The 1,140,024-nt window shown below is 46.4% G+C and overlaps 21 protein-coding genes across 43 annotated transcripts; 13 read left to right on the plus strand and 8 right to left on the minus strand.

The window, feature by feature from the left end:
• The first annotated feature begins 2,899 nt into the window (after nucleotides 1-2,899).
• CARD11 (caspase recruitment domain family member 11) lies at nucleotides 2,900-47,584 on the plus strand. The gene is made up of 24 exons (XM_059484289.1): nucleotides 2,900-3,100; nucleotides 23,530-23,742; nucleotides 24,330-24,467; nucleotides 25,100-25,425; nucleotides 26,099-26,278; nucleotides 27,856-28,008; nucleotides 28,102-28,227; nucleotides 28,716-28,913; nucleotides 29,735-29,914; nucleotides 30,948-31,002; nucleotides 32,221-32,330; nucleotides 33,490-33,593; nucleotides 36,470-36,522; nucleotides 37,070-37,202; nucleotides 37,665-37,866; nucleotides 38,297-38,423; nucleotides 39,504-39,744; nucleotides 40,150-40,246; nucleotides 41,279-41,374; nucleotides 42,316-42,448; nucleotides 42,977-43,156; nucleotides 44,309-44,433; nucleotides 45,268-45,383; nucleotides 45,943-47,584. Exons 1-24 carry the CDS (start codon nucleotides 3,088-3,090, stop codon nucleotides 46,145-46,147), a joined length of 3,504 nt encoding a protein of 1,167 aa, XP_059340272.1. The 5' UTR covers nucleotides 2,900-3,087; the 3' UTR covers nucleotides 46,148-47,584.
• An 18,718-nt stretch (nucleotides 47,585-66,302) lies between these two features.
• Nucleotides 66,303-106,464, plus strand: GNA12 (G protein subunit alpha 12). The gene is made up of 4 exons (XM_059484833.1): nucleotides 66,303-66,701; nucleotides 77,972-78,187; nucleotides 98,297-98,347; nucleotides 99,339-106,464. The coding sequence occupies exons 1-4, from the start codon at nucleotides 66,381-66,383 to the stop codon at nucleotides 99,906-99,908; spliced, it is 1,158 nt and encodes a 385-aa protein (XP_059340816.1). The 5' UTR covers nucleotides 66,303-66,380; the 3' UTR covers nucleotides 99,909-106,464.
• A 4,848-nt stretch (nucleotides 106,465-111,312) lies between these two features.
• Nucleotides 111,313-119,550, minus strand: AMZ1 (archaelysin family metallopeptidase 1). Of its 2 annotated transcripts, none has more exons than XM_059484615.1 (6): nucleotides 119,247-119,550; nucleotides 118,470-118,637; nucleotides 117,474-117,602; nucleotides 116,988-117,151; nucleotides 115,439-115,546; nucleotides 111,313-111,962 (listed from the first exon to the last, which is right to left on the minus strand). In XM_059484615.1, the coding sequence occupies exons 1-6, from the start codon at nucleotides 119,548-119,550 to the stop codon at nucleotides 111,393-111,395; spliced, it is 1,443 nt and encodes a 480-aa protein (XP_059340598.1). In that variant the 3' UTR covers nucleotides 111,313-111,392. The 2 variants fall into 2 exon arrangements, with proteins under 2 accessions (XP_059340598.1, XP_059340597.1); XM_059484614.1 differs by having other exon boundaries at nucleotides 115,439-115,615.
• Nucleotides 119,551-140,126: 20,576 nt separating this feature from the next.
• Nucleotides 140,127-148,435, minus strand: BRAT1 (BRCA1 associated ATM activator 1). The gene is made up of 13 exons (XM_059484464.1): nucleotides 148,258-148,435; nucleotides 147,594-147,748; nucleotides 146,677-146,824; nucleotides 145,478-145,862; nucleotides 145,268-145,387; nucleotides 144,695-144,786; nucleotides 144,328-144,446; nucleotides 143,642-143,828; nucleotides 143,443-143,516; nucleotides 142,760-142,862; nucleotides 142,381-142,479; nucleotides 141,225-141,403; nucleotides 140,127-141,030 (listed from the first exon to the last, which is right to left on the minus strand). Exons 1-13 carry the CDS (start codon nucleotides 148,433-148,435, stop codon nucleotides 140,305-140,307), a joined length of 2,565 nt encoding a protein of 854 aa, XP_059340447.1. The 3' UTR covers nucleotides 140,127-140,304.
• Nucleotides 148,436-148,848: 413 nt separating this feature from the next.
• IQCE (IQ motif containing E) lies at nucleotides 148,849-175,081 on the plus strand. Of its 3 annotated transcripts, none has more exons than XM_059484436.1 (23): nucleotides 148,849-149,009; nucleotides 150,678-150,725; nucleotides 151,334-151,376; nucleotides 152,298-152,438; nucleotides 152,732-152,863; nucleotides 153,808-153,878; nucleotides 154,396-154,509; nucleotides 155,071-155,121; nucleotides 155,593-155,663; nucleotides 155,887-155,959; nucleotides 156,365-156,414; nucleotides 158,933-159,090; nucleotides 159,547-159,602; nucleotides 159,905-160,107; nucleotides 160,892-160,996; nucleotides 161,723-161,825; nucleotides 163,613-163,708; nucleotides 163,925-163,948; nucleotides 164,831-164,935; nucleotides 165,970-166,100; nucleotides 166,793-166,908; nucleotides 171,074-171,187; nucleotides 174,688-175,081. In XM_059484436.1, the coding sequence occupies exons 1-22, from the start codon at nucleotides 148,968-148,970 to the stop codon at nucleotides 171,184-171,186; spliced, it is 2,046 nt and encodes a 681-aa protein (XP_059340419.1). In that variant the 5' UTR covers nucleotides 148,849-148,967; the 3' UTR covers nucleotide 171,187; nucleotides 174,688-175,081. The 3 variants fall into 3 exon arrangements, with proteins under 3 accessions (XP_059340419.1, XP_059340420.1, XP_059340418.1); XM_059484437.1 differs by having other exon boundaries at nucleotides 171,074-171,159; XM_059484435.1 differs by lacking the exon at nucleotides 174,688-175,081 and having other exon boundaries at nucleotides 171,074-174,290.
• A 4,677-nt stretch (nucleotides 175,082-179,758) lies between these two features.
• On the plus strand, nucleotides 179,759-255,096 carry TTYH3 (tweety family member 3). Its single transcript, XM_059484022.1, has 14 exons — nucleotides 179,759-179,943; nucleotides 218,009-218,178; nucleotides 226,062-226,173; nucleotides 226,766-226,986; nucleotides 227,780-227,875; nucleotides 230,364-230,436; nucleotides 230,762-230,837; nucleotides 236,575-236,630; nucleotides 237,904-237,996; nucleotides 238,114-238,206; nucleotides 238,921-239,057; nucleotides 240,923-241,099; nucleotides 242,004-242,079; nucleotides 249,504-255,096. Exons 1-14 carry the CDS (start codon nucleotides 179,821-179,823, stop codon nucleotides 249,573-249,575), a joined length of 1,575 nt encoding a protein of 524 aa, XP_059340005.1. The 5' UTR covers nucleotides 179,759-179,820; the 3' UTR covers nucleotides 249,576-255,096.
• Nucleotides 255,097-261,071: 5,975 nt separating this feature from the next.
• On the minus strand, nucleotides 261,072-272,098 carry LFNG (LFNG O-fucosylpeptide 3-beta-N-acetylglucosaminyltransferase). Its single transcript, XM_059484688.1, has 8 exons — nucleotides 271,689-272,098; nucleotides 264,902-264,950; nucleotides 263,980-264,079; nucleotides 263,697-263,850; nucleotides 263,521-263,606; nucleotides 263,072-263,237; nucleotides 262,771-262,856; nucleotides 261,072-262,685 (listed from the first exon to the last, which is right to left on the minus strand). The coding sequence occupies exons 1-8, from the start codon at nucleotides 272,082-272,084 to the stop codon at nucleotides 262,619-262,621; spliced, it is 1,104 nt and encodes a 367-aa protein (XP_059340671.1). The 5' UTR covers nucleotides 272,085-272,098; the 3' UTR covers nucleotides 261,072-262,618.
• Nucleotides 272,099-345,300: 73,202 nt separating this feature from the next.
• Nucleotides 345,301-346,629, plus strand: LOC132080742 (galanin receptor type 1-like). The gene has a single exon (XM_059484011.1). The coding sequence runs from the start codon at nucleotides 345,301-345,303 to the stop codon at nucleotides 346,627-346,629; it is 1,329 nt and encodes a 442-aa protein (XP_059339994.1).
• A 28,095-nt stretch (nucleotides 346,630-374,724) lies between these two features.
• Nucleotides 374,725-383,547, minus strand: CHST12 (carbohydrate sulfotransferase 12). 2 transcript variants are annotated; one of them, XM_059484363.1, is made up of 2 exons: nucleotides 383,463-383,547; nucleotides 374,725-377,073 (listed from the first exon to the last, which is right to left on the minus strand). In XM_059484363.1, exon 2 carries the CDS (start codon nucleotides 376,977-376,979, stop codon nucleotides 375,729-375,731), a length of 1,251 nt encoding a protein of 416 aa, XP_059340346.1. In that variant the 5' UTR covers nucleotides 376,980-377,073; nucleotides 383,463-383,547; the 3' UTR covers nucleotides 374,725-375,728. The 2 variants fall into 2 exon arrangements, with proteins under 2 accessions (XP_059340346.1, XP_059340347.1); XM_059484364.1 differs by lacking the exon at nucleotides 383,463-383,547 and adding an exon at nucleotides 383,127-383,319.
• A 16,463-nt stretch (nucleotides 383,548-400,010) lies between these two features.
• Nucleotides 400,011-415,598, minus strand: EIF3B (eukaryotic translation initiation factor 3 subunit B). The gene is made up of 19 exons (XM_059484611.1): nucleotides 414,997-415,598; nucleotides 411,462-411,654; nucleotides 410,354-410,473; nucleotides 410,205-410,262; nucleotides 409,425-409,553; nucleotides 408,250-408,407; nucleotides 407,517-407,648; nucleotides 407,354-407,420; nucleotides 407,207-407,253; nucleotides 406,249-406,459; nucleotides 405,622-405,694; nucleotides 405,041-405,163; nucleotides 404,787-404,865; nucleotides 403,818-403,956; nucleotides 403,497-403,622; nucleotides 402,947-403,024; nucleotides 402,145-402,253; nucleotides 401,670-401,787; nucleotides 400,011-400,583 (listed from the first exon to the last, which is right to left on the minus strand). Exons 1-18 carry the CDS (start codon nucleotides 415,451-415,453, stop codon nucleotides 401,684-401,686), a joined length of 2,403 nt encoding a protein of 800 aa, XP_059340594.1. The 5' UTR covers nucleotides 415,454-415,598; the 3' UTR covers nucleotides 400,011-400,583; nucleotides 401,670-401,683.
• Nucleotides 415,599-420,632: 5,034 nt separating this feature from the next.
• Nucleotides 420,633-439,200, plus strand: SNX8 (sorting nexin 8). Of its 3 annotated transcripts, XM_059484298.1 has the most exons (12): nucleotides 421,339-421,502; nucleotides 421,638-421,711; nucleotides 428,207-428,397; nucleotides 428,830-428,947; nucleotides 429,220-429,341; nucleotides 429,699-429,779; nucleotides 430,712-430,872; nucleotides 431,259-431,391; nucleotides 432,492-432,560; nucleotides 433,295-433,444; nucleotides 433,799-433,948; nucleotides 434,667-439,200. In XM_059484298.1, exons 2-12 carry the CDS (start codon nucleotides 421,678-421,680, stop codon nucleotides 434,778-434,780), a joined length of 1,323 nt encoding a protein of 440 aa, XP_059340281.1. In that variant the 5' UTR covers nucleotides 421,339-421,502; nucleotides 421,638-421,677; the 3' UTR covers nucleotides 434,781-439,200. The 3 variants fall into 3 exon arrangements, with proteins under 3 accessions (XP_059340280.1, XP_059340281.1, XP_059340282.1); XM_059484297.1 differs by lacking the exons at nucleotides 421,339-421,502; nucleotides 421,638-421,711 and adding an exon at nucleotides 420,633-420,698; XM_059484299.1 differs by lacking the exons at nucleotides 421,339-421,502; nucleotides 421,638-421,711 and adding an exon at nucleotides 423,131-423,146.
• A 453-nt stretch (nucleotides 439,201-439,653) lies between these two features.
• NUDT1 (nudix hydrolase 1) lies at nucleotides 439,654-444,057 on the minus strand. The gene is made up of 4 exons (XM_059484300.1): nucleotides 443,993-444,057; nucleotides 443,244-443,404; nucleotides 440,262-440,407; nucleotides 439,654-440,064 (listed from the first exon to the last, which is right to left on the minus strand). Exons 2-4 carry the CDS (start codon nucleotides 443,393-443,395, stop codon nucleotides 439,892-439,894), a joined length of 471 nt encoding a protein of 156 aa, XP_059340283.1. The 5' UTR covers nucleotides 443,396-443,404; nucleotides 443,993-444,057; the 3' UTR covers nucleotides 439,654-439,891.
• Nucleotides 444,058-444,120: 63 nt separating this feature from the next.
• On the plus strand, nucleotides 444,121-446,427 carry MRM2 (mitochondrial rRNA methyltransferase 2). Its single transcript, XM_059484514.1, has 3 exons — nucleotides 444,121-444,168; nucleotides 444,810-445,060; nucleotides 445,768-446,427. Exons 1-3 carry the CDS (start codon nucleotides 444,131-444,133, stop codon nucleotides 446,190-446,192), a joined length of 714 nt encoding a protein of 237 aa, XP_059340497.1. The 5' UTR covers nucleotides 444,121-444,130; the 3' UTR covers nucleotides 446,193-446,427.
• A 611-nt stretch (nucleotides 446,428-447,038) lies between these two features.
• On the plus strand, nucleotides 447,039-794,722 carry MAD1L1 (mitotic arrest deficient 1 like 1). Of its 6 annotated transcripts, none has more exons than XM_059484718.1 (18): nucleotides 447,039-447,178; nucleotides 448,204-448,357; nucleotides 449,605-449,745; nucleotides 451,462-451,641; nucleotides 452,796-452,920; nucleotides 453,612-453,693; nucleotides 454,819-454,949; nucleotides 456,098-456,212; nucleotides 456,750-456,811; nucleotides 482,567-482,653; nucleotides 548,336-548,480; nucleotides 588,822-588,962; nucleotides 614,528-614,584; nucleotides 631,746-631,834; nucleotides 640,812-640,902; nucleotides 672,465-672,672; nucleotides 704,514-704,704; nucleotides 793,645-794,722. In XM_059484718.1, exons 2-18 carry the CDS (start codon nucleotides 448,208-448,210, stop codon nucleotides 793,801-793,803), a joined length of 2,154 nt encoding a protein of 717 aa, XP_059340701.1. In that variant the 5' UTR covers nucleotides 447,039-447,178; nucleotides 448,204-448,207; the 3' UTR covers nucleotides 793,804-794,722. The 6 variants fall into 6 exon arrangements, with proteins under 6 accessions (XP_059340701.1, XP_059340703.1, XP_059340702.1 ...); XM_059484719.1 differs by lacking the exon at nucleotides 447,039-447,178 and adding an exon at nucleotides 447,436-447,450; XM_059484720.1 differs by lacking the exon at nucleotides 588,822-588,962.
• A 16,152-nt stretch (nucleotides 794,723-810,874) lies between these two features.
• On the minus strand, nucleotides 810,875-912,770 carry ELFN1 (extracellular leucine rich repeat and fibronectin type III domain containing 1). Of its 2 annotated transcripts, XM_059484339.1 has the most exons (4): nucleotides 909,618-909,674; nucleotides 891,665-891,777; nucleotides 856,199-856,332; nucleotides 810,875-814,558 (listed from the first exon to the last, which is right to left on the minus strand). In XM_059484339.1, exon 4 carries the CDS (start codon nucleotides 814,117-814,119, stop codon nucleotides 811,729-811,731), a length of 2,391 nt encoding a protein of 796 aa, XP_059340322.1. In that variant the 5' UTR covers nucleotides 814,120-814,558; nucleotides 856,199-856,332; nucleotides 891,665-891,777; nucleotides 909,618-909,674; the 3' UTR covers nucleotides 810,875-811,728. The 2 variants fall into 2 exon arrangements, with proteins under 2 accessions (XP_059340322.1, XP_059340323.1); XM_059484340.1 differs by lacking the exons at nucleotides 891,665-891,777; nucleotides 909,618-909,674 and adding an exon at nucleotides 912,611-912,770.
• Nucleotides 912,771-949,992: 37,222 nt separating this feature from the next.
• Nucleotides 949,993-953,169, plus strand: PSMG3 (proteasome assembly chaperone 3). 6 transcript variants are annotated; one of them, XM_059484320.1, is made up of 3 exons: nucleotides 949,993-950,042; nucleotides 950,411-950,628; nucleotides 952,623-953,169. In XM_059484320.1, exons 2-3 carry the CDS (start codon nucleotides 950,413-950,415, stop codon nucleotides 952,773-952,775), a joined length of 369 nt encoding a protein of 122 aa, XP_059340303.1. In that variant the 5' UTR covers nucleotides 949,993-950,042; nucleotides 950,411-950,412; the 3' UTR covers nucleotides 952,776-953,169. The 6 variants fall into 6 exon arrangements, with proteins under 6 accessions (XP_059340303.1, XP_059340305.1, XP_059340306.1 ...); XM_059484322.1 differs by having other exon boundaries at nucleotides 950,005-950,048; XM_059484323.1 differs by lacking the exon at nucleotides 949,993-950,042 and adding an exon at nucleotides 950,055-950,272.
• A 1,975-nt stretch (nucleotides 953,170-955,144) lies between these two features.
• On the plus strand, nucleotides 955,145-963,784 carry TMEM184A (transmembrane protein 184A). The gene is made up of 9 exons (XM_059484376.1): nucleotides 955,145-955,231; nucleotides 958,111-958,335; nucleotides 958,971-959,136; nucleotides 959,935-960,025; nucleotides 960,113-960,188; nucleotides 960,735-960,826; nucleotides 961,247-961,416; nucleotides 961,516-961,713; nucleotides 962,138-963,784. The coding sequence occupies exons 2-9, from the start codon at nucleotides 958,111-958,113 to the stop codon at nucleotides 962,386-962,388; spliced, it is 1,269 nt and encodes a 422-aa protein (XP_059340359.1). The 5' UTR covers nucleotides 955,145-955,231; the 3' UTR covers nucleotides 962,389-963,784.
• Nucleotides 963,785-966,185: 2,401 nt separating this feature from the next.
• MAFK (MAF bZIP transcription factor K) lies at nucleotides 966,186-981,005 on the minus strand. 4 transcript variants are annotated; one of them, XR_009419627.1, is made up of 4 exons: nucleotides 980,813-981,005; nucleotides 972,773-972,852; nucleotides 970,737-971,612; nucleotides 966,186-966,739 (listed from the first exon to the last, which is right to left on the minus strand). XR_009419627.1 is itself a non-coding variant. In XM_059484442.1 (3 exons), exons 2-3 carry the CDS (start codon nucleotides 972,806-972,808, stop codon nucleotides 971,178-971,180), a joined length of 471 nt encoding a protein of 156 aa, XP_059340425.1. In that variant the 5' UTR covers nucleotides 972,809-972,852; nucleotides 980,813-981,005; the 3' UTR covers nucleotides 970,554-971,177. The 4 variants fall into 4 exon arrangements, 3 of the variants coding, with proteins under 3 accessions (XP_059340425.1, XP_059340427.1, XP_059340426.1); XM_059484442.1 differs by lacking the exon at nucleotides 966,186-966,739 and having other exon boundaries at nucleotides 970,554-971,612; XM_059484444.1 differs by lacking the exons at nucleotides 966,186-966,739; nucleotides 980,813-981,005 and adding an exon at nucleotides 979,730-979,826 and having other exon boundaries at nucleotides 970,554-971,612.
• A 3,116-nt stretch (nucleotides 981,006-984,121) lies between these two features.
• Nucleotides 984,122-995,581, plus strand: LOC132080955 (lysosomal alpha-glucosidase-like). 2 transcript variants are annotated; one of them, XM_059484381.1, is made up of 20 exons: nucleotides 984,122-984,149; nucleotides 985,279-985,810; nucleotides 986,016-986,161; nucleotides 987,088-987,253; nucleotides 987,721-987,817; nucleotides 988,803-988,922; nucleotides 989,185-989,303; nucleotides 989,888-990,019; nucleotides 990,778-990,888; nucleotides 991,653-991,766; nucleotides 991,925-992,009; nucleotides 992,335-992,452; nucleotides 992,800-992,933; nucleotides 993,018-993,169; nucleotides 993,913-994,061; nucleotides 994,140-994,281; nucleotides 994,461-994,559; nucleotides 994,675-994,839; nucleotides 994,920-995,066; nucleotides 995,273-995,581. In XM_059484381.1, exons 2-20 carry the CDS (start codon nucleotides 985,289-985,291, stop codon nucleotides 995,333-995,335), a joined length of 2,781 nt encoding a protein of 926 aa, XP_059340364.1. In that variant the 5' UTR covers nucleotides 984,122-984,149; nucleotides 985,279-985,288; the 3' UTR covers nucleotides 995,336-995,581. The 2 variants fall into 2 exon arrangements, with proteins under 2 accessions (XP_059340364.1, XP_059340363.1); XM_059484380.1 differs by having other exon boundaries at nucleotides 984,140-984,153; nucleotides 985,131-985,810.
• Nucleotides 995,582-996,327: 746 nt separating this feature from the next.
• INTS1 (integrator complex subunit 1) lies at nucleotides 996,328-1,024,086 on the plus strand. Of its 2 annotated transcripts, none has more exons than XM_059484180.1 (47): nucleotides 996,328-996,474; nucleotides 996,587-996,877; nucleotides 997,451-997,647; nucleotides 997,863-998,000; nucleotides 998,594-998,753; nucleotides 999,120-999,225; nucleotides 999,488-999,674; nucleotides 999,804-999,949; nucleotides 1,000,252-1,000,393; nucleotides 1,000,733-1,000,909; nucleotides 1,001,156-1,001,264; nucleotides 1,001,865-1,001,985; nucleotides 1,002,633-1,002,710; nucleotides 1,003,204-1,003,361; nucleotides 1,004,528-1,004,624; nucleotides 1,005,003-1,005,094; nucleotides 1,005,419-1,005,479; nucleotides 1,005,862-1,006,059; nucleotides 1,006,341-1,006,470; nucleotides 1,006,683-1,006,862; nucleotides 1,006,954-1,007,103; nucleotides 1,007,605-1,007,784; nucleotides 1,007,972-1,008,076; nucleotides 1,008,783-1,008,950; nucleotides 1,009,256-1,009,367; nucleotides 1,009,691-1,009,852; nucleotides 1,010,582-1,010,728; nucleotides 1,011,123-1,011,221; nucleotides 1,011,590-1,011,714; nucleotides 1,012,405-1,012,689; nucleotides 1,013,275-1,013,434; nucleotides 1,014,046-1,014,186; nucleotides 1,014,567-1,014,741; nucleotides 1,014,825-1,014,948; nucleotides 1,015,479-1,015,597; nucleotides 1,016,574-1,016,661; nucleotides 1,017,265-1,017,491; nucleotides 1,018,482-1,018,605; nucleotides 1,019,085-1,019,218; nucleotides 1,019,587-1,019,779; nucleotides 1,020,040-1,020,167; nucleotides 1,020,626-1,020,738; nucleotides 1,021,299-1,021,412; nucleotides 1,022,257-1,022,327; nucleotides 1,022,827-1,022,918; nucleotides 1,023,033-1,023,142; nucleotides 1,023,529-1,024,086. In XM_059484180.1, the coding sequence occupies exons 1-47, from the start codon at nucleotides 996,417-996,419 to the stop codon at nucleotides 1,023,642-1,023,644; spliced, it is 6,588 nt and encodes a 2,195-aa protein (XP_059340163.1). In that variant the 5' UTR covers nucleotides 996,328-996,416; the 3' UTR covers nucleotides 1,023,645-1,024,086. The 2 variants fall into 2 exon arrangements, with proteins under 2 accessions (XP_059340163.1, XP_059340164.1); XM_059484181.1 differs by having other exon boundaries at nucleotides 1,009,694-1,009,852.
• An 8,939-nt stretch (nucleotides 1,024,087-1,033,025) lies between these two features.
• Nucleotides 1,033,026-1,057,577, plus strand: MICALL2 (MICAL like 2). Its single transcript, XM_059484666.1, has 17 exons — nucleotides 1,033,026-1,033,274; nucleotides 1,039,676-1,039,724; nucleotides 1,043,532-1,043,673; nucleotides 1,046,150-1,046,310; nucleotides 1,046,929-1,047,050; nucleotides 1,047,412-1,048,083; nucleotides 1,048,292-1,048,461; nucleotides 1,049,318-1,049,393; nucleotides 1,049,513-1,049,628; nucleotides 1,050,148-1,050,297; nucleotides 1,052,954-1,053,009; nucleotides 1,053,512-1,053,635; nucleotides 1,054,226-1,054,316; nucleotides 1,054,674-1,054,747; nucleotides 1,054,997-1,055,111; nucleotides 1,055,981-1,056,027; nucleotides 1,056,119-1,057,577. The coding sequence occupies exons 1-17, from the start codon at nucleotides 1,033,132-1,033,134 to the stop codon at nucleotides 1,056,202-1,056,204; spliced, it is 2,394 nt and encodes a 797-aa protein (XP_059340649.1). The 5' UTR covers nucleotides 1,033,026-1,033,131; the 3' UTR covers nucleotides 1,056,205-1,057,577.
• The last annotated feature ends 82,447 nt before the right edge of the window (nucleotides 1,057,578-1,140,024 follow it).

The following is a 1,140,024-nucleotide window of genomic DNA, read 5'->3' on the forward strand; positions in this document are numbered from 1 at the left end:
TTTTTTATAGCTTGAGAGAATTTTTTTACACCTGAAAACTGGGATTAAGATTGTAAATTCTTTTAAAAGAGAGTTGATACTCAGTTACATGTGGCTTTGTGATTGATGACTGTATCCTGCTCAGCTAATCTCAGTTTGCCAGTAAACCCTTTATGACTATGAGAATTTTGGGTTCTTTGATTTCTCTGATAGATTCCTTAAAGCTGCTCAGGTTTTGCTGGATAATTGCTTCATCTCTGTGGTGTCACTTTAATGCAGGGAAATGTGGCATCTTCTTTAAAACAGTTACTGTAGTTTTTGATCTGTTTGTAATCTACAGCATTAAACAAAGCAAAAGCAGGAACAGGAACAAATGATACCTAACCCCTTGCTTGTAGGGCAGTTTCAGAGTGTGCTGCCTGATACCTTGTTTGCTGAAGAAATCAAGGAGAGAAGGAGAAAGCTGTAATGAGACTTTGTGAGTTTTGATTTGAATTTTTCACATGTTTTTCCTTTCAGGTTAGGAACTATGTATGGAATATCTGTGATTTTAAAATTGAAGTGAAGCCACAAAGCCTCCTGCCAGCAGAGTTAGTTTCTCTGGTTGTGCTTAAAATGGTTCCTCTGTTGCATGCACAAATCAGCTTCCTCTGTGAAAGCAGCAGAAAGCTCAACTCAAAAGTGACTTGTATTGGTTTTGATGGAAGAATTGTAAGCCATCATTCTTGTAGCTCTATTTCACAGTTTTAACCCAAAGTTTCACAGACTTTCCCCCAGTCAGAAACTGCAGAACCTCATCTGTGCAGTTGTTACATGGTGAGATTTTTGAGTGCTCAAAGCAGGAGGTTTTCCTGCACCTTGTCACATGCAGCTCCAAGTTTGTTCAGCAGTGAATTTTGGTAAAGTTGCACAAGAATATAAGTAACACATCACAATGTAGTCCTCACTGGAAAAATAATTGGTAGAGGGGGTAGCAAAAGTTCTGCTATTGCTCAACAGAAGACAGAAATTCCTGCCTTCCTTTATCTTTGAGCTCTTGATATAGAAAACTAGAATTGCTTCCAGATCCCTTTCTGAATGATCCTATGGATAAACTTAGACCCTCACCAATCCAGGTGCAGTTACAAACATGTGAAGTTAGAGAAAAAATAAGGGACAATTGGAGCAGAGCACCCTCACAATTTTTTCGGGCTTCAGATTTTCAGTTTGGTAAGAACACTTTATGTGTTATTGTAGCAAGACTTTGAGCCATGTGTTTTCTCTATTTTCTTTACATTTCTTCTTTTCACTGTATCACCTCACTTCCTCTATTCTGCTCTTTGATGCCACTCTATCCTTTGACAGTTTTTCCACTGTTCTTTTGTACTTACTTTCCATTTGTTATGTTTTTCTTTATTCTCTACCAAATACTTTTTCCTTTCTTATTTTCTCCCTCCACTACTGTCACCATGCTTTCCCCCCACACAAATTCCTAAATTATCTATTGTAGGTTGCTTATGCTTATTTTTCTAGTATTTCTGATTTTATTTCTGTTGTTTTGTCTCAGGAAATAAACAGATATTCATGCCCATACATACATAGTTGTTTTTTTTCTAGTCACCCTGAAAGAAAAACTGAACCTTGCAAAAATCATGAGGTAGCAGAAGGTAATCCAGACAGCAAAACCTGTGGGTGACTCTGCTGAAACCCCTGTTATTGTTCCTGTAATTTGATGTGTTTGCACTTATACCTGGACTGGTGACCTTTGCAGTCACTCTTGCACACTGACATCTTTATTACTCATCCTTTCTTTAAGGGTTCTCTCTGTCCCTAACACACCCAGGACCTGACTCCAGTGAGGCTTCACCTCTGCACATCTGCCCAGTGTAAAGGTGAAACCTTGGGCGTGAGGAGCAGAGCTGTACCTGTGCCTTGTACAAGAGCCAGCACACCGCACAAGGGGTTCAGGCTCAGGATCCCTCAGCAGTGAGGCAGAGCACTGAAGGATGTTTCTAGAAGTGCTGGTGACTCCTGGTCCTGCAGGACCCAGAGAACAGCAAGGGCAGGGACTGGGTGACTTTGCTCTGGTGGGTTTGGCTGCAGGGGGGCTCTTGATTGCAGCAAGAATTCCTCTGTGAGACCCACCAGGGGCTGGGTTTGCATGTTGGCCTTAAGCCTGGAATCCAGCATTGAAGCAATACAAGATACTGCAGCTTCTTTGTGTCAGCAAACACTCCCTTTGGAAAACATGTTCTTTAAAGCATCCTTCAACTGTAAAATCATCTATGCATAAAGTAAACCTTGTTGACTACCTTTTCAGCAAAAGGAGCTATTAATAAAATAGATGCTTAATGAAAAACCTTTGAAATCTGGGAAAACCCAGAACTCCTTCTACCTGGAACTGTTGTTCTTGAAACTCTGTTTTCTTCAGTTCCTTCATTCTTTTTTCTCTCCCACCTGCTTTCTACCAGCAAGTGCCCTGAGACACCAGGGCTGCTGCCCTGTGCTGGGAGGAGCACAGCACCAGCCAGACTGGCATTAAGCACATCTCCTTGTGCCCCAGGAAAACATGCCCTGGCAGTGTGTGCAGCTGGAAGTGAGGCAGTGCAGACAGGCTGCTTCTTGTGCCTGAGCTGGGTGTCAGTGCTGCCACCTCTGCCCACTGCTCCTCCTGGGGAAGGGGCAGCAGTACCTCCTGATTTGCTTGCCTGGTGTCACAGGGCTCTGCTGTCACCTGCCTGCAGAGTCATTTGCAAACAGCCCCTATTGCTGCGGAGCAGAATGTGTTTTTTTCAACCCGAAGCAGATTTATAGTCTGGTTTCCTGTCAGATCTTTGCATTTTCCTTCTCCGCCCCTCCCAGTCTCTGACACACTTTTTCTTACTTTCTGTGTGGCTTTTTGCTCGTTCTGCCCCCAGTGCCCCAACCTCCTTCATTCCTGATTCTCCTGAAACTGCTGTACTTTGGGGGCTAGGGAGTGTTTTACCCCTTGTGTTTTCTTTACTTTTCAACAGCTGCAGTGCACAAATAACCTCTCCAGGACTCCTGGAGAGATGCTGACAATTGCATGGAGGCGAGAGACGTAGACAGTGCAGCCTGCAGCAGCTGCAGCCAGACAGCCGGTCACTCATGAGCACCCAAGGTAAGGAGAGCAGCTGCCAGAGCAGCTCACCTCCCTGCTGCCTTCCACAGCTCTGATCACTGAAAGTTCCACTTTCACCTTCTTTGCATTGATATTCAAAAGGTTCTTTGAAAATGGTTCCATTTGTGCTTTCCCTGCCCTCCTCAGCTCTGGTACTCGGCGTGCGCCGATCCTTGGAGCCCAGGGTTGAGGGAGGCACAGAGGCTGTAGCTGGAGGTGCAAATATGCACGGGGAAAGAGAGTTGATATGGAGGTCTGGAGAGGGGAGATGAAGGACTGATCATCAGCACTGCTCTCCAGAGTATTTCTGGTTCTACCCATAGTTTGTTGTGCTCTAGCCCTTTCTTTAAATCTCTTCACTGAGATTTATGCTTTCTGTTAACTAGAAAAATCTTTCTTATTCAGTTTTCTTCCTCTTTTTATTTGTTCTTCTCACTTCCTTTTTTTCTATTCTCAACCATCTCTATTTCTTCTTATCTTTTTCACCATCTTTTTATGCCTTTTTATGCAATCAAGAGTATTTTCTGTGTGACAAATATTTCCCTTCTTCACTCCTTTCCTTTGCCTCTACCTTCTTTTGTGCCTGTGCAATAGACTGTACATCCTCCCTCAAGTTCCTAATCTCTCCCTCCCCTCTGTCAGTTCCTTCTTGCTCTTGTGTTCCCCTTTCCTGGTGTTCCTCCAGCTTCACACATGCACTCCCACTTCCTGCTCCATCCACTCTCTCTTGTGTTTGCTGCCATGGCAAGATCCTTTTGTGAGAGCTGCTGCCTCTCCACTGGGCTGTCCTTGCACACACACATCTTTTAGTCCTCTCATTCCCTTCCATGGACATGTGCAGGATTTACATATTTAAAGTTTTGGGAATGCATCCCAAAATAGGAGACTTTTACACTTGCATAGCTTCCTTCCAATGCTCACACTCATATTTAGTCATTCATAACAAATAACCACTGCCATCCTGTCTCTCTGTTTCTTTCTGTCTCACAAACAGTATTTTCTAATACCTGTAACCCCTTTGTCTTGCTCTCCACTCTCAAATAGAGCCTGCCCTGACTCTGGGTATTCTATCCCTTCTCTTTCTGCCATCCCACTCCTTCCTACCTCCTTACCACAACTCTCCACCAGGTTTCTCTATCTGTTTTTATCTTTATATTGCATTCAAACTGGGAGGAACTGCTGATGCAGCTGGCCTTGCACTGCTGCTTTAGGATCCCTGCTGCCAGCCTGAAGGGAAACCAGAGGAAGTATTGCAGTCTCTCAGCTCCTCTTTCCCCTGCAGAATATGTAACCTGAGCAGAGAAAGAGCTTAGTGATGGGACTGGAGGTAGATGAAAAAATGGGAGAGCACAATGCAAAATGCCTTTGGAGAACTGTAAAAAATAGTTCTAGTTGTTCATTAATCTTTTTACTAAACTTAATAAACTTCTGGAACTCCTGCCCCACAGCAGAATTTCTGATCTCACACTGATGTAGTTTTTGTCCTTTTGATTCCTATGGGACTCCAAGTCCCAAATGTAGTGGTTCTCATCTCCAATGCTGTAGTGGCAGTAACTTTGCTCCTAGGATCTGGAAACAGCTCATGTCTTTTCTACCAGACATATTGGTGAGTCACCAAGATCAGACATGGCTAAAAACTGCATCCAAGGACAATATCTGGTATTATTCCTTGCTTAAATTTGTATGCTTTGAATCAGATGTGACAAATAAGTGCATTTCTTTGATGAAGCTTTTTAGCCTCACCTTCTTGAGCAGGACTATTGAGACTGAAGATTTATTTCTGTGGATGTTCTGGTGTGGTCTTTTGGGAACAGAATAAGGTTCACTTATTAAACTCAGCTGAATTAATAAGAGAATTATTATGTGAGAGAATTCTCTTAGCAATCTGTCTGGCTTTCTGAAATTGTCCATCTCCTTATGAGTGAAAGGAGCTTAAATTTTTATGTTTGTAATTATAAGATATCCTTTCTGATTCAGAGCTAGAAACTGTGGCCTTTGAGCTGTGAGCATTCTCTTCTGAATACAGAAACAGTTACATTAAAATATCTTTGCCTTTTGGATCTTGCAAAAGCCTAGAACAATAAAATAAGAGATGCTCATTTTATACATTCAGGTCTAATATGACTCTTTCTTACTCTGTTGCAACTCATCTTGTGATGGGAACAGCATTTGTATTCCTTTGAGTCATTCTACAAAACTTTTGGATTTTGTGCCTTGTTTCATCGGTATTTTTTGCCCCTCTTACTGGTTCTTTTTGTAAAGGCTCCCATAAATAAATTGGCTGAGACAATTTCTCTTCTCTCTCTCTCTTCCTCCCTTCTTTTCTTTTGCTTCATATAGTTCGCTTGTGTTGAGTTAAAAATGGACATTTTACAGGTGTGTTGTGACATTTGTAAGGGGACCTGGAGACAGAAATTTTATTTTTGTGTTTGTCTGTGTCCAGTTTCTTGAATCATGTGTCTAGCAGAGGAGAAATTTCAGCAGGAAAGAGCTTGGAAACTTTCTATCCTCCTCAGGAAATTGCTGTACCAAGAGAGCTAACCCCAGAACAGAAATTCAGAATCATGTGTTTGACTCACCGTTCTTATGCAAATAGTTCCTTTCAATTAGATTTAACTCTTAATTAAGAGTTAAATCAACTTGAGTAATAAATTTTCTTAATAAACTTTCAATGTGGGGGAGAAGGAAGAGCCATCTGCCTCCCTGTATCTTTTACAGTTAAAGTCAATTTGGACCTTCTCTAGAAGGGTGAATCCCAAATAACTGGATATGCTGGAGATACCAGAATGCCATACACCAAATGACCTTGGTTTCTGTACAGTTGCTTGGTAAAAGTTTTTATCTGATAGATATATGGGATGATTGCTCACAGAGGATGAAATTTATAGAGATCCTTAGCTACCCACTTGTTAGCAGATGGCTTAACTCTCTCTTTGATATTGAAATGCATCTTTCATGAAATACAAATCTTTCACTTAGATATGGTCATTAAGTTGTGTAAGTGATGGTGGAGTTTGACCTATGGCAGCTTTCTTTGGCAGTATCCTCCACAGCAATCTAAACTTTAGAAGAAATATGGAAGTATGCCTTGTGATTTTCAAACTGAAGGGTAAAACCATAAACCCCACCAAGTTTGGTCAAGTCTCACCCCTTATATGAGAGAAAAATTCTTTGTCTTTTGTCTCAGCAGTTTTGCCACTGCTGTCTGTAGGATTTGCACTCACAGACACTGTAATCCAGTATCTGCAGTGAATCTGCAATTCCTTTTTCAGAACAAATGATGGGGTTTTACAGGTCTACATGTAATAATATTCTCCATCTCTACCCTTTCCCCAAATTTTTTCTTAAGTGCTGCCTTCATCCTCTAGTCTGGGTCACTTATTTAATGGCAATGAGTATTTTCAGGAAGGTAATCTTTCTGCTTGTGATTTGTTCAAGGACTCTGGAATTATAATGGTTGCTGTCAAATGTATATAATTGGTGTCTGTGGCACACATCCAATGAGTGATAAAAGCTTCGTTGTCTCTGCTGCTTCAGTCTGTATTCTCTCCCTATATCACCCTCTCACTGCTGCTCCTCCCAGGCAAGAGGAGAATGCAGTGCCAGGCTGTTTAAAGTGCAGTTAGACAGAAGAGCAGCTCTGCCAGATTCTCTGTCACAGTGTCCCAGCTCTGGACAGTGGATTCCCTTGGCTGAGGTTTGCACACTGAGTTAAGCACAGCCTCCTCTGAACTTGGATTTAAAACACCTCCCTTCATAACCTTCTGCCAAATATTTGGGCTCTAGGAAGGGCAATTGTTTGGGAGTGACATGAACTCCCAAGATTAGTGATCTACATGTAACATTTTACCAGTGAGTAAGTGTTGTAGTTGAGATGGAGACAATACAGAATGACACACTCCATTTTCAGAAGGCTTCAAACTCTTTATTATAGTGTGCATGCTTTTTATACATTCTTACAAAACTCATAAATTTACACTTTACTCCTTGGTCACGAGAGACAAAGTGCTTATTGGAACAGGCAGTTGCAGGTTTCTCTATTTATCCTTCTTTCTTTCTTGGTTTCTATGTCAACAACCTTGGTAGAAAATTCTTTCAGTGGTAAACATGGATCCTCTTATCAAACTTCTCTCTGGCTCACAGAAGTTGCTGTAAAACCTCTTCCACAAGTAAGAACTTTTGCGTAAGAACTTTTGCTTTCATATACAAAAAGCAAACACACGTTACTAATAGCACCCAAAACTGGCAACATGTTGTTCACTGTCTGCTCCCAGTGCTGAACATGTGGTGAGGAGAATATTCCTGTTATGTTAGTCCTGCAAAACCTATTTTATCTTCAGGGCTGCATGGGGCATTACTTTCTAATGCTGTCTACTTCAGTGAATCTGTTTAGCAGCTCAAAAAAAGGAAAGAAATTTGCCAAATCCCACTGGAAATCTGTCAGAAATGTCAAATGAAATGCTGTAACATTCTGGTTTTGTCAAAAGGATAAATGTATATACAGCTGTGTGTGTGATGTTATTTGTAGTAATTGTTGCCTCAGTGAATTTCTCTGTGTGAAGTAATTTGGTGTTGCATTAAGGGATGTGTTTGTTCTGGTCCCTGAGGCCAGCTTGGCCTTACACACAGGTACTTGGTAAAGTCAGCCCTGATTTTTGGAGTTCAGGGGAGGAATCAGCTTCAGTGCAGCCAAGGAAAGGATTCCCACTGGCCGTCTGAGCACTGGGTTTTGCTGGAAAGTTTTCCTCAGGTTGTAATTGAGATGCTCAATTCTAGCATAAGGTTTCTGTTTAAAGTGAGATAAGGATATTTCTTCCATCTGCGTGCAGAAGAAGCTGTATGATAGCAGTACATACATGGTTGTCATTAGCAGCTGAAGAATTGTTTCCACTTAAATTTTATAGCTCTAAACTTATAGAAGCATCTCCAATCTGGCTGTGCCCATACTTGAAATCAGTCTGAGTATACTTAATGGGTTGTTACATACATTTAATATATTTGAGCACAAAAATAAGTTCCTCCAAGATTTGAAACACTAATAAAGGCAGCTATCAAATATTTCCCTCTGGTGATTCTGAATCCTGATGAAACTGGGAAAACACCCAAAGGCTGTTTCAAGTCTTTTTACACCAAGTACATTTCCAAACTACAGTGGAAATAATGATTGAAACTTTGATCATGAACTGTAAAATTATCACATTTGTAAGATCATTTGAAGGTTTTTGGCTTTTAACAACTCAATCCAAATACCAATGACCTGCAGTACTCACTGACCAAACTGGTCCATTGCATGGAGTCTGTATTTAAAAGAACTTTTCCTCCCTGGTGGCAGTTTCATGTTTTTTACAATAACAAGTCACAGTGTCTATCCAGCATCTGCTTCCTGCATCTCATTGCTTGGCTTTTTCTGAATTGCAGAATTATTTAGGTTGGAAAAGACCTTTAAGGTCACTGAGTCCAACTGTTAACCCACCACTGCCAAGTGCAGCACTAAATCATGTCTCTGAGCACCATGTGAAGGTAGTTTACGTTCCATATGGTTTTTGGAGTTTATAATGAGGTAGTTAGTGAGATCATCAAACTCTTTTCACTAATGATTTGCAATGACTGAAAATAGAAAATTCCATCAATTTTTCCCACATTCTTTACTATTGCTGAGCTGATATTTTTCCTGAGGGAAAAATAAAACAAGCTTAAGGTAAGATTCTTCCCTGCTCCCATACTGCTACTCCTCCTTCACAGCTCCTGCCAAAGGAAGTCAGGATAAGTCCCAAAATTTAATTCTTTAAGAATCTTTAATTCTTTAAGAATCTTTTGTGCTTCATTCTTACAGTACCATACTCCTGTATTTCCAGTTACATATTTTTCAGAAAGACCCAAGACTGGCAAATTTTATTTTAGAAGGTTTAATTTCCTTCTGTCTTTTATTCTCTCTTTTTTAGCAATTTATGCCCTAAAAGATACCAGAGTAGCATGAAACAAAAAATGTTTAAACTTTTATGTCAGGATTGAAAACAATGTGTTTTTCTCTTGCTTCAGTTGTTCAAAAAAAGTGAAGGAATTTTACATTTCCCGAAAGGCTGGAAAGGCTGAATCTGTTGGGTTTTTTAATCCGCAAGTCTGTGGCCTGAAGGAAAAGTGATACTTGAATATTTTCATATGGAGTGTTACACTGCAGAATGGTGTTTTTGTGACTCATCCATATCCATACTGAGAGCAGCATCCAGGCAGTTTTGCTGGATTAAACACTATTGACAGCAGCACCTTCACTGAATCACTGCCCAGCAAGGCTGCACACCTGGGAGAGCAGGGCTGCCTCCAGATTGGCCTTAGAAGCTATGTGAGAATACAATATCAGGAAGAATATTCCACCTGCAAGGAACAACTGGAAAATGCTTGGTCTGAGGCAGAAGTGATCAGAATTTGAATGCCCCTTTAAAGGCTGTGGATTCAGTGACAAGCTGCTGATACCTTGTAGTGTGTGCTGCAATGCAGAAAAATGTAAACTCATTACAACTGCATCATTGCAACATGATAATAGGGCAGAAATCCAAAGCTACTTGAGCAGGATAGTATTAGAAATCTTGAATGCATTTAGAAATTTTGGCTGTTAAATAGCCAATGCCATCAGCGCTTCAAGTGGAGTCTGCACAAAGGGACTGAACAGTAGAAATGATTATTTGAACATTCAAATATGGTGAGGAAAGAGCATGATAAAAGGCAGAGGGTGGTTTGTTACTGCTCCTTTGGTCCTCACAGAACATCCCAAGTCCTCCCTCCCCTCAGCCTGACCTGTTATTTTGACTCCCCTCACTTGTCTTGTTCAATATCTCCTTTCCTTCTCCTCTCTGATTCTGATTCCCAGCCCATGCATGGGAGTCTCATCAAGTGAGAGAAGGCATCTGGCAAATTCCTCTCTGTCCAGCAGATATTAGAGCTGAAAGCATCACTCACCTCCAGTTTGTGACAGAGGGAGGTGAAGCAATGCACAAGGCACAGCAAATGAAAACAAACCTGCCTGGAAACAGACAGGCCATTGTGCTTTAGCATGCTCTAAACAAAGTCAGATTTTCATTTGGGATATTCTTCCAGTTCTTTTCTCTTGTGGAGAATGCTGCACACACAGCTGTTTGTAGCAATCCAGGTTGTCCAGGTTGCTGTGCTGGTGGGAGCTGAGAGCATCAGCTTCTGTGGGCTGGGCAATGCCACATCCTGGCATCCTGCAATATGTTGTCTGTGTCTAGAAGTGGTTCCTGCCCACCTCTCATCTCTCCTCATGTGGAGGCAGTGAACTCTCTAACCTCAGACCAGAAATTTGCTCTACCTTGAATTTGGCCTTACACAAGCCCAAGAGAAACTGAACAGCTTTTGCTGCCCAAACCAGCAATCCTTATTTCCTCCAGAGGAAAACTACTGAGTGGTTGAATGTGGATTCTGAGCCACCAGCTGGAGCATTCTGTCCTGAAAAGGAACAGCAATATTTTTGGCTAAGTGCTAAAAGTTTGCATATAAGAATCCAAAAGGAGCATATGGCCATTGCTTTAAGCTTGCCTTGTTCTTTAAAAATATGCTTTACCAGAATTATCCCTTTCAGACCCTCCAACTGTGGAGTGAGAAAGTTTCATTCCCTCTTTTTTCTTTGCTAGAATAAGTGTCATCATAAATACTAGAAAGAAACAGAATTATTTCAGGAATTTGAACTGGGATAAGTCTCATTTACAGAGACATCCATCACCACTCAAAGGACTGTGCATCCATTGTTTGAAGAAGGCTGTTGGTCCTTGCTCAGTTCACCTCAACTCACCACTCAGCTCAGAACCAGCAGTGGTGATAAAATGGGCAGTGTTGCCCCAGTCAGTGTTGGTATTAACAAGTCAGGGTGTGGCTCTTGGCTCTTGCAAGTGACTGATAATGTAACAGTGATATGAAACTGTCCTGATGTATAAAAGTAACCAGGACCACCTCTGATCAACTCCTTTTTACCCCAGAGAATGTTGTCATTGAGAGCACCCAGGGGACTTGCCCACTCACAGAGTTACTGCTGAAGCTCTTCTAGCAATCCAGGAATTATTAATGATTAGTCGCTCTCAGGAAAGGTCCTGTAAACACTTCCTCCCACACTGATTGCTGTGAACAATTTCAGTGTGAGTGTGGGGAGAAAGCACACACAGCTTTGTGGTTACTGCAGTTCCCCAGCCCTTGCAGAGCTGTCCCACAGCATTTGCTCACATGGTCCCCTGTCCTGTGTGTTCTGTGTTCTGTGCTTCCTCACTGGGGCACCGAGGGGGGCACCAGGAGAGCTCCTGTCCCTGCCTCCAGCCCAGGTGGCTGTGCTGCTGTGCAGGGACAGGCACTTGTGGAACTCCTCCTGCCCACCTGGGAGAGTGAAGCCAGAGCAAGAGCTCCTGAGCTCTCCAGAGATCACAGAGAAGGTGGCAGAGGACGCTCCCAGTTGACAGAATTCCACCCAATAATGCTGACCTCAGTGCTGATGTCAGCCTGGGACACAGCTTCTAAAATTGCTAGTAATGAAAAGGCTGGACACATTCCTACTTGAAGAGCTTTTTAAATTCTCCATATGCTTCATTTAAAAACATTCCTTTAATCTTTCTGATGTTTGCAGTACCCTGGAGAATAATGAGAGTTCTTTTCTCATTTGATGAGTCTATTGCTTTTACAGGATTTGAAACACTTGCTGACCTGAGTAGCTTATGACAAAACAGGATTTTGAATTCAGATCCAACTTGCTCTGCCTTGCTTCCTTTTCTAATCCAGAGTGACCCTTATCTGCTGTTATTTGGTATTTCACATGATGGAGTCATTGCTGCCACAGAGAGGAGGGACGGGCCTTGCTGTCAGAGCCAGAAACCTGTAAAAACAGCCCATCATTCTTAAAAAATCTGAAACAGGAGTGGAGAAAAGCAGGAGTTAAACTGGCTCCCACATAACTGTTGCTTTGTCTTATGCTTGATGTTCCACTCCTGTGCCTAATTCCTCGGTCTTCTCTTCCATGGTGACTTCGTTAGCAATGAGATGCTAATTAAATTTCATATTTACGATTAGAAAATAAAATCATTGGACCCTTTTTAAATAGATTTTTATGAGTTTTGGCTCAGTTAGCTGAGTCAGCAGCATGGATTCTGCAAGGCTGAACTCACCGGCTTTGAAAAAAAAGATAAATAGAGCAACTAATGATGAAAGGAGAGTCTAATCTAAAACCTCATACAGTTTCTACACTGTATTAGCTTTTGAGCATAAAAAAAATAAATTTGTTTTGGTTCCTTGTAGAAAGTCATGTAAAAAGAACCATTCTTTTATTATGTTTCAGAGGGTTCAAAGCTTAAAATTTCATTTAATTCTTAGAATCTCAGTTGTGGCTGGAGACAATATGCTGAGAAGAGATTGATGCATCTGCAGTGTTTGTCATTACCTGTTAGCTAGCAAAATATTTATTTCACAGCTTAGAATTAACACAGGTAAGCTCTGGCACACAGCATCTGCCCTCTTCCCCATGGAATGAGCACTGCTGCAGAGTTTATACAACACTAGAGAACCAGAACTGCTTAAATACTGCTGCCAGCCAGATTTATAGGTGCTATAGGGAGCAGTTCCCTATTCATGTAAAAATTAGCACCTCACTAAGCTTTAAAGGCCCATTTTTCCAATACCTAGAATTTGAAGAATGTTCCAGTTGTGAGAAGATTTTTGAAAGCATTCAACTTTAATTTAAGTATGTACGGTAGGCCTGATTTTAAAAAGTGCTTAACGCTCAGCAGCCCTGTGATTCATAACACCACCTTATCCCACACTCCAAGGTAAGGCTGGCAAAAATCTGGCCATTTATTTTGATGCCTAAATACCACCTGTGCTCTTAGAAAATCTGACCCTAATTATGAGCTGAGCCCTAGAGCAGGGATGAGAAATAGGGGAAATCAATCCTCACACGTGGGAGCCGTTTGCTTGTGCTCATCTTGTGTGTAACCTCACCTCAGCCACAAATGCAACACTGCATTTAAAACAAAGCCTTTTCTGCACGTTCTGCAAATGATTTTGCTGTCAGCCTGTGCTAAGGAATTGTTGTGCTTCAAGGCATAAGTTGGAAGAATAAAACAAACTTCCCCTGATTTTGAGTTGGTTACCACCCTTTGTACTGTTAAACGTCCAAAAATCTTGGTTTGGGTGCAAATAATCCTGCAAGTCTTGCTTTTGAGGTAGGTTTTGTAGATGTTGTTTTAACAGCAGCTGCCCATCCTTAAAGGCTGGGATGCTCACAGATGGAATGTAATTCTGGCATCACTTTACAGTTGTTATTTTCACAAATATTTATTTCCACAGTCAGCAGAGAATTCACTACAATTCTCATACTTCTTTTTACTTTGACTCATGGTCAAGAACCACACTAGGTGAAAACAAATAGTCAGCTTTATTGCTGTTTTAGGACTTTGTTTCTTTGGTCTTTAAAAAAAAATATACAGATTAACCATGAACTGAACCAGCCAGAGTTTCCTGATGAGACCAGAGTTTAGTCTCTTCCCATGGTTATTTAATTCTTTGGGGATAAATTTTCTACATGAAAGCTTTACAGTATTTTATTCCCTATCATCAGAGCAATGGGCTTAGTTATGGAGAGAGCAACAGAAGATGCTTAATTCCTCCTTGCAGTGCTTTGAACATAGAAAATATAGAATTGCCAAGTATTTGGCATTATCTCTTCCCCAAGACAGCAAGACAAGGTCATGGAGACATTACCACTACAGAAATAATGGACAGACAGTGTACAAACAGACCATTTTTCCTTTAGATTGCTACAGAAGTGACTCACAGGAGCCCTTCTGCAAGAGGGAGAGTGAATTGTCTCTCTGTTCTGCAGAGATTGCTTTCCTGCTCTTAATTGCAGGTCTTTGGTGGCAGGGGATGGCTAAGGAAACCCAGCTGGGATCTCTGCAGGAAAAAAGGACCTGTTTGAGGTCCTCCTCAACCCCTTGCTGTTCCATCCAGAGCCCCCAGCTCCCCGTGGCTGTGAGAACACTTCCTCTAAGACTTCCCTCAGCAGTGGTGTCAGATTTGAAAGTTACCCACAAGCTCTGTTCAGAAGAAAAGGGAAGTAAGGCAGCCCCCAGCAGCTCTGTGCCTGCTATATATAGGCTGTGAGTCTGAGAGGGAGGGTGGTGGGTGGAGGTTTCCGGAGCTGCATGTCACAGTCCCACAACACGGGGGAAAAAAGAGAGGGCACAGAGCAAGACGAGGTGACCAGAAAGCACAAGCAGGAAAGATCTATTCATAAAACAAGCACAACCAATTTCCATGTACAAGGAGTAAAATATCAAGCTCCTTCTGACTCCTGGAGAGGGTTTACCCTTCCTAGACCAGGCTGCTGTGATTTTTTGTAGGTTTTTTCTCATCAAATGGCATCCAGTTGTCCTCTCTGTGTGTTGTGTGCTGCTGGCTGAGATGTTCCTGCAGCTCTGAGCAAGGTGCAAGGATTTGGCCAATGAGCAGAGCACCCAGGACTGTGGCAGACTGAGGCTAGGAGTGGAGCTCACCTCTTCCAGTGAGGGGTTGGTTGTGTAAGGTATGTATGACATTGTTCCAGCTGCAGTGGAGCTACAGGAGAGCAGCCTGCTCTTTAAAATCAGGGTCTATATTAAAGTAATGGTTACAAAGAGGTCACAAAAAGTAATAAGGTGTTGATTCCTGTTCTATCTACATAACCTATGCATTTACCTAAAATGAGCAAAATGTATGTGTGAACCTTGGGAGTCATCACCTTTAGGAGACTGGCCAGTGTTTGATCCAACAGGATAAATTTTTGGAAATTTAAAGCTAAATACAGATAGGTAAGTTTTCACAGAGCTAGATGGGAGCTATTATACCTTTGCAGAGTATTTAAGATATTTAATTAAATAATATTCTCATGACAATCAGTGCATGCTGCTCTTGTGAAACAGTAAACAGTTTGCATGGGGGTTGTTTTTCATGTGTTTAGAGCAGTTTGTCAAGGTTGATCTTAAAAGGAGGATTATCAGAGTTTGCTTCTTATTTATTCTTTCTTTATATTTTGTGTGTTTTTACTAGCTGTGGGATTCTGTAACTGCTGGAGCTGTGTCAGGGGAGGTTTAGGTTGGATATCAGGAAAAAGTTTTTTGCCCAGGTGTTGGTCAGGCACTGAGCAGACTCCCCAGGGAATGGTCATGGCCCCAAGCCTGCCAGAGCTCCAGGAGCTTTGGACATTGTTCCCAGGGGTGCACAGAGTGGGATTATTGGGGTGTCTGTGCAGGGCCAGGAACTGGACTGGCTGACCCTTGTGAGTCCCTTCCAACTCAGAAGATTCCATGATTCTGTGATTCTCCATATAGGTTTATGCCTTATTTTCCTACCACGTTATATAGCCTGCTATATGAAATAGTATTTTCAAACTTTCCTGGGCCATGGTGAATTACAGTGAGATTATCTGACAGTATTCAAGAATGGAGTGTGACCTTTTCTGTTTTAAGAATGTCCTACACATTTACTGTCACTTGTTTCCGAATTTGGAGAAGGTTCAAGTGAGTGCAGTCCTCTCCTTGAATGGATTCTGTGTTATCCTTTAGCTGCCTGGAGATGAGAGTATCACCTACAGAGGGTCATTATCTGACTAGATGGAAAGTGTTCTTCTCTCTGTTATTTTTTTAAACTTCTGTAATGTAAGAGTTTGTAGAAAGTGACAATTTTTTTCAAGAAACAGACTGAGTAGGAGTTTTGTTTGGCAGAGCTACAACTCTTTTTCCCTTCCTGATGTGACTTGTATTAATAGAAGAGAAATGTTAACAGCACTGATAAGAATCATGCTGTCTGTGCCAGGGTTGTTCGAGTTTCATATGTACCAGTTAATGAACCTTTGTCCTTAGCAGGTTTCTGTGTAGCTCAGCCTGTGCAGGGTCCTCACAAACACTGGCTCTCTGCACCAAGGAATGTGCTGGCTTTTGTAATTCAAACACACATTTACTGGGACCTAACCTACTGTCATCAAACCATTTGCATCTTTGAGCAACTTGAATTTTTAATCCAAGGCTCCTCCTAAACACACAGGACTTGCCCCCAGCTGTGCCTTCCACCTCCTCCTGTGCTGGCAAGAATCTCATAATTAATTGTAAAAACAAAGTGAGTCAGTCTAAGGGAAAAATTAACCTGGGACCTAGTAATGACTTCTGAGGCTTTGTTGGACCAGCATTCTCATGAGCCTCGGCAGCTTCTTTCTTAGATCTTGGCTTTTAGCACACATTAGTTGAAAGGAAATGCTTGTGTCAGTAGCTGCTGCTCCAGAACAGAAGGACAGCTATATAAACATATTTGTACCACGTTAGCACAGCGATTTCTGCTGCCCTCCTCATCACCATGCGGAACAGGACAGAGCATGTGCAGATTAAAGCATTTATTAAATGTCAGGCACTCAGCTCTCCACTGCTACTTTGCAAATCCTTTAAAATAGATGCACTGAAGTCTTGTGGTAAATTATTTCTTTTAATTACTCTGCCATTATCTTGATTTGCATGCTCAGAAGTAACACTGATTCGTTATGTTTCAGGATCTGTGGCAGGTCCTTCCCTATTTATTCCCACATTCCTTGCCTTTGCCTTTAGTAAGGCCTTTCCTATTCTTATTTCTGTCTCACTTTTGTTCCTCACTTTCATTCTGTTGAGTTCCTCTTTCTCTAACTTTCTTTTTGCTTTCCTGTTCCGTATTAAACATTTCCTTTTCCCCTAACCTCACCGTTTTTCACCCTCAATTCTCATCTTTCTCTCCCCTCTTCACTTTTTCCCCCTGCATCTCTCATTGTTCATATCATTTCTCATTTACTTTCACACATATTAGCATTCAATAATGGCAGTATGACAGTTTCTGAAACCTGGGTATCAAATTCTCAAGCAATATGTGAAAACAGAATAATACCCATCTAATCACCAGTGTAGATATTCGCATCAGGTGGACAAATCTATCTCCATGGACCTCAGAGGGAACCCAAGTGATCTGGGGTGGCTGGAAACCAGTCTCTGGAGAGCATTCCAAGGTGGAAGTATAAAATGGTGGAATGAAGAGTTTTGAATAGAGCATTTCCCACTAAAGAAGAACTGGATTCTAAATTCATACCTAATTCAAAATGGTGAGATGAATCCACCCCCAAAATTTGCTCCTCTCTCAGTAGTGTTTAAACAGTGTGTTATTGCCAGAGCTGGAAGCAGGTTAATTGTTTGTAGGAAATAGTGACACACAGAGATCTGACAGTTGTCAAAACATGGTTTCAGCTATTTGCAGAGGAGGATTTTTCCATTGTCTTTGTTTATGATCAATAATGTGTGTGCTACAACCAAAGCTGATTGGATGCTGCCTGTTGCATGTTGGAGGCAGCACAACCTGCTCTCAGTTGGCCATTGAGCACAATGAGTCATTTCCTTCCTGTGAGATCAGATGATGGGAGCTCTCAGGGGCTCTGAAGCTGCCAGACTTGAGGAAGAGGTAGAGCAGATTCGGCCAGCAGGTGGGGTGCGAGATGGGAAAGCTCCAATCTCAGCCTTTTCTGAAACAGAAATCATTACAGGATCCTAAGGAGCATTGCTGCACTGACTGGGCTCTTTGCAACAATATTGCATTGGGCAAAACAATGTTCTTAATGTGTAAATAGTGTTTTCCTCCAGAAAGCAATAGCAATTGTATAGAATTTCATTTGCAATTTCAGAGCACACAAAAGCTCACTGCATTAAGTGTGGAATTCAATTCAGTCGTTGTTCAGCTCTTGGGCAATGTTATCCTGCAGCACTGAAGATTTGTCTGTCTGTTGCACACAGTGTTTTCAGGTTTAGGTGGTTCTAAGCAAACTGTTGGGTGTCCTGACTGACAACACCAATAATTGATCTGTGCTTTATGTATGAGTTACCCCTCTTTTTTCTGAGATGGGAATTTATATGGATCTGTTCTTAGGAAAGTAAATAAAGACAGAAAGTGATAATTAAAGAGAGTTCCAAGAGTATTAATTCTTCTGACCCCCTTCTGTTAGGACAGGAATAGTGATTAGACATAAATCTCTGATTTATTCAACTGCTTGGTTTGTTTGGGTTTCTTGTTTTTCAGAAGGGACAAGTACTGAATCACAGTACAGAAGTACTGAAGTACAGAAGGGGGGGGAGTAACATGATAGAATTCTTAATTTCTTTTTGTCTTACTTGGGTTTTGAGCTTATAGTTACAAAAATGAAGAGAATTTTCTTTCTCTCTTCTGAAGCCAGATGAAGATGCTTCCAGAGCTTTCTGAACCAGTTAGGGAGTTTGGTTTGCTTTTCTTCCTTCTCCCTCTCTTCTGTTCAGAAAATGGGAGTACTACTCATGTTAGCTACGGAAGATCTAGCTTTGCCTCCCTGCAGCCTGCTGGTGTTTGGGGTTTCTTTTGTAGGCTGTGTGGAATGGGAAGATTGACTCAATTGAATTGAATAAGACATTTTTTGTGCAAAAATAATCCTATTTTGTGTTTAAAGCTTCTTGCTCTTCTATTACTTTGGTATCTCTTATTCTATTTTTTTTCTTTTATATTTTGTTGAAATAAGTAAAATTGTTGAATCTCTTGTATAAAGAAGGGGTTCTGAGATACACAGAATGGTTCTTTTCATGTGATTCACTATGACCCAAACCAGAAATACAGCCAGCAGAGCTGCTGGCTTCAGAAAGTGTTCTGAGGTCTGCAGAGTCTGAAGTAATAAATCTGCACTAATAATAAATATTTTTCTCAGGGCTTTCCATCTCAGTGGTTCCTTGTGCTTTGCAGTCACTAATTAACAAGTTACAAACATACCCATGGCCAGCCTTGTTTTCAGGTGGGGACACTGAGGGAGAAAGGAAGGATATAAAGTGCAAATTCTTAAATGCAGAGGAAGACATTGCCTTGTTTTCTCTGGGAGTCTGGATTTAGACATCTATATTGAAAAATATTGCAGGGATAGGTAAGCAAATTTAGTCATCTTTATCAATGTTTAAACCTGTTAAAAGTGGTTTTCAGTACCACAGAACATCCAGAGAGCAGCCAACATAATTGGAAACTGCTGGTATTCAGCATTTCAGAAAGCCTGGAGGGCACACAGAGCTCTCCTGTCCTTAAGCAAAGGAATATAATTTCCTTATCACACTTTAAACTGTGACTTTCCTCTAAAAGTAAAAATAGCTCTAAATCCCTTTGTGGTTTTGTGGTTCTCTGATATTGCAAATCTGCACATATCCACACAAGCAGCTTTTGAGAAAATCACCCAGTTGTTACACTTTGTCATGTGAGGTGCTGTACACACTGCAGGGAGAAAAGACATTGCCCCACAGACTCTGGAGATGTGCAGGGAAAGAGAATGTGCAACAACACCCTCAAAATGCTGAGAATAATTACATATACCATTTTAGAGTGTTGTTTTAATCTTTATTTTTGGTTTAAAGTATGATGATTTATATGTAATTATTTCATAGTGAGCATTTAACATAAAATTCTGTTCTTATTAACTTATAATATGCAAAACATTTTGTGTACTGTGGTTTCTTTTTAAATACTGCCAGTCTGCAAACATCTGTGACAAATACAGAAATCCAAAACATAACAATAGATTACCTTTTCCAAAATAAACTTTTTTCTGCTTCTCAGTATGAAGAGAAAACCCTTTTTTCATATTTCACAAAGGGAATATCAGGAAATCAGAAACCTGAGCTGGAAGCTGCATTTGCTCCATGGCAGTTCCTGAGTATTGACAGGCTGGCAGGAATTGAGAGCACGGGGATGCAAATAATTAAACAGCTGAAGGGTTAATTTCTGCACCATCATCAAACAAAGCACAAAAACCAAAAATGAAGCTTTAGATGTGACCTGATGATGAGCACTTTATAGAACCCCTGGGTATGAAGCCTGCAGGCTTTATTCCCTTGATCAGTGGAGAGTGTCACTGACATATGAGAATGTGGAGTCTGAGTGAGAACAGAGAGCAGCTTTAACTGCAAGGTGATTTGTTCAGCTGAAAAATACACCACAGAAAAACCAGCAAACATCCAGAACGATGTTAACAACCAGCAGAAGGATAGTCCCTGAGAGAGAAAAGGAGACAGGGGAGCAGAGTGTTCCTTTTAATGTAAAAAAGGATTCTCTCTTTTATTTGTCTATATCTACAGAGACCTTTGAAAAATATGGAACTAGCTGAGATTATGACTGGATTAAGCTTTCTTGCAGTTAAAAGCTATTTTGTATACTAACTACTGAAAGGAGCAGCAGGAGAGCAATTTTTTAACTGCTGTGGTGATTTCTGATTTCTTTTTTGCTTAATGTCTATTGAAGTCAGTCCAAGTCTGTGAATTCACACCTGTGATTTGTAATGGATGGCACAGTATTTCTATGACATATCACAACTCCTGCATGTGTTAGTTTACAGCTCAAGAGGTGCTGGAATCACAAATTAGATAATGGTAATAAAGATCAGATTAAATAAGTGATTACACATTTGAAAACATTTTAAATCTGTCATTTTTAATTTTATAAATGAAAACAACTTTTCTGCAATATCATCATAGGGAGGAAGGGCAGAAGCAGGGAACAAGGACTATAAAATGCCTGGAAAATGCATGTACTGCTAAAAAACTTCTAAAATTAAAGCCTGTAATACAAGACCTTTATTAGTGTCCCACTGAGCTTCAGTTGTTACATCTGGGTTTTTGACCAGCACACCAAAATTTCAACCAATGGCAAGCATTTTGTTTCCTATTCAACACTATATTAAATACTAAATCAAATAATTATTTGCTCAGTAGGAGGGGTTCTGCACTAATATCAGCTGATCATTGCTATTTTCTCTGGAACAGCTCCATGGGGGTTGTGCTCTCAGAGCAGCCTGGCCAAAGCCTCAAACAAAGGCAAGGAAGGAGCAGACAGGAGGAGTGAGCCCTGGGACACATCCCTGGTGGGCAGCACAGGCTGCTAGGACAGAGCTTAGCTGGGATTCTGCAGGGCTTTTCCAAGGTGGAATTCCAAAGAAGGAAGCAAAAGACAGAGTCTGACATTCCTACATGAAGGGCCACTCCACTACATGTAATTTCTCCCACGTTATTATAATAGACTGTGTTTAGCAGGAGCTTGCTACCAGAAACCTTTTAAAATTCTTAGCCACACATCCAATATACTTATTACTTTCCCATTAAACATTATGTCCCCAAAATAACAGTATGGATGTATTATGCCCATACACAAGGGACTATTTGATAAAGATTTTTTTTAATGTCAGGTAAAAAAAAAAAGAGTGTTCATGTTGAGAATTACGCTGATGAGTGAACTCTCCTTTGAATCATTTAGTGGAGAAATCCCTTACTAATGTCCTGAGGGAACTGCTGACAGTGTGCAATAATTTCTGGTTCAGCGCTGCAGATTACAAGATATCTTGCATTTTATGAAATTCAGGCAAGTGCTTCTTTTGCACTCTGAGATCCATCCCTGAGTTCCCTGGTACGCTCCCAGAAATTAAAGGGCCTGTGACTTTCCTTTTTTCAGCTGCAGTGGATGCTGTGGCTGTGAGCTGACTGAGGCTCTGTGTGACCTTCTGCTTCACTGCCTTCTACTCCCCAAAGTCCAGCTTCTCCAATTATGTAGCGTTTGTTAAATTCACCTTTGAAGTGAAATAGTTACTTCCAGAATAATGGTGGAGACAAAGGTTCATGAGAATGTGTGAGGACTTCAGATGAAGCTCTTTCACCTTTAGCATTCCTCCCACTACAACCTGCTTTGTAAAGATTTTTCTCTGTTGTTTTACCTTTATTGTGCTCGTTGCTTCAGTGTCATTTTTACCACACATAAATACTGGCATTCAGTGAGAATTTCACCCAACCAGTGTGCAGTTCATAAGATCAGGGAGATTTTTCCCCTAGCTACAGCCTTGCCTCATGATTCTGCATCCCATTGAACTGCCCTGGTGTTCTTGGCCCTCTGGGGATTGCTGTCTCCCCCAGAATGTGTAATCCCCATGCAAGCATCAAAGCAAATGTGGAATAAGTGGCTCCTAGGATGTGAAACTGCAAAGGAAATTCTGCTGGAGTACAGGAGAAAAACAAAGCCCCTGCCAATACTCCCTTAAGTTGTTCATATGGTGAAAAACCATCCAAATTTTTCTCACTGAGATATTGAAACCCTGACTAGGATTTTTGACAAATTGGGAAAGCTTTTAAAAGCATCAAGCAGAGAGCATGCATTGTTTTTGTAGGAATATTCTGTACTTCATTATGTGAGAACACTGACAAACACATTATTTAGCAGATTAGCACTTTTGGCTTTAGTTTTCAAAATGAGGAATTAATACCCCTTGGCTATGCAGTTCATGAGCTGTTTTTGCTCAGGGATGCTCAGTGTAACACAGGCTGCTCCCCAGTTCCTAAAGCTGGAAGCTGAGAAAAACAGCATGCTGCTTTTGAGGTCTTTAGTTACTGATTATCAGCAAAGCCTCATAAAGCAGAGCTCTTGTCTCATATGATCCAAGAACTGCATATTCTTCCACCAGGGTCTCTGAACTTGAAATAAAAGTTTATGTTCCACATGCCACCTGGATCACAAGGTCCTATGAAAGCTAGAATGCAAAAATAGTACTAGTTGAAAGGTTAATATCACAAAATAAAGAAGGAAAGAATTTTTTTACAAAGTCTCTTTCGTTTTAACTTCAGTACAAGTTTTCTTGCCTCTCTGTAGCCTGCCATGTAACCTTCTCTAATGAGCTGGGTACAAATTAGGAGCTGGCAGGAAATTGCTTCACAAGCACTCAGAAACCATGTGATGATATTTGCATGAGTCAAGAACATTTTCAGACTGCAGTGACACAGTGCTGTTACCTGCCCCCTCCTGCAGGGAAAGGCAAGGTCTGAGCTCCCAGGTACCTGCACTCACAGCCCTCAGTGCCTCCACAGCTGCAGACACAGACCTGCCTTAACTATTCTTGTGTGCAGCCACTTACAGGTGCTGGCTCATCACATCTGTGCAGGTTCACATCAGTACAGCTTTGCAGGAGCAAAGGAGGTGAGGATGAAAGCCTTCGTTGCCTGCAGCCAGTATTTGTCTTTGCTCTGAGCCCTGCAGGTTCATCTCCTTCTTGCCCTTTGCTATTGCCTCTCTGGAGCAGAGGTGTCCTCTGACTTGTAAAGAGCTTGGTGGGGTTGGCTGAGTGCAGATTCATCACTGGAGAGCAAGGAGCAGTAGTTCACAGACTCAAGATAGCACTTCTGGGAACTGTCATTTCCCAGATGAGCTGTGGACAGGCTGCACTTCAAACAGCCTCAATCTTGGGAAATTCAGCATTAGTCAGAAGTGATTCTGAGCTTATCCCTTATGACACGGCAACACAAAAAAGTACTGGGATTGCAGCTGTCCTTCTTGGAGTTCATTTGTCTCTTGTGTCCCTTGTTCAGGAGCAGAACCAGAGATGGATGACTGCCTGGAAACCCTGAAAGATGAGGAGGAGGCTTTGTGGGAGAACGTGGAGTGCAACCGGCACATGCTGAGCCGCTACATCAACCCAGCCAAACTGACCCCCTACTTACGGCAGTGCAAAGTCATCGACGAGCAGGATGAGGATGAGGTGCTCAACTCACTCATGCTGCCCTCCAAAATTAACAGAGCAGGTAATTATCTGGTCAGTGGCTCCATCTGCATCTCTGTCTGAATAGCTTTGCTCTACTAAGTCTGGAGAGAGCCTGAATCAAGTTACAGATAGGAACTCTTTTATTTTATTTACAGGAGGTTTAAAGTACTGGGGGATTCTGCTGCTATTTTGATAACAAAGACTCCTTCCAGAACTGTGCAGACTGGAGCTTGTGTGGTTCAAATTCCCATCAAAGCCTTGGCAAATATTTCAGTTAACACAAGTAGCAGTCAGTGCCATTCCAGGAGCAGCTTTTCAGCTGTCTTGCAGTACTCTGTGATTTGTCACTGGAAGATCTGCCATACCTGCCTGGTAAAGGCTGCACTGAATAACTTGTCCTTTAAAATTTCTGTTTCAGAGACCAGTTTGCCCACAGTCCCTCAGAATAACCATCAGCACAAACACACAGAATTGCTGGCATTACTTCATGAGTTCAGCTGAACTCAGTTAATCAGCTGGATTTTTCACAGCTCGTTGCTGAGATGAACCTTAGGAACACCAGGGATGTGATATTTGCTCGTGCTGCTCATGGGGCTGATGTGTCACCTCTCTGCTGTCTGTACCCAGGCCGGCTGCTGGACATCCTCCACACCAAGGGCCAGAGGGGCTACGTGGTGTTCCTAGAGAGCCTGGAGTTTTACTACCCTGAACTCTACAAACTGGTGACAGGGAAAGAGCCTACACGGAGATTTTCCACTATTGTTGGTGAGTAGAATCAATCACAAAGGATTTTGTTGAAGTAAGGACTCTGTGGAAGACTGGCTTGGTTTTTTCAGGCAAGAAGTGGAAATAAAAGCTAATCTTGGTGTAGAATGCTTTTCAGTCTCCTTCAAAGCAAAATGTGGTAGGTAATGTATAAAGCAAAGGGACATCCCAGCTGTCTGAGTGAAGCTGAAGGGCTTCAAATGGAATGATGGGCATTACCAGAATTCTCAAGAGAAGCTATATTGGAACAGTGGACTAAATTACACTGATAACTTACACATGTGCAGCACATTTGAAACATCCAGATTAATTGTACTTGCACAGATTCATTGTACAAATGTTTTGCTATTTCCACAGGCTCAGTAAGACAAATATAAAGGCTTCATCTTCTATCCAGACAAGCTGTATGTGTGCATATTGTGATACTGATACCAGTGTGCTGTGTAATATTTGTACTGTTCCCAGTTAGACATACAGATGTGTGTAAATTTGTGTAAATTCTGTACCTCTGTACATATTCTGGACCTTTTGTTTCTCACATCATTCTGATGATCCTACTTATTACCTTATTAATAAAGTAACTTAAATAAGGTACTTTACCAGACATTGATAAGCTGTTCAAACATTTTCAGTGGAGGAAGGACATGAAGGCCTTACCCATTTCCTAATGAATGAGATCATCAAGCTCCAGCAGCAGGTGAAGACAAAAGATGTGCAGCGCTGTGAGCTCCTGGCCAAGTCCCGCCAGCTGGAGGATGAGAGAAAGCAGCTAAAGCTGAACAAGATAGAGCTGCTGACCTTCCAGGAGAGATACAACAAGATGAAGGAGGAGAGGAATAACTACAATGATGAGCTGGTCAAGGTGAAAGATGAGAACTACAACCTGGCCATGAGATATGCCCAGCTGAGTGACGAGAAGAGCATGGCTGTGATAAGGAGCCGGGACCTGCAGCTGGAGGTGAGACAAATGCTCTGGGCAGCAATGGAGGGCGCCAGTGGCATCTGGGAAAATGAGATCTTCTCTGACAGCAGAAAGATATGAAGCTCTCATTTGCTTTGCTTATCTAGATGGTTGAAGGCATCACTATACAGAAATGCCAACTGCAGTGAGGTGTATTAATGGCAGATAATGAATTAACAGAACAGAATTCAAATAAAAATAAAATGTAAAACATAACTGCTTGCTAAAACCTTAATTTTAGCTTTTTTAGGCTCAGTAATATCTTGGCACAGTTATCCAGCAGCACTGCAGCTGTGGGGGATTTATTCAGAAAGATAATCCTGAATTTTCTCCTGTTTTTCCTGATCCAAATAGTCCATGTGCAAAAAGCACAATGTGTGGTCAGCCTTTTACGTGTTCATTCTGTTTCATATCTCTTTACTTATTGGAGGATTGAGAATATGCAACTTTTTTTTAGTCCAGGTATTCTAAAATTTCACAACCAGCCCATATGAGTTGTAGCTGGCAAGTAGCAGGTTTGTACTTGAGACTTCACCAGTTCAGTTGTGGATTTTCAGCACCCAATTATCAACCTCTCATTAGCATTCACAGTTTAAGCTATTTTCCCCTGTATGTTTTTTGAGAGCACTAAATGTCCTCTCCTCTTTCTCCTTTTCTCTGTTCCCTCTAGATTGACCAGCTGAAGCATCGCTTGAACAAAGTGGAAGAGGAGTGCAAGCTGGAGAGGAACCAGTCCTTGAAGCTGAAAAATGATATTGAAAACCGACCCAAAAAGGAACAGGTTCTGGAGCTGGAGAGGGAAAATGAGATGATGAAGACTAAAATCCAGGAGTTACAGTCCATCATTCAGGTACAAAAACAGATTGCTGCCTTTAAAATCCAAACTCACACATTCTCCAGTTACAGTGCAGGAGGTGTTGGCTGAAACGTCTGCCTGCAAAGCTGCAACCAGCAGAAGTGTAAAGTTTGGACAGACAGACAGAAGGCTGCTTGTACAGCTTCCAGCTGCCTGGAGTGCTCCCTGTGCAGACACATGCATGAGGAGGAGTTCTACAAAAATAGTCCTCTAAAAAAATCAAGTGTACATGAGAAATTGGCTCTTCCAAGAGTGCAGTGTTTAATTGCTGAACATTGTACCAGCCTGTCACTACAAATCTGTGTTAAACAGCCAGCACAGAAATTTCTGACAGTGGCTCTGGGTACCCTGTGTCAGGCTGTTGTCATATCTTTGACAAAAGGTTTTAATGAAGCAGAGGATGATAAAGGTTCCTGTACTTGAGGGTCACTAAGCACCAGGGTGTCCTGCAGAATCCTGCTGTAACCTGCACAGGGAGCTTCACCAACCTTTGTTTGGGCAGGTAGGGAAAACAATTGATGTGCAACACATTTAGGACTCCTCTGTGAACAACTTAGCCAAATATTGGGATATATGTGAGATTACTTAGCACTTTGTTAGAAAAGGCTTGTGGCATTTTAAATTATCAGCAGAAGGCCTTTCAGAAATGGCTGTAGCCTCTAGCAGTGCCTAACAATTCTTAGTTCTGACACAAATCCAATGCAAAAGTTGAAAAAGAGTGTAGAATAGAAGATCCTGAGAGTTCTGGTTCATGTAGGTCTCTTATATTAATTGAAATGGTCTTACAGCACTTAAAGAAACAGCGAAATAGCTAAAAATAGGATTTAAATTCTCTTAAGTGAAAGTATAAATAAACTTGAAGCAGTTTGGTTTAGAAATGCTTAGGTATGCTTAGAAATACTGGGTAACCTAAATGTCCCTGAAATCTCCAACTCAGTGTAGATATTTCAAAAATAAATATGCATAATCCTTGCTAGCATTTTATGCTTTTTTCATCTTCCATTTATGGTTAATTTTGGATGGCAATTATGTGTTGGAACCTGCTTTGGTAATCTTGTTCATTTTAAATCTACAAGAAATTTTATTCCTGGATGGTGTAAAAAATGAAGCAGTGGTACAAGGTACTCCAGGCATGTTTAATATTCTCTGAGCACAGCCTTGCAAAGCCTGTGCCTGCCTTAAAAATTCTCCTGAATATTTTCTTAGGCCCTGCTCTTTGGAAAAGGGTGATTTTTGTGCTCAGTGAGAACTGATTAATAGAAAAGGGTTTTGAATGCAGGGCTTGGAGTGAAGAATTGTGGCTGCATCCAAACTGGATCAAATTATAGCCAGTACAATAGACCAGTAAAACAGTTCCTTCATCAGACTATTCTGACAGCAAGACAGATTTTATTCATCTTTTCTGACACTGCTTTAAAATATGAACAAATGTCCATCTTTTCTCCTTCTTTCCCATTGCAGTACCTTCTTCATTTGCTATTCCTCTTGCTTGTTACTGTCTCTGATACTTCTCTCCCTGCAAAACTACTTTCTGTTTCCCTGGCCTGGCTCTAAAAAATGTCTTTCCTCAGGCTGACAAGAGGGGTTTGCCAGATTCAGACAAAGCCATTTTGGATATCCTGGAACACGACCGTAAGGAGGCACTGGAGGATCGCCATGAGCTGGTCAACAAGATCTTCAATCTCCAAGAGGAGATTCGTCATGTGGAGGACTTGAGAGACAAGGTGAGGAATGGAAGAGTAGAGAGATGGAATATCTCAGGCTGGTGCCCAAAATGCCTCTGAGAGCAGTGGTGGCTAACAGTTTGTCATTTCCAGTATCTTGAGGAGAAAGAAGATTTGGAGTTAAAGTGCTCAACACTAGGAAAAGACTGTGAGATGTACAAGCACCGCATGAACACTGTGATGATACAGCTGGAAGAGGTGGAAAAGGAGCGGGACCAGGTATCTCACAGTTAAAGTAGGGGAATATCAATAGCAAAAGCCTCTATCTGCTCTGTGTCACTTTGGGGAATTGTAGGTAATGGGGCCCAAAATACCATTATAAAATAAGTAGTTAAAAGAATTACTTGTTGGGATTTACATTATGGTAATTAAACACAGGGTAATATTGGGTTGTTTCAACAGTGTAGCATCTGGCAGACAGGACCAGGATCTTAAAAACAGCTCCTGTAAGGCTTTACATCATTGTCAAGTCACCCCATTTGCACTCTGGGACATTTTCCCACCAACCCAGAGGGAGCTGTAAATGAACCACCCTCATCATCATAATTTTTAATGGTGCTACTGTGGCACATGCTGGTCCTGATTGCTGTGTTAATGGGTGACTGGGTACCACTTCTGAAGTCCCCGTTGCCAGCACCTCCCAAACAAAAGCAGCAGGAGCAGGATGTGCTGCCCAGGTGCCAAGGAGGTTTCGTGCCCTGCTGCAGGCATTCCGCTCGCGTGACGAGGCTCAGACCCAGTACTCCCACTGCCTGATTGAGAAGGACAAGTACAGGAAGCAGATCCGGGAGCTGGAGGAGAGGAACGACGAGCTGCGGATCGAGGTGGTGCGCAAGGAAGCGTGCATCGTCAACCTGGAGTGCAAACTGCGGCGCCTCTCCAAGGACAGCAACTTCCTCGACCAGGTACAGCTGGGCAAGAGAGGCAGCGACTCTTTTGTTCACAGAATTCACAGAATGACCAGGTTGGGAGAGATCTTAAAGATCATTGAGTCCAACCCAGCCCTAACACCTCAGCTAAACCCTGGCACCCAGTGCCACATCCAGTATTTTCTTAAACACACCTAGGGATGGTGACTCCACCACCTCCCCAGGCAGACCATTCCAGAACTTTATCATCCCTTGTGTAAAAAACTTTTTCCTAATATCCAATCCTTGGTGCAGCTTGAAACTCTGTCCTCTGGTTCTGTCAGTTGCTGCCTGGTGAAAGAGACCCCACCTGACTATAACCACCCTTCAGGAAGTTGTAGAGAGTGATAAGGAAGAGACTTGTTAAGACTTGGTTTTACAAACATTTTGATCTGGAAGGGAGAGGGGACTTTTCTAATTCTTTCCATTAATTAAGTTAAAAAAGTAATCTACTAAATGTCAGTGTTGTGAATTCTTTACTGTAGTGTTTTTCAAGTTTTCTGTTATGTACATGGCTTCCCAAAGGCTGCCGTTCCACAGCTTGACTTTAAATGGAAGGGGGAAAATGCAGAAAAATAATTATTTTCTACACTGGGCTAGAAGCTACAAATATTTTTAGGAATGTAAGTGAATAGAATTCAGTCTGTGAACAGAAATCCCCACAAATCTCAGCCCAAATTATTGATAGGTCTGCAGCCTATGTGAGCTTCTGAAGCACTGGAGTTGCAATAGCTTTAATTAGATTTCTCTAAAGGAATGTTATGAGTTTGTTGTACCAAACTGGTCTCAGAAACAAAGTGTTCCCTTGTGATCTTTAGAGTTTGCCACGGAATCTCCCCATCACCGTTATCTCCCAGGCCTTTGAGAGCTCTGGCCCAAAAGCCAATGGTCAGGAAGCCGATGACTCCTCCACTTCTGAGGACTCTCCAGAAGACAACAAATTCTTCTTGCCTGATCAAGTTCGTCTCAAGAGAAGAGTGAACCTAAAAGGGATCCAGGTGGGTCTGAATCCGAGGCTGGAATAACACAGAGCAGGGACTTGGGAATTATCAGACATAACACATGTTGTAGCTGTGCCTCTGAAACTTCTGTAAAGATAAGAATAGATCTGTGTATGATAGTGAGCTGTGTCTGATAGTTTTTGCCCTGTGGTGATTTGCATCTTGAGGAGCAGATCTAATCTTGCTTCATAGACTCTTTTCTGTCCCTTCTCCCCATTTTCTCTTTTCTTCTTGCTTCTGCTGTTCATTCACATTCTTGGAGCGTTGTCAATAAATTGATTCTTTGCCTCCTTAACATTAGTGGGAAAAAAAAATGACATAATGCCTGAGGTCCAACACACACTGAAGGTGAAAAACAAAGTGTTGGTGGAAAAGCTCTTAGCAGCTGGAAGGAAAGATAGAAAGAAATGGACATAATCTAGAGCAAAATTAACTATCTAATTTAGAATTAAATTATGGCAATTTCCTCACCCCTAACAGGAAGGGGGCAGCATGAGTTAGGTTCATGCTTTCCCCGACTAGCTGCATTCACCTGGCTATTATCTGATGCTGGATTCATGATCTGTAAAAAAACCCCACAAAAATCTAACATTTGGGCTTTTGAGGTTCTCTTCCCTTTCATCTGCACTTGAATTCTCCCTGCCCTTCATAACCTTTCTGAGCTCTGACTGTCGTTATTACTTGTGGCAATAGAGCTGTATTTTTCACATTGCACACTCCAAAAGGATGCCTGTTGTATTAACAGCTGCCTGAAACCAGTCCCAAGGCACCCACTTCACCTTTTGTCTCTTTTTTTCTTCAGCAGAATCTGGAAATTGCAATGCATTTGGGCCAGGCATTCAAAAGTAGCCAGGTTGCTCACTGCTTTTGTATTTAGAAATCTAAATATCTTCTAAATTTTGGGTCCTGTTATTTAAAGGAGGGCAAGTATATTACAATATAACAGTGAAAAAAGGTGCTGAAAATATCTGGTTTACAGTGTGTGGTAAATATTCTGCATTTGTGCTGATTTTTGTCCTCTTTCTTTTAGATAAGTCCAAGAGCTAAATCTCCTGTCAGCATGAACAAAACATCAGAGTTTCAAGGTCAGAAAGAGCACCCATGTCCTTATTCATTTTCCATTGCTTTGTCTCTTTCACTTAATCTCTTTAAGTTGTTTAAACAAATATGCCAACCAGGGAAATTCTTAACTAAGCCCAAGTCAGTAAAAAAAACAAAAACAGTTTCTCTCACAGTTACACATGTAATGATTAAAAGTGGTCAAGAGTTCTACTTCATTCTCCTCTCTGTCCAAAGGTACCTCCCCAGGCACATGATGTGTATCCCATAGCTTACCTAAATTTTCTGTTTACTCAGTTTTCTTTACTCAGTTTAGTTTACAAAAGTTGTAAAGCATTTGTGAAACATCTGTACTAAAAATCATTATACCATTCTCCTTTTGCTGTTGGAAAAATCATTCAAGCTGAAAAGGCCCTAATCTAGTGATTGTCTAATGAGTTCCTTTGTCCTTCAGCAAAAAGGAATTAATTTTACTTCTAGAGCATTGCAAAGGCTGGGAGAGAGGGATTGACCCATGCCCCAGCCAGCTGCCAAGTTACCAAATTTGTTGCCGTACACTCATGTTTGAGCTACTCCTAATTCCTCTTGTTTGTGTAACACTACTCCTGAAACACCAAACCCCATCAGAGGCAGCAATTCCTTCAGTAATTGTGTGAGGCCCTGTTGGATAAAATATCCTGGGGAACACAGCTCCTGCTCCAAGGAATTCCATGTCAAACAGCAGCTTTGCTGTCAGGCAGTGTGCAGCATCAGACGTGCTGAGGAAGGGAAGCAGCCCACATTCACTCTGTGTTACCTGGGACTGCTGAGGCATCTCAGGCTTCTTGGTCCTTGTTGTAAATTCTTTGTTGTAACAAAGTGTAATTCGATAAGCCAACCTTGCAAATTGCCAGATTCAGGTGGTGTAATTAAAACATAAATTCATGAAACAATCATTCTTTAATTTGTCAAATAGCATTCATAGATCTATTAAAAACACCCAGGACAGAGCTGAGAGACAAAGTGGGCAGGAGTGTGTGCAGAGGGTGGGAATTTCTATGCTTTGGTGGGAACTGTTGGGCAATGGGAGCCAGAGCTGCAGGGCAGGGGTGTGTCCAGGGCACCTGTCCAGTACAAGACCAGCTGAAATGGAAAGGAACATAAGTGCAGTGGCACATCTGTGAAAGGCTCTGCATTGCAAGTGCTCTGACATGCTTCTCTCTGTGTGTTTTCTCTGTGTGCTTCCCTTGTCCCCCTGAGTGCAGCAGCCAGAGCACAGGATGAGGATGGGGCCGAGGGCAGCACCGGCCGCACGGACACGAGCTCTTCTGTGTCCATCAGCAACTCCATCAGCAGCTGTGAAGTCACCAAGATTGTAAGAATGCCCCTTGCCTCACTACAGCCATCTCTCCTAATGTGGTTCAGAGCTTGCACAACTCAGTATTAGCCCTTCCCCAGCATCCCAGCTGTGATCCCATTCAAGGCCCTTGTCAGAAGCTCCCTTAATCCTGTTACCAGCATTTTGTTAGAACTATGTTATTAGCCTTTCCCAAAATCACAGAATTGGTTTATGTTTATTTAAAGATATTTCAGAGGTATTTATGACCTCTTGCTGTCTCCTTATGCCATTTAACATTTACTGTTAGAAGAAAGAGATTTGCTTTAAAAGCTGCTTTGTAACTTATCTGAGAAAATTTTGAGGGTTTTTGAGTTCTATAATACTTTTCCTGTCTATAAGTAACAGCGAGTGAGGAAAGGGGTGCAGATCACAGTTGGAAATTTCTGCATACCATAGTCAAACCATTTCTTCCCTGCTTGCTGTATCCCCATAATCTTCCAAGGTAGATATTCCATTATACATATGTGAGCACTGACACAGCAGGACAGGCAGATAGAGAGAGTGCTCTTGCAGAGTGTTAATAACAAAGAACAAAACATCTTTCTAGAACACCGTGAAAAATGCTGCCCCCAGGAAATTAAAATTATGCTCAAGAATAGCCAGGAAAGAACTTGCTGCCACTCATAATAAGCTTAGCTAGGTTAGGAATATTTTTTGGAATATCTGTTGGATGTTTAGATAACTTATACTGTTTTCCCTCTAGTGCAATTCAGGGTTTCCCATGCACTGGAAGATTAATTATTTAATATATAGAGATGTGTCTTTTTCTTCCTCATTCCAACTACATATATATTTATATAAGTACACATACTGCTTTTCATCCCCCTCCTCCTATGTCAGCTGTGCCACACACAGAAGTAAAGTTACAATGGCTCAGTAAATCAGGCAGTTGTGTGGTCACAGGAGAAGGTGCAGTGCCAGCACACAAGCTGTGCATTGTGCTAAAAACTGGGATAAATGAGTGCTCTTGGATTCTTCACAGCTAGAATCAGCTTCTCTTCTTTTTTCTGTGTGTGCTTCTCAGAGCAGGGTACAGCCAGTGCAGAGCACCCTTGCTAACGCTGCTGTGAGTCAGAAGTGAGAGCACCTTTCAGCCAGATAACCTTCCTGACACCTTTTGGTTTCTCATTGACAGCAAACCCTGCGGAACCGCAACGACAGCATCATGTCCACCACCCCCGAGCCGCCCGGCAACGACTCCATCGTGCGGCGCTGCAAGGAGGACACCCCTCACTGCAGGTGGGGACACCTGCCCTGAGCCTGCTGCCACAGGGACAGGGGACAAGGGGCTCTAGAGCTCCTCTAGAGGCTGGAGAGCCTCTACAGAATTCACAAAATTCACAGAGTCACTGGGTTGGAAGAGACCTTAAAGATCATCAAACCCAACCCATGCCCTAACCATGTCACTGAGTGCCACATGCAATCTTTTCTTAAACACACCCAGGGATGTGTTTAAAACCACCTCCCCGGGCAGGTGATTCCAGAATTTTATCACCCTGTCTGTAAAAATACTTTTTCCTAATATCCAACCTATATTTCCCGTGGCACAGCTTGTTCTCTGGTTCTGTCTCTAAGGCATAGGATTAACCTAAGCTTCTCAAGGCTCAGCCCTTCATCCCACACTTTGTCCAAAGCACTCAGGAATGTCTGAAGTTCAGCTGGGATGAATGACACAGTGAAGGCACTGCAGCATTGACTGTAATGGACAGAAACACAAACAGGACTAGAAAGCCTCAGCACTATTGGAGAGAGTTCTCTCCCTACCTTTGCATACTGATCCAGCTTCAGTTTTTGCCCCTCAGCTCCCTGCTGCCCTCATGTCCCTGTTCTTTCCCATTCTCTCAAACCCCTCCTTCCCTCTGGAAGCTGCAGAAGTAGAGCAGAGCTGCTTGCAGGTCTGTGAGGAGTGAGGGGAGAAGTGGAGGAGGGAGCTGGTTTTTGTGAGTCTCAGGCTTTGTGTCTCAGCAGAGAAGGGAGGGAAGAGAGGCTTTGCCCTTGGCTTCACCTTCTGCTGCAGCTTCCACTTCTGCCAGGTCAGGGCCCCTGGAGTTCCCCTGGCAGTGAAATCACATCAGCTGGTGAGTGGGAAGTTGGTGGCAGGAAGGAAAGAGACCTCTCCAGCCTCACAGTTCCCTAAAGGGCACTGACCCCTCTTCTAAAAGGGTTTTTGCAATGTGATACTCAGACATGCTGTGCTGGTGTGGTGTCAATAGCATCAGTGTCTGCATCAGAAATACCAGGAGACACAAATACATTCCCTAAAGGTAGCGAGCAAAAGGAGAAAAGAACAGACCAGACCAGTTTAGAAGAAAGCAATATATGTGGAGGGTTAAAATCTTTATTAGATCTGGTTTTAATATCTAATCTTTATTAAAACTTTATTCAGATTTTTATGTTTCTCAAAACAATCTGATCTTGGGCAGGCTGCCACTTCTGCCTCTCTCTCTGGACAGCTTTGTAAGACAGCTTTCCACTGAGGGCATCCTCAGCTGGTTCTCCCACATAATTTTCTAGGCTGCTGAGGATTTAAGCAGTGTTTATTTTAGTTTCCCTTAGCTTCTCCTTCAATGTCCTTCAAGTCCCTTTTTAAAGTGTGTTGTAACAATTCAAGATAGAGAAAAGGGGATTTTTATTAATGATTTGAATGTTTTGTGCTTCAGGTGCTTGAGAAGCCTTTGGCATGCCTGAACTTTTCAATATTTGCAGTGTATTACAGAACACAGTGGAGATTACATGGAGATTATTCAGCTTGTGGATTTATTTCACTGTAACTCTGGCTGTATTCTGTTCTGTGTGTTAAGGCATTGCAAGACTGAGTGGTACTGAAATGTGAATTTTTCCCTCATATTAGATATTCTTCATGTGGAAAGAACAGGTACCCTAGAACAAGGTCTGAATGGGGACTTGCTTTGTTGAGCTGGTAATCACTAAATTCAAGTATCTCAAGAGCCTGCCCAAAAGTTCAGTGTAGTTTATAACTTTATAATTAGCATGATAAATTTTTGGAACTTATTTGTGAACATAATCCAGAATAATTGCTGTTTGCAAGCCAAGTTGCAGGTTTCACAGTTCATCTCTTCTTAATTTGTGTGGGAAAAAAAGGTGAGATCATCATTTAATGTAGGAAAAGGTACATTATTTCCCTGCTTATGCATGGAGTAAAAATAGCTGATCCTCTGCAGCCTGGCTGCAAAAATTCACCCTTCAGCTGAAGCCAAATATGAGAAATATCAGCTTCACAGGAGACCTACAAATCATTTTCAATGGGAAAAACAACAAGCTGTTATTTAAACAGCTTTGCAACCAAACGACATGCTTTAATGAAGTCCGTCTAGTGAAGCTGACAGATCACTCACTTGGCTGGACAGCCCCAATACCCCTGTAAGAGCAAAATTTTAGTGACCTTGGAGTGGCTTTAAGGCCAGCCAACCCAGTCACCTCTGCAGGAAAGGCAGTGTCACTGCCTGGGAGCTGGGCTGGGACCAAAGCTGTGGAGAACTTTGCCATTCTGTACTGCAGGTACCTGAGTAGCTATGAGAGCTACCCTGAAACTGCTATAAAATGCTTCAAGCACTTTAAATCAAGCAGATAAATTATTCCTCTTCTGCTGCACCTCAGTAACTTCCCTTGCATTCACTCTGTCCATCAGTGAAATTCTGGCTTTTTGCTCAGTTGTGGAAAATCCCCATGGTGCAGTGCATGCACAGCAGGCATGGTGCAGTCCTTTATCTCTGTGCTGAGCCAAGTGTGGTGTGAGTCACACACCAGACCAGCCAGCAGCTTCCTGTTGTCCCCAGCAAAATCTTCATTCTCTCACTGCTGGTGGCAGTTCTTCCTTCTGAACTTTCTTGCTGTTTCACATGTTTCCCATGCTGGCTGACACATCTTGTCTCCTGCCCTTTTCTGTATCTTCCCTGGACCCTCAAGGATGTTATTTGCTTATTTTTTTGCAGCTGCACCATTGCCTGGTGCAACATCTCCAACATCTTCCCTTTTCACAAAAGTTCCTCCTTCAGAACTTAATGAAATGTACTGAAGGTGGAAATCTGCTGAAAGCTTGAAAGTGTTCAGCTTTCTCTGTCTTCCATTATCTCATGCTTTGTTTTTAATTCCAGCCTGGTTGAAGAGGACAATGACAGCTTTGGATGTGATGCTTTGGAGATGGATGGTAAGCAAGAGGATATAATGTGTAATTGAAATATGAGCTAATATGTGATCAGCTCCCCAGCTAGAGAGATTGTCAGATAACCAGCCCTGCTCTAAGTAATGGGACACACAGCCAGTGAGTAATTCAAGGAAACAAAAGGTCAGCCAGTGGTGAGAAGGGGAAAGCAGTCATTCCTGAAGATCTAAGAGGGAAAAGCCTTAGTTTTGTTGCCACAAGGGTGGTCAAACACTGGAACAGGGTTGTCCAGAGAGTTTTAGTCAAACTCATCATCCTTGGAGCTATCAGAACCCAGCTGGACAAAGTCCTGAGCAATCTTCTTGAGCTGACCCTGCATTGACCTTTGACTAGAAGCCTCCAGAGGTCCCTTCCCACTTTCTGTTCTGTGAGAGGGCCATTCCTTGTGCCATGTCCTGTGGATATGAATCACATCTCTGTGTGAAGAATTTCCTACTTCAGCTTTGGCTGGGATCAATTAAAATTAATTTTCCCCTTTTCCATCTTTGTCACTTTATATAGGACTCATCATCATTCTTGTTACTCTTTCCAGATGACAGTCATGACAGGCATTCACATGGAGCTCCTTCAGTGCACTCTTCCTCTTCTTCTCATCAGTCAGAAGGCCTGGATGCCTATGAGCTCGAGCATGTCAACTCCATATTTAGAAAGTTCTCTCTGGAAAGGTATTTGAGATGCCATTTTACTTACCTTAGAGACTGAGAGGAAAGGGTGCTGTGGTAGAAACTCCCTATTTATTTATTAGTTGCTGAAGTTATAACAGCAGGAGTGATTATGGTGGCAGCAGTATAACGCTATCTTGGAGCCCTTTCATGTTCTGTAAACCCATGAAGGTCAGCCTGAAAATTCAAAAACTTCAAGGCAGACAAAATGTTCTAAAGGCTTCCATTTCTCCTTGTGATCTTGCTATCTTGCTGCAAAGCTTGCTGAGTGGAGAACTGTTATACTCTGAGTTTTCAGAGATGCTTTTCTCCCGAACTTTTGTAGTAACAAGGAGGTTTTCTTTTAGAATCTTTAGATCCTAGTGATTGATAATGCTAGAAGTTTATTTGTGTATCTCTCATTTCTCATGCATTCATTTAACTCAGAGTGAGATAACCAGTTGTCCCTTCCTCTCCTGGACACAGACCCTTCCGTCCCTCTGTCACGTCCGTGGGCCGCATCAGGAGCTCGTGTCACACGGTGCAGCGCGTGACGCTCAACGGGGACAGCCTCAACTCAGAGATCACCCTGCTGGGGGGCAATGACAAAGGCAGCTTCGTCAGCTCTGTCAAGACAGGCTCCCTGGCAGAGAAAGCTGGCCTTCGGGAGGGACACCAGATCCTCCTGGTGAGCATGGCATTGTTACCAAACCCCTGGGTGTCTGCTCACCCACCTATGCTGTCCCTGGCATCCCATGAGCACAAGTTCAACAATGCTTCTGCCAAGTTTCTCTTTACTTAGTTTTCCCTCCACTGCCAATGTTCCCAAGCCATTTCCCTGTTCAAATGCCTCCAAGGGGAGAAAAAATGTCCCCCACAATTTATATTCCTGCACTTCTTACTCCCAGAGAAGCCTGGGATTGTGCAAATGCTGCAGCTCTGTTGACTGCTAGCATTCCCTATTTGAAAAAGAATTATATAATTAGAACATAATCTGCATTCTGATAACAAAGTGTCTGATTGTTTAATAAGAAAAAGATCATGGCACTTTAAAAAAATGGTTTAATTGACTCAGAGATTGAACTTGCACTGAAGAGCAATATTTCTTTCATATCTAGTTGGAGGGCTGCATTAAAGGGGAAAATCAAAGTGTTCCTTTGGATACTTGCACAAAGGAAGAAGTTCACTGGACAATTCAGAGGTGCAGTGGTCCAGTAACACTCCAGTATAAATCAAATCATGAAGGTAAGAACAAAAGTATTTCTTATCTCAAGTAGTTCCAGGGCTTTTATAGCAACTTGTCTGGAAGAGAGTGACAGGAGCAGCATATCCTTTGTATTGGGATAAATCTGGACCATGCCACTGGTGTTAATTACAGCTCCTCTGTGGAACTGCTTCAGCTTTTAGCCTGCTGTCTGAGAAAAAACAACAACATGTGCTTGTCAACAGGAGTCTGAAAAATTTACATGGTGGCCAATAGCAACATGACTCATGAAACACACTCGAGCTTATTTTTATGTACAGTTTTCTGCAATATGATGCAGTGAGCTGAGTGATCTTTATCCAGCTGGTCGATTTAGCATTTACCTGATGGAGTTGCCCTGTTTATTACCTTTGTGGCTTTGTCTTATCTTTAACAGCTGGAGTTCATGTGTGGTGAATAGAATTTGATTTTAGTGTTCAGGTTCTATAATGATAATTTCAGGTTATGGATCAAAAATTACATTCCAAAATTCATTCTTTACTGGTGTGTATAAGTGGGCATTCATGGTTTTTTGTGCTGGTTAGAGAGCTTCAGCTGCATAGATCATGCAGGAAGTGATGCCTTTGATTTTCTTTGATGTTTTCAATTGTAGGAAAGACTATTGCAATTTTTTGAGCATCACTTAACTGCAGATAAAGCATGTTATAGATTCTGGGAGTTCCAATTAGAGCTAATAATAAGGAGAATAGCTTGTCATTAAAATTGGTGGCAGAACTCACACGGTACTTAGAGGGCAGAGCTATATCTGTGTCTGCGTCTTTGCTGAGAAGTTCTTTGTTCCACAGGTCATGTGGGGAGTACTGAGAATGGAGTTACCTAAAAGTGGCATTATAATGCGAATATTCCCACAGAGGTGACAGCAGCAGCATGGGCTGTCCCTGAGCCACTGCCCTCAGTGTCTCTGAGGTGTAGGCCCATGATCTTGCTGGAACTCCTGCAAGCAGCACTCTGGAAGTACAAACCTCTCTCAGAGGAACCTCAGGAGTTTGTGCTGTGGCTTCTCCCAGAGGGAAGGCAGCAGCAGTGGGAGCTCCTGCCTCACCCCTTCCCTCCTGCTGCAGGGTACCGCAAGCTGCTGTCGGAGCTGGAGGAGGGGCTCATCACCTCGGGGGACTCGTTCCACATCCGCCTCAACCTGAACATCTCCAGCCAGCTGGACTGCTGCTCCCTGTCCGTGAAATGTGATGAGATTGTCCACATTCTGGACACCATGTACCAGGGCAGGTGTGAGTGGCTGTGTGCCAGGGTGGATCCCTTCACTGACAGGGACCTGGAGATGGGGACCATTCCCAGCTACAGCAGGTGAGAGTGATACTGAGTGACCATTACTGAGAGCAGGGATCTAGAAACAGGGAACTTAATTACTGCTGTAAGGAAAGAGGTGTCTATGTCTTAAATTTTGATATAAAATCTGATGTAAAACTATAGTATGAGCTCTAAAACTTAAGAACAGAGATTCCAGATGTTACCTGAAAAAATGAAGTGAGTCCCTCAAAAAGTATCATATGCAAATATTCCATGGATATTCTTTAGTTCTTAACTGAACTGCAGTCCTTCCTATTGTTTTGTTCCTGCCTTTACTGCATGGTTCAGTCAGTCCTTACTGCTATTTCTATTTCATCTTTTCTGTAGGCACAATGCAATCCAGCTTTCTTGTGAGTGGTTTCAAAAATATCTTGATCTGTGTGATTTCATCCTTTCTTTCAGAGCCCAGCAACTCCTTTTGGTGAAGCTGCAGCGGTTGATGCACAGAGGAAGCAAAGATGAGACAGAAAACTCCTACAACACCCTACGGGCCCTGCGGGTAAGTGTCTGCCAACAAAGTCCTTTTAACACCTCATACTCCCCTGCTATTGGTTTTTCATTTTTCATTTTTCATCACCATTTTACAGAAAATCCTGTTTACAGTCTCTGTAGGTTTTGATTGTGTCAGACAATGGGCACCTTCTGTTTGCTTTAAATAATATTGTCCCTGGGACTGAACCCAGCTCTGGCTCACTATTCACCCTTCAGCTAGGAGGGACTACACTTAAAAAGTCCAAACTCTGTTCTGTGTGTTAGTCACTCTTCTCATGCTTCACTACCTGTAAACATTGAATGCATCTGCATGTACACATGAGGAAGAAGCTGTGTCCTTGCAGTTAATAAACAGAATTATTTCTCTCCTATTGTGAATAAACCTCTAAACTGTAGAGTCTGTTGTCCCACTTTAGAAAGACCTGTCTCTTCCAGCCTGTAATGCTGTGGAGAGAATTGGGATTATCAGGCCTTCACACACAGCAGCCCTTCAAACTTTCCCTTTTCCATCACTAAAAGCATTTTTAGACCCCAAAATTCCATTTTTACATAATTAAAACTGGTGTGTTAGTTACCATAAGTTATTTTTAGAGTCTGGGAGACATTCATGCTTCTAAGTTTTACAGACACAGGTAGACAGTGCTTGTGCTTGATTTCAGTCAAGGTTGAGTGGCACACATTCCTTCTGTGCTCACAGCCCCACTGATCAAAGGGACAGAGGTCACTGGCAGAGGTGCTTGTGAAAGCAAAAGCTGTGCATGCTCTTTCTTGGTGCAGAAATTATCTCTTTCTTAGGTGTGGAGAGCAGTCTGTGAACAAAGGAATGTGAAGAGCAGTGAAAAAGCAATGTTTGTCAGCACAGGCTGTGCTATGCCCACTGTTTGTTTAGAACATTGTATTTGGGATAGGTATAAATCACTATCCCTTTTATTGGAAATAGAAAATATCTGGTTTGGCTTCTTTTCTTTCTCAAATGTTATGATTAAAAAATACAAAAAAGAGCAGCGGTGAGAAGATCTCCTGTATTATTTTTTACCAGAATACATTGCAGCCAGAGGAGCCTGCCCTGCAGAGCGACCCCAAAACCAGCCCTCGCCTATCCAGAGCAAGCTTTCTTTTGGGCCAGATTTTACAGGTAATAAAGTTCAAATCCTCAGTGCAATCTCTGAAATAGTGGATCTGAACAGTAGATATTCTCAGGCTGTCCTAATTCACCCAGAAATCCCAGCTCAGGTCTAGAGGTTGTATTGGAATTTATTCCTATCAAAAAGAGATTTAATGCATGAAGGAGAAGGATGGGTTGTGTTTTCTGTTGTGATGTGGGGTGTTTGTTTTCAAGAGCATGGCTTCCATTACAGATGTGCCTTAAGGAATCCCACACATCTGCCATCAGAGGCTGAAATGTGCTTTGTTTGTACCATAAGGACAAATCCAATGGGCTAGATCAAATCTCCAAGTGTCTGAGATAGGACTCCATCAGAAAATGGTCCTTTAATTGTGGGCCAGTAACTCTGAGCATGACAGAGACTGTGTGGGTGAAAGATAAAGCTTTGAGAAGGAAGGTGATAGGGAAAGGTTAGCAAATACACAGGAGGAGGAGTTAATGTTTGGATAGAGGAATAGGCGGGTGGATGAGGAGGGAAAGCATGAAGCCTATTTCTCATGTAAAATGACTGTAAAAAGATGCCATTTGGGAGTTTTTAAGTCTCTCTGGTAGAGCAAAGAAGAGGCAGTTTGGGTATAGCCTGTGATACATTTGTGCATATACTCTGGGTATGATGTACACATCAGTGCTTGTACTGATGATAGCAGGGAGCTCTGTGAAGGGAAAACATGCCTCTTAAGAGCAGAGAACAAAACAACAAATCCCAGAGGGGATTAACACAGGCTCTGAAACAGATCTATGATATTTAAAGAGTCTTAGAATTCAGTCCACAGATCCATGGAGTCCTGTCTTTGACAGACACAAGTGATTCAGATCTTGTAGGTAATGAGCGTTGGCTGATGAATACATGGGAGGGTAAATAATGCAAAAAATGAGGTTCAAATCTCTCTTTTTTTTGTTCGCCTTTTTAGTTTGTCAGTAGGTCTGAGAACAAATACAAACGAATGAACAGCAACGAGCGGGTCCGCATCGTCACAGGCTGGCCCTCAGGCCTGGCACTGAGCTCATCCGAAGGGAAGAAGCAGCTGCCTGATAAACTGGAAGGTAAAAATCTAAAATAGCCTTTACACACGTAGCACTGACACAAAGGCCTACATATACATCTACAGAACAGCATGGCTGTGAAATGAATCACAGGTCTTGCATTTGTGGTCCCTCTGCAAAAGTTCAACAGCAACTGTGACCAAAACTGATTTTGCTAAAAGAGCTTGGGGCAGCTTTGGGACACTAAAATGTCTTGGTTGGCTGGCACTTCTTCCTAGGTGCTTTCTTGCCTTTTGCTCCAAAGCATTTAACTTGGAGTAAGTCAAGCTAACAAGCAGAGAGTCTCCAAGCAGATTTTGTGTGGAACAGGTTAAGAAATAATCTCTTGAAAGCAAAAGGCAGTTGAATTATTTAGTATTAGATTGGACATCATAGTGCTGTGAGTACAGTAAAGATAACTCCAGTAAAAGGGAAGGAGGACCAGTATGACTAACCATGTCAACTCTAGTTCATATGTGTCTCCTTTTTTTTTCCTCCAAATATTGATGGTGAGGAACCCAGAGGATAAATGTCTTGTTCTTTGCTCAGATTTGGATTCAGAGAGTGAACTGGACAAGAAGCTCAGTCTGATCCCTTACAGCTTGGTGAGACCCATCCACTGCGAGCGCAGGCGCCCCGTGCTCTTCACCCCCACCATGCTGGCCAAGCCCTTGGTGCAGAAGCTTCTCAACTCTGGAGGTGCCCTGGAATTCAACATATGCAAGCCAGGTAATGGGATAAGAGAGGGCCATGACTGTCAGCTCTCAGTGTTGGAAATATGGACATATATATGCGTGCACACATAGGGGAATGCACATGTGAGAGTTGCTTGAGGTACTTTGAGTCACATCAGAGTGATGTGTAGCTGTAAATCCTGCTTTTTGAGACTATTTGGGATATTTGAATGTTTTTGAGACAGCCAGTACACATGGTTATGAGATTCTGTGTCTATAAATATTATCCATGTGTATGCTGTGTGGTTGCTAGGCTGCCCCTCAGAGACTGAAATGCTGTGAGTGCTCTTTCTGTTTGCATACTGTTTGCATACTGCATATCTAGGCAATGTGAAATTTTGATTAATTTGTTTCTAGTATTTGCTATTATGAGGAATATCTTCCCTAGAGCAACTTTAGGTTTCTGTCTCATCCAAGCTGTGAAGATTGTGCATTTGATCTACTGGAAAGACTGATTTTCTTCCATGCTAAGTATTTACTATTAAAGCAGTACGCAGTGCCGTGATGGCTGCAGGGCAGGATTGTATACAACCCAGCATTAAAGAGCTGACGTTTCATTTTTACACTAATATTGAATACTCACAGCATAGTATGCAGCCTTACAGTCATCCAGACAGAGAAACTGAGAAGTTAAGTATTATAATAAATATCCCCTGTCTTGCAACATAAAACAAAAGCTTTGATGTAGAGCTGCAATTCACAAGGGGGCCAGTATCACACATTGCAACCTAAGCCAAATTTTTTGGAAACTTTAAACACAAATGTTGGAACACTAAATCCTTGTTTTAGGATCCTGTGCTGAAGAGACCACCTTTTTTTAGCACTTCTCAGCATCCTCCATCCCTGAACTGCTACTATATAACATTAGGTGCTGGAATTGTATTTACTGTTTTAATTTAATGCCTTCATAGTGTTGTAGTAATTGCCCAAGGAGTCATTGGTGCAGGATATAGCTGAGATGCTCAGCTGTGATCAGATTAGGCTTTAATTGAATTCAATGGAAGAAATGAGGCAGCTGTTAAGACAATTCATTGCTCATCCTCCTTCCCTGAACGTCCTTACATCCCATGTGAAGTACTACTGGATACTTTTCTACCTGTTCTGCTGCTGTAAATTTGATTCTGTCCCCATCCACATCTCTTCCTAGATATTGTAACAAAGGAAGAGTTCTCAAGGAAGCAAAGGACAGAGACTGTCATCTTCAGCAGAGAAAAGAATCTGAACACATATGAATGTATTGTACCTGCCAACATCGAGGCTGTTGCTGCCAAGGTGCTCACAGTGCTCTGTGTCCCTTCTCTGGGCTCTTTGGGAACCCCTCTGCAATGCCCTGCATATCAAACTGACCAATTTACAGTTGCACATTCTCTCTCCTGCCCTCTTTCAGTCTCATATTTTTATTTATTCCCCCAAATGGCTTTTATTTGTGCTCTTACTTTTCCTTTTCTTTCCCATCCTCAGCCATATCTTTTTATGTTCTCCCTCATTCCCTGTGATGACCCACATAGATGCAGCTAAATATCCTTTCATTTTCTGTGCTCCATCCTTTATTCATTTCCTTTTCATATCATAAGTATATATGAATACACGAGAGAGTAAGAGATACAAGGACCTAGACAAAGGAAAGAGAAGCCTGAAACCCAGACACAAGGGTGTACAGAACAAAGATAACAATGCCCAAGACAGAGATCTGATGTCAAGTAGAGTAGATTTGATGCACAGCATGGAAAATAAAGGAGAATTAAAGTGATGGTTTTTTGTCTCACAAGTAGTTGCAGTAGATGTTCTTTTTGAACAAAAAGCAAGTCTGTGTGTTTGGGTCTATATGTAAAACTGGTGTTTTATCATACTTTTCATCTTTAGAGCATTCCATTTCCATTTTAAACCTTTTTAGAAAGCTGTTAAGCTCAGCTGTTATTTGACTGACTAGTTTTAAGCCAGTAGGAGGAGCTGGACTTAAAATGTATATTTGATTAAAAGGTTTTAAATCAGTACAATGGTAAATAGAGAGCCTTCCAAATCACCCCATAAGGGATAGATATCATTATCTTGAGATTCCACAGCAGTGAATTTTCCTTTGTGACACTGTTATGACTTTGTTTTTAGAACAAGCATTGTCTCCTGGAAGCTGGAATAAGCTGCACGAAGGATTTAATCAAAGCCAAGATATATCCTATTGTTCTCTTTATAAGAGTCTCAGAGAAAAACATCAAGAGGTTCAGGTAACATGTCAGACCTTTTGCATATTTGGTGTTCCATCTTATTCAGTGAATAATTCTTGAGTCCAATAACGTTCTCACTGAGAGAAATAAAGACCCTCATCCTCTCCATCTGGTACTTCTATGTGCACTATTTCCTCCCATGACTCCTCCCTGAAATCTTACAACTAGAGAAAGCAGGAATTCCCCAAATCTGGCACTCTTTCACTGTCACTAGTGGCAATGAGCATTGTGGGAGGATGAGACCAAAGAAAATGTGGTTTTCTCCATGCTCAGCATTCCCACAGCATTTCTTAAGGTAATGCAAGCTGGAAGAGGAGAGCTCATAAACACTTGCACTCTCCCTCCATTCAATCCCCTGAAATTGTTTCCCCATAGCAAATATTTCTCCTTGGGGGCAGCATGGAGGTAAAGGGATGGTAGACCTGCAGTAGCTGCATTCTTCACTGTTTTTATTGCTTGTAAGTAGTTAGGAGAAAATAAATTCTTGATGGTACAGCTGGGACTACAGGATTAGCTTAAAATCCAAGACATTTATTTCTGGTCTGCTCATTTGATACAGGAAACTGCTGCCAAAGCCAGAGACTGAGGATGAGTTTTTACGGATGTGCCGCCTGAAGGAGAAGGAACTGGAGGCACTGCCCTGCCTTTATGCCTCTGTGGAGGCAGAGGCTTGGAGCAGCATTGAGGATCTCATCCGGACAATAAAGGACAGGATCGGGGAGGAGCAGCGGAAAACCATCTGGGTGGATGAGGATCAGCTATGAAAGCCCTCAGGAGCACGGAGCTCTTTGGTGAGGAAAGGACACATCCAGGTGGAGCAGGGCTCCTCACAATCCTCTGGTTGGGTGCCCAGAGCTCACTCCTGTTTCACCCTTGCTGCTGGGGCACTCCCTGCTGGCAGGATGCATGTCTGGAACGGGACTGGAGCTGTGTTGAAGAGCCAAAGTCTCAGATGCTGGGATCCAGGCTGTGGGGCCACCACCACAATTTCTGATCCACTGCCATTTCTTAAGGGACAGCACCTGTTTAACACATGAGGACAAAGATCTTGAGCAGGAGCTTGGGGTAATTTATTATGTTCAACATATGGATCTCTTTGGTCTCATTCAAAATTTCTGATGAGAACAAATAAGTGGAATCTGAAAGGGATAAGGCATGGGGATTGTGGAGCAGGATGTGGAACTGAGATGTGCCCCACACCTCCCTGAGATGAGATTCTGAACACACCCAGCTGAGGAAGCTGAAGGCTGGTTGGGAGCAGCAGCAACACAACTGCTGATGGCCAGAGCAGCTCTGTAGCCCTGGTTCTCCACAGCCATTTTCAGCCTTTTTAATTAAAAAAGAAGAAAATAACTATTCCTCCTGGCATTAACTAAAATGAAAATTTTCTCTTTCTTTTGAAACCCCAGTTTTATTTAACAGTTTTGCAGGTTTCCTTTGTAGTCCTGGCGCTTACAGGAAAACAGACTTCACTGTCCCAGTGGCACATCAGATCTTTCCACATCTGCCAACATTTCATTTAGTTTATCCCTGCCTCTGCATTGTATTCATTTGTACATCCCTCAGTTTTTAACATTTTTTTACTCACGGAAAATACCATGGTGCTTTCTTCAGACAACAGGTTTCTGTGTTTCTTCACTGAAATATTTCTCTACAACATCATTGCCTGCCAATATGCCCACTCTCAACAGGAGGGACTATTCTTAGAAGAAGAAAAGGAGGATATCATAAGCCAGTAATTGCTGTGAACCACTCAGTCCTTGACCTGTGTGCCATGAGCAGCAGCGAGGAGCCCGGCGGGCACCGCGCTGAGCTGTGGCCAAGTGGGATAATGCTTCCACAAGTGTGTGTAGGGCTGAGCAGACCATGTCCCATTTTCAAAAGCACTTAAGTCCTCAAAGAGTTTAAGTTCCGCTGCTCATGAGTGTGACTTATACTCCTAAATCTTTTCAGTCTTTGAAATCTTTCCTCTCAGCATTAGACGCTGTACTGAGATTGCCAAATTGATCCAATAAAACTGACCCAATAATAATGACTCGCGCAATTGCTGATCTGAAATGCAATAAAAATTGACCTACAGATGAAGAGTGGTCCATCCCATTGTCCTTAGATCCTTCATTCCTTGCCATATCACTCCCTTTTAAGATGCATTTAATAACAAATTTCCTTTCCTTCTGCATTCATCCTCAGTCCCCCGTCTTGGTGCTGTGGGCTGATGTGCAGTAGCAGGCAATAAAAAAACAATCGGAATCTAAACAGAACATCTGGCCTGGTTGCCTTCACTAGATTAGCTGCTCCCTTGTCTTTGCAAAAAACTTCTGCTGTGGGTGTCTCTCAGGTAGACTGGGTCAGCTCATGTTGGCTTTTGGGATTGTGCTTTTCTTTTATGTTCTTCTCTTTTATGCACATCATTTTTTAACTAATGGACTCTTCGAGAAGTAATTTATGTCACTTTACATCTAATTGCTGCTGCTGTGTTTCTCAAGTTATTAATGTTTGAAAGAATGTTCATAGCTAGCACTTCTCAGAGAATAGCTTTTTACCTGCCCAGTGCCATCTGCTTGGACTGTGCAAGCAGGGGGATACTTCCAAGTGCCATCTCTTTACAAAAAGGACAGGCTGCACACACAATTTGCAACTCCCTCCAGGGCAAAGAACAACAACCAGTTGGAGTATATATAGAACAAATTGGATGATTCTTCAGAGATCCTCTGTAGCTCAATCAGAAATAAGAAAGCATCAGTTGGAAGAACTAAGCCTTCCAGGAGCATTTTGCATTCATTCCTAAAGTCCTGGTAATGCAGCCTCGTGTAACAGCTGCCTGTGGTTTGTTCCTGCCCCTCTTGTGAAAGCTTTTGAGTCCGCAGCTGAGCAATGGGAGGAACTGCAGGAACATTTCTCAGCTGCTTCAGCAAAAAGTTCAGCCAGGTCAGCGTCAGATGCCTCCAGGAGCCAGCAGCTGACTGCTCTGACTGCTCCGTGGCCAGCACATGGAGGATGTCCGTGTGCCACCGGCTGTGCCACGGGGACCGCTGCCATCTGCTGGAATGGCTGCAGCAGATGGCAGGTGGGGCAGAGGGGATGGACTGTCTCAGAATGCCGTGGTTGTTTCTGCAGTGATCTCCTCTCCCCACAGCTTTATGTCTCTTTGCATGGACAAAGCTGCAGATGTGATTTGTCCCACTCCACTTTCGGCACAGCAAAGGCATATGCCAGACTCTGGAGGAGGTTCCTTTGCAGTGGGCAGAGATTCACCTCCAAAGAGCTGTTTCTCTGACTTACTGGAGATGGCTATCTAAGGGTGAGATGAATTGCCCTCTGAACTGTCTGGGGTTTTCATAGACTACAGCAAGAAATGAGAGAATTAGCCTGGCCTTTAGCATTTAGCTCTTTGATCTGTAATTTTGGGCAGCTAAACCACCTTGTGGGAAAAGTGGAGGTAGAGATTGAGACAAAGAACAGGAGATCTGATTATTTCTGTGAAACAAGAGAGGAATGGATACATGGAGCAAATCTTTCTTCTCAAATCCAAGTGCATCTGTAAATTCCCAGCTCTGCAGACCCATTGTGGTTGTCTGCTCATGTGATGCAAAACAACCAGAGCCTGTCCAGTGCAGTTCATGGCACAGCTGAGTGCTGTACCCTGCACAAGCCTCATCTCTCTGTGACTTGGTGGAGGAGGACTGAAGATTCTGTTCCCTCTTGACTTCTGGGTGTGAACTCCAAGAGCAGATCTGGAGCTGGAGTGGAGCTGCAAAGCAGCCAGGGAGCAAAAGGGGCCACAGTCATTTACACTGACTGGGAGGTGCCTCTGCTCTGGAGCCAAGAGCTGTCCCTCTTAACTGAAGGAAATTAACCCCTGCACCTTTTGAAACACATTCAGATCTTGAAAAGAGGCCATGATTTTCCCTGAATGTCAGAGTGCTTGAATCAGTGTGGATTCCAAGCTCTGAACCAGCAGATTTGAAGTGCAGACTTGGAATTTGGGCTGTAGATCATTGTGGTATTTTCCATTCTGCTAAATCTCTCTGGTGAGGTATCACCTTAGGCCACATCCCTCCTCACATGCACATCCCAGTTACACAAACCTGGGTTCAGCACATGCACAAAAGCCCAGCAGGCACAACCACCTTCAGGAGGGGTTGTGTGGTTGAAAAACTGGGAGCAACCATTAAGAAAACAAAATGGGAATTGGAAATGTTGTAAATGTTCCCTGTAAACAGTGTCACAATGGGATCTCAAGCAGATTCTCCACCTGATCTCATCCAATGGTTAGAATGGGACAAGTTTAATGTTGAGTTATTCTCTGGTTGTTTCTGTATTTTAGACAGCACTTGATATTTGGGGTCAATAACTGGACTTGCAGGTACCACCAAAATTCAGATACTTTCTCTAAATCAGTCTAAAGAGTGAAATTCAAGCTGCAGACCTGATTTGGAGCTGGAGGCTGTGCTTGGACACCAGAGCTCAGGCCCAGCCACCATGTGTGAATCCCAGGTAAGGACCCCTACCTAAGGTAAGCAACATTCACAGCACAACACATTTTAAAATCACTCATGGGTTTTAATTGAAGTCTAGGAACATTTCTCAGCAGTCTGTATTTTAAGTTAGAAAGGAGGTAACAGAAAGCCTGGCAATTGCCCTATGTTTGGTCTGCTGCTTTTACTGTAAGAGGCAGAAAACATAGAATAATAACTGCCTTTCAAAATGGATTATTTGAAAACTACTTCTTGCCTTTAAGAGCTCACAAGAGCTTGTTGGAAAATTTTTCAAATGCAAATTATTCTTCTGAAAATGTCATTGAAAAATTGCCCACTAGAAAATGCAATTGGAAATTTTTTCAATGGAATATTGTTCTGTTACAAAATATGTTTTCATCTAAATCAAATGCCTATGGAAATTCTTTCATTCTAACATTTCATTTTTAAAAAATGTGAAGTATTTCAATAATACTGAAGCAGTCATTTTCAATATTTCACATACTTTTAATCTTTTATCTGAAAACATTTTTGGGATTAATTTTTATATTTTTAGGAGAAACCTTTTAAAAAATCTACATTTAAACATTTGATTTGATTGAAACACTTGTTGTATTTGATGTTTACATACTACAAAATAATGGAAGTAATGGCTTACAGCTCTCACATGTGATAAAATACCTGTGATCACAAGAGAAAAATCCAACTGAGTCTGGCTTTGCATTTTGTTTAACTCTGCTGCTAAAATGATGTATTGTATAAGTCAGTATCATGCAGTTCAGCACATTGGGGAATTATTGCAGGTAAAAATTTCATGCAAACTTTATTACACAGAATTGGATATTCCTTTGAATCAGAATTCTGGCTGGAGGCAAAGCTGCCAATCGGTCCGGCTGCAGCACAGACAGCTCTGGCAGCACAATTTGCAGGGGGGTAGGAACACACACAAAGCTGACTTGTGCCTACAAACTTAAAGTGGAGATAGATGCCAAAGCTGGAAAAATGCCTGTAAACCTGTTAGAGGTTTCTGTATTCTTTGTGCCAAGCTATTTTCATGGCCCAGGGTTTGAGAGCTCAGCACAAGGCTGTGGTCGGGCACTGCTGAGCCCTGGAGCTGCTCGCAGCTTCTCCAGCTCTGCCTGGGCTGGGCTGCCTCAGCAGCACTTGTTAAACTCTTCCCTGGAGACTGCAAAAGCAAGACACAGGAGTTTAGGGCTTCTGGGAGAGCAACATTCTAGGATTTTGCAGTTATTTGTATTGTGTATTCCAAGTCATTCAGTCTTAATCAGCTTAGACCGTGACAATGTGTTCCCCTTTGGTGCCGTTTCCATCTCCTTTGCTCTTGTTCAGCTCTGAGAATTGAACAGTACCTCACAAAGAGACACACAATATCAAACAGGAGATTGTGATTCACTGCTTGTAAGTGACTTTGTCTTCCCTCTTTCTCCTGCTTGCTCAGTTTCCAGAGTCCCTTGCTCTGCACCGTGTCCCTGTGCAGCCGAGGTCCCTCACCAGGGCACCACCACATCAGGGATGGCTGTCAATTGAAGCAGCAATTCCAGGAGAACCTTCTGCTTTTCCAGACTCATTTGTAGAAGAAAAAGGAGACTCTCCCATGGATCAAGGCCATGTGCCTTTGGTTTTGGAGACCAAACCCAGGGTGAATTTTGGTTCAGGCACAGTGAATAGGAGTTCTTGAGTGCTGGCAGCTTGGGTGGCAGTACAGTCATTGTCTGGGACACCCTCCTGGTACAGCAGGAGTGACAGTGACCCTGCTGTGCCAGTCCTGCCCACACAGCACCTGCAGCTACTGGGGTCACCATTCTGCCCAGCTCTTTCCTGGGAAGAAAACTTGATCCAGCCAAGGCAGTGCTGAAAGATGGTGACATGAGATTTCACCCATGTACTTCAGGCACTGCAGAATTCTGCCATGCTCCCAGAAATCACACTTGCTATCTCTGTAAAGCTCTGTTTAACCCTCAGAGACAACCCCAGACCCAAATTCTGAGTAATCTGTGCCATTCTTACAGACTTTTCATTGATTCCTTGCAGAAGCAAACTGGCATCCCTGCAGATTTCGCCTCTAGAACTGATGCTTCTTTAAGAAGTTGCTGTCCCTGTCTCTGTACAATGCAGGAGGTGGCAGAGAGCTGAGGGCACCTGTCCACACTGGCCAGTGGCACAGCCTGGCTCCTCCTGGGCTGCACTGCCCTGTCCCAAGGCTCTGCAGGGGGGGTGATGCCAGCTGGCAGCTGGATCAAGGGTTTGAGTGGGACTTGCCTTCAGTGGTGAGATTTCTAGTCTGATTGGAGAACCCTACCAGTAAGCCAAGTTAGAACAACAGGAAGCTCATCCACCCTCCCTCCCCCACCTCCTTTTTTCTGTTCCTCTGCTGCAGAAACTGTCTGATGTTCAGATCAGAGGCTCTCCAGGGTTAAATGCACCATTAGTCACTGGGAAAAAGGGAAAAAAAGACACTTTTAAAAGCAGATGGTAGATGATAGAGAACCTGCTTGAGAGTAACTATCTACAACAGCGTGTCTGCTTCATCAGATATTAGCATCAAAAGCTGTCTGATAATTTAGCAACAAACAGCAATATTGATTTTCTTCCAAAGTGCAGATGCAGAAAGACAAAGATGGAGAGGTGGCTTTTTCAGAGGATCCCCATTATGCCTGGCAAAGACAAGGCAGGAAAGGACCTGCAGCCCCCAGTGCCATCAGCAGGCAGGAGCAGCCTGCAGGTGAAAGCTTCTGGAGGGAACCAGGGACAGATCCACTGCAGCCCTGTCAGGAGCCTGTGCAGAATGGAGGGGCACCTCCCAGGGGTGAGGAACTGGGGCTCCCACCAGGGAAAATGGGAAATAGAGCAAAGTAGTGGAGCTGGGATGGAATGTGGAAGAGACATGGGAAGTAGCTTGCTCCCCTTGTTCTCAGAGGATATGTGAATTATTGCTGCAAAGTAATCTGAGCAGTAATAGTTACCAGTCCTTCTGTCTCTCCCTTGGATACAGCAGCCAACCTGACTTTCCAGGGTGCTGCCAAAATAGCCATTTTAACACCTTAGCATCTGGAAAAATTCCACTTTACTACTAAAATTTCTCCTTTATCCCTCGTCCCATTAATTTCTTTTTCACACATTGGTAGAAAAGCCTCCTTGTGGTCAGCAGTTGGCTCTTGGAACTATTTCTTGATGACAAGAATTGGGTTTATCCAGTTCTTTGGACAACAGCTCCTACTTCACTCCAACCAGTGGTCTCACATCAATTATGTACACTGCTCCTCATCTCTGTGTCTGAAATGTCAGTGAATCTGATAATTTTTGCTCACAGAGGTGGGGAACCAACAAGGATCTCTGGCACAGCCTGCAGTGATTGCATCTACCAAGGCATTAGCAAAACAGCAAGGAGACAGAAACGGGCACTGACACTTGCTGAAGTTCAGCCCCCTGCTCCAACAGCAGCAGCCAGAGAATTCCTAACAGAGAGCTTAGGCAGGCACCAGGGCACATCAGGACACTGCTCAGGAAGGGCTGCACAAGGCACTCTCCAACCATGGGAACATTTAGAAAGAGCAGGAAAGAATTAAACACAGTAAGAAATAAAGAATAACTCATAATTAAACTGATTTATTCCTGGCAGAAATGGACACAATTCCATTAACTTTCAGTTCCATCTAAATACACACCAGAAAGAAACTAAGCTGGATATCGACTCTGACCTAGTTGGAGTTCTTTATACTAACATTTCTGTATTGTTGAAATACTGTTTTAAGAGCCAATTTTGGGCTGTTGCCTCCATCTTTGCACCCTAGAGAAAGCCAGTGGGGTAAACTTCTATTAATGAATGTGAAAAATTGATGCCTGGTTTTAAGTGCACATTTATAAATATAACATCAATTCCAGTGGCTTACAGCAGCTCCTCTCCCAAAGAGCTCTGCCCTGTGGTGTCTCTGACCCAGCCTCCTGGAGCAGCCCAGCACCTTCCAAACCCGCTGGGAATATTCAGCTTTGTCACTGTAGCCTGTCTGCAGCATTTGCTTCCCCATATCCTGGTGCCGAGGTGATTTGCTCATTATCAGATTGCTGTTTATTAATCACAGCAGTAACAATGGGACAGAGGAGCTGGAATACAGCACAGCCAGTGCTTCATTTGTTCCAATTGATTTTCCTATCACATTTTATTACTACTATTTACTTTGTATGCCTCAGGAAGATTGAACTGCACTGTGCAGTAGGGGTAGGGATTTGAATTTCTCTTCTCTTTAGCTCTATTTCTGTGGTGATAGTCAGAACAGTGGGTTCTTCCAGCAACTAAGCCATGACCTTCTCTGCTATAAAACAGCATATGGAAATGCTGTGATAATGAGACTCCACCAGTGTGTGAAGTCCTGCAGGTGGAGTCCTAGGGAAATCCATGAGAGTCATGGATACTGAACACAAATTATCTCTCCAAGATGACACCTCACAAATGCTCAGCACTGGCCAGAAGCTGTGCTGGAGCTGAAGCAGCTGGAAGGTGCAGAACAGGCACCTGTGCTTAGGCTGGGATGAGCAGCTTGTACCAGAGGGAGCTTTTGTCCTGCAGTAAAATTAATGGAGCTGATGGTCATGATGGGTTTTTCCCATGCTCCTTCCTCTTTTCTCTGTCTTAGGTCACTGTTCACAAGCTGGATCTTGCAGAGTCCAGCCAGCACATCCAAGCCATGAGGGCTGAGCAGATGATTCCTGTCAGGAGGTGTGTGGTGCTTTATGGAAGCTGACGTGTGGGTCAGCAGGGACACCCAGGGTGGCACACGCTGTAAGATCACATTAATCCTCCCCTTGCCACTAACAGGGCTCACTGAGAACCAAAGGCAACTTTAAAACTGACTGAGAAACTATAAAAATATGTGGCAAACCTCCTATTTTCAGCACAGCAGGGATTTCACTCTAGAGATTTATAAGTGTTTGAACTATATTTACTCTGAAATTGCCCCATTCAATGAGTACCACAGGAAACTCATGGTTGGCTGCAGCTGTGGGTGTCAGATGCAGTTGCGTGGGGAGGTGATGAGAATATATGTTTAACAAAGGCTTTGTTTTCTACACTAATTTTAGAATTAGCCTAGTTGAGGAGTGAGGAGGCAGCTCTCAGGTGGTAGCACATGTCATTAATAAAGTTCAAAACACAAACCACAGACAGTCAGCTGAGCTAAAAGCTTCCGTGGGCTCTTCACTGTTACTGGCAACGTGAGAGTCCTTCAGACAGGAATTTCTTTCTTATCACGAGTTTTATCTTGCTGCGAATCTGTTTTGTAACTTAGGTAGAGTGGGTGAGTGTGTGCATGTGCAAACACATGCCTGTGTCACCACCCAGCAGAATGAGTCTGTGCAGACATGTGCAACATCATCTTTGTGGGAACGTGCCACATGACATTGGGGAGAATTGCTCCTTTTGTTTTTTTCTTTATTTTTTCCCTTTCAGAACTGCTTCTTTTGTTCCACCAGCAGAAGCTTTGGGGTTTTAGAGCTGAGCTGTATGTCCTGGCCCCTCTCTGAAGTACATCCATGCACTCAGTGACTTAGACCTTCCTTGATGGCTCCCTGTCCTCCTGCTGTCAATGACCTTAAGCTGCACCAAATAATTATTTTCTCTCTGGTTTTGTTTTCAGCAGCAGGGGGGGTAATTGAATGATTGTAAAATAGTCCAGTGGGCCAATAGGGGTTAAGTGAAAATGAAAATAATGCCATTGATGGGAACATTTTTTGGTCACATTTAAGGTCACAGTGAGATAAAGGGTTAGGAAACATCAGCCTGAGAATTTAACATTACCAATGGCTTCTGCCAGCACATCCTGAGAGTGAGGGGAGGGGGTGAGGACAGAGGGAGGGGAATGTACAGACACTGGTGGTGGATTTAACCAGGACTGACTTCAGACACCTGCAGCAGACTCACTTGAGCAGTATTGATCAGAGTGGAAACATTAAACTCTTAATCTGGCACTGTTTCATTCGTGCTGCATTATTATTGTTATTAGAACCTGTGATTTACCGTGTCCAGCCTGGATCAAATTCAGCAGCTGTATTTCTCTAGATTATTTTGCACTCTTCCTTACTGAAGTGCAGTCTGGCAGCAGAAGTTTTACAGCTCTTTAAAGGAATAAGGTCTCCCTCCAGTGGTGGCAGGAAACAGCTTTGACTCCCTAAATCAATGAGGGCATGTGAGGCTGGGAAAATGAGTGTGCACCACAATACATTTCAATGGGAAAGAATTTTTTGAAGGATTTTTGAAGACCCTTCACTATTTGCCACCTCTTCTTATAACATTGCTCCCAGTAGAACCCCCATTGTCTTTGAAAATCCTCTCTTGTCTGGAAAATCTCCCTTTAATACTACTCCTTTTAACAAAATAGTTTACTATGTGAAAATAGCACTGAATTCCCACTCAATTTGCCTCTTTTACTGTTGTAGTAGTTAATAATTCCTATTGCTGACTGTCAAGTTGCACATGAAATACTGGGTTGGATCCCATCACCCCATGGCATGAGGTAATACAGTGCTTTAGACATTTTGCAGAAAAAAATCCCTTTGGATTAAGCTGTTTTCAGTTCAGAAGAGACATGTCCGAGCCCTGGTCACCTTGTAACAGAAAGCCATATGACACAAGTGCACTGGGGTGAAGAGATATTGATTTACCTTCTGGAAAATGAATGTAAAGTCAAAAGTCTGAGCATTTTTCAGCACCTCTCCATACTCTGCCTGATTGGTGTGACCCTGGCTGCAAGCCCCATGGCTCAGACCTTCCACTGCACATCCCACACCTTCCTTATCATCCTCCAATTGCAGATTCATATTCTGAGTTGCAAAACTTGTGTGATCTGTGTTGTAAGGCACAAATGCTCCCTTATTCATCCATTTTGTGTTCCTCACTCAAGTTCTCTGTTTTTCCTCTCTCTCTCCTCACATTTCCATATCTGAAGCAAACTTCATAAACCACTTTTCTTAACCTCCCTAGGCCTTACTGTAGCACCAGCAGGAAAGGTGCAATATTAAAAAAGGTATTAAAAAAGCAGAGTGATACCTCCAGAGTGATGGGAAGTACTGAGAAATTCTATTGAAACCAGTATTTAATGTTAATTATGTTTTCGCTTCCAGTGGTGAATAACTACTCAGTGCTGCAATTGGAAGACTTGCTCAGAAAGGGTTCCATGGGATTATTTGATTGGAATATGTCAGTGGTGCTTGTGGTTACCATTCTCCTGATTTCATGCCAACAGAATGGGCAGTGATGGCTTGAGAATCAGCTAAACAGTTCCCCTTCTTCTGAACATGGTAAATGATTTAGAGAAAACCCATCTGAGCATTTTCTTTCTGAACTCTTTCATCATCAGAACTGTTATATAGAATAGATTTATTCAGTCTTTGCTGTATCCTTAAATATGAATTTATTTTTGAAGATAAAATTTTATCTTGTCTTTTCCAGGAGAATGCATTGTCCATCCATATATTTTGGGTTTCTGTTTGTACTTTTGCCCTGTCACCCCCTAATATTCAGTGTATGTTTTTTCCTTCTTCTAGCCAAGGGTATAAATTGAAATTCAATTTCATTAAAGTTGTAAGTAATCACTCCCTGGCTCTCATTAGTAATGATTCGGTGCAGGGGGATCCCGGCTGCTCCCACAACTGTAATTCAATTGGACTCATCAGCTCTTGTTCACAAATCGCTTGAGCTGCACTTTCTTCCCAAATTTATGGCATCAGCACTGTCCAGAGGTTGAATTACAGCTGCAGGTTTGATCAGGGACTGCATTATTCTGCATCTAATCCCTGCATTCTGACAGCAGTGGGGGGAGCACTGTTGTTTTACAGGAACTCTGCATTGTTCCTCTGCTTTATGTCAGGGGCTGAATTGCCTTTGGAATCAGGGAACTGTCAGCCCAAAGCTACAAGCAAACAACCAGCTCCAGATGACATGGTGTATAAATAACAAACATGGAGACACTCAAAAGCCAGCACTCCTTCTTCTGCACTCTCCTAAATTACCAGGATGGTGATTGACCACAGCCTGTGCTCCTGCATCAGCGGATGCAATCTGAATATATTGATGCTTTCTGAATATATCGTTGGAATGTGACTCCCAGCTTTTACCCAAAATGAGGAATGTTGATATTCACTGGTGGCACAAAGTCACTTGCACATTGATTAAATATTTCAGCCAGAAGCCATGTTCATGCATTCATTCCCATCCAAGCCTTTCCTCTTGAGCAGTGACCTGCAGCCCATGGCATTCCTGGCATGAAGGGCCCTGTGCCATTTTCCACACAGGTGAGTGGCACCCCTCAGCTGACAGCCAGGACTTGGCCTCCTGCAAGGCAGCATCCCCCCAAACCCCTGCTAGCCAGGTTTAATCCCAGAGGGATACAGAAGCCTTTACCCCTCCCTTTCTGTCCTTCAGCTGACAGAAAGGGACTGCAGCCTTAGTTTGGAGCTGATCCTCGTTAGGAGCACAGGAAATGCCCCAGGCACATCTAACCTTGGATCAGGCCAGGGGGAATGGTGCACTGCCTTTGGAAGCTTCTCCTGCTTTAGCATATCCATGTGCTCCAGCAGCCCAGAGCAGAGCCCCAGCCAGTGGGTATCAGCATCCACCACTCATTTAATTGACCTTTGCTGTTAAATCATTAATGGAAATCACTGAACATGAGGCAATAAGGTGGTTTCACCACTGTTCTGCTGCTTGTGGCTTCTGCTAATTTTCTGGTGTAGCTTTGCTTGCTCTAATAGCAGAATCTGTCATCTTCTAGTTTTGCACAAATCCTGGGAGGCAAATTAGAAGAGATGAGGAGCAAAATTCTGTTGACTTTAACGAGGTTGTGGTTTTTAGAAACTACATTAAGGAGAAAACGAAGGTTCTTTTATTTCTTTATGCAACCTTGCCTTTTTTATACACTTTGTGGTTGGACAGATTCTAACATGAGACAGGCTATGGGAAATGTCTGCTTTCATATAACATCTCAGAGCAGCAGCATTTGGCTGCTGGACTGCAGCTTTCAGAGAGCTGTCGGCATCACCTGTTGTGTCAGTCCCCTGGGGCTGCAGATCCCCTGGCAGGATTCTCCCTCAGCCTCCCAGGTGGGTTCCAACATGTTTTCAGTGTATTTCAGTTCCTTCTTTTGAGCATTTTTTTATTCCTTTTCAAACTGAAATATATTTTTTTCCATTCCTAATTAACTCCCTGCCACCCTCCTTGTGGTAAAACCTGATTTATTTCTCCTTCTCTGCACTGAGAGGACAGGATACTTAATCTCCTCTGGGTGGACGCTGAAACACTGTCTGAATAAAATGCTGATCACTCATCTGGTTAGCTCCTGCCAGCTCTTCTCTGCATTTCTGCCACCTGGGTTTTGCATCATTTGCCATCGTTTCTTTAAGTGACAGAGCCTATTCCTTCTCCCTTTTTGGGAGAGCAATAATTCCTAAATTAGCTGGTTGTCACATTTAGGTGTGGTGTGAGTGTTTATCTTTCATATTAATTGTAAGATCATGAATATTCACAAGCTAAAAAGGATTGTTTAAATAAACATTTAGAAAGGGTATTAAACCAAAGTCTACAATTTACAGCATTTGCTGTTCTTTTGGGACAATTTTTGTGGATAGAGAGCAGCTTTTTATACCAATGTCCACTTGGTAGCTGCAGAGAAATAAAGGCGGCTTGGGATCCTTCATTCAGGGAGCAGTGAATAAATATGTCGTAGAAACAAACAAATATTAACATTTTGAAAGGCTTTGTGTTTGACACACATCTGCAAAGTAAAACATGAATTTCAGATAGATGTGCACGCACACATCCATGTTTGCAGGGGCAAACTCTTTCAGATGGCAAACACTCACTGTAAGTGCCAACATTTTTTGCACATCTTGGGAATATTTGTATAAAAACAGAAAGAGCAAAGATTGCCCATGTGCAACGTGAGCAGGGAATGCTGTGTGCTCAGTGAAAGGATCCAGCTGAGGGAGGTGAAGAATCAAAGCTTCCCTTCTCCCTGCTGAAGCTGAGAGGCCCATCCAGGGCCATGTCTAATGCCACCTTTCAGATGCACCATCCATCCCTTCTGCCTCACCTCAAACCAGCCCAGGCTGAGGAACATCCCCATGGATGCAGCCCAGGGCTGGGAGCCTGGCCAGCCACCCTGCCAGTGATCTCAGGCAAATACTGGGAACTCTGCTCCATTTATTCATCCTGAAGTGGAGGTGTTAAGAAATATGAGGCTGGTAAGTGGGTGACAGGCATCTGCAAGTGTCACCTCAGCAATTCAGGTTCACAGAGAGCTTTGGAGTAGGATTGCAAAAATTGCATCATTTGTAACCTTTTCAGCACCAGCTTTTTTAAACACAAACTGTAACCAACAGCTTTCCTTCGGACATGAAGAGAATAACTAAAGAGAACATCTGTTTTCCCTTTAGATGTGGAACTGCAATAGCAAGCCATGCATAAATTTTATTAAGTCTTGCTAATTTCTGACGAGTTTGGGGAGATACATGCTACCAGTGCAGATATTTGGCTCTGCATCACCAGATGAAAAGTCATTTTAAAAACAATGCAGAAAAAATGGACATAGCTTGGCAGCAAATATGTGAGGTTCTGCTCCCAGGGCTTTGGCTTTGTTTGTGCAATTTATAGATTTGTGCCCTTTTTTCCCCCTCTTAATGTCACTCATCTTGTTTTCTAATGACTTTTTATGACATAGATGACTAAACAAAATGCACCTACACTGACAAAGCTACTTGTTGCTGGAGCCTTTTGTACTCAAAATCAGAGTCCAAATGCTTTCAGGACTTAGGTCTGCTTTTAACTTGTTTCTGCAATGCCAAGTTTTTCTGGACCCCAAGAGCACTCGAGCCAGCACGAGCCTGTTCTGTCCCTTTTGCTGCAGGAATGTGTCCCCAGATTTTGAACTCAGAACTTCAGAAAGCCCCACTCAGGTCCCACAGCCCCAGGTTCTGTGCCCTCTGAGGAAGCATCTTGGAGCAGAACCTCAACTTCTGATCTTTCTTCACTCTCAGAACCAAGGTTTATCATCCTGAGGGGTAATCACAGTAACGTTACAGAAAGCCAGAAGGGTTTGGGTTGGAAGGGACCTAAAACACCATTTGGTTCCAACTCCCTGCCATGGCAGGAACACCTTTCCCTATCCCAGGTTGCTCCAAGCCCTGCCCAGCCTGGCCTGGAACACTTCCAGGGATGGGGCAGCCACAGCTTCTCTGGGAAACTGTGCCAGGGCCTCACAGGAAAGGATTTTTTCCAAATATCCAATCTTCACTAAGAACTTCAGGATGCTTGGCAGAACATGCCTGGAATTACACAGATCATGCCTCGTTGCATGAAATAAGTAGGAAAGTCACATGCTGGGTTCAAAATATGCTTGTCTTCTCTCAATAATTAATTGTTTGTGGATTAATATGAGGTTTTGTGTTTTGAAAGTAAACTAATCCACTCACTGGCTGGTGTTTAATGAAGGAGAACAGGCTGCTGTCAAGCAGTCTGAAAATAGTGAAAATTAACTCCATGAAGTGTCACGACTCACATATTTTATGTATATGAGTAATGTGTCTTCTGTGGGACAGAAGATGAAAATACCACATGGAAAAGAAAAATAGTGGCTACCAATTTAATAAGAGAAGCAGGAGTAATTGCTTTGACATAATTTGGAGTTTTGACTGCTTGATGGCAGCTGGGCTGGGCCACTGCAAGAGAATCCACTGCAAGAGAACTCACAAACACTATGAACCAAAGGTTCTGCAGCCTCTGTATTCAGAGCTATCAAGGGGGAAAGAAAACACAATTAAAAATCAGAATACACAGAAATCATAGAGTTCCTCCCCAGGTTGGAAGGGATCTCAAGGATCATTCAGTCAAGCTTTTCTTGGCAAAAAGATTAGTCTGGACAAGATGTCCCAGTACTCTTTTAAGGTTCACCCAGCTGAACCATAAAAGTGTCCAATACTGTGGAATCCACCACTTCTCTGAGGAGATTATTCCAATGACAGATTGTTCTCACAGTGAAAAATTTTCCTCTCATGTCCAGTCAGAATCTCCCCATGAATAACTTGTACCCACTCCCCCTGTCCTTTCCATGTGACTCCTGGTAAAGAGGGAGACTCCATCTTCTTTGTAGCCACCCTTTAAATACTGGGATAGATAAGGTCTCCCTTCAACCTTTTCTCTAGGCTGAACAAACTGCATTCTCTCAGCCCTTCCAGTGGCATTAAAAGGGACAAGGCAAATACTGAGATACAAATTCCCTAATAAGTGGATTTTTTCTTGAGAGATGCCAAACTACTTCAGTTTTCTTTGGCTGCACAAGTGTTAAGACTGCAAGCACTTTAAAAAATTGGGATCTCTCAGAAAGAGAATAGAATAGGGATCATAAAGTCTTGCAGATAACAACCAGCCAAAGGTTCAATACCTACAGCAAAAAACTAATACTTTAGTACCAGAAGGTTCCTCTATACTTAATGATGTTGCTAGAAAATGGTTGATCTGTTTGAACTGCTCTTGCTCATTCCTGTGCAGGAGAATGTTATTCCCTTTGCCTCTCTGCACTTTTTCATTCTGCCATGGGGAGTGTGCAGAGAGAAGGCCATTGAAAAAGCCATATAAAACCTGGAGAATGCAATAAGCAGAACATGGCACTTTTAACACGACAAAACTACCAGCTTAGGTAAGGCTTGAAGTGCACATAAACTCCAGCACCTCCTCAGGCAAAAGAGAGTCACAGTCTCAACAGAGAAGCAGCAAAAGGAGTTTAGATCATAAATGCTCTTCAGAACTACAGGCTTTGCTGCCTGAATGCACAATGAGCAATTCAAGGGCCCAGATATCTTCAAATCACCCAGGCTAAGGCAGGAGTGCACCTGCCCTGTGGGAGCAACAGTTCAATACTCTGACTCAGTTTGCCCACCAGCACGGGGTGGGTGATTTATCACTTTGGGTGATTCCACCACTGCACACCTTTCCTTGCCATCCTGTTCAGATCTTCACTTTTGTGCCTAAACTCTGCAGTTTTGATTGCATTTACAGTAGCTCTGGCATTGCTGCAAGGTGCTGCTACTGCAGCAGGAGCAGATCCTCCTTGTGGATTATTTGGTTCTGTTTCACAGAGCAAAATGCTCTTCTGGTGTCTGGTGGCACTCAGGGGACAGCAGCCATGTCCCAGGTGTGGCAAACAGTCAGTTTTTAATGCAGGGTCCATCAGCTGCACCCTCAGCTCCTTCCCCCTGGGCTCCTGCAGTCACTCCCATCTGCAGTCAGGTCTTCATGCACAAGCAGCCACTGCCTCCTCCAGCTGCCACACACTTTACCAGCTTTCATCTGCAGATGTTCTGCAGATAAACCCCAAAGTTTATTCCCCAGCCTTTCCCCCAAGAGCCCCCATGTTTCTGCTCATAATTCAGTTGCTTCATAGACAAAGGGGGGAATGGAAATAATGCTTCCCTCATTGAATCTCCCTTTCTTTCTATCCTCCAGGTCTCTGTTCTCTTCCATCTTTTAGTCTTTTCCCTCTCTCCGTGGGAGATTAAAGAAGGAACAGAAGCAGCTGCAGAATCAGCAGAAAGAGAACAGGAGTGATAAGAAGAAACAGAGATGGGAAAGAGGAAAACAGAGTAGAAATATATATTTTTAAAAAAGTAAAAAAAGGAAAACTGAGAAGGTAAAAAATAGAAAAATGAAGTAATTGATGTTGCTTTATTTTATTCTGTATCAATACAAATTGTTTAAATTTCAGCCTAAGCATAAAGGGAGACAAACTGGAAGCATGGAGCTGGACAGGTAATAAGGAAAATGGGAAAGGGAATTCTCTGAGGCTGAGAACAAACCTGACTCTCACCAGGGACACTCTCACCTCCTGCTTAGGCTCATGCCAAAGCCTCTGCAGGGCTGTCAATGGGGATTGTCACATGGCTGAGAGCCCTGGGCTGCTGCAGGAGCAAACAGAATTCAGCTTTGTGCTGCTCCAGGGATTCCATGGGGAACCGCCGGGCTGCGGGGAATGGAGGCAGGGCTGGACCTTCTCCTTTTGACAATTCGATGGGAGCTGTTGAAATCTGCTTTCATGGATGAATGCATGGAGAACTAAGGACGTCTGGCAACTGATTTATTTGATTAGTTTATTGTGTACTGCAATTTCCCTCTCCCAGATGAAGCAGGTCTGTCATTGGAGTGAGATTCACAGTTACTGAACTCTCTGCCAAAACCCCTCAGCACCTCAAATCTGAAGAGAACCTCAAGTAGGGCACAGACAAAGCCAGAGGGGCAGGAGAAACCGAGCTCATCAGAAAACGCCAATCTGGGCCCTGCACAGCTCCTGATTTCCAGGCAGTTTAACATCTGTGGATGCCAGCGGGAGCCCTGAGTGCTCAGCTGTTGCGAAAATCAGAGATCGGGGGTTCGGGTTGGCTTGTTTGTCTCCATCCCACCGCTGTGGCTGGGCTCTGGCGGGGCAATCATGACATCCAGTGGGAAACTCCTGAACTACAGCAGCTTTTTATGGGGAATGAGCCGCTCCTGAGGCTCAAACTGCAAAAGAAGGGTAAAATCAATGGAAGGGGAGCTGTTCAAGAAGCTTCTGTAGGGAACGGCTCAGGACTAAGAGGTTTGTGCTGGTCTCCTGAAATCTGCAGTGTCTAAATGTAGTTTGAAATGTCACTTCTTGCCTGGGAGAAAAACACTCGGACTTGGGGGAAGAGTTGACATCTGAGTGGGATTAATCCTCACCTCCATTAAATGTTTTCTGTAATTTTTTTACTTTAAATCTGTGACTCTCTGACCTTTTAAGATGTCTCAATGCCTATAAGGAGGCTGGAGAGGAACTTTTGACGGGGTGGTGACAGGACAAGGGGGAATGGCCTTAAGCTGAAGAGAGATTAATTTAATTTGGATATTAGGAAGAAATTGTTCCCTGTGACAGTGGGGAGGCCCTGGCACAGGTTTCCCAGAGAAGCTGTGGCTACTCCAGCCCTGGAAGTGTCCAAGGTCAGATTAGACAAGGCTTGGAGCAATCTGGGATAGTGGAAGGTGTCCCTGCCATGGCAGGGGGTGGAACAAGATGAGCTTTAAGGTCCTTTCCAACACAAACCAGCCTGGGACTCAGCATCCTTAATATTGATGAAATCCCAGTCATTCTAGTAGTTTCCCTCATCTCTCTATTCTTGTGTCCCGTGTTTGGAATAGGCCTGGGGAGGATAAACAACTTAAACTGAATAGATGTTTATGCCATAAATACTTGTAAGCACAGACAGAAGTGATGCAGAAAGGACAAATAATCTCATAGAACTGAGGACATGTGCCTGTCTTTTATGATTTCATTCTGCAGCCAGAAGGTCTGGGATCCCAGCCACTGCTCGCTGATCCCACACCAGCTGCTTCCCAAAATGGTTTTTTCCCTCCAGTACCTAATCACGAGACCGAGGGGGATTTTCTTTCAAAGGTGTACTTTGATACTTTAATCCCCACCTCGGCAGCAGTGGGGCCTGGATCGGTGCAGTGTTTGTGAGGAGTTACCCCGATGGCAGCAGGGAATGGAGCACCCAGGGCAGGCCCAGGGCAGCAGGCTCAGCCTGGGCCAGATCCACCGGGATCAGCTCCTGGGGGCAGCCGGGGCTGGGGGGACAAATCCCTGTGCATTTAATCTGGCTGAGCAAGGATCTGCGGATACTGCAGTGCTATGGAGGTGTGTTCCCTGATGACGTCAGCGATGACACTTTTTTACGTCACTGCATGTTGTCTGGTGAGATCAAACCCCGCTGGGTTCTGACCCACACGTTACAAACAGCGCCTCGGTACCGCCGGCTCGGGACTCCAAGGGCCCGCCCAGGCCCCGCAGCAGCGGCTCCGCCTGACGTCATCCCGTACGCGGCGTGACGTCACTCCATGTCCCGTGTTGTTGGCGTGACGTCACGCCACGGGCGGTGCGCCCACCACCCAGGCCTCGCCCTCGGCAGCGAGGCCACGCCCTCTCGCTGCTGATTGGTGCTCGCGTTCCTGTCCCCGCCTCCTCCCGGCACTGCCCGCCCTGAGTCGCGTCGCCCGTTTGGTCCCGCCCCGCATGCCGGTTCATCCAATTGGAGGACGGATGCGTTGAGCGACAGCGCTACCGCCCAATGAAGGCGGCGCGGGCTCCTCCCCGCGCGGGCGGCAGCGCTCAGGGCAAGGGGCCGGGGCCGCGTGTCCCCCGCCCGCCGCGGCACCGCCGCGACCCCGCGCCGAGGGCTCCGGGCGCCTCCCGCCGCCCCCGGCCCCGCGCAGCCCCCTCGGAGCGGCCGCGCCCCCTCCCCGGGCAGGGCCTGCGGGCCGCGCCCCGCCGTCCGCACCCCTCCCCCGGCCGAGCCGGAGCGAGGAATGGGCGGTCCCGGCCCGTAGCCCCCGGCTGCGGCTGCTCCTCCTCCCGGTCGCAGCGTCTCGGCGGCCTCCGCCCGATGCTGGCGGAGCTCGGGGTCTCGGCGGCGGCGTTGTGAGCGCTCCGGCCGGGCCGCCGCCGCCATGTCCGGCGTGGTGCGCACCCTGAGCCGCTGCCTGCTGCCGGCCGAGGCCGCGGGCCGCGCCGGGGAGCAGCCGCGGAGGGACGGCAAGGAGCGGAGCCGCGATGCCGAGCGGGAGGCGCGGCGGCGCAGCCGGGAGATCGACGCGATGCTGGCCCGGGAGCGGCGCGCCGTGCGCCGCCTCGTCAAGATCCTGCTGCTGGGCGCCGGCGAGAGCGGCAAGTCCACCTTCCTCAAGCAGATGCGGATCATCCACGGCCGCGAGTTCGACCAGAAGGCGCTGCTGGAGTTCCGGGCCACCATCTACGAGAACATCCTCAAGGTGAGGGGCGGCCGAGGGGAGGGGGCTGGAGGCCGTCACATCCCGCAGCGCCGTCGGGAAGGGATGTGAGGGCTCGGCCGGGCGGCGGCTGCGCCCCCCGCCTGCCCCGCCGCGGCTCCCGGTGCTCCGTGAGGGGCTCGGGGCAGGTGTTTGGGAGGGCGGGCACCTCTGGGCTGCGGGGGCCCGGGCAATGCGGGTTCCGGCGTTTCCCGGCTGAAAGCTTCCGTGAAAAAGGCTCCAAGGAAATTTCCCTGCAAAGGGGATTGAGAAAAGCTTTGTGGAAACGCAGAGGAAAGAGGATATAGGTGTGGCCTGCCTTCTGGAAAAAACATTATGAGAGCATCCTCGAAGTCGGAATTGGAGAAACTTCAAGGTTTGAAGAAATGAGGAGGGATTTCTGTGCTTTTGCGAAGTATCTATCCCTACTCTGTGCACCTGGAGGTGGGACAAGAAAGGACTCCTGGTACAGATGTTATGGCTGCCAGTAGTTGTTACTTACTTGGCGCATCTTTAGAAATGCGGAGCGTAGGCCCGCAAAGTTGGGCACTGTGGGGTGTTCCCAAACCTGGAGCTGAAATGGAAGTAACTCTGGTTTGGTGCCTTTGCAGGAAAGTTTTCTTTCAGTGTGTGTGCAGGTTTTATACTGCTGGCAGTGTTTTTCTCTATTGACTGGAGACTGTAAAAGCTGCGGGTAGATCCTTTGGTGTACAGACCAATATTTCCCTAAGTAAGGAAAACCAACCTTGACAAATACTGCTCCTTTCAGGGATACAAGACTTGATGCCCTGTGCAGGTAGAAGTAATCACATTTTAGAAGATACATAAAAAGCTCACTCAGGAGTGTTTCTCTCTTCATCTTCATAATCTTTCCCTTAAAGAAATGCTGCTTTCCTGCCTATATTTTTCTGTAGGACCGTCACCATTCTTTTGTGGGCATGGATTTGTGAGGCTTTGTGAGATTTCATAGAAAGTTAAAGGAAAGGGAACTGTGCAAGTTAAAGATAACGAGTTACTTTTGAGTTTCCAGATTCGTGTTTAAATAGAAGCTTTATGTGCACTTAATAAGTGCACGCATACAATGACTCTTGTTTTTAAGAATGCTGCTATTCCATAAAGGGCTTTCACTTCTGTTAATGAACAGGAAAATTGTTGTCTAATTTTCTTTTCCTCTTTTTTGTCCATTTTCAGGCTGGAGCCCATTAACTGCAAGAAAGTTGAAATTCAGAAGCTTCTCTCTGATTGTAGTTGTGTGAGCAAAGAGAGTGTTATGATTTTTTAAATCTGTATTTCTAGAAATAAGGAGTCTTATTCTAGGTCTTAATGCTTATTGTGGTCCTGTCAGTGATTTATTTTTTGCTGCTGCTAATTTCAAGTGGTAGGAGAAGCTTTTAGGGAAGCAGTTTGTGAAAATGGAAAAATCTGAGACTCGTTCCTCTTGAAGTTGTCTAAGCAGTAGCAGTTATGGTAAAATGATGTAATATTTTATGTATGCAGAAGGTGTAGAGCTTTCAGCAGTAGAACTTGGTGTGCTTTGGAAAGAAAAGTGTCTCCTCCTTGTAGTAGGGGAGGCAGAATCACACACTTGAAACACTCCTGGGTAGATTTGCAGAACTCAGAGTAGAATCCTGGTCCTCCAGATAGCAGTCAGGTGTTCTGATAGTTAACAGCGCTTCTTGGACTATGTCAGTTGAACCTTTTAAACTCTTCTAATCCTGAAAATAAAATTTGGAAGTAGCTTTAAAGTGGGTTAATGTGGTTCAGCAGATTGATTGCCCTTTTGGCCTTGCAGGTGGTGATTTGGGAGTGTTAAGGTTAGGTTGGAGTTCTCCTTTGGGTCCTTCTTGCTTCTCCAGATAACACAGGTGGCTCTTGTATACAATAATACAATTTATACTCCCCCATATGTTTTTGGGGAATGGCTTGGGAATAGTCACTCTGAAGGAGGAAGAGCAAACATGAGCTAGAAGAGTTTTCTGGTGGGAAGGCAGTAGATGTTTTGTTTGCATTTTTGCTCATCTGAGAGAAACCTGATAACACCTTGATATTTTGCCATAATCATCAGGAAGAAATCAGGACAGAATAATGGCTTTCAAAACAGAGATTGTCTGTCAGTGCTTTTATTTTGGGGTAATTGTGTAGTACTCTGTTGCATTAAACGTGGATAAACATCCAGTGTTTAAAGTAAGCTTATTTAGCTTCTTTGACAGTGTAAATTGTCAAGTGCACGCAATTGCTGCTCTTTCTGTACCAGTGTTTAGACTACAGGTCCTTTTCACTTTTTTCAGGAAGTTCAATGATCACTGGCAAAGACTTAATGAAGCCAAGATCCCCATGTGTTTAACTGGCAATAAAAGGTCTCAGATGAAATTTTAGTACTATATGTGGACAATGTGAAGTGGAAATGATCCTATCAAATAGCATTTAAATCTGTGTGACATTGTCAATACAGCTGCAGCAACCTTAGCCCTTTTTCCACACAGTGCTCAGCATGGTCAGACAATGGTCCCCCTAAGCTTCTGCAACACTGAGATCTGAGTTAGAAATGCAGTGTAAATCTCTGGGATTAAATGGTCAATTTTCATTTCCCAGCCATGACTAAACTCCTCTTAAGGAGGAGCATTCCTGCTCTTGTAACAGGGCTGGATATTTCTGAAATGCTTGTTGCAGTGGTGTTTAGGCAACTGTACAGCTTATGGAGAATGAAGAAACTGCTTCAGAGAACACAATGTGAAACCTCTCTGCAAATAACAGTGCTAAGTATGAATTGACATTAGTGTCAGCTTCCACTTTATTTTCAGTTTTCACCTTCTTGCCTTTCTGATATCTTCTTAATGCAGAGTTCTTTGCTTACCCTGTTCTCTCTGTTCTCTCTGGTTCTCATCTCCCATTTTGGGGAAACCCTAGTCAGAAACAAAATGCTGAAGCAAAATAAACCTATGATACAGAATTTACTTTTCCATTTACTACAGGTGATGGTTCAGGCCTTGCTAGCTTTTTCTGGCATTTGTGGGATGGTATTCAAATACAGGAGTTTTGCTTTGGTTGAAGGTAAATAGTCATCGGTTAACTCAGGTTTTGCTTGTTAATCGAGGCTAAGTTTCAAAGTAACTTTTTGGAACTTTTTGATGATTGAAGTGAAAAGCAGTAGTGTTAATGTTCTGGTATGAGTACACAGGCTTCAGGACTTCAGCACACCCACCTGGAAAAGGAAAGTGCACAGGACAGGGCTGTCTGCCTGCCCAGGCCTGAATTTTAAGGTGACTCCTGGCTATGTTGGAAAACTGTCATGTACCTTAAGTTTCAAATCTAAGCAATGTTTGGTGGCATTACAGACTATTTTGATGCTTTTTGACTGTAGCTACAGGAATTTTCTGGTGCCTTCCATCCAAAACAGATGGGTTGGTGTTGCTACTTTATTTGCTTCCTTTGATAAAAGTTAAAGAGCTCAGACACTCAACGGGTCACAACTCTGATGTTCCTTGTCTAAATGTTTTTTTTGTTTCAAGTATGTGAATATCATGCTGCTTAAAAAAACCCGGTTTAGTTGCATAAGAAAATAATTACAGCAATCTACAAGCACCAGAGTGGTACTTGCACCAGCTTGTTTAGGAGATTTTGATCTGAAGAGAGAAAAAGTTCAGCTTTTAGAAGCCTGAAGTATAATCTGTTGAGCTCTTTTGGTAATGTTAGTTTTCCTGTTGAGAATGGAAATAGCAGCTCAAGGTTTCAGTAGATCCAGGAGTGTTTTCTTCTTGTTTGTGGCCTGAAGTGTAGTGATTGACTAAGGAATTAAAAGCCTGGAATTGCAGAGGGAAGGACTACACAGGAAATTACATGTGATCATTTGAGAGCTCTGAGTGGGGAAAAAACAAGGGAAGATTCTGAACATGTAAAATCTTTGAGGAACAATCCTTTGGGACTTTTGAGTGCAGCTGCAATACACGAGGGGATACCTGACAGCATTTCTCTTTGACAGCTCCATGACAGGAGTATGAGTGGCAGCTAAGTGAAATAAGTGGCTTGTGCTGAAGGCAGCTTTAAGAACTTCAGACTTCTGCAATTAATACTAAACCTGGGCTGTTGCTGGGACTCAGTGTACCTTGAATGTACCTAAATTGTGTTTATGGTGGCTCAAGTAAGGTTGTACCTCCTGTCACCAACAAACAAACCAAGAAAACTCTTTTGCAACTTTCAAGTTGCAGCCAGGTACAGATAGAAACTCTGGCACGTGGAAACAGATTATTCCTCAGTTTGTTTGGGAGCTGCACTTGCAAGTGCCCAAGTTACTCATTTATAATGTAAGCCTGTTTATTACAGTGGCCTACAAACTCAGGGGAAATACAGCAGGTTACTCTTTAAATTGCCTTGACTCCAGCTTCCCTGGGTTTGCATGCAAATGGGTTTGGAAGCCCATTAGGAGGTGATGATGGTCACACTCCAGCTGCTGCTGCAGAGCTGGGATCCAGCTGTTGGAGGAGTTGGTCTCAGGACTGTGTCAGTCTCCTTTCTGCTGGAACAGCTTCCTTTCATAGGAATGACAAGGAGAGCATAGGAGCTGTGGTAAAGTAGAATCTTTAAATTCAATATAGAAGTGCTAAAGTTCTGTACTAGAACAGTTTTAATTCTGATTATCTTTATTCTGAGCTTATTTTATTAAGAAAAATAATATTCACTAGTTTATATAGAAAAGACAAAAAACCCCGATGAATCTTGCTGATCTTGTTGTTCCAGGTTCATTTTATCAATGAATTTCTTACTAACTTCCAGTTGGTGTATTTCCTATGTCTTAAATATAAATTCCATCAACTCTGGTGCTCCCTTTGCATTTGGGGTGTCTCTTGGTTGGGTTGGGAGACAGCAATCTCTCTTTGTCATGGCAGATACTGGAAGAGGAGTAATGGTCAGTAGTAAATGATAAATATTCATAGCAGTTCCAAAATGGAGCTCACAATGCTCTGGTGATGTAGTCATTAGTATTGCAGAACATGACTTATCCCTGGAGACTGCAGGCACATACTTTGATGTCTTGCAGACAAAAGTTTAGTCACTGAAGTGACTAAATTTGGGAGCTTACTCCCAACTTATTCACTTGCTTAGTTTTATAATTAACTTGGAAACGGTATTAGCAACAAAAAATTAGCAAATTGTCCTGTATAAATGTTTACAGGAAAACTTTGGAGCAAGCTCTAGTTTATTTTGTCTGGAAAAATAAGTTCAATGCAAATTGCAACAAGGAAAGAGCTGCAAGGATTTGGAGGCTGCAGAGTTTCCAAATGAGTTTCCAGCCTTTGCCTGGGATTTTTCAGCCCAGTGAAGGTCAGGAGCTGGTCCAGCCTGGCACTGAATGTGCTGGGTACTGAACCCATGAGGGCAGCATGGCAGGGATACCCCTGGGATGTCTCCTGTACTGAAAGCATGAACTAACTGTGAGCTGATATTGGTGGGATGCTCTCAGGGCAAGGAGAAAGCTGCTGATACAAGTCTGAAAGCATTAACTGAGAACTTTTTGTGAGGTCCTGAACGTCATCTCTGAGGTCATCATCTCTCCCCTGTGCTGTTACAAGTAAAGTTTGCAGTGGGTATTTTCCTTCTGCTGCATTTATCGTCATTTCGCTGGGCTCACTCAAACACAAGGACTCTTTTCAGAGTTTCCAGACAAGCAGACATCACTGCTGCTCCCAATCCAGAGACTCAGTGGCTAATCCAAATGTTTTTTAATATTTGTGTTCCTGTGGACTAGGTAAATGACACTTCCCCTTTGTTACATTTTTCATTTGTATGCTGGCCTGGAAGGTCGGTCACCTCGGCTGTTTACCCTGCTCTCACCTGGGTGCTACTGGAATATGTGAGTGGTGAAGGACTGCAGAACTGGGGAGCCTTCTTGTTGTCTAACTGGGCCAACTGGTGCTGCTCCCACCCCTACCCTTGTGTGTGTCTCACCTCACAGCAAACTAATACAGCCAGTGGAAATCACTTTTTTGTGTGAGTAGCCAGGTTCTTGGTGATGTTTGCTCACTGGATTGTGGGCTCAGGCAAATGACAAACCTATCAAACAGAAAAGGGTGGAACTCCACTGCCAGGAAAGATGCTCCTTTTGATGGTACCTCATTTTTTGGCTGTTCTGTAATGTGAAACCTTATCCTGAATGACATTGGGTTCTCTACTCCTGCTTGGCATAATGCTTCAAGGACAGAGATCAAAGAAAAACTCTGTTAATGCTTTTATGATAGTGTGCTGTAAAAATCTGATTGTCTTGCTGACACTCTGTTTGTAGTAGGTCACTTCTCTGCAGTGCTCAGACAGCAATTTACAAACAGTGCATATGATTATATTTGCTAACACTGACAACTTTATTTTTAAAAACTGTGCAGCTGGACCTGTGTTCCTCATCACCTTGTATTGTTCCTCTGGCTCCACAGAATATCTGTGGGCTGAGGTGGGAGCAATCCTGTTGGCAGCAGCTCTGATATAGATTGGTCTCTGTGAGATGAGATCCCCAGACTTCTGCCAGTTCCTTGTCAACAGCAGAGAGGAAAAACACTCGTAGGAAACAGGCTGGGCTCTGCCTGTGCCTGCAGTGTTCCTGCTGGTTTGCAGCCCTAGGAGAAGACAGCAGTGCCTGCTGGCTGTGACCTGGAGCCCCCAGGGAGGGCTCAGCACCTCTCTCAGGACAGTAAAGTCCATAACTGATATGTAGATGATGGAGATCTTGGGCATTGCTGTGAGGTTGAGCAGTGTATTAATGGTAAATATGTAAAAAGTAGCTGCTGTAGTATCTCATGTGTAACAGTTACTCTGTTGTCTGTGCTCTCTGAGTTTACTCAGTAGTAATTCTCTAAAATTATTTGAGAAGATGCACTGTAGGAAACTCTTCTATTTGTAACAAACTCTCTACTTGCAGGTTCTCTCTAGACCCTGAATCAGGATTTTGATCACTGGACTGCATGGAAGAATCTGGCCTTGCCTATGAGCAAGTGCTCCCCAACCTGTTGTGCCAATTTTATGTTTGGTGCTTTACTGAGGGGTGTTCACTTGGCCTCTGAGTTGGTCCATCTGGTGAAAGGTGTGAGGTTTTAGGGATAATGAATCCTTCAAGTACTGGAGCATATGAATAATTTAAAAAGTGAGTGTTGTGTTTTATGTAGCAGTGTAACTACAGATGTAAGATGTGCTTAAATCATGCTGCTCTTTAAATACTGCAAACATCTCTGGCTTCAAATTAGCTCATGATAACCTTTCTAATAATTCCCACAAATTCATTTAAATATTATTGAAAAATACAAGAAAACCTGGATTTTTTTTCAAAGCTAGAATGCTCTCAAAAATAAAGGAGAAAAACTTCATTTGAGCCAGTTCTAGTAATGAGCATTTGTGTAAATGCTCATAAAACCTTCCTGCTGGTGAGCAGCAAACGTGCTCCAGACAGCTGTGCTGTGTCAGGCTGAGGAGCTCAGCCTTTGTGTGTGACCTGGAAAAACAGCCCACAACCAAAATGGGGTACGAGCTCCAGGCAATGTGATCCTTTGGTTGCTCTCCCAGTTATTGGCAGCCTTTGGTTTAGGAAACTCCCTGAGCCAGGATTTGCATCTGGAATGTAATGGAATAGTCCTCTCTGGACTTTGCTTCCATCTATTCTTCTTCATGGCTCTTGGAGTCCATTTGTGCTTCTGGCCAACATCCTGTGCAAGTGCATTTGGCTGGCTGGGGGTGTCAGGTTTGGAGTTTGAGCTGTGTGATAACTCATATTTGTCTAGCAAGGGGAAGGAGAAAAATAGTCTTTGTCTATTCCCTTTCTGCAAGTGGTTTGTGATTTTTTTAGATTTCTTGTGTGTTATGCCTTAGCTGTCTTTTCAAATCTATGGATTGCTATAGTTAGCACTTCCTTCTGTATAAGATGTGCTGCTTCATGAGCTAGATCTCATCACACTCTTGTTACACCATTTTTTCTTCTACCCTGATTCCATTCAGGTCTTGTGCATGCCAGGGATTTATGCAGTGACTTGAATATATTAAAAATTATTAAGAAAGGAATGGAACAGAGAATTTCCTATTTTTTTCCTCCCTAGCTGGTGCTTCCATTATGCTGCTGGTTTTCTATCTTCTAATGCCTGACACTCTCCTTAGCTGTGACTTTTAATTCTTTCCATCTGTGCTTATTCTGGGTGCTGCTTTAACTGCAGCACGAAAGCCTTAAATCACTTGAAGTGTTCAGAAGTTTGTTTCCCATCTAAACTTGTTGCTTCATTTTTTTCTGTAGCCCAAATTTGAAAACAGAATGGTAGTTGATGGTGTTCAGCCCTGTGAATGAAAGAGTGAATTGACATTTTCTATAGTCACAGAAAATCAGAAAAACTGTCAGGAAAGGGGTAGGAAAAGTCTTTCTTGTATTTCCAGTAAGTGGAAACCTTTCCATGGTGACTTGCTGTGCAGATTAATGAGGCAGGGATTATCAGATGCTCAGTGAGCTTGCAAAATACAGTGTTACCAGTAAGTCTGAGATGTGAGAAGAGGAATACACAGGATCTAAATTTAGTGATTGCTCTGTTTCTTCTCATCTTTATGACATCTGTTTGTAACATTTATGGAACTGTTTTGTGGAGATGGAGAAATGTTAAGTTTAGATTCACTTTACTGGGGATTTTGCTGAGTCACACATTTAACTGCTAAGAGTTGGGTGGAAAAAACATTGATTGTTTTGCTCATTATGTGAAGCTTTCATTCCTGATGTGTTTTAGAGACACATGTTGAAGCAGATGTGTTCTAAAAATTTGGAGAGATGCTGTGGGTGTGCATAGGACAGCATTCCTGCTAGTTTCTATCCTGTATTTTTATTTCCTTCATGCAGTGTGTGTCTGTTTGTCAGTGCTGATGTCCCACTACTGAATCACTTTGTCCCAGATCAGGCTCTGCATGTGACTTGGTGGCAACATCTGGAACAGTCAGAGCAATGCTGATGCCACGTGCTGCCCATGGGTGGCCTTACAGTGCTTAATCCACTCCCACAGGCTCTGTGGGACCCAACTTTAGTTCCTTTTTTTCCTCAGGGAGGGTCAAACCTGCATTTCCAATGAGCAGCAGATAAGTGACTATTCCAGGACTGGAGCAGTCTGCACACTCTTGATTGAAACTGTTCTGTGGTTTTCTCTACACAAATAATGAAACTTTCTCTAACAACAAACAGCCTCTTGAGAACCTCTGTGTCTCCAGGAGGAGCAGGGGAAGTCAGAGCAGCAGTGTGGGGAAATGCACTTGGACTGAGGTCCCAGAGCTCTCTGATCCAGGCAGGAGTTGTGCAGGCCTGCTGGCACCCCTTTGAGATGCTGTGCAGTTGCTGTGAGCTGGAGAAGGGTTAAACCAGCCCCAGGAAGGTCAGAGCTGTGTGGGCTGGGAGCTCTGTGCAGGGGACAGGGCAGGGAGGGGACAGGGTGACCCACAGGGGGTGGGTGTAGCCCTTGGGGACGTGGTGATCACTGTCCCACGCTGTGCTGATTAACCATTTCATACACAACAGTTCTCACTGAGCACTGGCATCAGACAGCCAGGAATAACCCTGTCCTGCTGCTCTCAGTCACCACAATCCTCTGGAAGAATCTCCCAAGTCCTTAACTGGGCATGGTGGGGAGCTGACCCTGCCTTGCAGTTGCAGCCAAGTTGGGAGTGTGTGCAAGGGATGGTCTGCAAAAGTGTGTGAAGCTGTGAGATGTCCTGGAGGCATCTGCAATTCAGAGACAGAGCCTTATAAGTGAGTTTTTCATGCTTCTGTTTGCTATGCCCTCCAAATAACCATTGAAAGACTTTTGTTAATAAAGGGATCAACTCTGCAACTGGGAATGAGAGTTGGCTTTTAGTCTGTATGACAGTTACTAAATAGTTATGTCTGGAATTTAAAGCATCAGTTGGTAAATATGTTTGATTTTAGTCTTTTCATGGTATTGTGGAGATTCAGTCTCTACTTTATGAGAAGAAGTAACAATCAGTAGAGAATAATAAATATTTACATTTTTGGGAAGCTGCTCTTCAGGAGCACTGCTGGCTAGTGACAACCACGACACTTCACTTTTCCTTTCCTGTGACACTCCACTAAGTTGCTTCTCACTTCCCTCTCTAATCTTGGTTGCTGTTGGGAAGTTACTCTTGTTTTTGTTGTTGTTGTTGTGTGGTGCTGCTAAAGGACTGAAGAGCAGAAAAGTTCAAGTGTTAATAAAACATAGCATGCAGTCTTGATAGCTTAAAGTATGCAAAAAAAAGAGATCGGTGCAGTAATGTGGAGGCTCTTGTGAGTAGCTGTGGAAACAGAACTTCACTTTTGGAGATTTTTAAATTTTTTTTTTCATATCTCTAGAACCAAAGATCAAGAAAATAATCCAGTATAACCCAGAGATTTTACTTGTGAATTCAGTGGTCCTTGAGATGCTGAGTCACCATTAGCAGATCTGTCCATTACTGAAATGAGGCTCACTATTGAGAAATAAATATTGGCCATTGGAAGCTGTTTACTGCAGGTGAAGTTAGAGTCAAGACTGAAGTATCAAATTTCTTTAACCTCATGTGTTTGGCTTATTGCCATGAATATGAAATTAGGTTTCCATAAAAACTGAAAAATGTGAAAAGAACCAGCTCAGTAATCTTGAATTGAATTTGAGAACTAGATTGCTTTGCTTGTAGATTTCTTTTCCAGTATTAGAGTAACAAAGCCTTCCTGTCACACACTTGCAAATGTGTGGCAAGTTCAAAAACTAAGCTGAGTCTCAGGGAAAACTGGATCTGCTTTCCTGAGCCTGGTACTTGGAATCTATGCAATGTCTTCAGTCCTGTGATGCTCTTCTGATCTCCCTAATGCTGGGATGTCCTTTTTGGTGTAAGAAACTCAAATGCAAGGGAAAAGATGGAAGAATATGGTTTCAGGCATGGTGTTACTTTTAAAACTACAGCTACAATGATCACACACCAGTTCCCAGACACTTTTCTTAATTCCCAGACACTTTTCATGCTCTCACTGATGTTTACTTTCATTATCTGTTGGTAGCACTGCTTGTTGCCATTAGCTGTTGCCACTAATACTTTTTCCACCTGGGGAAATATTTTGTGGCTAAATTGCTTACAGAAGCAGGCTCTATCTTACTTCTGTTGGAGATGTTGCAATAAACAATGGTTTTGCTTCTCTCTTTTTGAGTTCAGTCTCACCAGAACAGTGTCAAAAAAATAATCTTCAAGTACCTTCAAGTCCTTAATCTTTATTCACCGAGTCTTTTCTCTGAATGATTTTTTAGGGCTGCAGGGTTCTGGTTGATGCACGGGACAAGCTGGGGATCCCCTGGCAGTACACAGAGAATGAGAAGCATGGGATGTTCCTGATGGCCTTTGAGAACAAAGCTGGGATGCCCATCGAGCCTGCCACCTTCCAGCTCTACGTGCCTGCCCTGGCTGCTCTCTGGAGGGATTCAGGAATCAAGGAAGCCTTCAGCCGCCGCAGCGAGTACCAGCTGGTGAGTACACCCAGCTCCTGCCTGGGAGGAGACAAGTGCTGCACCATAAATCTCTCTTCAGCTCAAACACAGCTTGCTACGTGCAAGATGGAGCCACCCTGTTAGCTGTTTGTAGGAGTGCTGTAAATCTGAGCACTTCAGCAGCAGAAACAAGTGGTAATTGGAGCCAAACTTGAAAAACTACATGGCAGTAAGAGGGAGTGGAAAAGTGCACATGACTGGATAAACTGGAAGAGCAAGAGGAACCAAAAAAGGCAGGAATTGGTTGAACTAAAAATATTTTAGCAGCTCAGTAGGTCTGTTCATAGTAGGTCACTGATGAAGGCACACTTAATTTGTAACTTTCCAGTCCTGCCAGCTTGCACTATATTGATACTGGCAAACTTTTCCTGCATGCAGCTCTTTTGAAGTGAATGCTGCACCCATTCAGGCTGCTGCTCCCTGACTGTTTCTTTTCATCCTGATGTTTGCAAGTGAAACTTGGATAAGCAACTGAAAGATGACAGTGAGCATAAAAATGTGCTCTCTTCCCTGCTTTCTTGTTGTTAGCTCTTCATGCTCTTGTGCCAGAATAGCTGCACTTCTGGTATGGGATATGCTTCTGACAGCTGTTCATAATCCACTCCTTTTCCTTCATATGTACAAAATGGAGAGGATTTTTTTTTTTCCTACTCTTTTTCTTCCCTGTTCTGTGGAGCAAGGTACTGATTCAGACAGCCTGGTACCACAATTGTTATAATTGTTTAGTTAGAGGGATTAAAGGACAGAAACAGGGCTTTGTATGGTCTCCTTTAGACTCTTTTACAAGGAAGTCAATACAGCTGAAGGAGAACTAGAGAAATTGGATAGTGAAATTCTGATTGTTCCCTCATGCTACTTCTCTGTGTGGTTCTCTGGTGTCTGGTGCTGTAGTTAAACTCGTGCTGCAGCCCTTAGCTACTCATCTGTCTCCACTAATAAGATGCCTGTTTGAGTCTTGGTGTTGCATATCTTTGAAATCTGTCTCTGAAGTATCATGAGACTGCCAAATAGGTAAAGAATAAATGAAATGAAGTAAAGCTGTCACAGGATGATGGGATAAACCTCACTTCCTTAGGCTAAAAATGAAACAATTTCCATGTTACAGCACTGGGGGTGGGGGGAAGGATGTGCAGGGGGAGAGAGGATGGATTAATTGTTCTATTATTCCTAGCATCTGTAGACACAGGCTTTGCTGTTCTAAGCACTGTAGAATAAAAAGATGGTTCGTGCCACAGGGAACTTGAATTTGCCATGAAACAACTGCTAAGAGAATCCAGTGTAGTAAGCAATAGTTGCATCAGCAGCCTGCTAAGATTGTTTGTTTTTTTCCCTGGGAAATTCTATGGTCAGGCATGTATTTTGTTTGTAGAGGGAGATTCAGATGGGGATCATGTGGGAGGTTCATTCCTGTGCTGGTTAGCAATAAAATAGTATCAAACTGGGGGGAAAAAAGTCCTATTTGTTGAATAAATTGTGTTCCAAAAGTAGCAGGCCTACCTCTGCATTCCCTGGCTTAGAGGATTAAACAGGAAATACCAAAAAAAAATAAAAAAGCCCCACAGAAACAAAGCAGAGAGGCATGCAAGGGATCATTTGAGAGGCTGTCATCTCCAACATCGTGCTGCAGTTCCAAGCTGCATCCTTTTGGATGCCCCTGGTGTCACCTAGGTGGTGTCACTGGGGCACCTGGAACTGCTGCAGGCACCAGGGATGATACCCTGTCAGTACTGCAGCCACCTGTGTCACACAAACTCTGTAACTCCATCCCAGTCCTGCACCTGTGGCACTGACAACATGAAAATCTGGGTGCTGTTATTTTATTGTGCAGGCTGCATCACCAGGGGATCAGAGTGCCTCACTTGTAACTAAAAAAAAGCACTTGGCTGCATAAAAGGTTTTAAAATGCTGCTTCTGGATTAAACAAATTAGTAACACCTCAATACTTTGAACAAGTTTCCATATCTTACTTCTAAGTTCAGCAGAAGTATAATTCCCTCAATATATGGGAATAAGCAGCTGTACAATTCCTTTAAAAATTTAAAACTACATAATGTTTTAAAGAAAAAGGTGGTTTTAGGTGATGCCTAATTTGTAATTGCATATGATATGTATAAACCCATACCTTCATTTAGTTTAAACCCTTGCTGAATATAGACTTGTGTAAATAAATAGAAGCCAGATATAGTGGACTCTGAGAAAATAAATCTTTTCTGAACTGATTTTAACTCAGGCTAAAGAAAACCTCTGCATCAGCACTCTCTTTCTTCCCTAGTATAAGCGAGCTATTAAATGGAATATGCTTGGTTTAAACTGAATTTATTATCTTTAAAATAGTTCTTAAATCATCACCAAAATTTTGCAGCTTTACATTACTGTGATCCTGCTGAATGTGCCTTGACACTGTTTGAAAAAACAACCCCACTCAGCACTGGCATTTTCTTCACCCTCCTCTTGCAGTCAACTGAACCAGCTTTTTTTATAAATCATTGTTGTTATTTTGGCTTCAAAGCTGTAGGATTATTGGTGTGCTGTGAATGCTCTGTTTCTCCAGGAAGCTGTGGGACTGTTAAAAAGCAAAATACAGCGGTTGGTTGGTTGGCTAGAGCTGAAAATTGCAGTGTGCAGGTGCCTTCCTATGGTCTGCAGTGCCCAGCTCGGTGACTGACTCAGCAGTAACAAACTTGTTGAAAGAAAACAGCTCTGACCATAACCCTGTGCAATCTAAAAGCTGCTTCTCTGGCACCACAAAAGCTGCCTCTGGGCATTTGAGTGTTTTCTGCTTCATACTCAGTGCCTACAAGTGCTCGTTGTAAATCCCTGTCTGGGTCTTTGAGCCTTTCAGAAGTGAGTGGGTGGATTCTACAATAGCAGGCTGCTTTTTTTTTTTTTTTTGCTTTTGTCTTCCCAGCCTTTCTTAAAGCAGACGAACCAATTTTGCTTTCTTTTTCCAAACATCAGCCTCTCTCTCTTCCCCTACCCCAGCCAGTCCCTACCAACCCAAGTTCCTCTGTTCCTTGTATGGGAGCCAAGTGGTTTGGGGACAAAAGCTCCATTGTGTGTTTGCTTCCATTGTCACGTCTGTCCTCGTTTTTTAACTACTGGAATAGGAATTCCTTTGTAATCAGAATGGGATTCTTCTCCCTTCTCCCCTGCCCTCATTATCCCCCCACCCATTTTCTGTCTGTGTTAGAAAGGAATATTTTGGTCATGGGGATGTTTGTTCCTTGGAGAGTGCCTGTGATAGTTTGGGCAAGGGGCTGCAAATCCCCCAGTCCCTGCAGGAGGAGACAAATCCCACAGGGAATGTTCCTGAGAGCAGGCAGTGGGGTTTCCTGCAGGATTCAGCCTAATGGCAGCTGCTTGGGTGTATTTGGGAGTTTGGGTGATGTATCTGCAGGCTCTTTTTCACCCACTAGTGACATTTCCTTTTATGCTATAAACCATGGTGGCCAAGGCCAAGACAGGAATTGCTTTGGTCATGTGGTTTCTGTTTTGGTGTGTGGTTTGGGGTTTTTTTGGTTTTTTCCATCCTCTCAGGTCTTTACTGTGAGAATGTGAGAAGCCATTCACTTCTCTTTAATGTGCCCAGAACAAAAAGTATGACACAAGGTTAGATACTCTTTTGGCTTCTTACAGCTTGACATGCTTGATGTCATTGTGGATATAGATGGGACAAATGGGACAAAAATTATATTTTTGTCACGAGCAGAACAGATGGATAGTGATGAGCAAATCTGCCAAGGCCATCATGTGTCTTTAGCAGTTCTTAGAGCAAAATTGACGTTGTTGTTATAAAAAATATGTTCATGATCCATCACCAGAATATCAATAAAGATTGTTATTGATGTATTAATGTTATTATTGATGTTCCCTGCAGTGTTAAAAGACTTTCTGGTGTTTTAATAGCTCTTTTTAAAAGAAAAAATAAATGTCAGCATTAATGGGAAGTTGTGGTTCCTGAGAGGGAAGTGAGGCTCTTGCAAATATAGACAAAAACCTTAGTGCTGTGTCCATGGCTATTTTTAGCTGTGTGCACAGGGAATTGTATGGAACACTTCCATTAATACTTCAAATACTGAGAGCCTCTGAAGCTTTGCTTGTGGGAAGACTCTGGAAAATGTTTTAAAAACCCTTTCTTTTCATTCACCATTCTCTGGGTGAGAGTGAGGGGGAATTGGGGGATATTTGCAATAGCACATTGGTCACCCCTCTGAGAATTAACTGTGGGGTTTGCTGTTTTTCTTTTGAGCAGCCCCTGGAATTGGATAAATTCTGCCTGCCAGGACAGGAGCAGAGGGAGCAGCCTGCTCCTTGGGGTGGGAGAGCTTTGTGCTGCCTTCTCCCCATGCAAGGAGCTGATGGCTTCAGAGCCTCACAGGCAGTCAGCTGTGTGCTCTGGCCAGCGTGCAGGGGAGGCACCAGTCATTCACACTGATTCTCAGTTCAGGGTAGACAAACTGTGGCTTCAATGTCTTTATTTTTGTACAGAAATGCTCAGTGCAGCAGTGATGTAATCAGGAGCTGGGCTGTACATCAGCCCCTGAGGCACTGGGAGATTTTGTAGCAGCATTTGGCTGAAGCCAAGTGAATTGAGAGATGGGGCAGCAGAAAATTGACTTCATGTGAGAAGTAGGTGACTTTGAAATGACACATTCAATGAAATCTACAGCAGTGGGCTGTATTTTGTCAGAATTCTTCAGTGCACTTTAACAGAGATTTCCTGAATCCTGAAGCACAGTTTCCAACTGGTGATTTCTCTTTCAGATGCAATGGCAGAGTAGAGGCAGCCCCAGAAGCAGGTTTGGAGGCAATTTGCTCTCTCAGCACATAGGGCAGACCCTGAAATGCAGGGATGTTTGTGCCTGGCATTGCTGTAAATCACTTTGCACTTGAGGAAATTCCGAGTGTCAAATCAAGCCCAGCTTATACAATTGGCTGTAACACAAAAATGAGCTCTTCCCTTTGCAAACTACTGTTTGAATATGAGCTTACACAAGAGACTCTGAATGTTGCCCATTCTGCAAGGATGATTTTTTTTCCCCAGAGCTGTGAAATTCTCATATTTCATCAGTGAAATCCATTGAGGCTTGACCAGTGCTGGTGAGATGTACAAAGGCAATAACCACACTGTTCAAAGTGCCAGCCTGGGAAATCTTGTTACAATTTAATGCATGTAATTGGGACTAGGCAGCAACTCTGCCAAATTACTTTTGAGCCCTGCATGGGTATTTCCTAGCTTGCAGAACTCCTGTGAAACTAAATTATTTCTGGGAAGTTACGTGGTTTTTTTGTTTTCTTTTCTAGATCTGGATGGGACATACCACTCTAACCCACAAATTTTTTTACAAAACAAGGGATTGACAGTAAAGCTACAAAGCAGAAACTCATGTTTGCTGTTGCTGAGCCTTAATTTTTTGTATTTGCACACTGTTAGTGCTAGTGAAAGTCAAGTGCATCTGTATCTAACAATATTATATTCTTTCTTTCTTTTTGAAGCTGATTATGAAGCTGTGGATGGTGAATTGGCTTGTCTGAATCATAGTATGTGCAAGGAATGATAATGCTGTATTTTTTATATATAACACAATAATAGTTGATTATAATCTGGTTTTATGTTAGAGTTCTGTAAAAGTGGCCTTATCTGAAACAAGATGTCATATTAACCCAAAAGATCACTGCAGACTTTACCGAAAGATCACTGACTTGCTCTGGACTCAAATAGAAGGTAGAGTTATGAAGATATTTCTTATTTAAATATCTGAGCAAGATTTTGGGCCAGTGTCACAACAATTAAATGCCAGAGATCCAGATTTAAGTTCTAGTTCTGCTTCAAATCCCAAGACCTCCAAAGTTTCTGGTCAGGTTCTGGAGTCTGACTCATCTTTGTACAGCAGGGAAGTTAATTGCTTGTTTAAGTGTAATGCTGCAAAGCCTGGTGGCTGCTCTGCAGCAGGAAGGATTAGCAGCTGGAGTCCCTGGCTTCCATTCCTGTCTCTGTGACCAAATTTAAATTTTTTTTCAGACCAAGATCTCAAGTAAGAACTCTCAAACAGAAGTGGTATTTTGTTAAAGGAGGTGAAAGTTAACAGGCTATAGTTTAGGGTTTTTTTAAAAATTGAGAGATAGCAAAGCAAAAAATGCAGAAGGAAAGCTTCATGCAAAATTCTGTGAGTACTGGCTAAGGCTGTAGAGTTTGCCAGTTTGCATCTGCAGAAGTTCAGTCCTCAGTCTTGAATTTGCAATATTCTAAAAATGAATGTTTAAATGAGATATGTTAATGGGCTTGCTGCCAGCAGAGAGCTCCTGGAGCAGTGCAGGCTTTGGCTGTGCCAGTTTGTCTTGACAGTCAGGGAGGGATTCAGGCAGAGCTGGAGATGTTGGCTGTCACCCACAGCAAGGAATGCTCCACTTGGTGCTCTCAGCTTTGCTTGAAGTGCCATTGAACAAGAGGTGAGAAGAACTTGCATTTAAAGTAGGCTGGATTCACAACCATTTAGGGAATCACTGCAAATCATTTTGAATTCTTGAAAATCTGCTCTTGCAAAGTCTTTCCTCAGTGACAAGAGCTGCTCTCTGAGGCAAAAGCAACATAAGAAAGCTGTGATGGGTAAAACAGTTATTAGCCATTCTTAAATACTTTCTGCTATTGGAGAGAAATAAGAACTAGAAAGATGATGAATTATGACTTTTTAAAAACCGTGCAAGTGGAAAGGTCTTGGAGAACAGCAGTTTGTGACTGTACCTACCTGAAACCTCAACCAAGCACTGAGTGCTAAATGAAAGAAGAAGAAAATAGAAGATTCTTGCCATAAATTTCTCCTGACCTTAGGTTATGACAAAGTGCAACAGCTGGGTGAAATGTGGCCTGCATGGAATTGGGAGGATAAGTTGGAAAGTAATGAGCAGATCATACATAATAAATAAGTGGATAACAAGAAATTGATATGCCTACCATATGGGAGCTGAGATGGATCTGAATAAAAAGAGCTGTGCTACTGGCTGTCCTGCTCTTCTGTGTAGTGAATTCCCAGCACTCAACAAATTTTTAATTTTTACATTATTTAAAGATCAAAAACTTTGGGCAAAATCACCTCCAAAGTCTGTAAGATGTGCAGTTAATGCACTTCATTAATGCTCTGCTCTCTGTGGGTACCAAAAGGCTGAAATTCAGACTGAGTGTGAACCTACCTTTAATTTACAGATTCTTGAAGGCAGATTAAAATGGTACTATGTAAGGCTTCCTGTAGCAGCTTTTTCTGCTGCTGGCTCTCGGAAGCCAATACATACTGACTGTTTTTGGTGATTAAGATAAGTAAGAGAAATAATTTCATATTTACAGCTGCCATGGTGAAAATTCATTGCAAACATTTGCCTCTTGCCTAATGATTGCCATCTTTTTGGTTGAAAGATTTCTTTTTTCTTATATATATTTTACAAAGTACAGACTTTTTTTTTTGTCTATACGTCTTAGTAATTGAGCCCCTTAGAGAACTGTCTGGGTGTCCCAAAAGGTTTTTTACTCATCCTTACCTTTCTGTGTGCATATGGAAGTGGTTATTGTTTGCTGCCTCACCTTCAACAACAGCACTGAAACCCTAAATCTAATATTAACACTGAATCTAATGTTCTTAAGCTGGAAAAGCCCTTTTGGCTCTCAGCTCTGGAGAATAAATGCCACCTTGGTTCTGGAAAGAAGCTTTGATTTTATTATGCATAAAATAATTAGAAAAAATACTCTGTATGTTTGTCTTTGCAGAATTGTTGTTCTAAGCCCTAATTAGTGCTACTCTAAATCTTGCAGGACTGTATTGAATATGAGGATTTGTTCACAGCAAGTACAGCTGTAATTAATCTTTGCATTCCCATCAAGAAATGCTGGCACATGCTGTGAGAAACAAGGAAGGAAACTTTCAGTTCAGGCTGTCTGAGCCAGTACCCAAGTGCAGCTACAAACCACTGGAGTAATCTCTTTATCCCTTTCTAGTGTGCAGGAAAGGTCTGGGCAGAGACAAATCCAGCCCAGTGAGCTTTGATTATGCTGTTTAATTTCATACTCAGAAAGTTACTAATGCACCTCAATCATTCAGGAGACTTTAAAATTGGCAACTATTACCAGCTTAGAGATTCCCAGTGATGAAAATGTATTCCAGAAATCTGAGAGGTTGGGCATATTTAAAAGTGCACCCTTTGAATGACACAGAGAATCTAATGAAGAATTCCTTCTGAAATTTGATGGAAGCTGGAGGGAACTCATATTCAGTAATGAGCATCTGCATAGGTTAAAGTTATGGTAGCACAAGGAAAACTTTTATTTGAGTTGCTACAAAAATACTTCATTATGCAGAGACATATATGTTAATGTTTTTATGCCCAAAAAGAAAGAATCCTGTTTCTAGTGGAAAGGCTCCACTTGTCAGACTGGTTTCATCCATTCAGTCTCAAAGATACAATTGAAAAGGAGACATTTATATTTTTGTTCCCATGATATGTAAGTTCCAAGTTCTTGGTGTATGAAAGCTACATGCACTGCCTGAAGATCAGCAAGGACTGGCTTAGCTGTGTGAAGGAAAAGAGAGATCTCCTGCTACTTTGTGTGCTGCATTAGCAGTTTTCTGACCCTGTGGTTGGTTTCAGGAAATAGAGGGGCAAAACAGGCACTGCCCAAGAAGAGGTGCCTGGTTTTGTTAAGCCTGTCTCCCTGACATGGCTCTCTCTGCTCAGAGCAGCAGTGCTGACAGTGCACTTCAGAAAGTTCCAGTTTTACAAGTCAGCCTTTTGTACCTCATTTATATATTCTTTGTAGTGATTTAGCTTGCTTTTGGTACCCATTCAGCTTTTTATTGGTACCAAACCTTGCACTTTTCACCTAGAACTGGGACAGCGAGCAAGGCTGTTTTCAGTGCCTTTAAAAATGTTCTAAAAGGTTCCCTTGAGAAAAAACAGTAAGAGGTTCAGGCTTGGATTTTTCAAAGGGGCCACTGAATTTAATAGGATAATGGGTAATGAATGCTTTCAGGCTTTCCTGAATATCCTAGTTTATTGTAAGCTATGTAGGATCAAGAACAAGTAACATGAGCAGATGAACAAATAAGCAAATCATTAAAAACTAGGTCTGTTTTTATGAGAGAGTCTTATTGGCAAATCTTCTGTATTTTTATACTTAGCAGATATTTGAATTTGTTCTTTACTTATCACAATGACAGTGAATTATGTTTAATGAGCCCATGTTCTTGAAAAGGTGGGACCTGACAGAAAGCTGAGGAGGAAAATGCAGGTGGGATGGTGAGGCAGCATGCTCAGGTCCCATGTTGTACCCTTGCCACCTACCCAAACCCTGACCTTTCTGCAATGACTTCTCAAACAGATTGTAATGTCTTTAACCTGCTCTTCTTCTGTTTTTCCCCCTGCTCCTGCTGTCTCCCAGACAAGCCTGGTTTGCTTTAAAACATGGAGAGTTTCACTGAAAGCACACCACTCTTGACGCCAGCTTACCTTGGGCTGTAGCTCTGGGCAGTGATGCCAGTGAGCAATGGGAAATGGTAATTTGAGGGGTTCTGCTTTGCACTGAGCTCTTGGTTATCTGGGTGGGATTTTTGGAAGCTGCTCTTGGAGAAGAGACAGATGCAGCCTGGGGGTGACACACTGGGGAAGGAACAAGCCATGGGCATCACAAGTGGGCACAAATTGCCTTAACCTGGTGCTTGCCAAGGTGTGATGACAGAGTCTTTATCTCACTGATCCTTCTCCCAAGCAATGGTTCCTTTCCTGAGGAACTAAGATTACTGTACCTCAAAGAGTTGTTTTGTCAGTGTTTGTGTTCTGGGTTACTGGAGGATCTGAAGTGGTCACAGACTGTTCAAATCCAGGCTCTGTTTCACAGCTCTTGAGTGTGGAGGAGAAAGAGGAGGTGAGCAGAGGAAGGGAAGAAACAATGTTTAACTCTTGACTTCTGGGTTTGTGTGCAGTGGTAGCTGTGCAGCAGGGGAGGGTTTCATAGATGACTTAAGATGCATCTGAATGTGCTGCTGTTCCAGGAAATATCTCAGTGCTCCAAAGTGCTACAAACCAAGCAGCTGATAAGCAAACACTGGTGGAGGGAGCAGAGCTGTTGAGTGCCTTCCCAAAGGAGAAGGGTGAGGTTAGCTCAGTGTTTCACTTCTCCTTTCTCAGCTGCACTGCTGGAAAAGCTTCTGTCACAAAGGCAGCCTGGTCCTCACCTTCTCTAGTTTGCAGCTACCCCTAAAGCAGCTCTGAGGAGCAAACCTGTTTCTCTCAATTATTGACTCAGGATTTGGGGGAGGGCAGGAAAAATTCTTGGAAACATCATGCAAGATTTTCTGTTTGAGAAAGTGGAAAACATGTTGCTCTGAGAAGTAATTTATTGACACCTTTCAAATGTCTCCTCTGTATACAACACAGATTCCTGCAGTCAGACTGAGGCAGACTTGTGCTTCACTTGGCTTTGCTCCTGAACAAACTGTTGCTGTTTGTCCTTAGAAGGTCTGCTCTCCACCCCACCCCCAAAGCTCTTAATTTGACTTGCTTTCCTTGATACTCCCTTAATTCCACTTTGGAAAACTCAGTAGAATCTCAAACTGAAAAAGCACTGCTTTATTGATGGAATTCTTTCCCATTTAATTCCACCTCTGGATTTAAGGCTTTGATCCATGTGGTTTCAGTCTGGTCAGAGTACAGCAGTGAATCAGTCATGGTGTTGGACGTGGGCAGGAGACAAAAGAACACCTACTGTATTCTCCTTTTCTGTCCTTTCTTGCAGCCCAGCACATGCATTCCTGCTTGCAGGGAGTTCAGCTGCCCATCCACGTGGCTGGACTGCTGCCCTCTCTCCAGTTCAGTAGGATGTGACCAAGGCTTTAATTAGGATTTTTTTAATAGGCTAGTCTGCTCAACAGCTTGGAAAAGTTTGTTAAACTCACTTCGTTTTCCACTTCATTTTCTTCTATGTGTTGCTGAGGCCTTAAGGATAGAAGCTGCCACCTATTTCTAATCACAGATTTCATCTTTAGATTTGTTTTCAGATCTGAAAGAGAACAAATTCTGAAGTTGAAAATAGTCCAGGTTGCATGAAATCTTCATACTGAAGTATCAATAGGGTGGAGGTTTAAGTGCAGATTTGAAGAATTCCTCCTCTCATGCCAAAACAGATGTCACAAAGGGAGAGACTATTTAGAATAGCTGATATGTTTTGATGTGAATAGATAAAAAACCTTGCAAGGTAATGCAGGATGAGAATCCCCATTGATTGGAAAAGCACTGGGGGGCAGACAGGGTAACAACAGGCAGAAACTGCACCTCAGGGCTGGTCAATTCTGAGTCTCTTAGAATTCACAAATACCAAACTTTTATTGAAAAAGGACGTTTTTGTTTCTGGGGCAAATGATTTTTGAGAGTCAGCTGTGAAGCTGCCTTAGGGAGTCCCTCAGACCTGCAAGCCTTGTGCTGTCTGTGGCTGAGCCTGCCAAGCACTGAGGTAATGGGCATGGGGCACAACGTCAGAGTAATGTAAGCAAGGTGGAACTTAATTGCTGTCTGCACTCTATTCTCTACACACTTGATTTTCTAGAAATCAAACTGTTAAATAGCACACCTGAGTGCAGCTGAGACTTAGGTTGCATTTTAGCTGAGTTTTGCCTAAAACCTTTCTTTCAGATTCTGAGCAGCTTTCTGAGTTTTGCAAGGCCATCATTTTATTCTGCCCATCTAAAAACATCTCAGTTGTATACATACAGAAAATGAGAATCTTACTTAGAACAAAATTTTAAAGAAATATGAAGGATGAATGACACTTTGCAATCCTTATAGTCACCATTTAACAACAGACAAATATCAGTATGACAAGTCTGAGCTGATATTCCCCAGAAAGTGGAGCATTAGGGCACTGCAGCAAATCTTTGCTGTGTAAGTGGAGCAGGAAGCATCGTTCTGCAAGATACTCAAGGTTATGCCTCTTGTAAGTGCATCCAAGTTGCTGAGCTTTCCAGCTGGCCACCTGCCATGGAAAAGTCCAAGCTTAACATTCTCTCATGGCTGGTGTTAGCTGCTTTTTCAGCCCACAAGATCTAAGATATTTATTTCCCATCCCTTGATCTGATAAGATTTGAAAGGGAAACTCACTGGTAAACTTGTGATTTAGTCTTGATCAGATAGTCAGTACTGCTGACTAGATTAATTCAGGAGGTACTTTTTTTTTTTTGTCACTGTCTGTTCTAGTTCTGCAGATGTCTCCTGTAAACAAAGCAAGTTTCTGGTTTGCATTCTGACCTGATGGGAGTAAGGAATAACTGGACTATGCATCATTCCAGGGGATGCAGAAACATCCAGCTGCTTCTAAATTCTGCCATAGTGGTTGAAGATGCCCATTTTTCCATGGCAGCTGCCCACAGAGAATAAATGGGATAATTTACTGGTGATAGGCCAGAATCTTGGCTCCATTCCTCCTTGTGCAGTCAGGACTTTGTTCTAGCAGTGCAGGGGTGCTGGCTCAGTGCTGTTGGGGTGCTGATGTGGCTGTGCCTGGGATGAGGAGCTGAGCCTGGCGTGTGCTCACTCAGCTCCACGAGAACCTCCGGAGAGGAGATGAAAGAGCCCTGGCAGCACTTGCAGACAATGAATTCCCTTGGACAGTTGGCAGGGAAACAGGAAGGAATCCTTCCATGGGATGCTTAGGAGTAGGTCTGGCAGCCACCCGTGCCAGCCCTGAGCCGGGCTCGCTGCTGATCTTGGATGCAGTTGTTGGACTATTTTAGTTGTTTAAACATAGCTGTGATTCTTCCACATGAATTTGGTCTATATCCCCTTGCATCCACTCCTCAACTCTTGCTAGCTGCTGGTCAGTGAAGGGTAGGACATGCTGAATCCCTGTTAATCCTTAACCCCGATTACGGATTTTTCTAGATTTATTTTTTTGAAAGCTAATATTTAACATATTTATGTTACACTTTTTGTGTTGTTTGTGGCCAGTACTGTTTTCTCTGCTGTTTGCACCTGTTTTTTTTCCAGCCACTGCAAATCTGTGAAGCAGAAACAGCAGTGATTAAGACAGTAAGTATGAGTAAAATCAAAATTACAGGGTTTTTTTGTTAATGTTTCTTGAAGCTTTTAGTGTAGGATGGAGCCTGCCTTAGTCTATTAACAGAAAATTCCTTTCTTCCTGGAGGCACTGCTGCTGGTGTGCATATTTGAGACAAATGAACAGAATTGTTAACCTAGTCCAAAAGTAATTTATCTCATCTACATCCTGTTGATGTAGAAATACTTAGAATTTCAGGAAAAAATGTAACTCTAGTTTTCCCTTGCAGCACTTGGGAGAAAGAATTGCTGTATTAGATTGCTGGAAAAAGCTAACACATGTTAAGAGTTGCCCTCAGCAAAGAACCCTGCTCCTGTGTGAGTGTTTCTTTGCTGCAAGGCTGGAATTGCAGTCACAGGATTCCACAAATCTTAGTACTGATGTGGAAGCTCTGATTAACCTATGGTTTTTCTGGAGAATTAAATAAATATTTATCACCTATTATTTTCCATATGCTTAAAAGCACAGCTAGGCCATGTGTCATGGAGGATGAGTTGATATAAACCCACCCTGTCATGTACAAACACATTTTTCCATTGCCTGTTTGGACTGAGATGACAAATAATGAATTTTTTAAATATTTTCAGATCTTAACATCTGATACCTGCAGTATGTGAACAGGCAGGAGAAAGGAGAGGTAATTTTTAGAAGTTTGGAACCATATGGTATTTTTTTGTAGTTGGCATGTTTGTAGGGTCCAGATAGCAGCAAGTTGGATAAGCACTGGAGTTGCTGGATGGGAGCCAGGAGCTCAGTCTGTTGTTAAGGAGGAAGTTAAATAACACTGGAGAGATTTGATAGCTGGAATTCTGTACAGCTTAAATAAGAAGTGGTTGGTCTCTGTACTGGAGCTGGTGATTTAATGAAACATTAATGTTTGTCTTGTGTCAATAAATTTCGATGTCCAGACAGGATGTAGAATATCTGTAGAGCAGAATTGCAGTGTCCAATGGGCACCAGCATTACAGGGCAATTTAGTTTACTTCAGCATCCTCTGGGGGAATTCTTAACAAGCACAGACTTGCTCACCTCCTTGGAAAATAATACTGAATTCATCAGCTGTCAGAGAGGAGAGAACACATTTCTGGCTGCAGTAAATCCATGCCCTGTTAGCAGTGGGGCTGAATAGAAGTGCAGATTTAGCAGGAATCTCTTGAAGGAGCCTGCAGCCTTGGGGAAGGGGAGTTGTTTATTTGTAGCTGTCCCTCAGGAGGGTTTCAGCCCTTGGGCAGAAGCAGGGTGCAGAGCCTGAGCCCTTCACTTCCCAAGGATTTGTGAGTTGTGGTGGCAGGGTGTCATCCTGCTGCTTGTGTCCAGTTTGATGGTGAGGTTTTGGTTCTAATTTAAGTTCCCAAAACCTTGGCTAATCTAACTCCTGAACATTTTAAAGTACTGGGCTCCTGGTTATTTTATAACCTGGCTTCTCCCTTGGGCCTCTTGCTTTTCTAAAACATCTGAAGTGGTGACATTCAGACCCCTTACAGTCAAGAGGTGATGGACATCCCAGGAAACCTGGAAAAGGGGAGATCTCAGTGTTTGCAAACAAAGATTTTGCTTTTTGTCTCTGTGTCTCAAGCAGCCCTCATGGAATAGTTCCTTAGATAAAGGCCAGCTTTGGATGAAATTGTGTCATTGCTTTCAGTCCATCCCATTTATGTATCCAAGATCTCAGAGCTGGGAGATTCCCAAACATCTTCCTAGGGTCTCCTGGATTCCCTCTGTGTTTCTCAGCCCTGCTGCTGAATGTTTTCAGCTCCTGAGCAGAGGGTGGATGCCCAACACTGCTGTTTTTATCTGGATATTTTATCTGGATGTGGTGTCCTCTCACCTTGCAGACTCTGCTGCAGTTTGTGGCTGTTATTTGCAGTATCTGTTTCTCTGTAGTGTGGGAATTCTGTTAGATCTGTATTTTGTGTTCTGTTTGATCTGTGTTAGATGCTTCCTTGAAGTACAACATTTCCTTCCTCTGTGGTTTAATCCATCATCTGAAACAAGCTAAGACTGACAGGTCTACCTTAAGTTGTGCACTCTAAATTTAGCAGCCAGAGACAGAATGATCAGGAAGGGCTAAATTAATATTATGTCAAAAAGGCCTTGGGACAAGGAAAGGAAAAAAGCCAATTTGGAACAGAGGGTCCCCTTTCAAGTCTTGTAGTTCAGAGCAGAATATAGAGGAACTGCTTTTCAGCAGGAAAAGTTTGAAATGAGCCAGTATTTTGGGGAACTGGACAATGGGATGTGTCACTGTCCTTTATGGTCTGACCAAGGCTCACTCTAAATAACTGGGGGTTACAGTGGCAGGTTGATAAATTCTGGCCTTGCAGAACATGTCTGATTTTCTGGGGGTATTTTAAAGATTGCTGTGCATTATTTTCATGCAGCAAATACTGCTTGGGATCCCAGACCAAACTGAGGCTATCAATGGCAAAGGAAGTGATGCCAGATTAGTTATAATATTTCTGTGTGCAGATTTCCAATGTGCTCTGAATGTAGCCTGAAGGGACAGGGATGTTGAGTTCAATCATTATTTTCATGGTGACTTATTTGGAGCTCATGTTAAGATGGCATTCACATTGCCCAAAGTATGTAGATTAAAAATTCTTTTTTTTTCATGGCTTTCGCCCCTTGAGAATGCTGTGGTCAAAATAATCTAGAATATAAAAAGAGTTTTAGAGGACTATTTCAGGAAGCAGGAGTATATGTTTACATTTCAACTTTCCTCCCTTTCTCTTCCACCAGTCACTTTTTAAACAAATTGCACTATTTTCTCTGGCTTCACCAAACTTTATACAGTAGATAGGCCAGTTTCAAAGAATAACAATTTTTTTTTTTAAATAATCCAATAGCAATACTGCACTGTGGGCTCATTTGAGGCCTTCTGTTTGTGTTTCTTGATTCCCCCAGTTCCCAGATGTGCAGTGACTCATCCCCCTGAACAATGGGAACAGCATCTCCAGCTCCTTCTCTTGGTCCCAGTGGCAGAACTGTTACTCAGAGGGAGGGGAGCTCCGAGTGACACAGTGAGTCACCCCAGCTTTGTGGTCACTCCTGTGTGGGGAGCAAGGAGTGGAGCACCAGTGGTCACTGCTGTACTCTGGGGCTCTAGAAAAGGATCATCTGAGCTACATGAAATTCATAACTCAGAGGTCAATGCTCCCTCCCCCGCAGCTGTCCCGTAAAACACGGGCTGTGGGTGCAGGAGACACCACTGCAACATCTTGATTTATTATCAAGGAGGATGAAAATCCATAGAAATAGCCAACTGCCTTGTAACTTTGCAGTGTGAAATGTGCTAATCAAGCACTAGTTAAAAATAAAATAAAATAAATAAGAAATGTCAGTGTGTAAATGCTTCACTGACAGACTTTGCTCAGACTGTGACAGGACAGGGCTTCCTATCTCAGTATTGTGCTGGTTGAAATGAATGTCTTTCATATTTTAAAAGCCTTATTTATGAATAATGTTAAAATATTTTTAAAGGAAATAGTGTACTATTAGGACAATGCAAGACACGAGTCTTTTTAAATCTGAAAGGCAGGAGCTCAACAACTTCCTATGAGCACCATTGATCTGAAGAAGTTTCTGGAGCTGCCACAGTTTTTCTTGCAACATCAGCCTGTAAAAGATCTGATCTGGATCTTTTTTGTTTGTTTTCTAAGAGAACACACCACGATGTGATTATATTCAGGGAGTTAGACTTTGTATAAATACACATAGAGGGTATAAATATACATATATTATAAATAACTTCAGCTTTCATTTCTACTTTGCAAGCATAGCTTGAAATAGATTGTGACGTTAAAATAAGCTTTCTTTTTCCCCAACAGAACCATTAAAATACTGAAATTGAAGTCATCAATCTGCATAAAGTTATTTTTAGTATCTGATGAATCAATTGCAAATATTTGCTGACACTTTTACAGGAAGTCATGGTCATGGACCTGAAATAACTGGCTGAGATCTGGAGGAGGAGAGCACTTGAACTGCTAATCCAGCTTTGAATGGAGCTGAATTGCTGGGTGGATATTGGGGAAACACTAAATATTTGCACTGAAAAAGCCAAACCCGCTTCTTTATGGCCAGTGTCATGAAGAGAAAAAATAATTCAACACAAAAGAGACAGCTGATATTTATTTTGATAATTACTTGCTTTGAATGGAAAATCTACTTTCATTTAGAAACTGTGTGTGTATTTTTATATACATACATTTATATACATAAGCTTTTGTTTGTGTGTGTGTATAATGCCCAAAGCATGAGACAGCTTTGCATAAATAATAATTTATTAGTGAATTCAAAAGTCCATTGAAGTGCAGCTTGATATAAAACTCTGTGAATTTGACTTCTAGATGTAATTAATATTACTGTCTGAATGACTAGGAAAAATGAATATAGAAAGGAATGTTCAGTTAGTATAATTGTTCTAATTAGAAACATTAATAGCAAACAGTTGTGAAACCTGGAGTTTCCATATTTTCCTCATTTAATACATTACATGTTACTCATCACATCAGTTAATGCCCCGTGCCTGTGTGTGCTGCTGCCTGGAGGAGCTGAATGTGCTTCCCAGAACATCCCAGTTTGCTGGAAATCTGACTAAGATGTAGGACAAGGTTATTCCAGAAGCCCTTGGAGCAGGAACTGAGTTCACACTTCCCTAGAACTTGATGAAGAATCATTAATCAGGGAATCATTAAAGCAGGAGGTTTTGAGTGTGCACACTGGGTTTGGGCTTATTACTCTGGCACGTTTTTGGTAGGTGTTTTTCCTCCCTTCATGTTTGTGTGCTTTAATGTTTTGAGGGTTTTTAAACTTCAAACCCTCTGGAGCTCGTTGAGGCTTTGTTGTTTTGGCTGGAAACAGATATTTTGACTTAGGTCCTGGATGCCTTTGGATTCTGTGCTAGAAGAGAATATTCAGATTCCTTCAGATCTGTTAGATCATGCATATGGTGCTCACACCTGTTCCAGCCACCTGACTTACCCAGCTCTCCCAGTGCTCTGCCATTGCTGATGAAAATTTCCCTGAATAAATTACATGGCTTAATTGCAATGTTAATAAGAGCTGGGTAAGAATCTAGAGAAGTCTGTTTTCCTTACATCAGACATGAACGTGTATTTTTCCATTAATCAGTTGATTTTCTTAGCTCCCTATCAACATACAGAATGTCAGTGTGATGGATGGTGGGGTGGGAATTAGGGGAGGCAGAAGCTGTAAATCAGGAGATCCTGCCTGTGTCCCTGCATTTCACAGGCACGTGGCTGCTCCTGCTCCAGCCTGGGAGGGGGGACAGACAGACAGGGACAGACAGGAAGGGAGTCTTGCAGCAGCTGGGTAGAAAACTGGAAGAATGTCCATCAGAAATGGCCCCTTTGCAGTATTTTTGCACATCTGAAGGAGCTGTGTGGGATGGAGCACAACAGATAGAGAAGGGGTTTTTTGTGGCTTCAGTGATCTTTTCTTTCTGGGTTCTCCCATCTCCTGAATATGACTAATGCTGTACAGGAAGCCCTTTTCTCTTATTCATGCAGTCTGTGATATCTCTTCTGATCCACAGAGTGCCAAAAAATGCAGGAAATTACTTTCACCTTATGAAAATTCATGATTGTAAGGAAGCTCTTAGAGCAATTGTTCTTTGGAAACTTCCCCTCTCCCCCACCCCACCCCCCAAAAAAAGAAGTGTTTTTTTTTTTTCTGCCAGCAATCCATTGTAAATCTTTTGTTGATACGTGGTAGTCTTTTGCAAATCCGTGTGTTCTCTCTCCTTTATGAAAAGAACACTTCCAGTTTTGAATGTTAGAAAACAATAAGCTGCAGCTCCTTTTGTGTGTGCCTTCTGCTGGGAGTGTGTACTTGTCCAACACTGAGTCCTCTGATCTCCAGTCTGGTTCCTCACAATGAACTGTTGTGTTCATCTGTTCAGAGTTGTACTGGGGGCAGGATTTCTGTTCTGTCTCAGGGCTATGGTGTAGAGGAGGATGTGGGGTTTAAGAGTTTATATTGCAGCTGGAGTACTTTGAGGAAGTTCCATTCTGAATTAGTGACTTGGTGAGGGCACCTACTGTCATTTGGTCGTGACTGACAGCCCTGCTCTGGGATAAGGAATGGATTTCCCTGCCTAAAATCACTAAAAGGCAGCAGGATTTTCCACTTTATCATTCACATGACATGGCTACAACTCCAAGGCATATCCTGAACAATAAAGAAGACTTACTGAATTACTTCTTCATGAAAGGAAGCATTTGCTGGAGGGTTTCACTCCAGAGTAGTCTGCATCTGTATGGAAACAATATTGTTATTTCTTTAAAAGTCTGTGCAGGGCTTCTTGTCCCCACTTAATGCAGAGGGGCCCTTAGTTTGATAAAACACCAAATCCTCTTACACAAGAGTAAATTTTCACACAAGAATGACTTCTCCCTGAACACATTTCTATTTTCTTCTTGATAAAATTGCTAAAAGACTTTTCACAAGATGAGCAAGTCAGTTATTAAAAGTCTTGAGCCCAGAAGGGGAGCTGTCTGTATAAGAGCAAGTCCTTGAAAATGCTCCTTTTTTACTTTGTTTGTGACAAGCAAGTCTAGCTTAAATCATCATAAATTGTGGGAGACTTACATCTTCCACTTTTCTAGGATATGCTTTTGTTCACTGTTATGAATTTTAAACAAACTAGACTGGTTTCTTATAAGTGTTTCATTTTTTACTCCCACTCAGTGTCAGTTAACTGCACTTATCTTACAAGGGGAAAAAAGCCAAATTCTTTAAGTCAAAGAACTGACTTTATAACACTACTCTTTTATTGTAGAGATTTACTGGATAGATCTGAGCATTTGTGCAAATCTCTTCTCAACTTAGAGTAATACCACCATTAGATCACCAATATATTTTTCTAACTGGAAAAATCAGTTAGACCTCAGTTCATGCTGGGCAGAAGGCCTTGGTTCTGTTGGATTTGCTGTCCTAGACACAAGCTCACTTCCCATATCTTTGCTTTTCCACAGGGGGAATCAGTGAAATACTTCCTGGATAACCTGGATCGGATCGGTCAGCTGGTAAGAAACTTCTCCTTCTGAAGCACAGAGCTCCAGGAGCCAAGGAGAGCCTGAGTGTGCTGTGATTAATGGGGTTTGCTTGGGGGTTTTGGTTTGTTTATGAAATAATTACGCATTAAATTCAGTGTTCTTTCTGTAGGAACAGTAAATTGCAGCTTTCTGAAACTGAAGCTTAGCATTTGTTTAATCTTTTTTGACAGACAACAAATGGAAGTTGTATTTGTGCACATGTTTTATCAGCCCTTCTGTGCAGTCTCTGGATCTCATTTGCTTTTCCTGATGTTCTGAGGGCTGCTGCTGCGTAAGGTAGCAGAATGAAACCTTAATAAAATAAAAACCATTCCTGGCACTTGTAGGATTCAAAATCTGTAATGAAAACAAACATCTGTCTGGACACTTGGAGGAGAAAGAAGAGAGATGATTTTCCTAAACAGTAGCAATGATAAGGCTCTGAAGAACAAATTTCTCTACAGCAGTAGATTGGGCCAGAGCCTGTGGTGGAATCTGTTGCTGTACTTGCTGGTCATAGTGTGAACCTGGAAGAAGAATTTCCAGTAAAGGTTTCAAGATGGTCCTTGTAAGAGTAATGAACTGTGGAAAAGCTACATTAAAAAAAAAAAAAAAAACTTTTAGTGATAAGTTGATCTGCTTTATTGAATGCTACCTAAGTGGCAGTAACACTGTAGCTAAGAATTTCATGATGAAAAAATACATTTCAATCTTAAACCAAGAGGCTTGATGGATGGAAGTGTGAAGTAGTGAATTAGTCCTTTATTTTTGTTCTCATATGTCTCGGGATCCTCTGTAGCTGTTTACCAGTCTTGAGCTAAATGGTCAAGAGGCCAGTGTTTTAAAGCTGAGTATTCATTCTTTATCTGATAATATTTAAATTTAAAAGCAGCTCTTGGTGATTTTACCCATTCATTCAGTATCAGGCATTAGCCAGAATTTTTGAAGGACTTTTTTGACACTTCTCTCCTTTCTTTTGCAGAACTATTTCCCCAGCAAACAAGATATTTTGCTGGCCAGAAAAGCCACCAAGGGGATAGTAGAGCATGATTTCATCATTAAAAAAATTCCTTTCAAGATGGTGGATGTAGGGGGACAGAGATCTCAGCGTCAAAAATGGTTCCAGTGCTTTGATGGAATAACTTCCATTTTGTTCATGGTCTCCTCCAGCGAATACGACCAGGTCCTCATGGAAGACAGGCGCACAAACAGACTCGTGGAGTCCATGAATATCTTTGAGACAATAGTCAACAACAAGCTTTTCTTTAACGTTTCCATTATCCTATTCCTCAACAAGATGGACCTTCTGGTGGAGAAGGTCAAGACTGTCAGCATTAAGAAGTATTTCTCGGACTTCAAGGGCGACCCTCACCGCCTGGAGGACGTGCAGCGTTACCTGGTGCAGTGCTTCGACAGGAAGCGGCGGAACCGCAGCAAGCCCCTGTTCCACCACTTCACCACGGCCATCGACACGGAGAACATCCGCTTCGTGTTCCACGCCGTCAAGGACACCATCCTGCAGGAGAACCTCAAGGACATCATGCTGCAGTGAAGGAGAGCAGCCCCTGCTCTGTTGGAATTTCGCTGGAGGGTTCCATCGGAGTTTTTGATCCTTTCTTTGTGGGCCGTGCGTGCGGCGCGGGGCCCGTGCGAATTCCTTGGCTCAGGAATGCTGTACACTAGCCAGTCCAAACAGAGGAGCTCTAGGCCGGAGGAGTCGTGTTGATGTTAGCTACTGAATCATTTGGACTAAAACACTACTGAAACCTGGCCCTGGTAGGTTCTGTACCGAGTTTGGAACGCTGAATGACACAACCACCGTCTGCCTTCTTGGAGAACAGAAATCTCTGACAAACCATGGATGGAAGACACGTTTCCAATGAATGCTCTTAATTTTTCAGACACTAATTGTACAAACTACCTTTTTTTTTGTAGTTTGGAGGTGCTGAATCGATCAAACTAATCTAACCATGATGAGATTGGCAGCTGTATTGGAGAATGTTAATGGAGGTTCCATTCTTAACCCTTAGGAGTATAACCAGGTCTTGTGTGTGTGTTCAGCTTTGCCAGGGGTCTGGAATCCACCTCCCAAGGTGGATGCACAGCTCTTGTCTGAAGGTTTTGCATGAGTCTCCTGTGGGAGAAGCCTAGAACTGTGTAAGGAAACTCATGTTGGAGTAAATGGGATGGGGACTTGAGGCCTCGCTGATTCGGAGAAGGGTTTATTTTGCACTATGCTTGGAGGGTGTTACATCATGGAAAACTGATTTCCTTGGTGCAGCAGCCTGTGCTGTAGCACCCAGCCATGTATCTGCACAGTGGCTGCTCAAGGGAGATGTGCTCCATGGCCAGCTAGCACTGCCCTCACACCCACAGTGGGGGCAGCATTTGTGAACGTTCAGTATCTCATGTGACAGGGCTTCATCTGAACTCAAAAGTTTAGAAGCTGATTAAACTCTTTAAGCAAAGGTTTTGGTAGCACAGCAGCTGCTTGATTAGTTCCAACAGCTGAGCTTGTAGGAAGAATGAACACCCTGGAGATCCCAGCTTTCCAGCTGCACTGATGGATTTGGACAGCAAGACTTTGCTGTAAAATTAGCCTTTAATCTGTGTCTTAATGGGATCTTCAGCCTGTAGTGATGCACATGGAACTCAGAGCACAGCTGGGTTTGGAGTCACCCCTTTGGGCAGTGGTTTGGGTGTAAAATGGCAAGAGGCTGTGAACAATTTGGGTGTGAACTCCAAATTTCCTTGTGCTCTCAATCTCTGCCAGGTGCCTTTTCTGTGTACGGACATTGAATCTTTTCTACTGCAGTGGGGTACATGGACAAACGAAGATATTGTAGGGCTATCCTTTAGGTAACTCAAACATAGTTTACTGTGCAATTTTTGTCATAGTTTTTATCCAAGGATAAAACCTGAAGGGCTGTTTGTACCCATAAAAAGTCAGCATAAAAAGTCCCTGGAGTTCTTTTCCCCTTTGAGCCTGTAGTGGCATGTCAAAACAAGCAAAGTTTTACTTCAGCTGGTAATCCCATGGGAAATGTGGTCAAAGAAAAGTCCTGTTCCGTTGTCCTTTCATGTTAATTTGGATAAAATCTGGAATCTTTCTTCCCCTCTGAAGCTTGCAGATGTTCATATCAGTATTTTTGTGTAGTTTCCTGATGTAGCAGCCTCCTGGCTTTCCTTGTGCAGGCTCCAGAGTGGAAAAGCTGTGGCTGTTTCAGTGCCTGAATCGACGTAAGAAGCAACTGAGAAGTTGCAGATGGGAAAACCTAACTTAAATTTCAGCAAACTTAAACAGGAATTAGCTTCCTTGTAACAAGTCTTATTTTGCCAGGACCAACTCTGTCTTTTAAATATTTATTAATTTTTAGCCTTGAAGGGGAAGAATGTTACGTGACTAATATTCAGATGGGGGAAAAAATCTTCAGATTATTACATTTGAAAAGGAAAATGTTTCACCACAGCGTGATGCAAAACAAGTTTACTCATCACATAAGGTTGGTTTCTCTGAGCCCATTTGTTTGGTTGAAGACTAAGGCTGCTTTCAAAGCTTTCAGATGTTTTCTGAGTTCTTGGTAGTGGTTTTCACTTCACACAAGACACTGGGAAAGAGGAGGCAGTTGTGGGCTCACCTGACTTCTAGGTTGACTTGACTTGACTTTAGTTCTTAGTTTGCTGTGAGCTTTATTCTTTCACTGAGTTTTCCAGATGAGTTAATATTATGCTTGTTTTCTCAAATTAGTTAAACATTCCCTTTCAACTGTATTTTTTCTCAAGAATTACCTCAGTTTGGTGTCTGAAGCTACTGTAGTTTTACCTGGGAGGCATAGCATGGAATTTCTGTTCTGTTTTTCCCTTGGCACTCATCCATGGTTTTGTATCTTTAGTCACCTTATGGATTTACCCTTCAACAGAGCTAATGATGCAACTTATATTTTAAATAACTTAAAATCTGCACCTGGAAAAGAAACAGCATGAGAGATCTCACTCTGAGCTCTCAAGCTGCTTTTTTTTGTGTGTGTATGATATGGCAGTTTTGCACACTAAGTCAGTTTTAGGGAACCAATTTGCCCACCTTGGGCCCATTATTGCCTTTCTTGTTTTAATTGATGAAATGGGCCTGAGTGTGGGGCTGCAGGTAAAAATCCATGTTTTGTCTCTGTGGGCTCAGAGTTCTGTCAGGTTTGGATAATGATGGATCACACCAGGAACAAGGTCAGGCAACTCTCCTTGCAAAATTCAAGCACTTCCCAAGTTTGCAGAGGAGCTGGCCTGTGGGTAAAAAGGACTTGGGGGTCTTTTTGAACTGTCAGCTTTCTCTGCAAAATACTCATTTTGCCACAGCTGAGGGGGCTTGGGGGTTTTTCCAAGGAAAGTTGTAGCATAGTAAAGCCAGAAAATCATGTTGTGGTAAATCAGTGAATTACTAAAGCAGAGCTTGGGTAGATGAGGGTGTTCACACTTCTAGGGACAGGCCTGCTCGCTTGCTTAGTCCTTTCACCAGAAACAAATAGAAAACTTTATTTTAAGTGACATCGTGGAGAACTTTGCAGGTAAACACAGCTGGAGAGAACATCTTTTTTTGTTAGTTTTATAGGCTTATTGTTCATTTGGCTGGTCAGGAAATGGGTCACAGGCAGGATGATGATCAGATGGAGACCTTGAACAAGAACTTTTTTTTTTTAAAGAAAAAAGCAGCTTTTTACTGTCCCTCCTGACACTTGGGGTCAGTGACAGAATGTTGCAGAGGGGTTGTCTCTCCTGAGGACAAAGAGAGGAAACTCTTGCAGCCTGTGCTTGGGGCAGAGACTTACATAAACCTGGAGTTTAAACAGAAAAACGAAATGGGAGTCATTTTTCCAACACTACTTTGTGTTTGTTGTCCTCAAAACAAGTGTTGAGCTAACAGAGTGTGTCAGCACTCCTGCAGTGCTGGCAGGCTCTGAGCACTCCTTAGATGCATTGCAAGGTGACTTGGTGGAGCTAAAAAGGATGGGTGGTTTTCTGTAAGTGACATATTCAATAGGCACTTGTCACTTTGAAGGAAGGAAATAGTTGTTAATGCTGAAAATGACCTAATGGTGGTTCTGGAATTGAAATTACTGGCCACTCAGTTTTACAGCTCAAAGATGCTTTCAGTTTCATGCAGAGAATGGATCTTGTTTAATATGGCAGCCTAGATTATTTGACTTATTAACTTGATAATATATTTAATTGTTTTAATTGCTGCTGTGTAGAACCTAGAACTAGGCATGTTACAAGAAAGAAGCTCCTGGAGATGACCATTCCCAGGCCTTTGAGGCAGGTAAAGCTGAGCTGCAGCCTGGCAGGCAGAGTAGAGAAAGTAATGGCAAATAAACCATAGGGAAGTGGAGTAGGAAGAGCTCATTTGTACATGGCACTGGAGACAAAAATAGAATTCCCCTAGGACAGCTGAAGTGGCATTTGGTGTGGAAAGTGGTGCATTTGGATGTGTCCCATCCTGTCCATGTGTTGCCCCCCATCCCCGTGGCCTCATTCCCTCTGGGAATTCCCATCCTGGTTACTGTGATCTGCAGAGAAATGTAGAATTAAAGCAGTTCAAGAACAGATGTGGTACCACTGAAGAACCCAGCAGCTCTCTTTAGTGACAGACAGCTGCCTTCCACAGAACAGCATTTTAGAACACAGGTCCTCTGCTGCCTTTATTTGGCTGTCTTTGTATTAACTATGTTTTAACTTATATTAACTTATGTTTTGGAGTCTTTTCTATGTGTGTACTTTATTTCTGGGGGAAAAATCCTTTTGTGCATGGACCTAGAGGATTTCTCTAAAAGGCCCCTCTGATTTTCAAGCAGTGAGTTTGGACACCTGACTTAGCTTGGCTTCTGTCATCAGATTTTCAGGAGTACCTGCTGCATTGATGGGTGATTTGATGTGTGCCAGCTTGAGAGACAAACATGATATGCAACAACACCTCCACACAGTGCAGTTTGTCATGTAAACCAAACACTGAGCTCATGATGAGAGCTGTAAGTTGGGCACTACCCTCTTCTCTGTGTTCTCTCTCTAGTATAAAACCACGGGGTGTAGTCAGGGGTTTAACTTAGCACTGCCAACTCTTTACCTCATACTCTGTAATTCTGTAACACAAAGTGCTGGGTGGGGTGTTTCAGTAGCAACTATAAAACATCTGTGCCTGCTTTTGTAAATGAGCTTTTAACAGTTTTTTTAGGGAGCATCCATTATGGATCAGGAAGACTGGCGTGGTCTGGGCCAGGCTTGGCCTGAGTTCATGCTGACTCCACACAGCTCTAGGTGAGGGCTGCCTGGCCTAGTGAGGAGTAATTGGTAATGCAGGACCTAGTGCTTTTTGATAATGCCTGTTTTGTAATTAGCTGGGGTGATCTCTGCTTTGTGCTGTGACGTGGGCACTTCTTTGTTTAACACTAATCTTTTTTTGCATAGATGGAAATGAGTGAAGCCAGGAGATTTGGAGCTGGAACTGCCTCTCTGCTAACCAGGTGATGCTGCCTCTTTGCTCACCTTGGTGCTTGGGCAGTCCAGCTCCATCCTTGACGTTTTTATCTTGACAATGGCATTTGGAAAGCGGTGTTAAAGTTTGTCTGTGTGTTGATATGCTCGTGTTTTACTGGGTGGGGAGTGTGGAGGTTCTAGATTGTCAGTGCTGGTGGTTCTGTGCCTGGCTTGAGGAGCTGTCCCAGCCCAGCTCTTGGCCTGGGACTGAAGGTTGGATCTTCTGTCTGGTGTGAGAATAGAGGGGGGAAAAGAGCAGCACTAACTTCCAAGGTGGGCATTCTGGTAAAATAAAAAAGCCAAAGTATGTTGGAGGGGAGCAGGAGAGGGGAGCTAGTGTCTAAACAGAGGCCAAAAGCTGATGGTGCTTGAAGGCTGTATTGAAGTGAATGCCATCTGCACTGACCCAAAAGCTCTGAGTGACTCCAGAGAGCCCTTGGCTGTGAATTAAGAGCAGCAGGCTGGCAAGGCTGGCCCTGCCATTGTAAATCTCTCTCTTCATCTGTTCATCACTGGGTGCTAAAACTCAATTTTGATAAAATGCAATATGCAGATCTCTGGCCAGACAGTGCATCTTACTCCTTCCTGACAGCTGCTTAAACTTTCTTCAAGATACCAGAGCACAAGAAGGTAAGAGGCTGTTTCCATTCTTTGAACAACAACTACAACTGATGGAGAGCAACATTTCATTAATAAGTAGGACCCGAGAGAGCATATTTTGAGGGAGGTGGCAGGTCACTTCTCTGCTCTCACTTGCCACTGATCTCTTGTGCAGGTGGTTGGGCACAGAGGCTGAGGGGAGGTGGAAGGGAGCAGGGGCTGGGGGAGGAAGGATCTGCTGGGAGCTCACGAGGCTTGGGAAGGTGCTTGGTGGACTTAGGTTTGGAGAGGTGTGTTCAGAGTCCTGTCTGCATTGGAGCCTTTAACCCTCTGTGGGATAGGGGGAGTTCCTCCAGTTGTGTTGTCTGGAATGTGGAATTGGGCTTGAATTGATGATACAGATTAAAAGGTGTTTCTGGAGACTCCACTGAACAACAGTGCTGGTGTTTCTCGCTCTAGTGAGGAGTTGCCTTGTTTGTGGAATCAAAATGTACAAAACAAACTGACAAAACACCAGGTTATCTGTGGCACAACCACATAGCTTAGGAAGCCAAGTGATGTTATCTTTTATTCTGCAATGTACTTGCTCTCTGGTGCCTATGCATTAACACACATACTATGCAATATCAGTCTTTTTTTAAACCAGTTCACTACATTGGGCAAGAAAGGCCTGAGTTTAGCCTTAATTTTCTTAACAATTCACAGGAAAGTACTTTAAAAACAGTGACAAACTAAAAGAAGGTGGAAAATGCATTAAGTAAAAGCACAGTCCCAGACTGCTCACATAAGTGTCTTTCTAGCACCAAAACAGCATCCGTGATAGAAGCAGCTACTTGCTGTCATAGTTTCAACTTATGAAAACTGTGTACTAGATAAAATTATATTGTGATGTGTAAAAAGTGTATTTTATAGCTTTGGTGACTTAGTTTACTGTTTTGTATATATGAATTTTATAAATCTATTAAAACTTGACTTGTTATACTGTTCCTATGGGTTTTATCTTTCAACAGAGTTTGAGGTGACTTTTTTATTTATTACATTTTTTTTCTGTGAGAGAATTACCTTTTGAGCAAACAGCAGCATGGGCTGGATGGAAGTGCAACTGCTATTCCTGGTTGGAATTATTCTTCCTGAGTGTGTCCAGGAGCTCAGGCTGGTGGCTCATTAACCTGGGTGAAACTTGGAGCTCCTTCATCTGGGGCATTCTGGGCTGGGGCATTGGCACTGCTGGGAGGTGGGAGGGGAGGAACAGCTGGACTTTGCTGATGTGTTGTGGGCTCAGCAAGGGAAGAGAATTGGGCCTGTAGAGATGGGAGCACCTGTTGGAGATCCTCAGTGCTGTGTAGGGTGTGATAATAAATAGCCATGGGGCTGTGGCCCCTGTCTGGGAGCACAGCAGAACCTTGGGAGGGTCACCAGTGTCCCTGTCACACAGCACTGCCCTCCTGTGCTGCCAGACTCTTGGGAATGCCATTAACCTTACCTCACATTCCCTCACTTCCAGAGGTCACATCTGGCAGATTTTTGTGGCCAGTTTGATTGTTTCTTGTGTAACCTGTTAGTGCCAAGTCATTTCCACTGCCAGTGCACAGCTTGAAACATTTCATGGAGCATTTTTGGTCCTTTTTATCAACAATTGCAGCACTTCAGCTGCATCAGGAGTGGCTGCCTCTGTTCCTGGAGCTGGGGGCACTTTCAGGTGAGGTTTATTGCCAGTGTTCAACATCTGTGCTGAGCAGCAATTGCAAATTCAGTTTGCTGTAGCAAAGGGTGCCCAGGTGTGGTCACTGTAACCTGAAAAGCTCTCAGCAGCAGCAGCACCTCCAGGGGATCTCTTTGGAGCTCTGTGGAGCAGAGTGGCCCTTTTGGAGCCCAGATGTTGCTGTGGGATGCCCTTTCCTGGCTCAGCTGTGCAGATGTTGCTCCATAAGAGCAGAGCTGCAGCAGTTGGTTCTGCAGGTGGGTTTGCTCAGTGCCAGTGAGTGCTTGTGCTCCAGGGAGAGCCCAAACTCCATAAATTGTCTTGGAATTACCTTCCCAGGAGCAGTACAACTCCCTGCTCACAACCGGAGTATCTCTTCTGCAATTTCAGAAGATAAAAGGGAAAACATGTCTGTTTCCCCAGGGAGAGGCTGCTCTAAAATGCAAAGTATAGCTTGTGTTTTTGCTCAACTGTACAAGGTGTAAGGTTTGGGATGGTTATAGTAATATTAAAGTATTCCTTAGAACTCTTTGAGGAGAGAAATTAAATAAATCCTTGTGGTCTCTAGCTCCAGCCTGGTATCTCATTATCCTTACAGACTGGGAGGAAGTTTACTCAGTTACTAATCCCAAATTTCTTGCCACTCTTCCCAGGACTGACTGGATCTTGGGAAGCTGTGTGGTGTTAAGGCAGGAAGGGTTAATTAGGACAAGTGCTCAGGGATTTTTACCAAAACTAGCTTTCCCTTAAAGCCTCAGTTTTGCACAGCAGAAGCAGATTTCAGTGAGAAGTTCCATTTTTAGGGGAGAGGTGGTCACAGCCACTGTTAAATCACAAAGTGATCATGCTGATGAAATGTCTGTGGGAGGTGCCGCTTTTTCCTCTCCCCCTCTTGCAAGCTGTTGGAGGCAATTGCACCCCGAACTACTAAAGGGCATGGAGTTTTTAATTGTGCTGGGTTTTTTTCCCTCTGGACAGTGGCTTTGTCTCCCCTCTCCCTTCAGCTCCAGCAAGGCCTTGTTTAGTGGAATGTTCTGCCTGTTTATTCTTGGGAGAAGATATTTGTCTTTATGGGCTCGTAAAGCTATTAAAAGCCTGGTTTTTACTATGTTCAGCATTAGACTTCAGAAATTGCTTCAAAACAAGTGTCCTTGAGCTTGGGGCAGAGGGGGTGAGGCTGGGCTGCCTTGGTGGGGCAGGGAGCTGCAGGTGGCCACAGGATGGTGTGGTGTGGGAGCTGCTCTGAGCCGCAGGAGCCCAACATGGATCTGTGCTGGGCATTAGGGGTTGTTACATGGGAACCAGCAGCAGCTGCAGGAGGAGGTGCTGGTTCTGCTGGGGCATCTCCTGAAGGTGGCTCAGGTGCAGGATTCATGGTCTGCCTCTCACCACGAGCCAGAGGAGCACCAGCAGTGCCTTCCAGAGCCCTGGGCCATGCCCATGGAGCCTGGGGCAGGCTGCTGGCACTGTGGCCTCTGGGACCTGCTGGCCCTGCCCATCTGAGTGCCCCTTTCCTTCCCCTGCCTCTCTTCTGCCAAAGGCTCTCCAGGCTGTGGCTGAGCTGCTGCACAGGGAGCACGCAGGTCTGCCTGCCTCACACAGGAACTGCTCCTGGACCTTCTGTAACCAGCCCCAGTCCTGGCTGCTGCACTGCAAGTGATTTCTGCATGTTGGATTTATATATAGAGCACCCTGCTCCTTCTTGCTGATGGTTGATCCACTGCTTGACCTTTTAGAGTGACTCCTAATTATCTCATCTGGATTTCTGTTTCACAGCTTACTCAGCTGCTCATTAGCTGCAAGATATGTCCCCACACCTTTCCAAGTAGAAGGATTTCCTCAGGAACCTGCTGCTTAACATGCAGGAAATCTCATTTAGGGGCTTACCTTCAATTTGGCCTACTGCTTATTCCTGTGCCAGCTGTTTTCTGCCCCCCTGCAGCTCTGGTACATGCAGAGAGGAGTAGGAGCTGTGCCTTTGTGCTTTAGTTCTGATTATAACCTTCATTTTCAGTGTAACCTGGGCCAGTGATTTGTTCCTCCGTGACCCAGCTGCCTCCAGGCCTTTCACTGCTGTGGGCTGGGGCAAAATGCTGCTCACAGACCCTGCAGGAAACCTTTGCTGCTGTGAAGAGGAGTAATGGCTTCACATGACCAAACCCTGCAGTGGAATATTGCAGAGACTTTCTCCTCCAGCTGCTGAAGAACTTCCAGGTGTTTTCAGCCACTTTCTGCCCCTTTCCTGTGGCCACTGCTGAGCTGCCCAGGTAAAGCTCTGAGTTTCCATCTCATTTATGTCTTACCTGCAGCACTTGTGGACAAGCTGAGCAGGTAAGTGCTGGTGCTGGCAGTGATGGTGTCAAAAATACCCATTTACAGTCACAAGAGCTCTCAGCAGGAATTCCTGCTCTCACAGCAGCACTCACATGTGCCAGGTGTCACAAGGAGTCCCCATCTGTGACTTCTGCCAGCCCTTCTGTGCCACCCCACTCCTCTGCTGTCTCTGGAATTTTATGATGGGAAGCTGCCTCTGCTCCCTTGGGCAGGGTTGTCATCCTGAGCCTCTTTCTGGGAAGTTTCTAAAGTTCAGCCCAATAACTCAGCACAGAATCAAGGAGGAGCAAACAAGGCTGAACAGAGAGTAATCTCTTGCTTAAAATAGCAACTGTGTTCAGGCAACAACTGAGCGAGTTCGGGGGCAGAGCTGGGATTTGTAATTCAAGCAGGGTTTGTTTGGAAGGTTTCTGCTGCTGGAAAGAATGCCTTGGATGAGAAGCCTTGGATGAGGAGCCGTCACCTTTGTGGCTGCCAGGAGAGGGCGGCAGCCGCGGCTCTGCTGGAAAATGTTTCCAGGAATTGCCGTCATCAGCCCCGGAGCCAAACTCCCTTTCTCTCCCGGCGTGAATCATGCGGATGTGAAACGCTTGTGTTTCCGGAAGCCAGCTGAATTTACTGCAAGACCATCTTTGCTACTCACCTGCGTGTGTAAATCTCCGGAGTTCCTGCAGTGTCTTCCAGCTGTCCTCTTGTTTCCTGCTGCAGAACCGCCCTGATGGGGTGGGGATCTCAAAGTGCTCCGGGAAGCCGAAGCTGCTCCTGCCTCCTCGGAGGGAAACATCTCCCCTTTGTCCCAGCTGCTGGTGTCTGATGCTACCTGCTGGTATTTTTAGCCAGGAGAGATTTGGAGCTCAGCCACGTTGCCATGAGCTGTGGGAGCGTTATCAGTGCTCGGGGCTGAGGGAGCAGGGATGGAGAGGGGTCAGCCTTCCCCATCGGCCTCTCCAGCTCTGGCTATAAAAGGAGGAGCAGAGAGGAGCAGCGTGCCCTGGCCATGGGAAGGGAGGCTTTGCTCTCAGGGTGCCAGCACAGCACCCAGTCCTGCTCAGTGGGAAGAGGGAAGCGCCAGGGTGGTCACTTCCCAAGGCAGAAAGAGGAGCACAGGTGTGGTTCCCCTTTTTACATTAATAATTAATGAGTCTGTAAATGTTTCCTAAGGTTTCCTCTCCTGTGCCAATCCACAGAGGATGTGGGCAGTTCCAGCTCATGCTCCAAGCCTGGCTTTGTTTGAACTGAGGCATCTCAGGAGATCTTTTGAGGGTCTGCCAAGAGACAATTGCCAGGCTAACGCTGCTCTTTGGGGCAGAGCTGCCAGGGATCTTTCTGCTTTGCTCTGTGCCCATCTCCTCCATTTCCCCCGGCTCATAATGAGAGTCCATCAGCCTGGATTGTGCTCCTGTGCTCAGCACAACCTCCTGCTGGTGGGACAGCAAGCAGAGCACTCTGAGTGTTTGAGGGGGAAATCTCATCTGTGCCTGGAACTGACTGCTAAGCAGAGAAGAGCTCTCTGTGTGGGGGAGCTGCCCTGGATTAATCTGTTTGTATCTGTTTGTTCAGATGGCCCAAGCTCCTGTGTGAGCATGTTCAGCCTTTAGTGGGGACCTGGCTGAGCTCTTCCTGGCCAACTTCAGACCAAGAAAACAAAAGCACCTACATGGGACTTGAGGTGGGTGTGGACTGGTGGTGTCATTTAGACCAACACAGGAAAAACCCTTGGAGAAGAGCTAATCACATCAAAACTGTGTTAGCAATCTCAGAAATCAAAACACCTTTTATTCCTGGGGGGAGTTGCTGTTTCTCTGAGACAGCAACAGCCTGGGGTGAGGAAGGCTGGAAGCAGTGAGGTGAGCAAAGCTGGCCCAAGGCAGCCCCAGCCTAGTTGTCCTCCCAGCGCCAGCGGTGAGGGGACGATTCCCCTTTGGAAAGTTTTCTGGAACTCAGCTTCCTCCTCAAGGAGGAAAATTTGTCTCCAAGAACTTTGCGTAGCCCAGTGCTGTCCCTAGCAAAGGGCAGGTCCTTCCTGATAGCAGGCAGCTGGCCTGTGAACATTTCCCACTTAGCCAGGGCATCCACACTCCTGTCCACTTGAGCCAGCTCCTCCTCAGAGACGTTCCTCTCCAGGGCAGCGATGCACATCTCCAGCCACAGCTCGTAATCCTTGATGGTGTCCGTGGCCTTGGTGTGCCCGGGGGGCCGGGGCTGGCCCTGCCCCTCCTGCAGGGAGCTGGGCTGCTCGTCCTGCTCCAGCTCTGGCCCCAGGGACAGGCCCTGGCTGCAGGTGTCGGGGGTCAGCGGCTCGGACAGGGAGGTCACGGCCTCGGAGTCGTTCTCGCAGCACATCCCGGAGTCGGAGCTGAACGGGAGCATGTCCTCGGAGGCTGAGAGCTCTGCTGACTCCTGCCTTGGCCACGTGGACAGCACGGTCTGTGTCCAGGCATACAGCTTCTGTGTGAGAGGAGAAAGGTTTCATTGTGGAGGATGAGAGATGCTCTTACACCTTCGCTGTGTTTGCCAGGTAAACCTGTTTATCTTGGGTGGCTCAGCTGCTGCTGCCACGATCCTCTCTGCCAGACAATGGGGTCAGACAACTCCTGGTGACCCTACAAGGCAGGAGCTTTCTCTTGTCCCATTTACTTGGACTGTGGCAGAGCTGCCTCCAGTCAGATGTGGACTTTATCTGCCCTGTTATTGAAGGTGGTGAGGAGAAAACTGCAGCAGATCACTCCCTGCTCTGTGAATGTGGTCTCTAGGAAAGGCAAACCAATGCCTCTCCAGAGGAAAGTGTGTCATTATAGAAACTCCTCAGATAGTGGTGAAGAATTGGGTTTCATCAGGTTGTTACTGCCTGTGGTAATGTGTGTTTTATTCCCAAGAATAGCTCTTCCCCTCCTGAGCTGAGATGAACAAGTGGGAAGGCTGATTCTAGGAAAGAAATAATGAAAGGAAAATGTCTGAGACAATTTCCTTTTTAAATATTAAATGCCACAATGAGGCTTATAACAGGCTGCTCCTGGCACATTTGTTCCTTATGCTTTAAGGAATGAACCACAGTACTCCAGTCATCCCTGGCTAATAGGTGGTCTTATCTGCCTTGCTGCCAGTGTTGAGCTTTTTTATGTGTGTTTTTCAGTTTCTCACACTCCTGTGGCCTATTTCTTCTCCTTTACTCTCTGTAGCTCCCAGTGATCCATCTGCAGAGCCCCCAGTGGCTCAGCAGTGTCAGGATTAGCCTGGGCTGTCCCCACGGTGTGCCAGGCACGGAGCTGGATCCGTCCCTGCTCAGCTCAGGGGGAGCTGCAGTGTTTGAGGAGCAGGCAGGAGATTTCCCAGCCCTGTGCAGCTCCCTTCCCTCACAGCCCCCCATTGCTTCCCCCTCCTCTCCTCCTCTATTGCTGTCTCTTCAGGCAAGTGACAGAAAGGATAAATAGCTCAAATTGAGTGGGTGGGAGAAATCAGCCCTGCTTCTCATTTCAGTCTGAGCATGGAGCCTCGGGGAAGAATTCTGTACAGGAATAAAATGGACTCTTTCAGCTTAGCTAATCCACCCTGCCCCCTCCCTCTGGGGCAAGAAAAGTTGTAAAGGGACAACTTTTCTCCTGCCTGGTCCCACCTCCAGTGGGCCTTCCTTCCCTCCCTCTGGGCTTATCCAACAAAGGCAGTGCCAGAAGCTGCAGAGGGAGCTGGGCTAGTGAAGGGGACAGCAAAGCTACTGGAAAGCTGCAAGCAGCCCACGATTTTGTAATGGCTCTACATTCCCAAGAATAGTGAATCTGGGAAGGAATCCCAATTGCTACTTAGCCCAATTCCCAGGAATAAAAAAGGCTGTGGAGATGTGGATTTTCCAACAGTACATTTGGGCTGTCCAAGGCAAAAAAAAAAGGGGATAATCTACTCAGGATTACTGCCTGAATTCCCAGAATCTCTTCAATCTATCTCATTCTTTGGGTGGCTTTTTTCATTTGAACTTTGGGTGGGTTTGAAGGGCTGCAGCCTCTTATGTTCTCCTGTTTGACCAGGAAGGGATGAGCTCTGTGTGGGTTTTGTTTACCTGCAGGCAAGAGCAGCTGAAGTGGATGTCCACCCCGAGGATGTCACTGAGACCTGCTGTCTGTGTGTGTGTGGCCACTGCAAACTCATCCAGCCACCATGTGAGGACAGCCTGGGATGCTGCACAAGCAGCAGGTGGAAATGTGGAAATGTTGATTGTGGTGGGGAAACACCAGGATAATTAACCGGCTTTCAGTTTTCAAGATGACTCATGCTGGAATAATCAGCTGGGATAAAAAATGGAGTGTGGTTCTGAGTACAACTCAGATAAATAAGTTGAGGAGATCTTTCTGCTGCATAAGGACTGGTTTCCTGCCCCAAACTGTGTCTCAGTTGCAGATCTGAGCAGTGTTACCTGCTGCTGCTGAGGCACAGCTTGGTTCTGGCATTTCCTGTGGTTTTTAGGAGTGTCTGAAGCTGTTTTGTGCCAGGTGGGGATCTGTGATTGTTTCCAAGAGGAAATGTGACTTCAGAGTTGCGCTTAACGTGCTTGGCAAGTTAACTTTGCTCTCTGTTATTGTCTCCAAATGCTTTCTGCCCTCTTCTGTCCTGTTCCTTAACTATTTAATTGATCTCTGGCATTTATGTCTCCTCTCAACACTATGGCAAAGCCTCTTACAGAGATTATCACAGCTGTCCTACACCAGTTTATGCTGTATCTAGTTGAGCTTTGCCTTCCCAAGGAAGCAGATGTGACATTTGGCAAGTGCATCATTCCTTAAGGTTTGTGTTCAGAGGATGCTGAGCCAATTACAGTATTTGCTGCAGGTGTAAGGGCAAAAATGTTTCTAGAAAAGATGAATGCAGGTGGCCTTTCTCTTCATGAAAGCACTGGCTGGATGCTGACAGGCTGGGTGTTTAAATAAAGCAGAATTTATTTGCTTTATTTAAGCAGAATCTTCTGGTGGTCTGGGCAATTTAGACACTTCTCAGACAGAAGTAGGGACCAAAGAGCCACAGAGTCAGAGAAGGGTCTGGCAGCACCACAGATAAGTAGGAAAACCACAAAAAAATGTGTGTTTCCCCACAGTCTTTGCCATGCTTCTGTGTATCTGATTCCATGCTGAATGAAACCAGAGGCATCTCCTTCCTCATTCTGCTCATATCTTGTTACAAATACAACCCACAGACTTTAAAATAGGCAGTGAGGAAAATCCTGCCTCTGAGCATGATGTGTGTCAGACAGGAATCACAGCCAGGGAGAAGATGGGTGCTGAGTGAGAATGGGGATATTATTTCTATTCCACCAACCATTTGGCTACTGAATCCTGCTTTTTGGACAGCAGAGGTAGAAAACCCTTTCAAGAGCTAAGGGTGTGTTAGCATTGTTCCTGGTCCGTCTAAACGTGGTGTTAGCAGTGATGTGGGTGAGAAAAGATGAGTTTGGGACCCTCCACATACTGGAGGGTCCCATAATTTGGGATCCTTTCTCATAAATTTAAACAGAGGAATTGCAGCAAAGTGCACACATGATGTTCCCTCCCTGTTCCCAGCAGCCCCAGAGAGGCAAAACTCCAGGGTGGCACAGGAAAGGGCGCAGCTGTGGGAATCCCTGCACTCACTTGCTGCTCCTGCTTGCAATCTCCCTGCCCTTCCCACCTCGTTTTTGGGAGTAGGAAAGTGTGGTTGGGCTGTGGCAGTGTCCCTTGGGAAGAGCCAAAATCCCTGGAACCGTGCAGAGTGCTTTGTTGGTCAGAGCCTGTGTAGAACACCCCCATGTCCAGGTGTGAGGTGCCTCAGCACTACGTACTGAGATCTCCTGAGATCTCCTGCCTTCAGCAGGCTGCCGCAGCACCCTCAGTGCTGGGGTTTGGGCTGAGCCAGCCTGGCCCTGCCCTGTCCCTGCTCCAGGAGGCTCCGGGCTTGGGGCTCACCCGGTAGCGCTCGATGAGTTTGAAGCCCACGACGTGCTGCAGCTTCCTCAGGCAGATGGGGCAGGGCTCCAGCGGCCGCAGCAGCGCCTCCTCCAGGCTCAGGGCTCCCTGCATGATGCACTGCAGCCAGCGACACGTCCCCAGCCCCATCAGGTGGCAGATCTCATGGCAGGTCACCTGGCAGGGAAGCACAGCAGTGCATGGTCATACCTGTTTCTGCTGCCTCCTCCTCTTCCTCCTCTGCTGTTCCACCTTCCCTGCTCCCCTGCAGTCTGACCAAGCTCCTGCTCAGCAATGGCACCTCCCCAGCCCAGGCTTGTCCAAGGTGACAGGAGAACCTGCTGCCTCTTCCCAGCTCCATGTTTGTGTTGTGGAGAAGGAGGGGTGGGTGTGGGTGAGGCAGATGTGGGGGGTCCTGTAGGCAGAATGTTTGGTGCTGCTGCTGCTCTTCCTCAAGGACAATGTGGTGGTTTTTGTTGTTTTAGGGGTTTTTTAAAGAGGAAAACCAGTCCCACTGAGGCCTGAAAAGAGCAGCACAGGCTGTGTGAGAAATGTGCAAGAAGCTGTTGGCAATAACAGATCTGAGTCCTTCCAGAACAGACTCCATTAACATTTGTGCCAAAGCAGAAAACTGAGCTGGAGTCAGCTGGCCAAGCATGACTGCCTTGGGAATTGGCAACTGTGGAAAGGCTGAGGATGGAGGACTCCTCTCCTCCTCCAATTGCCACCTAATATCATTTAAAATTATTACAGGAAGAGGTCTCAAACTAGAAAATCCTGAGCAAATACCAGGGGAGCAAAGGGAAGTGGCTTTGCAGGTGCTGGTGTGACTGCTCTGTGTGGGCCAGCTCTGGGAGGAGCACTGGAGGCAGAGCTGGAATATGGCAGATGTTGGGATGAGGGAGGACAGCACTCATGAAGAGATGTGTTGGAGTTGGTGGGGTTTTAAGGGTTCTGCATTTAAATGGATGACTTGGCTGAGATATTATTCTCTGTTCTTCTCCTCCATCCATGTAACAGGGATGGCACAGGGACCCCTCCCCTGCAGCCATCCCTTAGTTACACACAGCTCCACCAGATATTCTGATTATCCTCCAAATGCTGTATCAGCCCTGCTATGCTTGACAAGAAAAATACTCAGGATTACCCAAGCATGAGCCTGGGAGCTGGGCAGGGCTGTTTCAGTCCTGCTCCATGACACAGTCTGGTTTAGTGGAAGGTGTCCCTGCCCATGTCAGGGGTTTGGGACAAGATGGTCTTTAAGGTCCCTTCCAACCCAAACCATTCTGTGATTCTGAGGCAAATCCTGTAGCCTCCCCATAACTGATGTTGTCACTTGCTCCAGTGGTGAGGGGAGTAGGAGCTGTCCATGCAGTGCACTAGAATGGAAGATCTTTATGTCTGAATTCAGTGTGGGCTTAGCTGTGACTGCCTGTGCTTCTGGGAGCAGTCTCATGGCTTTTTCACTGGGCTGAGGTGTTTTATGCCCTGGCCTGCAATATTTAACCCTACCCAGGAAAAAACGGGGTGCAGAGGTTGCTGCTCCTACCTTACAGCACTGCACCATCTCCTGGGCACTGAACTGCAGGCTCCTCTCTCTGCCCTCCTTGCTGACTTCACACAGCTCTTCCTTCTGCGTGGGTGGGTTCAGGCTGCTACAACCAGCCTGGGGGAAATCCCCAGAAAACCTGGCAAAGCTGCAGACTCCTACTTCTGTGAAGAGAGAGGAGTAAAGTCAGGCATCTGCTCTTTTACAGCTGTCTCTCACCTTAGGCAGCATGAAAATACAGCTGTGGGAGCACAGTCCAGCTGGGCACACAGGGTGTGATGAGACCCACTCCCCAAAAGGTTGGTATCACCTCAGTTACCTCTGCTTGGACCAGGAGCTCTGATCCCCCTAATTTCACCCTGGGAAAGCCTAATTCCTCTTACAAGGGAACAGCATGTTAAGATTTGTCTATTCCAGTCTCACAGGGAAGGGACAGTGCTGCCTTATTCTCACACTGTGCTGGATCACCATGGGACACCAGCCCACCTTGTCCTGGCAGGAATTTGCTGAATGTGAAGCTCCAGGTCTCACATGGGTAAAGGTCCAGCAGGGTAAGTCCAAGGACACACAGGGCATCCATGGGCTTGTTGTTCTTCAGGAAATTCAGGATCCCATCTGGACAAAAACAAGAGAGATGTTCATTTAAATGAGGAATCCCTGGAAGGCACAGAGCCAGAATTTCTGCTGCTGATGGAGAGGAGGATGCAATCCAAGCCTACAAGCAGGCAGAGCTGCTGGATTCATCATCTCAGGTGGAGAACCATGGCTGTGTAGCCCATCTCTCAAATCAGAGAGGACTTGAATTTGGAAGTGGTGCTGGGCACAGAGTCAAAACAAAGCAGAGATGCTGATGAATTCAGTACCAACCCATGGAAATGAGCACCTGGGAGCAGAATTTCCCTACAGGCAGTTCAGGACTGAGCTGGAACAGCCCCAGGGCTGCAGTGCTGGGTCTGTGCTGAGCATGTGCTGCCCATGGTACTTGCAAACACCTCATTCCAGGTGGATGTTTGTGCAGTGTGAGTTTGGCAGCTGGCAAATCCAGTCCCCTGGGGAACTTGTGACACTTGAACCCAAATTTCCTATCATGAAAGGCCTATGAGTTCTCCCCCTGCACCACCCAGGCCAATAATTTACTTTGGCTCTGGACAGGGGATGGGAGAACTCAGACTGCACCAAATCAACAGAGCCTTCCCGCAGAGCTGATCCGATCCAGAGCTGGACCTAAACATAATAGCACTGAAAAACACAAACAGCAGAGGAAAATATGATGAAAGTCACTTTTTTTTTTTTTTATTCCTGTTTCCAGCCTCAAAGCTCTGGCCTTTCCACGGGAACAGGATTTCTGCCTTTTCACTCCCTTCCTCATCCCCTCCCAGCACAGGCAATGAAGGCAGTGTCAGGCATTTCCTAGGGCAGAGCTCGTGCCCGTGTGCCAGGCTGGTGTCTCTGTGGGCTCCCTGCTGCCTGGTCCTGGCTCACCTGCGTGGAGCTGCACCCTGTCCGAGTCCCGGCTGTGGCGGAAGCAGCAGTGGATGGAGGAGACTGGGATGGAGGGAAGGCACTTCACACGCAGGCCCAGGAAGAAAGACTCCACACAGCTCTGCAGGGAATCCAGCAGCGAGAGCCCAGCGGGGCCTTCGATTAAATCTGAGGGGAGAAGCTCTCTGTCAGTGCCTCACAGCCAAGGTGAGCTTTAGGCTCTGATGGGGTTTTGTGGCACTGGCCACAGCACCTGGGCAGGCTGGTTCATTCTGGAGCTCATTGCTTACTCTGGGATGTGGTGGACACCTCTGGATGGTTATGGATATAGAGGAGGAGAGGGAGCTCTTTCTGAGAGGTTGCACAAGGCATTAGTATGCTCTCATTAGCAGAGCAGATATGCTGGAAGGTTTTCTCCTGTTTAAGATGTGCAGAATGATTAACGTGGGAACGGGTGGCTGTGTTTAATGAACCATCAGAGCCAGACCTCCAGAAATGCTGGTTTTTTCAGCATTGTTTCATACTTTGATGTACATATATGCATAAATTCATAGCGAGCCTCACCCAGGGGCACACATACCATTTATATGGCAGGTCTACCACCACAACTTGTGACTCTGGACTGGGGGCGTGTCAGAGCCCTGCCTGCTACACTTGTCTTTGCTCTGGCCATTGCATTTGCAGGTGACTCCTTAGAGGAGGGTGTTAGCAGCACTCAACACCACCCACCGCCCTCCTGTGTCTCTCCAGGCAGCCCAGTGAAGATCCCCCCATTACCTATAGGCTGCAGGTAAATGTGCTTTCGACAGAAGTTCTGCTTCCTCCTCAGCATGGCGTGGTAGAAGGTCTCGAAGTCCTCGGGGGCATCGGGGTGGCTGAGCAGCCAGTCGAAGGCCGTGCGGATGAGCAGCGTGCAGAACAGCGTGCGCTGGGGGTTGTAGGCCTCGGACAGGAACAGCTTCTCGGCCCTGGAGAAGGCCTTGGCGTAGAGCTCCTGCAGCGCGGGGTCCGTGGAGATGAGCGCGTCCTTCAGAGCGCGGGGCCCGAAGCTGAACTCCTGCGCGTGTTTGCACTGCAGCATCGCGGGTTTGCACGGCGGCGGCACGGCCTGAGGGAGGGGACATGGCCGTCAGCACCTGCCTTGCCAGGGATGGGAAAACTCATCATGCCTGGGGGACACAGCCATCAGTGCCCGGCCTTGTCAGGGACAGGGAAGCGCCTCACATTTGGGGGACACAGCCATCAGCACCAGGCCTCGCCACAGATGGGACACGACCATCAGCGCCTGGCCTCAGCAGGGATAGGAAAACTCTTCACGCTTGGGGGACACGGCCATCAGCGCACGGCCTCGCCAGGGACAGGGAAGCGCCTCAGACTTGGGGGACATGGCCTCAGCGCCCAGCCTCACTAGGGATGGGAAAACTCCTCATGCCTGGGGGACATGGCCGTCAGCACCCCGCCTTGCCAGAGACAGGAAAGCTCCTCACGCTTGGCCCTTGCAGCAATGAGCACCAATACCCCGGCTGCAGGGTGTGGTGGGATTCTATAAACACTGCACACTGTGCTCCAGGCCCTGTGCTCCATGTGGGAGAGGCTGTTATGGGTTCTCCACATCCCAATGGGTGTCACTGGTTCAGGGACCCTGTGCCAGGACATGGTGCTCAAAAATGCACAGCCCCAAAAAGGTGCTGGGTGTCTGCAGTAAACCAGATGGCTTGACTGGTTTGGGGGTTTTTTGGTGCTCTGTCCTGAAGCCCCAATAAGGTGGGAAATACCTCTGAATGTTGTGCAACTGGTTGCACTGGACCTTGTAGGCTGTGGTGCTCCTGTTTGCTTGGGATAAACCACACTCCTTGGAACAGGTCCATGTCAGGAACAAAGAGGCTGATGTTGGTCTTTATCTGTTGATCAGAAGCCTAAACTTCTGCTTTATCTGACACCAGTGAAAGCAGCTGTTCTCTGGTGACAATTTCCTCTAACACCTTTTAATCCTAGCTATTATCCCAGGGCTCCCAGTGCTGTTGTCAGGCTGCAGGATTTGGAAACATTTGCCCAGCCAAGGTGGGACTTGCTGTGCGAGGCTGGTGGTGCCTCTCTAGCAGGACACGCTCGGGCCCATTGCCATCATGTCCTTTCATGAACAGCTTCATGTCACACTGTGTTAGCATCAGCAACGCTGGGGATGATGTCAAGTGGTAAATAAAGAGCAAAACAAAGCCTGCAGCACAAAGAAACTAATTTGGAGCTTCCTGGAAATATCCTCTCCAGGGTCCTGTCTAAGGCCAGTATTCTCCAAAGCTGCAGAATTCCTATTCCTACTTCTATTCCTAATTCCTATTCCTAGCACCTATTTCCCACTGCAGTTTATGCACTTGGGGAGGTGCCAGTGAACACCTTGGGGAGAAGGAATCAGAAGAGAAAACAAAGCACAGCCCCTGTGACTAATCCATGTCTGAGTTTTTCCTTTTTGTAAGGAGACCATGCCAAGCAGAACTGGAGCATTTTGGAGCAGTGCTTTGGGCTTTTTGCCTACCACAGGTAAGTGCTCCACCTGTTCACAGCAGAATGGGAAATTTGGGGGATACATGCATAAAAGCTCAGGGTTTCCAGGAATAAGTGTTGCCTTCTTCTAGGCAAGTTCATAATAACTCAAAAGGAGCCAGAAAAGATTTCTGGGTGGATACCAAATGCATCAGCTGCTGACCATCACTGCTCTAGCAGTAGCATTCAATCACAGGGAAAAAATAGAGAGATTAAATATTTTGAGGAGGAACTGTTTAAGTCTATAATTTAAGTAGGTCTTTAGCCTAGTTCTGCTAGGTAAGTGACATTCAGTGGCCCCTGAGGACAGCAATATGATTAAGAAAATTCAATATTTTACAAAAGTAGTACCAACATGAGCCAAAGCCTCTCCTCAGTTATGCAGAGGTGGTTTGCACTGTGAGAGAAAAGTGGCAGCCCATTAAAATTAACAGTGCATTCCTTCTCATCTAACCCTTGGGAAGAGCTGTGTGTGTATTGGTAGTCCTTAAAAGGGCTCATTTTAGTGTGATCTTTTCTGTCTCTAAGGGTGTGTAGCTTGGAGAGGGAGTGGAAAAGCAGTTTTCTTTCATTTTTGCAAGCTTTGTATTTCACTTGCATTAAAGGCTGACAGCAGGTGGCATGGGGGGACCTGAAGTGCTACAAGGTTCCTAATCCAATGAAAGTTTAGAAAAAAAATCTGTGATACTTTCTGAGCTCTTCTTACTGCCCAATATTGTCCAATTTGTTCCAGCAGGTTTTTACAGGGAGCAGCAAGAGTTTGTGTGAGGTTTCCCTGCACTTGGTGACCCAAATCTCTACACTTCTGACTTCCTTCCAAATTTGGGAGCACAAAGTGAGAGTCTGACCCCAGCAGGTCATCAGAAGTTTTACCTTGGAGGAGGGTGAAGATTGGCATTTTCCTAATGGACAAGATTTCACTTGTTCTGCACAACTTTAAATCCAAGCATCATTTCCTGGTGATTGCAGAACTTTCACTGGGAGCTCTTAGCAATTTTCAGCTCCCTGAGGATGTGATGCTGCTGCCTGCTTAATGCAAGTCAAGGAAGAGACTTTGCACTTGGTCCAGGTTGAGACTGATCATGTTAAAGGATTTAAATTTCAAAGTTTCTGGAAGCATGAGCTGCTTTCATTAATGTTTTGGGCAACAACTGGAGTGTTGGTCTGGGGAGGGGGAGCTGGTCAGAGAATGAATGAATTTTTCTCAGCTAAATGGGAAGCAGCAAAGAGTGGATGTATGTGACAGCAAATACAATGAGTGCACAGTCTTGCAGTCAGTGTTCCCCTCAGGGTCCCTCGTGGAGTATAGTTTGAGCCCAAAGCTATGGGATATACATTGTTCCCCTAGACTTCCTAAAAGGGGACATTCACCCAGCTCCAGACATTCCCAGCTGTGTCCATGGGTGTTTTGTGATGCTCCTCATGCCCAAGGGTGCCCATGACGACGCTTCAGTGGTTCAAAAGCTCAGGCACAGGGAGGCATTTGCAGGAATTCAGTCTGGAATTGCATGTGCCTCCTTCTCCTGGAGAGTCTGGCCGTGCTTCCAACAGAACAGCACAACCCATTACACTCCCCAAATCCAAGACAATTACTTCTCTTTAGTAAGCTTTTCTAAAATTCTTCATTGGAGAAAATTAATGCTTCAGAAAAATTTTATGGACCAACTTTAGTGGTTGAAAAAAGAAGCTCTTTTACCACGTTAGCCATAGTAGATGTTATTTGTCTTAGTCTAATATATGGATATGGTGTTTAATTTAACTGGAGCAGAGCTACAGGGCTTTATAATTTTTAGTTCTTGTGCTGAGGGTGCCTGCTGTAACTCCCTGAGGCTCAGGAGGGAATGGCACTTGGGCTTGGATGGTTTCTTTCCCAACTCAGTTTTTAAGATGACAAGGTGGGGATGAAGAAGTGGAAGCACCAATGCATCCTCCTGCCCTTCAGGTATTTCAGAAGATGTTCTGCCTTTAAAGAAGCTGATTTGGCCCCTTGTTAAATGACAAGCGGTGGGACCTGACCAGCAAGTCCTGGGGAGGGAAAGTAACTCCTTTTGTTTAAAGGCCAGTAATTTGTAGTTGTACTTAGGAAAATGCTTTAAGCAAAATAATAATCTAGAGATCTGCTGCAAGTGGAGACACTCCCCACATCTACTCCTGTGCTGGTTTTTACTTTACTATGAGGAAAACATTCTGTTCTCAGTACACATTTTGTTGCTCCATCTCACAGCCATTTGCTAACATTGTAATTTTTCCTAAATCAGGAGTATCTGTGTTGGACCACATGAGATCCATGAAGGTTGGACCTGATGATCTTGGAGGTCTCTCCAACCTCAGTGATTCTGTGAGATGAAGGAAAACCAATGTCCCTGTGTACAGGATGGAACATGTGGAGGATCCAAGGCAGGGAAGGAGCCTTGCTGGGAATCTCATCCAGCCCCTGGAGATTTTCCTCTTTTTCTCTGTTATTTGCATATTTCATAGCATCCATCATCACCTCCACACAGTGCAGAGGAGACACAGAGAACCCAAAGGTTTTGGCACTTGGCTCCTTATCTTTTCCTGGCACCACCTTTCCCAAGGATTATATTGTAGGGTCCCAGTTGTGGCCTTTCTGCTTGTGGTGCTCCACAAGGCAGAAGATCCAACACACTCCCTGAGGCTTTCAGCACCACTCTGAGGTTTCAGACCAGATTGGGCACATTACACAAATCTCTTTACTATGGAATCTTCATGGTGAGTGTTTTCACAAGAAACACCCCAAAATCCTGGCTCAGCACGTGACACCTGAGCAGTCTGTACACTCCCTTTCCCACAGTAACCTGTTAATGTGCTTCATGTGCAATTCAGGTTACTCATAAATAATTCTCTCTGCAAATCAGACACATATAAATTATTCTCTGTAATTGAAAATTACCTATGAATTATTCTGTTTGTAATTCATAGATATGTCATTTATCCTCTAATATACTGACATTGCTTTCTTGGGTAGATATGCCTGGGGATGACAGTAACAGGATGATTTTCAAAGGCCAGGGCAATATCATACAGTGTGAGCTCATTTGGGATATTCTGACAAGACAGGGATGGTCTTGTGTGAAGAAATTCCATGTACAGGTCCAGAAAGGGCACTCAGTGCATTATGAATTTATTTGGTATCATATAGAATTTGACCCTAACATTTGCAAAGATTGTATAATTTTTAAGGTCTTTCTAAAGTTATTTATTTTATAAGCTAACTTGTAATTTTTAGTTCTGACTCTCCCATAGGCACTGCAGATGCACAGAAGGAGATTCCCTCTGTTCCCTTCCCCTCTCAGCTCTTGTGAAGTATTTGGAGGCAAACTGACTTTACCTGGCTCTTTGTGTGTCAGAGGGACATTAGCAGGGTCTCTTAACACTGATTAATTACCTTTGGTAGGTGTTGTACTGTAAACAAGCAGTGATAGTGCAGAAAATTCATTGCCAGTCAACAAAAATGGAAAGCCCAGAGCAAACATAACGAGTGATAACTAATTATCAACACATGCTCCAGTTACTTAATAGCTCTTTCCTGAGATTTGCACTTGGTGTCTGCTACTGCTGCTCCAGTATCAGCCTCTCCTTTTCAGTGCTTCCCAGCATTGCACCCACGACAGCCTAAAAGCAATTTTCTCAATTTATTTCTTTACATGTATAGAAAGAGATTTTTTTTTTTGACTGAGAGGCTCTGCTCCAAATAAAATTCTCATTGGTCCAACTCCTTCCTCAAGGAGCTCAACACAGAGCCAGGCTTTGCCTGCTGAGTAGGCTCAGCTCCTGGGGTCACACCAAATCTCTTTGGCCAGGCTCAGACCTGGTTTTGAGATACTCAGCAGTTTTCAGAACCAATCCCCTCTGCTCACAGAGAAAATCCACTCTGGACCTGCTCAGCCCTCTGCTTTCACCGCCGTGGCAATCTCTGTCCAGTGGCATTAAGTGGCCACAGAGCACTGAGTCAGATCTGTGAGTGTTCCAGCCCAGAAACTCAGATAAAGCATTCTGGCCTCACGTAGTGCCAGATCCCAATAATATTTGTGTGTAATGTCTCTAGAATATGTCTGTGGCTCAGAAACAGATGGTCTTGGGAAGAGTCATTCCTGGTGCTGTGGAAAGCTTCAGGGATTCACACGTGCATTTACCAGGAGGAGAAGCTGCCTGTCCTATTGGAGCTGTGATTGATGTGTTTCTGCTGCAAGACTCAGCCCTGGAAGTTTGTCCTCCCAGGAATCTGCCTCATTAATTAACTTGGACTGCTGGACAACTTAGATGGACAGCTCCACAATATGCAAAAAAGGTTTGCAAGGTGAAAGACAAGATTTGTAAAGGTCATTAAATACCTAAGATGGAGGCAGATGCTTCCTTTTGTCCTTATTTAAATATTCTTATTTAAGTGTTCTTAAGTATTTAAGAACACATACACGTCCACTTTGCCTTTGATTTTGTTTTATGTTAAAGCCTGCTCTCTCAGTCTGCTGTGCTTCATTTTAATACGTCCTGAGGACATACATTATCCCTCGGTTCAGCCTTCTCTTCTACAGGTTTTATTTATTCTATGCTCGTACAAAGCACTACCCTATTTTTCAGTGCCTGCCATTTGAGGCTTTCTAAGTGTCACACAAACATTCATGAACTTCTCTGTGCTAGCCTGCAGAAAGTAAGCTGGCAGTACGTGCCTTTCCCCCTCCTCCCCCTCATCACCCATTTATTCACCATTTTCAGAGTTTTCTCTGTTCATTTTAGTCTGGTTCAAGTGCCTGTGCTGCTTCTCCCATGCACACGTGATGAAGGGCTGGCTGTGTTCTCCTTCCCTGCCTCTGACATGAAATAATCCTCCACAATCCATGTCTGCGTGCTGTGCACTCTCTGACCAGACATCCAAAACCACGGAGCAGCATCTATCAGAGCTGTACAACAAACGCAGCACTGCAGCGATAGCCGAGCTCTAATCACTCAGCTCCAGGCACTTTGCTCTTCATCATACTTGTCTAGACAGACTAAATGGTCTCTGCGAGACAGCCCCGGTGTCAGCCAGGGAAGCGGCTGCGTTTTCCATACGGATGAACTCCCAAACAGGTACGGCCAAGGGTGGGTATTCCCCGGAGCACGGGCGGAGTGAAAGCGCCTCATCCCGCGGTGAAAAGGTAAAAAGGCTCGGGGCTGCGGTGCATCCTCCTCCCAGCACAGCCAGAGCTTTTCAAGCGGTGCCGCCAGGTCGGGGATGTTTGTGGGCATTTCACAGCCCAGGGGAAGGAGGGGGCTCCGAGGTGTTACTACAGCCAGCAAGGCTGGGGGGACACGGACAGAGCCCAAAGCCACGGTAGGGGCCGGCTGTAGCTGATCAGCAGCCAGCGCTGATCAGGGTTACTGCGTGCGAGGCATGTTCTGGAAGGGCTGCAGGAGCAGGAGCTGCTCCTGGGACACCTGAACACCCCCGGCCCCGCTGAGGTGGAAAAGGGGCTGTGGATGCTGGTTCCCTGTGCGGGAATCACACGGGTGGGTGTGCAGGGAAGGAACGAGTCCCCCAGCACTCTGGGACGATGCACCAAGCACGAACACCGAGCTCAGCCCGGCACCGCAAACCCCTGGAGGGTGCACCGAGAGTGCCCGGCAGGACCCCTGGAGTCCTGGGGATGATGCCCGCAGCGCAGTCCCTGATCCCCGGCGGGAGATGCCCCGAGCGCGGTCACCAGCCCCGGGAGGGGGATGCCCTAAAGCGTGACCCGCCGCCACCGGGGGAGGATGCCCCGAGCACGGCCACCATGGCCCGCGGAGCGATGCTGCCGCCGGGAAGCGCTGCCCGTCCCCCGGGAGATGCCCCGAGCGTGGCCGCCCTCACCCGCGGAGCGGTGCCCGTCACCCCGGGGCGGTGCCCATCACCCACCTGGGGTCCCGCCGCACTCCGGGGCCGCCCGGACCCCCCTTCCCGCCTGACCGTGCCCTCCCGCGATGAGGCGACCCCGCGACACCCCTGATGTGCCCGGGAGGACAGGACAGGACAGCACTCACCGCCCGCCGGGCCGGGACTGCGGAGGCCGGAGGAGCGGCAGGGCTGGGGCACCCGGCTCGGGGCTGGCGAGGCGGAGCGGAGCCCGGCAGCGGCGGCGGCGGCAGGAGGAGCAGCAGCAGGAGGAGGAGGAGGAGGAAGAAAAGGGGGAGCAAAGGGGGGCTCGGCCCCGCCGCCTGGAGCCCGCGGGATTCGCCGAGCGGCCGCGCAGAGCCGCCTCCTGCCGCGCCAGGGGCAACCGCCGGGGGGCGCCCGAGGGGAGCGGCCGGGCCAGGGGACACCGCGACAGGGACGGGACACGGGGACAGGGACAGGACACGGGGTGGGAGAGGGATACGGGGATAGAGACGGGACAGGGGGACAGGGACAGGACACGGGGACAGGGATAGGACAGGGAGATAGGGACAGGGACGGGGGTGCGAGAGGGATACGGGAATAGGGACAGGACAGGGGGCGGGAGAGATGCGGGGATAGGGACGGGACAGGGACAGGATACCGGGTGCGGGAAGGACACGGGGTGCGGGAGGTGACACGGGGTGCGGGGTCAGGACACGGGGTGCGGGGCCCGGTGGCGGTGGCTGTGGCGGCGGGTCCCGCTCGGCTGCCGGAGCCCGGAGCGGGCAGGGAGCGCGGGCAGCCCCGGTTTGGGGAAGCGCACTCCCCAGAGAGCCCGGGCTGAGCCGCGCGGCGCTGCCGGGGGGTGGGAACCCTTTAATCTGTGCTCCAACGAGAGCCGGGCTGTCTGGGGACTGGTTGTGCCGGTGGCTGGTGCCATCCCCGCCCTGGAGCCGTGTTTGCATTCGCCTTGATGCCTCGCTCGCAGCATCGCTCCCACACTACCCGGATGCATTTGTGTGTCCCACGATGTCCTTTAATTCGGGAATATTATCTGTTCTTGGAAAGGTTAATTACATTAAAGGAGTGGATCTCTGTTCCCATTTCTTCATGGCTTCATTTATTCTGCCTTCCATGTTTTGATCCTCTTCAGCGCTTTGATCCCTCACTTCTGCCATCCCTGGATGGGAGGAAGAAGGAATACCCTGGCTGGGACCCAAGCGTGTCCCTAAGTGACATAAACTCAAATTAAGAAAAAAAATATATTTTACAGCCTCAGGGGCTGTAGCAGTGCTGGCAGCCCAAATGCCATCTGCACACCCAGCACAACCATGGGGCTTGCAAGGGCCACCAGAATGTCCTGGACCCGTCGTGGCCGAGGACTGCATGCCATGCTGCAGGATTAGCAAGCAGCAGGATGAGACCATCCCTGCTGCAGCCTGCGTGCCTGGGACCTGCATTGCTCTGAAGGCACTGGCAGCATCACTGGTGAAAAATTGCCCTAATTTGCTGCTCTCATAATCAGGCCAAGGCGAAGCAGCAGCTTCTCCTGGCAGCAGACACTGCTCGTGAATCTTCCTTGTGGGAAACCTTCCTGAGATTCAGTGTGTGGGAAGGGCAGGGGGGAATTCTGAGGCCTTGCAACAGCATCTTCTTCCACTTCAGCTGCTACCCAAGGCACAGGAGATGCCCTCTGAGCTGTTTTAATTGGTTGCTGCTTGTAATGAGACTTTATTTGTATTAATTACTTAAATTATGTATTTATGAGTTGCTCTGAGTACACCATCAACATGTTTAGAGCCATAACAAGCCTCAAAGAGTCAGCTCCTACATGAGGAAGCTGTGAACTGGAAAACCAGATGCACTGATACTGTGCTCCCAAAATGCACAATTATTTTTTTGTTGAACCTCTTGTAAACTTAAAAATTAGTAGTTGGCTTAGCTGCCAGCCCACTGACTGATCAGCACAGGTAAACAGGGCTGGTGTTGTGGTTAAAGGTTCTCATAATGATGCATTTATCCTGGACAGGCACAGGGGGAGGTGGGCTGTCCTTGTGAGGGAGAGGGAGGCAGGGACGGTGATGAGGAAACAGCCACACCTCACTCTCTGACTTTCTAGGAGACAAGTGGTTTCATCAAGAGAGGATCTGTAGAAAAGGAAGGGAAAAGGAAGCAGGAGGTCATCAAAACTCAGATGAGAAGACAACCAGGAGGAGCAAAGAGCAGTGAATCAGAGGGATGGGGATTTGGAGCTGTGCGGGGAGAGGAAGGGCTCCAGGACAGCTGCACTCACTCAGCATTGGCTCAGCTGTCGCTAGAGCTGGTCACAGCTCAAACGTGGTGCTCACCACAAGTGGCCTTTATCTGCAGTGATCAGCAGCAGTCACCATTCTGCTCTGAAATCAGCTGTTTGTGCAAAGCTGTGTTTCCTGGAGCAGCCACGACCACGGGAGGATGTAAAATACAGGGGTGCATGCCTTGGGCAGGTGAGTGCAGGAAACTTCATGGGGCAGCACATCCTCAGGGAGAAGCAGAATGAAAAAAATCCCAGAAGTGCTGCCTGAGACTGGAATTTAGGCAACTGTAGCTATTTAGCCAAAGAAAGTTGTGTAGATACACAAATAGCTCCATGGGCAGAAAAGGCAGGTACCCACGAGCTGTGTAAGCCAGAGAGAGGAGACAGCCCAAACCCACAGCTGCAGGCTGAAGGCAGACTAATTGAAATGAGAAAATAGGCATTAATTTTTTAAAGAATGAAGTTGATTAGCTGCTGGAACAAATTACTGAGGAAAGTGAAAATCTTCCCATGTGATAGTGTTCTCTATTCCAGATAAGATGCCTCTCCCCAAGTGGGCTTCAGCCAAGCACATGTTTCTGTGCTCAGCAGAGCAAGGATGGGATGAAATGAGGTGGTCTCTGCTCTGAGGAGGTGAAGAGGTGACTTTGTGGCCCCACCTTGATTTCAGGAAATGAAGGCTGTGCTCTTGTGATGGGTTTCTGAATCCCTCCTGGATGGCGCTCCTAATTTCAGTTTGTGCTGCTACCACAAAGCATAAATGCACACAAGCAAACTTTCTGAAAGTTTGGACCTCAGCAGCAGCCCAGAGAGAGCAGAGTGGGTTCAGCTTGTGGTTCAGCTTTATCTCTTTGCTGGTCAGTCACAAAACCCAGACCTACACTTGGGCAGCACCGTAGAACTACCAGCAGCTACTTTGATGTTGGTCCTAAAGCAGTTGCAGCCACATCTGTCACACTTTTGTACACAAGGAGGAGGATTAGGGAATGCCCCCACAAAAAAAAAAAGTAAGAATCTAATTTCACATTGCTGCTTCTATGGAAATGAGTAAAGTACAAAATTTGCTGGGAGGAGCAGGCTCAAAATCAAAGGGTGAGATCTCCTACATGTTAATGGTGATGGAAAGGAGGAGAAACGGGACTGACTGGTTTGCACAGGAGATTGAGAGTTCCCAGCCTGGGAGGACGTGGCACAGACCTGTCTGGGGTCAGGATCACTCCCTTTGCAAGTCCTGGTGGTTGAGGGTCTGATGCAGGAGATGAGGAGTTACTAAAGCAGGGTTTCACCTTGAGCTGCAGAGTCTGAGGGACCTCATCTGACAAGACTGCAGGAGGTTTTTGCTTCCTCACTGACATCAGTTGATTTGGCTCCCTGCCACACATCAGAGGGTGTGGAAGGGGGATGAAGTGCTCCTTGTCTCCCCCACTGATACCATGAAAATGCAGTGCATTGTGCTGGTGCTGTGGGAAGGCCCCTCCTTTGCCCAGCTGCTGCCCTGCATTGGGCAGTGCCATCCCATGTGCCAGGACATGCCCATGATGCTGCCTCGTGCCCATCCATCACCCTTCCCCAAAAAGCCCTGCAGACGAACCTCCTGTGGGAGTGGGTGAGCAGCACTGAGTGTGGCACTCCAGGATCTCCATGATCCCCCTGAGAAACCCGAGGGACCAGCAGCAGTGAGGGAGGAGGTGGCAGGAGAGAAGCACTTTCTGGTAGGGGATGGGCTGGGGGCATCACTGTCCCTAAGGCAGGGCCACACCAGCAGAATTGTCCCTCTCTGCTGTGTCCTGGCACAGCCCAGGCTCTGCTGGCAGCTCGGGGAGGAGTTTTAATGAAAACAAATGTTTGGCTGGTGTTACTGTAGGGCCACAAGGAGCACGCAGAGAGAGCCCAGCCCCTCTTTGATTAGTGAGAGCAATCTGCTGCCGCAGCTGATGCTGGAGGAGAAGATAAGAGAGAGAGAGAGAAAACAGCTCTGGAGTGAAGATGAAAACACTGGGCAGAAGATCTGTGGGTGGATGAAAGGGAGCCATTTATTTGCAAATAAGTTGCTAGATCAGGCTCCATGTGCATCTGGGCAGCTTCTAATACTATGGTCTTATTCAGAGCTGAGAGTTTTGACTGGAGCTGGAGACTCTTGAGACACCAGCCCACACATGTGGCTGGTCCAAGTCTGTCTTGTGCCAATCTGAGGAAAATTTAAGGGTCTCCTTTACTTTTTACCATTGATTTTGTGTCTCTGCAGGAAGTCAGTGTGGCTGCTCATGATTCATTCCCATGAGGAAGCATGATTTCAGGTTCCCAGATGGCTGCAGAGGCAGAAGAGGGGGCAGATATGTATTTTTACAGCCAGGAGAATGCAACTTCAGTGTACAAATTTGGCTTGGCTTAGAAGATGTGGGGAATATACAAAATGATTATTTATTTATCTATTTTCATGATTATCTTCCTCTTGGCTCCTGATTAGGCTTTAGGAACACTGAGGAAGGGGGAGGCTGCTGCCTGAGCAATCCATCCCAGGATTTAAACTCAGCCTGGTATCTGGTGTGTGCTCCCTGGGACTCAGCAGAGTGCACTGATTGAGTCCAGCAGAAATAGATTTTGCTTCCTGGTTCCAGAGGAGGTGTTAAGTAGGACATAGATAAATTTGGGAATATTAGTAAGGGAGGAAGGGCAGCTATTTCTTTTGAAATAAATCTTTGATAATAGATGTTTGGGCAGAGAGCTGGGAAGAGCTGCCCTTTGTAGAGAGCTGGAGAATGAGACTTTTGCAGATAGGAAACTTTTTTATTCCAATAAATTATTGGGCAGAAATGGATGCTTGGGAGCATTTCAAGTTTCTATAGATGCAGCCCTGTCTGGCACTGAGTCCTGCAGCGTTTCAGCTCAGGGAGTGCCTGGCTGATGTCAACAGTTCAGGGCTGGGTCGTGTCCTGCAGGGGCATCTCAGTCTGCAGGAATTTGGGGACAGCTGTGTCACAGTGCATGTGAGAGGGTTTTGGTGGCACCCCAGCTTTAAGGTTTATCAGTGTTTTCCCTGAGATGCAGAGACATCAAGCTGCACATGGTCAGTGATGTGAAACAGGCTCTCCCCACAGAAGGAGGGGGGTCTGTGCCTCAGAGGCAGAGCCCTGCAACGCTCTGCCTGCGTAATTAAAACACTGCAGTGAGATGAGACACGAGATGGAGAGCAGAGATAGTTGGAGGCACTGAGAAACAGAAGTGTTTTCAAGTATTTTGCTGCAGAGTGACTGGAGAATTTGCCTGGTTTTCCCTTTGTGCTGTCCTGAGCCAGGTGACTCGTGCTGGGCACCCAGGGGGACACATCACTGACACAGAAACAGGAGTGGGCACTGAACCGAGTTCAGGCATGAGGCACAGGGGAAGCACAGGGGCTGCAGAGCCTCAGAGCTCATCTCTGTGCCTCACTGGGCTGATGCATGGCTGTGATTTTTGGCTGGGGAGCTGACCACAGCCCAGTTTGCCCTGGGCTGGGTGAGGATCCTCTTGTGCCCGGTGACGCTACAAAGGTGGCTGAAGGCCAGGTGCTGTCACTGGAAACCAGCTGTGAATTAATGCTCAGGGTGTGATTAACGTGCTTTCTAAATGCATTCATGTCCTGTCGCACTGGCTGCAGCTCTTGTGTCACATTTGGTGTTCTCAGAACATTTATTAGCCTTACAGATCCCTTGATTATTGCTTTCTCTTTTATAATTAAGCCATGAAACCCAGCATGGTGCAGCTTATGCAGTATTAATTTATGGCTGGTGTATTCTGCCTGTGCCCTAGGATAAGGCTAAATGCTGGCAGCTGGATTGCTCTCTACACAGTCACTATTCTGAAAAATTTTTAATATGATTATAAAAATCACATTCTGCTTGCATATGTGCAGCTTGGGGCTGTGCACTGCCACGAGCAGTGAGGTGTGGTCTGACTTCCTCCAGAGCAGAATTTGTGCCCCTGGCAGGGCTGGGAGAAGGGGCTTCCTCCTGCCCCAGGTGATGCTCTCCAGGTGGATGCTATTAGCTCTGCTCCAGTGCAAATGCAGCCCCACTGCTCTCCACTCCCTGCCCACCCTTCCTAGGACATGCCTGTGAAAATGTGAGCCTTGTAAATGAGTTCTGTTTCACTCCTTTTTGTCCTCCTCTTCTTCGTGTGACCGTCAAGTAGAATTCAGGATTTCCTGCAAGGCTGCAGCTCCACGGCCCCTTTCTGTCAGCAGCAGCTGCCATGGATGTCTGAATAGTTTTCTTCCTGGCTGGTTGCTCCTGCCCCCAGAACAACAGTTTAACAGTTTGTGTGGCCATGTGGTGAGCTGAAAAGGGAACAAAAATAGCATTAAACACGTCTGGTTTATTTAATTTTTTTTATTTCCCCTCTCCTGGGAACTAGTTGTAGGAGTGACTGTGCTGGAGGAATTGGAGCTCAGAGCTACTGGGAGGGAAATCACTGGAATGACACAGACCCAGTGCCCCAGCCAGTGCTGGCCCCGAGGCAGCAGTTTGAATGCAGAATTCATGAGGTCTTTGCTGGGCCACTCACTGCTTCCTCTGGGTAAATCCAAGCAGCTTTGCAGCCACCTCCTCTGAGGCATGAGCTGCAGCACAGGGTGGGCAGTGATGGGTTCCAGCAGCTCTGCCCATGTGGCTCTGGTGTCCTATCAAATATCAGATATGGGGACATCTGCTCTCTAGGTGCTGGCACTTTATGTCAATGTCCCTCATGTGCTCTTCATGGGCCAAAGACTCCACTGTGGAATGGCAGCTCCACTCCACTGTGTTAGTGACACACATACCCACGCTGCTCAGGTTATTGATTATTGTTCAAGCCATTTCTGGAGACACCTGACTGCTGATTATCTCAAAGGTTCTGTTTCAGAACCCGGTGCCAAGCCCTGCGTGCAGGATGCAAAGCTGTAGTGCAGAAACTCTTTGAGCTCAGACGTTTCCATGGAGATGAATCTTTGATCTCGCTGAAATAAATAAAGGGCGGGGAAGATGCTCCCAAACTAGGAAGGAAGGCAAGGCTGATCCCTACAGGGCAGAAGTTCTCAAGAGGAATTAGGGTGACAGGAGGCTTCTCTTTTCATCCCTCCCAATGCCATGTCTGTGGCAGCAGGGAGGTTGAGCTGTGTGCCCGCCAGCACACATGGGGAACGTGCCCTTCATGCAGCCAGGCAGACACTCTGCACCTTGGAGCTGCCTGATTTTAAGCTGCTGGAGAGGCAGACCTTTGTCTGCGCTGCAATATTCACCCTGTGCTGCAGGACTGGGAGAACAGACCCAGGGTTTAACACCAGTGCAAGGCACGCTCCTTTTCTTGACTGTGGTGAAGCAATGAGAATAGCCAGGAAAAGTGCTCTGTGTATGGATAAAATATGGGGGGGGGGGGGGGGAGAAATCACATTTTATTCTGGTGTAATGTGCAAAATAGAAGTGTTTCCTATGCTGACATGGAGATGGTGACCAAGGGCAGCAGTCAAGTTGGCTTTATCCACTTGGCTGAGCTTTGACCGTGCTGGCTGAAGAGCTCGTGTGTTCTTGGAGCTGCGGGCAGATCTGTTACTGCTGGCACTGGGAATTGAGGCTTCTGTGGATGGAGCAGCAGAGAACTCATCAGGGAAGGGTATAATCAGCAGAGCAGTCTCAGAGCTGCTGCTCAGGGTAGGAGCACACGGTGGCAGGGCACATGGTGTCAGTGTCAGTGCCCTGGCCAGGCTGGGTGCCCCTGCTGCTGCTGCATTCCTGCTGTGCTGGGCACCGTGTGTGCCCTGCCCTGCTCACTCCAGATCTGCTCACAGGACACTGCCAGATCCCTCCCTTTGTCTCAGGCGCCAGCACGGCCCCAAACAGGTTTTATTGCAGCGTGTTGGGGTGAGCAAACTGCTGTGTGCAGCTGGTTTTCCTCCTTTTTTTCCCTAAATCATCTTCCTCGGATGCATTGAGCTGCCAGTTGTGCTAATTGGGGTCTCTCTACTCCAAGGGTTATCACCCAGCTCTTAAGCACCTCACTCCCACCCCTGCTTTCCCTTTCCCTTTGTGCCTTGCTGGACCTCAGGCTCCTGAACGACTCAACCATCATTTCATGTAATTTTAAATTTACAGTTTAGATACTTTATTTACGAGGATAAATGTTGTTTACAGCTCTGAAATCTAGTCATCTTTTCCAAACATTGCAGAAAGCTTCAGTGTTGAACAAAGCCCACAGGTTCCCTTCAGAAGCTGACAAGTGGGGGGTTTGTTGATTTTGTTGTTGTTTCATGTGGCCCTCACTGAAAATATTGTCACTGCTCTCTGTTTTCAGAAATGGGCCATTCCACTGAAAAAAACATGTTTGTCTTATGCACTACCTCACTGGGAAGAAAATATGTTGAAAGAGCATGCAATATTAAAGGTATTTTGAATCAAATTCACTTCCACTGGTTTCAGTGGAAGGTTTAGCCTTGTTTTCACAGGGCTCTTTGTCAGAACCTAAAGCACAAAATACTCTGTTGGGTCAAAGTTAAGGTTACTGGACAGTTATGAAAACAGCATTTTTATCCTCAATTACATGGACAGGGCAGGATTGCTGTGCAGCCACAGCTGTTTGTCTCAGGGCTGTGATGGATGCTGTCACTTAGCAACCACTGCCATTTGTGTTTTAACTGCAGCTTTTTTGTTGTTGGCACGTAATGAGAGTTGTAATCAGGAGATCAGTCCCATGGAGGGTGTTTGTTATCAAGAGTGATGCGTTTTAGGACTCACCTGTGCCCCAGCCTATAAGGGCTAAATCAGATTTCATGTGTGATGGCTAATGCAGCTTTATAAGGGTTTGTTTGGGAGCTGCCTTGGCTGGGCCAAGTCGTGTTTCAAGATGTGCAGGCTGCATTCACCATCTGCCAGCCCTGGCTCTGCAGCTCCTGCGTGCTGGTCACAGCCCAGCCTGGTCTGGGGCCAAAGCTCAAATCTGAGTGCAGAAAGGAGGGACCAGCCTGGGCAAGCCTGGCTGTCCGTGAGCACAGAGAGCTCAGGAATATGGGCTCAATGGAGACTGGAAATGTAAGGAGGGAAAGATAATGAGGTGGGAAAACTGAAGTTCTCTGGAGTGTAATTCTCACCTATCCTGCACTGACAATGAGGAAAAAGCATCAGACCTATGACAGTTCAAGCTCTAACACGCTACAGGAACTGGTTAAGGTCTTGGTTTAACACCTGATCTGGTCTGATCTAACTAAGAAATGTCTCTCAAAGAGGTGGGTGCACCCTCTGTCCCAGACATTGGGTTCCTGCCTGGCATGGAGGTTAACAGCCAGGCAAGTGGGGAGTAACTTGGTTTGTATGGGCTTGTTTTGGAGGCAGAGGTGTGAAGGGAGCCCTGTTATATGTTCATTATAATGTAAATAAACACCTTCAGCTGGTGTGCTCTGGGCAGAGAGTGAGCATTGGTACCACAGATAGAAATACTGCTCTCTTTAATTTAATTTTGCTTTAATTGAAGTTGTGTATCTGTACCTGTAGCTCTGCAGGGACCCTTGGTGAGGGCTGCTCATCCCCCTTCCCTTGGAGGGATTCAGGAGAGCCCCAGGATGTGTTTCCTCACAGCTGCACATCCTCAGCTCTGCTCTGCCTTGTCCAGAACACAGAGCTCCCCCAAACCCCATTTCTGCGTGTGCTGCTCCGAGGTTAAAGGCAGGAGCTGCTCTGCCCCTGGAGCAGCAGGGCTGACACAGCCCAAGCTCTGGCCCTGCTCAAGGGCTGCTTTATTTCTCAGCAGAAGACAAAACCCACAGCTCTGAGGGGAAATGACACAGACCACAGAGCTGCTGCTGCTGCTGGTATCTATTTCCATTGTAAATTGCTGAGATCTTCTGCAGTGAAGCTTTTTGAGGAGTTCCTCTCTAATGCACGCTGGTTTTTGGAAGCCTTGATGAAAACGTATTGAAAGGTAGAGCAGATTTTATCAGAGGATAGAAGGAATTGCATAGATGTGCACAAATGGATCTGTAATCACAGATCACGTATATCTAAGCTGAAGCAACAGCCCTAGACATTTATGGCCCATTTTTGACTAAGTTGTGCAATTAGTGTAATTAGGCAAAGAATATTCTTTGTATTGTAAATGTCTAGTGTATTAAACCAGAAAATTAACAGCCATTTCTTTGGCAGCTTTCAATAAGCCATTGCTAGTGCAGGGCTGAGCCAAAGATGCTTATTCTCTGTGGTGTCTGAGTCTGAGCAGTTAAAGGATAAATCCTCTCTTCAGAGCTTTGTTGAAACGTGTTGAAAGCAACTCTAGGAATTTCCTACCTGTGTACAGATCAGAGAACACAACTTGGCATTGCCCCTGTGCAGATAAAGAGCTGAAATGAGTTTTGAAATTTTCTTCTTTCACAGCACCAGCCACCAGAGACACAATCTTTTAAAACTGTGATATTTTTTGTCAATGCCACCTGCATTTCTCCTGCCAGCTATTTTGTTTTAAAACAAAGGACAGTCCTGAGCCCTCTGTCCTCTTGCACTGAGGCTCATGTGTGGCCACAGCCTCTGGCACAATCAGCTCTGTGCGTGTTGGGAAAACTCCCAGTGGTGCCTGAACCAAACACAGCTACAGCTCTGATGGGATGAATGCTGGAGTTTCCAGAGAAATCCATCCCAAAATGTCTATTAGAACAGGCCAGGCAGCCCCTGCTCTGCTGTGCTGTGTGACAGAGTGAGCTGGTGGTGGTTTCTGGCAGCCAGAGTTGCTCAGGGCTGTTCTCCTTGGGAGCCAACCTTCCCCCAGGTGCAGCATGACCACAGCTCCTTGGCAGGACTTGGCACAGAGTGTAATTCTTAACCCAGCAGGAAGCTCTGGGGCTGGGATAAGGATCTTGTGGAGGTGCAAAAACACCCTGGGTAGGTAAGAAATGGGTTTAAAATAAGCTGTGGGTGTAAGCAAGTGGGGTAGGGCTTGTATGAGTCCTCAAGTGTGTGAAGATGGGCATCCTAGAGAGGAATCCCAGCACGAGGGATGATCAGGAGCTGCTGGTGTGTGTTCATTAACTTTGTAGCTCAAAAATCCCACCCCAATATTTTCTGTAGAAAGAATTGTGGAGTTTTTAGCTTGTTTTCATCTCCTTTAATCTCTCTAGCCCTGGCATTTGTTCCACACTCTGCCCAGATGTCCCTGACCCTTCCTGTTCCTCCCAGCTCTCAGGGGCAGCATGGCAGTGCCAGCACCTCAGTGTCAGGGGCACTCCACTGTCACTGGAAAACAAAAGGTAAAGCAGCGAGAAAACACAGAGAAAACGCAGAAAAAACAAAAGGTAAAGCAGGGAACTCAGACAGACAGAAATACAGAGCCAGGACTGTCACAGAGCTGCTGGAGGTGGAGTCCTGTTTTTAATGAAAGAGGAATCAAGTCCTAAATGCCCCTTCTAAAGGTAAGGAGCCCCCCCCAGCTGGTTGTACATTTGGATTTTAGTGTCCAAGTGTATAAACACAATTTTGGACTGCAATTAGGCAAATGCTACAAACATCATGTCACCCTCACCCCAGCTTATTAAAAAGAAAAAGGAGTTCCATGAAAAATTAATAGGTCTGGGAGTTGAGAGACCTTGGTAATAAGCAGTGAGTTTTCCTTCTGTAACAACTCACTTTTCCAGTTTGCTGCTATCTGAGTAACTCCTTGGAGTCTCCTGAACTGCAGAGTCCTGAAATGACAAGAATTGCTGAGCAGGAGGGAGGGCTCACCCAGCAAGCTGCTGCCTCCTCTCCTGGAGCACAGCTGACCTACTGTCAACACAGAGTGCTGCTTTTGGAACTGCAGTGCCTTCACTAGACAGGGCTGCTGCAACTCCACAAACACTCCACACCTCTAAAAGCACATCCCTGCTCTCTCATCAACCCCTTCCACTTCTGAGATGAATGCAGTGACAGGAAAAGTCCTGAATTTGAGTATCTTCTGTCTTTTGCCAGGTGTAGACCCTGGTCAGGTGGGATTGTGTGTCAGAAGCAGAGCTATTCTCTCCTAAAAACAGCTGCTGGTACAAAACCCAGGGGCTCTGTCACACATAAAGCTGTGCACAGGGCAAGAGGCAAGTGTGCTGCTACCTTCCAAAGGCACAGGGCAAACCTTCAGCCTCAGCAGCAAGAGATCCAAACCGCACCTCAGTCCATTGTCCTCCTGCAGGGAGATTTGTGCAGTCCTTTCACTGCTTCAGATGCTGCAGCCCCAAAATCAGTGTCATGTTCTGCCTCTCCACAGCTGCAGGAGGATAAAGGATGCTCAGTAACACCTGCTGGAAAAGAACCCACCATGGTTTGATCTGCTGCTAAAGGTACTGTTTGCTTTGGAGTTTTTCTAGGTTGCAGAGGGTTCTTAGCACATGGCAAGATACTGGGGCAAGCTGCCAACTGCAGTCTTCCCCAAGCTTTTAAAAAACTGGCATTTTTTTCTCAGAAAATGATGTTGCCATTCACACTATGTCTGCTGGTTTCTAGTTGTTACCAAAGCTAATCACAGATCAAATTTATCTTGAAAAATCTTTAGGTGTAAGTTTCTCGCAAAAGTTGGAAACTGAGTACTTTAGGAATGAAAAATAGGAGCATTTGAAAAAAGAATCAGCAAAATGGACTTGCTTCTGGCTTCAATTAAAACCAGTCAGCTTGTTGGTGTCACTGCTGAGATCAAACAAGTCTGTGATCTACAGGAGAAAATTTGTAATGCCAAGGATGATCAGCTTCTGACTCTTTAAATGCCACTTTCTGCTCTAGACCTCAAAATGCACAAGGGAAGCTGAGAGCTCTGTTTATAGAATAAATACTGAAAGGTCAAAACAAGTGTCCCTTAAACCAGTCTCCATCAGTTGTAGCTACTCTGGCTCTAAAAAGAGCCTGCAACAGTTTGTTTTCAGTCACTCTTTTGGTTTTTTTAAATGCTTCCTTATGTAGGCATGGTCTGGTGCTTTCTTAAAAGACAATAACTTAAAAAAAAAGAACAAATGCCATTCTTAATGTTTTTACTTTGAAAAAGAAACAACAGTTTATTGGAAATGACACTTAACAAAAAAATATTCATCAGTATTAAAGCAAAGATTTTCTATCCCATTTAACAGATAACAAAACCATCCTTCTCCTCCAGAAGAAAACTACTTGAGCACTGCTCCCTCAGAGCAAAGGCTGTGTTCAATAACAGTCAACTTCATTATCCTCTATGGTCCCCACAGCAGCAAGGATGTCCTGTAGGAGGGACTGAGGGCTTTCCTCCACATGGTCACTACTTTTATTTAGCTCATCATGCAGCTCCAGCAAGTCTATTGCACCCAAAGCTAACATCATGCTCTCTGGATCTTGGAAATCCACCCCAACATCACCATCCACGGGGAAGTTCTGAGCCAGAGAACCCTGTCTTAGTGTCCTCTGTAGCCAGGCAATGCCACGTCCTGCAGGTGAATCTTCAATCTCCTGTGGATTCTCCAAAGTACTCATGGGGTAGAAATGGCCTCTCAGGCCAACCAGCACATCACAGGCTCTCTGCCCCACGGGTTTGTCACAGTCACACAAAGAGCCAAACAAAAACCCAAACAGCTTTGCTCGACAGAACACCTGCAGCAGCTCCTTCTGAGGGGTGGAACTGGGGACTGCAGAGGTGACAGGAGCATAGGGACACTGGGAGAGCTGGCAAATGGTCTGGCTACAAAAAACTTCAACCAGCTCCAAACCACCGAGTCTGACTTCCCAGTCTAAGTCATGCTCCACAGTCTGGATGACTCTCGAGACAAAGTGCTCTGTATCTTCCAGCTGACCTGTGCAGCCTTCTCTCAGCCACTTGGTGAAGATGGTGATCACAGCCCTCCTAGGAAAGCCCTCTGAGTCTGTTGACAAGATTTCCTGAAGCTTTGCTACGATGCTCTGGATGCAAAAAGACAAAAGAGAAAGCACAGTGAGGGGAGGAGCACACAAAGAAACAAAAACAGCAGAGGTGAAAAATCTTCACATTACTGGCTGTGCAACCTGCCTGCATCAGCAGATAACTTGGGAAGAAAATTATAAGCAGTACAGCAGTAAACTGATGGGAATTGCTCATGCAGAAAAGGTTATCCTACCTCTCTGTTACACTGACTGCCTGTGACAGGTGAGGCTGGAGCAAAGCAAGCAATGGGGGCCAGGTGTCCCACGGCAGTCACGGCGCTCGCTCGCACGTAGCTCTCTGGGTCCTCCAGCAGGTTTTCTGTCAGCCTCAGCACCTCAGAGGACAGGAGACACTGCCTGAACTCCTTCTGGTCTGTAAACAAGACAGCAATCCAAAGAAGTGGGATTTTATTCCCTCTGAGCACGAAGCTGTTTCCAATGCAAACGGCCCTTTGCCTTGCACAAGGATGGCTGCTCCCTGCAGGGACAGCTGCCAGGGACAGGAGCTGCTGCAGGACCAGGCAGATGTTCTGTGTAAGGCTCCCCCTCTCCCAGCAGCTTTTAGTCAAGCCCTGACAGACATTGGAACTTGGAAAATTGCACTTAGAGTTGTTTTAACAGCAAGAAAAAACTTTCTGCAGGCAAGCGGGGACATGGTTCCAGCCTCATCAAATTTATGCCTTTGCTTAAAGGAAGACAAAAAAGTCTCCCTTTCCTGTTGTCAGGCATATGGCAGAGAAAACAAAGTAACTGCAGCACTGAGAGGGGCTGCAGGGTAAAGTGCTAATGCAGCTGAGCATGTTGGATACTTCCTTTGTGACCTGGGGACAACAGCAGTTGATAACATTCCCCTCGCTTCCAACATTGCAGAGCTGCTGTAGGAAAATCAGCTTTGCCTCAGTGCTACCCGCTGCAAGGCCTGGCTATCAGTAAAGCAGAAAATCAGTAATTAATCCCAAGCATATAAAGCAGGTCTAGGCTTTTAGCCTCCTAAAGGCCAGCCCCTAGCCTGTTAAAAGAAACCAGACTCCAGTGCAGAGCAAACTGAAAACCAGAAAGTATTATCTGCCATTAAGCACTGTCACCTGCCTTGACAGACAAGTCTCAACACCTCAGTTTAACTCAAAACTGCCATTAAGGCAGGTACAGCAACCTGAGCTCAAGAGAAAAAAGCAGGGTAAGTATATTAATATTTTTGTCAGATTTTGATCATGATCTAAGAGTAGAACTCTTGACTTCTTTCTTTTCTCAGCCCTCCAGTTACAGGTCAGAAGATGCTTCACCAGCCTGACTTTCACACCATTGTAGGAAATACTCCTCAAATCTGAACTGGTAAAGCTTTGCACCTACCTCTCAAGCACTTAACCATGGAAGTGAGGAACTCCAGGGAAGAATCTCTGACTTCCCAGCAAGGACTGCACAAACGTTTCTGCAGCACCACCAGCACATCTGTAAAAGGCAAGTGGCAAATCTGAATGAATGTGAAAGGTAACAAACCTTACTGAAACACTCACTGTACATGCTCTACATCATTTCATCTCATACAATCCCTTTTGCTGCTGCTGGGTGCTTCTTCCAGAGCTCTGCAAAGCTGAACTTCGCAGCTAAACTTAAATTCAACATAATTGTGAACAAGTGAGTCCAGTGCTTTGAGCAGGAAAGGTAGGCAGGAGCAGATTTCATGTGTGCCACTAGCTGCTGTTTGTCCCAGCTGGAACAGCTTCATTACCTTCCAAAATCTTCTCAGTTTGTGGCCCCTGGCTGTTGGAGGAGGACAGCTCCTGCAGGTGCACCAACCACTTGGATGTAGCTTGAAAGGTTTTCTTTAGAACCTGAAGCAATGTAAAGCAGATTGACTTTACTACAGGAGGATGCAGTGCTGTCTTTATGCCTTTAAAGGTAAAATTAATTTTAGCCTCAAACTTACAGAGAAATTATCAGAATAAAAAGTGCATATGCCTCCTTACTAAGAAGCCAGCCACAAAAAAAAATGGTGCTTAAATACAATTTCTAACAAACACCTAGAAAATCCCTGTGTTCAGCTTAGTGTTATGAAGTTCTATACCTCCAGCTTTGGGTTTGCAGTTGCCACCAGAGTCATTAAAACTAAACCAAGAAAAAAACAAATCCCCTTGATCAAAAGCATTCAATACTTCATGACCATGTCAAGCTGAGTATGTCAGTGCTACTCTTAGACATGATGGCTCCTGTCTTCTCAAGAACCCTCAATGAACTGGTCATTTACTTGCTCATTACAATTTTAGATATTTTCTGCAAGCCACCCAGGACAAGTGTCCTACATATTCTAATACAAAGTGTGCTAAGAAACACCTGCAGTCAGACCCTTTATGGGAATTACACCCCACTGGGGCACACTGATAGACCTGGATCTCTCCCTAGTTCTGTACTCACAGTAGGGCTGGTGTTTGGACTCTGCAGATATGCCAGGAGGACATCAAACAGATTTCCTATGAGAGTGTCACACTCTGAAACAGAGAAAACAAACCCAAAGGGCCAATACTGAGAGATGGAGCAGCCAAATCCCTGCTGAAATACACAAAGACACAGAATTGTAAAATTGTTTCGGATAAGGAAGCAAAGATGAACTCACCTTTTTTCTCTGAGAGTGCTGCAAGGACATCAAGGGCTGACTTTTGCACTCTGAAGCAGTTGATCAGATTCCGGCTGATTGTGCTTCCCAGAGGAGAAGCTGGGCTCAGGAAGCCATTGCAGAATTGTAATATTGTCATGAGAGAGTGCAGCAAGGACACACAGGGCAAATCCACTCTTAAATGTTTCTAATGGGTGAGAAAGAAAAGAGAAGAAAAGAGTTTCCAGCAACAGTCTCAATATAGAGCAGTTTTAGGTCAGAAGGCAGCAAAAATTGAACTTCTAGTGGGTTCTTAAGATACCACAATGTCAATAACTACAAATAAATGATCTTCCTCTCTTCCAAGAACTGCTGCAGAGATGGAAAGAGATTCTTCTGACTGCTTGGGAAAGCAGCTCAATTTGTGTTTCCCAGGATGGATAATTGCAATACAAGTAAGGCATGGTAACAAAGCTCACCAAGACAAATTTAAAACTTAAGTTCAGTCCCTCTTTAAGAGTCTCAGTATCTTTGTTCTCTTGTTTAGAGCCTACTGTGCTAAATTTCCTTAAAATATGGAAACCCTCACTGCCAACTCCTCTCCACATTCTGTTATGCTCTACTGAAAAAGTTTGCAACCATCTTAACACTGAATTTCAAGGACCACTTTGACTCCTAGGTTCTTTTTTTCCCTTTCTGAATGTTACCAGAGACAGCAGCTTCTCCAGGTGGGTGAGGGTCTGACACAGGAGACCAGCACAGGATGTCTTGGAGGACAGAAGACTTTCAACAGTGGCAGGATCACTGACAGATTCATCCAGCAAACCTAGAGGACAAAAAAAGGGAAGAGCTCAGGTTGTCAATGAATAGAAAAGTCTGTGATTTTTAAAGCTAACTAAGATATTCAGCTGATGTAGTGTAAACATGTATTCAAATGCAACTGGCAGTAGGATTAACACAAACACTGCTACTGTCCTTGACTTCTCCTACTCTTTTTCCTCCAGTTTTGGCTGCACCAGACATTTAAAATACTGGCAAGCAGAATGGCCTCTAATTTTTCTGTCACAACTGTACCTGCACATTCCAGAGGCTGGGAGGCTGCTCTCAAAATACAGTCCATTGGCTGAAGCAGAACAGTCAGTGCCTGAATCCTGACATCTTGTGGGCTTCAAGGAGGAAACAGCAGTTACCAACACAAGTAAACTTCAATCCCTTCCCAAATACTTGTCCCCAAATGCTGAGCAGGATAACGACTTTCAAGCAGGCTTTTAAACAAGCCAGCAATGACAGAGCAACAAAAGCAGTATCACAGTCTGAGCCTGCTTCCAATGCTAAATGAAAGCAGAGGAGAAAGGGCTCTGGAATTTAGAAGCAGCTTTATCAAGCTATAGAGAAGCTTGATAAAGCTATTGCTTTATCAATGCAAATAGAGAGTGGGATCCTGTGTAAGGAGGCTGGGAGAGAGGCATATCTTGTCAACAAAAGTGTCCTTCTAGTTTAGAACAAAAGTGTTATTTAGCCTGTAAATTAGTATCTGTATGTGCTGTACTCATCTGATGGTTTTCTGCTGCTTTTTCACTACCTAAAGGGGAATTATGTTGCAGAAACACCTGCACAGTGCAGAAATTTCATTGCCTTAAGTCCTACCATTTGCAGAGCTTCAGAAGTCCCACTGCCAGAAGACCTGCTTGTACTGGGGTTAAGTGTTCCAGAGCAGAAGTTACTAATGCCCAAAAGCTGCCTTCAGTGCCACAAAATGCAGGGGATCTGAGAAGAGAGAAGTGTAAGTGCAACCCATCCCAGGGTGGCAAACAGATCTGTCTCAGCACGGGCTCCAAGGTGCCATGAGATCTTTACCGTGCCACGTTCAGCAGAAGATTGGCCAGCAGGGGCTGGGCTTGAACAGCCTCCTCCAGCAGAAAGGATTCTATTTGCTTTGCTATGTCCAACCAAAGGACCTCAGTCCATGCAGCATAGCAACTGCCAAAACAGCTGCCAAACAAACTGCTCAGCAGCTTCAGGGACTGCTCAATGTGAGGGGCAGAGCTGGACTGAAGGGACTCTTTGATGTGCTCTACAATCATCTGGGCACAGCCTGGCCAGTCACAGTCCTTGGCACTGAGAGCTTTGGATGTTTCAGACTCCACGGAGAAGGTGAGCAAGTGCACCAGGAGCTGGCTGGCAGCTGAAGCCACAAACAGGCTGGGATCCCCTTGCAGAGTGAAGATCACATCCATGCCTCCTGTGGGAAAACAAAACAAGTCACTGGAGCAGCAAACAACCAGTTATGACTCTAATTCAGGTACCACACAGCTTTAAATGGTGGTGATGGGGTTTTCTCATACTTTATTTTGTAGTCTCTACTCAAAGTCAATCAGTCCTTAAGAACAAGCAAACAGAAGAAAATGAAATTGTTTCAGATCCTGAGGGGTTTAATAACTCAGGATCAGACTTCAATATAGCATCAGTAACATTAGGAGAGTTGACAGCACACTCAAGGTGTATTTATGGACAGAGCCTGTATCACCTCTGGACATAACCAGTAGGAAAAACATGAACAGCAGTATCAGCACCACTTTTCCACCACAGGGACAGCAGCATGTGCTGCACTTTAATACCAATCCAGTCTTTTAGACCCCTCTGTACATGGTATCTAAAGTTGGTGCTAACAGCATAATTTACATACCTCCACAACAACAGGATTACAAGTGAAATGAGCCTCTGCTTAGTTTTTCTGCACTCAAGTCATGCTGAAATGTACCCTTTAGTAGGAGTTACAAATAAGAATACAGATAGGTCTTAATTTTATAAGGGCAATTTTATAAGATTCTTTCCCCTTTAAAAAGAGCACCACCTTCAGTGTTTGGAGGAAAAAGCCAAATGCATAACTAACTTAACAAAAGTTAACTTACTGCTTAGCTAACTTAGCCAACACCTTTCAACGACTCAGTTTTTTGGACAAATGGCTCACTTTAACCTTAAATAAACCAAGACACCCATCCTGCCCAGCACGGGGCACAGCAGGGAGGGGAGCTGGCAGCCCCAGCAGCACTCACCCGTGGAGCAGAGGCAGTGCAGGGCAGGCAGGTGGTGCAGCATGCTGTGCACACCCTTCAGCCAGGCGCTGCGCACCGACGCGTCCTCCCACGCCGCGCCGCCCCGCGGCCCCTCCGGGCCAAAGAGCCTCCCCAGCAGCTTCTCCTGCTGAGGCAGGGCAGAAAACAGAGTGAACAGGGAGAAAAGGGGCTGCTCTGTGCCAGTCAAGAGTATCAGCGCTGTGGTGAAACCTGCTCTTGCTACAAGTATCATAAGCGTTCAGAATTTCACGCTTAAAGGTAACATATGGACAAACCAGGGTGTTCAAAACCAAAACTGCTTTGTTTGCAGGTGCTAAGGGAAAACTTAGGTACATCAGTTCCATCAGAGTGCTTTATACACCTGTACACATCTCTTCCCTGAATGAAGCTTTTTCGGTTTTGTACTAAAATGTATCCTGGTGCAGAAAGCACTGCTTTAAAAAGCTCCCTTGTTTTTGTAGGGAATCAAAAACTTCCTGTCAACCTACCAGGAAGGGAAAATGACATCTGTTAGTGCAGTTTGAATCTTCAGGATCTGTCCTGGGATACAGTGACTGCTGTGAAGTGTTCACAGAATGACTAGGTTGGCAGAGATCTTCATAGAGTCCAACCCAGAGTTGGGTTACCCCATACACTCTTTTCAACTGCAATGGGAAGCACTACCTATCAGCATTCACAGTCCTGCTGTGGTGAGACAGAAATGAGAAACAGCTGTACACGAGAATTGAACAGGAATGGTGATGGTAGGTCTTTGCTGTTGAATCACTTCTGCTGAGTTGTTCCATGTAAGTCATAAATTTACTAAGCAGAACGTGCACGTTTTTAGGGACTGTGCCTAGAGAAGGAGCAGACAGACACACAGCAGCAGGTACCCAGGTCACTGGTACCCAGCTCACCTGCAGGTGCTGGAAGCGGCTTTCGGACGAGGCGAGGATCCCGGCCAGCTGCAGGGTGAAGGACAGGATGCCAGGGCTGGGATCGGGCAGGGCCAGCACGGAGCTGAGGAGCTCTGTCAGACACGGGTTGTCCTGCACCAGCTCCACAGTGGGGTCTGCCCAGGACAGCAGAAAACATCAGCTCACTGCCAGGACTGAGCTCTGCAGAGCTTCCAGAGTCCCACTGCCAGGACTGTCCTGTCTCACTAAAGCGGTTCCCTGAGCTGAGCGGTTCAAAAGCAAAACTGCTTTGTTTGCAGGTGCTAAGGGACAACTTGTGTGTATCAGTTCCATCAGAGTGCTTTATACACCTGTACACATCTCTTCCCTGAATGAAGCCTTCTGGGTTTTTCTATTAGAATACAATATTTGTATTAAGCCCTGCCAGCTGCTAGGACTGATGAGTTTGGGTGCACCCATGGCATTTTCGGTGTCACAGCACCTCAGACAGCAGCGCAGGCATTCCAACCCCACCTGGACCCCTGTTCCCGTGCCACCTGCTCCAGGTGACCCTGCCTTGGCACGGGGCTGCACTGCATGACCTTCGGAGCTCTCTTCCAACCCGAACTACTCTGCGATCCCGTGACGGATCTCCGCTCCCCTCGGACCGGCCCCCGGCGCTCACCGAACCACGTCAGGCTGCGGAACCAGTCCAGCAGTTTCTCCAGGCAGGTGTCGTCGAGGCCGGGCTGCCGCGGGTCGGCTAGGGCGGCGCAGACCCCGGGCAGCAGCACGGCGCACTCTCGGGTCATGGCGAAGCGGCGGCGGGCCCGGGCCACGAAGCGGGACTGGGGGTCGCACATGGCCGGGACCGAACCGAACCGAGCCGGGCCAGCACGGCCGCACCGCGAGTGTCGCAAAGGGGGCGTGGCCAGCGGAGCGGGGGCGTGGCCAGTGGCCGGTCAGAGGGCGTGACCCGGGCGCGCTCCAGGGTCAGGCGGTGGCTGCGGGACGGTACCGGCGGTGCGCGGGATGGAGTTGCGCCCTGCCTCGAGTTATCCCGGCGCTCTCGGGCAAAAACTCCTGGCCCGCAAGTGGAGCGGAGCCCCCACAGAGGCCGCTCCGCCGCCCGTCGCGGTTTCGCTCCCTGCGGGGCCGCTTGGTGTCACCCGCGCTCCGCGGCCGGGCCGAGCCCTCCCCCGGCCCTGCCTGCAGGCGCGCCCCAGCTCTGCGCATGCGTCTCCACCCCGGGCCGCTGAGGGTTGCCATGGTTACCGCGACCCGGAAGTGCCGCCGGGGGGCGATGGCTGCCCCCAGCCCCGAGCCGGCAGCCACGGCCCGAAGGGGGCCCCGCGGCCCCGCCGCCCCGTGAGGCCTTCCCTCTGCTCTCCCAGCATGGCCCGGGGCGCCGGCGAGGCGGCCGCGGAGGGGGAGCTGGTAAGGAGTGAGCGGCGGGGAGGAGGAGAAGGCCCCGGGTCTGTCTAGGCCTGCTTCGGCCCGGGCTCGGCTCAGGGAACGCTCCCGCGAGGCCGGGGCAGAACCCTGGAGCACCCCCGGGCTCGCCGGGCTGGCTCGGAGGGGAGTGGGATGGATTCTGCCTTCCCCAGCCCGCGGGAATCTGGGCTCTGCCTGTGTGTCCCCGAGTGCAGCACGGCGCAGGGGTGACAAAGTCTCAAGCTGTGCTACGGAAGGTTTAGGCTGGACGTTAGGGAGAGTTCCTTCACAGAAAGAGTGATGAGATATCGGAATGGGCTGCCCGGGGAGGTGATGGGTTTGCCGGTCCTGGAGGTGTTTAAAGGAACGCTGGTCTGGCTGGCGAGGTGGTGTTGGGTCATAGGGTGGACTCGATGATCTTGGAGGGCTTTTCCAACGTAGATAATTCTGTGATTCTGTGCTGGTGTTTGTCTCCCACCCCCTCAGCAGCCAGCTGGGGGTTCTGAGCCCCTCTGGGAGCCCCCAGGCTCTGTTGCTGCCTGCTGCAGGAGCAAAGGGGCTCTGAAAGTTACCAAGCAACAGTGCTGGGGCTGTTACTGCATGTTTGTATCCTGGCCAAGTTTTGTTGTTACCATTTATCAAAGCTGGGCACTCTCCACATTGTCTGATTCCGAACATGATAGCTGCAGTGAGGGAGAGATATTTCAGAATGAGACACCTTAAAATAACAAAATTAATCAGTGTGCTGCAAGGAGCATTGCCTCAGGAAATGAAAAACTGTATGGGCTGGTGTGTGAGGACACATCCCTCACTGCTCTCAGCCAGCATGGCAGGCTCCTTACTGCTCTGTTGTCAATCCTTGCTCCTCTTCTGCCAGCCAGGGTTTCCAAAAATACTTCATCCCCTCCCCTGCCTCCTACAAGCACAGATCAGCATCTGTCCAAAGGTTGGTGCTGAGTGCCTCAGAGGCAGCAACAAATGGAAAAGGTCTTTCTGTGAGGGCAGCATCCAGATAATTTGGAAGCTAAGTGGAAATTTTCCTTCAGCTATGGATATGCTTGCATTTGAGAGGGAGGGAAATTTGTCATCTTCCTTGCATTTGAGGTCTCTTCCCTTGGCCTGAGCACTTCTCCATTTCAATACAGGAGCTGAACAATCCCATAGCACAGCAGGGGTAGCACAGGTGAGGGAGGAAGGGAAGAGCTGGGTGAGTTGCAGCTTAAATGGTGGAGAAATTCATGCAGAGCCATGAAGGTTCAGCTGGGGCAGTGCTGTGCACTGCAGTGCCAGGTCTCTGTGACTCAGGTGCCCTCAAAGTGTCCCTGCTGGTGGCACAGGGGTTGAACCTGGGTGATCTTTAAGGTCCCTTCCAACCCAAAGAATTCTGTGATGGTTCATTGCTGAAGTGACTTTCACAATATCCCAAAACTATTTGTATGGAGCAAATGATGCTGGCTTTTGCAGCAAGAGCCCCACCATCTTTCAGTGACTTTAGTGTTTTTGAAAAACGGCTTATTTTTGTCTTAAACAATTGACATTTTAGCAGTGCAATGGCAGAGAAACAGAGCCTTTGGTCACTTGTATTGCTCTCCAGCTTTGTTAACTGTACAAGTTTTCTGGGTGTGTATTACAAGCAGTTGTTCAGTAGCAAATGTCCTGTCTGTGTTGCAGGGAGATGACAGCCTGTCTGTGGTAACCTGCCAGTCAGAAACAACCCTGGTGAGTTTGGATTGATGCCCCAAAACCCCTCTGGAGCTCCTGCTCATCTGTGTGCTGCCTCCTGCTCACCAAGCACCCCTCAGAGAGGAGACTGAACAGTGGCACTGCAATGAGCTTGAGTCACAAATCTCTCATTTCAGATGTAATTCTGCCTTCCAGATCCTCAGCACTGGGGCTGCAAATGATGTTTGGCTTTATTTTGCTGCTCTATCAAGTTGTGGGCTTAAGTAATCCTTTTAGAGAGTTTTAATGGAATTGAATAACTCCTTTAGCTAAAGGGTTCTACAGATCAGCCTCTACTTGGATCATTTTGAATTTTCTGCTACTCATATTTAATATTGATGGGAGAGGTCTCATGTTCTGAGCAAGAATTGACAGTTAATCTGTATAATCAGACTTCAGTTGGCACCACCTTAATTCTGACCACCATTGCTGTGCCCAAATCTGCATCTGCTTAATGCTACTATTTTTCTTTTCTATAGAAAAGGTTTTGTCTTATTAGAACAAAATATCTTCCTACAAATGGGAGATTGAATTTGAGATTATATTATGATATCTTAAGAGTGGAGTATTTGCAATACAGAAAAAAAAATCCATTTCTCTTTCAGAAGTTAAAGAAGAAGATTTTTCACAAACCTCCAAAGTCACCAAGTAAGTGTTCCAAAACTTCTTATTCTGCAATTGCAAAGCTGGATATGTTTGTGGGATACAGGAACTGGGAGCTTTATCTGAAATAAGATCTTGCTATTCTCTTCACAATTATTCACTGCTGTGTGCACCTATTTGAGATCTGTGCTGTAACCTGTGAAGTCCAGCTTGTATAGACTAAAATATTGACATTTATGGGTTAGTTGTAATTCTTGATTCTCCAGCATAATTTACTTTTTTCTCATGTCATGCCTTCTGATGGCAACCATTCTGAATTTGTTTTTCTCCTTGTCTTTTTTGGAGAAATGCTGATACTTGTTGTGCAGATAGACTCTGGAATTACTGGAGCTCTCTACCATCCAGTCATAGGTCTCTGGGTGTGGATTTAGTGGTTCTCTGTTTCATTTGTTGTGATGGGCTGTTTTGGTGTTTTTCACTGTACAATGTTGTTATTATTATTAGAACTGCAGTTCTAGTATTGGGTTTGTCTTTTTTTTTTCTGGGGTTTATGTTTTTTTGCTATACTTTTTCATTTACCTTGCTTCATTGGCTTCTAGTGAATATTACCCTAAAGTGTTGTTAATAACAACATTTAGATATTCAGGTATCTTAAGGATGCCTATCCAAACTGTACACATAAATATTTCCACATGTGTTGAGTCACACTACTGTCACTCTGCTTTTTCTAAGCCTCTTCATTTTTTAGAATTGTATTTTTTTATTTATAGTGGATTTTTTTGGGTTTTGTGGCTTTTTTTATATGACTGTTCCATTGCTCTGTATAAGCCATTATGGAATATGCTGTTAAATTCTATTTTTACAAGTAATAGGATTGACTCTGGAAACTTTGAAGAACAAGACAACAAGAATTTTAGTAACCTTGAGCTTTTGAAGGCAGCACTGAGATATTTTCTTTTGCTGCAGAGTCTCCCTACAGCTCCAGCACACAACTGTATCCTAGAAAAGCTGCAGCTTGGAGATCTCTGCAGGGAACAGGCAGTGCTTGTTTTGAGAATGCAACTGTTGCAAACCCAAGGCAGATGTGGCTGGGAATTCTGAAACAAGGTATTAGTATAGAAATGTTATTTGCGTTTATGGATAAAATTCATTGTTGTGGACAGCTTAACATATAAACTATTAAAAAACAGACATGTTTTTGATTAAAGGTTACATAGGAGTTAATTTCACTGTTATTTATTTGGGTGCTTGGAATTATCTGATCTTGAGCATTGGCATTTACAGAGGGAATAATTAACAGCATCTGGAGCTTTCCATGTTGCATTTGTTCAGAATAATTCCACAAATTTAATTCACAATTATCCCTGATTTTTGCATTTTTGTTCCATTTCTCTTGGCAGGAATGAGCCATGCTCTGAAATCAGATGCTGACACGGGGCATGTGAGAGCAAATGCTTCCAGTAGCACTCCAGAGTATTTGAAGGAAGCTCTAGGAATGAAAAAGCCAAAACATGCTCGTTCTTCCAGTAATGGTAAGCCCTATAATGGTGTGGTAGATAAAAGTGAATTTTTTTCTCCCTCTAAAAACACACATTGCTCAAGAAAAGCAAGAGCCATTTTAGTTTACTCAAATCCATGTGTGAAAATATGATCCATGAGATACTTTTTGAGATTCCTAAATTGGTTAAGGCAGGGATTTCCAGTTTTTTTGAGCAATGAATCACTATTAGCTTTCAAAACTTTTGCAAATTGCCATGCATTTGCAGCTGAAAACGTTGCAAATATAATATGGTTCAATGGGACAGCTGTAGACAATTTATTGTGACTTCAAAACATAGTTTAGGAACCATTGATAGAAACCATCTGCTTGCCTGAAATTCTGTGTAATTGACTCCTTTTACTTCTTCTCTAGAAAGTGTTTTATCATGTGGTTGTGACATTAAAATCAAATGAGTTTTATGAGAAGAGCAAACTTTCAAAGTTTATTCTGCTTTTCTTAAAGGAGAACTGTAAAATCCCACTTCCATTTAAAATGACACCTATACATTTACTGGTGATACACAGTTTCTGGCAGCTTTACAGGATGATATATTTGTGCATGTTAAGCATAAATAGAAAAATGCATTCTAGACATCTTTTAGAAACCTTTTGTAATAATGGATTTATTGGGATGAGAAGACTGCAGTCATCTGTGAAGTTTGTATCTTTCTTGAGATGGATATTTTAATATAGCAGCAGAGAAGTAATTAGGAAAAAATTGGCTGCAAAATCTGGCAGAAGTTTCATACAGTAACACTTCCATTTCACCTCTGTTTCTACAATTAATTTCCTTGTTGATTTTTCTTCTTCGAGGAAAGGAGAAAAACCTAGTTTCCACTTTGGTGCTGTTCTAGATATTTCTCTTTATCTGCAAGGTTTCTGGTTGGTTAAAAATACCTCTTTTGGATCTGCTTATTTTACATACCCCTGTCTGTAGGCTACATTCCTGGAACTCCTGACTACAAAGAGAAGGAAGACATGTATGATGAAATTTTAGAACTGAAAAAGGTACAGTTTCTCTGATACTACAGAAAAACTCATGATTACTCCATCCTGTACCTGTCCTGGCCTTAATGATCCAGAACCCTTTTGTTTCTACAACTTGGGATATGCACCACATTTTTTTGCGTTTGTAATGTAGGGTTAAACTAAATCTTGTGTCTGTCTAAGACAAATTCACTGTGGTGATAGGGTTAGAGTGGGTTTTCTGTAGAGGTTGGTGAACTGTATGAAGGGTGAGGACTGGGCTTGTTGAACTCTCGGGTTACCTATGGACAAATACTTGGCTGTGGTTGATTGTTTGTGTAAGGTTGCCTTTCTGTAAGACCTTTTCCTTTTATCTCCTCCCTAAGCTGTCCTGGTGTCTGCCCTGGTCCAATGTGATGGTTTTGTGTTTTGACTGCTTTGTCCTCTTCTTCCATGTCATCTTTACCATCATAATTGGATTGGTTTTGACATCAAAATGTGATTCCATGTGAAAGCTGCATTTTCCTATTTCTGAAATGATTCTTCTCCCCTCTTTTAGACAATACAAGCTCAGAAGAATGAGGGAGACAGAATGAAGACCAAGCTCCGTCGCCTGGAAGAGGAGAACAATAGAAAGGACAAACAGATTGAGCAACTGCTGGATCCTTCCAGGGTGGGGATTTCTTGTGGGGATAAAAGTGGGGCGAAAGAGTGGGAGTTTGTAGTGTGCTGCCTCCTAGCAGTGATGAGCTGGAATATGGGAGGTGATGTAAAGGGATTTCTGGTCTGTGCATCTCAGATCAGCAGTTCCAAGGAAAATGATGCAATTTACTACAGATAAGTTAATTTAGCACAAATACCTTTAATTTCTAAAGGTAAAATAAAAGTGCTGTCTCATTAGGAGCCAGCCCACTTTCTGAATATTTTGCCTGAGAGTAGAAGGGAGTTAACCTCTTGCAGTCCTGAGACCTGACCAGGAGGCAGAGGAACAGCCTTGTCAGGCCCTGACAAGAAGCATTTGTGGGTATGGTCAGACTTGAATCTTCCTGAATTTCTTGTGACTGTCACTGTGTGCAGACCTACATCTTGGGAGAAATGTGCTAATAGAAACTGTGGGCATGTGGAGTTCATAATCTCAGTTGGACTGTGGAGTTGAGCAGGTTGGAAAATTCTGGGGAAAGAGCCAGCAGTAGAATAAAGTAGCAGAGTTGGTCACTTGCTTTTTCTCTTGCAGGGCTCTGAGCTGGCACGACCTTGGTCAGAAAAGAAGACTGATAATGGATGGGTAAGAGTGTCTTCATCACTTCCTGCTTTCATTTGTCCTTTTTCCTCTAGCTAAAAAATAAAATTAGGTCAGAAAGAATAATCAGTTAGGGAATCACATAACCTGTATCTCTGTTAGCAGGTAAGGAGTCAGTAACAAAGATCTAGAATTAACATGATTTTGGGGAGCTTTCTTTGTCATTGTCTTGGGTGTGTTTAGGCAGTATTTGATGTTGGCAAGGTAGTGGGCAATGTTGTTTTTATTTTATGGCTGTATATCCATATTTTTAAACTCATTATGAAATCATGCATCTGATTTCATCAGCGTTCTCTTTTTCACAGGGTAGCAGATGTGTATGATTTACTAAGGACTGAAATATATAGAAATAAGTATATCTGACTGGGTACAATGTATAAAGACAGGGCAGACAGGAATAGACCTGTGAAGAGACAGATTATTCAAAGACTCACGAGCTCTTTGTTCTTTCTGTAGGTGGTTACTGGATTAAAGCAGAAGATTGTCAAGCTTGAAGAGCAGTGCAAGGAGAAAGAAAACACTATTAGGTATGACTTTGAGGGGGCAGGGGGTAGAGGCTTGTATTGGATGAGCTAATAGAGAAAATTGGAAATCCATGTTATTTTTCATTTGTGTTCTATTCCTTAAGACATTTTAATAAACTCCCAAGAACATATTGGCAATTATAAACCAAAAAAATTATGAACCACCAGCTTGCAGTGTCTTTGCTGATCTGACTAGGTTCTTTTTTTTGTATTATTCTATTTTCAGTGAGTCCCAGGCAGACATGAAGACCAGTAGTTTGGAAGAAGTGAGGTTAGCCATGGAAACCTACTATGAAGAGGTATGGCAGGTCCTTCAGGGTGCACGCAGGACAGAAAGCTGGGCAGTTGTTGAGTCAAAGTGCAAATGCAATGTTTAAGATAGGTTTCTTGTACCTTAACAGCACCTGTCATTGGCATCAGGTTTTCATAGTTATTCTCACAGCTCCAGCTGTATGTACTGGAAAAATGTTTTATTCAATAAGTTGAGTGTGTTAATGAAAAAGGGCAAATAAAGAATCCAGTGTACATCCATAAGTTTAATGTTGAGATGGAAGCAAATTTAGCAGTAGCCTGATCTTCAGTGATGGCATCATTAGCTCTGCCACTACCCAGAGAGTCTTGTTCTGATTTTCACCTAATGAACAGATGTGTTGCTGTGGAAGCTGACATTGCTGATGCTCCTTAATGGAATCTGTTTTTCCCAGGTTCATCGCCTGCAGCTCCTCCTGGCCAAGTCTGAGACTATGAGGAAAAAGTATGTTTAATTCTTCTGATAAAAATGTTTGTGTGTTTGACACATCACTGGAGTCCTACTTTAACTGATGGAAAACTACTACATGGGAACATTTTTTGTCATTTAGATTGCTGGATTTGCTTTTTTAGTGCTGCTTTAGTTGGCTTCACAGCCTTGAAATATGTCTTAGTCACATTTTTTTGCTTGTAGATAGATCATTTTATGGATCTGGAAAAATACCAGAGCTATTTAAAAAGTACAGGGTAGCACTGAAAATTTATCTCTGTTACATCTTCCCTCATAATCACACCCATTCTGGCATTGCTGGTAATTGAAACAAACTCCTGGATGTTTGGCATTTCACACTTGAGTCAGTTCTGCATCTTGCTCTAGAGTGTGTGCTGCAAAGAAAATGTTCTTGGAGTAAGCATTATTTTCCTTTGGTACAGAGACACAGATTAGTAAAATGTGTCAGAGAGCTTTATACTAGTGTGCAGGTGTGGGCATGAGGGTGAACAGTTTATAGAGGCAATAAAAGTCAAAGCACAAAGGCAGAAGACAAAAGTCCACTAAGAGAACAAATAAAAAGCATCACTGCAAGTGAGTGTTATTTGAGCTGAAAAAAGAGTAAGAATGTCTTTTAGGACAGTAAAATTTGTTACCACACCACTTCAAAATATACTTGACCTCTTAGTGTGAGGTGCAGACAACTGTCTTAACACTGAGTGTAATTATTTAGATTGATAGAAACATGTGAGAATTCTTTTGGTTCATTATTTGTACTGCTTGTGTTCCATAATTCACTGTCACTTGTGGATTGAAAACTGCAATTTGTTTTGTCACTTTTTTAAAAAAAATATTCTTTTGGCTCAGGCCTGCAGTGACCAGCCTCTCAAGGCTCTAAGCCATCATACCTCATTTATTTACAGGTGAAAATGAGTCACAGGTCTTTTCCTTGTCCTCATTTATTCATAGCTTCAAAAAGTGGTGGTCAGGGCAGTCTCTCTCCATTACAGGACTGCCAGTCTCTGCTGGAGAGGCTGAGCACTGAAATAATAAATCATGTTGAAGGTCAGGACTCTGGCATGTTGAAAGAGTTGTTTGAGAGTATTTCTTTCATGATGCTTGTCTCCATTAGTTCTGGCTGATGTGAATGGCATTTGGCTTCTCTTTTTCAGTGTTAATGCTGAAGTCTGGTTATTTGTATGTGAAGCTGTAGTATCCAGTTGTAGCTAGAAACTGACTTTCTCAGCTCTCAAAATGGACTGAAATATGTTTTCTTTATTTAGGTTTAGATGAGCCTAAAATAATGTCACTGAGTGGTCTGGTTATGGTTTCTATCATTCCTGTCACTACCCCATTTTGATGGTGTGATGTGTTTTGGTTTTTACTCTTTGTTTTCTCTCCTGTCTGAGACAGCTGTGTGAATAGTCATCCATGGACAGCCTTATTTTGGTATTTATTTATTTCCATTTAATTTCTAAAAAGGAGATCAGCTAAAAATTCAACCTTTTTTGATATGCTAACTCTAGGCTGTCTCCCCTTTTACCTTGTAATTATTCCAGTGGATGGGATGTAAGATTCCTTCACAAACTGTACTGTGGTTGTCACTGACAGGGGCATCTGTGCAAAACCAAGTCCATCAGTTACTTCAGGCCTTTATTTCCAGGAGAAAGTTTTTGGGAATTTTCTCATAGCCATAAAGCAAATATATTTCATCTCACTAAAAGTATGTTTTGTGAATAAACATTACAACTTTGCACATCTAGAAACTCAGATTTCTTCCCCCCTTTATTAGAAAAAAAAAATTAAAATCCCTGTAGTATATTTAAAGTTGTTTTAACACACTTTCCCATTTCTGATGCTTTTCATTTCCATATTAGCTGTGTTCTTCAAATCTGTTTCAGATCTCTCTGGGGTTTATAGACACAAGGATAATTTCTTTTACAGTAGAGCACCATTTCCAGTTATCTGAAAATACACTTGGGTGTTGGATTTGTTTGAGAGTTATTCCATCTGTGTCTATCCCTCCCTCTCAATGTTTGTTGGTGAACAAAAGCCATTCAGAGCCTGCAGGTTGGCCCTCTGTGCTGGACAGTTTTTTGGAGGAGTCTCACAGTTTACTGAATATTTTTTAAATCAGAGGTTCACAGAGTGCTGGTAAAACATTGTAAGGTTGGTTAACAAAACAAACAGAAAATAAGATGAATAACATTCATAGAATTGCCTTTGTTTGTGCATAAAGGAATAGAGTGGGGGAGGAAGTAAAAGTAAGAAATGAATTTTCAATGTTTCAAATTTTTTAATGCAAATTAAAACAATTGTGGAAGTGTTGAGCAGGATGATCTTTGCGTGCTTTTTCAAAGAAGAATAGATAACTCTTCAAGTAAAGAAAACATTGAGAAATGTTTTTATGGGGAAACTGAGGCTGTCAGCTCAGCCATCTGACTGGAATAGTGAAGCTGCTCCACTCTTTTTAATGCAGCTGCTCTGTTCTCTGCTTTTAAGTTAACTTTCTGGTTTTGATCCCTTTTCCAAGTGCAGAGGGCAGAGACACCCAGAAACGGCTGAAGGCCCTGAATGCTGCAGTGCTGAGGCTCTCCAGGAACATCAGGGAAATGCAGGCTGAGAACCGCAGGCTGAAGGAGGACCTGAATCACGTGCTGAGCACTTCCCCTCCTCTCAGCAGAACAAAAAGTGTGTGCTGGAAAATCTCTGAGGGATGAGGAAAGGGGTTTGGGTACAGCTGAAAGAGGTGGGGCAGCAGGACCCTACAAAGGGAGAAATAAGGGAGTTACTACAAGGTGAACATTCAGGAGCGGCAAAATTGGAATGAGAACCTTCCTTGAGGAGTCTCTGATTTCTCCAGTCAGATCTGTGTCTCCTCTGTTATTGTCCCTGAGAATTTAAATTGGAATTGATGGAGGAAACCTTTTTAATAGATGAAAACTGGTGAACATGAGTGGCTTATATTGATTTCTGAGCTAATTGGTTTAGAAGTCAAATATTTTAGGCCCATTCTCATTTTTTCATTGGTAGATATTTAAACTTGGCATTCAGACATCTTTTGATATGGCCAGAAGTTTCAAAAAGCAAGAACAATGTTGCCCCATGGATGTGGTGACATGTTTAAAGTTTTGTTATTGTATTTAGATTATAGTGAGTGGGGCAGACAGAGGCTGGTGAAGAAGATTTTGGATCTAGAAAAAGTAAGTGATCATAGTTAAGTGGCTTTTTTACCTGTCTGGGAGCAGAAAATGCAGAACTACTGCCTTGTCCTTCAGTGTGTGTCAGCCTTGTGCATTCTGCCTCACACACATAACCTGCTTGCTGCCTGTAGCATGAGCCCTCCCTCCCTGTTTTCTTCTCTCACACTTGTTAGATGTAGATGCACATTTTAGAATTAACCTCCATTTGATCTTTTCTCACAGCCTAAATAAAGTAATTTCACGCTAAATTTAATTTTCTTTTTTTGTGTGTGTGTTTTCCATGTGAATTTACCCTGCTTTAGAAAGTGTGTGCCATGGAGAGCAGCAGGGTGTCCTTAGGTGACAGTGAGGCATCACCAGTGCTTCCTGAGTCATCCTCTCATTCTGTGGACCTGGACCATCCAGCATCCCAACATTTAGGTGAGGAATGCTGTCGCCTCCAGAGGCAGGTGAAGAAACTGCAGGATGACAGGCAGGCACTGCAGAATCTCCTGCTCAGTAAAGAGTAAGTGTGACTTGTCTGGGGTGTTCTTCTGTAGGTGTGAAGTGTTTCATCATTTCTGTTCCTGTTATGAAATGATGTAATAAGGAATTCACATTTTCAACTAGAATATTGATTTTCAGAATCCCTTCTGTTTTTATTTAAAGAATTGCTTCTAGTTCTACTTGCTTCATAATATTACATTGAAGAAGAAAAGCCAGAGGATGGAAAATGAGAATTTCTGATTGTTTCTAGCACATTTTTCAAGGCTTATTTTTCTGGCAGCCACACTGAAAACCCTTGTAAGGGTTATATGTTTATGCTGCACTTCTTGTTTGTATTGTGCTGTAAAAATTTGTGGGTTTTTTTTTTTTTTTTCAACATGTTTTGTCCTGGTCTCCCACTTTCTCCATTTAAACCTGCCTTCTGCCCTGGGATGCTCTGTGGCTTCTGTTCTCCTCATAAGTGATGATTTGCAGTTTGTATTGCCTGGGCTGTTTGGTGTGTCAGGGCCTTGGGGCAGGTTACTCTGAGCACTGTGAGCAGGGACATGGCCACAGGGAGGTGTGTTGGGGACACTCCTGTGTCACCTCTGAACAAAGATGCACAGTGAGAGCACGTGGGGAGGCCTTTGCTCCTCAGCAATGGGTGCTTGCACTTAGTTTTGTTTAAAAGGAAAAATTAAACATTCAGTTACTTTACAAATTTGAGGAAACCAAATTGATTTAAAAGTTTAAAGAAAAAAATAACTACTTGGTGGGAGTATGAATGTGTCAGGTATCACTGAGATTTCCTTCTACCTCTGTAGATTAGATATCAAGCAGCTACTGCAGGCTAAGGCTGAAGTGGAGCTGGAGCTGCAGAAGTGGCAGAGTAAGATGGAAGAAAAGAGTACAGAAGAGCAGACTTTAAGGTAAAGCATTTTGTATTAATAGATCCTTTTGGAACCCAAAATAAATCTCCTAAAGTGTAATTCTCTTTTGAAGTGGCTCAAATTCTGTAGGAGTTCATCTGAGCTGCAAGAAGCTGGGGATTCTTTTAAGCAGAAATGTTTGGAGGGATGGAGTAAGTTACTGGGGGAAGACTTCTATAGAGTGCTCTTAGAGGAAGTGGAAATCTAAGTAGTATAGTAAAAATAAGATTTAAATTATAATAAAAATTCATAAGATAGATGGAAAAAAACTTTTATGTTGGGCTCAGACATTTTTTCTGCATGAAAATGTTGTACTCTCTTTACCTTGACTTTACCTTGTGTTTCTAGACCAGTGTCATTCCAGTTACTCCTTGTATGCTGTGAGTGAGAACCCTGTGCAAGGGAGGCACAAAAAAGTGATTTCAATATTGTTTTGTGAGAAAGGACCTTGCCTGACAAATACAAAACTGTAGCAGATCTAAATACATTATTAATAGTATCAAGGCTACCACAGTAACCTTAATTTTAACATAAGGCTGTGCTATCACAGATTGAGAATTGATGTTATGTGTCTGTTACTATGAGAACAGGTATCATCCTGAGCAGTTTCCCTCCTTGGCCTTAAAAAACAAACCCAAAGTGTTATGAAATAGGTTCAGTATTTTCAAAGCAGGGTCAACAGAAAATTTCTATAAGTTATAAATGTCTTTGCTTTTCCAACTATAGTGAGGAAATCCAGAACCTGACACAGAAAGTAGGAAAACTGGAGTTAAAACTGGAGGAGGAGAAAAGACAAATTGGAGAAGATACAGTGGAAAAGCTTAATAAGGTACAGCCACATTTTTGGTTGTGTTTTTCTTTTTTCTTTATATCTGATATAGATTTCAAATGGAGCTGGTAGTCTAAAGAGCTGCTGCTTGTGTTTTTTCAGAGGTGCATTAAATCTTGTCTTGGAGATAATGATGGTTAACTGTCAGTATTTGTTGGAAATAAGTTATTTCAATAATTAACACTGCAGTTTGGGGAGTTTTTTGAAGCTGTTCTGTTAGTGATCCTCTGCATTGTTGTTGTTTTTTTCTTGCTCAGTGTAATATTGCAAAATCTTAAACTTTTAGTGTTTGGGGTTTTTCCCAGAACTTAAAAAAATAAAAATATTATGGTTACTTTTATCTTCTTACAGCATCTGAGGCCATTTCCTAATTTCAGTCTGATTTTGTAGAGAGAGGGTGATTTTGTGTGGCTCTTGAATCAGTTTGGGGTTTTGTAAAATATGTCTGAGCTTGATATCTCTGCAATCTTCTGTCTCTCTTCCCAGTGAGGTAATTGGCCAGCAGAGATGGATGAGCACTGACAGAGCTGCTTTCAGAGGCACTGTGGCCACGTTAATCTCATTTCACTAAATATTACTTGGAAATTATTACTGGGGTTTTTGATTTGCACTTAAAAATAAATAGACCCTGAAATACACATAGTAAAAAATACTAATAAAAATGTCCAGTGGCTTCAGAGGGTTCTGGTTTCTGATATACTGTGCCATTCTGTAGATTCTTTTCTGTGTGTTACAGGCTCATGGATGCTAGAGGATGTTTTGAATACCAAACAACTGGAGTCTTTAAAAACAGCCAACAAACAGCTCCTTTTTCCCTCTGCAGACTATATATATTCTTGGCCAGTAACCATCCATTTATTGAAATGTTCCCATTATTTGTAATTATCACTAAGTTCCTACCAATTTCTCATTTTAATAGTAGGTTGTCATTTTTAATATGACATGATCCATTTGCTAAACTTAAGCCTGGAGCTCGGCGGTTTTAGGTTATAAATAAATTCTTTTCACAGAATCAAGAGGTTTTTTCAGAGTCTATAAAATCTCTTGTTCCTCTAGTTAAAATTTTACACCAACAAATTAAATTAGCCTCTTCAACTTGCAGTTAACTTTTGTTTGGCATGTGAGATATGACAAGTAGGGTGGGATAATTTGGGATCAGAAGGATCAAGTGGTGAGAGGTGGAATATGCAACCACACCTCAGGAGAAATTATTGGAACAAGATCTTGTTTTATTCTTGGTTTCTTCCTTTTTCCTCTAATTAATTTCATTAAGATAGAAGAGTAGATTTATGCCAACTTACACAAGCTTGGTGTCATGCAATGGCCAAATCTCAGTAAGCTTAAAGAGATGGTTATGGGGCCACAGTTGCCAGGATGAGGCACAAGAGACCTCCCTGGTTAATTAATATTTGTCTTTCCTGGAGAAGAACTGCAGAGTCAGATAACCTGATTTTTGTTCTCAGTCTGTTGCTAACACACAAATCATTTCTGGGCAACAAAGCAGCGAGTTAGCAATGCACAGAAAAATAGGAGTGTGTGCAAATGGAAACTTCTCCATTGCCATGCCCTGCTGAGGGCTGAGAGGGGACAGGGATGTGTTTCACTCTCAGAGTCATCTCCAGGATGAGTTTGAACACAAGCAGGGTTCAGAATTAAGAGTTTCCTCTTGAACTTCCCTGTGCCCTGCAGGCAGGATGAGCTCTGGTGCTGATTTTCCTGAGTCATTTGTAATCTGTTCCCTCACAGCTCTGGCTTTACTGTGCTAACTTAGAGATTCTCCTTTGCAGGCTCCTCCAGTCCGCACAGTGACAGGCAAAGAAAGTCACAGGAAAGAACAAGCAGCCAGAATTATCCAGAGATACTGGAAGATGTACAAATCCAAGGTGAGATTCTCCTATCAGGGAACAGCTATGCCCCCTCTGAATCTTATCTTGTTTTAGCATCTCTCCACACATCTTGAAACATTATGTTGTTTGAGTTTGGCAGAGGTTTGGACAAGTGTTTTCTGTGTCTTTTAATTATTGAGAAAATTTGGCAAATCTTTATTAGCTAAAACCTGTATATATTTATGGCATTAACATGGGCATTTTTCATTTCAGAAAGAAGAAGTTGCTCTGCATGAGGTGAGTGTGTTTATGACACCCAAAAACCAGTACAACAGATTTGATTTGTATCAAAGGGGAAGCAGCCAAGACAATATTTGTTCTTCAGCCTGGCTATAATCTTCTGACATCCTGATTTTGTTTCATGTATTTTGTCAGTGGTCTCAAATTTTTGGTCTCTAATTTTCCATAGTTGGCACCTTTTGCAAGGTGAAAGCTTCTGAAAATTCTGAACCAAATCTGATACCAACAGACAATAAAGTTTTTCTAAATGTGATAACTCTAATCCTGATTTAACTTTCATTATGATGAATCTTCAGAAAGATTTGAAATAGGATTTGAAGCTTTTGCTAAGGAAAAATATCTGTGAGAATTGTGAAGATAATGAAAAGTTTGTCACACAAAGTCACTTCTTGATGAATGTTTTGTAGAAACGTTTTAATTAAACTGTTTTTTTTCAAATAGCACAGTGTAGCATCTTACCTTTGTTTCTTCCAGAACATTAAAAATCCCACTTTCATAAATTAGAATTCATTCTAACCATGTGACAAAACATGCTGTTCTAAAGGCTTTTTGTTGATTATAACCCAATAAAATCTCTGAGGGGAGTGGAAGGCCTTGCCTTCAGTGCAATCACCACGAGGTCTGCCAGCCTTGGTTTGGTTTCTGATTGCAGCAGAGCATCTCAGAGCCCTCTGTGTACCCAGAATCTGACATGGAATGGGAGCACGGTGCTGTGGTGGTGAAATTCAGGCTGGTGCTGGCAGCTCCAACTTCTCTGCATTTGATAGGATCAGTCCTGAGCACTTCCCAGGTGGAATTTAAAGCCCAGAGCTGCCCCTGGGGGTGCAGTGTGTGGGGTTATCTCTCAGAGGAGCTAATGGGCACTTCTCTCCATGGCAGGCAGTTGTTCTGCTCCAAGCAGCCTTCAGGGGACATTTATCTCGGCAGAAAGTGCTGCTGGATGCTGGGGATGCTGGGGTGCCTGATGCAGAGTCTCACACCGAGGTAATTGTGGGGACACATGGGGATCCCAGCATCACTCTATGTTTATCTTGCCCTGTAAAGGACTTCACTTCCAGGCTTAATTTGTTGAATCACCTGGTGATTGTTTTAATGGTCTGGTTGGCAGCACCACTGTGATTCTAGAAAGACACTGAGCTCAATCCCTGGCTTCCCTTCTTGCTTTCTGTAGTTCACACTTTTTCTTAAGAAGTAAAGCTGTAACTTCTCAGCCTTGTCGCCTGTAACACTGTAACTCTTTTTTTTTCCCTGGTTCTTCCATCAGGTAGAACCCCCTTTAACTCTTCAATTTGGACTCTGTTGAAAGCTTTACCTGCTCTCAAGGGTTCACTACTCAATCAATGGAGTCATAGATAAACTTTTTTCACCAAAGTTCAGCAATAAGAATCTGGAAAACATCTTGTATTGGATTGAAAAGTAAAGGAGTTCTGGTGAGGCATGCTTAGCCCAAGACTTGGTGTCCTCTCTCATGTCCAGTTTGCTCCAGATTATTCAGTTTTGAATATGAAAAAAATTCCTTACCAATTAAACATTCAGCTTCTGTAAATCATTTTCCAGGTTATACAAATATCCTTTGGACCTTTAGCAGGCTATAGTTAATTTGTAATTCTCCATCCAGGTTGTCCATCTGATTGTACTTTCCATGCTCTTTGATTCTGGTAAACTGGCCCAGTGTAGGAGACTGAATACTTGGCTTGATACAAGCAGAAAATAAATCCATTATGAAGGTTGTCTTACCTCCTTAATCTTCAAAAGGTTTCCTTCCTGGAAAATAAATGAACTTTCCTTGCAGGTGTCTGCTCTTTCATTAATTGAATGCTGATGCTTCAAAGCTTACATGATGATCAGATTTGCATTTCCTGCTGATTTAGTCTTACAGAACCTTAAAAACTGCAGACCAAAAGATGGAGATGTTTGTTCTACTGCCAGTTTCACTATCAAGAAGATTGTGAAAGGTTCTGTAGAGCTTCTGTGCAATCTGTAAAAGGTCAGTTTTCTTTAATCTGATTGCTTTGCAGAACTCCTGCCTGTCTTCCATGTCAGACTCCTCAAGCTTTTCTTCTGATTGCAAGGAGAGAGATGAGATTGTGACATTCATCCAGTCCATTTTCAGGGCTCATTTGGCACATACAGAATCCCTTCAGGAGAGGTAAGCCAGGAGTAGATATTTCTGCAACATGCAATAGCAAAATCATTTTCATTACAGGAAAGGAGTATTTTTTAATAGATTTTTAGTGTGAGTTCCTTGGCAGAGAGGGAGAACAAGGCCACTGTTATAAGAAAAGACAAGGGAGAGCTAATTCCTGAGAAGATTCAAAAGATGTGCAACTAAAGGGAGCTTTGTGGCAGCAGGAGTGTTCCCATGCCCTGCTGCATGTTCTCTTCCATAGCAGTGAGTGAAAGTAAAGTGAAATAATTCCTCTGTAGAACAGAAAGTTTACTGTTGTTATCACACAGATTGCTGATCCATTTGCTTAATGTGTGAATCTGAAGCCCTGGCATGTGCAGGTGAAGGGTTATGTGGAGGAAGAGGAGGGAGAAGATAGAATGCCATCAAGTCACTTAGCTCAGGCAGGGTGCTGGGATTTGATTACTACTTAGGTTTATGGTGACTCTGCCTTGAAAAATACTTCTTTCTCTCCAGGGTTTACTGCTCTGAAAGTTTTTAATGTCAGCTGCCATGGTTACAAGGAGAGTTACATGGCTGTCACCTCTATTCAGTGTCTGGGTTCACTTCTGCAGGTGATAGAGCAACAACATAAGAAACTTTTCAGCACAGCCTGTGCAGAGAGACTGCAAACACTGTTCTGTGCCTCATGCTCTGAGTGTGTCTCTTTGCAGGCCCTCAGTGCCCAGTGCCCCCAGTGAGAAAGCAGATCCTGCAGCTCCCAGCTCAGAGGAGAGACCAGACTCAGCAGCACTCGAGGAATCTTCAGTCCCCACATCTCCTCTTCCTGGTAATCTCCCTCCCCTGTGTTCAAAAGTCTGGGTGTTTTGAGTGGGTGCCTGCACAGTTTTATAGAGAACATCTGCATGTGCACACACATGTGCAGCCTTGTGCTCCCTGGGGGTGGCTTCATTTGGTGGCATGTTGCTTCTACTGGCACGTGCAGTTCCCTGCATAAAAAACAAAAACCTCTGACAGTGTCAGCACCACCTTCTGCACAGAGCTTTGTCTGTTTGTCCCAGCTGTGGCTTGGAAGGTCTCTGATGTAAGTGGTAATTATTGAGGGAACATTGTGTTCCCCTGCATTGCCTCTCTGCTTCCTTTTCAGCCCTGTAGCTGCAGTATGGTACTTCCCATCACATTTTGGGCCCTCAGCCATAGACAAGCTGAGTGCATTTCCACCACCCTGACTTAGTTTCTGCAGAAGACAGACAGACATCTGCTAAAAAGAGCCATCCTAGGCAGCCATGTGCATTTGGTCATGGTGTTTTCAGCACTCTTCAGTTGCTGCAGTAAGGGGAAAAATGAAGTCCTGGATAACCTTGCCAGCATGTACTACTGTAATACAAACTGAGAAAATCTGTCTCTTTTATGGCTCTTGTGCCTTTTGGTTTTCTTCTTGGATTCCTTCTTGCTGTTTGTGAGAAGAAGATGGAGTTTAAGCCAAAGAGCTTTTAGGAGGATGTTAGGAGTACTGAGTAAGAAAGACAAAGCAATGCTGCAGATCAGACAGCCTCAGACATGCAGCTTCAAGGGAGTTAAATTGAAAAGGGCTGGTTCTGTCCAGAGTGGGACATTTGAGGCTTTTATGGACCAGCTGGGGAGAAAAGGAGCAACTTTGAGTGTGACCTGAGAAACACTGGCTCAGTTTTTTTGTCAATGAAAAGCTCTCAGTCCCTGCAGGCTTGCTCAGAGACAGAGAATTCTGTAAGCAGTGAGCCTGTTTCTCTCAGATAGGAGGTGGGGAATAAGCCAGATTTGCAGGGCTTGTGAAAAAAGAGGTAACACTTCAGTGGAAGAAAATGTGTTTAAGAAAGTTTACTGTGTTCCATATTCAGAGGCACATTCTGCTTTGTGAAGGAAGTACTACTTGCTTCTGAAGATGTTTGAGTTTTGAGTGACTTTAATTATGTCTGGTGATAGTATCCAGGAAAAAAAATAGTGCTGCAGCACCTTGATTTGCCTGAGCTCTAGTGCAGTGTTCATTATTGGCATGCTCACTCTAAAGCCAGGGTAAATCAGTTGTGAAATTCTGCTCAAAGAGAGAGAATCCCTTAAGTGTTTAGTCCTTCTAGGACCCACAGAGGAGTGTAAGATGAGCAAGCCCAGTGAGCACAGTCATATGAGTGAATACCAGCAGGGCACAGTCATTGTCTAGCTATGAAGTCTCCTAAACTAAGTTTTATTGCAGATTATGATGACAAGCTGATGAGTGAAGAAGTTCTGGGATAATTTATACTGGAAGAGAGACAGAGGAAACCATACTCTGAAACTCTCTTGCAGTCCTTTCCTGTGAATATCAAAAAGGAGTGATTGGGAGCAGAGCAGGTTTTGTTTGCTGCTGATTTTATCAATGTGGGAGATGTTTTCAAGCTCTGGGATGAGGACAGAATGTATCCAGGTGGTTTGTGGGGAGGCACACTGGGGATGTGCTTCTGTAACTGCACAGCTGCCCAAAAGTCTGCCTGGCACTGAGCTCTCTGAAGTGTTAGATCCTGGTGCATAGAAGTGTTTAACCAAAATCTCCCAAAAAATGAATTAGGAAAAGCCTCCTAAAGGAAGGAAAGCATGCTGGTGTAAATGCAACCCCTCAAGGATCTTTTTGGTTTTTTGCCATGTGGATTTATATAGCTTAAGTTAAAGTTAACTAAAAGTCCACCCCTGCCATTCTGAGCTCATGACTGATAGAAAAATCCACTGGCAAAACTGGGGTTTGATGGTAAATTGGGATTTCAGTGGTCATCCTGCAGCCTGGGAAGGATGTGAGACAAGGAGCTTGTTGGGCAGCTGAGTGATTTAAAAGCAATCAAATTCTTACAGCTTTAAATCATGCAGCTAAAGAAAGAACAAGTTGTTTCTTCATTTGTCCCAAGTCCAGACTTGCATTTCATGACCTCTAGGTCTTAAAATGATCTTAAGCTTTCAGTCAATATCTGTATTGCAGTAAATCATTTCAATTCACTACCCCTTTGGCATTATTTGAAGAACAATGGGGAGGATGAAAATGTGTTTTAAAACACTTTCTACATGTACTAGAATGAATGTGTATAATCCTGGTGTAGCATTGCAGACTTATAATTCATTGTTTGCATCAGGTTAGATATCTCTGTATTTTCTAGGAATAGAGAACATTTTTTTTTTTAAGTATTATTCAGTGCTGCTTTGCTTGTCTTCAGGACCTGGAGGTTTTATAAAGCCATTCTTGATGTTTCCCATGAAATGAAAGAGAAATTAACGATTCAGCCTGTGAAACTTGGTGTTGTGTTTTGTTTTGTTCTGTCAGGGGAGTGACAGAAAGGAAGAATATGTTCTGTACATGCACAGCAATCTTGATTAAGGGCAATGTTTCTCTTTGCATACTGCTGTCCACTCTGGCTGCAACTGTTAACTTCATTTCAGGCTTTTTTGGAATCCTAATGAATTTACATGCAACCCTTAACTCATATCAGTTCTTAGCCTTCACAAGCAACAAGATAAAGTTGAAATCAAACTGAAAATGAGGACAAGAAAATCTCATATGTCAGTAGCAGGATATAATAAAGGGTGATTTGGAGAAAATTAAGCTATTTCATGTATAATATGTTTATTCTTGGAGTTGCTTCTTCTGGTTATCATGCCTGGTTTTGGCAGTTCCCTTTGTTCCTCCATATCACCAGTGCTACTATCTCATAAATCTCCCTAAAAAACTCTGACATTATTTGTTGTCTGATGCAGAGAAGATTTTCACTTACCTAGAAAATCTTGTGTTTCCTTGTTTTTTAGGCTGAGGTCAATGTAATATAATGGCCTCCCTTCATCCCTCTTGCCATTCACAGGCTCTGTCACTCTTTTCCTTTTCCTGGGCCAGTTGTGGTCCCTTTTCTTTATTCCATGTTCCACTTTCTGTGTTTGCCTGCTCTTCCATACCAAGATATTTTTTTTCCTGTGTCAGGAATCTCTTATTTCACTACAAGCCCTGTGGCAGGTCTCTTGTCCCTGGGTAATATTCTCTGTGTGCCCTCCAGTTCAGGTCAAAACCTCAGACTGTGGCTTCTTGCCAGTTTCCTCCTTCTACCACAGGTTGTCTTGATTTGTTTTCTTCTCTGGGAGAGTCTTTTCAGAGAATTTATGTTTGAAACTGAAAAAGAAGTGGAGCTGAGGGAAGAATATTGTGCTAGAAGGTATTAATAGCTGAGGGGAGGATATTGTGCTGGAAGGTATTAATAGCAGTCATCATTTAGCTCCTGCATCTCTTGCACAGGGGTTATAAGCTGCTGGTTCTGCTCTTCCTGTATCAGGGACTTTGTTCATATTCATTTCATGCCTCTGATTCTCCAGTGTTTACTGGAATCATCAGGAATATCTGTTCACAACCTGAACACTTCTTTAAACATTGGAATGGTTGAGATGCATAGAAACACATACAGGAAAAGAGCAAAGGAACAAAATTTTTTTAAAAGGGGAAAACCCAATGGTGTGGTCACTGTTTTTATTGTCATTACAGTAGAACAGCATGTGAACAATATTTTGGGTGTTCTGCATGTGTAAGGGTTAAAGACAGTGACTTTTTTTTCCATCTATTTCCCTTTATTCTGTCTATTTTTGAGTCAAGTTCTCATTGTGATCTCTCTATGTAGTTTAAGCTTGGGTCAATTTTTCCTTTTCTTGCCATTTAATGAATATTTGGTTTTGACCTGCAATGGCTTCAGTATCAAATGGCTTTATTTGGTGTGTGTAACCCCTTGCAAAGATTTCAGTGCAATAAGAGAGCTCGTGCATGGTCAGTGTGTCAGCTCAACCCTTGCGGTGCACTGTGGCTCGTTAAAGAGGAACACAAAAAGATCACAGCCATCCATAACTGGATGACTCCAGGTAAACTTGGGAACTTGCTGGCTCAGAGAATGGCACATTTGCCCCCAGGGTTTGTTTTGGTCGGTGCTGTGTGTTGATGAGCTTGTTTGCTGGAATCCTTTCAGGCAGGTCCTGCTCTCCCCCGTGTGTGGCCCTGGACGAGGCTCACTCCGATGACTCCGATGATGTCGTTGTCCCTCCCTTCCTGCAGGTGAAGAAAAGCCACACCCACCTCTAAGGTTTGCTAACAGCTCTGGTGGTCTGGAATTGTTTGGTTCACCAACAAAACTATTTGTGCCAAGATCAAGCATATCAAAGATGGAAAAAGGGGGAATATCAGCCCCTTTGTAATGACAGTTCGCATGATTTCAGCCACAAATTAGTAATTCTTTGACATGTTTTCTCTTTATGGCTAAAAGCCACTGACTGACTGTTAACCTTACCCTCCTGGTACACAGAGAGTTTGGATTTATAAACTCAACTAAAACACTTCATTGTTTTTAATGAGGATTATAAATTCAGTTGCCACATTTAACTGAAAGCAATAAAGCCTTAAGATACTTAATGCCAAACAAAGTTTTGTTTCAGGTCAATAAAATAATTTGTTCAATCAGAAAGTGGTACATGACATAACTCCAGTTTTTAGCCCGTGTATGAAAGGGGTACAACTGGTATTTGTTATCTGTGCTTTACTATTTAAAATTTTTACTGTATCATATTTTACTATCTTTCTTTTTATTTTTATATTGAACATTTACAATCTGTGCAAACCTGTTAAAGGCTTTTAGAAAGCCATTTCTTTGCCATATGACTATTCAAGTATTCAAGGCCCACTGTATCAGCTGGGTTTTCTTATTTATTGACCTTTTCCTGTGTATGTATGATGACATGTGTGGTACTACTTTGTGTTGAAATGTCTGATGGCATAATTAGCTTTTGGGATTTGTCAGGGCAGGTGTGTATTAGCAGCAGTGTGCTGTGAAGGGATATCCTTGTGAGTGTTTTTTCTGTTTAAAAAGTCACAAATTATGTGTGGGGTCAGCTCTTAATGTGTAAAAATATTTGACATAGGAGATAGAACTGTCTGGAATGCTCACCTGACTCCATTGCTCATATCTAATTGGGGCAGTTTGGTTTGGGAGCAGAAGTGGTAGCTTGGATTATAACAGAAATCAGTACTGCATCCAGAAAAAGCACTCACAGTGTAATTATCCATGGAAAGACCAAAGAAAACAGCCTGATGGGCTGTTGAGGATTTCATCAGAGAGGGTCTTTCCAGATCTCTGCAGACTGTACTTTTGGACTGGATAGTTCCTACTGTTGCACCAACATCCTTCAAAGACATTGAAATGTGTGTGGGTTTTTTTTAAAGTGAGCTAGATAAATCATGATACTTATTGGAAGGGGAAATTAATTTTACAAGCACGTGGTGAAGGTTTGCTGGAAACACTAATGGTTTCTTTGTCATCAAAGAGTAATAAAGTCTCCTGTAAACAGAAAGCACACTCTTAAATATAAGATTTTTATCAGCTTTTCTAAATTAAAAATCAGTCACCACTGTTTCTCAGAATACCAATAAGTCAGGGCTGTCTCAGTTCTGTGATTTCAATGAAGACTATCTGAGGCTTATCATAGTTTGTGCCAGTACTTAAAGCCAAAGAGGAAACTGGATGGCTGCAGCACAATGCAGCTGATTTCATTTAATCCCCTCGGTGGAAATGCTGCCTGTGCTATTTCCAAAGGCAGTTTTGGGAGCTCTCCATACCCAAAGCAGTCTGAAGAATGTCATTTGCACTCCCACTGGGTAAATTTTTCCTACTGGTGCTTTGGTCACATGACTGTCATCTGCAGGAAGGATAAAAAAATATACATAAAAGAAAAGGGATAGAATCCTGCTAGAAGCTGGGATATGTTTCTTTTTCTGGAAGTCACATTAAGAAGAAGGGTCATTTTGCTAAATGGAAGCAGTGCTGTACTGAGTTGTTGTGTATAATATTTCAGGTCTGTGACTGTGACTCTGTCATGGATCTCTCCAGAGAGTAACCAGAGATGAGGCCTGACACAGTAAAGGGAGAGTGTGTGATGTGTCAGGACCAAGGCTGATACCAAATACCTGCCTGGCTGTCATCCTATAGGGGGGTTCTCGGGCAGCAAATGCAATAAAGAAAACATTCTTTTACTTTACTGTGCTGTAATGAGCAGTATGACAGTATTAGGAAGTTGATACAGAGCAGAAGGGTTTGTGTTTGAGCACGTGGCCAGCAGCAGCACTGCCCATAGACAAGTTCTGGGGTTAATGGGGGATGGAGCTTGGAATGACCCAGACACAGGCAGAAAGCAGGGTGAAAAGGAACAAGTGTTCTCTGGGCTGAATCAAAATGTGTCTAAAACTTTCTAAATTTGAGGGTGCTGTCTAAATTTGAGGGTGCTGTCTCCCAGCTATAAAAGATCTGGTACTAACATTGAGATGGCCTTCAAACCCATACCTTCCTTTGGAAGGTGATTATGTGTTCACTCCACATCAGGAGCTTGTGGTCCAGGAGGAAGGGAATCCTGCACAGTGTCAGCCTTAGGTTTTGTTCTGTTGTACCCTGGGATGCAATGCGTTGGAGGGAGTAGTGATTGACACTAGGTTTGGTTCTGTGGTTATCTATCTGAATGCCAGCACCCATAAACTGGGAGGAATTGTGGCACAAAGAAGGAAGAAAAAGTTATTTTTTGAACAAATGGCATTTTTCCTCAATAGGGAGCTGAGGACAGTAAAAATGAGTGAGGCTCAAATGTGCCAAGATAGGCCCAGTACAAACACACTGTTTCTGCAAAACACCTCTGTGGAAAGCCCTGGAAACCTTGTGGGGGTGTCAAGGCCTTGAATGAAAATTAAACTCCCCTGTATCCAGTGTAATCTAAAAGCACATTTTCCATTCTGTCAATATAGAATAATGTTTCTGCCTTAAATCCATCTGCAGTTTGCAGCAGTGTTAGTTAGAGATTGTATGTGAGTGCAGAGATCTGACTTTAATGGGATGTTATCTCTCTTGATCTCTTTTTGCCCTTAAGTGCCTTTGCCTGTAAATCTTTACTGAGGCATCAAGACCTGAAAACTGTATTGTTTCCTGCATAACTCTAAAAATAATCCCTGCACAGGCAACTTCTAATGTAGTCAAAATGGAAAAGGATTAATCTTGGCATATGAGAGCACCATTAATTTTTATGATCTTTTTAATATTTAGAACTGTGCAAGTATTTTATATAATTTATTTTGGGATCTTTGAAAAGCTAAAACAATTGCAATGAATTTTCTTTGAACTGTTATATTTTGAAATAAAGTTTATAACTGAATGTTGATGTGTTTCTTCTGCTACTGCTGTATTTTCATTGCCCCTCTGGCCTCTGCTGCACTCTCCTGTTTTCTCTTTGCACCTGAGCTGACCTTTTATCCCTGATTTCCTGAGTGGACAGTAACAAGATGACTGAAACATGTACGGTGTGAAATTTCTTTTCTTTTAGTGCAGGTTCAAGGTTTTTCCATCAGGAATGAGCAGTGTTCCTGACCAAAACCTGGTGGAACTGAAAGAGCTGATGGGTTTTTGCTTTAAAAAACTTGATCTGGCAGCAGCTGAGGGGGAGCAGGAGACTACAGAGTTCAACATTTACTGACAGTGTATCCTCTCACCTGAGTTATTGTTGCTGTGTGTGAAGCTCTGGAAGGAGCTGGGACATGTGCATTCTTTTCCAGGTCCACTGAAAAAGCCTTTAAGGACTCCCTAAAGAAGCCTTCTGCTGGTTTATGGCAGTGGAAGACCCTGTTGTGAAAACCTGGGAATCCTGCAGTCATCCTCCTGCCAAGCAGAGTCCTTGGTGTAGGACTACAGCAGCTATGAGAGTACAAGATGAGACAGTCTTTGTTGGATGATTTTATTAATTAAATTTCACAATTTTTATTCTTTCCTCTCAGCTCTACTGGCATATTCTCTGGATTTCTTATGAGAAATTTCAGTTTTAAATCTTAAACATCAGAGGTAATCCACGAGGCATGAATGGAAAAATTTGGTATTATTTCTTGGAGCAGACTGGTCTTGAATTCAGTTGAAAGCAATTAAACATTCACACTTAGTTATATTAAGCCATAATTTGTCTGCAGCTGAAGTTGGAATGCCCTTGACTCTTGCAAGCTTTGCAGCATCTCTCTGTGGTAGGTTTGTCAGCTAATGAATCGCTTTCCTCATACAAACTTTTTAAGGGGAGGAAAAAAGTTTCATTCAATGGGCAAAGAGCAAAATTTCCATGTTATACTCCAAGTTTGTAGGGAAGGATTTCCAGGCATGGTTGGTGGTCACATGTTGCATGAGTTCCTCTGTTTTCTGGAGTGCTGCTGTGCTGGTGGAGGCAGCCCTGACATCCCTTCCCAGTGCCTGGCCTGGTTTTGGTGTGTGTTTGGCACTTTGGTTACATGTGGTGCTCAAGGAAGAGCCCTGAGCAGTGAGGGTTGCTGTGTTCTCAGGGATTCACTCTGCTCTGATTCACTGATGAAGTTGCACCCTGCTCCCCTTGCCCCTCCCTGCCTGGCCCCCCCAATTTCCCTTTTCAAACCTGAGCATCTGGACTCCCCCTGCTCTCCAGGACAGTGTTTGTGGTGTTCCCCTCACAGAGCTGTGTCTGAACCAGTGTTCCAGCCCAAGGTGTGGCTCAAGCTGTCCCAGCTCCGCTCTCTTGGAGAGGGTTTTGCCTCACAAACATTACACTGGGTACCACATGAGCTCCTCTAGGGCTTCTATTGCTGGCAGTGTGAACGGAGGTGTCATAAAATCTTGCTGCTCAAAATGATGTGGGAAGAAGCAGGGGGGACAGGAGGGACATCCTGTCCATTGCCATCATCCAACACCTGGATGCCATTCCTGTCCCCTCCTCAGCCCATCAGCTCTGCAGAGCAGAGCCTGAGCTCAGCAATGTAACAGCTTGGAAGTCTCTGCTGGGCTCTGACTTTTGGGATGGAATACTGTAAAATCTGTCACTTGGTTACAGTGCTGCTGTAAAAAAAGCCTGGAATGGCCTCTAGGTATATGCATGGAAAATGAGAAGAGCTTTTAATAAATGGGATTGACCATGAGTGCCTGTAGTACAAGTTACAACGTTCTGAACAAACATTGCTTTGCATTGCCATTATTGAGCAATAATCCTTATTTGGAACTTATACAAATTGTGGCAGAACCTTCTATTTATCTAACCTGGAAATTTTTCCTGAACAGGCTCTCTATAATCTACTCAGAGAACTGGCAGTTTTCTTCCCTCTCTTGGTAGATATTTAATAGCCACGTACTGCATTTCCATGCTAGTAAACCTTCATTATTATACAAAATGTACCAGAATGTTATGAAGAAATACCTTAAATAATTAAATAGAAACGAAGAGTGACAAAACAAACGAACAAAGTGCAATTTGAGCTGTGTTATTCTTTCCTTTTTATGTTCACTTATTTGCTAATTTGCTGAATTTACTGGACTGCAATGGGTCTTGCTGTGATTAGAGAGAGTTTGCCAAGTTCCTTTGTAATTGTTTCTTTGCAATTAACTAAATAATAGAATGTTCTCTGTGTGGCTCTCTGGGGAAAAGAGCGGGCAGGTGCTTTTGCAATAGGATTTCCACATCTTCCACCCATTTCCCTAGAACTCAGTTTAAAAAGACCAGTAAAACATGAGAAAGAGAGAGAATATTGCCTCAGGACTGGAAATGAAAGAATTAACCTATTATTATTTCTTTGAGTTGGCTGAAAGCTTTTTTTTGCTGGCCGTGGTAGTGGCTATTCTTTGTGTAAACCTGAAAGTCCCTGGCAGGACGTCAGAGGAAAGGCTTGAAAACCCAAATATATGTTCCTGCCTGCAGATGCCTCCACTCAGGGGAAGTCCTTCAAGCTGGGAGGAGAAGTCAGCTGGGAAGATCCCTGGCTTTGCTGGGAGAGCAAGGCTGGAGACAGAGCTGTCATGGAGGGGGCAGCGATGGCTGGGGGCCCTGGCTTTGTTATTTCCTTTGACTTTGAGCAGAAAATTAGAGAGGAAGCCCTGGGAGGAGAGGCAGGGTAGTTTTAATGGAGGCAGAGCTGAGCTCAGCGGGAAGGAGGCACGGCTGGCTGCAAGGGCAGAGTTTATGGAGCAGCAGAGCCAGAGGTGTGGCCCGGCAGTGGCAGCTGAGTGCCAGGCACGGTTCTCTCCCTGACCTCCCCATGACCATCTGTAATTTAGTCCCTGTCTCAAGAGGGTAACTCATCCATCTGCTGGCACTTGGAGTGCAAACGTGCCTTTTTTTTTTTTTTTTTTAATCTGTATTGTTAGCTAAAACCTTTTGTGGCACACATTAGGTTTGACAGAAAGGGGAAGACTCCTTGCTCCACATTATATTAAAAGCTGAATTATTTAATTTCATAGTGAATCAGAAAAGCCAGGGCTAGGAGATTGCTGGTTTAAAAGGTGCTCTCATTGCCAGTGCCACTTCGGCAGCAGGGATGTCTGCAATCAGAAGCTTGTGAAGAGTGAAAAATGCTGCATTTCTTGGAAGGCTTCTGTAGAAGCCTGGTGGTCTCAAGAGGATGGAGGACAGCCCTGGCTGCCTTATTTTGGAGGTTTAAACTAGTCTTTTTATCTTTGCTGTTTTTAATGAGGAACACTTCTCATCTGCCTATTTTGTCCATTGGTTCTTTAGCAAAGCCACTGTCAGAGCAAGTTAGCAAACACTAATACTGCTCTTTGGGTCACTTTTCAGCAGGATTACCAGTGAACAAGCTGACATTTGCAGTTTGCTTTGCTTGACTGTAGAACTGCTTTTCATGCAAGGGTGATTTACTGTTAGATTTTATTCCTGGGATGTCATGACAGTGTCTCGTTTGTTCATTTGGCTTTGGCAAAAGAGAGTGTACTTATTTGTGTGGGAAGGAAAAAAAGGGCTGATGTAATCTAAACATGAGAGCCTTGATAACTGTCTGGTCATGTACTCAAGAGTTACCTGGATAGGATTGAATGAGAGATGCTAGACATCCAAGAATTGTAGATATTTCTTTGTGATGTGGCACAACAGGCTGGAATGCCATGGAAAGTCTGGCTAGTGCTGGATCCTGTGGTTTGTCTCTTATTCCTCGTTTGCTGAATCCATCCTGCTCTTCATTTTCCCATATCATTATAAATAATTGTGGGGGAGAAATGAAAACTGTTGATGCCTCTGTTTCTCTGTAATCCCCAGTCCTCATTCTGCTCTAATTTAATCCAGTTGTCTCAGCAGCAGGAGGCTGAGGGGAGGCATGCACACAGCCCTGCTCCCTTTCCCACTCACCCCCAGCCCCACAGAGTGCCTCAAACACCCACCCCCATGGAACAGCATCCAGCTTTTCCTGTCATTGATTCCAAAACTTTCTGTGCAGTTTGATTTACATCAGCCCTGTCAAACAGGATCTCAGTGTGGTGTCCTGGCTGCAGCTTCTCTCCCCTGTCCATCACATGCTGACAGAGGTGCTGGGACCTGCAGCCTGGTGGGGTTTTGAGTCCATCCAGAGGCCCGTGGCTGTGGTTACATCTGCAGGACAGATTCCAGCCTTGAGTGTTTTAGTGCCAAATTGCATAAACTCTGTGTCAGAAGGGGCTTAGGCAGAGATCTCTTGCTCCCAGCGAGGTCTCTCTGCTCCTTGCCTTTGGGTTGTTAGAACTGGAGGTGAAATATGTTGGACCACTGGCCCTTGAAAGAATTCCTTCTTCCATCCATCCTTGCTGGCACTGTGGAAAAAATTAAAATAATAAGGAAAAAAAAAATGGCTGATGTTCAGCTGTCTTTCTGCAGAAAAATAAACCCTTTTCTTGGAGAAAGCTGAAGGGAGTTGAGGTCTTCTATCTTGTACCCTTGTATATCTTGTACTTGTGCACACAGCACGTGGCTCTAAACCCTCTGACATGTGTCTTAATGCTATTTGTGAGTGATAAGATTTCTTTTTAGCTGTGTTGATAATACTCATATGAAAATCCCATCCTAGTCAAAAGCTATTGAAGTTGTCAGAACATCAGCAGAATGTTCTTTGTGTTTATTTGCTTTAAGGGGTTAACACGTGGCCCTGTGCCCAGCACCCCATAGTCACAGAGACATTGTGTTGGGAAAAACCTTCAAGATCACCAAGTCCAACCATCAACCCACCACCATGACCATGTTTGCTACTAAACCATGTCCTCAAGTGCCATATCTGCACATTTTTTGAGGTATTCTGAGAGATTCCAAGACTTAGTTCAAATTATTATTTTATTATTTTTCCCCGTCGTGCTGTCACACAGTTAGAGGTGTCTCCTAAATGTTCACCTGTGCTCCTGTCGCTGTCATTGCCATGCGTGTGCCCAGCCAAGGGAGTGCTGGATGACATTCTGCTTCCAACAACTGTGAATTCGGGAGGGACAAACTTGCTGCCTCTGGATCTTGGACGGGCATTGAGATGTACTGGAGAGGCGCTAACAATAAATGACTTTATGCCCACCTTTACCACTTGCTCCGGCACAAACTGCTTTTACTCCGCTGGCTTTTAGGCTGAACCCAATCCGCTCCTCACGCAGGGCCGTGTGAGGTTCACGGCACCGGGAAGCAAACGCAGCGCCGGGGGCTCGGGGCTCCCGGGGGAACGGCGGGGGCCGGGCCGGGGCGGGGCGGCGGCGGCGGCGCCAATGGGAGCGGGCGGGCGGCGCCGGGCGCGGGCGGCGGAGCCTCTGGGCGAACAAAGAGGGAGCGGGAGCGGGCGGAGGGACGGCAGCGGGCGGGGGGGGACGCTCGGCCATGCGGGGCCGGCGGCCGCGGTGCGGGTGAGGCGGGCGGCGCTCCATGGCCGGCGGCTCGGGGTGAGGCAGGCGCGGGCATGGCGGGCGTGAGCTACTCGCCGCCCTGGTGGGTGAGCCTGCTGCACCGCCTGCCGCACCTCAGCCTGCGCTGGGAGCTCACCGCCGCCGACTTCCGACCGCACGACGCCGAGTACCAGCAGGTGGGTCTGCCCGGGGCCGCGCGGGGTGCGGGGTGCGCGCCCCCGGCCGTGAGGGGCGGCGGGAGCGGGGCCTCGGCCCGCCCGGAGGCGGAGGCGGAGGAGGAGGAGGAGGACGAGAAGGGGGCGTGCGGCCCCCGCTGGGGCTGCCCGGGTGGGTGGCCGAGGGTGCCGTGTCCCCGCTGCTCCCGGAGCAGGTGCCCCCGCAGGGCCGGGCCAGGCGGGGCTGGGGCGGGAGGTCACCACGCCGAGCTGCCCCCAGCCTGCCCGGAGCGCGGGTTCTTCTTGGCAGAAGCTGAAATTACAGATTGATAGAATCACTGAGGTTGGAAAAGCACTCCAGAATCAGTGAGCTCAACCTTCGACCCGATGCCACCGTGTGCCCGCTGACCCGCATCGCTAAGCGACCCCTGGAGCGGGGCAGGAGCCAGGGCTGGCCCGGCCGGCTCCCAGCGCTGCCCGGGGAAAGGCACCGTCCCGGCCTGGAGCCCCGGGGCTGCCCGCAGCCACCATGGGCTGTGCCAGTCCTGTGCAGGCTCTGCTGACCATCCATCCCCTTTGGTTGTGCCAGTCCTGTGCGGGCTCTGCTGACCATCCATCCATCCATCCATCCATCCATCCATCCCCTCTGATTGTGCCAGTCCCGCACAGACCATCCATCCCCTCTGATTGTGCCAGTCCTGTGCAGGCTCCTCTGACCATCCATCCCCTCTGTGCCAGTCCTGTGCAGCCTGCACTGACCATCCCCTTTGATGCTGCCAGCCCCGCAGCGAGGCCAGCAGTGCCTTTCCAAACCGTCTGCCTGCCTGCTGGAAAACAGATGACTTAATGCACGAGAGTGGCGTTAGCATCAAGTGCACAGGAGGATGCTCGCAGAATACTTGTGTTCAGCTCTTTTTTTTTTTTTTTAAATGCCGCTTAGCCTGTATCCTGTGCTTGGTTGGCTGGGCATGTAATTAAAATGATTGTGGAGTGAATCTGTGTGCTCCAACATCTGTGTTCTCTGCTGTCATCTTGGAACAGAGCTGCAGTGACTCTGCTGCCTCGTTTTGCCACGGTCTCTGGTTTTGAAAACACCATTTTGCTTTTCTGAACATACTTGCAGTGTCCTATATACACAGCCTGCTATCATGCACACAGGCATCAAGGCTAAAGCATCTAAGCAGTTCTTGTTTATTCTAGGAGTAGAAGGTATTAGAAATACTTTAGGAAGCAGTATGTTTTGGCTTTTTGTTCTAAACAGATGAACAGATCTGAGGACTGAAGCTAGAGATCTGTGAGAGATGTATTTAAAGAGCTGTGGGTAGATACAAAGAAATATCTTTATACCAGCAAATCAAAGGGACTTTTGAGCTAACTTTGTATTTTGAGGCTTCAATTTGTTAATTTGTTTTAGTTCCCTTGGCTTAGCAGAGTTCAAGATGGCCACATGCAGATGTAACACTGCACAGCAGCTGAACTGTATTTCCATGACCTCAGAGGGTAGCTGCCTTCAAAACAAGGGATATGCAATCCTGGAGATCAGAAGTTAAGAGTTCATTGAAAGATCTTGGGAGTGTGTTATCATGAAATAAGCACTTGGTGACCTTTTGAATAGACAGCAGATGTACCAGTTTTCACTTAAATTGCTTAAAAGCATTCCTAGCAATAATCTGGGGTTGTGTTTGTTTGTCAGATAATTTTTCTACAGTAATCATATTCCCACTTAAAGCCTTCTGCTGCTCTCCTCCTGTGTAGCTGTCTCCCCTCCCTTGATGGCATTAAGGACTTCTTGCACAGCAGTCGATGGCCTTTTAAGCCTTAACATCAGCTCTCAAGAAAACATTTTATCAAATCCGAACTCCAATGTCTGCATTACTGAGGCGTCTGTCACCAAGAGAATGGTTTGAGCAGCAGCAGCTTTGCTGGTTGTGGTGTTGGTGAGGGGTAGCAGCAGGCTCCAGCAGCACTGCAGCCTGTGCTGTCAGAGCTGTGGTTATATAACCACGCTGCTGCTGTGGCTCTGCAAGTTGGCTCTGGAGTTCGTAGGCACATAGATTAATTCTAATGCAGTGAACCAGGGAAACTTAATCCAGCACTGGGAACTGTAATGATAAATGCTCTCTTGTGCTTTTAAATGCTTCTGAAGGCCTTTTGGTTTGAATTTTAGATTTTTTTTTTATGGATTTGCAACTCTTGCTCTGCGTGCAGCCTGTGCTGGCATTGTCTTTCCTTATCTTAGGAACCTTTTGTATTTAACATGTGAGATCATATACATCCTCAAAATTAGGAAGTCCATTTTTTAATTTTATTTTTGCCTTATTTATCTTTACTTTGTAGGTCTCACTGGTGCAAATTGTGTATGTTTTTGTTTTCTATTCCATTAGTGATTGATACTCTGATTCTTAAGTATGAACTATTAAACTGCACACTGCATTTGATTTCCCCAGGGGCTGAGGAGAGGTCAGTGGGGGGGATGCTAGAGCAAGTTTATGGGCACAGGTAAGGGCAGGGTGTCCCTACCTGTGAGGAAGAATTGCCTTTGCTAAACTGCATGGCTCCTGTTCATCTGGGAGCTGGACTGTTGTCATAAATAGCCACACAGCTGGGCTCAGTGTCCAGTCCCATTCTGACGTGTTTTGAGGAAGGAAGCAATGTACCCTTTCTGATTCTTCACTGCTTCTCTAGAAAAGATTTCCCAACCCGTGACCACAGGAAAGCAGCACTTTCCTTATAAAAAAACTCTTTTCTTCAGTCACCTTTTAGTAAATACCCACCTGTTTGTTGTACTCCTGTTTTGTGATGGGCTTTGAAATTGTGCATCAGCTGAACATCCCACTGCAGCCAGAAGTGGAATGCAGTTTGCATGTTGTCCTGTCACTTGTTGCAGTGCCACGTGCTGCTGCAGGTGAGGAGGCTGCTGCCTGGAGAGGCTTTGCACCTCTGCCTAGCAGGATTAGGGTAATGCCAAGCTGCTCTTCCCCTGCAGCAGCAGCCCAGCCATTGTGCCCTGAAACCTCTCAGAGGGAGGGCAGATAAGCACATGCTGCCACTCTTTGAAGTCTAGGCCTTTGTTAAGTCTGCTGGGACCCTGGGTGATGGGGGATGTCCAGCAGGATGTGGATGCAGTGGCTGCTTCTGCTGTTCTGTCCCAAGGGGTCCCTTGGCCAGGGCAGCAGGGACGCCTGCTGTGTGCTGGGCTGTCTCAAGGCTGCAGCCATTGTGTACCAACCTTCTGGGGCTTCCTCCTTTTGTCTGAGAGCATGAGACGTGCTCATGGCAGTGCTGCTGCCAAGGGCTGAGATCAGTGCAGCTGCAGGTTTTGGCTGCATACCTTCTTCACCTGAGCCAGCCTCTAAAACACTCTCTCTCTCTCTCTGGTATTACTTTACTCTTTATCTTCTCCCACAGCATATCTTGTTGCATTAGGTTAGACCAGTGTGTGTGAGTGTGGAGGAGCAGAACAGATCCTTCCCCTCTGGACTAGGTTGTTTAAAAATGTATGTGTATCCCGATGTCCTTCAGATGCTCTGCTTCTGCCACTACAAGCAGTGCAACCAGTTGTTTTCTTTTTCTGGAGGAATTGAGGTGAATCTCCATGTAGACTGAGCTGGGGTTGTGGTCCTTCTTGTGCAGGGGTTTGGCATGCTGGTGAGTCCTGTCAGAGCTGCCTTCGTGTGCCACTTGCAGGACTTGCTCCATAGTCCTCCCTACAGAGGATCTTATCAGACCAGTTCTTTTCCTAATCCTCCCATGAATCATTGGGGTTGAAAATATCTTGATATGAACAGCTTTGTTCTGGCTGTATTCTCATCTGAGTCATACTGCAGTGCTCTGCAAAGCCTTTTCATTGTGTAGTGAGTCACAAATTCTAGAGTGAAGGGAATGTAAAAATGGAGCAGAGCTCCTGTTCCTTCTGACAGCATCATGCTAACACCAGTTCAGGTCTCCCTGCCTTTTGCTGCTGACCAAATCATGATGATCTTGCCAGTGCTGTCTACTTCTTTTCCAGTTCAGTTGGTTGGCCCAGTGAGATGGTCCTGAGACTGCTGCTGTCACTGGTTTAATTTATTTAGCAATGTAAGTGACTGACTTAGCTGTGTGGCATTGAATTCACTTTCTTTCTCAGGGTAGAGTTGGTTAAGAGCCTTGAAGTAGCATGGAGGTCACATGCTGGAAAGAAATAGAAAAGCTGAATAGCTTTGTAATGCAGCACAACAACAGGTAATGGGATATCTGCTCCAGTCAGGGTGTCTGTGCACTGACAGAAAAGGAGACTATGGCACTTTATCTCTGGAGTCTGGCTGTGGGCTCAGAAGTGCCCTGTGAACATTGAAGGAGAAAAGAGGCTGTAAAAGCCAAACCACGGAGCCCTTTGGAGTTTCTGCTTTTTCTTCATTGCTGGAAACTGACGATGTTGACACAAACCTGTGTAAATGCAAAGGTTATGTGTGAGTCAGGCCAGAATGAAGAAAAATTCTCCAGCATCTTTGAAACTCATCCCTTGCAGGGCTTCGTGCCTCCTCAGTACAGTCAGAGCTGCAGATGCATGGTTAGTAGGTGTAATGGCAGCTGTTTGTGCTTTGGAAGATGACTGATGATTGATTCACACCCATTAAGATGCAGAGTCGTGCTGAAGGAAGCAGTGACAAGAGCAGGGACATGCTCTAGTCCTTGGCTTTGAGATGCTCTCTTCAGTGTTGTCACCCAGGAGTTTCCTATCATGCCTCTGTCAGTGCTCTCGTGCTGTAATGTTCTTTTTCTCCCTCTGTACGTGTGCTGAGAAGGGATCCAGCAGGGAAAGGTGCTGTGTAAGCCCAACACAGACTCTAATCCAAGGCATGTGTGTTTGAACCCATAGCCAAAGGTTCAGCAAGGAATTAATTCTGTCAGGTACTTTCTGGCTCTGTGAGGCTGTTTCCCCACACACAACAGCTAACGTCGTCTTTGGAAGTGTTTCTTGGCTGGAGAAATATGATGGAGCCCAAACTGCCAGAAAACTTGGATTATAGAGATTGTTTTAGAACTTCCTCTACTGTACTGGCATCTTATTTCAATTTTGAAACCAAGAGTCTTTCTGTAAATTGGAAACATGTGTATTAGTCAAGTTGGATGACGTGTTTTTGTCTAGTTGGCTCAAAGTCAGAGGGTAATGTGCCTTTTTTAAAGGGGTTGGACTGAAGGTTTCTTTCTTTCAAGAACAGTTGGACCCCTTCCAAGGTCTGATCAGCTATCCTGCTGTAGCACCAGTTTGCTCATATTTCAGAGAGGTTAAGTGACCCCTGTTAGTAGAATCCGATGTTTTATGATGAAATTGAAGTTGTTTTTATTTTTTTAAGAGCTGCTGGTAAATTCCCTCTTCCCTTTACTCATCAGTGTCAGCTCCATGAGTAACCATGCAGTAATGCCTCCCATCAGCAAACTAGTGCTGTGCTCTGACTCTTCTCTCTTTGATCTGGAGGAGCCTTTACTGATGAGCAGCGCCACAATGAATAACCAAAAAGGTAGAACCAAGGCTATTTTTGGCTGATTTTTACCAAAGGTAGACATAAAATGTGTTCTGTTGACCATTCATCCAGTCATGCAGCAGCATATGGTGTGCAGAGAGGAAAAAATTCCACCTTTGCCAGCTTTCTGTATGCAGCCTTGCTTTGTTTTGCTGACCCATGCTGTGCTGCCACGTTTTCAGATGCTCTCCTGAGAACTGGCAGGTTCTGGAAACACTGGCTGTAATTACCCTGCTCTAGTCAAAAAAAAACCAACTGTTTTAAAGGTGTGGTTTTAGCAGAGTACACAGGGGTAAAAGGTGTCTTGGAGAAAATGTGAAACACCTTGTGGAAGTGAGTGTGAGGAGATGCAGGTGAGTGTGCAAAGATGTAAACCCTGCTCGCTTACTTCTCTGGTGGGATCCCAAAACTATTCATCCTGCACAGAGAAGATGCTGGTGCCAGCCTGGTGAGCTTCCCAGCCTGAAGACACATTTATGGAGCATGTGGTGCCCTGAAGGCACCATGCTGGTCTCAGCTGGGAGGGCAGAACCAGAGCTGAAAACGTGTCTGGTTGTGGTGGCCAGCCACTGGCACCCTGGTGCTTCTGCACCTACACAACATTTGTCTTGCTGAGAATGCTCCATTTTTATCCCCATGAGTGTAACACCATCTGACTCCTGGTCTGCAAAACCTGATCTCTGGCAGTCTGGAGAAAGGGGTAAGCAAATTCACTTCAGTCTTAGCGTGCTTGCCTCTTTTTGTGCTTTTCCTCTTCGTGCCTTCTTGAGCAGAGGAACATCTGTGGTCTCCAGGTTAACAAAGTGCCTTTGTTTAAATGTTGATCCAATGAAGCAAGCAGTGCTTAAAGCAGATGTTGATGTGGATTTTTAGTGTTCTTTACATTTTGTTATTAGGGAAAGTGAGAAATTCTCAGCCAGAAGAACATATCCCATTAGGCATGGCTCTGGAGATTAAGGGCACTGAAGTCAGGTGCTTTCTATGACTTAATCCCAAGGCTCTGAATGTGGATTAAGGGGCTGTACCACAAGCCTTCTTGACCTCTTACTTGTACTTTGGGATTATATTTATTTTGGAACCTGTAAACAGAAACCTGTCCGTTGAGTACAAGAGAGAGGAAAGTAATGGGCCTGTGTCTCATCAGGTTTTTTGCCCTGTGTCTGCAGAGCAGACAGTCAGAGGAACAAGCACTCTCCAACCCCTTGGAATTTCTGTCTTTTTTTTTCTGTTCTTTCTATTTCATTTGGTTTGGTTTTTTCCTTCCCTTTTTCTTCCAGGACAAGGCTAATTTTGCACCATTTCTCCTGTTCCCCTGCCCCCAGCAGCACCCACTGATGGAAGGGTGAAGTCCAGAGCTGGTGGTGTTTGTGTTGTGTGGCTGTGCTGTGGCAGAGCTTGCATGGTCACCCTGGTGTGACACTCCTGTGCCTGTGAGGATGGCTGTGAAGGCCCAGTGGTGATGGCCAAAGCTTCTCCTGGAGTCATTCTTTCAAGGCTTTGATGTCAGGTGAATTTGCTTGGGTGGCTGCAAGCAAGCAGTGAGTAAGGTGGTGCTCACTCTCAATTTTCTTAGGGTGGAGGGGAGTCAGCACCTTGTTTGCATTAACCTCTTGGTGACTGTCAGTTCTCTTCTTGTTCCTGTTTTAATTTTCAGTAGTAACTTCTCCACCAGTTATGGTGAGATTTCCCATTCCCCTTGAGTGAGTAGGAGAACTTGGCTTGTGTTCAGCTGAATGTGATTCCCATAGCTGGGGGAAGGGATGTGATGTCTGGGAATTTATTTGCTCTAAGATTCAGATGAGACCTGAGAAACTTGGGAATATATCAGGATTACCTACTGCACTGAACCTCAATTCTCACTTTTAAGACATTAATAAGACTCATAATACTCAGGAGGTGGTAATAATAATAATAATAATAATAGTAGTAGTAGTAGCAGTAGTAGTAGTAATTTTGCTCCTCTCTTGTCAAGACTGCTGCACTTTCTGGGTATGTCATCCTACCAGTCCTTTGTTTTAGCTGATGACAATGATTAACAAGACAGATGAGCTAAAATCAAGGAGGATCAAGTTCATGCAAGGCTTCTAGTCCTGGGGATGCATTCATATGACAGTCTGAAAAAACAAAAAAGTCTTCACTGTTAGAAATCCTCTCCTCTCCTCCATTTCAAGGGGTGACTGATGTGTTGCAGCAGTGAAAAACTGGGAATTGGTTACATTTATTCACAAACCAGAAATTATTTTTGCTGTATGGCAAAGAGGTCTATAGGTGAATAGTGGCTGTGGGGCAAAGCCATGCTGATGCTATTTTTTTTTTTTGTATTAAATAAACTAGGAAAGAACAAAACACAGAGTACTTTCATGTTGCAAAAGCTTTCATTTCAAACTTCTTTTTTTTTTTTTAGATTTCTGCGTAATGAGCCACTTATAGTGTTTGAGTCTGATCTTGTAATTGTGAGCTTTAGGGTTTGGTAAGCTGCAAATGTGCACGTTTTTGCAAAGTAGTCATTTGTGTGCTAAGGCTGCAAGGCTATTCTCTTGCAAGAAAAAAGAAAAGTAGGTTAGCGTGCAATCCATGGCCACAGCAGTTGGTGTAACTCAGTCAGATGCTTGTGCCTTTCCCTTCTCCAAGCACTGGGGAACATAAGGGTAACATTTGCAATAATGTGTGCTTTCACATGCTTATCAGGTTGCTTGCTTCAGCAGATGTAGTGAGTGCCAGCTCTCTTTTTAGTTATTATTTTAACAAATGAGCGGTTTTTGGTCAATGGTGAGAGCAGCATTGAAACCATCCAGGGAAAGAGCTGACACTCCCCTTCACCTTCACTTCAACTGGAGCTGCACCCTCGGATTTTGATTTCCTCGGTCACCACTAAATGCTTTTTCTGGCTGATATGGCTCAGAATGGTGCCACACGTGCATATGCATGAAAGCCTTTTGTAGTGTGAAATTAGGGATAAAAGATATTGCTAATCAGCCCTAACAATGCAGGACTTATTCCTGGACGAGGGGAACAGGGAATGTGGGGAATGGATGTTTCACAAATGTGTAACACATTCAGACACGTTGTTATGCCAGTGTTGGTGTCTGTGCACGGACGCCCCTTTCAGGCTGTAAAATGCTGCTGTTCATGCAGGGAATTTCAACAAGCCTTCTATTCAAGGCCGAAATTCAAAATAACGCCAAAATCCAAATGGAGGCACTTCAGTTGCATAATAGTGTCTGTTACAAGGAGGCCTTGGTGCAGGAGATGATGTAATGCTCCTTGAGATAAGGCCCAGGCTGGGGATGGGGAGAAAGGGAAGATGGTGTCAGTGACAGAGCCATTAAAAGTATTGCTAATGGTATCAAAGCTTTCCATAGGGTGTTAATTAGCACGCCTGAATAATTCCAAAGTTGATTGTGTTACAAGTGTACATGTGGAAAAAAACTGCTCGGTGCTACCTGTTTTCTCTGATCATAATCGCTTTTTCCCTGGGGTGAGCTTTCCTGGAGTTCAACAGTGTGCTCGAGCTCCTGTAGATGATAAACTGGTAATTTTGACACTTGCTCTAGGAGCTAAGAATGCCTCAGTCTGCCAAAGAGATGCTTGCTGAAATTGTGATGCTTCTCACAGGGCTGTGCCTGGAGCTGTTGCTGTTCCGAGGCCTCTGGCAGCTTGTTACTTTATTTCCTCCTTAAGTTTGTGGTTCATCTATATTAATATTCTTTAGTTTAGGAATAGTTTATGTTGCATCCTCACTGCAAGAGTCCCCAGTCCGTTTTTGGGCTGGCATGGTCAGAGGGGGCACACAGATGGGGCCCGCCCCATCCCCTTTCTCCCTGCCCTTACAGTACTCACTCCAGGAAATGCTGAGAAAGTCGGGAGTAATGGAATTCATGAAATTCAAGCTGTGCTTCAATGAAAACGTGTTTTCAATTTCTGCCTCCTCGGGAGCCTGGGACTGAGCTGTGACTGTGGGGGCTGGGGCCGGATGAATGGAAGTGCCGGAGTCAGCGCTCTGCCGAGCCTGTCCCGCATCTCCCTCGGCATTCAAAGGCTGCCGAGAGCTTTGTGGCAGCTTCAGGAAGCGTTTCTGTATTCAGCTGGCCAAAAAAGCCCGGGCGTTTTCCTGCTGGGTTTGATCTGGCAGTCGGGGTCTGAATGACAGTGACATGTTGGAGAGGAGCGTGATGGGGGAAGCATCAGCTGCGGGTGGCTCGTCCCCCCTCTCTGCTCTTGATCCTGCTCACGGTGTCCTTTGAGTGTCCTGCAGCCGATTAAGGGTGAGAATTATAATGGTGACTCAAAAGCCTTTGGTAAAACTCATTAATTCATTCCTCCTTTAATTAGACACCCAGCCATGGGCTTATAATTATCAGAGCGCAGGAAGGTTTGCAGCTGTAATAAGCTGTGCTGCATCAATTGCAGAAATCGTGGGTTTTTGGCAAATGCAGATATGGTGAACTCTTCTCGCTGGTTTTTGGTGAGGAACATGCAAAGACATAGAAATGAAAGAACCAGCTGAGGGTGTGCTGTGACTGACCTCTGGCTGAATCTTGCCTTGTGGTGTTGAACTGAGAGGAAAGGGTGGAGTTGTCCTGCTTTTAATTTTTTTTTTTTCCTTGGGAGGTGTAATAATGTAACTGTCAAAGAGAGAAAAGATGGAGGAGAATCAAATGAAAATATTATCTTAATATGAAATGTTGTATAAAACCTTTAGCACCCAGGAGAATTACACTTTTGGAATAAGTGTTACAAGAACAGCTGCAGGCATTGCACACAGCACCCATTTTGCTTTTTGGAAGTTAGGGAATAGCTGGGTGTTCTACACTGAAAAGTACCAGGTACTTTTTTTCAGTCTTCTGGGGCAACAAAATCAATAGTGAACTTCTGTTATGTTGTAATGTCTTCTTGTTTCTGAAATGGGAAGCAAGGTAATTTTCAGAACTAATTTGTGCAGCTCACCCCCAGCAACAGCTGATTGGGGTCTTCTGAGAGAAGCTTGTGCTGCTTCTGGTACCTTTGAAATGCTCATGGGTTCTTTTGCAGAAGAACAACTAGAATGGAGGCTGAAAGGATTTCAGGGAAGAACTTATTTCTACTCTGTTGCATCTCTGCTTGTAGTTCTGGTCCTTGTGAATGCCATGGTAGACCCTGATAAATGATCTCCTTTTAGCATTGGACTGACAGGCTGTCAGGTGCAGGCAATCCAAAAAGGCACAGACCTAGGAAAAGGCAAGGGATGGAGATAGCTGGCAGCCACTGGGCTTAAACAGAGATGATTGAAGAGATAGGCTTCATTTTTCAATATTTTTTTCCTTAGACTTTTTAACTTGAGTAAGGTTAGAATGAACATTTTGGACTTGAAGAAATGGGAGCTGTTGCACAAGAGTAGATTAGAGGTACTGCTAGGCAATGGCAAGTATGAATGTTCATGTTCCCTTAAGAGGGAAACTGTTTCAATTGGAGTAGGTGGCAGGAGAAAATGGATCAGCTGTGGTTTGGGTCTTTTTCTGTCTGGATTTAGTGGAAAGCACAAATAGTACCTCCAGTGAGGATGGAATGATTTGTTTGACACTTCTGTAGCTAAACAGAAGTCTTTACTTCTGACGAGGGTGCTATTTTAAAACCACTGTACAACACTTCTTGTGTGCCTTTTTGTATTACAGTATGTGGCTGCTGTCTTCTGTTTGTCCCTCCCATCCCCTCCCCACACAGTTTGAGTTATTGGTGGTTTATGAGACTAAGTAGTGCCTGGAACTTGGCTGGAACTGGGCTTCATCCCTGGCCTCTGAGGTCAAATATGCTGGCCTTTCCTTATTTCTGTATATATTTAAAACTCCTGCAGGTTAGACAACAAACATTGGATCAACCTGAGTGGACAAATTAACTGGAGCAGCAAATTTACAAGGTTAAAAATTGCCTTTCAATCTCATAAGTACAACTTGGTAAATGTCCTGCTGAGGTTCCTGGCTGCTCTTGGAGCCCATGTTCTGGGGCAGGTTTTGTTCTCTAACATTGAACCTCTTGATCACTGCAGAGGTTGGGGGTTTTTTTGAGCTTTTTGAGCAAACTAAAAAATCTCTTTGAGCACAAGCTCTCCAGCATTTTAAATGCTCCAATATGAAATGGCAAAGTGCAGATGATGAATATGAAATAGGTCAGGTGCTGTTGACAGAATTCTCCGCGTGGACAAGTGGTGCTCTGGGAGCTGCTTCCAAGGTCTTGGAGGAGCTGTGTAAATGATCATGGATGCTGGGAGCGTTCTGCTGAGGTGTAAATAACAAGGTTGGACAGTTTAGGCTGCCTCTGTTGTTTTTATTAGTGCAGCTTGGCTTTCGCCTCGGGTGATGTGGAGGTTATGGGAGAAGGAGGAAGGGACAAGCTGTGAATTTGTCTCCTCTCCCAGCAGAGCATGATGAGAAGGTTTGGGGATCTGGTTACCCTAATCCCCCCTTGGAATGTTGATTCTTCTTGTCTCTTTACTTGTATCTTATGTCTGAAATTCCTACTGAGGCAACTGCTTGCTGGGTCAAGTGTGTCTCACTGCACTGCCCTTTCAACCTTTTTTGTGTGCATTTTGTTGCATCTATTACAAATTAGTTGCCTGCTATAGTGTTTCATCGCTGTTAATTTTTATTCTCAAGAAAATGTTGCTCTGAGATGTGGCTGCTTTTCTTGTTCCTGTCCTAAATACATTTACTGGCTATTTGCTAGATGTGACATCTTCTGCCTGTGGTTGACCCACCTCTTAATGTCCTCTGCAGATCCAAGTTCGTTTTTGTGGATAGATCTGAATCACTTTCTGCTGACTTGTTGGACCACAGCAGTGACAAATACCGCTGGTGAAATGCAGTTCTGCAGGTGTAACCTATGGGCTGGACTCTCATCACTTAATTACTAGCTTCGGTTTGCATGTGCTGGCTCCAGCAAGGGTGGTCTTGGTTGTGTGATGCAATAAATTAAACACAAGGTTCCTAAGAAAGATCCAGTTTCCAGGATAGGCTGTGAATGCTCTTCAAGGTTCTAGTTCAAGCCAGGTGTGTCTGTTTTTTCTCTACCAAAGTGAAATTTGCTGCTCTGTCAGATGTAGTGAATGTTGAGCTTCCTTTCCAATATCTGTGCCTTCAGCTGGGATTCACCAGCAGTTTAGTTCTTTACTTCCTCCTCACAAACACATCATCAGCATTTCTTTGATACTAAAGCCAGTCCTACAAGGCTGTCATCCTTGAGGATGTGATCAACTAGGCTTCTGTCCCAGAGTTGTGTTCAACTAGCCTTTGACATGCTGCTGCCTTCCAACAAGTCACAGGTCACATCTCCTGGGAAAACAGAGCTCCTGAGTGTTTTCTGTGTGGCTGCACTCAGACCTTGGGCAGTGTGTGGTCATGGCCTTGTGCTGTGAATATGGCTCACTGCTGTGAACAGGGCTGAGAGCTTCTGGAAACAGCTGTTGTCCTCAGCTTTATTCTCAGTGAGGAATATTTTTTTCCTGTTAAGAGCAGGGCACATGAAATGGAACCACAGCTCTGCTCTAGTGCTGCAGTAAGGAAATAGTACATGGTGGGAAGTTTGATGTTAACTGCAAGCGATGTATTCTTTTTGTAGTCAAAGCATTAGCTATGCTGGGATAAGAATATTTTTCTTGATACACCTGTGGCTTGGCCTGTGTGGCTCTTTGTGTTCCAGGACAGCATTTCTGCTGATGTAGATGATGAGCTGATGGCTGGAGGAAGAGTTCGTGTGTGTGTGCACATTCCATCAGTTGGGGAGTGGTGCTGGCCACTGCATGTGGCCATCAATGCTGCACTTGGGCTGCTGGTTCTGGCACAATCCTGGCTGTGAGGATCTAAAGCTCCTCCAGTGCTGCTGAGTCCTCAGTAGGCAGGAAAGCATCTCTGTGATTCCCATCTGCTCACAAGGAGCAGGGTCTTCAGGCTGTTTATGTTGCACTCCTTGCTATCATGCATTTACCATCCAGGCAGCAGCCAATTAACCCCCCAAGCTTGTGCCCCTGGTAAAAAGGCTTCCAGAGGGGGTTGCACATTCCAGGCACGTCCTGGCTCAAGCTGAGTTAGTCATGCATCTCCCCAAGCATGTCAGAGCTCAGATCTGTCTCTCCTGCTGCTGCTCTCACATCCATGCTCTGTAAAAGACAGTCATCAACAAAAGGGCACTTGGAGTTGTGGAGTCTGCTTACATGATGTTGTCACTTCTTTCACCCTGATCTTCAGAGACAGTGTTGGGAGTGCAGAAGTATTTTCAGGAGCCTGGGAAAGTGGCTGGGACTGCAGGGCACTGTCTCAAACAAAATAGTGGCAGCCAGTGATAGGAAAGTGAAAAATATCTCATTCTTAGGAGAAAACCACATGAAAACTTGATGCCATGGTATGCCTCATGTCGGGAGTTTAGTTCAAGCATGGCTTAAAGAAAAAGGCCATGAAGCCATGCAATTGAGAGAAAAGTAAAAGGTAGTTGCAAAGCAGTCCCAAAAGCAGTTCCCAGTCTGACTTCTATAAACAATTAGACTCTCTCAGGCATCACTGTATAAACAATAAGGTTCTCAGGCAGTCTTCCCATAACAAGTGTAACACCCTCTCTGGGAAAAGATGGCACCCTGGGAACAGATGTGGAAGTTTTGGGAACCTTTCATATCACAGTGGGAACACTGGTTTTGTTTTGTGTAAACAATTGTCGGTATTGTAAAACAAAAGGAGTGGTTAGAGTTTTCTCTGTTAGCCTATCGTAAATCTGGATTTTGGAATATGCATGAAGTTAATTAACACTGTTATTTAAAGTGACTGATCAATCAATAAATTGGAGTTCGATGCATTATAGGATGGTCGTTCTCCCCTCACTTCAACAGCCTCATGATCATATTCTGTGTCTGGAAGCTACTGCTAAAGCTGCTAGTCTCTACATGTGGGATTGCACTCTCATGTCTTCAAATGTATGCAAAAACCTGTTCATGTGCCTTCCCTTACACGCTTTCCACCTGAGGGCATAATCCAGTGACATTACAATCGCTCCCATAGCAACCAGCCTGTCATAAACAGGATTATGGCACCTAGACGGGATGGAGCACAAAGAATTCAGGGAAGAACTGCCCCCTCATTACCATGGAGCAAAGCAGGGTAAATGGTGACCTGTGTGTGTCACCAGGGAACAGGGGAGGAGGAAGGGCACAGGTTCACGTGTGTGCTGTGTCCTTAAACTGGTGTGACAAAGCCTTGGGAAGGTGAATCTGTGTCGTTAGCAGGGCAAGGTAAAGCCTGCAGAGAGCCTGTTACTGATCTCTGGGTGCACCAGGCTGCATTGGCTCAGCTAATGAGATTAAACCCCTGAAGGCACCGGGGATGCATTCTAGCCATCCCTTGCCTTCCTTTTTTCCACTTCCCAGCCATGGACACTCTTATCCTCCAGTCTGTACAGGGTAAGGTTTGTCTGCTATAAAGTACTGCATTTTTTTCCTGTCTGCAGAGTTAAATTAAAATACTTTCTCAATACACATTCAAGCTTGCACTCTCTTTTAGAATAAACTTGAGCTGTTTTATTGTCACAGATGATGGGAAGAAGCTGCAAAATCAAAAGCTCCTGTCTTTAGCTCCTTCTGCAGAGAAGACAAACAGTGTCACGTAATGTTCTTCTGCAGACCCATAAAGAAAAGAGAACTACTTCACTTGCACACAGTTACTGCCAGTGGTATTGTAGTTGGTTTTATGCTGCATAGATTTAAGTGAGAATAGTTACTGAGCGCTTTGTAGGAGTGTTTGAGCAGCTGCTCTGCTCTACTTTGTTCTGCAGTTTATGCACCACTTGCTTTTGCTCAATAAAAGGCAGCGTGAAAACACGGAGTTATTGCAGATATTTGGTCTGTGGCTTCAGGGTATCTTATCATGGGGCTGCTCAAAACTTCTTTCTAGTGAATTGCTCTCTGTCTTTGCAGCCTTTGGGTGATGTAACCAATGGCTCCATTGCTTCAGTCAGTCAAAAGCACTGCTTGGCTCTGTCCCAGGAGTTTTAACACCTGCTAAAAGGGTGAAGAATTCTGGCCAACTGCTGCCAGCCCCTAAGTGCTGTGAAAAGTCTCTTGTCAAAGATCCAGCTTTCTGTCCAGGTTGGGAATCAAGATAATGCTCCCCATGAATTGAGTGGGCTTGGTCAGAGCAGCTCCAGCTCTCTGTTGTTGCTGAGCTGCTTTTTGTAGTGATGGTGTTTTTAGAGAGCTGAGTTTGTGGAAAGGGAATGCAAAGTTGCTGAAGAGGACATGACTCTTTTATTTTTATTGTGTTTTTACTGCTGGTGCTGCAATCAGTGAGGTCTGACAGCCCCACCTGATTAGAGAATGAGCTTCAGTAAGAGATGCTGTGAGTCCTACACTGGGGCAAGAGGGGGTTTTTGTTCCTGATTAGGATTCTCACCCAAAATATATTCACAAATGAGATTTTAAATACCTGTCTATAAAGAATAGGAAGAAAAAATTCCTGTAGGGAAGTATCTCAAGCCTGAGGTATTTCAAGTGCAAGTTGAATGTATGGTGTGCCCTAGCTTAAAAATCTGTATAAAACTACTCATGCAAGGTGATACACCTGGTTCCCTTTTGTGGCAACCTTCATGGGAGAGTTCATGCATAGCCTGAGGTTTTTCTGCTTTACACGCTGGTGAATCCCACTTTGGGATAATGTTCCAAACAGGCAAATTGCAGATCTACACATGTACCAAGGTATTTGGTGCTTCAGAAAAACTCTTTTTGCAAGTGCAAAGTTAGCCATGAGGGTAACTGTAGGTATTAGTGCTGAAAGTTGCTATAAAGCCAAGGAATGTAGTTCAGTGGTCAAGATAAGGTGGCTGAAAGTCCATCCAGCTGCAGCAGTGAACTGAAAGATACTGAAATAAAAGTAAACACAGCAGGCAAATAGCAAATAAGTAACTAAGCACCAGTTCCTGGCGTAGATTTGATGAAAATGTGTTCCAGGAACCACAGCAGCAAGAAAGGGTGATATCATGTATTTCTGCAATTGTTATTCTGGAACCTCTCACTGAGAATGCTGATCTGGCACTAACAGCTGTTTATAAGTAGCCAAATTCAATTTTTAAGTTTGTGTGAGTACTCCCTGCGGGACTGATAAATGCTGTTTGTGTTGTTGTTAGTGGAAGTGTCCAACCTCGGTGACAAAAGTCATTATAAGGCACCACAAGGTGAGTGTTAAATGATAGACCAAAAATCAGAGCAACCACAGGGATGGCTCATAGCAGGAATGACCCATTGCTCAGATATCAATGGTTGTATGGGAGGCTGGATTAAACAGTCCTTCCCAGGAATTTTCAGGCCAGGACTCTCTCCTGACTCCCTGTTGCTCCAAAGAGCTGCAGCAGATGAGTGCAGATCAGTGAGCAGTGAGTGGAGGAGGCATCAGGCTGTTGTCCATTGGATTTCTCCTTCTTTTGCTGGATCCCTCCTCATAATTCCAGTTGGAATGTTGTGGGCCGTGTTTCTAACCTGAGATGTGAGGCTTGAAACAGCAGACTGAGGAGTCTGTGCTCCTGGGCTTCCATTCTGAAAGGCACTGTAACCCCAAATCCGCCAGTCAGTAGTTGTGAACATGTTAGGGAAAGGAAAAGGACCTGGTTTGTGGGATAGAAGTGCAAGTTTCTCCCAAGGCCAAGTGAGGACCTGGTGAGCAGGAGCACTGGAGCCTGTTCTTCATCAGGTGAATCCTTCCCTGGGGTTTTCTGGTGAGTCCTGCCCTGGTGGCTGTGCTGGGTCAGGGCTGTGACCACAGCAGCTGTTTTGGCTGAAGAAGCTTTTCCCTTGAGGTTTGTTGGGTGTTGTGCAACATCTTGGGCTTGGCCTGTCAAGCTTTCTGCTCCTGCACTTCTGTCTTGTGGTTCTTCATGGATAGAAAGCATTGGTTATTAATCCAAAGGTGGCAGAAATACACAGAAATACACAATAAATGCACTAATCTCAGCATACCTAAGTAGGGACAAGAGAAAAAGGAGTTGGTGGGAAGAATAGCTCAGGATTACACTGTGAGGGGGGAGCTATCAGCCAGTTTGGGATGTGAAAGAAAATCGACTTCCTCCTACTTCTGTATAGTTTTGGCCTCAGTGAGCAGTGTTGTGGGCTCTCTGAAGGAAGGCTGCAGTGTGTTTAAGGTTTCAAGCTGAAAGGCCAAGACTGCTGAGGCTGTCTGTTGGTGGGAGGATGTGATGCTTTCAGGATGCTGAACTGCAGTTGTGAGATGAATTGTCTTTCAGTGGGTGGAGAAGGGGTGGAAATCTCCATTATCAACAGCAAGTGTCCCAAGTGGCTTAAATTTCCCAGTGAAAAGTTGCAAAGGGTAAGTTTATCACAAGTAGAGAAATCAAATTGCAGTCAGTGCTTTCTATAGAAGCACAACTTTTGCTTTTAGCTTGTGAGGCTCACTTTTTTCCTGGATAAAAGTTAGTGTTTAGTGCAGCTCACAGCATGATGTGAGTTGTGCATGGAGTGGTCCTCACAGAGCAGCTGGAGGCATTTCAGGATGAAGGCTTTCCTTGGTGGTCAGGGTGACAGGAGCAGGGAGCTGCTGGCTCTGCTGACTCTGGTTAGCAACCCCAAGTAAGGAAATCTGCTCAGAAGACAGAAGTCAGCCAGAAACCTTTTATTTGGTTCCTGATTTCTGCTTCTTGATTCGGCACTCCAAGATATTCCAAAAGGGAAATTCAACACTAAGTCTGCCATGTCCCACACTTTTCCACCCAACTCTTGGTGCTGCAGCACCAGGAGGGCCCAGGGACTTTGTGTCCCCCAATAACACATGGCTCAGTGCAGAGGGCTGCACACTTTCTGACCAGCTGTGGGTCTGTGAAGCAGCTAAAGCTCCACAGGGGATGTGGACCTGGCATTTCTGCCTCTCAAACTGATCGAAGCGCTGTTCTGCTGAGAGGTAGAAGCTTTGCAGTAATTTCTTCCCCAGATGTAGCTGCTGTGCAAACAAATGCTGGAGGACTATTTTCTCACAATGGTCCTCTATCAAGGGTGCTTCAGCCTTCACCAGTTACTGGATTAGCATAACAAGGGTGGTTTGAAGCAATGCTGATAAGAGCAGAGTGTTTCCTGCTAGAATTATGATCAAGCAACTTATAATTCTGCTGTCTTGCACTTTTTTCAATCCTGGACTTAAAAGGAAAGCTTTGTCTGCCTGAAGTGTCACCACTTCCTCTCCTGCATCTCTGAAGTGCAGAAGGGTTTGGTGCTGTCCAAGTCTGCAGTGCACAGCCTGGGGCTGGTGCTAGAAGAGGTCGCACTTCTGGGAACTGTGGAGCATTGCAAAAATATTTCCTCCCTCGTGCTGTGTTTGGAAAGATTGTTTTTTCTAATAACCCAGATAAACTGCGTGTTCTCAAGTCCTGTGTGGTTTGAGTGTTTTGTTGTTGCTGGTGGTTTTTTATTTAGATTCTTTTTGCAACGTGCAGGTGCTTAGATATACTCAAAGGGCCCAGGAGAAAACTTTAGTGTTGTCACTTTCCTTACAAGTTAGACGAGAGTTCTGAAGTTGTTTTTAAAACCCCCCAAACAATCAAACCCAAACATCTTTATGTTGTAGAAATCCATGCAAACAAATTGACTTTAGGTTTGTGTGTGTGTACACTGAAACCCCAGGAAATCCCACGGTTGTGTGGAGCCCAAACTTTGCTGCAAGGTTTGTACTTGTGATCTGAATCTCTGGAAAATGAGTCTGTTTCTCTAAAGAGTTGAAAATCTCTTTTTTAAACATTATAGGGAGGGAGATTCTGACCATTTTGTGTAACTGTGTGCTCAAAGTCTCCTTTACTTTTTAATGACATTAAAGACTTTTTTTTGTCGATTTCCCATGGAATGGCACTGCTGTATCAGTGCTGCAGTGCCAGGACCTGTGTGTGTGGGTGAAACTGCATCCAGCACCCATTTAGAATAAATACATTTATATAGTTTGTTGAACAAGATAAAGAAATGGATAGCACTGTAATTTAACATACACAGCACAATTTAAAATTAGATTTGGGCTGTGAACATGGATGTTTGTCTATGATAGGCACCTACAGGCAGGACCTCAGCAGAGAAATAGTGCAAAATTGTGGTTTCAACACTGAGTCTTTATTTGTGTAAATGGCACCTAAATCTGAGGTCCTGCATGGGCAATTCTAGCACTGATGTGACTCTCCCATGCCTATTAAAGTTTCCAGCTTTAGCTCTTTTAATCACACCTGTGTGAAGTGGAAATTTGTGATTCCTGAGGTCGTGGCCCAGGAGGCTGGCTGGAACATTTTGCACTCTGGGGCTGCTGAGTGATAAAATCAGGGCACTGCCCAGGCTGGGAACAGGTTTTCACAGCAGCTCAGAGGTAGCTCTGGTTGCAGTTATAGAGTAACCAGGCCTGGAATGCACAGGAGCAGCCCTGCCAGCCTGGACCAGGCTGTTTGAGCAGCTGCCCAGTGAGCCAGACTGAACATCTGATCCCGGCATGAAACACTGGATATTTGTGGCTGATTATTGTTATAACCCTGGCCTGGCATAAACCTGGCATGGAAACAAAGTCCCTGGGCCCTCCTGGTGCTGCAGCACCAAGAGTTGGGTGGAAAAGTGTGGGACATGGCAGGCTTTGTGTTGAATCTCCCTTTTGGAATATCTTGGAGTGCCCAATCAAGAAGCAGGAATCAGGAACCAAATAAAAAGTTTCTGGCTGACTTCTGTCTTCATGGCTTTCCTAAACCATAGCTTCTTTTAAACCATCATGGAAAAAACCACACTTCTGGTTTTGGCTAATAGATGAGCTGTTTCCTGCCCTTTATGGCTTCTTTCTGGTTTGGAGTTGGAAACTATGCGGAGAGCACATAGAACAACCCACTGGACTGCTGGGGAAAGGGTCTGTAATAGCATTTTATTTCTGGTTCATTTGTGACCTGCAGAATTGTAACTGAGCAGGGAATATTCCTCTTAAAGTGCTAAGATCAACCAGTCCTTTTCAGAGCTGATTCTTCCTTTGTTTCCCTCTGCCCTTAAGACCACACTCTCCATCACTTTAACAGTCTGGAGCAGCTCCTGTTGCCACAGGAGAAGGTGATCAATTTTCCCCTTCCAGCAGTGGATTATGTGTGATGTGATGCTCTCCTTGGTGCTGTGTGTGCCTCTCCTCCTCCCCAGTGTGCAGGAGAGGCTGTTCTGTGTGGCAGGGTCTGAGTTGGGGTGTAATGTGCCACTCCACAGCTGGACAGGCAGTGGCACAGGTGACACTTCACACCTGGGGCTCAGCTGGTGTCTGTAATGTAGCTCCAGTCCCCACCTTCCCTGCAAACTCCCCTCCTGCATTTTGAAGCCCTCTCCAGAGTTGTCCCTCTTTAGAAGAGTGATGAGAAGTGAGCTCCAGGGCTGTGCAGCTCAGTTCAGGCCCATCCATTTGTCAGGGAAATGCTTTTCCAGGGCTGCATTCCCACAGGAAGTGTCAGGCCTGATAAATAGGCTCGAGCTTCCTCACTTCTTCATTTTCCCTAGAGCTTAGTTTCTAGGAAGTGATAGTGTTATGTAAAATACAGGAGATGGTCACCAGGGACCAACCTGGATTGGAGACAGGACAGAAATATTTTAATTTTGAGTCTGGCTGGATAAACAGTTAAATGAACAAACACTTTTATTTTATAGAGACTTTACTTTAAAAAAAAAAAAGAAAGGAAGGGAAGCAAGATTGATACATTGAAGTGTCTGGGAGGGAACATCCTTTCAGATGTTTGGTGTGTTGGAGATAAAGGCAGCCTCCCTTTAATCAGTGGCCTTTTTTCCTAGTGCTTTATAAAGCAGTGCAGCCAGTGAGTCTGGGTTTCTGAATTTCTGATTTCTGGGCACTGGCTGAAATAGCTCTTCCTGCAGGGATCAAAATGGGAAATGACCTGAGCTACACAAGAGGAAGAAGGGGAGTGGCTTGCTGGCTGGAAACTTGGTAGTTCTGTTTATCTGTTCAGTAGCTGAGCAATAATTACTTTTCAAGTGTTCAGAGTTTGGCTGGTGGGACCATGCATTGTCTGTTATCCTTGGAAGCGTGATGATGGGAAAAAGGGGTGTTGTCCTCTTAAGATTTTAGTTATAATAAAGTTTGTGGCTGATATTGTTATGAAAGCATTTTTTTCATCAACACCACTTTCATAGGGAGAGTTGCCTTGAATCTGATCAGATGTTAGTCTGAATAAGGATTCTTATTGCTTGGTGAACAGAATGTGGGATATGGCTGCACATGCTTTAAACTGGTCACACTGCTTTGCAATGTCACACTGTCATGTAAGGCATTTAAGTGTTATCCAGTGATTCCCAGGCTCCACAGATGGAATTTAAAGTTAACTTTAGAACCAAGAACCACTTGATTTTTTTTTTTCTTACAATATCAGCATGCATGCAGAAGAGTTAAGAGTTTTATTTTCAAGATCGTAAGTTATGCTCATGCTTCATGAATCTTTTAGTCTGGATTGAATCATTATAAAAAGGCTTCTTCTCTCATTTAATTTTTGTGGGAGTAAATTTTTCCTAGTGCCTGTTTGCTGGGGAGTAGCCAAAGGATCTAAATCTTGGCTATGGCTTGAATTTTGTTTTTTCAGTTGAGGGGAAAAGGAAAAGGGTGTCTCCAGAGGGCAGACCAAAGTGACCAGCATGCCTTGACTGTGAATGATGAGGGCTTCCTTAATGCTTTGCCCTGGCAGTCTGGGTGCTTTTATGTCTGCTTTGGAGTGTCAGTGTCTCCAGACTAGCAGTAGTTCTCAAGGATGGTGATGTTCTCCAGAGGGACAAACTTCAGTTGAAGAACAATTATAATAATGAAGTTTTGTGAATAGCTGTTCTTTCCTGTACCTGAGACAGCCACTTTTGTGCCTGGAGAAATCACTGAGGATTTGAGCAAAAAAGACTGCAGACTAAACCTAGCTTGTCTAGAGATCAAATGCTCCACTAGAGTGAGTATTAAAAATAGTTTGGGGAGCTAAAATGATCTTTGGTGCCTACAGTAATGAACTACATGAAATAATCCTGCTCAAGTCCTGGGACATCAGAGGCTTACTTTGAGCTGACCTCCTGTTAAAGGACTTGAAACAGCAGCCCTTGCAATTCAGCTTGTCCAACTTGATTAGATTTTATCTGGAGCTTGATTGAATTTGTGAACAAGATTATGAAAAGCAACATGACTGTCAATGAGGTGAACAGTCTTTGAGGGGAAATTCTCTGCTATCCCAGAGGGTAGTGCTTTTAAGTTCAGTTATGAATATTAGAATTCCTTGATTAAGTTAGTTGCCGGTTTTAATAAGGCTGCTGTGCATCAATTTAGCACAAAGCTTGTGTGGTGTTTGCTTCCTGAAAGGGAAGGGTCTTCTTCCCATTTCAGCTGCTACCAGACTGGTCTTGGAGACCCTGGGATGTTATTATTTTAGGGAGAAGCTTTGATCATCAAGCAGAGCAGCAGAAATAGCCTTGCTTGTTAGTGTGGAGCTGTGTCTGCTGTGCTTCACTGCTCCAGCAGGTCAGCTGGGAGATGATGACCTCTGGGTAGTTCACCTAAACAACACAACTTGGTATTTCTGTAGTGGATATCAAAGTCAGTCTCCCTTGAGGACATAGGGATTTACAGCTTTTTTTTTGTAAAAGGAGAAGAAAATAGAAGGAAACCTGGCTATCTTCCCTCTGTGGGTGGGGTAGATGACAGGTTTTGGAAGCTGCAGTTTTACCTGCTGCTTCATTTTCCTGGCTGCTCTAGTAAGAGTGGCCTTGTGTCCAGCTCAGAGCCCACAGCTGGGATGTGGGGAGTGATTGCATGGGCCCAGGGAGAGCCACACTGCCCATCACAGCCTCAATTGTCACAGCTTCTCATGGTGGCTTTCTTGTTTTTCTTCTGTTGCTAAATGTTCAGCTGTGATGTTGAAGAAGAAAAAAAAAGTCTGACACCTTCATATGTAGCAGCAGCTGTTAATGAGGAAAGTAGTGCTTTGTCAAAACTGGAGAGGTCTCACTTATTAAAACTTTGCTTTTTACCACTTTTGTTTTTTTTTTTTTTTTCTTGTTGAAGTAAAAGTAAGTTGAGTCAGAAATAACAGTAATTTGTAAGCTTGAGAACAGTGCCCATATAAATGATTACAGACCTTTTTGGCTACTGCCAAAGTAATAAAGAAATCTAATATTTAGCTGTCTGCTTGTCAAATGCCTTTACAAGTAGTTTTGCTCAAAGCAACCAACAGCGGATGTGACAGATTTTCAAATGAATTTGTACCTTTAGTCCCTAAAAACTTTTAAGTTGTTTTAGTACTTAGTAGGGTGGCAGGATCTACTCCTCTCTGACAGGAAAGTCTATGAAGGTGCTGCATTTCTTGGAGCTTTTTCCTGTTTGAGACAACCATAGCAGCAATGGGTGTGTGTGTGTTTGCATGCAGGAAACCTGTGGGTTTTGCCTTTAAGATATTAAATTTGCTCTTTGTTCTATCCCCAGCATGGATTGCTTCAGGGGCTCCTGTTTCAGTGCAGAGTTGGGTGTTCAGGAGCCAAATTTATCTATTTGACTTCATGCTGGTGCTTCTCATCTGCCTCAGTGCTGTTTGATCAGCTGAGGGCAGGCAGTGACACAGAACTCAGTTGTTCCTGCAGTGGTTTATAAATAGTGGAAGCAGGTAGGTGTTCCTGGCTGCACAAACAATTGCTGTGGTGCAGTTGTGTAATGGCAAACAGGGAGAGGTGCTGCTGCTTTCCCTCCCTGAGTGGGGCAGGCTCAGAGTGAGCCCTGGGGATTTCAGTGCCTGAGCACCTGATCAATAAACAGTGACTGCTCAGGGGATGAGCTGCTCCTGCACTCACTGGAAAATAGGGCACAGGAGTTCATTCTTTCCTTGGCTCTAAGTGCTCCTGGAAGATAATGCCTTGGGGTCTGGGTGGAGAGAATTCAAGATATTTCTGTGCTAGAGCCTGCAAATCATTGCATTTGAGTTCTGTGTCTTGGATTAATTTTTGTTTGGATCTGTTGGGGATTTGGTTTAGGTTGTTGTGCAAGAGGGAAGGTGTAACCAGCTCTCCTGCTGAGACCTGTGCTGCTCAGGCACCAGAACGAGCTTTGCTCCTCCTCATCCCATTCCTGAGCTGCTCTGTGCCTGTGCTGGGGTGAGCCCAACAGCTGGATCAGCTGCTTTCCCACATGATGCCACTTTCTGTGCTCTCTCCTGCTTGCTCTTTGAGAATTCTGACCCTCTGTTATAAACTTTGGTGTGGTCTGCAACCCTGGGATTGGAGCACTTTTGTAGGGAAGCAAGAGCTGGGCAGCTTTCTCTGTAGAGACCACTTCCTCCCTCACTTTCCTGAATTAGTGGAGTGAAACACCTCCAGAAGCAGCACTTGTGCTGTGTGGTGCTGCCTTTGAGGAGTATTAATCCCTTTTGGGTGTCAGCACTTCTCAGAGCTGTGTCAGGCACAAGCACAGCTGCACATCTTACCCCTTCCCCTCCACCCCTCCTTATTCCTGCAGTTCTGCCTTGCTTGTCAAGGAAAACCTGAGCTGAGGACCAAGATAAAACATGTGATTACCCTACATTCTTGGATACAGGCAAGAATCCTTACTTTGGCCTCCCAGAAATCTCCACATTTTGGGAGAATATAGATTAAGAGAAAAATGATTATTGGAATGCTCTAGATGGTTTATTTTGGATATGTGGAAAAAGAACGTACCCAAACCTCCCGTCTCAGTGGAAAGGGAAGCCAGGATTTTTTCTTTAACATGACCTGATGGAGATCAATTAGGGATGCCAGCTCATGAGCACCTAAAGCGAAATAAAAGAGATTTGATTAGAGGATTCCAAAAAGTGGCTGCTGATTTATTTAACTGAGCTCCTGCCTCCTTTGGCTGCCTGACCCCAGGCTGGGACAGGGATCAATGCTGGGATGAGCTGGGCAGGCTCTGGGGGTCACAGGAGGGGTTGAGCTGGGAGCTCTCTCCCATGTGAGCTGGCAGCCTCCAGCTCCAGCTCGTTGCTGTGCAGCTCTGGGAGGCAGCAGCCAATGGGATGCAGGAGCATCCCTGCAGCTGGGATCCCAAATACCTCCCCAGGTGCCTTGTTTTCAGTCTGAAACATGTAACTTCCCTATTGCTGCTTTTTGCCTTGCCCTGCCTTTCCTCTCCTCTGCCCTCCGCTGTCTCACTGTGTTGTTGTGAGCAATAACATGAATGCTGTTGAGTCTCTGACTCTGATGGTGCTTGCTGTGCTTCTCACACCCAGTGTGGGGCAAATCTGTCACCTCTTGGTGCCTGGTGACCCTGTCAGGTGGGGTGGGACGTGCAGCTGGAGGCAAACCCAAGCTCTGAAGGGTTCTGCTTTGGCCAGGTCTGTAAACAAACTGAAAGTAGCCCTAAAGTGGGGCCATCAGCCATTTCACAGGCATGGACTCTCTTCCAGTTGTGTGCCTGCATAAATTCTGTGTAACTGCCTCATTCCTTGGGGCCTGGTGCAGGAGAGGTGCTGGTGAGCTGGAGCATGTGTAGGGAAAGATGAGATGAGGCTGACCTGGGAAGGGAGGCTGCGACATTTGGGACCCCTCAGCCTGGAGAGGAGAAGAGAAATGACAGATCTGTGAGCAGCATTTGCATAACTGAAGAAGAAGATGGTTCCAGGCTCTTCTCAGAGTTGCCCAGCAAAAGGACAAGTGACAACAACCTCCACCTGAAATGGGAAATGGAACATGGGTGCTGCCACTTATGAGCATTTTTTTATAGTGCTGGAGCAGGGTGAGGGAAGCTTTGGGAACTCGAGCTTAGAGACACTCAAAACTTGCCCAGGGAAAACTCTGAGCAGCCCCATCCATTAAATTAGCCCTGCTTTAAGCAGCAGGTTGCACTGCAGTGACCTCCAGAGGTCTTTTCCAGCCTATTGTTTTCTATTGTTGTATGGAATGTGTGGAATTGGGGTTTGTCTCTGAAATCTCAGCAGTGCGTTGTCACAGCAGCAGCGATGTGTTGACACAGTGGAGTGAGTGCTCTAAAGCTGGAGCTTTAAATGTGGACATTTAACATTTATGGGAATTAACCTTTCAGGACTCTGTGGTGCCTATTTTTGAGTTAGTGGGAAAGGAGAAGAAATAACCATGAATGCTGCTTTCCCCTTCTCTGTGGGGTGCTGAGTTAAGGCTCAATGGTGCTTTGTTTTGCCAGGTACCCCCTCCTGCCCTGTTAGTGTGATCTCTATTTTAAAAGTATGCTTCACATTCATGTATTGTCCATACAGTGCTTTCAGAAGAGTCAAGGCTGACATTAAAGACACAGTCATTATTATTTTCTCTTTAATAAGTGGTGTGCAAGTGGGTTACAATCTCGCTGTAATGAAAAGCTAATCACCAGCCTTCTCCACCCTCTGGGATCCCAGGAGGTTACTGGAACAGCACACTGCCCCAGTTTCTCTTCCCCATGTGTGTGATGATTGCATTTTACAGTTTTGTCTGGTGTTTTAAGCATGGCTCTTGATAAGCCAGTTTGATAGCTGGCTGCTATGTCTAGGAGCAGCATTTGACAGATGACTTCAGAGGGGGAAAACAACTTAAGTAGCTTAATAGGATTTAGCTCTGTCTACACTGTTCTGCCAGAGCACGTTATAAACCACTTTAGTGGGATTCCTTCTTTAAATATAGCCATGACATAAGTGCAGGCAGAACCTCTAAGAGAACTCTGGGAACTTTCCTGAAAAATCAATCTCTGTGGTTCAGAAGAATTGCTGAATGAATGACTATCAGTGCAGGAACTCGAGGAATCCCACCAGCACTGATCCCATGAGCAGGATAAAAGGATCTGTGAAGGCAGGCTGTGTGTGTGTATTAAATTACCTATAAAATGCATTGATTTCTAGTGAATATGATGTGTATGTCATGGGAAAGCAAAGCAACTAATGAAAAATCCTGTTAGGACACAGTGGGGCAAACACCTCCTCCTTTTAACTGATGTAACCTCTATTACAGCCAAATAACCCTGTATCCTATATATCCCAAAACTTGGGTGTGTAAAGGAAGTAAAAGTGGGGTGTGTTTGTCTTTAAATAGTTGATGTAAACCAAATGCTTTAAATCTGTTTAGGCCAGTGGTCCATGACAGCTTTCAGCTTTGCAGGCAAACCCTAAGAGAGTTAAACAGCTTTGAAACAGTTGAAAGGAGACAGATTCCCCTCTTCCCCCAGCCCCGTGGGGAAATGAGGAGACTGCAAGAGGAGCTGCTGAGGCAGAGCCACAGGGTGAGATGGATGCCTCTGTGGATGCGTGTTGGGGCATCAGATTTGCCTTTAATTGCAAGGGGTTTAATCTATGAGAGCATCTGCTGTTAGCTGTGCCCCTGTTCACATTCAGGAGGTGAATTTAAAAAGTGTGTGCTCCCCTTTTATCAGAAGGATGCTGGGGAGCAGAAGCAGAGGGTGAGGCAGTGACTACTCACCAGAATGCTGCTCTTGAGGAGGAACTTCACTCTGGTTGTGAGAGGAGCATCTGCAGCTCTGCTCTGCTGCTGGGAAGAGCTGCAAAGAAAACTCCATATTGAGATTGCATTTCCCTTCAGGGCAGCAGCCTGAGCAGGCCCTAATCCCTTCTCACATTTGGCCAGGAGCCTGCAGGAGGCTTTTCTGAGCTCCCCAGCCTCCCTTGCCCAGGCTGAGGAGAAGTGGTTAATGACACTCCCAGTGCTGTCAGTGATGCAGAAACACGGGCTCCAGCTGTGACTGTGGTGGGTCTTGGCTAGCTTGGATGGGTTTTTTAATCTGCTTCCTCTGTTAGTCCCTCTATGGTATTTTTTTTTTTTTCATGGGTTTGAAGGTTCTCAATAGTGAGTATTGGTAGTCTTTGTCCCTGAGGGTGTTTTTTTTGAGAGCTTTTTTTCTCCTTTAAAGAAAGAAAAGGAAATGAAAGGCAACTCAACCCCAAAATAAAACTAAAGAAGAGTTGAAATTTAAATGTTTCCTGCACTTTTTCGTGGGAAGGAAGGTGCAGTTTTAAGTTGAAGGAAGAGATTTCCTCCCTTTCTTTCCCCTGTTTTTAAAAAAAAATATTTCTTTTTTTAAACTCTGACTATAGTACTCTTGAAAGAGGCAGTTTGGAGTGAATTTATGGTGAGAAGTGTGGCACCTGTTTGTCTGTGGCAGTTAAAAGGCACGTTTGCGTTCTTTGTGCAAGGAGGTCAGTGGGCACACAGTCAATAGATGGGTCAGAGGTCTCTGTTCTCCCTTCCCCAGCTCCCTATGGGATATTGCCCCTTCCCAGCTCTTCACAGCCTCTCCACATGACCTGCATACTGCATTGAAGCTGACTTCACATACAAATTATTTTAAGGAAGATGTCATGTGGGCTGCTGGCTGTAGCACAGTGGGCCATGGCTTTCTGAGGATGTAGGGCAGTGTGCCTTTGATTCTGTCCTTTGTCCCTCCCAGAGGTCACTCCTTGGGGCAGCCACACCAGGCTGGTTGCTGATGCAATCAGGAGAGCTGTTTCTCTCACCCTGTATAGGCTTACAGTGCATTATGAGCTGCACTCAGTTTTTGTTGTGTAAACAGCCTTTTGACCTGCTTCACTTGTGTAGACAAATGCCAGTGAAGCTGGACAGGGTAAATATTATGGAAACTTGGTGCTCTGTTGTTTTCCTGGTGGTTATTTTCATGTTGTTCCAAAACTTCTCACTCCTTATGCTGAGGATTGACTTCAGGTTGCAAACTGAGTGCAAACTGGATGTGGATCTCCCTGTCAGAGACACCTGAGTACACTAAAATGACCCATTGCCATCACTGACACATAAATGCAGAAGCCCAATTATTGCTGCTTACCTTCCTGTCCCTTCAGTGCTAATAAAAGCAGTTTATGAAGCCATTTGCAGTGGATTTGTAATCTTGGCTAGAAAGTACCTCTTTCCCTTCTTATTAATTTTAATTTTTTTTAAACTCTGGTGCCTTCAAATGTCAAAGTGTGTGCTAGAGCTTCTCACTTAGACATTTTCCTAATAGCTGCAGTTTAGAAAAAGACCTCTTCATTGTGCTAATGATATGGAACAAGTTGTATACATTAAAAAAAAAAGGCAACATTAAGTTGTCTTTCAAGTCTAACATTAGAAACAATGTGATGTTAAGAGTTTCCATTCCAATTTGGATTCTCTCTCTGTTATTCTGTGTAACTTCTGTGGCTCAGTGCAGCAAATGTTCTGCTCGAGTTTATAGCATGCAGCTGGAGATGCTCTGCGCCAAAACTCTCAAGACATAAATGGGATTAAAATAGTGCCTGAAGAGAAAGCACCATGTCCAAAATAATGCAAAATAATGGCAGAAAGGAGCTGAACCACATTATCTACAGTGGTCATGCTCATGGAAACACTGCCATTCCTGCTGAGGGCATGGGCTAACCCTGTTGATGGGTTGGACAAAGTTTCCACCACTGGGACAAGGATTTGTTTTCTGTTCCACTTTGGGGTGGCTCTGCTCATTTCCATGCTCTTTCCTCTCCCTCCCCAGTGCCTTGTTTATCCTCTCCCAGACAGAAATGGCAAAATACTGGTGACAGCTTGCAGTGACCTCCCCGCCAGGACATCAGAGCCGAGGATTGGGCTCAGTGTCTTCAAACTCCATAGTGGCTGATCAGTTCAGATTTGGTTGTCTGGTTTAAGAAGAGATGATTAAGAAGATCAAGAAGTTGCTGTGAGCCTAAATACTGGATTTAATCTGAACTGGTGCCATGTCTCCTGGAAAGGACAGGGTTTGGGCTCTGCCGAAGAATGGGAGACTTTTAGCTGATGCCTGTAATTACCTTTAGTGGAAGGCCCAATCTTTGTGGAGAATTCTTAAAATTCACGGGGGCAGGAGGAACACTTGGGTTTGAAACCCAAATCTAATAAGGAACAGCAATAGCTGAAGAACAGCTAACGTGGAGTAAAGCACAAACTCTGTACAGCTGGGGCCTTGGAAGAAAACCCTTGAGGCTGCTGTCTGTGCCAAAGCATGAATGGCCATCATAGATTAAAAAAAAAGCAGTGTCCCAGCACTTGGCTTGATAGAGTGTAAGGACAGGCACTTAGGAGAGATCATGTTTTTCCCCTCTAAATGAAGTGTATTGTCTCTAAGAGTGCACATTGTAGGAGGGGGAAGGGAAAAAAGGATGGAAATTGGATTAAATCACTGGGCTTCAGGCCTAAGCATTTCCTGCTCTTTTTTTTTTCTTTTTCCTTTTTTTTTTTTTTTTTATTTTTAAAGGCACCAGTGCTGCCTCACTCACGTGCTGGGCTCTGCAACTGTGCCCAGCTCCCTGCCTGCAGGCATTGCCACGTTTTTCCTTCAGGGAGTTCCAGGCCTGCAGGAGCAAAGCTGAGCTCCTGCTGGAGGGCTGTGGAGTTCTCTTGGTGTGGGAATTCATACAGCATTGAGCCCCAGCCAGGTTATACAGGCACTGCTTGCTTAGCCCTGAGCTGTAGGAGCATTAAATTCATACTTCCTTTATGCCTTCTTTCCATTATCCAGTTTGCTGGAAAATTGCCTTGTGAGGAGCCTGTGGTTTAAGGCATTAATGGGTGATGCAGTTTTCTAAGCAAGGAAGTCAAGTGGCTTCTAAAAGACCTGGAGGAGAGGAGCTGCTGTTGGGTGGGAATGTGTGAGCTAATCTGCTGTGGGAAAGGAATGTCTGGTGGGCTTGTGTGGCTCTGCCATGGGTGAGCTGAGTGGTGCAGGATTCCTGCCAAATTCCTCCAGCTACCCTTCTGGTGCCCTTCACCTCAATATCCCAAAAATTATCTGATCTTTGCCTTTTAACAAAACTACTAATGGCTGTAACTTTGTCTAGCTGGGAATACTAAGAAGAAATAACCTTCTGAAGCTGAAGACCTGTTCCTATGAGGATTCTTACACATTTTGCTGGGCTGGGATTTGGGGCAAAGACCTGCAGGAGCACTGATGCATCCATGGTGGTGTGATTTTTTTAGAGTCCTGCAAGGGAATTTGCAGAATCCCCAGAAAGGAAATCCGCCTTTTCAGCGAGAATGCTCATTTGACAAGCTGCCAGTTCTGAGCTAAGCCTCATTTAATAAAGATTTAGTCTGTGGGGACCTGTCAGTGGAAACTGAGTTTGGTGAGAGTGTCTCAGTCTTTTCATTGCTGTAGTGCACAGAGGCTTTCAGCCAGTACTGTGGAGAAACCAGGGATAAGAACATGGGAGAAACCAGGGATAAGAACATCCAGTTTAGGGGACCCTCTTACCTCTGGGAACATTTCCTTGCTGCGTAAGATGGAGATGTTGCTGAGTTGGTGACAACTCAGGGAATAAATGCATTGCTGTTTGACTTCAACCCAATAGGACCTCAGTGTTTGCTGCTGATTAGCACAGCTTAGATCTGCATTCATGGGCAGGGAAAAATATCCAACACAATTGTTGAGCAAATCTTTTCTAGTCTGTGCTTTCCATCTCTCTTTGGTGTGTGATGTGAGTTGCTCTGATGAATTCCAGCACCTGCCCATGTGTAACCTGTGGCAGCTGAGGTGTGCAGACATACCTGAGCTGTGTATTTATTATTCAGCCTCAGCTCTCAAAACCCTCGCAGTGATTCTGTTGAGTTGGTTGCTGCAATGAATCAAGGGTCAGCAAGCTGTGTATTTTTGGCCTCTACACTGCTAGCCTCTATGAATTGGACCAAATATAAAGGCAGAGTTTGAAAGTCTTTAATTATGAAATAAGGGGTCACAATGTTAGTATGGAGGAAATGATGATGAATCTTTAATCAACCTAGCCTTGTTCTTAGTTGTTGCTTACACTTGAGAAATTAATCTGAATTAACTGGAGGAGTAAATTCAAAACAGATTAGTCAAACCACTTTAAATGCACTAAAGTGAACTAAACTACACTGAATTAAGGCCATTCTAGCTAAACTACATTAAATCCCTGTGTGAACACTCATTTGTACTTAAAGTGGCTTTAGTTCACAGCTCTAATACCAATTAACTATATAATGCCCATGCCTATGTAGAGAGCTCTGCAGTGTTGGGGAAACTGCCCTGCTCATTTAACCAGCTTGGTAAGTGGAATTGAGTGACGGAGTTGTGCTAACACAGGTTTCAGCTGCAGATCTGTTTTTATTCCAATGTGTCTGCTGTATTGTCTTAAGGTGTTTTTAAAAAAAAAAAAACAGAAAAAAAGCATGACACAATCCTTGGCATTTCCTGCTTTCCAGAAAGGAAAGCCAATAGCCAAAAAAAGCTAAAGGCAAAGTATTGGCCTATATTGCTTGCTCCAGTGTGGACTTGCCCTAAATATATCCATGATCTGCACTCCCTTAGCAGCGTGCTTTCTGTGGGAGATGTCTGTAGAAGGGATGAGGCAGTGGAACCTGTTCTCTGCTTCCATGGAGCTCTTCCCTGTTGCACAGGGACCCCTCATGGAAGAGAATTCATCTCGGCTCCGTGGGAAAAGCCCCTTCAGAGCACATTTCCTGCCCAGCTCTGCTCCTGCAGTGCTGAGAGTAGTAATTGGCCTGGGAAGGGCTGTCCCTGGGAGGAGAGAGGGATGCTTTAGTGCTGACATCAGCATTGCTTCCCCATCCTCCCCCCCTTCCACTGGCCAGTCTGTGGCTGGCTGTGTTCCCCACCCCTCTGGAGGGGCTGTGCCATGAGTGACATCCCCAGACACTCAAGTACCTCAACAAACACCTCGTACAGCACTTTAAGTACTGAAAATCAAATCTCTGAACACACAGCATGTTCAGAACAAGTTGATGGAGGAGGTCAGGGTGTTCCTCGTGTTGCCAGCATTCAAAAAAAATTTAAAAAAAACCAGTTAGCTTGGTAGAACATAACTGCTTATCATCTGTGAGTACATAAGCTTTTTAGAGAGATGTCCTGGAGTCTGGAAGGAGAAATAAAAAGCAGTGTAGGAAGTAGTGTGGGCATGACACTATCCCACAGCAGTTTCTTTTCTTGCTAAGATGACTTCCGTCCTTCATGGAATAAATAGAGATGAGTGCTCCTTTGGCAGCAGCCCAGGTTGCTTCATTTGTACTTCTGGGTGAACGTTTTCCTCTTCCCACACTCCTTTAACCTCCTCTCTCTGTTTTATTATCACTGTCTCAAGTCACTGCATGGAAATACAGAAAGATTACTAGCTGCAGATTCAATGGAAACTTTCTTTTGGCAAAAGCTGACTTTAAGGTAAACCATTCTCAATCTGGCAGTGATTAGGACAGCTGTGTTCTTGAGGTGCTCAAAAGCTGTAGCTCTTTTTTTTCTGTGGGCTGAAATGATGAAGTTTTAAGATAAAATACCTTTAAAATCCTTGATGGAAAATTAAAAATGAATCTGCAATCTGCTTCTCAGGAACCACTTGAAGGCTTCAGCTTTGCTCTCAAGTTTCTTTAAGAGTTTTGGTAGACTTTCCAACTGGCAATAAAATAGCAATCATCTATTCCATGTGAGGAGCTTCTCACTATTCTCTGCTGCTGTTACTGCAGTTAAGGTTTAAAGAGTATGGTAATTGGAAGTTGGATGAATTGAGATTGGTAAGACTTGTACCTGATAAACACCTGGGCTGTTTTGAGCCCTTGAGTATTCAGAATTAATTTCTTAAATCTATTCTGCTGCCAGGACATTTTGTGCCAAATAATCTCCATGGCAGAGGCAACATGGTCATGTGAAGAAGAGTCACTAAACCCTTCTCTGTAAAGTTAGGTGATGAGCAAATAACATTTAATGCCGTGGTAAACCTTGACATTTAACATGAATGCAACCCAGAGTTTACCTCCTGCACTGTGGTGCTTTGTGGCTTTATTTAGGTTTTCCCCCTTTAAAAGGAAGTAAATATATCTTGTGCATCCCTTTTCTTGTGTTCTTATGTAGATCTCCTTTCTTTGTGACTTCATCTGCTGGATGGGATGAAATATACCTCCCTAAAGTGCAGTTTCAGCAGCTAAAATTAGCCTTGCAGGACCACAGTCCATAGATAGATTTGGATAACTAACAGTGTGGATCACCCTTTGGAATTTGCAAAAATCCTGGCTGTTTCATATGGGAGATTTTGATCCAGCAGACAAGGCTGTATCTTGGTTTATTTGATCCCCAGTAACATGGAGAGCAGGGACGGATCAAACTGAAGCTTGATCTGCATGTGAGTTCTTAGGAATGATACCAACACCACACCCCATGGAAGAGCTGATCAGCCCCTGGGTAGCTTTGGGGAGGATTTTTTTGCTGAGCTTTGTGTTTCCCCTTTCTCTCCATGAGGCTCTAGATGCTTTCTGCCCCTTTTTTGGCTTCCTGCTCCCATGCAGGTGGTAAACACCACAAATCCTGGCAGCCACACTGGAGCTGGGAAGGCTGCTAACATTGCAGCGCCATCCCTGCCCAACACTGAGGTTTTCAGGTTCTGTGGTGCCTCTCCAAGCCAGGAATGCTCCTGTGGTCACTTCCCTGTGTGCAGCTTTTATTTTGAAAGTGCTTCCTGACACTGTAGCTTCGTCTCCTGCCAGTCTGGGGGTACCACTTGGATTTACTCTCATTTTCAGGGACTGCTCTGTCTCCACTTCTGCCATTAGTGTCAGTGCAGTAGTAAAATGCTGTTCCTCCAAGTTGTCTCCATTTTCCTGTAAGGGCAGTTCATGCATCATTTGCTATAAAGGTTCTGATAGCTCAGCAAATGTTCGAAGACAAATTGATGCTCTTTTGTGGCAAAAGGCCCAGTGCATAATTTTCCATTTACTTGGGATAATGTGGCCTTGGATAACCGAGTCCCAGATTTACTGGTGCAGGATAGAGTGTCTAAGGGTTTATCCAGCCTCAACCCCCCTTTTTTAAATACTGTCATTTAATCCTGACAAGCAGGCAGAGGAATATCTTTGGTTGTGACCAGGCTTTCACTGCCTGCCAGTTCCTGGGTCCTAAACTGACTCATCAGTCAGAAAGATTAATAACTGCTCTGCTGGATGATTTCACTTGTCATGGCACATATCCCTTAATGGAAAACAAATATTCTCTGGAAAATTGAATGCAGATTGTGGTATAGTGGCCAGCCAAGTCCTTTTGGCCAGATGCAAATTTAAAGCATGTATTAAGTGTCCCTTCAAAGCAAGGACTTCAGGTTGCTTGCTAGTTGGCAGTCTAATATCCATTTTTCCTTTTTTTAAGAATTTTTTAAAAATATTTCCTTTTATTTCCTTTCAATGGGGGCGGTTCCCTTACATCTGGAGCTGCAGTGTGGATTTTTTGCTGATAGAAGTGTTGCTGGGAGGATGTTTTCAGCTGAGCTTGTCTTCCCAGCACTAATGCCTTTTAGCATGTGCAGGAGGGTTGAGGGTGTGAAGAAAGAAATGCAGGCGAGCGGGGCAGGAAAGCTTTGCCTTACAGCAGCCCGACATGTTTAAAAAATAAAGAATACCCCTGAGGAGCTTTGGTATGCCAAGTGTGTTAGTTAAATTAGCATGGAGTGCTCGTTTGTGGCAAGGCTGCAGAAGTGGGGGAATGCAGGGCTCGGAGTGCAGCTCCCCTCTCAGAGGCCCCTTTCTGCTCAGCAGCTCCAGCAGAGCTCCCACCATCTGGAGAAAGCATGGGAAAGGGGGATTGGGCTTGTTCCCTTCCTCCCACCCCCACTCCTGGCTGGGAGAGGTCCCAGAGCTCACTTTGCACAGCAGGGCTGAGCTCCTGCTCCTGGGTTTGGGAAAGCAGCACCTGGGAGCTCCCCCCAGCCCAGGGAGCTTGGTGGGCTTGGGGAGGGCTTGTAAGGATGGGTTTGTAAAGCTGGGAAAGCAAAGAGGGTTTGTGAAGGATGGGAGAGGATTTGTAAGGATGGGTTTGTAAAAGATGGGAGAGGGTTTGTAAAGCTGAGAAAGCCAAGAGCAAGGGGCTATGTGAAGTATCTGTGGTGCAGCACTTGGGTTTAGTTGGTGTGCACCTCATTTTATGTGCCTGATGTTTCTTGGACCCTGTGTGCCTTGTTTGCCAGGATAATCACCCAGCATGGAGTACCTATGGAGCAGAGCAGGGGAAAAAGGGGAAAGAAAAGCCTACAAAGAGCAAGTTCCTACCAGACCCCGTTAGAAACAGTCACACCAGTTGTGAAAGTTCTTTGCTTTAATCTCAGCATTCTTTGTTGTATTCCTTTTGATCAGAAGGAAGTTATTGTTTCAATCAGGAGGAAGCATATCAATGTTATTTAAAGAATTTCTGCATGGGGAGGAAAAGAGATACTGGTTTTCAAACCCAAGCCTTTGTTCAAGGTTAGCTGATACAGATCTATGTCTGAATTCCCAATATTGGGGCAGCAGTAAGTGACTTGGGCTCTTTCCAGATATTTAAATAATTTCTAGTAAGTTGGCATTTGTCACCAGTAACAAGGATTTATCAAAAAAACCTTATGGGTAAAATTGCATTCTTCTGCTTGATTCATGCAGGTGGGAAAATGTGGCTAGATATGGTGTTGCAATGGATTTATTATTTTAAACTTTATTTTATTTAACAGAATTGGTTTGCATTTTTGGATTTTAGGCAGGATTTTTCAAATAAAAATAAATTGGGTGGGAGTTAAGCACTTACAACTTCCCTTTCCTCCCAGGAACATGACTAGAAATAGGTATTATTCACACTAACTCAACTTGTGACTGCTGCAAGTGTGTCTGTAGCATCCAAGTTTGTTGTACCTATATATGTGGATAGTATATGGAGGGGTTTAGTATTTATTCTAGGTCTACCTTGAACAGAAGCATTGCATGGAGATTTACTTTTTTAAAAAAATTAATCTCATGCATGTATAATAAATTCCACCCCCTTTCAAACCCACTCATGCACTTGGATTTCTAATGAATAAGCCTGCATATTTATTCATGAAGATTAAAAAACTGTACAGATAGATGCAGCTGGTTGCACTATTTTTTTTTATTATTATTTTTGTTCTGTAAATCTGCTGACCTGTGATCAGTAGTAAAGAGAAAACCCTCTGATTAACTTAGGCTGTTTGCAGATTGAGACAGAAAAAATGGCTCAGCTATTTACTACTGAGGTACAGAACATGGTTTTGTTGAGTGGGATGGACAGAGGGGAGCAAGTGGGACAAAAAAATCACCTCTTTATAATTTAACAATGTGCCAAGCACACAAAAGGATTTGTTGGCAAGGTATGCCTTGGTAGGTATGTGTCTCCACATTTCTCTCAGAGAGAAAAGCAAGGCACAATCCTTCCCAAGAATATTTCTGGGATTCACATTCTCTGAACCTCAGAGAAAGGAAAAACAATTCTTGTAATTTGCTGTGTGTGTGTTTGTGCAAAAGTAGAATGCAATATGGAGATTATTTACTGAAAGTGATGGTGTTTTGTTTCCTTGGCCTACGAGGCCTAAATGTGTGTGTGTGTGTGTGTGAGGACTGTGGGCTGTGAGTCATGAGATGAGTGCAGTTCAGTGCTTGGCAGATTCAGTTCAGATGTAATGTAACATAATACAGAATAATACAGTATAATAAAGTAATTAATTAACCTTCTAATAAGCTGGAGTCCCCCTCATCCTTTCTCCCTGCCACGGGGATCCCTACAAACACTGCAGGGATGTCCCTGGCTGGCCTGCCCTGCCATGGCCCAGTGTGACCCCCATGTCTGTCCCTGCAGGCCCTGCTGCTGTTGGGTGGCATTGCTCTGTCCTGCCTGGCTCTGGACCTGCTCTTCCTCCTCTTCTACTCCTTCTGGCTGTGCTGCCGCCACCGCAAGAGCGAGGAGCACCTCAATGCTGACTGCTGCTGCACGGCCTGGTGCGTCATCATCGCCACCCTCGTCTGCAGGTACGGCCATCCCCGTCCCCTGTGTCCTGAACACGGCCTCACGCTCCAAATAATGCCTCAGGGTTTAGCTTTGATGTTTTTCAGGTTCTGTGCTGCTGTAATGTGGGGTCTGGGGTTTGTATTAAGGGGATGGTGAGCTCTCTGCACAGAGCAGGGAGACAGAACAATTCCTTCTCTAGCTGGGGACCAAGGACAGCTGATCCAAATCTCAGGCCCGAGAGCACAAACAACGTGGACTAAAGAGAGAAAAACAAGAAAGATAGGACTTGATAACCTAAAGCTATAATTGGACAATTAATTCTAATATGCAAATGGAGCAGGTCTTATAAAAGTGAGAGACCCCATGAGCAGTTATGGAGGGGCTTCACAGCTGGCCTGCAAGCAAAGTTAAGTTAATAGAAGAAATAACAATTGATGATTTTTGAGTGTATCCATAGCAAGGAAGAAGACAAGGCCATCAGCATGGAAACAGATTAGAAAAGATAGCTTTGCACCAATGAATAGAATAAGTTATTGTGATGTAGTTAATGACTTAAGATCACGCTTTGTTAAGAGTATATAAGCTGGAGAACACGCAGAATAAAAATCTTTTTTTCTTAGACCCTAATCACGTATGTATGTGTCACATCTGACCTAACAATGATAACTTGTCGTTGATTTTGTGACCATTTTGGTTCATCCTGGGTGTAGCCCTGGCTGGGCTCTTATACTGCCCAAAGTGGATCCATTGAGGATATCCTTTTAATAAATCCCTAGTTTATTCTTTAACTCCATCAAGCCTGTGTTCTAGTGAAAAAGTTCTGTTAGTTATTGTTGTTGTGTCAAAATGTTGTTAACCTACCTCTATGTTCTAATCATATATAGCCAGAAATTTGAGGCTTGCCTGGGAAAACCTCAGTTCTCTTCTTTTTCTAGTAAATTGCTCAAGCAAGACATTTTAGCTTCTATCTAATTGGCTATCCTTAAGTTTGAGGTAAAGTCCCTTAGGTCCTATGAAGTGTCTTTTTGCCTAATCAAAAAGAGAAACTTCTGGGCTTTTTTTCCTTTTTAAGGAGACAAAGGATAGTTTTGTCACTCTGTAAACAAGAAGCACATTCCTGCATTCTAGGTCAGCATTCACAAGGCATCAAAATGCTCTGCCTGTACTTGGTGAATTTTGGCAATAATCCCTCTTTCTTTCATTTGATGTATGTATGTTTTTAAATGTCTGTAATATATTTCCTTCCTTTCTGCTGCTTGCAGAGCTGCCTGGTGGTTTGAGCAATGTGAAAAGGAATAGTTAATGTCCTGCTCTTTGATACTTTTCAAGTGATAAATCAAGGACCCTCTGTCCTTGGGAGCTTATCACTTAAACAGGATGGATATAGCTGAAATATTTATCAGCTCTAAATGCAGATTTTCTCAGAACTTGGTGTCCAGAAAGAATCACTATGTCTGGGAGAGTAGATTAGGAAGAAAGAGTCACAGCTGATTCTTTTGAGTTTGGAAGGATTGGTGTTTATGTGGAGGGAATGTTCAGGTTTTGTAGCCTGTATAGGACACTGCTGCATTTTGTTATCTGAATTTATGTTCCATCTCCAGGGGCTGCTGGTAGTGGTGCCAGGGTCAGCAGTGTTTGGTGTTATGACTGAGCAATAGGAGCTTTTGGAGGTGAGGTGGAAAGAAAGATTGCTGAAAACCAAGGGAAAAAAAATCAGTATTTAGTGGAGAATGGGTGCAGGAGAATTTAAAAGGAGTTAATTCCCTAGAAAGTGGATGATGGGGCATCTGAAAGCAAGGATGTGTTTGCAGATATGGAAGGAAGGAGGCAGATACGGAAGGAAGGAGACTGATCTTGTTTTGGCTTGGGCAGAATGAGTCCTCTGGATGTGTGCCCTGTATCAAACACTTTCCAATTTGCTTTTCTCTCCAATTCCAAGCATCATCTACTCTTGCCCAAGGCTCCAGGTGGTCTCAGCTGCCCCTCTGTGGGTCTGGCAGGTCTGGGAGCAGTCCCCTGGTCAGAGAGGAGGCAGCAATGAGATGATTGCATTTGGCAGTGCCTTGTGGCTCTGTTTTGGCACTGGGCTGCTGATGGGTGCTGGGTGTGCTGTGTATCCCTGTGCAGGTGAGGGGTTCCCTGAAGGCCAGGCTCAGCTGCTCAGGAGCAGACTGTGGATTTGTGTGTTTGCTCTCTCAAGGCACTCACTTCAGAGAGCAGCAAACCTTGCAGTGTTGGAATAGTCAGAGCAGAGCAGACATTCTGTGGTGAGTTCAGCAGCTGGGAGTGGATTTGCCTGCAGAAGCAGGGGCTGAGGGCTGAGGAGGAGACCTTGTGTACCAGCCAGGATTGCTGCAAGGAGCTCTTCCATGCTCTGCTGCTTGCCAGTAGGTGCCTGGGGTGGAAAGGCAAACCACAGAACAGCTTGTAAAGAAGAAATCTCAGCCTTATTCACCTTTATTTTTGTGATCGGCTGCATCCATTCCAATCCACTGAGAGAGCTGTGGTCCTAACCCTTTCTTACAGAAGCTCTGCTGATGCTATTTATAGTTGTGCTGCTGCTACAGGCCCTTGTTAGCCATTGTTATGCAGCAAATGTGACCCAGGCAGCTGCTGCCCTGTGGTAGCTGTGTTTGTTTTTGGTTGTGGAAAGGGTGAGAAGGAGGTATTCTGCACTTCTCCAGAGCATGTGTGAGATAATTTAACATTGGAAGGGCAGCATATAAAGTCTGCTAAACTTGATGTGACTCTGTCAAATCCACAAGCTGGAAAGCTGCTTAGGCTTCCCCAAAATCTGAGCCACTTGTTCCCATCCTTGGTGTACAATTTGTTTCTGCAAGTATTAAATGCAGAACCATATAAAACTAAGGTTCATAACACAAGGTTCTATCTGAACATACAGTGATATTGGATGATCATTTTTCTTGACTTTTTAAATTAGCTGCTTAATTTCCTCTCTGAAATCAGCTTGCTTGAGCAGGAGCAGGTTGGTACCACCATGGCAAGGGAGGTGCTGCTGCTCTCCTGCAGGGCTGAGGTTGGTTTTCTGCCTCTCTGCAGCAGCTGGATGCCACAGTGCCCCCAGAGCGGTGTCTGTTGATGCTCTGAGCTCAGTCTGTGCTGGGAATGCACATACAGCTCCCAACAATCCCACTCCAGCTGCTGGAATCCACCTGGGACTTCCTGCCAGCACTGATTAAAGATTAGCCCACTGGATAGATCCTGTCCTATCCCTGCTGTGTCATACACACCAGAAGAGCCAGAGCAGCTGTTATGATGGGGTGTGAGGCTGTTCTGACCCTCTGAGGCTGTTCTGACCCTCTGCCTGCCCTGGGAGGCAGTTCTGTGCCTCTGGTTGGGTGCTGAGGCAGTGAGAGGTTCCAACCAGCAGCAGGTTTGCTCTCTCTGAGCACTTGGAAGGGGACTCTTGTCCTCCTAGCTGAGAGCTGTTAACTCTGGTGAGTCCAGCTGTGCCTGGAACATGTTTCTCTGGGTTCCCTCAGTGCCAGGGGGCTGTTTGAGCTGTGAGTGCTGCTGTGTGCTTGGCTGTTTCCTAATCACTCACAGCAGGGAGAATGCTGAGCCAGCATTCTGAGGCAGAGCTGGTGAACAGGAGCTTCCAACAAAATGTCTCTATTGAGTCTTCCCATTTGCTCTAGCCACAAAGCTGCAGGAATGCTTAGCCTGGATTTTTCCATTAATGCTTCAGTTCTAGTCTTCACCAATTTTGATTGGTTTCTGTGTATGGGGAGTTGTCCTATAAACCATCTCACCCACTGCATAGGTGACCCTGATTATCCCAGAAGGGACCTCAGCTCCAAAGGTGGGGAGGAAGCTTTGTGGAGAGGGCATCAGGAAGAAATGGGTGCAAATAAATGGTAAAAACTTGTTTTATCAAGTGCCAGTAATAGCACTTTCCCCTGGTGTGAAAGTGCAAGGTGGTAATTAGGCAGACAAATTAACATTCCTCCTGAGAACCTGCAGTCTAAAAAGGGCTCTTCTTATGAAGTTCCTGTAATTAAAGATGACTTGGTGTAGTTAGATTATTCATTTCTAAGGATGTGATGTGAATGGCTAGTGCTCATCTTTGCAGACTGCTGTCTGGGTACCCAAGGGTCACAGTGTGTGTGTGGGTATCACAGCAGGAGCATCTCATCATGGAAAGCCCAGAGATCCTCTCTGTGTCACATTAATGCTCTGATGTTCAACATGTATAAATGCAGAAAACATTTTTTTGTTTTTTGCAGGTCACATTGTAAGCAAATTCAGAATTACACTTCCTTTATTTTTTCTGGTTCTTCAGCTAGGTGTCCAAAGTGCAGGTGATTCTTGCACACAAACAATGGGACAGCTGCTCTCCAGACTTGAATTTCTGGAGTCTTGCTGAAAAGTGATACTGCAGTGTGTGTATAGCCTGCAGGAGTTCAGATCCCACTGTGGTATCTGTAGGAAAAGACAGAAATCTTGGTGTGCACCTCTTCCATCTCACTTGTACAGCTCTTGGAAGAGCTTGTGGAGTTCTGTGTCCCCAGTGGGTGTTTGTGCACTGGTGGTGATGGCTTTAAGCTCAAAGTGCAATTTTCTTGACTTAAATAAGTGGGTTTCTTAAAACTTACTAAAACTATTGAGTAGCCAAGTGGCTTTTAAAGTGCAGTGTTGAATAGCAGGAGCAACTTTTTATATGGGCTGTAAGACTATGATAGATTAATTTTTAAAGATTTTATTCAAAAATATGGGTGAGAAGGAAAGCAGAGGAGAGCTGGGGGTAGTGAAAGTGACGGGAGACTGACCAAGGTAGGTTTGGGAGGAGGAATTGTGGATGGGACAGTTTGGATTTGGGAGGAGGAATTGAGGATTGGACAATAGGGATTTGGGAGGAGAGAGGGGTGTGTGCACTCAAAGGGGAGTGCAACAGAAGCAAGACTGGCAGAAATAGGCATGACTTTCCTATGGAAGCACTGAAAATGTGTTGGAGTCTCTCCTAGAGGGTGCCAGGGTAGAGAAGAGCTGTGTCATTCAGGAATGCTGTCCTTGCATCCAGGCTGTGTGACAGAAATGCCTCCATTGGGTGATGATTTTGTCCTCCTGTGCTGGGAGATGGATCTGCTCTGCCTTAGGCCACTGTGCCTCCCAGGGTTCGTGCAAGAAGCCTTGTGATTTATCATGACCTCAAGGACTTATGCTGCTGGGTTAAGATGAGTTGATCTATTTTTATTTTAAAAGAATGCTCTTAAATAGAAGGAGCCCCTCTGTTTCCCTTTAATCATATAAAAGGTAGTTAAAAACTAGTGTAAATCCTTAAATCTGCTTTAAACAATAGCAACTCATATCAGTGTGTGTGGGCAGGGATTTGGAACAACTATTGGATTTAGATGAAGCCAAATGCAAACAAAGCTCAGCAGCAGCAGTTCCCCCCTGGCTGCCCTTCAGCTCTGCCCCCAGCCCAGATTTGTGGGATGGGTTCCTTCCCTCTCTACCCTGATAGGAAGGGGAAAAGCCATAAAACTGCTCCTGGGGGAAGGACTGGCTGTGTAAGTGGTCCTTGCCAGCTCAGGGTGGGAATGCAGAGCTGGCTTTTGCAGGGCAGGGATGGAATAATTAACACTTCATGTGTAATTTGCAGTGAATGTGTGAGTCTCATGTCTAGAGGAGTTTATTATTGGATTGAATGGCTTTTATCCCAACTGTTGTGCTGTGGGGTTTGCTTTCATGAGCAGTGGCTGTGCCTGGAGGGGCAGGGCAGTGGGAGCTGTGGTTTTTACTGGGCAGGATGGGAAACCTATGGAAAAGTCACTTGTTTGTATTGCCAGCACTTCATCCTGGTACCTGTGAGCGACCTGGCTGCTCTCTGCAGCATCCCCAAGGATTCTGCTGCTATTTCAGAGTGCTGTTTCTGAGTCTTTCCCACCAAAACTGTGCTGCTGTGCTGGGAATACTGAGAGCCAAGCAGCAGATTTTGGGCACTTACCAAGTCTTTGCTGAAAGAATAGGCTTCTAGTAGCTGTAAACAGGCTGAATAGAAATTGCTCGCTAATTAAAGGGGTCAGATCTGCCTATTCAATGTCCAGAATGTTCTGGAGCTTATTTGGTGCCTATGGTAGAAACAACTGCAAAGGTTTTCTGCAGCTCAGGAGGCTGAAAAGGTCTGTGTGAATTTCTTTGCTCTGATAAGACAAGGAGAAATCCAAGCCATGGTTTTGTAATTTTTGTGATGGGGTGCTGAGTTGCCTTATCCTGGGCATAGCTCTGCATTTGTAATCTCTGTGCTTCAGGGGGAGGGGGGAGCGTGTCTTTTTTATCCCTTCCACCCCCGTGCACCCCAGGCATGTGTTATCAAGCTCTGATAATAGCTGCAACCAGAGGAATGCAGAGGGCTTTTCTCTCTTGAGTTATCAGCATAATTTGCATTAGGAAAATGTTGGAGGAGTGGTGTTCCTGAAGAAAGAGGCCCATTTCTTTTATTAATGCTGAATATTTAGTCACAGAGTTACATAGAAGAGTCTTGTTGCCTCTCTTTCTGTTTATGAAGGCTGTCCCTTGTCCTTAGAAGACTCCTTGGTTTTTATGGGCCAAGCTCTTTATAATTTATGGAGATTCAATTGCTGGAAAAAGCATGAGGCTGACACAGATTTTCCTGGTGGATCTGCTTCCAGATCATGAACTTTGCTTCTATTTCTTGTCACATACGAGGAGAAATGTGACCAGGTGAACTGCATTGCTCTGCTCACTCTTTTGAAGCAGAACCCAGGAATGGATGTGTCTTCCTGCAGGAGAGGAGCAAGAGCAGGAGCAGTACACAAAGGTGTTGTGGAGGAACTAAATGTTTCATCCAGAATGAGTTTAGATTTACGACAGGATCATCACCTCCTCCTTCCTCTGCACTGCCACAAACACAACCTTGGTGTCTTGAGAACCTTCCTACAAAAGGTCCTGGGTGCTCTCAAGCTAAATATAACATGGGAACAGAAAAACTGTGTCTTGGTAAGGTTTGTTTGCCCTGAGTGATCCCTTCACAAGTTTAGTTGTGTGATCCCTTCACAAGTTCTTTCCTCCTCTATTATTAGGAAATATGAGCTTGGGCAGAGGAACTGTGAGTTCCTGCCGTGATCTCTTCATAGGAGAGGTATTGCTGACTTGCATGAGATAATCCTCTGGTTGCAACTCATTTACAGGATCTTCCTCCTTTAAGTGAGGCTTAAGCTAATATGGTTTACTTCATAATTGGGGCAGACTGATATGTGTGGACAATTATAGAAAATCAGCTGATAGGTGGTAATTTGCTAAGCAGCTGGAGTTGAATTGTGTCTGCAAGCTTGAAATTTGCTTGCTTTAAAAATAAATAAGCCTTTTGTCCCAGTAAGTTATTATGCCTCCCTTCCCAGTACTCTAAATCAGTGTGACACAAATGTTTCTAATGGGAAGATAAATCAAGATAATGTTCATAGATATTTCACAGGGTAGAGAAGAGGGCATGGAAAATGTATGTGGAGGAACCACCACCATGGGCAAGCAGTCAAAGCAAGCTCTTTGTGTCCTGCTTTAAAAAAGTGTAACAAAATTTCATGTCCAGAGAAGGCATCTAGCACAGCAATGGCAGCTCTCACAGGAGCCACTGGCTGGATTTCTGGTTCTGAGCTCCCAAACAGCAATCTAACAGATTTTAATTATTTTACCATAAATGAAATATGCTTGTTATGTTCTGCTCTTGGCCCTGTGGGTGCTGCATGGAGAGCTGCTGGCTGTGAATATTCACAGGTGCAAACTGAGCAACAGCACGACCGCAGCTCCCTGCGGGAGGGAGCGCCTTCCTTTGGTGGGAGGTGACTCTGCAGCCATCAGCCCTGTGTTACCCACTTGCCTTTCAGCTTTACTTCTGCCCTTTGGTGCTTTTCTTCCTCTGCAGTGCTGGAATTGCTGTGGGATTCTACGGGAATGGGGAGACCAGCGACGGCATCCACCGGCTGACGTACTCGCTGCGCCACGCCAACCGCACCGTGGCCGGCGTGCAGGACAGGGTGAGTGAGCACCCCAAAAACGGGCCTGGGGCAAGGACCAGCCTCACTCAGCACCTCTCCTCCTGAATCTGGCTGTGCCTGAGTCTCTTCCTGTTTTCTCTCATTATCTGGGCTCGGAGTTTGTGCTAAAATTTCCATTGGTGGCGGGGTGATTTCTTCCGCTCGTCTAAAAATAACCAAGCGAATGCGGCTTGTGGAGTGAAGTCTTCTCTTTGCTAGGCTGAAAACCAGCTTGTGATCAGCTCTCTCCTCCACACCCAGGAGAGGGGGCAGGCCAAAGCAGACAAATCTTAGTAAAATGTAGCATTTGAGTACCACTGGTTGTTCCTGTGCTGTCTCTAATCTCATGGTATCATACTGCAGCCCTGATGTAGAATGTGTGCATGTGGTAAGGCTCAGCTGAGGTACCATCACTGCAAACAATCTTCCTTAGAGATGCTTTTAAGTTGCTTTTGAGGGGTAAGCAGTCTGAGCCTCTTAAGACAGAGGGCTGGTAATCTGGAAGCTGTCCATGTCTTGCTAGGAAGAATGAATTCCCTTTTATTTCCTTGGCTTCCTGTACTGTAATTTTTGTTTTTTAAATTTGTTGTAGGTACTGGACACTGCAGTGGCCCTGAACCAAACAGTGGAACCAAACTTGCTCGTCCTGGAGGAGATGTTCAAGAAGCAGACAGACTACCTGCAAATTGTCCAGAAACTGCAAAGTCTCTTGGATAATCTGGTCAGGCAAACAACTGAGATCCCCTTCTGGAAGAATGACGAGCTGTCTCTGGAGGAGCTGGCAATTCAGATTGACCTCTATGACTGGTACAGGTGTGTAGCATGCTGCACTGTAGTGGTTGTAACATCTGCTTTGGCCTGTTTTGCAAAAATTATGTGCATGTTCTGGGTGGCTGAGCCAAAGGCTCTGTTTATTGCTGCAGGTGCTCTTGGCCCACAGAGCTGATTTGTTTATTATAGCCGGACTGCATTCAGTTTAAATCAAAATGCACAGCTTTTTTTCCTTAAGTGTCTTTATTACCAACTGATGAGAAGTTCATTCTCAACATACAAAATCTGTAGTTTGTGTTCTAGCACTGGGGAAAAAAACAGCCCCAGGTATAGGTTCTTCTCTGTCCTAATAAATGCATAAGGAATGCATTAAATAGAGTAGGAAATGGCACTAGTTCTGTAAGTTAATTCCACAGCCTAACATTCCTTTTTATTAAACATATTAAATAAGATATTGCATCAGTTGTATCCCACAAAAGAAAATCTCTATCCAAACATGTGGAATAAATAACTGAAACATTTCCTGACAAATATCTAGGAAGTTCAAGAAGCTGCAATGCCTTTTCTTCCTCTGATGATGACCAGTGCATTTAACATCACAGTACAAAACACTGTCAGTGACATTTCTCAACAACTGTTTGTGCTGTGTTGTGTAAATGCTTTTACCTCTCTCAACTTCCAATCCCACAAATACCCAGAGCTCTCTGAAGATTAATCTTTGGAGGAGGTGGTTTTGGGGAAGAGAAGGACTGTGTTTTCCCCAGAAGTCACAACAGCTTCTTGATCTGTGTATTTTGCAGTTTTCCTTTGCAGACTGTGTTTTTGTTTGCTGCAGGTGGCTGGGATACCTGGGCCTGCTCCTGTTCAATGTCCTGATATGTTTGCTGGTGCTCTTTGGGCTCATTAGAAACTCCAGGGCCATTCTTATGGGGTAAGTCTTGATCTGGGGACAGGGCACAAGGAAAGTCAGCTGAAAGCAAGTGCCTGCTAGTGGGAACCTCTACCTGTTGTCAGCTGATATCAAGGACTTCTGAAACTGAGCATCTTACATTTGCTCTGAGTAGAGAGACATTGTAGAGTGTAGCTGTGTGGAAATAGGGCTTCACACAGGAGATGTTCACAGGAAGGTTCCTGAGCCATACAATCACAGGTGAGGAGCCCATCCAGGCTGTCTGCTTTCCACTGGGTGGCCTTGAAAGCCTCCATTTGCTGGGAGATAATAATGTGAACGTCCTTCCTTAAAATGACAGGCTTTGAAAATCCCCCCTTAATTCTCTGCAGTTGGGAAGGCATTTGTTAATTGATGATAAGCATTGCATGTGCCTACACAACCTGCAGCAGTGCCTTCTGTGTCTCTATCTGCTCTTGTTACCTGGGGCTGTCACACCTGAGGAAACATTAAACTGAGAACAAGCCATGGTTTGCACAGTGATGAGAAGGAGTCTTGTTGCCATGGCACTGCAATGTTAATGCATGTCTGTTGCTCAAAAGCACTGAAAATGCCCCATTACAGGAAAAATCTCTTCCTCTCCTTTTCTTGTAGCTTGGCACATTTGGCAAAGAGCCTGGTATCATAAACACAGTGACAGTTTGATTACTGACATGGCCAAGGGTTTCTCCTGGTTCGTGGTGGTGCCATTAATAATTGGAACATGGATCCAGATTTATTCTTCACCAGATGATTTCATACCTGGCAGGTTATACAGACAAAAGTCCAAGTGGATGCACAGATGGCAGACCCAGGGCTTAAATTAGAATCTCATTCCCTGTTAGCCAGAAGTTCATATTAAGGCATTCCCTAAAGGGAGCACATGGCATAAAGAAACAAGTGTATCACAGCCAGGCAAGATGGTGAAATGCCAGTTTTAGATCCTTTAGCCAAGCAATCAGTTGCTGACCCAGTCATCTTCATTTAAAGTAAAACAACAAATGTGTCTTATTGATTAACATGCTCAGCTGGAGGCACCAAGCTGTGTTGTCCTTATGTCATAAACCCACAGAACCTTGCTGATCCATGACTGATAATTTTTGCATCCATTTGGAAAAGGCATAGCAAAGTCTTTAGTGTCTCATTTCAGAGTGCAGCGCAGATGTCAGTCTGGTGAAACTCCCTTACTTCTGCAAGATGAGGCATAGATCCATTCACAGAACAGGGATTATTTGGAATTAAAATAAGTTAGTAAAGTGAGGGATGGTTTGTTTATTTATTTTTTTTTAATGGAGACCCATAGATTTACTTTTTTAAAGCTCTAGTATTCAGTGAGACAAATGTAGCAGAAAAAAGATGTCCCTTCCTCCCAGAGATGGTTGTACTAGGTTTGAATAAAGAATGTCTTGGTTATGAACAGGTTTTTGTATTGTTCAGGGTGTGGGTGGGAAGGGATCTACTTATGTTTCAAAGCTTGAGGGAAAAAGCATCCCTAAGAGAGCAGGCCAGTGTCTCTTTACTTTGAAGATAGAGAGAGATAAAATGAAACTGCTTATTAGTCTGCAGCCCTGTACCTGAGGGAGTTGAGGAGCATTATAGCCTAAATATCTCTACCATTCATGCTGACAGCAAGGGTGAAGAGCTAATGTGCTGGTTGGGAAGTGCAAATGCCTTTTCCATGAGTGTGTGCTCCTGAATGTCACTGAGAGCACTGCTCTGCTATCCCTGTGCCTTGTGGCTGCTTGGCAGCAGACACATCGCTGGATTTCTGTCACTAATGAGGTCCAGCTGTCAGAACAGAGCTTCAAATCTGCAGAGATGGACTCACATGGCAGTGGGGGGCACCTGAACTGCAGCTCCAAGCTGTTTGCCTGCAGGTGACTTTCTCTCCTGGAGCTGTGTGGGATGCTTGGTGCTGTTCAGGTGCACCAGCCTGGAGCCAAGGTCTCCTAACAGGGGCTGTGTTCCCTCCCTCCATCTGTAGCCATGTGGTACTTACACCAAACAACCTCATTTATTGCAGGCACAGGAGAGATTTCTCCAGTTTTGCATCAGTATGGTTTTGTGGGGTTTTCTCTATTTAGCAAATATTTCTTTGGCTATCCTTGGACCTGGAAAGTGAAGTCTAGAATGGGAACAGTGAAATGATGGGACTGTAGTGAACCTCCTGCCAATCTGCCTCCCCTACAGCCCCCTCTGAGGCTTTGTGCCTTTGGTTTCCCTGCTAGAAGCAGAACAATACTTTCCTTCCCTACTTCTCCCTTCCCCTGCAGCTCTAGGGCAGGTAATGCAGTAACCAACAGCTGGATATGAACAGCTCTGGGTGCTGCTGTCCATGACATCTAAAATAGGATTGTTTATGTGAGCATACAGTCAGTGGGTGATCATTTCTTGGGTTTGGTAATTTCTTTGGACTCCAAATAATACATCTTGTGAAAAGAACTGCTTGAAATCAGAGCTGCTACATCTGCCATCTGTCTGTCTCCCACAGGGTGTGCTTGCTTGGGGTGTTTGCCCTGATTGTCAGCTGGGGATCCCTGGGCCTGGAGCTGGCTGTTGCTGTGGTGAGTGGCTGACATCCAAATCCCAGTCACCCTTTGCTGCAGGTTTAGCAGACACCAGATTAATGTTGTGCAGTGCCTGTTTTACAGCATCTCCTGATCTAAGTAACTGTCCTAGCCATTTCCATCTGGGAGAAGTGCAGAGCTGCTCCTTCTCCATGGTGTGAGAGTCCAGCACTGCTGTGGTTGTGTAAAGCAGTGCTGCTGGGGATGAGAGACCTCAGCACCTGAAAACCCCCTAGAACAGAAAATTCCCTGATGTTAACCTGGCCCAACTGCTCTTTGATGCTGATGTGTTTGATATTCCTTTTGTCTTCCATCTCTCCAGGGTTCCAGTGACTTCTGTATCAACCCTGATGCTTATGTCTCCAAAGTGGTTGAAGAGAATGCAGTGCTCAGTACTGGTGAGTGCTGGGATGGCTCTGGCATGGGGTTCTGCAGCTCCAGCTGTCACACAGGAGCATGGCAGTGACTGAGAATTTTAGGCTGTGTTTGAAACAGAGCAGCTGGCATACAGTGGGAAACTAAATTTGTGGAGCTCATTTATGGAAAAAACAGCATTCTGGTCAGAAGTGTGCATGTATGCATCAGAACCACCTTCAGAACCTTTCTCCTGCCTTCACCTTTAGGTGGAAATCACTGATAAAATGGAATAACAGAAGTCCCCAGATTAGTGGATTATTTTGCTTTAAATGCAGCACTCTTCAGGCTTGTTCTTCTCTCTAAGTCACAGAACTGTGGCAGTAGCAGTGTGCGGTTTGAGTTATCATTTTTAAAAATGATAACTCAAAAAAACTTGCTCTCAGGTCTGTATTCCTGAATCTAGCCATTCCTATTTTTATATCTGTTATCAACAGTTTATATATAATTTTTTTCTCTTAATGGCGCCTGTGAATAGTAGCCTCTTTGAAGGGTAAGTGAATGGAAACAGCCACAAAGAAGTCTGAATTTCCCTTTCCATTATAAATGCAGTATTTTGACTTCTATGTGTATCCTGTTCCACTTGAAGCATGTGCCTGCACCTCAGAGGCTTCCAGCTGAAGCACTGATGTATTTGGGGCTTGTTGCTCCGAATTTAGACTGAAGTGGTTGCTGAGGTGAGAGGTGCCTCCAATTTGAACCTCAGTGGGGCAAAGATGGCATTCAGAACCATGGCTTAACAAAAAGGTGATTGGGTGCCTGCCAGCAGAGATACACTGAGTGCTGAAAAGAAAAAATATTTTTAGGACTGAGTTGGCTGCTTAGTTTACAAAGTTAACTTTTTTTCCCCTGTCTTCTCTTCTCCAGTAGTTCCTTTATGTAGTTCTGTGTATGATAAAACACAAATAGGAAAAGACACTGATTTGTGAAAGGAGTGACTTGTTTTTTTCTGGTTCTTATTTGGTGGAACCAGAGAACTTTTGCTGTGTGTGGAGAGGGTCTGTGCTCAGCCAAATGCTGTCTCTTAATGTGCAGCTGGTAGGAAATTAGGTATGGAGCTATGGCTGAGGATTCAGGCATTGGAAACAGTAAAAAACATAAATGTCTGGAGGCAGAATGTAGTATAAAAGGATATGTACAGGTTGATCTTACAACCCTACAACTTATTTTTGGAGTGTCTTATTTATTGATTTTGTGGGAAGGGTAGAGCCAGGCAGCTCTCTTGGCAGCAAAGAAATGTAGTGAGGGAAGAGAATGAGTGTTTAGCATGAGATGAAAATCCTCTTTGGCTGTGAAGGTGACAAGGATGTGGCTTCAGGTGCCAGGCTGCTTTCCTGGCTCTTCAAGAGGCAAGTGGGTCAGTGAGGCCAAGGGGAAATGTGTGATGCTCCTGCCACCTGTGAGCTGTGATAATTTGGTAACCCAGATTAGCTCTGGGGTTTGGTAACAATCAGATTGACCCTGGGGAACCACAGAAAGGCCCCTTTGTGCTGCTTCTCCATTTCAGCTGTGCTTGTGTGCTGGGCTCCTGTGGGTTTCCATTGATCAGGATCAATGCTCATTGGGAGGCTCACAGGCAGTGCAGGGCTGGCATTCCATCCCTGCTCCTGCATTCCCCAGCAGGGACAGTTGGCTGCCCCAGGGAACACAGGCTCTGCTCCTGCAGCAGCACCATGGAACAGTTGTTAGAGCTCCTTAAATAACAGTGAATGGCTCTGAGGGAAATGGGGAGGAGCAGGAAGGCAGGTGCTGCCACAGGCCTGGGTTGGAAGGGTGGCCCCTCCATGGGGGCTGAATCTGCCAGTGATGCCTCAGGTTTCAGCTTTTCTATTTTTCAGATTCTGGGCTGCTTTAGTGTGTGGGTCTGGGCTTCATATGAGGGATGGTGAGCTCTCTGCACAGAGCAGGGAGACAAAACAATTCCTGCTCTAGCTGGGGACCAAGGACAAATGATCCAAATCTCAAGCCCAAGAGCATAAACAATGTGGACTGAAGTTTGGTTGTGCTGGGTCAATTTTTCTCTTTAATCACTACTTTTAGTTGCTGTTGTTACATACAATGTATTCTAAGGCTCTCCATGCTCTGAAATTCAGACTGGGACTGAGTCATCAATATTTGCTGGTGGTGGTTGTAATTTTCACAGAAAAATAACTCAGTTGAATACTGAGCAACTAGTATGTTAATATTCTTGTTTATGTATTAATTACTGTTTTTCAAATCTAAGTGGAATTAATGGAGCTGAGAATAATCTGATTAAGTGCATTATTACTGTCATGTTTTTAGCTAGAGAAGAGATGTTCTTGTTTTGCAGATAAAATGTATTGCATTAAAAAATGATGGGGGGAGAAAAGGGAGGCAAAAAACTTTAATGCAGGGTTTTGAGAGAAGCAAATACTTAAATAATTTTGCAGAAGAGGCTGATGTATGTGCCTAACTCACCTTATATTCATTAACTGAGATAAAACCAATGGAACTGAACAGTGCCCATATAATCAACTCCTGCTGCTAGTAAAAAGACTTGGTGCAGCCAAGATGTTCATTTTCAAAGCAGGAGGCCATCTTCTAGTCCCATTCTTTTTCACTGATATTATGTTATTATCAGATGACTTGTTGCATAAAATTAAGTAAAAAGGCCCAATCTGTCTAAACAACAGGAAGAGCTTTCTGCAGATTCTCTTCCCAGAAATCTGCTTGGTGAACAGACACTCCCTTCATCTGAGGGAGCTGTGAACCTCAGGGTGGAGCCTTTTAGCTGTGCTCCAGGTGGGATGCTGAGGCTGAGCTGCTCAGATGAGAGCAGGAAGGGTCCTTGCTGTGCCCACCCTCCCAACTGGCCTCTACTGGTGCAATCTCACAAGTGCAGAGCTGAATCAAAGGACTGACACCATCAGCACCTCTGTTTCTCTAGAAGAGATCAGGACAAAGCCTCAGATGGGGCAGTGGGCGGCTCTGCACAGCCATTACCTGAGCCCAGAGAATTGGGATCTTTCACTGCAGGACAGAGTTTGCCCAAAGCAGGGCTCTAGAGAGTCCTGCTGAGCTGATGTTGGCATTGAGAAGCTCTTTTCCTGCCTGCTGTTGTTGGACTCCTGATGAGCAGAAAGCTTTGAATGGAGGGTAAATGGGAGAGTTGCAAGCTCTTTGCTTTTACCCATATGAGAATAGGATGCATCAGAGAAATTCAATATTGTTCAGACACCTCCCTTTACTGTCAGACTGGTGCCTTGGGGAAACAAAACTCCTGGTGGAGAACCTTACCTGGGCAAGGAGCTCCAGCCAAAAGAGCTGCCTTGCTTTGACACCACAGGTGCTGTCTCTGGTGATTGAACCCTCAGAGACAGCCTCATCTGGGTGTGTGGCTAAAATGAGCCCTGCTAAGAGAATGTTCCATTAGAGATGAAGAGGAGCTTGGGAAAGCTGTTCTAGGTGTGAGGGTTTTTTTTTGAGCTAGGATCTTTTTTTCTCATTGCTCTCTCCAGATCTAACTGCTTTTTGGCAGGTGCATAATGCCATTTTTGCATTTTGGCTGGGCTTTGAAGTGAGTAGTAGGTCTCCATGGTTGCAGAAGCAGTAAGTTGTTCTAGCAGCTGAAGCTGTCTTTAGTAGGAAGCTCTTCTTTCCTTTCTAGGAAAAACAGATTCTGCAAATAAAAAGCATTTTAGGTAGTTTCCCTTCCTTGCCTTCTGCTCCCACAATGCCTGTGCACCAGGGGTGAGTCAGGAGGATTGCTGCTAGCTACAGCAGGCATGGGCAGCTGCAGATGTGACCCTGCCTAACCCTTCTGCTATGAGCTAGATTGCCTAAAGGCCAGCTTCAAAACTCAGATCAACCTTTAGGAATTTTCCTTGAGAGGAAAATGCACCAGAAAGATAATTATAGAAAGAAACTGCCTGGAGCTGTTAGCAAAGTGCAAAGGATGGATTAGTGTAGCTGCTTTCTGGTCAGAAATAGGAGATTTGGTGATGTACAGGATAGCCTCCCCCAGGTTTAAAACAGGTGCAGGTGCTTCTTGCTTCTTCCTCTTTTCCTGGTGGCATTGGGGCAGGGGACATGGTCTTCTTAATTTCCAGGCTTTGCAGTACAGGATCATTTGAAATCATCCTCTCTGCCTGTTGTAGCCATAGATTTAAAGCAGCACAGCCTGGGTTCAGTGCAGGGCAAAGCTGCTCCTGCTGGCTGAGCCATTTTGGGAAGCACGTTTTATGTAGAGTGTCACACTTGTCAGCAGCAAAGCCAGTGCTACCACAGTGAATCCTGGCTGATCTGCCTTCCAGGGTGAAGCAAGGCAAGCATTTATTTCACTGTACTGCTTTTTGCTTCACTTGTAACCAGCAATCTTTATCCTGAGTTTACAAGCTGCAAACTATGATATCAGGAGCTCTCATCTCTAATCTGCCCACCAGGGACAATCCAGAAGGCCCTCAAGAAACATTTCTAGAGCTCTGCATTAGCAGTATGTCATGCAATTTATTGCACTTAAAAAGGCAATGTAAACTTGATACCACTGTGGGAGCTTAGGATAAACTTTTTAGTGGTTTGTTGGTTTAAAATAAAGAGGTGACAAGATCACAACTCCTCTGGGTCACCATGTGTGATGCTGTGGGTGGCTGTTGCTGTTCTCTCAGTGCAGGTGTGTTTTAATCCTTTTTCACACAGCCACTGTGTGTGATTTATGAGCCAGGCAGGAACAGCCCTTTCTTTCCTTGGACAGTCACTTGTGTGGCGTGCCCAAAGAGAGGCACAAAGCAGCTCTTGCTGCCCTCCTGTCTGCCCACAATTTGCTAATTGCTGTTTAGAGGCTTGGCTGGGGAGGTGTGAGCTGTCCAAAGAAAGAGTCAGTGGGAGGGGGATGGAGCAGCTGGCAGAGCTGCCCCAGAGCAGGCTGATGAATTATAAATAACAGCTGTCAGCTTGCATTGCCAGCACACAGGGGCTGACAGGCTGTGCTGGAGCACTCCTCTCCAGCAGGCTGCCTTGCCCAAAGGTGCATGAAATATTGATGGCAAGCATGGCAGAGGCAGGATGCAGGCAGGTCTGCTTCCTTCACAGCCCTGCTTGTTTCTGGTTGTGCCTTTTACTGATTTCTGAGTTGGGAATCATCAGAATAGCTGTGCAGCCTGGAATATGCATTACTGAAAGGCACAGACAGAAGAATAAAAAGAACAGAGGAAAGGATGCTGGTGGAGGGGGGGATGCAGAGGGTTTGTGTGTTTTAGGGCTTTTGTAGTCTTTACCATGCCAACATCACCCTTGACTTTGCTGAGCTGGCATGCTCATATTCATCTGAAGAGGAACTGTAAATGTTTGAGGAATAATCTAAAGGTTTTTTGATGATCAAGTCTTTCAGAGCTTCCTTTCTTGATAACATTATTGAGGATGGCAGGGGGAAGCCTGGCATTTGCAATTTGTGTGTGCTGGCAGGTGATGTAATGTTGTAGAGGGCTCATGAGGGCACCAGGCTGGTTTGAATGAAGAGGAACACAGCTGTGTCTTCAAGGCTGGAAACAAATGATGTTGTTAGCAGAGCACAGTAACAATCTTATCTGGAGTTTATGAGTATGTCTCAATGTACTGTAGTTGAACTTGCCCTAGACTGATGTCTTGTCTTGGGTTTATGTGATGGATAGTGCCAACTGCTGAACAAAACTTTCTCTGTGTTCCATCTCACTTTGAGTGGAGCTGGGGTGATGTTTCTGGCCTTTCTCCTCTTGTGTCTTCCAGAGACTCTCCGCTATTACATGACCTGTAGTGCTGGCTACCCCAACCCCTTCCAGCAGGTGAGTGTGAGCACCCCAACTCCTTCCAGCCCTGCCTCTCCTCACCCTGCAGGGTGCAGGGGAAGTGCTCAGGTGCAGCATGCAGCCAGGTACAGGGTGTTTGCTTTAGGGAGTGCTCTGGCTGCTGGTAAAGCTTTGGCAGCTGCTTCCCAGCTGTGCAGGAGGTGGCACTGTGATTTAGGGAGGAGTTTTTTCCAACTTCATCATCACCACCTGCACAGCTTCAGATCAGGACACCCCTTAGAAGGGCCTGTGTGTAATGTGGTGAGAGCCATGGCTTTTTTGGTGGTACCTCTGTTTGCCAGGCACTTGTCTAAAGAGCAGCACCACAATTAATGCCAGGTTGGGAAACTGTCATTCCTGCTTTGAATCTCTTCTTTAAGGTTCTTTTGGGTTAAACAGTGCCAACACTCCACTCCCAAAATGCAGTTGCTTCTGTGGGTGAACGAGTGTTTTCCACAGATGCCTCTTACAAACCTTTGAACATCCAAGGGATTTATCCTAAAGTATAAATGTGAGTCATTATTCTTTTGTGTGGGGGCAGAAGAAGAGCACCTGGGCCCATTCCAAACTTTGTGCATCAGAGGCCAGAACAAGCCCACACCACCCACCATTTGGCAGACACCAGCTGCTTCCCCGTTTATATTTAGGATTTTTAAGAAATCTTGTCTTCCTCTATTTTAAAGGGTGGGGTAAGAACACTTGGGGCTGTGGTTTGATGCACCTCTGCCATCTGTTGCATTTCTGGTTGCTCTGTGTACTCCCTGACATGCTATTGCATGTGAAATTCTCATGGTGCTTTAAAGGGATGTGAAGGCTGCACCCTAAAACAAACAATTTCCACTGTTAACGTTATGTGTTTTTCATCCATCTGATTTAGTGAAAAAATCCAGCTGTGTTCTGTGGTGAGAAATTGAGTGCTTTGTGTCTTTTCTTTCTCATTCCCTTCTGTCCTAGAGCCAGCCCCAGCTGTGTGTACATTTTTTGTATATGTATTTTGTTCTTTGTTTGTGGGTTTGTGTTTTTTGGATTTTTTTTTTCCTTTTGGCTCTTCCCTTCTCCTCTTCTCTCTGTCTGTACTTCTTCCAGTTTGCTAAAGGTCAAACTTAACCCTGTTGCAGCTGCACTCATGTCAGCTGGGACATCTTTAACCAGTACCATTCATACAGATGATGCTTCAGTATTTGGGAAATAGGATTTCAGTCTTTTCCCAGGAGATCTATTGGTCCATGTGCCTGAGCTGCTGAAACATTGCATGTTTTGTGTTGAATAGAAGCTGTCAGGAAGTCACAAGGCTCTGGTGGAAATGCAGGACGATGTGTTGGAGCTGATGAGGTCAGCAAGCAAAGAGCACCCCACCTCCAAGGTAACTCCTCAGGTTTGCTCTCCCTGGCCTTTGGGGCTTCCCTCAGCTTTGTACAGAGCCCAGGATCAGCTCCTGCTGAGCATTCCCTTGCACTAATCACTGGTGTGTTGATTACAGGAGTATCTTACTCGGATCCAGGAGGTTTTGAACTCCACAGAGATCAACTTGCAGCAGCTGACAGCTTTGGTAGACTGTAGGAGTCTGCATTTGGTGAGTTTGGGTAGCTGGGCTTGAGCTAAGGAAGAGCAAAGGGAGTGTAGAGCCTGTGTTAGTTTGGAGTTCCAAAACTCTGGTAGAAGTTTACAACTTTTCACTTATTGATAATAGCAGAAAGGGGAATGAGAATTTGGATCAAGCTAGCTTTGAGTTTAAAGTTCAACACAGGAAGGTAAATAACATGCCTTCACGCATCTACAAGCTGCAGCCATAGAGGCTTTCAGGTTTTTTGAGTATAACAAATAACTTTTTGCCTTTGCCATGGAGTGCAGTGCCTCAGAGCAGTGTAGCACAGCCTTGCTGTTGTCCTCACTGCCCCTCTAAAGGCAGAGACACAGTTCATGGTTCTGTTCTTGGGCATGGGACACTGTGAGGGAGTTGAAAGGCTTAATGAAAAATATTATATCTTCAGTTGGGTGGATAAGTTTGCCTTGGCTGTTTATTTTTCCTCCTCTTAAAGTCTTACTGTGGGCGGTTGAAAATATTTCTATGTCTAAATCCAAGCTGGTCTTTGTGAGGGGAAGCAAGGGTTGGATCATTTATGAAAAACACTTGAGTCCCTGAAATTAAAATAGAAATATGCTCTAGAAAAGGGAGTGTGATGTCTCTAAGTTGTTTCAGAGAGTGTAATCTGGAGAAGGGCTTTTGAGTAAGAGCTCAATGGTAACTCTGCAGTGATCCAGAAACTCTGCTCCTTTGCCTCTGCAGGATTACATCCAGGCTCTGACAGGATTCTGCTATGATGGAGTGGAAGGCCTCATCTACCTGGTTCTCTTCTCCTTTGTCACAGCCCTCATGTTCAGCTCCATTGTCTGCAGCGTCCCACACACTTGGCAGCAGAAGAGGTACAGAGAGGGTTGAGATCCTGTAGCACTGTGGAGCTCTTTCCCAGTGAAGCCTGGCTGCTGGATTTGGGCCCATGAGCATATGGAGCTCATTCCCACATGATCCCAGGGGTGAGAGGGATGAGGCTTTATAAGCAGAGGTCTAACAGAAAAAGAAAGGTTGTGTTTTGCTCTGGCTGTGGTTGATACTAACATCTGAACCTTATTGCACTGGAATACTCTGTGTGCAGAGCATTCAGTACACTGCAGGACTGTGAGTCAAGTCAGATGAATGATTATAGCTGTAACATAGAGGTAATGCTTGAACTATTGCTCTCTATATAAAATTCTTACTCTCTTACATTGTCTTGAGGCATTTGTTCTACTGTGGGGAAGAGAATTGGAATAAGAAGCAGTTTACACTTGCCTTTGTAGCTTTGCTCATGCTGAGGTGACTGACTTGCATAGATGACAGAAACCAGGAACTGTTTCTTTGTCAACAACATGGGCAGGTGAGGCATTGCAAATTGGAGCTGGTATTAATGATGATAACCAGATTAATCAGTAAGTCTTTAGCAAACCTTTGCTTTACTGGCTGGCTGCTGCACCACAGGCAGCTGTTAAAATGCCATTGAGTTTTCTACTCTTGCAGAACAGCAAGAGGCTGCAGCAAACTCTCTTCTGTGGTCCTGATTTTTGTGGAAAAACAGAAGGCCCTGAACAACAGCAGGGAGCCAGAGCTGGCCCAGCCACAGAAGTGGCTTTAGGAGATGTCAGAACAGCCCCTGAGACTATGGCTGTGTCCTCACCTTTTTCACAGCTGCAGAGCCCTTACCACAAAGAGCAGGCTGTTGGAAGGAGAAAGGTTTGGTGGCATCTCCTGTGCTGCCTCCCCTGTGGGCCCCTGCCCTGCCAGCCCCAGCAGGCTCAGGCTGCTGCTGTGAGCTGAGGGGCTCCCTCTGCATTCCATGGAGCACCGTTGGTGCCCCAGGCTCCCTCTGGGAAGTGGAGGATGTCGTGGTTTATTGCCTGTGAGGGACTGTGCAGGCTGCAATCCCTCGATCTTCAGTGCCACCGTGTGGTGCAGAAGCTGCAGGTGATGTTTGGAGGTTCTGGTGATGGCCATGCTGTGGAGAACCTTTCACTAGCTTTAAGAACAGATTAAATATATTTCAGACCATGGTGCTCCACCCCCTAATTAGGGAGTTGAAATAGCAGTGTGTATTATGTAGGAAGGGCAAGAGAATGGGAAGGCAGAGGGAACCAGCTGGCAAACAGTTCTGCTCTCCATTGATTTAGATCCTGGCATTTTTGAGAAGATAAAGCCTTTAGACACAAATTTTGCAACTTAGTCTCTGTAAAGACTTCTGTGGTTTTGCTAGAAGCTGAAGCAGACCCTTTGCCACCAGAATGGGACTTGAGAGAAGTCTACAGAGGTTTATCCTTTAGAGCTCTTTGGACCTGTCTACAGGAAATGGAAGGACACAGATTGCAGTTTTGAAGGATGTTTCTGTGGGGTGCATGGCACTACATCCCCACTGCCTCTCCTCTTTGTTGTCTGTGGGGTTTTTTAGCACTGTACATTATGGGATGTGTACCCATCCTCTGGTTGTACAGCTGGGCAGCTGCAGAGCCATGCTGAGGAGCCTGCAGGGAGGCTGGAGGGGATCACGCAGTGTGCACCTCCAGATGGGATCAGTGGGAGGGCTGAGTCACTGTGCTGTGGGCTGTGCTTCACGCTGCCACCCTGAGCCATCCCAAACGGGCACCAGCGTGGAGGATGTGGAAGATGACTGGGAGGCTCCTAGGATTGCCATGGTTTCCTGCAAACCCCACACGTGGGGTCACTGTAGGGTTCTAGGAGGAACTTTTTCTCCTTCTTGCAGAGGCTCAGATGATGATGGGGAAGAAGAATCAACTGCTCAAGGGAGCAGGCAGACACACGATAATCTGTACAGAGTGCACATGCCCAGCCTGTACAGCTGTGGCAGTAGTTATGGCAGTGAGACCAGCATCCCTGCAGCAGCACACACAGTCAGCAATGCTCCCGTCACGGAGTACATGTGAGTATGCCAGGGAAGCCTCTCCACAGGGCTCCCTCCTCATCCCTGTTGGCTCCAGTGCTGCACTTCTGACCTAGAGGTAAAAAGCAGTGAAGGATTTTGTTTTCTGATTGGCATCTTTGAAGGATTTTGTTTTCTGATTGGCATCTAATGGGAGAAGGGAATAGTGCTGCACTAGGAGGAGTTTGGTTAGACAGCATGCTCCAAAATGTGAACAGCTTTGTGCTCCAGGACTCAGGAAAATGTCTAAAGAAAAGAAGTGGGAAGGTGTTGTCTGGGCTTCTTATTACACAGTGATTCTGATCACCAGAAGACTTAATTCTTCATACAGAGCACTCTTGCCAGAAGCCTCCTAAAATACTGAGAGCCAAGAAAAAACCTGTGGTCTCTCTCTTTCTGTAGTATTTGCAGGCACCTCTGACATGCGTTGTAGTTTGGAGCTACCTAGTCCAGGTGGGATCTTCAGAGCTTTCTCCAGAAGTGCCTAACCCTGATTACATTTGGACTACCATCAGGGCCCATCTTTTTTTGGGCTGCCACATCATTTTGTTTATCCCCTTAGACGTTGTCCTCATTTTATCTCCATTTCTGCCACTTGGCAGTTCTGGTGCTGCAGGGAGGCAGATTTTCACAAGGCCCTATTTTTAAATCACTTGATGTGATTCATTGTGGGCCCTTCTGAGTAAGAATGTAAAAATAGTGCTCAATCTGAGGAAAATTATGATAGCTTTATGCCCTTATCTGAAAAAGGGGATCCATCTGGCCTGTAAGAAAAGTTTTGAAGGAGACTGACCTGACACAGTAGTTCTGGGGGTGAGGATGCTCTGCCCTGTGTCCCCACCAGAGACCCTCCCCAGAGAAGCATGGCAAGTGCCCCGTTACCATGTGTGTCTTCCTTTCCTAGGAGCCAGAATGCAAATTTCCAGAACCCCCGTTGCGAGAATACCCCGCTCATTGGCCGGGAGTCCCCACCTCCCTCAGTAAGTCTCTCTTTACTGCTCTTCTCTGCTTCAGCAGCTTTGGGGAATACACATTTGCCACTCCTGTGTACTCCCAAGGCAGCTGATTGTGCAGCCAAATACAGGATCTGGCCCATAAATGGCAGCAGCTTGAATAGACAAGCTGTGTCTCACCTGCCATGGAGAATAAAACCCTGCTATGCTGCTTTGGGCATTGCACAAGAAAAGACTAAATAAAACTCAGTCAATTAATGCTGGTAATCCTATGGGCCCAGTCCTGCCACCACTGAAGTGCATGAGTATCTTGATGGGTGACTTCAGCAGGATGATTCACTTGCATGCAGTGTACTTGCTATCTGTGCCATTGGTTCCTCAAGTTTAAAAAGAAACTTGTTCAAATTGTAAATTCAGAGTTATTGCTGAACCTCTCTCCTTAATCTGCCCTAAAGAGATGGTAGGATGAAACCTGTATTATTTTTTTGTTGAGATTTTTTTTTTAAATCTTTCTTTCACAACTGTTTTACTTTCTTTGAAATCTATTTTTGTATTTAATTTCCTATGGAGGAAAAAAAGAAACTTTCATGGAAGGTTTTGGTATTTGGAGTGGCCTGATAGCCATTTCTATATGCTGGATAAAACATGGGCTTGTCTTCATGGCTGGGTAAGAGCTAAATGAATCTTGCCCTCCTTCACTGGATCCTGTAAACCTGATTTACAGCAGAACCTGGAGAACATGCCATCCCAGTGCTCACTAACTTGGTGGTGTGATTACAGAGGATGAGTAGTAAAATGCCTAATGACCAACCAGTCTTCAGGTGTAGGTAAAGAAAACACACTCTGTGGTGCCTGGTTCAAACTGATGGGAAGGGGAGGAAGAGGAGGTTGGTGGATGAAGGAGTAGGAATTGTGGTGGAAATGAGGGCATCCCATTCATGGTTTCACTTCGAGAGGACCAGTTCGTCTTGCTGTAGAGGAAGTGGAAGTGTGCAGAGTTGATCCTTGTCTCTGTCCTTGGCCAGACCTCTTCCACCCTTCCCAAAGAGGTTTCCTGCCCCGTGCTCCGATCGCGAGCTCTGGTCGCGTTATCCGCTCTCAGCACAGTCCCTGACGTGCTGCACTGCCAGAAGGGCACTGTCCCTCTGCTCCTGCCAGGGCACATGTTCCTTCCATGTCCTGCTTCCCCTTGCCCTACAGCTCTTCTGCTTCAGAGAAAGCAAATCCCCTTCCACGGGGCTGGAGTGAGGCAAGGCATTCCCTGGTTCTTCAGTAGCTGTTTGTGTCAATGCCCTGAGTGGGAATCTGAGTCTTGGGGTTTGGGAGTAGATAAAGGGTTTTTTTTCTTCAGAATAACTTGAGTTGGCAGCCATCAGTGTGGGCAGTGGGGAAGTGCAGGAGCTGGGGAGGATGAGAGAGCAGCACTGCACCTGTAGAAACTCCTTGTTTCTCCCCAAATGAGAGGAGGAACCAGGCTATGGGCTGAATGTGTTTCCTGGAGGGATGTAGTAGACAGGCAGTGGAGAGAAGAAAAATGCTTTCTATTCTCATACTGACAGGCAACAGGGAAAGGCTTTTCTGGGATTTTTGTATTTGCAGCTCTCCATAGCAGGTGGCTGAGACTGTACTGAGGCAGAAGGAATGGTAACTTTTCATAGCAAATTGTGGGAGGAGAGAGATAAAAAGGGAATACCAATGCACAGATCCCTGCCTCTTTTTGGGAGGGAGGAGAGGGAGATAACCATCCAAGTAGGTTATGTCCAGTGGGCAGACAGAGCTGACCTATTCCATTTAGCTTTCTGTGAACAGATGGTGACAACTAAGATGTGATGATCCTGCTGCATTGTTTGTCCGTTACTTTTCCTGGCTTTTTGTTCGTTTGTTTGTGTTTTTCCTTCTCTCATTCCTTCTGATTTCTCCTTCTTGCCACAGGGATATCCCCTTAGGGTGCTAGAGCCCACCTTGTCGCTGGCACACACCAGGGTTTCACTTGCTTGCACTGTGTTTTTCATGCACGTTGAGGCTGCACTCTCTTTTTCTCTCTCTTTCTTGCGTCATCACAGTTGTATTTGGCTGCCATGGACAGTAGCAGCCATATGAGCTGGCAGCTTAAGCCCTCGGACAGTGCTCGGACATACTGGTAACAGCGCCCGCAGATGGAACAGGTACTGCACCCAAGGTCCCCCTGCTCAACCCCCTCTCCACTCCCAACCGCTCCCCTCATCCCTGCACTCTTTATCCCAGGCCAGTGCCTTTTATTTCTTCACATTCCTTCCCTCTGCACCTCCCACCCCATCCCCTCCTGCCAAGGGTGAAAGTGAAAATCCGATTTTGGCTCTGGTGCAGACTCAAGGAGCAGTATCGACCTTCTGGAGGCTTCTGGTGCGCCTTGTGAGGGTTGCAGGTGCCCATGCCTCACAAAAGCCACCTCACAGCAGCTTCAGCTTGGATTCCACACCTCAGAACAGCTTGAACACCAAGTGCTGAGTGCTGCTCAAATGTAGGAATAACCTTGCACTTCAAAAGCAGCACAGAAGTTCTCCCATCACAAGAAGGCATTCTCTAGGAGTAAAGAGAACCAATCTAGCAGAACTTCAGTCAGGAATGGTTGTCTTAATTCAGCTTTTGGCTCTCCTTGAGCCCTGCTGCTGTTCTGCTTGTCCTTAGTAGCCATAACACCCAAAACCATCAATACCAACCTGCCACAAGCTTGTAGCTCATTTGTAGGGTTTTTAATTTTCAACTGTCCTGAAGAGTTACTTAATTGCCTGTCAGATCTGTGGGCAGCTTTTCCTTTTATCCTTACATTTAAGGTCAAAAAGGAGCAATTTTTTAGAAAAAACCTTTCTTAAGGGTCCAGATAATAATCACTAAGATCTGTTTCATTCTGTTTCAAAACCTTTACTGTTTTGTTTGTTCTGTGTGTGTCCAAATCATGCCATCCATGTCCCACAGACTCTGTGAGCAGGGCCCTCCTAGTGCCATTTCACTGTCTGCATTCCCCATGGGCTGCAGTTGCTGGTGCTCTCCAAGACAGCCAATGTTTGCTCCCTCATGACAAGGAAAGAGGAGGTACTCTGCATTTTGGGGGGGTTATTAGCTTGCTTAAATACAGGGTATGATTAGGACTACCAGACAACTCAGATGGTCTGAAGGACAGTGCTCCTTCAAGGGAACTACACATTGCCTGGAAGGTGCTGGTTCCAGTGGGAACAGGGAGCCCTTTGCTTTTGGCTGTCATATCTTGCATTCTCTTCCCAGAAATACATATCCATAAAGCTGCTGCTGTTCCTTCTTCTCTGCTTCTTCTTCTTCTCTTCTTCTTGGCACTTCTCTCAGCCTTGCAATGGATTCCTTTCTGTTCTCTTGGTGCTTGGTCTGCATCCCTGCTGCTCCTTGCTCTCTGCCTGCCTGCCTGGGGAGGGGCTGGATGGGGTGTCCTGATGCCTCTGCCATGGTGCATGAATGCAAACAACCTTGTCTGAAGCATGGTGCCAGTACCCTTGAAAGGCTCACAGCTTTCTCCAGTCTTAAGTCTTGCTAAGACTGCTCCTGGGACTCAGCTTGTGGTGGGGTTTTCTGCTTTGCTGTTCCTGTAGGTGGTATTGTAGCAATGTTAGATGGATCTGTTCCATGAAATAAAATATTGGTGAGGGTGGGGAAATTCTAGGGCCTTCATTCTAGACTTGAAATCCCTGGGCTGGAGCATGACCTGATCCCAGTCTGCACTGTCTCCTGTTTATCTATGGTCCCACCCGAGCTTCATGTGGCTGGCTGAAGGGCTATGGAAAAGGCACTGCATTCTTTCCAGGGCTTTAAAAACAAACAAAACCAATAGAAGCTCTGTTCTTTTGACTTGAAAGACTTAAGTCCCTTTGAATTCAGAACCCACTGGCTAGAATTAGCTGTTTCCCTGCATCTTGTACCTCCCATACATAATAACACCAAACCCTCTCTGTGTTTACTGTGCTCTGGCTGTTTGAGATCAACCTTTCTGAACTTGAATCCAGAAGCTTTGGTCTTTATTGCATTACCTGAACAGCTCTGGCAGGAAATCAAAGTCAGGGTAGCTCAAGAGAAATTCACGTGGGTTTTTAACCACAAATAGTAAATGGTTTGTACTCAGTCATGGTTTCATATGGTTTCATATGGTAAGTGATCTTTCAGCATAGCTTAGTTAGCTGTGAAGTACTCATGGATTTCACAGGAGTCAGTAGAATTCATGGCCTCTAAAACTAACTGATTATTCCTTAAAATTAGGGGTTTTTTGCAGCCAATAATTCCTTTGTGCCCAGGCTATGTGTGTTAAGTGCCTAAATAACATGTGCTGGCAAACCACACCTATGAAAATTTATATCCTCAACAAGGCTGAATGTGAAGCAGAGACTTTTATTTTCTTTGGAGAAATACAAAAATAACCCTGTGTGCAATCAGCTGTGTTTGTTGGAGCTGGCTGGTAAGTGACTGAGAGCAGGAATGGGAACAAGAACTCTTTCAGGTGCCCTTCCTGGGGAAGCTGACAGTGAGGTGGAGGTATGGGGTGCAACTTGTCCTCTGTGCTGTTTTGGAAAGGGTAAATGAGGGTGTGTAGGCACATGGGTACTTCCAGTGAGCGTGCTGGAAGAATGACTGAATTGTGCATGTTCTTTAACCTTCTATGAAAGCTCCTCTTTAAAGGAAACTAAATGCAACTGTGAACCTGACAGCTGTGGAGTCCAAGCCCTCCTTGGTCTGAATTGTGCTCAAGTGCTTAGAATCACTTTTTAAAGGAGTTAAAGACATAGTGATTTGCTTTCTGTCTTTAGAATCACTTTTTAAAGGAGTTAAAGACATAGTGATTTTTTAAAAAACAACTAAAGACTTAATTACTTTAACCCTGGATAATATAGTTTGGTTTCATATCCAAAAGTGCCAAGTGTCTGCTGATACATCTTCATCTGCTGGCCTGTCCAGCTGTTGGGACCTGTGTGTTCCACAGCATCTTTCCTCTGCTTCCCAGCAGAGGATGCAGAGAAGGACTTGAGGAAGGACTCAGCATGTGGAGAGGGCAGTGGTGCCTGGAGGGTGATGCTGAGGCTGACCCAGGGCACTCTGACAGAGCTGTGCTGTGAGAAGTGCACAGGGGAGTGCTGCTCTCTGCTGCCAGCTCTGTCACACCTCCCATGGTCATTAAAAATACAGTTAACACTTAGAGTAACTGAACAGGGAAGAGGTACAAAGGTGCAAAAATCCTCAGTTAAGGAGAGAACATCAGCCCTAACTCTGACTACTCTGAGTCTTGTTTTGTTCCTTGTGGTGGATTTGCAGGTAGGTTTGAATGTAAAATACTCTGTGCTTGACTCTCCAGATCTTGTGTTCCTGGTTACTTTGTGTTAGTGACACTTAAACAACTGTGGGGTCTTTTCTTTTTGGAGGAAGGAGGGAATTCTTTTCAACTTCTCCCACCATGATAGGTGTACTTTGTAAATCTTTGAAATGCAATTCATCAAGTGGTCCTCTTGATTTTAATGCTTTCAAGAAAGTTTATATTGCATGTTGTGTGCTGAACCCAACTACTAGTCCAGAAAGATGCACAATAACCTTCCATTATCTGAGATTTTTTTTTTCTAAATACTTCTTACACAACTTTAGCACCTGGAAAAGTTCTCTGTTCATACTCATCTCCTATCACATGTCACTACAGAGAATGCAAATGGAAAATGAGCACTCAAATGGATTTTTCCTTCTAAGGCCCTCTTCTTATCATGAGGCTAGGCTGGTAATTTCAGCATTCCACCACCTGAAATGTGCCCTACTTACTCTGTGAGAAAGTTCTTTGACTTCTAAACCTCTCTGAGCCTGTTGGGTTATTCTCCTATGTATTAATAACACCCTAAACTTTATTTCTGAAACAGTAATCACATTTAATAAACTGTATAGATTATTGCCCTCAAAGTAGCTCAGCTTGCTATTTTCTATCTTTTGCCCTCTCACTGACAAAAAATACATCTTAGAAAGAACAGATGTACCCTTTGTCTTCTAAATATAGATGCCATTTCTGGGCCAGAGTTTTATATTAAGATCCGTGTTCTGAAAAAAAGTTTTCCAATTATGGAAGACACAAAAAGCTGAGTGTGCAAGTAAGCCACAGGTGTCTTCATCTTGTGCTGCTGGGATCAGCTGTGCCAGAGGAGCAGTTTCTCTCTTCTATTGTGCAGAGGTTCAAGCCAGGTCAGTCTTTGAAGGAAAACTGATAAAATACTGTTAATTCTCTGAAAACCCCTGTGGACAGCTGAGCTTTTGAGAGCCTAAAGATGCCTCATAATGTTCTTTCCCAGTGGGCAAGATAAATCACACCTCCTGGTGTGGAACTGCCTTTCAGTTGTCTCTGCCAGCTTAACTGGCTATTTTATGTGGTTTGGTTTAAGAGGTGATAAAAAGTCAGAATGCTGAAGAGCACTCTTGGGAAGTGAGCTGTGGATATTATAGAATTATTCAGGCTCCAGAGGGTATAAAAAGAGGAATGAAATGTCTGTCCTCATTGCTTGGTTGTTAATATTGTGGTAGCAGAACCCAGAAGGTATCAAACACATTGGCATAAAGAGGCAAAGTTCTGTTCTTGCTGCTGGATTTTATTCACGTGTTTTCCAGCTCATTAGTCAGAGCTGAATGACACATGTTACCTCAGAAGCTTCTGGGAGCTGTTTTGGGTTACCTTGCTTAGAATAAAAAGGAGAATGAGAACAGCACCACCACCTCCAAATCAAACCAACCTTCATCTTTGTGACTTGCTCTTCTCACCCCCACGCTGGAGCCTCATCTGCTGCTGCACAGTGCACAGTTTGGATCCCAAGCCACAGTGGGCTGTCACCCACCTGATAACTTGCTGATATCATCCTGTTTGATGGCAGCCTGTTCCCAGCCTGATAGGGTCTGTTCTTTCTTGGGCATAAATCATTTATTCCTCACTTTTCTTTCAAGCTGCCCATCCGTGGCACATGCAGTCTTCTGACGCCCTCATTGCTGTAAAATGCAATGTGAAGATGCAGTGAGCACCCATTTTCTTTTCAACCTCCTTTTCTGGCATGGTTGAAAGCAGTAACATCACTAAGAGAGGACGAAAGTGTGGGGTGGGTTTTTACATCTGCATCATTCCCATCTCCCTCTCTTCTCTCAAGCAACATATGTCATGTTTTGACTTAGTGACTGTTGGATTTCGTTCTCTAGAGAGCTTGGATAAATCACCAGCACCCCTGCAGCAGAATGTTACTCAGAGTGAACTGTGCAGTGACTTGTGAAACTTTCCTCTTAAAGACTGAGTCAGCAGCTCCTTGAGATGCTTGCTGTAAACACACACCATGTTATGCTGAGAAGTGGTAGAAATCTGTGGTTCCATCGTGACATTAGTCATTCTGACTTAACTTTCTGTTTGTTTGTTTTGTTTTGTTTTGTCTTGTCTTTTCTTTCTCCAGTACACCTCCAGCATGAGAGCCAAATACCTCGCCACCAACCAACCTCGTCCAGATGCTGGCAGTGTGCATTAAAATGAAAAAGCAAAAGCAAAAAGCAAAAAAAAACAGCAACAAAAACAAAAAACAAAACCCACACGTGCAGTCAGACCCAACAATGTGCCAACTGCTGTGCCCCTGTGCTGTCCTTGTAGAACAATCCTGCTGTTCTGCCCAAAATCTAGTGCAGCTCCTTCTGTTTCTCCAGCCCAGACAGCCCTTCCAGCCTGGTACCTGGCCACTGAGTGGAAGCTCCTTTTGAATTTAAGCCTTCACCCTGTAGTACAAGAGAGCAAATGTGTGCTGGCCAGCAGCTGACAGCACCTGGGCAGGAACCTGGGCCCCAGCCCATGGGCAGCTCACCAGAGCAGCCTGGCAGGAACAGGGGGTGAAAATCTTCTGCCCCCTCCTTCCCCCTTCTGTTCCAAGAGGGACTTGGTGAAAGATGGTGGTAGATCTTCTTCACCTCTGCAGTGGGACCAGCAGCCTGCCAGACACTGAAGAAGCAGCTCTGGGTGCCTGTGGCTGGTGTGCAACGAGGGAATGCTGGGGATGCACAGCACAGGACCTGGTGGGAATCCTCTGGTGAGGGAGGAGGGAGCTCCTGCCTCAGGGTGTCACTGCATATCCACTGGAATTTGCTCCAGAAGAGCAAACCATTTCACTACCCTGGTTAACTTTTTTTTTTTTGAGTCCATTAAGAAAATGCCTTTTTTTCCCCATCTATATCTATATGTGGATTCTTGAGGAGGAGCAGAGGGGCCCAGCACAGTCATCTCCCTGTCCACTGCTCTGGAGCTGACTCTGCTCCACCAGGGAAGCCCAGGTATTTGCAGATGGCATTCTGGGTGCTGCCTTTCCCAGGCTGACACAGATCAAACAGGAGCCAGCCACTCACTTGGTGCCAAATTTTTCCAGGGAAAGACTTTTAAGACTTCATGGGAGGTATTTTTGCACTAAAGAGTTTTGGCTCTCCGATGCTAGATCTTATGGGACAGTCAGCTTGCAAAAGCAAGAGAAACTGGAAGCACCAATGGATTTATAGCAAATGGAAGCTCTCCACGTGGGAATGACCTGTGAACTCTGCTGGACTTTCTTTTTTTCCTTTTTTATAAACCATAATCTACAGCACAGGGTTGCTGAAATGGCATTGAAGGAGGTTTTTGGAGCCTCATTCCTAACAAACTCACCAGATTGTCAGTGTATCTTCTGTGTTTAGAGTCCAAAACCCTCGACAACATTGTGACTGTCAGAACAGATTTATATTTGATTCTATTTTGTTTAGTTTTCCAAGGCACATTGCTAACCACTATCTGACCATACTAATGCACATGTAAGGCATTTTCTAGACATGAGGCAGAACAAGGCTTGCAAAGGGGCAGCTGGGTGCCTGCAGAGGGCAACATCCTTCACTGGTGCTGTACGTCCCACTGCAGAGCAGTGCTCCAAAGGGCACTGGCAGCTTCCTGCTGGAAGAGGAGACTGCCTCTTGGGAGGTGCTGTCAACTACTGCCCTTTCACTTGGGTAATTATAATGTTCCTTTTTGTCTTTTTACCTCTTAGTAGGGGCATCTTAGCAGAGCTGCTGAGCGTTTTATTAAATCACTGGCAGAGGAAATTGAGTGGGAAGCATCTCTCAAACTGGAGTGGAGCTGTTGGCAGAGGCAGTTCATTGTCACCTCAGTGATGTTCTGACTGATGTTTGTTTACCCCACCTTTGCAGCTTGGGGCACAGAATTACCAACCTGCCTTTACTCAAGTCAGTTGCCTTCTTGCAGTGAGGTGGGAACTGCTCCTGGCAGGCAGCTAAACAGGCTGGAGGGATCTGCTGGGAAATGCCACCAGCTCTGTGGCACAGCAAGCTTGGAGACTCCTCTTAAGATAGAAACCACTACTAAACTGCAAGGCCAGCTGTTACCATTGGAAGGAGTGAGAGACAGGGAGGAGGCATCACCACACAGACAGGAGGAGAAGGGTTTGGAATAAACTTCACACTTCACCATAAATCTCTGGAAGCAGGATGTTCTTGCTCAGGACTGAGTATGCCCTTTCAGACACATTGGATGGGCTTCACACTGAAACATTACCTCTGTTTTATCAAATAACAAGGGCAGGGAAGCCTGGTCACAGGTGGTATGGAGGGACACTGGCTCACGAGCCCCAGGGTTTCCATCCTGTCTTGGAGCCTACCAGGAGCTGTGGGTGTGCAGGGTGTGGTGAGGTGATCTTGCAGGGCCCCAAGCACCCAACTGTTCTCTGGGGGAACCCCAACCTTTCCCTCACTCTGAAGAAATAACCAAGAGCCATATAATCCTTACTAAGACTGAGTTGTTCTGCCATCATCCCTCCATGCAAGGATGTGCTCCGATTGCCACTCACATTATCAATTTTAGGGGAGCTGCCCTGAAATCTGTGGCCCAGTCCTACTGGTGGAAGGCAAATGTTTTGGAGGCTGGAGGGTGTGGGGAACCCTGTGGAAAAAAAGAGCTTCTGTGTACCAACTTCTGTGTGCACAGAATGCACCCTGAACCTGCGTGTGACTGCGCTTTGGGCTGGGTCTGAGTTGTCACCGTGGCATTGCCTGTGCCACACAGGAACAGGAGTGAGCCTTTGTTTGCAGCATCCAACAGAGCAGCCACCTTGACCTGCTTCCTTCCAAGGTCTGGCACAGCCACTTCCAACACCCAGAACAACTTCTGACAGTGTTTGGGGCTCGCAGCAAGGCACAGCTGTGGAGATACGTGCTCTGTGACTTCAACATATAACTGGAAAGAATGTTACGGAGATAACATTTTGCTCTCTGGGGGCCAGCACAACGTGACTGCGGTGTGAGCAGTGTACCTGTGTCCAGCCAGCACTTCCTTTACTTGACATGGATATTGCACTTTTGTAAAGCATCCTGGAACTCTGCTGCCCCGCTGCATGCTGTGCAGAGCGCTGGATAGGAAACACAGACAAATTAGTTTCTTTTGGTTTATTATTATTATTATTACTTTTTTGGGTTTATTTCCTTTTTTTTTGTTTTACTGGAACCTTGAGCAACAGTGTGGCATTTCTGCAGGCTGGTCTGAATGGATCTGCTGAAGAACAGATGGCCTTTGCCTATTCTTATGGCTGCGACATAATCAGTCTCATCCATATGGTCACATTCAGTCTGAGGAGGGGACTTTGAAAAGCCAAGATCTCCCAGACTCTGTGCCTCCCTCTAGGGTGAACAGCAGGTGCTATCTGGCAAAGACTCATCTGTTCTGGATGGCATTCATGGTTGAGGGAGTCCAAACTCTTCAAGCTGCAGGTGGTAAAGCTGTAGAGACTTCTCTCTCTTCCATCGTGTCTCTCTGTTTTTAATGTGACAAAACACCGAGGCCATATCACTTGGTGTGTCCTAGCTGACCTTGTTGGACATTTCTCGTGTTGCTGGTTGCTAGAAAAAGGGTCCAGAAGTTGGAGGAGCTGAGATTGGCCTCTGGACACCTCGCTGACTGCAGAGTGGATGGCAGCTTGTCCGGTTGAAGGTGACTGCGTCGGTGAAGACACTTCATGTTACCTTTTCAGAAGCACAAATGTGGTCATTGGCTTGTCTGGTTGGCTTGGTTTATTTCCACTGCATCATCATGTGTGAATGACACTTTCTTTTTGGAACTGAGAACTCTTCCAAGCACACAAACATCTCCACAATGTGAAATGTAAATAGCATGTTGGACTCTTGTGTCCAGTGTTCAAGACTGCATTGTAATTGTAAAGGAAATCAAATCAAGACTTGGCTGTGAATTTCTTGTGCTGTCTTGGGAATTATAACTGTAGTGTTTGTATCCTGTATGTATTATTAAACTGAGTTCATTTTGTGTGCTGATAAAAGGGTTCAAGCTAAGATTTTTAGCGTGCATCCATGTACCCAAATGTGAAGGCTGGAGTGCTCCCTTCCCCTCCTGTCCTTTTTAATTTTCTTCATTTGATAGGTGTTGATTTTCCGTGTACAGTCATCTCAGCCAAGATGCAAGGGATGTTCATTGGAGTGCTTTGAGGGGGACACAGTGCATGGGGTTTTAAGTGATCCTAAGTCAGGATTTCCACAGCAGTTCCCTGAAACCACATGAAAAGTTTGGCCTTTCTGAGAGTTCAAGCGTTTCTCAGGGAGCTGCTCAGCCATTGCTCACGAGAGGTGTGGGTGCTGCAGAGGGTGGGAGGCAGGAGTGGGTGGGTGCCCCCAGAGCAAGGTCCAGGTACCTGTGGGAGCAAGCCCAGGCTTCACTCCTGGTGCCCCCTTCTCTCTCTCCCTCCCAGCAGCCACTGAAATACCATTCTGAGCCCTTTGAAGAAGAGAGAGGTGTCTTGGCTGGTTGGTCCCTGCCACCCCCCAGTTCCAGAGGAGATGGGGTTGGTGGGTTTCCCCTGAGCTCAGGAGAGGAGCTGCCTTTGGAGTTGTCTCCCCCAGCCCAGCAAATACCAGTGAACACCTCTGGGTGGGAGGGGAAAAGCCCAAAGCCCTCCAGGGAGGTGCTGAGGAGCAGATCTCAAGCCTTGAGACAGAGACAAGGCTTGGTCTGCACCTCCTTTCACCACAGCCAGAAATTGTGTGTGTGCTGTGGATGGCTTCCCTAGGCAGCCCAGCAGAATGTGGGATGTTTTACAGCAGTTCCTAGCTGGCTGACAGGTGGTTTGTTCTGTCTCAGGGGGTGTGGGATCTCTGCCAAGCTGTGATGGTGAGTGTGCTGCCCAGCTGGGACGTGAGGGATCGGTCACTGCTGGCCTGGAGCTCCCAGGTGCTCACCCAGCCCCTGTGGCTGCATGAACCAAGTGGAACATAAATTGATGTACAACCAGAAAGTTCAAAATGCTCCTTTCCTAAAGAGGATAACTGTAGCATGAAGCTCTTAGGTGCTCTGCATATTTGATACCACATTGCTCCTCACTATGCAATTCCCAACTCCTTCCTTCCTGTTCCTCCTCTAATCTCACACCAAGACTTCTGCAGTGGCCTCTTCCCAGGAGGCTGCTGGAGTCCCAGAAAAGCCTCATTTCTTCCATTGTCCTCTGCCCTGGGTGCAGCTGCCCAGCTGTCACGTCGTGTGCCTCAGGTCCCTTGGTAATGGGAGGCCCCATGAGTTTTATTCACATCATTCAGAGGGAAGTTTATTTTCTTGGACACTGTGCACAGAAACCTAATGGTGAACATGTACCTGGCCTTTTTGTAACTTCTCTGTTTCGTTTTTTTTTTTTTTTTTTTCTTCTTAACCATAATGGTTGTATATCATACCACTTTATATACATATATAATATATAAATATATATAATTTTTTTTAAACTTCGGACCTGCTAGTTTCTTTCAAGTGTTCCTGCACTTACCCAAAATGTTTTTAAATTGTGAAGATTAAAGAGGATTGAGCCCATTTTTGTATCTTTACTTTTAATTCTGTAGTTCTCTTGATTGTAACGTAGCTATTTTTTACTGTAACTTTTTGGTTTGCAAATACTAAACAAAAAAACCTAAATGTAATATCTGTGGTTTCTATTCAGCTTGGGTTTCATGTTTTAAAAATAAACAATTTAAAACCACTGTTCCTGGTCACTGATCTGTGTTTTGTCCCAGAGGGGGTGTGAGGATGGGCTGGTGGCTGCAGTGGGGATGTGCCTGGGACAGGAGGTGCTGGAGCAGCCATGGGACACAACAGTGTGGGAGATGTTCTCCTGTGCCTAGTGAGTTTGAACCTCTTGAGCCCCCTCTGCTGCTTTGGTTATTCCCCACTGGAGCAGCAATAAACATGAGTGGTTCATTTCCACCAGCACAAGTACAAGAAATGTGGAAAAATATCCTGGGCTGGAGCCCACCAGCTCAGCCCTGTCAAAGGCTTTTCTTTGGGGGAAGATGAAACTCAGCATGGGCTCACCTTGCTCACTGCTGCCCCAGGGTATCATGGGTTACTCTTTAGTTCTGTTTGTGCATTCTCTGATCACAGGCCCAGCACCACATCACTATCACACAGTGAAATGAAACCTTTACCTTCCTCTAATTTTCCTGATCTGTTTTCTGCCTGATCCTGCCAGCCAAAGGAGGCTCCTGCCCCCATCCTGTGCTATTCTTGCCCTGACCTCAGCCCCTCCCTTCCTAGGTGTGGGGATAAGCAATAATTCAACTCTGTCTTTGGAAATGCTGTGTATTTTTTTAAATGCTGAGTATGGCTGAAACCCACACCAGCCCATGAGTCCAGTCCAGAACACAGAGTGACTTTCCCCTCATGGCTGTGAATCCCAACAGACACCAGTTTTCCTCCTTTCACTAATAATTGACAGATGTGTCTCCCCTCTTTTTTTTTTTATTCCCATCTAAAGGAAGAACCCACGTTTTCCACCTTCATCCCTGACCTGAGCTGATTAAATCTGCTCTCTAAAGCTCTAAAAGGGCTTGGAGCAGTCAAGGGAATCTCATGGCATGCAGGAAAATAAGAGTCAGAGTCATCAGTGTAAATATTTTACCAGGTTTATGGACTCACCAGGGATGGGAACATGCAAAGGCCACCACCTTACCTTCCTGGTGACCTCTCCCAGGAGCTGCAGCCTCCCTCACCCTCTGCCCTGCTCCCAGTCCCAGCAGGAGCCACTCAGGAGAAAACAGAGGGAAAGGTGAGGTATGTGTTTGAATAAACCTCACCCTCAGATCAGCCCTCAGTAGTGGTCCCTTAGATCTCATCCTGGGAGATAAGGCAGGGAGGGGTGCCCTGGGGAGGTGCTTTAAACCTGTTTGTGCTGTGCTGAGCTGCGCTAACACCAGCAGTGCTTCTGGTGCCTCTGTCTGATGGAAAACCACCAGGCAGAGCTGGTGGCAGTGGGACACAGTTACTGACTGCATGTCCCCATCTGCTGTCACCTCCTGGGGTGGGAAATGGCCCAAACTGCAGGTTCTGTTTGGTGCTGAACTTTGCAGGCAGCACCTGTTGCTGGTGCTGCAGCCTGCTCTGCCCAGATCCATCCATGGGGTGCATTTAAGAGTGGATTTGTGATTTTTTTGGAAAGTCCAGAGGGGTTTTGCACTCTCCATGAGTCCAGGAAGGCAGCAGACAGAAGAAATTGCAGCTCATCTTCTCTAACCCTTCCCAAAACACCCTCACTCCTGAGGTATAGATATTCTCAGTTCAAAGAAAGAACAGCAACAACTTCTCACAAGCTAAGCCTAAGGATCTTAGAAGAAAAAAATCAAACACTTATTATCTCTCTTTCTATAACCATTTTTATAGATATAATTTGCTAAAAGCACTATTAATAGCACACCAAGTGCTATTCATAGCACACACAATTGTTATCTCTCTTTCTATAATCATTGTTTATAGAAATAATTTGCTAAAAGTGCTATTCATAGCACACCAATAGTGTTAGAAGTTTTCACCTTAAGACCAATCAAGTCTTAGGTCCACTACTGTAACTATAAGAACTGTGGATTTCTTAATGCTACACTTAATAATAAAGAGTCTTTGAAGTCTTGTGCATCATGGAGTCAGATGCCAATCACTCTCCAATCAAAACACCCCCTGGTACCACACCGGGGAGTGGCCCCATCTCCCCACCCACTCCGTGGTGCTTTCAGGAGGTCGTGTCCTCTCCTTGCACTGTGAGGGAGGCCAGGACAGAGCTGAGTGTCCACTGGAAAGGAAACCCCGAGCAGGGAGATCCTGATCAGTCTGACCACGTGGGGATGCTGGAGCCCTGTGCTTGGCACTTTGTGAGCAGAGGCAGAGGATGCTCCATGCAGGGCTCCTCCTCTGTGTCTGCAGCCCAGCCTGGTTTGTCCAGCACTCCAGCATCTCCCAGTTCGTTTGGGAGTGCCCAGGCAGGGACAGAGGGTGGGCTCATTGTGACCATGGTGATGAAGCAGCAGGTCACACTGCTGTGTGCTGGACAGGGGATGGATGGTGGCAGGAGCAGAGGATTTTCCTTCTGCTGCTGGGACCATTTGCCTTGGCTCTGCCTGGAGCAGGGGGTGTTTCTCACCATGACCTCAGCCAAAAATCCCTGCTCAGGGATTTTTTAATCCTTCCCAGCCCGTGGAGGGAAGTGGGAGGAAGCACAGCTCCCTGCTCACTGCGAGGTGTCGCAGATGCTGCTGCTTCCTCTTCCCACCAGCAAACCTCACAGAACCTGGAGCTTGCACCCTGTAAATCACAGCCAGCCACTCCTGAGCTGTTCCAAACTCATCAGCTCTGGGCTGGGCATGGACTGCTCATCAGGGAGCCAGAACAGCCCCCACAGCCCAAGGGCTTCCTAACCCAACCACCCTAAGTAAGGGGGGGCTCAGCAGGCTGGTGAGGGCACGGCTGGAGCATCACCCAGAGCTGGCACTGCTGCTGCTGCAGGCCCCTGTGCTCAGTGTGGACCAGCACAAACCCAGCACTGCTTCCCTGGTGAAAGCACCATGGTTTGGTGGGGGCTGAGGGGGGACACATCCACTGAGGAGGAGGAGGAGGAAGGAGGGGTTGGTTGGGAGCGGGGCTGTTCGGTGATGCCGCGGCTTCGCAGATCTCATCTGGCAGCGCCGTGGGAAGTGTTTCCAGATGCTTTTGAGATGCTCAATTTATCTCCTCCTCCACTCTTGGCTTGCCAAATGGCTCCAGCAGCAGAACTGGCCCCACTGGGCAGATGAGGCAGACCAGAAACAGCAGTTGCTGGGAGCTCTGGGGCAAGGGGGATTGGTTTTGATAGATTCAAGGCTGGTCTTAAAAGTCAGGAAGGGAAAAATAAACTTTGCGGCGCTTTTGGGTTATTTATTTTAACCACCTGCATGTTATGCAGGGGTAGGAAAAAGTAGAAGGGTGAAAAAAATAAAGGGGCAGTGGTTGAGAGCTGCTCTGCACATCCCAGTGCTGAGTCTTGGCCATCCCACAGCCATCACTCTCTGCTGCAGGGCTGTGCAGCCCCTCACTCCAAGGCAGACAGTGCTGGAGGTGGATTAAATCACCTCCAGCTGCACAGAGGTGGTGGGATGCAGATCATACCCCCACAGGGGTCCCAGCACTCTCCCACCCAGCACTGGGACAGGCAGCTCCCAAAGCTGCAGCTGCATGCATCGCTCAGGCCCCGCCATTCGGATGCTTTTATGTTCATTTCCCACAAATATTCCACTTTTCTGGGCCAAAGCAGCTGGAAGTGGCTCTTGGAGCCAATTCACACAAGTTTTGTTGTCTCCCAACACTGCCCTCCCACCCCAGGCCTCAAGCACTTCTCGCTGCTGTCAGTACCAGGATGGGTGTTTGTCCATCGTGGGTGTTTGTCCCAGCACATGGTGCTGTTCACCCTCACATGGTCCCTGGTGAAAGTCCCCACAGCCAGGCTGGGAACACAGTGACTCACACGAAGGCTGGGACTGCAAGTGACCCAAATGCAAATTAAACCATTAAAAAAAAAAGGAAAGGAGGTTGGAAACAGCAAAAAGGGACTGAATCAGTGTGTTACTCTCTGCCCTCGATGTTGCAACCACCCAGAGATGGGGAAAGCCTTTAGCCAGGCACAGTGCTGTCAACAGCAGCAGTGCCTCCATGGTGGCAGTGTCCCCAGCAGGCCTGGCTTGTCCCCACCCCATCAGCACACGCAGAGTCTCCAAAAGGTACAGCTGCCTTATCAGCTGCCTCGAGCAGGCGAGAGTAAACAGGACGTCCCACACCAGCGCCGGGGTGCAGATGAAAGCAGCCTGGCCTGCAGAGTCTGCCAAGTATGCGAGAGCAGCAGGCTTTGCTTTTGTTTTCCTTTTGTTTATTAATGCCTGTATTTATTTACTTTTCAGCCCACGACTCAGGGAAGGAGGAGGGAGAGGCTGGGAGCCTGGTGGGAGACAAACTGAAGGGCTGGTGAGCTGCCTTCCCCCACTTCTGAAGGCTCAGTGGGGTATATTTCATTTTATTATTTTATTTTATTTTATTTGTAACTTTATTTTTTTATTTGCATTTATTTTAATTTTTAAGCCCCTATCTGGGAGTTGCACCATGCCCAGCATCCCCCCAGCCTTTACCCCTGCCAGGGGCTCCTGTTCCTCACAGCAGCATCCCAACCCCAAGCCACAGCCCCTGGCTGCCCAGTGCCTCAATGGGCACTTAACCCACATCTGCCCATCCTGTCTGGGGTGCAGGGGAGGGTCAGGCTCGGTGAGGTGACAGCACCGCTGCTGGGAAGTGCCCACGCTGCCAAACCGCAGCCTGTGAGCAATAGGAAAACTCGTGGGGGGCAGATGGGGCTCGGTGTCACGGCTTCCTGTGCCTGACACAGGTCCCTTTGCTGACCCTGCGCCAGGGCAGGCCTGAGGGCCACCAGATCCTGCACCCAGCACACCAACCCTGGCTCAGGCAGTGGGGAAAGGCAGCACTGCTGTACATCCATCCACCCTCCCCTTCCTCCAGGGCCCTTTTTGGGGTGCCCAGGTCAATGGTGGTTCTCTGATGTGCCACACTCTCAGCCAGAGCCCCACCTCACCAGGGGCTGCAGAGCTTGAGGCACTTTTGATTTTTGTGGCTGTCTGGAGGGTGAGCAGGCTGGGAGGAGGGGTGGCTGCTTCAGCACACACCGATTTCCTGCCAGGCTGTATTTTTAGCAGGGCCAGCCCTTGATAACCCGGAGATTTAAAGGAAACTGTGAAGTAAGTGTGCCTTGAAAAGAAGAGAAAAGGAGGGGAGGAGAGAAGAGAAAGAGAAGAAAAGGAGAAGAGAGAAGGAGGGGAGGGGAGAAGAGAAAGAAGAAAAGGAGAAGAGAAAAGGAGGGGAGGGGAGAAGAGAAAGAAGAAAAGGAGAAGAGAAAAGGAGGGGAGGGGAGAAGAGAAAGAAGAAAAGGAGAAGAGAAAAGGAGGGGAGGGGAGGAGAGAAGGAGAAGGAGAAGGAGAAGGAGAAGGAGAAGGAGAAGGAGAAGGAGAAGGAGAAGGAGAAGGAGAAGGAGAAGGAGAAGGAGAAGGAGAAGGAGAAGGAGAAGGAGAAGAAGGAGAAAAGAGTGTGCTGGCTGTGCAGGAAGGCAGGGAGGAGGGGGTGGCACAGGTGGAAATTGGTACCAGTGGCACCACCAGGACTGGTTTGGGGAGTGGGGCAGATCTCGGGCTGTCTCCACAGCCATGAAAGCTGGGACTTGTTTCTGGCAGGTGGATGCTCAGTGTCGGCTGAAACTGTGGTGGAGAGGCTGAGGGGAGGGCCGGGCAGGGGGAAGGGGCTCCTCCAAGCTTCCCACGCACACGCCTGCCCGCCGGCTGTTAACAACACCCTGCTAACAACCGGCTCTCACCTCATCCCCACCGCCTCCCTCCCGCCCCCGAGCCTGGGAAAAACCGGCCCCGAGGTGCCAAAGCCTGTGCGAGCCTTTTGGGAAGGGGAAGGAGGAGAGGAGCCTCACACCCCGGGATGCAAATGGCCAGCAGGATCGCGGTACCCGTGGGAAAAACGGGGATGGAGGAGCAGCCCCTCCTCAGAGCATCCCTGAGAGCTCGGCCAGAGGTGATAACATCTGCGGCGGATCAAGGGCTGCTCGGGGCAGCACATCCATAAAGAGACGCCGGAGCCGGGAGCAGGTGACTGTGGTCAGCAAAAAAAGCCACTTTATTGGTGACCGCTCCCACGGGAACCCCGTGGCAGCGATCGGGTTCAGGTCCCTGAGAACACACTGTCCATGCCGGTTCCCCTCCCCACAGCTATTGCCTTAAACACATCCTAGGTACAGAAAGCACAGAGTGACATTCCAGATACTGGAACATATAAATTAAGGTAAGTGATAGTTACAAGACATCGCAAAAAAAATTTTTTTTTCTTCCTTAAACAGATTATCAAAGGTCGGGGATTTTTCTTTTTCTGATCCACAGAAAATGTATAAAAAGCATTTAAAATCTACATATTTCTCAATGTGTTTTTTTTTTTTCTTAAAAAAAAAGGCACAGTAAAAAAAATACTGGCTCAATAACATATTTACAACACACCCATTATGGGCTATTTTCACTCAGCTTCAAGGTGGAAATGTTCAGCTCTGGTTCAGCCCAGGGGCAGAGAGGGCTGATGTTGGCAGGCAGGGCAGCTCTTGGGTGATGCAGGGTCCCTCTCCCTCCCTGGATAAATCCCTCTCCAAGAGGGAGAGCACAATGGGAGGGTTGGAGATGCTGCCTGCCTGTGGCAGGTGCCTCCTGGACAGCACCCACAGCCAGGGCAAGGCTGGAGGATGCTCTGGCCCCACAGGGGACACCCACAGAGCCTGGGCAGACCTCGAGGTGTTCCTTGCAGAGCTGCAGGGCTGCTCGAGCAGCACTGGAGGGAGACCCTGGACAAACACAGCGCCCACCCCACTGTGGCAGCTCTGGAAAATCCCTCCTCCCATGCCCAATTTATAGAAAGTCTTTACACCGGTCTCTAAATATTTCACCCACCAATGCTGCCAGCAACACTTCACCCGTGTGGGGGGGAGCTCTGGGAAATGGAGTTAACACCAACACCATCTCCCAGCCACCCCACTGTCTCCCTCCAGTGAGGCTGTGGAGCACCCAGCAGCTTTGCAGGACCCTGGAGGAGCCACTGCCATGGCCAGAGGCTTCCCCTGCCCACCTCTGCCTGTAGAACTCACAGGGACCCCTCATCCAAACTGGGAGCCAGAGCTTCGCTGCTGAGATTTTGGGACTGGGAGAGAGGATGGGCTGGGTCAGGGGTTACAGGAGCGGGTTGGGGGGGAAGATGCAAAAAAGGGGAGAACACACCAAAAAAAACTTAACATTTGAAAGGAAAAATAAGAAACAACAACCATCAAGGAGAAGCAAGGCCGGGGTGGGGCAGGGCCCCGCGCTGCGGCCGCTGCCCACGCATGGCGTGGGGCGTGCCAGCCGCGGTGCCCGTGGGTAAGTGCTCATTCCCGTCCCTCTGCGCCCTCCCGGCCGAGCAGGCAGCGAGGCAGGCAGGGCAGGGCTCAAGGGGCCGCACAGCAGCCTTCAGTACACACACACTGTGCAATACCACAGCAACGACGTCCGTCCGTCCGTCTGTCCGCCCGGCGGCGAGGCCGGAGCGACACACCCGCACGCAGGTCCCGCGCGCCCGTCGGATACCGGGGAAACGCGGGACGAGGCTGGAGGGCACGTGCGCCTCCTAGTAAACCATGTTGGTGGGGCACCACGGCGTGTCGGGGTACAGCAGGCAGTGCACGGAGCGGAACCTGAGGGGGAGAGGAGCAAAGCTGAGCATGGGATGGTGGCACCCCACAACATCCAGGTTTGGAGGGACAGGGAGCCCCAGCTCACCTGGATGGGTCCTCCTCGACAGAGAAGGCTCCCTTCATGTGGATGGAGTTGCGCTTGTTTTCGAACATGCCGTAGCTCAGTGTCACCTGGGGGGCAAGCACAGAGGGGTGAAGTGGCCGACATGGCCGTAAGGATCAAGCAGAGGAAAGGGGAGCTGCAAAATTCACCCCATTTCCCAAAGCCTCCAGTGACACTTTGCATCACCCCACAGGCATGGAGCTTTTCCCCTCTGCTGTTTTGGTCACATATGAATCAATATCTTAGCCACAATGCCCAATTTTTAGGTGACAACTTGGGGTACCTGTTTGTGGATCTCCGACTTGGGCACCTGGTGGAGGTTCTCCAGGTGGGAGTGGAAGAGGTTGCTCCTGATGAGCTTCACGCCCAGCACAGACTCGATGATGTAGCCGATGGTGCAGTCGTCAGGCAGGCGGATCTTCTCTGCAGTGCTCATGAAGTGACCCCCACTGCGGGGAGACAGAGAGGGGCTGCAGAGGAGCAAAGCCCGGGGGATGTGGGCACCCTGCAGGATTCTGGGCTTGGCCAGTGGGTGCCCAGCTCTGATTAAAAGTCACTTTGGGGAACTGAAGCCCTTCCCAGCTTGTTTCCAAGCTCCCTGCAGACACCCCCAGAAGGCAAAGAGAGAAAGGTTGTGGGACGTGGTCCAACACCCATCCCCAAAAATGTCACCTCTCTGTGCCCTGGGGACCATGAGGAGTCCCCATGGGAGAGCAACACCAATTCTCTTACCTGGCCCAAGGGCTCATCTTCAGTGCCAGCCCCCGGCTGATACAGAACCCTGCTCCACCCGTGGCAAACCAGAAATGCACAGGATGCTGCGAGAGAGGGGAACAAACGCAGTGAGACAACAGCTCCTTCTGCACACAGCCCAAATTAAACCACCCCCAAACTCTCCCCAGGCTCACCATCTTGTTCTCACTGATCCTCTCCGTGGCCTGGATGGGCCGGTCCAGGCTGGGCTTCCCGATGTAGATGTCCTGTGTGTGGGGGTAGCTGGAGAGCAGCTTCACCAGCATCCGCACGTTCACGTAGTTGTCATCGTCCACGTGGCAGAACCACCTGCAGTGACAGCAGTGTCACACCCACCCGGGCCAGCTGCCCAGACCCCAACCCCAAATACACAAATGGTCTCTGTTTGCACCATCCTGCCCCCCTTTATCCCTGTCCTCCCCCAGAGCAGCCGCTTACTTTCTGCCGGACTCGATGAACTTGTCGTACTCCACGGCCATCTTGCAGGACAGCGCCTGGCGGCTGTGGGCAGCTGAGCAGTTGGTGTTGATGACATTTCCTGCAGGGGAAAAAGAGGGGTCAAAGCCCATTGGTGCATCCCACACCTCCCCACACACTCAAACGGTGACACTTCACCACTCATGTCCCAGGTGTGCCAGGGGGATGGAAACTCATGGGTGATGCTCAGTGACCCACATGCTATGGTGCTTTGGGCAAATGATGAATTTTTGGGGGAATGTCTTTTTTGTCCACGTGAGAGAAGGGAAGGGATGATTAAGGAATGTGGGTGCTGCAGATGCACTCTAGAGCAGCCCTATCCACGTTTTAAGCATGATGCCACTCCACATCACCTTGCCCAGGGTGCACCAGCCACCTTGGGGGTGAGGGGATGTCTGTGAGCTCTGAGTTTCCCCAAGACATGGTGGCAAAAACCCTGCCCTATTTTGCTTGCCCAGCTCAAAGGTAATCACTTCCCAGCCTGAAAAGGAGTCATTTGCAGGGGGAGAATAGAACACAATGACCCTAGCCCAGAAAATGCTCCCACGAAACCCTGTTGGTGTTGCCATCAACCCCAGCTCAAACCAGGGATAAAGTGGTGCAAAAAGTGGGATTAAAAGTGGGGTTACTGTGATCCCCACCATGTAGGGGATGGGCTGGGCTGGCTGGGAAGTAAAGCTACCCCCAGATGGGGCTCCCAGGCCGAGGGTGTTTAGGCATCATCAGTGAAACAAATTGTGTCATTCTCAACTAATGTTCCTGTGGTAAGGATTTTTTCAGAGTTCCCAGGGCAAACCCCACACCAACCATGCTCCACAGGTGGGAGCTTTTCAGGAGACCTGGCCAGGTCACACACACAAAGGGACAAGAGCCACAGACTCACGTGCTTGCTTCTTCAGCTCCTCATCCTCCCCGTCAGTGAAGATGAAGGTCTGAAAGAAAAGACGAGGCACCTCTGAAGACCGAGGGGCTGAGACCATGTGGCCCTGGGCAGCACCTGGGAACAGCTCCTCCAGGAAGCTGGTGGTGACTTCCTCCCCCTTGCCAAAACCCCGAGTGGCACTGGAGAGCCAAGCAGCCACACAACAGCCCCAGCTGCAGACCAGGCTGGGTGCTGAGCTCCCCTTGGGAGCAAACCCCGCACGGAGCATCCCCATCCTGTTGCCTTTAGCACGGAGCAGCTGGCAGGGAGGTGTTGGGGGCCACAGGGGCTGTCCCCAGCACCAGGGGAGACAGGGGCACGCAGGGGAGCAGGTGCAGAGCCTGATCTGAGCAGGGATTTCAGAGCTGAGCCGGCGCGCGTGGCGCCGCAGCAGCCGCCCAGGCAGGTGTGTTTGTCCCTGGCGCCGGCTCCAACCGCGTCCCCACCTGTGTCAACAGCACATGCCTGTCCTTGGCCACTTGCACAATGCCCCCACAGCTCCTCTCTGCTCCCTGTGTCCTACCCAAGGGGGCTGAGATGGTGCCAATGAGCACCGAGGAGGGGATGGTTCCTCACTGCCCATCCCAGCACAATCCCTCGGTGCCAGGCAGCGCCCGACCTCCTCCCCGGGCCCCTGAGCTGCCTGCCCGGCTGCACTCCTCTATTTACACAGCTAATTCCTGGCATATGTCACCCAGGAAGGAGGACTGGAGGGGCTGCTCTGGGCCTGGGATTTGGGGAAGGACGAGAAGCAGGAGGAGAGAGCAGGGGGTGGGAAAGGCATCGCCATCAATCAGCGGGCAGCAAACAAAGCTGGAGGAGAGAAACCACAACCAGCTGCCAAGCGCTATTAAAAACCAGACGTGCTCAAAAGGGCAAAGGAGGAAAGACAAAAGGGCTGGGGGGGAAGGCAGGAGGCAGCAGAGGGGGACGATGGAGCGCTGGGGATGATGAATTACAAGTGAGCTGGAAATTGGGTGCCACCCCGCAGCCGGCCCCGGGAGCGCGCTGGGGTTTTGTGGCTTGTTTGAGGAGCTGGGTACAATAGTGGGGTTGACTTTACTCAGCGAGCAGAGTTAAGCGGGCAGCAGTCATTAGCATACAGCTGCACTGGTTAACCCAGCCCTGTTTGCTCAGGTCCCCAGCCGGGGCTGGTGGGGACAGCCCGGAGCCTCAATGGGAGGGGACGGGGCTACAAGTGACCTCTGGGGCTTGAAAAGGAGAAAAGAAAAAGCAAGGGGAAAAAAAATGATGGAGGAGGTGGGAAGGCAACTTCTCACAAATGCACAGCCTGCCGTGCAGCCTGGCTTGTGGAGAGGGACAGAGGTCAGGAAGGCTCTGAGCAAAGGGGATGGGGAAGGGCTGGTGAGGAGGGGACAGCTGGGGGACAGGGAGCCATCAGCTGCAGGGCCAAGGATGCCCGTGGTGCTGTGTGTCCATGGACACAGCACTGCTGGGGTGGCACAAGGTCAGTGCTGTGTGTAGAGGAGGAGCTGTCACCCCCATCCAGCTCGGGGTACAGCTGCTGGTCCCCATTTCCCCCAGGTGCTCAGGGACTGGTCAGGCAACTGACTGAGGTACAAATTGAACCAGAGCAGCAGGACAGCATCCAAGGATGCCTGAGACAAGCCCATCACACAGGGGGTTGGCACTCCAGCCCAGGTTTCAGCCTTGCTGGGAGGGGGGACAGGGAACACACAGCCTGTGCACAGGCGAGACAGAAAATGTTTGCTTGATTAGCTCAGAAGCGCCATCCAGCAACTGCCTTCAGCTGCTCCAAAAATAACCCCACAACTAATCCTGCACTCAGCCTCTATAAATAGAGCACAGAGACAATTGTTTATTACTCGCCTGCACCGAAACGTTTCATCCTAGCCAGGCATCTCCCCTGGGCCCCTCCCCACACACAGCCCTGGGATATTCCTGGTGTGGGAGGTCCAGGTGGCACCTCAGGGACTGGGACGGGGCATACAGCTGCCAGTCAACCCTTGTGGGCACGTACAGGGGCCTCACAGGTCTCCCACATCCCTCCCTACCCCACCATGGCATTAAGTTAAAACTAAAACAATTAAAGGCTTCATTTTTTAAAATTAATTTTGTTATTAATTTGTGTTTCTTGGAGGGAAGATGCACCCTGACTGCTTGGCCTTTCACCTGGGGCTGCAGGGGAGAGGAGCAGAGGTGACAGCCAAGCCTGGGAGGGGATAGGCCCGGAAAGGATGAGAACAAGCAAAAAACATGAATCCACCTTTGGCGTCTCCCATGTAGGATGCCAGACATGAGGGCAGAGCCCAGTTTATAGCGGTGCAAGTGGGCACTGCAGCCAGAATCCCCGAGCTGTCACCTGTAAACCATCACCCCCAGAGCACTCCCAGCCCTCACAGCCACCTCCCTCCCACCTGGCACCTGTGCCAGCCACAGCACCGAGGGGTGAAAGGACCTCTTGGACCCTCCCCCCCCAAGTAACTTTTCCTGCAGGGCGCAAGAGAGGAAGGGCCCTCTGCTCCCCCCCACCAGCCCCTTCAGGAAACCTCATTGTTCTCAGAACTGCAGCTTCAAGAAACACAGGATGCCAAGTCCCTCCCGAACAATAGCTGCCAGCGCTGCTCGCGGCCCCGCACAATGCGCGACCCCGCGGCCGGGACTGAGCGGCACCCGGGATGGATCCCGGCGGCCAGAGCGGGGTCAGCCCCTCCCCGGTGCCCGCCAGGAGCCAGGCAGCCGCCGCCAGCCCCCACTGCCCCTTCCGAGCCCTTGCGGAGGGAGCTTTTCTTTCTTTTCTTTCCTCCCCTTCGCTTCTCCTTTCAGGGTGACTCATTTCCCCTGCGCTGCTGGAGCCCGGGGGGTGCTCATGGCTGGGGCTGCACAAGGTGTCCCCTCCAGCCAGGGCCATCCCAGGGTCATCGTGGGCTCTCTGTGCTGCCTGGCCCAGTGGCTCTGTCACTTCCCAGGGTGACACACTCTCAGCATACCCCCATGCCTGTCACCACCCCACCAAAAGGGGAACCGGGCCATGCAGGCACCCCGTGACCCTGCAGCGCACAAACCCTGACCCTGTGCCACATCTCACTTCCCCATGCTGGGAGGGGATGGAGCACCCCAGCACCCTTCTCACAGCCACCCCACTTGGGTGCAGAGGAAAGGAGGCAACAAGATGCGCTGGTTGAGGGGGGGCTCAGTTTCCAGCAGGTTCTGGAGCAGGTCAGGATGCTGCCTGCCAGCTTTGTGTCCCCCACAGCAAATGTTCCTCTTTTCCCTCCACCCTCAGGGTTAAGTTGGGAAAATGCCCACCCCTCCTCACCAAGTTGGGAGCAGTGTGATGGCCATGTCCCTGCAATGACAGCGTGCCACAGAGGCAGCAGCCCCAATCCATGGGGTGGCTTTGCCCGGACCGGGGGCGGGTCTGTGCTGGCACCGGATCGCAGGGCTGGGACCTGCAGAGGCGGTGAAGGGGCTTGCAGGGCCGCGGGCCCTTCCTCCCTCCCCCCGCTCCCTTCAGCAAGAGGAAGAATCCTCCACTGTAATTTTAAATGCTATAATTTTTAATAACCTCCTCACAAACAATGAGCTCATTGTGTGGCGAGGGTCCCCCGCCCGGTGCTCCACGCGCCGCTCGCCGGCCCCGGGGCTTTTATGGGCAAGGACAGCGGCATCCTTCCTTCGGGACGGGCAATGGAGGGGCGCCCACCCTTAAACCCACACAGGCTGCCCCGGGGGACAGCAGGGAGGGACCCTCACACCCCACCCGAGTTCATCGGTGCTCAGCAGGGCCTGGCACCCAGCCCAGGGCCGGGGGGAGGCAGCTGCGCTATGGGGCTGGTTTGGGATGAGCAGCCCCCGGTCCCAGCCCAGCTCCGGTGGGAGTGCGAGTGAGACTGGCGTGCCAGCACACTCCGGCGTGTGGGTGGGGACCCTGGCCAAGGTGCTAGAGGAATTTGGGAGCCGCCATCAGAGGAGCGTGCTCTTTGGAAGGCGAGCCCGTTGGCTTTGCCCCGAGAGCAGGAATTTTTCAAAGGCTGCAATTACCGACGGGAGGCAGCCAGCGGATCCCACGCTGCCGGGACGGCGGCCCGGGCTGAGCCCTGGCGGGCTGCGAGGCGTGTGCCGAGCTGCCTGGATGCCTCCGGGTGCCCCAGGGACACCCAGCGCCTCCAGGGCACCCCCAGGGGCAGCAGAGGTGTCTTTGGCGGCTCTGCCGCTGCAGATCACCCGACTCGGCAAGAAAGCAGTGGATTTGGAGTTGCTCCTGTCCAGGATTTCTGCTTTATGGTCATTTTCCTCCCCTCTCTCTTTCCTTTCAAGTGCAAAGTTTCTACAGCATCCTGAGGATACTGAGACAGCTGGAAACTCTCCCCAAAGCAAAGAGGGGAGAGCCCATAACTCTCCTCCAAAAGCAGCTTGTCCTGCCTGGATTGTGCAACCCAAAGAGGGGATTTAGAAGGGAATAGGGATGTGCTCTCCCTGTGCAGAGAGGCAGGAAGGAGAAGGGGGTGCCCTTTGCAGTGTCTTGGAGGTGACAGAGGGCAGGAAACAGGGACTATTGTGGGCAGAACAAAGAACGGCCAAGGAAGGACACAATGGCTGTTCCCCCTATCTGCCAGGAGCTACCTGCTGGATTTAACCCCTTCTCAGCATGTCTGCATCCCTCCTGCCTGGCCAATGAACAGCCGGAGGGAGCCTGGGGGTTGAGTGAGAGGAGAAAGAGAAGCAGCATCAGGCAAAGGAGATTCTCAGCCCCTGGGCAGGAACTTCCCCGCGTTGGTGAGGCAGCTCACATGCCTGAGCACCGTTAGTGAAACCCAGAGTAAGGGAGGATGAGCAGAGACAGGCCTGACTCAGACCAAGAGAGACGTTTGAGCAAAGGCAGTGCCACCAGATCACCATCCTGGGATGGAAACCAGGGGGCCAGGCAGGGAAGAGATACAGGAACTGCAGAGAAGCAGGAAAGAAGAGCCTCATAGCACCAATCCCACACTCTGCAGGCAAAAATCCCCAACCCGATGCCAGGTTTGGGGAAGCCCAGGATGCCTCAAAGCCTCCCAGGGACAGCGTGGGAAGGGCAGAGCCGGTCACCCCCAGCAGGGCGGGCTCATCCCCTGTGCTCACATCCCTGCTCTGCCCCGCAGGAGTTTGTGCTGCCTCCAGCTCTCTCGGCAGCTCCTTGTGCTCAAGTGCCGTACAAGAGGCGTCACTCAGCGGCTTGGCTTGTCAGGCAGGCACCTCGCCGGGCTGCGGCCCCCCTGGCTTCATGGCCCTCATCTCTAGGCAACCTGACCTGGACACGGCCGGCTCCGGCTCCCTCGTTCCCATGGAAAGTGCCACACAAGAGGCTGCGAAGCCTTTTCTCTGCGCCAGGAGAAAAGGGGCTTTGTTAGCTTGCCCAGGGGGACAGCGTGAGAGCCGAGCCTCAGGGCTCTGGGAATCCAAACGGACAAACGAAGCACAAAAAAAAAAAAAAAAAAAAACAAACAAAAAAAAAAAAACCTAGAAGAAAGCCGGAGCTCACAAGAGGGAGAAGAAAAAAAAGAGCAGCCATTCCCAGGATCATCTGTAGGTGCTCAAAGAGCATTTCACTCCACCACCACTCACCACCCCCTCGCAGTGACAGCAGAGCATAAAAGAGGTTTCCATTAAATAACTGGACCAAGGAGAAGTGGCAGATCCACTGCCAAGCCCAGGAAACATGAGGGAAAAAAAAAAAAAAAAAAAAAAAAACCACCCCACAATTCACAAGGGAAAAAAATGCAGCAAGATAATTCTTGGGGTACAGTGAAGGAGCCAAGACCCCACAGGGTCCAGCAGCCCTGGGTGAGGGGGGCATGGGTAGGTCAATGCTTCCCCCACGGCCTCCACCCTCAGCCACTCCAGATTTCCAAGGAAAACAGTTTGCAAGCAAGAAACTGAGTTCCAGGCCAGGAGGAAACACGTGAAGACAGTAGGAAGAAAAGGTTAGGACCAGACATAACTTACTTTTGGGAAGCTGTCTAAGGGTAGAAAAAGTGTCTTAAGAGCAAATGGCAAAGCACATTTCCTATGGAAACAGCTTTTTTTTTTTTCCCCCCCTTTTGAATTTTGCTTCAGTACTTGAAGGACAGAGCAAGGGACTGGCAGGACTCTGGGCAGGACATCAGTAAGGTCAGGAACCAGACTCGCTGGAGCTGCCCCGGTGTGGGTGAGCCCACAGAGCTCCCAGCAACTCCAGTCCTGCCCAGTCCCTCGCCAGGAGACCGAGAGCTTCAGCACATCCCAGCAGCACATCTCCCAGCCCTGGGCTCATAAACTGGGTGTTCTTTGAGCAGCACAACTGCAGGGGCCTGACCCGGCCTGTGGCACCCACGGGCTGGGCTGCACCCCCACACCGTGCCTCAGTTTACCAGCCAAAAGCAGCTCTGCAATGGGGGTACTCAGGGGAAAGGACCCCGGAGCAGAGTTTGGGGAGGGTTCTGAGTGCAAGGAGCCAAGGTCGGGCTCTCTCCATCACTCACCCTGCAACGCTGCATTTCACCCCCCCAAAAACACAGTTGGCTGCAGAACAGCCCAGCCAGCCCCGGAACACCGCCCTGCTCAGCCATATGGGGCACAAGGGAAGGGCAGGTGGTGTTTGCTGGGTCACGGCACCACCCGGATCGCCTAGAACGAGGGGCCAGGACCGCGGCAGAGAAGCGTGGGCTGCAGCCCGCCCCGAGCCGCTCCACCCCGGCCAGCGGAGGGGACCAGCCCCGTCCCCATCCCTGTCCCCATCCCTTACCATGTCGCGGTTGCGGGAGATCCAGGTGTCGAGCAGCAGCTCCAGCCGCGCCTTGTGAAACTTCTTGGTGGTCTTGACGGCGATGAAGACATCGCGGGGGGAGATGTCCTCGGCCGGCGGCCGCGGGGGGCTCGGCGGGGCCGGGGGCAGCTCCCGCCGCGCTCGGCTCAGCCGCCCGAAGTAATCGGCGAAGCTGCGCAGCCCGGGCGGCCCCTGCGCCGCCGGAGGAGCCACGGCCGCCGCCGCCCCCAGGCTCTGCAGCGCCCGCTGCGCCCCGCCGGCCTCCCCCCGGGCCAGCCCCGGCCTGCCCGGCGGCTCCACCATGAGCACCAGCAGGCAGGTGAACATGGAGCCCACGAGGGACAGGAGCAGCTTCCTCCCGCAGCTCTTCAGCATCCTTCCTGCGTGCCCTCCGCTCCTCGCCGCTCCGCGCCGCCGCCACCGCCGGCCCCCGCCGCGCCGCCGCCTTTAAACCGCGCCCGCCCCGCCCGGGGAGGGACGGAGCCGGGGCCGCCCCACGCGGGGCGTGGGCACCGCCCGGCCCTGCCCTGCCCTGCCCTGCCCGCGCACGGCCCGAGCTCCTCCGAGCCCCGCGGCCGCCCCGCCAGCCCCTGCACCCGTCCCGGCTGCTCCGGGCCCGTCCTGCCCGCTCCGGCCTCTGCCCTGCGCATCTCCGCGGCCGGGAGCGCACGGCAGGGTGCGGACAGGGAGCCGGCGCCTCCTTCTCCTCCTCCCTTTCCCCTGATACCCAGGGATGGGGACACTCTGGTCCCCTGTAGCCCCCAGCGCCCTGGCAGCATCATTCACTGTCCTGGCAGCATCATTCACTGCCCTGGCAGCATCGTTCGCTGCCCTGGGAGCATCGTTCGCTGCCCTGCCGGCAGCAGAGGGTTGCGTTCCTTCCTTCCCCGTCCCGGGCTGCCCAAAGCCCTGCACCGAGATGTTCTCACAGCCCTGTCCAAGAGGTTTCCAGAAAGCTGAGCAGCCTGACCATACTCCAGGCATTATCCCATCAGTCTCCCGTGAGGCAAAGCATAATTGAAAACAAATACACCAAACCTCTCCCCAAAAAACCACAGCACTCCTCTCACTTCCAACAAGTTCCTTTCCAGTGGGCAAATCTGGGGACAGGGAGCCAGGAGCGTCTGCTCTCATCCCTTCTTCAGGGAGATCTGGACAGGCTCCCAGACTTGACCAACCTCATCCCAGGCACAGCACCGTGCTTTGAAGCCTCAAAGTGCTGGGATATCTGAAAATAAATGTTGTATAGGTACCAAGCAGCCCCCTCCCCTCACCTCCAGTGATCACTAATCATGATAATGATCACTTGTTAAATGAGACACCATTTTTCCAGCCAGACAGTGGGAGAAGTGGTGCCTGAAAGAGAAAACTGGGTTGAAATCGGGTCTTGGATGTGCCACCAACTCGATATTTTCCTGGCGCCGAATCCCGGGGCCTCTTTTCCCCCTTCCCCTCTGTCTCTGCAAGCAGGGAGCTCTTGGGGTTTTCTTTCCCAGGGAGTGTGCTGCTACAGGGAGGTGGATTTGGGTTTGGGCCTGGGCTGCAATGTAATGCCATAATCAGGGGCTGCTGCATTTTTGGGCAGGGACCTTGTCCAACTTGCATTTTTCCTGCTGTCACGTGTTCCATTCATCTCTGGCACTGGATAAACAATACCATAATACCAGGCAGGATGAAGCAGGGAAACTGCTTCCTCAGGCAAGCCCCAGCATTTGCCTCCTCTTGATTTTAGGCCATGCATTCTCTTGGTCAGCACTTGAACCATTATCCCAGGCTAGAAACACTCGGGGAGACTTTGGGGCTTCGTTTTTCAGGGCATTGGCCACATCTGGAGACAGACCTGGGTTGCCAAAGAAGCCTTCCATAATAAAATTTTTTTAAAAGGCAGTTAGACCATACAAACACAGGAACCAAATCCCACACTCCCCATTTCCCGCTATTGCTGCCCAGCCTTCCAGTCTCAATTTGCTCTTTTTTTTTCTTTTTTTGGGCGCCCTTTGTCTCCAAACCCTATGGCACAACAACCGCGGCTCGAGAGGCAGCTGAAAAGCCCGAGCAGCAAAACCCTGAATGAAGAAAGAGCCCCTTTCTCCAGGAGCCAAAAGGGGAGGAAAGGCACTTTTCCCCCGACCAGCTGCTCTGCCACTCCCGCAGCCCCGGCGCTGGCTGGGGACACGCGCTGTGGCCAGATGTTGGGGACACAACTGCGAGTGACAATGCGGGCTCTGTGTGCGCTGGGCTCTGTGTGCGCCGGGCCCCGGGAATGCAGGGGCTGGAGGAGCCGCTGTGCTGCCCCTCGGGGATGCAGGGGCTGGAGGAGCTGCTGTGATGCCACCGCTGCCGCCACCAGCGCTGTCCCAGCCTTCCATCCCTACCTCACCCCATCCCGGCTCCGCCACTCGGCTCAGCCCCGCTGCCCCCGCAGCGAGGGGAAGTTGTTCTTCCAGCAGCACCGTCCTGCCAGAACAAGATTCCTCCGGGACCGTCCAGATGCTGGCGGCATCCCCACAGATTTCCCCTCCAGGCGCCTCGCTTGGTGCTGACACCAAGGCATTAAATCCACTCCTGATTTAATGCCTCCCTCACCTGCCACGAGGCACCGATTCCCCCGGGGAAACCCTGCTTGCTCTGCAGTGGGCACAGGATGGCACCTGAGGGGCAGGGAGCCAAAAGTGGGCATGGGGAGGATGTCCGAGGAAGGTTTGGTGCCTGGTTCATTGGTATTCAGACAATTCTTTGGGTACAAAAAGCTTAAGCCCAACAGGGGTGACTCCAGGACCAGACAAATTTGGGTGGCTCCTAAATACAAGGGGCAGGGGAGATGGGTTCTGTCATGGCTGTTCTGCAGAAGAGATGCCCAGGCTGGACCAGGAGGGGCATCTCACTCCCTTCCCCAAAAAGGATTGTGGACACAGTCCATAACTCCTCACACTGAGATGTGAGGTGAGGCTGCAGGGTGCTGGTGCTCTCCCCACATTCCTGACTCCACAGGGATGGTTCCAAGACAGAACATTCTGCTCAAATCCCCCAAATCTCAAGGATATGATCGCTCCCACTTCAGATCAATTTCACTGAAACTCCAGACTAGTTTTCCACTGCAGATAGCTGGGTTCAGCCCCGCACCAAACCCAGAGCCGGGGCTGCACGTGGGGCATCTCCCTTTCAGCCATACCACGGTATTAGGTCGGTTTAAATTGGTTTAAACTCTCCGCATCGCCCCTGCTCGCAGCCTGACCCCGGCGCTCAATAGGTGGTCCCTAAGAGGCTCCCAGGTTCTCAGGGCTGCTAAAAATGGTTAATAAATCCCCAGGAATAAAGTGTTCAGGTCATCCGAGAGAAATGTCGCGCTCGGGCTGCAAAGCCGCATTGTCTGCCCGCAGCGATTTACGCGCTCCGCCGGACAGGGGTTAAAAGCTCTGTCAGGCGCCGACTTCGCTGCTGTCGCATTGTCGGGGGTGTTTAACGGGGTTCGGCCCCGACGTGCGGCCGGGCGGCCACTGCTCCCACTGAGCAGCTCAGGTTTGGGAGGGAGATGTCGGAGGAGGGCGGCCCAAGAGCTGGATGCTGCCCTTGGTCTGCCTCTCACCCCCCGCTTTTTTCTTTCTGGGATTTTCTGCGCGCACAAAAGAGATTTTTTGCATCAATTACTGGTAGGAAAGCGGCAGAGCCCCGCGGCAGAACTCCGCGCTCCCGTTCCGGGCTTGGTTAACTTCCCATTGTCTGATAGGCTCCGCTATTCAGGGCTCAGCTTTTTTCATCTATCGCGGCTTTTTTAAAACACCTTCGAAACAAAAAACCTTCCTGCCCTTGTAGCAGAGGGTCTGGCAGTGCCTTTGGGGTGGAGCACGCCAGCATCTCCCTGCCCAGCACGCAAATCTCCTACAAGGAGTGCCTGTGCTGCATCTCCTGATGCTGAACTGTCCCCACGCCATCAATCCCCGATGTGCTCCAACGCTGGCACCACCGGCTCCTGCTGCCAGCCCCCTCCACCCTCCGCGGCCTCAGACCCTCCATCGCTTTTCCCCTCCACCTCTGGGGTCTGCTGGTCCCCTCGGCGGGGCGGGAGGACACGATTCCATCCGTGCGGGGCACTGTGAGATCCCGCGGGGCCGGGGGCCATACAAATGCAAAGCGTCATTATTTTCCCGGGGCTGAAGCAGAGGCCTGAGAAAGGTTGAGTGAGGGAGGCAGCGAGCAGGGAACAGCGGGGGATTTAGCTGCTGAAAAGGAGCCAGGGAGAAAAGCGGGCGAGGAGTTTCATTGTGCGCTGGGCAGAGGGGGTCACGAGCAAGTTAAACTGGTTAATGTATTGGAGCAGCTTCCTCCGAGCTGCTGGGAGCAAGCAAAGCCCTCAACAAAAGGCCGAGGGAGCATTCTTGCGGGGAAAGTGGGCTCTCTTTAAAAGGATTTGATTTCTTTTCTGTCAGTTGAATGGAATTTGGTGGTGACTCCTCCAGGTCTAAGAATTTGGGGCTTTGGCGGTGGTGGTAGCGGGAAGGGACGGTCCCTGTCTCCCCCCTCTCCCCAGCTCCTGCATTTTTCTCCATCTCCAGGCTCGCTGCCTCCAGATTACAGCTCCCGGTGCTGCGGGGGGAGAGGAGGAGCTGGGGTAACACAAGCGGCCCCATGGATGCTCTGATCCTGAAAGAAAGCGAGGGGCACGGGGCCGTCCCTGCCAAGCCTGGTTTCTCATGCTCTCTATTCAGCCCAGGGGAGGGGAGGAAGGTGTGGGGAGAGGGGAGGCTGGTGGGGCATCCACTGCTGATTTAATGCCTCTCCCTGTGCTTCACCACCGAGGCTGATCTCAAGGGACTTTTGGCAGTGTAAGGTGTGCAAGAGCAGCTTTGCACTCCTTCCTTTGGGGCATGGAATTTTGATGTCAAAACCATGGAATGAAGGTAAAAACATGAGGGAAAGGGAACTTGAACTAGGAGAATCAGCTGGATGTAACCCTTCTTTCCCACAGCCTGTGCATCTCTCTCCTCCCAATAGCAACTCCTGGGGCAGCTGAGGACTATGTTCACAGACCTGGCTTTGTCACCCCAAAATCCCTGGGCTGGTGGGCTGGAGCACTCCCTCTCCATGGGTCCAGCTCTGGGCCATGGAGGGATCACACTGCTGCCAGCCAGGGATGCTGGGCTGGGTGCAGCAGCCTCTGCTTGCAGGTGCCTCACTGGGTGCTGACCCCAAGAGCAAACCAGGGAGATTTAGAGCTGCCCTAATCTCCCAGCATGAGATTTGCTGCTGCACACTGCTCAGAATAACTGGCAGCGTGGATTTGGGGTGAAAAAAACCAATAATTAAATAAGCAGTGACTGTGATTGGTAACACTGCACTGCATGAGATTATCATGGAGCCAGAGCCTTCAGCAGTGCTCAGGCCTCAGTTTCCCAAGAGGTGACATTGGCAAAGACACCATGGTCCCTGTCCCCTGGGCTGGTGTCTGTTTGTGTCCATCTGTACAGGCAGAGCAGGAGCACAACAAGCTGAGATCACAGTTTGCTGTAGATGATGGCCAGCCTGTCCCAAGCTCCTTCCAGAGGTGTGGTCAGCAGAGCTTGCAGCTCCTGGCCTTTAATTTTTGGCCTCTCATGCTTTCTGGCCCCAAATTTTCTCATGTTCCTGTTGTGAGCTGTCCCTCTCTGCTTTGCCTTTCTGAAAAGGAGCCAGACACTGATGTCAGGGGAAGTGTTTGATGATTACCCCAAGGAGAAGGCAGGAATCAAATCTCATGCTGGGCTGGACTGGATGGACAAAGGCCCAGTGAGCCCCATGTGCAGCTTCCAGCAACAGAAGAACTGTCACATATAGTTTGTTTAGTTTTTTGGGTGTTTTTTTTTTTTTTTTTTTTTTTTTTTTTTTTTTTTGTGTATGTATAAGGAACAGCAACCAAAGGCAGGCTGCTCCCAGAGCCCATCCCAGCCAAACGCTGCACTGTGCTCCCTTCCAGACCAGCATCTGCTTTAATAACTCCTTAAATATCATGGTTTTGCCCATGTCTGATGCAGTGGCTGGCCACATTCCATGATGGGACACTGACCACTCTTTTCCTGGCCACAGCTACCTACAGCTCCAGGTTTCCCAAACCTCCTGGGGAGAAGCAGCCAGGCAGAAGGATCAGGGATGCATTTTAACTCCCTGCTCAGACCTGAGCATCTCAGGGCCTGTGGTAGGTCCCACAGCCTCCTGTGCACACCCTCTGCACCCAACCCAGATCAGATATGTGTGCCACTCTGGCCCTGAAACATTCCTGCAAAAGCTGCTTCAAAATGTTGGCTGCTCACAGGGATTTTGGCTTCTCTCTGGGCCCCCACAGCTTCTTGGCTTCTTCCTTACCCTTGGGGTGCCCCAATTTACTTGCTGAGAGGTTTTTCAAAGGTAGATGAGCGAGTCAATATTCACCCACCACTTCCCCCAGCTTGCCTTGGTGTTCCCAAAATCCCACCCCTTCCAATTCCCCCACTGCACCCCTGGGAAATTTGTTTGCTCCCTTCCCACTGCCGCTGCAAAAGGGATTAAAAGCAACAGTTCATTTTTCATGTGATGCAAGTTGAAATAGGAATTTCAGTGCTCTGGCTCCGCTGGTTTCCGGGAGGCAAAGCCGAGAGGGGATGGCATTAGCGCTGTGCAAGGCAGGGAGGAGGAGGAGGAGGGAGGTGGGAGCAGAAAGGGGGAGAGGCGCAGGGGGGACGTGCGGGGGTGAAGATGGGATTAAAACATCCCATTAGAATTTCTGTTTTTGGAAAGCTCACAAAAATGTTGACATGTAGCATGACTAACATAGTGCAAATGTCAGCCCGGCTCTGCGAACGGGGGCCCTGCTCCCCTCCCAACACGCTGGCCCCCTTTTAAGGCAAAAATATACAATGAGCCGGCACAATGGCCGAATTCCAGAGAGCCGCGCTAATTGTTCCTCGCTCACGTAGGGCTAATTGCTTTGCTGAAACCATTCGTGCCTGGCCTGGATCCCACGTGTTTTTACCATTTAATTAGGACAGAAAAGCTGGGGCCAGGAAATGGGGTGAGATAAAGACTGGCAGAGATGGAGGATAGGTCGGGTGCCCTAACCTGGAGAGGAGACAATGCTGTGTGTGCTTGGAGAGAGGAGAGGGAACAGTCCCTGCTCTGCACCAGCCTCCAGTGGGATGAGAGCTGGGCAGGCACTGGGGATGGGAGTGGGAGGCTGTGACAGCTCTTGAGGCTGGTGAGGCCAGCTGTGAGACAGAGAAATGGTGCCAGGCACAAAAGTTTGCAAGAAACACCTTCATCCAGCTGCTCAGGGACTGCTCCAAGGCTCTGGCACACACAGCACATGTGCAGCCCTTTACCTGGTGCTATAATTAGAAAGTCTGTCCACTTGCAGACCATGTGCAAAGCATGAGCACGACTCAGAGAGGGAAACAATAGATGGCCAGGAAATGCCTTTTGATGGCTGCTTATTGTCTTCCACCTTCTGGGGGAACTGGAAGTTTAACTATAGTCTTCCTCTTTCAGGTATTCCTGTAAATCTTCCTTCTCCAAGGATGCTCCTGGACAGCATGGCCTGGCGCTGGGCTCCATTGTGCTCAGGAATTGTGCTCAGGAATGTGCATGTGTTTTTCCCCTTGAATAGCTCCTCTGAGACTGCAGCGACCCAGAAACACTGCAGGGCCCCAGCAGCTTCCCTCTGGGGGAGAAGGGTTTGTTTAGGGTGCCACTGTCTCCCCAAGGCACAGCACAGCAGCTCTGCTGCTGCTCAGCACTGTGCTGTAAACAGGGTGGGTGCACAAAGCTCAGTACAATACTGCATTCCCATTCTCCCAACAACTTACAGAGCTCTGCTTGCTCTACAGCATCCTCTGGGGAGCCTTCATCCAGGCCATGAGGTTTCCTAGGCAGGGAAAGTCATTTAATGTGTATGATCTGATTCTGAAATACAGCACCTGCTAGGCTGGACCCTGATGGAGCTGATCTGTAACTTCTGGAGGTGTCTCATCTCCCTGGGAATGCAAACATCTGGGGGTTTCAACCAGCAAGAAGCCACCAGCCTTCCTTGCTCCCCTGTACCACCCCTCATCCCCTCCAGGAGCTCTTAGGGTCACTGCAATGCAATTTGCACTTGGCAAGTTTAATTGCTCTGTGGCCTCCATCACAGAGCAGCTCTTGCCTTTATAAGCAGTATTATGAGCAGTACCCTGGTGGGTCTGGCCACTCAGAACAATCATTTCAGATCAGTGTGAACAGATTGTCACACAGTTCAAAGCACAAATCTCAAAGTGAACCTGACTCTAGCCTCCACTGGAGCCCCAGGAACTCTGCTGCTGCTGGGCTGTCACTGCTGGCCAGAGGAGCTGAGACATCTGTGGCTGGAGTAATTTTCTTCCAGCTGCCACAGAGGTGAGGGATGTGCTTGGCCTCTGCCTCACTCCCAACCCAAGGCTCTTGTCTTTCAGGTCTCTTGAGAATAATTTTTGACCAACTGCAGATGAAGGAGGAATTAGTCACACAGAGCTCAGCCACGAGGATATAAGGTAACCACTGAAAACAGAAAACACAAACTTCAAAAATTCTCCAGGAAAAAATATTGTAATTCTCTGTATAAAAAGGGTGAGCTTCTCTTTGTGTTTCCATGAAAGCCTGAAGAGCACACCCATATCCCGAGGACAAGGATGTTAACAAACAGTGGAATTTACAGCAGCAATTTAATCAGGAGGAAGGCTGCAGGTGAAAAAGACTGATACTCGAACAAGAGAGGGAAATTCTTCATAGATGCAGATGCAATGGTTGTAAATCAATATTTGCTCTTGCAATATTGGCACACACAGCAACGGTTTTCCAACAGGAATAGGTTTCAGCCCAGCTGCTCCAGGATCACATTGTTCAGAAGCATTCAGATCCAGTTCTTAAACTTCATTAAAAATGTGGTTTTTAAAAGCCTTTGGGGAGCTTAGAGTCTTTTATGACAAGTCCTTCTAGCCATTGAAATGCACCAGTGCCGTGGGGTGGCCTCATGGTAGCTAACCAAGAACAGATGATCCCTTTGGGAAGGGAATATTTAAAACCCTAAAACACAGACAAGACAGAACAAATACATGTGGCAACAAGAGAATTGGGAACATTTCTCCTCAGATCAGCCAGTCACAGAGAAACCCCCAGATGATAATTCAGCCTGGGACTAGCCCCCACCCCATGCACCTTTCCAGCTCCATCCTTGTGCTGGAATATCACACTGAGATACCCAGTGCTGGTCACTCCTGAGGTTTTCAGCAGTTCCTTGGAGGTTATTGTCACGTGTGTATGAGCAGGGGGCCTGGGGAGCCCAGGTGACACTAGGACATGCTGGCCATTGTCCCTCCCCCAGTCCCTTGTGCCTGTCCCATACACAGAGCCCAGTGAGGAGGTCTCCAATCAAGGGAGCTGGAAAGATGTTCACAGCACCCAAAGAGGCCAAGAGCCTTTCTTCAGGGCTGGTTTTACTTACATAAAAAAAGGAAAAGGAGTAAAAATATGGGAAATTAATTTTCCTATCTGGAAGGGAAGAAAATAACCAATTTTAGCCCCGGGAGCAGCTGCCCCAGTTTGTGAGGTACAGCCTGTGCCACTTGTTACCCTGCTGTAACAAGAGGAGGCAAGTAGCAGGCAAGAGATCTGCAGGCTGGGAAACCAAGATGAGGAGGAGAACTGAGCAGTACTTCTGCATACCACTGGGAAAAAGCTTAGGTCAGTGATCATCATCAAAATCTGGGAGCAAAAAATGAGGAAACTCCTTATTCCTGTTCCCCATGGCTCATAAAGTTGTACATCAGGAAGGGTGGAGGCAACAAGTTTTGTACTCTTGGAAGGAACTACACGTCCTCGACTGCTCCTCTTGTTGTTGCAGAACAGCTCTGTCCCTTGTCCCAAAGCCCCCCTTCATGCCCCATCCCCTGACCATGAAGGACCACATCTAAGGAAGTGGTCAAGGGGATTTCTTTGGGTTTATTATTTTTTAAATGCAATCTCCACCTAGGAATAGCATCCTAGGTGTGGGTTGCCTGCTCAGGTGGATGAAGGACATCATGAAGCTGTTATCCTGTTTTTTACACTCAGAATGACATGGCTGTTATCCTGAAACGAGCTGGCTGTTGGCTGCTCCTCTGGAACAGGGCTCAGGGAGTGTGCCAAGCCCATGGAGGGGACACAGCCACCTGCCCCATAGGAAGTGGGCCAGCAGCCAGGCGAGGTTTGCACACACCAGGACAGGCACCCAGCAGCAGCAACGTCCTCCACCACTGACCTGGGCTGGAGTCAAGCTGGCAGCTGAGAGGGAAGAGGAAACCATATTCTATCGTTATCTCTCACCTTGCTTCCCTTTCGTAACAACCCCATCCCTCTGCAAAACAGAAAAACACACCAGGGCTGTACAGGGGCTCCGGGAGCCGGAGCTCTGAGCCAGGGCCAGCCAGGGCTGGAGCTGCCCTCGGTGAGGGCTGTGCACAGACAAGCTGTCATTTCCCCAAACTGGGTCAAATGCAAAAGAGAAGAGCTCAGGGAACAGCAAGACTTTGTTTCCAGCTCGATCCCAGCCTCTGCAGGGTGGGATGATGCTGCAGAGAGGGTTTTCTTCAGGAGGCAGGACCATGCTCCTGCTGGTGCTCTGACCCCACGGTGCCACCTCACTGCTTTTACCAGGAGTTTGTATAAAAGCTCAGGGATAGAAAGAGAAATAAAAGATAGAGAAAAGAGATAGAAAGGAAAGAAAAGAAATGGAAAAGAAAATAAAAAATAGAAAGAGAAAGAAGAAAATCCTGAATCAGAAATGTGTGGGCAAAGAAAGCTGAGCTCCCAAGATTGTTGCCATCATCCTCTCCCCTTGCACTGTGTGACCATCTCTTTTCAGTTTAAGCTCCTGATATCCCAGTCCCTGGTCTGACACAGTGCCTGTCTGTCAGCTCTGCCCACCCTGACCCCTTCGTGTGGCTCCTACAGCGGCTCTCAGGAGCAACAGAGGCCATCTCTCTGTTTTTCACATGAGCTGGTCTCACATTTGTTTTTCTTTCAAACATGAGGCTTTGCAGATATTAAAATATAATCCAGGAAGAGTTTGCTTTGTGAGGGAAGAGTGTGGGATCACGCAGGGGAGAGGGGTCATTGGGGGAGTGCAGGGAGGTGGGGGTGGCAAAGCAATTTTCATTTCCCCTCTGTGTCCCATTGGGATCCAAGTCTTTACTTCCCTGCAAACAATAGTGGCCAGTATGGGACAAGTTAGAGATTTTGGGAGTCTCCAGGCCTCTCAAGATGGGAATTTCTGTTTGCAGCAGAAATTTTATACATTGCTTATTAGAGGAGAGAAGAAAAGCTCTTGGCAGGTGGTAAAACCTGGAGAAGATGGTAAAACCTTGGAGGTGGTAAAACCTGGGGCCATGAAGAAATGAGTAGAAAGGAGAGAAGAAAACATCCCTCCTAGTCCTGAGTTGTTGTTTTGCATTTAAAAAAACAAACAAATCCAGTTTGTGCTGTAGGTAAACAGAAGAACTGGGCAGGCAGGACAGGAAAGCGGGGCCTTGTCAGAGCCCTGCGCCATGCAGGGGATAAACAAGAATCCTAGAAATATGGAAAGAGGCTTGAGGTGATTGCTCAATACGTGAGGAAATATGGAGCAAAAGCCAACTATCAGGGAGAGGAAGCTGGAAAAGGCAGGCTGATAGGAGCCATGAGGTCAGCACAGTAAAAAATAGAGTGGGAAGGGCTCCCAGAGGCAGCAAGCCCACGGAACACACAAGGCCCTGCTGACCCTCCTGCCTTGGGTACACAGGTGTCAAGGGATTACTCGCCTGATATTGGGTTAAAACTGCTCAGTGCTGGTCAGTTCAACCAATCAAAGGCTCCTTAGCTACAAATCACCTCACGGCATCTGCAGCTGAGCTTTATTCCCAAGGGACCCCTTCCACATTGATGCTGTTCCATTGGCAAAGCCTCACCGAGCTGCCCGAGCTGCCACCCAAAAATCACCAGGAACAGGCTGCTGCATCCACTCAGCCCGGCCATTTTTCCTGAATGCACACAAAGCTGGGCCTGTCTGGCTGTCAGACCGAGCATGAGACACCCAGGCTGCCCTCCCAGGCGGGGTTTGGTGTGCAGGCCGAACGCGTGGTGAGCTCATCGCGCCCGGAGCGCGAGGCCCGGCGCTGGGAGCGCTGCCAGCTGACCCTGGGCCCTGTGAGCACTGGCAGCACGGTCTGTTTGGGTTCCTCACATGCCAGGGGTCTTGGGGCTTGTTTTGAGTTCAGCTCAGCTCGGCGGTTTTGATGGATTCTGCCTTGCTGCTCCAGTCACAAGCAGTTGGATGTTCACAACAGTCTTGCTCTAAGACAAACAGCATCCATAAATCTCTGGCTGAAGCCAAGAAAATCCTGACTTTCATTGCTCTGTGTTGTCCCCTCAGCCCTTTGAACGCCCAGTGCCCTTGCATGGAAGCCTTAATCGAAGTCCTATCAAAAGGAGCAGAATAAATCTTGTTATCTTGTGAGGTAAGGTCACACTCTCTGTGTGGCCATCTGGGGCTGCCCCTTGGGTTGTCTTCTCCTTGCAGGAAGTCTTCCATCAACTCTTGCAAGGCATGAACCCCTGTGTCCCCCCAAAATGTGGTTTCAGCAGTTGTCCCTGCTGTGTTCAGTGGGTCACTGCTCAAACGAGAGGACTTCTCCTTATGATCCCTCCTACCAATCCACTGCTCCAAGGAGACACACTGGGATGTTCCCAGCCTTGCTCCCAGGACCTCACAAGGGATCTCCCATTAGGATCCTACACACTACTAAGTCACTTCTTCAATTTCATTGAAATATGTCTGGTTTTTTCAGTTACCTACAGAATGAAGGATCTTGGAGCATTACAGTCCCTTGTGCTTGGACAGATTTGTTTCTGTGGCTCATCTGTCTCTGCTCCTGCTGCTCTGCCTCCTCCCATGTTCCCAGTGATTTGTTAAAAGTTTGCACCAAAGCCTGATAAAAACTGCCCCTAACATCAACGAGTTTGGGTCAGAGCTTGAATTCCTAGAAAAACATCTTTTCCTGCCCCGTTTCCCTGGCTGGACCTGCTGCTGGGGTCAGTGTCCCTTGGCTGCTGGGGTCAGGGACAGCCATGCTGACATAAACAGGCTTTTTTAGCTGATTTTCCCTTCCAGCCTCAGGCAGGGAAGAGAAAGGGGATGTCCTGTGGCTGCTCCAAGAGGACACACAGTGAATAGTGACTGCATCCATGACAGTGTTTGTTTGCCTTTCCAGCAAGTCTTTGATAAAGCACAGCTCCTGCCTGTGCTGCCCAAGCTCCAGGGACCATGGGAATGCTGGGATGACCATCTCCCCATCTGGGACAGGACACAGGACAGCCAGTGACCAGGCTGCTGGCCCAGCAGCACACTCAGCTGGACACACATTCCCTCCAGGGGACAAAGAGACTCACTGAGAGAGGAAGAATCCATGCGTGGCCTACAGGAAAGAGGGGGCTGAAGAGGACTTGACTTCATCAGCAGCAGGAAGGGAAGATAAGGATGGAAAATCAGATTGTTTCCAGCTCATGTCTGGGCAGTCTGTGGGGAAGAGGCTACGAGATCGATGTGTAGTGTGAAGGGTCTGGAAGCTGGGCAGACTTGTGAGATCCTGAAGGAGACCCTAGGGAGCTCCTTTGTCCCCAAGAAGGTGGTGTCTCCTGCCATGGTGGCAGCTGTATGAGGAGGGTCTGAGTGTGGCAGAGTGAAGCCAACTCCACCATCACTCACTGCCCTCCAATCTCTGCTGTATCTCACCATGGCTGCCCTTCTCTGAGCCCAGGAAGGCTTACATGGGATTATCCAAGAACCTCACTGCATGTGGAATACTGTGCAGGGTAGCTGAAGGGATAGGCGTGGATGGCTCTATGTCTCCCCTTCACCTCAGCTCCCTCCAGCCCTGTCTGCTCAACAAGAAGCCACGGGGCAGAGGCATCTGCTCATCCTCCCTGAGAACAGGGACCCTTTTCTGCTGTCACCCTATAGCCATGACCCAGTTTCACCGAGGCACTGCTCAACCCCTGGCTTTTTCCTTTTTGTCTCTGCTCTCACCATTCCCCTCCCTCCCCTTCACCACTGGCATCTGATATTTACTCTCAGACCGGGAGGGACAGAGGAGGCTTTTCCTTGCATTGCCCCCACATTGTTCCCTGCTGGTATTTGGGAACAAGTGTGACATTCAGGGGAGCCAGAGCACACAAAGCCTGCCTGCAGGTAATCACACCGCAGGCGGGCATATCGGGTGTCCCTGGACACAGGGCATCCAGGAGCTTTTCACTGCATCTTTTTAGGAAGAGCTTTCTCAGCCCTGGTATCTCTCAGATTAGGTTTTGTCCCCAGAGGAGCCTGTTGTGCCTCCATTGTGGAGCAGCTGTGGGAACCCGCACAGCACCGGAGCGGGGACAATGCCCGAGGGCGCTCCTGACCTGCTCCAGAGGGACCCTGAGCTCTGATCAGGAGGCTGGGCCGACAGCTGCTGCCCGGGGCTTTCTCCTCCTAGCTCGGATGTCCACAAAAGAGCAGGGATGGATGGATGACTGGATGGAAGGCCTGTGCCCTTGGCAAGCATCCCTGAGCCCATGGAGAGGGGGGCACGCACATACACAGGACAGGTGCACCAGGTACAAAGCTGGGTTGGTGCCATAAATGTACAAGGAGAAGGCAACATAAGGGTGACAACACTTGCTGTGTGCTGGAGGAGTAGCAACAACTTCAAAAACTCAGTGACCTGTGGGAAAATGTAGAGGAAAGCCCAGGATTGTCTCCATTCCCTCCCATGTACCTTCTGGCATTGCCAGGAAGAGCTGGTTCTGGGTACAAAGCACCTACAGCCCCAAAAGATGGGAGATCTCATCTCTGACTGTCTTCTTCACTTAGAGACTTTCAAGGATGCTAAATTCTTCCTAAAGACACAGGAAGGAATATTGGTCCTCAGCCTCCTCTGCAGCACAAGCTCAGACTGCTGGGTGTCCCATCTGAGAATATCCAGCCCTATCCAACACAGACAGAGCCTGGCTGCTGCATGACCCTGTCTGTCCTGGGATGGGACATCTAGAGCTCTGACAAGCCCAAGGAGAGTGCAGTGTCTTTTCTCTTCAAAGAAATCAGCACTCTCCCCTCCCCAAGCCATTAAAACGCCTGATTTAGCACAGATACTGACTGCTTTTAGTCCATGCAGAGCCACTTCTGGCTCCTCATGCTGAGGATTTGCATAACCCCAGTGAAGCCTGACTGATATAAACCAGTCCCTGACTGATCCCTTATCTCCAGCCTTCTCGTGCTGACTGATTGGTTCCTCCCTCTTTCTCAGCCGAGCCTCTGCTCTGGATTCACACAGACTTTTCAACACTTTTAAAATCCTGGCCCAATAAAGCATTAAAGCACTTGAACATGAATGTGACTGTTTACTTGCTTAAACCTAAACATGGGACATAGTTGGGTCAAGACCTTTCTCTTCCTGCCCAATCCTGCTCCTCCAGTGTCCTGGCTGCTCTCCTCAGCCTGCTCTGTGGTTTCTCTGCAATGTCACGGAGAATTCGCAGTTTCCCATTTGTGACACGCTGGTTTTGCCTAAGGTGACAAATGACCTTCTCCCACAGTGATAAACCAATTTACTCATCCCAGGCTGCATCTGCTGGTTCATCTTGGTCTGCCCACAGAGCAGAGGCTTTCGGTTCTGCTCAGCATCTGCCCCACAGCTGTTTGCCATCGGCTTTCCCGTTGCCTTTCGCATGCGGCCGCTCGCTTCCTACTGCACTTCAGCTCATTGTGTTTCCTTTTACTATTCTCTGTTCCTAAACCAAGCTGGCTCCTGGCTACCTCTTCTGGGAAGAGCAATCCCCTGCCAGGCCATGAGGCAGCCTCCAAGAGGCTGAGCACATTGAGTTGGGTGGGAAGTCACGAGCATTGCTGACCTGCTGCCATGTCCCTGTATGGGGAGGGACACCCTTGGATGGGTGTAAATGCCCATGAAGCAGCTGGGGAGGTGGCACTGTTGTCCCCAGTGCTCTGTGGGGACAGCTGCCCGCAGCTGCTGAGGCTGGGCCGCGTGCAGGAGCGTGCAGCCATCGGACACAGCCCTGCAGAGGTGTCTGGGAGCAGGTCCAGGCTCATGCACGTCGGGCTGGCTGCCCAGCATCCTCCACACGAGGAAAAGATGCCTTAGCAGGGAGACAAACACACCATGGGCAGGTCTTTGGATAAAGAAACTCCCCTCCAGCACATCTGGAAAGTTACTCCCATCCTTTAGTAAACAGGCTTGCAGAGGAAGGTCTGTGCTAGTGCTGTCCTCCCTTTGGGACATAGTGGAGCCATGGTAGGAAAACCCAGCAGGATGGGAGGATATAAACTCCCCTGGAATAACTTACAGCTGTCCTGGAAGCTCAGAGACCCAGAGGGCTGAGGAGAGTGTGGGCAAAGTCAGAGATGTAATCAGTTCTGTTTATCCTTGGCAAAGGGCCAGTGGAAGATCCAGTTTCCACAGGAGAGCAGGGATGATGGAGGTCCAGCTGGTGTCCCTGTTGAGTTCAGCTTTTCTTCCACCTCCATTCACCCAGAGGAGCAGCAGCACAGGTGGGTCTCCGGGCCAGGCTCAGGAGAAAGCCTGGAGGAGCCAGAACAGCTGATACTCCTCCTCCTCCTGAACAGAGAGGGTCCCAAAACCCCCAGTGATATCTTTATAACCATTGCATAACATCCAGCATCACTGACCATGGGTTATGGTTTTCAGAGGCTGCTGAGAAGACAAAAGAAGAAGTGCCACAGTATGAAGTCATCTCAGGATGGGGAAAGATCCAAGAGAAGGATTGCAGGTCCTCAGACCTGGAACAGAAATTTGGAAGGGGTTGTCTCAGAAATCCTATTCCAGCACAAAGGGAAGTGATGAGAAAGTGCTGTAGTCCTTGGACAGCAAAAGAGGGGAGGGTTTGCTTAAATATCTGGTAACAATAATCATGTCACAGCTGTGAGAACACGGCCCAGAGCTGTTTTGTTAGAGATTGTAAGCCCAGATATGGATAAATCAGGAACTCAACTCTCTCTTCAGAGGGGGATAAGCAAGGAGGTTGTTCTCCAGTGTGGATGGATGTGGAGGCCTGAGTTCCCTGCAGACACCACAGAGAGATGTCACAAATGAAAGGAAGCAAACTAGAGGCATGATTCACACTTGGTACACAGAACATAATGCTGAGGTCCTGCTCCATCACCTTGCTCCAGCCTTGTCCAGCAGCCTCAGGCATGGACTGGAGGGAGATTCCTCTTAGGAAACCAGGAGCCTGCTAAGTTCAGCTCTGATTTCATCCTTGAACCACCATGCCATAAATCTTTCCTGCAGCATCCTTGGCAAGGGTGTTCTCCAGCAAACACCTTGCTTAGCAGCACAGACAATGAATGCAGCAGCTGGTTTGGTTTGGGGGCTCTAATTCTGCTGTGGGCAGGGCATCCCCAAACTCCTGCCTCAGGGCATGCTCAAGCTTTGGGAGACCAGCACCATGGCCCTGAGGGGGTGACAGAAGATGTGACTTTTCTCCCCAAGAAGATGTGACTTTTCCTCTCCCAGCGGGAGCTGCCAGCCTCTCTCAGCTGAGCCTCCTTGGGCAGTGTGACAGGGCAGGCCGAGCTGGACATGTGGCTCTGAACATGCCAAACCTCCTTCCAGCCAGACAACGTGTCCAGGCAGGCTGACTAAAGCCAGGCTCTCCTCCCCACACTGCTGGCCATGCCCTCCACACAGTGAGAGCCAGGAGGTCCCTGGGCCACTCTGGATAGAAGTGAGCTGGAGCTGGGCACAGCTAAAGATAAGAGGTGTGTGTTCAGGGCTCAGCACTGAGCTCTGGAGGCTTTTTACACTAGGAAAAAACACCTCTAAGAGCCTGTTCAGACTGAGAGGTTCAGAACTCTCCCAGGCACCTCTTTCCTGCATCTCTCCCTCCCCCCATCCCGCTCAGCTTCATCTCCTGTGAAATGCCCAAGTGACAAAAGGCTCTTTGGGGCTCGGCGTCAGCCCGCGCCCATCGCCCGCACGGATGGAGGACAGCACCATCTGCTCCGGGGCAAATGAACCCCAGGGCCAGATGCTCCGCTCTGCTGAGGAGGCTGTATAAGCCTTGGACCCGGTTCATGGGAACCGCTTCCCTCTCCCCCGCCTCCTCCTCCCACCCGCATTAACCTCTTTACTGCCGCTGATGCCTTTATGGTGACATCTGAGGGAGGAGCGGGAGGTGGGTGACAAGGCACGGGGGTGGCGGGGCAGGATGCTGCGGAGGTGTCCTGGGAGCCTGCCTGACACGCTGGTGTGAAGTTTGCCGTCCTTCCTCCCTGCCTTGGGAAGCCGGGCGGGGAGAGCCGCTCCCGGCGGGGGTCCGCAGGCAGCACGGCCGCGGCTGCGGGGATGGGAGGAGGAGGAGGAGGAGGTGGCAGGATTGGCACTCGCTTTGGAAGTGTCCCCGCTGGGGTTTGCTCTCCGCTGCAGCCGATTCCCACGAGCCATCCCAGCCCCATCCCCCAAAGCCTGTCTCGAGGTTTCCATCCTGATAAATCCTGATGGTTCCCGTACCTGGGGTATTGGCAGCCCATGTTTGCTCCAGGAGCTTCAGCTCGGGTGGAGGGGACAAGAGGGACGTGTCAGCCCACGGGTCTGAAGCTGTGGCCCTGTTGCAGCCCATCTCCCTGCCATGGGAGGGGGTCCCACAGAGATCTGGGTGCCTGGCCCAGGCCTGGGTCTGCCCTCCTGCCACAGCTGAAGCCCTGCCTGCACAGTGTGGCCCTCAATTCTATCCATATGATATATATTTTCCCTAAGCACCGTGGTTTTAGGGGAGGGAGGGAGCCAGAAGTCCTGCCCGGTGGTCCCTGCCATGCTGCTAATTGGAAAGAAACCACATAACCTCTGTATTGCCCATATTGCCTCCAGAAACAGACAGGAGACATCAGTCCCACCTGGCAGGGTGTTCCCAGGCAGGACTCCGGTTTTGGGCAGAGCTGGCAAGATCAGGGCTGTGAGGATCACAGTATCACAGTGTCACAGATCACGGTATCATAGATCACAGCATCACAGTATTACAGTATCACAGTGTCACAGTATCACAGTGTCACAGATCACCTGCACACTGCTTTAGCAGGTGAACTGCTGCTCCAGACAGGATCCAGCCCTCCTGCCTGGAGAAGGAGGATTTCAGGATATTAACAGGCACAGGGTGATGCCACTTCCATTGAGGTGAAGCATCTCCCTCTCCCCTGCCTCCCCCACACGTTTTCTGTCCCTCTAAATTAATTTCCAGCCACCCAGGCCAACAAGGGTTAACACTGGTGGGAGAAATCACAGGTGGGATGCGCGCTCGCAAGGCACAGCGGCCCGCTGGAAAAGCCCTTGGCTATTGAACCCTGAAAAATCTCCTCCTTTGGAGCGGAGCCCTCCTCGCCCTGGTTCCCACAGGGCTCCTCCGCACCTCCGGCAGGGTCACACGCCGCTGCTGGAGCTCGGTGGGAATCCGATTAACAACCGGCCCTGGGATGGGGCCGCGATGGGCGAGGGAAGGGTCCCGAGCTTTCCCACACTCCGTCCCCCCCTGGCCGGCGACGGCGGAGGAAATCGTCCATATCTAAATGCGTCCTGATAGCTGCGCTAATCTCGGCCTGAAAGCGCAGCTCGGGGTGGGCTCACCGGCAGCGTTGGCCCAGCACATGGCCCGCATTCAGCTCAACAAAGGGACGAATTCTTCCCCGTGCGGTGGGAAAGCGGGGCCGGGGCTGCGGGAAGGGGCCGGACCGTTGGCATGGAGCAGCTGGCTCCCCTCGGGGACGCGGGGGGACTTCTGACCCCGGGCAGGATTTGCTCTTCTCCCCGTGTGTTTCCTCGGCAGGCAGGGAGAATGAGTGTGAGAATGATGCTGTGCCCGCAGCCCTGAAATTTTGGTGGAGAACAGGAGAAACTGGGTTATTTTAAGCAGCAGAGGGGTGTTTCGGGGTATCACTCCATCTCTGGTTGGCAAGGGTAGGGTTTCTTCTCTTGTTGTCTGTGCCAAAGGAGTACCAAGTGGAAAAAAGTCGGCAAGATACCAAAAAATGTTGTTTCAGCCCAGCCTGAAACATCCCTCCAACCAAATCCACAATGTTTCCTTCCCTTTGCACCTTTTTAACCTTTCTTCTCCTTTTGGCTTGCAGCGCTGTTCAAATAGGAAAACCTGTTCTGAAATAAAGAAGATTTAAAAAAGCACACTTTGTTCTGAAAAAAAACCACGTTGAAACAAGATGTTTCGACATCTCCCAAATGATCTCTCTCCCTTGTTTTGGCTGAAGCCCTGCATTTGCATTTGTCCTGGATTTGCACATTGTTGGTTCCCCACAAAAGGGCACATTTTTTAGTGAACTCAGTCCTGCTCACCAGAGGCAGCTCAGCTCCTGAGCCAAGCTTCTGCAAGCAGAAATTTTCAAAACTGTGTAATTGGTTGGTCTGGATAAAGGTGAAGATCCTCTTCCCCAAAGAACCTTAAAATAGGCCTTTTCACCCCACAAAGTTCCCCTTTTCTGTTCCCCTTTTTCCTTCACTGCCCCTTCTTCTTTTTCCTCCATACTTAGTCCAACCCCTCACCTAAACCTCTTGTTTCCTCAAGCTCCCTTTTTTGGGTAATTTAATGAATAAATATTGCCAGGCTTGGATGCAAATTCTTGGAGCCTCACATAGTCCAGAAAACCAAAAAAGCTCATCACTGAGATGAGTAATCTACCCTGGGGGATCCTCTTGGCCACTGGATACTCTCCAGCTCTAGATATGGGAAAAATTTCCCCCTGGGCAAAGAGGTGCCCCAGCCCTGCCCCTATTCCTGGGGGTACCTTGGGGCCAGCAGGGAGGGAGGGATCTCTCTCAGGGATGCAGAGCTGTGAGCAGCCCTTTCCTAACCAGCCTTCAGCTCACATTAGCAGTGAAATCCCCACCCTTGCTGGGAGCCCTGATGTGTAGATCCCATCCCTTCCCCACCCATCACCACTGTGACAAATTTCCTCCTCTTTGCCAGGGAATTTGTGGGTGCTGCTGGGGGAGAAAACCCCCATGCTGGAAGCTGGGAAAGCAGCAGCCTTCCTGATCCTTCCTGATTTCCACTGGGAAGGACAGGGAGCAAGGGGAGGCAGCCCTTCCACGCCTGGCAGATCCTTCACAACCCTCTTTCTGGGCCCTGTCGAAATCTGCCTGTTTTAACTTGTCTGTGTGTCTCACTGGGGAGATGGACTGGAAAACGCAAGGCGGATCCAAGCAGCTTTCTCCATGGGGAAAACTTCCAGCACATAATAGTCTGGGGCTTGTTTGATGCCTGGTGTAAGATGCAGCTGAATAAAACCACGTAGAAGGAACTTGAATAGCAAAGGGCATCTTGAGAAACAAGCAGCCTTTTCTTCCCTCTCCCTCTGCAGAAGCTGCCCCGGAGCTGCTGTGTGTGTGGGGAGAGGGGCTGGTTCCCATTTAATCTCAGGATGAAGGCTGCCACTATAAATAAAAGCAAATATATAATTCCTCCTATTGCTGCCCGGTTGCTGTGGAGACTGCAGTTTAATTAAGCAGAGTGCTGATGCCCTGCATGCCACAGAGCTGCCCAGGAAAATATTACGGATGGCTCCACACATGTCAGCCCCGCGCTTCACTCACTTCCAGAACTTGCCAAAAGTGCCTGGTGGGCACGTGGTACAACTTGGCAGCATCATTCAAGCTGTGCTCATGCTTCCTACAAAATGGAATGGGAAGGCAGCAGCTACCAAAACTGGATTCTTTGTGATGATGTGCAGGTTGGATGGAAAAACCCATACACACAGGGAATTTCCAGAGAAGAAAGGGGAGAGATCAATACCATTCAGTCTTCCCAGGCGTTCACTTGGAAAACCCACGGAGAGAGAGCTGGTGTGATCCCAGTTACCTCTGTTCTGTGGATTGTGGCTTGGCAGGAGGCAGTGGAGTGGCTGCAGGAGGCGGCTGCACGTCTCGCCCGTGCGAGGTTGCATCCCTGGACAGCCTCCAGCTGAGCCCCCCAGGAAACCTTTGCAGGGAGCTGGGCTTGGAAGAGGTTTTACCAGAGTATTTCCATCCCACTCATCTCTGCTTGAGGGTAAAGCTGCTGTTCTCTGCAGCCCATCCCCACCAGGGGGACTGGGGCCAAAGCTGCCCGTACAGTGGGAGGTTTGCAGACCCCTCGTTGCACCCGGAGCTTCTCCAGCTCCCCATCTCCAGGGGAGCAGCAGCCCCAGGAGCTGCACAAGCCCTGGGGAGAGACCTGCGTCAGGGAGCTGGCTTAGGCACAGGAAATCCAGCTGTCAAGAAGGCTCCAGCGTGCTCGCCCATCCCTGCCCCCGGGCGCCTTTTTCTGGTGCGAGTTCTCGTTGTTTCAGACAGCGCTGATCCTGCCGGCCAGCCCTTACCTGCCAGCAGCTGTCAGACACCGCAGCCAGGAGCAGCCCCAAGGCACGAACCGCCCGCCACCGAGCCCCACCTACATCCATCCATCCCTCCATCCATCCATCCCTCCACCTCCGTGATGCAATTCCTGGTGTGCAGCTGCTCCTCTGGCTGCCAGCAGCCCCCGGCGGGGAGCGGGTCTGTGGAGCAGCAGCAGCGTTGGCACATCCCCAGCTGCTTGCTCAGCCCCAGTCTGGAAAGTGAATCTCAACAAAAAGTCAGCAAGAACCTTTCCTGATGGAGAAGTGCAGGGGTGAAGCCTTGGCTTGGTCAGTCAAGAGGAGGAGTGGTGACCAATATGAAATCCACATGCCCTCATGGCTGCTGTAGCCATGTGAGCTGTGGAGAGAGGAAAATTCATCTCAATTCTGTCCAGTTTCTGTCAAGAGCCAAGTTTGGGCAGCCACCCCACCTGCTGTCACAGGGACCCTGGTGAATGTACACCATGGTGGGAAGCCAAGCTGTGCACTTGGCTCGTGGGGTGACACCACAGGGCTTGGAGGGAGCGTGATCCATTGTGCCACCACGCTGTGCTGTGTGGGACAGCAGATGCCAGTTCATAAATAAAAGCAGGGCAGTGGGGTCTTTATGGGGTCAGGTTTATCCAGCCAGGTCCTGGTGCAGGACAGCTGTGGCATTATCCCAGCATTAGAAGCCACATGGGCTACACTGACAGTACCACAGGCTTTCCCCTGGATCCCTGGGGCAGCATTAGTGCAGGAACAAGCACAGGAGCCCAAAACTCCACCACAGATGTGGGAGACAAGCCCAGGTATCAAAGAACAAAGCTGTGGGATTGTAGAGAATGATGAGTTGTTTGGCAGCCCCAAAATTTCAGACTGTCTTGATCTAATCCAGAGGAACTCACTTCCCTGGTTCATCAGGAGAGTTTATTTTTTCTACTGGAAAATTTAGACCCTCATTCCCATTCCTGAGCTCCCCAGGGCACTGGAGGAGTCCTTCACTGTTTTTACAGTTTGCACTGCTTCCCCTCGCCCTCTGTTTTCCTTTTCCTCTTCTCCATGACACGAAGCTTAACTAAACTCTGGGGAGGGGAGAGGAGAGGGGGGAACAGATGCTGACTCTGGCTCAGCAGTTCTGTGACATCCCCCGAGATACAGGCACAGATCTCAATGTCCTGCACTCACATGGAGAGCTGGGGGGTTGCCTTTTGGGCCAGCCAGAGCTGGATGAGTAATTCACACCATTCCTTCACCTTTTCCATGGGACTTTCCATTCCTCTCATCTGGGCTGGGATCTGACCACATGTGGCAGCCAGGATGTCTTGGAAGGATGTGCTTCTCTGGGATGATTGTACTTTGCTTTCTCAGCATGGGAGGTTGATATCAGTAGAGTTTCTGCCTTTCCTGCTCTCTCAGGTAAGATATTAGTAAAGCAGGTGATTTTTATTGCTGAAGAAGCCCCTGGGATTCTCCCAGTGAGCTGCAGCCTGGCAGCCATGGCCTGTTCCCATGTTGGCACCTTGCAGGGACGCTGACACCACTTTGGCCCGTATGGTGGGAATGGAGCTGAGGATCTCCAAACCACAGGACAGCTTTGAAAAGCTGGTTAGCAGGGGGCTGTCATCGGGACTCTGATCCCTGTGGGACATACAGCACGCAGAGCAGCGGGCATCCCTTCAGGCTGGGTTTGGCTGCTGTTTTGGAGCAGGTATTGCACTGCCAAAACACAGTCAGTGCCTCTCTGTGGCCTGTCAGTTTGGGGACAAGGGTGACAGCTCTCTTGGGAACTGCCTGGATTGAGCACCATAAATTACAGCCAGTGGGAAGAACAAAGGGCCCTCACTGGATGGGGTGTGGGGCAAGAGGCATCGCTCGGGGTCGCCTGAATTTATGGCTCCCTCTGGCTCCTTTAGCAATGGATGTTTTCCACATAAGACTCAAACCAACAGCCTTAGAGGGGGAGATAAAAGCTTGGGAGAAAAGAAAGGATCATCTTTTTTCTTCTCTTTCATTTTTTTTTTTTTAAATCAGCAGAGGGAGAGGAGGCACTATGGCAACATCAGCCTCCTGGGGCGGCATGCTCATTGCTGGAGAGCCCGTGCTAAACCACCCCTCTGGGACTGAACAGCCCTCTGCAAACCCCACTGCGAGGCCATCCCTGTGTCTGATGCATCACAGCCCCATCACCAGCAGCACCAAAATCCATCCCCAAGCGTGGATCAGCCGCTGCCTCCTCGGTGTGGAGCCGGAGGCAGCGGGGAGGGATGTGAGGAGGAGGAGGAGGGATGTGATCCTGTTAACAAACCTCGGCTAAACAGGCTGCTCGGGGCTGTGCGGGCAGAGCCTCATTGATATTGAAATCAGGTGCAATCCATCACCGGGAGAACAGGCTCCTTCCACGGGGAGCTGAAAAGAGCCACTCTCAAAGGGAGGGGGAAAAACTTGTCCAGGGGAAGGGCGAACCAAAGCGTGGCAGGTGTGGTATGGAGGGGATGCTGTCCGTGCCAGACAGTGATTCATGGCCGGGCCTGCCGTGCCATTGCCAGGGCACAGGGTGCAGGGGACGGAGCTCCCTGAGTGGCAGGAGCACAGTGGGCTTGGGGAGGGGTTTTGTTGGGGTCTACTCCCCACAACTCTGGCATTGCAGAGTGACAATAGCTCTGGTTTGTAGCCCAGGGTGAGAAAGTCCCTGATGGGGCAGTTTGTGGGTGTTTGGAAATCAGGCAATTTGAGAAATCACTTATTTGGAGATGGCAGCAGGTGCAGCTACGGGATGTGGCTCCCGGGCCACTCTGACCCCTTTCACCTGAGCTCAGTGAGTGAAAATGCGACTTTGCACTTTCACCCGCGGCCTTTGTGGGTCCTCCTGGGAGCCCATGGGACAGCACAGAGCTGCCAAGGCAGGATGAGCTGCATGAGCCTTTCACACCTCATCTCAATCAGCATCCCTGCGGCTCTGGGGCTGCCCGTGAGCGCAGGGCAACACCGAGACTCCCCCGGGTATTGCCCAGCCAGGGATCACTGCAAAGGCCCTTGAGCATGGGCTGATCTCACATCTGTAGATCCAGCTCAACATTAAAAAAAACCAAACAAAACAAAACGAAAAAAAACCCAAACAAAAACACCAAACAGAAGTGAAACTGAGTTTGGTTTCCTGTGTCTCAAGCCAAGTTTCCACCAAGACTGAGGGCTTTGGTACAGTCTGAGGTGATGGGGATGTGTCTTGGGGAGAGGGATCTTAGAGCTGAGTGAATGAGAGGGAATTGGGGTTGGGGACCAGCCTTGTGAACTCCCCAAAACTGCCTCCCCTACCGCTGACAGCCCCAGGACGTGAAGCACGGTCACTGTCACCCCAAGAGTCTTGTCTTTCAGTGCTGAGGGTCAGCCCTGAGCCATCCCATCACTGTTCAAAGTGAGCGGTGCCAAATCTGTGCCAAACCAGCATCTCAGAGCTCAGCATCTCAGAGCTCCTGCTCCCCGCACCTGGATGCAATCACGGCTCCGGTCAGAGACTGGGAAAACGCCTCCGATCCGCTTCACCAGCAGCTGCTGTTTATTTAGCGGGAATCCTTCCTAGCGAGGGGAGATGGAGCGGGGACCGAGCGCTTCCCCGGGCCCGGGGCTGTCACCGCGGTGCGGGGTGCGGGGATGCCCCAGCGGGGCGGGGATGCTCTTGCAGAGCTGTGAAAGGACCGCGGCAGGTTTGGCCTTTCCCAGCGCTGCCGGGGGGCCCGGGGGAAGCCCCCATCGCACATCGCACATCGCACATGTGTGTGCGGGGGAGCCGGGCAGCGCGGGGCTCCTGCGGGGGCGGCGGAAGCTGCAGATCCGTGCGGTGCCGCGGAGGCGGGGGGCGTTCTCAAAAACGGCATTCTGCTCTGATTTTCTTTCTCTTCTTCTTCTTTTTTTTTTTACCCTAAAAAAAAGAAAATCGTACAAGCTCTGCAGTTAATTAAGCAAAAGACAGAAAGGCTGAGAAGGGCCGGGGTGCAGCTATGAAAGCAATGCTGTTCCAAGGGGAGAACGGGTTTGCTTCTTGACAGCTTCCCTCTCCCAGTGCCATGCTTAGCACTGGCCGTGGGATGAGCCCTGGGGCTGGCAGGGTTGCTCTGTGTCCCCCTGTCATCCCCAGGCTCCCTCTGACAATCATCCCTGAAGATGTGAGAGGGGCTGGGCTCTGTTTCAGCGCTGCCATCGGGTTTGTCACTGCAGCACAGTGACTTACAGCCTCTGTCCCCTCCTTGGCAGCAGACTTGGGCATGTTCTGTCCCTGCTTTGAGCTGTACTTTTGTCTCTGCTTTTGTCTGCTGTATGGAAACCAAGCAGTTCTTTGGCAGAGCAGCTCTGCTCACCATTAGTGAGATTTGCAATGCTCCTGCTTTTAACAGTGAATGAAAGGGCACAGGAGACAGGAGCCTACCAGGGGAATCTCCTCTTCTAGCCCTGGGATTAGGGCATTTATCCCAAAATTTGGGCTCTGCCACACCAGAGCAAGCAGGCATCCCTCAGGGGAAGGAGAAATACCCAAGGCTGTGTTTTTGCCACTGTGCTCCACTGAATGAAGGGAAGGAGAGCAAAGGGTAAAATTAAAATTGCACCCTGAGCCTGGAGATAAGTTTCCCCTGATTGTTGTCGTTGGCCACACTGCTCCTTTTCTCCTTTTCATAACCTACTTGCTGAATGTGATTCCCCAACCTCCACCTGATAATTACAGATCACAGTGAGCTTTTATGATGCTGAAATTTCCCTGTGACCACAAGCAATTCCTCATTGCCAATCTCACTTGTCACTCTGCCTTTTGCCAGCAGCACTTTGCACCTGCCTGAGGAAGGTCCCTCATCCCCCAGCACGGGGCTGAAAGGCCAGGATGTGTCCCCACGCACCAATGTGGCACTGACAGATGCCCATGTTGCCCTAAATGGCTGAACGCTGGTGTGAAAGGGACAAAACCACTTGCTGAGCCCTTCTATGATATCTTGGGCTGGCTGAGGAGCAGAGCTGTTATCCTGGATGTGTTATTGCTGCTTTATCCCTTCCCATATTGCTGGATCCGGATTCCACTGGGCTCTGCCTTGACCTATAGAGACCCCACCAGAATAAGGTGGTGAGTGTTGGTGTCTGGGGAAAGCACCAGCCCTGGGGATCAGCAGTGACATCCAGAAGAGCAGGAGCAAGGCCAGGATGAAGCTGCCACCAGAGCAGGGCCAGCCCTTGGGGCCACATTGGACAAACAAAGACAGAGCCTGGGGCAGGGGAGGCTCCAGCGGTGACCGGTGGCGCTGTGACAAGTGACAAAAGTGACAAGTGACAAGTGACCTGGCCCCGCCACTGCCATCTGCTGCTTCTGCACCCTGCGGGACCCCAGGGCTCCCCGAGGGGATGGGAATGGTGGGACAGGGATGAGGAAGAGGAGGAAGAGGGAAGGCTGCTCTGGCAACTTTGGGAATGGGGCTGGAGAGAGGCCATATGCTGGAGGAGACATATTCTGGCAGAATAATAATGAAAATAAACCTCATCAGACTTATTTTTAGCCCTGCTGATGATGCTGGGACTATTTAGGGCTGGCTGACACTGTGGTCTGGGGCTCTGTGACAAGCCTCAGTTATCTCGTGTTTTGTTCTTGGATCATAAAATTTGGTGGGAAAGAGAGAATATTTTCTGTGTGTTGGTCAAGGACCCCATGCCTAGCATGCCTGGGCCCTTTGGTGTAGCAACTAATAAACACAAATAGTAATTGACAAAAAATTTACTACTTCTGATGCAAGCTGCTCAAACAGGGAGAAGGAAATCTGCAGGGTGGCTTTGCTCAGCCTAACAGTGGGATGGATGCAGAATCAAGCTGGTAACTCAACAGACTAGAGGGCAGAAGTTTCAAGTCTTTTTCAAATTCACATCAAAAATGTCAATGAAAAAAAAGAAAACCTTTGTGGAGATGATATAAAGCTCAAAGAAGTAAAAGAGGCAGTAGGCTCTTGCTTTGGGTGCACCAACAAGGGAGATGGGGCAGCTGGGTTTGAGTGGCAATGGGCACTCCTTAAATCACACATGCTCCTGTGAGTGGGTGGGGGGCTCTGGGATGAGTCCCAGATTTGCTGTGTGGGGTCAGGAGTCAACCTGACACCCAGCAAATCAGCAGCTCTTCCACTTCAACCCTCACAGAGAAACAGCTTCTAGGGAAACTTACACAAACTGCTTTTTTGATGTCTTTAAACGCTCCCTGCAAGACGGTTTGAGGGTAAACATAGGCAGATCCATAAATTAACTGTAATAGCTGAAGCCCCATTGTGTAGGCAATGGCTCGCAGCAAACAGCAGCTACTCCTGCCCAACAATGTGAGGAAAGTCACCCTGCACATTTTTTATCCTTTGACACAAAGTGCAGCTGCAGAAATACCTCAAAGGGGATTTTACCAAAAGACAATCGTGTCCTTGCAGCTCTGCACATTTGAGAATGAACCCGTGGAGATAACGGGCCCAGGCTCACAGTGATAAACATGTCAAGATAATTAAAATTATGTCTTTCATCTAATAGAAAGGGCAAGATGCTAATCTGATGTAAGATGCTGGAGCTCTGTATGGTCAGTGGAGTCACTCCTGCTCACCCCACTGGAGACTGAGCCCATGGAATTGGCAGCAATGAAATGAGATCCAGCAACCAGGCTCTGCAAATGCAGCATGGTCAGAGAGGTCACAGTTTGGTTGTGTGTGCCAAATTCTCATCTTTCCCAATCCAAAATAAATCTGGGATTTCTGTATGTGTGTGCAGATGTCACTTAGGAGCTAAGCTGAAGGTAGACAAGCTGCCTGTGCAACCCAGGAGCCAGCTTTGAGGGAAAAAAGGTCTGGATGCTAAGCAAAGGAATGGAGTGAATTTTCAAAGTGGGAATTAGCCCAAATTTGGATGGGAGGTTGTTGCAGAGATCAGGGACAGCAGGGTCACACACGCTTGGGAAGGGCTGGGGGCCAATTTCACCAGGATGAGAAACAACAAAATCCACAGGACAGGCTGCACCAGGTTCTTGGGGGGCTTTCAAGCAGGGAGAAGTGCTGGAAAAACAGCAGCCTGAAGGAGAAAGCCTGGAGGAGGCTCTGGCAGCAGGAGGGGAGAGCAGGCAGGCAGGATTGCCCTGCAGAGGAGCAGCAGCAGCGTGCACAGGGCCGGTGTCGGGGCTTGTCTGCACAGAGCAGCACAGCAAAGCTGCTATTGTGGAATAAAATATGCTGGAATGTGGACACGCCTATTCCAGAATAAAGCTGCTTTTTCCTAATTTAACTTAATCCACTATTTGTTTTTATTATTTTTATCATCATCAGATGCAGCTAATTTGGAAAAGCTGTTCCAATTAATTTCCCTGCATAAGCAAGCAGCTACACGCTGCAAAGCCTTTGTCTGCTCAGTGGCAGCCTGACCAGCAGCTTCTATTCATTCCAAAACCAGATGCTTTCTTCTCCCCTCTGACCACTTTTTCTACTTTGTCTCATCAGACCATGAAGGGAACAGGAGTGGGAATTTCTCCCAGGAGCGTGGAGCCTGGTAGCCCTGTCTATGGGAGGTAGAGCAGGGAAAAAATGTTATTTAAAGTGAGGGAATACAGAACCTCAGGACAACAAGAGTCCAGGGCAATGGTCAAGGAGGCCATGATGACTTTAAGAATACCATGAGGGACCTGGCATGAGGTAGTGTCTGCCACCATTCTCTTTAAGCTATTTAAGCCATGGGTAGTGCACAGAGACATCAGCAGGGGCTGGAGCACAATGGGTTGTCCATGTTGGAGAGATCCAAAACTTGAGTCAGGCCCAGAATTGCAGCTGTTGGTGGCACCAAGTCTGTGCTCAGCTTCCAGCAGTGCTGGACAGTGGGAGCACCCCATGTCTGGGGGGGCTGTGCTGCTCCCAGAGATCCAGAGCTGGCTCTTGCTGAGCCCAGATGTTGTAGAGGAAGCTGCTGAAGAATGATCCATCCTTTCCTTTGGCTCGGAGATCAAAGCAGCTCACGGGAGCTCGGGGCTATGAGTAACTCATTAACCAGCACTCAGCCACTGCCTTACTGGTTTTGAAGAGTTCCTTCACCAGCCCCCTTCAGCTTTCAGCCAGAGCAAGATAACCTAGGGGAAGTCTGCACATAGGGAAAAACCAAGACACAAACCCCTGACCCAAACTGATTTTTCTCCCTCTGATTCTACAGTCTGTCTCTTTTCCTACGTTTTCTTCTTCCACCCTTTTACCTGGAGACTCCATCCTCTCTTCAATCCATCCCACTTGGTCTTGTCCTCTGGTACTTCAGATATTTGGCTCATCCTCCTGCTGACTGGCAAATGTTGGGAGGCCACAGCTACAGATTCATCTCCAAAAGCAACCTGAAAACAGTCCAGTCCATCATCCCCTGTGCCCTGGGCAGTGAACCCCACGCCAGCAGGAAGAGTCGAGCATATCCATTGCTTGTGTGGCAGGGAACTTGCAGGAGAGGCACTGGGGAGAAGGATGGAAGCTAAAACCCCAGATGTTGGGTGCACATAAACCCCACATGTTGGGTTTTCTACCAGATGTTGGGTACACATAAAGAGATGGCAGCGGCTGGAAAGGACAGCCAACTTTTCTCCTTTCCACACAATTCCTACATTGTTTGTAGAATCTCTTTCCTTCCCAAATCTTGACATTGAGAGACAAAATCAATGCCTAAAAATGTTGCTGCAGGACTGTTATGAGCTATTGCAGCACAAATTCAGGTTCTCATCTGGCTCGGTGCCTCTCTGTTCCTCTCCCTCTTTGTACCTTCTAGCAGTCTGTGTTTAGGAGAGGCTCAAGGGTGAATTCCCCATGCCCAGCCTCTCATGAGTAAAAAACTGAAGTCTTCTGCCCCACCAATGTTTTTGGCCCCTCTTGCCCAGTGCTTGCTGAGCTGTACCTCCCTGCCAGCCAAGCCTGGTGCATTGTAGGGGCAGGCTCACACAAAAACAACAGCTTTAGTACACGGGATGTGCTGCCAGCCCCCTCCCTCCTCCCGTGAGGGTTTGTATGGTCCTGATTTCCGCACAGAGACTCTGATCTGCAAGTTTTATTCATGACCATAAAACAGAGATTAGCTCTTATCTCTGGCACGCAGCAATATCAGGCACCAGCCCTCGCTCCAGAGCATTGGCAGCCGAGGAGCAGAGCAGCACACGAACAGGAACTTCTTGGAAAAGGAGGAGGAGGAGGTGAACAACATGGGGAAAACCAGTGGTGGGAGGTGAACACGAAGGGTGGGATGATGCCAACCTGCCCTGGGAGCCCTGAGAGGCAGGGGAGGAAGCTGTGATTAGACAGCAGCATCTGCAATCAGGAGCAGGAAGGAGGCACCAGCCCTTCCGTGTCCCCCTGGCACCCTGCCCAGCCAGCAGCACCCCAGCTCTGAGCACACAGGGAGCTGGTCCTTGATGCAGAACCACTGGAAATGTTCCCCTTGGTTTTCCAGCGGTCACTGATTGCCAAGGATCCTACAGAAATCCCCAAGGCTGGTGGTTTGGAGCATGGCTGGCCCAGCAGGGAAGGGTTCCCTGCATCTATCCTTGGCTTTTCCTGGCAGTGGGGTAGGGTTGTACCTGGATGGAGGAGCTGTGTAGACAGGCAAAGACCCAGGGCTGGTTTGGAGCCTCACTCACAGCAAGACAAACACGGTTCTGCTTACACAGGGGTTTGGATTGATTCAGCACTGGAGTGTGTGGGATCAGGCTTTGGTCATCAGATGGCTGCAGGAGAAAAAGAACAAGAGATGGAGAGAGAGAGACGATAGGTGAGGAATTAAAAAAGAAGGACAAAGAAAGCAAACCAAAAGAGAAAGAAAAGAAAGGAAGGAAGGGAAAAGGAGAGAAGAGAGAAGAGAAAAGAGAAGAGAAGAGAAGAGAAGAGAAGAGAAGAGAAGAGAAGAGAAGAGAAGAGAAGAGAAGAGAAGAGAAGAGAAGAGAAGAGAAAAGAAAAGAAAAGAAAAGAAAAGAAAAGAAAAGAAAAGAAAAGAAAAGAAAAGAAAAGAAAAGAAAAGAAAAGAAAAGAAAAGAAAAGAAAAGAAAAGAAAAGAAAAGAAAAGAAAAGAAAAGAAAAGAAAAGAAATCTCCTTTTGAAAGCCCTAAACCTGCCTCTTTATCTCCCTAATCTGTATTTTCCCCCCAGAGCCTCTTTCTGTACAGGATGAAAGCAGATTTCTCCTCTTTATTTTCGTTTTCTGTGTCCTTTAGGAAGGCATTTGCTCGAGACTAATTGAATTTTCTGCCCGTGAAGAGAAGGACACGACACAGAGTGAGTTAAAGTCCGACACCAGGACAGGGCGCAGGAGCCGTGTTAACTGGTGTGGGGAACAGCCCCTCACTTAACAAAAGTGTTTAATTCTGTCCCCTCTTGTTAAGAAGGGGCGGAAGGAGGGGATATTTATTCTGTTCTTTTCTCAAGGTTTTTCCTTTCGGGTCACAAAGTGCCCCCCACGCTCCTGGCCCCCCTCCTCTCGCTGCTTTTGTGGCAGCAGCAGCTGGTGGGTTGCAAAGGGGACAGGCTTTGTCTTTTGACACACTCGAACATTTCTGCACAGAGCTGGGGAAACCTTTCCCTTCCCACCTCTCGCTTTTACGGGCAAGAAGGAGGGAGCGAGGGGCAAGTGGTGGAGGAGTTATGACCGAGGGGATAAAGTGGCACAAAGGGCTGTGGAGCCACGCTGGATGAGGGCTCGGGGCTGGACTGTGAGGGGCTGTGGTGAGCAGATGGTGATGGGCCATGGGAGGGGGTGTGGGATGGCCCTGAATGCCAGGGAGGCTTGTGCCGAGCAACCTGTTGAAGAGGGAAGGGAAAAAAGCAAAGCGAGAGGCGGCAACTGCACAAAGGAGAGTGCAGGGGCTGCCTCTTCCCAAATCCAACAAAGGAACCTCTTCTGTCCCTTTGTCGGCCTCCCAGTCTTGGGCCCCAGTTAATCTTGTGGCCTGACACGTGGACGATTCGCTTGGTTTGTGCTACAAGTCCATAAACCAGCTCCTTTTTCTGCCAACAGCACCCTGGATTCCTCCACAAAGCTTGTGCAACCCTGCAGCCCCTCCACGAGGGATGTGCAGACCCCTTGGTCTCTCCATACCTTCTCCAGGGATGATGTGACCTGCAGCTGGTCCTCAGGAATGGGTGAGATGCAGCCCTGTTTGACTGCAGGGCTTGAGGAATGTCCTGGTCCAACCCTGTGGCCGTGGCCTGGGACTGGAATGAGATCAGGCTCCTGGTAGGTATGAGCAGGAAATTGGGGCTGGACCCCTGATCTGACTCCACAGCACTCAGTGTGACCTGCCTGTGTCCACCCTGCACTGTAGGGGTTTGCAGGCTGGGAGTAGTCCCAGCACCTTCTCTGTCCTGGGCAAAATTGACAGTAGGAATATTAAAATGAATGTAAAGAAGGAAAATGAAACCCATCTCCCATGAGCTCACTGCTTGATTTGGAGACTGCATCCCTCCACTGCTCTCCCCATGACCAAGAAGCTCATATAAGACCCCCAGACCTGTTTCTGGGACAGCAACATATTTCTTTTCTGCAGCAAAACCCAAGCCCTCACAGCCTAATTGCTGTTAGTGGGTGCTCACCTGTTGGGTGCTCCCCAATAGCCTGAACAGGGAGATGCACACGTGGACACTGGAGCCTCCAAAATTGCAGCCAGTGCCCTGATTAAAGCCTGTGCAGCTCTCCCTTCTACTGGTGCAAGCTGGCAGCTTCAGTGTGTGGACACTGGGGTGAAACCAACATGAGGTGAGCGACAGCAGAGGTGTGAATTTCAACCTTTGTGCAGCACCATAGAGACACACAGAGCTTTGGGAAGTGCCTGTTTCCACAGGACCTTTCAGGAGAGCCCTTATGAATGGAAAATAAACAGATACATTCATTATCCAAATTGTCTTATTTTTGTGGTGCCTCTTGAGTAAACCCACTTCTGAGGCTGTCCTAATTGCTTTGCAATAGAGCAGAGATAAATATTTATCAAACAGCTGCATCAGGAAACCACAGTTCAGAGCCAGTATCGGGTGATGTGTCTCAGGAAGGATGAGTCTGAGTGGTTTTAGCTTTGCTGACCTGCCAGGCTTCCTTCCTTACACAACACAGAACATCACCCAAGCCCAGACCCCCTTAGCATCACTTGGAACTGGTCACACAGAGCCTTTACAGGACTCTTCTCTATTCTGGAGTGCCCCATTCCATTGACCTGGTGTTTTCTGACACCTTTTCTTCCTCTGACTTCATGGCCTCTCTTGCTTTCTATTAAAAACCCCAGAAACGTGGCCCATATCCCTCTGGGACACCCAGTGCTAAAAGAGGCCCACATGCAAATATTTAGCTGCACTAATATTAGCGCAGAAACATCCGAGCAGATGGCAGAGTTTCTAGGTCTTGCTGTGCAAAACTGGCTCTTCAAAATAAAACAGGCTGTGACAGAGCTCTGTGACCACTTGCCAGCTCCTGAAATCCCAGACCACTGCACTGAGGCAGCTGGATACACAGGACAAGGGCATTTTAGCATCTTGCACATGTGGGATATCCTCTCAGACACTGGTGTCTCAACTAAAAAAGAGAGGAAATGATGACGAAAAGCAAATTTTGAAGTTCAGAGTGTTAGAGGAGAAGGTTGGCCTGGAGAAAGGATGTGCAGGTCTCCTCTTGCTCCAGACATTCCTGATCCCTCAGTAGAGGGGTGGCATTTTGCATTGACCACAATCAACGTGTGCTGTCCACCACTGGAGAGGGCAAAAACCCCTCTGTAATTGTTGATTGCACTGAGCAGCCTCAAGAGCAAACAAGAGCAGAATTTCCTCTTCTGCACAACTTGTGCCCACCCTTTAAAAAACTTGTCCTCCCAGAAATGCTCTCTCAAGCTGGAAATGCCCAAAGAGATGATCACAATGCCGAGCACGAGCCAGCTGAGTGCCGCTCTGAGCCTCAGAGGGATGACGTTCCCAGTTAATTGGGAGCGGGTGTTTCTCGACTCGTGCAAAGGGCATGCTATTTTTGTAATGGTCTGGTTCCAGATCACAGCCTCCCCGTGTTAGGCTCTGCACATACATTTAATGAAAGCCAGGTCCTGCCTAGGAGCCCATACAATGGGCTCAGAGTTGGGAAGAGCGCTCTGAAGCCTCTCACCCAGGGGCTTTGCGAGGTTGCCCGCCAGGGTCTGTTTTTTCCATCCTCACTCATGTCAGAGAAGTTAAATATTTACTGGAGCTATTAAATATTTATGCTAAGTTGGTCCTCCCGTGGGGAGGCATCCTATGGCTGACTCCAGGGGGTCTGCAGCCAATTCACTCACGTGTCTGTGCTAAGCTCAGCCCTGCTCCAGAGTGCAAACACACGGGGACTTCATGGGGCTGCCATGTACTCTAGGGAAGGGAAATACATGGTTTTAGCTACAATAATTCTATTGGTGGCTCTTTGGGTGTCTTCCTTAAAGATAAGCCCCTCATGAAAGTGTGGGTTGCTCTTTGCTCTCCTTCCACCCCATGGTTTGCAATGCCACCTCACTCCTGTTTTGTGGGAAGCTGAGTGAGAACATCCAGACCTATCTCCAGCTCTGTTCATTCTTCCAGCTGGTCTCCAGCACCTCCAGAGAGCAGGAGGACTCGAGGCAGAGGGTTCCTATTCAACAGCATCCAAGGAGACCCATGGTCAACACAATAAGAGCATGAAATGTGGCAGTGCCAAAGCAAAAACCAAATGGGAAAAGCTCTGTCCCATCCCAGGAGCCAGCACCAATCCTGGGACAAGCTCCTCACTCCCATCTACCAGAGTGGGTTAATGCGGCCGCAACTCCCTGCTGGAACAGGGCCAGAGGAAAAAGGCTCCACCATTTCCCAGTCAGGCTGGAAAACAGGCCAGCTGTTTTCTCCAGCAGCAGAAGGTTGTTTATTCTGGGCCAGATTCAAGAGCGCATTGTCCCCCCAGCCCCGCTCTCCAGCCCGCGGTGGGGCTGAAGGGCACAACCTGCCCGGGGGGAGCTGGGCACTCTCCCACCTGGTGTGACCCTCCCCGGGCGCCACTCTGCCCTTTCTGTCCCCATCCCTTTCCTTTCCAAGCAGGGCTGGGGACGCCCTTTCCTGCCTGGCACCCAGCTGGCCCGACAGCAGACACGGCACTGCCAAGCACCACCACACTGCTTCCCCTCCCTCCACAGTCCCGGCCAAAGCCCCACCACGTTCTCATCCTCTCTGCTGCACTATCAACCTGAAAAATGCACCTGGGGAAGTGAGAAAGAGTAAAGAAAGGAAAAAGAAAGGGAGAAAGAAGCCAGCCTTTGGCTCGGGCGTGCCAAAGGGAGCACGAGCGCGCGCGGGCTTGGCTCTTTTCCTCGCCAGCTCTTTTCCCAGCAGAGCCATAAGGGATGGGGAGAGTACAATTGTGAGTGGAGCAGGTCCCAGCGGCTCCACCGGCCCTGGGCTGGGATAGCCAAGGGACACTGAGTGCTCCACAGGGACATATTTCCAAAATAAAGTCATTCTGGTGCTCCTCCAGCCCCGCCAGCCACACAACAGCTCGCCACAAAGCATCGCTGCCGCCCCCACGGCCAAAGTAAAGCTGTGAGGAGCCCTGACCCTGCAGAGGCCAGGCTGAGAGCTCCCCAGGCAGCCCCTTCCTCCAGCCACAGCGGTTCTCAGTGTGAAGAGCAGCACGTGGGCTTGGCCGGATGCACACACGGCCCCCACAGCCTTCCCAGCACGGCCTTCTGCCCTGCCTCCTCTTCCTCCTGTCCTCCCCATCTCCCATTTCTCCCATGAGCATTGCTGCTTTCTTTGCCATCCACACTCTGGTGAGGGGACACAGATGGAGTCAGTGCACCAGCCTGGTTTGCCTGCTGCGGACTGAGCTTGGCTTGTCCTGAACACAGGTGGATGTTTGGAGCCCAAAATAGGGATGACATTGTGGAAGGGCAGCTGAGAGGAGCAACTTGAGTTCCTCAGCTCACAGAGCTGCACTGTGCACCCAGCCTGCTGCAGAAGGGGTGCTGTGGCTTTGCTTGCTGCAGGACGCTTTTGAGAACACAAGCCACAGGTGTGAGATTCCAGTTGTTCTGGGAGAGTGGCCCACAGGAAAACAGCTGAAAATTAAGGCTGGCAGAGGTTTGAAGTCATCCCAGGAGATGGAGTTGTGAAGCCCAGATGCAGAGCCTTCAGGGTCCCATTTGTTCACCTCAACCTGCCCAATGCTCCCCCTGCCCTACGATCAGGTGCCAAACTCCTTCTCCATTTCTCAGCAGCCCCACAACTAATGCCCTCCATGTGCACAAAGAGCAAGCCCTGTCCATCTGCTCTCTCATGGGACCCCACTCATTAAACACTAATCTAGAGATTCTGGAAGTGGATCACACCCTGAGAACACCATGCACCCCGCACAATGGTTCATGTGGTGGTTCCTTACAGAAGGTGACAGCCCCAGCCCTGAACTCTTCACAGAACAACCTCTAAAATCCCCACAAGGTTTGCCCACCTCAGTCTCCAGCACAGCCTATAAATGTCACAGCATGCACACTTGGGTCACCCTGACCGCTGTCCCCAGCCCTTCCACTTAGTCACCTCTTCCTTACTGTGATAAATTAAAAATCAAATGGGTATTACCACACTGATGGTCATTCTCATAATCCTCTCATCAGCATTAAATCAGCACCCTTGACAATGCACTGCAGGCACCAGCAGGGCTGAGATAAGCAGCAACAGCAAAAGGAAATCAGTTCTCCAAGGGAATGGCCAGCTCTGGGTGTCCATGGCCAGGCACTCAGGGCTGTCCCACCACAGAGCCCATCACCTCCCCAGCACCTCCACACCAGCTCAGCACCCACAAAGGATCTCAACAAGCTGGGGACCAACAACTGGGGTCATCTGGGTGGGCCTGGGAGCCTGTGCCCATCCGTGGTGCACAGGGGATGTAGGAGAGAGCCACAATGACATTAGAGGGGGTTGGGACTAAGCAAAGCTCCTGATGTCCCTGATCTAAACACTATTCCACGATGGGGACACAGGGATGTCTGTGGGGCACCCTCTGCCTGAAAACCTCATCTGAAATAGCTGAGGATGCCTCATCATCATGGTCCATCCCCAGATGATGTGAGCAGAGATTGCCTTGGATCCACCAGCAAATGTCTCAGTGACATTTTGATCTTCCTTGCTGGAAGAGGCTGTGAGGAAGGGGTCACCCACCTCACTTTTTCCGCATCTTCCTGGAAAATGGGCAGGAAAGGAAAAGTTGCATTGGTTAGAGAGCATTCCACCAGGGCTCAGGGTCTGGATGGAGCAGTGCTTGGAGCAGACACTGCCAGGAGAGCTGGGGCCCTCCCTGCTCCCTGGAGAGAGGGGCTCAGAGAGGTGGGGCACACCCCCTTGGGAGGGGTTCCTGTTTGCAGGGAAGGAGGAAAGGACACGGACGTGGCAGTCAGGGATGTACCATTGGCCCTGCTAATAGAAACCCTCTGTGTAAACAGGGAGAGGATCCAACAGAGATCAGAGATGGTTTTTCTTTCAAGAAAATTAAACATTTAAAACATTTGAGAACACACGCCCTCACCCCCCGGACAGTAATTAACTTCTTCCTGTGCAGAGCACAGAGCACTTTCCAAAAACAGAGCTAGATGGATTATTTTTCAAAGGAAATGTTGTTGAAAGGATCTTCTGTTATGTCCCAAAGTGGGAAAACAGGCACAGTGGCTGAGGAAGGGCTTGCTCCATGCATGTGCCACACCGTGGCTGCCTGAGGAGGTGGTGCCACTCCAGATGATGCTGGTCTGGGGGACACGTGGTGGTTGAGCAGTAGCCATCATGTTTGATGGAAAAAAAACATTTGTTTGGTCATTATGGGACCCTAAAAATCAATAAAAATAAAGCAGTCACCAACAGCAGAAAAAGAATCCCAAACTCAACCTGTGAGGGATGCATTTCCTTTCCCCAACATGACAGGGCACAGGAATCTTGCAGTGTGAGAGGGGAGATAAAATCAGATGCAGATGCAAATATATGCAGTGTTGGAGGGGATTTACATCCCAGGTCCCCAAATGAGCCCATATCTTCCTGTGAACTTGGGAAGTTCAGCCCTGGTTCTCAGAGCAGTAGCATGAACAGAGGCAGCTGGTGTGTGTGCTAAACAAGCACAGTGTGAGTTACATCCCAGCAGTAAAAGGACTCCACGCTAGCCAAGGTGTTTGGTGGGAACAGAAAAACTCCCCAGGCTGATCCCACCACTCTCCCTGAGCCTGCAGAGAGCAGCACAGGGAAGCAGGGCCGGATAGAAATGGCTGAGAGCTGGTTTTGTGACACAGTTGTGCCTTGTAGCAAAGTCTGAAGTTTGGATGTTTGTTTTCAGTGCAGCGCTGGGAGGGAAATAAAACCCAACATTTTTTGCGACACAGACTTGTGGGGAAACAGCCTTTCTCTGGTTGAAAAGGTCAGGTTTGCTTTCCATATCTCCCTCACATCAAAAATGTCCTGCAATCCCTGGAGCTCGCAAGGAAAATTTCCTCTTGCAAAGTTAAGTGAGGGCAGGCCTGCGGGGAGAGCTCATTTCTTTTTCTACTCCAGACTGAGCCAGTGGGGAGGAATGAGTCTGGGTTTGAGCACCCAGATGCCCTTTGAGGTCTGGGGTAAAGTCACCACAGAGCTGGGCTGCTCAACAGGACCCGCCTGGCAGCTCAGGGCATCCCACCCAGGGATGTGACTCAGGGCCCTGCCCTGGAGCAGGGGACAGCAGGAGCTGTCATCACCCAGGGCTGCCCTTGTGCCTCTCCCCGGGGACAACATCCACAGGAATCTCATTTGCCAATGCGCCTCATTTGGGATGGGAAATTCTGTGCTTGGGGTGAGAAGTCTTCTGGCTCTGCTCCTGTAATTTTTCTTCATCCCTTTTATAATCCTAAAATCATCCCGAAGTTTCCTAATTCCCTTCGGGCATCATCTCTCCACTCTGACTTCATCCTGCAGTCTTTCTTTGGCTGAGATTTAGCTTTTAGCATCTTCCCTCCAGCAAGGATCCCTCTGCGTCAGCGTTGCGAGGAGTTTTGGCACCGCTGGCCAGAATCTCCCTCCTAATGAGACATCCAGGGCTCAGCCTGGGAGGATGGCTAATGCAGACAAAGAAAATATAATTCAAAGCGACAAGACAAAGGGATCTGTTGGATGGGGACCAGTGCATCTGGAGAAGCATCTTTGTTTCAGAGGGAGAAGAGAGCAAAAGCAAGAAAAAGAAAGGAAGAAGGCGTCGGGAGCGGGATTGTTCCTGGCCTGCAGGTGTGTGAGTGTAGGGAAGGCAGGAGAGCCCTGGGCATTAAAAGCTTTCATTGCAGGCTGCCCACCTTTGGCTGTTCACTGCACACTCCCTCGTGGGGTGTTGTGTTCCCGTGCCCACAGGCAGCGTGCTGTGCTCTGCCCTTTTCTCTTTTCCCCATGCTCTGCCCTTTTCTCTTTCCCCACCATCTGCCGTGGCAAATTCCCCCGAGCATCTCCCGCCCTGGCGTTGAGTTTCAGCACTGTGTAGAAAACAAGAGGGAGAGAAACCCAAACCCCACCTGTAACAGCCTGAGGAGGGACAGGTCCCATCTGTGCCTGATGCCCATCTCAGTGTCCTCTGGCCTCTGCTTTGGGGGCACTGGGTGATGCTGGGGCTGCCGGGCAGGGGGAGGATGGGGAATGCAGGGCTGTGCACACACAGTGGGATCCTCTTTCCTTGTATGGCTGGGGCTGCTGATGGCACAGTCCCCCCCTAACCCCATTGTTTCAAGTTACAAAGCTGCCCAATCCCACTGAGCCACCTCAGATTCGAGGCAAGAGCCGGCAGCTGCTTTGAAATCCAGGCTGGAGCAGACAGTGCTTCCAACAACAGCTGGGCTCCCTCCTCGTGGGGCACAGCACCCCAGCCCTGGGCACCAGGGAGGGCACTGAGAGCCAGCGCACCTCTCTGACCCTTGCCATGGAGGAAGGGAAAAGGACATTCAGACCTGGAGCAAGGCTCCCACAGCCCCCAGAGCAACCAGCACCCTCCTGTGCCTTGTGTGGCCATTTTCCATTTATTTTCCATTTATTTTCCATTTCTTTCTTTTATTTTTCTTTTCTTTCCATTTCCTTCTGGAGAAGCCCCTGGCTCCTGCTAAGTGATACACAAGGATGCATTTTGTATCCCCAAGCAATCTGGTCCATTTTGCATGGCACATACCTGTGGCTGTGTCAGACCTCTCCTGCAGAGTGTCCAACTCATTGACTCCTGAGAAAACAATCATGGGAAAAGGTCTGCAATCTATGCCAAGTTTATTGTCCTAAATTTGGTTTCAACCCTTCTGTGCCCATCAGTGCCTGCAGCACACTCTCCTGGCTCTTGGGCCACTCAGCCCTGAATTTGAGACATTCTGTGGTGATGGGAGCTGGGAGGGTGGAATGGGGGCACTGGGCTGGCTGTCCCACAGGCTGATCCAATTCTTCATGCACAGTTAACTCCTGCTTGGATGGTCGGGAAGGAGAACACAAGGCCATGGCTGGGACAAACTTGGTCATGCTCAGCCACATTCCTGCCTTCAAAAGGGTCCAGAGAGCCTGGGCCTCTGTGCACAAGGGCCCTGGGAGATCACATTACTCGGGGCTTTTGTAGCCTTAACAGCTGTGACAGGGGCAGCAAAAACTATTAGAGTGCAGGGCTGTGTGTGTGAGAGGGCCAGGGCCCGGCCTCCCCAGCTCATGGGGCATTAATCCCCCAAACAGATTAATGATGCTCAGTGCTTTGAAGAGCAGAAAAGGAGATGGGAGACTAATTGGGGAGATCAGCAGGACCTAAGTTGGCACATGCTGTCCCCAAAGCCCCAGACAGAGGTTGGAAAATCAGCTTGTCCCCTGGGGAGCTGCATGGGGAGCTCAGCCTGCCCCAGGAACCACAGGACAGAACAATGAAATCTCCTTTGGGGTGTCCCACTGACCAGGAAGGGGTGGCAGGGACCAGTCCCTGCTTCTCAGGGATTGCTGAGCTCCCACTGCACCCTCAGCTGTGCCAGGAGCTGGGTTCAGCCCTGAGCTCTGGCACACCTGAGCCATGAGCAGCCTGGACAGATGGGGGCTGTTCTTGGAGCAGAGCAGCGATGCCAGCCTGAGCCCGTGCTCTCCTGTCCCTCCCAGCCACCAGCACACTCCCCACAGCCCTGAGGGAAGGAAAGAGGCCTTGTGGGGGCTGCTGGGCAAAGAGGAGAGCATTTGTCACCACAAACCAGTGAATCCATGTGGGAATGCATTGGCTTCCCTATGGGATGTACCTGCCCACACAGGTGGGGCTGCAGGAACACCCCCAAAAGCTGTTATCCATCCTTCTGGCTGCTCCAGCCTCTTCACTGGGGTGCTGCCTTGCTCTCCATCAGCATCACAGCAAGCTGTCACCTTCCTGCAGCTCCTGGCAGGGACTGAGCTGATGGTTTCCTTGGGCTGAGATTAAGGAGGGTGTGAGGAGCGTGGCAGCAGGGTGCTCTGAGGGCTGCTATGGGTCCTTCCTTCACCAATTAGAAACATGCAGCCACCAATAAGTTACCTGCTCTCCCCTTGGCACCTGCATGAGACAGAAGCTTTCCCTCAGCCCAGCTTTGATCAACCAGCACCCTGCAGACACTTGGTGGGAAAAGGGTCTCTCCCCCTGTCCATGGATCCAGCATTTTTATTTGCATTCATCATCCTGGCCGTGATTAATGCTGCAAGGACTGCTGGTATTTCCTCCATGCTTCCCCTTTGCAAAGGGCTGGCACCAGGAGAGCAGGCTGAAAGGCCTGCTGAGCTAAAAAGCATGTCTCTGCATCATGTACTCTGGGGCCAGGCTCCCAAGCTGGGACAGCAGCAGACATTGGTCTCTGGGTCACAGATGTCCATGAAACATCCTTCTCCCGAGCTGCCCCAGCCCCCCAGCCTGCCTGCCCTTCAGCATCCAGACCTTCCCAGGCCATTCCCTCTTCCCATGGAGGCAGGAAAGCTCCCAGGACCAATTTACCCCGTGTGGGCAGCAGGGAAAGCATTTAAGGCTTGGAGGTGTATCAGGGCCACTGCAAGCAGCAAAGAAAAATAAACAGGCACAGGATCTCACAGCAAACCAGCAGCCCTGGGAAGAGAAGCCACAAGCCCCCAGTGCTGGGTGGGTTTGTTGGGCTCTGAGCATCATTTTCTCTGACCTAACACAGGTAGAGCTGCAGCCTCCATGCTGGATACAGAAACCCATCCAAAACCTGCATCTCTGCCGTCACAATTCCTAAGTCATCTTTCTCCAAGCTTGTGGGGGCTGACAGGCTTTGCCACTGCCTCAGCCAAGAAATGCCTCCCAGACAGTTTGGGTCAGGGCTGCCTTTCCTGATCTGCTCTCACCTGATTGCTTCCCACTTCTCACCAAGAGGCTCAAACCATCTGCAGAGATGCTCTGGATGTGAAGAGGCATTTACAACCCAACTGAGTTCTGCAAAACTCTTCTCTTTGCACCAAAATCCTGGTGGGAACCTCACCCCTTCATCCCACAGTGCCTCAGTTCCCCATCCATGTCACAGACATCTTTTTCACTAAAAATCCTTTCTTTAGGATTTTCTCTTCTGGGAAGCTGAGGCTTCAGAAAAAGAATGTGAACAATGGTTGTCTGCTGCTGTGGAATGCAACAGGTAGATTTTTGATTGGGCTATCTTGAATGTTTATAATTAATAGTTAATCAAGGACTGAGCTATCTCAGACAGAGTCTGAGAGAGCTAGCTTTGTTATAATTTTTTTCTTTTCTATTCTTAGCGTAGCTAGCTTCTGAGGAAACTTTTTCCTTTCTTTTTCTTTTTAGTATAGTTATAATGTAATATATATATAATAAAATAATAAATCAAGCCTTCTGATCATAGAGTCAACATTCTCATCTCTCCTTTCACCTGAAAACCCCTGTGACCACTGTCACACATCCCTGCTTTGGGAATGTTTTTCCCAGGGGAACGGGAAGAACCTTTGTGGATTTCCCCTCCTCCCCTGATGCTCTGGTATTTCATTTTTACCTGGCTCCCCTCTGTGTCCCCTGTTTGGATAGAACTGTGTCCATCTCCTCCCGCTGAGCTGATGAAAGACCCCCCTGCACATCCCCTGATACTCCATTACAGAGAGCCCCTATTCTGCAGAGCCAGGAATCCGAGCGGCTGCTGATGCTTTCAGGCTCATCTAACGACTTCCAGAGCCTTAATTTAATTTAATTACCATCCCCTTCTTATCTTAGTCATCCTGCCCGTGTTTATAAACAAAACACTGACTCCCTGCCCCACGGCTGCAACCTGAGCGCGGCACCTCCCATCTGCACAACCCATCGCATTCCTCTCCCGGCGCATCTGCCAGATGTCCGCAAGGAAGCCCGTGCAAGCCGCGACTGGAAAGTCGGCTGGGGGAAGATGCTGCTGCATTAAGCACTCGGCTTTCATCTCGCCCGGAGCGCCTGCTTTGCTTCGTGCCCTCGGTGAGGAATTTGGGTTGAGGTTCCGCAGCCCTGCGCTCCTGCTGCGGGTGGTGCTTCCCTCTGCTGCCGGCTCAGCCCCGGCCCTGCGCTGGGGATTTGTGTGTTCCAAGCCTGGCTGGGTGGCTTTTGGGGAAAAAAGGGGTGATGTGAACGGCCAGGGTGGTGTTTGTGAACTGCTGTGCTGTAAATGTTCAGCAGAGGACACAGAATGCCAGGGATCCTGGGAGTGCCCTGCTGTGCCATGGCCAGAACTGTCACAAGGGTTACACAGCTCCAAAATGAGCCCCAAAGTGGAGGAACAGTCACTCCCTGCTCAAACCCACTGCTCCTGGGAATGTTGGGGGTCCCTGCCCAGTCTGAGCATCTTTTCCTGCACCATGAGTGTGAAATGAGTGATGGTGCAGCCAACTCCATCCCTGCCCCATGAAGATCAAGGCCCTGTTTTTGAGGTTCTCCCTGTTTCCTCTAAAGGATGTCAATCCTCAAAATATGTCTCTTCCCCTCCAGGGAGTTCTGACAATCTCACACATGGCTGGAGAGAGAGCTGGAAGCCTTCCAGCAGAGCTGTTGTTTGGTGTCTCTCATGACGTTGATTTTCGGTCCTTCTAGAGCCCAGAATTCCTTTGATTTTCAGTTCTTCAAGAGCCCAGGTTCTTTCCAGTCTGGACAAACATTGCTGAGATAACCTGACTGTTATAAAGGTGAGTGAGCTCCTGCTCACCAAAGAGACTCTTGTAAACACCAGAACAAGGGACTTGGCTCGGATCAGGTGTAAAAACAAACGTTGGCGTTGACTTCAAAAGGCTGGGAGTTTAAAAAGCAGTTATGATGCAACCTCCTTTGTATGCAGGCAGGGATGGCAGCCCCTGCAGGAGGGCGGGATGGGCCCAGGGGGGCATTTGCAGGAAATGCTGCAAGCCCAGTGTGATTCAGAGGGGGCAGGTCCAGGGGAAAGGGCAGCCCACTCCCTGTGTTTGCCTTCTGCTATTAATGGAGCTTCTGAAGGGATGCCACAGGAGCGGAGCTATGGGGGAGGAAAGTAAATATCTTGCTCTGTTTTCTCTCTTCGCTGCAATACTCGAGTTGCCCCCTGAAATGCCCCTGCAGCATCCCCTGGCTGGCTGCAGGCTGGCAGAAGTGCAGAGCATTTACTCTGCTGAGATGTGGTGGGGCTGGGGTGAGCCACCAGCTTAAAGCCCTGTGCTGGGAAGAGGTCTCAACCAAAATGTAAAAATCAGCCCTTTCCCCATCACTTGGCCTCCTGACAGATTTACATCCACAGGGCAGGCTCTGTGTCTGGCCACAGTTTGTATCTGTTGGCCCAGAACACCGAAATAATTGGTGCTTTCTTGCAGAGACAGCAGCAGTAACTTGGGCTGCTTTGTTTGTGTGACCTGATGCTCCCACAGCACATCCCAGCTCCCAAAAGTCCCTAATTCATTTCCACGGTGGTGGGTCCAGGGCAGTCACACATCCCTGGGACCAAGGGATGCCAACAGCACAGCTATAGCCAGTGGCTGACAATATCTGTCCTGAAGATGTCTGTTTATGCCCTGAAATTCAGCCTGCAGCTAGTGTGGCTGCTGGTATCTGCCATCTCAGAGGTAAAAGACATTCTGGAAAGGTTCTGGTGTGTTTGGTTGGGTAAGGGCAAGCTGAAGTTTATTAGAAGGTAATTTTTCTGCTAGACTGATGGATCAATCAGGAGGACCAGGATGCCTGGCAGTGCTGTGGGGGTTTCTGTGCTGGAGGTCAGGTCACAGCATGGATTTAGGGGAAGATTGGTTCAAATCATTGCAAACAAATCCCTTCCCAAGAACTGCAGCCTCCACATCACCCTGTGTCCTTGGATGGACATGAGCAGGGTCAGGCTGAAGCACCAGCTCATGGAAGGGAACTGAATGGGTCCCCTGCAGCACCCAGGGAGCAACACTGATGGGAGCTGACACATGGGACCACAAAGAGCTTGAGGAGACCACACACAACCATCTCCATGTCCGACATCACATTCCCTGTGTGTCCCTTAGGGTAAAATAGATCAGAAAACCCTCTAACCCTGTGGCCACAGCATTGCTGAGCGCAGGAGCAGGGACAGAGCACTCCTGCAGAGCTGCTCACTGGCAGGAAGGACACAGGGTTTTCCTATTACAGCTCAGTCATGGGACTAATAAAGGCTCTTTAATCATTGTTGGTCGCTTGTACACACACGCACACAAAGGACACTCAGAGCTGGAGTGCAGCAGCAGCCAGCACCTGGCAAAGTCATTACTGGCCAGCCTAATTTATTTCTAATCTGATGCTAAGGAAGAGAAAAAGTTAAATGCAAGCTGCTGCCAAGAGAAGAACTTGGCCCATGTTGGAGGGAAGGTTGTGATGGAGGTGTGAGCAGTGGAGAGGGAAACTGAGGCAGAAGAGGGTGCAATACATAGATATGGATATAGATATAGATATAGATATATAGATATAGATATAGATATAGATATAGATATAGATATAGATATAGATATAGATATAGATATAGATATAGATATAGATATAGATATTGCACCTATACCTGGTGGGATGGCCTGGTGGGGTGCAGTGAGGAGCCCTCACTGTTCTGGGGTTCTGAGGGGGTCCTCAGGTGTGTGGGTAGGGTACAGCATACACCACAGCCCTGTGGCTGCTTCCCTTTTCCAGGGGATGGAAATGAATATTTCAATGAAACCTAATTTCCAGGTACAAACTACAACTGCCCTGGAGCTCTCTGACAAGGACCTTCCCAGGTATGCCTGAGCTGGACTCAAAACTGCCTGGGTTTTACTTAAAACCTGTATCCAGACTACTGAGTTTAGGAGAAATTGGAGCTGCCTGGACCCCATCTCCTCAGGCTCCCCATCTCTTCATTTCAGACATCCCCCAATAAGTCTGGCTGCAATAAAACCTTATCAACCCATAAAACTCACCCTCCCAAGCACATGTTCTGGTGGCAGGATACCAGATAAGGGGTTCAAATACAGGAAACCACAGAGGGAGCTCAGCAGCAAAGGCACTTGAGGGAGGTCCTGCACAAACAATGTCCTGTCTGTGCCCTGGGCAAGGCACAGAGCCCATCCCTGTGGCAGCAGCCCATGGGTGCTGTGGGGTGGGATGGAGGTGGGGTAGCTGCCCCATGGGTCACCAGTCCTTTCAAAATGAGCTTTGGATCCCACCAGGATTCCATCCAGGCATGCCAGGGCAAATGCAGCCAGTGCTGACAGCAGCTGCTGAGCCTGGGCTGAGCAGTGAGGTTACCTGAGGGGATCACATCTGCCACAGTCCAGTGAAAACTTTTCCCTTCCCTTTTTTTTTTTTTTAATTTTTGTTTTGTTTTGTTTCTTCTGGAATAACATATAAAGTTCAGCAAACATTATTCACACATTTGTGAAGTCAAGGTTAGTATCCTCATGTCTGACAGCAGCTTCCTTGTGTCCTTTCTCTGAGCTCGGAAAGATCAACCCATCTGAAAGGAAAATACCTCAGTGACATGTTTACTTTTTTCACAGCTTGTTTTCTTGCCTGGATTGGAAAGCCTGAGGCCATCAGTGTTTAAATCTGGGTTTAAAACCCAGAGCCTGTTGTGGGCTGGCAGGTGGAGGCACAGCCTCAGCATGCAAGAATCCCTCACCCTGAACTCCCAAATATTCTCTGCAGCAGTGAAAGATTTTGTGGCAGTCAGTGCAGGGGGATGGGGTGTTCACTCTCCATTTGAGTTTTTCAGATGACCTTAATGTTCATTCCAGCCCAAAGTTATACCCTTTTGTATTCATTCATTTGATTTTATCCAGTTTTTCCTGTTGGCCCAGGAAACCCTCTCCCCTCTCAATCCTGATATTTAGGGATATCATCATCCATCAGCCAAAACTTTTCAATGTATAGTGCTAAAATAAATAACAAAAAATAATACAAATTAAACCGAGCTTCTCCACCCTGTCTGCATAAGCAACATTTCCAGGCCCTGAATCACTTCTGAGGCACTTTTCCTGGACACTCCCAGTGTGCCACCCTCCTCTTGGCAAGGGGACACCAGAGCTGGGACATGGCCCTCCCTGCTCTCACCCCATTGTCACAGCCACAGGAAATGCACCCTCCATCCTCACCCCCCCACGGCTGATGGGACACAGGCAGAGCTTCTGCAGTGAAAGCACAAATCTGAGGAGCCTGAATTACCCCTGAGGCACCACAGAAACGTTTTTAGAGGGTGTCCCACTAAAATGAGTCTAAAAGTCGTGGTTCTGCCATGGCTTTCACATATTTTTGTTTCCAAGAAAGAGGTTGTCCCATCCTATAAATCACACCTTCCCTTTTCCTAGAATCTCCTCGTGGTTGTACTAAAAAAGGCAATTCTGGCTTGTACCAAGCTGAGTGATCAGGTTTCTTTTTAGCAGCTGTCTAAAAGTGCTACCAGAGGGGTTTTATTTTTCCCTTAACAGGTAAAACCGTGGAGTCTCAAGCACCAATCACTTTGCAACCCCTCTGTGAACCCCACACATTTCCCCAGGACAGCTGCACCTCCCATCCCCGTTTGTCCTCCCATCGGGTGAGCTCTGATGGCTTTGCTTTGTTAGAATTTATCAATTTATCTGAGCAGCAGACTCCAGCTCTATTTGTACCACGGGCTGATGCCAAGTCAAACCACACAGTCAAGGCTGTGCCATTGACAAGATCCTCTTTATCAGTCCAATGGAGAAATGGAGATGTTAGCAGAGGTCTATTTTCATCATTTTCTGGGCTTGGCACCAGTTACACCCCTCTTTTAATTAACTACATGTTGCTTTGTATTCAAAGCCATCTCAGTATTCCAGCAGTGAGGGATGCCAAGCTGGCAGCCTCCAAATAACCCAAGGGGCCTCGTTGCCCTTTGCAAAATGCTGGCTTCTTTCTAGAGCTCCTCCCACAGCCTGAATTTAGGAGCAGGGTTTGGAACACCAGGGTTTGGGACTCCAGGGTTTGGGACTCCAGGGTTTGGGACACCAGGGCTTGGGACTCCAGTGTTTGAAACACCAGGGTTTAGAGACTCCAGGGTTTGGGACACCAGGGTTTGGGACACCAGGGTTTGGGACACCAGGACACCCAGGCTGCCCTGCAGAGCCCCATCCCTGTGCTGAGGTGGGCACTGCTGGCTCCTCCTGGGCAGCAGGACCCTGAGGCACGTGGTGGTGTGGGGAGGGTCTCAGTTTCCAGCTGTTTTCCTTTGTGAGTGGGGTGAGGATTTGAACTCAGCCCATCCCAGCGTGGCTCCCAAGCATTAATCTAACAGGGTGCCTCTGTTTCCATGACCCTGTTTCCACCCTCAGCATTATGCTCCACTCCAGCTCCATGAGCTGTTCCAGATGTTTTGGAAAACCCCTTGCAGTTGGGTAAAAGCTCCAGAAAACAAGATAATTTCTCCCATCAGAGAGATCTGAAGGAGGAGGAGGAGTAGCAGCAGAGGATGTGAGGAGCAGAGTCACGGCTGGATAACATCTCCCCAGGCTACAATCCACATCAAGCACAAACCAGGATTGATGAAGTGCTGAGGCAGGTCAGAGCTACCACAGATGTCTCTTGGAGATGAAGGCCAAACCCCTGCAGTCCTTGTCCTTTACCATCAGTGGGAGTTTTGCCCCTGGCTGCAGCAAATGGCATTTCCCTCTGAGCCTGAGGGGTTGGAGACACCACCAGCCATGGCAGGAGCAGGGAAAGATGGATACAGCACATTCTGGAGCTGCAGCTCTGTCCTCAGCTCCTCAGCGTGCCTTGGCTTCTCCTGAGCTGCTACTGAGATGCAGATGGGATTCAACCCCAACTCCCAGAGCTGCTCTGTGAGCAAGCAAACTGCAGCCAAAGTGTGGGTGGGTCTGGGTGGAGCCTTCTGTGGATTAAACCCCTTGCTGGACCCCTCCATCCCCCACACTGTGCTCTTCCTGCCAGTTTGTGTCCCTTCCTCTTGCTGAATCCTTGCACTAACAAATGTTTCATTCACAAAGCGTCCCTTCAGCTCCCGTGCTGAAATTCTCACGCTCTACTTACTCCTATCCATAACTATATAGAATCAAATTACGTATAAAGCCAGCACCAGAAATAGAGAGGGACTGAATCAACAGCCTGGATTCAGCCTCCACCCAAGCCAGGAGTTGGCTGCAAGCTGGACCTGCCTCCAGACTTTGTGGCTGGAGCCCATCTGCAAGTCTAAAAGCCAAAATGAAAATAGAGAAGAAACCAAGCAACACGGCATCTCCTGGTCTTGACCACAGGCTCCCTAGGGGGCAGGGCCTGTTTGTTTGTCTCTAGAACAATTTCACTGTCTGTGAATGAGTCTTGCAGCAGGAAGGGGCAGAGAGAAGCAGAGTTCTCAAGGGGAAGGTGGGTTTGTGGCTCCTGCAGCCTCAGAGGAGCCAGCAGCAGGATGGGCAGCAGCAGACATGGCTGTAGGGAGGGCCATGATTCCCCCTTGTGATGGTGGTGACAGGGGTTTTCTGGTGAGGGAAGAGACGAGAATGTTGACTCCATGTTCAGAAGGCTTGGTTTATTATTTTATTATATATATTACATTAAAACTATACTAAAAAGAATAGAAGAAAAAGTTTCATCTCAGAAGGCTAGCTAAGCTAAGAGTAGAAAGGAATCAATAATAAAGCTTTGTGTCTCAGACAGAGAGTCCAAGCTAACTGGGCTGGGATTGGACATTAATTATAAACATCCAAGAGGGGCCAGTCACAGATGCACCTGTTGCATTCCACAGCAGCAGATAATCCATGTTTACATTTTGTTCCTGAAGCCTCTCAGCTTCTCAGGAAGAAAAATCCTAAGAAAGGATTTTTAATGAAAAGATGTCTGCGACACCCCCTCTTCATTCCTCAGCACTTCTTTGAGCCCCAAAATCTCCAAAAAAATGTGGTGCCATTGGCTACCACCTCCTTGGCTCCTGCCTGGTGCGACAGCAGGGCAGCTGCTCCTGGGCAGTGGCTGGGGAGAGGATGGAGGGGAGCCAGGCAAAGAAGGGAGGCAAAGGCAGCTCCTGGCCCCTGTGCAGGGCAGGGGTCAGGGGGCTCATGGGGCCTCTGGTCCTTTCCAGTCCCACCCTCACCCTGGGACCCGAGAGCTGCCACTCAGCCTCTGCTGTGTCTCTCACTCTGAGCTATCCCTGTCACACCAGGAAACAAAAATGCGTTTGGTTCCCCAAACGGGAGAAGGTTTTTTTGTCACCGTCGTCATTTTTCTAGTTTCGCTCTTTGTTAGCAGCTCTTCCTCTTCCTCCCTGCTCTCCAAAATAGCAAAAAGCTGCATCCTCCTCCCCCAGCTGCCTCTTGGAGGTTGCTGCAACAGCCAGCACTTCTGCTCAGCCACCAGCAGCAAAGGTCAGAGCCCTTTGGAGGGGACCAGTGCTCCCAGCCCAAGGGTTTGGGGTTTGCTGACTGGGTGGCCTGAGGCACGTATGTGTGGGGTCCTGCTGGTACCTTTGGATGTGTGCCACAGCCTGCCAGGCTGAAAATGTCCTCCCTGTGTCATTCCACCTTTTCCCAGAGCCTGGGATGGGGAGTGGACCCTACATCCCTTCTGCTGCTGTCACTGTCCCTCTCTTGCAGGGCAGTGATGAGCTGGTGCCTCACTGCCACAGGACCAAGAGAAGGAAGCAGTGGTGGTGCAAGGAGTGGTCAAATACTCAGAGGAGGAGGGAGGACATGCTCAGGCTCCCAGAGCTGCAAGCCTTTCAGTCCCTAAAGCCTTTTCATGACCAAACCCAGAGTTCCTCCCCAACAAATGCCTCCAAGCCCCCTCTAAGCTCCCTGGTGTCTCCTTGGGGTGGGGTTCACACTTCTACCACAGCTCCAGAAACCCATCATGATGCCATCTATTGTGTCCCAGCACTGACCACCACTGATCTGCCTGGAGGGAAAACTGCTCATCGTGGTTGGAGGCAGCACTATCTGTGCCACCCTGACGGATGGTGGCCCTTGGACACAGCTCCTGCTGGGAAGGGGCTGAGCTGGCTCTGGCCTTGGCACAGCTTCCTCCTGGGTAAGTATTATTTGCACTTCTCTGTGCCTGGGAAAGGTCACTCAGGGCTGGGCAACTGGCTGGAGGAGGCTGAGATGTTTGTGATGCTGATGGTTTCATTGTTTTCTCCTTTTTAGAGTTTCTCTGCCCCCTTTAGTGCCAGTCACCATCTGACCCCAAACTGGACCTTGTCCAGGATGCAGCCTGTGGGACAAATGTTTTCAGGTGTGATGAGGACATCAAACAAGGGCATGGAAAAGTTTTTATGATGTCAGAACCTAGCACTCCTTATGATAATAAGTTTCAGTAGAAAATGGTGAAAAAGCAGAGCTACACAAATTCCAAGACCCGAACAATCCTCTCGAAACCTGCCAATAGCCAGAAGGGCTCCAGCACATGGGAGACACCTGTGGCTGCTCCCTGAACCCCAGAGCATCCCTAAAACCTCACAGGCTGCTTCCCTCCCTCCCTCCCTCCCTCCCTCCCTCTTTCCACTGCTCCAGGCTCTCCTCTCCCTGCACGCTCTCCAGACCCACCTGCGGGCTCAGACTGGGCTCCAGCCCACGCGCTGCTCCCGGGCACGAGTGAGGCTTTGGGGTGCGCAGAGTGCCCTTCCTGGGCCGTGCTCAGGCCTGCTGCCATGTGGGCTCCCTGGCCAGGGGGCTGGCACGGGGCTTGCAGCAGGAGATGGCTGTGCTGCTGCTTGTGCTCGCAGCTGAGAGCAGGAGCAGAGCACACGGCCAGGCTGCAGCCCCTCCAGTGGTGTGCATCGTCCTCCCCCTCTGCTTTGGGGCAGTAAATCATTCAGCATGGAATAAGAGCTGCTCAGACTCTGAGGAAGAATGGCTTCCAGAGACAAACCTCACCTGGGAAGCACTTCTGAGCTGGAAAGAGTTAGCAATGGGGAATGAAGGGGGATTTGACAGTGCTGATGCTGCTCCTCAGGAACCAGGGACTCAACGTAAAAGTGAGCAGGGAGAGTTCATACATAACCTCCCTCCCCTGAGGATCTGTCATTGCTGTAGCTCTGAGCCACCGTGGAGGGACAGGCAGCACACCCACACACTGACTGAGGAGCACGACGGGGCCCAGTGCCAGCTCTCCTCCTCCTCCATCAATCACCAGGAACAGGCAGACAGATGTCTCCTGAGGAGTTTGGAAGGTATCATCAAGGAGCAGGATAAATCAGGTCCCTGCATATACAACAGGGCAATTATTTATGGATCATCAAATATTGGCTCTGAAAACCCCAGGCATCAAACAGCAGCCTGTGCCAGGGGCTGTGTTCACCTTCTGCCTGCACCTCACAGAGCTGGAGCACTGGGATCAGCACCAGCCACGACCCAAACCCAGCTCTCCTTTCCAGCAGGAGTCACTGGTGAGGGCAAAGGGACCTATTCTGACATGGTTTTACCACTTTCTCCCCGGGGAATTGAGCAGGTCAGGTTCACCAAGCCTGGCAGGACAACACCCAGCAGGTATGGGTACGGACCCACAGGGATCCGCTGCCTGCAGGGATGCTGTGTTGTAGCACATGTGGCCGCCCCAAGCCAAAGAAGGAGGGGTAGGTACAACCTGATCTCAGCCACTCTCTGCCTCAGGGCTTTGACCTCTGGAAGAGCCTGGTTGAGTTTCTGGCTGGACCTGGCCACCCCTGCCAGGAGCAGCAGCAGTGGCAGCAGCCGTGCCTGGCGGGATGCCCTTATAAGAGCAAACTCGAGCTCCCAGTCATAAACGAAACCCTTCTCTTTCATTTACTCATCTGACCTGGCAGTGCTGGGACTGATAATGCTGGTTTCCTTTTAAGCAGAGGCCAGTCATAAATAAAATAAACCAGGCATGCTTTGTGTTTGCACTCCTTGCCTTTCATCCCCGCTCCTCAAAGCCGAGGAAGGGAAGTCCTGAGCGGGGAGCAGGAGCTGGGCTGGGGACAGCAACAACTCCAGCCTTGGCCTCAGCTGCACTTGTGTGGGTTCATGGCCCTGTGCAGGGGTGGAATCACCTTCCCCTTTCCACCCAAAGAGCAATGAGAGGCAGAGACTTCACTTTTCAATGTGTCTCATTCACAGCACTGTCTGCAACAGAACCAGGCTCCTTTTCTTACCATCCACAAGAATAAAAGCGGAATTCCATAGCCAGCAGCTATCAGACAGCTGCTGAGGGAGAGAACATGCTCTTCCCTTCCCCAGCACCAGTGCCTGACTGGGAGGGTGATGGGACATGCTAACAGGAGGCCAAAGAATGGAAAGTCTGACAAGCACTCGTTCCCAGAAGCTGCCAGCACTGAGGCCGCCCTCGTTAGCAGGGCTGACCCCAAATGAGGGGCAGGGGGCTCAGCTGGAGCCCAGCAGCGTGTGCCAGGGTGTCAGCTTCCCCTGTTTCTCTTGCCACCTCTCAGGGTGTGATGTTTTCCTTCGGTGCTCTCTGATGATCTGCCTTGGGCTGAGCAGCTGCAAGGGGCTCCTGCCAGAGAGCCTGGGGTCTCCTTACAGCAGGGATGAGAGCTGCAGGCTGCAGCACTGACCCCTGGCAGAGCAGCAGCAGGTGCTGCACCAGACCCTTCCAGAGTTAGAGGAGAGTTAGAGCTAGAACCATGTGTGAATTTTGTTATAATTCACCTCAGGGAATTGCCTGCACTCTCCAGCCCTCTCCTGGCCAGTTCCATAATGCACAGCAGTGTGAGATCACAGAAACAGAGAGATACCACAGCCTGTGGCACCAAGGTTTCACTCACAAAGGTTTTATAGGTATTTTCTCTCCCATTCACAGCATTCACAGCATCAGGCCCTGGCACAGCACTAGACAGTAGTGCTGGAAAGAGATCCCAGGTTATTGCAGAGCATAGATCTGGGGGAAAGGGAATGGGGGAGAGCCAGCAAAGCAACATCCCAAACCCTTCCTGGGGTCACACATTCCTAAAGCACCATGGCCAGAGCACAGGCTGACCCCTGTTTGCACAGGAGAGTTTTAGGAATTCCCTTAAGAAATTAAATGGCTGCAGAGGAGGTGTAAAAACTGCCAGGCAGCAGAGGAGCAAGGCTGGAGAAGCCTTGCACAGAGGTGTGCTCTGGGGAAATCACAGCCCCTGCTTTGGTCTGGTGGGAAATGGCTCTGGGAGGATTTGGGGTGACCCAGACTCACCCTTTGAGAAGGAGCTGAGCCTGCCTGAACACAACCTGCTCTGCAGTGCCCAAGCCTTACCCCCATCCACTGATATCACTAACATCATTATTATAAACTGGACACACTTATTTAGCTTGCAGACCCCTCCCTTCCTACACACAGGACAGCAGTTCTTCTTGGTTCTGCCCACCACCACTGAGTATCCCAAAAGCAGCCCTTTGTACCTGCAGTCCCTTGCAGGCAGCAGAAATGAGCAGGGAGTGATGGTTTGGGGGCTGAAAACACAATATTGGGTTCAGGCCATAAGAAGGGGAAAAGTGCAGCTCGGCAGATTGGAGACACCAATGTCCATCATCCTTCAGCCGCCCAAGGAGGAACAGTGGGATGTCCTGTCCCTGTCCCTGTCCTTCCAGCACCGCCTGGGCACCTCTGCTGCAGCTCAGGGCTCCCTTGCACGTCCCAATGCTGCCATCTGTAGCACAGAGCTCTGCTCCTGCTCCCAGCACAGCAGAGCCTGCAGACAACAGGGCAGAGCTCAGCTTCACTAGACTTGGCTTTGTGAGAGTCCAAAAGGGCAAATCCTGGCCTGGGACTTGGCTTTTTCAGTCCCAAGAGAGGCTGTTGGCTTTTATGTCTGTTGAATTGCATTTTTAGTTGTCTGACAAGGGCGGAGCCTGGAATAGTAATCATTCTGCTTATCTGCTGGAAATAAAACAAACATTAAATAATACCATATCAGAGATGTGACCAATACACTAAGGGGGTTTTAGTCTACAAAAGCCATGGATTCCTGTAGGACCAGCCAAGGACCATCCCATCCTCCCATGCATGCAGAGATGGGGACAGTGCTTCATAGTTTTAAGACATTTACACTGTGGGAAGGGGGGCATGCACAACCATCCCTCCCTTCCCTAGCTTATGAAAACACCTCATCACTGGAATTCATTTCAACGTTGCTCATGTCTTGGTGCATTTCCATGTCAGGAAATATTGGACAAAGGCTCGCTCACCCTGCTCCCAAATCCCTGCATTGTCCCCAGCAGGGAAGGGAAATGCAGACCCGGGGCGTGCTGAGCTCAGCACAGCAGCATCCCGGGGCACCACGAGGGGGAAACATGGCTGGGACAAAGCTGGCATCAGCTCATTTCAGGCCAGGCTGTGACTCATAAAGAAAGAATAAAGGAAACAGGGAGAAAAAGCAATCTCTGATGGTCAGGGTGTAGCTGAACCCTGTCTGAGGCACCATTCCTCCTCTGCCACCTCCCTTCTCTCTGGACCTTGAGGTGGGTGTGATTGCTGGTATCTCCCTCAGCTTTGGGAGTCCCCATCCTTCCCTCATGCCTCACACACATCAGACCCTCTCGGGTTCCTGTTGTTAATTGCTGCCCCGAGATGTGCAGGATGTCTCTGCTTCAGCCCGCGCAACTGCAGAACGAGTCTGGACTCGTCACTTTTCGGTCTTGAGGTTGTTTATTAATTCTTATCTATAAAATTGTCTTTCTGCCCCTGCTCAGCAGGGCAGCCACAGGCACTCTGTGTTGTCCTTTTATACTACAAACTATGTATAACATATTTACACTTAATTCCCAATGCCTATCACCTATGTTAGGCAGTGCACTTCTACTCTAGACCAATCCCAAAGTGCCAACATCACTGCAGAAAATGGAGAACAAGAAGAAGAAGAAGAAAGGCTAGACATGCCTAGATTCCTCCATCTTGTCCCATACCAAAAATCCTAAAATCTACATTTTCACGCTGTGATCATTTTGTTATTACACCATTCAAACCTGTGTGACTTTCATGTCCTCATACAAAGCTGGCAACTTGCTCCAGGGGTCAAAATCAAACCCGCAGGTGTTGTGGGCAGCATGCCAAGGTCTCCAAGCCCCCCGACGGGGCACTTGGCAACTCTGGACACCCGGAGGGATGCACTGAGTTCTGACAAGACCCCTCTGGACCACAGGGCTCCATCCTGGCCCATCACACAGCTCCTGATCCAGCCCAGCACCAGCAGGGCCGGATTAACCCGCACGCCTGACCGGGCTGCCCTGCTGGGCTCAGCGGGATTCCTGCTCCCCATCCCGGCCGTGCCCCGGCTCTGACAGCACAGCTCAGCCCCCTGGGGATGCCAATCCCTGCACACGTGGGATCCTGGCCGGCAGCATCCATAAAAACCCCTCTGTGCGTGCCCAGGCTGGGCTGCGGGGCTGGAGAGCAATGGCACTGCGGGTGAGCATGGGGACAGGGCGGGGTGACAGAGATGAGTGAGTCTGACTCCATGCTCTTAGAAGGCTAATTCATTATTTTATGTAATATTATATTATATTATTCTACACATAGCATATATATTATATTACATTATATATTCTATTCTATTGCATTATATTATATTATATTATATTATATTATATTATATTATATTATATTATATTATATTATATTATATTATATTATATTATATTATATTATATTATATTATATTATATTATATTATATTATATTATATTATATTATATTATATTATATTATATTATATTATATTATATTATATTATTATTGCATTATATTATATTGCATTATATTGCATTATTTTATTAGAATGCTATACTAAAACTATACTAAAAGATAAAGGATACAGACAGGAGGCTTAACAAGAATGATAATGAAAAACTTGTTACTCTCCAGAGCCTTGACACAGCTGGATGTGGTTGGTCATTAAGTTAAAACAATTCTCATGAAACCAATCAAACAATGACCAGCTGGTAAACAATTCATTAAGTTAAAACAATTCCCATGAAACCAATCAATGACCAGGTGGTAAACAATCTCCAGACCACGTTCCAAAGCAGCAAAACACAGGAGAAGCAATCAGATAATTATTGTTTTCATTTCTCTCTGAGGCTTCTCAGCTTCCCAGGAAGGAAATGCTGGTGAAGGAATTTTTCTAGAAAATGTGACAGTGACAAGCATGGGTGTGACAGTGGGTAAAGGAAAGTGGAAGAGAAGGTCCAGACAGGTAGAAATCCTGAATAACACAGGGGTTATTGCTCCTCTATGTCAGTCTGGTCCAGGCTACTGCAAAAATGAGTTTTGTGATGCTCAGTAACCAGAAATTGGACAGATTTTCCCCCAGCAGCAGAGGGAACAGCTCTTTGCTGTGTGTGCTGTGTCTCCTGCAGGGGTTGGTGTAATGATTACAAACTAAAAGTCAGGGCAAGATGAACCTGGGTGCTGCCAGGTGCTCTTTGAATCCAGAACTCATCAGCTCCAGCAGCTTCTGTGCCTCACAGGGGTGAAATCTGGTCAGAGCCTTTCAGTGCCCACATGTGGGGTCCCAAAGCTGCCCTCCTAAAATAGCCAGACATGAAGGTATGAGGTTGGTCATTGCTAACTGCTGCCTAAATGTCTCAGCTCCTGCCCAAAAACATGTATATCCCAAAAAAGCATGGGAAATAGAACTTGTGACAGAGAGAGAAACAGGGGAGTTGAAGTCCTGAGCTATAGGAAGGAGAAACAGGCACACAACTGGCAGCGGAGATGTCAAAGCTGGGGAACTTTTCCTAATGTGAGCAATAAGTTTGTGAGAGGCGATGCTCAGAAATGCAAGATCATTAGAGTGCTTAAAAAAAATTTAATGGGGTGAAATGGCAAGAACTTCTTATTAAAATGAGTTATTTAATAAAACTATGAATTATTCAAAAAGGAGCATTTTCCAGCTCATTTTATGCAAATTTAACCTTGGAGATGGGGAGAGCACGTGGAACAGGGGCTCAGGCAGGAATTTTGGGAAGAATCAGCCGTGTAACACTGGATGAGCTCAGGCTGGATGTCACTTCACACCTGTTCCTCTGCTTCAAAGCATCACTAAGTTTTCTGCTTCAGATTTTATATTGCTCAGGCACAGAGAGAAGCAGAACATCTTTGTGTCCTGACAACAATGAAGGCATTCAAGTTCTTCTTTTATTTTTTGCTTTCTGATCCCGCTCAGCTCTTTACAAAAGACCTCGGGGACAGCAAATCCCACCTCATCAACTGGGTGTCATAGAGACTTGATTTCTTATCAGTTTAGAGTCTCTGAGATTATTTAGGAGTGGGAAAAAGACTGGGATAGAGAATGTGCTTGTGTGGGGAGGGGAGAGACAGAAGATAATGAAAATGAGAGAAAGGAGTGTCAGGGCTGAGTGGGGCAGTGCATCTCTGCCACTTTTGCTGTGTTCTCCTCCTTGTCTGCAGTTTGAGGCCCTGCACCCTGAGGGGATCTGTCCTGGATGGAGCATCGTGGTCAAGGGTGAGACCTGCTCCAGTTCAGGCATGTAAGGAATGCTGTGCTCCCGGCTCTCCTGGCTCACAAGGGCCAGAAGCATCGTTCCCCAGCTCTCCATCCCTTTACTCTCTCTGTCACAGGTTTGAGATTAATTTGCTCTGTGATCCCGGGGACCAAATCGCTCTCCACTTTAACCCTCGCCTCTCCAGCTCCAGAATTGTCTGCAACTCCTTCCTCAACAGCCACTGGGGGCAGGAAGAGGTTAACAGCACCTTCCCCTTCAAGGCAAAGGAGCCCTTTCAGGTAACTGTCACCTCAGGTGTAACAGGAATAACCCAGCCAATACTGGCGTGCTCCCATTGCCTTTCCTGCCAACACCATACCCAGCAACATCCCCTCTTTGGCTTTGTCTGCTGTTAGTAATCCCGTTAAAACCTGGTGATTTATACCCAACTCTGGCACAGCCATGCAGAGCTCCAGCAATAATCCCTGGATGCTGCATTTGTTTTCAATTTGGGCTTTGCATTGCCACCAGATTTTGTTATCATGAAAGGAAAATCTCAGTTATTCCCTCTTTTTGCCCAGAGTGGGGTGAGCAGTGTGTGTGTGTCAGCTCTGGCAGGATTTGAGGTGGCTGGGCAGATGCAGCAGCTCCCTGATGTGATGGAAGCAAGGTCCACTAAGGCCACATGAACATCACACAGTATCTCTTTCAGGTTGAAATCTACTCTGACCAGGACTATTTCCATGTTTTCATCAATGAAAACAAAGTCCTGCAGTACAAGCATCGGCAGAAGAATCTCTCATCCATCACCAAGCTGCAGATTCTGGATGATATTGACATTTCTTCAGTGGAAATCACCAAACGAGCTCTTTACTAGAGACCAGAGTTGGGGCTCTCTCACAGACCATTTCCCCTTGAGCTTCTGATTCAGCCAAGGATCATTTCCTCCCCATTTCCAGGGAGGTGACCATGTGTCCTCAGAGTGGAAGGGATGGTCATTCCCATCACCCAGCCACATTGCTGACCACAGCCCAGCCATCAAAGACCTTCTACAGCTCAGAGTGCTCAACAGGCTCTGTAGGTCTGATCATCTTTGCTGCACTTCAAAATCTGTCTTGAGCAGTCTGGGCACCTGACTGTTACCTTAGAAATTGTGTTTGCCCAAGAGTAGTGTGTGCATGAGCACCAGTCCTCAGCTGGGCACGTGGGGAATGTGGATGTTAGGGGTGGGAAGGGATGTTTCTTTCCAGGAGCTGGGGAAGAATGATGCCAGATTTGCCAATAAAATCAACCAGGGTAATCCCTGCTGAGACATCCCTCCCTGGGGAGATCAATCTCATCATTCCTTCCCTGCCAGTCCAGGCACCTGGCATGAGCAAGGGCTGGAGGACACTGTTGAGGTCTGTGTGATTTTGGCTCTGAGAAAATACTGCTTTTTTTTGAGGGCTAATGCAAGGTGAAGGTCCCTGGCATGCAGAACAGTGTGATCAGATTCAGCTTGCCAGGTGTTGCCAGGAATTCCCTTCACCAGCTTGGAGATGTTTTGCTCATCATCCCTGCCAACTCCAGGCTCCTCAGACAGACCCCAGGGTGATGCTGTGTGTCAGAGAAGGGCAAGAGCTTGAAGAGGCACATAAAGGCACGTGGCTCCTCCACCATGTATCAGGAATGCAGCTGGACTCCAAACAAAAGGAACTGAGTAAATCTAGAAATTTTGATAAGCTTGGAATGAACAGCCTGGGTATATGGATGGGTAGCCTCTGGCTTTTCTCTGCTTTATTGTTTTCCTTTCTCCCCCTTTTTAGTTGTCTTTCAAAACAACCCACTTATCGCTTGCACCCTCTTCTCTTCTCCAGCCTCTTCCTTGTAGCACAACATATCTGTGACTCCTTGACCAGGACACAACAGAGTAAAAGTTGTTATTTTTACTTTGTTTTAATTACACGCATCATAAACAGCACAATGTCACTGTGTTAAATCTGAACAGAACTTATTCCAAAAATGCAATTACAGCTGCCCTCTAATCACTCCTTTGTTCCTCACATATAAGACAGAACACATTCCTGATGGAAAAGGCAAAGATGGCTCTGCCTTGCCAGTCCTTTCCACTTAGGAGAAATCACTTAATAAGTCAGCCCTGATCCATCCTTGCCTTTGCATGAGATCTCTGAAGGTTGCAGCTTTGCTCCAGCCTTTTCTCAGTGCTCAAATTGGCCATTCCCAGCACTTCATTCTATTTACAGTTTCAAGGACTTGTGAGGAAGATGTGGGTGTAGAAAACCACAACACATGATGCCATAAACCTCACATTCATGAACCTGTTAAGAAGTTTGCAGTGTTTTTCCAGACTGTCAAGAGCACTAATGGGAAACCATCCTGTTCTTGCAGCAAAGGGCTCATTGGGAACACAAAATGGTGCCAAATGGTGCCTTTTCCCCTCCAAAAAGAACAGAAAACACGTTTTGGAAATGGCAGGGGTCTGAATGGCAAGTCAGGAAAGTTGGAGATGGTGAGAGTTCCTCTGGGCTGGAATAAATCCATCACTATGGGACAAGAGAGTCAACCCAAATTCTGGGTGTTATGATATAACCCAAGGCTTCAGCACACTTTGCTGCCATGGCCATGCCTTCAGCAAAACAGGCACAAAGGCAGACAAAACCAGGCCTGCAGGGATCTCTGTGTCATCCATCTGATAGCGCTGAGCAGCATTTGAAAGAAATTGTCCTCTCTGTTTGTGCTTTTTTTGGGTGCTGATAAAGTCAGATCATTTTTCATGGATGAAAAGTGACAAAATGATTTATAAGGCTAATACTTTGTACTTACATGTCCACCAGCTGCATCCACAGCCCCTGCTGCAGAAACACCCCACAATTTCATTGTTCCCCAGAAAAGACAAAGAAGGCAAAAACATTTCAAGTACAAATAAATGAAGAGATGCCACAAAAATCAGGCAGAGGCAGAGATTATGCCCTGACTCCTGGACACATCATCCCCAGCTCCTGCCAGCAGCTGATCTCACTCCATTGCCATCTGCACCAGGAGAGCCCAATCTCTCCTGACACATCCTCAGCTCTGCTGCTGCCTCCAGGGCTTTATCTGCTGCCTCCTCCAGCCAAAACACAGCAAAGGGTGAAGGGGGCAGAAGAGCAAGAGAGGTCTGGGAATCTACAGAGCCCTGCTGGAAGCAAAACTTCAGGGCTGGCTGTTTATAGCTGTTTTGCAGAGTTTTATGGGGAATGAGATGCCCTCCGAGTCTGTGACCCTCATCTGTCCCGTGAGGAAAAACTCCAGAAAAAAATTAAGCCGTGCAATTACAATGGTGAATTAAACTCTCTGGAGCAGGCCTGGCACACCAGGCTTGCAGGGAGGCATCATGTGCTGGCACTGAGGGGATCAAAGGGGACAAATTAATCTTTTTCCACATTTCTATCAGCTTTCCTGTTCATGACTGGGGGGAGAGCTGATAAAGACAATAAATAAAGACAAGCTCCTGCCCAGGGTGTTTTGAAGGGGAAGGGGCTGCAGCACCTGTTGCATTCCACAGCAGGAGATAATTATTGTTTACATTTCATTTCTGAGGCTTCTCAGGAGAAAAGAGCCTAATGAAAGGATTTTTCATAAAACATGTCTGTGACAAAGCTCTGCACCTTTGCTGTGGCCAAGTTCTGCAGAGGATCCAGCTGGAATGTTCCAGAGAGAACATTGCTGTGGGATGGGGCAGGGACTGTCCTAGTCAGGATCTGCAGACAAAGCAGCAATTGCTGCTTGTGTGGCTCACACAGACCAGGAAGGGACACCTGGAAAAGAGAGATGCGTCATAGGAGGCAGAACATACAGAAGTGATGGCCTCCCATGTGGGCTCTTCCTTTCCCACCAGTTCTCCTCATTTGGAGTGGATCTGCAGAGCTCAGAAATGCTCTGGTTCACCCCCAGATCAACAAGGGGAAAGTCAGGTTCATAATTCTTTGTGCTTTAGCTGTGCCAGAGCTCCAAGGGCCGAGGGCCCCTCTGGCAGTTTCACAGATTTCCTGTGGAGCATCTGCTGATGCGTGAGCAGAGCTGCTCCTGGGTGTCCCTGGCAGCCCTGGCAATCCCCACACACCCAGCAATTCCCTGGCAGCCCTGGCAATCCCCACACACCCAGCAATTCCCTCACAGGCTGGTGTTCCTGACAGCCCTGGCAACCCCCACACACCCAACAATTCCCTGGCAGCCCTGGCAACCCCCACACACCCAACAATTCCCCCACAGGCCTGGCAACCCCCACACACCCAACAATTCCCTCACAGGATGGTGTCCCTGGCAATCCCCACACACCCAGCAACTCCCTGACAGGCCTGGCAATCCCCACACACCCAACAATTCCCCCACAGGATGGTGTCCCTGGCAATCCCCACACACCCAACAATTCCCCCACAGGATGGTGTCCCTGGCAATCCCCACACACCCAGCAATTCCCTCACAGGATGGTGTCCCTGGCAATCCCCACACACCCAGCAATTCCCCCACAGGATGGTGTCCCTGGCAACCCCCACACACCCAGCAACTCCCTGACAGGCCTGGCAATCCCCACACACCAAACAATTCCCCCACAGGCCTGGCAATCCCCACACACCCAGCAATTCCCCCACAGGCCTCTGAGCTCCCTCATCATCCTCAGTCTCACCAGCGCAGCAGCAGCCTGGGGACATCGGGCTGGCTGACACCAGCCCTGCCAGCCTCGGCAAGTGACAATTAATATCAGCCTGGGTCCTGCCTGGGGGCAGGAATGGGGAAGGAAAGGGCAAGGACTTGTTGCCAATGCAGCGACAAAAACTTTCAGGAAAGTTCTAGAAAAGAAGAAAGTCACACAGGCTACATCTGCCCCATACTCACTTTGCAACTTGGTACCTTTTGTTTCAACATCTGTTTTCTTTCTTTTCCATCCCTGCAGAAACCCCCCAAACCTACCAAATTTGATACTGGGTGTTTAGCTACTTCCTCGGTGCTAGAAGGCAGCTCTGGTGAAGAAAGGCAGGAGGAGGGCAGTTATTAACCATTTAATTAAAAATTCCTTTTCTCCCCCTATTTCAATGCCCCCCTGAACATCTCCTGATGGAAACAGCAGCAGAGATCTCCCGACTCACACTCAGCAGCTGTGCTGTGGCACAGCTCAGTGACCCTGGCCCCTTGTCTGTGGCATCTCTAATTTCCCCCATCCCCCAAGGGCTGTTTTCCTAGCACAGAAATACCTGCTACAAGTGCAGACCTTATCAGCAGTGACTTTCTGCACTGCATCTCTGAGTCCCTATATAAGAGGCTGTTTATTCAACCCTTGTGGGCTGTCCAAACTCCTTAAATGCTCAGCAGTCACGGGTGTTTGCTGGCAGGACTGAGGAACATGGAGAGAAAAGATTCAGCCTTTTGCTGGAGAGTGTGAGGAAAATAAAACAAGAGGAAAGGAGCAGTAGCTCTGAGTTCTGGTGGGGAAAGGGAATTTCTGAGGCTACAGGCAGCCCCAGAATGCAGCTAGAAGAGTCTCTGCAGGAAAGCAAAGGGGTGTTTCTTGCACTGCAATTAAAAAGAGATTTATTAACCATTTTAACTCAGCATCCCCATCCAGAGCCAGCTCAGACAGAAAAGCTCACCTCCCAGCCCTGATTTTGTATGCATGGTGGCAGGTACCAGCTCCAGACATGAAAGTCTGGAGAGGGATTATTTTCTGAAAGAAAGGCTCTGATCTAGAAGTTGAAGCATTGGAAGCTGATGGTATCACTTTATTTGGCAGCTGAGTTATTGTGCATCAATACTGCCTGAGGAAAGCATGACAGAAATTAGCCTGATGCCCAGATTTGCTGGTCCTGCAGTCCCACAGTCTGTTCAAGACCCTCTTGCCAAGGCCAGATGCAATTTATCATGTTATTTCTTCAAGCTACATGGACATCAGTAGCCAAATCTCTGGTTTTAGCAGAGCACAAGGCAACAGCCTGTGGAGATCTGGGTGTTTTCTCTGCACCACCCCACTATTGCAATATTTTGGGGTATTAAAAAGCACTTATAAAGATCCAAATATAAAAAGATCCAATATAAAAATTATAAAAAGGGAATCAAGGCACTGGCAGAAAATGAGAGCAGAAAGGAAGGAGGGAACCAGGAGGTTTTGTCTCCAGCCTGGGGCTCTCACCCTGCACTCTGGGCTGACCCTGGAGCCCATGTGTACCTTGGGCTGGGACTTTCTTCATCTATCAGGTGTTTCCCCAGGCCTTAGTGAGCCAGCAGGCCCCATGCTGAATCCCTCCACGTGTCACAGCCCCTTGTCTCAGTGGGACCCAGGCTGCTGAGCAGCTCACCAGCCCGAGGAGTTTCCATCCACCTGCACACAGACACCATCATTCTGCTCTCCGTACTAACCAGCATTTTTCCAGCTTGTTTCATGCCAGAAATGATGAAAGAACCACCACCAAACCCTTCATTTTCCTCCCCTTCCTTGATACATCCCTTTTCCAAAGGCTTAACAGCTGCTGTTTGATCTGTGGCATGAAAACCTTTCTGGTTTCAGAAATGGGGAGTGAAGCTGAGATGCGGCTCTTTCACCTTGTCACCTCCTCTGCCTCTGCGGCGAGCTGCAGCCATTGTCAGCTCTCATTTCCTGCAGCTCCTCTGAGCTGTGAGCACACTCTGCAAGCAGGGGGACAGGCACAGTCAGTGGTGATGAGAGGACAGTGATTGTACTTCCAGTAAATTGCCCGAGCCTTTCCACATGAGTCACTGCAGCCAGAGAGGTGAGGCATTAGGGAGGAAAAGAAGTTTGCAACTGATCCTGGCAAGAGTTTAACAGCGCCTCGAAGCCTCTGCCTGCCTGGTTTGCTTTGGTTGTGGGGATTCCTTCTGAAAGGCTGCTGCAAATAAATAACTGCTCACAGATTATCTTATACTGTCAAAACGTTGGAGAACATTCAGAACTAGAATCGCATCTCTCCCTGCTTCCCAGCTAATCCTCTCTTGAATCCAGAGAGCACAAATCCTAAGAATGTCCTCACTGCAAGTATAAAATATAGGAAAGCTGATTTTTAACATATAATGCTTGACTGATCACTAAGCCCCTGTTGCAAACATGCTCAAGTTCTAATTCTTATTGCAAACTTATCCCTGAGGTATCTGCTTTGTGACAGCCAGACCAAGTAACACCTAGGCTGAGAGTAAGTTATTTCACTCAGAAAGACAAACTCCCTCTATTGTATTCTCTAAAATCTTTATCTCCTCTCTGATACTAGCAGATCTGGGCCCTGAGAATATGTTTTTTTCTGCAGAGCCTTTCCTTCCTGCCTCCCCGCATTTCCCCTCTGCAAGCCTCTGCAGCTGGGAAAAGGCGAAACAGTGGCAAATTTAAAGCCTTTGTCAGACTTCCCCCAGATGGCAATCAGCTGATGAAACCCAGGAAGATTTGTCATCTGAAAAGCCCTTTATTAGCCTGTTACATCTGGGTATAGCGCACCAAGGAAGATGTATTGATATTCAAATGTGGAGCAGTGCAGGTAGAAGGAGGGAGGGAGGATTTAACAGCCCCTGCTCTCAATGCTGTCTCACCTGGCAGTGCCACTCCAGTGAAAAACTGCTTGGAGTCATAGCAGGGTGAAATGGAGCCCTACAAACCTGCTCTGACCACCAGATTCCCTCAATCACCAAATCTGCTTGTTTGGGCTTTGGTTTCAGTCTGGTTCTGAATATTTCTCCCCAGGGTTTGTGGTGCCTGTACTGAGCAGGAGGGTGAGAACGTGGGCATGGAGGAAATCCCACTATTGCCTCAGAGGATCCTAGGTCCCAGCTCCAGGGAAATAAGGGCTGCATGAATGCAGGCAGTGTTAGAGGGCTGCTTTGTGTGTCAGCTGCCTCCTCTGCCAAGTCCTGGCACTCTTAACTTCTCAAAGGCTTGACCTGATGCTCATAATCACTTCAAAATCTTCTCTGTAAACTTGTGCAGTGATTTAAGGATCCACAAGGCTGATTTCTCCTTAAAACACTCACTTTGTTACACATTGCACATCCATTCAGGATCCTCCATTTAATCAGAGAGGGTCAAGTTCACTTGGTGTGGCCCTGGGTTTAAACAAAGCTCTGCAGGAGCATGTTTAGTCCTGCATTTCCAGCCTGCTACTAGCTTGAACTTCTGCAGAAACCACAAGCAAAGACATCTGAAAGACAGAATTTTCAATCACTCCAGTGCCAAAGTGGTGTTTCATTGTTCTTGAGCTGGTGAACGTTGTATTAGACAAATTATTCCGTGCAAAATTATCTTTTTCTTTCAGCCACTACATTTCCGGAGCACTCAATCTAAAAGGCATCAAATAAAAAGGACAGAAGATATGGAATTTGGCACATATCTGTTTATGAAAATAGACCAGTGAATATTCTCAGACATAAAAATGCACACATTCTCCATTTAAAATCCTCCAAAAGACACTGGGGATAGTTTAAATGTTTCATTCTTTGATTTGAGGGGAAGACTAGTGGGAGAACAAAGCTTTTCTCTCTCATGGAAGTAATTACAAACAACAAACATCAATTCCCAGATGTTTTTTATTTACTTCGCTATTTTATTTTCAAAGAATCTGAAGTGCACTTGGCATCTCTTTTGTATTGCCTTTGATTGTGAGCAGCGCTGGCCTCTTATCTCCTCCTGGATTGACAGCAGCATCAAAGCACTGACATCTGCGAATGTCACACAGGAACTGTGATGAGGACCCGGACCCTGGGACCACAAATAGCTCGTTTTGGCCCCAAAACGGCCGTGCCGGAGCAGCGCTGGCACGGGGACAGAGCTGTCACCAGCAGAGGGAGCGACAAAGCCAGCTCAGAAATCCCCGTGCCGATGGCACCGAGGATTTGGGGAGTTTTGGTGCTGGGTTAGAGATTTATATGAAAATGTCCCGGAGAAGGGCAGATTTTTTTTTTTTAATCCAATATGAGTTAACGGTGATGCTGTTACTCTCTCCTGATGGCAAGAGAGACAGGTTTCTGTATTTTCTGTATTAGTCAGCATTAGAAATGCTCACACAGAACTTCCCAGCAGGGTCCTGGGAGGGCTGGGGGAGTCTCCTTTAGCCCCGGGTCCTCCTGTGTCCATCGGTCCAAAGTGTGGCAGGCAGAAGGGACAAGTGGCAGTGGAGGTGGGTTTTATCCAGTGCTTTCAGTGTTAACAGCACCTCCCAGCACAATCAGGTGGGAAACAATTTCACCAAGGGCCAGTGCTCACCCCGAACACCCTGCAATGCGCTCCCAGCTCACCTGACACAAGCAGCACCATTGACAATCTGTCCCAGCAGCACCAACCCAGCCCTGCTGCACTGAGACAAGCCCAAATTCTGTTTCACCCCTGTGAAGGGGGCAAAGCCCATCCCACCTACCTGCTGGGCAAGCACAGGAGGGAAAGGCAGCTATATCCTCACAAGAGGCCTTCACCTCAAACTGTGCCAGCTGAGACACATCAGGCATGTCAAGATGGGCACTGGGACAAAGCCAAGAGAGCCAAGCGCCCTTTGGTCAGGTGCCATCACACAGAGTTCAGGGATGCAGATATACTGGGGACCACACAGTGTATCCCCCAAATCCTGGCAGGGAGCCTGACTAGCAAGGGGAACAGTTAGAGTATGGAGAGCACAAGTAGATGCACAACCAGAGGGTTTGCTCTAGCTTCACACTCTCAAGGTCCAGCCCAAGCTGGAAAATCCTCAGGGTTTCCTGAACTTGCACCCATGACTGAGACAGCAGAGCATCACTGCAGCTCTGTGTGATGCCCAGCTCCTGCTGCAGTGGGAGCAGGGAGGTTGTGCTGAGGCTGCAAAGCTAAATTTACCCTGGCCTGGGACTCTGCTGCGCAGTGGGCAGGGCAGGGCTGGGCACTTGTAGCTGGCATGGGCAATGTGAGGTTTTTTGAGATTCTGGCAAAGCCCCAAAGTGGCTGACTCACTCCTCTCAGGTCAGTTGTTCACAGCTGTAACTCCAGTGAGACCATTGGGTTATTTCTGATGGGCTTTGCTGTATGATCACAGCACATTGCCCTTGCTGCTGAAGGTTGACTCCTGTCTCTGGTGGACTTTATTTGGCCTCCACTTCAAAGCTGCTCTGTAAGAGGCAAACCAAAGTGGAAAGCATACAGCATTTCTTTTAGCTAGAGATTCCCCATCTTGAGTTATCTGGTGACTTTGAACTTGTTAGAATCAATGAACTCGTGATAATCAATGCCCTGTGCTCTCTGTCAGCTGCACACAGTGGATGAATTTGTCATTTGCTGCTGGAGATGACTTGGCATTTTTGAGTTGTGTCAATGGATGCAAAAGCAGATTCATTCTAATTATATCAAACCATTGATTAACTTAGTAATTTAGTCTTGAAGTCCTAAAGGTCCCTCTGCAGTAAATCATGCGAGTTACAAATAAAGTGCATCAAGGAGAAAAAAAGAAGTTAAATGCATTTATTAGCTTGAACATTTGGAAGGCAACTACCTGGACAAAACAAGCCCTGTCACATTTCTGCACTCTCTTCTCTTTTATTCTCTTAATACCTTACTAAAAATGTTGACTTAAACACCTCCATCCTGTGTTTTCCATGTGTAAATGGCAGGTGTGCTGTAGGGAGGCTGTCAGAGGCTGGCAAGGGCTCGGGTGCATGGAGATTTCCAATTGCCAGCTCCAAGGCTGCTCTCTGTAGTTGCCTCATTGCAACAGATCTATTTGCTTATGGAGCAGCTGTGAAGCTGCAGCAGATTTTAGGTATCCATGGGAGAATCCATGCATTTCACTGTGTGGAATAATGTGGAATAATGTGTACCTGGTGCTCTGGGCAACACTCTGCAATTAGTTTGTGGAAGCTGTTTGTCTCTGAAGACCTATAAATATACAGACAGAACTGTAGGAGAATGAGCAGTTACACACTTGGAGCAAATGCATTCTCAGGCAGGCGAGGTTTGCAGGCTGATCACATCTGCCTGCCACCCCCCTCAGCGGAGCTCCACCACTGATCTTCCTTTCATTTCACGTAAAGCTGACCAAAAATATTTACTTTATTCTTTCACATGCATAGAATAAAAAGGATGGGGAATTTCCCAGTGAAATCAAGGGCATTCACCGTTCAGTGACGAGCAGCCTCCACTGGGCTGGATTTGTTACTTTGCTCTCCCTCAAAGAAGGCAAAGAAAGAGAATAAAAACTAAACATTTCAGGCAGAGCTATGAATCCCTCTCATCAAACATTGTCCTCAGTGATACACTGGCACCCTCTGAGCACCTCCAGTCAAAAGTCCAATTTTACAAACCAACCTTGCTCCCCAACTTTTCAAGACACTTTTCCCCATAAACGTTCCTTTTCCCCATTCCTTCAATTCCACAGAAAACACCAGAAGTTTGGTTTGTGCGGATGACTTCCCATCACACCTGTGGTGCTGTTAACCCTTGGCATGCCGGAATCCGCCAGAAACTCAGTATGATGGGGGATGTTTGAGTAGAAGTGAAGCAGGATCCTCCCCGCTCTGCTACAGCTGAACCCAGCGAGAGGAAGAGGAGGAGGCGACCCTCAGGAGCAATCCCCGACTGTCCCAGCCCCGCCCGGACCCTGCCCGCTCCGTGCCCGGCCCTGCCGGAGCTGTCCCTTCAGCACCACGGGCGGGACGGGCGGCTGGCACGGTTCGGCTCGGATTAACTATCCCGGGATGGTCCGGGCAGAGCTCGGCTCGGCTCCTTCCAGCTTGGCTGTCCCGGGCCGGCTCGGCCAGGGCTGCTTTGCAGAGAGAAAGTGGGGTGCGTGTGTACGTGAATGTGTGTGTAGGTGTGTGTGTGCGCGCGTGTGTGTGTAGGTGTGTGTGTGTGTGTGGTGTGTGTTCTTGGGGTGCGGAGGGGCTGCGGGGTTAAACCTGCGTGTGCGGGGAGGGGTGCACGGGAAGGCTCTGGGGGTGCAAAGCGTGCGGGGCCACGCAGAGGTGCGGGAGTGGTGCGGGGATGGGGGTGAGGAGGGAGCGGGGCGGTGGATGGTCAGGGTGCCTGAAGGAAGGTGCGTGCAAAGGGAGTGTGCAAAGGGAGTGTGCAACGGGAGTGTGCAAAGGGAGTGTGCAAAGGGAGTGTGCGGGTCTACAGGCGTGCTGACGGATGTGTGTAGGGTCTGTCGGGGTCCGCGTGTGTGCGTGCGGGCGCGGGGATCGCAGGACAGAACTCTGTGTGCGCGGCTTTGTGCGTGTGCGGGGCGTGCAGGGCTGTGTGCGGGGCTGGATACAGTGTGTGTGCGGAGTGCGGGGTGTGCAGGGCTGAGTGCGGGGCTCTGTGCAGTGTGTGCACGGTGTGCGGGGTTGTGTGCGGGGCTCTGTGCGGGGTGTTCAGGGCTGTGTGCTGCGTGTGCGGGGCTGTGTGCGGTGTGTGCAGTGTGTACGGGGTTGTGTGCGGGGCTGTGTGCAGTGTGTGCGGTGTGTACGGGGTTGTGTGCGGGGCTGTGTGCAGTGTGTGCGGTGTGTACGGGGTTGCGTGTGGGGTGTGCAGCGTGTGCGGGGCTGTGTGCAGTGTGTGCGGTGTGTACGGGGTTGTGTGGGGGGTGTGCAGCGTGTGCGGGGCTGTGTGCAGTGTGTGCGGTGTGTACGGGGTTGTGTGTGGGGTGTGCAGCGTGTGCGCGCCGCGCGGTGAGCGCCGGGCTGGCGGTGCGGTGGGTGCGTGGGTGCGAGCACGCGCGTGTGGCAGCGGGTCGGGCGCTGCCGCCGCACTCACGCACGGACACACGGACACGGGGACACACGGACACACGCACACAGCCACGGCAGAGCTGCCGGCGGGAGGAGCCCGCCCAGAGCTGCCCGCCCTCCGCCCGGTGAGTGCCGCCGCGCCGCGGGACCGCGGGAGAGACGGGGAACCGGGTGGAACCGGGATGGAACGGAAGGGACCGGGAGGGACCGGGGGGGACCGGGACTTGTGGGCAGCTCGGGGCAGGGGTCCGGCAGCGCGGCCGCGGGACACGCAACTTTCCGGAGAAGGAGGGAGTGAGGGACAGCGGGAGCGGGGGAGTGGCTGCGGACCGAGGCCGGGGCTGCTCTCCGGGCTGCGGGGGGCCCGGGGCTCCTTCCCCGTCTCTCCGCGGCCGGGCAGGGGCTCCCGTCGGTCCCGCCGCTGCTGCCGGAGCGGTGCCGGTGCCGGTGCCGCGCTGCCCAGCCGCTTCCCAACTAAGTTGCGGATAAGAAGCTCCCCTTGAAGGGCGATCGCTGCTCCGAGCCCCCCGCTGATCCCCTTCTCCACACCCTCTTTTGCAGGCAGGGCTGATCCCGGCTCGCCATGTCTGGAGCACTGGAAGCAGCGCACAAGGCTCTGCCCCGTTAGCCCAGGTCACCCGGGGGGGACTCAGCCATGGATTCGTCCCCCCCAGAACCCGAGGCTCCCCCAGACCCTCTGCAGCTCTGGCAGGAGGAGAACCGGACCCAAGGCGGGCTCTGGAACGGCAGCCAGGAGCTGGGCTGGGAAGAGCTGGAGAAGATGCTCTTCCTCTTTGCAAAGGAGCCCGTCACAATCAGCCTCACAGTGATGTACTTGCTGTCCTTTGTGGTGGGCTTCGTGGGCAACATCATGTCCATCAGGGTGCTGACCCGCAAGCGCCGGAGCCGCGTGTCCAGCCTGAGCGCCACCCGCAGCCTCCTCATCAACCTGGCAGTGTGCGACCTCATGGTGGTGTGCATCTGCATGCCCATCACCGTGGGCAACCTCATCTACAAAGCCTGGGTGTACGGGGACTTCCTGTGCCGGGCAGTGCCCTTCATCCAGGCTGTTTCTGTGTCCGCCAGCGTCCTCAGCCTGACGGTCATCAGTGTGAACCGGTACTACAGCGTGCACAACCCGCTCAACGCCCGCTCCTTCTTCACACAGAGGAGGATCCTCAGCACCATCCTGGTGGTGTGGTTGCTGTCCTCAGGGATATGCATGCCCCTCATCTTCATGAACAAGCGGGATGAGATCGGGGTGGTGGAGGGCTTGCCCCTGGTGTTTTCCATCTGCAGGGAGATCTGGCCTCAGGAGAGGCTCAAGCAAGCCTACAACTTTCTGCTCTTCTGCGCCCTGTACTGCCTGCCCGTGCTGTTCAACATGGTGATCTGCTTCCTCACGGTGCGGCGGCTGTGGAGCCGCAGCAGCCAGCTGAAGGAGAGCTCTGCCCTGAACCGCTCCCTGCCCGCCTCCAGGCTGAAGATCCGCAGGAAGGTGGCACAGATGGTGGTGGCCCTGGTGCTGCTCTTCGCCATCTCTTGGCTGCCCGTCTACCTGATGGACATCTGGATCGATTTCAACATCCCCAAGTCTTTGCAGGATGTGACTCCTTCTCCTTGGATCCTGCAGCTCAGGCCTTTTGCCCAGTGGCTCGGCCTCACCAATTCCAGCCTCAACCCGATATGCTATTGCTTTGTTGGGAACCTCTACAGATCAGCCAAGGAAATGAAGAGCAAATACCACCAAAGGATGATCTCTCTCTTTAACTTCTCCCTGTCTGAAGGGACAACTCATTCCTCAGTCCCAGAGCTGCTCTCTTACCGGAGTTCAGTGGAGCCTGCAAGGAATGGACCCTCCAGCACGCCCTCCATGGACAGGAGATGTCAGGGGAGTCATGGCCATAAGAACAAGTGTGGACACTTGAACTCCTGCCAGCATCCACCTCTGAATACTGTCTCCAGTGAGAGCACTTCCTTGTAATTCTGCTCAGGAAGTGCCACTCATGCCCTCATCTGCATTTAAGGACTCTGGAGATCTTTCTGAACCCGGTATTTTAATGATGGAAAGGAGCTTTCTCCTAATAACTCTTGATACCATTTCAAAAATGCCGTGACAGGGAAAGAAACAGGTAATGAGATAAAAAGATTATGTATTTTAACTCAGATGAAATTTTAAGACAAATTATTTTTTACTGGGGACAACTGGATGTGCAGCCCGTTGCCCAGTCAACAGTCACATAATTAGGCAGATCAAGTTCCCAACGAGTGAGCTCTCCCTGCAGCTCCATCCCTGGATGCAGAGATGCTGTTTGGATACAGCAACGATTTGACTGCTTGCTGCTGCTCACACTTGCTGATGAAGAGCAGTGATAAGAGGCACTCTGTGCTCCAAATCCATCAGTTGTAGTTGCAAGCAGTGAAGAAAAGCTGGAAACAGCGTCATAAAAAGTAATAGTAAATGGAGAATTTCACACACTTTACCACTTGAGACTTCATTGTCTGCTCATATTGTTTCACTCCTCCACGCAAATAAATTCTCCTTATGTGAAGAGACCATGCCAGAAGTACTAAAGCAACCATCACCATTCCACATTTGGGGATTCAGAAGGGATAATGTGGCCTCAGAGGTAATTTAGGAAATGAAACAGGAAAATATTTTTTTGGGCACCAGCTCTCTTTCTTACAGCGGTGCTCCTGTGTGTGGAGTGGAAAGAACTGGGCATCTATTAGCATGATTTGCACTTGAAAAACCAGCCTTGTTCAGCTGTGTCTGTACCAAACAAAGTCAATGGCATGTGAAAACAAAAATAGAAAGTGGTTTATAGGTAATAAAATCAGAAACAAGCAATGCAATGCTGTTTGTCTGGGAAGGAGTGAATCAAAGTGCTTGCTTTTCCTGAGCATCACAAGTAGGTTAAAACCTGTTTCATCCATCTCCTCCTTTAAAGGAGACTTTGATAAATAAATGGCATACTTTTATTCTGTTAGCATTGAAAGGCTCCAGTACAGCTTGAGCATTCTGTTGTTCTGAGCACAAAGGAGACCTTTCTCCCCAAGGTCTAAGAGAAAACACATCAGATCAGGCAACAGGTAGGAGGCAAAAAAATGTGCAACAAAGATCCAAAAGGCTGGAAAGACACCAGAGATGAACCCCTTCCCTGCCCAGTGCCAGGGGAGAGAGCCCATGCCCAGCTGCTTGTGCCCCAGCTCCTGGCACAGCAGCTTTGTCCCCTTAGCAAAGCCCAGACTGAACACAGCAGCATCCCCGCAAGAGGATTTTGAATTTAAAGGAGCTCAGGCTTCTGATGACTGGGGGCTTTATTATTATTATTATTATTACTGAACAAGGGAAGGATGCTTAAGGAAATCCAAGTTTTATACAATATCCTGCTGCCTTCCAGGGTGCCTTTTGTAGGCAAACAAATAAAGATAAGAAAATAGCCTTTCAAAGTAACCCTTGTAATGATCACTCAATAGTGTTTAATGTTGACAATGATCTGCCTGGGAAGTGAAAGATTCCTCCTTACCAGGCAGTGCCATCCACAATTTGTGTTCTCTTTACATGAATGAACAAGACATTACAACTACCCAGATTTATGGCTTTTATGTGTGCTGGAGATGAGAACATCTGCATTTTTGGAGGTGATATAGGACCATACCTACTGCCTGATCTTTTAGTAGCTGTGGAGAAAAGCCTGCAGAGATTTTATTTTCTCTTTCAAGGCATATTTTTAGGGCTGGCAAAATGTGGCAGACTGAGGAGCATCAAAAGCTGATTCCTTGTCTGTAAAAGGATGTTCTCCATCCCCAGCCCAAATGTAACTCAATATTGTAACCCCTACATTGCCCTGACCTGTATATTTAATCCTGCCCTGGATAAACTACAATGAAGGGACCACAGAGCTCCATTCCCTGTGGTTTTCTGGCTCTGAAAATGGACAGGATCAAATGATGCAGTCAAAGATGCAAGATATTCATATTTTAAAATATCCCAGAGGAGAATTCTTTTCTCTGAATTTGTGTGCTAATGCCTGAGTCCTACCTGGAAGCCTCTGTACCCTCCATGGAGGACAAATACCAGGAACTGTGTTCTCATTAGTGTACCTGGGCCTTCCCCTCCTGACACAGGTGCCCGTGCCTTCCTCCAGCCCCACAGCACTCCCAACCACTGAAATTCACAGAGGCAAAAGTCACTTCCACTAGGCAAGGCTATCTCCTCTCCACACTTCTAAATGTATTTTCCAGTTTTGTTCAGTGTCCCTGTTTTCCTATAATAAAGCAAAATTGCTCACTTAACTGCTCTTTGCCTCCTTGCTTGCTTCTTCTCTATCCCCCCACACTCCAAGCACTTCTCCACTGTCTCTACAGTGAAACCTCCCCCTGCTTTTCCCTGTTATCTCTCTCTGCCTGTGAATTCCCCTCACTCTAATGACCCATTCATGTCTCCACTCCCCTGATGAAAAATCCCTTTGTGCCCTGCTGATGTGAATGGCTCCTTTTGTGCTGCAGACACCTGTTTGCTGTGCTGAACGCTGATTTATTTCGCAGGGCTTTACCCAGTGGCTGCCAGGTAGTGATGGATTTTGGTCCCTCTCACCCAAGGGTAAATGAGAAGCAGTGACGTCAATGTGGAAGCCACACAGCATCCTGTGAGCTGCCCAGGCTCTGGCAGGGATTTTATTAACCTGAACAGGTCTGTGGAGCTCAGCAGGGCCTGGCTGACTCATCCTGGATCCCAGAGAGGTGAAACCTCAGCGTTTGGGAAAGTGGTTTCTTCTCTCTCCTCTCTGATAAAAGATCTTTTATATTTAAGGCTGACAAGGCATCTGAGTGCCCTCCAGGCCACATAAAATCCTTGTTTCACTTGGCAGGAGCTTTGATAGGCATTCAGGGGACTCCTGGTCCTCTGAGGAGCAGACACAGCTCTGGCTGGTGAGCACAGAGGGTTCCTCACAGGAGCTCCAGCCAGACATCCCATACTCGTTGTGTGGTTGAGGAAATGTGTTTCTCTCTGAATGCGCCCAGGCAGACTGGAAATGTGAATTTTAGGCGTCTCAAGGACAATGTTTTCCCACAGCAATGCTGCTAATGCATCTCAGTCCCACTCTTCCCCCATGGGTCTTCCTTCTCTGCTTTGCTGTTCAAATCAATACAGGCATTTTACCACCTCACAGAAACAGGATGTTTAGAACAGCCTTCCTTAGAACCACTGACTCATTTAGGTTGGAAAAGACCTCTAAGACCCAGCCATTGACCCAGCACTGCCAAGCCTCATCAAAACATATTTCCAAGTGCCACATCTTTAAAATCCCTACAGGAATGGGGACTCCAGCACTGCCCCAGTCCCTGGATCCATTTGCTGTGCTAAGGACTTACAGGCAGCTGCTGCTCAGTAACCCTCTCATATTCCAGGATCTGTTCTCTTCCTGTCAGCACTGCCTCAAAGATGTGACAGGTTTATTTTCTGGGAACCACCAGGGAGATGGAAAAGAGACAATTTTTTGTAGCAGGTATCAGTGAGGTAGGTACAATCATGACTGCTCCCTAGCCTTCACATGGAGATTGATGAATCACTGCTCCTTATACCAAATTACTCAGGGGAAGCCAGTGGAAGAATTATCCAGGGTGTGTGAGGGCAAGCAGCTCCTACCCTCACACCATGGACTTGCTGGGCTCACAGATAGACAAAGTGGTGAGGGCTGAAAGCAATAAAATGTCCAAGAGAAGAGCAGAAAAGGCCATCAGCAGCTCTTTAAAACAATGATGAAACTTCTGACCTAGAGTACATTGGGTGTATAGCTGTGATTTCCACTCTTGCTCCTTCCCAGGATGTGCTGCCAGCCATCCCTGGGAGCTGAGCATTTCTTGCTCTATTCTTGTTTTTACATCCCTATGGAAAACCCTTCCACATTAAAGAGCAAGGCAAGAGCAGAGGATGATTTCAGACCTGGGAAAATGTGATCAGTAGCAAGGCAGAGTCACCTGGAGGTAGGGCACATTAATGCTGACACAGCATGAGAAATGCTCACTCAGGCACTGCAGAGTGAGAGCTGAGGAGCCCCAGGGGATGGTGCATGGTGCCCACCACAGAACCAACTGATCCATCCCTCTTCTAAATCCATCAGCCCTTTCAAGGGATCAGCACTTTCCCTGCAACATCCCAGAAAGAGGAATGCCCTCCAAAGGGAAAGTCCTGCCTGCTGGAATTTTGGTAATTTATGCGTTATTCTTACAGATGCTGACATGCAAAACGGATGGAAGCTGGCTGGAAAGTTATCCACAACATCAGCATAATTCCTCCTGCACTCTCTTCAGCACAGCACATCCCACACATAACAGCACCTGAGTTCTTGTGATGTGAAATATCTAAACACTGAAATATCTAAAAGAGCAGAGACTGCAGGACTTGCCCGAGTTTCCAGTGTCTTGTGATGCCCTTGTCAGGAATCAGAGAATTATCACTGTGAATCTTCTAGGAAAAAGCAGAGCACCTCAGTTTACATTTTTGATTATACTTGTCATGAAAATAAATCCCTGTCAGCTGCTATAAAGAGCAGCTATGAGCAGGTACAACCAGAGAGATTGGTGGAGCCCTGTGGGAAACTCAGCCTCCAGTAAGGTACTGGCAGGTACAGGGATCATGTTAGACTTTCCCAAAATTTCTGGGGATGAATGATTACTGGTTAGGTCAGCCCAGGGGTACAGGAACTGCAGGAGTTGCTTTCTCTGCCTGCCAAACATCTCAGAACTGACACAACACAGCTGCAGAGTCAGTGCAGCCTCGTGTGGCTGCCACCCCCAGGCTGCTCTGCCAGGCCCTGAAGGAGCCTCCTGGCTGCCCTGATCCAGGGATTTCTCCCTCCTTCACTTGAAACAGCCAGGAAATAATTTAAAATATTTCAGAAAAAAAAAAAAAAAAAAAAAAAAAAAAAAAAAAAAAAAGAAAAAAAAAAAAAAAAAGAAGATGGATGCAGCACTTGCAGAGAACTTTTTTCCAAGTGAGGGATCTACAGCAGAGTGCTCCTGTTTGGTGTCTCTTGCTGATTGCAAGACACCCCCAGGAGAAATCGATGCCTGGAGGGCCGTGGTGAGGAGCTGGCTCAGGACTGCCAGGGCAGGGGGCACTGATTGCCTGGTGATTATCCCCACCCCATGGGGAGAAGGGGAAATCTCATGGAGCTGCAACGTGACCTTTGATTTTAAACATTTTCTACGTTCAACCTTTTCCTTCTTAACTCATTGCACTCTAAGACAGCTGGTTTATGTTGCACACTGGGGGGTGGGTGAATTATCCAAGGATAATTTATTTTTGAAAATACACATGAAGTGTCACAGACATAATTTTGTGAAAATCCTTTTCTTGGGATTTTTTCTTCCTGAGAAGCTGAGAGGCCTCAGGAACAAAATGTAAACAATGGTTATCTGCTGCTGTGGAATGCAACAGGTGCCTCTGTGATTGGTCTCATGTGCTTGTTTGTAATTAATGGCCAACCACAGCAGAGCTGACTTGGACAGAGAGTCTGAGGCAGCTGCCTTTGTTATCTTTCTTTTTTATTCTATTCTTAGCTTAGCTAGCCTCCTGAGATTAAACTTTTTCTTCTATTCTTTTTAGTATAGTTTTAATGTTATATACATATCATAAAATAATAAATCAAGCTTTCTGTAATGTGGAGTCAGATCTACATCTCTTCCCTCATCCTAAAACCCCTGTGATCACCATCACATTGAAGTCTTTCTGCACCTGAAAGATCCGGGAATTAACAACTTGTCCCCACGTGCCCTACCCTTGTCTCTGGGAGGTTTTATGGCACTGAGGAGCACAAAATGCAGTGTGCACTGTAGGATAAAATCACCAAACTCCAATCATTCCTTTACCTGGCAGGCATTTCCCATGCACAGCCTGTGACCGTGTTCACAGGGTTCTTGGATGAGGGAAGAGATGAGGATCTGACTCCATGTTTCAGAAGGCTTGATTTATTATTTTATGATATATATTACATTAAAACTATACTAAAGGAATAGAAGAAGAGGTTTCATCAGAAGGCTGGCTAAGAATAGAATAGGAAGGAATAATAACAAAGGTTTGTGGCTTGGCTCTCTGTCCGAGCCAGCTGACTGTGATTGGCCATTAATTACAAACATCCAACATGGGCCAATCCCAGATGCACCTGTTGCATTCCACAGCAGCAGATAACCATTGTTTACATTTTGTTCCTGAGGCCTCTCAGCTTCTCAGGAGGAAAACTCCTAAGGAAAGGATTTTTCATACAAGATGTCGGTGACACATGGCCCTCTGCCAGGTGCTCTGGGGCCCATCTGCAGAGCCGTGAGCAGTGGCCTCCCCCTGTCCCTGCCAGAGGTTCTGAGGCTGGCCAAACACCTCCAAACAAAAGCAGCAGCATCCCTGGGTGTCCAGGCTGCTGCCTCAGGTGCTGCAGAGTCTCTGCCTTTCTTAATTTTCCACTTGAGGTGTTTTCAGTCAACCCCCACTTTCCTGTCCTCAGACGTTCAGCACAAGAAAGGAGCTGCTGAATTAAAGGGCTTTATGAATGAGTCTTCAGGCAGATGGATCCCATTAGCCAGGGCTCACAAGTCCTGAGCTGCTATTTCTTCGTGTGAGGAAGGAAAATGTGGCAAAACATTCAGGAAATAAGCTAAAAGATAAAAAGGGGAAGGAGAGAAAGTCCAGACAGTGAAATAAAACCATCTTAAGGCAATTACTGGGGGAGAAATAGATCTGCCGAGGATATTAAAGCTCTCATCCACCTGCTAATCTCTTCTGATAAAGGTCTCACTGGCTAAACTAATAACACTATTAAATCTGCTGTAATCAGTACCAGAGGCAGCCCAAGGATCTCAGAAAGTCACATGCCTGCAGGAAGACCTTTTCCAGCACGGCTGGGCACAGCCAGCAGCAGGTGAGTGCTGCCTGCACCTGTGGGACTCAGCCACCTCCCTGGTTGCCTCCCTCAGCTCAGAACTGAGCCTGCAACTCCCAAGGCTGCATCCAGCCCTTCTGCTTTGTCTGGTTGTTCTTCTGGGCTCTGGCAGCACGGGAGCAAACAATAAATGCCTGCGCTGCCTCTTGGTGCACGTTGGTATTTGGAGTGGGCTGACTCATAAAGCTTCACAGAGGTGGGATGTTCTTCTGCAGGAGTTAACAGCCCAGCACAGCCCCTGGCAGAAATGCATCAAGGAAATGATACAAAATGGCAAAACTATCCCAAATCCCCCTCCTAAATCCCCACAGCAGGGGCAAGGCTGCAGTCTGCTCCTCTGTGAGAGGGAAACAGATTGTGGGGGCACAATGAGCCCTGCAAGGTCCCTGTGGTGACCTGGGACATCAGGGAGGAAGTGCAGAGGTGCATCCAAGCAGCAGCACCAGTGATCAAGAGTTTGTGCAAGAGCATTTTTGATGTCCCCTCTCCAGCAGGGCTCTGATGCCCAGTGGGGCAGTGGAGATGCTGCCCCTCTGCAGCAGGAGAGAGTTCCAGGCTCCTTGCTGACCAAAAAATGCAAATCCTGCTTCTCCTTCATTGCCTCCCCACCTCTGTTGGCCTCAGCAGAGTTTCTTCTGCAGGAGATTAGAGGGAAGCCCACAGTGAATGAAATGCTGGCACATCAGCTGCTGTAATTCCACAGCCTTAATGGATCTGCTCCTAATTTACAAGTGAGAGCTGGACCTGGCACCACAGGCTGAATAAAAAAGGTGTTATTTTTATACAGTCAAATTTATATCTGAAATAAATACCACATTAGATCTTTCCAAGAGGTCTGAGCTGCAATGGATTCTTTTCTCTCCCTGCAGAAAGGTGAAATTCTTGCTAGTGGTTTCATTACCCTCAGGTCTCAAGGCTGGGCACTTTTTGGCCATCTGCTTGTTCCACACAGGCTGTCAGAGGCCAAAATGGGCAACTGTGTCCCCCAGTAATTTGATGTGAAAGATTATAAGCCCCTTCCTTGAGGCTGGTTTTTGCAGGGAATGACACAGTCCTGATGATGTGCAGCTTCTTACAGCAAAAAATTCAGATCAAGAAGAACAAATAGTTTTCAATCTGTATGGGTTTTTCTTGTGGACTTCAGAAATAAGGAATGCATAAATATGAATATAATTCCAATTACAGTGTAAGCATATCAAGCTTAGAACACCGTGGTCCCTCCAAAAGCTGGTGAATATCTGTGTGATCACAGGCTGTGAATGGAAATTCATGGCTTAACCAAGACCATGTCTCACAGGACCAACTGTGTGGATTCAAATGGATCTACAGACACACATCCTGGAAGAAAAACACCTACAGCAGCCACGTTCCTGCATCTGCAAGCACAGCGTGGGAAGGCTGAGTAGGATGGGAAAGTCTTTGCTCTCAAATAACAAAATGCTCTTTTTGATCTCATCTCCTTAATTCTCTTCCTGAAGTCCAAGCATGACAGCCCAGAAGCCAGAAAGCTGCCAAATTTGTCATGGAAACAGCAAAGCTTTTCTTCAAGGCTCAGTGCCAGAGCTGGAAGCCAGAACTCCTAGGAACAGCAAACAACTCTTTCCCAGTCTTTGCTTCATCAGACAAAAAACAAAACTTGGGAAAACGGGGGCGCGGTGATGGATGTGGGGGTCTGAAAGTGCTCATGGAGCAGCTCCTCTTCCTCCAAACCGAGTGCCAGGGGATGCCAAGGGAGGCTCTGCCAGGGCACCTGGGCAGCTCCTGGCTCCAGGCTGGCTTGGCTGCAAAGCTACAACACAACTGGACAGCAAGAGCTTAAATTTCCTTATCTGCTGTCTCAAAGCTGCCTGACCAGAGGCAATCTCTGCTGCCTGCTGTTGTAGCACAGAAACAAGGGCCACAACCCATGGGCTGCTCCCATGCTGGCAATTAGAAGTGACTGGAGGAAGCTCTCAGGGCACGGCACCTTCTGTGTCCTGCTCTGTGGGAGCGGAGATGGGCAGGGCTGGTGGGACAGCTCAAAAGGCAAAGAGAAAAGCAGTGTTTCATTTGTGCTGATAAGCTTCAGCATGTTTGGTCCAGCAACCTTTGCCCATGGGAAATTATTTGATAGATTATTGTTTTGGGGTTTTGTTGGGGCTTTTTTTTTTTTTTTTTTTTTTTTTTTTTTTTTTTTTTTTTTTTCCCAAGTCCTTTTCTCAACTGTGAGAAAAGCTAGGAATTGTAATTTTTGTTCCTTGGCATGCTGTGCTGGATAAGAGAAATCTGGGAACAAAGGGGTGAGGTGATGGAGTGCCACCCTGAAAAAAAAGACACAGAGTTGAAAACAACACAGACTGTAAAGCAGCAAGAAGGTACCTAAACTATGAAACCACAGCTGAGCACTTCTGCGAGGAGGAACTGCTCAAGAACCAAACAACCAACATGGGGACTACCCAAATTTTATTTTATATGCCTCACCTCTTACTATGGGATGGCCTGGGATGGTCTGGGATGGTCTGGAGTGGTTTGAGATGGTCTGGGGTGGTCTGGAACGGTCTGGGATGGTCTGTGATGGTCTAGGATGGTCTGGGATGGTCTGGGATGGTCTGCTGTCCACACAGGTAGTAGGGAGGACAACTGGCCCTGCCAGTCCTGCTGTCCCTTCCATTACCTCTCCAATGGAAAATGGTCCCCCTGCCTCCCTTGTAGCATCACATGAGCCTCAGCTTGGCTTGACTTCCCTCCAGGGTTTGGTGCCACAACTCCACAGCCCATGGCTTCTGTCCAGGACAGAAGGGGCTGAAGCCACACAGGCTCCATTGCAGAAACTGGACTTTCCAAGGGAATGGGATCTGCATGGGTTAGAAAGCATGGCTATTTAATTGTTCCTTTTTGGCTCCTAGTTTTATTGCTAGCCATTTAAATTATACAAATGAGGTTTTATCTTGTTTCATCCCCAGAGAGTCAATGCATTAAACAAAACATTAAAATATAATCATGAGAACTCTCTCATATATATTTATAATGTCAGAATTGCTGGCATTAATGCAGAAGTGGTTTCTTCACACTTTTCTCTTCTCTGTTTCTATATCCAAAATATACAGCACACAAAAGATAAACACATTAAACTGCCCAGCCATTAACACATCTGCCATCCAGAAATAAATGCAAGGAACAAATTTACAAGGAAAAGCCAGTGAAGGAGACAAACACAATTACAGTGATGTGTCTCCACCACTGTCAGATCATTAAGGATGATGATAAGGGAAGTGTCATTCCAAAGACTCTGGCTATTTTGGAGCTGTTTCTGACATGAAAAGCACCAAGGGGAGAAAAAGAACAAGGTGGAAAACCCACAGTGATCCAGGGCAAACAGGCTGGTTTTTTACTTGTGCAGGAGCCCCCAGAAATACTGGGGGACAACTGGTACAGAAAGCAGGATTTAGCCCAGATTTTCAGTATTTATCCCCAAAATACTTCCCATTTTAGAGAGAAACAAGACACCAAGGGCAGCCCTCAAACACATTCTACAGGAGAGTGGTGTAGGAAAGGGTGAAGGTGCTCAGAGCTTCTCAGCACCAGCAGACAGAGCAGCCACCCCCTGCTCCAGCCCCTCTGTCACTCTCAAGCTCCTGAAGAAATGCTCAGCCCCATCTCAGCCAATTTGGTGTTGCTTTCCCAGACCAAATTCTGCCCTGGAAAGGGGCCAGAGTCAGGATGCCTTCCCAAGGGCTGTGAGGTGGTGGCAGAGGGTGTCACAGCCACAAGCAGCCGTGGATTCAGTGGGATCTCCATCGAAGTGTTCACCAAAGTGATGGAAATCAACTCTACTTCGCTAGGTCTCACTCCCTTCTCACATTCCCCTTGCCTGGCTGTTTTTCCAGGGAAGGAATTACTGCAGCTTTATCCCAGGCTGGGCAGAGTCCACCCTGGTGTATCCAATCAAGGAGCCAACGTCTCCCTTGTGCCACAAGCACCAAAGCACAGACACAAACCCTCTGGCACACCCTGCTCAGCTGGGGCGTCCTTGCACTCCCAGCACTGCACAGCTTCCCTCCCAAGCCCCTGGAATGTTAAGGCAGGAGCTGCTCTCCAGCACACCAGCACAATAATCTGCCTGATTAAGAATCCCTCAGGCTCCAGACCCATTTTGGGATGATGCTTCACTCCTGTTTGCAGGTGGCCAATGCCTGCTTGATTTGTGGGTACCCCTGAGCCGCTCACAAATCCAACCGAGCGCCCTCGTGGGAATCACTCCCACAGCCACACCAAACTCCAGGGAGGCTTCAAGGAGTGACCAGCCACAAAAAGCTGACCTTCTGCATCAATAACTGCTGCTGCTAAAGCTGACTCCTCAGACATTAGCAAGATTGACTGCTGCTCCCCACCAGATGCATTGATGCCAAGTGCACCTTGAGTGTGTATTAGCAGTAAGTTGCTGTTGGTACCTCTCAGTTTCTTCCATCAAAAAGCAATCACCCTCCTCTCTTTCCCCATGGCAACCAGGGTTTAGTAATCACCTCATCACCTATTCCAAATTGAGGCTGTAATACATGCTCTCAAAGACTGAAAACTCCAGTCTTCATTAAACTGCAGGTATTTGTTACTCACCCAAAGCATCTTCCAGGCTGCATGTGAATAAATGTTCCCTTCTCTGGTTTGAAGGATGGTGGGATGAGAAGGGCAGAGAAGGTAAATATTTAAACAGCCTCCAAAAGGAAAACCATGCTTTGAGACACAGGGAACCAAATGCTCCACAGGTGAATCTTCCAAGAAAAACACAAAGGATCAGGAATTAAGTATTGCATTTTACCCACAGGGGAGCCTTCTCTCATATCTCTCTTTCTGGCTTTTGCAGACAAGTTGACAGCCTGAATTATCAAAGCATTTGTGCTACACAGGAGGGATTCTCATTTGGGGGCTGGTGCAGCAGAAGACATCTAAGATGGAAACAGAGCTCACCATTTGTTCCTTTGCTGCCAGCTCTGGTTACAAGAAATGAGTTTCTGAAACCTCCAGCCTGGCCAGGGACAGAACCATCAGTGCATCTCTCACTTGCAAATGTGCTGCTAAGGGAGTAGAAAATAAAGAGCAAAGATTCTCAAGACATGACTGAAGGTGCTGAGCACTCACTCCCTCCTAACATTTCTTACCCAGAACCATTTTTTTCCTAACAATAGATTCTGTCCCAGTAAAAAATCTGAGCACTGAATTTTACTCAAAAAATTTGAAAAGCCAGAGAAATTTTATAAATTCAAAAATGAATGATCACAGCTTAGCCTTTTTTTCCCCTAAATATTTGTACATTAAATATGATGCTAATTAGATGGCATGACGAAAATGGGGGGAAAATTAAAGTATAAATGTTTCCTGTGACAATATCCCAAGCCTGGGGGAAAAACTCTTTGTAATGGCAGAAGGAAGGAATTCTGCTGGATCCTAAGACTCTGTGCAGTAATTGAAGGAAACTTAAAATGCCTCCGACAAGAAACTGCTGATGTGAATGCGTTATTTGGTGGCACCATCTACTGGGTGTGACAGAAACAGCTGAGCCACGGAGGAAGAGGAGTCAGAGGCATTTGCTGTGCTCAGAGAGGGAGCAGAACAAGGTCAGGGTGTGATGAGGGACTCTCAGGGTGTGGGATGTGCAAAAGCACCTGCAAAATCAGAAGAGCTCTGGCTCCATCTCAGTCTCCCCTACCAGGTGAGAGACTGTTTCCCACAGGATCTCTTTTCCTGTAGTCTTCAAAGAAAATAGCAAAGCAGGGTACCTGCATTGTCATTCTTGTGACAGCACACGAATCCCATGCTGGAGCTCAGCTAGGAAATTCTGCGTGCACATTTCTCCTCCCTCTTCCGAGACCTGTGAACCTGAGAGAACTTCCAAAGAGAAACGTTAAGTAACTGGTTTTGAACTCTCAATCCACAGAGAGGACAGGCTGTGGAACCAGCTCAGAAGAAAGGTTTGAATTCAAGCCTTCAATGCCTTCAAGGCACACAATGCCTCCACAAGGAATGAAGATGCTTCACAGAATCTCTGCCAGGCTCAGAGATGGTGATGATTCATCCTTGTGCTCTTTGGTGGCCCATCTTTGGCACACATGAGAGCACCCAGCCCCTCCACCATGCCAGGGCTTGGCCTCCCATGCCCTCCTGCCCCACATCCTCAAGTTCAGCTTGGATTTCCAACAAAACTCCTCCTCCCAAGCGCTGATCTCCGGGGCACTCAAGGTGTTCATCTCTGCTCTCTGTAAAGCACCTTCGCTCAACAGGAACAGAACTCACAGCATTCACATAAAGAATTCCTGTTCTTGATCTTTTCCTTCCAATTTTCATAGATTATATAAAGATTTCCCAAACACTCACACCTTGTTCCTAGAGAATTACATGCTGTGCTAGTCACTGAGCAAGATAAAGTCATGAGCAATTGCAAGAAGATGATGCCAATTTGGCATGGCCCTCTGTTAAATTGCTTAACACTAATCCAAGTTTTTCACAAGGCTGTTTTCAGATACGTGCCCAAAAACCATGATTATCTGCATTCAGCCTCCACCACCACAGATTCTGCAGATTCTTGCAGAAATAAAACACTTCTCCATGACATGGCTGGCCCAGAGATGCTTGAGATGATATAAAATTAATAGAAGTCATGTTTTTATCCTGTGTCTGCTGCTGCAGGGTGATATCTCACCAGACCTACTGAAAGCTATCAGTGCTTCCATGCCCCAGGTTTTGGTGACAGCTGGGAGTGTCACTGTGCACTGGAGACTCTCCAGCTACCTGGGAGTGGGCTCTGGAACATCTGAAATGTTGGTTCATTGGATTTTATCTCATTGCACCTCTGTAGAAAACTGCCCAGGATTCCAAGCCCTTATCTGAATCGTACCAATCTGTAAGCAAACCCTTTTAAAGAGCAATGACAAATTCAAAACCAGCTTGAAAAGAACGCAGCATTCAAATTATTGACTCTCTGGGCTCTATAAAGACCATTTAATGTAATTTCCTTTCTTGTGTAACATATCCCAGGCACAGGGAAATTGAGAATTTGGTTTTTTTTTAGGATGCAGCTTTGAAGGGTGGTTGATGGCTCAGCAGAATCAGGGCCCTGCATCCCACGCCTGCTCACATCAAGGCTTCAACACCATGTCTCAAGGACAAAAAAAGGGGATTTCCACAGGGAATTGTGATGTAACAGAACAGAAGCTGTTGATTGTCTTTATGATGACCTGGTGAAGTACTGGAATCTTCATTCCATATATAAATGGAACTTAAATTATTTATAGATGAGCTACTTCAACCACCAATTTTTGTGAGGCATGAGGGAATTCTAAATTTCACCACATTTCCCAGCTGGAGATAAAAACAATCTGGAAAAGATTTTCTGCTGACTTCATGGTGATTTGGAGCTGTAGTTTCTTCCCCATGCACTGTGTCTGTCACAGGTCAGAGATATGGATATTATTACTTACACCGACTTTCATTTAGGTGAAAAAAGCCTTATCTCTGCTCTGACCACAACTCCTCTGATACCTGAGCTCTTAAAGCAAACAGCAAAACTGGATATTGGTGACCTTTAAACTTGAATTTTTTTTAAAAAGCATGTAGTAATGGTTCTATTTTTACTCCAGCCATTGATGATGACCGTTTTGCAATGATTTATTTCTATTTTTAAGCCAATCAGAAGGATATTATTTGAGACGATTCGTGTATCTCCTACAGTGATATTTTGGTACTTTGTTCTTAAGATAAATAGATAGAGGTAAGCTAAGCTCACAGAGTTGCATTTCACAAACTAGGGGAATACAAAGAAAAAACAACTTGTGAGAACACTTGCTGAAGATTCTGTTTATCAGTTGCTGCAGAACGATGACAGAACACGGTTTAGTAATACATACTTTATAATCCCAATCAATAAAGTCATTGAAATATTGAAGGCATTTCTTTCATGTTTTTCTTTTCATTAGAAATTCATATTAGAGATTAGACACGTTCTTTCAAAAAACTTGAGAGTTGCAGTGTTTTTTAAAACGACACAAAGCCTTTTCCCTCTCCTGCCTTATCTCAGCCCCTTTGTGTGTCTCAGGGTTCTTGGAGCACAGCGCACTCAGAAGCCATTAGTCACCTATTGGCATATTTGGGAGGCTGATAGCTTTGAAAATCCAATCCTTGTGAGCTCAGAGTGCTTGGTCACATCGGGGGCACGCAACACCAGATTCCCTGGCAGCACAAACGCAAAGTGACAGCAGGATGTGGACACTGCTGCCTGTCCTTGCTGCTGAGCCAGCCTGGTGCTCAGTGCCATGACAATGCTGGCTGAGATGGCAAAACAGCCAGCCTGGTGTCTGCCCCTCCAGGAGCATCCTCCAGATGCAGGCAGGACAGGATTCTTCAGGACAGGACTTTCTCTCCTGAGTCAGCTCATGGCTACAAAGACCACCAAGGCATTGCCCAGGCTCTGCACGTTTGTGCATTTGTTTTCTTGCCTGATTTTCTTCTGGATCATCCTGCCATTCCTCTTCGCTTCCAACTCTACTGCCCTTTGTGATACCCATCCCTAAGGTCAGCAGCACTTTGCTCCTATCCTTTCTTCACTCTTTCCAGCATCACCTTTCCAGAGGTGCAACAGGAATGACAGCAGAGGAACGATTCTAGAGTTTGATGCCTATTGTCAGAAATGAGATACCAGGATGTCCTGTTGCCTCCCAATGAGTCTGACCCACCAAAGTGCCTAAATCTAGGCTCCTGCATGGCTTAATCCTCCTGAAATATTTATGGTCTCTCAAAAAGTCATTCCTGGTGCTTTTGCCTCCCCGAGGCGCAGCCGGATGAGATTTCCCAGCTGGGCACTAGATGGCAAAACATCCCGAGAAAGGGAATTTCCCACCTCGGCTCTTTCTTTCGGAAGGGGCTGCAGGGAATTTGGAGAGCGTTTCAAACGCTCTGAATATGCAGAAGTTGCAAATGCGAGCGCAGAGAGAGAGAGAGAGAGGAGGTGATTTGTATTCCTGTCCTACCTTTGGGCAGCAGTGTTTGCGTACACGCGTCTGGAGCTGTTTCCTCCTCTGCTCTCCCGCTGACAGATTGTGGCCACAGAGCTTCAAAAATGCAAACAGCAGCCCCGGTGAGGGCAGAGCCATTTTTCTGTTTGCAGAGATGTTCTGGTTCCTACAGCAGCCCCAGTGAGGGCAGAGCCATTTCTGATTGCAGAGATGTTCTGGTTCCCTGTGCAGGCACAGGTCAGAGGAAAGTGCAGCACACGGCCTGAGGATGCCTCAACCTTCAGCCCTGGCAGAGCTGCCATCCTCCTCCTCCTCCTCCTCCTTTGGAGCTTTTGGCAGCTCCAAAGCAAAGAAACGGCCATTTCATACAATCATAGACTGCTTTGGGTAGGAAAAAACCTTAAATGTCATCTAGTTCCAACACCCCTGCCATGGGGAAGGATGCCGCACCAAGATGTGCTTGCTCAGAGCCTCATCTGTCCCTGAACATTCTCATGGATGGGCATCCACAGCCTCTCTGGGCAACCTCTGCCAACCCTTTTAGCTCCCCCACACCTCTCCATGCCCTGTGTGACTTTCTCCCTTCTCCTCTCATGTTGCTCTCTGGTGGAAAAGGTGATGTTGCATTCACTGAAAGGCTGGAATCCTGTGTTCTTTACCCAGCAGGTTCTGCCCTCCACCATTCCCTGCTTTGCCCAGCTGCAGAGTCCAGAGCAGGTGGCTGAAAGGCCTGGAAAGGGACAGGTCCTCAGCTCCTTGCCCTCATGATTCCCTGCTGGCAAATGCCATCTTTTTATTCCACAGTGATCAGCCCCTGATGCGACTCAGGGACCAAGAGACTCAAAGTGATGTCACTCATTTTCATTTTGGCCTTCCCTGCCAAAAGCTCTCCTTCCCCAGCTATAAAACATCCAGCCCTGGGCTCTGCTGGCAGGTGAGATCTGGAGGAAACCTACAGATAACTGACCTCAAAAGCTGCTTTTTCCTTTTCTTGTAGCTCTCAGGACGTGAATTCTCACAGAGCCCTCTCCTAACTCTGCTCTCCCACAGCCCATCAGCAATTTAAGGTGCTGATTTTGCAGATCCCAGAGGCAATACTGGCCAAAATGGGTGGCACATCTCCAAACCCTGATGCTCTGCACTGCTGGTGACATGTATGGATGCAGACAGCCCTGCTGCCTTGCTCTGGGGAAGCTGGACTGGAAGAAAAAGCAGCTGAGATCACCATTAAGGAAGAGATATGGGGGTATTTGGGGGGATTTGGGATTTGCTCTGAGCTGTGGGCACCCCCAGCCTGCACCACACGAGTCTGGTGGAGCCCTTTAATCCCAGGGGAAGGTATCAGGAGGGGAAGCTTTGCCAACTCCACAGCCTGGCGAACAGAGGGCAAAATGTGCTGAAAGCTACGACTTCCTGAGCATGTTCTCCGTCTGGAATCTGCCGGCAAAACAACTCAAATTTCTCAAAGAGGTTCATTATTCAAAACTATTTGCTGAATAATTTGTCTGAGTAATTGCAGGTCTGAAGCTTGTCAGCAAACAATTCGTTGTGAGCATCTGGGCAGGCAGCTGGAACCATGCTCAGGTTTTGGTCTGGGGGTGGAGAACCCCACAGTTGGGTTGGGTAGGAAGGGTAAACAAACCTGTTTACAAAATCAGGATCTGGAGAGAAAAAAAGGAGAAAAAATATTGTGTAATCTTAAAATAAGCTGCTTCCACCCTGGTTTCTAGATATAACTGACCAAAATAATCTGGCAGAGAGAACTGGGCATCGAGGACCAGCCCTGGGCTGCCACATCCCTGCACGGGGTGTGTGGCTCTGTCCTGCAGCTGCCCCCATGTCCCCGAGGGAGCAGCCAGAGTGGTCCCCAGGCAGGGAAAGGAGCAGGAGATGGGGAAGGAGGAGCTGCCTCCACCCTTGCAGGGCCCTGAACACCATGGGTAGAGCTGAGGAACCTGTCACACACCCCTGTCCCTAGGAAATGTCACCCAGACGCTCTGACAATCCACACACACACTTGGAGAAGGAGCAGAGAGGGACTGGAAGTGTTGCCACCATTCAGGGCTCAGCAAGTGCACAGCAGCACTGGGCTGGGTACCAAAGCCATCACTCAGGCCGTGTTTCCTGCTGAAATCATGAAATAATAGATGTCCAATTAACTGGCAAAGCAAGATGCAAAGAGAAATATTGCTTGCAGAGTGCTGGCATAGTGCCCATGGAGTTATAATAAGAATATTTTATTTGCCCAGGCTATAGATAACCTATTTCTCTTCTCTCTCTTGCTGCCTCTGGCATTCCTGAGAGGAATATGGGTTTTCTTGGAATCACTTCTCTTTTCCAGCAATCTCTAAAGTCCTCTCACATTCCACCAGCTCAAATTTGTTTCAAATACTGCTAGACTAAACACAGCTCTAATAGCTGGTGTTAGAGACTGGAGTACCTGACACACTCAAACTGCACAGATTGCAAATTTGAGGCTGTGGTACTTTTCAAAACGTGCCTGTGTGGGAGCAGGAAGGAGAAGAGGGGATAACCTATTTCAGCCTTTAGAATACACAGAGCAGGAAAAGTTAGAGCAGAAACAGAAAAAGGGAAAAAGGAAAAAAAAAAAAAAACAACAACACCCTTGGACAAAAAATTAATTTGCGGGGAAAAAATCCTGCTTCATATTGCAGTTTCCTAAGTAAAAAATAAAACTACAGAGGTGCCAATAGGACTGGACATATGTCAGCTCACCACCAAGCTGCCCAATAAGTTATTAGAATCCACTGGATGCAGAAAATCTTGTGCACAGTGCCCTGGAGCCAATACAAGGCACGTCCTGCACATCCCTGAAAAGCACAACAGGAAAGGTTCCAGCTGCAGCACGCCAGCCTATCAACCACACATGATCCAGATTAAGGGTAACTAGCACAAACTAAAGCCTCTCAACAAGGTGTCCAGCAAAATGAGATTTTTAATGGGTCAGTCCCTCCCTGCAGGCACTGGAGCTGTTTGCTTAACTTGTCATGGAGCCACAGCCCCGGGCAGGAAAGAGCTGATTCCCTTTAATTGTTGCAGCCATTAACCTAAAGCCAGTCCTCTGTAATTCTCTGTATCTGTTTGGCCCAAGAGTGTTCCCAAACCCTTAGGAACAAGTCAGCAGTTGTAGCCTGGGTAAAACTGGAGGCATCAAGCAGATAAGTGACTCACGGAGGGTCAGAGCATGACCCATTTCAGAGCTAAGAATGGAAAATCCTTTGCCTCTCAGCCTTGTATCCCAATTGCATTCCTAATGGTCTCTGATCTTGGGGAAGGCAGTGCAAAGGAAGTTCAGCACACAGAGAGGAATTTATTTGAATTAAACAGCTATTGAAACAGCCCAGAACATGACCTGTGAATCCTGTTTCCTGCTATCTTCCCTTTTAATTCTTAATTTTTTTTTCTTCTCAGGCCTTTCATTCACAAAACTCTTTTATTCTTCCTTTCTTCTTTTGTGTTCCTAAACTTCTCATTTTGCAGTATTTCCCTTTATTTGCAGGGAGCAGACTGGAGAAAACCAAGAGGCACGTCCCTAATGGGAAGAGAGCCCTTAACACCACCTGCCAGTAAATCCCTTTGCTGCTGGTGGCTGCCCCTTTCCCATGCTGGCAGCAGCTGGGAGCACAGGGGTGGATGGCTGTGGAAACGTGCGCCGTGAGCTGGGGGTTCTGCTCCGTGAAGTGATGACAGAGTGAGAAGGAAAACACAGGATGCAACTGGAGGGTGGGAGATGTTTCCTCTGCACCGCTCTGGGAGCCCAGCACAGGCCCAGTTCTCACCAGGGCAAGCCTGCTGCAGGTGCAAAGAAGCAATCAGGGAACCAAAAACACAATGAGACAGCCTTTTCCTGCCGCTTCTTGACCTCATCCCTTCTCAAACCAAACACTGCTGTTCTTTCAGTGGGGGGGGGGGGGGGGGAAATCCCCTGTTGCTTTTGACAGAACAAGAAAAGAAGAAAAACAAATCCCAGTGCAGCTCCTGCTGTCTGTGGGTGCCTGTGTGAGCCTCAGCTCCTTGCAGCTGTGGGCAGGGAGCAGCAGCAGCACAATGGCCTCAGAAATGCCTTGCCAGGGTCAGGCAGATCAAGCCAAACACGTGTAATTTCCCCATTTTTACTTGGAAGGTACCACATGAGATCCTGGAGGCGAATATATGACATCTAATAACTCCCAGAAGGGAGAATCACGGAGTCGTTTTTTGTTGGAAAAGACCTCCAAGGTCAGTGAGTCCCAGCTTTGATCCAAGATCAGAAGATGAGAGGGAACCCAGGCTGCCTCCAAGGCCATGCCCACATGTTGGTCCTTCCCCAGCTAATTAACTCCATCCTGATGGAATTCCTCCTGCCATTGCACTCCTCCCAGTAAAACACACACCTCTAGAAGGGCCAAGAAAGGATCCTACAGAGGGACCTTGCTTGTGGCATCACAACATCCATAGTGTGGGAACAGGCCTGTCCAAAGCAAACACCAGCTAAAAAAAACCCCAACAAAAATAAAGAAAAGATCAAACTCAGTGCTGAGAGCGAGGCAGCCAATTGCTGTGTGTTCCTGCACTAAGTGGCATCCCTGCAAGGAGCAAGTTGGAATATTTTAGCAAAAATATTCCAGCAAAGAATCCATTTCTGGCAACGAAGCTGTATTGGAAATTTCCTTCCAATCGACATGGCCAAAAAAAAAACCCCAGCTAACACTTCCAGCAGCAGCCTAATGTATACTGAAAGCTTATTCCTGAATATTGGAGGAAAAAACAAAGAGAGAAAAAATAACACAAAACCCACTCCACCCCCAAAAAACTTGTCCCTCATTGTCTTTTTAGCCTAAAATTATGAGAGCTAAATTTTCACTGGTGTTTCAATTCCGAAGGCAAACTTTGCAAGCAGGCAGTTTTCTTATTGAAAATACAGATCCCAAACCTGCAGACTTTCCAAAAGCCAGGAACTGTGCCCAAGCACACTGACCTTTTGCTAAGCTCTAAAAAATGTAATAAATGCAAAGTGCAACAGCATCTGGAACCTGCCCTGACATCTTGAATTCACATTCTCACTTGCTGATGAAAGATGCTTTGCTTCTTCTTTTAAACAAGTTTGATTCTTCTTTTAAATAAGTTTGATTCTTCTTTTAAACAGGTTTGCTCCCAAAACTTTGCTGGAGCCTGGAGCCATGGCTGTGCTGAGGGCCTGGTTTGGTACATGAAGGGCTCTCAGCACACAGCAGTTTCATCCTGCTGCTCTGCCCCTACCTGGTGCTGTGGAGGAAGAGAAACACAGTTTGTCTTGGTCTTACAAAGAGCTTTTGTTTCCAGGCTGTTCCCAGAACCCTCAATTTCCTCAGGAAAACCTGTGTGTGTGATGCAAAATCAATCCAAGAATTGCTTCTGTCTGGGAGGATCCATGGAATAACACCACACATTTTACTGCCACCATAGGCTGTACTCGCTGGGAGTATCTGTGGAGTAACACCACACATTTTACTGCTACCATAGGCCGTACTCACTCTCCTGTTGCACCTGGCAGGGCTTCAAAGGAAACCTGGTGCTATTTTGAGAAGCCAGGAAATCCAGGAAGCTCAGATTTGAGGCATCTAAAGAAGAAGAGGGAAACCCAACATGGTTCCATCGTTTTGGGATTGACTCCCAGCCCCACTAACCAGGGGCTGGATCCATGCAGGGCACACTGGAGGGTGCAGCCGTGCCTGGGTTCACCCTCTGGATGCTCAGGGCAGCTGGAACAGGGACAAAGCACACAGGATCAGGGATGGACAGACAGAGGGACACCCACAGCCACCAGCAGAGCTGGATTGTCCCATACCCACAGCACCCTGGTGGCTGCACAGCACAAACCATCCCAGGACACAACAAGGTTTGCTCAGGAGAACCATCAAAAACTGGGTTAGTCAAGAGAAATGTCCTGGAATCCACAATCCGTTGTAATTGGGTAATTGTAACCATAAAAATGATCCTCTGCTGATAGAAAACTGAAAGCCATCACTTGCATGCATTTCACTCCATCAGAAATGTGTTCCTATAAACATTTCTCAGGTGTTCACCTGCCCAGAGCTGTGGATTGGTTCTGACACTTGACTTCATATATACTACATTCACACTCACAATACATAAAATACAAGGGAAGATAATCAAGGAACACAAATCAAGGTCATCCTGACCTACAGCAAGAACCTTTACTCAGAAGATCTGCATGCCCAGCCTGCTACTGGGTAGCTGTGTCATGCCAAGGTGGGTTCCCCACTGTGCACAGCAACACCCATCACTTGAGAGATGCTTATACAAACTCAGTTCACTGATTTATCATTAGCTAAAGGTCACCAAAGGCTTTGTAAAAAGCTTTATCCTCTCAGCATGATCATTCTAGGTGACAAATACTTCTGATTTACCCAAGACACAAAATATAGAGTCAGAAATCAATAAAGCACGCAAAGGTTGAGGGAAAGAAAAACTGGAGACAGACAGAAGAGCCCAATAACATGTGAAAGGTCAGTGGCACCATCTCTCCAGCACTTCCACCCCCCATGGACATGGCCCTGCTTGCAGAGAGTGGCAGCTGGCAGAGCTGCAAGCCTTCCTCCCCCAGCACAGGTGAACCCTAGGCCACCACTCCTCTTAGTTTGCTCTAAATGACTGTTTAGTCCAAGTGCACAATGCCCAGCAGAATTTCAAATAATCTGTCCCCACATCCTGTATCAGAACCCCTTGGATTGTGCCTGCTGCATTGTGATAAGCTTTCACTATCTGATATTTCAATTGCTTCTTCCCTCCTCTATTTCAGCCCCTGGAGGAGCAGACAGGACAGGTCTCCATGCAGCAGATGGCACCTGGTTTCTCAGCAGCCCCTCTCACTCATCTCAGCATTTACACACTGCACAGAACCCCCCTTCTGTTTAGAGATGCCCTCCACTCCCCCCCACCCTTTTTATCCTTCAGAAACATCCCCAGCCCAGCTCCACTCCCTGCTGGCCACTCTTTTGGCCACCGCTGCCTTTTTAACACATCTTCTTGGCTCTTCTCTGTCCCCTGCACTCCTCCCATGTTTTCCACAGAGACCTGTGTAGTGTCCAAACAAAACAAGAGTCAATCCCAATAGCATTTTGTTCCATCCATTTTGAGTTCCTACAATGACAGAGAAATAAACACTGAAACTGCAGCTTCTCTGCCACAAAATGTGCCTTTGCCAAAGCTGTGTGTGATCCATCTGCCCGGGGGATAAAACATGGAATTCATGAAGGCACTGCTTGGTGGGTCAGGAAAATTCACCCTCATTTGTTGAACACATGGTCTGGGCCAGACTGGGAGTATTTTGATGCTGGCACAGTCTGAGGATGAGAATCTGAGACAAAATTACAAACCCCCTCATCAGGTGAGAAGTGCCAGCCCTGCTAATGGCATCCCAGCTGGCTGAGCACACTGTGCTCAAGAATGCCCAGCATTTCCCCAGATGAAGAAAGACATTTTGTTCAGACTGATGGTACTCTCTGTGCCTCCTCTTCCTCTGGAAGGCAGCCAGGGGCAGAGCAGGATGGTGAGCTGGGACCTCTGCATTTCTGTGGCAGAGTTTTTCTCACAGACCCGTATGAGCCCTTGAGCTGTCCAAAGCATATGCACTCCTTGAATCAACACAGCTCTCATGCCATCAGCTTCCAGATCAACCCCATGGTAGAACATGCCTGGATTGAAGCAGTTCTGCATGGCTTTCACTGCCATGCACTCCCACCCAGATCACTGATCCTCCCCAGACCTCCTGTGGACCCAGGAGCTCCTCAGAAAACAGGTGTCTACCACTCCCATTTATGAAGGACAAACAGGAGGAACTCACCAAAGGGCTCTCACAGCTACAATTAGCATCCCTGATAATTAAATACATGCTCTTCGGCTCTGTCTCATAGTTTGAGGAGGAAAACATAATCCATTACACGAGTTTCTGGGTCACATCATTCCCTGCAATGGAAATTCCTGCTGCCCTGCATCCCACCCCAGCCTGGGGGTCACTGCCTCTCTCCAAATGCAATGGAACAGGTCCACAGCTCACAGCCCAGCTGGCAAGGACACAAATACCTAAAACGATATAAAAGGCAATAGTCCTAAAGTATAAACAATGAGAAAAGACTGATGAACAGCCACATTTGCTTGCCCTGCTTCCCCTCTGGGGCAGTCTGCTAAAATTGCTGCAGCATTCTCCATTAGCACCTATGGTGTGACTCTTGGGGATGTCCTGGGCAGGGCTAAGAGTTGGACTCGATGATCCTTGCAGGTATCTTCCAGCTCAGGAAGAGGGTGACTATGATTCTGTGCTTTTTAAAAGAGAGGAGAGGAGAGGAGAGAGGAGAGGAGAGGAGAGGAGAGGAGAGGAGAGGAGAGGAGAGGAGAGGAGAGGAGAGGAGAGGAGAGGAGAGGAGAGGAGAGGAGAGGAGAGGAGAGGAGAGGAGAGGAGAGGAGAGGAGAGGAGAGGAGAGGAGAGGAGAGGAGAGGAGAGGAGAGGAGAGGAGAGGAGAGGAGAGGAGAGGAGAGGAGAGGAGAGGAGAGGAGAGGAGAGGAGAGGAGAGGAGAGGAGAGGAGAGGAGAGGAGAGGAGAGGAGAGGAGAGGAGAGGAGAGGAGAGGAGAGGAGAGGAGAGGGAAGCCCCGCCGGCTGCCGAGCATCGCTCCCAAACCAGCACGGGGCTCTCCATCATTCCTTCTGTCCCAGCCCAGGGCTCTTCCACACCACTCCCAGCACAGCATGGCACTCTGCCACAGCCCCCAGGGCAAAGTCTGAGCTGGATACCCGATTTGATTGAATCAAGGATAGAGCAGAGCTGCACTGTGCCAGCTCCAGAGCCAGCACCACCCATCCTCCCCATCTCTTTCCCAAGCAGCCAGGTATCAATGGCTTTATTAACTTCTGCTTTATTTATCCCTCCTACCCTTGACTAGAGGGTTTATGAGCAAGACCAGCGTGGGCAAGCCCTTAAATTCAAGCAACACGAGTTTCTTTTGAGGCACCACACCCCACACCCTCGCTGGCACCGCTGTGCACCACAGCCCTGCAGCAGCACCCTGCCAAGTCACCGGCTCTGCCCCGCGGGCGCTCCGAGGTCCAGCTTACGTAAGAGGGAACAAACTGGCTTTTCTTCACCACCCTTTCAATGCTGCCATTCATCCCCTGCCCTCCATCCTTCCAGTGCCACCTTGAAGGATGCAAAACACACAGCCAAAACATCTCGCATGTTATCCCGGGGTGAATGTTGTCTGTGGGTGATGAGTCTATAGTTTTGTCTCCACAAGTGAATTAAAGGGTTAAGGCAGAAAAATACTGAGATGCAAAGGTACCCATGTGTTAAAGACACTCCCACACTGACAAAGTCATGTCACTGCTCAAAAAACAAGGCGTTCTGACCTGACAGCCCTTTCCTGGAGGACACAGGGGCTGCAAAGCCAGGTCACATGCATCCTGATCCACCAGAGAACCCAGCATCAAACAGCGAGGGACCAAATCTGTTCAATGGTTGTGTAAAGACTTTGGCTCTGATGCTGAGCAAGCACTAAAGATGGTTTCAGTTCTACCCAGCTGGAAACATCTTGGTCAAACCCCAGGTTATTTTTGCATCTGCACATCAGTTCTGCCTCGTCAGAGACTCCGTGCTGTCTTTGGCCAAGTGGTCAACCCCAGGGAAAAGCAAGCCAGGAGGGGAACAGGACACAACTTTGCAGACTGAGCATGAAATGACAAAGCCAGGTTTATTCAGACACAAATAGCCTGTTTCAAAGCATTTTCCAGCCCTCATGAAACTGATATGAGCATTGTATCCATCTACATTCCAGGATTTTTAGCCCTCTGCTGACTTCAGGCCAGCACGGATGCATTCTGCCTGCCATTATTTGTCAAATACCAAATTCCAACTCCTTTACGAAACCAGGGGGGAAGGAAGCATGGCTGGTTGAACTCTTTGTCCTTCTCCCCCCCACATACACACTTTCACATCATGAGAACAGAGCAAGAAACCCACAAAAAATGCACATTTCCAAAGCCAGAGGCTACATCCCAGTTCTGGCAACCCAATGGTCTTACCACAAAGCACAGCCTGGATCCCCTTTGACTTCTTAACAATACATTCACAGTGGTGGCAGGGTGGGGAAGAAGAGCTTCAAAAGGGAGGATCAGCAAGGAACAAGTTATTTTGAATCCAGAAGCCAACCACTGCAACATGAACACTCCCCATCGGAGTTTTACTGCTCCTCCTGGGAAGAGCTTTGAAGCGTGGCAATGGAAAATGAGGAGAGAGCCAGGAGCACCCAGCATGTTGGTTGGGGACAGTTGTGCAAGCACTAAAATGTCTAAGATGTCAGTAAAGGCTGGACTTGGTGAGATGAAAAAGGGAAAGTAGAGAACACAGGGCCCTCGGCGGCCTCATGCCATCCGTACATTTTCCTGCCTGCAGTTCCAGGGAGGCTGATGGAGCCATTGGGATGCAGGCAGCTTGCTCAGCTTCACACATCGGCTGTTTTGGACCTCAGTGTGATGCAGAGTGGTGTTAGCACATAAAGCTGGAATTCACTCACTTCATCCAGCTTTGGATGTGGAAAGAGGAATCAGTGTGTTCCAAGTCTCCCCTGTCTAGCCAGTGTCAGCAAGGGAGCCTTGGAAAAACCTTCATCTTCTATGGCTATTAAATCACAAGGCAGCCACATGGAGAGGATAAACTCTCACACCACATGGAGCAGCTGCTGGGCAGCCTTTGCAGCCGTTTTGCACCTTGTCTGCCCACTGCACAACCAGGACCTTGCTGCCAAAAATGGTCACACTGCAAACCATTCCTGCCCTGGCCTGGATGACTGCCAGCCAGTGACCTTGAGAAGATGTTCCTGGGACAGGCTGTGGCCAGGAATCACAGGACAAGTGTGGCTGGGGAGGCAGCAGCTGGTTTGCAGGGTGGCACTGGGATCCAGCAGCCAAGCACTGCTCAGAGGGGCAGGAAGAGAGAGGACCAGAGCAGGGGAAGCAGCTGGTGGGAAGCTCACACGGCATCTGTGCTTTGGCCCCAGCCCCTGCCATGCCTGCACATACTAAACATCAATTACATGGAAATTAAAAGAGGAAAAAATAAACACTTTGAAAAGACAAGAGATGAAAACATCCACGCTGTGTTTTTTGAAGAGAGGGATGAACCCACCCTGAAGAAATGTAAATGTAGCAGGAATCAAGAGACTCCCGGGATTACTCATTACAGGAGACGAGACTCCACATCTCTCTGTTTTGCAGCAATTAACTGTTAACTGGGGAAAAAATTGAATAGATCAACACTTTTCTATTATTAGTTTTAAATAATGACTCAGAAGCAGGCACTTCCTTTTTCCCCAAGCTATGAGGAGCAAAGCACCAAGACCCTGACGACGGCTTCAGGCTCATTTAAACTGCAAATATCTCTGCACAAATTACAGGAGAGTGGTGTGAGTACAAGGAGAAACAAACCCTTTGTTTTGAGTCTAACTACCAGCAATTACCTCTCATTTATAGGTTATAAAGCTTGATACAGCACATTTATTAGAAAGAGCATGGAGTGCCCAGACGTACTTGTGCAGAAATTGGGGAAGTGAGGGGAGAAAGAGAGAGGAAAAATCACGCCTGCTGATGGCCTTGGAGAGAAACTGAGTTAAAGGCCAATACAAAGAAGTCTCCCCAAAACACAGAGCTGTCTCCCAAGGCCTGACCTTGGACCTTAATCACCAATACCATCTACAGTCCAGGGAAATAATTAAGCATTTCAGCTCTGAAAGAGTTGCCTGCCTAATCTGCTAAGCAAACAGTTTTTGCAGAGCAATTGAGAGAGAGAAAGAGAAGCAGATTCAGCTGATGAGACACAAAAAGTCTCTAAAGGCATTAATTTCCTTTGGGAAGCAGCCCACATGCTCCCAGCACAGTGGGAACCATCACTCCTGCAGCAGGTCCCAGCAAGGCAGATGATCAAATCTGCATCAGCCATTTGGAATAAGCAAAAAGGCAGCAGATGAGGATGTGGTGTCACGAGCAGTAGCAGGAATGCTGAAAACAGAAAAACTTTGAGTTGACCTTGACATCTGCTTATTGGAAGAAACCTTTTGGATTTTCTTTTCCGTGGGATAAGCATTTACATCCCTGCCCATTCCCTTAAAGGGTGCACAGGGATGATGAGGACACAGCACAGATCTCAAGGGACCTGCACTGCCTGCAGCAGTGAGCGGGACACGGAGCAGCAGAGCACCAGGGCCTGGCCAGTTCACCCATCCAGGAGCACTCTGCCCATCCTGGCTGGCCACAACCCCTAGGAACATCCCCACCCTCCTGGAATGGGACAAGGCATGGGAATGCTCCACACAAGCAAGGTATAGGGGCTGAAGCTCAGCTTTGTGGACAGCAGAGCCCCACAGTGCTTGGCCAAAAGGTCAGGCAGTGCAGAGGTGCTGTGTTGGCCACCTGCATGCCCCAAAACACCCCACAGGACCTGCAGTCACTGCTCCCAATGCCATTTCCTTCCTGTGACCCTGGTGTCACACTCCACACCTGTGAGCAGTGAGTCAGATCCTTCAGAGTGTTCTTCCAGGCCTGTTTGGCAGAGTCAGGCACTGACCCATCCCACTGCCTCAAGCCCATCTCGGAGTGACCAGCAGCCACCACCACCAACATCCCATCCAAGTGCTCTGCAAACCTTGGACCTCCGAAACAGCAGCCCTGAGATAACACACAGAGGCAGGTACATAATTTCTTATGGTTTTCTTTTACTTTTTTTTTTTTTATTCCTTCCCTTCCTTTGCCATGACACACGCTTTGTTTTAAATATCTTAAATATATTAATTTTTAAAAAGTATTAATAAAAAGCTACTGAAGGACATGATTGGCAGAGTGACCAAGGGCAGCAACCCATTGCAAAGTATGGGGGCATTTTAAAAAACAGAAAACAAATGATAACCCAAAAAAATGGCATTTTTTGCATATGCAGAGCTGGCTGTAATACCCTGGACTCTGGCATTATTGTAAAAATGGAAGGGGAAGCAGTAGAAAAAATATATTCCATTGTACCAACTTGCATTGGGAAGGGAGTTAAGAGCAAAAACGAGGAGGATTGAAACATTTTTGGTATTTCAGATGTTCCCTCCCACACCCACTGCCCAATCACTCTCAGTCTTTAAGCAAGTTTTCTGGCTTGGGGTAGCCAAAGAGTACAAAATCTGCTTCATAAAGCTTGTAGAGCTGCTGCCTCCAAGCCAGTGGGATTTTGGCAAACCAGTTATCTTCCCAGCTGCTGGCAGTCCTGTTTCGGTAGCTGGGTGGGAAGCGAAGCAGCCTGTCCACTTTGAGGAGCTGCAGTAAATAAGCAGCATCCTCATCCAGCGTCTCCAGCTTCCCGATGAAATCATAGTCTATCTGGCACGGGTGGCACAGACGGTAAACCTGCCTCCAGTGCTCATTGAAGGGGGCCATCTTCTCTGTCCTGGGATCCAGTAAGTACTGGATGAAGTCAGAAAAGGAGACTTTGAGGCCCGCCCCGAAGGCCTCGCTGACGGAGGTGGGAAGGTTGGTGTGGTTGGAGTAGAGCTTCAGCATGGGGATGGCGAAACGCCGGTAGAAGTCCTCGTTCTCCAGCTCGAACTTGCTGCGGAAAGCGGAGATGAGGCGGACGAAGGGGTCTCGCACGAAGAGGAACTTGGTGTATTTCTTCAGCTTGATCTTCATCAGGTGCCGCGAGAACTTCCCGTAGCGGCGCCAGAACTTGTTGAAGGTCAGGTGGGTGCTGGTGTTGTGGACGTGCTCGCGGGGGATATCCAGAGGGTTCCTGTAGGGCACCCCCTGGTCCAGCAGGCTCTCACTCAGCACGATCATCACACGTTTCCAGTTGGTGCAGGCCACCTTGGGCACGTAGCAGTAGATGACGCCGTGGCGGTCATCCACAATCAGGTGGTTGAGCTCGTAGTTGGGAATGTCATCGAAGGAGCGCTCCTTGGTGGGGAAGGTGAAGCTGGAATTGGCACAAAACTCACGCAGTGTTCTCTGCCTCTCTACCTGCAGCTTCTCTTGGTCCAAGCTGTTCCTGTCCTTGTGGGTAGACCAGTCATAGCCCCGCACATTCTCCTCCAAGTTACTCACCACAGGCTTGTTGGAGCCCTGGACGAGGAGCTGCTCTGTCTTTCGGGCGATAGAGCTGTTCTGTTTCAGGCTCGAGCTCAGCAGCTTTGCCAAAAATTCATCTACATCTGGCAAAGTTTCCCAGTCCTCACCTGCTGCGATGGCTCCCGAGGAATGGGGTCTGGAGAAGGATGTGTGCAGGTAGAAGTGAGCTGTGCCCACGTTGTCCCAGTACACAATAATCAGGAGGATCATGAAGATGGAGACCAGCACCACAGACAGACGGAGGAGCCGCGCTTTGGTCATCCTGACACTACTGTGGTAGCTGGCTTTCACCTGGACTCACCTCTGGCTTGTGGAGTGAGGCTTGGGATCCAGCATGGTGCTGCAGAGCAGGAGCCTGGAAAGGTATGAGGAAAGAAAAGTTAATCCTTAAGAAATCCTTCTAGTTTGGAGAGAATGACCTGGCACAGTCAAAACTTGTTGTGGGTATGACCATCCCCATTTCCACATGGGGAGAGCTGTGAGAAGCACCCCGCTGGAAAGAGGCTCATCAGAACATGGCCTGTCAGTTGTCACTTCACTGGGAACAGGTGAAACCCTTTTATCAGTACACTGTCTACAGACTTCTGCTGCATCAGAAAGCAGCTCGGCAGTGCTGTGTGTACAAAGATGTCACTGGCTGCTGCTGAACTGCACACAGGCTGCCTGATGAGTACAAAATGTGGGAGCAGCAGGTGAGAGAGCAGCCTGGGGCCAAGCTGGGACTCTGCTGGGAGCATCTGGATATATGTGGGGGGACAGGCAGCAAAGGGTGGAAGGGAGTGGGACAATTTCCTAAAGGTCAGGATTTGGTTGCCTCTTTTGTGCCAGATCAGGTGACCTGACAAAACCTGGACACACTACACAGTGGAGGCTGAAGGTTAAACCAGTCTAAACCCGGACAAACTACACAGTGGAGGCTGAAGGTGGCCAGAGACACCCCCATGTGCTGCTTTGTGCCACACAAGGAGACACACACTCTGAGGTCTGAGACTGGCTGAACATTGCTCCTGCTGGCTCCACCAGCAGCAGCTCAATCTGATGCTGGGACCAAATTCCTCAATTCAGGAGCAGCAGCCTGGAGTCTGAGGATGGCATCACTTCTTGCAGCTCAGTCCTCCTGAATTCTGCATCCTGCCCTCTGCCTGAGTGTGAGCGAGTGTGCGCAAGCATGCGTGAGTGTGCCCAAGTGTGCAGGAGCGTGCCCAAGTGTGCCTGAGTGTGAGTGAGTGTGCCCAGGTGTGCGAGAGTGTGCCTGAGTGTGCGCGAGTATGCCTGAGCATGTGAGAGTGTGAGCAAGCGTGTGTGAGCGTGCCCGAGTGTGCGCAAGTGTGAGAAAGTGTGCAAGAGTGTGCGCGAGTGTGAGCAAAATTGTCCGAGCATGCCCGAGTGTGCCCAAGTGTGCAAGAGTGTGAGTGAGCGTGCCCAGGTGTGAGCAAGTGTGTCCGAATGTGCCCTTGCTCCTGCCCTGGCTGTTGGCCTCACTGCTGGGCAGGAAGGCTCTGAGCAGGGCAGTGTCCAGGACAAGGCACAGATCTGTGCCCAGCTGTGCCAGGATTGATCCCCACCCCAGCATCCCCGCACTGCACAGCCCATAGAGACTCCGTGGAAAAGAGCTGGCAGGCCAAAAGCAGGCATTATAATGTGTCGCAATTTTATCAGTTTCATAGCAGTCATGGCTTTTTATCAATATTAAGTTTCTGGAATTAAATTATTTCAAGAGAAGTTTTGTTTAAATTTAAAAAAAAAATAGTAAAATGTAATGATTTCAGGCCTAGAGCTTACTGAGGCAAGTTGGAGAGTATTAAAATACATACACAGAAAGTATGCAGAGCCAATTACCTTTCAGACCTCCTTGATTTTTATACCGTCTAGCACATAAGAAGAAAGAAGTCTCCATGCAGGAGATCCATGATTTCAGCTTTTGGTATCACTGAAAACAAATTCCTTATTGGAGTTATGAATACAGGGCTGAAGGTGCCACTGGCTCAGTGGCTAAAGCAAGTCCCTGCTGAGAGAACATCACTGACCTGAACACACCATCTTATCTACTCTGTGTGAAGGCACCCAGTAGGTGTTATCTCCATGACCTCTCTTGGTAGCTATTTCATTTTGCCAGGAACAAAGATTACACAAACAGTTCTCCTACAATCCCCTGCCAAGGGATACAGTCCCGATAAGAGCCACACATCAATAAAAATCTAAAGGAGACATTACCTTTAACTGAATGATTTTTGAGATTAAGGGTGCTCTGGTAAATCTGTGTTTGTGCCCAGACACTGTTGAGTCAGGACCTCTTTTGCTGCTTTAATGTAATTTATATTTCTGTCACACTCAACACTAACAACTCTTGATCACCAAAGACAGGTGAGAAATAAAGAGGCAGCTCAGATCATCCATTCTGAGGGGTGCAGCAGGTTTGAGTTTTTGCTTTAACCAGCCCCATCTTTTCACTGTTGTCTGCTTTCCATGACTCCCAGCCTCTTTCTTCCCACAAGATCCTCAGGGAACACCCATCTCCCCGCCCTGCTGCATGTTTTCTGGTCCAAGGCTCTGTGCAGAGGCAGGCTGGCAAACCAGCCCTGAGCTCTCCCCAAGCCAGCAAGGAGCCAGTGCCTACAGCCAGGGAAGAACAGCACAGCAAAAGTGAGGTACAAGTAGTTACTGCAATGTTCTCCACCCCTCCAAGCATAGTCCAAGCTCTGATTATAAACACAGAGCAGCACCTACAGATAAAAAACAAGAGCTGTCCTTTCCACAGACATCCTAAATATTTCCAATGACTTCAGCACAAACCCTGAGAACACCAGCTTTGAAAACAAAGCCACTTCAGGGCAAGCTGCCCTGAAAAGTTTTGTTAAAATGAAGGCTGGGTGTCTCTTCTTCCCAAAACACAGAAGTTGCTCCCCAGCCAATTCACACCACCCTTAAACAACATCAACCCCACCCTACACAGAGATGCAGAAGAACTCAAATCCAGATTCGCAGAAGTGCTGAGCTCTGTCATTCCCAGGGAAAAGGTGCTCAGTACCTCTGAAGTTCACTGCAGCCTTGCAGTGAATGACTTGGTAAAAAGTCCCTTGCATGGTTGCGCTTGTGTCTCAGGAGTGACAGGTTTTAACAACCAAAGTCCAGGTTTCAAACATTAGACAAGAATTTAGTAACAAAGAGGAACAATACTAGACACTGTTACATGTCAAAGTATTAGGTCAACTTGTCCCAGGACACAAAACACATATCTGAAGGCTTATGGTTTCTCCACCCTGGTGTATTTATTTACAATTTGGAAGTAGGGACAGACAGAAATTCAGCAGAGCTGTAGCCTAACACAGGCTTTGCACTGCCACACCAAAAAGTGCCCTCTCCTGAAGCCAGGTTTTTATTCTGCCTGTGAAGGGGATCTGGAGGAACTGCAGACATAACGTTTTACACTCTGCAGAGCAAGAAGCAGGTATTACTCAGCAGTAATTCTCCTTATTTAGCTAGTCAAGATTGAGGATGGAGCAGATCTGAGAAGAAATACTCAGAGAGATCAGCAGAGAGCTAAAGAAGGGGCAAATTACATATGTGCGTCAGCACTTCAGACCAAGCATCTGAGTCCAGCAGCAGAAGATAATAGAGGGACACTGCCAAGCCTCCTGCTTGGCACACTCCTGGGTTTGAGTTTTGCCCAAGTCTGTTCTTGCTTTTGATCCCATTTAGCTGCTCAGGGCAGGGACTGCTTCCCACTCTGGATGAATAGGGTGCCCACTGCGCACAGAATCCCAGCACGCTGCGCTTCCAGCGCCGCTCGAGCCCTCTGGGCTGCCTGGAATGCAGCGAGCCTGGAAAGCTGCATGGAGCATCCTCTCCTGCTGTGCCCAGCCCAGCAGCTCCCACAGCCCTGGGCAGCACTGCAGCCTCCCAGCAGAGCTGTCCCAGCCAGGCAGGGACACATCACCCTGCTGGCAGCAGCGACAGGAGCAGGCTGGACACTGTGTGTGGCACCCACATTCCTGGGGCAAAGGAAAAGAGGGATCTTCACCAAAGCCACCCCACAATACAGCTTCACCAAGTGCACCCCAAGGGCTCCAGCCTGCTTTCCAGGACACTGCACACAGGCCTGCCAGAGAGTTTGGCTTTTCCAAGACACACACACACACAGCAGCAAGCAGCATAAAATCAGAAAGACTCCACTTCTATTAACTCTGCCAGTGCCAGAGAGGAGCCCTGGAAAAGAGCAGTAAGACAGCTTAATGCCCCCTCAGAAGGAAAGCACTGCAGAAAACAAGAGTTGCTCTATTGATTATGAGCCATCCCCTTCCTGAGCACTTCATAAAGGATGCCAGACTGAAAGCACAAATTAGAGCTCTCTGTGCACATTAGAGGGAACGTGCCTCTGTCTTCCCCTTGCAAGAATCAAAAGGGAAAGCTTCCAGAAAGAGCCAAGAATTTACATTCAAGTTCAACCCAAAGTCACCAGCCAACAGGAACATGCACCAGGATCCAAACAAAGCTGCCTCTGTGACACGGTGCTGGCAAACTGGAGAGTGGACCAAGTGCTATAATCACCCTACAGAGTCCCCTGAGCAGCCATCCCGTGACCATCTCCAACCTGAACCTGGCCTGGGTGTGAACCAAGAGCTTTGCTCCCCATGCCAGGCCTGGGAAAGACGCCATGGTCTGAGGTCACTCGTACCATGACAGGTCAAACCCCTGCTGTGTCAAACAACCACCTCTCAAATTCATTTAACACCAGAAAAAGGGGATGTCCCCAGCATCTTATTGCAAAAGCCATTGCAGATGCAACTCCTCGGGGGTTTGGAAACTTTATTTCCACTTCACAGCCCAATTGTAACTGTTTATTCTTAAGATAGATAAGAGCTAAAGTAATTTGTGTCTCTTTATTCCTCTCCTCTTGGCTTTATGGAACAACTACATTCTCTTCCAGCCTCTCTGCAAAAGTAACTCCAGCTCACTTACAGGAGCAGAAAATAAAGCAGCTTACAGAAAGGCATGTGCCAGACACAGGGGACAATAAACCCTCTCTATGAACAGCAGTGGTTTTGAAAGAAATGTGCCTTCCAAAGGCTTGGGTGCAGATCCCCTCTCTTCTTGCTTTGGGTTTCCCCAGCAGTAGGAACTATCTCAACTCCTCCAGTGCTCACTTGATCTAACGTGAAAAGATACAGGATTTCTGGCAACTTACTTGGATTTCGCCTGCTTAGGAAGACAGAAAGAAGTGCAGTAAGAACTTTTAAAAACACATCAAACCCTCACCAAATTCAAATGGATACCTTCCTTTGGGGCACTTCACCAGGGATCACTGGACTCCTGCAGCCTTCTACACTTATATATCATGGTACACACCACTTATGCTTAGGGAATCAGCATCCTCTAGAAAAGTGGAATCTAATTTAATCTCCTAAAGGTGCAGGAGAACAAGCACCCACCAGTGAAAGCAGTCTGTACCAATAAACAAATTTCATGCACTTGGCTATCACTCAACACATTGTTTCTGCCCAGCTTCCCAAAAGTCTTGTACCCTTTGCAGAGCAAGCAAGTTTTACCTCATCAAATGACACCAATACTTACATTAGTATAAATGTACACCATAAGCAAAAAAATGGATCTGCTTTGCATGTTGTACCACAACTTAGCCCATATATGTTAGAGACCAGCAGAAGACCATCCTAATCTAGAGTTTGCCAGCACCTTGCCCACCACTGCTGCCACAAAGCCCAAATTTACAGGCTCGGCAGCATTTGTCACCTCTTTTTTAATATCACAATTTGTCACAATTTCCTGAATTTCAGGAAGAAACTCCCAAAACAAAGGACATACTGTTCATCCATTACTTTTATCACAAACTTCCAGCACACGCACCATCCCTAGCTTCACAATCGCACCTCAGGCAGCCCCGATGCTGCAGCCCGGGCCAACAACACCCGGGGACATCTGTTGTGTGTCACCCCTGAGAGCCACCACTTGCTGTAATCACCTTGCAAACACCTGGTTCCGGCAGTTTTGAGCTCTGCAGTGAAGTTCAGGCGGAAGAAGAGCGTTCAGGGCCGGATGCTCGGGGAGCAGCGCTGGAAGCCGGGCAGTGCCGGCTGCATCCCGGCATCGCTCCCGCTGCCCAGCCCGGCAGGGGCTGCAGAGCAGCCGGTACGGCTGCACCAGCCTCAGGCCCAGCACCGGGGCTGGAGGGACTCATAGAATCATTAAGGTTGGAAAAGATCTCGAGGATCGAGTCCCACGATCATCAATCTAACGCTGTCAAACCGTGACCCCAAGTGCCACATCTACATCCACCTCCAGGGACGGTGCCACCACCACCACCTCTCCGGGCAGCTCGTTGCCTGGGTCAGCTCCAGGCTGTTTCCTCTTCTCCTGGCCTTTTGATATTTGGAAGAAAAGACCGACACCCACCTGTCTACAACCTCCTCCCCGGTGGCCGTACATAAACGATGTGATCCCCCCGCTCCTCCTTTAATCCGGGCTAAACCCCCCCCAGCTCCCTGGGGAGCGTCCAGCCGGGAAGGTGCCGCGTGTGCGGAGAACGGGATCTGCCCCGCAGAGCCCCCACAGCCCAGCCCCGCGTCCCGCCGGACCGAGCCCTACCTGGCACCGGGGAGAGCGGAGGGACAGGCGGGGGCACGCCGCGCTCATAACCGGGAGCTGGTCCGGCCCCGGGGCGGCACCACCTCAGCGAGCCCCGCCCGGCCTCTCGGACAACCCCCGAGCCCTGCCCGGCCCCGCGCTCACCTCCCGCCCGGGCACCGCAGCCTTCGCCTTCTTCTTCTCCTTCTTCTCCTTCTTCTCCTTCTCCTCCTCCTCCTCCTCCCCCTCCTCCCGCCGCGCTCCCGGCGCCGCCTCTCGCGAGACGCCGCGCGCGGGGGTCCCCGCGGGGCCGCGCAGGCGCCGCTCCGCCCGCCAGGGGCGGCCCCGGCCGCGCGCCCGCCCTCGCCTGAGGGAGCGCCGGGCTGGCGGCTGTGGGGCGGCTCCTGAGCCCTCACACCCTCCCAGCGTGAGGAGAAACGGCCATAAAATAAACCACACGATTCACCTCAACATGTGGAAGGGCTGCCTGCCATGGAGGGGGGCAGAGCACTGGAATAGGGTGGCCAGAGAGGGTGCGGGTCTCCCTCTGTGGAGATATCCCACACCCACCTGCACACGTTCCTCTGTCGCTTGCTTTAGGTGACTCCTCTGTGGCAAGGAGTTTGAATAGGTGATCTTCAGAGAGCCCTCCCAACCCTGAAAATTCTGTGATTTTGTAAAAATTTAACGTAAAGCTCACTTTTAAATTAATTGCAGGTTACCACACCATGACGCTGTGTGGGTATTTAATGTCCCTGAAGCTTGGGTGGCCAGCAGTCATTATAAGGAGCAAAGTTTAAATAACTGGACACAGTAAGGCTAGAAAATGCTGCTGAGAAATCCCAGCACAGTTTAAGCTCCTTTTGCTTCTCTAGTTGTTTGTGATTGGTAAGAATGGAATAAAAAAAAAAATTAGCCCAGCACTGAAAAGTTCCGCTTTGCACAAGACACGGGCTGCAGCCTCACATCCAGCAATAATCAAACATACAAGTGATAATTTACAATCCCACCTCCAAGATTTCAAGCCCCAGCTTTTACATAAATTAAGACTTAAAATGTAGATTTTTCATACAGGGAAGTTCGCACATCCCATGGCTCTGTACTCTTCACAGCAGTCATGGAAAATTATCAAACTCTTTGTCACACAAACTTTCCCTTTGGAGATGCAGCCTCAGACTGAGGTGCTCATCTCAATTCAGCTCACTTGAAATGACACCAAACACTGCAACTTTTTCATGGTGATTCAGCCCAAAGGTATTTAGCAGAGATGTATATGATTGGAAAGCTTCATTTTCCCTCATTTTTGGTCCTGCACTGTTTGCAGGTCATGTGAGGTCTTGTAAATCAATCCTGGCTCAGGACTTGCTGGCACAGATTTGTCTTACATACAGTCTGTGCTTATTTTATCTTTATTTTTATCTTTATTTCTTTGTTTATCTCAAAAAGTCAGCTCTAGAGACAAGTGTTACTGACCTTCCACTTCCCTGTCACGGTTTTTCCTGCTGCTTTCTGTTTCGCAAGGAAAATTGGCTGCTTGCTACACCCGCTCGCACCCTTGCATTGATTGCATCCCCACTTCAGGGGTTTAAGGCATTAATAGAGACAAGTAATTAAGCTTCCTCATCCCTGGAGTGAATTATCCCTCATCTTCCCAACAGCAGAGCAAGAGGCACAGAGAAATAGGAGCGTGTACAGTGTCACCCAGTGAGAAACAGCACACAGGAGAATCCTTTGCAAGTGCTGCAGCTGTAAAATAGATTCTCCATCCATTTGAAATAAATGCCCAAACCTACCTGAGACTGTCACCTTAGAGGAGGGAAGCCACTTCTGCTTGGGGCAAGGAGTCACTATTCCATGCAATTATCAGAACCATTTTATTTGCAGCATGTTTTAAAAGACTCTTAATGGAGAAGGCTGCCAGCTGAAGATGTTTGTTCCAAAAAGGAAACCACATTCCCGCAGTTTCCCTCCAGGCCAATAATTCTTATCAGGGTCTTCACCTACCACCACTGCTGCCTCTCTGCCTGCAGTGAGATCTGAAATACTCTGTAGACAGGAGAGAGCTAAGAGCAATCCCTGGCTGCTCTCGCAGCCAAACATCTGCTCACCCAAACAGCATTCCAGACGTGCAGTACACCTCCCAGCTTCACAGCAGCACACAGGGAAAGAACAGGGAAACTGTGTCTCAGGCATTTACATTTGGTTTTAATAGTCAGGGAGCCTTTTGGATGCATGGGTGGCATCCACACTTTTGCCCTGGGAAAAAACAGTGGCTTGGGCTCCATGCTGACATCTTCTGGGAGATGGACACTGCTGGGAAAAGGAGGATTTCCTCTTCTCCTGGACTCTGTTAACACCCTGCTTGTTTTAGACTGAAGCTAACAGCTAGAGCACACAGGACAGAACAAAGATTTGAAGTAGGGATATAGAACAGGAAATCTACAGTGTATAAGCTTCTCTCCTCCCTGCTCACCTTCCCTCTGCTCTTCAGCAGCATGAGAAGCTTAAATACATTTTAAGGCACTTTTGAATCTGCATCCTCAACTTCCAGCAATCTTGAAATTGCAGTCCATTTGGGCCAAAGAGAGTCCTGTTCACGGGTGACTTCTGTTCAGCCCTGGGCTGGCTCCCCAGGCTGTGGCTTTTGCCAACCGCTGGCACCATCTGCAGGCCCTGCAAGAGAGGGAAGAGGAAGAACTCTGACAAATTTCTCACACCTTCATTTGACTCTCTTTGCCAGTCAAAATGGGGAAGAGACAGTTTGCTACAGGCTGTGGAGGGATGAGTTTGGCAAAAGCCAAGAATCTGCACATAACTGGAAGATCCCAAGCTGACACCTTCAGTGGAAGCAGTATGTTGGCAGGTGGCTAACTCAGATAAAATTCTGTACTTCACATATGGATTAGAGTGGGGTTATGAGCACCTCTGAAAATGTTATTTTCTCTTCCTAAGAGGTTATTTTTGCCTAAAGGGAGATGGAGTGTAACTCCTTCTGGAACATTGCCCATGTCATCTGTTGCAAAGAAAAAAGGCTTAAAACTTGGCTATAAAACCTCTACCCATGTGACTGCTTTCACAACTGGACCATTTGTGTTGCATTTACAGCTCTTTTAGTTCAGATTGCACCAGAGCAAGGGCTGAAGAGTGCCACAGTTCCTCCGGTGCCAGCCAATCTGATATTTCATGCACTCACTTGTTTCTGTAGCTCCTGTCCTTTGATGTGACCAGCATTGCTGTGCTGGGTGGTGCTTGCAGGAGCTTTGCCTTTTGGCAGTACCTTGAGTGGAGTCCCCTCCGTTGGAAGCAGAGAAAGATTTGTTATAAACAGTAGAAACAGAACACAGATTAAAAGTATTTTGCAATGTACAAGTTGCTAATATCTAGCCAAAATAAATTAGTGCACTGTAAATCAAAAATTAGCCATTCTTTAGTTTAAAAAAAATTAAGAAAAACTTATGAGGATCAGTAAACACTCCTTCCCAGAACTGTGAAGGATTCTGGCAACATTTCAATAGGATTGGGGTGTCCAGTTCCCCTTAACTCCTCCTGGTATTGTGTGTCTGCACAAGCAAAGCAACTCAAGCTGGCAGATGGTCAGTGCAGCCTATCATGGTGTCCTTCTGAGGCTTAGCTGGGATATGAAACAAAGACTAAACTGAAATCAACAACTTGCTGCACATGAACCCAACTGAACATTAATGCTTCCCCATAGGTTACAGTGGCATAGCTGAGGCAGTTGTCTACAAAGGATGTGCTTTCTTACCAACAAAAGCTACTTACACCATGGAAAAAATATTATCTTACTGATAGTTCTGATTGTTAGCATTTAGCCTGACTTATTTGTCACATGACAATCCATCTTCTCCAGCAGAGCTGATGCAGGATGTCCCCATCTGTGAGATGTGATGTCAGGCACAGAGAAATCTCTTTGCCCCCTACCTGAATGGTGGCTGACAAGAGCCCTGGCCTTGGTGGCAATGCATCTGTTGCTTGCAGCTTTGGATGGATGGAAGAGGGTGGCTTGGTGCAGGGGGCTCTCACAGACTTTGTACTGGGGCTTGAGGGACTCCAGGGCTTATCTTTCAAGATCTGAAAAACATCAATATGAGTCAAACCCAGTGGTGTTGTCTCTGACCTCTGACTGTTTTCCACATTGCACCAAAAATATTCCCTGCCCTTCCCACCTGACCAGCTCAGCTTGCTCTTTAGGCAGGAGGTCAGGGGCATTGTAGAAGAATAAAGATATTTAACTTATTTCCTCATGCAATTTGTACTATGTTTCTCTTACTCTATTTAAAAACCACTTGCTCCCCTGGATCTGTGCCTTTTGCTCAGCTCATCCCTTTTAGAAAAAAACCTCTAAGATAAGCTTGTGTTCCCACCCTGTGAAAGTTTGGTTCTTTTGTTCTTTAGCAATTTCCTCCAAGGTCTCTGGACTCAGTAGAACAGCAGCAAAATCTACAGGAGGCTTTTCCCCATGGAAAATCTCACATACACTGGGTTTACCTGCTCTGCATGTTCTGCCATCACAAGAGCAGGATGCTTTCCACAACAAATGTGCCTTGAATTCAGTTCCTGCCGTACTGACCTGCTGAACTGAGCTTTCTGGCAAACCAGAGAAAGTTGGGCAGAGATGGGTATCCAGAGACCACACTTCCTACAGAGTGTCATTTTAGATGATCTGTAACTGCCACTGTGAACAGAATATGCCAAGAGGTTAACAGATGAAAGCACAGATCCCTTATCGACAGGCAGAGATGGAACATGTCTAGCTGAGAGCTGTCAAGCTGTGGGGAAAGCAAGAAAGCTGGTAAACCTGGTGATAAAGAACACAGCAAGGAATACCTCCAATTCATTTTTGTCCTCTGATCCTCACTATCTTGGCTACTTTATTTGGTTTTAAAACCTGGCAACAGAGCAAATTGAAACATGTCCCGTAGCTCTCCCTGCAGAGAAGGCTCCTGCTAAAACAGAGCTGCTTTGCAAGAGCAATATACCAGGAAACTTTTTTAAGGGATTTCACTTTCCAGGGGTCCTCCCAGTTTGGTATCTCCCAGCTTTGTGGACTTACCTGGGAGGTGCTAGGTCTCCATGCCCTAGCGAACAAGTCTAATAATAAGAAAGACTTGTCTAACTCAAGGGTGATGGAGGGAATGTCAAATTTCACCCCCCAGGGAATCATTCATGCCTGTCCTGTGCTGTTCTACCAGCAGCAGGTTGATCTCTTCTCTTGCTGCTTCCTGAGGGTCCTGTGAATCCATGAATCCATGACATCCCTGTCTTCCTCCTCTGTATTTCTTCCTTTCTCCTCCTTTCATAGCATATCATCCCTGTATGCACCCTGAGCCTTCTCTGGTTTCCAGCTGCCAGGAAAAAAAAAAAAAAAGAAGAAAGGAACTTCTGAGACACAGTGACATAGCTCTAGTGATGCATAGCCCTTCATTGTGTCTGTCCAGCCTCTTCTTCCATGACAACAGCAGAATTAATTAGTCCAGGCTGCTCTGAAGCTGCACAAACCACGCAAAAGAACACAATTACCTTCCTCCCTTTGCCTCCTATGTGATTTTTCTGTGGAAAGAACGCCCCAACACAAATTACTGCCTGTTTACAGGAGCTTGTTGAATATCTTTTGATATCTTTCATGTCCTCAAGATTGTTTTAACCGTAAATGACCAGTACACAAAGGGAGTCTACAAGAAAGATGGAAAGAAATTTTTTACAAGGACATATAGTGGCAGGACAAGGGGAAATGGTTTCAAACTGACAGAGGCAGGGTTAGATCAGATGTTAGGAAGAAATTCCTTACTGGGAGGGTGGTGAGGGTTGCTCAGAGAACCTGTGAATGTCCCATCCCTGGAAGTGTTCAAGGCCAAGCTGGATGAGGCTTAGAGCAACCTGGTGCAGTGGAAGGTGTCCCTGCCCTTAGCAGGGGTATTGGAATGAGGTGGTCTTCCAACCCAAACCATTCTATGATTCTATAATATTTACAGAGGCATTAGGTGGGTGACTAGTGATAGGGAACTGATGCCTACTTATAAATTTATCCAGAAGAATAGGATGCTGCTGCATTTCCTGGCATGGAATCATGCCTAGAGGCTCTGCATCAAAATGGAAACCACTTCACAAGCACTGAGTGACTGGAGCAGGGAAGGACCGATCCAGTCTGTGCTTCACCCAGTTTTTCCCTTAAAACACAAGTTCAGAATTTGGACCAAAAGAGATGAGATGTGTCCCGTTTATACTTTAGTCTCGAGCCTAAATTTGATGCTCTGTGTGCTGGTTGCCTTATGGAACTGTAGCTCCTCCTGGTGAGTTTGGAAGTCCAAGTATTCATCATGCTGGAAGCTAAGGAGATTCTCACTGAGCAGTTGCTGGGAGGTGCCTGCAGGTGTCCAATGCAGCTCAGTGTTGGTTTTCCAGCTCCATCAGGCTGTGACACATCTCCATTTGCTCTCTGAAAGCCTCCATCTATCAGCTGTGCCCCCCAGGTGTTCATTACTTGGCTGCCGTGTGCCTCAGGCCCTTGGCGCCTCTCTGCTGCAGGAGAAGACATTTCTGATCTGATATTGGGCCAGGTAAAATTCTGTGATGTCCCCCCAAAACTACTCTGGGACCAGGCCAGATGTTACAAGACATTCCTTTATAGGATTCTGCTTCTTTCTGCAGTCTTGTCAAGTTCATAATGTGCTGAAGAAATCTGATACAGCTTTATGATTACATTATTAGCAATACCTAAGGCTCATTGCTATGCTTTTGTGAATATAAAGGGGGAACTGCATTGCAGGGAGATCTCTTCTGCCTTTGCACACACCAAAAGGAAAAAGGTATCTGTTTTCTGTGCTTGTAATCTGAAAATAACCTTGGCTGTTGGTAGCAGAGGCCTATTATATCTCATGTATAGTCTGTTAGAGAACTTGACTATTTTTATTTCATTTCTTGCCAGATTCACTGACAAAAGGAACAATCCCTGGGGCAGAACAATCAGTATTTTAAAATCTTCACCCTGCCTGAGTCTCTATTTTTTCTTTTTTAAAATTACATTCAATGGCCCATAGAGCAGAGCTCGGTGTCCTGACTCTGCCTCAGAGCCTGCGGTGACACAGGCTACAAACTCGGTCACCTCTCTGTGAGACACAGGACTCCCCACAGCAAATGCCGCCATTTGATGTCAAATCTCTTTTCAAGGGCAGCTTTGTGAAATTTAGCACATTTTAAGGCTGAGGAAGATGCTGAGAAGGGCAATACCCAGAGTCACACAGTACATCGGAAAGGCTCATGCAGAGAAACAACTTCAGCTCCCCTGCCCGCCTCCACTGCCCATCGGAATGTGCTTCCCACCTGCTCCTCTACAAGCATTCCTGTGCCACGAGAGACCCAGCAGGCACCACCACAACCCCCTCACACAGCCCCTCTCCCTCTTTCTTCCCTCCAGAAACCCCAGAGCTGTTTTAGCTCCTGGCTGTACATTGCAGAACCTCGAGGTTGGAGCTGACTGCACTTTTCTCCTTCTCCTGGTTCTCAGCCCTCTCCTTCAGCCACTAGACCTTCCCACATCCATACCTTGCACATCCTCTTCTGCCTTTCCATTATTCTGCCCCATTTTTTCACCTTCATATTTCCCTTCTCACCTGCAACTCACACAATTTGCTTTCCATTTGCATTTCTTCTGTCACTCACACCTCTATACCAACATGCACTGCCCACTCCTGAAGTTTGTTCTTTCTTCATCCACTGCATCTTCTATTTCCACTTACAAGCTTTTAGTCATAGAATCATAAAATGGTTTTGGGATGGTTATCCTCTCATTTCACACCTGCCATGGACAGGGATACCTTCCACTATCCCAGGTTGTTCCCAGCTCTGTCCAGCCTGGCCTTGAACATTTCCAGGGATGGGGCAGCCACAGCTTCTCAGGGCAACCTGTGCCAGGGCCTCAGCACCCTCAATAAATCTCTGAAATTTACCTTCTTGGGAATTGTTTGTTCTGGTACCTGTGTCTTGCTGGTTTTGCTCAATAGGCAGAGATCAAGGTCATTTGAGATTCTTGGGAGGAGGCACTGGCTGGGCTGATGTGTGCAATCACAACAGTCCTGCTGTTGTCCCCTAAGGGGTCCTGGAGAGATGCAATGTTGATGTGGATGTGACAGGGTTTTATTGTTCAGGGGCAACCACTGTGGCTGGGTACCCTGCAGTTCATTGAGATTCTGGTGGAGAATCCCAATTAGGAGTGAAGGAAGTGCTGCTAAAAGACCATTCATTAGGCCCTCTCTCCATCAACAGTAGAATCAATAAGTAATTAACTTACTACAAAAGAAGAATTTTTGCAAGAAAATTGCAATTTACACAAATGCACTGGCAGCATCCCAATTCTGTTCACAAAAGGAACCTGCCTTTCCCTCCATGTCTCCTCCTTCCCTCTATCCTCTACAAAACACATCTGTCATGAGCAGCAGTGAGAGCTCAGCACCAAGGCTTGAGGCAAGGTTCAGAAATGGGCTTGTAAAGTATCCATGAAATAACCAGCGTGGCAAAGAGCGTGTCTGCAGCCTTTCTGATTTCCTAAGGGACAGACAGCTTATGACAGCACACATTCACTCTCAGTACTCCTTCCTCCTGCCCCAGAAATTTATTGTCCAATTTCAGCCAAATCTTAGAGAAGGGATGAAACATTCAAAGGCATTAAATTAATTTAAAAACTCACTGGTCACCTGTGAGCTTAGAGATGTATGACCCACATCTACACAATTTCTTTAACCCTATAGAAGCTCCTTCCTTAATCCTCTAAGAGGCAAAGTGTAAAGGTCTTTGCTGTTCCTGTTCAAGACACAGCAGCAAAGCCCAACTGCCATGTGAGCAAATTTCCTCAAAAAATTATGCTTGGCTTCCTATTTTGTCCTTCACTCCATAATTTCCTCCAGTTACTTCAGTGTCTCAGCCCACAGTGACACTGCCTGAGGAGAGAGACAGTGTGTGCCATCCAAAAAGGGTGACAAGAGGACTGGCAGCTGGGCAGACAGGTAGGTTACTGCCCACCTAGGTGTTCAGAGCTAAAGCTGTAGTCTATCAATGCTTTCTACAGCTATATTTGTTCTCTCTAAATCAGCCTCCAGCATGGCACAGATGCCCTTATCACCTCCTCCTGGTTAATGGGAAGATTTGTCTCTTCTGAATTCTACCTCAATTAAGTGACTTTTCTAACATGGCAGCTTCACTGTTAGCATTTAAGTGAGGTCCACACTTCCCAGTGAGAATGGTATTTTAACTCTCCACCCTTGTCCTCACAGTGAGCACTTAATTGGCTCTATATTTTAGCCGTGCTTTGCACAGCTGTATTTTATTCCTCTGGAGCAGAACAGCTACAGGGACTACTTTACCTGTTGGACATTATGCAAAAATGGTTGCACTGAAGCCAGAAACTACTCCTACCAGGCTCTTGGTTGTGGACATATATTCCTTTCTCCTAATTCAGTCAAAAAAGCACAAACTTTTGGTCAGGCACAACAGCTGTCCGAATGATCTATACCTAATTACATTCCCTGTGATTTTCTCACTCTGTTTTAGAAATTTCCTGGGCTTTGGAAGGATTCACAAGCTGTTTGAATTCTGATACATCATAAGAATGAGCAGAAAAGCACAGAGGTTTATTGAATTTTCTAAAGGCAGGCAAGATGCAGGAGCCTACTGAAAGAAATATCCTTCAATATCATTATTTTATTGGACTCTGAACATGAAATGCTTTAGGTTTTTTGTGACTGCTGAAGAAAGAAGTAAATTCATTCCCTGACCTTTATTGAGAAGTGCCACTGGGCTTCCAAAATTGTCTTAGGCTGCATACAAGGATGAAGTTTGGTGTTAAAGACAGCACAGGTGCCTGAATTGCTGTGAGAAGCAAGGCTGCAGTCACATCGTGGCGATCACAAAATGCAGGCACTGATTAAATCCTCCCAGTGCACCTTTCCCCAGCCTGCAAAACACAGCTCAGGGAGGGCACCAGAGCCTGTAAAACCACAGAGCACAGGGAAGAGCTGTGTGAGCAGCAGAGCCAACAACGTGACAGTGACCTCACTCAGCAGAGACCCCGGGAGACAAAGCTCCTCACCCCTGCTCAGGGTGTGCTGCACCTGGGGAGGGTCAGAGGGGAGAGAGGCAGAATGAACCCCACACATCTCCCCCCTTCTCTGGCAAAAGGAAAACCCTGACAGCCCTCTCACCTTCAGCACTGTCACCTTTTATCTGGGTGACAAGTGGCCTCTGGGCTGTGCAGTTCTGTTCACCTGCCAAAAACGTTTATCTAAGCAGGGAAAACAATTCTAATGTTAAGCCTTAAAAAGAAAAAAAAAAAAGGAAGGCTGTTACCTGGGTTGCTGTGTGACCAAAAACCATGTCAAATACAAATGTTTTTCCTCAGGATCTGTTACCTCTGGGTCTTGGAGCCATCAGGACCCACTCTGGGATGGGATGAAGTCAGAGGGAGAACCGCTAGGTCTGGGTTTGGGTAACTGCCTGTGGGGATCCCTCACAGCACCATCCCTAGGCCAGAGGAATGCTGCACTGCAGCTTTGCCTGGAAAACACTCACACACACAGGGCTGAGGCTGACACACTGGGTTTTGCAACTGATTTGGCAATTTCTGCAGTTGGAGAACTGCAAGATCCTTGGAAGGGCCGTTGAGCAGCAGAACGGTCGCTGGTGTTGGGTAAGAGCAGAGCCTGAGGGACACAACAGACCCAGGGAGGGACAGCACCTCTTACCTCAATTTTCAGCTAAGATTCAGACACAGGAGCTGTGAAATGAAACAGTCAGGCTCCTCAGCAGCAGAATTGCCTGAAGCCTTTTGTACAGAAGGACTGAGGGAAATATCTGCATTGCTCAAGGACAGAATCTTCATTCTGTGTCTGCCTTTTAGTAAGGAAAAAAGCAAAGGTAAGAAGCAGGTTACAGAATGGTTCTCGTTCTTCTCAGTCCTTCAGGACTTATTTCAGTACATGATTATCACAGTGTGTAGTTACTGTGGAGAATGGGGTTCTTTCTCTTCCACTGAGAGGGCTCACAAGGAGATGCTCAAAGGAAGGACAGAGAACCTTGTGCCTCCTTCTCCTGAGCAGCCTTAGTGCTGTCTCAGGCAAACAGATTGTTAGATCAGCAGTTTGAGCACAGACCAGCAGAATAACCCCATTGGTAGGTACCCCAGGAGAGAAATGAGTGCCCATGGGGTTCAGCGAACTTCAGAACTTTGAGGTTTTTCTTTTGCATTTCCTGCTAAATTCCAAGTCTAACAAGTATCTCTTTGATCTGCAAGTTTTCAGTTACCAGAATTACTTTGTTGTTGTTGTTGTTTTTAATTTTTTCATTTTCAGTGGTCCAGCTTGGGCTTTAAAACCCGAGGCAACACAAGAACAAACTGCGAAGGGAACTGCTGGTTTGTCCTTGGTGGCAGCATTTGCCTGCAGAAGGCAGACTGACACGTAATCATGTGCACAGGCAAGTGTGACAGGCTGGAGCAGAGTCTGGAGAATGAGGTCAGCCTGTTTCCTTGAGAAGTTTGTCCTGTAACACTTTCAGAACCCTTTCACTGAGCTCCTGCAACAGCCAAATATTGCTCACACAATATTTGTGTGTAACCATACATCCAAGAGTGCTCTTTTGCAACCTGGGGCTAAAGCCTTGTCTAACTAGCAGTATTCTAGAAGCACAAATCTTCTGCTGTTTCATGGAGGCATTAAAATATAACAAGCCACAAGGAGAGTCAATTTTGAATCAGGATTAATAAGCAGACAGAAGCAGTTCTAAATGAGTTCAGCTGGGAGTAAAAATAGCAGGGAACATGAATCCAAATCAAAATACACCAGGAAGTTTAAGTACTTTGACTGCCCAGTCAATTAATTTGCTTCCATAATTACAGTTATTTGCATTATTAAGAGAAAAGCATTCTCATAGACAGAAGTTACTCAGACTAATGTAATGCACGTTTCCTTCCCAGATTTCCATTAGAGAAAATAGATCTTGGGGAAAATGATGCAAGTCTGAATAAGCTGTATAAAAATAAAGCTGATATCCTTGTGAGATTAATGGCTGCTTCAAAATAGAAAAGAAAAGGGACTTCACAAGTAAGGTGCTGAACAAAAATTGCATTTGTAATCCATAAAGGGGAAAGAGAGATTCATGCTCTCTTTGCTTCTGAGAGCTGCTACCATGTGATTATTGTGGAGACAAGATATATTACAGAATTAGTGTGTGCTCAGGAAGGGTTAGAGAGAGATGAGCTGAAGCACAATAAAAAATAATGGGATTTACATCGAAAATGAAGGTAAATAACAAGGGCACAATAAAAAGATGTAGCAATGTGGAAGAGGTAAGTGGGACCCTTCTGCAGTTCCTGCCTCTTGTAAAGGTGAGCAAGAGGTGGAAGATGCAGAACTGGAAAAAAAGCAGTGCCTCTGCAGAGGAAGCTTTAAAGCCTAGAGAGTTTAATGAAGTTTATAAAGTTAAAACCAGTTCATTCTCCCATGGTTTGCATGTTTATCTTGACAAATTCTTCCTGCCTCTGTCTCTAACACAGCAGAACTGACTGACTGACAGGGAAGGTGGCAGAGTGAACTCAGCTGTGTCATTGCTGCAGCCAGCAGGAACCTTCAGAGGTCTGGGACCCACAGTTGTGGAGCTGAGCACAATCACAGATTCCCCTGGTGTTCCCCAAACACTGATTAAAGTTATCCACGACAAAGAAAGGGAATTGCATTTCACTAAGTACCCATTTTGTTTAATCCTAATCCCAGGTAACAATCATTATGAGCCTGTTCAACCAGATCAGAGCAAGTTGGCCCTGATCTGTGCAGGTCCCACAGGGTTCCCCAGGAGCTGGAATTCATCTGGAATTCATCACAGGACTGCAGCAATTAAAAAGTAGCAATTAAGTGCCAGTGCCTCGTGCCACAACTCAGTCAGAAACACTGTGCTCTGTTTGAAACACAGGATTTCACTCCAAGATGTAAAACACAATGGCAGAGCCTATTTGTCAGCATTAATAACAGACAGGAGCACGTGTGTTTCAGGCTGTTTCATGTACAGGTGAAGCCCCAGAGGCAATGCTGCTGTGGGGTTAATGGGCCCCCTGAGGCTGGGATCCTGCTCTGGCCCTCACTCACTGTGGGTGAGTGGCACAGACCCAAAGCTGTGTGTGCTTGGCAGAGGGTCTGTTTGAAATTCCACCTAAGAACTGCCTTTGGGATCTCAGATAATAACAGAGATTGGAAAAACTCTATTTTCACCTTTCCATGGGGGTTTTTGCTCTCATAAAACACAGTGACAGCCCCTTTGCAGCTCCTGGCAGAAGAGCTGATGCTGCTAAAACATTTCACAGTGCACAGGAACAATGCTGTACCCAGTGAGCACTTATCAAAACAGACTTGTTCTACAGCCCCACCAGTCACAAGCAACTAGTTTCTATAGGAACCAGATTTATCTCCACAATAACAAACCATGTACCAATTAAACAAGGGTCTCACCAACAGCTCCCAGTCTCAAGCAGTGTTAATAGACAGTTTTGAGTAGTTCCAGCAACAGTAAAGGAACATTTCTTTGCTGTGAACATCTCAGAATACCAGGTGAGCTCCCTAGCTTTAGACAGCTTTTAATATTCACAAGAATAAGTTAATTGCAGTTTCATCAGCTCTCTAAACAGGGCTGAGGGACTGCTATGAGCAGCTCATTCCCACATCTCTTAAAAGCATTTAAAAATATTATCGTGTACACCATAATCCCAAATCCTCCAGGAGATGGAGGGGATCGTGCAAATCTCTTGGACAGCCCTAAACTCCAGAATGCTCCAGTTAATCACTGCACTTGGGAGCCCCAGCCACTGAGGGTAAGAAAACAAGCTCAAATGAGCAGCATGTGGAGCCAGGTCACACCAAGTACTAAGGCTTTTCCTTGCATTAGAGAGGAATGCAAGGTATTCCACATATTATTGACTTTATTTTAAGCGATTCCAGTTAGAGCAGAGGTTTCTGTGTCTGCCCCAATCCTGTTTCAGCACACTGTGAGAGCAGTGCTTCAGTTTAACTGAGAAGCATTGGGTTGAAGGTTAAAACTTGGGAGAGGATTACATTTTCAAAGCATTCCTCTGACTGGGATCAACACAGAGATGCTGAGGCCCTGCAGGAATTGTGAGGACTCTGGCAGGACTTTAATCCCAGCTGCTTTTGGCTGCTTACTGTGAATCTGTCACTCAGGTCCCAAAGAGATGGGGACAATCAGGATCACAGTGACACCTCCACCACCTGCCAGGTGACCCAGCCTCCCTCACCCTACTGCACATTTTTCTCTCTATAAGATTACTTACACACCACTTTTGCTTTAAACCATGCATGGACAGCGCAAGTCTGGATTTTTTCCCCCCATTTGGACCAGGGAGCCCAGGAACACCAGGAGTCCATGCAGTACATCATCCCATTAAAAAAACCCCACAAGATCACCTTCTGTATTCATTGACTGTAAAGGAGTCAAAGCTCATAAAAGTTACAGCAGGGCTTAATGAAAAAAAATTAAGAAGAATTTAAGAAGTTAAAACTTAGTATAGCAAGTGACCGAAATTTGTTCTGTGAAGTTGCATTAAGGGCTGCAGATGGTTAAAAGGTCATGAGAATATTTATCACAAATTCAAAATAAAGACAGGGTGAAGACTAGCCCAGGATTACATGAATTGGCCCAGTTAATCCTGCTATTTAAGAATAATCATTAAAAATACTTCATACAATACTTAAACAAAACCAAGGAGAGATACTATCTTAATGCTTAAGGTTCATTTCCTTTCCCACCCAAATTCTGGACCCTTAAGGGCACTCAGTGGAGGAACAAGTGCTGTGGGAAGCCTTTTCCCCCACCATACAAGCTTTAGACAGTACCTCCAAACCTGCTTCTGCTTTGACCATCCTCTGCAGCCCTTCCAAAGGCACAGGCTGAGCAGCAGTGGCAGAGAGCTCAAAGCTACAGATGGATTCAATCCCACAGGACCCTCCTCCCTCCTCCACCTCCCAGTGCTATTCCAAGATATGGCAAAGAGGATAATTTACCAAGTGCATTCCCATAAAGCAATTTCAGTAGCACATAATTTACAAAAGGCATGTGAAGTAAGAAAAACACAGAGAAAAGATGAAGTAATTGAAGGGAGTGATGTCAGAAATGCCAGTTAGATGAGAAAAGGTCTGAACTGCTGGTCTGTACAAGATCTCATCAGCTTCCAAAGCTGCTGCAGGAACAATTTTAAATGCAATTTTTGGGTTGTTGTTTTCCTCCACTGATGATCCACACTTCAGAGAACCATCTTAGAAGAGAACTCAATTCATTCAATTACTTAGAGAAGAGCCAGGAATAGAACACAGTAGCCTATGAAACCTTCACTGCGCAGAGACGGGAAAAAACCTTCCAGCTCCATTTGTGATTCAGAAAATGGTTGAGAAGTCAGCTCTTCCCAACAAAAGGGTCATAAAAATGATTCCTGCTATGCAAGTTCCAGCCATCATTCTTTACCATGAGGGTGGGCAGGCCCTGGCACAGGGTGCCCAGAGCAGCTGTGGCTGCCCCAGCCCTGGAAGTGCCCAAGGCCAGGCTGGAAGGGGTTTGGAACAACCTGGGTTAGGGGAAGGTGTCCCTGGATGGGCTTTAACGTCCTTTCCAACCCAAATCATTCCATGATCACCAGAGAACTTAGTTGTGCTCTAAGTTTTTCTGGAAAGTATTTCATCCCGGTCTATTTGAAATATGAGGCATGGAAATACCATGGAGTAAACTTTAATCAACTGTACCTGTTGAATTATGGATGAACAAATGCAGAAAATTGGAAATTAATACAGAGTTTTGGAAAAACACGTGCTGGTTAAAGAGTGAATTGTTGGAACTAAGTCAGTACCATTTATGGGAAAATAATTTTGAAAACTTCCTGGTGAAGAGAACATGGGAGTTAATTGGGGCATTTTTAATTGGCCATCACAGCAAATTTACCTGAGGCCAAAGTGAGTGCTGAGAACATCCCTGTCCCTTGGCCACCTGCAGCTGAGTGGGGCTGCCCTGTGCCCAGAGGGCCTCCCACTCCAGAGCTGTCCCACCCTGCTGCACAAGTGAGCCCTGGGCTTAAGGAAAGCCAGTCAGAAGTGCTCACCTTGGCAATTCCCCTGCCCAGTCCAGGAGAGGAGACAGGAACAGCCTCATTCTCCAAGGGCAAGGAACAGGCCAGTCTCTCACTGCTCTGACAACACCCAGCTCTGCTCACAAATAAAAATACAGAGAAGCTGCTGCACCAGCTCTGGGTACAGCTCTCCATCCTGAGCCTGGAGGCCTTTGGAAATGAAACAGGTGCTGTAAGAGGGAACAAAAAGCATGTGCAGAGAGCAGTGCTCTGAAGTCTGCAGGTTTCCCTAGTAGGATACACGAACCCAGTAATTCCTGAGGCTTTTATCAGTTTGCAAATGGTTTAAAAATCCAGTCATTTTCTAGTCACTCCACCACCACGAACAGGTCAAGGTGACAGATTAATGAGCTGCACCATATTGTAAAAAACCAAGCAACCACAACACAAAGCCAGAGGGGCGATGAGGAACCAAGATCTGAAAAAAATCCCAAGGAACCATTAGCCAAAACACACTCTTATTGCTGTGTGATTCTTGACTTTGATCATTCAGGGAAAGATTCCCCACAAACAACACACAGCCAGCCTGGTTTTAGTATAGGTCTGCTTTTATTTCCATATTCAGCTCTTTGAGGGAGACATCCTTTCACAATCTGAAAGGAGGAGGGTATAGCCCGCTGTAGTGCTGCTTCAGCACACTAAAACACATCATACAGAAAATGGTTCTGGTGACTTTGCCCCAACCCAAAGGAACACCTGTCCATGCCCTGGGGGCACAGAGAGAGTCCTGGAACCCAAACATTGTGTGTGAGAGACAGGGGTGCACTGGTGAATCTCACCTTGCTGGCACGAGGCAAAAACTGCCAGCTGGCAAGGACTGCACAGGAGTGGGGAAGTAAATACTGGTAGTAGTGGATTTAAAAAGAAAAAAAAAAATAATAATCAAACCCTAGAAAAAAAAATAATATAAATTTAAAAGCAGCGCCTTTCCAGTATCTCACTGCAGCAGGCAGCAAGACTTAAAGGCACTACAATGTGTCAGAATGGAGAAAATCTGGTGCATCCACCCTTTCAGAGTGCAAGAATATGGATTAAGAATTCCAAAATTGATATAGGCTTTTGGAAAACAAACAAACTTCTCTTCAGCACAAGATCTGGTGGAGCTGCAGAAAAACAAAAAAGAGAGGTGAGTTAGTTACTGTGCTTTTATACCAACAGCTCAACCTCAGAAGCTGGGCTGGTGAAAAGTACACTAGCTTGTGTTTCACCTCCTCCTAAACTCAGGTGGTTTAAATTCATACGCTAAACAGCTTCTCTCCCTCCTCCTTCCAGAAAAAGATCTCCCATGTATGGAACACTTAAGCCAGACCCAAATATAGTCAAAGCTATCAAGGTTATTGTTTTTCTACAGCTCCAAGAGGCACATGTTGCACCTGAGCTCTTTGGAGGCTGAAGAACTGCAGGGTGACTTACAGCTGCATTTCCAGTCTCCCCTTCCTCTTCCTTAAGCAAGATCCTAAACATGACAGAGCAGGAACTCTGCAAGTTTTAAATCCTGTCAGTGTCTGTGAAAGTGTTTTTTCTCCTCAATAGACTGTCAAGCTCACTAAAGGACATCTCATACAACAGAGGCTGGAAGTACCCTCCATTGCCAACATAAAACATAAGAATTCACAAGAAGAAGCTGGAAAAAACACTGAATTAAATACAAGGTTTCCCAGCAAGCTATGCAAACCAGTACACAAAAATCTGCTACCACATGATCTCTATCCAACTTTTCTAGAAAGTAATAACTGAGTTAATGCAGGTATTTAAAAAATCTTCAAAATTTTATCAGCCCACAAACAAATGCTGTAATATCTTTAATACAGTATTTAAACTCTGTCCAGTCTTGGACTAACATGCAAATCTTCCAAAAGGCAAAATTCTGATCTCATACCAACTACAATTCCTCCTACTGACAGAACTTAAAATGTTTGCTACACTGTGTTCACAGGCTGCCCCCGACTCTGTTGTGGGTTTGATCCCTCTGGCAAGACAGGATTCATACAGTTATTCTACTCACAATTTTGACTGTCTACAATTACTTTTCAAAAAAACTTATCTTTCCTAACCACAGAAAAAACATAAACCAACTCAGGGAACAGAACATTCACCAGTGCAACAGACAGACCTAACTCCCTAAAGCAAATTATCAACTCTATAGCATTAGTTGACAGAGAGTTTCTCTCAGAGTTATGTTATCTTACCACAGTTTTATTAATTACTCTGGTTCTGCAAGGGTAATAATTTCTTCATTGATAAAAAATTCCACAGTCTCCTCCTCCCAGTCATCGACATTGCTGTCCAGCTCATCTGTGTCTACCCCTGCAATGGAGAAAATATGAACTGAACACAACAAACAAGGCAGCAATGGAATGATTTGATGCTCTTGGCAGAAAGCCCTTAGAGCAGCAGTGAAACAGGAGGTAAAGAGGTATTTGGTGCTTTAAATGACAGTCAGTGGTTATGACTGTTTCCTACTCCAGTTTTACCCCAGGGTCAAATCAATGCCTTTTTCCCCCCTTAAATCCTGCCACGATTCAGGATAAAAAGTACAAAAACCTCCAGAGAACACGAGACTGGCTTTAGCAGGAAGTAGAGGGAGAAGAGAAGGGGCTGAGGGGCCCCATGCCCCTCTGGAGGAGGAGCTGCAGTGGTGCAGCCCAGCCCTGGGTGTCTCACCCCCGCGCAGCTCCAGGCGCTCGTTGCGCTGCTCCATGTACAGCTCTTGTGCCATCTTGCGGTACTTCCTGAACTCCTCCATCATCGTGCGCCGCCGCTCCACCAGCTCCTGCAGGCCACACAGGGATCTTCACCCAGCCTTCCCCTCAACCAAACCCACAGCAGGCTGTTCAGCCTCCCCCTGAACCAAACCAAACCCACACCAGGGCTCTTCAACCTCTCCCTGAACCAAACCAGATGCACCCCAGGCCCATTCAACCTCCCCCGAACCAAACCCACACCCCAGGGCTGTTCAACCTCCCCCGAACCAAACCCACACCCCAGGGCTGTTCAATCTAAACCAAACCCACACCCCAGGGCTGTTCAACCTCCCCCGAACCAAACCCACACCCCAGGGCTGTTCAACCTCCCCCTGAACGAAACCAAACCCACACCCCAGGCATGCCCAACCAAGGCAAACTTTGTTGTCATAAAGAACTTCTACTGACTTAGAAGAAAAAAAGATTCTCTTCTCTGATCAGAATGCTATTTTGGTGAGGTGTCCTTTTTTCTAATTGAAAGAGCTTTTCTTAATTTAAATACTGACTAATGCAGAACTTACCACCTTTGCTTAATGACATAACACCAGTTCCTCTCTAGACTCTTTACAGCAGCACCTCTCTGAACCACCCATTGCACTAATTCTAACCATCTGGATCAAATGAACATTTGTGATACAGGAAATGCAACTTATCTATCACCAGTACAAACTAAGGCTAGGCTACAAGAGTTTCATCTATAATATATTTCAAAAGTGTCTTGCCTTTGAAGCTTTGGACTGGCTCAGACGATCCTTCTGCTCAAATATCTTGGAGTATTTCTTCAGGTCCTTCTTAATTTGCTGTGAAACAGGAAATTTTATTTCAACTGGAGTTTCAGGCTAGCAATTACAACCATCATCTTCTCTAAGCACTTCTTGGGTAGGCCTAAGCAGGCTATGCCCTTCTGAAAAACATCTCTCTGCTAGGCAATTTCCTTTCACTATAATTTTGTACCTCCTGGCTTATAGATCATACAAGCACTCCTGTACACATACAACAGAAAGGTCTGAAGAGCAAAATTCAATTTAGTCTTCTTTATATCCTTTCATCATACCCTAACTGTAAGAACCACTGGTAATCACTTCTATTTTGAGCTTATAATACAGTTAATATCTGCAGACATTCCCAGAAGTGAGGTCCCACACAGCAATGTGTTTATTCACACATTCAGGGCAAAAGGCAGTTGTGTAACAAACCTCATGCCCAAGAAGAGGGAGCACACCAAGTATGCTTTATGCCCCAAATCCATGTCAGCACAAAGGAGTGCCCTACCTTTATCTGATCCTCGCTGAGCAGGGTGGCCGGTCGTGGTCTCCAGAGCAGCTGACAGAACCTGTCTTTGTTGTTCTTCTGAAGCAGACGGCCTTGGAAGGTCCATAACCAATATGCATTGTCCACCTGGAAGAGCAATGCAGCAGCTCAGCCAAAATAAACTTTAACTTAACAGTAGAGTGCTCAGAAATAATGTTTAAAACTGTGGTGGAAGTTAAGTAATTTGACCAGTGACAGGGTTCATTTTCTCTTCCTAATCAATAACCCTTTCCAAAACCACTGGAAAAGCAGGCAGGGGTGGGAAAAGAGGTGCATCAGTACCTTGTGGCTCCACCAAGACACAGAGGTGACAATGTATCTGCCCGTGGGGTCCCACTCCACGTCGGAGGCCGTGTAGTGCTCCGCGATGTTCATCATGGTGCAGTCAGACGTGTCAACAAAGGCTAAGGCACCATTCATGCTACACAGGCAAAACAGGACACTGCTTTACACACCAGCACAGCCTGGGCTTTGAAAAACAGGCCACAAGCTGCATCTCTACTACAACTCATTGCAAACAAAGTCTCACAGCAGCCAAGAGAGCAGCCAGGTTCCTGCCAGTCTCTGTGGCTGGAAAGGAAGGCAGTGGATAAAAACAAAATGTCACATAAGAATGACACTTCTGTTTCTATGTTCAGGGACCCATAAAAATACAAATACATGGGGTAAAGTCACTGTAAAAACAGGTTCTAGGCAAGCTACAGCCAAAGTTTAACAATCATATGCTTAGACATAGTAGTGAAGAAGAGATTAAAGATTTCTAATATGAACAGCAGTGCTTGTTTGAAAGCACGTGAAAGCAAATATTACTTGACTGATTGACAACAATAATTTTCACTTGCTCTAAAGTGAAACTTTCTTGTTAGTTCTTTCACAAAGCAGCACTGTCAGTAACAGGTATGGCCCATGAAAGGGCATAAGCAATGACAACAAATTCATCACAAGAGCCATAAGCATGTCCAAACTGGATTGGTTCAGTCAGATTTAACTTAAACAGCTGGAAGGTGTTTCTAAAGATCCACTTTTCTGTTGAAAAATGCATTCTCTATCTGGTGTGGCAAAAATAGGAAGTGAAAGCTGCAAAGGACTAAGATATATCATGAAGCTGCATCTCTGCCCTGCCTTTGCTTTTGCACAGCTCAATCAGGATTACAGCAATCAGCATTGTCAGAGACACCAAACACTTCCTGGTGAATACTGTAGTTCTTTTCCCTTTTAAAATCCATGTTCAGCAACCTGTGCAACACTCACCTTCTGAGGCCAGCCAACACCACAAACTGCCCCTGGGGACTCCAAAATATCGTGTTTGCCTGCTGTTTGTCAAAAGTTTCTGAAAAGAAATTAGACAAATTCAGAAAGAGATCTCAATCCAATGCCATCAATTACAAGAATCAACCCCACTAATTTCTCACAAAACATCACAAACAGATGTAATTTTGACTTTATTGCATCTATTACTGTGCAAAATGTTTAGTATCTGCACTTCTCACTTGTTTTTCACTTACTTATAAGTTCTATTTTCCCATTGTTTTTGACATGGTAAAAGGAAACTGAAATTCGTGGAGTTTCTCCATGCAACACAGCAAACTTGCTTCCATTTGGTTCCCAAGCAAAGGCTATGATGCTTTCTGTAACAAGAGAAGCCAAAACTCTGTTAAAAGACAATACAAACCTCTGATTTCAAGTAGTTACCAAAGAAAACCAAGATATTGAAGAGAGAGAACCCATCAGTTAATGGACTCTCTTTTAAAACACAGGTTGATAAGGCAATTGCAGGGAGTTAGGGGAAATGTTTCTAACCATAGCTCTGAGCTTTCCATCATCTACAAAATACATTGCTATTACCAGCCCTACCATTTTGATTAACACCAGACTTTCAGTTCTGTCATTTTTCAAGTCAGTCACAAGCATGAACAGCAACAGAAGTTTTGATTTCTCATTTTTACACGAGACATTCTGAAACACTGAAAACCTACTCTTTTCCAAAGGGTTAAATTATGTCAGGTGTTGACAAGAATTTCTAAGAAAGACACAAGCATCTCTGCAGAAAAGTTCAAGCTCAAAAGTAAGAAATACTTGGCATTACCTTTCATTTCCACCACATCCACTGGCACCTGCTTCTCTCTCATGCGGAATATTTCAAAGTTGGTCACTACTCCCTGTGAAGGCCAAAATGAGCTCATTACCAGCACAAAAACAGCAGAGTAAATAACTTTATCATTTGGCATAGAAGGACAATTCCTCAATTAGCCTGTTAGGACATAGGATGAGAGTGAGTCAAGGTTTTTTCCTTTAATGAGAGCAGATAAACACAATATGCCTCCTTACCAAAAACATTCCCAATTTGTTCTGATAAAGAATAACTTCAGAATTGTAGAAAGTAATTTTTTTTCAGACTGTTATAAAATTTAATTAAGACATGAACATGTGGCATATTATGCAGCTTGACCTACATGCTGTTCAACAATTGTGATCAGGAGAAGAGGTGAGGGACAGACCTCACAGAGAACAAGAGGCCACTAAAGTCAAAGCAAATTCTGGATGCAAACATTACCTACATTTTGCTTTCCACATACTCTAAATTCAAACAGAAAAAATTAAAAATAGCTTTGACACAAAATAATTGACACTGCCTTTACTTAAAAACAGCATTGTAAGAAAAGGAAGCATGAGGCAGAGCCATATATTCCCAGGAAGATCAGAAGCCATGTACCTGTGTGCCTTTGGGAGTCCTGTCCACCTTCACACACAGGTAGTCCCCATTCTTCTGCCAGTGCAGTTTGCAATCGACTACGTTGAACAAATTCCGCACACGAATTTCTTGTCTAGAAGGCAGCTGCATCAAAGTCACTCTTGCTGGGATGTCTTTGTCCTCAGGCACCCAGAAAGCAATTATGTTACCACCTGGAGACCATGAGAAGTCTCTACAGGAACAAAGTTAAAAATATGTCGTTTTAATTTTCAGTGAGATACTACAAGCAGAAATCACTTTCCTCATAGTATCTGAATGTTGCAGACAAAGATCAACTCTCAGTAATAAAAGACAGACACAGATACAGAACTGAGGGCAATTTAATAACAATACCTAAACATACCTTTAAGCAGCTGTTTAAATTTGCTGTATCACCAAAGTTGTCTCACCAGTACATCTCACCAAAAAGCAGGGGCTGCACACAGAGTAACTGCTAAAGCTCTAAGAACAAATGAGCCAAAAAAAATCCCTACTAAATTACCATGGAGACCATCTTCTTGCACCTGGGTACACTTAATTTTCTTGCTGCTTTACAGAGATTTACTTTAAAAACTCTCACAGGAGTCAATGTGTCTTGTGCAGACACAGCACACTGCTCTAAGCCAGCACAACCACCTTGTTAGGGAGATATTCCCTAATACACTGCATTCCAGTCTGGTTTTGTAGACAAGGAACAGAATTCCTCAGATGGATTAAGCAGTACCACAAAGAGGATTTCAAAGCACAGAATCTACCAAGTGTGTTCATCAACAAGTGGAGAGTTTTTCATTTCTTTTTGCTACTTTGTCTAATTTGACCACCTCAACATGTAAAGCTCTTTGCTCCAGGCAAAATAAAGATTGCTCTTGCCATAACAAATCCCCAGACTAAAAGATTCAAGCTGAAGAGTGGAGTTATGATTACAAGGGAATAAACTCACCTTATCCCATTGATTTTCAAGCTCTTTTTGTCCAACAAACCCATAGACTAAAAGATGAGAAAAGGATGAAGTTTCAAGTTAGTAACATTCTTACATTTACACACATATTTCTACTCTCATTATTATGTAAAAAAGGCAAGAACTTACAGGTGTTTCATAGATGCTGAGGGTATCTGAAGTCATTCGAGCAAAGAATTTACCATCATGACTCCATCTAAGCAAGAAAGAAAAAAATTAAATTGGAACTGCCTTTTTATTAAATGAAGTCTGGGACCACAACTCTCTACTCCAATTCTATTTCTCAACCTACTTAAAAATAGGCCAGTGAGCTGAGTTTTCACAGTGGAATCCTCTCTTCTTTTGGCCAGTCAGAATATCCCAGATGATGATAGCCTGAGGGTCATCCTGTGTGTCCATCAAAGGGCTGAAGGTCACTAAATACCTATAAAAGAAATAAACCAATTCATTATTGAAACTTCATCTAATATGTCAGTACCAGCAGGCTTTTATCCAAGTGGTATTTAAATACCAGGCACTTTCAAACAGCAGTTTCTCTAATAGGATTTTTCAGGGGAAGGAAAAGTAAGAACAGGATGATAAAGGAGGAGAAAGTTTCCCTGGCATCCCTCTGGCTGAAAAGGTTCTAGATTTATGTGCAAGTTCTTCCATATTGATATTACAAGGGAGGGGAACTCACCAAATACACTGTTACATAGTTTGACATGAGAATACCACTGGTTTCAAATCAAACATAAATCACTGAACTTATCCAACACAAATTACAAGGATGCTGGGCTTCTCCATTGAAAGGCAAATAATCTCTTTAATACAAAAAAGCATAAAACCCAACTGCTTCCAAATGTGTTACTTGAAAACTCAAATGACAATGCATCTCAGTCCTGAAATTATTTTATCCTTCTCTCCAGCACTCTTTAATGTTAAAAAAATCTTAAGAACTTAATTTCAGCACTCCAGATTTGGAGGATGCTGCTCATGCCTCATGCTTTAGACACCTTATAGCCCAAACCAACATCACACTCTACCTTTCACAGGGTGAGAAGTCAATGAGCTGCACTCCTTGGTGACTAAACCTTTGAATCTGCTTGAACTTCTCTCCACCCCACAGAGCAATGCCCCTCTGGTGGAATGTGGCCAGGTAGGTGCCTTTGGGGGACCAACGGACGTAGGTCTCTGTCCACCTCTGCATTTAAACAAAAAAGTACACACAGAAGTTTATTTTCATGCTGTGTCCCTAAAAGGGAAAGAATTCATGCATGGCTTGTAGCAGCACATTTTGTAAATCCCTTTGCCAAGTGAAGATCTCAGGATGTGTGATAACTGTGGAGTTTTATTTCATGCACACAATGTGCATGAAATAAGTACTCATTCTTCAGGTTGAAAATTGTCAATTGAGACCCTTTCAACTTAGGGATCACCAAAAAAGGTTTTTCAGGAACAGTCACATCCTTTGTGCAATAACAAACCCACCTAACACCCTAGGTTTCCTTCTTTCAGCCTTGGCAAGATCATACTGTTCTCAAAAGTAAGGGTGGGTATTTTGAATTTCTGAACAACATAGCTCTGGACCTTCAGCTAAGTTAGAGAGATCTCAGCAATACAGACCACAGCCAGAGACCATGGTGATGAGCAAATATTCTCACCATCTCAAAGCCAGCTTCCTCCTACTGAAATGTACAATGGTTATTAAGGAAAATGCTCCTGGGTCCTAACAGTTCCCAGCAAGTCCAGTGCCTGCAGCACACAGGCAGACTAACTCTCCCTTTTTTATGCCATTACCAAACCAGCTATTCCTCTTTAACACCTCTGTGGTCAGCACAAAAGCAAGGAGTCATCTGAAGCAGCAAACATAAGCACATATTCAGCTCGAATGAATAGTGCTCCTCAAACTCTGACTCTGCACTCTCAGGTCTTTCTGAATCACCTATAACAGAGAGATGAAGGAAACTATTGTGCATCATAGGCCAGTTATTAAAAAAAGAAACACCACCACAAACTCTTAAAAAGTTCACTTCACAGTTCTCTTACCAAAGCAGCTAAGGCTAATTCAAAAGGATGTGGTTTCACCACTCTTCACAAGGAAAAAAATATTTCAGCAATGGGAAAAAGCCTTTTTTTTTTTAATTAAAATCCCGCAATGTCATAAAATAAAGGAGATTGGCAGTGTATCTGCAATCTCCAGCACTTCCAGGACACTCACTGCTCTGTCCTCAATTTGAACAGGTTCCTTGATGTCATTCCAAAAAATGGATGTCCGGTCTCCTGACTCAAAGATCACACTGTACTGATCCCTGCAATCAGGGTCTTCCAACCAGTATCTGAGGTTCCCCTGAGAAAAACAGAGCAAAAGACTGTTAGTGAGTCCAAGGCCAAGTCAGCAAGTTCCACTAATTAGTATCCACCTGGCAGGGGAAAGCTGGTCTTACCAGAGGAGTGCAACTTTGGGGTCTTACCACTCCAAAAAAGCTTTTGAAGTGAAATTAAACAATTCCAATTACTGGATGCTGGAGGCTGAGAGCACACCATAAACAGGTGGACCTTCAAGGTGTTTTGATGTTAAATAGGTAATTTAAACAAGAAGTCATTTGGTAATTGGTTTTTAAAGAAAAAGCAAACTATTGTTTCTTCCACCAGCCTATTTATAAAGCAACCAGCAACAAACACCAAAGTTTGCCTCAAACAATTAAGAATATAAAAAGATGCTTTTGAAAATCTATTTTTAAATGACTTGTGCAAAATTATTATTCACTCTTAAATAATAAGAGTAAATTAAGCTTCACACTATGTGTAACTATTAAGCAGAAGCACTGAGTTCCTCCCACCACTGCATGAGAGCATGAAGGAATAGCAGTATGTGATCAGCACTGCTATTTACAACACATTAACACATGGTTTCTATTTTCATATGGACATTTCAGCAGTGAAGCAACCATTTAATATTAAGCTGAATATTCTTTCCACTTTTCCAAAAATTCCTTACCAAATCCTTAAATGGCTGTTTCTCAGGGATTTCCCACTCATCACTGATTGTCATGTACCTGAAAGAGCAATTTGGATGGTTACACTCCATGCAGGCACTCAGGATTAGAATCCCTAAATTCACAGATAACACCCAATTGCTGCACTCACTTATCAAAGTCAGTGAAGAGGTTAACTCTGAAAGTGTGCTGCTTATCCAGTTTGTATCCATCTGCATTCTTCACAGCATCCACAGCATGGGAGGGAGACATGTACTCCAGGAAGATGTACCTGCAAGGAAGGAAAACCAAAGTACAAGACATTGACTACACAACAGACTCAAAATAAAGAAGAAACAATGAATTAAGAATTCAGTACAGAGCATCTACAAGATAACTTCTTATCTTGTCCTTAACCAATTAGGGTTAACAGCAAATGAATTCCCATTCTGGCCACAGGCTCACACATTTTTTAGCTCTCCAGATCTGACCTCAGTTAATCTGATATCCTTTCTGAAATGGGCCAGACAGAACAGTGAATGCAAGCTCAACACAACCAGGACAAGTGAGAGACAGGAACATGCAGGAACATCCACAGCTCCTCCCATAAGAGTAACAGGTCATGTTTAGGAACTGGAACTTGCTGTCACAGGATCTCAAAGCATCACTCTTGTTTTTCTATTACAGAACTCAGATTCCTTCTGGCCACTTAATCCAAGCTAGCTTGCAGCCCAGTGGACTCAAAACTAATGCTATCCTGAACAGCATCTCAGAGGCATGAACACAGAATAATTTTCATGCTGACCTTACAGAAGCAACAATCCCTCCTTTCCAGAAAACTCTTTTCATGCCTTGTAAGTATGGATTCCTCCAATACTCAGAATATATGCTACAGATAGTGACAATCTATTTTGCAACAAACAGTCCAGCCATTGCTGCTAAGTTTTTAGCTCAAGAGGATCTTTAACTTCTGCCATAGCAGAAAATTAAGAAAAAAACTCCCCATGTAGCACAGAAATCTGTCTCCAAACCCAGCTAAACTGTTTCCATAATTAATCCCCACCATCCAACCTAATGAGCTATTAATCTTCTCAGTTCTTTCAGGAACTTGTTTGTCACTGAGACTGATGTGAGGACAGCACAGGCTGAGGTATAAGAAGGTGATGATAACAACTGTGAGGTCACTATAAAAACCGGCCATAAAATATTGACACCAAAAATCAAAGATAACTCCAACTGGAAAAAGGATTGAAACACACCTCTGGCTTATCATGACTTACCCTTTTGTTTTTCCATCTGCTTCTGGGTAAAATTCATTGATAATTTTACCAAACTTGGAGAATATTTTGTGGATGACATTCTTCAGTTTCTCCAGTCGGTCTGGTCCAACCTGGGGCACATTATCCACCACAATCACTGAGTCTATTCCATCTGCCTCCTGGGGCTGATCTTTCAGGATGTCACCAAGCAGCTCTGCAAAGACAGCACAGACAGAAAACTAAGGCACTGCTCACACCATGGAGGGAAGACAAGGATGAAAAGAACAGTGAGAGTAAGAAAACAGAGAGACTTCAAGAAATTTCAAGAATCACTTAAGAAACTTGGTAGTGAATGAACCTTCTATCAGAAAAAGAACTGAAAAACACTCCAACAGCACACTCTGACTAAGCTGTGGTTTTATGGCAAACTCTGATCACCCAACTCTTTAAATCTTTCTTAAAAACATGGTTTACACACTGAGGTTGTCAATGCTTCATCTATCAATTTTTTCAGGAGATGGAACTGGCTCACAAAGTCCCCAAAACTGACAATAGCACAGACAAATGCATGATTTACTACCTGACCTCTGACCAGTCCCCTTGCTCAAAATTATAACCAGGTGACTTTGATAAAAATAAATGTAACCTGTACCTCCCTCCCAAATTACACAAGTTTTAGCATAATTCAAAACTATCCACCATACTGGAAGTTCTGCCTGTCTCAGCATCACTGTAATTAAGAACTCACACTCCATCTAAACCTTTAATTAAGCACAAAAACGAAGGTCTAAGGCACTGAAAGCCATATTCAAACTTTGTGAAGACAAGCACACTTCTTTTCACACTAGATATTCTTTGAACATATTAATTCCTGAATATCTGCAGCAAGCTTTAAGATTATGTGAAGATCACTATGAAGTACAAGACTACAGAGGAAATTAGTTCACACCACCATACCTTTGAATTAGATCAAATTTGGAAAGTCAGACTATCTATAGCATCCACAGACCAGGAAAAAAATCCAAATCCAATGTAGAAAGACTTAAACCATGAGAATAAACTAAAAACGTGTTGTATATGCTGATATTTCAAAGACATCTGATTTTTTGATGGTTTTGTAATTCGAGAAATTTTTCTGCCCAGAAACATGACTGGGAAGATCTCCAGCAATGAAGAAATATGAGAAACATGCTTACTTTGAATTTCAAACTACTAAAAAGTTGCTTTCTTCAACTTTAAGCTTCAACAGGTTATTACACATGAAGCTTCCTATTGGTCTGGGGCAACATAAATCACAAATATTTAGCCCATTACCACCAAGTTTAGGTAGCATCCACAAAATGTTGTTGTTTGCAGTATTTATCACTCAAAAATAGTATCTCCATGTGCATGCAGGAACTACAAATAACAAAATAATATATATAAAAGAAAGCATGTCCCACAAGGACATTTCCATAGGAATCTATTAGCAAAAGGAGAAAACCAAAGTAAAACACAAAAGGGCCATTTTTAAGGCTCCTTTAGTCATTTTTTTCATATCCACTTCTCACAAAAGACTTTAATAAATCAGCAGCCAAATATCCTAGATTAAGGAAGTGTTTGCTGTTCCCAGTTTAGCAGTCTGTGGAACAGCTCTTTGAACTTTTACATTTGTTTCTTAAAGAGACTTTGGCAAAATTGCCTTGGAGTTGGATTCTTTTTGCTAAGTGCCTGCTTAACACACTTTGTGTACATTTAGGATTGTTATGTTCAGTTCCTTCTTGGAAACTGGGCACATTTTCCATCCCCACCTATTTTGCTGTTAGTTAATTTGGTTAACTTCTCAGCTGTCTGAAATCCAGTGAGAGTGGCTGAATTACACCCTGCATGGAGTCAAAACTGTAACAGACTGAAGCCAAATTCCCACACTGTGCCCTTAAATTCCCAATTGTGAACAAAGGAATCTTCAAAGAGCAAGAAGCAGGTTCAGCCAGCTCCTGCTGCAGCCAGAAGGGAAGCAGGGTGTGGTGGGTGCAGGGCTATCTCCAGCTGGCAGCATTTGAAGGACCACTGTCATTATCTGAAATGAAGCCTCACTGGTCCCTAAGTGCTTGTCCAACACATCACTTCTGTTTTAACTCACACCAGCTGCTCCATGCCAACACCTCCTGGGGAAAAGGAGAGGCAGCAAAAACATCTGAGATGTCCCAGTGCTGCAGCTGGTCCAGCTCACAGGTGCTCCTGAGCATCTGAGTTATCCTAGCAGTGAAAGAGCCTTGGCTTGGTCACACTGGGCTGATTTTCTCCTTGGGGAGGCACCAGAATAATGGGAAAGGAATAAGGAAGCTCAGCTAGCAATACACGCAGATATAAAGCCAGACCAGCAAGAGTGACTAAACTAAAACCCTGTAATTCAGCCACTCTCACTGGATTTCAGACAGCTGAGAAGTTAACCAAATTAACTAACACCAAAACAGGTGGGGATGGAAAATGTGCCCAGTTTCCAAGAAGGAACTGAACATAACAATCCTAAATGTACACAAAGTGTATTAAGCAGGCACTCAGCAAAAAGAATCCAACTCCAAGGCAATTTTGCCAAAGTCTCTTTAAGAAACAAATGTAAAAGTTCAAAGAGCTGTTATACAGACTGCTAAACTGGGAACAGCAAACACTTCCTTAATCTAGGATATTTGGCTGCTGATTTAATAAACTAAACAAAGGACTGGAACACAAGAATGCACCTGTATCACCTGTATTATACTGGCACTTGAGATAACTGGCAGATTTACAATCCTGTGCTTTGGAAACATCCTTCCACTTTTTATACACGTCACAGACCCTAAAATGGCACAAATACTGAACAATAATGGGGAAACAAGTACTTTTCCTATTCAAAGTACTAAGAAAATTTATCTGGAAAGAGTAATTTGAAGAACATTAAATTAGAGTTCTAAATTCTGTATTACAAGCCCATGTGTAACATTTATTGTCTGTGCAGTTACACAACAGCCTGACCATTTTGAGGCAGTCAATATCCACTACTTTTAAAAGAGCCTGGGCTGACATTTTTAACTGCCAGAAACGATTTTTCCCCTATTTTCTTGTCACAAAGCACCTACATCACATCTTCACGAGCAGCAACTCTCCTCAAACCCTATTTACCTACAGATTTCACTCTGGGTGCGTGGAAAAAACAAAAACTATGAACCATAATTTGTAACCACCACATCAGCCATTTAAAAATTCTGTTTCTACAGCTGAGTTTAACTAATGGAGACGAAAGGAAGGGAGACGAGCTGGTGCCTGCACTCAGAGGGCAGCTCACACCTGAGGTGTAACAGCGGCTTTAGAACCACTTTGACAGCAGCTTTTAGAACTCGGGAAGAAGATGATTTAAACTAAACAAAGGTTTTAGAACAGCAGCGTTGTGCGGGGCAGAGATAACTCATTAAGCAGACGATTTCCGAAGCCCAGCTCCGATGTGGATGTGCAGCTGCCCCACAGCAGGACCGAGGGCTCGGGGCACGGCGCTCCCCGGCCCAGCCCCAGCTCCCCGCAGGCTGCTCCCGTCCCGCACCTTCGTCGCTGATGTCGTCCACGAAGTCCTCGGGGTCGCTGAAGGAAATCTCATCCTCGGGCTCGGCCGGGCCGGCGGGCGCGGCCTCCCCGTTCTCCTGCGCCGCGCCGGGCTCGGCCTCGGCCGCCGCCTCGGACTTGGGCTCCGCCGCGGGCTCGGCCTCAGAGCGGGGCTCGGGCTCGGCCTTGCCGGGGCTCTGCTGCCCGGACGGCGGCTGCGGCTCGGGCGGCTGCTCGGGCTCCGCGGCGGGAGGAGGCGGCTCGGGGGGCCCCGGCGACGCCTGGGACTCGCCTCCGCCTTCCTGCTCCTCATCCTCCTTCTCGTCCTCCTCCGGCTCCTGCTGCTGCGGCGGCGGCTCCGCGGCCGGCGGGGGCGCGTCCGTGTGCTCGGGCTCCTCGGCGGGGCCCTGCGCGCCGGGCGGCGCGGCGGCCGCGGGGCTCTCCTCGGTGTCCTGCATGGGGCGGCGGCGCTGCCCGGCCCGGGTGCGGTGTGCGGGTGTCGGCGGGTGTGCGGTGCCCGGTACCGTGTGCTCGCCGCGGGCTCTCGGTCTCGGTGCCGGTGCTGGTGTCGGTCCCGTCCGGAGCGCGGCGGGGAAAGGCGGGGGAGGGGCGGGGCGGCTCCTACGGCCGGGCCATGTGCGCCAGGCCCAGCGGCCCGCGCGCGCCGGCGCCTACCAACGCGCGCAGGGCGAGAGGGGGATCGCTGTCCCCGCCGCCGCTCCCGCCCGCCGCCGCCTTCTCTCCCCGCCGCGCACCGGCGATTCCGGTGCCTTTGCTAGCCCCGGCTCGCTCCGCCAGCGGCGGCTTCGTTACCTTCTCACCCTACTGCACGCCTGCCACCCCTATTTCGTGACTGTTGTGGTTGCGTCCAAGATGGCGCCGCCTTCAATTCTACTGAGGCGGGGTCCGGCCGAACCATTTCTTGGGGGGCGCCGCTACATTTAACTGGTCTGATGCCTAGTAAAACCTCCTCCCTCTGCACATGTCGCTGCCCAGCACTGGGCAGCCGGTGACGGGACAATGCCACTGTGAAAGGACAGCGCACCGGCACGAAACTCGCCCCACTACCCCCCTACAATCTTTCACTATGACTTCGCCCGATGTCAGTCGGCGCGCGCGCGGGCGCTACCAAGTTGGTGTGGAGGGGGAGACGCGTGGTGTTTCGCCGACATAGACGCGGTTGTGCCGGGGCGCGGCGAGGGCGGCGGGTCAGCGCCCCCCCTGCGGCGGCGGGGCCGTGTGGTAGGGCCCGAGGGTAGCGCCACATCATCCGGGCGGGATGGCGGAGGCGGGAGCGGCGGCGGCTGCGGCCGGGCGGCTTCCGAGCGCTCTTTTATCCTACCGTGACTTTGTGGGTTTTAAATAACATTTTTCCTGAGGTACAAGATGACAGAGCCGTGCCGTGGTATCTCTACATGCCCTGTGAGAAGCCTTAAAGCTCCCTCCCGGTGCAGCCGGACACACAGGGCAGCGATCTGAAGGGTCATTCCTGGCATTTTAGCGTGATTTTTAAATGGTTTCTGAACTGATAAAGCTCTCCTCTCTTCATATTGGCTACCAACATGACTGGCCTGAGAGATGTAACCCTACATTATCCATTAAAGCATCGCATTCTGTCCCGGGCACCTTAGGCTGATGAAGAATACAAAGAATGCATGAAGTGTTTTCTACTTCTGCCACCATGTGGGTTTATATATACACACACATATATATTTATATGTATATATATTATATGTATATGTATATATTGTACATTTAGAGTGGATACATGCTGTGTGACTTCGGTCACCATGTGTGTTTATATATATATATATTTATATAGTATATTCAGAGTGGCTCAGAGAACTTGGAATTTACCTCGGATACCATCTTGAGGTGACAATTTCAGAGGAAAAAGTTCTCGGGAAATGTCTCATCTGTTCAAACTTAAGAGACGAACACTTGCATTTTGAGTAGGATTTCTTCTTTTATCCCAATGCTTTCAATCAATCATCAAAGCACAATGCCAGCCTTAAAAAAAAATAGAAAGGCAGAGCAGGTAGTGTACAGAACATTTTAAAATTAGACTTTGTCGTCTCTTGCAGCATCTTGGATGTTTTGAGCGGCTCTTGGGGCAGTGTTTGGGAGGCTGAGCCGGGCCAGCTGTGTAATGTCGCCGGGAGTCACACGATGGCATCCGAACTCCACTCCCCAGCTGAGTGTGTCCCTGAGTCCCTTCCCAGGGAAGGCAGCTCACAGAATCACAGAAGTTCAAGACTGGAAGAGACCTATGAGATCATCAAGTCCAGTCGATGTTCTAACTGTTCAACTAGATCATGGCAACAAGTGCACAAGCTCCCAGCAGTGGAAACCATGGCTGGCTCTTGGGGCAGCAGCTTTTTCCCCTCGTTACCCCGTGGTAGCTGAGCAGCCCCTGACTCCCCGCTCAGCCCCAGCACTGACTCTGAGGTGAGCGCACGGTGCCGTTTCCTGCCATCACAGCCATGTGCTTTTCCAAATGTGAGGGGGCAGGACATGGTCCATCCATGGTCCCAGCTGGCTCCTCAGTGTTCCATGACCCTTCCAGGGGTGTGCATGAGGTCTGTGCTGCTTTTATTTCACCGCTCCCACTGTCTGTATTGCTGGAATGTGCAATTTCTGCAGTTGTCCCCTTTTTCCTGTTTGCACTTTTCCAGTCCTTTGGTTAAGCAGTGGATCTGAACATTGGATTCTCCTTTCCCTGACTCTTTGCACTTTCCTCTACTTTTCAGCAGCTTTTGATTTATCTGCTCTTCCTTCCTTCTCCTTTTCCTTTCTCTGTTGAAATTTCCCCTCAGTCCCTGCCCTATCTCACTGCTATTCATTTTCCTTCCAGCCCTTACTCAGCAATCTGAGGGAGAGCGGAGCAGCTTTTAAAAACACAGATTTTGGCACTGCCAGCTGAAGCCTGTTCCTTTAAGTACTCCACATGCAAAACTCCCAATCAATGGGAAATTTGGGGGGAAAAAAATCTTGCAGGAAAGGCTTTTTATAACCCAGCTCTCCAACCAGCAGTGCCTCGTGAATTTTATTGCGTGCAGGTGATCTGAGAATAGTGGAGCTGACAGCTCTGTTTCCTAAACTGAATTCTAAAGGAGTAAGCAAATTCTTGTATGAAATTTCATCTCATCCTGACAGGACGTGCTCAGAATGGCACTCTGTGAGGCAGGGCCTGGGGTAGGGATTTATTTCTGCATTGCTTTTGTCACCTGGAACCTGCATCCAGCTCTGGGCTCAGCACAGCAAGGACAGGGAACTCTTGGAGGCCGCTGAGGTGATCAGAGGGATGGAAAGGAAGGAAAGGCTGAGCAAATTGGAATTGTTCAGCCTGGAAAAGAGAAGGTTTCAGGGTGACCTGACTGTGGCCTTTACAATACCTGAAGGAGCGTGCAAGAAGCATGGAGAAAAATCTTTACAAGGGGGAATGGCTTTGAATTGAAATAGAATAGGTTTTGATTAGATATGAGGAAAAACTCTACCGTGTGTGGGTGGGGATGCCCTGGCATGGATTTCCCAGAGCAGCTGTGGCTGCCCCATCCCTGGAGGTGTCCAAGGCCAGGTTGGGTGAAGCATGGAGCAACCTGGGATGGTGGAAGGTGTCCCTGCCCACATAATGGGGTTGTAACAACCTGATCTTTAAGATCCCTTCCAACCCAAACCATTCTGTGATTCTCTGACATGTCTCCTTTTTTTTTCTTCAGTGTTTATTTCTTTATGCTCAAGGTTTTCCAGAAGCTTTTGCTGCAGTAACAGCAAATACAGAAGTGTTCAATAACTTACATCAAGCAGCTGAAAGTCTTTCAATTTTTCAACTGCCCCGTTGAAAAATTATTTCCGCAATTGAATTATTTTCCACGGTATTTTTCTTCAAGACTCCGAAGCAATCTTCAGTTTAAGAATATCTTATTTATACCAAATAAATAGTTATGCTATTAGCTTAAGTACAGACCAATCAAAAATCTATAGCTGAATGAGAACATGTTGATTCCTCCATTCATTTTCTCCAAAAATGCTGTATGGGCGAAAAATCCTGCGGTGTTCAGAAGTGCTGAGCAGGCAGAACTCTGCTGGGCTGCTGTACAAACATGATTTGAAGGGCCTCTCAGCTTAAATAATGCCATGCTTTTTTAATTTTATACACAGCTTTCGTCTGCACCCACGCTCGTGGGGACTGGGCTGAAATAGCACCGAGGGAGGAGGAAAAGGAGAATCACTTGACTCATTTACATCTTGGTAGCAGCACAAAACCTTGTTATTGTGGTCACAGTTACCCCTGAAATAATTCTCACTTCGTCATTTTCTGCTGTAGTTCTTTCTGCATACATATTTATCTTCCCTTGATTAAGAAATATCAGGAATATTAATTATGGAATGCATCCAATCCTTAGGATGTCGGAAATATAAAGCATTTTTATGGATTGTAACATCTCAATCTGGAGGTCCAAAATCTATAAGGTTGTTTTTTTTTGTGTCTGATGGTGTTTTTAGGAAAATCACTGTACAAAACATGTACCTTTTTTTCACCACTGTCAACCATATCATTCCTGACTAATAAAGTACAGGAAGTGGGAAAAAAAAAATCACTAATAAAATGAGAGGTGCTCATACATGGAGTTCTTGTTTTTATGCACTTTTGGAAGGTGTATTTGCATTTCAAATATTCATATTTCTGTGCTTTTCTGAATAGCTTAGTGTTCATTTCTACCAAATTTACCAAAAATCCAGGTGCATCCAAAATATAAAAAAATACTGAGCATAGGAAACTTGATTAATGTCCTAGATGGCAGGCAGCAGAAATACCATGGGAAAAGGAACTTAGGTAAAGAAAATATACCAGAATTAACATGGAGTAATTAATCTGATGAGAGGGCACAGTGTCAAGCCGTGAGCCCCAACAATTGGGTTGGACATCGGGAGGAATTTCTTCTCAGGAAGGGTGATCAGACATTGGAATGGGCTGTCCCCATGGGTAGGTGGGGGAGTCACGGATCCTGGAGCTCTTTCAGCATAGAGAGGAGGTGGCACTCGGTGCCGTGAGCCGGGTGACAAGGTGCTGTTCGGTCATAAATCACTGATTTCAAACTCTTTTCCGACCCAATTGATTCTGAGACTGTGTGACAGGAAACCCAAAGCACAGCCTCGCCAGTTACCTACTTTTCCTAGAACTTCACAACACTCCTTTTCAGATTTCAAAAACTAAGCCAGTTATACTTCGGAATAATCCCGCATTAAACCCGTGAGCCGATCACTCTTACACGCCGTAAGATCCTTGTGAGATGCGTTACTAATCCCGAAGCGCTTCAGCGGCGCTCGCAGCGCTCCCGGCAGCGGCGGGGCCGGTTCGCTGCCCCGCCGGAGCGTGTCCGGAGCCCCGGGGCCGCAGCCCCGCTGCAATGTGACACAGCCCCGCTGCAATGTGACACAGCCCCGCTGCAATGTGACACAGCCCCGCTGCAATGTGACACAGCCCCGCAGTTCTGGAGCCGGAGCCGCAGCCGGGCCGGGCGGAGCCGCCGCACCGCGCCCCCCGCGCCCCTCGCCCCCGGCCCCGCGGGAGGCGGCTCTGCCCGCCCGCCCCGCCCGCGCTGACAGGCGGGCGCTGCGGAGGAAGGGGAGGGCGGCCGCCCCGGCCTCACATGACCGCGGCCGCGATGGACGGAGAGCCGCCCGCGGGCACGGCCGCAGGTACGGGGGGATGCGGGTGCCGGGGCCGCCCCTCGGTGCAGCCGCGCCCGCCCTGCGCTGCCCGCCCGGGAGCGGACGCGTCCCCGCGGCGGGGTCGGGGCTGCGGGGACGCAAATGAGCCGTCGGGAAGCAGAAAAGCTGCGGGGAAGCGCCGCCGCCTTCCCCTCTCCTCCCGGGGCAGCCGGACCCCGCTGGCCCCGGCCCGCCCGGTGGCTGCTCACGGCCGGGCTCAGCGCTGCCCTCCGGGGCCGTGGGGGTCCCGAGGGTGCCGAGGAGCGGGGAAGGAGCAGGTAACGCCCGGGCCGCCGGGGTTACCTGCCCGGTGCCGCCCCGGTTCTGCCGCAGGCGCTCCGCTCCCTGTGCGGGGCTGGGCGCGGTCCCGAAGTTCTCCCGCGGGCACTGACGCGGCCGAGCGCTCCCTCCGTGCCGCACCGAGTTTATTCCGTGCCCGCCCGGCGGCTCCGGGCACTTCGGACCCTCCCGCAGCGGGACAGCGGCTCGGACGGTCCCGGAGCCCCCGCTCGAGCCGGCACAGCCCGCGGAGAAAGCGCCGGCTCCCAGCGCTGGGGTTCCAGCAGCGTGCAGCTGGGGCTGGGATGGAGAAACTCATAGCCAGATACTGCCAGCGCTTGTTGCGAAATGAGAGAAGGAGGGAGCTCCTGGGAGAATTGAGGGAATAACGTGTTAGACTCCTTTAGCAGTTAAACTGAAGGAAACTTTTAGAAGTTCTCTTTGAAGTCGTTGAACTTTTGTACCTGCTCTGTCCATGCTATTTTTTGCTCGGTTTGGAAAGAAAACGAGTAGGTAAGCTTAATGCATAGAAAAAAGGTTTGGTTGATTGCATTTAGAACCCACTGTGAGTTTGCTCTTGATAGGCCTGTGATGCTCCCGATGCAGATAATGCTTATAAATAAATTATTTTGGAATATTTCTGTCCAGGACTGATGTAACATATTGAACAGCAGCCTTTGTGGAAAAAATGTCCTACTGTACCAAAGAGAGAGCTTGCTCAGGTATGTCTGTTATGGATTTACCATCTGCTTCAGGAGCCTTATAGAGATAAAACAGTTGTCTCCAAGTAGAGTATTCTTGAACTGATTAACTTCTGGTGGTGATGCTTCTGTACCTTTCTGACCTACTCAGCCTTCTTTAGAAAACCTGGTTTTCTTTGGCACAGAGTTTATGATGAACACTGACAGAGGGTACATAATGATTTTGGCTAAAGAAAAATAATGCTGTGAATGCAGCAATGTGTTTTTTATTTTTAGCATCATGATGCAGGTTCAGAGATCTTTGAAGTTTCACACCCATATGTAATTGTTTTTGGAGACCAGCAGCTTGTCAGTGAAATATACACAGTAATGAGAGTCCTGATAGGTATCACTGATGCTCCCCTTTGAGGGCACATACAAATGCTGTGGTTTGGATTTAGCAGTACTAAAAGTAGAAGTACTTTACTTTAATACAATCGAAGAGAAAAGAAAAAAGGATAATGTCCAGCTTGTAAAGTCAATTCTGCAGAGTGGCTTTTATTGACTTTTTTTTTCCTTTTGCTTTTACTTCCATGTGAGTCTGTTTTGCAATGATTGCAGGGAGGTAATGCAGGTGTTGGCTGTGTAGGGAGCGAGGTGTCTCCTTTTCTTCTGATGTAAACCTTTAACTGTGGGAGGCTGTACAGGTTACAGACAATATAATTTGCACATGATTTCCCCCACAGTCTTCAAGTTTTATGGGTTGGTGCAGGTTGAGGGAGAAAAATTTACCAGTTGCAGGCATATGGAATTGATACAACAGGAGGAGAGCTTTAATAATTGCTTTTCAAGAGGATTTGGGATAAGAATGAGCTTGTTTAACTATAAAATGTGTGAAAAGACCATTGGGATCCTGTAGGGTCTGGAGTGGCAATGCTATTTTTAATGCTTAAATATTAACATCAAGCATAATCAGGAGGGTGAGAAACATGTAAGGAAAATGAGAAGCAAAACAAAGATAATATATTTATTTTCATGGGATATTCTTGACCTGTATAAGGATGGTTGGATGTGGAAACTTGCCAGTTTTGTAGTCAGGCTAAAACGTCCTTGTGTAAGTTTCCCAGAGTAGTTGTTTGGGTTATTGCGTGCTGGGTTACATTTTTGGGTGTGAATTTTTACACTTCCAACCTCTTTTGAAAAACGATAGCTTAGCAGTCATCCACTGAGCTGCTGGGAACCAGCCCTAGCGAGCATTTGACTTTTCGTCCCTGTAATCTTAGGGCACATTCCTCGTTGGATTTTTCTCTGCTAATCCTGTTATTTCTTCAAAGTAGCTGCATCTCACTTTGTTGTGCTTGCTGCAGCTGGGGGCTGTGGCTCACGGCTGGCTTGTGAATGGAATGTGTCCCTTGGATCCCCAGACCTGGGGAGTCGGATGAATCAGTTGATGATCTGACAGGGCAAGAGGCTTAAGGTTAGTTCTTTAGTTCTGTGTGGCAAGTTGGTGTTGGGGTTTTTTTTTTTTCTGCTGGAGTATGGGATTGTTGTAGTTTGAGAAGCAGCAGGGGACTGCAGAAATTCAGGTGCTTTTTAAGTATTACTAAGTAAAGCTTAGGTAGTCTCATCTATTTTTGAGTTGAGGCATAACTTCTCTGTTTCATCTTTAGCAGCACCAAGTGCTGAGTAACTATGTTAAACTTACTTGGAAAAAACCACCAAAAACCCCTTCCCAAACAAAACCCAAACAAAAACCAAACTACCTGCAACACCAAAAAAAAAAAAAGGGGAAATAGGAAAACCTAACCAAAGGAAAAAAACCCAGAAAACCCAGAGTAACTAGTGCAGAGTACATACTTGGCATCTGTGGTAGTGGTGTTTTGGTTTTTTTAAAGGAGAAAAACAAAATGTTGGAGCCTGTTTCCAGCATCTAATTTTATGAGAGTGTGTGCTATTTTATCTTGTTTTGACATTGTGGGTAGCTTGTATTTACATGGGAATTGTTGGGAAGGAGAAAGGAGACTCTTAATTAGAGTGAAGCTAAATATGATAACTTTTCTTGTACCCAGTAAGAAATGCAGACCTGCTTTCCGTGTTGAACACACAGCTGTGCAGCACTTAGCTTTCTTAATTCTTTTGTTAATTCTTAATTCTGATTCTTTTGCTTTTCTGCTTTTGAAATAAGAATTGCGTGGTTCAAAACAACCCAAACAAGTTGTGTGCAGTTGTTTCAAAAAATACATAAAGCCTTTAATAGGAAAAAAGTTTTGTTTGCTTTTTTTTGGTGTACTTATGTTGTTTGTTTTTTTTTTTTTTTTTTTTTAGGGGATTTCAAATTATGTAATATTTTAAAAAAACGAGAACTAGGATGGGAATCTGTTTGAATTTGTAGTTGAAATCTGCGCCAGCTTTCAGGGAGGCTGATGTGGATGCTGGATTCTGGAATTATGGAGGAATGTTTTTGACATGATAAGGGGGAGAGGCATTTCCATAATTCCTGGGGCTTCTCATGAGAAGACAGAAAGGAAAGGGAAATGCTGATGAATGATATTTACATTGCTGCTTTGTAATTCCTGGCCCAGGAGTTGGTAGTGGAGTCCTCACTTTTTCCAGGGAAGAATCTGAGGTATCTGTGCACAAAACCAGTCAGTTTTCATATTTCCTGTGGGTTGGATCCCTCTGCTCTGCACAGCTGTGGCCTGTGATGATGGAGGAGAGATCTGAGCTGCTTTTCCTGAAGGTTTTGCTTCCTTACAGGCTCCTTTCTCCTTCTAGTAAAAATGCTACTAATATAATAAGTAATTCTGTGGCACCATCTACTTAAGCATGTCTGATAAATTTATCTGATTATTGCCTGGTGTAATAAGGAGTTGGTAGCATCAGCCATCTGTAAAATGAAGATAAGGCCTCCAAATTTGATTGACAGAGCTTTAACAGGGAAGGGAGATCAATGCTGTGATTTCCCACCTGTGCTTCCAGCCCTGGATGTGCCTTCTCACATGTGAAAACTCTGTGCAGCTATGCAGGAACTTGGAATTTTGCTCTGGCTTTCATAAATGTATGATTTTGGAAATTTGGGTGGAGGAAACTGCTAACTCCATGGAAGGCAGATTGCTGCCCAGTTGTATCAGTGGAGTAATGAATGTTGAGCACGAACTAAAGCATGAACTAGAGAAATTTTCTATTGCAGTTTTTCTCTGGGTAAGTTTCTCAACTCCCTTCAGTCCAAAGGCTATCTGACTTGCTGAAAAAAAAAAAAAAGTATTATGCAGTGTTTTAGTGTTTTCATAGCTGTTTTCTTTTACAACCAAACAAAAACTAGGCCATGCTTTGAATGCTTCTTCAGACTTTTAGTTCTTGTTATCTTGTTGTCTTGTTTGCATATGTATGTTTGTACGTATTATTTTTAACTTTTATATCAACTTGTTTTCAATTGTATCAGGCCACTTCCTGATACCTTGTTGACAACAGATTGAGAATCTGCTGTAGCAAAAGCCTGGCTTGTAGGAAAAAGCTGATTTTTTATTTTGTCTGCTTCCCAGTGTTCCAGGGGAACCATTCCATACCTCATTTCTGTATCCACTTGCTCCTGTCTCTATATAAACTTTACCAGATAATGATCTGCTGAAAGCAAAGGGAATGCTTTCAAAATTAGCTGTTCTGCAGCAGAGGGTGCGTGATGGGAAGTTTTAAGTGTTCTGGTACAATGCATGTAAATCCTTTTAGTGCCTGAACACAGGAGCTCATACCAATGAGTTCCCACTATTATCCACCATTCCTGGCCGGGGCTCTTGAGGCTGTTCCCAAATTGGCTCCTTAGCAAGCAGAATGAAAAATGGGCTGAAGAATAGCTCCAGTACATATTGCTCTGTAGGGCTGGTGTTAATGCCATGATAAGCATTTCCTAAAGCAGGTTCACAGCTGTTCCCAAGTCATTTTACTGTGTTCTCAGAGCTGTGTTTGTGGGTGTTTGTAGATTCACTCTGTCTTGTTGATACCAGGCATGCTGAGGTTATTAATTAAACGGTAATTATTCAAACTTGTTTGCATGGTTGTCTGGTTTGTGTGATTTCACACATTTAGACAAGGTTGAGATGTAAAGAAGCTGCAGAATATTTCAGGGAGAGCCAAGAGTGTGAACTGCTGATAAAGAGAGGACATGTCCTGTAGGTGATTTTTAGAGAATAATTTGATAAAAACTGGGGAGAAATTACCAAGAAAAGGGCAACATGGCTGAATTGACAAAGGACTGTGGATTCTTGCCTGGTGGGGCATCGCTCTGTGGATGTCTGCTGGGTAATGGGTTCAGACCTGTAAGGAACTGAAGAGTCCTCAGCATCACTTTTGTTCTGGGACTTAAAGATCAAACACTGATGGTTTTATGGTTCACCCTATACATCTTTTCTCCTCATTCCTGTCTCTTGCCTGTGGGGTTTCAGGAGTTTACCAGACAATGCTGAGCCCAGTTCAGGCACTGATTTGTGCTGTTGATGTCCAGCAGAAGGATGGGAAGCAGAGACAGTGACTCAATAGGCGGGAGGAGATGCTGTGTTAGCACAGATTGGCACTGCTTGGGGGATTATTTGGGGTGCATTTTGAGTAGCCCCCTTTGGGGGAGGCCTCTGCAACATCAGCCAGTGGCTGAGCATCACAGAAGGCTCTGGAATTCTCTGGAGGGAGGTGTGTGTGTGTGCATTGGAGGAGTAACAACATCTGCTGTCCTGTGTTGCATTTCACTGGTGTGTCTTGAGCAGTTAAACCCAAAAATCACCAGGGTGGGCACCCAGAGAGCTGCTGCTCTGGAAATCCAGGATGCCTTGTGCTCTACAGGTGTTATCACTTCATCCAGCAAATCATCGATCAACACTGAATTAGTTTATATTATTTTACTGCAGATTTCTGGCAGGTAGCTGGAAATCTTTAGGAGCTGCTCCATAGGTGGGGTTAGCAGCTGATATGTCTATTAAGGCAGAGGTGTTAAGACTTGCTTCTCTGAGTCACATTAGCAGGAATCTGAAGCCTGATGAGGCATGTGGGATAAGGTCATTTGTCCTGGATTTGGTTTGGTTTCATAAAGTCATTTTATGGGAACAAATAGCCAAGTGTCTGTTATGAAGTGATAAATCTGAAGAATTAAAGATTGCTCGTTTTCCCTGTTTATCAGGGCCTAGGGCACATGAAGGAGCAGGTAGGAAATCCTTATCAGGAGGAGGTCAGGGCTTTCAAGTCAAGGCTATGACTTCTTATCTTCCTTGAGTTAATCTGTTACCCAGTTAACAACTTTTTGAACTATGTATCGAAGCTGAAAGAAATGCTTCTTGCTTCTGTGGTGTTACTGTGTTCTCAAAATTGCAGATCTATTTAAGAACTTCTGCACCATGGCAAGGAAGGGGTAATGAATCCTACCTGGCTTTTTAGGTACCTTTCATCATGGATTTGACTTGCTTTATGAAAGAGCTTGTTCACAGTATGCCTCTTACAGAGAGGCAGCAACCCAGCTGCTCCAGGCTGGAGAACAGAACTCAGGCATGGAGTGGACAGAGCCCAGGGTTGTACCCTCATTTTTCACACTATTTCCTATGTGTGGAATGGGTAGAAAAGAAAGGAGGGCTTTGAAAAACAATGTAAGCTTAGTTTACAGTCACATAATAGATGCAGTTATGAAGTCAGGGTGAGATAACAGGCTGCAGTCAGGCACTTGATAAGAGAACACTGAGTCATCAGCTTTGCCCTTTCTTTGATGTCATTTGTCCTCTGGGGCCACATTCTTAAGAGCCATCTTCTTTCACTTCTGCATCTGAGAGTCAGTCACTGTCCAAAGCTGCCCAGTTATGGCCAAATTTGCTGTCAAAAGCTGTTTGTTTTCTAGCTACAAGCAATGGAAGACAATAGGTAAATTTGAAAGATTTTGCCACTTGCTGTGACTGAAGAATTGTTGGGTTGGGAGCCCTTATTAGGAACCTTTTCCCTCTGCTTTGGAACTTAAGTATGTTGACATAGTCAATTATTGTAATTCACACTCTCTGTAGCACACTGTCATAGAGTTAATAAAATTATGTCAAATGAAGTGTCTCCTTCCTTTGTAATGATGTGCAAAATTAATGGATTAAATTTCTGCAGCGTGGTAAAAGGACACATTTTTCTTTCCTTCCATGAGTTGTTCTAGGCAGGATCCAGAAGTGCTGAGCAAGGGTTTCGTTCATTTTGGCAGATCCTGCTGTGGTGGGAGCTGGACAGACAGGAAATGCAGGCCTCTTAGCTGATTCACAGAACGAATTTGGCCTGTGATCCTTTGCTTAGTGGAGATGTCTCTGTGACTCGATATAATTGGTGGTGCCCCTGGCTGTTGTGAGCAGGGAGGTACTCATGATGTGAACGTGTGAGAAGCAGCATAACCTCCCAGGGGAGTGGCCTGGCTGGGCTTCTGGTGGTGTTGCACCACTCTGGCAGCACCAAGCAAAGGAACAGAATATTTTAAGGCTACTTCTTTTACTATATCTTATCAGGTCTACTGTTTTTTCCCTTTTTGTCTTGTAGATTTGGCAAAGCCTCCAGTAAATGAACCAAGGGAAGCGGAACAGTTTCTAATGCAGACGCCCCAGGGAAATCCACTGCTGCTTTCCCACACCCTACAAGAGCTCTTGAGCAAGGACAGTGTGCAGGTGGAGCTTATACCTGAGAAGAAGGGCCTTTTTCTGAAACATGTGGAGTATGAGGTTTCCAGCAAGGTAATGTGAACAAACTTTGGGCTTGCTGAGAATGTATCCTCCTAAAAATGTCTGCGCAGTTTCTGCTGGCAAAGTCCTGAGTGATTTAGGTGTGCTGGGTGATGCTGGTTTTAAGCAGACCAGTTATGTGGGCTGATATTTAATGTAGTAGCACTGGGCCTTGTTGACTTGGGCCTCTGCAGATTGCACCATCTAACTGAGCTGTGAAGGATGGTCTGCAAGTTCACTTGCTTGAAAACCTGAGCTCTGTACCAGAGCAGGTGTGTGACAATGGAAACAGAACGGTTTTGTAAGAAACTGGTGTAGGTAGCTGGGCATTTCAAACTGAAATTGTATTTACAGTGCAAAAAAAAAAAAAAAAAAAAATTGTTGAGGTGCTGCTGTGTAAGCTGTGCATTGATTTATCCCCCCTGGTTAATTGGTTAATTGCAGAGATTCAAGTGCTCGGTGTACAGAAGATACAATGACTTTGTGGTGTTCCATGAGATGCTGCTGCACAAGTTCCCGTACCGCATGGTGCCTGCACTGCCCCCAAAGAGGGTGCTGGGAGGTAAACCTGCACTTTGGGCTGCAGGGGGTTTGCTTCATGCTGCAAGTGTGATAGTGTTGAAAAGAAACGTTTAAAAGATTGAAAGTCTTGGGTTCTGCTCGCCTCAGACAACTTTGAGAGTATTTGTTTGGGTGGTCAGTCTGAAAGGTCTGGTTTTGGGAGCTGACAGACTATAGGTATCCAGTCTTTAGTTTTTGCTGCAGTGCTTTCTTTTTTCTTTCTGAGCTGCCACGTGAGGGACATTAACTGAAATTTCATGTTTCTTCCCGCAGCTGATCGTGAGTTCATCGAGTCGAGGAGGAGAGCGCTGAAGCGGTTCATAAACCTGGTGGCTCGACACCCCCCCTTCTCAGAAGATGTGCTCTTGAAACTCTTCCTGTCCTTCAGTGGCTCAGTGAGTGTTTGTTAGCAATAGTCCTGAGCTTGCAAGTCTTGCTGTAACTGCCACAGCGTTCAGGATTGCTGTTAACCTGCATGGCTTTGCTCCCTGGGAGGAAGAGAATTTTCTCTCAGTAGGTGTTTCCGCAGTGGAAAGTGGAAGGTAATTTCACTCAGTGCCAGGAGTGTAGTATTTTGAAAATTATGACTGTTCTTAGGCAGAGATTATGCTTTTCCTTAAATTAAATCTAACCTGGGTAAAACTGTATCTGCTGAGTTGTGCCTTGCTGCTGCAATATATCTGAGACCTGCATGAACTGCCTGTGTTTTTTCATAGTTCCTTCATGCTCATTTGATTCTATATTTTCTCCAGGATGTACAGAATAAGCTAAGGGAATTGGTCCAGGGAGTAGGAGATGAATTTGTGACTTGCAGATTAGCTACCCAAGCCAAGGTATGTATATGAATTTCTTGCAACATGTTGTTCTGGTTTAAATGGCTTTCTTCTCCTGGTGCTTCAGTTATGGCATTTGTGCAGTGATGAACACCTTAAGTAGGAGATATTTGTTTCTAGAGTTTGAAGGACTTGTAATTTTATTGAAAAGATCAAATAAACTTTTGACTCTTGATATTTCTAGCTAAATTCTGGCTCATGAATATGATATAGATTAAACAATGAATCCTGCTCAGAACTCATTTCTCTGTAATTACTTGTACTTGCATAACAAACAAATGCACAAATTGCACAATTTAAAAGGTAATGTCTAGATTGATGTCTTTCCCTTGTGCTCATGCCCTCATTCTGTCTTGTTCTCTCCCTGTGGGAGAGCAATTTGGACTGTTATGGAAAAGCTAGTTATAAATTCTCCATATATCTGTTTATCCCAGTGATTACTGCTATGACAAGTTTTAAGTACACATCCACTGTGTTCATTGAGCAATTTCAAAGCAAGTTGTTGTTCAGGTTCCTGCAGTGCTTGCAGAAGGTTTTGCAACTGGAGCTTAATTCAGGCTTTTACCAGTGATAAACTGGTCAAAAAAAAGCTGATCTTTCAGTTTGTGCTTGACTTTACTGGGCTGGGAGTTACCAGTAGGATCAGATCAGAACTTGTGAGCTTGAAACCTCACAAATGTTCTTTTAACTACATAGAAGAATTGCATATTTTGCCAACTCTGTCTATGCTGGGTATATGAACCTCTTTCTGCCTGTGAAAATTAGGGCTGTTTGTGTGACATGTGTCTTGGACACCTAAATGGGAAACTGAACTCTGCAGAATTGTTAGAGCACAGAGGGAGAGTGTGAGCGCAGGAGGGAAGCCTGTCCCTGTCTGCAGACTGTGCTGTGCCTCTGATTTACCCACCAGTAATCCCTCTGTACTCCTTCAGGACTTCCTCCCAGCTGACATTCAGGCGCAGTTTGCTGCCAGCAGGGAGCTGATCAGAAATATTTATAACAGCTTCTATAAGCTCCGGGACCGCGCGGAGAGAATCGCTTCCCGCGCCATCGACAACGCCTCTGACCTCCTCATATTTGGGAAGGAGCTCAGGTAGGTTTGGAGCAACAGGGTTTGCTGGTTTCTGATGTTGGTTTAGAACTCAAAACTGTTGCAAATGGTCTGGTAAAAATGGGTGTTTTAATGCATGCTGTAGGACATAATCAATTTTCCTTCTATAAAAGAAGGAAATACACGCCTTTCAATAAAGCTGCATTTTATAGAGTGAGGAATGAAAACAGAAATACCTTCGCATTCAGGTACTTGTGTTACTGTCTCTCTCCCCAGTATGTACACAGTTAACTCTGCATTTGAGATAGGACAGGAGTAGCTCAGCACTGTGAGCTATTTAGGCAGATTTGAAACTGCTCTCTGCAAATAACTTTATCTGCTCAGTGGAATTTGTCTCCTAGATGTGACCATTGCTTTTCTCCTTCCAGTGCTTTGGGCTCAGACACTACTCCCCTTCCTTCCTGGGCTGCTTTGAATAACAACACATGGGGGACTCTCAAACAAGCCTTGAAGGGTCTGTCTGTTGAATTTGCACTTCTGGCAGATAAGGCTGTGCAGCAGGTGAGTCCTTTACTTTTGTCCTTTTTTTCTCCTTTTTGTAACATGAATGAAGTACACTGCTGCCCTGAATTTTATCTTGAATCATGAGTTCTGTGAGCATAAGCTCTTCAAGAGTTAAGAGGGAGATTGCAGTCCAAACTCACATCCTCAACTAACAGCCTGCTTGTTCAAGCTTGTGTGAAATACCTGGACTGTGTCTAAATGGGAAAAAATGTAACAGGTAAGGGAAAGGAAGAAAAAACCTGCTTTCTTTCTTAATTTTAAATGGTTACTGCACACATTAAACTCACTATTAGGGTGAGCTGTCCAAAAGTGCCGTGTTCCATTTTATTAATCTGCTACAGAGAACCCAGAATAACTTACTTCTGAATCAAATTTTCAGTACTTTAATTCATGTACTTAAACATTACATGAGAATCATTCAGACAGAAGCATCACATTCCAGTCTAAGTGCACAGTGTTGTAATGACTGTCAGAGTGACGTGAGAACACGACACTCTGGGAAGGAAAAGTAATAGTTTTGTCTTCAGTGCTCTTCATCTCATTGTGTTAAAACAGTCAGTGTGCTTTTGTAGATCAGTCAGGCCAGGTCTCTTTCTCTGGAGTTTATGCTCCAGAGAGCTCTATTGATACAGGAAGAAAAGAATATTCTATAAAATAAAAAAACTGGCAGTAAAATTTGTCTTGGTCTCTGTCTCATCTCTGCCTTCTGATGCATGAACTGTTATGGAGAACAAGCAGGTATTCAGAGTTTTAATGGATTAGCTATTTTGTAGGAAGGGAAGATGAAAGATTGGAGGAATCTGCAAGAGCAGGGAATTCCAGGCAGAGTGTGCTGAAAGGACTGACACGCAGGCCTGTGAAACCAACTGCTCTTGTTCTAATGATCAGTCAGTTGGAAAAGCTGTTCCTGCCTCAGTCAGGTCTTTGTTCTGCACACTGAAGACTAAACACCCCAGTGCCATTGGAGAGATTTTTGATGCAGTTGTGTAAGCTCTGATGTGCCCTGGAGAGAGCAGTGAGAGCCTGCGTGGTGTGGGGGGGTGTGAAGGGCTGTGATGCCAGGCTGACGTAAAATGTACTTTTTTCTTGTTTTCTAGGGTAAACAGGAAGAGAATGATGTGGTGGAGAAGTTGAACCTTTTCCTGGATTTACTCCAGTCCTATAAAGTGAGCTCTGCTGTTCTGCCAACAAGAAAGTTGTTTAGAGCAAGTTTGTGCTCTTTAGAGGGTGTAACGCCAACTGGATGGAAAACTGTCTGTGAGGCCAGTTCAGAGGCAAACTGGGCATCTGGCAGAGGCAGGGGAGTGGCTCTTGGCCACAAGGAGCTCTGTAGCCTTCCTGATAGCTCATCTGATGATGAGAACTTGCCAAAGAGCAAACTCTGCGAGGAATTTAAAAATATGGCTGGTTAAACTGCATGGATCAGCTAACTTCTTGGTTTTAGATTTGGCTGCTTTTGAGTCAAAGGAGTGAACTAGATTGTTGCTGATTTGCTCATGGAGACATGAGTTCAGTTATGAATGAAAGGACTTTTTCAGCTGTATGTGGCAGCCTCTCCTGACATTCCCAGGCCAGGACTGAATTTGAAGGACTTGAGCCAGCACTTTAATTAATTGCCAGCACTTAATACTGAGAAGGTCAGAAAAGAGGCCTGATAAGATCCAAAATGTTGGCAGAAGTGATGCTCCAGGTTGCCTCTTAAGCTCAATGGTCTGGGTTCAAGCAGTTTTGTTTCTTAAATTCTTAGCTACTGGCATTTTTTGACCCTCTTGAAAACAAAGGAGCAAAAATCTGCAGCGTAGAAATGACACAAAGTGTGACCACACGTGTGTGCTCCTGATTTACTTGGCTGTGTGTTTGCTGACTCCTGGCCCCACTGCTGTTTTCTTTTCCCATAAAGGACCTGTGTGAGAGGCACGAGAAGGGGGTATTGCACAAGCACCAGCGAGCCTTGCACAAGTACAGCATGATGAAGAAGCAGATGATGAGTGCCACTGTGCAGAACAAAGAGCCAGAATCGGTGGAGCAGCTGGAGTCTCGGATTGTGGAGGTAGGGCAGGCAGAGCAAAGGGTGGGACTGGGCTCTGATGTCTCATGTGACTCTGGAACTCAGTCACATTTGCAGACAGTTTTTGGATTGAGAGGGTAGCCTGTGCTTTGGGAAATCCGTGCTACCCACTGTGCCACGTGGAAAATGTGTTGGTAGCACATAATTCGCAGGAGCTGTGGGAAGCATCAGTCTGCATGATGGGAAGGGCAATTCCTGCTGTATCAAATGGGTTCAGAACTGCCTTTTTAGGGTTTTGGTATGTGTTTGAATTGCTGGTATGGGGAGGAATGCTGTTTTCTCCTGTTTCTCCTTTTCCCCATCCTCTTCCTGGTCACAGAGTTCCTCTTCTTTCAGCAAGAAAACGCCATCATAACCATGGAGCTGCGGAATTACTTCTCCCTGTACTGCCTGCATCAGGAGACACAGCTCATCCACATCTACCTGCCTCTCACATCTCACATTTTGGGGGCCTTTGTCAACTCCCAGATTCAGGGTCACAAAGAGGTGAGTTCTAGACTCTCCTTTTTCTCAAAATATGAATGAGAATTTGATTGGATTTGTTTTCACCCATTGGCTCCATCCTCTAATCACCTGTGCAGTTGGGTTCTCTCATAGCTTAGGAAGTTCCCTGAGGTTTTTCCAGTTTGGGGTGAGGATCAGGGTTGGCCTCTAACCCCTCTAAAAAGATGGTATCTTCTTGCAGCAATTTTTTTTCTTTGCTTCTCTCATCTGTATCTGGCTCTACCCTGTGAGTAGTGGAAAAAGACCCAACCATTCAGTCTCTACTCTGTAATGAGTGATGTGTGTTTGTTAGATTAATCTGGTTTTTTGCTGAGCTACACAACATATTGTATGACAAGAAAACTTTCCAGGTTTTGCTCTAAAACTTAGAAAACTCCTTTTTGTTAAACCCTTTAATATTCCCCATATACAAACTTTCTTGCTTCGGTTATATTAGAAAAGTCTTTTTCTCCTTCAGCTCCCTTCCATCCTTTCAGTGAAGGAATATGATGAAGGGAAATCTCCCTTCCATACAGGCTCAGGACAATGTTCATGGAACTGCACTGGTCTGACAGGAACATTCTGGGTGTAGTGAACTTCCTGAAAATACTTCAGCAAATTTGTTGTCTCTGTATGTCTGAGACTGCTGCTAAATTTCCATGTGGGGAGACTGTTACCTGCTGTGTGGTCATGTCTGCTCTCTCTCCTTCTCCACTCACAGATGAGTAAAGTTTGGAATGAATTGAAGCCAAAGTTGAGCTGCCTTTTTGTGGGATCCAGCAGTATGCCAACTCCACCACTGTCACCTCCAGAGGGAAACTTCTTTTCCAATTAACGTTCCAAGCATCCCACACGGAGCAAGAAGGGCAATCAACGAAGGGGTGGGACCTCTACCTCCAATGAATCCTCCAAAACAGCTATTTTTATTATTATTTTTTTTTAATATTGCTGCTTTGAGCTGCTCTCTGATTTAGACAGACTGGATGTGGGGCAGAACATAATGGATATAGAGACAATTTTGTAATTTTGCAATGCCCAGGCGCAGAGCTGATGTTCATTCTCCTGCAGACACTCCTCATGGGGTTGGGACAGGGCCTGGCACAGCGAGTGCTGCAGGGTTTGTTGTTGCTGGGGCCTCTGCATCTTGTACTAACAGTCCTCCAGTGGTGTTTATCTGCAGCTGTGCTGACACATCTCTGCACGTCTCTCAAGTGCTGAGATGAACAGGATAGCCGAAGCACTTGCTTGTAGTGGAGATAAATTGCTTTTTATGCCTTGGAGGGCCTGTGTTAGGGATGTGTGTGGATGAGGAAAGCTGAAAGCCATCCCCCATCCTGTTGTAGGTGTCTGGATTTGATTTCTTAACTGCTAGACCTTAGCACAAAATGAATGAAGTGGTTGGATTTTGTAACCCAGCTGGGCAGGGGTCAGTGCTGCTCTGTGACAGGGATTTTCCTGATGGTGCTGGATGGACTCTATTGTCAGTTTGTTTCCCTTCATGGCTGAAGGGAACTCTGGGGACTTGCTCATATTTTTCAGTTTGGGGCCAAAGACAGCTGGGTTCAGGAACTCAGAGGAGTTTGCCTGGCATAAACGAGAAAATAATTGACTAAAACATTCCTTAATTGTAAATCACTTGTACTACAGGAGTGGAACAGCTACAAGGTAGCTTGTTTATTTCTTCTGGAGGTTCTGACCTCCATCTGGTGAGTAGCTGCTCAGATCTGTTGGAGAGCTGCTGACCCAAAGGCTGGTGTTTTCTTTGGTGTAATATCAGAAGTATCCTGCTGCACCAGCAGGCTGGAACACAGTGCTGATAAAGTTCATTTGCAAAAATTCAGTATTATCAGGATGTTACTGTCTTTCTTCCTGGCTGTGGGCAGCATTGCAGTATGTTTGTTTGTGAAGGAGAGAAGGAGAGTAGATGATTAAGTGAAAGTTCTCATCTCTAAAAACACCACAGCCCTTGGTAATGGGGTTTTCAGAATGGTTTGTGGTTGTGATAAAGGGACTAAACACTCCCCACTTTGCATCTCCAGTGGCTTTGCCTTGGGAGGCAAAGGGGGAGAACATGTAAGTCATGTTACCTCAGGGGAAATGTGCACATCCTCCAGAGAAACTGATAATCAAACTGCAAACGTCTGCAGCAAAGCTCTGTGTGAACAGGACTCCCTGAACCTGACTTCTCTGGGGCCAAAATAGCTCCCAAAGGGGAATTTGTGACTTGGCTTCTTAGCATTTTCCTCGAATGGGTAAAAAAGGAAGCACATGAACAAGGATGAGTGCGTGCTGTTAATCAGAATCATTACAGTATTTTCCCACTGGGGAACTTCCCCATTACCAGGAAGTATATTTAAATCCTCCAATCACAAAAGCTTTTTTGATTTGATTTTTTTTTTTTTTTTAGAAATTTCAGTGCAACATGAAATTCTTCCTAGCCCAGATGGAAATTCTGGATTAGTTTCTTCAGCTAGGAGCAAGAAAAGTTATTTGCCCAGTTTTAGGAGACTGAATAACCATTACTCACACTCCTCAACATGGAGTAAATACACTGCTATGGGTGAATTCCTTGAGTGCTGGGCCTTAAGCAGCGTGTAGCCAACCTTGCACAGATTGCATTAAAGAGCTTTTTCCAACAATTCAAATGTTAACTCACTTTCCTCCTGCACATGGGCCTTGTCCAGTGAGATAGATGAACTGCAAATGGCTGTGACAGATTTGATTCTCTCCTGGAGATTTCCTAAGTGATGCAGAAGAAATTCTGCTCACAAACTGGAGCAAACTGTCAGGGGAGGGAAATGTTTCTACAGTCCAGGTACAGCGAAGATATAATCTCAGGCATGGTACAACAGGTTTTTTCTGCTTGACCTTGTCTTGATTAGAAAGATGGTTTGTGGTTCAAGTGTGGAAAGTGTGTTACCAGACTTTTCCATGCTCTTCACATTATCAGAAGGTGCTGGCTGGTTATGGCTGGCTTAGTCTCAGCACCCATCCTCCCTCACTGGTTTGCTTGATGTGATGAACAGTGAAATTGAGAAAATACTGTATGTTTTGGGGCAAGATCTGATAATTTATGATGGGTCTCATAAGTTACTTGTTTGACTGGGCAGTGTTCTGTAGGAGTGCTTGCAAAGGACTAACCTGAATGGAATTTCGCACTTCTCACTCTTAGAAAAACATTACAATTTTGAACTTGATTTAAAATCAAAAAACAACCCCCCAAAAAGCAAACATCAAAATGACATTAGGGCTTTAGACTAATTCCTCTTTCCTGTTTGCCTTCAAGCACAAATTGTACAGTCCTAGTGCAGAGACTGTAACAATAACAGACACACCACAGGACCTATAAAGAAACTGAAATGACCTTGTTTTGAGAAATATCCCCTTCCTCCATTGTCAGCCCTTGTGTCTTTGAGGAGAGTTTTGGGGATGGGCTTTTCTTGTTTTGGTTTTACTCTGTTCACCAGGTATTTGAGAACTGAGGCCCAGTATTCCCAAAACTGATCCAGCTGCTGGCACTTTCAGAGTTTATTTCATACTGGACTGTCAAATTTGTTTCATTCCTAAACACATGCAGACACTATTTCATACAACCCTTAGTTTGCAAACCTTTCTTCTGGGAGACTGGTCAGTGTGCAAATAGCACTGTTTGTTTACCTCAGTGTGTGAGGGATTTCCTTACTGTTTTCATTTTGTTCAGTTTATGGATCTGTCAGACTTGGAGGGCAGCATCAAGCACATCTTCCTTCCTCCAGAGGGAAGCAGCAGGGACTCAAGGATCCATCAAGCTGTCTGTCTGTCCTAGCCAATGTGGGGAAAACAGTTGTGGTTACCTCCATGTTCCTGCCTTCTGCAGTAAACACTAATCAAGCCAGACTAATTGAGGAGTGTGTGCTGCCTGTCTGAGATCTGATGCTCCTGTAAGATGCAGTGCCAAAGTGTTAATGTGCTTTTGTGAATGGAAGCTTTTCTGTGTGTGCTTGAGGTCAGGGGACTTTGATGTGCTCAAAGGAGTGATGGTAGAAAAGCCTGCAGTTCTGTCAGAGCAGTGCTGGAGCTACCAGGGTAGCAAACACCTGAGACCTTGAAAGGCTGCCTGAAAATTGTTCTCTGAAAAGGGCTCTGAGTTTTGTCACTCCTGAGGGCTTCTCCACTTCCAGCTGTGAAGTGGGAATACACAGGCTTTTTGTCAGTATCCTGTTGAAAGGCTCAAAACTATTTACAGTACCTTAAATCTTGTATCCTCCTTTCCCTCTCCTTCCATCTTCCTGGCAAGTTGCTCCTCCTCAGTTGTAACAGGTTCAACGGTGCCTTGCTACATTCCAGTGCTTTTAACTCTCCTTTAACCATGCAAGGGTGTAATTCCTGGAATTGTAACAGGCTAATTTACACTCTTCTGTTTGTGCTGTTTATTGAAACACAAAGATCACCATCTGGGGACAGAACTTACTTAAAAGAGCAGTACCATCCCAGCTCTTTGACATGAGCTAAAAATCAGGGTTGGGGAAAGCACCTTCCTGAAAGGACTCACCTGACTGCAGACAGGATAACAAGTGCAAGCTTGAGCCATGCTTGTTCTTTTCCTACCCAAACTCCTGGAGGAACAGAAAGTAATTCTGTGCGATTGTCACGTGCTGTCTCTCACCCAACAATTTACGGTTTCCATCAGGAAATAAACCAAGGTATTTAACAGGTATTGGCTGCCAGTCATGCCCTTTCCTACCATGCAGTAAGGTCCAACTCTGTAAAAGCTGCTTGTCCTTTTGTGCTTATTCTATTTGCCCCAAGCCATTCTCTCTGTTAGAGCAGCCAGGAACCCTCACTGCCAGGTCAGAAGCAAAGGTGGGTATCTCTATTTACTCTGTAAATAAGTGTGCAGCACAAAAGGAAAAGTAAGGTTTGAAGGTGTTAATTCATCCTCCTAAGTCTGAGCTGTGGCTTGCTGAGCAGATTAAGAAGGATGTTTTGCGTGGTATAAATTTTTCAAAACTGCTGGAAGGAGACAAGAAACAAGCATAGTTCAGAGGGTGTGAATTTTGCCTGCCTGGAATATCCTGTATCTTTGCTTTGCTCAAATAGCCTTATGTATGAAGCACTTTATTCAAATGCAGGAATTAAAGAACTATTACTACAGCTGGTAGACTGGAAATGTTTACAGATCCTACATGACATTCCAAGATTCTATCTGTAAGTGTTACATGTCTGTAAAAGTGTTTGAAAAAAGGAAAAAAAAACCCAACTTGTGTAAGACGTTACATATGTGATGTGTTATTTCTGGCATGATTGGATCAAACTTGTGCTGACCACCATGCTGGGTTGGGCTGACATCAGTGCTGAGCAGTCACCTGCCCTGGGACAAAGCCTGCAGCCCTAGGGGATGGCACTTTGCAACAAGAACTAGCTGGAAGTTGAATTTATTCAGTATATTTTTACCTGAAATGCTCAAATAGTTTGACTTTCACAGTAACAGTGAAAGCTGGGCTGAGACAGGACTATACATCTGCCTCTGGCTTGTGCTTTGTTAACTCCCATAACCTCACACTGCCTTCAGCTGAATGATCCTGAAGAAATCTTGGTTTGAATTTTTCAAAAGGCTTTCACAGCATCCTTATAACAGAACAACACATGCTTTTACTAAAAAAGTATTTTTAATAATAATAATAATAATAAAACAATCTACCCATAAGGGAAAAACTTAAGCCACTAAAAAGGGTTAACATTTATTTTTTAATAGCTGTGATCACATAACCACCAAAGCCAGGGACTTCACAGCATGGAAAATCTTGTTACTTTTATTTCTGCTCTAAGAAACCCCCTTACTTTGCAGTAACCTGGAAAACAAGTCTTGTGTTCTGGCGAGCTGAGCAACGCGACCCTCATAAGTCACACTCAGGATGCTGTGGCCCAATGTGGGCAGTAGCATGTGGGCTGAATGCTTCTGCTTTCTTAAACTTCCTCCACTTCTTTCAGGCTGTGCTCCAGGATGGTGTCTTGTCCTTGGAACTTAAAATAGCCACGAAACAACTTTCTCTGAAGCACCAGGGGAAACCAGTAGCTGTCATCAGGCCACATGCGATGGAAGGGCACCTCGTCCAGCTGAAACCACTGGGGCCTCATTTCTGGTGGCACAAAACAAAAGAACTCTGCGTGGGACATGCTCGTGGATTTTTGCTGCCTACGCTGAATATTGGTCAACGAGCAGCTTCCCTCTCCAGCCCAGCTGCCTTCCTTCTGGGAGGCATTTTAGTGTGAATAGTTCTCCTTTTCCTAAGGGCAAGAGCATGCACCTCCTTCTTTCCCCAGACCAGCCACCTACCCTCACTTTCTGTTGGCTCTCCATGGAAGTGATCTGCTCGGAAAATGTGAACGTCCATGAGTTCAGAGTTGCCCACAAATTCAAATGTGATCTGACCCATCTTCTGCAAGGTGTCCACAGTCAGTCCACTCTCCTCCAGGAGCTCCCTGCACAAGAAAAAGGCTTCTTATATGAAACTGAGCATTGGGAGGACAAAAATGCAGTCGTTAGCTTTACTCACACATTTAAAAGCCTTCCAGTGAACCAAAGGTGAAAGCTCTTATAGTACAACAGAGCAGGGCTCTGACCTGCACCAAGCCACGAGGCTACACCACCACAGTGGAGCCAGGCCAGGTGGGATTGTGTGTTATTCCAGGCTCCTGAGCCTGGCAGGAAAACACTCAGTCTTGGAAGGGGAAGATTCAGGAACATGGATCATTTAGTAGAATTTAGTCCTTGCAACATGCAGCTCTTCTCTGAGGTAAGGGAGAAGTGGGGATGTGAAGTCATCTGACTGTGGCTGGGTGTGGCTTCAGAACTCCAAGATACACGTCATTTAGACAGGCAAAAAGCTTTGCCAGCTTCAAGCTGAACCTTTTAGAATTGTGGAGAAGCAGGTCATGAATACCAGAAAGAACATCTATACCTGCTACACAATCAGCTACTTCTAAAGCAAACAAGCTTAGTTAAATTACACACTCCATCACACCATTTGCACACAGGAGGTTGAGAATTCTGGTTCCCATTCAAATGCAGTGTAAAACTCACAAAGCACTTGTGCAAACTCTGCCCTTCTGCTCCTTGGGAGCACATTGAGCATAACCAGGGGCCAAAAGGGAAGACTTTTAAGAGCACTTGGAGAGCTGTGCCAGCTCTTTTCCACACACCACCATGCACAGCTACTTGAAGCACATTCAATTATTTCCTCTCTTTATGCTCTGTGCTCAGAGCTTTTTTTATTTTACCTCACTCTAAAAGAAGCAGCACGGCTTGAAGTTAGTCATGGTTTTATAATGTACAAAAATAAGGAATACTCTGAAACTGTGTATCTTTAGTTATAGTTAATTATTAACATAGTTGCCTATTTGGCAGGAACAACAATTTTAAAATGTAATGGAAATGATTTTAAGGCTCCAGCTTTCTTTGGCATTGGTTTCATGGATCCCATCTTTCAAAATAATACTTGAAATTAATGTCTTGGCTAATTTTAGTTTATCTTCTGAGAAGCTATCTATGTCTAAAATAGAAGCAGTTTTCCAGCAATGACTCTAAAAGCCTCCTTTTACAGGCACTGATAATTGAACAACAAAGCACAACATTGCTACAGTTCTCCAGGCAATTTATCAATCAGCTGCTTGGCTCTGTCTGTAGCAAGTGGAAACATTACAGGTGGCAAACTATAAATAACTCATTCACTAAATGCTCCCCTTACCAGATGTGCCACTGAGGACCTGCCCATGTGCTCATGGGAATGTGCTGTACACAGCAGAAGATGGAAATCTTCTGGGAACTTTTGTTCATGTTTTGGGTTAATATTTAACTAACTACCTGTGCTGAGACTTCCCACCTGCTGCCTCTGCCAACCCAGCTGAGACAGAGCGACGTGGAACCACAACCTCAGACCTCAACTGGCAGTGCAGAGTGGAAGTGGCACAAGGGAAGTTTGATTTGGAGTGTGTGGTGCTTCCTGCAGCAGAGCTGTGCCCTGAGGCAGCACTGCACCACTCAGCAAGGTGACCACTGTGTCCAGCTGCTCCTGGCCCTGGGGACAGCCTCCTGCCCAGCTGACCTCAGCAGGAACTGGCTGTGTCATTCTGGAGGAAACTGCAGCTGAAGGGGTGGGGACAGTCCCCAGCAGCAGGTGCTGGCTGTGCTCTGGCACACTGCATTTGAATTGAGGAAAATTTTAGCACTTGACATCTTGTATGAGCAGAGGTTTTGGTGTCAAACTTGGAGCCAGCACAGGTAAACACACCAAGGAAATCAAATGCTACATTAAAGCATTAGATTTACCTCATAGCCAGTTGCAGGTAAGTCTAGCAAATGTTAAGTGACAAAACTTGTGTCCCTCCCTCCACTCAGAGATGATAAATTACATGAAAAGCCACAATGAGATGTCAGGTACGTTAGGGCTGCTGGGAGCACATCTGCACAGGGACCCTGCTGTCCCTGGGCCCAGCTCACCACAGAGCCTGGGCAGTTGTGCTGGCACAGCTGGGGAGGCTGTTGAGGGCAGAAGCTGTTGGGAACCAGCTGAGCACACCATGACTGATCTTCCTGCAGGTGCAAGGGCAGCTTTGGGCACGTTATCAGAAACTGAGGAGATGGCAAAGCACAGCTTTGTATCAGCAACATTCATGTAAAGGACAAGGTACCTAATTTTTAGAGGAATTTAGCAATTTAGCTGTGATTTGCTACTTCATTTTAATGACCAGATAGATGAAAGAACTACAAGAAATCAGTACTGAAGGGTTCAGAAATTACACTCTGCCTTTTTACTGATGAAATTCAATTGCGCAACTCAGCATTAGCACTTAAAAATGTCACACCATATGATCAAATAATAAGCAGCTAGGGTAATTATTTAAATTTAATTAGCTGTAATTCTGCTATATAGCCAAAATTAAACCCTGTACCTCTCTGAAGATTGCAAGAACCTCTATCCACCACTCAGACTCATTCTCAGTTTAGATCAGAGTCCAGGGAGGACACAGGAAGTTCTAGCTGCTCACAAACTGGATAAGTTTAAGATATGCAGGTGACAAAGGTGATGATTGTTTCTCCTGTGCAGAGAAACAATCCTGTTTCTCTGTACATGTGGATGATCCCTCATCACCTGTGGAGCAGGTGTTCAGAGCTGGGCCATGACTGCACTGGTGGGTAACACGAGGGTGTCACTGACCAGATGAGCCGCGGTAGCTCCGCCTGCAGCCCACAGCCGATGATCCAACACGTCCCCCTGTGCCCCCATACCTGTCCCCGTGGCACCGGCCCGGCCCTCACCTGCGGGCAGCCTCCTCGATGCTCTCCCCGGGCTGCACCTTCCCCCCGAAGCCGTTCCACAGCCCGGCGCCGAACCCGCGCTTCTTCATGCCCAGCAGGACGCGGGACGGCTGCACCACCAGGACGAGGGTGAAGAGTCTGGAGGTGTGCATGGCTCCTGGCTGAGGGACGAGGCGGACACGCTGTGCCGAGGGTTCCCGGTCCCTTCCGAGGGGACCCGGGGGTGCACAGAGCCCCGAACACCCAGCAGCCCTCCCCAGTGCCCGGTCCCTAAAGCCTGGTCCCCCAGCACCTCTCCCAATACCTCCCTCTCTAATGCTCCCGCCGACCCTCGCTCTCCTGCTACCTCTGCACCCCCTTCCCAAAGTTTGATCCTCCATTCCCAAATCCTTGTTTCCCCAAACCCGCCCCACCAAATCCTGACCATCTTTAACACCCTCTCCCAGCACCCCTGACTCACAGCACCCCTTCCCCAAATCTTCGATCCCCTCTGCAAATCCCTGTCCCCCCAGATTCTCCGAGCACCTTCAACATCCCTTCCCCGAATCCCTGAGCCCCCAGAAAACCCTCCCCAAATCTCCGATCCTCTCTCCTTAAATCCTTGTTCCTCCTAAACTCCCTCCCCGAATCCCGTATTACCCTCAACATCCCCTCTCCGAATCCCTGACTCCCAGCGCCCCTTCCCCAGATCGTTGAACCCGTATCCCAATCCCTGACCCCCCTGCACTCCCATCCCCGTCCCCGCGCACCTCAGCTCCGCACTCGCGGCTTTCCCGCCCGCCTCGGTGTCACCCTCAGCCGCGGCCCGTCCCCGTTCTTCCCGCGCCGCCGCCGCCCCGCCCGCGGCCGCCGTGAGGGGAGGCGGGACAGGGCGGGCCGAGGCAGCCATGGCGGGCCCGGGCGGAGCTGTTCTTGCCGGGGGCAGGTGCGTGGTGGGGCCGCTGAGGCGATCCCGGCGCCCACGAGGGGAATGGTGGGGTGCCCTAGAGCCGGTGCCTGGAGATTCCCTCGGGAATGGGTTAATGCGGGTCTGGGTTCTGCGCGGGCCGTGCCTCTTGGTTGCTCTGCCAGGCTTGCAGGAACTCGGCCATCCCTCCGTTCCTTTGAGGGGCTCACAGGGGCCACCGGCCCCACTGAGGCAGCTCAGGAGTGCTGGGGTCACTCTGCTGTGTCCTGTCCTTAAAACACCTGAGCAGAAGTGGGAGTGGGATCACTTTCCCCCCTTAGTTCAGGATAGGACATGAGGCCTCATCCAAAGTCTGACCCTGCTGTTGTGATAGGAACTGATAAGTAAAGGTGCCAGAAATCTCAAATTTGGGGGCTTCTTTTTAGAATCACAGAATGGTTTGGGTTGGAAGGAACCTCTGGAGACCATCTAGCCCAATGGAGCTGGTGGCATAGGAACATATCCAGCTGTATTGAGAATGTCTCGTGATGGACACTCCACATCCTCCCTGGCTGCCTTTAGTGACTGGAATTAATTACTATAAAGACTTTTAAAATACGGAGCGGGTGGTTATGTACTAACTGGTTGACTTGCCTCTCTTCCTGGCTTTGGCTGCGCAGATGCCTGCACACCACGGTGAAGTTTCTGAGGAAAACTGGAAATGAGCAGAGGTGGCTGGAGCGGCACTTGAAGGATCCCTTTGTCAAGGCATCGAAGCATCAGCGGTACCGGTGCCGAAGTGCCTTCAAGTTGCTGGAAATTGATGACAAGCTCTGTGTTCTTCGTCCAGGATTTTCTGTTCTTGACTGTGGAGCAGCACCTGGTGCTTGGAGCCAGGTTGCTGTAGAGAGGGTCAATGCCTTAGGTATTGGTAAGTGCAGTTTTTTGGCAGGCAAGATGGGGATGGTACTCCTCTTGAAGTATGTGAGAGGTCTGTGAAATACCACAGAATCTAAATCAAAATACTGTGAAATCAAGGAAATATTATGATGGTAACAGTATGGGGAGGGGACATGGCTACTGGCAAGTGCCAGAGTCACTGATAAAAACATGAAGGGATGAGCCTAGTAAATCTTCATGTAGAGAAATTTACTTGTTTATGAAATAAAACATACCATGTGGTGCTAGTGATCTGATTAGCTGTTGTAGGGAAGATCCTTCATCCAGTTCTGAGATTGATGTCACCTTTAGCAACTACCTTGGCTTATTTGAAATATTGTTTCCCTTCTCAAAAAATGGAAGCAACTGCTTTGCATTGTTTACATGGGTGAAGCAAGTGATATTTACAAAGTGAGGTGTTACCATCTGCACCATTATCCAGGATTTCTGGACTGTCAGCCTTGTAAGAGCAGCAGAAAACCAAGAAAAATCCTCCTTGTTTATCCAAAGTAGCTGAGTTTTTATGTCTTGAACAGATGAGCTTATGGCAAACCCTCCATCCAGATGCACCCAGCAAACTGCCAGGGGACAAGAAGGCACCTGTGGCAGGGGGTGGATTGTGTCTGCTGGCACAGAGCTCGTGCATGTGCAGCTTTTTGCAGCCAGTCTGAGTGTTCCCTGTGTCATTCATCCTTACAGATGCTGCTGTCCCCACTGGCTTCGTGCTTGGCGTTGACCTGCTGCGGATTTCTCCCCTGGAAGGAGCAGTTTTCCTGTCAGAGACTGACATGGCAGAGCCCAGCACGCTGAGGGCCATCCAGAGCCGGCTTCCCCTGGGGAAGGCAGATGTCATCCTGAGTGACATGGCCCCCAACGCCACGGGCATTAAAGAGCTGGATCATCAGAAGCTGATCAGGCTGTGTTTAGGCCTCCTGGATATAGCCCAAAGCATTTTAAAGCCAAAAGGAACGATGCTCTGTAAATTCTGGGATGGATCCGAGGCCCGCCTGCTGCAAAACAGACTGAAGGAGCAGTTCCAGGATGTGAGGACTATAAAGCCTCAGGCCAGCAGGAAGGACTCCGCAGAATCTTATTACTTGGCAAGGCTATACAGAGGGAAATGAAAGTCATGAGCTGCAGATTCTGTGACGTTGGTTGGAAATCTCAGTTTAGTGGGTGTTTCAAGGAAAATCCCACCATTAAGACCTTGGGGAAGTTTGCTACTCTTCTTAAAGTCCATCAGGCTTTTCAAATACTGTGCACAAAATGGTTAGGAATGGAGAGGAATAATCTGAAAGGCAACCTCTGGGGCTGGAATAATGGAAATGAAAATAAAATGTTGATTATATGAGTTTTTAATGGGTTCATGATGTCATGAATGAGACTGACCATAAAGGTGATTGTTAGAACATGAGGGAACAGCAAAGGGGAGTTTGAGCCAATTCAGTGCCTCTTAGAAAATGTTTCTGTGCACATCAGGATCTGCATCCTCATGCAGAGTGTGTAACACACAGAGAGGCACGACTGCCTTGGGAATGTTCAGCCCCATGGCTCTGCTGCCTCTCCTGCAGACTCGGGTTATATTTAGGAGTTGCTGCTTCCTGGCACTCATAAATCCAGTCAGTGGCAGTGGGGAAGGGTCATGGCCATGCAGATCATCTCCCCAGTGCTTTTTAGGTGTGGCCAGTGGTGTTTCTCAGGCAACAAGACAAGATGTTCCTAAGATCCCAGCAGGGAGAATAACCGAATCGCCGGAAATCTGTTCGCACAAACAAATTCAGCTGCTGCCTTATCTGAAAGTGACAAATTTCATATTAAATACTGCTTTTATCAGGCTGACTGTGGCACGAGTTATACGAGAAGCTGTTTTAAGACTCCCAGGCCTTTCTCATCATCATCATCATCAGCAGCTTATTTGGGGCAGCTGAGTGGGTCGGTGCTCGGAGGGCGCGCTCCGAGCTCAGGACATTACGGTAGCGCGGGCAGTGCTGCGCTCATAGTGCCGCACTTACGGCTGCCGGCCCCGCCGTTCTCGCGAGAGGCGGGCGCGGAGTTCCCGCGAGATCCCGTGGCCGGGGCGAGGAGGGAGATCCAAGCGGGGCGCGCGGCGGTGAGCGCTGAGGGAGGGACGGGGCAAAGGGGAGAGAAGGAGGGCGAGGGGAGGGAAGGAGGGCTCCGACCGCGCCCGTCTCACCCCGCCCTTCCCCTGGCGGAGTCGTGCGGGTGAATCCCTCGGTGCCCGGAGCTGCCCCGTGCCCGCCGCGGCCGCTCTCGGTGCCCCGGGGCAGCCTTGGCCACGGGGGTTCCTGAAGCGGACCGAGTCCCACACCTCAGTGTCACCTTAATTATTTATAGGTTTGAGAAAGGGCTTGCTGCCGGCAGGTGTGTCTGGTATCCAGCTCTCAGTTTGGGTTTTGGCAGATCTGTTGCTTGTGCGCCGCTCTTACGCCGCCTGCTCGTGATGCTGTGAATGCAAACAGCGGCTGCAGTGTGACCCCGGGGTGCAGCCCCAGGGCTCTGTGTGTGCCACAAGCCATGTGCTTGTTGTGGCTGCTTTTCCTGGTCCGGGACTTTCTCAGGTGTTTCTGGGGATTTATGGAGTGTGCAGTCACTGGAGGCACTCACCTAAGGTTTCCTGAAATCTCCTGGGAAACCTTGCAGGCTTTTCTGAGCTCCACCCTTAATTCTTCTAGTTAGTCCCCTTCTGAATTGGAAGGAAGAGCTACATTTCATTATATTATAATGAGATGCAGTTTCACTTATACAAGTGATCAGTGGAGTCCAAAGTGCTTCTGGGAAACCAGAAACAAGTTGTGTAGCAGGAAGGGTTTGCTGCTACCGTGGAGTTAGTTCTGCTCCCATCAGCTTCAAAAATTGAGGGGAAGAACAATGAGTTTGGTTTGGTCAGAGAAGAAGAGGTGGTCTTGCATTTTTTTCTCATTTCAGAGAAAATTACAACTTCAGCCTGGGTGGGGTCATGTTTTCTGTGGATCCCAGCAGTGATTTGCAGGTTGATTTTTACCCTGTAAATTGGAAGACCTCGTGTTTAGTGTTCCCTCAGGGCAGTGGTGGATCCCTCTTTAGCAAAGCATCTTGCTCTGAGTGTTTTGCTGATGATTTTCTGTCCATTTCCAGAGCCATGGAGGACTTGGAAAATAATACCACTGTCTTCTCCACGCTGAGATCCCTCAACAACTTCATTTCCCAGCGTATGGAGGGAGTGTCTGGAATGGCTACACCAGGATCAACTCAGAGCTCCTTACAGATGCAGTACCAGCAGAGGATGCAGGTGAGGAGTCCTCATCTTGGTGATTCCTGCAGTATCATTTTTGTGTGGTTGTGTGCTCCTTTTGATTCCAGGAGCTGGGAATTTCATTCAGTTCTGAAATTGACGTTCTGAAATTGACGTTCAGAAATTGACACAAACAAACAAAGGAAGCTTTCTGTCACCATTCTGGAATTTTTCCAGAATATATTTATTTTTTTTTTACAGTGTCAGACAGATTTATTTCTGTTTTGTAAAAGTTTAAGAAAGGTCTTTGAATTTATTCCCTGCTGGTTATATCTGTGTACCAGCTCAGGAAATAAAATTGTGAGTTGTTTTCATATTGCTGAACAAAGGAGCTTTATATCTTAACATTTTTCTAGTAAGACACTTTGTTACCTTTTTTCAGGATTTAAAGGCTTCTTAGCCTGGACACATCCAGGAGACTTGCATTGAGCTGTGGCTTTGATATGCAAACCAGTTGTGCTTTCTTATCCACCTGGGTTATTTGCTTTTTTGTTGTCTTAGCTGCTTCAGGCTCATAAAGCATAAAGTAAATTGACATCTTAGATCCCAGGGACTGTTTATTAGGCTGGAATGAAGTTTCTCTATTCTGTATCTTAATATAATTTCTATTTTAGTCTCCAAGTAAAAAATAAGTTTGCTTCTTTGGAATGTAAATCTGATTTGCATGTGGAATGTTGACAAAAATTTAAGCTTTTTCTGTCTGTGCTACATCTCTGGTGGCAGCAGTAGTTGCAGGAAGCTCTCTCTGGTTAGAGTCTCCATTGACTGTGTGTTGGATGTACATCACCAGGATGTGAGCAGTTCTGTTAGTATTGTCTGTGCTCTCAGGTAATTTGAATGAATAAATGAAGGGTAATGTTGTAGAACTCATGCAAAAATGTGTTATTTTGCTCAGCACTTACTTTTATTGGGAGCATAATTTGTGCTTCTTAGGCTTGGGTACTTCATAATTAGCTTTTTAGACAGAGAGTAGATTTTATCAGGCTACATCTAGAGATTGAGAAATTCTGACCTAAGAACCATGAATTAGTTTATTTCCAATTCACCTTGGTTTGCTGTGGGTTTCTGAGTGTGGAGTTGAACTCTGAGTTTCCCCATGTACAGCCGGTGTGAGAGGTACCACAATGTGGTGATAGTTTGTAAAATGACAAATTAATATCAGCTGAGCAGTACAGGGCAGGCATGATGATACTGTTGTGCTGTTAATGGTGTGCAATGTCCCTTTTCACACATGACCTGGCCAGCTGGAGGAGCAGGCTGGGCAGATCCACTCCAAATCCCAGCTGCTGCAGGTGGAACGGGAGAAGATGCAGATGGAGCTGAGCCACAAACGAGCTCGCATCGAGCTGGAGAAGGCAGCCAACACCAATGCCAGGAACTATGAGGTGAGTGTGGTGTTTGCTCGTGGCTTGGGAGCATTGGCCTAAGCCAGAACACATGGAGAGCATTTACATCAGTGGTCTGGTTCAGGGATGTGCACTGGTTTGCAGTGGTCTGTCTCAGAATGTGTATGGTTACTCTCTTTTTGGAGTGAAACTAAACTCAGAGGTGCACTGCAGGTGCAAGCCTGGTGTTCTCTAACTGCTAATGGACACTGTCTTCAGAGCAGGACTTCAGTCATTCTGTAATGCATTCACTGTGTTTGCATTTACTGCAGGTGTGGCTATCAAGTTGCCAGCACCAATACATCTGCAGAACTGCTCTGCAGGTCCCCTCTCAGTGCCCTGCACTAACCTACTAATGTGCACAAGAGTTTGAACTTGAAACCTCGTTAGGTTCACAGACTGATGATCTGATCACTGGATTCTCTTAGCTTAGCCCTCAAGTTGTCACGGGTAGCAGTAACAAAAGGGATTTGTTATATGTTTCTCCCAGAAGTATTTAATAATTTTTCTCCTAGAGGGTTTAAAGTTCTGCTGGCACAATTGGCAGCATTTGGTTTGTGTGACTGTAATTAATTGGAATGGCAGCAGTTCCAGGCATGCAGTGTCACGCTAGAGAGCCTGCACTGATAAAACACTGAGCCTCACTCAGGGACTAATAGCTTTTATTGGGTTCTGCTTTTCTGCCCACATATGTTTGCTTAACGACATTACTGGAATAAGCTGTGGATCAGTGGCTTTTGTAGCATAATAAAAGTCTTCTGTGTGGCTGATTATTGAAAAAGAAATCTGTAAAAAATAATAAGTATGTTTTGTTGTGTTTTATGAGGGTGACAGATTTAGTGTGTGGTTGTGAAATAGAGAGTCAGTGACTAAATTCCTCCTTCCTCTGAAGTAAGGTGATGTGGGATTAGGCCAGGAAGAGTTCAAACTGGAATGCAGCTGAGTCAGTCACAGAAACCCTTGAAATACTGGTACAAAAAAAGGGAGCAGCATTAATCCAGCACTGTGGTAATTACCCTGCTCAGATTCTGTGTTTTTCTGAGTCATGTGGATAAAGGTTTTAGGAACCTCACATTGCTTTGCATAATCCTTGCTTACTATGCAAATCCATGTCTCCAGTTGCTTTGATTAGCAAAGCAATTTATTATGCATTTTTTCAATAAGTATTGATCAATTGTGGTAGGAGTAAATTGAAATGGTATATGAAAGGCTGTCAGACTGCAAGAGTATTTATTGTGTTAGTTAATATTTTCTTTTAAATAGCCTCAATTCCAGAAGTTGCAGAGGGAAGTTTGTCTGATTAACCCAGCTATTGAGGGCTGAGTTTCTGAAAGTCAATTTGCTGTGTGTGGGTCAGCTTTAAACTGGAGATTGAATTTTTTCATCTTTAATCTGCTGGAGAGTGTGCAGTGGAGTCTGTGAAGCCACATCTGTATTCTCACAGTCATGTCTTAGTGAAAGAGATTTGGAAAATGTGGTCTCTTAATTTTCAAGCTCCATTTCCCTGGGTAATTCCTTGGGTAATTCCACTGAGTTACTGCTGATAAATTTTTGTCCTTGCTAGGTTAAAGCTGTAGTCTGAGTAACTTTGCTTCATGATGAAGCAATTACCATTGGTGATCACAGTAATGAGGAATGAGGACAAAAGAAGGAAAAATGGCTTCACCTTTCTGCTGCTTTCTTCTTAAATCTCTCTGTGTTTTTTCCCTTGGCCAGCGAGAGGCCGACCGTAACCAGGAGCTGCTCACACGCATAAAACAGTACCAGGAAAGGGAAGCAGAGGCTGAAAACAAGCTGAAAGAACAAATGGAGATGAACAAATCTTACAAGAAGAGCATGGAGACCATGAGTAAGAAGCTGCAAGAGAAGGAGAGCAAATTAGCTGAAGCTAATGAGGTAAGAACAGAGTAATTTTTAATCCATCCATAGCTCCAGGTGACTTTGCAGATCTTGTGACTTGAAAATGCCCTTTTTGATTTAAAAAAAATAACTGGAACATTGTGTTCATCACCTGGAAATGAATACACCCTGGTGGTGTGTGTCTTTTCTGTGTTTAGAATCAAAACAAACCCAGATACAGTGAGCAGGTCAGAAGGAAAAGAGATTTCTTAGACAAGGTGTTATGGAGAAAAAGAAAAAAAGTGTAATGCAACATCCAGCATCTGGGTTCAGAAGTGTGAAGAAAGGGACAGTGATGGAGGAAATAATGTAGGAAAGTGTTCAGGGAAGTCAAAAGAACGGCAAAGTGGATGAGAGCAACATTAAGTACCAAGTGTGTCTTCCTGAAGGGTCTTAAATGCCTGTGCATTCTACTGCAGAATGGATGCTTGGGTAAGAGTTTCAGTATATTTGGATGTCCAGACCATCCTCTCAACCCTCAATGTCCTCAGACAGCATTATAGTTAAGTTCAACTATTTAATTTGTAACTTTCCTGTACCAGCTGTTGATCAGCAATCACTAAGTCCTTAAGCCCTGCTCCTGCCTGGTGTCACTGGAAATGTAGCAATGTGATAAAGCAGGTAAACAGATTTCATGTTCCAGTTATCAGTGATTAAAACCAGGGGGAGAGTGATGGTACATTAGAGAAATTAAAGCCACCTAAAAGATGTGTCTGTTTTATTCTTATCAGTATCAAGATGAGAACTCTACCTGTCTCTCTGTCTAGAAGACACATTGCATATGTGATGTTTTGAGATATTTCTCTTTTTCTCTGTTACAGGGAGCTGAGTAATGGCTATTGGAAACAAACCTGTGAGCTTTTCTTTAGAGTTAATATATTTAGAAAAAAACATCACCTAACTTTAAAATTTGAGGTTACCTATTTAAGAGATAATGCAAATGACAATTTGGATGGCAAATTAAAGTGCAAAATGATTTTCTCTTGTATTTGTTTGAGATAGGTTTGCAGGTCTGAAGTTTTGCAGGAGTGTGGGTTTGTTTCTAAGATTGTGTCATTACTTTTTAGTTGGAAATGATTTCTATCATCATCTGGCTTGGAAAGTCACAGCCTTGTGTGTTTATGCTTTTTTTTTTTTTCCCATTAATTCAGACAATCACTGTATTAAATGGAAAAATATCAGAGCTGCAATTGGATATAATGAACCAAGAAATGCAGATGACAAGCCAAGACTCTCAGAAGCAGGAACTCATGGAGCAGTTGGATATTGAAAAAAAGTAAGCAAGGGATGAATGACATTAGGGAGAAAAAGGCAAACAGAACCTCAGTCTTGTGCAGCTGTCATCACTCAGACAACTTTCAACAGTGTTTGATTTCTGCTCTTCAAAGGGCTTCTTTGATCTGGGTGTGCAGGTTATAGCTGTTGTTTGAAAGCAACTCTGAGGTGCAATTTTAATTGTACCTTGAGGAAAAAAACCCACAAACTTGAGCTTTAAATCTCAGTGATGTTTTGTGTTCTTGGTGAAGAGTTACCAGAAGGCACGTGGGTGGGAAGGGCTGATCTGAACTTTATGGACTGAACAGAACAGAAATATGAAACCTTAAATCTTAGCGGAGTGGTAATTGAAAGCTATGAGTGTTTTTTCTTGCTTGCTAACTTCTGCTCTTCAATTTCTAAGTTGTGAATTTTTGTTTATTCTGAGTATATATTTGTTCTTAGAGTTAAGTGGCTTGATTTTTTTGTATTTTTCTCAATATGATTCTTTTTATTAAAATGAATGGATATTTCTGCCTCTAAATAAGAGGGAGCTGATATGACTGTGAGACTGAAAGAGCAAATGTTATATATGAGTAACATTTACCTTGTTAGTGCTGTTTGACTCTGCTGGTCAGAGACTTCTGAAGGTGGGTTGTTTCTGGTACCTGAATTCTGGCTGCTCAAGTGCCTCTTGTGTCTTCATCTGACAGGAAATGGCAGGAGGCCAGTCAGCAAATCCAGACACTGCAGGCAAGCCAGGCCTTACTGTCAGAATATGAACAGAAAATTAAGGTAAGAAACTTTGTGATCTATATAAAGCTTTAGATTTTAATTCCTTCAGTGGAAAAACAGAACATTGCTTTTTAAAAAACTGGCTGTTGCAGAAGTAAAGTTTAGTTTGTCATGTAAGTACCTGAATTGGTTGCTAGCAAGAGTTGAGCTTGGGTGGGCCAGGCTATCCACAATTAGCTGTAACATGACACTTTGCCTTTATTGTATCAATTGATTGAAAAAAGCATGCTTTCTCTATAGAAAGGTGATTTATATCCTTAAGCAGTGCTCTGTAGGAATGCTTTTTTTTGGTCTTGTGCCACAGCAGAAATTTGCTCTGCAAAAGACTGCTTGTAGAGTGATCTTTTTTCCAATGGTGTGTGATGAGCTACAGTTATTTTCTGCTTCCCAGAAAATCCTTCCTCTGCAGTTGTGTTTAGAAAGTGCAATTACTTGTAAAGCTTTCAAAACTACACTATCTTAAACATCAGTGTAGAGATGCTTTTTGTGCTTCCAAATGAGCACATACGTTGGTGGAAGCGTATCATTTTCATTTATCCTGTCTTCCTAGCAGAGGCAGATGTGGAGAGTTACTTTGGTTTGAGCAGTGCTGACCGTGGCACTGCCTTGCTGTAAAACCAACCTGATGGCCAGCAAGAGGAGACTTTCTCCATTGAAATGAAAAGATATAAGTCTGCAACGCAGCCCTGAATAATTTGGGTTTTTAATGGAAAATGCCCCAACATTTACCATAATGTTGAAATGCACTTTTGTGTTTCTTTCTGTACCTAATTCTTACAGGCCATTCAAATGCTTCCCTCTGCATTTCGTTGGTGGAGGGATAGAGGACAAGAAAATCACAGATTTGGTTCAGTTGATAGAAGAGGATCATTTTAATGAGTAACTGAGGGTTTTTTTGTTGTGAACTTGGACTAAGCAGGTGTAGAGAGAAGAGACCAGCCCAGGTGTTAAAAGTGCAGCAAGAGTCATCCCTGCTTTGAGCATGGATTGGACCACATGACCTCCTGAGTTCCCTTCCAACTTCATTCCAGTCCTTGATTTGAGCATCAAAGGTACAGTGCAGAAATAGCTCTTACAAATTCCAACTTCCTCATTGCTGTCCTGTTCTCATCCCGTGTTTTCCAGGATCTGGAGCAGAAGCTGTCCCAGCAGGAACATGATGCTGTAATTGTCAAGAGCATGAAGGCAGAACTGGCTCGTTTCCCAAAAATGGAGCGTGAATTGTGCCAGCTTAGGGAGGAAAATACCTACTTCAGGTGAAGGAAGGGTTCAGTGTGTTCTTCTGTACATGCTACACCTGCACTGTCTGCACTTTACATCCCTCTTTAGGGTTTCCACATGGGAAAGCTCAGAAGGAAGTATTTTATATAAATACTGCCTATGAATTGAGCAGTGTCATGGTGCTTACTAGATGAGAGGATCTGACAGGATCTGAGGAATCTTCTTGAACACAGGAGCCTCACAGAATGTGCATTCATTGTTCTAACAATCCAAAATCACCACCCAGGACAAAATGCAATGTTTAAATGTATTGTTGAACTCCATACAGACTGGGGGAAGAATTTCCTGTAGAAGAAAGAGGCAGCTGAACATTCCTTTAAGAACTGGTTTGCTTAGTTATTGTTAACACTGTTTTAAAGGCCTGTTGTTCCAGCATAATGTTTAGAAAGTGTCTTGTTTAAATTTCTAAACTCTGATATAGCCATTGGGTATGGTAGGCTTTCTGGATTGTCAAAGTGGCAATCAGTTTGAAAAATTGAATTAAATGTAATGTGAAATAAATTGCCTTAAAGTTTTGGGTGTTTCTTGTTATTGTTGTTTGTCTTTTTAAAAAATTACATGAGTCACCCTGCCAGTTTTTTTTTTTTTTTTTTTTTTTTTTAAAGTAATTTTCCTAGGTTTTGGTCTTGTAATTATTTCATTATAATTTTAAATTGCTTGCCTTGGAATTTTTTCTCATGCTTGTTTTTCTACACTGGAACATACCAAGAGATTAAAGGTCATTTGCTTTTGTACAGATTTATTTCACCCTTGTACACCTCTATTGAAAAGTAAAAGTAAGAAGTAAAACCAAGCAGTGCTCCAAAGCCCAGGTCTGTACTGCTTACTGTGTTCCAGCCAGTCTGAAAAGCAGAGTTTGGAGTCTTTTGTTACCCTTGTCTTGACATATAGTAAAGCAGACACAAAGCTTCAGCTTGTTTGGGCATAATTAGGATGGTATTTTGAGTAGAAAAAAATAATTTCAATAAAACTGTATTTTTTTGGTAGCAGCATCTTTGCTGTGAAGGTTATAGAAGTGAGACAGTTGAATGTCATGGTTCCCTTGGGATTCCTGTATATCTGAAAGTTTGGGAAAGGGAATTGAGTTGCATGAATCTCTAGTAATTGTCTCTCTTCATCACAGGGAAATGAAAGAAAACAATGGTTTGCTTAAAGAGGAAGTGGAAAGTCTTCAGAGAAAGCTGGAACGCTTTGAGAAAGTCCAAGCACAGCTCGTGACTGTGGAATTGGAAAATGAGGTGAGGAGCTGGGACATCTGGTGGATGAGCAGAACAGGAGTTTGCTCTATTGCCTGTTCTGACTTTTAGGCTCTTCCTGTATTGTATTACCTCCTTTAATTAATGGACTCAAACCAGGCATTCCCAAACTGGAAAGTCAGCATGAGGGGAGTCATGGCAAGGAATGTGTAAAAGGCAAAAGGGATATTTACTGTTCAGCTGGAGATTTTGTGTACAGAATAATCTCATCATAAGTGTCTATTTTAGCCTTGATGTTTCTCTGTTACTTTTCTTTTGCTGGAAAGGCTTTTTCTGGCATCAAGCTCTGTCCAGACATGGTGGTGTCAAACAGGTGTGTGAGGAGCCTGGGTACCCAGGGCTGCAGAATGATAAACCCAAAATGCTGGATAAGATCAGGAAATCCACAGGAGAAGGAATGACACTGACTTTGCATGGAGGATTATGAGAAAACGCTGGTTTTGAGTTTTGTTACAGCTCTGGTGGTGAGCTGTTAGAACATGTGTCTATGTCTAACTCTACTTTTAATCTTCACTTTAGAAACTTCTGGGAAAATTACAAAGCTGGGAGAAACTGGATCAGAGCACTGGCTTAAATATCAGGTATGTGCTCACAGCTCTGGAGGGAAGTAAGACTTTTCAGCCCTTTCCTCTTAATCTTCTGACTGATCTCTTAAGTGTGTTGGCCATGCCTTCTTTCTGTCCCTTCTTCATGTGGAAGCTCTTCTAGTACATTTTATTATATATGAGAAGAAAATAACATGGTTTTTTAAGTAACTTTGGGAACTAAGAAATGTTTTTCACCAAGTCACCTTGAGTAATGTCTTTGAGACTGGGGATCAATTTTGAATTCTTGAAATTTTTTATGTATAGCTGCATTTTTATTTGGTTAAGAGATTCCACTTGCTTAATAAGTGAATTTTGAAGAATTTTAGATGTCCAGAGAAGAGAATGTGTGCTTGTTGTAGCAAACTATTGTAAACATATTTCCCTTGAAATCTGGATATCAAAATTAGCTGCTGGATCATGTTGTGACTTTCCCTAAAGCAGCTGAATAAATGTTGTTATTTTAGTTATTTTGTCAAAGCCACTCCCCAGTTGTGTTTTCTAACACCAGCTGGTCTGTGTGCTGGTACTCAATAGCTCCTCCTGACATCTGGAGCAGTGAACCAGATTTTTTAAGGTCCCTGTGTATGTGGTATAAAAAGAAGTGGGAAATAGTGGAATTTTTGATCATTTTCTTCTGCTGCAGAAGGTTTTCTGTGTATATATGAGTCTTTTGTGTGCCATATTTCAACACTGTTTTATTTTCTCTAAATATTTACAGTGTTATTACATGAGAAAAGGAGATGCTTTGTAAATAATTGATAAGAGGATTGATCACTTTCCACACTGGGTCAAAGCTGAAAACATGAGCAGCAGAACCTCATCTTGCCAGTTGTGTCTCCATTCCATTCATTCCACACACCCAGCCACAGAGCTGTGTCTGCACACTGCTGGGATTGTTTGGAAATGCACAGATGGTTTGGACACATCTCTGCTTCATGTAAAAAGTACTTGTGTTCCCACTTGGGAAAGCTCCCTTAATTTCCTCAGTGTTTTCTGTTTAATGAGGGTAACAAACCTTTTCCTGAGGCCTGCTGGTAGGTAGCAAGCTTGAGATTCTGTCCTGCATCTGCTGAGGATCCATACATTTAGATGAAGATGGAATTATGCTAAGTCTCCTATGGTAATGTATGGACAGAAATTGTAGGAATCCTTTTCACAAAACCTTTTGGAGTAAAAGCTTTGTACTTACCTCAAGCTGTTAAAGGTTTAACGAGGTAATTTCACAGTGGGAGAGAAATGGAACCAAGTGATTCTGCCTGTTGAAGTCTAATAACTCCTTCATTTAAAATCAGAATATTCACTGTGAAGTGCTAGTTTTGTGATTGGGCCATATTGTTTAGTGCTATTAATGGCACCTTCTACAGAAAGGGGAATTGCTCTTGAGAAAGATCATCTTTTCATGCAATTGGGACTGGATGATTTCCCCCTCCCTCCCTATTGTTCTTTTTCTTTTCTTGCTCAGACTTCTTACAGCATGAATTACATTAATTTTTGTGAAGGTGATGAAGATGGTGAGAGATCATTGTCCTGGTTGGATCCTGGAAAATGCTGTTGGTGAAAGTTTGAGAAGAGTTAATTGCCCATCTCATAGTAGAAAAGAAACAGGAACAAGTTGGCTGATTGTCCCAAGGAGCCAGAGGAATGTTCTGTTTGCTAATAACTAGATAAGAAAGGGAAGAGGGAATAAATTAGGATTTCTCATCTTTTCTTATCAGGTTCTTCATGGGTACAGAGGATGTAAGGGAAGTGCATGCAGCGTGTGGCGTTTTAGCAGAGGATGATTTTTCATTTCCTCCAGCACTTCCACAGGGCTTGTTCAGTGTCTGCTCTCAGTGGTTTCTGTTCACTGATTGCCTGCTCCCAGCAGGCTTTTTGTCAGATTGGCTTATGATCAGCCCTTGCAGTGTAATTTTATGTAATAATACTTGGGAAGGAGGTGCAGCTTTCAGGAGTGTGGTGGTAATCCAACTGTTTTTAGTACTGGTCTCTTTTTGGTGACAATGGAAGAGTGTTTATAATGCTTCACCTTGTGGGGGGAAAGCAAGTTCATTAACAGTTGACTCTGGCTAATCTTCTGTTTGCTTGTTCTGGATTCCACTTGTAAGCTCCTGGGCTTTCTCTCTCTTCATAAACAGTGGAAACAAAGACAGCTGTAGTCTATAGCAAAATATCCCTGTGCTGAACAGTAGCTAGATAATGAAATAGGACTCATCATATGTGTTATATATGTTTCATGTGTACACATTATAAATCTTTGTCCTCTTTCTTGTGTTCAGTTATTTGTCCTTTGGATTTCTTGAGCTTCCTCTTGCCTACCTTGCAGTATAGTTGGCTCTGGTTTTTATTGTGGATCTAGGTCTTTTTTGTGTGTTACTGTTATGCTGCCAGGGATTTTCATACATTTGTCATGTGTTGCTCTGACTTGATATTTCTGCTGTAGAATTGGTTTCAGCTGTAAATGGATAAAAACCACAAAATGCTAAATTCTTGCTCTGTGAGCAGAAAGTCTTATTTATTTTGGAGTGTGCTGTCCTATAGAAGGATATTTTTACATAGATTTTTTTAGGACTCTTATTAGGAAAGGGTTGTGTTGAGAAAACAAGCTTCTTATACTCTGTCTCTTCAGGATGTGCTGATGTAGTTTCTATTTCTTCAAAATCCAGTATTTGAGAAATTGAGTTGTTGACCATCTTCACTGACAAACCACGTTAATCGTGACACACTCGGTTGTTTTTTCAGCAGTGAACTATTAGCTTATAGATATTTTCCAGGCAGTTCCTCTACTGCCAATTAACAGTTTATCTATTTTAACAGAAGAATACTTGGGGCAGGTTTTGGGTGACAGCAGCGGCTTTATTTGGGTGACAAAGCTCAGAAGTGCCACAGGATGGCGCCCGCTGTCCTGCAGGGGAAGGCGCGGGCTCGCTGCAGCCGGGGCTCAGCCCGCCGTGAATCCAATCCATCAGCCTCGGAAGGGGCAGCTGCGCTCAGGAAAACTAGCCATTGCTGCCGGCAGAACTTTTAAACTCTTTCATGCTGCCTGCATGCTCTCACCGTCTCCTTGCCCAGTACTCCGGGCTGTACCTTGGTATGAAAATGGTTTGTGCAGATTGCTTTAATGGAATATGAAACTATTTCTCTAGCTGACATTGTAAACGTCATGTTTACACCACACATTCCTAATTTTGTGTTGTTTAATAGGAGTTCTTCACAGTTTGGTTCTTTTCTCCCCACCCCAAGCCTTAGAATTGCATTTTCAGAGCAGTGCTGTTATTGTTCTGCCTTTCCCTTGTGCAGCATGGAGAGGATGCCCAAATAAAAAATGAGGGTGCTTGTTCTGTGAGCTATTAATCTAAATAAGCCTCTTTTGCTGCTGTTTGTCTGTGTTTGGTTGATATTGTTTTTGTCCTCTAATGAATTTAGCAAGTGATTTGCTATCCATAAATAGATATACCCTGGAGTACTGAGTGATGGAAAAAGATGTGCATCAGGTATTTGTTAAAGCTGAGGCAGTAACTCAGATACTGAAGGTACTGATAGCCACTGATAGCAGCTGACAAGGTTTAATGCTAAATTTGTCTTTGTGTTATTCCATAAGTGGCAGAAGATTGCAAATTTTGAAAGCTTGGAGTTTGGCTGAAGAGTCATACAAGTGGGTGAAGGCTGCCAGGTGGGCCACAAACAACAGCTTCAGAGGAGTTTTAGTCCAAGCTGTTTTCCTTTTCTGAGGTAATAAAAAGTAAGGTGTGATATAGGGTTTTTTTTGGTTTGCTATTTTGCTTCGTGTTTTTTTAATGGAAGTAATGAGTATAAAGTTTTTACAGATTCATCTGCTGAGTTGAAAGATCTTTGTATACACAGCAGAGTTATTTTATATTGGTGATCAAATATATTGATCATGGCCTATTTAAGTCAGTGTTTCCTTTTTGGAGAGCTGTTTTCTGTTGCCAATGGTACTGTCAGCTCAGGCTTGGTGTTCATGTGTAGGAAAACCCAAAAGATATTGTTCATACAACTTTTTAGAATAGTTTCAGTTTTTTTCCACAGTGGGGATCTCAGCTGTCTTTTTCTGAAGGGCCATGGAATACAGTGTGTGACATGGAATACAGTGTGGAAATTAGAGGTGGAGCTGATGTATCAAAGAGGAGTGTGCTTGTACTCTTGTGTGGAGCTCAGACGCTCTGCTCAGGGGTTTGGGTGTTCTGAGTCACATCCCACTGCAGTTGTGGTGTCAGGCAGGTGCTGGTGGTGTGAGGCTGCCCAGAGACACTTGGGGTTCCCTGGGTGTGGTTTGGGGAGTGCCCACAGAGGCCTTTAGGGTGAGTGCAGGTGGCTGCAGCAGTGCCATCTCCTGGAGCTCCTGGGGCTCTCTGGGGAGCTCACTGGCCAGGCCAGCCCTGCAAGGGAAGTGCAGTTTGGCAGGAATTTGGGCCAGTGCTGAGGAATCATTTTCCCTTGGTGGAGCTGCCAGCTGCAGACAGCAGACACCGATCTGCTGACCTGTCGCCTCGAGCCAAAGAAGTGAACCTGGGAATGCTGACCTGGTTTTCTTTCTCAAACATCTGTGAGCTGGCTGCCTGACAAATCTTGGGGACTAACTTCCTGCAGTGTCTGAGACCAATTAAGAGAGGAGATAGTGTGAATGTGTATGCATTTCCTCTCTAAGAAAGGGTTTAATTAAGTGGCAAGCATCTCTATTTAGTACAGTGGTTTGCACAGTTGTAATTCATAATTACCCAGGTGCTACACTCAGTACGGGAAGTCCTTCTATGCACATTCTGCTTTGGGAGCTGGGGGAAGGGAGGGGAGAGAGGGAAAGGGAATTGGATTTCTTGATTCTGCATTTAGTGGTGGATTAGTGCTCTTTTTTTTCAGTGAATAGAAGAAAAAGGAGGATATTTGAGTTCTCTACTTTCCTTTTTGAATCTTGATTAACTATGCTTAGCTGCTGTGCACTCTCTTCCATGCAAGGCATTGAATATCTTTGCAGTGGTGAATGAAGCTCATAATCTTTTCCTTTCTCAGAAGGTAGTAATTTGTCTTTCTCTGAATGTCCATTATGAGTAAGTAGTTACTGGTTAAAAAAAAAATCTGTTGACAGATATACAAAGTAGTGCATGTTGAAATAATTTGAATTACTCATGTTGCTCTGGATACTTAATTAACTGCAGCTAATCAAGACAAGACTGAGGGTTATTGTTGCTGGTTCCAGTAATGCCATAATTCTGGCATGATCATTCCATAGTGGAGCAAATATTTTTATGGGATAGCCTATTGTAGCCCTGTGGTCTTTTGTCACCAAGCTAGAAATCAGTCTAATTGAAAGCATTTGGTGCTGGCTGCCCCCTGTAACTGTACCACTGCCCTGAACTACAGTGCCAATTTCTCTGTTGGAGGGTGAGAAGTTTGGTTTGTCTGGGTTGATCACTGGTGGCCCCTAGCTTTAGAGTTGTATCCCTAATTGGAGGAGAAAATTAGGATTTGCATAGTATGAGGATATTGAAGCTTCATGTTCTGTCTTAGTTTTTCATAAATAGTTGTAATTTATGATCTGTGAACAGACTGAAATTTGCATGACTGCTGTTTACAAGATTCCCAGTGTAAAACAAACTGTCTCCTCACAGTGGGAATTCCCAGGGTACCCAGTAGGGAGATAAATGCTGCGTAGGGGGAACAAGTAATTAAAAACCACCACAAACAAGCACCAAAAACCAAAACAACAACCAAAAAGCACTGTGCTTCTTAGAGAAACTTTTATAGTATGATGTCTAGGCTTACCTCATGGATGGGTTATCTGCTGTTTTCCTGTACAGGCACAGTACTGCATTTTACTGTTACTTTTTTGCCTTCTTCTCAAGGTGAAGATTTGGGAAATGGCAAAGAATTCACCCTCTGAAGACGGCCAGTGTATGCAGGCTGCTAATATTCCCCCAAATCCCTAAGATTAGGGCTTTCTCTTGGCTTCTGCACAGGGATTAATGCTGAGTGAATTTGCCTTGCATTGTTCTGCCAGGATGAGTTAGTCCCAGTTTAGAGCAGCTCTGCCATTCCTGTTTCACCTGGGGCTTCTGACTCCAGTGTCTGTCTTAAAATATTCTGTTCCTCCCTGGTACCTTCTGATTCTGTGAAGTCTGCAGCTGAAAGAGATGTCCTTGCAGAGCAAAAAAAGCAGTCTGGAATGGGAAACAGCAGTCCCATTCCTGATCTGTTCCCTCATCAGCTCTCCTGTGTTGGTGCATAAATAGTTGTGCTGTTCCAAAGCAGGGGCAGGGGATGTGGAAGGGATGATGAGGGTAATCATTGTGTTTATATAGAAATACAGAAATAAAGGCTACGTGCTCAGTATTTGTAGGGCTTGGCATGTGTGAAAGATGAAAGCACTGCCTCAGCAGTGTCTAGCAGCTTCTTGAGGGGGAGGTGCCTGAACACTTCCAAAGGCCATCTTTGGCTTTAGAGTGAGGTACAAGTGTGAAGAGAGAACTACTTGTGGTTTTCTCACACTAATTGTGCATGTGCTGAAGCCTCTGGTATTTACATGAAGTTGTGGAGGAAGCTGTCACCTGTTGAATGTGACATGCAGCATATGCTGGAGTGTTGCTCTAAGCTCTTTTGTTCTTCATTATTCTGTTCTCTTGTTTTAAAATGTACATTATTCTTCACTTTCCATGCTGCCTTAGGTTTTAGCTTTCCATGACAGAACTCTTATTGTGCCTCATGGGCAGAAAATGCTCCTTTGTCATCTCAATTTTGAAGCTCCAGGCTCCAGAGCAGTCAGATGCAGTTTTGGTGGACTTTCAGTGTTGGGAGGGTGTTGGGAGGACTGCATTTCAATGTGGTGCTTGGAAATGGATGTCAAATCTGTACTTTAGCCAGAGTTTAGTTTTCTCCCATTCCCTTGGGGTTTATCCACTTAGTTTTAATAAAGCAACCACTTTTCATAGATATCTTTAAGTGTTGTAGGCCTGTGTTTTACGGTTCTTCACTTAAATGCTGGGCAAAACTTTCTGCCAGACTTTCCTATCTGATACTAATTTTCTCCAAAGAATGCTGTACTTATCTCTGATGTTCAAAAATATTAGTGTTCTTTCTCCTTTGCCATTAATGCTTTTATTTCCATTTGAATATATCAGAGTAATAACTCCGGAGGCTAAAGGAGAGATGGGAAGAGTATAAAATAAAACAGATGAGCACCTGACATTGAAGCAGAGCAAGGCTGTAATGTATAATCAGATAATCAGAGTGAGAAGTAAGCAAGCTCAGATCAAAAATATATCTGTCCTTGCTTTGCATTTCAAAGCTCTGGGAGCAGTTCAAGAGATTGTCTTCCCAGGATCACAGATCTGACGTTCTGGAGACAGAAAAAGCTGTTAAGCAGTAGCTTAGCACACTGTCCATCTTTGCTGAAAGGTGATTTGAGGAACTTGAGTAGTTTGAGTCCAAGAACTGTGTGGAGAGGAATTTAGCAATGTGTGCTGGTGTTGGCTGCTCCATAGCAGGTGTTTCATTTGCCATGGGGGGCTCACCAGCCAGACACTCCATTTTGAGCTGCTGCTGCGTTTCTTGCCAATATTGTTTGACACTGTTGGAAAACAGTTGGGTAAAAGTTGCTTTGGCTCCTTGCAGCATGTAGTGACCCGTGTTATGTGTAAATGGCTCCAACTTTGCTGCTCACTCTGCTGTGAAGGAGAAGCTTTCAAAAATACAGACCCTTCTAAAGAGCCACTTTGATTGCATTAGGCAGCCCTGTTTGCCTTAAAGTGAAATTATCATTTAAATAGCAGAGACTAATCAGCAAGGGGATGGTTTGCTCCTGTCAGACAGCTCAAATGCTTGTGCTTGATTTTTATTCAGCCTATCATTTGATCGTTTCCAAAAACCCAATAACCACTATAATCTCCAGCTCAGTTTTAATTTTACCTTTCCATTTCCATTTTAGCATCTTTCAGTATTTCAGCTCTAAATTTTAAGCTGGGGCTGTTGGTGTGCCCTTAGATGTGCAGTGCATTATCCCTCACTTACCCCCAAAGTTTTGCTTTTGCAGGCAAACTTTTAAACAAAAATGCACATCTCATAAATGCATATTTGGGGATGATTTTGTTTTAGCATAGCAATGTCTTTTTCAAAGCTCTTCACTAAGTGAAGAAACCTTTTTTTATACAGAAGCTAAACAAAATGTTTCAGTAAGGATTCAAACTCTTGTGTGCTGCTCCCCTGTACTCCTGGGCATGGCCTTTAGCTGCAGGGCAAGGAATCTCCCTTCTTCATTGGATCAAGGAATACCAAGATGGATTGTGCCAGACTGATGTAACAGCTTTCTTTGTCTAGAGAATTGATTATGTTATCAAATAAATCACAATAAATCTTATTTCTTTGAACTTGACTGAAACAGGAACCACTTGGGAAAGTATAAACCATGGAGGAGATGGAAATTAATAGAAGAATTGTAGGATGTATAAGAATTGTTTAAGCAGGGATAGATTCAGTATTGTTGAAAGGAAAATGCAAGGATAAGTAGAATTCCTCAAAGATTAGCCCTAGGATCTGCTTTATTTAGTATTTCTATTAATGGTTTTGGTGCAAAAATTTGGTGTGTGCTGATAAAACTTGGCTAATGATGCCAAGTTCAGAGGATTCATAAATACACAAAAGCTGGATATGCAGAACTGAATGACCCTGAGGATTAGAGTGCAGAAATGGGACAAAATTCAATCAAACAAAGCACAATGCTCCATGGAATTGGGAGCTGAATGCAAACTTCTTTTGGAAAATGTTGCACATGCAGTAGGAAGGACCAGAAGGGCTGTGTGTTTGTTAAAATCACTGTTCATTCTCACCAGGAGAAAACTTGCCTTGGAGGTGAAAGTGTTTGAGGGGCTTGGGAGATGCTGCTCAGAGTTCTGGTCACCCAGTGTGGAGGAAGATGGTGGGGGATGCAGAAAGTGGCTGCTGGAAGGAGCCTGGGAGCCATTCCTGAGTGTGGAATGGAGCAGCCTCTGACAGAGTCTGGTGGGAGATGTAATTGCTGCCAGGAAATTCATGGATAGAAGGCAGGAGAAGGAAGGGGGAACCATACTGGTGAGAAAAGAAACCAGCTATCCCTAAGACTTGCACTGGCATTTAAATAAAATTGGTGTAACCCTGCCATGAATGCAGTTACAAGGAGGTGTTGTAACTTTTAGAAAGACTAAAGTTCTGAATGCAGCTTCCAGTGGAATCAAAGGTATCCAAATTTCTTCTCCACAGGGTTATTGAAGAGATGAGTTCATTATAGCAATGGACTGGACAGGACCTAAACTAGGAGGTTTTTTTCAATCCCACTTTGATTTGAATGTGTATGTGCCAGTCTGTAAACAAGGGGATGTATTCAAGAATAGGAAGAGGGGCAGTACATTTTAGTTTGGAATTGCAGGCTTTATTTAATACCAGGGTTCTGAAAACTGGAGGTGGGGAAGGGATAGTGGAGTTTAATGAGTAAAAGCAGATCATGTCCATCTTTCTGCCCATGCAGAACAAAACTGTAGACAGGGACACGAAGTGTGAGAGCAGCTGACCCTTGTTCATGTTGAGAAATAAGCAGTTTGCTGGAAAATGCACTGAACTATTAAGAAGAGCTTATCTGTCAGTTCTGATAAGACCAAAATATGATTTGTATCTTTGGAGAAGCTTCTCTGAGTGTATTTGGTGCAGGTTATCTTGATGGTGTTTTGAGAATGACTCACTCCTGGTTAGTGCTTAACCTCATCAGTGCCTAGAGCACGGATTCCTGCTTCTGAGGGAGCTGGGAAGGGGCTGCTTGAATCATCTGGCTGTGGTTTGTCCTTGTGCAGTGAAGAGCTCTGTGCTGGATTGGCCAGGAAAGGTCTAATTTTCAGTTTTAATTGTACCTAACAGCCAGCATAGCAACATCAACTTGGGCAGGAGGAAATTGGAAATGTATGAACATTACAGTATTTCAGTTTTTTAGCATTGTTAAAGTGCTCCTGCTCTGACAAGCTTGCTTATGTGCTCTGTGAAGATATTATGTAAGCTTTGTCCTGAAGCTCCAATCTGTCCTCCCTTGGGACTGCTTTCCCGCTGAATATTTTTGATGAAAGCTTATCTTTACCTGGGTTATATTCTTTTTCCTCACAAGCTGCTCTATTAAAGGGAATATTCTTGCAAATATACCTTTGTCCATGCATTGCTTGGAGAGAGAAAAATTCATGTGGCTTGGAGTAGCAAAAGCACAGCACAATATTTTCAAACATTTCTTAAAGGGCACAGTGAACTTGAAATGTTAGTGAGTTAAAAGATTAATGTGATAAGTGCCTCAAGGTTCTCTTGAACTAGCTGTGATTATGTAAGTGTTGTTTGTTATTTTAAAATAACTCATAGCATGGAAATTAGCATGGTGGATTGGATTATTTACTCATCCATTTCTGGTCAGTGTCAGTGCTATCTTGGGCTAGATAGAAAAATCCAGAGCAAGACCTGAAGCAGATTTTTTTTTTTAGAAAGTTTGTTCTCATCAGTATGAATTTTAAATAAGCATAAAGATTTTCAGTTGGTGCCCTCCATCCCTTTTAAAAAGTAAAGACTCTTGCAGTTTGGACCTCTTATGTGTGCATAGAGTAAATAGAAAAATGTTTTGCTTTCAGCTATAATCCTTCTTATTTGAAACAGTATTCAACAAAGTTGTAAGGTATTAGAAGTGAGCTTCCTAAATTGCTGCTGTTTCTATAAATGATGCCTTTTTGTGTTTGAGACAAAATGAAAAGTGTTTTTTGTCTTAACCTACAAAACCCACAGCCTGAAGTGAGCTGCCTGAATGAGAGCAAACACTGCATTGGGCTGGCAAGAGCACTGGGGCTGGGATGATAATTGGAAAGATTCCCATTCTGGAAGCAAAGATGGGAGGTGTTGGGGGCTGAGTGGGTCCCTGTGTTTAGTGAACATCAGAATCAGTGCTTGGGGGCTGTTTTCAAAGTGCTGACCTGCATACCTGAAATAAGAGCTCAGGGCTCCTGCTTTCAAATGCAGCTCTCAGTGGGGTTAGAGCAGCTTGTAGGAAATGGAGCCAGACCTGCTCAGCAGGAAGGAGATAATAAAACATGCCAGCTCTCCCACTTAGCCAAGGCAGGTAAGAGCTGGAGGTGCATGGGACCTTCTCTCCCTCCCTTCCACTGATATAAAATTCTAGGAGCGCATTGGCAAAGCTTATTTTTTTCAAACAGATGTTCTGCACTTATTTTGGTCATCACCTTGCTGCAAAATGTTTTTTTTCTAATGAAGTCATGTCCTGCAGAATGGTGTTTTTGTAAGAGCGTGAACCGTTTTGAGGAGAGTGGTAGAAACCTCTGAAGCTGCTCTCAACTTCTGCTGCCTCTTGCTATATAATCCGAACAGATCTGTCACAAAGCCCAAACTTCCCACAAAAGGCAGAGTTTTGTCTTTTCTAGAAATTGATTGATTCACATTTCGAGCATCTCTTCTCTGCTTTTTTAGTGCCTCTTGGACTCAATCCTTACTCACTCCCTTTCTCTGCATTATTCTCAACTCCCTTGTCAGCAGAGTTAACAATTTCTGTGTCTCTGCAGGGAGTAATGGGCAGCTATTGCAAGAACCATTTTCTGGCACAAGTTGTTCTTGTTGTAATTGCTTTTGAATTCTTATTACTTGTTTAAACTGTCTTCCAGAGACACTCTGATATGAGCAGTGTAGTAAAAGGGAAGATAAATCTTTTGGGTAGGAAGAAATATGAAATTCTGGTTTTACTTGAGTTATTCCCTGCTGACCAAGTTGATTTATTTTCTGTTTTAATGAAACAGTCATCCTCTTGCTGTGATACACATCAAGCTCTTCAGTGATGGCTTGAAATCCTGCTAACTTTTCTAAGGAGGGCAGAAATGGGGTGTCTGGCTTTGCCTAAGAATATGTTCAGTATCTGCATCCTCAGTTAGAGAAGTCAGCTTGAACTGGGACAGCTTTTGGGAATGCTTCACAGCTCTGCTCCTGGCTCCATTAGAAGAAGATGCTTTAACCTAGTTATGAGTTTTTTGTACTCAGTTTTGCCACTGTGTTTGCAAATGACATTTGACTCTGTGCTCTTTGTACTCCCAGAGATAAAGCTCTGTGGCTTCAGGTGGTTTTCTGCAAATGCAGCAGCCAAGGTTGATGGCATCAAGCCTATTTTGTGACAAGCCTTTCATTTAGGTTTGATGGTTTCCAGTGTGACTTTGGCAAAGGCATCACCTGCCTTCTGGAGAGCTGGCCCACTTGTCAAGGTCACACAACACGTTTTGGCTCACCTGTCTGCAAGTACCTGGCAAGGGGAAATGCAATTGGCACTTTGTAATAAGTGATATATTTGCAAGTCTGGTAGAGAGGAAGAGTGAAAAAATGCTCTTATTTTTTTTTTTCTCCTAATTGAATAGACCTAGGTCTTGGAAAAGCACTTGCTCCTGCCTGGATGGCTTGTGACAGCTGCTAAAGATAAACATGCTCTTTCTCAATGTCATTTGACTGTAGTTAGATAGTTAAAATAGCTTTTTCTGTTCCAGAAATATCTGTCTGGTTTTTGTATTCTGTTCTTTTCAGTGGTGGTGTGTCCAGGTCACCAGATTTTCAGATTTGTAGAATACCAGATTGGAAGGGAGCTTGAGGTTCAGCCTTTCCAGACAAAAGCCTGGTCTGGACAAGATGGCCCAGCACTGGGTCCAGCTGAACTTTAAGTGCCCAATGTTGGAGGAGAGTTTAGGTAAACCCTTAACCAATATACATCATGAAAACCTAAACCAGAATGTCTGAATCTACAGCACAGATGAGTGTTTACCAGAAATTACTTTCATACTCTGGTACCCATCTGATGTTAATAATGTCAGACACATCTGATGTACAATATTGAAAGAACTGCATTTTTGTGTCTAAGGTTGTAAGGGCTACAAAATAAATATTTGGCCCTTCAGAATTCCAGCATCAGAAGGACAGTTACCAAAGTTTTAGCATCTGTATCAGTCTGTGGTTTCTGTCAGGGAGAATGGGATACTTATGGTATTAAGTTGGGATTCAGTTCTATGGTGTGACTAAATCACTACATGGAATTTGATGGAACCATATCTGGCAAGAATCTTGCTGACAGCCTCAAGTTTGTACGTGGGTTTTTAGAGTTTAAAGGAGCTGTCTCTCACTAGGTTGTTTCTTATAATTTTCTGTGCTTAGTAATTTGGAATTGTTAGGTTTGTATATGCTATCCCCTGCATTTTCCCTCCTTGCTGTGCCAGGGGAGTGGGGACTTAGCTGAAACAAGAAGGAAATAACCACCTTCTCCTCCACACACTGCTGCATTTGTCAGAGGCAGCTCAAGGGCTCAGGTTGTCCTGCTGTTGTGGAGGAGCTGCAGTTCTCTTCTGTCTGAACAATAAGCTTTGTATCTGTTTGTACAGTAATGAACTGCTTTTGTTTCCTTCAGGAACCTGCTCTGCTGTCTGGAGCGTTTCCATTTACAGACAACCCTTGCCAAATTAATTTTATTTAATTATCTCCCAGGGCTAAGCTTGAATACATTTTGTGTTAAATTCACCGTTTCTCCCTCTTCTGAACGAAATGGACTTAATATCCTTGTTAAAATCTGATTAAAACTAAAATTGAGTTTTTTGAAGTCTGATTATCCCATGAAATGGAATTTTTAAACCTAATTATGAATGGATTTGCATACATTCTTAGCACCATTGAAAAGAAAGTTGAAATAAATTTATTAATGAAATCTTCCTCTGCTGTCTCTTTGGGCCATGGTGATTGCTGGAGAGTGAGGGAGAAGGAAGGCAGGCGAGAATGAAAACTCCCCCTTTTTTGAAGTATACCCTCTCCCCTCCCAATTAATTCCAGAGCTGTTTTGACCCTGTCTCATTTTTATTCCTCCCCGCCACACAGCCCAATTTAGGTAATTGACGGCCTTTCAGAGGGTAACTACACAGTCGGGTTGGTTTCATGTATTTAAAGCCTTTGTGCTTTCTGAAGGGAGGATGTAGTGGGCAACTTTTGTTTCCACTATTATGTTTTTTCTCTCTTTCCTGAGGTAGCCCTGACACCTAATCAATAGGCAGCTCTGGTTTCTCCTTTCTGAGGAGCTGTATGTTGGAGTGTTTCTTTTAAACCTGCTAAAAAATGGATAGTTTGACAGACTCTGGTGAATGTGCACGTGAAAATTTGGCTTGTTTACGTAGTTCCCTGGGTTTGCAACAAAAAGGTTTTTTGGTAGGATATATTTGAATCTCTTAGTACAGTAATTGTGCCCATCACTTCAGGGTTTTGCCAGTCCTCTCTGGGAAAAGGTGTGCAAGTGCAGGATGGGTGTGTTTGTCTGGCTTGGTGCAGAGGGCAGCAGGATGCCTGTGCAGGGAGGTGATTTCATGTGGAGGCTCCTGCTTGTTGAACCTTTGTGTGTTTCTTACGTTGATCGAGGAGTTCTTCTCCTTACATGAAAGGTACAACTTGAAGGTGTGACTTTTTTATTTTTCAGCCAGTCATCCTCTTACCCAGACTTACAAAAAGCTCTTTTTGCCTGTTTAAGCATTAGTTACAAAATTTTGAACAGTGTCTTCTCTCTGTCATGTGCTATGTGCAGATTTTTTTCTTCTTGTTAAAAAAAAATACAGTAAATGTGGTAGAAAAAAGGTTTTGGCAGAAGGAGAGAGAAGAAATCTTGGTCTTGATACATGACTGCAAAGAGTAAATGCTCAGCATGTGGCCAAGTGTTCTGTAAGCATTTGCATTTACAAAGTTGCTTTCAAGTACAGAGGGACTTGTTTTCCATATGCCTTTGTGCTTTCATTTTATTCCTGTCTTTGCACAGGTTTAGTATTAAACACAGTGGTGGTATCAAGTTCTACAAAAAATGTGGATTTTTGGCACTATTTCTTTGGGGTGCTTCTGAAGTGGGGAGTTCTATGAGAGTTGAGCTAAGATTTGAGAATATTTTTGGCTGGCATGTGCTCAGGTTTTAAACCAGAATGGTTGAACTAAATAAAAAATTTTCTTGGTGAGGTAATGGGAAAACCTGAGAATTCAGACAAGCTTTGGAGGAAGGCAGCTGGCTCAGGGAGCTCTGCACCAGCAGCTTAAAATTATTTTGTGGTTTAATGGCTGCAGCTTTCATTTGTGCTTTTTGAAACTGTTGTCCAAAGACAGGTTTAGCATCTCAGGTACATAATACATGCTGTATAAATGGGACTCCCTTGCAGTATCTTCCCAATCAAGTTCCAGTGAAATATGAGGAGTTGGGAAGGTCTGATGCACCTTCTCCTTGATGGTGGAGCTGTTGTACCAAGCTGCAGTCACACCAGCAGTGAGCAGAATCTGGAAGCTGAAGATCCCAGAGAAAGCAGGAGGAGATCTCCAGAAGGGTGGATGTTTTGAAGGCTTTGGGAAAGCTGTTTAATTCTTTTATTATTGTCTGGTTGGTTCTGTAGCATCCATTTGCTGAAAAAGGAAAAGTAACTGGTTTGTGGGTAGTTCTGTATCACAGCATGATGATCAAGGTCTTCAAGGTAAATGTGAACGAAAGGAAGGATGTGAAAGTGGTGTGAGAAAAGGGTGTTTGTTTCTTTTAACAGAGAGAATAGGAGCTTTCTCTTCTGTGGATCCATTTCAAACTTTGCCAGTGTTTATCAAATCTGATCTTATTAGTGCCTCCCCCAGCAGCTTCAGGCCTTGAAAGTGCTCAAAGCTGGATGATAGCAGCAAGCCAGGATGATGTCCCAAGTGCTTGGGACACCAGTGCAGTCCTCGCCTGAATGCCAGTCCCAGGAGCCCTGGCAGACCCAGGGAAGCCACAATTGCTTCTGGCTGCTCTGACCCCTGTGCTGGATGCAGGTACCTGAGCTCAGTGAGGGCTGTGAGAGCAGGCTGGCAAAAGGAGAACAGAAATTGTTGAAATGCCACTGTTTACATCTGTAATGCAGTTATACTTGAGCAGTTCCACTTTCTGTGAATAAGTCTTAAAATTTGCTTCTATCTCCTCCTGCCATGAATTATTCATTCCTTGTGGATGAGGGTGATTGGGGCTTGGCTTTCACAGGCAGGTTTATTATACCCACTTAGCTCCAACTCCTTTGGCATGCTCCAAGCCTCAGTTATTTTCCCAGCATTTGTTCTTAGCATTCATTGTTCTTGATGTTAAAACTTTTGGACTATGTAATTCAGCTCTGGTTTTGGGAGTGAGAGTCTGAGGGGATGGAGAGTGTTGGTTTCTTTCTTTTGATTTTTTTTTTTTTTTTGCAGCAAGCATAGAAAGAGCTTTTTATTTAAATTTGTGCTAATTGCCAAGTCTGAGGGTAACTATTGTATTATCACCATGTGTCAAAGGACTTGGATGTGAAACACTTTGTATGCGTGGCTTGGGAGCTTTGGGTGTTAAGGAAATAAAGCAGAATTTCAAAACGAGGTGGGATTGCTGTGCTCTGCCTTTCAGGGAGAGTGGTTCTGAGGGCTGCTGGGATTGGGATATCATAGCACAGGGGTGCCACCACCTCTACAGCAACGGTGACACTCTGGGCTCTTCTGTTCTGACAGCTTGAGTTGACTGCTTTGTGCTGGGACTGCAGCACTCAGGTCTTGCTGTGTCTCATGTTAGTGATGCCTAGAGCTGATGTGCTAATGGGCTTCCATTAAACTTTCCATTTTAAATGTTATTTGTCCTTCACTTTGAATATTAAATTTTTAGAAACTTTCAAAAAAAAAAAAAAAAAGTATGAGAGAGAATTACTGCATTTGTTTAAAGTTCTGAAAGCTTTTTTTTAGCCAAACAGTTCAAAGAGCGCATCTCACTAATCAGAGGAATATTTTTGCGTCCCCGGGGTGGTCACAGTGTTTTAATTGGAACTCAGGCTTCTTTGAAGTCCTTTTTAATCCTCCCTGAGCTGGGGGAGAGGGTTTGAAGACAGAGCTGTAAATCTGAAATTTCTTTGGTTTATTTACATGTGTCTGGGGACGTGTGTAATTTGTTTTCCTGGATGAAGCCCGTGGCCAGCTGAGTGGGAAATGTGCTTCCCTGAGTGGGGAGGCCTGAGCCAAAGGTGGGGGTTCTGCACACTGAGCTCACGTGCTCCTGCATTTGTTAAAACCAGGAGTTCAGCAACAGGCTCAGAATGGGAAATGAACTCGGTGGGAAACGATGTGGTAGCTAAACATGAAGCAAAAAGCTGGGATTTAAACTCGTGTTTTAGGATTAACTGATTAGTATGGCTCACAAAAATGGTGTTGCATACTGATATTTGGCTTTTACCAGTTAGGAAGCAAAATATTTAGGAGACAGTGCATATGATGGATAGCTTTAATAATCTATTAAATCAGTGTGAGGTTTTATTTTTCTACATCAAATTAGAGACTTTTGGGTGTCGCTAATGATATTGCTTAGTCTTTGTGCCTCAGTTTCTAAAATTCAGGTTTCAGGGGATATCTAGTCCTACCTCAGATGTTTCATGCACTTGATGTAATACCACAAACAGAGCTTCAGTGGCAGCTGATGCCTTTTTTCCATCTTAATACAAATACCCTGTGGCTGCTAACAGCACAAGCATTTTCCTCAGACATTGCCTAATTTTGTTGTTCTGCTATTGATTTTCATGATAAATATAATAATTTTTCAGCTGTGTTTTCTGTACTTCAGCAAGGCTTTTAACCTCTCACATTTGCTGGAGCTTAGATGTTTTATGTTCTGCTTCTGGCAGAGGTGAGACATAATCTTTTACTGAATTTGGGTAGTTTTTAATTAATCAAAGCAACAGGCTTAACCTCAATTTTCTAGCTGAAAGAATAACTTAGAATTCCAGCTGAACATACAAGCAGTATGCTTTTCATTCATTCTAAAATTGTTACCATAAATTTACCTGTGACTGGTTATTGTATTGATATTTTAAAAAAACCCTTTTAAAATAAACTACAACTTTAAGCTACAGTAAAAGTTAAAGTGGCCATTCCTGGCATGAGATTAAATATGTGATTGTAATCAGAAGTAAATAATATATGGGTTGTCAAATCACTTTATATAAAAGCAGTTGAAAATATGGTCTGGACTCTCCCAAGGACCTGTCTTCAGCCATTATTATTATTATTATTTCCTCTTGCTCAAGGTTAGGGGCTTTGTGTTACTGCTGGCTAATATTTTCAGCTGATAAGAGTCTGGGTAAACAACAGGATCAATAAAGATGTTGAAAACAATACAAGGACTTGGGTAAATTATTATTCTGCAAGGATTATCTCAGACAGGTGTCAAAAGAACAAGACCATCAATTCAGTGCAATCTGTAAAATAGTCAAATGTACATAAATTGTCAGTAGCCAGCCTTGGCTGCAGCAGGAGCTCTCCTGTCAGACAGAGCCCTGGCTATCTGCAGAAATGATGTCTCTGTTGGTAATTTCATGGGGCTAGGAGTTATGCCAGAAGGGCATGTTGGATATGTGCAAATTATATTTGTTTTTAGGTTTTGAAAGATTTTGCATCTTGTCCCTGTGTCCCACTCCTCCTTCCTTAATAAGTTGATGATGTGTTTCTAGGCTTGGTCCAAATCTCTCTTCAAATGTCTTGAGAGTGACTTTGCAAATGGAATCAGCAGAGGTTTGGTAAAATTGACTTTTTAGCTGTCAGGGTTCTTTCCCAGTTTTGTATAATCCTGGTAATTTGCCTGTAATGGTTTTTAGGGTTTCTAATGACCCACTGTTGAAAGAAACAACATCTTTCTGTTTGGAGTTTGTTTCCAATGAACACATCTTTGTATTTTAGTCTGGTTTTCAGATATTAATTTTTTGTTTATTGCTCTTTAAAACTATCCAAATGCCTTGAAAATCTAATACATAGTTGGTGTTCTGCTGACATTCTGTTCTTTAGATTAGTTTGATTTGCCCTCACCTTCCTCATGAAGTCTTTTGGCTCCTCTGTTCACACAGTACTGTCAGCCCAACCTCAGGTTGCCAAAATGATTGTTCCAACTCCAGGGACAAATAGAAACTATAGGAAAAACAGCCCTACTTATGACTCCCTAAAAGGAGTTTTTATTCATTTTATGGCATTATTTTTCCCTTCAGCTGTTGTTTTTTTCTCAGATAAGGTTTGTGATTAGGAAAAACGCTTAAAATGTCTTTTGCTGCTGCTGTAGTAAAATGAAACATTACATTATTAAGTGTGTTTACATTTTGTGCTTGAAGTCTTAAGGGCAGTAGGTATGAAATTGTGTAGCACAATAATTTCCTTTCAACATCATAATTAATATATAATTACATTCACTTAATTGTGAATTGAGAAAATACATTTGCTTCTCTAATTGTGAAGATTGTGCTGATATCTCTGTTAGCATGAGAGCAGTAACAGCCATTTTTAAAATCTCTTTTGATCATTTCCAACTTCAATAATTCTGTACTACTGCTGGTGAGTACCTGAAAGTTGCTTTAGAATTTTGTGGCTTTTTCTTTCTCTTCAGTGTCTAATCTATTGGGTTTAAGACCTTAAGAACTCTTTATTTTCTTGTATAGGAAAAACATAGGACAAAGAGTATTTCAGAGCTTTGTAGATACCCTCCCTATGTCTTGAGATCTATGTTAAATTCCTTATTGCTGCCTTATAAATGGTCTCATTTTATGAAGGTCTCTTGATGACTCTGGGAAATTTTTGTTTCACCATGACCTCTAAAAGCTTTAAATTATGTCATGTGATTGAGCATGCAGTGGCAAACCCCAAAGGTGAGTGTTTTTATCTTCCAGATCAGCAGTCTTGGTGCTGCTGTGTACATCCCCTCTTCCTGAGGTCTCTGAAAGCTTTTCACTGCTGAGGTTCCATTCCACTGTGCAATGTGTGTTACCTGGCATGCTTCTGTGAATTGCTCTGTGCTTGCTCTAAGAGCAGTGGTAGGGATGAGAAAGAAGTTTGGACTGCTGAAATGTTTGCCCAATGGTTCATTTTTCTTCCAAAGTAAGATAAAATTAATCTTGTTGAGCCCTTACCTTTATCTTTAAAGTAGAAATGAGACTTGAACAATGTGTTGTTATCATGCCATAACTTTGGGAGGGAAAAAAGCTTTCTTCATTAAAACCCAAAGGTTATTAACTGGAATCTAAGATAGTTTTCTTCCTTTTTTTCCCTCCCCTCTTCAAATGATAGCTTGATTGGATTAATTTGCTAATTTTGCAATTGCTTCAAAAGAGACATATCAATTGTCTTTGGAATTGTCAAGACACTTATAAACACTTCAAATGTTTTCTTACAAATAACTTGTTCTTCTACTTCAAGTGGTTAATGGGGACATTTGCTTTGGTAAAGAGCAGTTGGATTTGTTGATTCTATCTGTACACAAATAAGAATTCTCTAAATGAGGGCAACCTCTGAGGCTGAGATTGCTTATTGCTTTCACTTGCACTTCAGATTTCCTCCATTTACTTTGTACATAAAATATTGAGCAGCCACTTTGTTGGAGAAACAGTCTCAGGTATACCTTAGTTTTGTGGGTTTGACAGCTCTTAGCACCTTCATTTGAATGAGTAAAGGTTTGTGACTGCTATTCAAAACATTTAGTCAAAGTGCTACAAAGCACTAAATATGTCCTAATTGCCTGGAAACATTGAATATTTTTTTTTTTTTTGTGACTAATGTGTGTAGGAGATTCCAGACCATGTGCATTAGTTAATGTAGTCATGAATAGGAGGGGAGGATATAGGCATGGAGATAGGAACAGACAGGGGGAACTGCCTGGACTGGAGCTTGGAGGCGCTTTTCTGCAGGAGTTGTGAAAGTTAATTCTCAGAATTTCCAGGTCTGGACACCAGATTTTAGTGGTAATATTTTCTTCTAGTCTGGTGAAGAAGAGCTAAGGAGTCCTCCCAAGGAGGCAATGTATATTTTGAGGAGAAAGCTTCAAATTGCTTAATTTCCCTTTCTCATAACAAACATGGAGTTAATCTGACCAAATGAAACATAAGGACTCTGTGCTGTATCCCAGAATTCTGTATGAGCTCTTGTGGTTATTGATATTTGCTGAACTTTCTTGCAGGGCAAGTCCTTCCAGGAGCTGAGCTGCTTTTGGATTGGTGAAGCTTCAGAGGTAGACAGGAGTCCTGTAAACCAGAGCTAGAGGAGTTAAAGCAGTTGAGGAGATCAAATATACAAAAAGGATGTTTGAGACTCACTTCAAACATACAGGAAAAGACTGTTACAGGCATTCCATGGCCTTTCTAATCATACAGAAATATTTAAAACAACTAAACTGCCTTTCCAGAAATCTTCTCTTGTTGTCATGTTATTGTTCTGTTTGTTCTTCAGATGCTGCTGTTTTCCTGCCTAGAAAGAAGATTAAATTATTTTTATAAAAGTAGAAAAGGATCTTCTTGTGGAGAGCAGAATTTCAGAATCTTATAGCATTTCCATGTTCATAATACAAAAAAAAGGGACAAAGTAAATATTTTATACTTCTGGGAGATTACCTTAAAAAAAAAAACCAACAAACCAAAACTCCAAAAAACACCTGGAAGTTGTTTTTCATAGAAGAAAATTAAATAGATGTGGACTCCCTTCCTGTGCCTTATTTTCTTGACAAACACTTTAATAAGAATGTCAGTCTCTGGTCTTTGTCAGTTAATTATGTTTAAGTGTAAAACTAAAAATACTGTGCCAAAAATCTGGTAATGTTCCATTTCAATTTAATATGACTTGGTCGAGACAACCAAACCTGTCATTGTGTATTCATACTGAGCTAAATCTGTGAAATGTTAATTAAGCAGACTTTCAAAAATAAATAATTCTGAGTAATTTAGTGTTATAAATGTGGTATTAGTTTGGTTGTTTGAATCAAATTTAATTAAACAAAAAGCAGTGAAGAAATCAGTCCTCCAAACATAGTTGATGAATTGCCTGTTATTCTCTTCAGTTTTACTTTTGTCTTGCACTTCCATACTTAAAGTTTAATGTCTGATCTCTAGCTATGATCAAAACTCTTCCTTTGCTGTGCATTTTGAAGCATTTTATAGAAGCAATAAGAAGTTGACATTCTGATAAATTATAAATTAAAAATTTTTTTCTTTAACATTTTTGTCTATTTAGAGAGTCTTGGTTTAATGTTACTTTGACAGCTAATTCTCAGTGTGTAACTGTCACAGTTTATACTGAAATGGTAATAGATCCTTAACTAAGAACTGTGTGTTCCTCCAAATCCTGGCAAATGTCAGTTGTGTGCATCAAAAAAAAGATAATACAAAATAACATAAGCTGTTTTCATCAGAAGTTTAAAAGGTGTGACAGTGGGCACTTAAAGTCATTGTATGACTTGGTTGGACATCCCATTAAGTTAATTTTTCACTTCATTTGAATGGTTTTATGTTTTCATCATTCTTAAGTTGCTCCTTTTCATATCATATGTGCTTCAAAGGAAGGCAAAGAGCTTTGGTTACCAGCAGTTTTGTCCCCCTCCTGCCTTACTGTGATGTAAACTGCTGGACTAAAAATTTGCTCATTTAGGGCAAAAGAAAACCTCATCCAAATTAGGCTTAAATTCAAGTGTTTGTTTTTATGTATTTTGATTTAGGGGATCTCAGGATGGGAAGGTGGGACAGAGGAGGAACATTCTAGCTTTTAGCTCCTGTGCCTTAGCCAGGAGGAGGGAACTGAAGGCAGGGATTTGCTCCTGCAGTTTGGAATCAGTTTTATAACACACTGCCCTGAATGGGACTGTTCTGGTCCCTTTACAGGTTTGTGCATGGCTGCTGCACACGAGGTGTGGGGTTTTTGGTGGTTACTCCCTGGGGAAGGAAGCTGCCTGCACGTTTGCAGGGCAAACACAGTGGCGCTGCTCCGCTTCTCAGAAAGGGACTTCTGGCTCTCTTTGGCTCAGGACAGGGTTTCAAACTTCCCTCAACAAGCCATGGTGATTCCAGGAGTGTTGGAATGCTGTGTTGTCACAAAGAACCTCTTAAAGCAGATTCCTTGGCTTTTCAGTGCTGCTTTTGATATCAGCTGTTCCATAGGGAGTGGACAGAGCTTTGCAAAAATTATAGACATCAGCCAAGGCTCTCAAGGCCAGAGCACGTTGCTGTGTGTTGGGATGCTGACAGACTTCTCTCTTTGCATTGCATTGTCTGCAGAAACTCGTGCAATGGGAGGCCTGGTTACAGCTGGTTGCTGTTTGCAGTGCCTTGGGACTTGACCAATTCTCTTCAAATTGAAAGCTTTGATTTAATTTTATTGTGCATGCAGCATCGTTTCTCTGCTTGGATCTGTGGAAATTTGGCTTTTGCCAAACTGCTGATGCTCAGGATAGGGTGTAGACCTTGGAACCAGGCTTTGAAACCTCTCACTTAGGACAGCAGAGTGCACACAAAGGTGTCCTTGGCTCTGATCACATGCTATGATTTAGTGTTACAGAAAATGAACTTTTCTTTACGGGGGTTAATACCCATGGACTTTGTTTTCTGTTATATAGCTGTGCTGCTCCACTTAGAAAAAAATAATAAAAGCTGTTTAATGCCAATAAAACATTGTCCAGAACTGAGTGTAAACCTAAAGCTGCCAATTGCTGGAACTGAGATTGGAAGCTGATTGTTGGTTTGAATGGCTGAGCAGATGAGGATGATTGTTTTCTATTGGTAATCGGTTAGGAGCTGTTATTACTAGAAATCTGTGGCTTTTATAGTACTCTCTCATTTTACTACTGGATTAATTTCAGTTCCTGATCTCAGTCCTAATAGATGATGGTATGAATTTCTGGAAAAAAAAAAAAAAAAGAGAAAAAAAATCAAGGCCGATACACTTTTTTTATACATTAAAAAAAGAATCTGTGAAATTATTTCATTGATGCAGGGACCATACACTGGTGGTGAGGGCTGGCACTCAACATGACCAGAGAGCTGCCTGATACTAACTTTGCTTATGACAAATCTCCTGTATTTGGATGATTTATTAGAAGCTTAGAAGTGCATTTTTCAGAGCCTTGTTGACATGGCCTTACATTGTACAGAGATTTTTCCTGTACAAATCATTGTGTCTGCTTACAGCTTCTTCTTGCCAAACAGACTTAGGTGTGCCCAGTCCATTTCCCTTAGTGCTCCCTCTGATGCCCAGCCATTGGTAGCCCTAAGTAAAGAGCTGGTGAACTGTTCAAGTTAAGGATCCCTTCAGGCTCAGTTACAAAATTTTGAAATGTTATTTAATGCTGCAACACATTTTGAAATCCAGGTGCATGTTGGCTTAAAATTGACTTTGCTAACAGAATTTTATTTTCAGATGTTCTAGCCAAGCCATCTCCAGGCCGTGTCTTGGTTTCTTCTCATAATTCCCTTGGCTAGTGAGTGTGATGTCCTGTCCTGAGTGATTCCTTTGCTGCAATCTGTGCCTCTGTTGTCTCGTGGGAGAACATTTCCATCTCTTTGACTGGATATTGACTATTAAGACTTGGATCTAACACAAGTGGTGTTAGAAGCCTCAAAATTTTCTGCTGAGGAAGGATAAAGGTTTGTAATTCTGGAAGTGAAACGCAGGAATCTTTCAGCTGGGGTTGCCAAAATTGAATCCTATCTGCACCAACTCAGCGTTTAACTAATTTTCACTCAACTGGAAGTGACAGATGATTAAAGAGAAAAAGCAATGCCTTTTTTTGATGTGAGTAGTTGCCTGAAAAATATTTTTCATCAGAAAAAGGGCTGCTCTAGTCCTAGATCCAGTCAGAATCCAATGATCAAGCTTCTCCCTGTTCAGTTTTTGGAGTGGCAGCAGCCTCATTCCAGCACTGTATTTCAGTACTGTAGACTCTGACCAGGCCTGGTTTCATCTGCCAGCAGCAGTGGAACCTTGATTTGCTTTTTGGGGTACATGATAGATTGTGTGTCTGCAGATTTCACTGCTGCAAAACTGACTCCCCACTTGGTCCCTGTGAAAATCCCTTTCAAGGTCTGGGTACTCTTCCCCTTTGTGGGTGGTGCATCTTGGTGGAGCAGAGGGATGTATGGACCCAGTTCATACAGGGGTGAACTTTCCAGCTTACTTTCCTCTGGGGAGTGTGATAAAGATGCTTATATTTTAGGGTGGGTAAACCTTTCTGATGGCTCAAGACAATTTTTTATTTTTATGACTTAAAGAGAGGCCTCTGAAAGAGCAGTTTCCTCCTGCACAGGCTGTGATGTGGTCCATGGAACTGCCAGTCTGGAGTTATCTTGATCCCATTCCATTACCTTTAAGCATTTGTCATTGGATTTGATGAAAAAAATAAACCTATTTCTGACAGCTGTGCAGTTGTTACTAGCAGGTCTGTAAAAATCTCTGATCTCTTTGACAAGGAAAGGTTATCAGTGATATCTGAAGTGTTACCCAGAGCTGAGGGATTCTGGTTTTTTTCTCCTGTGGCTCTGGAGTCATGGTGTGTGTGAAGGACTCTGAAGTCCCCACACTGGTAACTCTGTGGGAGCCCTGCTTTGAGTCACCTGTGATGTACCTGAACATCTACATTCTCACAGGGTGTTCAGCAGTAGCCAGAGTTGTTGAATTGTACAGTCTGCATTTTGATTTATTTCCTCCTTTTCTTCCTCTCTTAGTACCAATGCTGTGCTCATACTGTGGTGCCTTTAGATTTTATGTGAGCTGGACAAGGTGCAGCTCTGTGTTGTTCTAAGGGACTGCAACAGGTTTGGCCCCAGGAAATCACCTTTGGCTGCTTTTGGTGAGAGCTGTTCCGTGGCTGTGTGTGGAACATAGATTTGCAACCAATGATTCATTGAAAGTTTTTATTTTGTTTTAATTGCATAGGACACCTGATGATCTCTCGAGGCAAATTGTGGCCCTGCAGCAGAGGGAGCTTGCCCTGAAGGAGCAGAATTCCACCTTCATGAACAGGTGAGTGACTCCAGCAGGGGATGCTGACAGCAAGACCCTGCTATGTTAAAGCCCAGAGAAAGGAAGCAAGGGCTGCAAGCTGAGACACCAGCTCTTTATATTGCCTTGATGTTCTTTCTGTGCCACCTTCTATTCTTTCCCATGTAGACAAAGGGTTTTCTGCTTACTGAAATCCTTGCATGAAAAAAAAATGAATAACTGTGGATGATGCAGTGAAGAGTTAATCAAGCTTTATGTTATGAATGTTTGCAAGGGAAAATGAGCTGCTTTCCCCAGACCATTTCATCTGGAAAGGAAATGTCACAAAGCAAAAAGTGCCAAGTATCCATGTGGGTATGGGAAAGGGAGTAGGAGCTCTGAGGACTGTGATTTGACTGCTAAAAGGACCAGGTAGTAGAGATGGTGAAGGAGAAGGATGTTTGCAGTTTTGCTGGCAAAATGCTGCCAGACTTTGAGAGGAGCAGCCTGTTTATGGAGTGAGACGTGTGTTTGAAACATGAGGGTGTTTAAACCATTGCCCTCCTGTGGGAGTGAATGTGTAATGGGGAAATGAATTTGCCAGAGCTAAACTTTCAGTCTGTCCTGGTTCCACAGCCTTTCTGAACACACAGCATGCCAGACAGTGCTGCTCACCCTCAGTGCACATCTTCTTCCTTCCCTGTTTATTCCATACATTGGGAGCCCTCTGTTAAAGCCATTCTTGTTAAAAGCAAAACCTCTGTCATTCAAAAATACCCTGGACTGCTTTGCACTGCAGACTTGAGCAACAGGAGTGTGGGGTGGGCACACTTAGCTTATTGTGGGCAGCATTTCCTGATGTATCTCCTGATGTAGGTGATGATCCTGTTTTGGGCTCCACCTTCCTCATGATGGGCAGGATTCAAGCAGGGTGGTAAAAAGTTTTGGCTGTGCTGCTGCTGTTAATGAAACTGTTGTAAAATGGTTAGCTAGGTGTAAATTCCCAGGAGTGAGCCAGCCAAATTTTTGTGTGGTTTTATCTGTGAAGTTTACAGCGGAGAAAAAAATATCTCACCAATATAAAAAAGACATTCTGTATATTAAAAATAAACCAGGCAAACCCTCAAACCCACAAGTGATTAAATGATAAAATAAAAGAATGATGGTAGTGTTTGAGTTACAGATTTGGGTTTTTATTTTTAGACTGCTTTTCACAGCCCTTCAGAGAAGTTCTTTTCCTAAATTTATTAATGGCCAAGGGGAAATGTCTGTTGAAAAAGCACCTTTTTGATAGTGCCTGTTCATCTAGATATAATTGTGCCAATTTAGTTTAAAAATAAAAACATGATTAAAATTACTTTTTGATTTCAAGTTAAATGGACTGTAAAGCTGCTGAAATTAAAATTCTAACATTTTCCTGATGTGTCAGTTCTGAAACTGATCATTTTGACTTTCTTCTATCACATACCTTATTCTGTCTTAAAAAGAAGGTAATAAGATAAATTTTTAAAAAACCTTTCATTACAAGTGATTTGAAAATTCTCAGCAGAAGGTTTTGAGTTTTTGGAAATAAAACCTTGTTAAGGAAGCAAACCTAATTTTCTCCTTTCCATGAATCTTTTCCAGATTTAGCTGATGGTCTTCTCTTTTATTTGTTTCATAATTGTGTTTGGAATTGTCTGTGTATTAGAGTAATTTAATATGTGATCATGCCTCCCTCTAGTGATGAAGCCCAGCACTTATTCAGCTTTCTATTGTTTTTTTCTTTCAGCCACAGGTTCTTTTGCCCTTAGTTGAAATATGTTGTTTTTGGTGCTGATAGTGCAATGTTTGATTTATAACATCAGGGGTTATGCGTGTACAGAGCAATGTGCAGTACAAACACCACAAAATTTGTGTCTACCCTAAGAACTTTAAGTTTTCTCCATTAAAAATAATGAATTAGCAGATAGTTAAAAAAACATCATCCCAAGTTGGCATCTGAATTTATTTTTATGGCAACGAAGGAGAGAATCACAGATAATCCTGGCTCACCTGTTGCTACAGTGCAAAACTGTTTAGTAATGAGATTTTTGAGTGTGATGGTAAAGAGCATTATATGGCTCCCTTCCCTACCTGGCAGATGTTGAGTCTTTGTACAGTGTGTGTGTGCTCATCACCAGCTTTTAAACACAGGCAGGACAGTGCCTGGAAGGTGTGTGAGGGGGGTTTGCAAGCTGATTATTTCTCTCTGTGTCTTTACACTGCAATCATCTTGGTTTGTATTCCCAGTGATGCTTTCCCACACTGTTCAGTGACTGGGGTGGGCACTTGCCAGCTGCTATTTCTGCTTCCAGTGTCCTGTAGTTGATCTAGAGTGGCGAGTTATGGTTGATAAACACCTTTTCCGAATGGCTTCACTAAACAGAAAATTTATTTTTTCTCATTTTTGCATTCTTGACCTGCTTTCTGTTTATTACTGTGCATTTTTTAGAGCCAGTGTTTGTGTAATTAAAAGGCAATAGAGATGATCCTGCCACAAAGAGGCAACATCACTATAAACCCATTTTTGCAGTGATATTTCCCATTGTGGGAATCTGCAACATCACTATAAACCCATTTTTGCAGTGGTATTTCCCTGTGTGGGGATCTGCACTGCAATCTGTGTTTTGTGTAGCCTGTGCAATTGCCAGTGTCTCAAATGATGATGCATATCCTATTTGCTCCATCACTCACATTGTACACTTTTAGACACAGAGCCACAGGACTGAATTTCCTGAGCAGTAGGTTGAAATCAATTTCTTTTAACAGTGATTGTTTACACGTCTGAGTTGTGTCGACTCCTTTGGAGCTTGCTATTTTTGCTAAGGGGAGAAAACCTTCCTGTGGTGCCAGCATGGGGCAGGAGGAGGGTCACTTTAGCACTGAACACATGGGCAGCAACTCACTTCTCTTGGCAACTTCAGGATGGCTGAGTAATGTAGCTGAAAGTGCCATTAATCGTGCGTGATGGACTCTGTGCTGCTCTGGAGTGTGTTGCTAGAAGTCGTATAAATAGAGTAAATTACACTTGCAGCAGCAGGGAGTGTCCTGGAGCTTTTTAACTGCAGAGCAAAGCTAACAAGCCAAAGGTTCAAAAGCTCAAAAGAGGATTGCTCAGGGCCACTTTGATAGCAAGAATTGTACCTGTTCTGTTATTTAGGGAAAGGTGATGGAAGGGAGGTGTTTAATTAGTGGGTCAGTTTAACCACGCAGCCACCATTAGTTAAAGGCCATTTCCCCCCCCCCAGCTGTGATTGCTGTAGGTGTGGTACACTGAAATGTGTTGGTGGTTGTAGTTTGGAATATGGAAAGTCAGCCAAGTGGTTCATAAGCTTTTCTCTGATGGAGAAATCATGTAGCAGTTATATACATTATATTTTTTAAAGTGAGAAAAGCTGCATATTTATTGTGCCTGCTTTCTATCTACATATTTGGTCTCTCTGGAGAGATTTCCTCAAACAATCCTGGCAAAGTATTCTGGAATTGGAAATGTTGTCCTATGAGATGGCTCATGTGAAGGAATGATTTTACTTTATGGCTTGAGCTTTGCTGCATTTGGAAAGACAGGCTTTGAAAATGGTTACTTGTGGCTCCTCCCAAAGGGATAATTTCTACTTTTGCTCTTGTGGTCTAAGTGCAGGATTGATTTTGGACCTTGAGATGTCTTGTGGAAGGTCAGATACAAGGAAATACATAGGTGAAGTTGGTTCTGGGCAGGATGAAGGACAGAGGGGAAAATGGAAGAGCAGTAAATCCTTGGTTCTGGTGTTGAGATCCTGGAGCTGATGGCTTATTCCCATCACCTTGTGCCAGAAACCCAGCCGTGTGTTTTGACATATTGTTTCATATGGGAAAAGGGACACAGAGAGTGTGTTTGGAAAAGAATTTTCCTACTGCAAGTACTCATGGAGTTCTGCTAAGAGACATGGTTGTTTACCACCTTTGTTCATATAAATCATGTCAAACTGATTTACCCAAACAACCTGCTGTGTGTTGTTGTTTAAGATGAAATAAAACCCCAAACCATTGAAGACCAGGGAATGTAGATTGCAAACTGAACAGAAAATGCTTTAGACTTGGGCAGCAGGGATTTTTTTTAAACAAAATAAAAAAAAGAATGAGTGATGATAAGCCCAGAACTGTCCATCTTCATAAGTGCTGTTAGTTCAGAAGTGTTGTAAATCTATTGCTCAACCTCTCTTTTCTTTGGATGTCCCAATGAATGTCAGTCACAAAAACAAATAGAGCCTGTCAGACTTCTTCCCCTAATCTTCTGGAAAGTTGGACAGAAGTTTAATTACAGTGAAGTGTCTTTTATCTGACAGAGAGAGAAGTGCTAGCTTTTTAATAGGCTTTATGAGTTATTTTTTGATCAAAAGAAGCACTTAATGTCTAATATAGGATTAGGTAGGGATTTTTTTTCTTCCTTTGTTCATTTATATGGCACATTGCACCTTGATTTATACATGGAGGTGTCTGTGTACCTAATATCAGACAAATGTTTATTCACGGTGCTTCAGGGCAATATTAACTGCTGGCAGGTTCTGCATTCATTTTCCAGAGTGAGGTGATGAAGAAATTACTGTAGATGCTGCTTTTCCTTTTCTCCAAAATGGATCTGTGCTTCTATACCAGAAGGTACTCAATAGGGTCTCATTAAGTGACCAATCTACATATTCATATAGCAAGCTTCTAGAGCAACATCTGGTTATTCATGACTCTAATTAGGTAGATACAAAGCTTTTCTATTTTTTTTTCTATCATATAGTTAGCAGAAAATAGGAAAGCAAAAAATAATTTAGCCAAGACATTGACTTACGCTTCCAATTTGAAAAACATGGGATTTTGCCCAGACCTTTGCTTTTCATGATTGTGCCATTTTTAGTCTGATTTCCTGAGGAAGTGAGGCTTATTACTGTGCTTTGTGTGTGTATGTAGATGAAATTTGTCTGTGCCTACCCTACACTTTTGAACTTGCAAGTTGTGTTCTGTCAAGCTTGGCAGATGGTGGAGGTCTCAAAAGTGATGAATTCCAGCAAGTTTAAGGCAGTCAGATCTCCATCTCCAGGAAATCTCCATCCTGAGGCCATGCCCTGAGGTTGTGGCAGGGATCAGAGCCCTGCAGGCAAACAGACCCTTGGGAATCTCCCATTTGGAGATCAGGCAGCACTGAGGGAGCTCTGGCCTCACACCCTGACAGCATCACAATCCATCATTTATGCCATTCCATGCTTGCCAAAGGCTCATGGCATTTGAGAGTACCATGGTAATGTTGCTGGCATGGTTTTCATGCTTCTCATGTTTTGTGTCATTTTGGTATGAGGAAAAGAAGTCTGCTTGAGTCAGGAGTCACCTTTACAGAGAGAAATCCTCAGGAAACCAGGCAACTTTGGTTCTGGAGCTCATGGAACATTCTCCCTGTATTTAAAAAGAAAATATGTAGAAAAAGCCAAAAAAAGCAGCCTAGAGGGGATAGACAAAGCTATAATGATACCCTGGAGCTCTGTGGAGACTGCAGAGTGAAAAACCAGTACAAATATTAGTGCTTGGTTTCTTACCTTTTATTTGACTGTGCTCCTGGGAGAACATTCAGAAATAATGTGTGAGAGCACTCTGTTCATTGCTCTGATCATTTCTAATGATTAAAAAAAAACCTACAGAAGGTATTTAACTCTGTTCTTAATAATCCTTCTTGTTCCAGGGTCGTGATTGACCCTGAGTATTCCTACCAACATCCCTGATGTCTGTGCATCTCTTTATTACTGGAATGAATGATAGCTTTCATTTAATCTAGAGATGCTGATTCAGCATTCCCTTGGTAGCAGTGGGTATTATTGACCAGAAAAATGTGTAAAAATAACCAGCTAATTTGGTAGGAAGCACAGGCTGTTCTTGGTAGCGTGTGGTACAGCAGACACCGTGGTTGGAGCTGCACTGTGGAAGTTAAGGAAGGAGAAATCTGCCTTGCATCTCTCCTGTGCATGACTCACATCTACCCTATAAATCTTCCACTTCTGTGAGATTAAAATTCCTAAAAATCTTAGATGAAATAGATGTATCTTAATACTAGTCCAAAGTTCTCAGAAACCAGAATGAATATTTAGATATTGAAGTAATTAGAAGTCAAAACTTATTATCTATTATCATTATTCTTATTCTTTCCTTCTTAGCAGGGGGATGCTATGATCAAATTAATGATTTGCAGGAGGCTGATGGGCAGAGTGCCCCACATCCATGTTATATTTGTGATATGAACACAAAGGGAGGAATTGTAATCTCAGCAGTGCAGTAGGCAGCAGTACAGAAATATTCTACTTTGAAACCAGTAGTATTATGTAAAACCATATATTCAGCCCGCTGCCAAGCTTTGTATAGAGCTCTGGGAATTGTAGTGCTTTAAGATTTTCAGTTCTTAGGATTTGTCTTTTATTTCCTCTATTTCCTCTATGCAACATGGCAGCACGCCTTGAAAAATGTGATGGGAGTTGGAAAGAGTTGTCTGTTTGGTGATATCTTTGGAATCAGTGTTGAAGTCACCAGGGTGGTTCCATAAATGAGGAAGATGATTGGAGCCCAGGAGGTCTGGACTCAGTTTCTGGAGTTCTTTCCTGGGTGCCGAGTCACTTTATCCAGTGACACGAGTTTGTCACCTCACGGATGAAAACAAACATTGTATCCTGCCTGCTCTGCTGATTTTAAGGCAAATAAACATTAATTCCTATTACCCATATCTCTTAAGAATTTTTTGTTCCTTTCTCCCCCAAATACACATCTGTTTCCTCCCATACAGTATTTTAAAATGGCTGTAGTGACTGTGGCTCCTGAACTGTTTCATGGGAAGGCATCAACAGTCAAACAAAGCTGTGTTTAACAGTTTTGTCTCTTAATTTGTAATGCTAGAACTGCAATACAGCTTTCCTGAGCAGTCATGGGAAGACAGAGGAAGATTGGTGGCAGAATGCAGAATGAATTTTCTGTCTTTTTGTGCTCATTTATTTGAACACCTACTGTAGTTGCTGTAATAACAGGAGTTTCAAAACAGACTATGGATTTTTCTAAAGTACTTTATGGTACTGTTGATATTGTTTATTTTGAGCAGATTGATGAGGACAGCCAGAATACACTGAGACATTTTACCAAGGTAAATGTGAATTGTGTAGGATTTTTTAACTTGCTGTAAAGTGGTGTCAGTTCAAATACTGCACAGAATATGGTTATGCCTGAAAAATAGATTGTCTGGCCTGGGATGTCTCAATCAGTTGATCATATCTGCATGTACACTTTGTTCAGCTCCATAACTAACTGCTTCTTGAACAATTTCTCATCTGGATCACATCCTCTCTAGTGCCTGCTGCCTTCAGGCTGCTGTTATTGGTATTTTCATTATGTGTTTAATATTCTTTGTGGCTGCTTGCATGCACCTGTGAATGTATAGAGCAAAATACTGAAGGTATATCACTGCTGGTGGTGGGAAGGCATTTTTAATTACTCATAAATATTCTCCTACTGTCAAAGTTTTATCATCTATACAAAAGACATACTGCTTGGAAAGTTTATTCAAGAAGTGAGCTGCTTGTCTTTTTTAGCTGTGTAAGGCAAAAAAAAACCCCAACTTGTCATAAATTGCAGTCAACCCCCCTCCCAAAAAGCAGCTTTCTCTTGCTGCTCTGAAAGTTAAATGACTAATGTGCATAATTTATTTGAGCATCTGTGCTAAAAACTTGCATACCAAGTTTTAGTTCAATGTGATCAACAATGGCGAAAATTAGGATTTATCATGGAAATGCTGACGGATGTGAACATGTGGAGGCTAAACCGGTGCCTGACAAACCTTCTTATTGTGCAATGCTAATGGTGAAACACAGTTTTTTCTGCTGTAATTGCATCCCCCCCCCCCTCCTTGGCTGCTTAATTTGCTCCTTTTCAAAATTCGGTGGTTTTAGCTGCACTTCATATTTGGATTCCTGCTTTTTCTGGAGTCTGTATAAAACCTCCTAAGTTGTCTTGTGATATTTCTAAGCACAAGATACCCTGAGCTGCCTGGCTGAGCATCAGCAGCCCGGGCTGGGCTGGGCTTTGCAGTAACAGCCTGAGAACAGGAGATGGTGCCGGCAGCCTTGGCAGCTGCTCTGCCTCCCCTCCTCCTCCTCCTCCACCTCCTCTGCCTCGCACAGCCAGGCTGCTGTCACCAGCATTATAAATTCTGGAGCCAATTAGCTAAAAAATGTTACAAGTGAAAGGAAAGAGAAGAAGCTGTAGAACATCTTGATGTGAATGTGCCTGTTTCAGAAATTCTTCCTGTGGAGAGCTTGAATCCCGGAATCACAGAATGGTTTGGGTTGGAAGGGACCTTAAAAATCACATTTCCAACGCCCTGCCATGGGCAGGGATGCCAGTCACTATCCCAGGTTGCTCAGGGTTCCATCCAACCAGGCCTTGAATACCTCCAGGGATGAGACATCCACTTCCTCTCTGTCCCAGTGCTTTACCACCCTCTGAGTAAAGAATTTCTTCCTAACATTTGATCTAAACCTGCCCTCTGCCAGTTTAAAACTATTGCCCCAGGTCTTATCACTATTTCTACCCATATAAAAGGTAGAAATATCCCTCTCCCTCCTTTTCATGCACCTGTGGGCCACAAAAAGGTCTCCCAAGAGCCTTCTCTTCTCCAGGCTGAGCAACCCCAGCTCTCTGAGCCTGTCCTTGTAGGAGAGGTGCTCCAACCCTCAGGGCATCTTCCTGGCCCTGCTGTCCCTTTTGCTGCAGCTCTGGTGCAGCTTTTGTTGAAGCATCAGATACATTTGAGGCGCCTGGTTAAGGAAGGATAAGTTGTTTGGATGAGTCAAGGCAAGGCCTCCTTAGAAAATGGTGCTGGTAAAGTCTTAGGTTAGATATTGGAAAGATCTTGGCTGTGTTCCTGCCTTACTGGTGCTTCCTCATTTCTCCACCCTTGTCCACAAGATTTCTTGTTGAAGGAAATTCATAGAAAAAAGAAAATTTTGTTGATATTTAAATTCCCAAAGTCAGACCAATTGCTTAATTCTTGCATGGGCATCACAGAAGGGAAATGTGTTTATAGTCAGATCCTCTCTGTCTCTCTTTGAACCAGTATTTGGTGTGTTTTCAGGGAGTAGTGGCTCAGCCATGCCCTTGTTCAGAAGAAATGTTGGCAATTTCTCAGTGCAGTCATTGAGTTGCAGAAATGTGTCCCTCCTTAGGAAGGAGATAGAGATGGGTTCAGAGGGGATGCATCCTACTGGTACAGCTATTTTGTTGCTGCTGGCTTGTTTTTGTTTTGTTTTTCCCTTAACCTGTGGTGGGATGTGACATTCAGAGGGCCTGTTGGGGCTGGATGAGTGGTCAGAAAGAAAGCTGGAGCATGGTGCTCTGTTAGAGTTTAGCACAGTGTTCCAGCTAAATGTAATTTCCTTGTCATATTTTATGTATGGGCTGTTTTTGCATATTTTCAATATTTAAAACAATGTCCATATTAATAACTTTTAAAATATGTTCTCACTGTTAAGAGATGGAAATCAGTAACAAAAAGCACATACAAAAAATATCTCATCAAAACCCCCACAACAAATCCCCCAAGCTTTCCTTTTATTCAGGCAACAACAATCAAATTCTTATGACTGGAATAACTACTGAAGAGGCTCTCTGTTTCTCAGCCAGAGAAAGCTTTTGAAATATTTATGGAAATAAACCAAAATGTGTCCCTTTCTGACTGTACAAATAAGAGATTATCAGATCTAGCCTATGGCAGTTGCAGTACATAGAGTCCAAAGCATCTTCAACTAATAACATAGAGTGTATGCTTTAAAAAAAGCTGTGAGGTTTTATTTTGTTTTAATGGGACTCTACTGACTAAACAGCACATTTTCCATGGATTATCCTAATGAAAAAGTCCCTCTTTGTGCATCTTGCATTACAGGTAAAAATTAACGAGACAATACATTAATTGACCTTTTAAAACCAAAAGCATCATTTATGTTGATGCATCTTTATCTGCTTAAAGAGCAGGACTGAAATCACTTTGTAGCTCTCGGTGTGGTAGCTGTGAGTGTGGAGCAGGGCTGCTCCCATCCCCTCCTGTTGAATCCTGTGCCACCAGGGACAGAATTGCAGCACAGCTTGTCTGGCTGTGTCACACTCCCAATTTACTGACTTGAACTTGCTCATCTGGGTCTTAAACCTTGCTTTTCATTCTACAAATCTTGCTCTGGTGTGAGAATCGGAGCTTGTTGGAGTCAGAGTGCATTTTGATGATTCACAGAAGACTCAGCAGGGCCAGGTTTGTGAGGAGCAGTGATACCTTTTATTAGTGACAGGATTAGCAGACAGACACACGTGTGGACACACAGCCAACACTCCCATCTGATGGAGAGGGAAAAGCCTTGCAGCTAAATGCAGGTTGGGAACAATTGCTCCGAGTTTAACTTGATTCATCAATTGGACAATTTGAGAGAGAAGGTGGTGGGCACACTGGGGACGGGAAGCAGAGGAGATGGAAGGGCTGTTAGCACCCATGAGAAAAAGACTGTCCAGTTCATTCTGATAGCAGGGTTTGGGTACTTGGAGGAGACAGACCATCAGCAGAATGAACTTTCTCCTTATAGAAAGCAAAGGGTGTGTGTCATGTTTTTATTGGAGCCACATCCCAGTAAATTCTGTGCTTCACTGACTCAGCACTGGGGTGTCAGCCTTGCAGTTAAGGGACTAGGACTTCAATTTTATATTACCCAAAAATACTGTTTTCTAAACTGTCAATAAAATAATTTTGCTGTATTGTTTGACTTATCTCCTGTGGGCAGTCGGGTGCAGCAGCAAGTCTGAACTGCCAATACAGTGACTGCAGAATGAGTTTTGCTTTGTTTGTCCGAACACTTTCTAGGATCAGTCACTGTTCCCTGAGCCCTGCTGCGAGTGCTGTGGGCTCTGCTGACTCTGGGAAAGGCCAGCTGCAGGTACCAAGTGGGATGTTGGTGCTCATGGCAAAATCTGTTGTCAATTTTGGACTTAACAGCAGCGTAATTAACTTGTTTATTTATTTTTAATTGTGTCCTGTTAACACAAGTGCACCTGCTGCTGTGTTACCTTGAATCATGATGTGCAGTTTGTGCACGGCCATGGGTGGTAAGTCTCTAGCTCTCCTATTTGAGAGTGACAAGATGTCTTTTAACAGTGTATTTGTCAGGTTTTTTCTTTCCCGATTACTTCCAAAAGGGGGGAAAAAGTGCTGATAATAACTGTGATTATAAAACCCCAAGTAACAGTAAGATAACCTGGGGCAGAGTAGTGCCTAAAAATACTTGTTGTTTTTAAGCTAATTACATTTTATATTGCCAGTGACCTTTTGGAAACCTTTTATTTACATGGATTGCTGATGCCTCCAAGGAAATGCCTTTATGCAGAGAGAAAATGCATTCCAGTCATCTCCTCAGAGCAGAATGCAGGTCTGCTCTCCGCAGAATGTGCCCTTTCCCACAAGGACTTCATAACAAGCTTGTTCTGAACTGCAGGGAGAGCTTTTCCTGGTGGAGAAGATGAGCACCCAGGCTGTGTCAGTCATCTCACCAAGCTGCTGCTTGAAGGCGAGGGCTCAGTGTATGAGCAAGGATGGGGAGCATTCTTGAACCTACAGAAGTATTCATTAATACTTAAAGGCAGAGGAGCCAGAAATTCGTTCAGACTCCCTTGTGAAATTTTTGGCTCAGTGGCAAGCTTATGAATGATGAACTGTGGGCCTTGTTTCAAACATATGAGCCACAAAAAAGGCAGAAATGCCTCAGTATTTGCAAGCTTTTAAATTGGATTTTTTAATGTTGTGTTGAAATAAATACTTCACATCTTCCCTGAATGAATGCTGAAGGTCTTGAACTGAACACAGGAGAGTGAGACTGGATGAAGTTTTAGTGGTTTCTCCTTTCCCATCCTCTGGAGACAGTTGTCTAATTCCTGAATGAGAACTGAGCAAGAGAGAGCAGATTTGTTGCAGCTCCCATGGATAATGTAGCTGTCATTGAGGCTGACAGAAGTTCCTGTGTTCTTCTCCTAGCAAACCCAGCAGTCCTGGTCAGACAGTCTCTGACTTCATTGGTTTTGATGTTTTAAAAATAAAGTGAGTGCCATCTTTTGTTGATGTGTACAGACTTTGAAGAAGTTCCTCTTGTTCTTAAAGCAATGAATGAAGCCAAGGACTCAGTGTAGATGGTACCATGTTTGATCAGTCAAGCTACTTTTTAATTCAAGTTTTTTCACAGCACTTTTATAGAATAAGTTCCTTCTCTAGGTACCTTTCTTCAAAGAAGTAAACCACCATCATTGACTCTGCTGCAAGATATTGAAGCACATTCTTGAAACATGGGAGCTCTGGACATATAAAATCATTCCCTTACTGGGATTCATGCCACTGAGTGCTCATCACTGTGTCAGGACAGGCTTATGTGGAGTTCAGCTCAAGTGCAGAAAATTTGTGACCAACAGATGTCCGGCAGCAGAGATGAACCAGGGCTTGTAAAAATGCTTTTCTCAGAAGGAGGCTGATGGTGTAAGCAATGTGTGTCTGCTGTGTTTTTACACCTGACCTAGGCTGGAGCCTCTCTGAAGTAGAGTAAATGTTATTTATGTTCTCCCCAGGTGTGCACAAGTGTTACTGCTTGTGGTCAATGATGTGGTGCTTTTTAATGTGTTAGAGCTGCTTCAGGTAAAGAGGATGAGGGAGAGGCTGGATGGAAATTGAGAGGCCTCTGTAAGACAGGACTGCAGAAACATTCAAAACTCAGTGGACCTTTGAAATCAATTTTGTTCTGGGCTCTGATTTTGACCCAGGACTTGTGTGTAATGTTAAGCAAGTCAGCACAATCTGTCCTCTGGCTGGTGGGAGTTAACAAACCTTGTGACAGAATTTACCAGAGCATGTCTTTGTCACTGCTTGTGCAGGGCTTTCTCAAAGAGCAATTCATGTCACTTGCAAATCCTAAAGCTTTTGCCTGTGCCCCAAACAGATATTTTTGATTTCTTTCAAATATAAACATGAGAGAAAGGAGGTAAATTTTGTTTTGCTTCAATCAGCTTTGTGTCTCATTGATCAAACAGCATCCTATTAAGAAAACAGTGGGAACCCTCCTAAAGAAGAGAAGAAGCTGGCAAAATGCCATGGTCCTGGAGCAGACCACTCTGCAGAGATGCTGCCCAAGTCCCCTGCACAGTCCATGCTTGCACTGTTGGAATGACAGAGAGCCAGGAGGAGTTGTGAGAACAGCATTGTTTTGGCACTGCAACAGGGATTTGTTATGACACTGAGAATTTTGCTTTGGTGTGGGTTTGCTGGTTTGCCTTACACATTTTAAAGGTATGTAGTGAGGAAAAAATAAAGAGCAACCTGTGAAAGATGGTGAAAGATCTGGAGGAGAAGCCATGCAAGGAGTGGCTGAGATTTCTTGGTTTATTCAGCTGGAGGAGAGGAGACTGAGGGGAGACTCATTGAGGCTGCAGCTCCTCCCAAGGGCAGCACAGGGACAGGACCCAGGGAGTGGCTGGAGCTCTGTCAGGGAGCTTTAGGGTGCGGATCAGGAACAGGTTCTTCCCCCAGAAGATGCTGGGGCACTGCCCAGGCTCCCCAGGGAATGGTCACAGCCCCAAGGCTGCCAGAGCTTAGGAATGTTTGGGCAACACTCTCAAGGATGTGCAGAGTGGGATTGGTGTCTGTGCTCAATGGTCTCAATGATCCTTGTCCTCAGGATGTTCTGTGATTCTAAAAACTACATTTTCAGACTCCAGCTTCTGCAGAAAAGGGGTGGAGTGTGAAGAGAAAAAGTGTGTCATTACTGCCAAACCAGCTGCAGCTGAGCAGAGCCATGTAGGAGAGTAAATCATCAATATTTCAGATCGCCACTTTGATAAACAAATTTTAGAATGTGAGAATGAAAACCTGAGGAAACAATGCAGAAGAGTGAGTCTGTGTGTGTTAATGTCCCTTGAGCCCCCAGCAGGCAGGAGAAAGGTTGCTAGAATTCTAATTTGAATTCAAATTCCCTTTGATTTTGTAGTCCATGCCAATTCTGTGTATATTGTCACTGGAAAGTGAGCAGAGGATGCTTAAGACTCCCTTACTTTTATGCTTGGCTAATTTTATGGCCCTCCCATATTTTGTAGCTGTAAATGTTGCAGACTTTATTACATTTAAACTAGTTTTAATATAGTAGGTCATAAAAATTAAGAAACGAGAGGTAGTGTCCACTGCAGTGGTGCATTTAGCCAGGGAGGATACTTGCAAGTCACTGAGAGGCTCAAACTGCAACTCCAGAATCATCTGCTTTGTGAAGCCAGTGCAGAAATGAAAAGCCCCAACCTGTCACAACTGAGAATGAATTTCATTGTTAAAAATTTCCTCCCTTTTCCTTTCATCTGAGGAGCTGGTTTATGCTTTGAGGCATTGATCCAAGTGTGAGGAGAGGAGGGAGGCTGTTTCTTTCTTTTTCATAAAAAGGTTCAGCAAGTTATGTACACTGAATAGCTGTACATTATATATATATATATATTTAATATAAGTGGGTACAATATGGTGTAGCTGGGAAACTTCCTAGCTGACTGCTGAGGAGCAGCTCCAGTTTATCTGTTAATTGCAATTATTCTACCTGCAGCCCATAAGTCTTTATGATTTCATACATCTGCTTGCAGGAGGTTAATTACTCCTGCTGCATTAAAAGCTGAAATAGCGTGGGAAGGTAGGGAGTGACTGGGGGATGGTTCCATGGATGTGTTTGACATTTCTGAACTGTTGAGCATTTGGCTTTGAAACTTCCTTCAGAGAGTGGCAGGGCTGGTGTGTGATCTCCACATGGGTCACAGCTTCATTTAATACCTTTTGACATTAAAACTGTTTGAGGACTGATGCCTGTGGTTTTGTCTGTTCTGATTTCATCATGGCTTAACAGTTGGTAAATGTTCCTGTAAAATGTTTATGATGGTTTCTCCAAGTGACAGCTTCAGTTCCCACATCCTGAACTTGTATCTCAGCAGCTGCTTTACACCAACCTTCACAGCTGCTTTACACCAATCCAGCACAGCCTGGGAGCCACAGAGGAGCCAGGGGCTGAGCATACTTGCTTGGGATCCTTTTCACCATATAACAACAGGGACAATTTGTTTTGCTGCTTCCGTTTAAAAGAAGCAAACAAAAATCCCCTTAATCCATCAGAATTATTAGATATGTTTGTCTAAGATGTCACAAAAGCAGAGTGAGTTGGAACACAGCGTCCATCTCAGGCACAGTTGGCACATTGGAGTCCTCTGCCCGCTACCCTGAAACCTCAATGTAAACTTGAACAACTTTACAGGCTGGCAGTAATGGCTGTGATAAATCAGGCTGCTTTTTGTTTGTGCAAATGATCTGATGGTCAGAGAACTTGGACACAGAACCACATTAAATACATTTATTTTAATAATTCCTTTATGGCATCCATTTAATCATTCTGGGAGCCAGCACAGATTTATTTTGGAGTATTCCAAAACAGGTATCCCATCACTCATCCAGTTTTGTCTGCATCCAAACAAATATCTGGACAGCTAACTTTTAATTTTTTAAAAAATCTGCATTACTTTCCTGCTGCTTCTTTGTAGGGGGATAGAATATAAGAAAATAAAGGTAGTGTAGAAAGTAATCTCACCCCTAAGGAGTTGCAGCTGGGCCAATTAGCAAAGATTAGGAACAGGCCTGACTTTAACAGGCCACAGGTGTAAGCAATGAGAAGAGGAGTGCTATAAAAGAGTGGGGTGGGAGGTTGAGAAGGGAGCTGGAGTCAGTGGCTGCTTTGTGAAGAAGGAGGAGTCAGTGCTCTGAGGAGCTGCCCATGAGAAACACCAAAAAGGTATGGAACTTTTGTGATAAGGAGACAGCAGTATGGAACCCCTGCAATAAGATGCCAATGCTTCTTGATTTCTACAGCAGGAAAAAAAGAAAATTAGAAAGCTGTGCCTCTGGCTTTTCCCTGTGCAAGGTGGGCTCTGCTCAGCACAGAACAGTATGAATTGGAGAGGGGACGTGTTGGAATAATAATTAGCTGGGATTCAGGTTTTTTTTTGTCTAGGAAAAGCCCATTCTTTATTTACATCACTTATTTTATACAGTTTTCACAGACCTTGTGGTAACTCTGATTGGCTTGTAGTATTCTTGCTACCTTATTCATTGATTAAAGGCTGTTTTGTGTGTATGTGCTAAGATTCAGGTGTTTACATTTTTCCTCTGTGGACAGATCTATTGTTTATGCAGGTGCAGATTTACTTTTCTTACCAGAATAGATTGTTGTGTTAACTGACTCTTCATTCCCAAGGTTGTTTTGCATGGGAACCTACAAGCTCCTGCTAACTTAGCTTGAGTAGCAGGGGCTAAACCATATTTTATAAGACCTTTCTTTTCTAATATCACTACTTATATGCAACAGAGGCACAAGGCTCTTCATGTGGGAATCAATCCAGCATTTGGAGTCTTACCTTTTTCTCTTCCTGGCACCCCCAACATTGTCCACTGGAAAGGAGAAATGAGGCTTGGAAATTGAGAGACCTCAGTTGAGTGCAGCCCAGGAGTGTGTACAAGGTACTAAAATAATATATTTTGTACCAAGTATTTTGGCAAGATGAGTTAATGTGTTTTACTGCTCCACAGTGGAAATCGCAGATTTCATTTGGGCTCTTTCCATCTGTCTTTAAATTGTGTTCACAATTTCATTTTTTTTATGTTTTTAATTTCTTTTTGTCTCAGTTCTTTCAGCCCTTCATGGGTCCCATGTAACTTAAAGGTCTGCAATACCTGATTCAGGCTCTTTGAAAGAAACTCTCTCACATAGAGATTGCCAGCAGGGACACCACTGGACGTGATGCAGTGTTCATTTCTCTGCTGCACTGGGTAATGATTTCCTAGTTCCAGGAGCAAGAAATTAAAATTCTGGTGAGAGGATTTGCCCCCTTCCTCACTCAGCAAGGCCCCTGTGCCAGAGCTCAATCACTTCCTCTGCAGCAGCAGGAGCAGAGGGAATGTGATACTGTGGTCATTCAATCAGAGGGAGAAATGCTTTAATCTCTGCTATTCTGTCTGATAAATGCTTTCTTCTTTGTTCTGAATTCAGTTCTCTAGTGTTCCTACTGGTGCAGGGATTGGCAGAGAAAAGAGATCATCCTGTCCAGTTAAGTGTTCACTGATGATGCCTTCCTTTATTCCCAGAGGTACCTTGTGATTTAGTAGGAGAAATGCAATTGCAAAAAGGGCAGAAAAAGCATGGGAAGGATGTGGGACTATAGCAAATCCCACCACAGCTTGTGATTTCCCTAAAACAAGGACAGCATGTCTTGTGAGAGACTTTTATTTGCAAAAGCACAGTGGAGATAGAGCAGCTTCTGCTTCAGCATGTGATCTTTGCTCTGAATATTCAGAGTGCTCCATATTAATTGGGCAGATGAATTTCTGACCTGTGCAGCCACTTCCTTTGTCCTGTGTTCCTCTTCACTGCAGCAGCTGCACAGAAATGTGATGGATGGGTATTGACTTGGCTGCTTTCTTTTGCTCCCTTTGCTGTATTGACATGAGTTAATAGGGCAGAAGTGGAAGACAGACTCAGTACAAAGTGGAGAGAGATTTTCTGTCAATAGGGTTTGTAAGATAAGAAATACAGCATTAAGGGTGAACACACAGGAGAGTTAATAGCTAACAAACCACTCGATGTGTTGACAGGAGAAAGACACTGACCAGGAGCCCTAAACTCTTTTTCAATGAAAAAATGATTTATTTTTTTTTGGTGTGATGTGTTATTAGTAGTTAGTTTTCCTCAGTGCTGTCAAATGCTGAAAGATGGGTTGTTGTCTTTTGTAATGCTGTTATAATGTTTCATTATGTTGGCTTTACGAGTTTTGCTTTGATTAGTTATCACACCATTAGAGGAGAGTGTCTCCATTTTTATTAATACTACTACATCCATATGCTCCCTTGATTTGGCCATATTAAAACTGGAAATGAGAGTGTTGAGTAAAATTTAAGCTTGAAGGTGATTGGAAATGGAAGGCAGAACAAGTTCTGACTGAGCAATAATAGTTCACCCAGCCTCAAAAGGCTGTACATCATTTAAGCTACTTAATAAATGCAGTGTGTATTCTTAGAATTTTAAACCAGTTGTTAGTAAGGAGCCCACTGGAAGGATATTCTGGCTGTACATCCAAATGAAGAGAAAAGATTTTAGATGTTATGTTCAGTGGTTCAAAAAAACTCTGCTGATGTGTAGCAGTAGTTTGAAAGGCTGAAGAAACACTTTCATTGGTACCAGGAAAAAAGTTGAATGTCTTAAAGTAAGTTCTGTTCTACCACTGAACAGGACATTGTTGGATCCTCAGAATGTCACTGAATTACAGAAGGGAGACTGCCAGGGGCAAGAAGCAGCCCTGGATAACAAATTGCAGCAGGTATTTGGAAACCAGCTAAATACATGTTCACTGGAAGATGAAAGGAGACTCTTCGTATCTCTTATAATTATGAAAGAGATGAGCTGTGCTGCTGGCAAAGTTATTTAGGTGGGTTGACCATTGAAAATGGAGTAGTTTAAATAGTTTAAATATTGGAAAGCTAGAAATGAATGAGAGTGCTTAGACCAAGTTAATTATGCATGGATTTGTGCTGTAGGTATGGGGGGAAAATGGCAAGAGGTGTTTACTGGGCCAAGTTTTCAGTTCTCCTTTTGTCTGGGAGCTCTTTTTCATGAGAAGGATGTTCAGTAATTTTCATCTGATTAATGTTTGTGGCATTTTAATGTTCTTTTAAAATGGGCATCTGCATGCAATTCTGAAGGAGCCCTGCCTGGTTTGGCTCATGAAGTTCTGCTTTTGTACTGGACTAGGGTAGAAGTAGAAGAAGAAAAAGCATAATTTAGTGCACTGCAGGCCAAAATATTAAACCTGTGCTAGAGACAAATAATGGCATAAACTGAAGAATTGCCTAGAAGTAACCTTTCATTTGGGACCTTCTTAGGAGAAAGGAAACAAAGGCAACCTCTTTCTCTTCCTGCTTCAAATGCCATTTTTCTTTGGCTTAAAATCTTTATACCTAGACATGCATTAAATGTATTTCTGGTTTTCTGGAAAGATGAAATCTGTTGGTGAGGGACATAGAGAGACAGTAGAAAGCTCCAGGCTGTTGTTGCAGTGAGGAATATCACACTTATGTGACAGCAGGAAGATTTTGTAGGCTGATGGAGGCTGGAGGTCATCGGGTCTCTTTGGGGCCAGCAGAAATGGTGAGTTCAGAACTGAGGATTTGCAGCTTGGGCTGGAGTTTGCATGGACAGTCACATTTCAGATGTGTATTATGAATAGGAGTATTATGAATACTTAGTCATGGTTTCTTATCTTTACCAGCTGTTACATGACAAGGTACAGATTGGTTGATAATCACAGTTTGGTCAGGAGAGCTGGAAGAAGCTCTTTAGGAAACAAACCCACCAAGATTAGTGATTTCTATTGAAATCCTTGATCATGGCCAAGCAACTGCTATTCCTCTAACATACCTTATTGAGGAAGAGTGTTGTGATCAGGTTTATTCTCAGGGCTGTTATCAGTTTTTGGGATGTGAACAAGTTCAGACACAGGAAGGACTTATGTGAGGTTCTCATTTAACCATTCCATTGACTGGAACCACACAGATATCTGGTTTTTAATTGTCTGCCAAAGAGATGCTGGAAGTGACATTCTGCTGTTAGGTACCCTGACAGTTGAGCTGTTAATCATGAAGGAATTTGAATGGGGCATTTAACTGTGCAAAGCTTTTCTGTCCTTTTATTAATTAACTGTGTTATCCATCTGTCAATGTCTTCCAGAGAAGACATGGTGCATGTTCATTTCCATGGACAGTCTCAATCTGGTTTTGGAATGTCGTGCTGAGATCACTACCTTTGTTTCCAGATAATAGGAGATGAAAGTTTTGGTAAATCATAGAATCCCAGAAAGGTTTGGGTTGGGAGGGAACTCAAAGATCATCTTGTTCCAACCCCCAAGCCCAGGTGCTTTGTAGATGACAGGGGTTTTAACCTTTCTGTTTAGAATGGATGACTGAACTTTTTTGTCCTAGATTTTAACTTTAATACATTTTTACAAACAGATGCAGAGATGTTGAGGTATTTGAATTGAATGGATGGAATTGTTGCGATTTTTCCTAGGCTATCAGACCACCTTCTTTATCTAAGAACAGAAGAAAAATTTATTTTTGGAGCAGTTACACTGGACTTTGAGTTTGGATGTTCTGGCTACCTTGGTCACACCAGAGAGGGGGACAAATCTTTTAAAGCCAGGGAGTTTTGTGCAAAGGAAGGAGCAAGGATGTGGCTTTCACTCCAGCCAAATGCAGAGACAGCTGGTTTGCTCTGTTTAGTTTGACAGTGGCAAGCAGAATGTGAGTGTGTTCTGTAGCCCACACATTCATAGGGAACAGGATTCAGAGGGAAAGTGTGGGAAGAGGAAGCGTGGGCAATGTAGGGCTGATGAGGGTGACGTGGGAGGACATTTGATTTATTGCTGTATGGGAGGAATTAGATGTACAAGCACAGTCCAAAGGAAATGGAGCTTTGCTAGTTAGGTGGCTTTGTGGATAACAGGAGTATCTGAGGATGTGTGTGTCCATGAGGTAATTTAACATGGTCAGAGAGGGCTGCCTGGAAGGGGACCTGCTCAATAACAGCTGTTTAAAAAGACTTGTATTTTTCTCCTGACATGCATTCTGTGACTGAGCAGGTTAAGACCATAATTGATTTTCTTAAACCCTCTTTTTCTTAATGACTATGGAGCTAAAGAGAGACATTTCAGTATGGAGAATTTCACTTTGTGTCTTCCAAAGTTGAATCCATTGATTTTTTTTCTGAGGATTAACATGTTTGGTGTTGTGCTAATTATAAAGAACTTTGCAGCAGAAAATTGCCAAAGACTATTGCAGTGGGTGGACTCAGTTTACTCTGTATTTTTGAACTGAATTCCTTTGGCTTTGACTCATATCTTTAATGTTCCCTTTCTTTGGCTCTAAATGGCCATTTCATCCATGTCTGCGTGGCCTCCTTTACCGCATCAAAGCTGTGGTTGCAGCAGGGATGTTTGACATCTGCTTTCTATTCCAAGCAAGAGCATTAGAAATGTCACCAAGGGCCTGATGCACGGACAGAAGCAAGAGAGGAAAAGTGCAGGTATTGAAGAAAGTAAGGTTTGATCCTTCAGAGAGCCCTGGGATTGACTGAGTTTGATTTCAAATTAATTACTAAAATCTTGCAGTGCCTCTTGCTCATTTGTAATTTCTGGTAAATATTCCCTGTGCTGTGGCCTTCCCTTTGGCATCCCTTGTGCTTGTCTCACTTCTCTGAGGCAATCCCAGAGTTTCTGGATTTTTCCCTGGTGCCTCTGCCACTGGGATCCACCTGCTCTGTGTGGCAGAATGGGGGGCTGAAGTGACAAGAAGCAAGAGCTCTGAGCTAAGTGCCAGCAACCAAAAATAACCTCCAGTTTTCACTGCTGACTTTTAAAAAATCAGTCTGTTCCCTTAAAAATGTGCTGAACACTGCCGAGTATTGCCATAACATATATGGCTTTGTTAATGTCAGATCCAGTTCTGGGGTTGAAAAAAGAAAAAGGCTCTGGAGCTCTTGCAGTAGCTCTGGAATGTGTGCTCACCTGTTGGAGATTGAGATGTTACCTCTGAAGTGAACTTTGATTGTTTTAGAGTGGAGGGAGAAGCACTAATTTGGGAAGCCATGAAAGTGCTGTTCTGTTTATTCTAAATGTTCTGTTGGAAACCTTCTGGAGGAGGACACCTACAAGTGTATCTATTAATCACCTCTACCCAGAAAAGCAATTTGTGAAATGTAATAAGCAATTAAATTAGATGAATCTCCAAACAATAAAGATGTATTTCTTGAAGTGGTGTCTAGGGCAAACACAAAATCCTTGGGAGCCAGCAAGTAAAACGTGATCTGTGCAGATGTGCTCCTTATTTACCTGAAGGTGCTCAGGTCCATGTGTGCAGACCTTTCTCACTTGGATCTAAGAAGAGAAGTATTCTAATTAAATAGAATTTTTGTTGGAAAGCAGAGCTATGAAAGCATTTTTGTGTGAAGATATTCCCCTGTTGAGTCAGTGCAGTGGGAGTGCTGTAAGATGGACATTCAAACAGCACTCTCACTACTGAGCTGGATTTTCTTTGCCCTCATCCAATTATTCACATCTAATTTGTTTCAGAAAAGTGGGAGTAGAATGAGTGTGTTTTGCTCAGGCTGTTTAACCAAAGGAGTCAAGTACTTGTCTGTGCCTGCCTTGATCACCTTTCAGTGTCACTGGAAAAAGGAACTTGTCCCACAAAAATGAGGGAAGGCCCTGTACATCACACAGCTGCCTGCTGGCTCTCTTCTGTACTAGTTTTCCTTAATATTGTGTTGTAGATCTAAAGACATTAAATTTTATCTCTGGGGTAGTTGTATTACTCTTTGGCTCCTTATTACCCTGACTCCATCAGAGACAAGAGGTATAATGTTTTTTCAGTTGCAAAACAAATCCACAAAGGAGTTATTATCTTAATTAGTTTGAAATGTAATTTCATTCAAGATCTAACAAACAACTGGGTATAAAAAAAAGCAGGTAGTAGGGGAAAAAACAGGATGGAGTGATAAACCTTGCGGAGTGGACTCTGGTAAGTACAGCTTGGTTGTTAGTTGTTTAACTATTTTGAGTGTTGAAATCCCATATCTGGCAAAAGTTCTTTTATAAATGAGGCAGCTGAGACAGAGTTTATATATTTTAAATAAGCTGACCAAACAGTACAGATTAATTTTGCATCACAAGAACATACAGTTCTTCAAATGCTCAGTAAACATTGACATATTTATTGTATTGCTCTGTTTCCCTTAGGTTGAGAGGCTGATGGATAGTAATAGTAGAACTGGCTAAATTCAGACTCAGTTGTTCTTCTCTGGAGAGTTGTTGCTTTGTATCTTTTGCTTTGTAAGAGAGATTTTCTTATGCTGATGTTTGGGGCTGAGTTTGTTTGCACCTCTTCTGAGCCCAGAGCTGAACTCCCAAGAGATTGTTGGATTTCAATAATCCTGTATAGTTAATTCAGGTTATTTTTATTCCTTTTTAATCTCCCTCACAGGATTGAAGAAGTCCAGAACTGACTCCTTGCCAAATGATTCCAAAGGTTTTTTTATGATAAAAACAGCAATTTGGTGTTTCTCCTTTCTTTTTTCCCTTCAAAGGTTATGCCTTTCCTTGCCAGATGTGAAGGCCTTGTATAAAATTAAGCCTCTGTTTCTGTTTTTGGGTAAAAATAACAATGCAGGAGGTATGTACTTAATGGCTTTGCTTTGTGCATTCCCTGGGTGATTGCAGTAGCTCAGCTGCATCAAAAGCTGGCATTTAGCAGACCAAGTCCAGAGTGGATTGGATCAATGCAGTGCAGAATTGAACTCAGTGGAGGTGGATATAAATATGTTCCTCCCTCCATAACAATTAAATGACATTTTTTCTCAAGATCCAGATTGTAACTATCTTTAAATGCACAGTGTTTCACACAGACACGTCAGGTCTCCAGTTCTTCTGTTGTTCAGTGCCTGGAGCAGCTTGATGCTAGTTGGCTTTTCTACAGGGAAGAACTAATTTCAGTCAAACCTTCCTCATGTCAGATGCATGGTGTTGCTCTGCCTATGTCCCTCTTGCCTTTGAGAAATGCCTGTTTATATCAGATATTTCCTTGTTTGTGCATTGCTGGCACATTTCTGCTGCACACAGACCTCAGACACTGCCTGGGTTTCTTCTTTTAATGCTGCAATTGGCATTTCACTCCTCTGCTCTTTATTCTGTGCACTGAGGAAAACTTTGGGTGTTAACCAGTGTTGAGTTTCATTTATTTATTTATTCCAGGATTGTAAACAGATTTGCTTCCTGTGTGGGAGTAGAGCCAGGCACTTGCTTGATTTGTTACTTGCAGTGACACAGGAGCAGGGGGATCTGTGACTCCCTGCAGGCAGCTGAACCCAGTTTGGAATATATTTAATTGCTCTTTCACAGACTCCTCTTTGCCCAGGATAACTTCAGACAGAATGTTCTGAGTTTGCAGCAGTATTTGGGTACTGTGGCAAATTTTAAACTATTTCATAGAGGAGATGGGTGCTAATGATGTACTGGGTCTTCATGTCATTCATTTGTCCATCTGATATTTCTGTCTTCAGGTCCCAGAGTGGCCTTTCCTCCTGAACTGCACCATTTCTCCTGCTCTGACCCCTTCTGACCCAGCTGCTCTTTGTTCTCAGTCTTTGATATAATTTTCTGTGTGTGTGGTGTGTCTGTAGGCACATCTGTTACAGATTTCACTTTTTTTATCAAGTTGCTTTTGCCGAAGTGCCAGATTTGCAGTCTTCATTTTCTCCAGTATTGTTGGTGATATGTGGGATTCTCTCTTCTTTCTTGGCTTTATGGAGATTTAAGGTACCTCCTATAGAAATTCATTAGGTCTAATTTGTGTAAGCACTTATTGTATGTAGGCTTTGATCTTCATTTTTCCAGTCCTAGGATTTTGCTTAATGATGAGCTGGAAAGGCTGTAAATAAATCTATTTGTGTATATTGTGCATTACCTTGTGAAAGGTGTGTCAATAAGGTCTAAAGAATGGTAAATTTTCAGCTGTTTCACTGACAGCCCTCACGCTCCAGTTTACCCTAAATTTAAACATAATGTTTCTGGGGTTTGTGAAGAAGAACTTCAGTGTGATAAATGATTATAAGACTGAAGGAATATTGAATGTTTACCAAAACTCAGAGCATTGTTTTGCATGTCTGCTTTCTGCCAGAGTGAAATAATTAGCCCATGAACTGTATGATAAACTTGTAGTGACTCAACACAGCCATCTGATAATTTAAAAATGTTATTAAGAGATGACTTCAGAGGAATTGCTTAAAGCCTTGTGGAATCTAATGACTTGTTCAGTGCCTTGTTCAGTCACATGCTGCCATCCTATGGGATGGCCATGGTGATCCTATTCCTGTGGGGCTGGCACTCACTTCAGGGCTGTGACCTCAATTTCTATTATGCCATGTCATAATTTCACTCCTTGCTAGTTGTCAAGCCTTCCCTGGCAGGAAAGATCTGCCTCTAAGGTATATTTAAAAAACTAAACTTACCCAAATTCACAATTTTTTTAAATAATCTCAAAAACTGGTATTGTCAGCTGTAAGTTCTCTTTTTTTGCAGCATTCTCCTGGTATTATTTTCCATTTTCAAGGCACCTTTAGACAAGTACAGAAGGGACTGTTGTGACTGATTTGGATTGTGGGCTGCTGCTCCTTTCTCCTACCCCCAGGTCCAATGTGATCCAGGGCTGTATTATCACATTCTTGATTGTCTGCATCCTTTGTGCTACTGCTACCTGATGGAAAGAATAAAAGAGTTTGTTAGGGAAAATGCCAACTTTTTACTTGCCAAACTCAATCCAGCCTTGGGCTGGATTTTGTGTAAAATAATTTGGAAACCAGGAAACTGTGCTGGGTTTTTTCCCTCTCTCTCTGAGATGCTTCTGCTGAGGTTTGTAGAAGGGCATTCTAACAATAGTCAGCTCTGTAGGAGGTGAATTTGTGTTATGCCATCTATATTTTAGTAGAGAAGGACGGGATTGAATAGTCATACAACTAAAATGCATCTTAGAAAGATCCATTAGTTAGAAATGGCCTCTGGAGCACACAGCATCTGCCATGGAGACTTTGGTAGGAGCCAGTGAAGAGCTGCAGCTTCTCACCCATTTATTTTCATGTGGAAATGCAGCGATTTGGAAACATCTGATTCCTTTTACCTGGAAAATTGACAATTTCCACCAGCATCCCAACCCCTCTGGATGTGCTGCAATCCCTTCCTGATGCTTCCCACTTGAAATGCAGTACTCCAGGACAAGAATTTCTTAGCAGTAAATGAATTTTCTAATGAGCTTTCCTTCCAAAACAGCGAGGAGATGCCAAGTGACACGTTGGGAAGTGCCAAGCAGGAGGGAAATGGCTCTTGTGTGCTGACTGTCATAAACAGGATGTGGTTTGTTTACAGTCCTCACTTGCTCTCTCCAGTTCCCTGTCAGGGCTGTGCACGAATGAGCCTCCCTGCAATGGCCTGGAGAAATCCAAGGTTTCTGAGCCAATATCAAATATTGTGTCAGAGGAGGAAGTGGCTCCAGGCAAAGGAGCAAACAAAATTAAGCATTGTATCCTGGATTCTTCTGTGCTTTTCTGGGGCATTTATCATTCTGGCTGTGCAGCTGGGTTGCAGTTGACTGCAGAGCAGTGGGAATTTAATAAAGTACGAGGGTAACTGTTGGGTGACTAATTTTAAGGGAGATGTGTTGAAAAGCCTTTGTAGTGGGATGGTTTTGGAGTGGTGACAAGGGTTTGTTAAGATATACATTACAAGAAAACAGCAGTTGGAATAGACCTATGGTGTCATCTAGTCGAACCTCCAAGAAAACAACTTCAGGTTTTTGATCCTATCGCCCCCAAAAATCCACATAAAACCCTTGGCATTGGTTGGAGCTCTTGGCACAGTGCTGAGGGTGCAGCAGAGTTAGAGTTACAAACATTGTCAGAGCTCTGTGAGGAAAACCCAAGGCCCTGGGGTCTTGCTTTTGCCACTAAACCTTGCTGAGCTTGTGTGCCGTAAAATGCTCCATGTAGAGGAACGTGGTGCTGATCCACTGTGGTGTAAGTGAAACTTTCCTTGGAGTGACAGCAAACACACCAAAGTCCCATGCCTGTGGGGAGTGGCACGTGCTGCTCCTGGAGGAAAGGCACTGTGAACAATCTAATTAGGCCAAGTTTCATTCTCTGAGGCTTCACTGCCAATAAAAGCTCCTCGCTTAGAAAAATGAAATTGAGCTATAGCCCAGAGTGATGTGATTTGCATTAGAGCAGATTGTGAACATAAGGTAAATTTTTAAGTATCAAAGTAATTTAGAAGCTAAAGTTTTACAGAAATTCCGTGATGCTTAAACAGTTTGTGATTCTCTCTCATAGCTTTCTAAGCAAAGGCTCTGGGAGTTGACATTCTCTGTTTTCCTACATACATGGATCTCTTCCTGTATATACTCTTATACAACTTGAATAATTCAGCGCTTGTAAACAGACAGGGAGATGTGTTGAGCTGGAAAGTCTGGGGTTTCTTTGTTGATAGTTGTGTATTTTAGTTGTTGTGTAAAGAAGGCAAATAAAAGAAGCTAAAGTAGCACTGTTTACATCACCCCAGCAGTGTTTGTGCTCCTGTTTATCTGCTCCTCTAAAGTATTTTGTTGCACTTTAAAATCAGTTCCTTGATTCCTTGGCACTAATTTACCAGCTCAGGTTTATCTGAAGGGACATGTAGGCTGCCTTGTCTTTTTTGGGGATGCAGGGACCACCAACATTCCCTACAAGCAGCTTGGGTTTTCAGGCAGCCAGCCTGCTGCTGCTCTGGCAGAGCATTTTGGTGATGCCTCAGTATTCTGAGTTTTCCATTTGCCACCCAGGACACTGACAACTGAAAAGGCTAATTGGGATAAGGTGTAGGGAGGAAGAGAAAATCTCAGAACTCAGACAATAAATAGAATTAATTTGGTTGGTACATGAACTGTGTTGTGGAGAGAGGCTGTTCATGTACCTGCTCTCATGTTGAATCAAAGGACAACTTGCTGTCAGAAGAGGAAGAAATAATTTGTTCTGAGTTTATCTAAACTCCCAGTGGCTGCTGGCTTGTCTGTAAGGGTCTGTGCAGGATTTAGTGCTGTGGCCTGACTGGCTGTGCTCTGTCTGACCGAGGAAATGAGAACTGATGACTGCAAGCTGCCATCCATTGGCGTGGATGTCCTTTTGGTTTTAAGTCACTGCTCATTATTGAGGAAAATAGGGTGAGAGTCACTGCTTGTATAGTTTGCAGAATTAAAAATCAAATGTCATTTACAAACTGAGAGTACAATGCAGGATGGATGAATATTTCAGGAACCAAAGTCCTGACAGTATTAACAGAAACTGAGCATTTCTAATATCACCTGAAAGGGCCACTCTAGCAAGCCAGCACTTCCTAAGCTTACAAGGACAAATAGGTGTTGTGTTTAACCCTTAAATCTTAGAGTTTGAAATATTTGTTTTTACCTTGTTATTGTGCTTTCCTCTCCTGATCTGGAGGGAAAAAAAGTGGTTTGGTAAGAGAAGAGTTACTACAAAATAATACCCTAGAGAAGTGAACCCATCAGCCCAGCATGGAGCAATCCTTCTTTACACAAATAGCATTTAGCTGCAAGAAATACAGAGTTCATCTCTTTGTACAGAAGATATATGTGTTTGCAATCTGCAGAGGGGAATATGAATCCAGCTGTTTGTATTATGATTATTATTTCTTTTTGATTATAGGCTGTTTGTGCCTAAGGAGAACAGCCAAGCTGAGGAATGGGTGTGCATTGTGCTGGCAAATCCAGTTTGGTGCTTTGTCCCAGGCGAAAGGAGGGCGACAGAAATGCTGATGGAAAAAAAGAAAAAAAAACCTTAAAGGAATGAGAACTGTTTTCTTAACAGCATACATAAAGCTGGGACTGGATGGTGTGTTCTTGAAATATCTTTTTCCAGCACACTAAAATTTTCAAGGGTTTCTTGTTATTTAATTTTTAAGATGCTGTATTTATAGTGTGCAAGGTATAAAATCCCTTGCTGATCAGAGGGTGTTGGGAGATTTGGGAACTCTGGTGTCACCAATACATTCTGTAAATAAGTCTCATTGACTTATTAATAAACCAAATGTGGGAGAGTGTGGGAGGTGTCTCTGAAATAAAATGCTGTGTTCTGCAGCTCCTCAGAGCCAGCATGGCAGCCTGCTCCTGTCTCACTTTCCCCACAGGGCTGCTTTGGATGCAGGCAGTGAGCTGGAGGAATTGCTGCACATGTGGCATCTTGCTTTCCAGCTTTCCTTCCCAGGAGCTTGTGATTTCTTCCTGGAATGTGTTTTGGCTCTGTGAGGTGAAGGTGGAGCAGGCTGTGCAGGAAATGGGCACACCCAGGGGTAATTGCTGCTGTCAGAGAGCTCCTCCATCCCAAGCTCCATCACAGGAGACGTGGGATGATGTAGGATTTGTCTGGGCAGATTTAATGTCTCCCACAGGGATGGGGAATGTGGAGGTACAAACTTCTAGGACCTAGTTGCAATTCCTAGGAATATATCCCTTGAAAACATGCATTTCACACAAGTTTCATGTGACTTTGTCCACCACTGGCAGTGGAGAGCAGCGGATGCAGCTCTCCTCCCCACTGGCAGGGTTGTGATTTTTGTCTCACAAGGATTAACCAGTCTCTGCCCCATCTTGGTTTAAAATGAAATGATTTCTGCTCCGAGGTGATGAAAATTTAGCATTGTCAGAGGTGAAGCATCATGGCATCACACCCTGGGGGCATCAGAGATCCTGTGGCCCTGGATGAAAAGGGAATGCTCTGGAAGGCCTCACAGACAGCACTGCAAAGGTTTTGGCATTGGTGAAGGACTCAAAGCTTTTGAGAAAAATACCCACAGCAGTGCTTACTCCATCATCTGGCTTAGGCAAGGTTCAAGGTTGCTACAAGTGAGGAACATCTTTCACAAGGACAGTCCAGAGAGCACTGGGGTGATCCCTGTGAGGAGGAGATGTCACCTGTAAACTGGTTCTCCCCAAATACCTCAACACTAGACAGCAAAGGTGGCTTCTGGAAATTAATATTTTAACTCTGAAATAGAAATGAGGGTATTCCTTCATGGCACTCCAGCTATTGAGTTGCCTGGAAAATGGCCAGGCAGAAAGTCAGTGGCTGGTGTAACAGCTGGGTTAAGATGTGTGCAATTTTTTATATTGTGAGAATGTATCTATTGAAGCTTGTCAGATTTTCTGTTTCTACAGCATTTCCAGTTTGGGTTTTATTTGTTAATGTTCTGTTAGATTGTGTTTTTGCATGGTTCTACACTGATAGGTTGGGATTTTTTTTTTAGTGTTGTATTTTCACTTTTGAGAAAATAAATACTAGTTTTGTGGAACTGTCTTTGATACATTTTTCATGATGGCTTAATAATAGAACTACCATGAAAGCCTGCTTCCCAACAATGTACTGTGATTTCCATATGAGGAGGGGGGGAATCCCAAACATTTTGATGTTCCATTAAAATTTAAAGAAATATTATATTCAATTCTCTGTGGCATTTCTAAAAAAGGTTCCTTAATTTTTTCCTGGTGTAGTACAGATGGCATTTAAAAAAAAAAAGCTTTATAAACCACCAGCCTGCTGCTTGTCTCAGCAGGAACTGCACAAGACACCAGGGGAGGCCTGACCCTGCATTCCCAAGGGATTATCACGTGGATGCACTCTGTACATTGTCTTTTCACCATTTTTTCCCATTTCCTGGAATAAAACTTCTCCTTCCAGCAGCTGGGGTTTTGCAGTTTTCCGAGCCTGTCATGGAAATGAAAGGCCTGGCAAGGACCTCTTGCATTCCAGTCGAGACCCTAGGTCTGTAGGGATCATTCCATATCCTTTTAATTGATTTATTGAGGTTTTGAATGCTGCATTTCATGCTCTGATTTGTAGTTGAGGGAAAGACCAATATGGCTGTGTCACAATCGATGACATATTTAACTTTTGATATATCCCCAAGTGACTCCAGGTGCATTTTTCCAGAGCAGAACAGTTGGTCTATTGTTGATTTAATTTGGTTACCTACAATGAAAGCTTCAGTAAAATATTTAGAAGTTATAAACACAGAATTGTAGCCAAGAACTGACTTAGAGAGCAGCTCCTGCCAGTTCCTTGAATTTTTATCCTAGGAAGTATTAACACAAATTCTGTTTAGTCGTAGAATTTTCTCTCAGTTCTGCTACTTATGATTTACTTCAATGTCATCTCCTGCCAACTTCTGCTAAAAATAACTGATGCCAAAATATTTTGCTTTATAATGTAATGATGCCTTAGTTTCTTTTCTTTTTTTTTTTTTTTTCCTGCTTCTCATATTTTCTGCTGCTGTACCTGAAACTGAGCTGAATTTTGGATGTTACTGGAAATTTTAAAAATACTTGTTCCAGCTCCTGTCCTGTGTAAGTGGCTGCAGTGGGATTGCTTTAATAGCAGTGGTTGGAAATTACTGAGATGTGTTCTCTGTTTGCTTTCAGTCCACCTGACTTGCCCCATATATTTTCTGCCGCCTATTCAATACCCAGCTCCACCTCCTGATGTTGTTGGAAAATTGATTGCTCACACAGGTGGTATTCTAGTTTATCTTCCTCAGAGACAAGGTGAGCACTCTGTGCCTTGATAAACAAGCATTTTTCTCATCTCTGGTAAAATTACCGTTTTATACACAACTGTTTGTTTTCTCCTGTCTCTGCGTGTTTTCAGTGTTTTCTGAAGATAGCTGTTGATCTTTTTTCCTTTTAGACTGCACTCACTGGTGTTCCCAGAGCATTTCCATTTGCTCTGTGTTAAGCAAGCTTTCAGCTACTACTGTTCCTTACCTGCATCCCTCTCTTCATTGATTTGTGATGCCAGTTTAGCATGTTTGATTTTCCAGAAAAGCAGACTGGTTTGGAGCCTTCCCAGCTGTATGTTAGGAACTTTTTGTGCACTTATATTTACATTACCCTGAATCCTAGACAAGCCGACTTTTAAGAGTCAGAGATTTAAAGAGCAAGCTCAGAATTCTTATTTGAAGCCCATATTTGCATGACTTGTCTATTTTCTGTGCCTACCTGTGTATTCCCTTACTTAAATTTTATAGCAAGTTCATTAATATTTCAGCAGCTGAGCTGCCTAGCTTTTGATTTTCACAGAAATCAGCTTTCTTTAAAATGGATGGTTCACTTGGCACTTGGGACCTGTATGTGGCATTTTGGGTGTTTAACTGATGCCTTTTTCTTTTTGATGAACTTCCAGACAAGGGCAGGAGTGAATTGCAGACCATATGAACTATTTCAGCGGTGTTTGAACCATTGCAGCTTTTTCCCTGGGTTTGGCAGAGGTTTGTGATTGTCACTGGTTGTGCCACATTCCCTCACCTGATGGGAAGTTACAAGGTGTGGGTCACTCCATGTCCTGAGCAGACAGGACAGATGTTTGGTGTGCTGCCCTCTGTGTCTGGCAGCTTTGGGAGGCTGTGCAGAGCAGCAGCACCCTGGCTCAGGCTGCTCAGGGGGCTCAGAACAGAGCTCTGGGTGTGGTGGCATCCACAGACACCGAGGGCACAGTCCTGTGATGTAGCCCCACATTTCTCTTCACAGAGAAAAGCAAGGCACAGTTCTCCCCAAGAATATTTGTGGGATTCACATTCTCTGAACCTCAGAGAAAGAAAAGATAATTCTTATCATTTGCTGTGCCTGTGTTTGTGCAAAAGTAGAATGCAACATGGAGATAATTTACCAAATTGGTGGTGTTTCTATTCCTTGGCTTATCAGGGCCAAGAGTGTGTTTGTGTCAGGACTGTCAGGTGACAGTCATGAGATTCTGTGCAGTGTGTGCAGATTTGAGTGCTTGGCAGATTCAGTTTTAGATGTATAGAATAATATAGCCTAATAAAGTAATAATTAGCCTTCTGTTATCCATGGAGTTGGATGCATCATGATTCTCTCTCCCTCACCAATGCTGGAGTCACCTTTGATTTGCTGTGCTGTGTCCCTTCACTGATGTGTGATGAGCTATTTGGGCTTTTGCTAAGAGAGCTTGATGTGGTTTAACAGGATAAATCACAGAATGGTTTGGGCTGGAGGGGAGCTTAAAGACCCTCTTGTTGCACCCCCCTGCCCTGGGCAGGAGCACCTTCCACTGGACCAGCTTGCTCCAAGCCTGTCCAGCCTGGGATGAGCACTCCCAGGGATGGGATGCAAGACCCTGGTAAACAGCACAGTCACAGAAGGTAATAAAGTATGCAATTGGTATTGAGGATCATTTCAAGCTTATGGCAGCTGTTATTTGAATGAAGACAGTGATGTAAGATGAGGTCTTGCTTTTTCTGAGGTCTGAGATTTGCAATAATCATTTTCATGACATTATGCTGCCGGTTTTCTTATAGCTATGGTTTTATTTCATAGCATATGCTGACTTTGATTATGTGTGTGAGAGAAAACCACATGTTTTTAGATGACCTGGGTGACTTTGATATGAAGATATTTAATTATGGAAAATAACTTTTGCAACAGCAGGTGGCTTTAAAACTGCTCACATTCAAACTGTACTGTATGGTCATAAATGCAATATTATAGTAAAAACACAGATCAGATTTTGGACTTGTTTCCAAGCCCAGAGGGTCTTATGTTGTTTATAAGTTTTGAATACTGAACATAATGGTATTGCTGGAGATAATTTCTAGCTCCCAAGTTACAGTAGCATGGAATAAACAGACTTTTATTACTGGCAATCAGTGAGTACATTTTGGTTTGTATTAAATCTGGCTTCATTGAAGATAAACTTGAATTTTTTTCCTTGATCAGCTTCTCCTGCTTTTATGTTTTTTTTTCTTTGTACATCAGTAGAGAAAGGAAGAGAAGTGCCCAGAGAGGTTGTGGGCTCTCCATCCCTGGAAGTGTCAAGGCCAGGCTGGACAGGGCTTGAGCAACCTGGGATCGTGGAAGGTGGCCATGGATAGGAAGGAGATGATTTTTAAGCCCAAACCATTCTGTGACTCCATGATCAGTGATGGGTAACACTCTCCAGGCTTCAGTCCAGAGAAGATCTTGACCACATCTGTGTTTGGGTTTCCACTGCACGAGATGATGGAGCCTGAATGCCTGAGGTGTTCCTCTCCTCTGGGAAAAGTATTTCCAGTATTTCAAATATTGAACAGACCTTTTAGCAGCTCTTACCAGAATGACTGAACAAACATTTTCATGAACAATGAAACAGCTTTAATTTCCTGTGGGTTTCTCTGTCTTGGTTAATTAGCTGTCTCTAAACTGAATTTGGCTTAATTTTTCTGTTGATTCTTCATTAGCCTGAAAAACAACCATCCTTTTCTCCCCGTTGCTCTTTTCCTACAGAGTATTTTGGAAAGCAGAATGTGTGCTGCTCTATTCAACACCACCAATTAGATCAGGGACTAGAGAAATTAAGGGTGAATTTGTGAATTCCAAATTGTCTCCTCACCAGCTGCTTATTTTCACAAAACTTGGAGGAAGAGCGTTTTCCTTGAGATGTCTACTCTGCATCCTAGGGAGATGATTTTTGGAAATGGGTGTTGTAGGGGAGGAAGAAGATACAGTGAATGTCTAACCTTAATTTTCAGTAATAATGATTAAAAAAATCATAAAAGTATGGATTTTGCACTGAGAAGTATTTAGTTTTTTTAAAATGAGAGTAACATGGAACTCTTTGCATAAAAATAGTTCGTACATACTCTTTGCATACAAAGAGTACATACGTACTCTTTGATACAATAGCATTTAATATTCTTTTCCTTTAAGATGATAAAAGCACAGTGTTGTCTGTTAGTGTCTGCTAGGAGGAATTTCCATTGAGATTCCCAAACCCATGTCATATTTTGATAAAGCAGCATTAACTGCTATTACTCTATTAAGAAGACATAATTATTTCTTATAAATGCTGTCAGTGCTTTTCTTAAAGATTTTCCATCACACTAATTTTGACCAGAACCTTGACATGATTTAAAAAAACAGTTTATGAATGAATTACTCAGGGTGCATTGGGATATCTCACTCCTGTCACCTGTTATGTGAGAATTAAGAGCCACCACGGAGGTGCTTCTGCTGCTGCTTTGATTGGATGCACCTTTGATTCAGTCATCATTATTATGCATTCTGAATAATAAATCTTAATTCCCTAATTACTCGTTTACCTACTGTTCTAAATTGTCACATATTTACCTGATGCCATGTAATTAGGTAATTACACAATTTATACAATAGATGATGTGTTTTTCATGTTTCATAGTTGGAAAAATACAATAGGAAATTAATTGGGAGATATGTTTCAATATCCAAAGTATTTCCAGCTGTAATCACTTAGGAAAGCTTCCTAATCTTAATAAAGAGATTTATACTTAAGTATTTGTTTGCACACAAGAACCATGAAGTGGGGAGTACAGCACTAACAAAATAAAGTTGAAATTGGAAGTTTGGGCGAATACTTGAGCTCTCCCACAGAGCCTTTTTCTTAATGTTCAATAATATTTGGTTAAGAATTTCTATTAAATGACTTACCTGACAACCTATATATTAATTAAAATGGCATATCTTATGCAAATATTCCCTTTATCTGGGAGATAGCAGTATTAAGAGGACCTGTCTGACCACAAAACTCTACAGTAGTTGATTTCTCTGAACAATTTAAATATGATGCCAATTAGTTGCGGTTTTAATTAAGGTGGGTTTGTGCCTGCAACTGGGGAAGGGGAGAAAAAAGGATGGAAAATGGCCCTTTGGAAAAGCCTCTTCTGTCTTCCCTTATTTACCTTGACTACAAGAAGTCCATGCAATTAGTAAGACATTTGTTGCTTTTGTTGTTTGACATCTGAGAAGTGATGCAATTTTTTTGGTTTAAAAGAGAACCTAGAGCAAAACCACCCCAAGATTACTTTGGAAGCCAGGCCTTTCCTGGTAATCAAGTGTTTACAGAAAGATGCTTTGTTCAAACCTTTTCTGGGGCTCTGTATGCTTAAACAAAAGGCTTTTAGACTTAAACACAGCTGTTCATTTGAAAATGAAAAATCAAATTAAGCAGAACCAGCTTTTGAAAGTTAATGTTGTATAGCCACGGAAACAAAGGAAGAAAATACTGTGTTTTACTTTTCACTTAAATAACTTTTTTACCATGAAGTTTGCAGCTCAGAAGTGTGGTTTCAAAGCTGCTCATCTCTTGCTGTATCCTGCAATGGAACATCTGCGTTCATTCTGACGCGGATGAATGACATGAATTCAACTAAAACCGTTCAAGTGCTCTTTTTAACATAATTACACCTTGTTCATTTTGGAGACACAATGCAGGGATGAAATGCCAATTAAGCCTGGTATGTTAATGAGATTGAGACTGAATAGGGGATTAGAGCGGACACAAATCCCAGCGGAATTGATTTGATATAATCCCTCAAGTTTGTGCTGTTTTCAAATGTACAATAACATTTCTATTAAAATTTCCAGGCACAGAATAAAAACAACAACAAAAAAAATCTCCAAACATGTTCAGTTTGGGGATAAGGTCAAAGGAGCTGTCATGGGGGCTGAGTTTGGTACTCTTGCTTTTATTGTCTTTGCCTGTGTCAGATTGAAAGAAAACTTTGCAAGTGTTTGATGTCTGTGTCAGCACAGAGTTCTCTTGCACATTCATTCCATGTCTGTGTCATGGAGTTCCACATAACAATATTCCATAAAAATATTATTTTACTACAGATCCCCCAGGCTTCTAATGTCAAGAACTGGGATTAATTCTGTAAATATACATGTGTGTATACATTTACATGCAAAATAAACACTATATTATGTCCTTATATAATGTAGTGTTTTTAGAAAAAGAACTAGATCAATGAAGTGTAAAACACAAACCAAAACAAGTGGCTGCTTTCCCCTTATAAAGATTGATTCTACCATCTAATGCCATAATTTTTAAATTATGTTTTTGGCATGGTTATCCAAAGCAATGTGTTGGCAGGAGGGTGGTTTGTGCAGGACAGAGTGGAACTCCACAGCTGGTGATCAGGAACAGGAGATAAGGTATAGATGCCTCTTGTTGTAGTTGCTAGGTTGGTAATCTGTACCTATGAGTGAAGAAATACAACTATATTTAGAAATAGAAGGTGTTCTCGTTTTGATCAGCTGCATTAGAAAGAACTCAACGTGACCAAAGATGTGTAATCCAAATTTTTGTGGTTGTGTAAGACATAATTCCATTTTCTAGACAACTCAGTAGTTTATCCCCTAGAACATCTCAAGGGAAATGATTCTGTTTCAGATGGATCTTAGTGCAGATCAATCTGGCTTTAGGAGCACGATCAAACCATCCTGTCAGTTCAGATCAGATTTATGATGAAATGCCATGTCAATACCTGTGATTGATTCTAGAGTTTCTACGAGATGAGAGGAACTCCTGAGCCACAGGTGTGTGGGGACAGGAGGCTTCTTAGCCAGGCTCTGGATCAGAGGCACTTTGAGCCCATTTAAATCCTAATTAGGACGCTGGAGAAGCTCCCCTAAAAGGCTGCACAGGGGTCCTTGGTGTGTGCTGAGGCTTGGAATGAAAAGCCATTGCCTGGTCTTTTCAGTTTGCCAGTGGTGTGTCCAGCCCACTGTCTGATTGATTTTGTCTGTCACACAAGTATAATTTTTTTGTCTCTGTGACTGAGGACTTAGCACAATGTCAGTTACCCAGGGTAGTTTTATAAAGGGAAGGTTCAGAAACCTAGTAGAAAAGAAAGGAGAAAATTCCTTTCTATTTTTCCTGTACAATTTAATTTGTTCTTGTATTACTCATAGGTGGAAGCCCTTGGGGCTTTTTTATTTGTCCTATATTACAAAATGTATTAAACTCTTGAGCCCTCTTTGTGGCAGGGAGTCCAGTTGTTTAAACAAGTATAATTCTTGGCTTTTTGAGAGTGTTCATAGTTTTTAAAATAGAATTTTTGAAATGTTAAACCATTATCCTGTCCTGTCACCTTTTGATGAGCTGGCCTCTCAATCAGAACAGCTATATGCAGAAAAATAACTGCTTGAATTAATCAAAAGACTATCTTTTAGTAGTGGATTGAGGCCCCCAGAGAATGGGTTCTCTTCATTAAGTGTGTTTTTCTTTTGGTAGCACCATTTGTCTTCAGCCTGTCTCCAGATTTGCCTCAAAGCAACTCTTGGGTTAACAGCTAGTGTTAAAATGCATTATTAATATTGCTGGAGATACTGCTGGCTTGCAGACTAAAGTGTTTGAGAAGAGTCTGCAGCTACAGTGCAGCTTCCTGTGAATGTCAGGGCTGCTTTACACCTACAGCAATTTTCCTGCTCTGTTTCTTAAGCCAAATCATTGTTTCATCCTTGGTAGTTCTGTCCTCCTCTGTGTTGTGACCAGCTGGATGGCAGCCTGTCCTCATTCACATGCACCTCTGGAATTCCTGGGCTGGAATATATAGCAATGTACTGAAGTGTGAGCCTGACCTGGGATTACAAACCACAGCAGTTCCAGGTCTGTCACAGAAATCACAATTTTGTACTCAATCTCCCAGAAAACCCAAGGTCTCCATGGTTTTTCTTCACTGCTGTAATTATCAGTATCTGGAATATTGAAAACACTGCTTGTAATGACTTCTCAGCTCTCCATGTAGAACAGAATTGTCTTAAATTGTTTTGGGGTTGGTGAAAAAAAATCTCTCTCTGGATGTAAAGCCAACTCCCCCTTTCTCAGCTGAGCATCTATTTTGATATTACCCTCCATAGTAAAAATAACTTCACCAGTCCTGTTCCTAATAGTTTAAGAAATAAGTGATGAATTGAGGCTGGTTGCTGCTTTGGGGATGGGAAGAAGGGAAGATCCTGTGCTGTGGGTCAGAGCTGCTCCTGCAGAGGCACAGACTGGGTGTGAGAACCCACATGGAATATGTTGAGGGGGAGAAATCCCCTCTGTTACTCAAAACTCCATGCACTGCTGCAAAATTTGCTGGCCTGTGTGTCATTGCCTGGATCTTATTCAAAGCAGGATTAATCGTTTACAAGATTCTGGTGTTTTGACTTTATTTCTTACAGATTAGGTTAAGTCTTTCACTGTGTGGGTAGGAAAGCACTGAAGTGTTGCAGCCTGTGGCTTCTGCTGGTGCCTGTGAGTGGGATAAGGAGGAGTCCTGGTTCTGGGATGCTGGTTCTCTGTAATGCTCCAAAGCTGGGACCTTCCAGCCTCCACACCATGTTAAAAAGCAAAACAAAACCAAACCAACCAAAGAACAAACCCACAAGCAACCAAACAAAAAACCCCAAACACGCCAGGCCCTCTAAAACCAAAAATTATGCTGCTGGTTCCTGTCAGGCTTTGCTGCTTAGAAGGAGCCATCCAGATTTGGATTCACCTGGTTTCTGAGATCTAGAACTTGTCCCTTTTGTTAAATGCATTGGGAATGCTGGAATTAGATGTATAAAAACAAAATAATGACATTTTAAAGTTGAGAACTTACCAGGTATGAAGTCAATTACTGAAACAGTTGGCTTAACAGAATGGATTATAAAATATACAACTGGAGCTTTATTACTGACATGTATTTAAGTATTTAATAGAAAACTTTTTCAAGAGATAAATTATGGCTGAAATGATTCTGAGTGCCACTGTAACTGTTTGGATTGCCCAGTCCTCTGGAATAGCATCTCTCAGTGAGAACTACAGCTTGACTTTGTGTTTGTGTGGCTGCTCACACCTGAACCATTCTCCCCAGCCTTGTGTTACTCCTCTTCTTACTCTCTGCTCACTTTTCCCAGCAGTGCTTTGAGGTAAATTTGCTGGATTTTTTTTACCAGATGAGGAAAATGAATGGTATATTTTGCATGTAGAATCCTTCCAGGATTTGCTTGTTTCTCTCATACATCAAGAACTACCTGCAGAGCTGGAACCTGGCCCTGCTGGGCTGGGTTCAATCCCTGAGCTCTGGAGTGCTCGGACTCTCTTTTTCCTTTTGGCGTTCTTCCCACGGTCCCTTCAAATGGGGGATGATCCATAAGTGTTCAATACAGCTTTCCTGTAATGGGCCTCAGTGCCTGTAATAACAGATACTGCCTGTCACGCAGTTGGGCAGTGAGACTCTGATCATTACTTATCTGAGCGTGCTGTTTTGCCCCAGGCAGCTGATTAGATAAATTCCTATCTTTATCTTTTCGTTTTCTAGATATAAGCAGCGTACTCCTTTCCCTGTGATACTTCTCTTGGAAGGTTTTTGCTCTGAAGATTGTCTGTAGTGGTTTCTTAATCTTGTGTGGTATCAGTGCAGGGATCTAGAAGGGATCTGCAATTTCAGTTTAGATGAATCCTGCTACACCTTCCCCATGGGTATGAGTGAGATGCTGTCAGTGTTTGCAGTCTGTGAGGGAAACAGGAGTGAAATTGAAGTCAGCAGTGCCCTTTGCCTCTTGGCATCTTCTCTTTCGGGCACAGTGGGATTTCTCACTCTCAGAGGCACTGGAAGCCCATTTGGGTAGCAGGTTTCTTTTATTAATAATTTACATCCAACACAATAATTATTTAATTATTATAATTTGCATACAATAAATATTTTACTAATAATTTACAGCTGCTTAAGGAGCCTGTTGTAGGTATGAGCTTTGCTGGCATTACAACTGATTTTACCCATGACATGTCTCAATTTGTTCTGTCTGGGAAGGATTAGTTGCCTTCAACTCTGCAGAATAACTCCAGGAGGGAGCTGAGGTGCAAAACCACGTGGATGTGCAGATTTCTTAAAATCAGGTGTTCTGAAAGAACTAAATAACTGCAGCAGGGCAAATGAAATTCCACAGTGAGTGGAATATTTGGTGTTAACTTCTGCTCTGGTTGGAGCAGTAGAGGGTTGTGGGGACATTCATCCCCCAGTGGTGTTATCTTGCTGCAGTCTGGCTGTGTGGCATCACAGCACCAACCTGCTCGTAAATGTATAATTTAACATTCTGAGGCAGTAAGCTAAGAACAAAATGCAGTTTTTAAAGTTCCCTCATCTTACAAATAAATATATTCTTGGCAAAATAAAAAGGTAAAGTTTCTGCCTAGCTCAAGAAAATTAAAGGCTTTTTCTTATAATTTTATTCACAGTGCCAGAACATAACAAGAATGTGGTTGTTTACTTGTTTGCTCTAATCATATTCTTTTGGTTTTGTCATTAATAATGTATTGTGAATATCAATTAGAAGCTAAGCAGAAATTCAGACTTTTCTCAGAGCCAATTGAAAATGAAACATTGTTTCAAAGGAATATTTTTCTAATTTAAGAGGAAAAAAAATGTGAAATAATTCAAAGTTGGTGTGTGAGAAATCTTGATAATTAGAAAATGATTCTTCCAGCTTGCAGCTGACAGGAGATGGTAAATCACATATATAGAAAGAAAGAAATAAGAGAAAGGAGTGGAAAGCAAATTGTTAGCTCTGTTCCATAACTGATTGGAAAAACAGGTAATTAGGTGATTTCTTTCATTTTCTGACACGTGTAAATGAGAATCCACTAATAAGAGACCTGTAATATAAATGATAAAAATGAAAACAACAACAATAACAATGAAAAAAGATCAACCTGTCAGGAATGGTCTGAGAGTGAAGGTAGGTTTTTTTTTGGTTCGTGATGTGAGCTGATACTCTGACCCAGCCTGGCTTGAAGGGCACTGGAGCAGTGGCAGGGCTTGAGATGTCACTGAAGTCACAGCACTGAAACAGCAGCTCCTCCTGGAGATACCTCACTCCTGGGCAGTGCAGCTGTGCCCAAATTCTGATGTCTTTGAGTGGCAAAGGCCCTGCTGTCACTGCTGGACACTGCTCAGAGCTCAGCACTCATTTCTTGGCTTTTCCTGGTGGCTTTGCCTTTGGTTAGTGAGCAAAAATGGATTCACAGCTGCGAATCTTCAGCACCTGCTTTGGTTTTCCTTAGCAAACAGGAAAGATGATGTGCTGTGGTGCCCACCAGCCACTCCTCAGTGACAATCCCTGCCCTGGCCCCTCTCCTGCACTTTGGGTTTGTGAGTGCTGAGAGGGGCTGTGGATGTGCCGAGCTCCTGCTCCTCCCAGCTCAGCCTGTGCCTCTTTCCATGCTGGGGGATTGTCAGCTTGGGGATGGCTGGGTTTTAATCAGGCCTTTCCTTTTCCTGTTTGCACTCTGCTCCATTTTCCTATTAAATGGTGATTGCACATTGTTGAAGAAGGCAGTCAAGTGTAAATTTCATTTTTTGCTTCAGCTAATGTTGCTGTTAGAGGTGGCTTTGCACATCTGTGAATATTCCCTGAAGGAGGGGGAGGAAAATCAATAGATGTTCCAAAAAATACAAAACAAAACAAAAAGAAAGCAGTGGGAGAAATTTTGAGGTAGAGGAAACTGTGTTTTGGTACAGAAACTTTCTGGTTCCGTCTGCTTCCGATCACTTGCTCTGAGTTTTCTTAGAGCACACAGAGATGATTTGTGGGTTTTCTTTCCTGGATCCAGAGATGGGAGGCAGTAGAAGACACTTCCTTTTGAATAAAGGAATCTAAGTGGGGATGAAATCTTCCTTTGTGTCTTTTATTTGGATTGCTGTCTAAGCAAGGGAGAGGGTGTGCACTCAGTTTGGGGTGAGGGTTTCCTGTGCTGCTTCTCTCACAGCTCCTGTTAATTCTCAGTACACAAAGCTGTCTGTGGGGGCTTCAGTACAAAGTCTGTCCATGCAAGGCCATTGCCTGCTGTATATTTACAAGTTTCCTTTTCTAACATTGCAGAAGAAACTCTGCTCCCCTTTTTTCAGTACTCTCTAGCTCTGGGGCAATGTTTTTAGGAAGCAGGAGGTACCAGGTAAGCTTTTCCATCTCTTTGTGGCCACCCTGAGAGCACATCCCTCTAAATCTTGTGAGTTCAGAGTGACTTTATTATCCAGAGGGACTTTTGTAGCTTCTTGACTGCAGCATTTCTTGACTGGTGCTCAAATTTCAGCACCAACTGTGGGTCATATTTTGCATACATTTCACTGGTGGCTAGTCCCCTTTTAATATCACCTTTTCACTTGCCACAAAGTCTGAGCTGCTCATAGTCCTGAGCTGCTTTTTTCCTTCTCTTTCCCCCATCCTTTTAAAACAGACATTTTATTCATGTAGTCCCTTCTGTTTGCTATTTGTCTTCCTTGCTTAAACTCCAAATGCTGTTTAGTTTTTGGATGCATTGGAGTTGCATCCCCCAACCTGCCTTTTAAGCTGTAAGCATGACTAAGGACACCAAGATAATATTTATTTTCCTTGTTCCTTCCATTGTGTTTAGATTCATTTATTATCCTGTCTTTTAAATGAAAGGTGTTCTGTGCAGCTGCTGACTCTCTCCTCTGTCTCATAAAACTTCTCAGATACTTGGGCTATAAAAACCCAGTTGTAATCTGGTTTGGGATTTTCTTTAGAGATTTGTTACCCATGTGCTACCCGTAAAAAATGTGTTAAAATAACCTAATTTATTGTGAATTTTTGTTCATTTCTCTGCAGTATTTTCTGCAGCCAGGTAAGATGTCTGCTTAGTGAAGAATTGCCTGTCTCTTCACTGTGTGGATGTGCATTTTTATCATCTCAGCTTCCTTTGCGTGTTTTCTTATTGCTGTCTTTTTGTGTTCAGGTAAACACAGTTTATTCTAAAGCTGAGGGTCTGTCTGTGCTACAGGAATTGGAGACCAGCAAATAAAATCTGCAGGTGTAAAACAGCTCATCATGGTGTGTAGGATTAAATTCTGGGATACCACACAGTAGGATGGGTATCAAAGTTCAAAAAGAGAGTGAGAACAGTAAAGGACGAAAATATAATCTTTTTTTATTGTTACAAAGGTACCACATTGGATTCAACAAGAGTCTGAGGTAGAAGTTGCTGGAAAGATGGAGAATATCCTGCAAAAGTTTTGATATGCCTTTGTCCTGCTCTTGTATTTTGCAAAGACATTTGCCTTGGCTGCTGTTGAAGGTGGAATGCTGGGCTAGATTAGATTTGGTCTGACCCAGAGTGACTGCTGAGAATAGGCTTTTTTGAGGAATAGCAACAGTCTTTATAAAATGGAATATTTGTGTACTCAGTATAAAGCGTGGTGATGTACAAATGTTAACAATGTAGGGAGGTGTTCAGGAAATCCATCTTCTGCATGACAAGACAGTTAAGTTTCTGTACACCAGAAATATTCAAATACACTGCAAATTATGGACAGAGCAAATTCACTGTGCTTCAGAACCTGCTGGGTAAGTCACCTTACCATGCACAACATAACGTGGGTTTAATTCACCAGCTGTTTAAATATGACATTCTTCACAAGGCAGCCTCAGCACTCAAACCTTTGGTGCATGTTAAATTTTAATGGAACATCTTCGATTAAAATGAAGCTTTTGGAGCTCACACTGTTCATATGCAAAAAATGGTTATCGTCATAAAAATCCCAGGAGGGGAGCAGAAAAATGCAATAAAATTTCACACTGTTTAATGTTCATCACCCTCGGGTATCCAGTAGATTTCCACTAACTGAATGTGAATTCCATTTGCTCTAGTAGCTGAATCTGCTTTCTCAGCCAGCTTGCTTGTGCTGCTGCCCATGGAGCCTGTTAGGAGAATCTTCTTTTGAAATGCCTTTATATTTCTTCAGATTTCTCTCTTTAAGAAATGCAGCTCAGTTAAGTGAAGTGGTTTATTTCCAGTGGCAGCTCTGAGCATCTTCCATGGGTTTGTTTGATCAGTTCTTGGCTGCATTTCCTCCTTAGCTCTGCACAGAAGTTGCTTTGTGGCAGGGCTGTGAGGAAGCACAAGTGCAGTTCTTTGCTCTGCATTCTCTACTAGATTGGTAAATCACAGCCATTTATTGGGAAATCTAATATATGGCTCAGCCCCATAAGGTTAATCTATTTTATCTGATAAAATACACGGTGTGTTATTACCTGCCAACCTTGACCACAGGTTACTGCAAGTGCTAAGGTTATCAGAAAGCTGCTGATTGTTGCTTTTGGCTTTCTCATCTGGATTCAAAATCCTCCCCCTCTTCTGTGTCCTGGGCTCCTGTGCCAGGACTTGTGTCCAGATTTCCTTTTGCAAAGGATTTGATGCACCAGGATGGATGGAAAATACAAAAATCTTCTCCTGAAGGTACTTGCTGTGCTGTCACTGACCAGCAGCCCCTGATTGCCGCCTTGGCTTCCCTTTGGAAACCACAGGCACTGTGTGCTGTCTCCAGCATTGCTCCTTCTCTCCAGGCAGGGAATAACTGATTTCCCCATCCATAACACAGCAGCAGAACCAATTGGTTTTGTCTCCTCTCATTTCTCTTTTGTTGTCTGAAATTAAGGTGATTTTTTCCCTCTGAGCAGGCTTTTCTGCAGACCTATATCTCTCATTTATTGTACTCTTGCACTGAGGCTACTGATACTGAGAGAAAAGTTTGCTCTGTCTTCTTTCTGACAGTTCTTTTATGACAATTCTTGGGCTTTTGGGAGATGAGGTTCTTTTTACTCTCTTTTTGAGAGGAAATGCTGTTTGTGCCTGAAGGTTCTGTTGAGAAATGTCTGGGTTTTCAGCCTTGTATGTGTCTATAGGTACCCACATAGATCCTAGTGCCAGATTTTTGTGCATGTTTATCATATAAACACTGCACATAAAAAGGATTATGCCATTCTTATTAAATACAGTGTTGTACAGATGAATAATAGAGGTACAGAGGAGGTTAAATGAATTGCCTGAGGTTAAGCTGAAAGCCTGAGGCTCAGTGTGGCTTTGAACTTAGATCTGCTGAATCCCAGATAAGAGCTCTAACCTGGTAATTTTTCTTCTTAGATCTGTTCCTGCTGCAATTAATTTATAACTGTATCATCAAATGCAAAATGTGTCAATAGCTAAACACAAAAGAGTTGTTTTATCAATTTTAGATGGAATTTGCTTTTAAGAACTGGACAACCACTAATAAATATTTTCAAAGTATTATGAAAAGTGGAAAATATATTACTTTTAACTCTTTAGTCTATCTTTGGCTAAAGATAAGTAAGGATAGCTCTTCCTAAGATGGACTAAACTGCTAACAGTGTTGTTCAGCACTTTAGTTGTCCAAAGTAATTTCCTCTTTGAAGTTTTTTTTTTGCTTGTTTGTTTGTTTCTTTATTCTCAAATAATAAATTTCCTTGCTTCTACAATGTAACTTTAGTGTTAGTTCCTTATCTCCTGAAGCTTCAACGGGTAATAGGCTGAGACTTGATTCTGGCATCCACAGCTGAGTGTGCTCTGAAGTGGCTTCTCATAGATTGTGTTTTAAAAATGAGGGTTTTTAAAGCAAGTCACCTCTGCTGGTATTTGGGATTTGGGACATTTGAATGGTGGATATATTTGTGGTATTTTTTAGCGAAACCAAACTTTTATCTGTGCTTTAAGATGTCCAGAGCCTTTAGTACTGCAAGGAGATTAATTCCTTAACACACTTTGTTTCTAGAAGAACATGACCCCCTAGATTCATATGGTAACAGTCACTGTGGAAATTTTCAGCTCAGAGTGCAGGGAAATGTCTGTTTGTCTGCCTTCAAAACACTATAGAAAAATTCACCATATTTTGCAATATTGGGAGTTTTGGTACTGAGTTTGCACTGTTTAGAATGAAATTATGTAATAGATGCTGGAGGCTTGCATTTCCTAATTGTCCCTATGCATCAACCTATTTTTATAATGTCTGAGTGTCAAAATTGTAATACTGCAAATAGAGTATCAAAGATCTTTTCCCATTTGAATGAGCACTGCTAGCAGCTGTCATACATAGTATAAAAACTATAGAGATAATTTAGCTTGGCCCAGCATTTCTGTTCTCTCTGTATCAAAGTCTGCCATTTCAGCCTCATTTTCCTTGCAATGGGATTATGTGCTTTATTACTTTCTTTGGGTAGAGGATGAAATTCCTCAGCCTTTGTTCAGTCCGTGGAGCTTCCAAGGTGTCATGGTCTGAAGGAAGAGATTTGCAGCTGGGTTTAGTTAGAAATGACTCCTGGTTGCTCAGTCACCATAATGACTCTGTTTGGATTTTAATGCCCTTGCACCTCAGCTCCCTGCTTGGAAATAATGTGCTGTTTCACATAGATGAAAGGGGAAGAAAATGGTTTTGTGATGTTTCTGCGAGAGATTCTCCTTGAAAAATGAGGTGAGGAGTTTGTGAATATGAAGGGCTCTTAGCATTTCCACATAGAATGGCTTTTTGTCTCATTTAGGGGGGGCTGCATTGCACTGTCTGGCCATGGGAAATGTAAAAAAGAGAATTCCTCAATCTGTGTATTATAAAGTTTTAATTCAAACCTGGTTCTGTGTTCATTTGGAAAGTAAGAATTTTGGATCTGGACTGTTTCTCACAAGTCAACTATGACATGGCAAGAACCCAACAAATTTGGAGGATTTTACCTTCAGTTTCAGTCACTTCATAATTTTTTTCATGAACAGAAAAGCAATTTGAGGGAAAAAATTAAGAAAAAAGGGGCTAAACCATCAAGTTCTGTGAGTAGGTAATTAGGATAGAAGTAATTGAGGGTCATGGATCTTGGTCCTACTGTCCTGGTCCTTGCATGCAGAATTATGTGCTCTGGCTGCTGACAGCTCAGAGCAGCTTGCTCATGGGAGAGCATCACTTGACACCTTTTTTCCCCAAAAAGCTCCCTTTTCAGTTTCCTGGATTGGTACAGAAATACAGAGGATTAGCTCAGGTAAAGCCCTTGGTCAGGAGCCACAGAGCTTTGAAATGGATCCCTGAAAATCCCTACAAAGCACCTGATGTGAATCCTGCTGGGTCACCTGTCCAGGAGAGGCACTGGCTGAGATAACCCAGAATATGGGAACAGCTCCAGCCAGGCCAGGAGAGGTCTGGTGGGCTGGAGATGTAACACAAAGTTTCCCCTTTTACACTGTGTTTCCCCACATCTGAGCAATGTCTTGGAATGTATTCAAAGGGTCACTGTCTAATTCCCTTAATTGCTGTGATTCACAGGCAGTTTTGGAAATGTCTTCTCTAGTCAGCACACTGTGGTGCCTGCTTTTGCTTTTCAGGCTTAATGTGCCTTGGATGGAAGGAAAGCAAAGATTATTTCTTTGTGTGTCAACACAAATAATGTTGGTTTTGGTGTTTGCACACAAATGGGTGAGGCTTAATGCTGTCAGTGGAGCTCTGTGTGTGGAGTGGTTTGATTGAAAACTTCAATTTCCTCTTTCCTAAGCTGCACTGTTGCCCATAGATGTAATACTTTAAAATATGACTTTATGTGCATGTGTATACATGCAGACTTCAGATTAGAAAGCAAAATGTATAATTAAACAAACATTCAATGTTTAAGCCACTCAGTCAACAGCCTTCTGGTTATAGATGTATTTCTGAGCTGGACAGGTCAGCAGATGGGACAGCTACTACAATTTTTGTAGTTTTGGTCACCAAACTCTCCACTGCACAAGGGTTAGGGAATGAATATATTTGGGGAGTGTTCAGAATGGAGGGAAAATGCCAGGTTTTGGTCTCAATTCCAGGCACAAACCAGTTTCAGGACAGCTGGAAGTTTCCACTGAAATTATCCATTATGAAATAAATTTACATCTCTCTGGTTAATTAGCACTACTATCCCCAGCTAACATGTGGAGCAAATAGGAAATTTCCCCTCTTTTTTGTTTTTGAGCCATGTCTGCAGGCAGTGTAAAACTGCACAGACCACGTGTGTGTGTCAGGGGACCCTCCCCAGCATATGAGCTCTGGATTTAATGGATTTTAAAACACTTTAAGAAGAGATGTGGCTGGATGAGAAATGCCTGTGTCTCCTGCAAACCAGTTTGGGCTGAATCTTCATCTGAATTGTTCTAAAGAAAGGCGACCCACCCCACACAACACAAAAAGAGTGGGAAAAGCCTGCTTGAGATACAACCTTTGCTTGAAGATTAGAATAGAAATGAATCTGCTCAGCTGTTCTTTAAGAGCAGACTAAGCTTTGTATTTAATGCAGTCACAGTTGATGGGACACAGAGGAAAGCAAACAGGAGACTAAGAGCCTACCTTTAAAACAGTAAATTAGGTGTTCCTAAAGGCAAGACATTTACAGCTATTATAGTCTCATATTTATTTGCAGTCTCATTTTCCTTGCACTTGCGTTTAGATCTACTACTGTGCTCTTAAATGTGATATTAGCTGGTTTTGCCCTGTGTTTGGAGGCACTGGGTTTTCAGATTGATTTTTTAAAATGCAGAGTTACCAGCAGAACCTTGTGTTTGATGACACTCAATATCTCTGATGGTTTTTTAAAAAAATCAATGCACATTGAATCTTGTGCAAAACCACACTAATTTCTTTTAATGAAACTGTAAGGCTGACACCTCTAATCTTCTCAGCAATCCAGATTTTACCTTTTGGAGGCAGAACTCAATTGCACAGAGTGCTGGTAACTTGTGCTGCCTAGGATTTCTGTCTGGCCCTCACTTGGAAAGATGGGGAGAAAAACCACAATTAGTTGATGTCAAATTGATCCAGGGTTTCAGCATTCAGCAGGCAATCTCATGAAGGCTAGCAAAGATTGTTCAGGCATCTGCATGGATTAGTTTTTCCTCTCTTCAGGGCTCTCTCCTGGCTGCAAGATCTGTCTTGGGATGTCAGTGGAGACAGGCACTGAATTAGCTTTATAAAAATAAATTTGATGTTATTTAACATGATTGCTTATCATGTTTCTATAGAAGCTTGAAGAAAAAGAGGAATAAGTGCTGGAAGTTGTTTGAATATTCAAATATTGCTACTCTGCCTTTTGGTATTTTTCATGGAGTAAACCCAGTGCCCCTGCTCATGTCACTGCCCTGCTCTGCACCAGCTCAAACCTGCCAAGTGCTAAATGCAGGATTTTCTACTTAACAGCCTGGTGTAAGACCTCATAGGAAGCTTATATTTCCTTGTTGAAACCCAATTGCCAGCACTTTCCTTAGGGAATTAAAAGGAATTTTAAAAAAGCCCCACCAATATGAAAATTAAAATCCAGGAATGTGCCAATCTAGGCCATGCAGGCTGCAACCCTGCCCCACATTTGAAATAAATGCTGAGGACCTGGGTAAATTTAGTCCTCAGTTGTGGGCAAAACTGAAGTTATTTTTCCTAGGTTAAAGCAGTTGTACTTTGTGTTACAGCTTTGCAGTAAATAAACATTGGGTACCAGAGTAAGCTGGTGGTAGGTCCAAGTGCTGAAGCAGGCCCAGAGAGGTGAGGTACCTCATAACCAAAGGAAAATTCCATACTTTTGGTATTGTACAAATGTTTCCTGAATTACTGGTAGGTCACAAGACATTATTCTTGCATTGTATGTAACAGCCAGGCATTACTCTGTGGTTTTTATTGCTTGTCTCTGACAGTTTCACTGGAATTCTGGTTGGTTAACACGGGAAAGGAGATGTTTTAGTTTCAGATGCAATCTTATATTTCAGTTTAATACTTTAATTCAACCTTTAAAAACCCACTCTGAGGACTTGACCGATCATGTCTTTTTCTCAGCCTTTGTTCGGTGGATGGTGGTGTTAGAAAATCAAATAAAAGTTTCTCCTCTGGTCTAGAAATATCCACTTGCCCACATAATCTTTGTAAGTGTTCTCTGTGCTGTAGTTAACAGTGGTGGTTTGAAAGTTCAATGCAATGTAAATGTTGGATTGTGCCTGCATTCTCTTTTATTCCAATGCTTTTATCCCATGTACTGCACGACAAATGGATGAACTATTTCACAAATCCAATTAAAAAAAGAGAAAGATGAACTTGTGAAACTGGTTTTATTCTGTAAACACTACTGGTAAAATACAAACATTAATTCTACTTAAAAGGATTCTTCAGTCGATAGAAATGTCTCTATACATTTTTTATAAAACTATTAAAATAGTCATTTCCCTAGACTGTCCTGCCTTAATAGAAACACAAATATTGGAACACCAAGGTCCTGAAAATGAGAGCATGAAACAGCCTTGGAATGAATTGGTTATTGTTGTTTAGAGGTAGAGAAGGATCAGAAAAATACTGATGAAATCAGCTAGCTTAGGGTCTTAAAATATTCCTGTATGAAGTTTGTGATAAGTAATTACAGGCTTATGGATTTTCAAATCATTCTCAGGTTGTTAAATGTATAAATGTTATCAGTGTCTAATAGTTGGAGCTATGGAATCCATTTCCTTTAAACAGATTAATGACTTCAACTAAAATTGATTGGCTGTTCAATTGATTTAAGCGATTCCAAGTACACTTGTCAATATATACTCATTTTGAGATACTAAGAATGTCATAAAATTAGCTAAAGACCAGAAAATATTTACTCATTCAAGCATGCATGCCATTGAAGCATGATCCTCTACAGTACAGAATATTTGGATACTTTAACAGGTTTCAGGGTTTGCTGTTTACTGTTTTTATTAAATTTGAGAATAACTTTGAACAGCCAGAACATCAAAGAAAATCCTCTCCCAGGTTAGCACTCTGTCAGTGCACATGCACAAAATACCTTCTGTAAAATCCTGGTGATTTTGTGTGTGTCCTTACTATACTCTCCTGTTTTTCCTTATCTAGCTTGTTTTCTTGGGTGTTTTTAAATATTATTTCTATTTTATTGTGTTTTTTTAATTGATTAAAAAAATAAAGAAAGAAGGCTATATAGAGTTGGTGTGCTAGTTATCTTTTATATATAATTTCATGTATCTGTAGGAATTTAGAAAGCCTGGGAAGCTCTTGCTGGCTGTTCCTGGCTGACACCTGCATACAAAGGAGCCCCTGCAAATATTCTTTGGTTTGGAACCTGTAGCTGGTGGAGCTGCTCTGTGCAAAGCATCAGCAATTCCCAGTCAACCCACTAGGAACTCTGCTGGCATTCAAGGGTGACAGTGCTGTTGATGGAAAGAGATATTTTCTATATTTTTACAACCTTCTCGTGAATTTGCCATAAAGTTATAAGTTTTCTGCTTGAGTTGCATTTTAAAGTTTTTAGAAAAAGACTTCTTTTTCCTATGTTGATGAATTTGGTGAGAGGGTTTCTTAAGGAATTTGTACAAATTTGACAAGAATTTCAACAATTGCAAATTCATTGTTGCACTGCTTTCTGTTAATGATTCCACCTAGACTAAAAATACTCCAGTGGTGTGTTATTGCAGTATTTGAGTCCAAGTCCTTATGGTAACAATGGACTCCTCATTTGCAGCAAAAACCCTGCTTTGCTTTGCTTATGCTGCTAAAAGCTGGTTTACACAACCTGCTAGTAAGACAATTTATTGTGTCTTGTCTTTTGGCATTTCTTCATCCTTCAGTAAACTTTGTTTTCTGTACTTTTGAATGAAATCTGGGGAAAAATTCCACCTCTTCTTCTGGGCCACTGGGTACATTTCTGCTGAAATACCTGCGGTAACCAGAGCAGCTGTGACTTTTGTAAATTCTCCTGCCTCAGAGTGAATTAAATTACAAAGACGGATTCTTGATCACTGCTTTTTTCTTTCAAAGGGGTGGTGAGGACAGAGAAATTCAGTCAGAGGACTGAAGAAGATCACTGCTGAAGTCAGATCTGGGATCACAGGTGTTGGGGGTGTTCCAGCAAGCAGTGACAGAACTCAGGAGTCTCAGATTTTACTCAGACCAACCCCTTCTCCCCCCTTTGTTGTCATCCCAGAGATCTGACAGACTCTTGAATAAAGGGTACAAAATTGTTTCTTCTTTTACGTTTAGTCCTTCATCCCTCTTGCTTCATTTAAAGCTGTTTTTCTGATCTGCATTTGTGCTCCCGTTTGTTCCCATGGGAGTGGTTAGATGGTGCCAAAGCACAGAGAGCACAGTCCTTGAAGCGGCTGAATGGGGAAGACACTTTTCTACAAGAAAAGTGCCCTGGGACATGAATTGCTTTAATTAAAACCTTCAGGCAAAAGTTACAAGTCTCAAAGTACATCTCATGTAAATCAGATGGCAGTTCCTTACTGGTTTTTAATGTTGTTTGATGTGTATTACAGTTGAGCAAAATCTGTTTTTGCAGCAGTTATACACCTACAGTATAAATCTATATTTTCATATTGCCCTAAAGATGTTAAGAAGCTTTTTCTATGCACAAGAGTCAGAGCCCCAAAAGCAGCATTCTGTGTGTGAGAACAACAGTTGGAGGCTAAACATTGTTAAATTGACTGTTAAAAGAAGAGATTGTGCAGTAACTTTGGAAATGGGAGTCTCTCTAATGGACTGCAGAAGTAAACAGGTTTCTCCAAGGCCTCCTGTGATTATACACACAGGAAAAGCCCCTTCAGAGAAATCAGACAGCATTTAAAAATATGAAAAAAATTAATACTTGCAACTCTTGCAATGCTACAGAGGATAAAACAGCATAGATATTATTCAGTATTCATTGATACGTACTGTGTTCTTGTGTGTCTCTCTCTCTATGAGTAAATATATATATATATTTACACACTACACATATAACTGTATATATATGTCAGGAATTTTCTAAATCTCTGCCAGCAGGGAGATGCCAAGCTCTTATCTGAGAGTTTCCACTCAATATCCCACTGAGGCCACGGCTCCCTGTCATGCCTCCAGTTGCACTGGAGAGCAAAACACCTCTCCCCACCAAAGTGCCTGATACTAAACCTTAGGAATAATGACAAAAATGATTCATTATTAATAAGTTAACCTAGACTATATAAGGCTTGACTTTTTCTGTCTGCCCTGCTGAGTTTGATGTGTATTTCCCTTCCAGAGAAAAAGAAAATCCTGCACAGAATAGCCATGGGCTTCTCTTTATGAGATGTCTGCTTCTGCTTAAGTGGGCTGATGGTAGATTGGAAGCATTTCATTGCTGCTGATGGCAAAGTGATACTTCATACTTCACTGGAGATTTCTGAACTCCTTCAGTCCTTTACTGCTTGCAGTCAGCATGGCTTAGCAGTTGAAGATCAAGGCTAGAAAGAAAATAAAATAAAAAAAAAAGAAGGAGGCAAAATTTCAACCTTGCCTCTGAGGAGCTTCTCTGCCAGGCAGTGAAAAGTTTACTTACTTTCTGCATTAATATTTTGCTGTGACCAAAATGGCTATATCTGCCTTCCTTACAGAGTGAGAAACAGGTGAATACTCTTACACTGTCTGGATAAATGAAATATCATTTGGATATCTTAGTTTAATGTGTAGGTATCATGCCCATCAGCAGGGCACTTTGTATGTTCGAATACTGTACCAGTAAGTGTCATAATTTTCACAAAGGGTTACTAAACTTACCTGTCCCCAGTGCATTCCCAGCCCTGTTAACATCTCAGATATTTGTTTTATGAATTTCCTTTATCAAACTTCCCAGGTTGTCCTCTGCTGCCACAAAATCCTTCAGTTGCCTTCCTTTGGACATCTGGTGGTATTAATTTTGTGGTGAACCTCAGACAAGAATATTCTGCCCAGTTCCATGTCTGGCTACTGGTGTGGCAGCAAGTATTAGTAGTAGTTATTGCTGGGTATTGATTTGCATTTTCCAGCTGCATTGAAGACCATTAATGAGCCACGTAGTGATTGGTTTCTTTTTCAGTAGAGATGGATGTAAGCAAAGTCACACAACCAGGGAGATGCCCCAAAATAGCAATCCTGGAATCTTGTTCTGTGTCCCAGTGGCAGCAGGACTCTCTGGCTGGGGCTGGTGGTGGCTCTTTAATTTTGGTTGTACCTGCTCTGCTTCCTTGTGATGGAAGTTTGGGTGTCTCCAGGTTGTGAATATTGGTGTAGTCTCTGTCCTGGGCATGTAAAAGGTCACGGATTTATGGCTGTATGAGGCTTTTTCCCTTTTGTTGTAGACAAGATGGGTCAACAGGTCCCACATCCTGCAGCTCAGTGGATGCTGTGGCTGATGGAACATGGTGTTGTTCCTGCCTCTGGTGAGAGAGGGGAGTTTGTACAGGAGATTTGCTCAGTACCTTGCTGTGCTGTGTAAGCAAAGAATCCTTCTATCAATTCATACAAGAACTAACCCTGCCTTTTTAAAGGTCATTTCTGTCTCAGTCAGCTCTTAAAGTTCAAGAGGAAATAAACTGCTTAGAGTTGGCATTTTTCAAGTCAAGTGTCAACTTTTCAAGCCCCCGAGCCAGTGAATGCAGAGGAAGGAGAGATTAATAAGTGAGCTGCTTGCTTGATACAGTGATTGTGCAGAAACGTTCCCTTTTTTCTTTCCTCTTTATGGGGCTTTGGAACGAGCATCATTGAAATATCTTACTCTCTCTTTTTCACTTTGCAATGCAAAAGTACCCAGAGCTCTTTAGAAGTGCTTCTTTTCCCATTAGTCCGGTGACAGCGAGTGGAGAGTTTGTCAGCTCTGCTGAAGTAGGACACCAGGAACATTTTATGACATTGCCAATGCCTAAAAGCTCCCCCAACCAGAGATACTTATTATCCAGTAGGAACAAAACTCTCTCTCAGAAAGCAGCTGAAGGCTCAAGTCTCCAGGCAGGTGCCTGCCCTTAACTGCATTGATGCCTTTTCCCATGCAGGGGATGGTGGATCGATAGGGAGATAGCCAGGGGGAAAGGGCTGCATTAATCAGGTACAATGGAGGCAGCAGGGGAGGTGATGAGGGGAGACAGGTGGCAATCGAAGGATGTGTGAGCACAGCCCATCAATTGGCTGCCAAAGTGCCTCTATTGAGTGGGGGGTGTGGGCTGGTGGGGACCAGCTCTCACTGTGCTGATGGGCAGCTCCAGAGAGTGAACTCTGTCTCCCAGTCACTGCCTTGGGGTTTTACTTTTGGTCTTGGAAACTTTGTCTTGTCAATTTGTTTTGCTGGCCCACCTAAACTCCCATTGAAAGTTTACTTCTTTCCTTCCTAAAGGAGTTTGCAGAAATAAACACATTAGTTGCATTGTCTTGTGTTTTGCTTTAAGTAAAGTGACGTGGTGATAACAATTTTTGAAAGTGACAGATAAATCAGCCTTGCCAAGTATCTCTACATAATTACCTGGAAATGTTCAAGCCAGGCTGCATGGGGTTCTGACAGCCTGGTCTGGTGGAAAGTGTCCCTGCTGATGGCAGGCAGGTTGGAATGACATGATCTTTAAGGTCCCTTCCAGCCCAAATCATCCCCTGCTTCCATGGTGTTCCAGAATACCAGAGAATTCAGGGAATTCCATGTGATGTCATGCTCTGCTGGGGTTGAACCAAGACAATGATGAATTGAGGTGCCACATTTCTGAGGGCAGAAACCTCTTGCTGCACCTGTTGAGTCCATGCTGGTCTGTCATCCTGCCCCTCCAACATGGAGCTGGTTGGTGGAGGATTTGTGGTGCCAACTGGCTGATGCCAAATTACATTGAACAGAGTATTTATTTTATGAGTGATGCAGAGACAAAATTAGTTGCCACGTCTTTAAATTCATTTCCTTGTCGCATCTTCACCACAAAATAAGGGATCTGATTTGTCTGCAAATGTAGTGATTTTGAAACCTGCAACTGCTGTATAAAGGCCATTTACATGCAAACCTAACTGGCTTCTCTATAAGTATTCATGACAAAAAGATTGCTTTGAATGTAGTATTGTTTTATTAAACACTTAAAAATATTGATGCAGAAGAATTGATGTAACAGGGCTATAAATGCAGCTGTTCTGGCAGTTCTCCTTCCATGGTGACAGCTTTATTCCCCTTGCCTTGTATTGGTTTATGGGTTCTTTGACCTAATTTGGGGGATTAAAATTAGAGGAAGATATGTCTCTGTGCCCTGCATGTAAATCCTAATAATGTCACCAGTCCAGTGGAAGATTGAAATAGTGCTCTGGATTTCTAGGTGAAACAGGGAAAACAAACATCCACAGGATGTTTTAGGAATGGGGTTAGCAGGGATTCATTGTAAGTCTGATTTGGGCATTTCCTTTTCATGGGGAAAGAATTAGAGCTTGGAAATGGGGTGTGGGGAAGCCTTTTGCCTCTGCATATTCCCTGGGTTTGCAAAGAGAGGGGCTGCACAGCCTCTGCAGGAGGAATGGCAGATATTCCTGTGTGACGGTGGAGCTTGGAAGGATCCCAGTTTCTTTAGTCTCATTATGTGACACCAGATGGCTGGAGATCAGCTCTGCTCTTCTTTGGGGGTCTGCCTGTGCTTATGTACATGCCCAAAATGGGGGTGTGTGAGAATGTAAAATAATATTACTGGGATGAAGGATACCCCACAGTGGGTGTTTTTGGGGCAGCTTCAGCTAACTCTGCTGTTTTGCTTCATTCTTATATATATGGTTTTGCTTTTATGTATTGGTTTTTTTTTTTTTTAAATTTTTTTATTTAAGTACTATTTTCCCCGTGAGAAAAATAGATACTTGAAGCCAAGATCAGGGTTGCAAGGTGAAGCTCTTAGGGGGTGGGAAATCCCAAATTCAAGTCACTTCACACCTCTTTAATCTGGTTTCCTATAGCATGCAGCATTCTCATTTTGCTTTGCAGAGATGGTGGATTATGTTGACTTAATGAGCAGCTATTAATGCTTTTCTACAGAGAAATTTAATATTTTATTAGTTACTTCTTATGCTAATTCTGTTATACCAGATGTAAACCGAGGAGAAAGCGTAGCCTTATTTTTGGAGATGCCAATATGGAATATTTACAACTTGTTCTTTCAAAGCACCCAAGGCTTCATAGGGCCTGAGTTAGCCCAGTGTTAGTGCTGAGCACCAAGGGCTGCTTTGGAAAGGTCATGGTACCACCAGGAGCTCTGGCAGAGGCAAGAATTGGAACCAGATTTTTTGGGAGCCTTTCAGTTGCCATAATGTGAGACCATTCTCTTCAAGCAATTTCTGTGCTCCATTAATCTTCCAAATTCTGCAGCAAATGAGGCAGAGATCCTGCAGAAAACAGATGCAGTTAGCAGTGAATCCTGATTTGTTGTTGGAGCATGGTAGAAAAGATCCTACGCTACCATGAGATGTTGCTTGTGCCCAAAGACATGGTGGCACTTCAAAAATCCATGGTTACAGGTCAGGTTATTTGGTCATGGAAATTTCAAGATCTTTGCTGAATTAAAATGCATCCATATTGAGGATTTGAGGATTAGCAGGTCTGTTACAATGCTGTACTTAATATGGCTTGGATCCTGGTAGACTGCTTTGACACGAGCTGAGTCAAAGCAGGTGGGAGGCAGATATGAGATGGAGTTAAATTGGTGCTTGTGGGAAAGGAGAGCCAAGAGCAGCAGTCTGGCAGAGTGCTTGTCACAGATAGCTGAGTGACTTTGCAGTCATTCCTTTGCTTTTATCTGCACCAGCGTCCCATGGGGAAATGCTGGGGGGTAGCACTTAATTGTTTGGGTTTATTTGTTGTCAACAAGTAACACTATGAATTCTCTTCTGAGTCCCTAGTGAAAACTGAGACAAGTTTTCATCACATAACCTGGAGGGGTTTTCACTGACAAAAACCTGATGCTGAAATGCTGAGCTGTAGCTCTGGATTTTAGTCAGAGTTATGGTGAGGGTCCATCACTGAATTGTTCTGCAAGAAATACCTCAGACAATTGTGTTTCTGTAAATTTGTTCAGGTAGTCTTAGGTTCAGATATTAAAAAAAAGAAAAGTGACTGAGCAGTAATATACAATCCTCATTTCAATCCTCATTTCACTGTGGAGTACTGTAATGCACATTGGAAATGAGGTCTCATTGGAAAAGGTAATTTGAAAAAGATCCACAGAACCTTCACAAAGCTGTAATGAGTCACCAGTCTGTGAGGACTCACTTGCTATATTGCAGTGGAGGGTTTAATGTTTTGTTTTTCTCATCTAAACACTTTGACCCTTCTTATTTTATTAAGATAAGCCATTATCTAGCTGTCAAGAGCCTAGAATTTCTGCAGATTTGTTTGCTGACAAGTTGGTTCAGCACGACCATTCTCCTACTCATTTCTTTCCGCACTTCAAGCAAATTTTCTTTTTTTTCTGCTCCTCTTTATCAGTTCTTTATTCTTTAGCGCTCCTCAGCTCTCATGCTATTCCCAGATGACTTTCCCACTCTCTGGATAAGCGTTGGTTGGAATGTATAACAGAAATTGGAAATATTCTTAGTCACTTGTGGTGTTCATGTTACCAGTTGCTGCGCTGGAGAGTTGCCCCAGTGACTTCACAGCTTACTGGGAGAGACAAGAGTTATTATGTGCACTTTATAAAGCAAATAATATTGGATTGGGTTGAGAAAACTGTGCAATGCCTTCACTTGTGACTGTGCACCAAACTGAAATCATTGGGGTTTGTATTTGGGGCTGAGTGGTGGGGAAGGACTGAGGTAGGGACTTAATCCCTATAGTGAAGGAGCAGTAGGAAATATTAGTACAGAACAGAGTGAGAAGTTTTGACTTTCTTCATCATATTTAGGCACAGCCATGAGCTCCTCCAGCTCACAAGTGTGATCACAGATTGGTAACTGGTGGGGCCAACTGCATTATTTATTCTGGTTCAGACTGAAATGAAATCATCGAGGGCAATTTTCTGTGTCACACTTCAAGGTCAGATGAGAGTATTTATTATTCCTTCTCTGTTTATCTGTGAATGCAAATTGAATTTAGTGATTCAAATTGATGAAATGTTAGAAATACAAAACTCATCAGAGCCGACATGAAGAGCAATTACTGGGTAGAGCTGGCCAGTGACTTCACCAGCCCATGTACAGGCCTCTGTTTAGATTAGTAATTATTTCAGTCTTTGGGTTTTTTCATTCAGAGTTTTGTTCCAGTTGTTGTCATTTTTGTTTTCAAAGAAAAAAATGTAATAACACTTTGAAGCATTTAGAATTTGAATTAGATGATGTAAATTAAGCCAGCTGCAGGGAGAGCGCTCACATCCTGGCTGGAGAAAAGGTTTCCTTTCAAAATTCTTCCTTGGATTTTTCTTTGAGGGCTTGTTTGTTTATTTTTCCTCTCTCCTGTGACAGTACTCTTTCTCCAGTATTTTATTCCCTTGTGCTGGATGCTCAAATCTGGGTGAGGGGTGATAGGGAGGGGAGCAGACATTTGACATCTTCTGGTGCTGAAGCTCCACAGATTCCCTTACTGACAGCATCATCCACAGGCTGACCTGCCTCACTGTCCAGGGTTGGCAGGAGAGTCAAAATGAGGAGCTGCAAGGTGGAGCAAGTGAACACAGCTCCAGATGGAGTACTGGGAGTGCAGGTGCTCCTTTCCCAGCTCCCTGTGATGCATTTTGAGCAGCTCACTGAACATCTTGGCTTGCTGTGGTGGGTCAGTGTGTGCTCAGAGGGTATCTGTGGGCATGCTGTTCCCTGCAGTGTAGGAAAGTGCACCTTAAACTTGTTCTTATCACAGAATGGGAGTGGAAAATCCTTTTCAGTGAATGCCCTTTTAAAGTAGTCCCTCCTCCGTACTTGCCAAATGCCACATGCAACTGATGATGCAGGGAGAGATGACACATGTTGTACTGGCTCTATGCTGTGTTAATCATCCTAGAGGACTCTTGTTTTAAACTTCTGCTTTTTAATTACTTGCATTTTATTAAGAACATTTAGTATTTGCCTCTCTCCAAGCACTGCAGAGGGAATCTATTTGTTCAGGGTGTAACTGATGTCTGACTTGTTGAGGATTCAGAACAAGAGCCATGAGCATCTGCACATAGCAAAGGCCCTTGAAGATTTGTAGGCATAAGCTAATATTAATCACTTTGTTTATTTAGCTATCAGAAGAATTTCTCCTGCAGCCACTGAAGGCAGCAGCATTTTCAAGTAGTAAGTGCACAGCCAGGAGTGTGGGCTCAATGGTTCTTAAATGCCAGTACAAGTTTTATTTGCCAAATAAATGCCTTTGGTAGAAGCTTTGGCCTTATGAACACTTCAGGTTTAGAAGCTTAGGAAAAGGACATTTATGCCTGTAGTTACCTCCCCCTTGAAATATTTTTCGTTCCAGAATTTAGTGATGGATGTTGAAACTATTGATGTTTCCACATGAAACCAAAACTAACCACAGACATTCCTCATTTGCTGAGACACTGCTCTCATTCTCATCTTGATGGTGATGTGGAAGGCATGTTGAGGACTGTGATTCTCACCTTGAGTGGCTGAATCAGTGTCTGCTCAGGTGGAGCCACCCTGGGCTGTGTGTTTGGAAATGTTCCTGGGCTCCTGTGGGTCACTGCTGTCAGCACAGCCCTGTGTGTGTTGACCCTGCAGTGGAAGGAAGCTCAGGGTGCCTGATATGAATTTATTTCAGTGAATCTTAACACCTGCCTGTCAATTATGGCCATTGTACTGGGGCTGGGGCAGAAAATGTGGGTCATTTCTTTTCTCTAACTGCTCACTTTGGTGGAACTGTGTTTCCAAGCTTGATGGTTACACTGCTGGTTAGGGAGTAAAATTAAATAGTGTCTCACAGATAAAACATTGTCAGTGTACCAATAAAGCTCCAAATGTCTGTCTGCTTCTTACCCATTTCATCTGGCCACACTAGCAAAATAATTCTCTTTATGTTGTTCCCTCATTATAAATTCAATGTGATTTGAATCTTCCTTTTGTGTCTAGCAGCAAGATGATGTATGATCTGTTTGCTTTTGAATGATTTGTGATTTATGGAAGCCAGGTCTGGTGAGTTATACAGAAGATCTTTGAGAAAATACAAGGTGTGAAAATACAAGAGAAAGTTTGCAGATGTTTGCTGAGGACCTGGGAGAAATAAATAGCAAGAAGAAAGAGTGTTTTCCCACCAACTCTCTGTAGACCATTTCATGTAGTATTTTGTGTAGCAGTATTTCATAGGACTCTCTGTGAGGCACACTTAAAGCTTTAAATAAAATATAGCCCCTGTGATAACTTCTACTAAAGATGTTCATATTTTGTGTCATTTTTCTTTCTGAATATAGTGAGCAAATAGACAACACAAACCTGTTGGCCCTCACATCTCCCACAGTCCCAGGGGCAGGGCAGGGTGCTACTGCTTCCATATAGCCACAGTTCTGTCTGTGGAGAAGAAAGGAAGCAGAAAGAGATGCCAATCTTATTGTAAAAATTTAGTATTTATTTATATATAATTATAGTAAAAATTTAGCACCCAAACTTCTGAATTTTGAGCTGAAACATTTGTAGCACTAAAGTTTTCTCCTTCCTGACGGTGTTTTTTCTGCCTTAAATGTTAAACTAGTTCAGGCTAGTTCAATAAACTAGTTCCATCTGTAGCTGTGTTCTCAGAGCCCCAATCAGTCTTTTCAGCAGCATTTTGTAATGGATCAGTTTTGTCCCTTTTTAACATTGGATGGATATTTTTCTGTTTTGCCAAGCATCACCTTTTCTTTCCTGTCTTCTGTCCCTATTTAAGTCAAACTGTTTTCATCTTCTCCCTTCTGTTTTTCCTTTTCAATTCCCATCCTGGATAGTGCTGAGGGGGGAAGTTGTGTCAGAAATTGGAGGTTGGAAGAATCCTTGAGGGAGAGCACAGGCAGGGATGTCCTGTTGCTATCCACTGGAAAAATAAAAGACATGCTGGAGTTGCTTATGCCTTTGTGTTTTTTCAGAAAACCTGTGGGGGAGGAACTGGAATGAAAATAACATTTTTTGTTCAGCCCTGTGTTTATCAGTTTCCAGTCTGGTTTATGCGCGTACGTGTGGATTCATTGAGATGCCTGCGAGTTGTCAACTTTCAGGAGCGGGTGTTCCTTCATCCAAACGTCTCGCTGCAAAACAATTTCCCCTGCTCCTTTTTGCCTCATTAGCTTCTGCATTAACCCTTTTTGGTGTGCCCTGACACGAGGATGCTGATGGCTGCAGTGAATTTCTCTGTTCAGCTCAGAGTGTTTCTGTGCTGGTGCTGTCACCGTGTTCTCCCCCTGTGCTCGCTCACTGCTCTGCCCATCACACTCTGCTTTTCTCTTTGATGTGCTCTCCCTCCTGGCAGCTGGCCCGGGTAGATACACGTGTCTCATCTTCTGCTGAGCTACAACATGACCCAGACAGTGTTCCTCTTCTAATTGTCGCTGTGGACCCCTTGTTTTCCACCCAGCTTCACACACAGACTGCTTCTGGCATCCTGTTTGCTTTCCTTGTGGTTTTATTATTATTTTTTTTAGTCACTCTGAGGTGGTAACTTGGCTACTGGAAGGATGGAATGATTAAAATAATGTTTTATGGATCACTGGGGGGTGGGCTGGGGGGAGCTGTCGGCTGCTTTTGTCATTTTTGAAGGAGATTATTAAAATGTATCTTATAGCTTCAGTATTCACTGTGTGCCCTCATTGTTCTCAGTCTTTCAAAGAATATTCTGGAAAATGAAGTTTTATCATTAAGATTGCATTAAAGTGGATTACAGAAGGGAAGAGCAAAAAATGAAGAGTCTCAAACAGCTCAGAACAGAAATATGTTGGCGTCTCATTCACTGGGCTGTGGAACGAGGAACATTAATAGGCTGATAAACAGAAATGACTTTTTCTCTTTAAGGCTTAAAAGGTTTACTTTGAACTTGCAAAGATTTTTTAAAATGCCACTTCCCTAAGCTTATGTTGAATGGAGAACTTTGTGCCTCTTTTATTTTATTTTTTAATGCTCATATTGAGTGAGCAATTACTTCTGAAAAGCTATAGGTGTCATCAGGGTGGAAGAAGAGTGCACAAGTCTGGCTTTAAAGGCTTTTGCTTCTGAGCACCTACTTGCAAATCCTGTTTTGTGTCAATAAGAAGGAGCACTTTCCTTTTGGATTTTTCCTTATGGAAGCAGCTCATGCTGTATTTGGTGCAGTTTCTGGAAGAATTATCAATCTGCCCAAAGAGAGAAAGAAAGGATCTCAATAATGTACTTTGGCATGGTGTGGAGAGTTGTGAGGAAGTTGAATTTCACGCCTCCCATAGCAAGGAAACCTATGGTAGCAGTCAGTTCAGGGAGCTTGAGGATTGTCCTTGCTTTCAGAGCCATCTCTGGCATTTGAATTTTAGGTACATTAACATCACATTTGTACTGAGGCTGAAATATAAACAGATGAAGGTGCTATTTCCATGCAGTGGCTGAGGAAATTGCCCATTTGTCTCTCTTTGCTCAACTTCTCTCATGTTTTTAAGCAGTTGTTTTCCAACCTAGCTTGAAGGGTTTGTGTGTGGCTGAATGTCTGTGCTCTCCATGAGATGTGAATCTCAAATATTTTTCATTCTTTTGGGAAGGAAACCTAGCACATATCTCATTTTTCTTGGTGAATGTCAAATCAATCATCATTTGTTGGTCCACTCAACATTTATAGAAATAAGTCACAATATTGGGAGATTAAGAAAAAAGATTGCTCCATTGCCTTATCAAAATGTTTTGCAATAATCAAATGTGAGATTTTTGCTGTTTCAGGGTAATTTATCTTATGCTTGCATTTTTTCCTTTTGTTCTGACTCTAATCAGGACAAAGGTTCTTTGATAAAGAAAAAGATATTTGCAGTAAGGTTTCTGTAGTGTGATTTTAATTGTTACAACACATGTATCACAGTTAATGAGGGTTTTGTACTTATATTTACCCTAGGCATAACAAGGAATGTTGTTGAACAAACTGTAATAAATCCTAAGGCAGAAATTGAGGTTACCAGGAATTAACCCTTCATTTCTGCCCTGTTTTGAGGGCAAGCTTGACAGGCTGCCCCACAGACATGTTCCACCACCAGAGATGTTACTCTTGGCACAGGTGCCCTCCTTAGCTGATTAATTAAAACAGGTGCAAGGAAGGAGTGGTGCCCTGGTAATGCAATTATCCAGTTTCAAATGCAGATGTGAAGCCCTCTTGATGAACCTTCCCACCTGAATACAGCAATGAAGAGACTCTTTCACAGTTCCCAATTATTTAATTGGTTTGTGAATGGTTCCAAATTGAATTGGAGCTTTAAACAGGTTTCTAATTCATTCAGTGCTTTAAAACAAATACTTTATTCTAAGAGAAGGATTTTGAGGTAGGGAGACAGCTGCTTTGGAATTCTTGTGAATTCCTACATACATTTCCCAAAGAATACAATTTGGTGACCTGGCAGTGCAGGTTGTACTTGATTTATGCTAGAAGTGTTCTTTAAGTATTCCCTTTTGGATCTATCTAAACAGTACCTTAACAGTAGTGCTATTTTATTTACAGCACTTTTATTTCTTTTCTTTCAAATATAATGATGAATAAGACCCCTTGGAAGCAATCATAAATTTTCTGGTGGTGTTTCCTGCATTAGAGAAACAAAGTTCTTCTGTTCCTGACTAAGCTGCAGATGTTGAGTTTGATCTTTCTTGATCTTGCTTGCTTGAGGGTTTTCGACTTGTGTGCAACACTTTTATTTCATGTCCTGCTCACTCATTAAATACTTAGTGCAGTCTTGGATAAACTCATCATATTTAAATAATGAACAGACTCTTAATCACAGGAGTGGTTCCACTTTTATTTTGTTATTGATCAAGTGCTTTGCCAGCGGCTGGTGTGTGATGAGCTGCCTGATGTGAGCCTGGGAGCAGCTGCCCCTGTGTCCAGCAGCACTGTGGGGCTGAAGGGCACACCTGGAGGAGCTCACAGGGCCAGGCTGTTCTGGTTTAAGTGAGAATCATGTGCACATCTCAAAAGAAGTGCCAGTCTGCTCCCTCAGAAGACATTTGTCTTCCACCATAGGTTGCTGGCAAGACCAATGTGCAGTAGTGTGGCTGCAATTACTTGCTAAGTACTATCTGTCAGTCAAAGCAGATAATAGTAAACCTGCTTTTTCTTCTCTTTTGTTAGAAAAAAAGGAAAAAATCCGGTGGAACCCAAGAGTGTGGGTTGCTTGTTGAAAACAAGACACGTTCTCAAAGGCAAACTGACTGATTTTGAAACAGATGTGCAATTATTTAAATGTTTCCTACCCGTGAGGTTCCAGTAATTGTCTCATGCTGCACAAGAAGGCTGTCCCTGGGGTGGTTCCTCTCTCATATCTTTTTCTGACAACAGCTGATAATGAGAATGCAGCAGCCCAGTTTCCAGCAGTGCAGCTGTAGGATCAGAGTGACACAGCCATGGTCACGCTTCTCCTCTGAGGCTTTCCTGATGTCTCTGAGAGGCAGCACTCAGGAGTTACAGGTGTGTCCTATCTCTCCTAGTGCCAGGATGCTGGAGAAGGCCAGGCAGCAGCTGCAGGAGGAGCTCCTGTGTGTCCAGAGCCAGCTCTTGGATGAGAAGAAGAAACGGGAGCACCAGGAAGCGCTGGTCAGGCGGCTGCAGAAACGCGTGGTGCTCCTCACCAAGGTGAGCCTGGAAAAGCACATGTCCTGTCCTTATTTCTTTCTGCCAGGTGCAGTCCTTCCTATTTCTTCTTTGTTCACCTCTATAATTGGTGCTACAAAACTGTTCTGGGGTCTTTGCACAATGAGTGCTGTGGGAGACATGGAACCTGTCTTTAGGGCTTCACTGGAATGGAAGTACCAGTGCCTCCTAAAGCTGTGCTCGTGTTCCCCCAGCTGGGCTCGTGCTGTGCTGAGGAAATGTGATTTTGTCTGAGCCTTGGCATCCATGTGAGGGCAGAGAACTGAATCATGTTGTTGCTGGAGTGTTTTGAGCCACTGGAGGGAATTTATAATGGCTTTGGCTGCATTGCCTCCTTTCCTAAAGAGAACGAAGTGGCAGTACCTTGTCAACTGTTCCTGTGGAAAAACAATTTACAGGGAGTAAGAGATTTGCCTTCCTCTTACGCTGGAAGTCTGTTCAAATGTAATGGCAAGCACTAGACCAGTAAATTGAAAATACGTTTTAAGATTCCTTCTATAGAATATATCAAAGGGGTCTGCATCATCCTATATCAGGTGTGCTCTCATGATGAAATTCTATACAATAATTCTGAAGTCTGCAGAGCATTGAAAATTTTATATTAAATTCTGAGAGCTCGCTTTCCACAAAGGGAATAATAATTTGCTGTAGCCAGAATGAGAGTTACTTCACTTTCCAAGAATACTCCTTGCAAAACTTCCCCCATCTGAGCAATCTCCCTGGTGCTATAAAAGCTGCTCACGTAAACGAGCTTATGTGTGTGCAGAAGGTCAGACTCCAGTAGTCAGAGCTCATGAGAGGGAGCCAGGCACATCACCACGTGGGGAGGCAGGAGGGGAATGAGCTGCTGTGGTGCCTGAGCTTTAGACTTTGATTTCCAGTGTCAACGAAAGCATTTTGATCGATTTTAATTGCGCTGCGCCCAATTTTGTGTAATTCCCGTGTCATTGGTGAGCCAAGGAAGCTGTGATGTATGGTGCAGCAAGCAGGGCTCTCGAAGCATGAAGCAGCCACTTTACAAGAGGATATTCCATCAGATCTTCTGACTGCAGAGTTTGATGCCATGGAGAGTCACAGAAGTGCAGAGAGGAAAATGACAGCGGTTCTGTCAGCCTCACACTGAGGCAGGCACTGCAGGCAGGGTGGATGGACCAAACTCTCTCCATGGAAACAGAAAAGGCATCTCCTCTCTCCTCTCAGCTCCCTCCTGCCCCAGCAGCAGGCAGCTCTCTGTGATGTTCTGGTTTGGGATTGCCATGGCTGGATAAGACACAGGTGCATACTAAGCCCTATAAAAACCCTGTTTTTATAACCTTTTCAGCTGTCTGATATTGTGCTGGACTGCTCAGCCCTGAAGGAAGTTTCTCAGATGGTTTCTAAAATATTCCCTTTGTTAACTTATTTCCAGTGCTCAGCAGAAACACTTTTTGTCATAGAACACAAAAATATCATTACTTTTCTTTAAGTACTGGACAAAACCACAACATTACTTTGTCATGTGATGGATTGTACCCTGATTTATATGGAAAGACAAACCTTTGCTTTGTTTGCTGTGCTCCCCCTGAGGAGGAGCATAGGAAAAGTTGGAAGTGTTCTTCATCAGACCATGGCAAATAAACTTGTGTTTTGACAGGGGAGGTTTTCAGTGTGCTCAGTCATTTCTCAACTGACCTGTTTTGAAGGAATAAAGACTTTGCTGTTCTCTGAAAATTTATATTCCATCCAGAGAATGCTGGGGTCCTTTGTGAAGGAGCACATGCATTATGGTACTTGGACAATCTATCCTCAGCACTGTTTCTCCTGCTGGTTGCTCTTCTCATGCAAAATCAGAAGAAAGAATTTCATTTAATTAAAAAAGTATGATATTGTGATTTAAAATGAGATTGAGCAAATACATTTCCTGTCAAAAATAATTATTTTACATTGAAAGCATATCACCTAGAATGGTATTTAATCATCTAATTAGTGGCATCAGTACTGTGGTGTGCTTTTATGTAATTTGAGAATGGAAAAGATGAGTTCTCTCTATTCAATCTTTGTCTTGTTAAATAGGACTGTGAAAATCTAATTTGGGGGAGAGTATTATATATATGATTGAAATGCTATTGCTTTTGATAGTATGACTTCTGCATTTGTGCATGTTTGACCCTCTGCTAGGGCAGTGAATCAGTTCCTGTGTGCTGAGCAAACAGGGCCTGGAAGGCAGCAGAGGTGTTCAACAGTGCAAGTTTAATACTGTAACAGTTTTCCTTTCTTTGGGCTCAGGTTGGAACCTGGAAGTCTCAGTTCTAGAATATGTTTTAAAATAGGAATAGAAAGAAGTAAGTTGTTTTTTTGTTTGGTAACAGCAGGACCAAATATTTCAGTGGTAAATGTACTCTTTTCACGGGGTACTTGCTTTGTCAGTCTGACTCCTTCTCACTGCTATGGCTGCTGATTTTTTCCCCGAGATTGAAGCAATATTTTGTGGCTTTTACAGACTGCCAGTCCCACTTTTCAGTCATGCACAGTTGCTATTTGCCACAGTCTGTCTGTCTTGGCTGCTGTTGTATTTCCATCCCAGTGCATTTAACCTCTCTGTCCATTGCTTCCTTCCTTGCCTCATTTGCTTCTTTTGGGCTTTCTTGATCTTACTCGGGCCTTTCCAGTTGGTTTAGTGACACAGTTGTCAGTGTGGGACACTTCAGTGCATCCCTGCAGATCTCTGTTCCCTGGCAGAGCATTCTCCACTCTCTGGGTGTCCCTGCAGTGCTCCGGCCCCATCCATTCCACCACTGGGTGTGGGAGCTGCATCCTGATTATTCCTGCTCACAAACTGCTCTTCAGACTATGTTGGTTGATCATTTTGTCCCACATGCCCTTGTAAATCTGGGCAGGACTGGAGTTTGCAGATTTACATGAATTCAATGAAACATGAGGCTGGGTTAGGGTACCACTAAGGCTCTCGACATTGATGGCTGGGAGGTTTCTTCTGCAGTGTCACTCCCTTCACTTGAGGTGATGAAACAGAAATTGATGTTTGAAGGGATGGATTCACTCTCTCTCTCAGAGATCTGCCTGGCTGGGTTTGCTGTCTGTCATGCTTTTTGCTGTCCCTTAGCTTAGAGTTTTGGGAAAATCTTTCATTTTTGCTTTAGCTCCTGAGGTAGTTGTGATACAGCAGTCCTGGGAGATACCTGAAATGCTGGGGAAACACCTGGTCCACCTCTGCCCTTTTGTCTGTTTGATTTACTGCTGCATTTGCTTTGAATGCCATGTTTACTCACACAGTTTTGTATTTGACTTTTGTGTTGTCCTTAAGCTTTTGAGTGTTTCTCTCAAAGAAAGACTACTCCTGGTCTTTGCTTATGAAGTGGGCTTGTTAAAAACAGTCAATTCTGCTACTGAATGGCTAAAATTGGAATCCCTTAAGAAATTTTATGTGACATAGAGGCTTCCCAAAATGAAAAATCCTTTCTGAAAATCCTCATCTGAGTGTAAGCAGCTGATTGAGTCAGTATTTCATGGAAAGCCAGCTCTGGTTATTTATTTCAGGAGGGCAGCTTCCAGAGGGCACAACTGGGCCTTGTGCTGCAGAAGTGTTGCTGGAGAACAGCAATAAAGGCCCCCTCAAAAGCCCCCAAAGCCCTCTGATGTGGAGGGCCAAAGATTGGCCATCATCTGCTCCTCTCTCCAAGTGATTTTACCTGGTTGTGATCAGCCCTTACTGAGTTTCTGACTTGGCTGCTGCCAGGGTTCAAACCTGGAGCCTCTTCCCTGCACGAGTTCAGTTCAGTGACTCCTGAAAGCAGTGATTCCTTCTGTGCCCAGGAGGAATTTCTGCAAGGAGCTCTGGAGTGCATGGGATCAGCCCGCAGCACTGCAGGTTTCACCAGAGACAAAATGCCCTGCTTCCTGCAGCCAGGGTGTGATCCTTTGCAGGAAGCTCAAAACTCAAAATGGGAAGCCCAATTTCAGTTCCTTTGTGTAACTTATTCCAAATTAGTCTAATTTGTTCCTGAAATTATGGGCTTAATGAGTGCACACTGCCATAATTGCAGCCCTTGCTCTCATCTAAGGCACAGCACAACGACTGAACCAAGCTGCTTGTGTTGGATGTTGATGTTTCACTGTGTTTATTTCCTGTCTGTGCACTTATCTGCCGTTGGGTACTCTGCTGCCCAGAGAAGAGACTGAAAAATTCCCTTTTGTTTCCTGGGCTCTCAACCATATCATGTGATATGATAGGAAATCAGTTTCTATTGAGACATAATTTAGGCCATCACCATAAAAGTTCAAGATTAAACAAGTATTGATTAACCAACTCCAGCTGACTGCTGATACCACATGTTCCTGGAGATATCAGTCAGTGTGAAGTGTATTAGTGACTCCCAGAGCTGAGAATGGTAAAAATGCATCAGAAATGGGACTAGGTAATTAAACTGTTCATTAAGCATGGCAGATGCAGAGTTCATGACTTGATTTGCCATCTGCTTTGTTTTGTAGTTAGTAAAGATTTAAAATAATGCTGATGGCTTCTCTGTCACATTGGGTCCTGCAGGATGTTTTTTCTGAGGAGGTGGATAGATGATTTTAAAGCACAGGGAAGGATCCTAAAGTTCTGGGTGTGCAGCAAAGAAGGTGAATTAACCCTTTTGCTGGGATATAAATTGGAAGATAAATTGTAAATACAGCAGTCAGTGCTGCACTCAGCAGCACTAGAAACAGGGACTTTGGCAAAGCTCATCCTTGTGTCAGAATTTTTGGGCATCACATCCTGAGCTGTGCTCTGCATCCAGGCAGCACAGCTGGTCTTGGGGCAGCTCTGAGCTGCTCCTGGGGGCTGTGAGCAGTATCCAGAGTATCCAGTGCTTTCTCTGGCTGTTATCACTCTCATCGCTTCCTTCCTCAGTCCATGTCATGATTCTGTGGATGGCATTTCAGCAGTGCAGGTGCATCCCCAGCTGTGCTGCTGTCCACACCTGGTTGTTAAGTGCTGTCAGCCTGAGCCTGGCCAAACCTTTCCCTCTGCTCACTGTGTCTCCCCTTTGTAGGTTTATACAAATTCAGGGAAGTTTACCTTCCTTTTTAATCCTTTTAAGGGGATTCCAGATCTCCCTCTCCAGGCATTAAGCAAGGCAGGTTTTGTGAGTGCTTCCTTGGACCATCCATCCTTGAGAAGAGGGAAACAGGACACTCTGTGTTTGAAGGAGACCCAGCAGCCTTTTAAATTGAGCGCAGGTCTCTGTAATTTCAACTTGATTATATTAATCAGTTCAACAATTTCAGAGAAAAGGTGTTTGGTAGTTGGGGATGGAGGAGGATAATAGCAGAAGGAGACAGAAGATCATTAACAGGTGTGGGAAAGAGGCAAAGAGAGAATTGCTGCCTGTAGGGTGCAGGGGCTCAGAACAGGTCACTGCTGAATTTTAATCTTTAGTAACCAGTAGCATCCTCAATTTAAATTCCCAGACTGCTTTTGTAGGGTGACTTTATTAAAAAATGAAGACCAACAGGTCAGAGATGAGGTAGGTGCTTTTATGAATAATTCTCTGCCCTGTGAGCTGCTGTTAAAATGCTCCTGAGATCAGTTTGATGAGGGATGGTTGCTGGGCTTCATGTGATTTCCACAGGAGTGTCTGGATTACTGGGTAAAGGGTGCTGAGTTTTGTGAGGAGAAAGCAGAATCTGGGGGTTTGATGACTGTTTCCATAGACATTCTTTGTTGGAGTTAAGGAAATATCACACTTTATTTTTGTTGGTCTCTGACTGCCTTCTCTCTATGAGGTGGAAAGTGCTCCAGGGAAATGGAGTTCTGTGAGGAGTTACTTTAACACAGTTTTTTTATTTGTTAGTTTGGTTTGGTTTTTGTTCCCCTGTATAACTCTTTTTTTTTTTTTTTTTTTTTTTTTAATAACTTCTTCCAGTTACTTGCTGTGTCATATTTTAGTCCTGATCCACTTAACCTCCTCCTGGAGCTCAGGCAGCTGCCTCCACATGCAGCAGTGTTGGAGCTAACTTGCTGTATCACTCTTTGCCTGCAATAGATACCCTGCCAGTTAACCCCACAAATATGTGTTCTGACAACACATTTCCTGATTAATTTTTATTATTTTTCATGTTTATCACTGGTCTGTTTTACCTTTCTTAATCATCTTGCAGTCTGCACTGTGAGGACCTTTAAACCATGCTCTTACCTTCCATACCTGACCTGATTTCAGGTATCTCTAGATCTCAGAGTCTAAAAGTGATTTTCTTTTCCCTCTCTGTCTGTACCCTCTAATTTGTCTGCTTCTGAGTTTTATTTAGCTTTTAATGGAATGGCCTAACTCCAGTTCTCAAGGAAGTTGCTACAGGGAATACAAAAGAACAAAACCAAATTTTATCAGCTTCAGCTGTTCCCCCAGTCACTCAGCCCTGCCCCTGGAGAAGCTCAGCACTGCTGATGGCTTCACCCTGGCCCTGCCATGAACCAGCCATAGTATTTATTGAAATGGTTTCATCTGCAGCACTGCCCTTTCTGTAGCATTCTGAGCACAATCCCACAATACTCCAACAGCAATTTTTGCAGACACTTGTACAGTGACAAACTAACTCTGTGCTGATTTATACTAGATGCTTCCTTATATTCATTACAAGATCCTATTTTGCATGCTTGACATTTTAAAATACTGTGTTTGGAATGTGTTATTTATTTGGAGACCTTTATTAAGCAACCTCAATCTAAGGGTTTAATTGTTACTGATAGCTAAGAGTATAATTACCTCAGTAAAATATCATGGCTATATTAAGCAAATGGCAATTGTCTCCAGAAGAGAATGAGTACAAGCCATTTTCCTTTGAAACAGGTTGTTTCACGAGGTCTGCCAATATCATTTACTGATACAATTGCAGAACGTCTGCATAAAGAATGAATAAGGAAAGCTGGGATCAATGTGCTTGTAGAAGGGACTGGCTGCAGCAGTGCACAAAGACCATTTGGGAGGAGGAAGACTCTTTAAATTAAACCAGAAAATGTTCTGTTTCTGAAGTGTGATTTGCAGATTTTGGAAAGTCCAAAGAGTGTGTTTTTGCTGGTGTGGGCTCCCAGAGCAGTGCTTGGTTTTCTTTTTTTACCATTGTTCCTTACTTTGCTTAGCTTGGTAATAAGTTTACTGCTCACTTTTGACTCAATGAAGAAAGCAGCAGAATTGTTGAGTTCTCACTTCCTTACCCTGCTCCAAAATGACTTTTCCAAGCCTGAGAGTTCCCTTAGTTTCACTTGTCAGTCTGCATTTGTCAGAGGTGCCTCTGGCTCTGAGATGCAGGAGCTGTTCCCAGGCTGTGGGCACTGGAGTCTGCCCTTGTTGCTTTGCACTGCATCCTCTCCAGTGACACCTTTTGCTCTTGATCTGCTGTCCTAAATCCTCCTAGCTAGTGGGTAAATCTGCCTTTTCCCTGACTTTGTGCATTGTACTCTGTGTACCTGTAGGAATTTGTCCCCTGGAGGCAGGAGGGTGATGTTCTTTGTTAGAGCTGAGCTTTAGCACCTCAGGGCTCTCACCATGGAGATGCTGAGGCTGAGTTCAAATGGCCAGCCTGGGGGCACAAGATGAATTGGCCCCTGGGCCTTGCTTCCCTTTCCCTTTTAGAAGCATAAAAGAGCTGATAAAAATTACCTTAGCAATTTTCTGGGTGTTGGTTTTGTGTAATTCTTTCGCTTGCCTTATTATGTATCTGGTAAACCTTGCAATGATAAAAATACAGAGTTTATTATTATCTTTATATCTGATGTTTTTGAGGTGGAGGCACAAGGACACCCTCTGTATTCTTATTGATGTTATCTCTGACATAGCTTCTATTTAAGCAGCGAGTTTAGAGGGTTTTTTAAAATTTTATAACAATTCAGAGTGTGCAGCAAAGTTAAAAGTTATTTTATGAGGTATTTGTGAAGAACAATAGAAATGTGATCTTTTTTTTTCCCCAGAATACTGACTGGATTCTGCTTTGTTCTGCCCCCACTAGATATTAATGCTCACTGCTAAGAGGTTAGATTATGAAAATTAGAAATATACCCATAAAAGAATTCATATGACCTTCAGTTCTCATATTTCTCTGAGAGAAAGGACTGTAGGACTTCTAAAGGTAAAATATTCAATAAAAAGAAATTAGGTTAATCCAATGTTATGGCTGAGAATTTAAACTCACCCAGGTCAGGTAATTCAAAGTTATAGTTCCCTTGATGTGTGTGCTGTAACATTTATTCCTTAGCTCCTCAGCTCTGAATTATGAGGGATGGTTGAGCAGCTCTGGCAGGGAAGATGGATGGGTGGAATGAGGGAGTGATTGCTGGGGGAAGTCGGGCAGAACAAACCTGACTGCTGGGCAGGGGCTTGGGCAGCATCCAGGGACAGGGAAGGGGCTTAGGATTTCTGAAATACCAGCAAGGCTAAGCTGCACAAAAAGGGGTTTTGGTTCTTTTTTTTTTTTTTTTGTTGCAATTCTTTGTTCCTCAGATACTTATGGTTTGAAGGCATTAATCTCGCTGCCTCTTAGAGTGGTGGTGCTGCCACAGGAGCTGCAGCTTTGAATCTCTGACTTCTCTCTGTTTTAATTCTCAGCCATAAAACTGGATTAACTGGGTTTGCTTCAAGTTGAATTGCAGTGGATTTTTTTATTTTTTTATTTTAAGGATAGGGGAGAGAGATAATTAAGTAATTGCACAGTAGCTTATTTCAACATGTGATGGGAGCCTCTGGTAAGAACAGCTGCACTACTCAGACACCAGTCAGAGCATCCTTTCAAATGAAGACCCAAAGTCTTTAGAGAACTGAAGGACTGCCTGGAGAAATGAGGAGTTTTGGATTGCTCCTGGCACAGTATCATGCAGTGCTGAGTATTTTGTTCACAGCATCTCAGGTCAAGCATTGCTTAAATTTATGAATATATTAGAAGTCAAATGAGGTTTTACAAAGCATCTTGGAAATGGTCTCTGACCCATGATTTGTTGCATTGAGGAGATACATTCTGTTCCCTCTTTTATGAGCACATTTGTTTAGGTAGTATTTCAGATAGAGTCAACAACTGTTTAATAGAAGCCATAGAAAATTTGAAGAATTGGTGTAGTTTCAGTTAATTAATTTTGATTGATGTAATGAGATTATTACGTTACAAGTTTCTCACTATACAGAACAGCTGCTGGATTTTTTTAGTGTTATGTGGGGCAGGACCTGTGAGGAGTCATTAACTGTAAACTTGCCTGTTCAGGTGGAACCAATTTGGGACAACAGGAGAGCTGAGGCTTCGTTTTCTGTCTGTATGAATCCAGAGCTTCAGGATTTCCCTAGAAACATCAATGCCTTTTTGAAGTCAAGAATTTAAAAAGGAATCAACAGGTAAAGTGTGAGCATGAGACAGGAAAAGAGGATGTGCTTTTTACGCATCAAAATGTTGGACTTGCTTTCTGTCAGGAGGAGGAGATCTCTTCTCACAAGAGTATTAGGAAGGTCCTATAACCCCATGGGGCATTCAAGCTGCTTTTTGAGCACAGGGAAGCGTGGCCAGAGTAAAGTTTAAATCTGTCTGTCTGTGTCTGCATCTCCTCACTTTCCTTGGGCAGTAAAGCCCAAGGATTCCATCAGATGTGTTCTTGCAATTGCCGCAGTGTTGGGTGGGTACAAAGTGCCCTGGGCTTATTCCAGTGTTGTATCAATACTGGGGAAAATGGAAACCCCACCCTACTTGGGCTTTTAGTCAATATTATTTTGGGTGCCACAAGTCCGTGTGCAAGGAATTGAGACAGAGTGGTTGAAGTGAAATTTGCTGAAAGAATGGAGCATTTTCAACTTTTCCTGCAAGTGTTTGAGAAGGTTTATGCTGATCTCATGCCTGGGACCTGCAGGCACCTGAGGGGCTCTGGCTTTGACATCAATGGCAAATATGTTTCACAGCAAAATGTTCATTCTGCTGGTTCTCTGTGCCAGCCCATGCTGGAGCTGCAGGATGTGCAGTTCTGCAGCAGGTGGATGCTCTTCCCCCTGAGATGTGAGCGCACTTCTGCTGGGCTATTGCACCAAGCTGGGGCTCATGTCTGCCCTTCCTGAGTGCCTGAAGGAGCTGTAAAATCAAATATAGACAGAAATGCATGACAGGACTGGGGCTCCCTGTCCTTGTGAGCAGTTGAAGGAGGGATTCAGACCATGACATGCAGCAGGTCCAAGGGAGGGCTTTGATTTATTGGTCTGTAGAGTTGGTGGGTTTGGAGTGGGGTGTGCCTGGAGCCCCATGAGCTCATCTCCATAGGACAGAGCCAGTAATTCATTCCCCCTTCAGGGAGAGGAGACGCTCTTGCTCCCTTTGAGTAGCTGAGTCTTCTCTGCAGTGGGAGAAGCAGCTGGAAGAGTCCCTGCTCCCACACTCATTTTTCCTGCTTTATGTGGGAGATGGGTTACAGGCAGGTCCAGGACCAACAGCTTTTTATTGCTTGTGTGGATGGGAGAGGAGCTGGGAAGACTCATTCTGTGCACTGAACTTGTGATTAAATTAAAGATAAACATGGGTGTGGAGTAATGTTTCATTCAGGATGTGCACACACTTTCTGCAGGGCATTTGCAAAAGGAGTATGCAGCCCCCAAAGTTATCTAGTGTCTGAATTAGAAATTTAAGCATTTTAACTCCTCTCTCAGTTGCTGCTTTTTCAGGCACATATATAAGCTGCTGAAGTTCTATGTTTTGTGCTTTGTAACAGGAATTCTGCTCTGTAAATAGTATTTTCAGTTTTGCAGATAAAGAAACACTTTCTGACTTTAATAAATTAATTTTCTGTTGATAACATACTACCTTTGGAGACCAACTTTTCAGGTTGACATTTCTATTATATTAATTACAAGGAGAGGAGAAGCTGTGCTTGTTTTGTCATTGGGAAATGCCATTTGCAAAGTTATTGGAAAGCTGACCTTGTCAGAAGTGTTATTGCATTATCCCTCAGCGAGGGCCACCACAACTGAACGACAAGAAAAAAAATGCAGAAAGAGAAAAGCAATTTCAGGAGATATAATGAAATCAAAACAAAATGCCTTTTATCCCTCTCCAACGTGGAGATGTTTATTATGATAGTGTATATAAGGTTTGGTGCTGGGGAAAAAAGTGCTTGTGAACCATTCAGGGTTGTTTTTTAAAAGTGAAAATCACCCTACAAGAGAATTCTTGACTTTTTGCATGAAGTAAACATGAACAAGAGGCAGTGCTTGCTCCAGTGACATCTCTCCCACTCCCTGTTTTCACTAAGTATCCCTGTCCATTATCCTTTTTACCTCTTGTTCCTTCTGCACATGAGGCTAAAGGGGCTCAGCCTGCATGGAGCAAAGCCCCCACCAAGGGCTGCACTGGGGGTGCCCTTTGCCACCTCATTGTTTGGAGACATCACCCTGGAATCCTTTTCTTTCCCATCTCTGGTTCACTCTGCACTCTGCCAGTCCTTTAAGTAAATCTCAGCTCCTCTCTTTGCTTCTAGCAAAATGCCAAGCAAATAATCTGTTTATTTTCTGTTTTCCCTCCCAGTTTAAAACCACAGAGCTGTTTGTTTTCTCAGAGCCATCCCTTGTTCTCCCTGAACACTGAGGAGCAGCAGGGGCTGCACGTTCCTGCTGTGCCTCAGTGTCCCAGCCAGGCACAGCTCTGCTTTCTTCTCCTTCTCTGCTTTCCTGTGCCTCTGAACAATCCTGTGCAGGAAAATACCACTCAGCTCAGTGGCCATTTCATCTCTGAACATGTGGGGTGCAGCAGGGCATGCTGAGTGTCCCATTCTGCTCATCCCTCTGCTTTCTCTCCGTGCTGGAATTGTGGCAGAGGTGCAGGTCACGGGTAGCTCTGTGAGTGGTTCTTAATGGAGCCATGGTCATCACACTTTAAAAGCTTTAAATTAAATCTTTTCCACCAAAGAAGTTATTAAAAAAGCCCCAGAAAGCTATTTAACCTCCTTCTGTGTGAGGCAACGTGTTTCTTATGTAATATCTATGCACATGAATTTGTCATGTGTGGTGTTAACCTGAGGCTATGTTTGTAGCCCTTGTGTTCCAATATTGGATTTTTACTTGCATAAAAGAGAAGAAAAAAGCCCTGCTGAATTCCTTGAAAACATCCTAAATGGGATGCTGAGGAGCTGTAAATAATAGCCAGGTTTGTAGTTTAACTCTCTGGGGGGCATGTGCAAGCTGAAGGGTGTGAAACACGTGTTCTGGATCTGATGTTTTCCTTCAGATAACACAAGGAAACCAGAAATGCAGAAATAATTAAATGTGCTCACCTTCCCTGCTTCACTTTCCTTTCTGCCTGCGCATGGATTTGAGTTCTGAGGCTCTGAAGCTCTTTCTGCTGCAGCTGTTGGTGCATTTTCTGCTTTGAGCTGTGCCCTCTGTTGGGGTTCACTCCCTAACATTTTTGGTTCCTCCTAAAATTTTTGGTCCTTCCAAGTAAGCAGCTCAAGCTGACTCATCTAAATCTGTCTCTCAGCAAAATGCTGTGACACTGTGATTTCTTGCTAAACTTCACCTACCTAGGCTGAGTTTGGGGTGCTCTTTTGTGGGTATTTATGTTCTCACTGCTTCTCCCTTTGCAGAGGTAGTTTTTTTTTCCTTAGTTTTCCTTTAAGAAGAGGGAGCAGGGATGTGGAATTGTTGCCCCTCATCAGCCAACACTTTCTCAGGCTTGGTTTCCGTGCCAAACTGCTCCACTGAAGGAAGTGCCAAGTAGGCATACCGGGTTGAATTAGTAATAAAACCAAATAAAGAAGTTCCTGCCAAGCCAGGCTGGTGGGCAGGGGGTCATGCTTTGGCTTGGTGCAGAATTCCCTGTGTTTTGGATGTTCTTCAGCTGACAGAACCTGCAAGCTGTTCCTCCTCAGCTGCTCTGGGATCGTGGCTCTGCCTCCCTGTGGATGAATGGCTGCCTAACGATCTGCAGCAAAAGTTTTGATTTGTAATTAACTTTCAATATGCTAAAAGGGTGGCTAATAACATTAAATGCAAATTACAGAGTTCATATCCTTCATGCAAATAAAACCTAAGAAAAATGGTATCTTCTCATTTTGCTGCATTGTTCAGATGTAACAAGCATGATTGCTGCTCTCCCCAGGGACAGCTTTGGGACTTACAAGGTTTATTCATCCAGACCAATGAGTTCTTTTTCCTGGCAATTTTTCCCCCAAGAAATAGTGATAAGAAACTCTGAGGGGAGGGGGGAACCTTCTTGATACATTGCCTGTCCTTTCTCTTTTTTGTGCTGGGACTTAGTCTGGAGTTAAATGTGTTATAAATATCTGAGTATCAATGCTTGGTAGACTTAGGAGAGCTCTTAGCAGCTAATGAAGGTTAAATGCTGTCTATTTTGGGAACCTGAATGACACTGTCACTCACATTTTAGCAGTATTCAGTGTCTAGAGGCTTTTCTCCTTCTATCATTCCTGTGAGGTAACAGGGGAAGCACTGTTCTCTCAGTTATAAAGGAGCATAGGGAACAGAGATGCTTGGGTGAAATAACTGAAGACCTGAGCCCAAGTCAAACAGGAATGCTGTGGAAGAGCTGTGAAATCTTGAGTGTACCTCCTTCTGAGAATGTTTGGTTTATTATGAAGTCTCCCAGTGCAGACTGCAGTTTTCTGTGCCTTACCCATGTGACAATGACCTTCCTTCAGTGGCACATCCTTTGCTGCAGCACGTGTGTGTGTATTCCCTGACACTGCCTGCTCTGCTGTGTTAGTATCAGCATTTCACTCATTTTCTACATCTTCTGAGTCTTGTCACATCCTGGAAGCACCTGGTACTGTTGTGGTGAACCTGTGCTAGTACAAGGATCTGATTTTTCTTGGAGCTGTGTTGCTGGAGTGGTTTTGTTTGTGGTGGTTATGGCTGAAGTCCCTTCCCTCCTCTCTGTGGGCTCTGGCTGGCATGTCCCTAGGGATGTCATAGCTTTCAAGGTTGTCAAAATCAAATCCCTAGGAGGTTGTGGTGTAAAAGCTGCTTGTGTGCACTCTGTGTGAAATCTGAAGTTTTTCCCTCCCCTCTTCACACACTTACATTCGTGTGTGGCTTTGCTCAGTCTGTTTATCAGCCCTTGCTCATCTGTCATTATTGATATTTTTAGGTGCTCTGGAATGCCTCACCCTTGTCTCTAGACTCTGCTGACATTAATATTTCATTGTTGTCAGCTCACATCTTGCTGCTTGCCCTTGTTCCACTATGCTAATAATGATCCTGAAGGAAACTTCTGGCTCCAATCCTGAGTGCAGCCTCCTGCTAATTGCTTTCCATGGCAGGGAGGGCTGGTGTGCTCCTCCATCACCAGCTGCTATTTGCCTCTCACATCATGATTTAAACCCAGGGATGCTTGGTTATTTAAACAGACTTTCAAGCCCTGGTTGGCTCTCCTGTGAGTTCTCTCAAAGAATTCTTAACTGGTTCAGTTTAAATTACTTTCACAAAAGCTCCTGCTTATCTATCTCTATTTTATCTTGTTACACTCAACTCAAAGAGATGCTTTGAATTCTGAATCTTCTTAACTAATTTTCCTAATGTTCAGGTGAAACTTCCTTGCCAATGACTCTAATTTCCCAGAACAACCTTATCTCTGCTTTCAAAACAGAGGAGGATGTCTGCAGTCTGATATCTCCAATAGGATAGCCGTTTTTAATGATAAATCATTTTATTCCTTTTGTCTGTTAACACCTTTGTTATTTTTTGGTCCTGGGTGAATATCCAGCTTTGAGATTATTATTATTATATCTTCTTAGTGCAGTTTAATTTCTTGAAGCATTTAGCTGCCTTTATCACAGTTCTCTGGATAAAATAGAGCAGAGGAGCTGTGATGATTCTTTTTGGAGCCTGGATCTTTGTTGGGTCAATGTGCAGCTACAGCCACTTGTGCCTCTGATAGACTCAAAGGATCGTCCTCTACATGGAGCTGTCCATTTCAGCTTTGTTTGGGGCTTTATGTTTTCATGGTGTTGGAATTTGTCTGCCTTTAAAATACAAATTAATATTATTGCTGTTGCTTTTATTTACTTGATATTCTCCATTATATTTTACATTTGCATGACCTTTTCTTGCTTCATGCAAACATTGTGACTTTCAGTGTTTTGATATTTGTATTTGCTTGCATCTTGATGAAACTGGTAATGTTAAAAAAATCAATTTTATTTCAAATTTTGTTAAAGATATGAGCTACTCTTGCAAGTTCACGTATTGCAAGAAGCAATTTCTGAGCTGCTCATTCTCTTCTCCCTGTACAAGTGTCTGAATATCCCATGGGACTTAACAGTGCTGCTGTGAGTAAACAAATCACTTTCTGTATTCCCAGCAAAGTGTGAGTGGATCACAGCTGCTGTCACTCCTGCCTGTCTGCAAGATGAATCAGAAATTTGCAGCTGTGGGCAGTGTATGGAGCTGGGTGGTCCTGTTCTCTAGGATCAGATGGAGATTTCAGACCTGTTGTGTTTCATTTAGGGTATTACTTTGTGGATTTTTCCCACTTTTCTTGTCCCTTTAAAATTTATAATTACATTTTATTTGAGTTATTTAATTTTATCATTTCATTTTATGAAACAACCTGGTTGGTGGTTGCGTATTTATTTACAGGGAGGAATTGGCTGCCAGATCAGGTGAGAAGCCACAGTTCAGGCATTGTCTGTGCCAGGTACTCTTGCCAGAAGGCCAAAGAGCAATCTTCTAACTAGTCCTGGGTGTGATTATGATGTTTTTATGAACTTATTCCAATTTCACCTTTTATTTGGTCTTCAGAGCTGTTAAGGGCACTTTTTATGGTGTTTCTCTAGTCTGGAAAATTTAGATCAGATTAGAACATAACTTTTCAGAGCTGCAGGAAGTAGGGCATAGTTTAAAGAGGATTAGTGATCAGTGTGTATAAGGACTAGTCTGTGGAAGGTAAATCTTAGAAGGAGCACCTTCATCTTAAGTAATTTATGTGTCAGTAGAGATTTCCTTCTTTCTTCAGCTGAAATCTGTCATGTTAAAGGTCATTTTATTGAAAATCATGCTCACATATTCATAAAAGGACGCATTCTTCTGAGCATTAGCAGTCAAAGTTTTTGAAGTTGCCATGCTGGATCTTTTCTGTATGTTTTAGCCCTGGAATCTGATGTGAGGAATTAAGTGAGATGTCTGCTGATGATATTCCAGCATTAATAATACTGAGAGGGGAATTGTGATGGCATGCAGTCTTTATACTTAGCATGGTTCTGCTGGCAGGAGAATATGAATTTATAGGAATGGGACCATTAGACCACTTCCAGAATTGGATCTAACCTGCAGCTAGGAGTGCTTTGACAATCTTGTGCTGCCAAAAGCTGTGCCACTGCATCTCCTCCCATTTATCCTTAGATTTTTCTTTTTCCCTCCACACACCAAAATTTGTTTGAAATTTCCTTGTAAATAGAGGATTATGAATAACCCTTGTCACATTTGGAAGCTGTAAGCCATTGAGGAGCAATTTCAGCTCACTCCTTTACAGTCTGCCAGCCTTTTTTGCCACTCAAGATTGAAGATCTGGGTGCTGCTATGGAGCTGATCATCAAGTTTTCTAACAAGGAAACCTCTTTGCCCTTCAACCTTGAGGATTTTGTGTGAGCTGTGGGCTGAGAAAGGTGTTCCAGAGGGCAGGGCTGGGGAGCTGCAGGAGGCTGCTCCATGTGTGTGCTCCTGGATCTGTGCTGAGCCTTGCTCGTGGCATCCCTGCATGCCATCCAGAGCCAGGCTAATGACAGCTCTGATAATGCCAGATGGCAGTCACCAGTCATCCTTTAACAGCGGAAAAATGCCTAAATATTGACTCCAAAGCTGGTCTGCTCGTTCTTCCTCCTCGTTCCAGGCTGGCAGTGATCCTCAGGCAGCACTTAGGGACCTCCTAAGAAGATCTTGTGTAGGAAACTGTCAGAACAGATTGCTGTATGGATTTTCGGAGGATTAAAGTTAATTAAAGAGCTATTCCTTGCTCTCATTTCCTCGTGTCTGCCAGCTATTTACATGCTAATGTAGGGTCTTCCAGGGAGAACAGGACAAGTGTCAGCACTGGGCATGTTATCACACATGGAGACAGTAGAAAATAATGAGATGAGCAAAATATATATATAATATGTATGTACATGTGTGTAGCTTGACAACTGAAAGCCAGCAGCAGAGCTTTTTGCATATTTTCAGTAATGTGTGATCTTGCTGAATATAATTCACTCCATTACATCTCACACTGCATAATTTAATACTTCATTCACTATAGTATCTTTCCATAAGGAGTTTTATAAACAGGCAGATTTAACTTTTTCTTTTTTCCCTATCTTGTTCTAAAGAGGAAAGTTCTTTCCTGCAGAAGTAGTGAGTAGTTTTACCAGGAGTACAAACCTGGGAGCTTTGGTGGGGACTGGCATTTGCTGCTGTCTCCTTTTAGAAAGATTAAGCAAAGGAGATGCTCAGCATGGAAGCAAACTGAGAGTGGATGTAATAGTTTTCTGCTCCAGTTGCATTATTATTTGCCCGTTCTATTTTCACATTATTTCAGAGGATTATTTTCTCCTGTAATTTTTCAATATCTTTGATTTTTACACTTTATTAAAACTGCTACATAACAGATGAAATAAAATTGATCTCTGGTTACACTTCAAGAGGGAGTTTAATGCTTTAGGAAAATGAGAAACCTCATTTTCTGCATTTTTAAATAAAATTATCAAAACCATCTGTATTGTTGAGCACAAGTAAAGAGTTTTGTCTGCTGCTGAGGGTAGTGCAGATAGTTTGACCATTCTGGAGGTAATTAAGCTTTTAAGGACCAAGGGCAGTTAAAGACAGATTTGTTTTCTGTAGTTTTTTGTTCCCCAGTGTGCAGGTGACATGCAAAGTGAGTGGCTTAGTAAACCCAAAGTGCCCTTACCATGGGCTGCAGCCCCTGTGTTCTGTGTGACCTTTGTGAAACAGCTCTCAGCCTTTCTCTCTTCATTTTATCCTTTTGTGGTTTTCCTAGAGGAAAACACGATGGTCTTACTCTCAGATGTCAGGTGGCTGTTCTCTGGCCTTGAAAAATCAATGTGACATTTTGTGAAAGAGTTAAAAGAGGAGGGAAGGGGAAAAAAAAAACAAAACCTTTTTTGGAGACTGATTTGGGGGCAGGTGAGGGGAGAAGGTCACCCACACTGAAAAGCCATGACTGCTTGTTCCTGCCTTGGTAGCACAGCTCCCTTAAAAGATGCTGTGAAAGGGGTGTCAGGCCAGAGATGCTCTGGGATTTGGGTGTTTTGAGGTTTCCTCTTGTATTTGATATCCCAAATCCTCTCTTCAGCCTGGCTGGTGGGCTGACCAGGATGAAATGCTGCTGTGCAATAACCTCAGGCTGGATTTCTCCCTGTTGTGGTTCTGTGAATGCCAGCTGAGCTACACCAGGGAAAAGCTGTGTCTTGGGAGATGCTGCCAAGCCTTGTTACCCTTGGCCTGTGCAGGTCTTATTATTATTATTATTATAAAATATTATTATTTCAAGAGAATAATCTTTACTCCCCGTACCAGAGGAAACCAGTGCTGGCTGAATCCTGTTGCTGTGTGCTTGGGAGAATTTGGGATGGGTGCTCAGGAAAGACAGTGAGCACCCAGAATTTACTGAAGTTGGGGCACGCATTGTCCCTTACTGGGCTGGACCAACACAGCATTGTCTGCAGGAGCTCTGACAAATGGAAATGCTTAAAACACAAATTATTTTAATTTGTGATGCTCATCTCTGTTACACAAATAGTAAGCCTCCTGATTTTTAGATGTTCAATATTGGTTTTGGCAAATATGAAAATATTTAAGAAAATGACAGAGATGCTCTTAAGCTTTTCCTATCAGTGATATGTGTGTGCACTTTTTTTGCCATTCATTTATGTTGTACTTAATGTGAGGGAGGTTTCTATTTTGTATATCAAGTGGAATCTTCAATTTTATCTTGCCACATGCTCAAAGGAAATTTTTATTTCTGTTTTAGACATTGTTTTAGAAAGAGATCCACGCTTCTTTTGCTATCTAAGAATTGGTCTTTATTCAATCAGAAATCAGAAATTGGCCTGCTTTGAGACTATGGTGGAGCCACATCATGCAGGAGCACTTCAGCCATAAAGGGCATTTGTTTAATAAGTTCCATGTGCTGAGAATATGAATATTTTTAGTGGTGACAGTTAAGGCTGAACATTTTTATCCACATTTTTGCATTTTACTAGAAAAGAATTGAGGGGGAAAAAAAAGTATTTTTCAGGCATTACTTGTGGATTTTGCTACTTTATGCCACATCCCTTTTCTAGGACCTGTAAATATATGGATTTCTAAGATATTTAGCTCAGTGCAACCATTCCTTGCTGCTGGGAAGAGAACATGAATCTTTTTTGGGAGCTGAAGTTCCAGTGCCCCTGTGTGTGTCTGATTTGTGGGTCACAGCCCTTCATTCTGCATCCTCACCTTCAGACTTTGTGATTCCTGGTGATGGATGTGGGTATTGGGAGCAGAAGGTAATTTTAAAGATATAGATGAAAAGAGTTTCAAATAATGAGGTAAGAATTTGATGTCAGTGCAATGGCTTTTTTGTTTAATCAAAATTTTATGTTATTTTGATTTCTGGAGCTTAAATAGAGCACGGCAAGGATCCTAAAACCAAAATTAGATTTTGGCTTTAATTTTCGGGTGTCATCCCTCAAGATACAAAATAAAATAGCAACTTAGAGCAGCAAACAACATGAATATTTCAGAAGCAGCATCTTTTCTTTCTGCTGCCATCTGTTGATGACCTATGCATAGGAAAGGATTCATTTCCCAAAGTCAAAGGTTTCATTTCTCAATGAAGAAAGCTGTGAAATACAAGGTAAATTCTGATGGTTGAGAGAGCTCTCCAGCATTATTTTCCTTTCCTCTTGGATGGACTGGTTGAATGCAGGTGCTGACAAAAGTGGTATTGTGGGGGAAGAAGTGATGCACAATGCTTACTGTCTTATATACATATAAACAAAAATTAGCAAATGAAAGAACTAAAGAGGTCTGGTTTGTTAACACTGTGTTTTTTGAACTTTAGCTTTTTGAATGTCTCTGATGATGGAAAAGAGAGGCCATAAGTTGTGTCCTTGAATCTGTGAGCTGCAGGGAAAGCTCAGATGCTCACAGCACCATTTCCATTAATGCATTTTCCTGTCTTCAGTGCAAATGACCCCCAGATATGTGATAGCTCTTAACATGTTTTGAAACTCTCTCCCATAATTAACTTGTCATAGACAGAAACAAGGCTGTGGGGGTTACAGATTTGAAGAGAGAATGCTCAACAGGTTTTGAAAAGGGTGTGTACAAGTCCTTCTGCCATTCACATCATTAGGTTTAATTATTTTGAATTGATTGTAGGGTCTTGAGCAGGGATATGTAACGAGCTGTTTGTTGTCCCTCAGCAGCAGTACATTTTAAAAGCCATCTCCAGTGGGATTCCATTGGGATGTCCTGGGGGTATCTTTGTCCCTGATGTGCAGCGCAGAGCTCATGGTGATGATGATGATGATGTTTCTCTGCAGCACGTGAGAGGCACAGGTTTGGGCTGTTAATTAATAATTCCAGTCCTGCACAATGACTAGTCTGATGACAAGTCTCTGCAAAAAACCTCTTGGTAGCCTTTGAAGCAAGCATGCAGAAATATCCTATTTTCAGCTGTACATATTTTTTTCCCAGAATTACTTCACCATGGCACTGCTCTAAATATGTCTTGTGAGATAAGCTTTAAATCCTACTTGGGCAAAGTTTATTAAAAATTAACATTTGCATGGGGAGTTATAAAAAAGAATAGGACCTTCATTAGCTTAACATCATCTGAAGTACAAAATAATATTGAATTGCTCTCCACTGGCCCAGACCAGGCAGACTCTTACTGCCTGACAGATCTTGAAGCCCAGAAAAGTCAGCATCAATAATATCCAAAAAGCCACACTGGAAACTGCACCTCTATTCCCAGAGGTCCAAGAAAATGAGCTGCTACCACAGGCTAAACAACCTGAACTTATTGGGATGGGATGTTAGCTGCCATTCCTCTCAGTGGGGAAAACTGCAGTGTTCATTAGGCATCCATGCCAGATGTACTGCTCTGGCAGCTCACCGTGTTTGGGAGTGAAAAGTCAATGCAGGGGATGTGGTTTCAAACAGTTTTGCTTTGTGGAGGTTCACATTTGAACCAGCACAACCCCTGGGCCGGGTGGTGCTGGTTTATCCTGGCTGAGATTGATGCCATTGACAGCGCTTCTGCTCTCCAGCCTCTACAGGAGTTTGAGGGACATGGAATACCAGTAAAGACACTGAGAAACAGAGGGATGAGAGAGAGTCTGTACAATGGATGTGTGTAGAACATGAGTTTTCATTTTCATTTTGTTTTCTAGGACAGATGAGGAACACATTCATTCCCATTTCCCTTTCCTCCTGGGACCGCATGTCGCCTGCCTCTACCTCGCAGCGTTTCATCTGTCGTGATTGCCTTAAATGCCTGAGTCTCCACAATATTCACCTTCCCCTGGGCTGCAAGTCACCAGCATGTGTGTCTTTGTGCTAATTTGTCCCAGCTCAGAGGCACAGCATCATTAGTGAGCCGCCGCCACCACGGTAATTACTGTGGGATTTGGGCACAGCGGTTTGCTCGTGCATTGCTCCGTACCTTCTCTTTAATCTGCACAGGCCATCTGCTTCATTTCTTAACTAAAAGTTGTTTTGTTTCTGATTTGGAAGAGTGACTCTGTTGCTCCTAGTCTTCTCTGTGTAGAAAAGCCATTGCAGCCAGGATAAATTACGTCAGTTTGATAGATCGTGTTCACTTTTGAAAGATTTGTTGCAGGTTGTGGCCTGTAGTTTTGCTGTGCATGGATTTTTGCTTTCCTCTGTGGCTGCAGGGACAGTCAGGGCAGAATTTTGGTAGGACCACTCTGTGATATTGAGAACTCTTGTAAGTTTGACCACAGTCCTGCTGTTGGCTTCTAGCAAAGATTTCCCAATACAAATATAAATATACAATAACAAAAATGCTACTAGGTGGTTATCCCATGCCAGCCCTGTGAGTAATAACCTTTTAAACCCTGGTCCAGATAAGAATTGTGTGTTGGGTGACAAAGCACTCTGGCTCCTGTCTAAAAGGTCTGTTGTGTCTTTTGCCATTGCTTATCTGATCAAAAATAGTGAATTGTTGGACTGATCAGGTCAAAGACCCAAGTTACTCCAAATCTGTTTTCTCTTCTTTTGCCTTTCTCTTCCCAGGACTTCTCCAGGATTAAATGGATCAGCTTTTTGTTAAGAGCTGGTTTCCTAAGCTTGGGCAGTCCTCAGGCATCACAGTAGATTGCTTACATGGATAGAACATTGATATTGCTGTTAGGAAAAGCTTGCTTTTATTTCCAAGAAAAACCTGCTCATTAGATGATTTTGAGGGGTACTCTGTGGTGTGGTCAAACTGGACCATTTTTGATGTTTTAGAGGCATTAAGATTGTAAAATAAGAGCAGTGGGGATCTAACAGCATATGTCACTTTTCCTGTCTTTTGGAGGAATTTATAGCCTAGTTTTACCCATAAAGTGGGTTTTGTTTGTTGCCTTTTAAAGATGTCCCTGTTGTCGATAAATAAAGTGAGGACTACAGTGATCCATTCCTCAAAAAATATAAAATGAGCAAAATAACTTCCTTAGGTCTATCGACAATTTATTTTTCCTGTAATGGGAACATTATTTCTGCATGAGCCTCTCTCTCCTTGCCACCAGAAGCTGGTGCATGCAGTTCTGAGACAAGGAAATAGCAGCATCAAATCAGGCAGTTTGCATCTTGGTTTTGTGAAAAGAATAAAGAAAATAACATTATTTCTCCGAAGACGTTGTGGAGTAGAGCAATCGTTTAGAAAATGAAAAGAATCTTTGTCTGGGAGGCTCCTCTGTTTCACTCTTTAATCTAAGCAGCTGTCTTTCTCCTTCCCCATGGGAAGTTGTGGTGGGTAAATAACATGGAAATTCATTTGATGATGGAGACATTAGAGGTTGGCATGGACAATTAATTTGTTATTAGACAGAATTAATTTTATTTGATCCTTACATGGTTCTGTTGCTGCATAGAAATTCAGCAGCTCAGTGAGTTATCCTGTGAATGCAGCGCTGGTTTTGCTGAAGGATGGGGCTTTTTGTGGCTCTGACATCAGGGCTGGCTTCTCTCCTCACCTGTGTGTGAAATGGAGATACAGGGAGGTTTTTGGCTTTGTGCTGCTGGAACTCACTGTGGGGTTTGTGACATAAAACTTGAGACTTTCCCCTTCCCAATCTAAATACTCTGGTCCCTTGCTCAGAACTGGTTTGAAAATATTTCTGAAGTTCCATCAGCAGAAAGCTGACTTGAGAAGAAAATGAGAGGCTTTTCTTCTGAGTTCATTTGCTGACGTGAGGGATAGAATGGAGCATCAGTGGTTACAGGTAGAGCTGGTAATCTTCATCTCCAGAGGGATGGAGATGATGGCATGATCTCCTCATAGTGGGACAAAGCAGCACTTTTGGATTTCCCCTTTTACTCCTAGAATTCAAAGCCACATTTTGGTTGATTCTGGTAGGGACTGATCATGTCTTCTGCAAAACCAGAAAGGAATTAGATCTCCTGATGTCTTTCATGACTTTTGAATGTCAAGAATTTGGAGCACGTGCAACAGGAATGCTTTGGGAATGCTCATACTTGTCACTATTTCTGCTTCCTTTTGCTGCTTCCTTCTGGTTTTGCCCTTCTCTGTCTTCAGGAGAGGCAGCACCTCAGAAGTGGCTGCACCTTCCAGTGATCCTTTCCTAGCCAGAGCTGGTGCACATTTTGGTGTTTTGTTTTGACAAGAATGACCTAATCACTGAGAAGATCCCCAGAGAGCCTTCAGAGGTCTGTGTTTTAGCCCAGGTCTAACCTGGTGAGTGACCACAACCACTTCATCTTGGGGGCACCACTTTCTCCTCCTGAGACATGGAGATGGTGATGCTGAGCCTCTTAATCCTAAGAGGCTGATTTAGGATTAATTGCTAAAAAGTGTAGCATAAAAACCTAAAGGTAGCCCTGCACTTGTGCACTGCTAAGTGGAAGAGTCATGAACAAGTTACTTATAACAGTGTCCTCATAAGGCATCTGCATTTGCATATATTATACTGCATTTTTCCTCCTGCTTCTCTTGCCTTAATTGTCTGTGCTCCAGTTTTCCCCAGACTGGAGAGTCTCTTGCTTGTGCTAGATTGGTGAACTAAAGATAAAAGTTTTCGAAAATGAGACCAAGGACAAAAGCAGCGAGGATGTTCAACTCAGAACTGTAAAAGAATATGTGAGTGTGTTAAAAAGAGTACCAAATTCAATTATTTTTGTTAACCAGTGAGATCAGAAGAGGAATCAATTATATCATGCAGGTATCTCTCTTTGTGAGCTGCGTGGTGATAACTTCAATTGCATTTGCTTTTTAAAGTTGACGTGCCAGGAGACAGCATTGTTTCAGTAGGGATGAGCAAGGAAGAGGCTAATGTCATCTGTAAAAGGCAGGGAAATACAAAACTCACACATCCTGACAGTCCTCTCTTCTGTTTAAAAAGCAAATAAGTGAAAAAGCAGGAGAAACTGAGGGATAAAATCACACCTCTTGAATAAATGCAGGGCCAGGCTTGGCGTGCTTTGTTGGAGATGATTTAGCAGTAATTAAATTGGTTCCAACATAGCGGGTAAGACCAAAGATGAGAAGAGGGAGAAAAAAAATTTCCTTACTATCCATTAACATGCCAGACTGTTAGCAAGCTTGGTGGGAGAGTGGTGTGTAAGTAAGCATTAGTGATGAGTAACTGCCCTCCCCTCTCAGTCCACACTGAGCAAGCGCTTCACGCTGGCATTAACCACCCCCAGCACAGACAGGCTGTCATTCCCGCCTCTGCTGTCAAACACAGAAATTTCCTTAGTGTTGAATGCAGAATTCAGCCCAGCTCCTGCTTGTTTCCCATCTCTTGTTCTGCCCCTGTGAGGGTCTCACGATGCCCCCACTGATTCCTGCCAGGGATCACCCGCGTGCCTGAGCCTGTGCCAACATTCCATCAAACCCTTCCTCCCCAGCCAGCCTGCCGCGGGATGCTGTGCCTCCGGGGCTGCTCTGGTGTGCACAACAGCACACTGCTTATAAATAACACTGGCTTATTTATAACACACTCCTATGGCGTTGCAAATAACAGCCATATCCATCACACGGCGTTCATTGAAATAGAAGGGTTTAAAACCACTTCAGAGAACCCCTGTTTCTTCATGTGGCGAGGGAAAAAGCAATTGCTGTTTGGAGCATGGGAGGAGTTGCCTTTGTGTGTCTCTTTCCTGTTGGTATCAGTGGGGCAAATTGTCTGATAACTTCAATTCTAAGCTTTTGAAGTATTTTTATTGTAAAAAGTATTCTTTAAGAATGAAATATGTTTGAAGAGCACGAATGTTGAATTTAAAGAAGAATGATTGTGTTCAAGTCAGTTCAGTGGGTGATATTAAAGAGGCAATTACACATGATTTGTGAAATAAAGAGCAACCTCGGCAGAGTGTGGTACCTGCAGGGTTTAACAGCACCCTCTGATCTGAGCTAATAAGAGCAGTGTCTAATATTAGAGTTTGCCTTGTCAGAAAAGCCATTAGTGTGCCAGTGTGAGGACAGGGAGTGCCAGGCAGAGCGAGCAGCTGCTTGCCTTTTGGTGCCACAGGAGGAGGCAGGGAGAAGCTCTCTCTAAAACCTTCATTTGTCATGCTGCTGGTTTGCTGTTTACAGTATTAAACTGTTGATTAAGAAAAAGATGATTGAATAGGTACCTTCTTTTAGAAGCATGCAGACTTCAGCTGGAGATTAATTCCTTCATTTGCTTGTGCTCTTCAGAAGTTTTTAAAATTTTGCATAAAGTTTTTTTTTGAGATGAAAACTTCAGAGCTCTCAAGTTTTCAACCTGTTTATTCTTTTCATGTCATCTTCCTTCATACACATTGAACTGACAATATTTTTTCCTTCCTTTCTCACGCATCCAAAACCTAAATACAATTACAGTTTCCATTCTGTGGCCTCTGGAGGAACAGGTCTTTGTACAAACTTTGCCACAGGCTTGGTGAGGAAGGGTTTTTGATTAGTACTACATTTGTTTTTAAAGCTTTTAGAGATTTGTGTTAAAATTAGGTGTATTGGGTAACCTGTTGGATGTGCAAATACAGACTATTTATCAAAGACCACAGACGTTTCTTCTTTGCTTTGATTTTTAGCATGGCTCTGTGAGTATTTTACATTTTGCTTGGCCCTGAGTTTTCAATTACAAAGTGATTTCTTGTCCTTATTCCCCATCTCATTTATTCCTGGCTCTCCTTCCAGTCAGCTCTGGATAACTGAGAGATATGCTAGAATGGTTCTTCTCAGTTGTTGGAGAGAAATTGATATTTATTAACCATCTACTGAAATGGCAAAAAAGCAAGAGGAAAAAGTGAAGAATTACACTGGTGAATACTGCAGAGAAGCATATCTTCGAATATGTACAAGACTGCTCTGGAGGAAGAGGTGATAAATTTTTGCCAGGAGTTGTGCTCACAGGCGTGGAGATCATTTCTAGCAGGTATTTTGTGTTCTGCTCATGCTGCCAAGGCACTGCCCCAGCAGCTCTGAGCTCAGACAGGGTGGATGGACTCTGCTTTGGCCTCTCCTCCCTCCCTGACCTTGGTGTCCTCTCCCTGGGCTGAGGGGGAATCCAAGTGAGAGCCAGCCTGGTCTTGTCAAGCAGCCTGAGGTGGACGGGATCAATGTTTCCATGAGTGGAGCTCTGTGGAGGTGACAGTGAGATACAAACCTCTGGGAGGCTTCATGTGCTGAGACCATCACAAGCTCCATCTCCAGAAGGTACATCTGTGCTTCACAGGTACGTCAGCTGCTTGTACCTTGTTCCTCGTGTCACAGAAATGCCACTAGAGGATCTTCTTACGTGGTGATCACACTGTTTTAAGAGCTTGTTCAGAAATTGGAGACTTCTGAAGATACAGCAATGGCATTATCTGTGCGTGTTCTCCTTTCGTTATGTGTACCTGGAACTGATGTGATTTGCTCGTGTTCTGAACTGATAGCTTTCCCCCTAATTTTCTTCTTGACTTAAGTGAGTATTAATCATAAACTGTTTCATTAGTAGCTAATTTGATTGAGAGAAAAAGTTGAAAAGATTTGACATCTGCTGTGAAATTTGTCTTGCATCTCCCATGGACTTGAGGCAGGTATTTGGCACAGAGATTCTTCTGCATAACCTTGCTTGTTGATTTTGTTTGTGTGTGCATTTAGAATCCTTGATGTGCACAGGGAGACAGGCAGGAACTTGCTGCTTTTTGGGTGCTTCTTTACCCTCAAGAAGCTGAAGAGAATTAATAACCATGGGCAGCATCTCTGGGACTGCACTGACAAAAACAATGCATTTGTCCTGCTGTCTTTGAACATGCTAAAGCTCACAAATGTTGTTCTTGGAGGTGAAATAATAAGGACAAGTGTAAAAAGTAATAGTTGCAAGTGAAATATGAGCAATATTTTTGGAATAAGTTGAGTGAGAGTGATTGTCAGGTGGTCAGAAATTCCAGCTGTCTGATTTATTCCTGTTATCTTTTGCCTTCCCTTCATCACCAAACCAACCCTTTTTTGTGGATTCAAGTGATTTTATGGTGATTGTGGAGGGTTTTTTAAACAGCCTAAGGTGGATGTTAAGGACACTAATAATTGAATATTTTAAATAATTGAAAACTACTCCTGAGAGAGGGAAGCAAAGCCAATGGCAGGACCACAGCCCTGGTCTTCTGGAGAGGGGAATCTGAGCTGTTCATGAACCTGCCTGGAAGAATTCCATGGAATGTGCTCCTGGAGAGAAAGGGAAACCAGGAGAGCTGGGGAGGACAATATCCTCAGCAGCTTTCAAGCCTCAACTGTTGTGCAAATTTGAGTCTGCCCAGTGCTGATAATAGACTCCATTGAAAGTGGCATCATCTCCTACAGCACTGGCTGGTAAGATAAAGGTGTATTTGAGAACGATTGTACTAAGTCAGGAGTGTGCCAGGTTTATTGAAAGGCACTTTATTAAATAATATAATGGTATTTTCCAAATGGAAGCAGAAGAACCAAATATAGCAACAGATATGTGACTTTACTTAAAAGTTTTAACTTACTTTAGAATAAGAAAAATTGTTCTGATAGTATTTCCTAGCATGTCACGATGGACTTTTTTCCAGAGATGGGACAAGTTTAGGAGTGAGTGTTGTGGGTTTAAATACTGCAGTGCAAAAGGGTCTGTTCCCACCTTTTTATTTTCTTGAAGACTTGATTACAAACTCACAATTCTGTAATTCTGCCTGTGGTGGGTTGGGCATCCTTTGGATTGCCTTTCTGGTAGGTGGAATGCAGTAAAGGTGAAAATTCAAGTAAAGTCCCTTAAAATTGTTCAGAAAGTTCTGTGTGGAAGTGTTGCAGTATGGAGGTAGGATAATCATCATAATGACCAGGTTTTTCTGTGGTGTTATGTGGCAGGGAGGGACTATTCCCCTTCTATCTTTTGTTTGCCAGGTGTTTCTGTGGTTTTACCATAATCTGTACACTTGGAGGTTGTTCTCAGAAGTAGAAAAGCTGATGGTCTGTTTCATTCTCCAAAATGTGGCAGTTTGTTACAATGAAAACAAACCAAAGGGTTTAGTTTGCAACAAAGGAGGGTTTTTTTGATAATGTTTCTATTCTTGACTGAAATCTAGTTTTGTTGAAAATGCAAACATTGTGGTCAAATATTAAATGGATGATGAATGTTTCTGTCTCGTACATTTAATCATAATTGTTTTTCAGATGTGTATAATGAATATCTTTCCTAAACAATGTTTTTCTTCTGGTAAACTGATTTTTCCACTTATTTTAAATGAAGCACGACTTCAGTGCTTCACATTTTGTCTAATGGTGTGAGCATAACATTCTTGATATCAGTGCAGTTTTGAGGAAAGATTCTGTTGACTTAATATTGCAGAGACAGTGGAGGGAGAGAAAAGAAAGCAATGTCATTTTGTCTGTGAATTAATTTTGCAATGTCTAATGATACTAAAGGGAAGGTGTTCACTTAGAGTGGCAGATAGTTAAAATTAGCTTTACTAACTAGTAGACTATTTTAAAGTAAAAATTTCAGTCCTTAAATGTTGAAATTTGAGAAAATTTGTACATGTGTGCTGTTAGCACAAGAACTGGAGATTCAGGTGTAGAGATAAATTCTATTTTTTGGTGTTGTCTGCTGCTGTGGTTGAGGGGGGAGATTATTTGCTGTTTTTTTTTGTCATCCCCATGCTCTGCAGCTTTTGGGGGAACATCTTGTCCTGTTGCTGTGAGCGTGGCAAGAGGGATGAGGAGGCACCTGTTACTCACAGAGAGAAGGGCAGGGGACCCAGAACTTTGTGTCTTCACTTATTCCTCACCAACCCAGCTCAGGCAGAGCTGCTGCAGAATGAGAGCAGCAGTCAGACATGGGTGATGGGAGTGTGAAAGACTGGCAAAGCTGCTATGCTGGAAAAATGATGATTGGACTTGTTGACCTTAAAAAGCAGCTGAAGAAGAGGTGACAATTTGGAAGAACAGAATCTAATGAATGAATGGTTTTAGAGGTGTTTGGGAGTTGTTTTCCCTGTCTGTGCAAGGCAGCAACAAAGATGTTCAATGGAGCTGAAAGGTGGCAAATTAAAGGCCGATAAAAGAAAATGCATTTTCAAGCAGTGAAAAAAAATAACGGGATTAATTTCCACCAGAAAACTAGTAAAGTCAGGAGCTTCTCAATGTTCAGAAAGACTGGCTATTTATATGATCAATGAAAGCATCCAGAGGAGTTGTCAATGAGAGGTTGTTTTTCAGGTGTTGTTATTAGATGTCATTTTTCTGGAGTTGGGAAGCCCAAGGTGAAGGTGCAACTGGAATTTTGGTGAAGTACCTGCCTGAAGTGATCTTTGTAGCTGTTTCTTAAACATTTAATTTTGTTCTTCGCCATGTCAGGGTCTCAGGAGGAGCAGGATCCCAGGCACAGAGGGGTTGTGGGCTCCTCTGCCAGCCTGCCCTGAGGTTTGGATGGGATTCAAGAGCCAGCACATGGCAAACCTCTGTTCAGAGGTGGCACATTGTCCTTTTCAAATGCAGAAAACTCTTTCAGAAGTGCAGGTCACAGGGTTAAATATCAGCTTCATGGTGCTCACTTGCTGCCCAAGAGCAAACTCTGAAGGTGATCCTGATGAAGCTAATGAGGCACATTCTGTGGGTGTTGGCTGAGCTGTGCTCTGGGTGAGAGAATAAACTGATCCTGGAAACAGCCAAAGAGGTGATGCAGTTTTCCATCTTCTATAAGACAGAGGTGTTAAAATGATCTCTGATATTTTCAAAGGGTACAAGTTAAAACATGGAACCTTCATCACGTAGGTAATGTGAAACATGTGATGTAAAATTAGTATTTTGACCTCATGCAGGGAAAGCATAGAATTTTAGTTTAGAGTGAAGGTTTATTATTGCTCTGCTCTGGGTGAATCACTGGGTATGATTGAATAATCTGGTCCAATCTTATTGTTAGGAACATGGTTTTGGTGTGAAGTGACCCTTTATGGTTCTTATTATTTCAAGAAGAATATATTTGGATATTCTTTTGTTTTATAGGTTTATGTAGTATGGAAGGTGCCCCTGGGCCAGATTTCAGTCTCAGTTCAGTCTTCTTCCCCTGGTGTCCTCTCTGCTGGGCTGCAAGGGCCAAGAGCTGAGTCCCCTCTGCCCTGAGAATCCTTTATAATAATGCAGATATGCTATGGCTGACCTGGGAGATAACTTGATGTAAAATTTGTGAAACTCTTATTGGAATCACTGATTTTTATACCCTGGAGGCAGTAAAGGGAATGTTTTATGAATTAAGTAAAGTATGGGAAATTATTAATATCTTCTAATAAAGCAGTCAGGTGATGTATATTCTGAGGCATCACCTAAAGTCCCTTTTTCTCTGCCTTGTTCAAAACGCCACAGCTGGCATATTTCTGGAGTTGTTGACACATCATGAAGGGATCAAGGAATTACTTTAGAGTTCAATGGAATGTGCTGTGTTGGATTGGACGAACTCATGTCTGATTTTTTTATTTTATTTTATTTTATTTTTTTGTCCTCTCCAATGTGATGTGAGAGCTTTGCCCTCCTGCTTCAGTTCTGTCTTAGCCTGAATGCCCAGGGAGCAGAGCCCAGGTGATGGGGCCATTCCTCCCCCTTTGTTCTTGCAGAGATAACTGCACTGGCTTTGAGCACAGTTCAGTTTACTTTTCTCCCAAGTTAATGATATTTGAGTGGTTAAAACTGCAGGAAACTGTCTGTTAAGAGCTTTAGAGGCCAATTTCTGGGTTACTTAGTAGACAGGAGGAGAAAGAAATTTGAGCGTAAGGAATGAACATAGGGGTGAAATTTTATACCCTAGCAGCATAAAAATCTCTTGTACCATCGCTTTTTTTCTGATTTTTAGTGTTTTTTTTTTTTTTTTTTTTTTTTTTTTTTTTTTTTTTTAATAGGTAACATTAGTTTTGTATTGCCAGTGAGGATGAATCCATTCCCTTGTCAGCTGTATGCTTTCCCTCTGGCAGTGATGGCAATCTAGTAGCTAGATTGAAGAAGGTATGTTCCGGGTTTTTGGGTGGCTTTTTAAAAATAAATTACTGTTTTTCACATGTGAACCATGCACATGGTGTTAGATACTGGTGTCAGATGGGGAGTGACCCTGTGCTGAGGCAGGTGAATAAGGCAGCTTCACACACAAGATTGCCACTGATAAAGCAGTGGGACTGTGAGAAATGATAGGAAAAAGAGGGGTTTTTTGGGATGAAGAGATGCCAAACACACTGAGACAGAAAAGCAGGCTCACTCTGGAGACAGGCAGCAGTGAGTGTTCCAGTAGAGGGGAGCTAAACTAAGAAAAAGCCATACAATTATTCCACAGCAGCAGGAGGCTAAGAAACATAACTAAACATGTTAAACTCACTGTGAAGCAAGAGGACCCCAGGGGTATTTTAGTCAGATAATATTTAATTTGTTGCAGTGTCAGTTGTATGATTGCTTGTCAGCTGGCATATGGATGTGCTATAAGCAAAATGGGGCTTTCAGAGACCATGCCCAATTTTCCAGAAGATAGTAAAGCAGGAGATTTATCAGAGACGGATTAAAAGAGTTACAGTGGATTTATTTGCTCTGGTCCATTGCCAGGATATAAGGCAAGCTGAGCTCTCTGCAGAGAAGTGTTGGAGGAGAGGGACAGGAGCTAGAAAGGGAGGACTATAAATCAGGAGGAAAACCCACAGAATACACGAGCATGTGAGATGTACACAGGTATTTGTAGGAGTTTTAAAGCTGCCATCTGAACGTTGGCCAGAGGAGCAATTGGATTGTAGAGTTGCTCCAAAATTTAAGAATGGGTGGTTGAGAAGCTAGGAGAGTCTCTGAATGCCTTGTTCTGGCACCTGAAATGAGGCTTTGCCTGATTGTGCCCTCTTCCCACCACAGTTTCCCTGAGTTGTTGCTTTCTCCGCACTTCCAGCCTTGAGAGGAAAGTTGCTTTTCAGGCTGAATGATAACCTGACTCTCCTAGCAAGAAAATGGCTCTAAGAGTGTTAGAAAACAGATGAAAGCCATCCCTTGCAGAGAGATGATGGCACACACAGGGATTCCTGGTTTGCTGTGTGCCTGTGGTTATGTGCACCAGCTTTTCTGACCTCTCCCCACCTGCTCCTCTTAGGTGTGCATGCAGCTACTTGGACTTCAAAAGAAGGAATATTTTATTTTTCTTGGAGAAGCCTTAGTTTTAGGGCACAGCACATCTGCAAGGCTTCTTTAGAGGTTAAATCCATCTTTAGATTCCTGCAGTAGCTTTATATTGGCTTGAGGGGCAAAAACACCAGCAGAGCGTTGATATATAGACAGTCACATCTGAGAATTAAGGATACTTTAAAAAAATGTTTCCTAATGGTCTTGTCAGGGCAAGGATAGTGAAATCTGCTGGATGTTTTTATTTTTATGAAGTTAACAGGGTTTTTTTTGTAAATGGTGTTTTAATTGAGGTCTTGAGTAGAAAGTCAATGGTGTGTGCATACATATGTGTCTGCAGTCAGTTCTGATTTGCAAAGTAATGTGAAAATAGGTCAGCCACAGAGAGAAGTGTTGGGAAATGGCTGCAGCTGAGAAGGAAGCTATTTGTAGGCTTGGGAGTAGAAAATTTTGGTTTAAAGGTGATTTGTACAGAAGATAAGAGTGCTAAGAGGAAGGGGAGCCATTTGCCTTCTGGTCACCATAGCTGCTGCTGAAGGCAAGGAGGGGTTGAGAAGTTTCTGGTAATTTAACTTTTGCTGGCTTTGTTTGGCTGAGAGCTCTTGGGGTTTTTGTTCCAGAAGAGTCCATTAGCTCCTGTGCTAATTAGCAGTGCTGCAAGAGGGAGCTGAGGGATAAGAGCAGAGTCTGACCCAATGTGTCTTTATCCCCAGCTGTCCCTGCAGGGCTGGTGCTTCCTGGGCCTTGCTGTTGCTTGGTTGTTGCTTTTCCCCCTACACTTTCCATAAAACAACAGGATTTGAACATAGAAGAACTTACTTTAGTTACTTTACTTCCAAAGTAAGGCTTAACAGCCCTAGACTGGGGCAGAACCTGTTAATTGTCAGCATCCCTGTTCCCAGTCCCTGGTTGATGCTTTTTTTAGGGTGTAGAGCATCTCCTGTATCCTGGTGAACCTGGAGAGGGCTGCACATGTTTCCCATCAGGAAGGCACAAACAGGCAGCCCTGGAAGGGGCAGATTCCCACTGTTGTGCAGCCTGGTGGCTCTGCTGGCACCCAGCACTCAGGGCTCTGTGCTTTGTTTCCGTGAGCTTCATCACCCTGGTACAAACTCATTCCTCTGAATTACAGAGATGTTGTTGAATTGTAATTCTCCTCTTTGATAAACACATCACTGCAGTTAAGATTTATCACATTTATTATTTGCCTTTATTCAGTAGACAATTTACCTGTCAAAGAAGGAAATTAGACTGTTTTCATATTATTCATATTAAGGCTCAGTTGATTGTTTCTTGTCCTTAATTCTTCTCTAGCTGTTTGCAATTTGATTGTTAATGTTTTTTTCAAGTATTTTATGAGATACCGAAATATTGAAGTGATTTATAATTGCCAGAATTTGTATCCTCTCATCCATCCTTCTCTTAAAAGTTGGATCTGTCTGTCCTGTTTCCAGTTGCTGTCTTAACATTTGTGAGTTCCTCACAAAAGGAGGTTGCTCATGGACCAGAGATTAATGTGATTAATTTTATCAAGTAACCTAAGGATATATTTTGTCAGTAGGTCCTGACACATTCTAATATATTTAAGTATTCTTCAGTTATTTCTAACTATATTTTAGTTTATATTCCTGTGCCTCTCACTAATTTTACTGATGTTAAACATCTGGTCAAGCTCCACTTGCCATCTCCCTTCTTCTATATATTAGTTTAAAACCAGAAAGCCCAGACCTCTGTTCCACAGTTGCCTCTTTCTTTTATTTGTGTTTTTACAAGAAATAGTTAGCTAAATTATACCTGATTGCAAATAGCATCTGTTTGATGTTGAGGCTCCATATATTTCTTCAGTCTTGAAATTTTCCCTTATTACAATTAATTTGGATTTAGGAGTCTGAAGATGAAGAGGAGGGGGAAGAAATCTTGCCACTGATTTCTGATAATGAAGCAGCCTGTTAACATTCCTCAAAAATTATCATTAATTAAACAAAAAGCTGATGTAATACTTGGGAATATTTCTGTACCATCAAAAAAGCACCAAGTGAGAAGGGAAATATTCTACAAAATATCATTCTGATTCCACTGTAGAGTCTTTCTCCTCTGCCAGGCTCTAACCTGTGCACAAGTGAGAGAGCAAGAGAGCTGTGCCATTGGGTTGTGGATTAATAGTCAGGGTTCACTCGTGTGGAAATAAAGCAGATTTTACTGTGACTAGAATGTGTCATTAAAAAGCCATTATTGGAACTGACCAGCACAATTCCTGCTCTCTCATTGCTAATGACAAAGCAATCTGTTCTTTAAAAAACAACAACCCTGTATTTTCCTGCAGAGAATGGTGCAGGGGACTCACCAGAACAGGAGCGGGGTGAAGAGAGGCAGTTGAAAGATTTATTGATCAATAAACCAGACAATTACAGCTTGTTTATAAAAGGAAAAAAATAAAAAAGCCACCTCAAACCTCAGGCCTGCGAGCAACCCTGAGACTCTAATAATGATAACTCTGGCATCCAGCTTGAAACCATAAAAGTCAATAGGAAGATATAGGATTTCAATAAAATTATGACACTAGATAAACTTTACCCCAGGAACACATTTTCCCTGGGTGTGTGAGTGACTTGAGCTAGATTTGTAACTTTAATTTCTTTCTTATTGATTTTTCTTTTCTTCAAGTAATTAGAAAGTCTGTGGTGAATGGGGGGTGTGTGTTTGAAGAGGGGCTAAAGAGCAGCAGCAGAGGAAGAGCCTGAACTTATATGTATGTATATAGGGTCAGACACCTTTTTGTGGTTTTTTTGGCTATGTTTTACTCTTCAGTTGCTTCCCACACCCAGGCAGGAGTGGCTCGGATGCTCCTCAGTGTGCAGGTGTCTGTGGTTGCAGTGATGATGATGATGGTGCTTATGTGAACCCTTCTTAGTTCTTTCCCTAAAATTAACCCAAAAGTCCTGGAGGACCCCACTTCTATTCCTGCTGTTTCTAAACCTCTCTGGGGTGTGAAAACTGCAGAAAGGGACTTACTCTGAGCTTGTAGCTGCTTGTAGCCAAGTCAAATTTTGGTTTTACACAGAGGGAGTGAAGGAGCTGATGGGAGGACTGGGGAGAAGCTTCATCTTAGAGGTGTCATCTTGTTTTTTCCCATAGCACATTTTCAAGGGATTAGCTCTAGTTTCTGGTTAAAATGTGTTTTCTTCTTAGTTACTTATGCAATAGTGGGAGGAATATTTATTTGATGAATGGGCTGGTGCTGGCAGAAGGAAGGGAAACTGTTCAACCTTTGAAAAAATCACTATCCTTCCTCTTTTTCAAACTTACATCTCCTCAAACACAGCTGCAAGCTGCAGCACCAGGGTTTGCTGTAGGGCATTAATTTCCTAGGTTTGTAATGAACATCAAAATTATTATTCTGCATTTAGGGCATGTTTGGAATGAGCTGCATTTCTGTTCAAGTGTTGATTTAAAGCTGGTCAAGGTAAAGATCACCTGGAATTATGCCATGGTAGGGTAGGGCCATGGTGAGTTAGCAGAGATTTCCCCTGTGCTGGGGAAATTTTGGTAATTCCCAGAGGAACTGCTTTTTAGTAATTCTGATGAATCCTCTCCAGATAGGAAGCAGCCAAGCAGCTGTATTAGAATAAGGTTAGAAAGGGCATCTGAAAGTGCCTGGGGAGGATTTTGATGGGTTGTGAAGAATGAGGAAATACTGCAGTAATTATTAAATTAGGATTACATTTTAGAGAATCTTTTTAGACAGAGGACTTCTCAACAAGAACTTCTGTTTCCTGCCAAACGAACAAGATCTTTAGGAGGGAGGGAAAAGCTTTTAGTAAGTGCTCTTGATGGGGAGAAATTTAAAAAATGGAGCTGGGGACCACTTGGAAGCTGAGCATTGATTTCACTAACAGTATTAATATTTAGAAATAATTAAAGAGGCTAAGTAAACTCCAGGATCAAGTGTTTAATTGTGCCACCTTTTAGTTCAGCTTTTCAGAAATTTTTTTTCCAATACAGCTTTTGCTGTGTTTACCATGTGTGATTTTTTTTTTTCTTGACAAGTTTACTCTTTATTTTAGAGAGATGCGTTGAAGGGCAAGGACTGGGGTTGATTTTAGGGGGCGGACAGCCTGTGGGGTTGGTCATGCTCCCATGTAGTTCTCCCATGCTCACATGAAAGCTGGAGTTTGTCCTCCTTGTACTCAGCAGCCCAGGAGGTGCTGGGGTCTTGATGGAGATGACTCAAATAAGCTCATATTCAGCAGTTAATTAATTGTAAACCAAGTGTGATGGGACGTGCCAGGGGTCCTGCATGCTTTTGAAAAAACACCAAGGATTTTGGGACTCTCAACAGAAAGAACATAGCAGTGGTGAGTTATCACATGGATAAAAGATGCTCAGGAGGAAATTAGGGCAGCAGAGCAGCTCTGAGTGAGAGAAGGAGAGAGGATGCTGTAATTGCAAATCTAATTGCAACAACATGCAAAGCTCAAACCAATACCTTCACTAAATGCTGTCATTATGTTCTCTTCTGTGCTCTAGAAAGTGATTTGGCTGTAAGTGGGGAATGGAATTTATCTTCCAAGCAAAAGCAGTTTGCTTTATGGAGAATGCATTGGGTAATGTCTGTGGGTACTGGAGGGGGAAGAGGAGGATGGAGAGATCCTGTCCTGCTGCCTCTCTGCTTAGCGAGTTCATTACAAGGCAGATGTGACTCCATTTGGATTTTCTTCTTCTTTTTCAGTAATGTGGAGGTATTTCCTTTCACATGTCTGTCAGATGAACAGTTCTAAGCTATGGCAAAACTATTTCCCTGGAAAAATATTTCTTTTCAGTCACACCTGGGCTAGGAACTGGTAATAGCTGCTGGTACTATTTATGTTGAAACCTGTTTTTCTTTATAATTTTATTAACTCAGTTCCTGTAGCCCCAGGCTGTCCTTCAGTCTTGGGGTCCTTTTACCTGCTGACCAACTCAACTATCTTGGCTGACCCTTCAGTCCATGATGTGTTCTGAGCACACTGTACCTCTGGCAGTGCCCCCAGTCTTGTTGTCACACCTTGAATTTGGATGTTCCTTCCTTTCCCACATGGACACTTGCTATCCACATTCAGTCTTTGACCTTTAGATTTGGAAGGAGGAGATAACCTTTGTATCCAGGCTGAGCTGGGTGGTTAGTGGCCACCTTCACTATGTGAAATTCAGCCTTTTGCATTTAGGGGTGTGGGGAAAAGGACCTTTTTTTCCTGCCCCAACAATTCCTGATTTGCCCAAGTGAAGCTTTTAAGTGCAGCTGAGCTGGATGTGAACTGCACAGCCCAGTGATGATCTGATATTCCTTTGTGATGGCAGAATTCCCAGCAAGGAGCTGGTTTGTCCAGGCTGCTCCTGCATTTGTGTAGCAGGGGAGGCAGCAGACTTCAGCAGTGAAAGGTGGGCAGCACTGCTCAGGTTTCCTTAGAGTTTTGGCTCTTTGGGTTTATGCCAAGGGCCTGTGCTGCTTTGACCCTGTTCTGTAGCCTCATAAGCATCCAGGTTCTTCCATGCAGTCAAGAGATGAAACTTCAACCAGCTGCTAATCCCTGTGTGCACAATGCAGTGCACACCTCCTTCTTCAAATTTTCCTTTTGGCCTCATTCTTCTCCTCCATCACTGCCTGAGAGGGAGGCATTAGGTGCTTCTGAAGCTGGGAATGCATTAGGAATATTTCATACAACAGCCCACACAAAAAGTTTTACGTTTAGCTCAGACCCCAAGCCTTGTAGTTGGGGAGCTGCTGTCAGGGAGGGGAGAAGGATCCTTCTGTTTGTCTTTCTCTGCAAATGCCTGGTTATAATTACCAGTAGATAGAGAAGTGAGCCAAACACTGCCTGCCAGACATTAACCTCTGAAAAAATGTTTGTTACAAGCACTGAGTGTTGCAGCATCTAACAAGTGATAAGTCACATACCATTTTGAGGATATTTGCTCTCAGCCACTTTGTTCGATGTCAAATCTGTTTCATTTCTGTTGTGACAATTCTGTTCTTTCTTTGCTGAGGCTCTGGCAGGAAAAATGTCAAGTACAACACTAAATATTTTGCTGAGGAATCCCATTCAGCCATGTTGAATTAGAAGAGTGTCTCCAGGAAGAAGGCAGGCTCTGTTTTCAGTTGCCATCTGCTTGTTAGAGTGTCTGCATGTTGCTTTCCTGCGAAGGATGTGGGGTTTTATAGACAGAAGAAAGTCTTAATTTTTCACTTTTCACAGCAGCAACATTTATTTTATTAGAACTGTGTGTTCATCTGTGCCTTGATGCTGATATGAAGACGATGAGCCTGCATCCATCAGAGTTGAGTTGTTGCATAAAAGAACAAAGTGGGTAAAGATGCAGAAGGCTCTTGTAGCACACTCTGGAGCTTTATCCTTAAAAGTTTTTGCTGTTGTTCCTGGCAAGGTGTGTGGTCTGGGCCTTTATCCCATGTGGGAAATAAATTTGTAGAGTTCTGTAGGCCCACACTATGCATCTGTATGCAAACTTGGAGATAAGAAATGCTGACTCTGAAATGCCATGGAATAGGACAGGTATTGTTGAGAGAGAAATGGAGCTAGGAACAAGTTTCAAGGGATGGCCTTGCAAATAAGACTAAATACTTTGGAGAAATAGAGCTGTGAAAGATGCATTGTAGTAGGACCCACAGGGGGTAGTTTTAGATGATTGGCTTTAAGGTATCTACAGTGTGGTGTGGCTAAAGCTGATAGGCCGGGAAACACTTATATAGTGTATTGTAATTAGGAAATAGTTGGCTTCTGATTGTGATGGTGTGAATTATAACATCTGTATTGCCTTACCCTTTTCGTGAGACTGAAAATGGAATTGTCACCCTATTCTTTTAAGTTCTTCTAAACCTTCTGATATTTACATTCTTGTCATGAACTTTGTCACACGCTTCTCTAAATAATTTTTGTTTTACCTTCATTTCTGGAGGAGGAGAAATTTGATGGACTGTTGGTTTGCCCAGTGTCATTGGAGAGGTGGCACTGTCATCCTCCAATCCATTGTCACTTCTGAAAATTTGCAAATGTTGGAGTCAGAAATTAAACTGCCCTTTTTACCTTGGATATTCCAATGTCCACCTTGTTTTATTTTGTGCTGTATAGTGACATGGAATAAAAGTTTTTAAAACACCTCTCAGTTGCCCCATCTCAGGGTCAGAAAAGGGATTTGTCCAACAATCCCTGAATGTTTTGCTGCTGTTCCTGGTGTGATCTGGGCCTTCATCCCTGAGCATTTGGTAGGGTGTGTGCTCTGTGCCTCCATCCCTGAGCATTTTGCTGCTGTTCCTGGTGGGATGTGTGCTCTGTGCCTCCATCCCTGAGCATTTTGCTGCTGTTCCTGGTGGGATGTGTGCTCTGTGCCTCCATCCCTGAGCATTTTGCTGCTGTTCCTGGTGGGATGTGTGCTCTGTGCCTCCATGCCTGAGCATTTTGCTGCTGTTCCTGGCAGGCTGTGTGCTCTGTGCCTCCATCCCTGAGCATTTTGCTGCTGTTCCCGCAGGAGCGCGATGGGATGCGGGCGATCCTGGAGTCCTACGACAGCGAGCTGACGCCGGCGGAGCACTCGCCGCAGCTGAGCCGCCGCATGCGCGAGGCCGAGGACATAGTGCAGAAGCTGCACGCTCACAACACCGAGCTGGAGGTAATAAAGCAGCATCCTGCTCTAAGCCCAGGGGTGCAGGAGTTGAGACCTCTAAGACTGAGTTGCCTGGTGACGGGATCTGCTCTCGCCGGAGCCGGATTTGCGGCGTTCGTGCTCCGAAATTCCGGGATCAATATGAGGCACGAGTTATTGCTCTGCAGCTGAGGCTGGCAGGAGCCAAGAATAATCATCTTTGGGTGTGCTGAGTGTGCTGTGCTGCTCTGCGTGGCTGGAGGGGCAACCACTCCCTGTGGTGAAAGGGTTGTGAAGGGGTAGCAGGTGTGGGGTCTTCTCTGTGGTGTAGTGGAAGAGATTCACTCTTGATTCACATCACATGTGTAATCAAGGATCTGCTGTACACAATGTGAGCAACTTGTGTTTGCAACAGCTTTACTTAAGGGCTGAAGAAGTATGCATCTGCTGTAAATTCTTCACTTCTTGGGCCTGAAAAACCCCAGAATACTGGTCACTGTTAAGTGTTTTTTACTAGGTTTTCTCTAAGAAAGAATACATTCTGTCCAAAGATAGAAATATTTCTGAAAGGAATTATTATATTCTCCTTAGTTCTCCTTTTGAAGTTTTGGATTCTGAAATGTGACTGTGGTTGAGCTGAAGTTAACCTGCACTGGCCAAATTGTTCCTTTCTTCTGTTGTGCTTAGTGGAATGGGCTTTGTGGTCATGAGTTGAAATGTTTGGAATATATCTGTGATCTTAGAGCTTGGCAGTTTTATTACATCAGGCTTTACAATAGTCATAAGTATGTGAGTTTTTCTTTGTGTCTAATTCCATCATCATGTAGATTTAGGTGTTATAACTCAAGTGGAGTAGAATGGTAGAAATTGCTCCTTGAGTTCATGCTCAAGTCACAGAATGACACAGAGAACTGTCTCACTCTGCACAAAATTCTGTTGTTTCTGGCATCTTTAAAAATGCTCTTTCCTCCTGTTGGGAGAAGGGGCCTTATTTCAGGCAGTACTGGTTTCAGTGATCTTTAAATCCTAAGGACAGCACAACGTGGTGTAGATCAGTGTCCTGGTGTGGATCCATTTCATTGAAAATGAATTCTGAAAAGTTTTGGGCAAGCTGATAGAGAAGTTAGCTTGGTAACACCAGATAAAAAGGAAATTTGCCTGAATTCATCTGCCTCAGAAGGTTTCTCTGTTTTGTCTTTTGAACACTGCATTGCTTCCCAGCAGACAGAGCAGGATTCAATGATGCTGACATAAAGGGATACATGGCTATTTTATCCTGCTTCCTTAGTTGTTCCCAACAGTGGCAGGGAGATTTTCTGAATTGTTTCCTTGAATGTTTCAGGTGTGCTGTGTTGTCTTCAGGCAAGAGCAAATTATCTTTTCTTCTTCAGATGAAAGCATAGAATAGTGTGGGAACTATTTGGTTCTACTCCTTTAATTATTTATAGGGAACAAATTCTAAGTTTATTTTCATGGATATGGATTAAGGGGTACATGGAAAATTTCAAAACGGAGATGTGTTCTCTGAAGGTTTGTTGTGTCTGATGTCAACCTCTAAAACTTTGCTAGAAGCAGGCTTCAAAGACCTGATATTTTCCTCTCAAAGTACAATTTTGCACTTCAGCTTGATTGTGTTTGCCTTTCTGACTGCAGTGTTGGCTGCTGAATCCCATCTGTTTCGAAATTTTGGGGAAAAGTGTTTTGTTCCAGTAAAAACTTGAAAACTGGAAAGAGAAATTGAGGTACAGGCAGGACCCCTAGTGCTTCATCATCAGGAGCAGCAGCTGTAATCAGCTGCCAGTAGATCAAAGCTGCTGAGATGGTCGATGGCAGCTATTAATAACTCCTGGCTTGATGCTCTGCACCCTCCCAGCTCTGCTGAGCCTCCCCATGAGGTTTGGAAATGTTGACACCTGCATGACTCAGCTCACAAACAGAGCAGACTGCTGGGATGAGGCACCTTGGAACCTCAGGTGTTTGGGATGTGGGAGAAACAGCCTCTGTAGGGGAGGAGGAGAGAAGGAAAAGGGAGCTTGAGCATGTTTAAATCAGTGTGGCAGAAGGGTTGGAGCAGCCTGGGAGCCTCTGGTGTGCATGGGCTGGGGAGGAGCACGGGAGAGCCAGGAGTGCTCAGCTGGGAGCATCCAGCAAAGCAAGCAGGGCACAACTACTCCAGACAGACCCAGAGGAGGCTGCAGACAGGGGCAGTGATGGGTTGGAGCTGAAAAGGCCTGGCTGACACATTTTGGAAGGCTGATATGGCTATAGTGTAGAAAACAATCAAGACCACTAGTTAGCAGGGATGTACTGCTGTGGGTGCCCACAGTGATGCCCACAGAGGGGTCTCTGGCACCCAGCAGACAGAGGGACACAGTCCCTGTGTGCTCCATCTCTGCCAGGGAGGCTCCAGGCATTGCTGTGGTCCAGGGGCTTCTGGGGTTTAACAAAGACCTAGAACACTCTAAGGGAAATGCATCCTCCTCCATTACATTTTGTGGGTTCTGCCCTTCAGCTTTTTTCATAAATCTTAACATTTGCACCATGAACCATGAATTTTTATCACAATGTTTTCCTTTTTATTTTTTATAATTTTTGCTACAGAGTACTTAATTTAACAAAATCAATCTGTGTTCCCTAGAAGAGAACCCCTTAATAGTTTCTTTTTTCTTGTTTATCCTGCCTGCCTAAATCTGTTACCAGAAACACCATTTCTGACAAAACAGAGGGGGAAAAGCTGGGTTTTTTTTCCTTACTCTGGAAAGGAAGATTTTCCCATCCATTTCAGCAGCAGTCAGGAAGCTCTGGTGAAGATGGAGCGATAGAGATAATACAGTTAGAGAGAGGAGGAAGCTGTGAGGGGCTGGGAAGATTTTGGGCTGAGGCAAGAGCTTTTAACTTATTAAGGAGCTGAGGTCTCTGGTAGGTCCTTTGCTGGGAAGCTGCTAGAAAGAGCAGAGGGAATGTGAGAAAAACTGCCCCCAGCCCAATCCCCGCCTCCACAGGGCTGATGTGGCTGGGGAGGGTTCAAGGAATTATTTTACAGTGTTGAATGTAAAGCACAGAGAGATGCAAAGAAAAATGTCATCTGAAATGGTGGCTGGAAAAGCAAGCAGGCTGTGTCAGCCCATTTCACGTGGTTAATGAAGTGTCACTCACCATCTCTTTAAAAGTGTGTTTTGGAACTGTAGAAGGAATGAGTTTGTCCCTGGCCAGCCTGTTACAAATAGTTTAAACAGAAATGTAACTGTATTTCTATGGCAGAGTGAATTTTTGTTTTGATACTGGTCATATTAATAGTTTTCTTGACAATCTTGGTTTACTTTTACCACCTTAGCTTTCATTCCTTTTAATTTCAAGCTAAATATGACAAAACAAAAAGCTTCTGTGCTTGCAGCAGCCACTATGAAAAAGCTTTGATGTGGAGTTTAGTGTTTGAAAAGTTAAATCCAGCTGCACAAAAGGGAGATAATCATAAATATAACTGCATTAATAGTGATTTTATTACAACACTCCTGGCTCCATACGAAACTTTAATGAAGAGAGATTTGCAGGGAAGACTCACGCTGACACCTTCAATGGTCTCCAGCATCTTTTACACTGAGAGATTTCCCCTGTCTGTGAGCACCATATGCACTCTAATCAGTTAATTGTGAGTCTGACAGTTTCAGCACATGAAATGCCATATGTTCTCTGGTTTTATTCCATCACAGGCATTACTGGTCACCTCAAAACTCATTGAGGCCAAATATTGTCACATTATCTGCCCCTGATAACTGCAGTGAATCTGCTGCTGGTGAAACCTGGACCTTACTGATTTTGTGGTGTTAAGTCATCAATCTGCTCCTTTCCCAGGGGGTTTACTCAGCAGCCACCCCAGTGCTTAAAGTGCTTAAATTTTACAGTGAATGCATTAAAATGTTAATTTGAGCATCTAACAGTTCTTCCTTGTCTTTCACCCAGCTTCCCCCATCAGCACTTCTCCAGTTTTTTTTGCCTTTTTTTTTTCTTCCCTTTGATCCACACTTTGTCTTTATCTTGCTCCTTTGCCACATTTTCTCTCCCCCTCAAAGGTAGATTGCTCCTTTACACAGCAGAAGGGGCTTCTGTGGTGATGGGAACTTTACAGAGACGTTTCCTCCCACCTGTGCAAGGTACAGAGGAGTTTGTTTTAATTTTCAGCTCTCTCCTGCCTACTTTCTCTACCTTTCTGCTGCCATCCAACCTTTTTTTGTTCAGTGACAACTCTTAGGAAGCAGTGAGATGATTACTGTGCTCACTGTGGATGTCCATAAGGAGCAAACTGGAATCACCAGAGCTTTCCTGCCACTCCAGAATGGCATATGTTGCACTTGCCCAGACTTCTGCTGTCACTGTAGCATCTCATCTGTGGCTCGTGGGAGAAAGCAGGCTCTCTCTGGAGATGGTGCTGAGATGCTCCACGCATCAGCTGCCACTGATTGCTGAACAGTCACAGGGTTGAACATCATCTTCTGACAAAGCAAACACCTTGTTGAAATAGCACTTTGAACCCAAAGCTTTGGCATCTCTCGGCAGACTTGAGCCTTCCCAGCAACCACTGAGGTTCTCAGCATTTGTTTTTCTTTGCTAAAGGAGAGCAAAGAGCACTGTGTGCTCTGGCAGTTCTGCAGAATGGATTATCTTGGTTCTCTGTTCTTTCATTTCCCTCAGACCCGAGTGACCTTATTGAGTCACTGAGTCATTTGTTTCCTCCCCTCCCTTTTACACCTGCCAGTGGCTGTGTTTTGGGAGAACACCTGGCAAATAATCATCATATAAATGAGGAAGTCAAGTCACCAAGAGGTTTAATGATTTGTTAAAGGTGACAGTCCCTGCCCTGTGGAAGGACAGCGACTCTTTAATTGATGCTGCAGCAGATCGTGTATCTGAGACTTTTTGTTTGGTCAAACTAGATTTTAAAACTCAGTTGCTCCTAAGTTTATTTTTTTTTGAGGAGATTCCTCATTTTGGATCTGTCCTGAAAGTCAGTAATTGATCAAGAGAAGCAGTTCATGGCACTTCCTTACACTGGAGATATTCTGCAAAACCAGCATTGTTTTCACTACAGGGAGATTGCTGCAGCTATTTTTAGTGTGTGGATGCTCTGAGAGTTTAAGAATGGCTTTAAGTCAGCAGTTTCCAGGGACCACAGCTAACTGGAAGCAGCCTCCATCATTCTCAGGAATGAGAATGTCCTGTCACTAACTTGCATGGGGTGAATCATTAACTGAGACAACTTCTCCAGCCTGTGAAAAGCCCCCAGAAAAATACCCCCAGCTGAAACACACCAGCAGCCTCAAGGACACTTTTACCTCTTGACTGCACATTGAAGTGCAGGGGACAGAAAAACATTTTCCAGCATTTTCCAGCTCTGCAGCTCTCGTGTTCTTCAAGTGCAGTAAGGACAGGGATAGACTATTGTCATTGCTGTCACCTCTTGCTGAAAGTCACAGTCCTGGTGCAGAAGCAGTCAGTGGCACTCTGCCCCTTGTTCTCTTGCTGGGTCACATCTTGACTCTGTCATGTGAAGATGTGCAGCAATGATAAATATAACCAGTCACTGTGTTAGCAGTGCAAGGAGCTCAGGGTGGGCTCTGGCTGGCTGAGTGCTTCAAGCCTGCAAGGAGCATACTCAGCCTAGCTGAGACTGTGCTGATATCATCATCCTGCTGTCCAGGTTTGATCCCAGAGGGTGTGGGAATGCTCCTGTACTCAAGCTCTAAGTGCTCACTTCAGCCCTGGCAGATTGGTAGGTGCCAGGAACAGAAAGATCTTCCCTTCTTCCCAACAATACTCCAATTAAATGTTCTTGATATGAGCAAATCCTCCCGTAGCCTCTTCTAGTGATGTTGTGAATAACCAAGCGCAAAAGAGGCTTGACCTAAGGAATTTGGATTAGCATCGGATGTCCCTGGCTGTAGGAAACATGAGAAACAGATGAACAGTGTCTAAATTCCTAGAGAAGATTTGGAAATTGGGCTCTTTCCTACTGCTGTATTGGAGAGAGCCGATAACTGAGGTGCAGTTAGGAGTCACATTTGCCGCAGTAGAACAGGGGAGAGCGTTCATGAGATGCTGGGAGCTTTCAAATGCTTCGCACTGGAGAGCCTGCACGCCTGTGCTGAGAGATACAGGCTCTGCAATTAGGTGTCTTTAGGTGGAGGAGGAAGCAGGAATACATTTGAAGTGAGAGCAGTGGCCCCATCCACAGCAAAGGCATGGCACAAAAGAGCTGCTTCAGTGCAGTGTGGTGCAAATCCCCTCCTGCTGCAAGGAGAGCCTGGGGAGCAGGGGCTGAGCTGAGGCACAGGCAGAGCAGTGATGGCTGTTCCTCTGAGGCAGAAGACAGAAAAAGGCAAATTAAGTATCTTTGGGGAATGGATTAGGAATGTATGGCTTCCAGCTTTTCAGAGGGAAGGCTTTGAAAGAGTAGAAGCAAGTTCTTATGTTGATTTCCATCACTTGCTGCTGCAGGCAGTGTGGAGAGATGAATGAGAGGCAGTAGAGAGGTTGCTGGGCAAATTCTTCCAGAACTTGCACCACTTTCCAATGTTGCTTTCCACAATTGCAGAATTGTTTGGTTTTCTGCAGTGTTAGAGAAACCTTCACCATTAGGACTACTGCTTGCTGTGTTTAATTTGGAGATTTAACCTCTATGAATCTCTTCCAAGCTGTAAAATGTGGTGATTTGAGATAGCACTGGTCTGATCCACGTGCCCTGTGCAGCTACAGCCGGTGTCACTGCTGTGCCACACATCTGCTTTGCCTTGCCAGGAATGGTTAAAATTTCCTATCAACTTCCAAGGAATATGGTTCCTTTCTGGAATAAGCTGATGGGATCTCCTGGCTGGCAGTGCCACATCTCCAGAGCACTTCTAGCCCACAGTTTCCTTTAGTGGCTGGTGTGTGTTTGTGTGTGGCTCAACCACCTGATAAATATTTTGGTGCCTGACACTTTAGGAATTGAAGAATTTGGGAAAATGGGAGAATTGGCCAGGACTGACCAGTTTCTCTCCAAACTAGAAGTTGGGCTTGTCCAGGTTATGTTTCCCAGAGGGATCCCAGGCCAGTGCTTCTCATCTCTTGAACTCTGGGTGAATCAATCAGCTGAAGCCAATAATCTCTCCTGTTTGTTAGAACTGCTATTTAGGCACCTTCTCACATCAATGAAAGCTTTAACAGCCCATGGAAACCCAGCAATTTTGGGGAGAAAGGAACAAATATCTCCTGAAAAAAAGTAAAAGCTAAGATTACACATCAGGATAACGTTTTACACAGAATTTTTACCTGTTCCCTAGCTCTGAGTTGTATTAATGAGATTAAATAGCGCTTTTCTGGGAGTCTTGAGATGTTCTGAACTTGTTGAGATTTGTTGATTTTTGTAATTATTGGATTTGAATTCCGTGATTTGTAGTGCTTCATTTCAGAATAATTGCATAATCACTGCTTAATATAAGATTTAAAGTATGTAGTTGTAAATGTTTTCGTGTCATCTTTTAATTCATGATGATGGTGACCTGTAAGAGCGAATTATATTTTTAATTATTATTTTCTCTTTAAAAACAGAAAAAAAAAAATCTGTTTTAAAAAATCTTGTGAAGATTCCAAGGGTTTCCTGTAGGGCCTTCCACATAGTCTCAGCACAGTTGTGCCCACTGCATTTCTGTGGGGTCCAGCTACAGTTTTATTGAAATCCTGTTACCAAATAGTTTTAACATATGAACAGAAATAATGCTTTGAGAAAACAATTATCAACACAAGCTTGTTCCCATGCTCTTGTGGATCCCAACACTCCTGCTCTTTGTAGTTTGCAAGGATTATAAGATCCACTTTTATGCATTTAATACTTTGGTTATTGTGGCAATTAACCAAGACAGCAACTACTGTTGTTCTTTCTTTTTGAAGCCCATTGATTCTTTATTTTGGCCTTAATTACAAGAAGTAGAAGAGGTGTTTCTTCAGGGAACTAATTAGTCTAAGAGGCCTGGTTCAGCTAGAGCCTGAGCAGTTTGTCGAACGGGGCCTAAATGCAAGTGCCAATTGCAGTTGTTTTGTTTCAGAACATCCATAATTGGTCACTGTCAGTACTTCTCCAGGTTAGGAGTTGTGTTTGTTCCCATCTGTTCACCCAGCCTTTCACCATGGCCTGGCTTGTCCAGAGAATGCAGCACCTCCATTTCCTCAGCCTGGTTTGTGTTAAGGTTATGAATTTGAGCATGACATCATTGCTAGTCCAAACTTGAACAGAATTCAAAGCAAGGTGCATGGGTTTCTCTTTTTATTTTTCTCTTTTTCCTTTTCACGCCAGTGTGACCAGCCTGCTAATATTTGGATAAGGCTGGGAGCAGAGTAAGTGAAAAACCCAGCTGATAGCAGTTCTCACCATGCTGTGAATGAAAACTAAGCTGTTGATATAGATCTCCTCTGTCCAGGGGTGGTCCAGATAAATTGTAAGGAACAGTTCTGCTTTCTCAGAGGCTTTGCAATTTATCTATTTGCTCTAATCAGCGTTAATGTCAAATGTGCTTTGATGGTGCTAAAAGCTTTTCAGCAAAACAAACTCAAAGTCAAGAGTTGTGGAGAAAGCCATGATCTCCCTGTAATGCAAGTTGTAACATTTGTCTTTTGAATTTTATTTATGCTGCTTAATAAAAGAGGCAGTGCTGCAGAGCACACGTGCCATGAATCCAGCTGTGGTGACAGCATCATGGCTATGAAATGCATGGCACATCGATTTGACATATTGATGTGATTTATGGTTTCAATTTGTTTAAACAGCTCTAATGGCTGCAGTTTTGACAGATGTACACTCAGATTTCTAGTTCTGTTCAAGCCCACATTAAAAACACAACTGATCGTGGCTTAAGACATTGATTTTTATCTGTTCTGTGTTCCTGTGCCTGTGTTCCACACGTCGGACTCCCAAATGGGGTTTTTGTGGCATCAACTTCACTTCTTGTCAGAAAATTGTTGAGACATTTCATTTTCATTGAGAAGCTGATTCTTGGAAGGGTTGCTAAACCTAAATATTTTTCATTTTTAAAGGAAATCAACAAGAAGCTCGAAATATATGTTATGGTAATTAATGGTGTATAAAACCCCAATGAGATATTCAGAAACCATGAACAGGAACAGAGTAATTACTTTGTAGAGGTTATTTTAAGTAGAATATCATGTGTAGTGGGAGAGAGTTTGAGGTTTCTTTGTATAAAGGTTACCACTGTACATTATTTATATACAAAGAAAGAATGAGTGTCTGTATCTGTATTAATTATTGAAGTATTTCTTGAGAGCCCACAAACTCTGACTTTTTCATAAAATCTAGGCTGTGAAGTTCAGTGGGATCTGAGACCCTAAGCCAGTGATCTTTGTGGCAGATATTATTGCTCAGCCCATTGTTACCAGCCCTACCTTTGGCAACTCTGTTCTGAGTACTCTCCATTTCATTAACAGACGGAGGCAGAGTTCTTCACTAAATAAATAAAAAGGTTTATTCCCTTTTACAAGAGGTCATTTAATGAGTGAAAATGCAGCCTTAGGATAGGTCAGCCCCCTGGTATCTCAGATAAAATGTGTGCTCCTTTGTCCTCCATGGGTCTAGCTCCACCTTAGCAAAATCAGGCGTTGGTTTCTGAAGCATTCTGTGACCTTTTGTATGAGGGAAGGTGACAGGGACAGCAGCAGTGACATCTGCAGTGACAGCCCCTGTTCCTCTGGGGGGAACACACCAGCAATGACTGATGTTCATTAGTTATTTGCCTTGCACACATGTGGTGTGAAGGGGCAGGAGCTCCCCACTTGCTGAAATGAGATACCCCTCCTTCAAAGAGCCTGGGCTGGGGGTACCTGGCCCCCAAAGCTGCTCCTGCTTGCAGGGGATGAGTGCTGCCTTTGCTCTGAGCTGTGTGCCTAAAGATCATCTGAGTGTACTTAATTGTCTCTCAGCTGCAGCATGGCAGCCTGCAGAGCTGCTGAAAAGAGAGGAGTTGTTGGCATTATGGATGGTATTTATTTAAAGCTGCTCATTGTGCTTGGCAGAGGCTGCCTGGGGTGGGGGGGGGGGGGGGCTGTGATGAGTGCAAAACTACCTATGCAGATGGATTTAATTCCTGGGAATGTGTACAGCTGTATAAAATACGTGGTGAGTCTCAAATTCTTTTGACATTCCTGGTACCAAACACATCCAGGCTTGTTTGAAAGTGTCAGTTAATTATTTTCATGTATTATGACTCCCAAAAGGCACAATGTAAATTCACATGTACATGTATATAAGTGTTCCTAGGAAAGCATGTCTAAAGAGCTCCAAATGAGTGATTTTATGCTCTCAAAACAATAATGTCCCAGGCTAATTCCACAGGCTTTTTATTGCTTTGCTGTTTAGGTCCATTTTTGAAGACAGTGAGGCCATCACAGCTCTATAGAGAAAGGACATTTATCTTCCCAATGCAGTGTGACCTTCTCATTCATAAGTGGAGGCATTTCCTTTCAGGATAATGAGCACCTTTTTATTTAGGCCAGGCAGGATCCACAGTCCTTGTGCAATTCCTACAGCCCATCAACACTGTACACATTACTGCAATTATTGCGGATATTATTTTCTGCTACATTCCACTTGCTCTTTGGATTATGCTTTTTTTCTGGCCAGCAAAGGGGACAGAGAAAAGGAAAGGTCACATTCAAGTCCTCATGAATATCTGGAGGCTGCTGCATGGCACAAATACAACCACTCCTGCAGCAAATGTGCAGTTATATTGCCTTCCTCCGTAGCCTCTTGCACCAAGAGTGAGTCACTATTTTGGCTTGTATCAGCCTGGGACAAAGGAGCTGGCATTGCCCTGGATCAGGCATTTTTAGGGCACAGGTAAATCTGTGGAGCTGTTTATCTGCTAGGTTAAAAAGAAAGAAAACTGAAGCATGCAAAGAAGCTAAAAAACCCAAGTGTTGACAATTCTTACGCGTAAGTATTTACGTGAGAGAGCTCTCTGTCATGCTCCATGGTGCTTTTCCACCAGGAGCCTCTGGAGCAGAGCTCCCAGCCCTGAGCATCCCACTGTGCCATGGAGGAGTGGTTCTACACAGCCTGCACCTGGCAGGAGCTAATAACTGAGATTATCTTGGCATATGTCCTGACTTCTTCCCTTCCCCTGCCAAGTGGAGATCTCTCGTGTTTCTATAGCACAGTTTTGCTCAACAGGCATTCAGGAGTGAGGAAACTCAAAGGTTTCTAATGGGACCATCAGGCACTTTCACCTTTTGCCCTGTCAGGCTGCATTTGCTGGAGCAAGAAGCAACTGTGAGTTGCTGGATTGCTTTCCTGAAATGAGTTGCTGTTCGCTCAGAGAAGATGAACACCCACATCTCAGAAATATCATCCTGTCTGGCATCTTTGGCAGCCTCAGCAGAAGGGCCAAGGGAAACAAATGGACCACGTGTAAGATAAAATTGCAGTGCTCCCTCTGGAGTTACTTCTTTCAGCCCAAAACTGAGCAGCACTGATGGGGCAACATATGGAGATATTCTCTTCTGTTCCTGCTGCTCAGTTCTGGGATAAACACAGGGCTTCAGCCCTGGCTTCATTAACTCTCCACTTTGCCCTCTCCTGCAGGATCTTAGAGTGAGAATTAAACTGATGGTTGGCAAACACAGAATATGTACCAGGCTTGTTCTTTACTTGCTCTGATCTTGTCTCTGCAGGGGTTTTTCTTGTACCTCTTGCCTATCCATTCCAAAATGTTATTTTTGGGTTTTTTTAGTAGGGCAAGATATTAACTGCTGAAGTTTAACACTTTGGATTTCAGGCCATTTTGATAGCTTTCTCCTCCTTCCTACAGGAGGAAGCAATGAATTTGGAGAAAGCTGTAAAAGTCTGTGCAGAGCTGCAATGGGATCAGCCTCCATCTCCCCAGAGGAGAAGGCTCTGGGGAGGTCCTGGCTGCTCACTGGCAAGCTCTGCCATGGAGTTGCAAGGAAATACTTTGCAGGAGTAGAGAAAGTGTTTAAAGCTAGTCAGAGTCCTTGGGAGGGGAAACCAGAAGGATTTCTGCTCCTTGGATTCTGTGAGAGCCTCCTTCAGCCTTGAAAGAAGGAGCATAGGATTAAGAGGAGTAATTAAAAAGATGCCAGAGAGCTGGAGATGGGATGTTGTGTGCAGTCAGACTAGCTGTGGGAGAGAGGAGGAGAGTGAGCAGACAGCTGGAACAAGAGCTGTGAAATAAGCTCCAGCTATTTTGAGAAGTGATTATTCAATATTTTAAAAGTAGTTTTTTAGAGATTTCCCTGCAAATGCTTTTCAGAAACTGGATCCTCTCTGGGTGTGACTCAGATTCCTCCAGCTCTGGTGTTCATTGACACGAGTATTTTCACTTTTGTTACGATGTGGATGGCTGCTTAACTTTAATAGTTTTGAGGCCACTCCTGTTTTGGATGGCTCTTGGCACAAGAGGGCTGCAGAAACACTTCCAGTGCTTTTCTTTATGCTGCACTTCATATGTTCAATCGGATATGTGGGAAAGACTAGAAATTAGTCCAAGGTGGCCCACGGAAGCTTGACTTTGCAGCTACTGATAACATAAAAGCCTTCTTCAAGTTGTGGGTGTGAGGGGACCTCCAGGGCATCCCTAGCTCCAGGTCTGTGTGCCTGTTCCCATCCCTGATCCTTCACTCCTCTGGAAAACCAGAGGCAGAAATGTATTTGCACATTTCATACCTTTGAACATCATGTCTCCTTATCCCTCCTTCCCACACCCCATCTTTTTCTGAGTCTTTATATTTTTACAACATTTCTTCTACCTTGTCAGCCACCTCCTTCCCAACAGACCATTAAGCAATAACAAGAGAAAACAAAAAAAACCCCTTGCTGTTTCCTTCAAATGCTTGCCTTGCATTTGCTGCCTATTTATAGCTGATTCATTTAAACCACAGTGGCAGTCAATCAGAAATGTGGTGAATCCTTCTTTCAAGAGCATGCCAAGAAAGGATCTTTTTAGTTTTCTTGCTTTATTTATGATTTTTGCTGGAGCCTCTACAGTGTGCCTAAATTCCATTGGGATTTATTTATTTTGAATAAATTCTCAGATAAAAGTGGAAGGGTTTTGTTCCTCCTCTTGGAAGTTACAGGAGCATGACCATGGTGTGTAGAGATGTTTGATTTTATTTGAGGGTATTTCACACCTTTTTTTTTTTTCTTCCAGTTGGAATCTTGGAGGATTTTTTTACTTTTTCAGTGTAAGGAATGCCTTTGGATAGAGAAGCTATTAACCTCTGGTTTTGTTCCTTACAGTCTTTTTCCCTTAAACTTCCAGCAAATTCTGCCTCTAATCTCTTTGTAGTACAAAACTGATGGGGTAAAATAGTGCACCTGGAAATTATGACTGTCCATGTGGCCTTGCAAAGTTCATGTGTTCTTTGAGCTTTGGTTTCTCCTTTTATTGAGCAGCTTGGTGCTAATCTGCTTCATCCCTTTATGGGGATTATATTGGTGTATCCCAAACAACAAGGCAGGAGCTGTGGGTGAGACACTTGTACCCCACAGGGGAGAGGCTGCACAAGACCCACATTAATAAACTCAGCTTGGGACATTCTGAGGTGCGGAGCACTGCCAGGGTTTCTGAAGTGTCTGCAGGAAAGCTGAGAGCCACTGATTTATGCAATACCTGGAAATGGAAGGGCTGCACTTCTCCTTCAAGGGGAGGAGATCTTTGGTGTGGGGAGGTCTGTGTTGGGAAAAAATACTCGGCAATTTTCTTTTAATATTGCAAATAATTCGTAGAGATGAAGTTGTTTTTGCTTTCCCAAAACAGATTTTAAAAGAAAATGCTGTTTGAAACTGGTCTCTGCATTTGCCAGAGCCTCTGCAAAAAGGTGTTAGCAGCAGTAGCTGTGCTAGTTTGGGGTTTTCCCCCTTGTTTGTTCTCCCCTCACTGCCCTTTGATTTTGTGCCATGATACCCTGGCAGGACAAGCAGGATGAGGCAGAGTACTCTGGAGGGCTGACTCAGAAAACAGGTATAAAATTCCAAAAGAAATTCCTGCTTGGCCTCAAACATGAATTTTCTGTGTCAAAGAGTCTCTGCTAACCTTGCCTTGGTGCAAATGGTACAGGAAAATGAAGGTACAGGCTAAAGAAGGACAGTTATTCTGTTTGTTTTTCCATCTCACTGCCCATGATAGGATTTGATTCTATGCTCTGAACCCTCCTAGGTCAGCTGTGTTTAGAGCAGCCAGCACAGATCAGCTGTGCTAAGCACACTGACATTTGGAAATCCCTGTCTGGAAGGGGAATTGAGCAATGAGCTTCTGCTAATTATAATAGCTATGTTTAAAATGGGATGTTTGCTTTATTCAGCAAAATCCAACTATGCACCCAGACTAGAGGCTGGAAATGCTCTGGCAGCAGAGGAGACAGGTCCTCAACACACACATTGCCAGGGTGGAAGCAAGGGCAAGGCAAGCACTGCTTTGTCAGAGCAAACATTGCACAATCTTGTCCTGGGGGTGGATGTTGTTACCTAGCAACTTCCAAGAGCGTTTGAAATTTGTTGGAGCCCCTCCGAGGCTCAGGCACTCTCCCCACTGTTCTGCTGCATGCCAAAACCACTCTGGCTGTAATTTCCCAAGCCAAGGATGGTGCTGGCTGAAACCCCTCCTTGACCTTTATTTGAGCTGGGACAACCTATGCAGTAGGGCTGAGAACTCGAACAGAAACCAAACTTGATTCGAGTTAACAAAAAAAGTTTGATTTAAACACAGATCTTCACTTCCCAATGTTGTTTCCTGGCTGGCTCACAACACAAGGAAGTGTGCCCACATGCCTGAGGGCTCCTGTTGGGAGTGTGTTTGTAGGGATAGCAGATATCATGATAGATATCACAGGGACAGGGCTCACAGCACCATTAAAGATGTCTTTAATGGGCTATCGCCATCATCAGCAGCCTTGGGCAGCTCAAAGGAAGGCACTGGGCCACTCAGGAGTGTAAGGTCGGTGAGAGTTGTTCAGTAGCCTTGTTTTAGCAGTTAAAAGATTATCAAAAGTGACTGTGATATTAATGGTCTTGGATGAGAACATTATAGCTGCGCTGCTGATTAACCTATGGTAGTCTTTGTTTCATCCAGCAATGACCACAGATCATCTTTTTGGCCTCTCATCCATAACGCACACCCCCTTCCTCACTTTCACTTGGGGCAGAGGCTTTCCACCCATACTGCTTTTGTCTGGATTTTTATTCAGATTCTAGCTGTATTGTAAGCCTTTTTTCACTCTCCCAAATCCTGTTCTCTCCAAAGACATTGGCCATCCACTCCTCTCTTCAGAAGCACTGACACCCTAAGGCCATGGGCTGTAGAGCCCTCTCCTTTCTTGGCAAACTGGAATATTTTCCAGGTATTCAGCTGTCAGCTCAGTGGAAAGAAAATGTTGCTTTATGGTTGGTAGACTTGACAATAACTCTTTATCCCTTTAAATTAAAAGTGACACACTCACATAAATCATTAGAACAGTGCTGTGTGCAAACACAGTGCCTGGTCCAGAGGAGTTAGGAGATGACAGTGAATTGGGGTGAATACCCTTATTCTTGACTTTGAGAAGTGCAGTGACAATGAATCACTCCTGGTGATGAGATGCAGCAGTGCTGACTCATCAGGCTGAAATTAGAAGGGCTTTTTTAGGTAGAGCTGTAATTCCACCATTTTTTCTGATGAATGGATAAGAGTGAACATTTTTGATGGCTAATTTACAGATTTCATGAATTAGATGTGATTTCTTTCCCTCTAGCTATCAAACCTAGTTGGAGGTAACTTGATGGGGAGAACTTAGGTCCAGGGAGGTTGTCCTGGCAAAAATGCACAGGAAGGAGTTGGCAGTTTAATGGATGGTGGGTGTCACATTGCCACCACTTCTAGTTTTTGAGATTTCCTTTTTCTGGATTTGGTGAGTACTGATGTTTGCTTTCATCAAGAGAAAGCTTTGGAGCCTGAATTCATTCTGCTGATAACTAAGGGATGAAAAAAAAAAGTAAATAAATGAGCTGGGCTTAAAATTTCACCAGAAAATTAAACAAATGCACAAACATTTGTTCCTCCCTACTTCAGCCAGCTTCTTTATTGCATCTAATGGCAAGGGATTCTGTTCCCATTAGCTGCTGTGTCTTCTGTTTGTCTCTCACTCTGCTTCCCAATTCCAGGAGTGTTAATACAACATTGTGCTCACCAGATCCCAGAATTGCTTACAGTACCTGTTTTTACATCCCCTAAGCAGTGATGAATTACCAGATATGCTTTGTCTATTTCAGGATTGAGTGCTGGTATCCCTTCACCTTTAGAGATTTGACCCCACAGCACAGTGAAATTAATTCTCTTTAGTGTCCTCTAGATACTTTGTATTTCTTTACCCATTTGCTATTTCCCTGTCCAATGGGCTGGTACTCCTTAATGGTTTTGAGTTGCACTAATATATTAATCTGTTTTACTCCTGGCAAGAGATTTGCAGCTGACCCTCAATACACCAATTTTATCTTTCTGCTGTTGGGTTAAAACTTTTGGTGGGGAGCAGCAAAGAGAAGAAACTTCCTGCTACATCTTCACACTCAGCTGCTTCTCTGAGGCCACAAAGAGAATTTTAGCGGCAGAGGCTTCTCTGATGGGTGTTCCAGTGATGGGGACTGACTCCTTAGGAGAGTCCATCAGCATCCCACAGTCACTTGTGTGTGTCCTGGAGATGCTGTGCTGGCCGACTGCATCATGCTGGAAGCAATTGGCTTGGCAGAGTTTCATCAGTCAGGCTGCCCTTTGCTGTTGAGGAAGCAGCTGCAAACTCACATTTTTTGTTTGGCACTGTATTCTCTCCCCAGGGGACTGCAGCACCATTTGATTAGGATGGGGGAAGGAGACCTATTACAAAAGTAGATTGTTCCCAGCAGAGCTGTACTAATCTTTTGGTCTCTGTGCTCCTTTTTAGCAAGGTGCTGAATAAAAACATCAAGGGAAAACAGAAGGAGAGAGGAATCTCTGGGGTGTTGCCCCACAGCCTCACCTCACCCTCAGCTGCAGTAAAACAACAAATGAATGTTGTTATTATGAGATGTTTTTGCAGAACTAAGATGGTTTTGTTACCTGAGCCCACAATTTGCCTGCCTCATTTTAACTGTTTCAGCCTGGCATGGAGCTGTCCAATCTCTAGGGACTCATCCTTTCCTGGATAGAAAGTTCTGCATTTTTCCATCTCCCAGTTTGCTTCTCTTCCTTCCCCAGCAGCGTCTGCCTGAGAGATTATGTGAACAGTGTCGATGGAGTAGATTTAGAGAAGTTCAGGGTTTTTCCCCAAGTTTTACATTTTATTGCAGCTGTGAAGGTCACCTTTGCTTTGAGGATCAGGGTGATGAGGTTGCCGCCACCTCTGAACATGTTGGTGCTGGACTTCAGCACTTATCCTGGTGCTTAATCCTTTTAGTGCTGGGGCCCATCAGGTGTGGTTTGTGTCAATAGTGGCACCTTGTGCTCAGAGATTATCCTTTCTCAAAGGTTTTGGAAGTGTTTTACAGAGTCAGTATTATCTTTAGGTTAGAGAGGGAGAGAAAAGAAGGACTTTCAGAGTTTAGTGCTTTCCCCTAGGCCTCAGTTGTTAGGCAGAGTAGGAACAAAAGCCAGGATTCTGCTGCAGGATTGTGCACTTTACTTTAAGCTAGATCAAGTATTTACCAGGAATAAGGATGTGGGTAATTTTGGCTTGGAATCCTGTCTTCATCTCATATCAGTTGTTCCACAGTCACTTTGTTAACACCCTTTTCTCATAGTCTAACCATGCAGAGTTTGGGCTTATTTCATTATATTAAGCTTACTGTCAAGTATTCTTGACATTACAAGTGACTCTGTCTCTTAAAGAGAAGGAGAGCGATTGGTCTGTCCTTGGGACTCAAGAGCTAGAGAAAGGTGTGGCTATTATCCCCTTGTCCAGTAAATCTTGATAAAGTGTTGACAGAAGCCCATATCTTTGCTAGGGGAGATGTTTTCCCTTTGTCTTCAGTAATTACAGCCATGACTTTGGCGATTTTTCAATTTGCAGTTTCATTTTTTTGTTTAGTGCCCAAGAGCTCTGCTTTATTTCTCCCTGATTTAGGTAACCAGCTGCTTTTTGTGTCTCACTGGGGGGCGGCATTTCCCTGTACAAATCCAGTGCTAAACTGGTTTCCAGAGAAGGAGCAGCTCTGTTTTTTTTGGTGGAAAACACTTTCACTGCCCTGGACAAAGCAGTGGCCTTCAGTCCCTAGGTGTTGTGGTTTGCTGTGGTGCCCAGGAGCACGAGTCCCTGGAGATGTGGGACATCTGGCTTGCAGGCATTCTTATTTCCTGTGTTTCCTGTCCTTGCTTGGGGTAAAATTAAGGACTAAATTACATGGAAAACTACATAAACTGTGGCCTGAGACACGTGCTTTTCATTGAGCTGCAAGCCTATCCTCATAAATTATGTCAGTAAGTAATGGTCTCTGCTTTGCCTATTGCAGCTTTTCTGCAAGTCAGAGTGAGTGTGGTTTCGCTGAATTTAAATTTCTGAAACACATTCAGAAGTTGTTGGGGAATTTTCCTCTTCACTTTCACATCAGACAGAGCCCCCTGCCACCTCCAATCCAGCTCCTGTGAGATAACGTGGTGTTCTGGATGCTTTGGAGACAGCAGCAGAGTTTATTTGTAGCTCTTCTTTCCCACCTTATAAAGGATGTGCATTTGATTTTATAACCAGGAGAACTTTCTTCAGAGCAGCAAAAAGGAGCCTGCAAAGCAGCAAGGAAATTATTTAGCAATGGCTGGTACTAAACTGTCTTCTTGATTGTGATCTCAACTGATGCAGTTTTGTGAAAGATTGGCAATTTCAACTACAAAGCATCAAAAACCATTAAATTAGAAATGATCAGTTAGTTCAGAGTAATTCTGTAGTGCAGTTCAGAGGTGCAGACACAATCCTACACTGCTGCCCTTGGACAATAATGGTGTGCAGTGGGTTGAAGGCCCCAAGTGTTGGCTGGCATGAGATAAATGGATATCTGACTTTGAAGTAAACAGGGAAATGCCTGCATGAACTGTTGAAAGCTGAATCCCACGGGTGAGATTCCAGATTGAACACTAATGAAAATTTAATTTCAGTTCTCACAGTATTTTAATATGCAGGATCACAATATGCAAATAAAGTGAAGTCTGACTGCAAGTGGCTGATGAGTTACTTCTGCTCAGTCTCTGCCACCCCCAGAAGTAATCTGTCTGTGGCTTTTGTAAAATCAAAGTTTTCCTTCTGTTTTCCCCACAAGCCAGAGCCTCATTCTTTGCTGAGAGGTAATTAGTGACTGCAAAGTTCTCTTCAAATTGTTCTCATCCTATTCCTGTGTTGTTCCATGTAACTCATCAGCATGGTGCTTATGTTCCTACATTGGATTGAATTCTAATTGTTGCAGTCAGTGCTTTCCTTATCAAAACTGTCCTGGGAGTGCTGCCATGTTTTCAAGTTTCCTTCTGTATTTCAGCTGCAGTTTCAATGCGCTTTATTTGCTTTGTGTCTCCAAAATCTGATAGAAAAAAGGTGATATTGTGCTTTTTTTTTCCTTTTCTTCCCTCTTCCCCAGCTATGGCACCAGATAAATGTTGTGGCTTGGGCACTGTAGAGGCCACACCACATTTTAGCCACATACTCAAGCCATCCACCTTGAGCCAGGAGGCTTCATTTTGTGTCTTCTGTTGTGAGTGATCAGAGAAATAAGTGACTGAGAAATTACCCAGGGAATGGAGAGCAGCCAGCACAAGGAAACTGAAGTGAATTGGCATGTTGGAACGTACAAGATTCCCTATTTCTGTGATCGGCAGCCGATATATCCTTGTAAATTTAAATTGTGTGTTAGCTTTCTCAAAGAGGAGAAGCAAGAATTTATCTTAGAAGTTAATTAATTTGAAATAGCTGGTAATTAACATTATACCTAAATTTGCCAATTATCACACTTGACTTGGATTTGCATACAACTGTTGCATATAAAATATTTCTAAGGGTATCTTGGGCTTCAGTGAGCTGTAAAAATGCCATTTTTTGCAGCTGTGTTTCAGTTCTTCCAGGGAAAGCCTCTTCCTCCTCCCCTTCCCTGCAGAGGTGCTGCCCTTCCAACAAGTGGCCTTCTTTCTGGGACTTTCATTGGGATTTCTAGCTGTGAAAGCACAACCCCAGAATAGGCAGCAGAGTGTATGTTCTCAGGTATTTCCCCCTGATGAGAAAGAATAAAAATTGCTCTTTCTAATTTGAGGTAGTGAATGTGCTGCTTGTTTCTCTCCCTTGTAGAGTACCGTTATATTAATGTGACTGTTATGATAATCATGTTTTTTGATGAAAGCATAAGACTAAAATGATATTTCCAAATGAAGGTTGTTTTGATTTATTCCCTGTATGCAGCACGCCTAATTTTGCTTCCTAAACTCTTTGAAGCAAGCTTTTATTTTATGGTGCTGGCTGTTGCCACTGCTGTGCTGTACCTGTGAGCTATTTAATGTGCCACATCGAGGAGTAAATTAATGCAGGTCCACAAAGAGAACACTTCGATTTGCTAATTGCTTGTAGAGCAGAGGGTATTGTTTTGTGTAGAGAAGGACTGTTTATTAGAGACTGAGTAGTTAATTTTTCCCTACACATGGGGCTCACTTTTGAGCTGCCTGCCCATCATTCAGGGTGAGCCAGCTCAGCATCAGCCTCCAGAGGGGAGTGGGGGGGCTCTGGATGCAGGCAGTTTAGCAGCTGCATTGTCACCACCAGATTGCTTCAGTTTCATTCATTAAACCCTCCCTGACCAGCCTCCTCCAGTGCTGTCAGTGAAGGCTGACTTCTGGAAAGTACAGCAGAGAAATTATTGATGCAGGGAAGCAAGTTAAACAATTCAGAAATGTCTCCTTGGAGCTGAGTTGGTTCCTCTCCTTGGAAACCTCTTTCAGCCCAAGCTGCAGATTCCCAGTGAGGCTGGAGCACAGGTTCTTCTCTTGCTGCCACTCTCTTTTGAGGATGACAATCCACTGACAGTAGATTAGACTATGTTGTCATGTAAGATGAATATTTTGAATTGACAAACCTTTTTTTGAAAGCTTAAAGTAATTGACTGAGTACTCGAGAGGATTTTTTTTCCCTGCTTTGCAACTCGATTTTCCATTACCTGATTGTGCTGTCTTCAGTGGGTGAATTGCAGAGTATTTTTATATCTGATTCCTAATATTTGTTTGCATATCAGGTTTCTTAATGCTTGAGCTCAGTTATCTATGGGAATTTAACATGTGTCTTAAGTAAAGAGAATTTCCTTGGAGCTTTATGTTAACTTTTATGCGTAGACTGAAAATTCAACACGGAAGTCTATCCTATGGAGAGATTGCTGAGGTACTAAAGTGGATATGATCAGTTGAAAAGACCCTAACGGAGAGCTGAGCAACTCAGATAATCATGGAATGGGTTGGGTTGGAAGGGACCTTAAAAATCATCTTTCTGTGGGCAGGGATACCCTCTTAGATGAGGTTGCTCAGAGGTGCATCCAACCTGGCCTTGGGCACTTCCAGGGCTGAGGCAGCCACAGCTTCTCTGGGCACCCTGTGCCAGGGCCTGCCCGCCCTCATGGGGAAGATGGTTTACTAATGTCTCATCTAAGCCTACTCTTCTCCATCTTGAAGCAATTCAAAGAGGAGCATTGGGGTGTAGGATGGTGGGGATAGACAGAGACCAGAGATCTCTGAAGCCAGATCTCTGGAATTTGTGGTTTATTGCAAAGGGCCTGGGTGCAGGGCCCTGCTGGGAGCTGCCAGCCACAGCTCAGAGCAGGCCTGAGAGAGGGAGAGAGAGAGAAGGCAAGAGCGTGGTAAAGAGGATGAGAGAGAGATTCCTGTTACAATACAATAACTCTTCCTTTGTGTTGAATATTCTAATTCTCACTAACCAATCTAGTACAATATACAAATCCTATAGCATTTACATACAGCCTATAAGAATCATTACATCACCACACTGTGTTATGTTTTAAACGCTAAAAACTCCTCTTTGGACCCCTTCTGCCAAGCTAGTAGGATCTGCTCTGACCCTTGGGCCTGTCTGCAAGCAGAGGGTGTTGTTCCATCAAAAGGGGTTTACCTTCAGCTGGCCACACCATTGTTTTCCAGTTGTTCAGTAACTAAGGTATCTCAAAGCTTACTTTCATTTCAATCTCACTTATAGTTTCCATATTCTCAAAGTCTTTTGCCAGGCAATCATATTTATAAGGCTTTCCTGTTCCATCTTCCCCAACACCCCTTGTCCTGTCACTACCTGGATGCTTTTCCCAGAGCAGAGCTCTGAGGTGGGACTGGCAAACAGCTCCTGCATCTGCTGGGCCCCCTGAGGGACCCATGCCCAACCCTCACACTTTCCTTGTCTGCATGTGGCCAGAGATGGCTGCACCCAGACACCAACAGTTCGTTCCTGACAAGATACATTCCAAGAAACAACATAACTCTGGTTTGTTTTTTTTCAGATCTTTCCTGGCAAATGCCTGGGGAATGGCAGCAGGGGCTGAGCAGGTGCCAGGCTCCACTCCAGGGCCCTCTGCAGCTCCTGGCAGCTCCTCCCCAGCACTCTGATTAAGTGAGATGTGGGGCTAAGTTCACAGCCTAATTTCTCCTTCATAATTAAAAATGCGTGCATCTGTCATGCTGCTGGTGATTAGTTTGTATTTTCTTGTGGCCTGGAAGGAATATGGCAGTGAATCACTTGGCCAGCAGCTGTCCTCCAACAGCTGAGGGAGGTTCAATATTTGATTTAGGCTAATAAAAAGTCTGGGATAGGGCTGATGTTTACAAACTGGACGTGATAAAGCATCCAGATCAGCTGCATCACAGCCTGGCAAGTGCAGGCATTGGGGACCCTGCTGAAAATTTAGGCTTTGTTTGGAGCTTACCCAGCTGTCTGAATAGGGGGTCAGGGACTGGGAGGGTCCCTGCTCGGGACTGTGAGTGCATCCCACAGCATCAGTGAGCTGGGGAAGCCTCCTTGTTTCCAGCTTTGTCATTGTAACAGCTCTCAGTGCATTAAATATGTCCCTTTTGCTCTTCTGTGAGAGTTGCAGTCAAACCATAATGTTTAAAAATCTTTTAATCTTCATAAATCATTTCTTCCAGCAGTCTGGTAAGTTTAGTAGCTGCTCTCTGAATTCCCACTAGTTACTGACTCTTTCCCTTTGAGATGAGCTGCCTAGAAATGAATGCAATGAAGAAAACCTACTTTTTGATTTAGTTCTTATCTGATTGCTTCTCCAAATCATATTGATCTGCTGTTGTGCTGCTGCCTTGGACTTGCTGTCCAGGGTTCTGTGTCTCTGTTGGCACAGCCCCTTGAAATGGTTATTTTCCCCAAGCCATATTATATCCAAGATAAATTATGGCATATTTCCCACTTGTATTTTCAATTTTCCCCATCCCTTTATATTATTTTTCTCTTGCCTAAAAGGTTTTTCCAGCCTTTTCCTGAAGTAAAATGCATTGGAGTCTTTGCTATCCTTTTCTTCTGACTTTTATGGAGATATTATGCTTTAAAATGCTCTTATACCCATCTAGTTAAACAGGCTGCTAGGGTACTTTTGCCTTGGTGTTATAAATAAAAATATTTACACTGAACCCATGGCACAGTGTGATGGGTTCATCCAGGTGCCCACCAAAACCACAGAGGATTGACCTTTGAGGGGATTCCCACTGTTCCAGGGTGGGTTACTCTGTGATTCCATAGGATTCTGTGTGAACAGGAGGCTGAACACAGACTTGACCTCAAATTCAGGACTGGTAGCTGCTGCAAGAAAATACATTATTTTTAATGTAATTTTAAATGAAGTAATTCTTATATCTGGTTTAGAATAGGCTAGTGGTTCCCATATAAAGGTCATCTTCATACAGAGAAAGCTAATAAATATACAGAGTTGGAGTAGTTTGTAATCAAAGATATTCAATCAGTCTTGAGGTGTTTTGCAGAGTTTATGCCATCACCTCTCCTAAATAACCTCTCTAAGGTCTTGTTTTCTAATTCTTCCCCAAGCAGCTCCTGGCTCCAGCCTGCTCCATTGTACCTGCTTCAGCAGCAGCAGGGAAAAGCCTTTCCCAGGTGTCTGCAAATTTACAGTTCCCTGATGTTTCCCCATCAAGCTTGGTGATCATTTCATTTGCTCTCTTCCCTTGCCTGCCCAGGCACTCCAGTTTGGGTTGGGGCTGGCATCTCCTGCAGTGTTTAATGAATGTGTTTCATTCTCCTCTGCCAGGTCCCAGGCTTGTGTTAAAACCCTTTTCATCCTTTTGCAGTGCCTCTTCCTCAAACAATGTCACATCATCCCCAGCCCTGCACAGCAAGAGGCTGAAACTTTTTCAGTTTCCACTGAGCTCTGGGGCCAGGGAAATTTGGAACTGTTTGCTTGTTTGTTGGCAAAATGGAACTTCTCCTGTGCTGAACCCTTAGACAGTATTTTTTTATTTAATTATTTGCTTGCATTTCAGTGCAGTTAGCCTCCAAAGCTGAATGTTTTGCTTTTCATTGTAATAAACTGCTTGCTTGCTGTTTGTCTCTGGTTTGGATGTGGCACTCAAAAGACTCATTTCATATGTGGTGGGAAGTTGAGAGACTCCAGAGGATTTTAATGAATATTTGCTTGAAATGACATGAATCAGTTTGTAGGAAAGTTTTTTTTATTTCTTTTATTTGTTTACATTGGTTTTTTTTGCTAAGCAGAGAAAGGCTGATTGCAGCCTAGCAGAGTGTTAGAAAATCAAGGATGTGGGAAGTAATAGCATTCATGTATTATGTGTGGCTTCTCTTAACTGTCTCCCAAATACCCATTTGGTTTAAAATCCCTTTTCATAAACAAAACTCTGTAAAAGATCCTTTTCTGAGTCAAGTTCCTGTTTCCCCTTAGATTATGCCAGGATAACCAAAGGTATTTCTGCTCTGGTTTGAGATTCTTTACATTTCAAATTTCCCTTTTAAAAAGTAGAAATGCTGCATTGAGATCTTTTCTCATGGAAATTCAAGAGGTTTATGTTAAAGAGCAGATTTTCTTGATGTTTTCCCACAGCATTTTGGAAGGCTGTGGGACAAAACCTGACCCTGGACCCCAGAAATTCACAGAACATTTTCTATGAAGTTAGCTTGAAACACACACTCCTTTCAGGAGCTATGGAGCTAAACCTCCTCTTCTTCAAAGTTAAACTGGGCAAAACTGGGTGGGTTTTAGACCACTCTTTCTGCAGCTTACAGAAATTTGAGTGGACCACAGTTCTGGCTGGACCGTGGGATTGAAATTTGGGCTGGCTCATCTTGTGGCATCTCTGCAATAAACCTGGTTTTTCTTGTGCACTTAGACTTCAGGATATTTGGGATAGGACTGTCTCATGGCATGGGATGCTGACAGGACACAATAAGACCAAATACTTATAATTCCTTCTCAATGCCATGAAAATCATGGTGCCATATGTGATTTTTTTGGGGGAGGGGGGGAAGAGTCTCATTAAACTTCCAAAATTACATCCTAGACCTCATTTCTTTTATTTTTTTTCCCATGTGTCTTGAAGGCTCAGCTGTCTCAGGTTCTGGAAGAAGTGGGAAACCACAAGCAAAGAGCAGAGATGGTAAGTGTTCAATTTCTGCCTTTTTTTTCCCCCTGGTTGTTCTACAGAGCAGCAATATGCAAAGTTCAGTTCATTTAAACAGTGGATCAGTTCCAAATATTCAGAAATGAGCAGCAAATAAACATTGCAAAAGTTGTGTTGCTGCTGCCAGTCTTGGCACTGCCTGTCTCTATACTCACCTGGAAAAAGTTTTGGATGGGATTTAGTGGTCTGCCTTCCTTTTTCTGGCAATTCCTTTTCTCCTCAGCAGTTCTAGATCAGAAGCAAGCATTTAATTTCATACTGAATTAACTCCTTTCTTTGGGGGCCTTGATTCAGTCTCAAGTGTTCAAAGAACAGGCAGATGAGATACAAGAGAATTACCACAAACTATTTTTTTATAATATCTGTTAATTTTCTGCTGGGTTCATCTATTTTATTGGCACTTCCCTCAAGGACCAAAAACAATAAAAGGACACAAAACCAGGTAGCAGGGAGGTTTATATTCAGTTTCATGACTCGAATATGATTTTTTATACTCAGGAATAAATGACGTGTCAGTGTTAAGCTATTTTGTGAACTGATATTTTTGCTAATGGATGAACTGTGGGATTCCTGCAACTTTTCCTAGTCACAAGGAAAACCTGAGCAGTATCCAAGATGCAGAGATTCATTCTGTAGATGTGATTAATTTTATTACTAATATAAAAACAGGCCCGCAGCACTGGCTAGTAAGTAGGTGCTAAACAGACATCTGTTCTAAAATCCAAATCATAAACTAGAGTGCCAACATGAGTCTTTTTAGACTTGTGCTGAGCTCTAGTAGGGCACTGAAGGGCAGGATGAGGTGCCCCTGCTGTGCTATTAATGGGTTGCCATACGTCTGTTAGGATCTTTTTTTAAAATTTGTGCCTCTTGCTGTTTCAACATCAGATTTTCCATCTTGAGAGCGTTAATTGATTCCGGTTCTGGGGTGGTCTCACGTTGTGGGCAAACATTTTTGTATGCCCAGCTGCTTTCTGTGGTGACACAGGCCACAGCTGATACTTCCAAAGAAAACTGAATTAATCCTGTTTACCAGCTGATCTCATTACGGGCTGCCTTGTAACAGTTTCAAATTCTATATAATCAATTTGGTGTTGTGCTCACTGGATGTATCAGAGGAAAAACTTGCTGTTATGTTTTAAATGTTCTGATGTTACAAAGTTGGGTTTTTTTAACATTTAAAAGTTTTTCTTTTGGTCTCATTAAGCCTGCTTTTTGAGTTGTTTGCCTTCAAAAATTTCTTGCATTAAGTGGGCTAGCAGAGGGCTGGAGAAGCTGGAACGTGCAGTGTTAAAGCATTAATTGGTGTTGTGCATCATCCATCAGAGGATAAAGCTGCAGTCAGTGTTCAGTGCCTATTCCCAAGGGTTTCTCAGTGGAAAACTGCTGGTCTTGTGATCTTCCAGTAACTCTTACATCAGCCTCCCATGAACAGGCTGTTTTCTGGGGTGGTTTAATCATGGATTGCAGATTGTGAGGTGTGGGCTTTATTCTGCAGCTTGAATTTATTCAATAAATACAGGAGAATTGATTCATACAGAGGAAAAGAATTTTTTTTTCCCATCTTTTCCCCTTTCGAGGGAAAACCCGACAGTATAGCTCCTTTTCAATGGTGGTTGATGGTTCTTCTGCATGCCCAGTCAAAAGCTCCCTGGTAGGAAAAGTTGTTGTCACCTTGTGTCTTCTGCAGGGGTGATGGTGACTGAGGTCTTTCCCCTTTGGATGGGGCTGTTCCATAGTTGCCTGCCACAGGCTCCTGTGGATATGCCACCAGCCCCACTCTCCTCCTGCCATCCAGCAAAATGCTCTTTATGTGGTTCGTTTCCCCCCTCTCCAGATCAGTGTCTCACCTGCATGGCCTGATTTTTGACTCCTTTAAATTTGACACTTCAGCAAAATTATTTGCCTGGTTTGGATTGCTGGCCTCTCACTTTCCTTTTCATCCCTTTCACCTGTGAGCTTCCAGCCCCAGTTCCATGCTGAGCTGGGAATGCTGAAGGGCTTGTCCTGCTCTGGGTGCTGACAGATGTGGATATTGCTTTTAACCAGCTCTTCTGCAAACAGGCTCTGAGTGAAATGGAACAAACACCTGTCAGGTGCAGGTGTTTGGGACAATCACCTTCTGGGACAAACCTCTGTGCAGGTGACACCTCTGCTGCCACCCCAAAGAGCTCTGATGGCTCTGCCACCTTCCTGGGGCACTGGAAATGAAGAGCTGGGCTCTGGCTCCAGGGCATTGGCTGGTAGCACCTCCCTGAGAGAGCCAAGGACTTCTTTCTATCAGTGGGGGCATCTCTGGTGCCCTGGTCAATGATTTACATAGCAATTTTTTACATAGCAATATTCATTCTTTACACAGCCATATTTAAAAGTACAATACTCATGGGATAAGTCTGATGGGATCATGGCCTCAATAGAACAGTATCTGCACAGTCAGGGCCTCTCCTCTGGGGACAAGCTCAGGGAATTGTGTCCCCAGGGATAATGGCAGAGGAAGGGTGGTGTGTGTGTGTGTGTGATAAGGAGCCCTGTGCCAGGTCAGGTCCTGCTAGAGGAAAATGGGATCCAGTGAAATGGAGGGGCTGCTCTCACTGCTCCAGTGCAGGGGTTCTTTGCTTGTCAACTGAAAGCGAGTGTGCTACTGAAGGAACAACAAAAAAGGAAATTTAAATGTCTTCAGTTAATTGCAGTTGACAAGACAAAGGCAGTTTGACTTTCCAGTATTAATTAGCAAACCCATACTAATTAGCTTGTATAAGCACAATTCATGCCCGTTTCCCTAAATGCAATTAATATTGCAACTGAAGACATCTCTGGGCTGTGCATCTGTATCATTAACATACTTTGCCCTAATTAGACACGGCCAGTAGTGGCTGGAGAAATGAGTTTGTGATTGCAACCATAAAAAACCCTCTAATATTTTATATCCTTCAGGGAACTTGAACCTAGAATTTATTTTTTGATTTAAGAAAAATTACCCTTATCATTGTGCTATGTAATTAACAATGAAACTTTGATTTTCCTCTCCCTCTAACCCTTCACTTATTTATTTTTGGGGTTTTTTTCACAGTTTAAGCATGTTCATACTGTAAGGGAACAATGTATGCCCATAAGACACATAAAAGTCACCACTCTTAATAGGGCTCAGGTCACTGAGCTGAGAGATCCATGGGATTTTTCTGTCTTTTATTTGCTGAATGTTTGTTGTTTCCATTTTTTTGGTATGAATGTGCACTTTTCTGATAATTTGATCAGCACTGGAAGTTTTCTTTATTGGGGTTGGTGCTACAGTGTGTTTATTTGCAGGATGTGCAAGGAGGTTGCTCAGAGTTCACACAGCTCCCTGATCTGTGATCCCAGGATCTTATTTCTCATGCTATGTTAGTTTAGTGCTCTACTGGCCTAAAGCTGAGGGAGAGCTTCACTCACACCAAAATATTATTTGTGGAAAATGCCTTCTTGTTTGTTATATTATTTTTCTTTCCCTCCCTGAGGGAAGGGAAACAGAAGACGTGTTTGTTTTTGTAATTTTTGTTTTCCTTTTTCATATCCCTTTATAGACACGAGGAGATTGTTTGGTTCAAGCTTGCCATCCAAGCAACAGCTCTGCTCTCTGATCTTACTCTTTCTTCCAGTCTGGTTGTGTAGCAGGGGGCATTCATGTCAAGATTTTTTGTTCTCCATCATTAATCCCTGAGGGAAGTTGGCTTGGTATTAAAAAAGCATCACCTGTATTTTCATTACCCTGAGGTGCTTTGGGCATCTTTTGGCTTTCATCTTCAAAAGACAGCTTGGCCCGTGTGGGCTCTGAAATCTATAGACTGCTCTTTGGAACAAATTAAATTTCACCCTCCAGCAGATTAAAAAGGATGGATATAAGAATCAGAGGAATTGCTTAGCAGGGTGGGAGGTAAAGAAGATTTGACGTCCAAGAATGCAGCCGTCACCAAATGAATGGCATAAATTGAGTGTCCTTACAGAGGGAATAAAGACACCTCAAAATTAATATAATCAACGCCCCTTGCCTTGGGGAAAAGTGTTGGTTAACCCTTTGCAGAGAAGAGGAGACCTTTATTTAGGAGCAGCAGATCAGCAATAGTTAAAGAGCCAATCACGTGTTCAGTCTGATGAAATCATAATGTTTAGGATTAACTTAAATGTCAGTGACTGCCTACCCTGATGGTTATCAGGAGTAGAAATGGAGACAGAAAGGAGAGGACATGAAGGAAATAAACTCAGAGAACACTGAGCTGGATGTAGTTGGGAACTAGCTGTTAACTGGAAGGCAACATGGAGAAATTATTACTATGTTTTTAATTTACAGGTAACACCAATGATAATAGGAAAAAATATTAACTTTAGTATAGGAATACCTGCCCTGGATTAATGGCCAATAGAGCTAATTTAATTCTTGTTTAAGAGCTATTGAACAGAATGCAAGAAATACAACAGACTGAGAACAAGAACAAAAGTGGTGTTCATTAGTGGAAATGTAAATTCTCTGTGCTTTCTGTAACAGGAAAGCAATTAAATGTGGGATTAGAGGGCTGAACCACAGTAGTTATAAATAAAAATGAAGCTTTGCTGGAACATCTTTAGAACCAACAGGTTGGGAGGGGCAGGAGACAACTGACTGGTGCAGGAAGTCTCCATCTATCAAAAGTGCATTACATAATTTCTGAATTGATTTAGCAGGTGACAGCAAATCTCCTTCCCATGTGACAGATTTTATCCTAACACTTTATGTGAGGCCAGCAAAGCCAAGACAGATGAGCAGCCTGGCACTCAGCTGAGCAGCAGGGTGAACAGTTTTAGTGAGGCAATCTTAGAGAAATATCCACTTCTCAAATCAGATTGAAAAGCATGAACCTGGTTATAAAGAGACAGCAAAAGAAGGTAATCCAGAATGAAATGATATAGTAACAGAAGACTGGAAGAGGACTTTTAGATCATAAAGTCCAGTCCTTCAGTAACTGAGGCAAATTCAGTATATATCTCAGTCCATAAATTTATCAAGCTTGTCTTGAAACTGCTTTGGTTGTTTGTACCATTACTGTCATGGGAAGACTGCTCTGATAGCTGAAATCTTCCCAGTTCCAAGTGAAAATATATGTGCAGTTAATATCCATTTTTTTCTTGTGCTAATATTCTCCTTAAACTACAGTGACTGTTCTTCCTCCCTCATATTTATGCTGTGACATACTTATAGAGAACAATTGTTCTCTCCCAGCCTTTCATTTGTCTAGGTTAAACAAATCAAGCTCTTGCAGCCTTCTCTTAAAACAGGCTCTTCAGTTTCCTCATGAATCTTGCAGCTTGCTTTAAATCTCTTCCTCTTTCCATCTCTCCTTTGAAGATGAGTAATCACAGTGGTCACATCATTCCAGGTGGTGTTCCTGCAGTAGGTTTTGCAAAAGTGTCTTCTACGGGATCATGGAGTAGAGGCAGGAACCTCTTCCACTTCTGTGGTGGAAGAGCTGAGCTGTATCCAGGTCATCTCCCATTTCCAGTGATGATGTTCACCCTGGGATCAGTTCATCTGCCCCACTCTGTCCTCCTCTCCAGTTTCTGGCTGAGGAAGGCTCAGTTTGTAGGAGCTGTTTTGGGACTTGCACTCTGACATTTCAATTCTGTGCTGTTTCTTCTGTTTTCATGTTGTTTCCTCTTTCTGATCAGTTTATGCTCCTCTGTGGTAAAGCCTCTGTGCTCTCAGTAATTGTGTTTGTGCGTTTGTATTTTTAGACCAAAGGCCTTCATTGAATTGTGTTTGTTTTGAATGTGTCTGAGACATCTTTTTCTCTATCAGGTAGTTTTAGTTTTACTTCAGCAAAGCCATTTGTTGCTTGTTTACTTCACAGTGTTTATATCGTTCTTCACTTTATTGTGTGATCCCTTAAATTGGAATTATGAGTTGTTAGAAGAGGGGATGATTGTGCAGGAATCATTGATGCCCTATTTTGAGTCTTCCCCCTGTTTTAACTGTGGAGTTTTGGTTCTGAAGGTGAAGCCTAGAATAGAGGGATGGGAGTGCGCTTGTCCTTTCTTTTTCCCTGGCTGAGAGCTCTCAGTGCCTGTTGTAAACAACTACATTAAAACTGGTCCCTGCTATTCCCCACAGGGTAGGAATATAGTGAGCTCTGAGGTACACAGACAAGGTTATTTTTTTTTCTCCCTCTCTTAGCCTGGGGAATGATGAACAGCCTCAGTTGGTGTGTTGCACCTGCTGTGTTCCCTCTTGGAAAATTCATGTTCAGCACACAGAAGCGTGGCACCATCAGAAACATCTGTGGCAGGTGACTGTGGGCAGAGCAGGGAGTGTGGAGGAATCGTTGGGATCATGGTGGATGAGAGCTGCCAAACTGCTGTAAGCTGGAGAGGTGATCAGCACTACACCTCTGCACGTTCCTATCTCAATGCTCTTTTAATTAGGTGAGAAGGAGAGACTTAGTGAGTCAATTCTCCTGGTTTATCTCTGTTTTAAAAATCTAGCCGGGCACATGGGATCAAATAGCACATTCCCTTCAAATTAAAAAGAAATAAACGGTCTGTTTAAAAGTCCCATTACACAAATGAACCTGCTGTTGGATCCATTAAGGTGGAAGCTTTATGGGACACGGCAGCACTGTTTGGTTTCAGCAGGATTGTTTTCTTTTGCTCTTCTAATGTGCTAAGAGCTGACACGGGGTTAGCACTGCCAGGAGGAAGAAGTGTGGCTGCCTGCAGTGGAGAGCTGCTTTCCTGCTGCCCTTCCCTATGGGACAGGTGCTGCCAGACTGGGGGTAAATGGTCTGACCCAGACCTGGAGAGCAATTCCAGCTCAGGTGGGACTCATGGACATGGCCCTAATTCCCAGCCCAGCATTTGGGGTGGCCTCCATGCCACAGGTGTACCCCTAAAACCTGAGCTGTACTGACAGACATGATGATGACTGGAAAGAGAGAAGTGGGGAGGTTTTTTCTCTTCAATTGTTGAGCAGAGGAGAAAAGTGAGTAGTTGTCCTATTTAGAAGGTGCTGGAGCTGGAGTGATCCTGGTAAGTGTCACTGTTGTCACTAAAATCTGAGTTACACTGAGTTACTTGGTTAAATGAGAACAGGACAGGAATACTATCAGAGGCTTTATTATACTAGGCACAGCCTGGAGATGTAAAAGGGTAATTAATACACGTGCAAGAATTGTGCTTTTCCAGGCTTCATTCATCTCTACAGGAACTGTAAGAAGTTTATGGGCTACCTCAGGCTCACTTGGTTCAATTTAGCTAAACTAAAATTTCGTGGGAAGTGCAGGGTCTCTACATTATGTTCAGCACTTTGAGAAAACCAGGTAGAGGTCCAGGAGACCTCTAGGGTTCTATCATTTCTGCTCCTTTATTCTGCCTTCCTAAAAGGCAGCTTGGAGGAGCTGTAGAAGGAATATGAAGTGTGCCTGTGCATGTCCAGAGAGGGAAAGGAAGAATTTGGGCTGTTGAACAATCGTGTTAGAACAGGACAAAATAACAACTGATTTACAGCTTGCTTGTAACAAGGTTGGAGACCAGTTTCCTCCTGCTTTCACAGCTCTGGGAAGCTGTGCCTGCATCAGAAGAGGACCATCCTGAGAGATCTGATGCAAGAGATCCAATTCTGTAAGCACAGCTTGTTCTGAACATGCAGGGGGATGTGAAGCTCTCCAGCTCTGGGATCTAGGGGGGCACGGAGGGCATGTTCAGAGGATGTGCCTGCAGATCAAAGGTTGCTGGATACTTCTCTTCTTGCCTGGGGCTGGCTTTGTGTGTACAAAAAGGGAGATAAAGGCTTAAAAAAAAAGTTTAAGTTTCAAGACTTAGTCCTTACACTAACAGGCTAATCAGCTTGTTACATCATTTGTTTTTAGTCTTTTTGTGTCTGTGTCCTTAGAAGGGCTTGTTCCCAGTGTTTCTTGCCTTTGGCTGATGGTTGCTGGGGATAGGTAGTAGCTGTGGCAGGCTGGGGTCTGTCAGGGCAGCAGAGTCCTCCAGCAGGAGCTGTAAAACCCAGTTTATCCACGGAGACAAGGAGATCATAGAGCAGAATTTTTCCTGTGACCTCTTGGTAAATAATGAATGGCAGAGCCCTACCTCTTTGGAATTGCTTAATTGAGGCTGACAACTCTTTGTTGTATTACAGGATCTGGCTTGTCAGGAGAATTTTAACTTATTTATGAATATTTCATTAACCTCTAAAGACTGGCTGTCTAAAATCTAGCTCCTGCCAGGCCCTGTCCTGGTAATGCTGTGTTCAGTGCTAATGTCATCATTGCACATCCAGTACACCTTTCCTCTGAGCTGGGCCTCACAGTTTATTGTTGGTGGCAGCAAGAACATGTTCACCAAAGGTTAAAATGCCAGGTTTGTGCTTTGGCACAAGAGTTGAGCATATGGTATTTGAGAGGGAATTGCTGTTTGTCTTTTATTCTGTGACTGCTGCTGGCAACTGAAGGTTCCTGCAGGCATCATCCCAGAGGCTGAAATGGGCAGAGCAGTCTTGGCAGGGCCCTGTGACCTTTGGGTTTTGGCACCAGGAGAGAGATTGCTCACTTCTTATACATTAAAAGCCCATTGCTTTTTGTCACAGGCTAATCTCAGGATGGGTCATTTAGCTAGAAAATATTCAGCCTGCTCTACTTAACCTGTTCTTTGGGCAGGGTTTGGGGAACAAGGCTTCTTCAAGGCTCTGCAGCTTCCTTTAAAGCAGCTGGGAGGCCCTGTCAGGAGAGCTGCTGCTTTCACACAGCTGGGCCCCTTGCCCCATCCTCACATTTCCCAGCTCTGGGAGTTCAGAGAGCAGCTTTAGCAGGCAGCTCTGCTGGCCCCTGCCAGGATGTGCCAGCAAACAGTGCTCCCAGCTGTAGTGAACTGCAAAATTGGTCTGGAGCTGCAGAAGGAGAGAGAGGGCTGTTCCTAAAAACCCAGGCTGTGTGCTGTTCCATGTGAGCAAGAGAAAGAAGATTAAGTTCAAGCGCTCAGTGAAGGCTCCTTTGCTCTCTCTACTTTATTAAGCGGGATTGATTCCACCGTGTTTATGTTAGGAAACAAAGAAACAAAAATGGATGTTGGATTCCTCTCTCCCCTTTGATCTTCCTAGGTGCTTGGTAACTGCATAGATTCTTCTCTGACTGTTTATTATGTGATGATTTTTCAACGAGAAAACTGATGGAGGGAGTGAGAGGTGCGATTACAAGCTCCTGTTTGATAAGAATTCTTGACTGAATGCTCAGGAAACTCCTCGAGGCTATATTTTTAGGAAACAAACTGTATTCAAACTCTGCACAGAGGAGGTATGACATCTTTGCAGATTTATTTGTTGCTTTGCCTGTAAATTATAGCTGCTAGAAGACTTGATTCTAGCAAAATATGCCTGTTCCTGCATGAAAGAAGTGATCTGTGTGATGCTCTTCTCAAGAGCAGACAACTCCATTGTGCCAGCACCACAGCCACACTGGGCAGGGATGTGGCACATCCTGTCTGGCACCTTGACAGGTTCCCTAAGCAGGCTCTTATTCTGTGTTTTGCTGTTCTAACCAGGAGTAATGGGTAGGAGGTGTCAGCTAGTTAAGGCTAATTACTCCGGAGTTGCCTTCTCTCGGTGGACACCAGCTGTTTTGTTCTCCCTGGCTGGGAGGAGCTTTCGGTACTAATTAAAGGAAACAGTCATCTACACGCCTGGTGGAAGTGGTGGAGCAAGGCTGATAACAGCAGAGAGCTCTGAGCTGAATGAACATGGAAATTAGGTGATCCTTCTTCAGAATGAGCTGTTAGAGCAAAGAGAGGGGTTTGGATGTGGAGCTGTCAAAGGTGTTTTGCTGTCAAGCAGTGGCAGTGAGGTCTCAGCAGTGCCTGCGAGCGTGGGCAGGACAGGCTGAGAGGAAGAGATTCCTTGTCTGCTCCTTTCTTGGAGTGAGGGCTGAAATGTGTAATTATGCTTGAATAAACTCATAGGTTTAAATTAACATCTTCAGTTCCCCTGTTCAGTGTGTCTCTTGTACAAGATGTTTGCTCTTCTTCCCCATGAACTTTCCAGGTTTGTTAATTTTGAGCTCTGAGCCAGCTTCCATCCATCTGAAGTAGTAGTAGTGCTTATTTCCAGCCACATCCTACACCCATCCCAGATTATTAAACAGAAATAAATACAGCACCAGGGAAGGTGGGTGGGTGGGGATGGTGGGCATCTGGTGGTGTTGGGATATGAGAAGACCCTTGAGAGGGGCAGGAGTCACAGAGCAAAGGTGTGTTGTAGGTGTTTGGGGAAGAGTTTGTTGGATGGGTTGTGCAGGAGGAATTTGGGGCTTTGGGGCTGTGATGTGATGGTGATTCCTTCTTCACATGCTTGCAGCTGGACTGGCAGCTCAGGTTTGGGCCATTTTGAGACCCATGTGGCACTGGCCTCATTTTGCAGAACAGTTTCCTGCCATACCCTGTCCTGCTGTGATTAGGTATGGAAACCACAGAGTGGCTGGTTTAAATGGGCTGGCTGTGCATTTGTCCTCTTGTTCCTTTGCAGCAGGGCTGAGCCTGTCTGGAGTTTCCCCAAGTTGTGCTGGTGCCACACAATGTGGAGGGGAGGTGTTGGAAGCAAGCTGCAGGCTGCCTGAGCATTGGGAATCAGAGGGGAGAGAGGTGAATGCTCGTTAACGCTCCCTTGGGGTAGATGAATTAGTTAATGACTATGCTGTGCTTTGAAAATGCAAATGCTGTGTCAGAGCTAAGTCTGATTATAATAATCAATCTTCCTTTGGAGAGGGTGCTGGGTATGAGGAAGGGGGAGAGTGATGAGACTGGGGCTGAATTTTTAGATCACAAATCTGCATTTCTCTGCTGTTCTTAAGGAACTCAATGTTGCCTGAGAGGTCAGCAGAGCTGAGGAGGGGGCAAAAGGTGGGTTTGGGGAGGAATCATCCTGGCAAGCACCAGTGGGCCTTGGCAGGCTGAAGTGAATTTTGTCCCTTCTGATTGCCCTGGCTGGAAAGGGAGAGGTTGTCATCTGCTCCTGCGTGTGAGCTCCCCCTGCTAATGGGAAAGACAGAAACTGCCTCATAAGCAGGGTCCTCCAGGGATGGGGGAGAGGGGAGGGTGGCTGCTGCAGACGTCCAGCCCTGACAGCTCCTTCTCCCCTGGCACTCCGTTCGTTTGGAGCGAGCGTTCCCAGTAATTACACCTCTTAATTTAGGAGAGCGAGTGGGAGAAAGGAATATAAATTTGTGTATTAACTTTAGAGATTGGAAATAGGGCAAGTGAACCTTCTCTCTGGGAGATTATATTTGGAAATGAAATAGAATGACATTTGGTATAAACTTGAAAAATTGCTCTCTTTTTACTGCAACAGGAGGAGAAAAGCCACAGTCCAGACTGTATTGGAGAGAAGCAGAAGTCAGCATATGTCCATTTCCCAGTGTGTGTGTATCAACAATAATATATATGCATGAGTACATCTTTAGGAAAGCGTTTGCTGAGAGGTTGCTCCTAGCCCTGACTTCTCAGTGATAAAAGCACAGCAAGTTTGTTACAGATGGTGGAGCCCCTAGAGATCGGTGACTGTGATCCAGCCAGCCTTCATCTTCCAAGAGAAAAAAATAATACATATTCTTTTCTTCAGACAAGTGAGAGATGGGCACTTCCAAACCACTTTTTGTTGAATATCTAATTTTCTTTGGCTTTATTGCTTTTGTTTCACAATGGCATCAAGGTTTAATTTTCCCAAGAAAATGTACCAACTAATCCTGGACTGCTTAGCCTGTTTCTAAATGGCAGGCAATATTTTGTTTTACAAATACTGTCCTATTTTTTGAAGAAGTGTAAAGTTCACTAGGAAATTTGGTGAGGCTTATTTCTCCCTCTGTGTTCTTCTCTGCAGATGTTTTGGGGGATCAGCCCTTTGGAATCCCAGTGGGATGGGCATATGGAAGAGATGGTGGTGCTTTTTTTTGCTGAGCAGAATGATCTCTGAAGTGCTCAGCATGGTGTCTTACTTTGCTGTGGTATTGCTGGACACCAAATTAAACTCACTGGTGTTTCATGTACATTGGATTTTTGATGCCAGATTTATAAGCTTGCAGACAACACCAAGCTTGCTGTGCTGCCTTGTGGGAAGAGGCAGAGAAGCTCCTTAGTCTGCTACATCCAATGGAGAGAAGCACAAATGGCACCACTGCCATGTCAAGGTGCTGGTTTGCCTGTTTTCAGAGCCCAGAGCATGGATCACACCCGGGGTCCCCTTTCTCTGTTCTTGTCTATTTTAGCCTACACTCTTCCTTTCCAAGTCTGCTTGGTGTTCATACATTTTAAATATTTATGTACTGAAATAGCTCCTTGAATTGTGTTGAGACTTGTAGTCCAACACAGCCTCTCAATTCACCTTTCCACGCTGGCTCTGTGCAATTCAGTTCCCATTTATCTCTGCTGTTCAAAATCAGCTCTTTTGCTGAGGAAGGCCTTTCAAAGGATGTTGCATCAGCCCATTGTTAAATAAACCTTTAGACATTTCTAATGGATTCAGCATTTCCTGCTTTTTACAGTTCCAAAAATGCTGAATGACGTGCAGACACACTTCATCAGGATAAGATTGCTGTATCAGCCCCTCACTAAAATGCACTCATTATTCAAATAATAACTGTATGTCTCCAGCATGTGTTCTGTGAAATGTGTGTACATGATGTGGGCGAGTAAACCAGCCCCCATTTTTTTCTTTTTTCAACATGCAAATCCTACTTTGGCAGTGAGTTGAAATACTTTGGATTTTGAGTCCTTTACTACCCAAAATGAGTCACCTGAACAGAGATTTGATCATTCTTCTGGGCAGCGTGTTTAAAACTTTGAGAAGTTTGTAAATGTGGTTTTCAAGGCTGACTGATCTGACCTTTGATAAGCCTCACTCTGAAGATGGGGTGTGGACAGCAGTGGTCAGTGGGAGGCTCTGGGAAAGCTTTTCTCCATCAATGCTGGAACCTGCTGGAGTTGAGTTGAGGAACAAGAGGTCCATGGCATTGCAGAGACTCAGGGTGCTTGCTTGGAGGGGACAAATATGGGTCAGAAATGACAAATGCCAGAAACATACCAAGAAAATCAACTCTCCAAAGTTCTGTTTCTTCTAGCTGTCAGGAGATGAATTCATAATTTTGTTTTTCCTGTCATCTCATATGTCTTTAAAGAATTGCTACAGAAGAGAGTATCAGGGAGGAACATATTTCTTTCCCTGCTGTGGGTGTTTGCTATGTTATTAACACTTGGAGGAGAACCACCTTCTTGGAATCTTGTCCAGGCAGGTTTAAAAGTAAGGCTGAAAGAAGAATGATATTTCATATAATTAAATACTAGATGAAAATGAAATCTATGTTCTTCCTCTCTTTCTCCCTTGGTAAATAATGATGGCAGTACTTACTTTGGAAAAATTATTTGCACTTCTTCTTTTGGGGCGCTTGCATGTTTCTGAAAATGGACATTCTAAAATTAGTCTATATCCTGTATGTGTCCTGATCACTTTTTATTGAGAATAATAAAGCTGTGCTGGAATTCATGCTTAAGAATTGAAAGAGATAAAATAGTTCAGGATAAATGGGATTACTTTAGGTTGAGAACAAGGGGCACCATTATATTTTGAGAGGAGAACAACACATCCTCAAAATACTAAGTACCTGTTCATGTGTTTTATTCAACCATGGGCACTCATATTACTCATTATTCTGCCTTATCATAAAAACCTTAGGTAGCTTTAAAAACTATTAAAATAACAAGTTGCTAATGTGTTCTGTAGGGTGGGAATAGCACTGTGGGTCTGATCCTGGGTGATATAATCCCTGAAGCTCTTGCAGTTGAGGTAGGTCCTTAGGTCCCTCTTGTGCAGCTTTCAGGACAAGAAGTACAATGCTGTATTTTCACAACAATGTTCCCTGTCTGCTCTCAATGCCAGTTAAAAGAGCAAGGCTGACCTGGCTCGTTTGGCATGGAATGGGGGAATGCAGCAGTGAGCTGTAATTTGAGCAGCCCTTTTCCCCTCTCTGCTTGGTAATGACTTCTACTAGTTTAATGTATTCAAAGCAATAAAAGTTTAACTCAGCCAGTCACATAAAATTATTGATAAAAATTGGAAGAGTTTAGTCAGGAATAGTGAGTTGGTTCAAAAAGCATAAAATGCTTGCTGAAAGTGGCATCTGGTGAACAAGAAACCAGGACTGGAAATTAATTTAGGAGAAGGGATGTGATGGGAATTAGGCAGGGAAAGCAGCAGGAGGGGTTTGGCTCTTCCTTTCCTTATGGTTTCTTGAGTCTGTTCTTCAGCACAAGTACTGAGGACAAGCGGACAGGAAGGGACAAACTGGTGGTGAATTATTTCATGCTCATCACCCATTCCCAGAGCTATCCTGAGGCTGTGTCAAAGGGAATGATCTTGGAAAGCTCCTCACCTCTTGGGCTTTATCAACAGATTCCTTATTTTTACCCATTCTCTTAATTCTTGTTTTGTCTTGCTGCTTGCACTCTATTGCCTTCAGAAAAGCAGAATTGGGTCCCAGGAGTAATCCACTCCATCTCATCTCAATTAACTGTTTTTGTCCTGGAAAAGACATTAATAACATAATAATAAATAGCATTTTTAATATCTGAATATGTTAATGTCTTTGGTGAGATTGGCAGTAAGGGATGTTTTCCTAATGACTGCTAGAGATGAAACCTAGAAAAAACGCATTTTGAATGAAGTATTTAATACCTTAGTTGCTTTACTTTCTTATTTCATCAACAATTAGTGAGCTCTGAATGGCAATAATTTCCTGTGACACAAAATTGTGTCTTGGCCTGAACTTTAAATTCTCCAGTAGTTTTGATCCTAGTTCTGGGAAGCAGGTCTGTGTCAACATCTCTCTCCTCAAGCCAGTTTCATCTGTAGTGATATCATTGTGTCCTCCTGTCCCTTCTCACCTCAGGCACATCAGATTTTCAGCCCTGGGAGTCTTGGTGCTTGCAAATTGAGAGGACATAAAAATGAGATAAAATGCCCTCACAGCCCATGTGCCCTTTCCTCCTCATTCTCTTTCAGCAGCTTATTCTTAGAAACCCAGCAGAATCTCATCCTGAGCATACCTGGCACTAAATTTGTGTATGGAGTGAGATGCTTCTCACAGGCTCACTTGTGTTCACTCTCCCATCTCCTTTTCCTGTCACACACTCTGTTTTTTCTGTGCAGCCACCACAAGAGCCCCCAGATCCCAAGAGCAGATTCCTCACCCATCTCTGTGGAATGTCCCCCTGTCCCCTGAGAAGGTGACAGTGATTTATCTGTGTGGGTGAGCAGGTGCCGCGTGGGCTTTGAGGCTCTTGAGCCCTCTTAGCCAGTGATAAATAACTCACCAGCCCTTCCATCTTCAAGTTCTGCCCTCACTCAGCACAGAAAACATCCTCAAACTCCTAACAGCAAACACATCCAGGCTGCAGCAGACATGGGAAACAGGAGGCATAATGAGTGTTTTCCTGCTAGAAGTAGGTTGGAATTGAAGCCTACTCCTCATCCCAGTACCTTTTATTCACATTCCTGGAATTATCTGGTGTGCTTGCTTTATCCCCAGCCATCTGTGATGGGCTGAGCTGGGAGAGATAAGCTCAGTAATCAGAAAATTGAGGGAAGCATTTCTGGCTGTGATAATCTTATCAGGCAGCTAATATGCATTAACATTTGTACAGCCTGATGATGCAGGTGGGCCTTTGCTTATTTTTTATTCCTAGATGTTTCTTGACAGGCAGGGGGAGAATGCAGGGCTTTTTGGGGTGTCAGGGGGAATTAGCTTAAACCATTTTTTGGTGCTTTCTTCTGCTCTGTTCCTTTGGTGTCAGAAGGGGGTGGGAGCATAATCCAACCATCTATTATCTGCCCTTTTCCTGCCAACAGCACTGCCATGCTCTGCCTGTCTTTTCTGTTAAGTATGGAAGGGCAGAGAAGGCAGCATGTCAGAACTTCAGTTCTGTCTAAGCAGTATGACTGCCCATGACAAGATGCTGCTTTTTCTTGTAAAATTGGAGAGTTTCTGCAAAAAGCTTGCAGAAGTTTGCCCTTGCAATGGGATTTTGCTCTACAAGTCTAATCTATGCTGTTGCAGGGAATGGTGTATTAATGGATTATTTCCCTGATGCTGAGCGCTGAACTCTCTGTGGTCATAAGTTTTGCATTTATAATTAAAGCTGGATTGCTTATTTTTTTCCTCCTGGGTGAAAAAATATAATTTCTGTCAACAGATTTATTAGGGGAATTAGTCGACAGGTGGTGAAAAGACAGATGACAAAAAGAAGTCCAGAATCTCAAGGATGAGTGTGTGAAGAAGGTCTAAGCTGGGAGTAGGTGTTGGAGCAGAAGTTTGAGTATCCTCTAGGTAGTTTGTCTCTGCTTACACTTCATAATAAATCATTTTCTGAGAGGTTTAGAAAGAGGTAACATATGGAGTTTATCAATCTGTGTGTTGTCATGAACTCTGAATTAAGGATCCAGACTGCTACAAGTCAGAGAGTCTGGGAATTGTAGAATCTGGGTAAGTTCTCATGTCTGTAGAGTTTTGAAATACTTTCTTGTGAATTCCTACCCAAACAAAGCCAGAGGCAGAAAATATTCTTAATTGTTTGTTTGTTCAGCCAGAGCTACCTGAGCAGCTAGAGCTAGAAGTGTATATTGGAAAGTGCTGGAAATATTCCCCAGTCTTTTGGATTCAATGTATGTGTCTCAGAGTTGTTGTGGACAAGACAGTGTAATCCTGTGGTTCATTTCTTCTGAGGGGGAATTAAATGAAGTTGAACTACCAATGCTGAACCTCAGGTCCCAGTGAGCTCCTAATGCCACACAGAGGCTTCTGCATCCCATTATCCATGGGGGAAAATAGGGGAAATACCTGAAAGAGAAGCAGAAGCTTTGCTAGTAACATTCCATTTTCTGTGTCTCATCTGTTGTGGAGAAAATGTCAGGAAAGACAAAAGGAATTGCAAAGGGAAGGGGAGTTCTGTGAGGTTTTGACATCCAACACAAGAGAAGTTGTGCTTCACATCCGTATCACGAGAAGTCTGACCTGTGCAGAACCTGCTGATTTCCTGCTCTCTTTGCTGTTTGTGTGCCCTTAGCAGTGCTGCAGGAACTAATGCCTTTTGTCTCCTGCAGCTGGAGGTGGAGATGAAGGTCCTGAAGTCTCAGCAGTGCACGGCTGAGCAGAGCACTGTCATCACCAAGGAGGAGGTGGACACGCTCAGGTAGGCAAGGCAAGGGAAAGGCTGAGCTGATTCCTCTCTTTTTGGTGGAACTAATGAGAAGGGAAATGCCTGGGGTAGTTCCACTGCCTGCTATGGTTTTTGTCATCACCTGGTGGAGCAGCAGGTACAGGAGCTCACCATGCCATAGTGCATGAATTTTATGTGTGTAGACTGCCTGTGTCTATAGGCAGTCTATACACATAAAATTCATGCACTAAAGCATAAAGTTCAGGCAATGGGGTGATGATCAGGACATATTTTCCTTGTGTTCCTGAAGTAGGATGTTCTTTTTCTGAGCACAAGTTTTACTTTCTCACCAGTTTTTATGGACGTGAGAACCCCATGAAGCATTAGCAGAAACACTCAGCTCATGATCTGTCCTGCATTTAGATACTTTATAAGCTTTGCTATCTTTTGGGAGGCTTCAGGCTCTTTTCTTCTGATGTTTGGGGTCTTTTGCTGTCAGTTAATTCATAAGTCTGGCTCCTGCATCACTGTTCCCCCTCTTGACTGATTTCCTGTGGAAATAGCATTGCTGTTTATTTGTTATTTTGACCAAATCTTGACTGTAAATACAGGATCTGTTGGCATGTGTGTGAAGAGGTTTAGAATCCAGCTTTTGTGCTGCTGATGCCTGTGTAGCACTGGAGATAAAAGAGGGATGTTTCCCCTTGTGCATTGCTGGAGATGGCAGAGGGGTACCTGTTGTGATTCAGTGAAAGAGAAGTTACAAAACACCATTTCAGCAGAGGATACATGAGCACGTACAAAAGCTACAGTGAAGCTAAACAACCTTTCCATGTATTTATTAAAGCTTTTATAGCTTCCATTGCAAAGCAGGTGACACAATAAATACCGAGCACAAAAAAGTTCATCTGTTTCTGAATGTTTAATAAAGTTTCTTTTATTTAAGTTGGGCAAATCAGGTCCTCACAAGTACTCCTCCTGAGTATTTTATTCTCAGCTGATGTAAGACTTTGGCTGGACTTTCACTTCTTAATTCTTTTATATTTTCAGCTCCATCACAATAAAGTGTGACTGCCTCATAGGACTGAAAGCAAGGTTTTGCAGCAAGCAGAATTTGCAGAAAGCAGAAATTACTGGCCTGTATGTTATGGCTTTGCTCTTGTGCTTTGCCTCTGGAGCTTGTTTTATGGCTTTGAAAGCCCAGTTCCATAGCAGGAGGGAGGTGCTTGAAAATAACACATGTTCAGCTAAGCTATTCCAATACATTTTAGGGTTGTACACCTAATATTGGGGACTTGCTCCTGTAGTTCCCTCAAGGTGCTGTAATAGTTCTGGAGGCCCAAGGCATACATCTCCTTTTTTTATTCTATCATATGTTTGAGTTCTGCTAAAGGAGAGAATGCTATGACTTCCCTTTTTCAGGGAGATAAACCTGTCTTCATCAACTTTTGCCTTTTGTGGGGTTTTTTTTAGCTCATTCAGGCTTTTCCTGTGCTTGGACACACTGGACCCTCTGAAACCTGAGGTTTACACTGCTGCAGGAGTATTCAGCACCTCTTTGGCAACATTAAACCTGTCACTCCTGATTAATAATGTGCCTGTGTATCAGTAAAGCCAGCAGCCTGTCTGCTGTCTTCTGGGACCTGCAGGTTTGCAGAGTTTTTCTACAGTGCCTGCCCAGTCTCTCTCTCTCTGGTTGGTGTTGCTGCAGCACCCTTTCATCTGGGAGATGTTCAGGCTCGTTATTTTCCCCTCCAAGACTCATTATTTGGTGTTTAGCTTCCCTGAACAGCATTTACTGACTGTTACCTGAGCAGCTTCAGGGGCAGTGTGTGCAGGGGGGAGCAGCTGGACTGCCACTGCCACAGAGTCCAGACCACACCATGGTGGGACAGGCTTGTGGAATGGGGATGGAGATGTCTGGCTCTGCCCTGAATGAAAATCTCTTTCCTGGGCAGGGATAAGTGGAGCTCACAAAAACCTGCTTGTTATGGGATTGTGGTGTTTGATTCAGCTCAACAGCAGCCCTAAAGCTCCTGGTTCTCCCTTTTTGTTTTTAAGGAATTTCTTTGATTACTAATCTCACTCTCTCCTCCTTTCATGAAATGGTGTCAAACCTCTCAGGCAATGTCCCAAACCCAGGCCAGTTCCCAGTGGGGTGGTTGATGGTGCAGAGCTGTTTTCCAATGATGGGCCATACTCTGAGGGCTGTTTCAGCAGAGGCCAAGCTTCTGCAGTTGTCTCACATTGATATTTTGGTTTTTCATCTCTCTTGCTCCTGAAGCTGTGGGTGCATAGCAGCCACAGTTCCACGTTCTAATTCCAGACTGGCTTTTCCTGTCATTTTTTACTGAACCATTTTGGTCTCATGGCTGATTTAAATACTTGTCCCAGGCCCTGATGCTGGTTATTTAGTTACAGAGCTGTTCCACAAAGCTTGGATTTGTTTGATTTTGATCACCCTTTTCACTGCTCAGCTCTAACAGTAAATGCCTTGGTGCAAAGCATTTTCTTTCTCCTGAATCCTTCTTTGCTGGAGCACTGCAAGCCAATCCCTGCTCCTTTCTCCTTACTCTTGGCTTCTATTACTGCTTCAGACATCTCTATGCACTCTCAGGCACTCCACATCTGAGTGGAGAGAAATCTCAGAATTGACTCCATAAAGATTTTTTTTCTTATGTTTCTAGACTTAAGCAGTCAATGAATATGGTTGGACTTTATTTTGCATTTTCTGAGCATTGTTCAAGAAACTGGGCCAAGTTCTTTCTTCACAGAAGAGGCTCCTTCTCAAAGGAACACAGAATAAATCACTGTATTCTCCCAGCCCTTTGGAGCTCAGGAAGAATGTGCTGTGATTCACATCAGAACACTCCTTGTGGCTCAGCTGGATGTGTCCTCTCCATACAGCAGCAGTGAACTGGGTGGGTGTGATTAAAGAACAGAAAGGGTTTGGAGGAGAGCAGGGATCAGAATGGGAAGGGATTAGGTCTGCTGTGCTCATCCTCCTCCCGTGACCCTCAACAGCATCAGTTCACTCAATTTTCTGTAGCTGCTAAGGAGAACAACACAAACTCCACTGTCACTCCTTCCTTCTACAGCACTGCCAGAAACTAATTCTGGGAGAAAACAAGGGGAAGAGCACAAACTTCCAAACTGGAAAGTGAGGAAAGAAATGCCACAGTTTATGAGGGAGTTATTTCCATCTCTGTAGCTTGTTGTAGTCTTTGAAATCCTGTAACCTACAGGATGGCCTGTCAGCTGCTCTGGGCTGAGCCCAGCCTCCCCTGTTAACTGCTGTCATGAAGGAATGTGAAAAATAGCAGCCAGCAAGAGAACGTGCAGAACAGGAATGGACTGTAGAGCCTCCAGGCATTTCCATATAGGCCCTGTGGCTAGGAGCTCATTTCTGAAAACAAAAGCAGGGGAGACATAAAGGAGGGGAAAAAAAATCCATATTAATCCTTTGAATCTGTATTTACCTCCTGTGAGTGAACGAGAGCTTTTAAGAAAAATACCTTTTGTCTCATTTTTCTTTAGTATGGAAAGTAAATTTTCAAGCCAGAAACTTGAAAGACTTTATCAGTTTTTCCTCCTTCTCTTGAGAACAAAGTGCTATTTCGTCAGACCTTTCATAACTTTAAATGTGAAACTCTCTCCCAGCACCATCGTTTCTGGAGAGACAATAAAAGCAGTGCTAATGCTGTCATTTCTCACACTTTTTGCTGCTCCCTCTGAAATAATATTTGTTTATATTCTGCAGATCCTATGAAAAGAAACAGTGGTCAACCCATTGAGTTCCTGCTCTGTAGGGTACAGCATTTGGGCATTAGCACCTTTTAGAGGGAAGGTGATAACTGAGCAGAAGCTGGTATTTCAGAATCTATAAATAAAAGGAATATATTTTAAAAGGACTTCACTGAAGACTTAAGTGGCAACAGCTGAAGGACCTTTTCATCTGGAACAAATCTGAACTTTTTCTTTCTCCTGTCAAGCTGCAACCCCAGTAAATCCTAAATGTTTTCTGTGGATTTAGTGACTGGGTAGAGTTACAGTAATTCAAAAGAAATTCATGTCCTTGCCAATGCCCATTAGTCACACTTGCTGAAATTCTGTCTGCTCTGCTCCTAACACCATCTCAATGCCATCTGGATCCCTTAATAGCATCTTCCCAACACATACGTTTTGTGCTCCATTCAGTATTTTCCTGTTCTGCAGTGGCTTTTCCACATGGCCTTGTCCCCTTGGCAGATGGGGCCTCTGTGAGACATGTCCTCATTGGTGATCTCCACAGGCAGCCACATAACACAGCTGAGAACATTAAAAACCAATAATACCGGGATAAAAGGGTGATGGTGGGGGGAGTTTCCACTGGTTAATTCCTCTGAAAAGCTCTGGATTCAGAGAGACTTTTTGGAGTGCCTGGCTGCCGTTGAAAATCCAACAGATTGCCCCCGTTTTTCCTCTCTGAGCTAGGAGCAGCCTTGTCTCACGATCTCAGGTTTTCAGACAGACTGAAGACACACAGTGGGATGTCTCCTGATTCTCACAAGTGTCATTTTAGGAGACCTGAGGCTGTAGGTGGGTTTTTTTTTCCTCCTTCTCCCTTCTGATTTGAGATAATGAAACATGCAGTAAAAGCAATATAAAGCTCAGTTTTTAAAAGAGGGAAAATCCATGAGGCTGAGCAAATGCCAACGAATCTGTATTCTTGAACTAAATTTGATCTTGTGAAAGGTTGTGGAGGTGGCATCAATTTACCTTATGCGTGTGGAGCCTTCAGCTCTTGGTTGAGCTGTCTGATACAGGAAAATCTTCGAGACAGGTGAAGAGATTGTTGCCAGAGATTAAATATTTTCATGTTTTCAAACCCCTGTATGGAGAAGTGAATGAATTCCTCAGAAATTAATTCAAATAGTTTCTTCCTGTATTATGAAACTTGACAATGGTGTTGGTATTTCAGAAAATAATTGATGTTCTTCCTTCCTTGTGGCACAGGGCTGGTTTTAGAATATACACCAGCTTTTAAGGCCAGGTTGGATGGGGCTTCGAGGAATCTGGTTTAGTGGAAAGTGTCCCTGCCCATGGTGGGGAGGCTGGAACTGAATGATCTTTAAGGTCCCTTTTAACCATTCTGGGCCAAAAATTGAGCTGGTAGATGATTGTGCTGTACCCAGGTCTTTCTGAACCCTGCTTTTCATGGTGCTCACACGGATTTGTCTTGGGTTGTTATCCCTACCTGCAGGTAACTCCAGTATGTAAAAAGTGGAGGATTGCAAACTGGTGATAAAATAGCATCACCTCTCTTGTGCAGGTATTCCTGGAGGCAAAAGGCACAAGGAGTGTGCACCAAGGCTGCCTTTGTGTCTGCTGGCACATCCCAAAGCAGTGCACAACCATCCCTGTATGTGAACTTCATGAAAAAAAATCCATAAATGAAAAAAAATCCAAGTGCCAAACCAGTAAATATTTTTCAATATTTGACTTCCATATTTTAACCACCAGCTGCAAATGCTTTGCTGTGTTTATATATAGATAGGATTTCCCTTGCTTCTCTCTCTTTGCCATTGGGAAGGGTTTCCCAGGGGGCTGGGAAGCAAAGCTGGAATAGCACAAACTGTTTGCTAATGGCTCTGAATGTTTTCCCACTGGAGATCCAGGACACTTAACAGTGTTAAAAATAAGATAGGAGAGGGATGAATGGTGAGAGCACTAGTCAGTCCCAAAATCCTCTTGGCACAAAAGTTGCAGAAATGTTCTTGTTCCTTAGTGCAGAGGAAGCAGCAGGTTTTGTCTCTGAAGGAGAGCCAGGGAGTGCCCCTGGTTCAATGCCCAGAGCATGGGACAAGCCCTACAGCCCTATATTGTGCCAGGAAAGGAGGATGCCCCCAAAGCTGGGACACTGGGAAGGAGCAGACACCTGGGGGATGAGCCCAAGGCCATGCTCAGGGAGGAGATGCTGTGGCCCCCAGCTCAGGAGTGCTCCTCAGCCTGTTGCAGGTGGTTCTGGAGAAGAGAATACTCCAAAATGACCCTAAGGGGCTACAAGAGAGTTGAAGAGGGACTTTTGATATGGCATGCAGTGGTAGCACAAAGAGAAATGGCTTCAAACTGACACAGGCCAGGGCTAAAGGGGAAATAAGGAAGAAATTCTTCCCTGTGAGAGTGAGGAGAGAGTTGCCCAGAGAGGCTGAGGCTGCCCCATCCCTGGAAAAGTCCAAGGCTGGATGGGGCTTGGATCAAACTGGGATAGGGGAAGGTGTCCCTGCCATGGCAGAGTGGGGAACTAAATGTTTTTTACTGTCCCTTCCACCACAAACCAGCATTTCAGGATTCCGTGATATCTGCTGCCTGACTGGGAGTGCCCCGGGCTTTAAATCACCGTGTGCTCAGCAGCGAGGCACAAAGGGCACAAACAGATTATTGAATCCTAAAATTGCAGGTGAAATAGCACAAAAATGTAATGGCTTGAATCTACCCTCATTACAGCTGTGTCTCAGGTCCTTGGGAAGAGTTTTCTGGCTGCTGCTGTGAGTGATTTTCAAAGGGCAACTGAGAGGCCTGATCTTAAACCTCCCCACCGAGACAAGTTCTGTAGGCAGATAAAGGCAGCATCAGAGTATTTGTGAGTCTGGATGGGGAGAAATTTGTTCCCAATTAAAATTCAGCATGTCAAGGATGGAGAAAGCACTGATGAGAGTCCTGTGTCTGGCTCTGACCTTTCAGGAGCTGCTGCACTGTTGTTCCTCAGAGAAGAGTGTTGCTCTCCTCACGGCCTGGTCTGCAATCCATTTAGAAATGCATCGTTAAAAGCATTAATTCCACTTTGAATTTCCATTTTTCCTGACCTTTTCAGTCTCCTGCTGCAGCATCCTCCTTCCCCACTAGCTTGGTGTCTCTTTTGAAAGTTATTGATGATATTTTTTAATGGTCTGGACAGCGCTAAAGCTGTTCCTCGGCATTTTAGAGGCTTCCAAGAGCAGGAAAAATGAGACTTTATAATATTTGAAAATTGCCAGCAGGGGTCAGGCTTACAAATAATTTAGGCAATCCAAACTGCATATTTATAAAGGAGACATTTCTGTGTTGAACATGATGTAGATCAACCTGCTTCTGTGGAAAAGTTTGGAACTGTTGCCAAATGAATAGGAGAGATTACTTCTTCCTCGTACCTGAAATTGCTGTTGCATAATTTTGGGATGTTGGCAGATGGTTGCATACTTTATTATATGGTGCAAGGATTTTCAGCTTAATTTAGATAATTTAAAAGTATTAAGCAAGTTAATTAATTTTTAAGAATATTCTGAGAAAAGGCTCCTGCGAAAATTGAATCCAAAGATCAGTGTTGTTCTGTATTAGTTGCACAATTAATCCCAAGAAGTTAATAAGTGGAAGGGGAGAGTCTTGAAGGAGCATCAGGATTTTGTTCTCTGTACTTAAATGCAAGCTAAACTTTTGTATCCAATCTTTTATACATATATCTCCTGGCTAACAACTTTGATAGAGTTCTCTGGAGGATTCACCAATCATTTGTCTAAGGCTGGTATGGTTGATCTAGTGTATTTGACCTTTCAAAAAGCTTTGAGCCAAAGGTGATAACGAAGCTTTGATGGAATAAAAAAGGAGATTCTTTGTTGGATTGATAAGAATGTATAAACCCTGGAGGTCTGGCTGTCCCAGTGTACTTTCTGTGGGGGTGACCAGTGGTGGGTGCCCATGTGAACAGCACAGAACATCTGGATACCTTGCCAGGAGGCTCTCCTGGATTCCCTGTGCCCTGTCTCCAGGATTTCCTGAGCCACAGATAAGGCAAGATATTTTTTACTTTGTAAAACTTAATGCATTTTTCTTCCGTTAATTTGCTTATGTAATACAAAGTTAAAATATGGAAAATCAAAGAATAAATGTTTTCACAATGCTGAAGGTTTTTCCACTAGTTCCTAGAATGGTTTTGATTGGGAATTAGGAACTTGTCCAACACAGAAAAGGGGTTTGTGAGTAGTGAGGTGGCAGAGTTTGAGATAATATGATATTTTTCAGCTTATCAGAGCATTCAGAATTTCAGAAGAAATCTCAGGATGCTGCTTGAGATGGGAGATGAAGTTGCATGTCAATAATTGCCAAACCCATGCACATAAGAGAAAACACCTTTACTTTTACTCCCACAACAGAGAGCTCTAAATGAGCTGTTGTCATTCAAGTAAGAGATCTGACATTATTGTGAAGAGCTTTCTGAAAATATCAGGTAAGTGCTCCATAGTTAAAAATACAAATAGAATACTAGAAGCTGTTGGAAAGAAAGTTGAGAATAAAGCAGAAATCCTCACTGTATCACTGAATATGTCTGAGTAGCTCTTTGTAGTTCCAGCTTATTTCATGTCAAAAACTCTATATAAAACTTGAAGGAACAAGGAAGAAAAATAAAAATATGGAAAATCCTTGGTGTGAAGGAAGACTAAACTGAGATTGTCCAGGAAATAATAGAGGAGATCTGTACTGTGGTGTGGAGACAGAAGTGTGGTACAATTATTCACAACTTTTCACAGCAGAACTAACGGGCACTCAGTGAAATAATCACATGTGAAGTATAAAATAAACCGAACTAATTTTTCATACAGCACATAATTAAATTGTGGAACTTACTGCCAAGGAGTATTGTGAAGGCCAAAAGTATAAATCAGATCAAAAAGAGATTTGATGCCACATGGAGGTTTTAGCTGCTGTTGGTTATTAAACATGATGGTCTAGACTCAGTCTGTGGTTCAGAAGGTATCCAAGCTGAACTTCCTTTATGTTCAAATTGTGTATTTTTAATATACTTTTACAAATTACAGTTTCATCGTATAAGCATGTCACTTCTAACCATATGTTTTTGCTACCTCAGTACTGAAGTTTTGTGGTGCTGAATGCAGGAATAATCTGGTACCGTTTTTGGTTTCATGCTTTACTAGATTATTTGTGGTGGGACTGTGCAGGGACACCCAAAGTCAATTAATTTTCCCTTCTTCTGCAGGTTGAAAATTGAGGAGCTGGAAGCTGAGCGCAGCAAGCTGGCAGAGGAGAACAGATCTCTGGGAATGCAGCTGGAGAAGCTCACTCTGCAGGTAGGAGTGTGGAGGTCCGGAGCAGCTGGAGAGCCTGGCGTGGTCCATGAGTGCTCCCAGCATGGAGCTTCCCTCCCCTCCACCTGGGCAAGGCACCTGTGGCAGCTGCACTGCCACACCTGTGTTCTGGCCATGCCATCAGAGAGGTTTGAGCTCAGGTGTGATCACACAGATTCAGTTGTCCTGTTGGATGACTCTCTGTAGGACTTCTCTTCTTGGAGCCTTAAAAATTGGTCCATGTGAAGTAGCTCCACCACTTGAAGTTGTCTGTTCCCAAATTCATTCATGACAAAGTGGGAGTATAGACAGGGCTGGACAGCATGGAGTGGATGGGAAATTTTGAGCTTTGTTTGTGTTGAAGTCTCCTCTCTGCTGGTGTCAGTGGTGAAAGCAGAGGCCACCTCAGCAGGCAGGAGTTTCCAAGCCAGGAACCCTCAGTGCTGTTGAGGGGATGAACTTGCAGCATCCACAGCTGTGGAGTCAGGAGGATGGGAGCTGTGTTCCCTTTGCTGTGCCTCTCTGTGTGGTTTGCCTTTTCCTGGTGCTGTCCTCTGTGACAGAAGGTGTTCAGCTTTTCACTTGGGATAGGTCTGTGAAATCTCACACAAGGGCACCTGCAGCAGAGAAATGGACTTGGTGTTCAGCTTGTTGTCACCCTAGGAACAGCTTTCCTGTGCAGAGGAAGGGCAGGGGAGTTGCTTCAAGCTTTTGTGGTGTTTCCTGTTTGAAAGATGCTGGAACAAACAAGAACCTGATCCTGTTGGTTCAATCAAAGCCCACCCACCCTTCTTGAAGAAGAGTGTTATCTCTTCCTTCTTTTCTCTCTGATGTGCTGAACAATTTGTCATTGTAGCATTCTATTAATTTTTTTCCTTTTTATCTCTATTTTTCCAATTTTTGTTTTGCAAATAGCTTCATGGTAGAAAACCTGCATGAAACCTGGTTTGAAATTACCCAGATTCCAGCCAGACCATTGATTTTTATCTTGACACCTATTAGACGTGAATCAAAATTTCTATTTTTTATAACCCATTCCTGGAGACAGGGGAAGTGACAGCTTTGATAAAGAAGAGCTAAGAGCTGCTGAGCATCTCTGCTGAGCCATGTTTAGTGTGAAACCTGTCACCCTGCTCTCCTTTAATTGGGTTTCAGTCATCAGAAGGAGATGAAAGCTTTGGGCTGGTGTTTGGATGCTTAGGTCTCCAACAAACACACAAGCAGCTTTGGTTTCAGACCAGATTACAGCTCAGGTCATGGTTAATCTGCCTACATGGTCTTAGAGTTGCTGGCTTTCCAAGAAGCCTAACCAGAGGAATTCCCTATTTTAGTTGTGGTGTCCCGAAATATCGCAAAGATCTGCTTTATTTGTTCATACAAAGATGAACCAAGTGATTTGAGATGCCAAGTCTTGAACAGCAGGTCTAGGAAAGAGAAATCTTGGAGTTAGTGAGCTGAATTCAGGTAATGATGCCCTTCCATCTCTCTTGCCAAGGCTGAGGACATGGCTTTAACTCCTTATTTAACAGGAGGGAGCTCCTCCTGTCCCTAAAGTCTCACTTTGCTTATGTCTTAGAGACCTTGATGCCTAAAGTAGTTTTTTCGAAAGAGGGGGAGTAGAGAGGAAAGCACAAGAACAGGAATATGTCAGCTGAATGCAAAAGTGTCAGTATTGATCAGTGTGTGCCCACCTGAATGGCCAAGAGCTCCTCAGAGGGAAAAACATCAGCCTTCCCAATTTTTACTCACCCTGTGAATCAAACACCTCGACAGGCCAAGCTTAAAATGACTCTTTTTATAAACACATTGAAAGAAGGTTTGTTAGAGTGAGAAGCCACAAAGTTAAGGATAAGCTTAGAAATTCACCTCTTCTATTGGTGCTGAGCAAATATGCTGAAAATGTCATTATACACTCAGATAAGGTCACTGAAGTGTTGCTAGTTTGACATGTTATTTATTCCCACCTCTGAAAGAAATCATTGGGAAATGATGGGTTAAAATAAAGTCTGTATCATGAAGGGAAAAAAATCGAGACAAACTGCATACAGAAGTCACAAGGAAGTTTTACTGAACAAGAAGATGACTAAAACTACAAAAATGGGAGAAGCATGGCTTCAAATCAAATAAAGATGTAAGAGAAGGGGCTGACATTAAACTAGGTAGAATGAGGGTGATTTCTGACAAATCCTTATCTGCAGTTCTTTCTTGTAAAATAAAATCTCTGACTCCTGGAATTTTATCTACTAAAGGAAAGAAATGTAGAAGGGACATATTAAAGTTGGGAATTTTGAAGAGACAGGTTGTAGAATTAAGGCTCTGAGTGCTTTACACTGAACTGAATCTGTTGAGTTCACAAAGTTGTGTTTGGTGCGTGAAATCTAGGGAGATACAGCTAATAATTCATAATTAAAAATGTCAGTTTGAATGTATTGAGGCGTGGAGTTTCAAAAGTGTTTGTCTCCAAATCACAGAATCATGTAGGTTGAAAAAGACCTCAGATCACTGAATCCAACCTATGACCCAACATCACCACACCATGGCACTGAGCCATGTCCAGGCTTTCCTTAAACACCTCCAGGAATGGCAAATCCACCACTTCCCTGGGCAGCCCATTCCAATATCTGATCTCCATTTCTCTGAAGAACTTCCTCCTCTTACATCCTTTTGTATCTGAATATTGGCACAGGAATTTTGCTGATTTTTCACAAAAGCCCACTTTGTGAGCAAGGGGACCCTGATGGACTGGGCAGGGGCAAAGGAGCACCTGGAAAGGTGCTTTTGGTGTGTGACTCGGACTCCTTGAGCTCAGTATTAGCAAATGAACTAAGGTGCTGATACCTCACCTCTCCACAGCCATATAACATCTGACATCTTTTTGTATTCTGTGCTTGTGTGGGGACAGCTTGAATTATGCCTGAAGGTGTTTTCCACCTCCACACACCCTGTCTTCCAAAACCCCTTGCCTCTTGACACCTAGCTGCAGGCTGCATTGATTTTCCTTCACTGGTATAAAGACTTTAGCATGGATATCACTCACTGGCCAGGTCTTTACTGCTAATGAAAACCTCAGATTACAAAAACACAGGAGATGTAGAGCTGTAGAGAAATGACACCCGGTTGAGACTGCCTCCCTGGTGCCCAGGATATTATCTTAAGGAAAACATTTGAAACCCTGGCTCAGGAGAGGGATTCAAATACTATGAAAAGAGTGGGCTTAAACACACAATTTTATCTCATCTTCTCTACCCTCCTTCCTTTTGATGAAGCAAAAAAACATTTCCAGGAAACCTGAGCTGCTACTCCTTGGCCCATGGTGGGCAGCCTGAGATTTCAGAGAAAGGCTTGGTTTGTTTGTTATCTGAAATGATCTGGACCATCTTCCAGAGGTGCTGGTGGAAAAGTGCAGCTTGATGCCAGGAACAAAAGAGACTGATCAAATCAGTGCTTTTTGGATAAAGTGGGAGGAAGGAGTTGTGAGGAGTGTTCAATTAGCATTTCTTACTGCTAGGAGCCCTGTGTTTACAGGCAACCAAGCGGATGTGAAGTGTTCCTTATGCAAATACTACTCTCCTGCTTTTCCTGCTCTCCCCTACTCTTCCAGCTGAAGAAGAGATTCTTCAAGGTTGGCTGCTTCAAGGAAGATTGATTAAAATCAGCTGCAGTTTTACTTAATTGGATCCATATGCTTGGAGAGGGAGCAGGACTAGTTAAAGTCCTCGTAATTAGTTCACAGCTGGTTGGTGAGAAAAATGAAACTCCAGTTAGAGTTCAGATAAGTGGATCTGTATGGATAAAAGGCAAGTAGATGGGTGGTTTTTTTTTACATTGAGATGTGTTTGGGTTTGAGAATCACCTCTAGTCCCATAGCCAAGCTGGCAGCTTAATCCCTTTGAGCATGTGCATGTGTATTTATGAGGCTAAATGGAAAGCATCTGTATTTTCAGGCTTGTTTCTGAGTAAAAAGAATCACCTGTGCATGCTGGCAGTCAAGAAAACCTAACAGAAAACTGGGAGAGGATCTCAGGATTGACAAAATACAACAAGGGCAGTTTGTCTATGGGAAAGGGTCATGACTTGGCACAAGCTCTGGACTGTCCAGCTTTGACTGCCATGTCCCTGCTCACAGTAGTAACTGGTTGTGTTCAGCCTCTCTGTGAGTCAGCAATAAGACAACAACACTCTCAAAAATGCAGTTTTATTCATACATATTGAAATTATTGATTTTTGCCTATTATATCAAAGCTCTGAAAGAGCTGACTGACTACATAGTGTGGGGACAGTCATCAGAAAGTTTCCCCCAGACAGAAGCTGGAATTTATGTTAAACTTTGTTGTTGGACTGGAAGGGACTGCATTGCCTGTTATGGTGTCCTTGAGGGAAGTGCCTGCTGAGTTTAGTTCTCCAGGAGTGAGATGCCCATGAATGATAGAAGTGCTGGACACCCAGAGCATTCCCGTGTTTCTCTTTCCCCTGATCTCTGCAACCCTTGTGGCTGGGCTGGCCTCCTCCTTCTTTTATTGCTGTATTTTGAGGCAATAACAAAACATCTGGGAGCTGTACCCCAGGGGAAGGTGGACAGAGAACGTTTCTCCTCTTTAAGCATTAATGACTCATTTTATGGTTAGGGCTTTGGCAGCCAGGCAGTGACTAGTTTGGAGTTAAGAGCCCAAGGGAAAGCTGAGGTCATTTAACAGTCTAACTGTTCATTTTGTGACCAGTAAAGAATGATGAATGAATCATTTACACTGTTATAAAACTTAAAAGGACATAGTCAACCTTTCAAGGTTCTCTAATTGGCCTCCCAAATGCTCACATTTTTCCTGGATTATCTCCATACCTTCCCTTTTCACAAACTTCCTGCCCTTTTTTTCTTCATCTGTGCATGCAGAGGTCTGTGTTAGCCTCTGTGGCACAGCTGGTCCCTGTAGAAAACCTCACCTATCTAAGTTCCTTTTTTTATTTTCTTTTTTTTTCTAGGAGGGTTCTTTAGCTGGTTCTGGGCAACTCACTTGGCTTCTCTTCAGTCAGGTACTGCTTGTGGGAAGGTGCAGGAACAAATTTGTGTGTACTCCAGAGGGACTTAATTATGAGATAGAATAACTGAGAGCATACAGGAGGAGATCTGTAAAGAGAAGATGAAGAGAGGTGCAGGTCCAGGAGTGCAGAAGGTTGGATCATATTGTGCTGACCCACTCATCCGGTGCATCGAGTTCATGGGAGCATGTGGGAGTGGATGGGGAACAGAGTGATTTGTGGTCCATTCCACAGATTCCTGGATTTAAACAGCAATAAGCTCATCTTTTACAGGCAAAGCTTATCCTCTATATTTCACAGGCAGCAGCAGGTCTGCACTGACCTAAGGAAGTGTATCTGCTCAAGTGTGTATAGGCAGAGAGCACTCTGGGGATCACTCCACAGTTTTGCTCAAAACAGCGATGGAAAACGTGATAAACAGACATCATGGGTATTAATTTATGACAGCTCAGAGGTGTGCAATGCTTGCATAAAACAGGGGAGAATATTCACACAGGAAGCTGGCTTTGATTGAAGAAGAGGCCAATGAGTCTGGTTCTGGGGATGGCACAGGCAGCTGGGGATGACAGCTGCAGTGGAGATGGGGTGGCACAGTGTGCCAGGGGCAGAGGGGCACCATGGAGTCACCCAGCATGTCCTGGTGGTTGGTCTGGGCAACACCTGTGCTGTTACACCACCTTCACTTCAATTATCTCTAGAGCTGGGCAGGAGAAGCTAAGTCTGAGCTGCTCTGCTGTGTGGGTGTCCCTGTTGTTCTCAGGGAACTGCTGAAGGAGATGTGCTGAAATTTCACCCAAATCAATGGGAGGGAAAAGAGCTTCCCATGTAGTGCACCCATAAATGGTGCTGAAAGGATTATACATGTTGTTTGGGAAAAACCACTGTGTATCTCATGCCACGTGGAATAGGTACTGCAGGAAATCCTAGAACTGGTGTGAAATGGAAGGAGCGTAGAACCTGCTGTGATCCAGCCCCTGGGGATTACGTGACACTGAATTAGCTGGGGCTATGCAAATATTTGTACATGTTAATTCTGAATACATTGCTGTTCTTAGAATTAACAGAAATTAGAAACATTCCACAGGAGCAGAGAGGAGAAGCATAAACATGCCATTTACTTGTAGGTTTGTCATTAGGTGGTTCAAGGAGAAGCTGTTTGATGGCCTTGGTGGCCCTGATAAATGTGATGTGCAATGTGGATGTCAAATGAAACAAGGACAGGCACAGAACAGACTTGCTAATGTTTGTTAACATCAGAGACCACGAGTGCACAGGTTCACATTTGTGCAGGAAAATTTTACCAACATGCCCTTTAAAAAATTTTTTTAAAGGGATTCACACATTGAATATTAAACACCTGAAGCTCTATAAATTCTACTGCCAGAGCTGCCGCCGTATTGTTTATTTCATGCAGCACCTTTCTCAAAGTTCTGCAGAAACTGATTAACATTTGCATAATACATTTAACACGAAAATCCAGAATAAATTCATTAATGTTCTCCTGCCACTACCCTTGAAAATATCAGCAGCTGTGTGGCATCACAAAGCTCATTAGATGAGCAGAGGGGGAGGAAGGGTGAGCGCTGGATTTCCTGAACAGCTCTGAAGCAGGAAAGGTCAGTGCACTGAGTGTCAGCACCTGAGCAGCAGCACGGGGAGCTCAGAGCAGGGAGGGAGAGCTGGGCCATGGGAAATGTCCTGCAGGAAAAGGTCTCTGTTCCACTACACAGGAAGCATGAACTTCAGGAGGTGCCGTCCGTGCTGGAGCAGGAAAATTGAGCACAAAATACAGATGAGGATGCTGCTACACTAAGGAGGTATATGTGTTATGCAGGGGCATAACACGCAGCTGGAAATTGTTCCAGTCCTTCCTTCTGTGGTATAAGAAAGCTGGCTTGGAACAAACCTTGGTTTTGTGAACAGGTGTTGCAGAATAAATGGTGATGTTTTAAAAGTCGTGCAAGGCTTGGCTGTGTGGCACCAGAGCACTAAATCTGGGGTGAGTGCACTGCCTTCATGGGAGTGAGGGGACAGGGACACCATTGGTACTCTTGTATGGTAAAAAGAGCAACAATATACAAAAATTAGGCATTTCAGCTACAACTGCACATTCAAACTCTCAGTTGTGTATTTAAATCCCCACCCAAAACCTTACAATGTGTGCCAGTCAAGTAGTAGTTAAGTGGCAACTCCAGAAGGCTTCTGTGCGTTTCACTGATCCTCAGAATCAGCCTGTGGGTGAATGCCAAGGCTGATGAGACAGAAACAACCATTTTAAAATGAGACTTCACTTTTAAACTCCTCTAATCGTACTTCTCTCACAAAGAAAAAGCAAAGTTTCAGGAAGCAATAAGAGTGACTGTCCCTTTATAGTTTTCTTGTTTTTCTCTGTAGTCATTCAGTGGCACAAATTAGTTTTCAATTGTTCTTTCTTCGTTTTCTATTATTTTTCTGCTGCTTTGAATTCTGCTTCCATGTCACAGAGACAAAACAAAAATGTCATTTAGACCTGTGTAAGGCAAATAACGCTTCACAAGGTTTGTTTACTGAAGCTTTGTGCTTTCTCTCAGACTTTTATGAGTACCATGTCCATGAGTTGCAGCTCTCTCCACATTAGGCTTTGAGCTTTTCATTACTCATTTCCATTTCAGCCTTTTGTTGATGACCCAATTATTTCTGAGTTTTTGATTAAAACAAAGTAATAGGTCACAGTTTCGTGCTGGCCTTGTCTTTGTCATTTCTGTTGTGATCTGGCTTTGTAAAGTCCAAGTTTTCAGTAATATTCCTCAGCAATTTTATTCTTTTGATACTCTGGTCATGGTGCCATATTTTTCCTCTACTTCTTGGTACATGTAAAACTTGACACCATCTCTAGGAGACAAAAGGCCAGGATGTGTCACCCAGATTACAGAAAATAAATAAATTGGAATTTAATAATGTTTTCTCTGAGTGTATGATGAGGGAAAGAGGAGATGTTTCATGTCACAGTGAAGAGTGGGCAGTGTTTGTAATGTTAAAATACACATGAGGAAATGGGGAGATGCTCTGAGCTGAAGCACTGGTGGGGGTGGCAGTGTGCATCAGAAAAACAGGTTTTTGTGAGACCTCTGTCAGGGGGATTCAGCATGTGAGATGTTGATATCTTATCTTACACGTCCCAGAACTCCTCCCTTTGATCAGCCTGACCTACCACCTCTGTGACACTTGGAGGCAGAGATTTACATTATAAAAATGGGTTTTCTCTGAAGAATTTCTTCAGATAGTAGGAAGGAAACTCAACATGCCTCTGTCACTGGGATGTGTGGCATTGCCATTCATCTGGCAGTGCAGGCTCTTGTTGTGCCTGGGAGTAAATGGGGAGAAGTTACACCCCAATAACAGAGCATTTCTGTCAGCACACTCTGAACACAGATCATGACACAGGCCCTTCCAAGCCCAATTTTAGCTCAATTTCCATTTGCTGGTGTTTGATAAGACTTTAAAGAGACATGGATCCAGACAAGTCAGGAGAAAAGTAATTGTTTTTGACAGCTTTCCTAGCTATATTTGAAAGACAGGTAACAGTGGAATCGAAGATGATGCCTAATTTAGGTAGAAAGGCTGTTCTGTTTAAATGAGGATGGACAGTTGGAGTGGCAGAGTAAGTGAAGTGCTGTGAGAAGAGCATCCTATTCATATCTTTTTTTTTAAAATGAGCAGTGAGGGGGTTCTGTGTGTCCAGGAGGGTGTCTGGAAAGCCCAGCTGTGTTCCATGCAGCTGGAATGGGGATCCATCACAACCATGCTCACCCAAGCATGGGGCTCAGCTCCATGAGGAGCTCTGCTGCTTCCTCTGATCGACATTTAAACCCCACATTTCCTAAATGATGCAGCAGCTCTGTGCCTGTTCTTGGCATTTTTGGCAGGACATTTAAAACAAAATAAAAATTCCCTGGAAGCTGTTGTGCATGTTGGACATGACAGAAGATGTTCAGCTGAGATTGTGACCTTTCAGAACAAAGACTCTGCTTTTGAAAAGGGGGTTCATTGTGCTTCTGGCTCTAGTAAGATGAAAAACTTGAAAAACCAGTAACATGAAGGCTGTGCAGCAAGGATGAGCTCTCCAGAGGTCCTCTTGTGTATTTTTGGTTGTCTTCCAGTGGATGCATTCTTTCTCTCTGTGTAGTGCTACCACAGTTCCAATCAGTAGTAATTACAGAAATTTTCTCATTTCTATGAGTAGAGGGATGTGAAAAGCTGTTGACAGCAGTCTGCAAGGGAGCTCAGCTGTGGAGCTGCTTTCCCTCTAGATCCATCACAGCCAGAGCTGCTGACCTTAAGGTGATTTCCCAAGGAGTCAGGGCTTGCTCAGAGGTCAATCTGTCAGTGTGCAAGGAAAAGTGTGATTAGATATGTGTGAGCTCTTATGATTAATATTAACATGGTGGAGCTGCCTGAACATTTAAATGCAACACTGGGGAATTTAATTTTTTTATATATGTATATATATATGTATTTGCAAATGATTATTAGAATGCATGTCAATGTATTTAAATGTAGACATGACTTGATGTAGCTGGGTGTAAAATAGGACTATCACCTACATTGGCTCAACAGCATCCAGCTGGAGTGTGGTCAGAGGGATGGCAGGGGGGGAAATGCCTGCTCAGGAGGGAGAACAGACACTGGGTGTGGGCTTGGGCATTTTCCTTGGATATAATACAACCAGCATGTCAGACTGTGCCCATCGGGCTCACAGAAGCTGAAATGAAGGAGGGGGAAGTATTGGAAACAATCCTTAGGATCCTCTTCAGGTGATGGAGGGAAGGAATAGTGGTTGTATGACATGAAATGGTTTCCCCAAAGCTGCCAAGTGGCTGTGCCATGGTGGCACACAGACAGTAATTTCTACAGTCAGTTTGAGTGTTGAATATCAGTGTCTTTTGACTTTCCTGCTTTCCCAAGGTCTCTGACATCTTCTGAGTGTGATGCTTCTGTTTGACACTGCTTAGAAGACAGATTTGTGTCTGGAGATTTTTGTGTGGTCCATTCTCTCAAGCATCCTAGAGGAAAAAAACCACTGGACATGCTGCAAACAGACCTGTACGTCAATTTACCAAGTGGATTCCTCCTAAGCCTACCCTCTCATCCTTCCCATTTTAGTTCCTTGGCTGTTTCGTTCAACTTAATGCTCATTACTGATGTTTTCTGCTTCCAGGGGATCAAAAAGATAGTCTGAGTCCTTTAGATATGTGTGAAAGTTAGAGATGATGCCCTTCTACCAGTTTACTCAATGATAACTTGAAAACTTGTGTCTGGGCAAGGCTGCTTCTGAAGTATTTATTTCTTCAGGCAGGCAGCTCAGGATAATGTTGAATTTGCTGGTTGGAGCAGTTAACTCAAAGCTCTTCAGAATCCAATAGATTGCCCCATAGCCATTCCTCTTATTGTTTCAGTTTATCCACAAATCTCTCTTACTCTTGTAAAATTGAAATGAAGATGAGACGACTGTCCCCATCTGAAAAGATGTCAGTGCTGCTTGAAGTCTCCTTGCACTGGCAGAAAAAACAATTGAGCTTTGAGCTTGAACTGAGAGACAGATAAGATCACCAGGAGATTTCCACAGCAAATGCAGAATATATTCTTCTCTAATGGATTCTTAGTGCTATCTGGCAAGTAATTGAATTGCTTGGGTTTGAAGGGAGAGGGGACTGGGTTGGGGTTTTTGATGTTTGAAGGGAGAGGGGCCTGGGTTGGGCTTTTTTGATGTTTGCTGGGTTTTTTTAAAGCTCCCAAATTTTGTGAAGATAGGGAGTAAACCGTGTTTTCTCTGCATGACACAGGATGTCTGTCAGACATGGGGGAAGCTAATTAAAATGTCACAATATGTACATGAGGGTGATGAGGCAGAAAAGACCGATCACTTCCTTGGTTCTAGGAATCTGTCTGTGTCCCTGCTACTTTCTACTCACTGTGAAATCCGTAAGTAATTCATGCTCTGGGGGTAGGAATGAGGCCACTGGGTAAATCTGGCCTCTCTCCCTCTCTCTCTCACACTGGAATAAAGCAGAAAATAAATTAAATCCATTCTTGCTCTGCTGCAATTACCAAGGCAGTCTCACTCCAGCTGGGTGACAGCAAAGATGCTGGTTCCTGCTGGCCCATTATAGCCAACACTGGTGTGCTCTGCCAGAGGACCAGGGCTAGCAGAGGTTAGCACTGGGGCAAACTGGGGGGGTTCCACAGCCAATCTGTTTCAGTGCACAGCATCTGAGGGGACAGAAGCAAAGCAGCATTCGCCTCTTTCCCATCCTTTTGTTTAAAAGTATGTCCTGGAAAGCCAAGGGAATGATGGAGAGAGATAATAACACACCCTTTGGTGTATTCTTTGGAAACACTCAAATGGCCAAGAGGTGGTCCAAGCCTTACAGCCTGCAGCATTGAAAACCACTGAACAACCGCAAAATGGGAAAAAAGGAAAAAAAAAAAAAGAAGGATGATCATCAGGGAAATTGCTATAATGGTAAGATAATTAGAACGCAGAATGATTAACATTAGTCAGTCTGCTGCATTGGCAAGGACTGTGCAAGTTGACATAATGGGCCTCTTCCATATCAAACATGCAGTTTTCAGCATTCAGTTTAACACTTTCATGTGACTTTAATAGAGTTCACAGCTGAAACAAGCATTTGGTGCTCATGTAACGTTGCGCAGTACCTTTCCTCTCCTGTGGCTACTAGAAGAACCTTCTTTTTTTCCCTTTTGTGCCTACTAGTACTGAAGGATAAAAGCCACTCTCACCATAGAATTCTTCTACATTGTTTTGAATGACAGCTTGACATGAATTCCTAGGCATTTTCTTCCTGTTGTGCCTGATGGAAATGAACTTCCCTAGAAAAAAACAAATTCTGAAATTTCAGAACATGGTTTTCCTCTTCTCAAGGAGAAAATACAGGAACTCAGGATATCGTATACTGATATTAAAAACAAATATTTTATAAAGTCTACTTTATAGGGTCAATAGGGTCAGAAGACTCTCTCTGCTTATCATCTTTAATATTTGCAGATTCCTCTTGCCAGCCCTTGTGTGTGGGCAGTTGGATTTGCCAAAACTAAGCTGGTGCAAGAAATGAGATTTAGCACCACATTGAATAGCTGTTTGGAGTTGAGTTTGGAGCAAAACTTGGAATGCAGAATGACCTCAGTGGTCCCCATCTCTAGTAATCACTGCTGACCAGTAAACATTTGTTCTCCTGTGATTACCAACTGACTCATGTATGGACCAGGGCACTGGATGTTTTCTCTCCCTCCATTTTCCCAGGATCTGCTATGGCTTTCCACTTGCTGTGCTTAGACATGGGCTGCTGTCTGTGTTTGTGCTGGGGCACTTCTGGACACTACAAGCTTTCCCCCACCTTTGCTCATTCTGAGATCAGGCACATCCTTCATTGCAGCTGTTAAAATCTGCTGCTGTGCGGTGGCAGAAAATCCCTTGATCTCAGTACTGTGTTTATTTTTCCTTGTACCCCTTTACTATGAAAATAAACCATCTTTTTTTCTGTAAATGTTGGAGAGCACGGTGCTCCCCTCTCTGCTCGGTGCAGGGCCCTCAGAAAGGAATTGCAGTCACGCAGCTGTGCAGTGATATGGAGAGCCTGTTTGGGGTGGTTGGTATTTTGTGGATTATTTTCTCGCTCCTTCTGACCCTTCCTCAAATGAAATTCCTGCACTTCATCCTTGCTCTGGGCTGGGCAATCAGCAGCCACGATCGAGGGCTGTAAGGAGCCAGTGGTCAGGCATACAAAGCAGCTGGATTAGGGCTGAGCAACCAGGACTAATGGGGAGCAAGGCCAGGAGCAGAGACAGAAATATGGCAGAATAAGATTCATTAGGGATCAGATGCAATAACTGTAAAATGATGAGAAGTTTATGATCAAAGGCTTACTTCGAGCATTTTAATGACATAGTCATTTAATCCGTTTAAAGCAGATAGATAAGGAGTTAAGTGAAATCTACAGCAGCTGCCTTTCTGAGCTGTTTATGAACCTGTTCCAGGCTACAGATCACTGTGAAAGGCACAGGATGGATGCTTGCTGTAGTAATTGAATAGTATATAATGGGCTACCAGCCTTTATGGGCTGATTTACATATAAGGTTGGTAAAACTTAATGCAAACACTTGTGGTTTGTGTTATTAGTGTGCGTGGCTCCTCTGCTATTTTTAAATGTGTGCTACTAGCAAGAGTATGGGAGGAAGGAAAGAGCAGAGTTGTTTAAAAACCTTTCTGTGCCAGGGTATTTAACTCCCAGTGGGTGTATCATCCACCACAGACTGTTGTGGTGACAAGATTCAGATGGGCTCTGACACTCAAACCACCTGGTCATCAACCACAGGAATTATGCATCTGAGAAAACCCAGGAGGGTCAAGGGGGCACACAAATTCTTTCCCATCTGTTCCTTCTACTGTTGCACTTTTGCCACCCTCTGTCTCTCTCTTGGGAACCCTCACCGGTTACTTAACTTCATTCCCAGTTTCTCTTGACAAACACTTAAAAACTCTGATGGGACGGTTGGTGGCATTTTGCCACCTGTGCCCACAGAGTAAAGCTCAGCTCAGTCCCTCATTCCCACAAGCTTTTAGTCTCCTGGACACCACAAATTACAGCTGAAGAGCTGCATATGCCTGTGGACTGCACCTTTTTCTATTTCTCAGGTATTCACTCTCCCCTTCAAAACTCTCCAGACACACACATATGGGTTTATAACAGCACTTACAGCTCCTGCATCCCACCTGCTCCTTCCTTTCCCTTTGATTAAACCCTTGGTCCTGTGCACACACTGCTGTGGAGAAGCAAGCAGAGGGGGCTCTTTCTCTACTCACAGCTCAAGGCTTGTTGAGCTGCTGGAAGCAAAGGAGTTGCTGCTGCTGCATTGTTTAAGGCCATGTTACAGCCCTGGCTGTGCGTGATGCAGACACAGGATCAGAGCTGCGATCAGCTGGTGGGGAGCAGGGAGAATTTCCCAGGGCTCCAGGCCATCTTGTTTTCTGCTTATACAGAAAGTTGCTGTCCTGCAGTGGTATCGATTAGTTTTAAAATAGGAAGGTGATAAATGGAGATTTCAGGTGGTTCTGGTCAATGTGACTGCAAGGGATGGAGCCATTTAAATCGAGTCTGGAATATCTTACCTTACCTCATGCTGCTTTTCCTAGGAGGGATCTGCTTATGGCTAAGAGGAACAGTGTGCTCCCATGGAGGGGCCTTCTTAGCTTTCTTTGCTTGTGCTTGTGCACAGGAACCACCTGCATCCTCTTCCTCCAGCCACACCAACTCCCTTTTTTCTGCAGTGTTTGGGATGCCTGTCACAGCTGCTCAAAGGCTGCTGCATGTCTGAGAGACCAGCCAAGGCTGAAGGTTACAAATCCCTTGCAGCATCCCCTGGCAGCCAGGTTATAGATCAGGGTTTAAGCAACCTTGGGTCTGCTGTCAATCTGCATGTTCCCATTTCCTCAAAGAGAATTGGAAAATACTTGTCTGGTTTGAAAATAAGTGAAATTTGTCTTTTGAAATAGCAGACAAATCTCTCATTACTCCACTCCCCTGTTGCTCCCCTGTGTCCCTGTGTTTTTTCAGCTACCGTTCCTTCTCAAGAGCTTAGAGACTGAGCACTTGAGAGTTCACTCGTAGAAAATAATATACAAAAAACTGGATTTTAATTCATCTTCTGCCTTCAAGTACCTTGTTCTTTGAGGGTGCTTGTTGCACTCTATTTACACATGACTGTTTCAGAGGTGATAATGCTTTGGACTGGCAGCAGCTGCCCAGATGAGAACTGGCAGTGCAGCACAATGACTTACCCGCAATAAGAGTAGTTCTCCACCCCCAACCCTCTGTCAGGAACACTGGAACAAGTTTTTAATCTCTTGAATGCAAAGGTTGTCTGGTCTCTGTGGTATCACACAACCCATCCCTGACAGAAGCCCAAATTAGCAATAAGGTTGTTGCAAGCAAAAAAGTCAGAACTCAGGCTCTCTTCTTCAGTTATTTATAAATATTTGTTATGTCTGGAAAAGTAAAACCTCCATGTAATGTTCATGAGGGGAGAGGCAGGAGAAAAAGCTCAGCAGCAGCAAGAGGAAGATGGTGCCAAAGCAGAGCTGGGGATGTGGCTGGGTGGTTGGCAGGGCACAGGTCTGGCAGGCAGGAGGTGATGCCATGTCCAGCTCTGGTGTGGGTGTGACTGAGTGTAAGTGGCTTCTGTGCAATCTGTAGATAATATCCCTGAAATGTGGTCACTTGTGCTGTGAAGGAGATGCTCAGGCCCTTGGCCACAGCAGTCCTTGTGTTGGCACAGTCTGGTTTGGATATCACAGAGGGAGGGAAACAATTCTGAAAAAAAAAAGGTTTTTCAGTATCACAGTTCCTTTGAGCATCTATTACATCTGTCCAAATCTACCAGGTTTGATCCATTGTCAGATTCTGGCACAGTTAAATTTGCCTGGAGCAGCTCTGGACTTCTTTGGGCACAGCTGGCTGATCTTCACAGAGGTTACATGGACTGCCCAGCCTGGCAACCCAAAATTTGCTGACCATCTCACCTGGCAGAGCAGCACTCCTTGTTCTTTGCCAGGTGGTATTCCATTCTTTTTCCATAGGAGGCTATCTCATTTAACAGCTTTTGAGAGAGGCAAGCACATTTGTGTGTGGCTTAACTTAATATACAGGCGGCAGAGCTGAAGTGAAGGCACTGATCAGTTCTTACAGTTGAGATAACATTCAGAAAACAAATTAGAGTTTGCGGTTGGTACGGATCCAGGCAGAATTCATAAAATTGAATAGTATTTCCAAGTTGAATGTGGACAGGCTTATTATGGATGCAGAGAAACCAGGCATGTATTGAGGAACTAGAGATATTTGTGATTTTTTTTTTTCTTTTTAGTATAGAGAGGCAACCATGTTATGGTCTCCTGTATTTGTAATTTGGGTTAGAATTACTGGCAGTAGTAAGGAGGTAGTTGGGGGGAACAAAGCCTGAGAGCAGTGGGCTGGGTTTTGTCTGTTGCAGAAGACCAGTGTGTAGCTGGCTGGTGAAGCTGGCTTTCCCAGTGTGGCAGCTCATGATGTTCCAGGTCTTTCCTGAGGGCAGAACCATAATTTTTTATCTGTCTGAAACTGTGCTTGAGGCACATGAAGAACCACAATCATGTTGTTACTGTGGCTTGTGCATGCTGGAGCAGAAATAATATGGGATTACAGGGAGAAATTATGCTTTTTCAAGGTGTTTGCTTTTCTGCTCCCCTTCCACTCTGCAATCTTTCAGGTGCCCCCCAAAAGTGCTCAAGACTTGATGTCAGGTGCTGCCTTCACAGGGCAGCTGTGGGAGGTGGGAGACTGGCAGCAGGATGTTGGGTGGAAATGGGAGAGATAGTTTGTTAAAGCTCATTTAATGAGAGCGAGCACGTGTGCAGAATGGTTATTTTACAAAGAATGTGTACACGCGGTCAGGGGTGTTGTAGACAGAGATATGTTCGTGTTTTTTGTGACTTGTAGAGCTTTTACATCTTAGTCCATCTTTATTTCTCTCTCCATCATCTCCCAGAAAAGTAGTTCTTAAATTGGCTTTACTCCCATTAAATCTGGATGGACACTCCCTAATGTAAAGCCTAGAGATCAGAAAAGATTGCAGGTGACAAATCTGTTTCCATTCTCTGTTTTTTTTGCACTCTTAAACACCAAATAAGCCTTGTAATTTTCCGATGAGCCGGATTACATCTGTATGGATCAGCATCCACATGTTCAAGTTGTCATTATGGCTGTTAGAAAGACATTTCCTTCAGGGAACAAAGCACAATCTCAGTGGCTGGGTCTTAAGCATCATTCTGATTTTCCATCACCTGAGGATTTGAGCAGCCCTGCCGCTCTGGAATATTGAAATGAACATAGATTTGAAAGTATTTTTATATTTAGAGGCATTGATTCTAATAAAATTTCTCTACAAATTAAAACTCTCCTTGAAAAAGATTAAACTGTCAGTGATAACATCTAAGTTCTTGTTATGTCTAAGAGGAATAAATGCTGAAGTTACAGAATTGTCTGGAGGCTTATAAAGTAAGAGGGGGAATTAATGATATGAGAGAGAATGGATAAAAGTATTGGATAACACTTTTTTTTTGAACTGGGGGAAGTGGAATGAGTTGAATTAAGAAGTTTATGACCAAAAAGAATACCCATTAGTCTGATATAACACAAAAATACAGTTTTAAGAGAAATCTGCCCAGTGACTTGTGGTTGCTCCATAGACTCTTTTTAATAAGATATCAAATATTGATTTAAAGACACTAAGTAACAGACAATGTATTGGTTTCCCTGGTTAGCCATCCCTATTAAAAATATATATTATTTCCATTTCATTGGCTTCACCATGAAGTGAAGCTATCAGGTTCTCTCTATGCTTTTGTTTGCTACATTAAAGAACCATTTAGTGTCAGATTTCCACCGAAAACCCAGATCAAATTGCTTCTGCCTTCTCCATAGCAGATAAAATAGTTTGATTTCCATTAATTTCTCAGTGGAGGATGTGTTTTTTTCAGACCATGAATCATTCATGGAAATCTTCTCACCACTTTCCTTAATTTTCAACAACACTCTCAGGCCTGCACACCTCACCTGGGTGTGTTATCACTGTAGGGGTCTCATCAGTGCTGCCTTCAGGGACACTATTGTTTCTTTAGCCCTTCCTGCTCAATGATACATAAAGATTCTGGCTGTTCCTTGTTTTTTTTCTCCACACAGCATTAAATTAGAGGTAACCTTTAGTTATTAACTGTGGCCTCCTGACAGACAGTGTCTCCCAGAAAGTACCTGCTGTGTTTTGTGCCTGTGTTCTGCTCCCTGGGATCTCTCACGGTGTGTTTGAATTCATAGGGAATGATTGTGCCTGGCACAATCAGATTTCTAAGCTATCTTTGTGGGCTTTATTGTTTGCTACAATTCTGCCTTTGTGTTATCTGCGTATTTTAGTAGGGTTTTATTATTTTCTTATATATCTTAGAGAATGTGTGCTGCATACCATTGGCCAAAGGAGCAATTCTTGTTGGGAAAGTAACAGGGAAATGTCACTATTATTTCATCATCTTTTGGGCCATTTAAAAACTGCCATAGTCTGATTTTGCATCATGCTGGTTTTAAAAGAAAATGCGATTTTGATACCGAGGCAAATATATTACAGAATTCCTATTCTGTTGTGTCAACACAGTTATCTTAGTTAACTGGACTTGAAATCTCTTCAAGTCTGTTTGACAAGACCTGTTTTCCATGAAATTGTGTTACTTGCTTTTTCCGATATTTCCTTCTAATGGACTTACGTATCAGCCCTGTCTTGTGAGTTAAGGAGATTCAGTTTGCTGCATTCTGGAAGCTTCATGAAAAGCGAACAAGGCAGCAGATAACTCGATCTGTATGAGGCGAGCTGGTTAATCTCATTTTTCAGTCTTCACAGTCTATTCACCAGCCTGTGCTGTCTCATTCTGACTGCAGTAAAACGTGCAGATCAATACTGCCAATGGGTGATTAGCAATTTGCAAACTCCAGTAAGTGAATACATCCGAGTCGAGGTTTAAAGTTGGAGAAGAAAGTGGAGGAGGAGTGATTGAGTGGGCTGAAATAATGAAAACAGATATTTCCTCTCAAGTGAAATGTAAGCATTGTTGAGCTCTGTTAAGCAAGACGATGGCAGAGATTTGTACTCCTTTCACAGTGATTACAGAAAATAATATTTTTTTCTGAAATTGCTAACATCAAATATGCTTTTCCTTTATCACCCCTCTTGATCTTTTTTTTCTCTGCTGTTGACCTGCTGGAGGATAAAAATGTCTAAATGTATGCAACTGAGATGTTTATCGTTGTTCTTGAGGCCACTTTTTGCTTCAGTCAAATGAATTCCAAGGTGCTTGTCTACTTCTCAGTTTCAGGCAGAAAATCCCTGCTTTCTGTCAGTATATTCCATACCAAAGACAATTTTGGGGCTCTGCTCATGGAAACAACTCAATAAATACCTTTAGCTCACTTGGAGACCTCGTACCACCAAAGAGTGCAGCTGAAGTAGCAGTAATTTTAAGGTATTAAAACTGCATTAAAAACAAAACAGTTAACTGAAATATAGAAAATTACCAGGTAGTTCCTACATAGAAGGAAAATTGCATTCTCCCTAGCAAAAGTGGTCTGACCCCTGAAGTTCAGGGTGACTGTGTGCTTAAAGATGCCATCTGAAAATCTGTGGTAAGAGAAGAACAGGAGGGCTCTCTTTCAGGTTTGCTCAAATGAAGTTGAAAAGATTCCTTCTCATCTGCAGCCAGGCTGTCTTTCCAAGTCATGCATGTGTTGTCTAATTAAAACTTAATGGGAAGGAAGCAACTACCACAGTGCAGGAGCTTGTTGTGGTAGCTGTAGTGTAAGGCTGAGCTCTCCTCTCCTCCCTGGATTGTTGTACAAAGCCTGGAGAACTGGGTTCTCACTGAGAAACACCAGAAAAGTAGAATTTCCCCTCATCCACCATTTTGTTTCATAAAAATGCTGTGATGTATGTTGGCAATGAGGAAAGTGATGATAAAATCAAAGCCTGAGTTTTATACAGCAGGAAGTATTGTGTTTTGAAGGAGGTTTTGTAGGGTCTTAACAGTTTAAAGATTGACCTGGCAGTCATAATTCTGGAAAAACCTGACAGTGAAATTTAAAATCATTGCCCCTTCACATCTCTTTGCAAAATGTGCTGGTTGCTGTCCAGTCCATTAGCACAGTGACGTAAAACTGGTGAAATAAAATCCAACTGGAGGCAGGACAGTTGTATTTCAGACCATTAAGTCATGCACTGAGGATTGGACAGTTGTACCTACTAAATATATTTCAAGGTAGATTCAAATTGGGTTTGGCTCAATTTCACAGCAGTCTAAGCCTGAATAAGGAAAATGTGTTGTTGGAGTTGAAGTGATGTAAGTCAGGTTTAGCATGTTTGACAGAGACATTTTGCTAATGGCTTGGTGATCCCAGTGTGACTTCTTAAAGCATTTTCCCATATCTTTGGTTCAAACTGCATTTACTTGAAAAGATATGAATAGCAATTGAAGCATTGGAGGCAACCAAGAAGTATTTTCCCCCAGGGAAAGCCAAGAAGGGATGTTTCAGCAGATGGTTGTGCTGATGGAAGTCGCCATGTGAACAGTCTCACCCAGCACACTGGGTATGAAATGTTTGGAGGTGTAGTTTGTCACCTACAGAGAAATGCAGCTGAAATGCACCTATGCAGCTGAAATTGTGAAACCTGTTCTCTTGCCAGAGGTGGATTTCTCTTTGTCATAGGAATAGAAGAGTTTAAACTGAAATTGTGCTCCATTGCCAAGGCTCAGGTGAATTCCTTGTGCCATCTGTGGATGGCTGCTCCTTCTCTCCCCTCTGCTTCATCTTACCCTGTGATGTTACAGCTTGAAATTCCCCCCTCACAGCCCAGGAATTTCCTCCTGTGGAGGCTTTCTGGGTCTTGTCCTGGTTGGGCAAAGCACAACCAAGTTACCAGCTCTTGCTTTCTCAGGCCATATGTAACTAGTGAGGGTATTGATTTAGTTTTGATGTGATGTAGTTTATAAATATGCATGAGGATTTAGGGTTATTTAACTGTGCTTGTTAATTCTCCTTGCATTGCTGACTCTTCTTGTTGAGGGTTTCTTTGTATGCACAGCAACCTCCTCCATGACAGCCCTGTTCTCACTGCCTGGGACATCTTGAATGTTTGTTAATCCCAAGTCTGGAGAAACTTTTAATATTCAAGGAATGAAAGGAGACAAAGTGATGCCCTTCTGCATAGGGACCAAGGGAGAAGAGTCCAGCTCTCCAGGGAGTTGGGTGAGGAAACCTGGGGCAAAAAGGTAATCATCACAAGGTGAGGAGGAGGAAGGAGATGGAGATCTTTTTCATGCTCCTAGAGAAGGGGAAAATAGCTCTTTTCATCAGGGATGCTACAACTTGCTTAAATTTAAAAAACAATTAATAAAATGGTGAAAAGGAAGGGAAAGCCAAACATTTGTCTATTTGCCCTGAGGAGACAGAAGAGAATGTACCACTGAATCGATATTTGGATGTCTTAGACACTCAGGTCTCTTACTTGAGAAAGAGCAGAGCAAACAGAAGAGGGTTCTGCCTGCTCAACGCAGCTGAGGGAACCTGCAGTGACTCCTCATGGTGAGTAATGTAGGTGACTGCATGGATAAAAGAATGATATGTACATGAGTACATGTTTTTCCGAGATGTTGGAAGCTTTCTCATTTTCCCTCTATGCAGTTACCCATTACTAGAGGAATTCCTACCTGTACCTGGTTGGACTTTGTGGTGATATTGGGGGATATGAGCTCTCCCCAGGGGCAAGACAACCACCACATCACTGTGAAGAGACGGTGACAAAATGAATGAAACCTGGCAGTTGTGCTGTAGCTGCTCTTCCCCTGGGTGTGTGGCAGGGCCATGTTTTGTTTCCCTCCTTTCCCCTGTCAGCCTGGCCACAGCAGAAGGTGTGTGGGAGGCGGTAACCTGCACAGGGAGAGGCTGCACTGCAGCTTGTTTAACCTGCAACACATTTGCTGTGAATCCCACTCAGACCCTGCCCAGCTGCCCCAGGAGACTGTCAGAAATGAGTCCTCCAAAGCACTTGTGTCTGTCATGTTTCTGTGTGATGGGAAAAGGAATTTGACTTGCTTTTTGAGTGGAAATGCTTCCAGCTTGAGGCAGGAATCTGGTAATGGTGGTGGGTTAGCTCAGGGGGCAGCCAAGGCTGAGGGTGCTCATTCATTCACTCAAACACAGTGGGTTTGCCTTGTACCCTGCCAGGTTAGAATTAGATATGCAAGGACATATAATAGTACTTTATATACATTAAATTACAGGATCAAAATGTCCTGGTGCACTTAAAGCCTTTAGGAGATTCAGCATTGCTGTTGAGGTTGACCTCAGCATCCAGCCTGTGCCATGTGTTTGCTGTACAAATACATAATGTGATTGACAGCGCTTCTTGTCACTTGTTTTTCAGGCTTTTATATGCTCAGATGAACTTTGATGCTTCCATGAAGGCTTTTACATAATTTTTAATTATGCATCTTTCTTTTTATACCAGATAGTATCTTAAAAAAATACCCGTAGAGGTTTTGCTTTTTGCTAATGAGATCCATTAACTGGAAAATCCTATTACATTGCAGTTTCACTTTGCTTTATAAAGTCTTGAAAGCAGGACCTCTGCTGTCATACTTCACTCTGACTCCTCCCTTCCTATCTGGATACTGAGGGTCCTGGTCTAGCACAGCCAATTTGTGTTGCTTTTCTCCTCTAGGATATCTCCTTTAAGTCAATCTGAATTCATTCCAAAGTAGAGCTTTACCAGGAAACACAGAATTATGGAGGATTAAAGCAAGATTTAAAGAGCATTGTCAGGAAGGAAAGCTTTGAGTGGCTGAATATCTGAATTGGAGTGAATACTACAAAAAAAACCTCAAGTGTCTCTTGTCTTTCTGGTCTACTGAACAGTAACTGTATGTGCATGTTGCAGAATAAAAAAGAGAGCAGCTAAGAAATAGTTAAACTTTTTGGTAAACTGTGTGTACTTCTCTTGAAAACCTAGATTTGGTCTGACATCTCTCAACAATATTCTCAACCAAAGTTACTTGATTTGTATGGGAAAGTTGATAGAATGTTTTTTTGAAATTCAGATCTGTGAGAGCCAGCATTTCTCACATATAAAGTTAAGACTTATCTCTGAAAAGGAATTTTTATAACTCACACTATAAGCTCTTTGGGGCTGTTTTCAGAACCTATGTGCTTTTTATTTTCAGTGTCTTTATCACAGGTTTTTGAACCAGCACAGGTCTCCTCTGCACGCTACTAGACTGTAAATAATAGCAACTTTTTATGGACTTTGTTCTCAGGAAAGACAGGAATCCTTGACTTGAAAAAACTAGTGTAGAAACCCTGGAATTCAAGTCTCTAGGTGGTAACAAACCATCCTAGAGCAGACTATGATTTTCCTCCATTTCAATAAAAGGAAGAGCAGCAATTGAAAAGGACAGTGAACATTTGGATGCATTTTTTCTTTTAGATTATCTCAGCTTCATGCCATTCCATGTCTCTCTGTCCTGACTCTTAACCTTCTTGTCACGTTTGTTTGCATCCCAGACCTCATCTGAATGCCTCACTCAATGCAAATTACAGTCTTGCATCCTCCAGGGAAGAACACGTTTGAAAGAGATACAGAAAACAGATCTCCTTTTAAAACTGTACCTGAAGGGCTTCCACACCACTGCTAAGGCGTTTTATTTTATTACTCCCATTGTAGCAGTGTCCAAAATGTGTTACATGTTGTACCCAAAGATATGGTCTGGTGTTAGAGCAGTGTGATTAGGGTGATTAGAGCTTTTTTGCCTGTGATACAGCCTAACTCCAACCACCTCCCTGTCTCACTGCTAATTTGCTGTAGATGCTGCAGTGAAAGAGGCCATAGGGAGGAATATCAATGAGTGTGGATGGTGTGGAAGATCTGCTCAGGAAGGAACAGAAAAACCCCTGTAGAAGCCTTTGTAGGAGGAGCAGCTGTTCCAGGTGGCCTTGCTGATGGGGAGGGGAAGGTGATGTGGGATTACTCACTGCTCCTAAGAGCAGGGATGTGGAATTTGTTGTTCTGGTGGAGGAGAAGAGGCATAACTCAGGCTAACACAGAGTGTCTTCACTGTTGTGGAAGTGACTGACGTGGGTGTTCAGGAGGCCTGAGGTGAAAGGTTTCCTGAATCAAGGTGTATGAGCAAGAGGTAGCACCACCTGGGCAAGGAGAAAGATCTTCCTGTTTTGCAGAAGAAGTAGCAGGTGTTGTGCTAAGAACTGGCTAAGATAACGATGGAAAGGTTGCCCAAGTGAATTTCTGCTGCCAGGTTTCAGTGTTGTGTGTGTGCAGATGCACACAAAAAAAACCACATGGAGAGAGAAAAAGGGTAGGGAAGCGCCATGAGACCTGGTGGGAACAAATGAGCCTTTTCCCAACATCCAGCACCTTCTGTTTTTCATTTTTTTTCCCCCCCAACTGTTTCTGATGTCAAGGAGGCACATACTGGCAAAGCTACAAGGAGCAGGTGGTGGTTGTTGCTTATTTGTTAGTTAGCTTTGTCTCATCTTTGCAATCCATTTTTGTTAATACAGCTCCTGTTCCACAGGCTTTAAAGATCCCTTGGTGTGGTTATCTTGTGTGACAGAGGGAGCTGAGGCTGGTGAGCGTGCTGTGCTTTGTGCACTGGGTACACAGGGAATTCTTTGGGATGCAGTTTACTTTGGGTATTACTCTAATCACTTTAATGAGCCTGAGCAAAGAAACAAAAAGAACAAAACCAAGAAACAGAATTTCCATTAAAATGGCATTTCCTGAGGTGGGATTAAGCTTTCTCAGGCTGCCTTGTACTGGGTACAGAAATGCCTCCAATAGCCTTTTGTATGAGAGAGTTGAGTAACCAATTTTTTTTTTCTTTAAGCTGTTAAAGTTAAAATTTAGGAAGATCAGGAGAAGCTGCCCACCTGAATAGCCAGGCAGACTCTAGTTAATAAGCTACTACAACAAGAGCTGTAGTTGTGTAGTTGTTGGGGACCTTGCATGTGCCTTTCATGTGATAAATTCCAATTTTGCCTTCCCGCTGTTTTTTTCTTCTCCATTTTTGAGTGAAATTTCTGATGGGTATTGATGCAGGACTAACAGCAGACAATTCTTGACATAAATGCTGAGCCATTAACTGTAAGCTGAAGATAAACACATTCAAAGACAACTTCTAATGATATGTGACTTGTCTGCTTTCATAATTCGGTGGAAGCAACGGGGTGTTCATTAGCTGTGTGCAAAGCCTGTGTGGCTGTGTTTACCCACAAATACCACATGTTTGCAGTGAAGCCAGACAGTCATTCCAGAAACCACCAGCCTTGGGAAAGGCATGCTTGAGCTGTGTAAAGGATCCATAGTCAGGAGGAGGAACTGAATCCCAAGAATAAACCTGCAGGTTCCCAAAAGCAGTGTCAGCTCTTCTAGCATCAGAAACCTGGATTTTGCAAGAATTCTGTAGCTGGAGCCTGACACAGTGAAAGACCAGCCAGAAACCTTGAGTAACATTTTGTCCCATTTTGTCCTGTCTTTGGGGGATTCAAGATGTGCCCCCTCTGTTTTAGTCCAGGATTTACCCAAGTGTACCACCAGGCTGTGCCAGCAGTGGAGTCCCATCCTCTGCTCAAGAGTTCAAAAGTTCAGTTTTGGACATTGACCACCTGCATATACCCAATTACCTGCTGTGTGTTAGTGTTTACAGTTTAAGCTACTCTTGTGCCTACAAGAGGTAGTAAATGGAAGCAAGAGCATTCCCTGGCCAGCTGGATGCTTTTCAAACACGTGTCTTCCACCATTCCCCCAACTGATGTTTTATGTTTTATATCTGTACATAAGAAACTTTCCCATGTGTCTCCTACAGCTAGATGCAGTCTTTATTTCAACAATTCTTCCAAGGTAACTACTGACCCATTTAAAGCTGATATAATCTACTAAGCTCCTTATATGATTTCTATTTAAGTTCTCCAGTACTGAATAACCTGTCCCAGCCCAGAAACCTTGGAGATTTCTCTCTTAAGAAGTCATCATGGGAAGAAATTCCTTAGCTCAGGAGGCAGCAGTGTTTGGGTGGCTCTCTGAGAGTCGTGTGAGAAGGAAATTGTCCTTTCCTTGAAGAGCTTCCAATCCCCAGCCTTTTCTCAGCAGGGCCAAGTACAAGCTGTTGTTTTTGCCAGCCAGCAGTGATTAAGCTCAGCTGTCCATATGCTCCACCAGAATTTATTGTGCTGCTCAGAAATCACAATCTTTTAAGGCTGATAGATACCAAGACTGAAAAAATGAGGTACTTAAGTGCGTGTCAGCCCCATCTATGGGTTTTGATGATTTTGCTTGCCAAACTGTTTAACAGAAGGAGCTTGTGAGGATGTGAAGTCAGCTGAAAATCCTTTACAGTGCCTGCTGACATTGTATCCTGACAGTCAGTACCATTTTTTGGGATGTATGGATTTCTTTAATTTTATTAGTGATGTTAGATGAACATATTCACACCAGTGGAGACTATTCCCTTTGCTAGCAGCTCTACCTTCTGATCAGAAATACCTGCAGCAGATGAAGAGACCTTAAATGGAGTTGTTAAGCACTGAATGTTTCATCAAATGTAAAATGGTCCACATGGTTTTAAGTACTTTATTCTTACCTGTGTGCCTGTGAAAGTGAGTGGAGTAGAGAGAAAAGCTTTTATAGCTCCTGGAGAAAGACATCTCTGAATTGGGACTGTGCAGTTTTCAAACAACCAGGAGGAGAGATGCCAAAATAAGTTCATCCCTTTTCAAGGTGCTGTCACTGGCAGCTTTCATTGTTCCTCTAAACAACTCCTCTTCTAAAGGAAAAGTTTCTGTTTTTCAGAGATTAAAGCAGTCCTGTCTTCATTCATTGCCTTGGCACTTGACTGATTCTTCCCTAATGGGCAGATTACTTAGGAAGTTTTTGAGCTGTAATTTCAACACGTAGACCAACATGCTGACTGTTTGGTGATAATATAGTTTTTAAAAATGACACATAGCATCAGCACAATTATCTCCCTGGGGTGGTTTTTTTTCAAGCTGGAAGATGGAAGTGAGAGGGGAGGCAGCAGCATCTGACTTGAGCTCGTACCTCAGTTCTAGATGACAAATTGGCCCTGTTGCAAATTCTTTTTTCCATCGTCTTTTGTCAGAAAGTTTATTGATAGCCAGAGTCTTACTAAATAGTTCTGCCAGAGTGTGTTTGGAACATACTGCACTAAGCCAATATTTGAGTGTGGCATCTGCAGTGTTCGTCTCACACAGCGACTCCACAGTTGGGACAGCAGCAATGGAGTGGTCCATGAGAGAGGTTCTCATGTGGAAACCCTGGGGCAGATGTCTGGATAACACATCAAAACAGCATTATTTCACAAATTGTGGAGCATATTGACAAGTGAAATCAAAAAATCATCTCTATAAAATGTCCAGTGCCCTTCTGAGAGCTAAAAAACCAAGGTTTTGCTGCCTTAAACACCAAATCAGCTAGTTAACATGTTGCTTTCCAGGAATGAGTAATTCACTTTAAGTGCCAACCAGGTTTGGTTGCAATCAATCAAGGTATTTATTGCTTCCCCCTAAATTGAAGCTCTCTGTACATTTTTTCTGACAAATCTGAATTACTTGTTCAATGTTATTTCTGAAAAGAAGAATCAATGAATGCCAGCAGTTCTCTCTAGTCCAAGTAATTTACTCTTCAGAATCTCTGCAATTTCTGGTTTTTAAGGTAAAATTTCTGGTATTTTAAGGTTTTTAAGGTATTGGAAAACAGGGGTAAAGAGAGGATTCTGCTGAGAAACTGGCAGTAATGTGTTATCTTTGCTCTCTGAGACACTGGCTATGATGTGCTGATGAGCAAAACAAGCTACCAAGTTACTGCTGAATGAGCCAGGGATGGGATGGCTTTCCAGCAGAGCTCTGTAGGTCACACGTGGATTGCATTGCCCAAATTTCCATCTGAAGGCACCATGAGCTTAAGTGGATCTGGTCAAACCTCACATTCAGGCCAAGTTTCCAAACCTGCAGCACGATTTTCACACTTCTTGGAGAAACCAGGGCTACATTACCATTTGTTACAAGATGCTTTTAAACTCTGCTAAGCAATACCTCCTTGCATGTGTTGGTTCAGCACAGAAGCAGCATCTGGAGCTGTGCCTGGGCAGCTGTTTGGGGAGTCCCAGCTCCTGTTCAAGGAACGTGGCTGTCTCTTCTGTGCCTGCCTTTCAAATGCCACTGTTTGGTCTTCCTCTTCAGTCACCCAAGATTAGAAATTATTTTCTAAATGGGAAAATCTGTTTTAGGTCTTCTCTCCCAGTGCCTGAAACAATTCTCCAGGCTTCTGCTGCACAAATGAAAGGATAAAATTATGATCAGTAAGACTAATTTATTGTAGGTGGAAGTGCAGTTGACAGAGAAAAACAGCAATTTACATTTTCCAGAACGAAAGGGATTCCAGGAGGATGTTGTTTGCTTTCTTCAATCCCTGCTTTCCTACCAGTATTAGGGTTTCATGTCCATCAAATGCTAGTGAGATTTTAATGCTACTTTGCTGTCTCTTATATTTAGCAGTTTCCAGCTGTGGGTCTTCATAGAGCCAGTCCTAAACCACTCTTTTTCACGACCCAAAGTCACCCTCAACCTTCAGAAATTTGGGAAAAACACTCCAAATGTCCCAAGCTGTGATAGTGTTTTGACCTTCTATATTACCTACACATGAGACCCATCCCTTTCATCAGACACTGCCTCTGGTCTGCACCATTTCCATGGAAAGCTTCCTGCATTTATTTGAAACCCCAGAGATTGCCAGTAAATTTCCTGGAAGCTGCTTGGTACGGCTGTGAGGTGGCAGCATGGTCTGGTGGTGAGGAGGAGCAGCTCTGAAGATGTGTTTTCTTTTCTGCCATGCTGCTGAGGAACCTGGAACCAGAGGCTGCATCTTTCCATACCTGCACTCCCCTCACATATTGCACCTTCAGGATTTGTTGTTTGCTTTTTGAGCTTTTGGTTTTCTGTGGGGTTTGTACAGGACCTGGCATGCTGGGATCCCTGTCTCACTTGGTTTCTTTTAGGCATTGCTGTAATATAAACCAGCTGCACTAATATTTTAGCTGTAGGGAGAAATGTACTGGTTTGATGTGTGCTGTGTAGAAGAAAGAGAAAGCTACTGCCCCTAGCCCAAAAATGTGAGTAGCATAGCAAATATGTTAGTGATCTCCCAGAAATGTTAAATGAGATGGATTCTGCCACTGCCTTCGTTGCACTGTGGGCTTTAAAGAGATTCTCTTGTCTCAGTGAAGCTTCAGACTGATGTGCTGAGGAGAGCTGGTGAACCCTGAAAATAAGGCTGAGTCCTGGTGATGAGTTTTACAGCAAGATTTTTCAAGGGGGGCACGTTATGAAAGGAGAGGATAAATGGTCTGAAAGATCTGTAAGAGCCAAAGCACTGCAGCTTCATGGCAGGGCTTTGTAGAAAGGCCAGATAGATGATGGAAAAGGGTAAATAACCTGCAGAATAAAAAGATTGGTGCAGTGTGGGTTACAGCAGCCCTAGCAGGGAGGGAGCAGCAGTCTCCAGGTGTGCAGGGCTTTCCTCACACAGGGATCCTGCTGCTGTGGATCCCTGCACTGCAGCTGGAATGGTGCTGGCAGCCAGGATGAGGGGCTGGGAGCTCTGCCTGACCTTGGCAGAGGGGACAGGGCCAGAGCCCTTCCCAGCTGGTCAGAAGCACCAGCAGCTGCCCAAGGAAAGCTGGGATCCACAGCTGACCCTGGAGCATCCTCCTAGCCAGAGTAAGCCCTGTTGCAAACTTTGGAGTTAAATCTCTTCCCTTGATAGACAAACACGAGAGTGAGGAGTGCCCTGACCTGTCTGGAGGAGTCCTGGAGTGCAAGTAGCAGGAGAAGGTAACGAGCTGGCCAAAGCAGGTTTGTAAATGCCAGTCTGTGCTGGGGAAAATATATCTAATGAGCTGGTGTTGCAGCTGTCTTCCTTCTCCCTCTGTTTGATATCTCCAACATGCTGCTTGTGTCCTTCAGGTCTCACCTGAATTTCTTTTGATCAAGGCTGATGGTGGGATAATTTCTTATTTTGGCCTGAGCTGCTTGATTGGCAATTAAGGGAGATTTGTCTCAGCCTGGCTGTGGAAATGGGGTCACAGAGCCCTGTTGCTGTGGGGCTGCAGGGCAGTGCTGCCCTCCCAGGTGTTCCTGAGGTCACTCAGGGCAGTAGGAGAACGTGCATCCCCTGCTCAGAGTGTGGCCAAGGGTTGGGAGACCACATAGTCCTGACTGTGGGGTCTGCAAACACCAGGGAAGGGGACCTGAGGTTTCTGTACCTGACTCTTCCCAGCTCCCTGGAGGGAGCTCTTGAACCAGGGCAGATCTCTGGGAGTTCCTCCCACCTCTTCATGGCCTGGGACACACACATGTGGTCTCCTTTCTCTGTAACTTGCACTTTTTCTGTGGAACAGTGACTCTCTCCTAGCCACATGCACAGCTGTGGTCAAACTGGTTTCTCAAAGCAGTTATGAGGAACCACCACATCCCTCTTTTTTTTATCTCTGGGAAGAAAATCCCAGAAGAGCATCTTTGACCACAATGGTAGAAGCTGTTATTCTGTGAAAGCTCACAGATTTATCCATGCTCTCCAGCACTCTGCCAGCAACCAGAGGTGCTGGAAGATTCTCACATGTCCTGCCCTGGCATGGCCCAGTCGTGGAGCTGCTGTCCTTGAATTTGTCAAACCCATTTTTGATGCTGTTGTGTGTCTGTTGCCAGGCTCTGGAGCAGTGAGTTTCAGCAGTTCAGTGCCTGATGAAGAGCTTCACACTATGAGAATATAGACTATTTTCAATAAAGGATATTTGGGAGTGGGATCTTCTGGGGTCTCTTACCAGCAGTGCAGGATGAAGTCACTCAGCCTCTGCTCTGGTTTGCATGGAAAAAAACCCCACATAAAGTTCTATCATGTCTTTAATGGAAATGAAATTATAAAATTGGGATAATACCTACCTCATGCTGCTCTTGAGGGTTAATTAATGTTTACAAAATCACTTTAGGTCCCGAGATTTAATTGAAGGAAAAATATTACCATATAAAATAGCTTTTTATGCAGGCACTGCTATAGGATTTCAGCTGGGCAGAGTGCCGTGGCAGCCAGCGTTAGCACATGTTTTACTACATTTATGGTCGTGAGGCTTCCTGTAGTTTATATGAAAATTGTCTCTCTGAAATCACAAATGAAACATCAGTGTTTTCCTCTCGCTTTGAAAGAATATTAATTTGCCATCTTAGGGCTTGACTGACTATTTAAGCTGCTGTAAATACAACTCTCCTTTGAGAAAAAAGGAATGGAATATCTGTTCCCTTGCTTGGGATAAGCTGATACAACTTGCTAATGACTCCGCCTTTGGATGCCATGGATGTTGCTGGCTCATATGAGCAATAAATCAGGCTGGCACTGGGTGTCCTGCTGTAGTTTAAGGGTGTGTTTGGGTGTTCATTATAATCTCCTGCTATCAAGAGATTTTAAATACAGCTATAAAACTTCATTTCTGGAGTTAAATCTGTGGAAGTATCAGCCAGGGAATGAGTTCTGTTATAAGTGGGGTGTTTCGGTGGGTTTTTCTGGTTTGGTTATTTTTTGTTGGTTTGTTGTTTCTTTGCCTGTTGTTTCAGGGGTTTTTTAAAGATGGAATAGCAAGAGAAGGAGAAACAACACTGGGCTTGGCTGCCTTCAACCGTTGTAATAAAACCTTGTCACTGCATAAATGTCACCTTATTTCTGCTGTAACATTTTTTTATTTCACCCAGCAATACAGACCGGGTGAACTTGCAGGTTGGATGGGTTACTCAATGTGCTTTTGTTTTGCTTTTTTTCCTGCCCCCCAGGGCGACTACGACCCCAGCAGAACCAAGGTTGTCCATTTCAGCATGAACCCCATGAGCCTGGCCAAGCAGCAGCGCAAGGAGGAGCAGCAGCAGCTGCAGGAGGAGTGCGAGCGGCTGCGGGAGCTTGTGCGGGTGCTCAAAGGAGGCGGCTCCATCTCTGGCAGTCTGGAAGGAGTTGGGGCTTTTCAGTCCCCACAAGAAGTTGCAGGTAGGCTGCTGGCTTCTGCTCCTGGGGATGCATTTATTCATTTGTGTTGCCAGAGTGCAGAAGCAGATGGAGGCATTGCAGACAGTGTGCTTGATGGAGTGGTTGTATGGGAAATGAAAAAAGCTGGGTTGATGCAGGAGAGAGGGGATGTGAGGTGGCAATCCTGTGGCAGTGTGGTAGAGGGTGGGTGGTAAGGCTAAATAGTAATAATTCATATCATTTGCTCATGATGAATGAAATACCAATACAACAGCCTTCATAGGCTGGTGCTGCCGACAGAGTGAAAGGAAATATTTCCTTCCTTTCAGGGCTGGTTTAGCCCTTGAGGTAGTACAGACAGCAGGAAATAACTTTCATAGCTGCAGGGAAGCAAGTGGTTGAAATCTTTTCAGACCTGGCTTAAAACAAATTAATATTGTTTATCAGTGTATATGTGCCCCATTAATCACAGCTGCATTCAATACTCCATGAAAGCAGAGTACATCTTTCACTGAGCTAAATACATTTCACAGAATCTGTGGCACTCCAGTCTGTCTTCCTTTCACATACCTGAGTGAGACTTTTTAGTATACAGCAACCCCAAAAATCAGCACCTCCAGACATGCTCTCAGACTCTGAAAATCAAGGTAAGGATATCAATAAAGCCTAAGCCATCGCCTGTAACACTGTGAGGGACCAGACAGAACCAAGTTATGCTGAAAAGCCCTGGAGAAGTTACTGCTGTAATTCTCTCATGGCCTCAAAACAATTTGTTAGAGAAGAGAAAAATGAAGGAGAACTGGAGGTCTGTGTGGAGCAAACCTGGTGTGTCCCAGCTGCACCTACATGGTCAATGTCTGGAGGTCAGGATCCTCCCTCAGATGAGTCTGAAAGAGCAGAGCTTTTCCCAAAAGTCACAAGTGCTGTAGGGTTCAGACCCACAAAAGGGCAGAGCCCTGGTTTAAAGAAAATCCACAGAAGAAAACATTTTTCTCTGTTATGAAACAGAAATTCTCAGAAAGTAGCTTGTCTATGTTCCCATCGCTCAAACAATGGCACTTTATTACTGCTGAGATTGTGTTTGTTCCAGCATCTCATACTGGATTATGGTACGATATAGCCTTAAAAATAGGATGGTGAGAAGTGCAGATGGGGTGGTTTATAAAGTGAAGAGCTCACTGCATGTTACAAGTAAGTGACAGTTCTGTCACTCCTGTTAGTGGCTGCTCTAACAGATGCATAAGCATGAAACACTTGGCAAACATTTTAGAAAAAACTATTGTCTGTAGGAGCTTCCAGTCTCAGACCCCCAGTGGGCAGTTCCTGGGGATAGCTCTTGCATTGCAATTTGAGATGCAGTGTGTTTTAGGTGTTTAAATTGCAGCAGATGCAGCTGCCCAGTGCCCTTGTCTGTCCTTATGCCCTCAGTGCCAGGCACATCTGATGCTGCAGCGCCCAGGGAGGGCAGGGGTAGGGAGGCTGCAGAGGTGGGGTCAGCCCCTGCCTCTGTCACTGATGGATGAACCTCTGGGGTGTCATCTGCAGTAATTAGACCATCTCTTCTGGGGGAATGTGCTCCTCACGTGTGCCTCCTGTCATGTGTTAGAATTATTATTCTGCTGCCTTTCTCTGTGCAGCTGCTTTTAGCTGTTTGTGAGGTGCCTCTGTGCTGGGATGTTACCAGGTTTGGCGTTAGCTCAGAAGGGATGCATTTTTAAAGCTGTTTTCTCTTCTGCCTTTGATTCCAACAGGAAAACAAACAGCTCGCTGGGTTTCAGGGTATTTCCAGCCTCATGTATGTCATGTGTTTTTTTTTCCTTTTACCCCAGTACCAAGCTACTTCATTCTGACTTCTGGTAACCAGCTCAGATGGAAGAGAGCAGCAGGTTCAGAACTTAGAAGGGTGGGAAGTACTTCAGTGAATTTACCAAAGTCACAGGAGGGCCCTTTGGATTCTCAGAGTGCCTATAAGTGCATCTGGAAGTGATTCTTGTAAACAAAATGGGAAAAAGCTGTTGAAGGCTGGAGCAGCCCTGTGGATGACTCTCTTTGAGGACAGGGTGAAGGTATAGGAAGCCAGGTTATGTGATAAGATCTTGGGCATTTTTTCTTGTGGCTCATGTGCTTGTGTGCATCACTGTCATGCACAGGGCACATTCCCATAAATGCACCTAAACTCTCATTTCTGCTGTGGGAGCATTCAGCAGCATAGTCAGATGCAAATGTTGGGATGTGAAGAGATGCTGAGGGTGTCACAGTGCTGACCACAAGGTTATTCTGAGCTGGCTTTAAATTAGCAAGGTGAATGCCAGATTTGGGCTCCTTGCTGGAGCAGGGAGAGCTTCCAGTGGTCTTGGGGCAGCTGATCAAGCGTGCTGTGCAAGCTGCATCCATTTCTGCACTGACTCCATCCTGCACCCACAGTGTGGATACAGCAGCTGTTCAGCAGTGGCTCAACAACATGGATCCTTGTGGCCAGAAAATCACACTGTCTCCTTCTGGATAAGACATGGAAGATCCAGCTTTTGCTGTTTTCTTACCTCTGCCCACAGCAACAGCTGCCACATGCCTTCTGCTTCAGTGTATTTTCAAGGTGTGAAGTGGGGAGCGTGTGGCAGAAACTCCCTCTGCTTTGTTTGTCACTGTCCAATTGGCTGCCCCAGGGAGGGAGGTTTGTTGTGCATGATAAGGGAGCGGATTTCTGTGAGCTTTGTGAAGCTGTTTCTGTACAAAAATAACAAGAATTGGAGTTTTTCTTGCACCCCTCTCTGTCAGCTGTAGTCCCCATCTGTTTATCTTGCTCGTTCGTGTGGTACACACAGGAGGCAAATTCACTTCTCTGAGCTTTTCAGGTGGGAGGTCCCTGGTGTCAGAGCAGAATGAGGTGAAGAGAGAGCAAGGACAGAGTAGGAAGAGTGTGGATAAAAGCTGGGAGGACAACAGAGGTCATATGTAAGTTTGCATTTTGCCTTTAGACAGATAGAGGTAAATGTAAGATTTTGTTGTCCTTTTTGCTATATAACCTGACTGACTGCTTGGCAAGGTGAGGGATTTGGGTGGCCTCCAGCCAGCCAGGTCTGATGCATCCAGCAAGCTTATGTGGTATGCAACAGCTATGCTTATGGTTCACAGAATTATAATTATACCAACCAAAAAAAGGCATTAAGGACAATAATGTTGATGGTTTTGATAATAATGTGTTGGCCATTGTTAAATCCCTTCATTGGACTGGAGTGCAGCACATTTCTTCTGATTGTATTTCCGACTCCTGCGTAGGTAATAAGAAAATTATTACTGTGGACGTTAAAGCTCATTAAATGTGACTCTATTAAAAATCAAGGTTATGCTGGACTTTAAATCTCTTTGAGCACAACTGCTGGAGGCTGCAGCACAGCCTGGCACCTTGCCACGTGGTTCAGTGGCCCTTTCCTCTCATTTATGCCATAATAGTCACTGTTCAGATGGGGACCTATGGAGAGCTATAACAACATCCTGTCCCTTTCCAAAATACAGATTGGCAGTGCAGGGTGTTGGGGGGCTCCTGTGGGTGCTGTGCTCGGGGTGTGGGCTGGAGCTGTGTCAGTGTAGTGCTGCTCTGCTGGGCTGTGTAAGAGCAGGGAGCACCAAGGTCAGACAGCCATCTGGGGAGAGGCTCCGAGTCCTCCTGCCTCAGAAACAGGGATGCAGATTGTGACAGCTTTGGAAAGGTGGCACAGGGCATTGCTGCACAGATCTGAAATCTGTTCCAGTTCTGCATTTCCCTTTCCCATGCTCTTCACACCTTCCCTCTACGGCCCCTTCTGTATTTCAGTCTGCATCTTCTACTTTTTTTTCTTCCATCTCATAGCTTTTCCTATTTTTTTCCCCATTTCTCTCCAGGCCATTTCTGTTTAGATCTTTTGTTTTTTTGCCCTGTGAGGTCCTGGTAGACCTCTTGGAGATGGATTTGGGTCTTAGTTGCAAGCAAGTATGTAGGTGGCAGCTAATAGAGAGCTGGAGAAGTAATGACTTGTAACAAAGCATGGGTAGAAATGAGAGAGAATGGTTCAGGTGCTCCTTATCTCTGTTTGTGTTTTTATCTTAAAGGTAACGTATCTGGAGGTAGGAATGAATGATCCATGGAAGCTGGTTCCTGACTAAAAGAATGCAGTAATGTGAATTTTCCATGAGGTCTCATGATTTATTGCTATCCCACAGCTGCACCAGAGTGTTCCTTTCTTCATGCAGCTTCTCCCTGTGAGAAAGAGGAAAAGTGCTTTTAATATTCTTTCTGGTGAGAGAGAGGCTGGCACCCCTACCAGGAAGGAAGATGGGGAAATCAACTCTGATTTCAACCATCGGTGGAGAACTTTGAAACTATTTTCCTAAGCATAATCCCATCAAAAAGAAAAGCTGTTCATCCATCTCAATGGTTTCAGTGTCCTTTTCCCCTTGATAGGGAAAAAGTGGGAAAAGGGGGAAATCTCACTCTGAGGCAGGTGTTTGGCCCTAACACAGATGCTACACCTGGCATTCAGCAGGGGCTGTCCCCAGCATCACAGCCATGCCAGGGCCTTGTAAAATCTATTTAATTGGATTTAAATTGGGTAATGAATTAATATTAAAATAATCTAATCTTGTTGAAGTGACAAGCCAGAGATGGTAAAATTTGTCACTGTCCCACTGTGCTTGTGCTTCTGATGAATGTGTTTCTGAGTACAGAAGGTGACAAAAAAGGAGCAGATGGAATTTAGAAGTTGCTGTTCTCCATCCACAGTTGTCTGAGCTGTTGGTGCTTGGAAGCCTTGGTGCTTCCTGCCATCTGTGTAGGGAATCCACACACGATGGGGGCTGCACCTGTGAGTGAGAACCAAGTCCAGCTGATGGAGGATCCTGCCCTGACCTCAGCTGCTGCTGGCTGCACATGTGGCAGAGCAGCCTCCATTCCTCACTTTGTGCCAGTGCTCTCAGCATCCCTCTGGTCAGATGGGCTCGGGCCAGGTGAGTGCACAGAGGGCAGCTCTCCTTCAGTCTCATGCTGAAGCACAGAAAGGATTCATTAGGTGACCCCTCTGTCACTTAATCTTTAACCTGCCAGTTCCCCTTCACTCTTACTGGAGGAATTGCCTTTGTTCTAAAGAGACACAAAGGTCCAGGGCATTTGCTGCCTTCAGATGTTAAGGGACTTGTGTTAAAAGCAGGATGTTAGCCTTTGTGCCCTGCCTGTATCTCAGTAAATTGCTTTCTGCATATCCCAATTTCATCTGAAGTTAATAAAGAGCTTGACTTTGCCTCTGGTGCTTTGCTGTGCACTGATGAAGGTCTGTCCTCTTTCACTCCAGAGATGGCCACATATCCTTGATGGGGGAGGAAATCATCCCCTACTGCTACCTGCATCTGAGATGCTGCATAGCATCAGTGTGCAAACCACAAATGGCATGGCCAGCAGCACAAGGATGAGTTATTAGCAGCAGTCCTGACCCACTGGGAGCTGCCTGCCCTCCTGTGCTGACTCCACAGCCTCTGTGGGGCAATCCCTCCAGCTCCCAGCTAATTCTCACTATTATTGTTTTTATGGTGCTACTTTCTCTTCTGCAAGACATTTAGACCAGTCTGGGACCTGAATTGTATATTAAGACTGGGAATAAGCTGATAGTTTAAATAGAGCTTACTTTGATTCCCTTCATTATTGTCCATATCCCTTTGTCTCAGCCCAGCACTAGAGATAGCCAGGTGGTGCTGCTAAATATACCTGTTTTCATAAATAACTCTAGCTGAGTTTGATCTCCTGTACTTCATATTGACAGGGTTACAGTGGTCAGGGGAGAGTCCCTAAATGGTGTCAATGGATTTGGGCAGTGCAGCTGTAAGGGGAAAATACCTTGAAGCTTTTGTGTGTTCTGATTCAGCAACCAGTGCCTTTGATGGTGAATGTTCTGCACTACTGAAGTCACTGCAGGCACCTATAAAGGTCCTGGCTTGGATGAAAGTCCAGTATCTCAAAAGGGCTGGAAGAATTTGAATTTGAATTAGTTTTCTGGTCTTAAAAGAAAATTGCTTTAATCTTATATAGTATTCATCATCCAGAAAGATTCCCAAGGTTGTTTTTTTTTTGGAGATAACACAGATATGAAGTCATGCAGCACTGAGGATATTGCAAACAGTGTGCCCTGCCCGTGGCAAGATGCCATGAGTCTGTTGAACAAGCAGAGGCTTGCCCTGAGCTCAGTGTAATCTGTGTGCTGCGAGAGGGCCAAAGGTTGCTGACCCAACAAACCCCCAAGGATGCCTGAAGCCGGCAGCTTCCTGTGAAACTGGGATGGGAGGTGCCACTGAGGCATTGTTAGAACTTTCAGGCTCTGTCTGCTGTCCAGGGAGCCAGAGGTTTGTAATAAATTCTGTAAAGTAGTTCTGTTGTAGCTGGTGAATGTGTAAAACTTGGTGTCAGTCAGAGGTTACTATCCAGACTATACTTAGCCTTCACAAAGAGCAAAAAAAGCTGCAGGATTTCTTTCTGCCCTCCTTTTCTACCAATTTCACATCTAAAGTTCTTGGAGAACTCAATATTTCTGTTTTTCTAAGAGGCAGCCTGTGAACACACATAATACTTCCACACAGCTCCAGCAAGTCCTACAAGGGTTTTTTTTAAAGCATCTTCTGCCCTCTTCCTAGGCACTGTGTAGAAATGGATTACAAAATAATTAGTAGAAGTAGAAGCTTTGTTCCATAAAAAACTCCCATTTTTGCAAAGAAAAAATAGTAAAATAAGTTGTGAGAGAGAAGGAAATGGAAAAGAAAATAAAAATGTATATGTGATGAGGAGCACCAAATTTAAACACAACTGCAGCAACATCTGCAATGGTTTCTGTAGCAATATGAGGAAGGAGGCTCCCAAGGGAAGATTCTCTGGGCTTATTGATCCTGACTTGAATCTGGGTGTAATGGAAATAGTAGCAGTGCAAGAAAATACAGCTGAGGAGAAAGCTGCTGTTTTCCTGGGCAAATGCATTTTCCCTACTCAGTCCTGACACCGTAAAGGTGTAGTGTTACATCTCGGGAAGAAGAGGCTGCTGTGCTGAGGGAGGTGGGAAGGTTAGAGGTAGCTGAAACCATTACAGATGGGCAGAGAGCAAGGTTAGAGGTGACTTCAGGGAGCAGATAAACCAAGAGAAAATGTGTAGAGAAACCTGGGCTGACAAGGAGTATTCTGTCTCCTTCTGTACATGGCTGTGAAGGAAAAACTGGTAATTGAAACAGTATTGTTGAGCCTGGTTACTTGGGATTCCAGTTCCCAGTCCATCAGTAGCTGAGTGAAATACAAAGTGAGCATGTGGAAGAGTTGCTCTCACTACCAGAAGTAACCCCCAGAAGTAGCTGTGCTCCTCCTTTTACTCAGGGGATGTTCAGAGCCTTTGCAAGGAGAAAAGTCAATGAGCTGCTGAAGGATCCCAAACCCTTCTATGTGTGTTTTAAATCCTTCCCATCCCCACAATCCTTGTAAAACACCAAATTTGTACTGTACAGAAACTGCCACATGAAAGGTAACACCCTTTGTGGCCACAATCCTTCTCCATCCCTCAGGTTCTTCAATGTCCCTCTGTGCTGATGGTTTCTTCATCAACCAGTGACAGGCCAGCAGCCTGTTGAGCTTTGTGGCTGGTAAATTTTGGCATTTCTGTTTTGGGATATTTGAGTTGATCTCTCATTTCTTGGTTGTGGCCTCCTTGGTGGCTGGGATGCTCCAGCCCTGAAGGGGAGGAAATGCAGCATTATCTGCAGCTGCCCTTTGGCTCCTGCGGGGCTGTGCTGGGAGCTGCCTCTGACAGCACTTGGCATCATGGAGCAGCTTTTGATTAGTCCTGATGTGCCACAAGGCCTCTGGATGTACACAATTGAAAATGCTCTTTCATTCATCAGCAGGATTGAGAAGAAAGGCTTGTGCTGATGTCTCAAATTCGGGCCGACACGATTTCCCTGACATCAGAAAATCCAGCCTGCCAGCGTGGCGGGGCGCTCCGGCAGCAGAGAGCCTCAGATCTCTGCTCTGCATCTTGTCAGTGCATTGTTTCTCCTGGAAATTAAAGCCTGATGCCTCTGTGAGCCAGTAGAGTGGTAGAAATCCGGTGGAGGAACTTTGCAAGGGGTGTCAAGGATACTGGGAAGTCTTAAAAAGCCTTGTGCTGGCAAGGTGAACGTCCCTTTGGTTGGGGTTGTTTATTGGATTCAGGATAGATTACAGCAGTGTGAAAATACTGAACCTATTTACACTTTCCCACTCCATACTGTCCAAGATGGCTTTCCTCTTGTGATCAGCTCATAATAAGAAAAAAAAAGACTGAGTTTGCTGCTTTTCTCTGTAGTCCTTGTATCAATTTACAGGTGGCCACGAGCTGACATCTGACTGTCTCCACAGGATAAATCAGGGCTCCTTAACACTGACTCCTAGATGAGGTGGGGTGAATATGTGGAGACTGAGAAATAAAGTTTGTCTCCTCGTACCACATATTAAAGGGACAAAATGCAACTAAAATTTGGAAGCCAAAGGATATCTTTGGCATGGGCTGTTTTTCTGCTTCATTTCCCTGACTGTGGGAAGCTGGTTTTTTCTGAGAAATACTGTTGTGCAGTTGAATTTCCAGTTTTTCTTTTCACTTAGGCTGATTATTTAGGAGCTGTAAATGAAGTAAAATAAGGTTCAGTATTTTAGAGCGGCGGCTGTATTTAAGAAGTTTGTATTTGATGAGTAAGTTGATGACATTGCATTATGTGAATTTGATGTGCAAAGTTGTCACTAGAGTGTAAACATAGTGACAGCAGGACCAGCAATTCCCAGCCTAATCAAGTAAGCAGAGTCAGACATTCTTTGAGCTATAGCGTAATAGAGACTGATTTACATATTAAAATGAGAGAAGCTACACAGATCCAACAATTAAGTTGATATTTTAATTGCCTAAAAGTCAGGAAATTCAAAGTTATGTTGCCTGCATCAGTTAATTTGTCACCCACATCTATTTGTGGTATTTCCAATGACTTTATTTGGTACAAAACTAATGTGGATTTAAATACATTAAATGTTAGCTGTGGATGAAAGGAGAGCTTTGGATTTGCTGCTTTAGAAAGCAGACTAAGAGAATTGAGGATTCAGTTCTTGGTCTGTTTAAAAGTAGTACAAACAAATTTCAGGTAATTTCTTTCTTAATATTCTGGTAGACACGTTGGGAGGGAGGGAAAGGGAGCTATATTCAAATGCAATGAAAAAAAATTCTCATTGATCTCAATAGACCTTGAATTGTATCCTTAACTTCTTGTTTTCTTTGTAAGGAATAAGCTTTATTTAATTGCAAATTCACACAAATGCACTAGTAGCACTAAGAATTACATCAATATATGGATTCTGTCCTTGATGTTTATGCTGGTTTCACAGGGCTGATCTTGCATTCAGATAAGCTCTCAGTATACAGCTCCCTTATCTCCCCATGCTGATGTTCTGATATATGAATGCTTGTTCCCTGTGCTCACAAAAAGCCATTCACATGCCGAGTCTGACGAGTTTTTTATAATCCTTCTTTGAATTAGACTACAAAAAGAATGTGTTTGAAAAGGTTAACTAATGGATACATTTTTCTCCCTGATGAGGAAAAGAAAAATGGTGAAGTGCTGAAAAATGGTCAAGCAGAGTTTTGATCACGCTTTTCTAATCAAATACATTCTAGGTAGTGAACAAGTAGGAGAAATGTTAATCCATAGTGGATTTATTTGGAATGAAGAAGATCTGTTTGGAAAGCAATCAGCATACAAAAGCAGACACTTGTAATTACTTTGCTGTCTTAATCATGGCACTGACATCAGTACCATGATGTGGTAGAGTTGTGATATCCTTTAGAATGTGGTGCTGACATAAGGATGTCAGAAGGAGGGGAGAAAAGCCTGTCTTAGCATCTTCACCCCTATCCACCTGGCTTGCTAACATCCCTCTGTTAGGTCAGTAAGTAATGCAGTGCTCTCTGTGCTGCTGGCTGTGTTCTGGGCACCTCGTGCTGCTGGTGCTGTTTCATGCCAGGGAGGCAAAGGCATTGTTAAATCATAGCAAGTCCTAAAATGCAGGAAACTCTCATCTGCCCATCAGGGATTTCTGAGCAGCCCATTCTTTACAGTAAAGCTACTAGGTGTGCTTTGTGTGTCACAGCACTGATGCATCTTCCCTTGCTATTGCAGTGTTTCCATGTTTTCTCCATTTCAGTGCCAGCTTTTCTGGCATCTCCACTTAAAGAGGAGCAGGTCAATCCAGCTTCCATTAGGGAACAGCATATTCATTCTTACATACAACCAGCTCCAGCTCAATGGATGAAAATCAAACAGATGAAAAGCTGGAGATGAGATTAGATTCACAAATTGCCTTTTCTCTCTCTGGCTTTTCTGTCTCTGTTGAATAGCAGAATCTCAATGGGTCCTGTTGGAGGGCTGTGGCATGGTGAGTTGTTGGGCGGGTATGCAATGTTGTAAAGTTACCTTCTGCCATGATCATGGATGTGCAGCAAAAGTGCCTAAATTAGATAGATCAGAGGTTTCTGTAAGGAAGAGCCAGAGGCAGCAGCAGCAGCAGCACCTTCGCTGGAGATGGGGATGTGTCATCAGAAATCTCTCCGCTGGTGGCATCAAAGTGCCCCTGCAGATCTGAGGGATTCAGCAAAGGCTTTCTGAATAGGCTGGTAATGACGATGGTGTGTGATTCCCCTTTTAGACTGCCATGCTGCCTTCCCTGAAGTGAGGCAGGATTCGGGCAAGGGGAGGTTTCTGTCTCGTTTTAGCAAAGCGATAAAAATAAATCCCGCGTTGAGCCGGTGATGTTAGAGCCGGTTGCAGATGTGGGCTAAAGGCATCTCCATCATCAGCCACCATGAGGAGAATTCCAGGTCAGGTTGCTTCCACAATGAGTCCCTTCCTTGCTACGTGGGCAGGAGGCTGATGCCTTTGCAAGCTCCCTGCAGAACATGTTTGTACTCCCATGGTGCTACAAGGAGTAGCAGAGATTACTCTTTGCTCCCCTTCCAAAGCACTTCATTCTACTAGAGGATCCTTCACATTTTACAATTAAAAGTCCCAGGAAAGAGGAGGGGAGCATTACTTTGTGCTTTTATTCCAGAGTCCCTAGGAAGTTTTTGGTGAAGAGAGAATGTTCCCACATATTCAAAGGCTTCATCTGCAAGGTGATGTCCTAAGCCAAATGGAGAGGCTGCTTGCAGCACTTGGGAACAGATTTAAAGCTAATGGCGTCTTAGTTACGCCTCAGGTAGCTCAGAGTCCTCAGCTGCTAACCCCGACAGAAATAAATAAGGATAAAAATTAGAACCAGGCATATCACACCTCCTGCAGCATGTTAAACACTGCTGTTCTCCTCTGTCAAAGCTGGAGTGAGCCAGGCTCTTCCATACAACCAGGGCAAATAAGCAATTAGCAAGAGGTACAGAAATAGTGTTTAGGAAGGTATAAAGTTGCTCTGAGAGCTATTAAACACCTCTCCTTGTTTTGCTCATTGTTTAGAGAGGCTATGTTTGACACTTAACAAAAGCTGACTAATGCTTTGGGGTTTTTTTTCCTTTTAATGATCAGAATTCAGGGGAGGGCTGACTGTGACAGGCAGGAGAAAGAGCTGCCATCCAAGTGAAGCTCTTTTTAATTAGAAAGCCCCTTGGATTATTTAGTTTGCAGTGATTTGAGTGCTGGCTGGTTTGAATGTGTCAGTGGTACTGACCAGCAGGATGCAGTCCTGTTCTGCAGGTTCTGGTTTGCTCTTCAGGCATCAAGAAGGGAAGCTGCTCCAACAAGGAGGCTGTGATGAGGGAAATTATAACCAAAGCCAGCCCTGCTCACAACTTCACCATCTGCTGGGAAAGCTCTCCCTTGGATGCCAGAACTGGTGGGAGCATGCATAATGATGATAATATTTTCCACTTCTGTAGCACCCTCTGTCCAAAGGGCTCTGAGCATGCCAGAGATATTAATTAAGCACTCGTGGGAGGTGGGCAGGAGTCTCCACAGAAGCTTTTTTTTGCTTGCAGAGTCTAAAAAGATTGTGGCACTAATCTTTGGGCAGGAATTCCTTCCATCAGGCAGCTCTGGAAGAATGAAAAACCTTTCATAGTGTTGTTAGTTTGAATCAAAGCTGTGTTAGGAAAGGAGTCTGGCTGACATTGACCTGCTGGACTGAGTTTATGCTCCTGAGTGGTGTTGTTGGAGGAGCAGCAGAAGCTGGGTCTGCTGTAGCTGGCTCAGAGTTTCTTGTAGCATAAGACTTGGAGTAGGTCTTGTAACTTATGTCCAGTGCTTACATATGGCCTTCTGAGGAAACTGTGCTCTTAAATCAGATGGAAGTCTCAGTGCCATGCTCTACATGTGAAAAATCATGGATTCATGTTCTAGCTTGAGTTGGAAGGACCCTTAAAAGTCATCTAGTCCAACCCTCTGCAATAAGCAGGGGCATCTTCAACTAGGTCAGGTTGCTCAGAGCCCTGTCCAGCCTGACCTCAAATGCTTCCACCCACCACCTCTTTGGGCAGCCTGTGCCAGTGTTCCACCATCCTCATTGTAAAAAACTTCTTCTTTATATCTAGTCTGAACTGACCCTCTTTTAGTTTAAAACCAATTGCAGAAATCCTGCTAAAAGGTCTCTCCATGTCTTTCTTGTAAAACACCTTTAGGAACTCAAAGGCAGCAATAAAGTCTCCCTGGAGCTTTATTTTAGATAACACAATCTTTCTTTTTCATAGCCTGTATTTCCACAGTCTTCAGGAAATACATGAATAACACTGAGTGGTCCATCAGGAAGGAAGCATGCATGTGAGAAAAGGAAAAATTTGACCACAAATCTTTAATGCATGATGCCAGCAGTCACAGTCCTGGATTTAGAAGTATGTCCCCATGAAGATCCATTTAACATGCTCTTCAGTTGGGTAGAGTTGGCACAATGAAGCTTCTCCTTCCCCTTGAGTGCAAGGCATGACATGAAATCTCCTGTCAAAGAGCAAAGATACACCTACTAGCCATGATCTATAGGAGGAAAAATACTCTTGTCAAGTATCCATTATATGGTGTTTAAGTGTATTTGAGGCTATTAAAGACAGTTATCCTCAGAGATTTATATGTAACAGGTTAGAACGGGGGAGGGTGGGGGAACAAACACTTGCTGTGTTTAATTATTGCTGGGTGCTGCATGCACTTTTCTCCATTATTTACTTAATCTTAAATGCCAGATGCTAAAGGGCACCAGCATCAATTAACTGCATAATTAGACTTGCAAAGAAATCATGTAATTTAGTTATAGGCAAATAAAAAACCCAAAAACGCACTGAACAGAAGCTCAGGGCTCTCTCTGCAATCATTTTGAAAGCTCCCTGCATACATTGTTTGCTTTCATTGCTCACTGGAAACTCTTTGGAGCACTCTCTGTGCCTCTTGCCCTGTAGGGAGCCAAATGTCTGATGCAGCATCTCTTGTTCATTCTGAGTGGATTTAGGCACAGCTTGCTTTTTTGCTTTCCAAATTCTTTTAATAGAAGTTTGGATGAAGGATTTATGGGGTGCCTCATCCTGATCCAGAGCAGAACCTGGCCCTCACCCTTTCTGTGCTCTGCATCCCCTCTGGTGCTTGCTCTGGATGCCCAGTCAGGGGAAGACCATGTGCTGCTCCCTGTTCCTCCTAGCAAGACATATTTTTGTGTTTTGCAGTGTATTTTAGTATTTTAGCATGCAACCTGAGAGCACCCTAACTTTAACAAAAAAGCCCTGCTTCCCTCTCCTCAAAATAATAAGCAGCCAGGTACTTTTATTCCATTAGTTCCCACTCTTAAGAATACGAGTGTTCCCAGGAGTGGAATGCATTTTGTTTTATCAAGGCCTACAACTCTGTCTGAGCCCTTATGTTGCAAATTGCTCTAAGAGGGTAATAATAATGGCCTGGGCTTGGGTATAAGCAAAGTTTTCCTTCTGGAGAGCCCCTGTGACTCTCTTTAGTATCAGCAGCCCACTTTGGTATTAGCAGCCCTGTCATTGCATTGCCTCTGTAGCATCCCCTGGTTCACAACTTTTGTTTCTTTCTCAGTTCCTGGATGTTGGAAGCTGCTGACATGTATTTTCTCAAATGTCCTGAAACCTTTCTGCAAACAAGGTGGTGTTGAGCTTTTGAGAGCTTTGTTCTCCCTCTGTGCCTGTGCTGTCTCAACACTGCTCTTTTCCTCTCTGAAAATGCGACCCAGCCCTTACGGAGTTCCTTATTTCTTCAAAGCACTGTATAAACATTATCTAATTAAGTATATATAACATGCCCTAAAGTATTTTAAGGGAAAACTGCAGCACAGCATTGAAGTTTCCAGCCACTTGATCCAGTGTAAAATTTGATTGAATCACTAATTATTTTTCAAAATGCTGTGCCTAATGACATGTATCAAGCCAGTAAGATCAGAGCTGCAGCCAGAAGCATTAGGAGCCAAGGAGAGAGGGGCTGTCAGGTAAGTTCTGTATTACTTCAGGAGTTAGTTTGGATCTGCACACTGAGGTAATAAACAGAACAACAACAAAAAAAGAGTTGCTGCAGCATTCAGATCTTTCCTGTTTTGATATATATAATCAGCTCTACATTTCCTGTTGAAATGTTCATTAAAATTGCAGCCCCTGTGATTATGCAGCTGCCTAATTCAAATCAATGGGGCTCCTGAAACGATTTTGGATATTTTTAAATACTGCTGTAGAACTTCCTTGTTTACAATGTTATGATTAAGTGACTTTTTCTCTAAGTCATCTAAAGCATTAATAAAAATCTCTTTAGGTTTTCTCTAACTTTTTTGTTTGTTTGTTTGTTGTTTTTTTGGGTTCTTTTTTACTCTGAGCAGCTGCAATGCAAACCTTGCTTTATGGTTTTATCTTTTACTTCTTAGTACAGAATGTCTTTTTGGATTGATAACTACATCAGAAACCAAATTACACAAGTCCTTTATAATTCCCAGTAAGCCAAAATTGACTTTTTTTTTTTGTTTTGAATCCAAAGACTAGTAAATAAAATTAAGGTAGCAGCAGAATAAACCTCACTGAGAGTCCTGTAGATGGTGAGAGGGAGTGAATGAGTGGCTGTGTGGCTCTCAGTTGCTGGCTGGGGTTAAACCATGACAAACACTCATGCTGGGCTTCCAGCTCACCAGCTTCTGAAGCAACTGTTGATAATGCTGCCAAGAAGATTATAATGTCCAAAGGGTCAAGTGCTTCAATAGGTCTCATGCTGAAAGGGAGGTAATTTCAGTTTTACTGGAAAGATGTATTCAAGGTAATTTCAGCTCAGGAAATTCTACTTTGGAATGCTTCAGAGTGATGCCAGGGCTCTTGTCAGTTTGTTTTAATGGCTTTGGGTTTATTAGCTTTTCACTTTTCTAATACCTTCAATCCCTTTTACTGTTTGTTACTGAAGCCTTGGCACAATTCTGATGTGTTGAAGTTGCAGACATTACAGGAAAATACCTAAATCAAAACATTGTGGGAGAGAGACAGCATGAACAAGCAGATGTTTACAGTCTCCGACTTCTGTGGTTAAGGAAAAGCAAACACAGTTCTATAAAAACTCAACGTGGTGAAAACATTTTAGTTGCCTGTAGTTACATGCTTCATCTGCTTGCAAAGGTATTTTTCTAGTTGTCTTTTGCTGTTATTACCTCTCTCCAGCTGTACTTATTAACTCCTTTGTTTGACTCCTCTTGGTAGTGGTCCCACGGGGGCTGCAGGAGCAGGGGAAGAGGCAGAGCTGGCACAGCTCAGGGCTGGATCTCTTGGTCACATCACTCCTTGCTGAACACATCTGCTCCAGCTGGAGCTGCCAGGTCAAGCGTGGGGGTGGCCAGATGTGGGGCACTGCAGATGTTTTGTGTGGTTGAGCCCAGATGGTCTGACACCAACCTGCCACTGTTACATCCCTGATCAGAGCAAGGGGGATGATACTGTGGGAACTGTGCTGCTCAAAATTGGTTTGCTGGCTGGAAATGGCCAACTGCCTGGTGATTGTGTTGAGAAATATGTGAATATTTTAAATGAACCCTTGTTCTGTGGTGCTGGAGAAGTAGCATGCAGGCTGTAGGATTGAGAAGTGAGAATTGTTATTTGGTATCATCCTTTGTGTCCTCTTGGTATTCAGAACCTATTCACCTATTGAAAGTTGGAGGTAAATGCTTTGGATGTGGACACAAGAAGTGAATGAGATGGAAGGGGACAAGAGAAACCAAAGCTTTTTCTTCTTTTTACAGAGAATAGATTGAATGTGATTTGGCCACTGCACCTTAATGGGTAATCCCCACTCTGAGCCTCAGATGAAAAGAAGAAATCTATAAGGCTAGAGATAATACAGGAGGATTTTTGCAGACTTTTCTCAGATGTAAAGTGAGCTACTGAATAGCACAGCCTTTAAGGATAACTTTTTCTTCGAGCACAGAGCTAATTCACTGATTTAGCCGAGTTGGGTAAATCTGTTTCTCCTTGCTTGCTCATCCCACGCGCACAGATCTTTTGTGTGTGTACCATTTTTCCTTTCCTCACTTGTTCCTCAGTGTACACTTTTCCTAAGAGTCTCTGACCTGTTTTGGCAGAGCTGCTCATGCCAGCAGCATGGTCTCCATGGCACTTGGTGTCATTGACCTCAGTGGGAAGAGTCCACAGCAGCAGCAGTGAGTAAAATATTCTCTAAACGTAAATGAAGTGAATCCTTCTTGTGGAAGGCTGCAGTGCAAGAGATCAGGACTCTGTGTGCACTGGCTCCCTGGTGTGGGGTGGATCATTGGAAGCCAAGAGTCAAGGTTACCTCAGTGCTGTGCTTTTTTTTCTCTACCAAAATAATCTCTTTGGTGACTAAGCATGGGAGATCTCAATGTTTTGACTGATCTTTTTCCAAACAGGATAGTCCTGCACTAAGCCAATGTTTGGTGCAGAGTTCTCAGGAGACAGAGAGATGGAAGAGTTCAAGCAATGTCAGAAAGCAAGAGAATCTTCCCAACAAGTAGGGCAGGAAGAAAGGAGGTAGAGGCTGTGCAGGGAAAATGCAAGATGAAGTTGGAAAAGAAAAATAGTGAAATTTTGGGGTAGGCTGTTCTCTGAGCCTGCTGCTACAGTTGATGACGTGGAGCTTGCTGCAATGAGTGTGTTGGCCCCTCAGGATTCCCAAAGTGCTCTGCAAAACTTCACAGCAAAAGGAAATCTGCACGGGGGTTGCTTCATCCTCCACTAATGTGCATCCATGGCTCGTGTGAAGTACAGCAACTGCTCAGTGCCACACAGGGGCCATCCCAATGGCACAAAGTGAGAAGTGTCTTTTTAACTTAAAAATGGAGGAGGCAGAACGTGGTTACCAAATGGCATTTGTACAGGACTGAAGCCACAGTCCTGGGTTGTGCCCTCAGCCCCAAATAAAAAATGCTCTGCCAGGAAAAATGTTTTACCTCTTCCGTAACATTCCAGGTCTGAGTCTCTTATCTCCTCTGAAAGATGGACTATCCAGAGCTCAGCGTGCTCCCTGCCATAACCTTTAGCTCATTACTGATTCAGGCAGAGAGTGCCAGCTATTGAATCACAGGGCTGGCACCCAGCTAAAGGTTGGGGTTGTGTCTACGTAGATGAAAGCAAGCACAACCTCTTCTTCCCAAAAGCACTAATACGTGGAAATGGAAAAGTTCTCGTGAGTTCTGCAGCATTCACATCAGGCTTGGAAGCAAACAGACAGGTAGGAAAAGGCAGCTTCCCAGCTGGGGAGAACCACATCAAGGGGCTGATGGAGTTTAGGAGATGTGGACACAAGCAAACAGCCATTGTTATTCTCCAGGGTGGAAGAAAATGTGTTTCTGCCAGCAGATGCAGACAGTACCTGGAAGCAATTTGAAAATCCAGGCTGACTCCCATGGCTTGCTGCCCTCCAAGATAACACTTTCACCTGTGTCCTGTATCCCACTGCAAAGGTTTCCTGCTGCTGTTTTTTCCAGCTCGTGCTTAGTTTCCACAATCTCTGCCTCCAGCAGCTTTTGAGCTAACTTTGCTCTTAAAACTTCTTGCCTTTTGTGGTTTGAGTTGTGTGATAGAGGATTGAATGCCTTGCATCTGTAGGGAAAGACAGTCTCTCCTTCAAGACATGCATGGACTTACATATCTCTGCTGCATGTTAAATTGAAGGATTTTGCCTCTGTTAGTTGGGATTTCTCAGTTGTTAAAACATTTCAATGCCTGTCATTAGCAAAGGGACATTGGGCTGACAGAACCCATTTCTCAATCTCCCACATTTACTCACTTGCATCACTTCTGCTGAGCTTAATTTTCATTATAGTCCTCTGGGTCACCTGTGCTCCATCAGCCTGTTCTCTCTAAGGTTTTGTTTCATTAGAACTTTATTATGGGGCTAATTTTATTTTTTAAAGCCATCGAATTCAAGGCTGAGCTATGAATTTTCCTGTTAAACAGGAAGATAGCCCAGGTCTGTGCTGTGATTCAGCAGATTCTGTGCTCTCAGGGCTGTCACCAGATCTGTGCTGTCGAATTAAGTAGTATCCTTGACTTTCTTTCCCTCAGCTTCTCTATCTGTAAAATGGAGACAGTGCTAATCTCTCATTTGTGTGATTCCATAGGCTTTGTCCAGCGCTTCAAAGATGCCAAAGACAATAAAACTGCCAAGCCTCCTTTCACTAACAGGATTGATGATTTACACCCAAAATGCTCATTTTTGTGCTAAAACAAGATCACCTGAAAGATACTGCGGTTGGAACCGACCCAGGGAAGGGGGGAGGAGGAAACCATCTGTTACACAACAGCAGAAATGTTTTGGGGCATTCGCCTGGGAAGCTCTGGGTGACGAGTTTGGAATATGAAAGCTTATTTATATGGATGGAGCTAATTTTCTCTAAGTTATTCCTTTTTCACTCAGGGAATTACCTAATCTTACAAGAGACTCTAGGAGGAAAGATTCATTTATTCTCTGTCTCATTCAGCCCCAGGCAAGCCTGAAGATGCTCTGCCTCTTCCAGTTCTGCTTTTTTAACTGATTCTATTAATGGAGCTTAAAGATTTTCTTCTTCTGGGTAAAAAGGGTTAATCTTTCTCATTCCCACTCACCCTTCTCCTCCTCTTTTTCTGGAGAGTTCTTTTTTTGGCAGCTCTGGCTGTTTCTATCATCTTCTCCCCCTAATCTGCCACTATCTGAAGAATTCATTACATTTCAAATCAGAGGCCTTGCTGCATACATTAGCAGGTTTTAATAGACTTGCCACGACTCAAAAAGGAGGAAAAAAAGGGAGAAGATTTAAAACTCTTGTCTTGCCGAAAGCAGACAGATTGACTCAAAAATGACTCAGTCAATAAAAGATGAGTTTTGAAAAGGCTTCCCTCTGCTCAAAGGGAGCTCGTATTCCAGAGAATTAGGTTTTTCTAAGCCCACTGTCAGAAATTAATAATACATACGGCATGTAAAATGGATTTAGCCCTCTACAGCCTTATACAAACATATCTTTGACTTGCTAAATGTGACATGACTACCAGGATTTTCCAGCCTTTATCCCAGGAGTTTGTCATCTCTCCAGAATGGTGACCTCGGTGGAATTTTTAAGCACATTAAAAAAAATTTGCTAAATGAGATTTTAATTAAGAATATGTTTCTACTTCCCCTACCCTTTTTCTCCACCCAAACCCCTGCTGTCAAAGTGTTTTATTATTATTTGCAGTCAAAATTATCCCAAAAGCTCTGGTTTAAACTCTCAAGCTATCAAGTGTCTTTGCTTGACACTTTCAGTAGAATTCCTCTGAAGAAAGATGCTGAGCCTTCTGCAGAATCTTTGATTTGGGTGTGGGTTTTGTCTATAAAAGGCTTATAGGCCAATAAAATATCTTAGGAAAAAAGACAGGGATTCTGTTTTATTAGATCTATCCACAAGTATTCTTGTGTGATTTGAGTTCTCAGATGGCCCTGCTCACCTTGCTTAAGGTAACTCAAACGTGCAGGTGTGAAATCACTCACCACCACTGTTTATTCCTCCATCACACTCCCTCAGCTGATAAGAATTAAAAGTGGGATTAATTTTATCCTCCTGGATGATTTGGCTTGGTCCTTTATTCAAACTGACCTTGTTGAAACCAGAGAAGATGTTGTCTTGAGCAGGTAGGTCCATACAGCCTTCTGGATGGCTGTGGGCTTGACTGCATTTGTCCATTTTTTCATTCTTCCAAACGCCACTATTTAATTATTTTTTTAGCTCTCAGAGTGGTTGACTCTGTCTTGAAATCTTTTCCACGTTCTCCCTCTGAAAATCTTTCCTCCACCTTTTTTTTTTTTAATTACTTATCATGAATTGCCCTTTAAGCTAACTTTTTGAAGTCACTGCATGTCCTTATCTCCTCATGGATTTCTTCTGTCCTCAGCTGTATTATTCTGCTCATTGCCTGTGGCCTTGTTGAATGTCCTGTGTGAATGTGCTGCAGCAACATGAAGTCTCACTCTGGACAATATCTCCTAGACGATGCAGAGAAACCTTTAAAAACATCAGTGAAGAAATGAGCACACTAAAGTGCTCCATTTTGGACCATTATGTGCTCTATGGTTGTTGCTTGGGCTTGAAACAAGCAGAGCTCATAATTTTTTAAAAATATTTATGGGTTCTATGAAAAGTCTGAGCTTAGAGTTGTTGACAATATGCACCCAAAAGTGCAGCAATAGTGTGTTCTTCTTTCCCACCATCAAACAGGAGACTTGCTCAGATTTTCTTGTGCTTCTTTGGCTCCAAAGAATCAGGGGTGTCAGTGTTCAGAAGAATTTCCATCAAAGTAAGAAGAGGTATTTTGCACAGAACTGGAGGTAACAAAGTGGTTCAGCAAAAGTATTTCACTGTATAAGAGGTCTTCACTTTTATCTCTGAGGTCAGACTTGCTGTTTTTGTTGGTGGTAGTTTGTTTTTTTTTGGTTTTTGAATATAAAAGTGACATCCCAAGGTTACAATCCAGGGTTACATCCCTGGTTTCTTGTGTTTTCTGGTCAGAATGTGGAATTAGCAGCTGCTGAGCATCACTTAATGAGATTTAATTCCCCCAAACTCCCCATGGCCAGGCTGGATGGGCCTCTGAGCAAGGTGGTCCAGTGAGTGGAACAAGATTATCTTTAAAGTCCCTTACAGTCCCAGCCCCTCTGTGATTCTGTGTAACTGGAAATGAGCTGTGTTCAGAGCACACCCAGTAGAACATCACCATCACCCTCTCCAGCACTGATTTCCCTGAAGAAATTTGTGTGACTAAATCTCTTTGTCTTTCTTGCACATGCAGGGACTCTAATTTCTCATTTCTGTGAAGAGCCATGAGGAATTGTTTTCTTGGAATTCCACAGGACTTCTGCTCCACTTCATTCATGAACATTACCCAAACAAATGCTGGTTCTTGGGTTGTATTATAAGATAAAACCAGGAGTTATACAACAATCCCAGGAAGAGAGCACTTGCCTGTCTTGTGTTTCTCCAGTCCTTGGTTTAAAATTCTTGGAAAATCCAAATATACAAGAGCTAGAAATCAGCTGGATTCCTGCAGCTGGAATTGGTGCTGGAGTCATTCTTCTTCTGGGCTTTTTATTATTAATATCAAGCTTCTTCCCAGGATAAGTCTCCAGAGTTAATGTCCTGTTATGTCATAATCAGGAGCTTTTCGTTTTCTTTTGAAGATGTGCTCCTAATATTGATATAGAGATGAACAAAAGTGAAGGGAACAAGCATGATTTTACCTCTAGTTTTGTGTTTGTTTCCAGTTATTTCAAATTTTCATCTCTTCCATGTTCTCTTGACTTGAGAAAGTAGTTTTCCTGGTGAATATTATATCTCTTGAGCTTCCAGCTGCTTTGCTGGGACACAGCCACCCAATAATCTCCTTGGGAATAATTGCTGGTGTCCTTTCAGATACTTCTTGTGAAAGGTGACAAACTGCTTGCCACAGTGAGATGTTAATAACACAGAGATGCCCTTTGTTTGAAAGCCGGTGCAGAAATTACCCCATGCAGTTGTTGGAAAGTCTGACTTTTGATGGTAAGAAGTGAGGAATGGATCCATTCATTTGCATATAATTCCAGGCCTTTTGTGTCATCTTTTGTGTAAACCATACAATTTCCACCCCAGTGGGGAACATGTGCTCATAATGCAGAGGGACAGGAACATGGGCTTGCTCTCAGCAGGAATCAGGGTTAAACACGTCATCTACTGAAAAGGAGGAAAACAGGGTCTGGAGGAGCAACACTGAGAGAAACAGCCATGGAAAATTAATGAATCCAAGTTATTAGACCAGCTCAGGGGAGACCATGCCTCCTGACATCCCCTCTGAGCAGGCATCAGAAAAAGGGAGGAATCTGTGTCCTTCTAGGGGTGTATTGAGCTGAACTGCCCCTGCATCTGCCCCAAATCCCAGCCAAGATTTTCTGCATATTTTTCTTGTAATAAGAGGCTTCATTTACCAACCAGATCCACTGCAGCTGTCTGAGGTGTGCATCTTCCTCTGTGGCACTGAAATGAAGCTCTTAAAAACTCTTTAGACTGCAGCTGACTAGCATGTTCCCAGTGTAGGTTTCTCAGCTTTTTCATAAAGAGGTGATGCATTTTTGGAAACAAAAGGCATAGGTGTCTCTGTCTCTGTGATCTAGAGTCAGAGAGGTGCATAAATACTTGTTTTAGCTTTTCTGTTCTTCCTTCTCTCTTTCTAGGTAGCCAGAAGGTCTCTCTGAGTAGGCAGTTGGTCCCAATGATGAACTTTACAATTAGAGCCTTAGTGCCCATCTTCCAAAATTTCTAATAAAATTGCATGAATATTTAATACCCAATTATTAAATATTTAAAAATTGAAAACGGAACTGGCTTGGAAGTTAGCACGTGATGAATAATTCAGGAGCAGGAGAGGAGACTTGGCATTTGGGCTGAGACAGATGTTACCTGCCCAGAGATGATTTTGGTGTCCTCCAGCCTTGGCATAGTTTGTGGACACTGCTTGGAGACATCAAGCCCTTATGCTTGGCCAAGAGTACCAGCACAAGGTTAAGGGACATAACCCTCCCTTATCCATAGTAACACTTCAGACTCCTGCAATGGAAATAAAAGCTCCAGAGGCTGGAGTAACATGATTGAAAGCCTGGTTATCCAGGAGATGGCTCTGTTTCCAAACATCTTTCATGCTCTAGGGAAATAAGTTTGCTTGTCTTTCCATCTGTGTCACAATCCTGCAGTTCTGTTGTTTGAAAGTCTCTTTCTCCCTCTTGCTCTGCTGCTGCTCCACGCTGAACCAACAGCATTCTCCTCCAGCATGAGCATCTTTAAAGGATTGTTTTCATAAAGTGGACACCAAACAATGAAGCAGAACATGAAAAATATGCCAATAAAAGCAGGGCAGAACCTGCTGTCCCGTGAGAGGAGGTCTGGGGCACTCAGAAGAGTGCTCAGAGGAAACATCTGATGTGATTCTTGAGCACAGTGCCTTTGGGTCCTGCTGCAGGAGCACAAGGAGCAGGGAGAAGGCTTTGGGAAAGGTTTGACTAGTTGGCATCCAGAGAGCTTTCAGGCCAAGAGCAATACATTTACAGAGCCAGCACTTCAAAACACTATTAAGGGGATAAACAGGGGAGGAAAAAAGCATTGAATAGAAGGAGCAAGTGGAGGCTTTTTAAAGCTTAATTTCCTTTGGAACAAAGCCCTAAAACAAACTCCACAATCTTGTGCCATTAAAAACACGAGTAAGGTGGCATGCTGCAGAGCCTTGCCTTTCTCTGTGGCAGTGCCATTGTGTTCTCCCAGCTGGCTGGAGCCTGTGCATTTTCCTGGCTGTGCCCTGCAGGCTGTGCTCAGCACCCCAGGGCCCTTGGCTGACCTTTCTGAGTCTCCCCACCTCGGGGCAGGGTACAGTGTCACAAAAAAGGGAGCTCTGGAGATGGGAATGGGGTTATTATGGGGCTGTAATGGCTGTGAGGAAGTTATTATGTGGGTAGAAAGGCTTGTAGACAGCCATGCTCCCAAACAGTCAGGGAGTCTGCAGGGTTTGGAGTTTGGTCTGTGCATCCCAAATTAGAATTAAAGGGTACCTGTATGGTGCCCTGCCCCATCTCAGCATCTGTCTTACACCACAGAGTTATTTAACAGCGACTTTAGACATGGGAGGAACCTCATGAGGCATTTGTTAGTTCTATATTTTGTCTGCCTGCAAAGCTACAGATTTTTTGTGTTGTGAACACAGAATGTGCAGTGCAGAAAACAGAGGAAGACAAGAAACTGTAAGTAACATAATCTTGGACACTACCACTGAGTTAAAATAGCATTTCCATGAGTCTCAGCATCCGAATTTGACTATAAAAAGTTCCATGAATAAGAGCAGAATGGTTTTGCTCCTGGGAAGGCTTGAAATCATCTCTTGCCAGGGGTGGAAATCTCCCGTTCACAGCTTCGCTGAGCATCATCAGCTAATAAACTGTGAAGCACTCTCTAATGCATGATTGAATATTGTCCACCCTGTGCTGTGAATTAGTAAAACTCCTGCAAAAAGTCTTCACTGTGAGAGAGAACAAATAGCTATTTCTGGAGCTGTTTTTCTCATTTGGTTTAATAGCAGATGCTGGGTGCTGTTGGAGAGGATTAAATGCATCCAGTGTTTTGGGGTAGTACTGATAGTAGTGATGTGCCAGTGGAAACAAAATAATGGGCCGAGTGCAAGGGAGGTGATAGGCAGAGGATAAATTAATCTATTAGATGCTTCTGCAGACCACCCTGTCTAATTAACAATGCATATTATATATGTTAATTATATAGTTCTTACGATTAATCTTTTCATTAGACACTTGAGTGGTTTCAAAGCGTTCTTTTTCTTGGAAGCAACTTAGTGGAGAAGTGATTCTCCTTCATCTGACAAGTGATACAAATTATGCCCCAATTTTTTGCTACCTGACTTCCCTGAACTACAGCCCATGAAAAGTCCCACTGACTTTTTTTTTTTTTTTTTTTGAACTCCAAAATAGATTACCTGAAAAACATGTAGGCTGGAAGACTTATACCTGAGATTTGCTGGCTAGGTCTAGAAGCAGAAGTTAAGTAATTTCCTGTAAACTGAAGTGACACAGAATATTTGTGTTGTTAAGGTGAGGCTATTTTTTGCATCCAGAGTTAATGACTTGCTGCAGCTCTGGCTGACATCACTTTGTTCTGAGAAGTGCTGTTGGGCTGTAATTGCCATATGGAAGGGAAATGTGGCTGGCAGACCTTAATCATAGTTTGGGAGGTAGAGGGAGATGTCTCCCTGTTTGGGTCACAATTTATGACCAGTGTGACCACCCTAATTTCCAAACTGTTTGTGCCATATTATGCTAATTGATGGAGTCCATCTTGGGCAATAAATAGCTCTCCTGAGGTTAATATCTGCTGTCTGGGGTGTGTGCTGCCATCCCCACTGCGTTCTGTACTGCTGCAAGCAGGCTGCTCACACCATTACAGCCACAGATTTTAGGGGTACCCAGGGTCTCTTCACACAGCCCTGTGCTGCCTCCACTGAGAGCAGCTGCAGGAACTGAGCTGAGCTTCCAAAAGCCCACTTGTTTTCCTCCTGCCCCCACTCCAACACAGCTCTGCCAACAAGGAAAGCTCCAAGCAGTGCTGAGGCTGGGATGCCCTGAGAGAACCTTTTGCTTAGGGGTGCTCCATTGGCCAACCTCAGGTGTGCTTGTGAGTTTTGCCATTTGGTGTTGTAATCTCAGTTTTGGCAGAAGGAAGAAAAGAAAATCACCCTTCACTTGATCCTGACCCAATGTTTGTGTAGGTACTGCAAGAGAGAATTCATGCTTTTCCACAGCTTCCTCTCTTTGGTCCTCAGTGTCCTGCTGCTCTCACCTTACCCTCCCAATGTCTTCTGCTACTTTCTTCAAGTTATCAGAGGCTAATTAATTATGGATTTCTTTCCAGAAAGTCCATAATTAATAATGTCCTTTGTAAAGGTACATGGGTTGTCTGAAATGGAGCCTTCAGCCAACCATCTTCAGTGAAGAGAAACATCTGGAAAATCATTTTTTTAGTGGGCAGTTCTTGGTCAGTGCAAGAGCTTCATCTGGTCATGGTGGTGGAGACCTTTACTTGTGCTGTGCTGCCTTTGGAAACTCTCCCCAGAGCTGCTGGAAGGGCAAGCAGGGGGCTGGGAGGTGCATTGAACCATATGGTACATAGACGGTTTAAAAATAAACCAATGTTGACTGATCAAATAAATACCACTTAGGTTTCAAATTGAACAGCCAGTGCAGTCTGTTGAATATAAAACTGTTTTTACCTTCAAGAAAAGTTATAATTCATGGCTGTAATGTCACGAACTTCAAGTTTTGCAGAGAGCAGTGTGAGGCTGCCAGACTGTAAGGTCGGGTAGGGGTGGTGTGGGGCTGCAGGGTCCCACTCCCCCAGGGCATAAAACATGCCTATAAAACCTAACAAAGCGAATTTTATTTCTCAAAAGCAGTGGTCATAAGCTTGCCTACATCAGAAAGTGTTCAGCTCTTCTCCTATTAGCCTTTATTTAACACGATACAATTTATTTTTATGTTGTGCCCTTCACAGAATATCACAGAACTCTTTTCAGACATTGCTCCTCATAAACTGAGGCTGGCAGAGAAAATTCCAGCTTGATGTTTGAGCAGGGGAATGACTGGAAGGGCCCCAGGTGCAGAGAGACAGATGGCAAGAACAGACTTGCAATGGATGGAATAATTCAGAATCAGTTTGGGGGTGCAGGGGGTGGTTCAGGAGTGCCCCTGCATGGCAGCACCTCCTGTAGATGGGGGAGAATAAATGTAAATGTGCCTTGCTGCTTGGATCTGAGAAAACAGTGTTTCCTCTTCCCATTGTGTGAACAAGGTGATTCTGGCATCCATCTCTGTAAGCTGGAAACAAAATTTAAGCAATCTCCTGTTTAAGTGAAGCAGGGTTGGTGAAAATGCAGCATCCTCCATAGCACTGTCTGGTGGCATCTGTCTTGAGGCCCCCTGGCAGGGTCAGCAGGGACAGGAATTGATGTGTAAATGCTTTATCCTGTGTGTGTTGGAGTGAGTGACCCCCAAACATGTCACTGAGAGAAAGTAACCTTTAATGGAGAGTTGGAAAGGACTGCAGGCCTTTCTGAGAGAGATATATAATAGCTGGGATTGCAGCTGAATTAATGCAGCTACATGGCTTGTGGCATCTTTGAGGATGGGCAGAACAAATTTGTATTTTCCTGGAAAAGACTAGTGATACATTTAATTTCATGCCACTTTTGGCATGCTCAGAGTCGCATTGTTTCCTTCTCTTTCCCTGGGGAAAAGGCAAAATGTGAGTTTGGTTTTCTTTGGTGTAGAAACTGCTATTGTTATTGATTGACCTGGCTGAACCTGGAGCAAGAGCCAAAGCTGTGGTATTTCCAGGCTGCTCTGAACAGTTTCAGATGTAAGGAGTGTCAAAGGAATGGAATAAAAAGCAGTGACATTTCCAATATGAGACCAAAAAAGCCCAACTCATATTTTATTTATTTATCCAAAATAGTTTGAATTATTCATTAAAGTCAATGTAAGTGTGTGAAAATACAAGGTGTTTCAAGAAGCAGTATCATTAGGAGGAATTAATCATTTGGCAATATTAATTTTCTAACAGATTAATGATTTTTTTTTAAAGTGAGGATTTTTTTCCCACATCAAACTCTTCAGGACAAGCAACTTTCTGTGCATACTCTCAGCCTGAATACAAAGGACATGGGACATGATTTCTACATATTTTCCTGTTCTCTATATTCTCCATTTTTTGTTTTCAGCTCAGTCATACCCCCAACCAAGGCATGGCCTGTGTAACCTCCTGCTTATTTTCTCAGTTCTTATTTGTTTCATAAACTTGGAGATGCTTTGGCATCTCTTCTCTGGGATGAAGAGAGTTTGTGATGTGACCTTCCCCATCCATGGCCTCTGCAACTTCTCTCACCTGTGTTGTTGTGCAAGTCAAACACAAATACAGGAACTGAAACAAGTTCTCTAAATAGAGAGGTTCTCATTTTCAAATATTGTCTTTTAAAGGTGTAATTAAACCTAATTCTCCAAACATTGGGGAAGATCTGAATGGATCAAGATGTTCAGGTTTCTGTAGGTGGTAGATGAAAGGGGTGGACACATCAGTGCTGTCACTGGAGCCCTGCTCTGACCATCCCAACAGGATCTCCCTCTGTTCCAGGGCCTCTGTGGCTGTGCCTTAAGCACTGCTCTGAAACAGCTGAGTTGCACTCTGACTTTTAAATCAATTTTTCCTGACTCTGCGAGAAATTTGGCGGGAATTAGCGGTATTAGGTGAGGCTTAAGAATTAGCGTTTTCACAGCTTTGAATTCAGATGCAAAGCAAACAATGAGCTGCATTTCAGCTTAACATCTTCACTTGATGGGGGACATATTAGAAGGAATAATTACTGTCCCCAAGTCTGCGCAAATGCTGCCATCCTGCTGGCTGGGTGCAGGGAATCTGTGGTGCCAGGTCTGTACTTGGACAGACCCATGGTGCAGAGAGGCTCCATAGGTACCCTAAAATTAATCAATTTTTGCCATTTTAGACACCCCAAGGTGTCTGAGACATTGGCCTGGGGCTGGCTGGTATCACACAACCTGCAGGATGCTTCTTTCCTGCAGAAGTATGATAAAAGGTATGAAAGATACCCCAGGACATCTCAAATGGCTTTGTTTCAGCAGCGGGATCCCATCTGACTTCTCTCAAGTCTCAGTGTACCTTCCTCTGATGTTACTCTTGCAAGGATCCTGCTCGTGCTGTGCTTTCTTGGTGGTGCCAGCAGATCCCTCAGTGGAAAGCAGGGCCGGTCGCAGTGCTGAGTGCTGTCCTGAGTTAAACCAGGAACAGCCCCGGGTTGAATTGCTCCCAGGGGATAAACACTGCGGGAGGGAGGCACCAGCTGCAGCTGAGCTGCTCAGCACTGCGGCTTAATTGGGCGTAAAGGAAGAGCAATCTCTGTTTTACAGTCAGGGTTCAGTGGACCTTTCACCGGGGGCAGCTGCAAACTCAGGCATTCCTCCTGTGTCCCTGCGCTTGGGTTTTTCCCTGCTCTGTCCCTAAGCTAAAGAAGCCCTGATGGAGTCACGGGAGGGATGACAAGGCTTTGTCCCACCCCTGGCACATCCAGCTGCATTTACATTAGCAGCTTCCCAGTTCAGCACCTTGTGGCAGTGGCTGACACAGGGCATCTCCAACCCGCAGAGAGGTTTTTCATGCAGATAATTCCTCCAGCCAGGACACCAGCACTGCTGCAGGCTCTGGAAAGAGGGCCAGGAGGAGCAGCCGGGAGGCAGCAAGGGCACACAGTCCATTCGGGGGTGAAAGCTCCCTGGTACTTCAGTTACACTGGAAAGCTCCAGATTTCTTGCATTAAAGAGTGATTGTAGTCAAAGTTTTTCCTTTCTTGCCCTGAGGGGAGTGGAGGGAAGCAGTTGCCATCACTCAGTTGCTGTTGCAGAGTCAGAGGGTTGTTTAACTAGGCCAGCACTGTTGGGTGGGGGTAAGGATGCTCGTGGTGGCCACTGGCAGGATCAAATCTGAGAGACAAAACAGTGGAAAAAGCACTAACTCTTCATGAATAACGAAAGCTGTTCAAGGAGTTAATGAATTAGGGTGCCATCCACCTCCGAGGTTATAAAAGTTGGGAAAAGCAACCTCTGAGATGCAGTAGGAAGAGGCAGATTTACTTTTCCAAGGCTAGGCTGCATTTATTAAGGAAAAAAATATTGCTGTTGGACATGGCAATATATTAAAGGCAGAGCTGTCTCTGACAGTGACGAAATGTTATTTACCACTGCAGTGTGGTCACTGAATTTTTACTTTCATATATACGATTTTGTCCTTAACAGTTGCATAGCTGAATGAAAACTGAGACTATCCAGGTCAGAGCCACCCATTAACCTCCCAATTTCAGAGGCTGATTACTTGATTAATCAAAGACCAGTCCCAGCTGAGATGATGGGGAAAGGGTTGTAATAATCCAGAGAAGGGTTGAATTAATTACACATTGATGAGTTGCTGTGAGTGGGAAGGTGGGTGGTCAGAAAAGAGCCTTTTTGAGCTCATGAGAAGGGACTGTGTGTAAAACACAACCCTTTGGGCCATTAAGGGTGGTTTGGATAGTCTCTACTTGCTTTACATCCCCCAACAATTAGGAGGTTCCCTATATAGCAGGGTTTTAGTGAACCAAAGATGATGTTCCCCACAACTGGTTTGCTCCCCTTCATAAAGCAAGATGCAGCTGGGGGTGCCCAGGGTAAAGGCGATCATTGCTTGCACATCAGCACCAGAAGCTGCCCAGCAAGGTGGAGCTGGATTAGCTGAAGGTAAGGAGCTGGCCAGGGTTAACTCTCCCTGAGTGGATGCTCTCACTCAGAAGTAAAGGAACATGCAGTTCTCTTTAACCATTAAAGAATTCCTGTCCTTGCCTGGGGATTAAACTGAGTTGGATTAAGGCCAAAGTACTTCTGAGCAGGGGCATCCTCGGTGGCATTGAAGGCACTTTACCTTAACACATTGAATTATCCTTTTGTTCCACCCACAGTGCCTAACCAGAGCAGTACAGGAGATGAGAGGTGGCTGTCTCTCTCCCGGTGTGCCTGCAGCTGCTCAGAGGTCAATGTCACTGGCAAGTCCATGGCCTTGCAGTCTTCATCCTCCATCCTCCCTGCACTGTGCCTGGGAGGCCAATGGAAACACTTTCCAGCAAGTACTCCAGCAAAAAAATTTCCAGCTCACTTGGGAAGCGATAATGTTTTAGTATGGGCTCTATAAACCCAGCCAAAACCATCCCTCATATTCCAGCAGTCACCTTGCTCTGAGTTCCTGCTGTCCTGCTGCTGGACCTGAAGTAGCTGAACTGAAGACATATGGGCTGCAAATGCTGCAATTATGTCTCTGATCACAGCACAAAGCCTTAAACCTCAGAATGACAAAGAGGTATTCGACTGAGGAAGTCTATTTGTTTGCTGTTAGAAAGAGTCAGGATTTTTCCTAACCCTGGGCTGCAGTGTTGATAAAACAGGCTGACTTGGGATACATCTCTAGTGTATATTCAAGTAAAGCCAATCTCTTTAATTAATGGGATGATAAATTGAGGTTTAATTACTCAGAAGGCACCTTGGGTGAAAGATTCATGGTAATTGTTGTGTATCCTCTTGAAGGATTCACAGTACTGGCAGCTCCCTTTGTAGCAATAAAACACAGGTGAGTGGCAGGCAGTCTCCCAGGGCCTCTCTGATAGGGACTAGTCCAGTTAAGGTAGCAAATGCAAAGAGGCAGAGGTGCTCTCCAGGCTTTTTATTGCAGTAAAAGCCCCTTCCCAAACCTTGAGGGATTCCCTAAGCAGTGTGTCAATTTGAGATCAAAGCACTTACCTCAAATCTCCTCCACTGGAGGAGATTTACCTCGTAGGCAGCTTCCTCCTGATGCAACCATACAGAGGCGTATTTTGGACCATTTTTCCACTTTATTGCTTTCTGTAGAGGAGCACCCTTCTCTTGGGTTCTGTGTAGAAAACAAGCCGTGTGCATGTGGGGAAATGGAAGCTATAGCTTTGAATTTTTGTAGTGTGTTGTTAAAAAACTGGCTGAGCAAAGGAAAAATCCATCCCACCAAGACATGTCTGTTTTCCTTACTCCCCAGTTTACTATCTTTTAGTCTGCTGGGACCAGGAGGAGAGGCATCCAGCTTGCTTGTTTCTTGCCTGCTTAATTCACTTTTTAATTAACCTTTTCAATTCACTCAGTTTGGCTAGCACTGCAAGTACAGCACAAGGGCTCCGTGCTGGTGACATATAAGAAAATACCCATTTTCTTCCCTTAACCAGAGCTGAAGAAGCAAGTGGAAAGTGCAGAACTGAAAAACCAGCGCCTGAAAGAAGTTTTCCAGACCAAGATCCAGGAGTTCCGCAAGGTGTGCTACACACTCACGGGCTACCAGATCGACATCACCACCGAGAACCAGTACAGGCTCAGCTCCATCTATGCTGAGCACCAGGGGGACTGCCTGCTCTTCAAGGTAGGTCTGTGCACCCCTGCCTGCTCCTGCTTCTTTGGGTTCATGGTTTTTTTCAACGTGCCAGGGTGTATTTGCTCTTTCTCAGTGGTTAGACTGGAAAATCACTGCCCCCTGTTACCTGGCAGAGTGTTGCTCGTGAGGGAAGTAAAGATCCTTTCTTCTGTTAAAAAGTAGGAGGTTTGACATCTGGTCTCTCACTTATATATCAAAGTCTGGAGTAAAGAGAAGAGACTCTCTGTGCATAATACCTCAGGCATCTGGCCTGGCACTTCACCTTTTTATATTATCAGTTACATGCCGCAGTAATAAAACCTTATGTAACCATCAAGGCTCATCATTACTTCACTATGAGATATATGTCCCTATGTTTTTTTACCATCCTGTAGCTTGTCTGCGTGCCATCATCTTGTCTTTATGTAAATTGGAATCCCTTTTGAGCAGCAACTCATGCTGGTGTGTGTGAAGTGCCATTTATGTGATGAGTAGCAATAACAGTCTGTCTTCTGTGTGTCGGCTGCTTTACTGCTGTGGCTGGGTGGGCTGGGAGCTTGTGCCTTGATACAGGGGCTGTGTTCTTCCTCTGTTACCTCCTGAGCTGATGCATTAGAGAGCTGAGGTGTGATGTTATTAGTCACCAAGATGTTAAGTCCTGTCTTTAGGTTGGTTCAAGTGCCAACAGCCCAAGTTTACAGGTCAGTGGGAGAACTTTCTTCTTCTCCATGGCAAACACAACAGCACTTAAAATCATATCTGCCTCCCACTGATTCTCCTGAGAGCAAATCTCCTTCAAGAAGGGTGTTCAGTAAAGGAGGGAACTCCACAAGCAATAAGTGGGGAAGTTCTGTTTCTGCAGACCTACAGCTGTGTGCCACATGTGGATGATTGCTAGATTGCTTCTCTATATAATAGGACAAATGTTTTCCTATTCTGCAACTTTAGTGCCTCAGGGGAAAAAATATATAACAAATAAAACCCAACAAATAGAGCAAGTGAGGATGTGTACAAGACAGCACCTAGGATCTTTAGTAAAACTAGGAGAATATCCCCCAAAACAGTCATATTGCTTGGCCTTAGGAGAGTTCTGGATTACCTGAGGCACATAGCAGCGACAAAAGCAGCTCAGTGCCCAGGGAAGAGAATAACTCTGTTGATTTTAAGGTGCTGCCATTGAATCCTGAAAACAGATCTCTGTTGAGATGGTGCAGTGCTGCTCTAACACCTCCAGAGACCTGTGCTCACACTTGTAGTGTTAAATATCCCATGGATGAAACTTCAGCAGACTCCTGGAGATGTCTGTTGGATGCCATGGCCAGACAGTACAAGTTGCAGTTTTTTCTGCACCACAAGAGTGATGGCATGCTTGGAGAAAGTTGAGAAAATGTGAGAAAATTGTATGCTGGCCACATGAACAAGAACTGGCTGGCAGCTCAGGGGCTTGCCACTGGTAGAAGGAAACTCTCCTTGGTGAAATGGCAATATAAACTATTTATATGCAGGACAGGGGATACTAAAGTACAGATTTCTCTCTCTACACATTCTTCTTGCTTTCTCTTCTTCATTTGAGTATTTATTCCGAAGTACTTCCGAAGGATGGAGGTGAGTGTCAACAGGTAAAGAAGATCTCACATTTCTTAGAGCCAAGGGTGGGTCATTTATTGATTCTTGGAATTCCTCAGGCTCTCTTACCTCACCACCTCTCCGGACAAGAAGAGCAGATTTGCTAACTTCGACATGAATTTAAAAACTCCAGACTTTTTCTCCCTGTTAAGTAAATTGCAGACAATTCCCACTGGCTGCAGCTTTGAATAGTAGTAGAATATAAACAACAAATTATTTCCTTGCTGAGTCCAGACAGCTGGTTCTCTTGTATGTATGAAGGCTTGAATCCTGACTATAGCTTCCAGCAGGGCTGTGTGTTTATGCTGTGGAATTTCTGAGCCATAGCAGACTGTGGGTGTTTGTGTGCATTTCATTAACCCAGAGAGGTCACAAAGTATGGAAGCTATTTGTATTTATTCTATTCAAGCAGTTTATGGAACAGGGTCTATATAATTAAACCAGAGAAGTCCCTTGGCACTTTACAAGCTTCTGTAGTTCGGCTGTAAACTTTAAAAGCATATTTCAGTAGCACTGCTGGTGGCATTTAATTTTAAGTGAGGGATGCAATAGGAGTTCCTGTAATGTAACCCCTTCAAAGCTAAATGAAGATGAAAGATGTTGGTTTTCCTGGCCAAGGTGTGCTGTTGCTATAGTGGAGCTTATTATCTACCTGCTGGATGTGTCCAGCCAGTTTGCATTAATTGGGATTACAGCTCCAGTGAAAGGGTTAATCACAGGGCTGTGCTGGGAATGTCAATGACTGCATCTATAAATGAGCACTGAATTCCAATGAAACCATACCAGTATTTATTGGTGATCCCTATCAGTGCAACAGATGAGCTCATCAGCTTGAAGGATGTCCCAGTGATTTTCAACCCCTCTGTGAGTGCGTGGGCACAAAGGCACATCTCAGGCTTCACAGCTCCCTCCCGTTTGTTTGCTCCTTTTTATTGTTTCAGTTAAACACTGTGGAAAGGCTGTTACAGATTCCTCACCAGGAGTTTAGATTCTGATGATTTTTTTTTGTGGGCTGTAATGCACTGTAGCTCCTGGGGCACTTGACAATTTTGTATTCCATTCCTGTTGCTGCTTCATTAGATGTGTCCAGCCGTGGCACAGACTTGTGTGTGATGCTTCACTGGTGTGTCTAGACCAGCCCACCCATCAGATATCCAGGAACTGCCTCAAGTCCCTTTGTAACAAGCCATTAAAGATGTCTGTTAAAGCAAACAAACATTGCTGGGGAAATTCTGCATCAGCTTATCTGGCTGGGAATGAGGAGGTGGCAAATCAGGCTGTCATTGCCTGGCCAGGAGTACATTGTGCTGTTTATCCTTGTCTCTGGCTGGGTCCTGAATGGGAGTAAGGAAATGAGGTCTTTAGAAAGGCAATGACAATTGTTTCAGACAAAGAAAGTCCTTCAGTAAACAGAAAGACTGGTCAAATTTGAAGAGGAGATGATTTGGAGACACTTGTACAAATGAACAAACAGTGGAAAGAAATTAAATCGCAGGCTTTTTTCTTTTTGTGTGCCTAAGGACACGGTCTCAGCCAAAGCACTTGAAGTCAATCAATTTGAAAGAAAAAGGGTAGAAATCCTTTTATTTGATAGATCCTGTGGCTTAAAGGAACTACTGAGACCAGGAGGCCACTACATTTTCTAAAATGTTAAACTATCTTTGTGGGCAAATAATAATATCTAGTTTTACATTAAATGTGTACATTTATCCAAAGTAGGGACATGCAGAGCTCTCTACTTGGAGGTGTAAAAGCAACTCCTTACTACAGAGATTAGGAAGAGAATAATAACTCCTGTGGTTAAATGTGCAGAGACACTCTGGTCTGCTGAGATTCCAGCACAGTCTGAGTACCAGTCTGGCCAGGGCACGCTGGTGAATGATGTACAGCTCAGAATAAGCAGGATGGTTAATGCAGGGATTACTTTTATTCTCCTGAGTGCTCTTGTTTCATCCTGAAGCTGACAGCAGTGATGGGAGCTGTGATTCTTGAGTCCACATTATTGGCACACCTGCAGTTTCAGTTATTCCTCCTCAAACCTAGCAGAGTGTCTTGGGGAAGCCTGTTCTAGCTGTTTGTTTCTTTTTGTATCTCTATCTTCTCCCCTCTCCTCCTCTTCACCCTTGATGAGTCTTGAGAGGAGAAGGAAATCACAGTTTTGATGGAGAGCTATTCTTCCAGCCGCCGCTTCACACTCCTGCACACACAATCAAAACTAACAATGGGGCTCATCGGTGGAGCAGGCCAGGCAGCAAGAGATTGATTAGGGACTGTAGGCCTCTCTTAACTCCTCATTCTTGTTAATTGCAAGTTATTTCATTTTCACGTTGTGTTTTGTGTGGTTGTTGGAGGCTTGATTTCAGCTCAGCTCCAGGGGCACCGGCCATGGCTGTGTGAGCGTGGTGCCTTCCTGCTGGATGATTGCTGGGATTCCTGCAAGGGTCAGCAAGCACCCATCCTGGGCTGCACTAATCAGCAGCCTCTAAAAGTAGCTGCTGAGCAGTCTGTGGTGTTACAGCATCAAATCCTGTGTTTAACCTTCCCACACGTAATTTTCTTTCATATATTGTAGCAGTCTGTTTTGTGTTAGGACCCAGCTTTAATTCTTGCTACTGGCTTCAAATTGCTCTTCATGCTTTTTTTTTCTTCCTTACACTGTTTCTCTCTTACTGCATATGCTTCTCTGAGCAACTGCCTATTCCCTAGTGCACATTAGGGCTTTTTCTTTCTTTGTTTTTAATGAAGCCAGTCATCTCGAGTATACTGGGAAAATCTAACAGGAGATTTTCCTTTTGACTGCAAAATTTCTGAGCAAAGGCCTGAAGAGGCTGGGCTGAACCTTCTTCCAGCTGAGCAGAGGGAATATTCATTGTCTGCCTCTCTTCTCCACCTGTACAAGGTGGATGATGCTCCTGCCAAGGTCCCTGGACTGTTGTGGGAATAAATGGACGGTGTTGGTGGGGAGCACAAAGCACCTTTGGGCTGGGAATGCCCATCCCTGTTACCTGCCAGTGTGGCACAGTACCCATTTCAGTGTCTTGGCACCACTTGCTCCCCTCCCTGCCATGCCTGAGAATCTGCCAAGGTAGACCGAGGCATGGAGGTAATTAATGTTGGTGATTTGGGAGCATTATTCCAGTGACAGAGTCTTTCCTGACTAGCAGGACAAGGGGATGGGTGAGGCTTTCTGAAAGGTCAGAGGTTTGTCTTGCTCCTGGGTGCTTCCTCTCTGTTGGAGTGACTGCTGTGTTACCTGGTGAGGCAGATACAAAAACTGTCACAAAAGCAGGCCTGGTTTTGGACAGGAAACATGAGGTTGGCTCTCAGATGCCATCTGAGAATCTGTCTCTGCAATTCCATTTGTTTTGCAGCCATCAGCTGCTGACCACCAAGTTGCTTTTGCACTTTCCCTTCCCTTTGCTCCTTCATTCCCCAAGGACACAGCAGTGCCACTGCAGCATTCCCAGGTTTCCCTGCCCACAGCTCCCTCCTTGTGCTGGCATCAGCTCTGCCTCTCTGTCTGCACTTCCTTTGGCAAAGCAGGAGGGCACTGGAAAAGGCAGCTTTTGAGTTATCCACACAAATTCTTCAGCCCCCATCACTATTGGAACTGCTGATGGCCTCATCCAGGCTGTGACAGGCATCAGCCATCCCAGCTGAGGGACCTCACCATCTCTCCTGGGCTTCTGGTGGCCTTGGCAGTATTAGATTTACAGTTGGACTCCATGATCATACAGGTCTTTTCCAACTGAAATGATTCTGTGATTCTGCAATAACAAGTAACAAAATTACTGGAATACACCTATTTTTTAATAAGCTTGCAATTTATCTCCGTCCAAATCCCCTTCATTGAAATAACTCCTATTTAATGAAACAGAGACAGCCTGTGCTTTCTGGGGTGAGTCATGTGCACTATCAAGGAGCACTAATCACTGATAAGAATTTAATTAAACCGGAACATCCAGGCTGGTGTGGTGTGGGATCTCAGCACCTCAGGATGGAGGTGCAGAGAGGCCGAGACCACCCTTGGGGGGCTCGGGAATCCTGGAATGTTGCCAGAAGTGTCTGGTGGCAGGATTTTGATCCTACACAGGAGATGAGACCTGTATGAGGACTGGGAGGAATTCACTGGGTGAATGGTGAAGGGATAAGTTAGCTAAAGTGTAAAACACAGGGTTTAGGATCTTGGTACAGGGGGGTCTAAAGAAGTAAGATGGAGGAATTGGGGCGTGTCCTGTCCTTCTTCTTCTTCTTCTTGGCCTCCATCTTCTGTGGTGGTGGTGGCACTTTGGGATTGGTCATTACTAAAAGTGCACCGGTTAATAAGGGTAGAAGGCATTGGGGAGAAATGATAAATATTGTACACGTAACTTCGGGTATAAAGATAAGTGACCGCCCCGGGGGCTCGCAGTGTGCCCATGGCTGACTTGCTGTGCAGACCTCTGTCGGGCTGAAAGAAAATCTTTTAGATAAACAATTAATAAACACCAAGACCGAGACAAGATCAGAAGTCTCTCCTCGTCCTTTGAAGCGTCGGCTCTTCAAGGCCATCCCTGGGCCTTTCCAGGCCACCAGAACAGCAACACAGAAAACCTTACAGTGTGGCAATGGAAGGACATGGGGTGGACATGGGGCAGGTTGTGCCAGTGCCCCAAACAGGAGCCTGTGACTCCATCCTTGTGTCATGGGGCAGGACACAGCAGGTCCTGGCTGTCTTCCCTGCTCCATGAACCCTCTCCCTGTTCTCTGCCCCCCAGCACGTCCCCAGCACCAGTGGTTGCAGTTTGCTGAAGGAAGAGTTGTTCTTGTGGCTGTTCCTGTTGCTGGCTGTGCCCGTGTCCCTGTGGGAGGATGTCTGTGTCCGCCTGCTGCTGTGTTTGAACAGCTTACAAAGGACTGTGTGGGCTGGCAGGGATGTGTTTACGCAGTGTGAGATGAAGACAGTGTTAAAAAAAGGGATCAAGCAGAGGGGACATGAGCAAAACCCCTCCTGGATTCCCATTCCCATCTCTGCTGCTAAATCGCCACGCGGCTCCGCTCTAGGTCAGCCAACCTCCTGCTTTTCTCTGTCCCTCTCACGTGGTTGCAGGATATTGCAATTCCCGGACTCACAGGGGTGTGAGGAACTTTTCAAAATGTCCTGTGGTGGGGAAGCTGCGTGTGGACGGGTTGGAGATGTAACCAGGGCAGATGGAATTGTCTTGCACAGCAGTGGATGCAGGAAATTGTCCCTCGGGCACATCCTGAGAGGGTTGAGGGCTTGTGTGCTCTTTTCTGTGGGTGCCCACCACCTCCAGCTGGCATTAAATGCCTTCAAACAATTTTATTTATTTATTTATTTATTTATTTGAGGCACTGGTACTTTCAAAAGATGTTCTACTTAGGGGTTGTGTGATCAGCATTCTTTAAGGAAAAGGCAGTGCCTCGGAGCCTGGGCAATGGGGGAATACCAAACCTCACTGCAGCACACATGAAATGGGTGTTTTGCAAAGCAGCTTTTGATGCACGCTTGTTACTGTCCCTGGCTGCTCTCTTGTGATTTTGCAGAACTTGCAGAGCCGTGACAGCGAGCCACAGCCCCCTGGTCACTTGCATATGGTCTGTTCAAAGCTGCACATGAAAAGGAGTGGAAACTGCTGGAGGTTTTTATCCTCTTGAGGGGGGAAAAGCCTGGAGTTTCTGGGTACCCTGCATCTCAGCCAGCTTCCCTGGCTGCTCCACAGTCTCTGTTTGCTGTCCTTGGACAGGAGAAGGGACAGGTCAGCTCTTGTGCCTTGGGCACCTTCTGGGCCTCTGTGCAGGTGTTGGTCTGCTCTGTTCAGCCAGAGCAGGACTGTCACAGCATCATATTCTGTGTTATCCCTGTGTGACAAATGCTGTCAGGGACTTCAGCAATCCCTGTGGACCTTTCCTCCACTTGTGATTCCACAGGAACACCCTGAAACCTCTCCAGCTGGTGGTTGGTGCTGCAGAGGGCATGCAGTGAGAGCATTGCCAAAGGACTTCAAGATGGCTTACCACTCCTCCACCTTTTCCCTGTGTGTTCCAGGAACAGGTTTGTGAGAAGACCTCTAGGAAAAGTAGTTATTTCCAGGAAACAGCTGGTAACAGCCAGCAGAGCACCCACCAGCGTGTGAGTGCCCAGGTCATGGCAGCACAGCTCAGCCTGCACAAAGGCACCAGTGGAGTGGTGGCACTCACTGCCTCTCTTCTGTCTCCAGCAAGCAGCACGTTGTTGAAATACAAATATAATTAGGACTTATCTCTTCTTTTGGGAGTTATAGCTTGACTGGGACAGAAGATTTTCTAACCTTCAGGGAGGGAGAGGGACGTGTGTTTGTGTGTATAAGAATTGTTCACAAGTATGGAAACACACCAGAAGATTCCCATGCTGGTGTGGCCCTGGAACATCTATTGCCTTCATCTGAAAGGTGTGTCTGGGCTCATATAAAGGTCTTCGCTATTTGTTGTGAATATAAATGTTTGTGTTGTGCCTTCATGTAGTATTTCAGGTGAAAGATTTCAGCCTGAATTCAGTTTGGGTGATGAGGTGGTTGCCTCTTTCTCCCCACATTTGGCAGGTGAGGGGGAGGATGGTATGAGGCACTAATGAGAAGCAGAGAATGGAGTGCTGTGGTCACAGGTCCCCTTTGGCAGCCAAAGGGTCACCACCAGGAGTGAGACAGGAGCCAGCATCTCACAGCCATGCAATTCCTCTGTTATCCTTGTATTTCTTCCACACTTCACAGTCTAAAAGCTCAATTCTTACATGGTTCTTAACCATGAAGTTGGCACAGCATAAACTAGTTAATGTGCTTTCTCTCAAACTGGCATGCCAGCTTAAGATAAGAGCTTTGTAGGCAGCTCTCCTTCATGGGATCCCAGTCTGTACCCTGCTTGGGTTTTCCCTCACCTAAACAGAGGGGTTATTTTTTATAAAACCACTTGTAGAAAAGCAAAAATAATAACTTCTGTGAGTGTACCTTCTGCTTTGCTCCAAGGCATCCTACCACTGTTTGGGGGCAGTTACTGTTGGAGAGGGCTGGGAGCACATCAGGCATCCAGCTGTGGCATTTCCTGAGGGTTTGAGGCACTTCACAGCATTGGGAGCCTTCAGCATGATGATCCATGCACAGATCATAGCATGTCCCATCAGTGGTGTCAATCCATTAATATTGCTGTGTCCATGGGGCAGTGACAGAATGCAGCAGTGCTCTGAAAATCCTCCTGGAGAGCTTTGTGCAAGGGCTGGCTGCTGGGATTCTGGTGGATTTCTACCTGACACTACAGAGCAACAGCACTTGCAGCTCAGCTCTTTATGTGCTGTATACTTAAGGAGTTAATCCTTCACATGGATACAGCTCTAATAATTTAATATTACACTAATAATTTAATATCAAGGATAATATTAAGGATTTGATAATGTATCAACTGTCTTCATTCACATTCATGGAGATGGTAGAAAAACCTCTCCTCTCCTCACATTTGCTTCAAATAGGCAAGTCCATGAATCATTGTAGCTCCACACAAAAACCATTCCTGCTGCCCCATGTGAGTGTCAGTGCTATGAGCAGGTAACTTAGTACTGTTTAAGGCCTTTGTATCTAATGTTTTTTCTATTTTGCCAATTGCATGAGAATGTCCTTTGAGGAAGAAGTTTCAAACAGTATTTTATATCAAATCTGTCTTACAAGGATTTGTAGCTAAATCACATCATGGGGGAAGCAGGGAATTTGAGAGCTGAGGATGACCTCCAGCTTTAGTAACTCCCAAGATTATCTTCTGATGGCATCTTTTGCTTCCAGAAGAAAACAAACCAGTCTACCTATATCTTGAAGGGAATATATCAAACTCAGGCTTGAAAATGTTAATTTGTCCCTAATCTGTTTCAGCTAAAGCAGGTAGCTGATAGCAGTAGATCTATCTCAGCCATGTTCTGGGGAGCTGTCATAAATTTAAACCTTTAAGCGAAGGGTTTGTCTGTTTTAATGGAAGGCTCTGGGGAGTGTTCATGTGCTGGCTGTCACTTTGCATTTCTGGGATGCTTCTGACCCCAGAGAGGCAACTGTCTGCAGATGATTTTTCTCTGAAGTGGAGAGAGAAGAGCAGCACAAGGTGGGGTTTGTAATTGTGTCGGTGCCTTTGGTGACGCCACGTGCCGTGTAGCGATGATGACTCTGCAGCAAGGGTTGCCTTCAGCTGTCAGCTTGCCAGTCCCTGTGAAGCCTCCTGTGTGTGGGGGTGTTGAAAAGGCACAGTTTCAGGGAGGCCCAGAGGTTTTGGACATGTGTGTAAACAGCTGTCTCTTGGTGTGCTGCTCAGGAGAGTGTCAGACATCTGTGCGTGTCTCTGTCAGGCAGCAATCTCACCGCCTTGTCCTGGGCAGGCACAGGAGTTGTCCTTGGCTTTTTTGGCAGTCACTGCAGCCTAAAGTTGTTTTTCTTCATATAATTCCATTAGAGTGATGACAGTTTCAAGTTGGAACAGAAAAAGACCTGATGAAAGGACCACTCTGTAAGTAGGGAAGATAGACAGAGTGGAAGCAGTAACTAGCAAGGTAATAGATGGTGATGGATCTATAATCTCTGAGGCTGCTGTGTGCAGTAAATTCCTAAATAGTGTCCTTTCAGCCCTAACCTATTTATTTGCAAAGTGCTAAATTTAATTTTCCTTAGTCTGCAGGAAAGCAGCATCCCAGGAATAAACCTTTAGCCCAGCCAAGAAGCTGTGCCAAAGTGCTTGTTCCAGCATTTCCATTTCCTCTTTGCTCTGCACTGAGCACTGGGGCTGTGCCCCCAACACTCTCGTGCTCAGGTTGGGATGGATCCTGCTCGGGAGCCTCTGCAAAAGGGAAAATTTAATAGCTGCAGGTTCAGTAAACCACCTGGACTCTTAAGAGCAAGATGAATGAACCTGACTTGAGGTGGGAAGGCTGGCACATGAAAGCCTGGGAGGGAGCTCATCCTGCATGTCCTGACTCTCTGTCTGCCCTGTGCTCACAGGGCTGAGTGCTGAAGGCTCAGCTCAGAATAACTTCAAAGGTTGAGCAGCACATAAAAGGCCACGTATTTGGAAATCTCTGCAAAGCTGCATCTTGAGGAAGAAAAGCAGCAAGTTTTCCAAGCAGCCAATGCTCTGCACGTTCACCCAGCAAAGTTTCAGCAAATGTGGTGAAAAATAGGTTTCTGTGCGTTGCTTTTTGTTCCTGCTAGCACTGTGCAGGTGAGATGCACAGCATGTGTTCTTCTGGAGCTACCAAAGACATTTGGTTTTCCCCCAAAATTCACAATTCAGTAGAATTTTAGAAACTTTGATAAAATATGTCAGGAGCAGCCACACAGCATCTGAATCCAGGAGCTGGCTTTGAGTCAGCGCTCAGTGTTCCTTCAGTTATCCTGACCCCAGTGAAGTGCAATGTGGGCTGTCACTAATCCTGTTGCTTCACAGAAAATCAGATCTCAGCTTCACAGCTTTGCTATTTTCCTGCCTGTGGAGGGTTTTGGCAGAGCTTCCTGGTTCTCTTTGTCCATTTATTTTCCCCATGATGGCAGCACAGGCAGTGCTGCTTTGGCTGGTGAGGCATGTCCTGCCAGTGCTGCCCTGAGATTCCACCAAATTCCCAAGGTTTTGCTCCCCAAGGACTCTGTTCACTTTAAGCTGTCCTTATTCCACTGAGTAAAAATCCAACTAAGCCTTGTAACAAAATGCCATTGAGAAGGCAAGGGGGATTTTGTGTATATTTGTTGTGTTTTGCTGTTTTTTAGCACCTTAGGAATGAAATTGGGATGTATAGGTTTAAATGCAGCCCTTCCCTGTCCTTCTCCAATCTCAGTCTGGAGATGGTACTGAGCTTCTTGGCTCCCTGTGCTGCTCAGAGCTCTGACATCCCTCTCACATTTATTTTAAAATAAATAAAAATAACAGTGCTGGGAGTCGAGGGTGGAGAATTATGCAGGTCTTTTGCCCACTTTTTGCTTTGACATGGAGCTGGTGGGCAGGGTGGCTCTGCTGGAGGCTGGCAAAGGACCTTCCTTGAGCTGATACTGAATTTGCTGTGGGAGTCTCTGTTTTTCTGGAATGAGGTGAAATTGCCATCCAGGGGTGGGTGCTGTGTCACCTGCCCTTCCCTCACCACTTAACAGATTCCTTGAGTCTTGCCCTTCCTGCTGATAGCCTGGGAACAGATGAGAAAAGAGATATTTTTTGTGTCTTGAGATGATGTCTTTCTCCGAGAACCTTTCTCTGCTATTCTTTCATTTTAAGCACAGTGTCACAGAAAATTTCATTAGCCACACCAAAAGTCTGTGAGCCTGCAATCAGCCTGTCAGTGAGTGATAGATGTACAGCCCTGATTAATATTTACATTCTTTGGAGATTTTCCCTTACCCAAGGGGTCATGTGGAAAGCCATGAGGACTTGAGCTTTGGAAGAACCTGGCATTCACTCTCTGCAGTGAATACAGAATTTTTAGGGTGTTAAACTGAAATGGCTTCTCCACAAAACCAGAACTTAATCACCTTAAAGCCACATTTTCCTACCATATTTTCCCCCTTGAGCCAGGTCTACAGAGGCTTCTCATGCAGGGGGTAAGTGGGCAGCACACCAAAGGCCTTCAGACTGCAAAGGGGCATCTCCAGCTTGCCTGAGCTGCTTTCATTACTCAGAGACTGAAATTTTAATCATTGAATTAATTTTTCAGAAACTGAAGTGCAAATCTGTACCCCCAGTGGCATTAATGATGAATGCAGGGAAGAGAGACATTAGGAAAAGAAGGGATGGGAAATTTGGGGTTAGGGAAGGAGTGTTTTTTGGGGGTTATTAATTTGAAGAGATAATGTATGCTTTTTGTATTTCTTTCTCCCTGGGCCTTTCTCCGTTCTTGTCCATGCTGTGTCCAACAGAGCCTGCTTCATTTCTGTCCAAGGCATTTTTCCAGCGCTTCTCTTTCACCTGGACTTTCTTTGCTGGGGTAGATCCCAACTCTGTACACTCAGGGTCCCACTCCTCATCTCCAGAGCATCCCCTGAAGCTTTGGGGTCACATCATGAGGAGAAAAGGAGCTGGGGCTCACCTGCAACTCAGTTTAAAGAAGACAAAGTCTTAACTACAGCCAAGATGCCAGAGCTTTCTGCTTTGCTTTTGTCTCCTTCCTTCCTCTCTCCAAGAGCACACAGGATTTTTTTTTCCCCTCCTAATTAAAAGTATTATATACCAGAAGATTAATTAGAAATGAAAGTGATTTTTTCTCCCCTCCCTTTTCTGCCAGTGGAAAAGGCCTGTGCCAGGCAACTGCCAGAGGGAGCTGGGATTTCTCCCTTTAATGGATTCCAGGCAATTTGCCTCTGGACAGCTATCTTATAAATAATGAATGTTTGCACAGATTCTCCCAATTCTCTGTCAGCGCAGGTGGTCTTCACTTGCAGGATCCCAAACAGTTCTGGAAACCACAGGGTGCTCCCAGCCCCACACCAAGGGGGCAATTCCTCACAATTCCCTTCCCTCCTCCTTGCAGGCATCACGAAGACCCCCTACGCTTGTATTTTTGTATATTTATTAATCTTAAATATTGTATATTTATTTATCTGCAATCCCATTGAGCCATCCCATCCACACTCTGCCATTCCTCCTCCATCACACAGCAAAACCTCCAGCAGTGGATGGGACATTTTTCCTCCTGGTCTGATGGGCTGACATTCTCAAAAGCCTGTGGGAGTGTTGCCAGCAAACAGGGCTCCAACCCAGGTGCACATTGCATGGTTGCAGGGCATTTTCAAAGCCTTTGCACTCCCTTTCCAAGGCTCTCACAGTAAGAGGATGATTCTTTGAATTGTTGTAGTAATCTTTAGAAATGAGGATTTGGTTCAATGGGTGCTCCACAGAGACCAGCCTAGAGGAGAAATCCTCTCCCAGAAGGAAAGCTATTCTTGAGTTAAAAGCACTCCAGAGTGTTTTATGCAGAGCAGGGGCTTTAAAGTGGCCCTGCTGGTGGTGCAGGGATGAATTCCAGCCCTGAGGAGGAGGACAGCATGGCCTGAGGGTTTCTCTCCATGCACTGCCACTTGCCCTGTTTATCTCCTCTCCATTCAAATGGCCGTGGTGACTGCAGGCAGATGAAGGTGAAGGTCCCCAGCTGCACAGAGCTCCTGTGGTCAGCAGCCACCTGCTTCAGAGGAAGGCTGGGGACTGCTCCAAGAACCTTTTCTGTGGCTCTAAATACAGCAGCTAATGACACCTTCCACTCAGCGGGAAGAAAACAGAATTACTAAACTTGCAATTTGGCACAGTGGGAGTGTGAGTTTGTCCTGCCAGTTTCTTGTTGCTATATATTTCCAAGACTTTTTTTTTTTTTTTTTTTTTTTTTTTTTTTTTTTGGTTTGTGTATTTTTTTTTTTATTATTCTCTGAGGCAGGTGGAATCTACATTGAGGGGTTCACTTTAAGGACTCAAATTGTGCATATGGAAGGCACAGCCCCAAAAGGGAAAGACTGATGGCTCCTTATAAGTCATCCAGCATAAAAAGGAGAACGTGCATGTTCCCTGGGAAATGCCACATGTCTTGGCCTTATGAGTAATGTGTAGTGATGTCCCCATTAGGAGCCACATTCCCAGTTTGGTGTTGAAGGAGAGATATATATTTCCATATAATTTAAATCATTTTGACTTATGGTTTAGGTTTGTGCTAGGCAGGCTGCACAGAGAGGTTCCAGGAGAATACTGTTTGAGATGGCTTCAGGGGCAAAAGAAAGAAGACAACTGGAGGCAAGGTTAGAAATAAGTGAACATTTCCAGTTGAGCAAGTTTTACGGTCATGCACTGTGGTAATTTAGAAGGTTTGCTGTTAAATGCTACAAATCTGTGCTGGAGAGGTAAACCTGGCCCCAGTTTGAGATTGCTGCAGTGTGAGGTGGGAGAGCTCTTAGGGCAAGAGGTGATGTTTGTAAAGAAATGCAGGGAGCAATAATGATAGGGTAGCAAGGCCCAGTTCTTTTGGGCGTTTTGTAGAGGAGCTCATCATCTCCAGGGGTTGTGGGGGTTCATCCTGAAAATGCATGAAAAGTCAAGAATAATTTCTCCAGCAGTGCCTGGAATGGACCTGTCGAGCTGAGCTTGTCCTGGTACTGTTTGGGGATTGTGGGGCAAAACTAGTGAATGCTGTGGAGGCAAAACTCTACATTTCCAGGTCCTCTTCTGCACCTCTGCATGTTTATTCCCAAGGCTGTATTTGAGCTGGGGGACAGACAACCATCACAGCTCAGACTGGAGAGAAGTGCTCAAAGCTGATTTCTGCAGCCAGCCCTGGAGCACTTGCAGGAAGGAGTGCCTGGTTTCTGGAGCAGGGACTTGCTTTAATGTTCTTATCAACTGTTTTGCAGTCTTTGTTAAAAGAGGTCAAGGCTCATTCCCCTGGGTGGGGACTTCTTGAGCACAGTACTTATTATTAGGGCAGTACCATATCTTGTAATTAGGGATGTAATTCCCATCTCTGTAGAGAGCCAGCCTGTAGCCTGGGTACCATTTAAGAATTTCATGAGATGAATTAAGCGAGGATGGATGGAGCAATACAATGAATTTCAGCAGAGCTCACTCGCCTCAAGTCCTGCAGGTGTTTTAGATGAGATATGAAAAGTAAACACCTCCCCTCATCTTCCTTCCCTTTCTTTTTTATAGCAGGCCAGGGGAATGGCATTGTTTTGGGGCCATGCAGTAGTGACCTCCTGGCAGCTTGCAGCCTGGTTGTTTGGAAGGTTACATCATTCCTAGACCCTGCTGGAGCAGCTGGAAGAACCTCTATTTCTTTTTCTGTCTGACACTAAAGATGTTACCTGCAAAGGACCTGTGTCTTAGAAAATTGCTGTTGCAGTACATCTGAAGAGTCAGATTTGGCAGGCTTTAAAGTGTGATGTAAGAGATTCTTACTTAATTTAGCATTTTGTTAACTTTACTTTTTTTTTCCTCCTTACCTACATGGGTAGCAGTGCTTGTGTTGTTCTGCAGGGAGCTCTACAGTTTATATGCCTTGTATAAAATAATTTACGTAAGTGCAGGATAAATCAATCAAACTTAAAAAGACAAAGGAAAGCAATCAACTTTGGGCTTGAAATAAGGAGTAGGTGAAAAGCTGAAAGAAAAGAAAGACAAAGAAGATGAATTGTGAAGAAAAATAGAAACAAAATTGTGTACAGCAGTGAGACAGAAAAAGCAAGGGAAGGCCAGACATACAAGTTAATGCAATGTATTTTCCCCTGTAATTATATTCATTTGATGTAGATTTGTGCCAGGCACTTTACAGCAGTGTTAATGAGATGAAGGAAGAGCTGATATCCATAGCAGTTTCAAAGATAGGGCTGGAAGCTGCTCTCGGTGGGCATGGCTATATTTAGCCTCACACTGGATATAGGATGCCATCACAGTCTTACACCAAGGCTTCTGAAGGAACATCTCAAAGCACATTGCATCAGTTCCTATGCAGTATTTCCCAGATTTTATTTCCCAAAATGTTGAGAGCTACAGTTGTTGCTGTGTCTGTGCTCATATTTTTGTAGAGCAGGTGCCAATATGGAATTTGAGTCAGATGCCCACTGATGATTCTAGTCTTGCCATCTTTGTGGAATTCTTGTTCTTTGTCTTCAGGAAAGGGTTTTGCTACCATGGGGTTATCTTGAGGTGTGAGGATCTCCAGAGTGTCTCAGGGGAAGGAAACACTAATTCACCTCTTGAATGAAGCATGGTTCCTCTGCAAATTTGCATTTGCCTTCCTTGTTTCACATATCATCCTCCAGAGGGATGAGAGCTTCTTACCCTCAACCCCCCAGGATTATTAACTAATCCTGTTAATAACCTCACCCTAATGATGCACAGGGTGCTGAGGAGTCATGTAGTGCACTCATGATTTTTCTGCAGTGCAACTTGCACCCCTTCATCCTGAAAAACAACAGTATATGTTTTACTGGGAAAAGGGAAAAGGAGAGGATATTCCCAGGGATTACAGAAAATTTACCTTCCCAGATATATATGGCTCAAAGATGTGTAAAGCTGGTGTGCTCATAGACAGTTATGTTAGCAACAGGTAGGAAATGCTCTGGAATTATTCACACAGGCTCCTGGCAGGAGCTCAGAGTTGTGTGGGTTATCCACCAAGGCAGAGATGAGGTGAACAATAGGGGTTTAATTTAGGGGATGCTTTCCCTGCCTTCAGCACATCTCTCCAGCTCCCATCTCTGTTCCCTGATTGCAGTGTAATCTCCCTCATTACTCTGTGACTGTAACCTCCTCTCCCCATTTCAGCAGTGAAGAACCAGCAGCCAATTTGTGTCCAGAATTAAGGTTGTGACCCTCTCCACTTCCCTCTGCACTAGGCAGCTGTGGAAGGAGGTGCATAAAGGCTCTCTACTAATTGTTAGAAGAATTTCAGACCCTGAGTTGTTTGCTGAGATTTTCTGTAGATTATTTTGCTCGGTGCAGCAACAGTTTCCAACAAAAGCAGAGGATTGATTGCTCCTGGAGTTTATTGTGCCTCCTTTTAAAGGAGCCTGAAAGGGTGTCAGATGGGAGATAGCTGGTCACTCTCACCATGGCAGAGTCCTCAGTGCACTTCACCTGCTCTTTGGGAAGCAACCACCACCCCTAGAGCTGTGTGAGACACTGCCTGTGCTCTGCTGCTGATGCTCCAGGTGAATTGCTTGTTAGGGAAGGCAGAACTGTACATTTCTTTTTGGAAAGGAGGATGGGATTATTCCCCCAGCTGAATAAAGCTGCAAGTCTGGGGAACAATTGACCCATTTGTACTCACAATTGTACAACAGCTTTGTAGGTGGTAATGACTTCTGTCAAATTCTTTTATTTGTCACTTAGAGCTATCAGATTATAGAAGAAGCACAAAGACTCCTTGTTGGTGGAAAGAAGGCTTGAAGTTGCTGAATCATTATGAGCATCTTAATGCAGAAGCAGCTAATCTTTTCATCCAGTGCTAGCTTTGGGCTCTGCTTTCCCTCAGGACCTGGAAGTTGTAGAGAACAAGAAAATTAGTGCTAAAAATATTATTTGGCTGTATGTGAAGTAATCCTCCGTGCTCCCCACATTTCAGAAGGATGCTTCTTGCTGTGCTGAAATGTTGCTGAATAGTATGGAAAATACAGGTAAGATCATGAGGAGCACCCAAGATGCCCACAAGGACACAGAGGGCACTTCCTGTTGCTTTACATTTCCTGGAATATGTTGTATGTAGTGCCCAAAGCCATGGGTAATTACATTTTGCAATGAAATCTATGAACATCTGCTCTTCTCCCTTTCTGCCAAGTCCCAACCTTTGGGAATCATGTTGTCTCCACAACAGTTAGATAGCAGTTAGATTTGCCCCCTAAACTAAGCAGAGGTTGTAAGGCAGGAGAAGAAACCTCTCAGGAAAAGCATTTTTCTTTGAAAACTTCCAGAGGCAGCTGTGCAGGGAAGAGAAGAGAGAGGGAGATGCAAGAGCAGAAAATTGAGATCCACTGTGGTGCCCACACTGAGCAATGCCCAGTGATGGATGATATTCATGAATTAACAGCTTGGTTAGAGCTGGGTGTGTGCCTGTCTGGGAGGTGCATAACTGAGTGTCTCAATAAAAAAAAAAAAAAATAGAAGTTTTTCATGCCTTCTGTTGTAGCAGAAGTTTGGAAGTCTGGTGGAATCCTCTGCTATAAATATTTATCTTCTAGCTCCCTCTGCACCCTCCCGCAGTGGGAAAGCTCTTGGGTGATGGCAGAGGTCCCACAGTCACTGCAGATTTTCTCCTCTCAGCAGTGACAGTGGTGCAGCAGGGATGGCTGGCGTGTTGCAGGAAGAAGGATGAACTCCATCTAGGCTAGACTTGCAAAGAGTAAATTGGAGTAAAAAGAGATTAAATCTTTCCATAGTTCAATGGCAAAAGTAAATCACCCATCATTTGCCTTCTGTCTCCCAGATGCATTAAAATGTGGGAAATGCTCCATCTCCAAAGCCTTCATTTCTTGACAAGCTTTATTCACTCTTTCCTCTCTGATGTTTTTATTAATTTATTCTCTAAGGCAGTTCCTGCTGTGCCAACTCCTTTGACTGCATGGTGAGGGAGATGTTGATAGGTCTTGCACAAGGAACACTGGATTCTGAACTCAGGGTTTGATGGATATTCTACAACTCCTCCATGTTTTCTTCTTCTGCCTTTTGCTTTGGGCTTTTGCAGTATCCATTCAAAGGAAACAGCAGAAACAAAAAAAAAAAAAATAAATGAAGGGTTTGAAGAGTTACCAATCTTTTCTGTGCCTTTTGTCCCATGTGATAAAGTCCCAAGTAAAGGAGACAAAAAGGTAAAAATCAAGGATGACTGCACTGTGGAAGGCTTGGAATGCTGATGGTTAGTGATAGAACAGGATGTTCAGGATAGGGTGAGTCCTGGTGTCTCACAGCTTGGACCTTAGGACTGAGTGATTTTAAAGACATCTCCTTTGAAGGCTCTGACCTTGTCCTTCCATTTTCAGGCTTCAGCTTTATTGCTCTCACAAGGAACTGAGACAGTTGATTAACTCGTAACTCACTAGTTCTTGACACATTAAGCAGCAAATTTGACTCTAATTAACAGCTTTTATTAACCCAGGTTCCCCCTTCCCTCCTCCCTTTCACTCTAGAGACTCCTCAAGCCGTTACAGGTTTTAAAGTAATTTCTAATTTCTTTTATCTTTTTTTTTTTTTTTAATCTTAAGTGAGTATGTGCAGACATTGGAATGCACAGCTCAGGGGCAGGACATGTGTCTGCCAGAGGAACATTTGGAGAGCAAATCTGGTCATCTGGAGGGAAGCAAGGGTTGGATTGTGGATGGAGCTGGTGGCTGGCCACAGGCTTGGCTTGACACCAAAGAGGAAACCATGAAGGGCAGGTTTTCCTCCCCTCCTGCTCTGCACAGGAGCCAGGTTCAGCCTCAGTGATCCACCTGGGTGTGCAACGTGCCATGGAAAATGAGAGAGGGCATTGCTGGAGCCTCCTGGCCAAATTGAATGAGAGCTTTGCTGCTCCTCCGGAGCCACAAAGGAAGATCTGCATGGAAATCACCCTGCAGGGAGCTGAGAGAATGGGGTTTGGGAAGTTATCCCATCCACAGTGTCTGTAGTTATCCCATCCATACCCAGCTCTGGTGCTGATGAAGCAGCAGCTCCCTGGGGAGTTCTCCTCTGCAGTGAGGATCTGGGATGGGTGAAGGGCTGGGAACAGCTGAGGAAGAGCCTCTTCTTCCCCACTGAGGTTGTCTGAGCTTGTTTGGTCAGCAGATACAGCAGCTTTTGGATGAGCACACAGCCAAAAAATCCAGGGATTCCCTGAGTGTAATCCAGCACTGCCACTGAGCACCTCACTCTGTCCCATTCCCCATCTGTGACTTGGGAACAGTAATGGCTCTGCCAGCTTGTCCAGGTGTTGCAGTTCTGCTGTGCAAGTTCCTAGTGAAGTGTTAATTTTTATGGCTTGGAAGGGAGAGGGAGGTTTTCACCTTTGTTCAAACGGAGAGAGATGGTTTGTTTTCAGAGGAAGAGCCTCTTCTTCCCCTTGTTTTCAGGTTTCAAAACACATAGTGGTGCAAACCTGCCCAAGAAACTACTGTGGTGTCTTTATAAAAGATGTTTTTCATAAGCTTTGGTAAATGTGTTTCACCACTTTTGCTCTGAATGTATCTAATTCAGTTTTGGACTTTCTGAACTCTTGATCTGCGAGAGAGCTTGTGACAGTGAGCTGCAGAGGTCAATGCAGGACTTGAGAAAAGAGGGTTTTTATATCTCTTTAAAATTGCCATTCTGTTCCTCTGGGTATCATTTCCCTAGCATCTTGCAAGAAAAGAGTAAATATCTTCATTATTCTGTGCTTTCTCAGGTTTCTCCTTAACTGCTAAACAGCTGTGTTTTTATATTTTCTGTAACTAAAGCGAGTGAAGCTCTCCCAAGACAGCCTGCAGTGAAGATGAAGTGTTTGAGTGCTCCTGAGAGGCAGAGCAGCCAAGGTCAGCTCAATGCCCCCCAAACCAATGGTGTCATATGCAGTCTCACCACATCTCAGCTCACTCTCCTATGCAAATAGCTGGAGAATGTGTTAGACAAAACTGGTCCTCAGGGAGCAGCCGCTGAAATCTTTCACTATGTTGAATATTGATCATGTGTTATACCTCCTTTTTTAATTTAGTTCAGTTAGTTTCTGGATTTGTAATAGCACTTTATCCCTTGCTCCATTGCTCAGACAGTTTTCTTGTAGCCTTCTTGGTGGTTCTTTGTCACAGAGGCTTTGAAAATCCAAATAATTAAACCCTAATCCTCAGGGTTTCTTTCTTTTTTATTTTTTTTCTCCTTAAGAATTTTAGGGAATTCTCCTAGATAGGAAGAGAATGTTTTATTTATTTATTAGCATAATTTTGCCTGCGGGTTTATTATTTCTTGTTTAGTTTTATTTGATACATAAATAAGTTTTAAGGCCTCATATTCTCTGGATTGTTTCTGAAAACCTGGACAAAGGCTACAGTATTGCTCCTTTCTTGTCTGCTGGTAAGAGGCTAATATTTTTTTAACAATTTCAGTACTTTTAAGTCCTCAAATATTATCCTGCTTTGATGATTCATGATCCTTTGAGGATAAGAGATGTGTTATGGGAGCTTGCAGATGATTTTGTGAGTTGAGCAAACTCTCCAAGTCACAGGAAAGCCTAAATGCAGGTGTGACACCCAGGATGGCTTTAACAGCCAGCAGGTAAATAAATATGTGTCCCCATCATGGGGCACCTGTGGGATCCATCAGGAGAAGACTGAACTCCCTTCAGCATGTCCCTTTGCTGACTTCAAAAAGGAGGATGAAACTAGGCTTCATTTTAATGTTTCAATTTATTATGTTTGAGTAGAGACAGACCAGAGGTCTGTTTTTATTTGGACTGTGTGGAAGATAAATCAGGTGTGATCCTTGCATTATGGCTCTGTGATGCTCATCAAGAGCAGTGATGGATGGGTGTCTTTGTCACTTCTTCTCTGCCAAGAAGAATAAGAAAAATAAGGTTTCCCTTTTGCAATCCAAACAACTCCCAGTCTATGCATTAAGGGGAAGGCAAGGCTAGGAAGGAAGTTACCTTGAGGGGTTCCCTCCAGATCTGACACAGCAGGTAGGAGGAAATTCATTAGAGATACTTTGGTGAGTGGGTGTAGTGAGCACACAACTCCCAGGATGTGTTTTCAAAGGGTCTGTCTGAGGTTAATGCTGCACTACATCTCCTCTTTTGTGCTAAATTAGGCTAATATTTAAACAATCTTCTTATTAATTTTTCTGATAATTCCAGTGTTTATCATCTACCAGTGATGTGTCTAAATCACTGTGTGTTTTATTCTTGGAGTTTCTCTGGTGCAGGGGCTGGCAATGTTCCTATGCCATCATGTGTCTCAGCATAACCTCTGTTGTTGAATTCTAGAGATGAACATAAGGATTAAGATCTCAGGAGGTTAAACAGAATAGGTAATCCTCTGTTGCCCCTTCTCTGATCCTCAGTTCCTTTCCCAAGCCACTTGTAGTGAGATTGCCTTCTCCTGTTGAGATCTTGGATGATGCTGCTTTGTTTGGGCTGCTGGTTTTCTAGGCTGTCTGATTTTGCTGTCTCTTCAGTATTTCTCATCTCTTCAGGACCTGTTTGCTTCTCCATCTCCTTTCCCCACCAGGTACCACAGGGTTTCACAGAGCAGCTGCATTGCTCCAGCATCTGAGAGTAATTTAAATGGAACTGCACTTAACAGTGATGCTGCCAGCACTCATTTTGATCCCTGCATCTGGGGATATTTTGTTATATTCATGGTGTTCTCATCATGACTTAAATCAAAAATAAGCAGGTGTAGGGCAGGAGGGGATGCCTTGCTCCACTGCACTGCTTGGGCTAGAAGACAACACCTCCAAAGTCCAAGTGTGCAGGGTTATCATGTTTTCTTCTCTTAAGGTACCATGTTGGCTTCCAAAGTTAGGTAATTTCTAAGGGCTTCTAATACTTTTTTTATGAACAGCTTTAAATAGAAGCCATTAAACACTGTTGTTCAAACGTAATTAACTTTTCTCCTTACTGTATTACAGCACAGCAAAGGGTGACAGCACTGTAGGACAGAGAAACATCTTACTAGATTTAAGAAAAAAAACAGACTAGATTTAACATTTCATGAGAACACAGGACCTTTGGCAGCCCAGGTATCAGGATGCCTTCTGGGAGATCAGGAGGAGAGATGTCTCACTTCCCAGATTGCTGCAGTTAAACCTTGTGTGCTTCAGGCATCATTGGAGCACAGGCCCTTGCTTTGTGTCCACAGGGATGGACAAAGGCAAAATGTAACTGCAACTTGTGCAGTTTCTTTTATGTTCTGTCTCACAGGTGCCTGTGGCAGCAGTGAATAAGACAGTGCTCAAGGTTTCAGCCTGTGCTGACAGCCCAGTGCAGGCTGTGCTTGCTGGACAGCCCTTGCTGTGGTTGCCAGTACAGTTTCCATCATCCTGAGCCATCCCAGCAGCAAGGGAAGGCAGCACAGGATTCGATTCACAGCCTTGCAGGGAGAGGTCTTTTCTGTGCCTGAGCAGAGGGTCTCAGTTGTGTCTGCATAAGGAGGTGGTGTAAAACCCTCAGTGTTTTAACCAAGAGCAGTAGGCAGTGTTGATGTTCTAGAGTGTGGTTATGTTGAAGGGAAACAGTTAAATATCATTTCATAGGGTCACAGAATGGTTTGGGTTGGAAGGGACCTTACGGACCATGCAGTTCCACACCCCTGCCATGGGCAAGGACACCTTCCACTAGACCAGGCTCTTCCAAGCCTCATCCAGCCTGGCCTTGGACACTTCCAGGGCTGGCCTTGGACACTTCCACAGCTTCTCTGGGCAGTCTGTGCTAGGGCCTCCCCACCCTCACAGGGAACAATGTTATTGTTATATTTAATCTATAGATACTGGAGAAAACATGATCAGAAAATGGATTTAGAAGTTGTTGACCTGCACAGTTACCTAGAATTGGTTTGTAGGCCAAGCGAAGTTGCCTGGAAGCCTTTGCAGGATTAAATCAGGCATGTACTGTTTTTGACTTTTGATATTTAGAACAAAACTTCTGGAAGCAGCTAAACCTTCCCATCACATCCAAAATGCTGGTGATGTTTTGACACCTAATGCCTTGTAGCACCTTGTGAGGCCTCACTGAAGTGTGGAGGAGCAGCCTGGGGAGATTGTGTGACCAGGTCCCACTGGGAAAAGGCTTTCTTTTCAAAGAGCTTGCAGAGATGTCTGCTGTGTCTCCATCCTGCTGAGAGGCTGAAGGAAATACTGCAGGGTGAACATTTGTGCAAAAACCAGGATTGAGTCATATTAATGTCAACTGTTGGCAGTGTCAGCAGCACTCGCTTTGGCCATGTGCTGGATCCACCTCTCCTTCATCCTGTGCCTTTGTCTGACCATCACAAAACAATCTGGTTTCTTTAGCTTGGTTTTGGAGCTACAGCCAGAGCTTACTGCAGCTCTTTGGAGTAATTTTCACCTCCATTCCAGCCAACTAGATTAGACTGCAGATAATGCTAGGAGTGAATAAGAGCTCTGGCTCCAAGGGAGCTCCAAGGGAGCTGGAACATAATTACAGTAGATGAAGGGTACTCTCCTCAGCTCCTCCAAGAGTGCTGAGATTAGACTGTAATCATTGTTTGTAAGCAGACAGGAATGAGGGGTAATCAGCCAGGCAGCCCTTGCACAATATTCCAGGAATTAATATTAGCTTCCTGAAGTAGCTCATCAATTCACACTTACATGAAACCACAGAAATCAACAGGTCTTGGCTTCCACCATGGAAGCTGCTGAGCGTGCTGGGTCCTGTGAGCTCAGGTTTGGGGTTCTGTGGGCCAGGCAGGGTGGGCAGCAAGGCTGATATGGCTCAACAAGAGGGAATTGTTGTTCCTGGGAAGGACTGGGGGTCTCAGCTCCATGGGGAGAGAGGCAGGACCAGGAGAGCTCAGGAGCTGCTGCCCATGGAGAGGCAGCCAGGTTCAATATGCTGAGAAGGGGAAGGTGCTGCTTTTTTTCTTCAGTCATCTCCTTTAGCCTGCAGAGCTCTGGAGAGAGGGACAGCACTGGGAAGGAGTGGGGAAGTTTGGGTTTGAGGAAAATCTTTGCAAGTGTGCTTGGTGCTGCTTGAATCTGGCCCTAATTATGGAGCCTGCAGGTCCCAGTGAGCACAGTGAGAACATCGTGTACAGACACAAAGTTAACACCAGGCAGCAAAAGTCTTGACACCCCTCTGATGTGAAATGAGAAGAGAAGGAAAAAAAGAGCTTGCAAATCCAGGCAGAATTCATTAGGAGAGTGAGTCCACAGACCATGAAGGGTCATTTGAGTTTCAAAAAACACCTGTACTGCTTTCAGCAGAGCTTGCTGCTGCAAGCCAGGTGGTAGGACTGTGTCAGTGTGAGTGTTAGCCTGCCCTGCTTCCCTCCCTTCAGCAGTTCTCACTGCCAAGCCCTTTGCTTCCATCAGTTTTGGAATAAATCACCAACCAACCAAATGATAATCTCTTGCAGTGTTTTACATACATTAGTTATGTGCTTGGGCTTTTTAATGATGCTGCTGCTCTGACAGCTCACTAAATATGACACAGGTTTATGGGTGGCATTGCTAATACTTCAGCAGCCAAAGGTTAGCTGCTATTATTAACCACATTAGTACTGGCTCTTGTAGGAAAAATAAGTGGAGATAGATGCTTTCTCCAGAAAAAGGAAAAATAAGTGGAGATAGATGCTTTCTTCACAGCCTAAAAGCCAAACCTGAAGAAATATTGAAGGAAGGAGGAGCCCATGAGGGAATGAGCTGGTGGTGGCTGGCACAATGTCATGAGTTTGCACTTGTGGCTGTTGGTTCATTTGGTTTGTTAATTGCAATAGAGGCAGGTCGGAGGGCACAGCAGGAGCCTGGCAGCCTGTGAGGGGAAGAGGGACAGAGCTGGAGTGTCACCTGCCTGTCCTGATCCACTGCCAGGGCTCTGGAGCTCTCGCTGCAGGAGGACGTCTGGAAAAATTTGCAGGAAGAATGTGTTCATGTCTGCATGGATTGCTCCCAAAATTCTCTTCCAGGCTCTTTTTTAGCACGGGGAAAAGCATGGGAGGGCACCTGGGTGGAACAGTCTGGGCTTCAAAGCTGCAAACCTTCCTTGGCAAAGCAAGGTGTGTGCGTGGCTGCCGAGGAGCACCTGTGTTAGGGGAGAGCCATGGAATGGGAAGCGGGGATGGTGAAGAGAAATGAGTGAGTTGGACACCTGGAAAAGTGAGTGAGGAGAGAGAGGAGCCTCTGGAAGAGGATCTTGAAGTTGTTGGGTAAAATGAGCTATGCTGAGGATGCGCAGCCATGAGTTCAGTTGACGAGGGCATAATTATTGTAGCCCAGATCAGAGAGGAGGAGCTGTCTGAACTCATTTCTTTCTGCTGCATTTCTCATTTAGATATGTTTTTTTTATCTAATGGATCTTTGTGCAGTCGAGCTGGGGAATGAGAAAGGCCCTGTTTGCTGTGGTGGAGCAGAGCAGAGAGGTGGGGTTTGCTGATGAATATCAGCTTCTAGAAAAGAATTGTTTTCTTGCTGCTTTGCTGAGGGACTGGGGCATAGATCTCATTTCAGAAATCTCACGGTGTGACTGCTGTGTTTCTTAGAAAGGGCAGTAGGGAGATAAATCCATGGCATGGAGGGGGATGATGTCTGTGGGTGACACTCTGGTTGTGCTTTTGCCCTGTGCTCATCACCAGCCCCATCACACTGAGATGTTCTGCCTTGGCTACCTGGAGATCAGTGTCAGTGCCTCCTCTGATGGACTATTAATACTTCCCAAAGCCCTAGAAGCCTGTCTAATAAAAGCCATGAGTGCCTTGGTGCCTTGCTGCATGACTGGAAGATTTATTGCTACAAGCAGCAGAAAAGCATCTGGGGAAGCAGAGGGGTTGGTTGCTTAAGGAAATTTTAATATCACAGGTCCTCACATTCCAGTTCATCTTTACCAAAGGAGTTATCAAGTTAGAAGGTCCATTGGGAACAGAGAGAACGTGTTATCAATGCTGTTATAGTGAGGGCTGTGCCAGCACTTTTCATGGAAACCTTCTGTTTTCAAATGGCTATAAATAGTTGGTTAAATGCACATAAATAGATCCTACCTGGGGGTAAATGCTTGACTTTGAAGTGAGCAGACGGCTGCTTCTCACTTTTAACCTACATAAAATGAGGGACAGCAGTGTTGCCAAATATGAGTGTTGGAAATTGTAAATGCAATGTGAAAAAAAAAACAATATGCTTTGAGATAATTTTATTTGCCATCTGGTTTTGAGCTGTCAGTTATACTTGCAGCATGTTTTCTCTGCAACTGTGAAGTTTCTTTATTTTGAAACAAAAACAAAGATTGCCATCTAGTACCTTGACTTCAGGATATCGAAATTGAAGTAAAGTTTTTAATCAAACAAGTCTTGCAAAGCTTTTCAGAAAGGGAAGAATGCTGGCAATGGTGGGGCATTTAGGGAAGTTTAATAATCTCTTTTAGTTTTGTGTAAAAGCAGATTAACCAAACAGACATAATGAATGCATCAGACATCTCCATGCATTCACAATGAATGTTTGCAGGTAGGAATTTGGAAATTAGAGAGCATTAAGTTAAAACACGTATTTTCCCTCTATGTTTGTACCCTAAAGAATTAACTTTCCTCACCCTTAGAGGCATTTGCTACACTCTTACAGCCACATGTAGCCTAAATAATCTGTGTGTTTGTGATTAAAGCTTTTTTAATATTTATATTCCTTGGGGTTTTAATATTTGATATTCTTTTCTCTGTCTTGTTTTCATGGGAAAAAGAAAAAAAAAAGGCAAACAGAAGCTGACATGTACAAGACTGCTGCCATTGTAAACTGGCATAAAGACCGGAGCTCTTTTTTTTTTTTGCTTCAGCTTGTGGACATGAAGTAGGTTTGTGCAGTTTTTGGAGATGTGAAGCAGCTGTATGAATCATTGGGATGAAATGGTTACCTTGCTGTATAAAAATGTCTGGAGTGCAGGTCACATTCCCTAGATAGATGTGGCACCTGGGGACAAGGTTTAGTGGTGGGCTTGGCAGTTGGGCTCAAATGATCCTCAAGGTCCTTTCTAACCAAAACACTTTTGTGATTCTGTGACTGAAGTGGGGTCTCACCACAGAAGGAGGAGAGATGCTTAGAGCTGAACCTCTTTAAAATTGTTTCCCAAATAAGACAGGAGTTATTGTTCTTGAATGGCAGCAGAGCATCACTGTTGCAGGCTGAAGGCAGATGGGAGAAAATTGTCATTTCTCACTGGGCTGAGTTATCCTGCTCCTCTGGTTTTATTTAAAGTAAACTTGGTGAAGAGGTGTTTTGGGGCAAGTTGGAGACATTGAGCTGGGCTAGGCTGGCACAAGGACAGCATCCACCTGCCAGCCTTCCCTGGTGAGGACCCAGCACACTCAGCCATGGCAGGCAGGGATTTTGGAGGGGCTTTACTGTATTTGCAGGGAGGCTGCAGAGCCTGGCTGTGCCCAGGGCACTGCCTTGGCACCTGCAGAGCCTGGCTGTGCCCAGGGCACTGCCTTGGCACCTGCAGAGCCTGGCTGTGCCCAGGGCACTGCCTTGGCACCTGCAGGCAGGCTGTGCCCTGCAATGGGCAATGTCTTTTCCCCCCAGCCCAGCAGAGGCAGATCCCAGCTCTGCCAGGCAGCCAGTCTGTGTGTGTGGAGCTGGTGCCCACGCAGTGACTGCTCTGGGTTATTCATCTCCTGTGGCAGGCTCTGCTGCCTCCTCCCACCCCGAGCTAATCGCTTTGCAAAGCTTCCAAGGTACACCAACTTTGTGTGGCAGCTAACAAGCTTAGCTGATGAGTTCTGCCATCATCCTTCTCCAGAGCTAATCAGCTTACCAGTGCTCCAGAGCTAATGGGCCTGTGGGTCACAGCAGCACAGTGAACTGCTCACACACACATTTCCCACATCCATCTTTAATTGCATGGCTGCTGCTTTAATGGAGTTTCCTCCTGCATATGCTTTGCCTTTTTTTCCAATGGTTATCACTTGTTATTTTGCAGCCAGTTCTTTTTTTTTCCCCTCAAATGCACAGTTCATTAAAGACTGTTTTCATGCTATGGTTGAGATTTCAAATATCAGCTGCTTCCCAGTCATCCCACCCAGACTGGGTGGTGGCCAAAATATATTTACAAACGGAAAATTACACTTGGGATGGCGCATCTCATGAGCACTGTGTGCTTTTTACCAGTGCATCTCTTGAAAAAAAAAAAAATCAGTTCCAGGAGAAAAAATAATTGAGTGATGTCAGCTCTGTAAAGTAAGGATTTCAGAGAGTTGGGAGTGGAAGGGCTGGGAGTGCTGCAGTGGAGGTTCTGCAGCCCAAGAGCGACGCTGCCAGCCTGTAGCCCCGTCATCTTCAAGTGCAGCAGCTGAGAGCTGCACCTGCAGCCCTCCCCTCATTTGAAGTGGCTTCACAATCATTCTGCTAGAAAAGGTATTTTATCCTTTTCACTCACTACGTGAAAGCGAGTGGAGAAAAGCGACTGACAAAGAAATGCTGATGGTGATGTATGAAAAACGCCGACTCTGCATTTGGCGAGCAACCCAGCGATAAAAAGAATTTTTTTTCCCCGTTGTATTTTTTCAGCTTTTATAGTGGCAGGGGATGGGAGCAGGTAAGGCATCTGCCTGAAACTTTGTGTGAAGTTGCAGCGTGTCTGTGGCCTGGCAGTGTCCCAACGTGATGGGAAGGGTTTGGTGCTGATGATGGACAGTGAGCACACATTTCCAGCTGTGCTCCATCCCCATACACAGCAGCACTTGGCAGGGAGCACAGGACACCCATCCTGGTCCTCACCTGCCCCTGGAGCAGAGCAGGGGCAGAGCAGGCAGGACCTTTTCCAGGAAAAGTCACTCAGAAGGGTTTTGCCATCTGAGCTCCCAGCTGTGAGCGCGCCGTGACTTAGGAAAATATAATTAAATGCTGCTCAGTGACTGCATTGTTAATGACATGATTAAAAAGAGGTTCCTCCTGACCATATCTCATTCGCAGAAGCAAAATGGAAATGGCAGAAATACCATTTAGAAAATAGGATGTTGTTGTCTGTTCCAATTTTCATTAAATTCTGTGCTTCTGCTCCCCTACAACCGTGGTTGCACAGGTTAATTAACACATGTTGTATGAAAATTAAAGTCCTTACATTGTATTTTTTTCCGCTGAGTTCTCTCCTGTTTTTCTCTTCTGAACAAAGAGCAGTGCTCTTTCTTCCCTTATTATAATCTTGGTATTTTATAGACCTCTTTTATGAGCCTCTTGTTTTCTGTCCCTTCATGTAGTTTTTCCAGAATTTCTGAGAGATTTATAAAAACCTCTTTCCTTGCTTTCTCTAGTACTTGTCAGTACTCTCCTGGGCCTATCTTAAAGAAAGTGCACAATGTTTCAGATAAATATAAGCCACCAATTAAAAAGTTGCATTACTGTATAATCCAGACTGTTCCCTATTTTCTGTTCATTACTGTCCGGTACTTTATCCAAATTTTGCTAACTCTTGGAAAAAGCACTACCAAAACAGAGGCCTGGTTGTCCTCTGCCCTGAGCGACATCAAATTATTTCTCTTCCCATATTATACTACCACAGAGGATTTGCACATAATTTTTCCTCACTCTTTGTGCTGGCATGGGATCATAGTTTGCCAGTCCAAATTGGTAAGCTCCTTCCCAAACCTTGATTTAAAAACTGGGTTTGACAAGAGCTCAGTGTTTTGTACTGCCTGAGGAATCTTTGGTTTCCAGGCAAATTCCACACATTTAGGAAGGAGTCCTTCATGATACCTAACAAAATTAATTGTGGAAAAAAAGCTCTTTGGGACACTTTTAGTCAATTCAGATGGAGTTTCTGTTGGAATCTCAGTGAATATGTTTGATGAGGGGAGAGACAAAGCCATGTTGCCCTTAGGACACTGTCCCAGACCATGGAACCCAGAGCCTCATGTTTCTTTTCTCTCTTAAAAATCTGACCTAACTTCTGCCTCCCCATAGGAATGTGCCAGAACTGGGGTGTCCCAGCTGGGGAATATTGGGAACTGTTCCTCCTGCTTACTCTGATATCTGGAAATACAGATTTCTTCTGAGTGGAGACTGAGAGAGGAGTCCTGACCACCCTGTTGGAGGAGATACAAAGGGCTTGCTTTCCTTTTGTCCTGTGCATAATAACACAATTATTGTGTTAATTTGTAAAACACAATTTTTATATAAAAACAAATATAAATTTGCATAAAACGCCTCCCTGAGAGCAGCAAAAGTTGAGCAGCTCTTCAGAAGGGTTTGGTTCAGAGGCAGGGCAGCCTGGCTGCCAAAGAGGGATGGCACCACACGGCATCCTGGTGGAGTCTGTCTGTGGAGCTCAGAGATGGAGAGGAGGAAGTGGCTGGCTCTCAGCCACAGCAACAGATTGCTCCTCTTTTGCAGACTGAAGTCATGTCTGAAATAAATACAGGCACTCACTGCCACGCATCCTGCACGGAGCAGTGGAGGAGCTGAGCAGAAATGGGAGGTTTTGGCTGGAAATTTCTGATATTGTTGCATAGAGATGAATTTAAAGCTCTGGGGCAAATATTCTCCTTCCATTAGGGCATCCTTAGTGACTCTAGCCCTTCATGTAACTATACAACACCATAAGTGAGCATTTTTGATAAATCCAATCACTTAGTTGGGATCCTTCTGGGTTTATAATTCATCCAGTTACTCAGATTTTGTGTTTTGCCATACCTGAACGTGTGTCAGATGTTCGCAGGTGGTGAGAAAGAACGAGGCCCACTTTCTGTTCTGGCTGTGTACTTTTCTGTCTGTGTATTTTCTGTGTACTTTTCTCTCTGATTCAGCCCTGAGCTCTTTGCCCAGGGTTTTTCAGCTCCCCCATCTAAGGTTCCATCTCCCAGGCCTTGTACCCACCACTGATTGATGGTGAAGAACACGCCTGGAGATGTTTGCCAGCTCGATGTGGAGGGTCCCTGGTGCTGATGTTCCTTTATCTAAAAAGCCAGCAGTGAGAGGCTGGGGCTGCTGGTGCCTTGCTTAGTGTGTGAGTGTAATTAAGAAGATCAACTGTGCCAGTTTTCTGACTCCCCTCTGCTCGTGTGAGGAACAATAGCGCTAAATTATGATTGTAATTCATTACAAATGCACCCTAATTAAATTACCCATCAGTGGCTGCAAGATTAATGACACCAACCCGAGTTAAAACATGATTAAAGTTAGGCTTGTCACATTTTTCAGTTATTACATGGAAGTTCACAGGAGGAAGGGATGGGGCAAGGTGCAAGGTATGATTGGATGATGCTGTGGAGCACAGCTGGAGCAGCAAAGGCCGTGGCTAATGGTGCTCCTTTGGACTTTGCTGGGGACAAACCCTCTGGAAGCTTTTCTCAGGTCTGTCAGGAGGGCTGTGGGGCTGTACCTTTGTCAGGGAATGTTGTTAATCTCTGTGGGATGAGCAGGAGGGTCCTGTAGGGAGTCTGGCACAGCAAGGAACTGAGCCTAGATCTCCCAAACTTAGGCTTAACTCTCTGAGTTTAGCTTGCTGAGCTGTCTTGCCTTTCTTCTTTTTTAGTTTTGTATTTCTGCATGCTGAATATCATCCAGACTTTCTTGAAAATAGTAGCAGGGAAGCATCATGGATGACATAACGGGTAGTATCAAACACATCAGAGCATCAGCCTTCCTCCCTTTCCTTAGAGAAATTTTACATTGCAAATGGCTCTCAACAGCCAGTATTTACAAGGGGAAGACAACACCACAACTTTGCCAAAAGTGCAAAATTCAGGACATTTTATTAAAAAGAGATAAAGCAAGGGACCTGATCATGCAGCATTGGGAATTTTGCTGTGTCTGTACTGCTGGAGAAGCCTCTGGAGGTGTTGCCAGGCTCGAGTGAGGGGGAGGACCAATGTGTGGGATGTGTTTAGGTGGATGAGAAGGAAAAAAAATATATCTTGGCATAAGGACTGTCTCTCTGAACACCCTACACAGATTGGCTATGCTTGGCATTGGTTCTGTCATTAGCTGGCAAATAAGCAAGGAGGAATATTTTCAAAGTAATTTCATTTTCCTGTATTGTACATCCTGTCCTTAAATGCCTTTGCTGATTGGATTGATGGTGCCACTCCAGAAATGGACATTATTTACCAGTCAGAGCTGGACTCTTAATAGATCTTCTCAAACTCCTTGAGAAGCAGCTCTTGGATGCTCCAAGCAGAAATAAATTGAGCAGTGTGGTCGTTGTGCCCCTTATATCAGTGGAATGAACGTCATTAGAACGTTGCACACGACTGCTTAGGGCTGGAGCAGCAGAAACACATGGAGTTCCTGGAAATGAACTCCAAAAAAACCGGACTTGAATTAGAGAGCTGTGTGTGTCAGGAGGAGGCAGCTTTGTTTTTTGCATGGTTGCCTGTTGAGTTGTTCCCTGTGCTGGATGCTGGGACAGCTCGTGAAGCACAGGAGGATGCAGGCAGGGGTGCTGGACCAGCAGGGGCTGTGGGTGAGACAGCCCATCCTCTGCCATGCCATGGACTCTGCAGCACTGCCGTGGCAGGCAGATGGCACTTACCAGCTGTGCAAGCCTAATTAATGCACATCAAAGTTACTGGAAGACAATTCTCTGGGGAGCGGATGGTTACCAAGAGGTTCAAACCCTGCTTGGAGATATTAATATTGAATGTCGTCATCTCCGGGTTTGGATGACCTTGCTTCTGTTGATAAAATGAGGCATTTTCCAGTTTTTTCTGCATGTTCTCTTCAGCAGTGCTGTTGCTCATTACATTGAAATGATTTCCCTTGAGCAGGATAGGGATGAATAACCTCAAAGACTTTTCCTCCATAAAATCATCTGCAAAAGCCATCTCTCAGCACACCAGATTTGAAAGTGCCAGGTTTAGAGCCAGAGGTAAATTTTTGTCTTTAATGTGAAGGTGCTTAGGCCCTGGCACAGGGTGCCCAGAGAAGCTGTGGCTGCCCCATCCCTGAAAGTGTCCAAGGCCAAGTTGGACAGGGCTTGGAGCAGCCTGGGATGGTGGAAGGTGTCCCTGCCATTGCAGGGGGATTGAAATTAAATGGTCTTTAAGATCCTGTACCATGGGCATCAGTGGATCCAAGAGGAACAGACTGGGGGTTGCTGTTCTCCAGATTTCCAGATGTTGCACACATTAATGCAGGGATGGCAGCCAGATGTTGGCTGTTGGAGCAGTGGGTGCCTCTGTGAGTTCTGGGAAGGTGGAGGCATCACCTGCAGCTCTTGGCATCCTGGCCACATCTCATCTTCTGTTGGAGAGTTCAGAGCTGCTTCCACAGTCCATCAGCGTGTGAATAAATACCTGTCAAAGGAGAGCTGCCAGCTGGCTCAGCCATCAGAGGGGCCTCCCCCACAAATTTTGGGTAATGCAGCAGATTTAGCAGCTAATATGAGAGTTTTGTGGCCTACTTCTTTCTCTCTGGAGGATTTTCTGACCTGGCTATGTAGCCTTGAAGCTACATATTGCTCTGCTTGTTATTGCCTTACAAAGCTAAATGGATTTTTTTCCTTTTCATTTTTTTCCCCAAGTGTTTGGACTTGTTTTTTATTTAGGACACAACCCTTTTTGTCTTTCTGGTTTTTCCTTTCCCAGCCATCTCCTGCAGACAAGGTTGTTGGGATTCAGAGAAATAGCTGACTCACATGGGCAGATGTTGAGATTTTCCTTTGTAATTGAGCCTGTGAAAGGGGAATTTTCCTTTAGGCATTGTGGAGGCAGAGCTCTGCTGGCTCTGACAGGCGCTGGGGGAGTGGTGGTGGGACAGGGATGTCCTTTAGGTGAGGAGATGGGGTGAAGTGGAGATGAGAAGCCATTTCATGCTGCCCTCTGGAGCAGTGACCTCTGTGAAATGAGGTTGGGTTTAGTCCAGTTCTCTGCAGATAAGCTGTTTGCAGAAAGCAATCAAGGTATCTGGCATGGACAGGCACCCAGTGAGCCACCTCAGCACGAGCCAAGGATGCAGAGGTGCCCTGGAGGCCAAGATGCACTTACACAAAGTCTGGCTTAGAGCTTTTGCTGTAATCTCCTACCTTTATGGATGTCTGTGACAGTCTTCACAGAGGTTTTTGGATTGGGGAGGAGACAAGGACCTGACTCCATGTTTCAGAAGGCTTGATTTATTATTTTATGATATATATTACCTTAAAACTATACTAAAAGAATACAAGAAAGGATTTCATCAGAAGGCTAGGTAAGAATAGAATAATAAGGAATGATAACAAAGGTTTGAGGCTCGGCTCTCTGTCCGAGCTAGCTGATTGTGATTGGCCATTAATTAGAAACAACCAACATGGGCCAATCCCAGATGCACCTGTTGCATCCCACAGCAGCAGATAACCATTGTTCACATTTTGTTCCTGAGGCCTCCCAGCTTCTCAGGAGGAAAAATCCTAAGGAAAGGATTTTTCATAAAAGATGTCTGCGGCAGATGTCCACCTTATCAGCTCCCAAGCTTCTGGCTGGTCTCTTGGTGCACCCACAAATTAGGAGGGGCAAAAGCTGGGGGGTTTTGAGTCCTTGGTGTCATGCTGAGCTTGCCATTGTGGTGAAATGAAATGCATGTTAACAGAGATTGTGTCTCTTGAGGTCACATCCCCTTACTGCCCCAGGGCTGCCTCCTTGTACCCCACCAGAATGGCTCTGGGCCCAGCTCAGACCTTTTTCAAGGGCAGAAGAAGCTGGGGCAGGGCAGAAGGTCCATGGTCTGGAGCTCTTGCTCAGGCAGGGCTCCACACCCTCACAAAGGGGTTACTGCTTCTGTCAAACACTGCAGCCATGAGAGCAGGGAAGTCTGGTGGCCTCCAAGAGCTGAAAAATACCTGGTGAGGATCGAGTCTCTGAGCATAGAGATGTTGCTTTTAGAAGAAATAGCTCTCTGATTCCAAAGATGCATATTCCAGGCTGATCAGTGATCTGAGGCAGCAGCAGCACATGGCACTGCCTTGCTGTTTGCAGAGACAGCTCCCTCCAGGACAGAGCTAGAGAGCAGAGCTGGAGGAACCGAGGAGCAGATGAGTGTGTGGATGCTGCTCCCTCTCCACTGTCCGTGCCTGTAGTCCTGCCAGCTCATGGGCAGTGTCCTGGTTCTGTAGCCTGTGATCAGTGGTCAGCAGATGGGCCCCAAGTTCGGCCTGATTAGCCCTGTTCAATCAACAAGGCCGAGGCAAAGTTGCTCCCTGTCTCATCCCATATGGTGGCTCCTGCTGTCACTGTTCTTGTGGGAAAAGCTCTGAGCAGCCTGCTGGTCTCGAGTCCAGCCCCTGTTTTCCCCTCACCAAAGAGGAGAGAGCTCTGGAAACATCACCCAGTGTTTCTGTGTTTCTGTCAGGCATGGTTGCACCCGAGCGGTGACGTTTGACTCACAGTGCCACTGATAGCTGGGAGCTGGCACTGCTGCGTCCCAGTGGATGCTCCCCTGTCACTTGGCAGGGACAGGCTCCCAGTGGGAGCTGCTCCAACACCCTGCAGATGTCCAGGGCCCGTGCCCTGCCTCAGATCTGTGAGCATAAAGGTGAAACAGATTGATGAAAATTAATTCTGAACAGATTCTAGAGCTGTCATTCAGTGGCTGAGGAAGGGATGGAGAGACTAAGCTGAGGCAATTTGGGTAACTCCAACTTATTCTTTGTGTGTTCTGTTGGAAACTGTCACTTGGAGTTAATCCTTTCTATGGATTCTTAAATTTTTTTCAATCACAATGAGCTGATCAATGAGGTGAGGAGTTTGCTTTTGTAAAATTGTAGGTGTAGGGTGCCAACAACACAACTGGCTCCCAGAGACGTTCAGAAGAGTGCCTGGAATTGGTCTGTCTCTTCCTATGGAGATGTGGAGAGAGGGAATTCAAAATTGAAGGGATTTAGATTCAGGACTTGTGTAATGATAGGCTGTGATCCAAATGGGTAATGCACACGAAGCTTCTAGACATCATCCCTTTAAGCATATTTTATCTCAAGAATGCTCTAAACAATTCCTGATATAGCCACCCCTCAGAGCTTGTACCACCCTCACAATCTTCATCATTTCAGGGTTGTTCTCTTCAGTTCCCCACATTGGGTATCTCCTCATGTCCTCCTGTTGTGTTCTGGCATGCTGAAATGAAGAAGATCTTGTGATGCTCAAATGCTCCAATTAATCACCTATGGCAGTTTGTGTCTCTTATTAGTTTGGAAATTCAGAGAAATGCCAAGGGGTTGGCACAATCTGTTGAGGTGGAGCATGTTTGAGTCTGCTGAAGAGGAGCTGGCTCAACCATAGCTGGTTTTGTTTGTATTCACATTTGTTACCACACGTGTTTTCTGTGATCACATAACAGAGATCTGAGTAGTTCCAGTTTCAGTTTTTTCCCTCCTCTTATGATTCTGGGCTTATTAGCCCTGACAGTTATTTATTTGTCCTTAGTTGTAGGCTGAGGCAGCTTTATGGATAATGTGGGAAGCATGTCTTTTCTAATTAGACCACAGTCTGTTGTCTGTCTGCCTCATGGGCAGGACACAGCATGCTGTTTTGCTGAGTTTATAATAGCAGGAAGCCCTGGATGCAGAAGGTCATGTTGGGCTTTTTTTCACAAAGGTATTAGAGCAACAACTCACAACATCAGTGTTCCCGAGACTAAGCAGGAAACAAAACCTATGGAATATATTCTCCTCTCACTTCCCACAGTGAACTATTTAAATTACACTGGGGCATGATGAGGTACAATAGGAACTGAGAGCAGCACACCATGCCCAGCCAGGCCACAAGCTGGGTTTGCAGGAACTTATTCCAGCTTATTTCCTGTGTCTCCTAGCAAGGTGCCAGCACACATGTTGCATCCCAACTCTGGCAGGAGTTGTTCTCAGAAGTATTGCAGCAACTAATGAGGAACATTGGCTTCATGGAAGCTCACACCTTTTCTTTTCCCAGCATGATCACCTGTAGAATGTGTATTATGTCACCATTATGAGACCGGTAGCTTTATATAGTGTCCTATCTTGTATAAAAAGTCAAAAACTGCTGTGTCTCGCTCTTTGAATTCAGTGGCCCATAGCAGGGGGGTTGGAACTAGATGATCTTTAAGGTTCCTTCCAACCCAAACCATTCTGGGACTCTGAATAATTTTCTTGCATCTTTCTTGAGAGCAGCAGACAAAGTTGCGCAGAGCAGCTCCTGGTTCTTTGTGGGCAGTGAGGGAGTGAAGTTTGTTCTGGTGTCAGGAGAGAGGCTGGGATGGAGGGACAGCTGTCAGGAGCATTTCAGCAGTCTTCCTCCTCCAAGTCTGACTGAGGACAGAGTGCTCAGCAGAGCACTCATCCATACCTTTTTCATTTGCCCCTGATTTCAGCAAAGGGGACGGTAACAAGTTGTGTTCATTACCAAACCTTGCAATTCAAGAAAACTCTTAAAATAGCAACTTTCCTTATTCTTCAGCTGCTGGCTCACTGCCCAGGGAAAATAGTGGGTTGAGAATGAGGCAACAACTTTTCTTTTTCCAGTAATAGTGCTTTCAAACTATATGTCTGTTTAGGAACATTAATCATTGTAACTACGGGGTAAAAATCTTCTCCCTGTCTTTAATCTTACCTGTGCAATGAGATGGCAACACTGAGCTTTTGCTTTCTGTGGATGATTAAGAAGGGCCAAGCCTCCAATAGTTGACTATGTCTTTTTCTTTTCTGTCAGCTTAAATTAGAGATGGTCTTAGCCATTCTGTTGCAAACTCTCCTTGTCCTGTGCTCTTCTCTGCTGTTGCAAACTATACAGGGCTGCTCTGGGTTAGCCCTGCTTTAGAAAATCCGCAGTAAGGGTTTGTCAGAAGGTTTTGCAGTAAAACCACCCTTGTCTGAGGCAGCCATGGGCACAGTGTGCAGTCAAGAGATGTTGCATTGCCTGAGGGTGTGCCCTGCGGAAGAGATGCAGAACTGCTCGTAGGTCTTGATTTCTTGTGGCACTTTTATGAGATTAGGAGTAGTTCTTGACAAATATTGATGTATTTGCAGTGTAATTACAAGGCTTGGTTGGTATTTATATCTCCTCCCCAGCCTGTGCTAGCATTGGTAGATGGTGTTAAAGAGGTGCTGCATGATTAGTAGCATTAAGTGATACTTCAAAGTGTTTCCCAGACAATAACTAACTAATCCAGTTTGGTGCCTGTGAGGGGGAAGAGATCCCAAGGTATTATTTGTAGCATTTCATGTTTGTAAATCCCTACAGAATCTCCGAGGCGCAAAAGAAATTCCATACATGTGATAAATAAATGGTACAAAAGGGTACAAGATGACAGCCAATCTTCCCACATGGCTTGGATGCCTCTTGCATGGGTTGCCTCCTGTGAGGCAGATGTTCCCAGGAGAGGAGAGGGCTGTGGGCATGCAGGGGTGGAGGTTCCTGCTTGCAGGAGCAGCTCCTGGGCTGTTCTTTGGCCAGACGGTGCAAGGGCAGGCGCTCCCCGCATCACCTGGGGCACTGAGCAGCACCTGGTCCTCACTTCACACTGAGGCTTGCATGGATGGCTGGGCAAACACAAACCGTTCTGACTTGCTCCTGCATGAGCATTCACACAGACTGGATAGCAGGGAGATTAAATCCTTGGACATGGGGTGTGTTTTGTGATTCCTCAGTGCAGCTGAGGACATGCCCAGACTCCCAGTGGAGGGACAGCAGGGCTGAGCAGCATGTGTTGTCTTCATTAAACTCTGACTGTTCCTTATGTCCATTTCTGCAGTATCTGATTCTATGTCCCTTCCCTTTGAAAGCTGCTGTGGGTCAGAGTTTCTGAGGAGTAGGAGTAGGTGTCAGCCCATATGTGGGATGACAGTATTTCACTGTCTCCTCATAGACCTTCCTTTGGCTTTCCTTTCTTCCTTTGTTGTCAGCAAAGGAATTAAACACAGCAGGCTACTGTCCTCTATTGCTGGCTCCCACCTGCAGGTGCTGTGGAGAAACACCACAAGCACTCTCTCCCTCTCCCATCTCCTCCTCCAAAAGCTTTCAGCTGTCAGTAAGCTTGGGATGAAACCCCAAGTGTTAAGTGACAGCATCCAAGCCAGTGCAAAAAGTCAGAGGTGGGGAAGTAAACCCACTGATTAGAGAAAATGGATTTGAGAGAAGTGGAGAGGAAGGCAGAGTGAGCACAAAGAGGAGGAAGGGAACTGAAAGCCCGTGGCAGGAGCTGGGCAGAGCAGCCAGGGTGAATAAACACCCAGCCAAGGTGTTCCACTAGCATGGCTGATTTGTTCCTCCCTTCCAAACGGTTTAGCTGAGACCCACCATTTGAAAATAAACTTTCCTTTTGTTTTTTAAACAGTTCAGTGCCTAGGAGAGCATCAAAGAGCTCGGGTTGCAAATCAAAATGAGATTGTGGTGGTTGTGTTGTCATTGTACCTGTTCCACTGCTCTGGTCTTTGGGAGGAGGAGGCGTCTTTGGGGAGCGGGCCCAGCCAGGCTGGTTGCCATGGCAAATCTCTGCTGATGCCTGCTCTCTGCCTGTAATTGCTATTCTGCAGCTGTTTCCAGTGGTTGTCTGCAGAAACTTGCACAAGTTATGGACGTTAAAATCCGTCCCTGTTCGTTGGCCTTTGCTGGAACTGAGCTTTGACAAGAGAGATGCATTAGCTTCCAAACTCACAAGTAATTAGGTTGGTTTGAGTGTACTTTGCTTAAAGTTAAGGCTTTGGGGCTGGGAAAGGAAAGTGGAGGGGGAGGAAGTGGCAACTTTAAAATCAATATTGCAAATGCAATGCAAAAGAGTGTAATTAGCATGTTTTGCAGGGCCTATTAATTCCTCTGAAATGCTGTTTATTAGGCAGAAGAACTTTGGGAGCCCATCAGTGGATTAAACAGGTTCTGTAATGAAATGTAAATGGTGTAATTGGGCTTGTTCTGAAAGTATTTATTCTTCACCTGTGACCCGCTTGATTGCGGTTTGACAACACGAAGGAGTGTGCATCTCTTCGTTAATGACAGCTAATTCCCTGGAGCTAATGGAGTGGGAGCCCGGGCGCCAGGAACGCGGGTCACGCCTGGAGCTCCCCACTGATTGGCACCAATCCGAGCACAATGTAACTTTAATTACAGTAATTCCGAATCTAAAGCAAGCATTTAGCCGCTGGAGAGAGGCTCTTAATTTTGCAAATAGGTGCCGTATAATGGGGTGACCTTTTATTAGGCAAATATTGGGATGGGTGGGAATGCTGTCCTCAGAGTTACAGGTAACAGGTTGTTGGCTCCCATTAGCTCAGTGAAAATCACAGAGATGTGTTCTTCCTGCCAGATTAACCACACGGATTTCCTTCAACAAGCAACGCTGGGGAACCAGGGGGAAATGTGCTCTGTGTTATTTAAATGCAGTCTTTCCATCAAGGCATGAAAATCTTCTGCTGCTCTTCTGCCTTCTGTGTGTGTTTTTGTCAGTGTAGACAACCGGGATTTCTGTTGTTTTCCCTTTTTACAAACCCTCTTTACCCAAACTGTGCAGTGCTGAATATCTCCAGGCACACAGGAAAGGTCATGCAGCTCTCTTGGAGAGCTAAACACTCAGTTTTTCCTGGCATGATGGTACCCTCAATTAAGTGCTACCATCGGTGCTGTTCTGCTCCCTCTTCTTTGGGGTCAAGAGGATGCCCAGCCACAGCTTCCCTTCTCTCATGCTGGAGAAAGCCTTTCAAAGCAGAGACTGGCTGTTTAGTGGGAGCAGAGAGTGCTGTGCTGGTAGAGAGGACCGGGGGGACCTGCAATCCCCCAAATCCATTCAGGCCTGCAGCCTCCAACCTTGCGTTCTGTCAGCTCAGTCTCTCTCTTAAGAAATGGACTTGTTAGAGTTGAAATGAACCCAGGCAGGGAAGCTTTTATCCAGGAAATGTCCAAGTCTGTGTGCACGGATTTGGAGTTGGTCCCCAGGGGAATGCTGTAGGCTGTTGTATTTAATGTCTGAAGCAGAAGCACTACAATTTCTGCAAGCGATGGCTTTCTTTTCTGTTTCATTATTCCTCCTCTGCCTGTTTCCATCTGCAGCTGAGAGGCAGAGAGGTGGCAGTGACAGCATGGTCACAGATCTCTTTACATCATTGATCTTGGGCTTGTCCCCAGATTCAGGACAGGGTGGGAGGCAGCTGCACACAGGGTGAAGGACAGCACAGTCAGCAGACATTTGGCAAACCTGAACAAATGAAGGAATGAGCAATCTGAACAAATGAAGGAATGAGCATCACTGGGCAGGGGACTGGCGATGATGGGGTGTTGGTGCTGCTGTAGAGCAGCAGCCAGTTCCAGCCTGAAACCAGCCCAACAGTGATGAGAGCAGTGGCAAAGAGGAGGGAGCATCCTCACAAAGCCATCATCTGCTCCTTCCCAGCAGATGGCTTCCCATGCACCATTCCTAATGCCAGCAGAAGTATCACCTTCTCTGGATGAGCTCATGCTCCTGCAGCCTCTCTTTGTGCTGGATTTGAGCTTTGTGGAGTCTCAGCACAGTGGCACACCCAGGGCAGAGGCAGAGCAGCCTCTGGCTCCAGCCTGGCTGCACTGAGCAGGTTCTCCTGGCATCAAAAGCATCCCATTCCCCACAGCTTCTCATCTGGAAGATGCAGCTCTGATGGGGATCTTGCTGGGAAGTGATATATGGGAGGACCAAGCTGACATTGCAAAGAGATCTCCTTGGCAAAAAAAGCAATAATAATTCTGATAATTGTCAAGTCAAAAACCTTCAGGTTTACCTACCTCTATTTCCTAGACTTTGCTAACATGCCACATCACATCCTAATGATGTTTCTTCTTGCTCCTTACCTTAAATGATCATAAATTGTCTGTTGACCTACAGATTGAAGATATTCACCCTGTGTTATATAGAGAAAGATACTCAGGAATTTCTTCTGGAGCACTTCTCAGCACATAAATATAAAATTCTTGAGAGATTCAGACTCAGTCCCTCTTTTCACAGAGTCCAAAAGCATGGATTGCTCTCTGGGGCAGGCTGGCCAGATCAGTAGTTCTCTAGCTGGTCTTCCCTGATATTTTATCTTTGAGATATGGGAAGGAGAAAGGTAAGATGGCTGCACAGAAGCTGGATAAGAGCTGGCAAATGTTTATATCAACCAGCCCAACATGAAGTGCAGCAGCAGGATAGGCTTTGCATGGGGAGCCTTGGATCCAGAGGAAGATTGGACATTGTTAATATGGCCAAGTGCCTCAAGGAGAGCCTGGAGAAGACTTCAGGCTCCTTATCCTTCCCATCTCTCAACCTATTTGTTCTCTTTGGGGTCCATACAGCCACTTGTTCCTTCTTCCCTTCAATTCCCCATTTTGTATCCAAATAAAGGAGCCATTCCATTGCATGTGTTCCATGCATATAGAAAGCTGTATAAAATAGCTCTGTGAGGTGAGTAGTGAGGAGTACTTTATCTCTTCAAGCCCATTCTTGTCCATTCAACCCCATTCATCTTATTTTAGTCTTTTCCTCTTTATCAGCCTGAAGGCTTTTCAAGGAACGGACTCTGTCATGTTGCCACAAAGACCTGTTGTGTTTTAGGTATTAAATAAATAATAAATATTGAGTACTAAATAAATAATAAAAGCTGCCTGTACTGAAAAGCCGTCCTCCAGATTAATGCTGCTGCTATGAACAAGACAGGCTTTGAGCTGGGCAGAGCAGCAGATTCCTCAGGTGGTCTGAGCACAGGATGAGTGGCAGCTCCCAGTCATTAATACAGGGCTTTGATCTCTTTGAGATAAGAGGTTATTTCCCCGTGGCCCTTTGGGTGAGGAAGCAGTGATAGAGTGACAGCAGTAAAACATGGCCATTTGAGAGGCTCCTCCAGCATTTTACTGAGATTAGATCTCCGGAAGGGGCTGTTAGAGAGGAAGAAATGATGGCACGGCCGGTTATGTGACCGCTGTGACTCATTAATAGATCAAAATTTATGTCCGGAGTACCCTCACACAACTGGTCCAAACCACCTCTTAGGAGCTGGTTTCTCTCTTCTCCCTGTGCTGCTGTTGCCTAAAGGCCTCAGTGGGAGATGTGCTGACTCTTTTAACAGCCTCCTGCATTTACTCTGGATCCAGGAGTTTTTGACACAGCGGAGCCTTGGCTGTGCCACCAGCACAAACTTCAGCTTTGCTCTGCACCTGGGACAGTCTGTGTCTCTGCAGCTGCCTTTCCAAGGGCCACAACAAGCTGTGGTGACACAGACACATGTACTTGAGAGCCTCCTGCCTTGCTGGGGCTGGGCTTTGGGTGTCTTCTCAGGGTGTCTTTGTGAAATTAGCAGAGCAGCAAGACAGTTGCTGGGAGGTGATGATGGCGGAGCTAATTTTATTGAATTTCATCCCCTGGACTAATAAATCACAGCCTCAAGTGGTGGGAAAAGTTGTCTTTTGCCAGTGGGCAGAAGACCACTAGACAGCATTCACTGCCAGAACACAAGTCAATTGAGGCCTGACTTTTTCACCCAGAGGTCCCCAGGCCAGACTTTGTCACCCGGAGTTCTGGCAAGAAGCGACAGAAAATCATTGGCACTGAGCGGTAGTTTTTCTCAACAGGAAGGGTTTTATCTCTTTATCTAGTTCCTCTTAAAGAGCAGATACATGAGCACCACAGAAACCATCCCAGTTTTGTGTCCAGGATCCACCCATGCTAATCTTTGTTCTGAGGAAGAGGGGATTTGAATCTTCCCTGTCTAGGGGACACTGGGGCATGTCACCCCTCATGGGATGGCTGAGCCCAGCTCTGCTGTCTCACCACCCTTCTCCTGGGATGGCTCATTTCATCCTTGCTGCTTGCCATTAGTCCCTTCCCACCTCATAAATTAACTTCTAATTAAACCACTTGAGTAGATCAGGAGAATACAGCGTGTTGGGGTTGGTACTGCTTGTAGGGAGAGAAAACCGTGCAGAGTACCCTTGGATCCTGCCCCACAGATGAGCTGAGCAGAATCCCACCATTTCCTGACTAATGCCTTGGGGTCTTGTTCTGCAGGAGAAGGTACTAAAGACAGTCGAGATAATGATGGGCAGGAATTATGTTTTCTATATTCATCCTCTATTGTTTGCTGATAATTTTTCCTCAATTTTCCCCCTGCTTTTCTTTACACCAAGATGGCCCCAACCTTTTTTACCCAAGTCTGCCTAGTTTCCACAAATCAGATCGGGATAACAGGGGAATAGTGTGAGCTCTTTCAACTCCCTCAGCTTAATTGCTGTCTCCCTCATGTTTTCTCCTTTCCTGTGGCAAGGTGGATCCTCCTTCTCTCTACTTAGACCTCATTCATGGGGGCAAAATGCTGTTTAATGACTCAACACCTCTTTGTAGTTCCAGTTTTAGATTTGTTGGGGGATTTCTATCCCTGCTTGCCCCCAGATGCCCACCATGGTGCTCATATTTTCCCACCAGATCTCCTCCATGGCACTGTGCTCCCTCACCACTGGCACGCTGCTGTTTAGCACTTCCACGAGCATAATGAAACCCCCATCACCACTCAATTTAAAGCAAATCAAAATGCATCTGCAGCAGCACTCTGGTTCTCAGAGAGGAGACAATCAATGATGAATGAAGTCAGGCAGTGGTTAGCATAAGTCAGAATGAGATGCTTCTTGAGGAGGAATATTTCTGTGGCTGTGAGGCAGCGCAGGCATGGAGGAATCAGTCTTGAGGCAACAGCACAGCTGTTCCCATCTTCCTTTCCCAGCAAGTGAGTCACAAAAAGATGATGTTGTTTGGAGATCCTACTGGCAGTAAAGCAGTTTTGCCCTGGAGTGCTGGTGTTACAGCGATGCTCAGGGGGCAGCAAGAAGCACAGCAGGGCTGAGAGTTGGACAGGGGTGTTGCAAAGGGCTGGGGAGGAGAAGAGGGTGGGGTGTGTCTGGGTTTGGAGTATTTCACATAGGAGCTGTGCTCATGTGAGCTCCCAGTGCTGAGAACCACAACAGCTTCATTGAGGGAGCAGAAAACCAGCTCCTGCTCAGAGCAGGATTTGAGAAGAGGGATTGTATGGATGCAGAGGAGAGCAGCAGCCCTGTGAGTCCTCCCACAGAGAAGATGTGAAGCAAAAGGAGGAAGGGAAGGGTGAGAGCACTCTTTGAGGCAGTTTGGCGAAGGAGACAGCGAAGGGAAGACAACGTGTGTGAGAGAAGTAGGAGGAGAAGGGAGAAGTAGTCCAAGAGTTCCCGTTGGCATTAGGGGAAGGGAGGACTGTGTAGGTCGTTTGACACACAGGCAGGAGAGAGCAGAGCAGCCTTGGGAAGAGAGAAAACCTGGTAAAGGGCCTTCAGAGATGACAGGGGCTGACTTAGCAAGCAGCCTCTTGCCAGAAAAGCAGAGTGCTTCCTTTGGGTCTTCCAGCAGAACCTCCTGGTATCTCAGTATTTGCTTCCCTCTCTTCTGTCTCCTTTGAGGTGGGGTCAGTGATCTTCAACATGTGCAAATTCCGATGGAAATCAGCTTCCAGCATCGCCTCCTGCATCAGCCCATTCCAGGATAAGAGGAGGCAGGAAAGGTGACATAAAGATGGAATGGACAGCATAAAGCACGTGGTACATGTGTCTCTATTTCATCAAGATATTATCTTAACCTGTTTTCTCTAAAAATAGGGGAAATCCTTGGTGAGCAGTGTCTATTTCTTCTACCTCACCTCAAGATCTAAAACCAATGAGAGGCTGGAGAATTTCCTTCTAATTAACTTAACAAAGGCTAGGTTAATAAGCAGCTTGATCATAGTCTGAGTTCCTATATGGGAAGGAGATTGTGGCTAGTGAAGAGCCCTTTAATCTCTCGGACAAAAACATAACAAGATCAAATGCTGGAAGTAGAAACCAGAAAAGATCAGAAATAAGGAAATGCTTTTGTTACAACAGGGGTAATTAGCCATTGGAACTATTTATCTCAGTATGGAGGGGATTTGCCATCACTTTGAAGTGTCTAAATGAAGATGGGATATTCTTGTACAAGAAATGTTCTAAGTCAGCTGGTAATTATGAGCCTGATGCAGGAACTGCTTTGCTTAATTCACCAGCTTGCGCTTTTCATCAGTTTTTAGATTGGCTGATTCTTATGGTTCTTTTGAGCTCCACAATTTGGGAACCTATGAGAAATCAGGGATAGTGCTGATGAGCAGAGCACCTGAGAGTACAAATACTGGTACTGGGAAGCAGCAAAATAGTGCAAAAGGCTCTTTTGAAGCAGGAAAGAGAAATCTGTGGTAACATTTACTAACAGCTTGGTAATTCTGCTGGAAAGAAATTGCCTTTCCTGTGTTTCATCAGGGATCAGGCTGCATTCCCACTTTAGGCTGGTTTTTCCAGAGGAAAACTGGAGATGTTGTCACCTCATCAGATTCATCATGCCATGTGGGTTCTGTCACAGGACTGACAGTGCAGTGGCTTTCTTTGTCCCAGCTCATAGCATCCATCTTTCAAGCAATTCCCAAACATAATTTATCCACTCCCTGGAATACCTTTCTGGCTTCTCGTTATACTTGCTCATTTTATGGATAAGGACAGCCGGGATGGGGTGGAGATTTCATTCAGACAATTAAGGAAAGGAGCTGTCAGTGCTGGGATTAATAGTCAGGCCTCCAGGGCCACCATCTCATTTTGAAATTAGTAATGGAGTGCTAGGAAGCGTATGTGTGCTGTTGGCCTGAATTTGATCTTCCTTTCTTAAATAAGAATAATAAAAGAGGGAAGGGGCTGGAGGAATGCTGCAGCACAGAGTGGGCTCCATTGGGAGCTGGATTGGGAGTGCCAAAGGGCTTCTGTGCTTGTTTGTGTCTCTGGCAGCCTGACCCTGCCGTGAGGATAATCAAGTTTAAAATTAAATCAAATTTCAAATCTTAAACCAGCCAATTAACGATGTAATCACATGAAAACATGCATTTTAAAAAAAGTTTTTTGTTTACTCTGTCATAATTAATTTATTTAGCAAGAAATCTTTAGTCGGTACAAAATACTTGTTAAATTTGTCATGAGCACTGAGAGAACAAATATGCAGTGACAGAGAGGCATAGCAGGGCAAGAGTTACCCAAAAACCCACCTGAAAATCCCTGAAGAACTGGCTGAATGAGTTCTATGGGGAAGATCTTTTCCTACCACAAACCAAACATGATGTATCTATTTTTCTGGCTGCGTGAGTGGAGGCATGATTGCTGTTTGTGGCCTGCCCATTAACCTTGGAAGTGTCTTTGATCAAATAACTTACCATCTCTTGCCTTTGATTTCCCTTAATATTTCCCTTGATGTCTCCCTTCAGAAGACTGAATATCTGGTGAGTTGAGTGCTGGGCTCCTTGGAAGTTATCCATTACCTGTTGCATTTGTAGCCTCAGTTGATAGCATGTGAATTATGTTCTCTTGTTTCCTGCAGTTCAGTATCCCTGAATTTCAGGATCTTTCCTGTATCTTTAGGCAGGTTGGTGTTTATTTCACCTGTAGCCTCTTGCATAGGCCAGCATATTTCAGAAGAATTTTTTTTTCTATCTTGACATTCCTCATGAAATGTTGTTTGAACCTCAGTGAACACGTTTCAGTAGTGAGGTAGGTGGATTTCAGGTGTGCCTTCCCTTTTACATTCTACCACTTGAGTTGAGGGTTTGCAAGGTTCAGTGTATCAGGATGTTCCTGAAAGCTTCTGGCTTCCTACTTGTTTTGACCTCTTAGTATGGCTTTGGTTATTGTGCTGGTCCTGAGACTCCATTCAAGGAAAGACAAATGCAGATTTCTAATACCAGAGCAGTGAGGAGGGAGTGACTGCTGAAGGAACCTCTCAACATCATGAATTTTACACTATGAGAGGAGTGGATGGGCACCAGTGGATCAACAGCTGAGAGAGGAAAGGCAGAGCCAAGGTCCCCAAGCCCCAGGTGGGTGACCTGCTTGGCTCTGGCTGTGGTTTATTGACCTCCTGGCAGTGGCCAGGGGACAGTGACACCATTCTGTATGAGGCAGGGATGACCCTGTGGTGCTGACTTGGAGAGCCACTTGCTCACACTTTGTCATTCACAGGATAGCTGGATCCAGAGATTTTCAAGAGAATTTGGTTGGAAGGTGCTGAGGTGAAGTCTTAAGAGGTAGAGGTTGATTTTCATCATCCAGCAGTGGTTAATTTGTGAGGAAAGAAGGACTTGACATTTAAGGCTTGAATTCCTGATGCTTTTTCCATCCCCCAGCCTCTTTTCTGTTCAGGAGTAGACAGGGACTGGAAGGAGTCGCTGCAAGTTTGCAGTCGCCTGAACTTTTTGTAATTAATTAATCCCATCTTTATTCACGCAGCACTCTCTGCCTCAGACCGTGGGTAATAAACACCGATCAAGCAAGCAGAGATGATAAATTATCTATTTAATAATTAACAAATTAGTCCTAACAGATGGAACCAAAACAAATTTGTCTGTATGTGCACACAGCGCACGGCTTGCCTTGCGCTGTTTGTCACACTGGGATGTGACCCAGAGATTTTGCCATTTCTCCACTGATAGTCACCCTCGTGTGCCACTTGGGCTGGTCACGAGTTTATCTCTGGGGCTGCTGTGACTTTCTGGATGTGACAATCTCCATGTGACAGCAGTGGATGAATGAGGCAAAGCATGATGTCATAGAGGAAGAGCACAATGGAGCAGAGAGGAGGATTCCAGCATTTAAGTATTAGTTAAGATTCAGGAGCATCCCTGCAGAAGTATCAGCTGTCCATTGTGATCTGTTATGTTGAATTAATAGAAATTATAGTCCCTGTAATTCTTTCTGTTATTATCTAGCAGAGAATAAAAAGTCAATGCAATGCTGAGTTAAATAAACATGAGGTACTACAGTCATATGAGCATAGTATCCTGTGAGCTAACTGTACATATATTATTTATCTCCAGTTATTATTCATGGCCTTTCCCTCACACCGTCATGGCTCCATCACTTGTGAATTTATAACTTCATTAATAATGAGTGTCAATTAATAATGTATTTTCGTTATATCCATGGGGTGTATTTACAGCATTCATAATGCATTCGAATAACTGATTTGAGGTGTAAAAATAAAACCACGGCTCTTCCATGGGCCCTCACCTTTTGCATTTTGAAGAGTCACTATTTCTGTGGATAATCCTTCCTGCTCCCATTGCTGTGTGGCCATGCTGTGTAATAGCCTGCCATCTGCCACCATCACGCTTAAAAGGGCTTGAATCAAAGCAGGAGACATCATTATGGTGTGAGATTAGAAGAAGATGATCCACAGATTCATCATTATTGAGAGTGACACCGCAATGGTGAGAGCGTGGGAAAGGTTTGAGGTTCAGCTCCTTCCTTCTCCTCTCCCCCACCAGTTGCATTTGGCTGAAACAGAGGAGCCCATTCAGGTGGAAAGAGGCACCTTGTGTTCAGGCAGGCTCCAGGAGCTCTGTGATGGTCCTGGAGCACGGAGATTTGCTGGGGGTGTTGCTGGGATGTGTACCTAGCACAAACACACCGTAGCAGGTCACACTCTTGTGCTTTATTTTAATTGAAAGACGCCTACCTCATTTCCTTCCTCGTCTGCAGCAGTTTAATCCCCAGGTTTTTTAGAACCTGAAAGTTTTTGCAATTTCTCTGTTCCCGTTTTCTTTTTTTTTTTTTTTTTTTTTTCTTTCTCACAAAGGAAACTCTAAAATACTTTGGTTTCTCACAGACATCTCTTCCCTGTCTCTGCCTAGGGAAGTGCTGGTGTACAGATCATTAGCTGGCTTTGGACAACACAGTCTAAACATTGGAGACTCAGGGACAGATAAGCACTTAACATAACTAATCCTCTATCAGTTCCACTTCTTTCCTCTTCAAGTATGCTGATAATTCTTATTTTATTTTGTCAGCAGTGCTTTGAATTGCCTTTCTCGGGTTCTCTTTGGGTGTTCATAGCCCCATGGTAACACTCTACCAGTAAACAAAATTCACCTTTTATCTATTCCCCATTATAGGCATAAGCTGTGTGCTTTTAAGCAGCTCCAGGAATACTGAGTTCAGTGAAGGTACCACCTTCAAAGTACATACTTGATATTCAGACAGGGCAGGAAAAGCTGCCTCTAGCCCCATGGCATTAGAAGCACTTAATAGAAGACTCAGTTGGATATCAGTAAGAATTTGTGTTATTTTCTATTCTAACTAATAGGATTTTTAAATAAAGCTAAAGCTGATATGTCTGGCTGAGTCCCTGCCCTTTGTGAGAGTTGCAGCTTCACCAAATGACACAGGGCTGGGCAATGTGAATTCTGGGTATCCTGTGTGCTTGGTGGAAACAGCTGCAAGGAGATGTAAAGAGGGAGGCAGGAGGAGAAAGCCATGAGCAAGGGACGCTAAGTGAACTCTTTTGTATCAGTTTTAATCAAAACATAATGAGGAGAGCTAAAGCATAAAGCAAAGGAGGGATTTTGCTTGTGTCAGCCTAGAGGAGGGAGCCATTAATTTCACTCTATCATTTTGAATTGCTTTCTAGAGTGCTCACTAATCCATCTTCACCAGCCAAACACTCCTCTCTGCCTATCATCGTTCATTCTTTTGGATTTAAATTATGAGTCTGTAATAATTTAGGAATCTCTTTTCGCTTCTTGGTGTTGTGTTTGCCTACTGAACCCATTTTGGGCCCCCAGAAGAAGTTTCATGCTCCACTTAAGTAGCCCAAGGTAGCTGGGAGCCTGTGCAGACACTTTTTCCTTTGGACAGCATTGTCAGAACAAGCCAGCCAGTGAGTGATGTGATCTGGAGTCAACGAGGGTGTACAGTGGATAAATGTCCCTGACGCTTTGTGATAGAGCTGGTAATTACATTTCACAGTGAGTGGTATTAATAGTGAAAGGAGGCTCTGGCAATGCTGCATGAGAATTGGTAACAGGAGAGGCTGTAGGGAGGAGAGGGAGCCATTTATTAGCCTGAGGAATTACAGAAAAGTGGACTTTTCCTCAGAATGCAGAGGAACTTTCCTAGACATGATGCCTGTGAGATAACTCAGGGCCTTTGGTGACACTGATGATACTGAAACCTCTTTTCTTTCTTTTTACCTCACCTCAGACTCTTGAGACTTCTATCTTCCTGCTCTTGCTCAAATACTATGTCACTTGGATTTATGCTACACAGAGATGCTGGTTGGCTAGGAATTCACAGATCTTGAGGTCTGAAGTTCAAAAGTTTTAGAAGATTTTTGAACCCATAGAAGAAAAGGTGATGAACTCTGAAGAGAGTCAGCTGTTGCTGGCAGATGATAATGAGGCACGTGGCACAAATGTCCTGCAAAACAGGATTCTCCATCAGCATGGTCCTGGTGAAAGATCTCTGCCTGTGAAAGACAAATGCCCATGCTGAGAGATTTCCTGATTTCCCAAGAAATAACAGGAGCTGTTGTCCCTCAGTCTTCCCTGTGCCATTTCTTACAATTGCATTTTCCATATAAAACATCTTTGAGGGAGAAAAGTAATCTCTCCCAATCATTCAACTGATGAAAGCTCTTTTCCTATGGATCCTTCTGCTCCTCCCTACTCACACCTCACATGCCACCACTCTGATGATTTTCCTGAGGTCTGTCAGCATTTTCCACGTGCCCAGAGCTGTGTCCAGGCTGTTCCCTTCCATCCCAGCAGCCGTGTGAAGGGGATGGTGCCAGCCCAGGCAGTGCATTAGTGCTCAGAAGGGATCTGATGTGTCTGCAGCTGCTGGCCCTGATGCTGCGTGGTGCAGCTCTCTCCTGGGCTTCTTAAAAGGAAAAACGTGCCAGCCCTGGGAAGGAGGACAGCACAACGATGGAAACGAGCCTGAGCTGGAGAGAACTGCCAGGATTTTAAGGTATTAGAAGTGCTCCAGAACCAGAATGATTTAACGGTGTGATTACTTCTTAATGCAACACGTGGAAGGTTTTTTATTAGATTTCCCCCTGCCCCGTTCATTCCTTCCAAGTGCTGTGGAAACAGGCTGCTTGAAATAAACACATGGGGCTGTTATACTATATCACTCACTTTAATTAACTTTTGAATCATATTATGTCACCTGGATATCTTTCTAAATTCTACAAGCCCATGAGACAGCAATAGCTGCACTTCTATTCCATTCCCACCTTTGATAAAATCACCTTCTGGAGGCTGCAGGGTTCCCCTCTGCTCTTTCCTCTCTTACAGATGTTCTCTCCTTCAAAGAACATAGACTGCAGCCAAGTGACTTGTAGCTTAAGGGCTTGAAAATATGTGCTGTTGTGTTAATGTTGAGTGGTGTCTTTGTGGGTTTGGGTCAGTGAAGCAGCTCTCTGGCGTCCAGAATAACTTTACACTGATGCTTTCACAGCTCTGTATCCACACAGCAGTTCATGCTCTTGGTCATGAGATGGTCTTACCCAGCAAGTGACCGACAGAGGAATGTATTAGGAAAAAACAAATTGTGTGCCATGGTGATTAAAGCTGCTTGGCAGGGAGGTCTTTATTGTTAATTTTTGCTCTTTTCTGATACAAGTTGCCTTTGTACTTTCATCCTGTCAATCCTTCTATCCTAAGAAGGTGCCAGCTGTGCATTTTCCCAGTGTCAGACCCAGTAAATCCTTATGGTTGGTTCCATCCATCCATCCATCCATCCATCCATCCATCCATCCATCATCCATCCACCCATCCATCCATCCATCCATCCATCCATCCATCCATCCATCCATCCATCCATCCATCATTTTGTAGGCATTTAGAGCAGAATGGCAGGGTAAAGAGCTACAACATAGGATTGTCTGGTCCCTTCCTCAGCCCAAAGGAGGGAGCAGTCCATGGGCTCTGTGCCTCACAGCCAGGCTGTTTGTACTGAGCTTGGTCCATCCTGTGCACAGGAAGCTGAATCTCAGAGGAGTCATACATTAACTGTTAGGGCTAATCCTTTAGGATGCTCATTATTGCAGGAGACAAAACTCCAACCAAATAATGAAGGTTTTAGTACTGATGGAGAAGAGGAACACAGAATGATTAGAAAACAAAAAGATGAAGGTGCTGGGATTTCCTGAGCACTTCCAAGTTCAAACTACCCCAAAAGCACTAAATAGAGTCCACATTTAAGGAAATGGTTGAGAGATGGCTCTGAGATGTATAAGCAAGAGAGCCAAGAGATAAAATAGATGAGGTGAGAAGTAAACCTGGTAATTATTGACATAGAAATCATGGTGGCTGAGTGTGAGAGATGGGGAAATCACTGAAAGAAGACAAGACCAAGGACTGCCCTCAGCATAGATGTGACAAAGAGGGTTTGTGGAGCAAGAAACAGAGAGGTCAGCATTGGGTTAAAGGAGTGCATGGACATAACAAATGGGAGGAGAGCAATGGGAAGCTTTAAGGGTTAATAGACCAGATATGAGTATGAAAATACCTGCTGGTGAGAAATGGAAGGGTTGGAAAAGGCCACTGGAAAGGTCTCTCTCTCTCAGGTGACCCCTGAGGTGCAGGTGGAATTCATTGGCTGTGTAACAATGTCACCACATCCGCTTCATCTTTATTTAAAGTTCCTCCTTTTGTGTGTGAGCTCTGTGCACAAGCTCAGCAGTGTGAGTGAGCTGGGCTGCCGTCAGCTCTGTACCTTCCCGCTGTGCTCCTGCCCCTCCTTTGATGGTACAGCCCATATACTTCCCTCCAACTCATCTGATTTGCAGAAACCCAAGTGATTCTTAAGCTTTTTTTGCTTTTTTTTCCCCCCTTTTTCTTCCCAAGCTCAGCTCTGAATGCATTAAAAATGGGAAGGCTACATAAATGCAAGTCAAACCAAAGATTCCCGAGACCACGAGTGTGTGGTGCCAACCTCATCCTTGCAGGAGTATGTGGGATGGTCATTACAAGGCCCTTGGCACCTCAAGTGGTGATGAATTTGCAGGATGCCATTAAGCTGCCAGGATTTCTCTCTGCCAGTTGATGTGCAAGATAAAAAGCTCCACCATTTCCATAAAATAGAGAAGGAGGTGGGTTGGGGCATGGCAAACACTTGCAGTGCAGCTTCAGTGATGCACAGGCAGCTCTGAGCAAGGGAGGAGCTTTAAAGTTCGAATGCTGTATTTTGATCATCCTCTGCAGCTTTTCTGACCAAATTTTCCATTTTTTTTTCTTTGTGTCTGTGAAATGGGAGTGAGCTGAAGTGGCCATTTCATATTGCTGAGAGTCGCCTGACATTGGGGCTTTGTTTCCTCCAGGGGAAGGTCAAACGTGCTGCTGGGGGAGCTCCCAGGAAATAATCAATAGAGGGAAGGTGGAGCAAGCAGGGCTGAGAGATAACATCTAACCCATGTTTAATAAGAAGGGGAGAGAGAGGTGCAGAGCCAGGAATGCATTAGGAAAGCCAAGAACCCGGCGAGAAGCTGCATGATAATGAGGCACAGGTGATAGCAAAATGATAAGTCAGCAGAGCTGGCCAGGGTGGTAATGTCCAGCTTTTCAATTCCAGGCAGGTAGTGCTGCGTTTGCAGGAGCTGTGGCTGTGAATGTGAAACTGGGAGCTGGGAACCAGCCTGCACATGAGCTTGTGCCCAGAGCCTGGGGAGGGAGGGAGGAGGATGATGCAGGGCCCTGAACAGGTGGGAGAGAGGGAAAGGAGCATTTGCACCTTTGGTTCTGTCAGGCTGATGGATCAGAGGCCCACGGAGCAGTGCTGTGGCCCCTGGCACCGTTATGCTGTGTTATGGTGGTGCACAGGGAACTCAGAGGTCCTGATGCAGCTGACCTTCACTTTCAAGGAGATGGCTGGTGGTGGCACAAGTGCTCTGCAGGCTGGTTATGAACGGCCTGTGATAGACCTGTGCAAGCAGCCAAAAATTAATAGCCTCCAAGAAAGCTGAGTGGGATAAGTGCACCTACTGTAAGGCCACTGGAGCAAGGAAGGGACAGAGAAGTTGGTATATTTTTATTTCTTCAGGAGTGCCCAGTCCCTGAAGCCGTAATCTGCTGATAAATGCCGTAATCTGCTGATAAATTCCTAGTTTAGTTCCAGGTTTCCTGTAAATACCAATGGCACAAAATGCTGTTTCACCAGGAACTGTGTCTCTGCCCTTAACTGGTTCCAGCAGGAAACCATTTGAAAGGCAGGGAATGAATCCATTTCCATGATTGTATGAACTCCATACAATGCAGTGGGACTGTGTGTGTGACTGTGCCAGAGTCACACCCATCTGAGGGGAAATGCATTGAAACACCTACCAGAGATAGCTGGAACATGCCTGAGCATCCCTGGGGCTGTAGGAATGAGTGTTGTGTCTGTTCACAGATGCAGTGGCTCTACCTGATGATTGTCTCAGGCTAATACCCTGACTGCTCCAGCCATGGCATGCAGATGCCACTTTAAAAAGAAAAATTGCTCTTCTTAACATATTTTGCTTCATGTGTGCCTCTAGCTTTGCCCCCCAGAATAATTTTGACTGTGTAAGTCTCAAACTAGACAATCTTACTGTCTCAGGCTGATTTTAAATCTTCCCTTTAGTGTCAAGTGGTCAGGAAACAAATATTCATGCTGCTGGGAAAAGATGCATTGCTTTCCAGAGGCCACAGAACTTGCATCTAGCCTAGAAAGTCCTCAGCTTAATGCACTGCAGTTTATTGACATGTTTGTCTACACAAATGCTACTTGCTGATGGTCTCTAAAGGGCTTTGGACTTCAGTTAGCATGGGAAACTTGACATGGTAAGGGCATATATATATATGTATATGTATTTTATATATTTCTGTATATATATATATATATATGGAATAAAAATTGTCCAATGTTAATAGCACTTGTAAACTCAGGTTTTGGAATATCCAGTCTCTTATTGATGTTTCACACTCAGAACAGGAGGGAGCCTGACTCAAGGTGGACTTGCTGTGCAAGCAGATTGATCAGGCAGGAGGCAATGCTGCCATGGTTCACCCAGCCCTTTGCCTCCCCACCAGTAAATCCTCCCAATACAGAGCTGAAACCCCCATTTTTGGTATTTCATTGTCACAGTTAACACAGCTACATATGTGAGTTCAGGAACAAGCCAAATGCCCCATTTCTTAGGTTTTCTGACTGTCTCTTGGAGCTGGAAGGCAGCATCTCTCAAACTGTCTATTTATATTTTTTTTTTCAGAACAAGCTGTTTAATATTAACGCTGATTACCCAATTGCTCATTTCAGGGAGAGCAATGGCAACTTTCAGAGCTTTGGGGACTTAATTTTCTTCTGGATTTATGGGCAGCCACCCAGATCTCTCCAGCATGGTTTCTTTTCTCCATTGCCTGTATTTTTGCAGACAGCACTCTAAAGATATTCAAGAACAAGCTGTTTCACACCAATCATTGGCTTTCCCCATGTTTTCTGTTTCCTTGTTAAGTATAACAGTGTTTATGATATTTTTAACATTTTTACAAAAGATCAAGCCAGTCAGGATACAGCTACAGTACCCTGGAAAGACAGATGTATTTGACATACTTGACTGTGAACTGTCAGCATCTAGGGGGTGATAGTGGATAAGGTAAGGAAGAGTTGCTTGAAGAACATTTAGAAAGAGAAAATGAGGGAAAGCTCAGTTCTTCCGAGTCATCATCTGAGGAGGATCTACTGCAAATTACTAGCAGACAGTGTTTTACCAGTTCTGAACTATAAATTACTTTTGTTTAAGTTTGAACCTACATGTGGAGGTCACTGTGCTGAAGTCCCTCCACCCTTCAGTGCAGGCATTCCCCCAGTACTGCGAGCTCTGCAAAAATTGAGTCTGCACTTAAAAGCGAGTGTCATGGTGTCTCATTAAACCATCAGTGCTTGGAGAAAGTGCTAAAACCTGATGGCTTTTCCACAGGCATCTGCCTGGGAAGAGGGAGAGGTGTCACAAAGTGACATGTCAACGGAGGCCATGTAGTTTGTGCTCCTCACACTGCACATCATTTCTTACCCGTACGTACGCTCCTCCCGCAGGATGAGAAATGTGTGAATCAGTCACACTGCCTGTTCCATGTCCTGTAAATTACAGAAAGATGCACCTGGTTTGTCTTCTCGTTTCCTGTGCTCTTTAATTGCCTCTTCATTATGTCGTCCAGTGTCCCTTTCTCCAGCCCCTTTCATATCCATCTTCGAGAATGATGAGCAGTCAAGTGTGACATGCCCTGAAGGTGACTGTCAAAACACTCTGAATTATGCAGTGGTCCAGTATTCCTTTTCTTCTCTCTCTTTCTCCTTTAAGTATTGCTGGAAGAATTCATTGCAGTGATCGATTGGGAGCTCAGGATTTCCTTTCAGATTGGGTGGAACACTTTGGATTTTGTATGATTTAAAATGCAAACTTTGGCAAGTCTTTCAGTGTGCCGAGGCTTTCCGTAGTGTTGGTATGGAGCATTGTGGGGACATTTGAAAGCTGTCTGGGTACACAATCCAGAGTAGGGTGTTCTAGAAAATCTGCTTGAGCACGGAGCTATAACCAGGTGACTCACTGTGGTCCTTTCCAATCTGATCCATTCTGTGACATAATCCTGGGTCTCTGTGGATCACTCCACACATTCCATCGTGAGCTCCTGCTTGTTCCCTGCTTTGTGTTCCCAAGTTTTTTAGTTTCAAATGACTGACTCAATTGGCTTTCGGATGGCCAGATACTTTTGTGTAATGACATCTTCCCAGGGATTAATCTGGTTTTTTCCTCCTTAATTTAAGGAGGAAATGTCTGGAGCTATGTCTGGGACTAGTGTTGTGCTGGTTTGTGCAGTTCCCATCTCTCCCTGTCTATCACTGCTGTAAAGCTGTGGTTAAAGAAATCTTTTCTCCCTTAAGGCAAAACAGGAGGAGATGCATGTAGGCTGTGCTGACATTATCTTTGATAGCTGTGCTGGAGCTTGGCTGCAGCTCCCAGGGCCAGGTGGCTGCATCCAGCTGTCCCCATCCCCAGTGGAAGGGACGCTCCACGGAGCCAACATTCCCATATGGCTGAGCAGCCCTGCCTGGGGACCCCGTGACGTGGGGCAGGCTGAGAGCCACCTTTCCAGCCACACAGAGAGGAAAACAGGCAGTGCAGGGGGATTCCAAGCCAGTGGTGTCCCCAGGCTGGGAACTGAGCCATGGCTGGGTCCATCCAGGCAGCCCTGATCGGGCTGTGCTGCTCAGGGAGGAGGAGGAGGCTCTCCAGGGACGTGCCTTTTAAAGCACATTGCAGTCACAAAATTTAATTGACACATTTCAGAGCCTTAAACCTGAAGTGCAGCCTCGGGAAAAGGGAAATGCCTTTTAGGCTTCTTTAAAGGATCCAGGGTTTTATGTAATAATAACAGCAACAACAACAGCAATAATAGTAATAATAACAACAACTACTTAGCTGGGACCTACACAAAATCATTGATGTTTGCCTTTGCCATCAGCTTAATGTGCATTTTGCTGATGCACAGCTCCTGGTTGATACTGTTGCATAAATAAAATAAGCCCTGTTAATTTTAAACTACTTGAGAAACATATACACGCAAAAATGTAAAGCTTACAGAAAAAGGGCAAAATCAGCAGGAAAAGAGAGGGATTATTTTCAACAGTTCTCTTTTAATTAGAGCAATAATTAATTCTTTTTCCTGACATGCACATACAGATTATTCTTTTAAAATAGTCCTGCTTGAAATAAAATTACTTAAAGCTACATAGCGGAAGAACAGATCATAAATCTAAAGGAGAAAAATCAGGACTGTGTGTATTTTGAGCACTCTTTTGGAATCCAAAATGGTCACTGGAATGCATGCCATAAAATCTAATGGCAAGGTGAGCAAAATACTCCTGGAGACCTGAGTGCTGAGAACAGGCAGAGGCTTCGTGCAGGCACTGGCTCCGATGAAGTGGAAAATGGAGTTAATATTTTGCACATACACAAATCAAACCAACTGTGCTCCTTTCCAGGGGACAAAATGCTTCCTGCTGTTGGTCTAGATGCACTATATTGCCATAATTTTTTCTGGCCTTATAGACTTTGAAGGTTGCTCAGGGAGGAGTCTTGCTTGGAAAGTGGGTGTGGAAGGAAGAGGTGGCTTTAGGAAGGGTGGAAAAAAGGCAGAAGGAGGCACAGATGGGAGGAGGAGAAGGTGGAAAGCCAGTGAAGGTGCAGCACCAGAGCTGGGTTGGAGTTGGGACCAGCTCTCCTCCACAGGGCAGTTGTCACTACCCCAAGAGTTTGGCCATTGCTCTCAGGTGGAATTCTTGGGGTTGTACTGTGCAGAGGCAGGAGTTGGACTCAGTGATCCCATCCCTGTGGGTCCATTCCAGTTCAGGATATTTTATGATTCCTCAGCCAAGAGAGGAAGCCTCTGGGGGCCTGTTTCCTTTGTTGGGGGCTGTGGAACCTGGATGGTTTCACTGGGTGGAAGTGGGCTTATTGTGAGGCTTTGCACTTTGGTTGTGATGATGGAGAAATGCCAAAGAAAGGCGGAGAAAAAAGAGGGCAGCACGTCAAAGGCTGGTGGAGAGGCCTAAGGTGATGTGAGGGGAGAAAGGAGATGTGTTTCTGGAGGAATGCAGGCACCCATTGCTTTGACCATTTTTCATGATATCATCACACAATTCCCTTTAAAACTCCCTCAGCCATGCCAGAGGAAGCTGCAGTGTGGCAGCCAAACCCCAGCTTGCACCCATTTGCTCCCAAAAACCATCTCTGTGAAGCAGCACCAGCACCCATTTGCTCGGTCTCTCAGCACCCTGGAAAGCCTCTGAAAAGCATTGGGCACAGCAGGGAGGCATCTCACTGCTTCCCTGTAATTAGACTTGTGAAAATGCCTCCATGGAGAGGAAAAGCCTGAAGAGCTTGCTCCTGGATGGGAGATTTCTCCCCAGGGCTGATCCTGCAGGCCGGTAGTGCCAGCCTGGCTCAGCATTGCATTGCTGAGTTGTGCTGCCCAGCCAGGCTTTAATTTCTTATGGCGGTGATTAAGACTACTCATTTAGGGACATAAAAGGAGTTGGCCCTCTAATTGCGTGTACAGATGTTTGCAGACATAAAGCAAAATGATGCAGGGAGGCTATAGCATCCTGCTCGCTGTTCTGTACAGGGAGGCCGGTGCCAAAATGAGGAATTAGGAGGACAGCATGTCCTCCTAATTAATAAACGTAAGGAGCTTTTGTTCACCTGGAAAGGAGATCATCCTGGAATGGTCATCAAAGAAGAGGTGCAAAGAGAATGTGTGTGTGAGAATGGAGTTCATGTTGTCCATATTTTGCTGTTACCCAGGGCAGGCTTCAGGCCACAGAGCCACAATCAGTGCAGCCACAAAGACCTACCAGCCCAATCTCCAGTGGTGCTAATTAAGAAATAGAGTTTCTTCCATTTCCTTTTTGACAAACTGATTTCCACACATTAATTCATTTGGTTACTTTTCTCCAGAGACTGGCAAGCCAGGGAAATGCTGTTCCCTTTGCTGTTTCTGTTAATTAAGGCAGGGCTGAGGCACCCTGGTGAACCTCAGGTACCTCTCAATTTGCAGAGGGCTTTGCAGCACTGAAATGAGCTGCAGGGCTGGAGACATGTTTCACCAGGAGCCCCAGAGGTCCACAGAACCTTTCATTACAGGAAGGAAGTCTGGTTCATCCAAATTGTGGAGGTACAAAGGAGTTGTAGTCCTGTATTTCCACCTGCTAGAGTGATCTAAAAATGACTTTTTTTTTGCTTCTAGTGAACCTCAAGTCTTGTCTTGTTCATCTGAATGCAAAGAGGACATGGTGTAGTAAGGGACCACAGGGATGCTTCCTGAGGGCTCCACACCAAGTCTACTCCTTTGCCTTTTGCCTTGTGCTGCTTCTCCCTCCTGCCTTTCCTGGTTTTCATGAAGTCCTACATGGCTGGAGAACCTGTCAAAGACATCTGCAATTCTCCTCTCTGCAAGGGCCTCATCCCCTTTGGAGAAAAGTGAGGGGTTTGCTCTTACCCTCCTGTGTCTATGTGACCTCTCAGCCTACTCTTTGGTGGATTAAAAGGAATTTCATTCCCTGCCCATTAATCCCTGCAGCTTGGATTCATGCTCTGAGGAAGAGATCCAAATTTCCTTGGATGGTTGGGATTTCCTTTCATGTGTATCCAGAGAGGTGCAGCCATTCAGTGCCACATTTGCTTCTCCAGGTACCAGTGGCTGCAGTTTTTTGTGATGAAGCCCACCCCTACATAAACACCTTTCTTGTTCTGTTTAACATTTCCAGTTTCATTTCTTCTTGCCCTTGATCAGCCCTTGGCACTGACTGGTCTAGAGAGGTTGTATAAGTAGAGGCAGTCACAGCATGTGTCATGTGGGGAGATAAATGGTTAAAGGTCTCAGGTTCAGCTCATAGCACTGATTTCTTGGGTCTTTTCTTTGTTTGTTTCAGGGCACATCCAAGTTTTGAGGACAGCTAAAGGTGATGGAGATGACACCTTAATTGAAAGGGGTCAGAGTGCTGCATATTTCTATTGCATTAACATTCTGTGCATATTCTTTTTTAAACCCAAAGGTGCTGTCCACTGTTCCTTGCTGGCCTTCAGAAAGTGAACTCCTGGTAAAGAGCTTAAAATACAATATTAAAAGGGGAGAGAAAGAACTGGAAAGCGGATTACAAATCTAATAAAAATTGCTCTAAAGAGTAGACAGTATCTGCTGGACAGGAAATATATTTGAGTTTCTGACTAGCTGCAAAATACCTCAGCCACAGAAAGTCCTGAGCAGAGGGTGAGCCTGGTGCTCAGTTAATCATCAAAGACAAGCAGAGGACACTCAGCTTGCACAGGGATCAGGTCTGAAGCCACCTCATGCATATTGCAGTGGCTCTGCCTGTGCTGGTGCTGGGGAGCTGATGGAGCAGCTGTGCAAGGATTTGCTGATGCCTTTTGGTGTGTGCAGGCTGTGCTGGTGGGGATGGATTGCCTGGCTCTGGGAGGTGACAGCCAGCCCACTGTACACTTAGTTCACCAGCTCCTTGGGGTACTTTGGGACATCTTTGGTGGTCTGGGAGTTGAAGAGCTCAGAAAATGGGTGGTTCTGTGCTCCTGGCCCAGTGCATTGGTCTCAGCTTTCTTCTGGAGGGGGCACAAGTTATTTGGGCATTCAGGTTTTATCAGCAGATGCTATTTCCAAATCTCTCTGCTTTATGAGGGATTATTGGCTACTGCACTCATCCTATGCATCCTATCCATTATCACATGGGTAACTGAAGATTTTTCATCAGTATCTCCCTATTCTGGATCTGACCACAGAGATGGAAGTGCTTTCAACCCCACCAGCAGACAGTGGAGAAGACAGCAGCTCCAATTCTGCCTGTGCTTCCTTCCCTGATGCTTTTGTGTGTTACAGGGTGAATATTTCCAGGTTGGTTCTCTCAGTGGATGCTCTTTGTGCCTTTCATTGGAGCGTGTGTGGGACAGGCAGGATGCTGGCACTGCCCCCTCTCTGTGCAGGGTGTATGGAGTGCCTCGTGGAGACTTTGTTGGAGTCTTTCTAAGAGCATCTGCCTCCAGTTGGGGTAATTAGTACTCTCAAGCTGTAGTAGTGAGTACCACGTTGATGGAATATGAAAGTGAGCAAAATGTCAGTTCAGCACTGCGTGGAGGCCTCACTGACACACAGGCTGCTTCTGAAATTGCTGGCATTTTTTTCAGTTAATTGCCTTTTTAATCATAGTGAAATTGCTCCTATTTGCATGAATATTCCAACAGCAGGATCAGTTTGCTCTTGTCACAGATACTCACTACATATCACATGCAGTTTTGCTTAATACGCCTCATATTTAGAGGATCAAACTTTCCCCTCTCTGTTTTATTCTTTTGTTTCCCTCTGGCTGCCACGGGATGGGCAAATATTTTTTGTTTGTTTCAAAAGATGTCTTGAAATAAATAAAATATCTGGAGAAGAGAAGGCTCTAGGCAGAGCTTATAGCAGACTTCCAGTACCTAAAAGGGAATTACAGGAGAGCAGGAGAGGGACTTAACAAGGGCATGGGGTGACAGGACAAGGGGGAATGGCTTCAAACTGATAGAGGGCAGGGTTAGATTAGATATAAGGAAGAAATTCTTCTTTATTAGGGTGATGAGGTGCTGGAACAGTTGCCCAGAGAAGCTGTGGCTGCCCCATCCATGGAAGTGTCCAAGGCCAGGCTGGATGGTGCTGGGATAGTGGAAGGTGTCCCTGCCCATGGCAGGGGTTGGAGCTGGACAATCTTTAAAGAACCAGTCTATGTTTTTGTCATTATATGTTCTCCTCTGCCCAGCTCCCTGAAGGCTCCCTCAGAATTAGAAAACAAAATTCCTGGGAGTTGATTCCTGGGCTGGTACTGCTGTTCACCCTGCCAGCATCAGTATGAAGTGCTCCCGATGTAGTGTAAAATGTGAAACCACTTGCACCTGAATAGTCCTTGTCACTGCCAGCGCCACTCAGGACTGGTGTAACTGCTGGGCAAGGGACTGTCTGCTCCAGGTCTGATGGCTTGTAAAAATCACCCAAAAATTCAGTGTGCAGGCTGTTCACAGGACAAGAGGCACAGATGGGGACAGGCCTGCACAGAGCAGTGACCTCAGCAGCCTGGCCAGGGTGGTGCCCCAGGTGCAGACCTTGCTGGGGCGGCTGTTCTGGTGCAGCAGGAGGAGCTGGCATGGCCAGGGATGCCCTTTGCCCTGAGGTGTTGGAAACAACCTGTGGTGTTGAACACACACATGTTGATGGGGATGTCACAGCTCCCTGAGACAGATGTGCTCAGGGCTTGGCAGGGGGCAGTGAGAACATTGCTCAAGTTAGCAGCACATGAAGATGGACCCATCCACTTCCAGGGCAGTAAAGCAGCAGAAAACAGGCTGGGCAATCACTCATCTCCAACTGTCAACTTCTAAGCAGAAAACATTGATTTTAATGGTATTTTCTGCATAAAAATTAATGGCACTATAAAATCTTAATTTGGAGTTTCAGAACAAATAATGTAATAGTAAAAGGCAGCATCCTGGAGTAATTTGAAAATGAATTAGGCCAGTGGAATGAAACTCTCCCCACTGAGACGCCTTTAATTGATCATCTCCATAACAGCTAGTTTACAAACATATCATGAGAGCTCTTGCTGCCCTGGCACCTTCCAGGCAGCACATCCAGCATCAGTATGGGAACCAGAGCATCCCCTCCATGTTCCTTCTGGGTCCCAGCGAGGGTGTGATGGGGAGGAAATAAATCAAGCGCAGTCATGTGGTCTGTACAACACGAGTCTTTGAGATTTGAACAGAGGGAAAACACTCTCCCACAAGTAGCAGAAACCACAAATCTAAAATTAGCCAAGCCCTTCAGATTGGCAATAGGCAAGTGGTGAATCCCTGTGGGTGCTCTGTGCTGACAGCACTATTAATACATCAGCCAAGGGCTTGGGTGAGGGTGGGGAGAGCTCTGTGTGCATTGGGAGTAATATGTTTTCAACATCTGGTCTCGTTCACTGGAGCAATACCAGGGGCTGAGCTGTGATAAGGGGCAGGAATGCTAGAGACTTCCTCTGAAATGTAAAAAAAAAATTTGCTGCTTCTTACTTAATTACAGTCATGCCAATTGCTATGTTGAAATGCTGCTTTAAAAGCCTTTGTGAGTAATTAGTGTCAAAAATATAAGATCTACAAAGCCATAAACTCACAGCTTGGTAATATTACCAAGTACTAATTAAAAAAAGAAAAAAGAAAAGTCTCTCTTTCATGATAAGATTTCCAGCATAGCAAAAGATAAAAATGATGCAATTTGCAGATGATAGGAGAGGAAAAAAAGGAACCTGAGAGAAGGATTGAGGAGAGAAGAAAGTCAATATCAACAAGGCTGTAGATCTCTGAGTGATTTGGTAATGGTAAGGGTAAGGGAAGTGAAATATTGGAGTTCCAAGACAGAAATATAGTCAGGAATGTATCCTGGAAGCTTTCTCTGCTATGCTACAGAAATAAGGTTGAATATCAGGCACTGTGCACAGGAAGGCTAAAAACTCTGATATATTTGGGACCAAACCTGGCATGGCTCTCAGGAGCAGTTGAGTATTGCAGGAATGTCCTATGTGGCAGAAAAATTAGAGATATCTTATGGAAATCTGCAAGTGTATCATGGTATCTTGTGAGGGGTGTGTGACATCCCACCCATCTTCCTCCTGACCCCTCTCTGGACTGGTGTCACAGAGCAGATCCAGTCTGGCACAGGGAACCAGGCTCACACACAGCAGCTCAGAGAGTTTGGTTATCCTGAGATGAGGTGTTTATCCTGTGGAAAAAAGATGAAGAGACCTCATTAAGGTATAAAGAAAACCCTGCTGGAAATAAAAGATCAAGGCTATTTGGGTTATTGTCAAATTCATGTGTCAAGGGACATAGAGCTAGTCTGAGGAAGGACCTGAATTCTACGAAACATAAGCTGATTTTTTTTTAAACAGCACTTAATAATGCAATTATAATAACAACTTGTGCTTTCTCATGCCTTCCAATTTAAGATCTGAAAGCACTTCACAAACATGAATTAAGCCTTCCAGGACTGTTGCGAGGTACAGCAAATATTCCTCTATTTTACAAACCGAAAAACTGAGGAACAGCATGAGTACAAGGCAGCACAGCATGTGGAGGAGTATGCCTTTATTTTAATCATGTTAGGCATTGCCTCAGGGCTTTGTTTGCTCACCAGGTGCAGTCCTGTGCCTGTCCAGAATCTGTCTCCTGATGATGCTGTGTAGCTTTTCATTCTGCACCTTCCTCTCTCAGATCCCTCAGCGTTTATGGAAATGGTCATTTGTGAACAGGACAAGGTGAAGGTGGCCATGCAGCCATTGATGCCTTTGGCTGCTCCAGGATCCCAGGTGTCCCTTGACACCAGTGGATTGAGTTTTGTTGCCCCCAGCCTCCTCAGTGTTTCAGTCTGTGCCCGGGCAGAGGGGCTCCTGAGCCATTTGCATCCAGTGTGGTTTATAAATCCCTGTATTCTGAGTGTCACTGTGCTGTCCAGGGATGTCCCTTCCTCTGGTGCCCACCACATGGCTGAAGAGCAGAGGAACCACAGGCTCATCTTTTGAAATGTTTCTCCAAGGTTTCTGCTCTCATTTCCAACTCAAAGAAGCCCCAGCAGGTAGGTGGGCATTTGGGACTGGGAGCTGGGCAGTTTGACTGTACCAGCCATAAGAAGGAAGCTGCCAGTGGTCTGGTTGCACATCATGGGCTGTTGAAAGTCTGGAATTGTGGACGGCTCCTTTCACCTTCACAGGGCTCTTGTGGTGGACCATTAGAATGGGTGGCAAGTCAGCAGGAAATAAAATTGTCCTGCCTTAACAAGCTGGCCTCACCTGACCTTGAAGACATTATTTTGTTTCCTGGATGTTTTAAATTAAGTGGCATTTCAGCTAAGGTAGTTACATATAAATTGGTTGGGGTAATGCTTGAGCTGAACATGCCCAGCTAGTGCCTGTGTTAACTCCCTGGTTCTGCATCCATTCCTGCCTCTCTCCTTTGCTCACCAGCACAGGTTCCCTTTAGATGTCATAGATATCTAGATATGTGAATTTGCTCCCTTGTTTTCCTCATTTTTCTCTCTTTGTAGCATGAGAATAGAGAGCAGCCTGTTCAGCAGGTGTGCTGTGCACAGAGCTTGGGATCTTGGCTTTAGTTGCTCTGATGGCACGTGGGTGAGCAGGATCCAGGTGACATCAACAGCAGGCAGCTGTACCTGGGAGGAGACTTCTGCACAAGTCCATGGCACGTGTTGTTTGTTTCCATACCTCCAGTTCATCCTCTAACTCTGAGATCATACATAGAAATATTTCTTCAGGTTGCAGGATGAACTGTTTATTGGTTTCTTCTCATCATCCAGAGGACCAAATATCCCTTGGATTTTTCTAAAGGCCGTTTTGCACGAAAGCATTCCTAGAAAAATTAATCTTCCTCATTGTTATTCAAGCCTCAGTGTTGGAGGAATCTTACTTTTCTTCCACCATGCAGCTAATCACTGCATGGGGCTGTGCTTGAGCTTCAGCAGCTCACTGTTGTTTGGCAAAGATTAAAAAATAACAATTGGTGGTGTCATCAAATCCGTGCAGCCAGTGAAATCAAAGCCTCAAACACCATCAAAGGTCTACATGTCTCACAGAGCAAAAAGCCACAAGAGCAACAGAATGGCTGTGCTGCCACTGCTGCTTTGATGCCATTGGTGATGTTGGGGAGGAAATCAGATTGCAGCTTTCCTCCTGTCTGCCTTCCACACCGAGAGATCCTGAGTGCATCAATAAGCAGTAGAAAACAAGGAGGGCGTGTGTTCAGGAGCACTTCAGGCTTTGGGATAAGTGTTCCCAGAGAGTTGGTGGGAGCAGAAATGTAACAGAAATCAATGGCAGCGTTTGTGCTGGTTAATGACGAGCCAATACTGGAGTACAGCGAGTTCTCACCTGCCTCTGTGCTAAGTGGACAAGCTGCTGCAAGCTGATCCAGCTGGGAAGTGAGCCTGTGAGTTACACCCTGTGCAAGGGAGGCTGGGACCTCACGAGCTAAGCCTGTGTCAGAGTGGAAAGGCTGTGACCTGGGAGCAGCTGCTGGTCAGAGCAGCAGAAGGGATGCTCAAAGCCGCTGCTGGTGTGTATCAGATGTGTGCAGAAGGAAATAAGGGCTGTTTATCTCCTGGATAGATATGGAAGATGGGATTGAATTTTCCAGCAGCACCTCTGCAGCTCTTTGTCATCCCTGTGCTCTCCTTACCCCAGTCTGAGTGATGGCTGTGCTCATCCCTAATGCAGATGTAGGGCTGGGTGTCAGTGCACCATTGAGGGGGAGTTGTGGGAATCTCCAGACTCCATTGTTCTGACATTATTGCTGTGTTAGAAGGGAAAACAGGGTAAAAACCTGCAGCAGCCTTGGTAGAAGGAGCGATTGCCCATTGCAATGTGTCTGTTACCAGTCTGAGCGTGGAGTCAGCTTAATGCCATTTGGGTCACTGCTGCCAGGGCTGGAGGCCGCAGACAGGGACAGGCTGGAGTGGATGGTGTCCTGGTGTTGGTGGCTGTGCAGTCCCAACACTCTCTATATGATATCCTGACTTGGAGGGAGCACAGAAGACGATGGTGCAGGTGAGGTGATGCTGCAAGGCTTTAGAAGACACTTCTCTGTAAAGAAGGATTAGAAACAGGCTGGAGTCCTGATGAGATAGGATTATTTCTGCACCAGCAAGTCCATTTAATGGCTGAGGATCAGTATTCAGCACTGGGGACACATGGAAAAGGTTCAGGTGTCTGAATTAGCATCCAAGTTAGTTTCAGGTGCAGCCAATGCTTTCAGGACTTCTATGCAGCTGAGCCAAATTCTGGGAAGGTGGGCATCATGTTTGCTACCAACCTAGACAAACCCTGCTTTGGACTTGGAAAATTGTCAGGGATTTGGGTTTTTTCTTCTGTAATCCATGCTGACAAGCTGTGGCAGGAGAAGGTGCTTGGATCCAGTCTGAACTGAACTCTGAATGAATCCATGTGTTGATTTATTATCCTGTCTCATTTCAGCCTTTGAGTTTTTGCAGATCCCACAACCAGGTGAAGGGCCATTTGCAGTGGTGCTGAGGGATAAGCCAGGACACCAGGTTGCCTTTGTTAACATTCACCTGGAGCCATGCAGGATCAGAGCTCTGATCTCTTGTTCACACAATTCAGCTGTTGTGGGTTGTCTGGGTGTCAAGGTGGGCTTTAAACTAGGGGGGCCACTGGGGCTCTGCAGCTCTGAAGACAGAGACCAGTTGTGCTGCATGTGGAGCTGGCTGTCAGTGCTCTTGTCCTGCAGCTGGGCATCAGCACATTTGGGAGTTTTAGTGAGCCCCAGGAAGGAGAGATGTGATTCATCTGCACAGTCCTGCTCCTGGCTGTGCTCTGCTGTCCTGCCTGGACCCTCTGATGGAGCACCTACCCATTCTGTACAGCCAGGAGCTCCTTTTTGGCAGCTCTCTCTGCAGCCTGGCTGTCATGGCTCTCTGTCTGCTCATTTTGAAACACCCTCACAATGGTCCTGGCCTTCTTTGGGAGAAATTTCCTGTATTTCTCCCCACACTCAACAGGAGTGTCAGCATCCACAGGATTTCTTACAGCTCTGAGAATGCCTTCCACTGGGAACCTGCCTGCACCAAAGTACCCTGGCACAGTTTGAGCTGCAGTTTCATCTGATCCTTTTAAGAGTTGGGAATGGCTGTTTTGATGTCTGATATCTGTGAACATGAAAGGCTCCTTTCCTTCTTACTGTGCACTGGGCAGGGCAATGCCTGTCTCTCCCAATCAAAAATGTAATCAAAGATCTCACTTCTTGTAAAAAATGTATTAAGAAGACAGAGAAACAACGCAGCAGATTTCCATTGGTTTCACTGCTGGTTTGTTCTAGTTTCTACTTCTGTGCTTCTCTCTCCTGCCTTTCCCAAAAGAACTCCCACCTCAACTTTCCCCATGTCTTGACATGTTTAATTGCAAAACATTGAGCTTTGAAAACGAAACAAACAAACAAAAAAAATCATTGCATTTGATTCAAACGAAATATCGATTGTCCTTGAGTTCCCACACCATGGATATTGGCAACATTTTGTCAGCACCAAGAGTGAGGAGAAGGATCACAGCAAGAAAACAAAATTTCCAACTGGAAGGAGAAGAAGCTGAGCCAGGAAAATAGCTGTGCCCCATTGCTCCCTGTCCCACAGCTGCATCTTAATAAATGGTCTGCTGACCTGCTGTTAACATTTCCAGTTTACAACAAGCAGCATTTCCCTTAAACAAGATACCGATAAAGTGAAACAAGGGAATGGAGGGGGTGGAGAAGAAATTTGCAAAACATGCTGGAGTGAGAAAGTCGGAACATACCGTGTGTGTCTTGGGAGTGAGAACATGTCTCAGTGTGTGAATAAATATATAATGTATAGACATATGCTCTCTCTTCTCAGAAACTCTCCAAGCAGTCCCAGATTTTGCTGCTTTCAGTAGCATGGCAAAGGAAAAGGCAGGGGAAAGTTGGGGCTGGTGATCGAGGGTTGTAGGATGATGGTTTGGGCAGAGCATCCTCATTTTCTGAAGAGGAGACTGGTCACAAAGAGGGTCTCCATCATCACCTGAGAGTGTGTGAGGGGCAGGTGGTCTGTCTGAGAGACACAATGCACTCAGGTTTGCTCATTTTCATCTCCCAGACAAAGGCTAATGGAGATCAGATTTCCACACAAATTCAGCTGAGGAAAAAAGAGAACAGGAAGAGGAGTCAGGAAAGCGTTAGCACAAAGTTATTTGTTAAATGGATTTTTTTATTGTTTCCCATGAAGTCTGCACAGCGCTGTTGTCCTCTTTTAAATTCCTCTTCTGGCATTTGTTCCCCTATTCACTGCCTCCACAATTCTCCCATTCAAGTCAAAAAAGCTACCTCTGAAAGACCAGTGTAACATTAGCAGAAATTACTAGCAGCAGTGATTTCAATATTCAAATGGACAGTATATTTAGTAATAGACTGGGAGTTGCATAAATAGAGTATGAATGCCTGGTAATGAATCATATCAATAATTTTCACATACAGACTGTGCCTTACATTTCTCAAAGGCCTTTACAAATACCAATTGATTCTCACAGCAGGCCTGCTCAGTGGAGGAGTTGTTATTAGTTTTACTGGAGGGTGAGGATATTGAGATGCAGAGAAATGATGCTGCTTGTGTAGTTCATGCTGGGACCCAAAGTGAGGAATAAACTTGGAAGCTCCTGACTCACAGCTCTTAATCATGGGGCTACATAACTCTTTGTGATTTCTTTGGCTTGGCTGGAAGTGGCAGTCCTCATGGAGAGAGGTTTCTGTCACACCCCAAAATCTGGGGCTGATGGGATGTGGGTAAAGGCAGGAATAATTAATATACAGAGGATGGCAGAACTGGTTTTGATTGAGCTGTGCTTCAAGCTTACAGTCAGGGTTAGCAAACAGGTCAGGACTGGAGGTTGTTTGACCTATGGAGGAATGGTTTTCCATGAAGAAAAATGGCAGCTAATGCAGCCAAACTCCATGAAGAGAAAGGGGCATCTTGAATCCAGCTGCACTTTGTAACTCTCACCCACCTCAGTCAAGGAAGGTAGTGGCTGAAGAGCACCTGAAATACTGGAATTATATTTTCTAGTGTAGCATCTAACCCAGCATTCACCATCCTCTGTTTACTCTTGCCTGTCTTAATTCTGCAGTAAATTGTTGCAGCCCTTAATGTTTCTCCCACTGACCCCAGGATGCAGTCAGTGATGAGAAGAAAGGCAGGTTAAACAGCACATGCCTCAAACAAGGAAAACCTAATTTATCTTTTGCCCTCATGCTGTACTGAACTCACCCAGGCTGACTCACTGCTCAGGAGAAGAGGCCATGCTCTCAGCTTGTGTAAAACTATGACATGGTTCTCCCAGCTGTATTTTCAAACACATTTTATTCTAACATTTTACTTGATGTTTTGAGTGACACTGTACACTGAGAAATTGTCTAGAAGCTGGCCACGGTGGCACTTGGCTTTTTATTTTTCTCAGAGGTTACATCATTTCCAACACATCAGCATCTTAAGAGTCCTTTAAATTGGCAGAACAGCATGTGCTACATTGCACTTGTCTGTATCGAATTTCTTCTGCTGTAGCATTGCCCAGTGACCCAAATTTCACAGGTTCTCTTGGTCCCTCACAGCTCTCCACACTCCTAAGCCACCCAAGTCATTTTGCCATCTCACAGGGGGTTTTTGTGCTCTAAATCATCAGTCATTGGGCTGAAACTATTGATTCTTGCGATCATGTTGCCAACTCTGCTCCACGGAGACTCAGTCCTGGAGGCTGGCAGGGGACTGAGGATGGAGGAATAACCCAGGTTCCTCTGGAGCTCAGAGACAGAGAAGGAATGGGCAACCCAAACTGTCTTTTCAGAGCTGAATTGCTGAGCCCCAGCCCCAGTCTGGCCAGCTCTGCCTGCTCTTCATACAATGACCAGAGGCAGAAGGCGACGATTGGGACCCACAACCCAGAACCAAATTTTCCACCTTGGACTTGCAGCCTTTGGAAAGAGCATTTGTATCTCTCAGGGCTGTCCCACAGAGACAAACTTCAGCTTTCAAGATTTAAGAACTGTTTTAACAAGCTTATTGAGCAACTTCATTGTCTTGTCTTCCAGATGAAACTTGGCCACCTCTACTCTTCTCAATCTATTTTTCCCTCCACCTTCTTATCAGCCTATTCAGCATGGAGTTTTACCTTTCCCTGACCATTTTCTGGCTATATTAATACTCCTTTTTTAGTCATCTTTACCTGATGTAAGTGATATTTGTAGTCTCATTAACTCTTTCAGAGAAGAATCTGCATGTTAATGCCAAAAAGGCTTTCTTCTACACTATAATGCTCTTTCAGCCAAATTATTCCTCTAGGCTCTACCTCAGGTATTTTGTTCCATGAAATGAGCCTAGCATGTTTAGGGAATAGATTTTTTTTTTGCCTTTTCCCTTCTTAAGAAAAAGAAAGAAAAAGGAAAACATAGCAACGACAGCATGGCAACAGCAGCTGCAGCACAAAGGAAAAATAGGCAAACAGAATTCCGAAACACGTATTCACTGCTAAGCTATTTTTACTGGTTGGTGAGTGACTATGTGGGGGTATTATAACAAAATAAGTGAGAAAATAGCTTACAAATAATTAATAAGTAACTTTAGATGAGAACACATCTTAATGACTTCATCCTCCCAGCTAGCCCTCATGCTGTATGAATCTCCACATGCACAAACTTAAAGGTCACCTCTGATCTATGCTATTTATACTTTGCAAATTTGTACACAGACACATATATAACATTCCATACAAAAAAAATAATGTCAGTGGAGCATTAAGGTTAAATAACAGGGCACTAAGTAAAGAATTGTGACTCCCTGCATAGCAACTTAAGGATAAATCTGTGTCATTATATCTGCCTCTGTCTTTGCAGAGATTTGTCCATGGCCTGGGTGTTTTGTGGGCATTTGCAGGGTCTGTCCATGGCTCCTGCCTCTGCTGCTGCCCTGCTTTGTGACCCTGGGCACTTTTCATTGTTTCTCTCTGGGGACTCCTTTCCCCATTCTCCTTTTGTTGGGAGCACACAGTTAGGAACCTCCAGCACAGAAATATTTGCATCTTTGGGCAGAGCTCTGTCACATTTGGGATTATGTGTGTAGTGAAAAGTGACAAAATAATAAGGAAAAACATTTTCTTTCACCAGCCTGATCTAGTGGGCAGCATCCCACTTGAGTTGGAACTAAATGATATTCAAAGTCCCTTCCAGCCCAAATTATTCTCTGATTCTATGAAATGTTCTGCTTCACCATCCTCTCTCTCCCCAAAATGCCCCACTCTCACTGCAGACCAGTAAACTGTGGGAAGTCTTTCACTAAATAAAAAAAAAAAATAATTCATTGAGAGCTTGAGAGAAACAGCCTCCAGTGTTGGTCTCCTTTACAGTTACAGCCTGATCTGTTGTGCTGTGTGAGCCCTTTTTTTCTGTTCAGTCATGATCCATGGGAGACTGAAAGTAAACACAGTCTCTTAAGTCTCCTCCACAATCCTGATGCTTTCACTGGCACAGAGAGGAGCCCAGCTCGGCCCTCTGCAGCCAAAACTAGATTCATTTGTCTTTAGAAACAACACAAATCTGTTTTGCTGGTTAAATAAAGTCATTTGCAGGGTTCTGTTGTGGGAAGGATGTGTCAGCTCGTGCTGAAAGGGGCAGTCATGGGGATGAATGGGTTGGTTGTTGGGCTGGAACAGCCCTGTGCACACTGAGGGGCCCTTCCCCAGGCAGGCTGAGCCCGGGCTGGGATGGTGCCCAGGGGATGCTGCAGGTGCCTGGGCATCCCTGCCAGCTTCATCGTGGGCATTCCCACCGTGCCACCGAGTTTGGGGTTGGTTATTGCAGAATTCATCCCACATCTCGCACAGAGCTTTGGGGGCAGCTCTGGTTTCTGCAGCAAAGGAGGCAAACGGGCCTGGAGCACCGAATCCTTTGTGTGGCTCTGTGCTGCCCGGCTGGTGTAGGAAGCCACTTTCTTCTTGTCGTGTCCCAATACCACACAAAATGAACGGCACTCACACTCTGAGTTGTTCAAGGTAAAAAAGGGGATGTTTATTTCCCAAGCTCGATATTTATAGAATTCCAGGAGTGACCATGGATCACAGGATGAAATTGCCACCTCTCCAGCCACACTGGTCAACCCAACAGTCTATTAATTGTCTCCTCCTCCAGAAAGGAATGTAAAACAATCGTTATTTACATGAAAAGTGCGTGAGAAATTCCATTACAAAAATGTAAACATCGGAAGGCTTAGAAGAACTTTAGAAGAACAGGGCAACATTGTCTGTCAGTCTCAGGCCATGCTGGTGCTTCCCTGCCCTTCAGAGGTGTGACAAGCAATGACTTGCAATTTATTTCAATTCTCCTCACTGCTGTAGAGTTACTTGTTCTAGAAATTCTGGTGTGTAACTGGTAGGAAAAAGAGGTTGATGATGTTCTCCAGAGGACATCAGGGATGAGGAAGCAGCAGCTAAAGTGGTTTGATTCCCTCTGAGATTTTTTTTCAAATGTAGTTGCAAACAAGCAAGTGAAATGAGATGCTTAGAAGCACTGTGTTTGTGAGGTTCTTTCTGGTTTTAAATTACTTCGTTTAAACATCTTTGTCCATGAAACCTCCGAGGGAGCTCAGCCGCTCGTTTTCTCATCTGCATCTTCTGCCTTCTGTCTGCTTCTTGCACAAGAAAGAATGTTAAGTATCTCATGTACATCTGTATATACAGAAATAAATGTAATTGAGTTGTAAAATAGTCTGGTTGAGCAGGAGGAGGTCAGTGATGTCAAGTAATCCTGACACTTTAGTCAGGACCTGCTCTGTATTACAGTTCAGATTTGCTGAGGTCTTTTCCTGTGTTCTTCTGTAACATCTGAAAATATACCAGTGCTTTTCTACAGTGTATTTAGAGCACAGCCTAGGTCTGAGGCATTTGAAGAAATATTTCTTGACTCTTTTGCTGTTATGTTTGTATGTTTTGCTTGTGAAAACAATTCTCAAGAGCATTGTTAGGTGGGTCATAGCAGGAACACCTCTGGGCTCGCTGGGGAATGTGTGAAAGCAGGTTTGGAGGGCTTTTATTTTCACACCATGTTTCAGCTCTGTAGTGATAAATGTTTTCTGGAGTACAAACCTGAAGTCCCTCCCCTTGCAGGTCTCACTCGTCGAAATGTAGAAAGAGTTTTTTTTAATTTAAAGGTTTTCTTAGCAGTGAGGTTGTGTCACACTTAGCCAGTGACAGGTCTGATCAGCAGCTTGGCAAGTAGCACAAAGTGGGAACTGCTGTTTATTTTAGCAGCTGATGGTACTAGACAGGTAGGATTAGAGCAGGACATAGGGCAGAGAGGAAAGGTAATGGCACAGCATGGGAAAAAATGAGGAAGGAACAGCTCTTTTAGGCAATTCTGTATTGGCAATTGACCTACAACTCCAAACAAGTCCCGACATACACTACCAGAATTTTTACCATACCCTCTGGGCTATGTGCTGGGTAATTCCCACATCCTTCAGTAGATGGGGTAAATCTGCTGAGTGAGATATCTGGGAGAGAAGCATTTGGAGTCCCCTGAAAATCATCTTAATTCAGGACAATATTTTAACCTTGCAGGTGTGGGGAAAGAAAAAATGTGTTTCCTTTTCTTGCAGGCAGAACTAGCCACTGCACACACACCTGGGTCTAAAACCCCAACTAGTATGTGATCCTTTCAGGCAGACCCACAGCATCCTGTGGGATGAGAGGATGTCACAGTGGCTTTGTTGCTGCAGCACTGTAACCCAATTCCTTAAAATGGGCCTCAGCCAGTTCATTCATATTTGACTAGGAACTCTTTGAAAGATAGGCACATAGAGCTAAGAGCTGGCTCCAGCCTTAGTTATTTACATCAGGATGGGGGTGATAAAATCTTTTATTAGTGTAGTGTTTAAATATTTTGGCTCTCTATTCCAATATTGTGGCAAGAAAGAGCCATATGTGTTCCTAGAAAGAGAGCCTGGTGCAGGCATTAATCAAGAGAGGATCTATTAATGTATTAACATTCAGAGTAACGAGCAAAACCAGCATTCACTGCAGAGACTAACACATATCTGCAGTTTTGAAGTGTTTGGGAAATGTTGTGTTCCTCCATCTTTCTCAAACTGGTGTTCTGCCAAGAGAAGTTCTCTTCTGTTTTTAATTTTAGAAAGGTTAAATCTATTTACAAAAGCAAACATAGCATGGAGTGCTGAAAACCAGGAGGATGTGGGCACTAACAGGCTCCCAGGCTTTAGAGTTCACAGCAGGAGCTGCCTTGGCAGGGAAACTTGTAGGCTTGTTCTTTCCCTCCCTTTTAATGCTGTGCTGAGTAGGGAACAAGGTATGAAGTCCAAGCTGCATACCAGCTCCCCATCACCACATTTCTCCAGAAAGCACAGGACAATGTGTATGTATGTCTACAGATCACCACTGCACTTCAGGGGAGCTTGCTTGAAAGACTTGGCACAGGAAAAGGGCAAATTTTAAAGAGCTCCAGAGTGGGAGAGATTGCTGGTTGAGCAGCTTGCATGCCTCGAGGTCATTGCTAATGAGCAGTGTCTTGCCTAAAGAAGTGAACATTTCATTTTAGTGCTGCTATGAAAAGCAGCCATACTGTGTCCCCTTTGCATCCCACACTGCTGCCCACTTTGCTGTGGCATCTGGAGCAGGCTGCACCAGGAAGGGAAGGAAGTCCTCCTAAAGGATGTGGAAAGGATGCTGAAGTGGTAGCAGAGCTCAGATGACAGAAGCTGGAGCATGACAGCTGTTACCGGATCATGCAAAAAGCCTGCCAGCAAAAATGCATCAGTTTGTATGATATCCGGGTGTCTTGTCTTCTGTTTTCATAATTGCATACATGGTGTCTGCATAAATCTCTTCTCCCCCTGCACTTGCAGCAAAAGGAGCTGACTGGAGGATGGCAGCACGTCAGTGGGAGAACACCAGCAGGAAGAGACAACCAGTCAGATGTGTGTCAGATGGGGAGCCCCGGGGCCCCAGGCAGGCTCCTCAGAGGCTGTTCGAACATGGTGCACTTGCTAAACACAAAACCTCTCCTTTTCCCCTCGGGGAGAGGAGCATGCTCATCCAGACATGAGAACCAGCAGTGCTGTCTTGCCATGTTCTTCAGGAGCTTAGTGCCAAATGACAGCACAGGCAGCAACAGCAGGAGCTTTCAGCAAGCGCGTCCTCGCCCAAAGGGCTGTGTCTCCCCTCCAGGGATACAGTGGAATTTCTCCTGCTGTTTCAGTGAATACTGAAATCTTCCTATTTATTCATTCCTTAGCTGCAGCCTATGTCTCTTGAGCCATGGACTTTCTTATGGTGAGATCAGACCTGCTCAAGGAGAGAGGAGTCCTGTGTGTCTTTGTTTCACACTGGATTTTACCATTAAAAGCCCATTTCAATATAGCTGGATGTACTCAACGTGCACAGGCCTGTTTACTGGTTTCCCTGCTATCTAGTTCTTCAAGGTTTCCTGCCTGTGGACTACAAGTCCGGTTGAGTAACTCCACAAATAGAATTACTGATATCCATCAGCTCCATGATAAAAATAATAACATCTTCTCAGTATAAACTTCCACTTACGGCTATAGATGAGTCAGAGGAATGTGGGATTGTGAGCTGTTAAGAGTTAAAACTCCTTCTTGAGGACACAAGAAAATCATTTTGCATGTTCAGAATCAACTTCCTTCTTTGACTTGCTGGGTACTGACAACTCAGGCTTGCTTTGGTCCTGCTGGCAGTCGTGCTGATGACAGCGATTTCAAATGAAGAAAAACGAAGGAAAACATGAGCCAGCAAAAAAGCAACAGCAGGAAAAGCACAAAAGCACCTTCCTCAACCCACACTAGCATCGTGGCACTTGGTCATTGATGTTGCAATGGCAACTAATGTTATTCCCAGAGCAAACACTTAAATTCCACTTTGGTAGATCATGACTGTAAGCAAGTCACAGGGTCCCAGAGGAAGGGGTGATTATTGACCAATTCTTGTTGCTCTTAGAAGAGAGGTGTTTGGTCTGCAGTGCAGAGCACTGCCTCTGTGCAGAGGTGACAAATAAGTGTCACCAATTTCCTTGATGCAAGGCTTGAACCTGCATTTTAGCCTGGGGTGCCAGACTATGACAAACAAGAGCTAGAAGACGGTAGTGAATAAACATGGTGAGAATTTCAGCTGTAATCTGCCATCAGGTCCATCTGTTACTCGTTCCCCCACAAGCCTTGTGAACTCAATGAGCCAGGAACGGGCATGCTCCATATACTGTCCCATCCCTCAGCCACAGAGTAAGGGCTAATTGTCTGCTTGTCATTAAGTTTATCACTTACAGTCCCTTGAGCCATTACTGATCACAGGATCTTGTTCAGTTCTTTAGCCTTCTGTCCGCCCCACTCATGGCAAGGCTTCCAGAAGGATACCAAAATGATGATGAGGATAAATGGGTTAATCACATGATGGCATCTGCAATGTGGCAGAGTAGCAGCCACTCAAGATGTGCCTCCCACGAGTGTGTCCTCTGCTCATTTAACCATTCCCAGCCCCAGGCACTCTCCCTCCATCCATGCCCAGCTCAAAAAATCAGGGGTTCATTTCCAGTTGGCAGCTGGTGAGTCCTGAGGTCTGTATGACCTATTTTCACTCTGTCTCATGTGCAGGCACTTTCTGCTGATTTCCTCTAATCCAGAGACAGGAAGGCAGAGGCTTCTGAGCAGGACCATGATGCAGGAGCAGCCAAGCAGTGGAACAGTGCATGTCTGGTGTGAGTCAGTGAGGGATGAAGGCTCCAGCAAGCTCTTGTCTCTTGGGGAGCAGTGGTTTGCTTTGGGGAAGGGATGCCTATCTCCCAGGCAACGCTGCAGCCTCAAAAGTTTTGCTGTCAAAACTCTCCATGGTTCCAGACATCTCTCACTGATGGCAGGGTTTGGCAAACTGTGCTGCTTCTGTTATCTCTCAGACCTCATGCCCCAGCTGCAGTTCACAAGTGGAGTATCTCCCTGCCTTGACAACAGGCAGTCTTAATTACAGCCTGCACAGATAATTTTTTTTTGCATTTCTCCCATAGGTGCTTCTTTCTCATGTTCCAGAAACTCCATGTTCTTGGTTTACTGCTCCTCTGTTCCTTCCAGCTCAGAGAGCTTTCAGCAAGGGAGATGAAGAGGAATGTGATAAGCAGCTTGGCTGGTTAATGAGCTCCCTGTCTAACTGAGGGATTCTTGTATGCTGGGCTCACTTGCCAGTCCCTGGTGTCTCCCTCAAGTTCTCTGCCCTCTGCTGGCTCCCCTTGGGGAGCAGTTTGGGGCCTGGCTTGAGTTGCAGCTACTTTTCACTTTGTCCCAAGCCACGTTCACCATGGTCAGGGGCAGACCAGAAACTGCCTCTGCATGGCAGGGCTGGAGAGCTACATGAGCCTGAGATTTGGCTGGGAAAACAGAGCTTAAAAAACACCCAGTCCCTCTCATTCCCAGTGACAACTGCAGAGTCACTGCAGAGAAAGTAACGGGAGATTTTTCTCTCTCTAATTTATGTCTCTCCTGCATATGGCTTCTACGGAGTCGCTGATGTTACAGACAGATGGGTTGGCATTTTACTAGACAGAACACATGGGCTAGATGTTGTTAATGCTTGTTAGCTACTCACTGTGCAGCTTGACCAGTCCAACACAGTCACTCACAGATGGCTGGGAAGCTGCAGCCAGGGTGCTGGAGCAGTCCATCCCTGCCACGTGTGGTGTGACAGCAGTTGGGATAACACACGTTTGGCTGCTCTTTCCAAAGGGATTCGTTGTAGGTCAGAGATAGCCATGGATGTGGGAGCAGCACAGCTTCCCTGTGTGTCAAGGAGTGACTCTGATTTGTAAAGATCCTGAGATTTTTATGGAGGTATTGGCTTTAAAGGATTAATGCCGTAGTTTGGGGTTTATATGGAATGGGGTTGGAAAAATTCTGGGAGCTCCATGCCTCGTTCTCATCTCTACTCCTCCATGCTTGATGTTTATAAGCATATTTGGCTGGTGAACACTATTGAGCAGATCTAAAGTCTGTTAAAAACTTGTACTTTATAAGCTCAAGTTCCGACTACAGCTGGCTGCCAGTATTAGTTTGGAGTGACATCCCATGTGATTTTCCATTCTCTGTGATGTGAGTAGTCTGCTGTGATTTACTCTCACCAGCCATGTGCTCAGTGGAACCATTTTTAGGTATCACCTCAGCAAATGTCCACGGGGTGAGTCTCCTTCTGGCTGCTTTGGACATCCCATCAGAGAATCTGTGGATGCAAAAGTAGATGCTACTGGTGAATCATTTCCATTGCCATCTTCCCTCTTTGACAATGTTCAATTTGCAGCATAATGACAGGAGCCTGAATGAATCCTACAGATGAAACAGGGAATTTTAGTTTCTGCACTTGTTCTCTAAAAACTCTCAAAGCACTTTTGGAAAATGCATGGGTATTAATCCACACTGAGCAGTAGTTCTTCAATCCTATGATTTAAATTGGATATATTTGTCTCTGTCTGTCCTGAACTGTTCAGTAACATTAATGCACCCTGATAATAGCTGTCACATTTTACCCCGGGGGTTGTTCCTCAGCGATAGGTGAAATCACAGCAGTTCAAAGACCTGTCTTCCAGGATGAAAAGCTCTATAGGAATATTCAGATATAAAATAGTAATAGTATGAATCAAAAAATACGCTTCCCTTATTTTAAAGCCTTTGATCTTATTTTTATGGCATCGCATTTGACAGTCTAAAGGGCATTAACCTGTGGGAGAAACCTTTTGAAAGGAGGTGCTGACTCCTCCTCTGCTGCACAGAGCACTGTCCCCCAGGATTAACACCAGCATCTTTCCCCCCACAGAGAGGGGTGCAGCCCTTCAGCACACGTCCCTGCTCTTTTTCATGTTCCATTTTTGACGTGAGGTGCAGGAGAGCTCTCCTGGATCCAAGCAGGGAGCTGTGGGGACAGGCTGGTGCAGCACACCCTGCCCTGCATTGCTGAGCTGGTGCAGCATCCAGGAGCCATCACTGCTGCCACTCGTGTACACAGAGCCTGGGCCCTGGTTCTGATTAAGATGGAAGGATACGAGCTGACCTCTTGTTCCAAAGACATTCTGGGGTTGTGGTTCGTCTCAGCGTTGAATAATAAGAAAGAGAAAGGAAATGTTTGCTATAAATCTCAGTGCACACAGGGCTGTTTCTCACTTACCCCATCCCAGCATTCAATTTTCTTCTTGGCATTGCCAGGCATTTGCTTTTCTTTGCTCAGCAGCTAAAAGCAGCTTTTTCATTGCATTTCCTGGAAGGCTCTTTACAGGCATCCATCCCTGTCTGCCTCATAAATTCACTTTATATACCAAGCTGGTGACACAGAGGTCAGAGGTCTTGGCAAGAAACAATTATTATAAGGAAGTGCTCTTCTTCTTTGGGTTACAATGAGGATATTAAAGGGGGGGGATTTTGCTGCAGACGAGGAATGGTTATTTGTGAAAGGGAGGTGACCTGATTGATTAAGTGCTGCACATCCTGCAGGAGCCACTATGGGCAGGCATCCTGTCAGGCCAGCTGGAACCTGCCAGTTACCATGCAAAAAAGAAGGAAACCAGTAAACAGTTTGCTAAATAACCTCATAAATATTTCCAGCCATAAGCACATCTTGTGGTTCAATTTTGTGTTGGGTTTTTTTTTTTGTCTTTCCTTAATATTTCCCTAATTTTAAATGAACGGCCTGTAATTAAAGTGATTTAGAGGCTACCTGGGGACCTGGTATTTGAGCAGTGCATAATGCTTAGGAGAGATTGATTGGTGAGGCATAACTCAATTGGGGTATTTTGATAATGATATCATCACCCGAGAGAGCCAAGTTTGAGCAATTAAATCTCAAAACCTCGTGTTTGGGTTGTTATAACTTCAGCAGGCAGTTTCTGCATGTGCACACACACAAACACACACACATTTTTTTTCCTTGGTTTTTTTTCCTTGGGTTTTTTCTGGGCACTCTAGTTTTTTGGCTTCCCTGAGTCTGTCTGCCTGTCTGTCTGTCTGTCTGTCTGGGGTGATGTGAAGTGGTGATTTATCAGATATGCAGACCCAGGAGAGGGTGCCAGCCTGCTCAGCATCACTGCTTCCCCCCTCAACATCTGCACGTGGACAAGGCGGCCTTTGACATTTAGAAAAATCTTGGCATCTGAAGCAAGAGGCAGAAACAAAAGGATTTTCTCATTTAAAGGTCAGAGCCAGCAGCTTCTTAAAGGAAAATTTCAAATAGGTTTGTTGCACTGTGGCAGGGTTTGTGGGTGTCAGTGGGTGCCATGGGGAAGGTGTGAGGGAGCTGAGGGATGTTTCAGGACCAGCAGTGTGCCCAAAGCTCTGAGCACACGCAGTGATAGCTTTCTGGGAGGTGATCACTTGGAACAGCCAGCCCTGAAGGCTTCTGCTGGCACATGAAGGCTTTGGGAAGAGGGAGTGACTGCCCCGCTGGAAGAGGAGGTCTGAGGGATTCGTGTGATGAAGGCAAATTGCCAAAGGGGTCGATCTGCTGGGGAGATGTGCATAACCCACATCAATGTGGACAGCACAGCACTCTGCAGGGTAGGGTGGGGAACACCACAAGGAGAAGGGAAAGGGGGAGTGAGAACTCAGGCACAGAGGCCACAGCATGGCCCATAGTGCTGGAGCAGCCTGTGGAGCTGCACATTGACCCTAGCCCTAGCTGGAACCCTAACCCTAACCATAACCCCAGCCTAGCGTTAATTCTGTTTCCAAGGAATAAGCTGTGGTAGAAGGCATGTTGTGGCAGTTTTGTGTTCTCCTTGGGATGCCTTTTGCAGCTGCAGTGTGCCTGGAGCTCTGGGCTTTGTGGTTTAAAATCCCCAACCCAAGGTAGAACCCTAACCCTAACCCTAGTGCTGGGTGTGAAGCTGTGGTGCCCCTTCCCTCAGCACACTCGGGGCTGGTTGCTCTGTGTGCTCAGAGCTGGCATCCATGGGGACACAACACAGACAGTGATTTATGGAAGGAGCAGAGCAGATGAGATGGGGCCTTCCAGATACATTCACTGGGTAAATGTCACCAGGCAATGATTCACCTGCCCCTTTTGACCCCTAATGCATCTTAGCCTTGGAAAGCACCGTCCGCCATAGAGCGTGGCCAAGCAGCATCTGCAGAGCAAAGGTTTGTCACCACGCCAAGGGGTGGCTCTGGCAGCCCTGCCAAACCCTGGACTTCATCCCTCTGCATGCTGTGGAGGTGTTGGAAGCTCCTTTGTTCCCAAGCTGAGACACAACTGTCTTGCCTGCTGTGCCTGGCACAAAGCTGCACCATCCCTGTTGTCAGCTTGCCAAAACCCATTCAGGAAATCCACCTGCGACGCTGGATGTGTGTGTTTGAAGTTGCTGGAACACATGTCCTGCATGGATTGCATCCCCAAAGGCAGTTGTGCTTTCTCAATGTGGAAATCAGAGGTTGAAAATCCTCACTTCATTTTGAAATCTCAAGGTGTATAGAATTCTGTTGTATAGAATTCATGTTGTGCAGAATTTTCCCGTTTCTGCATTTCTGCTCCGTATTTTCTGATAATACCAAGTCCCCATGCCAGCTCTCTCCTTGGGGTGTGCAGCCACCCTATTTTCAGTCTTAATCCAGTGTCTGAAAGTCTACATGACCTTGGGTCATACACTCAACCCATATTTTTTAAGAAGCAACCTTTGTGTGATTAAACTCACGCTGCATGTCAGCTCATAGCCGATGGCACTTTTGGAGCCATTGTTTTTAGCTACCAAAATATGTCAGAGAGAAGAGGAAAAGGGTGTACACGAAAATAAAACCTGAGTGTATCTGGGTGAGAGTGCACTTCTGAACCATGTGGTAGCTTGTTAGTGGGTAAAGGAGACACTGTCACACTTTTGACATAGGTCCCCCTCGGCAGCTGGAGGAATCAGAGAGGGAAATGCTGGGTCTTGGCTTTCAGGAAAGTCTGTGTGCAACACCAGCAAGGGTGCAAAGAGCCATCTCAGCAGGAGCAGTGCAGACAGAGTCCTGTACATGTTACACTGAAGTGGCAGTAGTTAAGGAGCCTTTTACAGTCCATATGTTGCAGTTTTATGAGCCCAGTTCATCCAGCTGCAGGTCCATCCCCAAGAGGGACATTTGGGAATGCCTGTTGCTCCCTCACATCTTCTGCATTGTCTGCTCCTTGCTGAGATGGAGAGAAGAACCTGCTTTTCTACCACGTTGGTGGTTATTGGAGAGATTTTTACATGTGTATCTGAACTATAAAGCCTTGAATAATTTACTGGTTTCCAGAGTTAAGAGGAAGATTTATGATGTTTCCTTCTGGCAGGTGGCTGATGATCTTGATTCCCCTGAAGAAACAGTTGTGCTAACAGCTCCCTTCTCAGAGCAGCTACTGCAGGTTCATGTTGTTCTGTGCTAAATAGACCAGTGTTGTTGTGGTTTGTAATATAGAGAGGTCTGTCCCCTGATAATCTGGTTACTATGGGGTAGCACAGCCTGCGAGGAGACAGACAGGCTGTCACCCTTCAAATCTCCAACCAGAGTCACGTCCCACCCAGCCCAGCAGAGCTGGGTGTGCAGCAACACTGGGCAAAGAGTAATTTCCTTTGCTTTTCTAGAAAAGGTCCCCCATAGCCCTTAAATCAGACTAAACTGGCAACAGAGCTTAGTGAAAGCTGAACTCCTTCCTTTTGCAAGTATTTGAGATCTGAATAAAACATAACAGAGACCTGAATCTTGGTAGTTTAGTGAGCCAGACAGACTTTTCCCATGAATTAGAAGAAACCAAAATAGGGGTATGTACAGGGTACCTGAGAGATGGTGCTTTCATCGTGATGAGCTGCTGCTCTGTGCTCAGGGAAACTGAGGTTTAGGAGGGAATATTTACATCTCTAGTGAAGCACTGCACTTGTGTGGCCCAGCACAGAGAGGAAAGGGAGAGTGAAGCACGATGGTGGTCCTCAAAGTGTCCTCTTGCATTGACTCCTCTATGCATTGACTGGGGTGGATGGGGATACTCGCAGATCCAGCTTTTCCTTTGATCCCGTGTATTCAGTTCGACTCTAAATGTTGATGCTTTTTTTCTTTTTTCTTTCTTTTTTCTTTGCTTTTTGCCCCTTCTCTTTAAGAGCAACAGCACATGTAGCAGTGGTGTCAGTAGTGTTGGGCACAGAGCAGTCAGGGTTGGCTTTGAACGTGCTCTGGTCTCTCTCACCCCATTCCCACTCATGGACTGTCCCCATGGATCAGTGACACTTGTTTATGCCCCTCTCAGCTTTGTATTTTATTCCTAGATGGGCTGGGATGGCTTTTGGCTTCACCTAAACTCAAAATTGTAGGGAATGCATCAGCAGAGTGAAGGTGATTGCAATATGTGGAATGTGCTGTGAATAGCTGATCTGTGCTGGCACCTGCAGCAGGAACATCCAGGAGCTGTCTTTGGGGATTGAGACTTTTATAAATGAATAAAAAATATATTAAAAATGGGTGGAGGGAATCCTAGCTATGAACAGTGAAGAGCAGGACTTGAGTGCCCTTGCAGCTTTGAACTGCTGGAAATTTCATATTTCTTATCTTCAGAAATACAGTTTTTAGAGTTGGAACCACAGGCATGCTCTGCATTGATCCAGAGTGGTGTGGAACACCAGAGCCTGCAGCGTTCACTCAGCAGAGCATCCCCCCATGTCCTTCCTCCCCTCAGCTCCTGCACACCCCTGTGCATCCCCCTGCCCTGCTCTGATCCCTGCTCCCTCCTGTTCCTGCCTCGGGCACTTCCCTCTCTGCCAGCAAGTGCACCAGGCAGGGTGCAGGCTGGCTTTTGAAAAGAAATCCTGTGAATTAATGGGAACATATTGCTATTATTTCATATAATCACTTTATTTGTAAAGCACAGGCTGCAGAGGTACTCCCGCTGTTGAACCCAAAGCAGCAAATCTATCTATATATCCCAGTCTATACTACATTATGAACAGATGGGTGAAGAAAAAAAAGCAATAAAAACAAATAATAAGAAAAGTTACAATGATAGCAATTTTAAAACACTCCTAGGGGGAAAAAAAAAAGTTTCTCCATTTTTTTTAAAGCAATGTGAGATTGAATGAGCTGCACTGCAAGTGCATCCATCCTCTAAGTTCACATGTAAACATCTACTGGCAGAGGAAGAATTGCTTTTTTTCCAAGTGGCTGCCTTCTCGCCTTGTGCCTGTTACAGAAGCAATCATAAGAAACCTGGGTGAGATGGCTGGGGTTTGGAAGCATTTGGGGGTTTTCTTTGATTTTTTAGAGTTCCTGGGGAGACAGAGGCTGTGGGGGTGAGAGGGAGGATGCTGCCTCCCTTGACAGCTGAGAAAACTCAATGGGAAATAGCAATTTTCTCAGGAGCGTGTATTTATCCACATAACTTTCTCTGAACATTATTCTTCTGCCTCTGCTGCAGGAGGAAACTTTATGAACAATAGCAGAGAGAAACTACCATTAATCTCATAAAAAAGGAGAAGATATTCAAATGTAGCCTTCACCCATGGCACCAGCGATCTCAAAGGAAAAAAAATTTAAAACATTTATGTTGCTCTGTTTTTGAGGTCATAAAACACAAGCAAATGGTCTGGCACTGGATGCTAAATTTCTTAAGGAATTTAATTAATTAAACTAGTAAACCAATTAATGGATTTGCTTGTAAATTCTTAGAAAATTAATTCTGTGCCCAAAGAGTGTTTTAAATCTGCAAGGGAGGCTGTGTATTTCATACAGAGCTTGAATTCCCATTTCAGATGAATCCAGCTCGGCACTGAGAGAGCCGGAGATAGAAGTGATGCATTCATAATTCTCGGACCTTCCTCCAAAACTGGCACTGCTCATCAGCTGAATCTGGGGGGGATTTGCAAAATAAAACCTGTGCTGCTGCCACAGCACCTATCTCCTGTGTTTCTGCTCTGCTGTGACACCTCTGGCTCTGTGTGGGCTGGGAATTTACATCATTCCTGATGCCTCCAACTGGCTCCTTCATCTGCCATCTCTTCCCTCTTTGATCTGCTCCAGGGGTACCTCAGGTGCACAGGAGGTACCAGGTAGCTCTGGTAAGCAGCAGATCAAAGCACAGGATTTGCTGAAAAACAGCCCAGCCAAATCAAAGATCTAAACAAAAGCTAATTCACTTTTCCACGTGAAAACCTTGTTTTGATTCCCTGCCTGGCTGGGGGATGGCAGGAGCATCCTCTGTACCTTGCACTCCTCACAATCCAAAGTGACCCAAACACGGAGGGTTCATAATCAAATCTGTCCAGGCTCTTGAGAACATGAAATGGGAAGGAAGCATGTTCTTTGGGGCTCTCAGCAGCTAAAGCCATGTTTTCCCCTCCCATGGCAATCTTCCACTTTGGGTCTTGGCATCCTTTGATTGAGGAGGGGGATGCCAGCCATGCCTGGCACCACTCATGCTGTCCCACCTCACCTCCAACAGGAAGCAGAGCTGCAAAGCAATTAGGAATGGGAGTATTTTGAAGAAGAAAATGGCAGGGGAAAAAAAATTAGCATTTGCACTGTGATATTTTTGCTGTTTATTAATAAACAAGCTGCTTTCATGCCTCTGGGGGCAGGAGAGGCTTCAAGCATTCCTTATTTCTCTTGCATTTAGCTTTTTTTTTGCTTGTTTTATATGTTACAGGAGATTTGTAGTGTCTTCCCACATGTTGAGTTTCCTTATTTTCTTGAGAGCATCCCTGGAATAATTCCTCTGGTGGCTTCGGCTGTGTGCTGCCGAGCTGATTTAAACACTTTAGGGATGCAGGGTGGATCAGTACTCCTTGGGAAGGAGTTATGCTAATCAGGAACAGGTCTGCTCTCTCCTACAGATGTGGCATGACTTCATGGATAAATGTTTTCATGGAGAGAAAACCCTGTGCAGAGCTCCTGCCACCTTGGGTGGTGTTGGTGACAGTGACCCTGATGTGGCCACCTCTGTTCTGGGCTCTTTCCAGGATGGTCAAACATCTCCCCAGTGCCACATTTGTCACCAGGGAAGGCTCACAGGGGTCCTGCATGGGGACATTGGGATGCAGGACTCAGGAAGGCCATGTGCCAAACAGATGGCATGTCCTTGGTGACAGCAGATCCATGCCAAAGGCGGCTTCAGGGTGGCACCGCTGCTGTATCAGGGAGGTGAATTAAAACCCTCTGGTATTAATGGCCTCGTTCTTGTTTCCCTTTAGGCCTCCAGCTCCTCTGGTGGAAAAATGCAGCATTAAAACCTTCAGGTATTAATGGGTTTGTTCTTCTTTCCCTCTAGGCCTCCAGCTCCTCTGGTGGGAAGATGCAGCTTCTGGAGACGGAGTTCTCGCGCACCATCCGGGAGCTCATCGAGCTGCACCTGCTGCGCCAGGACAGCATCCCAGCCTTCCTCAGCGCCCTCACCCTCGACCTCTTCAGCCGCCAGACCATCGCTTAGTGCCCCACTGCCAGCTGCCAGCCAGGTTTGGCCCTCCTGGGCAGCACACTCGAGGTAGCAAGGAAAAATTCTCCTGTTCACCACCCCTAATTTGTGGTGTTGGGTTGCTTCTGTTTTGCAAGGAACTTCTTCCCCCTTCTTTCATGCTGAGTGACAAATCCCACCAGTTCCTCTGAAAAGCATAATTTTTATCTGGTGGGAGGGCAAGTCTAGCTCCGTCCCAGGGCTCTCCTGTGCCAGGATCCAATCCTTGCCTTTGAACTGGGCCATGTGTTCATCACTACCCAGATTGTCAGGATCTGTCTGGAAATATGGTGGGAACTGCTGGTTTGAGGAGCCTCAGCATCACCATTCACATCTTTCCCCAAAAAGATTCCCTAAATCTGAGCCCTAGCAAAGAGACAAACCTGCATCAGGCTGGTGCTTTCTGCTGCATGGTTTTCCTCTTCTAATGGCAGCCAAGGGTTTGGTCCCTGAGGACAGATACCCAGGGAAAGTCTCCCGCTCTTGCAAACATCTCATCACTCAGCAAGTTTGAAATTATTTTTAAGATATCAGTGACCTGAGTCTGCCATCACTGAGTGAAAAAGCACAAGCATAAATGGCCATTTGAAGCCCCTATACCTGTGTTGACACCTCTGTGGCTCAGTCACTGCCATGCTTTTGGTTCCTTACTGAGACTATAGGTTATCTTGGTTATCTCAGGACTGTAGAATTGTGGAAAGGAGCAGTTTGGGCTCCATTGTGTTCAGTGCTGGTGGCTTTAGCCTGCTGCCTGCCACCACCCTGTGGGTATCTGTTTTGAGAGGTCTCCTTCCTCCTCCCCTGCATGGAGGGTGGAGCATCTCCAGAAGTCTGACATTTTGTATTATAATGGATGTAGCTCTTCTGTCATAATAATAAATTGTCACTGCCCAAACTGGGTGTATGATTCTTATTTGGGATGCACTCTGTTCCTAGCTCTGCTCTCCCACATGTAGAGGAAGAGCACATCAATGATCTGATGTGCTTCACAAAGGGAGGACATCATTATCTCTGTTTTTCCAGGCAAGTCTCATTCACAGCTTTATAGATTCATCAATGGTTTGGATTGGAAGGGATGTTAGAGATCATTTAGTCCCAACCCCAGCTGCCTTAAACCAAATCAGTTTGCTATAAACCTCTGTGTATATTGATTTCCCCCTGATTTCAGTAGGACACACTCCCTAGGCTTGGAGAAAAGGTAGCAGTGAGCAGGCTGGAAAGTTAGCTGAGATACTTGCAGTGACTGCAGGGTTGGCCAAGCTTGCTGGAGTCACTTGGAGACCTGTTGATGTGTGTCCAGGCATGGAAAACATCTGCTGTTGACCAGAGGTGGAAGGACAAACATGAGACCTGGAGAGGCTGCAGCCCCCATCTCCTCAACTCACCTCTCTGCAGGGAAGCGCGATAGCAAAAGTTTGTCATTTTCTCTTCTGCTTGAAGAAGTCCCGGTGGAAGATGAATTGCTGGGCATGCTGTGCCAGGGGAAAGCTGCCTGATTCATATGCACGGCGTGGCACGGAGAGTCGCCTTCCCCAGTCATGGGGAAAATGAATCCTGACGTCAGCCGCATTCAGCTCCGCCGCCAACACAATAGCGGATCCTGGCTGCCGCGGAAAATTTTTCTCCTGGCTCCTTGCAGGAGAAATGAAGTAATTAATAAGTTTACAATAAACCCTCTATCTTAGCAAAACACAGGTGAGGCGAGAAGCGATGCTGGAGAGCGACAAGGGAAAACACGTTCAGCCCGCTGGAAAGTTGCCTCCCGAGAGTGAGAGGATAATAAGTTGGGAGAGAACACACAGCAGGCTTGCGAGACGCCTCCGGTGGGGAGGAGACATGAGTTACTGCTCTGCTCCCTGTTCTCCCAGCAAGACTGATTTGTTCAACTAAGTTTAATATGGGAGAGGTGTGTGGTGAGGATGGGTGCTTGGCTGGGTTGTGGTGGTGTGGTGCAGCAGCTGTCCATGGCTTGGGAGCTGCTGGACTGTCCTGCTTTGGTCAGCAGCATCCCTGCCCTGCTCGTGGCATTATGCTGCTCCACAGTGAGTTCACGGGGATTTTTGAGAAGCTTGATATCTTTAAGGCTCTCACATGGAAGCGTGGGAGTTTTTCATATGGAGGTGTGACCATTGCAAAGCCACTTGGGCCAGCTGTGGGCCATGGAGAAGAGGAGCTCCCCAGTTTATAGTTCCAACACTGAGTTCAGGATGAAGCCACAAACCTATGGCTGTACCTGATACCACGGCAGCTCCCATCTCTGTCATTATCCTGCTTGTCTGAGCCATGAGGGAGCTGCAAGGAATAACTGTGACACTGAATTTCCCTGTGATTGCTCCATCCTTTATGAGCTACATGGGCTCAGCAGCCCATCAAAGGCACTGCCGCCGTGTTCACCATTCCCTGCATCCCTCCTCCATGAGTGCAGCCCCCAGGGCAGTGCAAAGAGATCCCAGTTGCCACCACCCCAGGTGGTGAGGGCACAAATCCCATCTGGGTTTGGCTCATCACCCGCAAAGCTCCAGCCCTGTTTGTGGAAAATCCTTTTAGAAAATCTTGGGAGCTGGATAATAAATTTTCAGTTGGTTGGAGGGGAGAGGCGGGAGCGCTCACGAGCGCGTGTGTGCTCGCTGGGTTTCCATGCACACTAGCTGGGTTTATGTGCTATAGGCTGTGAAATATGATTTATTGGTGCATGGCTGCAGGATTTTGTGTGTGTATATGTGTGTGTCAGAACACAGTCTTGTTTGCAGTGTTGCTTGAAGCTTCCCTTCACTCGAACTGCTTGTGAGTCCCTGCTCTGCTGCCAATCAGCCCTGTGCATCTGTGTGCATATGCAAACACCAAATGGGCACAGAGCTGTTGGGTAAAGCAGCAGAGCTCTGGGCTAAGGCAGGTTTTGCCAGATTTCTGCCTCTCCTAAGGGCACATCCCTGAATCTGGAGGGTTTTGCACCTGCTTTGTGTCTCCTGGCTCTTGGTGTTGTCATGTATTACTCACGTTGTCCTGGAAGTGTGCAAGGCCTGAGAAGGAACCAGGGAAACCCTTTTGGGATGAGCCATGAGAAGTTTGGAGTTTGTGGATGTTAGTTTGGATCTTCTCCATGTAACACTACAGGAGCAAGGGAAGGAGAAGAGGAAAGAGAATTGGAGCCATGATGGAGGGGTGGCTAGAGAGTGAAGGGCAGGAGCAGAACAGGGGATGGATGGAAGAAATGGGATATGGATGGAAGGAGAAGCCACCTCCATTTCTGAGCAGCTGCAGTGCCAGCCATGCTGCTGGTTCTCCTCTGCTCGCTCCAAACAAACACCGAGCAGCACCTGCCCTTTTCATTTCCCAGCCCAGCAGTGGGCTCAGAGGCAGCTGAGAGTGGTGTGAGCTGGGCTGATGGGCAGAGGTGCCAAAATAAACCCCAGGGGCTGACAGGCAAGAGCCTTCCTCAGACATCACCGAGCTGATGCCAGACCCCTGCTGCTCGGGGTGTGAGAGGGCACAGCCAGGGCAGGATTGGTTCTGTTGGAGCTTTCAGCTGTTCAGGGACATTGGGAAAAACAATGGTTCTGCCTGATGCCAGGTGTCTGTAGCTAAGGACAGGAGCTGGGGAGGACAGAACAGGCTCTCTGTGCTGGTGTGAATCACATTCCTGCTGCCTGCTGTGACAGCAGATTCAGATTTAATCGCAGCGTCGCTAAAACTTGCATGATATTTAAAAGCTACAAAATGCACCCACTCTGATCAGGGGAGGGATATTAAATAAATAAATAAATAAATAAATAAAAAATCAGCAAAGCTTTTTCACAAAGTCTTTTTTAAATATTAAAATCCCATCCTTCCCAACAGGAAAGCTTTTTTCAGGCTAAGAGGAAAGACTGAACGGCATCTGATGATATCGCATTGACACAAGTGTCTAGAAAAATAGGGTAGGAATGTATGATCTGTTCTGAAAAAGGAACCATAGCTAATAGGAAATATGCTGATGCTACTTTTAATTTCATGACTCAGGTTTGCTGCAGAATTGATGGAAATCTGTGTTGGAGCTTGGTTACATTAAAACAGTTCTTGGCTGCTTGGGGGTTTTCCAGTTCTTGTTTCTCTTTTGGGGGATTATTATTGTAAAATCTTGCTACTCTGGAGGTTTGCAGATGTGATTTGAAAGGACAAGGGGACCATCTTTTATCCAAAAGAAAGAGGACATTTTTGCTCCAGAAAGATGACTGGCCAAAGCCCAGCCCTGGACAGGCCATCCCAGGAGCCCCTCTTGTTCCTTCACAGTGTCTGTGTCTCCAGCCTTCCTTCTGTGCGTGTTTTCCCTCAGAGCAAGAACAAGGAAAAAAGCAGAAGAAAAATACACTTTAAAGAAAATGCTGCCATGTAATTTAAGGAGCACAAAGGCAACTTCTTGCTGCTGGAGGTCTCGGAAGAAGCCCGTGTCTTTGGTCTCCACCCAAACCACATTCCTCCACCAAAGCCCATTGCCTTGGGCTGTGTCAGTTTTGTTTTACATCCCCAACATGGGCTCAAGCCTCTACCAACCCCTTCATCTTCCCTGTGCTGTTTCCTGGCCCAGGCTCCAGCACTGATGAGTTTATTAGGGTTGCTAATTTTACCTGATGCTGCTTCCTTCTCTTCATGACAGGCTATGTTTTTTTAAACTCTCCAGCTGATTGATTGAGCTCCCTTTAATATTCCATGTTTCACTTTGAATTCTCTTTTGTTGTTCTGGTTTTTTGTTTTTTTTTTTTTTTTTCTTTAATCATCCCACTGTCTCTTTTTCTTTCCTGGTCCTTCTAATGCTTCTTCAGCCTGGAGCAAAGCCAGAGACCATCGGGAGGTCATGGAAACACAGACGGCTGTAGGATTTAAATAAGGACTGGATAATTTTATGACCATTAACAAGGCTCACTGCTATGCAAACCAAAGTAATAAGGGCAATCATATCTCATGGTTCAGGGAGCAAGTTGATTGTCTGCAGGGACTGAGAAGGTAATTCTGCATCCCTGACTCCCTCCAAAATATGATACAGTTGACAAAATGCACCAGGCAGGTCAAAGGGCTTGGCTGGAGGGTGAGAGCATTTCCCTTATCAGCTCTGTTCTCTCACTCCATTGATGTGATCAGAAACTTCTGGTAGCAGCATGGTGGGAAATGTTCTCCAGGCAGATGAAAGGCTCTGAAGGTTGGCAGATGAACCTTTCCTCTTAAGGAGCATCTGCTGAGTGACATTTGTGCGGTATGATGGCAGATGCTTCACTTTGCTGGTAGTGGCTGCTTCATCTGCCAGGATGCCCCATAACCACTGCCCAGGAGTGCTAAAAGAAACACAGACCATGGATGTCACTTGGGTCCTTCAGTTTGGAGGTGCCTCCCACTCCCCACTGACCATGCACAGCCTTGTTCACAATGGAGTGATGGCAAATCACACTGTCCCTCCTTCATCTTTCTCTGCAGCATGGCTCTCCTGCCTCCTCCATATTCCTGTGCTTTCCTCAGCTCCTTTTGGGCTCTCCTGCCTCCTCCATGTTCCTGTGCCTTTCCTCAGCTCCTTTTGGGCTCTCCTGCCTCCTCCATGTTCCTGTGCCTTTCCTCAGCTCCTTTTGAGCTCTCTTGGAGAATAGGTGCTGGGTATTCTAAGGACTGATTTTAAGAGATCATTGTGGTGGTAAAGCATAATTAACAGTCTATAGCATTGCTGATTTTTTAAATTACATGAAGGCAATGCCTGGAGGTGTGGGATGGTTGATGGGCAAGTTGAGAGCCACCAGCACTGACTGCCCAGCTCTGGTGGTGACCACAAGGGAGGTTTGGGTGCTGTGGCCTGAGCTGGTTTGGGTGGCATCTCCCAACATGTGCAGCCATGGGCATGAACAGTAGGAGGTCACATCCTGGTCATTGTTTGCTCCTCAGCATGGCAGCTTGTAGATGTCTCTGCAGAGTCTTGTCATGTCTCTTCCCTGATGGCTCTGCCAGTGCAAAGGGAGTTGTGAGCAACCCTCCCCTCTGCACTCCACACACAGAGAAAGTGCTCAGGGAAGATGGAAATCTCACCTGCACAGGATGCTTAGCTCAGGCAGATAAGGTGGTTCTATGGGTTACTCTGAAGCTCCAACCTCAAGCACGTCAGAGAGCCCACAACACTGACAGGACACTCCAGCCTGGCTGCACCTCCTCTTCCTTGCTTCTGTCCTTAACAGAAGGAGGAGAATGGCTCATGGGACTGAAGCAGGTTTGTTCCCAAGGTAAGGAAAGCACCAGGCCCCCCAAAGCCTCCTCACACACACCCAGTTTATATCACTGCCATTTCCTGGCTTCACAGTTAGCTCAGGACAGTCCCCACGTCCTGTAACCAGTGTTAAATGTAATGAATGATCTTGTCCTCCTTGTTTGTCTCCTCTTTAGTGTAACACTGTAATTAGCTTAATTACCAACAGATTCATATTTTTTTTTTTTGTAACTTAAAATGGAAATTAAATTTTGCACCAGGTTTTACAGGCTGTTAACGGGAATCGAATAATCAAGCCTGACTCCAAGTCCTTGAAAATGAGTATTAAAAAAGGTCTGAATTTGCATATTCATATTTTTAATAGGGTTCAGAAGGTATATTTGCAACTGATGAAAAGGATTAATTAAGCTTAATTTGCATAGGAAGAACAGTTTAACCCCTTGCATCCTAACAAGGCAGAGACTGACAATTTGAATTCCGTGGCTTGATGCTGGAGAGACACACAGGCTGAGAGCAGTGCCCTGCAAAGCACCTTCCTTCCACTCCAGAAGGACAGAACTAGGAGAATACAGGATCCCAGCACCATCCTGACACAGCTGGTCCCCCAGTACCCACAGCCACCTCCAGGTTTGGTCTCTATCTCTCTACCATGGTGGTTTGTGACCTGGGTCTTCCAGGGCAATGGCACCACGTCAGGCTTTGAGCTAAACATGCTGTTCCTTCTGCTGTGAGCTGGGCTGGGCAGCTCTGGCAGAGATTGAAGAAATCATTTCAGTGCAGCCACCTCAGTCCCCTGAGCTGTTCACAGCTGGGCTGCCTGTAGCCAGCACACGGAGGGAGCACCATGGCTGATAGGGGCACCAAAAACTTCAACTCCTGATCTCATTTTCAATTTCCTTTTTTCTCAGTGAGATCCCACTCAGGAGTTAAAGACTCTGTGGGAATGTCAGAGCAGGGTGAGACTCGGTGAGTCCTGTCCTGCTCCCAGCCACCAGCCTGTGACTGGTCAGAACTGGCGACAGCATCCCAAAGGTCTGGGACTTGTGCAGCTTCAGAGAAAGGGTCACAGAGCTGCCTGCACCCAAACTCTCAGCTGGCACCTCTGGCCTGCAGAAATCAGCAGGGTCTTGCACAGCTCTGTCCAGTTGTGATGTAAGAAAAACATAAGCCCTGCCCATGTCCATGGTGAGGGAGTTGGAACTAGATTATATTTGACGTTCCTTGTAACCCAAACCTTTTTATGGTTCTATAGAACCCTCCCAAATCAATCTCTTCTCAGACTGGAAAGCAGAGTGGGAACGTTACGCTTCCCGGGGCCCTACAAAGAACAGAGCACAGCTTTGAGTCAGCGCCTGAATATTGCTAAAAAGTGACAAAAAATAAATAAATCAGGCATTCATTTTGCTTCAGCAGGTGGTGTGCAGCGTTCCCCTCATAACGCTTTGGTGGCGTGCGCCGCTAATTATTTTTGGGGTGGAATTTGCTGCGCGCAGCGCGCGGGGTTCGTTAGGCAGAGATGGCTTTGATGTGGCGTTCAGAATTAATGCTGGCACATGTAAATGTTCCTTGTGCCATGGAAAAGCTGCCCATAAATGATGCGTGAGGTCCAGTGAGAGGGATGCTGGTGTCAAGTCAGGTGAGGGGGGAGAGAAGGAAGGAAGGAAGGAAGGAAGGAAGGAAGGAAGGAAGGAAGGAAGGAAGGAAGGAAGGAAGGAAGGAAGGAAGGAAGGAAGGAAGGAAGGAAGGAAGGAAGGAAGGAAGGAAGGAAGGAAGGAAGGAAGGAAGGAAGGAAGGAAGGAAGGAAGGAAGGAAGGAAGGAAGGAAGGAAGGAAGGAAGGAAGGAAGGAAGGAAGGAAGGAAGGAAGGAAGGAAGGAAGGAAGGAAGGAAGGAAGGAAGGAAGGGAGGGAGGGAGGGAGGGAGGGAGGGAGGGAGGGAGGGAGGGAGGGAGGGAGGGAGGGAGGGAGGGAGGGAGGGAGGGAGGGAGGGAGGGAGGGAGGGAGGGAGGGAGGGAGGGAGGGAGGGAGGGAGGGAGGGAGGGAGGGAGGGAGGGAGGGAGGGAGGGAGGGAGGGAGGGAGGGAGGGAGGGAGGGAGGAAGGGAGGAAGGGAGGAAGGGAGGAAGGGAGGAAGGAAGGAAGGAAGGAAGGAAGGAAGGAAGGAAGGAAGGAAGGAAGGAAGGAAGGAAGGAAGGAAGGAAGGAAGGAAGGAAGGAAGGAAGGAAGGAAGGAAGGAAGGAAGGAAGGAGCTAAGCATGAAGCTGTGACCAAGCACTGAGAGGATTTTGTATTTTCCTACTTCCAACTGTTTATTTACCAACATGCTAGAGAGCAGCAATCACTTCCTCATGCCTTATTGAGAAGCTCAGCTGTGAAATAACTAAATGAACCGTCCCTTTTTATTAGCCTTTGGACTGAGCAGAGGAGCAATGAGTTAATGGCTGACCAGTTTTTGAAGATGCCAAGCACATTACAAATGCTAAGTATTATTTTTTTTTTCTGCAATGCTTTATTTTCCCCTCTGAACACTCATTTTAAATAACCCTTTCAATTACATTATCTGGTTTCATGCATTCTGCTCAGATTAAACACGGTGCCACTTACAATTCACCCACCTCAATGGCTTTGAGGTCTCTGCAAGTCTCATCTTAACCTTTGCCTCTCAAGCTTGGTAGAAACAGCCTTTGTTCTGGGTCCAGAATCTGCCCCAGCTCTGCTTTTGCTTTTTAAACTCGAATGAATCCACATCACTTTCTGTTGGCCACTGCAACCTCTGGTTCCTTGCTCTTGCACGCTGCTTTTCTTTCTTAATAACAGAACATCTTGCATCCTTCCCATTTCCTTCCAGCTAAATTAGCTCCCTGGATAAGCTGTCTCCTCCCACTTGCTGGCATCTTGCGATGTTTTGGTTTATTCTTTTTCTTTGTGAGGGCTCCGTGCTGTGCTTCCAGCAGATCTCTCTCCTCAGACCTGGATTTCCACCCGTGTACATCTGTGGCTTTGCAGACAAGTGGGACTGGCTCAGCCTTCGCACCAGTGGGTGAATCCATCTCCTGGCAGCTTCAGAGATGGATGGTCCAATCCTTCAGAGCCACAGGTGGGCTCTCTTGGGTGTGCTATTCTCCAGAGCCACCCTGGGCCAGGGACTTCTCAGTCACCTGAGCCAGAAGAGCTTCACAACTCTATCCAAAAGTGTTTCGCCTTTTCAGGTGGTTTCTGGAGCTCCCAGCTGTGCTCCAGCACCTCCATCTCTGCTTCTCCACTCCTCTTAGCTGTGCTGGGATATGTCTGGGCTTCAGGGCCCCAGTGTGAGATGGGGGGAGATCAGAAGCCAGCCCACCCCTCACCTCACTGTCCTCCCTGTCTGTGAGCTCTGCCAGGGAAATGCCAGGTTTGGAGAGGCCATACCAGGCACTTCCCTCCCCAGCCTCCAGCCTTTCCACACCCACAGCCCCGGTGTCTGCAGGGCTCTTTTGGGAGCTGTGGCCTCTCTGCAGGGCTGGAGGCAGCTGTGGAGCAGCTCAGGGCCTGTCAGCTCACGAAGGGTTTGTCATTCTTGGGACTGCTGCGCTTCTACCTGGGATTTCCTAGGCAGAGATGTGTGTGTGTGCACCCTCTGTGGTGGGTGGGAGTGTTGGGATGATCTGAGGATATAACTGAGAGAAGGTTTGTATGGAAAGTTGATAAATTGCAGCGCTTGAGATGGCTGGAAAAAAACCCAACTGGGTTTGTGTCGCAGACAACTTTTATGAAAAATCTTTTCCTTAGGATTTTTCCTCCTGAGAAGCTGGGAGGCCTCAGGAACAAAATGTAAACAATGGTTATCTGCTGCTGTGGAATGCAACAGGTGCATCTGTGATTGGTCTTATAGAGGTGTTTCTAATTAATGGCCAATCACAGCTGGCTTGGACTCTCTGTCCGAGAACGAAGCTTTTGTTATCATTCTTTCTATTCTTAGCAAGCCTTCTGATGAAACCTTTTCTTCTATTCTTTTAGTATATTTTTAATGTAATACATATATCATAAAATAATAAATCAAGCCTTCTGAAACATGGAGTCAGATCCTCGTCTCTTCCCTCTTCCAAGAACCCCTATGAACACCATCACAGGTTTGTGCACACAGCTCTTTGTCAGCCTGAGCTGAGCTGGACACAAGGGATACTTCAGCTGGATGGTGGCAGATGGTTTGTGCCCATGGCCACTTTTCCAGGGGTTGTGGGCTCTGCCAGCCCCTTGGAGCTACTCCCAAGAGCTGCTCTGCTGCCACTCTCCAATCTCACTGCAACAGAAATCCCAGCTGGGCAGGAGGGAACTTGTGGGACAAGCAGGCTTTAAGCTCCAGCTTCAGGGAATGGAAACCTTTGTGTCTAGGCTCCAAATGTGGTGGAGCAAGATTAATTAATTTAGCTGCATCACATGAAGAGTGCCAGTGTTTACTTGTGAGACCACAGAGGAGCTTTTGCAGTGCCCAGAGAGGCCTCCTGCATCTGGACGGGCTGGGAGCTGTTGATTGCAAGGCAGGAGATGCCCAAGGAGAGCTCAATGCTGCATAAAAGCAATGCTGAGAGAGAGGAACAGCTTCAAGAGGCCCCCAGCAGGTGCCACACACAGACTGAGGCATTCCATCAGATTTCTGCAGGCCAGGTGAAGCCAGCCAGGGGCTCCTGCAAGGATGGAGGAGCCTGTCAAGGCCGGGATGAGCCAGACTGGAGGGCTGCTAGGAAAGCAAATGAGGTGGGAGGAAATGTGGATGCTGTGTGTGGGGCTGATTGCTTCCTTTCACAGTTGAAAACACTGAGGAATATGATAGACCCAGAGCAGAGCCCAGGAGATGAGCAAGACAATGCAGGGGACAACACTCACAGATCTTAATGGATGAGACAGAGCAGGAGAGAAGAGCTCATTAGAAAAGGGCACTGCATGGTGAAGGGAGGACAGGATGTAAGCCATGTGAAAGCTGATAAAAGACAGAAATGGAAATCTTTTTGTCCCAAAGAAAGCAAGGATGGAGTGCATTAATGAGCTCTTTAATGGCAAGGCAAGTAAAGGTGAGCAGCAAATGGCTATTGCCAGACAGCTGAGCTGAGTGTGAAAAAACAGATGTTGGTGGGATGTGAGAAGTGATCGAGCTCATACAGGAACAACAGCACAAGCCTGTGATTAACATCCCCACTGAATTATTGAAAAGGCACACACACAAACTCAGAGACTTGGCAGGCTCCTCTGGTTGCTCTGCAGGGACAGGGAGGTTGCAGGGGGATGGATACAGCCATGTTCACATCCAATTTGAACCAAAGGAAAGGGCAGCAAAACTAAAGTGAAAACTGACATCCTGCTTGGCTACTCCCCACGTGATGAAAATCCACATCCCTGGTACTTGTGTGTCTTCTTATCCCTTGCACAGAAGAAACTGAGTCCAGAAAAATGCCTTCACTCTGGATCAAATTTTTCCCTCCATTAAGTTCTGGGCAGGGTTGGGGGAAAAGTGGGAAATGAGCAAAACTCCCAAGGCAGCATTTGTATGTTCTCTGCCACCCTTCTGGTGGTGCTGGTGAGCTGGCTGAGAGGGGTAAAACAGAAGCTGTGACACGGAGGAGATAGGAAAAATTGGAGCCTAAGTAAATTCAGGTGAAGCCAAAGTCACTGCTCCAAGCCAAGGAGCTGGGTTGGTTTCTGCAGCAGCACTGGCCATGCCCACCAGCATCTTCACCATCTTCAGTGCCTTGGGCACTGCTGGCATCAGGGGTTGGAGGTGAAGGAAATGAAATGTGCTCTATTCCTCTCTCTGGAGAACAATCTAATCTCAGAGAAAAAAATGCCCCAGGGTCCATGGTGGAAAGCCTGTGGTGAGGAAAATGGGAGAGAGGAGCTGGAGGAGAGGCTGGGGCACCTCTGAAGCCCACACCTGCCTGGCCATGGCAGTGCTGCAGCCATGCTACAAGACCTGGGCATTTAAGGCAGGATCAGTGCTTTTCCCAAATAAACCCTTCATCCCCTCAAGTCCATCCCCTTCCCTCTCTGCTCTGTGCCCATCCTGTGCCTGTGTGCATCCACGTGCTCACAGCTCCAAGCTTTGGGGAGTGTCACTGTCCCCAAAGGGCCCTGCAGAGGAGAGGGACACGCTGTGCACCCAGAGGAGCCAAAGCCAAGGTGAGCAGGTCCCAAAACACTCAGCAAGGCACTGCTGGGTGCTGGTGTTGGTCCTCCCCCTGACGAGAACTCATAGATGCAAATAAATTCTGACTTGGGCCCCCAAATTCCTGCTCCGCTGGCTGTGCTATAAATATCCTAACGCAGTGTGTGCTGGCTTCAATCACCCCATTGATCCACGCTCCTGGGTGCGGTCCAGCCTCTCCACATCCATCCCATCCCATCCCATCCCATCCCATCCCATCCCATCCCATCCCATCCCATCCCATCCCATCCCATCCCATCCCTCCGCTGCATCCCCGGGCCCCTCCTTGCCCAAAGCACAATGTCACAGACATCTTTTATGAAAAATCCTTTCCTTAGAATTTTTCCTCCTGAGAAGCTGAGAGGCCTCAGGAACAAAATGTAAACAATGGTTATCTGCTGCTGTGGAATGCAACAGGTGCATCTGTGATTGGCCCATATTGGATGTTTCTAATTAATGGCCAATCACAGTCAGCTGGCTCGGACAGAGAGTCCAAGACAGAGACTTTGTTATCATTCCTTATTATTCTATCCTTAGCTAGCCTTCTGAGGAAATCCTTTCTTCTGTTCTTTTAGTATAATTTTAATGTAATATATATCATAAAATAATAAATCAAGCCTTCTGAAACATGGAGTCAAATCCTTGTCTCTTCCCTCAACCTGAGACCCCTGTGAACACGGTCACAGCACAAGGCCACCTGCAGCACAGTGTCCTCCACCCCTGCTGACCCCTCTCCTGCCAGCAAAGTGATTTATTGCTGCACACTCGGCTGCAGTGGTGTCTGCCCGGGGCTGAGTGCAGCTCCCGATCTCTGCAGAGCCACCAGGAGGAGTTTGGGGCTCTCGGTTCACCAAACCCAGCCCTGATTGAGGGAAGGACTGACCTCAAAGATGGGCAGAGCTTGCTGGGAGTGAGGGACATGCTGGAGGTGGCTGAGCTCTGCTCTGCCTCTGGCTGTGCAGCTGATGCAGCCTGGGCATCACCCAGGTGTTGATGCATGGGCAGATCCATAAGCACCGGTGGGGCTGGGAGAGGGATGGCTCCCTGGCAGCCCCAGGAAGCACTGCAGGTCACTGGAGGCTTGATTTGAGCAGAGTCAATGAATTCTGGCTGTTGTCTGGTCAGGGTGTGCATGGAGCACCTTCCCTTCTTAGGGCCCCTTTGCACAGACCCCTCCCATGGGATCTGTGCCTGGCTTACTTAGCTGAATCCATCAGAAGGCTCAAATGCTGGGCAGGGAGGGGGCAGTTCACACCCCCAACACCCACCAGCTCTGGGGGCAGCCCCCAGCTCCCCTCTCAAGCTTTGCTGCATCAGGGAGGGAGCTGGGCAGCATTGCCTGCCCCCACTGCCCCCCTGTGCTGCTCCACGTTGTGTCTGTGAACATGGCCTGTCCCACAGGCCAGGCTGTGGAGCAGATGGACACCCCATGTGCACACCAGGGCTGGCAGGTGCCCTCAGGAATCCTGGCCTTAAATGGTGCATGTCTATATAATGGGATGTTTCTGTGCTAATTTACAGGTTTTTAAATAATATCCAGGCTCTAGATGCCACACAGGCGTTGTAACACATGGCAGGGTCCTTTGGGCCAGAGTGAGGACTGAGCCATAGGTAATGTGGGCTTGGATTTACTCCAACCAGAGCTGTCCTTGCTGGGGTGCTGAGGGAGGGATCAGAGGAAGGATCTTTAGTGCTGTCTTGGTTTTGCCCTTGAATTCAGGTTGTTGAGACAGCAGCAATTCTGTGGACAGAATGCATGTCCACATAGCCCAGGGCTATGGCTGTACTGCAGGGAACTGTGAATTTTTGTTCCCCTAGCCTCCCCTCCTCTTCACTGAACATGCCTTTCCTGTGCCCTCTCCTTTCAGCTTGGTGGGGAGCCCTCTTCCTTTGGATGAGTTTGGGGCAGCAGGAGCAGCCTGGCTGCACAAGGGATCACCTCTCTTTGCAGAAGCAGCTTGAGAGCTTTGGTGGTTGAACAGGAGACAGAACAAAGAACAGAAACAGCCAGCAGGTCACAGGTGATGAAATCCCTGCTCTGTCCCCAGGTGGGTCTGTAAAGAAGCTGCCTTGGAGGGATGGAAGCTGCTGTGGACAGAGCTCTCCAGGCCCTGTGCAGAGCCAGCCCTGGGCTCATCCATGGGGTGGTGGCCCTGGGGACCTCTTCCCTTTGCTTGTCTGGCTTTTTTCACAGCTCATTTTATGGCATCTCCTGCCAAGGGATGTGGAGCATGGCTGGCAGGACTGCACCTTGCTTTGGAGGGAGAGCAAGGGGCTGCAAGGTGCTCAGCAGCCCAGGAGCCACCTGAGAACTGTGGGGAGGCCCCACCAGCAATGGGGTACTGGTGATGCCTTAGAGATGCCTTAGAGATAGAGAGGCCTGGACTTTTTCTAATTCTCCTTCTTTCCAGTTGCAGACCGTTTGCATGTGGGAAGTGTTTAATTTAGAAAGGCCAGCCCTGCTGTATCACATTCCTGTCGGTCTCTGTTGGTTTATCACCAGTGAAATCCTGGTGTGAAAACAGAATCAGGCTTTGATTTCATCTGCCCCTGCTGTTTTACACCACTAACAGCTTTGCATTTCGATAGCAGCTTTTATTCTAGGAGCTAAATGGGCTTCACAGACAGCCAATTAATTAATTGAGCCTCCCCAGCCAGCCTGTGCCCTCAGTGCCACAAGGAAGCATTTCCAGAGGAGGAAACAGAGGCAGACAAGCAAAATTATTGGCCCCAGCTAAAGAGCTGAGCTGGCTGCTGCCTCCACAGTGATGCCTCACCCTGCACTGGCTGGGCCATTTGCTCCCAGTCCCATGGAGATGGTCCTGGTGCCTTTTCCAAACTGGTGTGGGAATGGTCTCAATGCAGAGATCAGCTGAGAGGGTTCTTTGGGTGTCTATCAGTGACTGTCAACACTGGAGCATCTGAGCCCAAATGAACTCATGAGCTGCCATCACTTTGGAGCACCCCAGCCTCTTGATAAGGAATCCTGTGGGACCATGAAACAGTGTCAGGAGGCCCCACTACTGTTTCCATCATCCATCCTTGCTGAACAACTCTTATTTCTCCTGGCTGGGACCTTGAGCAACGTGATTTAGTGGGTGGCATCCCCACCCATGGCTGGGAAGCTGGAACTAAATGATGATGACTTTTTATTTTATAATCCTAGATCATTTTAAGATCTTTTCCAAGGTCTTTTATTTTTTTTTTTTAAGGTCCCTTCCAACCCAAAACATTCTGTAGTCCTATGAGGAGGCACTCAGGGTTTGCAAAGAAAGGCTGTTCCAGCTGAAAGGTTTGTTTGGTCCAGGTGCTGGAGCTGAGATCTGGGGAGGGATCTGCCATGAGGCACTCAACCACAGAGGGGTGACCCCCAAATCCCCCTCCAGGTCCTGTTCACTGCCTGGTGAGCAGGACACAACCCTGGGAAGCTTTGTGCTGTGGGCAGGATCTGGGGCACCTGGAGGAGCTGGAGGAAGAGCGAATGCATTCCTGCAGAAATTACCTGCCTTTTATTATGAAATCCTGCTAATGGTTTGTTGTCTACACAAATAACCACGGGGAATGAACTCGTGCACTTCCCAGCCTGCTCTGTGTCTTCCTGGCTCAGCTCCTTTCTGAACAAACATAACCTTTTGCAAGAATACCTGTCAAAATCGCTTTGAAACATTGAAATAACAGGATGGGATATGGTTTGCTCCTGGGCCCTAGTGCTCATCCATCAGGACTCAGGATGTCCATCCAAAGCGACTTGTGAGCAGGATGCAAGGGAACAAAACTCTGGCAAGCAGCAGGGCCTCAGAGGGTGCATTTGGGGAGCTTAGCACCTCACCTCACTGTGATGGGCTCCCACACACCCACCTGGCAGCTCTCAGACCCTCACTTTTTGTTGGTCATGGGTGGGTGTGATTCAACTAGAGCTGATCAGGACAAACCAGTGTCCTTTGGCCACCAGTGTGGCCTGGAAGTGGCTTCATGGCCTCACCCACCTCCCTTCTCACCTCAGGTGAGTATTTTAGAGACGGGGCAAAAAGCTGTGGAGTCTTGGAACAGTGTTGGGCACCAATGGTTGAGGGGCACGTGGATGCCTGGGTGGACCCATGGACACAGAGCCATCTGCTCCCCTCCAGTCTCAGAGTGCCAGGGGCTGGTCAGGGCCTACCCAGGGTGTCTCAGTGTGGGACAGGCTGTAAATGCTGAGTGTCTTTACCTCAAAAGCAAAATCCCCCCTCCATTCTCTCCTTCTCCACAGAGCAGCAAGAGGCTTTGTGCTCTAACCCATCACTAGCTCCCCACCCTGAAAATGGGGGGATAATCCACCCCTCAGAGGCTGCTCCCAAGGGCCACCACTGCCCAGACACATCTGTTTAGGAGCAGAAACCAATAACTTCTGATTTTCAGGAGAAATCCCACTGCATGGTGGCACCTGCTCGGTCAAGAGCCCTTCACCTCTCATCCCCTCCCCAGTTCCTCCCACCTGGAATAAGGTGAGGGATTCTATTTTCCTGGGTATGAGCCTTTTTTCTTCAATGCACTTGGAAGTGATGAGCACTTGGACACAGGCAATTGGTGGAAGAAATCCAAACAAAACACTTAGAAATCCAAACACTCCCCCCTCCAAAAGATATCCCATCAACCAACCAACCAACAAACAAAAAAGTCCTTCAAATAAAACTCCATCTCTTTCTCTAAAATCCATGATTAAAACCTGGTACAAACAGGTGAATATAGATATATATATATATATTTTTTTTTAGTAGACGTAGTATTGTTTTTTTTCTCCTCTCTCTCTCTCATTATACAGCAAACATTGCAAATATAGAAATTTTCTCTGTACAATTAACGACTTCGGTTTACAATGCAATGTGTGGTAAAACCTCTTAGTGAGTGAAAATGTGAACGGGCCTTCAACTGGGTGAAAGTCTAAACTGGAAGACTCCGTTTGCAAAAACAGCCCAAAAGATGGAGCTCCTTCTGGTCTCTTTTTTGGTTTTTGTTGCTGTTTTTGTCGCTGTTGATTTTGGAAGGGAAGGAAGGAAGGAAGGAAGGAAGAACACAAACTGTTCACAAAGAATCCACAAAATCACGGAATAGGGACTCATGCAATGCAATATTGGAAAACGCCAGACCTCAGCTCTCTGCTCGCTCTTTCATTTTCATTTTATATTCAATTTTTTCTTTTTTCTTACATTTTTTTAAAAAATCAAAATGAAACAAAACTTTTTTTTGTTTTTTTTCCCAACTGCACAGTTTGTTTGTTTGCAAAGTTTGTGTTTAAATTTGGTGCATGTCTCACCAACGTGAGGACATTTTAATATCTCACTGTATATATTATATAGAATATTTATAGATTTTTTTCATTATTTGTTCTCTCTTTTACTTTTTTTTATTGACTCTCTCTCTTTTTTTTTTTTTTTTTAATTTTTATTTTGTTTCAAAGACAGTCTGAATAAAAATAGCTGCTGCGGATTTCTTTTTGGTCCAGTTAGTGTGTTAAGTCACGAGTTGTGTGAGGACTCAGGACTTTTGCTGGGCAGAGACGCCCTTCCAGTAGTCTAAGATGTCGTGGAGATCCTCGTCTTTGGCAAACTGGACCTTTTTGCGTAGGGCGTGGCCGGCTGCCATGTACTCCTCCTCGTCTTTGTGCCGCTTGCGGTTGAGTTTGAAGCGCTCCCAGATGCTGTGCGAGGGTTTGCAGGTGTACTCTGGGCTGGAGGTGTAGCTCAGGTTGTGGTACTGAGGCGAGAGCTGGGAGTAGGCCAGGTCTCTGGGGCGAGGGCGGGTCAGGGGCTCCAGGATGGAGGGCTTGCGCCCGCCCATGCTGTCGTGCTGCTCCCCCGGGTGCGAGCTGGGGTACGAGTGCCGGTGCTCGCTGTACTGGCGGATCTTCTCCGCCTCTGCCCGCAGGATGGCCGCGGCCGGCGTCACAGTGAGGATGGTGTCGGTGGTGGGGGAAGTCTTCTCGATGTATTTGGCTTCGGATTTGTGGCCCGATCCCTCGGAGCGGTAGGACCTGGGGCTCCGTATGGAGCCGCTGGAAGAGGTGCTGGAGCGTTTGGGGGCCGCCTCCATGCTGTGGTGTCGCTGGAGAGGGTGGTTGTAGCTTTCCTTGTAGACGGGGGAGAGGAATCCGTGCTTGCTGGGGATCTGCTCTGACAAGAGCACCAGCTGAGGCTCCACCGTGGAGACCGCCCCCGACTTCACGCCTTGGAAGGAGGTGGACTCGGATTTCAAGGCATCGATGCAGTTGTTGATGATCTGGTTCACCTTGTCCACCTCCTTGGCGATGGTGGAGATCTCAGCCACAGAGCCCTGCGTGTCTGGCGGCAGGGACAGCTCACAGTCTCTCCTCTCAGGCTGCTCACCCGTCCTCACCTCCATGTAGTTGCCCTTGGTGGCCTTGGGGGTCTCACTGCTCTCAATCAGCTTGTACTGCTCAACCTCGCCAGCAGAAGGTAGGTAGGGGATGCGGGTCACTGTCTCCCCACCCAGTATCTGCCCCTGGGACAGCTGGGTGATGCTGGTGGTCTCCATTTCTGGCCCATACTTCAGCTCGATGATGGTTTTCTTCATGCTGCCGGCAGCCTTTTTGTGCTTCTCCTCCTGCTGGCGCCTCTTGCGGAGGCAGTAATACACCACGCCCAGGACAATCACCATGCCAAAGAGACAGCCCAGGATTGTCATGATGTAATGGGTGGCAGTGGAAGGGGCGGGCACCGGCTCCTTGCGGTTGGGTCTGGTGGGGGTGATGGTGACGCAGGTGTGGTTGTACTTGGAGTACTGGTGAACAGAGACTACACAGTAGGTGTAATCTCTTTGTGCTACTAGGTTGCTCACGGTGATGTTCTCCTCCTTCTTCCTGAGCTTGGTGATCATGGAGGAGAAGCCGTTTTCGAACTGGGAGAGGATGTACATCTTGCTGAAGGGGTAGGGGATCTGCACGGTGAGGACGGCCGAGTTGTGGTTGAGGTGCTTCACCTGGATGTTGGGGCGCACCTCGGTCTCACCGATGGGCGTGAACAGGGAGAACTGCGGCGTCGTGCCGTCGCCGGAGGAGCACTCCTCCTCGGAGCAGGGGCTTTCGGAGGGCACCGTGGTCACCTGGTACCTGGGGGGGATAAAACGAGGGATCACAGTGTAGGAGCCACCAGTGCAAAGGGAAGAGAGCATGCTCAGAGCATTGCGGTAGCCAGTCCGGCCTTGGCCTAACAAGTAGTAGCCCATGTAGTCAGGCGGGGAGTCACACTGCATCCGGTCGTAGGTGCGTGTCATGTTGGTGAAAGCCTCCAGCCATTGCAGGAAGCCCAGGAGCTCGCAGGAGCAGTAGAAGGGGTTACTGTAGAGTTCACAGACAGAGAGTTTGTTTAGGCCCCGAAAAGTGTTGCTGTCCAGTCTCTGGATCCTGTTCATGGACAGGTCAATGTTCACTATGTTGGGGCACTCCCAGAAGGCATTGGGGGTGACGGTCTCGATGAGGTTGGCCTGGAGATAGAGGTACTCCAGCTTCCCCAGGCCCCGGAGGATGCCCTCGGTGAGGTTCCTCAGTCGGTTGTAACCCAGCTGCAGCACCTGGAGGTTGAACTGTCCTGAAAAGGCACCGTCCTCGATGTAGGAGATCTCGTTCTTCGTCAGGTTGAGGTATGTCAGGTTGCCGAAGCGGCTGAGCGAGGCGTACTGCACGCTCTTGATCTTGTTGTCGTTCAGCCGCAAGTCCACGATGGTGCTGTTGATCTGCTGGGGGATGGACTCGTAGGGGGGCTGGTTTTGGCTGCAGATGGCCAACCAGACGAAGCCCTTGTCCCCCTCGATGAGCCAGCAGTCCGCCCGCACCCCGCCGGCGTGCAGGAGGGACACGGCCGCCACGCACATGCAGAGGGCTGACGTCGCGGCCCACCGGCGACCTGCCATCTGGAAGGGCAGCACGGAGAGGGGCTCCTGGTCTGCTGGAAGCGGGGAACAGGACAGGGGCTGGGAAGGTGAGGGCTAGTGCTCCTTGGGCAGCTTTGCTTGCCTCTCCCTTCTCCTCATGGCTCAGAGACGGGAGGGAAGCGTCCGTGGAGAAAGCGGAGCTCGGTGCCCACGGTGCTTGGCAGCCAGCAGCCAGGGGCTGCTACCAAGGCCTGGGTGGCTGAGGCTGGTCCCACATCACCAAGCCTCTGGCATCTCGAGGAGGGAGTCATGAAGTTAAGCGCCTGTGCAGAGGAGTTGTTCAGGCTTAGAGACAAGCCTTCCTCTCATTTTTTATAGTACTTCTCCTCGTTTTCTTTCTGCTGCACATCGTGGCACTGGTCCCCATCTCCCTGTGCCTCCGTGTGTTTGGCTGTCCCCGCTGGGTCCCCCGGCTCACCTGCTCAAAACAAAACACAAGCACAAGCTCAGCACAAAGGAAAGACAGTCAGCAGTCAGAGGTGTTGGAGATCCATCCAGCTCCCCTCTTAGTTAGGCACTCACCTTCTCATCCTGGCAACCACCTTTCAAATAAACCACCTTTGATTTATTTGGTTGCCACTGGCACTGTTTGGCAGCACAAGGAGAGGTAGTCACTGACCATTGAGGTCACCCTCTGAGCCCTTGTCCAGCATCACATTTTTGGCAGTTGAGAGACCAACACACATCCAGCACACCGTTTGTCTGACCTATTTAGGTGTCTACCTGAGGAGGAGAGGAGTGATGCCCCAGAAGTGTCTGTTCCTCTCTGCTGAGAGCAGATGAAGTCTAGACAACTGGCTCTGATGTAGATTTGATGCTGCAGCGTTTTGCTGAGGGGAATCCTGACTGTCTCATGTGCTGGTGTGTGCAGCAGCAGTGCCCACACAAGGGGCGCTGGTTGAGGACACTGTGTCTCTCTGCCTGCACTGCCATGTGGCATCTGGGATACAGCCCAGCATCAAACACTTGTCCTGTTCCTGGGAACCTTTGTAAAACCCACTGCTGTGACTGTGAACCACCCAGTGTCCTTGTCCCTGCTTGTTGGGGGTTTGTTGCCTTTCTCCAAGGCTCTCCCTCCCAGGTGAAATGATGCAGAGGTGTGGAAAACCAGCAAACATTCAGTGCCATAAGAAGAACTTGGAACAGTTTCCATTGGAAACATGGAAACTGTTGGAAACATGGCTGGTAAGAACTGCAGGTTTCTTGGGAAGTTGTGAAGGAGATAGGGCCACATTTTACATCCAAATTTTCTTTCATTAAATCTGAAAAATAGTATAAATCCAGAAACAGTTTTCCAGACCATTTTACAGTGCCCAGGCTGGACTGTTCTTGGTGCTACACACCTGAAAATTGTGTGGGGCTGATTGTTTAGAGGCAGATGTATACTCTGACCCTTGTCCCTAAGAAACCAGGTTCTTTTCCAGCACAATACCAGCAGGAAAGGAGAGCATATTTCACTGTAGAGACCCCTGTCCACCATACAGTTTATACTTGGTAAACAGGCCAGTAATAATAAGCAGTGAAACAGTTTATTTGGTTGTATTGTGACCAGTGAGTCTGTTCCCTGGTCACAGTTGTGTTTCCATTAGATGAATGACAAGACCTTCTCTCACATCAGCTCTCTGCACAAGAGAATTTCTTTCCAGCCACCTTTTCCTCCATGTGCTGTCACTGCCCTGAGATGCTCTGGCAATACCTGCAAGTCCATTTTAACACAGCTGAGTCCTCAGAGCCAGCAAGGGAGGTGGGACTGTGCTCCCTGGCAGATTGCAGGTGAGTGCCCCCCCTTGCCACCCCCACAGAGACACAGGCTGCAGTGCCAGACTGAAACACGTCTGCTGCTGCATCCCTCTGGTGTTAGACAACTCAATTAACCTCTCTGCACTCCAGCCTCCTCTCTGGTGCTGTGAGATAATCATAGCACTTCATGGGGTGGTGGGAGACTGAAGCAAAGTGCCCTGAGCTCCTCTTGTTGGGGTGAAAATCCCAGCACACACATTGCGTTGTGGAGACTTTCTCTCTAGGTTTGCCAGCTCTCCTCTGCCACAGGGGTGTCCAGCTCCTCCTGCACCCTGTGGGGATGTGCATTGCCCCTAAGGGTGTGGGATGAGGGTATTGCTGGCCTGCAGAGCCATAAGCAATGGCTTATATTGTCCCTCTGGTGTGGCATTTCCCTGTTCCAGCATCTCCCTGTTCTCCTCCAAGGACTTGTGGCAAGGGAAGTCCTGCCAAACCCAGCACAGGCAGCAGGAAGGGATGTGCTTGGCATATTCTCTTCAGCAAACATTTATTCTGTCCCCTCTATCTCCCACAGTGACCCAACCACTCTGTCTGGGCAAACCTGTGTTTGGGAAGGCTCTGCAGAGCCAAACCAGCCTTTTCCTCACAGAGAAAATTTGTGCAGTGGGACCATTCACGAGGAAGGAGCAGAGACAAACTCCCCACAGATCCTGCCAGGTTGATCCCCTAATGCCTTCCCCAACAGCATCCTTGTGCTTCCCCCATCTAATTGGAGGTGTTGGACATGAAAAAGAGCAGCACTAAATGACTCAAACACGTTCAGTAAGGCTCCCACTGTATGTTTTCTCTTATTTCCCATACATTGCCTATCAGCCAGGTCCTTCCCAACAACAGAAAGGAGAAATGGCATTTTATCAGCAGCCCGAGTTTAATTTCAGCTCATTAAAGCAAGCAATTTGCTGGTTTATTTGCTTTACAAAGTGTGAATAAAATGACAGCATTAAGGAGATGTGAGAGAGGAAAGAGGGGCTAATCTCCCTTTTTATTAGATTCTCGGGACATGACTGGTGAGTGGAGAAGTGGGTCTTGTTGCTTTGCACAAAAGGCATAATTGTTCATCTTGCTGGCTCCCGAGAGCCTCCATCCCAGCCTTGGTGGGTGTGTGCCCAAGCAACACCAGCACCAAGCATCCTGCAAGGATCCAGTGGTTGAACCCTCCTGCCTGCCTGATTCATCTTTGTCCAGTTGTCCTGAGTTCATTCTCCTGCTAACACAATTGCACATGGCTTTTTCCAGTCCTCTGAACCCCCTCAGAGCTGAGAAAACCTGGGAATAAACCAGCAAAACTCTCACATGAAAAAAACCCAGGAAAGTGGCAATTTGTGGGTTTCTTTTGATGCTGGAGAACGAAGCAAAAGGTAGGAATGAAGAGAGTGTGGAATAACAATAGAAATGTTTTGGAATGATGGGTTTAATCTCAGTCAGAAAGGCTTGAAGTGTGGCACCATGGTGACAATGACAACAGCCACATCCATGACAAGGCCGTGGCAGCCACCCAGGAAATTCCTGTGCCATTCCTGCAGTTTCCTGGGCCCTGCAGACTCTGCTGTAATTCCCTTTCCTTCCACTCTCAGGAAGCAGAATGGTTTGACCAGCTGAGGTGATGCTGGGGTTTTTGTGCCTAACAGAGGCCAGCAAAGGGGCAATGACCACTCCCTCACTCCTTGCTCCTCCTGCACATTGCCTCTGATATCCAGTATCTCTGCTTCTCCCTGCTAATCCTCAATATTCACTGTGATATCTCCCCTCCTACCCATCTCTGCTTCTCCAGCCCTGCTCCCTGTCAGCAACCCAGCACCAAAGAGGGATTGCTGGAATTTCGAGGCTGCAGCCTGCCCTCATGAGCAGCAGCATCCTTATCCTGGCTGAAAACCCACAGCAAGGGAGGTGGAAAGAAAAAGGAAAAGCTGGAGCTTCAAAAACCTGCGCAAGCTGAATGGGAAGTTTTTGCTTCCATTTCCCAACTAATGGCATCTTGGAAAATCAAACCAGAGCAGCAGCTGCAAGGAAGCAAACAAAGCAGCTGTGGGGGCTGGGAAGAGAGCTGGCACTCGGTTCCTAATTTTGTTATTCTACTGAATGAGTTATTTCAAACTGTGGATTACATTTACTGAGGGAACACAAGATTACGCATGCGTGTGCGTGTGTATACACACAGCAGGGCTCCTCTCCTTGGCATTTCTGCATCTCCACAACTTCCTCTTCACTAGCTGTTCCATCTCCAGCTCCTCTTAGATCCCCTTTCACAGCCACTTGGGCTGTTTTATCAAAAATTTATCCCCACTACAAAGAGAGCCAGAGGAAAATGGAAGTGGTACACTACAAACATGAGTGTTTGGTCACCCAAACAGAAGGGGAGGGAAATTTGGCTAACAGAAACCAGATTTTAAAGTGAACCTTGTCTCTTCATTATGTGTAAGATAATCTGAAGAGCTCCAAGATGGCAGATGAAACCTTTAATAGTGATGAAATCACTTGTAAATAGTTAATGTCCATCCTGTATATGTCAGGTGGGGAAAGGAGGCTTCCAGGCAGATTTTCCCTTATTCATACTCCTGGTCTTTGCTCCATGACTCCTGCTGGGTGATGTTGGTCAGAATCAAAACCTCCCTGGATCACAAAAATGCTCAGGCCTGTAAAATTCAAGTTAATTTTATATCCAGACATCCTGGTCCCTTCACTAACAGGGTTTAGGCAGCATTGTGTGCATCCCAACCTTATTCCCAAATGCCTCACAGTGTCAGATAATAGAGTTCTCCAGTCAATTCTACTCTCTCTCCTGCTATTATTTATTATTTAAGAAAAACAGGCAAGAGAGAAGAGATATATTTTCTACTGAGGTTTGAGGAGAGATTAAGAAGGAATGAAGCACAGAGGTGAAGGGGAGGCTGAGAGAGAAGTGCCCAGCATTGCATCCAGGATAGTTTTACTGCGACTCGGGGAGGTCACAGAATGTATGACAAGTATCCAGGTGGGAGGCATGGCAAAGAGGTAACTTTTCTGGGAGACACTGGGAGAAACAAAGAGAAATTAATGCTTGGTCTCTATACAGGGACATTAATATTACCAGTATGTCAACACTCTGTATGGTGTTGGGGCCAATCTCTCCTTGGCTTATTCCTATTTTAACCTTGATTGAAAAAGTTATGATTTTTACTGGAAGCTGATAGTCAATCCCATTTAATTTAGCAGCGAATTTTGTGTCTGAGGGGAGCCTTAGTTCAAAGGCACTGTGCCTCCCTACAAAAGCCAGGATGAGGCCAGAGCTGCAGCCTGGCAATGGCCAGAACAGACTTTCTTTGCACAAACATTTTTAAGAACCTTTTTTTTCTATGGCAAGATAAATTCTGGTTTAAAATGACATTTTCAAGACAAACTGTTGGGATTTCAGAAAATAAGACTATTCTGCTGTTACTCAGCTGCAGTCTGAAATCATTTACATCCATCTCATGCTGCTTGGTTTCCAGGGTCTGTTGAGATGACAACCCTATCTCATGCTGCTGTGGGCTGCTGAGCAGAAGCCTCTGCTGAGTTTAAGTAAATGCATAAATGATCTTCTTGGTGAGCAACCTCTTAAGCCCAGCTGGGGTACCTGTGCATTAAACCAGCCTTCCAAAACATCAGCACGAGCTGCAGTGGAACATCAGCTCCAGCCCCTGACAGAGCAGCTGAGCCCTCAAGGAGCTGAGAAATGTGTTGAGAGAGACAGAGTTAGGGGAAGGTGAAGAGGAAAAACATTTTAGGGAATGTAGAGGAGTAAGAGCTCTGATCAGGCACCACTCTAGCAATAAGGAAGATGTGTTTCCATGGGAGAAAGCCTCTCTAGTACTTTCTTGATGGGGTTTTTCCTTAGAAATAATCAGTCTGAATCACAGCTTCATTTTGGGATGGTTATGCTGATGGTATGCTGGGGAAAAGCAGAGGTCTGGTGTGGAAGCAAGAGTCCCCTTTTCCCTGTAAATAGTGCTGAAGATCACAGGATGTTTTTCCAGCCCCATGCCATGGAGGGAGCCAGCCCCACACTGGAAATGGAGCTGCTGGTGCTCCTCAGCAGAGACAATCTGAGCTGAGCCTTGTCTCCCCTGCATTGTCATCCTCACTCAGATCCTTGCTGCTGTTTGGAAAAGGGCTTTACTGCTTCCATTCATTAATTTATTTTTGCAGGAAGCCTGCATAACCCTCTGCCTCCCAGATGGGAAACCCACTTTTACACAGGGGGAAATCTGGTGATGGATGTGTGAAATGGTGAGTTGTCAGGAATTATTTTTAGAGGTGGAAGTGCCTTTTTCATTCTGATATTTTTATGGTTATATTTGCAGAACAATTCCCCCTCTGTCCTGCCCTTCCCCTGTGACGGGGACTCTGTGCAACATCTCAGTTTCCAGGCAGGCTGTAATGCTGAGTGCTGAGAGATGGACAAGGAAACACAGAGCGCATGAAGGGCTTCTTGACCTGTGATCTCTGGGTGGGCAGAACAGAATTCACCCTTCCATTCCATCAGCACGTGTCCTGCACACAGGAATTGTTATGCCTGTGCTGTGAGCAAACACCTCTGCTAACCTCTCACTGACTCACTCACCTTGGAAGCTGGTCCTGCTTTTCTGGTTGGAGACTTTCAGATGTCTCTTCCAATCCAGGTTATCCTGTGATTTCAATGGTCCCCTGGAGCTGGGAAGCCTAGCTTAAGTCTGGGCCCTCTGGCTATGCACTCTCTGAAGGGGGTTCTGCCCAGATTTTGCTATATCTGGCAAGCCCCAGTGCCCTACAAGCCTAATTTTAGCTCAGTGCTGCAGGCTGGCTTCTTGTCATGGGCCAGGAGAAGGTTAATGATCATCTGGGCAGCCCTCCAAAACCAATCTAATGTTTATTCAGGATAACAGCATTGCAGAGGAAACCAAGCATGACCACCTTGCACGCAGAGCTTCCCCATCACAGCCCTGCTCCTGCAGGTGGCTCTGCTGGAGCAGCTCACCTGTGTCCCCTCTTGGAGGACACCCTTCCCTAGGTCCTCATCACCATTTCCAACCCTGCCCTCCTAACCCAAACAGCTGCTGTGTTTCTACAGAAAAGCAGTTTACCAGGCTGTGGGTCTGATGTTTCAGCAGTGGAAATATGCACCCACCTTTTTATTTTTATTTTTTTTTAATAGGACACTCCTCTTGGATCAGGCAGCCAGGCTACAAACAAATATCCATTTATTTGGACATTTGGGAGGTGGGTCAGTGGTCCCAGCCTGGTGGTGGGATGTTGTGGCCTGGATGGAAGTGAGAGGATGAGGGGCTGGTGCAGATCAGCACATGAGGAGGCACAGGGATGTGAGACAGCAGTGACTGCACCCTCTGGCAGAGGGCAGAGTCCACAATATGGCTGTGTGCATTCATTCACCTCAGCTGCTCTTTAAGGATTTAATTTCAGCCATGAATTACAGCTTTTTCTTCCACCAGCACAGCCCCTGCAGTTATTCCATCGTGCCTTTGACAGGATGTGAAAGGATGTGCAACAGATCCATCCCAAGGATACCCTGCACCTGCAGGGAGGTGAGGACACTGATTTCTTGGGGCTCTCCTCAGGGTTCCATGAAGGGATTGGGTATAAACTGTGAAGCCTCAAGGCCTGAGATGTGCTGTGCTAAGGGAAATATTCTATTCAGCAATAAGTACTCACAGACATACATGGCCCAGGAGAGCTCTTGATGCTTCCCTTGGGGTGCAGGAAAAATTGTACAGAGAGAAAAAAGGGTTTTTTGAGGCAGCCCTGAGATGCTGGTACTGGATTCACCACCAACAGTCCCAAAATAGTTGATTCTCACTGCTGGGAGGCACTGTGAGAACATTTATTTAGCACACACTGGGAATGTGCCTCCTGCTACCTGAGATGGTCAGGGAGAGGGCTGGACAGCCAGATGACCACAAGTGTTTGGAGCTGATATTAATGTCTCATTTGATTATGTTTACAGCATGATTAAAAGGCTCCTAGACTCCTGAGCAGGTATTTTTATTATGCTAAATCTAAACAGAACACAGATACCCCACTGTGGGCTTGGCTGGTTAAACATGGTGCCAGGCAGTGTTTCTCTCAGGAGAAACCTGATTTCCCTCTGGAACATGCCCATGCACTGGTGGGAACAAGAAAAACACATCTTTGCCCACAGAGGATACTCATCTACAGGCATGAGGGACCACTGGGTTTCCTTTTTCCAGCATGCCTAAAGCTCAACCAAACAGCCTTCTAGCTAAAAGTGTGTGGCCAGATGCAGAGAAGATTGTAAAAAATGGGTTGTGCACATGCTAGACTACAAAAGAAACTGGTTTTTGTTGAGGCACATGCCCAACTGATGGTGGAAAAGCAGCAGTAGGAGCTGCTGTGTGTTAGCACACAAAGCCCCTGCTCGGCATCCTGGCTGCCCCTCAGTGCTTCCCTGCTTGTCCAGAAGATATGGAGAGTGGAAAGAAGCTTTGGAGTCCAAGGGAACAGAAGCAGGGAGCTGTGCCAGAGTTTGGATTGCCCGTCCTTTCCCCAAACATCTCCTGTGGAGGTTACCCAAGCTGAAAAAGCAAGGGAACCCAAAACACCTACCCTCTTTGGAGGATTGGAGTTTATTGTTAATAATCTACTGCTAAAGGGTAACATCTGTTTTGGACAAACTGTAATGAGATTTAAACCCCAGGTGGAGGGAGGACTTCACAGTAATAAATGACTTTCTGTATGTCTAAATAGTTTTAATTTTTTTTTCTGGCAGAAATAGCTGCTTTTCACCTCAGGCTTCTTTTTGCCAGCTCTTTTTGTTTAATGATTGCTATTAATTTCCAGAGTGGCAGATGGATTCTGGGCTGGTGTAGTCTGAAATGAGGAAAAACAGCCCGTGAAGGTGTGAGCTTGCCATGAACGTGTGCACAGGTCACACACACTGCCGTGTGCTGTGATGCCATGTGTGGGAGTTTGCTTCCCAGGGGAACAATTGCTTCCTGCTCCTCCCCACTGGGATGTTTGAGCATCCCTCAGCCATAAAGGAAGGTAAATTAACATTTCTGGTCACTGCTTGTAGCTCTGCTTGTTTAGACCTTCGTTTAATAAAGCTGCTGATTTCAGCAAGGGTTCGGGAGGGATTCAAACCAGCACCAAGTGCTTGGCTAAATCCAAGTGAAGTGAGCTGGAGAGCAGCATGTGGTCCCCAGAACATGGAAAGGAGCTGGATGCTGCCAGGTGATGGGGATTCCTCCTTGGGCATGAAACAGACATTTTTCAGTGCTTTTCCTGTGTTATTTGGATTTTTTTGGTTTTTTTCATAGCGTGGGATTCCCCAAACAAACAACCATTCTCCATCCTCCAGCTGTGGTAGTAAATATCTGATGCTGAACCCAGCACACCCTGCCAAGACTGCAGTGCCCAAAGGAGGACTTTGTTTATCCTCTCTGCTACCAGCTCCTCCTCAAGGAGCCTACAGAACTAATCCCAATTAGTGGCACAGTGTGCTGGGGTGCCCTCCTTTGTTTTCCCCTCCTGTGGAGCATCTCTGCACTTGGCTCAGAGGGCAGGACACAAGGGCGGCCAAGTGAGAAGCTGGATCTAGGAAGCAAGGCTGCTGATGGACCACCACATGGCAGCACCCTGCGGACAGACAGCTGTCCTGAGACCAGAGCCTGGCAGAGGACATGGCAAGGAGGGAGGGGTTTGTTTGCCTGGGCCTGGGTGAGCTCCTGGGGATGGAGGAAAGGGGGTAGAGATAGAAAGTGCAGCATCTCAGGTGATGCAGATAATCGCCTTTAATCTCCTGCTCAAAATAACCCAAAGTCAAGTAAAGGAGGGATTACAGGGCCTAAGCCACTGTTATTGCTGGGGTGGAACAGACTTAGGTTGCCTCTGAAGGGCTCCTGAGGAAGAAGAGGAGCTGCAGCAAATACCAGCACGCTGGAAATGCCCCCTGGTGAGGGTGACTGGGTGGGCTGGGGACCCTCCTGATTAGCCCAAGGGGATTTGGAGCTGCAGGCACAGCAGCCGAGGGGACACTGAGGAGCCCACACAGGGACCTGGTCCCAGGCAGAGTGTCTCAGATGCCCACTTGTCACCTTGTCATTGCTGAAGGGTTTATTCTTAGTGCAGGATCCAAAGTGCTTTATAGCCATTAATTATCCTAATGGGGAAGCAGTGCCCGTGAAACCCATTTCACAGATGGGAAACAGAGCCCAGGAGGAGCAAAATGACCTACCAGGTACTGGGGCAGGGCCACTGAGGCAGGCTCCCTCCCATTTTAAGGTGCTTTTCCGTGGATGTGTGCTCCCATCAGCTGTGAGGCTGAAGGCTCCTCCTGCCCTTTGCCAAAAGCCACAGCCTGGCTGCTGAGCTGCTGCCAGGGAAAAGTGAGCTGCAGAGCCCCATCCATCAGCTCCTGGTGAAGCCTGTGAGATAGCAGCAGCACAGGGACTGTGTGAGGCAGGGCTGCACTGGGGAGGGAGCAGAGTATGCTCATTTTAATGAGCCTGTCCCTGCCTAAAGGAGAGAGAAAGCGAGAGGCCAACCTGCTTTAATAAACTCTGGCATGCGGATTTAATCAGACGGATCATTGTTCCCCAGCACAGGGATGAATATATTAAAAAATGATTCAAACTTTTTCCCCTTTGTTTTTCATTTGTATTATGTGCTGTGGTGCGATAAAACATCCTGGGGCCAACTTGCAAGGCAATAAAAGAGAGAGTGGAGGAGAGGAAGACATTGATCCATGCGAGCGAGCACAGGCGCTGTGGGGAGGAGGCTGCGGGCAGGCAGGGCCGGCAGAGAGGGGCTGCAGCCTCCTCAGCCCCCACCAGAGCCCCAGGGGAGGTGTGGTTATGGGGGCTGACCTGCTGTCAGCTCCCTCTCAGAGATCTGAGATGACTAATAGCAGTTTAAGTCCAGTGCTAAAAGCAGCCTCCTCAAAGCATAAGGCTTCCATCTCACTACAGAAACAAGAATATCCCCACACCCCTGCCCCAGGAGGGAAGGAGGGACAGTCCCCACCTTTCTACAGGGACACCAGCGCACGGATTGTGCTGGTGGTGTCTTTTGGAATTAGGTGGCACTGAATGGTGCAACAGCACAAACTTTCCTCTGGACTCTCCCCTTCTCCTCACCAGGAGTTGTTTCATCACTGCCTCCATGTGCCAGGGGATCTGGGTGCTGCTCATTAATTTAGAGAACCAAATAGCTGTGGATAGAAAGCTGCAAACTGTCAATCTGGAAGGCAAAGGCTGCTCCCTGTGTGAACGGCACACCCCTGTGTGCCTCCGAGTGTCCCTGGGGACAGCAGGCTCTGCTTGGAGGCACAGGAAGGTCCTGGTCCAGCACAGCAAAGGCAAATGGGTCTGCAGGCAGCGCAGGTGGGATTGTGTCAGTGTGTGCCTCAGCAGCACCTGGCTCTGGGCTTGCAAGGCTCTGCCTACGTGGGTGGGAATAAAGCCAGCTTAGACAAAATAGTCTTTTGTGCTAAATCCTGGACAGACCACCTGGAGCTGTGGACAAGGACAGAGCTCAGAGGCCTCAAGATGCCTCCATGGAATTCACCTCCTTTGCCCTGCCCAAGCTCACTGTCCTTGGCTCAGGCTTTAATAACCCCCAGCCCTTGCTGTGCTCACCCTTCTGTGGCCCATCAGGCTACTTGCCACCCTGAGACACAAAGAATGGGCTCTCCAGGGATGGGACAGGGCATTCAGATGGGTTTTTAACCTCTCCCCCTAGCACTAATGCCAGAGCACTAGCTGCACTAGGCAGCTCCCTGGCAGGGATTTGGCTGAAGGCAGCCCAGAAGTGTTTTTTTGGGGGCTACAGGACCCCCTGCCAGAGCAAAGCTGTGCCTGACAGGTTTGACTGGCCCTAGGATTTGTGATGAGAACCCAGGAATTACTTTTTACATCCTGACCTCCACCAGCAGCTGCAAGGCCATGTAATGTTTAGATGAGAGGGGAAAGGCATCTCCTCCCTTGGAGGAAAGATGCCTTTGGAAAAATGCCTTTCTCCAAACTGTGCCATTGACCCATCCACTGAAGAGTCACTTATGGCCATTTGGTGTTAAGTATCACCAGCTTTGGCTTCTAACACACCACCGTGCTGCTGCTTCATTAGTTCATCCGTTACTGTCCATAAACACTAATAAATAATCCTATTTTCATTCCCCCCATTGTTTAAGTGGTCATTAATTGTAGTTTATATGCTGTCTCTGTGTATTTGTGTACGATAACTTCTTCATGATTCCTTGATTAACTGTGATTGATTGTGTATTTTAAAATCAATTAAAAGTTTCAACACTAAAAGGTAGAGTCTTTAGCAGTAATTCTCCAAGACATTGCCATTTATAATGGAGCTATGGTAGTGCTGGGATCCATTGGTGTGGCAGGCTGTGATCTTTATTTTCCACATTTATGCAAATAGGTGAGTGTGAGTGTGCACATGGATGTGTTGGGTGTGGGAAAGAATCAGCTTCTCACAGGGTTGCTGCCTTTTGTGGGTGACCAGGAATCCCCCACTCCCTTCCTTAAAGCACTAATGCAAGGGCTGAGCCCCAGAACCCCATCATTTCCTTGCACTGTGTATTAATTTTCTGATTGCAAAGAGGGGCTGGTACCCTCAGCTGAAGGGGGCATAAAGAGGGATGGGTGTTCTTTGCAAAGCTGCTTTAGTGAGTGCCCCTGTGCCCTGCTGGGGTGCAGGAGAGGGGCATGAGGGAGGATGGGGAGGGCTGGGAAGGTCTCTGTCTGTGGTGGTGCTGATATGATGGAGGAGGAGGAGGAGGAGGAAGGTGGCCACCACCATGGTCAGGGCATGGGCTGGGGCACAAATCTTTACTCTTTATAGCATCATATTATATAAGCATCATATCATAGAGCATCATATTATATAGCATCATATCATATAAGCACTGTGTTGTATCAGTGCTTAGCTCCTTGTATTGCTGTTGTGCTGGGAAAATGTGTGTCCAGCACCAGGGCTGGAGGAAATGGGCTTAACACCATGCTACCTTGCCCTGTAAACCTGGATCCTGAGTGTTTATGCCTCTGTGCACTCTGTGACTCCAGGGCAGCTCTGCCGAAGCAGCTTCTCATGGCCCATGCAGAGAATCAGGGGTGGGCAAACCACAGAAGAAATTTTGGGCAGGTGTTCTGAGGTGGGGAGCAGATCCCCACAGCCCAGTGGGAAATCAGGCCCTTGTAATGGATCCCCTCCTTGTGCCCCATCCTCCTGGATGTCTGCCAGGGGCAGGGCCCTCCCAGCCATCTGCCAGCTCAGGCAGAGGATTCCTGTGCTCTAATCTGCCCTCAGACATTTGTCACCCACCCCTCTCCCAGCTGCACGATGCAAAAAGTGCCCCAGTACAGCTGCTGGGAGCACCTCTAGAGGAAATCACCAGTCCTGTTAAATGATGGGGGCACTATGCTGTGCAAGCCCCGGAATGGGATCACCCTGTTGTATTAACTTGCCTGCTTGCATTGATGTTAATGAAATAAAGAAATATAATGGTTCCAGACTTTTAAACTTCTTATAGCTCGATTTGCATAATGGCCACCGCCACCCTGAACAGGAACTGATCTGTCAAAAAATATTGTTCCAGTCCTCTATCATTCAGCTCAATGGGAGGTGCAGATTGGCCCACAGGAGCTGTTTTTCGCTGATGGAGTGGAGTTTGCCTAGCGCCGACCATAAAAAGCTAATATTAGCACGCAATCCAATATTGTAAAAAAGAAATTGGTTAAAAGTTATAGATCAATAACTGTTAGCGTGGCTCTATTTTTCAGACACATCATGTTTGCTGATGGGGAGGCAGGCTCCCTCCTGCTGGCTGAAGCAACCCCAGGGTTCCCCCTTGGAGGAGCCTGGAGCTGCCAGTGGAGGCTCAGCTGTCCTGGACAGCCCTGGGAGCTGCAGACTTTCCTGGGGAAGTTTGTTCCCCTCTAGCCTGGACTATGAAATGCTGGTCTGTGACCGTGTTCACAGGGGGCTGAGGATGAGGGAAGAGATGAGGATCTGACTCCATGTTTCAGAAGGCTTGATTTATTATTTTATGATATGTATTATATTAAAACTATACTAAAAGAATACAAGAAAGGATTTCATCAGAAGGTTAGCTAAGAATAGAAAAGGAAAGAATGATTACAAAGGTTTGTGGCTTGGACTCTCTGTCCGAGCTAGCTCACTTTGATTTGCCATTAATTACAACCATCCAATATGGGCCAATCACAGATGCACCTGTTGCATTCCACAGCAGCAGATAACCATTGTTTACATTTTGTTGCTGAGGCCTCTCAGCTTCTCAGGAGAAAAAATCCTAAGGACAGGATTTTTCATAAAAGATGTCTGTGACACTAGTCAGAGCTGGACATTAGCCCTGCCTCCACCTTCTTGCATGTCCCTCCTTAGTGCTACAGATCCCACTCCTTGATGCCCCACAGCAACTCCTCTTGGTGCCTTAGATTGTCACTCCTTGATTACCTAGACCCCTTCTCCTCCCTGCCCTAGATCACTGCTCCTTGATTATCCACATCTCTGCTCTTTGATGCCCCAGATCTCAGCTCCTTGATTACCTACATCTCTGCTCCTCCATGCCCTAGATCTCTTCTCCTTGATTATCCCAATCTCTGCTCTTTGATGCCCTAGATTTCCTCTCATCAGTGCCCCAGATCTCTGCCTGCTGCCAACTTGGTGTCTCTCCCTGCAGATGATTCCTGCAGCACTTCCAGCTCTTCCAGAGCAGCTGGATACTCTCACCCCTGTGGGGAGAAGGGTGTTGGCATGTGTCTGTCCCCTCCCTAAAGTGAGGTGAGCATCCCTCCTCTCACTGCGTGGATTTAAAGCGTGTTGCCCACGTGGCAGGGGCTTCTCTCCACACCAGAGTGTGTTTAGGGAGTGCAGACCCAAATCCTCAGCCACAGCGATGGGGATGGGAGTGTGCAGGAGCAGGGAACCAGCTGAGCACCACCAGCCAGTGTGACAGGGGCCCTTTGCCCCCACTGACCTTGGGCTTGCCTCTGGTAGCTCATTACAGCCTGCCTTAGATCACTTGCCTCTTCCCTGCCCTTTATTGGAGATGCTGGAGAGCTTTCCTGACCAATATCATCAAAAAGGACATTTTCACTTCCAAAATATACAACTTAATTAGAACTGCGAAGGCAGAGAGCAGCCAGTCCATAAAAACACCTACTCTGTGACAATCTGTACTGATTCTGTGGGAGCTGGGGACAAGAGACTCCTGGTTTTCAGTGGGAACAGGGTGGTTTCCCAAATGTTACAAATACCACTCAGGTCCTGGACAGAAAGGGTTTATTCCACTGCAAGAGAAGGGTTTGGAGTGGAATGCCCTCACCTGCAGCCAGACATGCTTTGCTGAATTGGGACCCATTGGAAGCATGGGCTGAATAGCTGCAGACAGCACCAGAGAGCCCCTCACCTAAATCATCACCCTCAAACGCACCTCTGGTTGAATGCCTGAATATCCACAGCCTTGCTCACACTCTCACTGAACTGGGCCTGAACTGGGACCATTTCCAGCTTCCCAGGGCCATCTCCCTGCAGGCAGCAAGGCAGCCCCATCCCATGGCAGGGCAGGGGTGTGCTTGCATCCAGCTGCCAGGACCTGTGGGCAGGACCTGCCTAACAAACCAGCTCCAGCCATCCCCATCTCTGCAGCTGCTCCATCAAACAGCTGACACCTTAAAAATTGATGGGGTTCATTTCCTGCCTCTGTGCACTCACTTGCAGCACCAGCTCTGCCATTACCAGCAATGTCCACATTAATTACTATCATACCCCAAGTACCTTGGCACAGCTCCCCTGCCTGGAATGTCTGTCCCAGCATTTCCTGCATTTGTCAGTCACCTGCATTTCCCTCCCCCCGGGACCTTTGGCATGGCTGGGATTGCCAGCACTGGGCAGAGCTGATGCTGTGATAGCCCCTGGGGACCAGGACAGGCACTCGGGCTCTGGTCCAGGCTCACCTGAGCACAGGGGGCTCCTTCACCCCTTGCCTCCCTGAGCAGCAGCATCAGTGCTGCCCCATCTCTGAGAAATGGGCTTTTCCACGTGGCATAAGCAATTTAAATATTCAGTGGGGGCTGACTCTGTGGCTGGGTGGGGGGAGCATTTCTCCTAGGATCATTTGGAGTCCCTGCACTGAGCCCCTTTATGTTTGAGCCCCAGGGACCAACCTTCAGCTTCCCACTATGGAGTCCTTCTGGACAGAAACCTCCAGTTTCTAAGGAAAAAAAAGTCATGGAAAAAGGCTCAGCTCACTCTAAAAACAGCTCCTGAGGGATGGAGACAGGCTTTTCAATGCTCTGTTGGCTGCAGAAAATTGAAAATCTCATCTCTTTTGCATAAAATGCTGATTAATGACTGCTAAACACCAGCACATTTTAGACAGTAAAAGGACATGCACAAAAGAGATAAAACATTAGAAATTATGAGGTAATGGGAGTCAGCAACTGAAAGGATCATCAATAAAACTTCTTCAGCATGGACAGAGTTACATCTAACCCAGGTACCACACAGTCTGACCAAAAGTGTGCTTTGAATGCATGAACACACCAAAATCAGCACCAGCAAGACACTGACAAACACAAGAGAACACAACATTCATTAGAGATGCTTCATTCCTGCCTTTTGCTATTCACCTCAAAACCTCATGGGAAACACCAAGCCCACAAGCAATAGCTCCCCAGAAAAAGGTCTGTGAATTATCATGGGTCACAAGCTGAACATGAGGTGTCCCTGTCACATCAAGAGGCAGACAGAGCCCTGGGATGCACCAGCTGCAGTGTGGCCCAGGAGCCTCACAAAATCATCTCTCTCTGAGGTCTGCTCAGGCCTCGTGAGGTCTACACTGGAGTGGATTCTGGTATTGGCAGCTCATATCAGAAAGGAGGTGGCGCTGCTGTAGGCAGCACAGAGCTAGCAGGATGATCAGAGGTCTACGAGACATGACCTACAAAGAAAGATTGAAAGAACTGGGTTATTTTGCCTAAAAGAGATGATGGAAGAAGAGATGTGATAACAGTTTTCAAGTGCTTAAAAGGCTGCTGCTAAGGGGAAGAGAATAATCTGTTCTTTATGTCCATGGTGGACAGGACAAGAAATAATCAGCTTAAATTACAGCAAGAGAAATCAGGTTAGACTTGGGGACAAAAAAAGGCTCCTGGAGCAAGGCAGTGGCTACCTGGGAAAACACAAATGCTGTTTGGGGACAGGCTGGCAGACATCCATGGGGAGAGGAGGCTGTCCTGGGGCAGGGTTGCACCTTCTCCATGCCCCTGTGGTGCCTCCAGCATGAGTCTGGAGCTCAAAGTGAGATTGTCCTGCAGCAATCACTTCAGCTGGCTGGACAAATCCCAGACATTTTGGCTTGTGAGAAGATACAAGATAGCAAAACTTGATTTGGTAGCAGGCTGGGGGCACAAGTCAACGTTTTGGGTTATTTTTCTTGCAGTAAAGAAATACTTCAAAATTGATTTTCCTTTTCCCTCTCATCTCTTTCAGTCACTCGATTGTAACACAAACGAAGCGGAGCATCCCAGCCACGCCACGCAGCCAGGCTGAAATGACACCATCCAAATGAAACCTGCTTGATAATGTCCTTGCTGAAAACAGCGATGAAACCAATCTCTCTCCTCCAGACAGCCGGGGTAGGGTTGAATCACCAGTTCTGAGTGCACAGACTTGCCTGGAGAGGTTTGTCAGCCAGATTGTTGCTACCAGAGAGACAAAAAGAGAACAAAACCAGAGCCCCTTCCAACGCAGCTGTGCCCCACTGAGCAGCAGCCAGGATGGGAGATCCACCAGGGTGTCCAAGAGCAGCTCCATCCACTCCCACCTCCAGTGTGCTGCTGAGCATGCACCTCAGGGCTACTGATTAAGAGATTCTGTGTTCTCCTGAGGAATTATTATTACCCCTGGGTTCCAAGAGCAATCCTTTATTTTAAAAACCTGCCTCCTAATTCATTTTATATTTACCCATAGAATCTTGGCCGGGGTTTCTGAGAGTTGCAGGGTTTTTGGAAAGGCCAAGTTTTAAATGGAGCTGACTCAGCAGAAGCTAACTTGATTGAAAGAGTGCCTGTTTGAGTTTATTCCATTCCTGGGCAGGATTGGAAACAAAGCAGCAGAAAATGGACTCTTCCCAGCTTTGTTTTCTCCACAGGCTCTTGGCTATGGGCAGCAAATGTTGCTGCTGACCCACAGGGCTGGGACTGAAGTGGAGGAGAGCAGAAGAGAGCTGGCAGAATCCCTGCTGCATATCCCATATTCTATGGATTTAAAGTTTAATACAGTTGAGATGAGAATCAAAAAACAAAAAGAAGAAAAAAGAAGAAATCATGAAAAAATTAAAACCCTGCAATTAATTTTCAGCCTCGCTGCCCAGCATCAGCCTCAAAGAGGGTACTAGGAATGCAACTAATACTTAGATTATTAAAATATCTCTCTAGTTCCCCCCAGGTATAGACAAGCCCTGCCATGGGGAACATGGTGCCAGTTCTTTCCCACATTACAACAGCAGCAAACTGGGGCTGGGAGTCATTTTAACAAAGCTCATGCAGCCAAGCCTGCTTCCGCCTTTCTTTTGCCAGGCTGTGGATCCTTGGCTGTGCCTGTGGCACAGTCAGATCACAGAAATCTGACTTCTGTCCATAATGGCAGCACACCTCACTTGTTGATGTTGCTGGGGCCGTGAACCAAGATTCCTTTAAGGAAAAATTAATTTTAGGCTCAAGAGAGAAATATAAAAGTGCTGAAAGTCGACCATCTTCTCATACCTTGGAGAATGCCTGCTTCTGATGTCCTCACTGTTATGAGGTGCCTGAGTGACAGCCAGGCTATGAAACACAGCCAAGGGGTTTTCAATTGACAGCTCATTTCATGTACAAGCAAAGCCTGAAAGACAGTCCAGAGCTGCTTAGCAAGAGCAGGCTAATAGCTGAGTACACAGCAGAGACCTAATGAGAGCACCAATATCTGCTCACTCCAGCCTCATGCAGAAAGCCAAGAATATGGAACTTGTCACTTAGTGTCCAATGGCCATAACGAATGTGCCAGTGGAGGTGCCCAGGAAGAATAATACCATAAATTGGCAAGGTGGCAGCTGCATTCATCAGCTCTAACAAGAGCTGGTCATCCATAAAATCCAGCAGGATCAAAGACCAGTTCTTCAATGCCAATGTTATTGCCACCTTTAGAGTGTGGGTGGAAATATGCTTCAAATTTGCTGTGTCTCTTCTGTCAGACAGAAATATGGGTGATTTGAAGCCCCTGGGCCACCAAAAGTTGTGCAGTGTTATCCGTGCAACAGCTAAGGAAGATCACTCAATCCATAAAGATTTTAAGTCAAGGGTTTGATGTTAATTATGGACCAAAACATTTAATAGCCCCTTTCACTTCCACAAGGCATCTTTTTAATTAAAAAAATGATATATTGCACAAAAGGAGGGGGGAAAAGGAGATAAATAATTGAAGATTGTTTTATTCCAGAACAACCTGAGGCAGGGAAGGCAGTAAGGAGATGATGTGTCGGGGAGTGTGATGGCAGCACCACAAGCCATGAACTGGTGGCAGAGGAGGCCAGGGAGGGAGCAGGCTCATCACAGCGGGAGGAGGTGCCCAGGGAAGAGGAAAACAGCCAGAAGCAGGTAGGTGGAAACCCAGGTCAATCTTTTGGGCACCACATTGGCCTGCCCTTACCTGTTGAGTCTTTACTTTGTGCTGCTGAGGACTTGGTTTCAAATCCCTCTTTCTGACTCTCTGTCAGACAGCCAAACCCCCAGAGTGGAAATGAGTCTGGAATGGGTCAGGGATGAAGAAAATCTGACACGTCTGGCTCTGACCTTGCTCTGGTTTTCATTCAATATTTAAAGATGGAAATAGTCTGTGCAAAGGGAAGGTCCTCAGCAGAGCAAACCAACATTAGGCAGCGCCCATCATCTGGTGGTGCACAGGGAAGGTGCAGCAGGAGGGAGCAGCTCCAGCTGGGAGTCTGGTACTGGACTGACTCAGGGAAGGAGGAAGAGAAATGGGATGGAAATGTGGCCTGGGGCTGAGTAGGAAACTTAGTGTGACTGTAAAACTGGAAGTATCAGGAATATGAACCAAAGTGCCTGGCCATGGATGGACTCAAGTCCTCCTGTGCCTCCAGCTCTGAGCCTTGCTGTTGTTCTCTTCCTTCAACTCTACAAGGGGAATAATATTATTCCCTCCTCACAGGGTTCTGAGATGCTCAGTTACTATGGTGATGGGGCCATAAAAGTACCAAAGATAGCAAGAAAATAATAATATCAGACATGGTAGGAGCCAAATAATTGCATTTAGGGCACGCACACAACACAAAAGGGAGAGCCACCTCCATTCACCACGGCTCTCAAACCCCAAAAACACAACCTTTGTTCTACCAATGGGCTCTCAGCCTACTTAAAGGGCTAATTTCCAATTCCTGCAGTATCCACTCAATGCTAGGAGTGGTCACTGCAGCTCCAGGGCTGGTCCTGCCTCTCCCCAGCTCCAGCCAGGAAAAGGGGAGAGCAGGGCTGGATGGCCTTTGCCAGTGGAGAAATCAAATGTTCCTGGCACCACCTGTGTAACACAAAGTGCCCACAGGTGTTTGGCCAGTGCACGGTGTGACCAGCCAAGCGTTCCCTGCCCACAGTGGTGAGCGGGCCCACACAGTACCACTGACAGCTCGTTCCTTTGTCTCTGCTGAGCATAGCGCCTGTCTCGTTATTTTTTTTTAATTTATGGGGTTTTAATTGAAAAAATTGTGCAACATCTGTGGCTGCCTCCCAACACCTGTGTGAGACAAGGCTGATTTTCAGCAGTGATTGTCACAGCATTCTCATCTGGGCAATGCTGACTCAGTGCTGTGTGGCCTCCTCTGAACCGCTCAGGCAAGAACCATCCTTGGGTGGTGTGTAATTAACATGTGATTGAATAGAAGGGGCTGAGGGAAAAAATATGAAAGACATCCCTTTCAAAAGGGGAGTTTGGCATGAGGAGGTTTGCAATGGATCACCTGAACAAATGGTGCTGGCATGCAGATGGATGGATGGGTTGGCAGCCCAGCTCTGGTGTTATGGTAAGAGGAGGTGGCAGAGGGGATTTGGCCTTTCCATCAGCATTTTGGGCAGTGTTTGCAGCACCCCATTTCTTGCTGGGCATGTACCTTGTGGCCCAGGAGCTGCCTGCTCCCTGAGGTGGGCACGGGCAAGGTTGGTGCTCCTCTTGCATCCCTTACAGCAGCCTGTGCCACAGCAGTGCCAGCTCTGGGACCTGCTGAGCACAGGGGGTTTGCTGGCAGCAGGAACACAAACTGCCCTTCTGCCATTTACACAGCTGCTGTGGGCACCTGCTCTGACAAACATCTGCACATCTGCAGCACCCCAGATGTGGCTGGGAAATGTCACCCCCCATGCTGGGGCACGAGAAGCTGCTGCAGCCCTGGCCCTGCCAGCTGTGCACAGAAACCCAGAAGGCAGCAGGCACCCCCAGATGGCTGAGAGCCCAGCATCCTTCTCCTTCACTGTCAGGTCTGGAGGCCCAGCACTGCCCAGGTAGTTTTTATCACAAGTAGAAGGATCCTGAAGCTCACTGCTGGTGCTGCCACCCAAATCCTCATGATTTTGACAGCCTTGAGTGCTGCCTACCCAAAGCTGCCTCCTTACAGCATCTCCCAGGGCTTGCTGTGCAGGTGCTGGCTGTAACAGCTTGGCTGCTCAGGAAGCACAGAGCAGCCTGGGAGGCTTACAGGTGCCTCTTACATCTCTACATGCTCATGACAAAGCTGCTGGGTAGCACGAGTGAGCGAGGAACAGCAGGGACACAGCTCTGGCTGTGCACAGGCTGAGGTTTGTTCCTTGCAGGAGCCTCCCTGTACAAAGCTGGAGGAGGTTTTATCCACTGCTCACAGATCTGGGAAGCTCAGGCTGCCCTAAAATCCTTCTTCCCACTGTGACTTGGTAAATAAATAAAACCCTGTTCCCTGCTGAGCTCAGTAATGGCAGCAGGGCTGCCAGGGCAGCAGACAAGCAGGGCTGGCAGGTGGAAAGCAGGGCCAGCTGAGCAGGGAGTAAAGGAGCAGCAGCGCAAACATTTCAGTGTCCTGCCCCTTGTCACTGCAGCTTGGCAACACCCCTGTGTAACGTGGGCTTTTTGAGCAGATTCCCCCCTGCACATGCTGGGATCAGCCCACACTGCTCTCCCCTTCAGCACAGGATCACCAGCACACCTCCTCCTCCCTCACTTGGTCTGCCCAAGAACTCCCCTCATCTCTCAGAGCGCATTAAAAATCAATGTAACTACACAGCAAACATTAATTATGATCAGAAAATGCAACTGAGAGGGATTGATCTGGAGGAGGGGGGCAGCTAGCCACCAAATTACCAAACACCAAATCAGTGGGGTTGGTCCAGACAGCAAAGCTGACATTGTTGTCATCCTTAGTGACACACGGATTGACCATGTCAATCTCTGGTTCTTTTCATTGGCTCTCCCAGTTTGTGGTGCAAGGCAAACTGAGGAGTGGATAAATGTAATTTGTTTTTAGATATATGTATATGTATAGGTATATGTATATCTATATCTACATCTATATCTATATCTATATGTAATTTTTATGTAGATATATACCTACTAAGCACCCCTGGTATGGCTGCTAAGAGGACATGAGACAAGAGAAAGCAAATTGCTTGTCTCAACCTGGTAATCCCAAGGACATGGCTAATCCTGCTTGGGGTGAAACTTCATCCCTGCTGTGGAGGTGACCTCCATGCAGATGCTCCCTCAGTTGGTTGTTGAGGCTCTCCTGGGGACAGGACTCCCACACAGCCCCTTTACAGCCTGCACAGGCTCTCAGACAACCTTGTCCTTAGGAGGCTTTTCCTGAGCATCTAACCCAAGACCTCTTGGCTGCAGTTTAAGCCTATTACAGCTTGTCCAACCCTTGACCAATTGATCAGCATCATTTTTCTAGCTGCTTTTTTCCACCCTGATGAATGTTACACATGCTACCTCCAGTTGTCTCGGTCCTGGAGCACAAACCAACTCTCTCAGTCCATCTTCCCTGGAGCATGTTTTCAAAACTCTGTGAACTCACTCAATTTGTCTGAATCTTTCTCAGAGTTGTGATGCCAAAGCCTGGAGATATATGTCTCCAGCTGATGCATCACTGGCACTAAATGGAGCCAAATAAATTACCTCGCTGCCTTCTATCTGAAACTATTAATACATCTGTGGGCAAGATGTGCCTTTGCTCTCCCTTTCTCCAGCACCAGGTTATTGTCTGCTGCTCACTTTGAGGGCTGCTCCATTGCTTTAGCCGCTCTCCTGCTGGCTCACCAGTCCTTCCCCATCTTGTGATTTTGATATTGCCTTCCTAAGTGCAACGCTTTGCACTCGACTTTATTGAATTTCAGTGTATTGATTTCAGGCCATTTCTCCAATTTATCAAGATCATTTTGCTCAGAGGAATCTGGCAGCAGCTTGTCTTATATCTGCTCTGTTGACAAAAGGTCTTTAGACCTCAGGGCTATCAAGCCAGAGCTTTGCATTAGTCCTGAAAATTGTCAGAAAGAAGCACATGGGAGGCATGGGGACAGTGGCAGGTGGCAGTGACAGACTGGCTCACACAGAGCAGCCCCACACTGCCATCTCAGCCAGGCAAGGAGCAGGACAAGAGGAGGAGACAGGAGGAGCAAGATGGAAATGCTAATGGGTCCCCAAGGGCGAGAGCAGGGATACCTGCAGAGGGATGCTGGGACCCTGCTGCAGCCCTGGGGACAGCCCTGGAGCAGGGGGATGGAGGAAGATGGCCTCTGGGATTTAATGGGGCCTCTTTCCTTGCAGGTCAGCGTGTGATGAGCTGCCCTGTTCCCACCTGAGGGCTTGCCAGCAGACTGGGACAAGCCCTGCAGCACCAGGCATTAATGGCACTGTCTGGGGACAGAAAAACTGCAGTGAGATGGAGACAGAAGTCCACTCTGGTGTGCACAAACCAGGTCAGATGGTTTTATTTTTGCTACTATTATTATTATTATTATTACCCAGAGATTGGAGTTCTCCACTCTTCAAGGCACAGAAAGAGTCTTGGGAAGCTGCTGCTTGTCCTGGGGTGGAAGGGGCAGCTCCCAACCCTTCTGCTTGGGCACACTGCAGGAGCACAAGGCTTTGGACAAACATTATGGCTATACAGCAGCATCCACCTTCCCACCACACTCTTCTTCCTCTACTTCTCCCACCAGCCTGCCAACAGCCCCTTCCTCTGCCTCCTCCTCCTCCTGCCCCTCAGGAGGGCTGCAGCTCAGTCAACAATTACCCACGTACCAGGAGGAATTTCCTAGAAAACTTTGCAGCAAAGCACCCTCCTGCAGAGCTGCTTCCTGCAAAGGGCAGGTGGAGCAGCTGCTGGCACGGTGGGGAGCCTGGGGAAGCATTGGCAGAGAGCTGCCAACAGCCCTGGGGAGGGGGCATGGCAGAGGCGGGATGGAGGGGCTGGAACAGCTTGGGAGAGGGCAGTGCAGGTGGTTTCCTTGGGAAAAGCCTGGCAAGCCTCAAATGCAACAAGGATAGCAAGGAAGAGCTCCTCTGGGTGCAGAGGCCATGAGGAGAGAGGAGGAGCAAGGTGTGGGTGAAGCCCTGGTGCCACAGGAGCTCACCTTGGCTCCTGGCACGGGAATGATGCAGACACAGACGTGTGATAAGCTCTGCTCCGCACACGCTTTAAAAATCTAAGTAGCTTATGAATAAGTAATAATCCCTTATTCCCACAGCCATAATCTATATTTAATTAAGAAAATAACTAAATGGTGGCAGTTAAAGGGGCTGTGTGGGGAAATGGAGAGAGGAGCACTGTCAGATAAGCTGCAGTGAGAAAGGGAACAAACAGGAGCCTCAGCAGGGCAGAGGCAGCAGTGTGGCCTCCAGCTTGGCTGCACACACAAGGTAACCTGGCCTTCAGAACACCTGTCTGCAGCAAAGCCTGCCTCAAGAAGCTTCTTGGGCCAACAGATGAGCTGCAATGTCCAAGAGGGACTCAGCCATTCACAGCAAGTGGGAAATTTCCTGCTGTCCACTGGCGCTGGATGTGCATGGAGAGCAAGGCTCAGAGGAGCCAAAGCAGCCCCCACTCCTGTATGGGAGCATCCAACAAACACCTTCAATGCTGCCACAGCAAAATGTCTTGCAGCACTTCAGTGTCCAAGGTCTCCTAATGTCTGGCATTGGCACATCCTGCAGCTGAGCAGCACACAGGGCTGGCATGCTGTGAGCCTGGAAGGGGCCATGCCAGCCCAGCCAGTGCCCAAAGCGGGTAGAGATGTTCATGTAATGCCTGCAGGAGCTTGTCAGCCAGGCCAGAGCCCACAGCAGAGCTCTGCTGGACCCCTCAATGCACCCCTGGGACCCCCATCCTGCTCAGCATCACCCCAGCACCCATGGGCACTGGCTGCTTTCAGGGATCTTTGCCATTTTGGGGCCAGTGCCAGGCCAAGGCTGGAGCTTGGCTTTTCCCTGCTCTCTGTGCTGGGGATGGGGCTGGTGTGAGCACTGAGCACTCCTACTCTAGAAAAGAGAGAAAATATGGACATAGATAGTCCAAATACTCATCACCTGTGTCCAGAGCCCCTCCAACCCCTCCCAAAACCACATCCCCAGGTGTACCTTTCCCTCCTGGCACCTTTCACCAGTTCCCCACAGCATCACTGCAGCCTAGCTCTGTTCTCTACATTTCACTTATCATTCCACCCACAGGCTCTGCAGGTGACAGATGCCCCTCTGCTTCCTTGGATTGTAGTAGTGGCAATGACAACACATTTTAAAGGCTGGGTTAAAGAGAATAATAATAATAAAAAAAAAAAATCTCAGTCCACATACTATGCATTATAAATAGACCGTCTGGTTTTTAAATTGAAAAACAGCAATAATCACTGCTAAGAGCCTGCTGAACAAAACCAGCCTTATTACCACTGGGACAAATTCATACTTACCAAAAGAACACAAGTATTTTTTAAGCTGCTCTTGAGCTCCCTAAGTTGTTAATGCCTTGCTGCTTCCTTCCCCTCATGGAGGTCCCTGGGAGCAGAGTCCCAGCAGGGACACGTGGGCAGTGCAAAGTGGGGGCAAGAGAGAGAGAGGAAGTGATTTTCCAGGCTGCAAAGAGAGATGCCATCAGTTTTTTAGCTGCAGCTTTTTCCTCTAACTGCTGTTTTATGGTAGGGAGACAGGAGGTCTGGAGAAACCTGAGCAGAGATGAGGGGCAGGCATGGCACAGGCTGTGTTTCAAGGGGCCATTCAGGCAGGGCTGTATTTCCACTCCTTTAAGGGACAGAGAAAAAGCACAAATTTTAAAGGACATGGAATTTTGGTCCATGCAGTTATTAGGGTAGATAGCTTTAGGACTTTGTGTTTAGGGTGAGGAAAACAGTTGCAGTTATTTTAGCGTATAGGTAGAAGTTGAGGAGGGTGAGTTTAGGGTTGTAGAGGATAATGATTGCTACTCAGCCTAGGTGGGAGATGGAAGAAAAGGCTAGGATTTTTGGGATTTGTGTTTGGTTGAGTCCCATTCATCCTCCTAGGGCTGCTGAGAGGATAGCTAGGATAGTTGGGAGCACAGTGAGGGTGAGGTTACGTAGAGAGGGTGAGGTTATGTGCACAGAGCTCACAAGCACAGCGCAGCTGCTGCCCCTGTGAAGGTGCTGCTGAGAGGTGAAGGAACGGTCCAGGGCAGCTGGGCAGGCAGGAGTGGGCTGCAGGCACTTCTTGGGTTATCCAGGGGGATAACAGAGATAACCACCTCACTTTGCCACCACAGCTGTCACAGTGCTGATAGCAAGGTCAGGATGCACTGAGGGGAGTGCAGGGATGGGATCCCCAAATCTGCCTGTTCTCCCTAAATCTACCTGTTTTCCCCTTCTTCACCAGAGCAAGTGACCAGGGCAGGGACATGGGCCTGCAGAAGCTGCCATGGGGAGCAGGGTCCCTCTCAGTGGGATGGAGGGCATTGCTGCCAGGCCCCAGGGCTGTCCTGAGGCTGCAGAGCAGGCTGAGGAACACAGGAAAGAAAAATTAAACCAGCCCCATGCCACAGTCATGAGATCTTCCTTTCCTCTCTTCCCAGGCCACATCACAGTGAGATCACTAGAAGCTGGCTGCTCAATCTGATCTGTCCTGAACTTTGGGGACACTGAGGTACCACAGAAGCCATCCACAAGCTGCCAAGGTGGCTGCCAACCCAGAGCCAGGAGCATGGCTCGGGCAGGTGGAGGTAACGCTCTCTCATCTGGGTTTTGGGCCCTGAATCAGAGGGTTGGCCAGCATTAACCATCACTGATCTGGGGCCAGCATCTGAACGGCTGCAGGAGAAGCTCACCCTGGCTAGAGCCCTGCCTGGGCACTGTGTCAGGCACAGCTGCCAGCAGGCTCATGCAGTTGGTCTGTCCTGTGCAGTCATCAGCATGAGTGATGTGGCACTGGGAGCCTGCCACAGCCCTGGCCACAGCAGCAGCTGCCCTGAGCAGAGCTCTGGAGCAGCCACACCCTCATGGACAGGGCTCGGTGGGTCTCCTCTCTGCTGCAGCCTGGCTGTGGCCACTAGGGAGGAAGCACAGACTTGTGAGGATGATCTACCAAGGGATGCTGGCTGCTCCATGTTGCAAGTTGTCCCTTGTGAACCATGCAGGTTCAAATGTTACAGAGAAATAAGAAAAGTGTAGCCTTGGAAGGTAGAGGAGAAAGGAAAGGAAAGGAACAATTTAATAATGAATATATTATGTAGACATGTCATGCCTCTTGCCTGCTGGCATGGATTAATATCCATAAATCAAAGAGGAAGGAGCTGTTTTTAATGCTGGAGATGGATGCTGGTCCTCAGAAAATTGCTAAGGGGGCATTAATGAGGAGAGACATCTGGGAATGGCTCCAGGTGCATTGGCTGCACGCACAGGAACTGCTGCAGTACTGCTGTCAGCTAAAAATGGTTCTGTGCTGGGGACACGTGTGGTCCATGAGCACAACAGCTCAGGAACCAGGGTCCCCATGTGCAGGTGTTGGTCAAACTGAGGAGGAAGGTGGACAATCCCTTGGTTCTCTGCTACACAAGGCAGCTCCTTCCCTTCTCTTGCACACCAGGAACATCGGCCCCATCCTTTGGCTTTGCTCCCCAGGAAGGTCCACACAGTCCAAGTGATGGGACAGCCTCAGCCTGAGGAACACAGGAGCCAAAGCTGGAGTGAGAGGTGCCATTGCATCCCTCCTGCCTCTGCTGGGCATGCAGCCACCAGAGACAGGAGTCAGGGACACCTGAGTGTCACCTCACAGCCACCAGCACTGCCAGGACACAGGGCATGGGGAGAGGCACCTCTTCCTGCTGTTCCTGGAAGCCCTGGATCAAGCAGAGATAAAGATTTGGGGCTAGAAGGAGGTTCCATGGAGGGGACAGAGGCTCAAAGCATGGAGCATCTCTCTGCAATGTTCTGGAGCCCACCCCGAGAGTGGCTGGGGGCGTCTGGGCAAGGTGCAATCACCCTGCTGAACAAGCATAAGCCCTAGAGCATTGATCAGGGATGACCTCCTTGGCATCTTTCCCTTTCAGCAGCTCAAGGCTCCTCCCACGACTTCAGAAGAGTGTTAAACCCAGGGGCAATGGCACAGTGAGACCTTTCACGTCCCCAGGAGGGCTCTGTGTGCTGGGAGATGCTGTCAGGAAAAGGGGGGGTCCCTTCTGCTGTCAGTGTTTCTTCCTAAGTTGAAGGGATTGAGTGCCAGGATTTTGTTAATCACATTTATGTGCACTTTAAAAACCTGCAAGTCTGATCTGTCCTGTACTTTGGGAACACTGAGGTACCACACAAGTCATCAACAAGCTGCAAAGGTGGCTGCCAACCCAGAGCCAGGAGCACAGCTCGAGCAGGTGGAGCTCTTTCCTTTCATCTGGGTTTGGAGCCATGTGAATAACCTGAAATCTTCACTTTGTAAGAGCATCTGCTCCTCTCCCAGCCACCCTGTAATCTGGCAGGGGCTGCCTCTCATGCCTGCTCTCTCTCTGCTCTTCCTAGGACCACCCTCGTTCCACTTGCACATTTGCACCCAAAGGCACACTGGGGGGAAGAGGCTGGGCTCACAGAATGAATCTGCAGAGCCAGGGAGCCAGCCAGGGCTGGGGGAGCAGGAACAGGCTCTCCAGGAGACACCCACAGCCATGTGGTGTGTGGAGAGGTGAGGAACCTGCCAGGGAGAAGCCTGGGAGCAAAGGATGCTGAGAAAGCATCTGTTCACAGTATGAATGGATTAGAGGGGGAAAGGGGAAATAAAACAAGGCAGGAAGGAGGTGAGCAAGGGAAGGGCATGGCAGGGAGGGCACAGAGCAGTGGAAGGGAAGCTCAGAGCCAGACAAAGCCCTGCACAGCACAGCTGCTGCTTTTGAGGTTGCACTGCAAGGGAAAGGTGTGATATGGGAGAAAGCTGGGTGCTAGCACAGGGGGAATCTGTCACCCCAGAGGGCTGGAGCAGGACATTGCTGGCTTGCAGGATCCTGAGGGCTGCTGGGACTGAGCTGTAGAAAAGGAGAGATGAAGGAGGCTGAGTATTAAGAGATGGCTCAGCATTTCAGGGCTTATTCAAAAGGAACACTCAGCTCCTTCACCTCATGTGACGAAGCAGCCCCAACTTCTGACAGCAGAGAAGGAGCAGCTGCTGTCCCAGGATCCCAGCAGAGGGATGGAAACCCCAAGCATGAGATCCAGGGAGCTGCTACAAGCAAATCCATGTGGCAACATCAAAAAGCCACGCTGGGGCCGAGCTCACAGGCAGACGAGCTTAGCCCTCAGAGAGCAGGGAATTGCTGTCTGTCTGTGTCTCCCTCTGTTTTCCCTGATTTTATTGTGTTTTGTTTAATTGAATCACACACACACATGCACATAAAGCCCCAGCTCGTGGTGTAAAGTCTGTGAGGAAATGAGCAGCAAATGAAGGTTCCAGGAGGAGCAATGCTGAGCAAACACTGACACGGCACGAGCTGTGAGCTGGAGACAGGAGACACTGCCAGAGAGGGGAGAAGGAGCTGCAAAAAGGGTTTTCCTAGGGGAAACAGAGCCCAGAGAAAGCAGAACAAGGGAAGGAGGAAAACCTGAGAGGAGAAATGAGAGCACACCACAGATGATGCTGGTGGTTCCTGAGGTCACTGTGCCCAAACTCTGGTGTGGAGCAGGTCAGAGCACAGGGAGAGAAAGTTCACACAGCTTGTGGCCAGGGGATGGCTGGGCTCAAACTCCATCACTGCTCCAGGGGTCTCCTGCCCAAACATGAGCACAACACTCCTCTGGACCCAGTATCCAGTGCACCAGGACCACTGTCATGACCAGCTCAGCTTCTCTCCTCTGGTGTGGCACTCCATCCCTCCCTCAGCTCTCAGCTCAGCCAAGACCCCATTTCCCTGCCTCTTGTCCCATCTGGAGTACAGCAGCTCCATATAAGATGCTCATCCTCAGGAGGATACTGGGCACTGAGGAATGATGGTGTGGCATGTGCCCCAGCACTTCCCAGGCGCCTCATCCCCACAGAGCTGCTCCCCAATGGCACCATCCAAACCCTGGATGAGCAGAGCAGCCCTCAGCAGCTCCCTGTGACCACAGTGCAGAGGGCAGGGACACAGAGGGAAGGAGCATCTCCAGCACAGAGGGCTGTCTGTGCAGAAAGGCAGCTCTCTGGCCTCTCCTCAGCTCACAAAGGGCTGGGAGGCAGCACAGCCCTGATCAGCCACTCCCCAGGATGAGGTGCTCTGCAGTACTGGAGGAGTGCAGGGTTAAAGGATTCTGATTCTCCTGCCCAGGCTGGCTGTGACAGCCTTCACATGTGTTCAGTCACATCCAGATATGAAGCCACTCTGAAAACCAAGACATTTATTCAAAGGAGCAGCAGCATTGCACACACATCTGCCTGTGTAAAGGAGAACTTCAAAAGGGCTGACAGTCACAGAGCCCAGCAGTAACCTTTGGCTAATTAGCTGTCTTGATTTCCTTGCAGTTTATTTTTATACTTCTTGGGCTCTGAAATGCATTTACTGTAATGTCAGGAAGGCCATGGTAAATATAAAGCTTTCTAGCAATAAGTATATCCACCCCACTGAGCTTTTGGGGCTGACAGCTCCAGCTTGGCGTGGGCCAGGTGGAGTGACAAAGCTTTGCTGAGGGTTTTGTCTTGCACAGGATTCACTGGCACTGTGCTGGTGGAAATGATAAAGGCACCTGGGGCAGAGCAGGTATGAGCATGGAGCACAATGAGCACAGAGCAGAGGGCACCTGTGATGGTGCTTTCCTGAGGTCAAACCACAAATGAGCAGAAAAGACAGAGGGGTGAAGAAGTCTGCAGGATGCAAAGCCATGAGCCAGCTCGCCAAGGAGAGGTCAAGAAAAGCAGGCAGCCAGAAAGGGGGGAGTGATGCTGAACCTGCAGAGAGAAGCAGGTGGGACCCCACTCTAAGCATTAAGGAAGTCACCAGTGGGAGCTGCACTGCCTGTAGAAGGCACAGAGCCTTCCTGCTCCTGGACAGAGGAGAAAAAAGCCTGGAAAGATCTCAGTCAACAAGGGATTTTCAAGTCCCATTGGGGTGGAAGATAACAGTGTCTATTGAAGCAGGTCACTGCTCCCCATCCCAGCTGTGCTTAAGTAAGTCTGCACTCCAGGTGTCACCGCACAGGGCCACAGACCCCTGTGACCCTTGTCATAGGGCTTGTGACTCTCTGAGGCACCCAGGGCTTCCCTAACAAAGTCAATGTCAGGGAATTGCCACCCCCTCCATGCCAGCAGCTCCTGCACTCCCCAGGCTCTGCATGCAGCACTGCTGAATGCCCCTTGGCCAAGGTGCTGGGGCTCAGCTGAGGCTGTGCACAGCCTGGGATGCTCCTCCCTGCTTCTCTCTGCAGGGATGTGCAGCCCACCCTGGCAGGGCAAGGCTCCTGCCCTGGGCTGGACTCAGACCAGGCTGAGCTGCACTGTGAGAAACACCTACAGCTTTGTTGTCTCTGCACTGTGATCTCCACTCAGTATGTGGCTCTCCCTGGCCTGTGCACAGAGAAGATCAGTGAGAAGAAAACAGAGAAGAAACCAATGCATTAATGATCAGAAATGAAGCAGTGCTCCTCTGCCCCCAGATCTAGCAAGGAGAGCTCTGAGTCCCTGCATTGGGTGCCAGGCACCCAGGACATCAAACAGCCTCCCCTCCTTGGCTGCTGCTCCCCTGCCTGGCTGGGTGTCAGTCCCAGGGCAGCCCTGGGTACCAGCTGGGAGAACTCAGTGCCAATTAAAAACCAGGCTCGTGAAGCCTTTGAACTGCAGAGAAACAAAAGCTGTGAATTTAAACTTTGCCTTTTTTTTCCCCCAAATGATGTCAGGAGTTGAGGAGACAGAGCAGTGCTGAGTGCAATTGCTGTTGAAGGCTGCTGGCTGTTTTCATGTGCTTCTTGAACTGCACCAGTGCAGCAATGCTGGAGTTGGTAACTGCAAATCTTTAATTTTAAGGGTCAAATCATTACAAAGTCACTCAGGAAAGTTAATAGGAAGTTTACCTTTGACTCAGTTATGTAAAATCAACAAGAAATTCCCCACTGATCATAGTGATACACAGCTCCAGCTCCAATCCCAAGCATCCCTTCTACAAGTCAAAATCATATTTTCATTTTTAAACCCATTCTTCCACTTGAGGCTTGTGCTGCCTGATCAGAACTAAAATGTCTCAGATGGCTGAGCTGAACTTTGGGACTGACCCACTCAAATCTGAGTCTCCTCACCTCTGCTGAGGCTCAGGAGTTTCAGGACTGAGCTCTCTGGTGGGATAATGCACCTGCAAGGCACAGCATGGCTCTGTGCACTTGGTTGAAAATCCCTTTGACCCCACCCAAGAACCTTAAAAGCCCTTTGTACCAACAACCTGCACCTTCCTTTAAATGCTGAATACCATGGGGGCAGTTCCAAAGCACCTTAAACATCACCAGGTTTGTGAGCAGAGCAAGGCTCTGCTGCACCCACACTCCTAAAACCACCCACAGGGTGATAGTGAGCAGTGAGCACTGAAGGTTTCAGTGAAAGGGAAGGAGCAACTACATTGCTCAAGCAGGCCCAAAACTCACCCCTTTCAGCCCTTTTATTGCCCATTTCCCTGTGACAGATGTGTGTGATGCTTGTGCAAACCCAGCCCTCTGGCCTGGCCAGAGCCAGGGCATGGTGCAGGGATATTTTAAAGGAGTTGGTGCCACTCAGGCAGGGAGGGTCCTGAGCTCGTAGGTCATGCATATTTGGCTGCATATCCATTATTAAAGCCCTCCACATGACAGCTGCTGGCTGTTTCTACAGACTCTCTACACTGATGCCTCTCTCTGAGTCACGGCTGCGTGAAGCTCCTTGACAGACCTGGAGGATGAGAGATGTGGTAAAATCCCGAACATGAGTATTGCATCAAAGGTTCTGTGGTTATCAGAGCACAAATAACATCTCCCTCACAATTTCATGGGCAGGATAGTGCCAGGGCTGTCTAACCACCCTCCTGGAGCACAAGGTCCATACCCAGGGCCAGTCTGAGTTGCTCCAAGGGGTGCAGTGAGGTGGTCTGTCCATGCTGCTGGCACAGGAGCTGGGGAAATCAGCAAGGAGCTGGTGGGCGGACTTGAGTGGGATTTCTCCTGCATGGAGAGCTCAGCAGCCCTCCACACATGCCTGGCAGTGTCAGTCATTCCTGGTTGAGCTGGCACACAGGACAGCCTCATGTGGGACTGTCAGAGGGTGCTGCACACTAATGGGGAAAGGTTGCCCCACGTGCCTTCACCTGAGGCACTGTGCAGTGCAAAATGAAGAGGAATGGCTGGGACAGCCTCCCCGCTCCCAATGATCTTTCTGTTTTCATCGCCATCTTTCTTATTCTCCCCAGGCCCTTCACCTGCTCTGAAGCTGCTGCTGCCTCAGCCACCCAAGAAGAGTGAAGGGTACCTGAGCATCCTGATGGACACCACAGCCACTTCCAACAGCAGGTGCCCTGCTCTGCCATGGGCATTCATTTACAGACACTATTCCAGCCAATCCTTGAGGCTGGGCAGGAGGTTTTCCACCCATATTTTGCTGGAGCTCTGCTCTGGGGATGGCTGTGGAATCAGCACCCCAAGGCAAGGGCACCTGCATGGGGAAAAGACCCCAGTCTGGGAATAGACAAGAAGCAAGACATCAGGGAGGATCACAGCAAAGAGAACTCTGCTCCTTCCAACTCCATCTCTCTGCAGAGTCAGTGACTCCTCCACCATGTATTACATTTTATTCTGTAAGTGCAAAGCAATTTCCATTGAGGATAGGGACAGTGAAGCACAGAGAAAGAGGAGAATAATATCTCATCTTTCTTTAATCCCCACCATCCCAAAGGATGCTGGTGGCCTTTGCTTTACTTTCTATATGTATGCACAGTTAATTAGCATTACCACAGAACTGCAGGTATTCTCAGGCTTAGTAGAGGGAATATCTTGTAATAGAAGGGTAAGCAAATTGTTTCTGCTGTTTCCATTACAGGCAACTTTGATTATCCAGGGTAATGGGATAACAGGCACAAAGCAAAAACATGGATAACATGAGACCTATGCAAATTAAGCTGGGGGGGGGGAAAAAAAGTGATGCTGAGAGTAATGAAGGAAAGAAAGGTCAGTGATGCTGATTAAAGAGCATGGAGATCCCTGTGTTAGCACTGCCTTAAGCTCACAAATCCATGCACAATGGTACCTGGGCATGGTAGTTATGGAGCAAATCTGTAGAGTCTGTCACTGTGAGAGAGAAGCAGAGACATCCTCTGCACAGCAAAGCCAAGCTGCAGCAGAGGGAGGAAAATTGCATTAATGCTGAGTATTTCAAAGCCTCTGTGTGAAGGATTTGTCATTAAAATGAATAAGATTTGGGCACTCAACCCACCTCCTCCTTGCATGAGCAGGAAGAAGCCCAATTTAAAGGTCAGCATCTTAATGGTTTTCACTGTGTATATAGCAGGATAATTCCTCTCCAAACAGAAATCCAGCACCTCCTCAGTGAGCCACAGAAGGAGCACAAGAACATCCATGGCTGAGGAGGTACAGGAGTACAGACAGGTACAGCTTCTGTGTTAAAAGAGGCTCCAAATCCATCTCCTTGCAGTACAGCCCAAGAGGAGGAAAAGGAACAGCCCTGGAGTTCCTCTGTAGTCCCACATCTCAGCAAAAGACCAGATTCACTCCACTCTGTCAAAGGGGATGTTCAAATCCTTGGCACCAATATCGTGGAGGCAGCTCTGAAAAATCTCTGGTGGTGGGTGGATAAAAAGGGCACCAGTGGAGATAAGACAGAAAGAAGAGAGGGAGGAATCTTAGAGGAAGAACCTTCTTAATAGGTTTTATTGATTTAACCCAAAGAGAGAACAGTAGGGGGAAATATATGCCATTTAAATGTAAACCAGCAATAAAAATAATCATTAGAGTCATAATCTCAATCTGTTAGCATTTTATGTAGAGAAGATCTTAGTGGGAAATATCTTCTGAGTAAACTATTTGCATTTACTTAGTATGAAGAAGCCTCTTAAATATAACTCAATCATTATCATGGACTGTTTTGCAGGGATTGTTATCAGTACTCAGCTCTTGCAAGTGCCTGATGATTTCACAGCCCCTGTAGATCCTGACTTGGAGAAGCTGCTGGCCCACCCCAGCTGGGATCTCCTGTCCATATCCCTGGGGATGTTCCTGTTTCCATACTGGAAATATCTGTGGGTTTCAATGGCAGCTAGAAATCATCACTCTCCACCCAATTGCTGACTTTGTCACTGGCCAAGAAGGCTGCATCCCTTGCTCAGATCTTGTGAGCTTTAGCTGACGAAAAGTAACTTCAGAGCAAGTTTCCAGGCCATGCACATTCCAGAAGAAGTGAGAACCATCTGACCATCTCTTTTAGCTCTCCCTCTTGTAAAAGACAAGGAAAATGAGGAGTTTTTCCTTTGTGGAGGAGCTGCAGGGCTGGCAGTGAGCATGCAGGGCAGGAAGCCCTTTCCTGGTGCAGCAGGGGAGATTGGATGTGCCCACCTGTATCTCAGAAGGAGCTTTCCTGGTCACTGTGTTTCCCCCAGAGCAGTCCCCGTGGGGACACAGCCCTGCCCACGTGCCAGGGGAGGTCACTGTCCCTGTGCCTCCCACACCATGTGCATCTCAGCCACAAAGAAAGGGATAAATACCCTCTTCTGCCTGGGGACACCTTTTAATCTTCTTGCTAGATTTTCATACACTAGTCCAGACTCCCAGCTGGGCCAGGCATGATCTCATTTAGCATCCCATGCACAGAGGCAGCTAAACCAGGGCTGGTATTTTATGCCATGCACTGGTAGGGGCTGGGGATGCTCTCACTGATGGCACTGGAGGTTCTCAGCAGCCAGACCTTACTCCAGAGGGGAGAACATCCCATGGAGGCAGACACCTGGACCAGCAGCCCCAGTGGGATGGGGGATGAGAGCAGACAGTGCTGGGGAGCTCATCAGCCCCTTGCAGAGCTGCTGGTGGCAGGACATTTGCGGGCAGCAGGAGCCAGAGCAGCAGCTCTCCAGGGCCAGGCAACAGCCAGGGACCCACACCAGCAGCTGCCACTGGCAGAAGGCACTGCAGCCCCTGGAGTGGGTCTGGCACTGTGTCCACAGCCTGGGGAGCAGGCCTGGTCTGGGGAGCAGGAATGGCCCTGTGTCCACAGCCTGGGGAGCAGAAATGGCCCTGTGTCCATAGGGGAGCAGGAATGGCCCTGTGTCCACAGCCTGGGGAGCAGAAATGTTCTGCGTCCACAGCCTGGGGAGCAGGAATGGCCCTGTATCCACAGCCTGGGGAGCAGGCCTGGTCTGGGGAGCAGGAATGGTCCTGTATCCACAGCCTGGGGAGCAGGAATGGCCCTGTGTCCACAGCCTGGGGAGCAGGAATGGCCCTGTGTCCACAGCCTGGGGTGCAGGCCTGGCCCCTGATGCCCTGCTCATCACCAGATCCCCACCCTCACAGTGGCCCTCACGCTGTGTGGGTAATTCAGGCTCACAGGGGGGTTATTAAAACCCATTCAGAGCTAATGTCAGCCAGCTCCGTGTTAATGTCAGTGCCTGAGAGGCACAGCAGGAGTGGGTGGAGAAGGACTTTGATTTCCCCACTCGAATTTCCAAGCAGGGTGGGCTTGGCAGGCAGTGATGGGGAATGGGGAGTGCTGGTGGATGGAGGGTGCAGTGCCACATGTCACACAAAGACAGGTGGGACTCACAGCCTAATCCCAGCAGCACAAACATTTCACTCCATGTTTTGCTTGACAGCATCTCTCCCTGGCTGGCCATTCCAGAGGCATGTTATCTGCCAGGATCCCAGCAGGTGAGTCTGCCTGAGCAGTCAGCTCTGCACAGGGGCTGGGAAGGGGCTGTTGGTGTTGCTCCACATAGGACTCCATCAGGTATTTCAGGTGGATTGGGCATCACACCCAGGAGCATTTGGAGGTTCAAACCACATGCCCCATCTTCTGCACTCACTCACAGCCCCCCAAACCCGCTGGGGTTGAAAGCAGGGCTGTAGTTTGCTGTGAGTGCAAGCCATCCCCTGGATTTTGAAAAAATCCAGGTAATTTCAGGATGTGGCCAGCATCGTGCAGGCTAAGATAAGAGTAATCAGAGCTCGGGGCTGTAAGCCGATTCCTTGGATATGACAGGAAGGAATTAGCCCGGTGTCCCCGCCCTCCCTCCAGGCAGCGTTTGCACACATGGGCACACACCTGGCTGGGGGCTGAGCCACGGGACACGTGTGTCCTCATGCTGGCCCGGGACAGGGTGACAGGGATCCAGGGCAGGCAGCACAGAGGCCCCAGGGGCAGAAGAAGGGACACAGATAGCAGAGGAAACCTGCTCCAACCATCATTCACAGGTTGCACCCCACACCTCCTTGCACCGGCACAGCAGTGCTGGAACCCCCAGGTCTCCTTCCCAGGAGCTCCTGCCCTGGTTCTCCCCTGTTTTCAGCATCTGGGATTCCTCCACCTTGGCTGGAAATGCATTGCAGTCTCTTAATAGCTCATCCTGTCTGGAGCTTTTCCTCGTGTGTAAATACAGTGTGTATAACAGTGGCCTCATTTCCCACTATAGGAGTGCATCAGACACAGCTAAAGGAACTGAGGATGGCTAAAATGGTCCACATTTAATATTTGGTTATGTAGGCTGAATATTTCAGTGAGTTTTTAGGTTAGAAGGTGCTGTAAATGGAGCCTGACCTCCTAGACAGTGAATTTTACCCAGGGATTTAAATCAAGTTTGACCATTAAGCTTCATCCTTCTGACAGATAAAAATTAGTCTGGTTCATAAGCAAGGGGGACAGCTGCTGAAGGCAGACTGGGCACAAGGCACAAGATCAAAGTGTTGAACAATATCTCTGAAGGGCAGCAGATCCTGCCTGATGATACAGCACAAACCAGGTTATTTTGCTTTAGCCTGTCTGATTTGTGAAATGAGGGTAACAAGCAGTTCTGAGGTCAAAGCCAGTGTTCAAAAGCAATATTTGGTGCTGCTGTTTTCACCTAGAAAATAGCTGCTATTCAAAAACCAGTGGTATTAGAGAAAAATGAAACTCCAGTAGTTGCCAGCCATTGGCCAGATGGGTCAGTGAGGTGGTTTGGGGTGGCAGGATGACTGAGATGTGCGGCACTAGCAGCCCCAAGTCCCATCCTGTGTCCCTGGGGAGAGGGGCCACAGGGGTGGGAAGGAGCTGCATCTCCCTGCAGCTGGCATCTCGTGCCACATGGCAGGTTACCAAGCAGCTGAGAGCGGGAGATGATTTTCTTTTGCCAGTTTTCTAATTTATCTAATGAGCAAGAAAATAAATCAAGCTGACAGTCACCCAGGTGGTTTTGGGCCTCAGCTCCTCACAGTCCCCTTGTTCTCCCAGCCCGTTTTATAACAGGGTTGTAACCCCAGGACACTGCACTAACTCCTGCTATAATCTTTTCTTTACCAACGTCACTTAGCAGATGGAGTCATTTAGATGTGCTCACGTTTAAATGAGTGCCTTGCCCTGAAAGGGACAGAGCTGGGGCTGCTGGCAAGGATTTTGGGATCGTTAGCCTAGAAAATGCTTAGCAGGGGAAGCAGTTGGCAGGCAGATTTCACGGACATGGCACCGCTGTCCTCTGCCAGCAAAATTACAAGGCTGAAATCCTGGAGCTGGATGGGGCCAAAGCGTTCACAGCAAACAATTTAATTGATGAATGAAGTGAATTGCCCAGGAGACAGGTTTTAGTCATCTCCTCACTGCATGAAGCTGCTTGGAGAAGGGTTTGCACAGTCGGGTGTGGCCTGGGATGGGCTGGCTGGAATTGTATTTGGGCTCCCCCCAGATGGAGGGAGGGAGGGAGGGAGGGAGGGAGGGAGGGAGGAAGGAAGGAAGGAAGGAAGGAAGGAAGGAAGGAAGGAAGGAAGGAAGGAAGGAAGGAAGGAAGGAAGGAAGGAAGGAAGGAAGGAAGGAAGGAAGGAAGGAAGGAAGGAAGGAAGGAAGGAAGGAAGGAAGGAAGGAAGGAAGGAAGGAAGGAAGGAAGGAAGGAAGGAAGGAAGGAAGGAAGTGATGAATCTGATTCCATGTTCTCAGAAGGCTAATTTGTTATTTTATGGTACTGTATTATATTAAATAATGCTATATAAACTATACTGAAGAATACAGAAAGGATACTTTCAGAAGGCTAAAAAGATAATAATGAAAACTCATGACTCTCTCCAGAGTCCCGACACAGCTTGGCATTGATTGACCAATGAGTCCAAACAACTCACACTAGAATCCAATGAAACAATCAGCTGTTGGTAAACAATGTCCACACACGTTCCAAAGAAGCAAAACACAGGAGAAGCAAATCAGATAATTATTGTTTTCCTTTTTCTCTGAGGCTTCTCACCTTTCTCAGGAGAAAAATCCTGGGTGAAGGGATTTTTCAGAAAATACAAATGCCACAGGCTGGGGCTCCCCAAGGTGGGAACCTTCACCAGAGCCCCATGGGCACCTCCTGCCCAGTGCTGTGAGCCTGGCTACCTCCAGGCTTGCCAATCCAAGGTACTTACAGCTGTCACTGCTCCTAAGCCCTTGTGGCTGGACCAGTGATGGGACCGTGCAGAAGATCTCAGCACTCTGTGCTGGAAAAGGAGCCAGCACAATGCAAGGAAGAACAGCACCAATATAAACAGCAAAAGCTGCTTTTCAGCTCCTGCAAGAAATTCCACAGCTGTCTCAGAGGTCTCTCCTCTCCAGGTCCCTGACCTCCTGCACAAGGCTACCTCCATAAGCTCCTTTCATTTGGTCTAATAAAGTTAACTAGTCCTCCAGCTCTTCCAAGGAGAATAGGCATAAAAATGTGCATTAAGATGAATGCTTACAACCCTTGAAAATACCTCTTGCTTGTGAAAAGGCTTCTGAGGAATGAATAGAAGGGACAATGATTACCAGAAAAGGAGGAAATATTGTTCATGCTGCCTGGGAAGCATTTGACCCTTGCAAAGGCTGGAGAGAAAAGGAGGAAGAAGGCAGGGAGCTGAGACATTAATGGCAATCATTGTTCTGTTGGGAGCAATATCTCACAATATCCATGGAGATCAATCCCAAATTATTCAGCCTAATAGTCCTCAAAACAAACTCCAATTCTGCTCCTTTGTGGCAGGCATGAAGCTTTCTCTGCAAGGCCCATTTTACATCTTAGGTAACTCAGTGCTGGATGGTGTAACACTCCATTGTGAAATCCCTGCAGGAGCCTTTGATGCCAGCATCTTCCAGACGAGATGCAGAGCTTATCAGCTCAAATAACACAACTGTCTTTTATGCTTTGTGTCCCAAGCCTGCTGTTTTGGCACTTATATTTGTAATTCATTGCCTGGCTCTGGGTCTGGATCCATCTGGACAGGAAAAGTGTCTATCTGTCTGCATTGCTGAGATATTTGTGTCTGCCCCAAGGGACCTGAGCACCTAAGCTCTGCTTATCTTCATTGATGCTTAGGTTCCTAATTGCTTAAAAGTCATTTTGGAAAGGTGGTCTTAAGGGCTGTAGGCTTGTAGATGCTTTCAAAATTACTTCCCCCAGGCCTGGCTGTCCATCTTTCCCTGGGACTGCATCTCTGGTTTGGCTTCCAGACATGCCCGTGAGCCTCCAGCTCTGCTGTCCCTCCCTTCCACATCAGTGCCAGCCCTCAGCCCTGCCTGCCTTTCACCAGCACTACATTTTCTTCAAAAAAGGACAAATGAGGTGGAAGAAGAAAAGGTGAAAACATGATAATAGCTGTGGGAAAAGGCCACTGCTAAAGATTTGACAATGCTGGAAATAGAGGCTCAGAGAAAAGTTTTTTCTCCAAAAATTATTCTTTTCAATCTCAACAGCACACTGAAGAGAAGTTAAGGCACACTTTTTAGCACCTTTTGTACTCAAATTCGAAATTCACCTGTCTAACCAAGCAATAACAGAAATAATCTTTTTTATCCAGCTGCACATTTTGCTACAGAAATTTGTTTCCATTAAGCTATTCCCTTTTGTCCTCTTAGAAAGCATCTTTTAAATAATAACAGTGTAAAAAAAAAATTACACACTACCCAAAAAACTCAACCCTGTCAACTTATACAAAAGTTATCTCCTTCTTTCAATGGATTGATGAAAACTCTTTTCATAATGTCAAGGTGGAGATGAGAAAGAGAGAGAAAATTTCAAAGTGCCCAGCACAGCTAGTCATTTGAACAGGGAACAGGGGGCAAAATCTGGTCTTAGAAAACTGAGCTACAGCTCCAACATGAACCTGATATTCTTTTTCTGCTTTGTAAAACACAATTTTGTAGAAGCTGGGATGGAGGCACGCACTGCACTTCTCATCTGCAGGGGAGAAATAATGTGCTTTTTCTTTATCCCCTAAACCTCAAAAGAAGAATGTGAACTCAGTCTTTAAAAAAATAAAAATTAAACATGCAACCATGATAAGTCTCACTGCTGCCACGCTTTCAGGAGTGCAGCTCAGGGATTCCCCAGGAAGGTCAGACTTGGAGAAGAGCCCACCAGGAACCACCCCATGATCAGCAGTGTGAGAAACACAGCCCTGGCTCACTCTTCCCTGCTGGGAATGAGTGCCTCAGGCTCCCCCTCGCCATCCACCCCTGGGAGGATTTCCCAGCACTCAGCCCTCTCCAGAGGGACCTGCTCCATCCCTGCTGGCTCTCTCCCACAGGCAGCTCCTCCTCTCACCCCAGAGATGCCACCCCTCACCTCTGAGCCCGTGTGTCACTGCAGGTCCCAGCCACAGCCCTGGATGTGTCCTAGTTGTTGTCCTCAGGGGCTGGGAGGCTCGCTGGACACGGCATTCGGGATCCCACGGGAGGTCACCAAGCCCAGGGTTTAACCTGCAAGGAGAAAAGAGAAAGCATAAGAGGGAGTTTCAACAAAGGGGATAAAAGACTGATTGATGGCTTGATTAATACCAAGCCATCCCAGGGACAGAACAGCTGCTTAAGCCATGGATCAAACACAGAGACACAGGAACCAGAGGTGAAGGGGATGAAGAGCACACGGAGGTCCAAATGAGAGCAGCTGCTCAACAGAGTAACTCAAAGGGAAAAGAAATCCACTTGCCAGTGGATTTGGGACTGTGAGAAATGCTGGAAGAGAACCTGGGACTGAAGTAAAAAGAATGGGACAAATGCCAGACAAGGATGGAAGAAGATGCAGGGAAGAAGGATAGCTCTGGGCATGGCCAGGGCAGAGGGTGCAAAACATCAATGCAGAGCTCCTGGAGGAGTGAGGAGCCACTGCCCCCACCAGCACCAGCCACCCAGCATGTGCAGGCTTTAATAAGTTTAATAATCCCTGTTACACCTGAAGATAGGTCTTGTAAATGTATTTTGATATCTTAAGTGTGATTTTATTGCTCTCAGTGGTCAGTTCCCACACCTTTACTGTTTTTCTGTTACTTTTGGATGCCTGGCTGGCCAGGGCTCTCTCTGCTTCCCACTGCTGTCAGCTCCTGCTCGCCCATGATGCCAAACAACCAGCACAGCAAGAAGAAGTGACACTGAGGGTAACAGTACTCATCTTTGTGATATTCAGTGTCTTGTTTTATTATCATCTGCACAGTAACAATAATAGCAATATTGGTGACAACCATTTTGTTACTCCTGTTGGTAATATTCAGACACGACCTAAGAGGTGTTTCAGAAAGACAACACAAATCCTGTGCAAGATCCAGGAGAATGGGGCAGTTAATTAAATGTCAGAGTGATGGACAGAGCTGGGACAAGCCTGGAACAATATCAGAGAGCTGGACAACCTCTGGCAGGCACAGGGAGATGGATGGATCTGGGACACGTCCCAGACCTCTCCCCTAGCAGACACAGAACCGTCCTACCCCCCACATCTTTAAAAACAACATTCTCTGTCACTTCATTGACTTATGCAGGTGAGGAAATTTCCTGGGGAAAGCTGCCTTCCAAGCCACGTCACTGATCACAGCCTGATCTAATGACATTTTTATACCTCCAAATTGTGCAAAGGAAATAAAGAGCCCCATTGACAATGACAGTGTCTTAGAAGTGTGTTTTACCACCCTATGTGTGAACTCACAGCAGGTAGGGGTTTATTTTGCAAAAGATTTCTTGCCATTTTTTCCAAACTAAACATTCATAAGAGAGGCAGGTGGTGGCCAGGGACTATGGAGAGAGAATGGCAGCCGGAGGGTGTTCCAAAACTCCAAGAATATTAGAGAACAAAAGGAAGCCTGTGACAGATACTGGGCAATCTGTAAGCCATCAGGAAGAGTGCAGAGCACAATAGACTAATCAATCAGGCAGACAAGGGTGAGGTGTCACGGGGAGGCGATGGGTAGTTGGAGGTCAGTTATGAAATATAATCTCTAAATTGGAAGGAGAAGAGCAGTAGCACAAGAACAATGACAGGTGTTTGAATGCAGGTAGGTGAACACTGGATTGGTGATTTCCAGGAGAGTGAATGCTGGATGGGAATATTATGGAGGTAAGGAAAAATAAGCTGGTATTTTAGAGACAGGCACATATTCTGTGAAGTGAAAGGCTGAGCTGGCGAGACTTTAAAGTGCTGTTCCATTTCAGAAAATGCTGCTGGAAGACAGACAGTGGGGCTCCCTGGTGCTTATTCCTCTGGGTTTCCAGACAAAGTTTGTCAGGGTAGAAGCAAAACAAAATAAAGGGATGCTTTTCCTAAGCATAAGTCCTGCAAATAACAGCTGGGATCTGAAAGCCAGGCCAGAGCCTTTCTAGCTGGTGCTTTCTCATCAGCATGAGTAATCTCTAATCTAGTTAGCTGAGATGCAGGGAAGTTGCACACTGCCACGCATGAGAAGATGGGGATTCTGCAGGTGAATTTAATTACTCCTTCCACAGAGAAAGTGGGAGTCAATAAGGCACCACTCACCCTCCATTAGCTAACTGGGCTGGCATCATTTACTAACAGGCAACATCATTTACTGCTCTTTCTAAGCTAAGGGAGAACAGCCCTGTTACACCCAAATAAAAACTTGACTTAACATTAAGTAATTTCTACCAACACTCTTCTGACCTTAACTGCATGTTCCAAAGATGTCACACAGTCCTTCTAAGAACAGTTAGACCCAAGCAATTAGAGCTGAATGAACAATTTCTAAAGAAAAATCGTTTGGCAAACTTCACCTCATTTTATGCTCAGGAAACATTCACACACAGATTGCAAAGTCCTCACATTTCTTTTTCAATGGATATGACTTGCTGGTTTTTTCCACTGAGCAAACAGCAATGTTACAGTTCATTGAAAAATCTGCAATCAAGCACAGGCTGGGTGGATGGGTTCTGCCAGACACGTGGTGCTGTTCCTCCATTCTTCCATTGGGTGAGGGATCAGAGGAGCTCCAAGAAATGTGAATCAGGACTGTTACCCCTCCTCTTTGAAATTCCCTTTTGCCAAATCTGGAGCACATTTACTGGGCTGAGCCATGGATATGGACAATGTGGGAAGGAAGCCAGCTGTGGTATTGTCAAAGCCATGGGAGAGCTATTCACCAAGGACACACAGGAGAACCTGGAGACCTTTAGATGATGACCCGACTCCCTTAAACACTTAAAACCACCTGCTTAACTCTCCATATCACAGAATCACAAAATAATGAGGTTGGAAGAGACCTCTAAGATCATCGAGTCCAACCTATACCCTAACACCTCAACCAGACTACAGCACCAAGTGCCATGTCCAGTCTTTTTTTAAACACATCCAGAGATGGTGATTCTACCACCTCCCTGGGGAGAGCATTCCAGTACTTTATTATTCTTTTAGTGAAAATTTTTTCCATGCCCAGTGCTGGCCAGGGCTGTGGAGAAAGGGGCACAGGTGAGCAGCCCAGGAGGTGGAAGCACTGGTGAGGCTGGAGCAAGGCTGGCATCCGACCTGCTGGTGGCTGAAGAAGCTGAGAACAAAGTGTTCTGTAACACCCAGGGGGATAAGGGAGTGTGGAGCAATAACTCAGGCTCTCAAAGCAGAGCATATTAGGAGATCAATGGGACAGACATTAGTCCAAAGGAGCAAACTCCAGAGAGACAGGAGCAAATCTTTTCCTCCTCCTTCTCCCTCGTTGCTAAGGATTTTTTTTCCTTCCTATTTAATACTATCCTCATTGTTTTTAAATGAACAGCAAAGCCAGTGGGTTCCACATGGCATTAGCAATGTGTTTGTGAAAGGGAGAGAGACTGGCTCCCGGCAGGATTTGATAAAAGCCTCTCCAAGTTCTGAGTGATTTACAGCTGGAGAAAACAAACACGGACTGATACAAATGCAGAGAGAGGCACTGACATCCAGGTACACTCAATTACCAATTCATCAGCCCAAGTGAACTTGAAGGGCTTTTCAAACTCTACATGGCTCTAAATTAAAGGAAATATTTAGATGGATAACGTTCTGCAGTGAGGGAGAAGAAGATTAATTTGCTGATCTTCGGCTCAGGAGCCTTGGCCTTTCATGGGCAAAGGGCCACAGGACAGGGGAGCAGGTGGCAGCTCCCACTCCCCCCATGGGACCAGGGAATGCACCAAACATCAGGATAATGTTCACACACTGTTGCAAAGCTGTCAGCGCACAGCTCTCTCTGTTTCTCTGTTTCTCACCATGCCAGTCCCCAAACAGACTTTTTTCCCTCTCTCTAAAAACTTTGCTTTTACCTGCCCCGGAGGTAATAATGGAAAAGCTGTGAAAATAACCAATTTTTTGGTTCATTGGTTGAACTAAAAAAAAAAAAAAAAAAAAAAAAAAAAAAAAAAAAAAAGAGGAAAAAAAATCACTGCACAGTGACCCCAAATTGGAATTGTCCAGGGTCTCCACAGAAAAATAGATATAAATACACATATATATAAAAGATATAGCTCTATGGTCAAACAATGGTTTAATCCAATCTGAAACTAACTCATGGGGAATGTCATTTTTCCCTCCATCCCCTGCCCAGAAACCCATTTTTTTTCATGAGAAGAGATGATTTACAGCTCCATGCTCCAGCAGCACTGACACAGCCACAGTGTTTGATATCCTCCCCTGTTCAATGAAGCTCCTCCATGCTGGGGCACAGGGCCCTTCAGTGCTATTCTGATACAAACTCTGGCAGCTGGGGGGAGGAACAGGAGGAGTCCGGCTGCTGAGAGACTGCAGGGAGCTCTTTGTTAGTTGTTCATGCAGAAACTGTTTTGATTTCACTGTCTAATTGATATCTTGGGGAAATCTTTACAAAAGGCAGTGCATCCTCCCCAGAGCCCACCTGTGGGAGCTCAGTTGAGCAGCCCCACGGTGCCAGTGCTGATGGAGCCCCAAGGTTGCGGGGTTGTCCCTGTTCCCCTGCTCCACATCCTCATCCCACAGGTTGGGAGAGCTGAACCAGCATGAGAGCCCTGGGGCAGTTGGAATGGAGGGTGCTGAGCTCCAGTGCTGCTCAGATTTTTGGCAGAGAGGAGATTTTGGAGAGTTCTGTGCTGTGATGTCTGTTCATCAGCAAGGAAAGCTGTGTCAGCCTGCCTCAGGAGCAGGGACTGCCTGCATCCCTCTGGATGCTGCCAGCACCATCTCTCCTCCTGCCAGAAGCAGCATCAAGCCCTGAATTTTCCACTGGATATCAGCCCTCCTCTTTCCTCTGGCCTCCTCCAAAGACAGCAGCCATGGCTCACACGTGCAGCTCCGAGGCTGGCTCTGAACTATTTAGAAGCACAGCAGGTATTTTAATTATTCACATCAAGCTAACGACACTCTGAAGCTGTCATGGCTGCATGGGGTGGAGCCGAGCCCTGCCAGCAGCTTCCCATGGCCTGGCCTTGGGGCAAAGCCTGGCTTTGCAAACAGCCATGACCCAGTGCTGTCACCGAGGGCAGAGGGGACACTTGGGTGAGGAGCACCCTGGCACATCTGTCTGGTCCTGTGGGCACTTTCCCACCCAGCCCATTGTCCAACCTCCTGCCTGGCACCTTGTATCCTCCAGACCAGGGGTATCAGCCAAATGCTTTTACTATTACTGTGAGCTGCTGTGCCCCACACTGACAGATCAGCTCTTGTCTCATTTTAAGTGCACTGGAATTACCAAAATGCAAGGAAAAGGAGGGGTACTTATGGAGCACAGCTGGGCGGCTTCAGATGAAGGCACTGGAGGGGATGACACACTTCCTTGCTACCTTGAGCTGCTCCCAGGGTTTGATGCAAGGAGCTGCTTTGGAAAACAAGCCCTTGCCACCCTGCAGCAATGTCTTTATTTGCTTCTTCCTTCCCAGCACCATCAAAAATATTTGCTGCAATAGCATCACTCTTCTTAGAGACATTAGGAAAAGTTCTTTACCCAGAGGGTGTTTGGGCACTGGAACAGGCTCCCCAGGGAAGTGGTTGAAGCACCAAGCCTACCAGAGTTCAAGGAAAGTTTGGATGACTCTCAGGTGCCTGGTGTGGTTCTTGGGGTTGGTTGTCTTGTGTAGGGCCAGGAGCTGGACTCAGTGACCCTTCTGGACCCCTTCCAACTCAGGATATTCTGGTTCTGACCCACATGTCTCCTTGGCAGAACAAGCTCATCTCTCTCAAGGTGAAATATGTGCAGAAAGAAGGTTGATAGCTTGTGTTGAAGGGAGCCAGGCTCACCCCAGGCTCACAGAGGCTTTTCTCAGCTCTAGAATGCAAGTGAGGAGCAGAGACAGGAACCTCACCTGCAGAAGCATGAGTGCTGTGGTTTCCTTCATTTTTACTCCACTGAGTCTCAATTAAAGGCGAGCTTCCTTTAGGGACCTCAGGATTTCTATCTGAGGTTGATCTGGTTTTTTTGGAGGTTCCTCTCAGTTATTTCTCTTATTTCAGGTAATTAAGAGGCTCTTCTTCCAGCCTTTCCTCACCATTACCTCAAGGTAAATTTGGAGGATTTCCAAGAAGATTCAGGACTTGCTTTTCCCCTCTTCAAAATGAGCAAGAACCTCATCATGGTAACCCTGAGCTCTTCTTCAGCAGCAACTCCCCATGGGCAAAGCCTGAGAGCAGAGAGGCCCCCACAAAAGCACATCCTCTGGTTGAAGAGCCAGGCTCTTCAAGCCTCCTGGACCACCAGAGCCAGCCCCTCTCTTTTTAACCTGCATGTTTTCCAATGCTAATTCCCACCACATGCCCAATTCGAAGCTCTAATAATGAACAACTGCTTTCTTCCTTTCCTTCTGATTTCATATTCATGAGTCAGGCTTTCCTGGCACTAAACGCAAATGCTAAACGGAAATCGCTGCACAGTGACACGTCTGTGTAGCTTCACTGTCCATTTATTTGCCTTTTCAAAGAGCTGCTGTGTTAAGCAAACATCTCTGCCTGGATCCTATCTGGAGGAGTTTGTCTGGTACGGCGTGGTGCCTGCCGGGCTGGGGGAGCGCCGCGCTGTGACGGTGTCTCGCAGCTCTGCTTTTGCTCCAGGGAACTTCTTGTACTGTAACTTTGAGCTCGGTGAATATCTCAACCTTTTCTGGAATGTTTTGCTTGAGTCTTGGCAGGATGTGTTCAGCTCTGACGCAGCAGGGATGAAGCAGGGAACTCCCTGAGAGAAACATCCCCTGCTTCGGCTTGGGCTCCTGCAGGCAGCAGTGGGCAGGTGTCTTGGCAGGGGGAGCAAAGAGGCACCTGGAACGTCACTGGGCAAATTATTTCTTCTGGCAACTAGAAAACTCACATACACATGCAAACAACAAAAAACAAAACAAAACAAAACCATCAAAACAAACAAAAGAACCGCAAACATTTCAGGCTTCATCCAAGCTTCCTCCCATCATCCAAAAGAGAGAGACAAAACACATCTTGAAAAAAGGGACATTTTCCATTAACTATATTGGTCAATGTGTTTCCCAAGTATTTTCCTTGCAGACTGCTCTTCCATGTTGAATTGAACTTTTAAAAGAGCAAGGGGAAAAAAGTAATCTAAAAGTGAAAGTCAAAGGAATTAAATCTTCACATATTTCAAGGTGAGCTGAGATGTTCTTCTCTGCAGAGATGCCAAAGCTGTGTAGTTTCCAAACCTTTTAACCTGTCTGGGATGGAAGCTTTAGGATCACAGATTGGCACCCTGAAGTCTCCTCTCCATCAGTTCACATCTGCCCTCCTCTGCCAGGGAACCCTTTGTCCCCTTGGAGACATCATCATCATCCTCATCATCCTCAGCTATCTGCTCTGCAATCAGTGGCAACAGGAACCACAGTCCTGAGGGCAAGGACCCAGGCAGGGCTGAGCTGGGCTGTGCTGGGCTGAGCTGGGCCCTGCTCCCTGGTCTCTCCATGGGAGCACCAGCTGAAGGTGGCTTTGCTCCAAGTGCTGGGCTGGAAAGGGGGGCAGCCAATATCACAGAACCCTGGATTGCTCTGCCAGCTTTGCTCCTGCACTGTCACCCCCATGGGGCAAGGTGGGCAGTGAGGAACTGCAGGGGTGGACTGGCAACTGGCAACTCCAGCTCTTTGGTTGTCCAGTGCTGGAGGCTTTCCCTCCTCTCAGCTGCCTCCACTGTGGTTTCCTTCTCCAGGGCTCTGTGGATGCTCCTTATGATCTTGGTGCTTTTGCCTTCTGCAGTCATCCATTGCTTTTCCTTGTCTGCCTTTCCCCAAATACTTTAACAAATGAGCTCATGGGAAGGCAAGAGGAAAGATGAGAGATGAATTTCAGACCATGAGAAATGAACTCACAAATAAGAGTGTCTGCAAGCACCATCTGAAGAGCTGTGCTCCTGCTCATGGAGAACATCATGTGTTCAATCAAAGTAATCAATGGGGACCACATTTTGAATATTATCTACATGCAACAGACTCCTTGGGAGGAAATTATGCAGCAATATTTAATGGTGGCAATGGTTCAGCAAGTAACAGAAAGAAATTTTCCTCAAAACACCATCAACTTCTCATGGATAACTCCCAGATGGGACTGAGGGTAAAAAACCCTTTCATTAAAAAGCTATTCAGTTATGGTAAAACTGCCATATGTGGCTCACTGAGATTCTGATTGTCAGTGACTTCAGCTAGAAAGCTGCAGTGAAATCAGAAAACTACTTCCCATTTGAACAGGGGGGTGGAAATCAGTCCTTAGGGACCTGAAAGCACGGCTCGATCTCACACAGCTGAAGGTGTCTTACAGCTGGATGTCTAGGTTAAGGTAATTGTCTAGACTTCTTTTATCATCAGTGAACAGAGAGACGTGCACCAGCCCCCAGAGAGTGATTCATTCTTCCTGTCTTAAACATCTATTTTTGGATGGGATGAATTACACACTGGAGGTGTTCAACTTTCTCCAGTGACTGTGGAGCCTGGATGATGAACTTGGCCTAGACACTTCACCTTTCTAGTGCTGAAATAGGGAGTGCTCCACCAAAGACAACTCATGTTGTGCCAATAATGGTGGTAGGTTGGGAGCACTTGGCCAATACCTTCACTGAACAGACACAAGAGAAGAAGCTCCCTCAGCAGACAGGAGATGGAGGAGGGGAAATCACCACAGGCATACCCTGGAGTGATCTCAGTATTTAAAAAAGACCTGAGGGCATGCTGGTGCCTGATTATCTCATCTAGTTCTTTTATGTCATGCACAAGGTACAGGTTACATCCAATTGCTTTTTAAGTGTGACCTGAAAGGTGTAATTTTGCAGTCCTAGGAGGAAAGCAGGGACTGGTCTCTCAGCTATGAGCAGTCTTCCTAAAAGACCAAGCCTTTTACTTGAGCTTGGGTTTTCCTGAGATTAGCAATTCCAAACTTCTCCAAACCACCAATTTATTTCTGAGACACCACCTGTATCCTTCTACTCATCTTCCCAGTCTTGAATAGCCATGTCTTGCAATTTTAAGGGTTTCCTTACAACCTTGAGAGCTATCTGGAAACAGAAGGTTTCATGTCTCTTTTTTGCCATAGTCCAGGGCCAGTGCTAATAACTCACAATGCAGAAATAATCCTACTGTGTTCTAGGAGGCTTCTTGCTATAAGTCTTCCATAAATAAATGAGATTATTAGCTTCCATTACTTCAGTGGGAGCCAGTTTTAGTCCTCTCAGAAGAACAAATTCTTAGTGCCAGCTCAGGTTTTAGATCTTAGAGCCATTGCAGCCACCTCTTAGAGCCATCCTGCCAAAACCTCTCCAGACTCCACTCCTGCTATATAACATGGGACAGGTTATCTGTGCAAAACCCAGAAGTCAGGATTCAGGAACTCTACAGGAAAACCAGATATTGCCATTTCAAAGATCAACATGAGAAAATCAAATAGGGACCTAAATGGCAGGAGAAGTCACCAGAGGAAAGCCAGGCTGCCATCCATATACAGGAAATGTTTGCAACTGGTTCTGAGTGGGGCACACAAATTGCAAAAATGTATGCCAGGACCCTTCTCCAAAGCCAACAAATGTGGAGGAAGAGTGGGGATAAAATTAAGAGTTGTGAGTGCTAATTCACCAGGAGAGAGATTTGTGCTCTTTCCTGGGGCGAGCTGCTGCCAGGAACAGGATGCAGCTGATGACAAAAAGCCCATGGCTGGAAGCCAAAGGGTTCCTTGGGGGCCAGGGAAATGCCCTGGAGGCTTCAGCTCTCTACACCAATTGGCTTACACCTGTCAAAAAACATTCCCAGTATTTTTTCTTGACTCATCTGGAAAATCAAGATGGATCATCCATATTTAACAGGCTATTCGCGGTGCTCATGGGAGCGTGTTCAAGACAAGGCAGAGCAAGACCTTCAGTTCACGGTGTGATACCAAAAGTAACTCAGACATGTGAAGGGAGCATCCATCTGTCTATCCAGAAACATGGAACACACAGGATTCTTAGAGCCTAACTGAAATAAATTACCCTCCTGTGAATTGAACAGGTTCACTTAACAATATGACAGTCCAACAGGACAGATACCAATGCTTGGTTTCTCCTTTTCAACTTGTTTTCTCTTTTCCTTCCTGCTTCAAGCACTGAGTTTCCTGAGATGACTTTCTACATCTCTGCCTCAATTTTCCTCTATTTAAAAAGAGATTAATGTGACAGGGAAGTGTTGGAGATCTCTTAAGGAAAGCCACCGCATGAGAGATTTTTCTATTTTAGATGGTGAAAATTGCTAGCCAAATGCTACTTCTTAAATACAGCTGGTGAATATATAAGGAAAATTGATTTTCTCAAACGACTACATCATTTAAGTGAAAAGTCAATAATCATCTTCCACACCAGCATTTAAATATCTGAGCAAAAACACTCAAATAGTGATATCTTCTGGGTTCAGACTGTTCACTGGAAAGAAGGGAACACACAGTATTAGACTCAATACTATGTTGACAAAGAACACAAATGTCAGTTTGACCATCTTAGAAAAGACATTTTAAAAGATATGAAATTAAATGACTCAGGATTACTCATGATGACATCTTGCATTAAGCAGTGAAAACTCTTATTTCGGGACAGTTTTTGGGATTGATAATAATGTAAAGAAAATGCATTTGTGAAAAAGCTGCTTCCCTTGATAAAGAAACAGAGGGACAACAAGCTCCAAAGATGAACACTGTAACCCAAAAGCAGGACAGAATGCTAAAGAGTCTACCAGAAATCTCAACACATAATCAAGGGAAAAGGCAAAATCACAAATAAAAGTGGCCAAAGGAGACTTCCATAAAAGGGGCAGCAAGATAAAAGGGTTTGCTTTGCCTTATTACAAGGGAGTTTATGTAAAGTGCAAAAATATGGAATTTTTTCAGAACAAATGCAAAATTATTTTAATAAGAAGATGTAGCTCAGTTTAGAAAAAAGGCAAAAACAAAAAAGCCCAACATTACAGTATCATGCCAATGGTCAAAGGGTTAATAACCACGCAATTTCTGGCAAAGGAATAAATGTGACCAGCAGGCTCTGCAGCCAGGCAGCCCTGGTCAGGTGTTAGTTCACTTTCCCATCAGAAAGCTGCATTTCAACAAAGCTGAAATTTCTCATGACATGAATTAGCTCTGGCAAAATCATATTTTAAAAGAATCAGGAATGTTTCTATAAATCAAATATTTCATTTGCAAGACTTCAGGAGAATTTTCCATTCCTATTTTTATTGCATAACAAAATCTTTATAGGTTCATATCAAAATGACATTAAAATTAACTTGAAGTATATTTTAATAATAACTTAATATTCTATTCATAATGCAACCTTGTGTCAAAATCTTGTATTTTTCTGCAAGGTACAAATTTTTCTATTATCTCATTGCTAAATTTTTCAGCCTTTCCAGGTGTTTGTTCCAGAACCTGCACTGTAACATAAGAAAAAGGCAGACTCTTGAAACCCTTAGGCATTTTGTTGTTATTCTAATGTGAAACAAAAGGAAATCTGTAAGCAAACATACCTGCAGCCCATAGCATCAGACCAAAATGAGCATCAGGACTGAGTCTGCTAAACAGCCTCAGAGTGCAGTGAACTGCATTCACTCAGCTTAGGTGAAGAAAATAGGAATTTAAAAATGCTTTTGGGTACAGGAACAGCACCTGACTTTGTAGAGTGGCCATTCTTTGTGAATCTTCCTCTTTTTCACTTCAGTTGGGTTTATATTTAGAAATGCTATAAATATCATCTGTTTAATCAAACGGAAAAAAATATTTTGATAGATCATTCACTCATTTATTCTCCGCAAAAGAAAGGCTGCCGATAAGACTGTCTGTTTCCACTGCATCTGTTCACTTGGCAGGAAAAAATAATTTCAATGGAAACATTGCAAAAACCTACCCTTTCTACCCAGATGCTCTATTTCCATATTTCTGATGCCATCCTGCCTGCAACCACTTCTTTAGATTTACATGAATTAACTAGTGTAGGACAGACACCAGACTACAAAGTGCTCACAAAGTAACGATGGCTTTTGATGATGACTTTAAAAGTTCAATGGAAAAGCTGTAATCTCTTGTCCATGTACAAAAATAAACATTATGGGATGGGTTTAATACACCTAAAAGTTTCATCCCATACGGTGTTTTTGCATAAGTTTCAGAATGAAACTGCAAAGTAGAACAAAGGAAACAGGTTCCAGCTAGGCAGCATTTGAATGAACTCCTTCCTTCATCATTTCTTCTCCTTTTTAGGGTTATTTCTGCAAATATCCACAATTTTTTGGCACTTTAAAAAAACAGCTATACAGGCCATTATGAATAATAAAACTTACTGAGTTTTATTAAGTTTTATTTTAGGAACTTAATTTTTAAAACTTAATTTTTATTGAGTTTTAAAAATCAATCTCACAACACTTTTTAGAGAAAACCAATATTAATCTTCAAGTTAAACTACAGACCAGAAGAAGAAGATATCTTTGGGAGATAACTTAAGAATAATTTGTATCTAATCAAAACCGGACACTCAACCTCTTTAGGCCTTTCCATGACCAAGCTGAAGGAATCTACCAACAAAAAAAAACCTGCAGTATAAATCTGCAGCCCTGTTCTGGCTCACCAGAGTAAATTGTACTGATTCAAAGTTTGTACAAGGCGCAGAGCAAGGGGAAATTAACTGTTTTGATCTCAGGGAATTGGCAAAAGATGCAACAAAATGCAATTTTCCACAATTATGATCCTTCTATTTTCTCCCAAAGCACAGCACTAGGAACACAGCCTTGAAGATTACACAAAGCACTTAGGATTTGTAAGATAATAATGATTATATGATGCAGCCAGGGAGTAGGATTTTACCTATTATTACCAAGCTTAAAAGAGAGGTTCTAACTCTGCAGAAGTTTGATGGTAAATTCACATTCTTCTGGAGCAAAGTGGCAGACAGAAGAGCAAAAAAATTATTTTTGTCACAGTTTCCACAGTTTCTAGCCTGTTTTATAGCATCCAGTTCTAACTGCTGTCAAATTTTTTATAGACATCAAGGAACAGAGAGTAAAAGCCAAAAAAAATCAGAAAAACAATGAAAATTAACTACAGTGAGAGGGCTCTTTTTGCCAAAACCCCTTATCATGCAACAGTGCTCTAACAGTCATACTGTTCTAAACCATGTGACCAGGAGAATTCTGCAGCCATTGGACAAAAACTCTTGGTAAAATCCTTGCAAGGTCTGAATTAAAAAAATAAGCCATCAAGATAAAAGCAATTGCTTTCCAAATGGCCAGGCAAAAATTGATTGATATAACATGATCAAGTAGCTATTGCATGTAATTTTATGGCAAGTCTGTATAAAACTTAATATAGCCTCTATTGTGCCTCTTGCAGATGATGTTCTTGATGTAACTGGCTTGTGAGCAGTGCTGGAGAAACTGCAGTGGGGAAAGGCACTTCCAACATGTAATTTGGTTTTGTCCTAAAATACAGACATATTGTCAGGAAATAGTAACTGTTACCAAAAATACTGCTGGAATGAAAAATACTGTGTTTTTTCCAGTGGAAATAATCTTAGGAGAGGAAAATACCAAAATAGCCCACAGTAAAACACAAAGTCCCTGCAAGAAGAACGTGCCCTGATTCAGCAAAACAGGTAAGAATGGCTTCATGCCAAGGGAGTTCCGCCCAGTGGAAATCAATTGTGTATGACAATTTTGGAAATCATTTGTGTATGACATTTTTGTTTACGTCCTCTTGAAGTTAGCTGGACGCACAATGCTCCACTAAATTGGGTGGTAGTAGAGAACCTTCCCCTTCCCATGGTAGTTTGGGAGCTATGGCTTCAAGTATTGGGGAAACTTGACCTGAGAACTTCATTAATTGGGGGGAAAAAACCCAAAGTGAAGAGTTGTAAAGGTCTGCAACACCTTTTCCCTGCATCATTCACAGCAAGAGGGGAGCAGAGGAACAGATCATTGAAGAGGGATCTGCTCACTCGCAGAGGTTGATAACCCATGGGATGCTTTGAGTTTTTGCCTTTTGCCAGCAGAGGTGACCAGAACCTCTTTGGACCCTCCTAGATGTGGAAAGCTGAAGTGTAAGGAGAGAATTTAAGGATAAATTCTACTCCAGCTCATGGTCATGTGTAGCCTTGGCACAGTTTGGAGGTCCCACACTTTGTGTCATTCAGACCTGAACTTTCACGATGCCCTCAGTGAGGTGTGAGCCCCTCTCCTGCCCCAAGGCTGCAGCTTGTGACCCTTCCTCAGACAAAAGCAGAACTGCTCTCACTTCCCATTTTGAAAGACAGGTCCTTAAATATTTACCTCAGAATCTGGATTTTCACTTTTGGCTCTTTGATCTTTTCTTTTTGTTAACTTTTTTCCCTCTTTACTCATTCTGGAGTATTTAGTCTCATCCCACAGCTCCTGCGTGGATGTCTTAAGAATAAAATAACAACAAGGGGTGGGATTTTCCAAAGCACTCAGCATCGGCCTGACTTTATTCTCTTTGAAGTCAGCAGGAGTTTTATTACCAACTTCAATGGGAGCAGTTAAGCCAGTGCTACACATTGTGAACATGCATATTCATGAAGCAAGCAGGATTTGCTAATAGAACATGGATTCAAACGGCTGATAAAATTTTAGTGAAAAAGATACTTGGGAAAAAAAAAAAAAAAACCAACAAAAACCAACCAAGTAGTTCCATTCCATGAGCATCAGAACTATGAATTCCTGCCTTCTTTGAGCTTGATTGACTTGGGCACTGAGAAGGGGCATGGGCTGATTGAAGTCCTTCCTGTGGGTGGGGTGCTGAGATTTGTGCTCTCTCCCAAATGGATTCACCAGCATCAAATAAAGGCTCAGCACAACATGGCAGCTTTTTCCTCTGTAGAAGTAGGGCATCTCTCTTCTACCTCTGCCTGTCTGCTCAAACCTTGAGGGAACTTGCTATTTTTGAGACTGCTACCCTCTATCAAATTCGGCTGGAGTTGGATAATGCACTTAAAAGTTGTGAGGCATATACACCCAGGTATAAACACACTCCATGTGAGCATGAAATCCACGTTTTTGCAGGATCTGCAGGAAGGCAGATGTTAAGACTGCTCAGAATCAAGTTTTGAGGCAATGGAAAAGATGGGTTCAGAGCAGCTGAACAGAAAACAGCCTCAGATGGATGAACCACAGCCCCCTGAGAATCTCAGCTATGGAGAAGGTGTAAGAAAAGGGCAATCCTTGAGGAAAGAAGAAGACAACAATATAGTCCTTCAGAGGAATTAGAAAAATGGTTGCTGAGATAAGTGCATTCCAGATAAGAAGCTGACATATATATAAATGTGACAAATTCCTCCAAGTACTCAAAATGTCAAAAAAAATGCAGGACTTGAAAGGGTGCAGGCTTTTTGAGCAACAGAGGCACTGCACCTCTGGAAATCCAGAGCCTTTCCATTCTGGAAAGCCAAAGCATCTCTTTGTCTGCACAAAGAAAATGAAAGGAAGCAGCAACACTGGCTGGTCCCTCTGGCATCTGGGCTAAAGCAACCCAAGAGGAAGACAGAGAGAGTTGGAAACAGTCCCCAAACTCCTTTCATATGGCAATCCAGACTCCCAGGAACAAAGGCTGGCAATGGACCCTCCCTGCCAAGAGCAGCCCATTGCCAGCCCAGGTGCTCTCACTGCCTTTGGCACCAGGGATGTCCAAAGAACAGGATCAATTCTCTCTCCACCCCACAATTTCCACAGCGCTGACAACTCAGAAAACAATTCAAGAGGGAATTCAAAGGATCTGTTGAAATTTCAACCAGGAAATCTGAGTGAGTGAGTGAGTGAGTGAGCATATGTAAATAGAAAGAATGAGTAGCACATAATTACATCAAATTGTTACTTAGCAAGGGAAGTAAATAACCCAAAATATGCAGAGCAAAAAATGGCAATGAATTAGAACTAATTACTTAAGGCTAATTAAAATAAGAATGGCTTGAATTGAAATATGTTAATAGCATTGAACCTGCCTTCTACCAGGGAATTTCAATAAAAGTGATAATGTCACTTCAACCTTCACCTGACTCGGGGAGGGAAGTTGGGATTTGGAGCGCATGGCTGCTTGGGGGTACTGACCACAGCAATGCATTATTTATGATGGAATGGACTGGAATGTTCTGGCAGGTGCAGATCTCCTGATCATGGGTAGAAAGAGGTTTTCTTGGATAATGGAGGTGAAGTGGAGAAAATACTGTGACAGGCAGAAGTTAAATCCCCCAAAGACAAATACATCCCGAGGTACCTCTCCATGCTGGGAGCTGCTATGGTTAAAGAGACAAAAAGAGAAAGGCATGGAGATAATGAGATCACAAAGAAGGAAAGAGAAAGAAGGAACAAGAGAGACTGAGGGAGTGAGGAATGAAATAGATACGGAAAGCTCAGAGCCATGACAAATCATCACCAGCTTCAATTACACGAGCCTGCTGGGCTATGAAATCTGCCAAAGGTCACTGGATTCCTGTCTTTGCAACTAAAACCCAAGTGGGCTTTGCTGGTTCCACCCCATGGCACCACTGTCTGGTGGGAGTGACCAGGGAGCAGCAGCCTGGCTGATGGGCACTAACAAGAGAGCACAGACAGCCCCAGCCAGGAGATGAACGTGCCAGAGCCATGCACCAGCTCCCAGCACTCTGCCAGCACGCCAAAGGGCTCCTGTGCCAGCAACTCAGGGCCTGCCAGAGAGCAGGGGGACCCTGGAGCAGCAGCAAAACCTGGATCAGCGTCTCCTTGCCATGCCACAGAGCCCAGCTTGTGCTCCACCACCACCCTGGGCAGGCTTGTGCCCCAACACACCCTCAGCCATAGATCCCAGCAGACCTGGATCCCTGCTGGCACAGGCACAGCTGGTTCAGCATCTACACATGGAGAAATCCTGATCATCTGCCACGAGCAGAGAGTGCCCTGGCTGTGCACCACACCCTGGGGCTCATCCTTTGGTGCTGAGCTGGGCACAAAGCTCTCCCTGCTCCTTCAGGAGCCGAGCCCTTAGCTGTGTTCACTGCCTCATTCTTTCCAGTCCCTCTGGTTCACACTGGAAATCCTCTCAGAGCCCTGGGATTCTCATAAAAACCACAAGCTCCTCACCCCAGCACTCTGCATGAACAGGGGTCACAGCGAGGATGGATATGGCAGCAATGCAGCCTTTCCACTTTCACTCCATCTCCTGCGCTGGCTTTTGAGCCAGCTGAAGGAAAAGCTGGTGCCAGGCTTGCTGCCAGCTGATGAATCCAACTGGATTCATCTTGGATCTGTGCATCTGAGAAAGCTCCAAAGCCAGAGCATGGCTGGGCTGTGCCCAGCAGGTTTGGGATGCTGTGAAATACAGAGAGGTGCTGCAGCTCCAAGCATTGCTCTGTCCATGACAGCCTCCCCAGCAGGTTTGAGATGCTGTGAAATACCAGAGAGGTGCTGCAGCTCCAGAGCACTGCTCTGTCCATGACAGCATTCCCAGCATGGAGCAGCTGCTGATACTGGACTTAAAGCCAGTCAGAAACAAGAGTACAGACTGGCTGAGGCAATGGTGACAATTGGATGGATTGCCTGAACTACAGGCTGTGACCTATTGATGGCCACCTCCTCAGAGCTCCATTTGTCCTGAATGCCAGACAGGGTGGGTGACAGTGGGACACAACCTTAGAAGATGCCACTCTACTGTCACAGACATCTTTTATGAAAAATCCTTTCCTTAGGATTTTTCCTCCTGAGAAGCTGAGAGGCCTCAGGAGCAAAATGTAAACAATGGTTATCTGCTGCTGTGGAATGCAACAGGTGGATCTGTGATTGGCCCATGTTAATTGTTTCTAATTAATGGCAAATCACAGTGAGCAAGCTTGGACTTTCTGTCCGAGACACAAGCCTTTGTTATCATTCTTTCTTTTTCTATTCTGAGCTAGCCTTCTGATGAAATCCTTTCTTCTATTCTTTTTGTATAGTTTTAATATAATATATATCATAAAACAATAAATCAAGCCTTCTGAAACATGAAGTCAGATCCTCATCTCTTCCCTCATGCTGTGAACACAGTCACACTCTACTGACTGCCAGGGCTCTACCTTGAGCATGCTGGTGGCTGTAATGTTATTTCTATCCCTCCAGTCTCCTTCAGAAGGAAAACCATTGCTTAAAAACCAGAGTTCAGACTTGCTGCTGCTGCTGCTGTGCAGGGAGGAGCTGTGGCAGGCCAGGAACAGGTTCCTGCGAGCTGCTGTCACAATCCTGACACCGCTGTCCCTGCCCTGCCTGACCCTGTGCTGCCAGGGAGGGAAGCCCTGGCCCTGGTGAGGATCCTGCCTCGGCAGACACGAGCTGAAAGACATTTCCTCTTTGTTTCTGTGCCGGTGTAATGAATCCTGCCTCCCACTCAGATCTGCGAAGTAAGAGGAGTTACTGTGAGTAATCCCCACTCCGACGTCTTCGGCTGTAATCGCAGAGAAATCACATTAGCTTTTTTTTTTTTCTAGGACAAGGAGAAATTCATCAAATTGCAATCCAGGGAGAGCACACACAAGAGAGAGAGAGAAAGCCAGCAACACACACATACCCTGCAAAAAAATCCCAAAGTTGACATTTACATTTCAAACACTTATAACAGCTAAACAAATAACAGTAATTATACTATTTGCATACTTTGTTAAATAATTGTTTGTTAGGTAAAGGCAGCCTGTGTGTGCCTGTGTGTGTGTGTATGCAAGGAGCAGATGCCTGAAACCCCAGGAAGCAGAACAGCTGCTGCCTCCCTTCCCAGGTGACCTGTTTGCTTTACAAAATGGTGACAAGTGGCCCAAAGCACTGCCCAGGGGGGCTTGGATGTGCTGATATACGGGCACAGAGGCCCTTGGGTGAGCAGGACAAGGCCATGAGCTGTAATGCTGCTGCTCAGCACCCACATCACCCCCCTGGGCACAGGGACAGCTGAGTGCTCCAGACATGAGCACCAGCTTGAGGAGGTGAAGCTCCAAAGCTCTGAGCACAAATATTGAGGATTGCAGAAACATTGCCAAGAAGGAGAGCTGTGGGAGAAAGCAGGGAAGGCACAAAAGCTGGACAGAGGGAGGCTCTCCACCTTGCAGCAGGAGATGCTGAACACCCCTGTGACGAGGATGCCTGACTCAGAGCCCACAAACCATCTCCTGGCTGGTGATCTCCCTTTGCTCCTGCAAAAGCATCTCAGCTTTCATCCCTTTCTGCTCAGCTCCTCGGGCACACAGCTAATTGAAGGGTTTTCCTTTCATTTTTAGAACAGAAAACCCAGTAAATGCCTTTTAGCCTGCACAGTTTCCCCATGATTGGCTCTATCCGCTCACCACTCCTATCCTGTTTATTTATTTATTTTTTTTTTTTAATAGACTTGAATGATGCAAACTGGTGGAGAGTGGAGAAGCCTTCTGCCTCTCCTCACATGGTCAGAAAAGGTGGAGCAGAGCCAGAGCCCCTGCATCTTTTCACACCTGGATGGAACCAGGTCAGGCAGCTAATGCATTTCTCAGGCTCAGTGGCTACTTGCTGGAGACACACAAATGCTGCTGGGCTGCTTCAGTGCTGGAGGCTGGCAGAAAAAAAAAATCCAGCGAGAGACATATGTGTCAGAGAGGCTGAGAGGGATGTGGTGCCAGGAAAGAGAAAAGTGATGCACACACAGAGAGCTCAGCTCTGTGCAGCAGGAGGAGATGCAGATTGAATAAAAGCCTCCATGGCTTTGAAACTGCCCCTCACAGCATCAGTAAAGAGTTTTTTTTTTTAAAGAGGGTTCATTAAGCCCTCTTTAAAAAAAAGAGCAGGAAAGTCACAGTCCCAAGGAGGAGCCCAGCATCCACAGGCTCTGATCTGCGCAGCTCAGATTTTTCAGTGTACAACTAAGGGCATCCCATGGGGCTGGGGAAGAGAAATGCTCCGAAATAACCATTCTCCCCTCAGAACATGTTCACTGGAAACGTTTATATTTACCCTTCAGAAAAAAAAAAAAAAAAAACAACTTTTTCCTGATTTTTTTCTTTAAGTTGAAAGAACATTTTCCAGTTCAACTCTTGTTCTTTCAAGTAGAAATGTTCGGTTTTCTTTAATGACTCCTTTTCCCCCCACTACTCTGCTTTTTACTTGGAGTTTTAAAAAAAAGGAGATGAGGAAAGGAAAACTAACAAAACCAGAATGAAATTTTTTACATGAGTTTCAAATAACTTGAAAAAAAAAAAGTTTTTAAGCTTTATAAGTGATTTTGAAGGATGCAAGAGCTTTCAGCAAACTTTTTTATGTAGGTCAAAAAAACTTCTTCCCAGGATTAAAAAAAAAAATAGCCTAAACAAAAGCCCTTAATGTGGGTGAAACAATGTGCACCAGCTCTCTATAAAAGCTTTGCCACAACTGCCTGTGTAAAAAAATCACAGAATTATAAAATCATAGAAGAGTTTGGGTTGGAAGAGACCTTTAAAGGTCACCAAGTCCAAAGTCCCTGTTTGCCAGGGACACCTTCCACCATCTCAGCTTGCTCAATGCCCCATCCAACCTGGCTTTGAGCACTTCCAGCAATGGGGCAGCCACATTTTCTCTTGGCAACCTCAGTGTTTCACCACCCTCATTCTAAAAAACTTCCCTTTATTTAATCCAAATTGACCCTCTTTTAATTTACCACCATCACCCCTTGTCCTACCACTACTGACCCTGCTAAAATGTTTGTTTGTTGTGCCACAGTGTCAAGCAAGGAGCCTTGGGAAGTGTACTTGGTTTGGGACAAAATGGCAAAAAATCAGAGAGAAAAGAAGTGTGATTCCTGCCTCTCTTTAAATAATAATTACAAAAAAGAGCTTATGGAACTGGACACATTTTCCTTCAAAAGATATTTAACACTTCATTTTGCTCCATCCTTTTCTGAATACTTCTTAGAAAACACAAAGGCTTTAAACAAAAGGTCATTAAGAGATAAAGAATTGAAGCTCTTCTTGCAAGAATGAAAGGAGAAGGCATCTTGACATTTTTAACGGGTTTTTTTTTTCCCCCCCTCTTTTCCAAACTCAAAATTAATCAACATTGATTCGATTTCACACACATAAGCCTGTTTTGTGGAAGTGGCATTTGCTGACAGAGAGCTGTTTGGACAAGAAAATTCCAGCCAGAGGAGCACACAATATGCTGCACACCATTAGGGCACACAGGCTGCAAGGACACCGGGCTCCCAGGGTTCATAATAAATCCTCTCCTTTTTCTGGGTCAAGAAACTCGCAGCTGTCTGGAGGTTATGCTAACACGCCAGGGTTTGGGGACTGATGTCGAGATCTGAGGAATTCCTGTTGCCTGGAATAGAAACAATGAAATTGTTCCAAGGCACCATTTATTCCCAGGTGCCTGCGAGCTGTCATTTCTGAGGAAGATGAACAATTTGAGAAGATCTGATGTCTTCAGAAATAATTCAGGAAGGCAGGATTCATTCAGGTGCCCGGGTCAGTAATGAATGGGACTCGTGTGAGTCAGAGGAGGACAGGGGGCACCTGAGCAGCCTCAGCTCTCCAAAACCAGGTGAGCCTGTGCAGGGGCACTGACAAAGGCTCTGGTGCCTTGAGAGGCTGAACCTGGAACAGAGAATAGACAGAGCTAAAGAATAAAGCAGGGATTTATTAAAAGGCCTCAATGGATCCACCTTGGGCAGCACAAGAGCCCAGCCAGGGCTACACCCAAGATGGTCACAAAATGGACAACCAGTCATGAAGTTTCACACTTTTATAAGTTCTGGTCCATTTGCAAATTGGGGTTAATTGTCCAGTTACAGCTTTGGGTTATGAAGTCCCATCCTCCTTGTTTGCTCCCCTCAGTTCTTCACTGTTTATTCTTTTGGTCCTGAAGTTTGTAACAGTTGTCCTTGGTCTCAAGCTGGAAAAGGATTGTTTATTCTAACTACCCTGTGAAGAGAGCTTATTAACACTTAATATAAAGCTCAGAGCTACACACCTAGGCAGCAGAGAACCTGAGAAATATGAAAGTTAAAGCTTAAGGCATCAGCCACAGGTGCTGCAGAAATGGGTGTGAGCAGAGAGCACCGAGGGCTGCAGCACTCTGGGGCTGGCAGGTACAGCCCAACGGGACCAACATGGTCTTGAGCCTTGTGCTACTCCAGCAGCCCAGTTCCCCCAGTAAATGCCTGTTTTACCTCACCTCCTTTCAGTTCTAGTCAGGAATTCTAGACAGGGAATCACTAAGTGGGAACAAACAAGCCATGCTATGAACAGTGGGGTATCGCCCTTAGGTATTTGATAAAGAGCTGTGAGACACCTTGAATGTGCCACAGCCTCCACCTGCAATGAGGGGTCAGAGGTGGCATGAGGAAGGAACAGCATGGAAAAAATCACAGGATCATTAAGTTTGGAAAAGACCACCAAGACCACTAGACCCTATCACAGAGAACTACCCACTTCCCCTATGACACACCAAGCCTGGGTACCAGAAGCAGTCCTGCCTCCCTGCATCCTGCCCTGGCTGGCACTCACTCTCCTGCTGGCATTCCACTGCTTTGGAATGCTCTGGGTCCATGTATCTATGTCAGGGAGCAGAGAAAATGGCAAGGGAAAAGCAAACAAACTGAATGAGGAAAGCATAACAAACCCAGCAGAAAAGTCTTCCCACGCCACTCTGTGCTTTCAAGTAAATGAGGCTAATTAACTAATTGCCTAAATTATTAGGGCTATTTTTACCCTTGTATGAGGGCTTGGCGTTATTGCCAATTTCTTAAGACTCAGCGCTGAACTCTCAACTTGTCAGGGAGTTAATGAAGCAAAGCCCCTGGAGAGGGGACCCTCAGGGCAGAGCAGCTGCCAGGCCAGGGCTGGGCTGGGGCTCAGGTGGGCACCTCTGCAGCTGGGAGGGAGCATCTGCAGCAAAACCACCCCCCGGGTGCTGCTGTTTAACACAGAAGTTCAGAGCTGTTTGCTAAAATCTCCCCTGCCCCCAGTAAAGGATTCCTCTCCATCAGCTTCCCACTGCAGGCAGGAGGAGATTTGGAGAAAGATTTCACACCTGGGCGACAGGAGGGGAAGGCTGATGGCTGCATGCCAGCCCTGGCTCCGTGGAACCCATCTGGGCACACCCAGAGTTGTAATTTTGGACAACAGAACCACCCTGCACTAAAGGAAAGGGCTGATCCACCTGCTGCAGCCTCACTGACCACACTCCCTGCCCCAAACATGCAGGAATCCACCCTGGCAGCAGCTCCCTCCTTCTGCTTTGAGAAAATGCTGCTTTCTTGGGGTCTGTAAGAAATCTAGATGTTTTCTCCTCTTCAGCTAAATGCCAGCCTCTGAGCTCCCTGGTGGCAATCTCAGTTAACTCCATCACAATCCCCCAGTCATTCTGGCTGAAGAGCTGGTCCCCTCAGGAGCCAGAAGACTGATAGCTCTCCTTTCCTGTAACAAATCTCACCTATCAGCTCTAATGAGGTGACATTTCAAGCCTGCCTCTTCTCTCAGCACAAAGTACACAACAATTTGGGGCGCCAAGTCTCTCGCAGGCGTGCAGGTGACAGCCTGCTGTCCTTTGGATGCAGGAGGGAGCTCTCCTGTGAGTTATCTCCAAGATTATCTTCACTCCTGGACCAGCTTGGTGTGGCTGAGTCCTGGAGACCTCCAAGTATGGAGATCTCAAGGCCTTTTCTGGCCATCAGTCGTGGAGCTGTGCCTCACTCTCAGTGCACATCTCCTTCCCAGTGCCCAGCCTGAGCCTCCCAAGCTGCCTGTGTGCCCTCTGCCCCATGTGAGGCTGCTCTTGGGGAGGGTTTGGCTCTGCCACCTCTGCAATCTCTGCCCAAGCAGCTGCAGCTGTTTCATGCTGCCTTTCCAACCTGGATCCTGCTGTCTGGCAGGATGAGGAGCCTCTGGGTGCCCTGGTATGTTGGTCTGACAGTGCTGGTGAAGGGAACCAGCAGTGCACATCAAACCAGATCGAAAAAGCCACAGATTTCTTGGGTCAGCTCTCCCCAGGCACTTGTGCCTCCCAACAGGATCTGGGCCCCTCTCAGCTCTTTGGGTGAGGGTCAGTGAGATGAGGAAGGAGGAGCAGATGGATGGCAGCCACTGCTCTGCTCAGCAGTGCAAGAAGGGCATCTCACAGCTCTGTTAGCAAGGAAATGTGGCTCACCGCAATTTTTTGGTATCTGTCTTTCTCCCTGCAGGCCCTCTCCCCAAACTCTGGTCACCTTGCTTGCTGAAAAATCCCATTTTGGTTGGAGCTAGCCAGCTTGTGCTATTCAAAAATGCCATGTTTGACTAGTCCAGAGTGGAACCTCTGTCAGATCAGGTTCTTTCATCTTAGAAAAGATTAATCCTTTCTCCTGTCTTGTCAGGAAAGCACAGAGAGCCATTGTTCCAAAGTTTTGTAAATATAAAGCAGAGATTATGGTCCCTGGGGTGACTTGGCAGGAAACCTCACCATTTTCAAGGGCCTTCCTGCGTGTGAAATGGAAAGAGCAATGCTGCCCTGTAGCTCCCTCTTTGCAATGTGCTTAGAAATTCTTGAATATCTGGCACAAGACATGCTGTATTATCTCCTACCTCATCTCCTGTGTATAAAGCTGGCAGCCTGGTCAGGGGAATTATTCCAGATTTGTGCTCTCCAGAAAACAGCCTGACAGGAAGATTTGCAAGTCACATCTCCCTGCTCAGCGCCATCTCCTGCCCCACTGCTCAGGAACCCACCAGAGATGATGGAATTGGGGCTCCCCAGCCTGGGAGAGGGTTGGCACTGCCCAAGCAGGAGCTGGCAGGCAGCTCTCACTCCAAGGGCTGCTCACTGCCTGCTCCCATCACTCTCAATGCTCCCACCACCTCAGCCACCACTGCAGAGAAACCAAATTCTGCCCTTTCACACCCAGGGACCAGCAGGGAAACTGGGTGACACTGGGGAGCCCAGGAGAGGTCAGTCCTGCTGCAATATTTACAATACAGGAGAATACCCTGGTTTCTTCATTTCCCCACATAAAAGTGGGGATGGATGTCAGGACACAGATGTTTCCCTACTGCTGGAGGTGTTGGGGCAAAAGGAATAAAAGCCTGTTTTCAATTTACCAAGTGAGATTTGCACATTTGCAAGTCAGATTAAATTTCCCAGGTTTGCCTTCTGCATGTTTTATCCACTAAGACATTTGCATAGATTTAAACACAATACAAAGCTGCAGACACCATCAAAAGAGGCTGGAGGGGAAAAGGGCAGGACAAGCTTGTACTTTTTCTTTAGGCTTATGGAAGATTCTGTTCCCAAAGGTTGGAGAAGGGGCATTGCCAGGCTGGAGCTGTGCCAGCCCCTCACCTGAGCAAGCACTGAGATACAGCAGGAGCCATGGGAGACCTCAACAGGTGGGTCCAGGGCAGGGGTTGGCACTGGTGGGGCTGGGACAGAGCATTCAGCAACCCCAACCCATGCCAATAGCACCTGAGAGAGCAGGATGTCAGCTCAGAATTTGCTAGCAGAAAGTGGAAAAATCCCTTGGATAATGCCAAAGTTTCATGGGAATGCCCCACTGGTGGTCTCTGCACAGGTACAGGTAAAGCACAGTTTAAACACACACTGGACAAAGAGAAATCATGTTAGATTATTAAATTCCCCATGTACCTGCAGGAAGTGGAGAACAGATCCTGCTCACCAGAGCTGTGAAACATATTCACCTGTTGCAGGAATTAATCCTTTTTTTTTTTTTTACTAACAGAGAGTGGCAGAGCTGTGCACACAGAAATCCTGTCTGAAATGAATCCCTGATAAAGAGGAAGCCAAGTTGAAAGGTGAGTTTTACTACCTGCCAAGGCTTTGGGTTTTTAAACGGTCTCTTGTGGAATTACTTTATTAGCAAGCTATTACAGGTATAGATATCAAAATGCTATGCACAGCAAGAAAAATCATGAAAGTTTTGAGATGGGAAGGAAACACACAGAAAAAAATGAGGCAGAAGAGGAGAAAAGGGGGAGAGAGGAGAAGCAGTGATGTGCAGAGGGGATGCAGGCTGGTAAATGATGGAGGAGATAGTGGAAAGGGGTTGGAGAAGAGAGCAGTGAACAGTAGAGTTGGAAGAACAGAGAAAGATAAAAAGAGGAGGAGAAAGGAAAAAAGAGATAAATGAGGGCAAAGACCAACTCATCATTTTGCAATTCCACCCCGGTGGAGAGGAAAATTGATGTCTGGAGCTTTTTTATGGCCAACCTCCTGGGCATGGGACAAAAGACAAGTTATTACCCAACCCCAGGTCAGGTCTGTAGCCTGCCAGCTGCCTAGACACATTCAGAGAGCCCAGGAGAGCTGTAAATCAAGGGGGCCAAGGAGATCAAGGGAGGCTGGGACCAGGAACAGCACTGAGCAATACAAGCACAGGAGAGGAGCAAACCCAGGAGCAGCCAAGGAGTGCCCAGATCAGAGGGCTCTGCCCATCTCTCCTTCACGCCATTCCTAAGGACAGCACTCCCCCAGAGATGCAAGTCCCCCTGCATTTCCTCCTGATTTCTCTTCCTATTGATTTCCAAGCCCTGAATACCATTTATTTTTGCTTGCTTGATTCACTCATTCATTGAATAAAGGCTTCATCACTATTATTATTATTATCCCCGTCATTGGGCTCCTCATCACACATTATATTATTTGCATTGCAGAGCTGGAAGATTTCAGGTTGAGGCAGGAAATTTGTGCGAGTTGTTATTACTGCAATCAGATGAAGTGAGAATTGGATCGGCCGAGGCTGCCAGAGCACAGCTCTCCCAGCAGGACACCCAGGCTCTGCCCAATCAGGGAAAGCTGCTAGCTCGATCTGCAGGTCCCACCAGCAATTTTGGACTTGCCTTTGGTGTCCCACCTCTCCCTCCCATCCCACCTCCCAGCCCCACCAGCTGCCAGCAGAGAGCGGGGAAACGCATCGGGACAGGAGGGCGAGGAATCAGAAAGGACTTGGCGAGATTGCACATTTTCTGCCTTGCTGATGGTATTTATTAGACAACAGAAAATAGCTATTTTACCATCTGCCTTGTAAAAAAAAAAAAAAAAATCCTCATTAAATTAATGGAATGTGCAGCTGCTGAACAGAGTGTTCCTCTCGCGGCCGCCTCCCCATTAGCCCAGCACTTGCTGGAGCAGGGAATCAGGCTGCCAAGAGGAGCTGTGGCTAACTCCAGCTCGTGTGGCGGGAGAGGACGGACAGACAGACGGCTCCCTGCTCCTCCCAGCCCCGGGGTCATGCCAGGGGACCTACAAATGCCCTGTGGCTGCAGACAGGGTGTAAGCGCTGCCTTGCTCATGGTGCATCCCCCTTCCTGCACACAGCCCTGTGAAGGGAGCCAAAGGGGTCAGCTCAGCAGGATGAAAGTGCCTCCTTTTGCCCAAGCAGAGCATGATCCAAACTCCAGCTTGAGGAGGTCGGTGTTGCTCAATGTCATTTGTTGAGAAAGGCAGGGTTTGCAGGCCAGTGAGATCCCAATTTCCTGGCCTCTGCCACCTCAACATGACCTAGTCCATCCATCCCAATGATCCATCTCTCCATCTCTTCATCTCTGAGCTCCACTGAGCTGATGTTTGCCCTGAGGAGTTCAGCTGGCATCCAAGGAAGCCCCAAGCCTGGCTGGCTGCACAGCCCAGAGGAGTTCCTGCACGCAAGCCTTTGTTTTAGCTGAGAGGAAACCAAAAATAATGAGCCAAATCCCAGCAAGACAGGTTCACCATAAACCCAAGGTCCTGAATGATTTTAATGATGCTGACAGAGAGAACACAGCCAGTCTTACCCATTCATTTCTACTGAACAGCACTGGAGGGGTTTATGTGAACCTTTTCTTCTGATGCTTGGTGGAGCCTGGGCCGTGTTTGATGGTGAAGTGATGTCCATGGATATTACATGGGGCTTTGGGGAGCAGATCCACCAGTTTCCTTTGCCAAACTCTCCAGGAGGTACCAGACACCAAACCATGCTGCCTTGGCTCACTGCCCCACCACTTCATCACCAGCACCTCCTGAAGAGCTTTATCTACAGCTGCTTTGGGCCCTGCAGTTCTTCTCCTTAGGAAATAAAGTCCTTTGTGAGTTCCCTCAGCACTGCCGACGTTTCAGGATCGCTGCAGCATAATCCACATTTAATCCTCAATTGTGTTTCTGCAGCTAACCCCTCTGCTAAAGCTGGGGAGCTCCAGAGCTTGCACTGCTCCTCTAAAGCTGCAATCCCCTCCCTGCTGCCCTCTCCTCCTCTTTCTAGGAGGATTTTCTGCATAGATGTTTCACCTAGGTGAGATTTTACCTGTCCTTCACAGGGAATTTCTTCTCTTAGCTTGCTCCTTCAGCATTTAGAAAGGGGAAAGCTGACCTTGGGAGACAGGTCCAGCTGCACAGAGGTTGCCCCCATTGTGTCTGTGGTGGGAGCAGGAGAGGGATCCCTGGATTTCAGCAAGCACAGGGAAGTTACAGGACTACAGCATGTTGAATCACCTCACGCCAGAATAAATCCTGACATAATAAGCCCTAATACTGCCAAAGAAACTATTACAGTCAGTTACAGAAATAATCCACATTGAAAATCGGTGCAAATACCTCTCCCCAGTGGAATAACATGGCTCTAGAGGATCAGTTCCAGTCAAAGATGATCATTTCATGTTTACCCAACAGATGAGGGCAGCTCCAAAAGTCAAATGTTTGTTGCCAAAAAATCTCTGCTTAAGTGAGATTTTGCCACCTCTCATCAAAGAGTTGCTTTAAAAAGCCATGAGCAAGTACAAAAGGGAAGACCATGAAAGGCAGAGATCAAATCAAAGTCCAGAAGGCTGCTCTGACTCTCTCTTACACCACTGCCTTCATTCCTATCAATCCAATCAATTTGCAGCAGCAAGGGCAGAACAAACACCAACCTGATTGCTTCTTTAGCAGAAATGTTTGGGTTTTCAGAGCCGAATGGCAAAATTTCTCCTAGCCTTTGCCTGTCTTGCTGCTGATCTCAGGGATTTTAAAGCAGAACCTTGTCTGCAAGTCGCTGGTTTATCTCCAGCATCAGCTGGTTGTGTTTTCAGGGCTGTAGGTGTCTTGGCACGTGTGGATCTGGCCAGTGGTGTGCACACGCTGCCTTGGGCACTCGTGGCAGTGCCAGTCTCTCACAGGAACCTGTGACACAGGACCACCAAGCTGCTGAGCTTCCTGCTGGAGAGGCTCACAGGTTGGTTCAGAAAGCAGGTTAGCCAGAAAGACATAGCAGAGTAGCAAAAAAACAACAGGGGCTGTCATTTTTTTCCTTGGAAAAACATTTGCTTTCTTTGGAAAAAAAAAATAAAACTAATTTCACAGAAACAAACAAACACACACCCCCAAGTCCCATTAATTAAAACTTGAAGCCTGTCACAGGGAATTTTGATAAAAACGTTGACATTTTGCAAAGTTGCCCTTGGACAAATCATGAGCACAGAGAGCTCTGAGACAGGGAGGCTGTGGGAAGGGACTCTGCGTTGGGGAAGGACATTCATCTCCCTGCAGTCAGGTGTGCTGCTAACGCCGGCATGTTCCTCGTGTGTTTGTCCTTCCCCTACCCACGTGCACCCTGCATTGCACGGGGGCTGTGGCAGGCCCGTGAGAAGGCCAGGAGAAGGTCGTGTGGCTGCACACAGGGAGATGCAGCATGCCCCTGGCAGGCTCTGCGCGCTCCAGGTGCCGTTTGGAAAGGAGGCGCTCTGTGTGTCTCCTGCTGCTGGCACAGACACCGAGCTGCAGCACTTCACAGAGCCCAGCACACATTTTTACAGAGGCCCAGGGTCAGGGATGCTGGCTGGAGCAGCCAGAGGTGAAGCAGAGCTCTGAGATTTCGGGTTATTTGTTTGTTCTGTGGGAATCTATGGAGCCGCAGGTTGACGCAGCACCCGCAGGTCCCCAGGACACCTCCAGTGCTCAGGGCCTCACACAGCAGGATGTTTCCACCTCCTGAGTCAGAAATGCTGGTGCTGAGGCTCTCTCCTGCTTAGGAACATCCTGATACATCACCCAGGCTCAGGTCTCAGCTGCAGCCCTGCTCATGCACACACGGACCCATGGCCACCTCATCATCCATCCAAACCAGAGGAGACAGACAGGGAGGAAGGACCGGACCCATGGCCACCTCATCATCCATCCACACCAGAGGAGACAGACAGGGAGGAAGGACCTCACCCTCCAGGTCTGCCCTGGGGCTGATCTACATGTGAGGAGCCGCTGCCTTTGAACACCACAAGTCTCATCTCAGCATCATTTCCCCCTTGCTCCATCTCCCTGCTTCTGCCGTGCCTGTGGGAGCACTCGGTTCACACCAACAGATCTGAGCGTCCCCGAATGATTAAAGGAAGCTCTGCCTTTTAAATCGCTCTGATTGGGGTTGACGGCTGTGTGGAATTGGACACTTGGCTCTAATGATGTGTGAAAATCTCCCTGCTGTGACCCGTCCTTCCAGCTGTGGAAAATAAGGAGAAAGGCGGAGGAGGGGCATTAAAAAACTCTTCCGTGCGACTCCCAGATCAGACAGAGGTTTGTCAAGCTGGACAGTCCCTCTGGGGCTCTGCTCAGTGCCTGTGCGAGGCTGGGAGAGGTGGCCCTGCCTCACAGAACTGATGGGGATGTGTGTAAATGTGTCACCACCGGTGGCAGCAGATGAATTGGGGTCCTGGTCTGGAGCAGGTCAGCATGACCAAAGCATCTGAATCCAGCTCACTCCCAGGCAAGGAATGCCTGCCAGTTTCATGGGTGGGCTCCCTCCTGGCTCTGCCTGGTCCCACCAAAATTCCCATGCTGGTGTTGGGGGATATGATCCCATCTGAGGTGCAGCTGGTGTGTGCAGGCTGCCATGGCACAGCTGTGCTGCTGGAGCATTGCTCCGGGCTGTGACTCCTCTGGTGAGGCTGTGTGAGCTGGATCCAGCCCCAGGGACAGGCAGGCATGACCAGCCTGCAGCACAGCACGGTGGCTTCAGTCGGGTCCCATGGGCATGGTAAGAATCGTCTCAGTGAGCAAACCACGCTGTCCCTGACACACAGGGGACACCAGCTGACACCTCCTGGGCTTAGTCTCCATCACTGCTGCTGCCAGGGGACCAGCCAGCAGATCCTTGTCAGCCCAGCCCGTTCAGTGCCTCCTGTCCCCACCACCTTCCCCTGTCATTAAATCCCTGATGACACCTGGATTCAAAGCAAATCTGGCCATACAGTCTAATCCTCCCTCTCCAAACAAATTGGCTTCTTAGAGGCCCTCCTCGCTGGGATTCACTGTTGTGTGGCAGAGGGGAATGTCCAACTGAGCTCTGAAACAAAGGACGAGTTTCCTCAGGGGCTAAACAGAGGCACGGAGGGGGGAGGCCGGAGGTGTCCTGCAGCGAGTGACCCTCAATGTGACATTGATGGCTCTTAATTCCTAAGCCTGCTTTGGAAGGATTGCAGCAGATCCAATTTAATCACTGCAGCCTCTTCATCTCCCCTGTCTCAGCTCAGGGAAACGTTATGCATTCTCCTCCACTGCTTTTCTCCAAGAACTGGCCACCCTCCTCTCCCTCCAGCATCAGCCCCCCGAGCCCTTCACCTGCTGCACGGTGCAGGGCTGCCAAAACCACAGCTGCCCTCGGCCTGTTTACTACCACACAGCTCCAACAGCATTTGCTTAATTTCCTGTGCCTGTGGGAGGACTCGTTGTGCTAACGAGGGGCACAGCTCCCTGCAGGTGCACCCACCACCTCCCCACAGCCGTGCATAGCATTAAACATTTAAGCGCTTGTCAAAACGTTGTAACTACTTTTTTGTCTTGTTCCATTAGCTCCATTTCCAAAGGCCACCACTGGAACTACTGAACATTTATTTCTATTGAATCCAGCTTAGAAGTTATGATCTGAGGAAGAGGGAGACAGGACAGTATGTTCTGCGGCACCGGCTTTTCCCCACCACCGCTCAGCTGAGACACGCTGGCCTTTGAAATATCATTTTTATTCCTACCTTAGAAAAGCTAAAATAAAGAGATTGACTCTTCCATCTGCTTGATTTGCCTCTGCTGTTTAAACAAGGCACATAAATATCAGTCAGGTGGCTGCCCTGTGTAAGTTTTGGGGCTGTGTGTTTAAACACCCCGCACAGTTTGTGGTACCAGCCATGTGAGCTGGATTTCCTCCCCAGGTGCAAAATAAAGTGTGGTTATTACATGATTTTCCTGTTGCTAGAGAGGCACACACAAGAATCTTCCTCCCTCACTGCCTGTGCATGAGCAATGTCTTATTATGCAAATACTAGGAGTATTAGACAAAAAGCACAGAAGAAAGCCAGTGGAGCCAGCAGTTTAGAGGGAGTGGAGCATGGGCGGGGTGGGCTGTAGGGATCAATGATCCCCAGGTTTGCTTTATGTTCACTTTATCAGTGAGAAGTACAGAGCAAGAGGGAGTTGCATGGACACCTGCAGCCCCCAGGGACATTGGAGAGATGCCCAACACATCAGCCCTTGGCCACAGAATCCTGCACCAGGGTCACTGCAGGGCTGAGCATCCCCAGGCAAACCCCACGTTTGCATGAGGGAGCTGGGCTTGCTGCAGGACAAGGAGGCTGCAGCCAACAGCCTCCCTTCCTTCAGGGTGAAAAAAGGGAAATCTAAAGCCTTCTTAAAGACTTCCCTGTGTTTAAGTTCCTTGCTATTTAAAGCCGTGTGAGAGCCCGAGAGTTCCAGCCCGGCTGCCTGTGCCTGGGTGCTTTGCAAAGTTGTAATCCCCGCTAGTGACATCACGGGCTGTTGCCATGGGGATGTCACAAACTCAGAGCTGTGACTTCATCACAGCAGAGATGGGCAGCGAGGGAGGCAGTGCTTCCCAGTGCCTCTGGTAATTAGCAAACTGGCATGGAAAATGAGGATGAAACACACAGGACAGGGACATAAAGCCATTTAGCAAGTATCGTCTACTGGAAAGCATTCCCTCATGAGAAAGCGCCTCCTTAATGTATCCTGAGCTCTTAAATAACCCACAGAAGGCAGGGAATAAAATAGAAATTATAGTGATTTGTTTTATTGGGCATTTCATTGAGTAATTAAGAGGGTAATTATGAGAAGGAACATTAAAAGGCGTTACTCTCAGCCTTCATCCTGCTTTAGAGGAGCATCCTCATATTGAATGTGCAGCATCATCCAACACTGTCCTGTGCCAGCTTGGGTTTCCCTGCAGGGAGGAAGGCATGCATGGATGTGGGAAGGGGTGACAAACATCTCCCCCATGGCCTGACAGGATGCCAGAGCTCTCCCAAGAAATGCAGGGTGGGAGCAGTACGTTGCAGGGAGCAAACCCCACTTTGATGGTGTCTCCTGGCACGTGGTGTCAGGCACCTTGTGCATTGTGTGTTATGCAGGGGGAGGCTAAAGGAAAAACTTGGGAGAGATCAATGTGGTGCAAAGTATTGATGGGGCACCACAGCCAAGGCAGAAGTGGCAGAAAGCTGGAAATCAGCTGAAAATTCAGCACAAAGGTGACCCTGCACCACGAGGGCAGCTCTCATCCACCCCCCCCTTCTAACACCCATCCCCTATTGTGTCTCCTCACCTTTGGAAAATACATAAATACATACAGAACTACTTGTTTAACTAATCCACACCCAGACAGGACCCAGCACCGCCCAGCAGACACAACTCAACCTAAGCTGCGTCTCTAAGACTGCCAGTACTTCCCATACATGAGGAAACCTTGGAGCTGGCCAGCACATCCATGAAACACATCAGTGAAACACAGACCTACCCAAGCCCCAAAATCTGCAGCTCCTTTCTGACCCCAGCACATCCTGCTCCACTCCATTTACCCACCAGCACAGACACACTCCAACAGTGTGGGACACCAGGCGCCACCACAGGCTTCCTCTGGAGTCCATGTCACATGCTGGGGACCCCAATGCTCACAATACTGCCACCTTCTAAGAGGCCTCAGGTGAAATCCAGCCTCAGCAACAGCAATTTGTCCATGTGAAGTCCCCAGAGGTCACTGCAGGGAGCAAACGTGGTGATAAGGGAATCGTAAGCAGGAGTGATGGACACGATGAGGAGCAAGAGCTTTACCAGAAACGACGACTCCCACAGGACAGGCATCTATAAACACTGAGATGACAGATGAGCTCATTCCCACTATTTCCTCAAACCACTTGCACAGGTGGCAAAGCAAGCAACCAACCCACCCAGATAAATGAGAAACCTCAACCTGCAAGATCGCAGTGCTGACCAGTTACTAAGATTTAAGCAGCCCTTGGGTCCTTGTTTGCTACAAAACATACATTTAGGGAAGCTTGCTGGAGATGGCTGGCATGTTTTAAACTGGCCTCTGTTTTTCTCTCTAGGGAGAAAAACCCTTTTTTCTCCCTAGGGATGGATATGACAGCTATAATCCAGTTGCTATGCTGGATTTCAGGGACAGTGGCTTGTCCATGTTGAGCCCAAAGCATCAGACAACTGTCAGTAAAATTCACATTCAGAAAGCCACCAACCCTCCCTTTTCTTGTCCTGGGAACCACAACTCCCCTCCATACTCCCCTGCTCACGGGGAGCAATTTCCATCCTCTTCAAAAGAGAGTAAAACCAGCTTTTTGGCTGGCCCTTCCAGGCACGAGAGCAGCTTTCTGGGAGACTCGAGCGCTCAGCACAGCCCTAAAACAAGGCTCCTGTTTGAAGTGCATGGATTGAGGCTGGATTAAGAAAACCCAGGAGGAGCGCTTAGCTCTGCTCCTGCTCTAAAAAGGCTGCTGAGCAGCAACAGCAGCCAGCACAGCTTCATCCTGCTCAGCCCTCCATGTGATCCCTTCCAAGGGCCGGGGAAGCGGCGATTTCGTATGCGCGGTTTGATGTGATCCGGGAGCAGGGAATGGCAGAGTGTGCGCTCAGCTTCCCAACGCTGCATGAGAACCAGAGAGGAGCTGAACCAGGAGAAGGGAATGGCAGAGTGTGCGCTCAGCTTCCCAACGCTGCATGAGAACCAGAGAGGAGCTGAACCAGGAGAAGGGAATGGCAGAGTGTGCGCTCAGCTTCCCAACACTGCAGGAGAACCAGAGAGGAGCTGAACCAGGAGCAGGGAATGGCACGGCCCATGCTCAGCTTCCCGATGCTGCCAGAGCATCCAGAGCAGAGCTGATCTGATCTGGTTCTCACTAAGAAGGAGGATCCCTCCACAGGGACAGGGAAAGAACAACAGCAAACACAGGACAAAACACCACCATTAACCCCCAGTAGAGCCTGAAGAGCCTTGCACTGCTTGGGCACAGAGCAGACACGTATCTGTGGCTTGAGACATTTAGAGAATCCCTTCTGAAGTTTCCCTCTTGCAAACACCTTATTTCCGCCCTCTAATCAATGCTATGAGCAAGCTTGGTGAAACACAAATAGAGAACAGAGGATGAAACAATTTTCCAGCCCATACCTGAAGGTGCATCCTTCTTTTCTCACCAAGCAGCAGGGAGGACGTTGCTGTCTCTCGGTAATTTTCCAACATCCTGTGTTGCAGGTAGATTTATGCACTGATCATAGTTGAAGCTGTTAATAAAAAAGTGCAAAGAAAACGGATTTTACTGTGAAGTGCAGGGCTGCTTTTCTCCCAGCTTTGCATTATCATGACTTCCTCCTTTTTTAATCTTTTTTTCTGTGATTGACCATGTTTGGGGTTCAAAGCTTCAAAAATAAATCGCGGATCGTCTTTCATCTACTATGCATGAGAGAGTCAGAATCATTACATGGTTTAAATGGATATTTTGGGAGCAACTCTGGACCAAGCAGTTCCTGCTTTAACTGGGAGCCAGAGGGATGAAGCTAATTTGCAAATAATGTTACATGCTGGTTTTGCTTGAACGCAGGGAAAAGCTGCAGTGGCTACTTGTCATTCTTTGTGAGAAATTGAACAAAATGGAAATCAGTTCACTAGTTAAAAAAGAAATATATATATATATAAAAAAATCTGCAGCAGACCAATTTCTCCCGCATCAGGGGAACATCCCAGGACTGCAATTAAGCTGTGGCTCAGCACGAACCCTACAGCTGCCTGAGCACTGAGGACAAACACACCGGCCGTCCTTTTCCTGGGAGCAGGTTTTTAATTTGGTGAACTGCGAGCTTTTCCACAGCTCCACTTGAGCCACTTCTTCCTCAGGCAGTTCACAAGTCAACTTTCCCCTTTAGCATCACTCAGGCCTTCCCCCAGGAGCAGGGAGCTCTGGATTCTGCTGCACTGCACCTTCACAGGCAATCACCTATCAATGACTTTGTGGCTAGTGTCTACAAGGGGAAGCAGAGGAGCTAATATAATATAATTTTCCATGTTTACTGCATTATTACAGTGGTTGAATCTGCTGATTAGTTCCCTTTTTTTTTTTTTGCCATCTCGTCCTAAGCATCCCTTTTATTTTTGCCCTGCTTATCTGCATAGACTCATTTATTCACATGGCTGCTGTAACAGCAAGCAGGGCCAAAGCTATCATTTCTCCTCCCTCTCACATTTTAATCTTGCAGACCTCAATCTCTGTGATACTGCTATTATTTTGTCCATATCTGATCTAACTGGAACCTGCCATTATTCTTTTTTTTTTTTTTTTGCCTTAAAAAGAGAAAACTAATCTGAGCAAAAGATCATGGTGGCTGTGGCACTAATGATCCCTGGCATTCCTCCTTGCAATGAACCCAGTGCTGGAACAGAGAATGTTTGTTTCCCTTCTCTCTACAGAGCTGCAGGACTGACCCCTCATGCACAGGCAGCTCCCACGAATAAACAACATTGCCCCAATCTCCTGGGGGATCCATTTCTCTGCCAACTATCTCAGCAGCTCTTCTTATTGTCTTATTTATCCAAACAGTGGAAAAACAAGTCAAGAGGAGCCACTCTTCAACAACATGACTGTTACTGGTTTATTCAGATTTGCTCCCCTATGAGCTAGGGATGGGGCTCTTGCCCCAGAGGTTATTAACTGAAAAGAGAGTGGGGAAATTTCCTGTAATATGAACAATAACAGAAAAAATGCTCTTCCTTCCTGTTCTTTGACGATCATGGCAAGGCATTTTACCCCCTGGGCTCCCTAATGCTTCCCCGCTCCCAGCTCTGAGTGTCACCCCAACTGGAGACCATCCACTGAAGCACCAAGCCAAGATGCTCTGCACATGCCAACCACATCAGCCAGAAAAGATTTACTTGGGAGAGGCAAGGAGATGAATTCAGAGATCCCTCTACTCCCTTCTCCTGCATCCTGGGGCTTTTCAAACAGTGGTTGCTCACTCAGTGTTCTCACTTCATGTCCACAATCTGCGCCCTCACTGTGGTTTGTACCTAGGCCGTGCTCTTCATCTCTGTCCAGAGACCTCCATGCGCCCTCCCTTCTCCCAGGAATATTATAAATAAATCAGGGGCCACGTTCAGCTCCTGGTCTGTGATGCAAGCAGGGATGTGGAACTGTTCAAAGGCAAACAGCACAGGCAGGGCACAGGGTCTTGCCTATCCCTTGTCCAAGATTTACACAGACGAGACTTCTGGAAATCAAATTGAGCCCTTCCTCACATCCTCTGCTGATCTGGAAAATCCCTTGCTCACAGAACTCACATCTGCCCAAGCTGTAGCACTGCAGGACCCTGAGCATTTCTTGGTCTGCATGCACCCCAGCATGTATTGTATTCACTGTTAATGAAAGATTAAATGTGCCAAAGAGCAATATTAATTTTAAAGCTACTAATAATCATCAGTTGTCCCTCACTTCACCTCATAAGCTTGAGAGCTGTAATGAAAGAGCAAATTCCAGCTCCACCAGAGCATCTGTAAGCTGGGGTCTACAGCCCAGCTCTGCAGCTCAAGGTCCCACAGGCATTTTCTGCAAATAGTGAGGACCCTCAAAGATCTTCTAATGTGAACAACCATAAATAATCTGAAATGGCAAAAAAATAACTCTGTTACCCTTGTATTTGAAAAGCAGGATTAAAACAAGCCTCCCAGCTCTGCAACACCAATTTGACTTCTCTGTGCCAGTCTGCACCCCTGTGATCGCCCCAGGAGCCCGGGTTTGCTCAGCAGCATCACAGCAGTCATTAGATGGTGATAATTTAGTTCCAAGAAAGTTTGCATATCCAAATGTATCCCTTACCCTCCTCCTCCCTGGGAAAATGCAGCTCCTTGCAGGAGCAAGAGCCAAAGAAAAGTCACAACAGACTTTTGTCCCAAACCAGTTCTCATAGGACAGGACTGTCCATAAGATCACACAACACCCACCTCACCTCCCAAAAGTGGCATTTTCTCCCACCAGAGGTGCCCCATCAGCACGAAAGCAGGGCCATTTCTGCCCTGGATCCTCCAGGCACTCTCAGGACGGGCAGAGCAGGAAGGAGCAGCCCAGGCAGGGGCTCTGTGTGTCAGAGGGGCACATGTGCAGGGACAAAGCATCCTTTGCACACCAGCAGCCTCCCTGCTGCCTCGGCACATCAGCACTGCTGGTGAATCACATCTCCTTTGTATTTCACTTGGAGGAACAGGGAGAAAGACGTATTTCACAGAGGAGAGTCACAAAGAGGCCCACCTAGGAAAATGGGTTATTTTTGGCACTAAAATCCCTTTCCTGTGAAGAAGAGAGGGAGGCCCAAGAGACTGAAGGAGCTGCTGAAGCCCAGAGAGGAATCTGGTAGCAGAGCCTGGGGCATAATTCAGATATCAGGGACCAGCAATCAGGACTAAGATCCACATTTAAAGACTGCAGACCTGCGCTTCACCACCTGCCTGCCCACCAACCCTGCTGTGAGCCATGCCAGAGCGAGAAGGTAACCAGGAGCACTCTGCTTGCTTCCACAGACCTTTCCCAATCATGCAAAGACCTGGCTCTTCATTTGAGTGCTAATTCTCACTCTCTTTCAGCCCAGTTTTTTGCAGCTTTTCCACAAATCCAGAATACATTTGAGCGCTCAGCACAATGCTCAGTGAGAAAATCGTATGCTACATTTCCGCTTGGCATGAGTTCGAAATGGTTAAGCTGTTAAGCCCTGAAAGGGAAGTTTTAAGAATACCGTGAATAAAAGAAGCCAAAAACAAAAATAAACCAACAGCAGCAAAATTAGAGCATGGCATAAAGGAACCATTTGGATGGATCCTTTTTTCCCCAGAGAGATGGTGCACGCTGGCTGCTCCAATGTCAGGATCTCTGCAGTTGTGTAGCACTTGGACTTTCATTACAATGGCAGAGAAACAAATGTGCATCACTAGCACACAGGAGAGAGAGGGAGTTTTCCTAAGCTGTCATCAAATCCTTTACAAACTTCTCTAAATGGCCACATGATCATTGAGGGTCCCTTTACCCCACTCTGTCCCAGCAAGGGAGATGCCATCAGAGCAGGAAGGGGCTGCTTGACGCACACATGAGGACAGGCAATGGTCCAGGGTGGGAAACTCCACCTAGAAATGCTTGAATATCCCCATTTTCCAGATCAACTCTTCCAAGGAGAAGCAAATCCTGCCCCAATGTGTGTGTCACACAACACAACCCCAGTGATGCTGCTCTAAGGACAGCAGGTTCTGCCCACAGTGTTCTGGGGACAGGGGGGACTCCTCACCTTCACCCAACCCACCCACAGTGCAGTGACAGCTGGGTGGCCCCTGTGTGTCTCCTGTGTCACTCAGAGGTCCCTCCTGAACTGTGCCTGGCTTTGCTGCTGTGCACAGACTCAGTGACTTGTGCAGCCACTTACTGGGCTGAAGGACACGGCTCAACCATTTTACACTGATTTTTGTCACAAAATGTGATACAATGCCGGATCAAAAGACCTCCCAGAATCCGTACATGTGACAGTGTCCCACTCCAGCTGTGATACAAAGCATTAAGGTAATGAGAGCTGCATTCATGCCTGCTACTTTTAGGTCCACCCAGCCCAGAGCAGCTGAGAGGAACAAGGGCTCTCTTCCTCCCCCTCCAGCCTCCCCTGAGCCACTGTGAAGTGTTTGCTAATCAAAGAGCTCCTGCAAGAGAGCCCTCCTACCCGGGAGGGCCTGGATCAGAGACATCAGGTCAGGTCATCCACAAAGGTAATGGTGGGGCAAACATTCCTGAGCACATCCATGTCTGTGCACATCTGTGCAGGGGTCAGGCACGCTCTGGGTAAGGGCATCTCCCGTCCAGCTCTGTGCCCTGACCCAGCTGCAGCTGGGAGTGACAAAGCAGAGGAACAAACAGCCAAACCCAGCCCTTTCCTCACGCCCCACAACTTCTCCAGCTCAGGTCCTCGCTCCTCCTTCTTTGTGAAGTGCCAGAGGATCTCACACTGGGTCTGCAGCCACAGGATGAAGCCCATGAGCTGCACCCCAAATACCTCTGCTCCCCCTGAAGGCAGGAACTGAGCAGGCAGCCCACCACCCATATCCACCCTGGGAGGAGTTCTGAGACTTGTCCAGACAAAGTCAACACTGGCAAAAGTCCTGCTTCAAAAAAGAAACTGAGCTGCACAGTCCCAGAGTCCTCCCCTCCTGGTTCACCTTCCTCCACAGCTGTGAAACTGCACCCAGGGTGGCAGGGCAAGGTCACAGCACCCAGCCCTGCCAAAGGCTCCTGTGACTCTGCTAAAGCCACCACAGGCTGGAGCAGCCCTCGGGCTGCACTCAAACACATCAAGCATTCAATTCTCATCTAGGGAGCTGGGAAACACCAGGAGAGCCTGGAAGACAAGCAGTTGTGTTATCAGGCATTCATCATCAGGAACGAGAGCACACAACTCAACACGAGTGTCCTCCACTGCCTTCAAGGGCACACACACATTGAAATTCCCAGCAGACTCAGGGATCTTGTTTGCACTTCCATCACAGCCACGGCCAGAAGCTCTGAAGGCTTTCCAGGCAAACCCAGGAGCTCCACCAGCACTGCCAGCCTTGGTTTGCACCTGTGCAGTGCTCTGTGGATGCTCCTGGGAGAGTGATGGAGGGATTTTTGCTATTTATTAATTAGAAGAGCAGTTTACATACTTAAAATCTAAAGGTAGAGGAGATTTTGCTTTTATTTGTTTTACTTCATTTATTTCTAAATTGTTCTAATCATCAGAACTCCTTGCCACAATGAACAACTAGGCAGTTGTCATGTTACCTCATATGTATCGTGGCAAACAGCTAATCCTGTTGGTCATAAATCATGTCCCTTTCAATCTCCATTATATAGCCAGAGCAAATTTGTTATGATGCATGTGTCATTACACACCAATGCCTTTCCATTATCATATAACTGGATACCCCCAAGGTTTGTAATTTGCAGTATAATAGTAATTTTTAAAGAACCATTGATAATCAATAGCTCTCAGCATCACTGTCAGGATCATTTGCAAAACAAATAACAACACTGATCTCTACCAACTTTACAGGAGGGATATTTAATCCCCATGAACTGCATTATATGATGGATAAGCGAGGAATCCTAGACTATGTATCATGTATTTTCCTTGGATTAAATATCACTTCAATCAATGTTGCTCCCAGCTGTACAATGCTGTCTGTGTTTTCACTGGGCAATGCTGAAGTATTGTTTTACAAATTGACATCAGCTACAGTGCTGGGCAACAAAACCCCAGGGCAGGTGTGAGGAGGGGGCACGGCCAGGGATGCTCAGGGCAGCAGCAAGGCAAGGCTGGGGCACAGGGGGCTGCAGGACCCCCAAACAGGGCAGTGCTGCACCCTGACCACCACCCTGCTGTGGTGGGTTGAGCACAGATGGCTCTGAGCAGGGCAGAGGTGATGCTCCCTCCCTGGAGGCTGCACACACACACACACAGCCCTCACCAGGAGCCCTGGTGGGCAATGACTGAGCCCAGCAACCAGGCATTCTGCCCAAATTCACCCCCGTGTGCCCCAGAGCTGCTGCCCCTGGACACACGCATGGGCAGGAGGGGAAGATCTCTCCCTTCCCTTCAGAAGCCTCGAGATGGAAAAGGCTTTCAGCTGTGTCCACATCCATCATCCATCCCTCCCAGCGTGGGCTTGCCTGCACAGACCTGCCCTGGACACCCAGCACAGCCTCTGTGCCAAACTGGAATGAGCAGCAGGAGGAGGTGCAGCTCTCAGCCCTGGGTCCATACAGAGGTGGGGTTTAACCACAGCAACTCCACAAAAGTGCTGTGTAGGGTCAGCTGAGAGGTTCAGCCACTGCCTCACCATCCAACAGGGCAACAAACAGACTGTACTCACTGCTTTACCTTTTCCTTCAGCACGCAGAGGCTGGAATTTGGAAGGCAACTGCATCCCAACCACCCTGCCCTGGCTGCGGTCAGTCTGTCCATCTGCATCCCAGGTCCTGACAACCTTTAATGCAGCTTTTCCATTTAAAAACGGGGGCACAAGCAGCTGATGCAGCCAGACCCCGTGCAAGCAGTGCATGGAGAGCACTCCCAGGGACATCCCTGGCCTTGGGCTCCCTAATGAACATCTCCCAAGTCAGATTAAACACCTCACCTGTGCCTCAGCAGCCTCACAAGCAGCCAGCCCCAGTGACCTGTTGCATGGCCAGCAGCCAGGCAGCACCTGCACCTTCCCTTGCAGATGGCTTTCTGAGGCATTAAATCCACATTTAAATTTCCTACTCAGTTCTGCCTCTCCAGAGCTCTCCAGCAGAGCCCTATCTCGCTCCTTGCAGCTGGAGACACCTTTAGCAAAATCTCCAGCTCCTACTGATGTGGAAAAATTCATGCATTTCTCTCTCCTGGTGTAAGCCCGGGTCTGGCATTCACAGCGCTTCCCAGAGATAAGCCCCAAATCACTCATCACTAGAAACCCCACACTTGGGTGAGGGCAGACACAGCTGGGATGAAAAAAACCCCACCCCTGGGCCCTAACTAAACACTTCAGCTGCTGGAGATTACACAATCCTATTTAGTTATACCAGAGAGCATTTTTCACAGAGGAAACATCATCAATCTGGCTCTAGGAAACCAGTCAAATAAAAAATTTTGGAAGGAAGAAGAAATCCAGCTTGGTTTGGTTCGTTTTTAGAGACAAACGTGGTTTAGAAATGGGATTAGTTGGGGTGTCCTGGCACCTCAGCTGGGCTGTGCACTCCTGCAAGCTCCTGGCTGCCCCAAGGAAAATGCCATTAAAGAAAACACAGCTATTTTTAAAGCCAGAAGGACAAATTCTCCTCCCAGTTACACCAGTGACCTCGTGACTCTCCACAAGGCTGGGCAGGCAGAGCTCTGATTTGGGGCTATTTTGAGCATCCTCCAGGCACCCAGCAGGCAGAAAGCACCAAGGAGCAGGATAAGGCCCTTGACTCCAGATAGACCCAACCTGTTAGGACAGCGATAACTTTCACCAAGAATAAAATAACAATTTTCTTTTTAAGTAAAAAAACTCTAAACAACATCACCACTTCCCCCACATGCACATGGACCTGAGCAGGGCTGGTGCCACCCCCACTCATTCACCACTCATGCACACGTGGTACAAACTCATTCAGGGCTCTTCTGCAGATGAAATATTTAAATGGTTTATACTTTGCTATCCTTTTTAAATAAGATGGAATCACCATAAACAGACTTGAGCTGACTTGCTCTCTCTCTCCACCTTTTTTTCCTTTAATATTCTCCCTGCAGTTTCATCAGGCTGCATCCAGATGGATTCAGGAGCTTCCTGGGCACAATCCATGCTGGCAAATGGATGGAGCCCCCTTGGATGTTGCAGATATTGCAGTGGGATGGGGAAGCAGCTTGTGCTCTCTAGACAAGCACACGGCCATGGTGTGACTGAGGGGATGTCACACATGAAGAGAAGCAGAGCCTGGGCTTTCCAGTCTGTGTGTGACCAGCTGGGATGAGCACAACCTGCCTTGCCACCTGACCCAGCCTGTTTGTGCTGCCCTTCCCAAGGGAGCAGCCACATTTTGGCTGTGGTGACACCAGCAGGAGCAAAACCCAGGGCAAGCTGTCAGACAAGACATGGCCAACATGCAGTGTTGCTGCTGATGTGCTGACATTCCACCCAAAACCTTCAAGAGATCAGGCTTGGAGGAATTTCCCAGCTTGTGTGGTGCAAGGGAGATGTAACCATAACACAGAGGCTTTCTCCCTGCTGCCGTGCATCCCAGGAGGCTGCACCAGGAACCCTGATGGACAATGGCTGAGCAAGCAACCAGCCGTTCTGCCCAAATTCACCCCCATGTCCTCACATGGAGGAGTCAGTGAATTCAGTTCTCACATGGATTCACCCCCACATGCTCCTTGGAGGGCGGGACACCCTCCAAGGTGTCCCTGGAGCAAGGGGAGAGAGAGTGTTATGATCTTGCTTCAGGGGTTCCGTACTGTTGTCTCCTTATCACAAAAGTTTCATATCTCCTTGGTGTTTCTCATGGACAGCTCCTCAGAGCACTGACTCTTCCTCAACTGACTCCAGCTGCCTTCTCACCCAGCCACCCCACTCTTTTATAGCACTTTTCTTCTCATTGCTTACAGCTGTGGCCTGTTCCTGATCTTTGATAATTTGCCCAGCTGCAACTCCTTAGGGGTGAGATTACTTTCTACACCATCTTTATTTTCTTATATTCCATCCCCCTGCAAGGGGGCACACCCATGGGCAGGGAGGGAAGATGTCTCCCTTCCCTGCAGAAGGAGATGGAGAAGGCTTACAGCTGTGTCCACATCCATATGCATTAGAGAACAGGCCCTGATCCAGCACACGCTTACGTCAATCCGCCGTCACCGAGATTTAGGAGAACATTTAAAATTAAACAAAAATTTCCTTGCGCTGCAAAACTAAGGACAAAGAAAGCAAGGAAGTCTTGTGGGTAGTGCAGAAGCAGGTGTTGGAGGACCTGGACCCAGCAAAGCACCCCAGATAACCCTGGGCATGTCCCTTCCCTTCCAGGTTCACCCACTGAATGCAGCAGCCAGCTCTCTGGATATCATTCTGGTGAGATAAGGGCTCTCAGATGGTCACAGGCAACCTGACCAGCTCAGGAGGTCATTTCCCATCTGGTGCCCATGCCTGGCTCTCTACAAGCTGTGTGCAGGACAGGTTACCTGTAACTCAGCACCTCCCAGGACCCCACAGGCCCTGGCTCCGAGGAGCTGCTTGCAATCTAAACCACAGAATAAGTCAGCATCTGCAACCACACTTCAGATTTCACCCGCTGAAAATAAAGACAACAGCTTTTCAAAATAAATGGGGAGAAAAAGCAAGATCAATAAGTGACACACACCTAATTCCCAAGCCAGCCTCATTAAAATGAAGTGTGTTATTCTGTTTACTCCCACAAATTAGAGTTCCAGTGCAAAAGAGAGTGTGCTGTCCTAAGGGCTATACAAGCTCATGCTGTTTTATGGCTGTTTTGTTAAGACTGGGACTGGAATGGACAAAAAAAAATCATAACATGAATCATCCATTCTTTATTGACAGAGAGGGGGGAAAGTCATGCAGAAAGTTTGGGGCTTTTGCTTAAAGCCAGTGTGGAATTAGAGAACCTGCAAGTTAGTCCACAACTGGAAAGAATTTTAATGTAGAAGAGGACTTTTCTGCAAAACAGTTGGAGAATCATATAATTATTACATTGGAAAATATCTCCAAGATCATCAAGTCCATCAGTGAATCTCAAGATTAACCCACAGTAAACAATAAGACAAACTTCTCTGAACTTGGATGGAGCCATGATGTTCACTTTGCTTGTAAGCATTATGGCTGGACTTTGTCTTTTAGGCTATTTTCCAACCTAAATGAATATATGGTTTCTAATGAAGCTTTAAGAATCTCATCCCACAGACTTACTTCTCCTTTTTCATTTACACATGAAGCAGTTACACAAACTCCACAGCCCCATTTCTGCTCCTTTGTGAACTGGGACAGAGGGTGAAATGTGTTGATTTATTGAAGTTTTCCCCTTGCTCCTCTGTGGTGGATGTTCTCCAGAAGCAGTTGCACTATTCCTGAGCCCAGGCTTCAGCATTTCCATGGGCAACGTAAAAAAGGAGCCAGGACAGGTGAGCAGCACCAGAGGGGCTCAGCAAGGTGTGAATCCCCATCCCCTCTGTGTGCACCCCTCATTTCCAGCACAGCTGGGCAGAGGCAGAGCTGCTTTCCATTGCCCTCTCAGTGCCCTGCTCTGCTGCACAGCTGGCAAAGCACGGCCTGGGCCAGGTCCCTGCAGCCCCTGGGGACAGAGGCTCAGACCCAGGCAGCACAGAAGTTCAATGGTGCCAGAAAACACAAGAGACTGGCTTGAACACCTAGATTTTAAACACAAAGAGATTTCCAGCAGCTCTCCACCCTCCTTGGGCTGCACACCAGACTTGGCAATTCATTGTTCAGCACCACCTTTCCCTAGGAGAACACTGGAAGTGACCCTGCTTTTACTCCAGGCCAGGCACAAATTTCTCAGCACAATGATGAAAAGAAACTACTTCAACTTCTCAAGTGTCCCAGGCCTTTTTCTGGTAACCAGACTGAACAATTGTTTATCCTGGAGAGGAAAGGGTCAATTAATAAAGTCCCTGGGCTACACAACTACCACCTCCTGCTTGGTGAGCCACCAGCATCAAAGGAACCAGCAGTGAGCTGAAGTTAAGACATTTATCCTTTGACAATTCTCCATTGCAACAACTTTATTTTGATGATACGGGATGATTAATGCTTACAGCCACTGTCATTTCCTTTGATAGATTTTTGGGGCTGTGGAGTGACATTTGCTCAATGCTCCATTCCTGAAAAGCTGCACTCATTGTAGCATGGAGGAGAGGGATGCTCCATGCATCAGCCATCAGTTACCTGCCTCTGCCAGCTGCAGGTGGCCAGGAGAGATACTGTGAGGAACTGGGGGGTGCTTACAGAAAGCTGTGACTGGTAAAGGCTGTGGAGCAAGAGGAGAGTGTGTTAAACAGCCAGTGCTGTAAGAAATTGTGAGTTTATCTTTCTCAATAGAAAGAAAGGAGACAGTTGGTTGCAAACACCACAGCCAAGAGCTGCAGCAGACTTTGCTGTTTTGCCACAAACTGGAAGAGCAGATCCTGAGAGAGACTGTCCGGCCCTGAGTGGCAGCCACAGCAAGCTCTCACAACTGCTCCCAAAGGCAAAACACATCCAAAAACTCAGACTGATCAATCAGTAAAACAAGACAGACAAATGCCTCAACTCTAGCCTTCACTAACGGCAAAAAAATCCAACCTAACTTGGAAACCTTAATCTTAACCTGTTCACCTCTGAGCTCCCCCCACCTGTAACATGAGAACAGGAATCATTTCCCTCACCCGGCTGCTGCAAGGTTCTCCTAATCAATCAGCTCATTAATTCATGCAAAGCATGAGACAGGCAGCAGATGGATGGCTTTACACAATAGTGTTTTCTACAGTGAAATATTTCTACTTAATTCCCCACCAGCAGCTGCCTGCCCACTCTCATCACACCAGCACGGAGTGGTCCGGGCTCGCACAAGGACACCCGTGAGGTCCAGAGCAGCAGAATATCCTCTGGATTCAAACAGCACCCGGTGCCACATGGAATTCCCTGGCTGGAGACACCCTTTCCACAAGGGCTTCTTCACAGACTTGATTTTGCTCATATTTAAAAGCTGTCTCAGGAGCGTAATGATTTTAAATTCACTGCGCGCCGCAGTCAATCAATGGAGCGGCGGCTGCCGGTGCCTGGCGAGCAGGCGGTGATGAATGGGCCTTTGGAGGCTGCTCCCTCGCCTCCGAGCCACAGCACAGCGTGGGCAGAGGGTGGGGAACAGGAGCAAAGCCAGGAACAAAAATTAAAAGGAAGAAATGGGGTGGCAGGTAGGAAAACCCAGAGTGTGAAGTTGGACAAGTGTTGGTCTGGAAGGCGTCGCTTGGAGCGAGCAGTCCTGGCTTGCCTTGGTCTCCCTGATCAGTGACCATCCTACAACTTCAATAAACCAGGTAACACATTTGTTTCATAATGCTGACCCCAAGCCTGGCTTGTGGCAAGGACCAGAGCCCTGGCACCAGCCCCCAGCTGCCCGTGTGCCACTGACCCAGTGCTGCTTTCCAGGAGCTGCCCAAGAACAAACGCCCGAGAGCAGCTCTCGGGAGCACACCCTCCCTGCAGACAGAGCACTGAGGGGCACAGCAGCAAAGTGCTGTCCCTCAACCTTTCCCATGCAGAAGCAGGCAGACAAGCCCCATGGAGTGACAGACAAGCCCCACAGAGTGGCACACAGCTCCCTGTCCCCCATCCCTACACAGTGCCAGGGAGTTGCAGCCCTGTGTGTCGCACTCGCCCCAGAGGGACAGGGAGCACCCATCCCTGCAAGTACCAGGAGTGTCCAGAGAGGGGAAAAAATCAAATAATCCCATTTGGGGGAGCCCAAAGGGCCTAATCCTGCCCCAGCATGCTGCAGATCGTCCTGCTCTACGGAGAACAGATGCTGCTCAGCATTCAAAAGGAGCTGCTTCAGATCTGGGCTCTTTTTCTCCCTCTTCCTCCTATTACGGGGTCAGGTCAGTGCTGTGCAGCCTGTCAGCGTAAAAAAAAAAAAAAAATTAAAAAATCATAATTCAGAAATCTGGTATTCCCAAAGAAGCTGCAGTTTGTGCATGAGCATCACAGCTGCGTGTTATGAGTCTTACAAACCAGAGAGGGGAAAGAGTCGAAAATCAAACTCACCACACCAGCAAAATAAAAATATGACGCAGTAAATTAATGATGTTGCTCCAATTTGAGAAAACACTAATTAAGAATGTGTAATTGAATTAATGCATTATTTAGAAACCCCAGCAAATCCTGAGTGGGAATATAAATACATTGTGGTGTTCCTTTGACATTAAGTCTCTCTCATACCTCACTACCCACAATTTATTTTAATGTCACCCAAATCTCCAGATTTATTTATGTCCTTGCCATTGACCACTGCTTTAAATATCCCACATATCAATATCCTCTCTCCTCAATTCCACACACTCAAGTGCTCCATATGGGGTGGTGATCACCATTTGATAAGTCATAAGTAAGTGCAATTAATTAGCTCAGCTCATCAACCACTTCCCCTCCCAATGCCCTGCAGCCACAGATCTGGGTCTAATTTGTTTAGAGCCTGGAAAAACATCAAATACCTCATTAGAAAATAAATCCATCTCCTAGAAATACATTTTTTCTACAGCTTCAAGTGTCAGTTTGCTCCATGTTACACTGGGAAAGGCCCTGCACATGCAGAATCTAAACCCAGCCCAGAACAGGTCAAGAAACCAATATCATCACATTGTGAAAATAGAAGAAAACAGTATCTCAGGGAAAAGGGGGGGAAAGTCAGCCCCTCAAATGTCTCACAGCACCTGTGAAATGCCCTGAGATCATGCATTTGCAGCTGGGATGGTTTAGGAGAGCTTTGGGTATTTAGCAAGAGGCTTTACAAACATTATTATCCCCTCATTTTGAGCCCTTCAGAGCAAGGGTTAGAGTTCTTATTACCATTTCTAGGAAGAGATACAAATACACCAAAAAGAAAGAAAGAAATCCAGTTAAATTGTTCAAAACTGCTAAAGACTCTTTTAAGGAAAGGAGCAAGAAAAAATAATGCAGGCAAATCCAAGTTCACAGATGTACATATGGCTCTGGGAAACGGGAAAAAAAAGCAACACTAAAGTGCCTTGTGTTAGGTATGAGCATACACTGTAGCAAAATATGCATGCTGTTTATAAAACATATTGGAAGACTTTTCCCTATAAGATGCCACGGAGAGTATAAAATTTTATGATCTCTGCCTGTCCATTTTACAAAGATATACACAAACAAGTAGCCAAATCTGCCTGCAGTTTAACTCCATTAAATCCAATGAATGAGTTTGGCCCATGAAAACTCTGCACTTACTGTAATAAAGTTAAAAGCTGATAGCAGCTGATACAGTAAAACACATACATTTCCATACACTTATTCCTGCAGATTTAAAAATACCAATGAGTTCAGAGATTGCCCTTGTCCAGCTCATAAAGAAATGCTGGAATAGGAAAGAAAAAAAAAACAGATCTTGGAGATTTTCCCACTGACTCCCTCTAAGCACAGAGGAGAGAGGGGTAGGGGAAGCCAGCAGAGTTGTGGTTATTTGGCTTTTCTGGGAGCCCTGAACACATCAAATGTGTGTATTAGAACAAACCCCTGATGGTTTGGTCCCCAAGAGGGGCAGGACTCACCCAGCAGGAGCAGAGGCCACAGCCCTGGGACCATTTCTCCCTCATCAGTGCCCAGACAGGACAAGGATCTCTCAGGGCACAGATGTGGGATGCTCTGCTCCCTGAGGGAGCTGTCCACACTTCCATCAGCTGAGGGCTTTCCTCAGGAGCACTGGTTCTACAGCCACTGGGCCATCTTTAACTGTGCCTTGAACCTCACATTGCACAGGGGACCAGACCAGGCAGTGCCCAGGCCAAGCCCAAACAACAGATTTGAGCCTGCCCTGACTGATAGGCATTTTGGGTTTGGTTATTGAGGTGGTTTTTTAAACATGCAGCTTTCTCACAGGCTCCTGCCATAACCACACCAAGTCCCATCTCCACCTCCCCAGCTTCCTAACCCAGGCTCCTAAACCCCCTGCACCTCAGTGCCACCTCCCCCAGAGCCTCCTGCCCCAGCTCCTCGTGGTGCAAGGAGGCTCCAGGTCCCCCTCACCTGGAGCCAACTCCCCCAACTCCTTTCTTTGATATTTATTATTATTTGCTGCTATTACAGAGATGTCTCGGAGACTGAGATAACGCTCGTGTTGGGTACACACACTCCCCACTCCAGCAGCCAAATAACACCACACAAATCATTTCATGCTCTTTGTCCTCTTTTTCCCCACTGAGCCTCCAGTCCCTTCACCCCAAGGTCCTCACAGACCTGCTGCTTTCACAGCTCTGCCTCCGTCCTCACTCACAGTTTGGGCAGTGTATGACTCCATACTGTCCCATCCAGCTCCACACAGCTCCTCTCCTCCTCATCAGCCTCCTCTGGGCCCAGTTTACTGCTGGCCATCACATCTCCATCTCCTCACACCAGATATTCAACCCCTGTGGAATATGCTGTCCTGATATCAGGCTCACTCTAACCATCCCCAAGCCCTGAGTTTGCAGCACCAAGAAAATCCAGCAGCTGCACAAAATCATGCCAAGCACTGCTCAGGGCTGTGCTCCTTGCTCGTACCCCCTTTAGAGTCTCCACAGCAGCTTCCCATCTCCTCAGCCCCGCACTCACAGCCTTGTTGGTGACTCCACAGCAGCCTCCCCACTGCCCAGAAGAGCACAGCTGACCTGCAGCAAGCCCCCAGCCCCACATCCTCTCCTCCTGAGGCTCCTCACTGCCCAGACAAGCTCCTTCACAAGTGCCTCTGCTCCACCAGACTTCCCAGTGCCCTTTGCTGAAAAACCACATAATCCCAGACTTTTGCTTCACCTGGAGCTAACACCAATTCACAGCACATGCTGGCAGCTGGGATGCTGCAGGTGATGCTGTGCTGCTGGGGCTTTTTCAGCATGAAATCCTGGTCCTGGAGCAGCCAGCAGAGAAGAGCATCCCAACCAGCACGGCTGGGTGCTGCTTTTTGTGTCCCTCTGGAATGCAGGGCTTCACTGACACAATCCACTCACTTATCCCCAGCACATACATGGAGAAATAAGTATTGGAAAAAACTGCCCAAGGATGGGGCTGAGACTTGACAAACAGATGGGACAGCTCTGGGCTCTCCAGGGCATGGACCTCGTGTCCCGTCCCCATCACAGTTCCTCCAACCTCAGCTCTACACCCAGAGCTCAGCTCCTAACTCTCACAAGCACTGACCACGTCCTTCTGTTTGCATGCATCGTGCACTCCTGTGTCTGGCACAGACAGGAGAACTGGAATGCACAATCCACAGCTCACAGTAACAAACCTTGCACCTAGAACAAGCCAAAAGCCTGACCTTTCACAGCTAAGCATCCTGGTGAGAGGTTAGATCTTGTGTTTTCTGATCATCAAACAGGGAAGCATTAGCCAGACAGGGAGAACAAGCTCTTATCTAGACCTGATTTCTCTCCCCTCCAGGGGATCCTGTAGGATATTTCAGTTCTCTCTCGCTCGCTGTATGATTCTTCCCTCCCCCAGCAGCTTGAAATCAGCCAAATTCACAATCTAATCTGGCCAGGAGTCAAAGGGGAGAAAAATCAAGCCCTAATGCGGTGACTTTGAATGGGGAACCGAAGCCAATCAGAAAGGCATTATTGATCCCTGCTCGGAGCACCTCGGTCAGGCAGGGGGAGGCTGCGGGCAGCCGCAGAGCAGAGCTGCCCACCGCAGCCAGCCAGGGCTGCCCTGCCAGGCCTGCAGCGCTCCCGGCAGAGCTCCCAGCGCCTGCCCGGGCTGGGAACCGGCACGACGAGAGCACCCACGGGCCCTGAGCCGCCAGTGGGGAGAACCAGCCCCTTGCGAGCATCTCCGGCCCCTTGCGAGCATCTCCGGCCCCGGGCGAGCATCACCAACCCCGGGCGGGCACCACCAGCCCCGGGTGAGCACCACCAGCCCCGGGTGATCACCACCGACCCCAGGCGAGCACCACCAACCCCAGGCGAGCATCACCGGCCCCAGGCGAGCATCACCGGCCCCGGTTGAGCACCAGCCCACGTGTGTGCGGGAGCGTGCCCCGGGTGCTGCCTGCAGCGCTGTGTTTGTGCGCAAACACTTCCAGAGTGCATCGCCCTGGCGTGGGCCCGTCTGCGGGAGCCAGGCTGCTCCTCGGGACGGGCATTCCAGCGGCGTTAGTGCGGGGCAGCTCTGCGGGAGCGCCAAGGGCAGGGCAGGGCAGGGCAGGGCAGGGTGTCTGTGTATAGGGGTACCTGTGCCGCACAGCGAGCAGGGACAGGCAGCGGGTGGCTCAGCGCGGGCAGCGGGGCAGGGGCGAGCGAGGATGGCGAGCAGCCGGACAAGGCTGAGCTCGCCTCTGGGCATCCCTGGGTGCGATCCCGGTGATCCGGCCCGCGGCAGCGCTGGCTCCCGGCTCCTCTGCCTTATGTAACCGCGGCAGGGACGGAGCGCCGAAGAGGGATGGAGACCGGGGAGAGAGGAGCTCCCCGCTGAGCCCCGAAAGCAAAGGGGCCGCGTCACAAGCTGCACATCCCCGGCAAGGTAACTCCAGACGCCCGGCCGAGTGGCATTGGCACCGGGCAGGCTGGCCCGGCTCGGGGCTGCCCCGGTGCGGAGCCGCTGCCCTGCCCGGAGCCCTCCACAGCCGGCGGGCTCGGGGCGGAGGTACCGGGGGAGGAAAGGAGTCCTAGGAAGTTTAGGGACTCCACATTTTGCAAGGAGTCAGGAGGAAAACATGCTTCCTAAAAAAAAAAAATAATACCCAAACCCATGCAGGGTCCCGGCAGCTCCTGTCCCGCTTTGGCTGTGCCCCCCAATCTGCCATCCCGGGCACTGCCGTGCTGCACCGGCACCCCCTTACCTGCCAGCGTCATGTCTGCTGCTGCCTGCCCTGCTCCGGCTCTTCCTCCTCCTCTCCTTCCTCCTCCTCTCTCCCTCTCCCTGCAGCTTGGGGCTCTTTATGGAGATTCATTCATTCATGCCTTCCCATCGGTCCCTCAGCCTTTCCCTGCCTCCCGGAGGCAGACCGTGTGACGCCTCGCCCCTTTCCAGCCACTTTCTGTTGTCACAGAGCGGCGCTGCCCCGGCCCGGAGCGGCGGCCGGGCTGGGACACGCGTGGGCAGCACCGGGCCGGGGCGAGGGGCGTGGGCGGGCGTGGGCACGGCACCGACCCGCCCTGCTGGGTACACACTGTCTCTGGCACCCGGAGCAGCTCGGCCCCACGGCTTTCCGCCCTGCCCATCCCCATGGCGAGCCGCTGCCCATCGCCGCTGGCTCCCACTGAACAGCGGCTCTGCGGAGAGGGCCCGCACTCCCGGCCGCTCTCCGGGCAACCCTCGCCCTTTCTTTCCCTCTCTGCTCGCCCCTCCATCCTATTCCAGCTCGTCTTTCCTTCCCCTCTCCCGCTGCCTCCGCACCCGCGCCAGGACCGCATCCCGCTCCCCGAGCGCTGCCCCATCCCCGGCGCTGCCCGGAGCGCTGCCCCAGCTCGGAGCGGGGTGTGCGGGGCCGGGGCTCACCGCGCACCCGCCAGCCCCGTGTCCTTCCCGCCCCACCCCCGGAGGCCGCCCTGACCCCGGGGACTCGCTCCTGCAGCTCATGGGGCAAACTTCATCCCTGCTCCAGCCTGGTCCCCCCACTGCCCAGCGCTGCACTTCGGGGGGCTGGGCACAGCTCCAGGTCCCTTTAGACAGCACCCCCGCTGCCATGGCAAACCCGGAGGGTCTGGAGGAGTGTGAGCCCTGCTCGGTGTCAGGCAGCACGGCGGGAGGTGCTGACGGGGGATTTTAGGTGCTAAATTCGAGCGGATTGCCTCGTCTCTGCGAAAGCAGAGGGTTATTCTTTGCAGGCAGGCAGGGCGGAAAAAACCATGCTTTTTAATGACATCGTCGGAAATGTGAAGAGCAGCTCCCGGGTTTTGGCGCTGCCACAGCATCGGAGCGATAAACCCTTAACTTGGGGTGAAACCCTTTAAAAACCTTCCCAGGAGCGCCCCGCCCGCTCCCGTTGAGCCGCGCCGCTCCCGCCGCCGGTGCCACCCCCTTTGCATCGGTGCCATCAATTTCTATTAACGATCGCTTTATTCACCGCTGCAAACTTCTAAATATTTAATCCAGCGCGAAGCGGCGGCGGAACGCGCGAAGCTGACGGGAGGAAGGAGGCGAGTCCCCGGCCGGGGAGGCGGGAGCGGCGGCTCTGCCCCGGGGGAGCCCGGAGATGCCAGTCCCCCCCGTCCCCTCCCTCCGTCCGCGGGGCTTTCCCGGGGCTGCAAATCACAGCCTGGACGTGGGCAGCACCGCGGGTCCCGAGCCGGAAAGGCAGGGATGAGCGGAGGATTCTGTCCAGGGAGAGCTGGAGGAGGGAAGAACTGCGAGGGGACACCCCGGCATCTCCCCGGCACCGGAGGGTCCCGCCGCGCACGGGACGAGCAGCCACGCTCCACATGGAGCGGGATGAGAACTGGGGACCGCCGAGGTTTGGGCTGTTGGAGGCATCCTGCCCAAGGAGCGGAGGCTGCCCGCATCTCCCCGGCATCCCCGGGTTCCACGCACCGCCCCGCCGCCGCCCCGAGCACCCCCAGACCCGGCCCAGACTCGTTTAAAACACAACCAAAAAATTCTTTGGCAACTCCGCTGCTCCGACGGGCGAGTGCCCGGTCCGACGGGCGAGTTTGCCGGTGCTTCGCGCTCTGTTTGTGTTCAGGAACCGAGACGGAACTTTACGGCAACATCTGTCATTATAATTAAAACTGCAACACACCCTCCGGGAAGGAACGCGTTCCCGCGTCGTCGTGTGTCCGTGCCACCCCTCCATACACACACACACACACACACACACACCTACCTCCACCGCCACCTTTTTCTAAAAAAAAAAAAAAATACAACAACCAACCAAGCGAAAGCGGCTCAAACTCTCAGGCGGGCGCCTGCCCCCCGCCTCCCCCGAGCCATCAGCAGTCGCACTCGGCGAGGTCCCGGGGACCGTCCCCCTCTCCGGAGCACGGACACCCCCCCCCCTCGCCCTCCTCCACTAATTTTCTTTAATTAAAGCTCGATGTGCGGCGCGTTTGGCGAGGAGGACAGAAATAGCCGCCGAGGGAGCGCGTGTGGGGGGAGGCAGGTCCCAACTGCCGGCGTGGGAATGCAGAAGGGATTGGGGGGGCGGGGGGAGCGGAGCCGGGGAGCGCTCTGCCACAGCTCCCACCCCGAGGTTCGCAGCCTCCAGGGTTATTTGGGGTGAGGGCGGCGGTCCCCCCTGTCCGAGCGCTCCGTGCGGCGCTGTGGCGACCCGGGCGGAAGACCCCTGCCCCCGAGGCGATGCTGCTGCCCGCGGCACCGGCTCTTCCCCCGGAGCACCGCAGCTCCCCGCAGGCAACAGTTGCAGGGGCTGCCCCGGGGGATGCTCCGGCTCGGAGGGAGACCCCGAAGTGGGGATCCCCCCTGGGCGGGGGAGGGAGCGCGGCCCGAGCGGCCGCAGGGGTTCCCGGCTCCGTGTCCCCGGAGCGGCTCCGCTCCCGATCTCCCGCTCGCCCCGGGGATGAGCACAGCGGGGCAGCCCCGGCCGAACCGGGGACTCCCCGCCCGCGGAGGGGAGGGCGCCCCGCTACCCCCCGCCGCCGGCGCCGCGCTCCCCTCCCTCCGGAGCCCCAGCCTGGGCTGCAGCCGCTAAAAGTTTGGCGACACGGAACGGCCAGCGGGGGCTGCGCGGGGCTGCGGGCGGCGCGGGGCGCCGCGGCGGGGCGGCAGCGGGCGCGGGGCCGGAGCGGAGCGGGGCGGGGCGGGGGGCTCCGCTCGGGCTCGGGGGCGGCGCGGGGGGCCCGGCCGGGCTGCGGCGGGGGACGCGGGCGCGTTTACCTGCTCCGGAGTCGGCTCCCGGCGCTCGGCGGCGCGCCCAGCCCCGAAGCGCGGTGATGGGCGGCGGACGCACCCGCGGCTGCGGCTCCCCGCGCCCTTCCGAGCGGGCGGGCCGGGGGCAGGAGGCGGGCAGGGAAACGCAGCCGGAGCCGAGCAAATCCCAGCGCTGGAGCCCGGCCTCCGAGAAGAGAAGGGCTGCAGCTCCTCACTGCGTCAGGCGAAGAGCCCTGCCCGTGCAGGCGGCGCCGGGCAGCGCTGCCAGGCCCGGGGGGCTCCGCCGGCACGGCTCGGCTCGGCTCGGCTCGGCTCGACGCGGCTCGGATGGGACGGGATGGGCACGGCGCGGCTCGGCTCGCTGCGGGCCGGGGGCAGGGGTGCGGTGGGGCACGGCACGGTTCGGCTCGGTACGGCCTAGCACGGTCCGGTACGGCTCAGCACGGCCGGTTGGGCTCGGTTCCGGCTCGGCACGGCACGGATCGGTTCGGGAGAGCTCTCCGGGGCTCGGTGACGGCCCGGAGCCATAAACGGCTCGGCCGGCAGAGTCGGGCTGGCACCGGGGGCTGTGGGTGACACTGCGAGTGTGACACGGGGTGTGTGACACTGTGACACTGTGCGGTATACCGTGTGTACACGACACTGTATTTGTGTCACTCGCATGTGTGTGACACTGCCTGTGCGAGTGACACCTTGTGAGAGCGGGGCTGTGAGTGTGCAGGGCTTGTGAAGGTGTGAGTGTCCGAGTGGGGACATCTGCCTTTGTGTGTGTGTGTGTGTGTGTGTGTGTGTGTGTGTGTGTGTGAGTCAGTGGTGACACCCTGAGGGGGTGCAGGGGTGATCGTGTTGGGGTGTGTGAGTGTGTGTTGGGGTGTGTGTGTGTCCATGTGTTGGGGTGTGTGTCTGTGTGTTGGGGTGTGTGTGTGTCTGTGTGTTGGGGTGTGTGTGTGTCTGTGTGTTGGGGTATGTGTATGTCTGTGTGTTGGGGTGTGTGTGTGTCCATGTGTTGGGGTGTGTGTCTGTGTGTTGGGGTGTGTGTATGTCTGTGTGTTGGGGTGTGTGTGTGTCTGTGTGTTGGGGTGTGTGTGTGTCTGTGTGTTGGGGTGTGTGTATGTCTGTGTGTTGGGGTGTGTGTGTGTCCATGTGTTGGGGTGTGTGTCTGTGTGTTGGGGTGTGTGTCTGTGTGTTGGGGTGTGTGTATGTCTGTGTGTTGGGGTGTGTGTGTGTCTGTGTGTTGGGGTGTGTGTGTGTCCATGTGTTGGGGTGTGTGTCTGTGTGTTGGGGTGTGTGTGTGTCTGTGTGTTGGGGTATGTGTATGTCTGTGTGTTGGGGTGTGTGTGTGTCTGTGTGTTGGGGTATGTGTATGTCTGTGTGTTGGGGTGTACCTTTGCAGTGGGAGAGTGCAGGGTCCGGGCTGAGTCTGTGTGTCTATGTCTGTGTGTCTGTATTTACACACACAGGTCTGTGTCTCTGTGAGCTCTGTGAACATCTCTGTGTGTCCCCATGAGTGCATGACATCCACCCCACCCCTCACACAAAACCTCCAAACCTCCGTGGGCCAAATCTGGGCAGCACCAGGAGATGCAAGGAGCTCGAGGACTGGGACTAGCCCTGACACTGATGGGGCTGGACCACGACCCCTGCCCACAGCTCCCAGGGGTCCCCAGCCCCCTGTGCTCAGCCCTTCCCAGGCATCCTCCTGCCTCGGACCTCCCTTCCCCTGTCCCACAGACTGCCATCCTGCCTCCCCATTTTGGGCAGGATTTTTATGCTGTTTTAGCAACACAACGCACCTTTAATCAGGATGATTAAAGTGTGGCTGGCACTGAGCTGGCCCTTGGAACAGAAGTGTTCTTCTCTCTCCCCAGGCACTGTCATTTGAGGTAAGGACTGGCCTGTGTATTTTTTTGTGATGTTTTGAGGTGTCTCAAACCATCTCCAAAATCACCTCCTAGCCAGTGATTTCCTTTTGCAGCCCTGTAAGGAGGTGGAAAAGGAGAGAGAAAAGGATGGGTGCAGGAGAGAAATTTTACTCCATTCAATTTAATAGCAACAACACCAACACCACCACAGCCAAAAAACCTGAAGCGTGGAGTAATAGATCTGGGAGAGAGCCTGGGAACAGGCAAGCGATGGCCCCTCTCCAAATGGCAGCTGGCAACCTGGCACAGCACTCAGCTGCATTAGACACACAGCCCAGGGAAGTGCCCATGGGAGTGCAGGAGATACCCTGCACGATGGAGAGGATGGGCACGGAGAATGCATCCAGCATCCTCTCTGGCACAGCTGTGACCCAGTCCCCAGGGGCTTGCTCTCTGGGTGAGTAGGTTGATCTGAGGTTCTCCCATTCACCTTTGCCATCAGCACCTGTGCTCATGCCCTTGAAGCATGGAAAACCCCTTCCTCCCTGGATCTGGGATATCCCATTCCCCCACATCCCATGGGATGCCCTAAAGGCAAGGAATTCCCACTGAAATTGCTCTGGACTCATAAATGCCCAGGCAATGACATGAAATAGTAGGGGCCACCGTGAGGGTGGCTCTGGGGTCAAATGTCCTCCTGGGGAGATGACAGATAAGAGGTCCCATCCCTCCTCTGCCTTTGCTGGAGAAGGAGCAGACTGGATTTCCTGGCCAGGGAACAGATTCTGCCAGGAGCAGGGTGTTCTGGGGTGCAGCCCCCACATCTGTGCCACACAAACCCTGGGCCAGCCACAAACACTGAGGGCTCAGGCCACCCCTGGAGCTGCAGCTGGAAGAAGAATTGCCCAGAGGGGACACGGATGCCACTGGCACCATTAAAGATATTCACCTATGGAGATCAGCACTGAGGGAAGGTTTGCCAAAGGCTCTTTGCACATTTCCTGCCTTTGTCCCTGATCCTCAGGGTTGCTTTGGGAGAGGCAGGCCCAAAACCTCAAGCCTCACCCATGGATCAAGGACAGGCTTTTTAAGCAGCAGCATTTCTTCCAGCTGCCAGGTCAATGGGGGGTGGAAAGACTTGTTGCAATCAAACAACTTTGCAAACCAAGATAAATTAATAAAAGGAGTAAGTACTTCTGAGCAAGCTATTCCAGTTCTTCTGGGAGGAAGTGACGCCAGTCCAGACTCTGGCCCCTATATTTAGTAAAAATCTAAACCAGACATTGATAATATTATTAAAGACAGGAAGGAGTAAAAGAAGACGTAGCCATGCTGGGATGACTGATCTATTTATGAGGGATGGCAGGAGGAGGGCTGTGAGAAAGGTGTCTGGGGTCAGGAGAGCTCCTGTGAGCCCTTCCCCTCCACCAGCAGAAGGTGTCTGACACAGCAGGCTCAGGCAGCCCTAACCCAGTTTAACAAGGAGAGAGAGGTGGTTAATGAAACACTGGCTGCTTCCCACAATGGTGTGGAGGGGGAATGGGAATGAGAGCTCCTCTGCTGCCTTTTTGAGAATCACCTGGAAAGAAATGCTGGCCAAGGGACAGAGTGTTGGCTGGGCACTGCTCCATTTGCCCATGCAGAACGGGGAGGTGTTGAGTAAGACAAGGAAACAAAGTGTGACTTTGCGTAGGTGATGTCTCCGCTGTCCTTGCTCAGGGCAGGGACTGAGTTTTTCCCCTGCAGTGCCCACAGCAGCAGGGCTTGACTCTGGATCCTCCTCGTGTCACAGAGAGTGTGACAAGCTGGTGTCCTTGCAGAGAGGGAAGGACTCACCAAAACAGGGGGGTTTGGAGGGAAAGGTGGTGATGTGACAGCTGTGGGACTGCCTCTGTGCAGAGCCTGGGAGACAGTCACAAATCCCCACCACACAAGGGATGGAGGTCTGGTGTACCTTGCTTGGTTATACTGTTCATCTCCTCCCAAAAGCAGTGGCTTCAACTGGCTTAAAAATCCCAAGCACCTGGAGCCCCACAGTAAGACCAGCAATGACCCACCTGACACAGAGGGTGACAATCCAACCAGCCCTGCTCCACCTGGGACCCCCACAAGGGCTCTGCCTCCAGCTCCCCTCTCTTCTGAGGGCATCTGAAATATGCACACACATATTCCTCACAATGGAGAGCTCTTATCAGAAAAAGGGAGGATCCTTGCAGGAAGGGTGTGATCTCCCCCTTTGCATCCCCACAAGACTGGCTGCTGTCCCCTGGCGTGGAGGGTGAGTAGAGGTGCCCAACCATGAGTCACCATCCAGTAGGATGAGGGGATGCTGCTCTGCAGTACCCAAGGATGCACCAGCTTGGCTGTGGGTTACTTGACATCCAAGGGATTTTTTTTTTCAGCCTGAAATGCTTTTTCACTGCTGTTGTCAAATCCTATCTAAAAATCATCAGATTAATTAGAAAACAAAAAATGACATTTTATGGGCTGTTAGTGCTGTAAGTGGACTAAGGCCTTATGGTATTTAGAGAATGTTTGGAAAACAACTGCAATATTTACATCTGGGAAAGTTACCAGGCCCAGGCAGAAGCTGCATTTCAAAACATTTTTGTTTAACATACTCAGCCTTGGTGATGACAAATATTACTGCACATCATTACTCCAATTTTTCAGGGCATTAATACCTCATCCATTGCAAATCACATCTGCTGTAGACTTGGCAGCTTGGATGTGTTTTTATAGGTCCCCATTTGTTCTGAGCTTCTCTTTCAGTTTTGACTTTGAAACTCCCAAGAAGTCCATGAAAGTCAGTGAGAGGTGACAGCAGTGGGAGCAGGGGACTCCTGCCAGCCCACAGCCCAGGTGCAGAGTGATTGTGCATCCTGAGCTGCTCTGCTCAGCACCTGCAGCTGGTGGGGACATCCAGGACTGGCTGGGTCTCTGGTTTTACCTTTACTTGCTGGGCCTGGCAGCTGAGATGTCCATGAGGATGGCGCAGTTCCCATGTAGCCATTCCCACCTCCCAAAGCAGAGACAGCTCCCCGTCCTGTGTGCTGCTTGTATTGACCACTGACTCTGAAAATGGGTTTCATTTGGTCCTTGTTGATGCTGATCTCTGCCTCCCTGCTGTTCTTGCATCCCTGTGGAGCCTACATCTGCAGCTCTGGGTTCAGTGCAGCATGGCTGGATGTCCTTCACCGAGGCCCCAGGGGACTCATCCCACTGTTGATGGTTTCTTTTGGACCTTCTGGATACCTTGACATGCTATTGTAATGCAGATTGCACAGTGTCTTCCTCTTGGGGACTCCAAGAAAGTAGACAGAGTAAATAATTCAAAATGAGCAAATTCTTTCAAGATATTTGTCTTCTTTTTTTTTTTTTTTTTTTTTTTTTTTTCTCTGTCTCACATACATTGTCCATGAAGAAAATGAGGAATTCTCCAGTGCACTTGTTAGGTGCTATTCACAAGTCTTTTTGGAGACTAATTCTCAGCTTGTGCATGCTTTCAAAGCAAGGAGTCTGTCACCAAACCTTCAAGTGGCAATTTGATCATGGCCCAGCAAAACGCACATTTCAAACCATGCATCCCAGGGCAATGTCCAAAATCCACCCTGCACGCTTAGCCATGTCCAAACACCAGGGTGTGCAGAGGAAAGCCTTGTCTCTGCACAGATCCAAGCACAGATATCATGAACCCCAGGTTTACAAGTGGTCACTGGTTTGGGGGCTTCATTCAAGACATCAAAGCCACACCGTGGGTACCCAAGGTTCAGTCTCCTTTGGGGTGGTGATGGAGGAAAGTCAGCCTGACCCTGAAGGCCTTCACAACAAAACCCTTCCTTGGTTGCTGTTCATTTGGTTCTCCCACTCTCCTGATGTCCATGAGGATACCTCCAGTGACCCTTTGCTTGAAGAGTCTCACCTTGTCGTGCATGAGGGGCATCATCTGTTCCTCAAAAGGCAGAGCCAGTTCAAGGCCTGTCAGTGGCATTGGCCAAACCAAGTGATGCTGTTCAGGGCTGTCATTAAAATGAAGCTATTCACTTTTGCCAAAGCCATCCCTGAAGCTGATTCCAGCAAGAAAGGTTGACAGGGAGCACACGCCTGCCTTGGAGACATGTAGATGCAGCAAGACTTTCTTTTTATTTACAGAGCATCAGATTGCACATTCCCTAAGAGCTCTGATTCATCCCTCTCAAACCCTAGAACAAATATTCCAAAATCAGTCTACGGCATGGGGACAGGCTTTGTTCAGTGCTTTGAAAGAGAGCAGGTAAAGTCATTACCCTCACTTTGCATAGCAAAAAATGATATGCATAAAGCTGCATAGAACAACCCTGCAAAGCTCAAAGGAAACAAATGGGCGACTTGCACCATGAATTTCAATGGGACTTTGTGCCGCCAGGATAATAGCCAGGGAGACAGTGAAATATTGCATGGAGAGACAGTGGGCAGTAAAAACATGTTCAACTTGCTAATGCAGTGGAATGTCCTGCAATATCACACGGGGGGAGATTGCAGAGCAGTTGTGAGGGGACACAGATCAGCCTGGGAGATAATGGATTCCAGGACAGGAATCAATTGGGATGGTAACTGCAGGGATCTTTTAAACACAGGGAATCGCCCTGTGCCTTCTCTTTGGAGCTGCCCCCATGGCTTGAAGAGCTATTTATCCAGCTTGCCTTGCAGGCAGAACCTGGTTTGCAGGGAGGTCTCCAGCCAATTTTTCACATGGGATAACTACAGCCCTAGGAGCGCTCGACCTGGGACGGAGATCTGTAGCCAAGTTTCTGATTATTATTCCCAGCAACTGCCTTCACCCTGATCCCTGGCTGCCAACCACAGCCTGCCTCAGGTTCCCCCCTTCCTGTGATCCCAAGCAGGAGAGACAAAGCAGAGCCCAGGGAACCCCAGCACAGGCTACAGCATCCCAACAGCATCCCAGCAGCATCCCAGCTCCATGGGGATGGTGTCCCAAAGCATCTCTCTCCCAAAGCATCTCTCCCTGCTCACCCAGCTGTCCTTGCAGGATGCCCTGTGGGCCCTGGGCTCAGCAAATTCTCTAAATATAGACTGAAGAAAATCATCCTCCTATTTGACACCCGCAGAAAAGGAGGTTTGCATGAAGCTGGATAACTCGCCCGAGGATGGAGTGGAGTGAATTAGCATCCTTTAAATTAAAGAGCTTTAAACAGCATCTTCTCCCCAAATTGCCACTATATCCATTTCAATAGTTATAGCAGACACTTTGCAAGTACACCCAGAGGAAGAGGAAGGAGGAGGGAGAAAGCCAAGAAAGAGAGGATGGGGGATGCTGCAACGTGGTGGGGAGGGGGCCAGGAGAAACCCATTTGCACCAGGAGCAGCTGTGCTGTTACCAAGCAAAAGATGCTAAAGCCAGGAATTCCCTAAGGCTCCCTAAACTTCTATAGATTGCTGATGGTGAAAGCAGTAAATGAAAGGACACCTCTGAGTGAGCACTCATGTATTAAGCAGACTTGGAGGCTGTCCCCATGCAAAACAGAATGTGCCTTTCAAAGCTGTGTGACTCCACAGCAGATACAACAGGTGAGGGGTGCAAAATCCAGACAGGGAATCCTTGTTAGGACCTTTAGGCTGCATTTTCAACATGTCCATGACAAGGGCAAATGGCAGTACCCTGTCTGACTGTCACATTGGAGGCTGGCTGCTCGTTCCTGTTCGTGGCCACCTGCACTATTTAAGGGTCATTTGTATTTTGGGGAGAAAGGAGAGAATAGTTGAGATGTGTAGGTGAAGCTACAAGACATGGCTGGTTATGGCTCAGCTGTGGACATTTAAACTCTTTTGCTCTGAAAAGTAGAAAAAAATTTAAGATGGCTGAAAGCAGTGAACAAATTAGAAATTCAGATGGGAATCCAGCTACTCAATCCACCAAATCTGGGATTAATGACACCATCTCAGCTTCTTCTCCTATTTTAAGGCTGACTGGAGACCCAGGAGAACATGAGTGCTTTCAGGAAGGGAATGGAACTGGGCTCAGAATGAGTCTTGTGGTGCATCTCCTTTCCCCAGGATTCCAGGAGCAGAGACCTTCACATCCATCACCTTCTTTAGCTGGGCCCAGGCAGGCTGAGCGCATCCTCGAAACAAGAGTGTGGGGAGCAATTCTCCTCCCTCCACACCAACCCAGCACAGGACTCTGAAGGCAGAGCTCTGCTAATGTCCCTTTTATTGACACCACAACCAAAATAGGGCAGCTGGGGCTGCTGACTCAGAGGTCCCCAGGTAAGGAAGGAGCTGCTGGGAAGGATCCAAAGCTGTGAGCAGATCCCACGACGAGCCCTGGCCGTGCAGTGACTACAGCCATCCAAAATAGCATTTGTCTCCACTGAGACTCACAAGCCCCTTGGGAAGGGAAGGGACCAGCTATTCAGCAGTGCCGTCAGCTCCCAGGGGAATGTTTTGCTCAGAGAATGGGAGTTTGGAGGTTTTCTGCAGCTTCCCCTCCCAGTCTCAATTTACCTCACCAAATTAAAAGCAGTGTGGGCTGGAAACAACGTTAAAAGGAAAGAGACGACAGAAAAATCACACTGAGAGTATTGTTCTGGATAAATAAGACACAGGCGTGTTGTGGAAGGTAGCTAAACCCAGCCCACAAATGGTCTTCTCCTGCCAGGAAGATGTGACAAAAATAATTACTCAGGCTATACATAATTATTGTGCTGCTTTGAGCAGCTGCCTGCCCTTGGCACAGCAAAGGGAGCCTTCCCCTGATACTGATTAGTGACATTAACCATGAGCCCATTAAAGTCCTGACCTGCTGAAGGGGCTGGGATGTCCCCAGGGATGGTGCTGGGTGCCCACCTGTGTGTCTGATGCAGGAGAAATGCTCCCAGTTGCCATTCCCAGTTCCACCAGTGCCCGGAGGTCGCCATTCCCAGTTCCACCAGTGCAATTCTACATCAAGATCTCCATTCAGGAGATGCTGGGTGCCACTGGCAGGGCCAGGCTGGCACCACAGATGCCAGTGATGGTTTGTGGTATTCATGGGAAGTAGGACCAATGCTGGAAAACACAGAATTGGTTTGATGATGTAAAAAGGAAGGGCAAAGGTAATGAAATCAGTTTTTTTCTCCCTTGAGTGAAGAAAGCTCCAAATCCCTCCAGATTTGGTCCAGCTGCCAGAGAGAGACTGGGTCACTTGGGGAAACCTCCATGGAATAAATTAAATGTTCTTCATTTAATTCTCTCAAAGGAGGAAATAAGAGTTTTACAACCAGCTGTCAAATGCTCGTCAGCTAAAATATCAACAAAGTATGACAGATGCAAGGCTGAAAAAGCCTCTGAGGTTTCCTTTTATTGACTGGGAAGTCTCTGGTTTCTATCTTATTATCTTTCAAGCTAAACTGATATGAGCTGAACAATCAGGAAATTGAATAGCATCATTGGCAAAGACCATCCTCTCCCAAAATAGCTGACAGTGATGAATACCTGAGAAGATCCATTGCTTCAGCAAGGTGGGATCTAACAAAGCAATGCTCGATCTTATCCCATACAACCATTTGGCCAGAGGTGATGGAGCACCAAATGTCCTGCCTCTCCTTTATCTGGGAATAATCTGGGTCACATGGAGCCAGGTTGCAGGTTGATAATCGCATACTTGAAGATCACAGGCTATGAAAATTATTGCTGTGCTGGCTGGAATAAATTATGCAAAGCAATGCGTTATCTGGAGGGCTGCAACGCGCAGGCACACGCACACTTCGGTGATCTATCGCTCTCCATGCAGATGTTCTGCTGCAAAGACATTTTAATTAATACATTGAAAATATGTTTCCTGCCTTGTCTGAGCCGGAGATGAGCAGGGAAATGATGCTGAGTGGGGTAAAGCCCCCACTGCAAAAGAAATCGAGAAGGGAAATGCAGTGATTTAAAACCAGTCAGAACTAAGAGGTGTCTGAGCTGAGGCCCAGCCATGCATTGAGCAGGAGGTGACTGCAGGAACTGAAGATGCTCTCTGAAGGCACTATGGGGCTGTAGCTGTAGCACAACTCAGTCTTTACAATCCCTTTTCCTCCTGTTGAGGACATCCCTGTCGCAGACATCTTTTTATGAAAATCCTTTTCTTGGGATTTTTTCTTCCTGAGAAGCTGGGAGGCTTCAGGAACAAAATGTAAACAATGGTTATCTGCTGCTGTGGAATGCAACAGGTGCCTCTGTGATTGGTCTCATGTGCTTGTTTGTAATTAATGGCCAACCACAGTGGACAGAGAGTCTGAGGCAGCTGCCTTGTTATCATTCTTTTCTTTTTCTATTCTTAGCCTAGCCTTCTGATGAGAACTTTTCTTCTATTCTTTTTAGTATAGTTTTAATGTAATGTATATCATAAAATAATAAATCAAGCATTCTGAACATGGAGTCAACATTCTCATCTCTTCCCTCACCTGAAAACCCCTGTGAACACTGTCACACATCCCTTCACCCACTCCTCATCCCTGGCATTCCCACTGCCTTCGTGTGCATCACCAGGGATGACCCAGGTTAAGGCTCAGTGAATCACTGCTCAAAGCAGAAACCAAATTTCATGCATGAAAACATGGCTCTTCCAGAAGGGCCACTGAAATGAAAAGGCCCAGTGAAGACACCAACCACACCACCAATGTTTGGATAAAATATCTTTCCAGACAAAGAAATTATCTGAAAAATCAATTTCCATCCCTCGATACAAACTGAAAGGGTGGACCATCTGCCCTGATTTTGAAAAGGATTTTTGCCTTTCATGCTCTTCTTTTCTATTTTATTTTTACTGACTCTCCTGCCTCACCTCTGAGAGTATCCCACACAGACCAGCCAAGGACCATGATGGCAGCAATAACAAAAGAGGAAATTTGGCCAGCTGTCCCCATTGCCCACCCCAGGCGGCACATTCACTGGGACACAACTCAGTAAGCATGTCCTGCCCAGCTCACAGCTGATTTGGCCTCACTGGGGGTGACAACCATGTAACATGTTCTTCTCCATCATGTTCCATCAGAACTCAAGGAGGGCAATCACCAAAACCACAGTCTGAATCCAATCAGCATGGAGGGCTCCTGCCTCAAGCAGGGAGAGCCCCAAATATACTCCCTGGAGGAAAAAAAATGTGAAATTAGCCTTGCCACACTAGGGAGTGCTTTTAAATTGCAGCAGAAGTGTTTGAGAGATAGCTCTGCTCTCCACAGGAATTTCTCCCCATCCTTGGGATTTAAGCCTGTTAATAGTGGAGTATGATGATATTATCTGTTGGTATTGCACTTTTTATCATAAACAGTCCCCAGAGTGATTTGCTATCATGTCCTCTGAAAGCTGCTGAAGCACAGGCCCTGGTGGGATGCAACAGCAGAAAAGCAGCCACCACCCTGCTTTTAGGGGAGAGGAAGGGGGAATTTGGACCAAGAAAACCACATCCATGGTTCCTCAGACCCTCACAAACCAGCAGGGGTGTGGGATTTATGGTCCTACCCAAAAGACCTGTGTACTAAACAGTCCAGTCTGTGTTCACATCAGCTGCCAGGCCTGAGCCACCATCCCTGCTCCTCAGTCAAGAACACAGGGAAATGCATTTCTCTGCCCTCCTTTTGGATAGATCCTCACAGAGCAAAACCTGGGATTATTTCTGTAACCTCTGCTCAAAAACTGTCTGACCCACCAATATTAGAGCACGGACAAGGGGAAGGCAGTGTTAGAAAGAAAAGGGGAGAAATGAAAGGTGGAGGGGCAGGGGAGTGGGAGGAGATAAGGAGTGCAATTGGAAGTGGAAAAGCAAAAGGAATATTTATCCTCGATGAGCAATGGCCAGGCAGGGTGGTAGAGGGAAGCACTCATTGCAGCCATGCAGTCCCTGGTGCTGTGCAGTCCCACAGGATGCATGCTGTGTCTCTCCCCAGGGACTTGTGTCTCTGCAGAAGTTGCAGAGGAGATCCCAACAGCTGAGAACATCCTACAGGCCAAAACCAAATAATCCACCCCACCTGCTGGGCTCCAGAGACCCTGGCTGCAGGACTAACCTGCCTGCCCTGCCCTCTGCCCTGGCCTCTGTGTGGGGATGCCAGGAGCCACTGGCCAGCTGCACTCAAGGTCTGGCAGCCTTTGAGCTCCATGCCACTGTCCCTGGGCACCATGCATTCGTCCCAGCAGGAGGAATGGCAAGAGATGGTCCCAGAATGATCCCAGAATAGGCTGCACACCCCAGCCCGCGGTGCAGGCAGTGTCCTGGAGCAGCACTGAGGCTCCAGCCAGGGCTGTGGTGAGGGTGGCTGCATGTACAGCTCAGTGCTTGCCAGGACCAGCAAAATCAGGACCAGTTTCTGCCCAACCACCAGGCCATCCATGTTGGGAACTGCAGCACAGCACCCTGTGAGCATCACCTGGAGATGCACACAACCAGAACAAATATTTCTGTTTGCTTTCCTTTGACACAGGGAGCTGGACAGAACCTTGCAGAAGCATTTCCTTCCCGAAAGCCAAGCAGAGTTGCTGTGCCCAGTTCTCCTTGCTGCAGCCATGTTTTAATGAGACATCCTGGGCACAGGCTCGCAGGGCTCCAGGAGCATCGTGGAGCATGCAGCCCAGTGCTGGGAATATCAGTGCAGACACAAAGAGATTTCACTCACAGCTACGTTGTTGCTTGACTGACACCCTGTAATAAAGAGATTTGCCACATAATTACTGTGCACTTGGGATGCAGCACCAGGGATTATTTTAACCCAGTGACAGCTTTAAACGGTAGTTAAAGTATATGTTTACATTAATGCCATTAGTTATTTTTGTGTCTTTTACTCAGAAGACTTTTCCTTGAAATGGCAATACAGTAAACAACAGCTCAGGTGAATTCCAGAGACATCTCTACCCCTACTTCCTGTTGAAGCAAACAGGAGGGGAAGGATCTGAGCTGAGATTCAATGAGCAGCACCTTGACTGGAGGACAACAAGTGGTGCAGGATCAGACACTGGTGTCAGGAGCCTCTCACCTCTCTGCACTACAGGGTAAATGCAGGAACCTGAAACAAGATCTCTTCCATACTCAGTGTCCAGCTGTGGCAGCAAGGAACTGCCACATGTGACACACTGCCAGTGGCTGAGACCTGACCTCTGTTAGCACACCTACTGCTGAAGTCATATTCAAGTATCTGTTCCAGCCTTGCCACAAAATATTTTAATCTAGACTTATAACAAATGAGAGAGGGAGCTGAGCATTTACTGGTAGGGAATAACAATAATAAATGATGGGTTTTATTAAGAAATATTAGCTAGAAAGTTTATTTCTATTTAAGGGCCTCCAACAGCCAGCAATGTAATAAAAATGAAAAAGAATATGGGAAGGGGAAAAATAGAAAAATGAAGGTGATCGAATAAAAACACACGCCTATATACACCTTAAGTCAATAATATCTAACAACACAGTTGTGTTTGTGTTCCTCTGCAATAAAAGAAAGGCCACATTTCATAAACTGATACAAATTATCCTGGAATCAAAATGAAAATGGGTACAAAATAGGTGGTGAAAAATTATCAGTCAGTAATGGGAACACAGATCCTTCCATCACTGTCACCATGAATTGTGATGCCAGTGGATGCACAGAGCCTGGCACAGCCCCTGCTGGTGCCCCTGTGTGCCATGGGGGTCTCACACCACCTGGGAATGTCCTTCCTTTGTTTGGCTTACACCCACATTGTGCTGAGGTGCTGAGATGGACACACCAGGCCACTCCTGGGGCTGGGCTCCATCTCTGCAGTGTGGTCACCCACCATTAACTACGTGACTCAGGCATTTTTCCCGAGCTGCTGCTCAGTTCCCAGCTGGTAGCACAAGTTCTCCTCATCTGCCCTTATGTGAGCGACCTTGCACTGCTGGCACTCTCAGATTTAATCACTTCTACTCATGTTGAGATCACCCAGGTCTTCTGCTATGACATTATGTGCCTCTCTATTGAGGATATTTCACAGCATTGCGTTTCTAGAGCGTCTCATTAGCATAAGACTAATTTTTATACCAAGGTCATTAATTAAAACATTACATGATGAAAACATTGGCATTCCTGAAACCTGCCCTTGAGAAACCTGGTCAGCCCTTTGCTTAGTGCTTCCCTGCTCCTCACCACCTTTTATCCCACTAATTCCCACTTCCTCTTGTTTAATTAATAGGATGTGAGACCGGTGAGGCAGCCAGGCTGTGAAACTGCCCAGGAAGTCAGTTTTGGGGTAATGATGAAATAAATGTGGTCACAGTGACAGCCTGGTCACTGCCTTCTCAGGAGGGGGAAGCAATGTGGAGATTTAAAGGTCTGTATCTGAATTTAATTAGAAAACTCTCCAAAACCTTCCTCTTTGCATGCATCCTTCCACAGTGATGCCTGCACACCTTAGCAGAACCTCAGCCCACTCCTGGAGCACCACAAACCTGTCCCAGAGATCTTGCCATGGAAGAGAACAGCCTTAAAGCATCACCACATCCCAGAGACATGCTAACATGTCTCTGTTAGCACTCACTGCTTGTGCATCACCAAAGTTACTCTCTGTGTGTGTAAAGAACCAGGAGGAACCTGCAGAGAGGACACTGAAATGCAAGGGACAAGAAAGAGAAGGTCCCCAAAGGATGGAGGATGCCACAGTGTCCACAAGGAGCCATTCCAGAGCCTGGCTGGTGGGAAGGTCAGTGCACACCTCCTCATGGCCCAAAGACTTTTTAACTCTTCTCTCCAGCTGAGTGGCAGGCAAGAAGTAACCTCAGTGATTGCATTTCTTTGTATGACCCCATCTAAAACTTTCTGCATCAGATAAACAACTCCCAAGGGTCAATTAACATGTCTTGAGATGATTAGAGTCTGACACTGATGAAACCCAGCAGTAATTAGCAAATTAAAAAAAAAAAAACAACCCTTTTGATTAGTACTCAGCATAATTCCCTCCAATTATTCAAAGTTCATGACTACAGGGGGTGGAATATCTCCAGGAATATTTATTTATATCCCTATTTTTTTCCAATCAACTTTGTGAATCTAGTTAATCATCAGCACTTGAACTTGTTAACTTGGAGAGTTTCAGAGCTGTCACTCTGTCTGATTGCTGGAGACAGCCCAGGGAAGAGTTTGGGGAGCACAGAGAATCCAAATACCTGTCTCAGGCAAAGAAGAAAAAAAAAAAAAAAGAAACAAAAACAAGAAGAAAGAAAAAACTCCAACTGAGTGTAGCAGCAGAGAAAATAAAAATACCCTGTTTTCCCTCTCTTTGTTTCCAGTCACAGCTTGGTGCTGGCATGTTTTGCATTAGCCTGTCAGACAGTGCTTTGCAAAGGCAATACATTTCCTTCTGCACACGGACAAAATCCTCTCCAAAGGGATGCTCCTGCCTGCAAATATCTGGGCAGGAGCAGCCCAGGCAGCCAACTCCCCTAAAAATGTGTTCCATGGTAATGCAGGCGAAGAAGGGTGTTGAGCTCTGAGGCTCCTCGTGTGCAGGTGCAGTAAATCAGCTCCCCAGGCAGCCCCTGCCGGGGCCGGGGCACGGATGACCTGCCCACCATTCATGGCAAGGGCAAGCCACAAAAAAGCTGGGATTGCTCTGGAAGTCGCTGTTGCCTGCAGGGAAGCTTTGCTAAAGCATTTCATGCCTGTCTTCAGATGGCGTGAGAACAGTTTTCCTGCCCTAAATCCTCCCACATCCTTTCCAGCAGGAGGGAAGGGACTGGGAGCCAGGGAACCACTCCTTCACTGTCCCTCTCCAGAGGGAGGTCACTGCTCCAGTGACCAGTGCTCCTGGCTGAATGGGGGACCAGCATCCCCACCCTGCTGTCACAGGGGGATGTGTGACCCCATCCCACTGCCACATCTGCCCCAGAGCTGTGTCCTTGCTCCCAGAGATGGCTCCACACCCATGGGAGAGGCAGGTGACGAGAGAGCTGGAGATGTCAGCACTTAGAAATACCACAGTGGTCTGAGTATCACGAGGTTTTATCAGCAAACTGCTCCAGTGGAGTCAGAAAAAAGCTGCACTTTGCAAGAGGACAGGCACTCCCAGCATCCCCATTCTGCTGGCCCTTGCCTCCCACCAGCCACACCATTTGTGCAGACACTGTCCACCCTGGTGGCCTGCAGGGACTGCCCTTGTTGATCTGCATGGCGAAGTGGCCACATGGAAAGTGGGCTTGTCAGGCTCTGAGCTGCAACTCCTCCACCCTCTACTTCATTAAAAATTTCTTCCCTGCCTGACTGAGCCCTGAGGGATGGAGAAGTCTAGTCCTAGATAGGAAGACATACACTTAAACCTTTCAAAGCCATTTTTCATTGGACTTTTCTATATTCATCACTGCAGACTAACAGAGATTTTCTCTCTAGTTTAGATGATTTTTTTTTAAATTTAATCCTATCCAGAGAGAGCCCTCTAGGGAGCTCCTAACCCTGCTTTAATAACATGCTCATTAGCAAGGTTATTCAGGGAGTGGTTTCTATTTGACACTCCAGCATCTTTCCAATTAATGTTGCTTTAAAACAAGCAAACCTTAAAAAAGAGAGAATATCAAACAGCTCAGAGTCAGCACTGCAGGAAGCCAGCAATTTCCTCTGGATTTTCATCTCCAAAACTTGGTTCTTAGTATCGCAGCCATTTGATGAGACAGAAGTAGATTAAAAGACTACAAGGCCCTGGCATCTCCATAGCTCAGGGATGTTAAATGAGAAGCCACAACACCAATTGGGACAACAAAAGTGGTTTTGTTGAGCTGGATCAGGTTCAGCACGATGCATTCTGTGGGCCGCGCAAATGCAAGATTGTACCAATGCACACAGGCACTCCCATGGTAAAAAGGATAAGTGAGTGACATTTCCTGCCATCTCTACAACTGGAAATGCCTCCACCAGCTCAACACTGCCCAGCACAGGAGGTCTTCCCCTTGGTCCCTCACTTGAGGCTCCCAAAGGAGGTCACTGCTCCTGGCTGAACATGGGAGCAGCATCCCCACCCTACTGGGATGGTGACGGGTGTGTGACCCCATCCCACAGCTCCCTCTGCTCCAGCTGCTGCATTGCACTGTCAGGACATGAGTTATTGAAAACCATTTCAAAACGTGCTCAATTTGCCCAACATAAGCAGGACTGAAGCACTTCCTCCCCTGCCCACCACTTCCCCTGCTGCAGTAACAGGACATATTAATTTCATTTTAGGTGTAGAAAATTGAAATCTGGGTCGGAAGCGTGGAAGGCAGAGTCACACAAGGCACACAGCCACTGCAAAGAAACACCACCCCTGGCAGGTCAGCAGCTACAAAGGGAGCAGCACAGGGACAAATGCTGCACTGTCCAGCACCAGCCCAGTGGCCAAAGAGAAGTACAGCAATTTGTGCCCAGCTGAGCTTCGCCCCAGAGGAGATACTGCTGCTTGAGCCAGGAATGAAATCAAAGTGGTGAAGCAGCAAGAGAAAAAAGTGTTCAGAGCCTGTGAGTTCCTAGAGCTGGTAACAATACCAAGACTTGTTACCCTTGGTGTTGTCCTCAAGTCATTGCCCACCACTTGGACTGAGGTAAGTGCATAACTGTGCTGCCCACCACAGCTCACACACCTTGCTGCTGAGATGCAGGGAATGCCAGCGTTACCTGGCTGTGGGAACAGATCAGCTCTGAGTAAGTCTGCTGGCATCCTCCACTCTCTATTATCACAAGTCCCCCTCAGGCTCTTCTCTTTGCCTTCCCCAGTCTTACACAGAATTTTGGCTCTTTCCTTGTTAATTAAATGACAGCCAGAGCTTGAATTACAGCTGCCTAAAGCGATCAGCAGTGATTGGAACTGTCGGATCATTTTGATTGCAAAGATTCCCACACGAGTCAAAACAAGCAGGGAGTGCAGGCATATGCTGGGAGCTCTTAGGAGAGCTCCTTCCTTTCTGCTCACACAACCCAAGGCCTGTCCCAAGCTCTTCTCTGAAAGAATTTAAGAGCAAGGCTGAGCAGAGTGGGGTTTTTTTTCCCTTGGGTGCAGCTCCTTGCAATGGTTTGAAGTGGCAGCAGATGATGCTGCTGTTGGCCAGAGCTGTTTGTGGGACCCGAGGTAGTGCTAGAGATGAGGCACAGCCCACATACATCCTGCTCTGCTGTTTCAGGATTATTTCTTCACATCAGGCTTGCAGCAGTTGATGTTTCCCTGGCTTGTTTTACAGCTGTGGTGGAAGGAGAAAAGCCAATGAAAGGGATGTAACTGAAATAGAGCAACTTAGAAGCAAGCACATAAAGATGAAAGAGTACAGATCAGTGAGGCTCTATGGAAGCTCTCCCCAGCAAGCATCCTGCCAGGATTTCCCCAGGGATTGTCCACTCCTCTCTGTACTGCACTGCAGTGCAAACACCAGCCCTCCTCTGCAGCTCTGCTCCTCTCCCCCATAAAGTCTTGACCATACACACATCAAATGGGATGCCCAAGACTTCCCAGTTCATCAGGAAAAGTCTGTCCCAGAGCTCATGGGAGGCAGTGATGGCACACTGGGAGTGCTACAAGAGGACCTGTGAGTAGCCTGGGGAGAGGAGGGTCAGGCACCAACTGAACCCCTGATCTCCTCCTTCCATCAGCTCCCACATTGAACCAGGCACATGTAAAATGTTCTCAGTAAATATCAAACCAGCCAGGAAATGGAGAATCCAAGAATTCAAAATCATTGGTGAAATCAGGCTGAATTTGGGAAAGCTGCAATGAAAATCCCTGGGGGAAAAAGGCAGCAGAAAGATGTTGCCCTCTATAAATAAAATTTCTAACTTTGGTTTCAAAGGACAGTTTTCTTTAAGACCAGACCTCATATTTAAAGTGAAGCAGGGAGAAGGCAGGAAAAGTGTGTGTCAGGTCAAATAACCTAAAGCAAAATATTTCAGTTCAGGTCTAGTGAGACAGCTGGGGTCTCCAGCTCAAAGACAAAGCAGGGGGAAACTGAACCAAAATTTGCCCCCTGATTTATTGGATCAGATACCAGCCAGAAGCCCTGTGACTTGCCAGCTCTGCTCTCCAGGGCTGTTCAGGGGCACCCACAGGACAGTGCTGGGGAGCATCTCCCTGCTGCTGGATCCTCTCAGGAGTTGCTGTGCCCCTCTCTGTTGCCACAGAAACAGCTGTGATGTCATCCTGAGGATGGAGCTCCCGGGAAGGGCAGAGAGGTCACCCAGGATCGTGTCCTCCTGTGCCAAACCCCAGGCACCCTGTCCCCAGGCATGGAAAGGTGTACTGGGGAAAACAAGAGCTGCAGGAGAAGAGGGGAAAAGATTTGTGTCCTCAGGAAGCACATTTTAAGCATTTTAAGTACTGAAAACACATTTTTTTTGGAGGTCTGGAATAGATTCTTAAATGTATTGGTTTGGAGCAATAATGACATCCAGTGGCTGGTTAGCTTAGTTCTCAAGGGGAATTGTGCATGAACATCCCCTGTCCTGTTGCTGCTCAAGGGTGTTAGAGAGGGGCAGGCTGGAGAAAATGGGGCTGTCTGCAGTCACTGCACACTCCTATTGCACCTAGGATGAGAGGTCCAGCAGCTAAAGAACCTGCTCCCAGGACATGCTCCTGCTCCATCCTCCCCAGCAAGCCCCAAGCCTGCTTTTTTTGGAGTCAAATCTCTTGGTTTCAGGGAGAGAGCAGAATGAGAGCCAAGAGCTCTGCTGTTTCCAGCAACTCTGAGCTTGCTGGAGGAGCCTATATGGTGAACACCAACCTGCAGCAGCCAGCCAGCAGCATGGGTGCTGAACATGGTCTGTGGAATTGAGTGACAGCAGCTGAGACATCTGAGGCCAAGCTGAGCAATTCCTGTGCCCAGGGAAACCAGGGAACACTGAAACACTGGGACACCATGGCAGGTTACACAGGCCACAGGATGCCAACACAGAGCAACTCCATTGGATGTCACTGTGCCAAGGGTGACACTGACTGCTGTGCCCCACAACTTTCCCAGCAATTCCCTGAAAGGGGTCCCCAGGCACTATGGGGAAGGGGCCAAGGCCTGGGGCACATCACAACCTTTACATAGGAGAAACACTTTTGCGTGCATGGTGGGCAGGAGCCCATTGCCTTGGTGCCAGGCAGATGGTCTGGAGTCAGTGTCTCTCCCCAGCCCTGCTGTCCCTCCCTCAGTCCCAGCCAGGCTGCGTGTGTGGCATTTGCAGAAGCAGTGGCTGGAGATCCTCTTGGCAGACCTCCTCCTGCAAGGTCAGGCTCCCAAGCAGGCACAAAGCCAACCTTAAAAAACCAAGCAGCATCTCAGGGCCCTCGGCAAGATGCTGTTGTGTCCCTGTTGCCCAAACCAGGGAATGGGACAGCACAATCTGGGGATCTGAGGCATGGAATATTAGCAGATTTACATGGGATTAAAGGAGACTCAGCCCCTGGGGGGTGGCTTCATTACATCCCCTAATGACAACAAAGGCAGGAGAATGATTTATTTGAAGCCCAGTCATTGGGTTTTTAAGGTCTCTGAACGCATCCCTCACAAAAAGCCAGGTTGGCAAAGCCTGTCAGGAGTGGTTTCTCTGCTCATCCCTGCCAATGATTACTGGGTCAGGCAGAGGTTTCACTCCAGAGCTGATGGCTTTACATGCATGGATGTTCCCTGTTCCCCTCAAGGCTGCAGCAGCAAACACAGCTCAGCTCACGTGCGCCTGCCCAGACCCCAACCAAGGCAGTGAGACGTGAAGGATGCAGTTATGCAAGCAGAGAGTGAGCTCCAGTGCCTCTTCCCTCTGAAACTCAAAAATGCTGCTGTCAGAGGGCTGGCACAGCATCCCTCCCATCCCTGCTAGAGCAGACAGGATGACTGGGATCAATGCTGGGCAGGCCACGGCCATGGCATGGTCGCAGGGGCCTCTCACCCCTTGACAGCAGCCTTAAAGCTCTCCCTCATGGCTGCTGAGAGTGTGACATTTATCCCACATCTGCTTCTCATCTGTAACTGCATCTCGGGGAGAGCCACCTTTGTCCTGGATGAGCAGATAGAGCCATTCATTTCTGAGGAACCTGGGAGAATGCTGAAGTCAATTAAGCCAGGGTACTAATTGCAGAGGGTCAACAGGCATCTCTCACCGCCCTGGAAGATGTGCAAAGACCCATGAACAATCAGGGACACAGAAGATCAGTTGATTTGGGGAATTATCTCTTTACAAAGCCACTTTAACAGTAAGTTATATTACAAAAACTAAAAATGTCCATGTAGTTAAAGCTCTGGGGCTCAGGGACAGGGGTTTAACTCCCCTCCCTGACACACTCTGTTTGTACAATAAGGTGCTTAGATATGACACCACTGAGACCCATAGAAAATCCCTCTGAGGCTCATTTATGGAGGATGGCAAAGTGCATTTGAACATCCAGTCCCTACAGGTGCAGAGTTGCTCAATCTCACTCCTCCTACTGCATGTGACTCTTCTGTGGAGTTTAGAAACCTCAATATTTCCCCAGCCTAGCACTGCTCTGTTGCTAGCATAAATCCCAGCTCCCCCGTGCTGCAGCAAGCCCTTTAGAGCTCTTTTAAATGACATTACCTTTTTTTTGTATATTTTTGGTCCAAAGCACAGGAGAAAGCTAACAGAGGGAAATCAGCATTTTAATCAGGATTGGTGATGTGGCATTTCATAAGCAAGTCAGCTTATACATGGGTTTGGATGATAGAAAAATTGGCTAGTGGGAAGAATATTTACAGGAGTCTTTTCCCAGCTTTGGAATTAGAGAAAATAATCCTACTAAATTAAACAAAAGTGATAATAATATAAGAGAGTGCTTCTTAAACACAACAGCATCCTTCCTTGCCAGCAACATAGAACTCAATGTTTTCAACACATGTATAATGCATTTTTAATGTAAACGGCGTGAGGCAAAATTCCAGCATAGGATGTGAAATAGAAAGAGAAATCGTTCAGGAAGGGAGTTGGGGAAATTGCTAACGTTGCACACAAAATGAAACTTTCTCTAAATCCCAAGCTCTGTCTGTGGGGCATTACAGAATCAATACCACTATCGCTGCACACCATGGGCCGCTTATTGCTTTTAATTATGTGAGCAAAATAAAGGATCCTTTCTGGCCAGACTGGATGGACAATGTTAAGCCATGCTGGCAAAGCTGGATAAACCTCATTAAGGAGAATTTGGCACAGAGAAAGATAAGGCTGCACGCTCACCGAGCTGAGGATACTTCAAAGGGAAAAAAGGCTTTTGATAATGGATTTCTTGGGAGTCACAACATGACTGGGCACCTTACTCATCCTGCAGCAAACCACTACAGAGGACAGGAGGTCTTCCTGGGAAAATGCCCTCTGTTTACCTTGCCACCACCACAGCCATGTGATGTAGCGGTGCTGCATCACACCCTGATTGTGGGGTGACAAGATTTTGCCCTGTTGTTTTAGTGACCCTGGAACCACTGAGCATGCAGTGAAAGGACCATGGCCCCAGGCATGCACAACATGGGATGGCAGAGCCCTGCAGATGTGCTGCATCCAATGGCTCCCAGACTGTATGGACAGCTGGGCTGCACGTTCTCCTGGGTTTGCTCCACTTTGTTTGAATGGAAGATGTGGCATTCACATCTTCTGAAAAATCCCTTCACCCAGGATTGTTCTCCTGGGAAGCTGAAAAGCTTCAGAGAAAAAGGAAAACAAATTCTTATCTCATTTGCTTTTCCTGTGTTGTGCTCACGTGTGGAATGTGTTTGGAGATTGTTTACCCACAGGTGATTGTTTCATTGGATTCTGGTGTGAGTTGTTTTCACTCAATAGCCAATGAGTGCCAAGCTGTGTTAGGACTCTGGAAAGAGTCACGAGTTTTCATTATTATCTCTTTAGCCTTCTGTAAGTATCCTTTCTGTATTCTTTAGTATAGTTTAGTATAGCATTCTTTAATATAATATAGTATCATAAAATAATAAATTAGCCTTCTGAAAACATGGAGTCAGATTCATCATTCCTTCCTCCATCTGGGGGCAACCCAAATACAACAGCAAGACACAGTGAGGGATGAAGGAGCAGGGTTATTATGCATGCAGACAAGAGTGATTGGGGAGGGATGGCAAGGACACTTCGGGGACAAGGTTAGAATTCAGAATTATTTAGACAAGTTGGATGAAACAGCCCCAAATACTGAGGTGAAATGCAAATGGGGGACAAATGCCAGGGACTGCATTTCAGCAGGAGGCACATCCTGGGTGGGAATGAAGAAAGGCATGGCTTTTCTTCCAGAAAGGAGCTGGGATATTGGCAGTTACAGGGGAATGGTCTCTCCTTCAGCTCCAAATGGTTCCTCTCCTTGCATAGCTTAACAAGCAGCAGAGGAGAGATGTTAACCTTGTCTCCCCCTCAGCTTAACTATTCAGTTCTTAAGGCCTTGAAAAGATAACCTTCTGAGAGGGGAACAGTCTGTCCTGCACAGCTGGAGTAGACAGGACAAGATGACACAGGTTTAAATTGGAGTGAGAGCTAATCAGGTTAGACACACAGGACTGTTTACTGGGTCTGGAGCGGATAACTTTGGGATGCCGGGCAGTCTCCATGTTGAAAGCTGTAAACTTTTCTTTCCTGTTAATCTACAGGTCTCTTCTCCCTTCTGTGATATCTGTGTGGCAAAGGAATTTTAGAATTTTATCTGTCCTTGAGGAGAGGAGCTTGTCTTGGTTCCCCTGAAGCATTTTCCCTAGCACAGGGGAGGCAAGGCCAGCTCATCATCCTACGTACTAACACTGCCCTGAATATTGGGAGAAGACAGAAGCAATGCTATTTTTGAAGGCAATATTGAATATAAATAGACATGGCAAGGTGCCAGCTTCAAAACAGAACTGTTTCCAATAGAGCTGGGTGAGGCACTCAAAGAGTCTTTTGAAAAATCCATTAAGGCTCCATCAAAACAAGGAGCTTTTCAGGATGACAGACACATAGGTGCCTCCTTCAGCTCATTCATTGAAATAGAAAAATCAGGCATGTTTTCTCCTTATTTCCTTTTATTCAGATTCAGCCCCTTAAGAGGACAAAAAAAAGTAAATTAAAGTTTCTGTTGCAGAGAAGAAGGCAGCACCATTTCAAGTTTTAACAGATCTTCTATTGATCAGGCTTAAATCAGATGTTAAATCAGCTGCACGCTGCCTGCAGTCGAGCTCTCGGCTCCGCTGCACTGCTGCTGACATGGAAAGGACTTAGCAGGCAAGCAGAGAGCTCCCGAGTCTGCAACCCTCATCTGCTGCTCAAAGCTTCAAAATGCAGAAGCTTTCAAGACTGAAAAGCCCAGGCTTTTGCCTTTCCACCAGTAGGTCTTTGAACACCTCTGGGTTTTTGTAATAGCAGCATCTGCTTCATCATTTCAATTTCTGCATGAGTCACAGTTCCCCTCATGTACTACTTTTCCTTTCCCACTCTGCCTCAGAGATAAGAATTCACCGTCCCAGAGCAGAGATTTGAGAAACCTCAGGCAATGGATTCATGTCCAGAAAAAAATGAATCTTATCTATGACAAAGAGGGAAAAGGAAGGGGGCGAAATGTGTTTGTAGTAAAATTGTTAAGAGACCAAATCTGTGCTTCCTTAGGAAGTTCCTGGGTTGTAAAGCACCAATTAATGTGCACATGATGTGAAATATGAATAGTCCAGGGCTTTGACTCACCCCCCAGTGCAAAGCAAGGGAAGAGCTGGAGTCGGCAAGGCAAGCAGCAATTTCAGGAGGGAAAAAGGAAGCCTTTCATTTGAACTGTGCCTCCAGCCACAGCAGAGGGACAGAGGAAGTAATGCAAGTTAGGAAGTGCCAGGATGTGGAGATGTGAGAAAAGGGTGCCTGGGGTCTGTCCCGGCCCCGTGCCAGATGAGAGCCCTGTATCCTTGCAATTATTTCCATCACGAATCCAACAACCACTGCAGGTTTGCACACATAAGGAAGGACCTGAGACTCGAAAGGAGCAATACACACTTCAGCTGTGGATCCCCAAGCACTGGGTCATGCTGATCAGCCAACCCACTCGGTGCCTCTGGCAGTAGAGTATTTTTAAAATATTTTAGGAGACAGGACAAGGATCAAATTGTTGAGGAAGCCAGCAGAATTCATGATTTGATTCTTCAGAAGATGCTTGTTTTACATGATTGCAGCTGAATGCTGAGGACATAAGGAGATAGTCCTTGGTTGTGACCCCCAACTGTCCCAGGCAACACAGCATCAGTGCCCCTGTCCTGCCTGATCCCCTGATTGATATTTAGGACCCAGCAGAGCTGGTGCTCAGATGCTGAGGACAAACTAAAGCCATTTCTGGTGCACTCTCTATTTACAGCTGCAGCACAACCAAATCCATCAAACGAGAAGAGGAGTTCAGTTGTCACTGTCACATCCTGGAGGAAGACTGGGCTGACTCAATTAGAAGACATACATGAGTATTGATTATTGCCAAGTACAAATTCTCTCTCCCTCTCAACTATGTGTTACACTGTTAGTTTATTTTCCCCCTCCAGGTTACTCTTAATTTCAAAATAACGTGATTGTTGTTGCTCCCAATGTACAATACAAATTGACAATATAATGTGTAGCTTGTACTACCACAATCCCTACTGGCTTCTGATGAGTTACTAATTCAGCCATTTAATTTCCTCATTTTTTCTTTCCCTTTTCACTTGTGGATTCCAAGAGCTCTGAAAATGTATTTCTTGTTTATGTTCAAAGCAAAGCCACCTCACAGCTGCAGGATGCCTGAAAGATCTTTCTTGCCCTTTGATTCTACTATAGAGGGGGCTGTATGTGTTCCAAAGATCTCATCCTGTAATTGCAACCATCAGTCACTTATTCCCAGGGAAACTTATTTACAGGGCATTAAAGTGGGGTGAGGGCAGATTCCTGGGAGCCAACCCTCTGTGTATGCTGGGACAACTATTTTGGAGGGACAGCAGAGGCTGTGAGCTCTCAGCTTTCAGGCTGGGAGTAATCAAGAAATGGATGTTGCAAGCTACAGTCTCCCAGGGTAAATGAAGTGTTAGATCCCACCAAACAAATCTGCCTTGAGACCTTTTTATTCAAGTGGGAATCCATCATCCCTGCCTCTGGAAATAAAGCCATTAGGATATCTTGCTATAAACTCACGAGACTAAAAAAGAATCTCCCTCATCTGAAAATGAGATTTCGTGGTCCTGCACAGAGCAAACAGAAAAGTCCAACTTTCTACACAAACATCATCACTCTCCTGCCCTTGCAGGGGAGTCTGGGAGCCCAAATTCTCCCACACCTGCAGTTTCCTGCATGGAACTGGCAAAATGCACTGACTGCATTGAATAAGCCTATAGACTCAGAGGTCCCATGATCTCACCAGGAGATATTAAAATTCTTCATCTTCCTCTTGCCTGATGAAAGAGGGATGAACTGTGCTTGCACCAGTTAGAAATTAAACTATTTCCAGTGTATAACATCTATTGCTCTCCTTGGGGATGACTCAGATGTGAGTTACATATTTCTGGTAGAATGGTACTGGAGAGGACAGCAGGGCCAGCACTTCAGGTCTGTATTTATGGATATCATCAGAAAAGTTTTATTGGATTCATATTTTTGCATCACTCTCTGGAGGTCTTGCTACTTTCATAGTATTGTTCTCTTGCTTTCAGTAACTGATTTTATACATGTATGTACACACAGGGGATTTGGGTAAGAATTTCTCAAAGTATGGAGAAACACTGGAGGCATGACTGAAACATGGGTTCACTGTGTTTATAAATACAAAACCCATCTGCATTCAGATGCACCAGAGAGAGATTCAGTACCAGTCCTGCTTTAGCACCTTGGTCTAGGTACCACATGCCCTCATGTGTTGTCCTTTCTCCAAAATGTGAGACATGCTAAGATTTTCACCCAAATAGGAAAAAAGGCAGAAATATTTTAAAGCTTTTCACAAAAACAGCATGTCCTGCAGGTAGTTTGGGTCAACCAAATGTTTTCCTTTGCTCACTTTTCCTATATAAGATAAAATGTGGATAAAAAAATCGACATGAAGTGAAATGACTGCAATTTTGTTTGAAAAATCATCAAAGCAGAACACTGTAACCTAAAAGTTACTTTTGAAAAGGGAGTGATCAAAACAATACGGCCTGATGTGTCGAAATAACATTTCCAACAAAAATTCCTTTAACAACATTTTCTCAAAGGCTCCTCATTGCACCATTCCCAAAAGGACCATTCCTGGTGATAACATGAAGAGATCACCTAGGAATTTTCTCCTCTTATGCTTCCTTTTAAGGCAGTGGTGACATGCATTGGTCTCTCCCTTTCTCTTCATGCGCTGTCTTTGAGACTTTTAGTCTTTTGTACCAAGTCCTGTTATTAATGTTGGGCATGGGGTGTGAGATGCACAGCACCACAGACCCTGCACAGCTGTATCACATTTCCCTGCAATAATGGGGGACTCATTGGATTGACACTGATGTCCCCAAGACAGCAGTGATCTTTCAGAAGGAAAGCAGCCCCACATGAAGGTCACACAGATTTTGCCCCATCCATACTGGTAAGTCCAATGTGCTGCTGTTTGCTGCTGTGCACGTACAGATACTCAGATAAGAGGGGATGTGCTCATGCACTTGTCAGCAGAGCACTGAGATGTCCAGCACTTAGTAGAAATATATAGGAGATGATTGTTGGAGTATAATTGTGTGATCCCTCAGCCCAAGACAGCACAGGCTGAACTCTGTCCACACCAGTAGGCTGGTACAGACCTGAGCAGAGCAGAATGAATGCACTTCTTCATCATGCAGGTGTCACTTCTCCTGACTCAGATTCAAGTACACTCATGGAGCTGATTGCAGATTTCAGCCTACTCTTGCATATCAAGCACACATTCAATGTTCCAGGGACTCCATGAAACAAAAAGCCAGCACGTGGTTTTCCTTACAGCCCCTGAGGCTTGTTCATCCCTGGTGGAGCCACATAAAGAATGAGTCTGGCCTATTTTGTCAGAGGCAGGGGTATCTGTGGGATAGTATGTTCAATCCTTTATGTCATCTATCTCTTCTCAGCAAAATGTATCTGTGATTACTTCTCCATTTGCTGGGATTTAAATGCAGAATTATACAATACCCCTCAAACTGAAGGAGAGGGGAATAAAAATGTTTAATTTAAAAGTTTAACTAGTCAAAACAAAGTTAGGGAAAGCACTGAGCATCTCAGGTGCTGGTTAGCCTATAAATGAAAAATAATGAAGGCTGGAAAAAGGAATATTAAATTAAGTATATTCTTAGAGGAATCATATCTTGGCTCATATACAAGTCCTCAGCACTGCAGGAAAGGAATGGGAAGACTGAGCTGGAAGAAAAGGGAAAATCAGTGTCTTCTCATGGAAAACAAGGGAAAACATCAGTGGAGCTCGGGTAGAATGGAAAATAGCTCTACTTTAAAAAGTTAGGTCACATTCATACCACATAACAGCAGTAATGTGTTTTGCCCTCAAAAAGAAAGAGCAAAGCAAGTCTCATGCCCACATACAGCTTATGCATGCATGTAGCTGGCACACAGCCCTGTAAGGACTGTTCCTGTTGCATGGGGCTCCTGCCTTACAGAAAAGATGGAGCTGTAGTGTCAGGAGAGCACCCAGAGATGGAGCTGCACGCTTCTCTTTCTCCTCCAGACAGGGATACAGTCCCATGGGAACACACCCTGCCTTTTGCAGACACATCCCACTTCCTAATTTATGGCAAGTCACCACAACATCTCCCTGGATGCTTTCCTTTCCCTGGGGAGGCATTTGGGACCCAGGCCCAGGGCAAGGGCCACGCCTCCAGCAGGTCTGGGGACAAGGGTGGCTACAGACGCATCATCTGCTTCTCTGTGGGATCCATGTTGCATTGTTGTGTAGAAAAGCAGAAACTCCCCTCCAAACCTCTAATGTAGCTTCCAAGTCAGCAGCAAGTAAACTTCTGCAAAGAATGCTGAGTTGTAATGCTGGTCCCAGCTGGTTTGGGGAACATTGTTCTGTTGGAAACCATATTTCATGGTCTGTAACTGTGACAGGGCTTTCTGAAGATGGCCAAGCATGTGGGAACACTTCTCAGTCCCTGGAAGCCAATGGTTGTTCCTCAGCACAGATTTACAATTTAATTGGAAAAAAAAAAAAAAAAAAGAGCGAGAAAGAGAATAAATTTTTATTAACATTGCTTTTAATCACCAAAACTTTAGCTGGAAACTACTTGATTTTGCCAGCCCAAGCCATAACATCTATTAGAGGACTGACTGTAGAAAGAACCAGAGAGGAGAACAAAGTAAGAATGGGGTAAATGATGGTCTCACTTGCTTAGGAACAACTCCATGACGCAAATAGCTACTCTGCACTTATGTGGCTGCAGAGGCTCAGTTTGTCCCAGTGCCTTCTCAACACTGAACATTTGTCCTGCTTTCTAATCTTTAGGACCTGCCCCTAGCAAGTCTCCTGTCAAGCTCTTATTTGTCCTGTTTGCATGATATATCAGGAAACATCTCTAAAAAGAGACATCAGTCTGTGGCATGGAATTCTCTCTGGGAAATAATCTGCTGTGCTGCAGGCTGTGGAGTGGAGATCTGTTACCATTCAAGAGCTGTCCCATTCAAAAACTGCTGAAGCAAAAAGCAAAAATTACCAGAGTCAACCCTGAACCAAAGTCCCAGCCAACATCAGGGAGCCCTTTTCTGTTAGAAGAGCCTCTTTTCTGTTAAGACTTTCATCCAAGGTTATCTGAACACTTGCAATCAAATGGCATTTTGTGCTAACATTAATCCTGGTGTCCTGGCCACATTCCAGTTTGAGTAACAACATTCTGCCAACCTAAATTCCTCCAGAGGTTTCAGTAGGATGGAATTTTCTCCTTCCTTTTTGTCTTCCATTTCTGGGTAGTCAATTCTGGACAGTGCAAACACGGACCATCTTCCAACCCAACACTGGCAGCACCTCTATCAGGAGGAAAGTGGACCTTCAAGTGAGAAGGACCAAAATCCTGCATGAAAACACATAATTAATAATAAATGGCTTTTAAAACACTTCAGTTTTAAAACACTTCAGTGCTTTTATTTTAAATTCTGGTATCAGTTGAAAATGTAGAGCTGGAATACTACTGACACCTCTGAGAAAGTTTATCAGCAATCCCAGCAATCAGAAGAGAGAGGTGCCTTTTCACTTCTAATCAATACACTTGTGACACAAATGAAAGGGAGACGTTACATAAGGAGGATTTTTCCACTGGAGAGAGCCCTGACAGGCAGTTATAGCACTGAGGAGAGGAAGTCACCCAGATGGACTCTCCGTCACACTAATGAAGCCATCTCATAACTGTAACAGAGACCTCATGTATCTGCTGTGACACTTAGCAAATCTGGGCATGAATAAATAGCCAAAGTCCAATTGAATTAACCTCCAGCTGATCAGACCTACTAAACAAATTATCCTAAACTCTGAACAAGATTAGAGGGACTGGCACAGGCCAGAATCATGTGGCAGGAGTGTTAATTCAGTTTAACAAGTTTAAAACTAATCCTCCAGTGTTCTCAGATGTCAGGGTTTCAGGGCAAACTAGTTCCAAAATGCTCCTGGAAGGGTTAGAAAAGGAGGCTCACATGAAGTTGAGAACAAAAATATGAGCTCAGCCTAGAGTCACCTAAAGATACAGAAGAAGAATTTCAAATGCAGAGCTAAGAAGGGTTTAGGCAGAGCATTTCTTACTGAAACAGAAGAGAGTAGGAAAATAACATTGATTTCCTCATGGAATATTCCAACCTCATTTCCAGGATGAAACTTAAAAAGTTGATAGCATATCTGCTTTTTTAATTATCATGTTTCTTGTGCAGAAACAGGAGATAAGCACCTATGAAATAAGGGACAATACTCCATTTTAAAGCCATTTTCTCCAGTATATAATTGTATTTTCTTCTAAGAGTACATTTGTACAGTCCATCAAAAGCACAATTAAATTATCACAAATTTCAGTTCATTACTTAGAATGGCACTTACAAACAACTTCAGTACTTGTTTCTTTTTATGTTGATTCATAAAAGAATTTATATGGTCAGCTAAAATTAACTTTTAACTTCAACCTTAACTGGCTCAATATTTTGCAGGGCTTTGGAATATTAAACCTGCTTCCAAGAGGAAATATTTATTTGATTACTCTCTAGACACAGGAGGAGATGTAGTAAACTCCACAAGTTTTCTGAAATGGAGATAACCAGGATTAGAAGCTCTTCTAAAAACAAACTCCTGCAGTACATGAACATGATGCCTCACAAAATCTTTCAAATCACAATAATCTTCATAAATATATTTCCAATCTTCTGTTATAGGTAGGTCTTTCAATGGAGCTCCCAGATTCCTAAAATCTCACTCTTTTCAGTGAGTCTGCTTAGTATAGGCAGATGAAGACAGAAATGTGAGAGTCTCTGTGGCCCACTAAAGGACACCTGCCTGCACTCTCCTGCCTTGCCATGGAATGTCTTTATGCAAGGCTGACTTGGATTCTTTACTGTGGCTTCAGTTTTATGTGCTCAACTCAAGCACCAGACAGCATGATAATTTTGATTAGATGGCAAACAAATTTAATGTATCATGAAAGAGACATTCAGACACCAGGCAATTCCATAATCTTCAATATCTTCAACACATAAAGAACTTAAAAATCAGATTAAGCCAATTTTCACCCAATATTCAGAAGTAATTCATAAATCATTTTGTTACTGTTTCACTGGCAAGGCATTGTTGCCCATTTTGTTGAGAACTGCCTGAATGCTTCTACATATTTCAGTGTTGAAAATGAATATTCCTGTAATTTTGAAACTTCTGTTACACAACACTCAAAATGGAATCATGACTTGTCTACTGTGTACTTTGCTGTTATTTATGCAGTATATAAATGCAAGGTAAATATTTATTCTCATTTTCTACTGTGTGCACTGACTGATATCTCCAAAAGTTAACAGCAGCATTATGAACTGCAAATGATGACACATTGTCAAAGTTGAAACCATTTGGTTAGATGCCTCTTACATTGTCAAATATTCCCAATGTAATTTCATAACTGTCTTGAACATAATGAGGCAATGGATTTTTCCTCCTTCAACTGTGTAACAATGAACAACTATTAGAACCACTTTATTATTTCCAGAGTTTGAGGGATCAGTGGCCACAGAGAAAGTATGCCCTTTTCAACCAAGTTTTTAATTGTTTTCTCACTTGAAAGAGGAGCTAATTTATTACTGGCAGCACAGAAGGCATTTGTCTCATCAAGATATATCATTTTAACTGTGGGTGAATTCTAGACAACAACACTATTTAATTTGCTGTCACAATTAAGTGATTTATAGGACTGACTATACTATTAGCATCATACTAATACTCTGACATTCTTGTTACTTCTGCAAGGGCCGCAGAGTTATTTTCAGTGCTTTCACACTTCTCAGGAACAGAGGGGTATGAATTTTACTGTTAGAAGCTCTGCCACAGTAATTTTTACAATCCACTCCATTTGCATGTTGTCTCCCATCTGACAGATCATCACAAGCACCTGAAAATCTCCTACACAAACTACAGTGAGATTTAAGGCAATTACTGCTGTCTTTACTGATCCATGGAAATAATTCCTCTGGCCACTGCAGCAACACAAAGCTTCTGCTGCTCTCAGAGTAGATTGCTGATGGATGATACCATCCACAGGCGCTGTCATGGTTGTGATCTATGAGGGGCTGTTATTTGACAAATGAAAATTATGTAAACAGTACTCAAACTCAATCTTGCCTCATGATGACTCTGTCTGTTCCATACCCCCTGCCTACAGTGCCCAGAACAGCCAGCTGTTATCTCATGATAAATATCGAGGATAAAATTATCATCAGACAGCACCAGGTTGTCTGCATGATGTAATCCCGACTCTTTTAGGTAGCTGGAGCTTTTTTAGCTCTCTTAGGTAGTCTGGAGTGTTTCTGGAGGTGTATCTCACACATTTCCAGAGAGTCATTTTCATTTCAGTGGTTGTTGAAATAATTTCTGCAGAAATTTTTGCAAAGAAATCAAAGATGTGCTGGTTTCAAGGGTACTGAATATATGAAAAATATTGTTGTTTGAGATCAAGCACACCAAAAACTGTTTTCAGCAGAATCCTTCTGCAGATGTGACTTGCTTCACTCTTGCCAGGCTCTGTAATCTCAGCAGGAGCCCCTTCCCAAATTTCTCCCCCAGCACCAAGGTTGCTCCTTTCTCCTCTCAGCCCCATGGATCTGTAATCCTCCTCCCCCAGCCTGCAGAGCAGCTCAGAAAACACCAATGACACAGCACAAAAAAGTCCTACAAGGGCTGGAGTACTCCTCTATTTATAGATCGCTAAATCTGACTAAAAAAAAACTTCCACAGAGCACCAGTCAAATTGCTACCTAGATGTTTCCAGGCCCAGCCAGGGCATGCTGGCTTGCTGCCATGTTTTTAAATCCTACCCTGTGCACTGAGCTTTCTCAGGAAAATCTGCTAGTGCTCATATGTGGGCTGTTACTATTGACACAAACATTAATGAACATTCCCCTATTGCTTCCTTACTAAGCTGCAAGTGCAAGAAACCAAAACAATAACATGACCTGACAGTCTCAAGCATGTAAGCACATCCAACCCTTCTATTTCAGATGTGCGGCTGAGTGCAGCTCACTTAGGAAAGGGAACAATTTGTGTTTAAGTGTTATATTTGTTTTTTCTTCTAACACTGTTTTTTTGCTGGCTGAATTCTACACTGGAAAAAAAAATGTTTCATCAACAGCAAAGTAGGTTGGAGTGGTTCTGCAATGCCTGATGGATTGGCTGAGCCTTCCTCTCACACAAGCAATGAAATAAGAGATGTTCCATACAATAAGAGCCATAGGGACAACTTCAGAACAAAGCAAACCTCTTAGAATTGTCTCTCAGAATAAGGACTGATAATCTTGTTATCCTAGGGAACACAGCAAAGGGACCAACACACAAAAGAGCCAGAATCCCCTCATCTTCCTTCAAAATATGAGCACATAAACTGAGAGCCTCAGAGCTTTAACTCAGGTATCACCTAATCCTGGACACATCTGAACTCCTCAGCAGCTCACACTCCAACCTCAGGCTCCCCTGCACACCTCACGTCCCATGTGCAGAAACAGCTGAGCTGAGGTCATGGTTGGCAGGCTCATACCTCTATCAGGAGGAGCTGCAGAAACCCAGAGATGAAACAACCAATGTCAGGTGCAGCAGGGGTGACTCCTGACTGTGGACAGTGGGGTTCAAAGCTGTTTCCACTCTGCACCAAAGGCCAAAGCCTCTCTCTGCTGTCTGCAGCCAGCCAGCCAGGGAGACCCGAGCGCTGGGCTAAACAGCCCCAGGTGTGCTCCTCTCCCTGCCTCCCCCAGGGCCTCGATTCACTATTATTTTCTGAACACAGTCCCTTCCAGACTAATTAAATGCAGTGGGGATGACTTGAAAGGAGAAATCCAGGAGGTGAATTTCTGCCATTCTTCTACTCCTTTTACAATGGCCCCATGGAGAGAGCCCTCACACAACCCCGCAGCACCCACACCCCTGACCTTGCTGTGCCAGTAATAAGAGGAAAAGGAGAGTTCTGATATTGCCTGGCCCGAGGAATGTACTCACAGGCAACTCCACTTCATGTACCTGATTTATAACAAGGGTCAGAATAATTCCCAAGCAGCTCCTGCATCAGGGAGCAAACTAATTCCTTTCCTCTCTCCTCGGCTGCACAGCTCAGAGTCCAGCTGCACCCAAGGTTCCAGCTCAGTCTATATTCTGCATCATAAAAGATACAAGAGAGAAATCTAAACTGGAGAAGTAATAACCTGTAAACTAATAAACCAACCCAGCACTTTGATAGTGAGGCACTCCCCAGAGCAGGGATTATGAATGGGTGTCCTGAAACACTGTGTGTCTATGTTCGAGAGCAGTGGGAAATATTTCTGATGCTCTGTGGATCTTACACATATGTTCTTATAAAATCAGTTCAGATAAATGCAAAGACTAATATAAAAGCAGCCTCCCTCCAGTCTACACACACAGAGGCACTTAAGCAGTTTAAAAAGAAAAGCAGTACAAAACTGCTTGAATAAATAATAATAAAGGTATTAAGCTGCAATATTAGGAGTAGTTTTACTTGTCAAAGTATGGGGCTGCACAGTCATTTTCTCTTATAATTGAGATAGTGACATGCATGACTTATGTTTCTTTGGCAGTGAGTGCATGGGGATGGAAGAAGGGATCTTGAAATCCTGTGAAATCTCCAGCTGAGGATTTGATGGCTCTGAAACTGCTGTCGGTCTCGATTCTTTATTTCCCTCGAACCATAAAATGGGTTATATTAACAATCTGTTATGATGAAAGACAGTTTATGAAGCTAAATGTAATAACGTTTGCAATGTGATCAGGGATCTGTGGAGGTAAAGTGTTATAGAAACCAGGAGTGTGAGTATGGATCCAGATCCTTCTCAGCCAGAAATGCTGGGAAGCAGATGACAGGCAGACAGACCCCCTCAGGAAAGGCTTCATTACCTGTCCTGGTGTGTATTCTCAAATCCCCATGCCCTGTCTCAGTCACACAAACAGGAATCTTTTCCTTAGTTAATTTCTTTAACATATTCACTTTCAGTGATGAGGATTCAGTGCTCAGTTGCTTCAGCTTGCTATATCCCATCTCAGCTACATGCCAAAATGAGACATCTAACTGACGGAAACTGTGAAAGACAACTTTTTTCTTTGTCCCAAACTAATACAAAACAGCAAAGAATGGTGTTTCCATGTAAATCTGAACTACAGTGGACTCCCTTTGTTCCCCTGTCATGTAAAAAATAAAATGAAGTCTGGCAAGGATGGCCGGAAGAATCCAGTGCTTTGTGTCCTGAAGTAAAGTTACTCTCTGGAGAAGGCAGAGCAGGAATAAACTTCTTTATGAGTCAGGAGGTTTTACTGACAATAGCTGCTATTATCTCTGTCAAACAGGCAAAGCCTCGAGTGATTGTGGTAAGCGAGAAAGAGGAATGCTGTTTATTCAGTGCTGGAAAACAGACTATTTGCCAGACTGCAAAGAGTACTGAAAAGGTATCGAGTCTCTCTCTGTTTGAATTAACCACAAAAATAACCTGCTGAATTAAAAGCTTTTCCATGGATCTCTGCTGCTCTCTAACGGTGCCTTAAAGGATTGTCAGCACAAAGTGTATGTGTTCCTCCTGTAATCAAGTTTTGGTAAAACTTTTAATGCAAAACAAACAAAAGAAATATTCATTAGGTCCTTCAGAGATGTTACCTGAACAGATAACTCACAGATCAGGTAGCTATTGCTGTACCCATGGCCAGAATATTTGGGATGTGGTGAGGATGGTGGCAAAGGAGAGCTAAAACATGGGAATGCAGGTTTTGACTGTATTTTAGATGCAGCAATTGCAGGAGTCTGGGAAATGCCAGTTTTCAGGGCTTTGTATAAATTAGAATACCAGCTTTTTATTCGTGAGTACCAGTATTTCAAAGGAAAAAAATAGCATTGTATTAATTAGGTATAATTAATAGAAACTAATGTTTGCACCTGGGACAGACACATTTGGTTCCACTCTCCTCTCACATATGTCTTTATTTTATCCCCCTGTACAGCTCCATTGGTCACCTGCCAATGCTCACTCAGCTAGCTAATGGCAAAGCCACTTCCCTGACCAAAACCAGCCTTGTTTTCAGAGAATCACAGAATGGTTTGGGTTGAAAAGGACCTTAAAGATCATCTTCTTTCACCCTGTCATGGGTGACACCTTCCACCATCCCAGGTTGCTCCAAGCCCTGTCCAACCTGGCCTTGGACACTTCCAAGGATGGGACAACCTCAGCTGTGCGGGGCAACCTGTGCCAGGGCCTCAGCACTCCTATGGGGAAGTCTAAGTCCTAACAGCCAATATACATTTCTTCTCTTTAAGTTTAAAAGCATTCACTTTGCCCTAGCTCTGTTTGTCTATGTAAAAAGTTCTCTTTCACACAAGCCCCCTTCATAAGCCATTTTTATTAAGATGGGAAAGCACACTCGGGGTCTTAGAGCGTGGCCTAACAAAACCCAGTACTGGAAATGACCGTACCCCATGGGGAAACGGAGGGAAAACCAATATTCACAGCGCTTCTGTGTCCCCAGGGTCACCTGTCCCCTTACAGCCACCCCCTCATGGAGCAGGGGGTCCTGCCTGGGAGTCCTCCCCAACACTCGGCGTGCAACGGGGAGAAACCAGGCGTGGAGACCGGACCGGGGGAAGGGGATCATCCCCGGAGAAAGGGGTTCATCCCCGGAGAAGGGGATCACTCCCGGGAGAGGAGTTCATCCCCGGGGGAGGGTCCGGGTGCGGCAGCTCTGTCCGGAGCCAGCGAGCGACCGTGAGGAGAGCGCGGGGGGGCCGGACATGGCGTCTTGCCGCGGCGGGTAATGGCGGCGGCGCTGAGGGAAGGGAAGGGGAGGGGACAGCCCGTGAGGGCAGCGGCCGCCCTGCGCCATCACCCCCCGCCGGCTACGGGAGGGAGGGAGGGAGGGATGGGAAAGAAAAGGAAAAGAAAGGCGCCGCTTCCGCCACGGCGGGGCGGGCCCGGGCGGAGAGCGTCGGCGCGGCGGGGCTGGCGAGGGTAGGGGCGGTGAGGGCCGCGGCCCGGCGGAATGGGGATGGCTGTGTCCCTGTCTCCATGTCTCTCTCAGGAAAAGCCTGGTGGAGCCGGGGTGAAAAGCAGGGCTCGAGGTTTCCCCCTCGGTACCAGCTATCCGCGCTAGCGGGGCCCCTGTCGGAGGCAGCGGGGCCATGCGGGGCAGTGATGCCATCGCTGCGGGGCTGCGAAGTCCCCCCCAGTCAGGGGTGCGGGTTTGCACTGAAATTAACTTAACCGTGGGTATTTCAAGTTACGGGAATGATTCAGTCTTTCTGTAGCTCGTGGCGCATGTTTTTAATCTAATGTTGTCACACTGTTGTTATTGTTCTGTTCTTTTTCGGAAGCGATGGAAGCGAGTCCCATCGTGACGTCCAAGCAGCGAGAGGAGGTGGTGCACGGGGTGCCCACCGAGGTGGTGTGCACGGCCTTCTCCAACTCGGTGCTCGTGGTGGTCACACAGTACGGCAAGATGGGCACCATCGTCTACGTGGACCCCAACACCATCGGCGACAACGTGGGCAGGCCCTCGCTCACCACCAAGGTGCTGCTGGGCAAGGATGAGGTGAGGTGAGAGCGGATGCGAAGCGCAGAGGCAGCGAGGATAAGGGGGAAATGTGGTAGGTGGGGCTGTGCAAGCTGCCAGGGAGTTGATGAATCACAGCAGTTAAGCAGTGTTTGAATAGTGATAAGATTAATTTTAAAATGAGGAAAAGAGGGGCTCATCAGAAAAATATGTGTGCTCGTCTGCTCTTGGACATAAAAGTTTAACTAACCGTGAGTGGTTTGGCGTTCTGTTGTTTTTATCCTACAGGATATGGATTGCTTCTGCATGTTTATGGAAAGTTTGATAAAGTTCTGTTGATTTAAGGGTTGCAAGATTAAATATGCAGCCATTGATAACCTTTTTGGGTTTCTGTTCCAGTGAGTTTGTTTTCCTTTTCAGGTCTGTTTTCCCACCCCCATCCTCCCCTGTCTATGCCAGCCCCATAATGGACTTTAGTTGCCCTCTCCCAAGTGTGTCTGCCAGCACCTTCCCTTGATAAAGTTTAATTTGTTTTGCTTCAACAAAATGAGGTTTTTATCGACCATTTCACAAAGCTAGAGAGAAGGCAGAAGCAAATGTGTTTCTAAAAGCGTCAACTGGTCAAACATTAAAACAGAAAGTTACAGAGCTACAAGATTATGAGGCTTTCCATCAGGGTTGAAGCTATCACATATTACTTGCTAGCTTTAACTAGACAAGCTATAGCAGCACAAGTTCCTGATTCTATCCATGACTTCCCCTTGTGGAGTTCTTTTTCTTGAGCAATAGCCTTCCCTTTTTGGGAGATATTTTGCTTTCTCTGCTTTGATATCTGCAAATGCTGACCACCTCCATCCCCAAGCTTATTTGGGTTTTATTTGGAAATGGGAAGTGCTATGTTTACTTTGTTCCATTCTATTTTTAAATAATTTTAACTAACTGATCTAAAGTTCAAGAGAAGACTTTCACTAGTTTGCTGCTTTCCTGCTTGTCACTGCTAACATCATTCTTTGGGATGTTGCACATTTCCAAACAGCAGCTAAAATCAAGCAAACTCATCCTTCTGACAGACGCACAGCTCTGGGTGTAAATAAACCCTCAGCAAGCTGGGTGGTTCAAAGCTGTGCTGGCTGAGGTTGGGACTGGGCATGAGAAAACACCTTTTCACCAAGAGTGTGGTCAGACACTGGAACAGGCTTGAGGTGGTTGATGCTCTGAGCCTGTCAGTGTTTAAGAGCCATTTGGACAATCCCTGAATAATGTTTTAACCTGGGCTGTGAGTTGGTCAGGCAGTTGGGCTGGATGTCGTTGTAGGTGCCTTCCAAGTGAAATGGTCAATGCTGTTCTGATCTATTTTGTTAAAGAAAGCTCATGGAAAAGGTTATATCAATTTTTTGCCTCCTTTAGCCTCACTACTTATTTCTGCTTTTCATGATTCTATTAAAATAAGAAGCAACATGTCTGTAACACCAGGCATAAAACTTTGTACATAACATCATTTGGGGATTTCTAGGAATTACAAAAATAACAGGTTTTTTTCAGAGCTTGTCAGTGGAGTATCCCCTCTTCAGAACAAGTTTTTAAACAAAAAAACTGTACTTGCAGCCTTCTTTAGAAACCTGGCTGTGAAGGAAATAAAGGCATTTGGATCCACAGCATTTCATGTCATTTAACACTGGTGCCATAGTTCAGGTGGGAGGATTATGGAAGGAAAGATTCTCTGTACTGAGTTTCCAAGTTTCCCAGACAGTGCTGAACTCAGTTCAAGTGCAGCTCCAGTAAAGTTGTTTCAGGGTGGTGTGGGTGGCTGGCACACTCATGGGACCAAACTCTTCCCTTTTAAGCTGGTTGAGACGGGGTTTTCTGAAGTTCCCTGTCCCATGGCTTGCCTTTGCTGACCATGTTGGAACTGCTCAGTCTGAGTCCAGGATCAGCAGATTCTCCACGTCACCCCAGGGCTCTTCCTCTCCTAACTCCTGCAGGAGAACTCTCCCATCTGCAGGAGTGTACATCTGTATCCCTTTGCTTTTCAGCCCCTCGTTCATGTCTGTGCCAAAAACCTGGTGGCATTTGTGTCGCAGGAAGCCGGGAACAAACCTGTTCTCCTCGCCATGGCTCTAAAGGACAAAACCATGGAAGGAATACAGGCCCTACGAGAAGTGATCCGAAGTTGCCAAGTGTGGTGAAGTTGTGCCATCTGGATTCAAGGAAATGATCCTGAGCCCATGACTCATCACCACCTAGTTGAAAGGACTAGAAATGAAAATGATGGAATGTCTTTGTGGTGGTTTTGGACGTCCTGAGGAATTTCATGAATTTTTCTCTACTGTGTAGAACGTTTGTGGGTTTTATTACTGGGACAGGTTTGCAAGTCCATATAGACAGTGGTGAGATGAGAGCAATTGTCTCAACATAGGAGAGGAGTGCTACTTTTATCATGTTGGGTGGGTCATTTGGGAAAGGGCTCGGCTCTGCACATGTGTCCTGAGGAGCAGCAGATGCCAAGCTCTGTAGCTGTGCCATACCACAAAGGGGGAACACCCAGTGCAGAGGGAATAAAAGAAACATTGACAAATCAAATTTTACCTGTTTTCTTTTTTGCTCTGTGAGAATCACTTTAATTGAAATACAAGCCTTGGTAAAAAAATCAACAGTTGTATAATGAGAAAGGTTTTCTTGCCTTTTTTTAGGAAATGAGTCCTAGATGGCTGCTTTTGTCCTTATGTCCATTCATTTATTGGATGTAGTCTGAATTCATTTTCTGCTTTCACTCTGATTTTAAAGAGAGGCAGATCATGATGCTCTGCAAATTTCATGAAAGCTGATGTCAGGGCAGAAGACAGGAACCCAAAATAGCGGTAAGAAAATAATCTCTGCCAATGGATTACATGGTACCAGCACATTGGAGAAACAGAACATCCATAGGCTGATCACCTGCAATGAGCATCTGTCTTAGGAGATGTGGGGACAGATGGTTTGAGGGGTTACACAGGGTTGTTTCTGCCAAGTCATTTACAGAAGGTGTCAGATTATGTTGTATGAGCTGATACAAAGATTAATAGCCAAACTTTTGCCTTTTGCTTGGAAAGCACATTTGTTTTTAGCTCTTGTAATAAACAACAACAAGTAGTAAATTTTTAAGTGAGCTGTTACACACTTTTGTCACTTATGAACTTGACAGCACAGATGGAGGCCAGGTCTTGGATTCTGGGCAGGGAGGAGTTGTGCTAAGGCCAGTTGGTACAGCAGAATCAGCACAGAGCCTGTGCCTGCCCCACCACGGTGATTCCGCTGCCAGGTCATTCTGCTGCTAAAAAATCCCCTAGAAGCAGAAAAGCAGAAAATGGATTTTGAAAGGACTCTTTTCTCTGAAGTGAGAGTTATTTACAGCATTTAAAGGGATTATGAGAAATGAAACTCTCTTTTAAAAATACGTTCAAACACTGCAGGCTTCCAGCTGCCCTTGACAAGAAACTTCATCTAAAAATAATTTTCTAAACTGTGCTTCCAAGAATCAAAGATTCGCATCTGTCAGAGCTATAAATTTTTCCTCTTTTACACTTCCCTTTTTTTTGTCTAGGAAGGCTGAGAGAGACATGTGGAATTAGTTATTGTCAGTTTTGGTTTGCTAGTAGGGATTCTCTCCTGACACAAAACTGAGGCTCTTACTGTGTCCGTAGCTCCAGCAGCTTGAGGAAAACATGCATGAATCAGCAAATTAGATGGAAATTGCATCTTCCACTGTGGTGATACAGTGACATACCACTGCTGAGCCCCAAAGAACTGAGTGTTACTGCCTAAAGGCCAGGCACAAGTTAAGTACCTTCATTTCCTGGCTGTATATGTGCTACCTGGTCTGCATAGGACAGTGGGTCAGGAAAGGTCATGGAAACCTCTCTGATTTGATGCTCAGAGCCAGGACAGACTTACCTTGCTGCCTTTCCACGTGCCATAAATTAGAGCACGAGCAATTGGTCCTTCGACTTTGCTCCTCTCTGCTTCACAATAAACCAAGGGGAAGGCCTGCTCAAACAACAGGCACAAGGTGCCACCAGCTGCCTGCCTTTTAGTCATCGCTCTCCTCCAGGTGGGGATTAATTCCCGGTTGAGGGAAAGCTGCCTCTGCCACCCAGGCAGAGCTCTTGCCCTCGTCGTGCGCTGGGCGGGGGGGCAGCGGCGTCGGGCCGCGGCTTTCCATCCGTGTTTGCTTTCCGGGCGTGGGTGCCGAGCACGGCGGACTGGAAAGGTAAGTTGGGTGGCTTTTCTGCGGGAGACAAAGCCCGACCTGCTGCTCCAGCTCCCGCGGGGCCCGGGGCGCAGGGAGGGCGCTGGCACGGTGAGCCGGGCACAGCCAGGGGGTGCGGGTAAGGTAAGAGGGGCACCGGCGAGCCCGGGGCACAGCAAGAGCCACTGGGGGCTGGCAGGGAGAGTGGGGCGCTGGCAGCAAAAGTGGGGTGCTGGTGGGAGCCAGGGAGCAGCGAGGGTAAGTAAGTGGGGCAGTGGCAGGGCCCGCGGCCAGCAGGCGGGCAGGGCTGGGACGGTGTCCGGAGGAGGAGTCACCAGCGGTGCAGGTGGAGGAGGGCACGGGGGATGCACGGCAGGTGCACGGCAGCCAGACTCCCTCCCGGAGCAGCCCCAAAGGGTGAGTGGGGCCCTGGGGGGTGCACAGCAGCCGGGGGAAACACCACAAATCGGGGTTGACCCAGCCATTGGTTCTGAGCACCTGTGGGAGCCGCTGGGAGGGCACAGCCGCCGCTAAGAGCCCTGTGCCTGCGTCATCCACTCCTGCAGATGGGCTTTAGACAGGGCTCGATGCTGCCCTGCCGCGATTTGTAGCTGTGCGCTGTAGGTCCTTCCCCCTGAGTGGCCTGATGGTGGTGTGGAGAGGCTGGTCCCGTGAATAACCCGAGTGTCCTGGCTTTACCTGACAGCAATCAGGAGGAAAGGCATGTCTCCTGCTCTGGTGGGGCTAAGCCTGGATGCTCCCTTCCCCGGGATGTGGGTCAGGGATCTCAGAGGTGCTGCTGGGGGGCTGCGAGGGCTCACCTTTCCCTGCTGACTTGCTTCGCCCCACAGAGGGCTGCCACTGAGGTGGGGATTTGTCCTAAGTGCTGCAGGACACAGGGAGGGATGTGAGCTGGGAGTCTGGGCTCTGGCAGCCTGCAGATGGAGAGGAATCCCTGGCAAGGTGAAAAGCCCCATTTGCAGGTGGCCTCCCTGAACACAAGCTTCGCTGCTCAGTTTATCTTTTCAGTTCTCACTTAGCATCTCTAATATCCCAGAAAGTGCATGTAACAGGTAGACACTGTATGGCAGCTACCTGCAAGGTGTCTGAAAACAGATTGGATGTGGCTCAGTCCCATCGAGGAGCTGAATTTTGCAGCTGGTATTATTCCCGGTGTCTCCTTGCCGCCTTTGTTTTGGAAGCAAATGGCTCTCTAACTGCATTGAATAGCCTGACTACCTTGCACGGCCGGGATCTAATTACCTGTGGAGCTGGGAGCCCTGTCTGTGAGCGGCACCGAGGCTTTTGCTTTTAATGACTTGTTCTGCAATGTTCAGAGTGTGACAATGTCGGGGAGGCTGCCAGGACTGGCTGTCGGTGCCACTGTGCGATGGCTGGGAAAGTTAATAGGAGATGGGATGTCTTGGGCCAAGCATCTGTGGTTGAAAACAGAATAAATGGATCTAGTGAAGAGCACAGCTCTCTGCCGTGTCTTGGGGAGTAAGCTGGATCATTTAAAAAGTGACTAGAAAAACACAGCTAGAAAGAGTGAGCTTTCCAGAGTGAGCTTTTCAAGAGTGAGTTTTCCTGCTCTGTCATGATGCTCTGGCAGAGGCAAAGCGTGGCCAAATGCAGCCATTTACCAGCCAGCAGCAGGGCAGCCCCCAGAAAGAGTGAAGAGTGATTGGGGAACAAGGCACAGCTGGACTCTTATCTCCTTCCCTGTGCCACGAGCTATCTCTGTCCTCCTGTTAATGTTTACAAGGCAGGTCCGGCAGCATCCAAGTCTGTCCAAAGACCAGCTCCCGCCCTGGCTTTCCCGGGATCCTTTTTCCTGCTGGCCGGGGCAGGAGCCCAGGCCGGTGTCGCGGAGGAGGAACGGGCTCGCTGCGGGCTGTGTAACACTACCGGCCCCGCTGCTGTCCCCGCAGCCAGCTCCAGCTCCAGCCCCGCTCCCCCTCTCGCAGCGCAGGTACTCGGGGTGAGCTGCTGGGGCCTCGCCAGCTGCTGCCCGGGCATCTCCGCTTACACCGACTGCCAGAGCCGGGGAAAGGTATTTTTAGGCTGTTGATCTGACACCAGCTGAGTTTGCTCTCCTGTGAGGTTGGGGTTCGGTGAGAGGGCAGAACAGGGAGCCGCAGGGTCAGCTCTTGCTTTGGTTTGTTTTCAGTGTTTAATTGGACTGAGGTCATTCCCTACCACTCTTATCTGTGGCAGATATTTTTGTGCTTCTCTCCTGTTCACGCTTACAGTTTTACTCCAGGCGATAGTTGCCCACCAGCTAAAATATTTGTTTATTAACAATGCACTGAGAAGCATCTATATTGTTAGAGTTCAGCTTGCAGGTCGTTGGGGTTTTAAACCACTATTGTTATACTTGGGGAAAAAGCAGCTTTCCATAGATTAACAGAAAGAAAACCCAAACATGGCAGTTTATGCATCTGTTGGCCTTGAGATATGAAGCTGCCCTATAAATAATTGCTTATTATTAGGTTGGTCCTTGCTGTCTGTAACCACAGGGTACACGGTGTCCGTATGCCCAGCCACCCTGTGCACCAGGAATGCTCAGTGCCTTGGGGCAGCCAGCTTTGAGGAGCACACAGCGAGCAGGGAGATGCCACAGCTCTGCCTCTGGCATGGCAGGCTTGCTCCCCTGTGCTTAATTTGGGTGCAGGAGGAACTGCTGGCTGTCCTTCAGGTCTTGGGGTTGGCACTACTGGCACACTGACAGCCCCACAATCCCAAAATAGCTGGGTAAGGAATGTGGGTGACACCAAATGTCTGGTTTCTTGGGCAGCCCCAGGCTTTCCCCCAGCAGGTCACACAGGAAAAAAGGAGCCAAATTTGGGGGGGACTTGGTGTTTTCTGGGCTCCCAAGGAAGATGACACAAGTGTCCTGATGGCTTGTTGGTAAGGGACTCTATTATCCCGGGTGAGGGATCGGTTTAACCCTTAAATCTCTGGTTTCTGATGGAAAAGATGCACAGATCATTCCCTTTCAAGTGGGAGTGATTCCTGAGAAAGCAAGGAGCCAAGCTGCAAAGGAGAAGAAGTGTGTCTTTTGGGAGACATGGGAACTGCATAGACCTCCTCAGGGAAGAGAGGGTCTGCTCCTGAAGGATATTTGCATTTTCCTGCTGGGAGAAGCAGATCATGGCAAAGGGGCTGGTTTGGGTGAAGGACACCCTGGGGAGGAGATAAACCTCTCAGGAGGTTTGTACATGCTGTGTGGGCTGGGAAATCTGCTGGGACCTTCCCTGTCCTGCACCACTCCCCTTCCCTCTCCCTCCCTGCAGATGAGTAATGCCACACGTGCTGTGCCCCCTCCCATGGCAGCTGGCACACTGGAGCCTGGCACAGCAGCCAGGGTGGCCTCAGCCCCACCATTCTCAGCTGTTGCCCTGCTCACGGCTGCCCACAACACCTCCCAGGAGGGCCAGCAGCTTTTCCTGACCACCACAGCAGCACAGGTCATCTCTGGCATCTTCGTGTGGTCTGCACTCATCGTCACCTTCCACCAGGTACGGGCTGCAGCAGAGGTGGGGCTCAGCACAGGGGTTGACATGAGAGAAAATTATTGATTGCCCCTAAGTCCATTGCAAATTACTCAGCTCTGGGTAAGTATTTCTTCCTGTTGCTGCCCAGAGGTGATATCCCTGCTGTCAGGAGCCTGCTGCTGGCAGCTCATAAGGATGGACTTTGCCCACACCCTCCCCAGGTGGTTGCCAGAGCCAGGAGAGGCTGCAGGGCATTGGCACTGCCCAGAGGCAACACCCAGTGGGGCATTTGGCGTGTTTGGGGTGCCCAGCACGAGCTGTCTTGAGGCATTCCCTGGGTGGGCACGGTTTAGGGGGCTGTGCAGGTCTGTGCTGCTGAAGGCAGCCCTGGGGTAAGCAGCTGTCTCCAAGCACTGGGATGGGGCTGCGCAGGAGAGGGTACATTCCTCACACAGCCCAGGGAAGGAACCTCATTTCCACGTTTTCATGCAAGGGGTGAGCCCAGGGACTGGGATGGAGCCTGTTGTGTGTGTTCTCTGTGGTGGAAGGCTGGCAGAGCTCTCACCTCAGAGAGGAGGGTTAGCACAGCACCCCTGTGTCTTGGGGGTTCCCATCCTGACCTCTGTCAGCCACAGCTCTGCTTGCTGGGCACTCTGCAGATCTACACACACCTGAGGAATTACACCATCCCCAAGGAGCAGCGCTACATCATCCGCATCCTCTTCATCGTGCCTGTCTACGCCTTCGACTCCTGGCTCAGCCTCCTCCTCCTCGGCAGCCACCAGTACTACGTCTACTTCGACTCGGTACGGGACTGCTACGAAGGTGAGCACAGCACCTGCTCAGCAGGCAGGCTGAAGGCAAAGCAGGGTTCTCATCCTGCTGACCTGTCTCTGGAGCATCTTAAAGTACCAAATCTCCATTGCTTTTGCTTCCCACTCTCCCTTCCTCCATGAAGAAGTTTTCCTTTTCCTTCTCTGTCGGCATCAGGGATTGGATGCTCCACACACAAACATAAGGTGGTGCCTTTCAGACACAGGCTTGGAGGGACCCCAGCACCACATTCCTGGGAAAGAGGTTTTCTGTGAGGTAGAAGTACAGCTTCTCTAAAACACGAGGCAGATACACCCAAGAAACTGGGCAGTTGGGGTGTGTTGAAGTGCAAAGGAAACTTGTCAGGGTTAAGGATGTTTTTCTACCTTGGTCCATTTGGGTATTTGCATTTCTTCAGGTTTGGTGTATAAAAAAAATAAGTGGTGGGGATGTCCAAGAAAACTCTTCAGGACCCACTGCTTGCTGGCCACCAGCCATTTGTGCTGCCCCTTAGCAATTTTGAGGTAGTTCCATGCAGATGGTCCTTGGATAGACTGTGTGTGCTCAGAGGATCTGCTGTGTCCATAATGAACTCTGTGCACACAGTGCAATGTGTCTGACTCCACTTGGAAGTTGGATAGATTTGACCTGCTGCTCCTCTCCCTGGGCTCCCACCCACCAGCATCCCAAATCTTGATGCAGTGCCAGGTTGGATGAGGAAACACCTGAGCAGGAAGAAATGTGAGATGAAACAACCCCCTCCAGGACTTCCATCAGTCCTGCTGATCCTGTCTGCCCTTGCCTTGGCAGCTTTTGTGATTTACAGCTTCCTGAGCCTGTGCTTTGAGTACCTCGGTGGGGAGAGCACCATCATGACAGAGATCCGAGGGAAGCCCATTGCGTAAGTCCCAGCATCCTGTGAGTTCCTCCTCCACCCACTTTCCCCACCCAGCACCCCCAATGGTATCCCATCTCCTTCTGCTTCCAGGTCCAGCTGCTTTTATGGGACCTGCTGCCTTCAGGGTATGTCCTACTCCATCGGGTTCCTGCGCTTCTGCAAGCAGGTGGGTACCCCATGGGGAGCATTGTCTCCACTTCCCTCAGATGAGGGTTCTCTGGAGGCAGGTTCCTTCCCCACTGCCCTGCCAAGGGGGCTTAGCTTCATTATTCACTTAAAATGCTGCATTTGGAGGCTTTTTTCCTCTGAGGGAGGCAGGTCACCAGCTTGCTGGCACCTGGCCAGCAGCAAGGCTGCTTGCTGTCCTTGCCTCTGACTCACTGCTGAGTCAGGGTCTCCTCCCACTGCAGAGCTCAGATTGCCATCTCTGTCCAGTCCCAGGTTATCCTGGATGCTGTCTCACTCCCCAGGACTGCACTGTGGGCGGAATCCTGTCACCTGTCTGTCCCCAAGCCCTCTGGTCCCCTACCCTGGACTGGCTATACTGCCTTTTGAGAGCTGCCTTCTGGAAACCCCACTCCCTCACATGTGCAGACCTTGTGCTGGTTCATATTTCACCCCAGAGCTCTGCTTTCTCCTCTGAGTGTGTCCCTGGAGCAGAGGAATGGGATGTCCTGCTGCCCATGGTACACTGTGTCTCTCCTCTGTGCAGGCCACACTGCAGTTCTGCATTGTGAAACCCCTCATGGCAATTGTCACCATCATCCTGCAGGCGTTTGGGAAGTACCACGATGGAGACTTCAAGTGAGGATGCTGGGGGGGAAGGGGGGTGAATGGGAGAGGATGGATCCCTGCTCCATCTCAGTGTGTCCTGCCAGTCTCCCCAGGAAGCTGCTCCATGGATAGTGAGAGCACTGTGAGCCCAAAGTGCTGGGGAATAGAGACTCACTGCCTCCAAACAATAAAGGGACAAAACTCCTCTGAGCCATAATAAATAAAATCATAAATAAAAAAATTAATAAAATTAGGTCCCACCAGCAGAGGAGAAGCTGTTACCTCTGCCCTCCTCCCCCTCCTGGGCAGTGTTCTCCCCCACAGCAGAGCTATGCACCCTCCCCTTCCCCATTTGACCTCTCTTTTCCCCCAGCTGCACTTGCTTTGCTCCCCGCAGCGCAGGGCAGCAGCTCTCTCTCTCTCTCTCTCTCTCTCTCTCTTTGTCTGCAGTGTCCACAGTGGATATCTTTACATCACCATCATCTACAACTTCTCTGTCAGCCTGGCCCTTTATGCTCTTTTCCTCTTCTACTTCGCCACCATGGACCTGCTGCGCCCGTTTGAGCCGGTCCTCAAGTTCATCACCATCAAGGCCGTCATCTTCCTCTCCTTCTGGCAAGGTGGGTCCCACCATGGACACCCAGGGCTTCTCCTCCCATAGCCCCACCTGGATCAGGGGTGCAGGAGCAGAACTGATCCCTCTCCCTTCCCCCACACAGGGACACTGCTGGCAATCCTGGAGAAATGTGGGGTGATCCCTGAAGTTCAGATCATCGATGGGAAGGAGGTGGGAGCTGGGACAGTGGCTGCTGGCTACCAGAACTTCATCATCTGCATTGAAATGTTCTTCGCTTCCATTGCCCTGCGCTACGCATTCACCTGCCACGTGTACAGGGAGAAGAAAGAAAACTCAACAGGTAACTCTTCCTCACTTCTTCCTTTCTGCAATGACTAAGGAAAGAGGAAACTTCCCCTATTTTATTAGTATCCATTACTAATGGGATGCTAAAAGCCACAAGAGGTATTTCTTTACCCTGTACTCCATGCATTTCTTCTCCCTCTTCCCTCATGACACCCACAAGCTAAAACAAGGGGGCAGGTAAGGAGACCTTGGTGTGGCTGGGCAGGATTAGGGGATGGTGGTATTACCAACAAGGTCTTGGAGAGGATCTATCCTTTGGAACATGGAGCTTGGATTGCCTTCCTTCTCCTTGGAATCACAAGCTGACGTGGCCCACAATGAGCCCCTGATCTCGAATTTCCAAGGAGAAGTGTCTTGGATCACTTGTGCTCATTCACTGCCTGCTGTCCCATCACCCTCCTGCTCTCCCTGTTTTGCAGCAAACCTCGCCCCGATGCAGAGCATCTCGAGTGGGCTGAAGGAGACCATCAGCCCCCAGGACATTGTGCAGGATGCCATCCACAACTTCTCACCTGCATACCAGCACTACACCCAGCAGTCCATGCAGGAGGCAGAGCGTAAAGCGCCAGGAGACAACGGGCACGTGGCCTCCAAGATAGATGGACAGAGCAGCAGGAAGAGCAAAAACATTGAAAAGAGAATGCTCATCCTGTCAGATGAGGAGCTGTAGGAGGTATCAGAAGAGACACTGACACTGAAGAGGTTTTAACCCATGCAGAGGGGAGGTGTCTTGAGGCTGGGACAGCCTGGGCTAATCAGAATACTGAGAAGCCAGGAACTCTCTCCAAAAAGCCAGTCTCTCAAAGGGAAGATGCAACAACCCAGAAAAGGTTAAGTGAAATAGTGCCAGCTTCTGCTGTCATGGATGAAGCTGTGCTGGACCCTGTGTTGCAGCCTGGGCTTTGCTGCCCCACTGCTGCTGTCTCTCTGCCAGCCCTGTGCCAATGCTGGGGGATGCCAGGCAGGGAGGGGAGCCAGGGTGCAGGACAGACCTGATGTCCTCACCCTCCTCCTACCTCCAAGCAGTGCTGAGGCCTGAGAGAAATGCTTTTCTCAGCACAGTTCTGCTCTAGTTTCTCCCAATTTGAGTAAAAAATGATCTCCAAGGGCTCCGTGGAGAAAACCAGCCCAGGAAGGTGACTTCGCTTCACCTCAAAACCCGGTAAAGGTTGAAAGACGTCATTCCTTATTTTTACATCTTTCCCCCTCTCCTTCTCACAGCAAAGCTTATAGAGATGTGCACAAGACTTTTACCATGGAGAAAGAGTAAGTCATCCTCTTCTCCCTCCAGATGTGGATGCAGCTGTCCAAGTAACTCCCCCGGGAGTGTGGCAGGACCTCACTGGGACTAAGCAGAGGTCTGCAGCTGCATTTCTGAGAGCGGCCGGTGACAGAAATGCTTGTTTATGTCTAAACCAGTTTATCTCTGAATGGATCAGAAGTTAAAAGGGATTCCAGCTTCCTTATCAGAATCTTTACTAGGGAACCAGACTGTGACTGGTGGTGGTAGGAATTCACTTACTGGGAACTGTCTGTTCCTCTGAACCCTTCACCATTCCCCATCCCTGGGCTTTGCCTGACCTGTGGGAAGGCAAGCAGGAGCTGAGCCCAGCTGGGTGACCATGGTGAGGATAGAGAGGTGCTGAGGGATGTTGCCACGTGGGGCAAGACCACAGGCAAGGGAAGACTGTGTATGAGGGGATGCTCTTTGTATCAGTGATGGTGAGCTCATATCCTTCTATTAAGACTTCTTCTCCTTTCTTCCCCAATTTCTAGTCTAATTTCTATTCTCCTGTTAATGAGATGATCCCTGGGAATGAACTTAGGCACTGGTTGGGTAGTTGTCTGGGATGGTAGTTGGCTAGTGGAAGGATGAAGGCAAATCTATAGCCTCAGATTTGCAATCATGTGGCAAACAAACCAATGGATAAGGCTTGGAGCCCTTTTAAACACAACTCGGAGAATTTGGATCTTTTTTTCCCCTGCTCTTAAGCTGCAAAATGTAAATCACAACACAAAATTATTTATTTTTTTTCTAATAAACAGCAATTTCTAGCACAGAGCAAGCAAGCATTTTCACTGAGCTCAGCAAGCAAAGCCCACGATCTGCCTGTTCCTGCTATAATGCTGATGCTCTTAAGCTTAACGTCCTCCCTGCCCCTCAGTGCTGGCCCAGCAGAAATACCTGCACACGCAGCATCCTGCACATTTTGGCATTCCTACAGGATTTGTGCTCATCTTTTTCACTCCACAAAGAACGTGTGTGTCTCCTGCTTTGTCTCCTTGCACAGCACCTCTTCCAACCCTCACCTAAGCTGGTTCAGAGGTGCTGGATCTGGTTTAGCTAAACTAAGCCCAGATTCCAGCACCAACAAGACAAGCTCTGTTTATAATTATTATTATTGGAAAAATCTTACCATGCTATAGCCCAGACTCCACATGAGCAACCTATAGTTCAGCCAGTCCTGCAAGTCCCTCTGGTCCAAAGGAGCACTGCTCATACCTGCTCAGCCGCTGAGACTGCTGCCACTTTTCCTGCAAGGAGGTCCATAAACAAGAGCCAGATGCTGTGCACATCCAGGCATTCATCCAGGATCCTGCACATCCTGGGAGCCAGACTGTCCTGCATAGAATGTGCAGCCTCAGTACTCAGGGACAAGGCTGCTTGGCTTTGTAATGCAGCCAGCACAGAAGCAGGGACATCTCAGCTGAACATCTTGGTCTTCACCCCTCTGGGAGAGGACAGCCACAGCTGCAGGAACAGAGGCTGCTCTGGCTCCTGGGGCGAGGACAGACTGCAAAGGTGATGATGGCACATCTGCTGGTGCTCTTGCAGCCGCTGAGATAAAGACTTGCACAAGAACACAGCAAGAACCGTGGTTGTACTTCATTGCACAAATGATCGACTCCGGTGCATAATGGGCTGCCTCCACTGCTCTGCCAGCAGGTGCAATTCCCAATGCAGACAATAACATTTGCCTATTTATGTCAAGCCCTGATTATTGTATTATATGTAAAACAGAGCTTTCTTGCAAGCCAAACAAGGGGGGAAAGAAAAAAAACAAAGTCAGCTGTGACTCATGCAAGTCAGCAGTGTGATACCAGGCTGAAGGAGCCGTGCTGGGCTGGACACCAGCTGGCTGCCGCGACGGCAACAGCAGGCACCCTCCCTGCTCCAGCCTGGGCCTCCTGCTCGTCCTTCTTCTTGGAGAGGGGAGAGAGGCAAGAGCTGATGGCTCAGGCTGGGCGCTGTCACGGCCCTCAAAGCCTCAGGCTGTCAAAAGGCATCCATGGGGAACAGAAATGCCAGCGCTGATGTAGGCTGGACGCCGTCTCCTCGGCTCGCGCGTCTCCTCCACCTCCTCAACAAGGACACAGGGAATGCTGGCGGCGAGCACACGGGTGACCTACACAGGAGCCTGCTGTGCCTGGAGCCACGCCAGCAGGCAGCCCGGGAGGAACAGGCGTCTCTCACTGCCAGCAGCAGGCTCCAGTGGTCGGCAGATTTGTTTTCCCGTTGTCGCCTGTCCTCGGGCTTTCCCCAAGGGCAAGGCTGAGCTGCAGCTATCGGATCTCCTGGTGATTTTTGGGCTTGGACCAGGCAGGTTTACACCCCACTCATGTCAGGGATGATCATCACAGCAGGCCCTGCAATTACACCTGCAGGAGCTGAGGCTGACCTCTCTAAAAGCAGAGGGGAAGGAAGGCAGATGCTGGCACCACAGGAGAGGCAGCTCTCATGCATGGCTGCTCGCTGAGAGCACAGCACCCAGTCAGACACTTCTTGTTTTGGGTGCTAGCACTCACCAACAAGTCCCTGAGCCCAGCTGCTGACAGGCACCAGACTGCCAGACCTGTGCCAGAGAGCAGGATTTGTGCTTTTGCCACCCTATTCACAGAGACCTTCTATGCTCCTCCACTATGCATGGTAAATAATGAGTTTCCTTTCACTTCTGAACCTTCACCTGGCCATTCCTGATGCCCTTTTCCTCCTGAACTAATGCTTCTTCATCCCTCCAACAGTCACAACTGGCCCACCTCCCTGTCCCCTCTGTTGTCACCATCTCCTCGCTGCAGTGACTCCAGGCAGGAGCCAAAGCAGCTGATGATGCTTTTTTTGCTCAGCACAAAGACTGCCATCACCCTCAGGCTTCACCCACGTGCTGCTCAGCCAAGCCTGCCTGGCCCCACCTCATGACCATCCATTACCTGCTGACACACAAAGCCCTCCAGCCCTGCTCCTCTTCACTTTGCCCTACCTCTTAATTCCAGCTTTGGCCAACACACCCAGCTGTCTCCAACCTACTGCCTCAACACAGGCCAAGTGTTTTACCCCCTTCAGCTGTTCCCTCAAGAATTTCTACCACTTGAAATAGGGAATTAAAGCCAACACAACCTCTGGAAGTTCACTGGCACAAGGTACCACAAAGCCCCAACAGGGAAAAGCAAAAAGATGAAGTATTGATGTAAGGGGTTAAAGCAGTTTATTCACAAGCAGTGACACAGGGAAACCACGAAGGGATATTTCACAACCCAAAGGAAGAGAGAGGAGTGTCTCTCTCCAGCACTTCCAGACAGGTCACAGTGTCTCCAAGCCACAAGTGGCTTTGCTCTGCATCACAACTACAGGCAGGTGCCTGCTGAGCTGTCAATCCTGCTTGTGCTAACACAGACAGCCCCTAATTGTGCACAAAGAGAGCCCCTGGGTCAGGAACAGACACACAGTCTGAGCATGGCATCGACCTGACAAACAGCCTGGACAACAGCTGTCCCTGGAGCACGTTCCAAGTGTCCCAAGAAAGCACCACAACAAGGCTGAGATGGGCTCCAGGAAGTTGGGTCAGATGATTGCAAAAGCCCAAGCTGCCATCCCAGTCGCCTTAGCCCAGCCAGCCTCCAAAAAACACACTGCTCACCGCAGCCGCGGGCTGCGCTGGGGACAGGCAGCAAAAAACCCGAGGAAAACACTCCACTGAAGATCAATTCAGGCTCCAAAACGCTGACCATAGACCAGGGCAAGTCTGAAACCAGAAAATGCTTTATTGGAAAGGTACAAAAAAACCAGTCACTGCAGCTAAATTTACAGCAATAAATTACGTTGTGGCTGTCAAGAGAAGTAATGGACACATACACAGGGCTATTCGCCTTACAAACAGGAATCCACATTGCTTGGTATATCAATAATTTATTTTATAATAAAAAAGCAGCACAAAAATAAATATTGAAATGAAATTACTGAGTAACCACAGAGGATAGAATGAGCTGGTGATAAAAAACAACTTAAAACAGAAGACTTCTATCATTAAAAAAATGAAAGCAAGTATCCACCATCTACGGAAACACCCCAGCAGACTGAAATACAGACGAAGGAAAACAAATCCACATTACAAAAGTTTTTCGGTTTTGTTTCTTTTTTTTTTTTTTACCTTTTTTTTTCTTCTTTTTTTCCTTTTTTTTTTTTTTTTAAATAAAAACAATCATGACAATGAAGTTTAAATGATTCGAGAGAGAAAAAACTGCCACCTTCTCCTCCTCCCCGGGTCTGAGCCATCCCGTGGCACAGCTCACATCCGCCCCAGCCCAGTGCCAGCGCCTCGTCCCTCCCGCCGTCCCGGAGCTGCCCTGGCACCCAGGTCTCTGCACTTTGTGGTCTCCTCCTGGCAGATGTAGAGCTGGGCAGGAGCAGAAACGCTGCCTTGTTTCAAAGGGATCTGGAGCTGCCCTGGAGGGAAAGGTTCCCCACTCCCAACAGAGAGCACAGCAAACACGTCTACGAGAACAGAGGAGTCCCTTCCCGACGCCTTCGTCTTCTCCTGCCTCCCACCCAGCCTCGCTTCCCGCGTCACACTGCGGATGGGGAGCAACCAAAGAAAGGCCAGGCCCAGGCGAGAGGATCCCAGCACCCAAAAATCAGAGCCCCCCCTGAGCTCCTCCTCAGCAGGGTCGGGGGGACAAACTAAGAGGGGCAGGGAAGGGAGCCATCCAAAGTACTGCAGCAGAGAAGCGCGGGAGGCGCGGCTGTGGGGACACGTCCCACGCCACCAGCTCCCCAAACCGCGCTCGCCCTGGGTGTCAGGCTGGCAAGTGCAGGACGGAGAGAAAAAAAAAAAAAAAAAACAAAAAAACCAAAACAAAACAAAACAAAAAAAAAATTAAAACACAACAGAAACAAACCGAACCCCAGAGGAATGCAACGCGACAACCCCAAGCTGGAGGGCCCTCCAGGGAGGAGGGTGGAGGAGCTGGGTCTCCAACGCCATCAACAGCTTTCGGGTCATTCCTCCCTCCACGTTACCTTGCAATTCTGATCCCTCTGTGGAAGTTTAGCCAGGACATTTCATTCTCCTCCAGGTCACCACCCAGGGAGCCCTGGACTGGCAATTTCTTTTAATAAAGATTTACAGTATCAAACTTGGAAAAAAAATTATTTTTTTTCTTTTTTACGAAAAATCTGTACGATAAAATGTATATAATTATATATTTATATATATATTTCTCTCTCTTTAAATATTTCCACGTGGTCCTTATGGATATCCAATATGGATTACCTACCATGGCTATGGTATCAACAGCTTTAACAACACCCAGGCCTCTTGTTCTTTATCGAGTGACCAGAGATTTAAGTGCCTACCAGCACTAAACTAGCAATCACTTGGACAAGCCTTTGGCACCCTTCCAAGAACTGGAAAAAAAAGAAATACTTGGCCACAAGGGAAGTGCCACATAAAGATATGTTTCTCAACTCATTCCAACAGCAAGAAGACCCCAGGAACAAAGTTCAACCTCTGTCCCCTTCAGTGAGACAGGTCTGATTTCCCCGGAGGGGTGTCAAGGGCAGCCAGAGGGTGTTCCTATCTAGCCAGGAATGTTATGGAGCTCTGGAGCTGTTTTAAAGACTGGAAGCATTTGGGCATTTTCAAGTCAACTGGCCTTTTTCAATAAAGTTTTCATTTAAAGCCCCAACAGTGCCAGGAGTCTCCATTTTGCCTGTTTTTGGAGGCACCTGTAAGGTCTGGGAAAGTGTCCAATGTCTGTGAGCTGGAGAACATGAGAGGACCAGGAAATGACCGTAACATCTTTCTCTTCCTCAGCTTCTGCTGTGGGAGTCAATAACTGGTACTGATACACAGGACATCGATCTGCCTGTTTGGAGATAGGGAGGGAATGGAGGAGAAATGAGGTAACACTAAGTGCCATCCAAACTCTACGTGTGTTGGAAAATCACACGAAGGAAACTCCCTGCTCCCCTCCAAAAGGTGTGGATCTGGCAGGGGGAACGAGCCTGCAGGAAGCATTTCACTGACACCCTTTCTGGCTCAGTAAAGTCACGGATGTCGATGCTGGGGACTGAACGAGAACCAAGTCTGAGGTTTCTCTTTTCATTAACCTATTTCACAAAGGATCCTCCTGGGAAATCCAGAGACTCCGATGACAAGGTGAAAAAAAAAAGAAAAAGCAAGCTAACAACTTCTTCCAAAGACAAGTAGGGCTTCACTAAATTTCTACCAACTTACTGCCATTCAAGGCAAGACAAAGCCTCAAACAACAAATTATACTGGGTGTCAGATGCCAGTTCACTGTCCTCTTTCCAACAATGGTAGCACTTGATTATTCTCTTTCAGTCCAAACCACTTATGAATTCTCCGTGATCTTTGTTCCAGAGCCCAAATTCTCTAAGCTCTTCTCCTCACCTCAAAACCTCAGCAATCTCACTCTTTTCTCACCTGCATGACAACAGGCATCGTCCATTCCATAAGTCTCTGACCTGCCCTACAAAACACACAGTCCCTTCCCTTTCCTACTTCAAGAAGAAAAAAAAAACAACAACAAAACACACAAACACCAACATAGCTATTTTTTTTTTTACAGTGACCTGGAAACATTCATTGTTTCATCGCTGCTGCGTGACAGCAGAATCTCTCCTTTCAGCTTCCCAAATCCTGCCCACTGCCAAGCCAGAAATCCCTCTCCCAAACCACTGCTCAGAGCCAAACAAACGACTTCTCCATCCCAATTCTTCTGCCCCCTACACGCACATTGATTTTCCATCCTGCCCTCATTATAACTCACCCACTTGCAAGAGAAAGCATCAAGTTTCAGGGTCACATTCACACAGGTTGTCTGAACACTGAGGGTTGTTCACTGTACTCTTTGGATCCCAAATCCAGCATCTGATGTGCTATGGAGAGGGAAAGACTCTTCCAAGCTCCAATCTGACCTCCCCACAGCCCTTCTCTGATCACCAAGGACTGGTGAGCACAGCTCTCCAGCTAAGGATGCTCATTGCTAACATACCAGTGCTTTTGTCAAAGAAGAGACTCTAAACTTCTCTCCTCCTGGCTGAATGCTATTGCCCTCTAGTTACACTTCAGTGCTTTAAAAACATCCTTCCAACATCCTCTGCACAAACCCCTCCTCGCAGTGCTGATCCCAGCAGAACTGTCCCACCTTCTCTCCCAGCCAATTCTGCCTCCACCAGTAATACATGCAGCATTTTTCCTCCTCATCTCCCCTTCTCCTCCTCACCACACTGCTCTTCACAGCATTGACTGTGCCTCCCTCCCTTCAGCTTCAGGTAACCCAGGAAAAAAAAAGCTGCTACTTCAAGACTGCGGATCATTTGGAAGAAATAAACTGCATAAATATACCCAATTCACAGGCACACCTTTGGGAAGGAGCTATCAGGAAACTTGGGCTTGGAATAAAGGAGGCTGCTATGTAGGTTTTTTTTTTTTACAGGCCACACAGGTAATGGGGCATATTAAAATATGTAAAATATATATTTTTCCATATTTTAACAGCATGGATTGAAAACAAAAGGTTATTCTTAATGGGTGTGGTCAGACCCAAGCATTTATCTCCATCATCCTCCCACTCCCATCCACTGTTAGCAGGATGAAATCAAACCCAAAAAGCCTATATTCCTGCCCTCATAATATCAGGTGGAAGTGGGGAAGGTAGGGGAGACCCTTCTTACAAGGAGTAGGAGGCCACTAAAGGAAACTCTTTTTCCCATACATTCATCTCACATGATGATTTCTACGGTCCATATGTTTCCTGGCTCTTGAGCATCATTCACGAAGACTCCGGAGGCTCCTCAGGTATCTTCTCCCAGCTGGAAAGCTGCCCACAGCTGAGAGGGGTTTGTGGAGGCAGAGGGAAGGAGGAAGCAGATCTTGCAATTTGTACTGCATACAGAGCTCAAATCCTGGACACGAGAGGTTGATGGAGCCACTGAGTCCAGACAGAAGCAGCCAGTTAAGTTCCCTTTGTAGGAACCCTTTGGGTTTGTTTGTTTTTCTCTTTTCTTTTTTTTTTTTATATTCTTCTGGTTTTTTGCACTTTTGGAAGAGACTTCTTAAAATGCCAATTCTTGACGTGACCAAGGACTCCGGAACAATGCATAAGAGCCTTATCCCCTCCCCTCTGAAAGGCTGCTAGTTCCCCCCACCGAGGGCACTAGGAGGCTGCTGAAAAGGGCACAGAACTGGATGAGATTTCGGCTGATTTCACGATGGTGATGACACTGGTGGTGGCAACTTTGGTCGGGGTAATAGGCCCTCGCGCCACAGTACGAGCAAAGGTCTGGAGTGCTTCGTACTTGGAGCGCAAGGCATCCAGCTCTAGCTTCATGCTGCTGTTTTCTCTGGCCAGCTTCTCCACCTCTTGCTGCAGCTCAACCCGCTGCCTCTCGAGCTCCTCTTTCTGAGTCACACGCTTGATGCGGCAGCTGGCAGCGTAGCCCCGGTTCTTGAGCGTGCGCCTCCGCTGCTTCAGACGGATGACCTCCTCTTTGGTGAGACCCCTCAGGTGCTGGTTCAGCTCCCGTACGGACATTGACACGAGTTCATCATCACTCAGCACTGGGGCATTCTCTCCTGACTCCTCCTTTACCTGCAAATACCAACAGCACAGGGGTAGCAGCAAGGCGACGAGAGCGGATGGTCAGGGCAGCAGAAGGAGAAAAGGCCACCCCAACATGACATCCCTACCTGGGAAATACTCCTGATGGGCTGTGGAGAGCACAAACTCCACTGAAACATCTGGGTTAAACGTGGCAGAGATCTGAGCACTGCAGCTGTCTGGGTTTGGGTCACTCTCTTAGGTCACAGATCTTTACACGCCCAATGTGAACACAACAGCAAAATTTTCAAGGGGATAAATGTAAAGTCAGCTGAAGCCTTTTTTTGTGAAGTCCTTTGTCAGGATCTGGAATTCATAATGAATGCTAAAGATGACACCTTATCCCAGCATTATGCTGGGACACCAGTGCAGCAGAATAGCTGCTTCTGTGCAGGGCTTAATTCAGCATTTTGTGGTTTTTCGTTGAAGATTGCTCATTTGAGTCGTGAACAAAACCAACCATGCTTGGCTTCAAGGACAGCCCGATTTGGTTTTGCTGGGGCACAGCATGTAGTAACTGAAGTTACATGAGAAAACCACCAAGGCCTTGCCCTTTCCTCAAGCACATTTGCCACCACCACTATTTTCAGAATCACAAAATTGTTTAGGCTGAAAAAGACCTTCAATATCACTGAACACAGAACTTTTAGGACACCATCCTTTTGTCTTTTCAGAGACTGTAGGATATATGAAGAGCCAAAACACTAGAAAGAAATTTCAACCATGCATGAACAGCCCAGGCACAGACCACCACCAAGGTGTGTCTGAGGCATTTACTGTCTCATGGATCTAAGAGACATCAGCTGAAAAAGTCCCTTCCCCAGTGCCTCCCAGTCCTGAGAGTTAAAGTAGCTCATTGCCAAGACTCAGAGCACTGGTTTCAGGATGCTGCCAACACCTCCTGTAGTCAGAAGTCTCTTGGGAAGCTACTGGGATATGCCAGCCTCCTCACCATCCCAGAGACTTCAGGACTCTTTCTGGGTAATGTCAGTATTCTCCTACCCTAATCTTTCCTGTAGACAGTGGGAAATTGTACCAGCACCCATTTCTAAGAGTCTCTGGGAATGAAAAAGAACAGTCACGTACAAGCAGCACAGTTCTGTGACAGCCTCCCCAGCCACCCAGCACCACCCACTCAGCCTCTTCCCTACCTTTAATGCCTTGTTCGGTTTGGGATTAGTCGTCATAACCTGAGCACAGTCTTCCTGACAAAACTGCTCAGAAATTGCAACTGGAAAAACAAAACAAGGTTTCCAGGTTAATCACAGAGACAAGGGCAGGATAAAAAACGCCCAACACACAGCCCAAGCCCCCAAATCAACCACCATTAAAAGAAATAAGCACACAGTTGTTTGAATCACTGGGATGGATTCAGATATCATTTACCCTATTCAGATAACAGCAAGAGAAATTTGTGTTGACAAGTGCATTGCTTTTTAACAGCCAGACCTCGTATTTTGCTGTTAACCACACTAAGATGCAGCAGAGAAGACAGGGCAGGGAGGAAAGAAGGACACCCACATTCATCTGTAAACAAGAGTCACACTCAGCATCACGCAGCACCTTGCCATGTGCCACCCCTTCCCAAGGGGAGAATGGAGCGTGGCCTCCGAGGCCCCGTCACTGGCTCACCTCCCTCTGGAGGCATCCCAGACGCTCCAAATGGCCTATTAGGGACTGAATTACGAGTTACCTCTGCTCATAAAAGGCACTGAAAAGCCACAAGACAACAACTCCCTTCATTCTCATTTTGATGATTATTAGCTCGGCTCCAAATTGAGCCAGCAACCCAGAGAGAAGCTGCCTGGTTTGTAACCTGCTTCCAGCGCTGTCCCCACCCAAAGGAGACGCCACCAGAAAACCCAAACAACAGAAACAAACCCCCCCCCGACAACAAAGCCAGCAAGGAGTTCACCTCTCCCAACACACCAAGACTGTTGCTTCCCAATCCTCCAGCCCCAGACTGTGACAGCAGACCTGCTTGATGTTTCTAGTGACGTGGTGACATGTCCATCCACAGCCAGCCCGTCCCCTGCCATGACACTGCCCTTGACTCTCACCTTAGCCACGACTACACCCCTCCGACCAGCACCCTGCAGAAAATCCACCTGCCCACACCTCCACCAACCCCTTCACCCCGTGGTGCGATGGTACCTACCCCGGGAGAGGCACAGGCAGCCGTGCCACCATCACAGCCTCTGCTAAGGCTCCCCAGAGGGGAGGGGTGAGGCAGGTGCCCCCGACACAGGGCGGCTTCGAGGGCTGCGCACCCGCGGCACCGCAGAGCTCCTGTCTGGCGGGAGTCCTCTGCCTGCCCCCACCTTCTCCTGCCCAGCCCAAACCCTCCCCATTTCCACGTCTGCATCGTGTCACACATCCTAATCATTCATGAAAAATCCAGCCAAAGCATCCCAAGCATGATTCCCTTCTGATAGTTGCCATGGTGACCTTGGGAAAGTAGCCAACCCGGAGACAGTCGCCATGGAAACAGAGAAGCCCAAAAGCAATAATGACTTCAGGTCATGTCTGTGCAAAGACATCACGAGGTCGTCGGAGAGTAAACAAACTCATTCATATCTGCAAACAGGGGTGGCGGGATTTGGGGGGGTGCAAAGGTGGGGTGTGGGGACCAGTGGGAGCTGAGTGGGTGAAGGTGCTGGCTCAGCCCGTGCTGCTGTCACTTGAATTTTATCAGTCAAGGCACCTCATCATCACACGACTTACATAAAAATCAAGATGAAGAGCAGGAGGGGGAAAAAAAATAATCCTGTAATTGCAGAGCTGCAAGATACTATCCCAGATATTAGGGAGTGTATTTAGGCGCCTCCTCTATTTTTAAGCCTGAGACAGCACAGCTCTCCATGTCTGGAGGAGGGACAAGGACAGCCGCACAGCACACAAGCCAAGATGCTCCGTGATGAATGGACCACTTACAGCAACTGGTGTGCGCTGCATTTTCTAGAGCATCAGCGAGTCCTTCCCTGCTCTCCTCCAGCACTGAGCCCCACCCCGGGCACACCTCCAGCCACAGCAGCCCCTTGTCTCGCCAGCACAGCAGGAATGGGCAGGGCACGGGGCAGGGGGGCGACTCCCAGCCCCCGACAGACGGAGATGCGCCCAACCTCTGTGTGCGCGCTCTCCGGAGCAGCATCTCCTGCGAGCACAGGCACCTCTCCAGCCCCCTTGCACCGTCCATCGCTTCCCCTCCACACCAGCATTTGCTGCCCACCCCTACCTCCCGGCCGGAGCCGCAGACGTAGGCACTGGCAGGCGGGGAGGAGGGAAGGAGAAAGCTCCTTGTGTTGGCCAGGAGGTCTCTGAGGAGCTGAGGAGCGCAGAGGCGCTGCCAGTGCGGAGAGGAAAGGGCCGGCAGCCCCCTCCCTGCAGAGGCGCAGCCGGGCCGCAGGCAGTTGGTGCCATAGTTATGCAGTGAGTCACCAGCTGTTTACAGAGTTTGAGCGCTCACATTCCCACAGCATCAGAAACTCTTCCTTCCCTCGGCGGCATCCCCCCCTCCCGCGCCGCCCCCGTCCCTACAAGGGAAGGGGCGCACCGGCCGCTGGCCGCGCTGCGAACGCCGGAAAAGGAAAGGCAAAAAGGAGGGGGAGGCCAGCGAGAGCCCCGTCACACCCACCGAGCGCACAAAAAGCCTTTTGATCCTCACCCAGCGCGTCTTCAAAGCGTTTCGTGCGCCAGCCGATGGAAAAACTGAACGCGGCCGCTTGGCCGCGCGGAGATGGAAAGAAATGTAAAGTATCATGGAAAACAAGAGGCGAGGGGTGAGGTTGTCTCCAGTGGGGGTCAGCGTGAGGGCTCACCTGCCACCCTGAGCAATGCTCCGGCTCTGAGTGATGAAACCCTGCTGGTCACCTGTTGCTCCATGTCACCAAAGCAACAGCTCCTTACCCTGCACATTCCTCAGAGGACAGCACAGGCGCTTGGCTCGGAGTCTTCTGCTGCACACCTGTCTCCCCCCCACACCAAAACACCCTGGATGGGCCAGCATCCCTCGGACACAGGCTGGGATCCACCCTACTGCACCAGGGGCCATGGCCAGAGCTGCTGCTGACACAGACTAACGAGGAGGTTCAAGGCACCATCAGGAATTGTGATGCCATACCCTCTTAAAACAAGGGTGGGAGACTGTGGGCTGGCCTGACCCAAAGGGCAAGATTTCACAGAGCAAGTAGAAACACTCAAACAGGCTCAAGTCAGATATGAGTGCAAGGGTGAGTCTTATCTCTGCACTAGGTGAAGGCACAGGTGTGGTCTGGGCTCCGCTCGAAACCGATACAGCAACACTCGCAATCCTCACCAGCCGTCCTCCAGGGCCTTGGGCCTCATCTCATCTACCAAATCCTTCCCATCAGGATTATTTGGGACTATTCAGCTACCAGCAAGAAGACACTAAAAATCAGCATGTCATCTCCCTTACATTTGTTACTTACAAAGCAAAACCCCGCAATGAAATCATAAACCACTCTGCAAACAAGTCATACCCAGCAGCGTTCCCTAAACATGCTGCACAGGGGTCTTCTGGGACCCTGCCTGCGATTTGATTATTAGAACCCTTTTAGTCTTTACCCTACTCCTGCCCTTCTTTCCTTAATTGCATTTGCTGCATCACATCTAAAATTAGGAGCTCAGCTTTTTGGAACAAGGACCGCGCCACATCCCTGCTCTGTAAGCAGTACGACACATTCCGAATGCCACATCAATAAAGCAGCAAGTAGTATTACACCAACTGTGAGGGGAAAAAGCTTTTCCAGGGCTGCTCCACGCTCGTATTTACAGCAAGTGTTTTGACTGTGGGTTACATAAAGAGCCCTTGTAATTCTGCAATAAAGTTACCCATTGACAGCCTTGCCAACGCCCTCTCCCTCTCTCAGACAGCTCCTGTGCCTCCTGCAGCATCCTCCCAAAAACCTGGAAGTCTCCAGCTGACATCCTAAGTCTGACAGTCTCAGCTTAGAGCATCTAGAGATCTCAGTTCCTTTGCTTTGAAAGGGAAAGGCAGCAGAAAGCCTGACTCAGGCAGAGGTAGGACAGAGCTTTCCACACAAGGCTTGCAATTAAGAAAGAAAACATGCCAGAGTGAGATTTCAGACTTTCCACGCTACAGGGCTTTCCAAACGCATTACACATTAAGGAATTACTATAAAATCACTGCCGACACCCGACAACTGCAGATGAACTTGAATTTTAAAACTCTTTCTACACCGAAAGACAACCCCGGCCACAACACGAGTGCCTGGCAGACAGCCCTGCTAGTGTTTAGCTTCCATGCTCACACACACAGAGCAAACTGAAAACATGCAAGCCTCACCTTCCGCCAGGCCAGCGACGACTTCCCGAGGGCAGAAAAACAGCGCAAGGTTCAAGCAGTGGCAGGGATCTCTGCCATCACGTCTCAATTCGGCACCGACAGCTACGCAGGGAACACTTTACTCGTTCCCAAACGCAGCCATTTAAATCCTAGGCAGCTGTTTAAATTTCTCGTTTATCCTCAAGTTGTTCCCAGCTCCAGAGCGCCAGCCAAACGGATGTGCCTACCCCGGGTAACATCTGAGCTGACAGGTGAAGGCAACTACAGATGCTTAAATCCTCATCGCCGTGCCTCTGCCGCTCGCAGGCACGACACGGATTTCCAGCACATTGCAGCATGGTAGGCAGAGCACCATCCCTCTCCCCATCACTCAAAAAGCCATTCTCCTGCTCTGACAACCTTCACACATCCTGTAAGGCAGACTGACGCTTGTCACTCATTTGTAATGAGAGCGGGGAGGGACGGGCTGGTGGTGTGAATCAGAGAGTAGAGAAGCATATGCGAGGCAATATATTTGACATGAAGAGAGAGAAGACACAAGGAGGGGGTGAGTCACTGTTTACTGTTCTAGAGGAGCTCCACGCAGCCCTCGCCCAGCTGGCCAGCTTTCCATTTCCCTTATGGATCGGAACCAGCATCCAGCAGCAAAGGGGAGATTCAGGAACCTTCAGAGCACATTTGAGAGCTGCCAGGACAGAGCTCTCTGAGGCGCTCTCCGGGGAAGCCTGGACATGGATCAGACAGTCTTCAGTGCTTTGGTAAACAACCTAGTCAGAAGCTGCAAAGAGCCTGTGGTTAGGGAGCAGGGATACAGAGCACCAGGCGGGCACGTCTGTGTGTCACCTCTGAAACTTCATGGAGGAGGAGACTGAAGGGGAAAGGTATGTGACAGCCAGCCCTGGTACTGACAAGCTTACAGCACTTTTTCCATCACGTGCTTGTAAAATGCGGTGACAGAGACATACTGGAATTACACCTCAGCATCACCAGCCCAGAGATGCAGCTCCCCAGCCGGACAAGCTGAGCCACCAAGCAACAAATAACTTGCAGATGCACAGCCAGACTCTGGGGCAGAACTGGGACTGGGATTCCTGACTTTGCTGCTCCTGACCCCAAGTGCCAGCCATCAAGTCAGAGACCTTCACTAACTTTAATAATGGAACATAGCACTGCTATTTGGCATCCTGCAATATTGCAAAGCAGTGGGATCCACTATGCAGCCTGTCCCTCAACTCAGGAGCACAGTGCCAGGGTAATTGCTCTCATTACTGCCTTTCCCCAGCCCTTGTGCTGATGGTCACAGAGCACTGCATCACTTGTGCTTGCTTCATGCTTGGAAGACTCTCTGCCCAAGTTTGAAGATAGCCTCAAACAATAGCTGAGACAGAAGTGGAAATTGCCTGTTCATCTCTACAGGGTGCTGAGCCTGAAACTTCCTGATAATTGAAAGTGCTAGCACCGCTCAAGTATTTCACAGCTGGATGTTTACAAAAATGATCAGCGAGCGAGCTTATCCCACAAACCCCGACTGCCGCAGGGGCCAGCGCTCCCAGCTGTCCTTTCTTCGCTTCCCAAACATCTCACACAGCTAGAGATTTTCAATACCAAGTCCTGCAGCACATTCCATGCCATTAATCATCTTCCAATGCTGATGGAAATCAGAGGGTATCAAGCTGATCTGTATTTTTCCCTTTCAGGAGGCACACAGCAGTACTGAACTCCACGCCGCAACAGATTGCTGAGACGGGCGACGGCGCAGAAATGACATAAAACATGACAAAGCACACTGTCCTTGACAGGCAAGCAGGGGGAAGAAAAAAATAAAAAAAAAACCAACAAATTTCTACCTCTGGTTCAGAAACAGCTGTGAAGCAAGGCAAGAAAGCTGGCGTAATACAGCCAGGAACACTAAAGAGGGCTCAAAGCCCTGTCAAGCTCAGAGCGTGCAGAAGTGGGCAGGGTGTCCTGATGGCCAGAGTCACCGTGTGCCCAACCTTGCGGCAAGTGCATGGAAACCCTGGGCAGCCGCAGGTCCGGCCGGGCGGGAGCGGAGTTAACTCGGGGCCGCGCAGCCCTGCCTGCCATTGGGCAGCCGCGGCGTCCATCAGCCCGAGGAAGTGACTGAAGCCTTGGGGAAGGGCTCTCGGCAGGCAGCACCGCGGACACACACGGAAGGAGAGGGGGGAAAGAGCGGAGGGACGCACGCTGCTCTCAGCAGTGAGAAAAAGCCACCAGGTAAACTCATTCGCTGCTAGAACCCCGACGGCAGCAGGCGCTGGGCTGGGGCGCTGGGCTGCGTCCGCCACAGGGCTCACAAAAACTGAAAGTGCAAGAAAAAAGGCGTGCAGCTTTTCAGGGAAACACTTTGCTCTCTCACTGGCTCCCTCCACCTTCCGCAGTCCCAGCTCAGCTTTAGGCACGCTGGCAAAGGAGGGGGCGGCCAGGTGAAAGCGAAAATGGAGGCCTTTCCCTTTTCTGTAACAACTTTGCCCAAAGGGGGCTCGTTCCTAATTTGAGACCTCATGGCCTGCTTTCAGCAGAATCTGTAAAATAAATCCTCCACGGAGAAACCCACGAGGGAGGGGAGCGGGCTCTCAGCCCGAGGAAGAGGAGGAAGGAAACAGACCCTGACACACTGTGAGAGTTTGGAGATCTCAGTTCCCGTCGCTCGTGGCCTGGATGTTTCCCCACCTTGTGCCGCTGCCGTCACGGGGAGGCTGAAGAGGTTCCCCCTACCCACCTCCTCAGTTCTGATTAAATCCCCGAACCGTCCCGCACCCACCAGACAGTCACGCGGCACTGCCCGCTCCCGGAATGTCACCGTCCCCTTTCCTCCCACGGCCAGCGCTGGGCGGCCGCCGAGCACCCCGCTTGCAGGGCGGCCCCATGCACACGCATCCCTCCCTCCCCACAGGCTCCGGGACCAGCCCGAACACAGCCCGCACCTCTCCCTCTTTCCACCCGACCAGCAGCTGTGCTCAGCAGAGATAAGCCCCCCACCCGCCGCAGGCTGGTCCCCCAGCCCATCCGATGCGCCCGCCTGGCATTTCCCGGTGGCGGCGGCTGCTCCTGCCCGATAACGCGGGGCGGACAGCGGATCACGAAGCCGCCACCACGCCCGGCCAGCGCCGCACGCCGCGGCCACGCTGCCCGGCCCCGGCTGCGCCCCGGCTCCCTCCGTACTACAAAAGCTGCTATTTTTAGTCGGCGGAGCGCGCGGCGTCACAACAGGTTTCCTCACATGTATTTTAAGAGCCATTCAAAGGCAGAGGCAGGCAGCGCGCTCATCCTCGAGGGGAAGAAAAATAACAACAAGAGACAGGGAAAGCATCACCCCGGCGAACACCCAAGGGACCCCCCCCAGCCCCGTGTCCCCGAGGGTGCGGGGGCGCTGCCAGCCCCGTCCCGCGGGGGTTCAGCGGTGCCGGCTCCGCGCCGCTGGTGCGAGGTGACAGGGAAGCCGTGACGGCGGGGCCCTCGCGCCTCCGCCCCGCGGGGGCTTCGGGGGCCGCTCGGCGGGGGCGGGCGGCGCTGCCCGAGCCCCCTCCCGCTCCCGCCCGGCGGGGCCGCCGCCGCCCGCCCCGAGCCCCCCGCCGGGCCCCACGTGCGCGCCCGGCCCGGCCCGGTGCGAGGGGCGGCGGCACCACGTGCCCGGCGCGGTGGTGACTCAGCACTTTTACCTCCGCCGCCCCGCCCGCCCGCGCCCAACCGGAGCCGACCGGACCGAGCGGGAGCCGGGCCGGAGCCGGGCCGAGCCGCCCCTTCCCCCGCCATCGAGCGGCAACGCGCGGCCACCCCCCCTTGCCGGCTCCGACCCAGCCCCCCGCCCCCGCCCCCTCCGCGCCGCGCCCGGGCGGCTCCTCACCTGCGTGCCGGCGGGAGCGCCCCGTGGCGGGGGCGGCGGCGGGGGCGGCGGGGCAGCGGGGGCGGCGGCGGGGGCGCTGCGCGGCTCCCTCCTCCCTCCCTGCCAGCGAGTCCCGCGGACAACAACAAGCGCGGGGCGGCCGCCTCCCCCCCGCCGCGCCGCCGACCAACCAGCGCCCCCGCCGCTTCCGGCATGGCGCGTCACCGCGCGCGTCACCGCCCGGCCCGGCCCGCCCGCCGCGTCACCCCGGGACCGCCCGCGCCGTTCATTCATGGGCAAGGGCGCGGGACGGGCGGGGCGCCGCTGCTGCCGGCACGTAGTCGCCCCCCTTCATCCCCATCCCCGTCCCCGTCCCTCCTTCGTCTCCATCTTCCTCCCCATCCTTGTTCTTATCCTGGTCCCCATCCCTCCTTCATCTCCATCCTCACCCTGGTCCTGATTCCTCTGTTATGCCCCCTTCATGCCCATCCTCATCCGCGTCTCCTCATCACCACGCCCCGTGCCCCCGCCCCGCGGCGGGGCTCACCCCTCTCCGGCAGCTCTCGGCCAGCCGGATCAGTCCCGAAGGCAGGGGCGCAGCGTGGCCGGGGGTTTTGCACGCTCGCACACGGGTGCGTTTTATGGAATCATAGAATGGTTGGTTAGGGAGGGACCTTAAAGCTCATCGCGTTTCAACCGCCGTGCCATGGGCAGGGACACCTTCCACTAGACGAGGTTGTTTCAAACCCCATCTAAATTGGCCTTGAACACCTCCAGGGATGTGGCATCCACAACTTTTCTGTGCAACCTGTGCCAGTACCTCACCACCCTCATTGAAAAGATTCTTCCTGACGTCTAAACTAAACCTGCTCTTTGTCAGTTTTAAACCATTACCCCTTGTCCTGGCACCACATGCTCCGGACAAAAGTTCCTCTTTAGCTTTCTTGCAGGCTCCCTTCAGACAAAGATAGCAATAAGATCTCCCTGAAGCCTTCTGTTGTTCAGGCTGAACAATCCAAATTCTCTCCTTTCCTCATAGGAGAGGTGTTCCATCCCCCTAATCAATTTGGTTGCCTCCTCTGGACTGTCTCTAACAGCTCCATGTCCTTCCTGTGCTGAGGACCCCAGAGCTGGACACAGCACTGCAGGTCAGCTCTCACAGAGCACAGCAGAGGGATAGAATCACTTCCCTTGACCTGCTGGCTCCTCTGCTTTTGGTGCAGCCTGGGACAAGGTTGACTTTCTAGGCTGCAAGTGCTTTGTTGGCTCATCCAGCCTCTCATCCACCAGCACCCCGAAATCCTTGGAAGGGCTGCTCTTGATCCTTTCATCCCCCAGTCTGGATTGATACCAGGAGTTGCCCTGAACCAGGGGCAAAACCAGCAGGGCAAATGATGGTGGAAAAACGTGTCCTGGGCATCCCAATGCGCTTGGGAGGACTCACTTTTTCCCTGGGCTTCTTGAGGTGGCCACTGACCAGCTTTGCCCTCCACTAGGTGTGGGCCAGCCTTTGGACTGCCTGTCCTGCCTGTGGACCTGTGGACTGCTTGTCCTGCAGCCCCCTGAGCATTGCAGCAGGGCCAAATCCTGCCCTGGGCTGGACCCTCAACCCAATCTTTGCACTTTCCTCGTGCAGTTGTGTGAGCTGCTAAACACACCACCCTGACCCCAATGGTGTGAACGGCATTTTGGACCCTGGGGGAATCCAACAATCATGATAATCTATCAAAAAATGTAATAACACAGGCAATTGACTAAACCAAACTGTCTCCATCTCAGCTGGGCTTGTTTTGGTTTCTTTGTGTCCATAACAATGTTGGGCACTCTGTGTCAGCCCCGTGCAGTTTGTGCTTTCCAGCCTTGGGGCCAAATACTGGAGCAGCTCTAAGGGCCACAACTGAGGCTGTGAGTAAGATCCCATCCCTCCCAGCTCCCCTTGAACAACACAAGCTGCAAAACACAGGGAGCCTCATACCTGGCACAGCCCCATGGGTCTGGGCAGCCAGAGCAAGGTTTAGTGAATGCACCTCCCTGATGTTAAGAAATCCCCACTTATCATTGGAACTGAGCTAATGAGGTTGGCTAAAGCTCCCAGGTGATGGGTGGCACGAAGCTGCTGTCCAGTGTAGCTGCAGCAGCTTTGGCCTTCACCTCTCCCAGATTTGCAGGCACTGGTTGAAATCCTGTGCTGGGTGCTGGGACAGGGTGAGCTAAGGGCTGGAGGGCAGATTTCAGCCAAAACTGTGGTCTCCACTGAGGCCTCTGAGGTTTGTCTCCAGATCTCCTTTCCATCCAGGAAGGTTCTAGTGGCTCAGAGAGCCTAGACAGGCAAGGAGAAGGGATGCTGGGTGTGGAGCCTTTGGGGCCACTGATGTCCTCAACACAGCCACCTGCTCCTTGTGCTCTCTCTGAGTGGTGATAACCAAGAGTGGTCAGAGCCATCCTAAATCATCCAGGGCTTATCCCTGAGACATCCACGAGATGGTCCTCAAGGGCAGGAGGGATGGGCTGGCTGCATCCTGGACGGGGGTTTCACCCTCTGTGGTGACAGCCCCGCACATGGGGCTCACCAGAACTGAGGTATTTCCCCCCATGGGGTTTGACAGATCACATATAGCAGGAGGGGAGCGGCTTTGTCACCCGAAATTCTGTTTCTGGATGAATTGCCCTGTTCACAACAGGTTGCTTTTCATTTTCATTCCCTGGGGAAAGCACCTCTGCTCCAAAGGTCTGTTTTCATTCGCTGCTGAACTTTAGACAGCGGTGGCCTTCAATAGTAAACAAGGAGGAGCTTTCTAGTCCTTTGAAAAGAGGGAAAGCCTGTGCAGCACACACACTCGTCAAGCAAATGAAGAGGAGTGCATGGACCTCTGGTGAAAACTTGGATGGAGAAAGGTTCTGGGACTTGTGGGATTTTGTGAGTCTGGCCCAAAACACACCCAGCATTACGATTCCCTGAAGCCACTCAGCAGAGATAAAGTGCTCTCACCCTATACGGGGACACAGAGGATTAGTCACCTAAACAGAGGTTTAGAACACCTAAACAGAGGTGTTCTTTCTTCGGGTTTTGACACCCTGCATGCATCAACTGTGGAAAAGCCTAAAAAACCCGCTGCTCTCCCATACTCTAGACACAAATATTAAAAATAAAATTTAAAAACAGCACCCAAGGCGGAAGAGCGAGCGGAGGAGGGGCGTGCGGGGATGCGCTGCTACTAGAGAGGCGCGGTAGGAGCCGGCCGAGCTCGTCGGGTGTTTACGGCGGGGCCGGCGGAGCCGCAGCGCCGGGAGCGCTGCCCGTGCCCTGCCCGCTGCCCGTGCCCGCTGCCCACAGCCACAATGTCAAGAGGAGACCCGTGTATGTAAGCGCCGGCACGGCCGGAGCGGGGCCCGCAGGCGGGCAGGGGCGCCCGGAGATGCCGCGGCTGTGTGTCCCTCCCCGGGGCTGTGTGTCCCTCCCTGGCCGTGTGTCCCCCCCGTCCGTGTGTCCCTGCGGCTGAGAGTCCCTCCGGCTGTTTGTCCCCCGGCTGTGTGTCCCCCCGTGGCGGGCAGAGGGCCCCGGGGTTCGGGAGCGGCCGCGCCGGGGGAAGCGGCGGGCGGGTGCGAAAGGCGGAGGCGCAGCCGCTCCGGGAGGTTCGCGGCCGGGTTGAGCCGTGGTGGTGGCCCGAGATGGGACAGAGCTGGGGAGTAAATGTGTTGATGGGGGATGGAGGCGTTTTCTGAGCCTGGGCAGGGAGGATGGTGAGGGGAGCAGGGTCTGAGTGAGAGTGAGATGGAAACAAGAAAGTTGTGTCTCTTTTTTAAGGCGCTGAGATTGCTGCCTGCAAACTTAACTAGAGCATGGGGGTCTCCGTTGCTTAGAATCCGGGAGTTGTTTGCCTGAGAGGTTGTCAGGATCAGCATTTATCAGTAGAAAGCAAGGACTAATGGCATATTCCCAGCCATCCCTTGCTCAGCTCTCCTCGAGTCTAAAACCTCTGAGTCAGGGCTTTGGACGGTGATGACAGAGGATGCTCGGAGAAGAGGAATGCTCAGAGCAGAGAATGCTCCTCACCTCGGAGCTGTAGCACTCAGCATCACAGCTCTGTTCCCACAGGAAGAGCAAGCTCGGTTTTGCTTGCACTTTCCAGAAACACTGCAGTCCATTAATTCAGATCTCCTTGAGGGGCCACTCTGCTGCCTCCCAAAAGCAAATGGTGCTTTTACCTCTTCACAGAGAGCAGCAGGCACACTTTCACCCTTGGGATTGGTGGACAGTCAGGTGTCAGTGTCTCCCCACACTTAGCAGGGTGAGGACCACCTGACCTTGGCCAAGCCTTCCTTTTGCTGTATTTGCCAGGTGCATCTTGGCTGAAGGCACAGATGTGATGCTGCAGGCTGCTGAGGGAGCAGGCTCTGCCCAAACCACAGGCATCAGGAGAGGGGGAAGCTGTCCTTGAGGCCTGGGCGAACTCTCCGCCTCTGTCTCTTTCACCCCTTCCATCCAGCAGCAGGACAATGAAGTCGTACCAGAAGCTGACAGCAGCCCAGCCAGCAGCATGCCGGCTGGAAGAGGAGGGGGCTGCCCCGGTGCCCTCCGGCCACGGGAAGCTGGCCCCGTGGTGGGTGGGCAGTGGGCTGCTGGTGGCCGCTGTTCTGCTGAGCACCATCACCGTCTGGGTGCTGCGGCAAGTGTCGGGGGGCTGGCTGGGACCCACGGCACCCCCAAAATGCCTGGTGGTCCCCGAGAGCCGTCGCTTTGACTGCTACCCGGAGCGGCGCGTGGTGGTGACCCAGGAGCTCTGCGAAAGCCGAGGCTGCTGCTTCATCCAGAGTCCCCCGCTGGCAGAGGGCAAGCAGGGGGTGCCCTGGTGCTTCTATCCCCCTGACTTCCCCAGCTACACCCTGGAGAGCCTCAACCAGACAGCGCTGGGCATGGTGGGGCTGCTGGTGCGGAGGGAGAAGGCCTATTACCCCCGGGACATCCAGAAGCTGAGGCTGGATGTGGAATTTGAGACGGACACACGGCTGCACATCAAGGTGAGCTTCCTGCTAGCTGCCCTCAAGGGCCTGTGACTGTGCTCCTGACCCTTGCACCTGCCATCCTGTAGGGGACCATCCCTTGCTTGGATCAAGTCTGGAATCTGCTGTGCTCCAGGCATGGCTGTGTGGGGCCAGTGAGCATCTCCAGCACTTTACCCTCTCGCTTTGCTGGTCTTTAAAGCCCTTTTTCTCCCTTTTGCAGATAACAGATGCAGCCAACCCACGCTATGAGGTGCCCCTTGATGTTCCCCGGGTGATGAAGAGAGCAGAAAACCCCATCTATAGTCTGAACTTCTCCTGGGACCCCTTTGGGGTGGTGCTGCAGCGCAAGGCAACAGGGACAGTGCTGTAAGAACCCACCTCATGCTCACGCTGTGCCAGTGGAGAGAAGCTTTTCCCATCCTAGGCAGGATCCAGCATGCTTCCCCGAGGTTTTCCGTTAGGAAAGCCCATGCTGTGAGATCTCCAAACTCTTTGTCTTGTATCTTTTGAGCGGTGCTGACATGGGGATGTGGCAGCAGGTGGCTTCCTGGCCTCAGGGGCTGGCCATGTGCTTGCCTTGGCCATGGCAGACCTGTGTGGGATCAGCATCTCTCCAAAAACTTCCCAGTGCTCTGATTCCTCCCAGGTTGCTACAGAAGCCAAACATTGTGTAGTTCCCAGCACATCACCAATAAATGATCTGGTGGCTCAGGAAAAATGTCAGAGAAGAGTTGTGGCTTTGCCCTCTCCCTGCTTTTGGGTTTCCCTGGCTGTCCAAACTATAGGTACACCCACAGCTCCAGGCTTTTTGTGGAAAAGGACTGTGGGTGACTTTGCTGTACATCTTCTGTCACCTCCACAGCTTTGCCCACACTCGGTGGTAAGCACCACCAGCTGGACAATGTCTGGTCAGGGTGTGTTTTGGGATCCCATCCTTCCCTCCTCTTTCCCATTTGCTGGTGGCTGTGGTCCATTCTGTGCTTGGGAGCTGTTTATCAGTGACAGAAGGCTGAGAAACTCCATTGCCATATCACCTCAGTGGTTAAAATTAACCTGGGTGGAAACTTCTGGTGTCAAAGGGAAGGCTGTGCTGTGCTGGCTTGGGCTTTGCCTTGTGTCCAGCCAGACCTGAATTTGCTCCTGGGCTGCTGGATGCAGGGTGGGATGTGCTGTTAGACTGCCCCTTGAGATGCTTTGAGAGGGAAGAGATCAATTATTGATGAGCAAATGGATCCTAATTCATCCCAGAACCCTCTCTTGACCCTCTCTCTTTCTTGGTGTCACCCTGGCAGGCTAAACACCACCGTGGCCCCCCTGATCTTTGCTGACCAGTTTCTCCAGATATCCACATCACTGCCATCCAGGTTTCTCTATGGGCTGGGGGAGCACCGTGACAGCCTCCTGCACAGCCTGGACTGGAACACCCTCACACTGTGGGCCCGCGACGTCTCTCCCACGGTACATCTGCCCTGTCCCCGAGGGGTGCAGGGGGTGAGGGCAGGAGTGCCACTCTCCTGTGCCTGGGAAAGCGTGGCAGGGGTGGGCAGCACCACTGGGAGAGGCTGATGAGCAGGTATGTGCCAGGGAGGATTTCAGAGCAATTGCAAAATGCTCTTGGCACTCCAAGGGCGCTGGGTGTTTCCGCTCCACCCTGCTCCTCGTGCAATGTGTTGTGGTGAGGCAGGAGGCTTCCCCCTCACCCAGCCCAGCTCAGTAGCAGCCCCTGAGCTGGAGGAAGAAGCAGCCTCCCATGGCCTTAAGTTCCAAACCTATCCTCATTCCTTGCCTTATGCTCCAGAGGAGTGACAGATGCCTGGTGAGGTGGTGGCAGCATATACAGCTCAGGGTCATTTATTCCCTTTCAGTGACATGGGCCTCTCCTGCTTTGCCCTCTTTGTTGTCTTACTGGGCACCTTTCCTTGCAGGAATCATTCAACCTGTATGGTGCCCACCCCTTCTACCTGCTGATGGAGGAGGGTGGAAACGCTCACGGTGTTTTCCTGCTCAACAGCAACGCCATGGGTAGGTGTCCAGGGGACCCCAGGCCAGCTTGTCCATGGTGGAGGAGTGGCAGATTGGGACAGATGGGAGCTGCTGGAGTGGGCAGTTTGGGACGTTGGGGTGAGGGGAAGGCATGAAAAGGAAAGATGTGGTTTGATGGCTCCGTTATTGAGAGCAGCCATCTGTTTCCTGGCTACGGCGAGGCTCTTTAGCAACTGCCGAGCAGTTTAACCACACGCCCAGCTGCCATCAGCAAGGCAGGTCCCCTGCATGCAGCTCCATGCCCATTGCCCTGCTCCAGCACTGGGCACGGCTGGGGCACTGCCAGGGGTGCCATCTGTCACCCTCACTGTTCCCAGCTGTGCTGCCAGCTGTGGCCATGGGATCTGCCCCTGTGTGCCAGCTGATAACGCAGCAGCTCCTGCCCTGCCAGGGGCAGAACCAGGACCACCCGTCCCTCCCTGCAGCTGCCTCTTGCAGCCAGCTGGGATGATGCTGCTCACCCCAGGGCTCTGGCAGCTCCAGCTGTGCTCTGCTCTGTGGCTGTGATGCTGCTGAGCAGGAGCTCCTGTGAGATGCAGCCACCTGAGCTGAGGTTAAAAGGCTGCTCCATGTGAGGAGCCCTTCCCAGGAAAGGCCTGGCTCCCATGTGCTTGCTTGTAAAAGCAGCCCTCAATTCACTTAGGAGGGGATTTCAGGGGAGGACATGAAGGAAAGCACTGCACTGAAGTGCTTAGTCTTGGTCCAGAAGCTGGCACAGATTTGAGATTAAAGAGCAGATTTTCAAGATAGCATAAACCCATGATCTCTCTGGGCTGTGATGATTTAAGCTTCCAGACACCCATTTAGCATCTGCTGAGTGTAAGACAGGGATTTCTGTGTTCCCCCCTGAGCGTTGCCTGTGGTGCTGCCTGGGCCCCATCATAGGGGCTAAAGTCTGGGGGCTGCTCCCCAGTTGTCACTACCTTTTTCTCTTCTCTTTCCCTTTCTAACTTGCCATTCAAAGAGGTGGCTCTGCAGCCTGCTCCAGGCCTGACCTGGAGGACCATTGGAGGGGTGCTGGATTTTTACATCTTCCTGGGGCCCGATCCCAGCATGGTCATCCAACAGTACCAGCAGGTGATAGGTAAGTGCCCACACCCCAACACAGCTCTCTAAAGGCATCTCCTTCATGCCCACATCACTGTCTCACCCCAGCTTCACCACCATCCCCAACCTTCTCAGCTGGAGAGGGATCAGCATCCCCCAGCCATCCCATCCCCAGCCCTTCCAGCACACTGTGGTCAGTGGTCACCTTTTATCCTCCCTCTCCCCTTACCTTCCCATCCTTTTGAGATGCTGCTGTCATCTTGGGAATCCCCATCCATGCTCCCATTCTCCCACTGCAGGGTTCCCAGCCATGCCCCCCATGTGGGCTCTTGGCTTCCACCTCTGCCGCTGGGGCTACGGATCCAGCAACGGGACCTGGCAGACTGTGAGAGCCATGAGGAACTACCAGATCCCCCAGGTAACCCCAGCCTGTGGGGCAGGGAGTGCCCCACCACCCATTCCTGAGCCCCACCACCCATTCCTGAGCCCCACCACCCATTCCTGAGCCCCATCACCCATTCCTGAGCCCCGTCACCCATTCCTGAGCCCCGTCACCCATTCCTGAGCCCCGTCACCCATTCCTGAGCCCCATCACCCATTCCAGAGTCCCATCACCCATTCCTGAGCCCCATCACCCATTCCAGAGCCCCATCACCCATTCCTGAGCCCCATAACCCATTCCAGAGTCTCCATCACCCATTTCTGAGCCCCATCACCAATTCCTGAGCCCCATCACCCATTCCTGAGCCCCATCACCCATTCCTGAGCCCCATCACCCATTCCAGAGTCCCATCACCCATTCCTGAGCCCCATCACCCATTCCAGAGCCCCATCACCCATTCCTGAGCCCCATAACCCATTCCAGAGTCTCCATCACCCATTTCTGAGCCCCATCACCAATTCCTGAGCCCCATCACCCATTCCTGAGCCCCATCACCCGTTCCAGAGCCCCATCACCCATTCCTGAGCCCCATCACCCATTCCTGAGCCTCTTTCCTGCAGGATGGGCAGTGGAATGACATCGATTACATGGATGGCTACCGGGACTTCACCTTGGATTCCCAGAAGTTTTCCTCCCTGCCCTCCCTGGTGGAAGACCTCCACAAACATGGGCAGCACTACGTTATGATCTTGGTATTCCCCCTCCTCTCCCACTGTGCTGTCTTTGCTGCAGGGATGTCAGACAAGGGCATAAGGGATGCTCCTGGTCCCAGCTGGTCGTTCCTGGCTCTGGGGATTTTTGTAGGAGGTCAATTCCCAGTTCTGGTCAGGCCCTGTAAACTGTGACTGGAAATCCCCCTAATGCAGGGACCTTGGAGACACAGCCAGGTTCTTGTGTTGTGGTCCTGTGGGTCCAAGGATGGCCCTGACCCCTGGGAGAGAAGGAATGGAGGAACTGTGGGTCAGGCAGTTTAACTTGTGGGTGCTCAGCTCAGGTGCTCTCACATCCCCACAAGTGCTGGGATCTTGTGACCTGGCTGTAATGTCCCTTCTTCCCTCTGCAAGGAGTGGGGGCATGGGTTCTGCTTGCTGGAGGCAGTGGGGACCAGCAGGTCCTTGCAGGGGGAAGCTGGATTTCCTCCTCAATGAACTCTCTGTAGTAGCCCTGTCCGTGACCTGACATTTCTTGCATAAGAACAAGAGTTCTTGTATTTGTTTCCCCCTCCCCAAAACACCATAACAGGTCCTGGGGACTTGCAGAAGTGGCATTTTAGAAAGCATGCCTGGAAGTGTTGAACACAAGTTTCTCTTCCCCTTGGGGGGGAAACAGCTGCCGTGTGTGGGCTCTGGCTGACCCTGCCTGGGTTCTCCTCTGTGAATCACACTGGTCTGGCCAGGGGAAGGAGCCATGGGCTGCCTGAAATGTCACTAACCCTCTGCTCCATCCCCAGGATCCTGGCATCAGCAGCACCAGCCCCAATGGCTCCTACTGGCCTTTTGATGAAGGCTTGAGACGGGGCTTGTTCCTCAACACCAGCCAGGGGCAGCCACTCATCGGGCAGGTGAGGAGCTCTGGGGGAAATCCCAGCCCAGGGGATTTCAGCACAACAGAGGGAAAGCCAAGTGGCCAAGGGACTTCTCTGGGATAATTGCCAGAGCCTGGCTCAGTCCTTGTCCCCTCCTGGTGTCTTCACCAGCCCAGGGACCAGCCCTTGCTCAGCAGAGGAGCCTGTGGAAGTCATATGAGCTTACCAGAGTCAGCAGTGCTGCCTCAGGCTGATCATCTGATTTCTCTCCCTTCCTGTTTCTGGGGTGAGGGGAGGTTGTCTGTGATGAGCAGTGTGCCTCGAGACCTGCTCTGCAGCTCTTCCCTCCCACTTTGACCCCTCTGGCTGTTTTCTCCCACCTGCTCTCTCTTGCTCTCTCCAAGGAGGGAGCTTTCAATGTAGCCTGAAAACATGGGGGAAAATGAATTGGCTAAAATTCCTGGAGTGAGGCAAAGCACAGAGAAATCATGGCTTTTCCCTGACATGTTCTTGGTGAGGTGGTAACAGGCCTTGTGCAAGTGAGGGCAGAACAGCTCCATCAGCTGCCCACAGCCTGTGGGGACTCCTCAGCACTTGGTACTCCTGGTACCATGGAGTAGAAGGGATGCTCTGTGTTTGTGTAGCACCCAAGACTCAAAGCTTTGGCTGGGTTTATCTTCTCTCATTTCCTGTTTCACCCCCAGCTGAAATCCCTGGCGTGCTGTGGTACCCTGTTCCTCATGGTGGCTCCCCACAAATCACCTGCTCGCTGAACCCATGGATTTGTGGTGTCTCCACAGGTCTGGCCTGGTTTCACTGCCTTTGCAGACTTCTCCAACCCAGACACACACCAGTGGTGGCTGGAGAACCTGCAGCACTTCCATGCCCTCGTGCCCTTTGATGGCCTCTGGATCGTAAGTCCCTCCTTGCCCGTGGGTTGCTCCGTGCCAGCAGCTCAGCTCATGCCTGATGTGTGTCCTGGCAGGACTGTCCCTCAAATGCAGCTTTTCCAGGTCTATTACTAATCCCAAAACCACACACCTGAAATTGCAGCACAATTTTCTTTGCTTAGGACATGAATGAGCCATCCAACTTCATGGATGGGTCTGAACATGGGTGCCCCCCAGGAGAGTTGGACAACCCACCCTACACTCCAGGTGAGGAGGGAGATGAGATGCAAAGCTGTGCTCATAGGTACTGTGTGCTTTGAGATGGCTGCCAACTGAGTGTGGTGGAGGAAAACCATTTCTAAGAGACATTTATGAGTGCCTCCATCCCTTCCTTCATGTGCCAGAATCCATGTCTAAGCCATGCACACTTGTTAGGCCACATCAGGGTGCAGGATGGGGCTGTTTGCATGATATTTTGGCACTGGTTGGCAATGACAGCTGGCTGTGGGAGGGCTGACCCAGAGCCAGCAAGTGTGGGGGTCCATATCCCCTGCACCCCAGCTGGGTCCAACTGGGCTCTGTGTCCTGGCAGCCGTGCTGGGCGATTCCCTCTCTGCAAAGACGGTGTGTGCCTCAGCAAAGCAGAAAGTCTCCGTGCACTACAACCTCCACAACCTCTATGGGCTGATGGAAGCCAAAGCCACAGCAAGGTACCTGAGCATCCTTCTTCCTGGCAGCCTGGGCATGGGCTGGGACAAAATTCTTTTCGGAGCTGAGCAGGAAAAGGATGGGGATTTGAGTGTGATCTGAAGTGGAGGAGCTCTGGCTGTTCACTGCTTCTGGGATGGGAATAACCCAGGAGAAGAGAAGAGCTGACACTGCTCTGGGAGGAATGGGTGAATGAGGCTGGTCCTGCTGGAAGCCTTTTCCAGACTGCTCAGACTGACTCTCTACCCCTCTGCCAGCAGGCTGGAATTTCCCTCAGCTGTTGTGGGACAAGGCAAACCCTGATGGGCTGCTCTTACCCTCTGCCCCCAGCTCTGCCGTTGTTTTCCAGTGCCTTGATCCAGCTCCGGGGGAAGCGCCCCTTCCTCATCTCCCGCTCCACCTTCCCCAGCCAGGGCCGCTACTCGGGGCACTGGCTGGGTGACAACCGCAGCCAGTGGAAGGACATGCGTTACTCCATCCCAGGTGGGTGCCACAGAGCCCCTAACAGCACTCTCCTTGTTTGAGGTGTCTCTGAAACTGTGCCCTGCTGACTGTCCCTGCCCCCAGGGCTGCTGAGCTTCAGCCTCTTTGGCATCCCTCTGGTCGGGGCGGACATCTGCGGCTTCTCGGGCAGCACCTCTGAGGAGCTGTGCACACGCTGGATGCAGCTCGGCGCCTTCTACCCCTTCTCCCGCAACCACAACACCCAGAACGAGAAGGTGCAGGGCAGTGGGAGGCATCCTAGGGCTGGGTTGTGGGATGGGGGATGCAGGATGTGGGGTGTGGGATGGGGGATGCAGGATGTGGGGTGTGGAACTGGGGATGCAGGATATGGGGTGTGGGATGGGGGATGCAGGATATGGGATGTGGGATGGGGGATGCAGGATATGGGGTGTGGGATGGGGGATGCAGGATATGGGATATGGAATGGGGTTGCAGGATAGGGGATGTGGGATGGGGGATGCAGGAGGTAGGATGTGGGATGCAGGATATGGGATGTGGGATGGGGGATGTAGGATATGGCATATGGAACTGGGGATGCAGGATATGGGATGTGGAATGGGGGATACAGGAGGTGGAATGTGGAATGGGGGCATTGGATGTGGAATGGCAGAGGCAGGATATAGGATGTGGGATGCAGGATATGGGATGTGGGATGCAGGATATGGAGTGTGGGATGGGGGATGCAAGAGGTGGGATGTGGAATAGGAGATGCAGGATATGCGATGGGGTGTGCAGGATATGGGATGTGGAATTGGGTATGCAGGATGTAGAATTGGGGATGCAGGAGGTGGGATGTGGGATGGGGGATGCAGGAGGTGGGATGTGGGATGCTGGATATGGGATGTGGAATGCAGATATGGGATGTGGAATGGGGGATGCAGGATATGGGATGGGGATGGGGGATGCAGGATATGGTGTCGGGGGTGGGACAGCTGCTGACTGCCCGTGTCTCCCCCAGGCCCAGGACCCAACAGCATTCAGCCCCGCAGCCAGGACAGCCATGAAGGACGTGCTGCTGACCCGCTACTCCCTCCTGCCCTTCCTCTACACCCTTTTCCACCGTGCCCACCTGCAGGGGGACACCGTGGCCCGACCCTTGTTCTTTGAGTAAGGCCGTCCCCACTGGGAGTGGGGAGATGCTGGGCTGAACCAGGGAAATCACACAGCATCTCCATCCTGCTGCAGGTTCCCTCAGGATAAGGCCACGTGGGAGCTGGACAGGCAGTTCCTGTGGGGCCAGAGCCTGCTGGTAACCCCAGTGCTGGAGCCTGGGGTGGACTCAGTCACAGGTTATGTCCCCCAAGGCACGTGGTACGACTTCTACACGGTGAGGAGCATCACAGCATTTGCCAGGGGCTGGGTGATCCCTGCTTGACCCTCTTGAGTCAAACTGTGGGTGGGAAGCCCTGGCTGAGCCCTACTGGAGGGAGGGTTGGGGATGGCTGCCCTGCAGACCCCTGCCTGAGCCCTGATCCCTCACACCCCTGTCTCTCGCTCCCTGCCCAGGGCTCCTCAGTGAACAGCAGTGGGGAGATGTTGAAGATGTCAGCCCCTCTGGAGCACCTCAACCTGCACATCCGAGAAGGTTCCATCCTGCCCACCCAGGTGAGTGCCCACCCATCACCTTCCTGGGTGCTGTCCACGGAGTGTGTGTCCCCCAGCACCTCAACTCTTGCACCCAGTGCTCATGGCCCTACAGCACCCGTGTCTTTGAACCCAGAAACCAGGAACCACCACAGAGGCCACCCGAGGGAACCCCCTGCGTCTCATCGTGGCCTTGTCCTCGCATGCCACTGCCTGGGGTGACCTTTTCTGGGATGATGGCGAGAGCCTGGACACCTTTGAGAAGGGCAACTACTCCTACGTGGTGTTCAATGTCACACAGGTGGGATGTGGTGGGGAGGGCAGGAGTGGGAGGTCCCATGGTACCTGGTGACCTTGAGCTCATGCTGTCCCCTCCTACAGAACATCTTCACCTCCACCGTCCTCCATGCCAGCACCGAGGCCACCAAGGTCACCGTTGGCACACTGAGCATCTTTGGGGTGCAGAAGCCGCCCAGCAAGGTCCTCCTGAATGGCCAGGAGAAGCCCTTTTCCTACCTGGACAACCAGGTATGGCCCCATTTCAAAGTGCCCTTTGCTGGGTGGGGGTCCCTATCCTGAGGGTCTCCACCCGTCCTCTTCCAGGGTCACAGTGGGACCAACGAGGGGGTGAGGACTCTCTGTGGCTCTCCTGCCATGCCAGGCCTTAGGGGAAAGCATCCTCCACTTCCCTCCTGTCAAGGCTGTACCCCAAAATGTCTCCTTTCCCCCCACAGGTTCTCAACGTGAGTGACCTTGGCATGAGCCTCAGCCAGGGCTTCTCCCTGCAGTGGCTGTGACAGGGGGCTGTGGGGTCACCCCCAGGACACCCTGCTGGGAGATGCTCAGTGCTCCAGTCCCTGAAACCAGGATGCTGCCATGGAGTGGGCTCTGGGGACTGTCACCTGCTGCTGCTCCCCCCCTCCAGCACAGCTGGGGACAGGGGGCATGGGATGGGGGCTTGGCTGCTGGGTGCCCCCTGCATGGTCCTGGGTGGGTGCCGTGGGTGGAGGTGTGGGTACCTGCTGTCCCCAGTGCAATAAAGGCATGTGGAGAACTTGTCCTGGGAGCATGATGTGGGGACAGAAGGGGTAGCATGGGGGAGAGAGCAACTAAAACAGTTGCTGCTGTTTTAGTTCTTGACCTTGGTTCTCCTGACTCCATCACCCTGGTTTCAGCTGCTCAATTTTAGCCCCAGTCCTCAATTCCAGCCCCACATTCCACCCCTCCAACTTCAGCCACTACTTCCAGCTCCCCAATTTCAGCCCCTGACTCCAGCATCCAATCCCACCTCCTTGATTCCCCTGTTTGATCCCAGATCCCCCAATCACAGAATCATTTAAGCTGGAAAAGATCTCCAAGATCAAGTCCAGCCGTGGACTAATCACTTTTTCATACCCCATGGCACCGAGTGCCACGTCCAGTCATTTCTTGAGCACCTCCAGAGGCGGTGACTCCATCACCACCCTGGGCAGCCTGTTCCAAAATGTAATCCCACTTTTTGTGAAGAAACCCCTCCTGATGCCTGACTTAACACCCCCTGGTGCTGCCTGACACTATGTCCTCTTGCCCTGCTGCTAGCGGCGTGGGAGAAGAGACGGATCAAGCGCCAAAGAATACATTTTTTAAGAAGATGTTTACATTTTATACAACTCGCAGCCTCTCTGATCTCGGGCTGCCCCCGATCCCCGGCGCTGCAGTTCCCCTCCCGCCCGCCAGACGGCGCTGCCCGGCGGGGCGGGCCGGGCGGTGCCGCTGCGGCGGCGATTCCGGTTCCGTGCGGCCGCGGCCGTCGGTCGGTCCCGGCTCTCGGTCCCTGGTGTCTGTCTGTCCGTCCCGGCTGTCTCTCGGTCCGGTGCTGAGCCGGTGCTCGGCGGCGCCATGAACCGGCCGAAGGCGGCGGCCGTGCGGCGGCCCAGCGCCGTGCCCAAGCCCTCCGGTGAGTCCCGCGGGGCCGGCCGGGCTCTGTCCCTCACTGTGGTTGTCGCTCACTGTCCCTCACTGTTGCTGTCCCTCATTGTCGTTCACTGTCGCCGTCTCTCCCCTCGCAGCTCACCCGCCGCCCGGAGATTTCATCGCGCTGGGCTCCAAGGGGCAGAGCGGCGAGGGCAAGGCCGCCGTGACGCTGCTGAAGCCGGCGCCGCCCGGGCTGCCCTCGGAGCGCAAGCGGGACGCGGCCGCCGCCTTGGCGGGCCCGGCGGGGCTGCCCGGGCTCACCAAGCGGCCCAAGCTCTCCTCCACGCCGCCCCTCAGCGCCCTGGGACGCCTGGCAGAGGCGGCCGTGGCGGAGAAAAGAGCCATCTCGCCCTCCATCAAGGAGCCGTCTGTCATCCCCATCGAAGGTGAGCCTCGCTGCGCTCCTGCTGTCACACGGAGACCTCGGGGAAACTTCTCCTTGCTCTGGAGTCTCATCCCAGGAGTCGTTCTGGAAGCCCGCGCTGCAATTATGTGCTGTCCTCGAGGGTTTCCTGCCCTGGATATGGGGCTGAAGTCAAGGCTTTCTCTTCTGTTGGCATTGGATTGTGTTCATTCTGTCTGACAGCTGTTTAGTAGCTGTATGCAAAATACACCCTTGAGGAGATCTCAAAGTCTGGATTGTAGTGTGTTATTCACATACCTCTTTAGCAAACTCTGGGTCTGGATGTTGCCTTTGAATTGTCCATTTCAATTGTCCAAATGTATCCATTTCTGATATTGGATACATTTGCAGAGGAGTGTGCTAGCATGGAAAAACAAGGGGTATTATCAGTTGTGAAACACAACTTTTAATGGCAATTGAGTAGGGAAAAACTGTTGCAGGGGCTAAAAGTGAGCTGGTCAGTGCTTTGCTGTCCCTTGTGACTGGTCCTGCAGCACCTCAGGGTGGTCATTTGGTGTGAGGGTAAATGCTGATGCCTGTGTGTTGGTGGTTGCAGTCGTCCCCACGGTGCTGCTGGATGAGATTGAGGCAGCAGAGGCAGAAGGCAACGATGACCGTATTGAGGGGGTGCTGTGTGGAGCTGTGAAGCAGCTGAAGATGAACAGAGCCAAACCTGACACCACTCTCTACCTGAGTCTCATGTACCTGGCAAAAATCAAACCCAACATATTTGCCACTGAAGGGGTTATCGAGGTGAGGATTCACAAAGTCACTGACTGATCATTCTTGCCAAACTGTGAGCAGACTTGTACTTTCTCTCAGGCCAGAGCATGGTCTGCATGGCTTTGTAAATACCAGAGCTCTGTGGCAAGCTGCTGCAATTTGTATTTCTCTTTCTGCAGCTTCTCCGCATGCTTTCTCAATAGATGACTTGTTTATCATTTTATTTTTTGTGGATGTTATTCCAGGCACTGTGCAGCCTACTCCGAAGAGATGCCTCCATCAATTTCAAAGCCAAAGGGAACAGTCTTGTGTCTGTCTTGGCATGCAACCTTCTCATGGCAGCTTATGAAGAGGATGAGAACTGGCCAGAGATCTTTGTCAAGGTTGGTGAGCTGAGGGGGCTTCTGGACTGAGGCAGTGATGGGCAGACTGATTTGGGAAATGTGGATTTGTTGGAGTAGGAGAGCATCATGGGATTTATTACAGATGCAGGGAAGGGGGTGGCTAGTGTCCTCTAGTCCACTGTGGGAATGCAGCTGGAGGAGGCTGAAATTGGAGTCTGGACCCATCCTTGTAAGGAAAAATCTCCATGGGTTTCTGGAATGTAGCCTCCATTGTCTTCTGTTGCCTTATCTCTGAGATGTCTTTGAGAGTCTGTATTGATGTAAGTGTTGCAGAGACTCCTTGCTTTCTCTTTGGTGTGTAGGGGTTAAAAAAGCCCTTTAACTTGAAAAGACTGAGCTGACCAGCTTGTATATTTTGATGGCAGAAGTTGTTGTAAAGTGTTCCTTCAGAAGGTGCCCAGTAGAGCTTGGGATGTGGTGGTATAAATTTTTGCTCTTTTATGATAATCTGGTCTGGTTTTCATTCACGCACTGGTTATATTAGTTTCCTACTCTGTACATTAGAAATCCATAAAAACTCACATATACTCCTTAATTAACCCCATGGAAATGGGTTGTGCTCCCTGCTGCAGGTGTACATCGAGGACTCCCTTGGGGAGCGCATCTGGGTGGACAGCCCTCACTGCAAGACATTTGTGGATAACATCCAGACAGCTTTTAACACCAAGATGCCTCCTAAGACCATGCTCTTGCATGGAGAAGTTGGACGTAGTGGAGGGGACCTTAGTGCTGGTAAGAAGATGTTTGGGAACCTGGAGTAAAGGTTTAGGGAGAGGACAGAGCCTGCAGTGCTTATTGACTTGTGAGAATAGTTTAGATGGAGTCATACAGACCAGGCTTTGAGTTCCAGGCATTGCTTTTCTCCTTTATGGGTCTCTCTCATGCCCAGGGGATGTTTGAGGGTAGTTAAAAATAGGCTTATATGGGATGCAGTGTGAGAAGCTGTGGTCCTGCCGAAAGGGATCCCTGAAAGAAGCTGAACAAACCAGAGCACAAGTGATTGATCTCTAAGAAGAGGAGTTGTGTGCTGTGTCCAGTGATTGACCTGTAGGGAGAGGAGTTGTCTCATGGGGTGTGCTGTGTCCTGGTCTCTCTTAGGGAGTAGCCCACACCCTTCCATGACAGAGGAGGAGGACAGCCAGAGTGAGCTGCTGATTGCAGAGGAGAAAATGAGCCCGGAGCAGGCGGGCCAGCTCATGCCCAGGTACAGTGCCTCTTCCTCTCCTGACACAGTTGTGTGCAGGTGTGTCTGTAGATGTGTCTGTGCTCACCCACCTGCAGAGCTGTGGCAGGAAGCTCCTTCTCTGTGCTCCTGTGGCATTTGCTGGGGGATGTTGATAAAGATAAAACTGGTGCCAAGAGAAAAGAGGGGATTTTCTTGGTTTGCAAGTTGTACCACAAACAAGAGTGCTGATCTCTGGACTGTCTTTTGTGGAAATGAGTAAAGTTCAGTTTGTGTGTCCCAGGTATGAAGACCTTGCAGAGAGTGTGGAGGAATATGTGCTGGACATGCTCCGGGACCAGCTGAACCGGCGGCAGCCCATGGACAACGTCTCCAGGAACCTGCTGCGCCTGCTGACAGCCACCTGTGGCTACAAAGAGGTGCGCCAGATGGCTGTGCAGAGGCTGGAGATGTGGCTGCAGAACCCAAAGGTGAGGAGAGGAGCTGCTGGAGCACAGCCCTGGTCTGCAATCCAGCCAGGAGGGCTGCTTGCTGTACTCCAGTTATGTTTCTGGTCTGTAATGGTGAGTGGTTGAAGTCTTTCTGCTCTTTTTCTGCAGTTGACCAAGCCAGCTCAGGACTTGCTGATGTCAGTGTGTATGAACTGTAACACCCACAGCTCAGAGGACATGGAAGTTATCTCCAACCTGATCAAAATTCGTCTCAAGCCAAAAGTCCTTCTCAACCACTACATGCTGTGTGTCAGGTGAGTGACTGGGTCTGTGACAGGAAGGGAGAGCACTGTGGGAGACATGCCCAGGGACTTGACAGTCTCAATGTCGCTGCACAGTGGTTTTAAATATCAGCTTGGGGCACAGAGTGTCTTGTGTTCATTTAAATGAATTTCACTGTCCTAGAAATCTTTCAGTAGTCCTTTGATATTGTCCTTTGATATGTGCTGTTCTATCCTTTTCACTTCTGTGTGCTAAATACTTCAAGGACAAATGAAAAGAATGTGTCCAGCTGCAATGAAATGTCAATTCAGGTGTCCCTGGTCTTCCCTTGCAGGGAGCTGCTGAATGCACACAGGGATAACCTGGGCACCACCATTAAGTTTGTGATTTTCAATGAACTGTCAAATGCAAGAAATCCCAACAACATGCAGATCCTGTATACTGTGCTTCAGCACAGCTCAGAGCAAGCTCCAAAGGTAGGTGCAGTGTCTTGGATGACTGATGGTTACACCAGAACCCCACCTGACAGATTTAGTTGTTTCAAGGCCCAGATGAATCTTTTCACAGACAGCTGTCTGATCTGTATCATACTATTTTGAAATTATATAATTATTCTTGCTAGGAATAAACATAAATGGGCATTTTCTAACTCCCACATTCTGGATGATAATGCAGTTTCATGAGAGAAACATTATTACAGCTGCCCAGGGGTCTGAAGGACAGGATACGTCCAGCATGGTTTCCTTGTGTCTCTTCATGTTGTGGATGCAGACCCATTACAGTGCACTGAACGTTTTCTCTCTGTGTGGCCCCAGTACCTGGCCATGGTGTTCCAGGACCTGCTGACCACCAAGGACGATTACCTGCGAGCTTCACGGGCTCTGCTGAGAGAGATCATCAAGCAGACAAAGCATGAGATCAACTTCCAGGCCTTCTGCCTGGGTCTCATGCAGGAAAGGAAGGAGGCCCTGTATGCAGAGATGGAGTTCAAGGTACCATTCCCCACCCCTGTGCTGCTGGATGTGCCAGAGGTGCCCTGAGCTCTCCTGTGTCTGCTTTCCTGGCCATTCTTCCTTTTGCTCTTTGGTGTGTGAGTCACTATTTGTGTGTCTCATAGCAGCACTCCCATATCTCATTTCCAAACATCCACGTTCATCCTTTTTGATGACAAAACACTTCCAGAAGGCAGCTCTGGCTGTTGCTATTCAACTCTTTTTTTTTTCCTTTTCTATTTTAAGGAGCGGTTTGTCATTCACATAACCGACCTGCTAGCTGTCTCCATGATGCTTGGTATCACAGCCCAGGTGAAGGAGGCTGGAATTGCTTGGGACAAAGGAGAGAAAAAGAGTAAGCAGAAGAAACTAGGTTCTCTCTGAGGATGAACATTTTAGTAGATATCTGCCCCTGGTGTTGGTGGAACATCAGCTAGGGTTGGGAGCCTGCTGCCATCCTGGGGCTGGTAGAGATTGGGGATGTGGCATTTGCATGGCCAGTGCTTCTTGTATCTATGGAAGCAGTGGCTGAGAGGCTGGAGAGAGGGAGCTGTGGGTGGAGGGGCCTCAGGCCTGAAGGGGTAGCTGTAAGGATTAAGGGGCTGGGAAGACAAACCTTTGGTGTGGCACTGACATGACTGCCCACGTGCCTTCTTCTCACAGAACTAATCCATCTGTGCTTTGTGTTGGGGGTTTTACTGCAGAAAGCAAAGAACATGTTCTGCCAGAGCTGGGGGACTCAAGTCCTTCTCATACACTCCTCTGGTTCCCCTTCTGTAGTGGAAGGTGTGGTGCAGGAATTGGAACAAGATGATCTTCAAGGTTCCTTCCAACTCAAACCATTCTGTGATTCTGTGATTTGCTATTGATGCCTCAGAGTCCTGTTTACTGTCTTGAAACCACCACACTTCTGATGAGGCCCATGTGTGTATTTTGTGCCCTGAATGTTTTTCAGACCTGGAAGTGCTGCGCTCTTTCCAGAACCAGATTGCTGCTATCCAGCGTGATGCTGTCTGGTGGCTGCATACAGTTGTTCCATCTATCAGCAAGCTGGCTCCAAAGGACTATGTGCACTGGTGAGAGTCAGCCTGGTCATGTCTGTGCATAACCAGTCCCTTCCCCAACACTTTTCATATATTATGAAAGCAGGGTTTAGTTAGATTTCTCTCCCATTTTCAGACAGGGAGTAGAAACAGTTTTAGCAGGGACTGTCTCCCTCTCTGAAACTCCTTCAGGTGCATTCTCATACCAGAAATATATGATAATGGAAAATATTTCTGATTTATGTTTAGGCCCACTCAGTAGGGGATTTTTAACTATCTGACCAAACAAATTCCCTGTGGACTCCTTGGTTTTTTTTTTTTTTTTTAATTTGACATACTTTTTAAGGCTCTGTTGCTGAGGGCTCCACAGATAGTTCTGTCTTCTGGAGAACAGATGATATCCTGGGGTCTTGACACAAGGTATTACTGAGACAGTTCAAGCCAGAATTTTTAGTAAGCAAGACAGGTTACTGAAAGTTATTATAAAAGCCCCCAGCCCATGTTGATTGCACAGTCCTCTCTATTCTGAATCATGTTGTTACTGTTGCTAGACTCACTTACCTGAGAGTGCTCCTTCATGTGCAGGTTGGGAAGCTTTAGCAGGATTTGAGGGAGACTGGACTGTTGTATGTGTTCTTAAGCCTCACAGATGATGTTTACTGTGCTCTTCACCTCTACAGCCTCCACAAGGTGCTCTTCACAGAGCAGCCAGAAACCTACTACAAATGGGACAACTGGCCCCCCGAGAGTGACCGCAAGTGAGTGCCTGCCCTTCCTGTGGTAGGTGCAGGGGGAGCTGCTCTAGCTGGAGGCAGAGGAATGGGTGTTTTCTGGTGATTCTTATATAGCTCTGTGTTGGAAAGGCTTGGAACTGTGCTCAGATTTTCTTCATCTGTTACACTGCCATAAAACTGGGGGGTGTTGTTCCACTCTCCATCTGTTCCTCTTCCTCCTTCATTCCTGTTCCCTGTGCCAAGCTGTTCTGTATCTTGACGCTGTAGTGTAAGGAGAGCAGCCCCACAGTGTGTGGGTAACTGGGGTAAGGTGAGGGAGCTCAGACTCAAGGGGGCTGAAGCATAGAAGGCACTGCAGGTGATACTCAGATAATAATTTGTTTCAAATAGTTGCATTTGGAGCTGGAGATCAGGGAAAGAGGCTGTGATGTATCTTCTGCTCAGATACGTTGTAAGGTCCCTGGAGGGTTCCAGGAGGCTGCTGTGCAGGGTGATTGATGTCTGGTGTCCCCTGCAGCTTCTTCCTGCGGCTGTGCTCGGAGGTGCCCATCCTGGAGGACACGCTGATGCGCATCCTGGTGATCGGGCTGTCGCGGGACCTGCCCCTGGGCCCTGCTGATGCCATGGAGCTCGCCGACCACTTGGTGAAGAGGGCTGCAGCTGTGCAAGCAGATGGTGAGGCTGCACAGGCTCCCACCAGCAAGTGCTGGCTTCTGTCTCCACATCCTCCTATTGCCACCCAGGGCTGAGACAGCTCCTACCACCTACCAAAGAGCCTTTGCATCACTTAAAGCATATTTTAGTCGTGATGGCTAAACATTTGGCTCAAAGCCAGCTGGGCTGCTGTTGCTTTCTCACTAGAGGAGCTTCTTATTTTTTCTTACTGTTTCTCTCTGTTGCTAATTTTGTATCGTGGAGTGTTTGGGAAATTATTGGTTGTGTGGAGAATGAAGGAATGTGAACAACCACCCAGAGTTTTGAGTCAGCATTTTAAAATTCAATTTTGTCCTTTGTACATACTGTAAAATGAAATTTGTAGGCTATGCAAAAATGGAAGGATTGGAAGTTAAATTAATTAACCAATTGTATCCTCTTCTCAAGTCCATTATTGGGACACTTACAGAACAGCAGTTACAAAAGCAATCTTTACTCTTACTCCTTTTATGAATTCATTTAGCATTTGTCTAAATTCCTGCATTGCTGGTAAATACATCCATTCAGCTGAGCTGTGTATGTTTGTGGCAGAATTGAGAGTGTTGTCAGAGTTTGGTTCTAAAGCATCTTACATGCTCTTACTGCTGACTGATTAATGGCAAAGAGGGCTTGTGGAAGGATTTAGACTTTGCTTGTTTTATTGCTGTTCAGTATCCTTTCACAATGTGTCCAGCCTCTCATATAGGATTTTAAATCCTGCACCATTTCATATCCTGGAAAACTCAGAATTAGAGTGAATCTGAAACTTGCAGCAAAGTTGAAATTCATTTCTAGTTCTTCTGAGCCCCAGAAGTTCTGAGCAGATTTGTTGCTTACCTGAAGGAGTGTATCCAAGTTCTGAAAAAGTTACAAGTATCATACTGGATGCATTTGGGAAAAAAGTACCCTTAAGAATTTAAACCAGATTGCTGCTGAAAAGCTCCATATCCTTATATATTGACTTATAGGATTTTTAAGTGTTGTTGCTCTTTAAATGTTGATTTTTAGTTTTTGTAATATCACAAGAGCAAGCCCACAATAACATAGTTGCTTGAAGTAAAATTTTTTTACACTGTGCTGCTTTTCTTGAAGGACTTTCAGGCAGGTAGACAGGTCAATAACTTGTTCAGTCTTTTCTTCTCCTCCAGATGTTGAGGTCCTGAGGGTAGAAAGAATCCAGCTGATCGATGCAGTCTTAAATCTGTGCACTTACCACCATCCAGAGAATATCCAGCTACCTCCAGGGTAAGACTTATCACATAGATAATCTTGCTGTGATCTAGCTCACTTTCACCTTGTGACTAACATTTCCAGTACACAGATTTTAAGATGCTTTTCTGTATTAAAATTTGTCCTAACAAAATGACAAGGATTTTCAGGGTCATGTTAAGGAGCAATCAAGACCTGAGTCATGGAATGTACTTTGGTCTGCAAGCACTGACTTTCTGCCCTAGAAATCTTCAGCTGAGCTGGAAGGATTTTTGTGTGGGTGTGGGTGTCTCTTTGTTGGGAAAAGCACTGAACTGAATGAATCTAAACAGTGCATGATTAAGGGGAAAAGCAGACTTGAGATGGGCTAAGGAATCAAACTTGTCCACTTATTTCTGTTGGTGGCTTTTGTAGGTACCAGCCTCCAAATCTAGCTATTTCTACTCTCTACTGGAAAGCCTGGCCTCTCCTGCTAGTAGTGGCTGCATTCAATCCTGAAAATATTGGTGAGTTTGGACATTTCTCAGGATGCCAGTTCTGCTGCAAAAATTGGCCAAGATACTTTCTGCAGAAGTCTGGTTGCTTGTGTGCAAGGCCTGTGCTGGGTTGGTGAGGTAACTGCACTTAAATAACTGTGTATCCCCTGTGGCTGAAAAATGTGTGCAGATGGGATTTGGACCAGCATGTGGCTGGAGTTACCTTGTTTGTGCTCTGAGTGTTATGAGCTGTTCTCAAGTGAGCTTGTGTTTCCCCACCTTGCAATGTGTTAGAGTATATTTAAAGGCTCTATTTTTTTCCTGTATTCCTTATTGTTCTCTTCTCTGCTGCAGGTCTGGCTGCATGGGAGGAGTACCCCTCTCTAAAGATGCTCATGGAAATGGTCATGACCAAGTTAGTATGGTTAAATCCCTATGTATGTCAAACAGACCACTGAAAACACACATTTCTGAATTAAGTTTGTGCCATGCAACTCCTTCCTTTCCAGTGGGACTTGTGTAAAATAAACTGGCATCAACACTGCAGTTGGAGTGGGAAAAAAGCCTTCCCTTGACAAAAATATTATAAGCAAGGGAATAAAGCTGAGAAAAAGAGGGAGGGGAATGACTGCTGTGCCTTGCTGAGAAGGTCTCAGTCTCCTGGTTCCACTGAGGAACTACTTGGTTTTTTCTATGTTGTCTATCAGAGCTGAGGTCCTGTGTTCTTTCTGACTGTGGTTCATGAATTTTGAATAGAACAAAATAACAATTTCCTTTTTCAAACTCTTTTTTCTCAGTAATTATTCCTATCCTCAATGTACCTTGACGGATGAGGAGACACGCACAGAGATGATTAATCGTGAACTTCAAATCTCCCAGAGAGAAAAACAGGAGATTCTTGCATTTGAGGGTCATCTGGCAGCTGCATCCACAAAACAAACAATTACAGAGAGCAGCAGCCTCTTGCTGTCCCAGCTGACAAGTCTGGACCCTCAGTAAGTAGCCTTCTGCATTCTAGTACCTTTATGAAATCCTAGTTAACAGCACTAGCAGGAAACCCTGCTCCTCCACAGGGTGCTTGATGTGGGGAAGAAGAACCCTGTGGTGTGGTAGCCCATGGGATCACAGAATCATAGAATGGTTTTGGTTGGAAGATCATCTGGTTGCAACCTGCCTGCCACCTTTTTATAAACCCCTCATGCACTACAGAACTGACTGATCGTGCTCACATCAGAGTGAAGGTCTGCCAGGCTGTAACTTGCTGTTTCTGTGGCAGGGGCCCCCCTCGCAGACCTCCACCACATGTCCTGGAGCAGGTGAAAAGCCTGAACCAGTCTCTTCGCCTGGGCCACCTTCTGTGTCGCAGTCGCCATCCTGACTTTCTGCTCAACATCATCCAGAGACAGGTGGGCTGTGGTGGGACTGGATCCTTTGCCTCTGAAACTTGAGCAGAGTGGGGGCAAAAGGAAGCTGAGTGAGATTCAGGGGAAGGTGGTTTACTGCTCAGGAATTAAATGATCGGTGTGCTGCTCTGATCTGTGATCTGCGTTCTATGATCTATGTTCTATCTGATCTATGATCTATGATCTGCTGACCTTGTTACTCTCATCCTTCCCAGGCCTCATCACAGTCAATGCCATGGCTGGCAGATCTGGTTCAGTCCAGTGAGGGCTCCTTGGATGTCCTGCCTGTGCAGTGTCTTTGTGAGTTCCTGCTTCATGATGCTGCTGATGAATCAACCTCAGGTGAAGAAGAAGAGGAGGGTGAGAGTAAGGACCAGCGTGCCAAGAAACGCCAGGTGAGCATTCTCTTGGGGATCCCTTCTGCTAGCTAATTTCTGCGCATCCCAGATTTGATTTCACTGGACAGACCAACTTATCACTTCACAGAGACAACAGAAACAAAGGCAGTTGCTTGGACGTTTGCAAGACTTGCTGTTGGGACCCAAAGCAGATGAACAGACAACCTGTGAGGTGCTTGACTACTTCCTGCGGCGCCTGAGCTCCTCCCAGGTGGCTTCCAGGGTCCTGGCCATGAAGGTGAGCAGAATGGAAATCATCTTGACTGGGGTCTGTCTAAACCCCAGGGCAGAGCCCTAGGTTATCTTGAGTGCAGAGCCAGCAGAGTGAAATTGTTCCATGTCATCCTCCTTTAGTGACTTGTCTCAATCTCCAAACCCCACCAAATACACTTCTGCTCCCTGCTGCTCAGAAGTTATTGTTCAACAGCTAAGTTGTACTGAAGATAAAGCTGGATTTTACTGTGTTTCCCGTGGAGTTCAGGTGTATGCTCAGGAGATTGTGTGCCCTGTGGAGTAATTGGCAGAGGCTGTTGTTTGTGAGTGAGTGCCTGGTGCTCAGACTGAAACTTCAAGCAGGGTATCTGTCAAGAAAACTCATTATATGAGATGAAACCTGTTGTGTGCTGCATTTGGATTGTTCTGTGGTGTTTGAAGCATGTTTCTGTTACATTCACTAGTATGAACCTAGCAGTCCAGCTGTGGCTTCATATGCAACAGCTGTATGTGTGTGACTTTGCAGGGCCTGTCGTTGGTGCTGTCGGAAGGAGGAATGCGGGATGGGGAGGAGAAGGATCACCCCATGGAAGAAGACTCTGGTGATTCTGAGCTGCTGCAGGGATATCAGTGGCTGCTGAGAGACCTCCCAAGGCTGCCACTGTTTGACAGTGTGAGAGCCACGACAGCTCTGGCCTTGCAGCAGGTGGGTGCAAGCAGCTGAAGGGAGGAGTGTCAGGCTTGTTCTTTTTCTACTAGTGCTGAAACAGATCTAAACAAACTGGATCTGGCTGTGATATTGGCATGTTTATGTGCTTGCAGAAGAATTTTGTTTATGCTGGTGCTTGTTTTCATTAAATCCTGATTTCTAATGAAAAGAATTCTCATTCCAGGCCATCCACATGGAGACAGATCCCCAAACCATCAGTGCTTACCTGGTGTACCTCTCCCAGCATGCCCCAGTGGAGGAGCAGGGACAGCACAACGACCTTGCTCTGGTGAGAGGAGGGATTGTGTGGGGGACACATGGCATGTTCCAGGAGAGTGGTAGGCATGGGACCTGCTGTACCACCAGGATGAGTTTTGGGGAGTGTGTTACTCTGACAACTGCATGTTTGTGTCTGTGCATGGGCACCTGGCAGTGTTTCATAAATAAACAGGTGCCAAACCTGCAGTCATATGTGTCTGGGGAGAGAATGGGAAGTCAGGAACTTCAGTGGTGGGATATGTACTCCCCTATAACCAAAACTAGATTTCTGGGTTGATTTGTTTGTGTGAATTTTTTTCTTTTTAGAAAAGCTTTTGGTGATATTTTTTTTAATAATTTTTTTTTTCTTTTTTCTCCCTGGGTACTTTTTTTTTGTTGCTTTTAAGACTTATGTGCTGATAGTGCCTCTGTTTGGATACACGGGGGAGATTGAATGATTAGGTCAGGAGATCTTTTTCTTCAGAGTAAAGCTATGTGAAGGCTTATTTTGTAGTGGGGTGCATCAGAATGCATCTGTGCTCCACTGAGGCATGCAAAGATGCATGCAAAGCACCAGCCTTTTTCCTCCTGTGTCAATTCTACTCTTGACTCCACAAGCTGATCTCCAGAGTGGTGTGTACGGGGCTGATGATGGGAATGGAGAACACAATGCAGTGAAGCAGTGGGGCCTGGCTGTGCTTTGCAGTGAACACCTCCTGGATGTTTTCTCCCTGCAGGATGTCGCCCGACTGATCGTGGAGCGCTCCACCATCATGTCCCACCTGTTCTCCAAGCTGTCCTACAGTGCTGAGTCAGATGCAGTGCTCGTGGCTCTGCTCTCCATCTTCTCGCGCTACATCAAGCGCATGCGGCAGAGCAAGGAGGGCGAGGAGGTGTACAGCTGGGTGAGTGCCTCCTGCCCTGCCCCAGCAGCTCACAGGCACTGGCCAGGTTAACAGAAGCTCTTAATGGGTTACTCAATTTGAATAGACCAAGTCCAGCCCAAGAATTCCCTGATTTGAAAATAATCGGATTGTGACATAGGATAAGAGCTAAGCCTGTGTGTTTGTAAAATGCCTTTTTAACTTTTCCCCAAGTATATCCACTGTTGGAGATGTTGGGAACTATGGTCTGACTAAATCTGTCCATTCTTATCTTCTCCTTTCTCTCCCCACCTTTGCTCATCCTGTCTTATCCTGCCTTTTTCCAGTCGGAGTCCCAGGACCAGGTGTTCCTTCGCTGGACTAGTGGGGAAACAGCCACCATGCACATCCTTGTGGTCCATGCCATGGTTATTCTCCTGACACTGGGGCCACCTCAAGGTCTGTGAAGTATGCTCATGGTTTTTTTTGGGGTAATGGTCAATACAAGTTGGCTTTTCTCTATCTGCTGTCTCCTAACAGGTCAGACTGGTGTTAATCCTATTCCCAGGCTTGACCCTTGCAGTACATGTTTGTAGCTGTAAGATTTATCAGAATATTGCTGCAAGGAGTGAAGGATTTGCAGGCTTATTTATTTTTCTTTTTGCTTTCTGCAGACAGCAGGAAATGCCAAAACAATGCTGTGTTCTGGTGTATTGACAGAGAGGAGCAGGGCATTCTAGGTGCTTGCAAACATGGGAAATAACTTTTTATCCACTCTTAAGCAGGGGATGGTGATTTTTACACCTTACTGGATATATGGTTCCCTGAGAAGAAGCCCCTCCCTACTGCTTTCCTGGTTGACACCTCCGAGGAGGCCCTGCTGCTCCCGGACTGGCTGAAGCTGCGCATGATCCGCTCCGAGGTCCCGCGGCTCGTGGATGCAGGTGAGCCTGGGCCGTGTCTGTTGGTGTTTCAAACCCTGCTGAAAGGAAAGGGAGAGGCTTCCTTGCTCAAGTGTGCCCAGCCATCCTGTTTGGATGCCTTTGAACATAGCCATGTTACTTTTAAAGTAGGGGAGTGAGTCTGAATGGATATTCCCCTTTCTGTGTATTTTAAAGGAATGGGAGACTCTGAATTGAAGTCCCATCTCTTTTACAACAATTCAATTCAAGCTATGCAGTCACCAGACAATAGGCACAGCACTGTGGAAAGCTGTGCCTAGAGGATGTAAGCTAAACCTCTGGTTATTCTGGTCTTTGTACCACTCATCAGTGCTCTCTTTCTTCTTGGTATTCAGAGCTTTCATCCCATTTTACTAATTAAATGACAGCTGTCTATAGCCAGTGATTGAATTATTCAATAATTCCTGCCTGCAGCCATCAAGAGATAGGGTGGAAGTTATTTTTTAATACGAATGATTGCATTACTGAAGTTCTAATAAAATTAAACAGAAGATCAGATTAGCCAGTGAGTGAATTAACTGGAAGATGCAATAAGGCAGCAATGATTTGCAGAGGAAAGAAAATATAGTAGGCAGCTGTCAGAGTTCTGGCTTTAGGCTCTCTGCAGCTCTGTCATTAATGTGTCACAGACAAAAGCATAAAGATAGGTAATAAAGATGACCCTCCATGGACAGTTCGGAGGTCTGAGGACTCAGTGTTTGTCTATTGCAGCCCTGCAGGACCTGGAGCCACAGCAGCTGCTGCTCTTTGTTCAGTCCTTTGGAATCCCAGTTTCCAGCATGAGCAAACTTCTGCAGTACCTGGATCAGGCAGTATCTCATGACCCACAAACGCTGGAGCAGAACATCATGGACAAAAGTAAGAGCTGCAGAGGAGGCTGACTAGGCATTTAACTTTTTCTTGAACTGTTTCCATGAGTATCTCCTGTGACTTTCTTGGAAAAATCCAAGCTAGTTCAGCAAACTTTGTGCACAGGCTGCTTTGGCAGCTTGTTGTCACTGTCAACACCTGGGTGGCCCTTGGCTGTATTTCCCAAAATAGAGGAGGATTTTTTGGATTGGAATGTACAGAGTCAAAAAGTACTTTGGAAGGTATTTTGTAAAAGAAACAAAGCTTTCAAGGCATCATGTTTACAAAGTCTATGGGAACAGCAGATTCTCTTGTCTGTGGGGGCTGTACAAACAGCCAATTCTGTCCTGCTTTAATGAAGAGGGAAAGATGATGATGTGTTCTTATTTCCTCCTTTTTTCAGACTACATGGCTCATCTTGTGGAGGTTCAACATGAGAGAGGAGCAACAGGAGGCCAGACTTTCCACTCCCTGCTTACTGCCTCCTTACCAGCCCGCCGAGGTACTGGCCAGGATTACCTAAATGTCAAAGTCATCTTCCAAACTTTCCTCCTTTGTTGCTGTTGGGAGGAACAGGCAGAGATGTCTTAAAAAGCAGGCGTGTTGTAATGAACCAGCAAGCTACAGTTAGACACCAGTCCTTTGCTTTTTTGCTTCTGGCAAAGAGAAAAATTCCAGTATTTTTGGAGTTTATTACAGTGAGTTTTTCTGAGTCATATAGAAAAGTAGGTCTTGCTTGGAATGAAGAGAAAAGCTGCTGAATTCCTCAGTAGTTAGAGACTGTAAAGCTGAAGGTGATCTAGTGTTGGGGCTCCAGATGCTATCTACCATAACAGCATTTTCCTTTCTTTCCTTTTATTCCTCTTGCAGACAGCGCTGAGACTGCAAGGTCAAAATCCAGTCCTGAAAACTCCCAAAGTCAGAGTCGGATCCGGGCCTTGAGCCAGGTCCGTGTGCTGGGCCCAGAAGATGATCTGGCAGGCATCTTACTGCAGGTACTGTCATAACCTCCAGCTGAGTAGCTGCTTCCCTGCAGCAGCTTTACAAAATCCATTTCTCTCATACTTGCATCTTGTGACTCCTCATCCTGCAGTGTTTGCAGGCAATAAATATGGAAACCCTGATGCAATGAGGCTGTGCCATTACAGCCTGATGGAGTTGATACTGGCAGGAATTTTCTCTTGTAGCTGGAACGTGATGTGGCTTTTGATCATGCCTGGTACTGTCAGTACCTACTAGCATGTTGCTGTCTCTGCACCTTGTTTGTTCTGTGCATAGTGCCTTTCCTCTCAGCAGTGGATGCGGGATTTGTGAAATGCTCACAGGGCCCTGGCAACAAAGCTGTGTGCAAACAGCATTTGTACTCTGGCTTGTCTGCTTACAGAACTTCCCTCCCTCCATTGACTCCAGGAGGAGCCTACAGGGAATTAATTGGCCAAGTCAGTTGTTGGTGTTTGGGTAGTAGGATTCCCCTGCAGTGTCAGCGTGGATAATCGTGTTGGGGTTGCAGAGATGCTGCTTATGTTCATGTGCCAGGCACTAGAATATAGAAGAAGCTGTATCAGAAGGTTCCTGTTAGCCTACAGTCAGTATAACTGTACAAGATAAATCATTCCTCAGCCTCAGGGTGTTCATGCAATCCTTTCATTGTCAGTCATAAATTACTCCTTGTTGTATCTCCCCAGCTCTTCCCACTGACCCCGGACCTGCGATGGCAGAACTCCAGCCTGCGGCCGCTGGCCCTGGCTCTGCAGCAGTCACTGGGGCAGGAGCTGGCCCACATCCGCCAAGGGGCCGTGCCAGAGAGTGGGGTCACAGCCAGTGGGGTCACAGCCAGCGGGGTCACAGCGCGGCTGCTGCAGGCCGTGGCTGCGCTGCTCAACTCCGCACACGGCGGCGCCCTGGCCATGGCCATGCACCGCCACCACTTCATCTCCTGCCCACTCATGCGCCAGCTCTACCAGTACCACGTGAGTGCCTTGGGAGCATTTCATACAGAGGAGTGAGGGAGAAATGGGGAATCTGTTTGGGAGCATTTCGTACAGAGGGGTGAGAGAGAAATGGGAAATCTGCAGGGCATGTGCTCTGCTGTGTGCACACTTTGTAATGCTCAGCTCAGGTTGCCTGGCTGTGGGTATCTGGATGCAGGCTGGTGGCATTAGGCTGGCACTACTGAGATTACCTGCAGAGTTGGTGCACCTTACCCAGCCTGGTAACTGTTTTTTGGATTTACAGCTGTAGGTCTCTGCTGGTTTTGGGATCTGTAGTCTGTGCTGTTCTGTAGTGTTGGACATGTCTTGCAAGCCAGGGCATTTGCAGATAGTTTGAGAGCTGAAGTCTAATTCATAGAGTCATAAAATGGCTTGGGTTGGAAGGCACCTTAAAGATCACCTAGCTCCAATTCCCTGCCATGGGCAAGGGCACCTTTCACTAGACCAAGTTGCTCCAAACCCATCCTACCTGGCTTTGAACACTTCCGGGGATGGGGAGTCCAGAACCTCTGGGCAACCTCTGCCAATGCCTCACCACCCTAACTGTAAAGAATTTCTTCCCAGCGCGCCATGCCACAGGACACTGCCTTCTCCTCGCTCTTCTTCAAAGTGCTCATGCAGATGCTGCAGTGGCTGGAGAACCCTGCTGTGGAAGATGGTCCCCTGCGAGCTCAGCTGAAGGCCTTTGCTGTGCAATACTCCTCAAGGCACAGGATCAGTGATGGTACTGGCACTGGGCAGCTTATGGGACTCAGAGGGGACAAAGTGGGGCAAGAAAGAGACAAAACTGCACCTGGAGCAGGAAGCGTTGTGGGAAGCCTTTTAGACAGGTGTCATAAGGAGTTACAAAAGTAGCACATTGTGCTGCAGAAGCTCTTTGAGGCTGTGAACCGTGTCTTAGCTCTGGGGGCTTACAGTTGACAGCTGGTAGCATCAAAGCACAGCAGATCTCTCAGGGAAAACTTACAATTCCTCAGGCCAGGAATTCCATGTGAATTGTAGTTTTGGTAGATGAGCATGCAGGAATGCCTCTGGAACTAGGTCACATCATGACTTATAGAGTTGTTTATCATCTGCCATCCCTTGGGAGCAGGAATCTAACGAAGAGCTTGGGCATGGAAATGGGTTTGTGGTTACAGAGCTTCTTCTTAGCCACATGTCCCTGTAACATGCAGGAGAGCTGTCAAGGGTTCTGGTGGCCATAAGTGGCAGTAGAATGTGTATTTGTATGTTTGAGTAGTTGTGCCCTGGAGCCACATGGGGAATCTGTGGGAGGGAAGTCTGATGTGGGGGCTGGCTTGTCCCTGTGATGCCAGTGCTGTGATTTTGTTACAGTTAGAGGTGGATTCCTGCACCTCACAGAAGCTCTTTCTTTCCGTCGTGACCCGGACTTGATCAGCTCCACGGTCTGTGCCATCATTGCAACCCTGAAATCAGGAGAGAAGTGTAATGTGGAGCCAGAGCTCAATAGCAAAGGTATGGATGTCCTTGTGCTCTCCTTCTTTGCAGCAGCAGCTTGAACTTCTAGCCCAGCAAGGCAGTGCCTAGTGTGCAGGCTGTGGGAATCTGCTGTCTCCTGGATCAGAAAATGTGAACTGATCTAAGCTTGGGCCTGTCTTGTATCACCTCCTTTCCCCACTGTATGTGGGTTTATAAACTATGATCTGGGGCTTGGATTAAGTCTGTGAGCAAACTGTTGGTTTCCACTAACAAAAAGAAATGGAAGCCTACTATCCCAGATAAAAATGTCTTCCCTCTTCCTCACTGAGCCTGGCTATCAGGAATAATACTTGCAAGGTTCCATACCTTTCACCACATCCTGGAGTTAATGAGTGGCATCTTTCTCCTTCTTCTAGTCCTTCAAGGTCTGATTGAAACCCACTCTCCATACCTGGAGGAGCTCCTGACTGTCCTCTTCTCAGCTTCTGTTGAGACCAAGTGTCCTGCCATGAAACCAATTGCTGTGGTGTGCTCCTTGTTGCTTCAGGACAAGGAAGAAACCCCAGTAAAGAAGGAAGTGGAGAGTTGCAGGTGAGCCAAGGCAATGATGGGAATTCACAGGTAGGTCTGGATGCATGGTATCACCAGTGACACTGGTCTTGCTTTGTCCACAGTGCTGAATCAGCTTGGCCAGGGCCTGCCTCTGGCCTTCTCAATGACTGGCTGGAGATGTTAGACCCAGAGGTCATCAGCAGCTGCCCTGATCTACAGCAGAAGCTACTGTTCTCCTGGAGCAAAGTAAGAGTTGTTGTGCAGAGGGATTGCTGTGCTGAAACAACTTTCTGGGGTACTGACCTGCACCTGGAAACAGGGCAAGGGCTATTTTTATGTTTTGCCACAGGTTACTGTTGGAGTTGCAAAGCAGTACAGGCTGACTAGGAGGACAGTTGTGTGCAAGGCTCACATTTGTCAGCGCAGGGCTTATGTTTCCTTTTAGCTTTATATTTCCTCAGTTATGTTCTTTTAAGGACTTCAAAGTGCTTTGCAGACACAGCACAGTCCCATAACAACCCAGCCAGCTGTGTTTTCATTGGTATTTTTGCAGACAGATCAATAGCTTGCCCAAAGTGCCATGCCAAAGTTAAATCTGAAACTGAATTTCACATCTGATACTATGTTCTCTAGAAAGTGCTGCCCTACATCCTCATGCTGTCTGTGTTGTCTGCCCTCCTGGACTATCATCCTTCTGCAATACACATGGCATGTCCTACAGCCACCCTGCTGCCAGGACCTGTTCATTGCATCTCTTTCTCTCTTGGTGCTTCCAGGCAGGGTCCCAGGTGCCCTCCTTCCGCCCGTACCTCCTGGCTCTCCTCACTCACCAGTCCAGCTGGACCACACTGCACCAGTGCATCAGGCTTCTGCTTGGCAGGAACAGGGAGCAGAGGTGAGTCTTGTTTGGCCTAGCCAAGGGATTGAGTTGGGCAACTCTGTCTGTCTGAAAGAGAACAAGACCTGCCATGTTCATGATGTGACTGCCAGGAGATGTAAGTCAGCCAGAAATAGACTTTGTGAGAAGGATGCAGATTTCAGTCCTGCTGATTTGTGTACCTTGATGTAAATATTACCTACTGTTTGATGGAAGCAGCACATAAAGATTTGGCTGTGTTCTAAACAGGAAGTGCTAATTGTGGGTAATCCATCTTGCATTGCCCTTGTTAGTAGTGCTTATGAACACAGGGTTTGCAGGATGGCTTGGATAGCAAACTGGGGGCTGTCTCTGTACCTGGGCAGGCTCTGATGGATATTTTGGTTGTACTAAACTCCATTTCAAGTCTTTTTTCTAACCCTTTCATTACATCAGCCTCCCAGTTTTGATCTCTGCAGCAGCCCTAGCTCTGATCTTCTGTACACAGCTTTCAAATACTGAAGTTCCAGTTGTAGTATTGTTACAGTTATGGACCAGGACATGCTAAAAACTAATAACAGCAATACTTCTAAAACTGGTAGTACTTCAGTTTATTATTTTTTCTTAATTTCTTGCTCAAAATTAAATTACTTTCTCAGTTCAAGGTAACTGCTGTGATAGGGACAGTAAGGTCATTGGTCTGATTGTACCAACTGTTTGTGTTGATGACCAGCTCCTGGCCTTGGTGTAAGGCTCCCTGTAGCCCCCACACTTGCTGAATGCCATTTGTTCTGTTCTGTACCCTGTGCTGTGCTTACTGCAACAACTATTTAGTCATAATCTGGGGACAGAACCAACCTCCTTCTTGGGACTTAATAGGTCCTATTTTTACATTTGCAGATGTTTCTTTCTTCACAGCACTCTTCATGTTTAGTGATGCTTCCATGTGTTTGTGTGCTGCCTGAGGGTTGTGTTGACTCTAATTGCAAATCTGTCTTCTTTTGTCTTCTGGCAGGTTTGACCCAACTGCATCCTTGGATTTCTTGTGGGCCTGTATTCACATTCCTCGGATCTGGCAGGGAAGGGACCAGAGAACTCCTCAGGTATTGGTTCAGCTCTTCCAAGATTTCTGTCTGGATGGAGTGAGAGGCAATGTTTTCACAGTGCCTGATTTTTCCATGGCCAGGAGGTGGCTGGAGTGATTCAGGTGCAGTGTGCCAAGTTTGCTGCTTGTACCTCAGCTGATTACTTGGTTGCTCTGCTGTTCCATGTGACAGTGGCAGTTTAGAGTCCAGAAAGCTGATAGGAACACATAAAGTTTGCCCACTTGGCATTTGCCCTGCAGCAGTTGCCACAATATCTGGTAAAGGCACAAGAGAGTGGCAAGCAAGCTAAAACTCAGCATGGGATAATTGCCATTTTACAAAGAAAAGGAGGCTGTGTCTCTTCTCCACAGAATTTCTTTGGTTTGGTGACTGAATTATGCTTTCTGACCCATCACATCTAAGATGGAAGTAAATGAAGAAGTAGAGGAGGGGTAAAGAGATTTTATTTGGGGTTGTGATTCTTTCAGAGCTCTAGATATGGAGCCATTCTTAAGTCTGGTTCTGAGATGTTCCATTCCAGTCAGGGAAGGTGTGACTAGAAGGAGCTAAGGCTCTTGGGATTTGGTGTGGAATAATTTGGGGTGTTCTCTTGCCTTACAGAAGCGCCGTGAGGAATTTGTGCTCCACCTGAAGGCATCAGAACTGATCAGCATGGTGGAGCTGATCCTGGCTGAAGCAGAGACCAGATACCAGAACACTGACGAGGCCTCCTGCACACTCATCCAGTCCCGACTGCCGTTGCTGCTCAGTTGTTCTCATGGAGACCTTGAGAACATCAAGAAAGTAACAGAATATTTGACCAACTGCATCCAGCAGTGGGGAAGCAGGTGAGGGTGCAAATGAGGAGCATTGTCTGCTGGAATTGTAGTTCTTGGGCACAGGCAGGCAGTAATGCTGAGACTTGCCAGTATGTCTTCATTAAGAATATCATGTTCCAGAGCCTGTATGAAAATGCACACTATCCTCCCAAGGTCTGGGGAAATAACAAGTGGTTTTAAGTGGTACTCAGCCCAGGAAGCTGACTTCAAAAGTGAAATTTAAGGGCCTTCTTGCTTTTAGGACTTCAGAATGAAATTCTTGACATGCTTGGGGTTTTTTCTTTCATTCTTTAAGGCAGTGGTTATTTTTGATTACTAGTTCCTAACGTGGGATTTCTTGTCTACTCATCCCTTGAGTCACTGCTTGTAATACATCCTGCTTCTGACTTGCTTTGAAAGCTGAATGGAGACCAAATTATTTCCTAACAGCTATTTTAAGACTGTGGAAAGAACAGGAAGATGATGTTTTTGTGGCAGTGAAAGGAGCTGACCTAATTCAACCTTGCTTATGGTGATATTAGGAAAGATTCTGAATGACTGTTTCTTCCTACTGCCTCCTGGTACAGACTGTGCCAGGGATCTCCAGGGGTTTCAGGTGTGTAGAGAACATGCTGGTTAGTCTGAATAGTTGTGGGTTTGACTTATTTTCCAGTTGGGATGGGGCTGACTGTGAGTACCACATGCAGGAACTCTGCACTGGAGATGTAAGCAGAGCTTTCTTCTCCTATGCCCTGTGAACTGCAGTTTTCTAACTCCAAATGGCCTCCTGGTGGATCCCCATAGACTGTGGATGGATGTGTGTGGAAAGTGGATGATTTGAGCTGTTCAAAAGAAGCAAAGACTTAAAAAACACTGGTTGAGATTATTGATGTCTTTGTTTTCACATGCTCTGTTTGCCACATGCAGGAAGGCTGTTTGTTACTAATCTGATGGGTCTGGGGTGTTTGCTGCTTGAACTAATGTAGTGTCCAGTGGCTGACCTCTCCCTTTCTCTTTTAGCTCTGTGGGGAAATGCTGCCAGGACCTTCTCCTGCAGATATACCTGCAACTACCTGAGCTCCTGGTGCCTATGCCTGAGATGCTTCTTACCAGTGAAGGAGCCAGAGACAGCAGCACTTGCAAGGTAAAGTTAGAGGCATAGGAAGGCCCCTTTCAGTTGTGTGTATGCACAATGGATTCTACCTTGATGCCCAGTTTAGAAGGTGAGGGCTGGCAAAAGCTTCCTGGGTGACTTTGGTTTCTTTATTTTGCTTTTTTGTTACCCCATCCCTGCCTGCACTCTCCAGAGAAGAGAGTTCTGGTGTGGTTTGTTTTGCAGTGTCCTTCTATAAAATAGTATAAGCTCCACAAGCTTCTGTGTGCCAAAGGCTTCTGTAAGACACAAGTGTGCGGGCATCTGATCCTGCTTTGATGTCTGTAGGGACTGTGGACTTCAGATCCCATGCCAGCTGAAACACTGCATCTGCTCACAGATTCTACCTGAAAATAATTTCTGTTAACCCCCCTGTGTAGCTGGAAAGGAATTGGGAAACACTGCTGGAGAGCTAGGGACTGGTTTGTACATTAAACTTCTTACCAGTTTGCTCATTATTTTTCTTGCAGCTCGATGCCCTGGTTCACAGATTCATTAACCTCCTCGCAGACACCAGTGACTCCAAGTCCTCCGAAAGCCGCGTGTGGGATGCCAATATGGCCTGCAGGAAGCTGGCTGTGGCTCATCCCATCCTCCTCCTCAGGTACCTCTCTCTCCCTGTGTGTCTCTGGGGCTTGTTGAAAAGCATCCACCCTTGTCCTAGAAAGGGAACAAACTGGCAGCAGTCACAGTGGTGGTGACAGAGTTCACCTTCATGGACAGAAGTCAGGAGAAAAGGCAGCAAAGTGACATCTTTTACAGTGAGGCAACACTTTGTGTCTGTCAGGAAATAATCTTGGAATTGGAGACAAGGGAACAGAGTATGGGTGGGAAATGGGGCATGCTGAATCTGTCTATACAGGGATCAAGACAAGAACTCTGAGAGAGGATAAGGGATTTTGCCTTCCAGGAACTGAGGTAACATGTACCTTTGAAAGATCTAGGCCTAGATTTTCTTGTTTGGTGTTTCAGGCACTTGCCAATGATTGCAGCACTGCTGCACGGCCGCGTTCACCTCAATTTCCAGGAATTCAGGCAGCAGAACCACTTGACCTTCTTCATCCATGTCCTGGGCATCCTGGAGCTGCTCCAACCACAGGTGTTCCAGAACGAGCACCAGGCGGCACTCTGGGACTGTCTCCTGTCCTTCATCCGTCTGCTGCTGGTAGGAAAATCCCTCCCTGTGCCGGCTGCTGGCCACTAGATGGGGAAGCTCCTGTAACACAGGGCCAACCTTGCTGCTTCTCATTTGAGGGGAAAGCCTTCCTAAATGCCTAAGAACAAAAAAGTGCATTAAGTACCTTGGAGAGCTTGAAGAGGAGGCAGCAGATCAAGAAACTGCTCCCTGGTACCCAGAGGTGCAGGATGGGGCAGTGCATTGCTGCTGTTTTTTGGTTAACTCTCACCTTTTTTATCCTTTCCCAGAACTACAGAAAATCCTCCCGGCACCTGGCTGCCTTCATCAGCAAGTTTGTGCAGTTTATCCACAAGTACATCACGTGCAATGCCCAGGCAGCTGTCTCCTTCCTGCAGAAGCACTCGGATCCACTCCAGTAAGCTTCCTTATGCCTGTTAGCCCATGCACAGTCACATTGCCAGGAGCTAATCAGACACAAGACAGCAAGAGGATATGACAGAGTAGCTGCTAATATGGCATTTTTTACCCTTAGCTCCCTTAAGTCACCACTGAAATGAGCAGCATATCTCTTCTTTATAGGTGAAAACTGAGCCCAAGGAAGTCACATAATGAGTTTAACTCACATTATGGCCTAAATGTTATATTGAGGTATTATAGTGCCCTGCAACCTTTCATAGAGGCAGCTGGAGAGTCTTTCCCTAGAGCAGTGGCTGCAGGGTCCCACCTACAGATATGTGGGGGAAATAGATTTGAGTTCCAGTTATGAAGAAAGGAATTGTTTCTGCTTCTGAGAAGCTCTTTGTTTCAGTGTGCATATCTGTGCTCATGCCCTTATTGCTATTGAAAGCCAAACGCACCACTTTTTCTTCCCAGTGACCTGTCCTCAGACAACAGTGACCTGGCAATGCTGAAGTCCCTCCTGGCTGGGCTGAGTCTCCCTAGTAAGAGTGGCATCTTGGACAGGGGCTCTGATGAAGAGAAGGATGGTGAGTCTGGGTGGGAGAAGAGTTATTTCAGCTGGTAAACCTGCACTCTGCTTTGGAAAATAAGTGGGTTTTTTTGTGGGGTGTATACTGTGCTTGTTCTTATAACAGCTCAATGTGTTTAGAGTGGAGAATGGCACTTGTATGCTCAGCAGTTGGGAACCAGTATTTGGGATGGGTTAATTTGTTTTCCTGCCAGTTGTATCAGTACTGGAGCAGAACAGCTCTTAACAAGGGTGAGTTTCCTGGTTGTGGATTTTGCCCTTTTAATCCACACTTAAGGATTGACCTGTTGGGGGGACTCTAAGGGTACATCCATTCTTCCACTGTTGACAGCTTGCACAGCTTGCATGGAGAAAATTATTCAGCATTAAAAGAGCTTGCAAAGCTTCCTCCTCAGTGTCAGCTGAGGGGGTTACAGGAGGTGCAGTGAGATTAGAGGCAGTGTGAGACAATTGTATCTCAGCATTGCTGGTGGCTCCTGATACACCACTGCACTGCTGGGGAATCCTGGCCAGTCCAGAGGCTCTCAGGAGTGCCCTGCTCTCTCTCTCTCTCCCCAGAAGAAGCAGCTGCTGGCTCTCTCCCCCTGGTCAGCGTGTCCCTCTTCACTCCCCTCACACCAGCTGAAATGGCTCCATACATGAAGAGGCTCTCCAGAGGCCAGACAGTGGAGGGTGAGTGAGGCCCTGCTGTGCAAAGACACAGGGCAAATACAGACATTTGTCAGCCTTGTCACTTATCTGTCAGCAGCAGTCTGGTTTCCTGTTTCAGTCTTGCACCAGCAGTTGAGATGTTGTTCCATTTTTGGATTAACTTGTCCATAGCCTCCTGTGATTCTGTGACAGAGGCTTCCTATGATTTTGTTATCACTTAGCTCAGCAGTACTTCAGTGGCCCTTCTAGGCCATTTGAGATTGGCCCTTCTGGGCCATTTGATGGCCCCTTTGAGGCTCTTCAAGGATCTTCAAGTATTTTGGGAGATAGTATGAGTAAATCAAGGAATGCTGCAGTTTAAGCCACGAAGTGCTGATAGGAATGAAATACCAAACTGATGAGAAGCAGGATTTACTAGAAATCCCCAAATGGCCTTCATGGAAGAAAACCATGTTAATCTGGCATATGGGAACAATAATCTCCAAAGGTCTTCTGCAATTAGAAGTGTCCTGTGTTCATACCTAAGTTGTGACAGTTTTCCTTCCAAGGTAGAATAGGACAAAAAAAGTTCTGCCTGTACCCTGTTTTTTAAAGAGACACTCTGAAGGTCTTTATTTACAGAAGAAGGTGTTCTGAAACTGAAACCTCTCACTCCTTGTATTCCTTCTGCCTGGGCAGCTTGGGATGTGTTGATCTGGCACATCCCTGGTCTCCTCCTTTCTGAAGAACTGCCTTCGTTACACTACCTCTGTGTGAAAGTGGGGAAACTTGATGGCTTGGGAGATTTGTTTTGTGGGGAAAAAGAAAAGATTCTTTGCTGGATCTGTGAATTTCAGTCACCTTTTCAAGCTGTGTCTTCTCCCAGACATCCTGGAGGTGCTGACAGACATTGATGAGATGTCCAGACGGAGGCCAGAAATTCTTGCCTTTTTTGCTGTGAGTATTAGTGTCTCAGACTGGAGCTGGAAGAGATTCTTTTCACCAGATTCTGTTGCACAGCCAGCTGAAGCCCTACCCTTCCTCTGTTTTTTGGGTGGTTGTTGCAGCACCTTAGGAGAAAAGTGTCCTCAGTTAGCCCTGCTGAGGGCAGACAGTATTTCCCTCCACTGCATACTGCCTCAACTATCATCTGCTGTATGTCAGAGGAAGAATTAAACCTCTGTCCTCTTCCCAGGGCAAGGAGAGAACAGAACAGCTCTGTTGAATAAGCTGGAAACTAGGGAAAACTCAGCTGTCCCACATGAAATAAGATTACAGAAGGGTGCTTTAAAGTATTCAAAACCAGGATAATCTGTCTTACTAAGAGGGATTTCTGGGGTCAGCCAGTACCTGCTGGATTTGTGTTGGGCTGGATTGGTGTGGAGGGGAGTAATGCCAGTCTGAGGAGTTTGTGCTCCCTGAATGGCCCTGTGATCCACATTTGTCCATCTTTCAGACAAACCTGCAGAAGCTGATGAGTTCATCGGAGGATTCCTGCCGAAACCTGGCCTTCAGCCTGGCTCTGCGCTCCATCCAGAACAACCCCAGGTGAGCACCACTGCACCTGAGGCTGTGCTGCCTGAGCTGGGGCTCCACTGACCCCGTTTGCTGTGGATTTCCTGCCCACATGCATGTACTGACCCTGTCATGTTTCCCTCCCAGCATTGCTGCAGATTTCCTGCCCACCTACATGTACTGCCTGGGCAGCCGAGACTTCGAGGTGGTGCAGACAGCGCTGAGGAACCTGCCTGAGTACACCCTCCTTTGCCAAGGTACCTGGAGATCAGCCCCCTTTGGGCCATGGTTGCATCACAAGGGTCAAAGCTGGGGTGCTGTGCTCCTTGGAATTGCTGTTGCTTAGACCAGGCTGTCAATACCAGCAGTAGCTTTGGGCTGAGCTTCACAAAGGAGATTTGGCATAGAGACAAGGGGGGCTTCCTTGAAGCAGATTTGCTCCCTTGTGGTTTTCTCTGAGTTGTGACCTCTCACATGATCACAAACCCACAGAGCAGTTAGAGGGGGGATTGTTCCAAATTCTTATGAAAGGGGAAATTTCTCATACAGCTGCAAATGCTCAGCCAGTAGTTGTTGGTGGATTGCTCTTGCACAAGGAGCCCTGGGGCCAGTCCTCACTCTGCCTTTCCTTTTCCCTTTCCAGAACATGCAGCAGTGCTGCTGCACAGAGCCTTCCTGGTGGGCATGTACGGCCAGATTGACACCAGCTCTCAAATCTCAGAGGCCTTGAAGATTCTGCACATGGAGGCCATGATATGAACATGTGGTTCTGGGAGTTCCACTTCCAGAGGAATTAATTTAATGGATTCATCAGCTGCATTACAGCCCTTTAAGAAAAACAGTGTATTGCAACTCATGTGCTGGAGGATCAAAGAGGTGATGTGGCAGGCCAGACTGTGCTGGAAAAGAAGAAGGTGCTGACTGAAGATCAGAAAAGGGCAAGGATCAATCTGCCTGGCTAAGATGCCATTATTGTGGGAGAAAAATCTCCTAAACATTGTGCCAAACAGGGACCACTTCCTTCTTGGAGTCTTGGGGCAGTGGCTGTTGGTTTGTTGTTTGGGGTTTTTTGTCTCTCCAAGAAGGTAGACCTGCTGGGAGAGCAGAAGGGAGTGAGTGATGGCCCTTGCAATGGAAGTGTCTGCACTCTCTGTGCTGGAGAGAACATGCAGATTTGTGCAGGGGGAGAGACCACTTTGGTTTCTGGGGGTGGGTGGGGTTTTTTTATTTTATAATAAAAATTCTCTTTGTTTCCACTGTGCCTTTCTCTGCTCCCTTGGGTGTAACATGACATCCCTCTCACCCTGTTCTTCAGTCTCCCTAGACAAAGCACCTCTGGAAGACCTCCATGGCCAAGTGCTCACAGGGCTGTCTAGGCCTTTTACAGGATATGCAAGAAATGGAACAGATTTGGAAGGGTCAGTGAGGTACTGTGGATGAGTTGGGTCAGTACCAGCTGCTGACAGGACAACTTTTAAGAGGTTCCTTGGAAAACTTTTGTTTAAAAACAAATAAAACAAACTTCTTGGTACATCTGTAAACATCCCAGCAGCTGGCCACTGTCTCAGTGGAGGCTTTGAACCAGCAGCTGGGTTTCCTCCTTGGGATCTGCCAGTTCCTCCCTGTGACTCTTCTGACCACTGCTCTCTGGTCCCTTACCTCCTGATAGGGGTGAGGGTTTATTTGCCAGCTGTCATTTGAGGACAAAAGTCTTCATTTCCCTGCTCCAGAGAAATTACTGCTCCTTGTGCTTGTTCTGCAGCCTGACTTTATTCCAATCACCAATTTGTTCTCCTGTCATTTGTCTCTATCCCTCTGGTGCTCCACTTGTTTAGTGGAGAAACACTGTAGTATGGTAATGACAAACATCCTGGAGGAATTTTATCTCCTTGCTGGTGGCAGGGACAGTTGTGACCTCAGAGGTGGCTGGTGGGGAAATATTGGCTATTCCTGCACATGAGGAATACCACAGCTGGTATTTAGCTGGTGTGTCAAAATATGAATGAATGTCCAGCTGGCTTTGCAAAGAAATGGAGAAGAAAAGGGGGAGAACTGAACCTCCCATCAACTCTAAGTAGCCTTGTCTTTAAATAGAGATTAGAGCCATCAGTTATGGATGCAACATGCTCTTTTCCTCAGCAGCATCTGCTTTGCATCCAGAGCCACTACTGAGGCAATTAGCTCCATGTAAATTATGTGGAGGAACAGCTGAAGGAGATCAAGTCAGTGCAATGGGTTTCCTGAGGGGCTCAGTGACAGCAGGATTAATGCCTGTCCAAGGGGAGCCAGGAATCTCACTGGGAACCCTTTCCTTAGTCCCTTATCACACATCATTAAGGCACTGCTCAGTTTGTCAGGGTAGGGAGGTAGTTCTGTTGGTGCTGCTGTGGGCCTAGAGCTGCTGGGCACTTGTGGGACTTCCTGGAAAAGGCTTTTAAGGACTTTGAGTCAAGGAGCAAGGAAGATGTCCCGAGACTGTTATTGTGCAAGGACAGTGAGTCAAACACGATAGTGGTGCTTTGGTAAAGATCCTCTGCAGCTGGGGCTTTCCAGAAATTCCACTCTTGGCCTGCAACTAGAAACATTTACAGGCAAAACCAAACAATGTGGTTGGTCCCAAATTATCCTGTGTGTGTTTTGCAATGCCTGTGGTGAGCAGAGCTGCTCCAGGATGCCTGGGTCACAGGAGCAGGACACACTTGGATGTTGGCAGAGCTATTTCAGGACCCCTCAGTCCAGAGCAGACAGGCTTTGCAGAGCTATGTAGAAAGAGATGTGTCTGGGAAGGTGGAAGGAGCGTCTCTTTAGCAGCAGCAGGAATCTCCTTTTGGGAAATCAGGAAATGAAGTCAAATGGAGATGATGTGGGTGGAAGTTACTCTGCAGAACTGAGATTTCCTATAGATCTCACAGTACAAAAATCATCATCTGTGATGTGTTGATCTCTCCTTTTTCCTGTCCCACAATGCATTTTCTCTGCTGCCATGCTCTGTTTGGACCCAGTGGAGCTAAGCAGGCTGCCTTGGCTTGTAGCACATCAGCAAAACCAGATGAGTGCTGAAACCAGGGCTGTCAGAGGGTGCCTGGCTGGGTGGAGACAGCTCAGGGCAGGGCCCCATCCCTGCTCTTGGGGAAGGCAGCTGTGGCAGCTCTCAAATGGTTGGTGACAGTGGTACTGATGCCCTGACACTTGCTGCCTGTACTCAGTGCTCTGTAATTTCCATCTCTGCCTGGCTGAACACCTCCTCTCCTCCCATCCTGGCTGAGCTGGCAGTGTCACCCTTCACAGCTCATCCCAGGCTCCTCCTGGGGCTGGGCCCATCTTCTATGTGTTCAAGAGCTTGTGCCTTCATCAGAAGAGGAGTGGTGAGGAGGTTTGCAGGGTCTTTCCTGGCCAAGCCCATGGGGCCCCTTGACTCACCCAGTGCAAGTCACTGCTCCCATCTGCCTTACAGGCAGCACATCCCAAACTGGTGCAAAAGTGTTCAGACACTTTTTTACCATCATCTCCTGTAGCCAAGAGCTTTCTAAAGATAACTGGGCTGCCAGAGCTGGTGGCTGGGGCTGGAGAATGGCACTGGCTTGTGGGGAGGCTTTTTGTCTTCTCAGATACACTGGGAATCCCTTGCCAGCTGTAGGGGGAGGCATGATGGGGAGGAGAAAACTGGCCAGAGGTTTGTTTCTCATGCTGGGGCTGCCCCCAGCTCAGGGCAAGGCTGGCTCTTGCCCAGCATGCACATGGTGGACCTCAACTGCTTGGATTGGCATCTCCAAGCTGGCCATCCCACACCCCTGCCAGGCCCTGTGTGGCTGCAGTTGTGGCCCCTCACGTGTGCCAATGTCCTGGAGGTTTGTGGCTTTTTGGCACAGCTCTGGGCAAGGTTGTGCACCCCAGGAACTGTGAGGGGTAACCAGCAGCATGTAAATTTGGTTATGAGCAGGGTGTCACTAAGCAGGGAGGTGCCTGCCTGTTCCTGCCCCAGTGGCTGCTGCTCTGGGATGTGCTTGGCACTGGGGAGCTGGACAAGCCCCAGATTTTCCTCTGGACAAGCTCGGAGGAACATCTGCCCAACCTGCTACACCAACAGCAGAAGCACAGGGAGAGCTGTGCAGGTAACAGGCACCAACTGGGATTTCATGGCTGAAGGCTGATGTGCCAGCCATGAGCAATGAGAAAGGGTAAAGAGAAGCCTCACCTTGCAAGGAGCAGCAGGCAAGAAATCTTGTGCAAAATGAAAAGGGAGAGGAAAACTCTCCTTCTACCTGGTGTCTGTGAGTGGAGCCTGTTCCCAGGACTGCTCCCTGGGGCTCTGCCATCCCCTCCCTCCAGCCAACCTCATCTGTAACCCCCATCAGTGACAAATGCAATCCTGGCCCTGCCTGCCCTCAATTAACTTCCTTCTGGCCATACCACAGTTCAGGACAGTACAGTTCACACTTAACTCAAGGACTGGCTTGCTAAAAGCTAAAAATGGTAACTGTAGGGGTGTCAAAGCCAGCCCCATGCCATCCAAGTAGCCTGGCTGCTCCAGGGGTAGCATTTGCCTGAGGTGGACTGTTCTCTGTGTTGCCTGTCCTTGTATTTAGATAATTTGCCCCTAAAATATACAGAGAATACTTTAGGGGCAAATTATCTAATACAAGGACAGGCAGAATATAGAGCTTGACATTTCCCATCATTTTAAAATCAGAAGACCTCTATAACAACATATCTGCCTGTCCCATGTTGCTGGTGGTGTTTTGGTATCAGCCTGTTTGCAGAACACCATCTCTAACACAAGAAGATACTGACAAAAAATGTCAAGACCCCCAGCAACAATTAAAAAATTAATTAAGCTACAGTAGCCCAGTCATTGCTGGGTAATTATTAAGCTGTAAGAATTGCTAATTGTCTTATTAGCATTAAGCAATTATGCAAATAATGGAAAACATACCATAATAGTAATAAAATTACCTCCTTTTCTCTCTCTCTCTTTTTTTTTTTAAACCAATAATGATATTCAAAATCTAAAGTGATGCATATGATTTTATTGTGAGTATCTTTGAAGAGGAGTGAGACCTCTAAGGGTGCTCAGCCCTTTTGGGGCATCCCAAAACACATCTATCATGAATTCTCTTGCAGAGCTTGTAATGCCCCACATGAGGCCATCCCCTGATTCTGCACCCACCAAGGCACCAACACAGGGACACAGGGTGGCCAGGAGTGGGGAGTCACAATTTTATACTGTCACAGATGTTCTAGGGCAGTCCCTGTTCTCCCCCTAATAAAGCACATACTGCTTCAGGTTTGGTCTGGGAGAAAACAAGGCAATTTGTAGTTTTTCTGTCAATTCAGTGCAGAAGTGGAAAGTTTTGGCCTTTAGAGTTGCTGTCTCAAGGATTTTATTCCTATAAAAGTTCATAACCTGAGGTAAGAGCTGGCTTCTTCTCCAGGTGAGGCTCCAGCTGGATTTCAGGGTTCAGGAATAAGCTGAATGATGAGCAAGTGTTTTTGTGTTCCTTGAAACAAGAACAAGACCTCACCCTCATTACCAGGAAAAGGAAACTTCACTTGGGCCTGGACAACATGAAGTGATTTTTTGCTTCAGCACATTCACACTGTTAATCACTAACAAATTTTATTGCTTTTACAGGCTTTAAATTCTGCTTTACTGATAAGACACAGCATTTCAAAGTGCCCAAGCCAGTTCCTGTTCCAGGGTGTGTTCTGTTTCCATGGAGGCTCCTTAATAAACCTCTGGTCACTTCACCCAGTTGTGTGATCCAAACAGGTTTTGGCCTGCAAAACACACCTTTGCTTTCACTTTCTGATAAGAATGGGAATGTTCTCTCCTGGAGAACCAGAGAGAGTGTTCTGCTATGGCAGTGCAAAGACTGGAATCACATTTATCTGTTTCCCCTCCTTGTCAGAGAAGGGGAGATCACATTATGAAATAAATACCACCCCCAACCCTCTTGGAGTGCTCCTTTCAGCTCCCTGGGACTGGTGACCCACCAAGCTGCTGTTAATGCCCTTTTCATTTTTCCTATCCCCTGGTGTGTAGGATACAGGATGTGAGCAATCTCTTATCTTTGTTGCCTGGAAACAACTTTCTGAAATCACCCTCTAGCCTGTCCCTCATTTCACTGCACTGGGGGACAGAAAAACCAGCAGGACATCTGGCTGGTGGAAGGGGGGACAAGGGAGAGAGACTTCTTTCTGTTTTGATGTGATATTGTATTATACCTAGGTGATAGGACACTCTTCTTTCTGATGCTCGCTGGTTTTGGTCCTCTGAGATTTTAGGATAATGGGTTTACCATTTATGAGCTTCTTGAGGGATGTGTTGCAGAGAGATTTATCAAAGTGCCTTTTCCTGTAACTTCATGTTTCTCTTTCATCTTCTTGGAAGAATGGAAGAAGTGGAAATTCTTGTTCAGACTTGAATTCCATAATAACTTTTTTTCTGCCACTTTTACAGGTCAAACTAGTCAGACTCTGAGGGGAGGCAGGTATCATGTGGAAGCATTTCTGCGTGAGTAGCTGTGAAATTGTTGGGGCTTTCTTTTCCCTGTTTGGGGCCTTTCCATCTCTGTGGAGTCAGCTTGGCTGCCTTCTGGGAAGAGAGAGCTGATGAGGCATGTTACTGATGAGACAAATGCTTTTTCCTTCTTGTTTTAAATCCCTCAATTTAATTCAAGCCATTGGCACGGGGATGTATGAGAGCTCTTGGCTACCACACACACTTCCTATTGTTGGGAGTGAACAGCCCTGCACACAGCCTGAGGCAAAATTATGAAGTAGCTCAATTTGATCAGCTGATTTCTCACAATAGTTAAAAGATGTGATTTTTTTTCTATGATGTTACACTCTCCTATGAGGAAAAAAAAGCATCACTTGATTCTCAGCTTCTTGAGGCCCCACATTTCCTGATACAAGGAATTGGCCTTCTCCTTCTTGAGTCTTCAAGGTGACAAATTTTGGTTGGGTTTTTTTGGGCTTTAGGGTGGCCTAGTCAGATATTTAAGTTTTTTCTCCACTAATGGTAAAGTCCATTGGTTGCTGCATATGGGAACCAGGATAAATTTAAGAGGTGATGGCAGAGTAATCCTCACTGGTCATAGTCATAGCAACTGTCAGGAAGCACCAGCATTGCTCTGGTGCAGCCTGGTCTCTAAAAAGAGAACTGAAAAGGACTGAGGAAGAGAAAGAAGAGTGTCTGTAAGTAGAGAAGAATATATCAGTCAGTCCATGTCTGTGGATTGCTGCTCCAACAAACTTCCAAACACACCTTGGGGAGGGAGCTAGGGGAGCAGGCAGGGTGCTGCAGGACACACTTTGCTCCAGGAGCCAGCTGTGCATCACAGGTGGGAAACCTCACCCAGCAGCTCTGGGAAAAGCTCAGTGAGCAGGGGCAAAGTCTGCAAAAAAGGGTAAGGACATATAAGGCTCCCTCAAAGGAAAAGATGTAGAAAGGAGAGGTACAATGCAGAGTAAGGATTTGTCAGCATCATCCCCTGAGGAACATTCTCAGAGAACAGCAGCTGTGGGTGACAGGCAGCTGCACAGGCAGCTCTGCTCCCTTCCTGCCCTTTCCTCTCTCAGTGTGTGTTACTTTACCTGTTGGTGCATTAAAGGCTCATCAGAGCTGCAAGCTCCCACAGAGCTCTCCTCGAGAGGTTGCACAAGTCTCTGCTGCCTGCACTTTGGAAAGCCATTCTTGGGCCAGCAGCAATACCCTTACTGTATTAGCAAACTCCTCCAGCAATGTCATTTTAATCACCTTAGTGGAAAATGTGCACCTGATTCTTCTGGTGTACCAAGGGCAGTTCCTCCAGACTAAACCTCTCTTGGGGTGCACAGCTTGGAGCCAGCAGCTAATAGTTTCTTCTTCTGCTGCCTGCAAGCCTGGATTTGTGGTCTGACCATCCTGGTGATAAACAGGGCTCAGTGCAGGGAGGGACAAGGTGAGATGTGCCTGTGACACACAGGAAGTCACAGCTGCTCTGAGCCCAGCCTGGCTTTCCACTCTGTGGGTCTGTGTCCCCTGTCACCCAGCCCCAGCTGCCCCTTCCCAAAGCACGAGGTAATGAGAAGGGACTGGCTGCATTGGCTCATTGAGCTGGGTTTGTCAGAAGACAGATTGTCATGTTAAACAAATATATTAAAAAAAACCCACAAAGTCTCATTCCCTGGGCCGTGCCCCATCTGGACCATTAAATCTGAAAGGGGTAAGTACAGCTGTGTCAAAGCTGCACTCAGGAGTTGATTTTCAAGCTGATTTTCTCTGTTTGTGTGATGGCAACTGGCAATCACTCCATTTCCAAACCTCATTTCCTTCTCCTCCTTTCCCAGAGCTGCGCTGTGTCGATTGGAAGCACAGCAGGGGATGCACACTGCTAAACACAAACTCCACAGACACATTTCCTAAACCCAGAGCTGCCTCTTTATTTCTAACCAAACCCTAAGATACCTGGGGATGGGAAGGGCTGCTCACTGTTAGCCAGGCTTTTTGTAAATTGTACTATTATACTATTTTATCAAAGGTGTTGTGGAAATGTGGGACAGCTCATCTTTCAGGGCTCCAGCAAGTGTGTTTTTTGAGGGAAGTGAGGGGTAAAAACCCAACTTTGAGTTAATCCAGCCTTTCTTTTGATTGGTCCCTTGGTAGTCCGATTAATTTTGAGTGCAGATGTTTCTGCTTTCCATCACAGAATACACCCAGGACCTGGGAGCAGCCTCACAGTGCCATATTTCCTCCTCACCACACCACTCTTGTTACGGTTGTGCAGCAACATATGCTAAGGCCTTATTACAAGGGATTCCTATAAATGGCATAAAGGATTAATAATGTATTTATAACACAACTTTTTTTTAGTATAAAGTGATCTATAAATTTGTAATAAATGTTTTATAATGTTTTTGTAGCCTGTTATAAATGATAAATGGGAGACTATAGATGCCACATCAAATATTCATGCTGCATTGTGTGCATTATTATGCCATTACTGTTCAGGAAACCATTAATAATAAAGTGAATGGAGATGTAAAAGTTGCTGACATGCCCAGCAAGCCATTTATAATGAAATGTATAATCCTTACCATAAAGTAAATACATTGGCCAGTGATTGTTGATGAAATGGAAACACTCTGAATTATTTGTGAGGTATTTATATATTAATGTATATTATCCATATCATGTCACAGAAATGCCGTTAATGTATTATATGTATTATTGATTATTTTCCCCTAATTTATAGGCAGCTGTTTAAGTGTTACCTTGTCTCTTCTCGTGTTTTGCCAGCTGCCTGAGGTCTGCTGAGTTATTTTATGGGACGCGAGTGCTGCGGGGCAGCTGTTGCGAGCTGGCCATGGCAGCGCTGGGGCGAGCCCAGCGGGGCAGGACGGCAGCGGGGCCGCCTTATGGAGCCGCAATCCTTCCCCTTATGGAGCCGCAATCCTTCCCCTTATGGAGCCACAATTCCTGCGGGGACGGGCCGGGGAGGAACCCGCGGGGCTTCTCCAGCCTGAACGAGTGCAGGGTTTCACGGCACTGCCGGCGCCTGGTGCGCTGCCCCAGCAGGGACAGACAGAGCCGCTGCTCCCGGCTGGCCTCGCCACGGCGAGACCTCGGGGCAGGCTCCGGGCTGGTTCTGGGCTGATTCTAGGGAGGTTCTGGGCAGGTTCTGAGCAGGTTCTGGGCAGCCGAGCTTCGTCCTTCCTCCTCCCCGTTCTCTCTCCAGAGGGGCTTTTGCGGCTCCGGCACCGCTCGTACTCGGCGTTACCTGGTGATGCTGGGGATGTATCCGCCCCCCCCCCCACCCCAGCCCAGGATTATCCAGCGAACACTTTACAGTTAGATACTTTATGATGCTTTTTAACTTTTTCTCCTTCAAATGGGGAGAAAACATCCCTCCCAGTGACTAAATATGGTTCACGCCTCCCCTGCTGGCCGCCCCTTGGGCAGGAGGTTTTTCTGCGGGAGCAGAGGAAATTTCCCATGCCCTTGGTGCGGGCCCCTTGTGCCGGGGGTGCCGCTGCCCGCTCCCCGAGGCGAGGCGGCGCCTTCCCCGCCGCTTCCCCGCCCCTGAACCGCCCCAGAACCGCCTCAGAGCCGCCCCTTTCCCCGCCTCCCGCCGCCGGTCCGGCCGCCACCCGCGGGCTGCTCGGCCCGGGCTGGGCACGGCGCGGCGCGGAGGGTCCCGGCCCTGCCCGGCCCGTCCCGGGCCTGCCCGGCCCCGCCAGGCCCTGCGGCGCCCCGCGGGCCATGGCGGCCATCCAGAACCTGCAGCTGTGGTGCCGCCAGCAGTGCGAGGGCTACCGCGATGTCAGCATCACCAACATGACCACCTCGTTCCGCGACGGGCTCGCCTTCTGCGCCATCCTGCACCGACACCGCCCCGACCTCATGTGAGTACCGTGCCGGGCATCGAGGGACCCCCCGCTCCGGCCCGGCACCCGCGCTGGGCCGTGGACCCCGTGTCCTCCATCCCCCCGGAACCCTCGCTGGGCTTTGTCCGTCCCTCCGTCCATCGAGCTGTGCATGTGCTGTGTCCATCCTGCCGTCCATCGAGCTGCAGACCCCTTGTCCTCTATCCCCAAAGAACCCTCGCTGGGCTGTGCCCATCGAGCTGCGGACCCCGTGTCTTCTGTCCCCAAAGATCCCATGCTGGGCTGTGCCCATCCCTCCATCCTTCAAGCTGTGCATGTGCTGTGCCCATCCCTCCATCCATTGAGGTGTACCCGTCCCACCATCCATCGAGCTGTTGATGTGCTGTGCCCATCCTGCTGTCCATTGAGCTGCAGACCCCAGGTTCTCCATCCACGCAAGAACTCTCTCCAGGGTGTGGCCATCCCACCATCCTACAAGTTGTGGATGGCTGTGGCTGTCCTGCCGTCCATTGAGCTGTGGACCCTCGTCTTCCACCTTCCTTGGGCTCTTGCCCTCACCAGCAGCATTCTGCTCACACCCACGCTGAGAATCTCCAAGAGAAAAGCTCTGCTCTCCCAGCCTACGTGCTGGTTTTTTCCATACATTTTTCCTTTTTCCCTTTTCTTCCCTCAGTAGCCGGATTATAAATGTTCCAAATGCATCCTTTCCGTTGCAGAACAAGTTCAGGCACTGATCTTTGGGGCAGCATTTCCTTCTTTGCTGTTGTGTTTGCTCTGGCTGGGCTCTCCTTGCTCAGCCCAACAGCAGCACAGTGCTCACAAGTCATGAGGCAAGGGCTATTTAAACAAAATGCAGTAAAAGGGCAGGGCCCCACAGCCACTGGATTCCTGCACATCCTTGTTTTTCCCATCTAGAGCTCTGTCTGTGGGAGCTTAAGTGCTTTTTGTGCCTTGCTGGGGCCATTTCTGGTGCCCTGTGGGTTTTGAGCTGTCCCTGCCCAAATGTTGGCATATGAGAAGGTGAATGGCCAAAGGGAGTCATAGATCCTGCTTCATAGCTGGGGTTCTTTGAGTTTGATTAATTTTTTCTTCTGGGCTCTTTGAGATAGTGGGATTGAGGGGGAAGATGAAGGCAAGGGAAAGAGTGCCCAGGAGTGTTGATTTAAACATTAGGTCTCTCCTGATCAGATGTGCCCAGCTGGGTGAAGAACAGATTGAGTGGTCTGGACTGCAGTTTTCCTCCTGTCCTGCATCTTCTCCCTTTTTCTTCATGCTCCCAGCACAGCCTGCCACATGGGTTTGTGTGCAGCCATCCCTCTTGCAGGTGTCTTGCTTCTGCTTGAACCCAAGAAAAGAACCCTTGTTTTCTCTCCTCTGTTACCTTGAAACGTGCCAGAAGCTGGAGCAGGCTTGGGCAGCAGAGGTTGGTTCAGGACCTCAGGCACCCTTTGTTGTCTCAGTGCTTGCTCTGTCACTGTGGTGTTGCCATGAATGACTTCCTGACATGTTGTCATGTCCATGTGACTCCAAATATTTCCTTTCCTTCCTTTGATTCACAGTCACAAAAACACAAAACACCGGGGCAGGAGGGTTGAGGTGTTCTTGTGGAGGGGCTGTGACTGCTTCCTGCAGCTGGCCCATCCGGAGCACAGGATGGGAGAGCTGGAATAATCCTGTTGCCCAGTTTAGTGAGTTGTTTATAATCCTTGAACTGTGCAAAAAGGGTTGTGGATAGACATCTCTTAAGTAAATTTTCCTGTGCTGGAGAGGGAAGATGTTCCTTGAGGCATCTCTCTGTTGCCATTCATTTTCCTTTATGGTGGACATTCTGCCTGACTTGATTTGGGACATCACAGAAGCTCTTTCTGACTCAGACCAGCTCAGCAAGGGCTGCCTGAAGGTTAAAGTAAGAGAAGCCTTTATTTGTCACCTCCTTCATCCGTGTCAGTGCTGTAATTCAGCAATGCACCACGTGTACTACTGACTGGGCAAAGTCCTGCTGGAAGGAAATGGTGCTTTTGGGTGGTTGGTGGCCAGGCTTGCCAGGTGCCATGTGTCAGATCCTGGGGCAGAATACTTGTGCAGGTTCTCCATTTATCCCAAAAAGCTTCTCTGAGTGTTCCTGGTGCAAGGCACAAAGGTGGAGGAGTGCAGCTGGGTGCATGTGTGACTGTGATTTCTCCTTCCCAGGGGTCCATCCTGGGCTCCTGTCCTTGCTTCTACCAAGGATTCTAGTTAAAGATTAAAAACACCAGAATGAAAGTAAAACTAGAAAGGGATGTTTGGAGCTCTTGGTGAGTTTGCAGTAGCTCTGCTGCACAGATTACTTGCAGAACATGAGTCAGTCACAGCATCAGTTTTGCAACAGCGTGTTTTCTGTCTTGTTTTACACAAATGACATTCTTGGGCTGAGTGCAGGGGATTTCTCCCGAAGAAGCCTGAAAAATTACCAGGAAAACTTCAAGCTCAAAACATGGACATAAACATGGGCTTCTCTTGTGAAGTATGTGGCTCAGAGGGCAGGCTTGTGTGGGTCTCTCCTTCCTTCCTGTTTTCTTGCTGGAAAACATATGGAAAATATGATAACTCCTCTCAAACTTGGCCAGTGTTGGCTTGTGTGTTACCAGTGAACAGGGCAAGCTGTGTAAAATTAGAAATGCATTTCCCACTCACTTCCCACTCAGGCAAGGATGCTTGGGGGAGTGAAGATCCATGCTGAATTACCATGGAAATCCACTTTTTTTTGTCCCAGATAAAGAGTGTTTCAGAGTCAGTCCCAGCTGGGCACACACACTGTTTCAGGCAGGCTGCAGCCCATTTTCTGGGATGGTTGTAGAGCCTGGGGACATCTCTTGTCAGAGGAACATGAAACCTCATGGTAGGAGCTGAGGTTAGCAGCTGCCACATGTGGTGGTGAAGGTTGTGCAAGCTTCAGCCAGGATTTTAGTGCCCTTGTCCTGATGAATGAGTTAAAGAGGCAGGGGAGCTGTGCATGCTCACTCAGATATTAATGCCAGATGTCGAGGAAAGGTTTTGATTAGGATCCTTCTCTTCATCCAGGATCTTGCTCTTTCCCAGGCTGGTGTTCTGGGAACGGGCTGCTGGTGAAATCCCCCTTGGCAGCTGAGCAGCAGCAGTGCTCCTTCCCCCTGCAGCATTTCCAGGTCAGGGGCAGCTCAGCAGGGCAGAATGGGGTCAGGCTGGGGATGGGCTGTCAGCAGCAGGCTGGGCTGAGGCAGAGCTGCCTTGGCTTGGTGGGTTTGTGGTTTGTGTGACAGGCATAGGCAGGGGAGGATGGCTGGGGGTTCATTTTGGCAGCATTCTGTCACTTGCCAGCAGGAGCATGGCAGTGTGGGGCCGGCATTCCTCAGAGGAGGATGGGCACATGGGGGGCATCTCCCTCCTGGAATTGCCAGCCTTGTCCCAGCTTTGCATCTCCAGAAAGAGCACAGCTGAGAGCTCCTGTTCCCAGCAAAGCAGGCTGGATTTGAGCTCCTTTCCAAGGCTGAGAGGGCTGGGAGCTGGCAAAGGGTGCCTCACTCCTTTACAGTGATCCTTTTCACTGCACATCTTACTGTCTGTAGAGAAAGTAACACAAAGTTGCCTAAAAGAAGAAACTTTTTTGGTGCCATTGAGGCTCTGGGATTTTTTTTTTTTTTTTTTTTTGCTCAGTCTGTTCCAAGGTCAAGTTTCCAATCAAGTTGGTGCTTGCAGCAGCAGAGATTCCTCCTGTGGAGGCACATGTGCTTGCAGAGGACTGTGGCATGTTTGTGAGTGCTGGGTCTGTGCAGCTGGAGCAGGGGGTGGTCACAGAGATTTGTGGGCATGGGAAATGCTCAGCCTCTTATTTGCTAAGGGAAGGATTTTTTTTTTCAGAGCTAAAAACTTGCCCTGTTTTAAAACAGGAATAAAACTATTCCTCTGCTTGTGCACTCCACTCTGATTTGTTTCCAACACTGGAGGCCTCTCTTGGGTCGCATTTATATTTTTCACATTTTCCAATTAATTCAGTTGCCTGTGTTTTCTCAGTGGAGAACTCCTACTTCTCTGTTTGTATTACCTTTGCTGTCTTAGGATTACATTGGTCCAGAGAGCTTTGATATTCCAAGATAGGAGATGCACCAGCAGGATCAATTTCCAAAAGAAATATTAGATGTAAGCAGTTCACCTGACTAGCCAGGAAAGAATGATGCTGAGAGGTCAGGGGACTCTTGAAATGACCAAATAACCTGGTTGTTTGCACTTTCTTTTGAGGAACAGACGGGGATTTGAGACATCACAATCAAAAGATTGGGGTTTGTAGGTCTCTGCTGCATGCCAGGGAGTGCACACACCACCACAGCAAACAGTGTTGTGTGTGGCTAATAAATAATAATTCCAGAGACTGACAATAAATAATAATTCCAGTGTCTCACAAGTCAGAATGACCAAGGAACTGGAGCTGCTCTTTGTTCTTGCAGTGTTTTGCTGCATTTCCATGCTACAGAGATTGTTTGGGAGCAGAACAGGGAGTGAGGCAAAGAGCTGATATCACCTCCTTCAGCTGGGTCTTAAAAAAAACCAATTTTCTGCCCTGAATTAACCCAAGGATGCTTGTATATATTGTTCCATTGAGACTTTTTTGGCACGTGATTATTTTTGTTGCTTTTTACTCCATTGTCTCAGGGAAGGGAAATCTTTGGGCAGCACTGCTTGAAGAGAAACCTCTGCAATTCCCTTTGACTGTGCACAGGAAGGACTCTGTGGTTTAGAGGTGGGATGTGCCTTGTCTTTACTGCTTGGGGGAGTTTAACCTCAGGGTTTTATCTGCCATTCCTTCTGTCCCTGTGCCACACAGCCATGCCAGATGTGGGAAGCAGGGAGGAGGCATTGGCATGATGAGCCAGGCTGTGTAAGGTTCCTCTCTTATTTATGATGTAATGCTCCCCTTTCTGTGCTGAGCAGATAAAGGACCTGGCTGCCTCCTTGCTGTTACAAGCAGTGGAAAAAGTTTCCCCGCTGCGATACAGATCATGTGTTTCTCTCATGAATAGGGTGCTGCGAGCCAGCTTTGCTCTCAGAGCTACCCTGGCTCATCCCACAGGAGAGGGATAGGCTAAGGAGGTGGGTCCACATCAGATATAAAGGTGCTACATACAAGGAATGCAAAGTTGGTGCTGTTTTCTGTTTGTCAGTGAGAATTCCCCTCTCAGGTATCAGCAGACACAAGGATTGGAAGGTGAAACGGTGTTATCAGGGAGGGATTGACCCTGCCAGCCTGCCTGGGCAGGAGGAAGCAGTGTTGCAGAGCAGGGCTGCCAGCCAGGATGCAGTTTTGTGTTCCCTGCTTAGCAAGTGGCAGCCAGTCTCTAACAAAGCTGATGGTGCTGTTTCCTCAGCAAGGGACACGCTCTGCTGTGGCTGAGGGGGCACTGCCAGAGGGCTCCAATTGCAGCAGCACAAACTCTGCAATCCCATCCCTGTCCCAGCACACCCCAGGGTCTCAGCTCCCAGCACAGTGCAGGGAGTGTGGATCTGGGTTGGATGAGGCAGAGGGAAAGCAAATCTGGGGAGAGGTGAAGAGGGAAGTGATGTCTGGAGACAGCAGAAAGGAGTTGTTGACTTTGGCTTGGATTTGTGAACAGTAATTGTCACTTCCTTTTCAGTTGCTGATTATGAGCACGAATCAAAAGTTACAGCCCTAGGGAAAGCAGGCTAAAATTTTTACTGGCAGCTTTGGTGTTATCAGATGCAGTATGGTGTGGGCAGAGGTTTTCCCAGGCAGATCCCTGGTGCTGCTTTTGTGGAGTTCTGCCAGAGGAAAAAAAGAGGATTTGAAGCCAGAACTCATGTGCTGCTGGACCCAGGAGCTTCTGAGACCAGAGGATATGGGTGTGTTGGAAAAGCATGTGATATGTGCAGTGTGTGAGGGCTCCATGAGAGACCTCCTTGGAGCTGAGCTCTCTCTGTGTGGAGACAAATTTCAAGGCAGGAGAAGAGCATGGAAAGTACTTTTGGGGAGAGAGTGTTCATACCTGGCCAGCAGGTATGTCTCTTTGAGATGGGAGGGAAGCAAGGCTTTTCTAGGGGCCAAGAAACCACCCCATGAATTAGAGGTTGCTCCTGGCTGTCTCAGCAGAACCCCTCAATGTGCCTGGGATGTTTTTGCACCAACATGTCCTGTCCACAGGCAGCTGTGGGAGCCAGCAAAGGCAGATGTGCCAGAATTGTCTGGTGCTGCCTGTGGGCAGGTGCTGTGCCTGCTGCACATCCCTGTCCTGGGTGCAGCAGTCTGTGACTCTCAGGTGGGATCTGCCACGCTGCCCTCTCTGGAGCTGTCCAGGGGTGGATGGGATGCTCTGTCCCCTGAGCCAGAGCTGGAACTGGAGCAGTTCACTCTACATCACCAACCTGAGATTTTTCCTCTTTCTGTATTTCAGAAACTTCGACTCCCTCAGAAAAGAAAATGTGTACGAGAACAACAAGCTGGTAAGTGACTTCTAATGTTTACTTTTGGTCTAGTCTGGGACGTGGCACTTTGCTCATGTGATTTAGCAACAGAAACCCTGCAGACACAGTGTGCCCATTGTGCTGTGTTCCAGTCTTTTGCCTTATTCTGCACCTTCCAGCCTCCTCCTCAGGACAGCAATGTCCTGCTTGAAAGCACCTTCAGGCTGTTCACTCTTCTTAGCTCACACAGTGATGCCTGTTCCCAGTGTGTCCCGTGGCAGCAGGAGCTCAGACAGAGCTCAAAACATGGACATGTTGAGTGTGTGATGCTCCTGAGGAGTGGAGCAGGAGCTGGGGAAAAGCTGGTGTGAGAGGGGAAGCACAGGGAGTGTCCTCCCAATTCTGTTCCTTCCTGCTGCAGGGGATCAAGGTGGATACATCCTAAAACCTGTCTGGGTGCTGCCTGGACACTTCAGCCTGGTGTTGGAGTTTCTCATGTTCTTTCCACGAAGAAAATAGAAGTTAGGCAGGCCAGCCCCCTCCTGCCCTGGATTCTAGCGTGGTCTTAGTGATCCAAGGAGAGATTTTCCTCTCCCTCTCTCCATTGCAAAAGGAGAGGCAGCGAATTATAACCCTTCTCTTCCCCTGGCGTTGCTCCATGCAGCTTCATGGCTGCTTGACAGGAGCTTGAGATATGAGCAAACCATGGCAGCTTACCCCTGTCTGGGCTGGAGCAGTGACACACTCTCAGGCTGAAGTGCTTCTTGCCTCTGGGAGAGCCAAACCTGTCCCGTCATGCTCCTTAGCTCCTGCTGCCCTTCATCCCTGGCATGTCCATCACAGACCCTGAGTGCCCAGGCTGGGCTGGAGCCTGTGGGGAGTTGGTGACACTCTGGGGCTCAGCCCTGTGTGTTCCTCTCCTCAGATTCAGACCGTGCATTTTGCCCTGGAGGGTTGCTGTTTGGCAGGAGTTGGGGCCTCTTCTCCGTGGAATCTTGGCTGGAGTGCTGAGGATCCCTGAGTGTTGCTCCTTGTCCAGCTGGGCTGATGGTGTCTGCTTGTGTCTGGGAAATGAGCTCTGAGAGCTGCCTCTGCTGCTTTCATTCATGAAAAGCTTCTTTGTGCTTCTCATAAAGAGTTGCTCCCCTCCTTTGTTGCAGTCTGTGTGTCCCCCCCTCCTCTTTTATGTCCTTTGTTTTGCTCTCTCTTCCTTACTCCACCTGCTGTGGGGTGCCTTGTCTGTGTTGTCCTTTCCCTGCTGGTGTCCTGCTGTCCTGGCTGTGCTGTCTGTGGGACTGTCCCTCCACCTCTCTGTGCTCCTGGGCTGGCCTCCCTTGGGCTTCTCTCCATCCTGGCTCCTACCCTGCCTTGCTCTGCCTGTCCTTGGGATACAATGATTTGCTGATTTCTCCCCAAGTTATTGCTCTGCTATTTTCCAGACCCTCCTTGATGCCTTACTCATCAGAGGCTTATTTTCAAGGGCTGTATTGTGCATGTAAAAAAGCCTTGTTTGAGCTGCAGTTTGCCATATAAGGTCATCTGTCAAGGAAGAATGTGTCACTTCTCATGTGCCACAAGACCAACCCCAAACCCTAGAAAAATTTCAGTTGCTGGCACATTTTTGCTAGAGATTTCAAAAATATATAAAGAGGAGGAAAGTTTCTAGAGGCTTGGAGTCAGTGCTGGTGGAGGGTGGTGTGGTGTAGCAGGTGGAGCCTGTGCCAGGCAGCTCAGGTGGCCTCAAGCATATCACTTTCCCATTTTGCATGGGCATGACAGCAGTGGCACTTTCTTCCCCTGGAAAACCCTAGGAGCTGCACAGATGAAAACCATGATGCAAAAACAACATGCTGGTCTGTGATGGTGGTCACAGGGGTTCTTGGATGCGGGAAGAGATGAGGATCTGACTTCATGTTTCAGAAGGCTTGATTTATTATTTTATGATATATATTACATTAAAACTATACTAAAAGAATAGAAGAAAGGATTCCATCAGAAAGCTAGCTAAGAATAGAATAAGAAAGAATGATAACAAAAGTTTGTGGCTTGCCTCTCTGTCCGAGCCAGCTGAGCTGTGATTGGCCATTAATTAGAAACATCCAACATGGGCTAATCAAAGATCTACCTGTTGCATTCCACAGCAGCAGATAACCATTGTTTACATTTTGTTCTTGAAGCCTCTCATCTTCTCAGGAGGAAAAACCCTAAAGAAAGGATTTTTCATAAAAGATGTCTGTGACATTGGTCCTTCAAAGGGCAGCCTGGGCAGGCAGGCAGAGCAGGAGGTGACTGGGTCCTTTAGGTGCTGATCCTGTTGGGTCTCCAGGCAAGAGCAGCTCCCAGGAACACGAAGGTGCTGCAGGCACAGGGGACACCATGTCCTGATGGTGCTCTCTGCATTTGGCTCTGCCCAGAGCAGGTGGGAGCACAGAACATCCTCCTCTCTGTGCAGAGCAGCCCCTGGCTCGTGTTCTGTGCCCGCTGTCACCCATGGCAGGAGGTGGCATGACCTGTGTCCCCACTAACATCACACCACCAATGTCCAGCAAGAAAACTGGACTGGTCAGACCAGTTGTGCAGTGGGGAGCACTCCAAGGAATGCATTAAGTACCAGTTTGCAAGACAGGAAAGTGCCAGGCTGGGCTGGCAGCTGGGGTGACACAGCCAGTGGTAACTGGCTGAAAGCGTTTTTAATGTCAGCTCTGTTGCATTTTTACTGGGATACCCAATGGAAAAAAAGGGTAATTATCTTGCTGAAAAATAGTGGCTGTTTGTTTCTTCTAAGCAGGAATGGTTGGCTTGTACACCAACACTGTGTGTGTCCATGCCAGAGGTCAGATGCAGAGGGGTTTAATATATTCAAGGGGTTTTTTTTAACCCTTTCACTGTGGACTTTAGCAGTAGCTTTCCTTGTGCCTCTGGTCCTGCAAGTGCAGTTTTCCTTTGCTGTATTGGCATTTCAACAGGGATGCTCCAAAGGGGGAGAAAAAGGATTTTTTCCCATAAGTTGGGAAGGAACAAGGCTGGAGAAGGTTCTTAGTGAAAGCTTTAAACTGAGCTGGGGTGTTGCAGTATTTTTGTATTCTATTAAAGACTTTTTTCAGAGGCAAGAGAAAATAGTTTTTGCCTCCTTTAACACCTCTTTCCGGTGTCCTCTGCAGTTTCAAAGCAGAGGACACCAGAAAGAGGAATATCTACCCCAAATACATGTTAGGCAGCACGGAAACAGTTAAACTGGAAGGCAGCTCTGTATCAGGAATTTTTCTGCATTACACCTCTTCTCCCCCTTTCTGCTCTGGGAGAGCAGGGTCCCTCCTGCAGCCCAATTTTCAGATGGAGAAGGGCAGGCAGTAGGAGGCTGGAAACTTTAGCCCAGCACTCAGAGATGAAAGCTGCCTGCAAGCACCTACCAGCCCACCGTTAATTGGGGAGAGCTCAGGTTGGGCTGGGAGCCTGGAAGCAGCTCTGCCAGCCTGGCCTGGCACATCCCCTTCTGCCAGCCTGGCTCTCTGCAGCTGTGCACTCACACACACAGGCAGGCTGCAGGAAGAGCAAGGCAAGCCCAGGTGAGTTACTGAGCACTGAGCTATGGCCAGCTTGCCAGGCCAGATTTTTGGCTCCTTGCCTGGGTTTCTCAAGGCAGTGGCTGGAAGCCATGACTCCGTTGGTTCCTATGATGTAGGAGTTAAACTGGTGCAGCTGTTCCCCAGTAGAGTTGTTTTTATTTGAGTGGGGCTGTTTGCAGTGCACTTTTGTACTTATGATGAGGAGCAGCTCTGCTGCCTGCCATGGATAAGACCCCTCTCTTTTTATTTTTATTTTTATTTTCTTTTTCCCTTTCTGCAGGCATTTCGGGTGGCAGAGGAGGAGCTGGGGATCCCAGCCTTGCTGGATGCAGAGGATATGGTTGCTCTGAAGGTACCAGACAGGCTGAGCATCCTCACCTATGTTTCCCAGTATTATAATTACTTCCATGGACGGTCTCCTAGTAAGTACCATATTCCCTGGAGGGCTGGGAAGCATCAGGGCTTCATTTCAAGGCTGCATCAGGGCTGCATTTCCTCCTGACAAGCTTGGAAAAAGCAAAATAAACTGCACAGAGGCCTTCTTAGTACCAGAACTGTTTCACTGGGGGGATCTGAACTCTTTGCACACCAGCCTACAGTTGCACCAGTGCTTTTGGAATAGGGTACAGGGTCGTGTCTTGTCTTTGAAACTCTACCTTAAAATTTAAAATGCAGTTTAAAATTTCTTGTGGTCCAGCCAGAGGCGAGCACTGAAGGTTCCTCTCCATCGTCCCCACCTCAGCTTTCCATTCCTGAGCACCTCCACCCCTGTTCCAGTCTTTGCCATGCCTGAGGGCTGGTGAGAGCATGGAGCAGAACAAGGCTGAGCTTGTCTGTGAGGCTGTGCCAATGTGACAGCATCAGTGGTAGGGCTTGTACAGCACAGCAGCACTGATGGAAGGAAGGAGAAGAAAATTATCACCCTAACTGACATAATTGTGATAGAAATTCTGTCAAACATAAAACAGAGCTGCCAAGGCATTATATTCATGTAGTGGAGAGTTTAGCTGAGCTCACAGGAACATTTTTGTAGTCTTGGTTTATATTTGGCTTTAAGCTCACACAAAATGAAGTAATATAATAAAACAATTTTACAGGTTCCTCCAGAGGAAACTTTCTAAAGTGGGACATGAATGACTTAAGTGGTTAAGGTGAATGTAAATGGAGAGATATGTATTGAAAATGTCCTACATCTTGGAAAGAAAGCACAATTCACTCAGAACTGCCTTTAATGCTTAAACTCTTCCTACTTCTCCACCTCTTTACACATTTGAGCATGCTTTTTCTCTCCCTCCACAACTTCTTCTCTCTCCCTCTTCATTTTTTATTTCTTATTTTAAAACTGTTCTGATTGAAATCAAACAAATTCTGTCATGTTCATGCCAAGTGGAGAGAACCTGGGTCAGGCTGGGGTCTTTGCCCCCTCCTCCCTGCATTTATCTGCAACATCATCAAGCACAGCACATTTTTATACTCCCACAAGTGTCCCTCAAAACACTTTGGTTGCATTCCTGTTGCTGGGGTGAATGGGAATGTCTGAAAATGAGGAATGTGCCCTCTGACATGGAGCGGAGTCGCAGACACACAGCCGTGCCCTTCAGATGGGTTCCTGAAACAAGCAGGACACAGGAGGGCAGGCAGGGAGAGCAGACAAGGCTTTAGTGAGGCCATGCTCTTGTGGATGAGCAGAGTTGAAGCCACCCATCTTTGTGCTGGGCTTTGGGAATTCAGTGAATGGCACATTGGGGAGTGAGGGGCAGTCTGAGCCTGAGCTGTGTGATGTTTAACTGTGCCCTGCTCCCTGCACTGGGAGTGCTGGGTGTTTATTTGGAAACTTGGCTTTCTTGAGGCAGACTGCTGGGAACTGAGCTCCCTCTCTGCTCCCTGCCCTTTCTGTGTTTACTGAGCAGGGTATAATCTCTTTTCAGATGAGTGGCCATTGAAGTGTCACTTGGAAAGTGGAGCTGTGGCTCAAATATCCCACAAGGAACACAGAGACATCTCGTTCAGAATAGGAAGTGGTGCAAGAATAACATCCTCGTGAGACACTTGGGGTTTGTGTCTGTAAAAACTTTGCACAAAGCCTTATTTCCCAGGGAAGGTTCCCTGCACCTCCCAGGGCACAGGGCACCATTCCCTGCTTGACTGAAGTGTGCTGGAGATTCTCTTTTCTCCACTTGTAGTGAATTTTGAGGGGTTCTATTCCATCTGCAAAGAAAAGAGAATTGGGCATTTTCAGGCTGCTTGTGGCAGCTCTTGGTTTCCACATCATCATCTTCATGGCACCTCCAAGTCTTTGCAGAATTACCCATTTTTAGTGGTCATTTCCACATTCAACAAGGCTGTTTGCTCTGTGGGAGTCCCAGCTGGGGTATGGGAGGGACACTTGTAGCAGTGAATGTTCAGGGTCTGTAGGAAATCTGGAGCACAAGGACTTGAATGAAGCAAACCCTTTGTTTGCAAACCCTTCATCTCCTTAGCCATGACTCCTCTGCCTGTTCCAGCAGGGCCTCTTCCAGCTGGGATCATTTCCAGCCAAACCAATGGGCTGCAATTGAAAACCCAAGGTCTTGTTCTCACCAGCGATGGATGATGATTTGCATTTCTGCCCTCTTGCATTTCTGTTCATGAAATTCCCTGATTGCATTTCTTCCCTCTTGCATTTCTGTTCATGAAATTCCCTGAGAAGAGAAAAATCAGCAGTTTCAGAATGTTGTTACAATTCACTCGTTGCCTCTTGCCCCTCAGTCCAGTACAGAACTGCTCATGAAGGAAGTGTGTGTCTCCTTGTGTGCTTTTCATGTTACCCATCAGGCACCTCTGGGTATTCTTACTTTAAAAATTATTCCTAAACCTGTGAGTTTTCCTTAAAAATATTCCCTTCTTCCATTCTTCCAGTTGGAGGCATGGCTGGAATCAAGCGTCCTTCCTCTGAATCTCCAGAGCAGCATCCTGGGAAGAAAACTGCTCCAGAGCCCCCCAAGCCAGTGCCACCAAAACTGCCTCCTGCCCACCCACCAGCCAGAGCCAAGCCAAAGGAAACCTCCCCAGTTACCACAGTAAGAAATGTGGGTTTGGGTGTTCCTTATACCCTAAATGTGCCCAGTGAGATGGAGAGTACTGGGCTGGTTCAGGGCTCCTGCTGGTAAGGACTTAGTCCCTAAATTTTCTGTTCACTATGAGTGATTTAATTCTGGCATAGATGGAGGTGGGAATCACTGGAAAACCATCAATCAGCCTGGATACTTCCTGAACAGGATGTGGATGTCTTAGGACATGGAACCTGTGCTGTTCCTAGATATTGGGAATGGAGATTTTACAGGATGTAGTGGTTTTTTTTGCTAGAAAATATTGATCCAATTATTTGATATGGCTTCAAAACAGAGTAGAGATGAAAACAGGGTAGAAGCCCTTTCCCAGCTCATTTAAATCAGAGACCTTTGCCTATAGGCAGACAGGACACCGTGGTCCTCTGGTTTTGTGGGAACACATTCCCCATGCTCTGTCCTTCCAAGGGCTGTTCCACTTCTGTGACCAAGGGATTGGAGGGAGAGGGAATTTCCTGGGTGTCACTTCTCTGTCCTGGCTGTGCAGGCCAAACACTGACCTTCTTGGGAGATTTCTAGCTGTGCCCAGTGCCACGCTCTCATCTGCTCACCCTCTGCTTCTCCCCACAGAAGAGGGTCCTGGCAGAGAGTGGGAATGTGCCCAGCAGCAGCTGTGGGGTCTGTGGGAAGCACGTGCACCTGGTGCAGCGCTACCTGGTCGATGGGAAGCTCTATCACAGGAACTGCTTCAGGTACAGCAGCTCTTCAAGGCAGGGGCACAGCCCTGGGGCTCACAGAGGGCCAGCCTGGTTCTTTGGGGCTGGAGAGAGTGGTGTGGCACATTTTATTCAGAGTGGAGGCAATCTGGGCTTGCTGTTGACCTGTGTGTAAGGGAAACTGTCTTCACCGGTTTGTTTTCATCCTCACCTTTCCTGCTTCAGGCTGTGCTATCAACAGCTCTTGTTCTGGTGCCTGAGGAATGTGCACACAGGGTCTGCTCACTGCCAGTGTGGTGCCTTCACCCTCCTGTGGGTGGTGGAGTCGTGCCTGCACTCCCAGCTGTGTGTTTCCCAGCACTCTGGAGGATGTTTCCTGACATTTTTGTATCCACAGGTGCAGGCAGTGTTGGAACTTGCTTCTTCCTGGAAGCTACAAAGCTGGGCCTGAGCCTGGTACCTTCATCTGCACCAGCCACCAGCAGCCAGACAGTGTCCAGATCTCTGGTCTCCACAGTACTGGGAAACAGCCTGACAGTGCCCCAGCCCCTGCTGCTGCCAGAGCATTTCAGAAAGCAGCAGAACCCAAGAAACCAGAGCAGGTGTTGAAGAAACCCAGCCAGGAAGGCCTCACTAATTCAACCAAGCCATCTGTTTCATCTTATGGAAGCTCTGGCTTCAAAAGTGTAAATACTCCATGGTCCTCCTCAGCTGTAAATAAATCAGATGACTGCAAAGGTGCCTCGTTGGGGAATAAATCAGATCCCCATGAAGGCACCCCAGCAAAGCCTCCTTGGACATCCTCCACAACAAAAACACAGCAAGCACGAGAAAACTTTTTTCGCTCTTTGGAGTCCTCCAGCAATAAATCTCCTGAGACTCAAAAACAAGTCCAGTCTCCTCAGGGCCCTGATAAAGCTGCCCCTGCCAGAAGCACTGCTGAGGTCAGTCGGGTGACTGCTGGGAAGGATCAGGCACGTAACCATATTATACAGGCTCTGTCTGCATCAGGCACTGCTCCAAGCAGGCCAGGAGGACTCAGTTCCACTGGCTCCTCAGCACCTGGCAGGTAAGCACTGTTTCCCTTTCCCTTTTTACTGCCAAGATGTTCCTTGGGATAATTTGAGAAGCCCCTGCACCTTTCTTTGCTTTGTCCTGACTGCTCTTGTGGCTCAGTTTTAAAGGCATGTAGAGGGACACATACAAATCATTGGAACAGAGGCAAATAAAAAGGTCCATCCTTTCAAAAAGACTCATTAAGTTGTTCTTTTTTGCAGTGGCAGGTTTTCTCCCATCAGTTCTCAGAGTCCAGCTCCAAAACCACAGTCCAGCAAAACAGGGTACCCAGCACCAAAGCAGGAAAAGATCACAGACCCTGTGCCCAAGAGCCAGGCTGCCAGCAAACCTGCTGAGCCTTTGCACAAGCCAGAGCCAAAAGGCATCAAAGGTGAGGATGAATGATTCACACAGCTCTGCCTGGACACAGCACTCCAGCTTTATGCCTTCCTCTTGGACCAGTGCAGCAAATGTGTCCATGACTCTGTCCTTTGTGTCTGTGTTTTCTGAGCTGTGTTTTCTCCCTGTGTGCACTATCCCTGTGCAACTGCTCCCTCTAGCATGGGGAATTCTACTGCTCTGAGGATCTCCAGGTGTTTGAAGTTGTACTTGCTGTCATCAAACATTGAGATCATGGTGGCTTTCAAAGGCTTAGGGTTTCCCAGGTGGGAGACCTTGCCAGAGCTTTGGGATGGTTTTTTGATTGCAGTTGCAAGTCACCCAGCCTCCTTGTCTGTTTTGTACCAAGCTTCCATCATGGTGACTTAGCAGTAGGCCAGGGGATGATATCTGGGGGTTCCCAGTGTCCCAGGCACTTTCAGGTGGCTGGTATTTTTTTGGGCCAGAAGAACTGGCTGTTTGCAGTTAGCTGTGACTTTGTGGGGCTTTTTTGTCTCTTCCTGCCCCAGCCTTTGGTCTCTGAGATCTGAGCCGTTTGGGTTGTATTGCTGTTGAATGTGCCTGTTCATGTACTCTGCAGCTGAATTTCTGTAACTGTGATTGATCTGAAAGTGACAAAATGCCACTTAGATTACTTACTCCCTATTGTATCTGAATCTGCCCATGTTAAACTTGTTGAGCTGGTGCTGCTTTGCTGCAATAACATCATAGTACCTGCCCCACTGCATGCCTTATCTCCTAGGATTCTCCTGAGACTCAAATCTGGCTTGTTTCTTGGCTTGTTTCTTTTTATTGGATGCTTTTGTTCTTGTGTATTTTTATTTCCCTTGCTATGTTCTTTTCTTCAGGAAGCACAAATGTTGCTGACAGCAAGTCTGAGAGCCCAGAAGGGTGGAGATCTCGGTTGAAGCCTGTGGCCAACAAGTGAGTGTCTTTGCAGCTGGTGGGTTTCCACACCAGATCCACACCAGGATGGCCAGAACTTTTCCTGTGGACCATTCTGCATGAGGGATTTTTCCTATCTTTGTCTTTTTTCTTTGCAGGGACCAAGGTGGCTCCAAGAAACCTGCTGATAACTGCCAGGTGGGAGCAGGGAGCCCAGCACAGAGGGAGCCAAAGCCAAGCCCATTAGTTGTCCCACCAGCAAAGCAGGACTCTGGTATGAAGGATCAAAGCTTTGCCTTCGTTTTGCTGATCAGGAAAGGGACAGGCATTGTACTGCAAGGATGTGTTGGTGGAGAGTGGGCCTTTGCTTTCAGAGATCTTTGCTCTCTGCACCTGCTTTAGCCTTGTGGTGCCTTTATTTTTGATGGATGGCTTCCTATCCTTCCCTAAGAAGAAGGACTCAGTATCCATAGGGTTCCCTTTTCTACAAGACAGCCTGCAAGATTCCACTTATCCTCTCTTGCATGATTGTATAATGTTGAGAAATCTTAGTGATGGTTCCCAGCTGTTTATTCTCCTCCCAAATGTTTATTCTCCTCTTACTCTGGCCTTGTAATGAGTGTTTTTTCCCTGTTTACTTTGGGTTTATGCCCTTCATTATCATCAAGAGAGAACTAGGACTAGAAATGGAGTTTGGTAGTGGTGACTGCCAGAGACATTGGGCATTAAAGGGATTTTTATGAGATAAAATTGAAATTTCTTACCCAAAACTTCTCTGTGCTTCTTAATCCAGCTTCATCTGGTGGATTCACGAAGAAGTTGTTGATTCCCAGCTCAGATCTTATCAGGAGCTGTCAGAATGCAAAGCAAGACCAGAAAGATCCTGGAGGGTCTGCCAAGAAGGAGGAAGATGGCAACCAGTTGAAAACAAGCACTGCTACATGTAAGATCTCTTCTGTCTACTGAAGTCACCCTCTCCCCTGCACTGTCAGGGAACAGCCTGAGTGGTCAGGGTGGGTTATGTGTCCCAGAGTTTTCTGTGACTAATCCTCTGGCTGCTGTCATGGGGGCAGAGTCTGTGTAATTGATTTTTATTAGCCAGCTTGGCCTGAGCAGGAAGCAGCAAGGCCAGAGAATTCAGTGGGAAAGGAAGAAATTGAAATAGGAATTTTTCAAGGTCACTGCCCTGTCATTTTTTGGACTTATGAAGTGCTATGAAGAGGACCATCTCCTAATTTGGGGAACTGGGATCTAGTTGATGTCTCTGTTCTTCTTCAGCTGGGTGGCTTTAGGAAATAAAAGGAATGCAGAGAATTGTCATCCAGAGACTCCAGCTGGCAGGACCCACAGGAGCAGGAGCCAAGGCTTCTGTTTCTTTGATATTCAAAGATGTCCTGACCAGTTTTTTCCTACTCTTAATCCAGTTTCTTACTCCTGTTCATTCAGCCACAGCTTTACTGTGCACCTCTCCTCCAAGTTTTCCTTGCTCTGACGCATCCCACCACAATGCTGAGGAAATTTTCTGGAGCTAACCTAATGTTTGCTGCTGTCCTGTTTGCTCAGCTTCTTTGTCTCTCTTTTCCTTGCCCCATCTTGCTGTGTCTTACCTGTCTGGAGTAGAAGCTTCACACAGCAGGGCTCAGTCCTGCCCCTGAAGTTTGTCTTGGGCAAGCAGGATGGATCCTGGTGGCTCCATGGCCTCATCTTTATTTTTTGTCAGCTGGTTCCACCACCTTTGACAGCTACCAAACATTCAGTCTCCAGTTGTGTTGTCTTTTTTAAAAGTTTGCTGTGCCTCCTTTGCCAGCATTTTCCCAAAACTTCCCAGCTCCTCTTCCCTCAGCCTCAGCCCCAGGGTTCAGCTCCGGTCTCTCCCAAAAGTGAGTGAGCTGTTCAGATAAGGGAGGCTGGGTTCATATCTGTCTTTCTAAAGGTTATTGATTGCCATGGAGGAGAGCCATTGGGAAATGTTCCTGGCAGTGTCCCCCCACTTTTCCCCAGCTGAAAGGCTGGTTCCTGCTGCTGTCACTGGGCAGGCTCTGGGGTAGGGACAGAGCTCTTGCTCCTCTCTGTGGATTTTTCCTCAGCACTCAGAGCTGTGAGCAGTCAGCTGCTGTTCCTGCCCTCAGTCCTGGGCTGGTGTTGAGCTGTGGATGGTGAGCATTGCTGTAATCATTCATTTTCTTTGGTGGTAGGTGATGTTTTCTGCTGAGAAAGGAGGCTCCAGGCTTTTCCTGCCAGCTGTCCTACTTCCAGCTTGCTGGCAGGCATCCAGCCCATCCTGTGTCTGTCAGGCCACAACCCGAGGGTATCAGGGGATATCAGATCCTGAGCTGGTCACAGGGTGTCACTTTACAGGCTCTCCCCCTGCAGTGACCCTGGCCTTCTCTCCATCAGGGCTGCAGCTCTCTGCCGTGCTTGGAGGTGCTGCAGAGCCCACCTGGGAGGACCGAGGTGCAGGACTGAGCTGGGAGAGGGAAATGTTGTTTGGGCAGGCAGCTCAAGGCAGGACAAGTCCTTCTTGGAGGAATCTTTAAGAGAAGTGTGGGTTGCAGGCAATGCACAGGCAGCAAACAGCAGCATCCAGAGGGAAGGGATCCCTGACAGAGCCCAGCAGTGCAGGAGCAGCACAGCCACATCCAGCATCTTCTGCCTTTGCACTCCTAGAAAGCACAATGGGCAGCTGGAGAGCTGTCCTTGAGCTCTTCCTCAATCTCCAGAGACTCTCAGGAGGCTCCCCATGTCTGTCTGTCCTGCCTTTCTGCTTGTGTGTGCTCAGCCTGCATCGCTGCTGCCTTTGTTACAGCCCTGCTCTTTTGATAGCAAGAGTTTTCCTCCCTTATCTCATCATCCACTCACGCCTCTGTTCCCTCTCTGTGGTAATTATCCAGCCCAGCCCCTTGGGGATCCAAATACCTCACACTCTTCTGTAGTTATCCTTGCAGCACAGTTGGGCAGAGGAAGCTGAGGCACAGTGGAACAAATACACATTGCTTAAGGATTGATTTTAATAGGTGTCCAGAGCCTGAATAATGCTGTGTAGTGGGGCCTAGGGGACTTCTCACCTAGGAAGTGTTTTGTGGAAGGAATTGAACCTTAGTTTCCTGAGATCTACACTGAGGTCCCCTAGACTATCTTTGTTTCATCAGTATTTACTGATACTCCTTTGTAAAAGAGCACTAGGGGGACATTTTTAGTGTGTCTTGGTGTTTGCTGTGACAGTAACCCTGTCTTTCTGTGCTGCCCTTTGGAACCTTAATAAGGAATGGGTTTTGCCACAACAAATATCTTTGGGTTTTGACAAGATAGTGAATGAACATGCAAGTCAGTATTCATGGGTGGAAATTCCAAAGTCACACCTGAATTAGGTGACTGTCCGTTCCCTGGGGTTGAAACCCTGAGGGACAAGCCACAAGGCTTGAGGATGTCTCAATCAGGCTGTGAGAAGATGTCTCTTACTTTGGTCATGTGGATACATGTGTATGATCTGTGACCTCTGTTGGGTAGCTGGGACCTGTTGTGCTCTGGTGGTCTGGGACAGGCACTGTCCCACACCATAAAATTATTTAAAGGTTGTTGTGATTTTTTTTCTCTTGTAGTTAAACTCCCTGTTCCAAAAAGCGAAGGGAAGCCTCAAGTGGTGTCCCCAACCAAGGTATGGCTGGAAACCATGTGTAAGAGGAGATGGGTGGGGTGGTTAAATACCCTTCTGGAGTGCTTATCCAGATATATCCAAGTTTGTCTTATTGGGAGGGTTTGTTGGGATACCCAGGGAAAGGGTGAAAGGCTGTGGGGTAGAACAAGGTGGAGAAGCTGCTGGTTATCTTCCATGCAGGGAGACAATGAAGACAAAACTATGGCAGACATTGCATTCCCCACAGAAGGAAGTAGAATTTCTGCAGGCTGACAGGTGTGGGGGAGTTACCACTGACAGCAGAAGTGTCACAGCCCTGCAGTGGCCAATGACAGCAGAATTGTCACAGCCTTGCAGTGGCCCCTGCCCTGTTGTGAGCAGCTCTGCCCCTCTGCTGGCCTGGCCCTCCCGGGCTGTGGCTCTGTACCTGGGCTCCTTATGCCCTTTCCCATCTCTGTGGTGACCTCACCAGGCAGTCTCAGGGCTCCTGAGCTGCATTTGGCCCTACATTTTTATTCCCTAGCTGCACCCAGACTACCTCCCTGAGGAGAAGATCCAGGAGAAGGTTTGTGCCATCGAGAAGCAGCTGGATGAGCTGGAATTGAAGGGAGTGGATCTGGAGAAGCAGCTGCGTGCCTGTGAGGGAGGTGAGGAGCCCTGGTGCCAGCTCTGCCCTGCTGGGGAGCTGTGGGGCTCAGGTCCCACCCCTGGGCACTCTGGGCTCCATTTTTAGGAGCTCAGAGGGTGAGTCACCAGGTTGCCAGAGGTACCTGGTATACAAAGATAAAGCCCGGGGAATTTTGAACCTTCTCTGGCTGTTTTGTAATATATTTTATAATATATTACAAAATATAATCTATTACAAAATTAATATAAATATTTTTTGAGCAAGGTCTTGTGTTGATTTGGCTGAGGATCAGAGTTTTGGGAGTCCTGTAGCAGAGGATCCATAAGCAGCTTCCTTGAATCCACAAGGAGTGACCTGCATCCCTTGGGGCTCCAAAGATTGCCTGTTTTCACTTGGGGTCTGAAAATCCCCACACAGGCCCTTGCTTTCAAGGGAACCAGATGGAATTTGCTCATGTCTAAGACTCTCACTGTTGGGTTTTTTCCTGTTTTTTCACTTGAGGTTGCCTGGGGCTCACATAAGTCACCCTAGGCTCTCCCTCAAGAGATTGTGTGCTTGAGCCAGGGGGGCTGAACTGATGCAGCTTCTTGCCCTTTGTCTCCTCTGTAGATGAGTCTGAGGATGCCCTTATGGTGGATTGGTTCAAACTGATCCATGAGAAGCAGCTGCTGCTCAGACAGGAATCAGAGCTGATGTACAAGTGAGTAAATCAGAAATTCTCCTGTCTGCTCGTGCACTCCCTGTGGGCAGTGAAGGACAGGGAGTGTGGCAGCCCAAAACAATCCTATGCCAGTTGGGATGAGAAGGGTTGAGGGTGTCTCTGGGAGAGCTGCCAGCATCCTGATGCATTAGCTGGTGGGCTTTGGGCACCCAGGGTCTGTGAAGAGCTCGTGAGGAGAGAAACATCAGAAATGTGATGGAGGAAGATTTCCCCTGAGCCAGCAGCCCCTGCTCAGGTGGTGGGCAGCACAGAGATGAGGCTTTATCATGAGAGGAGAAGGGTCCAGCCCTGGGGCATGGCAGGGCAGTAACCCATCACTCCTGTCATTCCTTCCAGGATGAAGCAGCAGAACCTGGAGGAGCAGCAGTGGAACATTGAGATGGAGCTGCGAAGGCTCATGAGCAAACCAGGTAAGGACTGGGAGTCCTGCTGGGAGCCTCCACCTGTGTGCCAGCCCTGGGATATCCTTCAGATCTGAAGGGGTTGCACTGTGGGTGTCCCTGGGCAGACTCCCTGTGACACCCAGCCCACCTCTGCTTGGTGAGGGCGTGTAGGATGTGCCCCTCAGTGTGAGGATTGTAAAATTGGGGTGGAAGCAGGAGCCACAGTGGGGAGGCACTGCCTGTAGCTGTGAGATGGGCTTCCCTTGTCTTGTGCAGAGGAACTGAAGACTCCCAGGGAGAAGGAGCAGGAGAAGGAGCTGCTGGAGTCGTACCTGAACACGGTCAATGACCGCAATAATATTGTGGATTGTCTGGATGAGGACAGGCTCAGGTGAGGCTGCTCAGAGCCAGCACTGCTGTATTTCCACTGCTGCCCAGGCTGTAGGGGTGGATGGGTGGCTGTAGTTCTGCTCCATGAGAGGTGGGTGGTCACCTGTCATCAACATCTTGTCCTGAATGCTGCTGTCTTTGCATCCTTGGCAGCTGCTGGGAAGAGATCAGGACCACAGCCCTGTTCTCTCTCAAGCTAAAGCTGCTGTGAGAACTGGGCTGGGAGATGTGGAATGCAGGGGAGGGGAGGGAGAGGCTGGAGATGGGGAGGCTGCAGGCAGTATGGGAGATACAGGAGCAATCTGGGAACATGAAGTCAGGAATGTCTGCTGCAGCAAGTGGAAGAACAACTGTAGCCAAGAACTGGATCCTTCCCAAGTTCAAAGGAAAACTGTCAAGTAGCTGGATTTGTGCCTCCTGATGCTGAGAACAGCCTCCATTTGTTGACCTCAGAGCAGCAGCTCCTGCTTGTGGATTCTGGTGCTGCCAGGACAAGGTGGTGACAGCATTGTGCCTGTCCCTGATGGCAGTGAGCTCCTCTGTAGCACCCTGGGCTGCTGTGTCAGCTTCACTCATCTCCTGGGGTGTGCTGGTGTCTCACCACTCCATGAACTCTGATGATTCATCAGCCAGCTGGGAGAAGGTCTGGAAATCCCCACACAGGCCCTTGCTTTCAAGGGAACCAGATGGAATTTGCTCATGTCTATGACTCTCACTGTTGGGTTTTTTCCCTGCAGCCTTCTCAGGGTATGCTGTGGAGGTTGGTCATCTCTTACTGGGGAATAAGAGCAGTATTTGCATGGGCTTTGGTATTTACCAGCTTGTCATGAGCACAGGAAAGTTTCCTAATGCCATCCTGTTCCATTGCAGAGAGAAAGAGGAAGACCAGATGTTGGCAGACATGATACAGAGGTTGGGTAAGGACCCTTTCTCCTCTTCCAGGGTAGCCCTGGGGCTCACTGAGGCTGTGGGTCTCAGCCTGCTCTGTGTCTGCTCCCTCTCCTGCAGATGGATCTCTTGAGAGCCACGAGCCAGAGAGGAAGAAGAACAAGTTCCGCCTGTCCAAAATATGGAAGCAGAAAAAACAAGAGTAAAGCTCAGGAGCTTCATGTTCCTTTTCCCAGTGGCCCAGAGAGAGCCATCAAAGGTGTGGTCCTTCCTCAGTGCTGTGTTCTTGGAGCTGTGCAGGACTGTGAGAGGCCCCAAGGGGGCTATCAAAGGTGTGGTGCTTCCTGAGTGCTGCTTTCCTGGAGCTCCTGGGCTGTGAGAGGCTCCCTGGCATGGAGACTGCAGGTTTGCTGACCACAGGACAGTGTGAGTCCCCTCTGGCCCTGGTGTGGGGCCCAGGGATACCTTCCCCAGCACATAGACTTTTAAGACTGTTTTCCTTCACTGGCTGTGGGTCAGAGCTGGTTCAGCCTTGCTGGCAGCTCAGGAGGGCAGAGCTCAGGTTGCCCACCCAGTGCCTGGGTCAGAACAGCCCTGAAAGCAGGAGCATGGCCCTGCATGGCACCCCACAATGTCCCATCCCTGTCCCAGGGCTGTGGAAGGGCCATTGTCCCTCCCTTCCTCCTCTCTGCCTGTGCTGTGGCTCTTTGGCCAGGTCAGAGGTGCAGGGAGGGAGATGCTGCAGGGCCAGAGGGGTTGATGGTTCCCCTCTCACCACACCAGTGCAAACTGGAGGCTCCATGGCTGGGGGGAGCAGAGAGCAGAACCTCTCTGTGTCTGTGGTGTGGGATGTTCTCCACCTACAGCAGTTTCAGCAATAGTGATTTGTTTCCAGACCTCTTTTGGAAGTGGCTGTAGGCTGATTTCTCAAAGCCATGAGAGGCTGCTCACTGCTTCATTCCCTCTGTGGGGGAGATTTGTAGCCTCCTTATTTCTCTGGCTGCTCAGTGGAGCAGTGTTTTCATTGTCTGTGGCCTATCCTGATAAAAATGAACAGAATTATTTTATTAACCAGGTGCTAACTTGGGAGCACAAGGGAATACATGGGTTTGCCTCACCCCTGATTCTTCTGCTTGGGACCAATATTTCAGCTCCTGAGCTCCATCCCTGGACATCCAGGGGTTGTTGTGGATCACCCTGGTGAGAGCAGAGTGCAGGAGCAGGTTCTGGGCTGTTGCAGGGAGCCTTTCCACTGGGGGGCAGGGATGGAGACAGCCATGGAACGATCAGATTAATTCATGTGGCCTCTGGTCTGTGTGACCTCCTCCCCGCACGGCAGCTCCTGGAGGTTCCTGCGGGCGCTGCAGCCCAGCAGGAGCGGGGCTTTGGCCGGAGGAGGTTTGCAGAGCAGAGGTGATGCATCCCTTTCCCACGAGGTGGCAGTGGGACTCTCCGGGCAGGGATGTGCTGGGGTGGCCCCGGTGCCCGAGGGGCTCCCTGTGGGGACCGTGTGTGTGCGAGTGCTGGGACACCCCGAGCCTGCAGATGCTTTCACCCAATAAAGAATTACTGGAGCAAATCTCAGCATCCCAGTGTGGTTTGGGGATCCTGTGGGTATGGCTGTCCTGGGAGCACTGATAGTCCCTCTCTAGAGCTTGGTGTGCCTGTGATGGAGCAATCCTTGCCCACAGTCCTTGCAGGGCAGCACAGCAGTGACACCAAGGAGTTTTTCACCGACTTTGGGTGTCAAACTCACCCCTGCTCTCAGGTAAATGCAATTCCCCCTTGCTGCTTTAGCATCACATATATCCCAAAGCCTGTGGGGTCCCAGCCTGGCCCCAGAGAGAGGCAGAGCTGGTTCTGCCACAGCTGGGCCGTGGCATTGGTGACACGGTGACAGAACCACAGTGTCACCAGTGAAAGGCTGATGGAGGCTCTGCCACCTCTCTGCCCCCTGTGCTCACCCAGAGGGGAGGACAAACTGGGCTGTGGGGACATGCTGGCCACAGGGGCTGGCATGCTGTGCCTTGCCATGCTGGCCTGCTTGTCTCTTTCTTCCCTGGTGTGCAAACATGAGGGGAGGGAGGAGGGCTCCTCTTCAGACCTGGGCAGTGGCAGCAAATCCCCAGAACTAAACCTGCCTTTGTGGGCTGCCAGCTGAGAGGAAAGGAGCTGAAACCATCTCTGCTGAAGGACAGAAATACCTTTCCTGATGAGCTATCCCAGGCTGTCAATATTGCTGGGCTTTCATCTTTTCAGGCTCCGATTCTCCAGCCTCAAGAAGTTTAGTCTGCATGGATTTGGAGGATGGTGGCAGCACCATCCAAACTCATCCAATTCTTCCCTCTCCAGCCTTCACCCACCTTGAAAACAGGCAGGAACTGGACCTCTGCAGGCATGTGATAACAAAGTGCTTAAACAACACCCCCAGGGTCCTGTGGTGGCAATGGTGGGACCTGCTGTAGGGTTGGATTTTGTGCGGAGGCCAGGCTGCTGCCAGACTGCAGGGCTACACCTGCTCCAAGAACAGGTTTTGAAAGGAAAACTGCTCCTTCTCCCATCTGGAGTCTGTTTGAGAGGTAGCCATGGTCTAAGGAATATGAAGTTCACTTGGAAATGCTGTGTGGGTTTAGGTTTAAGTTTCTAGGTAGAAAAGTCCCAAAATTGTCTGTGTGGATGGAATGCTGTCTGGCTGTGACCAGAGTGTACCAAAGCCAAGCTCTGTACAGCCTGTCCCACAGCTCCTGCACACCCTGACAAATGCTGATGGTGACCATGAGAACAACCCAGCTTGTTCCTCCTTCCTCTGCCCTGAATTTGGGACTCACAGGATTTGCAATTCCACCATTCTCCTAATCCAGTGCTTGAAACGAGCCCTAGAAGATCTAAGCTGTTGGCTAAGGTGGAGAAAAGGAATGGCTTTTCTCCAGCTGGCTGCTTTCAGCTGAGCTGATTCCCCTGCCTGACCCCTGTTTGCTCTCCTGGCACCAGCAGCTTTGCTCACCCCTTGGAGGAGCTCCAGGAGGCAAAGCAAGAGGATTTGGCCTTGGGACTGAGCAGCCGGGGCGGTGTTGGGAACCAGCTCTCGACTGCCTCTCCACAGTGGTCACTGCTGAGTAATTAGGCAATCCAGACACCCTCCCGTAACCGAGTGGGAATCAAATTCCTCTCCCTTCTCCATGAGAAAGGGCTGTTTGTGCTCTGCTCCAGCCCCACCAGAGGTCAGGCTGGCAGGGGGCTGACAGATCCATTGCTGTGTGCATGTGGGTGTCTGCATTTCGGTGATGACTGAGGCCTTAATTACTCTTCTAGCTCAGCTGCTCCACTTCCAAAATGGTTTTCAGGGGGCTGAGCTTCCTGCTCATTTCCTGATGGCCTCCAGTGGGGTTCGTGGCCTCACCAGCTCCTGGATACCTGGAGTGCTGCTGCTGCTGCTTCCATTGCAGCTGAAGAGGAGTGTGGGGGCTGCACAGGGGCTGCACCCCTGAGCCTCTGCCATTTCAGAGGCTCTTGGGGATTCTACTGCAGCTGTGGGGTGCTGTGGGCTCTGTCACTTCCAGGCTTGCAGATGAAGCTGTGCTTAGGCTCAGTGTGTGTGTATGTGTGTGTGTGTGTGTGTCTGTCTCTTCTGCTGTTTTCCTTAATTACAATCTCCGAGGTAATTTCTGACGCATCATTAACAGTTCTGAGTAAACAAGGGGAATTCTCCAAATTATTTGCCATGAGCACAAAGGGAAATCGACTTTCATCGTCTCCCTCTCCATCCGAGTAAGAAGCTGATCTGCAGTGAGCATGGGGATGTTGTGGCTGCCCTCTGATGCTTTGAGTCTCTTTGAGACAGAGCAGCAACACATCCAGCTTTTCCAGCTGACTGGGGCCAATTCTGCCCACAGCTTTTTGTCCCCACTGCTGAGCAAAGTGGCTGGGACTCGTCACCATGCCAAGTGCTTCTTGCCCATGACAGCTTTGGGTGCTGCCTTTGAGGGTTCACCTCTTGTTTCCAGCTGGATGAATCGGAACAGGAGCTGCTCAAGAGATGGGACAGTGCAAAAGCATCCTCAAGGCTGTGTCTCAGCTTGGAAGGTAAAACCCTGGTCATGGCTGGTGGGTTGAAGGGTAAATCCTGAGACCAGAGCGGATTTAATGAGGGAAAGAAGGAGCACTGATATGGAGAGAGTGCAGGGTTGGGGAGGGAAGGAAGCAGCACTGAAACAGAAGAACGTGGAGCCCAGGAAACTGAGTCTGAAAAAAATAAAGAACTAAAGCAAGAGCCCACAGGGATGCTGGTGTGCCCTGTGAGAGCCACAAACACACCTGGCAGCGGGAGGAGGTGGCTGCAGAGGGCTGCTTAGCTGGGTGGGAGAGCATTCCCACCTAGTGCAGGGCTCAGGGGAAAGGGGCCTCACTAGAGGGGTGGCACATGGAGCTCAGAGCCAGCAGTGCCTGCTGGAGCATCCCTACCCCTGCCCTGCTCTGCCAGCCCCTTCCTCCAGCCACGCTCCAGCACGGTGGCAAAGCAGCTGCAGCAGCAGCCGAGGGAGCGGAGATTATTTATATTCATGCTGCAGCCCTGCCAGCCGTGCTCTGTTATCTGCCATGCATGAATATTATTTGAATACGGAGTTTGTCCTGACTATTCTTCCATGTGAAACGAGGGATTTGGAGTGGGATGGGAGCCCTCCCTCTGGCTGTCAGTCAGGAGGGGTTTCCTTTTCCTGTCTCGTTGGAAGCCTCGTCCCCAGCAAGGTGAGACAGTGGACACTTTTTCTCTTGTTAATATCCATGTCTAATCTCCTCTCAGAGGGGCCCTTTGTCCTAGACTGTAGCCAAGATGAGTAATTCAGGGATAGATGAGACGCTATAATTGGTTTGTGACAAATTAAAACATTTTTCCTTGGGAGCTGAGAGCAGGACTGTGGTCTGGAGCTGTCAAGCGTCACAGGGGAGGGCGATTTTCGGAGTAAGCGCATTGCAAATTGGCTCCAGATATGCCTTGGAGTCTGAAATTAAACTCCAGCTGGTGACTCCTCTCAGTTGGGGTTTTATTTTAGGGGAGACAAAGGGAACATGTGTGTGGAGGGACAGCCTGATCAATACAGAGAGTGTGACTGCTCTTTGCATCATACCGTGAGCTGGGAACCAGAATGAGCCATGGTGGGGATGCTGGGGAGCACCAGGGGCATGGTGGGACTGAGCAGGCCAAGCCCTGGGCTCACCACTGGCTGTGTTTCCTTCACACTTCTCTCAGTGGTTCCTCCATCACGTCCCAGAAAGGAAGAACCATGATGGAAAGCTGCAGATCACACCATGTCCTCTCTTGGTCACAAGTGGGTGCCAGCTGCAGGACCTCTTTAGGAGATACAGGCTGAACCTTGCCCTCTAATAATTCTTTTACTGAGCCAAAAAGAGTCTCTTATTTCCACCCAGAGATCAGGGGACTAGCTAAAATTCAGGAATACAGAGATTTTTCAGGACAGACAACTTGGTTTGACCCTAAGGTGTTTATAAGCTGGTCTAGGGCAAAGGGGTGGAGGTGGGAGGAAAAGAACTTCTGATGCTCAGCACAGCTGCATGGAGAGAGCTACAGCAGCAGCATCTCCACCTTGCACTGAAGCTGGGTGGAGAATGAAGGAATGCTTGGAAAGGGCATGAGCCTGTAAAGGAGGTTTAAAAGGCACAAGAGGAATCACCATGTGGGCTGGCTTGTGTGTAGATGGTGGTGGAGAAGAAAGCCTCAAGATCTTCTATCTGGTACAGAAGAAAAGGGAGGCCCGAGGAATGGGTGCTGTGAGTTTTGCAGTGTCTCAAAGTGAACCAAACAGTCTGGAAGAGACAGTCCTAGTTGTGAAAACAGGGTAAGAGCACAGGCTGTCAGTGAGCTGGAAGAGTTCAGACCCTGGAGGTGCTGGGTGGAGAAAGGAGGAGATCTGGGCATCTCTTAGATATGAGGAACAAAACAAGCAGGCCCTGGTGGCAGGGTGATGGGTGATGGGGAGTTGGGGGGCTTGGAAGGAAAGATCAGAGGATCTGGTTTAGCAATGGAAAGTGCATAGATGCAGCAAATCCTGAAAGGCAGGATCAGATGGTGAGCTGTGACTGGTGTCACTGGCATTAAGACGTTCGCTAATCCGGTTTAAGGGGATAAGCCCAAGAAAAACTGTGGAGACCTAAATTGGAGCTTGTCACTCTCCTGTGGAAAGCAGAAGTGTGGAGGAGGAGGAGGAGGATTTTCAGAAAGAGGCCCTGGGTGGTTGGCCAGAAACAGAGGGTGAATGGAGGATGGCTGTGAAGATGAAGGGTCAGGAAGCCTCCAGTGGGAAGGAAACAGGAGTCACCAAAAGTGGAGAAACCCAGGAGCCTTCTGGTGAGCACAGTCTCTCTGTCAATAACTGACCTGTAGCCCATCCTAATGGTGAAGCTGGCAAGGTAGCAGGGAATCTACAGAAACCCAGTGATTTTGGTCTGGGAAGCTTAAATGATGCATATCAAAGCCAGGATGTAAATTGCACAAGTGTGATGTAGGTCTGGCACTAAAGTGATAAGAGTCATATCAAGGGAATAACTTAATTAACTGGTCTTGATCAAAGAACTGTATGAATTCAATAGCCCAGTTTTCAGTGCTAAATGATGAAGTTTAGAAAAACTGTACTTGACACAATTATCAATTTTCCTGTCCGAGGAGCTTTGAAGTGCCATTAAGAAGGGACAGTCCGTTGTTCTGTTTAGGACAATGTTCTCCTTCCCTCCAGTGATCAGAAGGCAGAGGGGCTCTCTCTCCTTTTCAAGTGCTCATTTGAAATGGTCTGAAGCATAATAAACACTGGATGTCAGGGGGAATGGTACTGAGGATTTCACAAATTAATTGTTTCAGATGATGTAAGTCAGGAGCAAAGAGCTGCCCTTTCCCTGCCATCCAGAAAACAAAAAACCAGAACAAACAAACAAAAAACCCAAACAAAACCAAAACAAAAAATCCAAGAAGATGTGCAGAAGATGGGTCTTTTCTCTGCTGTTACCTTGGCAGGCCTCAGCCAGGGATTCCAGAGAGACCTCTGCACATTTGGATGTACCTTCTGTGAAAGGATGTCTAAACCTTGTCAGTGACAGTGGTGGGAGTAAAGCCCCACTGCTTCCAGCTACTCCTACCTGTGAACAGACTTCCCTGCCCTTCTCCATTCTCTGGGCACCATGTCCTTTCCACTGGTGAGTATCTCATTCCAAGGCAGGGAAATCTGGGAGTGTGTCTTGCCTGTCCAGTGCAGTGTGAGGCTGCTCTGAAAAGCTGAGAAGCCTCACAAAGTCCCTTGGGAAATTGAGGATTAATTCAATTTCTTCACTACTCCAGGACTCCCCTCTGCAGAACACAGATGGACTCTGAAATGAGGTGGTTCCTCCTCCTGGGCAGAGAGGGGGAATGATTTCCAAAGCAAGCCCAAGTTCCTCTTGCTTGGGTCTTCCTCAGAATAAGACAAGTGATGGCAGTGGGATGATTCCCTCTCGGAGCCACACTGCTGGTTTGTCTCCAGGACATGGAGGGAAGCTGGGTGCTGGTAGCCAGGAGGCAAAGCTGCAGCTGGCCACGCCGGCTCCGAACAGCGAGGGCAATTAGAGATCAGAAGAGCTGGGGTGGCTTCGTCACATTTCCCTGCTGCTGTTCTGGAGGTGATAATATAATTCATATCAGAAGAGTTAGTGGGCTGAAAATGAATTGGAGAAATCAATCCAGAGGGTATAAATGAATTAGCATGTAAATGAGGACACTTGCTCTACATAGTTTAATATTGCCTGCAGCTGTAAATAATTCCAGGGATGGAATCAAAAGCCGCAAACAACTTCATTTTTGTGCTCCTCCCCCGTCCGGGAGCACCTGCAGCTACGACCGACCCACCCTTGCAGAATCATTGCCTTGCAAGGGAATTAAAGGAGATGAGATGTATAAACTTTTTTTTTTCCCCTCCCCTGATTGGCCATTATTTACAAGACTGCTGCTCCCAGTTGTGTGTGCACCGAGTCCCTGTTTGTGCATGCACGTGGCAGTGTGAGTGGTGGGGAGGGGACGTGGGGAAGCAGCCAGCGGTGAAACCTCGTGCAGAGCATCACGAGCCACCCCGGTCACCCTGTGGTGGGCTGGTGTGTGTGTGAAATAGCAATTTCTCACCCAGCAGCTGCAGTGTGAAAGCTCCTGGTTGGGGTGGAGGATTTAACCCTCCTGGGGTGCCTGAGGGTGGGTGCTTGGAGAGCAGGAGCTGTTGGGGTACACCTTGGTTCTTGGAGCTGTCTGGAGAGAAGGTATTTCCAAGGGATGGGGAAGCATTTGCACGGGGGCCTGCACACATGTGCAGTCTGGAAAACTGGAAGAGGTGCAGAGCCAGGTCATCAGAGTGGGGAAGTGTCAGGAAGCTCCTTTATGAGAGATGACTAAGGGAGCACAGCTTATTTGGCCTAATGAAAGGAAGGCTGAGGGATGTGATTGCACAGGCAGATAAACACAAGAGAGGGAGGGGAGCTAGTTAAGCTAAAGGCCAGTGTTGATACCAGAGCATGCAGACACAAACTAGTCATGAATAAATTTCATAGGGAAATGAGAAGGAAGTGTCTAAGCACCAGAGCAGAGACTGTGGATGAGCACTGGAGAGTCCACACAACCAGGCTGCTCTTGCACTGGCATTTGAGTGTAAAACAGGATTACAGGGGCAAGTCCCTCGAGATCAGGCAACTACGTTTTGTGATCTGGGAAGTTCTGCCTGTTGCCAAAAGCCCCTTTATTATTCTGGCAGGGGAAGGATGCAGATCTGAGGAAGGGCATATGTCTCTTCGAGTGACTCCAAGAGCGGTTGTTGAGAGCTTTTGGAGTGATGCTGATGACAGGAGGTTAAAGATGATCCTCAGCAGTCTTTTATCAGTACTTCCCTCTTGTTTTTTGACACTGACAGATCACTGAGTTCCCTCTTTCATCAGGTTGGAGTTTCAGGTTCTGCACTAACTAGATCTCCCAGGTGGACTGGAAACACTGATTAAGATGGATAGAGTGAAAGCAAGTCCATTAAATTGTTAATAAAGAATATTACACACATACCTTAATCTGCAGCTAGCCTGACACTTTATAAAAGTACATTAGGATATAATCCAATTGAAGCCACAATATCGAGAACATCTTATCTCATCACAAATTGAAATTATATCATATTCCTCATTTCTTAAATTAAAAAGCTAAAACCTTTTAGTTTGCTCTCATATGCTTGTGTAAAACTTAATCAGTGGTTTTAACAACATTATTTTTCAATATGGGCCATTTCTGCTCTCATTTATTTACAAGAGAGAACTTCCTGGTAGAAGAAGTGATTCAATTTGCAGGAGGATACATCAAGCACTTAAGGATTTTGTAGGGATTGATTGATTATTTATCGTGTTATCTTGCCTGGAGACGTCTGATATGCCTGTGCTTTTGCTATCTCTCATTCCACCTAATGCTCTCCCTTTGCCTCTCGCTCCCCTCCGGTGCCACGGGCGCTCTTCCCGCACACACGTGTCTGCATCAGCACACTGGGAAAGGGAGGCAGGGCTGAGGTTCCCTCTGCTGGGTTGAAGGTGCTGGACTGGGCAGATGGGAGAGATTAATTTCACTGGGAGATAGCACAGAGGTGAGAGGTGGAAGGGTGGTTTGAAATTCTGCTGGGTTTGAACCGTGGGCTGCGGCACTTCAAGTGCAGCAAACGTGTCCTTCCTTGCAGGGGAAGGAGCTGGCACACAGAGAGGCTGGGTGGTTTGCTGGAAGTGCCCCCAGAAGCAGAAAACAGCCCTGAAGGGCCATCAGCTCTGGTTGGTAGATGGTCACCTGGGTCACACTTTCCAGGGTAGCCATAATTACCTTGAATTGCCCGGTGAAGCACTGGATGATGTCCTGGAACATCCATGGGACAATGCTTCCCACTCAGCTGAGCCCCAGTGATGCAGTGGCTTCTCCAGGGATCTTTGAAAAACATCCTGACACTTATGAGGAATCTGGTGACCTGATGTGGCCAGGAGTGGGGTGCAGAGAGGAAGGGGTCGCCTCTTCATGCTTAAAGGAAACCACTCTCACACCAATGGCTGATTATCTCCCACTGCTTCACTCTGGCAGATGGGCTCATTAGCAGTGACAATTAGCATGTCCATGATGGAGGTGTCAACCCAAGGCCTAACGGGTGACATGCAAGGTCTCCATTTGATGGGGGATGACCCTCAGGAGCCCTGCAAGAGGGCTGTGGCTTAAGCTTTGTCTCGAACATTGGCCACTCTTTATCACTGGAACATGAGTGGGAGAAGGAGGGATGTTGTCAGTGGGAGCTCTTGGCCTTGCATCCCTGGTGGGGCGTTGGATATAGCAAGAAAGAAAACTTTTGATTTTATGCAAGAGAACAATGGCAGTAGAAACTCCAACCAAACCCTCGAGCGTTTGGACTGTGATTGTCTGTAGGCACTGGGAACCAGGACATCTGAGGTTTATTCTTTTCACTGCTGCAGATTTTGGCAAATCGCTCTCCCTGCCATAGTTTTCCCTGAGCAGTTTGAGATCAGCTGGGTTTATTCTTTTATGAGTACTGGAGTGCAGGAATTGCTGTCTTCTGGTGAAAATAAATACAAAAATCCTGAAGCACAACTCCAAAGAGAGATGAGCCTGCAAAAAAAAAAAGCACTGCGCTGGAAAGGAAGTATGTTTGGTTTGTCTTATTTTTCTTTTGCTTTCTGGGATTTTAGGATTCCCGTTGCAGGGATTGCACCAAGATGACAAACTAGAGAGTTTTCAAAATGGAAACACAATCCCCTGACTCCAGGAGCTCAGACTTAAATATCAACAAATAACTCAGGATGCGGTGCGAGTGCTGATGGAGCAGCTGACTCTGGGAGCGTGGAGGTGAGCAGCTCAGGAGCCCCACAGAGCCCCACAGCCCTGATTTGCTGAACCCACTGGAATGAATTCCTGTGCTGGATGATACATGTGCATGGGCCTCCATGGGATCACGGCCAACATTTGCCAAGTGCTGTGAGATGCCTGGATGGAAGAGACCACAGAAGCGCAAAGTATTACTTTTTCATGATTGCTGCAATTGCTATCCTTGGGGCTGTCCAAATACTGTTGTTCCAAGTGAAAATATAAAATCCTTTTTGGCACGTTTCTGTTTTGCATTGTGATAAATGCAGGAGGGGAAAAAAAATAAAAATCTCCTCCTAAGAGCGAGAGAAGGAAAAGCAGCCCCTGTGCAATTTGTTACACATCTCATATGTCTCTGACTGCTAGCTGCAGAGATATTTAGAGGGAGTATTTAACCAACCCAGTGCACAGCCTCTGGAGTCCCAGCTTCTGCTTTGGTCCATGCTTGGTTGAACCTTTACAGCAGCTTTATGGTTTTTCAGCACAGTATTTCAGGAGAGGCTGTGATTCTGGAGGATGCCAACTGCACTGAGTGAAGCTAAGATGATTAATCAAATTATTTGAAGGGTGTTCGCCAGAACTGGGCAGTGACCAGTCTCTGTCCTAATCTCTGGATTGAGATGTCAAACCGGCCTCCAGCTCGGAGCATAGAGCTTGTCAGGAGGCAGAGGGTGGAAAGAAATCTCTGTCAGCAAACAGCCTGGCAGGGCTGCCCGTGCTGGGAGGGAAGCTGGCCATCAGGGGCCAGTGGGCAGGGGGAGACTGGGGGTCTTTGTGTGTCAGCAAGGCTGGACAAAACTTCTCCAGCTGCCATGGAACAGGAACAAGGTGATGGTTGTGCCTCAGGCTGCCTGCCTCCCACCAGGCTGCAGGGAGGAAGGGGGAATGGCTGGGATGTGCAGATCTCAGGGTCACAGGATGAGCAGGGATTCTCTGCTCCCATGTCAGTTTAGGTTGTGGCCGAGCAGAATGGAGGAACAAGTGGCCTGGTGTGGAAGGGATACAGGCACTGAATAACTTTGAACTTGGTGCCTGTGTCAGATGCTATGGGGAGCTGGAGCTTTGGTTGGGAAAGGTGCAGGGTGGATGGTGTGGAACAAGGCTGGCAGAGGGCTCCAGGAGATGAGAAACACAGCGGGAAGCAGGGGCTTTGGCTCGGTGACACGCTTTTCCCTTCAGGGACCAGCGTGAAGCTTTCCACCCACCTGCTTGGTTACATTCACAGTTAAAAATGAAGCCAAAGCACCTGAGAAGGAGAAGGCACACACTGCTGCAGCACAGCCCAGGGCAGCTGGGGTGGGGTTAAGGGGAAGGGCACTGACATGGGGACAGGGACCCTCCTCTGCCCTCCTTCCCCTCCTCTGCCCTCCGTCCCCTGCTGCTCGGGGCATTGCGGGCAGATGGGCTTTCCCCAGCGCCAGGACGAGCACTTGGCACTGCCGCTCGGGGAATTGCAGGTCTCTTCCTCCTCTCCAGCTGGCGGGGTGGGCAGATCTCTGTTTCTGCGTGAGCCCCAAGCCGTGCCGGGATCCCCTTCGCACCTGAGCCGTGTCACGGAGCGCTGGCCCGAGCATCCTCCCTGTCCGCCACGCTGGGCGCTGATTCCTGCCCAGCACTCAACTCTTCCTCGGCTAAACCCTCTTTTCACCTCTCTCCCAGCCCCATCCCGGGCGCTCTCACCCCGGCCGGGGCCGCGCGTTCGCGGGGGCGCGCTCGCCATCTGCGCGCTCCGCTGGACCCCGGCCAGCGCTCGCAGGGTCGGGCTCGCATCCTCGGATCCTCACGGCTCCACCGGGCACCCGGTGCCCACGGCACCGCCATCACGTGTGGCCATCAGCTGATGGGGAGGATGACTCAGCCGGCAGCTGTCGGGCCCCTAAAATAATGACAAAAACAATTAGCAGTCCAAGCAGTAGCCTCTCCTTAATTATCTCCTCCGAGTTTAATTAACTAGCTAAATTATCAGCAGTAATGTAGGCATTAATTATGTCAAATTACAGTGTAAAAATCACAAAGTGTGGAAAATGTCAATTCAGCTGCGCTCACCTGCCGGGCTGAGGCAGTGCCGGTGACAGAGGCTCAGCCTGGCACAGGGGAGGGAAGGGCTGCTCCTCCTCCCCCGGGGACCGGGATCCTGCCACGGATCCTCAGCGGCACCGGGGGGACACTGGCACCGATGGCGACAGGCACAGCTTTATCTGGGAGCCGGTGGGTGGGTGCTGGAGTGGAGAGGGGGGAACATTTTTGGCTCTGGCAGAGGGAGGGGAAGGAGCATGGCTCCCCAAACCAGATGGCTTGGATGCTGAATTATTAAATTATGAATATTAATACAAATCAGACACGGAAGAGGTAATAATTTTGCTGCCCTACAGAAATAATTAACATAATTTTGATAAATTACATGATAAGAGAATCTCAAAATTGAGGTAGATTTATCTTAATTAATATCTTGGACTTGCTCCGAAAGGTAAATTGTTCCACTGGGGACTGGGGAAGGGTGAAGAAGGGGCCCCTGGCTCTGTGAGCCAGACCTTTCCCAGGGTTAGCATGGTGGTGAGGACAGGGAGCCCCCAGGCTGCACCCAGCCCGGGCTCTGAGGGTGCAATATCAGGGTTATCCTACCCCCACGGGGACATTGAGTGATTTATTTCAGGTCAGTCAGAGAGCAGGAGTCTGAACTGGTGTCTCCAAGCTCCTTTGGACACAAAGCTGCCCTCCCCTGGGCTCTGCCAGGCATTTTCCACAGCCCAGTGCTGGGCAGACACTGAGGTCTGATCCCAGAGGATAAATGGCTTCACCAAGAACTGCTGCCCAGGTGTCCCCTGGCTTTGCTTCAGGTGCCCCTGTTTGGGCAAATGAGCATTGCAACCTGTGTGCCTGCTCCTGCTCCATCCATCCATCCATCCATCCATCCATCCATCCATCCATCCATCCATCCATCCATCCATCCATCCGCATGGACACTCCAGGCAGCTACTGCAAGTTCAGAGGTTTGCTTTTTGCTGAACCAGTGCTGGTGGGGACATGCCATATTAGAATTTAGTCTGGAAGGGAATGGGACATTCAGTAATTGAGTGATTTGCTTCCCCATCCCTCACTGTGGTGTTGCCACTGTCCTACCTGGGTTTTTTTGGTTGCATGTCCCTCTCCAAGTGTGTGTGTGATGATGGGCAGTGCCTTTCCCTTTTTCCAAGCTGAGGTTTTCCCCACATCGTTGTCTTGGTGCTGCTGCTCATCAGCTCTGCCTGCAAAGGTGCAAATCTGCCCCAAAATGGATGTACAGACAGAGTGTGCAAAATTGCTTTATATTCTATTTGCATAAAATATAGTACTTAAATCTCAGAATCATCCCGGAGGATGTAACCTTCCAGCAGTGACCTAACCCCCAGAACATCCCCCAGGCATAGGCAATGCTGGTACAGATGTGTGCATGCAGATCATCCAGAGCTTGTGGCATCAAAGCTGCAACTCGAATTACAGGGCTAATTGCAAAATTAAATCAGTTATTCTTTACTAGGACATTTTTGTAATGTCAGATCAGGTGATGTAGGAGAAGATGTTGTCTGTACATCTGTATTGAAAATCTTAAATGTCCAGAGCTTTGGCCTCACCACAGTTCTTCCTGGAGCCTGGTTATGTTTCAAGTTTTTGTCAGCTGAAAGGGCTTGGAGCTTGGTTACTTGGTGATTTCTGACAGGGGTGAGCAGGAGGAGAGCGAAGAGCAGCCAGGAGAGGCTGCTCTCTGGAGGCTCCACTCTTGGTCTTAAACTTGAGAGGTTTTTAGATTCACATCCATGCGTTTGCCAGCTTAATTGGCAAAAGCTTTAATTTTTCAGAAGGGTTAGAAATCTTGTTGATCTGTTCCCACTGGCAGGATTTAAAGCCTCAAACACTTTACTTTTTCAAAGAGCTGTACAAATCTTAACTAATACAGCCCCAGTTAAGCATAATCTCTAGATGGGGTAACAGAGTCACACACTGCATGAGTGCCTGAGCCTGGATGGGGAGTTGCTGGGACCTTCATCCAGAAGGCACTGTCATCTCTTCCAAGCCTTCCCCACACTGCCTGATGCCCTTGCCTTGCTGCTGTAAAACCAGGCTGTATTTAATTGTTTTTGGCTGTGCAGAAAATAACAAAAAGGGAAAACCCAGAGCCACCGATTGCTGCCGTGCCAAGGCACAGGCTGGAAGCCGAGACTTCTCACCATGTGGCAGCTTTGGGCAACCAGGTGAGACCAGGGATGGTGCCCAGCATAATAAGGGATATTCCTGGAGCACAGTAGGAACCAGTGTTGGGAATATAATTTATGGAAATGCACAACAGGAGATTCTTTGCCCTATTGGGGATTTCCAGCTATGGACTAACAATCATTGATGCTATGGAGCAAGTGGTCACTCTGCCACCTCTGCTGCTCCCCACCCAGCTTGTGGGGTGGCAGAAGAGGGAGATTTTCCTTGGGGACCTCTCTTGGGCAGACCCCATCAAACAGTCCCTGTGGATGAAGCTGCTGGCAGCCCCAGCAGCAAAGAGGGATGTGAATGCACTGTGTCTGCACAGTGCTGGAAATCCTGCTCACACTGTGCTGAGCGACACTGAGCTCTGTGCCACTCATCCCCTGCACTGGGGCTGGGCAGCCCTTCCTCACACCCAGCCCTGGCAGGGCAGGGCACCTCTGGGCTCCTCCGTTCACCCATCTCTGGGTGCATTTTCCATGCAGAGCAGGGAGATCCCAGCGCTCTGGTGTTGCAGGAATGCCCTGAGTGCATCCCAAGGGAGCTGCTGTGCAGCAGGGCTCACGCTGTGTGCAGATGTATGCACACACACACACAGAGGGATGGCCTGGCACAAACACCCACTGCATCCAACACTCAATCCGAGCCCAGCCTTAACCCCTTCACTGCTGCAGGAGGCAAATCCTGGTGCTCAGTGCTGCCAGGAGTGGGGGACACACAGCTGGTGGAACTTAAAGCCATTGAGAGGGGAGGAATGTGGCTGGGTTTTGGGGGATCAGGTTGCTCAGCTACCTCCAAAGTAGGGGATGGAGAAAGGAAGTTGAAGCCCAGTGAAATTTAAGGCAGAAATGAAGAATTTTAGGAGAGGTGAAAGGAGAGTTGGATGGAGAGCGGGGTTGGAAGAACATCCCCTTTCAGGCACCAACCCTGAGCGGGAGGAGGAGGATGTAGAAGGGGGGGAAACTGAGGCAGGGAAATAGATAGACACGCATGGAGAGGGGCAGTTGTTGGTGTGACCACCCTGCTTCTGCTTGACAAGGACTTCTGTGTGGGGAGAAGGAACCCAGGCTGAGACAGCAGGAGAGTGCAGGAGCCATCCCCACACATGCACATATGGGTGTGAGCAAGATGTTCCCACCTGGGAGAGCACATCTGTACTGCAGAGCTGATGGAAACCTCATCACTCCCCTCCTCTTGCAAACTCCCCTCTGCTGGGGCTGGATGGGGGGAGACTGGCACTGCTTCTGCCTTTTGTGGCTGATGTTTCCACTTTGTTTCAGGTTTCTCCTCTGTTGGGACTTTGGGCCTTCCCCTTCCCCAGTAATTATATAATTACTTCACAACATGCTGCAGGAATAGTCAGGGAGACGGCTACAGCTAGCACAACAATGGTGACAAGTAAAACATTAATTTCTGGAGTTCTTTTAATTAATTCATCAGGAATCGTGCTGTGCGGGATGATTACGTTAAAGTGTTTAATTACAAATTTATATGTAATGATGCACTTTAATTACTTTGGACTGGTACAATATTATTGGGCCCTTTTCCCAAGATTCCTGGCACTGGGTTTGGGCTTCACATAAGCAGTGCCATGGATGCTTGTGCCTCTAAATTATTTACATGGCATGGGAGAAATCCAGTCCTGATTGATGAGAGCAAATTTTTCCCTCAGCTGAAGGGGAGCGAGAGCCCTGGGGAATCAGAGAGGGAAGGTCAGTGTGGGGTGTGTGTGTCAGGCAGAACATCAGGGCGTTTTCTGTTGGAAGAATCGAGGTTAATCTGGTGGAAACTGAAGTGATAGAGAGCCAGGCACGACAAATATTTATCAAAGGGACCAGTGTCAGGATTCTGGTTCACCAAGGCAGATATGTCCTGGATGGATCTCACCAAGAGTCCTTGCCAAGCACGTTGGGTGGTTTCTCCAGATCCCCTCCTTTTGCTTGTCCCCCTTGCCTTTGTCTTGCCTGTCTTTGTGTGCATATGTGTGTGTGTGTGTGCACACTCATTTTCTTTCCCTTTAGGCTCCCATTTTCCCCTCATCCCGTCTCTATTTGCCTCTGTGCACAGGGAGCATCTGTCATTCTTCTTTCTCCTTTGTCAGCATCCTCCCAGGCTAGACAGACCCCAGAGGGATGGCCATGCTTTTAGAGAGGCCTGGGAGCTAAAGGGCTTCAAGTAAGTTTGGGGTTAGCCTGTCTTTAAGCTGCTCTACATGCAAAATAGTCAGTTGTGTAGTACATATATATATATTTATTATTTAGGTATAGGTAGATATATCAATGCTACACAAAGCAGTCTGCAGGACAGGCAGCACCTTGCTGTTTGGGATTCACTGCTTCTGGCCCACAAGGATCTGACAAAACTTGAGTTTTGTTTGCATTTAGGGATCATTTTCTGGCAAGGAAGAAATCAGACTGTTTCCTTCTCAATACAAGGGAAAGAGAGGTCAGATTTGGGGTTGTACTGATGGGTCCTGGCAGGTGCACTGCTGAGCTCTGGTGTTGTGTCACTGACACTTGTCTTGCAGTGGGTTTATGTCAGTGCAATTGCAACCAGAATTTGCTGGCAAATAGCAGCAAATGGACCCTGTGAGAGGCTCTGCTCCCCTGTAGCCGTGACTTTGCATGCTTATTTTCTGTGCAGTTGCACAGATGATGCACAGCTTTGCCCAGGACTGCAGGGTCCTGGGCTCCAAGGCACTTAGAGAGCTTAGTGTGTTCTCTGACTTTGAACACACACAAAAGAAGTCATTTGCATGTGCTGATGTCACACTGCCACTTTCTGTGGGTGCAAGTTGCTTTTAGGGATGTTCCAGTTTCTGGTGGAACTGGCTGGGAAGAGAAGGGAATTTTCATTGAGCTGGGAGAGGTGCCTGGACAGACAGAGGTGAGGATTGCCCTCGTGGCCATTGCTCAGGGGCTGCTTTGCTGCAGTGGGGCCATCTCGAGGGTGAGCAGGTCAGAAAGAATCATTCTGGGATCCAAAATACACATCTCCCTGCTGACTCACAACTGCTGCTGCTGCTGCAGCTGAGGAGGTGGGGGAAACCCTTTTTCCCAGGGGAAAAATGGATGTTTGCAAGCACAGCTCACTCCAGAAAGTTTTGTCTCCTGTCAGCCTGTAGGAATGGCCCCTCACTGCACAGGAGGGAGGGAAGCCCTTTCCCTGCAGCCTCCCTGTGCCCTTTTCCTTTGCAAATGTGTTTTTATAAGTTGTGACCACGTTTTGGCAGAGAGCTGGGAGTGCTGGACAGCTCAGTGAGAGCAGAAGCATCTCTCCCCACAGCTCAGGTATTTCCAGGCCAGAGCTGGTTCCAGAGTTTGGCATCGCTCATGTGAGGTCATTCCACCCTTTTCCTGCCAGTCCTCAGTGGGAAGGGATTTGGGAGCGGAGGCAGGAGCAGGGCTTGCCTGGAGGGTGGATGGGATTCAGGGAGCTGTGATCACAGCACAGGCAAAACATGTGAGCATCATGGAAAGCAAACCAAATGGGCTTAGGTTTATCCTAAAGTCCTTGAGTGGGACATATCCTGCACAGATTTGTAGTAGCCATGGACTCTGCCCTTGTGGAACTTAGAATGCCAGGCAGGCTTCAGGTGTGGAGGGGGTTTTTTTGTTTATTTTTCGTTTGGTTTTTTTTTTTTTTTTTGTTTTGTTTTGTTGTGGGTTGGTTTTTTGTTTGTTTGGTTTTTTTTGCTTTGTTTTGGTTTTTGGGGCTTTTTTGGGGGCTTTTTTTGATTTTAATTTTGTTTGAGTTTTTTGGTTTTGGTTTAGTTTGAATTCCCTTTGACCTTACTCCAGCCACCCAGAAATGGTTTTAGTGCTGGTACTTCCTGAGGGAGGAGGAGCCGGGATACTGCACACACACAGCCACCTCTCCCAGGTGTTCTGCGCCAATCAGAGGCATGGCTCAGCTTTCAGGGCAGACCACAGGCAGAGCGATTCATTTAGCCATAAATAATTCCCATTTGTGCCTCCTGTCCTGCCCACACCAGCAGGTCCCGGTGCTGGAAGCAGGATGCGATGTGCAGGATCCCCAAGGGGATCGCTCCCTGCCGTGCGCCACCTCCCCACCGCCCGATGCTGGAGGGACCTGCAGGGACAGGAGACGATGCCCGAGCTGCTCCAAGGCCCTGCCAAAGGCTCGGCTCCCCCCGGGACCGGCGGCACGGAATGCCCACAGCTCCCATCCCCGCCCGGTGCCCGCGGCCCCGCGGCCGTGCCCAGCGCGCTGGCACCGGGCTGGCACTGCCAGGGAAGGCTCCTCGGGGCTGCCAGGGCCAGATGGTGCCTGCGAGCGGCGCCAGGCCCCAGCTGAGCGCTGCCAAAGGCGCGGCATATGCTGCGCTCTGCCCCGTACCTGCCCGCGGGCAGCCCCGGCACCCGCGAGCAGCGGCGGCCCCAGCTGGAAGGGATCGAGCCGGTAGGGATGGGAGTGGAACCCCAAAAATGGGAATTGGAAATAAAGAGCGGGGACAGGGGAGATGCAGCCGTGCCCGGGGAGGTGTGGGGAGCAGCGGGAGAGGGAGGAGTAGCACCAAGGAGGGGGTGGGACATGGGATATGGGGTATGGGATGTGGGATATGGGACATGGGATATGGGAAATGGGATATGGGACATGGGATATGGGACATGGGATATGGGACTTGGGATATGGGACATGTGATATGGGACATGTGATATGGGATTTGGGATATGGGATTTGGGATATGGGACATGGGATATGGGACATGGGATATGGGACATGGGATTTGGGACATGGGATATGGGACATGGGATATGGGATTTGGGATATGGGACATGGGATATGGGATATGGGACATAGGATATGGGACATGAGATATGGGTATGGGACATGGGATATGGGATATGGGATTTGGGACATGGGATATGGGACATGGGACATGGGATATGGGACATGGGATATGGGATATGGGATTTAGGATATGGGATATGGGACACAAGATATGGGATTTGGGACGTGGGATGTGGGACACAGGATATGGGACATGGGACGCAGGATATGGGACATGGGACGCAGGATATGGGACATGGGACGCAGGATATGGGTTATGTGATAAGGGACAGGAAATGGATATGGGACACAGAATATGGGATATGGAATACGGGACACAGGATATGGGACGTGGGATTTTGGACATGGGATATGGGACATGGGGTATGGGACATGGGATGTGGGACACAGGATAGAGGATATGGGACATTGGATATGGAACTCATGATATGGGATATGGGAGATGTCCCCTTCCACTCACCCCCACCAGGATCCCCATTTCCCTTTGCACAGCACAGAGCCATCTGCCCGACCATGTCCCTACCAGCCCCAGGAAAACGTTCTGGGAAACTGCTGGGGGATATTTAACTCCTTCTCAGGAGCAAACCCCAAATGGTCATGAGCACAATTGATGGGAGAATATACTTTCTGCCTGTTTTGAATTTTCTTTGGTAAACTGTATTCACTTGGGGCTTGGTCTATAATTTATTGAAAAGAACCAGAGTGGAAACCAGCTTCATACTGTGAGTAATTTCCAGCATCGTGTAATCTATCACAACAAGACAGGGCACTTTGTTTCTCTGAAAAATTATTTTTATACTTGGCTTAGTAACAACAACAATTATTATTATTAATATTAATAACTACTTGTGTAAGGACTTTCATGCGTGGTTTAGGAAGTGTTTTTGCACATGGGTCAGTAGGTGCTGGCTGCATCTCATGGGAAGGGAAACTGAGGCACAGATTTGGCCACTGCCTCACTCAGGCTTACCCAGGTGGGCAGAACCCTCACTCCCAAAATTCAGCCTGGACCACTGGGTTGCTGCTGCAAAACCAAGCTGTATTTAATTGGTTTTGGCTGTGCAGAAAATAATGGCTGCTGCCCTTTGTGAATTTCAAAAAATATTTGAGGGTTTAGTGATGAAGGAGATGAGGAAATAATTTCCTTTAAAATTTAGGTCTACTTAGGTTCAAAAAAATTATAAAGCATGGTCCAGAAAGAAATAGGCCCTGCCACATCCTGGTGGCTGGAGCTCATCCCCTGGGAGAGTGCAGAAACAAGCACAACATCTCAGCTTGGAAATAGTGACTCAAATGTTCCCTGCACTTAGTATTAATGTAGAAAACATTAGAAGCTTTCCCTCAGGCTGGCTGGCTCCCTGGTGTCTGGCCTGTGGCCACTGAAGCCCCAGGGCTGTGTCCTGAGCACAGGGACATCTGCAGAGATCTCCCAGAGGGGAAAACGCCATTTCTGGGTGGAGAACAGCAAAGAGCTGCTGCTGCAAATACGATGGGGATGGGGATGGGGATGGGGAGACACCCCCCAGCTCGGCTCTGGGGTGGACAGACGTGGATGGGAACACTTCAGCTTCACCCTCTCTTGTCCTCTCTGCTGCTCAGGCCACCTCCAAACTAAACAGGGTTGGTCTGGACACGAGTAAAGTTATGGTGAAAATACTCCAGGTGACAATTGCATTCTTCTATGGAAGTGGTGTAGACTTTCCATCCATCCATCCACCCATCCATCCATCCATCCATCCATCCATCCATCCATCCATCCATCCATCTTTCAAGACCCTGTTTTATCAGTAACAAGAGAGCTCTTCAGCTGAACTTTGTCCCTGTTTCTTTCCACTTCTTCCTTTATAGCAATGATAATATTTCACTTTTATGGAACACTTTACATCTTCAAATTGCATTTACAGGTATTAACTAATGAAAGCCTGGGTTGCTCCTGTGAACTGGAGGGGAATGCAAGGTTATCTTCTGCATTCTCAGGTGGAAAATTCAAGGAAGGAGGGGAGGTTGTGCAGGATCAGCACTGGATCCTGAACTTCCTGCTTGGCTCAGGCAGCACCCTCAGTGCCTCTCTGGGGACACCATCTCTTACAAAATCTTCTCCTCTAGTAAGAAAAGGGGGGTAAAAAATATTAGAAAAAAAATCCTTTCTTAACTCCCATTAGGAATTTCAGTTTTCTTTTGGGGTTTTTTCCTTCATTTCTTTAATACAATGAAAAATGTTTGGAGCAGAGATTCCCTAATCCTGTACAGTGGTAATATAATCTTCATTTGTTCACAGTCATTCAACCTGAATCATCCTCGAGCACTGAAGCTGATGTGTGAGCACAGTGATAAATCCAGCCACCACCTCAGTGTAGGTGCTCCCATGTAAAACACAGTAAAAAGCCAGCCCAGGGACAGGGGGACAGCACTCATTCCTACACCCAGGAGCATGCTGGACTGAAGCCTTTTCAGGGAGTGGCCATTTTTGCTCAGTTTGCTGTGCCAAAGTCAGATTTTTAGGATTTACCATGCAGGTGCATGAACCCCAGACACAGATTGTGCTGTCCCTTTGTCCAGGCTTTCTGGACATCAGCACTGCCAGCAGGGTCATGCAGCATCCCTGATAAATTCCCCATTTCCACCTGGGAAAGAGCTCTGGAAGTTGTGCTGGAGGAGCCTGGTGGCGGTGGCAGTGAATTATCCAGGAGGACAATCATCCCCCAGGGGACTGAGCTGTCACTGCCCCATAAGGCTGCGGGAGCAGGGCCCAGAGGGCAGCTCACACACAACGCCAGGCATCAGATGGAAAAACAAAATATTCCCACTGCCAGACCCACCATCCCTGCCTGCAGGAGTTAGTGGGAAGGACAGGCAGAAGCTTGGGGAAAGCCAGGGTGCACAGAACTTTTTTTCCCCACTTTTCTCAGATTTCCCAGGACTTTTGTGGGTTCTGATCCATGTTAGGGTGAGGAAGCCAATAGATGGCACTGTGCTGTTTCTGGAGGAGCCCAGCCTGTCTGGAGGGTTTCTGGGATGCCCGAATGTGGGAAAGCCCTGCACTCCAGGGAAGTTTCTCCCCATGCAGGAACACGAGCAAAGTCTCACTGTGGAGGAGGCTTCCCTCCAAGCACCGTGCCCAAAGCACCGTGCAAAGCAGGGATATTTTTTCACAGCCCTGGGATGTTATCTGTAAACAGGAAAAGGGAGGAAAAACCCTCCAGCAAACGAGGTCAGCGTTAGGAAAGCTCAGATTCTCATCAGGGAATGTTTTTGTCCCTGCAGCCTCTGTGCCAGTGCCCAGCTGAGGAATCAGCTCTGGGGAGCTGCTGGTTTTGGCAGGAGGGACAGGGCTGCCCAAGAGTGTGGCTGGGTCAGCTGGTGGCCCTTGTCTGGAGCATGAATTTAGCCCTGGGGACTCTGGAGTTCAGCACCAGCAGGGCAGAGGTGAGGGATGGTGAGGTTGGTTCCTGGTAATAAACCCCTGCTTGCTTTTCCATCAAACCTCCCCTGTGTGAGAGTGCTCTTCATGTCACACATCCTGAGGTCTGAGCTTGCTGCTCCAGGAGCACAGGCAGCATTGGGCAGGTGGTTTAGGGTGAGTTAGCCCCACCACTCAAAATGTGCCTGCCTCCCAGGCTGACCCTGACTCACTTCCAGGCCAGTATTGTGGAGTCCTGTGGAGCCATTCCCCAGTGTTCCAGCCCTACCTGGTGGGTATCACTGATATCCTGAAGTCCTTGATTTCAGCTCCCTAAAGAGGTCTAAGTAGTGAGATAAGGCCCCTGTATATTGATACTGTATTGATGGGCAAGGGGAAGCCTGGCCCCAACCCAGGACTGGGAGCTGCTTTTACCTGGGAGCTGCACCTGAGCAGGTGCCAAGGTGGGGTAAGCTCAGAATGGCCCAATTTCCCCAATTTTCTTGCCCTAAGCCACCAGATCTGTCCCAGGGAGCAGGGCCAGCAGTGAGTGAGAGCACAGTTCCTCACCCAGCCGAGCCATCTCTCCAATTCCCATTACTACAATTTGCTGTTCTCTTTTTCCTTCCCTCCCTCCTTCCCTCCCTCCCTCTTTTAAAGCCCCTCTCCAGGTCCAATCCAGCAGAGGTGTGCTGTGTTTGCTGCCAGGTCCTGAGCATCCCCCAGAGCCACTGTGCCCCTCTGAGGACCTGCTTGGCACCTGACCCTGCTGCCATTCAGTGCCACCTCTCAAATCACTCCAGTCAAATCAGGGTAAGTAGTTCTATCAGGCTGACCCCTGCCTTGTCAATCTTTACATCATTCCAAGGCAATTTAGCCTATTCATTCATAAAGAGAGGATATTGATTGAATAATCTCTGTTATTAGTGCTTGGGTAGAACTTGTTCTTTATTTTATTTTAATATTGGGTGTGTTGGTAGCTTAAACCTTCCTCTGTAGTGCCCTGCTGTAACTGCCAGTGCAATTACAGCAAAGAGCATGAGCAGATAGTTGATTAAGCCTTGCAGAGATTATTACAAAGCAAGGCCTCGTTCTGAATGCACATATTTCAGGAGAAACAGCATCAAGAAGCATGCACGTGTGAATTCCTAGAATCTGCAAGCACAATTTATCCTTGCAGGTCAATAGCTCATATTGTCTGCTCTGCCAAATTGTTCAAACATATACAATGCTCTCAAAACATTGCTTAATTAGATTCTAGAGAACACTGACACACAAACAAAAGATATTAATATCAAGGATTTCAGCATCAAATGTAGTTTGCACAGATCAAAGAACATTTTTGGTGCAAAGAGGTTATGAATGTGACAGGTTGTTACTCCACAAGGGCAGAATTTGACAAGAGGGGAAGCAGTGATCAGAGAGCAGAGCACAAAGAGGAACAAGTAAGGACTCATGAGGGACATGGGCAAGATAAAGCTACAGAAACAGAGGGAAAAGGAAGATTATTGGAGAGTCAGGGAAAAGGAAGATTATTGGAGAGGCAGGAAAAACACCTTCCAGGTGTTTCCTGCCTCTCCAATACTCCCTAAAATGGACATGGAGCTTTTGGAGGGTGTAGGGTTGTGAATTGCTGGGGTAGAATGAGATTTGTCCCCTTCCATAAGGATGACATCTTAAGAGTAAGATCCAAAACTTGAAAATGATTGTAGGCAAAGTCTTTCTTGAAATCACTGAAAGGAAACTTGGCTGGGAGCCTTTTGTGGCTTAGTTGTTTGATCTGTGTTGCTTGAAACTGGGATGAGGCAGTGAAGGGGTGAAGATGAGGAAGAGAAGGGACAGGTCAGAATCAGGGATGGGATATCAAATATGCAGTCCTAGCCAGGCCTTGCATCCTGGGGGAATTGAGACAGGAAAGGGGACAAATATAATTAACAACTGCCTGTCCTGAGTTTCACAAATACTGCTGAGAATAAGTGACATATGCCCAGTGTGGGGGAGAATGATGGTTTGTTGGAGATGTGGGTGCCCTGCTGCCATCACTTTGGAACAGCTACAGGGTCTGAGAGATCCTTGCTGAAGCCTCAGTTATCCTGGAATAAGCAGAACCATCCCAAATCTGCCCCCAAATCTGCCCCAAACCTGGGGAAATATTCAGTCTGGTCAACAGGTCTGAATTCAGCTCATCCACAGCACCTGGAACAGAAAATTACTCTCTGGTGGCTGCCTGGAAGAGAAGCAAGGGGCTGGAAAGAAAATATTGAAAATGGATGTAAGGGTAGGCACAAAGTAGCAGGCCAGGAAAACAAGCAAACAGCTAAAAGAGCAAGCCAAGGGGAAGTCAATAAAATTGACTTAAAATACATATGAATGAAAAAAATTAATAAGCCAAAGCTGTATTTAATGTCAATATTGTTGTAGTAGTCTGAGAAATCATGAATAAATAAAAGCAGATGGTGGATTGATCATCCAACACCAAGAAAGGCACTTGTGAAGAATATTTTCTTCTCAAGGCAGACAGACTCATATGTGTGTGTCTCGTTTGCTTTAATGGCAGTCATGTTTGCAAACTCCTGTGTATTAGGAAACAGGTAAACCTCAGTGGTTAGGACTTGTTTTGACACAATTATTTCCTTTTTCTCCTGGAAAGTATTAACTTCTGCTTTGAAAGAGTTCCACATGCATATTGCACTGTATATCACAGCAACCTGCCAAATCCACTGTAAATTATTCAAAAATAGGCTGACAAATCAAGGACTAGCATTTTAAAGTGAGGGTAATTTGCAGCATTATTTAAGAGCTCCCTTTCCCTTCAACTTGTCCCAATGAGCACTAAAAGCAAACTGTCCCTGCTGGTTCTGACAAGGGAAGGATTGCCCTTATTTCAAATTCTGGCTGAAAGGCTGGGACCTGCACCTCGTTGCTCAGAGATGCTGGGGGCTCTCACAGCCAATCACACTCAAAAAAAAGCCTCAGCTCCTTGCCCAGCCTTTCATCTATTGATTTTTCCTCATGGATAGTGCATTGCAATATCCTATTTTAAAAATTGGGAAGAGGAGAAAACTGCATCACATTGAGCTCCCAGCACAGAGCACTTGCTATTAGGCCCTACTGCAGAAGATTGTTTAAGCATGCACTTTTTGCATTTTCACCCCTTTTTGAAGCCATGAAGCTGCCAGGAAAATTTTGTTTACTAAAAGTGAGTAGTTGTGGAGCATCTGTGCATGGGATGGCCATTACATACCTCAGGAGATGCTGAGCTGCCTGCTGAATACGGCCTGATCCTTTCAGGTTCCCAGGATGGTGCAGAGGAAGCCCAAAGGCTTTTTGTTTATCTCTGGCACAATTTATGTCTTGTTTCAAACCTGGTTTTGTAGCCTGGGTGTTCTTGTTTGCACTGTGCCCATTACTGAGAGATGCAATTTATGGCTTGTGCTCTTCAAGTGTTTGACAGTTCTGGTTTATCTGCCCCAGGAGCTTTGTCTTTCCCCTGGAAATGATTAGGTGGTTGAGAATTGACTTGAGGAGCTATCAGGAGGAATAGGCAAGAGGAACAGCAGCAGCCTGTAGGAAGCTCAGGAGACCTGTATCAACAGGTATTTCAGAAAGTGGAGCTGTTGCTGAAGGAAACTTGCAGAGCTGTGAACTGGATTGGCACCAGACTCTAACCCAGCTGATAAATTCAGGTGTGACCCACAGACTGCTCAGCCTGTGCAAACCTTGGCTGCAAGGTCCTGGCTGTGCAGGACTGTGGGACCAGGGTGGATGCTGGCTCTGCCTGCAGCCATGAAACCAAAAATCCCAAAAGCAGCAGTCAGGACTGACTGTGCAATACTGAACTGGGGCAGAGTGGCTGGAAAGATGCCCAGTGGAAAAGGGCCTGGGGATAATGGTGAACATTGCCTGAACCCCAACCAGATGTGCCCAGGTGGCCAAAAAGGCCAATGACACCTGGCTTGTATCAGCAATAATGTGGCCAGTAGAACAAGGACAGTGATCATCTCCCTGTGCTGGGCACTGGAGAGGCTGCATCTCAAATCCTGTGTTCAGGTCAGGACTCGCCAACCCAAAAAAGTCATTAAGGGGCTGAATCAAGTCCAGAAAACCATAACAGAGATTGGGAAGGGTCTGGAGCACAACCCTGATCAGGAGCGGCTGAGGGAGCTGTAGCTCAGCCTGGAGGAAAGGAGGCTCAGGAGGAACCTCCTCACTCCCTACAGCTCACTGAGAGGAGGCTGCAGCCAGGAGGGGGTTGGTCTCTTGTCCCAAGTAACAAGCAATAGGATGAGAGGAAAGGACTTCAAGTTGCACCAGGGGAGGTTTAGATTGGATGTTATGAAAAAATTCATCACCAAAGAGTTGTCAAACACTGGAAAAAGGCTGCCTGGAGCAGTGGTGGAGTCACCATCCCTGGAGGTATTAAAAACCTGTAGATGTGGCACTTGGGGATGTGGTTTAGTGGTGACCTTGGCAGTGCTAAATTAATCGTTGGGTTTGGTGATCTTAAAGGTCCTTTCTCACCCAATTTATTCTTTAATTCTGTGATTGAAAATGCTGCTAAATGTTGGCTGTTCATGGATGTGAGCACCCTGAACACCAGCAGCACGGGGACAGGAGACTCTTGTGTTGAATTCACAGGGAAGGAGATCCAGTTTTGCAGAGATGGATGGACCAGGCCCTTGTGACAAGATACAAGGCAGGTAAGAGATGGTGCTGACTGCCAGGCAGAGGTGGAAAAGGCTGAAGGGAGATTTGGCTTAGATTTAGGAAATCCTGAAGGCAGTAGATAATCTGGACACAGAATGGTTCTTCACCAAATCCTGTAAATACAAGAACAAGAGGCACTCAATTGAAAACAGTGAGATTAGGTTTGAGATAGATAAAAGAGCTCTTCTGGACACGGCAGGTAGTGAACTTTGGGAACTTACTGCCACAGGAGGAAAAGGGGATTAGACAAACTCATGGAAACAGCTTTATAAATAGCAGCTAAAATCCCTGGCCAAGCATGCACCCTCCAGCATCTCTGCCAAAGCAGCTCAGGGTGTCACCACATTTCTCTGCACAGAGAAAAGCAAGGCACAGTTCTTCCAAGTATATTTCTGGGTTTCACATTCTCTGAACCTCAGAGAAAGGAAAAACAATTCTTATAATTTGCTGTGCCTGTAGTAGAATGCAACACAGACATTGTTTACCCAAAGTGATGGTGTTTTGTTTCCTTGGCCTGTCAAGGCCAAGTGTGTGTGTGTGTCAGGACTGTCAGGTGACAGCCACGATATTCTGTGCAGTGTGTGCAGGATTGAGTGCTTGGCAGATTCAGTTTAGATGTAATGTAACATAGTATAGAATAATATAATATGATAAAGTAATAGTAATATAGTATTATCTATAAATTAATATGTAATATAGTATAGTAATATAGTATTATATATAAAGTAAATATAAAATTATATATACTAGATATACTATAGTATTATATATATACTATATATGTACTATAGTATTTTATATAAGTATATATAAAATTATATCTACTATATTACATATATATTAATACATAATATAGTAGATTAATATATTATTATATATAAAGTATATATAAAATTATAAATACTAGATATACTGTAGTATTATATATATACTATAGATTATATATATAGATATATAAACTATATATAGATATATAGGCTATATATAGATATACTATAGTATTATATATATGTACTATATATATAATACTTTATATAGTATTATATATAAGTACACTTAAAATTGTATATACTATATTACATATATATTAATATGTAATATAGTATGGTAATATAGTATTATATATAAAGTAATATGTAATATAGTATAGAATAATATAGTATAATAAAGTAATTAATTAGCCTTCTGATAAGCTGGAGTCCTCCTCATCGTTCCTTCCTTCATCGGGGGCTCCCTGCAAATACAATATCAGGGAGCACAATGGAAGTGGAAAGCAGCAGGGGCAGCACACTTTTCTGTGTGCTGTGCCCATCAGAGACAGTGTGCCAGGCTGGACATCCCTGTGGATGGAGCCAGCCAGGGCATCCTGCTCACCGAGCTCCCTGGCACCAGCACTTCTGCTGCAGCACACACACGGGGCTGGCACACTCCCATGGCAGGCGTGCACAGGCCATCCTCCTGCAGCTCCTTCTGCACCAAGGGGTGAGTGGCACAGCTGCTGGGGTGGTGCTTGGCCCCCATGCTCGGGGCAGGGGCTCTGCTGCTTCCCTGCCTGCCATCCTTGCTATCCTTGCCATCCCTGCCATCCCTGCCATCCCTGCCATCCTTGCCATCCTTGCCGTGCTGCTCTGAGCCCCAGCCGTGGCAGCTGCCCGGAGAGCTCCTCGCTGCTGCAGCACAAGACACATGGATCAATTAACTCAGTTGCTGGGTTTCGCTTTTGAATCAATTAACTGGAACTGAAATTAACTAAAAATATCCTTTGCTTATTAACAGACTGAACTAATTGCAATAAAAGGTGGAGGGGGAAAAAAAGGGAGAAACACAGAGATGTTATTTGTCACAGTCTCAGCCCTCATCTTGATTGCAGATATTCCTCATTCGCGGGGTGGACAAATGATTCCACAACCTCCAAATTGGTTGTGTCATCCCATGATGAGGCAGCTGTGTTTCCCACTATCTCCAGCACATCCCAGCTCTGCAGGGCCAGGATGGGCCCTGTCCAAGACCCACTCTTGTATCCACCAAGTCTCCTGCCCTGGCTGCTCCACAGGGCCTGGCAGCATGCAGCCCTCTTTGTCTTGCCTTCCTTCCCTTTGTTTCTGCCTTCAGTTCTTTGTTTGTCTGGTTTTTCCCCTTTTTTGTTGTCTGCATCCATCATTTCTCTGTTGGCCTCTCCATTCTCTCTCCTTCTTCCTGCGTGCCTCCAGGGATTTCCATCCATTCTCCCCAGCCCTTCCTTCCTCCCCATTTCCACCATCCTCTTCCCCTTCCCTCTGTCCACAGAGCTATCCTGCTCCTTCCCTCTGTCTTCCCAGCTGCAATTAGAGCTAATCAGATACCTGAGCAGCTCTGCAAAGCTATTAGTGGCTCCTCTCTCATCCCAGGGGGAGCTGAGCAGAGCTGGACAATTAGGCTTTTCCATGCAGCCCCCAGCCTGATAAACACAATAACCAAGGTGGGGCTGTGGGCACATCTCTGCCCCTGGCCCGGAGAACATCCCTGGCCACACTGGGGCTCCCAATGTGGCATCCAGCACAGGGGATGCTCTTGAGGAGCACATCTGGCCACCCTCCTGTCCCTGTGCATGCCCTCTGTCTGATCCCCCTCTCTGAGGAGCCTGGGGGGTGTTTTTGGTGGGGGCAGAGCCTCTGTGGCAGGGCTGACGTGCAGGGTTTGTTGCAGAGAATTTCCCCCGCTCGCTCCCAGCCCAGCGCACCCCTCCTGCTGCTGGATCTATGAGCTGTGTGTGTGTTTTGTAATTAAGCAGTTAATTGCACTGGAGTTCTTGATTAGCTTTGGGGGATGGTAATGTTCTAGCAGGATGAGATGTTGTGTACAGTTCAGAATCATTTACAGAAATTGGAGCTAATTTTGCTGTCTGTGCTTATTACTGCATTAATTTAATTTGGGTTGCTTTTAGCTCATTAACACATCTAATTAATTCGTTGACATCACTATTAAGATGTCTCTTTGAAATTGGCGTCTCCAGATAATCAGGATGGAAGAGGCTGACAGATCAGGCGCGAAGCTGACTGGGAAAATGGGGAAGAAAAAAAAAAAAGGGACGACTAATGAATTTTCCATCAGAATCGCACGGTTTGTCAGAGTTGGTATCAGAGAGACAGAGACAGAGCTGGTGAGACAGAGAAAGGGCACAAGAGAGACAGCAGTGGTAAAGAGAGACTTTCTTTCAAAAATATTATATTTGTTAGGAGAGCAAGCAAGATGTGGGAGAGGACAATAAATATTCTTTAGTGAATCGACATCAAGACTGCATATTTCTTAGTTAATTTTCCTCTCTGCCTGGTTTTCTGTTGCAGCCTTTTCGCTGTTTTCATTTCTCTTCTGCACCACAAATGACTTTGCTCTCCCAGTGCTGGGGACTGTGTGTTGTCCCTTCTGCCACCACAGGTCCTGCTCTGCCAAGGGCAGGGGAGGCTGCAGGGATGGGAGATCCTCTGCCCTGTGCTGCAGGGAGGGCAAGGTTCAGGGGATGGATGGACAATTGCAAGCAATTAAATTACAGTGGTTTAATGAGTTTGCACATAGCAAAGCCTCACTGTTTGGTGATATGCTGGCCTGGCTGTATTTGTGAAATAAACCAGCTTAGCTTAAGCCTGCCCTCACAGTGGGTGTAGCAGAAGAGAAATGTCCTGTGGGTTTGGAAGGGCGGTTGTGGCTTGCTGGATTGGGAGGAAAGTCACATGGAGACTTTCCCAGGAGCTGCTGGTCCTGTACCTGGGCAGGACCCCCAGAGCTGAGGTGACTGTGGGGCACCCAGGACAGACCACCTGCCACCCTGGCTCTGAGAGAAGGTAAAAACACCCTTGGTGACATTCCAGGTGACATTAAACTGGAGCCTGGGACACCACTGGAGCCTGGGAAATCAACTGCACACAGGGAAATCTGAGTAAATCCAGCAAGAGAAAACTTATAGCAAGGAGACAAATAACACCTTCACCAGGCAAGAGCTGGGGCCCTTGTCCAGGGCATAAACTCATGGCCTTTTCTTGGGTGCAGCTGTGAAGAAGAAGGTCTCTGGGGCTGGATGGTGGCAAAGCTCAGGGAATGTCACTGGCAGGGCTGGAGTAAGGTGGGCTGCAAAAGAGCAGGGAGAGAGGAGCCAACACTGATCTCACTCCCTGACACAGGTTGATAAGGATGTGCTTAAAGCAACCCAGAAGAGCTGCTTTCCTAGCTCCAGGACATTCATTTGGAGGGTTGATGTGCAAGGGATGCATTTGGGGCACAGCTGGCTAAAGGCACAAAAGGAGGAGGGTGGGTGGAAGATTTGTAGAGGGCAGAAGTACCACAGTGAGAATAAAAACAGAAAGGAGCAAGGAAGCTTTGGGGTGAGAGGTGAGAACTGGGGAGGCCTAGTATCAGAAATATTTATTCAGTGCACTTGAGGAGCAGATGGGGAAACACCAGACATGGACCTTTTCCTTTCTCTTTAACCCCTCTGATGTCCAACTCTGCAGGGCACTGAGCCAACAAGCACATCCCTCAGTACACAGCCAAGCTCTCCAACCTATTGAGTTTCTTTCCACTGTTCTCATATTATTTCCATTCCCCCAGATTTAAGAGCCTGGTCAACATGGTGGAGAGCTGGAAGCTGAGTGTGGCCATGGCCTTAGCATGCTGCTTAGGAAACTCTCCCCTCCTCCAGCTCCAGGCACATTGTCCCAAAACCACGAGGTCCTGGACATAAGGGGAGGAGAAAGCAGACTCAGATTTGTTCTGAGGTGGATTATGGTTTTCTCCTGCAGATTACCCCCATCCAACTCAGAATTCACAGCCTCTTTCTGTTCCACATTCCTTCTGACACATTCCTTCATGGGATAGAAACAGCCCCAAACCCACTTCACCCATGATTTCAGCTTTTTTGGGTCCACAGAAGCCCCAGGTTTTCACAAAGCATGAGCAGACCTCTCCAAACACTCAGAATTTGTGCTGACTGACGGCAAACCAGCTTTCCCCGGTTACCTCCCACAACTCCTGATGGTTCTCTCTGGAATCTGTGGGCAAACACATTGAGAACACCAGCCCAGGTAACCCACCACATTCCCAGCCACATTCTGCACACTCCAGTCAGCATGCTTGTTCCTGGAAGCTTTTTCAGTGGAGTTGGTAACATTATCTGGGCTACAAACATGATGTTTGCTTCTCACCATCTCTGTGGCCCTCCCAAGGGAGGTGCAATGTGGATGGAGGCAATAGAAGGAGCATTTTCACTGGGAATAGCTGTGCTGCAGAAAGGCTTTTGTAAAACTGCTTCAAACTAATTGATTTTAAAAGAGAAGGAAATCTGGAGTTGCAGTAGAAAGGCTGCTGTGGAGGGAGAGGATGACTTTAAAGGATGCATGGCACCCGATTCCTTGGGAGGAGCTCCAAGGCTCTGAGGTCAATGGGCTGAGCCAGGCAGAGCAGCCCCCTGCCCTCACTCCCTGTCCTCATCAGACCCAACGTCTGTGTGCCCTCTCAGGCTGGAAAAGCCAAATGGAGAAAGCAATTTCTGCCTCACAGCAATTACCAGCCTTGCTCAGGGGGAGCTGAGGGTGGGCCCTGGCAGAGGAGGCCCCAAGGCCCCTCCAGGCAGGGTCTGGGTGATGGGGAAGGGTTGCAGAGGTGAAATCTCCTTCACTACCTGCTTTGCTTTGCAGGGCTCACCTGGGAGGAGCTGCTGGTGGTGGATGGAGGTGAAGAGCCAAGACATTCCCATTACAGGGACAGAGGCAGCTGAGCCCTGCGCTGTGCACTGTGGGATGGGCACAGGGAGGCCGAGCCCTTTGACCAGGGATGTCAGCCTAGGAAACACATGGTAAGCAGGCATCTACCTGGTTTTCAAAGGTACCAAACCAGCCTGGGGCAAGTTATAAATAGAGGAGATTGGTTAAAGAGCCTCTTTTCTGGCAGTCTTGCTTTGTTCTGCTGCCATTGAACTGAAATACCCAGGCCAGTGACATCATGAGTGCTGTTATCTGTTCTCCTTCCCAAATGGACACCAAATCCTTTGGGATTTGGTTCCACCCCAAAAGAGAGAAGCCCAGGATCACACTGAAAAGCCACAGGAGTGGCATTGGCTTCCTCAGACTCCTTGTCCAACAGCAGGGCTAAAATGCAGCATGTCTTTAGGTCTCTTCTATCTGTGACTAGGGAGAAAAAAGACCCACAAGTATCCCCACGTTGTTGGTCTAAAATTGGACCTGAGCAGGTCTGGTCTTCCTCCCCTGCACCACAAAGCTCACTGTGAGGAGCACAGGGTGATTTACTCCAATGCTGAGCTGCAGTTCCCACCTGGGGAGGAGAAGTTGGTTCCAATTCCTATTCAATTTCATTCAAGGGAAGAGAATATTAGAAACTCCACTCTTTAGCACTTCATTAAACACTTTAGTTTAATAGCATCCTCCAGGGAATCCCAATCTGGACCACGTGAGCCAGGAGTAAACAGCTGCATCAATTAACCCCATAATCTCAGGGGTGCTATTAAAAGGTGAGATACCCTTAGAAAGTGCATATGCCTGCAATTAGGCTTAAAATACTTAAGTGTCAATAGCCTCAGTTATTTGTGCTCCCTGCTATTGATCTTGCTTATGTTTTCCACATTAAACAGTCTTTCTTACTTCATCAATAAATTAAGTGCTGTTTAGATTTATTCACTTTTTCTATTAAATGGTGCAAACTCCTGAGCTCTATTTGAGATGAGGGTCTCCAGCCCTCTTTGCTGGCAGCTCCATCTTGCTTTTGTTCCAGAGCTGGGGAAAGCAGCAGTAGGATGGAAAGGATGGGAACAAATGCAGGAACTACTGGCTTGGGTTGCCCATTAACAAAGCTCAGGCATTTTGTCTGGGTTTGCTGTTTTATGTGTTTGTTAGACCAGATTTGGAGGAGACCTTAGAGAAGGCCAGCTTTCCATACCATGAACATAACCAGAAATGTTTGAGTTTCTGCCACACGAGGATTTGAGGAAGGAACAGTTTCTACATACCATGCAGAAGATGCTTTTCCTGGCTTTTCTTCACAGTAAAAAGCTTTGGGAAGAGCTTTAAATCATCTGAAATGGCAACCAACCAGGCAGTGAGCCTGTTCTTTTTCCTCCTCATGCTTTCCATCAGCTTCATTGCTGATTGCAGTCTCTTCCTTCTGATTATTTGACCCCAAATCAGGTGTATGCACAGAGCGTGACTGTGCTGTGTTGCTGGCTGGAAGCTGGGCCCATTCTGGGAAATTCAGGTGTTCCAGAAAGGTGTGAAACAGTGGGGAGTCCTTTCCTGCAGAGCAGGTTGAAAAGAGGGCTTGAGGAGGGGGAAAGTTTTATGATTGTTTCTGCTTTGCAGTTTGACTTTTGAGTCCTAATTCTTACTCATCTGGGTGTGGACCAAGGCTGTGGTCCTGCTGCAGGGTAAGGCTTGTGCAGAGGGTTGAGCACACTGAATAAAGCAGCAGCTTTTGCCAAGGGCTGGTGGCATCACGTGCTGGAAAGATCTGCTGCCCTTCTCATTCTATGAGTTCTTCAACTGACTTCTCTTGTTTTGAACATATCCCTTAAAGACCTTGTGTCTTTCTGCAAGGAAACTGTGACACTCAGGGTTTTGGTTTAGTCGTGGAGCTGGAATTGCTGGGTTAACAGTTGAACTCTGCTTTTTTTCCAACCCAAATGATTCTATGATTATTTTCATGGTTAGTTTTATTTCCTTTGGTCATCCGGACTTTTTTGTGTTATGCTCAATGATTGTTGTTGCATGAGGAGCACGCCTGAAAACAGAAGGAAAACTTTGGGCACTTAAAAGAACAGTCATTCAGCTAGTTCACATTGTTTAGTTTGCTGTTCCCTGCCCATCTGGTGTGTACCAGTGCATGCCGAATTTTATTTTTACCCAGGCATTCCTGACTGGAGGGAGGCCGGCAGGCCCTTGTTGTTGCAATTAAACCGTGTGCTACTTTCCATATCTCATTAGCCCTTTAGTTTCTGGATTAATTCAATGTGCAAATAATGTCACAAATTGAATATTAGTAGACTTCTATTGAGGATTAAGAGGCAGTAAAAGCATATCACTGTGTCTTCATTGTGCTTTGCATGGCTGTGGTTTGTCCAGCGTGGCCAGAGGTTTGTTAACCACCCCATAGCTCACTGCCTCCTCTCCTGGGCTGGTTTGGCAGGAATGGCCCAGAATTAGATGAGGAAAACAACATGTGAATGGGAGCTATGGCAAAGGAATCACTGTCCAAAGAGTCCAAACTCTTTTTTCAAAGGAGAGCTTTTCCTGAGGATGGCCCCAGCTCTTCTGGAGACGCTCCCACGCACACCCAGCAGCCCATGGTCAGCTAAATGGGCTGTGCTTGCCCTGAGACACTTCACCTGTGCCGTGGCATGGGTTTGGCAATGGATTTATTGCCTTCAATTATTTTCAGATGCACAGTTAAGGTGGGATTGCAAAAAAGAGCCTGAGCATCCCTATTATTGCTCAGAGGTGGAGCAGAAGAATCATTGTTTGGAAGGGGTGCAATGTCCCACCCCAGGCAAAGATCTCTGTGAGAACCCCCGTGCCCAAAGCTTTTAATCTCAGAGGTGCTGATGGTGTCAGGGTGGGCAGGATGGTTCCATGCCATGAGAACTTCCAGGGCATTGAGAAGCAAAATGGGTCCAGCTTTCTTTTAATGCACTGAAGTGGAGGCAAATTTCAGTCTAATAATGTAAAGCAGCAATAACCATTATAATTAATTTATATAAAAAAACATTATAAAATTACACTTGATGCATTTAAATCCCATCCAGGAGCAGTGCTCGTTTTCCAGTTAAGCTATGAGTTGTGCAAAGGCAGACGGGGAAAGAGGTATTTCAATATGTCTTATAATTTTATATTCTTTCTAATATCTCTCATGCTAATTTCATTATGCAACACAGTCAGCACAATGATGTAATTATTGAAAAGTAATTTTGCAATAAATGGATTTAAATGTGTTCAAGTCCATTGTAAATTCAATCTCTTGGTAAAGGTGGATTGAACAGGCAGGAAAAAGGGAGCAGGGACGTTGCTGGGTGAAAACTGAGAAGTCCTGAGCATCCCACATTGAGCATCTGCTTACACCAACTAATAACATCCACTTCAGATGGAGACCAGCCTCAGAGCCAGCCTCCCTCCCTCTGAGCCCCCAGAACTGCTCCTTGCAAAGGGCACTTCCAGCTTTCATGGTGGGGGAAATTTTGGATCAGTCAAGTCTCTCCCAGAGCAAGGCACTGCCATTTCTGGGTGTCTGTGCTGCTCTCAGCAAAGTGGGTCCTGTGTGGGTGTCTTAGTCTGGATTAAGGGCTCAGTTACTGGGCAGGGACATAAAGATATTCTTCTGCATAAGACATGGGAGATGTGATTTCTATTCCTGGCTCTGTCAGAAACTTCCTGTGTGATACTGGGCAAGCAGTATATCATCTCTGTGCTTCTATTTCCTCATGTGCACAATAGGGATAAGGAGTGCTTCCCCAGCTCATCGGTGAAATTAATGTAACATATGTAAAGTGCATGTATATCCCCAGATGAAAGGTGCCATTGTAATAATATTCAAATTATTATGGAAAATAGATAAAGCGACCAACCCCTGCTAAATGATCGTCTAGCTTTTCACCAGATTCATGAGATCCATGCTAAATGTGATAAGAAAACTTCAGATGTCAAGTGGTTTAGAGTTAGGCTCTGCTCACGAAATGGAGCTGGCTGTGCCTTTTAAGTGGAGGATGAGATAGCAAAGAATTTGGGGCTGGGAAAGTTGTTGCTGTGGTTAAGCTGCCTCTGTTTATTGGATGCCACCATTCATGACAAGGAAGGGGCTGGGGGATGCATCACCCAATGGCCAAATCAGGACCAGGAGCCCTTCTGTGACGCTGAAATCAAAGTGACAAAGCAGGGGCTGTTTGGTCTTTGTGACACACAAATCTGGGGTGTCCCAGAAAGGTGACAAAGGGAACACTGGAGGGATTGGCTTTGTAGGAACACTTCACCCACAAGGATTATGTCAGACCTAGAGGCAAAGGAAAGAGTTCTGCTGTCACTTGTAGTGCAGTAGCAGATGATGCGGTGGGTGGATGATCAGGTCTCAGCATAGAGGTGCTCTCTGCTGTCCTTTGTGCACCTCCCCTTTCCCTCAGCATCCCTGCAAGGTCTGTTTGGGCAGGACAAGGCTTCCATACAAGCAGTATCCATGTTCCTGGCACTAGGGGTGTATCTGAGCAGGACTGGCAGCATGCAGACTTTCGTGTTTCCTCTGAACCTCCTGGAGGTCCCTTCCATTGGAAAGAGGGTGCTGGCTTGGCCTCTGAAAGAGCCATGTTGGGGATCACTGAAAACCTGAGCTCACAGCAGATTTGACTCTAAAAGTGCTGTGCTGGTCTCTCCTGGCACCATTGTACAGTTGCCCAGCACCAAATGCTCAGTTATAGACAAAATTGAATTTACAATTTGCTTTTGGGCAATGTGTAAATTGGCCCTTCATTGATTATTAATGAAGTGCTAATTGCTCTTTGCAACCAATTTTTATGCAAATGCTATTAGTGCTATTTGCACAGTCCTGCAATTTACAGTTTTACATTTGCAGTGGCCTGGTGAAAAGATGTGAAAAGATGACAGCTTGTCCTAAAAGAAAACAAGAAGGGGAGGAGGGAGCCAATTGCAAAACTTGCAAAACTTGGAGTAGCAAAATAACACAATTAGGAACGAGAAAACATTAAAAAACCCAAACCAACAAAACACGAACAAACAAACTCTCTCTCTTTATTGATTGTTACAGATTCAGCGTTGACAGGGGTTGTTCTGAATGTAACAGGATCCCACGGCAGATGTAAACCAGACTCCAGGCATTTGCTGCGTGTTTCACGAGGAGGTCAGTGTACGAATTTGCCTGTGAAAACATTGATGCGAGGCTGCCAGCATCACCCATTCAGAGCCGGGTGCTTTCCTCCGTGACAAGTGACATGGTGTTGGCTTGTGAATCACTCTGGGCAGCCGCTGAGCTGTTTGGCCGTGGAGTTCCTCTCCAAGGTAACACCTCTCCCTGCCGGGGCCAGGGCTGAGCATCCCCATCACCTGCCCAGGCTGGTGGGACCCTCAGACCTCCTGCCCTGCTCTGCCACCACACCTGGGGTCTTCAGACCTCCCTTTGCTTCTGCACCTGAGCAACACCTTGTAGGCTCTGCAAGGAGTCATGTTTTGGCTGGCTCCTACAGGATGGGAGTGTTGTAGGTCTCATTTTGCTCGTGGGGAGTGAGGGCTTCCAGTCAGGACTTGTCTGCAGCTTAAGTTTTCTTAGAGGTTTTCCTGTCTGCTCTGAGGCTTCCCAGGAACACTTTGGCAGAGTACAAAAGGAGATTCAGCTCCAAGCTGCTCCCTGATGGCTTCACCTCTATCAGACAAACTTCTCAGTGAATTTCACTGCTGGTGTTTAGGGCAGCAGAGTGGCCTCATCTCCTGCTGGGGGACAGATATTGCTGGTGGCACAGGGTTTGCCGAGTCCCTAACAGAGATGGCTTTTAATTTGGGTAGGGGCAGGCAGTCGTCATTAGGGCCCAGAATGAATCACTGCCCAAGTGTGTCACCCTCATTCAGGTGTCATGAAGGGCCTGGAATTGTAGAATGGTTGAGGATCCAGATGTGACAGCTGAGGCTCCAGAAAATGGGAATGCAACCAAACCAACCCAGAGGTAAGAGGCACCCTGTCGCCTTCCCCTAGAAAATCCATGTGATGCCTGGGCTAAAATAGGCTTAAAGCATGCTTTCATTTCCAGCATTTTCTTCTGTTTTCTTTCCAACACCTGGTTTGGAGGACTGTCATACCAATGAAATAGGAACAAAGTTGTGTTTTCCCTGCCTCCTTGGCAAGGAGTGCCTGCCATCAGCAGTGGCAGTCTGGGCTGGGCCTGCTCTGTTCATCCTTTGTCTCCAGGCAGCACAGGGAGGTTCAGAAGACGGAGGAGGAATCTCCATCATTCTCTTCTCCCATATAACGACACTTCTCTGCAAGTGCTGCTGGATTTTCTTGTTCATAAAAATGTCCCTCCTCCACATGGCAAGCAAAACCCAAGAGGAAATCATGGACCTTATTTTTTAGGACCAGCATTCTAGCAGGACCTCATTTCAAACCCCTCAAATTTGAGAAATATGTATTTTAAATACTACATAATTTTGAAAAATGCAGTAAATATTTAATTTTATTTTTATTAAATACTAAATTGATGACGGCTGACACTTTATTAAAGTGTCAAAGTGAGTGTTCCTACATCCTAATTACTTATTCTAACAAGGAGGCAGGCTCGTCAGGAGCTGTGCGTGCTGGCGTGTGCAGGCGAGGGGCAATCCTGGTAACTAACACCTATTAAACTATCATTTGCACCTAGAGGCATCTCATTAATATCTCAACTGGTGAGTCTGTGCTGCCAGTGCCTACCTGACCCAGGGTGTTGACAGGAGAAATGGCTCCGGGAGGCTTTGCCTCGCTCCAGGCTTTCCTGTACAAATAATTCCTATAAAATTAATAATGACCATTCCACTTAATTGAATTCCTGATAAATGAAGATTCTTCCAGGCGCCCGTTAAAAGCATCCAAGAGATTCAGGGGGGGTGCTGCACCTCATTCTGGGGACAGTTTTGTTCCTCCCCTCTCTCCTGTTCTTGCTTCCTTTGTCTCTCCAAGCCTCTTCCACCCTGTTCATCTCTCCTGCTGGTCCCTCCTTTTCATTCTGTTCCTTCCTTTCCTGGCCACGTCTTTCATTTTCTGCAGCTGTTTTCTTTCTGATCTCCCATTTGACCCCTTCCACTTCCCTGGCTCTGCTTGGATCCACCTTTATGGGTACCTACCTCAGTGACTGATTTTCCTTTTGGCGCCTTCTCCTTATTTCCTCTCTTCTCCTTCCATCTTTATTTCCCTTTCATCCATATTCTATTTGGCTCCTCATCTCACCAATAAAACCCATTTCTCTCAGGTTTCCTTCCAGGCCCCGAAAAGATTTTTTAGAGGAATCTCCTCACTGATGTGAGCTCTCTCTTGGATGAGGTTGTGGCATTTAATCTTCAGAGCCCATCCAGTCATCAAAAAGATATTTCCTCTCCCAAAATGGAGTCTGTCATCCTCAAATACTGATGGAACATGCATTCATCCCACCTTCTCCATGAATGGAGAGATACCTGTGGGTGGAGAGGAGATTTTCCTGAAGCCAGAGTTTATATGAGCACCACCTGGATGCCAAATCATTACCAGAGAAGCAGTGGGCCTCTAGGAGGGACACATTGGAGTTTTAGGGCTTTTTGTTGCCTTGTTGCTCTTATCTTGTGCATCTGCATTACTGACTTTTGGGTTTGGTCATCAGTTGTTGAGGTTTGCTTTTGTCATTCCTTTGATAAATATAAAAATAACCACTAGAAAATTCTGTTCCATGTTTATTTTATTCCAATTAGAAAAACAAACTGGAAAGTAGACTTAATATTAAAAACACCAACTCGAGATTCAAAGCAAGTAACTTAAAAATGAATAAATACATAATGGAAAAAATATCATTAAATAACACATGAATAACAAGTAATAGGATTTTAATCTTTTTGCTAGGAGAGGCTACTTTTTCAGCACTAAAGGTGACTCACAAGCAGCATCACTCTGGGAAAGTTAAAAGTGGTAATTCAACAAGACTCAAGGATTGTGTGGAACTCAAAGGGATAAAACAACCTTGCAGGGAGCTCTTCTCCCTCCATGTCCTGGTGATGAATGAAACTGGAAAGCCAGATCAGTTCAGAGCTGCTGAAAAATAAAAGATGATCACATCTTCATGAGCACCTAGGTAGGCAGGAAATCACTGCCCTGCAAGGGTGTGATTCTGAAAGCTGAACGGAGTTCAAAAGGAGATTCAGCATTTTTATGGGTAACTACACCCAGACATGGTTAAAAAAAAAATAAAATTACCACTACTACTACTTCTATTATTATTATTATTATTATTATTATTATTATTATTATTATTATTATTATTATTATTATTATTATTATTATTATTATTATTATTATTATTATTATTGAAGGTGGTAGTGGTGGTGATCTGAAGAGCATCTCTGTGTGCCTGCACCAGGACTTCACTAACCAGTTCATTACTCTCAAAGCAGGGTTTTTTCCACCAGTTTCTGCTGCCTCCAGTGGTAGAGCTGAGATGGAGCCTGAGACCTCTGGGGCACCTGGGAACGGGACTGTTGTGCTCAGAGTTTGCACTCGAGTTGTGTGTTTCTGTTCACATCTTCTGTGAGACATCCAGAACACAGATGGCGATGAGAAAAGAAGGGAATAAGTCAGGGAAGGAAGAGATTGGGTTTATGGTGGTGGTGGGAAAGCCAGAAGGGAAGAAGGAGAATATCTGAAAGAAAGGAGAAACAGGTGGAGAAGGAAAAGGATTTATTTTGACAGGCAGTAGGAGGATGACGGGGCCAGTTCCAGCAGATGAGCACCTCCCACTGAAATCCAAAAATCTTCGGGCAAATCTTTAGCAATGTAGCAAAGAAAGCAAAACAAAGCAGAAAAGTTGATTCTTTCGATGTTTGGTGCTGGGCTGGTGGGTGAGCTGGGAGAGCAGAAATAGGCAAACAGGAGCTGGGAGGAAGAATGCAGGGAATAAGAACAAGAACAAGCAAGGGGTGCAGAGAGCACTTGGACTGATCAAACTATGTGTATAGAATGTTTTAATGTTTTAATCCAAAAGAGGTGACAGCCAGAAGTTGTGAAGATCTGCAGAGGAGGTAGCTAATGCTGTGTTTTTGTGCAGAGAGGATGGGCAGGGGTGGCAGGAGCAGGGGCCGTGCTCCTTCCCTGCCTCGCAGCTGCTCACTGCTGCGGGGGTAATTTAAGGCAGAACTTGGCCTTTCTTACATATTTCACTTATTCCCTTGATTTTAATTGACCCTGTTATGGGCATTTCAAGCATTTCATGAGCCTGTGGTGCCTGGTTTCCCAGGTCAGAGGGAGGTGAGTGCTGCTCCTCTGCCAGAGGGGAAGGGAGTGCTGTGCAGAAGCTTTGGGATGGAGAAAGGGCTGTGAGTGGGTGTTGAACATGGGTACACCTTGTAATACTTCTATAGTGGCTTTGCCTGCCTTCACTCACCCTCCTTTCCCTTCCACCATCCCTCTTTCTTTTCTCTGTTTAAGAGTAGATTTGTTTATACTCATGGCTTTTGCAGGATCACATTTAGCTCTGACACCCTCACAGCCAGGAGGCCACTGGGAGCTTCCCAGCTGGGTTTGGGGGGCTCAGGGTGCTGGTCTCCCTGTCCCCATCGTGCAGGGAGGGTCCCCAGGGCTGGGCACTGCAGCAGGGCGGCACAGGGCACAGGACAGGGCACAGGACAGGGCACAGGACAGGGGTGCATTGCCCAGGGGAGCAGCCAGGTGTGTGCCCCACTCCTCCCATGGCAGTGGATGGGGCAGGCTGCTCGGAGGTACAGCTGCCCGGCCTCAGAGCAGTGTTTATTTTCCAGGCTGAAAGGAAGCTTGTGATCCCAAAGGCCTCTGTGTTTAGCCAGACCTCTCATTCACTCGCAGAGGAAACCCATGTCAGCCGCTCCCCTTTGTCTCCCCTGAGCTATTGCTTTGAATCTGAAAGGATTGGGTGCAGATTTCAAGGGATGTTGAGACAAAGGCTGTTTGAACAGCACTTGTGTAAATAATCCATGAAAAACTCTTTGAATAATGTCAATGAAATTTTCTCTGAATTTGCTATTCTTTTTCTCCAGCGGCAGAAAGAAGTGGAAGTCAGGAAAGGGAGGCGAGCGGGAGGAAGGGAGGGAGAAGGAGGAAAGGGGTGGGAGAAGCGCTGACACTTTTTTCTCTCTGCCAACTTCTCTCAATGCCAAGAAGTAGCTTGACTTAGGGAAAAAAAAAATCTCTTTGTTATTTTCACAGCTTTAGGAATAATCTCATACGGGACCTCCGTGTCCTCAGACTTCTCCGTGCATTAAATGTAAGGGGACACCCTTGCATTTCGCAGCAAGGGTAATGCCGAGCTAGTTAATCATTAGCCGTGTGGTTTAATGTTCACTTGCTGTACATATGTACGAAACAATTCCCCTTCAGCACGTCGTTTAGTTTGCATTAAAATGGAGATAATTGTTTTGATGCCAAATGTTCCCGTCCCGCCTCCCCCATCCCTCTTCACACACTTTACACAAATTACAGCCTCAAACGAGAGGCACAAAAAAGTCTTTGATTATTCGGTTCCTTTTGAAGACACCCAAATTGAATCCCGTGCTGTGTTTGGGGACACCTCAGGCCGGGCTGGGCGAGGAGGGGACAGAGGGGACACACTCGGGTGTCCCTGGGCTGTGACACGGGATGGGAGCGGGGGCTCCGGGGGGCTCCGGCTTCCTCAGGAGCCGGTTCGGTGGATGTCCAGGAGATGGAGCAGTGCTGCTGTGGCCTCTGCCGCCTCTGCTGTCCCTAACGAGCCAGTCTGTCTGAACTCGGAATGAATTTTGTTCCCTTTTCATCACTCCCTGATGTCCAGCTGCTCCTGTCAACACCTTCTTATAGCATGTAATTCATCGCTCGGAGTGACAGCTGGGGCCGTGGGGCTGGGACCGGCTCCTCCTGCCATCGGCTGCACCCAGGCACAGTCCCTGGCCGGGGCAGGGGCTTCCCTCGCCCCCTCCCCGCACCTGGGGCTCGCAGCTCTCCAAAGGATTCCCCCGACAAACGCGGGGGCAGCCCGGCTGGTCCTGTGCCCCTGCTGCTGTCACTGGGTGAGCTCTGCCGGGGGATTTGTGCGGAGCATCCCCCCCAGAGCCGGCTCCAGTGGGTGCTGTGGGGCTGGGGAGGATGCTCAGAGGGGAACAGGGTGATGCTGCCATCAGGGAGGATGCTGGGGGAGGATGCTCAGAAGGATGGCCATGCCCAGCCCGCAGCTCCTGCACTATGCAAACACTGAGCACCAACCACTCGGTGCTTTTATTCCTGAGGTTTGGCTTATTTTGGCTGTAGGTCAAAGCAGGAGCAACCTTGTCCCCAAATTTAGGGGTTTGCACCCAAATAGTGAATAGTGCTGTCACCCCATGCATCCCCAAGGCACAGCTAACAGGGAGGTGCTTTGCTAATGCACAAAAATGTGCAGCTTCCTTTGGTACCCATCCCCAACCCAAATGACCTCTTCCCTTCAGTTTATACACTTATACAAACTGAGTTCTGAGTTCTGTTTCTAATAATTATTCTTTAACTCAGCACTTCTGCCTTCAATTCTTCCTCCATACCTTCCTGCTTTCCCATAATTTATTCTATATTTCACCCATTTCTTGTCCTCATGTATAATTCTTTATTTTATTACTTTGCATAATTTCCTTTTAGGATTTGTCATAAAATAAATTCTGCCACCTCTGTCTTCTCATTTCTGCTCTCAAGTGTCAGCAAGTGCTCTTCTGAAGCAGTTTCCAGTGACTCCCAAACTCCTGGGCTGGAGCTACCCCAGTCTTGGAGGATCTGGGGAGCCTTTCCAAATGAATCAGAGCTCTGAGTGACACCTGGAAAGAAAGCCCTGAGTGTCAGTCCAGGGAGATCCTCTAGTCATGTTCTTTTGCTATGGTGAAATGCTGACATGGGCAGAATCATCATCTCATGATTGACCAAATCTGAATTAAAAATACTGATAACTGAGTATAAGAGGAAAAACTACTGATATATTGATGTCCAATCTGTCCTGGGAGGCAGGAAAGCACATAGGGAAACTGAGGCACAGACCTCTAATCTACATCCTTCAAGGTGTGAGATGCTTTGAATCCCAATCTGACATATTTTTGACAGTTTGTGTCTGATTCACCTGTTCAAGGTCACACAGGACACTTGGAGGATAGTGGTGAAGAAAACAGAATGCAAATTTTCTGTGGTTCATCCCAGAATCTGGATCTTTCAGCTGAAATGTGGTCCAGCATGAGGAAGAGCAGAGGACTTGGATGAGCTTCTCTATGTTTCAGTGCACTCCATCTCCACAGAAAATAGAAGCTCTTTTTGCAGAATTGGAGTCCAAATGCTGTTTGGTCTACTGGACAAGAAGGTGAATGAAGAGCCATGAATTTCCAGTTACCTCCATGGAGTGGAAATTTGAAATTTGCTCAATAACATCTATGCAGGGTGAAGGATTTGGGAAAACTGTGGGAATACTGATTGGTGAATGGTTTTTCTGCCCAAATACAGGGAGATGCCAGAACATGAGCTCGTGATGAGGCTCCCTTGAAAATTCCTTTTCAAAAGGAAGGACCATTCCTATGAAAGGCAGTAGAGCCTTAATGCAGACATGAGACCTATAAGGGGAGGAGGTTGCATTCAACAGAGGAAAGAAACAATCAACCCTAACCCTGGTAATGTGGGCCTGTCTTGGAAAGCACCTTTTACCTGCAGACAAGAAAAGGTCCCTTTCCAGCACAGTCTTGTAGCAAATTTTGGGGCCATTCCTGGAGGAGGCTATGCAGGGAACTAGGAGTTCATGGTTAATTTCATCTTTTAGAGGGTCCTGATAGGAGATTATAGAAACAGATGAAAGGAATATGTCTGTGCCCAAAATCTGTAATGGTTTCTCCACTGCAGCCCCTTACCTGCCTCCAGAGTTGTGGCATCATGCACTAAGGCTCATGAGCCCTTTTGAAGGCTCTTTTTGAGCAAACCCAGCCCCAAAGACAGCTTTGTGTGACAGAACCACGTGGCGCCATTTGCCACCCCCTTGATTTTTAACATTCTTGGATCTGAAGCTCAAAGTAAAACACACAAGAACAAAACCTCAGAGGAACGAGATGGAAAACATACTCCTGGTTTTCTGTGCTGGATAAAAACCACCAGCTTCATCTTCCTAATGCATTTTTTTGTTTTGTTTGGGTTGGTGTGGTTTTTTTTTTTTTTTTTCCGTAGTATGGAGAAATCCCTGTGTGGCTTGGGTTTGTGAGAAGGATTTTCCCTTCATGCGCTGCCACAAGCACTGAGATCAGCTGAGGCACTGGAGTGAACGGATCCTGGATGTAATTGTCTCAGGGCTGGTGCCAGCTTTTTTCAGAGGAGGGACCGCCTGGCTGTGTTTCAGTTCCACCTCTGCCTCGACAGAGCCTGTCTCCTTTAATCATTGGAGTTCAGTGCACGGCTCTCGCCTGGCACGAGCTGGAATTTCATTTGTTTTGGAGGGAGATTGCTTCTTTTGTTAGTTTAGGTCTTTTGGTTCCAGTTGTGTAAACTGGGACGAGCTGATCCCATTGGCTCTGAGGAGCTGACAGCCAGGAGGAGGCTGGTCTGCCATTCAGTTCTGGGGTTTGGTTTTAAATCTTTAACACGTTCTGATTTCCATAATGAGGCACATTTTACGAACCACAAACTGTACGAGTGTGTGCTTTTCCCAAACCCAGGGCAGTCAACACAAGTTCGGCACCATAAACTGAGTTTCCTGAGCAAACTGAGTTCTGAATTTGTTCAAATGAAAGTGAATGCTGTATTATTACAGCCTTGCAAAACTCTAGTTAATTTATGGTAGTATAAAAATCCATTTTTTTTAATGACAGTGACACTGCCAAAATCTTTGCAGATGCAGAAACAGCTTCACAGGAGAATTTCAATCTAACATCAACAGGAGATTTGGAAGATGAATTGTGCAAGGATCTCCCTCCCCCAAAGACGCTGCTTTGTTTTGCTGTTTAGCATTTGGCTTGTCTCTAATATTGTCTGGTTTATGATGTTTTAATTATTGCTGTTTATTTATTATAATCATATTTTAATTGTTTGTGTAGTGCCTTGAGTGCCTTGGCAGGGGGGCGTATTATAAATTAAATTATTATTAAAACGTTATTATTATGTGTACCTACTCCAAACTAAGCTAGTGCAGGGAACACACTCAACTGCCTGGAATTAATTTGTCCCTTTTTTTTTCCTTTGTCTCTACTCAGGAGCATAGTTCAAAGGGTTGGAGAGAGAAAAGGAAGTTTCACTGAGTTCTCCTGGGGCAAGGCAAGTGAGGGGAGCTTTGCTCTGATCTCCCTTGGGGACCCCATGCTGCTCCCTTGGGCCCCAGGGATGAAGTTAGGGAAAAGATGTGCTCTGTGAGTCAGGCAGAGAGAGGTTGGAGTTATTTTTTAGAGGGGTTGGTTCATTGCTGCAGCACAACAGCATTTCCTAGTTCTTAAATTAAAAGGTGGAGTGTCACTTGTGCTTGTGGTGTGCTTGGAGGCTTGGCCCTGTCTGAATCCTACTTTCCATGTCCAGATCTTTCTGGTTTGCTGCAGACATCGCTGTGGGTCCCAGCAGGGTCTCTGCCAGCCCAGAGAAACCCCACCTGGTGAGCCCAGAGCTCCCAAAATCCCAGCCAAGGTTTCAGCCTCTGAAACTCCCATTCCTGGTGCACAGGGTTGATGCCGTCACTCCTCCAATTCTGCTTTGGCCTCTTTGGGGTTTCCATGAGGCAGAGACCAGTGGCCATCTCAAGACCAAAACATCCTCATCCCCAGCTCATCCCAAGACCAAATAGGACAACTGGGAAAAATCTGAATAGTCACATTCTCTTAATTTCATTTTCATGTGTCTCCCCACAGGTTTTCTCAGATCCCTCTGTCCCGACATGGTCTGGCTGTTGGTTCAACCCCATTCTGTGGGATTGAAGCTCACCAAGCCCTCAGACCTCATCACGACTCTTTGTCCAGCATGGAAAAAAGGATTTCCCCCCTCCCTCAAACCTCCTTATCACTTGTTCAGACGCTCAGGTAAGAATTATTTGGGTTCTCCATGGATAATAATCTGCTGAGGGATGCTGGAGGTGCTTGGGTGTTGTGGTGATAGGAGCCCCACGAGTACCATTGATGGATTAGTGATAATGTGAAGAGTTTTCTTATATTAGCCATCAGTTTGCTAATGAATATTAAGAGACAGTTGTCATATGAGCATCTCTGCCCTTTGGAGCTGGTGGCAAACTTCACACCTCCAGCTCTCCTAATAAGACAGTATTTCATCCTGCTCAAATGCTTATTATAGCTAGTCTGATAGGTACTGTAAGATCTCATTATTTATCTATATGCTTTATTTTGGGTAGATAATAGAAAAAATTGTCTAGAAGGGCAGCAATTTATTCCTACCATTTAGGAATGAAACTGTGATTTTAACTTATTCCAGTCTGTGGGCTCCTGAGTGAGGGTTTCCAGTGGAAGTACAGATCTCTTTGTTTCGTGGTCTGCTACAGCCTGTGGGTAGACTGGAGGCCAGGAGGACAGGAGAGGGAATTGGGTTTGGTGTTTCTGCAGCATCCCTAAAGCCTCAACAAACCCACAGCGTTTCACTAACTGCTGCCCCATGGTGGCATCAGAGAGGGTCAGCAAAGCCAGCTGTTCCTGCAGACACTGGGTGTGAGTCTGAGGAGAGTCCATCTTTTCTCTCTCCCCTATTCCTTCTGTTTAACCAGACCCACATGCCAGGCACCTTCTCCCTCCCCGAGCTGCATCCCTTTATTGCTCCTGCTTTGGACACTGCAGCTCATCCTCTGCTTTTCCCACCCCTCTCTGGCACATCCCCAGGGATCTCCAGATGGGGCTCAGCTGCTGCCCCTCTCCATATGCACAGCCCCTTCCTCAGGCCCTTTCTGCCTGGCTGTGATGGGCAGGGAGCTGCAATTCCCTGCTCTGCCCCATCCTCCAGCAAAGCCCTGGTAATCCTGCACCCAGGGGCCGTGTGCTCCTGTCTGCCTGGTTTGTGCCTCTGCCACTGAAGGGTCCTAATTTGGTGTCATGTTGAGAGAAGACCAGAAGGCAGGGCAGGGCTCCTGAGGGTTGGGGGCTGCTCCTGATTTTACAGCCATGCAAAGCGTGAGCTGGGGAAAGGGTGTTAGTTAAAATCAAGCACCCACTGGTCATGTTGTTGCTCTGCATCTGCTTTCCTGGCTTAAGGTTTTAATTTTATTGTGTTTGCTGATGATCATTACAAAACTGAAGCTATTTAGGCATAAAGACTTTGAGCTCCTCTGATTTTCTGAGTCTGTATCAGAGCAAGTAACCCTTTGCTCAGGAAAAAGGCATCTTTAGAATGCCTATACCTGCCTCACTTCTGCCTGAGCTTCTGATAATGGAGCACCATGTCCCAAATCTCACTCTTCCCATGAAAACTTAGGTTGTGTTACCAAAAACAGATACCACAATGGCTGATTTCTTTACTTCTTCCTCTAAGGAGCTTACACAAAAAATCTCAGGCTGGGAAAAACAGGTCTCACCATCCTCTTCTGGTGTAACAAAAAGGAAAATCCCACTCTTTTCCAGGGTTTTTGTCTTGGATTGAGAGGGCATAGTGAGGCAAACCCACATGCCTCCCTCTCATGCTGGGGATGGTGGATGTAGCCATGGGATATGTGTAATATAATTACACTGCCCTGTGATAAACCACACTTAGCTCCGTTCCTCCCCCTAATCCACCTCCAGTGGGATTTCTCCTGGTGCTGCAGACTCTGCAGGCTTCAAGAGTGGTCTTTATGAAAGCAACACCAAACCAACAACCTGCCAGTGGCTGGGGGGTGTGTTTCCCCCAGGACAAACCACCTGCCACCCTGGTTCATTCCTGTGCCCACAGCCCAGCAGGCATCTCTCACCCTCATGAGTAATGGACACTCTGGGTGTCCAACTCCCAGGGGCCAGCCGGGCTCAGACCTGCAGATTTACTCCCTCAGCCTTTTCCAGGGAGCTCTCTGGATTTATAACAGGGCAGGAGGTGACCTGCAGAATTTAACAACGGGTGCTAACCTGACTGTAACCAAATTAGGCTGGAGCACTGGCTGTTGTATGGGGAACTAAGCTGCAACCCACCTAGAAAATAGCATTAATTCCTTTTCTTGTATTAACATTTCTTTACAATGATTCAGGTGTGTTCTGGCTGTGTCTGTGCTGGGGAGGGATCAGCAGGACAACAGGAGCTTCAGATGGCCTACATCCTTTTCTGTTACCTAGCTGAAAACATAGGATCTTTTAACTGAGAACAAATGATTTTAGGCCGTCTTCTGGCTACCACACTCTGAAAATGTTATCCCCCAATGCCTGGTGTGCCTGTAACATGTTTTAACTTCCATGTGAGTAAATGCTGCGCTCTTGCATGTCTGCAGCACAGCTCCTGGTCTGCCTGGCTGAAAATCAAATCTATATGTGCATTTGACTAGCAGAGCTGGGCCAGGATCCCACCAGCCAGCCAGTCCATTCCCTGTGCACACAGGTTCTTACTGTATCTCTTTCCAGACAAGAAAGCCCTTGTGGCTGAGATGCTGAAAATAACAAATGTGTCTTCATGCCTTCAGTAAGATGGGCCATGGGTGGGCACAGCCTGGCTTTTAAAGGGTTAAGGAGGCTGTGTCCTTGGTGACATGCAATTTATGATCTTGTGAATCCTTTTTTAATTATTTTGCTGTGACAGAGGTGGAAATATCCAACTTCAAACGACTGGCTTTATTGATATGCTGCTATTTGTGCCTCTGTGGAGGAACAATCCCATAAAAGCAATAAATTAGAAAAACCCCTTTTCTCATCAGAGAGAGAGAGATACTTTCTGGCTGGGAGCAAGAGACCTGGTGCAAAGGCATTTCAGCTCCACGAAGGGGCTCCCTGTGATCTGTGGTGAAAAGCTTTTTCTTACCAACCAGGCACATTTACAGTGCACCCAACTACTCAGTGCACATCCTCCCTCCAAGAAGGGCTCATTGCACATGGCTGGAGTTTGGAATTTCTGCCTGCATTCATGGATGTTGGCTGAACATCTGTAAAATGTTTATGGCTTTGTGGCCGCTCACATTGGTTAGTTATTTACCATATTTGCTCTGAGAGGATGATCAGAAAGCACATTTTAGGACAGAAAAAGGGATTTCAAAGTACAATTAACTGATGCTGTTGGAGAGGAGCTGATTGAGGCCAAAATGGCTGTGTTTATTTGCAGACACAAATGACTGGTTTTCACCACAGAGAACGCAACAAAATCCATCTCATGAATCCAGATGAGAGCAAATATGACATTGTATTTTTTTTTTTTTTTTTTTAGTGTAAATAGTTGCCCATAACAGAGATGTACAGGCCTGGCCACAGGAGTACCCGAGCACAGCCATACAAACACCAGCAGTTATGAAATAATTTGTGCTTCCAGCTGCATTTGGCAGCTGCCAGAGCTGAGCTGGGCTCTGCCAGCATGTGAGGAGTGAGCATTGGAGGGGTCTGACCAGTCAGGGGCATGTGAGCCAGCCCCTGCTCCTCTCTTTGGGCAGGCACGGTCTGATGGGGAGCAAAAAACACAGGGAGACTCACCCTGGGCCCCTGGGAGATCACCAACCCATCTCTGCCAGCACAAAGGAATTGCCAGCTTTGGGGAAATTGATTCCATGCTCATCCTGGTCAAATCCCCAGTCTGTAACTGCAGCTATGGTCTCCTCAGCACCAGCCCTAAAAGGAGAGGGAGACTTCACCAGGGCTGAGCTCACACATTTTTAACAAAAGTCAAGCATCCGCCCCAAGTCTTGTTTTTGCAAAGGGGAGACAGCAGTGTACCTCAAGCTGTAGTCTCTAATCTGTTTTTGTTAAAAGGATCTGTGAAATATCTGCTCTTCTTGTACCAGTAGAAAATTTCATACCCCAGAACCCCACTCATTTCAGAACCTGGCTTTTGGTAACAACCTTTTCTGGCACCCAGGTCTGAATTGATGATCTCAAGGTAAAATTGCTCCAAATGCCAGCATTATTCCCTGGAAACACCCAAGAAGCAGAAGATAGGGCCTGATTCTTCTTTTGCACCGTGGCATAAATCAGAAATGCCTCCACAGAAGTCCCAGGCACTTCCCACACTCTAGCAGTGGTACAAGAGAAAGATGATTTGGTCTCTGAGATTTTACCTGCTGTTGATCCAGTCCTGAGATGCTGCAGTAAATGGGATATTGCTTTTGACTTCCACAGATGCTGGATCAAGCCTACAGTGATTAACATTCAACACCTGTGCTTCGATCAAGGTACTTTTCTGTAGTAACACCACTTATGTTGAAACTTCTTCTCCTTCAGTCACTGATCTTCAGGCTTACGTGCCTTAGCCTGGTGTAAATCCAGGGTAACGCTGCTCTTATTGGAGTTATTCCTGATCAGCACTGGTTTAAATGAAATCTGAATGTGACCCACAGATGACATGGCTTCAGGGCCATGTAAAGACCAGAGCAACAACCCAAGTTCCCTGGGTTATATATAATTTATATATCCCCCCATCCACGCTGACCAGCACAAAGCAACGTGGATGGGACACTATTGCATTTTCATTCCTTGATGTGGCAAAATTTACTGTGCAGTGGGGTAAAATTCCCTGTTTACAAACAGTGTTTTCACTGTTTTCACTGGTTTCACTTTGGTATGTAACCACCTCCCTCTGTGCCAGCCCATCCTCAGGGTTTGTCCTCCAAATCATAAAACTTCTAGGCTTGACACACACTGCACTGTGAGAGGCTGAACAGAGCCAGTCCGAGGGATGGAGAACAATTCTCATCCAGGGAGAAAGGGACCAGGCAGGACAACAATCCTGCCTTTGGGACACCCTATCTGCTGCTTTAACCATCCATGTGGGCAGCCCATCCTCTAGATAAGGGCATTTCCCCACAACTCCCATAAAATCCCATTCATGGTCTCCATCCTTTGTTCACACCCCACCAGGACCAGGGCTCTCAGGCTGGGCTGGGCACCCAGCTGGGGGTGTCTGCCAGCCCAGAGCCCACCAGGATTTGTGTTCAGAGCCCATTTCCAGCAGCTCCCTGCCATGCCCATTGAAAGACGGAGCCTCACCAGTGGTGAACACCACAGGACTAACCCCCTGCACTGCTGCAGAGCTGGACCCTGGTGCAAAACCATCTTGTGCTGCTGCTTGATCACACCTTGAAGGTCACTGGTGAGGCCAGGCAAGGAGAAAGCACCGTCTGCCACCTCGGTGGGCCTCGCGGGCATGTTCACACCCCCACCTTGGGACCCCTCAGGAGATCATCCCACTAGAGGGCACTGGGAGTCGATTTTCAATTCCCTTATCTTAGTTTCTGCTCTTTATTTGAGTTTCTCCTTGCTTAGCGTTCTCCCCACCTCTCCCTCCTCTTTGCTGGCCAGCTCAGACTGTTTAAATTGGAAATTATTTGTATTACTGTCTGTAAATAATAGATGAGGGAGTGAAGTGGAGTTAGTGTCCCTTCCATAAACTCCTCCTCACTTTAATTAGTGCGAAACAGCCTGGTGAGAATGCGAGCTGCCTTGATGCTGGTAATTAAAATTGAAACCACTGAAAAGCTGCTCTATTTTTTATCGGAGCTGCTGTTGGGAGCCGGGAGCCTGCGGACGGCTCTGCAGTAAAGAGTGATAATGAAGGTGTGAATTCCCGCAGGGAGGAGGGGCAGCTGTAGCGATGGCTGAACTTACACCAGATGAAAATGCAGGAGCAATTAGAGGTGCCTGTGTACAAGCTGGGCATCGGAGATTAGTTGGCACCTTGGGAGCATGGCAGGGAGGGACAGGGAAGGGGGAGATATATATTTTTTTTCGTTTTGGAAAAAAAAAATTAATAATATTAATTAAAAAAAGGTGGTAACTTAAAATAAAGACAAACATGTGCAGTGTGCCTGCCTGAGCAAGGGATGGGAGGGATGGTAGAAGATGCAGTACAGAGCATGTGGGGTTGGAGAAAACAGGGTATCTTGCATTGGGAAACAGCAGCACTGGTCACACTGAGGAGCTCCTGGTTTTCAGGATTTTCAGGTTTTTCAGGAGCTCCCCAGCTGCCCTTGCAGGAAAGGCATGGGCTTGATGGGCTTGCTGCCATCCCCAGGTGTGCTGCTCTTGAACGTGCATCTGAATCCCTCTGCAAGTCCTCTCTGCGCCCATGAACTGAACCAAAGCCACGTGGTGACCGCTGAATAATTCTTCTCATCTTCTGTTAGGCTTTGGATCAGACCCTACCTCTGAAAAATAACTGTTGAGTATCCAAGAGTGATGGAAGATAGAAGAGCACAGAGAGCCTAGCTATTCTTGGCCAAAGAGGAGTTTGGGAAGAGTTGTCCTAAGTAGTCAGATGTGGTTATTAATTGCTTCCTGCTCTGACAATTAATGCTCTGACATTAATTGCTTCCTACTCTGACACATTCATCTTAGTGTGTGCTCCACCAAACAGTTGACAGCGTCTGCTGGGCAGCAGAAAATATGTCAGATAATGTAATGTATATACATTCCCTGCCTATGGGAAGAGCTGTAAACCTGCAAAATCCTCTTCTGGCTGCAGCCACCCTGCAAGGAAAACCCTCTCTGAACAAAACCACATGAGACAGAAGTGCTCTGGGGGAACAGAAGCTCCTCCAACCTCCCAGAGCTGGTGGGAGCCTCCCCGCAAAGGACACCTCACTCGTTAGCTGTGCTGACACTGGGGGACACCCAAGGGTGTCAAATTGTCTTATTTAGTCTGAACAGGAATTTTGTAGAAAGGAACTTGGAGAGGCTGTAAATTGCCTGCCCTGACTCAGCTGTGGTTTCAGGGGGTTGGTGTTGGGTGTTGTTTTGTTTCTTGGATCAGGAACTGCTTATGTAGGGTGCAGCTCCATGGCAGTAATGCTGTTTCCACTGTGAATTCAGGCTCCAAAGTAGGGAAAGTTCAGACTTTCTGTAGGAAGTTTCAATACTGGAATGAAAAGCCAAAATTTAAAAACTGACCATGAAAGGAGCAAACTTAACATATCCTGTAATATCATGACCTGGGAAAAGATCTGTGAAATAAATAGTAGCCTGTGCATTTCCAAGAAAGAGGAAAAACACAGCTTAATTTGAAACATACACTTGGACTTTACCTGCATGAAGGATTCTGTTAAATTTTCATTCACTTCAGCACACTTGATTTCCTAACAAACCCCACGGCTTTGTAGAATAAGCATTTTCTCGTGAAAAGCTGCTCAGCTTTTTTTTCTTTGTCATTGAGTCAGAGTAACAAAATATTTTTACACTTGAAATTTATCACTTGATCTCCTGAAGGAAGAATCCGAGAGAAGATCGAGGGCAAAGGAAGGAGAGCTGAGATGCCCATGGCTGGTGTTTTGTTTGTTTTCAGTTAATGTGATATTCTCAGGAATATGCTGATCCAGGAATAATGGACTGTCCACAATGCTGACGAGTGCCTCAGCATATTAGTGAGATCTCCATGGTTCATATTTATCTCCTGTATCTTCTCTGCCTATGAGTTTCTAAGGTTTCTCTGTGGTTTCATCTGTGAGGTGCAAGCATCCCTCAGAGACACTTTGCTAAACCCTCCAGAGTTTGGAAACGGGCAGTTTATAAACCCAGGAGATGGGAAAGTTTAGAATCATTCAAGGCTTGGAGACTCTGAACAATTGTGTTTTCACTTGTTTTTACTTTGTTGTAGTGAGGCTGTTTTATTTTATTATAAAGCAGGCAGGTCTTGCAGTTGAATTCAGCCTTTGTGCACTGTTGTGCACTCTGCCCAACATTGTTTTCTCAGGCAGTGGGTTGTATTCTCTCACCTGTCAGGCATGATACGAAAATGTGATTGAGCAGATTTCAAAACTGAGAGGGTGTTTTCTCAAGCCTACAGGACATGTTTATTTATCAACTTGTTTCACACACTGGTCAGTGGCTTTTGTTATTTAAACCAAAGAGGAGGTAGAACAGATTTGTATCTGAGACATCTTGTGTACAAATACTTGGGACTCTGTGTCTTTTTGCTTTGCCAAATAATGTTTGCAAGACAACTGAGCTGTCAATTTGTTAGAAGGAAAAATATGACTCTTCAGAAACACTTATTTCCTTTACTGAATGCTAGGAAATTTCCAGGGGAAAAAAACTTATTAGGATAGAACTAAGTTAGAAGATAAATTGAAATTCTTTGATTGAAAGTAATGTTATTAAAAAGTTTTAATTATTGAGAAGAAAATGTAGGAAAGGCACTCAGAGCTAACATAAAAATGATTGGAAACTGGTAATTAAAACAAAATGCTTGAAAATTAAACATCACAAAATATGAAACTGCAAATGTGGCTCTGATTCATTGCAACACTTAAAATTTGGGATTGCTATTGAGTTGTAGATGGCTGGTTTGAATTCTGTGGGTCCATGTTAATGCTGAAACTTGGGCAAATGCTGCAGGACTTTCCTGGTTGAGGCCATCAGACCTCAGGTCCCATCCTTATCCTCCCCCTTCCCACCTCTTGCCATCCCCCATTTAGATTTCCACTCTCAAGCAAAACTTGTTGCTCTTTCTGAGAGCATCCGGATGCCACCTTCCCTAGGTGTTTGTAAAGTTCATCAATTTCACCCTCCCAAACAATTAAAGCTTTATTTTACAACCCTATTACAATTACTTAGGCACAGAGCTGTGTCTCTCTGCAGAACACCAACTTCAGCAAAGGGTGCTTTCCTTGAGTGGCAGCCTCTGGATTTCTACACAAACATCTCCAGAACGTCCCTGGGATCTTGCAGAACCAGGTCTGTGTTTCCTCTTCATGAGGGAGTTGGCACCAGAGAGTTGTTCCCATGGTCATTGGGCTGGTTTGGAATCTGCTTCACCCAAGGGCTGTAAGGAGCCCTTATAGGAAGCACCAGCACGGTTCTCTCGGCAGATTTTGCACCAGAAAGGCCACCTCTCCTCTGAAAGTCAGACAAAACCCATCTAGTCACCTCTATTACCAGGCTGGGTTTTTCTACATGGTCAGAGCAGTGAATGTCACCTTGTTGCCATCCTCTGATGGACAGACTGCCTCATCCTCTCCTCCAGGACAAACACCCGAGCCCCACACAGGACCTGGCTCCTGCCACCTCCCTTGCCCACAGTGCTTTTCCCAGGAGAGACCAAGAGAGAGCAATCTTACACTTGGAAGGAGGTAATTTGAATTGGATGTGAAGTTGTTACTAATTTAATGTTTATCCAATAACAAGGACTTTGCAAAACCCCTTACCTTTTCATGAGCCTCAGGTAACTCTGTCAATTCATAATTGCTATGATTCCTTTATCCTGTGGTTTAATAAATAATTTACCTAAATTATTAAAATGAAAATTTCAACATTATTAAAAATTAACCAGGTTAAATGAGCAAACAGTAAATAGTGCTGGGATTGTCCTGCGTGACAGGAGTCCACAGCTTTTATTGTCTTTTTCCCAGGCACAGAGGGGACGTTCCTCCCTCCCCCTCTTCCTCCTCCCTCCCTCCCTCCCTCCACTTCCACTGCTCTACTCTTGTCTTTCACAAACTCCTCTCCTTGATATTAGTTTTCTTCACTGCCTGTTTCATCTCTGTGTCCTGTTCTTCAGAGTTGGTTTGCTCTTCTTTCCCATGAACCCTTTCCCTCCCTGCTGAGCACCAGGCATCCATCTCCTCTCTGCACACTCTATTCTGCACACATATGTAGCACAAGATGCCTGGTGGGCTTTTTTGTGTGCTTTTTTCCTTTGATCCGTGCCTGGCAGTGCCATCTGATGCCAGGAAAACATAGATCCAGGAGAACATGTGATCTCCAAAGAGCAGAGAGTTTGTCAGGTCTTCAGGATATGGGGCTGCTTCCATTCATGAAAAATTTATTAAATTCTGACTGCTCTTAAAGGATCGCAGCTCTGTCATTTTTAATTGAAACATTCAGTTTGCCCAAAATGAAGTGCTCCATCTTCCAGGCTGTATCTCTTGCCAGATTTTTTTTCTTCTCTGTAATTCCTGCTGAACTGCTCCTTCTGCTGTTTTCTGGCAGAATTCCTCATTGACTTAAAAGGGTTCCCCCCCCTCCAGGCTTCATCCCATCCATTTTCCCTTTCAGCACATGGGAGTCCTGGAAATGGCCTTTTCTCCTGCCTGGCATTTTTTCACACAGAAACACTTGCACCAGCACAGACCTCAGGGCACACAGCTGATCCTCTGCAGGCCTGAGAGAGTGAAGCACCCAGCTCCTGCTGAGTGTTGGTAGGAGATTGGTGCCAGCAGGCCTGCCCACCCCTTCTCCAGGGTGCCATAACACCATTCCACATCCCCTGGTGAGTTTTGGTAGGAGCTTGGTGCCAGCAGGCCTGCCCATCCCTTCTCCAGGGTGCCATAACACCATTCCACATCCCCTGGTGAGTTTTGGTAGGAGCTTGGTGCCAGCAGGCCTGCTCACACCTTCTCCAGGGTGCCCATAACACCATTCCACATCCCCTGGTGAGTTTTGGTAGGAGCTTGGTGCCAGCAGGCCTGTCCATGCTTTCTCCAGGATGCCATAACACCATTCCACATCCCCTGATGAGTTTTGGTAGGAGCTTGGTGCCAGCAGTCTCTCCACCCCTTCTCCAGGGTGCCATAACACCATTCCACATCCCCTGCAGACACCTCGCCCCTGAAAGGCAGGTGTGGTCTTCTTAACGTGCACTGATCATGCTCTTCTTTTTCCTTCTCCCATGAAGGAAGTCAGGCAATATTTGCCACCAAAATTCAGCTTTGTTGACAGGCCCCTTCCTATCCCTTTCTGAGCAGCCGTTGTGCAGTTCCCAGCCTTGCTACAGTCCTTTTTAGGATGGAGAGTGAAGGAAAAGATCCCACCTGCATGCAGAAGCAGCGGTGGTGTGAGCCACAGGGATAATTCAGCTGGAATGGGTCCAGGAGACCTGGAGTGCTTGCTCCTACAACAAGCTCTGGAGAGGTGAAGCCCCAAGGGTATGGTCAAAGTGGAGGCAAATGGATGCACTGTGGAAGTGGTGAGCCCCAGAGCCCATAAAGCAGGGGAGATGTGTCCGTGGGGAACGTGGAGTTATTGACTGCACTGTCACGTGGCACGGCCCTTTCCTCCCACAGCCAAGGCTGATATCTGAATTACTTTGGATTTTAACCACAATTAAAGAGCTAATCAAGGTCAACAGCTCCTTTCAAATACAGTTTAGTACAAAATCCTAATGCAGGAATTACACAAATTGATATTGTCAATATAATGGATTCGAACCAATTGTGCTAAACAAGGTTGTATCAAGTCTGCACTCTGTATTAGGTGAGGGCTAATTCTGTCTAGCAGCAGTGTAGACGAAGAGAAAAACAGATACATCAAGGCTTCACAGTCTGGATTTATTACTAAGGTGGTTTTTACTCCCCTCAAAGAATTCATTAGTCTAAGAAAACAGTGCACTGCCGAGGATTCAGCTCCATTCAGAAGGCAGAACACACAAAATTGAATGCATGGACTCTCAGTCTAATCTATAGGAGATGGAAGGAAGGGACAGTCAAGAGAAATGATGAGCCTAGAGAATAAATCTGAACAGCAGCCCTTGGTGGAAAAGGAGGTGACAAAAGACTCTGCTCAGGTGCCCAAATGGACTGCACTACTTGAGACATCTTAAAGTATCCAAGACACCAGGCATGGCTGGAAGATGTGACAAGAGACCTGCAGAAAACCCATGTTCTCCCAGCATGGCAGATCTCCAGAGTGTCTCAAATGAACCCTAGGAGATCCAACCCTCTCACACCAACTGACATTCCAGCCTTGTTTTGCTTTTCCTCTGAGTTCCTTGAAGGTTTCACCAATGAGTTTCTTCCCAGCTTTGTAGACATGACGTAACCCTTTCCCTTCATCTCAGCATCCACCTTTTGATTCCTCTCCTCAGAGGAAGTGTGTGGAGTGACCCCAGCCTTTGCTCCCACCCTCCAAACTGCTTTGGAATGGTGGGAGACAGCCAACTTTTCCGGGGTCCGTGTGAAAGAAGCTAAATTGGACCACAAAGGTGGTAATGGAGTGGAAGCAGAGCAAGGAAAGCTTCATTGATGGATTATTAAGCACTGTCAAAGTTTCAGCAGAGTGGAAAACTTGGAGGCAGGAGTAGTAACCCATGAAAAATCACCTTTTCCTTTTCCTGTCCATGGCAGGGCGGCGTGTCCAGATCAAAGCTGCCCGTCACTGCTCAGCCCCAGTCGCACGATTTACGAGGCACTGGGGCACCAGCCCATTAACAGCCCTGGTAATTCATTGCAAGGGCAACAGGAGGTGTAAATCCCCTCCCCTCAGGACTTAAACATTCACCCAAGTGTCCCCCAGTCACTAGAACCTGGACATCAGAGGGGCTGGTGTTCTGAATGAGAAGGGGCCACAAGGATGAGCAATAGGGTAGGAGAGGACACTTGGGAGAGGCTGGGATGGTTGGAATGGGTGGGAGAGGCATGACCCAAGAGGCAGAGCCATTTTCCTTTCTTAATGCACCCATTAAGGAAATCTCATTGGTTTTAATTGCATTCTGACCTTCCGGAGCTCCTCCTGGCTGTTTCCCTTGGGATTGGCCTTGGAGAAGGAGCATGCTTCATGCACATGGGCAGCTGGGAGGCCTCTGTGCTTTCTCAAGGTCTGTGGGATATTGTGCTCCTCACACAGGGCAATCCTTGCTGCCAGAAGCTGGTTTAGAGGCTCAACAACACCAAAATCATTGATGGCTGCAGGTGACGCCAGCTAAGGTGAAATACATGGTCCCAACACAATTTGGAACCTGAAGACCCAGAAATTCCTAGGTGGAGAACATTCATGTAGCATTCCATCATTTTACTGGCAGCACCCAGACATACTCTCTTTTCTTAAATCTTCTCTTGCTCTTCTGCAACATGCCCACATTCGAAACCAGCTTTGCAGAAACCAAATGCTTTGTTGCTTTCCAAAGATAACAGATACCAGGTTTACTCTTTTTTTCTTGTGTCTGGCTACTCCATCCATTTGATCTCACTCCCTTTCTCTCTGTCTTTACCTTCCCCATAGTCTGACAGTCCCATTTCTTACTTCCCATCACCATTTCTTGTGTTATACTCCATTTTCCTTGCACTAGTATCCTTCTGCTCCTTCATGCTTGGCTCCAGCTGTTTCAGAGGCTTTCAAAAAGTCCCATTCTGTTTAGTCTTTCCTGACTTTTTAAATTCTTCTGCTCTTCCCTGCACATGCTCAACTCTTTAGCTAATTTTTGGTGTCAGAAAACTTGTCTCAGCTACATGACTAGGTTTAAAACATCTATATATTCACAAGAAAACTTTGAATGTGAGTTTTCCTCTTCAACAATTGGCACTAGAACTAAATCCTCATCAGAGGTACTTGTCTTTAAGGGCAGCAGTGGAGATAAATAGGCTCTGAAGCAGAAATGGAAGGCTCACCAGTCATATTCAGTGAGTGAGATAAGATGGCCAGATCAGTGGAGTGTTTTCTTGCAAAAATCTTTCAAATTTCTCTTAAAAAGGGGCCTTTTAAAAATTAATTCCACTGCGGCTCCTTTTGTGTCATTTTTAAGTTGCTACTTATAATTTCTTTTTGAAGCAAGACTACAAACAGATTTCCATCAATTTCCCTCAGAAACTCATTTTCTGTTTCATACTATGGAGTTCACAAGAAATATGGCTAATTTCCCAACCACTGGTTGCTGTGCACTTGACCCCATGGTCACAGGGCCAGGCAGATGTGCCTGCAAGACAGGAGAGCACTGGTTTGGCTCTGCATGGGACAGGGAAAGGGACGTGACCAGCTGAAATGAGATGGAAGTGGTCAGAGTATTTCCTGTTCCTCCTCAGAGGCCCTTAAAGCATGACCAAGAATGAGAATCTGGCAATGATCTTTGGTTAAAAGATAACCAGAAAGGAGGTAAATGGAGAGAAAGTGTAAATGAGAAGATACTGGTCTGGTTGAGGGGGAAAAGGTTTTGTTAGGGTAACAGTTTGGAAGGGAAATCTATGAGATTTGGGTTTATACATGCCTGATTATTGAAAATGTGATTTAGACACTTCAGTGCTTTTTAGGTGGAAGAATTTCAGCTCTAGTTAAGTGGAAGGAACAGTTCCATGAACTGCTTGTAGTTAAGTCTGGACACTTTGTCAGTCTTGACTTTCTGGAAGCAGAAGTCACCCTCACATGCAGCTTCTCCAGGGTCCATAGCCCTGGGAAGACAAAAGAAGGAGACAAGGCAAGGTTTTGATGGCTCCTCTGTGTTACTTTCTCAGAAAGGAGCCTCATAAATGTTCCTAGATGCTGCCATGGGATTTACAGCCTGTTTAGTACTCAGGGTTATGGTGCATTCCCACCTCTAAAGGCAGATGGTTCGTCCTTACCAATGAGAAGATAAAGGATGAGATGAAGCCCTTCAGCAGAGGGAGAAATGAAGCAGGGCCATGAGAGGACAAACCTTTGATACTGCAGAAGGGAAGTCCAGCATGGGAAAGGGCAGAGCCTCCACCAGGTCTTGCAACACATGTGAAACCCATCAGGGTCACTGTTCCCATGGTGTTCTGTTGTCTGAGCCATAACATGACACCCTACAGAGAGGGAAAGGCATCCTGTGGGTAGGGGGAAGAGCTATCTGTGCTTTTAAGAGGTTGGCTGGGAATTAAGGGAATACTTTATGGTGGTTACACTCTGAATTTATAGTTTCCTCCTCTTGCTTTTTAATGTTCTCCTGCCAAATTACCTGTGGTTTGTCCTATAATATCCAGCTGCCCTGTGGTCTGACATGTCCCAGCACCACCTGGGACACATGAAAGAATATTTAAAAAACTGTCAGAGAAGAGAAGGGCTGCAGTGCAAAATGTGGGTTCTTTTCTGGACCTAAACCCTAATTGTCCAGACTCTTGGATCAGATTTGATAGATTTGCTCTCATGTGATGGGGTAATGGCGACATTATGACACAGATCAGAAGTTTCTTATTCCAAAAGTGTGAGTGGGCACAATATTTTCAAGAAGGCTTTTGGCTGTGAAGTTCAGAAAACATCTACTGCCTATGAACTAACCTCTCTGTCTTATTGTTTAGGGGTCTGAGCTACCCTGCACACATCTATTCTCAAGAGATAGAAGAAGGTTCAGCATCAGTATCTCAGAGCTTCAGAGCACAGTAGGACACCTACTCAGAGAGAAGACCTTGTGGTACTTCCCATTGCATTCCTGGAGAAGCTAAAATCAGGTCACATGTAGCTGCTAATAAAAAAGAAATCCTGCTCTGAGAACTTCCTGGCCATTCATTACTTGAAGGTGAGTTGTTGCCCCAGAGTTAAGGGTTTGGGAACTTTTGTAGTATATTTTTGGAAACCTGACCTCATTCTGTGGATGTCTAGCCTTCAAAGCAGACCCTCAAAATAAAGCTGTGTAGTCCTGAGGAAGAAAGTCTACTGGTAGTAGAGAAGAGAAAATAAAGCCTTCTCCACAGGTGGCACTGTTAACATGACCCTTGTTTCAGAGGTTTATAGCTGCTTGTCTGTGTGTCCTGGAGTCTGCCTCTATCTTCATTAAGGTCTTTTCTTGTCCCACAGGCTGTGTCCCCCTGCAGCTGACCCATTTCTCCCTCAGTCCCTGTCCTTCCCAGTGGGCATCACAGGAGGTGAGGCTGCCATGTGTGGGCTTCAGCAGAGCACTTCCCTGCCCCATGTGCCTCCACCAGCAGCAGAAATGCAAGCCCAGCAGTGGCAATGAGCTGTCTTTTCTCACAACTGCCCTGCCCAAAGCCACGTTCCAGCAGTTCACCTCAGTGGCTCTAAAATAATTAGGAGGTTTGAAGTTTCACATGGCCCAGCAGAGAGAGACAGGACAACCCATCTGTTATTGCAGCCCCAGTGAACAATGCTTTGGAGTGATGGGGGGAATCCTGAACTTGGAAACCTCTCCATGACCTCTGCCTGGGAGCAGGGTCATCCCCAATATCCGGGGTGGATGGTGCCTCAGCTCAGGTGCCAGGCCCTGTCAGAGCAGAGCAGGAGCCCAAGCATCCTGACACAGGGCATCACCTGCCCAGCCAAGCATTAAACATTAATCCCCCAGGACTTTCACTCCTCTGTCTCTGAGGTGAAAGCAGATTAGGAATTTGATCTCCCAAGATTTCTGCGTGAAAGTCGCCTTTGAATAGGCTCCTGGTGGTTTGTCCATCTCTTTGGGGTTTTGCCTTTCATTAGATGTTGCTGCCCTTCAAGCTTTTTTGGAGTTGTTTTTTTTTCTTTTTTTAGGTTTTTCTTGTTTTAGGTTTTCTTCTATGACCTCCTGGGGAATTGCAGGGTGTCCTGGGTTCTGACAGGAAGGAATCACACTCTACCTGAAAAGCTCAAACAGAGGCAGGTCAGCTCCTCCATGGATGCCCAGCTCTCCTGTTGCAATGGGCTGCTGGTGGTTTGTCCATCTCTTTGGGGTTTTGCCTTTCATTAGATGTTGCTGCCCTTCAAGCTCTTTTTGGGTTTGTGGTTTTTTTTTTTTTTTTCTTTTTTTAGGTTTTTCCTTTTTTAGGTTTTTCCTTTTTTAGGTTTTTCTCTTTTTAGGTTTTATTCTATGACCTCCTGGGGAATTGCAGGGTGTCCTGGGTTCTGACAGGAAGGAATCAGCCTCCACCTGAAAAGCTCAAACAGAGGCAGGTCAGCTCCTCCATGGGTGCCCAGTTGCAATGGGCTGCTGGTGGTTTGTCCATCTCCTTGGGGTTTTGCCTTTCATTAGATATTGATACCCTTCAAGCTCTTTTTGGGTTTGGGGTATTTTTTTATTTTTTTTTAAGTTTTTATTTTTTTAGGTTTTCTTCTATGACCTCCTGGGGGATTGCATGGCGTCCTGGGTAGGAATGAATCAGCCTCTACCTGAAAAGCTCAAACAGAGGCAGGTCAGCTCCTCCATGGATGCCCAGCTCCCCTGTGGCAAGGGGCTGCTGGAGGTGTGGAAAAGCCCCTGGGTGCCTTGCCCTGGGCCTGGCAGGGAGTGGCAGTGCCAGGCATGGTGCTGTTTCACTCACAGTGCTCTCCTGCACCGACAGCTCCTCTCCCAGGGATTATTGCAGAGTAGCCAGCGCGCCGCGCTTGGATTGAGCCAGCAGATTTAATTAAGTTGCGATTTAATTACCTATCAGCATCCCTGTTTAATAAAGCTCAGGAGGATTTTCATTTTGAAAAAATAATAATAATAATAATAATAAATGATAAGGACTGTCACCGAGTGGCAGTGAGGGCACCCAGTCTGGGCAGGAGGGCTCTGCAGGCAGTGTCCCTGTCCCTGTCCCTGTCCTGTGGGATGAGCAGGACGTGGCCAGGCTCAGACAGAGCTTGGGAGAGCTGGCACAGATTGCAGGGAGGGGAGTGTGACCCTTGGCAGCCCGTGTGATGCCACAGGCCCAGGGCTCATCTCCAGGCACTCTGCTTGCTCATTCTGCCTCTTTGTACAGAGACTGGAAGGCACTCAGGAGCCCCTGCCCACTGCCAACAGTATTGTCCTGATCAGGGTTTGTCATTTTTGCTGTCTGCTGAGGCTCCTCTGAGGGGAGGCTGGCTCTTGTGTTGGTTGGCATTTCTCTGGTGTTCTTCCTAGACAGCAGATCCAGGGTGTGGATGCTGCTTGGGTTTTCTGGTGAGGTTTTGAATACACTGAGACCCAGTGGGTGATTTTAACCTGAGGTTTAGTTTTGATTCACCAAATCAAACTGAAGCTGTGTGTGATGCTCAGGGCCATCAGGACTTGGGGAGGTTTGGAGAAGACACTTTGGCTCCTCTCTGGGCAGCAAGTGAAGATGTCAGGTTGTGGCTGTGCCAAACATCTGTGAGAATTCCCACCAAAAATACTCATCCACTTCAGCACTTCAGCCATCATCTCCTTCCAAGCCCCTCCCAGCCCCAGCAACCTGTGCACAGCATTAATGTCACTGTTTGCTGAGGATGTTTCCTCAGGGTTTAATTGTGCTTGAGGTTTTATTTCTTTTGGGCCAGACCCAGACCCTGTGACAAGCAGACGTGGTCGTTGTCCCGGGGTGGGACTCACCAGCTTTGTGTGAGCTCAGGTGCTGGACAGGGACCTGCTGCTCTTTGCTGCCAGTGGGGATGGGTTTCTTGTTCTGCCATCTGTGTTCATCCTGTTTTCTGCTTTAGAGCTTTTCTTTCATGGAGGCTCACCCGAGACCTCTGTGCACCTCCCCACTGATGAGGATGTGTCAACACCAAGTTTAGCACCTCTTAAACCATGGTAACTGTACACACAGTGTAAAGGAAGCAGTGCTTTAAGCAAGAAAAATGAAGGAAAGGCCAAACCTTCCCTCCTAGTCACCGGCATCACACCAAATGAGATCTAGCCTGAGTTCTAAAATACCTCCAAGGGGATAATATATCCATATGTGCTTCCCACCTGCACCTGGGACAGCACATATGGCTTCCTTAGCTCTTGCTCTGGCCTTTAAAACACACCTACATTTGTGACACTCACTTTTAGAGACCCCTCAGCTAGGCATAGTGGGTTCCCTCCCTCTCTTCCCCCCAAAAAGCCACTTTCCAACAGGGAAAACAGCTGAGATGGAAAGAAACAGACCTTGATATTTCTATTGTTTCACAGTAGCAGTGCCTGTCCTGAGACCCCAGGCCTGACAGATTGACATAACAGGTTAATAAGTGCTTTCCACTTCTCCTAAAGGCTAATTAAATATTAATCCACTTGGTGAGGTCAGCAAAAATAACAAACAATTGGCAGAGTGAAATTCGTTTAATTAATTCTCCTGTGGAGGTTTTTTAAGCATCTTCCTCCCCTGACAGATGACTGCCTCGGCTGCAGTAACCTACAGTGAAATCAGAACTTATTGGTTCTGGGCCTGCTTTTCTCAGATATTTAATTTTGTTTCTTTGGGTTTGCTTGTTTTTTTAGTTTCTGAATGCTTGTTGGGTATTGCCCAAGGCTCTAAGCAGAGATGAGAGAAGAGAAAGAAGGGAATGCAGAAGTGAGGTGTGAAGATGAGGAAGAAGATATTGGACAAAGTCTTCGTAGAAGGCTCCAGCCTTCATTTGCCAAAGACATGAGGTGCAGAATCAGTGCAGAAATAACCCAGCAGATGTGTCTCAGCCTTGGTGGGGTGGGTGTGGGGTACAAAGGGTGAAATCCCAGAAGATACACACTTAAGGTAAGCCTAGAGGTGCCTTTCCTCACAGCTGTAATCTTGGGAGTGAGAGAGAAAAGGGAGACCCAGAAGACAGCATGACTGGGGATCAATGAACAACTCCAAGAAGGAAACTGGAGCTTCCTTCCCTCCAAAATGCACTCTTAGAAAAAAATAGTAGAAAATTCCTGAGGAAAGGATTAAGGAAATAAATTCTTCATATGCAGAAGCTGCACTGACTCTGTCTCCAGGTATTCCTCCAAGCATCTGCATGTCTGGAGCAGGGTGTCCCCATGGACACTCCATGGCTGATTACCCATGAGCTGCAACCCACACTCAGCTCTCAGCATAACAGGGGAAAACATCCCTGGGCATGGAGCCTTCCAGGCATCAGCCCAGACTTGGGGAGAACTGAGAGAAGTGGAGAAACTTTCTCTGGGTTACTGCTTTAGTTCCATGTTAATTTTTTATTTATCTGAAAGTGTCACTGGAAGGGTTTTCAAAGTGAGTCTAAAGTAATTAGGCACTCCTGCTGATGGATTGCACTGGAGAGACATGTGGATTATTTATTACAAAGTCACTTGCTAGAAAGGTTAGAGGCTGAGAAGTAATTATTTTTTCCTTTTCTTCCTTTTTTTTTTCTCCTCTTTTTTTTTTTTATCAGTGCTGGAATCATCAGGGGAGCCCAGCTGAAGTTCCTCTGTGAAATATTCCATCCTGCCTAAGTGCCCCTTTTGTCCCCTCTCCCATGGCAGCCAACAGGACTGGTGCTTCAAGGAGGATGTTGAACTGGACCTCGTGAAGTCTTCAGTGCTGGGAGTGTGTTTTGGGTTGAAATCTTTGCCCAGCACTCGCCCTGTACACCTGGGAATCTGAGGGGTTCCCCACTCTGATCTCAGCACCTCACAGCTGCAGCCAGGCTCAGTTTTGAGGCTGAGCTCACCTAACCAAGAAGGGAGGGTGGCTGGTTCACATGGCAAGCCTGGCACACTGACTGGTGAGTGTTCTGAGCAATACCAGGAGGATTAAAGCTTCTAGCAACCTCAGCTGCCTCCTCCTCTCCTGCCTCGTAATCTACGTCTAGGATGGGAATTGAATCCAAAGAAATGCAATCCTCGACCTTGAAAAACAAAGCAAGGCTTGGCAAGTCTAGCAATGAATATGCAACAGCCCTAATCAGGAATCCTTTGTCAGAAAGGGGATAATTGTGCCTAACAACATGTTAGTGTAGTGCTGGATCTTCGGGCTTCTAACAGCTTATAAAATCAGGATCTGTTTTTGGAGGGAAAAGCTGAGGGAACAAAGACATGCTCGAGCAATGAGTCACTGGAGAGCTCAGCTCCTGCTGGACAGTGTTAGAGCTGCACAAACCAAACCAAGTCCCCCGACATTCAGAGCAGGAGCCCGGGGTGGAGTCAGGAATTGGAGGGTGGTCTCGGGGGAGTGGTGTTGACACAGGGAAGTTGGGAGGATGGAGCATTGATAGCTCTGCTCTGTGTTCTTTAAACAGTGCCCATGCCATGGCATCTGGGCAGGTATTATCTCAGCTTTACAGGAGATGGCTATGGAGGTCGTTGCCAAATTAAAAAAAAATTCAAATCCTGAATAAAACTTAGTTTATTCAGGATTTGAAATTATTATAAACCTTTGCAAGGGTCAGTTTAGTTATTATAAACTTTTGCAAGGATCAGTTTAGTTTTAGGTGAAAAACTATCTGAATTTCTCAAGGTGAGTGAGGAGCAGGTATCAGCACTGGAGCTGGTGCTGAGGACCCCCAGTCCTGTGCTCCCACTACCTGTCTGCGTTCCCAGCTGTCCCTGGCTTTGCACCAGCACATCCCAGGGAATGCCCTGCCAGTGGTGTCACCACCTTGTGCTGGTCCTTCCTGACATCCTGGGGTGCCTGGCTAAGGACACAGCCTGCATTCCCTGGGTTAGGGACACAGCCTGCATTCCCAGGTGACACAGCCTGCATTCCCAGGTGACACAGCCTGCATTCCCTGGGCTAGGGACACAGCCTGCATTCCCAGGTGACACAGCCTGCATTCCCTGGGTTAGGGACACAGCCTGCATTCCCAGGTGACACAGCCTGCATTCCCTGGGTTAGGGACACAGCCTGCATTCCCGGCCCATTTTGTGGCTGGCCTCCAGGCCACCCAGGCAGAGCTCTGCTCTGACAGCAGCAACCCCTGGCTCCTGGTATTTATAGATCCCATCCATGTCCTCCCGAGGAAGGCATCCATAATCTCTTACAGATGTTGGTGAGAACAAAGCCAGCCAGTGACTGAGAAGGACCGCCCAGCAGAGTAATGGATGGAGACCTATTCCTTAGTTGCCTCTGACATTCCTCCCCCTGCATGCTCTTCCTCTTCCCCAGGAGACTCATTGGGGCCTGCCTGGTGCTTCCCTTGGGCCTGCACTCATCCCCATTCCTAGCAGAGGGAGCCTCTAGAAACTGTCTTCCATTGTCCCCAAAAGGGATGGGATGTTCTCCTGAAAACCCCAGAAGATGCACAAACAAAGGAGGAAGGGCACAGGAGGAAGATGTCCCTGATGCAGATGAAGCACCAGGCTCCTGCCTGGGGGACTGGTTGCTCCAACAGGTACAGCCACCCCAAAGTGCTCCCTGCAAGCTCTCCTGGGGCTTTGGGGTCGGGTAACATTCATGCTACCCACTGTACATGCACATCTCCTGGATTTCTGCTCAGCAGGGTATTTTGCCTTCCCCTAAATCGTTACATTACCATCTCAAGTTTTCTCCTCCAGTTATCAATATGTCCTGCACAGAGAACAAAACAGCCTCTCTGATCTCCTCAGCATCCTTTCCCTTTTAACTTACCATCTCCAATTTCCTCTTCACCCCGAGTCAAAGCTCACACCCAGATTCTCCCTTCTTTACCTTTTTATTTCCCTTTTCTGTGCCTTCCTCCAATTTCCCTCTTGCCCTGCCCCAAATCCCACCCTGCCTTCTGTGCAGGGAGGTTGGAACTTGGCACTGCTGGCACGGGGCCACCCCACTGCCCTGGGGCCTGGCAGAGCATGTCCTGTCCTTGTTTTCAGGTCAGCGTCCTGTCTGCCAGGAGCCCAACAGTTCACCTGGCAAAAGCCAAGGTGAGAGATCTGTTTAGGAATTTACGTGCCTGGATGTTGTCATTTCCCCCTCTGCCCCTGCCCAGGACCTCAGTCCCCTCTCTGAGTTGTCCTGCATGGGGGTTTTTGGCGAGTGTCAGGAGTTGGTAGAGGACAATAAGCTCAGCATCTCAGACCCCAAGTAGGTGAACCAAAAGAAGCCCTGGAAAGGGGGATGAGCCAGCTCAGTGGAAAATGAAGCACGTGGAGCTGCTGGACACAGACTTCTGGCAGCACCAAGGGAAGAAGGGAGGTGTTGGCTGGAGAGGTTGGGCTGGGAATGCAGGGCTGGCTCCCATCCCCTCTGCATTTAATTGCACAAGGATCTGCAGCCAAGTAACCTTTTAACGAGGGTCCAATCTGTAACACATGCACTTGCCTTGAATCATTGCTAGAAATAACTTCAGGTCACATATCCCCACTCACCACCAGCTGAGCTGGGGCAGTGTTTGGGGCTCACTGTTCCATGTGTTCTGGAGCCTTTGGGAGGCTCTCAGCAGCTCCCTCACTGGCAGTCCTGTCCAGCTACACCTGCATCTTGCTTACTTTTAATCCCATCTGCTGTGGACTCTGTGCAGCCCAGTCAACCAACAGGGACCAAACTGGTGGAGGGAAGCTCCTTCCTCCTGGTGACTTGCTTGAGTCTCAAATCTTTTCCCTCCAGACCCAAACATGTTGATGCCTTCCTCCTTACACTGTGGCCTCTTGGACGGACGTGCATGAATTTGCATTTGGAATTTCCCATAATCTGAAGTTGCTGCTAGACCCTGACTGAAGCTCAGCTCTGGGGAAGGGGAGCCCTTTGGAGACCACCTTTGAGGCTTCAGCGCCTTACCAGTGCCAACCCCACCCACAAGGAGGGAGGCAGGATGGACAGACTGACGTGTTGGCAGCACTTGGCAGAATGATGACTTTGTACAGAGCCAAAGCACAACTGACCTGGGCCCTTTTAATGAGTTCCTCTGGTCAGGGCAGCCTGCTGAGACAATACTCACATTGGTGCTTGGGCTAATGGCAAAATTGGCTTCCAAACTTGCTGTGGCCAAGGGAGGGAGAGGGGCAGCTGGAGCCAAAGCACGGGAAAGGGAGGCTGGAGCAAGAGGTCAAGCAGAGGAAAGGAGGAACCTCTCCCACTGCCAATGTCCCCTGCACAGGGGACAGATCTCCCACTTTCCTCCTTTGCACTTACTGGGGTTTCCCTTCTGTCAGCAGGGTGGCTGGAGCAGCTTTCCCTGGAAGTGGGGTGTCCCCAGTGTCCCCCAGGCTGGGAGAGCAGCCCCAGAGCCAGCAGAGCCCTTGGCGGGGCTTTGTCAGGAACCAAACACAGTAACTGTTTAACGATTTAACTGCACTAATGAATATTGGGCCAGATATTTTCAAGGCCTGTTCAGACTGATTACTTGGAGAGCTGAGTATGTCTACCAATTACCCAGGCAATTAGGCAACTAATTAAACACTTACCCTCAGCTTCATAAACAGAAGAGAGAGAGAGGGAAAAAAAGGAGGGAGGGAGAGAGCTGGCTCCAGTTTCTGTGAAATATTAGCTGTCAGAAATTGCTGCTTGCAAGGGAAGGTGCACAAAGGCAGACGGATCTGGGCGGACAGAAAGACTGACAGCACGCACAGGGGAGTGCAGCCATCAGACCCCTTGGCTTTGGCAGTGCCAACAGCATGGAAAAGTGTGGAGCCAGTGGGTCTGCCCTGCCCAGGCAGGCAGTGGCTTTCAGGACGTGTCCAAGCCATCATTCCCTGCCCCTCTCCTGCTTGCCTGTGGCCACGCAGGCTGCAGAGCCAGAGCTCATCAACACGCCGTCATCTGGCACGGTGCTGGAACAGAGGTGCCAGGGAGGAGGCTCCAGCCCAGGCACCCTGCAGCTCCTGCCCCATGCAAAAACACGTGGTGAAAGGAGGCAGCAGCAAGCTGCAAGCCAGAGCCCTGGGAGAATTGCTTTGCAGTGCAGAATAAGCAGAAATGTGCATGCAATAGGGTTTGTGCCAGTTCAGCACACCATGGTTTCCTCCTTTTAGATATTTAGGAGCAATGCTGGTCTCCAGGTCAACATCTTAGCAAGGGTCACAGGGTTGAGGCCATACACAGATTAAATCCCACATCTGGCATTTGCTCAGGCCTCTGCTACAAAGGAGATTTATGTTAAACCTGAAGCTCGTGTGAGGAAGTGAATCATAGTGGTTTCCTCCAGGTAGAACCCAGAGGGTTTCACGTTGTGCTCCTCACTTCTTCCCTGCTCAGCATTGGTCCTGCTATTGAAGCTCCTGCTTCCTAAACCTCTGAAGACAGGTATTTTCTAAGAAATAGTCGAAAGAATGTTGTTGGAAGGCATTCAGAAACACTCCAGGCTTTCGGGAAAATTTTGAAAAATAGTTCCTTCCTGGAAAAAATGTTGAAAACATTGAGTAAAGGCAGAAATGCATGTCGTATTTTTTAATTATTTTGCTAAAAATTTTCCCTTTTAAAATATGCTTGCCCCTTCCATTTTCAGAGACAGATTTTGGATAATTTGAAGGCCAAATGGTTGCTCCTGTCTTATGCAGGCTCAGCCCCATGGTAGTGATATCCTGCTTGTAGTCTCAACAAGCCACCTGCCATACTCTTTTTAACAAGTTTTGGAAATATCTGACAACTTTTAGATGCATCATGTCTTCATTACATTTATTTGTCCATCCAGGTGCAATTCCAAAACTAGAGCAGGATCAGAGAGATGCTCAGTGATAGATTATTTCCACATCACAACCAGTGTGTTTTCTTTCTGGCTAGATGGGATCTTGCAAGAGGTACATTTTGTGTCGTTTTGGGATATTCTAAGAGCTGAAAGGACAGGAGGAAAATCCTGATGTGTCTCTGCACTGAGATGCTCTGACAAGATAGAGCTTTTGATACTTTTGATACTCACCCTAGAACAATCCTGTTTATTTTGATCCTGTTTACCTGTTTACCTTCTGGACACCATAACAAGGTGGATCAGATTGCTTGGGGGTAATTCCAAAAATTTCAGAAGATAAAAAATAACTACATGAACATGGGATACTACAGCAGACACCTTGACTAGCCACATATTGGTAGTGTGGGCAGATGGACTTCATCTCGCTCGTGAATATTCAGATGGAGCCTCACCTCTGCGGAGCGCGGTGATGGAGCTGGGAGGAATAACTGGATGTGACACGCGGCTGATCACGCACAGATGGCACTTAACAAGGCAAATGAGTGAGCTGATGGGCTTCACTGGAGCCTCCAGACAAGGCAGAGATGGAGTTTGCTTAGCCCTGGAGTTTGAGTGACCTGGGGGTTATTCACAGAAGAGCTCTCCCTGTACCTGCTGAAAGGACACATCTGGGTTCAGGGCAGCTGTAGCTGTCTATTTCCTCTTTCCAAGCCCTCCAAGATTTATTCACTCTGGCATTCTGGCCCTTCAAAAATATCTTCTCTATTAACACATGCCCCAGGAGAGATGGATAATCATTCACCAAGACCTGTTTCATTTCTGGACTCTTGTCTCTTTGTTCGAGTCCCTCCACAATCTCCTTTCCCTGAGCTGACTTCTCCTCATCATTGAACTTCCCAGCTGTACATCCCTTAAGACAGTGGGATAAACAGCCCAGCTTTGTATAATGCCCATATAAATGTAACAATTACTGACTGGCTGTTTGTACTCAGCTCTCATTTACTAAATTCATTACTTTTTTTTTCTTTTGATTGGTCATTAATTGCCAAGCCTAAAAGATTTCCAATCTCTTTGTGACTCCTCCCCTCTCCATCTTCCCGAGATGTGGCCCTGCAGAGCTGAGATTCCCGAGGCCTTAGGGACTGTGGTGCTGCACTCTGGCTTGCAGATGTCCAAGGGACACGGACAAAAGGTCACTCAGCTGCAGGACACGGTGAAGCCCTGCTGTCACAGATGGGCCTATAGCATCCCCGTTTGGTGATGCCAGCTTCTGCCTTGCATCTCATTGGGAAGCCACGATGTCTCCACCCTTGTGTAGGTGGAGTCATGGCAGAACTTGCTTGAGCTGGTTTAGTTTCCATAAGGAAAGACAAAAATACTCTCCCGGTAACAACGGTATCTCTAATGTACCATGGGGCTCTCTTGGATTCAGGCCCACTGGGAGCAAGGAGAGTTTTCTCACTGGCTCCAGGGATGCAGGATTGGACCCTTAACTATTACTCCAAACAAAACAAGCTGTCCTGGTAATTGGGGTAGGTCTGCTCTCGAGCCAGAGAGTTGAAATGTTTATTGTGCAAGGCATCAGAAAAAGGAAAGGAATCTGCTGGGAGCACTTGGATCATTCCCGTAGAACATGCCCCGAGTCTCTGTTTGAATGCCGCGTCTGTGGCACGGAGACGGGAGCTTGTTTTGATAGTTCCTCTGCATTCAGAGGCATGAACACTTTACAGTTTTCTGTTTAAATGACCCATTTCTGAGAGCGGAAAGCAGCGGCCAATGAGCGCCTGGGCCCCTCCGCGTGTATCCGGAGTTTACAAACCATCCCCACCGATCCGTGGTAGTTAATGGACACTCCTGCTGCTTAGGGGGGCTGGAAAACTGTTCCAGGTGACTACCAGCCTCAGCTAGAGACAAGCCAGTCCCCAGAGGTCTGGGGAGACACATGAGAATGAACTCAGCGTTTCATGACGTTGATTAATGAGGGTGCACGGCTCCGTCCTGCTGGCAGCAGCGCGGCTGATGCCGTCCGTCCGTGGGGAATGGCTGAGTATAAAGGAACTGAGCACCAGTGTTCACAATCAGCCAGCCCCACCGTCCAGGAGAGGCTTTCAGATGTAAAACTGGCAAGGCAGCAAAGCCACACCTCATCTCTGCCTGCTGTTGTCACCTGCTTGCCCATTGTCACCTGGTGTTCTGGCTTCAGCCTCCAGACAGACTCCCTAAGCACAATCCTCCTTGGGGACCAACCTCAAACCTCATTTTTGAGCTGGCTGTGGTTTCAGACTGAGCAGTGCACTGGCTCTTAGGAATCTGGAGCAGTGCTCCTGCCAGGAAAGCTGATTTTCCTTCTTCTCTTTGTTTTTTCAGCTCCTCCCAAGCTTCCACAGGTGATGGCTGAGGCTACTAAAGACCATGAGTTGATGTAGTCCATCTTTCTGCATAATACCAACTGCAGGAGCAGCAAGTTGGGCAAGAAGGTAGAGAGTAGGTTGTAGAACTTAATTCTTTTAGGAGTCTAACTGTTCACATCTGTCATCCTAAAGAAATTTAAACATGGCCTGAGGACTTGAGCTCCATCTAAAACCTTGTGGACAATGATGGGCACACCTGACATGTGGGTCCAGATCACCCTTCTTGGGGGTCTCTGAGCTGGGCATGACAGATGCTCAGCACAGCAGTGGAATTGGGTCTGAGGCTGCCTGGGTGTGTTCCTCCAGCCTTCCTCACCCTCTCCAGCAGGAATGTGTTCCTCACCCTCTCCAGGAGGAGTCTGTTTTCCCACCCACACATCAGTGTGTGATGAAGATCTACACACCACACTGTGCTGCTGCTTTCTTCTGCTTTTTTCTTGCTTGCAGGCAACCCCAGGGAAGACTGGGATTATCCTAAGGTATAAAACTGGTATCCTCAGATACCAGTTTTGCATGAAATAGTAGTTTGGTGTCTAGGAAAAGCTGGAAAACCCTTCTGTTCTACTGTGGCAAGAGAGCAAATCCTTCCAGACCCCTTTCCCTGCTCATCCCAGAAGTGCTAAACATCCTTCTGTGGTCCTTTGGGTGCACTGAGCAGGCAGACCCTCCTAATGACTTTGCCATCCCAGCCCAGCGCAGACACTGAGAGAGTTGTGGGCATCTCAGCCTCTTTCTTCCCATGTGCTCTGCATCTGAGACTTCCTGGGAACTCCTTGTGCAAAGCTAAAAACATCTGCAAAAGCAAAGGTTAAGAAAGCTGCTGGGGATTCGTGTTACCTCTCTCCCATGAGGGCTCTGTGACTTCCATTCACGCCACTTCCCGCATAATCAAAAAACAAACCTCGGATGCCCGAGAATGTAACTTTTCTCAGAGGAAGGAGCCGCTGGTTGTAAAGCCTTTGTAAAACAGCAGGTTTCCTGGTGAAATGCACTGGCTGTTTCCCAAGGGGGGTGATGCTGTCTCTACAAACCCAAGCAAGATTCACAGCAGGCAGCTCATGCAAACAAATACCAGGGCAGGAGTGGTTTGGGGTGAGGAGATGTTTGAAGCTGGCTCTGCTTTTGCTTTGGGTGGTGGGAGAGAGCTGATCAGCTACACTCTCATCTCAGGGACTGGCAGGACAGCACTGACTCAGAGATGGCTAAACACTGATACAGCCAGAAACAAACTGGAAATGAAAAGGAAAACCTGATGGACATTGCAAGAGCAGAGGTTAGAAGCTCCCAATCAGGCCATCACACAATGCAAGTGCCACCAGGATGCTCATGGTTTTTCTTTCACAAACATTGCCTTTGCTGGAGGATTAAGACAAAATGCATGGAGGAGGCAAAATACCAGAGCTTAAAAGCTTTTTTAAAAGCTGCACACCCTTTTGTATGTCTGCCATCATTTGGAGAGTTAGAAATGAAACAGAAGCCCATGTCTGTTTATTTAACATGGGCCAAGATATGTCTGCATACATGTTTATATCCAATGCACATAAATATACACTCCAATTTCCATAACCTACTCTCCAATGGGAAGCTGAAGATGCTGTGTCCCTTTTACCCTCAGTTCAGACAATGCCAGGAGTTGCCTGTAGCTTTCTGTGACATGCAGAAGGAAAATGTTTATTTCTGTGTGAGCAGTGGGTTTCCTCTGGGATGCCTTGATTGGTACCCTGCTATTGATCCCAGCAGCAGCTGGGATGGACACAGGGTGCCCAAATATGAAACTGAGGGGGAGCATGTGCACACAGCACGGCTGTCCTGCTGCCCATCCTGCCTGCAGCCTCCTGACCCTCTCCTGTTAGCCACAGCCCCCAGGCAGGGTCCTGGCAGGGTGGATGACACCTCCAGGGTTTTTAGCAAACCTCCCCAGCAGCCTTGGCCCTGGAGCTGCAGCCACAGCTGCTCTGAGCCTGCCCAGAGAGGGAGTCCTGAAGGGCTGGTGGGGCAGCTCCAGGGCACCTCTGGAGCCAGGGGGATGGAGGGCTGAATTCTGGATATAACATTCCTCCTGTAGGGATGTGGGACAGGCTGAATTCTGGATATAACATTCCTCCTGTAGGGATGTGGGACAGGCTGAATTCTGGATATAACATTCCTTCTGTAGGGATGTGGGACAGGCTGAATTCTGGATATAACACTGCTCCTGTAGGGCTGTGGGACAGGCTGATTTCTGGATATAACACTCCTCCTATAGGGATGTGGGACAGGCTGATTTCTGGATATACACTCCTCCTCTCTCTGCCATAGGCTGACACAGTCATAGGGCAGCAGCAAATAGGCAGGACAGGGAAGAAACCACCACAATTCAAAATGGACAGGTGGAGGATGTTTGTTAAGGGACATGCAAGAAACTTTGGGGGTTTTAACACTTCTTACTGTGTTTATTCCTGTTGTATTTTTGATAAAGACCTTGGTGAAACACTAGTCAGGAGAGAGGGGAGAAGTGAGTTGAATGCTGCCTTCTAGAAATAAACTGGCATAAAATAATAAATGAGGAAAAAAGGCACCCTGCAAAAGCAGGTGGGAAAAAAGACCAAACATGAAAAAACTTCTGGACAGGTATTTTTAGTTCCCTCTCTCCAAGAGAAGCCAACTGCAAGGAGTCTGGAATACAGATCTCAAATTCTCCTCAGTTTTATAGAAAGGGGAGGTCTGTGCTCCACGTTTCTAGCATGTGCTCATGACCAAAAGCCAGAGCATTTGTGCCCAGATTTTATTTTCATCACTCCAGCCCCATACCTGCATCAAGGTGTTTCCATTCCTGTGTTCTCCTGGTGCCTTGGAGGTGAAGTATGGCAAAGTTTATGGAGAGCAGGAAACTAATTCCCCCTGGAGTCTGGAAAGACCCTATCATTTAAATTAAATGTTAGCCTTTGAGAAGACAAAAAGAGCACTGTCTCCAGCAGAGCTGCCTGGCGACATGGAGAATATTTATTACAGTGCAGGTAGTTTAAGAAAACAGAAGCATTTCACTGGAGATTTGGATCTTCAGCCTAAATAGGAGCTTGGACTGCAGAGGTTCAGTTGCTAATTAAATCTAAGTTGGACACTGTTCCATAGAGGGCAGATTGTAACTATAAGAGGATGTTAATGTGGATTTTAAATATTTATTATAACTGAGGTAGGTTATAAAAACAGACATTCTTCCTTTCAACACTCTATAATGTCAGATTTAGAGGTTTGTCTCGGGCTGTGAGTGATTTCCCAGCAGCTGTCAGGGGCTGGAGGGCAATTTATCACCCTCCCAGTGAGAGATCTCGCCGGACAGTGAAAGATTAGCACTCTGATTTATGGCACGCAAGGAAAAAACAACGTTGTTGGAGCGGGTGCCTGGGTGCTGATTTTCACACACCTGTTCCCAGCCCAGCCACACGAGTTGATGGTTTTACTTCTCCAGCAGTGCCTGGATCCCCCTGGTGCCACTGCAGGGATGCTGGGCTGAGCCCACGTGGGCAGCAGGGCTTGGTGCTCAGGGGCTCCACAGAGCCAGGCAGGCTTTGGGGGTTGTGGTTCTTGGTGGAGATGGGATTTTTCTTGGCCAGGGCATGGTTGGAATGAGCTCCATCCAAGCTGGAGAGCAGGACAAGACCTGGCAGTGATGCACAATTCTGCATGAAGGGAAAAGTTTATGGAGGACCAAACAGGGAGTATTTTGTCCCTTGGAAGCCACCTAGGCTCCTGGCACCGCCCCTTAAGGGTGTTAAGTACCACTCCTAGTAGATAAGTGAAGTATCTCTTTGCTTTTGAAGAGAACAACTCCACCAGGGTTAAAGCCCTTTCCTCAGCCCTGCAGGGTAAATCTGCTTTGAGCCACGATTTCCATGGCAAAGTGGGAGTGACCACTGGCACTTGCTGCTGGGATGTCCCATCCCATGTGTCAACCGTGGACACTGCAGATCTCACCTGCCTGAGGTGACCTGAAAAATTACCATGATTATCTCCATGTCACCTGCACAAGTGGTGGGGAGCAAAGAGGTGACAGGGATGCCCCAGTGACCACATTGCTGGAGCCTGGGATAAGCCAGGTGTGGAAATGTCCCTGCTTTGTCCACTCTGGAAACAATGTGACTAGGGATATGGAATGCAAGGAAAAATGGGTGTGCACCCAAAGGGAGACAAATGGAGGATAAAGATTCTTTCACTAAAACCAATGGAACTGGGTGGTAAATTTTGTTCAGCAGAAAATCATGAAAACTGTGACTTTGTGGTGAAAAACCTTTTAAAACCAGATGAATTCCAAAGTTTTCACTGGAACAGATGCATCCAAAATGCAAGACCTCTCCTGCATGTGGTTTCAAGTCCACATTTGTCAGATCACACTCTGACGGAACACCTCTCCACAAACCCAACTTGGTCTTGTCATGTAGGACACACCAAACTTCCACATGCCTCAACTTCTGAGCTCCTGCCAAGCTACAGTTCTCCTGTTGAGGTCCCCAGCCTTGTGAGTGCTGGACCTTGATGCCTGGGTCCAGTCCTGCTTCCTGCCTCCCTCAGCCTGGAGTTTATCAATATCTTCACATACTTTGTGTCCCACATCCTGAGACATGGCTACACTTGTGCAGCTCAGTCAATTAGAGGAGACTGTGCCGTCATCTGATTTGGTTTGTTACTTAGGGAAGCAGCAGTGGAGACGGGATTGATTCAATAGTCCAAGATGAAGCTCAGATGGGGAGGGATGCTCGAATAAGGGGCTGTGTGTAAGTGTTAGTGATTGGTTTTAAATCAGTTTTCCTTCGCTCTGGATTTCACGTGGAGGGAGGGCCGGTACTGAAAATCCTCTTGCCAGAGAAAACGTGCTAAAAGGGCAATTTACTCACTCCCTGCATTTCCATCCAGCTCAGCAGGGCTCTGGAGCTGTAGGAGGCCTTCCAGTTAAACACTTAGAGTGGAAAAAACAACTTTCAGGTGTGGTTTATGACGTAACAAAAACAGATCCTGTGGGTCTGCCTGGGGCACAGCCATTGCCAAGAGCCTCAGGGGTGGCTGTGGCTCTCCTTCCCGGGCACCCTTTGTGGGAAGGAAAAGTCTGGCATGGTCCAAGGTTTTGCAGCTGTTAGTGGGGATGTATTTCAGCACACAGAAGGGTTACTCCTCCGGGTTTTCTCCTAAAGAGTGGCAGGAGGGTTTTGGTTTTCCCATCACAGGATGGCAGGAGGACGCTGTTTCTTGCTGAGATTTGTCTCCACTGGAACCAAAACCACCGGATTAAAAACCTTCATGAAAACATGCATTTAAAGAAGTGGATCTTGCTGAGCAAAATATGACTGAGAAATCCAGGAAACAATCTGATTCCCCCTTCCAGAAATGGCCTGGTCACTAAACCAAAATGATTTTAAATCAAAGCTGCCAAAGAATTCCATTAAACGGGCTGAGCGGGAGAAAAGCAGCTGTGTGCAGCAAATAACTGCATTAGCCACACAACAAAGCAAATATAACAAAAGCCCTCAAACAAAATTACATTTCACAATTAGGAAATGAATAACTCTTTAGACAAAAGTAAGGCAATGGGAAAAAAATTAGCATAGACTGACGCTTCTAATTGTCTTTCTTTTAGCTCCTCTGTTCACTGATCCATCGAGCAATGATAAAGGCATTAAATTTGGTGATTATGTTCAGTGTTTCTAAGGACATGATCTGCCTGGGACTTGACTGGCAGTGCTCAGGTGTCTCTGCAGTGAGCAATTGGCTGCACGGAGGAGGTGAATCAAGGTAAAGCATCCCAACAACCTCCATCCTTAGCAGCTCTGGCAAGAGTCTTCTCCCAAGCTAGGGCAACAATCTGGAGTGGCAGCAGAGAGGAAAACTCGTGTTGCAGTTGATTCTGGGTGTGTTCATCTCTTGTGGTGGCCGTGATGCCCTGGAGATGAAAGCCCCTGGTTGTGGGAGGGTGCTGAGCTCTCCTGGGCTGGGCTGTCTCCTTCATCACAGTCATGATTCCCCCTTTATATTTGTTTTCTTGTCTGTAAGAACCTGTTCCCCCAAAGCACAGCCCCAGCTCCTGTTAGCTTGGGCTTGCTTCTGATTCTGATCAAGTTGGTACTTACGGCTTTGATTGAAGCAGGCATGTGATCTGATTATCCATATGTCCACCAGGGTGCCTGTCACAGCTTGCCTAGCACATGGCAGTGCTTATAATATCATTAACAATGTCTGAATAACAACTGTTACTTAGAGTCAGCCTTTATTACCGCGTGGGGCTTCACTGGCTTTCCTTTGATTATGATTTTTTTCCATCTTGTTGTGAGAGCCTCCCAATCCTGCAGTAATGAGGGGCATCTGCCTGCAAAGGGATGCAGCAGCACCTTTCAAAGATGCTCATGGTGGCCTTGGGGCAGGTGGGAGGGGGATCTTTTGGGATGTTTTAAACAACTGCTCTTGTCCAGGGCATGCTTGGGTTATGTGACCCAGCTCCTGGGCATCACCACTCCTTCCAGAGGAGGTTAATGCAGGGCAAGGCCTGGTGACTAAAAGGGACTGGAACTCCTCCCTGATTGAATTTAAGTCTTTGCCACCCTGCTGTTCTGCAGACAGAGGAACTTCTCTCTGCCTCTTTGTGAGGTGCTCAAGCCTGGCAGGGCTTTATGTTCCCTGCCAGAGTCTGTGCCTCTGAGGGAATGGTGGGGATGCTGCAGCCCATGAGGACATCACATGCAGCATCAGAGCCAGCACCAGCTCCTCCTGAGTCCAGTTTCATAACCACTGCTCTGCACGGGGTTTTCCTCCACCTCTCTCCAAGCTTTAGCAAGTGCCTGAGCTCTCATTTCCATCCTCAGGTCAGGAAAGGACACTGCCAGCCCTGGGAATGTCCAGAGCCCCAGGGGAAGGGGAGCAAGGCTTGCCCTGCATCAATGACAGGAGTTTTATGCCTCTTCCCTTTCAAGTGTGTGCTCTGTGATGTATTGACCCGCTGTGTTTTTTCAGTTGTGTTGTGGTTTGGAGAAAAACAGCTCTGCTCCTATGAGAGAGGCAGCTCTGAGCTGGGTCAGCCTGGGCAGGGGGAGCTCATAAAACTCTGCTGTGAGCCACAATAGGTGAAGGGGAGGCAAAAATTCTCCATGCTGCAGGATTGTGGAGCTGCCAGATTGAACAGGCAGAAGTCACAAAGCAGAACATGGCCTGGTTTAAAGCCCTTCTCTGTCTTATGTTCTTCCCAAGGGCTGTGTTTGCCCCAGGACAGAGGCTGACATGAATATCCTCACTGAAACACTGCCTGCATTGGCCCTACTCTGGGCAACTCCTCTGTCTCCTGTTTTCACAGGAGAAAAGTGATGGGAAGGGATGCATTCCCATCCTCACTCATGTTCTCTGCCCTGCAGTTGTCTGCCCAAAGACAGGAGCTGCCAGACAGGGTCACCCTGTGCACTTTGCTGTCCCCTTTCCCTGTGAGGAGCCCCATGAATTCCTTTCTCTCAGAAAACAGCCTCAGCACCTGAATTCCTCCTCCAGCTGCCCTGGCAGGGAGCATTTCCCTTCCCAAACTGGGTTCAGATGGAGCCAGGACTGTGTGACACAGTCCACCCATCACCACCCTCTCCAGAGCATCCTTGGCTTCCCAGCCAGGATGGAGGGACTGACCCAGCCAGGATGGAGAGACTGACCCACCCACAACCCTGAGAAGGTTTCAAGCACTTTTCCCCCAAATTTTCTGCCCTTCTCCTCCCGTTGTGCTGCTCTCTTGTAGACCAATCTTCCCAAACTCTCCTTGCAGCTATTTAATTTTGACATGAGCTTTTGAGAGAAGGGGCAGCAGTGGGAGTGAAGCTGGAAAGGTGAGACCAGAGGGTCTGGAGAGCTGGTGCCACAGTCCCAGGCCCAGTGAATGTGAGCACACATGGATTTGTACCTGCATGCCC

Source organism: Ammospiza nelsoni, chromosome 17, assembly GCF_027579445.1.
Source record: "Ammospiza nelsoni isolate bAmmNel1 chromosome 17, bAmmNel1.pri, whole genome shotgun sequence".
NCBI lineage: Eukaryota > Metazoa > Chordata > Aves > Passeriformes > Passerellidae > Ammospiza > Ammospiza nelsoni.

Coding starts and splice junctions, on each gene's coding strand:
- CARD11 (XM_059484289.1), top strand. Junction 26,279..27,855: donor AGTTACAGTCCATCATTCAG/GTACAAAAACAG, acceptor GTCTTTCCTCAG/GCTGACAAGAGGGGTTTGCC. Junction 41,375..42,315: donor TTTTGGGCCAGATTTTACAG/GTAATAAAGTTC, acceptor TCGCCTTTTTAG/TTTGTCAGTAGGTCTGAGAA.
- GNA12 (XM_059484833.1), top strand. CDS start 66,381: ATGTCCGGCGTGGTGCGCACCCTGAGCCGCTGCCTGCTGCCGGCCGAG. Junction 66,702..77,971: donor TCTACGAGAACATCCTCAAG/GTGAGGGGCGGC, acceptor ATGATTTTTTAG/GGCTGCAGGGTTCTGGTTGA. Junction 98,348..99,338: donor TGGATCGGATCGGTCAGCTG/GTAAGAAACTTC, acceptor TTTCTTTTGCAG/AACTATTTCCCCAGCAAACA.
- AMZ1 (XM_059484614.1), bottom strand. CDS start 119,550: ATGCTGCAGTGCAAACACGCGCAGGAGTTCAGCTTCGGGCCCCGCGCT. Junction 117,152..117,473: donor CAAATTCCTGCCAGGACAAG/GTGGGCTGGTGT, acceptor CTCTCTTCACAG/AAGTAGGAGTCTGCAGCTTT. Junction 111,963..115,438: donor AACTCATCGAGCGCTACCGG/GTGAGCCCCAAG, acceptor CCTCTCACACAG/AAGCTGTATGCCTGGACACA.
- BRAT1 (XM_059484464.1), bottom strand. CDS start 148,435: ATGTGCGACCCCCAGTCCCGCTTCGTGGCCCGGGCCCGCCGCCGCTTC. Junction 143,829..144,327: donor TGGAGAAGCTGCTGTCTCTG/GTAACATTCAGA, acceptor CTCACCCATTAG/AAACATTTAAGAGTGGATTT. Junction 141,404..142,380: donor CATGGTTAAGTGCTTGAGAG/GTAGGTGCAAAG, acceptor TCTTGTTTACAG/ACCAGAAGGAGTTCAGGCAG.
- IQCE (XM_059484436.1), top strand. CDS start 148,968: ATGGCCCGGGGCGCCGGCGAGGCGGCCGCGGAGGGGGAGCTG. Junction 159,603..159,904: donor AGATTTTGGATCTAGAAAAA/GTAAGTGATCAT, acceptor ACCCTGCTTTAG/AAAGTGTGTGCCATGGAGAG. Junction 166,101..166,792: donor ACAGAATCCCTTCAGGAGAG/GTAAGCCAGGAG, acceptor GTCTCTTTGCAG/GCCCTCAGTGCCCAGTGCCC.
- TTYH3 (XM_059484022.1), top strand. CDS start 179,821: ATGGCGGGCGTGAGCTACTCGCCGCCCTGGTGGGTGAGCCTGCTGCAC. Junction 227,876..230,363: donor TCCAGGGCCATTCTTATGGG/GTAAGTCTTGAT, acceptor TGTCTCCCACAG/GGTGTGCTTGCTTGGGGTGT. Junction 238,207..238,920: donor ACTGTAGGAGTCTGCATTTG/GTGAGTTTGGGT, acceptor TTGCCTCTGCAG/GATTACATCCAGGCTCTGAC.
- LFNG (XM_059484688.1), bottom strand. CDS start 272,084: ATGCTGAAGAGCTGCGGGAGGAAGCTGCTCCTGTCCCTCGTGGGCTCC. Junction 262,857..263,071: donor AGTCGGAGATCCACAAACAG/GTACCCCAAGTT, acceptor CTTGCCCCCCAG/GTGACACTGAGCTACGGCAT. Junction 262,686..262,770: donor GTCGAGGAGGACCCATCCAG/GTGAGCTGGGGC, acceptor TCTCCCCCTCAG/GTTCCGCTCCGTGCACTGCC.
- LOC132080742 (XM_059484011.1), top strand. CDS start 345,301: ATGGATTCGTCCCCCCCAGAACCCGAGGCTCCCCCAGACCCTCTGCAG.
- CHST12 (XM_059484363.1), bottom strand. CDS start 376,979: ATGACCAAAGCGCGGCTCCTCCGTCTGTCTGTGGTGCTGGTCTCCATC.
- EIF3B (XM_059484611.1), bottom strand. CDS start 415,453: ATGCAGGACACCGAGGAGAGCCCCGCGGCCGCCGCGCCGCCCGGCGCG. Junction 409,554..410,204: donor AACAGCCATTTAAGGATTTG/GTAAGGAATTTT, acceptor TGTTTTTCTCAG/GGGAACCTCAGATACTGGTT. Junction 403,025..403,496: donor TCAGCGAGGATCAGATAAAG/GTAGGGCACTCC, acceptor CCTGTTTCACAG/CAAATTAAGAAGGACCTGAA.
- SNX8 (XM_059484297.1), top strand. CDS start 420,650: ATGACCGCGGCCGCGATGGACGGAGAGCCGCCCGCGGGCACGGCCGCA. Junction 428,398..428,829: donor AGTATGAGGTTTCCAGCAAG/GTAATGTGAACA, acceptor GGTTAATTGCAG/AGATTCAAGTGCTCGGTGTA. Junction 430,873..431,258: donor ATATTTGGGAAGGAGCTCAG/GTAGGTTTGGAG, acceptor TTCTCCTTCCAG/TGCTTTGGGCTCAGACACTA.
- NUDT1 (XM_059484300.1), bottom strand. CDS start 443,395: ATGCACACCTCCAGACTCTTCACCCTCGTCCTGGTGGTGCAGCCGTCC. Junction 440,408..443,243: donor ATCGAGGAGGCTGCCCGCAG/GTGAGGGCCGGG, acceptor TTTCTTGTGCAG/GGAGCTCCTGGAGGAGAGTG. Junction 440,065..440,261: donor AGAGCCAACAGAAAGTGAGG/GTAGGTGGCTGG, acceptor TTGTGCCACCAG/AAATGAGGCCCCAGTGGTTT.
- MRM2 (XM_059484514.1), top strand. CDS start 444,131: ATGGCGGGCCCGGGCGGAGCTGTTCTTGCCGGGGGCAG. Junction 444,169..444,809: donor GCTGTTCTTGCCGGGGGCAG/GTGCGTGGTGGG, acceptor TTGGCTGCGCAG/ATGCCTGCACACCACGGTGA. Junction 445,061..445,767: donor GGTCAATGCCTTAGGTATTG/GTAAGTGCAGTT, acceptor TCATCCTTACAG/ATGCTGCTGTCCCCACTGGC.
- MAD1L1 (XM_059484718.1), top strand. CDS start 448,208: ATGGAGGACTTGGAAAATAATACCACTGTCTTCTCCACGCTGAGATCC. Junction 631,835..640,811: donor GAGGAGGTGGACACGCTCAG/GTAGGCAAGGCA, acceptor CTTCTTCTGCAG/GTTGAAAATTGAGGAGCTGG. Junction 672,673..704,513: donor GTCCCCACAAGAAGTTGCAG/GTAGGCTGCTGG, acceptor TCCCTTAACCAG/AGCTGAAGAAGCAAGTGGAA.
- ELFN1 (XM_059484340.1), bottom strand. CDS start 814,119: ATGGCAGGTCGCCGGTGGGCCGCGACGTCAGCCCTCTGCATGTGCGTG.
- PSMG3 (XM_059484318.1), top strand. CDS start 950,219: ATGCGGGGCAGTGATGCCATCGCTGCGGGGCTGCGAAGTCCCCCCCAG. Junction 950,307..950,410: donor TGAAATTAACTTAACCGTGG/GTATTTCAAGTT, acceptor CTTTTTCGGAAG/CGATGGAAGCGAGTCCCATC. Junction 950,629..952,622: donor TGCTGCTGGGCAAGGATGAG/GTGAGGTGAGAG, acceptor TTTGCTTTTCAG/CCCCTCGTTCATGTCTGTGC.
- TMEM184A (XM_059484376.1), top strand. CDS start 958,111: ATGAGTAATGCCACACGTGCTGTGCCCCCTCCCATGGCAGCTGGCACA. Junction 958,336..958,970: donor TCATCGTCACCTTCCACCAG/GTACGGGCTGCA, acceptor GGCACTCTGCAG/ATCTACACACACCTGAGGAA. Junction 959,137..959,934: donor GGTACGGGACTGCTACGAAG/GTGAGCACAGCA, acceptor TTGCCTTGGCAG/CTTTTGTGATTTACAGCTTC.
- MAFK (XM_059484442.1), bottom strand. CDS start 972,808: ATGACGACTAATCCCAAACCGAACAAGGCATTAAAG. Junction 971,613..972,772: donor AACCGAACAAGGCATTAAAG/GTAGGGAAGAGG, acceptor TGGTATTTGCAG/GTAAAGGAGGAGTCAGGAGA.
- LOC132080955 (XM_059484381.1), top strand. CDS start 985,289: ATGAAGTCGTACCAGAAGCTGACAGCAGCCCAGCCAGCAGCATGCCGG. Junction 988,923..989,184: donor ACAGTACCAGCAGGTGATAG/GTAAGTGCCCAC, acceptor CTCCCACTGCAG/GGTTCCCAGCCATGCCCCCC. Junction 994,282..994,460: donor CGTGGTACGACTTCTACACG/GTGAGGAGCATC, acceptor CTCCCTGCCCAG/GGCTCCTCAGTGAACAGCAG.
- INTS1 (XM_059484180.1), top strand. CDS start 996,417: ATGAACCGGCCGAAGGCGGCGGCCGTGCGGCGGCCCAGCGCCGTGCCC. Junction 1,013,435..1,014,045: donor AAGGCACAGGATCAGTGATG/GTACTGGCACTG, acceptor ATTTTGTTACAG/TTAGAGGTGGATTCCTGCAC. Junction 1,021,413..1,022,256: donor CAGAGGCCAGACAGTGGAGG/GTGAGTGAGGCC, acceptor GTCTTCTCCCAG/ACATCCTGGAGGTGCTGACA.
- MICALL2 (XM_059484666.1), top strand. CDS start 1,033,132: ATGGCGGCCATCCAGAACCTGCAGCTGTGGTGCCGCCAGCAGTGCGAG. Junction 1,048,084..1,048,291: donor GGCTCCTCAGCACCTGGCAG/GTAAGCACTGTT, acceptor TCTTTTTTGCAG/TGGCAGGTTTTCTCCCATCA. Junction 1,053,010..1,053,511: donor AAGTGGTGTCCCCAACCAAG/GTATGGCTGGAA, acceptor TTTATTCCCTAG/CTGCACCCAGACTACCTCCC.